The 956,404-nt window shown below is 32.5% G+C and overlaps 51 protein-coding genes, 5 long non-coding RNA genes, 2 other non-coding genes and 2 pseudogenes across 109 annotated transcripts; 23 read left to right on the forward strand and 37 right to left on the reverse strand.

Annotated features, from left to right (window-relative positions):
• The first annotated feature begins 2,502 nt into the window (after positions 1-2,502).
• LOC105202436 (clotting factor G beta subunit) lies at positions 2,503-27,044 on the forward strand. Its single transcript, XM_026134083.2, has 5 exons — positions 2,503-3,128; positions 14,965-15,145; positions 21,849-22,153; positions 24,237-24,388; positions 26,502-27,044. Exons 1-5 carry the CDS (start codon positions 3,035-3,037, stop codon positions 26,670-26,672), a joined length of 903 nt encoding a protein of 300 aa, XP_025989868.2. The 5' UTR covers positions 2,503-3,034; the 3' UTR covers positions 26,673-27,044.
• A 3,221-nt stretch (positions 27,045-30,265) lies between these two features.
• On the reverse strand, positions 30,266-32,849 carry LOC105203342 (annotated as a pseudogene).
• A 4,845-nt stretch (positions 32,850-37,694) lies between these two features.
• LOC113005875 (nuclear pore glycoprotein p62-like) lies at positions 37,695-39,681 on the forward strand. Its single transcript, XM_026141787.2, has 3 exons — positions 37,695-38,018; positions 38,188-38,402; positions 38,558-39,681. The coding sequence occupies exons 2-3, from the start codon at positions 38,316-38,318 to the stop codon at positions 38,756-38,758; spliced, it is 288 nt and encodes a 95-aa protein (XP_025997572.2). The 5' UTR covers positions 37,695-38,018; positions 38,188-38,315; the 3' UTR covers positions 38,759-39,681.
• Positions 39,682-44,849: 5,168 nt separating this feature from the next.
• LOC120358295 lies at positions 44,850-47,640 on the forward strand. The gene is made up of 2 exons (XM_039452040.1): positions 44,850-44,983; positions 45,530-47,640. The coding sequence occupies exon 2, from the start codon at positions 45,697-45,699 to the stop codon at positions 46,906-46,908; it is 1,212 nt and encodes a 403-aa protein (XP_039307974.1). The 5' UTR covers positions 44,850-44,983; positions 45,530-45,696; the 3' UTR covers positions 46,909-47,640.
• Positions 47,641-48,259: 619 nt separating this feature from the next.
• Positions 48,260-49,085, forward strand: LOC120358320. Its single transcript, XM_039452166.1, has 2 exons — positions 48,260-48,579; positions 48,687-49,085. Exons 1-2 carry the CDS (start codon positions 48,384-48,386, stop codon positions 48,809-48,811), a joined length of 321 nt encoding a protein of 106 aa, XP_039308100.1. The 5' UTR covers positions 48,260-48,383; the 3' UTR covers positions 48,812-49,085.
• A 6,524-nt stretch (positions 49,086-55,609) lies between these two features.
• Positions 55,610-56,566, reverse strand: LOC120358270. Its single transcript, XM_039451948.1, has one exon. It carries the CDS (start codon positions 56,564-56,566, stop codon positions 55,610-55,612), a length of 957 nt encoding a protein of 318 aa, XP_039307882.1.
• Positions 56,567-62,163: 5,597 nt separating this feature from the next.
• On the reverse strand, positions 62,164-65,102 carry LOC120358233. Its single transcript, XM_039451760.1, has 2 exons — positions 64,945-65,102; positions 62,164-64,861 (listed from the first exon to the last, which is right to left on the reverse strand). The coding sequence occupies exons 1-2, from the start codon at positions 65,073-65,075 to the stop codon at positions 62,344-62,346; spliced, it is 2,649 nt and encodes an 882-aa protein (XP_039307694.1). The 5' UTR covers positions 65,076-65,102; the 3' UTR covers positions 62,164-62,343.
• A 1,503-nt stretch (positions 65,103-66,605) lies between these two features.
• LOC120356841 lies at positions 66,606-67,672 on the forward strand. The gene is made up of 3 exons (XM_039451761.1): positions 66,606-66,746; positions 66,832-66,894; positions 67,082-67,672. Exons 1-3 carry the CDS (start codon positions 66,700-66,702, stop codon positions 67,653-67,655), a joined length of 684 nt encoding a protein of 227 aa, XP_039307695.1. The 5' UTR covers positions 66,606-66,699; the 3' UTR covers positions 67,656-67,672.
• A 24,187-nt stretch (positions 67,673-91,859) lies between these two features.
• On the forward strand, positions 91,860-93,376 carry LOC113002967 (protein ANTAGONIST OF LIKE HETEROCHROMATIN PROTEIN 1-like). The gene is made up of 2 exons (XM_026130250.2): positions 91,860-92,596; positions 92,671-93,376. The coding sequence occupies exons 1-2, from the start codon at positions 91,973-91,975 to the stop codon at positions 93,070-93,072; spliced, it is 1,026 nt and encodes a 341-aa protein (XP_025986035.2). The 5' UTR covers positions 91,860-91,972; the 3' UTR covers positions 93,073-93,376.
• A 17,380-nt stretch (positions 93,377-110,756) lies between these two features.
• LOC113005762 lies at positions 110,757-111,449 on the forward strand. Its single transcript, XM_026141634.1, has one exon. It carries the CDS (start codon positions 110,757-110,759, stop codon positions 111,447-111,449), a length of 693 nt encoding a protein of 230 aa, XP_025997419.1.
• A 1,399-nt stretch (positions 111,450-112,848) lies between these two features.
• LOC113005763 lies at positions 112,849-115,825 on the forward strand. Its single transcript, XM_026141636.1, has 2 exons — positions 112,849-114,795; positions 115,019-115,825. Exons 1-2 carry the CDS (start codon positions 112,849-112,851, stop codon positions 115,823-115,825), a joined length of 2,754 nt encoding a protein of 917 aa, XP_025997421.1.
• Positions 115,826-118,717: 2,892 nt separating this feature from the next.
• On the forward strand, positions 118,718-120,939 carry LOC120358231. Its single transcript, XM_039451757.1, has 4 exons — positions 118,718-118,887; positions 119,058-119,593; positions 119,679-119,739; positions 120,561-120,939. The coding sequence occupies exons 1-4, from the start codon at positions 118,728-118,730 to the stop codon at positions 120,812-120,814; spliced, it is 1,011 nt and encodes a 336-aa protein (XP_039307691.1). The 5' UTR covers positions 118,718-118,727; the 3' UTR covers positions 120,815-120,939.
• A 13,154-nt stretch (positions 120,940-134,093) lies between these two features.
• LOC105206893 lies at positions 134,094-135,677 on the reverse strand. The gene is made up of 3 exons (XM_026136575.2): positions 135,317-135,677; positions 134,834-135,226; positions 134,094-134,665 (listed from the first exon to the last, which is right to left on the reverse strand). Exons 1-3 carry the CDS (start codon positions 135,411-135,413, stop codon positions 134,094-134,096), a joined length of 1,062 nt encoding a protein of 353 aa, XP_025992360.2. The 5' UTR covers positions 135,414-135,677.
• A 7,262-nt stretch (positions 135,678-142,939) lies between these two features.
• On the reverse strand, positions 142,940-144,403 carry LOC120358271. Its single transcript, XM_039451952.1, has one exon. The coding sequence runs from the start codon at positions 144,401-144,403 to the stop codon at positions 142,940-142,942; it is 1,464 nt and encodes a 487-aa protein (XP_039307886.1).
• A 20-nt stretch (positions 144,404-144,423) lies between these two features.
• LOC105203982 lies at positions 144,424-147,746 on the reverse strand. Its single transcript, XM_039451985.1, has 3 exons — positions 147,741-147,746; positions 147,063-147,483; positions 144,424-146,324 (listed from the first exon to the last, which is right to left on the reverse strand). The coding sequence occupies exons 1-3, from the start codon at positions 147,744-147,746 to the stop codon at positions 144,424-144,426; spliced, it is 2,328 nt and encodes a 775-aa protein (XP_039307919.1).
• An 84-nt stretch (positions 147,747-147,830) lies between these two features.
• On the forward strand, positions 147,831-221,652 carry LOC105207491. Its single transcript, XM_039451720.1, has 13 exons — positions 147,831-148,008; positions 170,048-170,228; positions 206,411-206,721; positions 208,833-208,984; positions 211,153-211,324; positions 215,513-215,685; positions 215,903-216,061; positions 216,126-216,283; positions 216,592-216,827; positions 217,002-217,189; positions 217,277-217,436; positions 217,525-217,645; positions 217,903-221,652. Exons 1-13 carry the CDS (start codon positions 147,936-147,938, stop codon positions 217,985-217,987), a joined length of 2,169 nt encoding a protein of 722 aa, XP_039307654.1. The 5' UTR covers positions 147,831-147,935; the 3' UTR covers positions 217,988-221,652.
• LOC120358227 lies at positions 179,447-182,711 on the reverse strand. Of its 2 annotated transcripts, XM_039451719.1 has the most exons (3): positions 181,553-182,711; positions 179,674-181,400; positions 179,447-179,567 (listed from the first exon to the last, which is right to left on the reverse strand). In XM_039451719.1, the coding sequence occupies exons 1-3, from the start codon at positions 182,082-182,084 to the stop codon at positions 179,499-179,501; spliced, it is 2,328 nt and encodes a 775-aa protein (XP_039307653.1). In that variant the 5' UTR covers positions 182,085-182,711; the 3' UTR covers positions 179,447-179,498. The 2 variants fall into 2 exon arrangements, with proteins under 2 accessions (XP_039307653.1, XP_039307652.1); XM_039451718.1 differs by having other exon boundaries at positions 179,447-181,400; positions 181,553-182,710.
• On the reverse strand, positions 183,299-186,326 carry LOC105203132. 2 transcript variants are annotated; one of them, XM_039451723.1, is made up of 5 exons: positions 186,125-186,326; positions 185,729-185,936; positions 185,573-185,656; positions 184,117-184,589; positions 183,299-183,939 (listed from the first exon to the last, which is right to left on the reverse strand). In XM_039451723.1, the coding sequence occupies exons 4-5, from the start codon at positions 184,268-184,270 to the stop codon at positions 183,767-183,769; spliced, it is 327 nt and encodes a 108-aa protein (XP_039307657.1). In that variant the 5' UTR covers positions 184,271-184,589; positions 185,573-185,656; positions 185,729-185,936; positions 186,125-186,326; the 3' UTR covers positions 183,299-183,766. The 2 variants fall into 2 exon arrangements, with proteins under 2 accessions (XP_039307657.1, XP_025997318.1); XM_026141533.2 differs by lacking the exons at positions 185,573-185,656; positions 185,729-185,936; positions 186,125-186,326 and having other exon boundaries at positions 184,117-184,676.
• On the reverse strand, positions 188,586-189,064 carry LOC120356839. Its single transcript, XR_005575194.1, has 2 exons — positions 188,941-189,064; positions 188,586-188,848 (listed from the first exon to the last, which is right to left on the reverse strand). It is a non-coding gene; the product is annotated as an uncharacterized LOC120356839 (long non-coding RNA).
• LOC113006289 lies at positions 189,312-196,177 on the reverse strand. Of its 2 annotated transcripts, XM_039451721.1 has the most exons (7): positions 195,135-196,177; positions 194,742-195,043; positions 194,504-194,646; positions 193,022-193,163; positions 190,133-190,360; positions 189,543-190,025; positions 189,312-189,421 (listed from the first exon to the last, which is right to left on the reverse strand). In XM_039451721.1, the coding sequence occupies exons 5-7, from the start codon at positions 190,326-190,328 to the stop codon at positions 189,405-189,407; spliced, it is 696 nt and encodes a 231-aa protein (XP_039307655.1). In that variant the 5' UTR covers positions 190,329-190,360; positions 193,022-193,163; positions 194,504-194,646; positions 194,742-195,043; positions 195,135-196,177; the 3' UTR covers positions 189,312-189,404. The 2 variants fall into 2 exon arrangements, with proteins under 2 accessions (XP_039307655.1, XP_039307656.1); XM_039451722.1 differs by having other exon boundaries at positions 194,742-196,177.
• A 4,550-nt stretch (positions 221,653-226,202) lies between the features above and the next one.
• Positions 226,203-227,598, reverse strand: LOC105207490 (30S ribosomal protein S11). Its single transcript, XM_039452038.1, has 4 exons — positions 227,242-227,598; positions 226,721-226,949; positions 226,537-226,602; positions 226,203-226,434 (listed from the first exon to the last, which is right to left on the reverse strand). Exons 1-4 carry the CDS (start codon positions 227,481-227,483, stop codon positions 226,327-226,329), a joined length of 645 nt encoding a protein of 214 aa, XP_039307972.1. The 5' UTR covers positions 227,484-227,598; the 3' UTR covers positions 226,203-226,326.
• Positions 227,599-236,165: 8,567 nt separating this feature from the next.
• Positions 236,166-604,972, forward strand: LOC105202438 (zwei Ig domain protein zig-8). Of its 5 annotated transcripts, XR_005575284.1 has the most exons (8): positions 320,496-321,240; positions 402,839-402,936; positions 448,206-448,396; positions 466,114-466,275; positions 520,174-520,308; positions 566,137-566,347; positions 585,346-586,042; positions 591,136-592,164. XR_005575284.1 is itself a non-coding variant. In XM_039452174.1 (7 exons), exons 2-7 carry the CDS (start codon positions 402,861-402,863, stop codon positions 585,456-585,458), a joined length of 888 nt encoding a protein of 295 aa, XP_039308108.1. In that variant the 5' UTR covers positions 236,166-237,620; positions 402,839-402,860; the 3' UTR covers positions 585,459-604,972. The 5 variants fall into 5 exon arrangements, 4 of the variants coding, with proteins under 4 accessions (XP_039308108.1, XP_039308109.1, XP_039308107.1 ...); XM_039452174.1 differs by lacking the exon at positions 320,496-321,240 and adding an exon at positions 236,166-237,620 and having other exon boundaries at positions 585,346-604,972; XM_039452175.1 differs by lacking the exon at positions 320,496-321,240 and adding an exon at positions 263,520-264,532 and having other exon boundaries at positions 585,346-604,972.
• Positions 462,248-463,355, reverse strand: LOC113003689. The gene is made up of 2 exons (XM_026134138.2): positions 463,165-463,355; positions 462,248-463,052 (listed from the first exon to the last, which is right to left on the reverse strand). The coding sequence occupies exons 1-2, from the start codon at positions 463,254-463,256 to the stop codon at positions 462,743-462,745; spliced, it is 402 nt and encodes a 133-aa protein (XP_025989923.1). The 5' UTR covers positions 463,257-463,355; the 3' UTR covers positions 462,248-462,742.
• Positions 604,973-608,742: 3,770 nt separating the features above from the next.
• Positions 608,743-613,600, reverse strand: LOC105202415 (sorting nexin-6). 4 transcript variants are annotated; one of them, XM_026134130.2, is made up of 11 exons: positions 613,360-613,600; positions 613,176-613,226; positions 612,781-612,996; positions 612,274-612,395; positions 612,052-612,188; positions 611,079-611,386; positions 610,811-610,993; positions 610,576-610,593; positions 609,905-609,968; positions 609,620-609,705; positions 608,743-609,530 (listed from the first exon to the last, which is right to left on the reverse strand). In XM_026134130.2, exons 1-11 carry the CDS (start codon positions 613,363-613,365, stop codon positions 609,480-609,482), a joined length of 1,242 nt encoding a protein of 413 aa, XP_025989915.1. In that variant the 5' UTR covers positions 613,366-613,600; the 3' UTR covers positions 608,743-609,479. The 4 variants fall into 4 exon arrangements, with proteins under 4 accessions (XP_025989915.1, XP_011169224.1, XP_025989914.1 ...); XM_011170922.3 differs by lacking the exon at positions 610,576-610,593; XM_026134129.2 differs by lacking the exon at positions 613,360-613,600 and having other exon boundaries at positions 613,176-613,346.
• Positions 613,601-615,309: 1,709 nt separating this feature from the next.
• LOC105202417 (DNA mismatch repair protein Msh2) lies at positions 615,310-634,266 on the forward strand. Of its 3 annotated transcripts, none has more exons than XM_039452171.1 (15): positions 615,310-615,454; positions 616,984-617,033; positions 628,789-628,912; positions 629,285-629,541; positions 629,773-629,940; positions 630,057-630,245; positions 630,636-631,030; positions 631,111-631,325; positions 631,596-631,913; positions 632,005-632,226; positions 632,403-632,635; positions 632,730-632,821; positions 632,894-633,116; positions 633,194-633,286; positions 633,748-634,266. In XM_039452171.1, the coding sequence occupies exons 1-15, from the start codon at positions 615,325-615,327 to the stop codon at positions 633,901-633,903; spliced, it is 2,865 nt and encodes a 954-aa protein (XP_039308105.1). In that variant the 5' UTR covers positions 615,310-615,324; the 3' UTR covers positions 633,904-634,266. The 3 variants fall into 3 exon arrangements, with proteins under 3 accessions (XP_039308105.1, XP_011169227.2, XP_011169228.2); XM_011170925.3 differs by lacking the exon at positions 615,310-615,454 and adding an exon at positions 616,684-616,908; XM_011170926.3 differs by lacking the exons at positions 615,310-615,454; positions 616,984-617,033 and adding an exon at positions 625,090-626,129.
• Positions 634,267-634,814: 548 nt separating this feature from the next.
• Positions 634,815-641,116, forward strand: LOC105202419. The gene is made up of 5 exons (XM_011170931.3): positions 634,815-635,040; positions 635,490-636,314; positions 636,584-636,947; positions 637,053-637,356; positions 637,580-641,116. The coding sequence occupies exons 1-5, from the start codon at positions 634,913-634,915 to the stop codon at positions 637,699-637,701; spliced, it is 1,743 nt and encodes a 580-aa protein (XP_011169233.1). The 5' UTR covers positions 634,815-634,912; the 3' UTR covers positions 637,702-641,116.
• A 6,999-nt stretch (positions 641,117-648,115) lies between these two features.
• LOC105202420 (ras-related protein Rab-39B) lies at positions 648,116-651,354 on the reverse strand. The gene is made up of 3 exons (XM_011170932.3): positions 650,828-651,354; positions 648,845-648,954; positions 648,116-648,692 (listed from the first exon to the last, which is right to left on the reverse strand). Exons 1-3 carry the CDS (start codon positions 650,933-650,935, stop codon positions 648,254-648,256), a joined length of 657 nt encoding a protein of 218 aa, XP_011169234.1. The 5' UTR covers positions 650,936-651,354; the 3' UTR covers positions 648,116-648,253.
• Positions 651,355-657,684: 6,330 nt separating this feature from the next.
• LOC105202421 lies at positions 657,685-706,567 on the forward strand. Of its 3 annotated transcripts, none has more exons than XM_011170934.3 (9): positions 657,685-658,034; positions 686,797-687,852; positions 695,557-695,800; positions 700,086-700,548; positions 701,066-701,193; positions 703,141-703,260; positions 705,305-705,322; positions 705,815-705,962; positions 706,334-706,567. In XM_011170934.3, exons 2-9 carry the CDS (start codon positions 686,803-686,805, stop codon positions 706,428-706,430), a joined length of 2,268 nt encoding a protein of 755 aa, XP_011169236.1. In that variant the 5' UTR covers positions 657,685-658,034; positions 686,797-686,802; the 3' UTR covers positions 706,431-706,567. The 3 variants fall into 3 exon arrangements, with proteins under 3 accessions (XP_011169236.1, XP_039307410.1, XP_039307411.1); XM_039451476.1 differs by lacking the exon at positions 657,685-658,034 and adding an exon at positions 681,631-681,657; XM_039451477.1 differs by lacking the exons at positions 657,685-658,034; positions 705,305-705,322 and adding an exon at positions 681,631-681,657.
• On the reverse strand, positions 673,312-673,383 carry Trnaa-ugc. The gene has a single exon. It is a non-coding gene; the product is annotated as a tRNA-Ala (tRNA).
• LOC113003690 lies at positions 690,503-690,664 on the forward strand. Its single transcript, XR_003268619.1, has one exon. It is a non-coding gene; the product is annotated as a U1 spliceosomal RNA (small nuclear RNA).
• Positions 706,568-706,656: 89 nt separating the features above from the next.
• LOC105202422 (serrate RNA effector molecule homolog) lies at positions 706,657-716,551 on the reverse strand. Of its 4 annotated transcripts, none has more exons than XM_011170943.3 (16): positions 716,406-716,551; positions 715,764-715,919; positions 715,195-715,539; positions 714,596-714,790; positions 712,628-712,694; positions 712,287-712,534; positions 711,982-712,166; positions 711,771-711,893; positions 711,448-711,689; positions 711,151-711,291; positions 710,832-711,074; positions 710,566-710,736; positions 710,202-710,464; positions 709,816-710,091; positions 709,535-709,651; positions 706,657-708,139 (listed from the first exon to the last, which is right to left on the reverse strand). In XM_011170943.3, the coding sequence occupies exons 2-16, from the start codon at positions 715,880-715,882 to the stop codon at positions 708,070-708,072; spliced, it is 2,805 nt and encodes a 934-aa protein (XP_011169245.1). In that variant the 5' UTR covers positions 715,883-715,919; positions 716,406-716,551; the 3' UTR covers positions 706,657-708,069. The 4 variants fall into 4 exon arrangements, with proteins under 4 accessions (XP_011169245.1, XP_011169242.1, XP_039307409.1 ...); XM_011170940.3 differs by having other exon boundaries at positions 709,535-709,684; XM_039451475.1 differs by lacking the exon at positions 706,657-708,139 and adding an exon at positions 708,964-709,308.
• A 5,772-nt stretch (positions 716,552-722,323) lies between these two features.
• On the forward strand, positions 722,324-731,446 carry LOC105202424 (glutenin, high molecular weight subunit DX5). 4 transcript variants are annotated; one of them, XM_011170945.3, is made up of 8 exons: positions 722,324-722,491; positions 723,573-724,967; positions 725,638-726,732; positions 727,158-727,214; positions 727,879-728,583; positions 728,650-728,988; positions 731,046-731,159; positions 731,258-731,446. In XM_011170945.3, the coding sequence occupies exons 1-8, from the start codon at positions 722,425-722,427 to the stop codon at positions 731,293-731,295; spliced, it is 3,810 nt and encodes a 1,269-aa protein (XP_011169247.3). In that variant the 5' UTR covers positions 722,324-722,424; the 3' UTR covers positions 731,296-731,446. The 4 variants fall into 4 exon arrangements, with proteins under 4 accessions (XP_011169247.3, XP_011169248.3, XP_011169246.3 ...); XM_011170946.3 differs by having other exon boundaries at positions 727,879-728,073; positions 728,176-728,988; XM_011170944.3 differs by having other exon boundaries at positions 722,325-722,491; positions 727,879-728,988.
• Positions 731,447-732,337: 891 nt separating this feature from the next.
• Positions 732,338-736,029, forward strand: LOC105202425 (glycine, alanine and asparagine-rich protein). The gene is made up of 3 exons (XM_011170948.3): positions 732,338-732,494; positions 733,726-734,031; positions 735,919-736,029. Exons 1-2 carry the CDS (start codon positions 732,428-732,430, stop codon positions 734,007-734,009), a joined length of 351 nt encoding a protein of 116 aa, XP_011169250.1. The 5' UTR covers positions 732,338-732,427; the 3' UTR covers positions 734,010-734,031; positions 735,919-736,029.
• Positions 736,030-736,493: 464 nt separating this feature from the next.
• On the reverse strand, positions 736,494-740,019 carry LOC105202426 (zinc finger protein OZF). 5 transcript variants are annotated; one of them, XM_011170949.3, is made up of 4 exons: positions 739,714-740,019; positions 739,316-739,393; positions 739,082-739,231; positions 736,494-738,182 (listed from the first exon to the last, which is right to left on the reverse strand). In XM_011170949.3, the coding sequence occupies exons 2-4, from the start codon at positions 739,376-739,378 to the stop codon at positions 736,665-736,667; spliced, it is 1,731 nt and encodes a 576-aa protein (XP_011169251.1). In that variant the 5' UTR covers positions 739,379-739,393; positions 739,714-740,019; the 3' UTR covers positions 736,494-736,664. The 5 variants fall into 5 exon arrangements, with proteins under 5 accessions (XP_011169251.1, XP_025989871.1, XP_011169252.1 ...); XM_026134086.2 differs by having other exon boundaries at positions 739,305-739,393; XM_011170950.3 differs by having other exon boundaries at positions 739,288-739,393.
• A 186-nt stretch (positions 740,020-740,205) lies between these two features.
• LOC105202428 (chymotrypsin-2) lies at positions 740,206-752,931 on the forward strand. 4 transcript variants are annotated; one of them, XM_039451403.1, is made up of 6 exons: positions 740,206-740,515; positions 744,519-744,592; positions 745,446-745,759; positions 747,275-747,529; positions 748,034-748,132; positions 752,794-752,931. In XM_039451403.1, exons 2-6 carry the CDS (start codon positions 744,538-744,540, stop codon positions 752,827-752,829), a joined length of 759 nt encoding a protein of 252 aa, XP_039307337.1. In that variant the 5' UTR covers positions 740,206-740,515; positions 744,519-744,537; the 3' UTR covers positions 752,830-752,931. The 4 variants fall into 4 exon arrangements, with proteins under 4 accessions (XP_039307337.1, XP_039307338.1, XP_011169256.1 ...); XM_039451404.1 differs by lacking the exon at positions 752,794-752,931 and adding an exon at positions 749,665-750,032; XM_011170954.2 differs by lacking the exon at positions 752,794-752,931 and having other exon boundaries at positions 748,034-748,234.
• Positions 749,115-756,224, reverse strand: LOC105202439 (odorant receptor 49b). 3 transcript variants are annotated; one of them, XM_039451388.1, is made up of 8 exons: positions 756,112-756,224; positions 753,570-753,839; positions 752,705-753,173; positions 751,873-751,972; positions 751,461-751,580; positions 750,308-750,463; positions 749,954-750,049; positions 749,115-749,205 (listed from the first exon to the last, which is right to left on the reverse strand). In XM_039451388.1, exons 1-7 carry the CDS (start codon positions 756,140-756,142, stop codon positions 749,996-749,998), a joined length of 1,200 nt encoding a protein of 399 aa, XP_039307322.1. In that variant the 5' UTR covers positions 756,143-756,224; the 3' UTR covers positions 749,115-749,205; positions 749,954-749,995. The 3 variants fall into 3 exon arrangements, with proteins under 3 accessions (XP_039307322.1, XP_039307321.1, XP_039307320.1); XM_039451387.1 differs by having other exon boundaries at positions 749,115-750,049; XM_039451386.1 differs by lacking the exons at positions 749,115-749,205; positions 749,954-750,049 and having other exon boundaries at positions 750,236-750,463; positions 756,112-756,157.
• Positions 756,225-762,057: 5,833 nt separating this feature from the next.
• LOC120358198 (odorant receptor 49b-like) lies at positions 762,058-768,685 on the reverse strand. The gene is made up of 8 exons (XM_039451395.1): positions 768,601-768,685; positions 766,487-766,756; positions 765,656-766,124; positions 764,812-764,911; positions 764,453-764,572; positions 763,286-763,441; positions 762,927-763,024; positions 762,058-762,186 (listed from the first exon to the last, which is right to left on the reverse strand). Exons 1-7 carry the CDS (start codon positions 768,629-768,631, stop codon positions 762,971-762,973), a joined length of 1,200 nt encoding a protein of 399 aa, XP_039307329.1. The 5' UTR covers positions 768,632-768,685; the 3' UTR covers positions 762,058-762,186; positions 762,927-762,970.
• Positions 768,686-774,071: 5,386 nt separating this feature from the next.
• LOC105202440 (odorant receptor 43a) lies at positions 774,072-783,389 on the reverse strand. 2 transcript variants are annotated; one of them, XM_039451401.1, is made up of 8 exons: positions 782,231-783,389; positions 778,499-778,768; positions 777,673-778,141; positions 776,821-776,920; positions 776,462-776,581; positions 775,294-775,449; positions 774,930-775,027; positions 774,072-774,184 (listed from the first exon to the last, which is right to left on the reverse strand). In XM_039451401.1, the coding sequence occupies exons 1-7, from the start codon at positions 782,259-782,261 to the stop codon at positions 774,974-774,976; spliced, it is 1,200 nt and encodes a 399-aa protein (XP_039307335.1). In that variant the 5' UTR covers positions 782,262-783,389; the 3' UTR covers positions 774,072-774,184; positions 774,930-774,973. The 2 variants fall into 2 exon arrangements, with proteins under 2 accessions (XP_039307335.1, XP_039307334.1); XM_039451400.1 differs by having other exon boundaries at positions 774,094-775,027.
• Positions 783,390-784,951: 1,562 nt separating this feature from the next.
• LOC113003670 (odorant receptor 49b-like) lies at positions 784,952-791,594 on the reverse strand. Of its 13 annotated transcripts, none has more exons than XR_005575148.1 (9): positions 790,948-791,594; positions 789,224-789,493; positions 787,561-788,029; positions 787,221-787,320; positions 786,583-786,702; positions 786,348-786,503; positions 785,546-786,119; positions 785,354-785,453; positions 784,952-785,180 (listed from the first exon to the last, which is right to left on the reverse strand). XR_005575148.1 is itself a non-coding variant. In XM_026134098.2 (8 exons), exons 1-7 carry the CDS (start codon positions 790,976-790,978, stop codon positions 786,066-786,068), a joined length of 1,200 nt encoding a protein of 399 aa, XP_025989883.2. In that variant the 5' UTR covers positions 790,979-791,594; the 3' UTR covers positions 784,952-785,414; positions 786,021-786,065. The 13 variants fall into 13 exon arrangements, 4 of the variants coding, with proteins under 4 accessions (XP_025989883.2, XP_039307323.1, XP_039307325.1 ...); XR_005575151.1 differs by having other exon boundaries at positions 785,354-785,471; XR_005575152.1 differs by having other exon boundaries at positions 784,960-785,453; positions 785,546-785,587; positions 786,021-786,119.
• A 1,601-nt stretch (positions 791,595-793,195) lies between these two features.
• LOC113003671 (odorant receptor 43a-like) lies at positions 793,196-800,647 on the reverse strand. Of its 2 annotated transcripts, none has more exons than XM_039451396.1 (7): positions 799,768-800,647; positions 798,549-798,818; positions 796,971-797,439; positions 796,766-796,865; positions 795,813-795,932; positions 795,582-795,737; positions 793,196-793,619 (listed from the first exon to the last, which is right to left on the reverse strand). In XM_039451396.1, the coding sequence occupies exons 1-7, from the start codon at positions 799,796-799,798 to the stop codon at positions 793,566-793,568; spliced, it is 1,200 nt and encodes a 399-aa protein (XP_039307330.1). In that variant the 5' UTR covers positions 799,799-800,647; the 3' UTR covers positions 793,196-793,565. The 2 variants fall into 2 exon arrangements, with proteins under 2 accessions (XP_039307330.1, XP_039307331.1); XM_039451397.1 differs by having other exon boundaries at positions 798,549-798,822; positions 799,768-800,642.
• A 1,124-nt stretch (positions 800,648-801,771) lies between these two features.
• On the reverse strand, positions 801,772-807,932 carry LOC105202443 (odorant receptor 43a). 3 transcript variants are annotated; one of them, XM_039451394.1, is made up of 7 exons: positions 807,198-807,932; positions 805,971-806,240; positions 804,560-804,833; positions 804,160-804,259; positions 803,209-803,328; positions 802,980-803,135; positions 801,772-802,011 (listed from the first exon to the last, which is right to left on the reverse strand). In XM_039451394.1, exons 1-7 carry the CDS (start codon positions 807,226-807,228, stop codon positions 801,958-801,960), a joined length of 1,005 nt encoding a protein of 334 aa, XP_039307328.1. In that variant the 5' UTR covers positions 807,229-807,932; the 3' UTR covers positions 801,772-801,957. The 3 variants fall into 3 exon arrangements, with proteins under 3 accessions (XP_039307328.1, XP_039307326.1, XP_039307327.1); XM_039451392.1 differs by having other exon boundaries at positions 804,365-804,833; positions 807,198-807,931; XM_039451393.1 differs by having other exon boundaries at positions 804,365-804,833; positions 805,971-806,244; positions 807,198-807,928.
• LOC120358200 lies at positions 804,239-812,176 on the forward strand. Its single transcript, XR_005575160.1, has 3 exons — positions 804,239-804,614; positions 810,799-810,925; positions 811,824-812,176. It is a non-coding gene; the product is annotated as an uncharacterized LOC120358200 (long non-coding RNA).
• On the reverse strand, positions 811,399-823,099 carry LOC105202429 (odorant receptor 43a-like). 4 transcript variants are annotated; one of them, XM_039451381.1, is made up of 8 exons: positions 820,024-821,062; positions 819,095-819,368; positions 817,554-818,022; positions 817,351-817,450; positions 816,393-816,512; positions 816,165-816,320; positions 813,209-813,257; positions 811,399-811,950 (listed from the first exon to the last, which is right to left on the reverse strand). In XM_039451381.1, exons 1-8 carry the CDS (start codon positions 820,060-820,062, stop codon positions 811,910-811,912), a joined length of 1,248 nt encoding a protein of 415 aa, XP_039307315.1. In that variant the 5' UTR covers positions 820,063-821,062; the 3' UTR covers positions 811,399-811,909. The 4 variants fall into 4 exon arrangements, with proteins under 4 accessions (XP_039307315.1, XP_011169259.3, XP_039307316.1 ...); XM_011170957.3 differs by lacking the exon at positions 820,024-821,062 and adding an exon at positions 821,087-823,099 and having other exon boundaries at positions 811,874-811,950; XM_039451382.1 differs by having other exon boundaries at positions 811,874-811,950; positions 820,326-821,062.
• Positions 823,100-823,831: 732 nt separating this feature from the next.
• LOC105202430 (odorant receptor 43a) lies at positions 823,832-827,969 on the reverse strand. 2 transcript variants are annotated; one of them, XM_039451385.1, is made up of 7 exons: positions 827,842-827,969; positions 826,654-826,923; positions 825,822-826,290; positions 825,487-825,586; positions 824,828-824,947; positions 824,593-824,748; positions 823,832-824,389 (listed from the first exon to the last, which is right to left on the reverse strand). In XM_039451385.1, exons 1-7 carry the CDS (start codon positions 827,870-827,872, stop codon positions 824,336-824,338), a joined length of 1,200 nt encoding a protein of 399 aa, XP_039307319.1. In that variant the 5' UTR covers positions 827,873-827,969; the 3' UTR covers positions 823,832-824,335. The 2 variants fall into 2 exon arrangements, with proteins under 2 accessions (XP_039307319.1, XP_039307318.1); XM_039451384.1 differs by lacking the exon at positions 823,832-824,389 and having other exon boundaries at positions 824,398-824,748.
• Positions 827,970-830,546: 2,577 nt separating this feature from the next.
• LOC105197562 (odorant receptor 43a-like) lies at positions 830,547-835,271 on the reverse strand. 2 transcript variants are annotated; one of them, XM_026134101.2, is made up of 6 exons: positions 835,102-835,271; positions 834,042-834,510; positions 833,838-833,937; positions 833,225-833,344; positions 832,997-833,152; positions 830,547-831,228 (listed from the first exon to the last, which is right to left on the reverse strand). In XM_026134101.2, exons 1-6 carry the CDS (start codon positions 835,178-835,180, stop codon positions 831,175-831,177), a joined length of 978 nt encoding a protein of 325 aa, XP_025989886.2. In that variant the 5' UTR covers positions 835,181-835,271; the 3' UTR covers positions 830,547-831,174. The 2 variants fall into 2 exon arrangements, with proteins under 2 accessions (XP_025989886.2, XP_039307336.1); XM_039451402.1 differs by lacking the exon at positions 835,102-835,271 and having other exon boundaries at positions 834,042-834,658.
• A 1,106-nt stretch (positions 835,272-836,377) lies between these two features.
• On the forward strand, positions 836,378-862,932 carry LOC120358199. Its single transcript, XR_005575159.1, has 5 exons — positions 836,378-837,529; positions 843,152-843,196; positions 844,360-845,407; positions 854,620-855,664; positions 859,878-862,932. It is a non-coding gene; the product is annotated as an uncharacterized LOC120358199 (long non-coding RNA).
• On the reverse strand, positions 838,547-844,409 carry LOC105193998 (odorant receptor 43a). The gene is made up of 7 exons (XM_026134102.2): positions 844,294-844,409; positions 843,029-843,298; positions 841,884-842,352; positions 841,681-841,780; positions 841,067-841,186; positions 840,839-840,994; positions 838,547-838,622 (listed from the first exon to the last, which is right to left on the reverse strand). The coding sequence occupies exons 1-7, from the start codon at positions 844,322-844,324 to the stop codon at positions 838,569-838,571; spliced, it is 1,200 nt and encodes a 399-aa protein (XP_025989887.2). The 5' UTR covers positions 844,325-844,409; the 3' UTR covers positions 838,547-838,568.
• Positions 846,445-854,674, reverse strand: LOC113003672 (odorant receptor 43a). Of its 2 annotated transcripts, none has more exons than XM_039451399.1 (7): positions 854,554-854,674; positions 853,280-853,549; positions 849,744-850,077; positions 849,540-849,639; positions 848,928-849,047; positions 848,700-848,855; positions 846,445-846,520 (listed from the first exon to the last, which is right to left on the reverse strand). In XM_039451399.1, the coding sequence occupies exons 1-7, from the start codon at positions 854,582-854,584 to the stop codon at positions 846,467-846,469; spliced, it is 1,065 nt and encodes a 354-aa protein (XP_039307333.1). In that variant the 5' UTR covers positions 854,585-854,674; the 3' UTR covers positions 846,445-846,466. The 2 variants fall into 2 exon arrangements, with proteins under 2 accessions (XP_039307333.1, XP_039307332.1); XM_039451398.1 differs by having other exon boundaries at positions 849,744-850,212.
• A 558-nt stretch (positions 862,933-863,490) lies between the features above and the next one.
• Positions 863,491-868,697, reverse strand: LOC105193962 (odorant receptor 43a). The gene is made up of 7 exons (XM_011158655.3): positions 867,672-868,697; positions 866,441-866,710; positions 865,623-866,091; positions 865,290-865,389; positions 864,627-864,746; positions 864,392-864,547; positions 863,491-864,165 (listed from the first exon to the last, which is right to left on the reverse strand). Exons 1-7 carry the CDS (start codon positions 867,700-867,702, stop codon positions 864,112-864,114), a joined length of 1,200 nt encoding a protein of 399 aa, XP_011156957.3. The 5' UTR covers positions 867,703-868,697; the 3' UTR covers positions 863,491-864,111.
• Positions 868,698-869,397: 700 nt separating this feature from the next.
• Positions 869,398-874,096, reverse strand: LOC105200288 (annotated as a pseudogene).
• Positions 874,097-890,216: 16,120 nt separating this feature from the next.
• On the forward strand, positions 890,217-895,036 carry LOC120358308. The gene is made up of 2 exons (XR_005575277.1): positions 890,217-890,523; positions 891,486-895,036. It is a non-coding gene; the product is annotated as an uncharacterized LOC120358308 (long non-coding RNA).
• A 5,816-nt stretch (positions 895,037-900,852) lies between these two features.
• LOC113006067 lies at positions 900,853-904,613 on the forward strand. Its single transcript, XM_039451810.1, has 4 exons — positions 900,853-901,088; positions 903,335-903,627; positions 903,758-903,917; positions 904,377-904,613. Exons 1-4 carry the CDS (start codon positions 900,974-900,976, stop codon positions 904,472-904,474), a joined length of 666 nt encoding a protein of 221 aa, XP_039307744.1. The 5' UTR covers positions 900,853-900,973; the 3' UTR covers positions 904,475-904,613.
• A 3,487-nt stretch (positions 904,614-908,100) lies between these two features.
• Positions 908,101-911,445, reverse strand: LOC105193961 (chymotrypsin-1-like). The gene is made up of 4 exons (XM_011158654.3): positions 911,329-911,445; positions 910,162-910,469; positions 909,685-909,939; positions 908,101-908,512 (listed from the first exon to the last, which is right to left on the reverse strand). Exons 1-4 carry the CDS (start codon positions 911,369-911,371, stop codon positions 908,363-908,365), a joined length of 756 nt encoding a protein of 251 aa, XP_011156956.1. The 5' UTR covers positions 911,372-911,445; the 3' UTR covers positions 908,101-908,362.
• A 3,187-nt stretch (positions 911,446-914,632) lies between these two features.
• LOC105193960 (odorant receptor 49b) lies at positions 914,633-925,125 on the reverse strand. The gene is made up of 12 exons (XM_011158653.3): positions 925,063-925,125; positions 923,399-923,668; positions 922,105-922,573; positions 920,766-920,865; positions 920,192-920,311; positions 919,109-919,264; positions 918,287-918,363; positions 917,822-917,968; positions 917,582-917,736; positions 916,444-916,761; positions 915,971-916,213; positions 914,633-914,845 (listed from the first exon to the last, which is right to left on the reverse strand). The coding sequence occupies exons 1-7, from the start codon at positions 925,091-925,093 to the stop codon at positions 918,310-918,312; spliced, it is 1,200 nt and encodes a 399-aa protein (XP_011156955.3). The 5' UTR covers positions 925,094-925,125; the 3' UTR covers positions 914,633-914,845; positions 915,971-916,213; positions 916,444-916,761; positions 917,582-917,736; positions 917,822-917,968; positions 918,287-918,309.
• LOC120358273 (chymotrypsin-1-like) lies at positions 914,762-916,491 on the reverse strand. Its single transcript, XM_039451986.1, has 3 exons — positions 916,444-916,491; positions 915,971-916,213; positions 914,762-914,845 (listed from the first exon to the last, which is right to left on the reverse strand). The coding sequence occupies exons 1-3, from the start codon at positions 916,489-916,491 to the stop codon at positions 914,762-914,764; spliced, it is 375 nt and encodes a 124-aa protein (XP_039307920.1).
• A 433-nt stretch (positions 925,126-925,558) lies between the features above and the next one.
• LOC120358243 lies at positions 925,559-929,344 on the forward strand. The gene is made up of 2 exons (XR_005575212.1): positions 925,559-926,549; positions 927,694-929,344. It is a non-coding gene; the product is annotated as an uncharacterized LOC120358243 (long non-coding RNA).
• Positions 929,345-930,098: 754 nt separating this feature from the next.
• On the reverse strand, positions 930,099-933,854 carry LOC105193995 (chymotrypsin-2-like). The gene is made up of 4 exons (XM_011158686.3): positions 933,698-933,854; positions 931,298-931,623; positions 930,840-931,094; positions 930,099-930,407 (listed from the first exon to the last, which is right to left on the reverse strand). Exons 1-4 carry the CDS (start codon positions 933,738-933,740, stop codon positions 930,246-930,248), a joined length of 786 nt encoding a protein of 261 aa, XP_011156988.3. The 5' UTR covers positions 933,741-933,854; the 3' UTR covers positions 930,099-930,245.
• Positions 933,855-936,499: 2,645 nt separating this feature from the next.
• Positions 936,500-938,369, reverse strand: LOC120358274 (odorant receptor 49b-like). The gene is made up of 5 exons (XM_039451987.1): positions 938,200-938,369; positions 937,539-937,638; positions 937,063-937,182; positions 936,779-936,934; positions 936,500-936,553 (listed from the first exon to the last, which is right to left on the reverse strand). Exons 1-5 carry the CDS (start codon positions 938,367-938,369, stop codon positions 936,500-936,502), a joined length of 600 nt encoding a protein of 199 aa, XP_039307921.1.
• A 2,166-nt stretch (positions 938,370-940,535) lies between these two features.
• LOC120358244 (odorant receptor 43a-like) lies at positions 940,536-947,605 on the reverse strand. The gene is made up of 7 exons (XM_039451811.1): positions 947,182-947,605; positions 945,418-945,687; positions 944,495-944,963; positions 943,352-943,451; positions 941,799-941,918; positions 941,449-941,604; positions 940,536-940,934 (listed from the first exon to the last, which is right to left on the reverse strand). The coding sequence occupies exons 1-7, from the start codon at positions 947,249-947,251 to the stop codon at positions 940,881-940,883; spliced, it is 1,239 nt and encodes a 412-aa protein (XP_039307745.1). The 5' UTR covers positions 947,252-947,605; the 3' UTR covers positions 940,536-940,880.
• A 2,118-nt stretch (positions 947,606-949,723) lies between these two features.
• LOC105193957 (chymotrypsin-1-like) lies at positions 949,724-951,869 on the reverse strand. The gene is made up of 4 exons (XM_011158651.3): positions 951,669-951,869; positions 951,092-951,399; positions 950,489-950,737; positions 949,724-949,979 (listed from the first exon to the last, which is right to left on the reverse strand). The coding sequence occupies exons 1-4, from the start codon at positions 951,853-951,855 to the stop codon at positions 949,833-949,835; spliced, it is 891 nt and encodes a 296-aa protein (XP_011156953.3). The 5' UTR covers positions 951,856-951,869; the 3' UTR covers positions 949,724-949,832.
• Between the last annotated feature and the right edge of the window lie 4,535 nt (positions 951,870-956,404).

Raw genomic sequence — 956,404 nt, forward strand, 5'->3', positions numbered from 1 at the left:
ACGTTCTATCGCCCGCAATTCTGAATTTCTAAATTCGTGTAAGTAGTATGTTAACAAGAGGATATTTCTCTAAAAATGGAAGAAACGCATTCCTTGTAATTACATGCGATTTGCTCCACATTATTTTCGAATTCGTGAAATTATCATCAAATCAATTATGCACAGAATACATTCCACATGAAGGAATTATTGTAATTACACAATCTGTATGCCATCATACATATGTATGTGCATAATGTAATTAGCTCACGAATACCGGAAATAAACAAGAGACAATGCAATCTTTTCTATAACCGCATTTATAAAAAAATAATTGCAACTTGAATAATCGTATTCCATTTGCCATTGATATTTGTAGTGTTCTTTTGGTACGATATTTATATTATGAGACTCCCCAAAATTGCAGTTGCACATTATCATACGGACAAAAAGAATAGAAGTAAAAGTCTTTCTGAATTCTGTCGGGCATAATTATATTATTCTACATACACTGTTGCGCGACCTGTTACGAAATTCTCGTAAACGACAGTTCACGTTTCCTGATTATCCTCCCCACCTGTCACAGCGATTACTCGTAGATACATAATCCGATTGCCGTTTGCCGATGACAGGCGACGTCGTACGGAACGTATGCACGTACAAGCTATGATTACATACGATGACCGTGTTTATTCGCCGCAGCAACCGGTGCCGGACCATCCGAAGATCTGGAACCGCGATGTACGTGCAATTCACGTAATGGCAATATATACAAGTTCATGATTGCAATCACGATCTCCGACGCTGTTGCACATTGCGATGCAACCCGTATTCCATACTAAAAGCACTATCAAACGCATTAAGCAAAATTATATAGATATAAAAAGAACATTAGATATATAAGTCAATGCGTACTTTGAAAATACCGGATTTGCTAGATTCTCACATCATTTTTATTTTATTACCTTACTATTAATATTACATGCGCGCGTGCGTGCGTGCGTGCGTGTGTATATATTTCTTTAGATTGCCCTTTTACACTTGGTGTATGACTATATGTGTCACTCTTATGTTTAGTTCCGTAAACAAGCCAGTATATAAGTCTCTTCGCGTTATGTTCAGATTACGTCACCGGTTCGACGTGTAAGACACGCACGGCGAGTAACATTCCGGTCAGCTGATTCCGATTGACTCTCCCGTCGCTTTCCGTTTTTGTTGCCCTATTTATTAGTAAATTTGTCAGTTACTTCGTTCAACCGTGTTCGTGCAAAACGCATCTCCCACGCTTAGCCGTAATTCGAATACCGGACAGCGACTCAGCAATTACTTGCGTAGCGCGATAGTATTTCGGCAGGAAGCCCAAAGGACTATCCGCGTGTTTCGATACTTTTGCGTATAGGAAATTTGAATCCGATACGCATATGCATAGCAATGGAAATCTTAATTAATTTCCTGTTGCTATGCTGATTGTGATTACAACGGAAGTAAAAACATAAAATACTGACGGGGAGCACCAGACATTGTCCGATTTCGTTGAACTTTATATATGTTATAAACCTATCCTCCCACTAATTCATCTTAAAGTAATAGGACCCGCCTCTCAAGCATTCGCGAGAAAAACGCGTTTAAAGATTTACGTGTGCGTAATGTACCGTGTAGTAAGAACAGGTTGACACCTAAGCAGCGTAGCCTAGTCGGTAAGGCCCTTGACCATGCTGCATATTAGTGGTTCAAATCTTACTTTTTTTCATTTTTTTTTTAATTTCCTTGCAACGTACTATTGTGTGTGGTGTATGTTTTTAAATATTTAGCCTATAAAATAACTGTTTTAATTATACAATTAACTATATTTCAAAAATTATAAAATTCATCTATTTATTAATGTTTTTAAGGTTTTATGAATAAAAAATAATATAATTTTATTATATAATTTTAGAATGTGTTAATAAAATATTATTAATTATATGTTGAAATTTATTTTCTATTCAATTAAACAAATTTCAAATTATTTTTGCCACGATTTTTCTTCTTGTCGCAACGAATTTCGGCTACGCAGACAGTCCCTTTTGGCAAGGATATCTGTGTAGTTATACGCGCGCTATCTGAGAACTTGTTTTCTTTGTAACATTATAAGGCCGTTTAAACGGTTTTGAGACCGTTGGGTTCATTCGAGCAGTAGCTAGCGTTCAGACCGTGTGTAAATTGCAGTGCGAATATATCATTTATAAAAATGCAAGAACCAACAAGTTCCAGTGCAGAAGAAAATATTTCAAACCCGGAATTTCCGCCGAATGCAAATGAATAGTAATAATAAAAGTAATAAACAATCTTATGAATAATATTATAGAAGATTGACTTTTTTATTGACTTTCTCCTTTTATTTTCCTTTCTTTTCATTACGTAATATTTAAAATATTTTTTTTTTTTACACGGTGCATTACGCACACGTAAATCTTTAAACGCGTTTTTCTCGCAAATGCTTGAGAGGCGGGTCCTATTACTTTAAGATGAATTAGTAGAAGAATAGGTTTATAACGTATAAAAAGTTCAACGAAATCAGAGGGGACAATGTCTGGTGCTCGCTTGTGAATAGATACGTTTTAGGTGATCGATACGCATTCAGCAACTTTTCCCTATGTTACAATTGATTGACTGCTCACGCGCGCTCGTCAACAAATCCCCGGTTAATTATCTAGGTCTTTCGGCCTTTGACCGATCTACAGTTCGTCGTGAGAAATTTTCATTGAAGCTCGCCTTGAAAATTACGCCAGGGTCGCCTCGAGTTTTATCGGTGGATTTCCGTGAACGAACACACGGGTGTTATCATGTGTATCGATGGCCGCGACTCGAATCCGAAGTTCACGGTCTTGCGACACGCCACGCATTGCGGAAAGTGACGCTGAGGCAAGGGTGATGGACGACGACAGAGAGAGAAATCTATACGAGAAAGATGCGACTGTGGTTGCACGACGTATAAAGAAGCGCCGGCACGGGCGAGAGTACGACACTTTTTGTTCGCCCTCCGACAAAGCCTCAAGCGATTCTGCGAAGAAGGATGTCCGGGTTGGCACTTTCGAGATTCAACGCAATGGCGCTCCTTTTACTCTTTGGAATTTTGTTCATGCGGATTCACGCTGAGTACATTAATTGTAAGTAGATTCTCGCTAATTAATTTTTGTCGTACCGCCAGATGAGATTACAATGTTCCTGCAAATAACATCGCTTAAAGAAATATAAAATATTTTCGAATTTCAAACAGCATTGAAGATTGTCTACAAAATTAACTTAAAAATGTTTATGCACACATAGAGAACAATTGCTTATTACTTTCTTTAATTCAAAAAATTTCTGAAGACTTCTTAGAGAAAATATTGTCAAAAATCTTGCAGGAACAAACTAAATCTTACGATAATTGCGGATGATACTTAAGATGAGAGAGATGCAATGAATGTGAAATATTATAAAACTTTTCAATGAAAATATAACAATTCAAAATAAAATTGTGTAGGCATATTTCTGTCGAGCATGGTATTGTCGATTACGATGTCGTGGGCACATTTCCGTTGTCGATCATGCTACGTTTAACGGAGCACAGTGATTTTCGAGACTGTGATTGGCTCCGCGAGATCGTACAATCGGCCCTGATTTGTTATTGCCGTTGTGCCCTCACGCGCGTTAGGTAAAGCCCCGGGTTTGATGCGCGGTTCGGCAGTTTTGCCAGAGCTGCCTGCAAGCATTGTACAGTATTAAATACACAGACACTTTATACGTAACTGACGACTCGGCTTGCGTTAATTTACCTACCAACTATCCATTCTACAGACCATCCGTGACAAAAGCCCCTACAGACCTTTTCAGAAGTGGGATTCGCCGTGATAATGTGGAAACTTACGTTATTGCGATATTCGGCGGTGTAGTGGTGTGCGAGTGTTGATGATTTCGTGCGCGCGAATGTAAGATGATGGGTACTGTACGCTCTGTGAGAGTAACCCGCGAAATATTTTTGCTGCGAGTAAAATGACTATCCAAGTACTGGCTGTCATTCTGTGAATCATTCGTGCCGCTCCGACCTGAGTGTCAACAGCACCATAAAGCCGCTAGAAAGTAAGGACTTAGCAGAATTAAAAGAAGCTCTCCGCGACAGAGGATTGCCGACGAAGGGAGCAAAGGCCGAACTCAGCCAACGACTAATTGAACAAGATCCGAATATCTGGACGACTTTAGACGGAGAGTTAAATAAAGTATCGTGTAAGGAAAATATATCGGCGGTCGCGCAGGAAACGAGGCGCGAGCCGACCGACGAGGAAGACGCTTCTGTAACTCGTGGCACGCTCGACGACGACGACGACCGGTACCGACGAGCAGTACCGTATCTGCGACTGACGCCGTCCGGGGCCTTAAGAATCTTCTACCAGAATTCAACGCCACAGAAAATACTTTTTGGAGGTGGAAGAATCAACTCGAATTACTAAGAAATTCATATAAGCTGGACGACAATTCAACTAGAATTTTGATAAGTTTACGACTAAAAGGACGAGCGCTCACTTGATTCCATTCGAGAGCAGAGTATTTAACATTGAATATCAACGACCTTCTGGAGAAAATGAAGCAAACATTCGATTTGCGCCCAGGGAAGATGACATTCCGGAAAGAGTTCGAGGCCCGTATTTAAAAGGTGGACGAGCCGTTCTGTGACTACTACCACCAGAAAGTGATTCTCGCTAATCGCGAAATCACCGAGTTCGGGAGCAAAGGCACCGTCCTTTGCAGGAAGGGGGAGACATCAGTGAATCAATGAATTCATTGATAATGAATCCCTGGTCAGTTAATTAGATCATTCCGTCTTTGACTAATCTACAGTTTTTCGTAAAAAACTTTCAATAACGCTCGCCTTAAAAATTGGATAGTCTTATGTTCTCGTAACTAAATTAATAATTATTTTTCTAAATTTGTTTTAAGTACTACTCATAAAGATCCTTAATTTTATACATCGAAAACAATCTTAATGTATAAAATCATGCTACATTATTATTAGAGATTTTTTTCAAACTTTCTTGTAACAGCAAATATAACTGCATTTTGATTGTTTTTTTACACACTAAAAAAAATTGCTAATCTGACAAAATTTGTTTTGAATAAATTTCTTTATTTCAAATATTAAGGTATTTAAGTTAAATATATAAACTAAAGTTCAAGTATTTTTAAAGTTCAAGTATATTTAATTTAACTAAATATTTTATGTATTTATTATAAGTCAAATACATAGACAGTTAATTTTACAAAATTTAGTCAAATTGAAAAATTTAGTCAAGTTATTAATTTTTTTCTCAGGGCATGTTTCATGATTTCAATTCTAGATATTACATTTCTTATTCTCCAATTACGCGAATGCTATTTCACGCTACAGCATGCAACTCGAAATATGATGCTGCGCTGTGTCTTATTACGCGCTGTAATAGTAATAACGAAATGTTCATAAAGCATATGTACTATCATGCGCAGGAAACACTCTCGTGCACTTATTTTCGTAGCTATCCGTGAGAAGTGGAACCTAAAGCTTCTTCTGTGGTTCTCAAAGTTTAGGTAGTAAACTTACTTTATCAAACTACACAACATCTATGGCAAACTCTATATTAGTCAGTTCGCTCGAAACTCTGAGAAGCTCGCCAACTATTCCCGCTGCAATTAATTTTTCGAAAACTTATTTACTGTGATGTACTATGCAGCATATCTCACTTAGGCATTATTCCAAGAAATTTGAATAATTATGTTATTTTAATCTCAAATAGATCGTGTTCAACTTCTTTTATCTGTCACATTAAAAATATTTTGTTAGATAAAATGACTATCTTTCCTCTCTTTGTAATTTTCTAAGAATTTTTTCATATATTAATAATTACAATTGTAGGTAACTGTTTAAAAATTTAATCATAGATTACATACGATTATTACCTAATATTTTACCGATAAATTTTTGATATCTCAAATCTTCCATTTATATTATAATATACATTTTTCACAATATATATTTTTATCCTCTATGTAATAATAAAACAATTAACTTAATATAACATATATTTAATTAATTGTACAGAAATTTTTACATCAAAACTTTTACTTATTTTATTAATTTTTGTACTATTTAAAAAATTTTTTAATACATATAAATGTAAACTTCATAATTTCTCTTCGTCTTTTTTTAAAATTAGATTATCTTTAGTTTTTTTTTTCAATTATTTACTGTACTGTTATTCACAAAATTCACGCGTATATATGAACGTATGTGATGTAGTACGTTCGAATACATAGGTTCGTTGAGCATAAACAACTAAGCGAATCAGTTATCCCTGCGGGAAAAATCAATAAAAAAATCTATAGTTCAATGTACTATCAAAGTTTTAAATGCATTTGCTATTTTTTATATAGAACAAACGATTCTTTCGTTTAACTAATGAAACGAGTATCATAAAGTTAACGCGAAATTGGAAAGCCGTTTAGCCAAACGAAACTTTATTTTGCATTGCTAAAACCTCTAATGAGATTATCGAGTCATTTATGGGAAGAGCGCTGGGATGAAACGGCGAGATGCGATAGCATGGTTTGTTACTCCTCGGCTTAACTACGAGTAGCTTGTGCGGTATTCAACGAATGCATTTATGAGTGAACACTAGTTTAATTATTATAAAAATAAAGTATTAAATAGAGAATAGTGATTGCCGAGTAAGTGCGATAATAGAAGACAGGTAGAGGAGGTTTGTTGCAAATCGAGTCTCGTTGCAAAGTCGATGCAGGAAACACCAAAATGTATTTTCTAATGATTGGAACAGCGGTCGCATATTATTAAGTACATTTTATGTTGCGGTTCGTTGCCGCCGCTGACGACGAGATCGGCCGGCGACGGTCGCTCTCGAGCTTTTCTGTGGGTTGGCGTCCATTTAGTCAGAGTGGAGGCATTAGACGGCGAGCGGAAGTCAATGGAGAATTCGGAATAGAAGCTTGCGGATTACGCTGAAACACCGGAAGTTAATAAACCGAATTTAGTGTTCGCCATTAGCGTAGCGAATATTCGCTCCGCACTGCCAACCAATACTTGAGAGTAACTTAACCGAAGCAAAACAGACAAGAGAAACGAAAGAAAATATGTGACAGATGTAAATGTATCCTCGAAAAACATTTGTAAAATATTACATTGTTTACTTTCATTTCGAGCACATGTCATAATTTAAGAACTAATTTTTCCTTGATTAACATATAAAATCACTCGAAGATCTCTAATTATAATATCGATTATAAAAAGCATAATTTAACTGAATAAAATAGTAAGATATAGATTCAAGACCGCGACTTGTATGGAACAAATTTAATATCAGATAGGCCAGTTAATTTGCTAAATAAAGTAGAGTAATTTTTAATTTTTGGGATAACACCTAGAAATATTTAGCAAGTTGCACTTTTGCTGTATCATTTGAGTACTTGCTGCAACAAATGGCAATCAAGCGACTAAACACTAATATAACAACCAAAGCATGTAACCAATCACATCAAATTAATATGGCTAGCAGACCTTGTGATCACGTAATTGTTATCCCGTTTGTAATCTATCTGGTCACATGGACAAAGTACGCTGAAATCATACTTGCTAAATCATACTTTGATAAATTTTAGACTTGGTTTGATTTGCATATTCAATCGTTTAAAGTAACAAAATTTATCAGATTATTGCATAACATATTGTAAACATCACAAATAGCAAAAGGACGAATGTTTTAAAGAATTTTATTTTCTTTTTACCGAGACATGTTTTTAGCAGATTTTGGCACAAATTTATAATCGTATTTTAACATCGATACCGTTTATTTTTTTTCAAACAAGTAGATAGAGGGATGGGTAAATATTTCATTCCGCGTGTCAAATTTTGACGGCCAACCGACCGGACGATCGAGATAAAATGCATACGCATGGAAAAAATGATGGAATTAACGCTCCACAAAAAATTGTCTCCCATGTTGATTTACGTCCAAAAAAGCTCCTGTGCCAGAGACAGCGCGCTGATAGATTATTTGAACAACACGTCCCGGTTGCATAATGCAGGTTGTATAGAGTGTCATTATCTCATTTACAATTCACTCTTTGACGCGAAACATCAGACGGAGCGCCGGCGCTCGGATAAATTTAATAAAGGTAATTATTTGTTTTATCGGCAATAAAACGATCGTTTCTGTTAAATATTTAGGCTCTGTATTATGTGGAAGCAAAGCAAAGTGGTTTATTCATCGGATCGATAACTGCGTACTAACTGTTCCTTCGTTGAACAATTACATTGATTGTTATAAGTATTAATTTTACGCATCGTGACTGAATAATTAACTGCGAGATTATGCAACATAACGCAGGTGCGATATAATATTAAAAATAATTACTCTTTCATGTAGTCGCAAGAATTGAATAAAATTTTGATAATTATACTATTCGGCAGGTTGTAATCAACATTAGCGTCCATTAAACAAATTACATTATTTTCCCAAATTCTGTGTCCCGATGCTGGAGCTTGTGCCATACGTTATTTAATTCGCATAAACATGTACCTTAACATAATTAAAATATTTTTTAGAAATTCAGTTGACGCGTTTAAAATGTAGCGATTTATAAATAAGATACTCGCTGTGTTACATGGAATTATATTCCTTGCATAAAATATTAGGCTCAGGTATTACTGCTATTTCGGTCGATAAACAAATTACATTTGCGCGCAAATTACGTTGCTGTTACGTCGTAATTTACGATCGTTTGAATATATGATCTGCATCAAAAATTGAAAAAATGTGGTTTACTGCTAACAGAAAAAGAGTAATGACATATTTTATGGAAGTGCTCGAGGAAATAAATTTAATCGAGTGATAGAGCCAATAGTTTCAGACTATTTAAAACAAAAAAAATCAGTTACATTTTTGCCACCATTTTTGCTTCGCTGTTAAGTGTTAAATACTCAAATGTCAACTAATTTTTTTAGTTAAATAACATTTTGTTATTTTTAACTTCTATGTGCGTCAAAATTTATTACTTAACATAAAATATTTAGTTAAAAAAACAACTCATCTACTCAACACAGATTAAATTACTTAGTTTCAAATTAAGCGATGTCCGTTTTAATGCATGCACCTAGTGAATAATAAATTAAATTTGAATTAAATTTAATATTTTTATAGTTAACTTGTTTAACTTAATTGTTTTAGTTTAAATTAACGATATATTAAGTAGGAGCAACAACGACTTATAAGTTACAAGAATTATTAAAAATAATTCAAATTGGGTAGAATTCGACACTACGAATTTAACAGTGTTTTTCGCAGGCAAAAGTGCACTGAAGGAAATATTTTATGAAATAGACTAAATGTGTAGTTAAATAGTGATCAAATAAATTTTATAGTTATAATTACTAAATATGTAATTGACTTGATTAAATAATCTGTAGTCTTAACAAAACAATTGTTTTTATACAACTATAATCAAATAATTCGTTAAACGTAACTAAGTTTCTGGTACTAGTTATTACAAAATTCACTTGATCACTAACTAAATATTTGATTGATATTTCTCTGTGTGGATACGTGAAATGGAAGAATTAGCGGGTAAGCCTTGTCACAGGCCGCAGAAGTTGGGAAGTACACGACCTCGGCGTAGCTGAGTAATTCCAGATTTTGTCAACGATCGTTCAATGTCAAAATTATGACGGTATCAGAAAGGTTCTTAACCCAAGACTCCATAAACTTCTAATGCCTCGGCAAACTGACTCGGCTTATTGAAGACGATACAGGAAAAAGTCAACACGAAACATCCATTATTCATGCGTTTTGATAATACAAATATAATACCAGTACAAATTATAGAAATTATATTTAGTACATATCATCAGCAAGAATCATATATTCTTCCAAAAAGATTGATATACCTGTCTCAATTCGTTTTCCATCGTATTCTTTTATCCTAATATGCATATGAAATTATGCATCCAATGTGATAAATCATGAAAATGCACTGATCTTTGGGTATTACACTTCGGGTATTACGTTCGACAGGGAACAATTTGTATGCCAATTGCTTATCGAAGAGATATCAAAACTGTATTTATTAGCAGAAAATCAAATTCGGTGTGATATAAGTACGTTACTTTCAATACGTATCGGTAAAATTGGAACGCTTCCCTTTACGCCGTCGCGTTAAATGCATTACAATAGCGATTTTAGATTTGTGACATTTCAAATTGACCCAGAGAGAACACTTGATATAATTACTCGGTGAGTAATCTGCGAAGCACTTTTTATCTCGTTGGTTTTCCAGGTGAGATATTGAGCTCGAAATTGTTCCGACAGTTGCCCATGGTTGTCTCCAGATTTATCTTATCATTGGCAGAGAATCAATATTAGACGAAGTATAATCTCCTTCATATTTAATGTACATAAGGCAAAACATTGTACGTTGTTAGGATAATTTGACGTGAAAGATTTGTAATTTGAATTTTTCCCCGTTGATCTTTCTATTTGATTACAAACGCGAATCAATACATACTCATTGACAACGTCGTTTCTTTCTCGTGCATTATGTCTTCACGAATTCGCTGTGATAACAATTTGTACGATTTACTTTGCAGCCAATACAATAAACGTAACTGTGACTTCGATTGCCAAGGTACCGTTGATTTACAACTACGGCCAGGTTTCTTTGAAAACGTGCAGAGAGAAAGAGAGAGAGAGAGAGAGAGAGAGAGAGAGAGAGAGAAAACTCTTTTTTCCGAAATCCCAAACACAATCGATCCGACTGGAAGGATAAACGGAGTGCCTTCACACCAAACCTGGTCACCAAACCGAGGCGGCATTGGTCGTATTATTATGATCGCGTCCCCGGGCTGCTTTTGACATATCTATTACGCGTTTCGGAATAGAGGCGACTTCGAATTCTATGCTACGAACGCGACCCTCCCGGTCGCTTCGACGTGCTTTCCTCGCCCGTTGTGAAAGAGCGACGAGGATGGTTGGAAATGTGGTGGTGTAGGCGTAGAGGTCCAATTAATCAGTCGGGGCGTGAAACGAGAGGGGGATCGACTTGTGTGGGTGGTTTGCGGGAGAAGGGGGGAGGTACAGGGCAGAGGGTAACCGGGGTACAACGCGTGGGGCAGGGACGTCGCAGGGATTGTAGTGACAGATCCGCCGTATCTGTCCCTATCTGTTCGGGGCATTAAATCCGTGCGACGCCAAGCGCTATATGCCGCGCCACGGGAGGGGATCCGCTCGAATCGGTTAACATTTCGGTAACGCGATTTCGGGGTTTCAATTAAACGCAACACAAACAGACACGTCGCGCCGCCGCGCGCCGGTCAGGTCGAGGCTGATTTTAAGAATTCTCTTCCTCCGATCGAACCGAATGTTTGTCTCTTTTACAAATATGCGTACACTGTTAAATTCGCAGTGCCAAATTCTATCTAATTTTATTTCAATCATTCTTGCCCTTGCTCCTACTTAATGTCGTCAATTTAAATTAAAACAGAGTTAAACAAATTAACTGTAAAAATGTTAATTTGACTCAAATTTAATTTATTATTTAATAAGAGCATGCGTTAATACTAATACTACTTACTTTGAAATTAAGCAATTTAACCATAGAAATAAATTGATCAGATGTTAAGTTGTTTTTATAAATATGTATTTTGTGTTGATATAATAAATTTTGACACCCCTTATAAAAAAAAAATACACAACTGGACGTTGGGGGTCCGAAATGATAGTCAAATTGAGTGTTGACTCCTAGATAAACCTTCACTTGAGGATTAACACTTGAGTGTATTTTTTTATAAGAGTTAAATAGAAGTTAAAAATAACAAAATGTTATTTAACTGAAAGAATTGGTTTAAATTTGATTCTTTAATATTTATCAGTGTACACAATTAAATCAGTCATGGAGCAATCAATTCTTTTATAACTAGAGAAATCGATTATTTGTTTTCTAAACAGATGCTTTACAAATTGGAAAATACATACAATTGGAAATACGTTTGAATTGTGATAGCAATTTGTACGAATCAAAAGATTTAATAATAAACCGTTGGGGAAAGGCTTTTCCATGTTCGTTTCTACAACAATCGAATCAATTACGATTCGACGTAATTGGTGCCATCTAATTATTATTAATTAATAATACAATTTATGATTATTGTTTGTGGTATAACAATCTATAATCGCCGATTGCAAAACGAATGCGCTAAACGAGTTTGAGATGACTGCATTTATCGCGTTGACATAATAGTATTAAATTAGGTTTCTTTTAATTGATGCTAATATAAAATCGACACCTCTATTTTTTAAGTTTTTTAAATTAATATAATATGTTCTGTGTGAATGATTACCTAATGTTTCGATTAACTATTGTATGACTTCGGTAGAAAGTTTCGTATTTTTTATTATTTATTTCAATGAAAAATAAATTTTTCAAAATTTTTTCAAGCGACAATCAATATTGTTACTAAATACAATATTTTTCTTCTAATTTTTTACAATATTTACACAACAAACATGAGTATTCCCAGACAGCACCATGTCCAAAATCGCAGTATGATACGTCGATCGGAATATACGTCTTGACGAGATAGACTACTCTTGAAAACTAAAGATACTTTTAGGAATTTTTTCTATTAAATAAAAATAAGATATACTCTGAAAAAATTATATATGTTTGAAAAATATGTACGACGTAAAAGTAAATATTTTTTTCTTTCTTTCTACAAGACAGTACAATATGGGATTGCAGTTGCTTGCAATGCGATCAAATATTGACCAAGATGTCCAAGATAAAAGTAGTATTAATGATTTGAAAACAAAAAATGTTTTTAAATGAGTAAACTTGTAATGTTCGTCTAAACATCAATAACTAATATCGGTATATTTTCAATTTGACAGTAGTTTGAAACAATATTTTGAATTCTTTCATTTTTTCAATATGTGATTTAACAGTAAATCGAAATAAACGGGCAAAAGATGTTAAATGTAAATAATCTTTATATTTATATTCATTGAGAAGAAAAAACGTTTAAACTTTACAAAGTCTTCTTCAGTTGCAATGTAAAATTAATCTTAATATATAAAAATCAAACGCATTAATTTATACGCATACGTATGTACATAATTGATTCTTTAGTATACGCGTTCTGTCCACAATTGATTCACTTAATTTCCTTATTAAGAATTAATTAAGTACAAGGTGATAAAATAGTCGTTTGTCAGTGTACGCATATTTAATCCGTATATTTAATAGTAAATTCGTTAAGTTATTTTTTCCTACTAGATTAAATATAATATATAACTTACATGTAATTGAAGATGCGGTAATATTTGTAATCGGAATAATGCGACAGCCTTCCTGTTTAACGTCTTCAAAATCAATAATTTCGAGCGGACAAGCACGCGTGTAGTTAACATTATTTGCATGTTTTGACGCTATCAGTAATAGATATATAATTTAGTAAATTTGTTAAGAATATTCAGATAACAGTCATCATAATAGCAATTCTGTATCGTTAATGAAATTCAATCAACTTTATTTTCATTTTTTTCCCTCTTATTTAACCCTAAAAAAAATAGAAAAAAATCAAGACAGTTGGTCGAGATTCATACAATAATGACATGTTTTATAAGTACAATTATAAAAGTAGAAAACAATTGAACTGGTAGTTTTTTTAAATCATAGCTAATTGTAAGTACCACATTCGAAAACAGAATTTCGAGAGAAATGCGTTTTAAGTTTTATGAAATATTGTTTGCTATAATATGTTAAAATGTATGTATATGTTTTATATATGCGTATACAATATATAACAACATGTCTTATTCTCAAGACTATAAGCTTTCAAAAAAAGAAAAAAACATGTATTCTTTGAGTTTTGAATAGCAGTATTCCCTTAAGAATATTATTTAAACATTTTTTAGACAATATATTATAAAAACATCTTTAAGATATGTTTAAGATGTCTTATATCCCGATTTTTGATGTGCGGCCTGGATTGGCTTATAATCCTGTAATTCGCCGTGAATCTTTCTTTCTAAAAAAGAAATTCCATTATCGAATTAGTTTGTACAATTTTCAGTAAAATTCACGATTTGAATCTGTTATAATCTAATCCTTAAAATCGATCACATTGTCACTCATCGGTCTTCAGATATTACTATTATATTCATGGGAGTCGCGCTCTACTCATTTACGCCACGTCACGAACATTAATCATCAAATACTAAGGACGATCGATAACCTGTCAATATGCTCTCATAAACAAGAGTGCAGATGGTAATTCCCTATCGGATTGGAATAATCGAAACATGGACCGATGACCGATACTAACAGCATTTGATAATAATTGCGATGTTTCTCAGACAATCCCCAATTCTCTCGTAATTTTCCAAACTAGTGCGCAAATAATTTATTCAAATCAATAAAATATTGAATAGACATACATAATGCATTTGTAGTGAAGTAAATAATAAAAAATTGAAGAACAAAAAAAGAACTGTAAAATAAGATCTCCTATATTTCCAACATCAACGTAATTTATAGATATTACCTAATTTTTTCGAAAGTTGATGACAATAAATTCTCTTGCATGGAAATCTATAAAAAAAATATATATATAAGAATGGAAAAGACACTAATTGCGAGAAAACGACGCATTAATTGCTAAGTGTATTGTTAGATTATACAGCGTGTCGTCCGATTTGGCGACTCGCTAGACACTCAATGTTCCGGTACTCGTCTTCGCTTCATTGGCGCAACATAAAGAAAAGGTAAGATTAAGCTGGCGTCTAAGATCGTGTCGCTCATCGATCGACGTTAGCGGCTTACAGTATCAGGCGAAACGTGCGAGATGTTTGCACCGAGCCTCGCAGCGAGATCACCGAGACAATTAATCGTTATCGAACATTAATCGAGGAAATTCGTATTTGATAGTGGCAGATGTTCCGTGCGGTAGGAGTGAGAGGATAGAAGCAACAAGGATTGTCGGAGGTCAAAATGCAGCCCCACGTGAATTTCCATGGCTGGTGAGCATTACGAGAAAAGGTGGACACTTCTGCGGCGGCGCAATTTTGAACGACAAATTTATATTAACTGCTGGACACTGTTTATGTGTGTAAGTAATTTTAAACTGAATTTTAATTTTAATAATTAATCTTTTTAATCATTTGTGTATCACAAGTTGTAACGCTGCATTTTTGTATCGTACGCAGAAATCGCAAATTCTTAATTCATTAACTGATATGGAAGATTTATCGCGTCATGAAAAAAATTATCTAAAATAGTTCCAAAAATCTTTAAACTTTAAATCCGCTGTTGATCTTCATATAAAATAAAATGTCTACAAGTTAGTTTAATAAGAAATTTTTTCAGAGTTGAAATATTGTACATACATATTAAAAAAAAAATCTAAAATTTATTGTGTACAATTATTTTAATTTCATTTGTTGGAAACATCAGCATTTGCAATAGATTAGGTCCCGATTAATTTTTGTTTCTGTAATAAACACGTCTACCAAAAAAAATTAAAATTATATAAATGAGAATAGTGTCTAGTTGATGGCCTAAAATACAATATATAGCATAATTTTGCTTGTACTTCAGTAACAAGTTTTCAAAAGATGCATCTTCATTAACGGAGTATATAGACTTTGTAAAGACTAAGTCCTTTATAAAGTAGGCTTTAATTTCAACGGTCGATCTGAAACTTACAATTTCTTGACAACTTTTAATAGGATGCTCGCATATTAAATTTCGTTAAATCCGCCGGAGGCCCGATTATTATCTCAAAGGTTATCTACGTAAAGTATTCCATTTGATGTTGTCGAGAATTTCATTACATATCAATTTTGTCAATTTTTTATTTAATAATAATAATAATTGACTCATTTTAAAGCTTAATGAATAAGATAGTGAAATTAATGTTAAAATTTGAAAACTCGTAAAGAAAAATTAATAAAACTAATAAAAGAAATTCATTTAAGATTTGTATCGATTCCCAATTTTAATATTTTGATTAGATTCACATCATATCAAGATATTTTCAAATATTTTTAAAATTTTTAAAATTCAGACTATACATACACACAAAACACTTAGTCAGTAATTGTTCAAATTTATGATTATGTGAGACATACTACGCAAGTTTATTTCATTTGCAGACGATTTATCTTTTTAAAAAAATTGCTGCTATTCCGCGAATAATAAATCACGCTCCTCAAAGGGAAAAAAACTTGATACGCTTACGCACGTATAAAACTGATGGCTGACATAAAAGTTATTGTAAAATTTAACTGATTTCACAGAAATGTTATTCTACCTGCCGTATAAATACAGCAAATAGATATATACCGTACATGTGATTTTTATCCATGTTACTATGTCAAACAAAAACAAGTAAAAATCGCACAAACTGCATTCGTGCAAAATTCGTCAGCGATAATTGATCAACATTCCTAATAAAATAGATATATAGATACTACAAAAAACCCAACGCGTATTTGTAAATCTTGTACTAGGCAAAAAAAAATTATTCATCACATGTCACTGAAAATCTATTTAAATATACTAAATTATTTATTTAGATTACAGTTCTCACTTCCAGCAGCGATAAATAAAAAATGAGCGATTTGTAAATAAATATCTTTCTAGAACGCGCATTATAAATAAATTGCTATCATTGGAAAGCAGACGAGTTCACACAGCAATGTATGCAGGATAGCTTTCGTGTAGATATAATTAAACGGGCGAGCAGACCCATAGCCGGGTGGGCAACAAAACGTACAGATATTGCGTATCCCTTTCGGTCACTGGACAGATTACAGAAGGACAGGATGGGGAGGGCAATAGGGGGCCGTTCGGGGGCGACGAGCGGCCGTAGAGAGAATTCAGCGCCGAGCTTTGGCGTTGTAAACCATGATTGCGTGTAGATTACAGACCACTCGGTAATTGCTGGCGGCCATGCAAAACGTATGGAAAACGCTGCAACAAGATGCGAGGCGGAAGGGCGTGAAAATGAAGGTTGCTGTGTCCACTATCGTCTCACTTTACCTCATTCTGCCCACCCCCTTCAGTTTTTCCTCGCCGCTTGGTATCATTTACGCGCAAAAACAGACAACCCGACGCTCACCAGTGATATCCAACGCCTCGCTGTCGTCAAATTTATGGCGACTAGATCCCTTGTTATCGTGTATCGCGTATAGAGAAAAAAACAAATAAAATTTATTGCAATTTTTTTCTTGGTATTTTTAGCGATTAAAGTTAATATAAACGCAACAGTGGCTAGACTTAGAAATATTGTTACATAATTCAAGTTCTTTAAAATTAAATAAAGACATCGTTTCTGTCGTATAATTATCTTATTCAGCGTCAGAGAATTTAAATCTTTAAATGTTTTGTACAAATTGCCAAAAATTTCCTATTTAAAGTTGCACAGATCTAATTTGTTTTGTATATGTCTTTAAAGAATTAGAAAAACATTAGAAAAAACAAAGAGCAAATTGAATTGAAAATAAAGTTTCTATAATTGATTAGTTCAGGACTCTCGAAATTTAAACACAATTAAATAAGAAATAAGCTATACAATCATTTCTATTACAATCAAATGTTTCTACTTTGGAGTCATCTTCAGCGTATCAATATAAATAATAAAAGTCAAAATATGTAGCCGTCATCAGTCATTGAAAACGGGAAGCAGTCGAGTCACCAACGGTTTGCCAAATCCGTCGTGGCATCTTTACCCGTGGCCGTGTCGCAGGCAATGACATAGATAAGTGTCATTGCCTGCGACATGGCCACGGGTAAAGATGCCAAAGTGAGTCGAAACGTTCGATTGCAATAGAAATGAATAAATGATTGTATATTAATACGTGTGATTGCGCACTTTTACCCGCGCTGACTCTCATTAGCTTATTTCTAATTTAATTGTGTTTATAGTTTCTCTATTAGTAAAAATGAACATATAAACACAAAGAAAAAAAATTATAGTGGTGGTAACTATAAGGAGACAGCCACGCAAGTTTTGTTAATAAAATTATAATATATAGTTAAGTAAATTATACTATAGTTATTGCAACCAAATTAATGATTAGGAGAAATAATAAAAAATAATTGTAATATACTACATTATGTAGTTATTATAATTCTTATAACAAAACTTGCATGTTTGTCACCTTGTAGTTGCCACCACAACTTTTTTCTCAATGAAGTTGCATAAAATTGTAAATATTTTGTTGAATAACGTTTATTGGCCGAAAAGGACAATTATTAATATAAAAGGACTTTTATTAAAAGTAGTCCTTGTATTTTCATTCAATATAAACTGTATGCATAGGAAATGGAACTCGTTAGATTAGTAAATAATCAAACAAATTATAACGTGCTGTTCTATCGAGCTGGTGACGCGTCGACCAATTACTATTAATACAATACATGCGCTGTGAATAATACGGTTGATTAATCATCACGCAAGCAGGTATGAATTATGCCCTTATACAGCGATACAAGAACTGGCAACCTAGCGATGCAGCGTCGATATTTCTCGTTCGGCGATATCCCACGGTAAATTAATGTTCAGCAGTACCTTATTACCAACGTCATTCTGCGTGCAACGTTGCGTAATTCACGGACGCGTCCGTGTGCCGATACACTAGTGCCAGGAAAGCCGCACTCCGATTTAACGAGCCGAACCGAAATTAATTCCAATCGATTTACCGATTTGGCGTCCAATTAATTTTTAACGAAGCCGCTGATAGAAAATAAAAAATCAGTCGTAGTGCCGAATAGCAAATATTGTTCGTAGAATGAGAGCAGGATGCAATTGCGACAGTGTAGACTAATCAATTTAATTAATTTCTGTTTTAATTTATTTTAATAGATTGGAAGGCCTATATTGATTTTGTTCTTCGTTTTAATTGTCTCCTAAATAAATGAAAAAAATAGCACAAAAAATTAAAAAAATTTTAATAAATTAAAATATTCGAATTTTATACAGATGGATATGTAAATAGCTAAAACTAAATTAGACCACATTTGATTTTATTATAGCGATTACATCGGTATTAGGATAAAGCAATCATTTTACATACATACATACATTTATCTATATAATTAGTCGCTTAATTATTAAATATTATTAAATATTTATAATATTTCTTTTTATAGTAGTAGAGAGATATTTTGATCGTTGCTGTTATTATTAAATAAATTCAATGATTTTCAGGGGGGAAAAGAGTTAATATTTAATAATACGTGATATTATTTAATCTTGTTCAATTTAGAATTGTGTTATGACTGAAAATTAATTCGGCGCGCAGTTCATTAAACTTGAAAAAAGTATACAAAATCACACAAATAATACAAGCACGAAGACCAAGCTGCGACTGTAAAAGGCATTCTTGTTCAATTTGTATTTGTACTTCTTTTTATATTTCGATTTTTATAATTAGAATTATATTCACAAATAATATCTATCTAATATGTGTATTGTTCAGAGATATTTGATTTTAACAGTAAAATAAAATATAATTCTTTATATAAATTGTGTAATTCTAATTCACGAGTAATGAGATCGATATAAGCCGTTTGTTAAATATATGCATAATATCTATATTCATCTCATTCGTGAATCGGAATTATAATTTGTATGGAAAATTATGTTTTGTTTTGTTGTTAATGGAATATCTCTAACAACATGCATACTAGATAAATATTATAAATATTTATGGTTCCGCTAAAATATCTAAACATTTAATGTAAAATAATTTTTGTTAGAACTATGAGTTAAACCATCAAAATAATTATGAAGATGCTTAAGCTGCAGTAGAATGCTAACATATTTTGCAGAATTGTTTATTATCTTCTCTTGAATGCCTTAATTATTTTTATAAAGTCTAATAAAATTATTTTCTTATCTCCCTCTAACTAATTTTTTAGATTAGTACTTCAGCAAAACTGTCATAATATCTAAGATATTATAAATATTTATTTGAAAAAGACGGTTTTACTGAAATATTTAAAAAAATTAGTTGGATACAGATCAGAAAATAATTTTGTATGACTTCATAAAAATAATTAAGACATTCAAAAGAGAATAATAAATAATCCAGTAAAAAATTTTGATATTCCATCAATTATAGCTTGAGCATCCTACATAATTATTTTGATGGTCTAATAAAAATTATTTTCTGTATCTAGCTAAATATTTAGATATTTTAGCAGAACCATTGTTTCTGTGTCATAAGGAAGTGACTATTATATCTCACAATATACTGGATAGAAGAAAGCGATAAGCATGACCTTAATGGCAAATTCTATGCTGTATTTGAAATAAATTCTTCATAAACCGACAAACTGTGTCTATTTATCTCAAGCGAAGACACTAAATGTAATAAACGTCGGCTTATTATATTAAACGTTTGCTTAAACAAATCAGCATTGCTGTAATGGCCGTCGCAATGTATCTCGTCGCAACGAGCAACGTCCTCCGTTGCGATCCGTCTGAGCGCTTGTGCATTTTAATTGGAAAGGTGCGACGCCGACGCCGCGCCGAGGAGAGAGAAGCGAGCGCCGGAGATGCATTGAAAGTAAACCGTATAATCCGTGAGCCGCGGAACAATAGCGGGGACGATGGAAAGGTCCATTAAGGCGGCTTTGTAAGGAGCGGCGGCGAAACAGGGCCTGGAAACTTAGAAAACGCTCCGCGATAAACTCCAGAGAAGCGTGAGGGAAGATGTGCAAGGGGTTACTGACAAAAGTGGGACGGTACGGGCTTGCGAAACACAGTTCAGGAGATGCGGGACGAAGACAGGGGGCACGGACGGAGCGGATAGTCCTTGAGGGGGGACGTAATATTGTTAATTATTCAGAGGTACTGTGGACCAATTAATTAACTGAAGCCACTCCGGCCGGGTCAGGCATTCAACGGAGAGCTCTGCAGACGCGTCGTTCGAGCGGGACAAAAATCCCGGTTAAATAATTACTGACGTCCAAGGGAAAAAAAATTGCGAAAGAGCTGGAATTCGTCGGCACAGTTGAGGGAGAGAGTTTGGGTGGGAGTAAGAAATGAAGGAATGCATCGATAATAAGGGATTTTTCGCCTCGAACATTTCTATTCTCGTTGCCCTAAATTTGCGCTATGATTACTTGCTGGTGTCATTCCCTCCATTTAGACTTGGATTTTTTGCGGGAAAACTCGGAAAGGAAAAGATAAAGAATACGCTTTGTTTTTCGCTCGCGATTTTTACGACGCGAGAATAAAAATTTTTATCAGAAACATGTAAGTCGAATCTTGGAGTTTCTCAAATTGAAAGATACATTGAAAAATTCGTATTGTATATTACACATCTCAATTTTTTGGGTAGATTTTTATATGTGACATATAATGTGCATATAAGAAATGCTTATGTGGGTATTCGTAAATCTTTTATTCGAATTTGCAAATATAATAATTGTAATAACTAATAATTTTAATAGATCAACAGATTATATGGAATGCACATTATTATTCTTTCTCGCAATGCATCACTGTTTTCAATTCTTTTAGATTTTGCATTCTCTTTAAAAAAAAAACGAGAGAATAGATTGAATGTTTCAATATAAAGTGCATATACATAATTATAAAATTCTTGTGCATTGTTAATAAAAAAATATACAAAATATATTAAATTAATTATGTAATTTATACTTTTGTATTCTTTAGCACACGTTCCTGAAAAAAAGAGAAAGAAAAGAAAAGTGAGAAAAAATGTATTAACTTCAACAGGTGCTAAGTAATACGGCGTATCGTTCGTAAATTAAATCTGTCTTCGCTTCAATTTCAGCGGCACAAACAAAATTCCAGTAAAACAGTTGCGCGTCACTTTGGGCGAACACAATTTAAGGGCTCCAGAAATTCCGGCCGCAAGACATGAAAGCATCACAAATGCGGTGTTGCATCCTGGTCACATGTGCGGCAAGTATGTGGACGATATTGCTCTGTTGGAGCTCGCTAGACCGATCAGTTGGTCGGAAAGCGTGAAACCCGCATGTTTACCTGTGGCCACAGGAAAACCAGGGTATAGCGCCTTCGGCGGCGTGGATGCTATAATAGCCGGATGGGGATGGCTCGGAGAAGATAGAAGCAAAAGTGAGTAAATAATTATCCTTCTTTCGATATTGATTATGTACGGGCAGAGGAGGGTAATAGATAGCATCTCGGGATTAATTCATTACGTCAGCTATTCGCCTGGGCAAACGTAAAGTTATTATTTGTAAAGCTATCGTGACCCCGCCGGAAGTTTGAATTTGTCATGTAATATACCATAATTTAAAAAAGAAACAATATTCCTTTCAAACGTACTATAAAATATTTAACCCTTAAACTTTAATGGCGGTCTTACAGACCGCTATTGAAACTTTACCTATCAATAACTTGCTCGACATTCACAAAAGGCGCTCTAAACTCATAGTACCTTCGTACGCCATCTGTTCCCATCAAATACTGCAGTGGTCTCATTATCTATGCGCTGGGAATGTGTAAAACGGTTGAAAAATTATAGCGGTCTCACAGACCGGGATTTGCGTTACTTTTTCGCTGTACTAGGTATGTATGTATGTATGTACGCATTTCATCGTTTACATTTTATTTACACATTTCAACTTTTATCTACTGGTGTGACGTTATATTTTAATGTTAGGAAAATTTGCATCAAATTTGGTTCAACTTTCTTAGGATTTTTTAAGACTTAAAATTTTTCGAATAAAAGTAACGATTTTTTGAAAGTTGGCCCTTTTCAAACTTTGACTTTAAATAACTTTCGAACAAATCAACGTATTAACTTCCACTTTGTAAAAAAAAATTTATGCTTTTTCAAATATATTACAATAAGGATTCCATTTAAAATATTTAAATTTAGAAGTAAGAGCACCCGTAAGAGTACCCTTGAGAGAAACAATCTGTACAATCTCCTTAAAAATAAGCTCCTCGAAATGATCAAACACGTATTTCACGGTTTTTTATAATTTTAAACCGTTTCCGAAATATAGCGAATAAAGTTTTACAGACTTTAGAGACTCCTTGTACATGAGATTTTCTTGCTAATCCTCACATAAAAACACCTTTTTGCGCCTCCCTTATTTACAAGTATTTCATTTCTCTTTATATAATAAAAATTTCTTCTACTTATTAATAATTGACGAGTACATCGGGGATTATTTCTTGCCGCGACCGCGATTGTATAATTCACGGGTGGTGAATCCCCTTTAGGGACGCGGTGGATTACGCAACAATTCTACTCGATCGTTAACTAACTTACGAATATCAGTCTTCACAAATATGTGAGATACATTAGAAAATTCGAAGAGTTTCGATAAATTTTAGCACGATAACGATCGCGTCGACAAAACACGCGCCAAAGTTTTCATAATCATCGAAGTTACTGCGAGCGTTAAAGTCCTACAGCGTAAAAGTACGAGTATACCAACTCTTCCTCCATCTCTTTCTAAAATCGATAAAATGGACAGTCATTTTGCTTATAAAATAGAAATCATTAAGATGCGCCTTATTTCCGCGAAAAAGTCATTTTAGTTTAAAAACATTAATTGATAAATAGAATTATAAAGATTTTAAACATTATTGTGCGATTATGATAAAAAAACTGATATTTCAATAAACAAAATTATTTAATATCATATGTAAAAATTATTTAATTTTTAGACAGGAGGTAATATCCTCCGTCTTACAATCAGCTCAAAATTGGTGTAATTAATGAGACCCATTAACTAGATATTAATTGTACTTTTAAATTGTAAAACATTTTAAATATTATAATTAATACAACAACTAGATTACAACGTAAACAAGATACGCAGTAATTATTATTAATTAAATTTATCCGTTAAAATATGTCATGGCTTTTCATGAATAATGCTTTCCATGTTTTCGTAAATAACGCTTTGTATGTAACAATTCTTCATGATGTGCTAGCAACATGATACCCATTTAAGCGTGCACATTTATAAAATTTAAACATCATAGAGATATGATTGTAGTACTGTAATGATTTTAAAATGTTATCTCGTCGTCATTAGACCTGGTTGCAGTTCGAGTCAAGTCTGCTTTAATGATATTCGGTGTAGCGGACACCGATGAATGTTGACAGTAATCTATCCGCGAAAAAGTCGCAGCGTAAAAACAACGTAGAAATTATAATTATTGTTATTATTTTCAGACAAGAGAGCGGACGTGGTACAGAAAGTGGAAGTACAAGTAGTGACAAATGATATTTGTAACGAATGGTACGCCAGTCAGAAGAAGTCAGTCAAGATTAACACAACGCAAATGTGCGCCGGCTTCGAGGAAGGAGGAAAAGATTCTTGCTGGGTAAGTGAAAAAGATGTTCCCGCGTTGTGAATTTGCCTTCCCATCGCGAGAAACGTCCGCGTAGGCGTTCGCACTTTTGCGTTTCCGTATCGTTGCTTGCACGGCTCTGCTTGTCAATCGCCCGATCATGGAATTCATGGTTCGTCGGGCGGGCACGACGCGAATTTCAATAAATACCCACGCTACCGTGGTAATGCGTATACAATGCTGTTCAGGCATGATAGCCGACCATGCTGGATGATACTGGTTCCCGGTAATTGGATCGTATATAATTGCATTCGCCTCGCTCCGCGGATCTCCAACGTAGGTATTTATGCGAAATTGTAACAGGAACTGGAGAATGAGCGATAACGTTTACTAAAAGAACGAAGAGCATTGTATAGGCTACAGCCAGAAAAAATTTATGTTTAAAATTGTTTCTCTAACTTGGTATTTTTAAGTCGAAGTAAAATTTGCCTTTGAAGAAAATAAAAATTATTTATTTGATATCAAGAAATGATTTTTTGTTCAAACTATTTTGGTTCAAATTATTCGTTTGATTTGAACAAATAATTTTTTTAGAAATGTATGTAATAACTCACAATTAATGTCAGTCTACAACCTTGCTTTAAGAGGCCGTAAGCCGTAAGGTCGTAATTTTACCAAAAATAGTTATCAAATCCTTTTTTCAGTGCAACGTAATTATTTTAATGATCCAATATAATTATTTTCATATCCGTATTTTCAACAAAATCGTTGTTTCCGTGCAAAATACCAAAAACAATGCTTTCAATTGTTCATCATGTTTGAAAGTGTCCCGCATAATTATGTAGCTAGTTCAACAAAAAATCATTTTCAAATTTGTATTTCAAAAGCTCCATTTTTGAATACTTTAGCAAAAATACCAAGTCTCACTAATTAAAAATTAATAACTCTTTCTTTACATTATAAGAAACAGGAGAGGTGTGTACATGTGCCGTAATAATTTGTGAGCCAATGATTTTCTCCCTATTTCCTTGTCCCGCGTCCTTCTTAATGGGGATGAGATATACACTTTGGCCAACACGCAAGTACTAGATTCACATCGTCAATTGAGACTAACAGCACAGTTTCCGCGAAGGCAACTCCCATGGGAATCCTACCGCGTTAAGTCGGCGACCACAAAATCGGAACAAAAATGAAAATACCACTCCCGATCTTGTCCTCGATAAGTTTTCTTCGCGTTTCTCTCGCGCCCTTATCAGCAATTTATATTTCCTTCAGACGAAGATATTCCCGGGAAAACAATCGAAAACGGACGTATTGCTTCGAGATATATCAAGGAAGAACGGAGTCTCGAAAGTACAATCTCGCTGAAGGTTCCGATGGGAATTGAGATGTGCTAGATTTCCTGTTTACCTCGTTTGCGCGAGAACTACGACTGGCAACTATAAAAATTGATTTCAGGATATATTGGATGTATCGCGCGGATTGGAGTTGAAGAATGTTATATTTAGCGCATCAAAAAATAATTATTTTTCTAATAATTTCAGATGTCTTTTTAATAGCTGCACGAGAAAGATTTCGATACGAGATTACTTTTTTAATTTAACTTTATTTTTAAAAGAGTTTAGTGTAATAAATAACTCGCTTCGCGTGCACTTTGGCGCGAGACGCGGCTCTTGATAAATCCAAATCATATTCATTGTTCAATAATAGAAGCATTTTAACGAATTGGGTGATATTCTCTGTCAAGAACTGTTGTTTTTCTTCAATAAAAATATCAAGATGTCGACATTTTTTTTATTATAAACAATTAAACTTTTTTATCAACTTTCCGTAAAAAGCAAAGGAGAAGAGCAATATATAAATTCTTTTTTTTTTAATATTATTTAAATAATATTAACGCATTGCGCGAAATGACAATAACCGATGACAATAAACGTAGAATCGTTAAAAGCCCGTTTCCACCTTGAGAATTCCCAGCGACGAGATTTACGATCCGGATCTGCGCGGAACGATACCGAAACCCATCGTGATGGATACTCCCGCAACCCTGCAATCCGTATTAGAGCAAGTGGAATTTGCACCGCATCGTTTACCATAACCACGGAAGCTTACGGCACAACTGCACGCATCCTGTATTTTATTCCAGGCTGACAGCGGTGGGCCCCTGATGGTCGGAAGTCACCCAGCCGGGCCCTTGATGGTCATTGGAGTGGTTTCAAACGGTATTGGTTGCGGTAGGGTACGACTTCCTGGCATTTACGCGAGAGTCTCCGATTATGTTTCTTGGATAACGCAAGAGACAAACTCTAGTCAATAAACTTGAACGACGAAGATAGTGCGAATTTTTATCTTGCCATTTTGACAATAACGTTTAACAATGAACTGAATTGTATGCCATAATGTAAACGATATAATTAGAATAATTTATTTAAATCAATGATTCTTTTAGTTTATATATATTATAGTTAATATAAATAAGACAAAAAATTTAGTGAGACAGTTAGCCGATGATTGGACTTTTAAAATCTGTTATATGATAACGTTACCAATATATTGTCACATTCGCAAAATGTGATAGCTAGTTAACAAAATAACAAACGTGGTAGGTATTAACAGTTTTACTGAAATGCCAAAAATGTATTATGTACTTATATTGTACTATAATTAAAATAAAACTTTATATTGTCTATTTACTTTTTAAAAATCTATGGTGCAACTACTTCATTATGTATAAAATTGTAAAATATAGTTCCTTGCATTTAATAATTAATGTGTAATATAAAAAATACTGTTAATGAACAGATTTACTTAAGGAAGTATGGGTGATATCTCGGAAACATTACTAAGATTGTAAAAATTTCACAGTTTGTTCTATTGTTACGTTTGTGTATCTGTATAAAATGTGAACACAATTCTCTTATTGGTTTAAAAATTATTTAATTTTTCTTTATTTTTGATTTTATAAATAACTTTTAAACGAGTAAGTAGAGCTGTATCAATTTTTGCACAAATATTTATTAGAATTTTGTTAGTATACGTAAAAATTTTTATCTATTTCGTGTGTGCAATGCTTCTTCCTTATCAAATTTGCAAAAATTGCGTTTTTCTGCAAAGTTGATAAAGAAAAAATATTAAAAATTAAATCAAAATTTTTATACATACTAATAAAATTATAATAAACATTTGTGCAAAAAATGATTTAGATCTAATAACTCGTTTAAAAGTTGCAACTTTAAAATTGCAACAAAATATAGCCATTTTTGTTGCAAAAATTATTATAAACCATAAATTTTTCATTGTTTTTCTCTAAAAAATACATTTTTATTTTATAATAACTTTTGTAGCAAAAATGAATATATTTTGTTGCAGTTTTAACTTTTAGCTTGGACTGTATAGAGGCCAGAACATCTTTAAATCTATCTTAAGAAAATGTTTCTTTATATTTTTCACAAATAGAAGAATTAAATTTTAAAAATACATATATGCAACACAAGATACATGTCAAAAATGTAAATAATCTATAATTTTTTATAGAGTATTTAAATAATCTATCTACATATCAACTACACACATTCAATACATTTGATTCTGTTTTAAGTTAATTAAACTGTGTGTATATACTATTGGTAAAATATTACATTAAAATAATAATCTTACCAGAACATAATTGTTTCCATATTGAAAATCTTATGCAAAGATTTAAAATGAAAGATTATTATTGCTATCCTAAAAATACTTAAAAACTTGTCGATTATCAAAAATTGTTAGTAGATAAATAATTATAAATTATATCGCAATCACACAAGCAATTTTAGCATAAAATTTTTCTATCAGAATGCAAAACGTAGCTGGCGGACAAAATGAAACGTACATATACTGTAGAGATGGACAAAAAGGATTATAAAGATTTTCGGATTAACTCGATAATTAACAAAAATTCGTTGTAAAAAGTATATGTACAATTATCCTATATGCGAATTTGTGCAATATCGTTAAATTATACGACATTAAATAATCATCATTTATTCTGGATTTTAAAAAGAAATTCATTGAACTTGAAAAATTTTAGTTATGGTTAATAAATTTTTTATATTTTTTAATTTCTCGAGTGTACAATACTCGTTAACAATGAACTTTTTTATCAATTTGAAATAGAATTTTTGTTTCATATAAAACATAAAAATATCATAGCAAATTTTTTAAGCAATTAAAGATTTTTGAATTTTTTTCAGTATCGTGTATCATGAATTGTATTACATAATAAGTAAATAAGAATTTTATTAAAATGCTTTCTATCTAAAATTGCTTTTGATATAATTTTATTTCGTTCCTTGCAATTTAATTTGTTAAAAACATTTTTTCAATACTTCTCATATAAAAACCGCTGATGCCTTAATATTTTCGCTAACAAAATATTGTTTTTAAATAAATTAAATAATTTGTTATTATATGTACAAAACTGGAAAATGTTAGTAGTTTTACTGATATGAAAAACACCCTAAAATGTTTCTCATGCAAGTAAAACTACTAACATTTTCCAGTCTCGTTCCATACGCTCGTCAGCGCTTGTCTCTTCTGCATATATTTGTAGATATATTGCATCTACATTTTTAATGTCGGTTTTGACCGGCCTCTTAGAAGAGACTTTTGTGGGCAGAGTTACTCTCGGTGGTTTGCCTTTGCCTCCCAAGAAGTGACGATCGTTTCTAAAGCAATTAAAAACTTATTTGAATCTAGACCTTTGGCACGGAGAGCAAACTCGCAATTCTTTATGTCTCATTTCATATGATTTATTTATATCCATCTCTATTTAGATCATGTAATTTTTTTACACTTTTAGAGCAAAATATAAATTATATTTTTATTTATTATAGACAAGCTATTCATCCATAATGTTGCATTGGTGGCATCTGTGAAGTTCAACTTTTCGTGATTTCATTACATTATAGATGAGTTCCAATAAAAAATTTTTTTGCAAAAATATACATAAATATAGAAAAAATATATAATTATGTATAAATATATACAAATTTATATAGGAATACATTTATTTCCTTTCTTTTATAAAATTTGTTTGGTACAAGAAAAATAATAATAGTAATAAGAAGACATAAAAAATTACATTTTTCACATTGTTTCTTTTACAAAAAGTTGAGATATGACAGATTTCCTAACTTTAATAGTCGTCAACTTTAACGATGAATATATCGCTTCGCGGGGCAGAGCGACACTTTTCTCTGCCGAATTCTTTCGTTTCGTGCAAAAACGCGTCGATTAAACCTAAATTAAAAATTGAAGTTGAAGTCCCTAAACTGAATAATTAGCATTTATATTTGTATGTACAATGTAATAACGTGTGGTTATTATATTCATTCCTCAAAAAGAATTTAATTTATATGTTTATTTAAAAAATTATGTTTATAAAATAATTATTTGTTAAAAATAAATATTTGAAAAATAAAAAATTGGCTAAAAATAATCTTTGTATTGTTAATTAATATTCCAGAAATTAAATAATATCCCAAAATTCCAATAACGTAAAATTAATGAAAACATCAAAATATCGAAATTTAAAAAAAATATTTTTATCTTTAATAATTAAAATCATAATTTTTTATCAATATATATTACAATAATAAATTTTTGTTTGATTCATATATTCAACATTAATGTAAACACATTAAAGATCAATTAACGACAGAAGTGAGGTGTTATTTCTTAAGAAAATTTAATAATGTTGAAACATTTTATAATTTTTAATACTATTATATAGATAAAAAGTTATTAAAATTTTAATAATTTTCTATCTATATAATAGTATTAAAAATTATAAAACGTTTCATCATTATTAAATCTTCTTTAGGCATTATGACCACATATTTTCTCAATTACAAGAAAATTTTAAAAAAATTATTTATAAATTAACCTTTAATAAATTAACACAAAATGATAAATTTACATCCATCCGTATTGGTACCATTACAACATTCATATAATAGATAAAGTGCCATGTTTAAGATTTATAGCAAAAGTGTATAACAATAATTTAGAATTTGCCTTAGCTATGTGTAAAGTTTTACTAATTCGTGATTGCATTGCGAGAATTCATTGAGTTCAGAGGTATATAAAATTATTCGGAAAAGCTGTCAAAAACATCTCTATCTCAGTGGCTTTCATTATGTGATTCCATGTAGCAAACTAGGTAGTAAAGTCGAAATGTTCCATAATTTTTAATATTGTATAGTTAGAATGTTATTAAAGGAAATAATATCTTACTTCGCTCGTTAATTAGCGTTTATATCATGTACTACAGTTATTTGGAAAGAAAAATAAAACACATTATTAATGATTTTTACAGTACGTATTAACATATCCTAGTAATAATTAATAACACTTATTATAATTATATTTTTCTTTGTTTGTGTGACCTAGGTGGATTCCAACTTACTCTAGTATCATCTGTAATTGATACAATGTTCAATTCTGTCATTTAAAGACCTTTTATAGAAGACAGTAAGCCATAAAAAATTTATAATATTAGAACATGTTATTAAGTATCTATAACAAGATATTATATAATACATAAAAAGTAAAAAATAACTTTTGTGAGAAAGTAAAAAACAACTTTGTAACTTACCATTCTATCGTTCTAATTTACCAGCTCCAATACCTTGTACTCGTAGCCTCACTGTGTTCATGCCATATTCAAGAATATGCTGAAAGATAGACAAGTATATACATTTCAATGAATATATATGTATTTTTTCTTTTAACACAATGCATCATGTTTTATGCATAAAATCTTAACATAGATCATATTCCATGTATACTTACATTACCAAAAGTTATAGCTGCTTGTTGAGCAGCGAGATTTGTCCCTTTCTTAGCATTCTTATAACTCTCTATACCTGCTGAATGTATTGCTAATGGCACTCCTTTAAAATCCATAAAATTCATAATTGTATTGTTAGGACTTGATTTTATATTAATAACATGCTATTCCTTAAATGGTACACCATTGAAGAGTCGATTCGGCATATCTGCATCAGGAAATAGGTGTTCTCTAAAGGATAATAAACAAAAAGATTATTTCCAGCACAGTCAACAAATAAATTAATAAATTCAATATATTTTTATAGTAAATTCTTTTTCTGTTTATACAGCCAATATATTATAGATTAAAATTTGCCTAACACATTTATAAAACTAAAATTTATCCAAGATTATTATTCGAAATTAAAATATGTTACGCACAAGCTTGAAGAAGGAAATACAAGTTATTATGAAATTGGTACTTATTATTATTATTATTATTAAAAAGAGAGGGTTTTACTTACTGTTGACTAATGTTGGTCGTCTCGGGCATAGTTTCTCCCTCAGTCAAGCCATATTTTGAACTATGGCTGACCTTCACCTTTTCATTTCGCATACGAATCTCTTTGCTACACAACGGAGTAGTGCAAATATTCCTTGAGATTATGGCACTTAAACGCACTAACACAGAGATCAATCGGCCATCGGCTAACGCGGTTTCTCGTAGTACGAGATATTTCGCCAACCCTAGCGAGGACTTAATTATTTCGATTAATTAGCCAATTGATTAATTGCCAATTTTATTCAAGAAATAATGCCAGGCCGATGCCAGGTCGATGCGAGTAAACTTGGATTAGATAAACAATCGTGCGGGCAGACAATCGTAATTGTAGGCTCCGGCTGATAATGTACCGTCCGGTATTACCGACTGATATAACGAAAGGCAAGTTAGTTACGTTTAGTAACTCACGAGGTCAAGGCGTGCTTCTTCAACAGACTCACTTGTGGCTCGACCCTGGTTGTAACAAGTTCAAAAATACACTCGTCGTTAATTACAATTATTCTCGTGTGCTAATTACTACCTCCTCTAATCCTGAACACCGTGGGCATTCAGAGAGGAGAAGACGGCTGCATTTGAGCCCACATTGGTGACCCCGACGTGATCAACGTCAACTGACGACGACGAAATTCGTCAAGCAAAAAGACGAAAAGAGGCACACTGAGCATCATTTCGAGAAACGTCTTGAAGTCTCGAGCATTCCGTACGAAGCCGAAGGGACCGGTTGACCTTACGCAACTACGGGTATCCTGAGTCCCCTGAAAGATTACAACGAGCGTGGTCGAGCCCAGCGGCAAGTAAAAACCACCGCATAACCACGTCCGCGAAACTTTTAAAGAAGCAGACATATTGTCTTCTGGAAACGGCCATATTTTCTTCCGGCGGACGAATTCGGAAAGCGGCCATATTTTCTTCCTGCGGACGAATTCGGAAAGCGGCCATATTTTCTTCCGGCGGACGAATTCGGAAAGCGGCCATATTTTCTTCCTGCGGACGAATTCGGAAAGCGGCCATATTTTCTTCCTGCGGACGAATTCGGAAAGCGGCCATATTTTCTTCTTGCGGACGAATCCGGGAAGCGGCCATATTTTCTTCCTGCCGACAAAATTGGAAGGCGGCCATCTTTTCTTCCTCCTTGCGAAACCATCGCAGAAACTCAGCTACTTGTCCCGCCCGTCAACGATTCATCCTCTCAAGGCATCAAGACAGCAGGCAGACAGCTGGCTGGACAAATCCTTCGAACAACGACTCACACTTGCGTACCGTAAGTCCGTTCCAAATCAAATAACGGGCGAACCGCAGAAAAGAGCTAATTCATTTCTCATTCGAATGTAATCTGTGCGCGTACCATTACACCAGTTATTTCGGATGTAAACATCGCTCTCGCCGTTGTTATAGCTCGTGTATTAATCTTGCCGTCAATCTAACTCGCATCATAATACCATTTTAATCGTTAACGCATGTGCGTATACTATTAATAGAATAAGAAACATTCGTCGCGTATAGTTAGTAATTAAACCATTACGTCATGTCGGACTCGGAACAACCAGACGGCCCCTCAGGCAACCCTCAGGTTAGCACTTACCGTGTACCTAAAATTCCGCCCTTTTGGCGCAATAACCCGGAGACTTGGTTTATGCAAGTAGAAGCGACATTTCGAATTTCGAATTGCAAAACCGATCGTACCAAGGCAGATTATCTCATCAGTGCATTAGACAGCGAGATCGTGGATCAAATCGGAGATTTAATTTCCGAAAACCCTCCTTCTACGGGTTATTACCAGTCACTCAAAGACAGAATTTTATCAATATTTTCGGTTTCACCTGAAGCACGTTTGCGACAATTACTAAAAGGCCAGACACTCGGTGACCGAAAACCCTCGCAATTATTAAATCACATGCGAACATTGAACAGTAATCAATGCAACGCAACAGTTTTAAAATCTCTTTTCCTTGAACAATTGCCTGAGTCACAGCGAGCTATTTTAGTAGCCATGAACGAACCGGATCTCCAGAAAGTCGCGGAAATCGCGGACAAAATCGCCGATATAAGCAGCCCCGAAGTGGCAATAGCTCCCATACGCGCTAGTTCTGGTACAACCAAAACGCGTCACGGTGATACAAACGCTCAGTCGGACATTGATAAGCAAATGGCAGAAGTTATTAAACGCCTTACGTCCTTAGAAAATAAGATAGCAAAGCTAAAGCTAGAACGTTCTATTTCGCGATCCCGCTCTAAATCCAAACAACGTGACTCGCAAGATCCTGACGCTAAGTCAGGTTACTGTTTCATTCATCAGAAATACGGTAAAAAAGCAACCTCTTGTAGGAAACCATGTTCATGGAAAGACGACCAAAAATCGGAAAACTAAATTCACCTTCTCGGTTAGAGGCGGCCGACCAAGGTGGATTCTCGCATAATCGCCTCCATATTCGCGATCGAAAAACCGGTCATCGTTTCCTCGTCGACACAGGCGCAGAAATTTCAGTTTTAGCCGCCTCCACAGCGCAAAAAAAGACTCCTTCAGAGCTCAAATTATTTGCTGCTAACAATACACGCATCGACACGTTCGGCGAGCGACGCCTCACGCTAGACCTTGGACTTCGTCGGGCGATTTCATGGAATTTTTGTTTAGCTGCCGTTCCGTGTTCAATCATCGGTGCAGATCTCTTAAAACATTATAGGTTAGATGTTAGTCTTAGTAAGCGGCGCCTTACGGATAGCACTACCAAATTGTTTGTCACAGGAAGTATTAATACTGTTCCGAACTTATGTCTCTCTACGGTAGATCATTCAAATGATTTTGCCAATATTCTCGCCGAATTCCGGGAAATCACAGGCGTTCCCCAAGAGGCCACTCGAAAAACGAGTGATGTCGAGCATCACATTCTTACAAATGGCCCGCCCACCGCAGAGCGTCCCCGACGTCTAGCGCCAGATAAATTAAAGGCTGCCAAAGCGGAATTCAGACGCCTCATGGAGTTAGGGATTTGTCGTCCTTCGAGCAGCCCTTGGGCCAGTCCCATCCACTTAGTTCGTAAAAAATCAGGCGAATGGCGCGTATGTGGCGATTATCGTCGTCTTAACGCCATGACAATCCCAGACAAGTATCCAGTGCCTCACCTGCACGATTTTTCCACGAATCTCCAGGGAAAAAAGATTTTTTCTTCACTCGATCTCTTACGAGCATACCACCAAATTCCCGTTGCAGAAAATGACATACCAAAGACTGCAGTCATTACTCCCTTCGGCCTATTCGAATATGTTTCAATGACTTTCGGCCTCAGAAACGCTGCTCAGACGTTCCAACGATACATGCATCGCGCACTCAAAGATCTCGATTTTGTCTTCATATATATAGATGACATTCTTATCGCTTCCTCTTCAATAGAAGAGCATAAGGAACATCTTCGTACAGTATTCCGTAGACTACGAGAATTCGGATTGTTTATTAACCCAGCTAAGTGCGTTTTCGGCGTAGAGGAAATAACCTTCTTAGGCCATCTTATTAACTCTCAAGGTTTCAAACCTACTTCAGAAAAAGTTGCTGCCATTCAAAATTTTCCTAAGCCAAGCACAGTTGTCGAACTTCGACGGTTTCTAGGTACCCTAAATTTTTATAGACGCAGTCTCCCGCATGCTGCGAGCGTACAAGCTCCACTCCACGTCTACTTGCAGGATTCACGCAAAAATGATAAGAGAGAGATAGCATGGACGATGGAAGCGGAAACCGCGTTTGTCAAGGCCAAGCAAGACCTAGCAAATGCGGCTTTATTAGCTCACCCGTCCGAGACCGCGGAAACGCGCATAGTCACAGACGCTTCCGACATCGCAATGGGAGCAGTTTTAGAACAGAGATTATCCAGTTCATGGAAACCTCTTGCCTTTTTTTCGCGTAAATTTACCTCAGCTCAATGCAAATATAGCGCGTATGATCGCGAATTAACAGCGATTTACGAAGCAATCAAGTTTTTCAGACACTTTCTGGAAGGTCGTTCGTTCAAGGTTTTTACCGACCACAAACCACTAATCTATGCGTTCAAACAGCATTCGGATAAAGCCTCTCCTAGGCAGTTGAGGCAATTATCTTTCATCGCGCAATTCACTACAAATTTTGAATACCTACCTGGCGCGGATAACGTCGTAGCAGACAATCTATCGCGTATATCAGCCTTGCAACTACCCGTGGACATTGAGTTAGTTGAACTAGCCGAGCAACAGTCGTCAGACGACGAACTAAAACACTTACTCAACTCAAAAGAGTGCTCACTTAAATTTAAAAAATTTCTTTGGGGAACCCCCCATACAGAACTATATTGCGAAATGTCAGGTGAATCCATACGCCCATATATACCAAAGCCACTAAGGAAACGAGTTTTTGATTTGTTCCACGGTCCCGCTCATCCCAGCGCTAAGGTCACGGATCAAATAATCCGTCAAAGATATATTTGGCCTAATCTTCATCGCGATGTAGCCGAATGGGCGCGAGCATGTACGGACTGCCAACAATGTAAAGTCACACGACACATTAAGCGAACTCCCGCCCATTTTACCTCCCCTGACGCGCGCTTCGAACATGTCCATATGGACATCATAGGTCCTTTACCTTTATGTCAAGGCTACCGATATTGTTTAACGCTTATTGACCGTTTTTCGCGCTGGCCGGAAGCCATTCCACTACGTGACACATCAGCCCGAACAATCGCTCAAGCGTTTTATGACAAGTGGATCGCACGATTTGGCGCACCACGAATTCTCACAACGGACCAGGGCGCACAGTTTGAATCACAACTTTTTTCTGCCCTTCTATCCCTTGTGGGCTGCAAGCGAATCCGTACAACAGCATACCATCCGGCCGCAAACGGTCTTATAGAAAGATGGCACCGCACCTTGAAAGCAGCCATTATGTGCCACGATACTCCGGATTGGGTTAGCGTACTGTCATCTGTCCTATTAGGCTTACGCACACATGTACGTTTAGACACCGGCGCCTCTCCCGCAGAATTCATCTATGGCACAACCTTGCGCGTGCCAGGCGAATTCTTTTTGCAACAAGATGTTACTCCAGACCCGCAGATCTTCCTAGAAGATTTCCGCGAGTACATGCGCCAAATTAAACCTATTCCCGCAGCACATCACATCAAAAAACGTCCATTTTGCTTTAAAGACTTATTTTCGTGTTCCCATGTATTCCTCCGTTGCGACGCGGTCAAAAAACCCCTCGAACGGCCATATACAGGACCTTATAAAGTTCTACAACGAGATTCTGATCAAGTCTTTACGCTTGAAATAAACGGTAAGCCTCAGAGCGTAGCCGTCGAAAGGCTTAAACCTGCTCACTTCATTAACGATAAGACGACGGACGTTCCCGTCATGGCGGACACCTCGCAAACAACTGAATCATGTAAAACAATGCCAAAAACTTATCCCAGCGCACGTCCGAAGAAACACGTAACTCTTAAATTAACATAAGTATTTTTATTTTTCATTTTCATGATACGTCAATAGCGTTATAAGCGCGCAGACTCTGTAAATGCGTTAATTTAGACTTAGCTATTAAGAACTATGTACCCAAGTACTACACATGTTAAACAACATATTTTCCCTTTTAGTTTATATACGTTTACACTCAGGGGGGAGTACTGTAGGCTCCGGCTGATAATGTACCGTCCGGTATTACCGACTGATATAACGAAAGGCAAGTTAGTTACGTTTAGTAACTCACGAGGTCAAGGCGTGCTTCTTCAACAGACTCACTTGTGGCTCGACCCTGGTTGTAACAAGTTCAAAAATACATTCGTCGTTAATTACAATTATTCTCGTGTGCTAATTACTACCTCCTCTAATCCTGAACACCGTGGGCATTCAGAGAGGAGAAGACGGCTGCATTTGAGCCCACATAATCACTAAGCTATTGCCATCTCTCGGCATCTCACGGCATCGCGAAAACGAGAACGATACCTTCAGGGCCTATAATCTCTTATGTAAATTTTGTAGACAGCGTTTGTGGCGTCCTCGCTGGACCACCCTAGGCCAAATGAAACTATTAAGCAATATCTGTCGGTAAAATGGTTGATAAATCTCGCATGGTACATACTGGTTCATGCTTTGTTTTCGTTACATGTGCAACCATGTGCAACGCAGAACGTGCGCGGATTTATATTTCAATATATTTCAAAAGTATTCAGCAGTGTTCAGCAGTGTTCAGCAGTGTTCAACAGTGTTCAGATTTTGTCCGGAAAGAAGAGAAAGAAGTAGTTCAGAGGCCTACTCGTACAACCTATTGATAAGGTAAGTGAATTTTATTATATAACCTAAAATAACGTAAAAGAAAAAAAAACCAAACAAAAAAAAACACACAAAGTTTATGTTTGAAAGATCAATTTTTGCTCATTACCAATAAGACATTTGATTACCTTGCAGTTCAATTTTAGCTAACTACAAACATCTTTTATTGCAGCGTTAATTCCATGAGCGGTATTCTATCAGGGGCTATTAATTTCTGTTAACTCGAAGAATGTATTAATAAATGGACCTTGGAGTAGAAAGAGCAAGAATAAGTGCTTGTGAATCAAGCGACACAAGTTAATGCTTGGGACAAATGGGGACAAAATAGTAATGCTGAATCAAGAAGTTGAAAGAGTGAAAATCGAGTGGCAGCAATTGGATTATGTTGTAAGTTATATTTGTACATTTCCAATTATGTAAACATGTTTATACAATAGTAACATAAATAACTTTAATAACTAAATTTTTATTTTATTATGTTAATTATTTACTAAATCAATTATTAAACTTTCATTAAATTCAAATAATTGTATCATTCACAGGTTGGACAACAGAAAGAGTTGCAAGAATGTTTAGTACCATTAGAAAAGGAGCTAGCATTATTAAGAAACAATAGCATCAAGAAAAAAGTAGCATTGGAAGAAAACATCACAAAAATTAGTGCCATCCTTCACATGATTTTCTTCATAATCTCAGCGTGGGAATACAACGCCCTGATTCCGAGCAACCGGGTATGCCATTAAGGATGTTCTGGCGCGCGCACGCGCGCGCACACACACACACACACACACACATATGTAAAATACATATGTGTTTATCGCATAAACTAGGATTATTGCAATATTAATAAGTTAACTACTTTTTTTCTTACGCATACAATAGAATCAATTTTGTTAAAATCCTTTTTTTTAAAAAAACAGCACCATTTTCATAATTTACAATTTTTTTCATTTATCCTAGTTTGCGATAAGCAGACATATCATGTATGTTACATATATGTAAAAGTAGAATACTTTCTACGTAAGCAATAAATTCAATTAGTAATGAAATAAATTAGCAATAAATCAATAAGCAATACGCAATAAATCAATTTACAATACAACTTGAACCAGAATTCTAGTCGCAGCTAGATCTTCGTGCTTGTATTATTTGTGTGATTTTATACTTTCCTCAAATTCAATAAACTGTGCGCCGAATTGTTTTTTCAGTCATAACACAGCCCTACATTGAACAAGATTGAGTAATATCACGTATTATTAAAATTGAAATTAATATTAACCCCCCCCCCCCTGAAAAAACTGCAAAGAATTTATTGTACAAAATATCACCTCAGCCAGGGTTCAATGTAAGGCTCTATTATGACTAAAAAACAATTCGGCGAACAGTTTATTGAATTTCAGGAAAGTGTATAAAATCACATAAATAAAACCACAAGCACAAAGATTTAGCTGCGATTAGAATTCTTGTTCAAGTTGTATTGTAAATTGATTTATTGCGTATTGTTTATTGATTTATTGCTAATTTATTTCATTGTTAATTGAATTTATTGCTTTGTTTATATTTCGATATGTTTAATCTATAATGTATGATTAAGTAAATATACATAACACATGTTGTATTTTACATTTATGCAAAATAAAATATGACAATTTTATTTTTACCAGTATTTCCTTCGTAATGTTTTCTTTTTTCCCTAATTATTATTAATATTAACTATTACCGACAGATACCTAAATATTACCGACAGATATTGCTTAGTAGCAAGTAGTTCCATTTTACTTGAGGTGGTCCAGCGAGGACGCCACTAACGCTGGCTTCATCGAAATACACGGGAGATTGGAAGCCCTGGATACCTTCTTCTTCTTCTTTTTAAATTGGCACCCGTCCCCAGTGTTTAGGGCAGGGACGATTTGGCCATTGCAGAAAGTTGTATGGGAAACAAAAGGCTTAAATAGGAATACAGAATATGATTGAACAAAAAGTAAGGAGGATTGCGTCAGCAATCCTAACCGCGCTTTTTCACTCTATTACAAACACGCTTACTGGTACACGGCCAACCAGCGACTATCGGGAACGATACCGACTTGGTGTAATACCGCGCGCACCGACGAGAGGCCATTGAAGACCGCTGATCTTACAGAAGTTGGTGTAGTGACTCGAAAAATTCGTTGCACGCTAACGCCCTCTCAGTAATATTGCGGCTGCAGTAGGAAACATTACAATGTAAAGAATTGGTACAACGGTAATACATCGACGAGATTATTTTTTCGGGAAATATTAAGGCGATGCTGGAGATACTGACTGAACGCTATTATTTTTAATTTCAGTAAACTTTTTATTGAATTTACACAATCATAAATCCTTCTCTACAATTAAAGTATTGACAAAAACATAATACGCTGGCTACAATTTGACACAAAAAACGGAAAAAATTTGCAAAACTATGTGCTTCTGTAGTAGTCTTGTGACAATATACAGGGTGTCCCAGACCAATGTATAAATATTACTACGATAAGGTAGAAGGGATCAAGATAAATCAAAAATAACAGTTTGCGATATTAGCAATTTTTGTGTAATAAAATATTAAAGTCAGCCAAATAAGAGCACGCGGAGAGGCAAACAGTTGGTCGCCTGAGCCGTAAGACCGCCCGGCTCGACACGGTGCGGTGCCAAGCTATCCTTTCTCTCGCCGCGCGCCACTTACCGTCGCCTACAATCGGGCCGCAATGGGCGGTCCTACGGCTCAGACGAGCGACCGCTTGTCTCTCCGCGCGCTCTTATTCGGCTGACCTTAATATTTTATTACTCAAAAATTATTGCAAATATCGTAAAATGGTATTAGACTTTTTCATTTATCTCGATCCCTTCTACCTCATCGTGATAATTTTTATACATTGGTCTGGGACACCCTGTATATTGCGTATAAAAGTTTTAGACTTTGTACCTACAAAATAACCATCCAGCGTATTGTGAATTACACGTAAGATTGTTAGTGTGTTTTCAAAACAATCCTAGAAGCTTTAGTATAAAAGATATTTCTAATCAAAAATATCGTGTTTATGTGTGCGTGCAGAATCGATGTGAGAATCGGTGAAGAGTGAGACTGAATGAGACAGAGCACTAGTTTAATTCCTCGATGTTGCACTAGAAGCGCTAAAGTTAAAAGAACAAAGAAAGATGAGTGCGTTTGACAAAGAGCGCTAGCCTATTCCCCTTACTCTTTGCCTCACGCGCGACCCAAGGTTCGTAGAAAAAAAATCTGCAACAATCTGAAGTACCGACGTCGAGTGAGTTTCACCGTCAGTCCAGCATCGCCTTAAAGACGTCTGTGTAGAGCCATGGATTAAGGTAAAAGTCCCCATTACGGAACACCTGGGTAATCGTGTCCCTCACATGGAACAATATTAAATAAATCAAAATAAAAAATAATTATGATGAGCTTTGATGAATATAAAAATTTTATCAATATTTACAAGTATTATTGCTTAAAAAAAATGTGCAACAATATTGTTTTGTAATAATTAGAATTAACAAAAAATACTTGATTGTGTCTGTCTCGAAAATCGTGCGAATCGGTGATTATTCCAATCGGAACTGATTTTACTTACTCATTAAGAGTTTCAACTATTTTTATACATTTAAATGGTTTTGAATATTCGGAAATAACTTAACTTGCAGCTCTTGGTTCATAGAATCGAATTATTTCATGTGTTTTTTTACCTGAAACAGTTTTTTATAAAATAAACTACTGTTTCATAAGAGGTACATAAAATTGGCTGTAGTATTTATGGAACGATCCGGAGAGGTGTTCCAACCCTGATAGCACATAAAGTTTCAGTTATGTTGCAGGGATGTTTCAATGTCTCAATTGTATATCATTACATTTGTAATGTCTCTGAGACCATTTTTTTTGAAATATCATAATTAGGATATTTCTGCAAGCATCTTGATTAAAACCTTACATTTGAAAGGTTTTTGCAATGTAATATTTTGCAACATTGCAAATGTAACTTTCAAAGAGATTTCTGAAATGTCTCAACTGATAAATGCGCGCGCATATCATATATTATTGCAAAATCAAGCCGTACTGCGCTGCGATCTACCGCGCGCGTGATCGATGCCTATAACCTAAAATCTTGTAAACGTTGAACTGCATTGAACAAATATATTTTATTTGCGTTTTGACGTGCGGCGGGATTAAGTGTTAAGTGCGTGTGTGCAACCATTCGAAATAAGGCAAGACAAAGTCTTTTTGGATACAAAAGAATCACGCTCACTGGTACGCGGTCATAAAAAAAAGGTGGATATAGGATTGGCGAAAGAAGATCCTTCTTAGTGGTGAGACATTGTTTCAATGTTATCTTTTATTATTATTTCCTTTTGCACGATTCTTAAATACACAGAAAAATATATTTTAAACAATTATTTTATAGGCGAGGAGCAGTTTTGAGAGCAAAAGCATATGTTATGCGTTTATGATTATGTATCTAATCTAATGTGTCTGTATGAGTGCCCTGAATTAATTGAACCTTGGGGTAATGAATTTGAAGCTTTGTATACCAGGTATTGATATGTATTTCGAATATTATTGAAAATTACACTACTGGAGCTTATATAATTTATGAAAAAAATATATTTCTCTGTCATATTTAGATATGAAAAAAAAAACAGGTTCTCTCATCTGTATTGTACGTCTCGAAGACAAATTAAAGCCAGAGAGTTGATGAGGCTTTTCATTATTCAAATACAATTCAAAACAGGAGTGCCATATATAGTTTTTAAAGATCATTGTAATCGCACATCAAACCATCAGAATCTGAGCACAAAGCTATAAACAAACTCAACGTCCAAATTTTTGAGACTTTATTATGGCACTCTAGAAGCAAGTTGTGAAATAATTATCGAGAAAGGTCCTTATGAGTCATATGAAGGCAGTCCAGTTAGTAAAGGTGTATGTATCTAAGATAAATATTTTTTAATTATCTATTAATTGTTAGGAATTATTTACATCTGGAACATGTAAAATTCTTTTTGTACATTTTCTAGTACGACATGTGGAATGTGAAACCAACAAATTTATGGAATTTTGGATATTTTGAAGGTAAAAATTTGTAATTTACCGACTTTCCGCGCGCGGATCAGCTCGTCGGATTCCCGGCGCGAGGCCGCGGAAATGGTTCGACGCGGGAGAAAGGAAGGTCGGCGGAACGGCTTTGAATAATTCGAAGCGAGTTTTGAGTTCAAATGCAGCTTATACAATTATATTTCTTATCTACTATTTACACGGTTGCGCTATTTACATATATACATACAATACGGTGAGGTAGGCGCGTCTCGGCGTTAGCCCGCACGGGAGCGTATAGACGCGGGGGGGGATGCGGTCCCCGCGGTCTGCGTGTCGTGCTCCGGCGACGCGGTAGGCGTGGCCTACGGTACCGTTCACGGTTCTGGCCGGTGAGACGCGATCGCTTTGGGCGGATCGGATTCCCGCACGGTATCGCGGTTTCGCGACGGGGATCGTCGCAGGCAGGTTGGACGCGCGACACCCTGTCAAGTACCTTGACCCGGGACCCCGAACACGGCGGTCGCGGTTTTGGTGGGTGTCGCGGGGAGAGGAGGGCAGCCTCTGGGTTACCGGAGGTCGGCTCTTGGACCGAGACTCGTGGTCCTCGGTTCGCGGAGGCTGGTGGCTATTGAAAGGAGTTGCGTCGAAGGCGGAGTATCCTCTCGCCGCGGCCAAGCACTCTTCGACCGGGTTTTCCGACTTCAGGAGCAGGATATTGCCGACGCAGCGGATCGGGTTCGGGAAGCTGGTCGGTGGTAGAGTTCCCGTTTCTCGTCGCGGTGGCCCTATTTATACCGAGCGACTCCGCTCGCCTCCGTTATCTTTCTCGGCGCTTGACGGCGGAGTCGTCGGGGAAGGGAGGACCGCGTGTTCTCCGAGTCCGAGAGCGCGTGCGCGCCGACTCAGCGCGTGCGATGGCTCGGCGCGTTTCTTCTGGCGATGTCTATCGCCAGGCGGTATCGCGGTCTTGGATTGTTTAAAAGTGGGTGCCCACGGCACCCCCGGTTATGGCCCGGCGGCCTTTTCGGCTGCTGTTTGCCGTGGCGATGCTTTTGCTATGGGGTGCATCGTCACAAATTGCTAAACGGAGTGCGCAATTCTTTGTCGGATAGCTTCAGTTCATTTTTCTTCAGTTTATTTTCTCCTGAACTCTATTGTGAGTACTACAATGATCACTTAAAAAAATTATCTATATTAAAGAACGGAAAGATATGCATAAACTTTTGCATGGTAAAATAAATATTTTTATATGATAAAAATGGTACCGTTATTTCTAATAAGTATAATAATGTATAGTATAACAAAATTATTTTACCAATTATACAAGTTATGTTGGTTTAAAGTTTTGCAAGCGAATACAATTTTTTCAATTTCGGCCCTGCAGTGTGGCTAACTTCCGACTCTCATTTTAAAATCAGATGCCAACATGTTACACATCAATCGCTAAAGTGCGGTCGAAACTAAAAAGGAAGTATTTGCTTTTAAAACTTTACACTGACATAACTTGTATAATTTGTAAAATTATTTTAATATATCGTACATCATTATATATTCTCTCTCATTAGAAAGAATTCTACAACTTTTATCATATAAAAATATTCACTATACCATATAAATTCCTCATTATAAAGTCAGATGGTGGTCTCGAGCTCTCAATTTCAAGCTTTCCAAATGTTTAAGTAACTTTCATATTATAGAAATAATATTGTAAGCAACAATTTAAAATTAAATTGCGCGCCCTCAGTATAGTGTCTCACAAGGGGTTTCCCTTAGTAACAGCGAGCGGTCCAAGTCTCTAACAGATGGCGAATGTGGCGTACGGCAGGATCGAGGACGATCGTGCCGCGTGGCGACTGACGATTATTGTTGCATCAGTATTATATGAATTAAGACTAAATAAATTGTGAGTTACCACGAGGAAGGATTCTCATAAGAATACGCAGAATAGATTAAATATTTTGTTAATGCATTGACTCATACACTGACTGCGATAAAATGATGTGAACACATATTTCTCTGTCTTCCATATTACACATTTATAGAAAAGATAGAGAAAATGTCGTTTACATTGTCTTTTATCAGTTTTACCCATTTCATAAATGACATTTCGCAAAAAAAAACATGATTTGAAGCAAGTGTTGTTTAACGCTTTTTATTATTTTGGCACTGCATTGACGATGAGTTCAAAGACATCACGTATATTTTTATTTAAAAGTAACCTGTTCAATATGAAAATATGCAGTACTATAATTTTTTTATATACAAATTTTTGAAGTTGGACAAAATTTTTTATTTATTTAAAAATTGAACGATTTATTCTAAAATTAATTAAACTAAATAATTGAAGTATAAACGTATTTATTTTTCTCATTTTTTCAATTTGTCATTACTCTGGATTTTTATTGTTACAATTTTTTTTAAAGTAACAACTTATGTTATATCGTTCCAGGTCTTTATTGTTCTATACAGAGAGTCGATTGAAAGGAGAACAAAAAGTTGACATTTATTGAAACCAAATTTATTATAAATCTATTGGTACTAGTATACAGCATTTGCCGTTTGTGCGTGCCAGAAAAATTTCTCGGAAAAGCGTATGTATAATCACATATTTTCTTAATGGATAAAAAACGGAAAAGATTTTCATGTTACTCTCAAAGACATATTCGAAGATTGATTGCACAAAATACTGCTATAGATGTAGATAGTAATATAGTCGAACCAACACCAGGTTGTTCTTATGTATCTTCCACTGAAAAAAAAATTTCAGGCAAAATATTTCAAAATCAAAATGATAATACAATTCCAAAATCAAGTACCGATTCTGATAGTGACGATGATAATTTTGACAATAATGTTAACTTTAATATTGTTAATAATATAGATTCAACAGAAAATATCGATGATGTACGTTTATCTGACGAAGTTGAAGATTATTTACAGTCAACAAGTGAAGTTGAAGAGTTTGAGTCAGAAAGTGAATCGGCAAATGAAATTGATAATGCAAATGTACAAAATTATAATGATTTTAAAAAAGATTTGTGTCATTGGTTTATAAATGATCGTATATCGCATAAATCTGTACGCAATTTATTGGTTATTTTACGGAAACGTACAGGTTTGCCATTTCCTAAAGATCCGCGGACTTTGCTAAATACTCCCAGAAATGTCGAATATATTCCTGCAGAAATGAAGTATTATCATTTTGGTTTTAAGAAAGCTCTTACGAAAATGCTGCGAGAACATGTTCATCAAGTTGGTCCCACTAATATTCTTAAAGTTTTTATAAATATTGATGGATTACCGATTACGAAATCTGGTAATGCTTCTTTGTGGCCTATATTATGTTCGAATTCTGTTACGAAATCGGTATATATTGTTGAGGCATACTATGGCGAAGCAAAACCTGCAAATAATAATCTCTTCTTGCAACAATTTGTCGATGAAGCAATTTTAGTAATAAATAATCCATCAATTAATGATGACGGACAAAGAGTTGAAATTAAGATCCATGGGTTAATATGTGACGCCCCAGCTAAGTCTTTTATTTTAAATATTAAAAACCATAATGGATATAATAGTTGTACGAAGTGCACTATTCAAGGAAAGTACATTAACGGACGAGTATGTTTTCCTACAGAAAATTTTGCTTTAAGAACTGACGAAGATTTTAGAAATTATAAGTATGATCATCAGATAGGAGAAACAATATTAAACAGTATTCCTAATTTTAAACCTGTAACAGACGTACCGCTGGATTATATGCATTTAGTGTGTTTAGGAGTTGTCAAAAAACTAATTTTACTTTGGCATATTGGACCAATTCAGTGAAACTTTCAAATTATATGAAACAAATGATATCAGACGCATTAATTAATTTACGAAACACAGTGCCTTCTGAGTATCATCGAAGACCGAGATCTTTGAAAGATTTTAGACTATGGAAGGCAACTGAATTTCGCTAATTCCTTTTATATACTGGTCCGGTCGTACTAAAAAATATTTTAAGAAAATAAATTTATTTAAATTTTTTAAGTTTACATGTTGCAATGACTATTCTTACAAGCCCAATTCTTTCAAAACATATTGTTAATGTAGACTATGCGCAAAGTTTATTAGAATATATTGTTAATTTATTTACTCAAATTTATGGTGAGCAATACGTTTCTCATAATATTCACAATTTGTTACATATTTGTACAGACGTTAAAAAGTATGGTTCTGTAGATGAGTTTAGTGCATTTCCGTTTGAAAATCACATGACATATATTAAAACACTGATTCGTAAACCAGATAAACCTCTTCAGCAATTAGTAAAACGGTACGCCGAAATAGAAATGTTGGGTTTTAAGACCTTAAATTCCATTAACTGTTATAATAACATGAGTTTCAAAAAATCTCACAAAGCCGGACCTCTCATAGACGGATATAATGTTGTTTCTCAATTCAAAATACTTCAGACTAATTCATACTCAATTCACTGCGCTAATCAACAAAATAATTGTATACTTTTAGAAAATGGAAATGTAATTTTAGTTTTAAATTTTGTAAAATCTGAAGATTCTAAAAAATTAATTATTAGTAAAAAATTAAAACGTATTAAAAATCTGTACTTGGTACCTTGCGAATCAAGTACATTTAATATACAAATTGTGACTGAAGAGAATCGCATACGTGTATGGCCATGCGAAAAAATTCAAGCTAAAATGTGGAAAATGCTTTATAAAAATAATTTAAGTATTGTGTTTCCTATCATACACACATTTATTGTATTTAAAATTTATTGTATTAATTTTTAAAAAATTTTTAAAAAATCTGACTTTACATTTCTTTAATATAAAATATGCTCATAGTAAATTGTTAAATAATGTAGCTAGGATAAAATCTAATATAATAATGTAGCTAGGATAACATCTAATATAATATTTAAAATATAATGGATTTCAATTAATTCTACAAATACTTGATAATTAATAATATATACGAAAATTACGATAATATTATAGTTTCATTACATACATTAAAAAACGACAATTCTAAAGCTTCTTTTTTATTTTATTTCCTTTTTTCATTTACTTATTTACTTTCATTAACTTTATTTATCTTTTCCTTTTATTTTCTACTATTATTATACCAGATAATTTAAATTAATGTTAAATTAATTTTTTTTAGTTGCTCATATTAAATTGCTGTAGCAAGATTCCGACAAGAAAATCCGAAATCAATTACGTAATACGTTTTGTATAGAAAAATGTATTCATTTATTTTAATTAGTTTTTAGGATATTTATAGGATATTTATCAAAAATGTCGGAATTTACAATTGCACTTTTTGATGACGGACTCCAATTGGTTCCTTCATCGTGGATTTTTAATGATAATACAATGTGTCACTGGCCGTCTTATATGAGCGAACAGAAAATTCGGAAAACAATTATCGCAAAAACCAGTCCTGATTGCACCTGGACTACTCATAAAATTCTGCGCATTTTTGGAACGTCAAGTGAGTAAATTTATTTTGCGACAACTTTAATTTACGTCAATAAATAGCATATTAATATAATAAAATGTTGCGATTTTATACATTGTATTCTCAATTAATTTTTGCAGGTACATATGAGTCAGGAATTGAAAAAGTAAAACTTGCCCAAAAATATTCCGACTTGGATACTTCCGACATCGACATTTCACGTCACAAACGTACAGCACGCAAAAAAAAAGACATTAAAAAATGATAATTTTGTATATCCTTCGTCAGGTTCTGACGACAGCGATCAAAACAATAACACTGTTCCTAAAAAAGAAGTGACTGAGAAAATAAGAACATTTGCAACACCACCGCCGCCGTTGCCGAAATCATTTATTGCTAATGAACCAACAAACACAAAAGTAACACAAAACAAAGATCTGCAAAGCGAAGAACTTTTTTCTAAAAAAAATATGAACAAAGAGTCCTCATCTACTTTGTTAGCCACTCGAGACACTACAAACATAAAAGTAATACAAAACGAAGATCTACGAAGTGATGAACTCTTTTGTAAAAAAAATATGAACAAAGAGTCCTCATCCACTTTAGTAGACACTCCAGGCAAAAGTTAATACTATACAAAATTATATATTTCATATATTATATTAACACTAACAAAATTACTTATTTTTTATAGTACGATAGCAATTATTATGTATGTATTCAAAAATATTTCTACTTTTTCTAGATATTCAGCTGCAATGAAATATTGAGACGATTAAACCAAATATTGGCAAAATTAAATTCAATAGATGATCGTCTCTGCAAAGTAGAAGAAAATCAAAGTATTACCCAAAAGAATAAAGAAATATCAGTTTTGCAAGAACTTGTAACTCTACCTTTAAAAACTAACGAGGAATTACAAAACATGGAGAAGGACCTCGAAAATCAAGATTTTTTCGAACAAATGGTAAATATTTTTCCAACATATTTCTTTAAATGTACACCCAGCATCATTGATTCTGGTAAAATTTTTCAAACTGAGAAGTAATAAATTATAATTTTTCTAGGCAATTTTATTTAATAGAATCGGAGGACGTGACAGTCACGAATTGATTATAAACATTTTAAAAAGATCAATCGCAAATGAGTTAGCAATACAATACAGCTGGGCCGGAAAATTAAAGAAAATGGGATTTAAGGATCTGCTGCTTTCGAAATGTATTATGCGTAAGTTTCGAGATATTAAATTATTTTTAGAGAGAGAGAGTTTATTAATACAATATTAAAAATATAAATATGATTAATAAATATGTTAATAGGAGCTGTGCGTATTACGGACGATAAAGTAACTGACAAAGACATGATACAAAACATCTAAATGGCTCGTACAAGCCACATTAAGATATGAACGCAGCCTCGAACCAAAAAAAACGTAAGTTTTTTCGAAATTGGATTAAATTAATAAATTTTTGAAAGATATTGAACAATATAATGTTAATTTTCTACAAATTTGCTGTATAATTGGATTTATTAATAACTTAATATAAAAACGGAGTTTATACACAAAAAATCGGCCTTTAATATATATATATATATATATATATATATATATATATACACACATTCAACCAAATATAAAACTAAAATATATATCAACGTCAAAGTTAACTTAATAATTTAATTTTTTTTTAGTCGATCGTGCTTTTTGATCAATGAAATAATGAACCGTTTATTTTACATTGCATTTTTAAATGTTACTTAAGTAACAATGAAACTTTTATAATACTTAATAACATATTCATACAAAACACATTATATAGATACTATATACATTTTTATATGGTAGTGTTTAAATTTTAATTGGTTCAACATCTTTCATCACCATCTTTCGCCGAAAGCGGAGTCGACTTATATATGGAAAAAAAATGATAACATTAACTATATAGTTATAATACATTTATATATATTTTTAAAGGCCGATGTTCGATCTAGAAGTAAAGTGAATATATGAGAAAATTAAATACTGAATCTTTAATTATTTCATTTTAGAAATACAAAGTTATTCAACTTTGTATTTTTCTCATTTGCTTCAATTTTTTACTATCAAGTCTTTTGAACAAATAATAAATTATATATATAAATATATATATATATATATATATATATATATATATATATATATATGTATGTATATATTTATATGCTATCAATAATTTTAATATATTTTATTATTTCATTTTTAGTAAATATCAGAATGAGACGGCAAATGACGACAAATAATATATTTAACTTATATATATATTTTATATATATTTCTTTTTAATTATAAATGAGGTAAGCAATATGCGACCATTCTGCAATAGCGTAGTTGTAAAATATTGCAAGGCACAGTTACAAGTCCATTTTTATTAACGAAAATAGAATAGTATCGTAACTTCCTTATATATTATCAATTATTTGTAGAATTAATTCTACAAATAATTGATAATATATAAGGAAGTTACGATAATATTACATTTTGATAACGTACATAACGTACATAAAAAAAACCACAATTCTAAAGCTTCTTTTTTATTTTATTTACTTTATTTAATTATTTTCTTTTACTAACTTCATTTATCTTTCCTTTTTATTTACTACTGTCAATATTATTTACTATCACATTAATTTCATAGAATAATTATTCATATGTTAATGATATTTACGTGAGAAAAAAGTATTTATATATTGTACTATTTTATTATTATATATATTATATTACAAATATTTTATAATTTCATTATTAATATATATATCAATATAAAAAATAAAATCATTATTATTTAATATCTATTTTCTTAATTTATTTTTTCCGTACCTGTAATATTAGAAATGAAACCAAAGACATTGCAGCAACCTTACCGAGACAATCCATAACCAATTTGTAACATTGCAGAAATCTTGCAAGAAACATTATGTAATATTTCAGAAATGTTTCTTGTAACATTTCTGCAATGTTGCAAATGTAACCGAAACGGACATTTTGACATTTCTGCAATCTTGCAGAGACGTCTCAGAGACATTACGCAATGTTACTGAAATAGTTTCAAGATTTCAATGTAATGTTCCTGCAACGTTGCAGAAATCTTTTTGTGCTATCAGGGAAGTCTACATACCTAGCCTCTAAGGCATGTACCGTTTTATGAAACGCATATTGCATAATAATAAAGTCGCATTACAATATGTTTTAAAGAAGTTTTTATTAGCGAAATTGTTACATAAAGGCTTTCAAGAAGGTAATTAAGTGGCATTTTCATCATGAATACAAGTAAGTATGCATACGTATATATAGATCTTTAAGCCTGCCGCAGACGATACGTTTTTTCTTACGGGATTGCTTACGGGCGTGCTCCTATACTGGCAGTCTTACGTGCTCCCGTACTGGAAATAGGTAGCTTATAGGCTACGCTACTGGCTTGCGTACTGGATTTTCGTAATAGATCATGTCCTATTTTTCTTACGTGATTCTGTTTTATTGTGAAAGCCAATCAGGACGCAGTCTGTATAGGTTATACTGGGTTATACCAGGTTATACTGTCGAAGTGTTGTCAAAGTTCAAACGTGAATTCACTTCGCCAACATGACGTCGTGCAGAAATGAAAAGACTTCAAAATAGTCCAAAGAAAGTATTTTATGTTTAATAGAGGCCTACTAATAGGAACCATGTTTATAGGCAATAAACACACCAAATTACCATAATAAACACAGTAAAAGTAAGGCATTAAAGAATGTATTGACTGTCGATTCCATAAATGTCGGCGATATTTATTTCGTTGTTGCAATTTTTCAATAATTAAAAATAATGCAATAGGAATTTTACGATAACGTACAATTGTTGCAATAATTTCATCCATCTCATCTATCTCATCCATATTTAAGCGTGCCGCTTCTATGAAACAAATTTCAATTGCTCAGTCCATACAAAAACTCGCACTGTGTGAAGCCACGGCCAGTACCACTGCCAATACCATTGCCCGTACGGTAGCAAGTAAGAAAATCCAGTTAAAAATCCAATAAAAAAAAACGTATCGTCTGCGGCAGGCTTAAAGCCTTACTTTGAAGTCAAAATGTAAAACTAATCTACAAATTTTAGTAATCATAGGCAAGATTACTAAAAAAGAAACCATATAAAATGTTCATGAAGTGATCAGCGAAGGATCAAATCACTGTGAAAAGATGGTCAATGAGAAAGTAACTACCAGGCCTACAAGTGACATGCGCAAAGCTTTGCAAAAAAATGTTGAATGTCTTCCTAAAATGTTAAGCAAAGAATCAGATCATTGTGAAAAGATGAATGTTGAGAAAGTAGCCACCAGGTCTGCGAGTAGCAATCCCAAAGAATCCTTGCAAAAAGATATTGATTGTCTTTCTAACATATTAAGCAAAGAATCAGAACATCGTAAAAAGCTGGTCGACGAGGAAATAATCATCTGGCCTACAGGTGACAGGTCCAAAGAAGCATTGCAAGAAAAATGTTCAATATCATTCTAAAATCTTAAGCAAAGAATCAGGACATTGTGAAATCAGTAACGAAAACAATGAATCTCTTTCAAATTTAGGTTGGTTATTTTAGTTTGATTTTAAGTAAAGTATAAATATAAATTTATATTTATATTGACACATTTTTCAGATAATAACGATGATCAGAACAAAAGCTTTGCTGAAGCTTTTACATTACCTACTGAATACTTGCCCAAGAAAAAGAGAGTTAAATTAGAAGCTACTGACAAACGTAAATTACCTTCAGTTGGAACCTCCGAAGAATGGTGGAAAGTTGAGATGGAGAAGGAACAGCAGAAAAAAATTAAGCAGAAAAGAGTTTAAAAAAAAGTTACTACAAGAGCAAAAGAAAAAATTAGCAGAAGAGAAGCGAAAGTTACAAGAGGAAATGAAAGCGATTCAAAACAAGATTAAAAATGAAATCTGACAAAGAATGTTTAATAATTTGATCATTAGTATTATTAAAAGTATTACAAGTATTATTAAAGTATTATTACTTAGATTATTTATGATAAATATGCTCATTTATTAAGTATGTTGTGAGAAATATTTTATTGTGAGATGTAAACTATAATATTTAAAAATTTTTAAATAAAAACTAAAAACGCTAATTTATTATATCTATTTATTTAACTTTAAAAAAATATTAGTAGTATAGTAAGGCGGATTCTAACTCAGGGATCTGAGGGGGGTGCGGGGCCAGGGGGGAAATTTCACGACGCGTCTTTGCCGTACTGACCATGATGATGTCACGTGAGGGGAGCGGGAGGAACATTTCACAGCATGTATTTGTCGTGCTAACCACGCCTTGAAGGGAGGGGGTGATGCCACATGCCTACTCGCTCGCACGCCAATGTTCTTTTTGCCGTGCTAACTGCGTTTTGGTGGCGTTGTCACCTCGATTTGTGCGGGGGCAGGGGGAATTTCACGGCACGCGTCTTTGCCGTACTGACCGTGATGATGTCACGTGGGGGGAGCGGGAGGAACATTTCACGGCATGTATTTTGTCATTCTAACCACGCCTTGAAGAGAGGGGGTGATGCCACCTCGCGGCGTTAGCATAGATGACATTACGTAAGCACTGTGCTCTCACTCCTTCCTGTATACCTTCTTGCTCGCACGTCAACGCTCTCAGTCGCCGTCTTGGAGAAGGGGTGATCTCACCTCGCGATGCTAATTATAGCATAGGTGATGGAATCGCACATGCGTTTTCTTTCTCATTCCCTCCCATATATTGCGCTCATCAGATGATGCGATGCGGTGTGGCGATTCATCATCCTCCTTCCCCCCATACGTTTTATCCTCGCTCGCTTGCTCATGCTCTCCCACGGCTTATCTTATACTTCGCACGCCAATGTTCTCAATCGCACGCGTTCTTATTTCTAAAATGAGAACACCTCTAAGCAATTTTTTATCTTACCATGCAGCTTAAATTTTCGATAACACAAGAGATACGTTTTATCAAGAGGTATGACAGTGTCTTACACCAAGTGACCGTTGCATATTAAACACTTTTTTATAACACGATCGCACTATTGAACGTGCATTTAACGTCTATTGAACCGATTTCAAACATCTATTAGACGTCTACGTCTACGTCTACCATACGTCTGTCGTACGTCTACCGTACGTCTATCGTACATCGACCATACGTCTACCATACGTCTATTGTACATCGTACGTCTATCATACTACTACATTGTACTACAGACGTTCGAGTGTAGTAGTACGTTAGACGTTTGATAATAGTATGGTTGACGATCATACTACTACATTGTACTACTGACGTTCGAGTGTAATACGTTAGACGTTTCATAATAGTATGGTTGACGGTTCAACCATACTATTATCAAACGTCTAACGTCTACGAATTATTTATGTATTACAGGGAAAGATAAAAAAATAAACCATAAATACGTTTATACATTTTTTATTTTAAAGCATCTTTTTGACATTGTAACCAATAATTGTATAATTTAAATACATTCTGCATAGCACAATTCTTAATATGTTTTGCACATCGTATAGTGTTCGCTGTATCCAAATTATTTAAAGATTCAATGTCTTCATAATCAGCATCCACGGTCTCGATGATAACATTATTTCTTACATTGACATCAAGTATATTCTTCAACCATTCTCGTTTTTCATGGCCTTTAACGTATACGATAGCTTCATCATCATTTTTATCATATACAGCTGTTGAAATCAGGTGCTTCGCTTTCGGATACTGAACTATTCCATCTTCCCATTGTAATCCATGGTGATAAGCAGTCAACCAAGAAACGCAAGATCTTTCGGATTTTGTCAATGCATTCCATGGCATGGAATTCGTAAAAATGTAATGCGTGAGAACGTTTCCTTGTTTCAATACCGCTACTTCCTTTACAATAAATTTTTTTCCAATGGTGAATCCTTGCAGATCCACAAATGTTGGCACAACCATGACAAGTAATTTTTTGAGACTGTACCATATCACAAAATATCTCGGTATTTTATTAAAGATATTTGCTAACGCTGCATTTTACATGATTTTGCGCACAACGTTAGACAATGGACAGTATTCAATTACACGATCATGTAAGATAAGGCAATAGGCGGTAGTGCTCGCTGGCACATTTTCTTTGCAATCAAATTCAATGCGTACGTCCACAGTAGCACTTTTGATGGACTCGTTTTGCCGCGAGCAATCAATCACTGTAAAAGGTCCTCTTTGCAGAAATGTGACCACGTTAAGCAGCGTATCGTAGCAATCACGTCCATAATAAGATTTACGAAAACGTTGGTACATGTCAAACAGGATGGAGTATCTAGATTTACGAAAGTCTAGATTCAAGTCATCGTACGGATAAAATTCAGAGTTGAGATAAAGTTTCACATTGATCAAATTACAATCGTCAAAAATAGTAGCATCTTGAGACATGATATTCTTGCGACCGGTCTGTAGTGCAAAGATAACGAATCGAGGCTTTTCTAATTGTGTTGCAGTTTTAACAGTCCACGAATGTTTGGTTGTGCTCTGCAGCAAGGGGTACTCATACAGATCCCAGGAACGAAAACTCATACTTAGATATCGCCCGCTTTCCAAAGCTCGTAGTATGGACAATTTATTGACTTCATTTAACGTAACATGTGGCATTCGCCACTGTACTTTGAACAATTCAATTTCCGGTTCCGTCGTTCTATTCGTTGCCACAATAGAATTGTTATCATTGCGCGCTCGTATCAAAATTAATTCATGGCGTGCGTTAACAACCATGCGTTTGTAATCCTCGCAAAAGCCCAGCAGTAAATTTAGCGGCACGCAAAAATTGAAATAATTTTCCCACAGAGTGGACGACATGTCCCATCCGGCATTCTGCATTATCATTCCTTTGTCAAACGTAAGAGATACATAGTTCTTTAGAGTACTAGTGATTCCAACGTTTCTGTTGCGATCAATTTCCACACCGTTGATTTCATATCGAATTTCATCAAACATGAACGCTACACAATTATTTCCAAGTTTTATTTCTGATGCATCATCGTCATCATCATCATTTTTTTTTTCTTCACTAATCTTCCTTCGACATAGAGAAAACTTTCGCACGGCAATGTGTATAAATCCTGTTGTTGTATAGGTATCCTTATTTCATCACTATGTCCAAACGTAGTGTTGGCGTACGGATTGTACGAGTGAGTTTCAATCTTGCTATCGACAAAGATCGACTCACCTCCAATGTTTAGAATATCAAATATCTCAAAAATTTTGTACGGTGAATCCCAGTGATCTCAAATATGCAACGTTTGATGGAGTAAGTTTCTTTTTACCAAGCAATTGGATATTCTTGATTGCTGTCTTTTTGATTGTTGTGATCTTCTTGTTGCAAATTGTGTCTCGCTCTTGCTCATTCAGCACGAGCATCTCATGTTATTGTCTTCGTATGTGCAATCTAACAGTAATCTCTTCTCCACGGAAATCAATTAATCAACCGTTTTGATCCACAATGCGAATAGTCAAATTAAGAATGCTCCGTACGACGATCGGAAGGTAAATGATCTGTGCAGGTGTTTCCGAGATTTTATACCCGGGAGGAACACTCGGTGAAAATTCATGTATCGTATGCACGCACTTGTCGTTGCTATACGCACCAGCGGTCAGGTTACATTCTATGCGAATAATGTTTACATTGATTATATTTATAGGTAAGTCTGATTCGTGCCATTGTCGAGGTTCAAGCATACGATTTGAGGAAAATCCCAACAACGATCCAATGTTGTCGGATTTGCTAAAATTTATTCGATAAAAGCACTTGATCTTGCTCTTCATCGTATTATTGTTGGCGCAAATCATCACCTCGTTATCTTCGTCTTCATCAATCTTTTTACAAAGCAACTTCTTCCTAGTAACATCATTTGAGACATGAGATATAGCATGTCTCAGATACTTGTCAATGTCACGCAGTTCGTACGATCCTTCGGGAATGATAACTTCCTTGTCGTCTTTGTCATAGTAAAATTTGTTATTTGAGGAATTTATATTAGGTATCGTATTGTAGGTTTCAAAGTCTGTCAGACCGAGCTCGTAATCACCATCGCTTAAATCTACAGCTGGAAAGTAGCTTACCGCGAGGACGTTACTTTTGCCGGTTAACGTAAACGTCAGTGACATGTTGTATACTGAGTTAAATAGCGAAATGTTGATCTTTAAATTGATTGTCAACCGACTGTAGAAAACGTAGGCATAGTTGACCACAGTTGCTTTGATTGTAACGTTGATAACGCGCGTGATTGTACTCGATACGTGTCACATCACTGTTAAAGTATCGCACCAATTCTTGTGGTGGTCGAAGATTACCAAAACTGTCGAAATATATAGCACGATTCCCCCTCTTTGCGTACGCCACCCAATGAGTACCCGGTCCTTCGACACTGTCCAAATTCATGATACCGCTCTCGTTTCGGCGTGCTCCCCCCGTTGGTAATGAAGTACGCATAAAAATTCCTCGGAAATGTGGAATGCGCATACGTTTTGCTAGTTGAAGTAATTCAAGGTTTGTAGTAACACCTTTTGGCATTTTTAATGTTTCATCGACATTTTTTTTTTTTTCTTCTTGATACTGCTCCGCCGCGCTTATACGGAGCGAGATAAACTCCATGACCTTCCATGACACGATTATGACGTTTTAATTCCTCCAGTTGACGCTGTGCCGCTTTGTTATCATTTACGGCCTTTGCTACTCCAGCCGCTCCTCCGACCAATGACCCGAGAACTCCCAACAATGGCAGGACGGGTAGGATACCACCACGTTTTGCTACCGGAAGTATCCGCTTGCGTGTTGTCTTCTTTTTCTTCTTTGATTTCAGACCCATACCGATTTTCATCTTGGTTTTCATAGCCGCCCAAATTGCTGTCGCAGCAGCTTTCTCTCCGAGACTTGAATCTCTCGCTGTAATGCGTTTCCGTGCTTTCGAGGCGAGTATATTATCAGCCACGTGTCTTTTCGCGAGATCGTTGCTGTGCGAATAGGCTATGTCATGCTCACGACACGCCGCATCCAATGGATTGATGCCTCGGTCACCTCGAGCCAATCGCTCTTCTAAACGTGTTCCTGGACCGCAATACTGATAACCGGGGATATGTAATTCGAAAGGAAGTGCATTAATCGCGCGATTTAACAAACCGCAGCCTTTCGCAGGCATTCGCAGCAATTCTTTCTCAACGGTGCCGGACCGTCTATATGCGTATGCTGAGACGGTAAATTATAATGTTTGAAACACCGACGGTACTGTTGAACCTCCGAATCTGTTTTTATATGTTTGGGCAATTTGTCCCATAAATGATCGATGTAATTGTGAAACTTTTGTAGCAAAACAACTTTTGGTATATATTTTAACTGTTCGCTAGTCAAACTGTGTACATCACAGATATCTGACACGATAAGAAACATTTTGCATACTGAGCGATTTCACTCTACGCGCCTCTATAAATAGAAGCTACCCGCAATAGAAATTTTTCAGTTTATTGTTACCGTAGAGGGAAAGAAAATATGCGGTTTGTGCGGCAACCGCAGGCAATTAGAGTAATTAATTTTGATGATAAGGTAACACCCGAAATAAAAACACGCAGACATGGAAATATGCTACCGATTTCTATACGTGGCATCATTTGCGGTCCATCAAATTGTGGCAAGACAAACGTGTTGATAAGCATGTTGGAAAGCCCGCACGGTGTACGTTTCGAGAACGTGTATGTGTACTCGAAATCGCTTCAGCAGCCGAAATATCGATATCTGGAAAACTTATTAACACCGATTGAAGAAGTTGGGTATTTTGCATTCTCCAACAACAGCAACGTCATTCCTCCGAGCGAAGCGCTTCCGAATTCCATCTTTATCTTTGATGATGTAGCATGCGACAAGCAAGATACGATAAAAGAGTACTTTGCAATGGGCCGGCATGCTAACGTTGACTGCTTCTATCTCTGTCAGACGTATGCCAAGATACCGAAGCATCTTATACGTGACAACGCGAATTTGTTAATTATGTTCAAACAGGATGGCACCAATCTGAAGCATGTATACAACGATCATGTAAACACTGACATGTCTTACAAGGATTTCTGCGATTTATGCCAGATTTGTTGGCAACAAAAATATGGATTTCTAGTAATAGACAAGGACAGCGCGCTTGTCGATGGAAGATATAGAAAAGGATTTAACGACTTTGCAATACCGTAGAATGATTAGTTGTTGTCGATACGTTGAATGTTCAACATGGATAGTAACATAGATCGCGAGAAGATAGCTAAACAGATTGTAAAAACAAGTAACACAATTCGCAAAAAATATCGCGCATTAAAAACGGGTAAAATGGAAGAAGATATTGCATTGGAAAGACATTTTAAGCCAATCATTGAACCTCTAAAACAGATTGTTGAAAATACCGTTGGAGTTGAAAATACCATTGAAAATGGGTCTAAACAGGCTGAGAGTGAAGCATTCTTTTCGGGAGATGAAGAATACGTGGAACCAAAACGAAAACGGTCGAACATTTCGTTTAATAATTCAATAATGACTTCTACTCCAATTAAATTGCAAACTGTACCAATTAATTTTAATAAAGCATCACAAATGTTACAAGATAGCGATTTATTGCAGAATCATGCACCCTCCGTTGAAGAGATTTTTGAAATCACCGATGAGCCGCTTGTGATGTCCGTTCGACAACAGTTAGAAACGTCTGAGGGGCAACAAAAATTACAAATACATTATGGTCCATTGGGACAAAAATATATGGGAGCTGTTTTGAGCGGTAAAAAAACGGTCAACGTAGATAATGTTTACGGAGTTTACTTCAACAATACCGGAACGATGCTTGGTAACAAACGTATCGACTTGCACAAGAACGATGATATATCCATAGACGGTAAAAGATACAAGGGTACTCAAGGTCTGTACGAGTTAATTTTCATGAAAATGCCCAACGCTGATATCTACACGAATGACGATGTAGAGAAGTATAAGGATATCATATTAACTACAAACGCACATAGGCGAGACCATGGTGAATATAATCCAATACTAGGTAACAAAGGACACAAGTATAAAAATATAATCTCCCCCATGTTAGCACTGGATAAAGTTGGACGAGGTATACCGAACAACGTTACGTTAAACGACAACAAGATTGATTACGTTCATTGGAACGATCCGAACGAACTCGTCGATCGTCTTCGATTGCTCGAGGCCTCACGCCAAGCTGGACACAACGCTCACGATAACGAGATCCTGTCGATTATCGAGGAACTTCGCGAAGCTAGTTTAATTATAAATTGAGTCGTGCTATTCATATTATTTTAGTCAACGTTGAAATGTCAATCAATAAGTTTGGGATATCGCTCGGAAGTAGCGGAACGGAATCGTATTACAAATGGAACGGATTAATAAGAAGTTACGTCCGCGATAATGCTCTTTGCAAGGTCAACGCCAATTTTGATGCAAAGTCATGCATGATTCGTCACGTAGCGTTACCTGTAGATGATAGCGATGCTGCCAATAAACGATATGTACAACAGAGCATACAAATTTTGAAAGATTACCAGGACGAAATTGAGAGGAAGATTGTTACTCTCCAAAATAAGGTGGAGATTATGCTTAACAAAATTCAAAGACAACTCGATACAGTGACTCATAGCGCAGAGTAGAAAAAACGATACATTAGATCTCTCCATCATTTGTGAATCAAACATGAACAATTCCGAAAAGCAGCTGTTAGTGGAGGAACTTCATGCTCCAGCGAGAAGAAATTTTCCGAGAAGGCATGTCATTGTTCGCGGATACGATGACCTGTGGCAAGCGGATGTGGTTGAGATGCGACCTTACATGAGATTTAACCGAGGTTACCATTACATACTCACCGTTATCGATGTATTGAGCAAGTATGCATGGGCTGTGCCTCTCAAGGCCAAGAGTGGCAATGAAGTGGCTAATGCGATTGCAAAGATAATACGAGACGATGAAAGATGTCCAAAAAATTTGCAGACTGACAGAGGAAAAGAATTTTACAACGCCACGGTACAGAAACTGTTGAAAAAACATGATATCAATCATTATTCAACATATTGCGTAATGAAGGCATCAGTCGTTGAACGGTTCAACCGTTCATTAAAGAACGACATGTGGAAGCAGTTTACGCTTAATGGAAATTATAAATAGATCGATTTGTTACCACGTCTCGTATTAGAATACAACTCGCGAAGGCATCGTACTATTGGTATGCGACCTATCAATGTTACCCCTGCGATTGCCGAAAAACTCTTATCCACTGTGTATAGTCGCATAAAAATTGCTGCACCCGCGCGGTTCAAAGTGGGTGAATCGGTACGCGTGAGCAAATTTAAGACCATTTTTGATAAAGGTTATACACCGAATTGGACTATGGAGATATTTAAAATTGCCAAAGTGCAGAGAACTAATCCCGTGACGTATTTATTGAAGGATCCCTGTGGAAACCATATCAACGGTGGATTTTACGAATATGAGCTCCAGCGAGTTGGTAATTCTGACTTGTATCTCGTTGAAAAAATTTTACGCAAAAGAGGGGATGAGGTTTATGTGAAATGGCTGGGATTTGATAATTCACACAATTCGTGGATACACAAGGATAATGTATTGTAAAAAAATGTATTACTTATTTACAAGATATTTGTAATTTTTATTACAATTACACAAATATACATATATTATACAAATTAAGTGTTTTATTTACATTGGTATTTTATAATGTCCCCAAGGCAACGTCAATAGAATCTGACATAATATATCGCTTATCGTCATACGGACTAAGAGCAATTTTCGTTTCGGATATAGTATACACCTCATGCAATTTCGATCTAATACTTGACTGCTGTCGTGTCATTTCAATCTCATCATGTAAACATCGCGTGTAATCATCGAAAGTTATCGATTTTGCCACAACGTTGCTCTTGATTCCTTTGATTTTCGTCGTGTCGTTTTTACCATCAACGCGCAAGGCATACATCTTTGCTCTAAGCCCTATGAATTCGGTCATGATCGCACCATTGTTTTCATCCTTCATTAAACCTGGCACTTTTTTATTAACAAGCGGAATACCGTATGCATTATCAACCGCGTAATCACTCGTGTCAAATTTATTAATATCGTGCTTTATAATTTCGTATACGTCATCACATTCAATGTTATATATTAAGCTATCCGTATCAGTATACATAATTTTACATTTCTCGCGAAACATCGGCGCCATGTATTCATGATGAAATTCATACAAACATGTCTTAGATATGTCAAGGATGCACATACCCACATAGATTGGTTTGTCAAATTTCACCTCAAGCTTACGCATTTCGATTGCAACCAAATTCTCTGAAAAGACACTACGACTGTGGAAATTTGGCATAGCGATCATTGCCTCCGCGCCGTATCTGCCTTTCCATTTTGTCACAAGTCGCACATCGACGTGATTGCGCACGTTCTCCATGGTTTTGCCAAATACTGCGTTGTTCATTAATTTGTATAAATTTTTTTCGAAATTGTTTTTGGCGCATGTTCTGAAATCTGTATTTAACTGAATATAATCGCGAAGCCATGGTGATTGTGCAAACTGTAATATGCGATGTATTTTTGTCACTCGAAGGCCGTGACGAGTACACTGCTGCAGGTTACGATAATGTATGACGTAACGTTTCTTATCGTATAAGGTTGCGAGGAGCTTGTCTTGCCGCTTGCCGGGCGGTTTATCACGCATTGGACAGAACGGTAGGTCAATGTGCGCATCATGTAAATGTTGTGGATATTCTAAGTCTATTTCAAGAATGTAACCTGTTGGAGAATCTAGCGCGATGTCCATAAAATTAAAATTTGTTACGTCATCTACCCATCGAAAATCTTTGTATGGTAATGGCTGACACATTGCCCAACCATACAAGTTATTTACATCAAAGTACATCAGGTACGATGATGATTTCGATGGATCGTATGACTTCATGTACTTGTTGTTGGCCTGTGCGTACCTGTTCGAACATTGACTCAGACCACCACGTGTGCCACGTTCGATGAACATGATCATGTCAATGTCTGTTAGCAGTTCGAAATTTACATGTGTATATTTCAACATTGCATCCCACGTAAAACCGGGTAAAGTATAATAATATGCGGGATCGAGTCCATAACTCGCGATGCAACTATCGCGAAAATTCTCAAAGATATCAGCCAACAACAGTACGTCAGTTTTCAAGTATAAATTGCTATAATCTCCGAGCGTTCGGATGGAGAACCGCTGCCACACGTTGACAGCATGCGCGTAATCGCTCTCGGATACTGTGTCACCCGTCAATGAACTGTAAAATAATTCGCGCGGTGGCAAACATGACTCTTCCAATTTTTCTACACAGTCAACATACTCGTATGGGAAGACACCTTTTCGTGTTAACAGATCGAAATTTTCTGTTGATAAATTACTATATTCCCGTTGCATTATGCATAGCTTATCTTTACTAAGAAAAGATGCCAATTTATCGAGACTAGATGCGAGAAATTTGAAAGAATCGATAAATCTTAATTTTATGCAATTTTTCTGATCATTTTTTGTAAACGAAATATATTTTTCTTTTGTTATCGGAAGTAAATCTATTCGTCCTTCATATGCTGTAGCTATTTCCTTGATGATAAAATGCACGTCGTAGCCAGATAAGTTATGGAAAACTATAGGAATATAATGCGAATCTTTGTAATTTAAATTGCAATTTGAATGCGCTGCACCTCTGAATCGACCGGTTAAATGACAATGATCGCGTACCCGTTCTATTTCATTCGTAAATGGTTTTTCACAAATGTGGCAATGTGTAGCGTTGTTAAATTTTTTCCAATCGTTTTGTGTTAAATCCATGGGAACATTAACCGACAGAATATTATTTACAATTTGTGCTAAATCTTTAAGTTGCTCGACGAACCACGCGATACAATTCTTATCGCGATGAAACCGATACATTGATAGCGAATTGTCATACGCACAGTGTACATAATATGCTATGCTAAATACTCGATGATGCTGGTAATTTTTCTCATCCTCAGTCTTCTCCAGGATGCATTCCAAATCGGCGTATACGATAAACGGCATTCGTTCCTTTCGACAGTAATTTTTAAAGCTCAGCCATTTGTCATCTTCGCTTGGTAATATGATAGCGCAATCGTTTATCTTTCCACAGTCCATTGTGTGAATTTCCAACTTGTCGTTCGAACTAAAATAATGTAGACATCTGAAATATAATTTATTTTTGAGAAATTAGAAAAAATATATTTATATATACATATTTTTGTATTTTCCGAAATATATACATACCGATCACAAAAGAATTTCTTATTCTTTTTCTTACTGAGTTGTGAACTCATGAGACGGGACATATTCTTTATCAACGCAAAATGTCCCACATTGTCATCCTGCACGTATAGCAGATTTATATGTTTGTCCATTTTTCGTTCGGTGAGTCGTATAGGAAAAATAGATAATTTCTTCTCCTCGATGCAGTATAGATTAATGGAGATTTTTGTTGAGAATTTCAAACTTTTTAATTTGTGGCAGTGTCATTGGAAACTCAATGCCTTTCAGATTTAATACCGTAGAATAATGTGGATATGAAGATTCTCGATCTGTATTCCTTTCAGCAGGATGCAGACTGGCCACCACTGACCATGCAAAACATGCATTGTCATTTGATTTTACATTAACTATCGCTTTCTTCATCATAATTTTACTTGGTAACTGGATGTTGCATCCTGCATGCAAAGGGTTATATTTGTTTATATTTATTGTTAAATTTAGTATACGCGACAACGCCCATCTGCTATCGCGTTCTTGGAATTCCTCCAACGATGCTAGGATTATCTCGATGACGTGTAACTGGTACCACTCATGCAAATCGGAGCATTGAAAGAGTTCATAATTTCTTGTTGTGATACACTTATTAGCGCGTTTGTCACCTGCGACAAATTCACCATTAAAAATAGCGTTTATCTTTACGTTGCCATGTCTCTGCATGACACTTTGCACGTGCTCAAGCACAATTTCTCGCGCATCCTCTAGAAATTGATACGGTTCAATGTGTTCGAAATTAATCACAGCACCAGTCAGTATACGACTTTCAAAAACTGTATCTATCTCACGCCATCGGAGTCCAGCACTATATCCAGCGCCCATTTGCACAAACCGTCCACGCATCATTTGTTTCAAACCTTCTAGTCGCGTGATACAAGCGATCACAGATTGTCTTCCGCCGATTGACAATCGCGGATATTTACTGCGGCTACGTTCATCTAACGATTCGATGAACTCGATACAACGTTGCTCCCACGCCATATACTCTTTATGCGTATTTAATCGAGTGGATTGCTCCACCAAATTGCGCTCCGTTTGCTCCATTTTTACAATGTGCTTGACTGCATAGACTGATGGGATGCATCGCGATCTTGTCATTTTATAATGACACCATCACTTTAAATGTTATTCACAGTGTATCATAGTTTGATACATGTCTAAAGTCTTCTTAGCTGTCATAAATCAGCGCTTGTAAGATTCACATGTATATTTGATATCACTGACTTTGTAAAATTATTAAATGATCTCATCGTGATATCAAATTACTTTTAAACGAGTCACAGCAGGCGTTCGCTAAAAAATACAAAACTGTCACATTTGCTCCATGACTTCATCGTAATGTCAAATTATATTCAAACGTGTGTCTAAATTAATTTTATAGATCTGTGATATCAGCGCCTATGATATCATCACAGCTGCTGTACTCTGACGCATGCTTTTATGCTGAAAATGCAAATCTGCAATACTATATGATTTCATTGTAATATTAAATTACATTCAAACGTGTCTAAAACTGAGTTTTACTATCCTGCGATCTCATCACATCTGTCAACGCTTGCAAGATTTACGTTTGAATATGTGTATGATCTCATCATAAAATATGTAATTTCCACATTTGATGTCGATATGGTGGTGGGGATTATAAAATAAAAAGAACTTTAAAAACGTTACTCTCATCAGTTGCTCATTGTTAGCGGACAACTCTTGAAAAATACGAGAGAAATGGCGAACTACTACGTTCCAATCCAAACCGAAGCTTGCGAGAAATCGTAAGTATCTATACATTTTTATACATTCCTTAAATTATATTTTTTCATATTTTTGCTTCTACATATCCATATTTCTTATTTACAGAACATTGCCACACACATCAATGAACTACTATATTCCGATCCAGACCGAAGCATGTGAGAAATCGTAAGTATCTATAATTATTTTATATACATTTTTTCATATTTTTCATATTTCATGGTTTCTTATAAAATCTCTATTTTATTTATTACTTATAGAACATCATCATCATCATCATCATCATCATCATCACCATCATCATTATTATCAATATTTTTTGTTTTATCTCATTAATCTGTAATCTTATTTACAGAACGCCACCACGATACACATCACACATTTTGGGGAGAAGGTTTGCACTAACTCCTACATCTTATAAATGGTTGGATATCGGAATCAACGCAGGATCTATATCCTACGTGGAATTGGTGCTGGGCGACAATCGCGGAAATCAAATTGCTCTGCCTTATAAAACGTGGAGATCGTTGATTGAGAAACGTATGGACATCGAGGGACTTATGCAGTCAAAAACGACTCCATTATTGATTCACGAACTGATTGTGCAGCAGATTAAACTGCGTGAAGAACATATTATAAAATTAACATTACACAATACTTATATTTGCATGAAGCCTGCAACTGTATCATTTATGTTTGAACTTGAGCATTGTATTGAACATGTATATTTCGCACTGTGTCAGAATATGAATAATGTTACTGACAAATATAAATATTTTGTAACTTACTTGCGTCAGAATTGCATCACTAATAAAAACGATGCAGTAAATATTTTGCGAAAAATTTATGATAAAAGTTCACATATTGAATGTGAATTAATAGCTTATGCTTCAGATAATATTGCATACGATTCGCTAAATGACAAATAAAATATTATAATATGTACAAATGTGAATATTGCATACGATGTGTTAAATGATAAATAAAATGTTATAATCATGTTATGTGCAAATTTGAAATAATAATAAAAATGTGTAAATTGAAATTGAACTTTTGATTATTTTTCCTATCCTTAGCGAATGAGGCTGATAGCTATTCAGTGTGGTACAACGTGGTTGTCACAGCTGTGACAATGACTTGAGTTTCTTTTGTTACCAAGAACTCAGTTGTAAGATGAGTATTAAATTACTATTGTCAAAGGTTTTTGACTGTGGGATTTAACATCTCGTAGATAAATCACGTACATTTTGTACTATAAAATGATGGGCTGCGCTCCTTAGCGTCAGTCATAAGGGTTGAACTGTCGTCGTCGTCGTTTGTACCTCGTGTGCATTAAAAATTGTCTCACGAACAAAAAATGGCATACTTACGAGTAAAATACCCATGTAATGGAGTAAGTATATTTATAATATACTTAATATTGTTTGAATATACTAAACGACTGATTGAATATACTAATATACTGAATATTGTTTCGTGTCACTAGTAGAATACATGTATTTTTTAATATTTTATTAAATAAAATTTCATACTTTACAGCACATTAGAGTTGGAACCGAAAAAATTGTAAACCAGGTGTCTCTTCAGAGAGAGATATTATTAAAATATACACCAGCACAGGTATTGTTTTATGATATTTATATATATTGGGTTTATATTACACATTATAATGCTTCTTTTATTTTTCCAGAATTTTACAATAAAAGTAAATGATATAGAAAAAAACATTAAAATAAGAGTGATAGATGGGACCTCACGAACGGTATGTCTGTGTATAACTATGTGCATGTGAGTACACATGTGTTATTTTGATTAATAATAATATATATTTTCTTATTTTTACAGAATGGAGATGAAATAGCATCATCATCATCATCGTCAGCATCATCATCAGGATTATACATGGTGAGACGAATCCCTCCTAAATGGTCGCTGACGGAGGCACAAAATAGTAAAGAGTTATATATCGAACCACGAGAGCTTCGAGTTCGTCGGGAGACATCATTGATGTTTGATGAACCGCAGGTGTGTATGTGTGTGTATGTGTGTGTGTGTGTGTGTGTGTGTGTGTGTGTGTGTGTGTGTGTTTGATATTTAAATTATTAATTACTTTATATATTTTGGATCCACAGAAACTACGAATCGAAGATCTCGAGGTAGTAGGTTTCATAAATATAAAAAAAAAAATAAAAATTGAAAAAGAACGAAAAAAACTACGAGATGAACTGGACTTCTTATGGTGCGAATCAACTTTACATGGATGGTGGTTTTACTACTATTATGGCGAACCGGATATTTTTCATTTAAATAATTTATTTAATGAAAATAATTAAAATTATTTGTATACTTATTAAAAATAAATAAGAAGCCAAATTTATCCAATAAAGACAAATAAAATTATTTGCGTATATTAAAAATAAATAAATAAATATTTTTTAATAACATTTTATTAAAACTATTTTTATGTATTTCTTCTAAAATAAATAAAATAAAAAAGAATAAATATATTATATTCAAGCAAATTATTATTTTCCCTATTCTCTTCCATTCCTGAAAACATCTTAGAAATAAGAACGCGTGCGAAGTATAAGATAAGCCGTGGGAGAGCAAAATTATTTGTATACTTATTAAAAATAAATAAGAAGCAAAATTTATCCAATAAAGACAAATAAAATTATTTGAATAAATATATTACATTCAAGCAAATTATTATTATTTTCCCTATTCTCTTCCATTCCTGAAAACATCTTAGAAATAAGAACGCGTGCGAAGTATAAGATAAGCCGTAAGAGAGCAAAATTATTTGTATACTTATTAAAAATAAATAAGAAGCAAAATTTATCCAATAAAGACAAATAAAATTATTTGTGTATGTTAAAAATAGATATTTTTATATATTCCTTTTAAAATAAATAAAATAAAAAATAAATATATTACATTCAAACAAATTATTATTATTTTCCCTATTCTCTTCCATTCCTGAGAACACCTTAGAAATAAGAACGCGTGCGATTGAGAACATTGGCGTACGAATTATATAATCCTTTTAAAATAAATAAAATAAAAAATAAATATATTACATTCAAACAAATTATTATTATCGCATGTGCGCTTCCATCACCTATGCTATAATTAGCATCGCGAGGTGAGATCACCCCTTCTCCAAGACGGCGATTGAGAGCGTTGGCGTGCGAGCAAGAAGGTATACAGGAAGGAGTGAGAGCGCAGTGCTTACGTAAGGTCATCTATGCTAACGCCGCGAGGTGGCATCACCCCCTCTCTTCAAGGCGTGGTTAGAATGACAAAATACATGCCGTGAAATGCTCCTCCCGCTCCCCCCACGTGACATCATCACGGTCAGTACGGCAAAGACGCGTGCCGTGAAATTCCCCCTGCCCCCGCACAAATCGAGGTGACAACGCCTCCAAAACGCAGTTAGCACGGCAAAAAGAACATTGGCGTGCGAGCGAGTAGGCATGTGGCATCATCCCCTCCCTTCAAGGCGTGGTTAGCACGACAAATACATGCCGTGAAATGTTCCTCCCGCTCCCCCCACGTGACATCATCATGGTCAGTACGGCAAAGACGCGTCGTGAAATTTCCCCCCTGCCCCCCGCACCCCCCTCAGATCCCTGAGTTAGAATCCGCCTTACTATACTACTAATATTATTACTATTATTATTACTATTAAACTATTAAAAATTATTTCGCATGCTAAAAAGTTATTTTGTAATGTTTTTGTGCGAGTTAATCATTTATAACAAAAAATATTTAAGCGTTCCAAAAAGGGAACATCGATTATGGAACGGGGGGACAAGCTATAAAAATAGTGTTCCAACAGACGTACAGGTTCTTGCTTTAGTTTTTTATTTATAATAATTCGAATTTTTAATAAATTTTAATTTTCCAAAGTTTAATTTTATCCTTGAACACCAGCTTATCGATCAAAACTCAAAGTATTTATACAGGGTGTTAGGTAACTGCCGCCCCTGGTTTCGTGGATTGATAGATCAAGTAAAATTGAGCAGAAAAGTCCTTTACCATTTTTTAGTATTTCCCATAGTTAACGAAATAAAAATTAATAAAGTTTGCGAATAAGCGCGTATCACCGCGCCGGCGCGGCTGGTCCCGATAGCACACATCCCGATAACACACAAACCACTCACAATGGCAGATGCTTAGAGATTTTCCGTAGGTTGGGTTAGATAAGTCAAGATGATTGGTTGATGGGCTATCGGGATGTGAGCTATCGGAACCCTCCCTCACCGCGCTTAAGAACCGCCAGCCGATCACCGAGACGTAGGCAGCCGCGGCGGTGACCGGCGGGCGGTCCTTGCGCGCGGTGATCAGCTACAGTTATTCTTCAAAAGATAGTATAACATGATAAAGCATAATAAAATTTCTCAAAAAGCATTTTACAGCTTAAAGTTTTTACATACTTTTATATCAGTTTTAAAAACATATACGGATCTTTTACGGAACTATACGGATACAAATAAAGATGCGGCAAAACATGTTGCGAACTTTGTCAGTTTATTTAACGTGAATTAAAAATTGCACAAAAATGTAGTTTACAGTGTTCAAAAGCGTGAATCTTTACCTTTAATTTGCGTACTTGTTGAGCGTTGTAAGATTTTTATTCACCAAATTATTTAGCATTGAAGCAAAAGAAATCATTACTGCTTCAATGTTAAATAACTCAGTCAAAAAAAAAATCGTACAACGTTTAACAAATACGCAAATTAAAAGTAGATTCATGCTTTCAAATGCTATAAACTACATTTGTGTGCGATTTTTATTTCACATTGTGTAACATGACAAAAGTTTTTTTTAATTTTGACATTTAATGGAATTTTTTTACAAAATTTTTAAAGTTTCATGGCGTAAAATAAAAATCCCATAGAAATGCCGTAAACCACATTTGCATGCAATTTTTATTTCATGCTCTAGAGCTTTGCAAAATTTGTAAAAAAATTTAGAGATTTGATGCATCCTTATTTGAATCCGAACTTCGTAAACAATCTCTAAATCATTTAATAATGTATCATCTCAAACCTATATACTACTGTGTCCAAAAAGTAAGGTGACATTGCATTTATTTCGAAAATTCTTTATTTATTCTTGCAAATCAATTTCGTCCCCTTCAAAGTAATCCCCCCCTGATATAATACACTTATTCCAACGGATTTTCTAATCTTCGAAACAGTTGTAATAATCGATTTCAGGAATGGCCTTTAGCTCCTTCTTCGCAGCGAAACGGTGTCCCCGGAGCGGCTGCTTGAGTTTGCTGAATAGCCAGAAGTCGCATGGAGCCAAATCAGGTGAATACGGTGGTTGTGGAACGATATTAGTCGAGTTTTTGGTTAAAAAATCACGAATCACCGTTTCGAGTCGATAGAAGAGATTCAAGCCGCTGCGAAGAAGGAGCTAAAGGCCATTCCTGAAATCGATTATTACAACTGTTTCGAAGATTGGAAAATCCGTTGGAATAAGTGTATTATATCAGGGGGGGATTACTTTGAAGGGGACGAAATTGATTTGCAAGAATAAATAAAGAATTTTCGAAATAAATGCAATGTCACCTTACTTTTTGGACACAATAGTAGATATTTTAAGCTCTAAAATACTTTTTTTGAACATTTTTTTACGATTATTTTTGACAAAGTTATACTCTCTTGAATTTCGCCTAATTTTGGAAGTCAGAATAAGTAATCATTAATTTTGCTATCGAGTTTATATATACATAATTATATGTATAATTAAATTAATTTTTAGCTGTATGTTAAATAATAAATTATTGAATATTTCTAAAATATATTTAATAAATTAAAATAATGACATTCAAAAATTAATTATAAAAAATTCAGTTTAGAATTAATTTGTATTTATATACTTCATTACTTTTTATTTTTATATATAATTATAAAAAATATACTATAATTATATTATTTTAATATTATAATTATAGTACATTAATACTTAATATAATTTATATGTATATTATTGCTTATTAAATTCAAACCTTTGTATTTTATATCATACCAATATTATTTTTTTAATTTTCACAATTTTTATCATAAGTACATACATTATTTAAATCAATAAAATTTTATAAGATAAAATTAATCCATGGCTCTACACAGACGTCTTTAATATCTCCCGAAAAAATTATCTCGTCGATGTATTACCATTGTACCAATTCTTTACATTGTATGCCTACTGCAGTCGCAATATTACTGAGAAAGCGTTAGCGCGCAGCGAATTTTTCGAGTCACACCAACTCCCGTAAGATCAGCGCGATCAGCGGTCTTTAATAGTCTCCATAGTCTCTCGTCGGTGCTCTGGCTGATTACTCATGCGGGACCGATATGTCGTCTTCCACGCTCGGAATGCTCCTCGTGCACTGGTCTCGTCTCGGTTCGATGACGGTGGAATTCGGCGTGCCGTTGCTCTGTTTGTCTCTTGCAAGAATGTACGCAGGCTTTAATCTATCGATGGAGAGTGTTACCTCTTTGTCGTGCACCCGCACGACGAAAGTTTTCTCTCCTCGCCTGATAATGGTGTATGGCCCGTTCATATGACCCGTTCATATGGCGCTTGGAGCATCGCCTTTGGTCCATCTCGCCTCACAAAAACGTACCCGGCCGTCGCCAAGTCCTTGAATACAAACAGCCGTCGTTCGCCGTGCCTGGTACCTTCCACTGGGCGTAGCTCGCCCAGGCGCTTTTCCAGTCTGCTGACGAAATCTGCGGCATCGTCCGCGTTATCTGTCAGCCTTCGCTCCAAAAATTGTCCTGGAAATCAAAGCGTCTCTCCGTACACCAGCTCGGCAGCTGTCGCTCGTAGATCTTCTTGCCATGCTGCCCGTATTCCTAACAGGACGGTCGGCAGCACTTCAGTCCATCGGTTGTTCTTCTGATACTTGATGGCGGCCTTGAGCTATCTGTGGAATCTTTCTACCATACCATTCGCCTGCGGATGGTAAGCAGTTGTCCTGAGATGTAATGTGCCAGTGAGCTCGCTTAGCCGTTGGAAAAGTCGAGACTCAAATTGGCGGTCTTGATCTGTCGTAACTCTGAGTGCTGTTCCGAATCTGCAAATCCAACAGTGATAAAATGCTCTCGCTACCGTCTCTGCTTCCTGGTCTCTGAGCGGAAATGCCTTCGGCCAGCGCGTAAATCTGTCCACGCAGGTGAGACAGTATCTCTTGCCTTCGGACACGGGCATCACTATAATGTCCACATGCTCAAATGCTGATGCCGCAAATTTTCTCAAGGGCGCCGTTACATGGTAAGTGACCTTAGATCTTTGGCAAGGTATACAAGATCAGGCCCAGTCCCAGCACTCTGTCCTCATTGACGGCCAGACGTAGCGCTCCGCCACGAGTCTTCTGCCCGTTGCTTTCACTCCTGGATGAGCCAACCTGTGAATCAAATTGAACGCTACGCAACGAAAAGGTTTCGTCAAGAATGGACGTGACATTCCCATTGACGTGTCACAGTATACGGCTACGCCGGCTTCCGGAATTTCCACCTTCTCCAGCTTCAAGCTCGATCCCCTGATCTAACAGTTGTCTAAGCTCCTTGTCATCTTTCTATGACTTCGTTAAGGCCTCGTAGTCCATCGGTGACTGCACTTCCTCTATCCTCGACATCGCGTCAGCCACGACATTGTCTCTACCAGACACATGCCGTATGTCTGTCGTGAATTGCCCTATGAAGTCAAGATGTCGAAATTGACGTGGCGTGCTCTTCTCTGGCTTCTACCAAAATGCGAAGGTCAACGGCTTGTGGTTGGTATAAACTGTGATCGTCCTCGCCTCAAGCATATGTTGGAAGTACTTGATGGAACGATAAATAGCCAATAGCTCCCTGTCAAAGGCACTGTACTTCTCTTCTGTTGGCTAAGTTTTTTCGAGGAAAAACCTAACGACTCCCAACCGTCATTGCCACGCTGCTACAAGGTCGCTCCGATTGTGTGTTCGGATGCGTCTGTAAACAGAGCGATCTCAGCGTCGGTTCTTAGATGCGCGAGAAGCGTGGCTTGAGCCAAGTTTTCTCTCGATGTCTCGAACGCTTGCTGTGCCTGTGGCGTCCACGCCACTAAAGCTTTGTCTCGCACGTTCCCGTGCAGAAGGTCATTAAGAGGTACCAAGGTCTCTGCAGCTTTTGATATAAACCTCCTGTCAAAGTTCACTATTCCGAGGTATCTTCGCAATTCCTTCCCTGTCTTCGGCATCGGATATTCAAGAATGGCCTTGATACGCGCTGGCAACGGTCGTGTCCCTTCTTCAGACACCAAATATCCAAGGAATTCCACTTTTGGTTGGCCAAACACGCACTTTGCAGGATTGATTATTACTTTATATTCCTGCAATCGTTTAAATAAAATTTCTAAGTGTTCGTGGTGTTCCTCGACCGACGACGATGCGACGAGGATGTCGTCTATATACGCGTAACAAAATTCGAGTGCGTACAAGACGCCGTCTATAAATCGTTGGAAGGTTTGCGCCGCATTCGGTAAACCAAAAGACATGTACAAAAACTCATACATTCCGAATCGCGTTGTTATAGCGATCTTCGTTATGTCTTCCTCCGCTATTAGGATCTGGTGGTATGCCCTGACGAGATCTAGTGTTGTGAATACTCTCTTACCTCGCAAAGTCTGTGCAAAGTCGTGGATATGCCGCACTAAGTAACAATCCGGCACTGTCCGTGCATTTAGAGCTCTCCACACGGTCGCCATTCTTCTTCTTTCTTTGGAACAAGATGTAAAGGCGCTGACCAACTACTCCTGGATGGCCTGGCAATTCCTGCTTTTACTAGCTTACGGAACTCTGCTTTTGCCATCGCCAACCGCTCCGGTGCAAGTCTTCGAAGCTTGCACATAACAGGCGGTCCTGGTGTTGTTTCTATGTAATGCCACGTGATGTGTTTCGTCTGACCGACGTTTTCTTCTGGCTTTGTCACGTCCGGAAACCGTGCCAATAATTAGTGATACGATGTCGCTCCTGCAACCGTTTTAATGCAAGGCGCATCACAGCGAATGCATCGTTCTGGCACTCTCAAGTTCGTGACTTAATCTATTAGGCGGGAGTTTCGCAAGTCTACGAGTAGTTCGTAAAACGATAAAAAATCTGCGCCGATAATCGGTCTCGATACGTCAGCAACTACGAAACTCCATGTAAATGCGCGTCGCAGTCCGAAATTCAGCGTTAACGTTTCCGTTCCGTACGTATGAATAACCATTCCATTTGCCGCCGAGAGTTCGTATGTCGATTTCTGTCGCGGTCCTCAAATCAGTTTTCGTGGGTAGACGCAAAGGTCCGCACTCGTGTCAATTAAAAAATTTATCCTTGTCTTAAGGTCTGTCATAAAGAGGTGGCGCGTCTAGTGACTCGAATTGCTCGCCGCCATCAACGATTGACCACCGCGTTTCCCTGCTAGCTTGACGAGCAGAGCAGCTCGCAACGTCAAGCATCCGGCCCGAATCGCCAATGGTACCAGCACAGTCCATTTGCTGGGTAATCACGGTCACGCGAACGCGGTCGCGAACGGGAACGCGAACGATTCCGATATCGATTTCTGCTACGCTCTCCGCTCAATTCTCTCTCGCCGATAGCTTCAATTGACTTGCAAAGGGCTGCCATTTGCTCCACCATTTCTTGTTGCAATGACAATCTTAATTGCGCGAACGCAACTCCCATTTAGCCTCTGATGTTGCCGCTTCGTTCGCGCGGAAGCTGTTCGGCGCCGGAGCTCGCGCCGTTTCCGTGATCTGCAATGCGGGCACTCGAGTAGCCTCCGCAATTGCGTCCGCTGTGTCTGCCACTCAGTCCAACAGATCTGCCGCGCGCGTAACCAAATGCGGCTAAAGATATGCCGGTTTAGTCAGATTGTGCGGAGTATCTGGTCTCCAACTACATTCCCGGCAAGACTACGGAGATCTCGTAAAAATTACGACGGTTTTTAGTCGCCTATTTCTTCGTGCTCTAGCAATCTTCGCGTTTTATGCTCTTGTAATAGGCTCAAGCGTTTAACCAGTTCTGTTTTCAGCGTCTCGTATGCTCGTTCCATCAGCGGATTCATAATTATATCGCGGACTTCGTTGGCGTACTGCGGATCGATTGCCGTTAGCGCATAACCGAATTTAGTCGCCTCGACCGTAATTCCGGCAGCTTGAAACCTGCGGATGGTGAACCATAGCTCGGAATCTGTAGATGTAAACGGCGGCATAGGCATGCCTACTGGGCTCATCTCAGGGCCAGATAAAAGAAATCCTGGTCCAGCTTCCACAGCGGGCTGCACCACCGGCTGCATCAACGACTGCATTATAGGTTGCTGCATCGTCCGCTGCTCGTGCATCAGCGCGATTCTCTCTGCGAGCGCGATTGCGCTCCGTCGTCGTCATGCAACGTGAGACTCATGCTACACGCGTCTTTTTTGTGTCCGTGCACTCACACACTTGTATACGCGAATTCTCCGAGCCGATTCGGCTAAGTTTTTCTACAGATTGTCGCAAAAATAACGCGAATTTAAATTAAATCACGTCGGTTCTTCACCACTTTGGATATAAATCGATGCTAGGAGTGCGATAGTAAATTAATAAATTAAGAAATCGAGTGAGCTTTCTATTGGATTAATATCAAACGTTCGGTTTAATTACAAGACGCCCGAGTTACAAAATATGATGTGTTGAGGCTAAAGAATACTTGGCGAGAGCGCGCGTTCCTTTTCTTGCCCGCTTTATATAATTAAGCTCCAAATAACCGTTTGGTCCGCAAATTCGAAGCTGTTTATTATCTCTCTTGTTTGCGAATCTTCTCTACTTCGTAGGGCAATACGATAAGTACTTAGTCTACAAAAAAAAGAAAAATTTTGGAAAAGTGGCGATTTATTTCTCAACATAGTCTCCTTTTAGCTCGATACACTTGACCCAGCGATGCTCCAACTTCTTTAACCCATCTGAAAAATACGTTTTCTCGAGGTTTGCAAAGTAGACCTCCGTGGCGGCGATGACCTCATTCGACTCAAATTTCTACTCGGCGAGTGACTTTTTCAAGTTTGGAAACAAAAAAATCGCACGGAGCCAAATCTGGAGAATACAGTGGATGGGGCAGCAGTTCGTAGTGCAATTCGACCAATTTGGCCGTGGCGACGGCGGAGGTGTGAGCCGGTGCGTTGTCATAGTGGAAGAGCACTTTTTTCTTCGCCAAATGGGGCCGTTTTTTCTGCAATTCGGCGTCGAATCGGCCCAATAATTCGGCATAGTAGAGCCCTGTAACCGTTTTACCCTTCTCTAGGTAGTCGATGTAGATCACACCTTGTAAATCCCAGAAAACGGTGGCCATCACCTTTCCGGCCGATAGGACAGTCTTCGCCTTCTTCGGAGCACGTTTGCCGGGTGAAGTCCACTGTTTCGACTGGTCTCTGGTATGTACCAGTGGATCCATGTTTCGTCGACGGTCACAAAACGACGCAGAAACTCCTTCGGATTGCGCTTAAACAGCGTCAAACACTGCTCCGAAGTGGTCTCACGGTTGCGCTTGTTGTCCGGAGTGAGCAAACGCGGCACCCATCGCGCCGACAGCTTTCTCATGCCCAAAATTTCATGCAGGATATGACTCACGTGGTCTTTTGAGATACCTACTGTTTCAGCTATCTTGCGCACCTTCAATCGGCGATCTGCCAATACGAGATCGTGGATTTTTGTCACGTTATCCTCCGTGGTAGCCATTTTTGGGGCACCTGGGCGTGGCTTATCAAAAACCGACGTGCGACCACGTTGAAACTTGTTAAACAAATTTTTGACGGTCGCCATCGAAGGAGAAGAGTCACCGTACACAGCATCCAAGCGCTCTTTGATTTCGCCGCGCGATTTCCCTTCCAAAAACAAGAATCGAATCACCGACCGATATTGCTCTTTTTCCATTTTTTTAAAATCCGCAGACACACCCGCTTCCACACGCGGTCAAAACAAAACTACGAGTCCGATTCGGCTGAAATTTTGACAGTAACCGTCTACTGTCGGTAAAGTACGAGTAGGCTCGAAGAAATGCATCATTCGGTATTATTCTACTGTGGCGACCGTTCGCCACATGCCCAACTGAAGGTTTGAAAATAATATTATTCAGGAAAATAAACAACATGTTCGTCAGAAGATTCGCAAACAAGGAAAATCATAAACAGCTTCGAATTTGCCAAATGGTCATTCGGAGCTTATATAAAGCGGGCAAGAGAAGAAACGCGCTCTCTCGTTAAGTAATCTCTTGCCTCAACACATCGTACTTTGTAACTCTGGCGTCTTATATTTAAACCAAACGCTGATATTAAAACAATAGAAAATTTACTCGATCTCTTAGCTAATTTCATTACAACTATAGACATTTAATCCCAAACCATTATTGTGGTTACATATTATAATTTTAGAGCTAATAATTAATTAACATAAACAGCCGGCTCTCATCCTTATCAGCGTGACAAACAAGGATGGAGAATGTCGACTCACTGACAATGAGAGGCGCGGCGAGTAAATTGACTGCGTAAGCGGAATATTTACATGCGCCATGGGATATCTATCTGCAAGGTTGGTCAGTATTCTACGAAGTCACTGATAAAAATGGATGAAAAAGTAAGGAAACAGCGCTTGCAACTCAAACACTCAGAAAATGTATACGCTCACACGCGTAGGACGGAATAACACGGTTGAATCTCGATAAATTGCTGATTATCGGCGGAAACGTTAAGCACGTACATGTTGTTATCTTTCGATTAATGAAAGAATTTCCGGTTGCCTTGTGCTGATTATTTTCATCAGATTGGAAGCCCCGACCGAGCCAATATCCTGTGGCGACCGTTCGCCACATGCCCAACCGAAAATTTGAAAATAATATTATTCAGGGTAACAAATAGCAAATAATATTCGGCAGTTAAGATAAACATGCTTATATAGCAAGCAACACGGCAGAAGAATATACTCGTACACCGCGGTTTTGCACAATCTCTATCTATTCGGTAACTTGTTTTCATTTTTTATTTTTGTTCTTTATTTGTTTATTGCGATAAATTCATATCTTAATTAGTGCGATTGTTGTTTTATAGACTTGTAATATCACTGAGGAAGACCGTCATTAAAGGTCGAAACGTTTGCCTGACATTGGAGTTATTTGTTATTTGCACCCGACATCCTGCGTGGCTCTTGAGCTCACTTTTCTCTAATTTAATTTATTTATAAGAGCCTTAACTTTTGCTTTGTTTTGTTTATTATACATATTTATTCATGATTAAGAATAATAGAGTTCACGACGACAAATAACAGATCATGTTCTTGATGACAAACATTATAAATAAATAAAAATAGAATATGATTTGATATATTATTACCCTATTAGCAGACAATGTTTTTTAAATGTTTCTTAAATATTTATTCTTCATTAAAACGTTTTTTAAATATTTGAAAAACATTTAAAAAATATTGTTTCCTGATAGGGTAAATGTCTAAAATTAATGATAATTTTAATCATTAATAAGTAGGAGAAGGTGGGGTAAGACAGTGTAGTTAAGCTTTGAGAATGAATAAAAGCTAGGTTTTTATAATTAACGAGTCATCTTTATTTTTATAATACTCTTTGGACATTTGTCTTTCAATATATTTATCATTAAAATAAAATTTTAAAGGATTATAAACTTTATTTAATAAAAACCAAAAAGAGGCATTTCTCGCCATCTTGCCCGACGAGTGGGGTAAGATGGGTATTCTCGCGGGCAAAGTAAGATGCGTCTTTAAATCAATTTTTTTTATACGTTTCTTTGGCTTATATAATTTTACTTTATACTTTTCTTGCTCTCTTCTTTCTTTTTTTGCTTCTGTTTGTTTGCTCGCTGTTATTTCTTCTTGTAGTCATAAGGAAATCACAAAAAAATATAAATTGTGGTCTATCTCAATAACATAGCTGTCTATTTCGCTGACTCGTGGGTAACTTTTAATGATCGAGGAGCTGCATCTAACATGTATGCTTGATTGTGATTTTTGCATTTGAATCGCGTGATAGAGGCGATATCCCGTTTTACCTCCCTACTCTTTCTTGCCCAATCTTGCCCTAGTACACATTAATATCACATTCTTGTAATTGATACCCGTATGTACAACTTTTTTTATGCTTTTTGTATAATCAAAATCTACACAAAACTAAAAATTTAAACATATTATAATTATTTATTTTATAATTATTTAATATACAATAACGTTTATACTTAGCACGTGTTACGATTCCATTTTTGTATTAAAAAAAACACAAAACGTCATTAACATCATCGGTGAAACTCAAGCCACGATCTCGACTCTTTCGACCACGCCAGCCAGTCAGTCCCGTCCTAAAAATGAAATGTAACATAAAATATTCACGTACTTAAAGTATAATATGAGAAATAAAAGTGTGTTATTTAATTTAAAACTTATCTGAGACACATTTGTTGACAGCAACACTGGCAATATTGATATTATAATATTGATTAGTACACAACCCGATATGCATTGCAAACTTTCACAATTTACATATAAATTTGTACAGAAAAACTTACACATTTTTTCTCGCCACTAAATCTCGCGCGTGTGTACACATCACTTAACTCCGCCGCACGGGCTTAGCAACATCGGCGTAAAATCTTTACTAAAAGAAATAATGTTCGATTAAAAAAATTTTCATTCCTATAATACAAAACCTCATAATATGATATGATATTCACCCATTATTAAAAAAAATCCTCAAACTTGCGTACAATTGCATTTTGAATTTATTTTGTTATTCATTTACAAATCTTTACCTTTATATAATATATTCAAACATTATTTTATTTTACATATATTAAGTATTGTATAAAAATTACAAATTTTTAAAATTTTAATTAATTTAAGGAAGTTAAAATAGCATATTAATTTTTTTTAGGATACAGATAAAAATATTTGCCTTTGTAAGAGTTGAATTTCTTTCCAATTAGATTTAAATTTCACCATTTTTATTCACATTGTGTTTTCGGAACTCATCGAGCTAGAATTTTATTAATACATTTGTGTGCTTGCATCTAATTATTTATAAACTTCTTTTAATAATTTTAATATTTTAAAATATTAAATATTAATTGTATCAATAAATATTTAAGAAGATAATTATTACAGAAATTTCAAAAAGATCTTTGTGTTGTTTATATAAACAGGCATAAATAATATAAATTAAATGACTAACTTGAGAAGATTATATGGGAATAATAACTGGAAATACGATCCACGTAACACATGTTGGATTAGAGTCTATATTGCAGGATCCGTGATACACGTAATAACTTAAACAATCGGTCAGAAAAAAAAAATAGATAAAATAGATAATATTCTATTAAGGAAATTTTTATTTTTATGACGCAAAATATCAAAATATCATGTAATATTAGCACATTATTAACCCTTAAACACGTAAGTTGGTCTGAGAGACTCCATATGAAGTTTTGAACGCTTGCTATGTGAAGACGGAATGAGATAGGAGCAAGACGTAAAAAAAGTTTAAAGTCTCCTCTTTCAATTGATATAATTGATCAACTTTTTTGGTCAACTAGAATTCGAACGGCACGGCAGCAAAGTTTTGTTAGGGTCACTGCGACCCATATAGTGTGTAAGTGAAACCTTTTTGTGAGTATTTTACATAAAAAAACTGGACAAAATACGTTTGAACAGGTCAATTTGCAGATGTTACTCGCATATACTCTGTCTAAAGTTGAAATACTATAAAATGTTGTAGAAAAAAGAGTTTTTCCGAAATATATCATGAAACACATCAATTTTCAATTTTAGACACGATTTAATCAAAAATTCCTCATATACGCCTTGTTACATAAGTACATTTTTTAATAGAAATGACAATAATATAATTTGTTTTTTTGAAAGTATGAATCTTTAGCTTTAAAACGCCGTATTGTAAAGTTCTTTAAAGTTTTTTGTTGCAAAGATATGATTTTTTTTTTTAAAGTGAATTTTTAGACGCCTGAAAATACCTTATATTCTCCATGTTACATAAGTATACTTTTTAAAAGAAATGACTTTGCCAAATTTTATTTTGAAAGTGTGACTCTTTAGCTTTAAAACACCGTATTTAAAAGTCTTTAAACGTTTGTTGTTGCGAAGATATGATTTTTTGAAGGAAAAGTGGATTTTTGGCCAATTGCTTATTTTTGCTTAATGGTTTTGCTTTTATAACTTCACAATAAATTATTTATCGGCAATGCCGATTATGCAGTCACACTCCTGAGATTTTGAACTTTTGTTTAAAAAAAAATCGTAGAAAAATATTGATTGTAATCAAAATTGTAGCTTCTCAAAGTTGAAAAAGTCTCCCAGACCCAAAAATGTGTTTCCGTATTTTACAGGATCGGTGTGTTTAAGGGTTAAAAAAAACCTTCAAACTGTTGTTCAATTAATGTCTTAATTTTATTCATCCTTTATTTAAAAATCTAACCTTCTCTAACACCTTCAATTACTTTCTCCTTTCAATTTTATTTCCGTTTTAAACTTCTTCGATCCTTCCTTCTTCCTTCCTTCCTTTTCATATTATTCTATTCCTCTTCTTTTCTTTATTTTCAGTACACATTTTTAAAAATCTTTAATAAAATAGATAATATTCTAATAGAAAAATTTTTATTTTTATAACACAAAATATCAAAATATCACATGAGAGATATTCATCCATTATTCCTTTATTTAAAGATCTTTAAATTTTAATCTTCTCCTTCTTCTTAAATTACTTTCTTCTTTTTGTATTAGTTCCATTTCAAAACTGTTACTCTTTTCTTCCTTCTATCATTAATTCATTCTGATTATTTTTCAAATCCAATCTTACAATAATAATGTTTGTAATGTTAATAATACAAAAGAGCATTTTAATAACAATACTATAATAACAATACTATAATAAATGTATTAAACAAAATTGCTATCTGAAAATGAAGTACAACACAGTGTTAATTTTTTATAATGATAGTTTTTACAACCATAAATAAGAACGTGTAATAAAATTTATCTGGAACAATCATGAAGTCGTCTAAGGGGAAAAGAAAAATCTTTAGACGCAGGAAACAGAACCAATACAATAATAAATTTGTAATAATTAATTTGATAATATATTAATATTACACTATTAACCTCTTGATGCATGTAACAATTATTACCCTGCCGCACGTCAAAACGTCATTAACATAATCGGTGAAAGCCGATAGCCAAATCGACAGATAGCCAGCCATCAGGAAAAAATATTTCAAGAAGCAACAATAAGAAGCAACTTCTCGTGTGTACACCAACTTGTTTGTTCCGTCAAAATTAAAATCAGGGTGCCATCACATAACGTAACTTGCGTAACTTGCGTAGCGTAATTTGCGTATTCTAGTAACTTACTAAAATATGTTACGCCATTTAAAAGCCTTTTTTCACATGAAGCGTATTTCGCGGATTTTTAAGAAATGCGTATCTAATGCAACCAATTGCTGATTAGGGTTTCTCTTGTACTCTCTAACAGAAATGCTAAACAAATTTACGATTGGTTTTTGTAATTTACGCGTCTCGGAAAGTACGCCTCATGTAGAACTGATACTCTGCACACTAGTATGTGTGAATCATCTATGTGCGAATCTAACCTGTGCGGGCATATATTCCTGTTCCTTGTAATTTTCAAAAATTTATATATTTAAAACAAAATAAATATATGTTAGGCATTTAAGAAAAAGAAAGCATTTTACATGCAAGAAATTCAAGCAACACGGACATATCTATTAATGTACAACTATAACCTTAAAATTTTGTATCAACATATCGCAAGAAGGTTGGATATGACAGAATGTTATTACAGAATAACTATTATAAATAATAAATTTGATATAAAACTGTTTCTTAATTTACCCTGATATCATTATCTATCTTTCAATTTTGTTCTGCTTATTTAAGTAATACATGTGTTACCCATACATGTATACACAGCGTTTCTTACGCAGGAAATTGGATTCGACGTAACGATAATAACGTAAAAAGCGTAAAGTAAGTAGGCGGAAGCTGATGTTCCAGTAAAACGATATCATTGGTCGGCGCAAGTTACGCTTACGCAAGTTACGCCCCATGTGACGGCACTCTCATGATTCACTCGCCGAGCGAGCGCAACAGATCAAGTCTTGATTGGCTGCCATCGGCCAACAAGACACAACCCTCGAAAGGCTACGATTGGCCCACGTTAGGGTCATGGATCTGTATCGTGGTGGGAATAGACATGGTGTGCTAGCGTTTCGAGCGTCTCTCTCTAATTCTCTCCCCTCTCACTTATTTTCTGTTCGTTCGGCAAAACAGGTTAACCAACCTTGTTTAACTCCGTAAAGTTATTATAACTGAACTTAATAACTAATCAGCTTGCCGCTTTTCCGTAAAAGCTAAAAGTTGATTGGTTACACACTTTTCGATCTGAGAACTTAGATTGATATGTAGCGTGGACACAGACATTTAAATTAAATAAACTTTTTTTATTGTAATTAGAATATCGTAATGTTATTACAATTTATAAGAGCTAGTTTCACAATCTCCTGATTTAGTACCGACCATGATTAATTGTTTCTGATCAATTTTACTTAACAAATGCAATATTTAAGATAATAAAATAAAATGTATAAAGAATGGATAATAATTTAATAAAGGAAAAACAATATAATAAAGAATATAATAAACGAATAATAAACAACTTTTATTAATATAAAAAAAACTTGTATATACAGTATAGTGCGCGTCAATAATTCGCTGAGTCATAGTAGGTAGCTTGACTTATCAATACTGAGTCGATAACGATAAACGCCCGTGCGCGCGCGTTTATTCGAAAGAGACATGAATAATAAATATTTGGCACGGAGAATATACGTTACTGATTCTCTTAGTTATCCTCTTTTTTCTTCTTAGTCTAATTTAGGTAATATTTTTATTTTTGATGTTAAAATGTCTACATGTTAAGCTGCATAATAAAATAAATAGTAAAATTAAAATTTAACACACGACTTTGATACTTTGTTTTCAATTTTAAATATTGATTTATTTAGTTTAATGTAATTATGTTTTTTTCCATTGCGTATAAACAATAATGTATTCATATAATTACATACGCAAAATTGTTAACGCCGAAATGCACGCAGAATAATCTCTGTTACGTTATGTTTACATCGCTTGTAGATCTATCGGTATAAATTTGATTCAGTATTATGTTATTTTTGCACAGACAGAAATATACATAACAACAAAGATAAACGTGTATGAAGAGGTGGAAAAGGTAAAAGAAGAAGTTATTTATTAAAATTAAAAATATATTAGTTCTTTAATATTTTTTTTTTTTTTAATTAAATTTTGCATTCTTGATGAATGTTCCACCGTTAAACAATTTAGTGGTTCTAAAAAGAACCGTTTGAAATAATACAGGCACCAGCTAATAGTCGGTCCAGTATCCTTCCCGTGCAACCACTTGCTACAATCGCCTCTCTACCGAATCGTTTAAATGTGCAAAATATTGAGGCTTATGCTTCAAATTTTCCGAGTTCTTGGCATGTGCAACCAGTTGTTCTCTAGTTCTCTCATGTCTCATGGATAACTAAGAGAATCAGTAACATATATTCTTCGTGCCAAATATTTATTATTTATGTCCCTTCCAATATAAACGCACGCGCGCGGGCGTACATCGTTATCGACTCAGTATCGGTAAGTCAAGCTACCTACTATGACCCAGAGAATTATTGACGCGCACTGTACATGTTTACTCGCGAGCGGTGTCGTTTCGCGCTAAAACGACGACGTCGCGGAAGCATCCGCGGAACACATGCCGATCGGCGTGCCGCATCTCGAACCTTCAAGTTTCTCAGTCGATACAAGGGAAAATTGAGAATTGCAATGCGAGAACATTTAATGTCACAATACGACGAGTAAAGCAAATTTATTTACTATTGATGATACAGCAGAAAGCTTTAAATTGGCACTCGTTCGTCGAAGTCGGTGGGAGCGAACGCGCAAGAGAGTCTTTCACGCGTTCGGCTGGTCGGTTGCCAGTGCGAGAGAGAAAGCGCCAGTGTCACACTCGCGTGGCGACGTAGGTGCTAGCGAGCGCGCAATAGAGTCCTCGACGCACTCCGCGACGGCTGGTTGCGAGCGCGAGAGAGAAAGCATTTGAGTTGGCTCGCCTGGCGACGTAGGTGCGAGTGAGCGCGCAAGAAAGTCCTCTACGCACTCCGCGACGGCTGGTTGCGAGTACGAGTGAGAAAGCACTTGAGTTTGCTCGCCCGGCGACGTAAGTGCAAGCGAGCGCGCAAGAGAGTCTTCGAGAAAATTAGGACTGAGTTTGCACTCGCCTTCTGATGAATTCGGACAAACTCGATATGCGGCCGCATCGATGAGTTTTCTTAGGCGGACTGGTTGTATTTGGCTGCTCCGAGCGCGCACAGAAATGCGAGAAAATCGAGGGGACCAATCGGAGCAAGTTGTTCCGATCGGGTGATCAATTGTCTTGGCTGTTTACGCATTCCTGCTCGCCTCGAAATTTGAAGGCCGAAAACGGTTATACTCTACTGTTTAAAGTGAGCTGGTTAGAATTTGCGAAATTTTCCCGTATTAAATTTTCGTGGCCGGATGTTCTCAGCATTGCCTGTCGCGTTAACCGTTTTCAGCCCTCGTCGTTCAATTATCGCTCAATCCTGAACAGTACAAGAATAGACTTCTGAAAATGTCAAAATCTGGATGTTATACAGGATGATTCAAAATAACCTATTGGTCCCGAAGCTGGCATATTCGTAATCGAATTCTGAGACGATTTTTCCTTTTGCAAAAATTTGTCCTAAGCTTAGTTTTCAAGTTACAATAAAAATTAGTTAGCGTATGACGGGTCAGGTACAAGTGGTAGACAGGGGCGGCGCGACTCACTGTTACACGCGGGTGTTTCCGTGGAGCACCTCCTGCGCTCAAATGACTGACAAAAGGACATCACATTCTTATTTAAACTTTCTCTCTCTCTCTCTTTCTCTCTCTCCGTCACTTTAATTATGCTACATTTAACTTGTCAAATTTCGATCTGTCATCCGGCCGTCAAATATCGGGATGACCGTGAAATCTTTAAGTAAGTTTACATTATTATAATAAATTATGTACGCCCGCAAATAATAAAATTTAATGCAAATTAGATTACTTAAATGTGCACTTGCAAGTTAAAAGTAGCACTTTTAAAACGCACAAAAAGGAAAGAAAGGAGAGAGAGAGAGAGAGAGAGAGAGAGAGAGAGAGAGAGAGAGAGTGAGAGAGATAGAGACGGGAAAGAAGGAAGCTTTAAACAAGTTTAAGCACGTTCACTCACGCATACGGCAATCAGCTTAATTGTTTCCACGATGCGACAGTTCAATTTAAATTTGTCCTTTATCCAGATCTATCCCTCGAAGTTGTTTCATATTTTACTACATTACTATTTACTCTGCACTTGATCGATAAACGCGGAACTACGCGACGAACCGATCGATCAACTTTATTAATTACTATTCTAATCACTACAATTATTCGATTAAAATTACTCGAAGAAACACGTGTTTACGTTACGATCACACAACACGTGTTCACTCGACGATATCAAGCAGTCGACTGGATATTATTGGTTATGTTGTTATAAGAGTGTCGAACGATTGGTTAAAGCCATAAGTCAAAACGCGGCAATTTAAAATGCAAATATTGGTTAATACAATTTACATAAATACAATTTATTAGAAAAATGTTGCAAATGCATATTTATCATTATTTGTTAAAAATTGTATGATAGTGACTTTATCAAGATAATTAAATATTATTCATTCTAAATATTCAAAAAATAATTTTATCAAAATCAATTTTTTCTAAATACTTTTTTCATTTCTTATTTTTGAATATTTGTGAAAACTGTGAAAATATTCCTCAAAATAAAATATTTGATTGCCCTGAAAAGGGCAAATTATCCGTTGCTGCAAGGAGATTTCAAGAATTATATCCTTAAAGTTCTTTTATAATAAATATTCTAAATAATTATCTTGATAAAGTCACTTACAAATTTTAACAAGTAATAATAAACATGCATTTGCCACATTTTTCTAATAAATTGTATCGATGTAAATCGTATTAATCAATATTTTCATTTTGAATTACCGCGTTTTGACTTATGGCTTTAACCAATCGTTCGACATTCTTATAACGACATAACCAATAACATTCAGTTGACTGCTTTATATCATCGAGTGAACACGTGTTGTGTGATCGTAACGTAAATACGTGTTTCTTCGAATAATTTTAACGCATTGAATGATTGTAGTGATTACAGTAGTGATTAATAGTAATTAATAAAGTCGATCGATCGGTTCATCGCGTAGTTCCGCGTTTATCAATCAAATGAAAAGTAAATAGTGTAAATGTGGTGAAATATGAAACAACTTCGAGGGATAGATCTGGATAAAGCACAAATTTAAATTAAATTGTCGCATCGTGGAAACAATAAGCTGATCGCCATGTGCGTAAGTAAACGTGCTTAAACTTGTTCAAAGCCCCCCCCCGTCTCTCTCTCTCTCTCTCTCTCTCTCCTTTCTATCCCTTTTGTGCGTTTTAAAAGTTCTACTTTTAACTTGCAAGTGCACATTTAAGTAATCTAATTTGCATTAAATTTTATTATACGCGGGCGTACATTTATTATAATAATGTAAACTTACTTGAAGATTTCACGGTCATCCCGATATTTGACGGCCGGATGACAGATCGAAATTTGGCAAGTTAAATGTAGCATAATTAAAGTGACAGAGAGAGAGAGAGAGAGAGAGAGAGAGAGAGAGAGAGAGAGAGAGAGAGAGAAAGTTTAAATAGGAATGTGCTGTCCATGTACTTTTGTCAGTCATTTGAGCGCAGGAGGTGCCCCACGGAAACACCCGCGTGTAACAGTGAGTCTCGCCGCCCCTGTCTTTCACTTGTACCTGACCCGTAATACGCTAATTCTTATTGTAACTTGAAAACTAAGCTTCGGACAAATTTTTGCAAAAGGAAAAATCGTCTCAGAATTCGATTACGAATATGCCAGCTTCGGGACCAATAGGTTATTTTGAATCACCCTGTATACATTTTAATATAACAGTCTTTTACTCAAACAAACGTTTGAGTATTCACATTGCGTATTATTTCTATCAAAATGATATGTCAATCCCAAATAATGATTTATCAATCATATATACATACTTAGATGAACGTGTGGTGTTAAAGAAAAAGTGTCGCACATACTGAGAGCAAATTTGGAGAATTTTTTCTTATTCTAAGTAAATTTCAATATATAAAAATTATCAAGACCTAATAATTAATGTTAGAAAATGAATAAGAAATCAATTTTATAGGAATGAAAAATCGCAACTGAAAATCATTATTTAACAATTTTTGTTAAATTTTATAAAAACGTGAATTAAATTATTGTTAATTTAAAAGACATACGATCACAATCGTTATTCTCTAAAAATAAACCAATATTTTATATAAATATTGATGTCGCTATTTGAACAAGTCCTTTCAATTGGAAGCTGTGGCAGTCGCACTCGGCGCAAGAGTGGCCGTTGATATACAATCTTTCGTTACAATACGTCGATTTTCATTCACCGTTCGTGTAATTTATTTGGAAATGAGTTTCGACCAACATCAGAACATTTGTTGCATCAGATTGTATTACTTCTTCTACATTTTCTGAAAGCATCACTGTGACTATATTGCTCAATTTTGGGTATGGATTATTTGCAAATGAGATATTGAACGGCTATGGAGTGAAACTGGATAATCAAGAAATGGTTGTAATATTAATAAATTTGTAACGCTGGTACTTTTCCAGTGCGGTGGGAGTATCGGGATATCTTTCGGTGCGTTGGGATATCGTGATCGGTAGCTCGGATATGGTTGCCGGATGCCAGGGTCTTTCGGTAGTAATGAGAACTCTGTGTTGAGTAAAATAACGCAAACGTAACAATATATTTATCAGATGTAATTGAAATACACAAGTAATAATAAGGCACCGGAGTACTCGGTTGAACAATAATCGGACCTGCGCAAAAGTAAAAGAACGGACAAAATATAATTCGCGGCATAACTTAATATTTAAACCAAAAAACGGATTTGGATAATTAAAGAAACGGACGGACTGGTATTATGGGCTATGCTCGGAGGTAATAATCGTAGTTGCTCGGTTAAATAATAATCGGTCCCGCGCAAAATAAAAGAACGAACAAAATATAATTCGCGGTGTAACTTAATACAAAAGAACGGATTCGGATAACTAAAGAAACGGACGGACTGATATTATGTTCTATGCGCTCGGAGGTAATAATCGGAGTCGCCGTGAAGCGGCTAACTGAACGTGCGGTTAAACGGGCCGTGATTGGCCCGCGCGACGGACGGTCGTGATCGCAGAATCGGCGGCTCGTAGTGCAGCGGACGGTTCTGCGATACGCGAGAGTTGTCGACGTTAGAGACCTAAGTGGTCTCATCCCGCGGGGTGTTGTTACCTCGTGGGGAGTAAGTTTACGGATTGAGCCGGAGGAAGGCGTCGTGTATTCCCGACGACGGTGTTGGTTTCGAGAATCCCCGAAAACGGACTTGCGGAACGGACGGTTCCTATTGGCCGAGAATACCCAGTCGCGGAAACGACGAGTATTCCCGTCGCGGACGGAGGATGGGATCGGCCGAGTATTCCCAACCGTTAGGCTGAAATCACACGATGCGTAATAGAGCTGCGGAATAGAGAATGCGTCTTTGAAGCGACCAATCAGCGCTATTCCGCTCTTTTCTATTACGCGAGTTTTGTCCGCTATGTTCACATGGTGCGTCAAAGAGATGTAAAGACACATTCAGGATAAATATAATTTAGAAATTATTATCTTTTTGTTAATAATTTGCTTATTAAAATAAAATATAATTTCTTAAATTGTAAAAACAATTATTACTGTTATAGTATTTAATATTTTGTAATAAATACTTATAAATTTAAAATGATTTTTTAACTGCTTTCACGCATTTATGGTCATTTTTCCGCATCATGTGAACAGGGCACACTGAAATCATGCGTAATGCGTATTGCGTCATTGCTTCAAAACTTTATCTTGACAGCTGTACTCGCACATTTTTATTTAATTATTAGTTTGTATCCACAAGTTTATAATTAATTTTTATTATGGATAAAAAGTTAAAAATGGTGACTGAATCTATTACACATTTATTGCAAATATACTTGAAAACTTCAATGATGAAGTATCGAAAGGAAAAAATGAGGTTAACTTTAATCAAGTTATATTCAATTTATGTTGCCTTGACAGAAAAAAAATCGAAAAGAAGTATATGGGTCAAGCCCATTTATTCAGTACAACAGCGGTTTCGCCAAGGTGATAGTGACAACTTAATTGCCATGCTGAGGACAACAGATCATTCACTGTATTTCAATTATTTGAGAATGGATGTAAACACCTTTGAGTATCTTCTTTCAATAGTAGGCCCTGGAATTAAAAAGCAAATAAATATTAAAGAACCAATTGCTTCTTATACAAGGTTGCAAATTTGCTTGAGATATTTAGCCAGTGGAGATAGTATGAGATCAATAGGATACGCATTTCGAGTTTCTCCAAACACTGTATCACAAATAATCCATGAAACTTGTGATGAAATCTGGCTTAAATTGAAAGATATAGTGATGCCACTATCAAGCAAGGATGCGTGGATAAAAATTGCAGAACATTTTGAAGAAATGTGGAATTTCCCTCACTGTATTGGGGCAATAGATGGGAAACACATTATAATAGAAGTAATAATAATATATTCATACATCATTTGTACTTAATATTCATGAAATAGTGTAATTCAAAATTCAAATTACAGGCTCCTCCTCATAGTGGCTCCTTGTACTATAATTATAAAAAGCACCACAGCTTTAATCTTACTGGCGTTTCAGATGCACACTATCGATTTATTTTAATAGATGTAGGAGCAGAGGGCCGTCGTAGCGATGCTGGAGTTTTTGCTAATAGCAAAATAAAATCAAGACTAGATGCAAATACTTTAAATGTGCCTCCACCTTCTCTAGTTGGTCAATACGAGTTGCCATTCGTTTTAGTAGGCGATGAGGCATACCAATTATCATCATATTTGATGCGACCTTATCCAAAAAGTTCACAGCTAAATTTGAGAAAAAGAATATTTAATTATCGTCTCAGCAGGGCTAGACGAGTTGTCGAAAGTGCCTTTGGCATAACTGCAGCGAATTTTTTGAAGACCAATTAATACCTACGTCTTGAAAGCTGAAAAGATGGTGTTGGCTACTGTCTGTTTACACAATTTTATCATCACTAAGGAACTTGAAAAGCGTTCTCAAAAAAGGCAGTACTTACAATTTAATGGACACGACAGACAGCAAATATTGCTTGGCATTAGAAACATACAAAATAAAGATAACCAAGATGTTATTTTGCATAACATTTTTAGAGTTTACAGGGAAAGATTTGCTAATTATTTTGTAAACGAAGGTGTCGTAGAATGGCAATAGGAGAAAGCTGCGAATAATGAATTTTAAACTAAAACTGTAGAAAATGTATAGGTCAATGTATATTTTAATTAACTACTTAAATAATTTTGCAAGTAAACATAAAATCTATAAAACTTTGTACTTTATTTTTGTCATAGTAAAAAAATTTTCACAATATAACTTACATCAAAATAAACTTTGTTTACCTAATATAATTTCTTTCATCTAACTTAAAAAAAATATTTACATCAAAATAAAACTTAAACTAAATATAACTATTTTAAAAAAGAAAACATAACTTTTATCTAACTTTTAAAAAAAAAAAAAAAAAAATTCAAACGTCAAAATAAAATTTTTTAAATCATAATATAACTTTTGATAGATACATGTAATTTTTTCAAAAATATAACTATAAATTATATAGAATATTTACTTTAATTATTAGAATAATTATACTTTAATTAATAGAAACTTTAAATTTAAATTATAAAAGTCCTGCCTCTTCTTCTACTTTTAACGCATCTATTAAAATTTTTGTTTGAAATTGCCTTCTGTTTCTATATGGCAATTTTTTTAAAATATCGCCCAATTGAAGCAAAAATCCTTCAATACCGTCAGGAGTTTTGCCACCCTCTGATATTACTTTTAACAAATCTTTTCTAAATTCGTTGTCAGATGACTGCTTTCTTGAACCTGAAACAATATAATGAGCAGATTAGCATCGATATTATTACGCCTTGCACACAATAAAAGGATATTAAATATTAGGAATAAAAATTAAAATTTTAGAATCAGTTTCCTCAATAAACATTACAGTTAAGTAATAAATTATATTATGTTTTGTACGATACGTTTGTGTCTTACGTTTAATTCGTATCCATTATGTGTTACGTCTAAGATTCATTAAGAAAACTGATTCTAGAATTTTAATTCCTATTCTTAATATCTAATATTTCCCTTTTGTGCGTAGGCCTAAATTGCTTTAATAATTTGTAAAATTACGTACTCTGGCTTTGAGACTATGTTTCAAGGCCAATGTCAAATAGCAAAATGTCGATATGATGGTCTTCTTCACTTATTGTAAACAATGTAATGATATATTTCATCAATTTTGTTTGGCCATAATTATGCAAGAAACAACTAACTCACATGAAATTTCTTAAGAAAAATGCAAATAAAATTTGATGTGATTAAAAATGTAAAAAGTCAGTTTTTTATTAATTTTAGGCACATATTAGGCTTGGATTTTTTTTTGTTAAATATGAAAAAATATACGGACTACTCAATGATTACAATACTTCAAAAATTATAATTTTGTGGATTGGATGTTTCTTACACAACTATAGCCATTTGATGACAAATAATTTATTATATACATTGTATTATATACATACAACATAATCGAAGTAGTCAATAATAAAAATAATCCAGTTTTAGATAAAAGTTACTTAAACACCAAAGTAAACTATCTACTTACGTTTAGTATGCTCAGAAAAGCTTGTAAAATTAGATATACTAGAGCTTTCCAATATATCTCCATCCTCATTTTCTTCAATTTCTATTGCACGTATGTTGGAGTTGGAATCGAGAACATGTGGTGTGTCTGAAACGTTACTTGTAGAACTGCAAAATAATATATATGTATTTAAAAATAATTATTCATTTTATGTCTTGTAAATTACAAGTATTAAAATTGTAAAATTGCTGACTTACGGCCTAGAAATCATCGAGTGGTTTAAAAATTCCATTTGGTCATAATACTGAAATCCATCTTTTTTGTTCTCCACAAGTGGTGCTTCCGAACCACTTGGTATATATTCGGTCATCTTGTTTTTTGCTTTTTTATAAGAATCACGAAGATTTCGCCATCGCTTTTTTAATTTTTCTACTTCAAACATATCTAAAAATTTATAAATGAATATTTTAGACGTTTTTCCTACAAAAATGAGATTTAAGTACATCTACATTTTAAATATTACAAAAAATATTACCATCCAATTCCTTTTTAACTTCAACCCATGCATCTTTCACAGTTAACGGACTTCTCTTTTTCACAGAGATAGTATGATTCTATAGACAAGGCCTTTTCGTAACAGCATTTATTAATAATTCATCGTAGTCAGCCCAAGTTTTATCTTCCATGTTTCGAGTTTTTTTCTTTGTAACAGACGAGCAAGGTTCATCATTTTCACTAACGTCATCGTTAGCCACTTCTTCCATAACTGGACCTGTAATAACTTACTTTTATGACAAATTGTCTTATACAATAACTATGGATTACACTTAATGAAAAAATTATGTAACACATGCAAATTTAATAAATCAAGAATAAACTAACCTCTAAATAAATAGCCAAAATTGTCCGCAAAAATATCCTCTTTCGAAATGTCTATATTTGCAAAGCATGAGTGAGTCAAATAATTATAGTTCCTCTTTGGTAGCTTGAAGTTGCAATCCCTGCACTTATAATACTTTAACAAAAAAAAACAATCTTATTATACAAGTGTACAAATATTACAATAATTTTTAAACAATGTTTTCTATTTAAATAATGTGTACTTACATTAGAATCTGTTTTATTCGTCTCAACATATTCTTTATTCGTCTCTGTCATATCTATTATTTAATTAACTTAATAATAATCTAACCTTGAAATACGATGGTTTAGGACGTAATAGAACGCTATGACCGCTATGACGCACATCAACGCACACTCTATTCCGCTCTTTTCTATCACGCAAGCTCAAAGAGCGGAATAGTGCTGATTGGTCGCTTCAATGACGCATTCTTTATTCCGCAGCTCTATTACGCATCGTGTGATTTCAGCCTTAGGGCCGACGAGTATGCCCGTCGTGAGATAGTTGGAACGAGAATGCCCGTTCCCGAGGAAGTGCTTGAGAATACTCAAGCTAAGGAGCGTCGAGGATACCCGGCGCAGGAACGGAGCAAGTGCGAGATCGGTGGTTCGGAGCAATCTCATTTTGGCTGCCCGCTGCCGGCTTATATAGCGGTCCGCGCGGTCGGACGTACCAATCAGCGCGCGCGGTTGGGCCGACCGGAGTGGGAACGCTTGCCGAACGCGGCGCGCGGCACGCATGGTAGCAATGGTAGCGCGTGATCGCGGCAAGCTTAGCCGAGCGCGTGCACATGCTCGGTCTTACGCGTTGTGTTCGGCGTTTAGATCGGAGTGGCGGTGCGGCGGAGGGGCGTAACGTTACAAATTAATCTATTGAAAAACAGAGTAGGTTCCAAAAATCGTTGTTGAATTTCACATAAAAAATTGTGAATTACGAGCTCCTCTATTTTTCGCGTACTCTAAACTCCAAATTAGGAGATGGAAAACGGAGTAGAGACAAGGACACAACGCACATATAATACGGTGCGACAAAGATACAATGAAAACAGTTGTAGTAGCCTCATATCATAAAACATTTAGTTTTTCACAGTTGCCAGCCTGATTTGCCAAACGACCACCTCGACAAAAGGGGCGTGGCTTCCGAAACGCTGACATACCATGGCTACGTTCCGTTTCACGCATAATGCGAATGGCACATTATTTTATCCTTGTAATTCCCCAAATGTTAAACAAGAACAAAATAATACATCATGCACATCATGCGTGAAACGGAACGTAACCCATGTTTATTCTCACCATGATCTGTATATATATAGGCCAAAAAATGCTGTAAAAATCAGACCGTTTTTGCGTCAATCCTAAATCAATATTGATTTAGGAGCCGAATCTCCAATGCGTCGATCCACGAGCGTTAGCAAATACAATATCAGAAGCCAAGTCTTCATATTTTATAATACGTTGGCATAATGAGACCGAGTTCTCTCCGTGTCTGTACATTCCGATTCTGCGAATCTTGTGAGCAATAAATACCTACGCAACATTGTTAATATAGGATTTAAAAACATTTTATACCAGAAAAATACTTGAATACTGAAAGAAAAGTTTCTGGTACTTGTAACTGACGCCAGCCAGTCAGCCCCGTCCTAAACATGAAATGTAACACAAAGTATTCACATACTTAAAGTATAATACTTCTCTATATGAGAAATGAAAATGTGTTTTTTCTCGCCAATAAACCTAACGCGTGTGTGCACACCACTTGACTACGACGCACGAGGGGTTAGCAACATCGCAAAACCCACTCCACGATCTTGACTCTCTCGACTCTCTCGATCAGGAAAAAATACTTCAAAAAGCAACAATAAGAAGCAACTTCTCGTGTGTACACCAACTTGTTTGTTCCTTCGAAATTAAGGGGATGCTAAAGTTGTCCTTTTTTACCGACTGAACGTTAATTTTTGGGCATGCCGTTCTTCTAATTGCATTTACAGATTTAAAAATACTTTTCCACAATTAAAGTATAGACAATAACGTATAATGGACGCTATATAAGGATAATAAAAACGAAACAAGTTAGAAAAATATTCTCAATTTTTTTTGTTTTCCTTATCCTTATATAGCGTCCATTATACATTACTGTCTATACTTTAATTGTGGAAAAGGATTTTTAAATCTGTAAATGCAATTAGAAGAACGGCATGCCCGAAAATTAATGTTTGGTCGGTAAAAAAGGACGACTTTAGCATCACCTTAAAATCACGATTCACTCGCCGAGCGAGCGCAACAGATCAAGTCTTGATTGGCTGCCATCGGCCAAGAAGACACGATTCTCGAAAGGCTACGATTGGCCCACGCTAGGGTCACGGATCTGTATATATATAGGCCAAAAAATATTGTAAAAATGAGACCGTTTTTGCGTCAATCCTAAATCAATATTGATTTAGGAGCCGAGTCTCCAGTGCGTCGATCCACGAGCGTTAGCAAATACAATATCAGAAGCCCAGTCTTCATATTTTATAATACGTTGGCATAATGAGAGACCGAGTTCTCTCCGTGTCTGTACATTCCAATTTTGCGAATCCTGTGAGCAATAAATACCTACGCAACATTGTTAATATAGGATTCCAAAACATTTTATACCAGAAAAATATTTGAATACTGAAAGAAAAGTTTCTGGTACTTGTTACTGACGCCAGCCAGTCAGTCCCGTCCTAAAAATGAAATATAACACAAAGTATTCACATACTTAAAGTATAATACTTCTCTATATGAGAAATGAAAATGTGTTTTTTTCTAGCCAATAATCCTCGCGCGTGTACACACCCCTTAACTCCGTCGCACGGGGAGTTAGCAACATCGGCAAAACCCACTCCACGATCTTGACTCTCTCAACTCTCTCGATCAGGAAAAAATACTTCAAGAAGCAATTTCTCGCGTGTAAACCAATTTTTTAATATAGGATTTCAAAATATTTTATACCAGAAATTTGAACACAGAGAAAAGTTTCTGGTACTTGTAACTGTAATTACATGGTAAAATACTAATTATAATTAGAAACTTCATTATTATAGTTCTTACTGCTGCAATGTTAATAATAATACCTATGTTCATAATTCTACCAACTATAAGAAAGTTTTACTATAAATTATAACTTTAAATATTAAAATAGTAAAATATCATAATAGTAACAATAAAATAAACATTTTTATATAGTAAATACTATCACAATTAACCCTTAAATACATATTGAAAATTCCCCTAGATTTTTGATCGCTTACTATGTGAACACGGATTGAAAAAAAAGATTCAAGCTAATTGTAAGTGGAAAAAAAGTTTGGAGTCTCCTCTATCAACTGCTACAATTGACTAACTTTATTGCTTAACCAAAATAAAGTGGCACAAAGGTAAAGTTTTTTCGGGAAGGTCTCCCAGACCCACTTATGTGTTTAAGGGTTAAAATGAATATAACTATATTTCTTTAAAATAATTTATGTAAGTAGTATATAGTAATAATAGCGTATATAGTAATAACAGCTATTAGCTATTATTTGCATTAAAAAAACTATAAATATAGAGTTGATACCGAAAATAATTATAAATTATAGTTAAATTATCGTAATTGCAATCATTTTTTCCTCTCAATGTAATTATTGAAAAATAAGATTAAGAGATCGTGTACAGAAAAAAGAATTTTGCTGAAAATAATTATAACTCTGAAAATAATTATGTTGAGCTTTTAAACAATTTATACTAAATGTTTTAAGTTAGTGGCTAGAATGTTAAAACTTTTTGCAGCAGGATTATCATGCTTGCATGTTTTACATAGTCATTTTGGTAGTTCGACATAAAATTATTTTCCGATCTGTATCTAGCTAAATTTTTAAATATTACAGTAAAACTGTTCTTTCCGAGTGCTAGTTTCGATTTATCGGGGATTACGGCGCCGTTCTCATTGAAAAAAACTTCTTGATTTCAGGCGCATCAGGTCAGTTTTCGAAAAAAAGCCGTGGCCTATATATATGTATATCGCACACGTAGCTGACATTATGATGTCATTCTGTGAGCTGGCTTCAACAAAATTTAATTTTCCTTTTCATGAATTGGACTGTGATTGGCTCCTCTTCCTCAATAGCTTGCGCGTCGGGCAAGTTTCGTTCGCCATTTCGCTCGCTTTCGGTTATAACCCGATTCGTGACAGCCTATGCAAGTCTATTGATATCCCTATTGGACTTCTATACTCTCGACTTCTGCAATTTAATTTTCGCAAGGATCACCGCGCGTTACGTCTGTGGAGTTGGCATCTCGTTTTCAGAATTTCGATATAATTGATAGAGTTCTCTTCTCCCTTGAGTAGTTGTTGAACCAGAGTTCCACAGTTTAAAATGTTCTGACAATTAAATATAAAAACTAGCGATCTGAACATACAAGGGGATACCAACTTCGCATTTCTGTTATATAAAAATAGATAATAACTTTTCTTTTTCAATTAGGATCGATCTGAGCATTTTTAGCTTCCGTATTAAACAAAATAATTAGATAAAATGTTAAATAAAAGTGTAGTTTTCTGTTTATATGATAAGTTCATTAACTCATAAGTCTCCATCAATTCATTACAAAAAAAAGTATTATTTGGCTAGTAATCATTTTTTAAGCAGACCAGTATACATTTAGGCCCGGTAATTTACTTCGCCCATGGATGTGGAATTTTTGATTGACAAAAGAGGCGGGGATACAAAGTGACGACCATTTTTTATTTTTCATTTATTTTATGCTCTTTGTTGCTGTTCCTTTTTTACAATTGCGAATTGCGACGCTCTATGCTGGCGCCCTGCTGACCAATTTATTCGTTGCTTTGTCCTATATCTTTCGCTGCATTCTTGTAATTATATATAGTACAGTCACATTGTGCAGTCTCTTTTGCGTCATGCTTGCTTGCATCCAAGCGTTTGGCATCAGCGCATATTTTAAAAAATTCATAGTTGATTATTAATCCAATTCTTGGATTTCTTGGGTGTAGATTTCCACACTAATAATAAGCTAAATTTTGAGTGTGGAGTGCTCCAAACTATAGTTACCGAGCCTGAGTATTGGTATTATTGACTTTAGAACGTGAATATATTCTGGCCCACATATCCGTTTGTACGTAAATTATATAAAAATAGAATTTATTGATGCATGTAAAATAATTTTCGCAAAAATAAAATAGTCGAAACGTAATACAAAAATATACAAGAATATTTCGCTGGACCTAAAATTCCGCGGAAAAATAAATAAATAGATAAATAAAAAATATTTTAAGAAAAAGACAAATATGAATTACAAATATTAATTACGGACTATTAATTATGATAAAATAAAAAAGTACAAATTATTTGTTACAATTTTTATATCAAACGGATAAGATGATAAAACTTGGCACAACAATAAAAAGTAGCTTAATCAAAATTCCTATAACGTGATTACAGTAAAAAAGTAATACCAAAATATATATGTACAATGGTATATATTGAAGTTGTAAAAAAAAATAGATCCACATAATTTATGTCACAAAAATGAAAATAAACTTGACGGATCGTAATAAATCAGTTCAAACGTTTGGTCCACTGATGTGTTTATCATTTTATAATTAAACACGGAGCAGTAAAGATACTTGAGATTCAGTACACCTAGTACTTCCTAAATTTATAAAAGATGTAATTGTATAGTATTGTAAGCGCGAACCGAATATCGTAAGGTGTCCACATATCGAGTCAGGTATGCGTCAACACGTATCAATTACTCATAAGGACTCAGTAGTTATCAATTAAGTCTATTGTAAGCCAAGAGATGGTACAGTAAGACTGTCAAAGCTAATGCAGCGGTGGCGCATCAAATTAATCAACAGCAGCGTATTATAATAGTGTGTACGGGAGCTCATCGAGGCTCCTTTCTCTTTCTTCGGGCAACCGTTGAGGTAGCAACATGTTTGCATATTGCGTTCTCTTTCTGCGGCCGACCGTCGAATAAGTAAACACCGTTTCTTCAGCCATCCGTTGAATTAGCAATATGTTTGTAACCAGTAATAAAGCAGTTTAAATTGTTTAAAAGCATTCAACAAAAGCATGTGATGTTTCGTCAGAAATATCCCACAGTAATTGTTACATATAGTTAGCAACAATAATTTGTAGACATTATTATGACATTTTTATATTGTGATATTTAATATAGAGCGATCAAACAGTTATTTACGGCATTTGACACACTTTTTATTAACGTTCTTGGACAAATACTTGATTAATTCATGATTTGGAAACAATGAAAGGATTTATTTTATATCAGAACTTTTAAAATGTACGACCCTTTTTTATCATTGCCTATATCGATTTCATTCGTTTATTTATTCATATTTATTATGTTACTTTTTCATATCAACTACATGGTTATTATGCTACACTTATTGACGAAAGTCAACGAACTTATTATAATATGGTTTTATTGTATATTCGTGCAATCTTAATTTTTTACTTTTAATTTATTAAAATATTAATTAGTGCACTGAAGAGAACTCTGTGAAGTTGAAACGTTCGTGTTTATTGTTATAATGGAATCAGAATATATATCAATGTTATATTGTCACTTATTTGTTTGCTCTTTATTGTGACCTTATCTCTCTCTATTTTCATTTTTATTATTTACATACAAACTAGTTTTGTTATAATTTACACGCCTGATATTTCAATCTCAACACAATGATAAATATATTATTCTAGTAAAGAATTTCTCACCACGTGTGAAACAAATATCGTTCAGCTCCTGTGTAATAAAAAAAATCATACTGATTGTCAGATATCTTCGAGGTGATTGTAGCCGTGACGGAACCAGACTTCCGTGTCTGCCGTGTTATTTAGTCTACGAGTCTCGAAACGAATTTGACCCGGTTATCCAGCTATAGGAATACGCTTCGCTGAGTGCAGATAACTTCAACGACATCCCGCCGCGTAGATGAATTCCGACGAGGAGAGGGGAAAAACGAAGAAGGTGAGGTGACGCGAAGGTACGAGGTGCTATAGATGCGAGGAGCCATATCGTATCGCGGGACGAATAGTGGGTCAAGTTCAACGGTACGTGGATGGAGTAACTGCGGAGTTACTCTCGCTTTCATATCCCCGCAGCGCGTACCTGCGATCGCGATGCACCTGCACAAACGAACACTTGCAGCGTGTGCATTCCCGACTCCCACGCGACATAGAGCACGTCTCTTGGCACGTGCCTTCGCCGATTCACGCAAAGTTAGAAAAGCAATTTGATGCAGCAGCACGTATGTGAGAAACGATGATCGCTTAGAATCAATTATTTTGATCTTTATTAATACAGCATGAAAAAGCATTCGTATTTTATTTATCAATATATGGAATCGATGTAAGAAAGAAAAAACAATTGTGAAATATGTTTATGATCATGGGATTCTTCCAAGTTCTTAATAATATAGAAAATAGTGCCTTCGTTTTTTCTTTTTTGTATTTCTTTTACCATATTTTTGAAGTCTTCATTCTATTGTTGTTTTTAACAGATATATCCCTTACGGAAATGAACTATTGGAAAGCCAATAATCACTATTAACTTACAATAGTGATTATTCATTCTCTAATAGTGATTATGTAACACCTAATGATTGGATTATTTACACTAATCATTTCCTAATAGTTTTTGAATGAGTGATTATTGATTTCATAATGAGATTATTTGCAATAATCATTCCCTAATAGTTCTTTTATGGAATGATTATTGATTTCATAATCAGGTTATTTAGAATAATCATCAGCAAACTACTTTTAATAGTTAATATATATATATATATGACTATTAGTCGACTATTCACAATAAACTCAATAAGAACTGGATTGTTTTATACGTTTATTAAACGCAAGTATGGTATACGAGGTGTGTTCAAAAAGTATCGCGAATTTTGAATTTTCGCGGGTTACGTATATTCGAATTTCGATCTTTTTGTGGCGTTATGTTGGTACTCATGTCTCTCACTTATGCCGACAAGCTCGGCCATTTTGAATGTTCACTTAATTGTTGACAGCTGCTTTGCTTGCACGTGTTTTGGATCGTCTTCGATTTTTACCTATTCAAAAAAATGGATCAAAGAACCTTTATCAAATTTTGTGTGAAAAACGAAATTAAGTGCGCGGATGCATTCCGAATGTTGACTGTGGCATACGGAGAAGCTACCTTGGACCGAAGCAACGTTTATCGGTGGTACAAAATGTTCTCAGAAGGCCGAGAAGATGTGAACGACGAAGAGCGTGCCGGACGCCCGAGCACTTCAACAACAGACGAAAAAATTAATGAAGTGGAGAAAATGGTATTGGCCAATCGTCGAATCACCGTTAGAGAAGTTGCTGAGGACCTAAACATATCGATTGGCTCGTGCCATTCGATTTTTATCAATGATTTGGGCATGAGACGGGTCGCCGCGAAATTCGTACCAAAATTGCTCAATTGCGACCAAAAACAGCATCGCATGAACATTGTTAATGAGATGTTGGACTCTGTCCGCGACGACCCAAATTTGCTCCAGAGGGTCATAACTGGTGACGAATCGTGGGTTTATGGTTATGACGTGGAAACCAAAGCTCAATCATCTCAATGGAAGCTGCCGCACGAACCAAGACCGAAAAAAGCGCGCCAAGTTCGGTCGAATGTGAAAGTTTTGCTGACAGTTTTCTTCGATTGCAGGGGCGTGGTGCATCATGAGTTCTTGCCACAGGGTAGAACGGTCAATAAGGAATATTACCTGCAAGTTATGCGCAATTTGCGCGAAGCAATCCGCCAGAAACGCCCGGATTTGTGGAAGAACAAAAATTGGCTTTTGCACCACGATAACGCCCCTGCTCACACATCGTTGCTTGTGCGCGACTTTTTGGCCAAAAACAACACACTAATGATGCCGCAGCCACCGTATTCCCCAGATCTGGCCCCCTGTGACTTTTTCTTGTTCCCTAAACTGAAGAGGCCCATGAAAGGACGACGTTACGCTACGCTTGACGAGATAAAGACGGCATCGAAGGAGGAGCTGAACAAGATAAAAAAAAATGATATTTTGAAGTGCTTCGAAGATTGGAAAAACCGTTGGCACAAGTGTATAATATCTCATGGGGATTACTTTGAAGGGGACAAAATAGATATTCATGAATAAATAAATAATTTTTGAAAAAACACAAAATTCGCGATACTTTTTGAACACACCTCGTACATTGGCAAATATCCCCGCTTGGCAACGTGTTAAAATAAATCAAATTAATTTAGTTGCTTTAATGTATGAAAAAGATTTGAAGAGACTTGGAACGTCAGAGCTTTTTGATATTCTTATACAAGATTTAAAGGATATTGAACAAACAGGTATAGAAATCAATTATAAAAATGAAAAAATAATGCTTAAAGGAACATTAATAGCTTTAGTAGGAGATAATCTGGGTAGTCACTTTATTGGTGGATTCAATGAGAACTTTCACATGTCAGGTTATTTTTGTCGATTTTGTCATATTAACAAAATAAAAGCAAATTCACAACTTATAACGTCAAAATTTGAGAAAAGAACAATTGAAACTTACAAAGAAGATATAAATAATATAGTAAATGATAATCAAGTCAGCAGAGGAATTAAATTAAATTCTGTTTTTAACAATTTGAACTTTTTTCACGTTTGCCAACCTGGAATGCCACCTTGTATATCACATGATTTTTTTGAAGGAATTGTTCAGTACGATGTCATGTTAATAATAAATGAATTAATTGGAAAAAAATTGTTGACTTATGAATATATTAATGAAAAACTTAGCAATATTAATTTTCAAAATGAAGAGAAAATATACTTGCCACCAATAAAAAAGTCAAAAAAATTAAATGGCACTCATAGTCAAAATATGAAAATATTAAATATATTACCTTTTGCCTTGATTAGAATAAATAAATTATATGACTTTGAGGAATGGAAATTACTTCTTTTTTTGCGAAAAATTGTAAACATTGTGTTAGCTTTCAAAATATCGATTGGTCAAATTGCATTGTTACACTATTTGATAGAAGAATTGTTACGTGCGTGTCATATTTAAAGAATGTCATACACGACACATTCACACACACATACATGTATGTCGGAGAACGGACAACGGGTGAACTTAGATGAAAGAGAATTGTCAAATAATTCGACATATTTGGCACTTCGAGATTTCCTGTTACTAAGCGAATTTATGTATTTCGGTATTCCGCGTTACCATGCACACGCTTGTTTATTAAATAAGTGCGATTTATTATCGGTGTTTTTTGTCAAAAATTCACTTCTCGTCCTGACTACGCTTTCGACCATCGACAAGAGCAGACATAAACGTGTGTGAATTTTCATTTCAGTAAGACCATTAATTCTTGATCCTTCTTCTAAGAGTGATAAATACGATCACATCGTTATACGTTAAAATACGTGCTTCTTACGACGTATGCGTGAGTGATAAAATAACAGAAGAACAGTTTCCCTACGACAAATCCGTGACCCAGGGTAGTGACTCCAAGGCGACGTCCTTACGGACTCAGGGCCAGAGTTGCCGCTGATGCGCCGATTTGCAGCACACCGCTGCCAGAAAGAACAGCACTCGCTAGCACCCGTTAGCACTTTCTCCCCACTTATCGGCCTGCGTCGAGCAGCCGAGGCACCGAGTGGGGACTCCTTCTGTCTCTTTCTCTCTCTCGAGCGGTCTCTCTCCTTCTCGACCTAGCATGAGCCAAAAGCTGTGCCTGTAATACGAGAGAAAGAGAACGTTCGAGTCAGAAGAGGATAGGTCAAGAAGAAGAGAGACCGCTCGAGAGAGAAAAAGACAGAAGAAGTCCCCACTCGGCGCCTCGGCTGCTCGACGCAGGCCGATAAGTGGGGAGAAAGTGCCAACGGGTGCTAGCGAGTGCTGTTCTTTCTGGCAGCGGTGTGCTGCAAATCGGCGCATCAGCGGCAACTCTGGGCGTGAGGCGAAGTATGTGCCGAGGCACGCTGCAGAGTTGCCATTGAGGCGCCGATTTGCAGCCACACCGACAGCCAGAGGGAACAGACTCACTTGCACCGGCTGGCACTTTATCCCCACTTATCGGCGTACGTCGAGCAGCCAAGGCGACGAGTGGGGAGCTCAACTGTCTCTTTCTTTCTCAAGCGGTCTATCTCCTTCTCAACCTATCCTCTTCTGTCTCAAGCGTTCTCTTTCTTTCTTGTTACAGGCGCAGCTTTGCTTTCGACCATCAGCGATTTGAGATTTTCGTATCGCGGAGCCGAGTCACGACGCGCGCGCGCGCGCTATGTATTAATATATATACACGTTTTCTACTTATACATATATAAAAAATACATGACGATATATCGATTTTTTTATCTTAATGGTATATTTATAAAATAAAAAAGAAATTGAAAAAAAATATTGCTGTATTAAGCATGAAACATTTATAAATATAATTAATCCATATACATGTTTATAAAAAATGCTTAATTATTTCTAAATTACAATGTAGAAATATTGCAGCATGAAATATATTACACATATTCAGCATGGTGACACTTTAAATCAAAAACAAACGGTATTGAAATAATTAAAAAAATCGTTTGACTTTTTATTTAAAATGTTATCATGCTGAATGTGTAATATTTCATACAGCAATATTTCTACATTATAATTTAGAAATTTAATTGTGCATTTTTGTTAACATTTACTTGGATTAATTCTTTTAAATGTTTTACGTATAGCACAGTTAAAAGTATCTTTCCTAATTATTGAACAATTTCTTTCTAAATTTAATTTTATATCATTAAGATGATTCGCCTATCACATATCGTTACATTTTTACCGAAATACTATTTCAAAATTAATTGAACAATTATCAACATTTTCTAAAAGGTCAATACTTTTACATATATTTTTTAAAATATACCTACACAATTGTCGCTTACAAGATTTGGTCATATAATTTAATATCGGGAAATGTCACGCGTCTCATCGCCAATTTGACAACTCTAGATCTGAAGTCACATACGGCTGTTACTGTAGCTGTAACATGATTTCAAATCTCGAGATTCTTCAGTCGAATTCTGGCGATTACAATATTCAGTATTTTAATACAGCAATTCAAATGTGTTAATATTTAAGTCTACTCTTGGCCACCATGCGCGTTTTTTATTTAAAATGTATCACGTAACAAAAAATTATGCTCATTTTTTATATGAAATAAATACAACTATTACCGAAATTATTTTTTTCGATAATCTGTTTTCTTACATTTACTTTATTTTACATAAATGTTAATTTACACAAACGTACATAGTGTTGCTCAACGGAAACCGCAAGAAAGTGATGGTCTTTTCCGTCAGGAGAAAAATGTAAAAAATTCTCATCTATACTTAAAAATAATAAGAATTGAAAGTAATATTTAATCAGCTACATTGTTTTACAATATTAACTAGTCACATACAAAATGGAATTAGTTAACATTGCAAAATAATGTACCTGATTAAAAATCACTTTCAAAATAAATTTTTTACATTTCCCTCAATGTGTGTGTGTGTGTGTGTGTGTGTGTGTGTATGTGAGTGTGTGCTTAATTTTATATTGTTTTTACACGCTCATTCTTTTCGAACGATGTCCTTACGGACAAAATATTTTGCACATCCACTCTTGCGAGTGATGTCCTTACGGACATAATATTTTGCACACTTTTTCGAGCGATGTCCTTACCGACAAAGTCTTTTACACACTCTTTCGATCGATGTCCTTACGGACAAAACATTTTACACTATTTTACACAAGGTATTTGACTCACTCTTTTTGAGCGATGTCCTTACGGACAAGAAAAAAAATTTTAATATTTTAATTTTAATTTTAATTTGCCCACGAAGGACCAGCAATATCATTAACATGCACTACATGTAATGTTAAAGTATTCTGGTTTTTTTTAGCGTTACTTTTATATAATTTGTCTGGCGACGTAAGAGTGGATGTGCAAAATATTTTCTCCGTAAGGACATCGTTCGAAAAGAATGAACGTGTAAAAACAATATAAAATTAAGCACACACTCACACACACACACACACACACACACACACACACACACACACACACATTGAGGGAAATGTAAAAAATTTATTTTGAAAGTAATATTTAATCAGTTACATTATTTTGCAATGTTAACTAATTCCATTTTTTATGTGACTAGTTAATATTGTAAAACAATGTAGCTGATTAAATATTACTTTCAATTCTTATTATTTTTAAGTATAGATGAGAATTTTTTACATTTTTCTCCTGACGGAAAAGACCATCACTTTCTTGCGGTTTCCGTTGAGCAACACTATGTACGTTTGTGTAAAAGAACATTTATGTAAAATAAAGTAAATGTAAGAAAACAGATTATCGAAAAAAATAATTTCGGTAATAGTTGTATTTATTTCATATAAAAAATGAGCATAATTTTTTGTTACGTGATACATTTTAAATAAAAAACGCGCATGGTGGCCAAGAGTAGACTTAAATATTAACACATTTGAATTGCTGTATTAAAATACTGAATATTGTAATCGCCAGAATTCGACTGAAGAATCTCGAGATTTGAAATCATGTTACAGCTACAGTAACAGCCGTATGTGACTTCAGATCTAGAGTTGTCAAATTGGCGATGAGACGCGTGACATTTCCCGATATTAAATTATATGACCAAATCTTGTAAGCGACAATTGTGTAGGTATATTTTAAAAAATATATGTAAAAGTATTGACCTTTTAGAAAATGTTGATAATTGTTCAATTAATTTTGAAATAGTATTTCGGTAAAAATGTAACGATATGTGATAGGCGAATCATCTTAATGATATAAAATTAAATTTAGAAAGAAATTGTTCAATAATTAGGAAAGATACTTTTAACTGTGCTATACGTAAAACATTTAAAAGAATTAATCCAAGTAAATGTTAACAAAAATGCACAATTAAATTTCTAAATTATAATGTAGAAATATTGCTGTATGAAATATTACACATTCAGCATGATAACATTTTAAATAAAAAGTCAAACGATTTTTTTAATTATTTCAATACCGTTTGTTTTTGATTTAAAGTGTCACCATGCTGAATATGTGTAATATATTTCATGCTGCAATATTTCTACATTGTAATTTAGAAATAATTAAGCATTTTTTATAAACATGTATATGGATTAATTATATTTATAAATGTTTCATGCTTAATACAGCAATATTTTTTTTCAATTTCTTTTTTATTTTATAAATATACCATTAAGATAAAAAAATCGATATATCGTCATGTATTTTTTATATATGTATAAGTAGAAAACGTGTATATACATTAATACATAGCGCGCGCGCGCGCGTCGTGACTCGGCTCCGCGATACGAAAATCTCAAATCGCTGATGGTCGAAAGCAAAGCTGCGCCTGTAACAAGAAAGAAAGAGAACGCTTGAGACAGAAGAGGATAGGTTGAGAAGGAGATAGACCGCTTGAGAAAGAAAGAGACAGTTGAGCTCCCCACTCGTCGCCTTGGCTGCTCGACGTACGCCGATAAGTGGGGATAAAGTGCCAGCCGGTGCAAGTGGGTCTGTTCCCTCTGGCTGTCGGTGTGGCTGCAAATCGGCGCCTCAATGGCAACTCTGCTCAGGGCCGCTGCCTTCAGGCGTCGTCGCGGTAGATACACACATCTCCCTTAGACGTTACGACGGTATGATGTGAATACTCAAACAAATAAACATTAATCATTATATTAGCAATTGTACATTATTAAATAAAACAAATCTTTAAAAAAGTGCGTGAAATTTAAGTGTTTCCCACTGAACATTTTTTTGGTGCCTCCTGGGAGGTTTCACAGTCTACACGAGGACAAGGAAACCTTCGACGAGTCCGCGACTCAAGACAGTGGTTCCCGAAACGACATCCCACGGATTCAGATCGCTGTCTCTAGGCGTTGTCGCGGCGACTATACGTGAGCGGAGGGAAACAGAATACAAATTTTCATTATACGAAATCAATCGAAGTAAGTCGTTTGATTATTCCTAAACTATTCAATCATGGCTGACAAAATCAAATTAATTATTCAAAAACGGACGTCTTTAAAATCACAACTCACTAACTTGAGTAATATTCTCGACAAAGGTAGTGTTGATCGTTCCTTAATAAAACTAAGAATGAATCGTATCACCGAACTGTATCACGCGTTCGAAGGATATAACGATGAGCTCGCGTTGTTAGATCCGAGTGAGGCGCATCAATCCGAATTTGAAAACGTACAAGAACGTGATTATTTAATCGCGAGTAAAGTAGAAAATATTTTACATCCGCCTGATACAACGGAGACAGAATCTAACGTGTCGATTAACGGAACTCGTAGTGACAGCACGGAAACAATAATTAAAAATCGACGAATCAAATTACCGGAAGCTTCTTTACCGACTTTTGATGGAAAGTACGAGAATTGGCTGTCGTTTAAGAATGCATTTGCTAACATGATCGGCTCCCGAACCGATCTGTCCGATATTGATAAATTACATTATTTAAAATCAGCTTTGATCGGAGACGCAGCAAGCAAAATTCGAATATTCGCAATTGACGGGATCAATTATACTAAAGCATGGGAATTACTTGAACGCGCCTACGAAGTCAAGCGGATTTTAATATCGCGACATTATTCGATGATTCTCAATTTGCCCGCGATAGACAAGGAATCTACTAGCGGGTTGCGCAAACTTGCGGGTGACGCATAGCAACATGTCGCATCACTGAGTACTCTAGGAGTTAACGTCGAGCCGCAATTAATCGTACATATTCTAGAGACTAAAGTACCTAAAAATACGTTAGAAAAATGGGAAGCGACTCTCGAAAAAGACGAGTTTCCGAAAGTTGAACAAATGTACGAATTCCTGTACAAATCCGCAGTCTGTGCATCGAAACGCGAAAGAACAAAGGCAATAGAAGAAGATTTTAAAGTCGAGCCCGCGATAAAGAAGAAAAAATTGTCTCACTCGAATCGTGCACTCTTTTTGAATACAACACGCAGTTGTTTAATGTGTAAAAATAAACGACATCCATTATATACATGCGAGAAATTCAAACAATTGTCCGTGCAAAAGCGTATCGATACGGTGAAAAACGCGAAGATTTGCTACAACTGCTTACGTTCACATAAAGGTTTCCCTTGTAAATTCTCGAATTGCACCATATGTCAAAAATGTCATAATACGCTATTACACGATGACAATTACGGCGCCTCGAATAAATTCAACACTTCTAAGGCCGCTTCAAACGGAACAGATTGACTAGCCGATACTCGAATAATGAATCTTGCATCTCTACACGCTTCCTCTCCAGAGTTAATGATTAGTGCTTTAATTTACATTCAAAATAGTAATCACCAACAAATTAAATGCCGAGCGCTTTTAGACACTTGTGCCACTGCAAATTTTATTACGGTATCCATGGCGAAACGTTTAAAATTATCAATATCGACACAATCATTGTCAATTAATGCAATAAACGGCACGTGCACTGAATCGAAAGGCATAGTACGCATTACGATAAAATCTCTACACAATGAATTTACAAAAAATCTAACATGTTTAACAATTCCGTCTATTGCCGATTTAGTTCCATCCGAAACATTCCCTCGAAATTCAGTCAAAATACCGCGAAACATCAAACTCGCGGATCCGGAATTCCACTTACCTCGCTCGGTCGATCTATTAATAGGCTCTGGAGCGACACTTTCTTTATTCGCGGATGGTCAGATAAGCTTGTCTAAAGACGGACACGATTTATATTTACAAAAGACACGTCTAGGATGGGTGATCGCCGGAAACACCACATCACGAATTCCGTCAAATGTTACGTGCCATTTAACGCGTTTAGAAGAATTGATATCCAAATTTTGGATTACTGAAGAGATTACGTCAGACAAATTACAATCTCCGGAAGAAATTGACTGTGAAACACATTATTTAAGAACATTCTCGCGAAACAAAAACGGTCGATACGTGGTTCGATTACCGTTTCGAAAAAATAATACCCGTCTCGGTGACTCGCGCACTCGAACGCAAACTCAACTCGAACAATACATTAAAAACTGAATACACTAGAGTAATAGCTGAATACATTAATTTAAATCATATGTCCGAAATAAAAAATCCCAGTGATGATGGGTATTATATGCCTCATCACGCTGTAATTAAAGAATCAAGTAATACTACGAAAGTACGAGTTGTGTTTGATGCGTCGGCGAAAACGAATAACGGCTTATCTCTCAACGATACATTAATGGTAGGTCCAACTATACAAAATAAACTATTTTCACATTTAATTCGTTTTCGATCTTACAAATACGTCTTAACAGCAGACATCGAAAAGATGTATAGACAGATTCTCGTACACGATGAGGATCGACGTTATCAACGCATATTATGGCGCGAAAATGGTGAAATAAAAACATTACAATTAAATACGCTTACTTTCGGGATTTCTTCACCGCCATTTCTCGCAATCCGAACCATCAAAAAATTAGCAGACGATGAACGATCTTCATATCCTCGGGCAGCCAAAGTAATTGAGTCACATCTATACGTAGATGATTTATTAACCGGCGCTGAGACGATAAATGACGCTCGGACGTTGCGAAATGAAATAATAACATTATTAGCTCGCGGCGGCTTTAGTATAAGACAATGGGCATCTAACGATAAACGCGTAGTCAATGATTTACCGATTAGCGCACTACACGAGAATTTTGCATTAGATACAGATCGCGCTTTAAAAACATTAGGCGTAACGTGGAATGCACGCGATGATAAGATATATTACGCGACAAAATCAATCGGAAATACAACAAAAATTACAAAGAGAACTATATTATCAGAGATTGCCAAAATATTTGACCCCTTAGGATTGCTGGGCCCGGTCATTTTATATATTAAAAAAATAATGCAACACGTCTGGCGATGTGGTCTACAATGGGACGAGTCCGTACCGCAAAACATATATACAGAATGGTTAAAATTCGTAAAACAATGGGAAACAATGGGCCGAGTTTCTTTCCCTCGAAATTTATTAATCGAGAATTATCAAAACGTACAAATACATGGATTTTGCGACGCGAGCAATATAGGTTACGGTGCATGTATATACGTACGTTCAACGGGAAAACACGGCGATGTAACCGTTAGATTGTTATGTGCCAAATCGCGAGTAGCGCCATTAAAAATATCTACCATCCCACGACTTGAATTATGCGGAGCATTAATATTAGCACAATTATATCAAGAAATAAAGGACGTGTTCGGTTTTTACGTCACCAAAGTCATTTTTTGGAGTGACTCGACTATAGTATTACATTGGTTGAACACATCGCCACACTTGTTAAAAACGTACATAGCAAATCGAGTCGCAATCATTCAAGAAATCACCGGTTCATATGAATGGCGGCACGTCAGAACCGCAGACAATCCCGCGGACGCGTTATCAAGAGGCCAATTGCCTTACGATTTCTTGCAAAACAACACATGGTCCACAGGACCTACTTGGCTTATTAAAGACGCGTCGCAATGGCCTAATGAGTTTAAACGTTTAACAGAAATACCCGAATTAAAGAAAAACACCTGTTTAACAGTCTTACATAAGGATTACGGCTTGTTTAATAAATACTCATCATATTCTAAATTGCTCAGGATAATTGCTTGGTGTCTCAGATTTCGCTCAAACAATAAATATACAGGTAATTTATGTGCCGATGAAATTAATAATGCAGAATTACGAGTGTTAAAATTGCTCCAAGACAGTCAATTCTCGGAGGTAATTCAAGAATTAAAAAAGAACATCGCATATAAGGGTAAATACGCAAATTTAAACCCGTTCCTTGATGAAATCGGACTTATTCGTGTCAGTGGACGTATCCAACGATCCAATCTCTCATTTTCGCAGAAACATCCGATTCTTCTCCCGAATCGCCATCATATAACAGATAACATCATTCGCGAACTTCATGAAAAACATCATCATACAGGTATTCAAACAACCTTGTACACATTGAGACAACGTTTTTGGTTATGTGACGGCCGAAATCAAGTGAGAAGGGTCGTTCGCACATGCATACGATGCTCCCGTTTCAATGCCGATGCGATTAAATATAAATTAGGCAATCTCCCGGCTGCTCGGGTGCGAGCGACAACACCCTTTGCTCATACCGGTGTAGATTTCTGCGGTCCATTTTTTTATCAAGGAACGAAAATTTCGTAATCGTAATAAAATCAAAGTATACATATGCGTATTTATTTGTATGGCTATAAAGGCTGTACATCTCGAATTAGTAAGTGATTTAACATCGGATGGTTTTCTTGCGGCTTTACGCCGATTTAACGCCAGACGCGGTATTCCCGAACATATTTACTCAGACAAGGGTACCAACTTTGTTGGTGCAAATAACAAATTAAAGGAAGTATATGTGTTAATAAACTCGGAAGAACATAAAACACTCGTAAATCAATTTGCAAATCAACACCGTATTAAATGGCATTTTATACCACCACTCGCTCCCCATTTTGGTGGAATGTGGGAATCAACCGTAAAGTCATTTAAGCACCACTTCAAACGCGTGATAGGTGACTCTCTTTTTACATACGAAGAATTAGAAACATTCACAACCGAAGTCGAGGGCATTTTAAATTCTAGACCAATCACGTCCATTTCAACAGATCCAAACGACTTACTCGTCTTATCCCCCGCTCATTATCTAATTGGCAAACCTATTACTTCTTTGCCGGAAAGCGATTTATTAAGTGTTCCAGAAAATCGTTTATCCATCTGGAAACATATATCAAAGGTCCGACAAGACTTCTGGGCAAGATGGAGTTTAGAATACTTAAATGAACTCCAAATACGAAATAAATGGAAAAAAGATGAATCAAAGCTTAACATCGGTTCTGTCATACTTATCAAAGACAAAAATATTCTATGCACTCAATGGGCGTTAGGCAGAGTTACACACGTACACCCTGGTGAAGGTGGAATTGTACGAGTCGCAACTATAAAAACATCTTCAGGAGAAATTAAAAGAGCTGTGAAATCATTATGTCTGCTGCCTATAGAAACCGATTAAGCAAGTGGTACAGTATAAAATATTGATCACTAAAATATTCATATACATCATTAGATGTAAAATTTTATCCAGTCATTTCACATGAAACATTACACACGCATATATATGTAATATATACATGTATAGCGTATATGTAAATGCGAGTATATATTATTGATCGGTATTTCCTCTCAACGGGGGGAGTATGTTACGTGCGTGACATATTTAAAGAGTGTCATGCACGACACATTCACACACACATACATGTATGTCGGAGAACGGACGACGGGTGAACTTAGATGAAAGAGAATTGTCAAATAATTCGACATATTTGGCACTTCGAGATTTCCTGTTACTAAGCGAATTTATGTATTTCGGTATTCCGCGTTACCATGCACACGCTTGTTTATTAAATAAGTGTGATTTATTATCGGTGTTTTTTGTCAAAAAATTCACTTCTCGTCCTGACTACGCTTTCGACCATCGACAAGAGCAGACATAAATGTGTGTGAATTTTCATTTCAGTAAGACCATTAATACTTGATTCTTCTTCTAAGAGTGATAAATACGATCACATCGTTATACGTTAAAATACGTGCTTCTTACGACGTATGCGTGAGTGATAAAATAACAGAAGACCAGTTTTCCTTCGACAAATCCGTGACCCAGGCTAGTGACTCCTAGGCGACGTCCTTACGGACTCAGGGCCGCTGCCTTCAGGCGTCGTCGCGGTAGATACACACATCTCCCTTAGACGTTACGACGGTATGATGTGAATACACAAACAAATAAACACTAATCATTATATTAGCAATTGTACAATATTAAATAAAACAAATCTTTAAAAATCCAGTGCGTGAAATTTAAGTGTTTCCCACTGACAAGAATACTTAGAAACTCGTCAAATATTATTTCCATCTACAAAATTAAGGCCTAAACATCACTACTTAATCCATTATTCTAATTTATTTAGAGAATTCGGGCCACTACGACATTTATGGACATTTGCATTTGAGCACAAACATCAGTATTTTGAAAAGTGTTATTCGTCATACGACTAATTATAAAAATGTCCTTTTTTCTCTCTCTCGGAAACATCAACTTTTACAAGCTTATAACTCTTCTTTGAATTCTTTGTATTATAATAAAATTATATCAGTAGATGCCAGGATGCTTGAACAAAACATAATCTTTCAAGAGATAAACAAAATTCATAAAATTCATGAAAACCAATATTATTTTTCTTTTTCGGCAAACTTTAAAGGAGTAACTTATAAGAAAAACAGTTTTGTGTCATACGGAAGAAGTATTTTTGGATATTACAATCTGTGTCAAATAGATTATCTTATTATCGACCTAGAATTTGAAAACTTATACTTTTTTGGTACCAAAATAAATATTTGTTATAATTCAATGAATGGAATATTTGAAAAAGTAACAATAGAGAATGAAACAAAAATATTTATTAATCATAAAGATCTTATCTCTCCTGAAACTGTCTTAATGCAAGAAATTGATGGCAGTCCTTTATTTTATTTCAAATCTGCACCTTTCGATGAACTTTAAATTTATCTATTATCTTTTATTTTTAGTTGTGAAAATGTTAATTTTTATTAAGATTTTGATAAAACTTGATGTTTAACAGTTTGAAATATGTGATGACATGATAATGGTTAATGTTAAAACAAGAAACTTATATAATATTTGTCCTCAATATTTTTAACGAATCTACACTTTCTCAATGTGACATTAAAATAAACAGTTTTTTCAACATAACTTCTGAATATATATTTATTTTTATGAAATTTGATTAATATGTCATTTTTGTTGTGTGTTCAGCTTTTTTAAAAAGAATTGAAATTTTGTATAAGTGTTAGACTTTTTTCTTTGTGCGAAGGGATGCTTTGACATAGTTTTTTATCATGTATTTTTGAAAATAATTTTAAAATTAAGATTATAAAAGCTATGAGGTTTATAATATAAAATAATCTCTTGGTAGATCCATATTTTTAATTATTTTTTAGAATATTACCCTTAAAATCATAAGAATCGAAATTTTTTAAATATTGATTAAATCTAGTTGAATTTTTTAAAAATATCTACATTTAAATTTGATTAATATATTAAGCTCTTTGAAGCTTTATGGAGTAATTTTGATTATTAAAATTAATATTGTTTTCAATTAATTCAATAATTAAAAGTTTTAACTTATTAATATTATATGGCATTGGACAGTGTATACCGATGGACATAAGAGATGAGAGATAACATAGATTCGCATTTATAGATATATACTCTATTATTTTCAATAAATTATTTTAATAAATAAACTACTGTATAACATCTATCCCCTTGTTTCACAAACGAATCACTACCCATCTGTACACGTTGCAATTTTTTGAGGTTTTCTAATTATGATATCTTACACTTTCTATTTTAATTATAAAGTTGCAGTTTGTCGGTTTTTTGTATTTACTTTTCAGTTATTCCGGAACGTTATAATATGCATCTTTTTAAAGTATGGACGAAAGGGGGCGAAAAAAAAGCTTTTGTAACAATTACAGCAAATGAAAATATATGCAAGAATTTAATATCGCAAGGTTTGTTATTTCATTATATAATCTTTTTATACTTTTACATTTCTTTATAATTATTTTATACTTGATTTTAAAAATAATAATTTGTTTCAGCATCTAAAAAACTACAAATAAATGGAAATAGTCTAGTTTTAGAATCCGATGGAACACCGGTAACAGAAGACGAAGTGTTGTTGTTAATTAAGACCGAGACACTCATTCTTTTAGAAGAAAACGAGATTTTTACTAAAATACCGGACTTAGGTATTATTGCCAAAACTACTAAAAACTCCAGTACATTTGATATATCTGAAATACCATTTATTGAATCGGATCTAAATACAAATATGAACTATGAGAGAAAGGAAAATATACCAGATAATTTAAATCAACAACAGTCTGCGATTATCGAAGTAATCCACGTCAAGCAAGAAGAATTTAATGTTATTGATTATAAAGTACCCTGGAATAAAGTTCCAATTGATATGTTAAAGATATGTGAAGAAGGTATTAAAAATAAAAGCATTATTACTGAGATCTGTCACATAATAGTGAATGATATTAGACAAATAAATAAAAACGTACCGACTACAATATTAAAAAAATTGCTTTGATACAAATGATACAAAAATACCCTGAAACCTTCATGGATAAAGATGAAGATGGACACATTTTAGGTGACGGATCTTGTTCAATGTTTCATAAACTTCGAGAACGCTGCTGTTACATGAAACGAATAGAAAGCAAACAGAAATCTACAGAAAAATCGGAAACAATTCAAAGTAAAAAACGGAAATTTCATATAATGGCAGGTTGTTCAAATTATCAAGATTTACATTCAACAAATGCTAAACATATAAGAGCAGAACATTATGATGAAGACTCATTTGAAAAAATGATGGAAGATGGTTATATAGAACAACGTAAATTTTTGGAGAATTTTCAAGAGCCACCCTCTTTGACTGATATACAAAAAGAATTTCCAATTCTTTTCAAATTAGAAAGTATTATATTTCATTTCAATAAACTTACAGGTAAAAAATTAGAAAAATTACCTAACATTATGAAAGAAAAGTCCACAAAAATAGTGGAATACGCTATTCAAAATAAATATTTAAAATTGGATAATAATGAAGATTATTGTATTCAGTCATTGAGATTCTTTGCACTATATTTTAAAGAAGATTTTGAAAAAATGTATTACAAAATTGAGGTAAAAATTTTTAGGCGTATGTACTTTACATTTTAATATTTGATTTATAAATTTATATTTATTAATAACATTCAATTTATTTCAGAATGAAAATACGAATTTAAATGAAATATTACAAATGAATGCTCCTTGTATCGTGTCAATTGGTAAGATTATTATGTTATTATTTTGAATGGGAACAAAAATTAACAGCGTTTTTAAATAATTTTTTTTAAATACACTATAAACAAAATATTTTCACATTCATAACAAATCTTAATGCTGATTTTATTGTGTAATTTTATGTATTTTTTTAAGTTCAAAAAATTGCATGCCGAATGGGTTTTTCGGTCATAATACAATTCTAAGTTGAATGAGAATTAGTAATATCACGTTTATTAAATTGAAAATTAATTTAATAATAAATGATTGAAACTCGTATCTAAATGTGAAGAAATTCTTCGTTAAAGGCACTTTATTTATATTGTTTTCATATTATCGATCGGATAAGTTTGATTAAATTTTTCAAGTTTTTCTCGAACACAAAATGAAATCATGAAGCTGTCTCAAAGATGGTGAAACATAATGAATCAAAGTAACACATGTTGAATAAATCTATTTACAAATATAAATATTGTTTTTAAATTTCACTTAAACGCTGCAAACTTTTGTTCCGATTCAATTATTTTATTTAATATAAGTTTTAGTAGCTTTTCATAGTTTTTATATTTATTCCCTTTGTTGAAATGTTTTCAAAAAAAAAGATAGAATAAAAAATGTAAAAATGTATGCTATTACAAGATTATTAAAAATGCTATTAAAGTAGTTTTGTTTCTAAATTTTGAACTTATTATGGTTACTTTTTTTGTATACACAAAACTTGCATTTTATTTTATATATTAAAAATTGTTAATATTTTCACTAAAATATTTTCGTAAATGATTAGATTCGAAATTATACTGCTAAAGTAAATTATAAATAATTTCAGGTAATCATTTTCAAGTTTTCGTAGAAAAGCAACTCTTTGGAAAAGAATTCTCAACATTCATAGAAGCATGGCAATGTGCCTTCGGTATATATTATGTCATGTGTCTCCAATATCCTGCTGAATTGTCAAATACTTTGGAAATGGTGCAGCGATATTATTTGAAAATCAACCCTGATCGAGGATCTAAAGCATCTAAGAATAAAAATAAAACGGCCCTGAAAGTTATAAAATTAATAATGAAGTTAAATAAATAGTTTCCTGACTTACAATATTAAGTTTTCATATATTTTATATATTTTGAATTTGATTGAAAAGAACGTTTCTCTTTCGAGTATAGTTTATTTTTAATTTTTAAAGGCACTTTTATTTTTAGAAAGAAACTATTGCCACGCGCACCTATTCTGTATTCTTATAATTTTGTAGTATTAGACTCGGAATACTTGTTACATAATGCATATTATATTTGTATAGTATAACTTTAAAAAATGTACTTGGTACATATAGGCAATTTAGTAGTAATCACACATTTTTATACAATTAGTAGCTCAGCAATACACTCAACACTGAGTAATTAACTATTATATGGTCAATATCGAGCAACCTGCAGAGAAAATTATCTCTGAAAAAAACAAAATTTCTTTGCGATATAGTTTGTATTACATTATTCAAATAAAACTTACTCTTGCAAATGATACGATTGTTTATCCCGATGACAAATCCGAAAGTACAATATACTCTTAAGGCAAACACGTATGCAAAACTCAATCCAAGAAACGTTAAATGCACAAAAGTTCAAAGTTTTATAAAAAATTGAGTATAAAAATTGAGGTATAAAAACAGATTACCGTCTCAAATAAGAACGTAATTTTACTGTGAAAATCGATGGTCATTTTTAACCTTTAATTTGGCAGTAAAAATACAGAGTAATTTGTAATTGTACCTCTAAACATTACATTTACTATTCAAACGGAATGAAGTTTCCAGTAAATATGAATTTTACTGTCATGTTATGACTTTTACTATCAAACAGTAAACCTAAATAATATTCACTGGAAATTTCATTCCACTCGAATGGTAAATGTAATGTTTGGAGGAAAAATTACAAATTACTCTGTATTTTTACTATTAAATATAAGGTTAAAAATGACCATCGATTTTCATAGTAAAATTACGTACTTATTTCTATCAGTGTACTGCGCGACCTGGGCACGTATTATGCATTTGTTCGAAATTGATTCCGAGAAATATCATTTTGTAGGTCACATAATTCGTCTCGTAAATTAATCTGCTGTTCTACGATTGGCGCTGTAAGAGGATTCTCGAAAAGAATTAATTCTGTTCGAAGTTTTTCGAAGCAGGTGAAACGCGTATCGAATTCTTCTATAACAGAATCTACGAAATGAATATTTTCTTTAAAATTACAGCTACTGCCGTGTTTCTCGAGAAGAATCTGGCAAGATAATAGTACCCCCTGGGTGACGTGGAAAGCTATTAAAAATATGTATTCGAGGTCCGGTGACCGGTAATACGATACGGTCGCGAGTAGCGAGGTGACACGGTCCTGAGCCTCGCGCAGCTCGTTGGCTGCGCGCGAGACGTCGAGGTAAGGGAAGAGCGCTGGGCGGAGTCAACTGAAAATCGGGCGAAATGTGCATTTCTTGCCGAGCTCTGTCCTAAACCAATCTCTTTCCTCTATCGTCTTTCTCTCTCTCCCCCACGCCTCGCAATTCAGTTGAACGCTCTAATTCGCCATGGTAGTATCAAAATTTTTGTTTGTAGTTAAAAAATATGTTTATAATTGACTTCTAAATAACAGCCTGGTATTATATTATAATAAAAAAAAATTACATCATATTGTTATTAAAAATCGTTTGCAGTTGTTTGTAGTTTAAGAGTTTTCGTTGGTAGTTGAGTTATAGTTCAAGAATTTTTAAACTACAAACAATTACAAACGATATTAGATTAAAGTCTGATGCCATTTGAACTGTAGCTGTTAAATAATTTCTTATTGTTTTTTTAAAAACCGATAACATTTATTTTTCAACTGCAAACAAAAATTCTTGAACTACAATCAACTACGAACAAAAACTTTTACACTACAAACAACTTTAAACGATTTCAGGTTGAAAATTGATGCCATTTGAGCTGTAGTTATTAAATAATTTCTCACGGTTTTTTAAAAACCGATAACATATTTATTTTTCAACTACAAACAAGAATTCTTAAATTACAATCAACTACGAACAAAAACGCTTAAACTACAAACAAGTGCAAACGACTTTTAATGACGATATGATGTAATTTTTTTTTTTTTTATTATGTAATACTTAGCTGTTATTTAAAAGTCAATTATAAACATATTTTTTAACTACAAACAAAAATTGTGATACTACAAACAATTTTATATAGAAGTGTGATGCCATTTGTGCTGTAGTTATAAAATAATTCCCAACTGTTTTTTAAAAATTGATAACGTTCTTATTTTTAAACTATAAACCAAAATTTTTAAATCACAAACAACTACAAACGATATCAGATTGAAATCTGATGCCATTTAAGCTGTAGCTATTAAATAATTTCTTACTGATTTTTAGAAACCGATAACATATTTATTTTTTAATTGCAAACAAGATAATGTTTACTACAAACATCTACAGACAAAATCCTACAAGTAACACACTTTAAAATCTGATTTCGTAAAAATTGGGTGCCAACTTCAGGTAAGATTCGACATTATCACGGCGAATGCCACTTCTGAAAAGGCTTTGGTCATGGATTGTCTGTAGGATGAATAGTCGGTAGGTAAATTAACGCAAGCCAAGTCCTCGGTTACGTATAAAGTGTCTGTGTACTTAATATTGTACAATACTCGCAAGCAGTTCTAAAACTTCGTTTAACGCGCGTGAGAGCTCAATGAAAATAATCGATGCATCGTACCATCTCGCAGAACCAATCACGATCTCACGAGAAATTACGCTGTGCTTCGTTGAATAGCATAATCAAAGACGGTGTTTTGTATGTGGAATGACGGAGTACTCCACACATGTGAATTTGTGGCATGTGGAATTTCCACACATGGAAATTTAACATTGAATAAAGAGTTACAAAAGTACAAATTATGTATTAACAAGTCGTACGAGAAAATAGAACTAGTCAAGAGCAGTTAAAATCAAATGCGCAAAACAAAATTCGATTCTCTCTGGGATAATATTAATGTAGAAGAAACAGAATTTGTAATTGAGGAATCAGAAATTAAAAAACCAAGAAAAATCCTAGGCGGTATAAATCTTAAAATTCTCATAATGAAATTAATTTTCACTAGCCTAAAGATCATTATAGAAATATGTTTTTTGAAATTACGAATCAAACTCTTTGTTCTTTGAAAGATAGATTTGAAAATAAAACACTGTTGTTTGTAAAAAAATATGAGCGTTATATATTTGGTAGCGAGTTAGACCATTTGTTCATCATTAATTTTTATAATAAAGATATTGACAAAGAAAATCCTTTTGATTCTAAAAGTTTAAAATTGCACCGCGAGATCTGTTTGTACATTATGCGTGATCGCAAAATAAAAGCCAATAGTTTGAAGAATGTAGTTAATTGGTTAAAAAGTAACTTATTAATTTTAAACATCGCGGCGAAGTTTATAAAACTAATTAAATTACTATTGGTTATAGCAAGATCATCTCGTACCTGCAAACTATCGTTTTCAGCATTAAGACGATTAAAAAATTACGTCTGTTTAACAATGCTTCAAAATCGTTTATATAGCATTGCCACAATTTATATTTTTATAGAGGCTAAATCAATAAATTTAAAAGAACTTATAAACGAATTTATGTGTAAAAATTGTGTTCAAAAAGCTACATTTGCATTGAATAAATAATTATAAAAAAAACAAAATAAATGTGTACATTATTTTTCACATAATATTTCTATATAAATTTTTTTTTTATTAAATTTAAATTTAACTTTTATCAGATCTCCCCCTCTCGCCTCCAACCGTATTCCACACATGCAAAAAATTTACTCCGCCAGCTCTGAGCATAATTAACAACGAAAATATTCTCACAATATCGTTAATCGACAGTGCCGTGCTCGACAGAAATATGTCTACACAATTTTATTTTGAATTGTTATATTTTCATTAAAAAAGTTTTATAATTGTTGGAATATGTGAATATTTCAACTTTACATATTAAAAGATTTAGATAAAAGTATCCGTGGTTCCATCTATTGATGGAATGAGTCAAAAGACACTCACGTTGAGCGAGCGTGTTTGTGACAAGAGGAATGTAAGTACGGAAACACTACAAGTCGGTCGGTCGTCGGCGTCATACGCACCGCACGTAGATTCGAAGTGCGAGAAACTTGCCCAAGCCGCATAAGCGAGAGTCAGTCGTTATTACTTTGTTGATTGTGTTATCAAAGCAGTGAATAAATTGTTCAAGCCAAAATGAAAATGAGTATCTCATTTATTTAACGAATACGACCAAACTAAATAGAAATTACAACATGGTAGCAGAGCGTGGTTGAAGAAAATCACATGAGCCCGATGTAGTAGAGGAAAAAGACAATTGATAATTGAAGGTAAAAATAATTGGAATAACGGAAACGGAAAATCAGTGTGGATTATATCCGAGCACGAGGTTGATGCATGCGGATATAGATCGTCAGCACGAAGTGATCAACGTGAGGACTGAGTGAACACATGAAGATTCAGTGGCCAAACACATGTCCGAGGAACGGAGAACGATCTTAAAGAATTTAATTTTGGGAGATAAAACACAAACTGAAGAATTTGTGCAAAAGCTAAAGAATCAAGACTTCAACCTAAACAAAGAAGACAGGAATTTTTTGAGAAAAAGATTTCTGAAAATATTGAAAAAAACTGTGATCTTGAAAATTGAAATCGACAAGAATTTGAAGATTACAGAAGCAGAAGAAATGGCTAGGCAAGCAAAAATCGACGACATAAGTATTCCAGTGTTTGATGGAATAAATTTTGCAAGTTGGAAATTCCGACTCACGACTATTTTGGAATATAAAGATTGTCAAGAACCGGCAAGACGAGAAAGAGCAGCTACCGATAACGAAGATACTTGGAAGAAAAGTGATCTCAAAGCAAAAACCATTTTAATCAGTGCCATATCAGATAAGCAATTAGAATACATTAGCGAATGTAAAACGACGTTTGAGATGATGTCAAAGCTAGAAAAAATGTATTCCACAAAATCGACATCTCTGCAAATAATAAACCGAGGAAAATTGGAAGAAGTCAAGTTGAAGAATTACAGTAATGTGGAAGAATTTTTTGTCGATTTTGAAAAGGCCTGTAACGAGTTGAAATCAGCTGGCGGACAACTGAGAGAAGAAGAAAAAATGAGATATTTAATCAAAGCTCTACCACAAAATTATTGCTACATTGGAGATTTTATTGATCTAGTACCTGAAGAGCAAAGAACTGTCGAGTATGTCAAAACTAAAATTAAAGAAAAGAATTTGAGCAAAAGTGAGAGTGAAAAGAAAACAAACGTGAGCACTTTTGCAATAAAAACCAAGGGAAGCTGTTTCCTGTGTGGAAAATATGGACACAACAAAAGCGACTGCTGGCAAGGACAGCAAGGAAAACAAGACAGAGAAATTCAACACAACCAGGGCAGAGGAGCTCAAGGATATCACCGAGGTCAACGAGAATCATCGCGAGGCAGAGGCAGAGGTACGTCCCAAAGATGCTATGGTCGAGGCAGAGGACAAGGTCATCAAGCGGCAGGACCATCCAGCGAGCATCACAAGGAGAACACACAAGAGTCATGGGCAACGCAAGTCGTTAGTATAAATGTAAATGATGTTATGAAAAATATGACCAGAAATGAAAACGAAATTGAGTGGCTGTTAGATAGTGGTTGTACAGACCACATTATCAACAAGGATTATTTTTGTAAGTACATTGAATTGAAAAGTCCTATTGATGTAAAATTACCTGATGGCAAAAATTTGAAAGCAACAAAGCTGGGTACAGTCAAAACTTATTTCAAAAATTGTTTTAATGAAGTAGAAGTCGATTTGAAAAATGTTTATTTTGTAAAAGGTATACAAAGGAACTTACTGAGTTTCTCTAAAATAACTGAAAACAATACTATTGTAGCTAGAGGACACAATGCTAAAATCTATAATAAAGATAGAAAATTAACAGCTGTTGCCGATAAGATTAATGGTTTATACATTATGAAAAGTTTTCTTTATGATAGTGGGAAAAATGATATATATGCAAATGCACTGAAACTGACAGATAAAGAAAAATGGCACAGAGCGTTAGGTCACGTAAATTTTCAATATTTAAACAAATTGGTTAAGAGTAAATTAGTAGAAGGCTTACCAGATAAATTAGAAAATAATATCATGAAATGTGCAAATTGCATTCAAAGTAAAATGGCTAATGTACCGTTTGAAAATGAAAGGACTCAGTCCACTGAAACTTTGGAATTAATTCATACAGATTTGAATGGCCCACATAGCACCACCGGTTGTGGTGGCGAAAAATACTTTTTGACTTTCATAGACGACTATAGTAAATGCGCTAAAATTTATTGCATTAAAAGTAAAGCGGAAACCGCAAGTTGCTTCATAGAATTTACAAACTTGGTTGAAAATCAATTTAATAAGAAAATAAAGAAATTGAAATGCGATAATGGCAAGGAATACCTAAATAGAGAAATTTACAATTTTGTCAAACACAAAGGAATTGAATTGTTGCCATGTCCCCCTTATGTGCACGAATTAAATGGAGTTGCGGAAAGATATAATAAGGTCTGCAATGACATAGGTAGATGTTTAGCAAGAGAAGCAAAAATCAACCTCAGATACTGGCCTGAAATTATGAAAACAGTCGCTTATTTAAAAAACCGTACAATAGCCAACACGCTAGAAAACAAAACTCCGTACGAGATATTTTTCAGCAAAAAACCTAATGTAAAACATTTGAAAATTAATGGAAGTAGAGTTTTCGTGAGAATACCCGAAGTTTCGAGGAAAAATAAATGGGACGATAAAGCAAAATTAGGGATATTGGTAGGTTGCAATGATAACAGTTATATAGTCCTGGTAAATAACAAAATAATTAATGCTAGACATGTTAGAGTAGTTGAAGAGGGCACAGAACTAATTTGTTTAGAAAAGACTAATGATAATGAAAACAGAACGTCTGACAATGATAATGTTATAAATTTAAAGTTAGAAAATGAAACTAATGAAAATAATAATGAATTTGACAGCAAAATGAATCGAAACATTGTAGATAAGGGAGATGAGCTAGATAGTGATACGGATATCGAGTCAGAACAGAAAAATGAATCAAATGATTTGCAAAATAAAAATGAAAATCCAATAGAAAAAAAGGTTTTAAGCAGAAAGAGATGTCCTGCAAACAGATTCGGCAACTCTATAACGCATTATATTTATGTAAACTATGTTAACGCCAGCGTACCCAATACATTTGAGGAGGCGATAAACTCCAGAGAATCTAAAGAATGGAAAAAAGCTATGAGTTCAGAAATAGAAAGTTTAAAGAAAAATAAAACATGGACAGTTGTAGATAGACCAAAAAATCGGAAAATTATAGATGTAAAATGGATTTATAAAAGAAAAATCGATAATACGTATAAAGCTAGATTAGTTGTAAGAGGGTTCCAGCAAAATGAGTATCTTGAAAATGCTTACTCACCCGTAGGCAAAATGCAAACTTTTAAAGTTCTGTTAAGCTATTGTTGCGCAAATAACTTATTTATTGAGCAAATGGATGTTGAGACAGCATTTCTCAATGGTATTGTAAAATCAGAAGTATATATTAATGAACCTCCAGGTTACGAAACAGGACGAAATAAAGTATGCAAATTGCAAAAAGCTCTTTATGGTCTTAGAGAAAGCCCGAGGGCTTGGTACGATTGCTTTAATAAGTATGTCGAAAATTTGAATTTTGTCAGGAGCAATTATGACTACTGTTTATATGTAAACAGCACAAGCAAAGATCCAATATATATCTTGGTTTTTGTCGATGATCTTTTGATTTGCTGTAAAAATAAAATTAAAATTAATGAAGTTAAAGCTAGTTTGAAACAAAGATTTTCTATGAAAGATTTAGGTAAAATCGGTAACTATATAGGAATCGATATAGATTACAGTGACGATAGAAAAGGAATGACATTGAGTCAAACAAAATATATTGAATCTTTGGCTGTAAAATATAATTTAGGAAATGCCAAATTGTATGATACTCCCATGGAGAGTAATTTAAAACTGGAACAAGCTACAGAGATTGATGAGAGAATAAAGTATAGAAATTTAATTGGTGAATTACTGTATATTAGCACAGGTACAAGACCAGATATTGCTTACAGCGTGAACTTAAGTAGATTTCAAAGTTGCTATGAGCAGACACACCTCAAATATGCTCTAAGAATTTTGAAATATCTATACAAAACTAAAGACTTGAAATTAACTTACTCTGATAAAAATGTGAAAGATGAAAAATTGGACTGTATGGTTGATTCGGACTATGCAGGCGACAACATCGATCGAAAATCTACAACTGGATTTATAATAAGATTATGTGGCAATTTGATTTATTGGAAGACACGTAAGCAAAATACAGTATCCAAATCTTCAACTTTCGCAGAATATATTGCTATGTCGGAAGCAGTGACAGAAGTTTTATTTTTGAGAAATTTACTGAACGAGTCATTTGATTTAAAGATAGAGCAGCCGATAAAAATTTATGAGGATAACTCAGGCGCGGTGGCAATTGCAAAATTTGGCAACTATACGAAAAATTCAAAGCACATCGAAGTGCTATATCATTATATTAATGAAAATTATGGAAATGGCGTGATTGATATTGTGAAAATCGATTCTGAATGTAACTTGGCCGACATATTAACGAAAAGTCTGGACAAAGCAAAATTTGTTAAAAATAGGAAAGCGCTAAAAGTAATTTAAATATATGTTAGTAAGTAAGAAACCAAATAATGTATAAAAGGTTTAATTTTAAATTTTGAATATATGTTAGTAAGTAAGAAACCAAATAATGTATGCGGAACTTGAAAATAATTATACGATAGAATGTAAGGAAACAAAATTTGCTGAATTATGATGTTGAAAATTCAAGCAGGCGTGTTGGAATATGTGAATATTTCAACTTTACATATTAAAAGATTTAGATAAAAGTACCCGTGGTTCCATCTATTGATAGAATGAGTCAAAAGACACTCACGTTGAGCGAGCATGTTTGTAACAAGAGGAATGTAAGTACGGAAACACTACAAGTCGGTCGATCGTCGGCGTCATACGCACCGCACGTAGATTCGAAGTGCGAGAAACTTGCCCAAGCCGCATAAGCGAGAGTCAGTCGTTATTACTTAGTTGATTGTGTTATCAAAGCAGTGAATAAATTGTTCAAGCCAAAATGAAAATGAGTATCTCATTTATTTAACGAATACGACCAAACTAAATAGAAATTACAACAATAATATTTCACTTTTATTGCATCTTTCTCATCCTAAGTATCATCCGCAATTATCGTAAGATTTAGTTTGTTCTCGCAAGATTTTTACAATAATATTTTTTCTAAGAAGTCTTCTGAAATTTTCTAAATTAAAGAAGGCAATTAGCAATTTTTCTCTATGTGTGCATAAACTTTTTAAGTTAATTTTGTAGATAATCTTCAATGCTGTTTGAAATTCGAAAATATTTCATGTTTCTTTAAGCGATGTTATTTGCAGGAACATAGTAATCTCATCTGTACGACAAAAATTAATTAGCGAGAATCTACTTACAATTAGTGTACTCCGCACCGTGAATCCGCATGAGTAAAAGGAGCAAAACTCCGAAGAGTAAAAGGAGCTTCATTGCGTTGAATTTTGAAAATGCACACTCGTACTCCTCCTTCGCAGAAACCGCTTGAGGCTTTGTCAGAGGTCGAAAGAAAAATGTCGCAGTCTCGCCCGTTCCCAACTCTTTTGTACGTCGTGCACAGTCACCTCTCTCTGTCGCCACTTATTATTACGTAATATCGCGTGATCAGCCATCAATATACGTGATAATATCAAGCTAAGGGACTCCCGTAAATGGAAAACGGCAGAAAGAGAAAAAATATGGTAGCTTTATCGTTATATAACGTGCGCGCATCAAGTGGGTATGCTACACTCCACCGTTTGCTACTCCGTAGCAAAATATGCTTAGAAATCCCAATACTTGAGTATATGCATCATAAGTATCGTCGCTCTGAGCTGCTCGTTCCCTCGTTTCTTATGAAAATGAAATTTTTTAATACAATATCTAAATATGGAAATGTATCTTTTTTCATTACAAATGTGTGTATATACACATACATGCATGAACAACGCGTGACAGATACGCGCGATTTATGAAGTAATTTTTTACGCTGTGGTAAGAAAATAGTACCGGTGTTCCGTTTAATTATCGCTACCTGCCACCACCACCGCTCGCCTGTAACTGCTGCCCGCCGTCGCTCGCTGCTCACCGCCACCCATCACCACCCCACCATCACCACTCCACCACCACCACCACCATCCACCATCCTCCCCCCCCTTCGGTTAGATAGAAGTCGCAAACATGATTCGTTTCAATGCACATGATCATCCAATATATATAGTTGATAATAACGTTGTCGCCCAGTTAGATAAAGGGACAAAGGAGTTACAGAAGAAATATATATAGGATAATTAGCACTCAAACCTCAGTAGGAGGAGAACTCGATAGCCAAGACTTTTCTAACAAGAGCTCATTTTAATTCGAAAGGAGCATAATAACATGTACGCGCCGATACCTCGGACGGTCGTGCGATTACGGCCGCTGCACGACTCGCGCACCTTGACAACGACACGGAATCCTTTCTGGTCTTGTGGACTGGCGTCCACCTCGACGTCCAGGCAAGGCTCGTCCGACCACTCCGACCGGGCACTGCTGCCGATAACCAAAACACAAAAGCTGGAAAGTCATACTCGATGCATGACCGATAGGAGGGGAGGATGACGTAACGCTTACCCCTCCCACAGGGTGATCTTCGCGCATAACTGTGTGACTTGCCTGTGTGAATCGCGCGACGTCACGTCCATATAGGCCGATTATGAAACTAGTAATGAATGAATAATCGTTGTCGGAAGGATAATCAAGAAACGTGAACTGTTGTTTACGAGAATTTCGCGACAGGGCACGTATTACGCATTTGTTTGGAATCGATTCCGATCGGAATTATTCCGTTCGGAATTATTCCGTTTTTCCTTAAATTTCTATTGTGTTTTCTAGGGAAAACACAATAGAAATTTAAGGAAAAACGGAATAATTCCGATCGGAATCAATTTCGAACAAATGCATAATACGTGCCCACGTCGCGCAGTACACTGATAGAAATAAGTACGTAATTTTACTATGAAAATCGATGGTCATTTTTAACCTTATATTTAGTAGTAAAAATACAGAGTAATTTGTAATTTTTCGTCCAAACATTACATTTACCATTCGAGTGGAATGAAATTTCCAGTGAATATTATTTAGGTTTACTGTTTGATAGTAAAAGTCATAACATGACAGTAAAATTCATATTTACTGGAAACTTCATTCCGTTTGAATAGTAAATGTAATGTTTAGAGGTACAATTACAAATTACTCTGTATTTTTACTGCCAAATTAAAGGTTAAAAATGACCATCGATTTTCACAGTAAAATTACGTTCTTATTTGAGATGGTAACCTGTTTTTATACCTCAATTTTTATACTCAATTTTTTATAAAACTTTGAACTTTTGTGCATTTAACGTTTCTTGGATTGAGTTTTGCATACGTGTTTGCCTTAAGAGTATATTGTACTTTCGGATTTGTCATCGGGATAAACAATCGTATCATTTGCAAGAGTAAGTTTTATTTGAATAATGTAATACAAACTATATCGCAAAGAAATTTTGTTTTTTTCAGAGATAATTTTCTCTGCAGGTTGCTCGATATTGACCATATAATAGTTAATTACTCAGTGTTGAGTGTATTGCTGAGCTACTAATTGTATAAAAATGTGTGATTACTACTAAATTGCCTATATGTACCAAGTACATTTTTTAAAGTTATACTATACAAATATAATATGCATTATGTAACAAGTATTCCGAGTCTAATACTACAAAATTATAAGAATACAGAATAGGTGCGCGTGGCAATAGTTTCTTTCTAAAAATAAAAGTGCCTTTAAAAATTAAAAATAAACTATACTCGAAAGAGAAACGTTCTTTTCAATCAAATTCAAAATATATAAAATATATGAAAACTTAATATTGTAAGTCAGGAAACTATTTATTTAACTTCATTATTAATTTTATAACTTTCAGGGCCGTTTTATTTTTATTCTTAGATGCTTTAGATCCTCGATCAGGGTTGATTTTCAAATAATATCGCTGCACCATTTCCAAAGTATTTGACAATTCAGCAGGATATTGGAGACACATGACATAATATATACCGAAGGCACATTGCCATGCTTCTATGAATGTTGAGAATTCTTTTCCAAAGAGTTGCTTTTCTACGAAAACTTGAAAATGATTACCTGAAATTATTTATAATTTACTTTAGCAGTATAATTTCGAATCTAATCATTTACGAAAATATTTTAGTGAAAATATTAACAATTTTTAATATATAAAATAAAATACAAGTTTTGTGTATACAAAAAAAGTAACCATAATAAGTTCAAAATTTAGAAACAAAACTACTTTAATAGCATTTTTAATAATCTTGTAATAGCATACATTTTTACATTTTTTATTCTATCTTTTTTTTTTGAAAACATTTCAACAAAGGGAATAAATATAAAAACTATGAAAAGCTACTAAAACTTATATTAAATAAAATAATTGAATCGGAACAAAGTTTGCAGCGTTTAAGTGAAATTTAAAAACAATATTTATATTTGTAAATAGATTTATCCAACATGTGTTACTTTGATCCATTATCTTTCATCATCTTTGAGACAGCTTCATGATTTCATTTTGTGTTCGAGAAAAACTTGAAAAATTTAATTAAACTTATCCGATCGATAATATGAAAACAATATAAATAAAGTGCCTTTAACGAAGAATTTCTTCACATTTAGATACGAGTTTCAATCATTTATTATTAAATTAATTTTCAATTTAATAAACGTGATATTACTAATTCTCATTCAACTTAGAATTGTATTATGACCGAAAAACCCATGCAATTTTTTGAACTTAAAAAAATACATAAAATTACACAATAAAATCAGCATTAAGATCTGTTATGAATGTGAAAATATTTTGTTTATAGTGTATTTAAAAAAAATTATTTATAAACGTTGTTAATTTTTGTTCCCATTCAAAATAATAACATAATAATCTTACCAATTGACACGATACAAGGAGCATTCATTTGTAATATTTCATTTAAATTTGTATTTTCATTCTGAAATAAATTGAATGTTATTAATAAATATAAATTTATAAATCAAATATTAAAATGTAAAGTACATACGCCTAAAAATTTTTACCTCAATTTTGTAATACATTTTTTCAAAATCTTCTTTAAAATATAGTGCAAAGAATCTCAATGACTGAATACAATAATCTTCATTATTATCCAATTTTAAATATTTATTTTGAATAGCGTATTCCACTATTTTTGTGGACTTTTCTTTCATAATGTTAGGTAATTTTTCTAATTTTTTACCTGTAAGTTTATTGAAATGAAATATAATACTTTCTAATTTGAAAAGAATTGGAAATTCTTTTTGTATATCAGTCAAAGAGGGTGGCTCTTGAAAATTCTCCAAAAATTTACGTTGTTCTATATAACCATCTTCCATCATTTTTTCAAATGAGTCTTCATCATAACGTTCTGCTCTTATATGTTTAGCATTTGTTGAATGTAAATCTTGATAATTTGAACAACCTGCCATTATATGAAATTTCCGTTTTTTACTTTGAATTGTTTCCGATTTTTCTGTAGATTTCTGTTTGCTTTCTATTCGTTTCATGTAACAGCAGCGTTCTCGAAGTTTATGAAACATTGAACAAGATCCGTCACCTAAAATGTGTCCATCTTCATCTTTATCCATGAAGGTTTCAGGGTATTTTTGTATCATTTCAAAAGCAATTTTTTTTAATATTGTAGTCGGTACGTTTTTATTTATTTGTCTAATATCATTCACTATTATGTGACAGATCTCAGTAATAATGCTTTTATTTTTAATACCTTCTTCACATATCTTTAACATATCAATTGGAACTTTATTCCAGGGTACTTTATAATCAATAACATTAAATTCTTCTTGCTTGACGTGGATTACTTCGATAATCGCAGACTGTTGTTGATTTAAATTATCTGGTTTATTTTCCTTTCTCTCATAGTTCATATTTGTATTTAGATCCGATTCAATGAATGGTATTTCAGATATATCAAATGTACTGGAGTTTTCAGTAGTTTTGGCAATAATACCTAAGTCCGGTATTTTAGTAAAAATCTCGTTTTCTTCTAAAAGAATGAGTGTCTCGGTCTTAATTAACATCAACACTTCGTCTTCTGTTACCGGTGTTCCATCGGATTCTAAAACTAGACTATTTCCATTTATTTGTAGTTTTTTAGATGCTGAAACAAATTATTATTTTTAAAATCAAGTATAAAATAATTATAAAGAAATGTAAAAGTATAAAAAGATTATATAATGAAATAACAAACCTTGCGATATTAAATTCTTGCACATATTTTCATTTGCTGTAATTGTTACAAAAGCTTTTTTTTCGCCCCTTTTCGTCCATACTTTAAAAAGATGCATATTATAACGTTCCGGAATAACTGAAAAGTAAATACAAAAAACCGACAAACTGCAACTTTATATAATTAAAATAGAAAGTGTAAGATATCATAATTATAAAACTTCAAAAAATTGCAACGTGTACAGATGGGTAGTGATTCGTTTGTGAAACAAGGGGATAGATGTTATACAGTAGTTTATTTATTAAAATAATTTATTGAAAATAATAGAGTATATATCTATAAATGCGAATCTATGTTATCTCTCATCTCTTATGTCCATCGGTATACACTGTCCAATGCCATATAATATTAATATTATAAAAACTTTTAATTATTGAATTAATTGAAAACAATATTAATTTTAATAATCAAAATTACTCCATAAAGCTTCAAAGAGCTTAATGTATTAATCAAATTTAAATGTAGATATTTTTAAAAAATTCAACTAGATTTAATCAAAATTTAAAAAATTTCGATTCTTATGATTTTAAGGGTAATATTCTAAAAAATAATTAAAAATATGGATCTACCAAGAGATTATTTTATATTTAAAAACCTCATAGCTTTTATAATCTTAATTTTAAAATTATTTTCAAAAATACATGATAAAAAACTATGTCAAAGCATCCCTTCGCACAAAGAAAACAGTCTAACACTTATACAAAATTTCAATTCTTTTTAAAAAAGCTGAACACACAACAAAAATGACATATTAATCAAATTTCATAAAAATAAATATATATTCAGAAGTTATGTTGAAAAAACTGTTTATTTTAATGTCACACTGAAAAAGTGTAGATTCGTTAAAAATATTGAGGACAAATATTATATAAGTTTCTTGTTTTAACATTAACCATTATCATATCATCACATATTTCAAACTGTTAAACATCAAGTTTTATCAAAATCTTAATAAAAATTAGCATTTTCACAACAAAAAATAAAAGATAATAGATAAATTTAAAGTTCATCGAAAGGTACAGATTTGAAATAAAATAAAGGACTGCCATCAATTTCTTGCATTAAGACAGTTTCAGGAGAGATAAGATCTTTATGATTAATAAATATTTTTGTTTCATTCTCTATTGTTACTTTTTCAAATATTTCATTCGTTGAATTATAACAAATATTTATTTTGGTACCAAAAAAGTATAAATTTTCAAATTCTAGGTCGATAATAAGATAATCTATTTGACACAGATTGTAATATCCAAAAATACTTCTTCCGTATGACACAAAACTGTTTTTCTTATAAGTTACTCCTTTAAAGTTTGCCGAAAAAGAAAAATAATATTGGTTTTCATGAATTTTATGAATTTTGTTTATCTCTTGAAAGATTATGTTTTGTTCAAGCATCCTGGCATCTACTGATATAATTTTATTATAATACAAAGAATTCAAAGAAGAGTTATAAGCTTGTAAAAGTTGATGTTTCCGAGAGAGAGAAGAAAGGACATTTTTATAATTAGTCGTATGACGAATAACACTTTTCAAAATACTGATGTTTGTGCTCAAATGCAAATGTCCATAAATGTCGTAGTGGCCCGAATTCTCTAAATAAATTAGAATAATGGATTAAGTAGTGATGTTTAGGCCTTAATTTTGTAGATGGAAATAATATTTGACGAGTTTCTAAGTATTCTTGTCGGTGGGAAACACTTAAATTTCACGAACTGGATTTTTAAAGATTTGTTTTATTTAATAATGTACAATTGCTAATATAATGATTAGTGTTTATTTGTTTGAGTATTCACATCATACCGTCGTAACGTCTAAGGGAGATGTGTGTATCTACCGCGACGACGCCTGAAGGCAGCGGCCCTGAGTCCGTAAGGACGTCGCCTAGGAGTCACTAGCCTGGGTCACGGATTTGTCGTAGGGAAACTGTTCTTCTGTTATTTTATCACTCACGCATACGTCGTAAGAAGCACGTATTTTAACGTATAACGATGTGATCGTATTTATCACTCTTAGAAGAAGGATCAAGAATTAATGGTCTTACTGAAATGAAAATTCACACACGTTTATGTCTGCTCTTGTCGATGGTCGAAAGCGTAGTCAGGACGAGAAGTGAATTTTTGACAAAAAACACCGATAATAAATCGCACTTATTTAATAAACAAGCGTGTGCATGGTAACGCGGAATACCGAAATACATAAATTCGCTTAGTAACAGGAAATCTCGAAGTGCCAAATATGTCGAATTATTTGACAATTCTCTTTCATCTAAGTTCACCCGTTGTCCGTTCTCCGACATACATGTATGTGTGTGTGAATGTGTCGTGTATGACATTCTTTAAATATGACACGCACGTAACAATTCTTCTATCAAATAGTGTAACAATGCAATTTGACCAATCGATATTTTGAAAGCTAACACAATGTTTACAATTTTTCGCAAAAAAAGAAGTAATTTCCATTCCTCAAAGTCATATAATTTATTTATTCTAATCAAGGCAAAAGGTAATATATTTAATATTTTCATATTTTGACTATGAGTGCCATTTAATTTTTATGACTTTTTTATTGGTGGCAAGTATATTTTCTCTTCATTTTGAAAATTAATATTGCTAAGTTTTTCATTAATATATTCATAAGTCAACAATTTTTTTCCAATTAATTCATTTATTATTAACATGACATCGTACTGAACAATCCCTTCAAAAAAATCATGTGATATACAAGGTGGCATTCCAGGTTGGCAAACGTGAAAAAAGTTCAAATTGTTAAAAACAGAATTTAATTTAATTCCTCTGCTGACTTGATTATCATTTACTATATTATTTATATCTTCTTTGTAAGTTTCTATTGTTCTTTTCTCAAATTTTGACGTTATAAGTTGTGATTTTTCTTTTATTTTGTTAATATGACAAAATCGACAAAAATAACCTGACATGTGAAAGTTCTCATTGAATCCACCAATAAAGTGACTACCCAGATTATCTCCTACTAAAGCTATTAATGTTCCTTTAAGCATTATTTTTTCATTTTTATAATTGATTTCTATACCTGTTTGTTCAATATCCTTTAAATCTTGTATAAGAATATCAAAAAGCTCTGACGTTCCAAGTCTCTTCAAATCTTTTTCATACATTAAAGCAACTAAATTAATTTGATTTATTTTAACACGTTGCCAAGCGGGGATATTTGCCAATGTAAAGTAAACCCCAACAATTTTATGTTTTATCCTGGACGAACCTAAAGGGTTACAAATTTCGTATGCATCTTGATATATTATAAATTGTAAAGCATTAGGATTTTGTTTAAAAAAAATGTTATTTTTAAATAAATTTCCATCTGTTATATTAGAAAATATATTCTCTAAAGAAATCTCTTTGAAATCAAAATATTGATTGAAAAAATTGGAATTTTTAAAAAGATTAATTAAAGTTTCTTTTATTGGAATGTAATAATATTTGTTATTGTTACTTAAAATAATACACTTGGGTTTAACATAGTTAAAATTATTTATATAATATTTATCTCTCGCAAACTTTGATCTAAAGTACCCATTTTGTGAATTATGTGCTATTTTAAATAAGTCATTTTCTAAAAGTGATTTATCAATATTTAAATTATTTAAAGTTAATTGCTTTGACAAATATTGCACGTTTATTTTGTGGAAATCATTCATATTGTCAATTAAAATTTGCAAAGATTGATTAGGTAATTGATACTGTGTTTCTAACGATAAATATAAAGAACCTAACAACTTCATACCTAAAGAATTTAAATCTTCATTGTAAATTTCATTTTTATTAGTTTCCTGGTGATAAGGGATTTCTTGTAAATATTCTTTGACTTCATTATTAATTATAGAAACATCATCATCTTTTGATATAAAATCTTTTTGACTTTTGTGAAATCGAGTTAAGTGCTGAGCTAATGTATTCTTTTTTTTAAACAATAAAGTTGATTTACATATTTTAAAAAAAGGACATATTACTGGTGTTCCAGAAATTATATGGTTATTGTAGTGTTTAATTATAGCTTTTGAGTTGTTACAAATAAGAGCACAAATTTCACAGTTTATAAGTACGTCAGATACTTGGCTTTTTAACCTCTTATTACTACTATGGTTTCGGAAAATGTGTTGTCTAAATGCACGATAAGTTTTAAAAGTTATTCTACAAGCATCAGTCAAACATTGAAAAGAAACATATTTTTTATTTCGGTGAAAGTACTGGTGGATATTATATCGTTTAATATTTTGGAAGTTAAGATGACAAGTTTTACATATAAACATTTTCAGACAGTATAATTCACAATATATTATTATTGATACTAAGCTTATTTTTATTAACACTAACCTTTTTATTTCGCGCACAAGACGTGATGAAATTTTTGTCCAGAGACACGCACCAACACGCACTCGGCACCGTGACGACACACGAGGAATGAGAAAAAAGGCGCGCTCGCGCTTGGCGACAAGACGATGATGAAAAATGAAAATCGCGGAAAGGGCCGCTGGACCTGAGAGATGGCGATGCTGCACGCGAGGCACAACGCGATATAAGAGATGTGGCGCGAATAACGGATGGTTCGAAATTTATTAGATTAAATGAAATATAGATATACGAGGTGTGTTCAAAAAGTATCGCGAATTTTGAATTTTCGCGGGTTACGTATATTCGAATTTCGATCTTTTTGTGGCGTTATGTTGGTACTCATGTCTCTCACTTATGCCGACAAGCTCGGCCATTTTGAATGTTCACTTAATTGTTGACAGCTGCTTTGCTTGCACGTGTTTTGGATCGTCTTCGATTTTTACCTATTCAAAAAAATGGATCAAAGAACCTGTATCAAATTTTGTGTGAAAAACGAAATTAAGTGCGCGGATGCATTCCGAATGTTGACTGTGGCATACGGAGAAGCTACCTTGGACCGAAGCAACGTTTATCGGTGGTACAAAATGTTCTCAGAAGGCCGAGAAGATGTGAACGACGAAGAGCGTGCCGGACGCCCGAGCACTTCAACAACAGACGAAAAAATTAATGAAGTGGAGAAAATGATATTGGCCAATCGTCGAATCACCGTTAGAGAAGTTGCTGAGGACCTAAACATATCGATTGGCTCGTGCCATTCGATTTTTATCAATGATTTGGGCATGAGACGGGTCGCCGCGAAATTCGTACCAAAATTGCTCAATTGCGACCAAAAACAGCATCGCATGAACATTGCTAATGAGATGTTGGACTCTGTCCGCGACGACCCAAATTTGCTCCAGAGGGTCATAACTGGTGACGAATCGTGGGTTTATGGTTATGACGTGGAAACCAAAGCTCAATCATCTCAATGGAAGCTGCCGCACGAACCAAGACCGAAAAAAGCGCGCCAAGTTCGGTCGAATGTGAAAGTTTTGCTGACAGTTTTCTTCGATTGCAGGGGCGTGGTGCATCATGAGTTCTTGCCACAGGGTAGAACGGTCAATAAGGAATATTACCTGCAAGTTATGCGCAATTTGCGCGAAGCAATCCGCCAGAAACGCCCGGATTTGTGGAAGAACAAAAATTGGCTTTTGCACCACGATAACGCCCCTGCTCACACATCGTTGCTTGTGCGCGACTTTTTGGCCAAAAACAACACACTAATGATGCCGCAGCCACCGTATTCCCCAGATCTGGCCCCCTGTGACTTTTTCTTGTTCCCTAAACTGAAGAGGCCCATGAAAGGACGACGTTACGCTACGCTTGACGAGATAAAGACGGCATGGAAGGAGGAGCTGAACAAGATAAAAAAAAATGATTTTTTGAAGTGCTTCGAAGATTGGAAAAACCGTTGGCACAAGTGTATAATATCTCATGGGGATTACTTTGAAGGGGACAAAATAGATATTCATGAATAAATAAATAATTTTTGAAAAAACACAAAATTCGCGATACTTTTTGAACACACCTCGTATAGTAATATCATGCACAGTCTTTCTTGCTCTGCACTAAAACACTTCACGACGCACGACGTCGTCACTTGGATACCGCATGCAAAAATAGGTTTACTAAAATACCGTGATATCACAATATCGATAGTAAAACCCCACGTCAGATTGTAAATTAACTATACAGAAGTGAACTTTAAACACGTACATGTAATATTATGAATAAACTTAGCAATACAAGAAGTAAATTCATTAAAAAATCTGTAATTATACTAAATTTAATTAATGTTTCATAATATTTTAGTATTTTTCATTGAAATTAGAGAGATATACACATTTTAAGTAAAAAACTACAAAAAGTCAACAAATTTATTAAAAAATAAGTAAATTTCCTTTGTAAAATCGCATCGATTTTTAACTGCGCGACCTAGGTATTATGCATTTGTTCGAAATTGATTCCGATCGGAATTATTCCGTTTTCCCTAGAAAACACAATAGAAATTTAAGGAAAAACGGAATAATTCCGATCGGAATCGATTCCAAAAAAATGCGTAATACGTGCACTGTTTCGAAATTCTCGTACACAATAGTTCACGTTTCTTGATTATCCTCCCGACAACGATTATTCATTCATTACTAGTGTTCAGTGGGAAAAACTTAATTTTCGTCACTGTGTTTTCGTTTATTTATTTGTTTGAGAGTTACCACTTACAGTGCGTTTCTTCTACTAATATTATCGCGTTACACTATCACGTTAACGACAGTTGCGCGGTCCAAGTATTCTCGCTGAGCGAGAGGGCTACGACGTCATGTGACGATCGCCCTTTGTTATCGACTCGGGAGCGTATTTCGCCCCGAGTTCGTATTAGAGGTACGACTCTTCGCTTGGTTATCTCGAATAGGCGAGCTCGCGGAAGCACGGCAGGGAGAGCGAAACTTGGTTGCTACCGCGACGAAGTCGGTTTAAAAAAGGGTGACGGAGAGCCTTCCAGACCCTTATTTATTAATTCAGGAATCGCCAGGCTATCACCCCACTTGGTTCCGATTTCCGAGATCCTCGCCCGATTGGGCGATTCGGATGCTCGGCTTCCAAGTGCAGCGAATGAAAACGATCGGCCGACGAACGATTGCCGACGGTCCAAGGACTAGTGACGCCGATATTGTCACAGGACAATTATTTACAACCGCCCTGCAATTGTAATACCGGCGCCGCATCGTCTAGACGATGTTTATGGCTGGGTGATAACCGCGTGCGACCCGGAAAGATTCGAACCCGTCCAAGCTTCGCTTCTTTGTTTATTTGTGTCCCTTTTTTGCTGCTTTGTTATGCCGCGTCATCCGACCGTCGCCTATTCGATGTGATGCACGCATTGCATCCGCATGTGTGTGCACGATGTGCATTTCTCGTCGTTACATCCTCCCCCCGTTGAGAGGAATCGATCAACCCCCTTGAGGAAGATCGCTTACGCATAATGGATCGATCCACGCTATATTATATAGCTAAACGCATGCCCTTTTTGTAACGGGGTTCGTATTTATATGTGATATGTATTATCGGGCAGTATGTCGTATCTCTATCGCTAAATTGCTTATATTATCATTATTATGTTATTGTCATACTATTGTATAGCCATTATTGGCTTGACGCGCGAATTATGTGAGGACGCTCGCTACTGCTCGATCGGCAGGGGGCACAAATGATTGGCCGCTCTTTTTATTTGCCCGGCCGGAGTTTTCACAGTCGCTGTCCGCACCACTCCGTCTTCGCCAGGGTGGACCATTGTTACCTTGCCCATCGTCCATCGAGTACATGGCGCACCCTTGTCTTTGATGAGAACGATGGTTCCGACGTCAAGCCTTGGTCCCTCTTTGATCCATTTGTTGCGCGTCTGGAGCTCGTTCAAATATTCAAGACTCCAGCGCGCCCAGAAGTCTTGCCGCACCTTCTTAATGTGCTGCCATGTTGACAATCGGTTGGCTGGAACAGACGACAGGTCGCCCTCCGGGAGGGCCGTCAAAGGTTTACCGATCAAATAATGAGCCGGCGACAGTACCAGTAAGTCGTTCGGATCGGAAGAAAGGGAAGTGATCGGTCGGGAATTCAGAACGCCTTCTATTTCGACGACAAGAGTATTTAATTCTTCGAAAGTAAATAAAGAATCTCCTACTACGCGCTTAAAGTGATGCTTAAATAATTTTACGCTGGATTCCCACAGACCCCCGAAATGCGGCGCCGCCGGCGGAATGAAATGCCATGTTACGCGATGATCGCTTGCGAATCTGCTCACGCGCTCTCTATGCTCATCAGAATTAATTAAGACGTACAACTCTTTTAGTTGATTATTCGCCCCTATAAAATTAGTCCCGTTATCGGAATAGACGTGCTGGGGTAGTCCTCGTCTCGCTGCGAACCGTCGCAGCGCTGCAAGAAATCCGTCCGTTGATAAGTCGCTTACGATCTCGAGGTGCATCGCCTTCACGGACATGCATATGAAAACGCATACGTACACCTTGACTCGTGCTCGATTACGGTATTTCCTTTCCTTAATATAGAATGGCCCGCAAAAATCTATTCCGGTATTTGCAAAGGGTATTGCCTCGCGTACACGAGCCGCCGGCAGATTCCCCATTTTATATTCGATTGCCTTAGCCTCGAATCGAAAGCATCGAACGCACGCACGCACGATTTTTCGTACTTGATTGCGCCCGTCGACTAACCAGTATTTTTGACGCAAAGTGTACAGCGTCGTTTGAATACCCGCGTGATGATGCACCTCGTGAGTCTCGCGAATGATACGATCGGTTAACTTGTGCCGGCTAGGAATCAAAATCGGATGCTTACGTGAGAATGACAGATCTGCCCTTTGGAGACGTCCTCCTACGCGAATCAAGCCGCAGTCGTCCAAAAATGGATTTAAATTCGCGATTCTGCCCTTGCTCACGGAACATCCGCTCTTGAGTTCCTTGATCTCGGAGCAGAATCGATCGGCCTGCATGATTCGCAATATTCGCGTTTCCGCCTCGTCTATTTCACTCGAACACAACGAACCGGTGTGTTTATTGTTAGGTAGAAATCTCAAACAATATGCTATAACCCTGAGCAGTTTCGAATGCGAAGAGTATCTTTCGAACATTTCAGAGTCGCAATGCGCGGTCAACAAACATTTCTTTTTAACTCGAGTGTCTCGTTCATATGAATAAGTTCGTTAGGCCAATCGTTTTCGCTCTCTCGTAACCACGCCGGTCCGGAAAACCACGTCCGATTTTTTGAAAATGCATGAGGTAGCTGACCTCGCGATATCGCGTCGGCGGGATTGTCCTCTGATCTGACATGCCGCCATTTCTTCGGATCCGTAAGCCCTTGTATCTCCGCGACGCGATTCGCCACGAATGAATTGAGCAGATGAGGCGCCGTGCTTAGCCAGTGCAAAACGACGGTCGAATCGCACCAGAAAAATGCCTTGGAAGGGTTTAGGGGCAATGCGCTGCTTACTTCACTATACAATCGGGCCAATAGTAACGCGCCGCAAAGTTCGAGACGAGGTATGGTGATAACCTTTAACGGCGCGACGCGTGATTTGGCGCACAATAATTTAATGACCACATTGCCGTCCTTTCCCGCCGAGCGTATATACAGACACGCGCCGTATGCAACGCCGCTAGCATCACAAAATCCATGGATTTGAATGCCTTGATAATCGTCGATCAAGAATCTTCGATCGATTGATATTTGATCTATTGTCTCGAGTTGTCCAACAAAATCCAGCCATTCGGTGTATACGCCTTGCGGTACGGACTCGTCCCAATCCAATTTGCATTTCCATACGTCTTGCATCAATTTTTTGGCATATAATACGACGGGACCCAACAAGCCCAAAGGGTCGAATATCCTTGATATTTCCGATAATATGCTCCGTTTTGTTAATTTTTTCGCGATTTTGATTGGCCGTATGGAATAGCATATTTCATCGTTCCGCGCGCACCACACTACGCCAAGTGTTCTTAAGGAGCGATCCCCGCCGAATGTGAATTTTGTGTGAAGGGCGCCGACCGCGAGATCATTCACGCAACGCTCATCGTTGGATGCCCATTGCCTGATGGCGAAACCGCCCCGTGCGAGCAGCGCAATTATTTCCTCTCTAATGGCTCGGACTTCTTCAACGCTATCGGCTCCGGTTAAAAGGTCATCTACGTACAGATGGGACTTAAGAATTTCGGCTGCCTTAGGATATATCTCGTGTTCATCGTCCGCTAATTTATGCAAAGTTCGGATCGCGAGAAAGGACGAAGACGAGACGCCGAACGTAAGAGTATTAAATTGCAACGTCTCTATCTTGTCATTTCGTCGCCATAGCAGTCGTTGGTAACGCCGATCGTCTTTGTGCAATCTTATTTGCAAATACATTTTTTCAATATCCGCGGTGATGACATATTTATATGCACGGAATCTGATTAAATGTGTAAATAATTTGTCCTGTATTAACGGACCTGCCATCACTACGTCGTTCAAAGACACGCCGGTACTCGATTTAGTGGACGCGTCGAATACGATTCGCACCTTGGTGGTACTGCTCGTATCCTTGATCACCGCGTGGTGAGGTAAATAATATCCATCACCGGAGGAATCTTTAACCGGGGAAATATAATTTAATTTTATATATTCGTCTATTGCACGAGTGTATTCGACTCTCAATGACTCATTCGCGCTGAGTTTTCGTTCTAACGCCGAGAAGCGCTTGAGTGCAATCGCGCGCGAATCGCCAAGTCGCCTATTTGTTTCGCGAAACGGCAAGCGAACCGTATAACGCCCGCTATCATACCGGGAAACGTTTTTTATGAAATGCGCCTCGCATCCAACTTCTGTTCTCGTGCTTGATCTATCCGTCGCGACTTCCTCGATTGCCCAGAATTTATCTAACTGATTTTCCAATTTTGTCATACCGCACATTTCTAATCTTGACTGTATACGCGCGGTCGTTTCTCCAGCAAGTACCCAACCTAGTCGTGTTTTCTGCAGATACAAGTCACGTCCTGCTCGCGACAGATTAATCTGCCCTATGGAGAATAGTTATAATGTGGCTCCGGCACCAATTAATAACTCGACCGGATGCGGTATATGAAAATCGGAGTCTGCCAATCTGATATTTGCGGGTATGTCGACTGAATTTCGAGGGAAAACCTCGGACGGTATTAAATCCGCGATGGCCGGAATAGTTAGACACGTGAGCTCCTTGTAAAAACTATCATGCGTCGATTGTATCGCGACGCGTACTACACCCTTCGAAACGGTATTCATTGCGTTAATCGCGCCAATCGGCGACGAATGTACCTTTACGGGTAGGTTCAAACGTCGCACAACGCGCTCTGTTATGAAGTTAGCCGTCGCGCACGTATCCAGTAAGGCACGGCACTTAATAGGCTCACGTTCGCCGCCGTGGATGTATACCATCGCGCTCGTCATTAATTGCGGCGCCATCGCGTGCGATATCGACGCGAGGCTTATCACCCTTTTTGTAATCGGATCGGCTAGTCATGCGGATTGGTCGGTATCGGGCTTAGATTCGGATTTGCTCGCGTATCCTTCGAGATGAAGAAGCGTGTTGTGACGTTTCTGACAGATCGAGCAGCCTGAGAACTTGCAAGGGCGATCCCGATGAAAGCGCATGCAATTATAACAAAGCCTTGCATTTTTTATGGTCTCAATGCGCTTAGGTGTCGGTAATTGCTTAAATTTATCGCACAAGAATAGCGGATGCCGCCTTGCCTTGCACACAATGCAGTTTTTTTCTTTACGTCCGATATTTGACACAAAGGCCTTGTTTTCCGGCTGAAATCGTTTCCTTTTCGCGGGAGGTTCGCCCTTGCACTTCTCCGTTTCCTTTGCCCTTTCACGCATCGACACGCATACCGCCGTTTTGTATAAGAAATCGTACATCTGTTCGAGCCCTGGGCATTCGCCCATTTCGAGAGTCGCTTCCCACCTTTCTAACGTCGTTTTCGGTAATTTACTTCTCAAGACGTGGACGACTACCTCGGGCGTGATGGAAATTTCTAGCGCGCTTAATGCCGCGACGTGTTGCTGTGCGTCATCAGCGAGCTTCGACAATCCGCTCGTAGTTTCTTTGTCTAACGTAGGCAAGTTCAAGATCGAGGAAATATGACGATCTACCAAAATGCGTTTCACCTCGTAGGAACGCTCAAGCAAATCCCACGCCTTGGAATAATTAATCTTATCCACCGCAAAGATGTTTATTTTATTTGCAGCGTCGCCGGTTAACGCCGATTTTAGCTCCCTTTTTTGCTGCTTTGTTATGCCGCGTCATCCAATCGTCGCTTATTCGATGTGATGCACGTATTGCATCCGCATGTGTGTGCACGATGTGCATTTCTCGTAACGACGAGAGTGTACGACAACTAGTTGTGTTTCATAATCGGCTTATTTGCACATGACATCGCGCGAGACAATTCTACAGGCATGTTTACCTCGCGCACAAAGTTCCTGTGTGATTAGTCATCCTCCCTTCTATCGTCGACATAACTTCTCCGCTCTCGTAATGTATCGGCAGCAGTATACGGCCAGCCGAGCTTGCGACTAGACGTCGAGGTGGACGCCAGTCTTCAAGAAAGAAGAGATTCCGCAAGTGTACATTTTCCAAATTCAACGCAATGAAGCTCCTTTTACTCTTCAAAGTTTTGCTCCTTTTACTCATGCGGATTCACGGTGCGGAGTATACTAATTGTAAGTAGATTCTCGCTAATTAATTTTTGTCGTACAGATGAGATTACTATATTTCATAATTTCAGGCCAGTATCTGAGGTTGATTTTTGCTTCTATTGCTAAACATCTACCTATGTCCATTGCAGACCTATTATATCTTTCCGCAACTCCATTTAATTCGTGTACATAAGGGGGACATGGCAACAATTCAATTCCTTTGTGTTTGACAAAATTGTAAATTTCTCTATTTAGGTATTCCTTGCCATTATCGCATTTCAATTTCTTAATTTTCTTATTAAATTGATTTTCAACCAAGTTTGTAAATTCTATGAAGCAACTTGCGGTTTCCGCTTTACTTTTAATGCAATAAATTTTAGCGCATTTACTACAGTCGTCTATGAAAGTCAAAAAGTATTTTTCGCCACCACAACCGGTGGTGCTATGTGGGCCATTCAAATCTGTATGAATTAATTCCAAAGTTTCAGTGGACTGAGTCTTTTCATTTTCAAACGGTACATTAGCCATTTTACTTTGAATGCAATTTGCACATTTCATGATATTATTTTCTAATATATCTGGTAAGCCTTCTACTAATTTACTCTTAACCAATTTGTTTAAATATTGAAAATTTACGTGACTTAACGCTCTGTGCCATTTTTCTTTATCTGTCAGTTTCAGTGCATTTGCATATATATCATTTTTCCCACTATCATAAAGAAAACTTTTCATAATGTATAAACCATTAATCTTATCGGCAACAGCTGTTAATTTTCTATCTTTATTATAGATTTTAGCATTGTGTCCTCTAGCTACAATAGTATTGTTTTCAGTTATTTTAGAGAAACTCAGTAAGTTCCTTTGTATACCTTTTTCAAAATAAACATTTTTCAAATCGACTTCTACTTCATTAAAACAATTTTTGAAATAAGTTTTGACTGTACCCAGCTTTGTTGCTTTCAAATTTTTGCCATCAGGTAATTTTACATCAATAGGACTTTTCAATTCAATGTACTTACAAAAATAATCTTTGTTGTTGATAATGTGGTCTGTACAACCACTATCTAACAGCCACTCAATTTCGTTGTCATTTCTGGTCGTATTTTTCATAACATAATTTACATTTATACTAACGACTTGCGTTGCCCATGACTCTTGTGTGTTCTCCTTGTGATGCTCGCTGGATGGTCCTGCCGCTTGATGACCTTGTCCTCTGCCTCGACCATAGCATCTTTGGGACGTACCTCTGCCTCTGCATCGCATATGATTCTCGTTGACCTCGGTGATATGCTTGAGCTCCTCTGCCCTGGTTGTGTTGAATTCCTCTGCCTTGTTTTCCTTGCTGTCCTTGCCAGCAGTCGCTTTTGTTGTGTCCATATTTTCCACACAGGAAACAGCTTCCCTTGGTTTTTATTGCAAAAGTGCTCACGTTTGTTTTCTTTTCACTCTCACTTTTGCTCAAATTCTTTTCTTTAATTTTAGTTTTGACATACTCGACAGTTCTTTGCTCTTCAGGTACTAGATCAATAAAATCTCCAATGTAGCAATAACTTTGTGGTAGAGCTTTGATTAAATATCTCATTTTTTCTTCTTCTCTCAGTTGTCCGCCAGCTGATTTCAACTCGTTACAGGCCTTTTCAAAATCGACAAAAAATTCTTCCACATTACTGTAATTCTTCAACTTGACTTCTTCCAATTTTCCTCGGTTTATTATTTGCAGAGATGTCGATTTTGTGGAATACATTTTTTCTAGCTTTGACATCATCTCAAACGTCGTTTTACATTCGCTAATGTATTCTAATTGCTTATCTGATATGGCACTGATTAAAATGGTTTTTGCTTTGAGATCACTTTTCTTCCAAGTATCTTCGTTATCGGTAGCTGCTCTTTCTCGTCTTGTCGGTTCTTGACAATCTTTATATTCCAAAATAGTCGTGAGTCGGAATTTCCAACTTGCAAAATTTATTCCATCAAACACTGGAATACTTATGTCGTCGATTTTTGCTTGCCTAGCCATTTCTTCTGCTTCTGTAATCTTCAAATTCTTGTCGATTTCAATTTTCAAGATCACAGTTTTTTTCAATATTTTCAGAAATCTTTTTCTCAAAAAATTCCTGTCTTCTTTGTTTAGATTGAAGTCTTGATTCTTTAGCTTTTGCACAAATTCTTCAGTTTGTGTTTTATCTCCCAAAATTAAATTCTTTAAGATCGTTCTCCGTTCCTCGGACATGTGTTTGGCCACTGAATCTTCATGTGTTCACTCAGTCCTCACGTTGATCACTTCGTGCTGACGATCTATATCCGCATGCATCAACCTCGTGCTCGGATATAATCCACACTGATTTTCCGTTTCCGTTATTCCAATTATTTTTACCTTCAATTATCAATTGTCTTTTTCCTCTACTACATCGGGCTCATGTGATTTTCTTCAACCACGCTCTGCTACCATGTTGTAATTTCTATTTAGTTTGGTCGTATTCGTTAAATAAATGAGATACTCATTTTCATTTTGGCTTGAACAATTTATTCACTGCTTTGATAACACAATCAACAAAGTAATAACGACTGACTCTCGCTTATGCGGCTTGGGCAAGTTTCTCGCACTTCGAATCTACGTGCGGTGCGTATGACGCCGACGACCGACCGACTTGTAGTGTTTCCGTACTTACATTCCTCTTGTCACAAACACGCTCGCTCAACGTGAGTGTCTTTTGACTCATTCCATCAATAGATGGAACCACGGATACTTTTATCTAAATCTTTTAATATGTAAAGTTGAAATATTCACATATTCCAACAATTATAAAACTTTTTTAATGAAAATATAACAATTCAAAATAAAATTGTGTAGACATATTTCTGTCGAGCACGGCACTGTCGATTAACGATATTGTGAGAATATTTTCGTTGTTAATTATGCTCAGAGCTGGCGGAGTAAATTTTTTGCATGTGTGGAATACGGTTGGAGGCGAGAGGGGGAGATCTGATAAAAGTTAAATTTAAATTTAATAAAAAAAAAATTTATATAGAAATATTATGTGAAAAATAATGTACACATTTATTTTGTTTTTTTTATAATTATTTATTCAATGCAAATGTAGCTTTTTGAACACTATTTTTACACATAAATTCGTTTATAAGTTCTTTTAAATTTATTGATTTAGCCTCTATAAAAATATAAATTGTGGCAATGCTATATAAACGATTTTGAAGCATTGTTAAACAGACGTAATTTTTTAATCGTCTTAATGCTGAAAACGATAGTTTGCAGGTACGAGATGATCTTGCTATAACCAATAGTAATTTAATTAGTTTTATAAACTTCGCCGCGATGTTTAAAATTAATAAGTTACTTTTTAACCAATTAACTACATTCTTCAAACTATTGGCTTTTATTTTGCGATCACGCATAATGTACAAACAGATCTCGCGGTGCAATTTTAATCTTTTAGAATCAAAAGGATTTTCTTTGTCGATATCTTTATTATAAAAATTAATGATGAACAAATGGTCTAACTCGCTACCAAATATATAACGCTCATATTTTTTTACAAACAACAGTGTTTTATTTTCAAATCTATCTTTCAAAGAACAAAGAGTTTAATTCGTAATTTCAAAAAACATATTTCTATAATGATCTTTAGGCTAGTGAAAATTAATTTCATTATGAGAATTTTAAGATTTATACCGCCTAGGATTTTTCTTGGTTTTTTAATTTCTGATTCCTCAATTACAAATTCTGTTTCTTCTACATTAATATTATCCCAGAGAGAATCGAATTTTGTTTTGCGCATTTGATTTTAACTGCTCTTGACTAGTTCTATTTTCTCGTACGACTTGTTAATACATAATTTGTACTTTTGTAACTCTTTATTCAATGTTAAATTTCCATGTGTGGAAATTCCACATGCCACAAATTCACATGTGTGGAGTATTCCGTCATTCCACATACAAAACACCGTCTTTGATTATGCTATTCAACGAAGCACAGCGTAATTTCTCGTGAGATCGTGATTGGTTCTGCGAGATGGTACGATGCATCGATTATTTTCATTGAGCTCTCACGCGCGTTAAACGAAGTTTTAGAACTGCTTGCGAGTATTGTACAATATTAAGTACACAGACACTTTATACGTAACCGAGGACTTGGCTTGCGTTAATTTACCTACCGACTATTCATCCTACAGACAATCCATGACCAAAGCCTTTTCAGAAGTGGCATTCGCCGTGATAATGTCGAATCTTACCTGAAGTTGGCACCCAATTTTTACGAAATCAGATTTTAAAGTGTGTTACTTGTAGGATTTTGTCTGTAGATGTTTGTAGTAAACATTATCTTGTTTGCAATTAAAAAATAAATATGTTATCGGTTTCTAAAAATCAGTAAGAAATTATTTAATAGCTACAGCTTAAATGGCATCAGATTTCAATCTGATATCGTTTGTAGTTGTTTGTGATTTAAAAATTTTGGTTTATAGTTTAAAAATAAGAACGTTATCAATTTTTAAAAAACAGTTGGGAATTATTTTATAACTACAGCACAAATGGCATCACACTTCTATATAAAATTGTTTGTAGTATCACAATTTTTGTTTGTAGTTAAAAAATATGTTTATAATTGACTTTTAAATAACAGCTAAGTATTACATAATAAAAAAAAAAAAAAAAAATTACATCATATCGTCATTAAAAGTCGTTTGCACTTGTTTGTAGTTTAAGCGTTTTTGTTCGTAGTTGATTGTAATTTAAGAATTCTTGTTTGTAGTTGAAAAATAAATATGTTATCGGTTTTTAAAAAACCGTGAGAAATTATTTAATATCTACAGCTCAAATGGCATCAATTTTCAACCTGAAATCGTTTAAAGTTGTTTGTAGTGTAAAAGTTTTTGTTCGTAGTTGATTGTAGTTCAAGAATTTTTGTTTGCAGTTGAAAAATAAATGTTATCGGTTTTTAAAAAAACAATAAGAAATTATTTAACAGCTACAGTTCAAATGGCATCAGACTTTAATCTAATATCGTTTGTAATTGTTTGTAGTTCAAAAATTCTTGAACTATAACTCAACTACCAACGAAAACTCTTAAACTACAAACAACTGCAAACGATTTTTAATAACAATATGATGTAATTTTTTTTTATTATAATATAATACCAGGCTGTTATTTAGAAGTCAATTATAAACATATTTTTTAACTACAAACAAAAATTTTGATACTACCATGGCGAATTAGAGCGTTCAACTGAATTGCGAGGCGTGGGGGAGAGAGAGAAAGACGATAGAGGAAAGAGATTGGTTGTCCTAAACTTTAGGAGAAAGTGGGAAATATGCCCAGCGGAATGGGAAAAGCGCGAGACGAGCAAGGCGAGCAATGGAATGTGAGAGAAGGAAATAGAAGAATAAAAGTAATGGCAGGACGGGAACGTGGCGAGGGAAAGGAGTCGGGGACCGGAGAATTAGGAGACAGAAGCTTTCGGACCGGCCTGGGCAGAAGATCGAAACCAGAAGGAGTCCGGCTGTCGTGTGAGAAGGCGTAATCGGGGATACGCCGACACGCCCAGAGCCTAATAAGGATTACTCCGAAGGAGAGGCGTCGTCGAAGCGTGACGCAAGACGCGGAACGCCGAGCACGGGTGAACGCGTGAGGTCATACCATGATGGAAGTAGAGATGGTGTGTGCAAAACTCGGAAACCACGCCCCTTTTTTACGTCGAGCTACGTGAAATCCCCAGGTTGGCCAACTACGAAAAACTAAATGTTTGATGATATCAGGGTGCTACAACTGTTTTGATTGCATCTTTTTCACACCCTGCTATACGTTCATTGTATCCTTTTCTCTGTAAGAATTGGAGTTTGTAGTACGCGCGATTTCGAGAGAAGTACGTAATTCGAAAATCTAACATTGAATAATAAGTCGTTTTAAAGACACATTTTCAACAGTGAAATAATATCTCAAGCTGACCACTCAAGTTTAAATATGAGTAAATATGCTCATCAAAGCTATCGAAATCTACAAGACATAATTACAATTATTTTAGCTTATGCAAGCAACTTGAGGAAATATGAAAGAGCGTTCAATTTACTTTTGTCAAACCGGCTTGTTCGAGTAAATCAGAGCGTGTGTAGCCGCGTGACAAGCTCAATTCAAACCAATCGGAAGTTGGCGCTGCAGATAAAAGTAATTACGTTGAAATATATAGAAAAGTATTGCTCTCTAATTGTTCCTTCTGTATCCATAATTGCTCAATTTAATTAATATTAATAATGCTATTACATAACAGTCATACATTTTTATCTGGCAAATAACTCTACATTAATTTCCTTTTAAATCCATTCTTAAAAAGTAATTGCTTCTCAATTGCTTTTTTTATTGCCATTGTTGAATTTTTAATTTCAGATTAAGAGTAATTTTCTTTGATGTTTGTTTCACATAATGACTTTTAAGCTGCACATACACATTTGCACAAGCATGCTTGTTAAATATCGGAACATTTAGATGATAAAACTGTACAGTTACGGCAAGTATGATATATACGTTCAGGTTGACTTGAATACTTAACAAGTTTACTTGAACATGTGTGATCAGCTTTAAAAACATCTTATGATCCCAGACTATGTTGTTAAAAAAAATTAATAAACATTCTTCAGTGATAGTGTAAAATGTGTATTATTTTTATGTTGTGTTAAATTTTAAATTAAACGTAGTAAAAAATTAGTGAACAAAGAGAAACGTAAAACATTATAATTTACTTAAACAATTATAACTTTTTAGATTCTTTTTAATATTTCTTTAAAAAAATTTTTGAGTATATTCTTCAGATATAGCACTGTAAGAAGTACGTAACTTTATTTGCTTGTGTTATTGTTTAGCTTTTCCAATTTAATATTTAATGTTGATATAATTGTTTAATTGTTATAAAATATTAAAAAATATCATTTACATGCAAATCACGTTTCCTTCAGCTCGAGGCTCTCGTACATTCACGTATGCGATAAAAAGAGACCGACAGAATACAGAATGACATGCGTGCAACGAAGACAATCATATTCAGTTGCAACAATATTACGGAGTTAAACAAGGTGGGTACACTTGGGGATTTCGCGTCGAGAAAATGAGTGAGAGGGCAAAAATTAGAGAAAGATGCCTGCAAACTGCACACACCATGTCTACTCCCACCACGGGTCCTACGGTTCCGAATTCAGCCACTTCACGGCATCGCAGCACTGATTGTGAGTCTCATTGTTGACGAATGTGAAGAATCGCCGTCGCCTTCGCTCTCAAAGCTCTCCGACGTCGAACATCACGCCAGGTCGTACTCTCTCTCTTTTATCGCTACGCGCGCACACGATACGTGTCGATTACCGTTGGTCCCGCCAATGGGACTGCGCTCAATAAATTTTGTTAACTAAATTGTCTTGAAGCATATCGGAAATATAATTAATCATTCAATTCATGTGGATCGCTTGTACATTCATTCTGAGTTTTCCGAGCCCGATTTACGTTACACTACGAACTACAAACAATTTTATATAGAAGTGTGATGCCATTTGTGCTGTAGTTATAAAATAATTCCCAACTGTTTTTTAAAAATTGATAACGTTCTTATTTTTAAACTATAAACCAAAATTTTTAAATCACAAACAACTACAAACGATATCAGATTGAAATCTGATGCCATTTAAGCTGTAGCTATTAAATAATTTCTTACTGTTTTTTAAAAACCGATAACATATTTACTTTTTAACTACAAACAAAATAATATTTACTACAATCATATACAGACAAAATCCTACAAGAAACACACTTTGAAATCTGATTTTGTAAAAGTCGGATGCCAACTTCACGGAGGTTCGAATCTTACGTTATCGCGATATTCGGCGGTGTAATGGTGTGCGAGTGTTGATGATTTCGTGCGCGCGAATGTGAGGTGACGGCTCTATGAGAGTTGCAAGCTGCGAGCAAAAATTTCCAAGTACCGGCTACACAAATTGTTCTGTGTGTCATTCGTGCCTGCTTCAATCTGCGAGTGTCGAACAGCACCATGAAGTTGCTGAAGAGTAATGACTTTACGTTGACAGAATTAAAAGAAGATCTCCGCAACAAAGAATTGCCGAGTTAAGTAAAGTATTGTGCAAGGAAAGTGTATCGGTGGTCGCGGAGAAACCCGGGCGGTCAGGAGGCGAAAAGACGTTATGTAACCACTTGGTTCCATTCGAGAGCAGAGTATTTGCAACATCTATGGCAAACTCTATATTAGTCAGTTCGCTCAAAACTCTGAGAAGCTCGCCAACTATTCCCGCTGCAATTAATTTTTCGAAAACTTATTTACTGTGACGTACTACGCAGCATATCTCACTTAGGTATTATTCCAAGAAATTTGAATAATTATGTTATTTTAATCTCAAATAGATCGTGTTCAAGTTCTTTTATCTGTCACATTAAAAATATTTTGTTAGAAAAAATCTAGACCATCTTCCCTCTCTTTGTAATTTTCTAACGATTTTTTCATATATTGATAATTACAATTGTAGGTAACTGTTCAAAAATTTAATCATAGATTACACACGATTATTACCTAATATTTTACCGATAAATTTTTGATATCTCAAATCTTCCATTGCTTTATATTATAATATACATTTTTCACAATATATATTTTTATCCTCTATGTAATAATAAAACAAGTAACTTAATATAACATATATTTAATTAATTGTACAGAAATTTTTACATCAAAACTTTTACTTATTTTATTAATTTTTGTACTACACTACTCAAAAGAAAATAGGGAACACTTTCCAGACACCAAAAATTAGGCTATTTTCAAATGACTGTAACTCGGTGAAAAATCATCGTAGTAAAAAATAAAAAAAGCATTTTGAAGCTTGAAGATCCAACTTTAACGCTCTATCAGCAGATTTTCAAAATTCTTTTAACTTCCTTGTCTTATGCAGTAAAAAAGCACACCCTGTTTTGTTCCTTAAAATTTCGTATTTTTGACACTTTGCAGCTCGACCAACAAATTTTTTTCGAACAATTCAAGTAAAGCTTCATAAACTACAACATTTTGCCTACAAAATGCTTTTTTTAAAATTTCTCTACGATTTTTTTTGACCGAGTTACGCTACTTTGAAGCTAAACCTGCATTTTTTACAAATGATATCCGTACTCCGTGAAAAATCATCGTAGACAAAAAATCAAAAAACCATTTTAAAGCTCGAAGTTCCAGCTTTAACATGCTGTTAATGGTTTTCAAAAATTTTCTCAATTTCTTAGTACTATGCCCCAAAAAAGATACACTGTTTTTTCCTTAAAATAACGTATTTTTAACAGCCTGTAGCTCAATAAAAAAATTTTTCTCGACAAATCCAATGCAAGTGCCATAAAGTATGACATTTTCTCTACAAAATGCTTTTTTTAAAGTTTTCTCTACGATTTTTTTGACCGAGTTACAAGACTTTGAAGATATACATTTTTTACAGTACATTTTTCCGAAAAATGACGTCTACCGCCGACATTAGCATTACCCAATGTGCACCACGTGGAGGTTGTCGGTCGGATTTTTGCACATCGTGTGTGTGTGTGTGTGTGTGAGTGTGTGTGTGTGTGTGTGTGTATGTATCACAGCAGAGATAAAGACCCCGCAGTTCGTCACTTCTGCAGTATTTAATGACTCCAAACCCTCTCTGCTGTGTGTGTATGCGCTCGCGCGCATGAGAGTTCAATAGTGTGTATTTCCTCCTCTCTGATCAATTACTGCTTGCAAGCGTTCTCGCATATTTATACATCTTGCAATACGATCTTGCGGAATGTTGTGCCAAATTTCCGTTAAAATTTCTCCCAATTCTTCTAAATTTCGCGGCTGTTCCTTGCGACGCCTTAATCGTCGTTCCATTTTATCCCAAATGTGCTCGATTGGATTTAAGTCCGGGCTATTGGCGGGATGATTTAACAGTCTAATTGCGTGTCGTTGAAAAAAACGTCGCGTTATATTCGCCGTATGAGGTCGAGCGTTGTCCTGCATAAAAATAAAGTCCCGACAGGTTCGATTTAATAGCAAAACGTGTGGTCGTAGAATATCGTTGATATAACGAACACCCGTCATTGCCGGAGGTGGCAGGATCACTAGATCACTTCGTCTTGTAAGTGATATACACCCCCACACCATCACGGAACCGCCGTTGTAGGATCGTATTGGCATAACGCAACGTCGATCATAGCGTTCATTTCGTCGATGCCAAGTACGTATACGAGCATCATTGCCATAAAGGCAAAAACATGATTCGTCGGAGAAATATACATTTCTCCAATCCTGTGAACTGTAAACATATAGTCGTCTTAGTCTAAAAAAATCTCTTTTTAGACAAAGATGACCATATGTAAACATTGCATGCTCAATACAATAAAATTTTGTTTAGTACGCCGGCGATTCTCGCAGTGTGATAAGCGACACGGAATTTTCAAAATGCCGCGTAGACATTTATCGGCCGTAGAAATTGCACGCATAATTGCGCTTTTGCAACAAGGTTTTAGTATGCGTTATGTGGCGCAAGATATTGGTGCATCTGTGTCCGTAGTGAGTAGAGCTTGGTTACGATATCAAGACACGGGAAATTACACGAGACGTGAAGGTAGTGGTCGTTCTCGATTAACGACAAATAGACAAGATCGAGCCATTGTTCGTTATGCATTAGAAAGACGAATAATTACCGCAAGAAACATTCGTAATGACATTCATTTGCGCCATGTGTGCGAACAAACAATTCGCAACCGTTTGAGAGAAGCCGGTCTTCGTTCTCGTGTTCGTGCACAAGTACCAAGACTCACACTCGTACATCGCCAAGTACGTTATCAATTTGCGCGCGATCACATAAATTGGACCGCTAGGGATTGGAGAAATGTATATTTCTCCGATGAATCATGTTTTTGCCTTTATGGCAATGATGCTCGTATACGTACTTGGCATCGACGAAATGAACGCTATGATCGACGTTGCGTTATGCCAATACGATCCTACAACGGCGGTTCCGTGATGGTGTGGGGGTGTATATCACTTACAAGACGAAGTGATCTAGTGATCCTGCCACCTCCGGCAATGACGGGTGTTCGTTATATCAACGATATTCTACGACCACACGTTTTGCTATTAAATCGAACCTGTCGGAACTTTATTTTTATGCAGGACAACGCTCGACCTCATACGGCGAATATAACGCGACGTTTTTTTCAACGACACGCAATTAGACTGTTAAATCATCCCGCCAATAGCCCGGACTTAAATCCAATCGAGCACATTTGGGATGAAATGGAACGACGATTAAGGCGTCGCGAGGAACAGCCGCGAAATTTAGAAGAATTGGGAGAAATTTTAACGGAAATTTGGCACAACATTCCGCAAGATCGTATTGCAAGATGTATAAATATGCGAGAACGCTTGCAAGCAGTAATTGATCAGAGAGGAGGAAATACACACTATTGAACTCTCATGCGCGCGAGCGCATACACACACAGCAGAGAGGGTTTGGAGTCATTAAATACTGCAGAAGTGACGAACTGCGGGGTCCTTATCTCTGCTGTGATACATACATACATACACACACACACACACACACACACACACACACACACACACACACACACACACACACTCACACACACACACACACACGATGTGCAAAAATCCGACCGACAACCTCCACGTGGTGCACATTGGGTAATGCTAATGTCGGCGATAGACGTCATTTTTCGGAAAAATGTACTGTAAAAAATGTATATCTTCAAAGTCTTGTAACTCGGTCAAAAAAAATCGTAGAGAAAACTTTAAAAAAAGCATTTTGTAGAGAAAATGTCATACTTTATGGCACTTGCATTGGATTTGTCGAGAAAAATTTTTTTATTGAGCTACAGGCTGTTAAAAATACGTTATTTTAAGGAAAAAACAGTGTATCTTTTTTGGGGCATAGTACTAAGAAATTGAGAAAATTTTTGAAAACCATTAACAGCATGTTAAAGCTGGAACTTCGAGCTTTAAAATGGTTTTTTGATTTTTTGTCTACGATGATTTTTCACGGAGTACGGATATCATTTGTAAAAAATGCAGGTTTAGCTTCAAAGTAGCGTAACTCGGTCAAAAAAAAATCGTAGAGAAATTTTAAAAAAAGCATTTTGTAGGCAAAATGTTGTAGTTTATGAAGCTTTACTTGAATTGTTCGAAAAAAATTTGTTGGTCGAGCTGCAAAGTGTCAAAAATACGAAATTTTAAGGAACAAAACAGGGTGTGCTTTTTTACTGCATAAGACAAGGAAGTTAAAAGAATTTTGAAAATCTGCTGATAGAGCGTTAAAGTTGGATCTTCAAGCTTCAAAATGCTTTTTTTATTTTTTATCTAAGATGATTTTTCACCGAGTTACAGTCATTTGAAAATAGCCTAATTTTTGGTGTCTGGAAAGTGTTCCCTATTTTCTTTTGAGTAGTGTATTATAATATACATTTTTCACAATATATATTTTTATCCTCTATGTAATAATAAAACAAGTAACTTAATATAACATATATTTAATTAATTGTACAGAAATTTTTACATCAAAACTTTTACTTATTTTATTAATTTTTGTACTATTTAAAACATTTTTTAATACATAGGGATGTAAACTTCATAATTTCTCTTCGTCTTTTTTTAAAATTAGATTATCTTTAGTTTTTTTTTCAATTATTTACTGTTCTGTTATTCACAAAATTCATGCGTATATATGAACGTATGTGATGTAGTACGTTCGAATACATAGGTTCGTTGAGCAAAAACAATTAAGCGAATCAGTTATCCCTGCGGGAAAATAAGAAAATCTATAGTTCAATGTACTATAAAAGTTTTAAATGCATTTGCTATTTTTTATATGGAACAAACAATTCTTTCGTAACTAATGAAACGAGTATCATAAAGTTAACGCAAAATTGGAAAGCCGTTTAGCTAAACAAAACTTTATTTTGCATTGCTAAAACCTCTAATGAGATTATCGAGTCATTTATGAGAAGAGCGCTGGGATGAAACGGCGAGATGCGATAGCATGGTTTGTTACTTCTCGGATTAACTACGAGCAGCTTGTGCGGTATTCAACGAATGCATTCATGGGTGAACATTAGTTATTATAAATTTAATTATTATAAAAATGAAGTATTAAATAGAGAACAGTGATTGCCGATTAAGTGCGATAATAGAAGACAGGTAAAGGAAGTTTGTTACAAATCGACACTCGTTGCAAAGTCGATGCAGGAAACACCAAAATGTATTTTGTAATGATTGGAATAGCGGTCGCATATTAATAAGTACATTTTATGTTGCGGTTCATTGCCGTCGCTGACGACGAGATCGGCCGGCGACGGTTGCTCTCGAGCTTTTCTGTGGGATGGCGTCCATTTAGTCAGAGTGGAGGCATTAGACGGCGAGCGGAAGTCAATGGAGAATTCGGAATAGAAGCTTGCGGATTACGCTGAAACACCGGAAGTTAATAAACCGAATTTAGTGTTCGCCATTAGCGTAGCGAATATTCGCTTCGCACTGCCAACCAATACTTGAGAGTAACTTAACGAGAAACCGAAGCAAAAAAGACAAGAGAAACGAAAGAAAATATGTGACAGATGTAAATGTATCCTCGAAAAAAATTTGTAAAATATTACATTGTTTACTTTCATTTCGAGCACATGTCATAATTTAAGAACTACTTTTTCCTTGATTAACATATAAAATCACTCGAAGGTCTCTAATTATGATATCGATTATAAAAAGCATAATTTAACTCAATAAGATATAGATTCAAGACCGCGACTTGTTTGGAACAAATTTAATATCAAATAGGCTAGTTAATTTGTTAAAGTAGAGTAATTTTTAATTTTTGGGATAACACCTAGAAATATTTTGCAAGTTGCACTTTTACTATATCATTTGAGTACTTGCTGCAACAAATGACAATCAAGCGACTAAACACTAATATAACAACCAAAGCATGTAACCAATCACATCAAATTAATATGGCTAGCAGACTTTGTGATCACGTAATTGTTATCCCGTTTGTAATCTATCTGGTCACACGGACAAAGTACGCTGAAATTATACTTGCTAAATCATACTTTGATGAATTTTAGACTTGGTTTGATTTGCATATTCGTTTAGAGTAACAAAATTTATCAGATTATTGCATAACATATTGTAAACATCACAATAGCGAAAAGACAAACGTTTTAAAGGATTTTATTTTCTTTTTACCGAGACATGATTTTAGCAGATTTTGGCACAAATTTATAATCGTATTTTAACATCAATACCGTTTACTTCTTTTTAAACAAGTAGATAGAGGGATGGGTAAATATTTTATTCCGCGTGTCAAATTTTGACGGCCAACCGACCGGACGATCGAGATAAAATGCATATGCATGGAAAAAATGATGGAATTAACGTTCCACAAAAAATTGTCTCCCATGTTGATTTACGTCCAAAAAGCTCCTTTGCCAGAGACAGCGCGCTGATAGATTATTTGAACAACACGTCCCAGTTGCATAATGCAGGTTGTATAGAGTGTCATTATCTCATTTATAATTCACTCTTTGACGTAAAACATCAGATGGAGCGCCGGCGCTCGGATAAATTTAATAAAGGTAATTATTTGTTTTATCGGCAATAAAACGATCGTTTCTGTTAAATATTTAGGCTCTGTATTATGTGGAAGCAAAGCAAAGTGGTTTATTTATCGGATCGATAACTGCGTACTAACTGTTCCTTCGTTGAACAATTACATTGATTGTTATGAGTATTAATTTTACGCATTGTGACTGAATAATTAACTGCGAGATTATGCAACATAACGCAGGTGCGATATAATATTAAAAATAATTACTCTTTCATGTAGTCGCCGAGAATTGAATAAAATTTTGATAATTATACTATTCGGCAGGTTGTAATCAACATTAGCGTCCATTAAACAAATTACATTATTTTCCCAAATTCTGTGTCCCGATGCTGGAGCTTGTGCCATACGTTATTTAATTCGCATAAACATGTACCTTAACATAATTAAAATATTTTTTAGAAATTCAGTTGACGCGTTTAAAATGTAGCGATTTATAAATAAGATACTCGCTGTGTTACATGGAATTATATTCCTTGCATAAAATATTAGGCTCAGGTATTACCGCTATTTCGGTCGATAAACAAATTACATTTGCGCGCAAATTACGTTGCTGTTACGTCGTAGTTTACGATCGTTTGAATATATGATCTGCATCAAAAATTGAAAAAATGTGGTTTGCTGCTAACAGAAAAAGAGTAATGATATATTTTATGGAAGTGCTCGAGGAAATAAATTTGATCGAGTGATGGAGCCAATAGTATCAGACTATTTAAAACAAAAAAAATCACTTACATTTTTGTCACCATTTTTGCTTTTTAACTTCTTTGTGCGTCAAAATTTATTATTTTAACGCAAAATGTTTAGTTAAAAAAACAACTCATCTAATCAACCCAGATTAAATTACTTAGTTTAGAATTAAGCGGTGTCCGTTTTAATGCATGCACCTAGTGAATAATAAATTAAATTTGGATTAAATTTAATATTTTTATAGTTAACTTATTTAACTTAATTGTTTTAGTTTAAATTAATGACATATTAAGTAGGAGCAACAACGACTTATAAGTTACAAGAATTATTAAAAATAATTCAAATTGGGTAGAATTCGACACTACGAATTTAACAGTGTTTTTCGCAGGCAAAAGTGCACTGAAGGAAATATTTTATGAAATAGACCAAATGTGTAGTTAAATAGTGATCAAATGAATTTTATAGTTATAATTACTAAATATGTAATTGACTTGATTAAATAATCTGTAGTCTTAACCAAACAATTGTTTAGTCTTAACCAAACAACTATAATCAAATAATTCGTTAAATTCGTAACTAATAAGTTTCTGGTACTAGTTACTACAAAATTCATTTGATCACTAACTAAATATTTGATTGATATTCCTCTGTGTGGATACGTGAAACGGAAGAATTAGCGGGTAAGCCTTGTCACAGGCCACAGAAGTTGGGAAGTACACGACCTCGGCGTAGTTGAGTAATTCCAAATTTTGTCAACGATCGTTCAATGTCAAAATTATGACGGTATCAGAAAGGTTCTTAATCCAGTCGGAGTCGCAAGAAGACTCCATAAACTTCTAATGCCTCGGCAAACTGACTCGGCTTATTGAAGACGATACAGGAAAAAGTCAACATAAAACATCCATTATTCATGCGTTTTGATATTACAAATATAATACGAGTACAAATTATAGAAATTATATTTAGTACATATCATCACAAAGAATCATTATTCTTCTAAAAAGATTAATATACCTGTCTCAATTCGTTTTCCATCGTATTCTTTTATCCTAATATGCATATTAAATTATGCATCCAATGTGATAAATCATGAAAATGCACTGATCTTCGGGTATTACACGGTATTACGTTTGACAGGGAACATGTTGTATGCCAATTGCTTATCGAAGAGATATCAAAACTGTATTTATTGGCAGAAAATCAAATTCGGTGTGATATAAGCACGTTACTTTCAATACGTATCGGTAAAATTGGAACGCTTCCCTTTACGCCGTCGCCGCGTCGCGTTAAATGCATTACAATAGCGATTTTAGATTTGTGACATTTCAAATTGACCCAAAGAGAACACTTGATATAATTACTCGGTGAATAATTGACGAAGCACTTTTTATCTCGTTGGTTTTCCAGGTGAGATATTGAGCTCGAAATTGTTCCGACAGTTGCCCATGGTTATGGTTGTCTCCAGATTTATCTTATCATTGCCAGAGAATCAATATTGGATGTATAATCTCCTTCATATTTAATGTACATAAGGCAAAACATTGTACGTTGTTAGGAAGATTTGACGTGAAAGATTTGTAATTTGAATTTTTCCCCGTTGATCTTTCTATTTGATTACAAACGCGAATCAATACATACTCATTGACAACGTCGTTTCTTTCTCGTGCATTATGTCTTCACGAATTCGCTGTGATAACAATTTGTACGATTTACTTTGCAGCCAATACAATAAACGTAACTGTGACTTCGATTGCCAAGGTACCGTTGATTTACAACTACGGCCAGGTTTCTTTGAAAACGTGCAGAGAGAAAGAGAGAGAGAGAGAGTGAGAGAGAGAGAAAGAGATAGAGAGAAAACTCTTTTTTCCGAAATCCCAAACACAATCGATCCGGCTGGAAGGATAAACGGAGTGCCTTCACACCAAACCTGGTCACCAAACCGAGGCGGCATCGGTCGTATTATCATGATCGCGTCCCCGGGCTGCTTTTGACATATCTATTACGCGTTTCGGAATAGAGGCGACTTCGAATTCTATGCTACGAACGCGACCCTCCCGGTCGCTTCGACGTGCTTTCCTCGCCCGTTGTGAAAGAGCGACGAGGATGGTTGGAAATGTGGTGGTGTAGGCGTAGAGGTCCAATTAATCAGTCGGGGCGTGAAACGAGAGGGGGATCGACTTGTGTGGGTGGTTTGCGGGAGAAGGGGGGAAGGGAAGAGGTACAGGGCAGAGGGTAACCGGGGTACAACGCGTGGGGCAGGGACGTCGCAGGGATTGTAGTGACAGATCCGCCGTATCTGTCCCTATCTGTTCGGGGCATTAAATCCGTGCGACGCCAAGCGCTATATGCCGCGCCACGGGAGGGGATCCGCTCGAATCGGTTAACATTTCGGTAACGCGATTTCGGGGTTTCAATTAAATGCAACACAAACAGACACGTCGCGCCGTCGCGCGCCGGTCGAGGCTGATTTTAAGAATTCTCTTCCTCCGATCGAACCGAATGTTTGTCTCTTTTACAAATATGCGTACACTGTTAAATTCGCAGTGCCAAATTCTATCTAATTTTATTTTAATCATTCTTGCCCTTGCTCCTACTTAATGTCGTCAATTTAAATTAAAACAGAGTTAAACAAATTAACTGTAAAAATGTTAATTTGACTCAAATTTAATTTATTATTTAATAAGTGCATACGTTAATACTGATAGTACTTACTTTGAAATTAAGCAATTTAACCATAGAAATAAATTTATCAGATGTTAAGTTGTTTTTATAAATATGTATTTTGTGTTGATATAATAAATTTCGACACTCCTTATAAAAAAAATACACAATTGGACATTGGGAGTCCGAAATGATACTCAAATTGAGTGTTGACTCCTAGATAAACCTTCACTTGAGGATTAACACTTGAGTGTATTTTTTTTATAAGAGTTAAATAGAAGTTAAAAATAACAAAATGCTATTTAACTGAAAGAATCACTTGCGCTCTGTCTGTCTCGGCAACAAGACCGTCGACGATGGCAAACGTCCATATAATTTCTGTTAAAATACTCTTCCAAAAAACAAACGTGGCAAAAACTACGCTTGAAAAATAAAACCTGCATATGGAGCCGTGAGTGATCGTGAGTTCTTCATCATGTAAGGAGGGAGGAAAAAAGTTGTGACTGCTCGGAGGACTCAACACCTACACACACACACACACATGCGCGCGCGCGCGCACACACACACACACACACACACACACACACACACACACACACAACATTCGATGTACCCGTTCGCCATCAAGAAAAATCACAGACGGTATGCGACACATACACACAATAATTTAAAAAAAAAAGACAGTTTAGGAAAAATTGTTATTTGTAGAAATTTAAATCTAAAAGGAAAGAAATTTCTTTTGTAAAGAGATGAACTTTTAACTGTATTAATAGGCTGATGAAGGCTAAGTAAAGCCAAAACGTTCCAATTATTAGCGACTATATTAATGTAATTTAAATCCTGAATTAAATCAATTTTGCTCATTAAATTGACCGTTTTCAACATTATATTTGTGAAAGAATTGGTTTAAATTTGATTCTTTAATATTTATCAGTGTACATAATTAAATCAGTCATGGAGCAATCAATTCTTTTATAACTAGAGAAATCGATTATTTGTTTTCTAAACAGATGCTTTACACATTGGAAAATACATACGATTCGAAATACGTTTGAATTGTGATAGCAATTTGTACGAACCAAAAGATTTAATAATAAACCGTTGGGGAAAGGTTCCATGTTCGTTTCTACAACAACTTCAACAATCAATTACAAATCGACGTAATTGATGCCATCTAATTATTATTAATTAATAATACAATATATGATTATTGTTATGGTATAACAATCTATAATCGCCGATTGCAAAACGAATGCACTAAACGAGTTTGAAATGACTGCATTTATCGCGTTGACATAGTTGACATAGTATTAAATTAGGTTTCTTTTAATGATGCTAATACAAAATCGACACCTCTATTTTTTAAGTTTTTTAAATTAATATAATATGTTCTGTGTGAATGATTACCTAATGTTTCGATTAACTATTGTATGACTTCCATAGAAAGTTTCGTATCTTTTATTATTTATTTCAATGAAAAGTAGATTTTTCAAAATTTTTTCAATCGATAATCAATATTGTTACTAAATACAATATTTTTCTTCTAATTTTTTACAATATTTACACAACAAACATGAGTATTCCCAGACAGCACCATGTCCAAAATCGCAGTATGATACGTCGATCGGAATATACGTCTTAACGAGAGAGACTACTCTTGAAAACTAAAGATACTTTTAGGAATTTTTTCTATTAAATAAAAATAAGATATACTCTGAAAAAATTATATATGTTTGAAAAATATGTACGACGTAAAAGTAAATATTTTTTTCTTTCTTTCTACAAGACAGTACAATATGGGATTGCAGTTGCTTGCAATGCGATCAAATATTGACCAAGATGTCCAAGATAAAAGTAGTATTAATGATTTGAAAACAAAAAATGTTTTTAAATGAGTAAACTTGTAATGTTCGTCTAAACATCAATAACTAATATCGGTATATTTTCAATTTGACAGTAGTTTGAAACAATATTTTGAATTCTTTCATTTTTTCAATATGTGATTTAACAGAAAATCGAAATGAACGGGCAAAAGATGTTGAATGTAAATAATCTTTATATTTATATTCATTGAAAAGAAAAAAACGTTTAAACTTTACAAAGTCTTCTTTAGTTGCAATGTAAAATTAATCTTAATATATAAAAATCAAACGCATTAATTTATACGCGGATGTATGTCCGTAATTGATTCTTCAGTATACGCAGAGTTCTGTCCACAATTGATTCTCTTAATTTCCCTTTTAAGAATTAATTAAGTCTAAGGTGATAAAATACTCGTTTGTCAGTGTACGCTGACACTGTACGTTTGTCAGTGTATTTAATCCGTATATTTAATAGTAAATTCGTTAAGTTATTCTTTCCTACTAGATTAAATATAATATATACTTACATGTAATTGAAGATGCGATAATATTTGTAATCGGAATAATGCGAACAGACAGCCTTCCTGTTTAACGTCTTCAAAATCAATAATTTCGAGCGGACAAGCACGCGTGTAGTTAACATTATTTGCATGTTTTGACGCTATCAGTAATAGATATATAATTTAGTAAATTTGTTAAGAATATTTAGATAACTGTCCTCATAATAGCAATTCTGTATCATTAATGAAATTCAATCAACTTTATTTTCATTCTTTTCCCTCTTATTTAACCCTAAAAAAAAAAAAAAATAGTAAAAAAAACAAGACAGTTGATCGAGATTCATACAATAATGACATGTTTTATAAGTACAACTATAAAAGTAGAAGACAATTGAACTGGTAGTTTTTTGAAATCATGGCTAATTGTAAGTACCACATTCAAAAACAGAATTTCGAGAGAAATGCGTTTTAAGTTTTATGGAATATTGTTTGCTATAATATGTTAAAATATGTTAAAATGTATGTATATGTTTTATATATGCGTATACAATATATAACAACATGTCTTATTCTCAAGACTGTAAGCTTTCAAAAAAAGAAAAAAAATGTATTCTTTGAGTTTTGAATAGCAGTATTCCCTTAAAAACATCATTTAAACATTTTTTAGACAATATATTATAAAAACATCTTCAAGATATATTTAAGATGTCTTATATTCCGATTTTTGGTGTACGTGCGGCTTGGATTGGCTTATAATCCTGTAATTCGCCGTAAATCTTTCTTTCTAAAAAAGAAATTCCATTATCGAATTAGTTTGCACGATTTTTAGTAAAATTCACGATTTGAATCTGTTATAATCTAATCTTTAAAATCGATCACATTGTCACTCATCGGTCTTCAGATATTACTATTATATTCATGGGAGTCGCGCTCTACTCATTTACGCCACGTCACGAACATTAATCATCAAATACTAAGGACGATCGATAACCTGTCAATATGCTCTCGTAAACAAGAGTGCAGATGGTAATTCCCTATCGGATTGGAATAATCGAAACATGGACCGATGACCGATACTAACAACATTTGATAATAATTGCGATGTTTCTCAGAAAATCTCCAATTCTCTCGTAATTTTCCAAACTAGTGCGCAAATAATTTATTCAAATCAATAAAATATTGAATAGACATGCATAACGCATTCGTAGTAAAATAAATAATATAAAATTTAAGAACAAAAAAAGAACTGTAAAATAAAATCTATATTTCCAACATCGACGTAATTTAGATATTACATAATTTCGTCGAAAGTTGATGACAATAAATTCTCTTATATAGAAATCTATTAAAAAAAAAAAAATGAGAATGGAAAAGACACTAATTGCGAGGAAACGATGCATTGATTGCTAAGTGTATTGTTAGATTATACAGCGTGTCATCCGATTTGGCGACTCGTTAGACACTTAATGTTCCGGTACTCGTCTTCTCTTCATTGGCGCAACATAAAGGAAAGGTAAGATTAAGCTGGCGTCTAAGATCGTGTCGCTCATCGATCGACGTTAGCAGCTTACAGTATCAGGCAAAACGTGCGAGATGTTTGCACTGCCTCGCAGCAAAATCACCGAGACAATTAATTGTTATCGAACATTAATCGAGGAAATTCGTATTTGATAGTTGCAGATTTTCCGTGCGGTAGGAGTGAGAGGATGAAAGCAACAAGGATTGTCGGAGGTCAAAATGCAGTTCCACATGAATTTCCATGGCTGGTGAGTATCACGAAGAACAATGGACACCACTGCGGCGGCGTAATTCTGAATGACAAATTTGTATTAACTGCTGGACACTGTTTATGTAGGTAAGTAATTTGAATATGAATTTTAATTTTAATAATTAATCCTTTTAATCATTTGTTTATCACAAGTTGTAACGCTGCATTTTTGTTTCGTACCCAGAAATCGCAAATTCTTAATTCATTAACTGATATGGAAGGTTTATCGCGTCATAAAAAAAAATTATCTAAAATAGTTCAAAAAACCTTTAAACTTTAAATCCGCTGTTGATTTTCATATAAAATAAAATGTCTACAAATTAGTTTGATGAGAAATTTTTCAAAGTTGAAATATTGTACATACGAGGTGTGTTCAAAAAGTATCGAACCTTAAATTTTTCTGCGTAAACCAATGAAGCGCGGGAGACTTCCTTTGGTGGAAATGTGGAGGGGACATTTATGCGCAGCCGTGAATTTTTTCCCGCCCGCAGATAGCGTCAGTTGCTGGCACTGCTGGCAGTCGGCCTACATGTGAAGACGTGTAGAGAGCGGTCGTCGGATTTCAGTTTTTCGTAAAATGACAGAAAAACTTGAACAGCGATATGGCATCGTCCCCGAAAATTTGTTGAATCTTGCGAATGGTTTCCACTTGGGTATTGCCAAGATTGTAGCAAAATTTGATGCAAAAATTTGATGCTGTTCAAGTTTTTCTGTCATTTTACGAAAAACTGAAATCCGACGACCGCTCTCTACACATCCTCACACGTAGGCCGACTGCCAGCAACTGACGCTATCTGCCGATCTGCAGCCTCTGCGGGCGGGAAAAAATTCACGGCTGCGCATGAATGTCCCCTCCACATCTCCACCAAAGTCTCTCGCGCTTCATTGGTTTACGCGGGAAAATTTAAGGTTCGATACTTTTTGAACACACCACGTACACATTAGAGAAAAAATCTAAAATTTATTGTGTATAGTTATTTTAATTTTATTCGTTTGAAATATCAGCATTTGAAATAGATTAAGTTCCGATTAATTTTTGTTTCTGTAATAAATATGTCTACTAAAGAAAATTAAAATTATATAAATGAGAATAGTGTCTAGTTAATGGCCTAAAATACAATATATAGCATAATTTTGCTTGTACTTCAGTAACAAGTTTTCAAAAGATGCATCTTCATTAACGGAGTATATAGACTTTGTAAAGACTAAGTCCTTTATAAAGTAAGCTCTAATTTCAACGGTCGATCTAAAACTTACAATTTCTTGACAACTTTTAATAGGATGCTCGCATATTAAATTTCGTTAAATCCGCCGGAGGCCCGATTATTATCTCAAAGATTATCTACGTAAAGTATTCCATTTGATGTTGTCGAGAATTTCATTACATATCAATTTTGTCAATTTTTTATTTAATAATAATAATAATTGACTCATTTTACAGCTTAATTAATAAGATAGTGTTAGAAATTAATGTTGAAATTTGAAAACTTGCAAAAAAAATTAATAAAACTAATAAAAGAAATTCATTTAAGATTTGTATCGCCGATTTTAATATTTTGATAAGATTCACATCATATTTTCAAATTTTTTTAATTCAAACTATACATACACACAAAACACTTAGTCAGTAATTGTTCAAATTTATGATTATGTGAGACATACTACGCAAGTTTATCTCATTTGCAGACAATTTATCTTTTTAAAAAAATTGCTATTATTCCGCGAATAATAAATCATGCTCCTCAAAGGAAAAAAAACTTGATACGCTTACGCACGTATAAAACTGATGGCTTACATAAAAGTTATTGTAAAATTTAACTGATTTCACAAAAATGTTATTCTACCTGCTGTATAAATACAGCAAATAGGTATATACCGTATATGTGATTTTTATCCATGTTACTATGTCAAGTGAAAAAGCTTCAAACAAAAACAAGTGAAAATCGCACAAACTGCATTCGTGCAAAATTCGTCAGCGATAATTGATCAATATTCCTAATAAAATAGATATATAGATACTACAAAAAACTCAATACGTATTTTTAAATCTTGTACTAGGCAAAAAAAAATTATTCATCACATGTCACTGAAAATCTATTTAAATATACTAAATTATTTATTTAGATTACATCCAGCTCTCACATTCAGCAGCGCTAAATAAAAAATGCGATTTGTAAATAAATATCTTTCTAGAACGCGCATTATAAATAAATTGCTATCATTAAAAAGCAGACGAGTTCGCACAGCAATGTATGCAGGACAGCTTTCGTGTAGATATAATTAAACGGGCGAGCAGACCCGGGTAGGCAACAAAACGTACAGATATTGCGTATCCCTTTCGGTCACTGGTCAGATTACAGAAGGACGGGATGGGGAGGGCAGTAGGGGGCCGTTCGGGGGCGATGAGCGGCCGTAGAGAGAATTCAGCGCCGAGCTTTGGCGTAAACCATGATTGCGTGTAGATTACAGACCACTCGGTAATTGCTGGCGGCCATGCAAAACGTATGAAAAACGCTGCAACAAGATGCGAGGCGGAAGGGCATGAAAATGAAGGTTGCTGTGTCCACTATCGTCTCACTTTATCTCATTCTGCCCACCCCCTTCAGTTTTTCCTCGCCGCTTGGTATCATTTACGCGCAAAAACAGACAACCCGACGCTCACCAGTGATATCCAACGCCTCGCTGTCGTCAAATTTATGGCGACTAGATCCCTTCCCAATAAATATTAGAACATCCTATGTATGTCCGATGTATATACATATATAGATATTTCATATTTTATGTATATACATAGAATTTGAAAAGTATATAAAACGCATATTCTATGTATGTGAAATAATTACCACATGTATGTACATAGCATATTCATAGTACATACAAAGGTATATTCTAAAGATATGCAATGCATATTCGTGGTATATACATACATAAATAGATATTTCATATTCTATGTATATACATAGAATATGAAAAGTATATAAAATGCATATCCTATGTATGTGAAATAATTACCACATGTATGTACATAGCATATTGACAGTACATACATAAGTATATTCCAAATACGTGCAGTGTATATTCGTAATACATTCATAAATGGATATATCATATTCTATGTATATACATAGAATGTATATCGCGTACTCGTATTTTCCATGTATATACAGGCAGCGGTCTTGTTTGAATATACATTCTGTATATCCATACAATATTGTATCTATATCTATAAATATTTCTACATCAGCGTATATCACAGGATATTATATGTATATTCATAAATATTTTTCCACCGTATATCGTACGTTATAATACATGTATATACATAGAATATACATGAGGTATTTTCTATGTATACACAGGCAGCAGTCTCGTATGAATGGACAATACACGTACATGTACATATATTCTGAAAATATGCAATCCATGTATACCGGGTGTCCCAGACCACCCGTCCCACCCGATTTTTTCGTAAACGCGACATTTTAAAGAAAAATGTTTCAGACAAAAGTTGTAGGGTTTTAAAAGATCTATTTACTGATTTTATCAGTTTGACCTTGGATGGCGTCGCCAAGGTCAGATCAAAATAACATTAACTTTTTTAAATAGGACACCTCATTTTTGGTTCCAGAATCTAATAGCTGGTGTCAAGACCTTTCCAAAACACTATAAGAAAGTTTATTTTTGTTGAGTACTTTCCGAGTTGTGAGGCTTGAAAGTTACGGTGTACTGTTACCTTCAAGCGTCATAACTCGGAAAGTCCTTAACCAAAATAAACTTATTTATAGTGTTTTGGAAAGCTCTCGAAATCGACTATAAGAAAATGCAATGAAAAATATACCTGTTTCAGACCACCCGTCCCATCCTTTTAAAACGTAGGGATGTGCTTGTACAAAAAAATGGCTCAGACAAAATTTGCATGATTTCGAGGGATCAACCTGATGATGATCTTGAATTCGACCTTGAGATCGATCTTGGGCATAAAGGTATAAGTCAAAGTAACATTTTTAAAATGTAAAAACGAAATAATCGGTGCCGCCTGTAGGTATTAGCGTTACCTAAGGTGTACCACGTGTAGGTAACAAGATCGTACTTACACCTTATCGGGGTGCTTTTTTAAGGTGGTTCCCCTCGCCGTCACCTTTGTCGGGGTGCTTTCGTAAGGTGGTTCCCCTTGCCGTCACCTTTGTCGGGGTGCTTTCATAAGGTGGTTCCCCTTGCCGTCACCTTTGTCGGGGTGCTTTTTTAAGGTGGTTCCCCTCGCCGTCACCTTTGTCGGGGTGCTTTCATAAGGTGGTTCCCCTTGCCGTCACCTTTGTCGGGGTGCTTTCATAAGGTGGTTCCCCTTGCCGTCACCTTTGTCGGGGTGCTTTTTTAAGGTGGTTCCCCTCGCCGTCACCTTTGTCGGGGTGCTTTCATAAGGTGGTTCCCCTTGCCGTCACCTTTGTCGGGGTGCTTTCATAAGGTGGTTCCCCTTGCCGTCACCTTTGTCGGGGTGCTTTTTTAAGGTGGTTCCCCTCGCCGTCACCTTTGTCGGGGTGCTTTCATAAGGTGGTTCCCCTTGCCGTCACCTTTGTGCATACGCATGTTGTTCAGTCTCGATGTTCAAAATGTCCACCACGTGCATTTACAGGGTGTCCGTCCATAAATGTCCGAGCAAATATCTCGTAACTGGTTGAAGTTAGAAGAAAGTTTAATAAGGAAAATTTACATGGTTTTTAGTCGGCTACAAAATGCACGTAAAGAAATTTTTTTTACTTGTCACCATTTTGAGTTATGAAGGTCAATGTAGGTTTTTTAAATGGGTACCTATAATTTTTTTTGCATATTTACATAGCAGAGGTAATTTTCAATCAAAATTATATTAGGAAAAAAATTGCTACGACGCATCGTTTACGAGATAATCGGCATGCAAAGTATTAAAGTAATAATTTGGATCGAGTATTGTTGAACAAATTTGGAATATCAAATAGGTTGAGAAAGTAAACATTGTTTTTTCATGAAATATTTATTAACAAATTAATTAAGAAATGGTTCGAAATTGTTACCATCATGATCGATACAGCATTCAACGCGTTTTATAATGTTTCTTATTGTTAACTGCAGCATTTCTGTTGTAATACTTTCAACAGCTCTAGTGATTTTATGTCGTAAATCTTCTTTATTTTCAGGAATAGTTGCATAAATAATATCCTTAATATACCCCCAACTTCTGTTGTAATACCACATCTCGAGCATATCACACTTTTCCGTAATTGTAAACATTGTTCTCACGCGCTCGTATGAAGTCTGTTATATCGAACAGGATCGCTGACCTTCAACTTTTCAAAATACACGACTGATTTGTAAATAAAGTATTTGTATAGCACGTAATATGAATTACAGGGTAGTATGAGTCTGTTAGTCAATCGTCTACATACGAGCGCGTGAGAACAATGTTTACAATTACGGAAAAGTGTGATATGCTCGAGATCTGGTATTTAAGTATGCGTAATGAAAATGAAGCACGATTACTTTATCAACAAAAATATCCAGAACGAAGAATACCAAATAATCGTACATTTCGACGAATTGAAGATCAATTGCGTCAAACAGGATCGCTAACAAGACAACGATGTACAATCCAAACAGATGAAGAAAAAGAGACAAGTGTGCTATTAAGTTTTATTGAAAACAGACGTACATCCATAAGAACAGTAGCACGTAATTTAGAATTATCGAAAAGTTAAGTACACGTTGTACTAAAAAAATTCAAATTCAAACCGTTTCGTGATAATTTACTACAAGCTTTACATGAAGGAGATGCAGATCGCCGATTAATGTTCTGCCACTGGCTTCGAGTTAATTAGCGCACTGACTTTGGTTTTCTTAATAAAATATTATGGTCTGATGAATCTTGTTTTTCCAATTGTGGTATGGAAAATCGACATAACGTGCATACTTGGTCCGATGTGATCCACATGCGAAAAGAGATAAAGGTTTCCAACGCAGATTTTCGGTGAACGTATGGTGCGGAATCATCGGAACAAAAATTATTGGACCTTTCTTTTTCCATGGTCATCTTAATGGTGACAAATACTTGGAATTCTTGCAAACAACTTTCTCAGATTATTTACGCGATCTTCCATTATCAATTTTTCGAAATATTATTTTTCAACAAGATGGTGCTCCAGCACACAATACACGTGCTGTAATTAACTTTTTAAATAATAGATTTCCTAATTGTTGGATGGGTACTAATGGTCCTGTACGATGGCCACCGAGATCTCCGGACTTGACACCTTGCGATTTTTTCCTTTGGGGGTATATTAAGGATATTGTTTATGCAACTATTCCTGAAAATGAAGAAGATTTACGACATAAAATCACTAGAGCTGTTGAAAGTATTACAACAGAAATGCTGCAGTTAACAATAAGAAACATTATAAAACGCGTTGAATACTGTATCGATCATGATGGTAACAATTTCGAACCATTTCTTAATTAATTTTTCAATAAATATTTCATGAAAAAACAATATTTACTTTCTCAACCTATTTGATATTCCAAATTTGTTCAACAATACTCGATCCAAATTATTACTTTAATACTTTGCATGCCGATTATCTCGTAAACGATGCGTCGTAGCAATTTTTTTCCTAATATAATTTTGATTGAAAATTACCTCTACTATGTAAATATGCAAAAAAAATTATAGGTACCCATTTAAAAAACCTACATTGACCTTCATAACTCAAAAAGGTGACGAGTAAAAAAAATTTCTTTTCGTGCATTTTGTAGCCGACTAAAAACCATGTAAATTTTCCTTATTAAACTTTCTTCTAACTTCAACCAGTTACGAGATATTTGCTCGGACATTTATGGACGGACACCCTGTATACAGGCTGTTACCCTACTTTGGAAATCATCCGTCGCCCGACGAATTTCGTCAGTATCTAGAGACTGAATGACTTGTCGAATTCTGTTTTTCATATCTTCTGCAGTCGTAGGTCGTTCGCGGTATACAAGGTCTTTTATTCGTCCCCACAAATAATAATCTAAAATTGTAAGGTCCGGTGATCGTGGTGGCCAATTATGTGGACCATGTTTACCTATCCATCGGCCGCGAAATATGCGGTTCAGTTGATGACGAGCAATGACAGACGTGTGGGCGGGACATCCATCCTGTTGAAACCACATATTTAGACGTAATTGGAGTGGAATATCTTCAAGTAAACGTGGAAGTTCGTTTTCGAGTAAATCGGCGTATAAAAAACGGTTTAAATTCTCTTGAAAGAAAAATGGTCCCACGATATGCGTATCAACAATTCCGCACCAAACATTGACTTTCCAGATACGTTGATGATCCATTTCTCGATACCAATGTGGATTCTCTTGTGCCCAATAACGAAAATTATGTGTGTTTATTTCGCCGTCACTTTTAAAGGTGCACTCATCAGAAAATAAAATACTTCTATGGAAATTAGGTAATTGTTGAGTAATCCAATTACAGAATATCAGTCTTTGTCTATGATCGTTCAATGTCATGGCCTGGTGAAGTGACATTCAATATGGATGGAATGAATTTTCACGAAAAATTCGACTGATCGTGCTTCGACTTATTCCACTATCTCTTGCTCGTCGCTTTAAAGAATCATTCGGGGTTACAAAGGCAGATGCAATTACATCAGATGCTCTTACTGAACGAACTGATCGATGAATTTGCCTTCCCTTATTATGATCCGGCTGAACAATACCTTTTACAATTATTCGACGTTGTAAGCGACTGAAAACTTTGCGCGAATGTGGTGTATGATCGGGATATTCATTTCGCCACATTATTTCAGCTGCTCGAAAACTTCCAGCTCTACCCAAAACTGACATCATTAACGCAGCTTCTTCGTTCGGGTAAGGCATAACTACAAATTACGCTTACGACCGGGTTGCTTATTAGAAAACGTGAATTGGTGACGAGTTGCGTAATATTATGAATTCTAAGCAATGACTTTTTGGAGTGGTATGTAAGGGTGCCTTTTCGTGAAAATTACTTTATTGCTACAATAATCAACATTAAATGAAGATTAATATTAATAAATCAAGAATAAACGGCATTATAGAGCTGTACCGAATTTTAGAGATCTCGGTAATTAGGTATCTTCAAAACTCTACGCGTAGGACTATAGGTACACGCACCGGCAGAAATGGTGTCTCTCGACGCTAGCGCTCGGCTGCCGCACACACGCGGAGCCGCGCTCGTACGTGTGTCTAGGCTGCGCGGCGACGATCGGGGTGCGGGCGGAAAGTGGTGGGGGGCTTTACGATAGTGCATCCTCCTCGCTCGACGCTGGGTCGAGAGAGAAAGCATTATTCGACGTGATACCATGGGCGAAGTCGGTGTCCTCTGCTTATATTTTTCATTGCATTTTCTTGTAGTCGATTTCGAGAGCTTTCCAAAACACTATAAATAAGTTTATTTTGGTTAAGGACTTTCCGAGTTATGACGCTTGAAGGTAACAGTACACCGTAACTTTCAAGCCTCACAACTCGGAAAGTACTCAGCAAAAATAAACTTTCTTATAGTGTTTTGGAAAGGTCTTGACACCAGCTATTAGATTCTGGAACCAAAAATGAGGTGTCCTATTTAAAAAAGTTAATGTTATTTTGATATGACCTTGGCGACGCCATCCAAGGTCAAACTGATAAAATCAGTAAATAGATCTTTTAAAACCCTACAACTTTTGTCTGAAACATTTTTCTTTAAAATGTCGCGTTTACGAAAAAATCGGGTGGGACGGGTGGTCTGGGACACCTGGTATAGTGTCGTTAGCACGACAAAATAAAGATGTGATAAATTATAGAGAATATAAAATGAACTTTATTCAGTAACTGATACAGCATCAATTGAGCACAATAAAAAAGGCAAGAAAGTCACACACTAAGAATAGTCAATTTGGAGCGCGTAATTATATTAAAAGGAATGTGCTGCCCTTTTAAATAATTTAAAATTGCTTTTTTTCACATATAGAAGAATGCTTATGCACGTATAAACCAAGAATATTCCTTGATATGTACATGTGATACATACTTGATATATACATTAGGGTGGTCCTTATTTATATAGGAAATTTTTTTTTTTTTCAATTTAAATAGTAGGACCCCCTAGTTCTCTTTCATTATACAAAAAAACAACCCATATAAAATTTTAGATCGATCGGATAATATTAACCTGTGCCCCATCGAATTTAAATTTGAAAAAATCGATTTTTTAATTCTTTTAACTAATCAGTTTCTAAAAATTATGTTACGATTAAATAAATACCAAAATTGTGTAATATAGAACTTGTTTATTTATTTTATAAGTACAAAATCTGATATTTATAACTATAAGTATGGTTTATTTAACGTCTCTCGACTATGTCCTGGATACCTTTTACGATAATCTTGTACCGCCTACAAAAGAAAGAACATTAAATTATATATAATAAAAATTAACAAAAATAGAGGCACAATACAAATGGAAAAGTTGAAAAAATATCAGAAACGAGATCTTGCAAACCTGTAAAATAAATTGTTTTTGAGATTCGTCATACGTAAATTTTGAGTTAAACTCTTCCATCAATTTTACACCTCTTTCCGCTGTATCGTTTACCACTCTCAAAGAATTTATGATTTTCCTTCCTTTTTTATAACTATCCTGATCTTTCCAGTGCATAGGATCTAGTTGTAGAAAATCTTGAGAAATTTCGAACCTACCAAATAATTTTTTCGAATTATTCGTAATTATTTCCTGGGGAAGATCTTTATTAAGGAAGTATTCCAAATCATCTAATTTGATAAATAGTTTCTTTCTCATTTCTTCTGGTTCTTTATCGTTTTTTTCGTCCGCTTCATTTGTTTCTCTGTCCAGAAGTATCTTTTGTGCTATATCTCTTCTCTCTTCATCACTTATTCTTTCATCAAATATAGAAAAAGCCGCACATTCTTCATTCAAATACCATAAATGGTTAATAAACTTATTAATTGCTTTTTCCGCAACTAATTTGTCGTCGATCTTATAAGCTATCAATTTTTTTAGAAAATTGATATCGTTAAGAGGAGCTTCGATCGCGTTCGGAGCAGAAAACCATGCCTCTGCATAGCATTTTATTATAAAACAACAAATCCGTCTTAGAGCTTTTTCCTCCTTATGGGTTAATTTGAATTGTTGTCTAAACATATATATTTTTAAGCAATATATTGCTTTGGCCATCCATCGAGCTAAATGACATGCTCCAGGCTGATGAAAATGTATTCCTCGTGATGGTGTCTCTCCTAAGAATATTATAATTAATTCTAAAAATTCTTGATAATCGTCACGAGGTAGATCTTCTTCAATTTTTTTTTTAGCATAGAGTAATATCTCATTTGCATCGTCTTTTAACATTTCTCTAACACTTGCATCTGACAACCATGTTAAATATTGCGTTTGGTCAATATCTTTCCATGTATTTTTGAACCTTTTGAATAGGGGTACGTCTGGTCCTTTACTAGGAAAAAGTTGTATTTCGTCAAATACGCCTTGCAGTACAATTTCGAAAATGTGATGACGGCAAGCCAGAAATAAAATATCACGATCCAGTTTTTGTTCCAAAAGATAACATGCACCTTTCAAACGACCTGTATTGCTTGCAGTGGTATCAAAAACGACAGCTTGAACAATATCTAATAATGACCATTCGTGTAAGGTATCGTAAACAGCCGATGATATTTCACGTCCAGTTCCCGACGAAAGTTCAGGAACTCCTAAAAGTTGCTCTACGTTTGGAGCTGTAGCTATGACTGGAAGACGATCAACATTTTTTTTTCCAGTAATGTCTGGAAGTATCTTAGAATCCCAATGAATAACCACAAAATTTAAATTCAAATTGTAGAATTTTGACTTTACATCCAGTGAGATCTTTTTACGATAATTTTCTCGAGCTGTCTTAATGGAAGTTCGATTAATGACGAACTCTTGTGGATTTAAATTGATAGCATCTACGCAAGCTGTCAATATGTGAACAGCGTCCCTATCACTAATTTTACATCTGTCTAATGCTGCTGAGAGTCGAGCAGTCAAAATATTTTTTCTAGCTCTTTTACTTTTTGACAGCTTAGGACTCGAAGAAAAATTATTTTCTGTTTCCGTTTCTGCATATTCTTCACTTTTTGATGTGCCGGGTTGGCTAGAAAATGGTATATCTGTTTCAATTTCCATTTCCGACTCGTTAGAAGAATCAGTAAAAGAAGACAGATAATCATGTACTGAAATATATAGAAAAAAAATAAAAGGTTGTATTAAATTACATCTCACATCACAATTGCAAGGACGCAAGATAAATACAGAATTACTGGAAAGAAAAAATTCTAACACTAAAAGTTACTTTGTAGAATTATATTAAATAAATGTCAGTTACCTGTACTTGCAATTTCACAATATTGTTTTCTTCTTCTTTGCAATTCCTTTTCTTCTTGCGCAGCTTTCTTCAATTCGGCAGTACTTAATTTCATATCTATTCCCAACATACAACCAGGTCGTCCATTTTTCCTTTGCATAAGTAAAAATTCCTTATCTTCATTGATTTTTATTATATCTAATGCATTAGCATGTGCTATATCAAAGAGATTATTTAAGCTGTCTTCAAATTCTTTCTCTTTTTGTCTACAAGATATACTCGCTCGCGTTTTATGCTTTCCCAGCTTTTTGAAGTTTTCATACAGCTTCTTGCATTTTTTAATACAATCAGAACGATCTTGAGTTGGTATACGAGCCTTTTTCCAAAATATTAAACATTCGTCAATTACAAGAGAAGCACTGTCATGTAAGTTTAATTTCACTTCACGCATATTGTAAAACAATACACTTAAAACATCTCTTTGGCATGGTAATTTACTACCAGTAATTTGTTTTCTCATTGAACCGACAAGAAAAATAGGTTTTCGTGACATTTTCAAATTTGAAGAATAATGTATCAATGTAACTACTACGGTGTGGACGATTCGTGCACGATCCTGTTTCTGAGCGCCTCTGCGTGCGAGTTGTGTGTGTTAGTGACCGTGCACCAGCAAGAATTGACAATCGTCACACACACGAACACACATTGATTCGCACATTGCGGTTCTCCGTGCGCGACATAGGAACGTGTACGAACATCCGCAGCTTAGTAATTACAAAAAACAATTTTTATTTTTAAAATCAGCTGGCTAAGTGTACAGCGTTGTTGCCACAAAAAACAAAAGTCGACAATTATACTATTAACAATTATTATTACAATTATATTACCAATTTTTTTATTTGTTTTATCGTGTGTACAATTGACTCTTTGTACGACAAAACGAATGAAGGGAAGAACGATGTAAGTCCAATTTCTTTGAAAATGAGTTTGACACTTGTACAATTATTTTAAATTTTGGGTCCTATGGGGCACGGGTTAATATTTACTGATCGGTCCCAACTTTTGCAAGAAATAGTTATTTATATAATGGAACAAATTGAAGGGGTCCTGCATAAAAATATGTTAAGTTCGAAAATAAGGACCACCCTAATATACATGTATGTACACACTGATAACGTGCAGTGCTCGTATATGCTTTATATACAGGGTGCGGAAAAAGTACTGGAATCTAATAGCTAGTATCGAGAACTTTTTAAAACACTATAAGAAAATATCTTTTTAATCAATACTTTTTGAGTTATGATGCTTGAAAATTACAATTCTGTAAAACTTATATTTTCCGAGATATTCAGGGGTTCCGGTACTTTTGCCGCACCCTGTATGCATATATATTCCTTTAATGCGCTCTAATGCATAAATTTTCATCAATATACAAAAGAAGTGTTTTAATAAAGGTACGCCAGTTTTATTTTGTAAAATAATTATTTGAATACTTTACAAAACTTTTAAATTTTACAATTAGCACATAATAGTATATAATTCAAACAATATAAATTTAAATTATATTTGCAAACTAAAGAAACATAAAATATATAGAATAGTGAATTTAAGAACTAAATTAACTCATTATCTGTAAACATAAAAAATGTGTTTCATATAATAAAAAAATTAATTCGTAAAGACATATATATGATAAAATTAAAAAATAAGAAAACTATATCGTCAAAATTAAATCTCTTTTTTTTTTTAAATAAAATTGCATGTTTGACAGGGATTAAAGGTATATATTTTGCATATCTTTGAGAGTTATATAAATCTCTTGTTATCACATATATCTTTTTATCACATATATCTTGAACAAATATAAACTTTTAAATTATACTTATTACCAAAAGTATGACTTATTACTTAAAACAAAAAAGGTACTTAGGAGTCTTAATACTTTGGATCTATAGACTTGTATACACTAACGCTCACAAGTATTTGTTTACTCAAAGGTTTCAAATTAATATAAAACAAGAAAACAATCCTGAAATATTTGTAGCGCTTTTTCACAGTTTTAAACAAACATAACGCAATATACTTGTAAATTATCAAATTATTAATCTCGAAAAGTTGGTAAAAATAGTATTTTAAGAAATATGCTGGAATTATAAGCGATAGTGTACATAAAATTTAAATAAAAATTAAACCATCGTAACAAACTTAGATTTTAAAATAATATAAATACTTTGTTTAAACTTGTGCATCAGTCTCATTCACTGTTTCTTCGTTGTTCTCTTCGATTGCTATATTGTTCACGTTTTTAGTGGCATTACGGATGCGATCTTTGCATCTAACCAGCCAAGCTTTGATGAAACTGATTACTTCTGCCTCGGTTGAACTGCTTTTGCAATATCGAACAGCACCTAATATAACAAAATAGTGCAAAATAGAGGTATAACACAAAGTGTATTAAAAAATATTGTATCTACCTATATAATCATTAATAGTCATATCTTTTGGAATATAACGCATCACATTTGAAGCAGAAGCTTTTTTCTAAGATGAAATGCGTATGCAAAGAAAAAACAAAAACAATTTACCCAAAATGACCGAAGCTATCACTAGATTTTTGAAGATCTTTTTTTTAGCACCTTCCCAGGAATACATTGTTCCAACTTCATTTGTGAAGACTCTGTACATAATTCTTCTCGTGACTTCTTTAACATTTAAGCCCCCGACGCAACTTACTTCCATAATCTAAAATAGTTTCAATTACCGTTACAAAAGTATTAATGACTATCAATTATCATTATGTACATATTCGACTTCCTAATTATTTAAGATCATATCAATTTTTTTTTATTTTCAGTATCAACGTTAAGCCACTGTTCTAATTCAGCTAATGTTTGTTCGTTTACTGGAAATAGATGTACGACATCTGGAATATCATTGACGGTTATCGTCGGCTCATTTTGAATTTTTTTATTTTTTAATAAAAGGGCCATACTTTCCATCACATCGTTCAATTTCAAGTGCATAGCGTTCAGTTCTTTCAACATTTGCTTCTGAAAGCCTAAAATTTACCAACTGAATTAGTAGTATCTTTAATTATAGCAACAAAAATAGTTGATAATATTTTTCTACGCCAACATAAAAAACTGGTTTTTATAGCTGTCAGTTGTTTACAAAAAATTAGCCGCAAAGAGAGTACAAAAGTCATTGCCGTTCGCAAAGCTGAAAGTAAATTTTTCTAATAAATAACAAAAAGCAATAATTAAAGTAATAAACAATTGTAATTTTTTTTTATTACAAATGTGATAATAATTTTTTTATTCCTTTTTATTTTAACTTCATTTAAAAATAATTTGTTTGACATCTTTCTACGTTGCAATATGTTATTTTTATGTCATTTTCAAGACCTTCAAATAAAAAACGGATAAACTTAATCGTGAAAATCTTGAATTATAAGAAATCTTTTCTAATAATTCAGGTGTACGACGATTTTCAATTACTTCACTTTCAATTTTAATCAACAATGTATCCTTAAACTGTGTTTATTTCATCTGTTATTTTTATTTATTGACTATGGAGAAAGTTTATTTGTTTATGACAGTTGTGATATATGAGTTTCACGATTAAGTTTATCCGTTTTTTTATTTCAAGCTCTTAACAATGACGTAAAAATGACATTGTAACGTCGAACATGTTGAGCAAATTGAAGTAGATAATTGACTAATAAAAAGATCATTAGCACATTTGTGACTATATTACGATCACCGTCATGAGATTTAGAAAAAAAAAATAAATAAAAATACGTATGGAACTAGTATGGCTAACTTCACACAGAGAATAAACAAAACTGAGTTTTTTTATCTTCTCTTTCTTTTAGAGAAAAACTTACAGAAAAGCCTACACTTTCGATGACAAGCGTAGAAAAAATTATTCTTTATGCTTCAAATATAAAATTACTTTTGTGCTCGAGCATCTTTGCAGCGCTCACGTAAAGTATCACTTTCCGCTCTTGATATTAAACGTACAATTAAAGTGTTAATTTACCTGTATCTATTTTTCGAGAAATTTCACATTCAGTTGTTGATTTAGTTACATTCTCGACTGGCAGATTTTGAACTAAGTTATTATCTAGAAAAATAGTAAAATTAATTATGAGATAGAAACCTTACAATATTGTATCTAGGAAAAATAAATGTTTACCATTTGTTATAAGGCAGCTTGGAGAGGGATAAATATTAGTATCTGAATCAGACCGTGACAAATCAGAAGATTCAATATCAGATAAATGTCTTGCTAATTTCTTTTTAGTCTTTCCTCGTTTATGATGACGCTGTTTGCTTAATTGTTCATTTTGCGATGAAAGATCAGACGTATGTTTGGCCTTTTCGTTGAGTAACAGATAGATCTTCTAAAAAGAACATTGATGATTTTTATAATCTTATATAATATACAAGATATTACTAAAATTGCTGTTTCTATTTGAAAATTGTTTAACTTACAAAATAGCCTCTTAATTTATTAATTTTTATTTCAGTAAAAAGGATACTCATATTTAGTTATATAAATAAAAAACATTTTATAGGATACACTTCTTACCGTAGCTCCCTAAAATAACAACTTTATGATGATTCCAGTCATCTTGTGGTGCTTTTTTTAATTTTATAAAATCATTAATTTTCTTTGAATTCCAATGTGATGGAGGCCACATCTCGCACTCCTTTGTATCTTTTGAGTACAAAGTTTTTGGTACTGCTTCAACTGCATCTTCATCTTCAAATTTGACAACGTACCAATCCATTTACAAGTGATTACATTAGTACGGTTATAATTTATACTTATTATACGTCGTTAATAAAAAAAATAATTTTATAAGATAAAGTTATAAAACATAATGGATATATTAGATAAAAAAAATATATTTTGATTAGACAATATATTGTACCACAGAAAAAAATAATTTTGCTATTGCAGAAAAATTGTCTTTGCTGTTGCATATGTGTAGTGGCAGCAATAAACTTTAATCGACACAACTAATTATAAAAATTATTTGTTAGCAAAGCAGAATCTGTTTTGTTAAAATAGAAAATATTTGCAGAGTGTCTTTGGAATTAGATTAATTTGTTGTTAAAGTAAAATAATATATTCTTACCAAATACTTTTATTATTAAAGCAAAACTATTATGCATACAAATTGCAACAGAATAATTTGTTTTAACAAACTACATGTAGCAAATAGCAATTAGTACTTTTGCTGTCCACATATTATAATAACTAATACATTTTTCTACAGCAGGATAAAATCTGTTATGCTAACAAATTATTTTTCTCCGTAATTTTTCTCCTGTTATTTGATAAAGTTTTCAATTTAATACTGTATATAATCTAAACAGTTAATTTTTTTGTTTAAAATATATATTTGCACTAATATCAATTCATTAAAACCAATAATTTTACAAAATACAGCTTATTAAAATCACAATTTAAATCGATGATTTCGATCACTTAATTTAGCCCTGATAGCACAAAAAGATTTCTGCAACGTTGCAGGAACATTACATTGAAATCTTGAAACTATTTCAGTAACATTGCGTAATGTCTCTGAGACGTCTCTGCAAGATTGCAGAAATGTCAAAATGTCCGCTTCGGTTACATTTGCAACATTGCAGAAATGTTACAAGAAACATTTCTGAAATATTACATAATGTTTCTTGCAAGATTTCTGCAATGTTACAAATTGGTTATGGAATGTCTCGGTAAGGTTGCTGCAATGTCTTTGGTTTCATTTCTAATATTACAGGTACGGAAAAAATAAATTAAGAAAATAAATATTAAATAATAATGATTTTATTTTTTATATTGATATATATATTAATAATGAAATTATAAAATATTTGTAATATAATATATATAATAATAAAATAGTACAATATATAAATACTTTTTTCTCACGTAAATATCATTAACATATGAATAATTATTCTATGAAATTAATGTGATAGTAAATAATATTGACAGTAGTAAATAAAAAGGAAAGATAAATGAAGTTAGTAAAAGAAAATAATTAAATAAAGTAAATAAAATAAAAAAGAAGCTTTAGAATTGTGGTTTTTTTTATGTACGTTATGTACGTTATCAAAATGTAATATTATCGTAACTTCCTTATATATTATCAATTATTTGTAGAATTAATTCTACAAATAATTGATAATATATAAGGAAGTTACGATACTATTCTATTTTCGTTAATAAAAATGGACTTGTAACTGTGCCTTGCAATATTTTACAACTACGCTATTGCAGAATGGTCGCATATTGCTTACCTCATTTATAATTAAAAAGAAATATATATAAAATATATATATAAGTTAAATATATTATTTGTCGTCATTTGACGTCTTATTCTGATATTTACTAAAAATGAAATAATAAAATATATTAAAATTATTGATAGCATATAAATATATACATACATATATATATATATATATATATTTATATATATAATTTATTATTTGTTCAAAAGATTTGATAGTAAAAAATTGAAGCAAATGAGAAAAATACAAAGTTGAATAACTTTGTATTTCTAAAATGAAATAATTAAAGATTCAGTATTTAATTTTCTCATATATTCACTTTACTTCTAGATCGAACATCGGCCTTTAAAAATATATATAAATGTATTATAATTATATAGTTAATGTTATCATTTTTTTTCCATATATAAGTCGACTCCGCTTTTGGCGAAAGATGGTGATGAAAGATGTTGAACCAATTAAAATTTAAACACTATCATATAAAAATATATATAGTATTTATATAATGTGTTTTATATGAATATGTTATTAAGTATTATAAAAGTTTCATTGTTACATAAGTAACATTTAAAAATGCAATGTAAAATAAACGGTTCATTCATTGATCAAAAAGCACGATCGACTAAAAAAAAATTAAATTATTAAGTTAACTTTGACGTTGATATATATTTTAGTTTTATATTTGGTTGAATGTATATATATATATATATATATATATATATATATATATATATATATATATATTAAAGGCCGATTTTTTGTGTATAAACTCCGTTTTTATATTAAGTTATTAATAAATCCAATTATACAGCAAATTTGTAGAAAATTAACATTATATTGTTCAATATCTTTCAAAAATTTATTAATTTAATCCAATTTCTAAAAACTTACGTTTTCTTTGGTTCGAGGCTGCGTTCATATCTTAATGTGGCTTGTACGAGCCATTTAGATATGTTTTGTATCATGTCTTTGTCAGTTACTTTATCGTCCGTAATACGCACAGCTCCTATTAACATATTTATTAATCATATTTATATTTTTAATATCGTATTAATAAACTCTCTCTCTCTAAAAATAATTTAATATCTCGAAACTTACGCATAATACATTTCGAAAGCAGCAGATCCTTAAATCCCATTTTCTTTAATTTTCCGGCCCAGCTGTATTGTATTGCTAACTCATTTGCGATTGATCTTTTTAAAATGTTTATAATCAATTCGTGACTGTCACGTCCTCCGATTCTATTAAATGAAATTGCCTACAAAAATTATAATTTATTACTTCTCAGTTTGAAAAATTTTACCAGAATCAATGATGCTGGGTATACATTTAAAGAAATATGTTGGAAAAATATTTACCATTTGTTCGAAAAAATCTTGATTTTTGAGGTCCTTCTCCATGTTTTGTAATTCCTCGTTAGTTTTTAAGGGTAGAGTTACAAGTTCTTGCAAAACTGATATTTCTTTATCTTTTGGGTAATATTTTGATTTTCTTCTACTTTGCAGAGACGATCATCTATTGAATTTAATTTTGCCAATATTTGGTTTAATCGTCTCAATATTTCATTGCAGCTGAATATCTAGAAAAAGTAGAAATATTTTTGAATACATACATAATAATTGCTATCGTACTATAAAAAATAAGTAATTTTGTTAGTGTTAATATAATATATGAAATATATAATTTTGTATAGTATTAACTTTTGCCTGGAGTGTCTACTAAAGTGGATGAGGACTCTTTGTTCATATTTTTTTTACAAAAGAGTTCTTCACTTCGTAGATCTTCGTTTTGTATTACTTTTATGTTTGTAGTGTCTCGAGTGGCTAACAAAGTAGATGAGGACTCTTTGTTCATATTTTTTTTAGAAAAAAGTTCTTCGCTTTGCAGATCTTTGTTTTGTGTTACTTTTGTGTTTGTCGGTTCATTAGCAATAAATGATTTCGGCAACGGCGGCGGTGGTGTTGCAAATGTTCTTATTTTCTCAGTCACTTCTTTTTCAGGAACAGTGTTATTGTTTTGATCGCTGTCGTCAGAACCTGACGAAGGATATACAAAATTATCATTTTTAAATGTCTTTTTTTTGCATGCTGTACGTTTGTGACGTGAAATGTCGATGTCGGAAGTATCCAAGTCGGAATATTTTTGGGCAAGTTTTACTTTTTCAATTCCTGACTCATATGTACCTGCAAAAATTAATTGAGAATACAATGTATAAAATCGCAACATTTTATTATATTAATATATTATTTATTGACTTAAATTAAAGTTGTCGCAAAATAAATTTACTCACTTGACGTTCCAAAAATGCGCAGAATTTTATGAGTAGTCCAGGTGCAATCAGGACTGGTTTTTGCGATAATTGTTTTCCGAATTTTCTGTTCGCTCATATAAGGCGGCCAGTGACACATTGTATTATCATTAAAAATCCACGATGAAGGCACCAATTGGAGTCCGTCATCAAAAAGTGCAATTGTAAATTCCGACATTTTTGATAAATATCCTATAAATATCCTAAAAACTAATTAAAATAAATGAATACATTTTTCTATACAAAACGTATTACGTAATTGATTTCGGATTTTCTTGTCGGAATTTTGCTACAGCAATTTAATATGAGCAACTAAAAAAAATTAACATTAATTTAAATTATCTGGTATAATAATAGTAGTAAATAAAAGGAAAAGATAAATAAAGTTAATGAAAGTAAATAAGTAAATGAAAAAAGGAAATAAAATAAAAAAGAAGCTTTAGAATTGTCGTTTTTTAATGTATGTAATGAAACTATAATATTATCGTAATTTTCGTATATATTATTAATTATCAAGTATTTGTAGAATTAATTGAAATCCATTATATTTTAAATATTATATTAGATGTTATCCTAGCTACATTATTATATTAGATTTTATCCTAGCTACATTATTTAACAATTTACTATGAGCATATTTTATATTAAAGAAATGTAAAGTCAGATTTTTTAAAAATTAATAAAATAAATTTTACGTGTGTATGATAGGAAACACAATACTTAAATTATTTTTATAAGGCATTTTCCACATTTTAGCTTGAATTTTTTCGCATGGCCATACACGTATGCGATTCTCTTCAGTCACAATTTGTATATTAAATGTACTTGATTCGCAAGGTACCAAGTACAGATTTTTAATACGTTTTAATTTTTTACCAATAATTAATTTTTTAGAATCTTCAGATTTTACAAAATTTAAAACTAAAATTACATTTCCATTTTCTAAAAGTATACAATTATTTTGTTGATTAGCGCAGTGAATTGAGTATGAATTAGTCTGAAGTATTTTGAATTAAGAAACAACATTATATCCGTCTATGAGAGGTCCGGCTTTGTGAGATTTTTTGAAACTCATGTTATTATAACAGTTAATGGAATTTAAGGTCTTAAAACCCAACATTTCTATTTCGGCGTACCGTTTTACTAATTGCTGAAGAGGTTTATCTGGTTTACGAATCAGTGTTTTAATATATGCCATGTGATTTTCAAACGGAAATGCACTAAACTCATCTACAGAATCATACTTTTTAACGTCTGTACAAATATGTAACAAATTGTGAATATTATGAGAAACGTATTGCTCACCATAAATTTGAGTAAATAAATTAACAAAATATTCTAATAAACTTTGCGCATAGTCTACATTAACAATATGTTTTGAAAGAATTGGGCTTGTAAGAATAGTCATTCCAACATGTAAACTTAAAAAATTTAAATAAATTTCTTTTCTTAAAATATTTTTTAGTACGACCGGACCAGTATATAAAAGGAATTGGCGAAATTCAGTTGCCTTCCATAGTCTAAAATCTTTCAAAGATCTCGGTCTTCGATGAGAAGATTACTCAGAAGGCACTGTGTTTCGTAAATTAATTAATGCGTCTGATATCATTTGTTTCATATAATTCGAAAGTTTCACTGAATTGGTCCAATATGCCAAAGTAAAATTAGTTTTTTGACAACTCCTAAACACACTAAATGCATATAATCCAGCGGTACGTCTGTTACAGGTTTAAAATTAGGAATACTGTTTAATATTGTTTCTCCTATCTGATGATCATACTTATAATTTCTAAAATCTTCGTCAGTTCTTAAAGCAAAATTTTCTGTAGGAAAACATACTCGTCCGTTAATGTACTTTCCTTGAATAGTGCACTTCGTACAACTATTATATCCATTATGGTTTTTAATATTTAAAATAAAAGACTTAGCTGGGGCGTCACATATTAACCCATGGATCTTAATTTCAACTCTTTGTCCGTCATCATTAATTAATGGATTATTTATTACTAAAATTGCTTCATCGACAAATTGTTGCAAGAAGAGATTATTATTTGCAGGTTTTGCTTCGCCATAGTATGCCCCAACAATATATACCGATTTCGTAACAGAATTCGAACATAATATAGGCCATAAAGAAACATTACCAGATTTCGTAATCGGTAATCCATCAATATTTATAAAAACTTTAAGAATATTAGTGGGACCAACTTGATGAACATGTTCTCGCAGCATTTTCGTAAGAGCTTTCTTAAAACCAAAATGATAATACTTCATTTCTGCAGGAATATATTCGACATTTCTGGGAGTATTTAGCAAAGTCCGCGGATCTTTAGGAAATGGCAAACCTGTACGTTTCCGTACAAAATAACCAATAAATTGCGTACAGATTTATGCGATATACGATCATTTATAAACCAATGACACAAATCTTTTTTAAAATCATTATAATTTTGTACATTTGCATTATCAATTTCATTTGCCGATTCACTTTCTGACTCAAACTCTTCAACTTCACTTGTTGACTGTAAATAATCTTCAACTTCGTCAGATAAACGTACATCATCGATATTTTCTGTTGAATCTATATTATTAACAATATTAAAGTTAACATTATTGTCAAAATTATCATCGTCACTATCAGAATCGGTACTTGATTTTGGAATTGTATTATCATTTTGATTTTGAAATATTTTGCTTGAAATTTTTTTTTCAGTGGAAGATACATAAGAACAACTTGGTGTTGGTTCGACTATATTACTATCTACATCTATAGCAGTATTTTGTGCAATCAATCTTCGAATATGTCTTTGAGAGTAACATGAAAATCTTTTCCGTTTTTTATCCATTAAGAAAATATGTGATTATACATACGCTTTTCCGAGAAATTTTCCTGGCACGCACAAACGGCAAATGCTGTATACTAGTACCAATAGATTTATAATAAATTTGGTTTCAATAAATGTCAACTTTTTGTTCTCCTTTGAATCGACTCTCTGTATAGAACAATAAAGACCTGGAACGATATAACATAAGTTGTTACTTTAAAAAAAATTGTAACAATAAAAATCCAGAGTAATGACAAATTGAAAAAATGAGAAAAATAAATACGTTTATACTTCAATTATTTAGTTTAATTAATTTTAGAATAAATCGTTCAATTTTTAAATAAATAGAAAATTTTGTCCAATTTCAAAAATTTGTATATAAAAAAATTATAGTACTGCATATTTTCATATTGAACAGGTTACTTCTAAATAAAAATATACGTGATGTCTTTGAACTCATTGTCAATGCAGTGCCAAAATAATAAAAAGCGTTAAACAACACTTGCTTCAAATCATGTTTTTTTTTTGCGAAATGTCATTTATGAAATGGGTAAAACTGATAAAAGACAATGTAAACGACATTTTCTCTATCTTTTCTATAAATGTGTAATATGGAAGACAGAGAAATATGTGTTCACATCATTTTATCAGTCAGTGTATGAGTTAATGCATTAACAAAATATTTAATCTATTCTGCGTATTCTTATGAGAATCCTTCCTCGTGGTAACTCACAATTTATTTAGTCTTAATTCATATAATACTGATATATGCAACAATAATCGCCAGTCGCCACGCGGCACGATCGTCCTCGAGAGATATTTATTAAAAAGAACAGTGATCGAACGATCGTCCTCGATCCTGCCGTACGCCACATTCGCCATCTGTTGGCGACTTGGACCGCTCGCTGTTACTAAGGGGAACCCCTTGTGAGACACTATACTGAGGGCGCGCGATTTAATTTTAAATTGTTCCTTACAATATTATTTCTATAATATGAAAGTTACTTAAACATTTGGAAAGCTTGAAATTGAGAGCTCGAGACCACCATCTGACTTTATAATGAGGAATTTATATGGTATAGTGAATATTTTTATATGGTAAAAGTTGTAGAATTCTTCCTAATGAGAGAGAATATATAATGATGTACGATAAATTAAAATAATTTTACAAATTATACAAGTTATGTCAGTGTAAAGTTTTAAAAGCAAATACTTCCTTTTTAGTTTCGACCGCACTTTAGCGATTGATGTGTAACATGTTGGCATCTGATTTTAAAATGAGAGTCGGAAGTTAGCCACACTGCAGGGCCGAAATTGAAAAAATTGTATTCGCTTGCAAAACTTTAAACCAACATAACTTGTATAATTGGTAAAATAATTTTGTTATACTATACATTATTATACTTATTAGAAATAACAGTACCATTTTTATCATATAAAAATATTTATTTTACCATGCAAAAGTTTATGCATATCTCTCCGTTCTTTAATATAGATAATTTTTTTAAGTGATCATTGTAGTACTCACAATAGAGTTCAGGAGAAAATAAACTGAAGAAAAATGAACTGAAGCTATTCGACAAAGAATTGCGCACTCCGTGTTTAGCAATTTTTACCTTCAAAATATCCAAAATTCCATAAATTTGTTGGTTTCACATTCCACATGTCGTACTAGAAAATGTACAAAAAGAATTTTACATGCTCCAGATGTAAATAATTCCTAACAATTAATAGATAATTGAAAAATATTTATCTTAGATACATACACCTTTACTAACTAGACTGCCTTCATATGACTCATAAGGACCTTTCTCGGTCCTTATTATTTCACAACTTGATTCTAGAGCGCCATAATAAAGTCTCAAAAATTTGGACGTTGAGTTCGTTTATAGCTTTGTGCTCAGATTCTGATGGTTTGATGTGCGATTACAATGATCTTTAAAAACTATATATGGCACTCCTGTTTTGAATTGTATTTGAATAATGAAAAGCCTCATCAACTCTCTGGCTTTAATTTGTCTTCGAGACGTACAATACAGATGAGAGAACCTGTTTTTTTTTTTCATATCTAAATATGACAGAGAAATATATTCTTTTCATAAATTATATAAGCTCCAGTAGTGTAATTTTCAATAATATTCGAAATACATATCAATTACCTGGTATACAAAGCTTCAAATTCATTACCCCAAGCTTCAATTAATTCAGGGCACTCATACAGACACATTAGATTAGATACATAATCATAAACGCATAACATAATGCTTTTGCTCTCAAAACTGCTCCTCGCCTATAAAATAATTGTTTAAAATATATTTTTCTGTGTATTTAAGAATCGTGCAAAAGGAAATAATAATAAAAGATAACATTGAAACAATGTCTCATCACTAAGAAGGATCTTCTTTCGCCAATCCTATATCCACCTTTTTTTATGACCGCGTACCAGTGAGCGTGATTCTTTTGTATCCAAAAAGACTTTGTCTTGCCTTATTTCGAATGGTTGCACACACGCACTTAACACTTAATCCCGCCGCACGTCAAAACGCAGATAAAATATATTTGTTCAACGCAGTTCAACGTTTACAAGGTTATAGGTTATAGGCATCGATCACGCGCGCGGTAGATCGCAGCGCAGTACGGCTTGATTTTGCAATAATATATGATATGCGCGCGCATTTATCAGTTGAGACATTTCAGAAATCTCTTTGAAAGTTACATTTGCAATGTTGCAAAATATTACATTGCAAAAACCTTTCAAATGTAAGGTTAATCTCCCTGATAGCACATAAAGTTTCAGTTATGTTGCAGGGATGTTTCAATGTCTCAATTGTATATCAATACATTTGTAATGTCTCTGAGACCATTTTTTTTGAAATATCATAATTGGGATATTTCTGCAAGCATCTTGATTAAAACCTTACATTTGAAAGGTTTTTGCAATGTAATATTTTGCAACATTGCAAATGTAACTTTCAAAGAGATTTCTGAAATGTCTCAACTGATAAATGCGCGCGCATATCATATATTATTGTAAAATCAAGCCGTACTGCGCTGCGATCTACCGCGCGCGTGATCGATGCCTATAACCTATAACCTTGTAAACGTTGAACTGCGTTGAACAAATATATTTTATCTGCGTTTTGACGTGCGGCGGGATTAAGTGTTAAGTGCGTGTGTGCAACCATCATTGATGGACCCAAAATCAACGTTTTGTGCCAAAATTGACAAGAGCAAATAATTTCGTATTTTGGAAGTTTATCTATAAGGGTTTTTTTGCTTTATTGGATCCAATTTAAATTTTGAAATAGTGCACATATGAGTCATTATCAATTGTGGCACTTTTTTTCATTTATACATCAGTCTTTATCACTGAACTGATTAAACCAACCTTGGCACTTTGATTTATAGATGCAGCATTGGAAATGAGACATATTGATTATTGTGGATGAGGACTATTAATTTTTTATTAATGTGTGTAATAGGCCACATTTTGAGTGAATTGTCAAGTTTTCGAATATATTGTATTATATCAAAGAGGGCTGACGAACATGGTTTAGTATAAAAGTCTTCATGTTTTTTGTACTCGTACCCTAACATTTTAAAGTTTTCATGGTAACAAAAATTTTGTACTTCAACAATAGTTTTATCCTCAAGTTCAATAAATCTATCAGCCACTTTTGAAACGTGTATGCAATAGTTAATAGTTTCATATTTTTTATACTGAGGTGAAGTACAACCCTCGATTAAAGGATCTTTATTGTGTTCCATAGAGAATTTTATAGGAGCATTAATTGATTCTGTAACAAATTCTCTAACATTCTTTTCTTCAACAATTCGACGTACTACTTGTTCCAACGCGTGAGAAAATTTTCTAATTTTGTTTTTCAAATATTGCATATAATTTTCAAATATAAAAGCGCTAAAATTATCGAGCAAACCAAATAATCTAACACAATCACTCAAACGCACAAAATTATGAATATGTGAAATAAACGCTGGCCCATATAGTTTTTGTGAATTTATGATAAAATGTTTCAACAGATTGTGAGCATATAAAATATAATTTTCATAGCAAGAATAATATTGACTGATCAATATTGAACTAGCTGAACTGAGTACAATAAAATTATTATACATCTTAAAAGATATAATATCTTTTAAGATTATTGGGCCAGTATAAAGCAAGAGTAATCGGAATTCACTTGCTTTATATCTTTTGCATTCAGTAATAGGGCGAGTTTTTCGAGAAAACTCACACGGAATATGACTCCTCAATCTTAAAAGACGTTTAGAAATTTTATTAACGTCACAAGCACGTAATTTATAAGGAGGTTTACCATAAATCCATCCATACAGTTACAAAAAAAACTTTTTTGTTACAAAAAAAACTTTTCATACCGCCAAGTAAAAGACAATGCATATAATCTATAGGAACATTATCAATAATATTAAAATTCGGAATCTTTAGTAAAATAGTAGTACCAATGTGATGTTCAGGTTGAACTTTATTTCGAAATGAATGATCTGTTCTTTTATGAAGATTTTTAGTATCGACAAAACATAGTACTCTATTAGTCATGTCTCCTTCTATATCACATTTGGTACATGAAAAATAACCCGAATGCCCTTTAATAGCTAAAATGTATGATTTTGCAGGTGTATCGCAAATCAGCATTGACAACTTGAAATTGCATCTTATAAAGTTGATATATATCCCATTTTTTGATAATTCTATATTCGTTTACAAAGTCAGTTAAAAACTCATTAGCATTGGGCTTTACACTACCATGGTACAAGGCTACCATAAAAACTTTATTTTTAATTTTGTTAACTGATTTGACAGTACATAATATGGCCAAAAAGAACTATTTGTACTTTTGGATATAGGTAGACCATCAATATTCGCCGCTAATAAAATTTCTTGATCGGGTTTAATTACTATATTTTGTTTATTACATAAGTTACTTAAGGTTTCATTTATTCCAAAATAATAGTATAACCCTGATCCAAGTTTTTTTTGCATGTGTACGATTTGGCGTTTTTAAAAGTGTTCTCGCATCTTTGGGTAAATAATTATAGCCAGGTTCTTCTCGTAGAATGTGTAATAAACTATTAAGAGTTGAGTGAGTTACATTTTTGTTAATGGCCCATTTTTGTAATTTAGAGCAAAAAATATTTTCTTTATTTTCAATTACAGCATGATTAGTATCTGATACGTCGACACTCTGAACATTTTCACCACAATTCAAATTTCTTGAATTAATAAATATATCATGGTTATTATTATTATAAAAAATATTGCCAAAATAACGTTCAATAGTATCAGGTTTGCAAGTAGAATTATTGCTAAAAATATTGTGTGTATCAGGTTGTAAATCAGGTTGTGAGTAATTAATTGTTTTTTTTAAACAGTCAAGATTAAGAGTATTGACTATAGTTCAAGATTTATTTAATCTGTTTCGAAGTTGTCTAGAAAATTTACTTTTTTTATTAATATTATCCATAACTAATTATTTCTTTTAAGTTTACTTGTCATAACATGTATAATTTACTTGCAAAGGATTTCGCAAATTTACTATCACTGAAACTTAAAAACAATTCTATTAAAAAAATTTCAATATACTTAATGATTTGGTCTTGCCGAGATGAGAATATAAGAAAGCTGAAGTTAATAGCCCGACAGCCGGTAATATTTTGTTATAATTCTTTAAAAATTTTATTCATAGAACGTCCATAGAACGGTCTTTAGAATATCCATGCTATATGTGGGAATAGTATTCCTGTATTTTGATATTAAAATATGTAGTAAGTAAATTTTATTAGTACATTTGTTAACATTGTGAAAAGTATCATCATTTGAAATTGTGACTAAACATGACAGAAGATTTAAGAATATCTTTAAACGCATTTTCACATGTATATATAATTTATACGTTATATCTGACTTACAATTCTAGATTATAAAAGAAGAAAAATAAATAACTGTGACTTATTTTAGTAAAAAAACACTACTTACTTTTTTAAAGCAGAACTTTGATAATTGAACTGAACTCGGATCACTTAATTAATTCTCCTTAATTTTTCTTGGTACTGTTCTAACCAAACATGTGGCACTTTCAATACAAAGGGCTATTGCAGGTCTGGTTGTATGTTCATAGAATGTTCTATGGATATCTTTAGTATATCTATGCTATATGAAGAGATAGTATTTCTGTATTTTGATATTAAAATAGTAAGTAAATTTTATTAGTATATTTGTTAACATTGTGCAAAGTATCATCATTTGAAATTGTGACTAAACATGACAGAAGATCTAAGAATATCTTCCAACGCATTTTCACGTGTATGCATATATAATTTATAGGTTATATCTGACTTATAATTCTAGAATATAAAAGAAGAGAAATAAATAACTCTAACTTTTAGTAAAAAAAAACATATTACTTACTTTTTTCAAGCAGAACTTCGATAATTGAACTGAACTCGGATCACTTAATTAATTCTTCTTAATTTTTCTTGGTACTGTTTTAACCAAACATGTGGCACTCTTATCACAAAGGGCTATTGCAGGCATGGCAAACTGTTGCATATGGCGGATTCAGCGTCACGGCGTTTCGCCTCCCACACGTGTCTCCGCAATAGCGGTGCAAGCGAAAAAGAAAACACTGACTTTCTCTGACCGAGTTACAATAAAGTTTATTTTTTTACGGAAAAGGACTACACTATTACAGATTTCGGGATTTTGACTACAAACGTACAGATGAACGGATTGGACTTGACTCACGGATCAGAACGCGCGGGATATTACAGGTCGACCATTTTTTCTTCAATTACTTATTCATGCGAGTCGGCGCGCGCATTCACACTTCAAGGCGTAGGAATACCGGGCGCGAACCAACACTAGACGCGATATATCAGATGACCAATCGGCGATAACGTCGTTGCCGATCCGTTAATGACCGATAGCGTCCTCGGCGAACGACCAGTTACCGATTGCGCATCCCAAAGGCGATGCAATCAGATACACGCGAATTCTGAATTGCCAATTAATGCTTGATGAGAGTTAGTCGCAATTAATAAAGTTTATGATACACAGACTTGTGTGGGCTTGTGGCTCGCGAGCCACTCCTCACTGGAACGCTTTTCCCTTCAACTTGACTTGTCGGCCAAATTCAGGGACGATTGTCAGCCGTCGCGGTAATATCATCGACATACAGAATGGACTGCTGATGACCGTGGTGGGGGTAGAAAGACACATAGAGTGAGAGGCAGACAATACGAAGAACGTTCGTTCTCTGTCTACTAAGTCTGATTGGTTGCTGGGGCCACAACAACCAATCAAACTTAGTAGACAGAGAACGAACGTTCTTCGTATTGTCTGCCTCTCACTCTATGTGTCTTTCTACCCCCACCACGGTCATCAGCAGTCCATTCTGTATGTCGATGGGTAATATGGGGCCTACTCCGCATTATCGTAAACAATTGGAAACTTCCATCCCTCCCCCCAGATTTCAGTGTTCCCGGATAGTCATGTTTTTTACGCATGCGCGATAAATGTGATCTCTATGGCCGGTATTCATAGTTGATTCTTATATTTGAGATCGTCTTAAGTATCATCTTAAGATGTCATCAACCAATCAGAGAGCCGTATTAACATCTTAAGACGTTACTTAAGACGATCTTGAAATAAGAATTGACTATGAATACCGGCTTATGTATATCCATACTATATCCTAGGTTCATCCATAAATATATCTACATTAGTGTATATCGTATGTATATACATTTGATGTATATCCAGATAGCGAAGCGTATCTCAGCAAAGTCATGCAAATCTGTGATTGCTAATGATGCTGGGCAACTTGCTGTATATGTATTTATCTTCAACGATTTCGAATTGAAGCAACATGCAGGCAACAATGTACATACGTGTTGCCAGCAATTTAACAGCATCAAAGATAGTAGCATCAAAGTTACGTCGCGTTGTCGATAATATAGAATATTGTATGGCTTGAATAATTTGGAAACATAACGGCAACAACACGAATTTTCATAATAACAATTTTAAAATTGCGGGCAAGTTGCTGGAAAGTTGGTACCAAAAAGTTGCTACACGGTGATACTATCAATTTGCCAACAAATACGGACTTGTTATAATTCTAGCAAGGCATATTACCAAAGAAGTAAAAAAATCAGGAAGGAAGTTTTCTAGTAACCCGTGAAACGGAAGTAGCCTCCTAAGACTCCTAAGATGGCTGCCAAATCGTTAAGCGCCATTATTTGAACATCTATTCTCGTGACTTCTACACGAAATTTATATATAGTAATATTTAACATGTAAAGTTTAATATTGCGTCTTCTCAGATAATTAATTTATACATATATACTTTTGCAATACATAATATTTAAGAGCTTTTTTACTTCTGAGATAATTACTAAATAGCAATTATTCCATATTATGAAATAAAATATCAAAGAATATACAATTTTTGTAAAATATATTGAAACACGTTTCAATAAAACAATACTAACAGTTGATTTATTGTTAATGAATTTTATATTATAAGTATAGGCTATAGAAATAAGGTTATGAATGACTATTGCAAAGGCAATTGGCAATCTTGAAACGAAAAATCCCCATATTTACTGAAGTTACTAGAAGGCTTCTTTCGTTTCAAGCGTAACCATGGGATTCTCGCCAAATGTTCCTTCCTGATTTTCTTACTTCTTTACATATTACGATGCAAGTAATATGTCAGTAATATCGACAATACAAACACATTGCTATCTGGGTATCATGAAATGTACATGAGATATTTTTTGCGTTTATACTGACAGCGGTCTCGTTCGAATATATTATACATTTTATATATATCCATACGATATCCTATGTATATTCATAAATATATCTACATAAGTATATATCGTATGTATATACATTTGCTGTACATGTATGGAATGTACATGAGGTATTTTCTATGTATATACAGGCAGCGGTCTCGTTTGAATATACGTTTTATGTATATCCATACAATGTCTTGCGAATATCCTTAAATTTATGTTAATTTATGTATATTCTACGTATGTACACAGTATGTACAGTATGTTTTTTTCATATTATGGAGATTTCATGTATATACATAGGATATCGGATGTTTCCCTCTTAATACAATCAAATCGCAGTGCACGGATCACGTGTTGTCGCGCACTCGGCCGCTGGATGCTTTGCGGGGTGTCGGGTGTCCGACTTATCGCGGAGCGCGTACGTGCCGCTCGTACTTTGCGTTAAGAATCTCCCGCTGCCCATAATTAGGCAGCCTAACTTATAATTTCTGTATTTTTGATATGGTGGAGCATTAGGCCTTCGCCGTGACCATATATGGTCATGCTCGCGTCAATCGTGCGATGCTTACGCTGCTCGCGCGATTGACCAATTCCGCAATCTTGCATTTCCGATGCAACGGGCGCTCGTGGCGTGATTGTTGCTCAGCGGATATGCAAGACAATTAAGGTAGCTAATGAGGCTACAACAATATAGTTAAATGAATTATACAATAGTTATTGCAATCAAGTTAATGGTTAAGACAACTAATGAAAAATAATTGTAATATACTACATTATGTAATTATTACAACTACCTTTTATTAGTTCTCTTAAGCATTAACTTGGCTGCAATAACTATAGTATAATTCACTTAACTATTGTAATTTTTATAACAAAACTTGCATGGTTGTCACGTTATAGTTGCCACCACAACTTTTTTCTCAATGAAGTTGCATAAAATTGTAAATATTTTGTTGAATAACGTTTATTGGCCAAAAAGGACAATTATTAATATAAAAGAACTTTTATTAAAAGTAGTCCTTGTATTTTCATTCAATATAAACTGTATGCATAGGAAATGGAACTCGTTAGATTAGTAAATAATCAAACAAATTATAACGTGCTGTTCTATCGAGCTGGTGACGCGTCGACCAATTACTATTAATACAATACATGCGCTGTGAATAATACGGTTGATTAATCGTCACGCAAGCAGGTATGAATTATGCCCTTATACAGCGATACAAGAACTGGCAACCTAGCGATGCAGCGTCGATATTTCTCGTTCGGCGATATCCCACGGTAAATTAATGTTCAGCAGTACCTTATTACCAACGTCATTCTGCGTGCAACGTTGCGTAATTCACGGACGCGTCCGTGTGCCGATACACTAGTGCCAGGAAAGCCGCATTCCGATTTAACGAGCCGAACCAAAATTAATTCCAATCGATTTACCGATTTGGCGTCCAATTAATTTTTAATGAAGCCGCTGATAGAAAATAAAAAATCAGTCGTAGTGCCGAATAGCAAATATTGTTCGTAGAATGAGAGCAGGATGCAATTGCGACAGTGTAGACTGATCAATTTAATTAATTTCTGTTTTAATTTATTTTAATAGATTGGAAGGCCTATATTGATTTTGTTCTTCGTTTTAATTGTCTCCTAAATAAATGAAAAAAAATAGCACAAAAAATTAAAAAAATTTTAATAAATTAAAATATTCGAATTTTATACAGATGGGTATGTAAATAGCTAAAACAAAATTAGACACATTTGATTTTATTATAGCGATCACATCGATATTAGGATAAAGCAATCATTTTACATACATACATTTATCTATATAATTAGTCGCTTAATTATTAAATATTATTAAATATTTATAATATTTCTTTTTATAGTAGTAGAGAGATATTTTGATCGTTGCTGTTATTATTAAATAAATTCAATGATTTTCAGAGGGAAAAAGAGTTAATATTTAATAATACATGATATTATTTAATCTTGTTCAATTTAGAATTGGGTTATGACTGAAAATTAATTCGACGCGCAGTTCATTAAACTTGAAAAAAGTATATAAAATCACACAAATAATACAAGCACGAAGACTTAGCTGCGACTGTAAAAGGCATTCTTGTTCAATTTGTATTTGTATTTCTTTTTATATTTAGATTTTTATATTTAGAATTATATTCACAAATAATATTTATCTAATATGTGTATTGTTCAGAGATATTTGATTTTAACAGTAAAATAAAATATAATTCTTTATATAAATTGTGTAATTCTAATTCACGAGTAATGAGATCGATATAAGCCGTTTGTTAAATATATCCATAATATCTATATTCATCTCAATCGTGAATCGCAATTATAATTTGTATGGAAAATTATGTTTTGTTTTGTTGTTAATGGAATATCTCTAACAACATGCATACTAGATAAATATTATAAATATTTATGGTTCCGCTAAAATATCTAAATATTTAATAATTAATAAAATAATAAAATTAATAAAATTTAATAAAATAATTTTTGTTAGAACTATAAGTTAAACCATCAAAATAATTATGAAGATGCTTAAGCTGCAGTTGTTAGAATGCTAACATATTTTGCAGAATTGTTTATTATCTTCTTTTGAATGCCTTAATTATTTTTATAAAGTCTAATAAAATTATTTTCTTATCTCCCTCTAACTAATTTTTTAGATTAGTACTTCAGCAAAACTGTTATAATATCTAAGATATTATAAATATTTATTTGAAAAAGACGGTTTTACTGAAATATTTAAAAAAATTAGTTACAGATCAGAAAATAATTTTGTATGACTTCATAAAAATAATTAAGACATTCAAAAGAGAATAATAAATAATCCAATAAAAAATTTTGATATTCTATCAATATAGCTTGAGCATCCTACATAATTATTTTGATGGTCTAATAAAAATTATTTTCTATATCTAGCTAAATATTTAGATATTTTAGAAGAACCATTGTTTCCATGTTATAAGGAAGTGACTATTATATCTCACAATATACTGGATAGAAGAAAGCGATAAGCATAACCTTAATGGCAAATTCTGTGCTGTATTTAAAATAAATTCTTCATAAACCGACAAACTGTGTCTATTTATCTCAAGCGAAGACACTAAATGTAATAAATGTCGGCTTATTATATTAAACGTTTGCTTAAACAAATCAGCATTGCTGTAATGGCCGTCGCAATGTATCTCGTCGCAACGAGCAACGTCCTCCGTTGCGATCCGTCTGAGCGCTTGTGCATTTTAATTGGAAAGGTGCGACGCCGACGCCGCGCCGAGGAGAGAGAAGCGAGCGCTGGAGATGCATTGAAAGTAAACCGTATAATCCGTGAGCCGCGGAACAATAGCGGGGACGATGGAAAGGTCCATTAAGGCGGCTTTGTAAGGAGCGGCGGCGAAACAGGGCCTGGAAACTTAGAAAACGCTCCGCGATAAACTCCAGAGAAGCGTGAGGGAAGATGTGCAAGGGGTTACTGACAAAAGTGGGACGGTACGGGCTTGCGAAACACAGTTCAGGAGATGCGGGACGAAGACAGGGGGCACGGACGGAGCGGATAGTCCTGGAGGGGGTGCCGTAATATTGTTAATTATTCAGAGGTACTGTGGACCAATTAATTAACTGAAGCCACTCCGGCCGGGTCAGGCATTCAACGGAGAGCTCTGCAGACGCGTCGTTCGAGCGGACAAAAATCCCGGTTAAATAATTACTGACGTCCAAGGGAAAAAAAACTGCGAAAGAGCTGGAATTCGTCGGCACAGTTGAGGGAGGGAGTTTGGGCGGGAGTAAGAAATGAAGGAATGCATCGATAATAAGGGATTTTTCGCCTCGAACATTTCTATTCTCGTTGCCCTAAATTTGCGCCATGATTACTTGCTGGTGTCATTCCCTCCATTTAGACTTGGATTTTTTGCGGGAAAACTCGGAAAGGAAAAGATAAAGAATACGCTTTGTTTTTCGCTCGCGATTTTTACGACGCGAGAATAAAAATTTTTATCAGAAACATGTAAGTCGAATCTTGGAGTTTCTCAAATTGAAAGATATATTGAAAAATACGTATTGTATATTACACATCTCAATTTTTTGAGTAGATTTTTATATGTGACATATAATGTGCATATAAGAAATGCTTATGTGGGTATTCGTAAATCTTTTATTCGAATTTGCAAATATAATAATTGTAATAACTAATAATTTTAATAGATCAATAGATTATATGGAATGCACATTATTATTCTTTCTCGCAATGCATCACTGTTTTCAATTCTTTTAGATTTTTCATTCTCTTATTAAAAAAAAAAAAAAAAAAAAAAAAAAAAGAGAGAGAGAGAAAATAGATTGAATGTTTCAATAAAGTGCATATACACATAATTATAATATTCTTGTGCATTGTTAACAAAAAAAATATAGAAAATATATTAAATTAATTATGTAATTTATACTTTTGTATTCTTTAGCACACATTCCTGAAAAAAAGAAAGAAAAGAAAAGTGAGAAAAAATGTATTAACCTCAACAGGTGCTAAGTAATACGGCGTATCGTTCGCAAATTAAATCTCTTGTCTTCGCTTCAGTTCCAGAGACTCAAATATATATCCAGTAAGACTGTTGGGCGTCACTTTGGGCAAACACAATTTCTTGACTCCAGACATTCCGGCCGCAAGACAGGAAAGAATCAAAAATGTGGTGTTGCATCCTGGTTACAAGTGCGGCAAGTATGTGAACGATATTGCTCTGTTGGAGCTCGCTAGACCGATCAGTTGGTCGGAAAGCGTCAAACCTGCATGTTTACCTGTGGCCACAGGAAAACTAGGGTATAGCGCCTTCGACGGCGTGAATGCTATAACAGCCGGATGGGGATTGCTCGGAGAAAACAAAACCGAAAGTAAGTAAATAATTATCCTTCTTTCGATATTGATTATGTACAGGCAGAAGCGGATAATGGATAGCACCTCGGGATTAGTTCATTACATCAGCTATTCGCGTCCTTTCATGCCTCGGCAAACGTAAACTTATTATTTGTAAAGCTATCGTGACTCATGACCCCATCGGAAGTTTTAATTTGTCACCTAATATACCTTAATTTAAAAAAGAAACAATATTCCTTTCAAACGTACTATAAAATATTTAACCCTTAAACATTAATAGCGGTCTTACAGACCGCTATCGAAACTTTACCCATCAATATCTTGCTTGACATTCACAAAAGGCGCTCTAAACTCATAGTACCTTCGTACGCCATCTGTTTCCATCAAATACTGCAGTGGTCTCATTATCTATGCGCTGGGAATGTGTAATGTGAAACGGTTGAAAAATTATAGCGGTTTCACAGACCGGGATTTGCGTTACTTTTTCGCTGTACTAGGTATGTATGTATGTATGTACGCATTTCATCGTCTACATTTTATTTACATATTTCAACTCTTATCTACTGGTGTGATGTTATATTTTAATGTTAGGAAAATTTGCATCAAATTTGGTTCAACTTTCTTAGGATTTTTTAAGACTTAAAATTTTTCGAATAAAAGTAACGATTTTTTGAAAGTTGGCCCTTTTCAAACTTTGACTCTAAATAACTTTCGAACAAATCAACGTATTAACTTCCACTTTGTAAAAAAAATTTATGCTTTTTCAAATATATTACAATAAGAAGGATTATATTTGAAATATTTAAATATGGAAGTAAGAGCACCCGTAAGAGTACCTTGAGAGAAACAATCTATACAATCTCCTTAAAAATAAGCTCCTCGAAATGATCAAACACGTGTTTCGTGGTTTTTCATTATTTTGAACCGTTTCCGAAATATAGAGAATAAAGTTTTACAGACTTTAGAGACTCCTCGTACATGAGATTTTCTTGCTAATCCTCACATAAAAACACCTTTTTGCGCCTCTCTTATTTACAAGTATTTATAATTTTTTCATTTCTCTTTATATAATAAAAATTTCTTTTACTTATTAATAATTGTCGAGTACATCGGGAATTATTCCCATTCTTGCCGCGACCGCAATTGCATAATTCACAGGTGGTGAATCCCCGTTAGGAACGCGGCGGATTACGCAAGAATTCTACTCGATCGTTGACTAACTTACCAATATCAGTCTTCACAAATATGTGAGATACATTGGAAAGTTCGAAGAGTTTCGATAAATTTTAGCACGATAACGATCGCGGCGACGAAACACGCGCCAAAGTTTTCATAATCATCGAAGTTACTGCGAGCATTGAAGGCCTATAGCGTAACAGTATACTAACTCTTCCTCCATCTCTTTTTGAAACCGATAAAATGGACAGTCATTTTGCTTATAAAACAGAAATCATTAAGATGTGCCTTATTTCCGCGAAAAAGTCATTTTAGTTTAAAAACATTAATTGACAAATAGAATTATAAAGATTTTGAATATTATTGTGCGATTATGATAAAAGAACTGATATTTCAATAAACAAAATTATTTAATATCATATCTAAAAATTATTTAATTTTTAGACAGAATGTCATATCCTCCGTCTTACAATCAGCTCAAAATTGGTGTAATTAATGAGATCCATTAACTAGGTATTAATTGCACTTTTAAATTGTAAAACATTTTAAATATTATAATTAATACAACAACTAGATTACAACGTAAACAAGATACGCAGTAATTATTATTAATTAAATTTATCCGTTAAAATATGTCATGGCTTTTCATAAATAATGCTTTCCATGTTTTCGTAAATAACGCTTTGTATGTAACAATTCTTCATGATGTGTTGGCAACATGATACCTATTTCAGCGTGCACATTTAAAATTTAAACATCATAGAGATATGATTGTAGTACTGTAATGATTTCAAAATATTATCTCGTCGTCATTAGACCTAGTTGCAGTTCGAGTTGTCTGCTTTAATGATATTCGGTAGCGGACACCAATGAATGTTGACAGTAATCTATCCGCGAAAAAGTCGCAGCGTAAAAACAACGTACAAATTATAATTATTGTTATTATTTTCAGACAGGAGACCGGACGTGTTACAAAAAGTGGAAGTTCAAGTAGTGGCAAATGATATTTGTAACAAATGGTACGCGAGACAGAAAACGTCAGTCAAGATTAACACAACGCAAATGTGCGCCGGCTTCGAGAAAGGAGGAAAGGATTCTTGCAGGGTAAGTGAAAAAGATGTCCCCGCGTTGTGAATTCGCCTTCCCATCGCGAGAAATGTCCGCGTAGGCGTTCGCACTTTTGCGTTTCCGTATCGTTGCTTGCACGGCGCTGCTTGTCAATCGCCCGATCATGGAATTCATGGTTCGCGTCGGGCGGGCACGACGCGAATTTCAATAAATATCCATGCTACCGTGGTAATGCGTATACAATGCTGTTCAGGCATGATAGCCGACCATGCTGGATGATAGTGGTTCCCGGTAATTGGATCGTATATAATTGTATTGGTGTAATTGCATCTCGCTCCGCGGATTTCCAACGTAGGTATTTATGCGAAATTGTAACAGGAACTGGAGAATGAACGATAACGTTTACTGAAAGAACGAAGAGCATTGTATAGGCTATAGCCAGAAAAAAATTTATGTTTAAAATCGTTTCTCTAACTTGGTATTTTTAAGTCGAAGTAAAATTTGCCTTTGAGGAAAATAAAAATTTATTTAATTTCAAGAAATGAGTTATTAGCCTTTTCTTAGATAAATGCATTTTTTGTTCAAACTATTTTGGTTCAAATTATTCGTTTGATTTGAATAAATAATTTTTTTAGAAATGTATGAAATAACTCACAATTAATGTCAGTCTACAACCTTGTTTTAAGAAGCCGTAAACCGTAAGGTCGTAATTTTACCAAAAATAGTTATCAAATCCTTTTTTCAGTGCAACGTAATTATTTTAATGATCCAATATAATTATTTTCATATCTGTATTTTCAACAAAATCGTTGTTTCCGTGCAAAATACCAAAAACAATGCTTTCAATTGTTCATCATGTTTGAAAGTGTCCCGCATAATTATGTAGCTAGTTCAACAAAAAATCATTTTCAAATCTGTATTTCAAAAGCTCCATTTTTGAATACTTTAGCAAAAATACCAAGTCTCACTAATTAAAAATTAATAACTCTTTCTTTATATTATTATATAAGAAACAAGAGAGGTGTGTACATGTGTCGTAATAATTTGTGAGCCAATGATTTTCTCCCTATTTCCTTGTCCCGCGTCCTTCTTAATGGGGATGAGATATACACTTTGCCCAACACGCAAGTACTATACTAGATTCACGTCGTCAATTGAGACTAACAGCACAGTTTCCGCGAAGGCAACTCCCATGGGAATCCTACCGCGTTAAGTCGGCGTCCACAAAATCGGAACAAAAATGAAAATACCACTCCCGTTCTTGTCCTCGATAAGTTTTCTTCGCGTTTCTCTCGCGCCCTTATCAGCAATTTATATTTCCTTCCGACGAAGATATTCCCGGGAAAACAATCGAAAACGGACGTATTGCTTCGAGATATATCAAGGAAGAACGGAGTCTTGAAAGTACAATCTCGATTCTGAAGGTTCCGATGGGAATTGAGATGTGCTAGGTTTCCTGTTTACCTCGTTTGCGCGAGAATTACGACTGGCAACTATAAAAATTGATTTCAGGATATATTGGATGTATCACGCGGATTGGAGTTGAAAAATGTTATATTTAGCGCATCGAAAAATAATTATTTTTCTAATAATTTCAGATGTCTTTTTAATAGCTGCACGAGAAAGATTTCGATACGAGATTATTTTTTTAATTTAACCTTATTTTAAAAAGAGTTTAGTGTAATAAATAACTCGCTTCGCGTGCACTTTGGTGCGAGACGCGGCCGCGCCTCTTGATAAATCCGAGTCATATTCATTGTTCAATAATAAGAGCATTTTAATGAATTGGGCGATATTCTCTGTCAAAAACTGTTGTTTTTCTTCAATAAAAATATCAAGATGTCAACATTTTTTTATTATAAACAATTAAACTTTTTTATCAACTTTCCGTAAAAAGTAAAGGAGAAGCGCAATATATAAATTCTTTTTTTTAAATATTATTTAAATAGTATTAACGCACTGCGCGAAATGACAATAACCGATGACAATAAACGTAGAATCGTTAAAAGCCCGTTTCCACCTTGAGAATTCCCAGTGACGAGATTTACGATCCGGATCTGCGCGGAACGATACCGAAACCCATCGTGATGGATACTCCCGCAACCCTGCAATCCGTATTAGAGCAAGTGGAATTTGCACCGCATCGTTTACCATAACCACGGAAGCTTATGGCACAACTGTACGCATCCTGTATTTTATTCCAGGCTGACAGCGGTGGGCCCCTGATGTTCAGAAGTCACCCAGACGAGCCCTTGATGGTCATTGGAATGGTTTCAAGCGGTATTGGTTGCGCTAGGGCACAACTTCCTGGCATTTACACGAGACTCTCTGATTATGTTTCTTGGATAATGCAAGAAACAAACTATATATATTACAGTTAATATAAATATAAAAAAAAAAATTCAATGAGACGGTTAGCCGATGATTAGACTTTTAAATATTTGTAACGTTATCATATCTGTTATATGATAACGTTACAAATATATTATCACATTCGTAAAATGTAATAGCTAGTTAATAAAATAACAAATGTGGTATCACCCAGAGAAAAATTATGATTAAAATCAAGAAATCTTTTCTTTAAATTGATTTTTTCAAGTTGAAGTGAAAATACTTTTGAAAAAAGTAAAAATTTATTTGATTTCAAGAAATGACGTTACTAGCTTTTACTAAAATAAATAAATTATTTGTTCAAATAATTTGTTTAATTGAAATAAATAACTTTATAATTCAAAGAAATACTGATGGAATTATAAGAAATAATTTACTTGTTTTGGTTATTTTGAATCAAGAAACTTATTTCTTTAAATCAAATAAAAGATTTCTTATCACATACGCAAAAGACAGAAGGCGCTGCACGCGACTGCGTAGAAGTATACGTATTTTATGCGGCCACGCTTTTGGCTGAACATGAAAAATCCTGTTCGCGGTGTGCAAGCACGTGTTTTATTCCTATGCAGCAACTTTGTGCAAAATATTCGCCTACACTTCTATAAGTGATCTCTACATATGTGGAAATCATTAAATTTTGCAGAACTCTCTGTGTGACTATAGATTTTAGTATTTTCGAAGCTGCAACGACCCCACATAAAAATTGACCTCCAGTGGATGTCCATCGCCCTTCCATACCTCCATGGGACGTCTATCTCCATGGTGGAAGTCAGATGGACGTCTATTAGAAGTCCATGAAACCTCCATAGCTCCATGGGATTTTACTTCCATCATGGAAGTTAGATGGACGTCCATTAGAAATCCATGAAACCTCCATAGCTCCATGGAATTTTACTTCCATCATGGAAGTCAAATAGATCTCCATTAGACATCCATCCAACCTCCATAGCTCCATGGGATTTTATTTCCATCATAGCAGTCAGATGGACATCCATTAGAAGTCCATGAAACCTTCATAGCTCCATGAGATTTTACTTCCATCATGGAAGTTAGATAGACGTCCATTAGAAGTTTTTAAAACCTCCATAGCTCCATGGGATTTTACTTCCATCATGGAAGTCAGATAGATCTCCATTAGACATCCATCCAACCTCCATAGCTCCATGGAATTTTACTTCTATCATGGAAGTCAGATAGATCTCCATTAGACATCCATTCAACCTCCATAGCTCCATGGGATTTTACTTCCATCATGGAAGTCAGATAAATCTCCATTAGACATCCATTCAACCTCCATAGCTCCATGGGATTTTACTTCCATCATGGAAGTCAGATAGATCTCCTTTAGACATCCATCCAACCTCCATAGCTCCATGGAATTTTACTTCTATCATGGAAGTCAGATAGATCTCCATTAGACTTCCATCCAACCTCCATAGCTCTATGGGATTTTATTTCCATCATAGAAGTCAGATGGACGTCCATTAGAAGTCCATTAAACCTCTATAGCTTCATAGGATTTTACTTCCATCATGGAAGTCAGATGGACGTCCATTAGAAGTCCATAAAATTTCTATAGCTTCATGAAATTTTACTTTTATCATAGAAGTCAGATAGATTCCGTAAAGCGTATAATGCGCATGACGTTATTCTTGTTGATCACTAGAAGTTAAACAAGGATAAAATGTTATATTACGTATATCATGCGCTCTCTTTACGGAATTTGATCATTATCTCTTTATCAAAACAATTATGCAACTAATTTGTTTATAACAATTATAACAACTATGACAATTAAAAAAGCGTCATATATGTTTTTTTAGTAATTTTTTTTGGTGAATCGATTGGCGTAATCAGTTCTCCTCTACAGTCAGTTTTGACAATTTGTTTATAACAACTAATTGCAAAATTAACTTTGGCAACGGGCTTTTTACGTCATTAATGTTTTTTCATGCTTTGATACAACTTCTAATTGTTGTTTTTTGACTGATTTGGCCATGGGCAGAAACAAGTTTTAATTATTTATATAATTTATATTAAAAATATCTAAGGCTAAATAAACAAAAGGTTAATAAGAGTGTTCGCGCGATACCCAAGACGCCAGTTTTTTCTTGTTCAAATCAGCTTTACTTCAAATATAACTTTTTATTAACAATCTCACAAGTGTACGTTTAGCTCAGTGTTAAGATACTAGGTTATCGTTCCGAAGATCTTAGGTTCGAATCCCGTCGGCGCCGATGCGTTTCAAAAATTTATAAAATAATACGTAATTGTAATTAGTAAATTAAAATGTTATATGTGAAACAGTGAATACAGATTAAGCTATAAGAATAATAAAATTTGTTTAAAAAAAAATTTTTTTTACCGTCCATTAGATATCCACTGAAGGTCCGAACCTCCACGGTACACGTCCATTAATAATCTAAGTAACGTCTGCTGAGACTCCATAAAGCCTCTACTAATAATCCACGTGACGTCGGTTTGTCATCTACTAAGACTCTATGAACCCTTTATTAATGATCCACGTAACGTCTAATGGACATCCGTTGTTAACGTCTAATGGACGTCCAATGGACGTGCGCAATGCGGAACTGTGGATGCCTAGTGGCCGTCCATTGGATGTCCATTGGACGTCCACTGGAAGATCCGAACTTCCACGGCAAACGTCCATTAGACGTCCATTGGAGGTTTTAGTTCTATGTGGGACACAATCAAAGAAAACGTACAATATCAGTCAATGTAATTTTAAATTCGCAATGTATGATAAAAAAGTGTGTGATCTACTTGCATAGTGGGGGATGGCAGATACAATACCTGATTTTTATTGTATTAATTTCGTAATATGTATACGTACGCGCCTCGCGTAGCTCGCGTGTGTATGGCAGCCGAGTGTCAGCGCGGAGAGACACCATTTATGCCGGTGCGTGTACACCGAACACACACGAATTAACCTAATAATTTTACATCTATGTATTGTATATAGTACACTAGATATTGTAAGATATTATCATTTCAAATATTCAAACGGTCGTTACCGTCGTCGATACTATACCGCACCCGATATACTCCGAAATCGCCGCCTAATTGTCAGCGCGCAGTCCTGTCGCGCAGGTGACGCGGATCGGAATTTCGAGCACAAACGATTGGATATTTGCGCGGGCACTCGTTGTTTAGTTGTCGACTTGAAAACACATTCTCTTTGTACCGCTTTGATACGTGTGACTTCCTTGAAATAAAGTGACTGTTCGAATTAGCGTTGACTTTCAAACCGATCATTGCTTACCCGATCTGCATCCATTTTCCCATCTCATCACATCATCCAGATATCAACCAAAAAATACCCTACAATATTATTGATGCCTTCTCCTTATTGCTGTTTTCTAGAATGAATGTAACGTATTCTGTAGAGAATATTGAAAGTAGTTAACTTCAATGAAAGGCATCAATGACACGTAAGTGTACAACAGTATTAAAGAAAGGTGTTACGAAAAGGCTTGTTTTTTGTCTTCCTCAGGGACAGTAAAAAAGAAACATTATTTATTACAATTTTTGAAGTGAGAAATACAATTGTACTAAAATCACATCACATGATGAGAATACAAAATAATTGAGTTAAAATTGAGGAAACGCATCATATTCGATGGGGAGGTTGCTAAATTACATGTATCGATAATATACAATGTAATACATTATATTTTAATATTAAAAATATAGAATATTTTATAAAAATGCTATATTTATAAGAGTAAAAATATCAGGCAGGCATCAAAGGAATGTTTTTGTATGCTCATACAGCAGTCCGCTGAGTGGGGGAAGTCGTCTCGAACATGTTTGAATAAGAGCATTGTTGCGTTATTTGTGCGTCTATCAATGTACCCTGTCTCGCGAATAATTGCAAAGCCACGCATTTTCCCGATTTAAAGTAAATTTTTGTGGTCCCGTCATACGTAATTGTAATTAATACTATTGGATTTCTCGCTTCAAAAACTATAAGGAATAAAATGTCTTTTATTGTCTTCGAGGAGAGCAAAAACAGACTTTTTCGTAACACCCTTATTTGTTATTCTTGTTAACTTTTCTCAAATTATTTTAATATCTTAAATTATCTTAAATTTTAAACAACCAAATTTTATTTAAAAAGAAATATTAAAAAGAAAAACTTTTTTCTCGTAGGTCATTCTATCGATCACAGTGCTCTTTTACAAGTATCTTTAAATCCTCTAGATCCATTAATAATAAAGCTATTTCCGTCACAAAAGAGACGTGAAGAATTTTTAAATAAGTTAACTTTTTATCAAGGCTTGTGTTTAGATAAAATCCCAATCAAAATCCAAAATGAAATACAGGTATCAACGGTTAATATCCATACAATTTTTGATTTAGCATAGAAATTATGTATTTTTAAAATCTTAAATACAACTACAAATACTATCATTTTTTAAAATTAAAACATTACTGACTAGGAAAAAAATAATTTTTCTTCTTACGTTGTCTATAAATATTTTTATTATTCCTTGATAAATAAAACTGTAATTTTAATTTCATAAAAATTATGTTAATAAGCCCGAGGTAGTAAATACGAAAAGGAGTAGCATATTGCAAGAGGCAAACAAAAATTCTAAAAAACCACGATTGACAAACGTTGAATGTGATTTGTTACCCATTGATAAAGCTGAGTCTGAAACATTGAAAGAAAATGATTTTTCCAATTTCCACTCACTCGTAAGTTTTTCTTTTATTGTGTGAATTTCTTATTGTAACAAAAAATAATCATACATTTTTACAGGATTTGATTCATCTTTTAAACCAAACATTTACTGGCCAGAAGATTTTGATAAAATATCGAGATAATTATTTGCCACAAAATATTCGCAAAGTTTTAGTCGATTTAATTATAAAATCGTTATTGGAAATTCCACTATCGATTGACGGTAATTTGCAGGTGTAAGGATCTATAAATGCTTATGACTCAAATTTACTTTTTAATATTTGAGATTTGTTTGCTAATTTTAATTTATTAATTTTTCAACAATTATTGATTTAACTTTTAAAAGATTAACTTATATGTTCGATAGTATAAAGTAGATTTAACAGTTTTTTTGTCAAAAACTATTTGTTTCTTGATTTATATAATATTTATTAAACATAATAAAATTTGTTCAGAATTAATTCAGCATTTACATATGTATATCGTAAAATAATTTTTATATTTTTTGAAATTTTATGTTAATATGTAAATCATTTTTATTTAGGCCAGAATTAAAAAATTACCACTTTCAAATTTTAAGTAATAAATTGTATGACATTTTCACAAAAGAAGTTCCAGAGATATATTTCATTCCTCCAAAAACAGAAAGTAAAAATCAAACTATTGCACGTGGAAAATTTGTTGACAAATATAGAAACTGGCGTACTACTCAAAAGGAATTAAGCTTAATTGATTCGAAAAATTCCACAGTTGAAAGTGATGAAGAGGAAAATTGTGCCCGTAAGAAAGATTTTATTCACCTAAAATTAAAATTCAATACAAATTGAAAAAATACTTTTTACGTTGCATGTCTCTATTTTTTCAATTTCTTAAATTTTGTTTTTATAAATTTCTTTAATATGTGATATTAAATTTATTTTATTAAAAATGTTAAATTTGTTAAAAATTTATCAGCTGCTGACAAACTTCCCAATGAACATATCCTTTGGTTGCAAAATAATAATGCTCCGTGGAGAAGCGTTCTCAATCACTGGCAATTGAGTGTTGAAGACAGATTGCTAGAATTTAAACACAACTTGGAAGGTGCTAAGAAGATATTTGACAAATATACAGTTTTAAAACAACCCTGTGGATATGAGTTGGTAAGAATAAATGCGCTTATTTTATGCTGCATTAAATATTAAAAATAAACTTTTTTATAATTAAGTAATACAAGGGTTTTTTTATAGATTGAAAGCGATTTTACGTTCAAAAAAGGAAGGGAAAGAGCGTTATATACTAGGTGGCCAGAATTGTCTAAAAAACTTCACAATTTAATGAAAATTGAAATAAAAGATCATGCTGCGAAGGAGTTACTCGAGACTCTTTCTTTTCCTAATGTTTCTGAGGGTAAATTATATTACTATTTTAATTAAATAAATATATTTTGATGTGAAATAAATACTTTTTATAATAAATACATAATTACGTTTTACAGCTGAAAGAGACATGAAATTGTTATTTCTCTGTGTCCACCAGTATGTAAAATCAGAAAGTCAAAAACTATATGGAAACCAAGTATCGAAGAAGCACAGGCTTCTTTTATTTTGCACGTTAAGGTACATAAATAATTTAGAAATATATATGTATATTCTAAAATAATGCCGAACTTGTTGCTATTTAATTACTATATTTTTATAAATGTTGATTAAATTTGCAGTAGCACATTTTACTTTCAAATACTTCATTATTGTATCATTATACTTTCTTTTAAAAATTGTAAAGTTAATATATCCTTTTATTTTTAATAAGATAATTATCTTCAAAAATTATTCACTTTTTACAAAATGGAAATTTAGCAATATTTAAATTTCAGACTCCAGGTGACATCGATAAAACAGTGGCCGGAATGCGAGATAATTTGGTGCTCAACTTCGGTGCCAATTTGGTGCCAATTTTGATGCTCAACTTCAACCTTTCGTCATTGTTGTACCAGCATTGTCAGAAATTATTGGATTCTACGTGAACATAGATGACACAAGATATCGTTTCGAAAGTATTCTCGCTGCTGTGGACTTATGCTTCAAAAACTTTCATGTTTTGCACGCGGAATACCCAAAACCAAGTGAGCCAATTTGGCTGTTTCTACAAAAAAGTGTGTATTTTTTAGACACTCCCTGGGATAAAAAACTGTCTTGTGTCACAACTCTCGTTGCTTCTGTACAAAATATTAATAATCTTCCCATGTAATATTAATAATCTTTCCATGTAACAACATAATTTAGGACTTGTTACAGTTAAACGAACTTGAATGCACAGACATTAGCGCACCATTATCCCACAGCAGAATCAGTCACTTTATATAATTATTTGTTAAAAATCTAAACGAACATTAGCAATTATCTCTCTAAATTATAATATCAAAATGTTCATTTACTATATTTGTCGTTTTTCAGCACTTACTTCATCTCTTTTATTGCGTCATTTTTAAATTCATCATTTTATCATTTCTCGCAATAAATATGTATGTAAACAACAAAATTGCATTAGTGAATTTCAAGACGCATGGGATGTTTAAAAAACATCTTGATAGAAAGAACAACCATGAAAAGAAAAAGATATACACGAACCAGATAATTCTTCAGATACTAAATCACAATCTCTTTCTTTTTCAATACTGTCAACAGAACCTATCTTAACTTCCCCAGATAAAAATAAATCTTTTAAAAATTTTAAGAGTAATATGTCCAGAGATTTAAAAACTCTAATAAAGAATTCAGCAGGGTTTTTTGTGGCTAAATTACATAATCAAACAGCAGTTCCTCGAAATGTCGTACAAAATTGTATTAGTTTTACTGAAGAATTTTTTAAATGTGGTATGTTCGATATTTTAAAAGATAAAATTTTCGATATTCTTAAAAAAGAAAATTTTACAGAAATGGATAAGAATAATTTGGAAATTATATTCAGTAGTGCAAGCAACCCTCTACAAGATTTCAATACAGAATATAAGAGAATACAATATTTTAAGCGGACAGGATATTTCATTGAACCTAAATCATATATAATTGGTGAAGCTAAAACCTATAAATTAATTAATAGTGTAAAGATGGAGAAAACTGTAAATATCAAAGGGCAATTTATTTCAGTAAAAGAGGTTCTCAGCATTTTTCTTAGTTTACCTAATTTTTTACAAATTATTTTAGATAACATGGAATATTTATACAACAAAATAGATCCACAATTCATGTGCAATATTGTACATGGAAAATTATGTCTCAAATAAGAAAAAATTTTGGTGATAAAATTGTAATTCCACTCATCGTTTATTTTGACGAATACGAAACAAATAATGTTATAGGTTCTCATACTGGGGTTGATAAGATAGGAGCAACGTATTTTATGTTATCCACTTTACCTCCACAATTTCAATCTATGTTAAAGCATATTTTTTAACTTTATTATTTCGTGATACGGACAGAAAACTTTTGGAAATAAAGCAACTTTCAAGCCTCTCTTAGAAGAATTACATGATTTAGAAATAAATGGATTGCTAATTAATAACGTTAGAGTTTACTTTCCTTGTATTCTTGTTACAGGTGATAATTTAGGAATACATCAAATTTGTGGGTTTGTTGAAAGTTTCTCAGCTAATCGGATTTGTCGTTTGTGTAAGATTGAGAAAAAACAATATCAAAGACAAATTGTGGAAGATCCCAATTTACTGCGTCAAAGCCGAGATTATGAAGATCTTAAATCTGACGTTTCCGAAACAGGTTTAACTGAATATTGCATATGGAATGATTTACCCTCTTTTCATATAATGGAAAACGTGTTTTTCGATTCAATGCATGATTTTTGGGAGGGTGTTTGTGTGTACGATTTAAGCACATTATTATTACATTATATACAAATAAAACGTTTTACGTTACAAGATATTAATGATAGAATCATGGCATTTAATTATGGTCCCGTAGACAAAGAAAATGCTGTACCGTGTTAAAAAAAAGAGAAACTAATGTAAAACAAATTAGGTTTTTCGGCTTCTGAAACTTTAACTTTTGTTAAATATCTCGGAATTATAATTGGTGATTGTATTCCAGTAAACGATAAATATTGGGATTTGTATTTATACCTTAGAAATATTAGTGACATTATCAATTTGAGATATTTTCAAAAGATTGCATTACTCTATTAAAAACATTGATTACTGAACACCATGAACTTTATGTACAATTGTTTGGTGAAAAATTAAAGCCAAAACACCATTTTCTTCTGCATTATCCGAGAATAATTAAACTTATTGGTCCACTTAGGAATGTCTGGTGCATGAGAGCAGAGGCTAAACATAAACCATCAAAAGTAACGGCTCACGTATCAAATTCACGGGTAAACTTACCGTATACACTTGCCATAAAGAATCAATTACAGCAATGTTACAGTTTTATGTGCAAAGATTCTCTTATTGATAGGATAGAATGTGGTCATGGTGAAATAGTTACAGATGAAACATTACGTAATATGAATCATATGTTGCCCGATAGTTTCTACATAAATTCCATAGTCTATACTGTGCCATGGATTATTATTGAAAATATTACTTATAAACCATCTATGGTAATTACCATAGGATATGAAAACCATCTATTACTTTTTGCTGAAATCGTTAATATTTTAGTTAATGCTGAAAAAAAGTGTTATTTTTTAATAAAAAGCATAATTACTTGTGGTTGGTCATCTCATGTCTGTGCATTTCAAGTTCAATTAACCAATAACTTATCTTCAGTCAATTACAACAAACTGTTCAACAAATTTCCAACCTGTATTCAAAGTTCAGGAAATGGAAAATATTTCATAGTATATAATGAATCTTAATTTTAAACGAAGCACTTACAATGAGATACGGAAAAAAGATACAATGACTCTTTAATAATAGCATTTAAAAGAATCTTGTAATGTTACATTTGATGCGTTACATTAGATTATAAAAAAAACTTTGTACAAAAAATGTTCCTTCCATTTTTTACATAGTGTAAATTATTATTAACTATTCGTTATTTTAAGGAAAGGAAAGTTTATTTGATATAAATTTTATTTTACACACAAATTGCATAAAACGAATTATTAAACGTGATTATATATTTCTTAGTATTTAAAGTATTCAGATGTACAAAAGGAAGGTGCAAACAGAAAATTTGTGATACTATATATAATAAAATTCATTTATAGGAAAAAGATTATTTGTAAGCTTAAAACTTACATAGCAAAAGTATTACAGTACAGTTTAATGTAAAGATTTTTTTTACAATGTTATATTTTATATAACTTTTACGAATTTGTTGCTTTAAGAAAAGCTTGAAATACATTATTTTGTTGTTCTCCAATTTGACAAAAAAAAAAAAAAAATTTTGTTTACAACATAATAAACACACATGTAATTGAATATTTATCTTGTATCTTTTCCTTTATTGTAACTAAGATATTAATTTTCACTTGTAGTATTTTATGATGAAATAAACATAATGAAAAAAAAGAAATGCACTTTTTTTGTGTTATTCAATATACTATTTGTAGACTATGATATGGGGGTAATTTAAAACAATGTGAATAAATTAATTTCTTGTGTACTTAAAAAAAACAAAAAAAAACATTTGCATATATATAATGATTTGTTTCTATATTAAATGTTTATTAATTTATTACTTAAATTATTACTTAAATTATTACTTGTTTGCCATCATTAGTTATTAAAAGAAAATAAATTAATATTTTAGTTTTTTATTTCTAATAGTGTTTGTGAAATTTTATATCATTTTGGGAAAAAGACGATAAAAATATTAATTTCATTCCTCAAGAATAATATGGCTGTAAACAATAGATAAATAGTTCAATTTATGCCTGTTCTAAGAATTAGAAAAAAATAGAAGGTAAGTTAAATCGAGATTAAAATTAATGTACATTAGTAGAAACAGGCATTAGAGAAATGAATTATAATTCAAATAAATTGATTCGTCTATTTAAATAAACAAATATTTTTATTTAAATAAATCCTGTTATAAAAATAAAGAAAAATATATTTATTTTAAACTAACGTTTTTATAATGCAAATATATTTTTTTATTGAAAATACGGAAATTTCTGAAAAAAAAATATTTCGTTAATGTACAAAAATTTTTTGGTAAACATAATTAGAACATTTCTTTAATGTTAAAAATTATTTAATTAAATATAAACAAAATATTTATTGGTTTTCAGGAAATTTTTTAATAGAAATAAAAAAAAAATTTTTTTATGTAAGAAAATTTTTTTGTTAGATTTAAAAATATATTTCTTTCATTTAAAAAAAGGATTTTTGTTACCCAGCCAAATTATTTCTTTGATTCTAATAAAAAGAAATAACCAAGAAATTTCTTCACATTGAAGAAACTTTTGTTTGACCGTATGGCAATGCACAAATTTGTTTCATACAAACAAATTTTCTTTGACTCGAAGAATCTTTTCTCTGTAGGTATTAACAGTTTTACTGAAATGCCAAAAATGTATTATGTACTTATATTGTACTATAATAAGAATAAATCTTTATATTATCTATTTACTTTTTAAAAATCTATGGTGCAACTACTTTATTATGTATAAAATTGTGAAATATAGTTCCTTGCATTTAACAATTAATGTGTAATATAAAAAATGCTGTTAATGAACAGATTTACTTAAGGAAGTATGGGTGATATCTCGGAAACATTACTAAGATTGTAAAAATTTCACAGTTTGTTCTATTGTTACGTTTGTGTATCTGTATCAAATGTGAATACAATTCTCTTATTGGTTTAAAAGTTATTTGATTTTTCTTTATTCTTGATTTTATAAATAACTTTTAGACGAATAAGTAGAGCTGTATCAATTTTTGCACAAATATTTATTAGAGTTTTGTTAGTATATGTAAAAATTTTTATCTTATTCGTAATGCTTCTTCCTTATCAAATTTGCAAAAATTGCGTTTTTCTGCAAAGTTGATAAAAAAAAAAATATTAAAAATTAAATCAAAATTTTTATACATACTAATAAAATTATAATAAACATTTGTGCAAAAAATGATTTAGATCTAATAACTCGTTTAAAAGTTGCAACTTTAAAATTGCAACAAAATATAGCCATTTTTGTTGCAAAAATTATTATAAACCATAAATTTTTCATTGTTTTTCTTTAAAAAATATATTTTTATTTTATAATAACTTTTGTAGCAAAAATGAATATATTTTGTTGCAGTTTTAACTTTTAGCTCGGACTGTATAGCCAGAACATCTTTAAATCTATCTTAAAAAAATGTTCCTTTATATTTTTCACAAATAGAAGAATTAAATTTTAAAAATACATATATGCAACACAAAGATACATATCAAAAATGTAAATAATCTATAATTTTTTATACATAGAGTATTTAAATAATCTATCTACATATCAAACTACACACATTCAATACATTCGATTCTGTTTTAAGATAATTAAACTGTGTGCATATACTATTGGTAAAATATTACATTAAAATAATAATCTTATCAGAACATAATTGTTTCCATATTAAAAATCTAATGCAAAGATTTAAAATGAAAGATTATCTATTATTGCTACGCTAAAAATACTTAAAAACTTGTTCGATTATCAAAAATTGTTAGTAGATAAATAATTATAAATTATATCACAATCACACAAGCAATTTTAGCATAAAATTTTTCTATCAGAATACGATAATAAACGTAGCTGGCGGACAAAATGAAACGTATATATACTGTAGAAATGGACAAAAAGGATTATAAAGATTTTCAGATTAACTCGATAATTAATAAAAATTCGTTAAAAAGTATATGTACAATTATCCTATATGCGAATTTGTGCAATATCGTTAAATTATACGACATTAAATAATCATCATTCATTCTAGATTTTAAAAGGAAATTCATTGAACTTGAAAAATTTTTGTTATGGTTAATAAATTTTTTATATTGTTTTATTTCTTGAGTGTACATTACTCGTTAACAATGAACTTTTTTATCAATTTGAAATAGAATTTTTGTTTCGTATAAAACATAAAAATATCGTAGCAGATTTTTTAAGCAATTAAAGATTTTCGAATTTTTTTTCAGTATCATATATCATGAATTGTATTACATAATAAGTAAATAAGAATTTTATTAAAATGCTTTCTATCTAAAATTGCTTTTGATATAATTTTATTGCGTTTCATGCAATTTAATTTGTTAAAAACATTTCTTTAATACTTCTAATATAAAAATCGCTGACGCCTTAATATTTTCGCTAACAAAATATTGTTTTTAAATAGATTAAATAATTTGTTATTATATGCACGAGACTGGAAAATACTAGTAGTTTTACTGGTAAAAAAAACACCCTAAAATGTTTCTCATGCAAGTAAAACTACTAACATTTTCCAGGCTCGTTCCATACGCTCGTCAGCGCTTGTCTCTTCTACATATATCCGTAGATATATTGCATGTACATTTTTAATGTCGGTTTTGACCGTCCTCTTAGAAGAAACTGTTCTGGACAAAGTCTCTCGGTGGCTTGCCTTTGCCTCTCAAGAAGTGACAATCGTTTCTAAATCAATTAAAAACTGATTTGAACCTAGACCTTTGGCACGGAGAGCGAACTCGCAACTCTTTATGTCACATTGTCACATTTCATATGATTTATTTATATCCACCTCTATTTAGACTATGTAATTTTTTTACACTTTTTAGAGCAAAATATAAATTATATTATTATTTATAGACAAGCTATTCATCTATAAAGTTGCATTGATGGTATGTAAAGTTCATATCAACTTTTTGTGATTTCATTACATTATAGATGAGTTAAAAAATTTTTTTGCAAAAATATACATAAATATAAAAAAAATATATAATTATGTATAAATATATATATAAATTTATATACAAAATACATTTCTTTTCTTTTATAAAATTTGGTACAAGAAAAATAATAATAGTAATAAGAAGCTATAAAAAATTACATTTTTCATATTGCTTCTTTTACAAAAAGTTGAGATATGACAGATTTCCTAACTTTAATAGTCGTCAACTTTAACGATGAATATATCGCTTCGCGGGGCAGAACGACATTTTTCTCTGCCAAATTCTTTCGTTTCGTGCAAAAACACGTCGATTAAACCTAAATTAAAAATTGAAGTTAAACTCCCTAAACTAAATAATTAGCATTTATATTTGTATGTACAATGTAATAACATGCAGTTACTATTCATTTCTCAAAAAACTTAATTTATACGTTTATTTAAAAAATTATGTTTATAAAATAATTATTTGTTAAAAATAAATATTTGAAAAATAAAAAATTGGCTAAAAATAATTTTTGTATTGTTAATTAATATCCTAAAAATTAATTAATGTCTCCAAATTCCAATAACGTAAAATTAATCAAAATATCAAAATTTTCAAAAATATTTTTATCTTTAATAATTAAAATCATAATTTTTTATCAATATATACTACAATAATAAATTTTTGTTTGATTCCTATTTTCAACATTAATGTAAACACATTAAAGATCAATTAACGACAGAAGTAAGGTGTTATTTAAGAAAATTTAATAATGTTGAAACGTTTTATAATTTTTAATACTATTATATAGATAGCAAGTTATTAAAATTTTAATAACTTTCTATCCATATAATAGTATTAAAAATTATAAAACATTTTAACATTATTAAACCTTCTTTAGTCATTATAACCACATATTTTCTTAATTACAAGAAAATTAAAAAAAATTATTTATATAACCTTTAATAAATTTATACAAAAAGATAAGTTTACATCCATCCGTATTGGTACCATTACAACATTCATATGATAGATAAGGTGCCATGTTTATGATTTATAGCAAAAGTGTATAACAATAATTTAAAATTTGCCTTAACTATGTGTGAAGTTTCGCTAATTCGTCATTGCATTGCGAGAATTCATTGAGTTCAGCGATATATAAAATTATTCGGAAGAGCTGTCAAGAACATTGGCCCTCTCTCTCTCAGTGGCTTTCATTATGCGATCCCAGGTAGAAAACTGAGTAGTAAAATCGAAACGTTCCATAATTTTTAATATTGTATAGTTAGAAAGTTATTAAAGGAAATAATACCTTACTTCGCTCGTTGATTAGTCTTTATATCATGTACTACAGTTATTTGGAAAAAAAATAAAACACATTATTAAAGATTTTTACAGTATGTATTAACATAACCTAGTAATAATTAATAATAATATATTTAATATAATTATATTCTTCTTTGTTTGCGTGGCCTAGGTGGATTCCAACTTACTCTAGTATCATCTGTAATTGATACAATGTTCAATCCTGTCATTTGAAGACCTTTTATAGAAGACTGTAAGCCATAAAAAATTTATAATATTAGAACATGTTATCCAATAGCCATGACAAGATATTACATAAAACATAAAAAGTAAAAAATAACTTTGTAACTTACCATTCTACCAGCTCCAATACCTTGTACTCGTAGTCTCACTGTGTTCACGCCATATTCAAGAATACGCTGAAAGATAGACAAGTATATACATTTTAATGAATATATATATTTTTTTTCTTTTAACACAATGCATCATGTTTTATGTGTAAAATCTCAACATAGATCATATTCCATGTATACTTACATTACCAAAAGTTATAGCTGCTTGTTGAGCAGCGAGATTTGTCCCTTTCTTAGCATTCTTATAACCCTCTATACCTGCTGAATGTATTGCTAATGGCACTCCTTTAAAATCCGTAAAATTCATAATTGTATTGTTAGGAGTTGATTTTATATTAATAACATGCAATTCCTTAAATGGTACACCATTGAAGAGTCGATTCGGCGTATCTGCATCAGGAAATAGGTGTTCTCTAAAGCATAATAAACAAAAAGATTATTTCCAGCACAGTCAACAAATAAATTAATAAATTCAATATATTTTTATGATAAATCCTTTTTCTGTTTATACAGCCAATATATTATAGATTATTTATACAGCCAATATATTATAGAAAATTTGCCTAACACATTTATAAAACTAAAATTTATCAAAGATTATTATTCAAAATTAAAGTATGTTACACACAAGCTTGAAGACGGTAATACAAGTTATGAAACTGGTACTTATTATTATTATTATTAAAAAGAGAGGGTTTTACTTACTGCTGACTAATGTTGGTCGTCTCGGGCATAGTTTCTCCCTCAGTCAAGCCATATTTTGAACTGTGACCGACCTTCACCTTTTCATTTCGCATGCGAATCTCTTTGCTGCACAATGGAGTAGTGCAAATATTTCTTGAGGTTATGGCACTTAAACGCACTAACGCAGAGATCGATCGGCCATCGGCTAACGCGGTTTCTCGTAATACGAAAAATTTCGACAACCCTAGCGCGGACTTAATCATTTCGATTAATTAGCCAATTATCACGTTTTATTCAAGAAATAATGCCAGGTCGATGCGAGTAAACTTGGAGTAGATAAACAATCGTGCGGGCAGACAATTGTAATCATTAAGCTATTGCCATCTCTCGGCATCTCGCGGTATCGCAAAGACGAGAACGATACCGACTTGGTGTAATACCGCGCGCTTTGAAACAGCTGATTTATCGATTCCTGGCGACCTCTCGTACGCAGTCCGGTTGAACTTTTGAAAGAGCCGGTCGGTATCTCTGACGTTTTTCCGATAAAAAGTATATGTATGTACATTCAAATATAAATGGTATATTATATATAAAATATATGTTCTTCTTTCTATTTTATAGTTTTCTGTTCATATATACAAAAAAATAAAAAAATAAATTTAAAGTATGTAATTAGAAGAATAATTTTTGTAGTGTCTTTTTTTATTATAAAAAGTTTGAGAAAAAATCAGAAAAAATTGCCCATATATAATCATATATAATAATGTATAAAATTGTATATATAATTATAAATAGAATATTGTATAACGTAATCGCAATTTTATATAATTTTTTATAAAGAAAAATAATGCAATATTATTTTTTAAATATATACACATATAGACAAAAAACATGGTTATATTTTATATATAATAACGTTTTTATGATTATATTTTATAATTACATATTTTATAATTACATATACTTATTTATATTTATATATTAAGATTATATATAGACTTTTTTTACTGGATTTTTATGTTTTTAATTTGAATATTGATTTGTGCATGTCGAACTGATTGCTTCAAACATTCAAAGATCGGTTTCGTTCGACATTTACATTTATTGTTGCGCGATACATGGAGATTGCATAATCTGTGGATAAACTGAAAAATACGATCGTTTTGCTCGAATTTCTATTTACGATATTGCGAAATAAATTTACTTCTTTGGAAACGTTGTAAATATTAACAGATAGATTGTTAGTGTATTGCTAATAAATGACAAAATGCAATATTCTCAACAATTCTCGTACCTATGTACAATTATTAGTCAATTGAAAATAACGTAACAAAATTTTGGCAAAATACCTTACGGTTAATGAAGCAAAAAGATGAAGGAATTTTATAGTTTTAACTGTTATGTGCTACATAGTAATGTTTTTTAATCAGGAATACGTATATACTTTCTGGGCGAAACGTTCCTCTTGAGTATGCGAGTCGTACGAAACTTTTTGCCCCGAAACAAGGTTCCTTGAGATGAGAATTTTCACTGTTTATTTGAACCAGTAAAAAGTAACGTTTTTAAAAGAGAGTATTAAGTACACTATTGTGAAATAAATGATGAAGGGTAACGTCATGAAATTGCGTGTCGTTCATTATAAATTTTTAAACTAATATATAAGTTATTCTCTTATTAGTAATATACTTTTGATAAATTGCTGGAATGACCACTTTAAATGCTCTTGTCTCGCGGAGCATGCATTAATCTGTATATTTCATAATTCAAGTATTTATTAATGAGTAAATAAATCAATATAACATGTCCTTCATTTTATTCATTCTTGCATGTTATCTTAAAAAAAGACATGTATTATACTGCATCGCAATATAATCAACGCACATTGATTGCATAAACGCATTCAATTGCAACTAATATGATATTAAACAAGTAATGACAACATAGATAACGGGACCATTTTAATCTATAGATGTATCAATATATTTGCAGTGGTATTAAATCGGTAATGTGATTGAATTTTAGACAAGTTGTCTCAAACAGAAATTGACTGCTCTTATATAACGTAGCAATGATAATTTCCTTTAAATTCATTATCATATTATACAACTTTTGCTATTTATACTATGCATTTGCATATTATTTACATGTAAATTAATATAGTCCATTTAAAAATAAAAACGCACATATAAAACAAAAACGTCGTTGAAACGTTAATGAAAGAAATGAGAAAAAATAGGATCCTCACTCTTTTATTTCGTTACATAAAGCGAGATTTTGCAAAATTTAATAAAAATATTATAATACACATGATTTACATCCCTCACGCGATATATTGTATGTAACTATGAGTAATACGGTGAAATTGCGACGATTGTCGTACTCGATTGTCTTCTTCGTTAACACTTTCGTGTAAATGTTGCATCGAATTATGCGCTTATCTATTCGCCAGGAATTCGATGAGAATTTGCTGTTAATAGAACTATTTGTTCACGGCATTAAATCTGTTGCTACAGCTCTCGATTTCTTCCATTAACGTTACCCCTCGAATGTCTGAAACAATGTGCGCGATTTCAATAGTGCGGAATTACGTATTAGTTATCATTAGGTAGATTGTGTTACCGCCATTTCCCTTACGAGCCATTTCTGGTTCGTGGCTTCCCCGTTTGCAATAATACATGAATAATGCCGCTACGATAGTATTGTGTTCCGCACAGGCTCTGCAACTCTTGCTTGGATACCTCCGTTAGTTAAGAAAATTTTAACGACTAGCTTAATATCCATAAACACGTGCGCACGATTGTTTGCGAATTTAAACGCAATATACATATTATTCACAATATATGCGCAAAAAGTGCAATTATTTAAATAATTAAACTCTCATTAGTCTCTCATATTAAATCGACATTATTAAGCAGAATTTAATACTCCGCAAAACATTAATTACACACATTTTGCGCGCTATAACACTGTCGAGAAATATATTTATTTGTATCTTAATGCTTCGCAATTAGAAAGTGCGACATTACGTCTGGCACGAAAATAACCAGATATTGAAAAAAATTTCATGCATTTTAATACATAGTAACTTTTATCTCTCCAATCGCGAAGCTGAAAACACTTCCGGGGGTAATAATCGCGATATTCTACCGAGGATGGATACTTAAACTTTCATGCGTTTTTAGTTGCTCAGCAACGTAACGCGATCATTACGTGGCAAATAATTAATAAATCTGCTACAAGTTGCATCGTGCATATTAAATATACACGAAGAAAACGATTCTGTCTTCATACTGAACAAATTAACGACTGATTCGGTGTTGGCTCTATACAGGAAGAGAGAGAGAGACTTTCAAGTGGGATCTAGATTCTCATGCACGTACATGGGATTGCGCACGCTCGAAGTGCTTTCTCTCTCTCTCTTTCCATTCGCGGGTACTCTCAAATTAATTACGGGACCCCTCTCATTTACGCAGTTATTATGAACCTTACCCTAAGATCATTACTAAATTACGCCCTGAGAGCTTCGGGGATCTCCCTGTACCTGTCTGCACACGTGTCTAGCATATACACTTCGCTGTATATCAATAGTCGTGTAAATGTCTGTCCATTTTTCCGATACGTGGTATAAATATTTACACGAACAAAATGCAAAAGACAAGGAAATACTAGCATCATTTTTGTAAGAATGCACAGATTCGCACAAAAGCCATTCGATACCGTAAAAACTCCAATACACAAGCATACAAAATTCTTTGCATCAGTTCTTTTCATCATATTATTTTTATTAATGTTTTGTACAATTTAAAAACAAGTTATTTTACTCGAAAAATCGTGCAAAAATGTTCTTATGAAAATTATACAATTATATTCAAAAATGTTTTGGCTATACAATATGAGCTAAAAATTATCAAAATTGAAAAAAAGGGTTTCCTAGATTTATTCATTTTTTTCCCTAATTAACAACAAAGAATTTTGATAGCGAATACCTAAATTTTGGTCCTGAAACTAGTTGCATAAAAAAAATAAAGAAAAATTTTATTTATAATAGTTTTTACAGAAAAAATTACTATATTTTCCTGCGGTTTTAAACAAATAATTTTTAAATGAGTAAGTAAATCTAAATGAATTTTTGCACGAATATTTATTAGAGTTTTATTAATATACGTAATTTTAATTTTATTGGTAATGCTACTTCTCCATAAAATTTGCAATTAAGTATTGCAAAACGCAATTGTATATAAGAATTAAGAATAAGCAAGAAATTAAATCACTTTTAAACCAATGAGTGAATTATGTTTAAATTTTACACAGATACTCAAACGTAATACTAGAATATTCTATGAAATTTTTATACATTTGATAATGTTTTTAGATATGATCCATATATCTTCAAATTAAATTAAGTAATTAAATTAAAATTATATTTAAATAGGAGGTGTTCAGGAATATTCTTATGTTCACTCGTTTCAAACTAAAAAAAAAAAACGCCAATTAAAAATTAATGCATATAATATTAAAAATACTTATTGCTAATTATAATAGATTTGACTCCAATTAAGCAACACTTTTTGATCGTGTGTAGCACTTCTTTTCATTTTTCTTCGTGCAACACGTGAATGTTTCCGTTTCACCTCGGGCGATTGCTAAAAACCGATGTGCAAAAATGGGATTTTCTCCATCGTTCGCATATTCCGCCTCTTTCCTTGCTTGATGTCATTGCGCCACGTCGAAGCAAAAAGTTTTATATCGGATTTAACATCATCTCGGCGACGGTGGCGTCAACGGGCGAAATTTGGTTTTCAATATAAAACGAGCCTCTCTAAGAACAGCGGGCGCGTCGATAGAAAGAAAAACGGAAGGGGCAGTCGTGGGAAAGTCAGCACAGCATTCACGGCACTCAAGCTCGGTTTATCCAGGGGAACGGTATCGAGTATCCGCTAGTACCGTTCTCCGCGAAGCGTCGTTTAAACGTAGTCGGAGTATTCCATTCTTTGAGGGCCCGCAGAGTTTCCCCGATATTTCTTAAAGCGGCCACTGCCGCGATAGATCTTGTGCGCCGGTTTTATCCCGCTACTTTTCCGAGTTTCCTTCACATATATCATAAGGCTCCCGATAATCCGTAGGAAACAACGCGACCCGAAAAGCGCAGTTTTTGAAGTCGGACCCGCATTTACGTGCGATTCGCATTTCACATCGGGCTACTTTCAATATTGAAGTACCGGACAACGAAATAATGCAAACTATCTCACGGGAAAACGCTGATTGCTCAGCTACACAATTTCAATGTTGCATATCGCGAATCAAAAAGTTCAGCATACGTTTTATAACTTTTCGAGTTTAATCCACGACGAATTAACTGGCTGTTATAAATGTAAAATAATCTGGTTCGAAAGAAAACTATGTTTAAGCAAAAAGGAACAGTGGAGCCTGTAATTTTAAAGAGAAATCCGAAAACATTTTTATCTTTAAAATCTAAGATCTCATTTAAAGGTCTTATCTCTCCGTCCGTACAAAAGAGTGGTATTCTTCCTAAAGGTATAAATTTCGTATCTCATTTATTACATTCTTGCTTTATTTTCTATATATTGGTACTCTTGTGAAATCGACAGAATAAATATAATCGAGAGACAACTGCATTCAAAGTATCGTTAAAAATAACTATCCATAAAATAGTTGGCATTGTTATACATCGTTCTTCCGTTTGAATAAGGCAAGACGATCCAACTGTAAGTAGGTATCTATCTTTCGCTTTTTATATATCGTTCCGCTTTTATTATTGCATATTTCATCGCCTTTCCTGGATGGGATGCAATAGAATAAGAGAACGACTTTGTTGTGAAAAATGTTAAAATTATTATTCCGTTTCTTGAAAGAAACAACACGATTCGAAAGCTCGTAGCTCCCAAAGTCGTCGCTCACTGAGGTCTTATTTACTCGTTTGTATCTACAGATTCCAGTCTCTTTCTTTATCGCCTCTCTCTAAATCAATATAACGAGCATGATTCGAGAGCAGTTGCGTGTATAAAGGATATCGGTCTATATAGTTTGCGAAGCAAACTTAGTTGAAACAAAATAGTTCTGTTCTTCTTTCCCACCTATAGCATAAATTCGAAGCTCGCGATTTCTCCTCTGCACATATATACTTCGAGAACAGGTCCTGCACGTTGCTAATTAAATATCACTTCGTAAATTACAATTCGCGTGCTTGCACAATGTTTCTTAGCGTCACAAGTTGCAACAAATTTATTAAATATATTATTAATATGTGCAAAATATATTACACAATACATTAACTTGAGTTTCGTTTAGAAAGCTTTATTATTTCTTAATGTAGCAAGTGTTATATAAATTACAATATTAAATGCGAAAAATTTTATTGAACAATATATATTAACGGTATTAATATTCTTTTACGTATCCACCAAAAGTCTCAAGTCTATAAATCTTTAAAGAGGTAAATCGTCCCTCTCCCTTTATCCCTTTCCTATCGCCCTTACCGTTCCTTAGATGTGTGGCTCTCGTTACGGGACTACCAAAAGAATCCAGGATGAAAGGGAGTTATGAACCAATCGGGATTCCCTACCTTCTTCGTTATTTATTCAACGACGCTACATATACACACGCAGACTAAGCCTGAATATTTTATGGTAACTGTGTTACGTGCGTCTGCGCCCCGGGTATTGCGATTTGCGTTTGACGATCGTCCTGATCGTAAAAATTGTTGGAAGTGTATCAAAATCGCTTGCAGAATCTCTCCTCCTGTCATTCAGATTTCGTTTCCCGTTAAAATTATACAACGAAACTAAATTGGGTGCTGAAGGAAAACAAGCTGTTCAACTTAATTTTATCTCACTGATCGTGAGTCTTAAGATCTTCGAGAATAGCACATCAAATGTACATCCGATTGACCTAATTTGAATCGACTGAAACAATATATATATTTCCCGTTGACATTAGTTATTTATAAATTTGAAACTTTTAGCATATACGTACTTGGGGAGCACTTTTATTTTTACGCAAAGCGGAAACGGATGATTTCGATATCTTGAAATAAAAAGAACTGATATCCTTTGTTCAAAAATGTAACATGCACGTACATTGATATATGATAGTCATGTTTCTCTCTTCGAATAAAATGAACTTTCGAGATTTAGGGTAAAGCAGTACATTTTCAAACTTTTAAAATATATTTTTGTTTTTTAAACATAAAACACAATGAAACACTTAACTGTGTAATTAAAAAGTTTGCAAACTAAATTATTACAGTTAACACATCAATATAAAGAAGAAATTATTGTGATCGAAATCATAATTTTTGTTCAAAAAAAAATGTTTGAAAATGTATCGCAATAAGCACAATTTGCATTACTGATTTGCATTTCCTACAAATAAACCATTTTCCTTAACGCTTATATTTCGTGATGACAAAAGAAATTGGCAAAAAGTAAAATAATGTTATTACAAACCGCTATTCGAAATTGCTCAGATTTGAATTGTACATAAACGATTCGAACATCATGTCTGCGAAATTATATTTTCAAACAAAAATAAGAGCTTTTTAACCAAGAAAAAGAGCTTCTCATACAACTTTTACACAGTGAAATAACAAGCAAATGATTGTTGACATCACACAATAAGATTAAAAACCAAAGATAAACTTCGAAAATCTTATTTCGTTCAGAATTGTATTTATGTTTGAAATTGTACTACCCCGTAGCTTATTCTTCAAGTATCTATCTTGTACGTGCTTTTATTAATTATTATTTTTATCAAAAAGAGAGAGAGAGAGAAATAGAGAATCTAGAGATAATGTTCAAGTCATTAAATGGATTTTGATGACTTGATTCGCGCAGTCTAATTAACGAACGATTTTTACAATGAAATAGAACAAAAGAATTTTCAGGTGCGAGAGAGAAATTATAAAATCAATAGAATCTCGGTGCTGGCTCGTTCGCGCTGCTTTAACTCCTCTTTCTTACTGTACAACTCACTCTTTTCTTATTCCATCTTTCCCTGTTCTTTTATTAACGAGTAATCGCGGCAAGCCGAGGCAAGATACCCTTTTTATTTGGCTAGCGAGCATGTGTGAGTATCTTGTATACATATGTATACGTTTATGTATTTTAAATCTGTATGTGTTTGTTGCGTGTATATGCGAATACACGCGTGCATATATGTAAGTATATATATTTATATTTCGATAAATTATTATATAATGATTTATTTCATTAAATAAATATCCATAGAGAAAAATATTTTATACATTTTGCGTCAGCTACTTTCCAATATGTGAAAGCTTTTTCTAAAATGCCTCGATTGCTTGTTAGATACATCTTCATTCATTTTTTTAAATAATAACAATATAACAATATTTAATAACAATACTTTGTATTCTCTTCTTTTATTCCCTATTATATAAAATATTCTAAAGCAGAAATATTCATCTCAACTTCTATTTCTAATTAAAAAAAAAATCTATCTCCCTATCTAAAGTCTTTACGTATCCGAGTCTTAGGTATCTGATCAGGGTGTGAGAAATCTCTTTTGATTTATAAACATTAATCTATAGACATTAACACTGCCAACTGTTTTCGCAATCGATCTATAAGCCAGTCGAATAATCTACGATCGCCGATCAACGACACCTCGCTTCACTGCCAAATCCTAGCCTCGTCTACACCTGCAGGTATGGACATTGGCTACAAGTAGAACGGTCGACGTTCTCTCTGGCACCCATCCTGTCGCTCGCTCTTTTTCTCTCGCGAAGGGTGGACACACACTCGGGCCTCGTCGTCGTCCCCACGAATTCCAGGGATCAATGCGTCGGTGCACCAAAACGCCTGCGCTACCCCACCTTCGCATCCCTCCATCCCTTCCTATCGTCCCCTCCACGCCCGTAACATCCAGCAGCAGCAGCAGCAGCAGCAGCAACGGCAGCAGCAGCAGCAGCAGCAGCACCAGCAGCGGCGGTGGTGGCAGTAACAGCAGCGGCAACAGCAATACTATCACAAGCACGATATCGCGGTCAGCATGAGCTACAAGACACCCTACTTCCCACGCCAGTGGCACGGCGCTGGCGTGTAGCCCCGGTGGTAGTCTCGGTATGCCGGTGTAACCGGTTGTGAGTCGGGAGTTTATTCCCTTCGAGTGTAGGCAGAGCTCGCTACCTTGCGCTCTGCGATCTACTCACACCCGGTACTCCGTCCGCCTCTTCCACCACCAAGCACTGTCCCCTGGTGCTCCCACCCCGGCGGTAACGCTCCCTCTCGCTGTCGCTCCCTCCCGCGTGCGCGTCGCCCGACCCTCGGAAATTCTGAAAGCGGTTCGCGCCTGTGCAACGCGGGGGTGGCGAGGGACCGAAAATCGAGGTGAAAGGAAACTCCGCGGATCCGGCCTAAGGGTCTCTCCTAGGGCTGATGTGTGTCGGCCGTGCCCCCTCGCGTGTGCGTCCTGCGAGCGCGAAAAATTCATACACGCGCGCGCGCGTACGCACATACATCCGTACACAGTAACGCGTATACATACATACGCGCGTGCATTCGCGCCCACCGTCAACATACGCGTGTACATACGTGTGCCCGTGTGGATTCGTGACGTATCGCCAATATTTTCATTGCCCCGAGGGATCGCCCTCTTTCTCTCTCTCTTTCTCTCCTTCTCTCGCGTTGCGATTCCCTTGTCACGCCGCTTCGGTAACGGGTGAAGAAAGGGTGTTCGCGACGCGCGCGAATCGGTAACCGGGACCGCGTTTCTTCATCACCCGGGATATACAACGCGACGCCGTGGTGACGTTCGATCGCGCGCGGCCAGTTTTCCAAGTGACACACTTTCATCCGCGAGAGAAGAGAAACTCGCCCACGGCGGGCTGGCGGTAGTCGCGGCAAGAGGACTGTGCGGGATAGTGGTGATTATTCACGAGTGCACGCGACCAAGCCGCGAGCGCAGGTGGGAATTTAGCGAGTGCATCATCGTCGAGCTCAGTGACCATCCTCAAGTTTCCCGCGGTGACTCCCGCCCTCCGATAACCCCACGTTTCCTCGTCGTATATGTCGCGACGTTAACCAAGTGCGGATTGACAAGTGCGGATTGCCAAGTGCGGATTAACTGGCTTTCGAGTGGTCTCAGCCGCGCTGTGGTGCACGATCGGGGGATCCGCTTTTCGTCGGATCGAGGAGCCGCTTTTCCGGTGCGAGAGCGATCATGTGTCCCCGATTGCAGCCCTCTCTCGAGGGTTGAGTCGCCGATTCGGTGTCGTCCGATCGGCCGACACGGGTCCGCGAGTGTTGTGTTGCGCGACGTAAACGTCGTTGGCGGCGATCGTCTACCCGAGGACATCCCTGCCGTGACGCGAGGTGATCTCGCGGAGGGCACCAACCGTGTACCACATTCTCGCACTGCAAGTGAGTTCCAAATCGCTGCAATTTCAATGATTCTCTGATAGTGTCGTAGCGCTTGTTCTATCTCTGTGTGTTTGGATTACGCGATTACGGATTACCGGCTTCGTGATCGACGTCACGCCGAAGAGAATTGATATTGATGGAAATCTGTCTAGAGAGCTGTCGGGATAAATGGATTCACATATCCACGATGTCTTCACCGACCAGTTTTGGATAACGCTTGTCATTACGCGCGAGCGCATATATGGGACAGAGGATTTCGTTAAAAATGCTAATCTTTCGTTATATTTAGCTCTGACAGGCTTAATTTGTATAGGATGTATCAGAATTTTTGCCCTTTCCGTTTTTTTTTCTTTTTTGCAATTTCTTTTATAAATTATAATTCTCTTTTTTCTTAATAATGACGTCAAAGTACCGATAGCTTTGAAATTGATTCACGATTAAGATTAAAGCGACTTTTATAATTTGACACAATTTTTTTAGAAAAGAATCCACTTTATAGTTTGATCAAAGGATTTCTACGCATAGATGTAACAGGATATAATTTTTTTAAAACATTTTATATTATTATTATTATTACTCAAATGCACGGTATTAATTCAAACCATTCTTGAAGATTGCAATATCTTCACCCGTGTGCTACTGATTAAATATTAAAAGTAATTTTGATTATGAAAGTACGTCAATCGTTATAATGCAAAAATAATAGTTCTATTCGAGAATGATAAGGTATAATGAAGCATGATATAATATTACAACGACGATATTAAATATTAATTTATAATCTAGTACAAAGCCAAAAGCCATCAATTTCAGTTCTACTTTAAACGTGAAGCGATCGTCGCGAGCTCCTAATGTCGTTAACTCTCGTGGTACCCATAAGAAATTTTATCGTTCGCGATTTCATCATAAAACTATTAGGCCTCAGAGGGGGTATATCTAGTGGCTCAGCATTCCATATCGAGCCGGCTCGTAATCGCGTAGACGGCCGTTTCAGAAATTGTGGTTATCGGAGATGGTTAAGTGATAGATTTTTGCCACTCGTCTACTTTCCGCTAAAAAGTCCTCGATGCCCCTTATCCGCTTAGCAGAGCGATTTGTCACGATTAAAATCTTGAAAGGAATTTTCATCATGTTCAATTCGAGTTACTACAAACTCGATCAGATCCCGGACTCTCTACAGATCTCGGGTATCGGCGAATTACGAAGCTTCCTGTCGATGCGCATTGCATATCGTGTTATCAAGGCCGCTCTCCTGCTCAAGCCGTTTGTTTTTCCATTGTAAAACCCACCGCGAATCATGGACATTAATCTCTTCGATTATCAATGGCGGATTATCGCGGCTCCGCAATGTTGTTGGGCGGATGCATTATTGTTGCGGTAATTTCTCACGGTTCATCGAAAGTTTTATTTTCCCGATTTATCTTTATCATTTTGAATGCGACATAATTTTTAATTGGCACGAACGCACGATGTATAAATTTCGTAGGGCACTAGGTAGCGCAGGAGGGCAATTTATTTCTTGGAATTCAAGGCCATTTAAATCGCTATAAATCCCGACTATGCGAGTGGATAAGGATAAGCCTCCAACACGACGCGTGACGTGTCATTGATCATTATGCAGCATCGTTCGCGTGGTTAAGGTCTTAATGTTTGCCTGGCACCGCGTCCATTTCACTGTTATTAACTTGATATGCGCGCAACTAATACCGCGAGATAAGCGGTGCAATTATTATTTTCTAGCTAATCGCTTGTTCTTTCCCTTATTTTTTTTTTCTTTCCTCTTATTTCACTTAAGAATGTATCGGACACATGGTCCCTGCAAAACAAATGAGATTTGGAAATGTACAATATTAATATTATAAAACTTGAAATAAATTATGTACATATTGAAAATTATGCAAATCAAAGTTCATACTTTTATTTAACTACACATAGTTTATTTATTCTATTTCTTATCAAAAATTAAATTGTTTCTACAACATTACGAAAAATCACAATTTTTTGCCTAAGTACTTAAATATTCAAAATAATTTATATAAAATTTTATTGCGATAGCCTGTTTAGTTATTTTGTAAATAAATAAACTTAGTTTATTTTACAGAACTAATCTCTGCATCGCAATAAAATTTTAAATCACCTTAAATATTTAAAGTACGTAAATAAAAAAATTCAGAGTTTTTTATTATTTTATTATTAATTATATTTTCATCAGAGCACTTATTATAAAAATAACTTTTTATCCAGATAGAAGATCGTCGCAAATTTTTTTTACTACTTTTAAATGCAATATGAAACAATTTGTAATTTTTTCATATTGCATTTTCTTTCGAAAAATGTCCTATACATCTTTAAAACTGCCCGTAAACAAGTATAATTTACGTGTCTTTAAGCTGAGACATTTTCTCTTTCTCACATCACTGTAGACATTCACATGTTAATCCAATTCTTTACTTGCCATTTGTCTTTCGGATAGATGGATGATCTTAAATTAGATGATTAGATTACACTAAAATGTCAATTATCTTAAATAAAGTGTCAATTACACATAATTACGTGTGTTAATTCTCTTCTATTTCCGTAAATCTGCTTTAATTAAAGACGGAAATTTGATCCGCTACAGTATAATAAATTTATTAATTTAGTACATTCAACGTTGAATATTAGAAGAGATTTATTACAATATAAAGTACTAATGTGGTTTCCTGCAATTAAAATGATCTTATTTTACATAATCACAATAAAATTATCTTAGATTATAAAAATTGTCCTGGTAACAGAGATTTAAATCTAGATATTTTTCTTATTACACAATGCCGTTCACGCGCGAGCGCTATTTCGTACAAACTACAAATCGTCAGAGAATTCAAGCTGAGAGTGTCTGTCGAAAACTCGGTCACACGAGCGGCGTAAGACGTGTGCATTACGAAAGCAGCTCGCTTCAGCTGCTCAACTTAACCACGTCGTCCTTTGAGAAGCGCCCTTCTTAATTTAATTTATTACACTATCCGTCGCGATTGTGGAGTTTCCGGATATAACGCCCCGTGAGTCAGGTCACTATAAATTTCGGGCCCTACGCGAGCGACGGAGTACGAGCTTTTGCATCGCTGTGTGATGTGCCATTGATCATAGCGTAGACACGTAGCTCTCGCGTAGCTGAGGGCTCGCGTAGCTTCGATGTAGTTACGTTAATTTTACGAGCCATCCCAGTTTTCGCCCCTTCTCCACTCCCTCCCTCTACTCGGGGCGTTTTGCTCTTCTAGGTATGGTAACGCCGTCAGGAAATTACGTGCGGTAGTATGTCGACAAGTGATCTCCTCTTCTTCTATGCCCCTCTCTCTCTCTCTCTCTCTCTGCCTTTGTTCTCGAACCGGATGTTTCCTGTCTCTTAACTTGACCCCACCGTTAGTCAATATAACACACCGCAAAGTGTTCACTTGAAAAGATTATCCCTTTTTATAATCCGTAACTCTCTTCGCTTTCTTACAAGTTTATTCTTCGGGATCAGTTATCTTTCTAGCCGTTTCGATTACGTTTTCCTTCTTTCCAACTGACAATTTATAATTGGTAAAATCTTTCCGGTAAAATTTATTTAATACATTTATTAACGCCAATTGTGTACCGCACATGTTTACACGCTTGTATTTGTACGTGTGTAAAATACAATAAATTACATAATTTGCATAATATATTATTATCATTTTCCATTATTATATCGTTCGGGAAGTTATAGGAAATATTTACCGTTTAAATTAATGGTTTATTATGCGTGCATCATGTTTCCGCTATTATATTCCAATATGTATTTTTGACAGCGGTATTACGAAGGCAAACGTGGTAGCAATCTAATATATGAAAATAACGCGTGTCGTGCACGCGGTAGATACGTACATATAATTTCGGCCGGTTTGTTGACGAGAGCTGTTTGCACAGTCACTGTCACCGCGCGCGAAATCAAACTATCTATCCCCCACCCCGTTACGTAATCTCCGCATCATGCACTTCCGAATTTCCAATTTCCGTCACTAGTACTTACATACTGTTTCTACCTCGCCTCTCTACATAATACGTATACTTTACGTAGTTGCTCAAGCTACTCACCGGGAGCGCAGGCAAGAAACCTCCTGTCTATACCACACCTCCTGTCGCCGCGTGTCTTACGTTTTTGTTCGCGATATCAACCTGTCATTCCGTACCAAACTTGACTCTCGCGACAGGACAATGAACATCACTGCCTCGTCTCTTGCCTCTCTCCTCGCTCTCTCCCCCCCCCCTCCCAACCCCCGGATCCTTTCCCCCGGGTCCCTTTGTCTTCGCTTACGCGACCCTTGCCGCCTTTGGACCGCAAGTCGAACGAGAGCAAATTAGATATCCATTAACGTCGGCTGGCGAGTTCGAAGTCTTAATTGCAGTCAACCCTACGGTTGTTTGCTCACGAGCACGACTAACACGCGTTATATCCGCGCTACAAGGGTGTCCTGTCGTGTGGTATACTGGGGTGTTTCCCGAGAAACGAGATTACTAAAAAGCGGGGAGTGGTACTCTCTCCCCGTATAATCTGGAATAATCCTGGAGTAGCATCTCGCGCATCGAGACATGCGGCTTGTGACGCGCATGAAAACTATGCCATGAGAAGTTATGGCTTAAGAACGTCGAAAGATGAGCTGCGAGATTGAAATTGATGATGACATCGGCGTGTTATTACGGCGAGAAGAAGAGGCAAGGAGAATAAGGGCAAAGAAATATACCCATGAAAGTGTTTTTGCAGTTAAAGCAATAATTTTAGATTTTGTCAATCACAATAAAACGATATACGTTACAATTTTTAATACCAAGAAAAAAAATTTGTTAAAAAACCAAAATATTTAGTCCGATACAATCAATCGAACAAAGAGTTGATTCAGTAATTATTTATTTGTACAAAAAAAAGTATATTTCTTTCAAAATTTCTTAAAAATTAATTAAACTAACTCAATGTTTAATTGCATGTACCAAATTAAATATTTTAATTTTTCAACTAATTTTCTTTCTTAGTGCAATAAATGTAACAATGAAAAAAATAGCGATGTGCACTGTTGTATGTAAAATAATCATTTCATATAATTTTTCTATTTAAATTATAGTCATTAAAAAAATAAAATATTCTTAACGCTTCATGTAATTTTACAATGTACAATATATTATTTTTATCGTGGACCATCGATAGCTATTCAAATACGTAGAAAACAATAAATTATTTAGTCTCATTAATGTCCAATTGTTATTCAAAATAAAATCAGGAATAATAAAATATTCAATATTTATAGTTGTGGTAGTTCAAGAGCAAATGCTCGATAATTAATTATTTAATAAGAACGTTACGCGAGTGCTGCCCGTTTCATCATTATCATTATTATTAATAGTATATATTTAATAGTAATTGATAGTTTCGTGTTTGTTTCATCATTTATAAGAAGCATAGCGAACAGAACATTTTGCAATATATACCACTGCTTAATATAACTTTCATTAGATTGACTAATGGTACTGCGGTGATGGAGAGAACGCGGCATATAGGATCAAATGAACCGTTTTGTGTGTAAAAATGGAACGTTGCTGTCGCAACTAAATAGAGATAAATTGGTCACGTTGATACACGCGGGTGTTGACGGCCAATGCACCAACGAATCGCTTAATGACATTGTCGAGCCATTATAGTCATTGTACGAATTCAACGCTAAATATACATACAGCGCTCTCTCAGCCCGGCGTACTGATACTCGTTTAACATTCACTGTTACCGTGGATAATCGCATTATAGCGACCTATTTTAGATTCGAAGCTAATTCGCGCGGCGATACAGACAAAAATCGGAAAACACTCTTCGTTCTCCCGGCGCGGCGCGTCTCTCGGCCGCCGCGGAAAACAATGGCGCTTAATCGCGTTTCGAAAATCGCCGAGTAACGCGGCGTATTAAGCCTGCGCCGCCTGAAATCGCGGATATTAATTAACTGCCCGTGTCGGCCGCACCTCATCGTCACGAGAAAGCACGCGGATGTTAATACGGCGGCGTTAGTATAACGGCGCGCAAAACGCCGGATAACTTCCTGAGCTTAATTAAAAGCAAAAGTTACACGGATAAACGCGGAGCGGCGCGGCACCGCGCCGCGCCGCGCCGCGTTGCACGTCGCTTCACTCCCAAGATTTAATCCCCGGCATTTCTCGCGGTCATTGTCGCGACCTTAACGAGAAAATGCCTCTATTGTGGCTGTCATTTCGCTAATTTCCCACGTCTCGATGCTGTAACTGTAGTTTCGATGTTTCGACACTTCGTGCGCTCAATCGCTCATTTTACACAGGTATAACGCACCAACGGCCGCGTACGGTGCCGATGACGACGATTCAAACTTTACTTTAGTTTCGCACCAATTACTCCTGCCTCGCTTAAAACGTGAGTTATAGCCGGTCTGAATAATTAAGGATGGATGGGAGTTGGCAGGATGGCGGAGACAGCGATTTGCCGACTCGTCAGCGAGAAACGACGACGACGGCGAGAACGACGTTCTAATTAAATCCTAACGCCCGCTTTTCTTGATCGATGATCTTATACCCTCGTCCTCTATCGCGCTAGATACTGGTCTAATCTATTTATAAAAAACACTTGACTCAATTAGCACAATATTTTTGATTTTGATTATTAACTTCAAATCAATGCGTTATGCCATAGATTGCAACGTCCATTAACACGTTCGCTGATTTTTAGTAATTCTCCGTTCAGCTCCCATGGATGTCATGCGCCGCCCCACGTTGTCGAGACTAATGGGGGAAAGTTGCTAAATGCGTATCGCGTCTCCTAAAACGTATCTATTTAAAATTTAATATTTTTACTTCATGTAACACTTGGTGACAAAAATAAAAAGTAAATAAGAATTAAGTAATATAAACAAAAATTTAACAAGTTTTATTTTGTTTTGTGCATGCTGTCAGCATTTGGAAAATCTGATGTAAATTTTTATCAATTTATATAGTTGACAGTAACGTAATTATACAATTTTATTTTGAATTTTTATATTCATAAAAGAAGGCTTGTTGAAAAATATTTTGCATTTTATTATATGTAATTATTGTAAAAATTAAATCGTTATTTTTATAAACTCTATCAAGTTTCCTAACTCGTTACCACAATAAATTTTTCTATGAAAAAATGATACTAATATAATATTGATAAGTGATAATAGTAAAACTAGTAATTGCTATGAATAAAAACATGTCAATTACAAAAATAAATTCAAACCAGTTTTATTTCAGTATTCTTAACTTTTCATTATTATTATTTATTAATTAATAAATATTTGATTAATAAATATTCAATTTTTAAATTATTAATAAAATAATTATTAGTTAATGGTGTTTTATTTTTAATTACTTTAATTGATAAATTTCGATACTTTCGAAAACGATTTAAGATACATTCAAATACGATACTACAGATATGCTTTATGAGACCGGTTCTCTAAATTATGCTTTGCGCAACATGTTACAGAAAAGCTTGTAACAAATTAATTTATTAAAAGGTTTAACATGTAATAAAAGATGACTGAAATATCAAGCTACAATTTCAAATTTTGATTTGATTCATAAACAGCATCAAATGCAAAATATAATAAAAAATAGCTTGAGTGGTACGTGTCTGGCAACTCTCCCCTAATTTCCCTTAAATATACTTTGAAGAACATTTATTTGACTACAAATTATTACTAAGAAAGCTGTAACGATATTTCCACGAAGCGATATATGTCGTTGAAAGTATTTGCGTCTTTGTCTTTCTTAATTAATTGACGAAAATTTTGAAGAAGAGTGAATTACAATCTTCCTTCCTATCTTCTGAATGTTGAGCTTAATAATCTTCGTGACACAAAATTTTATATTCTGCGCGTATAATGGAATTACAAGAGGATTTAGGCATATAAAAGAGCGACGTACAAAACTTGAAGTGGCCAAATACTTTTGAGCCGGTAATGCACATACTATTTAAACTTCATGAAATATTTATGATAATGTTATACTTAGCAGCGAAATATCTAACAGTCTGAGTGGAAAGTTCAGCAAATACGTCCGCCACGTGGCAGGAAACGTTAACGCTTCGGGAGTTCTTCACAGAACATCGCGCGCGTGTTCTATCTCATTTCCTCCCGTTCAATGTCAGATTAATAAGCGAATCGACTGAACAGACGACTTAAACAGATCGATCGTGAAAGTTGTGGAAACTCCAAGGGTGCGATTGGAGCTTCCGGGGAACGAAGAAGCGGATAACAATTGAAAGACGGTGACAAGATTTTATAATGCTGAATAATTTTCAGCGTTGAGGTCGGGTTATCCTTTATACATCCGTATAAGTTTGCGTGAGTGCGAGTGTGTGTGTGTGTGTGTGTGTGTCTTAATGTATCCCCTATATCTCATTCGCATAATGACGCTCATATAGGAGCGAATTTAATGTTTCCAGTAATAACATCTGTGACGATTCGTGCGCGATGAAATTAGTCGATCGCATTAAATGAAAAAGTCATAATAATAGAGTAATAATTGCGCATTGTATATATATATTGTAATCAAATTCGTGAAAGGATGTTATCGCGCGTATTCGTCGACGTCGCATGTCGACGACGGCGGCGGCGACGACGACGGACGTCATCGTCCGTCGGGGGCGAACGAACGCTGAGTGTAGGAGAAGGATCGAGGTGGGACCATTTACCGTGAATTTCATAGTGCGCTTCATTGCTCTAATCCAATTTAATTAGAACGGCCGGATAATAAGCCTATAACGACGCACTTAGCTCATTAATAACGATCAGACCTCGCGCGCGCACTCGGAGGGGAACAACTCCCGGGAAGCCGTCCGCCGTTTTATCGTTCGTCGTTTGTCTTCCTTATCGCACGTATCTTTTCGTCTGACACACTCCCTTCCCAGGTGGGGTATATAATACGTATGAATTCCCTCGCCTCCTCTCTATCTATTCTTTCACACTTCTGTGACTTTAAATCCAGTCCCATCCCGGATCTAAACAAGGGTCGCTCGACGGCCCACCAAGGACGGCCTTATCTGCCTTCGCGTACTTCGGTTATCGGCGACCTCCTCTCGTTAACAGCAATTCCGGACGGCGACGACGACGACGACGACGACGACAAATATTCGCGATCATATTTTAAAAAATTAATGATGTTCCGCAGCAAGGCCGGTATTTAAAGTTGCATCGTCGAGAGATGAAACGCCTCCCGCGCATTAATTATAGCGCAATTTACATAATCTTCGGAGGGTATTATATGTATATTTAAATACACAAACTTTGAAGAAGTTCGCCGCAAGACATTTTAGATTAGACAAGAAAACGGTATCAAGAACTTCGATTACAACTTTCTCATCTGCGTCTTCAATATTTCTAAGAAAACTGACGCTTTTAGCTCCAGTCCGACGGAAATCGTAATTACGAACGAATTTTCTCGTCCTCTTATCCCTTTTTGGGTCTTTCCAGATCTTTCCGGTTCTTCGGCTTCTTATCTCCTTTTCCTTTCCTCTCGAATTTTCAAGTCCGCCCGGCTGCGAGGTCTCGGGAACATTGGATTACGGGGGCATATAAGTAAGGATAATGCGTTCACATTCTATATGATGTAAAGCAGAGGACAGTGATTGATAAGGATATGTAGTATAAGGGAAAATGTGCCGATAAGCAATCCGAATTTTCCCGAATAGATCCAGTGTGGATCCGCGAACGTCCGTCCGACCGGGCGCTCGGGAATGCGTATATATCGTCGGGCGCGCATAAATCACAAGGATTTATTTGGCATGGCTCTCGTTCGGCCTCTCGACGCCTTATGCAAATGACGGGGATGTCGTGACCTCGCGCGGCCGCAGGTCGTCCTGTTTTTATTACATCGGCCGCAAAGAGGGGTAGCAAGCCGAGGAACATCGCGCGGACAGCGCGCGCTTTTGGGTAAATTATATACGAGCAGCCCCTCTCTCTCTCTCTCTCTTTCTTTCTCGGTTTGATATACGAGCCTAGTGTTGCCAGAACGGTCGCGGACGTAATGAGTCGCGTTTTAACTGCACCGCACGAACGCACGCACTTGCGCACCCATGCACGCACCCACGCGTGCGCGTGCATATACCTATGCACGCGGGAAAGGAAGTCACCGATTTCTCGCGCGGAGCCATAAATGCGGAATATTAATACGACGCATAGTAATTAATATCGCGTGCCACGTCCGCTTTGGTACGAGATATTCATTAGGCAGCAGCGCCTATGGAATACACTCTATTTGGATAAGCGACTATGAGATAATGAATAGCGCGGTTTCATGGCGTAGCGACGAAACCACTGTAATTTTCATATCAACTGAAAGAAATATATTCATCTACTTCACGTATACGGGCGTTAGCAGCGCCATTTAGCTCCTCGCTCAAATTATGAAGAGACGCACGACACGCAATAAGTAAATTAATAGTTTTCCCTAATTTAGAAGTAATACAAACTTGATGCGGCACCTACACGCGTTTCAAATTAATAGCAATTTGATAAAATGTATTAATATGTATTACTATTGAAAATTATAATTTAATGGAATTATTATTATTATCATAAAATTAGCATTCAAATTTATTCTCCGACACTCCTCCTCTTTCATTATTCATCATTCTCTCGATAATGAGATAAGGTAAAATATTTATTGAAAATTAGATTAGATCATTAAAATATATTAAAATACAATTTTATCAAATTATATTATATTAGAGAGATTTATTGTTATATGAAAATTCCGTGAAAAATTATTCAGCTTTTTTTTTCCACGACATTTGAAAGAATGCGTTCGCCTAATTCTCACATCCAGGTCCTGATTCGCTCTCGTTGCCGCATCCTTGCCTCAAGGAATCAGCGCGACAAATCTCCTTGGTGAATCGCATTTTCTTCGACCCCGTGACTTTTCATTCGAGTTCTATTTTGCATCATGGATGGTCGAAACGGGGAGAGGAGACGAAAGTCAGACCACCTCTCTCTCCCGTCTCTAAGACAGAGCATTGGTTGCTCGGGATCCTTTCCGCCTCGGCGAACACGACGGAGATGAAGCTATAAAGGAATAACGCCAATGAGCCCGGAAATCTCCCTTGGATTGATCGAGATTGACCCTTCGAGTCGTAATCTTCCCCAATTATGAAGATATCGAAAATTTATTGAACCTTTACATTCGAGCGTTTAGTAGAAGCAGGTTTTACAATCTTAATATTCAAGTAGTTCACAGTTGAAAATGGGCCAACTCAGAAATATAAGACGCTATTAATTTTATATTCATGCTTAAAATAAACCGCGTTTAATTTTGAAACTTTAATTTTGAACTTCAATAAAGCCTCAACATAGGGACTCAGAGAAGAGCTTTAAAACTCATTTAGAAATACATTTGCCAATTATATTGGGATAATACGTTAGACATAAAATAATTAATTATACGAGATTTGCATTATCAATTCCTTTTTTATTCTCGGAAGATCACTCGAACTGTGAAGCGAAGCTCTCTGCGAGAGTCGCTTTTAATCGTAGCAAATCCTTATTGAGGAGACACACTTTACCAAGGATTAATTAAAATTTACGCAATTGTTTCTTTGAACTTTCTTGAATTCTTTCTCATAAAATATAAAACGGAACGATTACAATTTCAAACAAATATCTACCAACTTTTCCATGCAAATATTTTGAAGGAAGAGTCATCTCCTTTTTTTTCTCCTTAATTATGAGAATTGTGAGACCACGTTAATTATAAGAACTTAGAAAAAGAATAATTTGCTCACTAATAAGTAAAAAAGTGATTTGCTAACTACAAACTAACGTCATTTTCCCACCCATTGTTTTACAACTATAAAAATAAAATATATCACGTCTCAAACTAAACGCATAAAAATTTAAAGATATTTCCAAGTTTCTTATTTCGTACAACGTAACGAATACTTTAGATTTAAATTGGAATTATACCTTTTTGATGATTTGCAATATACACTTTTCTATTTTCTCTACTAGGAACCTTTGATATATCGACTAATTTTTCTCACTTTGCCATCGCAATTTGCCACGTGCGGATAAAAGAATTTTTGTCTTTTACTTTTGATTCTAACCGAAGTCCCGTCGAGTTTACGTCCGCACCAATGTTCCTTATAATTGCGGTGTAAGAGAAAGCCAACGAGGCTGATGCTTCTCGCACGATTTGTCGGAGGTCAAGCGAAGGAGGACCGATCGGCGACGACGAAGGTGGAGTCACCGAGGCACCTCTTCGCTACCATTCCGGAACTTTATTTCCCCGAGGATCGCTCCACCAGAGTTTATCGCTCGAGGTAATACAGCCGTCGTTTCATAGCGCGCTTTTCTTTTTCCTATTTACCTCCAACTAGTCCGACCACTCTCTGTTCCACTTCACCGTTCACTCGCTCTTCGATTCCCATCCGCGATAAACAGTAGTCCTTACAAAACGCAAAAGAATAATTTACCAATAGTAAAAGAAGCGCGTTATCTTCGCGAATAAGATTCTAATACGCCGGTCTGACAGAGCACGTGTACGCATTGATATGCGGCGGCGTTGTCTCATGGGTACCATAAAGAATTCGGTAGGGCGCAATAGAACGCCTCTCCCTTTGAACTTTCGCAGAAGGAAAAAATGTTTGAATATAAATTATAAATCAAAAATACCACTTTCTCATAAGTCGAATTTGATGGGCTCATTTCTGGTTTACCGTGAAATGATTTTCAAATTCCCTTTCACGCGACGCATCAAATGTCGAATTTTCTTTTGCACGAAATCAACAATTCATACATCTATATTACACATGCTGATTAAAAGTATGAAACGATTTATACGAGTAATAAATATCGAATTAGATATTGTACTTTTCTTACTTTCAAAGGAAATAAGAAGTAAAAGATTATTTTAAGATAGATTTTTATAACTTATAAAAGGATATTGGAAGTTTTATTATGAAAGCAAATTCCTTTATTAATAGAATACAAAAAGATGGAGATACTATCAACGTGATCTTATACATAAAAAACTTTAAGGTATGATCAGTTGTCGCCAATTATCGTCATAGACTACTACCCACGTTATTCAACCATAGTTAATGTCAAGCGTAAATTTCATAATAAAACCGCCAAAGCAAGTCATTCTTAATGCCGGTAGATCCCTAAGAAAACTTCTGTCGAGATGCGCGCTCGTGCACCGTAAAAAATTTCGCAGACGCCCGCGGCTCTGATAAATTCCCGGGAATTTATATCAGTCTTCTTCATAGCGGGAATATCGCGAGACTTCGGTGCATGGAAACGCTTGTAAATAGCCTGTCCGCTACTGTTGCCGCCGGGGACGGACTGGCAAAGGGGCCGCGGGGATAATATTTCCGCGTTCATTAAAAAGACCGCGTAATTTCGACCGTGGTTGTGACGATGAGACGTAGAACTCGGGCGTTCGAGCGTGTACATGGAGGGTAATGTTTGCGCGTGAGTACATTTAGCGGCCCCCAACGCGCCGCATTTTCGACCGATTTCACGCGAGCGTTCGTGCGAGTCGTCTGACGGGTTTAATGATGGAAGGGCCCGCCGAGGCCCTGAGGTGGCAACGACTGTAGGATATAATTTCCTGTGATCCCTCTGCGCATATTTTCGCACCAAAGTCGCGCATAATTTTCCCGCGAAAATTAATTAAAACGCTGCAGAGCGAAAAAAATGTATTTTATTTTGAATACAAATCTTTATTTCTCCCTTCCACTTTCTCTGTCCCCTTATAATTATAATTATTATAGTTGCGGATAATGCGATTTGCTAAAAAGTAATGTAACATTCTGATGTACAATGTACGTATAACATTTGTAAAAAAAGTTTGAGAGTTGATAAATCATTAAGTAAACCCACGGAAATGTACATACGTATATAGAGGAAGAACGGCGATCGTGGAATATATCTGAGGTGGTGGATATTTCGTATAATTCGCGTTGAATTCTAAGAGCATTAAAACTTCTTCATTTAAAGTCTATTTAGACATTGTAGGATGGTCATTAGTGTTCGTTGTGTTTTTATGAAAGCTGAATTTTAGTTATACAGGCGGCAGAAATTTACACAGGCATATATTCTCTACATAATTTTGAGAATGTGACTTATTAATTTTTTAACTTTAATCTAACTTGAAAGTGTTGAATATGAATTTCATATAATATTGTTGAATTTAATGTGTGGCGTAATGTGTATATAAATTCGGCAAATAAAATCACGTTATATGCAGGCTGTAATTATGGAATTTGGTCATCCGCCACGTGCATCTCTCTTGCGATTTTACAATCTCATTGTAAGCGTTATATAATGTTGACTAAAAGCATAGAAATTATTTCAAAAAGTTTTAAAATTTTATTTAAAAATTTTTTAACCCAAAAAGTTATTAAAAAAATTTCTTTTAATAAAATATACTTTATGAAACGTTCGTGAAATCTTGTTTTGTGCTACTTATTTGTACGTAAAATCTACAAAAGATCATTAATTTGTTTTTTTATAAATAAAAGCCTTTCACGACATTAGTTGTTGGTATTTCACGATCCCCCTGCTATTCCATAAACACGTCTTTTTTCCCCTCTTCAATAAATTGTAAATTACGTCCGTTTTATATGCCCGATGAATTTCTACCTATAGAATGATTGATAAAACTCTGTGGCTAATAACCTGGCATTGATTGTGTCGCGTGATAGAATTGTGTCGCGTTAATATTCGAGTTATTGTCAAAAGACAAAATGGTATGCAGCTCCTTTCCTCCATATAATATATTAGGCAATGACAATTATAATTTTATCGCGGTCCAATTTTATTCGTATAGAATTTAAATTTAGTTTATTCTTCACGCTTCTTGAATGTCATTTAAATATTTTATCCTGTAGAAGTACGTGCTCCAATTTCAAAGAACCAATTCTCCCTGCTTATTGAAGTGAGTTGTAATAATTTCAAAGAAGACACGAAATGTTGTACCGGACATCGCTCTACTTTCAGAATAATTATTACAAAATATTAAGCGAGAGCATCGCAAATTCATTCAGCCACCGCGAGATTCCAGCGCTCTCCGAGCGGTGGCTAATGGCCTGGCATGAGGCAGTAAAGCGAAACCCGACAGGGTAAGCAGGTTCCATAAACGGGGAAACAAACGGTTCGCTCAGGAACAATCCATACCGTGGAAGAGCGCGGTAAAGTTCACGTAGATCGCGAGGCAGAAATGCGGCCGCGAGAAATCCTGGAATATGGCCAACGAAAAGCCGACAATCTCTTTTTATCTCGCGATTGTACTCGTGTTATGTGTGATCATGCGATTCCCCTGTTCTCGACAAATCTGATTGAAATTTACCAAAATATCGATACTACAAATTTGAATTGGGAAACGTTTAAAAGGATCTTTTTGATAAAAACTGTGCAGTGCACAATATAGATTATTATTATTATAAAAATTATTAAAAAATGCTCTTCCAAATAAAAAGATATATTATTATTTTTTTAATTAAAATGACATTTACAATTGCATGAATTTGTGGCGATTTAAAAGTGCTTTTTTGCACACTTAATAAATTTATTACAATAAATGCTCATACACCGAACGGTCTCATTTTTGGCGATACATGATTTCGGTATATGACTTTTCGCGAATGCTGCTCAATTACTGTTGCATGAAGTTCCCTTTATTTCGCAAATATTCCATCGCGGAACGTGCTGCTTTATGACCACGAAGTTTCTGACGAACGGTGCGCAAGAGCATTCGCGTAGATGTAACTTTAGAGACCGCTGCCAGACGAGGGGAAACGAGAAAGAGGACGGGGAAACGGGTAAACGCCAACGGACGAAACGAAGGATTTAAGGGCGAAGCTTTGTAGGCGCGAGATGTGAGATTTCGGAGTTTTAGGTGGCACTTTCCAGAGTTTAGGGAGGATGTACGCCTGCCGGCGTCTTCTATCTCTGGATGCCTCCTCTTCTGCGATAGGAATACTTTCAACGTTCAGTGCTACTCGCCGCTATCTTGTTTCTCTGTGTCTCTCTACTCGCCACCTTTTTGCGAGCAAACACGCTGAAGGACCCTAGATAGGCAAGTGGCGTTAACGTTGCCTCAACTCTCACTTTCGGGTTTAAAATGCCTTCTTCCTTTAATTCCCGCGCGATTTAAGCGAAAATGAGATGATTCGTGTGATCATTGCCGAGGTACTTACTTTCTCTTTAGGTTGCTCTTCCGCGATTCTACAATATTAACGCGATTCTGCGATAAGGGATGTCAATGAGATTTTACACATTTAATTCATGCTTCCACCAAACGGAGTTTTGAGACTTGAATACCTTCGTCTTTACGTTACAACATGCTCATTATACGTATATTCTTTGATATGTTACCATTTTGTAAGAACGATCGTTTTCCAAGTTAAGAATATAAAATATTCAAGATAGCGCAATTACATTTGCAATTTAAATAGAAGTTAATCCACCTTGTGCATGTTATGTCGAGATATCAACACGTTATATATCTTGGCTATCTATTGACTTTTTTTTCAACCCTTTTTCATTGGCGTGCACACTATCCTTGTTCGCGTTATCGCTCGCGTGCTAATCTAACATAGAATTTTCTCTATAATGTAAATTTTAATAAAATATCGCGTACTCACATGTCTTCGCTACTTCGAATTGAAGAACATAAATTTGTAACAAAGGAGGTACGAACTGCAAAAATCTGAGCTTGAATTATTGAAGCTTTCTTTAAGAACCGAATTTCTAAATCTCGCCTACCACGTAAGATATCAATTTAATATACGTTTTAGTTTTAATATCAAGAAGCTATCTCTAAAATTATTCGTTCGATTCGAGCGGATGTCGGAAATTGAAATCTAGATGGGATTTATGGTCCGCGCAGTTTCTTTATTCTTTACTAAAGTTAAATCTCCATTTGCCTATGAACATTTTATCGAACGTCGGGCGAAGTGGCAATGCGGCGGTTCCCGCCTGTTGGCGAGAATACCTCACCAGCGGTATCGAATAAGAGAGAAAATATTCGAACAGAGAAACAGAAGTGTTTTGAGTGTTGCATCGATGCGTCCGATCGTACTTTTTATTGCTCAGGTGGCTTCTACCTAACACCAATACGTTCGATGTACCGCGCCGTTGCACAAGCGGGAAAAATTACAAAGCGTGCTCCTATTTTCAGAGCTTCCAATTCGACTTGAATTACTCAAGGCAGATTAGAAGTGGAAAAGCCAACGATTAAAACGACGCTGTTACTCTACTTCTGAACATAGTGCGCCTTTAATCCGATATTTTGACGCTGTGATAAAAATATTTTCAGGCAATATTAATCAGATATTTTGTCTCTCTGTTAAATATTAAACAAGAGCACATATGAAAGAAAATACCTATCAACCTCTGCAAATTGTATTATTAACCCTGTTCTGTTCGCGAATCCAAATCCAAAGTTTATTTTCTTACTAATGTTTTAAAACTACTTTTTCGCTTTTTTAATAACTTCGTTATTAAAGTAAGACCTCTTTTCTGTAAAAATTTTTTATTTTATAGATATAGAGCTTTTTTTATCATTATAATCCAAATTATAGTATAATTAATTCGAACAGAACATAAGAATTAATCTAGACTTTGTTACTTTGTTATAATAGAATTATTCAGTAGATTCTTTGACGATGACTTGTAATTATAAATTTTGTCATAAAACTCTACTAAATTGTCTGTAATTTATTATTAAATATTTATTAGATATAATATCGATATAATTTAAATTTAGAAATATACAAATTGAAGAAAGCAATCAGTCATTGCAATATATTGTTTATAAGACACGCGCCTTTTCATAATGATACGGACGCTTTAAAATTATCCAGAATTGGATATAGTATTAAAGAAAAAACAAATCGAGAGAAATGGCAATTTTGCATTCAAACAGACGTAAGCATTCACGAGAAGTTTTTGTGGAATCAAATTTCAAGATCCCCAATGCATTTCGGTCATAAAAGAGAAGACAATATCGCAGAAGGAGAAGGATAATGATGAATCACTATGTCGCGAGGTCGTTGAAAGCGGCTCGAGAAAATAGGTGACGGCGAGGGTCGAGTGAGGTCATGAGGCGCGAGAACGAGTCATATAGGCGACACTTGCGGATAGACATTTAAGATACTGCAGGGAAGTTGAACGAATAGTAGAATGGAACCGACGAGCTCCAAACGTTTCGTGGAATTCCGGCAGACAGTATTCGCGGTGCGAATGCGGGTTAAGGGTGCAATACGCCGCTCCGTGGGAAAGGTCGTTGGGCCGCACGTAGGAACTCACGTCTACTACTGTGCGGTTGTAACGACCTGCACCGATCGATTGCAAGAGATGCCATCTTAGCGGACGGAGTCTGAGACGATGAACCCTCGCGATTTGCATACGCGGCGTTTCACGTCGTTTCACTTCCGGCGGCGTTGCGAAATGTGAAACTTCTGGCGGTCGCTCTATTGGCTCGCGTTAATTCTCGCGAAAGTGCATGCGAATGTAACGACATTTGGGAGCGGCAATTTACTTTAGCGCTCGGATATGTGAGTAGGGCGTCCGCTTATCACGCCGGATAAGTTTCGCGAACGCTCACGAAGAGTGGTATCGCAAGCGATGAGATTCGATTTAATCCCCAGATGCCAACTGTTAGCGACCGAGGTATTTATCGCGTAGTGTAACAATTTACGATTCAACTAGTTGGGAAAGTTGGCATATTACGAAGCAAGCGTAAATGATATGCATCGCGATAAAATTAACGAAAACTGGAGCAACAAAATATTCTTAAAATTGCGGCCGCGAAATGAAATACAGCCATTGTGCATTGAAATTGTGCGGTAGATATATTATACGGCACTTTTAATTTTAAGATTAATGAGTTGAATATGAAATCGCGTATCGATTTACACAGTCTGGCAATTAGATTTCTATTTAACTGCCAGACTTTATGTAAATTAAAAAATATTCAAATAAAAGAAAATAAATAAAAACTGATTATTTAAAGAAAACTAATGTCCACAAAATAAATAATTCCAATAAAAAATGTTTCGCGATAAATTCTTTGCAGTTCTTTTTCACACACAGAAAAAAATTTAGTATTATATAAATCAATAATCTTTGTTTCATATATAAGCAAAAATATAAAATCTTTTTGGAAGAATTTATAGCCTTAAAGAGACATAATTTATTTACATAAAGGGAAAAATTTTCTTCATGTAAGCAAATTATGTCTACTTAAGATTATAAATTCTTCCAAGATTTTATATTTTTGCTTATATATAAAACAAAGATTGTTGTTTTGATATTAATTTTTTTTCTGTGCAGATAGGAGAGATCTTATAGATGCTCCTTAGCATCAATGCTATTAAAGTGCTCGTCAATTTAATTTGTATTTCAATTTCATATGATGACTGTGTTTTGACTGCAGACCGATGTAGATATTTTCGCATCTTTATCTAATAAAAAAATATTATAATTGACATAAAAATGTAATTGTTAATAACAACTGGATAATGTATTTTTAACGTCACCCTTGAGACCTCATTGTCCGACTATATAGATAATGCGATTTGTGTATGATCTGAATATTTCTGATGGGAAAGGTTTCCATTTAAGAATAGTATGTTATTACTTAGAAAAGTAATATATCGACGATAAAAATCTTTGCACACATAAAAAAAAAAAGACATGACGTTCATAACGTAATTATTTGATTTCCCTTTTCGGTCACCCATTTCACAAAACTAGAACGATCGATAATCAACAGTTTTCTGCTTTGTGTCGCTCATACATATATATGCATTATTTTGTGCATGTAATGTATATTTGTACATTAGGATATTCTACGATTGTTAGAAAGCAATGAATGGAACTATCCAATACGGCCTTCGTTCAACAAGACTCGAGTATGTTAGCGAAATGAGATATACCGATGTAGCAATATTGACCCTAGAACTCCCCATGAAACTCAATTACATTTAAGCTTCGATAACGCACATTGATCGCATACGAAAAGCGATAGGAAACACGAAAGGTGTTACACATGAAAGTTTACAATGTAAATTAATTAGTACTAAGTGATCCTAAAAATAACGCGGCAAGTAAAAGCAAACTAATTTATGCGTAGAACATTTACGCAGAACAAATGTAGTATTATTGTATTTTTCTAATAAATTTGATGCTGCCAATATATTATATAAGCTGCTACTGATTTCTATCACTCACAAAATACATTTTTTTATTCAAAATTAAAAAATTTTAATTCAAGATTTAAAAAGTAAAAAGATATGCGGCATTTAAGATAGTACTTCGAATATTTCGTCAAAGCATGCGATTCCTTTTTCATTCAATTCCTGTGCAACGAGACAACATACACGAATGTGTTTGAATTTCTTAGTCACGCGAATGTATGGATTATCGTAATCGTAAGCGTGAGTTAGGGAGGCTGCGTAAGTTAATTGACTAAAATTTTGCTAAACATTTGTTATCGACGCTCGAATCAACGTAATCGTGCACGCAAATACACTCTGGGCCGCGCATTAAATGCCGGAGAGTTCACATACGTTTATACGTACGTACGTACGGCAATCAGCAGCGGTCTATGTGCATACGGAGGGAGAAAGACAGGCGGTTAACCGATCGCAGATAGCTTTCGGCGCGCGCTCGTGCAGCATAAATCGCCGGCGGATAGCTCAGCGGCGGCTTGTGCTGCGCTCACTGCGCTCGCATGGAATCGAGCGGATTTTGCAAAACGTCACACATGGCGATACCGCGGGGGCCCCGCCTACGAACGAAACCTACGATCGTACCCGTGTTCACGGCGGCTCGCCCCAGGTTTGCCCTAGTTCGTGCCGCGGCTCGGGGCGCACGTTTAGTCCGCCAACTTTGCCGTACGGCCCGTCACGCCTGCTGCAAACGCAATTGAAAACGCCGCGGGATCGTTCGTACCGCATCGACCTCGCCGCGTGCGGATTGTATAACGTCGCGATGATACTCTGGTCGCGATGCATGCACGACTGCACACAGTTGTACTTGTTCGCAACGATTGCTGCGTGTGATTAAAAGGACAAAGAGCATTATATTCGATAATACCCCAGCTTGGCTCATTTGCTTTTTTTTTTTTTACGTTAAACTCGTGTCTTACGTAAGACCGTAACGGGGACATCTCGCATATTAATAGACAAAGTGAAAACAGTTTTACTCCAGAAAGTTTTACGTGATGTTGAAGCCATCGCATTTTCTACTACACGTTATGATTACACTGAAAGAAAAAAATCCTAAATTTTAATATGCTTATTGAAATATTACTAATAAAACTTAGAGCACTTAAATATTTCTCTACTCTTACACTGTATGAGAAAACACGATACTTAAATTAATGGTTCTTGTAATAAATAAATATATATTTACATTTAGTTAATATTAAAGTTTATTAGTATCATTCAAATAAATATTTATTAAAATGTAGTAATTTTTCCCTCAGTATAGAATCTGTATTTTATTAAGTATATATTTATTAATTTTTTATTAAATATTAATTAACTAATAATCTTTTATATAACTGTTCAAATTTATTACAAATTAAGTACATTTTTATAAAATAACGCATTAATAAAATAATTGTTAAGAAATATATTATGATTGTAAGTCAGTATTTTACTACAGTATCCAATTTACTGCGTACTAAATTTAATTTAATTTAATGTAACTTTTCAGAAACATATATAATGTATAAATGAATAATTGATAATTCAGTTAATTCAAGTAAACGTACAAAATATTGGTTTTTACTTTGTTCGATGACTGATATTCCTTTTTTTTCAACATATTTGCATATTGATACAAATTATGCAATGTACACTTTAATGAATTAAAGAATACAGAATTTATCCGCGTTATTTATGTTTTTAATAATGTTAGCAGATAAATCCAAATCTCGTAGGCCTTAAATATTAATTGCAGAAAATGTGATTCATTATTTAATAACAAATTAATCAAGCTTTTTATAAATTTGGAGCAAATTCCTCCTTAACAAAAATTTTATAGATGCTTTTAACGGATTGTTTTTTTATAATTAAAAAAATGTTTATTTTAAAAGTTGATACATTTTACCTAAAAAACAAATTTTCTTCTGTTTCTAGTTTTTAATAAAAAAATTAAAAATTATTCCATAAATTAAATTAATGGAATTACATGTGTACATCTCTCATCTTTCATCCATCGTATCGAGTAAAAATCATTTCTAGAGCTTCTTGTACGTGTACAATCTTAAAAGAAACTCTCGGAGACCAATGGGCCACTTAAGCGTCGAACGCGAGTATAACACTTTGGCTTCATGTTATGACTGTGTACTAATATCGTGCGGTCGGCCGTAAAATTGACATTTTGCGCTGATCACTTTGCGTTGCTTCATGTTTCGCACCGTATAGCACATCTCATGAAAATTCTCAAGGCGATAAAACCTATCGGGAATATCGAAGACTTAAAAGGATGTAAGGCGTAGAAAATAAAATATGTACGTCGAACTTCGCCAGTTCGAAAACTCTCAATGTGCACCTGCGACAAAAATTGAATATTCTGTGATCGTCTTCCGTCTTCTTGTCAATATTTATGTTAAATATACAAGCTATCGCATTGTAAGTAAGTAAAATTTTAAAGATCAATCTTTTTATGAATCTGGAGCCGATTCCTCCTTAGCAAATATTTAATAAACTTGTATATTGTTTCCAAATTTTTATTTTAAGTTTATACATCTTAAATAATAAATTTCGTTTATTTCATTTTTTACTTCAAGTTTAAGTTTAAAAATTTGAGATTTTTAAATTCAGTTGTTTCTTGCAAATTTTATCAATTTTTTTTAACAATTGCAATTACTTGATAAAATAAATTATTTTTAATTTAGGTCTTGTTTATCATCGTTATTTTACTTTAAGGTATCGATTTTTGAGCTGAAAAAAAATATTTTCCGTTCAAAGATATAATGTGACAAAGTTACAGAGTTCCATACTCTGATGTGTCGGGTAATCAAAAATACAATAGTAATCCAGAGTTGAAAGTACTATCAATAAATTATATTACTTATACAAAAGAATGGTTTTCTTTTTGCTAAAATATTTAATTTCGCTTAAAAGGCATTTTATTGCGCCATGATCCATGTTAAAGAGCAATTGAAATAATTCCAGCAAGAATGTATCTACATATTTCTGACTAAAATTCCAAATGGAAATTTTTCTAAGCTGAGAAAGATTGTTACTGTTTGTTTCATCGTAGAGTGATTCCAAATTTGCTAATTAAAACTCAAACTTTGTCAATCTTTGCCATTTCAGGTAAAATTAGACTAACCTTTTATTGCTTTATTATTCTGACTTTTAGCCAGAGTGCAAGAAAAGAAAAAAATGCCTTTTGTTGCCGATTTTATTACCAACAAATATTTGTTAACACATACGCTCCTTCGTGCGCAAAATAATGTTGTAAAAGGACCATTATGTTCAACTGAATATGAATATTTGTGTGTGTAATAGCATTAACGTTAGAATAACTCGCGTTTTTGCGTGATACAATTTAAAGAAGTATATCTGTTAATAAATGTAATAAATGCAAACTTGGAAATGAGTGTATATACTCGTATATGCCGCTTTTTAAGTCACATTTCATGAATAAGAAACTTTGCGCAAAACTTTACATAACTGAAGAAATTCAATAGCGTTCTTTAATAAGAATCTTAATATAGCATTTAGAAATAAATCAATAAAAATTGTTACACCCAAATCGAGAGAAGCTACAGCCCATATTTGTATTTTTGTCAATCCAATTTCACTTCAATTACATAAAAAATTGTTCACTCACCGACTGATGCGCAACAGTGGAGTTATCTGCAACGTTGACTACGATGATTCTATAACACACAAATATAACATATACATTAAAGCAGAGTTCTAATTATTGTTTTAAAAACTAATTATTAGATGTATTGAAATTCTTATATATTTTTAAATATTTACAAAAATGATTGTAGAATTTGGGAAAAGAATCTGTAAGAATTTTTATAAACTCTATAAACTTTTGTAAATAAAATTTTATGAAACTTGTTTATTATTTTGTCACCTAAATAAAATAATTTTAATAAACAAAAAAAATAATTAATTCTATGCAAATAATAAATAATCCTTACCGCAAGGTTGCTCCACCGATGCCTGATGCCTCCTTGCTTCTTCGTAGCCACATTGTTCAATCGCTTTAGTGTACTGACAAGCCTGTTTACATAATACATGGTTAATCAAGAAGTTAACAATAATTTAAAAAATTAATTAATACACACTTTTATAAGCTCGTGGTTAACCTTTAAGTAGATAGATAAGATAGTCACAGCGTTTCAGAAAATATAGAAATGCAGAATTAGAAACCTTGTTCTGAAAAAGAAAAATAGAAAGTATTGTTCACAAGTTTTAAAATTTATTATTTTACATTCTTCTATCCCCTTTTAAGATTTTAACAAACGTAAATTTAAATATAACATAATATACTAATAAAAGATATGACAATAATATTTCTTTGGGACGTTGTCAACGTTCCATTTACTTACTTCAAGGAATTAAAAAGGAATAAGCATAATAAGTGATGAATCAAAAGCTTCAGTTATTAAACGACATTCTAATGGATTAAAATCTAATTATTACAAACAGCTAGGGCTGGGCACAAAGTATTTAAAATATAAAATACCAAGTATTGGCAAACTTAATATTTTGATTACAAAATACTGGCAATTTCCTAGCCTTAATTATAAAGGAGTAAATGTGATTAAAGTACCTTAATTAAAAAGGAGCAAAATGTAACACTTGATTGCGTCATCACAGGCCATCTATTATCGCCGGTAATTCAAAGTAATGCAAGCTCGGTCGGCCAATCTCGCCGTTTCTCTTTTCGTGGACGGATGCGCGCGACGTCATCGTCAGGGCTGCGTCCAGAAAAATTAGAGATATCATTTTATCCTTGTTGCTTACCGAAAACATTAAACAAGGATAAAGTAATCTGGATGCACCCCGGGCGGTGTTTCCATTGTTTGCAAGCAGCCCAGCAAGCCGTCGTGTCCCAAAACTGTTATCGCGTCCAATTGTATGATCGGCCCTTTCGTGATCGATGTGCAAGTCGGTCATGTATGCACTCTATCGAAATATTAGCGCGCACCGGTCAAGTGTCGACCACACCGCGCGATATGTAACCTCTTCGCACAGTTCGCTCTTTCAACGAACGTCACAGGTACAACGATCTCGGCCCGTTTTGCGTTAACATTTCGTCGCACGAGTCACCGCACCTGGCGAGGCGTCGAGGAAAACATTGGTCGTGTTATGCGTAAGTACGTAACCCCCTCGTTTCACCGCATCGCGCCGGTGGAATGTGTACAAACACGCGACAGTTTTCGGGAGTTCGCGAACTGCGTCACTCGCGACCCAGCGTCGGCCGCGACGTACCGAGTACCCAGTCAACGACTAGCGACGGTGGTTAACGTAGAATCTCTTGGCTGTTCTTGTCCGTCACAATATCGCGATGTCCGAGGGAAGCGGTACTCATTGTCGATCGAGTCACGGTCACGGACATGACGCGCGATAACCATGTTTACGCACGGCCCGGAGAGTGTGTGAGTGGGGCAAGGCGCAGGGGTGACAACTCTTCGCTTGATTAGTGTGGTACGACGCGAGGCGAGACCTACACTTGATTCGCGTAGTGCGGAGCTCTCCGGACACGGGATCGGCGACGTGACGAAGTCGGCAGAGGTGAGACGTCTCGCGTTCGCGAGTGCCGTGATCCGCGATTATTCGCAGCATACGGACGCCCGTGGTGCAGAAGTCCCGATCGATCTTGCCCGTGATCTGAGCATCGGAGACGAATCGATGCTGCGATCAATGCTCCAATTGTTACGGTCGTTGTTTACATCTCGACACGTTAACCGCGATTACTTGAGATCAACAAAATTTTAGACTTCGTTCAAAGTAGTGTCGCGTAATAGCAAATGCGTAATATCACGAACGAGAGGGAACGTATCAGTCGGGAGTAAATTATCGAGAAAGTATACGAGGATACGTATCGGCGAAGCGGCGATTAGAGAGGGACAGGGGGAGGGGAGCAGCGGTGACAACGATTAGCGTAGTACGACGCAACGCGGCGTAGCGTCTACACTTGATTCGCGTAGTGCGGAGCTCACCAGAAACGGGATCGGTGACGAAGTCGGCAGGTGAAATGTCTCGTGTTTCCCGCGTCTTGTCCGCCAGTGCTCGCGATTATTCGCGCCATCCGGACGCCCGTGGTGCAGAAATCTAAGTAGAAATCTCAATCAGTCTTGCTCTTGACCAGCGGGAACGAATCGACGCTGTGATCAATGCTCCAATTTTGTTACAGTCATTGTTTCCCTCGCAGTACGTTAACCGCGATTACTTGAGATCAACGAAATTTCAGGCTTTACTCAAAGTAGTGTCGCGTAATAGTAAAAACGCGTAATATCAGGAACGAAGGGGAATGTATGCGAGAATACGTATTGGTGGTAGCCGACGTGACGCGCAATAGTCAGAGGCGGGAAGGGCAGGGAAACAACTTTACTTAATTCACGTAGTACGACGCGACGCGGCACATACACTTGATTCGCGTAGTGCGAAACCCTCTCATAACGGAATCTGTAACGAAGTCGACAGGTGAAATGTTTCGTCCCGCGTATATCGTTCGCGAGTGCCGTAATTTGCGAATTCCGCGATTATTCATGCCATCTGGACGCCCGTGATGCAGAAATCCTGATTACTCTTGCCCACGAGCACCGAAGGGACTAAATCGGACGAATCGATGCTGCGATAAATGCTGTAATTGTTACGACCAGTGCAGGTTAGTGTTTGCATTTCATTACGTGTCGCGGTTATACTTATTAAGCGACTTCGAATCGTTCAAGGTAATGTCCCGTAAAAATAAACGCGTAATATCAGGAATAATAAAGGGGAACATATTGTTTGGGAACAAATTGTCGAGAAAATATGCGTGGAGACGGCGGCGTAGCGACAATTTCGCGAATTTTCGAGAATTCCGCGTAATTATGCTCGCGATCGAGCGTCGAACACGACGAATAATTGTCGCAAATGTTGTGACGAAGCTGTATTCGTTAAATGACGTCTCAAGAGAGAGATAATGATATAATGATATAAAGAACCGTTTTGCTGAAAATTTAGCGGGATACAGATCTGAAAATTAATTTTTGCTGGATTATTAAAGTGATTTATGCAGAATACTTAAGCTGATTGCCAGAATATCAAAACTTTTTGAAACATTATTATTATGACGCTTAAGCGTCCAACATAATTATTTGGATCGAAACAAACAAAATTATTTTCGAAGCTGTATCTTGCAAAATTTTTAAATTCTTCGGCAAAAAAAAAATCGGTTCCTTCCACTGTTTCGTATTTCGGGACAAAAAGTCGTCAACTATTAACGCGGCTGTTACGAAATTACGAGACAATCTAGCGCGCGAAATTATTTCAATTGCACTTTACTAAGCGGATCATGGCGCAATAAAATGCTTTAACGTACTTTCGGTGTGATTATAAAACTAGCGCAAATCGTGAATCTTGCCTCAGTTCGAGGCACTTTATTGGGAGGTAACGAAATGGAATCGAGACACGCGAAAGACAACCCAGTTTACCGAAGCCAACTCCGACTTATTGCACCCTCCACTTCGAGAAAATTCGCCCGTTTAAAAAGATCTGTTGCTTCCGTCGGCTAGAAACAGGAAGAGAGCGGTTTACCAGCGAATATCGAGGCAAGTCGAGGCAAAGGGAAAAAAAAAAAAGAAGAAACATTGTTAGGGATACCCGTCACGTTCCAGGTGGTGTATAAAGTAACATGGACGAGACGAGAGGAAACGTTCGGAAAAAGCGCTCCCTCGTTAGCTGCTCCTTTATTTCGATCTAGGTCGATCATTCGCCGTTGTACGAAAGAAATCGACGGGATCGTTACACGACGCGTCGTTACCTACTCGCGTGTAGCCAGCGAAATCCATTAGTTCGTGTAAACGGGGCACTCGTTGGGCGCGCCATACAACCCAAGTCACGAGTTGGAGAGATCGGCGCCCATAAGCCGAGCACTCACACGAGCCCAGGAATTTCTGCTGCCTCGAGTTAATCAGGGTTACCTCCGTATACCGTTGTACGCCGTGAAATTTCCCGATTTCCCCTTTGCGATAGCTACCACTTGCGCCGCTGCCATTATGCTGGTGCCACGTTCTGTAATTGTATTGCTGATTCAACGCGAAAGAAACCACGGTGATAATTGCGTGAATGTTTATGCTCGGCGAAAACGGAGAAACGACTTTGCCCAGTCATTTTCCGCCGGTTTAATTTCAAAATATAATGAATTCGATTATACAGAGATCACTTAACGTCATTAATTTAAATTAATGAGTTTAATATTGGAAGTGCGTGTCTTATTGTTAGTAAGAGTAATCAATTTTCTATTAATACCGCTGGTTTCGACTTTTTGCTTCTAACTGTATTATTGAAGCATTAAAGTCAACATATATAAATTCTCGGACATAAGTAATGTTCTTTTTGTGAAGGATTTGTTAATTTTACGATCTCTTTGCATTTTACAGATTTAATTTTAATGAGAAATTTTATTAAGAATATGAGATTTTATTAGATTTTTTATGCACAATCCCGGAAACATTTTTAATATTTCTCCTTGATAGCGATTTGCCGCAATTACGTTGCTATTAACGTTTCATCACTCTAGTCTCAAATTATTAAAGACGAATATGACTTTTCGTGATTTTGCCAATTTATTCAATTTTATCAAATTTTTTTTACAAATTTTCTAGAATACAGAATAACACCTCAAGTTTTACCAAAAAATATTACGACTCAATACAATACTAATTAAAACAAGACAGTTTTTATATAACAAAAACATAAAGTTGATTTCTAATATCTCTGGACTCTTTTTAGATTTAATGTTTAACTATATTTTTAACTAAATCGCGTGCACACGAATCAATTCTTTTTTTTATTTATATTAAATATGAGAAAAAGAAAAAGAGAGTTATTTTGCGAGATATATTAGAATGTAGTGGAATAAAATATGAAATATCTTGCAAAAAGTTGTTATGTCTTGAATTTTACTTTAAGGATTTTATGCATATATAATAGAGTAATTAGAAGAGAATCGACTTTATATGAGAAAAAATATACGATTTTATTTTTAGAAGATAATATTTTTTACCTTTTAAAACATTTGGCAGCGATATTTTTAGATGAGATACTTCAGTAAATCTCAGTGAAAAATTTTGTTACCTCTCTTAAAAAAAAAACCAACTTTTAAAATTTCTCATAAACTTTGTCTTGTCTCTCTATCTCTGAATATTAGAGTTTGTAAAATATTGTATTGATTATTGTAAAATATAACGTTCCTTAAAGATCTCACAGCATTTCACGAAAATTCTCCTCATATTTGCTAGCTTTTTACAAAATAATTGAAATCTTTATAAAATATTCTACCTTATGAAATGCTGTATATGAATCAACTCGAGGTATACGTTTGCAGATATTATACGCGCTTTCGATATGTATACATTTCGAGAATTACAAAAAAGATTGGATAAATTCATCAATTGTCAGAGGTGTATACGTGTAGTTTCTGTCTCGATGATGCAATTTATAGGCAAACTACTACGAATTCGCAATTTCCCATTTTGTTTTTCCTACGTATTTCAATGAACACAATTTTTAGCATAGTCTTGTCACAATATTTTCTTATATTTTGCAATACAATATTACAAAATAACTTTCTGTTCCGATATAGAAATAAATCATAGTTTATATTGCGAAATCGTAAATATTTATTACCAAAAAGAATATTTATGTCACTATAATTGAATAAATTAACAATCTTATGCGCTCGTTATTTTTAAACAATGCAACGGCATAGAAAGATATATAGGTAGGTCAGTAAACGAGCAATTAAAGAGATAACGAATACATTACATTTTTATAACACAGTTAAGCATAATAAATGGAAAGTTTTGACTTGATTTACAATTAGTCATCGTCAGCTTAATAACAATAATTTACATAATATGCATAATACGCCGCATGCCCGTGTTCTTATATACAATCGAAATATTAAGAAAGTATTGTCTTTAATAATGTTTTTTCATAAATCAATTCGATAATGTTGTGGTGTATAAATTAAGATTCACTCTTGTCATTTTTCATTTTGAAATCGGGAACATGTGTGTCAGCTTATGCAACCAACTGATTTTCCATAATCTTCATGTGTTCCATGACCATAGTTCATCAATTGATCCATATGTTTAACAGAACGTGATTCTCACTTTTTGACAATACTTCTATTTGCTATCGCTGTTTACGATCATTATAAACAGCGATAGCGAACAGAAGTATTGCCAAAAACCGAGAATACATTCTGTTGAATATCTGAATCAACTGATAGACCATAGTCATAGAAAATCAGTTGATTGCATATAATGACACACATTGTTCTTCTGATTTTTAAATGAAAAATGACAAGATTTAATCTTATTTAACAATAGTTTCTTAATATTTCGATTGTAAGAACACTGCCATGCGTTTAACAACTTCGATTTTTTCATACGTTTACATCTAGTTCAAATTTTATGTTATGTAAATTATTGTTATTATAGGCTTTAGATAACTAACAATAAATCAAATTGATACGTTCCATGTATTATTTTTAAGTACTGTGTTATACAATTATATACATATATTCGTTATAACATTTTTAATTGCTTGTTTATTGGCCTATTTTTTACACTATTCTATTGAATAAACTATAATTAAGTAATTTAAGAACAAATTAGTTTTGCATCTTGAATGTAAAAGAAATAACAGAAAATAATTTAGTGGTTTGTTTACAATTCATGGTTATAACAAACCGTCATATCGCAAATGACATGATTACTATACTTATCTCAGCTTGATACATTTTTCTAGATGTAAACACGTATATCCTGAATAAATAAAGTACGCGTAAATCGTAAGGAAGGGTGGAAAGAAATTGCTCCGTATTAGTACCGGCGATAAGCGAATTTGTTTTTTCTGTACGCTCGGGAATGTTTACGTATATACGAAGGAAAGTACCGCAGTCGTTACGAGTCGTTTACTACTTGCGGAACGAATGACCAGATCTATTAATCCGATACAAACGACCGCGCATTTATCACGTGGAAACCTATTTAAAAATTAGAAGTATATCTCAACTTGTTCATTATGGCGCCCAGAAGATTCGTCGAGATACATCTCGTAATTTTTAAAGAAATGCTTTACTTTATCTCTGCCTACGAATAACACATTAAAGGTTTTAGAATACATTCTAACTACACTATATCGCATGTTAAAAGATTGATAATTAGATTTATTTAAGAATAAAAGTGGAAAAATATTTTCATTACAAATTAAATACTATCGAAAGATGGACAATTATAGAATCTTTGGAAATATATATGGAAGAAAAATTAATTATAAGAAAGGTAAAATAGAAATAAATAGAAAATAGATTTAAAATGTGAGAATCAAAGTGCACTTTATTAGAACACTTTGGAATGATCTTAGAAGTTTTAAAAGGATTACAGAGTAGTGCATTGTATGGAAGCACATGCAAAATATAGTAAAGTTAACGACACAAAGTTAACAAATTAAGAACACATTTCAATTGTTTCTTGTATTTCAATTGTTTCTTTTACTTGCCATTATTGTCTTGTTGTGATATAATCTGGCATATTCCGTAAAGTACTTTGCATAAAGGCACTGCGTAACATGCTTTGGCGAATTATGCTTGACATGCTTTAGCTTGTATTATTGCATACTCAAGTGTATTATATTATTCTAGCTGACACCGATGGTAATTAACAGCAATCGTGATAACTGATACGCGTAACAATGAATTATTCTAATAAATTGAGTTGTTAGTGTTAAAACTTCGTTTATTATGTTTACACGTGTGATTTTTGTAGGATTGCACTAAGTTCATAACAATCCTCAACTAGTTCGCTATATACATAATTCAAATATTGATAGGAAGCGGTCTTATATATTAACCTGGGAGGTTCGTATAGTAAGATAAACCCGGCAGTTATAATTACTTGCAAGATACACTTCCAAATCTATTAGTACCGAGAAAACAGTACTTCGTTGTCTTACGCACATCCCGCTTATGAACGGGCGAATACCTGCACATGCTTATGAGACGTTGGTATGCAGTCCAGTTCCTCATCTCGGGACAAGTTAATTAAGATGAGTTCATAATTATGGAAACTAGAAATTCCATCTTGACGGCATTACGTTTCATGAATACATTCACATTCGCATGCGTGTTTATGAATTCACTGTAAGAATTATGACGTTTGTGATAAATCGTACAAATGCAGATATCGCGTTTTGTTTTCAAAAAATGATATATACTTACGAAGAATATGTTACATTTATAAATTAGCTCAAGTCTCTCCCGTAGTTAGAGAGCAAACAAGTGCGTTTCTATGAGCACGAATCTCATTAATGGGAAATGGATTTGAGGAAATGCAGAAACTACCAATTACGATACGTCGCATCATCCCATAGAGAGTTAGACGGTTACAGTCGTCGCATACGAATGAGTGCAATCGTCGCGAGATAAGTCGTTAGCGACTTGCTCCAGAAACGGTTGTATCCTCCTTCATTAGTATGGTGTAAACGAGCTCGCGTTGTCGACGTATGTAACCCGGCCACAAACGAGAGAATGCGCGTCCACGTGTCTATGGGCCAACAGCACCCTTGGTCCACTCTGCCGCTGTCATGGCGTAATCAGGTTTATCTCGTGGTTGCACACAGAGAGACAAGTACCGGCTCGTGACAAGCCTCGCGCGTTATATCTTTCAGGAATGTGGAGCACGTGCCGGATCCTGGGGGACGATCATAATCGTCTTGTAGACGCACTGAAATTAAATGTACTTGCTGGCGCGCGTAATTTCCGCGCGGGCCCCTGCAAAGAGATAGCCACAGCCGGCTACGATTACAAGCTGGCATAATGGGATTCAACGACGATGCGCACGAGAGGTCACGTCGATATTCATGGCATTTGGATTGCGCCAGCGTGGATAAGAAGCATTTAACAAGCCCATCCCCTCTCAGTCTCTCTTTCTCATCGCGATTCTCACTGCGCGCGCGGTAAACAAAGTTTGAAACTTTTCGCATGCGGAATATTTAGAATGTAATTATGGTCGGGTAGTAGCGCTATGTTGACGGGTGCATCATGACAACTCGAGATAATGAAGTTTCCGTCGTGGGAACGAAGGAACAGATCCAGTCTGTGCTTCCTCTATCCCAGCCTTCAGGAATGTGAAGTTCGTGCCAAATACGGCGACAGATACGGGCGTATGCTTTGAGGCGAATGCCACTGCTCTAGGAACATTCTGCGGATTTGCATCGAAACTCGTTTCTTAAATGGCTGCTTGTTCAACAGGCTAATATAACCGTTGGTAGTTTATTTTCTTGGATGGAAACGAGTTCGCCACGAAAACTGCTATATTTACATTAAATTTTATACCTTTGTGACTCATATTTATTTGTATAATTTTTAAATGCTGTAAAAAGTTACTTTGAAATATATACATGAACACTTTTCTGGCTGAAATTGCTAATTGCTTATTATTGCGTTTTTTTAAAATGTATTTTTAAAATTAATTTTTATGAATAAAGTTATATTCTTTATAATTAAAGTGATAATAAAATTGTTTATCATAATAGTATTCAAAATAATATTAAAAACTTGATATTCTTTAACGCTTTGTGGCAATGCTTTTGCTTTTTCTACCTGTGTGCTTCAAAATGTTTGAAATATATTTCATTTTAAAAAGCTCTGCGAAATTTGCATTTATGTATTTTATTACACATTAATATGACAGCTTTGAAATTATTCAGACAAAATTTATAATCATCCGTGACATTGGTGTAATAAGATTGCACATCTAGATGCTAACTTATAACTTAAAGCATTCAAGTGGGTCAATACGCAACAAGCTATCCGATTATTGAGAAATCTTCAATTCTTCGTTATCCTCTTGAACATAATTTGGGCGGGTTATTACTCGACAATATTACATAATCGAATCTCGATAATGACCTAGGCAGAACACAAAGTTATAAGAACATTATAGTAACGCCATTATGACTTCACTTATTATTTATAAATCAATAAATGTTATCCTTATGAAATTATTATAACGTCATCAAGTAACAAAAATGAGTGATTTTTGATATTATTATGACTTCTGTGTTCTACCTGGAGATATAACCGTATTTTTATTTCCAAGCGCAACGACGTAAAAAATAAAAAAAAATACATTTTTTATCTGCTGGTGGTTTCTGGTACGTTTCAATGTCCACGAAGTGTCGGGTCGATGCCAAATGCTGATATATACTCACCAGCATGTGGTAGAAATACTTTGAAAGCGTACGATTGCTGGTCGATGGCCGAAGTAGCTGACGTGTAGATGTATACTTTAAGCCGTGAACAACGCAAAGGTAGATGTAGATACTAGATCGTGGCCATGTGGAGCAATCTCCTATATATTTCAGTAACATCGCCCAGGAACGCGTCTGAATACAAATACCTGCTTAAATAGCTATCTCAGTCTAACTGATAAACATTCACGGATTAGTTACCTGTACTCGACTTCTATGTATTATATAATACCCTGGGGTGCGCATTATTGACTTTAAAGATAAAGTAAGGAATCATTGAAGATTTGAATACATTACATATATATGTATATATGTGTAATATATACACAATAATGTATAAGAATATAGGAAATAAGGATCACCCTAATATATATATATATATATATATATATATATATATATATATATTAGGATGGTCCTTATTTTGTCGCATACAGAATTTTTTTGTTCTCATGTTTCAGAATGGTTCTTTTCAGTAAAATAATTCCTATAAAATTTCAGTTCAATGGGATGACAGGAAAGGACGATGATTGAATTTCATATAAGAACTGATTTTTATATAAAAACTGAAAGATAAAAATAATATATATATGTATATCGTCGCGTCGATATAGATCTTATCTTCACAATAATCTTGGCAATAGCCTTAGACAATATTCTCTAAAATCTTCGTGTGCCATATGCTTGTCAGCAGTAGGCTATCTCTTCTGTACATATCCGTAGATATATGGGACCTACAGTTTTAATGCCGGTTTCGAATGGTCTCTCAGAAGAGACTTTTCTGAGAGTTATTTTCGGTGGTTTGTCTTTACCTTCCAAGAGGTGGCGATCGTCCCTAAAATCGATTAAAAACTGATTTAGGGTTATACTGTTCTGGGTGGATTTGAACCCGTATCTTTGGCACGGAAAGCAAACTCGCAAGTCTTTCTACCACATCGCCACGTTTTATTATTCTCAAAAATAAAACTAGCAGTTCTCCTCTTATATCTTTACGATGAATTAAAGAAAGAAATCTAAGTGGGGTTTATTCCGCTACTTTCACTTCATTTATGGTTGCGGATCAGACACATGACCATACATAGTTCTAGGGGTCGATTGGGTATCACATAAGTTGAGTGAAAACTATAAAAGTGAGCAAATTCATTAGAGTTTGACCGAGAGTTTGACCAACAAAACTACAAATATTCTAGTAAATTTACTTGTGTAATTTTTACCAAGTTATATAATACACAATTGATCCCCTGTTTTAAATTCCGGCCAGCTTCGTATCCGACTGATTCCTGCGGTGATTTAATAGATCACACTGTTGATTTTGAGTTCTTTTATCTTTTATAACATTTATATTGTTATTAACGTAAGCTAAACTTTATTTCAATTTTACATATCACAATATGTTATTGTAATTGTTACTGTAATTGTTTTAACAGAACATTGTTGTTTTACCCTCATTAAGATGATCAAATGGTTATTTCCACAATTATTATCCACAAATAAATCATATTTCTGAAAAACATCTAGTTTTTGTCCCAAATCGCGTGTTTGTCAAACATAAAATTCATATTATTCTTTTTTCTTACTTACATTTTTATCTCATGGCAATATATCTCGTTTGGCCTAGGGCGCAAAAGGAAGCCGTTTTAAGACAACTCAGGCGAGGCTATCTTATGTAAATTTGTGACACGTTTCGTACATCAGAGCGTGGCAATTTAAATTTCCGCAGCATCCTTGCCATTACCTGCGATTTGCGTTTTTTTTTTTTACCAAATATTTTTATCTCGTAGAAATTGTCTATACGTGAAACGGAAATTGGTATTAATAACGGGCAAATCGCGTTTGTCTCTACTTTTAATATTTACTCTTCTAGCGCGAATATTAAAAAAAAATTGGAAATCTCGTTTTGTTACCTTTCTAACAGTCGTATTCCTAAATGGAACTGAGTCAGCGCGGTGGATCCAGAGACAAAAGAGACTCGATTAACGAAGTTTCTCCATGCAAACTCTCGATGTCTCTTCTTTCACAAGCATAATATATATATCATCCGTGATATTAAAGAATGAAAACGATAGCGATGTCGACATCGTTTTCATCGTCGTCGTCGTTATCGTCAACCAGACCCTTCACTGGTAAATCTCCATTACGCGGCCCGCGTACTCCAGAAACAGTAAGTCAATATTCCTTTCATATCGTTAATACGGCGGTGACGGGATTACGTACGTCCGCGCGTTTATTCACGAGGGGCGGGGGGGATTTGATTCCCTCGACTTGTCGCCGCGCCCTAGTCTGCGCCTCCTTCTTCTTCTTCTTCCTTCCAAAGATGGTTATGTTATTTACGTGAGACGAAAGCATCGTCATTTGTTAGGTCGCCCACTTCCTCCTTCATTTTCACCCTCCTCCCAAAAGCATCCTCGATAACGTTCTATCCAGCTCGTTTTCTCAACTCCACCCTAGCTTCCGTTTACCGCCTATCTTTACACATCTCCTTCGGCACCGGAGATCGAACGCCGCGCATAAGTTTGCTGCCAAGTTGGCAAAGTTGTCGGTGGAACTTGCACGTATTTGCGCAGGTGAAATGCTCTTATAACGCCAAGGAGGAGGAAGCTAGTTCCCGGTGATTGCATTCAATTCGTCGACGGCTAGAAAGAAAGTCTGATCGGATTAGAACTCGCTTTCCATCTGCCAGAGGAACGGTTATACGCGACGCCGAGAGCTTCCGAAGGTTTAAATGCGACGCTCTCCGTCATAGACGATCTCATTTAGAATTTTATTGCCAGCCTCGCGTACTCGTGTAAGCTACGCCGGATAGATTCCTCGTCAGATCTGCCTTCTTAAGCAGTCTGATTATATGCTCTACGAAGTAGTCGGGATACGAAACGAGATTGTGTTGATCCTGATTGACACATATTAAATGTTGCTTCTTCGTTGATTTAATTCCACTGGATAATCTAAAAGTCTCTCTGGTGAAAAAGAATCGATATTACTTTAAATTTATATCGCTCGTTGAAATTTTACAGGTGTACGCAGTATAAAAGTCAACAAGCCAATAAAAACTTGAAAAAAAATCTCTTTTTGGATCTAGTCACTCCAATTATTAACTCTAGTTGATTTTTTTTATATGTGTAACGAACGTATTCTGCAAACTACATTCGCATGCACGCCGCGCACGATCAAAAAAATTAGTGTGTCCAGCATTTTACTTAAAATCGTATTTCGAGTCGCATCGATTTACATCAAGTATTTATCTCGATTTTGAACAACGATCTCGTTGCCCGTGCTGAACAGACGAGTTTTTAATGCGGTTCCAAACTTAGCTCGATATATCCGCACGAGACGGGATATACCCTTCTTGGCCGTACGAAGGTAAACTCCAATCAAGAAACTCGTTTCACGTAAGAACGACTTATGGAATCAGATAAACGTCCGCAAACAATGCTCGTCGTAAATCACGTCTCTCCGATATACCCGGCGCACTCGATTTCGTTGCCGGACGAAGAATAATGGAAATAGATCGACGACCTCTCGAAATAACGTGCGCTCCCACCCTCCGCATCCGATTAACGCCGCGTCCCTCTCCCTAGCCCACCGACCGCTTTTGAAGTCTTGTCACTCTTTTACCTCGAGCACACATCGGATTTTCACGATCCGCGTTAATTACTCCTATTATTGTTGGGGAACAACACACGACATCACTTTGTCGACGAGACTGCGCGGTTAAACCAGTTGAGGGACGAATGAAAGTGCTCGGGCGAGGGAGAGGGACGGGCGTCTCGTATCGATATGAAAGACAATTAATATCCGTCAATCTGGTATGTCTCGCCACACCGAATTATCCGTGGAACAATCGCGATACTTGACACGATCTCTCGTCGCGTCGCCTAAATAATCGCAATTCGCGAGTCGCGAATCCGTCACTAGCGCGCGCCAACGCTCGAGCGAGCCTTCGCGATTTCGACGGGTATTGCAAGCACGTTGTAACATCGCGACATTTACGCGGAAAGGCGGGCATTTCCATATAGAACAAGCAATTTACATATAGAGCAACTAGTTTGCCGCGCAAACGAGTGGATTACCACTCTTGCTCCTTTTGTTGTAACGGCACACTTTCACGTACCTCTTTATTCAATTATCGATCATGTCTTCGACATGTATGTAAGATGACAAATACAACGTTTTTATTTATAGATAACTGGAACGGACGACGAAAAAAAAAAAATAAATAATGCAATACTATTTTCGGCTACATATTATTTCAATAGCCAGCAAGGATCAAACTGATGCATATTGCAACAGCTTTTCCGCGAAAGCTTGCATTTATTCAGTCGTATTTGTTTTAGATAATTTTATTTACACGATACACATGTATCGTAAATTAAGGACAAAATCAATAAAACCGATTGAAAACATGAAACATTTATATTTTTGACGTCACGGGGCACTTTTGTCTGTCAGTGTACTTTTTAGCACTTTACAATTGCACTCCGCAATATCGTATAAAATGCGCTCTCTGGTGATATACAGTCAAAAATGCGTGTCTATTTATAGATCAAGTGACTTGCACATCGTATATTTAATTTATAAATTTATATGATTGCTAGTTTTCGAATTTTAAATGTTTTCCCATCAGAGTTTCGATGCCAACGATACCGCCAACGGTATATGAAGCGTTAGATAATGCGAAAATTGCATTTCGGTGTAAATCAATCGAATCGTTTATCTTGAACCAGACATGAGTCATATTTTTGGCCAAATCGAATAAAAAAAAGGTTTTTGATACTTTGGATCTATATCTATATTGTTTTTTACATGTTGGAATGGGATGTTATACGTCACTACGGGCATACGGTTTCTCGTTGATTCTAAAAATAACAATTTACGTCAAATTCATAAAGATTGTAACTTTTAATTGTTGCTTTCAATAATTACGAAATCTGGTACGCTCAGGATACGGGCTTGCTTTTAATAACTATATTAAACTTGAGTGGAAACGTTTCTAATTTAACTAATTTTAAGCAAGTTATATGCGGAATTATCTAACATGTATTACTTTTAAAGAAATGAATTGCGTAAGGCTCATATTTCATATAAATGTAATGGAACAGAGGAAAATATTCTTGTTATATTTGGAAACTTAAAATTTTGTAAAATTAAAATCCCAAGACTCATTCCTTTCAAAGACGATTTATTAGCATTTTCAAACAATTAGGGCAAGCAATTAATTCAAGCATTGCTTCAATGCTAATTCGTCGTTTTCCTATAAAAACATTTTTGCTTTCAAACTACCTACATTGTCGATTAACTGGTCGTTTAACAATCGATCTCCTGCCGAATTACACCAGGATAGCAGATCGATTACACTACAATGCGATTTCTCTTTGACACGATGAATTTCGGAAATTCCGTGAAACATTTTGCTGTACGAGAAATATCTAATTCTATAAAGACAATTTGACAATCAAGTGCTTCACCGTACTCAATACTTAAACATGAAATTATTAAGCTATAAAGTTTCTCTCGCGGAAATATTATATTTCAGTGTATATTTAAATAATGTATATATTTACATATTACAAAATAAGAGAGAGAGAGAGAGAGAGAGTATTGGAAATTAAAATATTAAACAACTGAATAGAAAAGGATACAAATTTGATTTGGCTTAATTACGTACATCTCTTCCACAGAGAAGAAAATAAGCCCCAATAATTAATATTACATTTATCGCATGGTACATTGATAATTATTTGTTTGCGTTTATATTTCCGGTGTATTGAACAAGAGTATGTATAGTTGTAACATATGCTACGTTCATATACATGCATGCTTATTCCATATATTCTGTTTAACGTATATTTCTCTTCAGATTTAAATAATGCTCTGTGTTTTAGTATCGTAACAAATATATTACTGAAATTGTTTTTATGTAATTGTTACAAGCTCTCTCGACAGGAAAGAAAATTGCGACAATTTTTCCAGTTGTTTTTGTTAAACAAAATGTTAATAGTTGTTTAATATTTTCTTATCAAAATAGTAATTCTGTTTTAATGAAAATTACATATCCATAAGTTGTAAAATTTAAATTTAATAAATTTATACAAATATATGATATATTTTTGAGAATTAAGTTTTATAACATTTTGCTAATTTTTATTCATATTTTGCTTTTTTTAGGATTTTTCTTTTTCTCCTGAGTATTGTATCTAGTATAAGCTTTGATTTACTGATTTTCAATATAGTTAAATCCCAAATGCAATTTTAAAGCTTCTATATCTAAAGGATTGTTCTCATATAATGGTGAAATCGCTCGTATTCATTTATCGATTGGCAACTGTATTGAGTTTCGGTTTTGTTAGTGTTCACCCAAAACGATATGCAAATCGCGTTTATCTCGCCTTTGGCTCATCACAATTTATGTAACAATATCGATTGCCGTGCTAATTATTTTTGAAAAATTGATAATTAATATAACTTACTGAAATTAATTATGTTACAATTTAGATCCTTTCACATGTGTAAATAATAATATTTTTTTATTATCATGGAATTAATCGAGTTTTTATACATTAGAGCATATTAATTAAAATATATGTTCTGTTTAACAATCTTAATATCCAAAAATGTTTTTACTTTCTTCAATGATTAATGTAAAAATATTTTTAAATTTATTACCGAGAAATATCAAAGATATTATAAAACAGTAGGAAGAAGTAAAAATGAAAAAAAAAAAAAAAAAATAAATAAAACTACTAAGTACACGCTTTTATTTCACTTAATGTAACATATTACTAATTGCGTGTAAAAAAACGTGAACACGTGTACAATATGTGATTTGAAAATAAACGTTATTGTAAATACGTACTGAAATTGCAAAGAAACCAAAGACGTGACGCAAGTGTATAACGAGGTAATGCCGTGACTGGCAGAGCAAACAGAATGCAGCGAATTATTCTGAAAGAAAAATTGCGAAGCTATTGCACTTAAAGCCATAACCTGAAGACGTATAATTGAGTTTCTAATTCTCCATCATTATTCTATATGTTAGGCTCTTGAGTTATCGGAAGCTATACCTAGCTGAGATCTGACCGGCTGACATGTATAAATTGTCGGCAATCACGAATCGTTACAATTTTGTCGACCACTTATCGGCACCCACCTCAAAATAGATCGTCAAAATATACCGTCTTAGCAACTTACTGTATACACAAAAAATACTTTGCAATTTATATCTTATGCAATTTATATCTTATGTAAATTATCAAAATCATATTATATTTAAGATTTGTTTGAGATAAAAAATTTCCCGTACAGCACAGAATAGCAAAAGCATTGCAAAATATTGTTATAATGCTTCTGCAATATTGCAGCACTGATAAAATGTTCGCAACATATGTAATATTGTATTAACGTTGCTGCATTAATATTTCTGAATCGAATATTTTATCATTGTTGCAATGCCGCTGAAACGTTGCAGCACTATTTTGCAATGCTTTTTCTATGCTGTGCTGTATGGGTTTATTCTGTAACGAACTGTAAAATACTATTTCCTCGTATTTCAACGATCACGAATTGGATTTGATGCAGTGTTATTGTTTCACTTAATTACGGTTAGAAAGATATAATTATCAAAGCTAGATATAACTGAGAAAAAGAATTTTATTCTACGTGTGTTCTCTTTTGACAGCTTTCGCGTTCAAAAACTAACGAGAGATGAAGTTTTCCGAGCGCACAGGCATCCGATGTCCGCGTCGACAGTTTTTATAATCGTATTTTATATTCATCACGTTTCTCTTTCTCTCTGCCTCCCTCGAAAATGGCTCACAAACGGCGAGCAACAAGTTTAGTGACGGTAAATTCGCGTCGTTACCCGGTAATTTCTTCGCTTTCATGAGAGGCGGAGAGAGCGATCGTTGCGGCGCGCGGGTGCGTTACCGACAATAAGTATCTCGTTGACATCGCCATCGTGTCGACTGCAGAACTCGACGCTCGTTGGCATTATCCGTTTGCCCGTAATTAACGTAATGGCCGACGTCGAATGCGCTACGCCGAGCTCAGCTGAGCTGAGCCGAGCAGAACTGAATCGAGCCGAGCCGAGCTGAGCCGTTTCGAACGAGATCGGAATCGTTATCGCGAGAGATCGCCGCGCCGCGTCGCGTTAATAAACCTGCATGCAATGACGTGCTCCATCAAGTAGATGAATCCGCGACTGCAGTTTCATAACGACGCATTTGCCGATCATCAAAACTGGTTACAAAACTCCACCAGATGCGACACGCTGCCGGCAATGCTACATAATTACACTACGCCGCTGGACATCTACGTAAATTCGAGGATTCTGCATCATAAATTGACCGAGTTCGGTAGAATGAGCACGCACGTACGCGAGATATAATTAGAATAAACATTTACCTTTTGTGTTTATATTATATTTATATGCTAGGTATATGTCGCTTATTTCGAAAACAGTTCAATTTTTAGAAATTACATAGACGTTTATATGTTTATAATAATTATAACATAACAGCGCGCGCGTTCTCTTTTACGCAGCGATTCTTTTATAAATTTAATATTTATAATAATTAATCAATTATTACACAATTATTTAATTTAATAATTATAATAATAATGAACGAATTATGCAATTGTTATATTTATATTAATTAAACAATTAAAAAATTATTAAGTTTACCAATCAAAAACGCAAAAAGAGAGGTTTTCAATTAAAGGCTACAAATTAGATAACACGCCAAATTTAAAATAGGATTATACTCTGTGATACAAATTTAAACTATTTTTTTAGACCACAAACTGGACAAGATGATTATTATAGATTTTTTATCACTGGAAACGAAATTGCAAACAAAATTTCTCGTCATACATTTGAGAAAATTGAACTGAAAATTGTTAAAAGTGGCACGTTTAAATATTTTTGAGCTAAAATATGACGCGATAGTGCAATTTTATTTACGGATTTTATTTGTTTCCAACACTTTAAAAGATACACAAATATGTTTTTGCCATTTTATTTGTGAAACAATGATTGTTTACGTTACATATTATGTTACACTTATATTTGTCAATTACATTAATTCTCACACCAACATCTTGTGTTAGCTCTCACGGCATTTATTCAGAGTTTGATATACTTCTTCAGAGCCTTTTCTAGTTTATTTTTACATTATATTTGATTTAAAAAATCTATAAGAATGATTGTGTCTAGATTGTGATCTAAAATTCGTGTCCACACAGTGTTATCCATGTTTTTCCCCGAATAAACTGTTTTCTATTTGTACGTAAAATTTTCATCCGGACAGTTTGAAAAATTTGATTAATCGATGCAGAGCAGACGATATTTTTATCACGCTAGAGAAAATTTCAGAGAAAACTGTGATATGAGAGAAATGAGTTTTGTCTTGTGCTTTATCGTATTAAGTAAATAATAACTTTAGGGAATATCAGTTACCCTTTATTCATGAGAGTGATTGTTACTGCGTGTTGTTTTATATCTTGAGAAATGCTTCGGGGCAATCGATCTTCTCGAAAAAAAAAGTTTATTTGTTCCTCCGGAACAACTGTACGATGTTTGGCTTTCGCAGCACGCGGATATATGGTTTCGTGCGCGTTACGCCTTCCTACCGCTTCCGCCTCGGTTTTTCCGGTGTACCCCGAGTGATCGATTCCACCCGCAGTCCGAATGATAAATTCTCGCAGAATATAACGCATCTCGCAGCGGAATTGCAAAGACTCTTCGTCGAGACTTTTTCTCGTTTAAGAACAGAGCGTTGTTTATCGGGGAAAATCTCTGAGTGACCCAGAGAGTGCCACCACGCGTATGTCTCACGTCGCGTCTCATCTCTCTCTCTCTCTCTCTCTCTCTCTCTCTCTCTCTCTCGCGTCTCTGCAAATTATGACGTTGATATTCCGATAGGCGGAATCGGTTATAAGCGACGTCGAGTTTTCCACCGGCAGCCATGGATCTGGCAGTTGCAACGAGAAACGTCGATTCCACAGCACAAACGAAACAGTCGGTGCATATCGCCTAAACGATGCCGCATAGCCTGTAGCTTACGCTGCAGCGATTTCAGATAGTGCAATGAGAGAGAGAGAGAGAGAGAGAGAGAGAGAGAGAGGTGTAGAGAAAGAGATAGATAGAAATAAAATTGAGAGCAAGCAGGCGAGTGTCATAAAAAATGTACTCATAAAGGATGATGATCGTGATGCGCTCTTCCTGCCGAATCAAGAGCGTTGCATTTAAATTTTTTCTCATTCAACACACGATCGCTATGGGGAATATTATCGGGCAATTTACTCGTGCGCAAGCAAATTGTAATATTGATTTCTTGATAACCGGAAATTGGTTAAATGAGCATGAGTTTGAAGAGCGGTCCTATTGCGGTCGTGCGTGCGACTGTAATGCAAATATCGTTCTATTATTAATGTGCGGACTGCGTCCATATATCCGGTCTATCGACGTCATTCCCGAAGGAATACTCGTATTCGTTGCGCTAACTGCTTACGTATGAACGAACGGTATCGATTCATCGTCGGAAGATTATTCTTACCTACGTTTTGCCTATGCTTCGCTTCACATTTACTCACGCATTTTAATTTTATTCATTGCCCTTTTATGTCGACATTAAAATAAGCATTGCAATATTTTTAAATAGATATTTATAAAAAAAAGGTATTTAGAAAAAAATGTGTAAAAAGCTTGGATTATTTAATTAGGAAGGATTATACAGCCTTTAACTTTTAATGTATAAATTCTATTAAAAGTTAATAACAAAAATAAATATACACAATTTAAAAGTGTTGCATTTTCCGGAGTGTAGCGTATGATTACACGTTTAAAACTTCGTCGTATATAATTTCTGTATAATTTCAAAAACTACATATATTGGGTATTGATTAATATCTCGTGCATCTCGCGTACGTCCAGCGGATTTTGTGTAAAATGACGTATATATTCTCCATCAAACGCATAACATAGCTTTGTGCTTGAAATTTAACAACCCATTCAATAACGCTTGCGCCTTAATACATTTTGCGATGTTGGAGCTCTCCTGTGACGATGCGAAACGCGGTTTATAGAGAATCGTTATACATATATAATTCGATGAACGACCACAAATGTACGTAATTTGTTCTACATTAAATATCGTAAGAATAACACAACGCGTCATTCGACGAGTTATTATGATATTTTATTGTGCAAATCGCCGGTTGGCGTGTGTACCTTAAATTTGTACAAATGTGAACACGTGTTTCATTACGAAAATAATTCACGATCAATTCTGGCCCTGATTGCAGCCATTTCTATATATCAAAAATATCTACGAATAATCAGGACAAAATTGACGGTGAATTAGATCTCTTTTTTATTTCCCTTTAAATCAGATGTAAATTGTGTGGGTGTGTGTATGGCACACGTGCCACAGTTAAGGATTTCTAATCAAACCATCATTGAAATTATTCTATAAATTTTTAACGTGCATTATACCGAAACTTGCTTCATTTACAATGCAAAGTCCCTTAAAAGTTAATTCGCTCATAAAAGTTTCGGCTATACTTTCTTCCCTTGTCCCCTCACTTTCTGCAATATATTATTTATAATGCTGGTAACAATATAACATTTCAGTGAAAAATCTGGGTCGTAAATTTTCAGCATCACTATTATGTAATGCGTCTAACAATCTTAAGATCTAAGATCCTGAAAAATGATACATATCATTTTGCATACTATTATAATATACCTGAGTGAGTAGAAAAGAAAAAAAAATAAAAATTACGTGATCTTGAATAATACAAATTTTTAATCAAAAAATTTAAAAATATAGATCTTTTTTATAAAAATAAATTTAATTTTATTGTGATTAATTTTATTATTGCAGTTTCCGGGAAAGAGAAATGGAGAGAAAGAAAAAGTTAACAATAAAAAAAACAAATAAAAAAATAAATATAAAAGTAAACAATTAAGTTCTTGAAAAATAAAGTAACATAATTGTTTGTATAAATTTTTATTTAAACAACGTTATTTAAACTGCGTGCATTAAAACTTATCAGATATCAATATAATATTTCACATATATACACATATAAAAGTTTCCCTATTTTCTAATTCAAGGCAAAAATTAACCGGTTATTTGAAAGAATTTTTTTTATAAATATGAATATATTTATCACAATTATATTTAATGTATTTAAGTAATATAATAATGTTAAATAGAACTACTGATTCGTGAAATTTGTTGAGAAATATTCATATTTACTGATTCTCTAATATAGAAAAAGTGTGTTTGTGTATGTGAGAGACACGAGAGAGAAAGAAAAAGAGAGAGAGACACAAAGTTGGTAACAAAGTCAGTTCGACTAAACTATTGAAGCTTTATATCAATAATAAATATAAGACATGTTCAAGAGATAGGGCGCTCTTCTATGTTTTAAGCCACATTTTTTGTCATATTGGTACATGTTTTCTCTACATATCTTACCAATTTTGGCCACATTGGTTTGATAGTTTATTTATGACGGTTACTTATTGACACGTTTTTTTGTTTAGTCAGCGATTTTGCAATGTTTAAGTTTATAGAATAAAAAACACGTATCAAAGCTTCAAACTTAGCAAAAAATATTTCTCGAGATGGTCAAAATGGTAGGGATTTTGAATATGCTTATTTATGGATAAGCAGAAATTTCATCGTGGCGATTGTTTGATGGACCCCGGCGATCAACTTTAAAACCATTATCCACTTGTAAATTTGCTTTTGTGATAGACAAACATTTCCAAAAACCCAATGTATTATTTCGATTATCTCGAGGAACACTTTTTGCCAAGCTTTTGGAAGCTTTTATACGCATTCTGTTTTCGAAACTCGTAGTAGATATCGCAAAATCGCCGAACAATCGAAACAGCATGTTAATTAAATAAATTATTGAACTAATATAGTAGAAATTTTTCTGCATATATAAAGAAAAGGTGTTCCAATATAATGCAAAAATTGATATAACACATATAGAACACCTTTTGTGTATATGTTTCTCATACGATAAATTTTTTTTTATGGACCGAAACCAACGGATGTATACGACTAATAAGCTGTGCATAACAAATCAGTGATGGTTTTCAAATAATGATTATAACCGATGTCATTATAAATATCAATATTACTGTAGCTTTTATGCAGTATGATTTTGTTGAAATGTCTAAAAATTTAGCTAGCTACAGAACTGAAAATAATATTAAATTGTTACAACAATAATTATAATGGATGTTGAAGTCTGATAATGCAATGCTGCAAAGAGTTTCGATATTCTAGTAACCAGCTTGAACGTTCGATAATCATTTTGATGATTTAACAAAATTATTTTCAGATCCGTGTCTACTACAAGTTTTATATACTTTAGCGGAATCGCTGTTTTCTGATGTCCTAATCTCTTCGACATCAATTCTTTTTTTAAATTTTTACATTAAATGGAATTTTCAGTGTAGACTTGTATGATATTTACAGTTACTCGATATTTCATTTGGAATTTAATACAGTTGACACAATTTTTTCTCTCTAAATAAATGCGCTCCTAACATACGTTATATTGTGTATCGAGAAAAGATCGACGAAAAAAGTTTAGAAAAAAAAAGAAAGATTGCAGGTCAATCTTGTTACGTCACGGGTTCGATTTCGCAATTACAAGTGTAGAAATAAATGAACGATAGCTGAAACATATTCCAAACAAAACGCGGTACACGCGAAATTGTACGTCACCGTGTTACATTTCGGTTCCGCGTTACTCTCCATTTACCACACGCCAACCCCGTCGTCGTTACTTACTTTAATTAAATTCGTCGTACACCGCCACCAACTGGATTCGACCAAGACCTCGAAAGCAAACCGCGGAAAACACGTGTCACTGAAAACGTCATGCCCGGGAAGCGAAACGTAATCCGCGCGTAGCGCGCCGCACGAAGTCACGTGCCCCGTTGCGTGAGATCAATACCACAGTCGCACGCAAGTGTTTCTCTTTTTTCTTTCACCATTTGTCCGTCGGTTTTAAGTAGCACCGTTGAAACGCATTTTCAATGGGGGGTTTCGCCCGTCTGATTTCGAGATACGACAACATCGAGCTCAGGTGTGTTTTCGCGCAAGTAGAAACAATCGCTTGCAGCGAACTTTTAAAATTTGAATATTTGTTAATCGTACCTATACATACATATATATATATATATATATATTAAATTAATTTTTTAAAGGAACAATCTCATCTCGTAGCTAATGTTCAAATTGAGAAAGAAAAGAGAACAGTACATTTTAATCTAATGAAGCACAAACTATAAATTAAGAAACCACCTTTCTTCCATTCTTCTTCACTGATTTTTAATTACGTTAATCGTCAAGAAGATGACAAATGTTCCTTGCCTAATCACCATTTATTATTGGCAGTTATTTCGTAACTTTAAATCGATTAAAACTTCTAGTCCCATTCACCCGATGGATAGTAAAAAGTCTATTCAAATTGAGACGTATATACGTGCGTAACACGATACGTGCTAACTTTGCAAACGTGAATATAGACATCGAGAATTACATTGAAAGCTTTACGTAATATAGATACGTTTCGCGTAAGCTTTTCCTCTCGTTCCTCCCATTTCTTTTACATCACGTTATTAATATCAAGGAATGAAGAGAAAGGTTTCCAATTAAAGATAGACTCGAATTATACGAAACTCCTTTCTTCCGCTAGGATTTAATAAAACTGAATAATGCATTGCTTACTTTTTAACTTATCGCAGCATTCATTTCCTCTCCTTCAGAAATGGCGGTTCTCTGAGGAAGCATTTCTTATTGTTAGGATCCTGAATAGAGAGATTACGATCGAGAAGCGGAATGTCAGTGCATGAATCGTTAATTTAAACCAAACCCTCAACCATTCTGTGTAACTTCTTCTATTTTCGCAGACGAAAAAGTTAATTTCTTTCTGCACGTATAAAGACAAATTATCGAATTTTATGCATAAATCAACAAAGTATCGTCGAAATTGTCTCCAACAGATTTGTCTCCAATCGATCTCCTTCCCCAAAATTCTCATGAAATGTTATGACGTGACGTCACATCCATCAATCCCAATATTTTCAAATAATTGCCTAGAGTGCAATTTTTGGAAAACAAATACTAAGCATGGTATATGGGAATATACGTGAAAGGAGGAGTGTAACGACACGCACACACCGTATCGATGAAATATGATGGCGGAACAAATGATAAATCACTACGAAAGGGATGAATTTGCAGAACTTCTTTCGCCTGACTATAGGGAAATCATCATTTTTTTTCCACTTTCACGGAGCATTACATGCCTGTTATCGTGTCACGTTTGACGCGGTATTGATAGCCGAAACGCAGCGTATAACAGGAAAACTGGTATTGAACTAACGCGACGACGATATCGCGGTTCCGCTAAAAAAATTACTTGACATGCATTTACTCAAGCATGCATACTCATTTTATCACATTATGCACTTTCTGATAACATTACGTATTCGGGTGTACAAATTGTGACCTTTTTAATAGTAACTTCCAAAAGAAAAAAGTCGACGAAGTAAAAATAAACGACCTCGATTTATGTAACGTTATTTTAAGATAAAAAATGGTCAATATCTAAATTTGTTTACTAATAGCGAAAATATCCATTAATTCTTGTAGAACAATTATAGAGTTCTATATGTGGCCTCCCTTCTTTCTACCTGAGTAAAATTATTTTTATGATTTGATTTTAATTAAATTTAATGATACGTTTGTTCTACACCCACAGAAGAAATTTCTGGATTCAATACCATTACTCTTCTATGTATCATAAAATAAGATTGATAAAGAAATAATCATTATTGGGAAGGGAATATTCTTAAATGAAAAAGTTTTTAAATTTAGAATATATGTAATGATATTGGTGATTAATTTTTTTAGACAGATTTAGATAATGGAAATTTGTGGCGAATCTTATAATATTCTTGATTTAACACAGTAGGTTGATCTGAGGAAAATTTGAAGAATGTTCTTTTAGATAAAATATCACAAGGGCTCAGAAGGGAGCTGCTGAAGGTGGATGCGTTGATTATAATGCATCGCATGCGAATTTTTATTTTAAATATAAGAGTATATGTATACGTTGAAATTTACATGTGTTACTCTTGTCTCGAAATAAGTTAATTTTATTTAATTTAATGAAGAATAATAGCAATTATAGACCTCATCTTAATATTGCTTTATTTTTACATTACACAAGATTGCAATAAAATCGAGTGCGTCAAGAATATTTTTAGCCTTGTTATTAGAAATCTATTTTGAGAGGGTATATCTCAAGATCTAATCTAGCCAACATTTTCATATTTATGCGTCAGTAAAGAATGAGGAACATGACAGATTTAAATTATCATTTTCAACAATCACCTGTCTACTGTACGATCATTATACCGGCGACCTGTTTATTAAATGAACTGAAAGAGAATTGCAAAACAGAGTGCCACGTGAACCGTGAAATAACTCGCAAAACCACGTAAACGATAATATGCGTGGTAAATATTTTCACGAAGCTCCTCCTCGTCCTCCTTTAAACGCGTCTCTTTCATTTTTGCTTAGAATTCCGCGGAGAGCGTTAACCCGCGCAACCACCGCTGTGCAACCGCCATCGCCACTGGTCTTTAATACGCGCAAAATTCCACGCATACTTCGCCGCCAGACATATTTTCGCGAAATACGCGGACGTAAAGAAAAATTTTTCGATATCGCTTGCGCAAGTAACTATTTTCGCCTGAGGATAAGAGCGGATCAGTCAGACGCGGAGCTCGAAGTCGTAAAGCGAGAAGGAAAGATACGATTCTCGTAGGGAGAATAATTTCGCACGCGATCACCCTGGCACGTGTATCTCCTCATCCCATGGAATTTCGCTTATAAATCTTACGGAAATGTTGGCGGAATAACGATACTTTCACCGACGGAAAGCGGAGCCGTGTAATTCGAGCGCAATTACCCCCGAAGAGACCCGGCGAGAGCGGAATACACTTTTGACAAACCGACAGCAGCGCGACCCCTCGTCTTCCACCCCATGAAGAAGGGCCCTTAGGGGCTCGATGGGGAACGTCGATCAAATCCCCGACGCGACGCCACTCGCACCAACTCTCTCTCTCTCTCTCTTTCTCTTTCTCTCTCGACAAATTTCCCGATAGCGACTTCGGCGCGTTCGACGCCGTATATGCCTTTTTAACGAGGCGCTCCTTTTAACCCGGAATCACGATGATCGATGGTACAGGAGAGTGGGGACGTCGATCATGATTTCGCGAACGACACCCTAACCATCGGGAATCTCCGCGTGAAAGGCGGAAAGGATCGCATGGAGGATCGCGATTCCTCACGTCGGTAAAGCGATATCGTGGAGAATAATTCGACGTGACGCGACGCCGCGTATCGGTGTTTGTCGTGACGTTGACGGAGAGTTGTCGGAAAGCATCAGCAACAGACGCGCGTATGATAAGGGAGAGGCCAATCGGAATAATTAACGTGTAATCCGCGGTGGCGTTTGATCGCCCCCGCGCGTTGATTGCTCCGGTCACACGAAAGCATCGCTCCCTTTATATGCACTACCGTTTTCTGCGGTTGCCGAAAAATTTTTCACTTTTTTTTTACGGATGTGCGAGCTCCTGTCAGATTTTGCGGAAAAAACGCTTTTACGCTCGATTCGGATAAAGTGCGTCATGATTTCGCGCTGTTAAAAATTGACGCAACCTCGCGGAGCTTTGTGATGTTTGCCTGTGCAAAATGTTTTCATGGGCACTAACTTCGACTGGGTACGTATACGAACGAATGGGTATTACAATAATAGAACGATTTTGTACGAAGGAAATCGTTATATTTATTACGGTCTATATTCAGAACGCGTGCTTGTAACGATGTTAGCTTAGCTTTTGTGTCATTCTACCCTTATCGTTTTACGTCTAATGAACGATAAAGATAGAATGACGCAATATTTCGCTCTATTTCATTATAAACGCGTTCTGAATATAGGACCTATAAATAAATGCTAGGAAATTGTTGTAGTTTCCATTATCCCAATATGGGCAAAGGTATATGTTGTGAAAATGTATATGTATTATTACGTAATTGATAATAATTTCAAGTCATGTGATCATCGTCTATCAATATCATCTTTGAAAATTTTGCATTTATGAATAAAAATAATTAAAAATATAAAGAATCATTAAATAATACTTATTTTATTAATTATTTTTTGAAAAAGCGACCAAATATTTAATAAATAATAAATAACAACAACGGAAAAGGTAAAGACACTGAAATAAAACTGGCTTGAATTTATTTTTGTAATTGACATATTTTATTCAAGTCAATCATTAATTTTATTATTATAACTTATCAATCTTATATAAATGTTGTTTATATTGTAGTACAATTTATAGTGGTATGAGTTAGGAAACTTGATAAAGTTTATAAAAAATATCGATTTAATTTTTACAATAATTGTAAATATGTACACTCGTATATTTCATGAATATAAAATATTCTACAATATTTTTTAAAATATAACAATTTAAAATAAAATTGCATAAATATATTATTATCAGCTATATAAATTGAAAAATTTACACCAGATGTATCTCACTTTCTAAAATGTCGATGCACAAAACAAAATAAAACTCGTTAAATCTTTTTCTATATATATATATATATATTTTACTCATTACTCATTTATCTTTTATTTTAGTCACTAAATGATGTTTATATTAAGTAAAAATATAAAATATTGAAAAAAATCTGTTTTAGAAGATTGGACGCATTTAGTAACCTACCTGTTTATAGAAGTGCTATAGAAGAGTTAGTTTATAGAAGAACACTGAGAAAAACATTTTTTAAATAATAAAGAAATACATTTTTTTAAAACCGTATATTTTGATACAAAAATTTGTTTGTATCATGCAAGTTTTCCGTTTAGGTAAAAATATTTATTTTTAAGTAAATATATATGTGTGTTGTGTGTGTGTATATATATATATAATTTATTTTTTTAGATTAAAAGATTTGATTATCTTGATTATAAAAATAATCTAATGGTAAATATTTTCTAGAACTGCAAGAAAAAATTACTTGATTAAAAATTGTTTCTTCATGTTGTTTATGTAAATATTTCAATTAAGCAATTTTTAACTTGACTGCAAGCAAATGAATTATTAGGACTTAGCGAGTAAATAATTGTTTTGTATTAAGTAAAATTTTTTTGTTTTAAAATATTTTTCTCTTATTGTCAGTGTATGATTACGTAATCAGAAACAGAATTTAATTATATTTAATTATCGATTCGTTCTATAATACATTCTGTAATACATTGTATGGAGTGAAATAGGAATGCGCAAGATATCGTATTGTATTATAGATAGCATATTACAGATCTCTATCAAATTTTCACACTTATCGCAGACACTTTCCACGATCGCTAATTCAGACACGGTCACGAACACATTCTGCAGAACTCATTCAGTCTCTAACAAGCCTATCTAATCAATCATCGCTTTCATACGTAGCAAAGTGACAAATTAGAGCGCAACGCCACTCGGAAGACGATAAAACGCATCGATTCGCGCGAATCGGATTGCCGCCAGTCGTAACGCAATTTCGGCCTTATCTCGCACCGTGTATCGCATTTCGACTTTCCTGCCGTCACCCGCGAGAGTCCTCCCTCCCCGCATCGCGTGTGCACGGTCCGTGGGACTTATTGTGGTTCGTGCCACCTTTATCTACCTAATCTAATATTTCGTTTCGTACCTCGTTGGTGGCCGACGGCTTTCTCCGCGATTTCGCGTGGAACGCGAAAACAAGCTCGACGGTGCATCGCAACGCTGCTGCCGCCGCCGACGGCGACGACGCGGCTCGTGATGCACACACAATGCACACATGTATACACGCGCGCGCATTTGGCGCCGAGATAACTGATTGGATTTAACAAACGTTGCAAACGAGTTTTGCCCAGGCGCGAATGTGCAGGCTCTGCACAAGGTAGGGCGTCATGCAAAGTCAGTCATCCTTTCGAAAGCAATTCGAAACAAGAGTATTAAAAGGCCTGGTTTTTTGTTGCACTCGGCGCAATTAAAATTCTACACAGCAGAGAATAGTAAAAACATTGCAAAATGTTGCTACGGTTCAGCAATATTGCAGCAGCAACGTTAATATAGTATTATATATGTTGCAGCAACATTACGTATCAATATTTCTGTAGCGGACGTTTTATTATTGCTGCAATGTTACTGAAATATTGCAGCAATATTTTGCAATGCTTTTTTTATGCTGTGTTGTGTGGGATAGATATTAGTTCTTACAATTTTTTTTTAACGATTAATGTAATGGTGCCAGTTAAAATTAAGTCGCATGACAGAAATATTTATAAAATTGAGTTTAAATCGTGGAAACGTGCAGCATCGTAATTATTGACGAGACGAATTGCTATGCTAAATGTATTGATGATACATAGTGTGATACATTATATTTTGGCATTAAAAGTATAGAATATCATTTAAAAATGCTATATTTAATATTGAAAATATCAGGAAAATTTTCGTGCGCTTGAACCCGTTCGTGCAAGCACACGTCTGATATTTTCGCCAATACAGCATTTTTATAAGATATTCTATATTTTTAATATTATATCAAAACACATGATGTATCACACTGTATACACATCAATATAGTAACCTGTCTCACGAATACTTGCTGCGCCACGCGATTCCTTAATTTAAACTCAATTTTTTATGTGTTCTTAAGTGATGTAATTTTAAATAATATTGTCGGATTATTTGTCTCAAAAATTATAAAAAATGATATCTATTTTACTTTTCAAGCATACACTAAAAAATTGTATTTTTAATTTCAGAATTTCCTTTTTATTTTTTAATATGTTCTAAAATAGTTACCAAGAAGATTTTTTCCTTGATTTTAGTGGAATTTTTTTTTTGAAAAGATAAATTACTATTACTAGATATTTTCTTAATTTTTATAAAATAAAATTTATATAAGATAAAATTTTTTTATAGGATTTAAGGAAATGTTATTTTGAATTTTATTGAAATAAAATATTTAATCTTAATGGCGCACTGTTTTTCGCTTTTGTGAAAGTTATAAACAAACAAAAATTAATACAAACTAATAAAAATTACAAATATTTATAAATTATAAATTATATTATAAATATTGATCTTTAGAACATGTATATTTTCTGAAATGATTAACTCTTCGAGCGATTTTTAATTATTTGTTTGTTTCAGCCATTATTTAAATGTTACTCTATTTAAAGTACACGTTATACTGCATTAGCTACAGTGAGTATAAAAAGTATTCCGTACAGATAGTATATTTTTAAAATCTTATTTTTAGAATGTAAATGTTGAGTAACCATTTGTTAATAACAAATATAATAAAGTGTATATACGAATATATGAATTTGCATGGTTAATAAATTTCTAATTCTTTACTTGCTAAAAATAAGATTTTAAAATATCTTCTATGCGAATATAGTCACATGTTAAATTGTAACGATATAATTGTTGTTAACATCAAATAAAGCATAGGCTGCATAGAATGTCATTACTCAACAGTTTGTTAGAAAAAAATATATTCTTAACTTTAAAAGATATTTTTGACAAAAAAAAATATATTGTCATTCATTAAGAATATATGTACTCAGAGCACAAAAAAATAAATTCTTAAAGAAATACATAAATACCTACTTTAATGTAAGAATATTTTATGCTTAGAATAGCACCAAGAATAAATAATCTTCGATTAAGAATAAATTATTTATAAAACAAAGCAAAAAGATATTTTTAATTGAAAACAAATTTTACTTTATTTAAAGAATAGAATTGCATCCGTTTAACATTAAATATGCTTGTACTAGGGTTAATGTTTTTTTAATACGGCCGGGTCTGCTGCGACAGATTTCACTTTAAATATGGATTTGCTGCGGCAGATTTGCCTGTGTGTACAGACAACCATCTGTTAATTATGGACATGCTTTAGATAGGACGAGCTGAACATTTTACTTATCTTTGATAGTTTGAATTATATTTTGGAAGCATGCTTTATGAATATAATACTTTACGAAACTATTCTTACTTATTTCATAATTTATAATCATTGATAGTCTGTTCAAAAATGAGTTTGGTATTACTAGTAAAAATAATGCAGTTGGCAGAAGTAAAAATTACTGGCGTTGCGTTTTGTTTCTTCCACCAGTAAAACCAGTAGACGATCCCAAATAGTTCGAAACGTCATAAAGATTTTCAGGTTTAAAATTGCGAACATTTCAACGTTACCGCAAGCTTGTTGTAATATTACAGAAATCTTTTGCAACTTTCATATAATATTATAATGTTTCAATGTAAGGCTTATGCAGTGTTTCTTTAATTTTTTAATGCTGATTTATGATTCTAACTTATACTTTTTATAATAAATGTTACATGAATGATTAATATTATTAAAATATAGATTTTTTTTATTTTTTCCTTTTTCTTTTTTTTTCCTTTTTTTTCTTCAACTTCATTTTTTTCCATATTTAAAAATTCTTTTCTTCTTTTACCTTTCATTTGTTATTATTTTATATTTTTCTTTTATATCCAACGTTTTATAATATCTATCCGTCTATTACATGTGATTTTTTCTGAAAGACAGAAAAGAAAATAGTATTTTATTGAATAAATTTTTATTTTTATATCAAAATTTCAAAATATTACATTTAATCCAGCGGTTATTAAAAATGTTTATTATTTTTTTGTGTATATTTGTTCTCCTATTTTCTTCTTTTTCATTTTTTATTTTAAACTGTTTTTTCTTTTGTTTTTTCTTCTTTTAAAATTGTTTCTTTTGTAATTTTTTTTATACAAATAAATTTTTAATTTTGGTAAAAAGTTAATAAATTAAAGTGTATGTGTTTCAAAAATAAATAGTTGAAGTTAAAAATTAAATTATTTACAATTAAATAATTTAAGTTACAAGTTATTAATTTTATTATTTAACTTTTAATTTTTTAATTACTCAGCTCTGCAAATGAGTTACGAGAGTTTTTACAACGCAATGAGATGTAAGAAGATCTCCCTAAAAGTCGCGGTAGTCTCGCGCAGCGAGAAACTCCGCTTGCCCAAGGCGCGCGTGCACGTCGTCTTTGTTAAAGCCCCACTCGGGTCGTTGACCACGCACGATCCCGTTGGCCGAGGAGAGTGGGGAGGCGACCCAGACGGCGCGCACGTGCGCCTGTCAGTTGGGGACATGTGCGGTCAACGACCCAACGACTGGGGCTTTAACAGAGACGGCGTGCACGCGCGCTTTGGGCAAGCAAGAGTTTCTTTCGCTGCGCGAGACTACCGCAACGACTTTTAGGGAGATCTTTTTGCAATCATCGATAACGTTGAAATATCTGCAATTTTAAATCTGAAAATTTTTATGACGTTTCGGACTATTTGAGATCGTCTACTATTTTTACTGGTGGAAGAAACGAAATGCAACGCCAGTAATTTTTACTTCTATCAACTACATTATTGCTCGTGAACGCAAAACAAGTGAGCTTCGAGTATAAGTTAAGCGCACTTTTAAACGTATAATTTTTAATTTAAGAATAAATAACTTTCACATAATGTGATTGAGCTTGTCGTGAGAACAATATGATATAAGAAACAAGCATACGATTTTAAGAATAAAATATACTTCGCACATATATATTTATTATTGATGCAAGTGAACAGTTGTAATTGAAGAGAGCATTTCATACTTAAATGAAAGCAAATAGCATCCAAGAATAAAAATATACGTGAATTAAAAATTTATTTTTTTGTGTGAGAGCTTGCAAAGTATACGTATACTATTCTTTTATTTTGAGAATATAATTTTTTTGATGTAGAAAAAACAGGTTTTTTGCAACACTTTTTTGGCAAGCAAATTAAAATATTAACGTGCAAATTAGAGGAAACTAATTTTAAGAGAGTTTTATGCACATATTTCGCGACTTATAATGGCAATTCTTTTATGAGCATGACAACACATAATTATTCTTAATTTCTTAAAAATATTTGTTTTTGTTTTTGGCGACATAACTGGTACAAAGTTTAGTAGTTTACCATATATTGATACCATATATTGATAGTCCAAATATTACTAATAATAATGTAATTTTTTTTTTGTAATTCTAAGGCAAATTATTATTTTTTATTAGAAGATATCTTAGAATTGATTTTACAAAAAGAGAGTTCCAAATTCTTGTACAGAATTAAAGAATACAAAATGAAAATGGTAAAGAGCAATTTCATGCCAATAACAAAGAAAAATGTTTTAAACTTTAAAATATGTATTATGTTTACAATTTTTTTTTGCTTGAAAATTTCACATAAAATTGCCTCTTGCTCCCTTTATTTTTGTGTACTTTACGTGCGTATAAAAGAATTTGGTACTCTCTCTCTCTCTCTCTCTCTCTCTCTTTCTTTCTTTCTCTCTTTTTCTCTGATTTCCTCCGTGCTTTAAAGTCAATTTAAAGATCTTTTCTAATAAGAAAATGTCGATAATTTGTTTTAGGGTCTTAAATGTGATACATGAAATATCTCAATCAGCATTTCTATATTAATAAATCTCATTAAAAAAAATTATTTTTCTTTTAATATTTAAAAAGCGTTCTCTAATCAAAACTAGACATTCTTAATAATCTATTAAAGAATAATTTAAAACAGGCAAAATTTATTAAAATTAAAACAGATAAGAGAGCCGTCTTTAAAAACGAAATTTACTATTCTATGCTTTAATATTCTATTAATTTTCTATATAAAATATAATTTAAAAAATGATTGACGGCCGCATGGGACGTTGTTACAACAAAGCTTGCGCATTAAAAGGCCGACCTCGGCTAAAATCAATCAGCGATTAATTTATCAAACAATAGCTTCACAATTTCGTTAATATAGAAATATTACTTTTTTTTTGTTTAACATATAAAAAGAAAAACTAGGCTAGAGGTAATGGATTGTACAGTTCGAAGTGTTGTTGTATGCGATTCTGACGATTGAGATAATTGCCAATTACATTAATCGGAACTTGGTCACGCTAAGTTCATTCTAGACTAGTGATGCACAATCCGCGACCCGCATGCGGATCGCTCATGAATTTTTCGCGGCTTGCCGATTTATAGCTGAAAAATATAAAATCATGTTTTATATTATATATGCTAACTATAAAAGTAAAGTAACATAATGCAATTTGCAAGAATGGATCTAAATTAAATGACGAAATTTTGCATAAAATTTATAATTTATAATTATATACGTATATAATTACAAAAATGGATGTAGAAGTATTGATCTCTTATAAAATATTGACAATTATTTACGTAATTAATTTTGAAATAATATTTTAGCAAAACTAAAATAATATGGCGAATCATCTTAACGATATATTTGTAAAATTAAATTTGGAAGATGTTATTTAATAATTGAACAAATATTTTAGCTATGTAATATGTATGAAACATTTAGAAATATAATTAATTCATATATATCTTTACAAAAATGTATAATTATTCCTAAATTATGTAGAAGTATTCTAACATGAAATATTATATATATATTTAGCATAATAACATTTTACATAAAGAATCATATGATTTTTGAAATAATTATAAAATATTTATATTTTAAACTTAGATTTGCCTAATTTTTACCAAATATTATTTAGAAATTTTATTTTGACAAAACTGTTACGTTATGATTATCATCTTAGCACAATGATTGCAAAATTTTTGTCAATTCATGATGCCATTGTTGTGCAATATTTGTATATGTCCCCCTAACGGGGATTACAAACTCTTCGTGTGAACCGGATTTTGTAACAAACAGTCAAAATTTCAAATAACGTAACTCCATGTTTTATATTTTATATTTCATATAATATCTGAGTTTGAAAATGTTTAGAATACAAGGTAGAAATATAATACAATAAAAAATTTTTTTCCGATTTTTCACAACTAATTTATCACGAGAAAAGTGGTACCTGACATAAATGATCGCGATTCACACGATGCTATTGAAAAATGGTTCATATGGACGGTAAAATATACATAGATACATCAAATGTGCATACGTCAAAACATGTGGCGTATGGTATTGTGAACAGAAAAAAATTATTCTGAAATCTGACGGCGACTTACAAATCTAAAGTGGGTTTTACCAAAATAAATCGCGTGTCATTAAAAAAAAGCGTCTCTTATATTGACAGAATGAGACGCGTAGTTGGACTATTTACGTGTTCATTTCTCGTGAAAGCTGCGAGGATTTGCGGCGAGCAATCAACGGGGCTCGTTACAGTTCCAAATTTGATTCTCCAGTTTATCGAACCCGAGGGGAGCGTCGCCAGATAAAACGAAGGAAGCACAATACCGGATCCACGAATGGCGGGAGGGCGTTTACGTAAATATGGCGCCGCCATAAAATTGTCGCGAGCAAAGTAACGGTCGATTCATCGTTCAAATACCATAATAAGCGAATAACTGTTCACCAGTTGACGCCGTAGTCGGTCGACGCCGTCGCTGTCGCCGCCTCAACGCCGATCGATCCATCTCGCTTCGGGCACTCGCACTCCGTCGATCGATCCGTTTCACTTCAGATACTCAGCCGTGCGCGGATATCAACCGGTCGAGGGAGCGCGGTTTAACCGCGAATCTTCGCGCCAATTAGCGCAAACGCGATAATCGCCCGTCATGTAATCGCGTACGCACTCCCCCTCTCCTCCTCCCTTCTCCTCCCTTCTGCCTGCTCCGCTCCCGAGACGAGTAAACATCGCAAAATGCATTGTTCGCAATATTGATCCGACGCAAACGATGCTGACGTCCCCCATGCGATGCTCAATGGTGCCGTGCATGTAAATTGCGGAGAAAATTATATAATTTGTTAATTGTGCAATGTTTATTTATAATATCTTTCCGATATATATGTATAATAATCCAAAAATGAAGATTTACATGTATAAGGTGAGCAAAAAATATCGGACGGTAAAACATTTTGAAAACGCGAAAACATTTGAAATGTTTCATACCAGCTGTATGGAAAAGGATCAATAACGATAAACTCAATTTTTGAAAAAAATTGATTTTTCAAATATTTTATTATTCAAGTTATTACGTTTCTATGTTCCCGGATAGAACACAGAAGTATCAATAATATCGAAAATTGTTCATTTGTTACTTGATGACAATAATAATGTTGATTTATAAGTGAATGACAAATAAAGTCAGAATGACAGCATTATGGTGTTCTTATGACTTTATGTTCTATTTGGATTAGGCATTTGTCCTGCAATCGTAATTGCATTAAATCGAAATTGATCGAATATGATATATATCGTATCAGTTGAAACTGATCGAATATAATACATAATAATATAATCTTTAAATTCACATCGAATTTTAATTTTGAAGAAATGTAAATAAATTTGCAGCTTTACACAAAGATAAAAAGTTATAAAGATTTATAATTCTACAGCATTTCTTTTCATATAAATTATCTGCTCTAAGAATAAAATAAGTACAGGGGGGTTTATAAAGTTATTTCGTTATATACTTCAAATCCTACATAAGATTTCTTAAATCTTTGAAACGTTGTAAGAATGATAGTCTAAAATTTCCGATTATTAACGATACATTTATTCTAATACTTTACAATAAATATATTTTTATTAAAACATATGGAAACAATAAATTATACTAATAAATAATAAGTATTTAGATACTTCTTTTTGAATTTATATGTATATATGTTACTCTATAATGATACTTTTTTTATTTTTTATAAATTTGGATACTTTTCTATATTTGGATTCTTTCTCGTTTGATCCCCCTGTGCGACGCCGCAATACTAACGTTCGCGCAACGGAACGCGTTTCGTGCGACGGAAGATCCGAATTACGCGACTGCAACTTCGGAACGGTGGCGCGATAACCTCGATTCAAGGGAAAGTTGGCTAATTTTACCGCGCGTCTCTCGACTAATTCAAAACGTCCCGGACGCGCGCCCGTCGCTCAGTTTGATGCAAGTGCTTTCGAGTACGCCCTTCTACGCGCGAGACTCGCTCTCGACGCAAAACAATTGCAGAGATATCCTGCGCGCGGCGCCGACATCACTCGGCATAAGTTTGACCGGCGACTAGTTGACTTCTTGACCGTGGGAGTCAAAACAAAACCTTGACGCCAGTCAAAGCAGAAGCCTAATGTCCATTTTCACTAATCTACAAAATTTACTTTGATTTTGGTTCATAACTTGCTTTTTATCTTTTTCTATTTCTAAGAATGCTAATTTCTACGATAAAGGTATTTAATTGACGTAGTTCAAAAGGATAAATGTACATTTTTTTTCCGATAAAAAATTTTTTCGTCTATAATAAATATTTAATTATACAAAAATATATATAATTATATATATTTATATATAGACGAAACAGGTGCGCGTGTACAGCTTTTAATATTACATAATTTCAAACAAATTACAAATTTAATATTACACTGTTAACCCCTCAATACACATAATTAAAATACGCGATCTCCACGATGATAGTCGCTCACAAAGTTAGCGCAGCGAGCGAATCAGCATCGCGGAAAAGCTACGATAATTTCGATATATTCGATAGATTCTTTATACGCTTTTTTTTAAAAATGACTTTGATGTATTTGATATATTCTTTACATGCCTTTTTTTTAGAAAGAAATCGATATTTGTAATTATATATAATTTTATATAAAACTGTCTAATTTTTATTGGTATAATTATATATAAATTCCTCATTATATATATTATAGTTATATATAGTTATACAGTGCCAGAGGTAATAGTAACTACATTACAAAGTTAAAAGTTACATAATAAAATAAAGAAGTTAATAACTTTTAACTAAATTTAAAATGATTTAATTTTTAACTAATTATTTTTGAAACATTTTTAATTTATTAACTTTTTTCCTCAATTAAAAATTTATATAAAAAGATATAAATGAAAAAATACATTCTCACTTAAAAACGATATTTCTTTGTTATTTTATAGAAACTTAATTTATATATAAAATATTCAATTTGTTTAATAATCTATGTTGTAATTGTTTTAAGTAAATTAATTTTAAAAAAATTACAATTTTTAATTTAATATGAATAATGCTTTTTAAAATTAATTTTCAACTTGAACTTAAATTAATTTAATGTTAATGTAACTAAATTACTTTTTCTCATTCATGTAATTTTTGACGTAACTAAATTATTTTAAGCAATTTTAACTTTAATTATTTTAAAAAATATAATAATTTACTCAACTCTGATTATAATAATTTATATCATTTCGTACACCATTACTTAAAACTTTTTAAAATTTATATATAAATTTATAATTGTAAGACATCTATCCATAGAGCTTGTCATATATAAAAGAATTTTGTTAATATTTTATCAATATATAGATATATTTAATATGTTGTATTTAAACGAATAGCAAAAAAAATATTTCAGATTCTATTTGAAAAACTTAATAAAAATTTGCACGAATATGTTCAAATAGATTTTTTCCCTCTAGCTACCATACGAAAATTTTCCATTGGCTCTTGTATATATTTTCGTTGTTCATTGCATTTTTAAGATATTTTATATTTTTAATGTCAAAACGTGACGTACGTTTATATCATCGATGCACCAAAAAACAAAATTTTTTTAAATATAAAGTATAAAGTTAAGAAAATGATAATTTTCTTAACACTATTTATTTCGATGCAAACTTTGTTTGTTCTGTTTAAATAAAAATATTTAATTTTAAGTAAATAGATATGTTGCCTTAGGTATGCAATTTTATATTTTTACATTTTCTCACATTTAAATAATGATTTTACTTATAAGCTAATAATATTATCAAACTTAATTAAATTATGTAAATACTGTAAATCATTAAAGTATATTTCTGATTTTATTAAACTGTTTTTCTAGATTCAAAAAATCTCATTATTTTGAATATAAAAATAAACTAGCAGTAAATATTTTCTAGATCTCAAAGAAAAAAAATATTCGATTAAAAATTCTTTTTTTATTTATTATACATAAATACATCAATTAAGAAATTTTTAATTTAACTTGGCTGCAGGTAAATAAGGTATTACCCACCGAGTGAATAATTTTTTGTGTTAAGTAAAATTTTTTGTTTTCAAATATTTTTTCTCTCTCTGTAAATTTAATGTAGCGATCTGTCTCGTGAATAACGCGATGATTTAAACTCAATTTTTTATGTGTTTCCATCATGTGACGTAATCATTGAACGCAGAGTAGCTCCGAGATCACGTTTCACATTTCGTGTATAATATTTCACGGATTAAACAATTGTGAGTATGCGAACCGGTATCGACAGTGCCAAAATCCTTTGGTGTAATAACTTCTCTACGTGCAAGCACGATCGAAGCATGATTCATGGCGATCGTTTGAAGAAGTTGGCAACGGTACGAGATTTTTTCACGTTGATTCGAGTCGGCCAAACGCGCATTTTCTTCAACTCGTCAGATCGTCGGTGACTGTATAGTTTGTAATCTCTTGTGATGCTCAACACTCGGCGCGGAAGTCCAAGATCGCGCTGCGCGTTTCGCGCGTGTTTCGACAGCGAGTTCGACTAGCGCAAACGAGGGTGTCGAATCTCGTACGAGCGTGTTACCGTCGCGAGGGTGTCGAGTGGCGCGGTATGCCGTGTGCGAGCCCGATTAATTCGCGCCGCTCGTAATTGGGGCAAACGCGCGTTCCGTATTGTTCTTTGAGTCGAATGGCGTCGCGCGGCCGATTGAACATCGGAATCATCGAGTGGATTGATCCGGATATCCATCGCGATATCCATCCGCCATTGCTACCGAAATACCAAGGAATTCCTGAATCCCGAGCGATCCGTCGCGAATCACTGTGAAGTTGTCACCGTACATAATGCGGATCCCGCGATCTGAACCGTTTGAAGAGGATTGCCGAGTAAAACGAGCAACTAGAGCCGTATCTAGGCAGAGCCAACAGGGGCACACGCCCAGAGAAATGGAACTGACTATTTGAGATCCATCTGTAATAATTTTTGCTTTCTTTATCGCTCGTCCTTAGAATCGATGAGCATTACTGATTCACAAGAACAGCAAATCCTTCTATTAAGTGAAGCACAGATTTAAACATGCACGAATTCACAAGCGAAATTTAAAGTTTTAAATTTGAAATATCGACAATAATGCAAAATATTAAAACTTTGCTTGACATTTTACAGGCTCTTCATGATTTTGAATTAATTGAGTCGTATTCAAATATCAATGTTGCTCTCCGAATATTTTTCACTCTTCCCGTTTATACTGCTTCGTGTGAAAAAATTTTAGTAAATTAAAATTGATTTAAAAAATTACTAGTCTAATCTTTTTAAAATTTTTATAGAATGTAGCACTAGTAAAAATATTAATTATGACGATAATTGATGAGTTTGCTGAGATAAAGAAACATTTCATTATTATGAATTTTTATATTTATATAATTATATTTATAATTATATTTTATATTTTATTATCACAAAAGTGAAAACGCAAATATAATTAATTGTAGAGCTTTTAACGGTCAGTCACATCTTGGATAATAAATATTTCTTGTGGAATTTTCTGTTATGCATTTTGAAATTCATGGAACTGTGCGCCGAATAAATTTTTAGTGTTGAAAAACAGTTATAAATTGAACGTGGATAGTACATCACGATGTTAAATTGATATTTAATTTAATAATAAATGATGTTGATAAGCATCTAACGTGGCAACGTGATTCCAATAAGAAAATTCTATTTCTCCCTTAAAACTTATAACTGCGTTTCAAGACCGAAAATTTATTCGACGCACAGTTAACTTGCTTAAACCACTGTTACGGGAATAGTTAAAGATATTTTTGACGCTATTCTAAGTTTGAATACGATTCAATTAAAGAGCATGAGTTACAATAGTTTGAAAATAGAAGCTGACTATATTAGAAAACATCGATATTGCATGTTGTCTCAAAGTCGTTTCAGAAAGTTTCAACTGCATTTAAATCATTTATATACTTTAAATGATTGTCATTTTTGTGCCCCTTTAAATTTTTTACACGAAACAAGTGCCTCGTTCACCGCACCTTAATTCCGGCTCTGATTCTAAGATTGCCACGCGAGTGACGTGAGGTGCAGCCGGTTGCTATCAGCCGTTGTTTTCCGATCGATGTTTGCGCAAATAATCGAAGAAATGATACGGTTGAAAACAGTGACTCAGCTTGCAATAAGTAAATATTTCGGAGGATCGGTCGACGAGGAGACGGCGGATCGACTAAAGTAAATCCAGTCATATTCGCGTGATAAATCGATCGTTTCATTTAACGATGATTCGACATCTTTTCCATTTACCATTTCATCCGTATCTCGCTTGTCCTCGATGTGCTATTGCCAATCAAAATAATAAGTACAGTCCGACTTTGTTATTTAACAAAATGGACTGCTTTTGTTCTATATACGCTCTAAAGTAATTCTTAATGCGCGCAAACACGTGTTAAAATAGAATTATCACATTTTAGTCATGATATTCGTTTATATTCAGAAATTAGTTTAAAGTTTAAAAAAATAAAGAGAGAGTATATTTTATTTAATTATATAACTGAATAAAATTTACTTTGTTTTGTATGATTTAACATATAGTTTTTAATTAATAATATTTAATTAACTTATGTGTATTACAAGTATTATTATTATATGAATTATATATAATTAATAGTCAACAATGTTATAATCGCATAAATAGCAATCGTGACTTAATATTTAGTAGTTCGAGCCGTAGTGCATCGATGGAAAAGGAAAGCTGCGATTCGGTGAATATTCGCGCAATTATGACGGAAAATGCAACATTTAAAAAACCCTCCTGTTTTATGAAACCCGTGGAAATTTTAATATCTCTGCGTTGCAATATTTCCGCAACGCGATGTATTACGCATCGTTATGATGTAGCGATTCGTTTCGGCGTGACCTGCATATCGCGTGATCAATAAGATACCTACCATGGCAGAGCTAAAGCTACGAAACTAAGTTATGAAAAAAACACACCGTGAATGATAAATTTAACTTTAAATCCGTATATTCACGTATCAGTGAAAATATTTCATTTCCGCATACATTACGATATTATTTCTGCTTCCACGGTTTCGTAACGTTATTCTACGTTAATGTTAGCATGCTACGCATTACATTTATCCTTTGAATGATCGCACGTGATCAATTAATTACCTAATCTTTTAATCCTCTTGATTGGCCTTGTTTATAATTTATCATATTTTAAGGTTATTGACTTTGAAATTAAATTAGAGGCGAAATTATTAATTACAAATAAATTCATCTATTTGTAAATTTATACTAGCGATATAATTTCGTGAACAAACGGCTTAAAGGTCCAACGTAAAGAATCACGTAACGAATATATTACTAAACAACTAACAGTTTTCTTTTGAATTTAGTTTAACTTACGGTACATAAAATTTAATCAACGATTGATTATCCCCGGCGCTATGTATAATAATACGAATGCACGATCATCGCGATATGAAACGCGAAAGAGCATTACGCGCGAGCGATTATTCATTGCCGGAGTAATAAATTACACTTGCAAATGGCATTACTTTCGATTATTCGCTCTATCGCTTCCTCAAAACTTGATCAAATTAACAAGCGAACAAATTAACGTTCGGCTGTCCACTAGCTGCTGCGTAAACGTTACGCGTTTGCAATCGTCGGCGTTAGCTGCCGCTATAATAAAAAGAGGAATGACGCCGTCCTCTGTTGGTAATCCGTGAATAATTTGCGGGAACAAATCGCGATAATGATCCGCTTTCAAAACTCCAGCCGATAAATTAAACAAATGTGTCCGTCCCGTCGATCTGTCGATCAATTCGCATTGTCCCCCGCGCGGTATTGATCACTATTCATCCATACGGTATTTTCTCTTAATACGACTTTCCATCATGAAATCCTCTACAGTTTACAGTTTGATAAACGACAACAACCATGGCCGACGAGAGATGATGTATCTCGAGGTCGTTCGGATCGCATATCGCCGCTCGTTAATAAAACGCAGCCTCCCAATTTTGCTTCGTAACGCCGCGGACAAACAAATCACGAAATACCATTATTTCCCGATATACAATCGCACGTCGCGGATAATTAAATAATCATTTCTATCATTCGCTGAAAACGCGAATCTCTTGTGACACTATAATCACACTTTTCTTTACTTTTTCACCTTTTGTAGACACCCATATTTTTATTTATTTTGTAGGCACACTGGCGGTCTGTTTTATCCAACTTCTATCCTTTTTTAACATTCTAGGTTAAAAAAAAAAAAATAAAAAAATTTTAAGTTACTTTTCAATATCTATTCTACATTACTAAATAATTATTTAACTCAAACGTTAAACAATTATTTGTTCGGAGAAATTGGAGAGTGAAATTCTAGGTTGAAAAAAGATTCAGTTTGCCTACAGAGAGTTAATTCCCATCCGCATTCGCATATGGATGCATACAGTGGAAACTATTTTCTTGTTTCAAAATTGGAAGTTAAATACGAATATTTACAGTAATGTTGATTGTGTGGTTTAAATTAAAATTTCATATTAGAATATAACAGAATATAATTGTGCCGTAGACATTATTAAAATCATAAAAAATCATTCTTTATTCCGTGCTTGTTTGAACAATATAATTTATATTGTTTTAAATTTATAACTACAAATTTACAATTTATACTTTTATCCCGCAGTGATACCGGTTATCTTTTATGAATACTATAAAATTTACTCGTTTAATATTTTGTATAATATAAATTTTGACATACGTGCAGAAATTCTCAATTTGTTAGACGATGTTTTATTATGAATATTCACAAACGATAAATCGCGCAAATAGCGATTTTTATATTTGTTCTCAAAGCTACTTTATTTTTTTCCCATGATAAAACGAAGAATTTGATTCAATATTTACGCGCGCACATACATACACGCGCGCGCATACATACACGCGCGCGCACGCATGCACACACGGCTGGTGAACGTAATTAATTGGCGACTCGAATGTTGAAGAAAAACGATTTTACATATCGCCGCAGTAATCTCTCTTAATTGGCTTATTAGACGTGAAAGTCATGACCGAGCTAAACGACGGGGACCATCCCGGCAATCCTCCGATGTAGTAGATTGAAAGTTTGATCGACGGTTCGGGGGTGTCGGGGCCATCGACGACGGATATATCTCGTCGATTCGTCGAACGGTCATTGAAAAACGCGGTCACTTGTTCGATTCAGGTCCCATTTTATTCTTCAGGATCGGTTCGGTATAACACACGAAGCGGCATTAACGCAGATTTGATTTCTATCACATCGCACAGAGAAATTTCTGGCTGTCGTGTCGCACAAATGCTAAAATTTCTATGACTTTCTATTATCCGTTCACTATATTTTGATGAAATGCGAAGCCGTGCTTGGAACAGTAGATGATTATCGATTTTACCGATTTCCTGGATTGCTGAAAATTTAGATTCTAATAAAATATAAATTCAAGGGCTGCTTAACTTTGTACAAAGGGAGCTTAATTTTGTATAATTGGACACAATTTTGGATTTTACGATATATCGAGCGTATATTGGTTTAATGAATCGATATCACTTTCTCTATTATAATCGAAATATTATGTTTAATCTCGCAAAACCTATCAAATATAGCTGCATAAATGCTCTTGAAAATTTGAAAGATATATTTGAAAGGATATTTTTTCCATTTTATAAATAATATTTTTTTTTCCTTTTTCTCATATCGATAATTTAAAAAAAATACATAGTTATAATAATATATATTTTTGGAAATACAATAAGTATTGAATAATTCTCCTACAATTTAATATTTTAGTAATAACGAAACGTGAAATTTTCAATCTATGTAGAAATAAAATATTTTTTCTTTATGTAGAATATATGTTAAATATTTCAAATTTTTTCGAGTTTGGAGAAGTCGAAATTTAAAGTAGGTTAATTAACAATTTGAAGTTATCATTTTATGTACTCAATACTCTGTTTTGATGTAACAAACCATTGTATGAATTACCGTGTGTTAATTTTAAGCCCCATACAAATTTACCCTGTTTCAGCACAGAGCTCTGAATGATCATAGAAGGGTCTTCCAGAATCGCTAGGGGAAAATTCCACTAGCATAAACAATGTGATCATGTGAAAATATCTCGGAAAACATTGTTTATTATAATAAAAGTTTATTATAATAAATTATTCTTTAATATTCTATGGATACTAAAATAGAATATTAACGTAGTCAACGTAGAAAAACTAGTAAAAGAAGTAAAACTATAGAAATACAAAGCTCTAAACGAGAAAGCATGATACTGGTGTGTCAAAATAGATATAAGTTTTTTTATAAAACAATCTTTACAAAGAGTTTTGTAAATATAAAAAGAGAGAAAAATAAGGTGATATAAACTAAATAACATTTAATATTTTTTAAATATTTTATTGCATATTTGTGTAAATTATGTAATTTTCCAAAGATAATAATTCTGATATTTAATATTTAATTTAATTTGTATGAACTTAACCGATGAAGAATTTTTTAAAAAATAGTTTTACAGAATTATTTGTGTATTGCGTACAACATTTGAAGTGTAATTAGAAAGATTTGTTGAGACGTACACACATATACATACACACATACATATATATAAAATTAATTTTTATATTTCAGCTGATTATGTAATCCATAAACATTAAATTATAATCAGGATAGTTTACAAATGTTTTTAATTATATTTTTCTATTTATGTAAAATACAAAAATAATTCGACAAAGTTTTGTTGAATTTATCTATATCGGTTGAATGCACATAGCGCCAAAATAAACAGCTAATTACATATATCTGGGTGGTTTACAAACTTTTTTAATTATACTTTAAAAGTTTCTATGCAAAATACAAACAATTTTATAAGGAGATTATTAAAAAAAAAACGTACTTTGTCAACTAAGTTTATATGAATTTATTATATTATTTATTTCTGTGCGCACAAAAATGGAAGGTTAAATAAAACTTTAATATAATCTCAAATATTTTATCTCATAAAATAATTACTTGCAGAAATTCCATCGCGGTTTTTTTATAAAATTTCAATACCATTGTTTAATGTTGAACATTCATAACTCTGCAATGTTTAGAATTTAATATTTTTTAATATTTAAAATTTTATATAATTATTATTTTATATCTATGCACGCACATACATTAAATCTATTAAACATACTTTAAACATTTATTTTATCATATTTGACGCAAGACGTTGTCAAGTGACTTGAGTATTAACATTAATAGTACCGAGTAAAGTTCGGAATAATGGACGTATCTCGAATTATATCATGCCGTCTATATGAAGTTCTCATGAGATAGGAATGGGACACGATTAACAATTAAAAGTTTTATGCAGTTTCGCAGCAAATTTGTGACGCTGCAGCATACGATTGTGCGCGAATTAATGTCCGGTAATCGCGAACTTTGTCGCAATTTGTTCCACTCCAAATTTGGAAACTGAATGCGTGAACCAGTTGAACGACGAATATTACAAGTAATTATGCGCACCATGGAGATATTAAAACGATGTCCGGCGTCGTGTTTTCCGCGACTGCGGCATCAAAACTTTCCAGTGCGCGAATACGGTAATATCCCACGTTAACACTTACCTTTATGTCCCTATATAATATACGTATACATACTACGTTGCGCGATGATTCGAGACGGGCTGCTCTATAACGATTGACCACAAAATTTTATTACCTATAAAACGACGTTTTTACGTAAACATGAATTTTTTCTACATAAAATAACATTGAAATTGTATACTGATATATATTTGACTGAAGTTTTTATTTTTTTTTCCCCCATTGAAATTAGCTTTTAGTGTTCAATTTGTTAAAGAAATGTAAGAACATATTTTATTTTTTATTTGGAATATATGTCTATTTTTTAATTGTTTTGCCTGTTTTTATTTCATCTTCAGCAAATTGTTAATTTAACACTTTACTAAATTGATTTCAATATTGAGCCTAATAAATCTAACATATTATTCTGATACTTTATTGTTTCTTAATGTTTTAATGTAATTTAATTGTTTTTCTTTAATATTTAAAATACTTAGTAATATATTTATTTCAATCGATTATATAAAACTGTTAAATAAGTGATAGTCTTTGCGGAAATTTATGCGTCACCCAGATATGGCAGTCAAAGTGTTAAACGACTTTTCAAATTTGTGGCTCAATAAGAGCACACTCAGCATATATGTAGTAACGGAAAACGATAAAATTACATAAATCGCGGTTTTAGGTCAGCGTCGCTTTATAAAAAACTACATTATACCATTTTATTTGTTTTTGCATATTTTACCATTCCAATTTTTGCCATCTGTAAATGGATAAAGCATGCAAAGTCAAAATGGATCCAGTCAAATCGAGTTAAGCATTAATTTGTGTGCGCCGGCATGGGCGAGATAAATCGAAATCGTACAATGAGACACGATTAACAATTAAGAGTTCCAGTAATTTCAGTCATGTCAGCTATTAACGGGTCGATGTGCGTGAGTTAACGCAGGACAATCGTGAATTTGTGGAAACTCATTTCGTCTGGAATTCCGCGCAGAACGACATGCGAATGCGAATCAGTCAAACGACCGTTACAGAGTCGCTCGCTCTGCACCATGCAAGTCATTACGGAATGGTGAATGGATATTATATTATAGCTGACGTTTCGGTTGAATCTGTGACGTTAAGACTGCCGACGTAAACGAGGACGTCGACGTCATCGGTTCGCGTGACGTCTCGGGACGACGATATAATTTGCAGCCAAGCAGCGCTCTCCTCTCAAGTATTAACATATTCAAATCTCCACGTTTCGACGGCACGGTCGTCGTCCCTATAGCTTGACATAAATGATTCATTGTTCGCGAATCAACGCGCATCACTTGTAACGCCAGTTAATCACCGGGAGCTTGCCCCGCACCGAACTTTGCCTGCGTGAATATAAATTAATTGAAACAAATTTGATATCCGGATGGGATGGATTGTAATTGCTTATGAATGATTACTTATGATTATTCATGTTTCATGTGCCGACGAAGCCCGATAACATTCCTTTGCATTATGGCTTTCAACGTGTTCGATAATCTACACTTTATTCATCGAAATTTTTTTTCGAAAAAATTCTACGCAAAAATGCAAGAGATTGAATACTTTTGTTAATTAAATAAAAAAAAAGTAGATATTTTTATGGCAATATTTTTGTGAAAAAAATTAATATTTTTTTCTATAAAATTTATATTTTTAGTAAAACTTTGTAATTATTCATAAAAAATTTTTTTCGCCAAAGTGAGCTTAGAAATGTGTAGAATGTTGCAGTTTGTTCTAGTTTGATGTAGTTTTCCCGAGAAATTTATAAAAATTGCACTGCAAAAATATGAAAATTTAGAAAAGTGATCCAATACTAGTATTTTCAGTAGATTTTTGTAGCATTTCTTAAATTTGTGTACAACTTTGTAAAATTCTTTTCCGCTCTGGGAAACGTAAATATCAAAAAATTGTAGCTTTTATTAATGTACGGGAGAAAATACGGGGTAGCAAGCAAATGAGAAACAGCGTTTGAATTATTAAAATAATATTCAAAGATATAATGTAATCAACTGCAGAGAGACGTTTTGTATTTTTGCTCACTCATCGCAAAGTCTTTGAGAATTTCACCTAAAAACAAAAGACGATTGATGACAAAAAACAATGTTGCGGTATTTATTACTGTATCGCGCGCTTATTTCTAAACAGTAGATTATTTTTCTCATTGTCCCATATTTGCTAGTAATGCCTACAATAAACAAAGCGAGTTTCTTAATTTATCGATTATTCAATCGCATTATGTGCAAATGCAACTTTGTTTTATAAAAGCTGCGTTTGCCTATAATACGATCGATCAATCAGTGAATTCAAAAACTTGCCTGTACTTCAAAATCATATTAATAATACTTCTTGTTATCTGATTGAAATATTATATTCTTGCAAAATTGTGCAGTAATAATTACAAGAATCTCTCTCTCTCTCTCTCTCTCTCTCTCTCTCTCTCTCTCTCTATCCTCTTTTTCTCTCTTATTACACACTATTTAATTAATTTATATATTAATATATTATAAATTATATTCGTAATGCACGATTTCAATTTTATTAGTACGAGTGTGATTTTAAGTCAACACTTATAATGACATATTAATTTATTTAATATTGTTATAATAATATTTTAATTTATTTAACATTATGTGAATATTTTCACGCAGAATATGTAACACGTGGCAAACGTATAACAAAAATTTATTCGAATATTTGTTCGTATTCATTCCGATGCTTCCTATAAATACTCCAAGTTAGTCAACGTGATGGGATTAACAATTTAAAGTTTCGGTCTCTAGTAGGGATTTGTACACGCATGAGAGAGCCGGGTGGTTATGCCACCGCGTATATATACGAATTAACGCGCGTTTATTGAATTATTCAGAGTCTGTAGTCTAGCGTCGATGCCAGCCCAGTGTGGGAAGAGTCCCGACTTTTTAATCACGTCGGACCGTTCGGAATGCTCTCCGGCGGAGAACAAGCGTTCTTTATACCGAGTGTTCAATGTAAATTGTAAGTGATACAAATACCAGGAACTCTCCGGCCGGTGATATTAACGTTTCTTCCTCTTTTGCACCCGTCGGACCATATTTTCCGTCCCGTTGCGCTCTTTTTACCCGCTTTCGCGGAAGAAACATCGCGTTTCTTTATCTTTCCGTTATATTCTTCGTCTCGAAGAGTCGCTCTTTTTTCGTTGCCATTTTCTTGTCGTTGTTCTTGTCTCTATATACCATACGCCATATATACTCAAAGTATATACATTCAACGGACAATAAGTGAAAGACCGTCGAAATAGATGGCCATCGAAAACGCTGATGATTGTATATGCCGATAAACGTGCAGCAAACTTTTATGAAAGCTAATAGAAAGGAGTTTGATTCATCCTTAAGGGAAATAAATCCAGAGAAATTGAAAATTCATATATTGACTCGTATATAAGGGAAAGTTATTGAATACGTACCGGTCTTTTAAAGCGTACTTATTCAATATTTTGCAATTTTACTTCATGTAATTAACGTCTAGTGATCAAAATGAAAAGTAAATAGGAAATAAATAATATAGACAAAAATTGAACAAGTTTTATTTTGTTTAGTGCATGCTATCGGTATTTTAGAAAATCGGATACATCTGACGTAAATTTTTCATTTATGTATTTGACAATAAGGTCATTTGCAACTTTATTTTAAATTGTACACTGTATTAAGTTTTCTAACTTGAACCACTACAAATTTTACTAAAGAAATGATATTAATATAAAATTGATAAGTAATAAATGTATTAATAGTAAACTACTAAGTGTTATGAATTAAAATACGTCAATTATAAAATTAAATTCAAGTCAGTTTTATTTCTTATCTTTTCATTTGTTATTTAATAAATATTGAATATTTGATTGCTTTTTCGATAAATTATTAATAAAATAAATTTTAATGGTTCTTTATATATTTAATACTTTAATTTATAAGTTTGATATTTTTGAAGACAATTTAAGAGACAATTTAATTTTGCAGCATGTTACATACAAACGTATAACAAGTTAATTTGTTATTACTGAAAAATTTAACATGTAATAATAGGTGACTGAAAATTTGAGCTACTATTTCGAATTTTGATTTGCATCTAAAACTATGTTATACACGTACCTGAATATGTAGTAATTATGTTGGATGTATTTTTTTATTCATTTGCAATGTACGAGAGGGACGTTAATTTGCGAACAAAGAAACACGATCGTCGACCAATGTTAAGTTTTTGGATACTTCAATTTCTCATGAGAGATAACGAAAAACTATTATCCGATTTATCGACTAGGTGATGTTTCGTTGTCCAACATTCCTCTTTATAGAGCACATTTTATAAATGCGACTGTTTCGGAAATCCAAGCAATTAAGTCTCACATAGTTCTTATATTTTAATGTTCTGTTAATTTTGGAGCATTTTATTAGAGCGCTCATATCTTTTCATATTTAACTCTCGCTCCTCACACATGAGCATCATATAGGACTTTTTACGTTGTTTTTTATAATAATTTGAAGACTAGGATTGAGATTTACGAATTTTTGCAACAGAATTTTTAACAAATTATAATTACTTGAGAATAAAATATTTTTGATTCGGGTTTTGTTTATTCGGTCTCTGAGATATTGATTTCATATACTATAAGCAAAAAAATATTGTAGATATACTTTTTGTTCAATGATACAACGTTACACGATTCCACAAACCCATAGAGGGGGAGGAAAGTAACCAAAAATAAGTGTGGCAAGCTACAGTAAATCTTGGATAATTTTATGTAATGTAATTCATTTTTAACTTACGGTTGATAAGAACCAAGTAAATCGAAACGTTCCATCTAGATATCGAAATACAATTTTAAACTTTTAATAAATTGACATCCGGTATAAAAATAGCTCGTTTATTTGATCTAGATTAGACATTTTATTACAATAAAAAATAGTTTAAATGGTGGTACGCATTTGGCAAGTTTTCCCTTACGTACATACACACGTTCATTCGCGTCGTCGTGTTAGCGTCGGAAAGTGCTTTTGATTAAATTGCTCCTGGCGACTAATTCTGCAAGTTATAAAAAACGCACTCTTTGTGTTTGCCGATCGCTTTTACAGACAATCATCCTTTGTTTATCTAGAAATTACGCGGCCAAAGGAGAAAACGTGACACGCTCCGGTGAACGAAATTCTCCCGTTCGACCGTGGTTCGATGTGCCTCCATAGAAAACAATGGCGAACCGAATTCGTGCCGAGCGCGATGGCAAAAATTTGTCTCGTCTCATCGAGAGAGAATGTGTGACAGCGGCTCGCACGTCTCGTCGTGCACGAGGCAGCGCGGCGCCGCGTGCGGAAATGACAGTTCGAACTGATGAGAATCGTCGGGCGGGCGGGCGGGAAGGGAAAAGCTGGTGCGGGTGGTAGGATTCGTTCGCCGCATCCCTTTCTTCGCGAATGAACGTGAGGAACGCCACGATGTAATTTCCTGTCGGCGCGCAATCTCGAGCGGCACGGCAGGCGCATATAGCGCGTATTAAATGCGATTTACTGGAAATGGGCGGGAATGCATCGCGTCGCATCGGTTCGGGATAACGAAACGTACGGTTGATTGGTTGTAACAAGTGATTGATGCCATTACCGGTTTCCGTGCACGATCGTATGCACGCGCGCGCGCTCGTGTATGTGTACTCACGCGTATAAATTATCTATGCACACGGTACACATTGCTTGGACATTGGCGGATTACCGTCCACCACGCGACGTATCTCTTTCGACGAGTAAAGAGGGCAGTGCGAGGTTGGACGTGGTGGATACGTTCTCTTAACTTATCATTCTATTAGCATATCGGCTAGCCTCGTTACGAATGACTGCAGTGATAAATCGCTTGTTCCTGCGGCTCCTTTACGTGTTCTTAACAGATGACGGCTAACGGCCATTCGAGTCACGACGCGTACAAAGTACCGCACTGGGTATGTAGGTTTATACGTACTCTGGCTGTTCTGCAGAATAATCATTTTGCGTATAAAGATTCTTTTTTTACACTTTGCAATAGAATACGTTTAACGGAAATATGCTTTAACAGTTTTTCTTGTTACTTGAAATTAATAAAGTTTCAGCACATTGCTAAAATTGCCGGAAACTGTTGGCATAAAAGAGAATATTTCTATTGTTGAAACTATTTCTAGCGCAGTTTGAATTTGAGATTGAATTTTGCTACAATGGCATAGCATTTACAATTTTTAAATTCTAAAGAAAGATAAAAGTCCAGCGAATTTTTAAGTTGAAGAAGATCGATCTGTGTTGTTGAAATTAATCAAATAATTGGAATGAGAATGGGTATGATAATTTTAGAACACTTTGTATGTAGATAAACACAGCCCTCGCTACTTGAAGATTGAGATATTAATATTTCAAGGCGATACTTTGCTTTGACCGACAATCTTATGGTCGTAAACAACTAGCACATGAATAATTTTAAATAGACGCTTGTATTTTTTAATTTCACCGAGATTTAGATTTATATCTACACTCGCATGTAATGCTAAATACGTGTACATATGATTTTAGCATTATATAAATAAAACTTGGACTCGAATATTACGGTACTTGTCATTAAGCGTAAGACACATAAATGCAAAATACTCTGTACTATGAGATATAATGGTATTCTTAAAATTTTTAAAACATGTAGTAAAAAATTGTTTAGTGCTTTATAGGAGAGAGTTGCCAAATGCGTACCACTTAAATTATTTTTTATTATATCTCGCATTTGGTGCTTTATTAGATATAAATCAAAGTTTGAAATTGCAGCTTGTTATTTCAAGCATCTATTATTACATGTTGATCCTTTTAATAATAACAATATATAATATAATTTGTTATATGCTTTTCTACAATATGCTGTGAAAGGTGTGATTTAGAAAATCGGTCGCCTAAAGTTGTGTTAAATCGTATCGTCTTCGAAAGTATCAAATTTATGAATCAAAGTAATTAAAAATATAAGAAACTAATAACTAATATTTATTTTGTTAATAATTTATTGATAGGGTGATCAAATATTCAATAATTCCTAACTGTATTAAAAAGATAATGATACCGAAATTAAACTGGCTCGAATTAATTTTTTAATTGAGATATATGAGAAGCAGACTTTCAAAATGTATTTTGTTCAAAATTTACAATTTTTGAGAAACGAAGAGAAACCACAAGAAAATTAAGCGCTTTACAGAAAATAATAATGCCTGTTAGTAGGATGTAAAATGTTAAAAAGAATAATATGATGTCAAAAACTAATTTCCAAATTTTCTAATTTTTAAAATTTTGTAAAAGGTCCAAAATAAAATTTTGGACAAAACGCATTTTGAAAGTCTGTTTTTCATTTTTTATTTATTTTTTATTTATTGCAATTATTAGTTTTACTATTATCACTTATCAATTTTACACTAGTATTTGTATAGTAAAATGTGTAGTGATACAAATTATAAAACTTAATAGAATTTATAAAAATATTGATTTTATTTTTACAATAATTGCAAATATGTACATAGAATGAATGTAAAATATTTTACAACAATCCTTTTTTTATGAACGTGTAACAATTTAAAATAAAATTGCAAATAACTTGTTAATTATATAAATTGATCAAAATTTTACATCAAACGTATCTGATTTTTTTAAATCATGCACATAACAAGATGAAACTTGTTAAATTATTGCCTACATTATTTATTTCTTATTTATTTTTTATTTTTATTTCTAAATATTACAAACATCTTATATAAAGTAAAAGTGTAAACTGTTAAAGAGGTACGCTTTAGATCGTTATGCATTCTGCAACACTACCCTACATAAATACATTATATTTTAAATTTAGAAAACATTGTTTTTAATAAGTTTCTTGAACTCCTCACTATAACACAAGTTCAAGAGAATAATGAGATAGCTAGTATTCAAACCAGCATATTTGAATATTAACCATTTTATTATTCTTAGATTATTTTCCTTAATCAGAGAGAATTTGTGCTAAGATACAATATGACAATACCGAGTATGCTTGGTCATTTTCAAGCGTCATCGTCTTTCATGACGTTCTTAATTAAAGTATAAGCTTTTTATAAAAAAATGTTTTAATATAAACGTAACACCAAGGGGAGAAAAAGAGGGGAGAAATATAATACACAAGCGAAATAGTCTCTGACAAACGAGTTATTATATTTAAAATGTTTTCTCGCATAAAGATCTTGTCTTTTTCGCTCACAAGTATCAAAATATTGTCAATCGATATTAAGCAAATTGCTTTCACAATTCTGGTATGGCACGCAATCGTCGTAATTCTTCCTTAACGCCTCTCTTTTCGTGATAGAGGTGCAATTTTGTTCCGTCCTAGTATCGTTAACACTTTACGTCTTTTTTATAGGCGAGTCGTACATGAATTTGTAAATGACATTGCAGCTGTGAGTATGTATTCTCTTGTTCAAATAACATAGAAAACAGTTTGACACCATATGGGTCTCACAAGAGAGTCCCTGTTAAAATAACATGTTTTGCATTCGCAATTGTGGAACAACAGCACAAATGCAAGTTATTTGATAAAATTTATAATCTGGTAGAGAGCATCGCAATAATATCGTCATGTAATTGAAGTCTGCGCATGTTTAGTTTGATGTATTGAACGTAAATTTTTCAAAAAAGCTTTTATATCAGAAAATCGAAACTATGCATTTTCATTGGTAAAGCAACGTGATCATTCAAACTGATATCAATTTAATTGTCGTTTGGTATTGATAAACGTTTTTCGAACTTTATTTTATTTTCTTCGATAAAATAAATATTGTTTTGCGAAATAAATATAATTTATACATTGTATTTATACAGATTATTATTTTTTTTTTTAATATTCTGTGATATAATGCAATAGAACTGGAATTGCAGCTCCAATAATATGTTCGATTCAATAGTTTGAATAAGTTATGCATAATTCGCTCTGCAAACTATGATGCGTATTATCGTTGCAAAATCCATTTGACGCTTCAACGTCATTGGAGATTCCATACAACGATATAAGCGTCTATTATTTGATATTCAATTTTTGTCGCCAATGTAACCCGTTATAGTTTAAACTCTAGTTTCAACGACGCGATCGATCGCGGATAAGTTCCGCTTCGGTGTACACCATTGCGCAAGACCAGCTCAGACACTCCCGGCACAAAAGTGTAATACGTTTCCCGATATTCTCCGCATCTATGGTTTAGTACACGCGTTTACACCTGTGAATCTTTTCACGGCGTTGCGCACGAGAAGTAGTCCGATAAATTTTCCGCCACCCAAAAATTTTCGCGAGCGCCCGGATATACCGTACGAAACGTAACAATGCCACTAACGGCCGGCGTTAGCAATGGCCGATCGTTGGCCGAGCCAATGTGTTTTACAATTCATACTGTAACCGATAAATACGACGTACATGCTCCGCACGAAGTAGAAATCGTAAAATATCACGGCGCGATCTGATAACGAATAATGATAACGAATATTCCCAGGGAACATTTCCTACTCCGGCCAGCTGCGATGCGATCTAAATTTATGTGAAATTTGGTATCGCAAATAATCGATTAAGGACTACCGTTCATCAGGCCAACCAGAAGACACGATATTGAATATCCATTACTCCTATATTAAATGAGACAAATAATTCGTACTCAACGTCGTCCTTTTCCTTTCTCTCTCTCTCTCGTACACTTACACACATACACAATTCCATTTGAAATATATTTAAAAAAAAACCAATAGTTTTAATTTAATAAAAAATTGTAAAAAGTTTTACAAAATGCAATTATATTTTTTGTATATTGGTACATCATAAATGTTTCCGAAATTAATTAGAACAGAATTGCTAAATGTATATCACTTGAGCAATTTTTTATTATATATTATATTTTATTATAGCACTTGGTGCTGTTTCGGATGTATGTAAATAAAAAAATTGTATCTTTAGTTTTTTATTAGGTATTACATGTTAAATCTCTTAGTAATAAAAAATTAATCTGTTATAATCTTTTCTGTAACATGCTGCAAAAAGATTTAGAAAACCTAAAGCGTATTCGTGGTCTCTTAAATCGTATCGTCTTCGAAAACATCGAATTTATGAATTAAAGTAATAAAAAATATAAGTAATCATTAACTCATATTTATTTTATTAACGACTCACTAAAAAACGGTCGAATATTCAATAATTAATTAATAACAATAATAAAAATGTAAGAATACCGAAATAAAACTAGCTTGAATTTTTTTTGTAGTTGACATATTTTTATTCAGAGCAATTACTAGTTTTATTATTATCCTTTATTAATCTTAAATTACTATTATTTCATTTTAATAAAATTTATGATAATACAAATTAAGAAACTTAATGGAATACAATTTTTTATAACAAGTCTCTTTTCAGGAAAATATAACAATTCAAAATAAATTGCATACTTACATTATCAGTTGCATAAGTTGATGAAAAATTTAATACATCAAATGTAACTTGTATTTAAAAACGCTGATAGCATGCACAAAACTTGTAAAACTTTTGTCTATATTACTTATTTCTTCTTTATTTTCTATTTTTGCAACTGAATGCTGCTTTTGTAAAAATGTAAGACATTGAATAGGTACGCTTTAGATGATAGGTACTATTATTTAGCAACTTTCTCCTAATTAGCATAGCGACAAGGAAATTATTCTGGATGTCTTACGAACTTTTCTAGCATACAATTGATATTCGAATTTTATTCTTTATTTGTCAAGATATATAAGCAACGATCATCGCATTCCAATTCTGCATGCGATGCTATCTATCACGTCCGCACGCGAAACAGTTTGCATGGCGTAATCGTCGATCGCATTGCACGCTAGAAAATTTTCGTTCGCTTCTGAACGTAGAGTACCATGCCTAAACAAATCATAGCGGCATGATAACAGGAAACTAGCAATAACCGTCGCCATTTACAGCGGTGGCTCGGGCTGCTTTATATTCCGGCCGGCCGGGCATTCAGACAGCTCGTTGCACTTTGCGCTACGTGTTGGCGATAGATCGCAGCGACGCATTCGAACTCGACTGCTCTGACAATAACGCATTCGAGCAGTCATCTGCGATCGTGAATCTTACCGCTCCGCCTTCAGTCAATCGGTGGATACCAACCTATACGTGTCTACAATTCTACATCAATAATTTTAGACAATAATAACCGGGGAAGTGCGAGCGAAATATGGTCGGGGCGATAAATCTCAGACGTCGAGGGTGAGTCCACGTGTCTTGCCGGCAGGGAAAGAATGCGTAATGTTTTCGTAAACAGGGTCGTCTTGGCCCCCGCCGACTCTTTGTCTTCCTGAACGGCATCATACGCCACGGATTCGTGAGTGTTGCTATCTTGCCACGCCATAAATTTCGATGTTCCATCCTTATCTGTCGGCTATCGACGCGCTGAAAGTTTCCTTCGCTTCTCCATCTACGAAAGGGGCGCGATTCTTACCTGTCTTTTTATTCCTTCGGAACTTCGCTGTGCATTATCCTATTTTTCCCGCCTGTGTCGTACGAGAGCATCGCGTTCCGATCTCTCTAAAGTCTTAGGAACCCGAAGCTCTTTAAGCGTTTTTTTTTTTTTTTTTTTTTACTTGGCAAATTCTTCTGCTACTCTGCCATACTCTGCTCTGCGATACGCCAAGAGCTCCTTCTCATATGAAAACAGCATCATGTTTCTAAGTAAATTTTGTTTCAGTAAATACTTGGAATTAATATCCGATCGCGAACATCACTCGCAAAGTTGCTCGCAGAAAGTCGCTCGCCAGATTTTTTTGACCAAATAAAATAATTTGACTTCAGCTATGAAGCGAGGAAATATTTAGGTCATATTTCAAATTATATATGCTTTTTAAAGCAGTTTACGCTCAATCTTTCTTCAGGAATAATTGAGCCATTTAAACCACTTAGCAATTAGATGCAATTAAGATGGAAAGAGCATATAAGCGGATTGGATAGACATATCTTGGTAAGATAGTAAGCTCGAGTCTCTCCTAAAGCCGATTGAGTGGAATCATGATCGTAATCCTTTAATGTCCTCCCTACGCTGAGATGAATATCTAATGGATATATTTTAGCATAAGATTTTTACATAATTTTACGTTAGATATACACAAATGTATTTTATTACTGAATGATACAATTGTAACGATAAATATGAGCAACGTATATACTTTTTAATATCTTGATATTCACATGTGTAAAGTTTCATATTTAATGACCCAATAGTAATGAGAAATAGTAATAATAGGCAGATACATTTTATTAATTCTTTCAGACATTATTCTTAAAAAATGTTTTTTGAATATTTAATTACTTTCTTGTTTGCCAAGTTTTATATAACTCACTTGATCGAAAAATAGTATACTGCGTGAGCTTGTTATTAAAATATAAAAAATTTTATACCGTAAACTGATCCGAATTGTATATTGTTCTACATGTTCTTGTACATGCTTACCTGGTATACGCACTTATACCTTCTTTTTACCACATAAAATAATAAATGTTTGCGATGGTGCGCGGAAATAAATCTTCAGTGCATCATCTTTTCACGAGAATAAATGATCTTTCGTCGCTCGGTACACGTGATATGTGGACGTGTATGTACAACCGCGACCGTGATGCTCGCAGCGAGCTTCGTATGGCATACGTGGCGTCGAGCGTTGCATCTCAAGGCGCATTAAACGGAAACAAGCGAGTTGCATGTAGCTTCCACCGACAGTTTAACGTGCTAAACCAGCCCGCAACAACTCTGGACGAGTACACGGTAATCATGGCCGTATAAGCGGCGCTTCAGCTCTGCCGTATTTCCTATTGGACGTTAGTGAACCACCCGGGCTCTTAAAGCGTCGACGAAAACGATCGTTGGCTCGCAATTCACGTCGTCATCCGCGTCGACGAAGTCACTCGCGTCTCGTCGTCGAATCGCGATAGCCGCGAGATGCTCGTCGTACGAAAGGCTCTTGTCGCACCTGTACTTGGCACCGGGACAATAGTTCCCGTTTTCACGTGCATTGCGGACACGGCAGCTTTTGTTCGTTGTGCCAAGTGCAGGTGTGTAATGCACTTTTTTGGGATATCAACGAACTGAAAAAAGTACGTTCGAGTTAAAAAATCAAATGATAACAACGTTCGCACTGTCACCTGATATTTATTGAATTACAAAGTTTTATTTTTGTGTTAATGTTATTGAAAAATACGTATTGAAAAATACGTTATATATTAACAATCTATTTAAATATTTAATACGTAGTAATAAATAAATAGTAAAAGGCTATGGAACATTTTAATTGGTAAACAGATTAAATATCTTGAAAAGGCTTCTCATACATTTAATGCTAATACTTTTTTTTAATGTCAAATGAAGTAGTCGACCTAATGGTATAAATTTTAAGTTTTTATGAACTAGTACGCAAAATGCAACGAATATTGCAGCGAATTTTTTTATTATTATTTATATGTGATTATTACACAAAGTACTTTCATTTTCATCTAACGAGCGCGCGGTTCATAAATCTCTTGCCGTAAATTTATAAGCTAATAAGGAGTGACAGGCAGAAAAATAGATTTCAAATAGATTTGAATTTTTGCACGGCGTTAATATCGTACGCGTGACTAGTTTTTGCTTTATTATACACCCATAAATCATGTTTACATCACGTTTTTGTTGCTCATTATTAATATAATTCGTAACAGAGGGAGATGCGAAGAAGAGAAGTGAAAAAGGTTTCAAATTTATGCAATATGTAAGAAATTGTTCATGGTGCGCTTGAAACTTATCAAGCGTAAAATAAAGCAGCCACTAAATCGATAAAATCAATGAACACTTCTGACCAACTATTAATTATCTTAACTTTAAGTACGTACTCAGCTGCATGACTACGTGGTAAATCCGCGGCACAACATAATTTAATCGCATAGTGCTACTTCCCTCACAATAGGCTTATTTTATAGCGTAGGTCCCAACGAGACTGTGGCTTAAAGTCTAAAATTTATGCGAGCTCGGATTCTAAAGAGCCGATGGTTTGTTATCTTGAGAAATATTATTTTCAAGTTGGGTACAAAATGCTTCTTCGAAACAGAAATAATTTCTTCGTTGTGATTATAAAGAAATTACGTATACCATTTCTTGCAAAGACCGAGTTAATTACGCGTGCGAAAAAAGTAACAGCAAGTTAATGACACTCCGCTACTGCTGAAGGAACATGTATAGAGTATCGCATTTTAATCAATCCACTCAATTTTCTTCGATATTACTGGTGATGCAAAAAAATGTTTTAGATGAAAGTGTAACTGTTTCGAAGAATATTTGATCATGTTGTTTTTTTTTAGCGTTACAAAGATATAAAAATTACCGTTATTTTTTTTAATGAAATTATAATATTTTTTATATAATAAAATTCTTTTAATTATTCTGCTGAAAAATCAATATAGTTTATGAAAACGAATCAGTATTTTATAATTTATCATGCTATATTTTGACATAAGGTATAAAATACTTGGTAATTGACTTTTAATTGGACCTTAATGTACAGAATAATAAAATAAATCAAATGGTGTAAAGAAAAGAGAGTTGCCTTAGAAAAATATATAATACTTATAGCAAGTTGCGTAATTTTTAAAGCAACTCTGTTTTTTTACATCAATTTATTTATTTTATTATTTTGTACAAAGAAATATTAATAGGTAATATAATTATCAAGGAAGTTAATAATCTATAAGATATTTTATATTTTATGACCAAATATATCAAAATAAAGTATAAAATATCTCGTGAACTACTGATTTTTCGATAACTTTATTTTAATATTTTGATATGCAGAATAATTACAGGAATCATATTACGTATAAAAAAAATTATAATTTCACTTTAAAAGATAACTTTCATATTTTTTTAGCACCTCTATCTAGAAAAAAAAATAATTGTGATTAAAATGTATTTCTGTTGAAAATGTTCTACTTTTATTTAAAACATTGTTTTGTATCATCAATACTTTTGGAGAAAATCGACTGGATTGATTAAAATGGGACACCCTGTATGTCGCGAGCAGTTCGATAATAATGAATTACAAATCCGCCCGCATATCAGCGTCTTTTCTCTCGTCAGTATGCCGTCAATCGGTGATCTGTGTGGCGCAGATTTACGTCCGTGACCATCGGCGCAAACACGCCTACACATATATATTCGCGCAAAGGGACGAGGCCCTTTGTTTAATTCGGTCGCTGCGTAATCAATCGATGACCCGCCAATTACCGGTTTCCGTCTTAATTGGCAAACATGAGCTGAACGAACGAGCGTCCCCGCGCGACGCGACGCCCCGGTCGCGAATTCACATCACGTTTCCACCGCGAGCCACGTCACTAGCTAAAACGGAGTGCCTTTCTGCGGGAGTTTGTCAAAAAGCTCACGTGATAAAGAGGGCCGATCTCGAGATTGCCGTCTCGAGATTTTCGTGCGGCAATAAACCCCCGATTTAGACGGTGCCCTTAGGAGCAATATTGCCGGCGCCTTCGTTTTCGTTTCTGTATTAAATGAAAGCACGTTGACATTCTGGCGGTTACGACGGCATCACGTATTTTGTATTTTTGGAAATAAGTATTATCGGATTTCATCAGATATTCGGAGAAAGCTTTTAACGCGATCGTATTGTGCCATGTTACGCTTAGACAATTTGAAATTATCTAGATAAAGGTAAGATAAATTACATGTAAGTGTGTCAAATTAAAATTAAATCATCTTACATAAGATGAAGATGATTTAATTTTAATTTATATGGATAAAAAATAAAATTGTACATGGTCTAAATAATTTTTTATATCGCTTTATATAAATGATATCGTTCTTGAGCGAAACAATTTAGGATATGAAAACAAAATATATTTATATCTTTATATTTTAAATATAAAAGTTTTTCAAATAATTCAATTTGATAAAAAATATTCCTTTTTGAAATCAATATTCAAATAAAAGTCAGTTAAAAAATAAAAGGAATATATAACTTATATAATTGACTGACAAAAGTCTTTGTAATAGTTTTCGAATTTATAGTTTTGGGATAATTTTTATATTGTAAGTATCTCTACTGATCTGTGCAATGTAAGTTGCGTTTTGACATACACTAAAAATCTACAGTTCACATTACATATGCTATAGATTTTCAGTCATCGAATGTGAATTTTGGAACGAAACCCCATTGTTATCACTTTAAAAAATTCTTTTGTTAAGATAAATGATAATTTGGAAGTTGAGACTACAAGGACTCTATTTTTATCATTATCTTATATAATTTGAAAAGTTAACTCTTTTTTTATCTAAGACGAAGATGAAGATAATATACTTTGTAATAATATAGATAAAAAAAAGATAACTCTATTTTCTGATCTAGATGATTATTTAGATAATTTTATATAGATAGTAGTAAACACTGGTGTTTTGATATAATCAAATAGACTTCATAGAAATCGGAAATAGCTATCAGTTTTTAGCGATTAATTAATAAATCAAATTTTATTATCTAATTAAGTTTTAGTGGATAAATTTACTTCTTTGAGTTTCATGTTGCTAGCAAATCTTGGAATACTGTTTTTAGATATTGGCATTTTGATTGCCAGAGAAAACATTTAGTACGATCCTAATGAATGAATTCTTAAATTAGAGGATTAAATGCTAGCGGATTAAGTTTCATATCGAATTTACGCTACCCGGCTGGAATTAAAAGCTATTCATGGAATACTATAACTATGGAAATGGTGTAAAGTGCTCGCCGTTACTTCGCAACGATAAGAAGGCGTGTTTCGTCGATTATATCGATCCGAAGAAATCCAAATTTAACCAGCGCACGATTCACATTCATGCAATCTTCAGTTCGAATTTGATCAGCAGAAATGCGCGTCTTCCATATCCGGTGAGAGCACACGCGTTTCCCTCTCCCCTCGTCACTTCATTCTTGCCTCGGATGCTAAAACACCCGAATAGGTATAGATGCAAGCCGAAAGACGTAGACGGTCATTTCGAAGGTTTACGAGAGACCTTTCGTTCAAACTTACGAACTGCAGCTTCCGCGCGCGACAAATAAGATCGTAATCCACCTGGTGCATTTTCTGCATTATGATTTTGCAGCGAGATTTACGACAAAGAGACGAGCCTCGTAAATTCGTACAGATATATATGCGTGTTTTCGTTTATGTATTCCCGTGTATATACATACTTATGTAAACGCGCACGTAAATATATGAGGCTCGCACATGTGATGATGCGCTCCATGGTTGTAGAGTTGTAGACATTCCGCTTCTTCGCATTCCGCTTATCCCCAAAGCGCGACCAAAAAAAACCTTGATCGGAAAAAACTCACGAGAAAGCTCTATATCATAATTCGAGAGAGCACACTCACTCACTCTCTCCCTCCTTCTCTCATTCTCTTTCTCTCTCTCTCTCTCTCTCTCTCTCTCTCTCTTTCTCTCGTTATCGAGTTCTAATCGTCCATCCGGAAGAGGACCAATTTTTTGCTCGAACCTCCGTCACTTTTGCCCGCTCGTGGAATTTAATTAAACGCGAGGCGCTGCAGTCATATCATGAATTTCTCGTAAAATAAATTGAAAAATATGTGTAGGTATTAGTTCGCCAGACACCTCTACGTTCGTTAATTATTATTAAGCCGTAAAACGATATTGCGCTTTACGACCTGATAATAATTTCTTTAACAAACGAAAATTGCCGAAAGAACGGTGTTTGCTCGGCGCGACGGCGCTGCTGTTTATCGGGAAAGTGATATCGGAATAAGGGCAATTGCGCTGATTAATGTTCCGCATTGATTACTGTGTTAACAATTTTTCAAATATAATTACTGCGTTAAATTGAGTGTGAAATCATAACGTCATTTACATATCGTTATGCGACATTATATCAGTTTACTTGAGCATGGTGTGGGACGCAATCGATGTTGGATATAATCAAGACATGCATCAAGGGACGGTGTGGTACAAAATAATTTTCTCCGATCGTCATAAATAACGTTATGTATGATTTTGCGAAGTTTAGTTATTAACGATCCCGTTATAAAATGTAAATAATAATTTATCCATTTTTCTAACCGTTCTCCCGAATGAATAATAGCGATTACAATATCTATATGGATTTATCGCGTCATGTTTTTCCGTTAACGCGATACATGTCCAAACGCTGAGATAAAATTTTGTACCTCGCAAGATAGAATTTTATCTCGTTATAAACGGGAGGGAGGGAAGGAGGGAGAGCGGCGGAGGGGGGAGGGGAAATGGAGGGAGAGTGAGTGAGTGAGTCAACGGCGGCGACTTCATGCGTTAAATTACGTGTCGCACCAGCTCCCAGTGGCAATTTTTCAAAACTACAACATTGTTAGGCGGTCGCTGGTTAGTAACATAATGTATGCGTCAAGGCGCATTATATCGGTGCGCCGAGGCGAGACATCGATGCCTGCCGCAAATTGACCTAAATTGGAAAATAAACGCAATACCGCCGGGATAAACGTCGAAGACGCTCGAGAAGGAAACACTCCGGTCCATAAGGAGCTATTTGCAGTTTCGCGTAACGCTCCACCTCAACAGATTGGGGCTACTTTTCGACCTCTGACTTTAAAAACTTAAAATGAAAGTGCAATCTAAAAGTGCCTCTCCCCCCCCCCTCGCCCCCTTTATGCGTATCCATATGCATATCGGCATTGTCTCGAACAATAGATTTCCATTGAACATTTCTCTCTCTCTCTCTTTCTCTCTTTTGTACGTCTCGTCCTCCGCTCAGAAAATGGACGACTTCGAAAAGAGGAACTTGACTCACGAAACTCTCTAATGGTTGAGATTTTTGCGATCTTCGGAATATTGCTTTAAGTAGAAAGTTTGCGGGCAACCATTTTCTGTCGTCTAACCGCGCGCTCTGGTCACCGGAGATAAAAGACTGCGGAACTGTGCGGGGCGAACGGAAGGGAAGTAATTTCGCTTGCGCGTATACGCCCGTAAGACGTCGTAAAGTCTATTCGCAGAAGGCCGGAATTACGTGACTTTTGTCTAATAAATTTACACAGTTACATTTAATATGGTACGTAATGGTATTTAATGCAAATATAGTCACGTTAACATATGTCGTTTTCAACGCACATTCTTTATTCAATTTCTAAAGATTTTTTTAATGATCTCGGTTTTAACTGAATAAAATTTGATAATTATATGTATGTACGTCTACATAAAGTAAGTGTGTCTTATATGGCTTACTACCTAATATGGTCTACTTGCTGTTTCTAAGTAGTTACACGATGAATTGAACTAATAACGCTGTCGTACAGAGTGTCAACGTGACACTTGTTTGCAGCAGTTAACCGCTCAATTTGTGTATTCTGTTGTTGACAGTGAAATCAAAAGTAGAATTTTTTTTATTACGTTTCTCATGATCTAATATTTTATAGGAAAATTATTGATTTCTATAACTGTCAAATGATGGTTATTAATCTACGCAGTTTATATAATTGTAGCTCTATATTTATACTTTACAGCGCTGTATCTAATTCATATTTTTGTCATAGCATTTTGTTTATAGTCAAAGAAAGAAAACTTTTCGTAAGGTGGAACCAATAATATGGTCTAGATCAATAATATGTACATCGATCGTAATGTTTTTTCAGTACTTTTATTCAGTACTTTACTTCAGATCATAAATTAATCAGCTTGCTAAATTTCGATTCATAAGCCATGGTTCTAAGGAGAAAAAATTAAGACGGATCAATTATTTATTTAATGGACTGTTGATGAAAACAGTCCTTTGTGCATGTTAATATATCAATAAACATGTCAATAAGTTAACAAACTTCTAAGTTTATAAATGTAACATCTCTTTGTTATATATTTTTTTAACATTTTTTGTGATAAAGGAGAAATAATACAATTAGACCACATTGAATAATATATGCGATATCCAATACAATCTATATGACATTTTTGTTCTAAAAATCTTCACTGCAATCACGTAAATATTTGAAACTGTTTCATATTTAAAATTAATGTTTAGAAAAGTTTTCTACTTTGAACTCTTTGGCCATCAATTTTAATTTTTGACTCAGCAAAAAATTAAAAAGAATCGCAAAGCTTATGTAGGTCATATAGGGTATAATTACCTTATGAGAAGGAAAGACAATTCAAAAGATATCGACATATCGTACTTTTACTTCTGAAATGACCACTCAAAAAATTAAATTTCCATGAAAGAGAGGAAAATTATTTTTCATCTTGTGAAAAAGAAAGAGTAATATTCTATTTACCCATATTATTTGATTGGCCAATAATTTTCTGTCAAGTTGAAAAATAGTTTTTTTCCTTTATCTGGAAATCTAGATTTTTCTGAATTAGGTCAGATTTGAAACAAAGATGCGACATGTCAATATTTCGGATTATATGGGCTGCTGTGGCATCGTGACTTGAAAAATTTAATATAAACTCGATATCGCGTGAAATCATCGCTCCATCAAGTCCACCGTACAGGATTGACGCGTAATTGCGCGACGGTCGCCTGAGTTAAGGAGAGTAATATGCCTGAAAGCTTGGCGCGCGTGGTAACACGCGCGAGGGAAAGCCATTCTAATGGCCCGCTATTTGTTCCTCACTTCCCATAACGAGAAATGTAGCGTACGTTGGCCAGCGACGATCGATACCAACAGAACGAGACACTTATCTTCTAATGACTATAACAGCCCTCGATGTGTCGACAGCATGTGCAATGCAGCCACCTGGCTCAGAATGGGCGCGCCTCACTAGTGATGACACCTACGAGAAGTGCACAAACGGTTCTCGTCGTTATCACTTCGCGCTTTATCGGCCAACGTTGCGCACTGTATTTAGATAATTGCAACTTGTGACATTTCTTCCTCCGACGACGACGTGACGATAACTTTTTTTATGGTTCCATTTAGGAAATGTACTATTTATCTTCTTTTTTTCTAGAAAATAATTCTGGAAGAAATGAAAGTGCAATCTAAAATGTGAACAGATTATACATATACTCTAAGACATTATCTATAAACTAGTAAGGTTGAATTTGGATTATTCATTTCAGAATTCAATAAGATTTTATGTACTTTATGTTTTGTATTATGTAATTTTACGTACAATGGGGAAAATATTTGAAGAAGTAGAACGTATACGTGTAAAATGTATATTTATTAAAATACATAGATATGTAAGATTGTAAATAGAATTTTATCCTGAAATCCGAAAATGTACTTATACATCGTTTAAAGTGAGTATTATATTGTTTTTTGGAACATCCTCGGATTTCAGAATAAAATTCTATTTATAGTCTTACGTATTTCTTATATATTACAATTTCTAAACAGTTTATTACATATATATATATATATATTTATATATTGTATATATATATTGTGTGTGTGTGTGTGTGTGTGTACACACACATAAACACACTGTTATTGTATCATGCGACTTTATCAGTGCATCATGAAGTGTAATCTATATCATATTACTAAATATTAAGTTTATTATACGTTGTTTCACGAACTACACAATATATTTACGTCATTATTGAAATAATTAGTAATATATGCATAATGATTAACGATAACTGTTACATTTTCCATGATTGCTTGTGCATTAAAGCTGATTATTTATGGTTATTGCATGCAAATAGTCATTATCGAGTCTAATACTTGATACAGAGTATTATTCGTTACGTAATAATTGCTATTGTAGGTAATTATTGAGGTATATGATTTTATTGAGGCATCTTACTAAAAGAAAGATACTGATATCCAATAAATAAAACAATACAAACAATTTCGATTTTCGGTTGTGATACAAATATGTGTAATGGTACGCGTACTAAATTGAACACATTAAAATGGCACGTACACTCATGATGATCCTATAGTGTAATTTTAACGATAACGATATAATTCTAACGATAACCGCCTTATCTACATAAAATGGTAGTATCCTATTATTGTTGTGCAAATGCTTCATAAACGCAGAATGGCTTTTGAATAATAGTTTCTAGTAGAGTATTAATGATCTAGATTTATCCGAAACATAAATAAGCATAAACATGAGTGAAATAGTTACAAATTTATAAACTGTCGGCAAACGCATCATTATTCAATAAAGTATTGTCTAACATTTATTTCACACATATTTTTATAGGAGACACATATATATAAAATATCCCATAAAGATTATAGCAACGTTTAAAAATAAATTCCTAAAATTATTTTGAGACAGACATTTTTACATAACAAAATGTCGACGCTGCAATTGTTTTAAAATGAGAAGTGTTTAAAGTTAGCAAATCAAACTGTTTAAAACATTTGCACTCAGGTATAGCATATCACACAGATAACGAAGACGTTTCTAAATATAATTTTCATTAATTTCGTATATACGTAATACGTTCATTATGTCATACGCTATACCTGTGTGAGAGCGCAAATTTTGGAGTTTTAATTTGCCAACTTTAAACCCTTTTCATTTAAAAACTATTGCAGTTTTAACATTTTGGTATTAAAATTTTCATTTTAAAATGATCTCAAGAGTTTGTTCTTAAGCGTTACGGTACACCCTGTATATATCTGAGTTTCTCTCTCTCTCTCTCTCTTTCTCCATTTTGAATATTTTACTTATTTTTGAGGATATGAAAAGATGTTTCAGATGAAAGTGAATCATTTTTGAGGGGACGTATTTTGATCACGTTGTTTTAAAGTAGAGACGTAAAAAAGGAAATGAAGGTTATATATATATATATAGAGAGAGAGAGAGAGAGAGATTCAATAAGGTAGTTAAAAATTCTAAAACTATTAGTGTATGTTGTGGTACATTATCTCACAGTTTTGGAGTTTTTAATTATTTTAATATTTTAATTATTTTAAAATTTAAATTGAGAAAGAGCCAATGCACGGTCATTGCTCTTAGCGTTGAAAATAATGTTAAAATTCTAATATTACTTATGGCTTTTAATATTACTTATTTTGTTTGCGTGTATATTTTTATTTATAAGTAAAAAAACTAAATAATCTTATTTCTAAAGAAAACTAAATATAATTAAAATTACTCGAGATATATATTTATAATTTATACTTGTCTCGGGCAATTTTAATTTTATTTAGTTTTATTTATATTGCACTATATCGAGTGCAATTACATATTTCATTATTTTATGCGATAGCTTTATTTAAATTTTACAAAATGAATTTTTCAAAACCATTTGCAATTAGTTAATTTGTTAAATTAATAATTAAATTAATAGAATATTAATAGAATAATATTTAAAATAGATATTAAAAGTAGATCTAAATTCGCACATCTTGTCGCAACAGTAAATTTCCTAAAATTAATATAACTAAATTATTCAGCAGATAATGTCTGGAGCTTAAATAGAAAATCGTGGAAAATGATTTTATGATTTCTATTCGAAGTTCTCTTTATTCGTCCCAAATCGTTAGAAGTAAAGCTTTATAGCGACAGTGACGGGACTTTGGGCAACAGTTCGATCGTAAAAACGAATGGATTTGGAGTATCTCGGTCCTTCTACCTTCCTTCCGAGCATCTATCCTTACCTTGGCTGGCACTGGCCCGACACCATCACGCTTTGCTCCACTTTTAGCCGAGCGACGTATTACAGCGACGCCACTTCCGTAAATTGAAGAAGCCCCAAACCCGTTCCGCGAGCAGGATGCCAAGCTACCATGACATATCGATACCAATTTCTAACAAGGCAGCTAAAAATCCAGTACATACGTACCAGTGCTCGAGTCTCGTGTCTTCAAAGAAACAGATTTACGAAGGACTCAGATTTTGAAACAAAGCTGCGTGCTCGAACGACAAATCAGCTCCCTCTCCTGAACAGCTCTCTATAATATTTTGAAAGTAAACTGTATTGATTAGAGGAGAGCTTTTTTTAATCTCGTTGACCCTCGTGAAGTTTTCATTCAGTTAATACTATCCGACACCGATAGTTTCGGTAAGTTCCGAAGCGGAAGAGAAATCCAGAATGCGGCTCGCACGTGATATTCCGATCGCGGACTTCAAATTGATACGTTTTCCCGAAGATTTCGCGAAGTCGACGGAATCCAATTTTAGCCGAGTTTTCAGGACTCGTTCCCGGTGGGAGTCAATGAGGAATTCTCGGCTATCGCCGTCCGGCACGGATCCACTCGACGGATCAATCGTACTCGACGGAAACTGCGGCCGTATGCATGCATGCATGCAGGAAGCTCTCCAAGCGAGAAACGAGCGCATTGCATTTACGCAGCTTTCACGTGTACGTCGGCGAGTGCGAGTGCCAGGCGTGACAGGCATTGTCTTCTTCGAAAACGGCCGCCGACGATTATTGCCATTATCGAGAATCAGGCTTTCACGGTTACGGATCTCCGACGACGCGGACGTGTTCGCGCCGCGCGCGCTCACCGTTCTCTATTCAGCGATATCAGACTTAAAAGGTTTTACACCGCGCTACATCGAGCCCCGTTCTAGTTAATTATTTACCTTAGGCATCAATGGGATGACATTTTAGTGAAAGTTTCATCGTCGCGAGATATGACGTTTTGACAGACAGCAAGTATCGAACGATAATTTGTTTGAAATTATTATTAGTAATCGCGAGATATATATTGCAATAACAATATCAATAAAATAACGCATGTGTCAGAATTAATTGCATTATTCAATCTAATAACTGTGTTTGAAACTAACGGCACACGGTTCGAGAGAATTAGACAAAATGCTATATAATGTAAAATCACACAAGAAACGTTCCAGCGCTAAGCTGTAGCTATGACTTGTTTAGGCTCTTGTCAATTTATTTGTGTTAACTTCACCACATTTTTTTTTCACTACTTGTCGTTTGACTTTAATCTGCATCTTTGTACGGCTGGTTTTTATTAACCGCTTACCACTGCCCGTAATTACATATTTAATACTTGAATAATTAACGACGAGAACATTACCCAGAGGATATTACAACGTTCTTACGCCGAAACATTCATTACATATGGTGACACCTTCGCTGTAGTCTTATCTCCCGCGTATTATCTATTCTCCGGACGCTATTCGGCCCTTGTAAATCCCCATACTGTCTGTTTTTGCTGTCAGCCACCGTCGTGTCGCGGATCGTAATACGGTGCTCACCGCTCCGTTTTACGCAACGTCATATTTCAGAGACGGTGTCGCGCGACCGCCGTCTCTGAACAATCCTGTGTATATGCATCATACGAGCAATTGCTCCTCCCTCCCTCCCTCTATTTATCTACGCATCTATCTAACTATCTATCTACCTATCTATCTATTCATCTATTCCAGTTTCCTCTCTCTGATTTTGTTCGGCATGCTTGTGTATCAATGTCCGTTCACTAGGGCATTAACAACAGAATGGCAGGCGCGAGCCGCTCGTAAAACGGGAGAGCATAGTTTTGACTGGACATGTACATCTAGCCGTTGTAGGCTCTGGGCTTTGGATGCATATACTCGAAATCGCGCGTACTACATACAGGATTAATGGCGATAAGCGCGGATACGCGAATGACGGATTAATGGGGCGAACTAATTTTCAGCGCGGTCTCTCTCGATTTGGATCACCTGGATGATGGTCGAGCTAAAGATACCCCTTTTGTTGCTGAGCATAAGTGGCTAATGTGACAGGAAATTAGAGACAAGGCTGACACAATGTCGATTTGAAGCTATCTGCGTTAAATCTATATTTCTTCCGTTTATAGAGAATATCATTCTCTTGGTATGCATGTACATGTAATTGAAAGTTTTATTTTATTGAAAAAGTTTCGTATGCTTGAAATAGATTTCGTTTTGGAAAAAAATATAATATAAATCCAAGTTTTGTTAATGCTTTCTTCGAATTATTGTATTTAGATAGTATTGTGAAAATTAATTTATATATACTTCGTTATATTATTTGATAACTATTTTATTCTTATCTCATTTGCTTTTATGAATCCTAAGTATGCAAATATATGTACGCAAACGAAATATCACATAAATATTGAAAGCTACGCTGCAATATAATAAGAGAATGCTGAAAAGGATCTCAATAATTATGGCGCTCTAATTAAATTTGCTAAATGCACTTAACAAACTTGAACAATTTTGTAGTCGTATGATACAACACGGAACATGGTCCCTCTCCCGTTTGCTATTCAAATGATATTGGAAGCGGTTATTCTGGTCACGTACTTTTCAAGGCGAAAGTAAGACAAATAAAACGAGGCACATTTACTAGATGATTACTGTGATTATCTAAAATAATTTTGTTTGCACGTAGCCCGAATAAATTACACTGCTCTCGAAATTTATATACTATTCATACATACTTGGTTTTTTTTTAAATAGAAAAAGATTCTTTTATATATCTTTTTCTCTTTAAAATTCTGTCAAGAATTTCACACAAGCATTATACACTGGATTTTAAAATAATAATATGATTATAAAATTAATTGTTGTTGAATAAAATACTTTTTTTTTAAATAACATTATTTTAATATTTTTTTACTACTTTAGTAATTCTTTTTTCTGAATTTTAAATATTTTAAAATAGCGTTACACACTAAAAGTATTATTACATTCAATATTTGTTACGCGAATGGTGTGAATAATGTATGAGCTTAAGGATTATTGTATAGATTTTTACTGCTTTATAGATTATTTCTCTTTACTTGAGTATTTTTAGCAGAATTTTACGTATAATACATAAAAAAGTATGTGATTTTTCCATGTTTTTAATACAGAAAACTGTATTTTTTCTTTATGCTTCTCGTGGAACCAGATCTTTTCACATTTCAAATTGTTCAGGAATGTAATGATTTTATTAGGATAGCACTCTGCTTCGCAAGTCTGAGTCATTTGAGCCTCTTCTAATTCGATCAATTCTAGGACGTGATAACTTTATCGACTGCAGAGGAACGATGACAATCGATTTCTGTCTTCTCGCAAAAAGAGAAAAGATTTTCTTTTTCCATGCAATGTAGGGAGACATATGGAAGCAAAAATGATGCATATATTCATTCTAGCTGTAAACGCTATCGTATATCGTCTTCGTTTTTGCTGAGATGAATAAATTTAATAGACCATCGACTGCCTAAGTGAGCCATCTAGCTATTTGTAAGGCGCTGATTTTCAGTGGAGTGACTTCGATTTCTTATAGCCTGGAAACGCGGATGGGGGCTTCTTTCTCTCTGGTCACGTATCGCAAAGGGAAAGAGGAAAAGGAGTGAAAACGGGAAGTGGTAGAAGGTGGAGGAAGAGATCTATGCGAGGTCCGTACACCCCACGGGAATAATGGAACATCGATAGATCGTGGCACTTTCCCACACACTCTTTCTCAAATCTTTTCGACGAATTGCAGCCGGACCCGGTAATCACTTGTCCTAGACGCAGCTGATCCTGAAATTGGTTTTTTATGGCCGACGCCGTTCGTCATCTCGAGTAGTGACCGGGAAGGGAAGGCTACGTGTCTGGTGCGCCTACCCCGTTCGTTGAGGGAGGGCCTGGCTTGAGAAATGTTACTTTTCCAAGTTAAAGAATAGCTCGTTTTTTGTTCCGTACATCATTGGGAAAGTTTCGCCGAGTCGCGGAATTATATCCCATCATATTGTCGTTAGTGGAAATGTTATGAACTATATGATGCCGATGTTAATAAAAAATAATAGAATATAAATTGTATATGTGTATGTAAAATTGACAATAATTGTGGTTCTGTCCTCTGTATCATACAATTAAATATTTGTACATAGCGAAAAGATCTTCACACATGAAATTATGCAAGTTTATAAATCTGAAGAAGTTGAAAGATCAATGAGCAATAGCAATACGAAAAAAATTTAACACGTTATAGCTAGTGTAATAAAATATATAACATAACAATGTAATACAGTAACATAATATGTAATATTTTTTATTCCACATTTCTTAAAATTACTTTACTTTACAGAGATAGTACAAATATGAAACATTTTTATAATGTTGAAAATTTATCCTGCATTTGTTTATTTATTGCAATATTCCACTTGTGAATTATTATTAATTAACTATGCAAGTCCGCGAGACATGGTTTTAAAAATTAAAATATTTAAAGCCGAAATTTAATTAAATAATTAAAATTAAATTAAATTAAATTAAATAAAAAATAATAATTTAATAATAATTTTATTTTATTAAATAAAATTATTTAAGGAGAGAGAGAGAGATTAATCTGAATTTTTTATATTAAATATATATCGCATTTTTTGCTGTTGTGTGTACATGAAACATTTGCCAGATTGGCTATTCTAAATGTTGCCGTGTTTTCGCTCTTTAAAACTTCGCCGCTTCCTCCGTCAGAAACTAAGAAAATGACTTTCGCGGAGAGTACAAAATGAAGGTCGAGGTGCTGAGTGGCTAACTTTTTTTTCGTGGCATGAACTTGGAAGTTGGCACTACACGCTGCCGTAGGCGACACACCTTCGCTACCGCGATCGTTTTCTCTCTTTCCCTCGATTCTCACGAAAGACCCTCTGCGAGCTCTGTTTCAATCACGACGGGAGGTAATCAAAACTCGTGTGAGAAAGCGAAGTGGAAAGTGCACGCCGCCGCAGGAGTGCATTTACGATGGGCCAAATTGCGTGTCGCGCCTCGTCCTACCACGACAAGCCGTCTTCTTGCGGGGGTTGGTTGTCCTATCACCGGGTGACGGAGGATAATGTATCGTGCGCCTCGGGGCGCAAGACGACCGAGGACAGATTGCGTAGTCTACCGTATGCTGCATGCTGGCGCGTCATTCAAGACAATTTTTTTTCGCACGAAATCGAAAAAAAAGTATTAGACGCACGGAGATTGGAATTATTCGCTTGCCTTAACCGATCGAGGCGTCGCGTTTATTGGCTTTTGCATCAAAATGATATCTAATTCGATTACGTTGAACGATGATAAATACTTTTAATTCGCGAGAGATGCATGTTTATATCGATATTTGTAAAATATCAAAACTTAAGGAAAACTTAAGAGTAAAATTCGTGGAAATAATCTTCATATTGTTTCAATAATTTTTGAGGCATTTTTATAATATTTTTAATATTTTCACAATTTTATAATCATGTCCTAATCTTTGCGGATAATTAAGACAAGACAAAGCTGTAAGTTTGTCTGCTTTTTGTGCTACCTTTATCAGATATTGAAAAAAATTATTTTGACAATCAAAAAAAATTTTTTGATTGAGCTGAAAACAATACCAAGTATAAAGATCACATTAAGTTATCACTGTTCAACTATAAATTTGTATTACGATTAAGCTCACAAAAATTTTTTATTATAAACTTTGAACTTACAGGCTGCATAAAGATTTTATTAATAGCCAAAGCTTAGTACGGGTTGAAAATAATTTATAGTTTTAATTTTCCAAAGTTATAATCACTATTAAGTTGACCGTTTCAACAAAACATATACCTGAAGAAAGCCATAAGGTTTATACTTGTCATCCTAAGATAGCATTCGTATTTTATGAAAGTAAATATGCCTATCTTATTTTAGGACAAGTTTGAGGAAGAGGAAGTATCTTGAAACATGCATTATATGCTTTTGCTACAAGGCAAAATTGTTTAAAGAATTTCTGTAATATTGTAGTTTTAATTATGAATAGCTTGATGAAAAGATTTCATGACGCGATGAAAATGTATATACTTTTGTGTTTGTATGTACGGTCATTTTTATTAATTACCATAAACATTGAACAACAAACTTATTTCTCTATGCTTTTGATCAACGTCTTCATTTTCACGTATGCCGTACGAAAATGTCAACTTAATGTCTAATGTTAATTACGATTCTGATTTATGAGCAACTGTCGGTCGCTTAATACATCATATTTACATGGATAATTAACAAAGCTCAAACGTATAAACTTTTCCTCAGACAATATTAATGATACGCCCACTCTTAATCATGTTTACGTCAAAAGTGACATATCTTCGTGTTCACGCCATCGCGTGATTAAGCGAATCTTCAAAGTTGTATGCAATTTTCACAACTGCCAACAACGGACAATGAACAACAGTTTGACCAGTTGACAGATATATATCCGGTCTGAGCAAAAAAAAGTTAGCTAGATGATAGGTCTTTTTTAAAAATGTCAAAACATTTTTTTTTACACGCCAGCAATAACCGCGGTATTTTACGAACATGGCAAACAAATCTGTCACGTGGCATCAAAGCCGTGGGAATTATAATCTATCAAAATAAAAGGTCAAAATTATTTTGGACTTTAGTTGACTATTTTTATTTGACAAGTAAATAACGTGCAAATGAATGTGACAAGATAATGAAACAAAATAATTAGATTTTTTTTTTACGTTGTCCTATAAATATTATTTTAAAATTTACTGAGAAAAAATCAAATCTAAATTGATTAAAATTTATATTGAAAAACTCTTTTATTAAAAAAAATACCATGTTAATTATTTTTTAAGAAACTATATAATACTTATAGTTTTTTTAAAGATGTTTTGGCTAAATGTATACGCAATACGAGCTAAAGGTTATCAAAATTAAAAAAACTGACAGTTTCTTTAGATTTATTCTTTTTTTTTCTAATCAATAAGAAAATATTTTGGTCGCCAATGTTGGAATTTTTGTTCTGAAACTTCAAAGAAGAAAACACTGACAAATTTAGTTTATATTATTTTACTGCAGTTTTAAACAAATAACTTTTAAACGAGTAAGTGGATCTAAATAAATTTTTGTATGAATATTTATTAGAATTTTATTAGTATATGTAAAAGTTTTGATTTAATTAGCAATGCTACTTCTCCATTAAATTTGTAAATGAGTACTGCAAAACGCGATTTTACATAAGAATCAAGAGTAAACAAAAAGTTAAATAACTTTTAAACCAATAAGTGAATTGTGTTCAAATTTTATTTAAATATGTTTTTCAACGTGATACTAGAATATTCTATGACATAGTTATATTTTTACTAATGTTTTGAGATATGACCTATATATTCTTAAATTGTAAGAATGAGAAACATACAGGGAATAATTGAAAAGAGAGATGTGTTTGAGCCATTTATTTAAAAAAAAATCTCATCATTGAAAAGTAAAAGAAAAATTGATTTGTTTGTTTACAATTTATTTTTATTTAGGTCTATATATTTGTGTAAGGTACATAAATGCAACTTCACAAATAAACTAATAATTTTAATTTAATTAAAATTATTTATGAATATAATTATTAATATTTAATACATCTATTTTCTTTCTTTACAGGTGAGTAATCTTTATGCTGTTACTTCGTATCTACCCGTGACAGAACTTCTTGCATGTGAGTATCCATTGAACTGACAGATACGTATTTTCAAGTAGTAAAATCGATGTCTATTCAGTCCGGTAATCGATGTATTAAAAAGGCACGCGTAGAGATTCGATTTTATGCTTGTAACACGTTTAAATATAAATAATACAATTGTTTTCGTATAAAATGGCAAGGCATTCGATATTAAAGAAACAACGAACGCTACAATTCGTCGTTTTAATCTAAAGTTTTAATCTAAAATTGTGTATTCTAATTGTAATTTTAAAAGATGTAGGAACTAAGACACAAGAATCGAGAGTAAACAAAACAATTGAATAACTTTTAAACCAATAAGCGAATCGTGCTGAAAGACTACTTTTACACAGATACAAACGTAATACTGAAATATTTTGTGAAATTTTTATATTTTTGGCACTGTTTTGAGATATGACCCGTGTACATCGTTAACGTATTTTTATAATTGTATTCCATAATAAATATCGCGTCCCTAAAGAAACGTTAAAGATTTTACCTTCTTAACTTGCAAAATTTTTTTACAAACCTTCATTTTATTGCCACTTTTTATTTCGTCACCTTGCCTGTGCGTGACGTAATAGCGGGGATAACATACAATTAGGTCACTTTCCAATTACTAGCAGGTCGAATCCACGGAGAAAAAAAAGATATCAGCCGAGCAGTTTTTGGTGTCAGATCTTCTTTTTGGCGCAACGCCAGCACTTGCCCCTTCCGAGCCTTGTGAATTGCTCCTGCGTGGTTAGGTTTTTTTTATCATCCGCGATAGCGACGCCTGTTTTGCACAGCTACATGCGCATGGTGATAAATGTGGAGAATGCTACAATACCATAATCAGATTCACATATGTATGCAGGGAGCGCAAGCCGCTTCCGGAAATGTAACCGCACAAAGCAATTGCAAATGAGTAAAAATGAAAAATTTGAATGAAAAATTACGTATGAAAAATTTATATGTATATTCGTTAAAAGATAATTAGTTCTTTCAACGTATTATTTTAAACGTAAAAATATTATAACTGCTCAGTTGAGCAATAGGTTCTACGAGAGTGTTTTCCTCCCCCTTCCCTCCCCGCCCTCAAAACGCTCGTTTCTGAGGCTTTGGTTTTTCGACCCGTTTTTCCACGAAAGAGTCATTCCGTGAGCGGAGTTGCACCGCCATTTCGACCGCAGCCGGTACATACATTTTACAAGATGGAAGCTACTACAGGGGTAAGTGGCATTCCGTGTTTCAAATGACTCGCCGCTATGCCTGGCAAAGACATACAACCCGAGTGGTCCGCACCTTCATTCGTCTCCGTTCAAGAACCCGCCAATCCGCCACGGCCGGCACGGTGGTGACGCAATCCTTTAATCCGACCCTAAGACCTTTTCTGTATTCCCAGGCGAAACTAACCTGTGGTATGTCGAAACTTCCACTTTGTCGCTCGGCGAGTAATATCCAACTAACGCGCTTCCCGAGAGTCGCCTCTGTTAACGTATTCCTTGAGAGTGCGAGAGACGCCGGTAAGGGACTCGGGCATTTTTATTCAAGTTTGCAAATCGCAAGAGATGCAGATCCGACTTTCACAAAGTGCGTCGTTCGACTATCCTTTTTGTCATTCGCGAACAAAGTGGGCACACGGTTGAAGGCAAATGTGTTGCCGAACCTAATATGTTTAAATTATATTAAAGGCAACTTTGGCCGATACGTGTAAAAACAATCGAGAAGCCCTAACGGTCATTAATTAGATCTCACAATTTGTGCTAATATTTATTGTGTGGTTTTCATAGTTTCGTAAACTTGAAAAAGGAGATAATGAATTTTTGATCTTGAAACACAGCTCTAAGTTGAAGGAGAATCAGTAATAAGTTACCAAATTGAGCGTCAATTTAATAATACACGATGCTAAAAACATCTAAATGTAATGAGAATTTCTTCATCCATAAAAAATTGTAAAAAGTTTATTGCGAAAATTAATTTCGGCGCGCAATTTTGTGAACATGAAGAAATATGATATAATATCACGCAAAAAATATTAGCACTAAGATCTAACCATGACCGGCGTTAGGCACTTTGATCGTTTATATTGATATGTTTAATTTTACATCGCGAAGTGAAACGTAAGATTAGAAAGCCTATGTCAGCGGGTCTCAGTGCTGAGTAATAATTATTAATTTTTGCAATCTCCAACTTGTTCAAACTGTGCGTCGCATATTCGTCGGACTTGAAACACAGGCATGAAGCCAAAATATGTAATATTAATGCTTTAGAAGCATATATAAGATCTCCCCTCCCCGGAAAACTGTAAAGAATAAATTTTATTGCGAAAAAACTTGAAGATTGTAAAAATTAAAAATTATTATTTGACACTAAGAACCGCTGTGATTGACACAGGCTTTCTGGTCTTACGAAATAACATTCTTTCTATAGGAAATTATTATCTGATTTGACAAGTTTTTAAATTATTTTCTTACATCTGCTCTCTCTCCTTTCTTCTTGATTTATCGAAGCACAAATATCATGTATTATGCCACGCGAACAAATATCAGAGTACAAATGCACTCACACTTGAAAGCATCAAGACACGCTCAACGTAATATTTTCTTTACATCCACCTTTTCTTACATTTACTTTCTCTCTTTTCATCTTGATTTATTGAAGCACAAATAACGTGTATACCGTGCAAACAAATATCAGACAAACGCATTCACACTGAAGCCTGTATCAGAGTACGGATTGGAGATTAAAGATTGCGCAAGGGAGATTCGAATTCAACCAGTCAGAACGAAACGGATTAAAATTAGAATTATCCGAATGGTCGAATTTTCAATCTCCTCAATCTCTCCAATGCGTATAGTCCGACAGACACGCTCGTACTATCTATCCTGCAGCTACTCTTTTTTTTTACATTTACCCGCTTGATTTATCGAGGCGCAAATATGTACTGTGCCGCGCGCGAACATATATCAGAATACGAATGCGCTCGCATTCAGAAGAATTAAGACACGTTCGTACCGTACCTCCCTGATTGATTTCAATTTCGTGCACACCATCTACGTGCCGCATTGTACGCCGCGGAAAATAATTCTGGACAATTCGAACGTACGAGTTACGATCGGTTTCGGCAAGTTCGCGCCGTAGTTCGCGGTCCGCGGAGAAAGTTCGTTCCGGCTCGCCCGGCGTGCACGTGTCTACCGTATTGGCGGCAGACTTTGCTAGGAGAGTATTGCTGTGTGTGCGGATCAATGATAAATCGTGACAGAACGGTACGTGCCACCGGTAGTCGGATGGTACGTACGTACGGCCAGCCGTGTCGGATAAAGTTATCAAAATCAACGAGCGGAGTGCGGCCGCCTGAAAGAACGGAGGAAAAAAAAGAAAAGAAAAACATGAGGAGCCACCGGTTATTGCGAAGGGTCTCCGTCGAGCAATTCCATCTCAGAGAGCAATCCGCCTCGCATCGAGAGACGCTTCTTTCACAATATCTTTTTTCCTGCCTGTTCTTTTCTTTTTTTCTTTTGCTCTTAGACCGCAGCGTCGCCGAATATAGGGACAGCTTATAGTACACCTCCGAGTAACATTCCCGCGGGAATCGTGTCATTAATTCAGGGTTCGGTCGTCATTCGTATATTGATCGAAAGTATTCTCTATGCTAACAAAGAATAGAAAAATCTTGTGTTTGCACGACCGTGGAAATGTGCGCGCAGTTGTATTGGGGGAAGGAAACGCGAAGAATTTCGCATTACTGTCACGCGGCTTGTGAATTTATCCTGATATCTGAAATTGCCTCGAGATTAGGATTAAAGTATTCATTTCATTCGTAAATATTACGTCCTGTAAGTTACGATAGGGTCGAGCAATAAATACTGTACCGGGAATGCTGGTATAGAAACTGTACAGTTTATCTCCAGACATGTTCATTTCATTAAAAATCATTATTTAATGTTCTGCACAAAAACTGAAGTAGATAGCTTAATTTGGTTGAATTATTACATCGTCTTATTCCTAAATTAAGTGAATTAAAGAAATTTTAGAATTATATGTATTGATTACTTGCTCGATATTGTTGAATTATTTGAAAGGAGAGACCAAAAATATATTAGTTTCTAAATTATATTAAGATATTTGCAATTTTGGAGGTAGTATAAAATTATTTTTTTTTAATAACAAAAAGTAACCTACATTTATTTCACAAGAGCAAGAGAAACGTATACAAGCAGTTAGCTACACATTAAAAATTGTACGTTATTAACAAAGAGTTAATTTAATTTACGATCCCATGCTGGTGATAATACTAATAAATATTCTGCTTAAGCAACGTATGGAAATATGCGAGGCTATTAAATGCGCCATTTTCATTATACTTGCTCATTATTGCGGTCACGGGAGTGGTCGCGCTAGAAAGTGCAAAATATTCTCTCTCCCAGTTAAGAATAATCCTTCTTCCCTGCCTAGGAGGGGAGGGAGGGGGGGAGGCAGAAAAAGGAAGGGGCAGAATGGTAGGATAGGAAGACCGCAGGAGAGCTTGTCCTGATAAAGTATTATCATTCCGCAAGTTTCCATGCAGGCTCCGTAATGAAATATTCAGCTCTTCGTAATCCCTATTCTACTTCCTGCTATGGTATTCTCTCCGACCTGTTCTGGGGTGGATATACTTACCGCATCCCGCTACATCGAGAGTCCACCACGAAGAAACTCGATGCTCCGCTCACGAATATACTGGAAATTATCAATATTTCATGCTAAATTATTTACGTGTTTAACCTATAAAATTGCTGGTAAATTTAGTATAAGCCGTTTTCCATATTTTATTTCCACATCGTTATTTATCTGGATCTAATTATGCTTAAATAAATGTTTTCACATGTCAAGATAATTGAATGGATTATCTTGATTACCGAATAAGTTCAAAAAAAATGGTAGTGCTACTTTTGAAGTTGATGTAAACATCATTTTTAAGAAGAATAGTATCCATTAAATTTTTTTATTTTCTCATATTTACATTTTTTTTATTAATACAGAACTGAATTTTTAATAAAAACATACACCTTTTCTGTATAAACTTTTATTTAAATTTTGTATTCAGTAATTAATTCATAAACGTCTTTTTCAATTAAAATTTGAATTAAAATTTTATAAAATGTTTCAATTTATATTAAATGCAGCATGATATTTTGTTATCTAATTGGAGTATTTGTTTGCACAAAAAATGATTTACTTTTTATTGTATTAAATCTCACATGAACTTTATTCAAAAAACAGATCACTGACGCTAAATAGGTCAAATAAAGTTAGCCAGATGTAATTTAATAAATTTATGCTTTCTCTTAAGTACAATGAAATGTTTCAACCTTATTCAACAAGTTCTCTTCACTTATTAATATAATGAAATCTTGATATAAATTATTGTAAATAATCTACTTCATGAAACATCCATACTATAATTATTAATAAAATTGTATAATTGTCAGACGTTAAAAAGATTTTATTGTATAAAATGCAATAAAATGCAATACAATATACAATACATATAATTACATTACGTTAAACTTTATTCAATTAAACTTAATTATGTTACGAAAAAGATTATGCATATGATTATCAATTTGTATAAAAATGTTAATTCTTGTGATCAGTTTTCTCAAACTAAATCGATGAATATTTTTAGACGTTTAATCATTTATACCTGAAATTCTATATACTTATTTTTTTGTTTTAACAAAAGCTAATTCGCTAAATTGATCAAAATATTTACGAATAAATGAAGAATAAATAGCATACACAGCTATCACAGCCTGAAATGATTCGTGTTCTGTGGTTACGGATTTTCGTGGATTAATTTATGATGCAATTTCGGTCGCTAGAAGGTATGTAGAATGTTTAAACATTCATTGTGGCCAAGTTCTAATCCACCACAGGCGATCTCTTCAATTTACTCAGTGTTGGCCGATTGCCAACCACCGATGTGTATATGCTCGTTCTTTTTCGTAACCTTAATAAATCGTAGAAGTTTGGGAAGTGGGAAGAAAATTTACCATAGCCCAAAGGCTTAAAGTAATTTTGATTTTCGGAAGTCTAGTTGCTGTACGATGAGAATGTTCTCTTAAACGATTTCAACCAATCTTCAAGTTCAGAATTTAGCGATCACGATTTTTTTTTAATATTTAGTATTGATGTATGCATTACTGCTATGTGATATAAATATCGAATAAATTAGCTGTCTATATAGTTTTCATTATCTGTTTCAACGCAAAATTTGCGTATTGACAAAATGCCGAAATTTTATTTCGACGATTTGAACTTTTCTATCGCTTTAAGTTCTGTATTATATCATGTATTAAATTTGTTACTGAGTAATCAGTGAAACGCTGAAGATTTGAATGTCTTAAAAAGAAAATTATAGGTATCATGATTCTAAAATTTAGAATACAAATTTCAGAAAACTCAATGTACTTGTATTAATATTTTGCCATCAGTATAGAACGTGTATCTTTAAAAGTTCTTTAAAAATGCTTCCTCGCAATCAGTTTGACACGAAACCTTGATGAACTGTCTAGAACAGTCCAACTGGCGCCGCGACTAATGTCTATTTCTACCAATGTAGATAAATTTTAATCTCAATTTAACCTACCTTTTCTAATTCTAGTAGAATTAGAAAAGGCTAAAAAGTAAATTGAATGGAGCTTAAAATGTATCTACATTGGTAGAAATGAACATAAATTACATTAAATTTTATTTAAACGAAAAGAACGCTGTTAAACCTTATGTTAAGCGCAATAACACAAATGCACTATAATGTATGATTGAAGTTGTAAAACGTTATGTATTATTGAACTTAATATGACCGTAGTGAATTATCACCAAAATCTAAAATAGCAATAAAAGAAAAGTTGACAAAGTTCTTGCTGGAATTTAATACAAGTGCCAAAAGATCTCAAGATATTTAGTGCCAATTACTCTACTGCTAATGCTTAATTGCTTCCGTTACCTTGTAACTTCAGCTCGTAATTTCACTTCCTTCTGTATAAACAAACATAAAAAGCAACCCAAAATCGTGCGAAAATAACATCGACGAGACGCCCGAAGGAAACCTCCTCGAGTTTTCTTCGATCAGCACGCCCAACTACTGATTCTCGTCTGTAGCGACGAGTATCGACGCCTGCGACGCAATTCACCAAAAGCAACCAAAAGAAAATAACGTTGAATTCCTACGAAAGGTACCGGGAAAGTCGAACTATTTATTATTTTCAAGGGGATTGAGTTACGATCGAACCTTGAACGAAGTACGGCTTGAGATAGTCTCAGGATTATTGGCGAAGAAATCTAAATAGGATGCACCGCGTTGCTTGATTAAAGGCTGAAAGCGGGAAAAAAAATTGATTGAATACATATATACATATTTTTTATTGACACGTGCATTTGAAATAAATAATGCAAAAATAATGAAATGATAACGTAAATATTGTGTATTCAAAATATCGCTTTCATAATTTTATATCTTTATTGCTTTTATATAACGTCACAGTAGATAAATTTTCACAATTATAAATTGCGTAAAATAATAAAAATGGGACAATCATACCATTTAAAGAAGCTTTATGATATTAGAAAAATGCCGCATAAATTTTAAATTTATTAGTCAGATTGGATCTGTGATATAATTAGTTTTCAGAACTATTTATCATGCGCGTCCGACTATTGTCTTGGGAAGAGAACAATATCGGCGGATTGAAACGAGGCAAACTTGAACGATTAATTATTCGAAGTATTAATATTAATCAAGAACGGTAATAAAGAGAACGGGGGTGGACGTGGGTGCCATTAGATCAGATCGCACGTGATAAAGAACGAGAATGTAATGGGAGCAAAAGAAACGGGCAAAGTGTGTGTATGTGTGTGTGTGTATCGGCGACTATTTACTTTCGGAATAAAATACAGCGACGATGCGTCTGGAGGCGAACGCGGGTGAGATGGTCGTGCAGCTAATTGCCGCAGGGGTATTATTATGAAATAAACGAGGTAGCAAGAAACTGTGGGGCAAGAGGGCGAAATGACGAGCAAGACGGAACGGTAAAGGTAGCTGCGCTCGAGGGAAACGAACGGCGGGAGGAAGAAAAAAAGCAACAACGAGTGCGCTTTGAGAATCGGACGAGGCCGAGATTGTGAAATTTTTAAAGCCTTCCAATTTGTTTTCGGCAGCAGGCAACGCCTTCCTCGTCCCCGTCGCGCTCTCTCTCTCTCTCTCTCTCTCTCTCTCTCTCTCTCTCTCTCTCTCTCTCTCTCTCTCTCGAACAGTCTTTCCTCCGACCTCCTCTCTCACTGCCAACGTATATCGGCGGCGTATATCCTCCAGAGAAATAAGCCGAGCCATTTCTGCCACTGATTTCTATGCCGCCATTACCCCGAGATTCTCATTCCTTTTCTCCTCCTCCAACGCGTCCTTCCGTACGCCCATTCCCATATCCATCTCTTCTCTACTGGAAGAGGAAGGTGAGCTGCTCCCCGTACAGCAAATCCGTTACGAGCTCCGTACCGCCGTCCCGTATGTACAGGGTGATCCCGAGACTAATCCGTGAACGTCAACGAACGTATACCGAGAGTCAGTCAGAATAAGGGATATTTTGTGCACGTATATTCTCCCAAAAGATGTAGAGAGAAAATTAAAGAAAGCTTTCTATTACACAATTACATTATCTTACTGCTTATTATATTATTATTAACGTTATATAATATTATTAATTATAATATTAGAGAAGGCAGTATTATGGCTTATACTGTGGACACTACGGCTATCCCTATTATCTACATTATTAGGTGACAAATTCTAACGGCTGCTTATGGAACTATTTATTTAGGAACTCGCCGTTTTTTAATCGAGCCAATATGACAATACGCAATAGTTATAAGATATTTTTATTTCTAAGCACTTTGAAACTTTTTAGGTACAATTTAGCACTTAATTATACTTCTCCATTGTTTTTAATCTTGAACGTATCATCACACGAATGTACTTAAGTGTATTTTTGTTATTTAACTTTTTATTCGGTTCACACATTTCGAGAATTATGCAAAGTTAAACAATAACATGGACTTTTGTTAATACGGTTTTTTAAGTGAAATTATCACATATCGGAATATTTCGATAAATCAATTGTCGCTCTACAGGACTGCGAACTTTAGAGATATCATTTTATCCTCGTAGTTTTAATGTTTAACAAAGATAAAATGATACCTTTAATAATATCTCTAACGTTTGTAAATGTTGGAAAATTCTTAACGGTGAAAAATTAAAAATGTATAATTTTTTTAACGAAATATCGTGTGTTTATTAAACTAAACCAATTTTTTAAATTTATTTTTGAGCTAATCGTATTTCCACTACTTTTCCTCTTCCACCGATTGTGCAGCGCGTCACGTGTTTTTACAAATTACGTCCTAAGCAATAAATATTTTATTATTTTTTAAATCCAGAATTTGTTAAACACTACGTTGATGAATATAATCGCTCAAGTTTCAATATAAAATATTGATTTTCAACAAAGTTATTTAATAACATGAAAATGAATGCCATATTACCTTCTTCTCCTGTATTAACATAATTGTAGTATTAAAAAATTAAAAATATAATAAACATTGTAGTAAATACATTTATCATAATATTATACACATTACAACGTTTATTACGATTTAGATAAAAATAAATTAATATGAAGCTAATGCAAAAAAATTCTGCTTACCATTTGCATTTTAGTTTGTACTCTCACACAATTATCTCGATTTAAGTGTTTCCAGTACTGGGACGAGAATCGGTTAGCGAGATGTCCTTACTTCGACTGACTCTTAGAAGTGTTGTTCATGTTTATGCTCTAGAGTATCTACAAGGCACGTATTAGATTTGCGAATACTTTCGGGAAGCATCAGCGTGTGGTCAGCGTGAATTGCACCAGCGAGACGCATATCGGAGACAGGTGCATTCGCAGCTCGCCACCGATAAAACTGGGGCTGTGCACTGCCAAGAACAAATGGCATCAACAAAGCGACGAATGACGCGAATGCTCGAACAGAGGCGTGTCGCTCCAGATGTCGTTTCGGGGTATCTAGAACGACATACGACAGATGAAGTCCCGGAATCGACATTCGTCGTCGTTAATGGGATTCTACGAGCGGATTAAAATAGATGAGTAAGATCGTTATGCGATTTACCTATCACGTTTAAATGTCGTACGCTAAAAACCGTGTAGAGACTATTCGCTAAAAAAAATTCTCGCTAACGTCGAGAAATATTTTGCGATTAATTTTATCAAAAGAATTTGTTTTTCTTCTACGGTACTATCTTGATCTCCACTTAGTTTTCACGTTAAATGAGAGCGTAATGAAGGACGTAATCGTCAATTTGCTATCGCTGTACGTTGAAACGAAGCTCATTCTAGAAATATTTGAAATTATTCCGTCTGTCTTACTGCTTTCGTTTTTATCAAAGTCCTTTGATTAGCAGACTTATTCGAATGACGCAGCTCGTCGTTTTCAAAATGCTTCTCCGAACACTTTCCATTCCCGCTTTTTCTATTTTTAAAGATACGGGATGTGTAACGAGCACAGGAAAATGCAAATTAAATGTTACACACGTCCATCTTTATTTATCCTTTCAGCTTCAAAGAGTCGCTTGTGATGAATATCTCAACAAAAATCATATCATTTCTATGCGGGAACGTTTTAATGGAGTAGTCGAGATCGGCTAAGTGAAAGATCAATATTTCGAATGTCAATACGCATTAACAGGTGAATGATAACGAGATCCACGTATGATAATGTTGCATTTAGCAGCCCATTAACACTCGTAAACAACGTTTCATTATTTTACTACAGCACATTACGCGTACCGCACGCAATCGATAATGTTATAAGCCAAGCGGATGTTATATCGGCGCAATTATAGACGGGTGAATCGGGGTAACTATTATCAGATCTCAGCTTCTAGTAATCGCCGTCGCGCACGTCTACGCGCGGTACAGATACAAAGCGGTGAAATTTTGATTACCGCAATTTCGGATTGCTCATCGCGAATTAAATTCGCGTATGCATATACCATTTGGAACGGTAATGTCTCGGTAATAGCGATCGCGCACACACACCCGCGCATGCACGCATAATACTCGAGTCGAGGGGTGAATTTGTTACAACGTTACGGTGAAATCTGTGTTCATAAAGCACAACACACTCGGCAAACATTTGCGCTCGCTGGGGCTGTTAGCGTAAGAGCGAGCGCTAGCTAGGAGGCAGACGTGCATTATAGCGCGGCAACCAGTTTCGGGCAATGAAGTACCTACGGACCACATCGTATGTAGGATAAATGTTTACCGGGTCTCATAACGTCGTTCCTCATTGTCTCCGGCATCCTGAAATCCCGAAATCCTGAGTTGCCTTCATTCGATGCGCCAATGACATACGCGCGCTCATGTATTCCACGTCGGGACACCGTCGAAGAAACCGCAGGCGTCGGACGCGTAATCGAAGTTGTGTCAATACAGCGTACAGCCAGTTCGATTAACAATAGTTACTTGGACAGATGACGGTGTATATGCGTGGATTATTATTAGCAGTGATTATGATGAACTGAGTGCCGGTGATATTTTTTAAATAATTTTTAATAATCCCTGTAAAAGATCGATACAAAAATGATGTTAAATGTGATTTGAGAGATTATATATTTTATTTAAAAAAAAATCGCTTTTATTCGAGAAATAATGTTACAAACTGATCGACGATGTCGTGTATCAAAAACAAGCCATACATACATCTGTACCTCTCGTTATTTTTTCAAAAAATAGAATTCATTTGTTTTCATTAAGCTTTGAATAAAATTATTAAGTATTTTTATACTGTATCGAAACTATTGATGTAAAAGTGTCGGATATACGAACACGGTGTTATATGCTGCTTCAGAAAATGCAGCATTGAATAAATCGTAGAATTGGATGCAAAACACATTAAGCATATAATAACAAGCAAATAAATTAATAATCTTAAGTGCAATAAAACTTTGAAAATTTGATTATTTATTTATAATTTTTTCTTTACTTTGGTAAATAAAATTAAATATTTGTAAACTATGTTTACAATGATTATTATAATAATAATTACTACCCCAGTTTCAAAATATTAATTACATATTATACGTTTAATATATATAAATATATAATCATTTTGTGCCAAGTATTTATACCACATTATGACGTGACTTTATGACTCTATTTTAAATTAATAATAAATTAAGATATATATGTATAATTATTAATTCAAAATAGAGTTATGAAGTCAGTCACGTTATAACGTGGTACAAATACTTAGCATAAGATGGTTGCAGTGAGAATAAAATATCTCAGATGAGAATTTCTATCTTAGATTCTCGATCTAGACAGATTAAGTTAAAGACTTCTCTTTAAAAGCATGCGGTCTTATGGGATGCTTTAATATTTACCGGGTTTTTCAAGCAGAAAGTCTTTAGGTATTACACGCGATAAATGTTGGCAGGATCTTGTCGCTTCAAACATGCTGGAACTCCTTATCGATTCCTTAATACGGCTGCGTCTCCGTCTGTCTGTCTCAATAGCGGAGCACCGTGAGAAGAAGTACACACGACGTTGATAATCTATTAGAGATCGTGTCGATGAACTCAATGAATTGGGTTAACAGTAAATAAATTTATTGACTAATTATTCCAGAATTTTTAATTACGATTTATTACGATTAACATCCTCGTTCGATGCGAAAACGTGCTTATTCTTCTCTTTTAAAGATTTTAGATTGTATCAGAGATTTATCATTTTTTCATCGTGCTTTGAATTTAATAAAGTTAGAAAGCCAAAGTTATTTGAAAAGGGAATTTTAAAGATTTTTTTCTGAATGGAAGAGAAGAGAATATTTAGAAATGCTCGATAATTTAATTTCAATTTTGCTGATAATCATGTTTAGAAATTTGTGATATTTTGTATCAAACTTTGAATAATAAAGTTTAGAAACCAAAGTTATCTCAAAAGAAAATTGAAGTTTATTTCTTTCTAAAAGAAGAGAGTACATTTAAAAGTAATGACAATAATTTATATGACAAACGTAATAGACCGTGTGCATCATCCTGCATGTAGAAATTGTATATATTATCTATTTTCTCAAATTAAGATGTGAAAGTCACAGCAACTTTTGCATGCAGGTTGATACAGAAAGTTTACTATATTTATTAAATAAAGTAAATACAAAATCTCAGCGAAATCGAGATCAAATTATTTTCACCGAATATTTTTAAACGTACTCTTCTTTCAGAAACTTCAATCTCTTTTTCAAATAACTTTGGTTTTCTAACTTTATTGAATTCATAGCTTGATGAAAAAAAAAAAAAAGATAAATCTCTGCTAGTGTTCTAGCAAAAGAAAGCATTAAGAAGGTGAAAATAAATTGAAAACCGATATTATATTTTTAGTTTACATTTTACCAAGTATGTACGTTGATCTCGTGAACTCGTATCTACATTATTGCATACCGGCGTATCTAAATGGATCTACAAAAATACACGCGAAACGCCTAGCAATAATTTAGTTCCCGTGTATCTTGTGACAAAAATAAATTACGATTATTTTGCCTCGCTTAGTTGCGGTTACGGCAATTGCTCTCCGACATCAACGATCCGGTAGTATGTGCATAGAATTCGCGAACGCGCGTGATTGCACCAGCGCATAATTACACATCGTTGCGCCGGCGGGTCTCTTGATTGAACTAATTTAACCTCCTAATCTATCTAGTCCCACCTCTCCCTATCTCAGCCAAAACCGCATGGGGCGATACGCGCGTCATTGGAAACTCGGCACGAAATCGCATCGATAAACTCTATCGGACAGTTTAGCGATAAATATGAGGTTTGCGCGTATTGAAAGGCTCCCAAGGGACGGACTCACTTACTATGCCCAAAGGACGAAGCTCCAATTCCAAGGAAATTGTATGCGGGACGTTCCGTTCACGCGGTTCTTTTAAGCGATTTTAAAGTTGATTTTCCGTCAATGAGAGTTTATATCGAATTATAAAACAATCAAATCGTCGATATAGAAGCATTTGTTCGAATCTGAATTTGAAATATCTTTAAATTTAACATTTGTAGTAATTGCATTTATAATCTTACGAAAGGAGCCTGGTCGTAATCCAGAAATAAATGATAATGAGCCGGGGAGGTGCATTGGACGTTCGGTTCTTCCATTTGGCTTCCACGTGAATGTACATGATGCTTCACTATTTCGAGTAATCTGCCCGTTTGCCTATCTCGGGCGAAACATCGTGCGAAACGATACCAGAGTGCAGTAACCTTGCGCGAAATCGCGTCGATAAACCCCGGGGTTAGCGATAAACGTAGCTCGAACACAGGATATACGCGGTGTGACCGGCGGGCAGCGAATTTCGCGGGTGCGCGCGTTGCCGGGACTTTTTGTCATTAGCAATCTGATCGCGAGTCCGCCGAGCTTTATGACAGTCCGATGCGTTCCGCACTTGGCGATCATCTGTTATATTCTGCACGTTTCACCACTACCATTAAAATTATTCGTTCACACGTTCTCGTTTATCTTTGTTCATGTGCATTTTTTTTTTTTTTTTTTTACGTTCGCTCTTCGACGAACGCTAAAATTATCCATTTTTATGGATGACTGGTCGCCCATCGGACTTGCAACTTTTGCTGCTCAATCGCATTTGTTGAAAATCTGCAAATTAAAAGAATCTCGTGTAAATTTATTATTAATTCTCAACGATATATTTATTGAATGAATCTGAACTTGACAGCACCAAGAACATGAAACCTTATTTTATACTTTAGAAATACGCGATAAAATTGAGGATTTCGTTCAATTATAAAATTAATTGTTTTTACGATATTCTAGACCGTTTGGTTATTGAATATGATGTACTTTTATTATATTTGTATATATTTCACACTATTAAAATGCTGCGCTAGTTTCATTCGCGGATCGCTTTACTGCGGTGTCATCTCGCTCTGAAAAAGCGCATCCTATTTATTTTTTTGCGTAACACTACAGTTATTCACCGTTCGCGGCTTAACTGCTAAATAACTGCAACGACAACAGTATTAAACGCGTGTCATCGCGCCCGTTTAATAATTTTGTAATTTAATTCGGTTCGCAACATAACCAGGTCGTAATCTGAATAAAGTCGATCAACGGGGGCGCCGACTCTTAAAGATATATAGAACACACAGTCCCTGTGGAGTAAATAAAATTTGAAAATTTGTTTAATGTTAACACTTCAAATAAACTATATACATACGAAAGTTATATAAATAAAATTATATTTTTATAGTTTATTTACTGTATTTATTATTAAAAATAAAATTATTTCTTACAAAATTACGAAATATCAATTTTTTCTGTACAAGTACTTTAAGTACTCACGATGATTTGTACAAAGTTTTATCGTGATTGTCTGTTTAGTTATTCTGCAAATAAATAAATTTTGTTTATTTCGCAGAACTGCTCTCTGCATCGTAAAGAAATTTCACTTAAATCTTGAATTTAAGTAGAGTACTTAAATAAAAAATTCAGACTTTTTTTATTATTTCTTATTTCATTATTTTATTATTAATTACATTTTTATCAGAGCACATACCTTCTTATTAAAATAAATATTCATTTCTATAAAAAATTGCCGCCAAATTTTTCCCACTACTTTTAAATGCGATATAAAACAATCTGTAATTCTTTTATAATTTTCTTAACGTTTTGAGAAATGTTTTGTACATTCTTAATTTTTTTTTTTTTTAAGTTGAGATGAAGTTTGCACCCGACTGTATTAACATTTTAACGATTGGCAGATGCGTGTATGATTCAAACGGATTCGGCAACGATATTTCACTGGCTTTAGGTCGCGCTTGAGCGTTTAAGGGACAAACTTTTCCATTACCTCGGTCACTCGTCACCACGTGACACTTTTAACGGTGCGTAATTGATACCGCAGGGTGTCCCGACCCTGCCCGGTGCTGTCCGCGAAATTTCATTTCGCGTCGCGAGCATTTTCAACAACGGGTAATTGATGCCGTAGTTTTTTTTTTTTTTTTATCCGCCGTCGAGCTTGCAAATTTCGCTCGTGTCGCGACCTGCTTAAGAACAACTTCCGCTAAACTCGCCCGCCGTCCTGGCTGGCTACTGCGCGTCGTGTCTCGTTAAAAAAGTTTGACGGCGGATGAGAGGAGGGCCCCACATACATCCCGGCTTCGGCGCGGAGTCGAATATATCACCGGCGCCATGGAAATTCGCGAGGAAACTCGGGCTAAATGTTAAATATCCATTAATCTTGCGGGGCAAGATTAATCCGACACATTCTGACCGAGCAAGCCGCCGCGGCGTAACTGCTGAAGAATGCTGGCAAATGTTTACCATATCAATCACTGCGATGCGCTCGTCGTCAATATTCGGAGTCCACGCAATCTCGTCGTAATTATAACTATTCATGCATTTTGTGCGGTAGACAGGGTAATAAGTGCACTTACATATGCAACGTGTTACTTATCTAGTCATTAGTATTTGCAATGTGCATTACAACATTCGCGATTCATTCAGCGAAAAGCATTGTCTTGTCGGTCTCTAATTCTGTAGTAAATACAACAATATTCAAACATAACTCAAAAATGCCAAATGATGAGTATAGTAAGGATATAAATATTATGAAAAATACGTCAATTACAAAAATAAATTCAAGCTAATTTTATGTTCTTACCTTTGCATTATTGTTATTTATTAATTCAACCACTACTATAAAGAAATGATATTAATATAAGAATATTACGTGATAATAGTAAAACTAGTAATTATGTTGTGAAAAATACATCAATTACACAAATAAATTCAAGCCAATTTTATGTCCTTACCTCGTCATTATTATTTATTTATTAATTATTGAATATTTAATCGCTTTTTCGATAAATGATTAATAAAATTAGATATTGGAATTCCGTCACGAACTACAAGACAATACAACAATGTAATAGAATATTTCAACGGAGAACTTCATTGTAACAGATTTTGACAAAGACACTAAGTTGATTGCACTGGTCTATACAATTTGAACAGCATGGAACAGTTTACTTCAAACACGTTCGAAGCTGCGCGATACACACGCCACACTAATGATCTAAATGTATGTAATTAGCGTATTGTAAGACATTAGAATTTCGTTTAAAAGAAATTGTGACTTTTAATTGTAACTAAAGATGCAGAATTGTTAAATGTTATAGGCTGACGTTTGAAACTATTTTAATCATATTCTAACACGTCAGATGTAGTTGCAGGAAGCTAAAAGAAATTTTATTTTGCAATTGTAATAGGCCATTGAAAAAGACCGAGTCAGGTTGAAACTAATCTCGTGACTGTTATGTGAATAAATGTTACATGTAAGGTGAAAAATTTTTTATATTCTTATTATGCTCGTCCTTGGCCTTTTTCAATGATTTATTAATGCATTGCAATAACGAGCAGGATTAATGTTTGTAGTAAATATTTCCACAGTAGTTACCTCGACATGTGTTTAACACGCGAAATGAAATTAATACATTTCAGAAAAATTGATAATCTTTTTTTTTCAGTTTTATACCGTAGCGATATCATGAAAACGTTAGTTATTCATTACCGGTTATTTTTAGTTACCTTTTTTTGAGAGCAATGTTCAATATTGATTCAATATTGCGTACTAACATTAAATTCGCAAACGCAACGTAAAACTGTTTAAATAACGGATAACGTATGGGTTTATTTAAACGCGGAAAAAAACTGGGAGCTACCGTATTTTTCTATATGTTTATCTGAATATAAAAACACATTTGATTAAATATGTGAAAAATATTGTGACAAAATTATACACAAAAGTGTGATTTACAAGCCGAAAGAAATAATCGCTTGCCATAGAGGGAACTCTAGATGAAGAATAAAATAGATTTTCGACAACTCGCGCGCGATAAGCGTAACTTCCTCTACTGCCGGAACTACCGTACGTTCCTGATAAAATCAGAGTTTCCAGTCACAGATGGGCAGCAATTCACAGTCGGTCTCGATGTTTAATGTTACGAGCACTCGTTAAATTGTTCCAAAGCAAATTTTACAAGTTTAATTGTATTCTTTACGACGCGAGCGCGTCGATTCCGGGCAGGCAGGCAGTGTGTATCGGGGTCAGCGGCGAAGTCAAGATAACATGAAGTTTCCTCTCGGAAAATGGCCGTGTACACAGAGAGCTTCGCAACGAGGGAGGGAAAAGTTTTGTACGTGGCATTTGTTAAGGCGGCTTTACGACAGAAGTGCCTCGTTTTCACTGAGGTACCTAACTTTTCCATCGTGCCCGGCCTCGGCAGGTTGGCGGCGAGATCGTTAAGTAGTTATTTTGCTCATACGTTGAGAAACTGGCTCTGTGTATAAGTCATCATATACGCCACTGTCGGCTACGCGCTAATTAGCCCTGCTTTGTTGGCTATTTGCTTAATTTACATATATCCCAGCATCTTTCATTTCCGTACGCTAGGAAAGAATAATGGCTTGTAAATGAGCGGCTGCGATAACTGGATGCACCGAATGCTCTGGCTGTTATTCTATAAGCTACGTATATGCAGAAGTAATTTATAACAATTTTGCGATTGCAATATTTTCTCGGCGCAGCAAGATTACGTAGATCTAATTAGTCACGGTGCATTTGAACATTATTTCATTATAGTTCGCGTATCTACAATACATTTACGCAAATCTTCCTCGCGATGTTGTGTTTATATTCTGAACCACAACGCATTGCAAAAGGATCGAATTTAGCAGCAATTACCGAGTTCTACGTATATAAACTGCGACATATAGCCGTAATTAAATTTCGACGTTACAATTGCTGCAGCGAGGCAAAACTCATCTCGCGCATGGCCTTTATTTAATTATTTTATATAACAATTTGTTGAACGCTATCAAACTGTTCAATATTATTGCAGAAATTCTATGTTGGAATATGCCGTCATAATATTGCGTTGGTTGATCTCGCTGGTTACACTTAAGGGACAGACTGGCGCGCGTCTGCGCAGATAATTGAGTGAAAAAAGGGCGCAATCGATGACGTACGGTCTGTTGATAATACGCGTTCACTATTTTTATATTATCGGCCGCTGACAGCGCAACCCCGGCTCATTAACTAGAGGCAAATCTTTGCGGGACGTTGGAGCACGAAATCGTATCTCGACTCTATGAGCTACGTATAAGGTGATCATACGTTTTGCTGTCACTGGAACTGGAGCTCCAAAGAAATTCTGCTTTTAAACGGTTTCCATAATTCCTGTTGAATTTAATTAGATTTTTTTTATTTTTTTATATATTCGCAAAAATAAAATAAAAAAAAATAATTTTTGTTAACGCAGAAGTTGTCAAAAATTTAAAAAGGGATACAATTACGTGCAAGAATTTCTCAGCTATATATACATTTTGGTCTAAATTATTACGAGGAATTACGAGCTTTGTTTGTGTCGAATAGGCATTACTTGTTGAATAATAAAAGTATCTGAACGTAGGAGAAAGTTGCTAAACGCGTATCGGTCTCCTGAAGCGCGTATATTCAATATTTTATATTTTTACTTCGTAATATAAACAACATTCAACAAAAATAAAAAGTGAATTAGTAATATAGACAAAAATTCAATAAGTTTTATTTTGTTCTGTGCATGCTGTCAGCATTTTAGAAAATCAGGTACATCTAATGTAAATTTTTCATTAACTTGTGTAGCTGATGATAACGTGATTATACAATTTTATTTTGAATTGTTGTATTTTTATAAAAGAAGACTTGATGTAGAATGTTTTACATTCATTATATACACACATTTAAAATTATTATAAAAATTAAATCGATATTTTTAAACTGTTCAAGTTTCCTAATTCGTACCACCACAAGGTTCATTGTAAAGAAATGATACTAATGTAAGATTGATAAGTAAGATAATAGTAAAATTAATAATTGTTATAATGAACAATATGTCAATTACAAAAATAAATTTAAACAGTTTTCTTTCAATATTTTTACCTTTTCATTATTGTTACTTGTTAATGATCGAATATCTGATTGCTTTTTCGCTAAATTATTAATAAAATAAACATTAGTTAATGATTCCTTATATTTTTAATTACTTTAATTCCTAAATTCAATATTTTCGAAGATAATACGATTTAAGAGATCGCTTTTCTAAACCTCTCACATCTTTTGCAGCATGTTATAGAAAAGCTTATAACAAAGTAATTTTTTATTATTGAAAGGTTTAATACACGTGTAATAATAGATACTTGAAACATCAAATTACAATTTCAAACTTTGATTTGCATCCTGACCAGGCAGTACGAACCAAATGCGAAATATATGAAAAAATAGCTTAAGTGGTAACGCATTTGATATCTTTCTTAAACGTTAACTACTGCGCAGACACTATAAGATTGGGAACGACATCAGATAACATTTCACCATTAAAATACATTTTCTTTACAAAGTCGAATCCGCTGCTTATTCTCCGCGAATCGTCGACCTATGCGCATCAAAAATCGGGTGAGAAGTGCTCGTGGGGAAGCCGTGTACGTAGGAGAATACGATAGCCATTTCGCTCGCACGTGCAGTGCAAGCAAGGACGAGGAAGAAAGTTCAAACCAATGTCAGGAAACGAATTCCAACGGAGGGATAAGGGTATCTTCCCGTCCGTGGAACATACGTTCCCAGTAGAGGGCACATACAATCGTTCGCGGTGTCGTCGTAAAATTTCAATTTTCCCATATCGCGATATCTACAGCCGGCGGGAACGACGTAAGCTCCAGATACGGTCGCTCCCGCGTGCACACCCGGTATATGACAATGCGGTCCGAAGCGAAGGTGGTGGATCGATACCGAGGAAGAGTCGTTCAATCTTCCGTCTCGCAGAGGGAACTTAAAACGCGCATTATAGACGGAAAAATCGTGCAAAGCAAAGGGTAGGTAGGTGCTTATTACGACAAGAAAAGAAAAACATGCTCCTTCAATCTGGACCGTCGTAAACGGTCAAAGCCTGTTAATATTATAGTAGTGGGAAAACTGATACGAATTACGATAATAGGATTTTTAACCTATTTCTAAATCATTAATGGATATAATGTCGCTTTGAATTTAAAAGAGAGACCCGTTCTAATTCTTTACTATCCCAAAGATGTCCTACGGACTGGATAATATGTTTACCGTGAATATCATTGGAAATAAATTTGCACCGGCAATTAAGCGACAATCGGATTAATATCCGTGTGAATTAATAATGATGCAGAATTATCGTGTAGGATAATTAAATAATCATAAAATAAATTTTCTAATAAGATATTCAGATTGGGATATTCTCGGAATCATTTTGCGGACATTAACGTTAATTACATTAACAAGTTAATCGCCTCGAAGCGCCAATTCTGTTATCATTTCCAGGGGCTTAATACACCGCGTACATAGTCGGACTAGATAGATGCGCAAAGCGAATACAATCAATATAATCCGATCCAATCCCGATTCTTAAAACTGGGACGAGATAGAGCGAGGAAAATCGTTCTGCGATAACTTATCTGAAGGACTCTTTAATGTCCTGAGTCATCAGTCGAACGATCTGCGGCCGGGCTAAGCTCACTTCGGAAAAGGAAGGCGCGGTATTTTTTATCAACCGACAAGATAGCTACTGCAGGGATCACAAAGAAGCTCCATAAAGCCTCGCCGCGTCTCGTAATACACGGTATGGCAAATTAAAAGGCAGGACGACCATCTTTTAAAAGGGTGTCTCCAAAAGTATTTCAATCTGTGTAGTCTTACTATAATATAATATCCCGAAAGTTACGCGTCGCCAACGTCACGAGAACTTGACGGAGCGAAATCTCTAGATTACTAAACCGAAATAATTTTATTCAAAACGATCATAGGGAGGATTACGTAGATTTGCAGGCTTATGAGAATGTGTAATTGATTAGAATAAAATTTGCAATATCGAGTTACTAACTTTTAAAGCTTATTTTATAAGCTATTATAAAGCATTTTAACATTAATCAGCTATTATAAAGTTTTTTTTTATTGATAACAAATTTGCATTACATTTTTCTTTTAAGCGCCGCAATTTGAAAATCGAAACAATGGTATTTTACGTTAAAATATATTTTATTTTATTTGCACCTCTCTCTTTATTATTCATTATGTTTAATTAACACTTATCATTCGCAGTTGAAATCGATATATGTCGGTCAGCAATGTATATCGATATATCATTGTAAATATTTTTTTAACAAAATCGAGAAATCGACTCGAACATTTGGATAAACAAATAGTAGAATGATCAGAATAAATGTTCGTTGTTGCTTAATAAATGCTGACAGCGTTAAAAGTTTAATAATCTTTCGATTGTGTTACATAGAGTCAACAGTTATTTCTAATAATAGAAATATAATAGAATATCTCGACATTCTATTTGTAAATTATTTGCAAATCTATTCAATTAAAGCAGAAAATCTCGATATTTTAATCAAGCGATAATTACATCTACGATTGTAATAGTGTTCGTGAGACATGTGAGGCATGAAAATAGAAAGATACGCTCTCCACATTGAAAGTCTCGAAGATAAAGTTCACAAAGTTCTTCCTCTTAATGCTAAGAAGCGTTGGAAACAATGTTGCCGTCGATAGCGCGAGAATATCTCCAAGGCATGGAATAATTTTCTTAAAAGCATCGCTTTTTTTTCTTCGAGTAGCTCACTTCTAAGGCTTACTTGGGAGTCGAGAGAAAAAGTATGAAGTATCATCAACGACTTAATATAAAATTCTCAAAAGGAATTGTTTGACTAATATTTATTACTTTTCGAGAGCAACCGAGATGTAAATGTATAACTTCATTGCAACACAAAGATTACAGTTGATACAGAGAACATAATGTGAAAACGATGACCCATGCTAAATACGTACCGTGCAATACGGATACACCCACGTTCCATCTATCTTTAGAGGCGAGGCTTATTTAATAAAGCATGGGGATATTATCATATAGCGTAATGAGCGTGCTTTAGCGTGGTAATTACGGGTTAAATGCACTTGCAGATGATGATCGTCATCATTAGGCGACCGATCGGTCAACACCTACAGAAACCATAATTTATCGAAAAATTAATGATCCGAGTCTATATACAGTTTATCCTCCGGAAATTAGGGCGAGTTGTTTAAATAATTATTAATTGACGATTATGTCATAACCTGTTCTCGATGTATATATACATATCCTTCACTGAGATATCAATTTACGGTACTCTCGCGGTAGTCGATCTAAATACTTCTAACGACGAATTAAATTTAACTTGCAACGCTGTACTATGAATTAAAATTTATAACTCTTCACATATTGAATGTGTCCTAAAATAAATTTAATTAGCGATATATATAAGTATCCACATAATATTGTAGATTTACTAAAAGTCTAATGAAATGTCCATTAAATATTTTTTTGTCTGCTGGTCTAGATTATTGAAGGTATCATACAATCGCTTTTAGGTGTGTACATTTAAATTATATTCAGGGTAGGTTTTGTTTTATTGAAATTTAAATAACCATAGAATAATCTGTAATTCGTTCAATAATGATAAATTATCCGCGAATTTGAAATGAATAGTAATTAATATACCTTGATTTGTCAGAGTTCCAACATTTCTCGCTCACTGTAATTAATTTCATAGAGAATTTATTGACCAAATTTGTGATCAAACTAGACATAGATCGAGTGACAAAAACAGAGAAAGAGAATAATATCATCTCATCACTAGCACAATCTTATATACAAGAATGTCCGACAGAAAATAGAACCTTCTGAACAATTAGATTACTCAGCACAGATTGATTGACGTACGTGCTTTCACGAGTGAAACATTGATTCGATAATCAAAATAGTTTTACAAGTGAGTTGTGCGTTGTCTGCTTCCATTACTATCGATTTTTGTCGAAGTTAGAGAATCGTATCTGTTGAGGGACAATGAAAATAGCCAAAATTAGCCTGCTGCGCGCGGATTGCGAAGCGTTTAAAATATGATCGGCGAGATCGGTTAATCAATGATATTATGTTGCCCGAGCTTCAGTATTGGGACAATTTTCAGATATCAACGTCGCGGGATATCGAATGATCATTCTCGTGTTGCGAACGAAAGCGTTTTCGAAAATATGCCCAGAGCAGGATTATACCGCTCGTTCTGCATTTGCCCGTTCGCCATGGCGCGTTCTCGTTTTTGGCGAAAGTGAACGAATTGTCCTGCCATTGCGTGCGCGGCTACGTTAATAACTGCTTGAACATGGCAGAGATACAGTTAGTTTTCATTGAAATATCGAATCCCTGTTCGCTAGATAGAACTTGTGTGGCTGTGATTGGACGTATTATGGTGTGATTACTATCGGCAGCGTTTAATTGTAAAATGCACACAAGCTTTAATAACGGCAATATGAGAGAGATTCCATCTTTCGTTATATGTTGTCATTTTATACTCTCTCCAATATATGTACAATGGTCCCTTTTAAGTCTTCGTATTTAATCAATGATTATTTTATTTCTGTATCGTGAAGAACGCCGATGGCAGAAAGAAGCAGAAAGAACCTGCATTTCATAGAATAAACAATTTTAGATAGATAGATTTGATAGATTTTTTTATAATTATTGTTCTCTGTGTTGTTTATTCTTTTTCAATAAATTGCGGCTCTCTATCAAAAAGCGTAATGATATATCGTGACATATATACATAAATATAAAATGTAAAAAAAATATTTGAAATGTAAAATATATAAAAGAACATATTTTTTATACATGAATCGAGGTAATCCTACATTTTATGAACATTAATACGACTGTATAATTTTGTGAATATTAATGATTAACTGGTCATACGTTATGCGACTGAACGATATTCGTATGCAAATATATATCGCAATATTCTAAATGAGTAGGAAAAATTTATATTCGGCAAATAGCTTCGGTATACATTTGTGCTAATAATTATCATTATCGCATAAGATAGTTTTGTTTGTGTAAGGTATGAAATTTTCATTACTTTTATAATTAAGGTCATTTGCATGAAAACGGTTGAGTTGAGAGGAAAAATGAATTAGTCCGTATAACAGTAACATTAACATCACTGTTTATTCTTTTCTTACTTTAGTAAATACTTTTCACTCATATTTATTAGACGCTCCTAGGCATTTTATTTTACCTCTGATTTTACTGTTTTATTTATTTTTTCAAACAATTTATGATTTTAATCAACGTTTTAACACATTTACTTTTATCGAAAAATTAAAATATTTAATCCGATACGCTCAACTAAACACATTGAGTTAATTTAACAATTATTTATAGTTGTACAAACAAATAAATATTAATGTCAACCATTAAAATTTTATAATCAAGAATTAACCAAACTAACTAAATATATTTAATTAAACGTTAATTAAGCATCGGGCTAAATATTTTAGTTTTTTGAAACACATTTTGTTTTCGATGCATCTTCTATGTTGTTTATTATGTTACAAACATGATGTTATTTATCCCCTTATAAACATCGTGTTATAACTTTGAATAAATATGAACTTCAATTATCTAAAGTTTAGAAGAAACACTTAGAATAAATATAATTTTGATATTGAGAACTTACGGTGTACATCGTCACAATCTTCAAGGATGAATAATCGAACAAGTGATTCATTTATAATCTCATTGTAGTTAAAATCGCATAAGCGCTTGAAAGGCCGCGCGGCGAACAGCAGTCAGGAAATTATCATGGCAGATAATTACGGCGAAAAGCGAATGTCGACGAATACGGACGTTCGTTAATAACTGCTATTCTCGCTTCATTATACGAACCGCAATTTGCTTATTGGACGTTTAACAGCGGTCGCGCCGCGGCGTGCCCTGTACAGCCCTACAAGAGGATATTGAAGAGACGCGCATGAGGTACTTGCCCGCTGTCCATTTCCCCGCTAACAAAAATATCGAGTTCCCCATTAACCATCCCTGTAGTTAATGATTTCATCTTTATGAAATAACGAGCAAGCATCGGAAGGGACTAGATTGATTGGCATAATTTTTCGAATTTAAATCTGCTGGTTAAAACGTTAACACATATGCGCGAAGAAAATAAATATATTTTAAAATATTGACTAAAGAAATATTATAATATGTGCATATATATGTATATATTAGACAATTTTTTGTTTTTCCTTCATGATTCAGGTTTAACACAATAATTCTATTCGTTTAAATTTAGGACTTGACTCCTCTTTATCCTGTTGTAGTTAAATTGTGTCAAATATCCGTAGCATTATTTCAATTGTGACGTCCGATCGGTTTACCTCTCAGCAATAAGGGTATTGAGTTTCCTATTAAACAGGTCTCTCGATAATGGTTCGGTCAATCGGTTGATTGCGCGTGTTTTGTAAAACCAAAAACCTCTCACGAAGAGGTTGTACTGAATCTTAAGTACTGGATTTAGAACGACGATGAAGTATCGTTTTTAGATAATATATTAAACGAATAACGTGCTGTGGAAAGTGGCTTTGTTTAAGCGCAAACAATTACATTCCGAGAACTTGGGATGAATACACGAATGCCGTGTCGGATAAATATACATTGTCGGTTTGCTAATTTGTGATAACATTATTCTTCGCGCCAATCCAAATAAATCTCTTTTATGTTTCATCAGCCAACCAACAGATTATGGCTAGCGTGCACAAAGCTCGTATATAAAATATCGATGGAATTACTTTGTCGATTTTATTTATGTATCACTCAACGAAAAAATATCTATCGGAGTTTCCATTAAAATGATCTTACAGCCGAGTTGTTGGGCATAAACGATAGTACACGTTCCTATCAATCACGGCATTACGAAATACAAACATAACGCTGATGCTCAGTAATACCGATCGGTTCGCTACATTTAGCCATATGGAATATGGTAATGCAATTAGTTGCACCATCATGTTCAATCAACCGTTCTATGTCAATGAAAAGCGCAGCGCGCAGTAATTAACGATTAACCTAATTTCGGAGAACATGGACAATTAACTTATAACAATCCAGATGTGACAGCATTCCGTAGAAGTGAACGATTAAAAACTTCTTGTCTATAACTTTAAAACGCGCGCAATTACATTGCCGCGTAAGTTTTATCTCCCCGCAATTATCCAAGTTATCCACTAATTAACGAACTTTGATCGGCATTCCCGTTTAGATGTCTTTATTCATCATTTAATAATACATGTAGATTTATGGCAGTTGCGTGCGTGTGAAGGAGGCTAGGCCAGTGATTTAAATTTAAATAAATTTTGCACATCTCCATATTTAAACACATCAATTTATATTGCGTTTATGTCAGGTACGTTATTAATTGGCCCATAACTAAATCTTCGTGGTAACACGATCAATTTCAGCCAGCACGAATATACGGTGGTATCACAAAAGTTGGCGATGGCCGACATTGTGCGAGCAAACAATGTTTGTTCCTTCTGACAAGCCGATACACGACGTTTCACTGTAATATGCCGTCGATAATATCGCGTTCGTATATTGCATTCCAATTCACTACATATCGTGTCTCTCATTAAGCGAGCTTCTAATTAGCGATTGGTCTCTATCCTGTTACATTATGCAATCTATCTGATGATTTCGATCGTCAGCGAGCTGGCTTTATAACACGAGTGCCGAGTAATTACATTCGTTGTTTTAACGAGAACATTTTAATCATCTCGCACACGAGAGTAACACGTACGATGAAACGGAGCTCGAGAAGGACTGAATCATGTTTGCGCACTTTCAAGTCGCGCCCTTGTCGCTCGACACAAAAGTAGTTAAAAGGAATTGTATAGTTGAAACTTTTTTTTCTTTTGTTTTTCTTTTTTTTTTTAAAAACGTGAACGCAATGGCATCGCACATGAGTTGCGGAATTAATTATGATCGCGCGATTACGGAACGGAATTTCAACGAGCAATCATGAGCGTTGTATTGCGGTGAAAAGGCACGGTTATGTAAATGTCTTAAATGCCGGATTAGAAATAATCCGTGCATTTCCAGCTCAAACGTGACTAATAATAGACTCGGGCCATTGCTCGGACCACTTCGCCGATAGCGGGGATAAGGTTTAACTAACCGTAAAACGGACGCAGCGTGCGATTAACGCAGAGTTATCGAGAAGCGCCGGCATGCAGCTTTGAAAATTGCTGTGCGTTACTATGGACTTTCTTAAATCATCGTCGTTCCGTAAGTTGCGCGAGTCTTAATTCGTTCACCCTTCTTTAAATCCGACGTTATCGCATCCGACGACATGCATATCACAGATTAGCGTTCGTGACACACGAGCGAGCCGCGCGAGTTCTGAACGACTTTTAAGTTGACTTCGGAGTTTTCTTCCCTGCACGCGGAGGTGGGTGTGGACTGAAAGGGCTCTGACGGAGCACAAAAATAATTTTCCGCGATAAGACCGAGCACGCAGACGAGGAACTTTTTAGTAAACACCTCCGACTAGAGTTGCCTGCTGCTTTGCGAGAAAAGTCGTGATTCTCACAGCTGTTCGAACTTTCGTCTCCCGCTTGTAAGCATTCAGTGGGTTTTGATTTACCGTCTTAAATATTGTTTCGAGGAGAGGAGGGGGTTGTGGAATAGCATTTTATTTGGTAACTTAGTAAATATTAACACGATATAATTCCAACAATACCAACGCCACTTTATTAGCCATAGAGTTCTACCAATCACCCTATAGGTCAAAGTTCATTCGTTTATATTGAATTTTCACATTTCTGTCGACTCTAAAAAATTTATAAGTAACATACTTTTCAAAATTGCGTAGAGAGTATACATTTGTAAAGCATTTCCGCTGTCTGCAAAACTGAAATGCAGCTTTTATAAAAACACGGCGAACACTAATGACGAGTAATCATCCTACAATGTCTAAATAGACTGTAACGAAGTAATTTTAACTGTTGCTCTTAAAATTCAAGACGATAGTTATACGATATTTATGATATTCCGCAACTTCAGATATATTTTACGACCGCCGTTTTTTTTTTTCCTATATCCCAATGTTAATGCAATAATATGAAAAGATTATATTGGAGAATGTGGAACGTTTTAAAAATAAAATATTATTTATTAAAGGGACAGTCAAAATTTGATTAATGAACAGAAATATAAATGTAGGGCATGCGTATATGGTGATATACGCTCTGAAAATACACGACAGATAGCAATTTATATAACGCATGAAAATTAGATTTTAATTTGGACGATCAGTGCTCGCAAGTTTTGATTGTAAAATAAATTTTTTCCGATTAAAGTGTCGAGAGATGCCAATCCCAGAAAATTCGATGAAATAACAAAGCTTTATCCTTGATTTGAGTTTTATTAAAATTTTTTCTCCGCTCTGACTATGTTACGATATTTAATATCGAAATATTGAAATATTACGACAATTAACGTCTTTTCTCGTATTCTTTTTCATATAAAATGTACCTCCGCTACAGATACAAATAAAAGAATAGCGCGCAAGAAATCTTCGTTTTCCCGGGTCGCGCTAACAATGTCCCAACAGAAAGCCCTGCACTCGCGGTTAAATATTGGTACTGCTACGCGTCGGGAAGATTAAAGCTTTTACCGGGCTGCGCGAGTCTAATTGTCTCCAAGAGCCAAGTGCCGGGACGCGATATTAAATCTTCTTGTTAGCGAAACGCGAGCGCGCCGGATGTCTCCATCGGCACCATCGAAGCACCGTGTGTCAACGGGGAGATATTTCTTGCGCACTCTATCGTCATCGTCGCGTCGACGATAATGCCTTTCCCGCTGCGGCAAACGTCACCTGTCGTTCCTGCGGACTACGTCTGTTACATCAAATGAAACTCGAACGGACGGGTCGTCGGGCGCGGCACGGTGCGGCGCGGTTTGTCAATTTCGAATTCTGCCGTTCGTGTAACTTCCGATCGTACGCGGGGCCGGGTGGCTTGTAACTTTACTTCAGAATCGGGGACTTTGGCATTGTCGTCCTCAGCCGTCGACTTTGGAATTCGATGTCGTTGGTCGGTACGAACGTTTAAACGCGGCACGGCGGTGCCCTCGAAACTTCATTAATGCCGAGTAGATCGATCCCGGTCGTTTGACTAACGAGAGGCGATCGACCTCGCGAACTTGTACGCGAGGAGGCGTCACCTCGTTTTTGCAGAAAACTGTCTCACATCTCAGACTTTACGAGCGCTTTGGCGAAGAGCTTAACGAAACCTCAAGCGCATTAGAGCAAAGCGTAAATCTCGGAAGACGTAAAAAGAAGAAACGTCAAGAGAGTGGAAACCTTTCGGGGATATAAACACTGCAAAAATTCTTAGAAAGATGTCGTTTATTTATTTAAGGCAAAACTTACAAGTATATTGAGAAAAACTGTTTGAATAACATTTTAGGATCTTTCTATAAATTATTTAGTCGTCTACATTTCAGATATTCATAATTTTCTAGAAAAGTGTTCATATGCACATTTTAATGGTATATTAATATTTACAAGTAATATTTTTTTATATGAAATATTATTTTGATAAGAGATATGTACATGAGCGCATGTGTATACTCGTACAATTTTATTTTTTAAGATTATTTTTTTGAGGCATGCTATTTTTAAATATTTAAAATTTGAAAAATGGAAAAATGAAAATCAAGTTTTCTGATTAAAAATTCACCCTATTTTTAAGTCATAGTTTATCTTCTTAATAAACTGTTGTTGAATTTCAGTTTTCAAAAATATTTACATTTATTTTCGAACAGAATGTTAACTTTAAGTTAGCATAATCTTCGTTTCTGCTCAAAGAATGTAGTGTGTGTATATAGTATGTTATACGTGTATATGCTTACGTGTTTTTAAAGAAAAAAAAGACACGCTGTAATATAAAAATTAATTGATAATTTAGAAACTTGTAAAATCGAGCTGTCGATTAAGATAATTTATGATTAATAATATATAGCTGTTTCATGAAAATTATAATGCTCCAAAATCCGCAGCAACGTCTTTGAAAACCGAAACGTTATAATGACAAAGTACATTAATATTGTTATCGACTAGGATTATCTGTAAAGATTGTTTAATAATATATAACTATTTTATAAAAATTAAAACAATATTAAGGGAAAATAATTTATACTAAGTGATTGCATATTTATGTACTGTATTTATAAAGCTACTGAATGTATAGACACAACTTAAATATAATAATTATTTTATGCATCAAATACATTTAGATCAATCAATTTTACAAAATTAATATATCGATCGATGTTATGATATCGTTAGTTTTTATTAATTTTTATTATGCAGATATTAATTTATTATTTTACAACGAAATACGTGTATAATTATGGCACAATAATAAATGATGACACGCTTCCAATGTGATTAATCAAGAGATGCAAATTGAAATATTGTAAAATTGGTAAGCAAAATTATTGAACGACAAACGTATAACAAGCCCAAACATTCACTGTGTACAGTGACGTTCTTCTGACACAGTTTCTGTGAGGTAGAATGTGAAAGGAAATTAAAAAACATGTTTTATTTAATTATTCGTAGCACGTTACAAACTGAGCGCGCTTTAACATGATCAAACTTTGATTATGCCACTCTCGAAAGGAAGTTGCGCAGGACTTACACAACTAATCTCAGTTCGACGAGAACCGTCCGACAAACTTTTTACGGTAAAAGCGCTTTTTTCTTTTCCGTGACACATACATACGGGAAGTCTTGGAGAACTGTTGTAACTTGAGATTTTTGTTACATCAAGACGATGAACGTAGCTCATACGTAGCGAGATAACGATGAATTCTACTCAGGCATACGTAAGTCTAGAAGTTTTCAATTCAAAGACATAAAAAATGTGATAAAACAATTATTTTTAGTTTTTGATAAATTACTTTTTGTATAAATAAATTTTTAGAACGATTGAATTAATTTTTCTGTATCATCGAGGAATATTCTGAATTTTTGTCTTTAAAGTGATTTAATACGAAGATTACTTTTTCATCTTTCGCCCTACTTGGTCCCGACTTGGTTTCTAGTGATTACTTTTTATTTTTAAAGCTGAAGTCTGATCTGAGTGAGAAAAATTTATCAGCGATAGAAATCTCCGTAATCATATTAAACTATTTGAAAGAAAAAAATGTAGCATTTTTTTAATAATATAGAAAAATTAATTTATTATACAAAAAAATGTATTGTGTGTGTGTGTGTGTGTGTGTGTGAAATAAAGGGTGTATTGAAAAATAAAAATAGTTTCATCACGCATTTGTCACTTTTTTGTATCCATGGATCGGAAATCTTATTACATATCTCTCTTTATTCATTTATTCGATTGAAAAATCTAACTTTTAAGAGAATAAATGAGATAACGAACAGGAATCAATAATAAATGTTCTATAATAATAGTTTTGTTCTCTTGATTCTCGAATGTATTATATGGAGATAATTTTTTGTACCACATTTATATTTCATACATAAGCACGAATATATATATGCCATTTATAGATGACACAATTTCCATAACGTACAGAAATGATGCATAGAGAATGATTATGATGCATTATAGTGCGCTACGGGACTTGAATATTATTTCTTCTTTCTAAAATATATTGTAAATTGCAATAGAATGTAATATACTAAAATTGATCTTCGTTATAATAAATGCCAAGCTGGAGACTAGAAGATAAAAAAAGTAAAAATAATATAGTATAAGTGTTTAGTGATCACGAACTCTAAAACTTGTTACCATCAAATCAGCGCATACGTGTTACTTACGCTTCTGCTAATAGCCCCTCGAGGTTGTTCGAGTGGTTTCACTTAAATCTTGCTGTCGGCTCGCCTTTGCCGAGGACGACGGAAGGAAATAAAGGCGAGCATCGCCAAACGCGATATCGGCGGAACAGCGGTTGTATCGCGCGTGACTCCGCATGTTTAAGTGGCATTACCGTCGTATATATATACGTTCGTACGTGTTCCAACAGATTGCGAGTGTCGACTTGCGGATAGGAGAGCGTGTTTGCGAGCACGGTAACGGACGCGCGAAAAGAAGATGGAAGACTTGCGCGCACGTTATATTCCCTCGCCAACTTGCCACATTCGACGTGAAAACAATCTTCTTTCTCGCACATGCTCGGCAAAGTCACAGTTTATTCTATCTAGAACGGATAGGAAGGAAATTTAAGGCTCTAGTTGGTCGCTAAGACAATTTTAACCGTGAAGTCACGCAGCAGTTATAAGTTAGTAAAAACAAAAATTTGACCTAAATATATTTTTGATACATTTTTATTTCGGAATTACGTAAAGTTGTTGGTACAGAAACGAAAATTCTCAAATTCTGTTCTGTTGCCATGAAATATTTGAGTTTTTAAATATCAAGTTTTCTTCACAATTTCTACACATAATTATACTTTCCTAGGTTTCTAAAATTTTAAGTTTTAACTAGTTTGTGGAGCAACGTTAATATTTGAGAAATAAGATTAAATGTTACTTCATGATGGTAAAGTAAAGAATGCTGTAAGAACAGTTCGTTAAAATAAACTCAAAATTTGGTAAGTCGTCTTAAAAGGAAAAGAAATTATTGTGACATTAGACGTAAGCAAAGAGACTTAAAAAAATATTCAATTACACGGAAGGAAACTTTTGCTGAACCACAGATATAAAAATAGTCACGTTGAATCATTAAAAAATTTATGTTGGACGTTTAAACTGGTTGCCAGAATGTCAAAACTTTTTGCAGCAGTGGCATCATATGCTTAAATGTTTTGCATAATTATTTTGGTGGTTCAACATAAAATTATTTTCTGATCTATATCCAACTAAATTTTTAGATATTACAATAAAATTGTACTTTTCATACGTTCTGTACTTTCCTGTTTTAAATTTTTTAAGGTTTTATCAATTCCTTTAACTATTAATATTTGTAAACAAATAGAATTACAATAATTGGAAAAAGGAGGAGACTAAATTTATTTATACATAATTTAAAATGTATAATTTATTTCAATATATAAATTTGTTTTCTTATTATTTTATTAAATCTGATATCTGTTTTTGATAAACTGCAGTCTGGATATAAAATCCAAGTTTCTTAAAAATAAATTCTTTTAGTTTGTACATATCTTTTCAATATATTATGTGAAATGGCAAATGCTCAACAAAATTTTAAAAGGAGAAAGAAAGAAAGAAAATAAGTTCACAAATATCGCTTCCGTCATGCTCCGATTTTACCTTTTATCAGTAATAATATACAATTAGACCTACAAAGTTTACTGAAAAGCAGGCGAGGTAAAAAGCGCCAAGGTAGCTTTGGCACACTTTTCTTATCGGATCCGCGAGATCGTCCGCGAGATGCGGTTTTAACCCTGGAAGTAGCGCAAGTGTCGTATACACACGACCTCGCCGCCAGGCGCTTCATAGTTACGACGTTTACCACTTTCAGGCTTAATGCATTCTGCGTTATACGTAATCTCTCAAGGTACACATTAAAAAGACCGAGAGCGACACACCCCAGCGCTCTCGGCGTATCCGTGATCTGCATGTCCGTGCTTCACAGCGCGCATCGATGATGCGCGCACGGTATGTACACACGCGCACGGAGTCTATTAAACGTCGCCGGCAGTCCGCGAACCTTAGAGAGGTAGCTTCCCAATAGCTGCAAGCGACGACGCCGAAATATCCCTGTCGGATTATCCCATCGTTCTACTGCGGTACCCAAATCGGATTAGCGAACGTCAGAGGATGTCATTAACTTGACCCGCTACTAACTAATTTCGCGCATCTGATCACCCGCAACGAGATCCGCCGTCGATTACCTCCTTAGTTCGTATACTCGTACACCCCCCCCTCCCTCCGCCCCTCCCGCGATTCTATCTTAATCATATGTATACAGCATTTAGATCGGGTACGGATACGCCGGAGCGTGTGTCGTGCATTAAGTTGTGTCACGCGCGCGGCATTAAACGATCCGGTCGTTTTTCCGCGCGTTTTATTGCGCGTTAATCAGCAGACTGAATACTTCGTGTCGCCGCGCGCGCTCCATGGAATATTCGCGTGTGCGAAGATATTTACGTTGCGCCAACGTTATATTTGCATCCGACGTGCCCCGCTTACGAAAGCACGGCGCGGCGCGGCGCGCGGCGACGAAAGTTTGGCCGCGCACAAATTCGCGGCTAATGTCGAATGTCGCGAAAATCGTTTAAAGTATAAGTTAAAAAGTTAAACCCCCGCTGCACGAACGGAGTTCCGCCACCACCACCAGCACTACCACCACCGCCGCCGCCGCCGCTGCATCTCGTAATGGAGTTTGCGCAAATGGCGCCGCTATACGCGTATCCAGAAATCCTGAAAAGCAGCTTAGTCTGTCGATATTTTCCAGGATCACGTAACTACAACTCAACCTTTAATCTCCCAGGGGTGACAAAGGTTATGCCTGCGGCGACCTCGCGAGCTTTTGCACCGATCCAATGCATACGTAAGGAGCTTCGTCAGATGAATGCAACCTTGGTTACTTTCCCAGGCATCTCTTCATTCGAATGTCTGACAGCTTCTCCTTTAAATAAATTTTCCCGCTCGGTTGAACAGGCGCCAGCTATGTTACAAATTACTCTGCGCGTTTACATATTTATGAAGAATACGAATACGCCGTCGCATTTATCATGGCATCTACAACCATCCGGCTCTATAAACTTGCGCGCGTATATACGTTCACGTGTCACATGCTAACTACGCCGGTTATGCATTTTCTTTCCAACTTTTCCCCTTTATCCGCATAAAACATACTTTTAATATCGGTGCCGTCGCATTTTATTTATCTTTAAAAGATCACGTCTTTACGACGTAACCGTTTCTCGGCCGTACGTTTCTCTAGCGTAGCGATAGCTGCTGGCAATAGTGTTTTGGTCTTAGAGTTGTATCGGCTCTCCGCGCGGCAAGATAGGGAGCGAGTGTATCGATTCGCGGTTAGCGTTAATTTTATGCAAGAACGAAGATGACATCGTAGTTACGCTCCCGAGAGCTTCGTCTATCCAATGCATACGTAAGAAGCGTCACCAAACGGGCGCAAGCACGGTGTGCCCTCGGCAAACGCTCCCCGCAGGCCCATTTATCGATTCCGTGCCAACGGAAAGCTTTCCATTAGCGGCGTACCAAGGCGTTCCTATACGGCACTGTGCACGTTATACGACGATGTGCATTTACTACGTTCGTATCGGGAACTCTGCCCATTGTAACTGGCCAATCGCTATCGCGGAATCGCCTACAAACCTCTATCCGGGGCACTTACTTACCTTACCTCTGCGTATGCACGCGGCGGCGGTGTGCAAGTCCATTATGCGTAATATGCCGAACGACAAATCGATAACGCGCTGGGCTATGTACGCATACGCGTATGCGAAACTCGCGCGCGTTTCCCATTTTATCGGATCGCTCGTGTGCGTTAGGCATCCGGCGAAAAGTAGCGCGTACGCACTTTGTCGACAGGTCCGCTTTATGTCAATCGCGTTACTTTGTGCGTCTATCAACGAGAAATTATTAATTTCGGAGAGACGTATTGTGTTGCGAAATGAAATTAAGTCGCGGAATAAAAATTAAATGAACAAAGGACGAAGAGGTAGTGAATGAGCGCATGTGTATGTGTGCGTGTGCGTGTGCGTGCGTGCGTGCGTGCGTGCTTGCGTGCGTGCGTGCGTGCGTGCGTGCGTGCATGCGTGTGTGTATGTGTGTGTGTTTGTGTGTGTGAGTCTGTCTCGAATTTTTAAAATATTTTCTTGTTTGAGACGTTTTCTTCATCGGATATTGAAAATTAATTAAAAACATACCGTGAACGTGTATGTTGTGCTTCAAAATCATGCAACTTTGTTAACTATATATTCTCGCCCGCGAAGAACAAGAGTCTGCGGGTTTGCACGAATACGTTTATTTTACGGAAATAAAATGGATTAATATACATCATCCCGGTAGACTAACAGCGTGTGTCAAGTTAAACGGATGAACTAAAGCTCCGGGGAAACACAAGAACTATTATAATGTTACAGCGCTATTATACTTTGTCTTCCGAACAACTTCAAACGCTCGGGTTTCATGGAGCGGAAATGTACGTTCCATTAACAGTTTACGATTTTAGTAAATAATGTACCCATACGTATTTATTTTCGGCGAAATGTTCGATCCCGGTGAGCTTCCGATCGTGCGCCGCCCGTGTTGCGATCCACATAAATCTATTAAGCCGGAGAAAAGTATCGTGGAGAAATGTCGCAATTCCAAATCGCGCGCACGCCCAAGTAAAAAGGATCACGAAAACGCGCGCGATGTGAGAAACGCGTTTTTCACTTCTCCCGGCTCGGAAATAATAGCGGTGCAATGGACTTTATTGCCCTAGGCGCTACACCGTGCAATAAAATGGGATACGCACTTTTCTCCTCTCTCGCCTCCCGCGTGGCGGCGTATAATATGTCGCGCATATAAAATGGTTGACACGAAGGGCGTGAAATGCGTTGGAAATTTTGGAAATTCTGCCAAAGCCGCGTGTTCTTCCTGGCACTCACTCTTCCTGCCACGTAAATTCCAATTATATTCCTTATTATTTCCATTCGTTATGCGGTATTTAATGAAAGTACAAAGCGTTTGCTTTAGAAAGAATTTTTATATATAAAAAACATATATGTATATATTTTTTATTACATATATATATGTATATAAAATATATTTTTGTTGGTTCAGCACAGATCGTTTATCATAGTGTAATTGTTAAGTCCACGCAGCCACTTTTTTTCTACGAGGGACACGTACACATACATTTACCCATTTAAAGAGACATAAATCCTTCCAAGGATTATTTTTACGACAAGCAACATTTTTGTGATGAATGTGCGTATGAATAAAAAATACTTTATGTCTCGCTATTTGTCGTTAAAAATGCAAATATTTATTAATAATTTTTTATCAACAATCATCGCGTCAACATACTTTTTGTGATCGCAAAATGAGATCTTATGTTAAATTAAAATTTCATAATAATATTTAATTTATACCGAATAATTGTTGGCTTTGAAATATTGTAATAGTTTTAATGTTGTGACATAATATAAACGGATGAAAGAAATATATAATTGAAAAGACGTTATTTAAAAAAGAAAATATTTAAGTCATATTTTAATTCCACGCTGAATATTGGAATCATGGAATTAAAACAATACTTCTTTGCAAAATATCAATTTTCCAAACAGATCCTAACGTTAACGTTTTTGCTATTTTTAATTTATAAAGTTTATAAATGTTTCTCCCGTAAGGCAAGAAACAAAGTTTCAGGAAAACTCACTGAACTTGGTTCTTCTCCTTCATTGCTCATCTTCGAGAGAGAATTTTGCCGTTTTTCAGCGTTCATGGGGGAACAATGTGACATTACTGCGTAGACAGGAAGGAAAGAAATAATTTATATTTAAAAAAAACTTATTTTATAAAAACATATTTAATACGTATTTTAATTCCACACGCCGCTGAATATCTCGCGGAATTAAAACAACATATATTCTCTAAAAAATAATCCGATATGTTGATTTTCCATCTTCAATTTATTCGTGATATTTTCAGAGTGGCGTACGTACGCGGATGCGTACAAATATTTATGCGCGATTATTAGCAAGCACATTTTCTCTTCGTACACATGCGCGTTAGATTTCGTGCGATAGAGAATGAATGCAGGGATTGCGCATCGCGAGAAGTGTGTACGTATGAGGTTGACGAAGAGCGCACAAAGAAGGTGCGCGAGTGAAAAGAAGCCGGGAGGAAGGAAACGCAAAGAAGAAATAAAGAGACGGAGGGAGATAAGAAGAATCTCTGCGCGAAGGCGCGAGAATTATAAGGAGGCGACCGTGCAAAAGGGAGGAGGAAGGAAGTCAGCGTGAAAAGTGTGCCGACTTTTATTACTCGTCGTTCGCATCCGTGTACATACATTTCGCGCGTGCATGTAGTTTTCGCGTATATTCCGCCTAACGCCGGACCTGTCTCTGTATGCGCGAGGGCTGAGCCGCTTGCACCATCCACGACCATCCCGCCCACCTTTTATATCGCCAAAAATAAGGTGCACGGTCTATCAAGCGGCTGTCGCGACCATTGCCGGCAAAGGCAAACACGCCCCGCCTTTTTTTCGTCCTTCTCGCGAATAAATAATTCTCCCGTGTATACAAGTCGCGTCAAATTAAGTGTTTATTATCCCTTCACGGTGGCGGCGATAAATTCCTCGAAGCGGCAGTTAGCGCTTCTCCAGGAAGATTCGTGCGCCACTCTCGCAACAAATGTATACGTGTACGTTTAAAAAGACTAACGTGTATCATATTTGCGTCTCGTGCGAATTTTCTCCAATGAATTTCGCGAAGCTCATATTTTTAGCCTTTAAACGAAAGCATCGTGGATCTAGCTGAGTTTCTTTCTCTCGTATTTCTTTCTCGGCATGCTTCTTTTTTATTTCATATTCATACTCTTTTGTTCATTATCTTCATTGTGTTATTAAATTACGTCTATTATAATTTTTTCTATTGATTACTTAAATCCTTTGGTTATACATGACAGTTTATGCATTCTATAAATCATATTAAACATTTGAAAATATATTTTTGTAATTAACTTTCTATTTTTAAATGAAATAAGAGTAGCGAATATAGGATAAGTGTAAAGAGTAGTTGGTGTAATTTTTTTGAAAATTTACTTTTAATATCCGATGTATCGGACATACAGTTTCTGCAAATTAAATAAAATTTGCAGAAAATGTGTTTAATATTAATACTTTAAATAAACTATATACACATAGAAGTTGTGTGAATAAGATTATATTTTTACTTAATAACATATTTTTATGGTTTATCCTATTTGTTACTAAAGAGTAAATTATTTTTTTACAATATTTACAAAAAAAGATCTCAATTTTTGTGCGAGTACTGTAGGCAATTTGTTCAAAGTTTTTTTTGTGACTATTCATTATTTTGTAAATAAATAAATACATAGGTTTTGTTTATTTTACAAAATTGATCTCTGCAATAAAGTTATAAATCTTGGTTACTTAAAATACTTGAATAAAAAAATTCAGATTTTTATATTATATCTTATTTCATTAATAATTATATCTTCATCAGAACATATGTAGGTACTGTTTGTTGAAATAATTTTTTAACTGGACAGAAAATTGCCGTTAAATTTTTTTCTATTATACTATTTTACAAATGCAATATAAAACAATCTAATTTTTTTAATAATTTTCTCAATGTTTTGAGAAACATCCTATATATCCTTTAGTATAGCGCACAAAATAGTATTGCAGCAAATATACGATTTGAAATTTTGCGAATTGTTTTCACCAAAGACGATACACTTTGTACAGATGAAACGCATCCTCTTTTCTGTCATACGCTGTGTGCAAAATCTCCATGCGATTTTTGCAGCCTTCCTCCGCTCCACGTCCCCCCAGTAGCGAATCGTCAATTCTATCCGATGCAGTCGCACATTGCGCTTTAAAATTCACGCGTCAACGGTCGATATCGCGATGACACAGATATCTCGCCCAATAAGAGGAGGCTGCATACAGGAGATTCTACTATCCATCCGCGCGGACATCGATCCATTTCCGTGACATGTCTATGGTATATGATTTCAGCCTTACAACCAGATATCCGTTTCTCCATTACTCCCATCGAAGAACGCCTCATGAACCGAATTCAACTATATTGTTGTCTTAACGAGATAATGCGTCATTAATGAAGCAAATTATCCACTAAAATTACGAAACTTTTATAATGAGAATTTTATATTCGAGTTTCTACTTAAAATACATATTTCTGTATTTCGATATATTTATTATTATTTGGAAATCAGGGCAATTAAAGCTAATAAAAGAAAAGAAAGATGTGCACGAAACATTTATTATCAATGTATAAAGTAACATTGCTTGTTATATATATACATAATTTTATTATATTTCCAATAAGCTTTTAATTGGAATAGGCTGTAGTTAATTTTAATTAATCTTGCACAAATAAAACTTAATTTTAATGCGAAACACACAGGATGAGCTGAGTGGATGAGAAAATATTTTATACGTTTTAATTTTTACTTTGTACCATCGCAAGTCTCTTCTCAAATCAAAATACGCATGCAGCTTTCAGTTCAACGTACTTGTATCGCATCACCTCCCACTTGCGAGTACTGCGACATTAAGGACGCACTTATAATACCGCCACGATATCGTGCAGGAATTCTCCTTTGCATCACGTTGCGATACGTTCGACCTAATTTTGTTCTATTAATTAGCACTCCACGACCGCGATTCTCACTCGAAAGCCAGGAAGCCGCGCGATGCTTCCGAGAGCGCTTCGTGGTGCATAATTAACGGAGGGAACTTCCCCGGCGCGCCCTCGGAAAGAGAAATGTGCGGCTTTTGAAGTTAGTCGCACCACTCGCGTCTCGGTAGATCGCGATTGATTTTTCGATAGTTTGGAAAATCGATTTGACGATACACGAACAATTTTAATTCAATCTCTTGAAATCTGCACCGCGCGCATTACACGGTGATGGTAGTTGGCAGTAGTAAAAGCGACACATTTTTCCGACCGCGATACACCACGCACCTGCTGCGTTTCACTATACTGAAAGATTTGCAGGTTCGCTTTGATAGGCGCGGTCCTTCCATTTCCGTCAATCCGATTGTTCCGCTTAACGTTCGTTCCCGCGTTCTCAGCGTCTGCGCATATGCACACTCTGATAAATAGGCGGATGTGCCAAGCGCTCAGGTGATACAGACCTGTAAACCAGAATTGGCTTAATAGAATAAATCTATTATGCCATTCTGTGCGCGCACGCGCGCCTGTCTGTGTATCTCTGTAGAAATAACGTAGCGCTTCAAATTGAGTAAAGAAATTTATTTCTTTGAAACGTGGGAATACAAAATCTCCTTTTTTTTTGATCTTTTAATCTAATTTTGCCCTTTACGATTTACAACTCTCGAGAGACTTTATTTCATTTTAATGATAAACTCAATGTATAATAACTTTTTTTATAATCTTATACACATGATATCTTTATATAATATTCTTTTAATAATATTGGCTAATAATATCGTTTTAAAACGTAATAGAGTCTTACTTAGCGTGAATCTCATTTTTAGATCGTTTACAGCCTTCGTGTGTCTTTATGTCCCTCATAAATTTTTTGCATCCTGTTCCTGCTGATTTCACATGCGCTTAATTCCTTTATTATGCAATCTGGCCTGTCATTTAAATGATTGCAATAGATGGGATCTTACTCTGTAATATAGAACGCAGACAATTTGCATGTCGAGAAGTCAGGCGGCTTTATAAACCCGCCCGCATTGTAATTCTCAGCGTAATGCCTTGAACCTGCAGATGCACTTGATGTAAGTGGAATGCAACAGTGCGTATCACGCGCGGAGTACTCATTCCACGAATCATCATTCCATTCACCGGTGTTCGACTTGCGGAAGTTACGTTTGGAATTTCTCATGGAAACAGAATGCACTTTAGCGAAGTTCGTTAAAGACGCAGAGTTTCACTCATATTCATCAAAAATATAACAGTATTGGTTCGCGCAGAATTATATTTTTACGCATCCGTAACTGCAGTAAAGTAAAAAAATAAAGTAAACAGCAATTGAAAATTCTATAAATCAACAAGTAAATAAAATGTCATGAATAAATAAAATAAATAGAACGACTTATTTGTTCGTTTCATTTTTCTGAATTATAACAGCAGAGAGAACCTTATGTCAAAGTCTAATGGCAGTGTTAACATGTTGTCAATACGTTGTTATATGATCGGTGTTTTTATATTATTACAATTATTGTGTATTATGTATAAAAATTTTAATTTAAAAATTTGGAAATGAATCTTAATTAAAAATTGTTTGCTTAAAACAGCTGCAAATAAAGTTCCCTCGTTTCGTGCAATGTATAAATTATATCATAAATAACATTCTCTCAGATTTATAATTTTCATAAAAAATAAACGAATACAGTGCTGCTGAGGGATTAAACGAAAAATATCCCTTTCCGTCATGAAAAAAATTTTGTCGAAATCTCGCTAATCTCTGCAAATCTTACCTTAATGCATTCGCGATGGATGTAACAAAATATCAAATTACTTGGGACTGAAATTACGTTTTTATACGTATTATCGACTGCATTATTACATAGCGGGCATACCATATGCACTGGCATGGCACTCGTCTCTTTGGAGCGCTGGAATGGCGATTATGCCCATGTATATGTATATACGTGTAACATACCAAAAGATAACGGTATTTGGGTCATTTATGGAAATTTTGATAGAAAATGAATGCAAGTATCTTATCAGCTATTCATATTGCTTTCGTGTTGCAAAATTACGTGGAGCTCGTGTCGCAAGAAATTCCAAACTGTCGACCCCAATTTTCTAAGATAAACATTGTAAATCAGGGCCAACGTTAAACACCTGTAATACCATTTGCACACGCATACATGCACGCGCAAATATCGGCGGTGATAGTGGTAATTTTCAAAATGTACGATAGCAGAGAAAAAAAAGCAATTAAGTCTCATAAATTTATGAATTGCACGCGTTGAAGGGGTATAAAATCAATATTTGAGTAAATTGCAGATTATACGTATCTTGTAGTAGAATTTAATATAACGTATATGTGGTATACGTAGAATCGTGAATTCTAGCACGATTGGCTAATAAATTTTGCTCGAAATTTCATTTCAATTATGTATATTCGCTCGTATAATAATAATAATACTAAATTTGCAGGCAAACAACCGTTGAACTTATGCGTCACGAAACTCGCGCAAACTCCTCGTGATAATTGGTCGCTCCTTCATCGATCCGCTCTGGATTTCACTATACGCTGTTTTACGAATGTGTCAATGCGCACCGGGCACATGCGGGAAACGAAACAGTTTTAATGAAATTGTCAAATTTGATCAGCTACGTCCGTATTTATCTGCACATACAAGTTACTGCTGAATTACCGTGAGCGGGATGTTCGGTTAAATCGGTCACATCCTTCCGTGGCCACAGTCAACGGTGCGCTACAATTCCGGATGCGAATTATATTGAACGCACGGCGCGTGCAACGAGGTGCGGTCGTGCCTCTGTGAAAAACCATCCCTTTGTCGGGAAATCACTTGCTTCCTGGCGAGTACGCGTAGCATTTATCGGGGACTGTCAGCTCGAACCACCGAACCGGCGGCAAAACGCCGTAACGCTGCCGCACAACGGGTTCAAGATTAGTTTAACCCTTTGATCGTCGCGTTAATTCTACCGGGACAACGTCGCGCCCCTATCGCGCAGATGTAGACGCAGGTGTGCATCTTCGAGAGCGTGCTAAACGCTCCGCTTGTTATCCCTTTATCCTTGGAAGTAGTCCGCAAAATCTGCTGTTATCTCGGTACATTTTGAAGAAACGCGATGCGGAATACGTGATGTAATAATGTTATTACTTGTTCGAAAATTGCATAATTTGAAAAGTTCACACGTTACTGACTTCTGCAATATACTATTCCAAGAAAAAAAAAACATATATATAATAGAGAAAGAAAATGTTTTTATATCGATAAACTGATAATCATTTCCGAGCAAAAAAGTAGAAATTATATTTGAACGACATATACATATATATATGTCATTGTTTTAATCTGATTTTCTTTCATTCCATTGATCCAGTTTTATCATATTATTCGAACCATTCATTGATAAAGCAAGTTTATTAAAGGATGACTCGTAATTTATAAATTGCATTAAAATTTTTATACTTCTGTAAACTTTGCAAAATTCTTTATGCAATTTAGAACCGATTTTTTCTTGTACGTGCTGAGATATAATCAGCATTTTTAAATTACAAGCAATTAAAAATTGCATACACATTTTACGGATTTAATCTCAATAAGAGAAAGAGATAGGAGAGTAGATAATGAATTTTTATTTTTCTCTTAACTTTAATATCGAATTTTAACTTGGGATTTAATCTTTGAGATATTTAATATTAAACATTATAAAATAATAAAAGAAAAGGGATACATTTACATATTACATAAATAATTGGCACTTGATAAAATCTTGATAAATCTATAGATAAAGTTTTTAATTCATATAATGGAGAATCGGAATGCTTTAAAATACGTTCATATTTAATAACAAGTCTAGAAATTATACGATATAAATTAAAATTTAATTTATGATATTGCGTTATTCCGGTTTCATTTAGAAACTGTGTTTCAGGATAGATGAGTGTACGATGCGCGGTTCACACGCGGTGAGCTGGAGATTATAAAAATTTACAAAAATTATTATTAAGCACCAAGATTCCGCCGCAGACCGATATAGACTTTCCCATTTTTACGTTTAACATTTCCGTCGGTTCTAATTTCACATTTATTATTATTTAACATTCAATTATTTTGAACATTTATATTTGCGCTCATCAATTAAATTCAACCGAGTGACGAAGCGTTTTAATTAAACAACGAATTTAATTAAAAGAAATTTTTCTCCAAATGCAAAAGTCGAATGTTACTCGGATGATACTTCGTTGGACTATACTTTCTCGTTTGAATCGTTCTTTTCCATTCGAGGGTTAAGTAAGGGTAACCAAGGAACCAAAGCGCTCTCACCTCACTTACGAATTCCGTCTTCGTATCTGCGATAATGTAGACATCGCTTCTTTTTTTTTATCGAAGGGCAAAGGACATCGCATGGAATTAATTAAATAAATGGTAGGCGTCGGCGTTCATCGGAACGGCATAACGACGGAAGGGCGCAATCGTCGATAGGAAGGAAGGAAGGAAGAAATAGTGTAAGGAACGTGGGATGGTTTTCCTCCGAGAGGATCTTCCACGTTTTTACCCTCCATTTTGTCACTTGAATTCCCTATTCGCAGCTCGTTGAGTTTCTTATCTTCTAATGATATTATTAACCGACATACATGTTTTTGTGCGATATTATAAGTATCGTATATAGTGCGATGGAAAAATCGGAATGACACTTATTACTGATGTAATCACGTTGATGTGTGAAATCATGATAATTTTTTAATGAAATTAATAATTCGGAATAAATCCTGATAAATTTTTTTCCTTTTTTAAGACTATGAAACGATATTTCTCTGGCATTTAACGTGTTCGAAACTTTTCTGCTGCAATAATTAGGAGTTATGACAAGGATGAACGGGAGCTAAAAAATTCATGGAAATGAATACGAAGGGTTTCACCCAACTTTTAATGTGCTCCCCGTATCGGCATACCATTCATATTTCTCGGAAAGAAATTAAATTCTGTGGCGTAAATTTAACAAAAGTGCTGAATTCCCAGATAGTTGGCGCGGACGGGAATATGTTAAATATATCGTATATCGTAATATCCGCATTTTTCCTTTTTTGATAGTATAACGTCACCTTTTCTTAGCGAAACGACATTAATTTTGTCTTTAAATTGTCTTTCTTTTTTTTTTTTTTAACTACGTTGCATCGCGGTGTTGAATCTTAAAGAGGAAATTTGACGTTATCTCGAGAGAATCGTCGGTCATTTGTAATCGCCTCGATGGGCGAGATGTTAAAGCGCCACGCGCTATTGGTCTTTAATTTCTCGATTATCCGTTCGACTGCGATCTGAATCAGAGACGTTCTCTTCAGTTTCCAACTTTCTTTCAGCTCCTCCTTCTGTCTGCCTTCCCCGTTTTTCCTCCCTTGTTTCTCCTGCGCGCCACTCATTATCGTAATAGAGAATAATTTCTTAGAGCTCGGCTGCAAGACCGATCCGCCCGCGAGATTGAGGTCGCCTCGAATCGAATACAAAAGATAGAAAGAAAACAGAGAGTGGAGGCAAAGGAAAAGGGAATTCTGTGAAAATTGAGGAATAACGATCCCCGGGGATGAAAGGGACGGAAAAATATTTCGTTACCTTCTCGGATTTCCCAGGGTTCCTTCGTATTTTCAGATCGATGTCTATTAGTCGCATTCTGCCGGTCTCATTATGCTTGTTCGCACGGCAATAATACGATTTTAATTAATTGTTTTAAAAGTACTTTTATATACTTTGCGGATAATATTCTTCCGATTACGAAAAAGGTACGCGACTCGGCTAAAAGAGTATTTTACTTAAACGTATCATTAGATGAACGTTTGTCTGATTAATAAAACTACAGAGTTTATTTTATTACCGAAATATTTAGAAATAAACCTTTCATACATGTCTATGAAATATGCAAAGACACGTGAAATAATTATAATTGCAATTATTATTGCAAACGAGCTAAGGAAACTGGCAAATTGCGACAAATAAGTAAGTAGGCATTGATCTAAAAAGAAAGGAATCTTGGAAAATCCGAGAAGGTAACAAAATGTTTTTGAATAATCAGATCAGAAATATAGAGTAAATTTATAATAGATGTCAATAAATTTAATAAACAAATCCTTTTACATGTCGTCTATAATTTCGGTATTTTAAAATTGATAAAATTACACGTTAGTAATAATTTTATGACAATGTGAATTCAAGAATATTGAAAGCGCATCTAAAATAATAAAAAATGTACATACATGCCCATTTTATTAACATATATCATAAAAATTTTACTAACACTATTTCCCAAAATTTTTAAATGGATTGTTTTATTATTCCTTTGAGTCTACGTAAAATATAAATATAATTCTCTTATTGGCTCAAATGGTTATTCCATTTTTTGTTTACTTTTGATTTTTATATAAAATCGTGTTTTATAATATTTTTGCAAATTTGATGAGAAAGTAGCATTACAAATTAAAATCAAATTTTTTACATATACTAATAAATCACTAATAAATATTTGTGTAAAAATATATTTTTGAATCTACTTATTTGTTTTAAAAATACTTTTATACTTAAACTATTGCAATATGAAATTATTTTCACTGCATAAACCATTACGAGCCAAATTTTTCATGTTCTCCTTTGTAGCTATTTTAAGTGCAATTTCAAAATTCACGATAAAAATTTTTTTGTCGTTGCTCAGGAAAAAAGGGAAATAAATGTGAGAAGCCTTCAGTTTTCAAATTTCATTAACTTTTAACCGGTATTGTAGAGTCAAGTCCTTAATTCATTACAGCTTGAATGTAGCAAAGATTATTTTGTAAAATGCAACGACACAAAAAAAGTGTTCTTTTTCGCGGAATGATTTATTGCGCTCTTTGATTAGTAACTTGTCGCTATTTACTGGGAATAATTAGTTTCACGTGTCGTCATCACGACACCGAAGAAGCAGTCTCTGACTCGCGCACATTCGAGAAACTTTCTACCGTTATTCAATCCCCCGATGAGCACGATTAAGAGACTTTTCCAAGCTTAACTTCAAGCCACAACCTAGTCAAAGAGGCGTTTCGATCTGCCTTCAGCAAGTCTGCCTTTTCTCCTTCCCTCCCTCTCTCTCTCTCTCCTTTCTTCCCATCCCCTTATTTCACCTCCCTTTTGCTACTCCGACTTCCTCGCTCTCGCATCGGTTGTATCCCTCTCATTTCTGTACAACGTGCCTTTTCTAAAATTAGTATAATTAGCTACAATTCTGAGTGGAATTAAAGTTGGGGATAAGATTACTTCTGTTCTTCCTAGCTCATCCCTCGAGCATCGTGCAACGTTTCGCCTTTTTCTTTTCTTGTATCTGCGCTGTAATAAAATGTAAAATAAAATATAATAAAGATTGTAAGAACACAGTTAAGAATACTTCTGAAAAAGAAATTTATCAATATATACTATATAATTAATCATTGTTCTCCACGTATATAATTTGTTTTATAAAACTTGATTAAGATTGAAAAAAATCAAGATTAAGAATTAATCTTAATTAATTAAGATTAAGATTAAAAATTGAACATCAAGATTAAAAGTTTGACTTAATACAAGGAAAATTGTGTTGAATACAAGTGCTCTCGAATAAATTCTTATTTAATATATTTGACAACATTACAAATATGATAGAGAAGAATAAGGAAACGTGGCGCAGCGAACGAAATTTCAAAACAATTTATTTTTTTTATTTTTTTATTAAAATTAGTTTAACATGCTTTTCTTATACATTTTCAAATATATCTAAATAATTTTATTTCCTCAAAATTACTTCATGACATTAAGATATTAATAGAAAGTTGAATTTTAATCTTTCAAGTCTTATACTTTTTTATATTTGTAGTATTCTATTTAATTGCAGTAATTAATAATTTTTAAAAAATATGTTGCGCAACACGCGGCACAGGCGCTACTCAAAATGAAAGGGTAAATTGCCACATTTAGATTATGAGATTCAAGCCGTACCGGCGATTTATATTATTCAATGTGCTGCTATCAAAGTAAGTATCGTATTTTTGCTGAAGAAATATTGTTTGTTCCCTTACGTATTCGTCATATTTCATCGTCAGATGTTCATGTTCGGGAAATAATAAGATGAAAATGCAGAGCTTTGAGTTCATGTTTTTAGATTACGTCGACTTTTTTTGACGTAAAATGAGTTAAGAAAAAACTATTATAACTTTGTGCATCTCTGATTTATAACTATATACTGATAATCTATTAAAAAAATTCGTTAATTTTGGCTGATTTTCTTAAACTTTATAGATACTCACTAATAATTGAACAAAATAAACATATTCTTTCTGAAATGTTAAAATTTTATATTAGAAACATAATAATATTTAAAACAGGCTATTGAGAATCAACTGCGGTTACTAATGGACGATACAATTTTTTTCAAAAATGCAAAACTTACACACTGACTCTCAATAGTCTGTTTTAAATATTATTTTTAATAAATTTATGAATGAGGCCAGTGAGACGAGCTAAAAAATTTAGGTGTTTATATAAAGCATAAATTATATTTATTAATATCTTTGACACAAACGTTTTGACTCTACGGAGTCTTCTTCGACTGTGCACTCTTATATTAGCGCAATGTTTTCAACGTAAATATCTTCCCTGACGGTAATGTTCTTAACGCAAAAGACGGCAATATTTGAGTATGATTCGGTTTACGATCCATGGTCTACAACTTCTTTGCTTCGTCGTTTTCCGTACGCGAAACAAGTTCAAAAGTTTAAACAATCATTCGTTTCTCGTCACACGACTCATGCAATTCATTCGACCATCAAACCTTTAAGATGAAAAAAAAATAATATAATATTTAAGAGCGTTTTTTATAATTGTGTCAAAAGAAAAAAGATTTTTATATCGTAACTTACAGTTTGTCGTTAGAACCGTTGCATAACATGTTCAACGCTGATTATTTATAACTTAAAGAGTAAATAGATCTTTACTGATCCGCGTGACAAGAGAGACTGGTTTCATTTCATGCTGCGAAGCGAGCATGACCTATGTTTGCCAAATATTTTGCTGTTTCCAATAATATTCTCTACTTTAGCCTTTCGTAGCATCAAATGAAACCAGTCTCCCTCGTCACACCGATCAGTAAAGATCTATATACTCTTTAATTTATCAGTGACCAGCGTTGAACATGTTATGCAACGGTTTTAACGACAAACTGTAAGTTACAATATAAAAATTCTTTTTCTTTTGATACAGTTGTAAAAAACGCTTATAAACATTATAATATTTTTTTAATGTTTTTTTCCTAAAATCTTGATGATCGAATGAATTGCATGAATCGTGTGACGAGAAACGAATGGTCGTTTAAACTTTTGGACACGATTTGTTTCGCGTATGGGAAACGACGAAGCAAAGAAGTTGTAGACCATGGACTGTAAAACCGGATCATACTCGAATTTTGCCGTCATTTGCATTGAGAACATTGCCATCAGGAAAGATATTTGCGTTGAAAACATTACGCTAATGTAAGAGTACACACTGAAGAAGACTCAGTAGAGTCGAAACGTTTGTGTCAAAGATATGCATAAATGTAATTTATGCTTTATATAAACACCAAAATTTTTTTGCTCGTCTCACTGACCTCATGAATTTGTAAATTATATACGAGTTAATCATATTATTATTTTTAATGCTTTAGAGTTTTTTCTATTTTATTGTTAATTTTGCGCTGATTGCAAAATGTGTCAAACACCTGATTTGTTTTTTTAATTTTATTTGAATGACATTTGATTTAGTATCTGTTAACTTGATGAAGCTTTTAATTAAGCACTAACTTAGAATGCACTATGTATCATTAGGATCCAAAGTTTCGATTATCGTTCACGGTTTATTTGGATGAGTCACCTTTAAATTTTTGAATAATATAATTTGATTTTTTAGTTTTTAATTATATACACTTACAGGCAGATCATTTCTCTTCTGCTGGGATTAGTTTATTCTTGTCTGTGATTGCTTTGATATGGTAATCCACCGTGGCTCAATCGTCATAGACTGAGAACGAATCAACGTAGATATGTATTTCTGTAATATTGTTACGCGTAGAATGACTCCAAAGTGACATGAAACGTTTGTATTTTTAGTTTTCATTGATTTTATAAATAAAGTTTTTACATTTTTGATGAAATACGTGCATTCATAATCGCATTTGACTCCCAATAGCTTATTTTAAATATTATTTTTAATTTTTGAGAGTATCCTTTTGTATTTTATTGTTAAAATTCAACACAAAATTAGAAAACGACATAAGTTTTAATAATCTTTAAATATAGAAATTATAGTGCGTCGCATTCCTCCATTCTTCCCTACAAGTATCATTTTGAATAATTAAAGTCACTAGCTTTTTTTTTTTTTTTTTTTTTTTTTAAAGATGAGAAAGAAACACTTATCTCCGTAATATTATATAATAGAAATTCTCAGTGTCAAGTAAACACATATGTATTTACAGACCTCGAGAGTAAGAAAAATAGAAATATACAGTTTGGAAAAGTCCAAGAAAAAAATTTTATTGTTATCTCGACGAATTTAAAGGATGTTCGCTACATAGGCGAAAGTTTTGCGAAACGGAAATATATCAGTGTATCACGACGGTACATAAATTTGTCACGACCCAAAACAAATCTGAATCTCGAAATTTGAAAATAGAAAGCTGCGGAATAATAAAATCTCGCTGCGGTGCGTCCGTTACTCAATGATTGTCAGGACGAACCAGATCTATACACACATAACCGCTCCGTTTTGTCGTATTAATCGCATTCGCTTCGCAATTAATTGCTTTTTGCGCTTCCCATTTTACTGGTAACACATTGCGCCCCATTTTCTTGCTTCTAATATCTCATTCCGATATTTCATTACGTCTCGGTCGTTATGGCACAAATACGCGACGGAGGCAGCACGGAAACAAGTCAAGTTGTAAGTTACTTGCATACTTTTCTTGTTACGTTTCGTTGAAAACACATAACTTGTTATTTGACTTGCTTCCCTGTTGGGTTCGCGTAAACTCGTCGCTCCGCCAGCGTGAATGCGCGAAGCCAGTGGAAGGGCGAGTCAAGTAGCGAGCTACTTGTTCAGCTTCTCTGCCGCTTTTTGTTGAACTTTGTACGAAGCCGACATCAGTCGCGATAGACTTGCCATCTTCTATAGGCCTCCCCTTTCCTTCCGTTGGTGATACGCGTTTTACCGAAAGACGCATTCTCGCGAATTAACGCGCGTTGTCACCGATAGACACGCGCCTGACTCGATGTGTACCAGCGCAAGTAAATACGCGCCTTGGGGGATTCGAGTGTGCGCTCGCGAGATTATCTTGGAGATCTTTTCATTTCCATCGAGCGGCTGGGGAGAAGACGGCAACGAAATAATGACGCCGGATTCAACAATCACAGACGAGAGAACGTTTTTCTCTTAACGAGAAACACACCTTCGTTACCCGCGGGATGAAACGCTAACAAACGGACATTGTCTTCCATTTCGGTAATCTTTTAACAGTGACTCATCTGCACAAGGAATTCTTAACGCTCGGATATTCTGTACAACACGATATAATTTGAATTGTTCAAACACAGATTTCTTATTCGAGGTAATTCTTTAAGAAGTTTTTTTTTGCACGTAAAATTGCACGAAAGTTCAAATTATAAATTATTAGGCGTAATTAACATATTTTGCTATACAATTTTCGACTTGCCGTTACTTTCAATAAAGGTTTAAAAAAAACAGTAATTAAAACATATACATTGATAAAAGAGTCCTGGGGAAATAATTGGAAATTTGATAGATTCAACCAGTATTCGAAGCAATTTGTTTAAAAAAATGGACGAATGAAAAATCTTGTAGGAAATACGGGATGATAGTAATTTAAATATTCTAGTTATACAATTTCGAGAAATTTTGCATAGTTTCACCAAAATACTCGATCATAATATATATCGTCTTGATATAATCAAATTATATTTTTCAGTGCACTAGAGAGTGAAAAAACGTGTTTGTTACTTTTACAAGCAATTACGAACTTATAAAAATAAATAATAACAAAGAATATTGTAGTGATATAGCTCTAGCATTATTTCCTGCATACAATGGCACACGAAGTTTTTAAATTGCATGTAAAGCATTAATTGTCTCACAATAAATTCTCCAAAGCGTTTAAAGTAATTTAGAGAAATTAAGGAATCTCCGATTAAAAGTAAATAAAAGCATAAGCATTAACGATCAATGCTCGTTGGATTAGAAGCAGAAAGGCAAGGAAGTTGTAGATTGTTTTCTTGTTTTTGCCGGAAAAGCTTACTCACCAAAGCAGGCGCCCTCAGGAACTGATTAAAAGCCCTTTGAAAAGTTCCTTGATTAAAAAGTCCTCAAATACGGGACACGAGTTATTGAACACGAAAGTTTCCTGCGAAAATGAAAATTTTCAACTGCTTGAAATATAGATTTGTATTATTAATGTCTGTCGTTTAAATGATTTATCACTCGGTGCGCTTTTTTAAACTTTAATTTCTTTTTAACTAATCTAGTAACGTGGAATATTTTGAATCGGCATGGTGCGATCGTTGCTCTTGCTATATTTGTTCCAATTTATTCTCATGAAAAGCCCCAAACAAATAATATTTTTATTTAAGTCCAAACTAAAACAATTCAATAAACTCCTTTTCCAACTGTAACTTGTCAATTCCAAAATTATCAAAAGTATTTTCATAGTCAGTATTTTGAACTCTTCAACACGTATAAGTATTGTTTAAACATAAATTCTATAAAGCAGCCAGGTCTAAAAAAGAGACAGGAATAAATATTCGAATAAAATACTTGAACTATGTAGCAAGTGAAAGGCTTTAAAGTACTTCGGTGGAACAAAAGCGTATAATTGATGCAAACTCCCAAGCGGAAAAGTTTACTGCGAGGGTAAAAGCGGATGGCCGAATCTGTCTGATTCGCAAAACTGTTGAAAATGGAACAAGCGGCGCGTGCCAAGTTTCTCTTTATACGTCGAAATCAAATTAAGAGCAACGTTTGTGTGTCTCGAAACAACGTTAAGTCGGCCATTGACACGAATACGTGATGTACAACGGCTGAAATCGCTGGATGTGATTTTAGAAAATCCATTTAACGCCGCAGTGCGTGGAAATCGGTTCTGTGCCGCTTGTCTGATCCTCGATGTAAGATGGGGAAAGATCAAAGAGATCTTGCCTAGCGAGAATTTGCCGCCTCCATTAGCGCAATGACCGACGGAGCGGCTCTGGGAGTACAAACATTTGCCGGATAAAAAGGGAATATCCCATTAGCGTGTCGATGGCGAGCGCTTTACGGTGCGCGACGACTCGAAACCACTTTCCGACACACGCAGCGCCTCGTAGCAGGCCACTTTCGGATATTTGCAGAACGATAATTCGCAAAGAATTTACTTTTACGAACGAGAACGCACCGATGACTCCCGTCGCGTCCTGGGAGAAGAAGTTGCGATCCAAAAACTTTCGTAACGGAACGGGGGCTTCGGCAACTAACAAAAGTACATAAAGCACCAGCTCGATAAATAAGTAGCACGACCAGAATTCTCTAACTCGGACAATAAATTCTGCGCTGTTACGAATACCTCCTTTCGCGCTTCACGCTTGCCCGGAGTTCACTTTCGACTTATCTCTTAATTAATTAAAAGTTACGGTGGGTATTTCGTGACTATCTGCAATCCATGTCGCGGCACCTCGCAGTGATTATCAGAAATATTTTAACATTTATTCAGACACTTGGAAAAGAAGAAATACGTAATTACAAATCGTATTAAAAATTATTTGAGATATTTAGGATAAAAATACTATTGCTGTCCCGAGTGCTCTTGTAATGAAACATTTTTGTACAAGAATTTGCGCACGTATAATTTGAATCTATTTGTAAGTCTCATTGTCAGCTTGCATCAATAAGAGAGAGTTCTCAAATGAAAGTATAACAATTCAAAATAAAATTGCATAATTACATAATTTAGAAAATTGGTCGTCTAAAGCGTACCTGTGATCTCTTAAATTGAATCGTCTTCGAAAATATCGAATTTATAAATTAAAGTAATTAAAAATTTTAGGAACCATTAACCATATAATATTTATTTTATTAATAGTTTATTGAAAAATTAAATATTAAATAATTAATAAATAATCATAATGAAAAAGTAAGAATACTGATAAAACTGGCTTGAATTTATTTTTATAATTGACGTATTTTCATTTATAGTAATTACTAGTGTTACTATTACCGCTTAACAATCTTATATTAATATTATTTCTTTATAATAAAATTTATAATAACAAATTCAGAAATTTACAATTACAAATTCAGAAACTTGATAGAGTTTATAAAAGTATCGATTTAATTTTTATAATAAATGTAAATATGTATATACAATGTGAATGTATATTCATATTACATTTTTATAAATATTTTACAACAAACCTTCTTTTATGAAAGTGTAACAATACAAAATAAAATTGCATAATTATACGTTATCACCAGCTAATAAAAGTTGATGAAAACTTTATATCAAGTGTACCTGATTTTCTAAAATGCTGACAGCATGCACAAAACAGAATAAAACTTGTTAAATTTTTGTCTACATTACTTATTTCTTATTTGTATTTTATTGTTGTCACCAAATGTTGCTTATATGAAATAAAAATGTAAAATATTGAATAGAGAGGTGCGCTTTAGGAGACCGGTACGCATTTAGCAACTTTCCCTTACGTAAATGTAAGCCCTCAAATTTACAGTAACACTTTGAGAATTGTCTTTAGATTAAGGTGAATGCCGGAGATATCCCGTGGCGATACGCATCCGTCAGTCGGCCGACGATCGCTCAACAAACATGAGCAAGATTAAACGCTACGGCCGTGTCCACTCGCCGCAAGAATCCGACGCAAATCGCGCGAATTATCATTGAAGCCTGAATCCACGCGTCAACAAACGAGCGTTAGTTACGTTTGCCAATATTGACAACGCGTTAATACGCCAAACCGTGATCTATTATTCCATTAAACAAGATTTCAATCGGAGGAACGTTTAGGGACGCGCACAATAATTTCTAGCTCGTTCGGAGTCGCGGGGCAACTCTCTCTCGTCGCGCGGAAGCCCCGTTCGAACTTTTTCACGTTGCACGACCTCCGATGAATACGCTACCGGTTAGCACTTTCGTGAAACTTTTTCCGAAACTCGAGTTTAAATTGAAAGCAAGCTTTAAGCGCGGGTAAAATCGTCGGTCGCGTCGTCGTACGAATTTTCCCCGAGCGCGACGGGCGCAAAGATAATTCCAAAGCGTGTCTCGACGATCCATACCGACATTAAGTAGGATTTCTGTGGCGAAAATCTAGGACCGGAGACGTTAAGACCAGCTGGAATTCGAAACGTCGAAACTTTCGGCGCGCATAGCTCACCGGAATGGCAACCGATTCGGCCTTCGTGTTCTACGGAGAATTTAATTGTGCGGAATAACAATTTATTCGTTTATTGTGCCAAGCGAAATCTATCGGCAAAAAAATACTGAATAGCGAGATATTTTAAACTTTTAATCGTAGAGAGAGAGAGAAAGCGGAAAGCAAATTTCCGCACGCCAAATGAAACTCGTCCGGCATTTGTAATGCACGCAATGCGATTACCCGGATAAATAGCGGTTTCACTGCAATTACGGCTTTTAATAAAAACTCGTGTCGGTAGGTAAAGCGGGATTTTAATGTGCGTCAGTCTCTTTCAGCGAGAGCACAAATTCCAAAATCTAAAAACTTTGAAGAATCGCGAGGAAGTGGAATAAAGCCATTATTTATTATCGCATATTCCTAATTCTTTCTGATTCTTTTCAATTGAATTTACTCTATCAAAACGTAAAGAGTTTTATGGCAATTGGCTTGATTAAATGCGCTATCTGTCAGACTAAAAGGCACATTTACATGCAACTCATGAATTTTTAATATTTATGGTTAGGATTTAATATTTATATAATAATGTCGGTATTAAATTAAATATTCAACGTAATATTCAATTAAATCTACAATCTGGCCAACTAACCGATATATTTTTTTTACACAGTTAATAAATATTTGATAAATACAGATTGCAAAATTATTAACATTTATATTAATAATAATATCGTAAATGTATATTTTGTTGTATAAATTTTATTATTACAATTCTTATTTAATTCAAATTACTTTTTTTTTTATTTTGCTCTGTAGAATTTATTACAAAATAATGTACATGTTAAGACGATTAAAGTAATCGTTGAATCATCAAACGTAGCACTTGTTAGTTTGACTGTTAAATATAACCAGATAAATGCTACGTATTTGCAATTAATTGAGTCGCCAGTTCTGTTATATAATAACGCTTCTATTTTAGATACACGGGCAAGGCAAATAAAGAATGTTTTCCATTAACGCTGACAGCAAAATTTATAGCTTGTTTAATCCGGTAGATTTAATGCAAATAATAATTGCTATCGGAGCTGATGTTGATTTCCCCGAAACCGAAGTTTGGACGAGTCTATTTAGAGTTTTTCATAAAACTGTTGTAAACAAAGTCTGATATTTTTAAACAAAAGCATGGAAAAATTGCACGAATAAATATTAGATAAACTCTGGACATGCACATTTTAGTTAAAATTGAAAATATTACGAAAGAGACGCAAATACCATTTAAAGGTTGTGTAATTTACGTTTCTATATTTACGTTTTTTTTTTTTTTGTATAAAATTCAAATTGCTTTATTATATATTTCATCGTACAAATCATGGGACATGTAAATATTTTATTCGTTTGCTGCTATCGCTCGTCGGGCTAGCAACGGCAAACATTGGCTAACGAAGTCACGCTTGATTGAGCATTAATTATGACTCGCTCAGATTACATCGAGCAGAAAACAGCATAAACGATATGTGTCAACGGCGTAATTCTTTCGCAGCTGTCCAGTCCAATCGCGAGGTTGGAAGCTATCTTATTCTGTCTTCGTTGCCAGGCGTTGTATAACTCTCAATACGGACGAAACTTTAACAGTTCAATTAACCGAGCGACCGGAATCAGTCGAATTAAGGTCGCAAGTTCGGGAACACGTTTTCTGGAAAAGAGAACTCCACAGACCTGCCGTGTATTTAATCAGCACGTGCAAACTATGCAATAGCGCGTTACGCAAGTCTCGGACAGATAAGAGTGTTACGCGAGCAACACGAGCTTAACTTGTTCGTTCGTTATGGAATATGCGTCAAGCTGTTAATTTTCTCGAAGGAGCAACATCTTACGCAATCTGGACTACTCGTTAACTCACTCTTATTAGTCTTGCCTTCTTCTCTCTTGCGAACTTTGAAGGTATATTTGAAAGTGGAAAATTTACACCCCGAAAAGTCAATAGTATAGTTTCCCGATGTTCAACTAGACATTCATGCCGCGTGTTTACGCAAGAAAATAGTGGTACAAATAATATATATTTATCATCAACTCATCCCTGCTAATCAATAATTTTTTAAATTGTAAGATATCAAATAGCTTTTAATATCTTTTGGTAACTTTTTGTTTAATTTAAGACAGAGTGTTTTTACTTCTTTCCTGTTGACGACTTCAAATTTAAATTTAATCGGTTCTTTTTTTTTAATGCCAAATTTAAGCTTTTTCTGCAAAAAAAGAATCTTTATTTTTTCAGCATATTTTTTGCAAAAAAAAGAATGGAAAACATTGATGGCGATTTTTCATCTGGATAAAAAATTATTTCAATAAAAAGTTGACATGTGATCTAATGAAAATATAAATAATAAAGAAACAATGAAAAAAATCTGAATTTTTTTAATTTAAATATTTCAAATATTCAAAATGATTCATAGTTGTGATGTAAAGTTTTATTGTGATGCATCGGATATCAGTTCGGTAAAATAAACAAAATTTATGTATTTATTAATTTACAAAATAACTAAAGAAACAATCAAAATAAAACTTTGTATAAATTATGTTGAATAAATTATCTTAAAGTACTTACATAAAAAAAATAAGATTCTTCTTAATGTTGTAAAAATAATTCAATAATTAATAGAATAAGTAAACCATATGTTATTAAATATAAATATAATCTTAGTTACACACCTTTCATATGTATATAGTTTTATGTGCTAATATTAAACTCATTTTCAATTTTTATTTACTCTGTAGGGACAGAACGTCCTCAAAATATTATCAAAACGTCGAATCTTATATGCGATTGAACAGAGAAGTTTTGTTCAAAATGATATAATTGCCTTTGAACGTTAATTATATAATTACAACTCTTTAATTTCCATAATTGAAGGATATCGATGCTATTTAAAAGTTTCAACATCGAAACGCGCAACGATCGTCTCATTTGAAGTTCCGATGTCGACGGTGTTGAAGAAAATCCGCGCGATGTCTATCGATCAGAATAATTTTGAATTACACCGCGGACGTCGCTGGCAGAAGTTCGCCGTGAAAATCGAGGTGTCAACGACATACTTTCCCATTACGAACTTACACGGAATTAGCGGCGTCACGTCAGCAATTTTCCGTTCTGTACTTTTCTCACGGCGCGCGGCGCGGCGGTACGTCCTCCATTTTCGCCACCGCGTTTCGCCAGCGTAAATTTATCGTTCGTGCTGCGCGGTGTCGAGCTCCTCGTTGGCGAGCACCGACGGTATCCCGCGTCGCACCAAAATTGTTTTGCGCTTCGAAAAGCGTGCGGTATCACGCCCGTCCAGAGATCTGATGCGCGTCGCCGCGTCGTCGCACCGAACTGCAAGCCGCTGCAGTTGCGCGTGCCAGAGCAAACACCATGCGATATGCGCGTCTATTTTTCAGGGAACTTTCAATGAGTTAGACGGATATATCCCGCGTACTCGTTGTTGAAATCTATTCACGTGTTCTGACCGAAATATTGCATCGGCGCTTTTAATCTAACTTTATTTGCTTCCGTCCCTTACACCGTTTGATTTCTTGCGAACTTCAATATTGTAGGTCACCCAGTCGAATTGTTTTTTGTTGAATTTTACACAGAACATATTTCGTATCTAGGAATGTTAAAATAAGTCATTATTAAAATTTTTGAACTTTTTTTTTATAACCGAGTGTTAATTTAATGTTTAATGATTGCGTTATTAAATTGATATTCAATTTCTTAGTGTTAAATAACGTATAATTCCTGGGTAAATAAACAAATAACTAAAATTTTAAATTTTGAAATAAATTTATGAAACGTATCATTATATTATAAATGTTAATTTTATTGAAGAAATATGCTTCTGTAATTTATTTTCAAATTGCATCAAAGTCTTTTGTATTAGATCTTTTATATAATATTTGTGTTACTTTCTAACATACCGTTTGTTTTCTGTTCCTGAACTCGCTGAATTAGTGTGTACTTAAAATGAAATAGATATATATTTGAAAGTTAGTGAAAGCAAGATGGAACGTTCCAGTGCAATCTAGTGCAGGAATAGAAAACAAGCCTATATTCATCTTGTTAAATTAACACAAAAATTTGATTTGATCGTTTGGAATACATGCGATATATATTAAATCTAATTTTTCAATTTTCCATATTCATCGATTTTATGTTATAACGATTTTCTATTGAGCTACAAAATATGATGGTAAAAATTGGAGAAGGAAAGGGGAAGAGAAGGAGACAGACTCACATTACGAATTATATTACTGATTATTGTAACTCGGAAGTACGGCTTCAGCGGAAAGCTTTTCATCGCGATTACAAAATAGGTTCGATGACAAGAATTCGATAAATTCGACGAGTATGTCAATGCTACGTCAAGCAAAATTTATTCGCAGGTTAGACTACGTGTACGTTTCCATATGCGCATCAGCAGAGACATGAAAATCTTATTTTCTCCGTCGAGTTTCTCTGTGTTATTCACGTTGGCGGCTGACTTTTCGGTGTATGATAAACGAAGTTCTTTCCGTGCGAGCAAAGTTTCTCGTTTCGGATACGTCGTGCACGCATCTGTGTGGCAAAGGTGTGGCGTAGAGTGTCGTTAGTGTTAACCGAATGTTTCTCTTCCAGGAGGACTTGGAACCTCGCGAGGATGCGGGACCGGCTCTCGTGGTACATGGTCTTCTTGATTCTGCCGACAATCCTCTTGGCCAGATCGCTCGATAAAGGTAAGCGAGGAATAAGAATCTCTTCTCTTCTTGAAATAAGAATATACTCTGTAGAACGTTCTCGCTTCTCTCATTTTAAACATACATCAAATAACTGAAAATTCATCGTAAATACGAATGTTTGCTTATTTATTTATTAAATGCCTATTGTTTGTTAGAGAGAGAAAGAGTAATGCGTGCAATATGTTTTTCATTTAACCATTCAAAATATTTACGAGGATGACGATAAAATGTTTTCCTTATTATTAAGGAAATCTCTTGCGTCAAAATGAGATTTGAATACAAGATACAATTATAATCTGAGGTAAATAAAGATAGTTTTATCATCGCTATTGTCGGCGTTGATCAATTTCTTCATTATGGAAGAAAGATGAGAAATATCAATAATAATGAATACGTACAATGGGTTGGAGATAAGATGGGAGATATACTTTGTCGTGTGAGCGGCATAATAATGCGCGAGGACACGGGGTTTGATAAATTCCTATAGGTGCGTTGCATCGTTAAAAAGTGCTCGGAAATGGCCCTTTCTGCGTATTGAAAGATGGGGCATTATAATGGCTCGACTACGGTTTATAAAGGGTGCCTTTGAAATTTTGTGGAATTACGGAATGCCGCCGCTTATGTCGAGTGAGGTGAATGAAGCTTTCGCTTTCAATTGGCACGCAAGTCCGCTCCAGAATGCCTTTTCAACGTCCGCGAGGAAGACATCAATAACGCTGACCCGTAGAATTACAGCAATTTGTAATGAACCTTCATATTTTTTTCAAATGCTTTTACGCATTTATATGCCGTGAAAAATTGGAAAAAGTTAGCAAGAAGATACATTCCTTGCGCTAGCGCAGTGCTTTTAACGTAAAAGCTCCTTAACGTTAATCGCAGGTGAAATTTGAATGAGGCGCTCGAAAAGTTAACGCTTGAATTTACATTTCGTGGTACAAGTCGCATTAGGGCGCATTGCGTTCATAAAGTATTAATCCCATCCGAGAGATGCAATATCGCGAGTAATCTTTTAATAACTACTTCCTTAGCAATTAGACCGAGATAGAGTGCAAGTCATGCATATCTTTTCATATCGCCTTCTTACGCTATTACTGTTTAAGATCGAAACGCCCACCTATTTTTTCAGCCTCTGATATCAATCTTTGGCGTGCCTGTAATTATTCTAATTTAATGCATTCATCGACAATCTAGCACAATAAATGCATTTACGTTCGCGTTACAGTTAAAGCAAACTTGCGTTCGCGTTGTTAAAGGAGAAAGTCGAAACGAAAAAGAGATAACGGTACATGAATATTTAATTTTGATACATTTTTAGTAAAATTTTGATAAACAAAATTAATTGATATTCACGTATCAAGGGATGTTAAAAATTTTAATAATTGCGATTTAGTAAATTTATTGTATTTTTAATTTTCTCATAATTTTATTATTTCGAAATGTCGATGTGAAAATTTCTTACACAAGGTAAGTGTACCCTATACGTCCTAATTAACACTCAACATGACCTATTTGTTGTTTCTAAATAGTTACATGATGAATTGAATAAATAACGCTAGTATGTCATACATGTTGTCGACGTGACTTGTTTGCAAAAGTTGATTAGATTGATCAGTTTGTGTACTTTGTTATTGACAACGAGATCAAAAGTCAAATTTTCTTGATTACGTTTCTCATAATTTAATACTTCGTGGAAAAATTGTTATCTATAACTAACAAATGATGACTTTACTAATCTCCGCAGTTCATATTATTTGCAGCTCTTTACAACGCTGTATTTAATTTATATTTTCATTATAACGTTCTGCTTATAATTAAAGAAAGAAAATTCTTTGTAAAGTAGAAATAATATGGCCCAGATCAATAATTAACGAGTACACACACATTGATTGTAATGGTTCGATACTTTTACTGCAGATCAAAAATTTTAATCTATCTAAAAACTCTGATTTATAGGACATGATTTTATGGAGGAAAAGTGAAGATAAGTCAATTATTTACTTAATGGATTGTAGACGAAAATAGTTCTTTGTACACCCTTATACAATATATCAATAAATATTAATATATCAATAAATATGTCAACAAACTTATAAACATACAAATGTAATATTGGATCATTTTATTATCCAGTTTTTTGTAACTTTTTTTTTATGAAAAAGAGGAAAACATAATTAGGTCGTATTGAGTGCATGTGTACCCGGTATGACGTAAATGGCATTTTTTTTTTAATCTTCACCACGCCCACGTAAATATTTGAAACTGTTTTGTATTTTAAATCAATGTTTAGAAGCGTTTCCTACATTGAATCTGGCCATCAGTTTTTAATTTTGTACTCAGCAAAGAAAAAATGAGAAAAAAAATTGCGAAGTTTAGATAGGCCGTACAGTTGTTTTATTTTTGATTCCAAACTTATCGCAAAATTTACGATTAAATGTAATCTCCGAGAATTCCTTCGACAAAAAGCGCGATAAATATTTCCTTACGGAGACATTTTCTTACTTACCTCCGAAAATGTGTACGTTAACACAATAAGACGCGCTGAGTAAATGGCTCTAGGTAGATAATTTTTTACGCGTGATGAATATTCCCGGCGCTCAAAGGCCGGCGAAAGAAAATACGCGAGCCTACGTAAAGATGCGCCGGCATGCATGCACCATAATGTCGCGGATAATCTCGGGGAAACATCTAGCAGATATAGAAAGCGAAATAGAAAACCTGCGGCTAAAAATTTTATTCTCTCCCGTTTACTTCTCTAGGAAAAATAACTTACCGAGCCGGTGGTAGGCGGATATATATTCGTCTTGAGAGAAATCCTTTTTAGCGCGCGAAACCGTCTTGCTGGTTTACCCGTTTGCGCATATGCCCGCATGCACATCAAACATCGAATTTCCGCGCGAAACGGAGAAGCAAAAATACGCAAAAGCGAAAATGTCGTGTAGAAAAAGTTGAAGGGAAAATAAGTCGCAGGCTAACGCTCGCTTGAAATGTTAAATATTCATAGTCCATCGTATTTTATATTTTTTGGGGGAAGAAAAAAATGGGACAACCACTCTTTTAATGTAACTAACGTCTAAAGCCATTTTAAATCAATCACACTCTGCTTTTAAAATAAATCTGTGGTATAACGATTTAGTCACAGCGTAGACGTTTATCCGCAAACTAAACTTGGAATTTTATTAGTCGATGAAACTGTTTTTTTGTAGACAGAAAGTGCGGAAGAAAGAAGAGAGAATACAGAATAGGCACGCGTGTATCGAAGCTTTTAACGGACACTTGTTATACGTAAACGCGCGACTAAAGAGTGCTTCTAATTAAAATTCTCGGTCGGTCTTCAAGTGCAACAAGAATTGCTCGTTTATTTCGAAGCCACACGTGCATGCTCGCGCACACGTACGGCCATCCTGCGAGTCATTAGTGGCACGAGAGAAAGTGGAAGTCTGGAGGTAGCGGGAGAAAACCCGGCGGCGGAAATATGGAAATACGCGGAAGATGCGGTACGTGGCGTAAAAATAGTGTCATGCATTTTCCAGTCCGTTGCCCGTTGAGGCACGATGCGCGGTAAGTATCTGAAGTGAGATTTTCGTCAATGCGCTGCGTTCAAGCCGCGTCAGAAAAGGAAAAGTGGACTGCGGATTTGCTTGCGGTTAGCCGCTGGCGATGAGGGCAGGAAACACTGATGGAATGCAAGAGAAGAAGAAAAAAAAGAAAACGCACGCGTTAATAGTACGAGAAAATAACAAGGTTTTAAAAATACGCGGTTTTTCGCGGTTTATTGACAAGTGAAAAAAAAAACAAAGCGAGGCGACACGAAAGATTCGCAATAAAAATGATGAGAGGGATATTCTCATGAAGAGTGGAAAATGCATGTGGCTTTGAATATTTATATTAGATAGTGACAGCGCTATGCACGCTACATCGCCATAAAAGCGACACAGCGAAACAAATTTAGAGGGTACACGTTTTTGTAGTTTTCTCTGTCTCTCTTTGTCTCTCTCTCTCTCTCTCCCGCCTCTTTCTTTATTTAAACGTTTCGCGAAAATTTTTATTAATGTACATTGTCATTACTTTCTCATGACATCCTCGCAGCCGGAGAGGAAAGAGAAAATAAAAATGTACGATATTTTTTAAAGCTGTTTTAGAATGTCGCGGCGGTATATCTATTTGTATGCATCTGCCCCTGCGAAGGAGGAAAAAAATAAACAAAGAGGCAGGCGGGCGAAACTGATCTCACACTGATAACGAATTATTAATCATTGCGTATTGCGTCAAATTACTTCCGTTCTTCGTCCGTGCAGGCAGAAATGCATCAAATTTCATGCATGCATGAGAAAGGAGGAAAATCTGCTGCTCACACACAATTTTTAATTCGCATTGTTTAAATAGCACGTGAACGCAAACAGCATGCATTGTTGCTCTGCGAGACAACAGCGGACGAATGAAAATATTCATGTTGCCTAAAATACCTTTTTTTTTATGTTAATAATAAATTAGATAAAATTGTACATGTTTCGTATCGCGATTAATGGGCGACAAAGAGTTGAAAGCTGATCGTAATTGTTATTGCGCATAGCTATCGAATGCATACGATTTATATACAATTGAAATAAAAACGCTAAAGCGAGAACGCATTCCATAATGCGCGATAATAATAATTACATGCGCATCCTGTTCGTGTTTGTAGTCATACGCGTGTCTATCCACATTCTTCACCAAAATCCATGAAATTGTTTCCATACCTTGCACATAGGCATGCGTAATCGTCAACGCGAAACGCATGGTATGTGGATACGGCGGAAGCTTGGAATTAGGAAAGGGTATACATCTTTGTTGTTCATTGGTTTGACACCTTCATATAATTTTCCTTTTCTTCTTCCAATTAATGACGAGTTAGGAATTTTTGATTTTGTGTAAATTACGCTGTGTGACATGAATTTTAGATCACAGTCTAAACAAAATGATTCTTATAGACTTTTTGTCGTTGAAAACGAATCCGCCATTGAAATTATTCTATCACGTCACATTTTAGAAAAAAATGGACTTAAAGGTGCCAAAAATGGCATTTTTCCTTTTTTTTAACTTTAATTATAAATTTTAATTTGCATAAAACTGTTAATGCAATACATGAATTTTATAAGTTTTAGATTTAGATTGCTGGAAACAAATTAATAAATAAAATTGCTTTGTCACATTACTTTTTTGAGCTACTTGAGCTATTTGAGTATCAAAAGTATTCATTTTTGTTAACTTTAAATCCAATTTTTTGAAACGTGTAACGTGATATAGCGATTTCGTTTGTAGATTTGTTTTTAGTGACAAAAAACTGTAAGAATTATTTTGTCTAGTTTGCGGTCTAAAAAAAGTTTATATTTGTGACGTAATGTTATTAATTGTGAATATTTTTTCTATTTCTCTTTCTGTTTTTTTTTTAATTTAAATTTACGAGAAGAAAATTTTAGGAAGTTCTTTGCTTATTTCATTTTTTTTTGCTGATATAAAAATAAATTTGATAATTAGTTCTCAAGATTTGTTAGCAATGAGAGGAATTAAAAGAATATTAATGAAACATAACAATGGTCGGACTACATAAAAATCTTGCATTTTTTTCTGCGTAGTGATTTATTTTCACTCCGAATAACCGAAAGTAATTCATACTTAACATCTTAATGCTACGCCGTGATATATGCGGGGGGTCTCAGGCCACGTGAAATCGTATTTCGGAGTCGTACTAGAGAAAAAGTTACGTCGTTGGTTGGACACTGTTACGACCGTTTTAATCTCTATTACGACCGTTCGAGTACGCAGCTCTCTTTCACGATGTAATTTTACTCGCGTTACTCAACGACTTTATGAAGGTGTCGCGTTTTTTTCCTTTTTTTTTTTTTTTGAAACAAGTATAAGAAACGTATAAGTATAAGAACGTATAAGGAAAGGGCGGAAGAGAGAAAGAATAAGTAATGACCGCGCGATAATCAGCAGTGCGAGGAACGTGTACGCGCTCGTGGGCTTGTAGACATGCAACTACCTGCCACAATAAAAAAGATTTTTCGTGCGTGCAGACCGCCGTCTACTGGATGAAAAGGAAGTATTATTCAGAGGCCTACGTGATGGCAGTTTAAAAGAGACACGCGATAAGTGTGGCTTAGTTCCTTTGTACTGATGATTACAATAGAGGCGTGTTTTTATCGCTACGATGAAAGTTTTGTTTCTGACGAGTATTATCATTCGGTTGTAATTTAGAAAATTGCGGTTACTACCGCGGGAATAAAAACTAATTTTAATTGAAGTAATTATTATTGTAATCTTAGCAAAAATATTTTTATCGCTACGATGAAGGTCTTGTTTCTGACGAGTATTGTCGTTCGATTGTAATTTATAAAAGTGCGATTACTACCGCGGGGACAAAAACTAATTATAATTGAAATAATTATTATTGTAATCTTAGCAACAATATCTTATCTGATATTGATGTTTTACTCTAATTTTTATATATATTTTTTAAATTATTTAAAGTAATTTTCAAAAGATATTTACATTGTAATATAATATTACTCAATTATATGCTAAATTTTTATTATTAATAAAGTAAAATTAATATTTTAATTATCATTAAAATATTTGTATTCTCACGGATTTATAATAATTATTATTTCTCGGGCATGTGTTTCGTACTGCGCAATCGCGATCAAAAATTTTGATGAAATTTTTAGCAGAATTAATAAGGTAAATTTTCTTTTAATAAGGTGAAATCAATGGGGTAGAGTATTTTTCCCCACTCCAGGAGTAATACAGGCAAGAATTGTCTCTTGATAGCTTAATCGCGTGGAATCGGTATACCGCTTTAAAGAGCTTTTCCCGCTTTGAAATTGAAATCGCGCCAAGCGCATTTAGGTGGCTTCCCTGGAATCGTTACGCCGGCATCCATATTTAGGTATCGGAAATTCTATAAAAGGCGACGCGAGAAGTTAATTCGGGTCTACCTCACGGCCGATATTTAACAGCACAAAAAGCAAACTTGCGTACGGCGAATCTCGAAGTATCAGTTAATTATGTGGATCAATTCTTGTTTCGCAATAGAATTTAAAGGACAAGATGTTTTCTTCGAAGCATCGGTTAATTGTGTCGATAAATTCTTGTTTTACAATAGAATTTAAAGGACAAGATATTACTTCGCAAGATTTAAAATGGAAACTTTATTCGTTAAATCCAGAATATTATTAACAGGATTATTAAGAGTACAATTTTTTATTACATTTAGTATTTAATTATTAACTTTGAAATTTAATTCAATTATTAACTTTAAAATTTAATTCAATTATTAACTTTAAAATTTAGTTGCATTACAGAAGATATAGTTACATTATATTCGATGTTATATAATGTTTCTGCGTAATCTATATATGCGTTACATAATTTTCGAATTGTATCAAAAAACATATTTTTATTAATATTAATTATTAATATTAATTCACGTTTTATGTTATATGTTATGATTGCTTATATAATATTTAGATTATAACGATGTTAGGGAATAAGAGATTTTAATGTTTTCTGCATTGTTAAGATAGGGTATTCAAGCAGGACAAGAAAAAAATAAAGTAGCAGGATCAGCAGGATCGCGCTTATGTAAGATATCTATTTAACTCTTCGTGATATTTCACAAAGGCCTTTGCAATAACAAGAACTCCTTCGATTATCTTCGGTACTTTTTCTCTCGTTTTTCTCTCTTTCTCCCGCACGGCTATCTCTCTTCTTTAAAGCCATAAATAACTTTTCCCATCTTTGATGATGTATCTCTTTACCGAGAGAACGATGATTGCTTTTAAATCATAACATCAAAATTGAATTACAAAGTTTGCGAAAAGAATCTGATCTTTAAACATCGATAAGGTGTTTCTGCACAGGCTTTCCTTCTACACTGTATTTTTCTTCTATACTCTAAAAAATACACGTGTGAAATGACGTGGATTTAATCATTTGACGTTTATATAATTCTCTCATTATTTTTTTAAAGTGCATTAACATTTTCCCATGAATGCCCTAGTTTCCTCAACAACATTATCATATAATATTAATCCGCAAGCTGCACACAAATTGGCTGTCTTTTTTTTCGCAAATTGCGCTAGAGTTCTTTCCTTAACAATAAGTTCTTTCGTTCACCGAGCTAGCCGATTATACCCACGAATGACAAATTATGTTACTTATCTATCTCATTATTCAGAGGCGCTATTATCCCAAGTACAAAGTTTTAGTACCTAAGAGGTACTTATATCGTGGTCTTGTCGACGTCTGCCTGTGAAAAGTCACCATCCTTTTCAGCGGTGTATTGTCGACTCTTAAACGATCCCATCCGACGTGAACAACCGCCGGATAGTTCGAAGGTACAATTATCTTGGCAAAAATGTAACGAGAGTTATTGCATCGGTGCTCTCGTTAAGAGTGTCCTTCTCGAGGAGCACCATCGTTCTCTCTGCTTTCCTGCAATCTCGATTTATCTGCTTCTAGACTTCTTAAATTCCAGGTTATTTTCGTCTTTGGTTCTAAGACGCTCAGTTTCTTAAATGGTAAATTTCTTGAAGCTTGCCTGGCTCTCATAGAAAAGACTTTTTAGATTTTTTAGACCATAAATTACCTAGCTGCTATAACCTAGATATTTTAAATTTCAATTTTTACTCAGATTTGAGATCTCTTCAAATACATTAATGTTCCTGCGTCATACCTTTCTTATTAAATGGGATGCTCTTTAAAATGCTCGCAACTTGAAAATCGTTAAACTCTTGTGTTGGTTATCGTACACATATAATATGGAGATATTATCATTTTTATTATATGGTCGTATTTATATTTCATTTTTAAGTTTATATGCAAACAATCAAATGTAAATATTGCAGAATCAGGCAAGTTACCGAATTGTGTGAGACAGAGAGAGAGAGAGCTTCGTTAAAAGCAACTGGTCCGTTAAAATGTAGCTTAATAGACGACTGTTATTTACAGATAAAATATTATTGTTGATAAATTTTTCGCCATCTGCATTGCACATTCTCGTGACATTTATTTTTATACCGAGCGGAATAATAATCTAATCCTTTTCGCACATGCATAAAACGATATTACGAGGTTCATAGTAAACAAAGTAGCTCATTAATATGATAATATCTTTATATCGCTTAATGATCATTAAAGTAATACCGTAATGTACTTGTGAAACGGCACACCTCCGTATCTCTTGATAATATTTTTAGATCTCATAAGCTCATTGTAAATTTGCTTAAGCTTCCATCTGCAACTGTCGCGTTTGCATTCTCTCGCATGAAAAGTAATTCTTCAAATCTTAATATATTTCATTGAGACAAATTATTCAAAATTTATATATATATATATATATATAAAATAAATTCTTAAATATTGATTATTTTAATCGGACACGGTTGTAATCATCCAATCATTCAGTTATGTTGCCAAGGCGAAATGATTTCCGCGATCAAACTGCATCTCGGTCGTGCACGCGCGCGTCCCGAACGAATCGAGTTTGCAGAGTATAAGAGGTATTTCCCGCAAGATTATGAAAGCTTTCGCGTTATCGAGGACGTTGCCAGTTTTATCGCGGCGAAAAAGTGAAAAAGCCAAATCTAAGCGCGCGATGCACTCTTCCGTCTCGTGGTAGCTCCTCCTACGCGGCGCATTTGACCCGCTGCTGTGTGAATAAACTGGGCTACCCATCTTTTCCCCGGCGACACACGTGCATACAACGCGCGCGTGTAATTTATGCAAAGTTGTCAAACCCGGAAATGACGTCTCATACGCTTCGTCCTACATCATCAGGGCGAACAAGGGAGCAAAATGTTACGCGAGAAAAGACGGCCGGATGGCTGAAGGTGTATAGTTTTCGCGCTTCGAGGACATTCGCCCCGGCGAATGAGAAACGTGTTCTCCGCTTCGTTTGCCTTAAACAACTCACCGAACAAGTGCCTTGCCAATAAGGGCCTTGCTATCAGCCTTAGACGATCTGAAAGTAAGATAAATTTAGTGCTTGAATTTCAACGGCGTTAACTAAAGTTGGAAAAATCGTATCTCTTCTCTCGCTTTTCGTAGTGTCGCTCATTTTTCGTCTTTACAAGATTGTTTTGATATCTTTGTTATTACATAATTACACTCGAGATTATAATTTTTAAATAAAATAATACTGCTTTCGAATCCAAAAACGCGCGCGTTACATTTTTACAGATATACTAATCACGAGTTATGAAAGCTTTCAACTTATACTGTATAGTACATTCAGAAGATGTAACATATTGACACACCCTCTCTCTTCTGCGGTAATCTCTGGAAATCGCAATTTACGCTTTCCTAAAGCCGTGCGGCGAATGTTGGTAGTGTCACAGTCTACAATCCTGCAGCGACATATTACAGTTTCTAATATAGCCACGGTTTTGGGTTTAGCCATGCCCCACATCAACGAACTAATTCCGTTTCAACAGTAGACTGTGGAAGTCAAGATATTCCGGCTATTAAAACGGGACGTGTAAATAGTGTGCGATCAATATATACGACTATAAAAAGAAGAGATATCCATAGTTTTAGTGATACCTCGTGTGTTTTCGCGAAAGTTTAAAATCTTCGCGAAGTTTGAATTTTCGAATAACAATCGAATGCAATTCAAATTGTACGAAACTTGCGTGAAATTCAAGGTAAGTGTATCCCGTATAGTCTAGTTTCAATATGACCCACTTGTTGTTTCTAAGTAGTTCCACGATCAATTGAACTAATAATATTGCTAGTATATCATAGAGTCGTAGAGATTGTCAACGTGATTGTAAAAGTTGATCAGTTTGTGTATTCTTTTGTTGAGTGATATCAAAAGTAAAATTTTCTTGATTATGTTTCACATGATCTAATATTTCGTGGGAAAGTTGCTGCTTTCTATAATTATCAAGTGATGGTTATTAACTTCCGCAATTCATATTATGGTAACTATATAGTTTTTTATACTTTACAATGCTATATTTAATTTATATCTTCGTAACGTTCTGCTTATAATCAAAAAAAGAAAACTTTTTAGGAGCTACAGCTAATAGCCTACAGCTGATAGCCTAGAACAATGAGTATCAAAGTTTTTTTGATACTTTTCTCACTTCAGATCATAAATTTTAATCCATCTACTAACAATAAGCTCTGATCATAAGTCACGGTTTTAAGGAGGAAAAGTAAAGATAAGTTAAATGTTTATTTAATCGATTATTGACGTAAATAGTTCTTTGTGTACTCTTATATGTTAATAATGTCTTACATGTCAATATGTTAATAAATTTATAAGCTTATAAATGTAACATTGGATTGTTTTATTATCTGTTTTTCTAACACTTTTTGTGAAAACAGATAATTAGATCACAGTTGAGTACATATATACCCAATACGATCTAAATGGCACTTTTTCTAAATATCTTCATCTTGCGCCACGTAAATATTTGAAATTGTCCTATATTTTCAATTTAAAATTAGTATTTGGAAATGTATTTTCTACTTTGAGTCTAGTCATCAGTTTTTAATTTTGGACTTAACAAAAAAATGGAAAAAAATCGCTAAGCTTTAATAGGTTACAGTATAAGGTACAGTTATTTTATTTAACGAGACAATTCACACGCAGTGCTAATTTCAGTAAAATCCTTTCCGTTGCTCGTGACCTAAGAACTACTTGGCAATTTTACAAGAGAAAAAGAGAGAGAGAGATCGACTTTAAATTGTAAAAATAAAAACTTATACGTGAAAGGAAAGATGACAGACTCTGACATCATATAGATCGCCATATATACTTCCTATCCAACGTGTTGGCAATCGTCGACGAGGTACGTGCGCGGACACGAACGCGGTGCGATTGCACATAAAGCGAGATTCGCGCGCGAGATGCGTCCCCACGGGCGAGAATATTTTTCGAGTCCTCTGTGAGCGTTGGGATATCGGACTACCCGCCACCCCCCGCCACCCCCTTTCCCTCCTATCCTCTTGAGTTCGAACCGCGTGTGTACCGGCGAGATAAGCTCTTCTCGCTTTTCGCGCTGGCCTTACCGGCCGACTACCTCCTGCGACGACGACGACGACGACGACGATGACTGCGCGAGGTTGGTAATGCAATATTATTGGAGATCGCGGGGCGATCTCTCGTGTTTTCCATTGGCACACGCACGTACATACACGGCGCGCATGGATACATGACCGGGTGGTTCGCACCTGTGATATGCAAACGAGGTAAATTCACTCCCGCCCGTCCTTCTTTTCTTCGGTCAGGCGATATTGGAGGCGATGAAACTGATAACGTCGCCGATCTTAAATTAAATTTTTTCCCTTATCGTAGAGATCTTTCTGCTGGACGGATATTAAAATAATGAAGTCGTGAGTTATCCGTAATTGCATTTATCAAATTTAACAGGAATTTAATGCATTCCGACTAAAAAAATTAATGGACTTATTTTACGATGAAAAATACTGTAGTCTATTGTATTAATTCAGTTGATTCAGTCAGCACTAATACTAATGCGTCAGATATTAAGCGCAGCTTAAGTTACGTATAAAATTATATATAAAATCACAAATATAAAGTAGTAATTAAATATAACACACAAAAATATGAGATAATTAAAGTATTTCAATTGCAACGTGATTCGCGAAATTATTTTTCGCCATTCTATTCTGTAGTAATTTTATTTCAACTATTTGGCTGCTGAATCTATTAATGGCACATACATCTATAAATAAAATTCCACAGATTTTGCTTTTAACGTAGCCCACGGCGAAATCTCTTTCTCTGAAAAGGAATTAATTGCGGGACAACTATTCATGTTTCTGGCAAGTGCGCTAAGAGGGAATTAATTGCGCTGTATATGGATTGCCAGGTAGAGTTATCTGAGACTATCGTATATCTAGATTACACGCATAGCCGTCGGCGATATATTTTCCATTGCGGTATCCGTAATTACTATACGAGCAATGTATTTTACGTTAAGCGCGCGCGTATTACGAATTTTCAACTGATTAATTTGCGGCTAGACGCACAAATTTTCATGCAAAACTAGCACGAGTTAAATATTAAAGATTATCTAAGCTTCCTCCAAATTTCAGCAACTGTACGTAGGTACACTTTAATATCCGTTATCATATGCAATATCTTGGCGTAGCGTAACAGCTTAAGTTATATCCGAATGTATTTTAGAGCTAAATTAAATTTTTTTTTCAAACTATTTTGAGGTACATCATGATTTGCTGAATGTATTATATGTACACGCGACACGTATAAAGAGGGCTTTTATTTTTCACTGTAAGGTAATTGTACAGAATTACGCCCCTGACCCGAATGACGCCACCGTAGTTCTTTATGTGTCCGTGATAAAACACAATTGAGTAAAAGTGTTTAAACATTATTGGAAAGCAGTCGTCAAAGTGTATCAAGTGTCGCCATCAAAGTAAGTAAACGTATGTAATGTGATTTTCCGTGAAAAGTGGTTTCCAAACACTCGTGTCGAATCTGTCACTTTTGTCCACGACAAAGTTTCTTCTCAAATTGTTACTGGGACAATGTAACCTGTAAAATCAAATAATTTTGAATTGTAATACAAAACGTTTTAGTTTTGCTCGATTAATATGTTTACAAAATGAAAAAAATAGTAAAGTATCATATAATTACATGGTTTTTGTGCAATATAATAGGGGTGGCTCGCGCTCAGATAGGGTGGCATACATTTGGTACATATTAGTAAATTGGAACAATCTAGAATTTTGATGGCATAATTCAGGACAATTCTTTTTTTCATAAAAATATTTTTTATTTATCTTCAGCTTTTATATACAATATTAACTTTAGATATAATTCATAGTCTTACCTAACATCACTTCGTTTCTTTTTCTCTTCAAATAATTTGTCAAAGCTTAGTCTTAGATTGATTAAAGTAGCGTAATTTCGTACATTTACCTCATATGTTTATTATAGAATAACATTTAAACGTAAAAAAAATATTTTTTACTTAATATATTTATTTATAACATAAAGCGTAAGGCTAAATTTTTTAAATATAGCAACTATTATTAGAATATTACAAACTTGGATATTTTACTTAGACATAAAAAGGAGAGAATGATGTACATATTACATGCATAAAAGCGTTGATTTGTTCGGCGAATAAACGTGCTACCTAGACACGGCAGGCATCGCATGGCGACGGACGATGTGGTAGCGTCTGTCGTAAGATTATAAGAAATATTGCAGCACGAGATATAAAATATGCCGGTGATCGTGTTTGTCGCGGTATTTACATTCGTCGACAACGATGTCGTTGAACCGCGCGACTGTCACGCGTTTATGCGGCCGCCCTCATGCGTGGTACCGTACGAATACAATATATTCTCGCTGCTTGACACCTCTGTCGATTGGAAACGATACGAATATATGTCCTACGTGTTTGTTGGTCGCTTATCAGCGAGGGTGGTGGAGCACGGCGCGAGGTACAATCGTTGCCTCGCTATGCTAAGCTTTGACCACACGTACCTGATACACACGCAATCTACTGTACTCTGTACGTGTGCAGCTAGACAGCTATTGACCTTTCAATAAATAGATAAGTTGATAATGTGTCCATTCCGCTCTGAAAATTTCTGTGACGTCCCTCCAGAAATCGATATTATTTAACGGTTTGCGATTGCCTACCAAGTTATTCATTTGCAATCTCCTTTAATTTAATTACTCATTGACGCTGCTATATGTAACTGACTATGGCTTATTGAGACTTTTAAATCGTAATTTTCGATAAGTGATCTTTTCCTTTATAGAAAATTCGATATTTTTTGCAAAACGTCCCTACTGAAAATAAAATGTTCGATTAAATGTAGAAAGTTCTATTCAGTTTAGTAAGATTAAATTGTGTTTTTGAACTTGCGTCTTTCAGTAAATATAAATTAGTCAATCAGTTGTGTATCGTATTGTATGGACTGTACTACACGTTTTACTAGAAAATTCATAAACACAATTTAATTGAACTTTTTAGAGTTCAATCGTTGTACTATACAACCCATTTGAAAGTTATTATATTTTACTAGAAAATAGAGGTTCAAACTAGACCGAATAGAGCTTCCTAGTAGTTTTAATCAGACATTTTTAGCAGGAATAGAAGACGAGCAAACTTTATTAAGAGGCAGTCTTTTGCAATGATGTTATCAGAGTCAACATTCTCTTGCGAGTTTCTTAATGAATAATACAATACATTCGACGAAGGGGAAGTACCTCTTCACGTTTTCACAAAGCACGTTATTTATCGGTGCGGTCAATAAGGAATGCATCCCTCGGAGTTTTCACTTCCTTCCTCGAGGACAGACTACAAATGCGAACGTTAGGTGCTAATGTGTTTTCGGTAGCAGGTAACTGTAAGGTGTTCCATTATCGTTAGTACTACCCAAGATTAATGACGCGTAGATTTAAACGAAGTTCGACATTAAACGTGGATATTAGATTGCGATGTTTCACATTGAAAGTAGTAAAAAAAAGGAAGAGAGATCAACTCGGATATCCTTCGACGCTGAATGCAAAATATCATTTAATGACGAGTGTCAGAACGACGCGGTTATTCAGAATGTGATCACGGCGGACATCACCGCGTTCTAAATCGCGTTTTATGGATACCTACGGGTATCAACGCTGCCGTAACTTTATTGCCTTAATCATGAGATATGGACGTCAATATAATCTTTGCGGCTGTAACCAATTATGAGAAGCTCCGATAATTTCGTTCATCGGTTTACATTCGATTATAAGCGATTTGCAATGAAACTCCAATCAACGATGTAACAATGAAACGAATAAATACTACGTTGGTACAAATAAAATTTCTTACTGGTGTAAATGATTTTGTATTAATATGTTTATATTATGCGATTCATGTTTTATTGAAGTATACAGATATATATACGATACACTATCGTTTATAAGTTGGGAACGCTTGAGATTTTTTGCATCTTATGGAAAGTTAAGTAAAGAAAGTCTTTGAAAAATTTTGAAAAAATTTAAGTACTTACATTATAACAAACATCTCTTTCTTCTCTTATTGTTATTCATAAACTCTTTAGTTTTAAAGTTAAAAAACGTTTTGTAAGAAATAAGTTTTTACTTAAGAAGTTCAATATTATTGCAAGAAATCCATTATCGTGCCATTTTTTTTTAAGAGCACTTTAAAGCTTAGGAAGCCTATTTAAAAGAAATCACGTTTTGTTCATTTTTGTCCAATAAATTTCATTAAGTTACTTGAAAGAAAAGAAATATGTTGAAATACCAATTTTGAATTTTATGTAATTCAGGAACAAAATAACGTAGAGGCGAAATTAAGAAACAGATTCAAAGCTCCAGCATTCTTGCTTTAAAACGCATATTTGAAAACTTTTTTACAATTTTGTTTCACCGAGATACTTAATTCCTCATGAAATATGAGAACATCGCAAGCGTTTTCAAACTTATGGACAGTTGTGTGGTGTAAAATTTAATTTGACATTTTTTGAAACAGTAGAAGACTATTTTTATTACCCGGCACTTCCATTACATTTCGTTTATTCTCGTGACCCTTTGCAATATCAAGCTACGTTGTAACTGCTGCGACTGGAATTTATCGATTGCTTACGCGTCTGTCGATCGACTTACAATGAACAGCACACGACTTTGTTGGTAAATAGGAGAGTAGGTTATCCCATTATCCGGTTTCGCAACGCTATCAAGTGACAGAAGACACATGGCGCACTGTGTCATTGACATTGCGTATGCGACGTGCCATGCGATTGTGCAGTCAGCTTCATTTGTTACTGTAAAACATTACGTTGAGGACGTTTTTATTGACTGCCTCAATATTTTCATCGAAATAGCACGTCAGTGATAAGCTGACGTACCATATTTCATTCATCTAAACAAATCCAACCTTTCCGCTTGTTGTTAATTCGATTTATCTTGTCGACGTTACTTTTTTTTATGAATATAGTCGCGAAAATTAGTTTCTTTATAAAAAAAGATAACTTTGCGAATACTCGAATAAATAAATTCAAAATGTCACAGATATTATATTTTCATCACCGTGAAATAAAATATTGACAATATTTTTACTGATTGCATCGTTATTTTCACTAAGATACGTCACTGGCATATATTTTATTTGTCTTTTAATTCAGCTTCTCCATTCTAAATTTTTATTTAATTTACTCTGTCAACTTCAGTTATTTTCAGAAGTATTGCATTAACGCGAAAATTAATCTTTACAAAAAAAAAATTTTTCTCGTGAATTCCTGAAAGACTATAAATATGTATAAAATGTCACAAATGTTTCTCTTTGAACTATGTACGAACGTATACCCACGTTGTCAGCAAATTTGACAGTACTTGCCGAAACAGGACTCCGTCTGTAAACTAAAACGCTGAGTAAGCTTGCTCTTGATTTTATCAACACATTTTTGAAGTTTCGATACTCTCGATCAGAGTATCAACACTTGCATTAGCGGGGACGGTGCAAATTAATTTCATAAAAAAAAACCTTAACAGTTTTATGGAGAATTATTAATAAATTAATGTCCTTAAAGCTTTGTTAAAATGGTAAAAAAATTGGTACGGAAAAAAAAGTTATTAAATCTATATATCGAGACCTGCATGTGTATACATATGTATGCATCAAATTATAATAATTGCTGCACGTTAATCGGCAAAGCAACCGCGTTCTTTATTACACGCTTTTTGTGCTCACAGCATAAAGACATAATTGTTGCTATTACGTACACAACGGCCATATAATTTAGACACGCGAATAACGTACCTTCCTGAGTTGGAAATACCGCGCTGCGACGCGACGGACGGAGATCTTCCGTGGAAAAGCTCTGAAGAAAGCCGCGAAAGAGACAGAGATGCGGTGATGCATTTTTACAGAGACCGCCCACGTGGAAAAAGTCGGATGCTGGTAAGCCACGATAAGCGTTAATGGGCCACCGCCGGGCTTCATAAAAGTTATTAAATTTCTGTCAAAAGCTGTACTTTTACGGAAGCGGCCGTTAGAAGAGCGAGAACGGGAACACACCTGGCACGATCGAGGACGAGCATCGTCGTACCGCGGTCGACCGAAGAGCGTATTCGTAAATAGCTTTCGTGCTATCGACCAAACTTTAACTACCCGCGGACGTGGAAACGGCAAGTTCCGCAAAAGTTCGAGATGCGACGCGCTTTACGAGACTTTATCCCGCGTCTTGTCGTGGCAACGGCGACATGGTCTCTAAATTCTGCATGTCATGGAAGATGTTATCTTATCACATGGGCTTTTACAGAACACGTTTCCTGAATGTAAATTCCAATTTTCAAAGTTTAGCAGACGTAGAAATGTAGCACAAGGATTATTGACTCTAACGAGACCCAAAATAGACACATTCTGAGAAAAATGCCCATAAAAAATTTACACATATGTCGCAGGGGTGTATAAATTTATGAAATACTCCTTTATGAAATCCAGGGTCCCATTGATATGATGTATATTCAATGTATCAGGATAAGACATTTGCTCTTTCTGTCTATCAATCTAGGTTTTTTTTTATATTTACGAGCGAGAGATATCAACTAAAGGCGAAATTATTTATACTTGACATGATCTATAATTTCTTTTTTTAGAGCCAATTTCTTTTTGAATTGAGAGTAATATAATCTCTTTTGCTTAACCCGGATTAAGTAAATATAGTCAGTCGCCTAGTTTTCTTTATACGATCATCCGGTATGTTTTTTACACTTCAATTAAAATCAATTTATTAAAGCTCATGGCCAGCAAAGATAGTCAAAAAATAACAATTGGAAATAGGACCGGAGCATGAAAAAATGTTTTTGACGTAAAAGCAACTTGCAAAAATCAATTTTGCAATTAATTGTTGTCAATACTATTTTTTCATTCTCTCTTCGAGGTAAGACGGAGTATCTCTGTATCGCGTGATAAATGCTGAAATCACATAATTTATATCTTTTTGAGATTTTTTTATTTATTATTTGATCTCATTTTTTTTATTTATGACAGTATTAAATTATAATATATACTTTTAAAAGTATCCCATCTTGCCCATGAAGATGCCCCGTTTTATTCGACCTGTGGGAGAAGATGGAAAGAAATGACTTCTTTAAATGTTTTAAATAAAGTTTATAATTCTCTGAAGATTTTATTTAATGATAGTTATATTGAAAGATTGCTTCAAAGAACATTTAAGAACTAAAGATGATTCGTTAATTATGAAAACTTAACTTTTATTCATCATCAAACCTTAACTACATCATCTTACCCTACTTATCGTTATACATGTACTCTCGAACACACGGAAAGTATGTTGCTGAAGTATCTAAAAATTTAACTAGATATAGATCTGAAAAAAATAATGAACGTTCAAGCATGGTGAGCACGCTGCAGAAAATTTTCACAATGCTGCAAAAAGTTTTAGTTTATACATTCTATATAATTTTGACAAAATTATCTAGCTACATTTTTAGATACCTTAGCAAAACCGTTCTTTTCGTGCAGCAAAAAACTACCGTGGCTGAGAAAACTGACATTTTCTCACTGTGAAGTGTAAAATTTATTCCAAGTGCCTATTCTTAGGTGAAACGCTTTAATATTAATTGCATACGCGGTAAAAACGGTTTCGTTGAACGTCTAAAAATTTAATTGGCTACAGATCTGAAAATCATTTTATCGGGCCGACAAAATTGTGTAGAATATTCAAGTTAGTTGCTAGAATGTCAAAATTTTTTACAACTTTGCTCATTATGCTTGACTATCTTGTATAATTATTTTGTTAATGTGTATTTTTTGAACAAAATTATTTTCAGATCTGTATTTACTCTCTAAATTGAAATCAGTGTAGTATTTACTGAAAGACAGTGAATACGAGTAGCTTGTTATCAGTGATGTATTATAATTATTTCATTTAGTGATATATGCAGTGTTTTTCAGTGACAATACATTGATTGAGCCAGTGAGAGTACTCTCTTCTTAATCAGAATCACTGAAAAATAATGAATAGTTACTGATGACACAGTTATAAGTATAGCACTGCAAACCAGTAAAATTCCACTGATTTAGATTTAGAGAGTAGATTGCTAGATATGCTAAATTTTTAGATATTTCGACCAATTTGTGTCATTCTTTCCATGTAATTTGAACTAAATACAATTTGGATTGGTAAAATTATGCATCGAAATCTCGATATTAATACTCTGAACTATTGAGAATCTTAGAAGACCTGTAGAGCACCTAATGGGAACAAGCAACCAACGCTCAGGCGTTAGCTAGTTCGATAATTTACAACAGATTTTGGAAGCGCACTCTTTCGCTGCCTCGCACGACATTATTCTTACTTATCTCTTGATAAATTAAAGAACCGTGAAAATTTTCGCGCCAAGTACCGGGGCTATTAAATCTTGATAAAAAATCAACCATCAGGCGCAGACGCCAGCACCTGCATTTATATACTACCCGTAAATTCTGTGTCGTTTAATATCGCGCATATATCCAAATGACTATGAAAAATGCATAGTGGCCCTCTCACGCCCACCACCGCGCGTTATACTTGATAAAATATACGTCGGTCGTAATTCCGTATACCAAAAAAAAAAAAGAAATCTATGACGACGCAGGTAAGCGAGAGGCGCAGATGGATTTACGACGTCGGCTTCCCCGTCACGGCACATGACGGATTTAGCCTGCACTTATCCTATCTTAAATGGGCTTATCTTAAATGGATTCCAAACGACGCTGACGCCTGCGATCAGCGTTTGCCAAGTATGGATGATCAAAGTCTGGCATCGGACAACGGTGTTTATTCGCCAAATATTCGACGAAAGCAAATACAGCGTGCTCACGTGACGAATTTTATTTACATTCGCGTTAACGCATACGATTGTGAAAAGAATGCGTTGTTTGTTTTAACTTGACAAATATTTGCTAAACACATACGCTACATTTAGAATCGTTTATTTGCACAAGATGGATACATCAGTAAATGATTGGTCAAGAAATAACGTTAATTAAATTCTGCTAAACGACATTTATTGTAAATTAGATAAGAATTACATAACGAGCTTTCAATTATCGAATACTTGTTACCGATATGCATTGATCCTTACAATGAAATGAGATATCTCGTATAAACCACAGACATATCCGCATTGGTTCATCAACAAATATAAGTGTACTTGCAATCTTGATAAACGAGTATCATGTACATAAATGGCTTGTATCATAAACTCCTTTTCTCATGGAAACGATCTTCCTGAGGTTCGATAGCAGCGCAACCAGATGCTGATCCGTTCTTCGGTTTATTCGCCGTCTATAAAATCGACCGCGTATAAAGAAGATACCCGTAAAATAAATTTTATCCTCAGTGGGATTATTTATCGTGATATCCCCGGTTCCTGATTTCGTGCCGAGTAGAGGCGAGTCGCGGAGTCGTAATCCCACGGGTGGAATTTTATAGTCGCCGCGTAACGCTTACAGGTTGCCCCACAATCGCGCGTGTAATTCGGAGGATTGCATATGCAGTTCGTCGAGCCATAAATCAACGGTCTAAGGAGGAAGACGATGCAATTTGTAACTCGTTTTGTGTTGTGGACGCGCCAGAATCCCCGCGAAAGATGAGCGATAGGACGCCAGGGCTTTACTCCAATTACCCAAGTTTCCACATAAAATTCCAAAGGAAAATATGTTTTTGCGCTAGATAGCAAGTGGTTATACGGCGGAATATAATATTTACCTGTGGATACATGTGTGTTTACAGCTTCATATTAAGTCGTGCGAAAAATCTCGTTATCTTTGCATGTACAGATTATCCACTCCAGCAACAAGATTTGCATCGTTAAAAATATATCTTTCATTCGAAGATGCGTACGTCGCATCTTAAAATAGCACCAAAAAATTTTTAATATCATTGCAACTTGTCCTATTATTACGTTTGAGTATCTATGTCAAATTCGAACATAATTCCCTTATTGGCTTAAAAGTCATCTAACTTTTTGTTTGAACTGGTTTGTATGTAAAATCGCGTTTTATATGAAAATGGCATTACGAATTAAATCAAATTCTCTACATATATTAATTAAAAACTCTAATAAATGGCCATAATTATTTAAGATACGTCGAATTCACAAAATCATAATTTTAGATTTATTACAATCAATGAATAGTCCATACATTTTTCTACATTAAACAATAAAGATTCAAGCTCGATGTCTAAAATTAATAAAAAATGAAAAACAGTTTTTATCTACATTTTTAAATTACGTCGAATATTATTTGCATATCTCGAAACGAACTTCTGTTGGTTGGACGTTTCTTGCATAACTATGACCAAATATTTGTGTAAAAGTTCATTTGGATTTACTTACTCGTTTAAAAGTTATTCATGTATCTAAAATTGTACGACAAAGTAGGATTATTCTCGCTGCATGAGCCATTGTAAGTTAAATTTCTTATTTTCTTTCTTGCAGCTGGTTTCAGAATCAAAATCTATTGTATTTACGATCAAAATTTTTTTGTCGTTGATTAAGAAAAAGGATACCCCTAAACAACCTGTAGTTTATAAAAATTTCGATTAATTTCAGGTGTTATTGCACAGTCCTAAATCTATAAGGAAAGTTTTCATTTTTGTTACTGGCAATTTCGATCTGTAGGAATTACGGGAACTTGATAGCTTCTTTTACAGCTCAATCACATTTCACACGTACGTTTCATTAACTCGCGTCGCCGCGCGTCCAATTAGCCTGTGCAATATCCCATAACAATGTAGCAGCGACATCGCAATAGCGTTCTATTTGCAGCGTGATATTTCCGGCATCGGAAAAAATAAAATTACGCGTTTTCACAATTCCATTTTCGCGAGCGCGCCACGCTTTTTAGTTCCGCGCTCACACAATAATCTGGCCGTGACGTGTAGCTCAACGCGTAGCTGACCGCGTATCGTGAATTCTTTTTCTCTACTGTAGGCAATGGCTTCTGGTATATTGTATAGGACGGTAAAGGCGAAATATGACGTAAAGCGTATAACGATCCCGCGTATATTGACCGGCTTTAATAATGTCGCCGGTGGGTCCGGCAGTTACTCCCGGCTACCTCGTGTGGCGGCGGACTACCCCCGAGGCTTAGGATGGAGTCCTGATGGCCAATAGTTATAATCGTAAACTCGGTACGTAACGCACGGCCAAAGAAACGACGATCTCGGGAGACCAATTTCTTCGCGGAAAAACCTCGGGGAATATCGGCAGTCGTTCTAAGCAAACGTTTCGTCTCTCCCTCTCCGTCGAATAAGCGAGCAGCATGGACGGGGACGCATGGAAGACACGCACGGCTGCTTATCATAACGCGCGGCTTGAATATTCACAAATACGACTTTATACGGAATCGGATTTTAAATCGGAGGGCGCGGATTGCATGTGTGCGGGGCATATATATACATATATACATACATTTTCGCATACCGCGGAAAAATACGTTCCCGAAGAAGGTCGGATGGGCTAAAAGCGATTATGCTGCTCTGCTAGGAACGTTTTCGATATATCGCGTCCCGTAAATGGCGTTACCTTAAGATTACACTTCACGCATTGTGCGCTTTATTGTTATTGTAATCGAACAGCGTCAGTTTCCGCACGAAAGTTTAACATTTTTGAGATTTTCTCCTCCACTCGCGGGATAATATATCGAAATAATATATCTCGAATATTTCCTTGTGTACTCCGAAGTTACGTAGCGTACTAACTTTTATCGCAAGATAAATGAGAGAGAGTCTGGTAATACCGAAATAAAGCCATTGTGCGATATATTGAAACTGCGCTGTCACAGTATATTTACATCCACGCGGAGTATCTTTTACGCGGCATGTCACGGGAAACCGAGATGGCGAGAATGCAAGTAGGACACTTCGCCTTAAGCTCAGTCAACACGGCCGCCCGATATTGAAAAATGCTGGTATGATTTATTGCGGTGCTCCATCGTTTATCCTGTCCCCGCTACAGTTACGTTCTTCAGGTGTGAGGGCACAAAGGTGTCCCTAGAGATTTTGTTCTCACGGGACTAATCACGATCGCGAACTTTCTAAAGCTTACTCCGTATAAATACATTCGGTATATAGAAAAAAGTATTACTAAAATGATATATTGCTTCGTGCAAAATATATTGTGAATTGTGTAAAATACAATACTTATGAAAATACGTACGTATGTATAAGATAATGCGAATAAATCAACGTTGAGGAAAAGTGTATTAAAAAAAAAAAGAAATTTTCCTTAATTTTTGTAAATCATGTGTTTGCAATTTTGCATATAACTAAACGCATTTTCTTAAAATAAAGAATTGCATAAAAATTTTGCACGTAATATCGACAAGAAAAAAAATATACATAAAATTCTTCGGACTTTAATTTTTTGTCAAAACCTTAATAACACCACGCAAAGTCATCTGAACCTGTCTCTGTACATTAAGATATAAATCGTATTTGCATTGTATTGATATATTGCCGCAGTTAAGATAAAAATTTCTTTGGTTTATTTTTGGACTGCTCGCGAGCGTAAATATCGTTGCTTATGCATGGGAGACAACGAGCACATTTAATCTATTTGTATTGCATTCCTCGCATTTTCCGTTTACCGCTTGTTTAAACTTTAAAATGCCGAATGCAGTATCTATACATGTACGGAAATATCCTACTTACGAAACGAGTACACGCTCGGTATCGATTCATGGATTAACTCGTCTCGATAACGACGCTTAGATGCAAAAAATCCTTTTTTCGAATTTTTTCTTTCATATCCCAGATGCGCATACATCTCGAAATAAAATACAAAATATAGTTGCCTATTGATGGAGAAAACTGAATTCGCGAACAGCACGCACAACCGTTGAGTAAATTCAACTTAAAATTCAAACTTTTGCGTAGCGCAGTTGGACGACCAGGTGAAACGAAAGTGAAATGTTTCTTTTTTTTTTTTTTTTAATAAAATTTAAAATTTTATGAAACATTTAGTACGCGCTATATAAATTACGCGATGCTTTTGAAATTTGGAATTTCATCTTACTGTTATTTTTTTAATTATTGCACTGCTACAAAAATGGAAAGTCACTTTTGTTAATATTCGTTAATTTAATTTCGTACAATAAATGAAACAATTTAATAAATTTCAATAAACAGCTTGGATTTTTCTTGTTATTGTCACCATGTTAATTAAAAAATATATCAAAGTAATAGTTCATATTTACATCTCCATTTGTTTTTCGCGTTTACCTCACATTGTAGAACTCCATTTGAATTATTAATTGGCACATATGACCTCCATCGTATACATTTGCTGTTCATTGTAGACACACAATTGCCTTTTCAAACAAGAGAGGAAATGCTTTTTCGTAGACCGGAAGCGGCCGCAATTACGTGAGCGTAATTATACATCCCGGCAAGACTATGCCCATTTTCGTTGGCCGTGTTCCCTCCGTGTCTAGTCGCCACGGCGAGCACGCGTATACACGTTATTAAAGAGGATTTACTACTTTACCGTCTGAAAGAGGATTTGATGGTCGCTTGTGACGGAGAGCCGGCCGGCATCACTCGACTACGTAATCACGAGCATTTCACTCCCCGTATTTATCGCGCTTCCTGACAACGCAAAGCCCCCGTCGACGTTTGATGCGAGTTGTTATCCCAATTAAAACGTCAGTAAACATATGCTTCGCATGGCCCTTCTGACCCTCGAATACGTCTTCGTGCTTGTTATTTCGATTATCTGTCTTTACAGCGTAATGATGTCAAGAGGGCTTAAGGAATCAATGGGATATAGAGTCACCGACAACTTTATATTATATCCTCTTATAAATTTCTTAACTTGATTTGATAATTCCAAATAACGAGACAAAATTTATTAATATACATGAGATTATTTTAATCTCACATATCAATGTCATAAATTTTTTAACGTTCTTATATATTTCATGCGAATAAATTTAAATGTCTGACATAACCGAAGTGACTCGATTTAATATTTACATTATATATATATATATATATATATATAGAATCTACAAAATTCATTTCATTACTATTTAACTATATTTTTCTCAGTGCAATGTTGCTAAACCTACAGAGTAATAATCGATTCATCGAAGAAATATTTTGATACGAAAATTTTATTTAAAAAGCCGTACTAACAAAATTTCATATTGTTTAATTTTATACAACTTGAAATGTGTACAGTCGAATAAAAAGTTAAATAACGAAAAAATACTGGAGAGTATGTCTAAAGAAAAAGAAGTCATTATAGCTACTATGGATACTACTGTCGACTACCCCTATTATTTCCGTTATCAGGTGACAAATTCTAACAATTGCTTGTGGAATTATTTATTTAGCAGTCATTTCAGAATAGCGCTAATATGATGATACACAATGGTTGACAACTGTTATAAATCATTTACGATAATACGCTCAAGTTTAAAAACAAGGAGGAAGTATGCGTAATTATAATAATAATAAAATATATTTTTAAAAAATTTTGAAATGCTAAAAAGTCAAAAAAATGCCTTATAACCATTGTCAGCTATTGTGTATCGTATTAGCGTTACTAAAAAAGGAAGGACTACTAAACGAATACCATAAGCAACTATTAGAATACGTCGCATGATAATGGAAATAATAGGGGTAATCCGCAGTAATGTCCACAGTATCCATAATACCTTCTTTTTCTTTATACATTTTATTTTGCCCCGCCTAAAGTAACACCGCAAATATTTTATTTATATTTATTTCCGCAACATTATTTTCGCGGCCTACGCGTCCCAGCGGAAATCTCGAAAGTTGAAAACAAATTTAAAAGACCATTACAAAGAGAAACAAGAAAAGACGAAACTTCTAGATCTAACGAAAATATCGACTCGAGCACGGTGAAATCAAGTAAGCGAAATTTCCAGCGACAAAATTTATTTTACATCGAAAAAGGAAATTTGCTTTTAACAAAACGTACAATTGCGGTGTAGTTAAAGTACATTAAACAGCATGCAGCGCAGAGTTTCGTTTACGACAGGATGTCGACAAGAAAGCAACATGGAAGTTACTCGATGTAAAGGGACGAAAGAAGCTCTCTGATCGCGCAAGAAGTGTGGCTTGTGCGTCCTCCTTCTGAAAAGTGGCCGCGCGCATCGAGAATACTCGAGGGCTCGTGGGAAAAGGATACAAGTCTATCCGGCTAAACTAGGCGAAGCAGAAAAAAAGAGTCCGCTTTGCAACCCTCTCTCCCTCCCCCCCTCCGTCCCTCTTCCATTCTCTCCACTCTATCCCGTCACTCTCCGCCGACCTTGTGTAAGCTCCTGCATTGTCTCGCGGAAACAAAAGACAGGTAGCTTATGCCCCGCATTCAAAAGCACACAAAGTTCAGTCTCAAGTGCTCCTCCGTTCCCTCGGCCGCCCTTCTCTTTCCGCTTACCTTACATCCCGGCCACGCTCTTTCGCTCCTCCTCTCTGTTTTTCCTCGCGCCTCCGATATCTCTCTTACCATCTTACTTTCGAGCGCAACTCCTCTCCCTCTTGTTCCCTTCTCGTGCACGCCATCCTCGGGTTTTTTTTTCCGTATCTATAATACTTCTTTTTTCATACCCTTGTATATTCCCTCTTTTAACTTTAACTCGCTCGAACTCTCGACTTCATCTTTCTCCCTCAAATTCCTCTCATTCCATTCGCTCGTATAACTCCGTGTACCGTCTTATTCCGCTGGTCTCGTGTACCCGTGCGCTCTCGTCCGTCCCGGCGAGGAAAGTCTCGGGGATGAAGTTTCGCGTCGCCATGTCGAAATCTTCTTCCTCGCAGTATCGTCCGAAGAAACACCGCAAGTTTCCCTCTCCCCCCCCCCGCGCCCCGCACACTAATAAATACAGTTTCGTATATGTACATACGTACTGCGATATTTCCCATGGCATGTAATACATCGTCTCTCGACAGACATTTCAATCATAAAGAACACGTGGTAAACGCTGATCTATTTTCTCACTAATTGTACCTCGATGTTTTCATCGTCATTCTTTCTTCTTATAATTCGACTTTAATCACGGAGCGCAAGAAATAATTGAAGAAGTTTTATAAATTATCAACTTAATCTTCAACGCATAGTGTTTCCTAATTAAATGTTAATCTGTTGGAGTTGAATTTAAACTTCGAGACTTTATTTTCATGACGGCGCAGAGTCAAGAAGATGCATGCTATGTGAAATCGCATTGCTTGAGTCGTCGTTGTCTGCCTTTCTACAGCTTTAGCTGGATCTCATTACTATTCATTACTTTTAACGTCTAATGGATCACGCTACGCCGTCTACTCATGCTAAGCCGGACGGAGAAAGATCGTCAGTCCATTGGAAAAATTCCTGATTAAATCTAGAGCGCAGAGTTGACGAATTTAATAACGTTTCTCACATTATCATTAAAGCGACGACACGACGATAGCGTCGCACAGTGTTATAGGAATCTCAGAAAAACCTGACCAAAAATTTTTTGAATTGGTAATTTATATGGATTGTCTTTAACTATCTGAATTGAATAATAAATAAATATAGTATTCCTCTAATAATAATAATAATAATAAATGTAATTTATTTGCTAAACAACCGATATAAATACAAGAAATTAATGTTTGTCGCAAGATGATGTTTATCGTTAAGAAACGCTCTTTATGTATATATTTTTATTATATTTTGCATCGTTATTACAAACATTATTTATTTTATATAAGTAATCTGGATTTGTTAGCAGAAAGTAACATGTTAAAAATTAACATGTAAAAATTTTATAAACAAATATTTACAATGTAATAAAATTTTTTAAATATTATAAATTTTGATTTTAAACATAAATTAGAATTTTGGCCAGAATCATCGTACAATCCTACACTGTGCGTCGGAGAAAAACGCTACATTTATTTTATAAATTGAAAAGCATTATTAATATGATGTAATCGTGATCTTGATAGAGTAACAGTGAAATGTCAAATCTCGGCTGGTGGTACGCCGTATCGAGAAATTATCAAAGCCGCTACTTCATCAGAGCGAAAGGCAATAATACTCGATAAATCTTTCGTGCACACCGCGATTTGAAACGCTGAAGCTCGATTGATACACACAATTGAGAAATTATTAAAACCATTGTTATTTTAAATGTGAAAAAGTAATAATGCTCGATAAATCTTTGCACTACCACAACTCAAACGATTTAAATGGCTCTACCATTATTCCCCGTTCTCACTTATGTATCTCCATTTACAGAATTACATCGTGCAAACGATACGGATTTCCATTCGTCGATTTCGATTCGCCATAGGATAAACAGTAGCCGTTATTTATACGCCTGTCGTGTGAAAAACGCGGAACTTGAAAAATCGGATAGCCTGGCCGGTGCGCGGGCGATAATACGCGCGGGGAATTTAATTTCCACATAACTGGTGAGCGCTTATCCATCCATTTCACTGGTTTTTTTCCGAGTCTACCCCGCGTCTCCGCTCGCCCAGGACAGGAGCGGGCTGTCGCTCGCCGACGAGATATTAAAAGACCGTTCGTCAAACGCCAGCGCGTATCGTAAAACAATGCTGGCCGCGCGGGTAAGCGAAACTTCGTTACATTATCGCGTTTCAATTGCTGTCTCGTTATCGCCGCGATTCGCGATAATTATTACCTATTCGCGAGCCGGTGTGGTCGCTTAGTTAATGTCATTCGCGGTAAATCATCGCTCGCGTGTCGCGCGATACTTGCAATGTCGTTATGGCAAAGGAGAACAGGATGAATAAAAAAAAAAAAAAAAAGATAGGATTACCGTGACATTTGTTACGAGAGCTCGATTTGTATTTCGCATGAACGCAGTTGCGGAGGAGTGCTCGCGACCGACACTCGTGCTTACAAGTACTCATTATTGCCGTCGTTAACCCCTTAATTAAGGCTGCATCTGTTTGCTCGTAGTCTCATTTACCCGGCAACCGTAACTGAAAGATCAACTTTCCTACGTCTTGAAAACTACGGGGGAAAACTGCTTAACAATAACCCATTAAAGATTGCATTACATGTTTACGGTGTTTTTGCTCTGATCAACTTCGTAACTTTCGTATCAGATGTTTTAAGTACGATATCAATTAATAGCAATAAAATTTGTTAGTAGGGATCCATTACTTTAACTTAAAGTACAGAAAGCTTTTAATCTTTTATCAATTGTTTTTGTATAATAATTTTTAATATTAGAACTACTAAGGTAGTCAAAATAATTAGTTTGTAATTTTTTTAAAATTAAATTTATAACAGAATCTTCTTGGAGATTTTTTATAATTTTTCTTGCAATATTCAAGTGGCTAAATTGATCAATTTACTTCTCAATTTTATTAGAGACTCGTATTAAACCGGAATCAATAATCGTTCTATAACCTTTTCTATTAAAACTGTAAGCCATACGAAATTTCTACAAAGTTCATAACACCGGAACCGTAACCAGATAAAATTATTTTTGGTATTTTTTGATTCTTAATTTTTAAATTATTTTTATTATTATTTTACGTATTTGTATTATTAAATTATAAGATTTAACGAACGCGAGCTTTCGCTAATTCTTATAATTTAATAATAAGTTCGTACAGAGATCGTTTTCCAGCAATAAACACAAGCGACACAATATGTAATATAGTAAATTACTTCATTATTATTTGACAAACAAGGCTGAAGCAATTAATTATAATGTAATGTTATGTTAACTACGTTTCTTACTAAAACATATCTATAGCCATTACGAAATTACGTATTGGAATTAATCCAATATTAGAATATTAATCTATTCTTTTGAATAAGAGATTGGATGAATAATATTAATTTCATATATATTTAAAATAAGAAAGAATAAATGTTCAAGTTTCAATTCAGGTAATACAGAACCATTAAATATTTAAAATATGTACAATATTTAAACGTTAGTATCTTTAAATTATATATTTTATATTGTTTCTTTTTATCTTGTATGTATTCATTTAAATTATTTTATCCTATGTCTTATGCTACTCTAATCTTCATTATATTATTTTTAAAATTGAGACAAGACTAACAACAGTTATAGAGGAACTTAGTGCTTAAATAATATTTCATGTATGATTTTTCAATGCATTTTTTAGTTTTTTGTTCGAAAATAATGGTGGGTAGTTCGAAGAATTAGAAAATGTATAAAAAATCACATATGAAATATTACTTAAATATTAATTGTAAAATATGCTGTGACTGTTGTTAATCCTTTCTCCATTTTAATTGTATTATACTTTACAGTTATTATATAATTTTTATATATATTTTATTTCATCTTTTTATTTTCTCCCCTATACAGATAAAATAGGAATATAAGACGGCATAAAAAGATTACACTATTTAATAAAACAACGAAAAATGTAGAAAAAAATAATTGTAGAAGGACCATAATCATAAAACTTGTAATTAAACCGTTCCAGTTTTCTTTATTAGCTAAGACGCTAAAATCAAAATCGAAACAGAAAGAGTTAGTCTATTTTTTATTAAACCGTAATTGAACCGAGAAATTCTTTTCAGATCCCTGTTTTTTTTTTATAAAAAAAACTTTTCTTTTATAAAAAAAATATACTGAAAAAATATACTTAAACAATAAGAAAATTAATCGATAGTTAAATTGAAAGTTGTTAATGTTAAATTGATAGTGTAACATTAGTTATACATATATAATGAGATCAAATTTATCAAAGTTAAACAAAGAAAACACATGCATTTCTATACGGATTTGAGGGGGATAAAAACTATACGACATCTAATACAAGGTGAGTCATAAATATCCTTTAAAATTTCACGAGCGTGTTCCTGAATGAAGAAGAAGAACGAAAGGAAATGTTTCTATGAATCGAAAATGCTGTCGAAATAATGGATACAAAAGTAATAGTATCAAATAATGATTTTATTTAAATAATGATATTTTCATAATTCTTCTCATTTCGAATTAGTGTTCTATAGACGATGATTTTCAAATCCCACAAATGAAGAATCTAATCAGTCACTATTTCAAATCTATTTTTCGATATAACGAAGCATTTTCGGCCTAATGTTCAGAAGATCGCTTGTTCTTCCGTTTTATCCAGAAATACGCTCACGAAATTTCAAAACAAATTTTTGACTCACCTTGTATAAATTGAACGCAAAATAAAGCTTTCAATTTGCGATTTCACCTCATTGTTGATACATTCTGCTTTGCATTCATTTCCGCGCCTGTACTTTCACAGCCGAGGGAAAGCATTCAGCTTTATTAGCTTTGACTATCCTACTTTCCAGCATAAGGGCTGATAGCTTATCCGTAGGATTATCTGATGTATAAAAGCTAGCTATACGTGCCGCAGAGACGATGATGGCACAACCATATAACGAAAGGACCGAGTAATACGCTCGTGCGCGCATTGTTGCGGTTATCCGACGGCACGCTTGCTTTGCAGTCCATGCATGCATTAATACAACGTTCATTTACCTCAACCGATAAGAAAGTGAAACGATGTTAATCATTAAATGATAATAGATGTACTTGTGAGACAATTAATGGACTAAAATTATAATACATCCAACAATTGAAAAGCAGCAATTCATTTTTATATTATTTAGAACAGACGGTAACTTCACAAGAATTTTCTAATAAAAAATTCTTCGATCTTGTTACATATCGAACTTTTTTTATATTTGATTTTTAATGAGAAATATATTGTTATACCTGAAGAAAGACAGATATTGAAGATCCTAGGTAATTCGTACATATGCATGCTATCTAACTTTTAAATTAAGATCTAATTATGATAGCTTTCAACAGTTTTAGCTATATTGATCTTCAGAAAAATAATTTGGGTGAGGAGAAAATTATGGCAAAATGTAATGTAAAGATCAATAATTTTTTCCACCATGGAAAGATCGATTTTGCTGAAGTATTGAAAAATTTAGCTAGATGAAGATCTCAAAATAATTTTACTGGATCATTGAAATAATAATTACGATTAATAATACTGCAAGAAGTTTTCTAGCAAACAATTTGAACGTAATTATTTTAATAAGTAAAGCTTAACAAAATTGTTTTCAGATTTCCAACTAAATTTTCAGATACTTCAGCAAAATCTTCCTTTCCATGTAAAAAAGATTCGAGAGGGAAATTCCAAGAAATACATTTGATATTTAACTCGATAAATGTTTACGTAGTCGTATAGTCTGATTGAGGAAACGTGCAACGGTATGACAGCATTGTAATTGTACGTGACAATGCGATAAAATTCATACAAATGCAGTATATTTGAATTCATCGAATTTACGTGCGAAACAGACGTTGTCCAGTTTTGCAGTGAATTCTTTTCTTCCTTTTTTCCTTTTTGTGTACATTGACAAGCGAAATAATTGTTACCAGCGGGCAACAGCGACATGTCTTAATCACCAAGTTTCCACGTCGATTGTGGTAACGGGAAAAAAAATCTCGCGTTCATCGAGAACGACGAAACAATTTGCCTCAATTGGTGATTTTTCCCAGGCGAAGTACAGGTCAGAGAAAATTCATTAGCATGTATTACCAATTCGATGGCCGTAGGTTTTTCATTCGCATATATTACATTACGTTTAGTTCATTAAAATGTTTTATGTACATTGTCGAAAACACCGCTGTCCTTCCGGACAACGTATTTTTCACGTAAGAAGGTACCGCGACAATTATCGATTTGTGACGTATATTTACACTCGAGCGAACCACCGCGTCGTTGAAAGGTGAACGCGGTCCACTGCTAGAAGGTCTTTGTTTAAAATTTCCGTTCAAAGATAAATCCTTTTCTCTCTTATAAGTAGAAAACGTTGTCAAGGAGTACTTTCCAGCGTCCGTAATCTCCGCGCGAATCCACGCTCTTTACTCAGGATTGTTAAGTATTAGTCAACAATTCAACTTTTCTCATAAACGTTTATATTTATTTTCAAAAGAAATGTATGTTGTACCGTTCATTATTTTTACAATGCAAAATGTAGAAGGACACTGACTAAATTACAAACAACAACTAGATGGTGCAGTTTTTTTAAAACAATTTATTCTCTTTTATTACATTAATACTTTTCGACTATACTTACAAGGAAATTTTCGGAGCTGTTTCTCACTGACTTCGATGAGTTTCGGATATATTTTAGAATATTGAAAAGTTGACTCATATTTTTTTATCTGCTTATTTCGGGGTTTAAGGGTTGAAACACCTCTTCGAAAATAATAGATTTTTAGAATTTAATTTTTTCAAAAAAGTGAATATACCGTTATACGAAGTATAAAAAACTATAACATTTTTGTTTCAAAGATATATAAGAATAGTTTTAAAGATATTAGCTAAAAGCGAAAATATCCATTCCCTTGTTAATCTTCGTCAGCTCAGTAGACATAATTGACAATTATTTTAAACGCTTATTAATTAATAAGTTCAAATCATGATTATTTATAGTGGGCTTTTATTATACTATAGACAAATTAAGATGATCGCGATTTAAATTTGTTAATTAATATGCGTTTAAAATAACTGTCAATTACTTCTACTGAGCTGATGTAGATCAAGTATAGCCGAAACGTACAAATGTAATATTAAAAGAGAATAAATTGTTTTAAAAAAAACTACACTGTTCAGTTGTTTGTAATTTGGCTGCGTCCCTTCTATCATTATTTTCAAATATTAGTATTGCCACACTGGTAATATTGCTATCACGATCGAACGATGATCAAAAATTTTAAACATTTAGACGTAGACTCTAACAAAGATCTCTGTTAAAAATCTTGCGTAACACGCAAAGAGCGATAGCCGAGGTTTCGAAGAGAGAAAATAATATACTAGGTCTTGAAATAACGGCTTTGGTATTCTAAAATTACCCGGAAGAAACGTTATCGCCGTCGGTCACAATTTCAAAAAATGTCTAACTTATCGGTTTGCGACGGTGGTAAATCACTTCCACTTAGTCTGACCAGAACAGCCCGTATCTACTGTGTGTTTTATATGCCTCATTCATCCTCGAACGCAATCGCGTGGGCGAATGAAAAACACAGACACGTATACACCGCGTCTTCTACAGACGGGTCTTTTTCATACGCCGTATGCTTCAAGAAGAACATCGCATTTTTCTTCGGCTATCTTGTTCGTCGCACCTTTGAACTGAGGAAGAGAAGAACGGAGAAAATATCCTTCTAAAGTGCGTTGTCACGTCTACGTATTTTACACGTCACAGATTGTATCGGATTACATCTGAAGCACAAACACAGTCCTTTAAGATTCCTATTATCTTGATATTTCAAATTTAGAGTGAAATAAAAGAAGAAAGAAAATGAATTGACAGTCGGGCTAGAGCTTTTAAATTTCATAAGTGTACTGGACTGTTTATTTAAGAAAGAGAAACGGCTAATTATGAGCGAATTAATAGATCGTGCAATTACATAGATAAATAAGGATTTACTCCTACTACGCTGAGAAAAAGATTTGTAAAAGAACTAAAATATTTAGCCCGATGCGATCAACTAAAACATTGAGTTGATACAACAATTATTTAGTTGCACAAAAAGGTATAGTTCATGTCAAAATTTGTTAATCAAATTTTTTAACCAAGAATTAATTAAATCAACACAACATTTAGTTGCATGTATCAAACTAAATATTTTAGTTTTTTAATATTTTTTTCTCACTGTAGATATTTGTGCATAGTACGTACGTTTCGACTATACTTAGTCTTCGTCTAACATAAACAAACCTATTAACTATTTTGACAAAATAGTTAGAAACAGTTTTAAATCGAATATTAAATAATAATATTTTAGCCGCTAATCAAATATTATTATTCAATGTGCGATTTAAAACTGTGTATGCCTATTCTCAAAATAGTTAATAGGTTTATCCATATTAGTTGAAGAAGACTAACAATAAATATAGTCGAAACGTAAGTCCTTATTTAACCATGTAATTAAATAACCATTAATTTGCTCGTAATTAACATTTCTTTTTCTTATGTATTTTGCGTTGCAAACAACAAGCGTTACAAAATTATTTTGATTTTTTATTACTTATTTTATGCTTTATTATATTTTTTTTTTTTAAATATTTTTACTGCAATTATTTTTCCAAAGTTATTAAAATTATCTTATATATTTCATTATTTTAAAGAAACTTGCAATTTAAGCGATCGTACAATATAATGCATAATCTTTCAAACATTTTCCGCTGACAAATCAAAATCGATCTTATCTCTAATTAGAAAAAAGTCAACTTGATCATGTTGTGGCTGGAATTATTATTTCAATCAATTCCTCATTAAGTTGTCGGACAAATACTCTTTGTCATCTCGAGGCCGGAATCGACGCGTCCTAATTTCTAGCCATCCATCCAGAAGTTCTAAATCGTATTGAGATCGTGCAAGCCGAATGAAAAATCGAAACACCTGAGCGACGTCGCGTGACGAGAATGCGACGCGGAACACGTCGCTCCGAAAATCACCCGTCGCGAACGACCGAAACGTAAAGGCCAGGACGAGAGAGAGAGAGAGAGAGAGAGAGAGAGAGAGAGAGAGAAACAGAGCCCTGTGGACGGCCTCCGAAGAATACACTGTCTGTCGGATACTCGACGGTCACCTCGTAGCCCGGGATGGGCCGTGAGAGAGCTGGTGAATAGTAATCTGCGCGGAGCGCACTGCCTTATAAAGCAAAGACCCACCGCGTTGCGGGATGACGTGTGCCATTTCTATGCAAACTACATGTATGTATGCAGGTGGTGGCGCCGGGCTACACGTTTAAGGCGGCGGATAGGCAGACGTAATGCCCTGATGCAGGCTAGCATTTTGGTTGCTGTTATACATACGACTTCTCCTTGCCTTCTCTGAAGCGTCGTCGCTTCGCTTCTCTCACTTCCGTTCGCCACCCTTTTACGTCCTCGCCACTCCATCCGCCCGCGTCCTCTCGATTGACGAGACTAACCCCTCGCCTTTATCTTTCTTCCTCCCGCTCGTTTCCTAGTTTGCTGTTTCTGCTTTCGTTTTGCTCCTTCTCGTTGCACTTCCCGCTCTCAATCTTTCTCTTTCTCTCTTTCTTTCTTCTCCTTTTTTTTCTCCTTTTCGTCGTTCAACTTCTTTGTTTCGCTCGTCGCCGTCGTCTCACTTCGTCGACATCGACGGAACGTAGCCGATTGAACGACACGAAATAGAAGGAAAAAAAAAATATTCTGTCAGATGCATGAAACCGTTTATTGATTTCCTAACAAGCAGGAGGCTATCACGAAGCGACTCTGAATTTCGAATTCCGTTGTTCGGACGTCACACAGATTTCAAACGACAGAAAAACTTAACGCAGATCTTTCTGAGCCAATTTCTGTTTTTATTTCTCCTTTTGAATTTGCAATTTTTGCTTACTTGATTGTCACTTGATTGTCAAACCGTGGTGTCAGTATCACTGGATGTATGTTAGAGAGATGCGTACTCCTAACTTCGCTATGGAGACTTAAAAGAACCACGTTTTCCCTATTTGGCGAGGATGGCCCGAAACAGTGCCGAAACGTTCATTTTGGATTTGAAATAAAGCTGGTACTTTTATATAAAAAATTACGCACTGAATACCGCGTAAACACTCTCAACACAACATTAGCTCTTTGATTATTTATTCTTGACAATTTCGAGAGTCTAACATTTTTTTTTTCTTATTTCGGAATAAGTAAGGCTTTTTTTCAAGTTACATTGAAAATTTGATAAGAGGCTTCCGGCGGTGACTTTGTCCTCCAATTTTGTTGGGGTGACATAGCCAAAATCGTTCAAACACTAACAAGCTGAGCTTGGATCTAACGCCTGGAGAGAGAGGGGGGGAGAGAGAGAGATGCGTGCACGGAGTCAGCAGGGCTAAATTACACGTTCGATAAAATAAGCGCGAGAGCACACAAAGCATGCCCGTGAAGCGCTCAGCCGCACGCGCGCGAATCCTTTGTCCGCAGCCGAGCGAACGTGTTTTTCAGGAATTCGCGTATTTCGGCGCCCCGATTGCTTCTGTCTGCGTATATGCAGCCAAGCGCGCGCCCGCGCGCCCGCGCGCGGCCCACTTACCCCTTTCACTATGGCAGAACGCGCATCCCTTTGTTTTCTAGAGGCCTCCATTATGCTTTCAAACATGGATAACCGACTGACAAGTTAAATTGCGCGCAATATCATACAATAAGCAAATAAAATGAGAATGAATCTATTGTCGATCTTTCATTCTTTTTTTTTTCATTTGTTTTTTCATGCCGGTGTAAGTAAAGGTGCTACGGATTTCGTCTATTATTTGCTTGTATCTAACTGTGACCAATTGTTTTAGTTACTACGGTGTGACTCACTGTTTTTAAGAGTCACAGAAAATTCGAATTTGTCATAATTAAGTCTTATTTTATTTATTAAATAATGCTAAAATATCAAAACAAACTGTTTGACATTTGAAAATACCTCTTAGCAAGCTGTGTAAATATTTTTAATTGTGCAATTAACAGGTTGACCTTTTAGTTATTGTTTATATTATTATACCGAGATAAAATATTAAAATAACAATTATTTCAAAAACAACTGAATTACTTTCTATTAAAAACATCGAAGAGTGCGCCTTTTTTGTGCGTGGGATTCTGTCGCCTTTAGAAACGATTTTAGAGATTTGTTTCTTAGAAATGTTCATTAAGGAGTGCAGCATCCAACTAATCAGCGAACGGTAAACCGTGTAAAACCTTCGTTTGCTAGGTTCGTGCTGAGGTTAATGAAAAGAGTTCCATCCAAAGGGAGGATTGATAACACAGCAACGGAGCCAGTTTTCATCGCCGCGGATCTTTGAAGTACTTAAAACGAAAAGTGAATTCCCCAATGCTCAACGCACACCCACAAACACACGCACCCAAACACACAGTATTCCATAATTTACCTGATAATTTACCGCGGGGATTATTACATGATGGATGCAGAACACGGAGTCTGCAACAATCGTGCACTCTGCATTAGCGTGGCGTTGTAATTAATTATTTTCATTCATTATACCGCATACAATGATGTTTGCTAGCATTAAATTAGATAACGGAACGTTGCATCGGCGGAAACTCGCAGCAGCGAGTACCTGATGCTTCGATCTAAATAATTCGCGTCGCTTCTGGTTAAATAAAGTGTTGAAACTTCGTTATGGTGAAACAGGTGTAACATTCAATGCACGCGAAATTGAGTAACTGACACGATATGCAGAATAACGTAGAAGTCTGCAAATAAAGCACGTTGTTTAGAATGAGATTAGCAGAGTTAGATTCTAGATTGGCTACGTGTGCGTGTGTATTTGCAAAAGAAATAGCAGTTTCGGACTTTGAATCGCTGTCTCATAAATAACTAAATAAATAAAAAAATATATATATATGTTTTTTTTCTTTCCCGGAAATATATTTTTCTCGCCTTCTCATTAAATAACGCGTTTAACGAAGTTTCCGTTTAACTTCACCTAACTCTACGTCCCGAGATTAAATTTCCCGTTTATTCGCCATTTCTTTTTACGAGCGGTTAAAGGACTTCTCGGAATTTGGCGCCCGTGGAAGCCCCCGATATTTCAGTTTCACCTCGATACTTTGATGAATACGAGTAGCGGCCAAACACGCGCTCCCTACTTTCAGGTTTTCCAGAACTCGATTTGCCGCCGCACCTACATACACAAGATAGAATCGAGATACACGGCGTTTAGAATGCCGAACTTTTCCACGGCCGAATCAAATCCTCCCCGGTGAAAGGAAAACCCACGTGAGGGCGGTAACGTGGATGCCTTCTTCCACGCGCGAATCACGCGAGCTGAACTTTCCTCCTAGCGCAACACGTACCTGTTTTCGTAAATTAAAGATACTTGCACGGATACGCGTTGTGCACTGCAGTGCTCGTCTTATTCTCGGTGCTCTTCGTCGAAGTGATTTTCGCCGGGGCTTTGTTAAATACATTCGATGAGGCCGCTGTTACTATTTTCAGGATAATAGATTTTTGATTTCATATGAACAACAGTAGAATGAGCGTAACGTAAGACGAAAGGATCAGGAGTAGATACTTCTTTTACTTTTATTACATTTGACGTTGGCAAAGATTCACATTTCATCCTGCATACAGCTCGATTAGACAAAGAGAGCTGTATTGAAGTTCACCGTTTTCTCTTTTTATATAATTCCTTCTGTTGATACATCTTTTTATTTCTTATCGTTACACGTTTGTAAGTATAACGTAGTATATTTCTTGGCATTATAATTTTAGAAGGATGAATTATTTACTCATCAATCATACATTGAGAAAAATGATTTTATAACATCAGCAAGACATATTATATAACATTGAATGCATTTTGATGAAATCAAACAGAATTTCTAGTTACTTTATACAAAGGACTCGAGATTTTATAATCAGAACACTTGATAGACTCTACTAGAATTTGATAATTCCTACAAGACTTTTAATTCGTTCCGTTTTTGAGCAAACGCATTTGTCGAATCTACAAAATTTCTTAATAATGCAACAAGACTTTTTCAGTGTAAAGGAAAAGAAGGGATTGTGGAATACCATTTTATTTTTTTGGCAATAACTCATTGTCAGTAAATATTAACGTGATACAATTTTAACCCAAAATAGAATTCTACCAATCACCTTATAGGTAGAAATTCGTCAGATAAGAACGAACTTTGCAATTTATTGACGAGGGAAAAAAGTATTATAGAATAGTAGAGAAATCATGGAATATTAACAATTAATATCATGAAAGGCACTTTTATTTATAAAAAAACAAATTAATAATCTTTTGTAGATTTTACACATAAATAAGTGCCACAAAACAAGATTTTACGAACATTTCATAATTATATTTTATTAAATTTTTTTTTAAATAATCTTTTTGGCTTAAAAAATTTTTTAAATAAAACTTAAAACTTTCTAAAATAATTTTGTTGTTTCTAATAAATATTCTATAATGTCTACAATGAGACTGCAAAGTCGTAAGAGAGATGCACGAAATGATTATATTCCACAATCACAGCCTACATATAACGTGACTTTATTTGCCGAATTTATACACACATTACGACACGCATTAAATTCAATAATATTATTTTGAAATTCACATTCAAGGCCTTCAAGTTAAACTAAAATTAATAAATTAATATGTATTATTTACACGGAAAGAACGGTTTTGCTAAAGTGTCCAAAAATTTAGCTGGATATAGATCTGAAAATAATTTTGTTGGGCCATCTAAATAATTATACAGGCCGTCAAACGTGATGAGCAAGGCTGCAAAATGTTTTGACATTTCAGCAACTAATTTCACTATCTTGCGTAATTATTTTGATGGCTCAACAAAATTATTTTCAGATCTATATCCAGCTAAATTTTTGGACACTTCAGCAAAACCGTTCTTTCCGTGTACGAACATATATAATACTTTTCAAAATTATGTGGAGAGTATACACCTGTAATAATTTTTGCTACTTGCAAAACTAAAATTTAGTTTTTATAAAAACACAGCGAACACTAATGACCAGTAATTATCCTACAATGTCTAAATACAGTCTAATAATCGACTGTACGAAGTAATCTTAACGGTTACTCTTAGAATTCAACGCGAATTACCATATACGAGATAATATGATATTCCACCATCCCAGATGTATTCCACGGTTGCCGTCATTCCTCTACCTGGTTGGATTTCTAATTTACTTATTGTGAATCAGATTTATAATTTGTCAGAAATAAATTGTCGATGTCAGAATCATTAATTCAATTTAATTCATATAAAAATTAAAAAATTTTTTCATCTAAAAAAGAACTCGGTTTATTAGTTCATCAAATTAAGTAGAGTTTAATCAAATTTGAATCAACGGATGTATACGCGTGAGATAAAAATAATGATAAAGTAAAATATGTAATTTGTGTTATTGGAGTACGTATGTAAAAAACGTGGTGTCTATCTCATGGTTTTTGTTTCTCTCTTTTATTTAATGAAAAAAATATAGATACACAATTTTTTATACTTAATAAAATTCTACAATCTCTTCTATCCAGCTTGGAAACTTGATTTGTAAACTTGCTTTTTTCGCGCAAAGCCACGAGTGTTGAAAGATTTGGTCCATAGTAATTCCGAGAGTAACATAAATAAAGTTTTGCGAATGCGACACGGACGGTCGCGTTTTCGAGAGCGCATCGCGTATGCGCCCCGCCACGCGCATCTTTTTTTCTCTTCCACCCTTTTTTTATACGGACGCGTTCGCACGGCGTAAAAGGCATGTACGTCCGTTACGTATCCATGGATTATTCAAATGAGGTCAGGACGAGAAGCAGGCACATTTGGGCTCGCCACACCAACGGCGCAGTCTCCTTGAATCGTAATCTGCTGTCGAGGGCAAACATCCTAAATCACCTGCGCTGTGCCCGGAAATAGGTCGTATCCGTGAAAAATTTAACAAAGCGCGCGCTAGTGCGCGTTTGAAGGAAAAAAAGTTCTTTTGCTCTTTCGGCTGCTTCACTAATACATGAGAATTTCATCTGTCAAAGCGGTGCTTGGCGATACGTGCGCCTTAATTATTCAAACGACGCAAAAAATTACAGTCACAAAAGTATTACCATTTTTCGGTATCGCGGTTTTGCGCCATGTAGTGCAATCTAGTAAATAAAACCATGCTACAGGATTTTTTCCTAAGATCAGCAGAAAACGCAGTGAAGAGCAGTGAGATAAAAAAATGCAGCTAATGTAAAAACCAAATTTTATCAAACATAAATATGAGCTTACGCCGAAATAGGCGTAGGCTCATATTTGTGCTTATGTTAAAATACGGCCTATTTCGGTTACTAAGCGGATCTTAGTGTTGAATAGTAATTTGTACTATCTCCGGCTTATGCGATTTGCGCGCCGCATTTTTGTCGAACTTAAAACACAGTTATTGCATGTGGTCGCAATAAGTACACGGAAAATAGAATTTTCGTTGTCATAGCTAATTATGGTTTATTAGAGTTTGCCCTGTCGTAAATATAAATTTATAAACTACAGCAGTACGATTTGTTGTCGTGCATACTATATAAATAAAGTAAAACGTGCACATCTATCACATAAAGAATCACATAAAAGTAGTTATCGAAACTAACTTATGTATCAAAGATATACAGATATATACAGGTGATATATACACTTGATAGCTAATTAATGTTACCTTGAATACATTTGTAGCTACCTTGAAAAAGATGGAGTTTACTAGTAATAATCTAGCTTTGATGAAATAATTTCAAATAAATGTTTAATATATTCAAATATATTTAGTGACATTTAGTAATTATGTTAACTAAACATAATAATATAATAACATAATAATATAATCAATCGGTTATTAAACGGTTATCAAACGGTTAAATATTACTAAATATTTGATTATATTAATACTGAATATTTAACTGAAACTACTTCGAAGCTTAATAACTATTATCTGAGTTTGATTATTACTACTAGACTATTTTTCAGTGTACAGAGTTAATTTTGGATATAGCAGATATGTTCTGTATTTAAACTCCATGTATCAGGTAGTTAAATTCTTTCAACTAAATAATATAGGTAATATTATTACAACTGTAATTTAGTTATCATATGCAGATTTTAGCTACTCTTTTGCCCGTGTAATGTTATTAAACTGACGAATAGTTTCGATGCTCAGAAACATCTACAGAATCCTCCCTTTCCAAAAAACTGTAAAGAATTTTATTACGAAAAATAACATCTCAAGCTGGAATCCAATTAGGACGCTCGCACAGAATATAGGGAGATCCAGATTCGTTTTCAACCGAATATTAAATTACAAATGTAATCAATAGCATGCTTGGTAACAATATACTGAGAAAAGTGATTTGATTATATGAAGACATATATGGTTGAGTGCGCATTGGTGAATCCAAGCAAAATTTCTGATTATTATAATAAAACGCTTGCCCGTAGATAGACTTTACTACACTAAGAAAAAAATTATTAAAGAAGTAAAATATTTAGTCCGATACGATCAACTAAACATTGGATTGATTCAACAGTCATCTATTTACATAATAAAGGTATTGTTCATGTCAACCATTCAAATTTTTTAATCAAGACTCAATTAAACCAACTCAATATTTAGTTGCATATATCGAACTAAATATTTTAGTTTTTTAATAAATTTTTTTCTCAACGTATCGTCCGGTATTTCCTACAAAATTTCTGATTTGTTCGTCCACACCACAATCACATTTTCAATCACAGCTTCTTTATCTTCTAATAACATTGATAACCTTAATAAATAATAAATACGTACATATGTTGCATTCCCATTTTTTCCTTATTCTTAATTTCCTACTATACCTTCTTCTTTAATTCCTTATCTCTCTTTTATAGTTTCCACAATCCGTCCCCTTTGTTTTGTCTAATTATTCGGACACATAAATGCATACATTGCGTCTTTGTCTCTACCTAACTCTTCGAACGGTCTTTTCATTCTTTGGCATTCTTCTATATTCACATAGTGTTCAATACAATATGATCCATATCGCAGTTTATAAAACTTATAAAAAATATATTTGATATATAATATGACAATATTAATTAAGATTGGGGTGCTTGAACCGAGAAATAGTGGCCTTCCTCTCCTTTCTTGTATTATTTACACGGTCTGATATCCGATGTATTATTAAGTATCATTTCTGTTTACCATAAACTTGTTGGGATACACATATATCGCAGCTCCTTCGCTGTTCAAATAATGCCGCAAGACGTCGTTATGGCGATGTGCAAACTACCCCATAACTCGCACAGCACATTTCCCCAGGTGATTTACATCGAAAGAAATGAGCGGAGCGCGCGGTCGTCTTCCTAAAAAATTTAATAACAAGGTAATTCAGAAAGGGCTCGAGCCGCGGAAAGTAGTTTCTAATTCACGAGGGTCGGGGGTAAAACAAGCGGAATTCAGGCTCGGTTCCGCGTTTGTTTTCTCCCGGCGCGCGGCGTTCCATCGCCGTGCCTTTATAACTTCTCTATTTTTCTTTGCCTTGATAAAAAAAGTTTGTTCCTGGCGGCGATGGCGGCGGCGATAGCCTCCGACCGGGTAATTGCGGCGTCGTTTGTCGAGTTTTCTACCTCGCCAAGACAATCGACTTAATTAAATTATCGTGATTATACCCGCTGGTCATCTTTCTTTCTTTCCGTAGATCGACGCGTGCCGTACAACATCCCGTCGGATTGGAGGGCCCTTTGGTTCAGCAATCTCGACGAGCTGCAGAGAGTGAACGAGGCGAACGACAACAACACTGTTTCTAACGTCACGGTGCAATTGGGCGGCACCGCCTTCCTGCACTGCAAAGTTCGCAATTTGGCGGAGAGGACCGTTTCCGATGCCGAGGTAAGAAAGCAACTATGTAACCCTTTGTGCCGCGTCGCGAGAAACTCTTAAAAGAAGCGACCGATTTTCAGCGAATGGGCGAATCGAAGTCGCAATCAAAGCTTTCAAGTACGACGAACCGATTTCTCTGGAATGATTATTGTGCCTCCTTTAGTGGATGCGATTTTCTTCCCGAGGTCCTTATCGTGCTTTACTGTACTCGCGTATTTCTGTGGTAAAGAAAGGCACAACGCAAAATTTATGTTTGCATGTAGAGCTATCGTGATATTACGAGATGAAATCAATTGCTATGGAGCTATTAATGTATTCCAAAATGCAAAATTTATATGAAATAATTGTCTATCGATGTGGACGTTTAATTATATTTGTTTAATTATGTGATTAACTTAGGGGGTAGTTAAACGCCAAATGCGTTTAAGTTATTTTTTATTATATTTCCCATTTGGTGTACTGATCAGTATGCAAATGAACGTTGGAAATTGTAGTTTGATGTTTCCGGTACCGATTTCAACAGTGTTTAAAACAATTCACTAATAACAAATTAATTGTTGTAAACCTTTTTGCAATATGCTGCAAAAAGATGATTTATTGGTCTTCTAAATCGTATCCTTTTTGACAGTGACGAATTTATGAATTAAAAATATAAAAAGCTATTAACTAATACTTATTTTATTAATAATTTTTGTGTAAAAGAATTAAGTATTAAATAATTTATAAATAATTATGATGAAAAGGTAAAGACGTCGAAATATAACAGATTTGAATTTATTTTGACAATTGACATATTTTTTTTATTTCTTTATTTTATCAAACTTGTTTTAATTTAACTATTTATTGTAATAAAATTTGTGGTAGTATTGGATTTAGGAAATTTGACAGATTTTATAAAAATATCGATTTAATTTGTATAATAATTGCAAATATGTAAATATAGTGAATATAAAATATTCTATACTAAAACTTTTTTTACAAAAATATAAAAATTTGGTATAAAATTGTATGATTACATTATTATCAGCTACATAAGTGGATCGTAAGTTAACATCAATTGTACCTGATTTATTCAAGTGTTAATAGTATACAGATAAATGATTAAATTTTTGTTTATACATATATTCATTTCTCATTAATTATATAATATATTTTTGTTAATAAATGTTGCTCAAATTAAAATGTAAAATATTGAAGAGATACGATTTAGGAGACAGAGACGCATTCTGTAGCAGCTCTCATCTGCATCAATTATATTAGCAAATATAATTGTTTTTCTCTTAACACAAAACATCTAAGCTTGCCAAGTATATCATTCGTATCGTTTCTTAAAAATACGGAAAAATAACAATTGTTTAGAAGATTCGGTACAATTCATTATTCATTTATTCATGGCAAGTTTTTATTATTACGATAAGTTATCTCCTAATTTTTAGCAAAAATATTTCCTGGCGAATTTCGGCGAGTTATTTATTCACTCGTAGTAATACAGTAATACAACAACATATATTAATATTTTTTTTAGATTCAGAAGCTGCTTTTATTTTACGACGCTTTACCATACATTTATGTAGAGATAACGCGCACATATGAGTAGTTATGCTAATACCTACGCAATAGCAACACGAACGTAGTACATGGTTAATCTTGTCCGTGTAACCATAGAACAACTCCATACAAATTTATTCATGTACACGAGCGTAATGGCCTCCTTTCGCACATCCACTCTGACGCTTCGGAGTGGTAAGGCGATCGATGATCGCGACGCATTGAACCCTGCTGAGAGCACGGCAATCGGTATGCGATTCCCACAGAAACGACGAGCTCGTATTGGATACAGATAGATGCAATAATGGCGCTCGCTGGAAATGTCTTTATCAAGCCTGCGACTTTCCTATGAGAGATTTTATCCCTCATCGTCCCTCTATTTCGATCGATCATCAATATTTCATAATAATATGGAAGAGTAAAAGCGGTGCTTAGAGCTATCTCTCCTGCGCATCACTATTGCGTCATCTTATATTCGATAGCCTAGCATCGATACGCTAAATCGCTCGCAAGTAGCGTGCAAGATTGATGCTGGCAAAAAGCCGATGACCGCGACAAATCCGCCCCAATTCGAAAGGACATCCTTACAGCGACGACGATTTGGTGCAGGAACTTAGGAACTTTCACGTACAAGAGTAGCGAACTAGTAAACTTGCAGTATCAAGCCATCACAGCCTTCTTCATCATTGTGAAATTTATAGAATCGGATGTCAGTGACCGTTGTTCAATAACATTGCCGAACAATAATGATGCTTTCAAACTTTCTATTTTATAAACCTCCCTGTCGACGTTCAACGCGACAGCAACGCGATTTATGGTTTATAGGAAATTTAACTTCCAATGAGGACGCATTCCTTTCTTTTACACTAGCAACAGTATGTCCGTGTTTATGAAGTTTATTTGGATTTCCAATTTCGAAAATGTTTATCGGAGCGACTAATTAATTTGTTTGCTATTATTTTATATAATTTAATCATTATTTCGTTTAATTGCAATTCCTAAATTGTAATACAAGATATGCTAACATCGCGAAATTTTGCGTATTTTGCTGTAAAACAACGATTTGCTTGTATTTGTGAAATGTCGAGGTTCTCAATTTTAATGAAATTTAACTGATAAATCACAAGTTAAAATAATTAAATTATATTATTAACGAATGTTAAATTTGATTGTTAAGTAATTTACAAAACTTTACTGATAATTGAAAACGAGAAAATATCAGCTTATGATTCACCTAATTTGATTTCAACAGCTTATAGAATAAAGGAAAATAATAATTCGCGATTCCAAAATTGCGAGCTTTTCAAAGCAATTTTGTAATAAATTAATGTTTTAATATGTTATAATCTGTTTTGTATAAGGTTTATAAACAGATTACATTAGTTTAAAATCGAAAATTATTTGAAACCAGATAAGATGTTTTTTTTTTTAATACAATTTTAAATACTAAAAACCGTGTTGCAAACCAAACACAGCACGTTAGGTTTCCGAAATAATTGAGATTTAATGATTAATTGAGATTAAAAATAACTTTTTGTGATATTTAAAATACTTTTTGCAGAAAATACGTTATATTATTTTTTGTGATATTATTTTCAGCATAAAAAACATTTGTCTAATATAAAATAATTAAAAAAATGTTACAAGGTATTATATCGCGTTAATAAAAAGCTTAATGGATTTTTCATAGAAATAAATAAAATTTCGTTTACATGATTATAAAGTAAAAATTTAAAAACCGTTCAAATTAACAAAAGATTAGTTAATTTATAAATTTTTATAATTTAATGTTTGTATTAATATATTAAAACATTCTATGTTAACAATATAATCAAATAATGCTTGTTAAACATATTAACTGGTTTACAGTGTTAAAAGAAAATCGTTTTTTCTATTCTTGTTATTATAGTATATTTATACACTTGTTCCGAAATTGGCAACTTAAAATACTATCAATTAATTAGTTCTTTCAGGACTTTTGAAATTTAAACACAATTTAAACACAATTAAATTAGAAATAGACTAACATGAGTCACAGATGGTAAAAAGTGCACCCGTATTAATATACAATCATTTATTCATTTCTATTACAATCGAACACATTTCGACTCACTTTGGAGTCATGTTCAGCGTATCAATATAAATAATAAAAGTCAAATCTTGATATATCTAGATATATCTAGGTTTAACTTTTATTATTTATAGATATCTAGATATATGTGATTGCGCACTTTTTACCCATTCTGACTCTCACTATTTCTAATTTAATTGTCTCAAAATATTACAATAAAAAAATTCTCGAAAAATGAAGTAAAAAAGACATAGTTATTTGTATAAATTTTTATCTTAAGCAATAGTTTTTAAAACTATATAAAAACTTAAAGCTAATTAATCACAAACTACGTTTAGACAGTCGTATGTCTGTCATTGGTATTATTATTGACAGGCAACCATCATCCAAACGTAATCTCTGATTAATCTGCTTAATAAAAATCTACGAATAACTATTTTTTACTTAATTTTTTGAGAACTTTTTTGTTATAGTATTTTAATTCGTGGATTTCAAAACAAACCCTGTATATAATTTTATTATAATTATTGGAAAGTCTGTATGTCAAATATATTTAATAATTGGGAGAAATTTTATTTATATTTTTGAAATTTCATAATAAATTGTATAAAAGTGAATTCTCCGTTATACATTTTAAATGTGGTGAGAACAATGCGTTATATCCGATATGTTCACAATAGTCCATAAAATTGCAGTAAAAAAGTCAATACGTTTATTTCCGAGCAAACAGAACGTTCTCAAGAGAATGATTATTCCCGAAGATCCCGGAGATGATAAAAAGTGATTTTCTGTAAAATCTCCACCACCGCGAAAGAGGCTGTCGCGAATCGGCTAGGTGAAATCACTCAGAAGTCCCGTCGGTTGGGCGATCCGCAAATTCACTTACGACGTCGTTGCTTTTAATTCAATTATTTATGACGAATTCGACGGGCCGCTGCCGACCGGTCCGTATATCCGCTCGATCCTGGCGCGCAGCGTAACTGCATTATCGCGTTAGCAGTCAAACCGGGAAAGATTGATGGCGACGAAAAGTCGAACGCCGCGAAGTAATTTTGATAGAACGGCCGAGCGAGTGCCGCTGCTCTCCGCGAAGCCGCACACCGCGCTATCAATGTCATCTGAGAGGATTCTTTTTTTTTGTTTGTGGTCAGTGCGCGCAACAGTGGCATCGCCTCGAAAACGCGTTGCGAAAGGTGCCAAGATAAACACGAAAGTTGATTATCAACATTTGGTTGTCGGTTTTTTATTGGAAGGAAAGCGCTCTCTTTCTCTCTGTCCCTTTCGCCTTCTTGCGGCAGCAGTATCGATTCGTGCAGCATCGCTAGAGAGCAATATTAATGAATTACCCCTTGAAATTCCGATAATTAACGCAGCGCACTTTATTGGATCGGGAAAGTCATTTCGCGCCGAGATAAAACTTGAATTGGAAAGGAGATAAATAAGTTCACGAGATGCGCATGAAGAAGTATTTTGACATCGACCGCAGAGAATGGATTTGCGATTAAATGACTATTATTTAATTTATTTGCACGCAGTCACTTTAGGTAATCAATCTATAAATAAACGATTACATTTGCATTTAAAGCTAATGTGCTATTTAATTTGAGATTTTTAAATTATTTCGAAAGATTGTCTCACTAATTTCTATAAAAGATTATATATAGAGATAAAATATTTAGACATTTATTTTAATGAATGGAAGAATACGTAACGCAAAATAATGTCAGAAAGAAAAGAAAAATGTATATACTGTAGCCTTTTAAGGTGGTATTCTAATTTAGAGCGCGAAAAAATTTGCCGGAATTTTGGGAATTTAAAAAAAAACTGCTTCCAATATTTTTTTACGCTTTTACACATATATTTGTACATATTTATATGGACAATACCTATAAATTTTTATATGGCTTAATGCACAGTTGACCGAAAAGTCTAATGGATGAAAAAAATCGGTAAATTCTGATTTTTACCATTCTTTGGACTTTATCCAGTGGAATAAGCTGACAAAAACTAAGAAAAATGAAAATTATATTATGCTAAAATATGTTGATATAATTTTATGCGTGTGTATTGAAGTAAAAATAAAATAAAAATTGAGAATTGAATTTGTTTTTAATAGATATAACAAGTTTTTCTTAGTTTTTATTATGTCAAGTTGGCATGTAGTGTGGCTTCGTGCGTCAAACTTGTAAGTAGTAGGTCGCGAGTTTGAACCCACATATAAACCTCAATCATGTATTCCTCGTATCCGACCGATTTCTATCCATATAAATTTTATGAAACTTTAAAGATGATTAAAATATACTACATTTTACTTTTTTTTAAAACAAAAACTTGTTCTAGAAACTTAAAAGTATATTCATGAATTTTTAGAGATTTTTTTGGATCACTTTAAATAGATGAAAAAATAATCAAAAGCGAGATACCTGCGATTAGGTTAATATAAGATACTTTTTTCATATCGTATAATACCGTTAGAGTTAATAATACTATTTGAAGGTGAAGTTCAATTTCAATCACAAATAAAAGATTTCAAAATACTTTAATTGACTGTTTCATGTTGTTTTTACTATTGTTTTTAACCGAAATTTGCATGATTCTTACAATTTTTTAGCCATGCTTCTACACAATGGCGATTTCTAAACTCTATTTGTTGTTAAGTCAGTGAATGTTTTTCACATATTAAAAAAGTTTTTTTCTCCAACGCGAAATAGTGTGAGGTACAATGTAAAAAACTTTTATATATTTTTTTTTATATATTTGCCGTTTTTAAAAGTCTGCCGAAAAATACCGATAAAAATCAATTTTTATTATAGACATTCAAAAAAATAGAATTTTGCTTCACTTGGTTAAATGTTTATCAGTTTTTACGTTACGTAAGAACAAATACAAAATCCAAGTTGGCTAACACAATTTTTCAAAAACTACTGAAACCATCAACTCTAACTTTTGTGTATATGTAAGATGAAAATCTGTTTATTGCTCAATTTAGGATTATTGCGATATCTATAAATTAACTATTTCTTCATACATATTATAATCGATTTTGTTAAGAAAAAAAACTTGTTCTTTAAAATCGCACCATTTAAATAAGCTACAATAATTTTTATTCTAATTTTTGCAATAATTTTTTTATTCTAGTTCAAGTGACATAAACAGACAAGTATATGTAATACACATCTAAAAATTGCGGTCGATAGTTTCAGTAGTTTCTGAGAAATTATGTCAGCCAAATTAAAAAATATGTTTGTCTTGAATTCACATAACACAAAAACTAATAAACATTTATCCAAATCAAAATTTGTAGACATTTACTAAATATATACAAGTAGATGTGTAAAAGCATAGAATAATATATGCAGCAGTTTTTTTAAACAAAAATTTCTAAAAATAAACTACCCTTTCGTGTTCTAGATAAGAACCTCCTCAAGATATTGCGACAATCTTTATTTTTGTTAAGAGATTTTAAATAAACAATGTTATATTTAGATTTACATCACTGGAATATGTGCGAAACATCCCGTTTGTAGATGGGCGCACGCACGATTAATTTTCTGGATTATATTCATTTTGAGGTCTCTTAGAGTCATAAACATAATTTCTCACATTCCCACTGTAATTTTCGTGAAGCGTACAATGAGATTACATATATAAGGGAGGCATGAAATATGTGGTTTTGTAAACTAGCGTAATTAGTATGAAATGTGGTTTAACATCGAACGCAGGTGCGGGGAGAAGGAAACCCAGCAGGATATCTGACTTGGTGTCTTTGAGGGACAAGGATCCTTTGTCTTGACGATCGTCGCGGTTGAATTGAAGCCATGGATTTGGTCGTCGTAATGGTCCACTTCCGCCTTCAGACATTAATTTCACCTCTGGGTTGTGTGTGGTCGTTCGATAAATCGATAACCACAATAAGAGAGGGATCTTGTGAAAGATTAATGTCTTAATGATATCTCTCTCAATTCTATTTGTGGATGGTCAACAATTTCGTCAAGGCCCTCTTTGCTAATTGACGCAGCATGACGCGTGCAAGTATTTCGCTGCTATTATAATTTTTTTTTTTTTTCACATTCGACGTTATTTTGAACGACGCATGTGCGCTTCTCCGTGGCGTAATAATATTTCACGATTAACTTCACTTGAACCAGGTTGCATGCAGTCGATATATCACGGGATTAAAAATAGCATTCCGGATATCGATGCTTTCATAAAGTCGACCGCCGGTCGTTCCTTAAATCATGTGACATGACTTTAAAAGATGCGCGCAAGTCACTTATCTTTTGCTAACCAGCAAAAACGAATGAATGAAAATATGTATGATGATTTATGATGGACCATGTGAGAAAATTATAGCAACTATTAGAACAGCGGCTGCAGATGGGTTATCTAACGATTACCAAGAGCGGTATCTAAATACTACACGTATCGCGGATTTCAATAAATCATCCGATCGAATTTAGAGTTGCACAGGTGTTACGGAAACGAGAGATTCAGTACGATTTTTCGATGCGGAAAAAGGAGACCTTGCACACCCGTAGGAGTCCACGATTCCCTTTCTATTTATACAAAATGCGAACTGGCGTCGATTCCGAGGTGCTGATTTGTAGTTCCTGGGGAAACATTTCTCATTACAATTGTATACAGAAAGCAACGTGGACGCGATCATTTATTGCACCGAAATTGCACGTTTCAACCTCAGAATCTCCGCCGATGGACTCGTGCTGACCACTCATCTTGGCAACGGGCAGCAGTAACGGCCGGAGTCGGCCGACAGATTTGGGTTATCCGACAGGTCGGTCCATTGTCCCGTAGTTGTAGTAGGCTAAGCAAACACGTCGCCTGCCACACACGAGCTAATCCGCCGTTCATTTTATTGAACTGTTTATGACGACTCGGAAGGCGCACATACGACGCGACTGGGATAGGTATTCGAAGATTGACAAAAGATAGAGATTTAGTTATTTCAAAGTTTTAAATAACATTAAGTAGACGGTGTATAAGATGATTTCTAAGTAAGTGTAAAATATTTAAGGAGATATTCCTTGGCTTATTTTATAAAAAAAAAAAATCATCAAGTTTTTGAAATCAAAGAATGATACGTCATTGATTTTTTTTATTTAAAAAAAAGAAAGAAATACAAGAGGTAGTTTTTGTGGATTTTTAGTTTGAGATCAAAAAAACCAGTTTACTCGAAAAAAAAACAATAGCGTACCATTCTTTAACTCAAAAAATTCAATATAATTATCTATACAAACAGTCCTGGTGGTTCTAAAAATGTTTTATTGATGTTCGAAAATGGAAAATTTTTAATACCACCATCAAAAGTACATCAAATTTGATCAAAATATTTCTAAACGTTTTCTGAATTTTTATATATTTTTTTCGAACTTTGACATTTTGTGTTTTAAAAACAAAACATTTATAGGATAATTTTTCGTAAAATAAGAAATATTCCCTAAAATTTTTTACATTTTAAGAATCGCTCTATATAATAGATTTTTCTTTATTTAACTCTTAAATTTAATTTTTAAATGTTACGTAGCAATCTCTTATACTATTTCCGCAAACGTAGACTGAAATAACAAAGTTAGCACTTTAAGTAAATTTTATTATATTTTATATTTTTAAAAATTTAATTTAATTTAAATGTTCAAAAATATAAAATAAAATCTGATTAATTACAAGAAACGAGATTCATAATTTGATCCTATATTTATATGAATCGTTCTAAATACGAAATACTCATTTTATTGGTTGAATGGAATCTTGAGATCTCATCTAAGATTCAAGATGATTTTTAAGATCTAATTATACGAATATCTCCTTTTTTTATGCCCGACTTTTTTTATACCTCCCAATATCTGCCTTCCAGATAAATCCATCCATCAAATAACTAAAAATTTGATTTCTTTACTGAAACCTCTGGTTAGGCATTTAACGAATAGCTAATATTCTTCATGCACTGACAATGAGAGAAATTGTTTGGTCGATCCAAAGTTTAGTTAAATAGTAATCAAATAAATTTTGTGGTTACTGGTATCAAAAACTTAGTTATATTTAACGAAACTTTTTATAATTACTTCTATGAAAATAATTGTTTGGTCAAAACAACTGTGTATTTAGTTATTATAACTATAAAATTCATCTGATTATTATTTAATTAAACTTTGGTTGATTCTGCCAAATATTTCTCTCAGAGTGCTATTAACTTCTGACACAAAATGTACTGGAATTTTACCAGAAACTACCATATTCTCTGGGAGAGATCTTATGGCCCTAACAGCGCGAGATATCTATGAATATTCTAGAATATTCATAATATCGTACAATATTCATACAATATCTTAATATTCGTACATATATTTATACGATATCATGTGCTCTTAGAGGGATAAAGTTACCTAGAGATGAAGAAATTGAGTATTAGATTTTCTCAATTATTCATGCGATATAAGAAAATTATATGCTTCGTCGAAGTAAATCTAATCCTCTCTGTTCCTCGTGTAGTCTAACTCCCAAAGTGCATCGGAAGGTGCTATATGGGTCGATGTTATGCGACGGATCCATTGTCGCAGCGTGTGACGGCGTAGCTGCGACGTTTCGCTCGCGGCGCGCTAATCCGCTCAGGCACGTTAATTTCGTTGGGTTGTTTATTGACTAGGAGAGAGAGAGAGAGAGAGAGAGAGAGAGAGAGAGAGAGAGAGAGAGAGAGAGCAAGACAGCGTGAGGAAGGGAGAACGTGAGATGCACTGAAGCTGCATGTTGTGCCGAGGGACTGCGCGCGCGTTCGCATTTAGTAACTCCATTAACGCGTTAACAATCGGCGACGGGATCGGCACGGGTTATCGCCAGATCACGCGCTCGTATAACCGGGCGATCTCGCGTGTCCCGAGATAGCGTCGGCAATCACGCTTCGTTCCGTTCGGGCGGTGATACGAAACGAACCGGCACGCAACGCGGAGACTCTCCTCGTTATCGCTCCACTCTCCATAATGTGCATGTGAATCTTGTGTGTGTGTGTGTTTTTTTTTTTTATTTCTCTCCCCAATTTTTTTTTCTCGCAGGTCGACGATGTCGCGCGATCGCTTGGAATCGATAGTCGAAACGATCTCGTCGCGCACGACTCTCCGCTTGTTCTCGCTCTGTCTGATATCGCGCTGCACATCACGCGCGATCTCTCCGATAACTCGCGCACCAAGATTCCGCGCGATGCCGTAATCCGCGAATAACGCGGCACCTGGCGCGTATAATCTTGAAAGGATTATGCTTCTTTTCTCTGTAAACTCTGTAGGAAGGAGATGATTTACTTTTTATTATCAAAGATTCAAAGCGCTTTACAATGATGCGTGAAGATATTGGCAATATAAAGTGTATGTAATACACTTGAGCTTTTACATGAAATGATCGAGTACCTCAATTGAAAGATTGAAGATCCTATATCGTTTACGTTGCGTGTATTTAACCACTCTTGAACTAAATTAATAGATTGCTCAAAATAAATTATCTTTATCTTTTTTAGCGGTTTTTGAGTATATCAATTTAAGTTACTTTCATTTTCGAGAAATTTTGTAATGTTAGAATTTAATAAAAAAAATCGAAAATTCTATATTATTTATATTTCAAGTATTATACTGCTGTTGACTCTACTCACTAAATTACTCAAAATAAATTATTTAGTTAAGCAGTATTTGGCTTTTATTTTCGAGAAATTTTGAAACGAAACAGAGTTTGTGTATAGATACATATTTAACATCACTTGTTGCAAACTTTTTACTAGTAATTTTTTTACTGACAGCTTTCTATTTTATGTATGTCAGGTATTATTTATAGTGGACACTCCCGTGCAATAAATCCTGACAAATTTTTTGATTAATAACATTTAGTATTTGTTGAAAATGACTACATGGACTCGAAACATTGAGTCTATAATGCTTTTATTATATGTGATTAATCGCTCCAATCTAGAAATGTGTCAGGTCGTATGAATGATCGGGGTCATAATTGCCATTTCGTGTTAGATTTATTGAATCATAATAAGGATAAATCTAATCGTTTTATCGGCTTCGTTAAAACACGAGCCAACCCTTGCAAATCCAAGTGTGTAAAACGTGTAATCACTTTTTACGCATTTGTACTTTTTATTCATTAAATTTATGCGCGTAATTTCTTTTCGAATTAATTATTAAATTACACGTCTAAGCGTGTGAAAAGTGTAAAAATTACATGCACATAAATGCACAAAAAGTAACAATATAATGTTACGCACAAAAACACACACTTGGATTTGCAAGTGTAATCTTGTCCCTGAGACCGAGAGTCGAGTAAGAAACGTCAGTAGGCATGAACTTCGATACATTTCAGTTGCAAGCCCAAAACCACAAATCTCGGACAGCGGTGATGTAAAAAAGATCGACAAGACGTGCAAGTGCGATTAACACCGCGCGAATAAATAACAAGTAAATGATAGTTTACTAACCTTTCTCCCCGGTCGCGTTGTCCGAGTCTCCGCTCCTTCTCTCGGAATCCTTCGCAGCGCTGCTCCTCCGCGGCACTTACACACGCGCGCTTATTATCGAAACGCAATAAATGTAAGACCAATTGCACAGGCTGTAAGTAATTCTCAATTAAACACGATTCGAGAGCGCTTCGCTACGCTGCGTCTCCGTGGCGTTCCGTTGGCGGGAAAGAGCGCCCGTAGCGGATGACGTCACGTCGACAAGTTCACTCCGATTTATCGCCGCGGCACAATGCGTGTCAAGCGAGAGTTAAAAGGCCGAAATCGAGACGATTAATCGAGACGGCTTCCGTGCGCGCACAAGGTGTTTTACGTGTGCTGTAACACGCGCTAACGCATGCAGATAGAGAAATTCAAGGTCGACCGCGTCGATTCGGCGTCTTAACTCTAATTTGACTCGCGTCGTGTCGCGGCGCTAGATCGGAGTGAAGTTGTCGAGGTGACGCTGACGTCATCCGCCGCTCTCTCCCGCCAACGGACCGCCACGGAGGCGCAGCGCAGCGAAGGGCTCTCGTGTATTATTCGCATTTAAACAGGTATTGCGTACGATCAGCGCGATTGATTCTGCATTGGTTGCGTTTCGGTAGCAAAGCGCGCGCGTATGAGATCGCGTGTAAGTGCTGCGGAAAAGCAGCTGCGAGGAATTCCGAGAGAATGAGCAGCAGAGGCTTGGGCAGCGCGACCGTTGGGGGGGGGGGTAAGTAACCTATATTTACTTCTTATTTATTCGCGCGGTATTAATCGCTCGCAACGCACTCGCGTCGCGTGTCTCATCGATCGTTTCACGTCACCGCTGTCCAAGATTTGTGGCTTTGGGCTTGCAATTGAAATGTATCGATGTTTATGCGTATTACCGTTTCCCAACCGCATCGTAACCATTGTCCCGTAGCGCACGACTCGGTCTGAGGGACGACACTACATTCGCAAATCCAAGTGGGTATTTTCGTGTATGAAATTACGTAGTCACTTTTTAAGAATTTATATGTGTGTAATTTTGTTATGCGCTTATTGTTAGATGTGTAAATTAATGTTGATGCACGTTTAAGCGTTTAACGAGTACAAAAATTTAATTTAATGCATAAAAAATGCAAATGCGTGAAAAGTGACTATCCATTTTACACACTTGGATTTGTAGCGTTTATATTGTAATACCCATCTGACGTGCGTGTACGAAATTCAACATGACTATATAACTTTATTATTATGTGTATAATTGTAAATTAATTTGCCCCCCACAAATATTTTGACCGAAATCAAAATGCATAGTATTATGACAAAGTAGCGTAATGTTCGAAAATAACATTTGCGGCTACACGCGGAACTTTAGACGGCAAATACCGCAACCATAACGTTTCATGATGTTCGAGTAGCGTGAAACAGAAACTGAAAAGCCAGACAGGATATACCTGACCTAACCCTTTAGCGAGATAACCAAGCACTAGTTGTGGTCAGTCACCCATGGAGGTTACATGAACCTAATGTTACTCATTGTATCCATCACCAATCTGCTTCCGGAACATATTCTCTTGCTCTCTTCCTTAAATATATTTGTACGGATAGAAACAGTGAAACATATCAATAATTAAGAAGATTCTATTTTATTGATTTTGCTTTTTATTTTTCTAAAAATAACAAAATTTCAAATAATAAAATCACATATTTTTATTTTTTTATCAGATAAAATATATAATTTATTTCATAACATATTTAATGTTTAAGTATCTGGAACGTATCAATAAAAAATAATTGACAAAGGCGGCTTAATTAAAAAATTGCTACGCAGCATTGAATTATTGCGTCGAGTGTCACGACGAATAATAGATAGAAAACAGCAAAGAACAAAGAAAAATGCTTTAAAAAGTTTTCGCTTGTACCACGCGTTTATACAGAAGCCAACATGTTTTCGCCTGTTCGCCTGGTCTTTCTCAAACATGTCTTCAAGTATCGCGAATATACACTGACGTACCACAACATAGCGACATACTTCTTTCAATTGATGCACCGATGGTCCACTGCACGTAAAAGGATGAGAGAAACGCTGACCTACATACATCATACAGACTACTGCACTCTACACGGCAATAGAATCGACCTCACCGGTTGTTCTGTCGAAATTTCGACGACGTAAACTTTCCACGTCGGGTATGCCTTTCGTCCGAAACTCTCATCGAGTCTCAAGAGTCGTCGTCGGAACAAACTCTTCTACCTTGAATCGCTACCGCTACGATCGTTTTCGGTTTTGAGCAGAGAAAAAAAAAACGGGATTCTTTTCAGTCTCACTTTTAATCTTATTGGCGCACAACGTGCTCGTAAAGCGACCAAAGGAATGCTTAAATGTAGACGACAGATATAAAAATCCAGGAAAATAATCGTCGAGGTACGACAGAAGTACGTGCTTGAGAATCCACGAGAGAAGTGATCGAATAACCGAAATAAAAATTCCAATACGCATCGAAGGAAAGATTGCGCCAAGTGTGCTGAATCGCTGCTTCGTTCCTCTGTGTTTTTCGTGATTTTCAAGAAGACGTACTCTGAAATAAGTTCAGCTTTTATACAGATCACAGAAGAAGAAAAGCAAATCCATAATAATTGGTCTACCGAGAAATTTCACATCAATCTAAAGTTTGAAGCCGATCGAAGTACCTCAAGTGGTTTAATGCTTTTGGACGAAGCGATCTCTTCCGAATGCCTGGAAACATTGAAGCACTTGATTGTAGCCGAGAGCTGGCAATCATACTGCGGTGAAGTTTCGCCACTTGAAATTTCCGAGCGTCTTGTCCAGCTTGCCAGCGCTCGTGAAAAGTCTGCAAATTAATATTATTATGTAAACATAATGCTATGCGGGAAATTAGCATATTTACGTCGACGTAAACGCGACTTTGCAATTTTCTCTTGCTATTTATCTTGTTTAAAGTAGGAAGAAATACATACATTATATACATATATATATTTCCAGCAAAAATCGTATGTACTACGTTAAATGTTACGATAGGCAAACAATTGGGTCAGCACATTTCGCTCTTTACATACATAAAACGGCAAGTAGGAAAACACAACATGCTATTGCTACAAAATATTTAATGTTTCAAATAGCTGATTTAACATATTTATTGAAATATGTTTTTTTTTACTCTTTAAAGTAAGATTGTTAAACTTAATTTGGAAAAGTTACTCATTTGTGTATATCGCGATACAAATTAAGAATTGAAGAGTGTTAGGTTTAGTTTCGATAAATTCATAAACGCAAATTAAGAAAAGATATTTAATCATAAGATAAAAATTAATGAAAAGAACAATTGAGTAAATTAAATTATGATTCAAAAGTTGTGACCTGCATATTTCTCAATTTTCTTGTGTCGTCGAGACAAAATGTATAAATTTATTTTTATTACGCGTAATCTGATATCGCGCATTTATATGCTTCACACGCTGCAATTCGATAGAAACGCCGTGATTGGCCGGGAGGTTTATACCTTATGTTTTATGCATTCTCTTTCTACAATGATCTTAAAGCATCAACAGAGGAAGGAAGCAGGCAGCCCATCTGACGAGAATGCGGGCAAGTCTGCCGCATTCCCCCGGAGGTCGAGATCGTATTTCCGGCTCTCACAATTTTACTATTTATGTAATATCGTGCTCGGTCCCACTGGGTCGCAAGATAGGTCGTAGCGTTTGAGCAGGGGCGAAGTTACTAAGTACCGCTAAAACCAGTTCTCCGTAGACTCCGCCTCGTAAACTCTCTCTCTCGTTTTGTAAACAATGGCGATTGTAATTGTGAGAAACACGAAAATGATTTGCGGGAAGTACAAGTAATTTTTTTTTCGTACTTTGCATATTTATATCTGTAAAATTGTGCGTTTTATGAAAATTATTATTTTAATATTCATACCTCCAAGAGACAAAATCAGAAATAGACCGGTCCGTTATTTCTTTCCATTTGTGTACTCTAAGCTTTCGCGTAGAAAAACAACAATAACGAAACTTGTTATAACAGTTTTGCACACGCTGAGGATTTAACTATTCAAGTTTCTCTAATGAAATTTGTTTATATTAAAATATCAGCACATAGCTGGAATAAAAAGAAGATACAACTCTCGTTATCTAAAAGGGATAAATTTCTATCCTAGTTTAACGTCATATTAAAAACAAGAAAGGAAAAATGTCTCTCACCCGTTGTAGATTATAATTAAATTTTACGAAATATTTACTTAACACATGACTGCATTTTGTAATAGTTTAATATTTAATTAAAATAGATTTTATGATCAAATTACTGTATACATATGTATGTATATTGTACAGTTGATATAACAATACATTTTATTTCAAACTTTTTTGCAGTCGTTGTATAAAGTTAAACATGTTTTTATTTCGCGCGATATAATATGACGGTCATTCATCTTTTTCGCTTTATTTACACAAAACGCCAATGTATCGAACAGGATTATTTCAACATGACACATCCCCGCACCGAATCTCTTTCCCGTTTCACTCACTGTATAGATTGCTATTATTTACATAAGAGCAACGTTTTGTACCATTACCATTTTGTTGTGACTTTTTCATATCTGAAATAATTATTTTGCATGCCCGTCAAGAGCCATTAAAAACGCCTGGCTGGCGCATTATTTTCAGATGCAATCCGATCGGTTATGTTAATCCAATTTATATGAACGCAAGTTTATGTATTGGTAGCTTTACGTTTTTTAGTAATATTTGTTCGAATTAAAATTCAATATATGTCTCTCATATTCCGCTATGAATATGTCTGCCAAATTAAACAGATTATTTATTTGACATTTTAATTTGCTAAATTAAAGTATTTTCTATATTAGGACAAATTTTTTTTATATGAGGGATACAAAATTTATCGTATTTTTCACTGTAGATTTTACTTGGGTCTGAGTTTTTGAGTTCAACAACTAATTAATTATTTTTTTTAATAATAATAAATGGAATTAGATGTTATATGAAAACCATGTTAAAAGCTGAAAGATATAAGTGCTTATTTTCTTACATGAATATATATATATATATATATATATATATATATATATATATATATATATCTTTTATTATAGTTGTGTTAGAACTAGAAGATGAAAACTTTCAGTCTTGAAACTCAGTTCTGAACTAAACCAGAATAATAATATCACATTGCAATATTAAATTGATAATCAGTTTATCAATATTAAATTAAGACATCCGCACGAAATGTAGGGACATCTAAGTTCAAACTCTGGCGGACATATGGTAATATTTTTCTCAAAAAATTACAGTTTTTTTTTTCAGGATAAGGGGGGATTGCAGAGATGCTTATAAGCATCAAATTTATTAAATTGAATTTTAGTAATTGAATTTTTGTGATATTACATTTCTGGATTCTGGATTTTTTTAAAAAGCTGTGTTTTAAGTTCGGCAAGTTATTTAAATGCGTTGAAACACTTCCAGGTCATATTGAGATTTCGTTTATATTACTAATATTAATCTTATTATTACAGTTTACTGATGCTGATGCTGATAAGCGTCTTTAACGTTTTTCATATATCCATTAACACTGTCACTGAATATCAATTAATATTTGTGTTTCAGATATCGTGGATCCGGCGACGTGATTTTCACGTGTTAACAAGCTCCATGTTCACATACACGAACGACGAGCGATTTCAAGTACTGCATCCCGAAGGCTCGGACGATTGGACCCTTCAAATAAAATATGTCCAAGAAAGAGACAATGGGACGTACGAGTGTCAGGTAACGTACACCCTGTTAAGGGGTTAATTTATTCAATGTAGTTTAACAATGGTTCCTCTCGGCTTCTACCGCGTGACACGCACCATTCTTATTCTTAGTCGCACGCTTTGTCACTTTATTATTCGTCGTCTTTCTTTCCTCTTTGAAGTATAAGATTGACGAATCGTTCGATTTTCTCGTTTATACTAACTATACATAGTCTTTTGCGATTTATTATTACTAATAATATTCTCCGTTGGTCTCACAATCGAGGGAGACGTCTCTCTAATTTAACATGCAAATTATATACTATCTTCGAATATATACATTTTACCTTCAAATCGGATGTATGTTTTAATAACGCATGAAAGTACGAGCTCATATCATTGGATGATATATGCCGATTATATACAGTGAGAGTAATAAATCCTTCTATTAATAATTCCAAACATCACTAATTATGCACACCGCAACGGGTGCGTCACCAATTCGGCATTGAGCCAAATAGATATGTACTCGACATATAATATTGTAAAACATTTATCAAAACATTATCCTCTTTTATGCAATCCTTTTTTAACGATTGATATTTAATATTAATAAACTGTTAAAGGAAAGGTGTCAGAAAACACGTTTACGAATTGCAAAATTTTGCTTATATGCGAGATGTATAGTAAAGTATTTGGATTAAACTAAAAATGTGCGCTGGGTGGAAAAGAAATTTTACGAAGATGCTGTAAAAATCACTCCAACTTGGATAGAAAATAGTTCCAATATCCAGTTAATAGCTTTGAAGCTAGAGAGCTTTCTCGCCGCGTCGCGTCTAGGAAATATAATTAAGTACGATGTCGGGAACACTAACATGTAAATCCGTGTGACGTGAGCAGTACGGATAAACCGTTTTTGCTGCATATTCATACATTTTTCCGGCTAATGGAACGGCAAACACAAGCCCGCGGCAAGTACGTGCGCGGGCGTGAAAGAAATCGGGCAGCGTGAATAACGAGACATGATGCCAGTTTGCGTTCGCCGTCGAGTAAACTCCGAAAATAGCAGTTTCCGACCTTTCCGAAGTTTCTCCAAGTGAAGACTCAAAAGTTCGGAATAGCAAAGAGATGAGGGACTGGGGGGAGGGGGACAGGGAGGCCTCTTATGTTAATTTCGAGGTGCGAATACTGTGTAACCGCGAAACTTTTTCCGATGGACTTAGAGAATTTCTGTTTCCGCATTGCTCGTTCTTCCTATCTCGCTTCGAGGGACACCTTCGGCTCGTTGTCGTAGCCAGAGAGCTTTATGAAACTTTAATCATCGGCAAATGTAGTCGAAGTGCCCTTTTGGATGGGACAGCACTCTTTGAGCTCTGTATACTTTTTGCGATAATGGGCAATATCGGCTAAAAGAGTTACAGAATCAATCATCGAATTCCCAATTATAAAGATCATAAAATCGGAATTTGTTTAAGCGTGCAAAACAGAATAAAATGTCTGTAATGATATGTAGATATAGGTATTGCGTTTAACACGTTGGAAGAAATGAAATGATACATAAAATGATTAACGACAAAATCCATTTATTGCAAAATAACGAATACGTTATAATTAAACGGTATACAATAATGGAAATTAATAAGTATTCAGTGTACAGCGTAATATTAAAAGCCGATTACATCATTGAAATTTAGATTGTACCTTTAGACAATAATATAATAATTATAACAGAGCTAATGGATGTTGGACAATAGATCGGTGCTAGTTACACTTACAGCAATTGGCCCATAATGAATTAATCAGGTAATTTAGGTAATTGTACGTGGAATTTTCATTTTTATTCATCAAAAGTACTTCATAAATTATTTCAAAGCTTTTTCATTTCGCGGCTGTGCACGCCCGAGAGCCGGAGTGGTCAATTTTACATTGAAGTCTATTTGAAATTATGACTTAAATTATAACGTATGGCTCGAACGGTATAGCAATTTCGGGAATTAATGTGACGCGCGAAGAACTGCTCTTGAAAATAAATGAATGGCCGTGTTTACCGACTACCGGCTGAATGGCACATCGCGGGGTTCCATCTATTTGACCGCAGAAAGAGAGAAGAGGGTGCGAATGCGGTTGCATGGCCGCAACGCAACTCTCGACACCTCATTATGCAGCGAGGTCATTGAGCGTGGAGATCACTCTGTTTGACAAAGTCGATAATACGTGGGTGTCTTCTCGACCAACTTGTATACTATAATGCTCGAGATGAGTATCGCCAGTGAAACGCCCGAATTACCGTCCGCTATTGCGACTTCTAATTAAAAATCATGGGGAGATACGATTAAACGTTCGAAGCGATCGTTTGTCTCGCGACGACGAATCGTATCGTCGCATGACGGATCACTTGATCCTAGCGTGCAACAGTGTTCCAAGCTATCAGTTGTGTCGTGTATTGATTCGTGAACGGAATTCTTTCTTTCTCGATGGATACGCGTAATGCGATTTGTTGTTAGAGATAAAAATAATTATTTAAAGCAAATTATTTAAAATAAAAATTTATCGTAAATAATTTTGCATTATAGGTCAGATTGCAGATTGAACAATGTTCAAGACTTTTACACGAGTAAATTGGAATTTAAATTTTGCATGAATATAAAATAATGAATAATATAAAATCGTGTCCGTGTGTGCGTGCGTATGTGCGTGCGTGTGCGCGCGCGTGTGTGTGAGATAAGGAGAATGCAAATTGTACCGGTTTAAGATAATTGCTTTTTGAAGTTTGTGCCTGAATATGAAGTTTATCGCGGCTACAGAACTTTGATAGTTTGGCTGCTAGCAATCATGCCCTTGGTGGAACGTGCACTTTTGGAAGATCCTTGATCCGTTATGGACATGATCAAATATTGCTGTTTCTTCTGTTCTTTCCTTTATGAATTGCGCTCTCCTTTGATAGCAATCGTCCTCGAATAATTTTTCCGAGATAAGATAAATTAAGGAGACGCTACGTAACGAGAAGCATCACGTAGAAAAGTTTCTCACGACTTCTTTTAGCTTTGCTATTGCCGCAGCAAACATTTTAGCGCAAAGAAGCAGCAAGTGCAGCTATCGCAAACGACAGATATAGTGCGGTGACCGTTTTATTGCGAGCGTCGCTGCGATTAAGTGTAATTGAAGATGGGACGATGGAAAGCTTTGGGAGTAATCGAACCTCGCTACAGCAGTGTCTGTACGGTAAAAATGAGAGAACAGATAATGTGTATGTTTGCAAAGATATATAAGTAAAAGATACCCATCTATATAAATGACTGCCAAAAGTTTCCAGGCAATTCAGTTTATATTATAAATATTATATTAGTGAAATTCTTGTTGCACAGTTAACTTAAAAACTCAAAATTTTTAATACTAGACTACAATATAATTCAATACTAATATATTTAATGTACTAGACGTTCATTTGTAAAAATTCTTTATATGAGCTACACGATAAAATTGCTCATTGGCCGGAAACTTTTAGCAGCTATAGTATTCAAGTGCAAATAAAAAATATATATAGTATATACAAAATAAAATCAATGTTATCATTTTATTTTAATACATTTAAATTGAGCAAACGATTAATCGATCGAAAACAAATTTTTGTGGTCAATAATAATTTTCTAGGTGATTATGTATATGTACATGTACATATATGAAAATTTTTTGTATTTTTTCTAAATTTTTATTTAAACAAAATTTAGAGAATCTGCTAAATTACGTATCTAATTTAAAAAATGAGACAGAGATTGTGTGTGTGTGTGTATGCAAAAATATCATTAAAGTTTTATTTCATATTACGTATACACACACAATAATTATGCACGAAAAGTGTAATATAAATATTTTAATTTTACTCATTTTTATCCGTAATTTATTCCCGCTATATTACTCCCACCATATTACGCCCACGTAATGGATCTCATATAATATTTAAAATACAATTAAAGCGTCCGAAAATTGCTGCTCTCGTAAACTCAAATGCTTCTCTGTAGCTTTCATCATTTTTATTTTATCGTAAAGTACAGATTTATTTGGGAGACGCGCTGACATATTTTAACTTCAAATCTCCAGTATTTTTTTTTTTGCATTTAATGAGTGAATATAACGCAGAACTGTTTGATTATCGCCGAAATAATCTGTTGAAAAATACGAGACACCTGTACAATCTTCCAGGCGTCTCTATTACAATTACATGGACCATACAAGCCGGAAACAGTGACGGTATTAAATGTCGGGTTTAATTGCACGTCCGGCTTTACAATGACTATAAAAAGAAATTAATTAAGGCAAACCTTGAGTTGTTACGTAGTACGTAAGTCAAGGTACTTAACTTTTTACGCATCTTCGAAGGAGTAATGGAAAGCTCGTTTCGCGCTTATCGCAAGCTTTGTCGTAGCCGCAGCTGGCTACGGCTGGGATTGGATGCACCTACATTCACAGAGAAAGTGGGTCGCCTGTGAAGCACACGAGAAGTCCCTTCGGCGCAGAAGATAAGTACTTTCTCGCCTTGGCTCGTGTCGAAGCAAACGCAGTCGCGATCGTGGGACTCGTTAAGCTTTTGGACCAAGTTTCTGCCCGCGCTGCGAAACGCTGGGCTAAACCGAGATTCTGATATTCCTTGATGGAGGTCAAATTTGGCAGTTAATCTCGGGCGAAGCTCAGGGATTTATGTCCAACGATACGCGCAGCGCGATATCTTACTTTGATCGGGATTAAAATACGACCGCTCGCGCGACGTTTCATTAATCTGCGAAACTACAGCTATTGTTAATTGCGTAATAATTTAAACATCCCGTAAGCTCTTTCCAGCGATAAACTTTCCTTAATTCTAAATATTGTTCGTGCAAATCGCTTACAATGTACCATCATTGCAATATTGAAGAATATTATGCGCGATCAAGAAATAATAGTGTTATCTCGAAATATCAATCTGCATATGTAATAATAAAATTTACAAATTAAGCGTAAAGAGTCAAAATGCCACTGCGCTTTTACGACTTTCTGAAAGGTATTTACGGTAAGTGCCTATAATTTTGAAGTCAGATTAGGCCATTCAATATTCGGCTATTTACGCATCCTTAATTTTATGCCATTTCACGTGCGCTAATGCAAAGCCATCATAATCGCAGCTTCTTATAGCGATGAATAAAACTCTCGGGGAGGACGAAAATTGCGAAAGTAGCTCAGCAGGATCGTTAAGCTCTAAAAAAGGGCTCGTTATTAAGCTTTCAATTTACCATAGTTTGTTCGATGAGGCTTGTATCCGCATTTATCAGTAAGAACACTAATCCATAAGTTTCACCTCTGGTCCGCGACGAGCCTAGTTTATAATACGAGTGCTTCTTGCGCTAACCGAAAATTAACGCTTCGACTAACGTGCCGAGTTTAATTGAGCTTGAAGCACTGTTGCATATTTTCGTAGTCGGAACTTTCGGCGCATACGGACAACACACGTGTGGGCACGTATGCGGACCGCTACGTGCTAGAAATTTACGATACGAAGAGTATAGCTGCAGGGCTCTCATGTTCAAGTGAGCGAGTGCACGCATAATAATTTGATTAACAAAGTAGAAACGCTGTAGAACATAAAGAAGCTCTGCGTGTTTCAAAGGGATTGAAAGAAAGAGAAATGACTGATATTTCACAGAAGAAATAAAACGGAAGAAAGTTTTTCCTTTCTTCGGGATGGAGGGGATTTTAGAAATGCAAGTTCGTGCCAGTATTATTAAATTGGTTTTCCATTTAATTGTGTTTCATTTTTAAGAGCTACGCTTGAAACCGAAAATACCGGCGCGCAGTTCGAAATGAGAAACATATGAAATATTATTTCAGCACGAAGATCTTGCTATGACTGACCTATCTTATATTTAGTTTGTTGAAAACAGAAGAACTAAACCAACTATTTGTAGCTTAGCTCTTAATGTCCAATTTCATCACAAAATAATTATTTGCAATTTCTTGGAATATTAATAATTTTCATGCATTTCTTTATTAAATTTTCTAATGTTTTGATATTTTTGGAGCTCTATATAAACTATTGAATCTTTACGGGATTTTCGCAAATCACAAGTTTAAGAGTTGCAAAGAGATTGCACGATCTTATTTGTCATTTTACTTCCAATGAGTTTTGTCTCTAAAAAAAATTAAGAATTGAAAGTTATTTGCGAAAACAAAGCTAACTAAATATTTAAAAAATATGACGCAAGATCCAAACACAATTAAGGATATTAAAAACACAACACTGTCAATCGACAGTGAGTGATATTTAACAAGGTTCGAATGCTGATCTCTGTGTCAATAGAATTGTTCAATCAAACCGAGTACGCTTATAAATTCCGTCCATATGCGAATATTGCAAAAGAATAAATGTATGCGTTTCGGTGGATACAGTTAAAAAAAGCATGACGGTAAAAAAATTTAAAAATTGAACGCTGTCGCTCCCCTCCCCTCTCTTTCGCCCTCTACTCCCTTTACTCTTTTTTTTGCAAGAGAAATGGTTTGTTCGATTTGTTTTACAATTTATAGACAAAAAAGCATTGTCGGATTCTGACCTGTGAAACAAATTTATAGAGTTACATAACTCATTTTTATGAATAAATTATTAGTCGCGAAATCTCGATTTTGTTAATACGTAACATACCAGTATGTCATTCTTTTGACTTATTAATACGTAACAAAACAAGAGCTACGTCGATTTTTTTTTGCATTTATAAAATATTTGTTTCTCTTAATTATTTGCAGAATTAATAATAATCCGAAAATTCTATTAATTCGTAATAAATTAACTTTTTACAATATCTAACGTGAAACTTATCTTGCACAAGAGTTTATGCATATTTATTGAAGAAACGCTGAAAAAATATTAAAACAGGGACATCCCGTATAATTAATTTATGTTTTCTTAGACGATGGTCCTTCACGCAACTTTCTACATTAGTTTGCACGACGACACTCAATCAAACGTGAATACCGCGTACGTAGTTGGCGTTGCTTATTTACGGTAAAGCTATACTAACTTGGCGACTGGTTGTAAAATTGGAGCGTTCACGTTTTGTAGATCCCATCAGCATTCGAGGCGTGTTACAGAGCGACGGACGAAATAAATCTATATCTCTCCGTATGGCCGTGTAACGAGCGGTGGACCGTGTAGCCGTGGAGATGGAGGAGAAAAAAGAGACTTCCAATCCGATCGCACTTTCGATCGAGAGGTTTTCCGAGATTACCGTCAAAACACGACGCCAATTTTTACAGTTTGCTGAGACGGAGAAATTCTCGTGCAACCCCTTCGCGCCAGCTGGAGCACAAATAACATAACTACGTGCAGTATGTTACGCAAGTCGCGATTCCGCCGGAATCGGTACGGACGTTTCGAAATTCGTGTACGACGGGCGGGAAGTCAGCTGGGAAATATGGTACGTCGGATAGAAATTAACGGATGGGTATCATCTGCTCGCAAACATGATCCGTCGTCTATTACTACGTTGACGAAGAGACGAGATTGGTACTAGTCGACATGGAGAATTTTGCAAGAATTTTATTCTCAGTTATCTTCAATACATAGATTTGTGAAGCGTGAAACGATAAAAATAAATATGAGGTTTTAAAAAGAGCTATTAAATATAACAGTACATTCTTGAGAATTTTATCAAGTTTGGTCTTTCCGTTATACATTTTATAAGTGAAAAAATTTGCGCTGAAAATATCTCATACAATTAGATTATATAATATTTATAATAAATATGTCCATTAAAAAATACGAATAAATAAATACGAGAAAGGTAAAGGCTAATGTTAATTTGAATTTTAGTCGTTCTTGAGTTGAACAATAATTTTGTTTGAGGAATGCATAAAAACGAAAATCCAGTTTACAAACTGCATTTTGTGTCGTCTTCTTAACGTAATTTAAAAAGAAAGAACGTAAAACTTTACTTTTTATAATAAAGAACGTGAAACCTCATTTATTAAAAATATTCAACGAATATTCATCGGAAAATGCTCATCGAAGGGACGGTAGAAAAACAGGATAATATACAGACTAAACGAATTAACGTAAATAACGAACGGGCGTCTAACTTTCCTAGTCTTAACTTCAATCTTCATTACATCTTCCAGTAAACAACTTAGAGCGCAAGTAACCTAAATAACACGGTAATACGAAAACAGATAAGCTTGCACCATTGCGAGGCAGCTTTTCGAAAATAAGACGATAATGGTTTGTAATGCGTAAGCAATACGACACGCTGTGGTAAATTCGAGTTGTATCTGAATCGATAAGAGAGGATAAGCATAGTTACAAAACGGATAATTGAACACACACACACATACACACACACACACACACACGCACACACACGCACGCACGCACGCACGCACGCACGCACGCATAAAATTAATAAAATTAGTTACGACCTTTTTGAATTGCAATTAATAGTAATTGCTGCGCACAGAAAAATATCCGTCTCTTGCTAAGAAAAATAATTATTCAATTTTTAGTTTTCTTCTTTTAAAACGGTTATTTTGAAAAAAATATTTTTTTAACAATAATCTTAAAATAATTTATCATTTACTTAAAACAATGTAATATTTACTTAAAATAAACTTTTGTGCATGCATAAAAAAAATATATATTTGAATTAAGCAAATATTTTAAATATTTTATAAGTTCATGTATCTCATAAGTTTATCATAAGCATCAAAATTCAAAATATATTCTGTATCCTAGTAATTTATTATTTCAGTCAAGAATATTAAGTTAAAACAAAAATTTACTTTGCTTATTTTATTATTCTGATTTTCCTTCGATATAATTTTATAATGTTTTCTGAAGAGTATAAATTGTTTTTTAATATGCGATAATAAATTTTTCTAAAATTTGTTATGCATATATTTTAAGATAATTATCAAGAAAACATTCCTCGTTAAAAAAATCATTACTTTTGAGAAGAAAACAAGTAAATCGAGTAAACGCTTTTCTTAGCAATAGAATTGATATTTTTCTGTGTGACTTCTAGCTCGTAGCTCGCCTACGGATATCTGAGATAATATTTTAAATTGCGAAAAATAAGATCGCAAAGCTTACATCACAATCATTATGCTAATTGATGAAATTTAACATTGACGGCTGCGCAATATTTCACATTAAAGTCATGTGACAGCAATGTAAATACTGCATATCGTTATTAGAACTTTCGTAATTGCGTTGCGCTTTGCAAAACGTTATTTATTCATTGCGCTGCCATTTATACGCCAGCGTAATTGTAACAAATTAGCATAAAGAACAAGAACTTCTTTTAAACATAACTCGCTTGTCGCTTTGTTGCATTAATCCGCGCAAGCAACCACCAGCGTAACTAAGTTAAATAACGCAAATACGTTACGAAATAGGACAAGGAAATGAGAGTTTACGGGATGGCTTCTCGAAAACTAGCGCCACGCAAGAGGACCTACGGTAGTTGAGTTGAGGTCGACTTTCCGCGATTGGAGTTAAGGATTAAACGCACGATAACGCATTTTAGTTACGCGCCTCTATTTCGGACGGCAAGAAGGGATAACTTTTGCGATACGCGCTTTAGCGGGGCGAAAGTAACGAATAATTGAGTTAAGCGAGGAGAGAAAGCAATTTCCTCCGAGTTTGCCTTTTGTGAAAACCCGACACCCCGGAGCGTCGACGCACCATTGGCTTCGTACTTCGACCCGCGACCCGACGCCCTCTCATCGATACGTTCAACGTTTATATTATAGCGATGCAAGCTGAAAATTTTACTTAACAAATTTCAAGCACGCGAGAGTTATCGGCTTTGAAGAGTAACAATGTCATCGTCTGTTTGAAGGAAGATTTATAATCGAGCGGACAGTGCAAATTTGAATTTCTACGTAACGTTTCGAGGTCGATATATAAATGACGTAGAGTTTCATCTTATTAGCGAAGCGTGAAACGCTCATATTCTATTGAATTAAAACTGATAAAATTAAAACTAATGATATTGAACCGACGATATTGAAATGTAGAACGTTAAAATTTATAGCTTAATAACTAATTGTTGCCATTCCGGAAATAGAGATTATAACAAAGTTAATATTAAGCAATTTGAGAAAAACAAGGTTACATTAAATTTTGATTTGACTACTTGACTCGATCATAAAATAATTTACACATATTGTCCAAAAATGAACATCGATCTTTCATTGAAAGATAACACTTTCGAATGGAAATTACGACAAGCTTCAATGTACACGTGTAAAAATAACTTTTTTCTGGAATTATTTCAACTACACTCCGTTTGTTCTAAATGTAGATATTAAAGGGAGATGTATAATATATAAATACAGAGATTAAAAACATTTTATAAGATTTAGATTCTTCATTTAAATTCATATTTTTTTAGTCGTAAAATTAGGCTTTGAAGAAGCTTTTATCCGCAACGGTTGTGTGCCTCTGTAGATATAATGGAATTAAAAACAACGCAATTACATTCATATGGTCCCGACGAACTAATTTAACGAAAATTAACGAAATTATAGGACCGCTCACAAATTCATTGTACTTTAATGACGGAAAGCGAGAGCGTGGAAGGTTACTGATTAAATCCGCCTTTGATTCAATTGCTAGACGCGTGCGATAAAAGTGATGAAGGGAACACGAACGAGAAAGGGCGAACGAATTTAAAATTACAGGGTGGCCGCACGTCAATCTTTCATGCTCACCGCTAATTTAAACTTTTCAATCGGACTGCCTTGTTACGCGCCACGACAATTTCGACATCTTTAATGTACGATTTGTGGAATAATTAATCGAACAGGAACGATAACGTTACCTATCATGTTGAAACATTTGGCTCACACAATGTTTGTCAAATTGTATTGATATTTGCCTCTTTAAAAGCTCTCTTTTATTAATTTCCGAAAACGTATTTTATGTTTGTGTTGTGCATTCAAATATTTTTTTTTTTTTTTTTAGATTGTTCCGAAACTTTATTTCAAACTATTTTGCGCATAAAGTGTAATACTTTTAATTTATTGAATTATTTACAAAATTATATTCTGAATTTATATATAAATTGAAGAAATTTGCGACGTGTACTTTGAAAATCGTTTAGATTGCATAATGCAGAAATATAGAACTTTTATCTTTTATGGTTATGCATGAGTATTATCCGCAAATTGTAATAACTAACTGTTCGCCATTTTGTGGTTGACAGTTATTATTTTTGTAGATTTTTGGTCATCAAGTGCCGCGTAATAATTTACAGGGAAAACGTTTAACGCAGACACGTGTATTGTTTCTGCAAACATGTAAAACGCGCATACATATAGCGAAAATTTATAGGCACCATGATCATCACGCACTGTACATAGCCTTCGCACGTAAAACGAAATGAATCAATTTTCCATGCGACTCATCATCGTGAGAAAGCAGCAGAGTTCATCGAATTTTAACATTGTAATGAATAATGAATAACTAATTCCCTACTTATTTCGCCCTTTGACGGTAATGGTCTGATCTTCTCCGGTTGTTTAATATGATATTAGCGCGCATTAAAGGTCCGTAATATTGAGGTAGAGTTATGGTAGTTACTACATCATTTGAATTTTATAACACTCCGTCAGACAGCGATGCAGAGTCTTCCGGGATGATGGGGGAGTCTCGTCGGGCCGTAAGCAGGCCCGGACATTTTCCTGCCTCGTAACAGAATTAACAGTTATGCGCTCTCGAGCTTACACATAATACTATCGCCGCACTGTAGAACGATAACAGCCCGGCACTGCAAGTCGCTGATGCATGGCAGATGAGAAATTGCGATTTTCCGAAATTAATTAACGCTATCGGTTTTGATCTTGTACGCGGTGATTCCTTAGCAAATTGAGTCGCTTTACGTCGCAGGAAAAATACACGTTGCATGCCGATCTATCAACAGCAACGTAAAAAAGAAGAAGAAGAAGAAGGGCGAGACGCGAATAACTGGGCAGGATGGGCTAATAGTAGTGCGCGTACATTATCAGAGTTTCCGAAACGTCGGGGTGGTAATGAAAGATCTGTGGTAGCGCAGTGATCATGTTTGGTCGCGTCGTTGCTTTAATTCCCTATAAAACCTTTGCCTCTCCCCTCCCCCTCCCTCGTCGTTTATCTCAATCGCAGCAAACCACGATATGCCGGAACGCTAAACGTCAATTTACGTGGATTTGATGATTTTGAGGAATAAACTCATTAAAATTTATTCCTCTACTCTTATCGGAGCAACATAAAATAGCAGGCCGTGTAACCTCTTTTTCATTACCTATTTTTCTGAACTTTATTCCGAATTTCCGTGGAATTTTCTTGAGGATATATGAACGCGGTACATCACACGAACGCATTTTTATCTTTCAAAATTTCTATCGATTTTGCTATCGGTGTTCAATAGTCGCGCGGGAGAATTATAGTCGAAAAAATGAGAGTCGTTATCTCTAACAAAATTTGGCGACATGTTTATCTCTTTGACCGGAATCGAGAGAGAATTATCATTATTAGATTAATAACAATCGAGGCGTTTAGGCAATTAAAATACACGGCGTAATAAGACACCGAGTAATTTCATTTCGTTGGAACGGACGTTTTCCGACACAAACTTAATCCAATAACATCAACTGACAACGAAATTTTATCACGGCGGAACTTACGCCTCATAAATCCTATTATAATAATAGGATTAGTTTGGCGCTGGTAATAGCGTGCATGTATGTGATCCGAGCGAGATTTCTTTAATTTCCGTGAGTATACGTTGGCGTTGTCGGAAGCAACGCCACGATGAAAGAGTAATGAGTCGACAGGACGTATCTCATCCGCAGGAAACAGAAGGCGGAGAATCGTTAAACATTTTTAACAACCGTTGACGAAATTAATTCAGTGTCGTCCGCTGTTTTCTTTCCGCGCCGCGCCGCCGTTTCGTCTTCTTCCCACGGCTTTGCGCCCCCGCGCCGTCGCGCTTTAATTATCGGAATATAAGAAGAAATGTAAGGAGGCGCGTTAAAAGATATTTAATAAAGCGTGAAGAGAAAACTTGGGATATTAAAAGGATATTGAACGATCCAATTTTACAAAAGCACGCCATCACGAATTGCACGGCGAAATTAACCTTAACAAGTCTCCGACGAGAGATTTTGCTACGTCTTGCGAGAGAGGATCTTCTAAGCTAGCGAAATGTCCTTAATCGTTTCATGTTCTGCTCTTGGCTCGCTTGGGGCCGCCGTAAAGGGCCTGAACCGGTGATGCAATATCCCGCGACGTCGCTGCGTTTTACTCAAACTCGGGCTTTTTAAGACGATAACTCAGCGATGGGCAAAGTCTCATCGGCAAAGGCTGACTCTGCGACGTAACGAATACCGTAATATTCTCGTTTTCATCCTTTTTCGGAATAACGAAATGCAATCAACGCGATAGTCGCGCGCGTCGCAACAATTTTAGGAATCCGCTATTTAATTACAATGTTCAATTAAATTTCAACTTTTGTTCGCGCGATCTCGTTCGCAATCTTGATCGAAGGTTCGTATCGTCGGCATCTCCGTTATCATTAAAACTCGCTGTTATTCGCACTCTCTAAATCAAAATCACTGTATTCTTCGTTGAAAGACAATGAAGCCGGATTTCAGTGGTATAATTTTAATTATATCAATCAATGATATATGTACTGTCTTTCATTGAGTGTACACTGAGAAAAATATTTGATGAAGCAGACCAAACATTCAGTTTCAATAATGATACAATGAACTTTATAGTTATAATTACTAAATACTCTCTAAATCGGAATCAGTATATTTATCCACTGAAAGACAGAGAATATACCACTCGATTTCAGTGGTATATTTTTATATGTATCGATCAAGTGATGTATGTACTGTCTTTCAGCGATTGTACACTGAGAGAAATATGATATTTGATGAGACAGACGAAACGAAAGTTAAATAGTGAGAAAGTGAATTTTATAGCTATAATTACTAAACATGTAGTTGTTTTGATCAAATAATTGTTTTTGTACAACTTATAGCCAAATGTGTGTTCGTTAAATGTAACTAACAATTTTTGGTACCAGTAACTACGCTGAGAGAAAAAATTATTAAATTGTAATAAATATTTGTTTTAATAATTGCAATGAAATATTTATTGAGTGTAAGTAAATATTTATTTAATATAAAAACCACTAATTTAATTTAACTATCATCATTTTTTTATTAAATAAATATTTCTATACATTGAGTAAATATTTCATTGCAACTATTTAAATAAATATTTATTTAAATTTAGTAATTTTTTGTCTCAGTGCAATCAAAATTCATTTGATCACTAACGTTTAATTAATTAATATCCTTTCACAATCAGTGTACACTAATTTCTATCGGTAAGAATACCCCCTTCTTAAACGGAATCAATGAAAGATAGTGAATAATTATTGATGATCACAGTTATAAACAGAGATGAGAAGTAACTCGTTACTTGTAACGAAGTTACAGTTAGAGTTACTTTTTTGGGGGTAACTGTAACTTAACTTCGTTACTTTTTTTCCATCTGTAACTATAACTTTACTTAGTTATATTATTTGTGTAACTAGTAACTAAATTAATAGTTACTTTTATAGTTACTTTACATATTTCAAACTCATGTATCAATTTAGGTTGCATTTGCAAATATCACCCGAGTGGCGTCATGTATCATTTTATCTTTATTTAACAATCGGTAAACAACAAGGATAAAATGATATATATGAGGGTACTCAGCTGATATTTCCAAACGCAGCTTTAATGTGATTGGTTAAATTTTAGAACAGCTCATATACCTTTATGTGTACATATAAGTAATTAATATAGACATGTCACATGCATATTATAGAATTAAAGATACTTTACGCGAGTGCTCTTCAGCAAATGACACAAATACACACACGAATAATTTTATTTTTGTTCTTCACTGAATTTGACTTGGCACCAGATTCCAATATAAATAATTGAGTCATATTAGAAATGTGAGTCTAGTATTTAAATTATGAATGCTTCAAAATATTACAAGAAAAAAATAGAAAAGTAACTGAAAAGTAACTTCTCGTTACTTTTTGAATAACTGCAAAAAAATAACTATAACGAATTATTTTTTAAAGTCAGTAACTTGTAACGATAACTAGTTATTTTTACAAAGTAACTTTCCCAATCCTGAATTATAAATATAAAATTGTAAATCAATAAGATTTCACTGATTCAGATTTAGAGAGCGATGCGAGTAATAAAATGGGGGGAACAAACTTCTGATTTTGAATCGGTGAAAATCAGGATGACTACGCCACTGTTCGTTGTTCACCTCTGGTGCGCAAAATTGATAATATCGATCCTCGGAATGAAACGGGGTCGGCGTCAAGCTTTTCAATAAATCGACCGTTACGAGGGCACTTTCGGCCTCGCTTGGAAACTGGGGGTTGGCCCGCTCGGGGCGAAATTTCTTTGATTACCAGGACACAAAGTTGCGTCCTTCCTTCGTCGCTTCTTCTGACTTGTCTGCCGTACGCCATCGATGATAATACGTACGTCGGATGGATGGATACGTGGTGCACGCGCGCATCACCACGTATGTATTCGCGATGCCTCCGGGGAAACTTCCGGGACTTCAAAGGGCTAAAGCGCCTCTGTATCTGACGCTCAAACACAAGTATCTCTCTCTCTCTCTCTCTCCCTCTCTTCCTCTCTCTCTCTCTCTCTCTCCCTTTCTCTCTCTCTCTGCGACCGACTTCTCTCCGCTCCATTCCGTCTTTCTACCTGCCCGCAGCTTCCGCCTTCGTTTCACCGGTAGCGAGCGTGTAACGCCATCCTGATGATGGAAGTTTCGTCCGTTGGCGTGGCCTTTACACCTCGTTACGGAGCAGGCGCGTGAAGTATACGCGAGAGTCCCCGTTACATTATTCCACGACTTAAATTGCATAGATTGTATAACACGGTGGTGCACGGGAGAATAATGCACCACCCCCCGTCGACAAAGGAAGAAACCATTGTTGGATGATGAAGTCGACGAACTGGCTGGTTGTTGAACGAGCCGGTTTCCTCGCAGCGAAGTACCTCGGCAATATCATTTTAGCCTTTTATCGTATCATAAAACTTGGTGCATCGTCAAGCAATAGGAGATAAAAATGCGGTAGAGATTGCAACGATTGTAAAATGAAATATTTGATGACGTACGTAGTTTATACGAGCTACATGGGTCTATATAAAGGAAAGCTGTAAAAGGCAATGTAAATAGACGGTAATAAATTAATTTCTACATAATATCCTTCATACTAAGATGCATACTTAGATTAAAGTAAATACATAAACATATTTTTTAGTTATATTATTTTATAACGTTACAGATTGCATAATACGTACGAGATTATATGTGTATCGCATATTTTATCGGCAATATACGTATTGCAAAAGTATTGTAAAAGCGTGAGTGGTAATCAACGCCGAAAGTTCTCCATTATTATAAAATAAAATTATCGAGTTTTTAAATGTCAAGTTCTTACCGATTCGATTAAAACGTATACGTGATACTCGTTTGCTGAATTTAGAATTTAACGATGCTGGATCAATAAATAATAGGCTCGCATTGTTCGACGGGCGAATAAAAAAGTTAAAATTCACTGTGCAATACTATAATTGGCAAAGTTTCTTCAATCGTCAATAACTAAATTTAACCCAATTTACTTGTTTCCGGTGAAACGTATCTAATTTACAAGCGCGAGGCTCATCGCTCGTCTCGCGCACTTCGCCGCGCCGCGCCGCGTTTACATTATGGCCGAAATCGCACTAACGCTTGATAAACGCGGCCAATCTCGTTCCGTTAAATTTCTTCGCGAGACATTCGGAATGATAATGTCTCGTCATTAAATGTAGCAATCCGGCCATTTGAATGTAATATGCCTGAGTTAAGACGGAACTGTGCTGAGAAATTCAGACAGTGTGAGATCCGCAAGCTGCAGGAGCAAGTTAGTCGACCGTAAATCCGGGTGCAACCGCGGACTTGCCATCAGCAATCTTTGAGGGAACTTCCCCCGAGTTTGGATGCACGTGGAATGGTGTATGGCACAATCTGCGCGCGTTGATTACACGTTATACGACAATGTCTTGTGGTGTAACACTGTTTACAGGCAACATTTATTTAATATTCTATTTAACAAAAATTGCCAATCTATCTACAATAGAATAACGGTGATTTGAGGTTTTTCTTCTTAATTAATGAGATTCTTCTGAGTTAGCAGATTTATTTGATAATAATAAGCTTGAACATTGTTATTTATGATTAATTGAACAATCTTTTCTCAACTTAAGGATATTTTATCTCAAAACATTACCAAAAATATAAAAATTTCATACAATGTTTTGGTACTAAGTAACAAGAACTATTATAAATTAAATTTCTCATTGTTTTTCTTTTTTGTAACTAGTTTTAGGGCCAAAATTCAGAGCATTTACAATCAAAATTGTTGTTGTTGAATAGAAAAATTAGGAAAAAAAAGAATGAACTTAGAGAAACCTTCAGTATTTAAATTTAGATAATTTTTATCTCGTATTATATGGTCAACATCTTTAATAAATTATATTTTACTAAAATAGTATAAAATAATCTACCAAATGGGATACAGTTGTCAGTGGTGAAATAATAAATAATCCAAATTTAGTCAACTTACTGAACGTGTTTATTAATAAAATGAATTCACAGTATGAAGTAAATACGTACATAAAGTATATGTATTGTAAAGTAAAAATTGCAACTAAATTTAATACTTGAAACTTTGTTTCTTGCATTTATATTTTTTTAATATTAGTATTTTATCAATAACACATATCTATACAACTATTTGCAGTTATCCTATAAAATATAAAAGTTGTACAATAGTTACAACCTTTTTTCCTTCCATCAGTGTACATTTCAAAAATAGATTTATACACGTGCCATCAACGGATAGTATTTTCCCTCAGTAAGTAAAGCGCGAAATACCTGAGCGTTGTTTGTCGGAATGGGAAATGACTTGAAGCAACACATGCAGAAAAGCACGATACAAAAGGGTTTCTACTGAGACTTAAAAACGGAAGACAATTCCTTTTACAATAGGAACACTTCACGTGTACTCTTTTTGTTCGCCATCTCACGTATACTTACCTATCTACCTACCTACCTATCTATCCACCTACATACCCTAGATATAATGCACTTTCAAATACGGACTATGCATCCTTTGCATCCGCGTTATATCCTGGTTCAACGCTTCTTCCTTCTGTAACATTTTCTACCGCGCTTCTTTTGCTCCTATCAGCGAATTCCTGAACACGACCCTCTCATCTCGGTCGAGCATAGCCTGTAGCGTTGCTGCGATATTGCAGTCGCGAAATAATTTGAAATGTCTCGCTTCTATCAAAGTGCTGAATCGCATTAAACGCTGAAGATGATAGAACTCTCGATGAGAGAGAAAGAGAGAGAGAGAGAGAGACATACACAGATACAAAAAAGATGATGTCAAAAGTTGGAGCGCAGCTCTCCGTGAACAATAATTTATATACGGTTTATGCTTCGTCGCATTAAAGAGAAATGTCCCTATTGTGTGCGTATGTACACGTAACGCAGGCGTAAAGGCAAACGTGCTAGCGCGAGGAGACGTCGTCAAAGAGGAGATGCCACACTCGAAAGATACTCTATTTCCTGGCGCGATTCAGCAGCATGATACGCGTCTCTTAAGGGTTACTTTTAGACTACATTCGTCCTATATCCGTATACACTCGACGAGCGCGATACATCTCGGCACACAGTTGCGTGCAATCGGGGATTTTATTCCAGGACACAACACCGGTGGAGCTCGCTCGCTCGCTCGCTTCCTCCGGCTCTGCCGTGCTTCAGTATCGACAAGTTCTCACAGATCTTTCTTTTATCCGTCCCGGGAGCGCTCTCTCCTCCCCCTTGTCACGAGGTCAATTTTATATACCTCCCGCCGAGGTTTTAAGCGAACGGAAACTTTTCAAACAGGCGGATCCTTGATCTCAGTTGTAACATCGAGAAAGGAGGTACTCGTTATAGCGATCTTATTGCGCCACGTGGAACGATATTTCATGTTGCGCCTGGCGCGACATATTCTTTATCGTAAATCACCGCGCGCCCGGTCGCCCTCGGTATACGCTATGAGAAGCGATACGTTCTCACCGATAATCTTGCAGCGCGCAGCAGGGATATACGCGAGATTAATTTAGCAGGCCGGAATAAGAGGCGATAAATATTTTACATCCGTAAGAAAGATCCTTTCGAGTGAGCGCTTTTACTTGGAAAAATCGGAGCCTCCTGTCCTCTGTTGCTCCGATATCGCTGAACCGAAACAACTTTCATCAGAAACTATGTCATCTCTTTCTCTCTGTCTCTCTCTTTTCTTTTCTTTTTTTTTTAATCAAAACGGAGCTTGTATTTACGTCATTTTGATTTTCGATCACGGGACAAGAGCATTACGTTCTATTGCGCCGGCGACGCCTCGGCGCGCTTTATAAAAACGTCTGAAAGAGGTAAAAACTTACAGCGGCGAAGAAAAAAGAATTATCAATACCCGTTCGCGCAAATTGTAAAAGCTCACCAGTTACCGTGTCTGTACGCTCCGATAATCACGATTCTAAAGCTGCCACCGCAAGCAAAATTCACTCTATCGTAGAAAAGGGGGTGGGATTACCGGGCCCGGGCGATTCATCCAGAAAGAATCATTGATCGCGCGTCGTTATTACGCGAGCAACATTATTTCGTTGCGCCGCGAGTACACCCGTTGCTCGCGGCGCAACATTCCGCAGCGCGGATCTAACGCGGAAAATCGCATCAGTCTTCTAGCCTTATAAGAATCACTCCCGACACGAGCGATTCGTACAATCGCGTGCAATCTGGGTTTTATCCCGCGTCGATTCTTTATCCCTCGTCCCGACGCGCCGCTTCTTCCGCCTTTCTCGGCTACGAAGAACGGCTCCAACAGTTGTTTCTGTTTTTCTGCGCGCGACGTCGGCGATGTCTCTCCGGGGCACTGATAAAATCGATTTCTCTCTCGCGGTACGACGTCGACGTCGACGTCGCCTGCAACGACACGGCGACGACGACGACGACGTCGACGGCGGCGGCGGCGGTGGCGGCGACAGCGACGTCGACGGTGAAGACGATAGGGGTAAAGTACCTGCCGGAGCTCCGCTTCGAAGCTTCCGCCTTTCTCAGCCTTTTTGCCTCTTCTTCGTTTCTTTTTTTTTTGGCGAGAAATAGGCGACGGGCTTGCCTTAAAACCGCGGTCCGACACTTCGCGCCTCGCGCGCGGATATTTTCAGTCGCGAGAAAATGGAGGCGTTACTTGGGTACGGCTCTCTTTCTCTCCGTTCCTTCCCCATTTGGTTCGGGCTTCGTCGCACGCTGAGAGTGCCTTTGTATGAATGCGAGGAAGATTGAGATGCAAAAGTAACCCGGTTATTTATGCGCTGCCAAATAGTTACTTAACGAAATAACGAGTCTTGGCAGCTTGTTGCACGCTTCGGGAGAACATATTCTTGAGATTCTTGAAAGAAAAGTATGGAAGAAAAGTAATTTTGGGAGATCTGATTTTAAACAATCCTTCGTCAAGAATTACACTGAGGGAAAAGCTGCTAAGATTTAATAAATATTTATTCGAACAGTGCTAATGAAATACATATTTACTAAATGTAAATACATATTTATTTAGTACAGGAACCATTAATTTAAGTATTACTTTTTAACAGAGCAAATATTTATGTACCACACACACATAAGTAAATATTTTATTAGTACTAATCCAATAAATACTATATTTATTAAAATTTAGGAATTTTTTCTCTCGATGTAAGAGAGAACATGACTGCGCTCTCTCTCTCTCTCTCTTGCTTTCTCTTTGACTATTTTTTTATATGTAATAAAATAAAATAAACAAAAAACTTTTTTTGGATATGTATGGTTTCAACAAAGTAACATACAATAAAAATATATCTCTGCATAACGTTACATGCATATGCATACGCGCACAATGCAATTCTAATGGAACGGGAATCAAAACAAAGATTTATATTCGTAGCGATGTTTATGCCGTTTAATTATTTTGTTTAATAGGATTATTTTAGCGACGATGCTAATTCTACCTAAAGAATTGTATTGAAAATTTATAAGCTGCAAAAGTTTAAAAATGTACGCCGCAATGATGAAAGCGATAAAAATGAAAACGAGTAACGCTCCACAGCGGTTCTATTTAAATTAAGAAGCGAACGTAATTCGTTTTTATTTATTATGGATATACGCAGATACACACAATTTAAATTGATTATTAATAACAATTCACGACAAGAATAAATGCAAGAATAAGTAAATTTAATGTGGCTTTAAACTGGTTTGGCACTTACTCCGTACGAGCTCTCTTACAAACGGAATTATCTCCGGAGCATTTAGCCGGTATTATCTTGGAAGTCGCATCGACCCGCTTTCTTCGTGCGAGCATTACAATTCGAGTTATTAAACACATTGTGCAAGTTTCGCGCGATGCCATTTAACCGAATATAAAAATAAACACGCACGTTAGAGAAGTAACGCGACGCTTTACGCTTTAGATACCGTTCATAAAGAGACGAGTTTAGGAAAAGGTTCCAGCAGCCGCAGAGTATTGCGCATCGCGCGCGTGTCTGTACATTACCAAAGTGGCAAGATATTTTCCAAAATTAACTGAGCTTCGCTTGCGATTCAAATTGAGAATTTCGATACATACGAGCTCGCCGGCTCTTTCTCCGGCAATAGTGCATCGATTGCACGGTCCCTTCCTTCCATCTTCCCCTCATCCTCATTCTCTTCCGTCGTTGCGCGATCCAACGCCCTGTGCAATGCGCAACGAGCTTCGAAAATCGACGCAGGGAGCGTCCTAAGGGAACAATCGGAGCTACCAAGCGGATTCCAAATAAAATGAGCAGCAGAGGTCTCGTAGGACATACCGAGCGGCCGTTCGTGAACGGTAAACGGAAGAGAATGCTTTGTTTTGTGAAATGGGTGCTTGCAACACTTTGGATTATGTTCAGAACTGTCGAGAGGTGAGGACACGTTTTATAGACAGTCGGAACCGGCGAGAAATGCTTGCTCGCGCACTACGTGGCCTGAGTGCTGAACGAGGTGTATCTGATGAACTTGGCCCGCAACGTATTTACGCGATTAATTTGGTAAACGAACCATTCGCGCCTAATTATAGTAACGCTCATAATAATATTCTACATGGTTATTTCATATGCATTGAAAATTGTTCGGTAAATGAATTCGTAAGTGTTCACTGCAATGAAATATAAACGTTAAAATCTTTTCTGATATACGATTTTGCTAAAACACCTAAAAATATACCTAGTTACGGAAAATAATTTTGTCGGACCATTAAAATAATTATGAAGGACGCTCAAATATAATCATTAATGCTGCAAAATGTTTTGATATTCTAGCATCCAATTGTGCATCTCATATAATTATTTGGTCTAACACATTTATTTTTATATATTTGTAATCAGCTAATATTTTTAATCCTTTAGCAAATCTATTTTTTTCATGTGTATTTTTATTTTTAATTAGATTAATTAATTAAATTATTTTTAATTGAATAATTAATAAAAATATTGCATAAATTATCTTTATATAACATAGCAGAATAGATATAGAGATTTTATTTTTTACGCGTTTATGTTCACATTGAAATAATGATTTAACAAAATTATTTTCATACATTTGTAACCAGTTAATATTTTAAATTTTTTAGTAAATCCGTTCTTTCCATGTATATTTTTATTTTTAATTAGATTAATTAATTAAATAATTTTCAATTGAATAATTAACAAAAATATTGCATAAATTATCTTTATATAACATAGCAGAAGAAATATAGAGATTTTATTTGTTACGCGTTTATTATCACATTGAAATAACGGTTTTGTTAAAGAATCTAAAAATTTAACCGAATACAAATCTCAAAATAATTTTGTTGAGCAATTAAAATAATTATGTAAAATGCTCAAGATGGTTGCTAAAATATTAAAATTTTTTGCAGCATGCTTGAATTCCTTCATAATTATTTTAATGGTCCATCAAGAATGGTTTTGCTGAAGAATTTAAAAATGTACAGTATGAATGACATTCTAAAAATTTACTTTCTAAACTTCTTTTATAATTATTTTAATCCAAACTTCCAACAAAACCAAGTTTTGTAAGAATCATGTTTTAAAATATTTTAAACGCATAATATGTTTTAAAATTATATTTTAAACATTTCTAAAATGCATAATCTGTTATATTATCTATTTAAACTTGTGTAGTCTGAATAAAACCATTTTTAGATTTGGAATAAAAACACACATTTCGAAAATTTGATTAATTATATCGTAATTTTAACCTCTTCTTTTCTCTCACATAGACATTTTACCATTAAAATAGAAGGCAAGATATAAAATTGATCATACTAAAAAAAATCACCTTACTTTTCAAAGTCAACTTTCTTGAAACTCTTATGGGCGTTTAAATTAATGATATATATAAAAATTACAAATTAACTCGTAAGAATCTGTCGCTAAAATGACAGTAGTGCAGATTAAACTCGCTGTTGAATCATGGTCGCCTAGCTGGTACTCGTAAAGGGCTTCATGAATTTTGATAATATACTCGCGTACTGCATCTTGTCAACCACTCCCGCATGGCGCGCCGAAAATCATCCACTCACGCGTAATAAGGGCGGTCGGCGCGGCAGTCTGGCGCTGCACGCTATCTCATTAATATAGATACCCTTTGATGAGTAGAACCACCAACCTCGTGGAAGGTTCTCGAAACGATACTGTCACGCGACATCCTTTGCCATCCTGATGTCGACGTGTGTCTTTGTCCGCGATGACAACCGACGCATTAACACCATTACAACCGTCGCTGATCAATATGATTGTTGCTAACCGCAATTGCAGAGTGCTCGGAAGACGTAATTTATAATTGAAATTGATGTAGATAGGACCGCAACTGATCAAACTGTGGCAAAGCAATTTAATTAAAGATTACGCTATTAATTTAGATGATACTAAATCAAGGAGTAAATGAATCTTCTAATGAAAATCTCTACAGAAGCAATATCTTTTTTAGTTTTTTTTACACATATTTCAAGTGACTTTTTTGACTTTAGGACGATATGGTTGTAATATAATTCTGTACATAATTAGACAGTATTTATTTTCAATATTTCAAGATTCATCAAATCTAAATTGCAAAAAAATATCTATTTTAAATAATTTAATGTCATTTAAAAACAAAGTTATTTCTAAATTTTATCTTGTTTTTTATACGATTGGAGAAAAATAATTTTGCTCTATATCAACTAAATTCTGTTGCTGCCACTACAAATATACAATAGCAAAGACAATTTTGCTAATTGCAGCAAAATTACTATTGTAACAGCAGTGACAAAATTTAGTTGACACGGCTAATTTTAGAAATTATTCATTATTAAAGCAGAATTTGTTTTGTTGTAAAAATTTTTAAAAAATTGCTGAACGTATTGATTTTTGCATAAGGCTAATTTGCCGTTAAACAAGGGTTAGTAAAATAACTACTTATTTAATACAACTTATTTAAAGTAAAAGATATAAATTAGATTTTAAAAACTTATTTTAAATATAAAATAATGGAATAAGTTATAAGGTGTTATTTAGAATTATAAATATTGAGTAACTTTTAGGTTAAATAAGAAAGTATTTTATATTAAATAAGAATTCTTTATACAGTTTTCGGGATATGAGACTTTGTAGAAATGCTTGTTGGCATCGGTAATATTAAATTGATTTTCAATTCAATTTTGTGAGATTACAGTTCAATTTAAAAACCGTGTTTGAAACCGAAAGTAACGACGTACAGTTCGAGAAAATTCGAAATTGTATGTAAAATCATAAGAAACGTTATTTTCGCGCTAACATCTAACTATGTCCATTTAGGCTTGTCAATTATTTGTATTTCATTTTATTTTATATACATATTTTAAATAATGTTATTTTAAATACAAGCGACCCCTGTTTTTGTTTTTTGATTTCAATAAGAAAAACCAAATCTAATCGAAATTAAGCAGCAGTAAAAACTTATTTAAAATACCTGTTTGGAATTAAATAATTTGTTTCCATTTAAAATGTGAAATAAGAAATAGGTCGTAAAAAGTTATTTGAAATAATAAATACCAAATAGCTATTTTATTTTGGATATAGATTTTATATACTGTTATTTTAAATACGAACGACACTTGCTGTTAAAGTAAAATAATACATTTTTAGCAAATACTTTTGCTATTAGAGCAAAAATATTACTGTACATATAAATGTGCTCATACGGACATAAACTCGTGTGATTCAGTGAATTTACTCTTACAGCAGAATAATTTGTAGTTTTAGCAAACTTATAAATCCAGCAAATATCATCTAGTACGCTCAACTAATCTCTTTGCTGTTCCCTTAATAACTAATAGATTTTGCTGCAGCAGCATAAAATCTGCCGGCAACTAATTTTTCTCCGTGATGCATTATCATTCGTCACTAATAAGAAGTGAAATAATAGTTGCAAGAAAGCGTGACGTATCTTTCTCGAGAAAGAGGCTTTCTTCGAACGTTACATGTATAATACCCATTGAACGCGCTAACTTGCGACGACCTGGACGAATAGAAATGCAGCGGGAGTGCCCTCCAAAAGGCGGAAAGAACCGCTTGAATGTTGCATAAGTTTCCCAGTAGAAGCGCTTCCTTATTCCGACGGTGGATAGTACATCGCACGCGCTTGCGCCCGCGCGCGATATTACTGGCTCGATTCAAGTGGATAGTCGTTAAACTGTGAGACTCGGGCGCAAAACAGCCTCGCCCTGCCGCCCATCCTTCTCCCCTTTTACCGTTCTTAAGTCTCCTCGAAACGGCGCGGAGCGCTCTCTCCCACTTGGGCCGGTGGTGCCGCCGCCAGGAAAGAAACACAGGAGGCCGTTATCCTCCGGATAGTATCCGAGAGCACTTGCGAGTTAATGCGTCTCCGCTCGGCTATATACGCGGACACGTCCGCCGTAGACAGAAAGAAAAGTCCCCGTGAGAGACGAAATGGCGGAAAACGCAATACGCGCGTGTACGCGAGAGAAAAGACAAAACTGTAGACGGGGGTTGAAATTGAAAAAGAGACGGAGAAAACGAGAGCGATTCTCTTCCTGTCTCTCTCTCTCTCTCTCTTTCTTTCTCTTACTCTCAGGGAAACGAATGGAGAATGGAGTAAGAGGCACGTTTATATTAGGCGTTCCGGGACTGTATCCCCTTTAAACGCTCGACACAGAATAATGTGGAAAAGCATATGCGACTCTATACGGATCGGGTGGAGTAGTCGCATCAAACGATAACTGTATGCACAGAAAAATCCATCGAACGCGAAGTACTTCGCGTGTACTTCGAGAACGCGTATTTCGTGAAAGTAGAAGGGATTGTCGAAAGGATATTAGTCAATGCATTTCCGACAGAATTTTTATTTATTTATTTTTTTTTAGATAGTCGTATTCTGTATGTAACATTGAAATAGGGTGACTGCTCCCAATTACCTTGACGTTTTTGTCAATTGTAATATTAGAATGAAAAGTATGAAAGCGTTATGCATTAAGAATGTTTGAAGGATGTATGATAGCACTTCTCTAAATGACCATCTGCATTCGATAAAATTTAGGATAATAAAATAATTGTTATTAAATAACAGGGTAGTTTTTAAATGTAACTATCATGTTTAATTTTTAGTTATCTATTCATTTATCAGTAAATTATTATCTAATTTTGAAGCAATTTACTAATAAAATAAAGATAGGAGCTTTCTCAATTTCAATATCAATTTATAAAACCTAAAATATGTATTTTAGATCATTTATTTATCGACAGAATTAAAAGCATACTATGTATCTATACTATATTTTTTTAAATAAATATCTGCATTACTTCTTTGAAAGAAAAGTTATATAGTTGCAAAAATTAAATTACATTATTAATCAAATTTGATAACATCGCAAATAATAAAGTTGGCTATTCTGGTTGATAATTTATTATTAAACCTAGCCTGATTACTGTAATGTTTAGAGATTATACTTTGCATGAAAAGTACAAGAAAAGTTTTAAAAGTGTAAACAAATATAAAAAATTATAATAATTCTTTTCCGAAGAGATTTGTGATTAAAAAATTACGCGAATCTTATTTGTTGTTGTCAAGTTACAGGAGGTACTTATCAGACATTTTTTTTAAATTCAAGTATTGAAGATCACTTTTGTCGTAAATTATATGGTGACTTGCTTATATTTTATGATCTATATATTCGCTGAAAAAGTAGTTTACATTAATGTGTTTTTTATTTTATTTTTGTTAGTATAAAAGATATTGTGATAAACGGTTTATGTATGCACCGTTCGCCATAAGGGATGTGTTACGGACAAGCATATTTCATAATATTTTTCTCGAAAACGATGTGATAAAGTGACTTGCAATTTTTCATAGAGGAACCAAATACATTAATAAGCATCTAAGACTATTACGTAAATATTAACTAAATGCGTGATAGTATTAAATATATCAATATAATAAACACGGAGGCATTATTAGGCATTTACGACAGTAATGCGAAGAGTGGGGAGCAGTATTCAGGACATTGATTGATAATAGGTTCAATACATAATACTTTTATTTCTTTTATTAAAAAATATGAAAATATTATAAATATATTAAAACTGTTTTAATGTTGAACTAAGACTATTATGTAAATATAAGTAATGGCAGTAAATAGGGAAGCAATATTAGGACATTCAGTAATCGAGAGAGAAAAGGGGCATAGAATTTAAGATGTTGACTAGCAAGACTGGTTAGTAATAAGTTCTCCTTACTTTATATTTTTATTTCTTTCAATACATGTAAATAATCATAGTATTTAAATAATATTAATTCACAATATTTAAGTGAGTTTTCAAGTTTGTTGATTTGTGTATGTTAAAGTTTTTATTTAAATAATAATGAAAAAGAATATTATACATTTAAGAAAAACTATAAAATAAGCATGTTTGTTGCCACTATGTGCTTAAAGCGATAGTAAGAAATTAAAAAAATAAATATAAGTTTATGTTGTGTTTGTGTGTATGTGTGTGTCTCATTTATAATAAATTTGGTAAAATGCGAGATCGGTTAATACACAGGAATCTTTTCCTATTACTATAAATCTCTTTTAATGATACGTGATTTTTCTGCCAATGACCAATCCGTTGATATAACCGTCAAGATATGCGTAAATATATTTCTACATCTTAAAGAAGAAAAAAGAGGACGGGGACCCCAATAAGGGCACGGATATATCCTTTTTTTTATCGAAAGACAAATATAAGAGAACATAAAAGAGGGAAATAAAAAAAAACTCAGAAAGGGATGGAATGAAAAAGAGGATACACCGAGGTAAAAGAATCTGAGCCAATTGTAGAGGACAGCAAAGTTCGAATATCCAAGATCTTCTATCATTTATATAGCTTCTATTGGAAACAGAATGACTAACTCATTCGACAATGGACGGAACAAAAGTAAACCAAGTATAAAATGACTGTTTTACAAATAGCGTTCTCTTTGAGCGCGAATATATATGTGCGCGAAACTAAATGAAGAAACGGGAAAGTAAGTCGAAAGAAAAAGCAGCGACATAGAGACGTAACGAAGAAGAAAGTTCGACACACAAAGAACGATAGCGCAAGAGAGTGGGGCAGGGAGGATGACGAGAAGTGAAGAAAAGCAAGCGCGGAACTCGAAAGAAAAATAGATAGACGGAAACAGAGCGAGAAGACAGACAGAACGAGCGCGAAGGCGAGAAACTCTTTGATGACGCTCTCGAAAAATCTTAGAGATACTTAAAGCCTGAGCAAAGTGCATTGTGTATATATATATTTTTTTAATGACGCTGCCGCTAAGGATTTATTAAATAAATGGAACACAAACTTAGGAAACGTTGAAAGACATATCTTAACGGCGGAGGATTTATTAATAGAATTTGTAGGGAAGCATTGCAGGTGTGTATTGGACGCTTTTGTCGAGAAGTCTCCACAGCCTTTCGTCACCAAGAGACAAACTAACGGATAGCTGGGACCGTGGCAAACAACAACTCGATGATAATAGCGGAATAACAATGGAAAGAACGGCGCGTTAAATGGTTAAGTACGCTATAAACGCAACAAGAAGAGAAAAGGAGAGGGAGAGCGCAGTGTCTATAAGGAAATTAAACAACGATGCTGTGCTGCTTGGAACGCGACCAAAAGGATTCTACTCAGGCTAACTAAAACAGACAGCTAATCCGACGGCGATAAAAGGTAATGAAAACGGATGGGGTAGAAATGGGGTAGTTGGAAAGTGCGTGTAAACGAGTGCGCGATGGAAATAAAGCGCAGACGAGAGCGAGAAACGAATACACGGTGGATTCGCGGCACCAAAGGGAGGAAAAGAGAACAGGGAAAATGCCGAGGGACGCGGAAACTCCGGTAACGCGTGAAATAATAGGCGTCCAATTTACGGCGAGCTGTCCACGAAGCTGCTCGCGAGCAAGAGAGAGAGAGAGAGAGAGAGAGAAAGGAAGAGCTAGCACACGCATACGCGCGTGAGACAGATAGAATGGGAAAAGTGAAAAGAATCGCTCAGGAGCTTTAGTCGAGATAGTCAAGTCAACGTGCAATTTCAGACAGAGTCTGGTTGGTCGCAGGCGGAAGGGCAATTGCACCAAACGGCGGAAAAGAGGAAATCAGTTTTCCGCGCGTTTCTCTGCCGGCTCGCGCCCTTTTGTTCGCTCTCGGACGACGAGAGCCGAGCCCTTTCGGGCTCGTACATGCATAAGAGTGCGTGCACACGCAGTCGCAAGCTATGGGCGCAAATGAAAATTGCGGTTTCCCGGTTCAAAGAGCCGTCGGAATCCGTCACGCTCCGCGAAATGATTACTGCGTTTGTAGCCGTTGCGGCGCATAACGAAAAGAGGATTTTCGAATCATAGCATTTTGTTTGTTAGGATTAGATAGGGGATTTTCGACGAATGCGCAATGCACGTATCCGCTCCGTGCGCGGAACTTTCGGACGGATCCCGTATTCTGCACGAATAATCCGCAGCAGACGAATGTACGCGGGGATAAAGGCAAAGATTATTTCCGCGGGAAATAAACAGATATAATGAGGCAACATTTTTGCAAATTTATACAGGTTTTTTTTACCGATACACGAGACATTCGATCAAATTATATGTGAAAATAAACGATAGTTTATTTCTTCGTATTCCAGACGTTAATACGATTGTTTGCCAATAACATGGCCTGCGGCTTGTGTATTTTTCATCCGTCATACGCAAATGCAAATTGCGATTTTTCGATCAACAAGTGCACAACTGAATGTGCTGCGGGAACCGCTATATTATTCACTCCCAGGGGATGTGTACGCGATCCGGGAGAAGCCGGGAGCATCGATAGCATCGCTCGCGAGTTTCGCAAAAACAGGGAACCGTCTTAAAATATTTTATAAGATCGAGACTGCAGGTGAATCAATTTATTTTCATAAATGTAAGGACCCTCCTGTGAATAGATACGATCTGACGGCTGATCAGCGTAAGACCGGAATTGGATATTGCGTACCATGTGTTGGGAATAAGGTCGGCCAGTGGATCTGCGCACGCAGATGCGAGACTGGGAATACCGGGTACGCGGAGTGGAAATTGCGGTTTCTCGTTCAAAGCACCAGCGGAATCGGCGGCGTCATAAAAAGATTATAGCATTTTCTATCGTGCAATATGAAAACCGGGACGGAATGTTATTTCGATTCCTTATATTTCTACAGATTTTTGGAGTATATATAACGCGATCAAATATTGGATGTCACAAAAACTGAAAAGGCATGTGATTCCATTTTAACTAAAGTTCCTTGTATGCTGAAGGCGGGAACATTGTTATTGGAATTCGCATGATTAATGGAAATAAAGTGCAGTCATCGAAGGAGTTTGACAGTTATTGAAAAGAGAAATACTCTGACTCGCCGGCGCGGCGTTTCAATCGAATAGATTTAATTTAAATGAATTTATTATTGGCAGAGGAATCTGTTTGTTCTAAATCAACTGAAAAACATTAATCTCTACGTTTTTTTTTACTTTACCTTGCTGGGTGAATTATTTATCACGTGCAGATATATGAAATCTCGACGGGAAACATATAATTTTTGGCGATCGATATCACGCTTAGGTTGTCACGAATAGATGTCAGCAAAGATTAATACGTTAACATGTGATTATTTTATCGCTATAATTAGAACGTTTTAAAGAAAAAGATAATGCCATTAGAGCAACTAATAATTTAAAGTTCTCATAAAGCAATATCTACTTTGTCTTTATAAATACTAAATATCAACCCTACATTTTCATATGTAAATAAGTAAGGAAGCGAGAAACAGAATTGAGCAGAAAATCCACTTAACTTCCATTTTCGATTTCCACTTAATTGATTATCTTTAATCTGGGAATAGTTACTTCATCTTTTGCATAAGCGGTCACCTGAAATGATTTTTACATCCCAATTAAAAGTTATTTTTATTATACTACATATCGTATATATAATGTTATTGATTTTTCTATAATTTATTAATACTTAAGTACATGATGTATATAGATTTAATTAATATTTTATGCAAAAAATAAAGAGAAATTAAGAAAATATTACACAAAACAAGTACATTAAACAGTGTATTATTAGTTTTTAAAAAATAAAGTCAATTAACAAAACGCATTTTTTTTACGGATTTGGAATTATATTTAAATTTCCATAAACAATATAACATGAAATATTTACATTATATGATATCCAATTTATACACTCAGTAAAAAATTTCTAAATTTTAATTTTATTTGAATAGTACTAAAATAGTAATAAAACATTTACTTGCGATACATAAATATTTACTCTATAAGAAAAAAATGATACTTAAATTAAATTGGTGATTCTTGTAATATAATAAATAAATATATATTTACATGCATATTTAGTAAATATTTTATTAGCTTTATTTAAATAAATATTTATTAAAATTTAATAATTTTTTCTTTAGTGTAGCAATTTATAAAATAAGATGAAATCGTTATCATATAAAGTTATGTTTCTTGTAGATTTATTAAAAATAGTTTATTTTTATTATATTTGTTTATTATATTATATAAATATGAAAATAACATAAAGTGTTTTTAATACAAATAAAAATTTATAGAAACAAAATATAAATTTTTTATATTATATAAACATAAAAATATTATTATTTTAAATTTACAATGTAAACGTTTACCTTATTTGATAGGCTTTACAACGTAAACATTTGAGGTAATTTCTACACCCTAGCTAGCTTCAACAGATCGATATGAGTCATAAAATGTTTCTGTTGTATACAAATTGGGTTTCAAAATTTCACATGAAAGGGATTTTGGATCAGTAAAAAAATTTGATGTAAGCTTTCTTTTTTTTGACGCTGGAATGTAGAAAAAATATTCCAAGTAACTGTTCTCAGATTAATACTTTTGTTAATAAAACGTAATTAACATTTTAACACAAAAAAACTAATAAAATTTAGAAAACAGATACAAGTGAGCATGTTCGATCGAGATTCAAAACGAGCTTTAAATATATAATATTTTATCTTATAACCGTATTATGAGACGAAAAATGGGAGCAACAATCTACAAAAATAAGTAATAGTGTGCTAGTAGTCAAATGAACACTGTGATTAAAATATTAGGATTAATTCGTTATGATACAATTTAAGAACCACGGGGTTGTTTCAAATTTGGAAAAAGCGTTCTACTTTTCATAGTTCAACACAGGTGAGAGATGCGTTAAAATGGTCTGAAATAAAATTGCAGAAAATTAAATTATCTTTCCGACGGCTCTTTTAGTTTTACGATCGGACTTTATTTGTGTTTTACAGAGAATAAAAACTGCAAATGGATCTGATTTATCTCACCCTCCCCTCTATACATATGTATATATAAATATGCAAATCATAAAACCTGACAGGTCCTTTTTTTATAAGAATTGATGTTTTTCATTTTCAATTTCGCAAACTAACTATGCTCCTTTCAATTTTGAACACCTCAGAACGACAGAGGCGAAGATAGAAGCGAATATGGAATCTTCCAGGTCCATTTGAGCTGGGGTTGGAATGATACATAGCGGTGAAACGTTCCAGTCATGGGAATGCAATTTTCTAGGGTTTCTCTCGTCTGCACGGTTATAACTTGAAATCTTTAAAGTCTCCCAAGAGTCAAAGAAAGGGGATGCTTGACTATACCGCAGGGACCGTAGGGCAGAGAGGGTACCACGTTGTGCACCCTCGCGTATATAGAAAACCACGTTCCCCTGCGAGACGCGTGTTGCCGAGAGATATCCACGTATTCTGTGCTCGCCGCTCGTCTTTACGTCGGCGAAATTTATTTCGAGTAAAAACGAACATTTCCGCGGATATGTGATACAGGCTGACGACGGCTTGAATCGAATTTTCGTCTTATCCGTCTATACTGGACCGACCGTCGTCGCCGCCGCCGCGCACATCGCCGTGAGCAGTTGTGATAGGATCGCCCAGTGCGCATTCTCATAGGGACTTTGCTCTTTTCACACGGAGACTCTCTCGCCATCGTTCCATACAAGATGTATGTCACATAATATCCGTGTCCCCTCGTACACGAAAGCACGTGCGAGCTCGCGCGCTCGCGCGCTCGCAAATAGAAATTATTTTATATACGTGAAAAGAAATCCTCTGCTCGTCTTTCGCGAGAAAACCCCTCCTTCCCGCGGTAGATCACGTGCTGGGTCGTCGGTATTGGTATTTTTCTGACCGGCGGACAAATAGCTTTTCTCTCACAGAGAAAAACCATTTACCATCGCTCCCGATAGTTAAAGGAAATTGCGACTTTCGTAACAGGTGAAAGAACACAGGAATTGTCATAATGGACTTTTTATATGAATTATCCGGAAACACGTCATCATACATCTCGATAATTATCGCACATATTTATCGTATGTACGTTCATGTTGCATAATATTTAAGTGCAACGTCGCAGCGATATTTTAGCATGTGAATAATTTTACGAAGCCAGTACGCGAATACTCTCCACATTTTTCGACACATATTTTTAATCCGGAGGAGAAAATTGGCGAGTCAAATAGCAATTCTGCTTAATATAGCCATTTGTTAAAGCGGAGCACTGACATGATGAATGGGATGCATGCTATTTACATTTGATGCGACTATAATCGTGCACAACACACACCAATGGGTTTTTACAACTTTAACGAACGAAAATAAGGTATCCATTGCATAGCGCAGTTTGCATTACAAAGCATGTACGTATCTAAATGGAACATTCACATTCAGAAATTTCGAGGATTATTATCGCGGTATTCCGCGAGAGAAATCGCAGTCTTACGGAAGTAATAATTAACTTTGAACACATTTTTAACTTTTTTTATTCGAAAAAATTTAACATGGAGATATTTTAAGAGCGTGTAACATTATTCACGAAACGTTTTAACTCTTTCACTTAATCCATTGATACCCAACTTGCCTTTATTTTGAGTTTATTTTAGTTTTGCATCGGAATTTTCTAACCCGAACGGAACGGGTCGTCTATTTATAACCAGAATGGACTAAAGTACATGCACATTGTCGTCGGCGTAACAAAAATACATTGTTCTCGGGCTCGGGTGCATTCGGGAGAAAAATAGCTGTCACAATTACACATCGCGATAAACAACCGACCCGCGCTTTAAATATTGCTACATCCGCCACGTCGATACACTGACCAGCCAAAGGTTTAAAGTGGATGGCTTCTTCGTCCCATGGACCTTTTCCCTAGCCTGAAAAGCCTGAGGCTGACGACGATTCCACGCGGTGGGACGGTGTGACGGTGTGTCTTCTCGTAAATACCGTAATCCCTCGTTATACTCGCGTTTCCAACGGTGCGTTTCACAACTTTACGGGCCCCCTCGGCTTACTAATGAGAAGAAAGTCAACATGGAGATAGGATTTACCTATACCTATTTAACTTGCCGTCCAGAAATCGTCTTACTGACCACGGTCTCAAGCGCAGAGACTCGAGTATTTGTGCTCCTTTCCGCGCTTCTGGCGAAATTTGACCACATCGTTAAGTTCACGTAATATCACCGCGTCAACTCGGATATTAAGTTATGACGTTGTTGCGTTATTTTACGCAGTCAGCCGTGGCGAGATCTTTTAGAATTGTTTCAAAGTATTTTCGTGAGCATCAAAGTAACAGTACCGAGTTAGATTTTATACATTTTCGCAGAAATAATGCTCGATGTGATGATCAATAATGACCGTAAGTTAAATTAATATATCACGTATGCATTTTGATTGACGTCACGTTATAAATGACAATAACAGGTTTACACCCAGAGAAAAGTTATGTTTAAATTAATGAAATTGTTTTTTTAACTTAATTTTTTTTTTAAGTTAAACTGAAATACCTTTGAGAAAAATAACATTTTATTTGATTTCGAGAAACATTATAAGTCTTTTTTTTTAAGTAAATAAATTATTCATTCAAATTGTTTGTTTAATTTAAATAAATGATTTGTTAATTCAAGAAAAGTACTGACAAAAATTATGTAAGAAGTAATTTAGTTGTTCTGATTTAAAAAATTATATTTCTGTTATTTGAAGAAGGATTGCGTTGCACAGCCAAACTATTTCTTTAATTCTAATGAAAAGAACGACCAAAAAATGTCTTCAAATTAAAGAAACTTTTATTTAACCTTATAGCAATGTACAAATTTATTTGAAGCAAGTTTTTAAAGTAACTTTTCCCTCTGGGTGTTCTTTCTTACATACCTTACATATCTAAAATATGTATTAAATTTTGAGCAAAACTGTAAAAAGTTATTTGCAAACGATATGCTAATTTTGGTATTTTCCTTTACTCGTTAATTTGACACGCATCGAGATAATGTTCCTTTCTTTTTATTAAATACTTCTCATGAATTATTAAAAAATTATTAAAAAATATGATATATCTCCAGCAAACTCAGGAACAAATTAATTCTTCCACTTCTTACGTCGCAATAGCGATGTTTTTCTCATTCATAAAGTTTTAATCCGATTGCATCGAGAAGTGATTGCTGAAGTGATAATCAACTTCCGCGGATTAATTTCGCGCGTAACAACGGGATTGCGTTGGCGATGGCTTTCTCGCCATGCGTCTGCCAAGAAATTGCTACTGTCAGAACGGTCAGTCACGTAAAGCAAAGTCCAATAGGTTCCCGGATTCCTAACCATGGAACAAACCGAATTAACTCTACCTCGGATTTAACTGGGCTAACAAGAGAGTGGCGGAGTTCGGAACGTCGGCGCGTCGTCGTCGTCCTGAACCCTGCGGGGAAATGAAAATGTTTCGCTGCTCGTTTCACCTTCGAATCACCTCGACGAACTGCATGAAGTCCAATCCTCTTTCCCGCTAACTCGTCATTGGTACGTCCTGTGAGTACCGGCGGACTTTGTAACGATCGACATGCACCCTATATACCAATGACCCGTGCAATACCGATGACTTTCGCGCACAAGTGACAAGAGAGAAGAGCTGGAGACGTTTTTTTATCCCGTGTTTCTTTTCCCTCACTGAAAAGCGATGGCTAAGATAAATCGCTGTACAGCCATCGCTAAAGTATTTTAATAACGTGTAACATGATGTTCTATCGATCATCGTTCGTGTCTCGCCCGCGAGTCAAACGTTCAATAAGCGATCAAATCTATTGATGGGACGTATTACTCTTCAAAGCCGCTCGAACAATTTTATCGAGAACAAATTAATTTGAATTTATCATGCAAGGAAAGTAATAATCGCGCGAATTTCGTTAAAATTCTTGAAAAGAGCAAGAATGTGGACTATTTGAGGAAAAAAGTGAGAAAGTAAACGCGAAGAAATTGATTGCAAAAAAACGTTTATACTTAATTGCTTCTTTACTATATATATACGTTAGATATCTAAAATTACTAAAAACTATGAGACTTTTTATATTGAAAAATGATGCAATATTGCCTCGAGCTCAACGTCGCTTTTATCATTAATCCATTGGGATTGTACTTATTTTCCGGACGTCGAAACTGAAAAAAGCAGCATTTATTTTCATTTTTAAAACTGATAAATGATAAAATTGAGTATAATAAATTTTTGAGCGTATTTATTAAAAGAGAACACAAAATATAAAAATACACGGAGAAAAATAATTTGATAGCATAACAGATTTTATGCTGATGTAGAAAAATTTATTAATCATTGTATGGACAGCAAAGAGATTAGTTAAGAATACTAATTGAAATTTGTGAGATGTAAGTTTACTAAACTTATAAATTGTTCTGCTGTAAGAACAAATTTATTTTTGAAGGAGCAGTAATATTTTTGCTCTAATAACAAAAGTATTAGAAAATATTAATTTGCTTTAACAGCAAATTAATCTAATTGTAAGAATAAATATACTCGGTATTTTTTCTCTATTTTGGCAACAAAACAGATTTTGCTCTGTTAATAAATAATTTTAAAAGTTGGTTGTACCAACTAAATTTTGCCATTGACACTACAAATATGTAATAGCAAAGACAATTTTGTTACAATAACAAAATTGTTTTTCTCTATATAATGTTTGTAATCTAAAAGAATAATAAGTTTTTTATAGTTAACAATGAGAAGTGTGAAATCGCTTGAAATATTCCGGGACAAATTATTAGATTCATCCATTTCCAATTTTAAATCTTGTGACCAGATTTTAGTTAGATTGATTTAGTCCTTCTCTCTCTTATCTCTTGATAATAATTATAACGTTATTGAGGTAAATACAAAATATATAATTTCCGATATTAATATTACGATATATTTTTCAAGAAATATAAATGTTGCTTAATATAACTTACGATAAATGACAATTTTTTCAAAAATGGCTTTTCTTTAAACCACCGATTGCATCGCAAAAAGTCATAACGAGTTTGTTTTCATCTTTGCACAAGACATCTCACAAAATGATTTTACCTTGATAAACAGAGACAAATTGAGCCATCTTTATGGTTTCTTTTTGCGACAGAGGATTTTACGTTTAATTTTCGAGATTTAAAGCACTCGTAACCGTTTCTGCATGTCCTAGTAGACACTGTTGACCCATTCCGCGCTTCGTTTCGATCGAGCGTACACCGCACACACCTACCGAGCGCGACTCCTCTGATCGGCGAATCTGGAGCGCGTTAATCACAAGAGCGACGCGCGCTCTCCCACGCTCTCCCCGCCTCGATTAAAAATAAATACGGACCCAGACTCGTGTTGGCAGCGCGTTATAATCATACCGCTGACACGTGGTGTGCGACACGAGGTTATGACAGCAGCAGCGGCAGTAGCAGCGGCGGCAATTCCCCGTTGTTGCGATTCACAATAGAGAGGCCTCGCGATGGCTGTTGCCCACGACGAAAGTGATGAATAAGTTGAGCCACTTTCTCTCGCCAGTATTCGCGTTTTGCCATTTTTAACCATTCTCTCTATTCACCTGGCATACTTTACTATGTGTTTTCACGTCGACGCGGCTTACTTCGAGGCTTACGCGCACGAAAATCGTCAAACGGAAGCGTCTTTTTCTCTCTCTTTCTTTTTTCCCCTTTCTCTCTCTCTCTCTCTCTCTCTCTCTCTCATTTTTGCGAGGCAAAAGCGCGGAGGAGGCGGACGGAAAGAACTCATTATGACCGGAGCTTTTATGCCCTCATTCTCGAGCGAGTCGGACAATTCTAAATAGTCCCGGACCAAGTCTCGCGTGCACACGATCCTCGTGAAAATTCGAGGGACGCGCTCGCGAACCCGGACCGGGGCTGGTCCACACTCCCCTCAACCCCTTCGTTCCACCGCATCTCCCCCGTGTGGTCGGGGGGAATGGCAACGGCACGACGCAAAAAGCGAGATATTGTGGCCATCGTCGCTGCTTCTGGGGCTGAAATACGTGTTAATAGGACGTCTGTAATTAATGGCCGTAGCGCCGACCGGCCGGCGCGGCGTCTTGAATAGCTAAGAGAGATTTTTATAATGGATTTTCTCGTGGGTTTTCTTTAAAACGCTCGTTGTTGTTATAATCATGTTGCGCGGGATTTATTAACGTTACGACGTAATTGATTAACGTGCCGCTGGCCGTTATATTTTCTAGCCCGGTAGCGTCGGTTTTCCACGAACGGCTGACAATTTTCTCTCATTTCTCAATGGTATACGTGTAAAAATTCATACGCGTAAGAAGTATCATTAACCATTTATCAAGATGTGTATGTGTATATATATTATATATGTGTATATAGAAAGGGTGGCGGTCGTGGAATATATCTGGAGTAGTGGAATATCAGGATATCTCGTATAATTCATGTTTCTAAGAGCAATCGTTAAAATTACTTTGTTAGAGTCTATTTAGACTTTGTAGGATGATTACTAGTAATTAGGGTTCGCTATGTTTTTATAAAAATTGAATTTCAGATTTGGTGCTGGCAGAAATTTTTACAGGTGGATACTCTCTACGTAATTTTGAGAAGCATGTTGTATTTTGATTTTTTAATTTTAGTCTAACTTGAAGGCCTTGAATGTGAATTTCAAATATTATTGAATTTAATGTGTGTACGAATTTGGCAAATAAAGTCATGTTTATGTGTGAGCTGTGATTGTGGAATATGGTCGCCCGCCATGTATATCTTGCAACTTTAAAATCTCATTGTAGATATTATATAATGTTTACTAAAAGCAAAGAAATTATTTTAAAAAGTTTTAAGTTTTATTAAAAAATTTTTTTAAGCCAATAAATTATGAAAAAGATTTTCTTTTTATCAACATATTTTATGAAATATTCATAAAATCTTGTTTTGTGGCACTTATTTGCGTGTAAAATCTATGAAAGATCATTAAGTGAGTCATGGGTTTCTTTCTATAAATAAAAATACATTTCATGACATTAATTGTTAGTGTTTCATGATCACTCTGCTTTTCTACCCTTTTCTACCTTCTTCAATAAATTGTAAATTACGTTTGTTCTATATGCCCCATGAACTTCCACCTATAGCATAATTGGTAAAATTCTGGCCAGTAAACTTTCGTTAGAATTGTGTCGTATTAATATTTACTGAATTATTGTCCAAAAACAAAATGGTATTCCATAATTCCATTCTTTTTTATATGTATGCATATATATATAAAAATTGCCAAATGAGTATTGTTTAAAATATTTTTTATTATTTTTTTTGTCTTTGCGATATTGCTTTGAATGCAATGCAAAGTTCGAAATTATAACTCGATGTTTCAGTCATCCATTATTACACATCTGTTAAACTTTTCAGCAATAACAAATTAATTTGTTATAAGCTTTTCTTTAATAAGCTGCGAAAGGTGTAATTTAGAAAATCGATTATCTAAAGCGTACCTATGGTCTCTTCAATTGTACCATCTTTGAAAATATCAAATTATGAATTAAAGTAATTAAATAAAATATATAACTTACTATTAACTAATTTTTATTTTATTAATAGTTTATTGAAAAAGCGATCAAATATTCAATAATTAATAAATTACAACAATGAAAATATAAGAAAACTGACTTGAATTTATCTTAATAATTGACATATTTTTATTTGTAGCAATTACTAGTTTTTCTGTTATCATTTATTAATCTTATATTAGTATTATTTCTTTGTAGTAAAATTTATAGTGCTTTAAGAAACTTGAAAGACTTAATAAATATCGATTTAATCTATATAATAATTGTAAAATATTTTACAACAAACCTTCTTTGATGAAAATATAACAATTTAAAATAAAATTACGTTATCAGCTATATAAGTTGATGGAAAATTCACATCAAATGTACTTGATTTTTTTAAATATACTAATAACATGCGTAAAACAAAATACAAATTTGTTAAATTTTTGTATTGCTTATTTTCTCTTCATTTTCTCACTAAATGTTACATATGTGAAATAAAAACATAAAATATTGAATAGGTACGCTTTAGAAAACCGGTATACATTCAACAACTTTTCTTCACATCCAACGAACGTTTGAGAAATAAACTCGTAGCATGTCTTATTTTCTTCTCTGAATCGTCATGCAAAAGGCAGGCAGCAAGTTAATACCTAAGCACATTGATTACACAGTTCAAGTTTCGCGTGTGACTTCCACGACAGCGCCCGATAAATTGCATTCAGTTTACAAATGACATATCATTACGCGCATGATGGGCGCCGTGACATTATAGCGGAAAACAAGAAAATAATATACGCGTCTCCGGTCGGAGGAGCGTGCAATCCTCTTTTTTCCTCCCATTTTCTTTCGCGCAGCAGCGCGCATATGCGGAAACGTTTTGCGCTCTCGTGCAGTCGCGAGCCCGTCCTCTTATCGACGTAAGTATCCCGGCCAATCTGTCGTCTGTCACGTTCGCGTTCGGACGCTCGGGGTATTGCATCCCTCCGTGTTTCGCAGGAAGAAAGTACGACGTCAAGTAATACAGATGGTACGTTAGATGAAACGCCCTGCCGCGCTTGGCCTTTTTCTAGGACTTCACGTGTCACACCTCGAAACAGGTGCCTGCCTGGACCAATTCCCAGAGGTACCTATGGATTATAAATAGCGGCGGGGGCCATGCTGCACCGTCGCGGTCTAAGATAAAAAGATTAAACCGGTCGGTCTGTGTGCACGGCATTTGCGCGGATCTTTCGCGTCTGACCTATCTCGAGACAACTTGACCCTCCTGGTCTTGACGTTCCTGTAATTAATAGCTCCAGATATATCCTGGTTGAGCTCTTCACTCCGAAGGAACTTGCGATAACATCGATCGACATCAACCTATCTTTATATATATATATATATATATATATATATATATATATATATATATATATATATATATATCTCAGTGAAATGGCTAGAATAAATTATCAGTGTAGCGACCAACGACACGTTGACCTCTCGCATCTATTTTAGTTTCGTTTGATATCCGTTTATTTTTCTCTGAAAACGTATTTAAATAATTTATATTAATGAATAATTTGTTTAGTTTTATTGTACACTTTCCACATATATACATAGGAACAATCACGGGTCGTTAAAATAACACAATTCCGCTTTTATCCGATTTCCTAAAAGAACCTTTGAAAATGTTAGACAGATATAAAAAACTTAATTCGTGTCTTTTTTGTTCATTAAGATACTATTGATCAGAGACATATCAGCTCGCCTTTTGTTGCCCAGATTGTGATTGATCATAGTGACATGGTTTAGAGGCATGGGTCCGTATACAAAACATGTTTATAAAGATGATAACGCGCTTTTTCGCCATTCTACCTTTATTATTCATTAAACGTAAAACAAGGATAGAATGACAAAAAAAGCGCTTTAACATCTTTAGAAACGCGGATACGGGCTATATAGTTTAGGTTAGCGTGCAAAAAAATAGAGCTTAAGACTCATAAAATTTTTATTATAGGATTTTCGACATTACATGTTTATTCTTCACTTTTTTATCATGGTTTGTCTATTCTGACCTTTTGTATACTGAGAGAAAAACAATTGCTAAAATACAGTTGCTAAAATTCAACTATAGTTATATATTTTATTTAAGTCATTTTTGATGTTAACTATGTATATTTATAATTAGTATAAAAATAAATTAATATTTATTATTATTATTATTATTTAACCGTGCAAGTTATAGTTTATTGTTATAATTATTATAATAATAAACTATAATTTGCATGGTTGAAATAATTATAAATATATGTAATTGTAATAATTATAACTGTATACATATATTTATAATTATTTTAATTATGTAAATTATAATTTTTAGTTATTATTACTTTGTAAATATAGTAAACGAATGTTGAAAAGATAGTTGTATTCACTATAATTATAATTGCATTTTCTACATAGAATATTCTGATATTTTGCTACATTAATATTTGAAATTATTAATAATTTATAGTAAAATTTTTTACAATAGAACTATAAACATAAGAATATTATTACTAATATTATAGCATTAATAACTATAAAAATGGAGCTTCTAGCTATATTTTACCATGCAATTATAGTCACAAATATCAAATACTTTTCTCAGTTACAACCACGGTCATCGATTCTGTCCCTGCGAACATTTTACAAACCGAAAAGTCGACATCTTTCTACATACTTGTAATTTATGATTAACGTAACAATTAGAGTTTATTGGTCGTTACGTTAATCATGAAATGTGAGTATGTAGACAGATAGCGGCTTCTCAGTTTGAAAAATTTTCTCAGAGACAGAATCGATGACCGTAAATGTACATTATAAATTGTGAGAATTTTGTTCTCATTGTACTTGTATGAAAAATAGCCGGTCAGAACTGTTACTTTTTGCATAAAATCTACATCTGCCTGGTCAACAATATATAAGAATTATAGAAAGAAAAAAATATATTTGAATGATTTCAGTGCAATTTAATTAATATGAAAATTCCATAGAATTAAAAGTATATTTATTAAGTATGGGATAACTATCTCGGGAAGTTTCTGCAATCAGTTGGCCATTATTTTGTAACAAGCGGAATGTGTTAAAAAATATATTCAAGAAACTCAACATTTTTATTGGTACAAAAAAAATGTAAATATATATAAAGGTAGCTTGCAAAATTAAATATGAAAACCTAACAATTCGACTGATGGTTGTATGGCTCAGTGATACATGATTTTCTAAATGGTAACTAAATGATGATTAAATGCGTCTTTGAAAGCTATTAATTACATTTCCTAACGTCAACAGTTGTAACAGTGTCTTTGAACAATTCCGAGGGAATTCATTTCATGCAAATGGCTCTCCATGCAGAGATCTGAACGTTTATCACTGCGCCATGCAACCAGCCAAATTTTCATGTCTCTTTTTACAATGTTTAATTTTACAAATTTATGAACCTACATTCTTTGTGTGATAATAAAAATGACGAATTTCTTCTGCAAAATATGTTTAATTCATTCCTCTCTGTGCGTTCTTTTTCTATTGCGTGACAAAGCAGCTGTTTAGTTTCAGCAACTTCTCGATTGTCATCCTGCCACATCAACAGAAGACAAATAGCACTAATATGTAATACTAACATACATATATCAATATTGTTGGAGCACAGAAAGAAACGATGCCTAACAGGATTGTAACATATGATAATACAAACATTGATCCTTTCGACGACATAGCTTTTGTTTCCTTTAGGAAACCCTCTTATCGCTTCGTCCCGGCCAATCGTCATTACGTTAGCGCATATCGGCAGGAAGCAAATTTACGGAAAGACCGATTTAGCGCCCGTATCGGAATTATATAGATGGGGCGCGGAAGTTTATCTCTCTCCTACTATTCTATTATCGCGGGTCACAACACCCGAAACCTCTTGCGTGAACCTCATACAAATTACCCCGCTTTGCGTGGTATATGCATGCGTGTCGGCTGTCGCTATTCGCACCGTCGCCGGCTCGGCTACCCGAAACGGCTTTACCTCCGCGCGAGGCTATCGTCCACGCGCCGTTTGACACGTCGTCGAACGTCATTACGTATATCATCGGTCACGAACGTGCCACGGCACGCCGCGGCGCGAGTTATAGCCCCTCACGCTTCTGCGGAAAGCCCCAACGTAAGCACGATCGAGACAGGTGCTTAGTGGTGCGGCATAAAACATACATAAGAGGATGATCTGGCATTATGGTAAGAGAGACGCCATATGCCGTAACTTACATATGTATCGGGCGCATTTTGCTGCTCAAAACTGACACACATTTTCAAAAATAAACATCGCGCTACGCGTCCAAGGGATTTATTGCATATTGCACTTACGTATACTTATATCGAACTTCTCGATATTGTTTGTCGATATTTAATTGTCCTTCCGTAGTCCAACGTTTACTGTCTGAGTCAACCGGGTCGTTGGTGCCTGATAGTATTTTCGAAAGGACTTTTGCATCTACAGAAAAGATTTCTGAATCCAATATTACTCTAAGATTGGTGTAGAAATAATAACAATTTATCATTGAAAAGAGAATATTATATTCTTAAATGGAAATATTCTAAAATCTAAAATAAAATAGTCCTGGTGATGTCTCATTAATTTTCTTAAACAGATTTAGATCAGACAATGGAAATTCGGGATAAATCTCATAATATTCTTGATTTAACAATAGATTCATCTAAAAACTTGAAGAACGTTCTTTCTAATAAAATATCACGATGGTTCACAAAGAAGTTGTTTGCTTCGTAAGTACTAAAAATATCTCGTCTCACAAATAATCTAATAAATCCATAAGGACTTACATTGTACATTGTGCGCGTAAGCAAAGGCAATTAAGTCTCCGTGAATGCATTGATTATAATGCATCACATACAAATTAACTTCTTACGAGATCACACGGTCTCCTATAGATGATATCCCGAACTGCGTAGTGATTAATTATCGTAAGCAAATTTTTATTCTAAATGAAAAAATGTATAAGCTGAAATTATTCTTATGAATTATTATGAATTATTCTTGTCTCGAAATAAGTCAATCTTATTTAATTAGATGAAAGAATTATAGATCTTATCTTAATATTGTTTTCATATTACACACTTGAAATAACTGACGAGTACGCTTTGCACAGCTTTGGATAGAGTTAGAATTATTTTTTAATACCATGTCCATGCCTTAGCATTTTTTAATTCCTGATAATGATATGAACTGCGTTTACGTTGTTTCAACATCATTTATAACTACCACCATTAGTAGTAACTATTTAACTATTGACTTAGAAAACATCAGTTTACACAACCCAGCTAGCCCTCGGGTTGAGTACAAACGTGTAGTGTTGTGTCAACGATTACGACAATTGAAATGCAATTGTGTTGCTGTGTGCACGAAAGTGTCTGGAGATGTTGCAATTGGAAAGCACTCAATAAGATTAACTATAGCAAGCATATTTTTATAAATCTTTTCTGAGAAAGTGGCTCTAAAAAATTCTGTGGTACCCTCTTCCAACATTCCAAAGTACGATTTCACAATTGTTTGACCCGAATTATTTTTCACTTTTTTTTATACGTGTCTGAATTTGAGGCAAAATAATTAAAAATTAAAAATTCGCGGGAGTCTTTGAATCCCTGGCTGGAACAGAGAGTTAATAAATCGTAATGATTTATCAACAAATTAACATCGTATCAACGTTGAGGATTCTACTAAATTGCCGGAGAAATATGTTTGCTGGCGGGGAAAAAAATATAACTGGAGTGTCGCAGATGCGATTGCAGTTTACCGAAGAAATTCTGGGCCGAAGAGTCGAGATGCGTAGACCCTTAAGCAGGATTGACGCGCGCTTGTTTACGCGATAAGCACGGCTCGTGCAAATAGCATTTCAGTTCGAAACGCGTATATATCGTGCCTCGCGGCGAGCAGGTGACACTTTCGGCCCGTGTGTTTGACAAGTCGGTGAAGAAAAGAACTTGGATTACGACAAGAGAGAGACGGCGACGATGACGTCGTCGATTCCCGTACAAACCCGTGCTTTTTCCACGTCTCTTTTCTTTGCGGTCGTCCGTCCCTTGCGAAAGTCGACGTGTGTATACATATATGACGACGTTGTATTTATGCATTGAATATTTTACGTCGCTTTCTACAAGAAACTGATGTTTTTCATTGGTCGCTTTCTGGTAGAAACTGACGTGTGAACGTCGACTTCGTGATTGTAAAAAGAAGTCGTGTATCGCGAAGATCATAAAATCAGTAACTGTCAAGGAGATTATATATTTATTACACTGGTATCATCATTATTCTTTTTCGAAAATAAAGTTAACTAAAAAAATAAAGACGCGAAATAAATAATAAGAACAAGAATTGTCAGCGGCTGAATAAATCGTACTCAATCGATAGTCAAAGGGATGATCATGTGTTTACTTTCTCTTTTCCTTTAACTCTTTTGTGCCTGATTTTTTTTCAATGGAATAATTACCGTTTAATTCACGTTTTATTAGAGATTTTTAAAGTTTCTATAATTATGAATTTATAATGACAAATTTCAAAATTCAAAATTGCGTGTTCAAGTATTATTCAAATCCAACAAGAGTACTCGTATTTTTATCCGCTGTATTGAATCTGTCTTATTGAATTTTGAAAGTTTGATTACGGATTCACAATCAATAATTTCAAGGACTATTGGAGTATAAGTTTCATTAAAATTTAAAAAATTTTACACTTTGCTTTACCATATTAAATCCATTATTTTGAAATTAAATGGTGATTTTTTTTCTATAAATAGTTCTCGATGTTGATCTTTAAAATGAGCTCAGAAGTAACTCGCTATCTTAATTTTTGTGGAAGATACATGTATTTTTAACTTTCATTCTACATTATGAATTTTTATTGAAATATATAGATCAAAGGAGAACATTTCTATCTTTATTTTTATGGAAGATATGAATCTTGACATATATATGCACATAAAGAATTTTATTGCAGCATCTAAAAATTTAGCTAGATACAGATCAGAAAATAATTTAAGTTGGACCATTAGATTATGTAGGGCGTCCAAGCACGATAATGTTGCCGTAAACAATTTTGACGTTTTAGCAACCAAGTTAAACGTCGCGTACAATTTTTTTAATGGTTCAACATAATTATTTCCGAGATCTATAGTTCAGCAAAATTGTTGTCGCGCGTGTGCCACCAGGCACGAAATGGTTAACGGGAAGATTGTTAAATTGTATATATTCTCTTTTACTTTCACTCCGCGAGAGAAAGGCAATCTCTGGTACACGGGAAGTACTTTGCTCGTGACGTTAGCCACGTTAAATGCACGAAAACGAGCGCGAAAAAGCGTCGCGTAAGATAGAACAAGTTTTATTGCGAAAATGTAAGCTGTACACGTCTGGCAAAGCCGTAAAGACAAAGGTTACGAGCAACGAGAATCTCGGTTTACGCAAATTATTATTTCTGTAGCTTCAACAATGAGAACAGAAACACTACATTGCTGGTTCACTTTGCAAATAAAGGAAATGTACATGGTTTTTTTTTTAGGCAAGAGACAATCTTTTCATGGAAAAATCAATGCACGATGATCTCGACGCATTCAAAAATAAAAGATAAAAAATTGCGGTAAATTAAAAAAAAGGATAAATGCGATAAACGTGATTTGCCGCCCCAGAAACCTTCCAATTTTCAGTACATAATTCATGTAACTATCACGCCACACTTAATCGGATTAAAAAGGAAACGAAGATTTCGAAGCACATGTGGCTCCGATTAAACGTACGCGGATATGGTCGTTAATAAATTCAGAATTATTTATTGATATTCTCACGTTCAGAATTACAAATAAACAGCTAATGTACTGTAAAGGTAATAATCCGACTGATTACACTGAATTCCATTAATCTAATTTATGCGTGTGTCCGTTGTCAGCGTTGTGTATCAGCATGTTTATACGGCATCGGTAAGAATATTGCAATGAAAAACTTGTGTGCGCGGAGCTCGCCGCTGCTATTTTCAAGCACGCGAGCGAGCACGTGAAATAGTGGTGCGCTTGCAAACATAGAAATTTTTAATCAACGCACGGAAGAGAGAACGATCGGAGACGAATGAAACAGTCATACCTATGGATTTTCGTGATTACGAAAAACCTCTAGTGCGAAGCAACTTTGAAAAACGGTCGCACGAAAAAATGTTTTTCCGTAGCGAAAGATATTTTTAATTATTGCGACCATACAAATGCATGCGAAAAAGGGGGATCCAATAAAGTGAGGACAAAAGCAATAAATGAATAAAATGTATAATTTCAATTTTGCAAACTCTCGTAGCGTTTATAATAGCAGTTTATAATTTGACAAGGGAAAGAATAAATGTATATTATTTGACGTTTTATAGAAAATGCCGGTCACAAAAATAACATGGGCGGACAGAGATATCTACTGGCTGATGTGTATCTTTATCCGCGTACGTGTTATTATGATAAATTCCTGAATTTCATATTTTTGACAAACATATTTTCGAGCTGCATATGCATTTTTATTTCTGCCGCGCTGATTACAACTTATCATGTCATATTTTTATTCCAACGTTGTTATTAATGTCTCTATCCTATAAGAAACGCGTTTAATTTAAATGGGGATTAAAAACAAACGTGGCATATCGTAAATAACAAATCTTAATAAGCGAGTTAAACAGAACAGCGAGATGAGGCGGAATTATTATATGAAGGCGTATTAAATAAATAGATAATTCGTTCGTAGCAGATTAAATTTTTTGCAAGGCTCGCGCTAAACACGCTAGGTGGAGCTCTCCCTTAGGAAAAGGGCCGGCAAAACGCATTACTCTGGAAAAGTCAACGGGTGATAATCGCATCTGTCACGAACAGGTTGGGCCGTGTGTGTCCATAAGGAACCTCTTTGATATATTTGCGCCGAGGTCAAATGGCCGACGCAAAGAGCGTATTTTCGTGGAACGTTTCGCAGGAGGGGAGAAAACGATGCCCCGGCTGATATATGCCCGAGCCTTACTCCTGAAAATCCGGGACGCGCTCGCGGCTCTCCTTCGCACAATTGGGAGATTTTCAAACGGCCCGATCCGTGACAGACGTCATTTTTTATCCCCACCGCGCGTCAGATAAGAGTATCCGCGCGCGTTTTCGGAGACATGGGGAAAAAAAGAGGGAGGGCGAGAAAGACAGGAACGAGCGATACACGAGGTCGATAATCCTCGCCGGAGGGTTATTCGCCGAGCCGACGCAAACGAAAAAAAAAAAAAAAAAAGAGAGCCCTCGCGGTTCAGTTCGAAACGCGCGAGCGCAACGAACGGCATTTACATAGGCAATTCGCGACGCGGCGGTAATTGTAAACGCATATCCGCGTCAGATGGTCCGCGATTTTATCTTGAAAAGCCGGCAAAAAAAGCTCGTCGTCCGCCGCGAACAAAATTCATGGTGCAACATTTATAGCGGCGCTCAGGCCAGCGCGTTCTCCTCTCTCTCTCTCTCTCTCTCTCTCTCTCTCTCTCTCTCTCTCTCTCTCTGCTGCGGCAAGATAAAATTTCGTGAGAAAAGCGTGCGCGCGGTAATATTTCCTTCGCAAATTTATCTGCCGTTATTCAGGCGCGATGAAAATAAACGTCACTCGCGCGCGCTCCGCGAACGCGGCCGATGCGACGCGCTTGTCTCCTCGATCGAGAGAGGGATAAACGCGCGTCCCGCGAGTCGACCAATTAATCAGAACGCACGTACTTTTCATTCACGCGATTTTGCGTGGATGTTAATCGCGCGCCCATCATTTATCCAGTACCGAGAGACAGCGAGCAAGATACGCGATGCACAGCTGCATCGTATTTATGGATCGTTCGCCGGCGAAGTGAGCGAGTACATCACTGCGAATGTAGTATCGCATCGGGTTAGCCGCAAATTTGCGCTCCGTACTTCATGAAGTGCAAGCTCTGAATCATCCTGGAGCCTTCTCGTTTACAAAAATGTCAATACGTCAATAATCAAGTAACTGTATCAATAAAAGTGTCATTAAATTTTTCTATAACGCGATTAAAGGGGGTAGCTTTAAGAATTTAATCAACAAGATGAAAACGTTACGTAATTGCAATAACAAAAAAATTGTTTTTTCGAGCACAGGGACAAAGTTAATGTTTTTTCTGTAATTTTTTCGATTTTGCATACATTCATCTATTTTGCTCTATCGCGTCACAGTCTTGAAGAATTTGCGATTAAAATATGACTACTTTAGTATGTGCAATCTTTGGTTTATTATAACAACTATGACGTATTATACAAGTTTCATTGCAATTAAAATAAAATTTTTTATACGGATTTTCAGTTCTTAAATGGAATTTGTTGTGTCGATGGTGATTAAAACGATTTATGGTTAACGTAGCACCTGTATCGTATCAAAGCTGCAGCTTACGCAAATTTCCCAAAACTGTAACGTGATCGAGCAATTTGGTAAAAGTGATCGCATTCGGCGCCTGAAAAACCATGAGAAACAATTACTTTTATTTTCGTGAATTTGTTTTGAGTATTTTATTCTTGTAGAATTAATTGTAAATTTGCTGGCACGATCGAGAAACATTTTTACAAGCGGAGACAATTGGTACGAATTATTTTTAATCGAAAAGCAGTTAGATCGAAAATAAATAATAAAACGCTATAATAGAAATATCAATTTATTAAAAAATACTGGCATTCGTAGCCGCGGGGGATAACAATTACTCGTTATTGCTTGTCGTCCGCGGGATTATAGCCAACAGATACACCATTTTGCCGGATAACAGATTTTTCAAGACAGTTAAACGTACGGGGATTTAATTAACTGGGCTCTCGTCTCCTATCCACGGTTCTTTTGTACCGCGGGAGTGACCCATCCACCGCTGCCGTGACAACAAGAGCATCAGCGCTTGTCAATTTCCTCCTTTGTCATGCAAAAGCACACAAGTCTTTGCGTCGCTATTATAACGCGTCGCCCATGGAATATACCGTTTTATTAATGCGATTATACACCCGCGCGCGACAATGGCGAGTTGCGCGTGTACAACGAGCCGAGATTTTCTCTCTTTCTCTCTCTCTCTCTCTCTCTCCCTTCGTCGCGTATCCCTCTAAAAACGTAAAAAATGAAGAAAGGAGAAGAGCAACGGAGAACGGCAAGAGCAGCCAGGCGTTTCATGACATTTCATAACCGCAATGTACAACGCGGCCAGAAGGCGCGCGCGTATAGCACGTTTGAAAAAAAAAGAAGAAAGAGAGAGAAAAAGAAAAAAATACCATCAACTGGCATCCGACTGTATATTTATTCGCGGTGACATTTTTACTGCGGCGCCCGTACACGCGCACGATGCACGGGGATGCGTTTCGAAAATGCACAGTCCGGTGTCCAGCGCTCCGCATCGTGCCGCGCTGCGCTGCGAGCCGGCTTGCGGCGCGAGTTGAGAAGAGGAGGAAGAAGAAGAAGAAAGTTCCGCGCGCGTCGGAGGCGACCGACGCGGCGCTCGTCCAACTTGGCAGCGGAACGATACACTTCTCAAACTCGCATAATGCTTTTTTATGGGCGCCCGACGCCCGACGCGCGTCGTACCTACCTACGTGGTGTACCTACCTACCTATCTACCTACCTACCAACGGAGACCATTGTCCTGCGGCAAACTTTCCCGGAGACTCGCAGAGTTAGTTGCAGCTGCACGCTGCAGCATCTCGGCGCACTAAAACGACATACGGTATATCCGGCGACATCCCACGATACCCGGGATAGAGAAATGGTTTTTCGAGCGACCGCGCTCGAAAAAGGACTGCTGTTGTTTCCCCGAGTATCACCGAAAGACGAAGTGGAAGGAAAGCGGTGCAGCGATAATATTCCGTCCGCGTTTCAGCCGAGTTGTATAAGGAAAAAGTAAAATTTGAGAATGCAGGGCTCTTCGTAAAGCGACGTTAGCGATTTTTAATTATAATTTTGGTCACGTTTTGAGACAATTCTTTCTTGTAGAGAAGACTTTTGGGAAGATCGATCCGATGTTTTTTTTTTCCTTTCTAATTTCGCGGAGAATATAATATTCAGATAATATGTTCACGTATTTCCATGCTGTATTAAACGTTTACATTATTGTGTCTCTCCATATAGGTATCGTAACAAGAAAGAGTGACTTCTACATTATCAATCCTGCCGTTCTATTCGAATTTATTTGACCTAAAATAAATTTTATTTTCTTACTAATATTTTCTTTAAAAAAAATTTTTTTTATTGAGTTTTTTTGTGCTATTGGTCCGAAAGGTATAATTATAGCAAATCGAACAAAACAGCGAGATTAATGAATGAGAAGTTTTTATTAAAATTATATATAATTTACTCTGCAACAACACATTATATCGTACGAAGACATATGTTCAGAATATCATATTCTGTACTTATCTATTTCAAGATCTTTCGTTGAAAAAGATTGAAACTGTCAGGGGAGCACTCACAGTTTTACGTTGAAATATTTAAAGTACTGCAGTGAAAAACGGTATTTCGAGTTACAACATTTTCGGACAAAGTTGTCGATAAGCCGATTTTCATGTGCTCAAAACCCGTTGAATTAATGCTCACTCAGCTTTCGTATCGTACGTTTGCATACTTCAAGCATATATTCGACTCTGACCAAAAGTATGTGAAATATCTTTAAATCGCAACGCGCTACTCCCTCGCTTGCTATTTGAAAATTAAAATAAACAATAACTTATTTTAATTACCGATTCGTGACAAATACGTCAATGACAGTTAATAGAGCCTCTTGATTCTCTGATTGATGAACACTAATTAATCTGTTCATCACAAAATTTTGCTGAAAAGCATCAAAGATATTTGATATTTTTACTCAATAATATTTTCAAATGAATAGTCTCTTGGGTTTGTGGTAGAAGCTTTCGGACTCGCTGCTATGTATGAGACTGTCCGATATTTCAGCGAAAATATTTTCGTTTTATCTTTTGTGATTCGTTTTGGCTTGCATGCGCATATTACTGTACGTATATTATCATTCCTCCATAAAGCTAAAATAAAATAGATCATAAGAATTTGAATATAGCGTTTTTTTTCTATTCTCAGAATAGATTTTTATATTTGGATCTGATATTTGAATTGTCATATCTTTTCAAACAATTTCATTGAATTTTGCTTTATTATCGAAATATAGAAAAAAAAGAACTTGTGATGTAACTCTTTTTACGTTAAAATTTTCTCCTCGCATTGCGTCGTGTCCGATTTCTCGTGCAAAATGATTAACGGATGACTATCCTTTATTTTCCAGGTCTCGAGAAGTGCAGGGATACTGTCACACTTTGTCAATCTAAATATAGTGATACCAGAGGCGTTTATATTAGGAAGCGACGAGCATCACGTCGACGTAGGGTCTATCATAAATCTCGTGTGCATAATAGAGAAGGTAAGACACACTGCATGCACCGCATTTGCGAGACGCCTTACTTAATGCAGGCATGAGCGAGCGCGCTAATAAATGTAAATAACAGAAATTTCTTGTTATAACGTAGCGACCGCGCACGCAGTTTTCCTTTTAAACCGACCTCTTTTTCGTCTCTTTATGCGCTCTCGGCGCGAAAGCTTGCGTTACGGTACATGCGTTCCGCAGGTTTTAACAAATATTGAACATTTGGTCCCAGCTATGTTTGATCACGCCGGCGTTTTAAATCGTTTACATTTTTAATATGTTTACACGAGTCGATCGGTGTCGTATGAGTTGTGAAATTTCGTTTTATAGGTATATAAAAATTGCTGTACTTTTTGCGAAATAAATCGCGAAAGGGCGATCAGTTTGATATGACTTTTATCTTTATTGGCGTCATCGCCTTTTCGTCGCCGTCTACATCTCGAAAATCATGCATATGACTTGCATAATACGATATTTTAAATATTAAAATATGCAGAATATTCCAAATTTTCTCTATCTTCTCTTTAGTTTTAGATTTTCTTTTATGCAATATTATATTATATAAGTATTTTCTTTATATGAAATTTTTATAGATTCTCTTGCGTCACTTCTGTTAACAGAATCAAAGTAGTTAATACCTTTAAAAATATATGCGATATTTTAAACGTGCACTTCTATATATATATTTTTTTTTTTTATAATATGCAAGCCTTTCCAAATTGCACCAATATTTTTTTTTATATTATAACACGATATTGTGTTTGTTTCTGTCATGTAGAATTTTTCCAAATCCTTGGATCAATTTAACGCTGTCTTATAATTAACAAATGTTAAGGCATTTTAACATCTATAAAAAAAAAACAAATGAAAAAACTCGCAGAAAAAAGAATCACCTCACAAATCTCTCTCTGTGAAAGATTGTCTTTAAATTACGAGCTTTAATGTTTTCTGATTATAATAATAACGTTGCATTACGTCCACTTAATATTAAATCGATTACATGAGTTTTTAATGTAGAAGCGAAAGCCTCGGCGATACGTGTGCCGGACGAGGAGATGGCGTCGCAGCGTAATTTTTTCCATTTTACAAACAAAATTGCGATACGCGCGAGGCGTATCCCACGGGACGTTAACGTGCGCGCGAGATTAATTATCATCAAGATGCGTTAATAGCAACCAGCTTCGCCGGCTCGTTCCCACACGCGCTCGCGCACATACGCGCGACGTTAACAAGAGTAATTCGCGCGCGGTGATATCGCGCTCGCAATCCCGCACCTGCCGTTTCATCGTCCTCGTAACTTTTGACCTATATCCCTATAGATTATTAACGTTTCCGGAAATTCGTGCGCGAGCGTACGTTGCCGCTGTACGCGCGCGCACTTTTGCACCCTTCCCCCGAATATCGGTGCATTTCCCGTCCAAGGTGCAGCAGACATACGCCGCCCGCACGGCTCTCGCTCGCTATATACACGTGCCCGTGATATTTCAGTCACTTTATCGGATTCTGCCGCTTGTCTGCGGATTTCGCAATATGCAAGCGCGGCGCCGCGCTTCCGGTTTTACTCGATATTCGCGACGGCGATACGAAAGAAGAAATCGCGCGACGGGACCCGATGACGTTGATTCTGTTTTAATTGGCAACTCCGTGTACACCAGATGCCCATTAATTAAACTGATAAATTAAAATCGCTGCGCCCCTTCCTCCCCCTCTCCTCCCCGTGCCACGGTTGCTGCTGCGGTGCGGCCGGAAATTGATTAAATTCGTGTTCCGCTCGACCTTTCGGCTGCGTGCCGACCATCCTCCATTTCCAATTTAACAGAGCGTCGCCGAGTCACTCCTCTCCATTCTTTTATACCGGTTCGCGATACGTGCGCTGGTGCAAAAGTTCTTTCCGGAAGCGTCCGGGTGACGTTATTTCTTCGCTTAATTCGTGTTCTACTTATGGTCCGCAACCGACGAGATAAACACCATTAATTCCGCGATTGAAGTTCGTAAGGCATTGTTATTCTGAATTCATTAGAAAAATTCGAGATGCAAACAAAACGGAAAATGGCGCGGCGCAGAAATACAAGTCTTGTTTCTTTTACTACCGTTGTATATATAATTCCTCAGTACTTCGCACTACTTTTTATGTAAATTTAAACATTCTTTTCATGGTCTCTCTCTCTCCTTCCTTTTCTCTCTTTTTCTTTCGTTTCGCCAATTTATTGCACAAGAATCGTTTATAAAGGAATTAAGGAATAAACAAATTAGCTGGATGCAGTTAAATCAAAGATATACCTTTAATTGTCCTAAAATAACAAACACTGAGTGGCAAAATAAAATCGTTCTATTGACTTGTGAGAAATCTAATTAAATGTTCCATTCATTTCAGAGAACCGTCTTCATTATCGGTTTGTATATTCATACATAAATTGTAATAATAAGTTGAATATTAGATCAATATACAAATAAATAAGAAATACAAAGAAATGCCATTTTTCAATTGAATCTTTGTGCTTAATCCTTTTAATATCAGTTATTAAATGCATTTTTAACTCCAAAACTACCAACAAGTTTGCCGGAAACTTGAAATGCAATCGTATAAACTACAGCTAGAAATAATTTCTTAAATTAATTTGATTGTCAGATTTAGAGTTATATATTTTCTCGATGCTGAAAAATTACTGATTGTCGGGAATTTTTTGAAAAGTACAATAAATAAATTTGATATCTACAAAAAGAACATTTTATTGATTATTAATATATAAAAAAATCTTAAAAGCAGAATTTTTTAAAATTATAATAACAGAAAATCTGTCAGTATTGAAAAATCTGTAATATGTATACGTAACGTGAATATTTACTGGCAGTGTATATCGGAACGCAGCCTAGATTGCACAGATCAGTAGTAGAAGTGGTAGCAGTAACAGCAGCAGTAGTAGTAGTATAATATAAATATTGTCTCAAAATTATAGTAAACTTGAAAACTTATAAGGGATTTTGTCTATCATTATACATATAATGTGATTTATATTCCCTCTATTTTGAACTTTGATTTTTATTTGCGTATTGATTCAAATTCAAAGATTTTCTGTCGGTTTAAATTATTTGGAAAAACTTTGGTTTTTAAGAAATGAAGATTTGGAATTAAAAATATGAACCTACTGTTTTCATATTCTAAATTTTTTTGCTTAATAATATTATTTAAAAATTATCTAGATAAAACTATGTATAATTTATCTTTTATCTATATAAATTAAAATTAAATTATCTTTACCTTATCTAAAATACATTTATATGTAATTTATCTTATCTTTATCTAGATAATATTAAGTTATCTAATAGCAACAATTGATATGAAAATGTTAACAATTGATATGAAAATGTTAAGCAGCAAGATCCGCTTTGACCGAAAAATGTGGCATTTCTTTTTATTTTTTATAAATTATAATGTTATCAGCTGCACAACTTTCGGAGAGACGGACGTGCACGCGAAGAAAATGCGCCGCGCCACAACGGCCGATTCCATAATAATTGACGAGAGCTCGGCCATAAATACCGTTAATTAAACTGATAAATTAAAAGTGTCACGGTACAGGCTACTTGAAAATTGATCGCACGCAGATCCGGGCGCACGGCACGTGTATCCCGCATATATATATATATGTAAATGTACGCTCGCGTGTGCAGCCGCTTTTTACTCTTCACGCGAACGTGTCGAAACGCTGCCGCGGTGTCGCCGTGCCGGTGCCGCCGGAGCCGCCGCAGCCGCCAGAGTTTGCGAAACGCGAGTTCTGCAAAAATGCACCCCCAGGGAAACGGGGAGGGGGCAGAAAGGTGGAGTGCACCGGAACGCGGAGCGCTCGCTAAATAAGGGCGAGCGAAATGCGGGCGGGTTTAACTCGGAGCAAGCAAGTGCAACCGGGTCGGCTTAACTTCGAAACGCAACCGCGCCTCTAATCTTACCTCGTCACGCGACCGCAAAGCGGTTAACTCTCTCTCTCTCTCTCTCTCTCTCTCTTGCTTTCTCTCCTTTCCGCTGAGTCCGGTTATCGTTCGACGAGACCGAACGGTCGGTGAACCGCATTTAAAGGAAAAGTGCGTGACGCTGTGGACCTCTTACCACCCCCTCCTTCCTCCGTCCCTTCTTCCCGCTTTTCACGGCTTATTTTTGCCGAATAAGCTCGGGAACGGGCGATACGTAAATTGACTGCACCGATACGTATCAATTAATAATATTGTGTATTTCGTAACCGCCAATATAAATTCACGCTTCATTGGCTAATACCATTTATATATCCGACGCAATATATCTAGAATTATAAAAGTAATACCGGCCCCGAACTAATTGCGTCACGATCGGTAAACAATTTCATCGTTAAATCCGTCGAGTGAATCCGTCGGCGTGATAAAAACCGCACGAGAAAAAAAGAAGAGAGCGAAACAATATTCTCACCGCGCTCGTTCTCTCTGCGAATTGGGAGTTTTTTTTTTTCACACAAAATTTCGAATCCCATTGATCTTGACGGACGTCGTTTGCATTTTTAAGAATACAAATTACGAACTGCAATATCTCGGCGTATATATTTTAATGGAATAAGATTAACGTGAAATATACAGCGGGACATCACGCAACTCTGCCGGGTAGAAGCAATTTTTGTAGCGAGAGATCGACGCACATTTATTTATAAAAGGAGGAAGGTTTATTTAGCCGAGGAAAAAAAAGAGAAAAGGGGCTGCGAAAGAGGGGGAAATTAAAAAGGGAGATGACAAAAATAGTGTATTATTTTGATATCATATATCACGGCGAGACAAGCTGTCCGGGTGACATGTTACCACGCTCATAAAAATTAGACATTCCCATGAGAAACTAACATTCGCCGCACGTCGTCGTTTAATTTCACGCGTGCATGTTATAGCTTTGCGTCATTGGTTACGTTGTACACAATTGCCGCATTTGAAAGAGAGAGAGAGAGAGAGAGAGAGAGAGAGAGAGAGAGAGAGAGAGAGAGAGAGAGAGGAGATGAAAAGAGACGAGAGAGGGGGGAGAAGAGGAGAGAGGAGATGCGCGAGAGAGAGACCATCGATCGATACGGGCACGCTTACGTTCGCTCCATCCAAGCTTAAAGAGGAAATTTTGGAATTGCCACCGCAGACGAAGTTTTGAACTTTAAAGCGAGAGATAAAGCTCTCCCTCATCCTCGTATTAGGGGAAAGATTTCATTGGGCCACTCGGGTATAGCGTAGATAAAAGTTGCCGCGAATGGGAGACAAGTGTCTCGCCCTGAAACTCCCATTAATGCGTAACGAGTATTCTTTTACTCGCGCGAATAACATGTAAATCTTGAAAAAGTTAATGCCCTCTCTTCCCTTGCTGTTGCCTGTCGCTCGTAAGAATAAATCCCGGTAGTTTTACAAAATTTAACGTTCCTGCTCCCTCCGAGCTATGTGAAACGTTGAACGTCGCTTACTCGTTTGACGACGAAAAGATAAATGTTCTACAAGCGGATATGAGATTTCCTTCATTTCAATATCGAATCGCTGAATGACATTGTGATCGATTTCGTCGTATGACATATTAATGTATTTGTTGGAACATCGAATTTACACTGAGAAAAGTGCTTCGATTGTACTAACACAAAATGTATACAAATGTATGAAAGGTAGAATGCATTTTGATGAAACCAAATAGAATTTCCGATTAATTGTGATTGGACCTGATATTTTATAGCACACTAAACAAATTCAACCAAGTATTTAATATTTTCCGGTGGAATCTATGAATATAACTTTTAGATGTCAGCGATGTTTCAGTCACTGAAAGATAAGGAAACGGCTGACTTAACTGACTAAAGATAAATTAAATATTATTATTAATAATTCTGGTGTATTTAATAGAAAGAAATTAATCGTGCTCATTAATTAGTAGAACTAATTTCTACAATTTTGATTCAATAATTTTGATTCGTTCATTTTTCTACAAATATACTGGTGTTGAATCTATTAGACTTCCAATTTTTTGCAAGCAGGTTTTTTATCTTATTATTGCACAATTCAGATGTATTTTCAATATTTTATATATGTATATAATTTTTCATAATTAATGAATGGAAACTTAATAGTATTAAGTGTAATTTGAAAACTAACGAAAATTTTCGTGATGTAAATGTGAAATATTTTAAAGACAATATCTTGTAAGCTTTTTCTTTATTTTTATGAAAAAAAAATATAACTGTGATAAATATGCATTATTTGCTACGAGATAAATTCTTGCTTTCTTCAAGCATTTCTCGGAAAATTACTCAAAATTAAAGCAAATAATTATTGAACTCTATTGGCCTTTCGGTCCAATTTTCCAGTATAGTCAGATGATAATTGTACAAATCAGGAATAGTCATTTCTGTTTCTCTCGTATCGTAACAAAGTTGATTATCGACGCAAGCCTTAATTGAGAAACAAGCGCACGTGTAGGACTTCCGTATCATTAATGTTTAAATTATACGTAACGTTGTGTAATTTCAATTTTGTGTGTACGGCAAATAGTATTGTATTACATGCCGGTTTCAATTATAGCTTCAACTTTGTCACAGTCATTAACAATAATTTAACGTTAAAGCGAAAAATTTCAAAACTTTGTTACACGAAAATGGTTTTGCTGAAGTATCCAAAAATTTAGTTAGATGCAGGTCTGAAAATAATTTTGTTGGACCAGCAAAATAATTATAAAATATATTTAAACATAATGAATAGAAAGTTTTGACATTCTAGCATTCAGCTTGAGCATCTTACGTAATTATTTTTATGGCCGAACAAAATTATTTTTAAATCTATATCTAAGCTAAATTTTTAGACTCTTTAGCAAACCGTTTCTTACGAGTATATATTACAAAAGAATATGAAAATGTGTACCTTAGAAAAAGTTATAATGACTGCACATTTCCAGGATGTAGACATTTTGACAGAGATAATTGCTAATGGAATCTGAAATATTTAACTAGCGGGGAATGTTAATTACTGCAATAGTTCTCGTCTTTTTGAACTTATAGTCTGCTAAAAAGGGAACCAAAATTTAGAAGCTATAATCAACAAATTTTGCAAACAACATTCCGCGCGATTTTTTTCCCTCGAATAATTTTATTTAGGGTTACAAACACCTCTTTAAGTTTAATCCAGATATTAAAAGCCTTTTTCAGAAAAAGAATATTTGAAGAAAATACTGTTAGTTCCAACGGGGAAAACATTTTCTGAAATACGAAATATTTTTCAATCGTTTAACTTATAATATTTTGCAACTACCTTATATATATATATTTTTAACAGAGGATGCTAATTCAATATAAATTTGAAAATAAAAGAAAAGTGTAACGTAGAAAATGTTATTTTTATAAGCTTGCATTTTATTCGATGTAATTTTATTTAAAACAACCTCGACCATGTAAAGCTAATTACGCAATATAATTTAATTTTATGCTTGAATTAATTTTACGTGCTTTCCTAATGGAGCAAAATATGGTATGAACATATTAAATATCTATCAACAAATTTTTTAAGCTAACTTCTTTTACTTTTTTTTTTATCAATTTCCACATTTTCTGTATTTCTTTATTGTTGTTATATTTTATAAAATAATTTAAAAATCGTAAAAGCTGCTTTGTTTATTTTATTATAAATATTTGTAAAATGTTTATAACAAAAATAATACATAATGTAATGAAAACATTATGTGTATCATGGTACGACATCAGAGTATAATAATATTATAGGGAACGAAATAATATTTTGGTAGCTACATTTTACGTCGACTTGAAATTATTCGAGTCACTTGGGTGCGATCAATAAAGCGCGTCGTATTTCCGTTTCTCGTAAATGGGAAACCGTTAGAGTACATACGCGATATATGTAACACGTAAACGATAATCGAACCATTTTCACAATTACTTTCCGATAGAGGAACCGAAGAAACAATGCCTTCTCACGTACAGCGGGAGCATAATAAAGATACCAGTTTATCTTATTTTTGTCCACGCTCTGTATTTCTAGAATCGCGCGAAAGCCGCTTACAGATAAGCACCTACACGATACTTCCATTTGCTGATTGGACAAAAATCAATATGCCCGCCATAAACCAATAGGTAGAATTTTTTAATCGTCGCGAGAGTGCCAGATATTGCAGTGATGCAAATCGATTGCATCGATTCATGGCGCATTATGTTCTGTCAGTATCCATACAAATGGATGTTTACACTTACTTAAACGTATTAAAATCGAGTTATAAAAGCGGAAGAAATCGCAGATATTTTCTAAAATCATTGTCAATTGGCGTAAAATAACAATGGGCTAGGAACGAAGCTGTGATTATGTTCTAATATAAATATTATAATTTTTACATATGTAGAATATTATTTCACTTAAAAGAACATTATGGATCACTTTAACAATACAAAAGGAATGTAAGACTCGTTTGTTGCAAAGCAATATGAGAAGATCAAGATTTAAAGACGAGTTTGGTTAAAGATGTGCTCGATTAAGTATGAGCAAATTAAGGATTATACAAATAAATAATAGTAATTAAATTGTTCTTTAATACTGTAGAAAAGAACAATTTACGTTTTATCTTACTCAATTATCCTTGGAACTCGCTAGAAAGGAGAGACTAATGACGAACTGTTGGACACGTTGCACTAATTTCTAAATTTCCTTTCAATCAATTTCTAATTGACTTTTAAATTCTTTAACTTCCACAACTGTAACAATTTCACTGGATCGTTCTCTTACAAACGTGGCTGACGAGTTATCAAGTTTTAAATTTTCTGATTTTGTTTAGTTTGATTGTTTGACTTGGCGATAATCATTAATGATTTTAATTTTATTTTTACGTTATTGCTTGGTTTTTGACATGTCTCTCATTATTCTTATTATCTTTTTACGGCGTTTTAACATACGGCGTATAATTAATTAACATAATTTAATTTATTTAATTTTTTCAATATGTTCGTTTTTAATTATTGTGAAAGTTAATTGTGTAATTTAATTTTACCACGTTTCACATTTTTATTACCTTTTATTAATTTTATAGCATGCTAATTAAGACTAAATATAATTTTGAAACATAATTTTTTTTTCTGACTTATTAGATAATTTGCTATTGCTTATTTTTTCTTAATTTTCTTGTTCTCGTTAACCATCTCATATTACATTTTAATAACATGTTCATAGAACAGTAGAAAAATTATAATAGGACGAAAATAGAGTTTACAGTCACGATCACTGTTATAATCAGCGCGAGATAAATGTTTCGAGACAAAATTAAACTGTAGATAATTGGTGGTGGCAAGAACGCCGTCGTCGTCACCTTATAGATAAATAATGAACCAGAAAGACAAGGGACAGAAAGAGAGAGTAAATTCAGAAAGACGAATACAGGCATGAATCTTGCGGTAATGAAGCGCGGCTTGATTAAACCGCGACTTGATAGCGCGCGCCGTACAAAATTATGATAGAGCCAATTAAACTTTCGGCAAAATTCTCATTAGCGGCCACGCGGAAGCCAGAAGCGGCTGAAATCATTGCATTTCGCGGAAACCCACCGCGCCGCGGATTTTCTCGTTAAAAATATCGATCCCCACCCTCGGCCTACTTTCTGCCGAAGAAGTATCGTCTGCGAAACGTATTTCTCTCTTTCTCTCTCTTGTGAGAGGACTATAAAGCAGTAATAAAAATCACGCGAAGCTATCGAAGGCTCCCCGTATATTCGTGCGGCGACGTTTCGCAGATTTCGCGTGCGATACGGTCGCTCGGAAGGCGGATACATACGTAAAAGTGGGCTCGAGTGAAATGGTTAAATAAAGCGCTCACTTACAATACCGACGAAAGATGGAAATATATGATGACGTAGCAATGTATGCAATCGCCGAATAACATGACAGCTACAGTGTACATAGTCCTTTGATAGCGCCGTTATTCAACGTTTTATACTGGATGCAAACGACAACCCCCTCGTAAAAGTCCTATATATCTCGTCCTATATACCGCGGCAGATGACGAAGTGAATTTTTAGTGTTACACTTCATTATCGAGATATCCTGTAGCTCGGATAGAATTTGCGGATTACATGAAAATGGATTGCATACATTATTGCCGTGTATTCTTACACAGATTTGAATATATTACTGTGTCGCGAATGTTTAAGGGTAATAAACTCTTCTCGAGTGAAAAGAATTGATAATTCTGTCCCGCGCGAAAGGGGTAATAACGTTCGCGCTTAACGTACGGCTACTAGAAGATAGAACGAGATAACAAGGAATTTTCTTTGTTAATGCAGAAAGTGGCGCTGGGGATCTGGTGGCGTTCTTTAAAATTAACGACTCGCGCACTTTCGGGACAAAGGGCAGACTTCTGTCGTTAGTTGCATGCGTGGTCTTTCATCACGGGCTATTAGGATTGTAGACGGTGGAGAACAGCCGTTTGCGGCAATCGTAACGTGTACACGATACCGTGCTATTGTACGTGTAATAATTGAGAGAACATGTGAAAGGGCGGTAAAACCGAGCATTAATTTTCACAGTTTCTAGTGGCGGCACTTCAAAAGACCAAGGAAAAAGGGAGGGTCTATCCCCATCTTTTATACTCGCTCTAGCTATTCCATAATTATAATCCTCCGACCGTAAACATTATGTACATGCGTCCGCGTACTGTCCGCAATTTACAGCATTAATTTACATGCACACCTTGGACAAATTCAGCAACGAAATATGACTATCGAATCCCCACAAAGCGGCCCGGCGGCGGCGGACTTGTAATTTAAAATGCATTCGTCAAATTTACGGCTAGAAACCATTTTCGGAGTTCAAACAAAGCTCCGTTATAATTATTTACTGATAATTTCACCTCGACGTGTTGATTATTGATTTGTTTAATTTTGCAATGTAACGTTTGAAACAGCAGTATATTTTCTTCGATTGAAATACGTTGATATAAGCACAAAAATTTTTTTTCAATTAATAACTGAAGGGTCATTGTGCCGATCACCAAACAATCAACGACTGTTTAGGAAAAACATTAAAATATTAAGACTTGAAAATAATAAATTGCAAACAAATTAATATTTTTTTAGATTTAATTTCGTAAAGATTTGAATAAATATTATTTTTTACTTGAAAATATAGTTAAATTATTTTTATTTGTTTATTGACTAATGCAACGATCCTGTGCAATTTGAAAAGCTACAAAGGCACACTTTATGTTGAATACAATTTATAAATTCTATTTAATAACGCATGAGTATTCTGATTAGTCGAATTATTGGACGATTAAACTCTTGTCACTCTTTTAAGCAAATTCTTTTACGCCTCAATGCACTTGACACTTAATTTTTCAAAGGGCATAACTTTTCTGATTGTACAATAATTGTTAATTTTTAACGTACAACATTGAAAAATTTTACAATGAGAGTATCGATTTCCTATGCAGCGTGCAACAATTATGCTAAATTATTATTATAGCCAGTAACTTGAAAACATCGTTTAACGAATTTTCCTTAAAATTCCTTTGGCACAACCGCCATGGCAAGACGGGAAAGTAAGTTTCAAATTCAATTTTACGTTGCGTCAGTACTTTTAACGAGGAAGTAAAACGTTTTGTGCAATAAGCGCCCTTGTCGTCCCTCCAAGAGCATCAACGTCGACCCTCTGTAATCTTGACGTAATTCTTTAGCAACAGTAAATTATGATTATATTTAATCATCCCAGATATAAGTAAAGAGAGAAAAAAATTATGGTTGCCACCAACAAAATAATAATGTTATTTTTCGTTTATCCATACAAAAGAGTTATGGGAACCATAATAGTACTCTTGACTCAACGTAGCAAATATCGCTGCTCTGTGGATGTTACAACTGTAGTCTAACCATAAACCGTAAACATATTATCAAATACGACGACGCGAAAATGTCAGAAATATAACAGAATCTGTTCACATTTAGCACTCAGCAGCAAACTGTTGGTAGAAATAATTCTGCGCGCAGTTTGACAGTATACAGATTAGTAGTAGAAACCAAGTAGAACCTGTTACCAATCTAGATTAGATTAATTTAGATATCGGAAGAATACCAGTTTAATGCGGACACAGTTGCTGACAATTTGCTGGCAGTACAGGAATTTTGTTGAGATACAAATAACATGTATAAGAGGAATCACAATTATTAATAATAATACACACTTTATGTGAAAATTCTTCGCGAGTTAACAGTAATATTGCTACTAGCTATTTCATTGCTGGAACTGAACTCTCAGTGTTGCACAACTATATTTTATAGATCTCTCAGTCATAGTTTTAGTGTTCTACAGACTGTATAGAGAGATAGGAATATTCTTCAGTCGAGGCAGCCGTACTTGAGGATATTCTAACCGAATATTACTTATCTTAAGAACTACGATTGCGAGAACCGTAGATAGGTATAACTTAACAACTGTATTCAATGTAATATCAGTATTAGTTGAATTTACATTGCACGCATTTCTTTTTCAAACAAAGAGAATTGTTGTAACAACTACAGCAATTTTTTTCCGTGTGCGAAATTTAATTACATTGAAAGCATTCAGCCTCGAAAATATTTTTCGTGATTTTTGCACGAAGCTTCGCGCAGTTTCTACTGAAATTTAATGAAACAGGAATTTTCCTAAAAATTTGAAATAGTAATGGAAAATATCTTTAGCGCGATATTTTTACCGACGATTTCACGAGGCGTCTTCTGGGAATATTTTCAGCGAGCCATTATTCGTCGTGACGAGGCTCGTGTACCAACGAGTTAAAATATCACGCGACGAGAGCTTGTTCTCCTCCCGACGGAATTCTTCGTCGTCCTCCTCTCTTCATAAACAGAGACATACGCAAACGCACGTGTCAGTTTTTCAGCGGCTGATCCGTTTAGGAGAATTAGCCTTAAACCTCGAGATAGCACTTGAACTTTCGGCTGAGTCAGCCCGGGCGAGAGAAAGCCCCTGATATAAGCTCTTAGTCGGACGTAAGCTCCGGACACGATGGATGACCGGACACACACACACATAGGTGGCAGATATATTCTTTCTTTTCTAATAATCCCGCGTGGGCACACCGGAAAGTCTCGCAAGGAGGAAGGCGCCGACAGTTAATCCGCACTCATCTCAAAGGACGTTGCCGTTCTTCGATTTCCGCGACGCAGGGATGAGAATAAAAGAATTATATCGCGCGCTGAGCTTCCGAAAAGTACTTTTGGCACCAAGATCAGAATAATTGCAAATAGAATTCAGATGAATTGAAAAAGATTTATTATAGGATCTGTTATACAAGATCTATTATATGTATATAAAAACATGTAGAATGTATAGTAGAAAGACAGAAAAATTAGTATAAAAGGTGACAGACATTTTTTAAGCGATTATTCCATTTTATAATTATCCTAATATACAATATAATTTAGAACACCCACATAAAAAATATTTTAAACAATTAATAATAGCACTATTTTTTTTTTACTTTTGCGATATTGACTTTAGTTTAATTCTGACACTTCTTTGTTACTCAAGGTAATACGTAAACAATCTTGAAAGTAAATAATGCAATTTATTTGTTGTACTTATTCATCGTACAAGTATTTTATTTAACTATATAAGTGATGTCTCATAACGTTTCACTAAAGACGTTTTAACGACACGACGCATAGTCTCGGTAAGTTTACGTCAGGCGGCATCTAACGTGCCTTGTAATTCGTCAGCGTTTTGCCATTAATTTGCTAACCGAGTTGCACGCCCCAATAAGCGCACCGCCAAATTTCTATCGCGCGATTACGTGCTCCATTAATAAACCTCACGTTAATTAACTACATACTTAATTAATTAATCTCGAGGCCCGTTTTTGACGTCGATAACATGCGCAACCAACACTTAAGAAACTTGCCAGTATCCGTTTTGGCGCGAGGCGTCTAGTCAACCAATGTTTATGTGACCGCCGCTGCTCTTTTTTTTGGCACACGTCAAATTAAAACTGAATTCGAAAAACTGTTGACGCTCAATCCATCTCGGTCGTGTTTCTTCCATCTTTCCTCAACTAGAAATCTCTAATGGTGTCGAAAAGATCTTTTATAGCATTGATTTCGATCAAAACTCTCAAATACACACTAAAAGAAGAAAACGGTTTTGTTGAAGTATCTAAAAATTTAGCTAAATTTAAATCTGAAATATTTATACTTTTGTGAAAACATCAAAATAATTACACAGAACTCTCAAGCTGATTGCTAGAATGTTCAAACTTTTTACAGCATTGCCCATTCTGTATAAGCGTACTACATGGAATAACTCCGATACATAGAATGGAGCACCTAATTTGCACACCTTGAAAAACTTGTAAATTATAAGTTGTATAAAAAATTGTTGTACATAATGAAAGTTGCATTTAAGGGGGTCATTACATAATTTATACATTTTTTTACATATACGTGAAGGCGTTTAAAAAACTTTAAAGTCAACTTTGATTTTTTTAATGGAACGTTATATATTTTTGTGCTACTGTTAAAAGGTACGTTTAATTTTGCGTTTAAATATATTAATATTAATTAGTCTAAAAATCGTTCTTTCTGTGCATTACATTGTGAAGATACATACAGTTGTAAAATTCCTATTTATTTAGAAATGTGAGTTTTCTCTTAGCTCACTTTACACAATCTATAATTTATGACAGAATTCTATTCATAATTTTATGCTGAAAATATGTAAACAAACAGAACGCATAAAAATGTACAGTGTACATATGTATATCTATAAATTGTAAATGGCATAAGTTACAACTTAATCTACTGTCATATCTGATCATCTACGACATTTACATGAAAAGGGAGCAAGTTATTTGTTTATTAACCGAACGTAAGAAATATTTTTGTCTATACATAGAAAAAATTATTAATTACAAGAATAAACATGCTATGGCCGATGCATTAGAAAAGATTCTTTCTTTACTAAAATGTTACTCAAATAAATCTTTAAATTGTTTTTTATTTAATCTATGTATGAAGTTTCGAGATGCTATCTGTTATTGGATCTTTAACTGAAAATTCATTAACATATTAAATTTGCTCTTTTCTGATATGCCATAATTTACTCTAAATATTTCTTTTATATTTACAAAGTTTATTTTTATGAACGGATATTACAATTAGAACTGTAGATATTATTGTAATTGATATTATTATTAAAGACTTTCCCACGATGTATTAACCGTTAATCAACATGGCAATCAAATATTCTATACATAATTTGATTTAAAATTATAAATAGAATTCTGTCCTGAATTTTGTCGCAAATTATAGAAAACATATAAGGCTTTACAAGTGAAATATAAATAATGCGGGTATCAAAATAAAAATTTCCGTCTATTTTTTTACATGTAAAATCAATTTTTAATAAATATAGCTTTACGAAATAAAGAAATATATTTCTGGTACGCATACAACTACCGAAGGAACTTTAATTAATGAAACAATTTTTTATATCGGTTTATAAATTTGCAAATCTGAAAAATTGGAACATTGATCTAATAATAAGTATCTTCACCTTGTTAACGTCAAAAACGTGACGTTGAATGCTAAATTAAGACATTTTTCCTCGCATGTTGGCTTCAGATCTATAGAAAACGTTAAATTGACACTGTTTCGTGTCAAAGCTGGAATAATATTAAAATAGTATTGAACATACTAAAAGATATGTTTCCTTTTATAGAATTACATTTTCGTGCGACACGACAGATTCGCTGAAATCTGATAGGATCGATTAGACTAGAGAATGCTATTTAGCGAGTGTCACCGGGGGATTTCTAGTTCAACGGCATCTTGCCCTGTCTTGAAAACGACTTCTTGACGATAATAGAGCATGCGGAAGCGTAGCGCGATTTCCGAGGCTGCTCGCGACGTACATTTCTGCACGTCGCGCGACGCCAGACGCGCCGGTTGCGCCTGACGTTCATCGTACATACGACACCGGGGCTAATTACGGTGCCTCCTGTTTAACGGTAAACAGGACGGTACGTACCGTCTTCGTTCGCGTCTTCCCGCTCCGTTCCTCGAGCTTCTCGGCCTCCCTCGAGACGACCCACTCTCGCAACTCTTCGACCCACAGCCGAAAGTGGGTCGACGGCGAACGGTAATTATCACTTCGACGCTCGATCCGGAGCAGAAGCGATGAAAGGAGAAATACGATCGTGATGCTGCGAACTTGAATTTGTGACGTAAAATTGTTTCCCGGCTGAATTTCGATAAAAGCGGACGGATTTCGGATAATCTTTGTTGTCTTGATGCATTATTTTCAAACTTTATTACTTTTTTAAATCCTTTTTAAATTAAAACAAAACTATTAACTAAATATTATCAAATGATAAATTTTATCGTTTATCCTCATGGTTGTTGTACAAGCGTAAATATTTTTTCCAAATTCTTAGATTGTAAAATAATGTATAGAAGTATAATTATAAAACTGGAGAATAATTGAAAATAATAACACATTTAGAATTATTTTGAATCTTTGTGAATTAAAATGAAACAATTATCCAAATATTACAAAACGATAAATTTTATTGTTTAATCTCATGGTTGTTGTATAAGCATAAATATTTTTTTTAAATCCTTTAAATTTGGATTTTAAAATAGTGTATGTAATATAAATAATTATAAAACTAGAAAATAATGACAAACTTGGAATTTTTTTTAATTCTTTTAAATTAAAATAAAACTATTATCTAAATATTACAAAATTATATTTATTGTTCAATCTCATGGTTGTTGTACAAGCATAAATATTTTTTCAAAAATCCTTTAAACTAGGATTTTAAAATAGCGTAAAATAATGGAAAAAGTAGCATATTTGGTACCTTTTCAAATCTTTTTAAATTACATTAAAACTGGTGTCCAAATATTATCAAATGATACGTTTTATTGTTTATTCTCAAGGTTGTACAAGCATAAATATTTTTATCAAAATTCTTTAAATTTAAATTTTCAAGTATATATAACATAAATAATTATAAAACTGGAAGATAATGGAAAACAATAGCATACTTGGAATACTTTTTTGTTAGATTGAGCAAATGGCACACTGTGCGTAGTATAAAATTTGTTACGCGCGAGCGTTTATTTGCGTATAACTTTGCGTGTTCGTACGTACATGCATCGCCGGAACTATTCACATTTAGGGAAGTATTCCAGGCATGATTCGTAATTTCTGCGGAACGATCCTAGGAGAGTTCAGCCCGCCGTCGCGGTGCAACGAGCGTCATCGACAGGCGCAAACTGGCTTACTTCAGCTGTTGTTCGGTTTTAAAGTCGCCGTAAAAAGTACCGGAAGTCCCAATCGAATTTCAAAAGTACATGCGTGACACCGTCATTCACGCGATACTTTATGTACAGCGGACGAGCTCAGCGAAACATGTGCGCTCAATAAATATGGAGTCTCTCGTAGTGCGAAATCTACGTATAAATGGGATTTAAAAAAATAGTTCGAAAAATCTCCATTTCGCACTCTGTTTAACCCGATTGACGTATCTAAATTTGATACGTAAATACGCAAGCGTACGATAAAAAAAAAATGTGGGCAAAGCTCCGTAATACCCTACAAATTCATTAGCCCATAAATGGCGGTAAAATTGCTCGCCCCTGGCTCAGTAATTATTGCTGATAAATCTGTGCTTATTTTGCAAAATGTACGTATATTATTCATTTGCTATAAAGAAGCATCTATATCATTGCGGTGTATTTTGTGTAAAAGTGACAAAGAGTTGAGCGAGAATTGACCGGAATTGTTATTAACATTTCATTAATGGACGTATTAACGCCAGTATTAGAGCACTCTCTCTCTCTCTCTCTCTCTCTCTCTCTCTCTCTCTCTCTCAATCACATGGAATTCATTAGACGATCGTTTGTGCGATAATATACAAATGTGCCGGGTGCGCGTGAAATCCGTTATTACCGCCGGCATTTTTCGTTTACATTCCGATTACAAAATTCTGCGGGAATAGCATATTTTTGAGATGAATCAAATGCAATGAAAATGTATAGCCCTGAGCGAATCCGCCTTAGCTCGAACTGCAATATTTATATTTAAATCGCATTAATAGAAACCATGTATTGTAGAACGAATATTTTTCAATATTTTTCTTCACATAATACGATTTATAATATTAAATATCATGTATAAAGCAATACGGTTTTATGGAATAATATGCAGAAGACGTATATGTATAGATTTAGTAGACTGTGCGCAGTAAATCGTTATAGCTGTAACACAATAATAATACACACGTACAATAATTTATAAAAATTAATAATGTATAAATATAAAAGAGCTTGTAATGATTCAATTAAAGTATATTAAATTAAGAACTCGTCGCTAATCATAAAAGAAATAAAAAAAAATTATTAATTTATTGGAAAATAAATTCGTGACATCACGTATCGCCTCAATAAAGATACTGAATATAACTTATTGCGTTTACGATTAAATAGTATTTAGTAGATGCGTTTAAGCATTAAATTGTTATACCTTTGCATGGAATGCAAATCTCTAACATGAGAAATCCGCCGAATTAAGATTAACTTAAGTATGGACGGGAAAATATAAATCTAGCTACACAAAGGGACTTATAAGTGCCAAGTGCAAGTACGGAAAAAATAATTTTACTGCAACATCTAAAAATTTAACTAGATACAAATCAGAAAATAATTTTATGTTGATCCAACAAAATAATTACGCAAGACGTCCAAGCATAATAATATTGCAGCAAACAGTTTTGACATTCTAATAAGTTAAATTAAATTTAATATCAGATATAACTTTTTAAATGGTTTAACATAATTATTTTCAGATCTGTATTTCAGTAAAATTGTTCTGTACACTGAGAGAAATATTAACCAAACGTTTAGTTAAATAGTGACCAAATAAATTTCGTAGTTACTTACATCAAAAACTTACATTTAACAAACCACTTGATTATAAATTATATAAAAGCAATTCTTTAGTTAAGGCTACAGATTGGTCAATCAAAACAGCTACAAGTTTAATAATTATGACTATAAAATTCTTTTGATCACTATTTAACTGAACGTTTGGTCCATTTCACTAAATATTTCTCTCAGTATACGTACTTACACTATTGTTTCGTAATCATCAAACAATATACTTATATGTATTGTTATACCTGGGAATTACTCTCGAACAGCCTTCGTGTTACTCTCACTCACACATTCCGGCTCGAAATAAAAAAGATACTCTTTGGTAGTCTTTAATGCAACTAAAGGGAGTCTTTAATGCAACGCCGGAATACAAAGCTCGTTAACAACGTGAAAGAGAATCGGAGCACGTCCGCTCGGGTCGACTGCTCGTCTTCAAATCTGCATGGCGTCCGTTTGATAACCGAACCTCGCATCTCCCAGGAAACTTGCCTGGCGATTGCTTTAGACAAGAAATCTCAACTCAGCTCGCTCAAATACGATGTGGCGTAGGCACAACACTATTATAATTATTTATGTGTGTGTGTGTGTGTATGTGTGTATGTAATAATAAGAAAAAATTAATGGAGCCGACTATGAGATTTGAATTCAGAATTCTTCGTTCTCACTTCTAATGCTTAACATGCTACACTATGGCTGCTGCACTACTCTCATAATAATTTTGATTGTTTATAAATACTTTAATTGGACTACGGTTTTTTCTAATTTTTTACACATTTATAAATTATAAAATAAAGTTTAAATAATTAATTAATCAAATTTATATAAATTTTAATATTCAGTTTTTTACAATTGCTACGTTTTGTAACATAATTAGACATTTATACTTATACACAAGGTATTTCTTTTTACTTCAAGAGAGAACATTTAAATCAAATTTTGCACTGATTAAATATGTGTATGAAGTCTTCCCATTGGACCTCTGCAAGTCCATTAATAGAGTATAAATGTTTTAACGTCAAAGGATTTGGCGCTTTAGTCAGCCGTATGTACGTTCGGTTAGAATTATTTTCTCGTTATTTGAAGTTATTTTCTCGTTTATTTACTAACTTCATCTTTATTTGATGTGGTAAGTCTCTCATGTTAGAGATTTGCAAACAGAAACTAAGTAAATTTTTAAAAAAATTCCGGTCTGTTCTGCTACGTCACATGCCAACCAATAACCATAATTTAATACATTTTCATGTTTAATAAAGTTATGTGTTGAGGGTAAATATTCTGCGAAAGCAGAAAAATGTCTTTGATCTTTAGATGCATTTTTTTAAATATTATTACTTGTTTAATATTCTTGATCCGAATCTTATATAGACTTTTTTTACAGTAAAGTATTAGTACGCTAACCTAGAAAAGTGAGAGAGAGAGAGAGAGAGATTGGAATTTAAATACTTTGGCGAAGCTCATCTTGGTTGTGAACTACGCTTCATTGCTATATCTGCGTTAGATTGCCGTTATATTATAAGAGGGTCTCCTTTCACCCGACTGATACCCGCATCTGAAAGATCCACTCTTAGCAACGAGGGTCTCTTTGTATCTGCAAGCATGATCAGGATTTGACCGATTTTATTTTTAGAACTTCCTCTATCTCATTGCTGATTTCCTCTGATTCACCTCTGATTTGAATTTTAGAAATATGATTCTAGCTTCCACTGACTTGTTTTTCGTTTTACTGAACGCTTATTCCTCGATCTCTCTCATCTTTATCGCTTTAATCCTTTCTCAACTCATCTCTTTCACTCTATGCAATGCCTTATACACATTACAAGCAGAGTTAGAAAAATCTGATTTTTTTTTTAAACATCAACCCAGAAAGTTTTTTAAGGTTTTATTAGATTTTATTAGAATTTTTCGGGTTTTACATTTTTTTTTATTTTTTATAGTCACTAATGATTAACAAAATTTGCTATTTAATTGATAATTCTATTATGAATTAATTTTAATTTAGTTTATTAAATTAAATTTATTAATTAATAGACGTACATATATCTGTATTAGAAGCATGTCATGCCAAATCGACCAGTTTTTGACCCCGACCATTTTTAATTCAATTTATTTTCTGACAAAAAATGATTCTATCACGTATGAGGTCTTAAAGTACTTGTTACATATAATAGTTTTTTTAATAATAGTAAATTTGCTAAAAAAATAAAAAATAGAGTTTTTAACTATAATTAAGAAATGAATCAAAAATTAAAACTAAAATACAAAATACATTAATTTAAATTTAATTATGTGCCCTTTTCTTTACCATGTATTTCTCACTTATAATATTAAATTACATTTATTTATTTATATCAAGTATTATATTTATACTATTAATAAATTTTAATTGGCTTTTTGAATGGATTTTTAAGTGGATCTTTTCAAGTAGGTCCAACTTAAAGAAACTCGATAGCGGACCTCGTCAAATTCTGATTATAAACTTTAGTTCCGTATCTATAGAACGCTTCATCTTATTGAGATAACTGAAGAAGTATGATTTGTGACAAACACGCAAAGTGAATTGTAGAATAAATCTGTTGCGATTGCGAAAGCGATGTCGCTTGCGTGCCGAATCGTTGGCTGCGACTATATTTTATCAAAACCTGCGAAACGTGCCTGCTCAGAATTGATTAAAAATCATTGTACGTGGTTCTCAAATAGCCGGAGTATCGATTAAATTGAATTTTGCGTGCCGAGCCCGTTTTTCGATCGCGCTTCTTCGATATTACGATCGGTATCGGGGAAACTCGACGTGGGAATCCATAATCCAATCCTACTGTAACTCGATTTATCAGCGCGCTTCCTCGAGTGTACGTAGCCGCAACGTCGTAGAAGAAAGATAGGTGACGACACGCGATATTAAGGGGTTGAAGGGACCTCGAAATGCTGTCGATCGATATGCTACGATCGCTCGCGCGCGATCGAGGAAATTTTGTAGCTTTTTGCGATATTTTCGATTTCCTCGCGCGAGGAACGTCTTTAAATCTCCATTTGCTTCATTGATTCCGAATGCGAGGATTACCAGGATTGCCACTAGCAGAGCAGAACTACTCTGCTTTCTTACGTGACGATAACATCAGATGACTCTATGAAATTGTAATTCAAGGATCACATCAAGTCTCGCGTGCGTCAGCAAAACCGACAAAATTGCAAATGATATAGTTCCCACGGAATCTCAATGTTCATGTAAATGAAATAATAAGAAAAGTACACGCATATACATATATGTATATGTATATACTTGCTTTTGCAGATTAGTTACAAGACAAAAATTTAATTCATTTGATTTTATCAGCATATCTTACGTCAACACGTCAGGCTTTCGAAATCAAACGTAAAAATACACAGCGTTCACGTTCTTAAGTTCTCGTGTGACAGTTTGACCCTTTCTACACGGAAAAAAATTTGTATGAAACCAACAATTTATTGTTTCATGTATAATAAGAATCTAAATGTTCTTGGAAGAATTGGATAATCTTAAACAGACATAATTGGCTTACATGAAGAAACAAAATTGATTTTTAAGATTATATATTCTTGATTATATATTAAACAATGAACTATTCGACACACATTTGTTTTTCTACGTAAAGATATGCAAATTACACACTTTTCCACGAGCGTATTTACGTCCGACTTCAATTTTTTTACTATTTTCAAACAAAAGAATTAAACAGAAACTAAAGTATGTCACAGGCAGTATTCCGCGCACGCACGATTCATTCGTCAAAAGTGTTCAATACTGAAAGGGGTTAAAATCGAATTTCTACATCTATATATAAAGATCGATGTGGAATATTGAAACTGTATTATATCTCGAATGCATCGACACATAAATCTGTCACGTTGATGGCATGTCCGATAAATAATACTTGCCGGGCAGACGTACAAGGGACCTGATAGGTACATTGATCTCGGGTCACCCTCGATAATCGGAAGCGTCCTATAGTCGCTCCTCGCCGTATAGACACCGTAATCTCAGGGAAGTCTGCGCGAGTAATCGTGTGCGGTACCGGGGACGCCTCTGCCCCGTTCTGGCAGACGACGGCGACGACCCTCTCTTATCGGAGCGTCGAATTGCTAATCTTCCCTAAACTCAGCGAACGGAAATCCAGTTAAGTGGGTGTCGCGACCGGCGACGGGGGCTGCATACACGGGGAGATCGAATTTCCTTTCGGACGCGGCAAAACTTGGGGGACAGTTTGGCACCCGATACCTATCTACCTACCTACCTACGATAATCCCGCTGTCCTCTTGCCAGCCTCCCCCCCCCCGACCCCTTTAGGTCCGCCGATTCGTCTCGACGCGTGGAGCCACGAACCACCCCATCATCTTCCACACCTTTGCCTCCTCTACCCGCCAGTTTACCGAATGTCCGTGAAAGCTTAACCCTTCTCCACCTTTAATTCGCTCAAGGGGGCCGTTTAATCCGCGATGAGCAATCTAAATCTTGTTTTGTTTTTATTAATCTCGGAATTATCGCACACTAATCCCGTAATATTCTTTCCAAGTGTGCGTTAATCCCCTTACGATTGTGTTTTGTATTGTGCGAAAGATTTCACTTACAGAAAGATTTTATCGCTGCAGCAACTAAATGAGAGCGAGCGTTTGATAATAACGCTAATGTTTAATTTGATGTTAGTACTTTCTCGCGTATAAATCATCAGGAGGTACGCTCCGTTCGCTCCGTTATCAATTACAAGATTGCACACAAATACGCATATGCTGGGGGGCATGCATTCATAGCCATCTCGATGCGGAGTTTTATTTCACAATATTCGACAAGCTGCTGTAGAAATGAATCCAGCAGGCACGGTGTGTCGACCGATGCTCGACCGATTTCACTCGCTCCCTGACTAGAGCTTTTTCTATCTCACGAATTGTTGGCGGGCGTTGGATGCAAGAGAAATGGAGAAGCGACACAGAACGGGAGATGGCAGAATAGAGAGAAAGAGACGGGAGAGGAAAAGAGAGAGGATGATGGAAAACTAGGCCGTTTTTCAAGCCGCTTAACAACCGCCCCCGGGATGTACCGATGCCGTCACACTCATCCCCCTTGTCTGTTGCCATCGCTGCTGCTGCTGCTGCTCTTGCTGTTGCTGTTGCTGCATCAAGTTGCAACGTTGCAACGGCGAGCGCAGTGGCATCCCTTGTTTCGAGCGTGTCCACCGTTCGCATGTCCGTGGGACAGCTAATAAACGCCAATCATCCGAAAGATTGCCTCTGTTCATACCGATGGTACCGTTCGTGCCATACAGCAGCCAACCAGCCGGCCAGTGCGCTGCTTTTTTGCTCAAACCTGCATTTCTCAAACCTGCATTTGCTATCTCCTACCAATTACGTCGAGCTTCGTCGAGCGACAAGTAGATTCGTTCGTGCCATGAAAGGTTATCGTCAGTTTTATGTCAAAAATCGACATAAAAATATACATTTTTCATATTTTTAAATTTCCTTTTATAGTTTAACATTTTCACTGCTAAAAGCGTATAAACATCCAGCAAGTGTAAACTTTGTGAATCTTATTCGCAAAAATGTCTCTCCGTTTAAAATTCTTCTTCGAAGATTATTTATAGACAATGTTTAATATTGTGAAATAATTTTCAAAATTATTTATTACATCAGATAAAAAAATGAGACACACACAATATCTTTTAACAATTTTCTGTTCACTTGTAATCTTACTGAGAAAAAAATAGCTCAAATGTGCTTTCTATTTTATCTGATGAAAAATCAACATCCCATTAGGTGACTAAAAGATTGAGAGAGAAAATGGCTGGCGCGCCGTCGTAATATTGTGTAATTTTCTAAAATAACAATGTGGAAGAACGTCTTGGAAGAAGAGCGTTTAATATCAAACGTGAAGTTATTCGCGGCAGGTAATAACAGAACTGAGAATATTCTGGAGTTGAACAGCTGCGATAGTATCTGTGGGGTGCTTGACAAAAGGTAAATAGCAGAAAACTGAAGGCATTTGGATTCGATCTCTTAGCGGCGGAAAGTAAATATCTTCACGTCAAATCTGAAACCCATCGTTAACCCATCGATTTTTCAATCAGCAAATACATCACATGTTCATTGGCTATAGCACGAAGAGACATTTGACAAACATTATCTCGGCTTTTACCGTTATACAGTAACATTAACGTACGTTTTGTCAACTTAATTTATTTGTGTGTTGAATAATTGAACAAATAATGATCGAACGTTGTTTACGTTCCTGAAATGTCCCGTGTATTCCAGAAATAATTTTATCTCTGTAAAATTACAACATAGATAAAATTTAACTTAAATGAAATCTGTGAAGTTTCGCGTAGTATTATTAAAGAAAGTTTTCGGATATGATATATTCGAAGTTTACCTGTTGCTCAAAGAAGGAGAGAGAGAGAAAGAGAGAGAGCCGAAACTTGCGAATTATGTGAATACAAATGGAAATTATTTAACAGAAAATACATTACTCGCGTGAGTATCCGGTAGACTGAATGAATGCGGACATATAAAAAGGATCGTAAGGCATCGTTCGCAGCATAACGGAGAAATGGCTCGGAACACGCCATTATACAAAACTATTCTGCCGCATTTCTCCGCGTTGCATTACGTAAATACGTTTTTATACCGCAATAGAAATTTGCAAAGGCCGTACCGTGCTTTATACGCTAAAGGATAATAGCGTTTTAAACTTCATTCAAATGTAAAGCTCGCGGGCAGACTCAACAATTTATATGATTGAATGTTGAAGGAATTCTTAAAAAGGCGCCTATAACTTTTCATTGTTCCCCTCCATATTATATTTCTTTTCCATGTATCCGACGCGCGGCGTTTAGAATTTGAAAACGGCGTGTATTTATTTATTACATGTGTTTGGCTGCAAAATGTTTTAGTAAACAAAACATGTCGCACAAAGGCATATTTGTTGCGAAGACAATGACGAGAACAATATATCAGGTATAGGAGGAATATACTGGTGAAATTGATTCCATGGTACAGTGAGTATTCTCGACTAGGAGAAAAAAAAAAGTTTGCGCGAGCCACCTCACAATAGACTGAAAATGGAAAGTTTATTGAGAGTACGAAATATCTACGATCGCTCTCGGACTGTGTTTTAGCAGCAGCGGCATCGTCCTAGTTTTTCGCTGTTGGCAAAGGAGTGTTTAATAAAGTGCGCAGGGCTGGTTTCCTCGGAGTTTCCAAATAGCGTCGCGTGCCGGTCGCTTTGAAAAAGCGCGCTACCGTACTACGGTTTCCACGGTCGTTCATATATATACACACATTGTCCCACAGCGAAAATAAGAAACGGATATTTGAATTGCTTCGTACAATCCTAATCCAAAATGAAAACGGTACTTGACAAGCACAAATATATACTGTCTATACTACGAAAACACAATTGCGTTGGAGAAATAGGACAGAGTGAAGTTCTAAAATACAAAACAGGAATACACGAGACTAAATAGCTTTTATTTTATTTTTTTATCAAATAGATAGAGTAAAGTTAATTAAACACGATTTTTACGAAAAAAAAACTCGAGAAATTTGTTAAAATATAGTGCCAAAAAATACATATTTATAAATAAAAAATAAATACTACGGAAAAGCTAAAAGTTTGATTAATTACCAAATCAACGATATAAAGCGAATGTTCCAGTAATGCATACAGATGTACAATGCATAGCCAAGATTGTTGAATTTTTAATGATTCAGATACAAAATTTAATTATATAATTAACTGAAATATGTTTGAAATATAAAACGTTATTATTAACATATAAAAATACGAAAAATTTTTTAATTATTCCGAAAATAATAAAAAACTTGTAAAGCTTCTTTGACTGAACCAATTTCCGGACAATCTAAAACGTTTGTCTTTAATGTTTTAGGTGCTTGTCCTAAATACTTGTTCTTAATTTTTATAAACTTATATTGTTTATAAAATAAATATTTTATCTACATGAAAATTTTTTACAAACAAACATCTTTTCAAACTTTAATCGATATAAATTTTTTGGCAATATACTCTAAATTTGCATTAGTCAATCTTTTAAATCTTTCTTTATTAATAATGAAGCTAGATCGAAGTGCTACTTTAAGACATTACAAACCAATAACAAAGCAAGAATAATATTTCAAGGTACTACTTGAAACAATTTTAAAATAAAACTCGATTATAAATATTGGTCTAGTTTTTAATTTCAAAGCATTGCAAGTATTTTTATACAAAAATGTTTGCTTAAAGCGAAACAAATGTAAGGAAAATTTGTTTATTACGAATAAATATTTGAGTGTCATATTTAAATACGGTATTTTTTTTTTTACAATTCTTTATTTTAAAAAATCACAAAAATTCATAAATGTTTATTACCGGGGAATCGCGAATCTTGGAACCTGTTGATACCTCGCATCAGTTACACCGATGTTAAATACGTCCTTGGCAAATACACAATGTTTTTAAAAAAATTTTTTAAACGTTAAAACATAAATTCCTAGTTGTGTAACAAATTAATTTTTTCTACATTAATTTTTAAAATAACTTACCTTATAAATATCTTAAAATGTTTAAGGATTACAATTAAATTTTAATATTATAAAATAATAATAAAAGACACATTGAACATTAATAATAATAAGTTTCCGCATAAATGTTTTGGCACAGGAATATATTCGGTCATTTAAACTTATGGCCAAGTGTCAGATCTACATTTTTTATTTTTCTGAAATTTTTTTATCTATATTATTTACCTGTATTATTTTTCATTGATGAATAATTATCTTTTATTTCAAGAACCTTTCAAGCTTATGCATAATGCCGGTAACGTATAGTATTTATTTTTCATCGGTTTACATATTTCTTTTTTATCACTGTATATGCTAAATAATGTGTCTCCGTTCATTCGCTACAAAATAAAAGAGCTGTTCAGTTTTCAACAAATTCCCGATAGTCACACTCCGTAGATCTCCCGTCTGGTACCTCGTCGACGTGAACTGAACCATTTACCGTACCGCTTTAATTCCTTTCCCGGGATGAGGATTGGATTGGACCTTTTAGCGCGGAGTCCAGGTGATATCCTCGTCGCGAAGACGCATGGGAGGGCAACCTCGTGAGTTAAAAGAACGATTGCGATTCTCTCGGAGCTCGAAACGCGAGAAAAGCTTCGAGCGAGAGGCCACATTCGCGCAAAGGGTTAAATAAGGCGAAAGGATCCGTATCCTTTTGAAGTGGCGGTAATTCCCCGAGGGTTTAGACAAACGCGGTCTCGCAGTCCCATCGTATCGATCCCCGGCTCGGATGCTGCGCTTTTTATTATCGCTCCGCGCCACCGGAGGCGATAGCGCGAAAGGGGCTTAACTTCGCGCCGTCTCTTCGTACGCCGCCCACAATGGCACGGTGTGTCGTAAATAACCGCAGAATAATTCCGCTGGCGTTCCATTTGTAACGGTAAATTAGCAAACTACCGTCGTCCAAGTAGCGTCGCGGCGCGGGCGACGGCGGTGCGCTTTCGCTTCGTCTCGCGAAACCAAAGAGGCGAAAACGCCTAGCAGCAACGACAGCGACGGCGGCGGCGGCGGTGTTTCAGTAATTAGCGAGGACATTACCCCGCAATTGCGAGGCGATTTACCCTCGAACCGCTACACGAGCGACAGCGCTACTGCCAGAGTTACAACGTTCCGAGAAGTAAAAAAGGAGAAGAGAAAAAGGAATGGCAAGAAAGAAACGTCCGCGCGGCACGTCTGGGTGTAGAGCCGGGGTATGGGACGGTTACTCCATTCGGCGACGAGGCACTCCGATACTTTGCTGCATCTCGCACAACGCGACGAATGATAGAGCGGCAGATTCTCATGCTTCCCGCGAGCGTTTCTATGCTCGGCATTTGTACGGCGTTGTCATATTTAATTTTTAATGCGCGAAAACACACCTTCTTCCCTCTTGTTCCGCATAATTTCCGCGCGAGAAAAGAGGTGGATTTTACATAAAAAGGTCCTTAAAGCGCTTATCGTGGTACAATATTTCTCTTGACGTTTGAACATCACGTGGAAATGGAAGTTAACATTTAACCGTAGGGTGCGTCTTAATAATATAAAATTAAATTAAGATTTCACGCTAGAGTAAGCGTAAGTTAACAGAGCAAGCTTGGAGCGCGTATAAAGATCTTCCGTCTATTTGGTGCTACGACTTTGTTGCTGATGCGTAATATATTGACCGTCGTCCGCATCATCCGGCTGTATTTAACTATCAAATTGCGAGAGAAGATAAAATAGTTTTCGATAACTCTTCATAAAAAGGCCCGTGAATTGTGGATTTGTCGGGAACGCATGTATGTACTTTACGTATGTGTTTCGAAATTGCGTCGCGTCTGCGAATACGTGAATGTAGCAGTTGAATTGTCGACCGCTCTTCCTTGTTCGCGAAAATAACCACGCCGTCGTCGGACGTAAAAGCGAATGTGTGTGTGTGCGTGCGTGCGTGCGCGCGCGTGTGTGTGTGCGCGTGTGTGCGTGCGCTAACGCGGGAGCATTGAATTATTCTCAGCTGCTGATAAAAACGAATCTCGATGAAATTAGCATATGGCCGAGATAGTATGCAAATGTAACATAAGCACGTGAATTATTATGAATGCAGAAACATTTAATGATAACTTCTGATTTGTTTACGAGCTGATGCTCGCGTAAATTCAAAATAGCTTAATCAAGTTCTCGACTTTGAGACGTGTATTGGGACGAGCCCTCAAGCGTGATAGGACAACTTTAGTATTTATGCTGCGCGAAGATTTACACCACAGAAGTTAAAAAAAAAGAAAGAATGAGAGAGTAATGCAACTCTGTTACGTGGCTCATTGTTAGTTATATTAATCTTATGTTGTGGTTTCAGTTTTTATTGTTAATCCTTAAAATCCATTCTATCCGTTTTGACAGGTATACCATACCTAAGCCAACTTTGATTACTTAATGTTAGAATATTAATAAAATAAACATATTTTAACATTTTTTTTTCAATTGAAACGCCAGACAGTAAGGAATGTAATGATGCCAAGTACATGTATGTATTCTTATTAATAAAAATATTATAAACAATGAAGTAAACAATATTTTCAAAAAAACCATTTTTTATTAAAAGCAGGTCGAACATGCCAGAGAATGAATTTTAAGGGTTAATATTAATGAAATTATTCAAAATCGAATCGATTTGTCAACGTAACGCAATCGGGTATTGTAACCTACGTAAAATGTTTATTACAGAAAGTATAAAAAGCTTAGCGATTATTTCGCTATACATAAGTGTGGAGAAAGAGAGAGAGAGTAAAGGATGGAGTATAACAAAATAGAAAGGCTTAACTTTTTTTGTTCACTTTGATATCTTGTACAATCTCATCTGTTTGAGATACACTTTTAGCGCATGGGATTAATGCCGCAGTACAGATGCTTTGTAATTAGAAAATAATACTTGCGCCTGCGCAGAGCACACTCTACTATCTGCACGTACAGTGCGTTGCATTGATGCCTGGGGTACCGATTTTAAGGACCACGTTTCTTTCTTAGTTATTTTTACGTTCATGACCAAATGCTGCTGTCAACGATCACCACAGCGTTCAGTCATGAACATAAAAATAATCAATGCAACGCACTGTACATACCTCTTCAGTATTGCATTATTATTATTATTTTTATATATTTATCATTCATATTTCCTAACAATATTCGTAAACACATTTTATAAATTATTGTTTTATTATATCCCATTTATGGTGTAAGTATTAAATTATCCACGTGCCCACACATGAATGGTCTGTAAGAGAGGGTCGAAATAAACGTAAAGAAACGTAAATTGGAAATAGGAAAAACTTTGTTTTAATAAATTAACGCATTCACACCAAGCGACTATGCTCGTCCATCTGCAATTGCGCAAGGACTCCATACCGATGCTCCGGAATCGCTTGAAATTGTTTTATACGCTTTAGCAACGCATCCTTCCGTCCGTCTTGCACTTCCTTCTTCCTCGTCTCGTTTCTCTTTTTTTTTGGTACGTTTCGGAAGCATCGTTTCCGGAATCGACTACAGGTCATACATCCCATCCCAATGGGACATGTGTCAAAAACGAAAGAGTTCTTTTTTAAAGTTTTTTTTTTCTTTAATACAAAGAACGAAATCTTTCTAATTTTATAGTAGTAGACAGTATGAAATTTTATTGGTATAGTTTATTTTTCTTAAACGCATTAAATAATATTTGGTAAATTAAAAGAAAGCTAATGAGAGTCAAGTATGGTTCTTGATGCACGGTTATAATCTTCTTAAAAAATTGCAAACTTTATTGAATTAAACTAGAAATAAATAATCTATATATAATAACTAGAATAAATCAAACTAGAATACGAACGTTTTGGTTAAATTTGGAGTCATCCTTAACGTAATAATATTGCCCAAATACATATCTTCGTTCACTTGTCCTCAATTCGTGATGGTTGAGTCACTAACAGGTTACCAAGTCCGAAGTGGCATCAAATCAGAACAAATTAATCCCCGAAGAGACCGCAGAACGATAATTGAAGCTTTGGATCCTAATGATAACTAGTGCATTCTGAGGTCACGTATTAAGTAATGAAACTAATAGAACAAATCAATTAAACAATAAATTAATAGGGATTCAAGAGCCCAGCTGGTTCTCATTGTTGACAATAGTACATAATACTCGCAATTATAATTTAATGATCGATTTACAATCTTCAAACGATGAATGTTTTGACCTATTTCATTTAGCCTTCCTCAGCATCAATCAATACAAACAAAGTAACCGTAAATAATGACGTAGCATATCATTTCTTCACAAACACTACTTTTTACCGAAATTATATTAACTTAAATTATAACTGCGAGTAATATGTACAATTATTAGCAATGAGAATCAGCTAGGCTCTTGAGCCCCTGTTAATTTATTGTTTAATTGATTAATTCAATAAAAGTCTGAATTATAATTAATTGATACTTAATTTTTAATAGAACAAAAGTCCGCAACGAAACTTGATTATCGTGTCAAATCTGATATGCTTCTGTCCGTTTTACGTTACGTCCAAGTCAAAATGGCTCCAATGTGAGTCGAAACGTTCGTGTTTTAGTTTGATTCATGTTTAATAAAGTTTACAATTTTTCAAAAGAATTGTAACCGTGCATCAAGATTACGCACTCTCATTAGCCTCCGTTAAATATTATAATTTTTAATTCTTGAGAGTCCTTTCGCAATTTTATTGTCGATAAATTAAGTTTCAGATATGCGGCACGCACACCGTGGTTACCTCAGAATGAATTATTATTTCAATTTATACGTCGTGTCGATAGACACGAAACTTGTCGCCTAAAGTAACTGGCCTTGATATTATCTTTCTTCGAAGACGGAGTTCTGAAACATTATTGACCAAAAGACCTGAAACACTATCGATCTGACGTGTGTGTCGAGCGTCGACCGCATCGTGCGACGACGACGACGACGACGACGACGACGACGACGTCACCGGGGTGAAAGTTGATGATCCTCCCCGCCTTTCTCCGCACAAATAATCGCATTACTCTCGGAAATGTGCGTCGCGCTGCGGACGGCGATGAGACGTCGCTGAAATTATCGACTTCGCTCGAGGAGATATCGGTGGCAGCTGAACCGTGTATTAATTCCGCGCGTCGCTCGAGGTCGTTCTTCGTGGTGCCAGGAGTTAAAAGCCACCTCCGTACGCAGATTCAATCCGGAAACCCCTCGAGCTCGCAAAACAACCATGTGTACAGCTTGACAAACTTACGTCGATGTGCATGCGCAGCGGAGCACACAAGGGCTATAGTCGTAGTGGCGTGCAATGCACGTGTATGTGTGTGTATGTGTGTATGTAAAGCCCGGTCATGGCGTTCTATGTGCATACGGTACGAAGTGCACATAGCGGGTGCGGCGGGTATCGCGAAAAGGATACAGGGCTGCACATAGGCCAACGTAAGTAACTCGGTTTATCTTTAGCCGGGATCACCGTCCGCTGACGAGTTTTACGGCCGCGCCGAGAGAACCGCGCGCCGCATTCTCGGGCAAACATCTCTTTTCACTTTCTCGGAAGGGACTTACGGGAAACGAGAGGCAACGCGGAGGATGCCAATTTGCGTCGCGTAGAAAAAATTACGATCTACCCTGTGGCCAGAGTTGGAGTAGAGTGCTCGTTGGATGCGTTTACATTTGTGCAGAGTCGCTGAATAACGCGATACGGAAAAGGCACCAGTGAAATTCTCTTTGCGAGAATTACATTTGGATAAATCGACGCGCCGTTACCTATTTTTTGCGCTATTTGCAAGAAATTATCTTCCACGCTATTCGCAATAAATCGTTGTAGTTTCCGTAAGAGGAAAATAATGTTTCTGCAGCTTAATTTACACGGGCTTTCAGTCAATACACGAGTAGCGTTAAAAGCAACACTGCTTTTATTACGTCCGCTTTTTCGTAAAAGAGGAAAGGAATTCGTTTTATAGAAAAATCAATAAAAATAAAAAAAACGTCTAACAAACGAAATCAACAGTTCATTGGCGATGTTAAAATCAAGTTATTTGACAACGCGTTGTTTCCTACCGTGCATTGCGGTCCGTTTTATTATTTAAGGATGTTTTAATTACACAATACGAGCTAAAAGTTATTAAAATTTAAATATTGGCTGGATTTATTCTTTTTTTTCTCATTAGCAAAAATTTTGGTTGCAAATGTCCGAAATTAACTGTAAAGAAAAAACAATGAAAAATTTGATTTATAACACAATAGTTTTTGAAACAAAAATTACTATATTTTGTTGCAATCGTAAATAAATAATTTTTAAATGTAAGTAGATTTAAATAAATTTTTGCATGAATATCTACTAAACAAACGTAATATAATAAGAGCAAATTAGAGTCAGCGCGGTTAACGGTGTGCAAAAAATAAATTATTCTTTCTTCTAAAATTTTATTTTTTTGAGTACATAACAAACGTTTCAACTCTCTTTAGAGTTCTCCGCAGCGTTACAATCTTGTTATTTAAAGCATTCCTAGTCCGAGTGAGGCGAGTAACTATTCGGTTGCCAGATTCCAGAAGAATTATTTGTTATTTTTTGCTCACCGTTAACCGCGCTGACTATAATTTACCTTTATTATATTACGTTTTAATAAATATTTGTACAAAAGTGCATTTAGACCTGCTTACTCATTTAAAAGTTATTTATTTACGATTGTAGCAAAGTATAGTAATTTTTGCTGTATATCACGTTTGTTAATTTTGAGAATATTAATTAATTTAACATTAAATTTATTTGAATATTTATTAAAGTTTTATTAGTATAAAAATTTTGATTCAATTGGTAATACCAATTTCCCATCAAATTTGCAAATAAGTACTGCAAAACGCGATAAGAATCAAGAGTAAACAAAAAATGAAATAACTTTTAAACCAATAATTAAATTATATTCCAATTTCACACAGATATTCAAACGTAACATTAGAATATTCAACGAAATTTTTATATTTTTGATAATATTTTTAAGTATGACCCATGCATTCTTAATTCGTCTCCTATTATTTGCAATAAATCGTGCAGAAAAGACTCTCTATCAAAAATATGCAAGAAATTCACTTCAGACAGATCGATACGCAGTTATTTTTGCTCGTTGATCTGTCTTATTTGCAACTATTATACTATTGGCAAGAAACTTCTTTTTATTATGTTACATTATTTGCAGTAAATCGGTAGATGCAGGAAAAGACCCCATTAAAAATATGAAAGAATTACATTCGGGCAGATAGATCCACAGTTATTTTTGCGGTATTTGCAACTATTATGCTATTGGCAAGGCATTTCCTCTTGCAGTACTTGCATGAAATCATAATAAATGTTATTGAAACAAATTTTTATTAAATTAAAAGGGAATAATACGCGAGAGTTTGTATAACGATAGGAAGATGCGTAACATTTCATATTGAAATTCTTTTGCATTGAAACGGCTATTTATGATGAAAACAACGTACCGCTGGTGGAAGCGGTGGCATTGATTTTACGTCAGCGTTGTCGATAACATTATTAAGGCACATAAGTGAGCAAACTGTAAAAAGGATACTGAAAGTTTTCAGTCATTAGTACGACATAATCAAATAGAGCATTCAATCCGCAGTTATGTACGCGCTAATGAAAGGATGTTCCGTTACGATTCATTCAGTTAAATGACGTTTATTGCCAAAATTGAACGGGAGTAGAGAAGCAAATAATAAATAAGGATTGTACAACATTGCGGCGTACATCGGGATATTACGGTACAAACGTATTTATATTTTCCGCGGACAAAATCGTCGTCGCCGCGCATTATTTTACAAATGAATGCCAAATGCCGTGTTATGTCGCAGTGTTTCCCTTGCAAATAGTCGCGACGAACAAACTCGATTCAACCGTGAGACGAAATGCAGTAATGACAATTACACCACGAGCGAATACACTTGACACCCAAATGACGCCGGGCGTGAATTATCTCGGAATGAACGCGTTATTTCGCAGTAACGGGTCATAAATAATAATACTGTCAGGAGACTGAAGAGCACCTGCTAATGACGGTTTTTGTGTCTCCTACACGAGCAAAAATCGATGGGATATATAACGGAAGGTAAAGCGAGATAACATCTCGCACTTCTTCCTTATAACATATCTCATTTAATGGACACATTGACACAATTATCCTCAATTGTGTTATATTTCTTAATTATATTCATTTCACAACGCACTTCTTAAATCGACGAGGTATCCACGTATTTCAAGTGGTTGACGGAGTATTCCAAAATTGGATGGGAAATTATTAAAAGATAAGAGCGTCAAGATTCAAGTGTTAATTATACAAAATGTCAAAAGCGGATTGCTAATTGAGCGGCGAGAGATAAACTATTTCAATCGACGGGGACTGACTATTTCATTAATAAAGCCCGTGCGTGTGTCGTGTTACTCTATTTATCTCGAAAACAGAGTCCGTTGCTGTCCGCTCGTAACAACGTGACACACTAGTGTCAATTGCATCGCCGACATGCGCGTCATGCAACCTAGCAATTAACCCCGCACCGACTCACGCGAACTGCTTAGAACCCATGTACTTGGAAATTCGAAACTGTGTACTTTAAGCGGCCATTAACGTGAACGAGACGTTCGTTACTGGCTTTCGTATTTATGGAAACCGCTCGGCATCCTTGCGTATTCCGCGAGTGAAAAAGAAAAGGGGGGAAAATTCATAAAACATTTTGCTAAGCCGTCGTCCCTCCTATCGATCGGTCGGATTAATAGCGATTTAACATTTGATCTGCATGAAAGCAGACTCTGAGTACCGTTAAACCAAATTAATTTAATCCTGTCGCTTGAGATATTCCTCTGATTAAAATTCTGTATCGGCCCATCAACGAGTTTCCCAGGTGCCTCAGAATCCTTAAGTATAATTAGATATTCGAAACTAGCGCATAGTGCATTTATTTCATGAAGTTAAACGAACAATTTACACCCCGCCGGTTTACTTAAGATTCATATTTGCATCAAAGTCGGTTCATAGCATTTTGCTACAAAGTCGAGAATATCGCGATGGAAAAGATGTAAATAAGTAAAACTCTATTAAAAAAAAAAAAATTCCTATTTATCCAACGATGAGCTTAAGAATCATAATAAAATTTTTTAGAAGCGTAACTATTCCACATTAACGAAATGATTTTATTGAGAGACATGAATTACTTTGCTGAAAAATATTATGACATCACACTTATTCCAGTGTTGCAATTACCGTGATTGATCACATGCGAATTCTGCCGCATTTTCAACGTCGAGAGATAGACTCGGTACATCGCGAGGAGCATGCTTCTCGCGTAAGAAATGCCATTAGAGATTCCTCTCTTGAATACTCCATCATGTCAAATAACATCGCATGAAGTACGCACTTACCCATTACTTCGACGAGAGAACAGAATTTTCTCCAAATGTATCCCTATTTTGTAAGGATAATTGCAGTAAATACACATACTACGTTAATTAATTATAATACACTGAAAAGTAAATAAAAGTACTATTTTTTAAACATGGTTTGAAAAAGTACTATTTAAAAAGTAATATTTTATTTTGCTATCCGTTATGGTTTATTGTAAACTGCTGCTTATGCTACTTTTTTCTGAATACCATAAGATCCGAGATACACGTATTTCTCCTTAAAAAATGTTGATAGTTACATCATGAGAAAACATTTTAATAATAATAATTTATTATTATTATAAAATAATAATAATAATGATAATAATAACAATTTTATCGAGTTCATCGGTTTACAAACAATACATTGAGATTCATATACAAATAAAAAGAAGTTTATGGGGATACTAATAGCACGCAATAAACGGGGTAGCAGTTGAAAAACTGATTTGAAGCCATACCTGGCTTTTTATCTCCCTTTCTGATATGAGAAAGAACGACGCTGGAATTATAGAATCCGACGACGATTCTCGAAGGCATTTCTCTCAGAGGCATTGACTTCGCCGCGGCAATTGAGCCTTCGAAGCACCAAAACGGCCAGTAAAAATTTTACGAAAGTTCCGCTATAGAATGAAATTGCAAAATTTTTTTTTTGGTAGAGCGGAATGACACGCTGACCCTTTTACAGTATGATTGATATATAAAATTGAAATGAGTCACGAATTTTACAATACAAAAATTTCTTTCGCGAATTGAAGGGTTTCTCGCGCTCGCAAAGTCAAATCTCAATTAATCGCGAATTAAAACGACGGAGTAATTATCTCAATTACTGTCACTTCAAGCATATAGTGACAGAGTTGGTATGATTATTTAGTAGTTTTCTTAAATATATGTAACAAACATTCTTTTTTATTCGTTATTCAAGTAAAACTTTAAAATAAAAGCAACAAATTCAAAAATTTGATTAATTATTTAAATACAATGAGAGAAAAAAAAATACGAATCTATTACAGTTAGTCCTGAGTATTGCTTTTTCTCCCTCCCCTCTGCCTATACAGTACAGCAAAGAAAAAGCATTGTGTTATAAAACAATATTTTGCAATGTTTTTGCTTTATTGTGTACGAGTGATTATTGTCGCATGTTATCTAATATTGTCTCATACATATTTACTCATGTTCAATTAAAGTCTTAGACCATCAAACATTATTTACTGCGTTTAAGAAAAATAAACTACACCAATTAAAACTTTATATTCTTTATTATTATTAAAAAATTAGAGATACGAAATATTTGTCTTTTTTTTATACTTAAATAAGAACTGTTTAAAAAATCCTTACATTTTTGCCATACATCGCATAGAAGAGATCAAACTGAACAAAGAATGCAAAAGCTACGCATTTCTATTTCGCTGTACTTTTATCCTATTTTATACTATTCCCCCTTTATTGTCCCATTTGTATCATGAAATAACCACAAAGCCTTTTACACTCTCTGCAGTAATCATTTTACGTAAGTTACAATACATGATTGTCCTACTTACTACGTTGACAAATCCATTCAACTCACTATAGTTTCATTAATACTAAGAGTAAAAGCTTAAATCCACAACACAATACTGATGTAGCATAAAGGAACGTAACAGAGTGGTTACGTGAAAATTTGCGTATAATCCTCTCATTCTTTTTACTTTTTCTGACTACTGTGACGTAAATCCCCGCGCGAAGTTACCTTAACAGTCTTAGTTTAACATTAAAATATTTTTAAAACACAACTCTCATAGTTTTTCTAACGTTACAATTGACGAAAGCGGCAGTAATTACGACACTGGCGATAATTGGGACCCTACACGGGAAAAACCGCGTCTGCTCCCTTAGATTTGCGCCGGTGGAGCAACCGTCGTTTGTTCGTTCCGTACCAATGCATTTCGCATCCTTGGAAACAGTCGCGAGAAGTGACAGAAGCCGTGCTTCGTTTTCTCGGGCGGTGGATGGAGATAGACGGGCGCGCTCGTCGCACTTCGCACTACTTACCCGTCGCGATTCGTCCGTTTCTACTTCAACGTCTCTGGCGCTTGCCGTCGCGCGCGTTCAAGTTTTTTCTCCTGGCATTGCGAGCGACGTGATTCACGCAACGTTGTCGGCTTAGCTTGTTGAACGACATAAATACGACGACCACCCGCAAAAAGGAGGACGAAGAGTTTCTAGAATATTGTCGGCTCGAGTGTAATTACTGATATTTTATGTTCATCACACGGTCGTCCGTCTCTGTTTTACATCGCGCTTATTCGTTTACGTGTAACGTAACTTTTCACGGGAGCGATAAAATTCTCGAAATATTATTAAAATCAATCAATCAATCACATGAATAATCAATCAGCAATAATCAATGACATAAAAAAAAAACACGTATTCTCTTCTTGAAACATTGTAAAAACGTTACGATGTGTCATCGTGCATTGTAACGTTACGAAAAATGTCATGGAGTGTCATTAAGAGATTGACGAATTGCAATGCGTTATTCAATAATACATTTCTCGCTAATTGTCAGAAGCGTAGTACGATTATTATTACATTTTCACTGCGATACGTGGAAAGTCTATTCGTTGTCCAAAAATAACAATCAATCTGTTTCCAGTTATGAAGATAAAGCCGTATTGATAAAACAGAAATCATCAAATTTGTGTACAATATCGTGTAAACCCAACAAAGCGGGACTGTGAAATCTATTGATTTATCTACACGCATACATTAATCAGAACGATTACGCGCGATCGCGTATACGCTTGTACATAATTAATATTACATTAATAAATCATTTTATACTGTTTACAAATTATATTTGTAATATCACATCGTGGTGTAATGTAAATTTATGCAAAAGCGAACTCACTTAATCTCAGACGTGGCGCTCGTTTTATTGACATTGTAATTCTCATTCATATGACAGGAACTATCGCTTGTCTTACATTATGCATGTACTTTATGCATACCGCTGCCAGGATAAGTAGTGGCGTAATTAGCGTGGTGCTAATAGTTTGTACTACTTGTTTGATACAATTCGTTTTCTTCTACAACGTGTAACGCGCATTGCCTCGTTGAAACTCCACTTTGTCGTCTCGCGAGAACAATGGCGTAATTTATATGAATCCCTAAAAGCACAAAGTGAATTGCATACAGCCAGCGTCTCTGGAGGGATTTATTTGCCTCTAGCGGCATAAAATCGACGATAATATTTCAAAAAGCTTGCAACATGCAGCATTACCAAGTTAATTACACGCTAATTCGCTGAAATATCTTGCGAGACGAAATGAAAATTAAAAGTGCAATACCTCTCATCCTAAAAGAATAACGAAAATCAGAATGTGTGTATGTATATCTTTGATTACGAATCACGAAGAAACTGTTGAATAAATATTGGATGAACTTATTTATAAATAATTTGCAAGTTATATTTGTACAACTTGATAATTATAACATTTATAAGCATGTGTTACTTGCAGCAAATTTAGTTTTTCAGTTTCACGCGAATGTAAATTCGAAATTACCTCTTTAGCAACGTATATTTTTGAACCATTTTTTCGAAACTATAAGATAACTCCGGTATTGTGTCGCGCGAGGATTTATGTTACATATGTCAGAAAAAATAAAAGGAGGAAGAATAATTTACACACAGCCACTCTGTTATGTGTCTTGATGATATATTAGTATTGTGTTGTGATTTCAATTTTTTATTGTTTAATATTAATGAAACTATAGTCCTATAGTGAATTAAATTAAGTTGTTAACGTAGTAGCGCAATTAGCTGTATTGCTATCTACGTAAAATAATTATTGTAGGAAATGTAAAAGGCTTAGCAGTTATTTTGTGATACATAAGTGTAAAGGGATAGTAAAGAATGGAGTACAATAAAATAAAAGTACTTGGCTCTTGTATTTTTTGTTTAGTTTCATGTCTTGTACATTTTTAGATATACGACACTTTTAATACGGCAGTATAGACTCTCTGATTGGAAGGCAGAATTTGCGTTTGCACAGAGTACACAAAATGCACTGCTATCTGCACTCTTCAATATTACATTAAATTATTATTATTTTACAAATATATTTATTGTTATTATTCTACAATATACTTATAAATGAAACATAAAATGACATAATGACTTATAAATGTGTTTACAATACTTTGTAAACAACACATTTATAAGTTATTATGTCAGTTTGTGTTTTATTTATAAATATTATTTGTAAATTATCTGTGCGCCATATATCCCATATATAAGCGGTCGTATATTTCATCCTTATAAATCATTCATGTGTAGGATATTTGGCGCATAGATCATTTTTGGCAGAATATACATAAGAGTTCTTTAAAGTTTTTTTTTTCCAATGTAAGAAAATAAATTTTTTCGTACTTCTATTTTTTTTATAGTAATAGACAGTATGAGGTTTTTATTGATAGTTCATTTTTCTTAAACATACTAAGTAATACTTCATAAATTGTATACATTTGTTTGTGAGATATTGCCAAAGGGAAAACAAATGTCAGCGGGACGATACCAAAGCCTAGATCTACTGTGTCCTCAGTTGGTCTTCTCAAATTAGTGAACCAAATCTAAAGAACATATTCCGCAGTCAAATGGACGACAACACCAGAGTATATCTGACAATAGCAATGCGACGACAGTTTGGCAACAAGCCCTGAGCAGATCTGTTTACCGCAAAGCACCTACAGATCCCAGTACCAAACGCAGATCAGATCTGTCGCCAGACACGCTGACAGAGTAGTGTCAAACGCAAACCAAATCTGTCTCCAGAAGCGAAAACAAATCAATATCGAGTCTTTGTATAAATTTTTATAGAATTAAAAATTACACTATCAAAATGCATCTCAATTTATTTTTATTTTTGTACCCTATTTTGAATTTAAAATCGCTTCGAAATTATTTTACAATATTACAAAATGTATGTATCGTATAAGTGAAAAATTTCATATTACTGCGTCTTTTATTCCGTCGTGTACAATTTTTTACTTATGAGACCCAGATAACACGAAGTCTAAGATCAGGTCACAAGAGGTTTATAAGACGTCTTATGACCCGATTTTAGACTTCGTTGTGTGTCTGGAAGAAATAAACTCCGTGATATTCATTTATCGGCAGTGTCGCGTATCGTTGAGGAGTACGCGATTTTAATGAAAACAGATCTTTTGGATTTTTGCCGTCAATCTGTCATCATTACATTCGATAGATTCGCTCGCTATCGACTGCCAATCTCATGCATTTTGATCATCAGCCACTGTTACATTTTTGCGAGATATACATCTCGCAAATGCCGGCACTATTTGCAATAGCAAAACTGCTTTGCCATCAATCTGCCATCAATATGTTCGACAGCTGTTATACTGCTGGTCGCCACTCTGTCGTATATTTTGCCGACAAAGCTTGTTGCACGTTGATGAAAGTATGATAACAGAAATTGGCAATGACAAAGTATGTTTCCCATTTGCTCTTCGACTGGCGTAATCTGTTGTCAACACTAGCAATTGCAGAAAATGTTGTAGAGGAAGTTTCTGTTGGGTGCGGCGCATGTACCGGAGTTGCCATAATTCGTTTCTACTTTGATGCACAAGTTTTTACCTTGTTTGTCGACAACGTGCGCGCAACGGCGTGCGATAATGAGAGGCAACGATCGCTCCTCTGATGAACACGTCCTCATACACGAGCAGAGCGAGGTATCGCGGCGCAGCGCGGCGCGGCGGCTGGCATTCGCTGCTTGCACAGGCGGCTCCAGGAACATTAAACGGAACAAAAGAACGAGCATTTAGCATGGAGGAATGCACGGCCTCCGACTGCTCTCACTTGCTTTGCCGGACAGAACCCACGAAGCCGAAAATCCTCCGGGTATCCCGCACCCACGCTACACGTACGCTACGGTTTCGCGCGTCTATTCTTCGCCCGCTTTGCGGCTCGACGCCGTCGCCACAATATGCGCGCATCCGACGTTACAATAAACGGATGACGAGCAGTATCCCGCGTGTCTGATCCCGCAGCTACATTGAGCGGAAATTTATACGCTATAAGGCGCACACGTTGAACCTAGTGGCGGCGCGCCATATATCCAGCTCGTAACGAGGTACAAAATAAACTTGCCGCTACGACAGTTGCGTTAAACAAATTTGTACGCTATCGTCTTTTTTTTTTTTTTTTTTTTTTTTAATTCATGCAAGCGTTCATATATTTCACGTGCTTTCAGATCGTGCTTTCTCCCGATATTAACGTGTCGCCACGCGATATTCTCATTCGTTTATGTTCGTAATAAAAAAAAATATATATATTAAATTGTATACATAATTGCGATATTTCTTAACGATATTCATAAACTTTTGAAATATTTGCGTACGAGACATTTTTGAGATGACGTCTTATCGTTTTCCCTCTAAGGGAAAACGACGTTGGCGAATAAATAAGATATGTTGAAGAGAGTACTTTGGGGCCGCCTTTATTCTCGACGCTTTTACACGGTTTTGTCATCGCTCAGCATATTGCAAATTTCTGACGACGTTGTGGGAAGTTTGCGAGTATTCGACCTTAACAACATATCGTTCCACGCACCCATCCTTCCTGTATTCTGTGGCACGACAGAACCGCTGTAAACGTGTAAGCGGCGTTATAATAAACGGTTGATGGGCCTCATCGCTCGCAACTACAGCTGAATTCCGCGCGCTCATTCAACGAAACCCCACCTATTATATAAACTCGCGTTTTTGCAACCAAATTCCCGCGCGCGTTTGGCCAGAGCCCGCAAAAGCAAATATTAAACTCTCGCAAGTTGACGTTTAATTACTTCGAGATATATCTTACGTACTTGCTGCATAAGCGTACAAAATGTTTCAAAATCTCTCACGATATTTCTATTAAAATTTCAAATTATATTTAAAAGATATCGACGCGCTTTCAACTAAAATTTCATTAGTTAGGTACTTTGTTATTAAATCTTAATTTTAATAATGAATTTTGTGCATGATTTAACATTAATTAAAGCAAACCAAATTTATTTTGTGTATGCTTCGAATTTAGTTTGTCAAAAATTTTTACGCTTTATTTGTTCATGTTTGTTAATATTGTTTATTATTAAAAGCATCTTTTGATTTCTTTAAACATAAAATTTCGATAATTCTCTAATTTGCAATAAATATAATCAGAGTTGAGTAAGTTAATATTTTTGAAAATGTAGTCTAAAATTAAATTAAAGTTAATGCTTATAAAATTAATTTTGTTACATTAAAAATTACATGAACATAAAACTAACTCAGTTAAAAATTGCATTTGAATTAAATTAACTTAAGTTAAAGTAAAAGTTAGTTTTTAAGATTATTATGCATATTAAATTAAAATTTTATAATTTTTAAAATTAGATTACTAAGATAACCATTACAATATGGATTATTAAATAAATTTAATATTTTATTTGTAAATTATAAAATAGATTTATTCTGAATGAACCGTAGCTAATATATAATGTTAATTGCCAATTGCAAATGTTTAATAAACAGATAAAGAGTATGAACGAAGAGTTAATGTTATTGAATATGATATTTGAAAATCTGCCATTGTCCATTTATTGAAAATATGTGCGAAATAAGTTGATTATAAATTTATATAAAATAACAAAGAAATATTGTTTATATATGGGAATGTATTTTTCCTTTACAATTTTTTTTCAGATAGATAAATTTTTATAACTTAAGAAAAGTTAATAAATTAAAGTTTATGTGTTTTAAAAATAATTAGTTAAAATTAAAAATTAGCTTATTTAATATTAAATAAATTAAGTTAAAGATTATTAACTTTTTAATTTTATTATTTGTTTTATTTAGATTAAATAATAAAACAATTACAATATCAAATAAATTTTAATGTTTTATTTGTAAATTATAAGGCATAGACTTATTTTGGAAAAATCGCTAATGACAATCGAATACACCGTTGTTAATGTACCATTAATTACCAGTCGTAAATTGTTTAATAAATAAATCAAAAGTTGCGCACGAAGAGTTAATATTGATGCATGTTTTTAAATTTGTATTAATGTATTGAATGTGATAATTGTGCTTTTTAAAATCTACCTTTGCCAATTTATATGAGATATGCGCGTAATCGCTTATAAAATTAAATTGATATGAAATAACAGAAAAATTTTTTATATGCCAATGTATTTTATTTCTTTTATAATTTATTATAATTAAAAAAATTTAATAAATTAAAGTTAATGTGCTTTAATACAAAATAAATTGTTGAAGTTAAAAATTAATTCATTCAATTTAATAAAGTTAAAGTAAAGTTTATTAATTTTTTAACTTTATTATTTAATTTTTAATTTTTTTTACTGGTTACTGCCACTCTCAATATAACATCTTAGTAGTATAATTTCTTTTCTTAGATGTTATAATATAATGTCGATAACATTGACAGCATTAACGTCGAAAAAATTTGAATTTTGCATATACTTTTACTTTGTTTTTTAATTAATCAAGCACGCAAGATACACAAGGAAATATTACACGATTATGATACATTGTTAATTATGTTTAAGCGTCAACCTTACATGAATATTAAATACATGAAACTGAAGCTATGTCTTGGAGCACAAAGTCGTCCAGAAATAAGTGGACAAAGGCGCGAAGACCGCAAAGCGGAATTCTGTCGGCGCTCATGATGCCCAGCACAAAGACGCGTTATTCCGCGTGCCGAAAGAAATCCTCATAACGAATGTCATGGGCCGCAGGCCCGACGACGGATTCTCCGTTCGTCGCCTTTGTGCTGGGAAAAATCCGCGCGTTAAATCTCATGCTTGTCAACCGACACCATTCTTCTTCTATCTGCTCTAGAGCCCGACGCCGCCGCAATACGTGTTCTGGTATCACAATAACCGGATGATAAACTACGACATCGCGCGCGGCAGCGTGACCGTACAAACCGATCCAGGACCAACTCAGAGCCGGCTGACGATTCGCCAAGCAGTGGAGACGGACACGGGCAATTACACGTGCAGCGCCTCCAACACCAAGCCGGCATCGATCTTCGTCTTCGTCACCGAAGGCAAGTATGAGCAACGTGTTTCGTACAAAGCGAACTTCGTTAATCAATATAACCCCCGTCACGGTCGCGTCCCGGCAGTCTCTTAACTACCTTCTCCTCTAAACGGACACCCGTAATGATCCTCGGGCGAACGAAGCTGAAGAACTTGCTCCAATCTGGACAAACGTTTCACAAACATTCGATGGACCATATTCAAACTACCTTCTGCTCAGTTATCTTCTTTTAAGTAGATTTTTGGGAGACGATTCTCTCTCACTGAATAGCTAGCTACATCGAGATATTTAATATTGAAATTTGCTGACACTGCGAAGAAAGATTAGGTGCATCAATCATGATTTCATCAAGAATGCATCGGTTCTAAAATCAGAAAGCCTCTGGCCCGAGAGAGGAGATACGATTTCTGGCAGAGTTCTCCGAGTCACGCGAGGAAAAGAAAATCCATTCTCAAATTAGAAACGTCGCCGTTCTGATTGAAAGTATTTATTCTCCTCCGTTATCCAACGTTTCTCTTATATCCATCTTTACGTAGCGTTACAAATATATGTAAAGAAATGATACTAGTGGTGAAAAAGAGGAGACGCAGATCTGCTGGCGATTTTAATCCAACAAATGCGCGCGAGAGAAGTGTTCTGATGTATTAACAAAATGTTTTTGAACCGGAGCGCAGGGATTTGCAACAGTGAAAATTGCATTGTCCACACGGGGACACAGGAACAAAACAATTTTCCAAAATTGCCTAACGTCCACGTCCCGATAAAAAAAAAGTTACGTTTATTTGACAGCAACATCCCAGATTCCGCTTCAGCACACAGTTCCCTTTTCTCTATGCGGGCGTTTCCGTTATTTCCGCGTTTTGCGCACGTGAGTTATGCGTGAATGGATATACACGCCGTGCCGCGTGTAAATGCACGGCGACGTGCGTACGCGTGAAAGGGAACGACAAGTCTACTCGGTCCTTCAACGATCGATCACCGCCGCCACCGCGCCGGCCACCCTCCGATGTGTATATATATATATAGTATATATATATATATAGCGCGATTTAACCCCTTTCTAACGAGAGCCGCGACCGAGGAAGAAGCCCAAGGCTCTTACGGCAAAAAGCGATCCTCGTCGGCTCCGCGTTGTTGTCGGAAAACCCGCTCGCACGGAGCTCTCCTCGATGACTTCAACGGCGCCCGCAATTTTAGGTCCGCCAGGATCGCCGCGGTAATTGATGTGAAAGGATGAGGACAGAGTCGCGAAAATCTTAATTGGATTACGAGAAACTCGGTCGGCCGGAAGATTTATTATGCGGATATACAGAGAGTGAGAGAGAGAAGAGAGAGAGAGAGAGGAGGGGTGCGCGTCTCCGACCCGGGATAAACGCGCTCTCGCGGACTTTTTGATATATGCGTGTCGCGAAGAAATTGTGGATCTCGCGCGATGGCGCAGCTGTGATTAAACACGTTCTAATTACGTCGGATAGACGGCGGATGATCACCTTAATGCGCCTATCCGCGAAATTTATGTCGAATTATCGAGATTACTCGGGGATGTTTTGGTTGTAATACAAGCTAGGAGTTGTGGAAATTTAAAAGCTGAAGGCTTCTTAAAGTTGTCCCTTCTCTTTCCTTGTCAACGACAAAAGAAATTTGGTCGCGAATGCCCTAACTTTGACCCTGAAACCAGCTGCAAAAAGGGAAATGCAAAATTTGGTATACGTGTATTATAGGTTTGTTTTCTGTTCTTGAACTTTCTGAACTACTAGTGTATGTACGCTTCAAGTGAAATAGATATCTGTTTAAGGGGATGCTAAAGTTGCGAGTTTTCGATTGAATAACGACTTACACACATACGATTTACAATACATGCACGTACGTTTTGCGAAGAGTAAATCAATACGTCACTACATGCTGCTACATCAAGTATTGCACGCATGTACATGCACAAATTTTCAAACACACTAATCTTTTATACTAGGTGTTTAAACATAATTCTAAAAACTCAACATTGTACCTTCATATAACACGCATTCAGAATCATTTTTATTTTGTACAAATATACTGTAGAATTTTTGTACGAAACAAATATTGGCACACGTTGATAGCTGTAGACACCATATTAGATTAAAAATAAGTATAACAGATCCTTATTTTTTTATTTTTTTCGTTTTCAATATAAAATTGACGAGTTTGGATTATATTAGTGCCTATACAATTGTAGAAAAAAAAAGGAGGTTTTAAATCTGTAAAGGCAATTAGAAAAATCGTGTGCTGGAAACGATTGTGTTCCGTCAGTAAAACAGAACGACTTTAGAATCACCTTAAAAGTTAACAAAAGCGAGAAGGAAAGTTCTAGTACAGTCTAGTACAGAAATAGAAAACAAACTTAATAACTTAGAGGAAGAAAAGGGGTGGTCGAATACAATTTCACTTCTTTTTTTAATTCTTATCAACACCAATTTGTTATAATTCTATTAATCACTTTATAGTAGTTTATTGAATGTATAGAGCGAATATAATTTACAATTTACTGAAGAAAGGGAAAAAGGATGTGCTCGTGAGATAGCAAGGGAATCGTGGAATACTAACTAGTGTCATAATACGGCATTTTTAATTATAAAAAAATTATAAATTAATAATACTTCGTGAATCTTACGCACTAATATGAACATTTTATAAAATTTTATTTTACTTGAAAGAAAAACTTTTTTTAAATAATTTCTTAGACTGAAAAAATAACTTTTTAAAATAATATCTTTTTTACTAGTAAGCATTAAGCAACATCGACTATGAGGTTGTACAATCGCAATAGTAGTCTTATAATCGTAATACAAATGTTCACGACCATCTCACGATCCCTTTCTTATTACATGATATAACTTTATATGTCGAATTCATGTACACATTATGGCACACATTCAATTCAATTACATTATTCGAAAGCTACATTCAAGACCTTCAAGCTCGACTAAAGCTTAAAAATTAATATCTAACATACTTCTCAAAATGTCGTAGAAAGTATACACTTGTAAAAATTGCTACTAAAATTCAGCTTTTTTAAAAAACACAGTGAACACTAGTGATCAGTGCCCGACTATCCTAAAATGTCTAAATAAATAGTAATGAAGTAATTGTAACGATGGCTCTTAGAATTCAACAAATTCTGTGAATTATACAAAATATCTCACCATCCCACACGTATCTCACGATTCCCGCCTTTTCTCTATGCAATGAAAATAATTCTATTTTGCTGCGCAATATTAGGTATAAAATAACTTTGAAATAAATAGATCTAAATAAATTTTTATACGAATTCTTATTAAAGTTTTAGTAGTACATGCAAAAATTTTGATTTAATTCGTAATGCTACTTCCTCATCAAATTTGCAAATAAGTACTGCAAAACGCGATTTTTACATAAGAATCAAGAGAGTAAACAAAAATTGAATAACTTTTAAATCAATAAGATAATTATACTCAAATTTTAGACAAATATTCAAACGTAATGATAGAACAGTCAATGAAATTTTTATATTTTTCGTAATACGTATTTTGAGACATCACGTATTTTGAGACATCCTGAAGTGGAAGGTATCTCGTTTCTGTTGGGAGGTAATTTGTTTTTGATGATGCGGCAAAAGAGAGTAAAAGAACAATCGTCGAGCAGTATAATCAAATTGATCCTACGTGATGGTTTACACGACAGAATAGAGCGGTTTCCGTCGAGACGATCGAGCGAGAATTCACTACAGCTCTTCAGCGGGATCCTGTAACTTTTAACGACAGTATCGGTATCGTTATGCTGTCGTTGCGCAGATATTACACATGGTAAAAAAGCTGCACGATGTTACTGTAACGACACCGACGCTATCGTTAAGTGTTACAGAATCCCGCTACTAGCCTCTTGGCCGGCCGATAGCGCGCGCGCGCGCGTAGCTGACACGCGAGGAGCGGCGAGAGGAGTCCATCGCGTGCGTGATAAAGCGCTATACGAGCGTCCCTTCAGTTCCGCGAAGTACTAAGCTTTCAGGTTAAATTTTGAAGATATGGACTCCATTACCGCGGCACCGACGCACACCGAGACCGACGCGGAGTGCCCGCGCGTGTAGTCGCGTGTACGTAGCGGCCGCGCGGCCCGTAATTCACGGCCCCGGGAACATATGGGGCGACGCCTCGCGCCGTAAATTACGGGTAAAAGTGTGCATGCGCCGCGTTTCGGAGGAGACACGTATCGCCAATGAATGTTGCAAATCTGGCGGTCCGCGCGCGACGGCGCGCACCATGAATTTTGATATTCGAGAGACAGGAAGAAGGATCCGCGCGCGCAAGCGCGCCGCCGTCGCTCTTTTTTTTTGTTTGTTTTTTTTTTTTTTTTTTTTGTTTGTTCGCCTCGTTTGGCAAATTTACGACGGGATTATATCACAACGGGCACTCTCCGGCGCGATGATATATCGATAGGCCGGGTCAAGGCGGCCCGCGATATTATTAATGACGAGCGGTGATGTAACGCCCGGCCCGGGACAAATGCGGTCGTCAACGTAGGCGTCGCGACGTCGTGCTCGTCGAGCTCGCTCGCAACGTGATCGTACCGTATACTTAGCAAGCGGTCTTTTTTACGCGAGCTATTCCTGCTCGAGCTATTTCGAAATGATTCTCTTCCTCGTCGTAATTATAAAATAACGCCCGACCGCGGAAGAGTCATTTATCCCTTCTGGTAAATTATTTTTATGAATGGCCACTTTGTTCTCGTTTTTACCTAAACTGCGAGTCTAACATGTGTCAAAGGATTTTTATTATTTCGAACAATTTATGGAGATTACGAACATACGGTTTGCTGTGATTATAATTGTACTGTACTTCGCACGAATAATGAAACAATGATTTTGTAAGTGGACCTCATTTATTCAATATGTTATTTTTAAAAATATATATGTTAATACTCAAGAAAAGATATGTATATTTGTTATTTTTTATAGTTAGGAAGTTGAATAACATAATACGTTATGATAAATCATAAAATAATGTGCACACGAGGACAGAAATGCCTAGTCATTTGAATATGCACGAGTATCAAGGCAAGTTTAAAACGCGAGCTCCTTTTTAAATATTCGTGCATTATGAAAAATGATTATTTTAAAAACGATAACGTAAACTTAAATTAAATAAAAATTAGCACATAAAACTAAATTTAAACTAATCTGAACTTAAATTAAACTGAACAACGGACTAGAACTAGAAACTAAACACCTAAAGCTAAGTTAAAATTAAATTTAAGGTAAACTCAAATTAAACTTAATAATCAATAAATGAATTATAAATAATGTAGTATTATTTTTTTGCTGAAATTACAATTAAATTACAAAACATTCCGTAATTCTTCCATAATTCCGTATTTCCAGGCTATTAATATGTTGTAGGTGTGCTACACTGAAAATACGGAATTACACAAAAATTATGAAACGTTTTGTAATTTAATTGTAATTTCAGTAAAAAAACAATATTACATTATTTATAATTTATTTATTTTATTGATTATTAAGTTTAATTTGAGTTTAGTTTAAATTTAATTTTAACTTAGTTGTAGGTTTTTAATTTCTAGTCTTAGTGTTGTTCAGTTTAATTTAAATTTAGGTTAGTTTAAATTCAGTTTTACTTGCTAATTTGTATTTAATTTAAGTTTACATTACCGTTTTTCGAATAATCATTGATCATAATGCACGAATATTTAGAAAGTAGCGTCTTGAACTTGCTTTGATACTCGTGCAAATTCAGATAGTCATTTCTGTCCTCGTGTGTACACTTAACAAACTTTTCAGCGAATTTTTATAAACATGGTTCATACATCCACTTTGTCACAAATTGTACTAAATAAACGCGTTGCTGTCTGATTTCCCCACTCCTTTTTACCTACTTCCTATAACAGGATTTTAACTCATGTCTAATATGGCCGCCTCAATAAAATTTTTCCACGTCTATGTTCACACTATACATTCAAATATGAACGTGTAATGTGAACACAGACGTGAAATAATCTTATTGAGGCGGCCATAGTTAAAATCCTAATATCTTCTAATATACTTTAATCATAAAATCCGTTTTTAAGTAGTAAATTCAAAAGTGGGCTTTATTTAACACTGGGCCTTACTCGGCTCAGTAAAAAAATAAAGTAAGTTAAGTGGATCTTGTATTCAGCCCGATATCTTATTCCCCCCCCCCTTCCCCCGAAGTAGAGTGTGATTATAATCAAAACAAACCGTATCTTCGTAATCTCTATAAATTCCTCCAAATAATAAATAAAATCCTTCAATTCATATTATATTCACTATTTAAATAAAATAAAAACAAAGTTCCCATTTATAAAAATAATTCATATCGTGAAGGAATGAATAACTTTTCAGGTGCTTTATTTAGAGAATTATGAGAAAAACTATCGAGAAACACAATATCAAGCTCGTTATAGGATTGCAAAGAATTAAAAGGCTTGAAAGTTAATACGTGCCTGCCGTAAACTAATTTTCGGTAATTTGCTGTGTGGATTATGTGCTAATAGTTTTGTTTATACGTCGTATAATATTTATAAGCCTATAAATTCGTTATTGTTATAGAGATGAAGGAGGTATTATAGCTGTGGACATTACGGCTTATTTCCGTTATTAGGTGACGAGTTCTAACAATTGCTTATGAAATTATTCATTTAATAGCTCTTCATTTTTCCTTCCTAATACGCCGATATACACAACAGCTGACAATTGCCATAAAGCATTTTTACTTTTTAGCACTTCAAAACTTTTCAAAGTACATTTTACCACTTATTACAAATATTTCTTCATTATTCTGAAACTTGAGCGTATTATTACACGAATACATGTACATTCGAGTGTTTTTTTTTTATATTTAATTTTTCATTTGACTACACATTTTGAGTTATACGAACTTAAACAATAATATGGGATTTTGTTAATATGGCTTTTTAACAATCGAAATATGTCTTCGATAAATTCAATTGTCATTTTAGAGGGCTGTGTTCAAAAACATTAAAGATATTTTATTGCTTAATATTAAACAATGATAAAATTATATCTTTAATAAATGTTTCTGAACACAGGAAAATTTAAAATACAGTGGAGTTTCTCATATCCGAAATAATAGGGAGACAAAATTGTTCGGATAAGGGAATTTTCGGATATATAATAATAGAGTAAACACGTTATATTAAATTTCATTTATTCAAACAGAAACTTACATTTTTAACAAAAAGGACTTTATATATTTTTAAAAAAATTTAATTCTTTACGTAAAAAAAACAAAATTAATTTCACAATGTGTGTTATAACATTCGGATAGCACAACGTTCGGATATTAAGTATTCGGATAATGGAACATCGAGTATGGGAGGCTCCACTGCAATGGAAAATGAAAAATATGTAATTTTGTAACAAAATACTGTGTGCCTTTTACACTAAACTAATTTTTTTAATTTATTTCTGGACTGACCATATTACCATTTTTCATCCTTCATCGATTGTTCAGTGCGTCACATTTTTATAAATCACGCCTCAAGTAATAAATATTTTATACTTTGCATCTAGAATTCGTTACACGACACTTTGATGAATATAATCGTTCAAGTTTCAACATAAAATATGGATTATTAACAAAGTTACTCAATAAAATGAAAATAGATGACATATTACTCTATTCACCTCTATATTTAAAAAGAACACGATGTAATAATATAATTATTGTGTTACACATAAGATTTGAGCTTCAGTACACGATTTTATAATTACATGTTATAATAATAAGTTTTACAATAAAATGTTACACGCGAAAATATCAAATGAGTTGAACGGAAAGTTCAACATGAGACGCATACATCCCACACGGCAGGGAATGCTTTAAGGGATTTCAAAGTGAGCTCGGGGCGCGACAATAATTTTACTTTTGTTAGATGTAACAAGAGTAAAATTATTCTCTTCGCTCAACGTTGCATGGACTTTTTAATTCTCATACGGTAAATCTCACGCGAATTACAAAATTCCTTTCGTATCCGGCACAGAAACCTCGTTGAGTTACACGCACGCAGTCGACATCCGCGTTTCGTTACAGCGAAGCTCGACCGCGGGTCGTAACGTCGTCGTGACGCATATCTATTTCGCTCTCGTTCGCCATCGCGAGATAGAGGATTAATTATTAACGAACGTGTGATAATGAGATGAAACCTCCGCTCTCTGTAGGACGCGTTGCCTTTTGACCGAGATTTTTGACCCCTTTGCAGGAGTAGCGCCCGCCACCGCGAGGGTCCCGACGGGCGTGCGTCTCGCGTTAATGGCGAATTAATAATAGCACAGCTCCCAAAGTACGAACTATTCGGTTATATTCGGCACATCGCGGACAATGTACTCTACGTTGGTAAATATTTACCCTCAAGATCATTGCGTTGTCCGACGTGACGCGCAGCTGTAATGATATATATCGTCGTAACTGCCGGTTTATAGTTATTCCCGGGCCGGATGTAATATATAACTCTCTGTTCCGTCCGCTGTCGGGTTATTTTGTGACCCCCTCCCCCCATCCCCCCACCACACCCCCTTCGCACAAGGAAACGTCGCAAAATTCTTAATGAATATTGCAGAACTTGAGACAGCCGCTCTATCCGGGAAATTCCGCGAGAGCTTCAAGCGCAACGCGAGTGTCGGAAGAGGGGCGGCAGGGAAGGGTGGAGGACTCGGTATGTGTGTCGCGATAAATTATCTAAACGCCGCGTCTAGCGCCGAGGGTAAATTGGCTTAGCGCGACGATACAAGATCGCAATCTTGTTAAAGACGAGGCGGACACACCTTTCCCGCGTCGTGGAAGACGGTGCCGTTAAATCTGACTTCCGAACTCGATGAAGCCCCGCGGCGAACCCTCCCTCCCCCTCTCCCTTTTATCCTGACCCTTCTCTCCGACCGAATTGTCATCAGCGCGTAAACCGGTGTTTGCATCTAATGCGCGTATATTGCGACCTATGTCTTCCACCGGCTAACCGCGAGGATTGCTCGTAAACTCTTATTTGCGCTTTTCTGCCAATTATAGCGCGTACAAATGGTCCACGTCGTCGCCAGGATTCCGACGACGACGACGACGACGACGATGGCTCCACAACGGTTGTTTGGTGGACGATAAAAACACAGTAAACATAGCGAGTAGCTCGTACAATTTTTATATAAACACGAGTATCTTGGATTCTAATTTTCTTTTTATACAAGATGGCTCAAATAAGATTAGTTACAGTCTAATATCGCAGTATCCATTGTTTGCGACATGTTTTATACAGCAATTTTTTTGTTACAACAGAACTTTTTAAATGTGCTACAAATGAATTTTGGGAATCCTCCTGAATAGGCGGTAAAAGGGACAACTTCGAAAGAGTATCTTGTGAAAAAAAAGTACCATAATCTGATTCTACGTTAAAAACCAAGTGACTTTTACTTAAAATAGCTTTTTATAAAATTACAGTATTAAAAGTTATGAAATATCGAAATCTGTTGTACAATTGCGATATCAGTTGATTCAAAAATTAATTTGTTTTTATATTGTTTCTTAAAGATTAAGTATTTTCCATATCTCCAACAACCAAAGCAGACATGAACTGTTTGTAAAGAATACGATCCATTTGAAATTTCAAAATTACCTCTTGTGCTACCATTTCGGAAGAAAAACATCTAAAATTAAATTGTAACACATTTAAAAGGTCCCTTGTAACATAATAGCATCCAGCAGGGCTAATAATAACGTACCCAAGAAAAACATTAAGTCATAATAATATCAAAATAATGTTGATTAAAATGAATCGCGATTCATCAGAAAGTGACTTTTAATAATCATTTTGCAGTTATTTTGATGTTATGACTTATTTTACTTGAGACAAATTTGTAGTATAGACAGTAGGACGATTTTATGTAAATCTATACATTTTGCAATATTTTATTTTTTTTATAGTTAAGTCTAAAAGTTGGTTTCGTAAGAATTGTCCTTTTGGCAGTTTGTCTGTGATTTATCTTCTAATTGAAGTAAGTCAGCATTTATTTCCATCAATCATAAAATTTTGCAGTTATATTGCTCCTTCTAACAATTTAAATTTAAAAAATATATAATTTTGCAACAAAATGCTGTGTTTTTTAAACAAAACAAAATTTTAAATTTATTTTTGGGTTGGCCATATTCTTCTTCGACTCATTATGCAATGTCGTCAATTTTTATAAATTACGTCTTAAATAATAAATATCTCATAACTTTGTGTCTAGATTCTATAACTCTTTGAATATAATCGTTAAGTTTCAATATAAAATATTGTTTATTAATTAAGATATTATGGTATTATGGTCACCCATTTACATTTTATTTAATAAAATATAAATGAGCGACCATAATGCCACCTCCTTCTGTGCACAAATTTGTACGAATAATCGGATAATTTGTTTGAAAAAGCTCAGTTGAAAATGTAAAAGAGAAGATTAAGGTAAAACAAATTGAAATGCGAGAAAACAATGCTATATTAAGGAGAAAGATATTGTAAAGAATATTCGCGATATTAATATTAGAGAGAAACGATGGAAAATAGATATCGACAAAATAAATTTGTAGAAAGCTGTTCGGCCTTAAACGACTTCATTTTGCATATATATAACAACGGCGAATATAAAATTAACTCCGCGTCGTCCGCTTGCTTTGAATTTTTAAAGCCATTTTCACAAGCGATGTACATTTTCTGCCAATGCCCGTACGTGTTTTTTCTCGATCCCTGAATGCCTCCACACAAAAAAAACTACATGGAAAAACGATTTTACTAAAATATCTAAAAATCTAGTAGATACTGATTTAAAAATAATTTTGTTGAATGAAAATAATTATGAAGGAAGTTGAGATGTGACGAGGAATGCTGCAAAAAGCATTTTGATATTCCAGCAATCAATTTGCGCATTCTTACATAATTATTTTGATGAATTAACAAAAATTATTTTCAGCTCTATTTCTAGCTACATTTTTAGACACGCCAGGAAAACCCGTTCTTTCGATGTACATACTATAATTTTTGCAGAAACATTCTTGATGAATGCGAGGGACCAAAAATTCCGTGGTGCAACGGGAAGATAAATCTAGCTTCTTGCAAGATGCAAAATAGGATGTTATTCTCGCGGCACAATTTATAAAGTAAAGAGCAAGATAATAATCCGCATTAGATGAATAATATTTATCCATCTTCATCCTTTTCAGTTGATAGAGCCGTTTCGTTTCATCATGAAAAATGTATGAGCCAGTGAGAATTCTTATTAAACGGTTCTCGCTACGAGGGGATCGGAGCATTAAATCCTCGCCGGGCTGTGCCAGCTGTTTGTCATTAGGTTTTGAGAGCGTCTTTACAACCGATGCACGTAGGCCGTAAATGCTGAAATGCACTCTCTGACCCAAATCACGATTCCTACGTAGATTCCGGATCATGCAACCGGAGCATCGTGTTATTTTTATGAACACCTACGCGACTCAGTGAATATTCCAAATTATTTCGATACACTCCGGTCATCGTTTTTTTGCGGTTTGTTAATATTTAACGGGAGAATTTTTGTTACAAAAATTAAAATTAAACGATACAACAAAGCGTATTACACAAAATTTGTGCACCATTTGTAAATAAATCCTTTTCCAGTTTAATATTAACGCTAAATAATAAATAATACGAAATTAATTATATGAATGCGCATGGAATTAATTACACAAATTACATAAATATTTTATAACCTTCCGTTATAAAATTTGCGAATGTTCTGGAACAAGTTGAGGCATTAAAAGCTTCTTATAAATATTATGTATAAGCCGGGAGTCATTAAATTCCGCAATCAGTGCACGTAATTCTGTAAATGTTTGAATGCACTTCGATTTAATTGACAAAGTTTGTGCAGAATCTTATTCACAGACCCAAGAGCTATTCAGTTTCCGCAATCAATACTATTGGCTCCGGTGGATAAGTTAAGCTCTCCGTCATTGTTAGTCAAGAACGCAGTCAGTTCGGTCACGAAGTTAAGACTCAAACAAAAATAACCAACAAGGCAGTTACATTATAAGTAAAATCTTCGGTGAATCCTCTCTCTAGAAAATGTTCAGAAAATTCAAATTACTCTACCTATACTGCTGATGAAGCAGTTTCAACCTCTCTTCTTCTCGCGAAGAAACGGCATAAAAGAAATCGAAAAAAAAACCTCTTTCTCGTAAGACTATATGTCGAGACTTCGTGCCTTCTAAGAAATACCAGTTTAGCAACAAGAAATGCCGTGATGTTATGTATGGCGTGTTAATATCGCGCGGCAATTCTTTTTTTTTTCTCGCTGCTAAAATAAATTTGTTAAGGTAGGGTATATACAGGCGAAAATATAAAAGGGCAAAAAGCACGCCGGTCGGTCGGCCGCAAGCGAGACATGACGATGTTTACGGCGTTAACCATCCTAGCCGAGTGGCTCGTATTTGCGGTTTGACGAGTATGGGGAATAACTCCGTTTAACGGCGGGTCACTATGCTTCTATTTGAGAGGAAACATCATCACGGTCTTCCCAGGATTGGCGCAAAACCGGAGCAAATATCGGCCTGTGGTTAATTAACCGCGGAAGTTTAATCAGCGAGAGTGACCCTATAACTCCGGATACGAAATAAAAGATAGCGTACGCGATCGATAGCGGGGAATAAATCTATTTCAAAGTTAGAGACTGGCACGCGCAAGAGCTACGATGCTGTTTTCAGCGAAATGCTGTACTTTTTATCTTTTAAAATTTTCGAAGTTGTCCCGTCGTTTTTGAAGATCAAGTTAAAGCTGCGTTCGGAGAGCGCGCTGTTAACGCTGTTCCGTCATTCTATCTTTATCGATCATCAGACGTAAAATAAGGGCAAAGTGACGCAATAGCGCTGATAGCACGCTCTACGAACGCAGCCTCTGCATGTTGCACAAAGAGGTCCTTTTTATCTTTAAACTAAATATCTAATTAATTTGCAATTAATTAGCACGAGTTTACTACTAATAAAACTTATTTGATATCTTGCCATAAATTATAGATTCGTCACTGATAGTTTGTATTTTATACTTCCCTTATTATGTTTTTTTTTTACAGTAAATATGAAATATATTTGTATCTGTGTTTTGAACATACGTACGAGCAATAGTTTACGAGAAGAAAATAAATTTCTCTTTCGCAGTCATTAACAGACAGATTTTCTAATTATTCCCCGCTGCGTTCTACATTCTGCGTCTGTAGAAAATTAATCACGTCGCGAGAAAATGCGCATTACAATACAAGTTAATTTTACGCGTAACTGAAAATAGAATTCTCATGTGTATGTACGAGAGATGAAGAAATTTTTGCGAAAAGTTTCTTTGACCTCGCGTGATATTCGTTCCTTTGTTGTCGATAGCCGCGACGCGATATAACTATTTATAAACCCAACATGGATACTCAGGCTCGGGTAATATAGCGGTAGATACAAACACACACATTTTCGGCAACAAACGCAAGGACCAAACGTCTTTTGTAAGCTGGCGAGTGGGTGAAAGCACGCCGTTTCACAATAGGCGCCTTTATTTCGCGTGAAAGGAGAAATCACGATGGTCTTTCAGTCGAGAGACGCGAGCCCGACAAAACAAAACATCGGCCGTTGGTTAATTAGACGCGAACGAGTTATAAGCCCGCGTTATAATACGCGCACGCAAATCGCACAATGGGGGTAACGCGTGCACGTAGCTAACGTGCCTCCGGATCGATGCCATGAGAAAATTGGCCAAACCGGAGAAATTTCTTAAAATATTTAAGACACGCGCGCAAAGAAAAATCGATGTTCTGAATCGTTTGCAAAAAAAAATACACGTTATTAAAACGTTCTGTAAATTCAAGAGTTTTTCGTACGTGCTACGGTAATTAGTAATCTATTGGAGCAATTTGTTTGATTGGAATCGCGCCCTTAATAACGGAGGCTCTCCGAATAATTTCAAGTTCCTTCTCTCGACGGAATAGTCTCGTTTGTTGCAATTTTTAAAATAAATACACTTAAATATTTAACAAATGGATTAGAACGTACTTTTTAACTATTAATTTCCAACAAAGTCTTTTGCTTGGAATTAAAATTCTGGAACAGCTAGCTGGCCACTGAAGGCTACTTGGATGTATGTCAACAAAAGTTTTATTCTAGCGCACTTTAAAACATGCCGTGACATACTTTATATTGTGACTAACAATTAGTGTGTTTTACGTATTGCAACCTACTTTAGCGTACTCCGACCTACCCTCGCCGATAATGCAAAAAATATGTACTTTGTTCTTATTAGCAATAAAGTTGGTTTATCATGGTACATTTATTTTGAAAAATGTTTATACATACGGGTACAGTTTTAAAACTGTATTATTACCGCATTATTTTAAAATAATAAATATCAGGGGGAGCCCACGAAGCCACGCATATCGTAGTCGCGATATGTATACATAATCCTTTTCACAATTCTCGTATTCCCCGATTATAATTATGTACATACTAATTTCAATTTGTCCAAATAATAGCTTTTGATCGTGTAAATATTTTCCCATCGGGAGATTTGCGACAATGTAGATTAAGTGCTGACTCGCTTTTCCCCAAATTAGCACAAATTCTTGTATTTTGAGCATTCCTTCCGCTAATATTTATAAAACATTCTACATTTTGGATTTTTCTTTACTCGAAGGGAGAGAGAGGGAAACATAATTGAACCGGAACACCGCTGAATAATAATTGTTTGACATTTCAGCATTGATGTTTATTAGCTGCCACTTAATTTAGATCTCGACTTTTTTAATCTAGATTTAATTGACCCGATTTTAATTAAATTATATACGCTTTACTCAGAACTTGTATTAAAGAACTTCTGACCCGGTTAAATTCATTTCTATAAGTTTCCCTATAAAAATGACAAATTATATTACAATATGTTCATGTAATAGACATAAATAACTCAAGATTATTACGTCTTTACCATTAAATATTCTCGATGAATAAACGATTCATTACATCGTGTGTATTAAAAACGAGATTGAAGGTCGCGATGCTGATTGAAAGTAGTTCCCTCGTATCAACACTAATTACATACTTGTCACCCCTTGATTATCTCCGATCCCCCAACGACGAATTAATATCGGCACGGTGTGACGCACGCGATATTGTATAACGCAATTTATAATACGTGGCATATATCTATTATCAACATTAATTATTCCGCGGGGTAGCTACGACGCACGGTGTGAGTAACTACGACAGTAATTAGCTCAGTAATCCACGGCGCATTCTGTGCAGTTCCACGGAATACAACGCCGGCGCGATGCGTCGTAGCGTTGGGAAGTAATTTTGTATGCAACGGGAGACGCGCCGACCGAGTCCGTGGGAGTCCACAATTTCAATTGGAAATTATAATGGAAATCTACGCCCACGGAATTTATTTCGGATTCTCCGCGACTCGCTAATCCGAGTGAAAGGAATCCAGCGTTACACAACGACGCAAACGATGTTTACGTCGCACGAGAAAAAAACATGAGGAAGTATCTACCGGTCGAAAACCGTGATTGTGGACAATTTTATTCGAAGCGAGATTCGAAACAAGCGTCACAAGATTCCTCCTCTTCGATTCTTTGTGTGTTCGACGCTGTAACAATCGGTGTAAGCAGGCATTATACAATGCGGGTATGTACGTGGCTCCGACATGTGCATAAAACGCAGTTCGTATATGCGGTGTGTGTTTCTACTGTCCAATATTTTAGGAATTGATTGGAAGTAAATTTTAATGTTTTTCAAAGTCGATTTATGAAGAAAAATTCAAATAAATAATACCTGATGTCAAAAGCTCTGTTTCAGAGAAAAAGGAAATGTTAAAATTCCATAAAATTTTCGTTTCTTTTTTAATAGCTCCTAAACGAAAAAAGAATTCTTTTTTAATAATAAATAGTACCAGTAAATAGGATGTTACCTTTATTTTTTTTACTTATAAAAAAACTTATGCTTAAATTTAGGCTTGAAGGAATTGAGATGCTACTAACGTAAGATAATTAATTTTCATTAACTTAAAGGTATATTTATATCTTTTCTAATTCAATTCATTTATATCTTCTCGAATTCAATGTTAATACTTTGAAAAAAGTCAAACATAAAACGTTAATTTTTTTAAAACTTTTTTTGATTAAGAACTGTTAAGAGAGAAAGAGAAAGAGAGAGAGAGAGAAAGAGAGAGGAGCGATGATTTAATGAAATTTTTAACACTTTGTCTCTGAATTATGAAGTCTTTGAGATATATGAAAGAAATCATATAATCACATGAATTTTTCTTCATAAAATGACTTGAAAGGACAATTTCTAAGACCAGCATTCATAGTCGGTTCTTATATAAGATCTTAAATAATGTTTGAAGTCACTAATACAATTGTATGATTAATTTGCGATGTCTTGAGATTATACTTAAGATGACTCTTAAATATAACAACCAATTTTAACTATGATACAGGCCTGAAATACTGAGACTGCCGGTAATTAAAACACAAGTATACTTGAAAGGAAAGCTATACTCGGAAAGAAGAATTTTGCTGAAATTCAGATCTGAAAATAATTATGTTGAACCATTTTAAAAAATTGAATTATACGTTTAACTTGGTTGCTAAAATGTCAAAACTGTTTGCAATTACATTATCGTGCTTGGGCGTAATATAATTATTTTGATGACCTAACATAAAGTTATTTTCTGATCTGTATTGAGCTAAATTTTTAGGTGCTACAATAAAATTGTTTTTTTCATGTAGGAGAAATTAAAAATTGCGTAAATTAATTAAATAAATTAGTTATATTCATATTGTTAATTAAATAATATTATAATTTAATAAATAACTAAAGGTCTACATAACTTAGCAACGGCAGTTTGTTAATGTGACTACATTATGACCGTTTTTAATTTACTTTCTTTTATTTACTATCTTTTACTTTCGACAAAATTTAATTAATACACGGAAAGAACGATTTTGCTGAAGTGTCTAAAAATTTAGTTGGGTACAGATCTGAAAATAATTTTGTTGGACGATTAAAATAAATATGACGGATGTTTAAATATGTTGAGCAATGTTGCAAAAAGTTTTGACGTTATACCAACCAGTTTGAGTGGTCCAACATACTTATTTTGATGAACAAAATTATTTTCAGATCTGCATCCAGCTAAATTTTTAGACACTTCAACAAAACCATTCTTTCCGTGTAATCTTGTGATTTTGTGTAAATGCTGCGATTTGTGGTGAGTCACTTGTTTACACTCGTTTATTTCATTCAATCTTACGATATGCGTTTGCCATACTCGTCGAGTATTACTCGATATTTAATTTCAATCTAAAGATGCACATAACTTTATTTCAACTGCACTAAGAGAAATATCAATCAAACGTTTAGATAAATAGCGATTAAATGAATTTTGTAGTTACTGATACAAAAACTTAGATACATTTATCAAATCATTTAATTATAAGTTGTATAAAAACAATTGTTTGGTTGAGGCTGTTTGGCCAAAAAAAATTATATATTTGGTAACTATAAAATTTATTACGTTCGCTATTTAATTGAACGTTTGATCTATCTTACTAAATATTTCTCTCAGTGTAGGTTTAGACAATATGATCTACTACTTTGATATTTTTGGTTGCTCTAAACGTGCCACACATGATGGTTCTCATAATTTATAAAACACACAGCTTTACCACATACCATTGTGTTTACTGATAATGACTCAATTTCTGCTACGAATATTGAACCGAAGTTACAGTGTCCAGTTTAATATTTGTTGAATTATGTAGATCTTTAATTATTCATTAAACATAATACAATTAATTTAATTAACTCGCATGCACTTCTTATTGCGCCAACTCCCGTAGCCTTTCTTTCGAATATATTCTTATCTAAAATATTGGACAGTAAATGGAAGCGAGTCTAAAAGTAAAGTCCTGAGAGCGTCTTCAAAAATTCACGTTTCTACATATTTATCATACAGGAGTTTCTTAGAAAAAAAAAGCTGACCAAATTCCACGAAATATAAAGTAGAGAAAATCACGGAGGAGCTGTAAATTGATGTGTGTTCCGGGTACTGATTACAACAAAAAATCTATAAGGAAAAACGGAATTGATCGGTTTGGTTGTTGAGAGGCTTTGCATGTCCGACGCAATTCTTAGCCCGACTCTTGTAGGGTCGATTGAAATCCGCGTTAAGCGTGCTAAATGTGCTGCTATTTAAAAGTACCCCAATCGGGTATTCGAAGTCCCCGAGTGTTCGAGCAATAAGACGCATGTAAACGCGCAGCGGTACATGCACTCCCGCATTGATCCATCCCGTCTTGACTTTCGTCCGCCCAACGCACATACACACGCGCGCGCGTAGCGTGGCACGTTCAATATGAATAATGGATTCAAATCAAACCAGCCGTTTAGCGTGAAAGCGTGTGCCGCGGATTCGCGTCTGTTTGCATATGCGGATTTAATCTGCGTAATTTGTGTAAGTCGCCTTCCGATCGCTCTCGTGCGCGCGCGGTCGAAAGCTCGCGCGTGACGGAAGACGCAATTATTGAATAACGGGCAAGATGGCAGCGGAAAAAAAAGAGAGAAAGAGAAAGAGAGGGTGGGAAAGGTGAGAGAACGGGAGGAAGGGTGAAAGAGAGAGGGAGCCAATCGCTTTATCGCCGGTCGTACTCTCTCGGCTTTAACATGTTGCAGCGAGTAACAACGAACACGGTGCGCCACGGCGGAAATAACGCTCGACTTAACTTACAAGAGACACGCCACCCCGTTACCAACGGGGGCGTCCCGTCCGTCGTCGTCGCGGTGGCCCCTCGTCGATGTGTACCCGATTACCTCGATAACGGGGGCACCTCGACGAATAACCGCCGCGCCGGCGATCGATTTCGGCGACTGATTTACTAACGGATCCACCTGTCTCTCTTTGCCGTTTCAGGTGACAAGATGGCAGCGATACAGCGCCGCAAAACGTCGGCAGCGAAGAGGAATCTGGCGGGCGTGCTGGTACCAGCGGTACTCGTCGTAGCGGGCGTCGTTTTAGCGCGATAAGCGTTTCACTTCGAAATGTCCATAACTATTACGTCATTACTTCCGTTTGTGATAGATAGGATATTACCCTCCTCCCGCCCTTCTTCCTTCCCCTGGAATTTTACGGTCCGCCCTCCCTCCTTTTTCACCGCCCGCATTCGCACCCCTCTCTCTTTCTCTCTCTCTCTCCCATCTCAATTCCTCGCGGGATTTCTTCTTTCCTCCCCGAACCACGCTCCCGTCTTCCGTTCCATCTTCCAATTTCTCTTCCTTCTTCACCCTTCGCTCTCCCCCCTGCCCCTTCGGTTATTCCTTATTTACTTAGTCGAGGTTGCCGCCGGCTGGACTACTTAGATATGCGAGATTTTCGTGGAAGATTGCGCGATTGCCTGCTCCAAGTCATTACGCGCGACGCGCATGCGACTCGAATTATGTAAATACTGCCCGGGTCGAATACGCCACGACGAGGCGGATTACGTTAGGCCAGGCCTGTCCAACTTCCGGGCATCGCTGATCGTCCGTTCACTCGACAGACCAGATTTCAGGACGGCCGGATGGAAAATTCACCTGGTCAGCGCAAACGAATCGATCGTGCTGCTAACAAGGTGAGGCTATATTTCTCGGAAATCGAAATAAATGATAAGGCGACGGGTTCCAAAGGCGCAGACCTCTAACGCGTGCATGTGCGAGAATGATACAAAGCCCGTGTGTCGTTCGTAGATGCTGCAGACACTGAGTTTTTCTTTTAAAATCCTTTCTAGGCATACTATTTTTACTTACTTCGTAAGCACATTGGGTCTTTTCCGTTCAACCCAACTTTTCTCGCTGTTCTAGGCTTTAAGAGAATCTAAAATAATTTAAGCATCTGTTCTATTATTACTAGATAGTTGTTTAACTAAAGTGTTAGAGCCATTATTTAATAAAAGTTGAAATTGTTAGGAGAAATTTGAGAGTGAAATTTTGTCTGGGTCAAAAAAGGCTCAACGTGCCTACGGAGGGTTAAAGAACACGTTTTTATTATATTTATATTTACAAATGGCACAAGCGTCATTCTCGCAGTTTAAATTCTTGGACTTATTTTGTCCTGGAAATGACCAAGTAGCATACGTAAACTGCGAAATTCTGTTGTTAACAAGGTGAGGCTACATTTCTTGAAAATCGAAATAATTAATGAGAGGCAGGTACTAAAGGCATAAACCTCTAACGCATACATGTGTGAGAATGATACAAATTCATGTTCATAGCTAATACAGACATTAAATTTTTAAAATAACGTTTTCTATTCTATTTGTAATTGCAAATACACAATTTTAATTCCTGTACTTATTTCGTCTTTGAAATAACCAAGTAGCAAACGGAAACCGAGGAATTTTGTCGCAGCCAAGGCGTGGCTACGTTTCTCGGAAATCGAAATAATTAATGAGAGCCGGGTTCCAAAGGCACAGCCCTCTAACGCGTGTGAGAGTGATACGAATTCATGCGTTGTAGCTACATGGTCGGCAAAGCAAAATTTTCCAATGCAAGGAGTTTCTGAATGGAGATTGAAGCGAGATAGAGGGATAAATACATTTTCTCATGTTTTTTTCTGTCATATGTTCTTTTAACTTTTACATATAGCAAAAGTACCTAATATTTTTGTTATAGTACCTTTTCTGATATTATTTCTTTAAATAAAATTATTAATGAGCTTCTCCGTATTTAAATTATCGACAATGTTTTGAATATACAACACGATATGATTCAAGTGTTTTCGAAATTGTCGATCGAAGGTAACGTTCTAAACGTTTTAAATCAGAGAATGATTTTTCATTCAAACAAAACGATGCAAAGATCGTTAAAACAACACGAATAAATTTTGTGTCTGTCACAAAGAACTTCAATCAAATATTACATTTTTGTGAATTTAAATTTTCTTAAAAATTTTAGTCTAAATAACAGTTAGATTTCGACAAAGTGGAATTTGATATATTGGATATTTACAAACGTGAAACTACATTGATTCCGCCGGTCCTGGATACTGAATTTTTTAAAGAACGTTTCATTCTGTTTATGTTTACAAATGATGCAATTATCATTCAACAATTTGAATTTTTCGTTTTTGTTTCGTTTTTAAAATAACCGATTTGAATAAATGACTAACCAGCATGCATAAATGAGGGATTTTGATAAATTTTGAGATGTGTCGCGCAAGTAATTTTAAACAGAAACCACCATTTGGTGCCAAGTCAGAGTTGGAATACAACAATAAGGTTTAGATTTGAAGATTATTTGTATCGTCCAAGTTTTGATTGATTGGATTCTTCATTTATTTCGAAGAAGTAATATACGATTCAAGGATTTAGGGCTCTTTTCTAATCAATTTTCGTGATGGCGATTTTAAAATTTGCAGCTTTGTAGTAATATAAACGATGTAATTTCAATTGTAAGATAGTATTACAACGAACTGAGCAGTATGTACGTTATTGTAAATTGAAATGGATAACTATTCGAGTTATGTTCAATGAAATATATTTTGCATTATTAAACAATATTCAATAATATAATAGTAGCGAATAATGGGATATAATATTGATCGAACACATCTTTTTGACGAATTAATGCCACGAATTAATTCGGAATTACATATTAAAATCAAATTAATTTTGCATCGCGATTCTTTACTTCTCGAGTTGCAGTAAAAGAAAAAGCAAATGCTTGCAAAACGTTTACTCGTTAAAAAACTTAATAATCTCGCGGATAATTCAAATCAATCCGAACACCGATGCGATCTCTTTCTACTTAAATCTGCTTGAATAACGCTTCCAAAATCTGAAAGATTTTTCGCGGGATATAGAAAAGGAAAAATAAAAAGGGCGAAAATACCTGAAAATGTCGTCAAAACGCGAAAATTTAATCTTACGTTTTTCATTTTCCGTATAAAAATTATTACGAAAAAATTGTTCGTTTCACAGACGAGAGCGCGCTCGTGCGCTCCTTGCAACGTCGTAATGGCGGCGTTGCGAGATAGAGATCGCACCGTCGCGTCGCACGAAAACGCGTTTATTGCACGACACGGCGTCTCGCAAGAGTTTATTGCACGTGAAACAAACGTGAACAAAGAGCGGTACATGCGTACATACATACGCTGCAATTCCCGAGTGGTGAATCGAGCGTCGCTCTCGCGCTACCATCATTAAAGGCCATCATTAAGACGTCTCGCGGCCGCGTTGTTGCAGATTATACTACTAAATGGATTCGTCTGCCTGTCGCTGCATTCGAGGAGGGCGCCGAGAAGATTACGAAATGTTCTTCCGCGCTATAAATTATTGCAAAACATCCCTTTTCAACAAACATCGTAGCTTCACGTATATTTTTAATCTACATACCAATGCGTATGCAGATATTGTATTAACTCAACAAGTTTTTATTATTGCCCAGAAAAAAAAACGGAAGTGAAATACGAAGCGAGTTTTGCGGAAGAGTATCGAAAAATTTAGCTAGCTAAATAATATACACATCTGAAAATATAATTTTGTTGGACTGTCCCAATAATTATGCAGAACGCTCGAGCATGATGAGCAATGCTGCAAAAAAGTTTGCTGCAAACATTCTGGCAGCGAGCTTGAGAGTTCCATATAATTATCTTGATGGTTCTAACAAAATTATTTTCAGATTTGTCTTTAGCGAAATTTTTAGCTGCTTCAGCAAAATCGTTCTCGCTTCTGTATATATAGTGAAATTATTTTACAGCAATGATAATAATTATAATTGTCTTTATTATGAATTAATTATTGTAAAGTACTCTCGCTATATGGCAATGGAATTATTTACTTTTACATGAGAATTATGATGGAACTTTATCGATTGGTAATCAGAAGAGCGTCACCAAGTCCGTTGCCGAACTTTATTTTATGTAATCGCAATTCGCATTTTTGTGAAGCATGCGCGTGAATGTTTGAGTATCTTACCTAAGATGAGTCAAAGAACCAGGATCGGCTGGATATTGGACAACCGACACATTGCGATGTACTACGTTGCAACGAGTTGATCGAGTAACAGCTTTGACTTTAAAGTTGCAAGCGAGTGTTACATCGTCTCTCTTGTCATTGGTCACGTGTATATACTTTAACTTCTGTCGTTAAAGTTCTGACCTACAAAATAGAAATGATTGTGACATTAGTATACACTGAAAAAAATGATCTGATAATATTAACAAAATTTACATATGATTGGGTGTGTCTGATGAAACCAAGTAGAATTTCTGGTTATTATAACAAGATTCTGGTTATTATAATCAGAACGTTCAAGTCGTTCGACAGATTTTACTATAATTTCTGCAAGATTTCTGATTCGTCCGTTTTGGAACAGACATACTGGTTGAATCTAACAGAATTCCTATTAATGCAACAAAATTTTTTTTCAGTGTACACACACACACATACACACACAGACACATATGTCAGTACAATCAAAATTGCAACTGTAAAAAAATATTATCATGACGCAATTCAATTTCGTGAATTTAATAATTTAATTCTCTTATTTTAAACGACCTCGCTTTCACGAAATTTGCACATATTATCCATGTTTGTATCATTCTCCACTACACAGAAAAAAATTAATATCAAACTGTAATTAATATATATCCTGTTTCATGCTTTATGGTTTTATATATAAGCAACATAAAATTTCTTTTAAAGAATTTTTGATAATCTTAAATTTCAGTAATATTATATTTTTATTCCAATATTGTAATAGTCACCTAAGAACAATATCATTGTTTTGATAATAATAATAATATTAAAAAACTTTAATTCTTGGTTTAAAGATATACTGTTACTTTCTGTCCGATATTTTCTTCCTTTTATTTCACGAAAGTTGATGAATTTTATTAAAGAGGAAAAGCCATGTAAAAATTCAGCTAAAATTCGGGAATTTATTGCGAAAAATGTATTGCATTAATATTTTTGAAACTTTCATTATATTTTATTATTTGATAAGATTTGAAAACCATTTTATTAATATAATATGTTTTTAAATGTTAGAATTACAAGGATATATGTCCAACCACTCAAAAAATGCGTGGAATGTAGGGTCTGCTGTTTTGATCTGAAATCAAAAATTCAAGATAGAAACTTTAGTTAATGAGTATACGCTCAGCATGAATCTATTTTGAAGTTAAAAAATACAAAATTGCAAAAATATGTGAAAAGAAAAAGTACGTTTTTTTTAGCAATTAATGCTAAAACAGTTGTTTATTGTAGAAATATTTATATAAAAATATGCTGTGAAGATGTTAAAGAATATGTATATGCAAGAAGTTCGTTGTTTGAACATTTTAGAGCTACATATTCCACGGCGCATTTTGTTGAGTGGTTAGACATAAATATATACGTCCTTGTAACTCTAACATTTATAACAAAAATGGTTTTTAAATCTTCAATTAAGTAATAACATATACTGAAAGTTTCAAAAAGATTGATTCAATGCTTTCATCACAATAAATTCCCAAATTTTAGCAGATTAGATGTTCGCATGGCCATCCGCTCTTAAATAATGAGAATATAATTTTTTTCTTGCTGAAATTATATAAAATTTCTTAATGTAAGCAAGTTATGTCTGTATAGTTTAATCTCATTTCAATATTTACTTCTTAAAAATTTATAGATGTAGACCTTATATATTCTAAAAAATAAAAATGTTCTTTTTTTCTGTGTAGGAGTGTCAGAGGTCCACAGTTTTGTACTTGGCAGTTTCGCACGATCTTTCAAGCGCGAAACGAATTCGCGAATTAAACTGTGCACCGTTGAGACGCACTTTTACCGAATCAGTTACAATGCGGCATCGTTATTGGGCATAGAAATAGAGCCCACCAGTTGGACAGGCCTAACAACAAACGTGGGCTCACCGAGCGACGACGGCGGAAACGTATGTCATGCGAGGTCTTCTTTCCCTCTTCCTTCCTACGGCGTTAACCCTTCGAGGAGCCCACGAAATCACCACGTAGCATCGTTTTCTCTCGCCCGAAACACTGTACACATCGGATACGCGTAGCGATTAAGGCGAATTCAACGGTTTTTTCTGTATATCTCCTAATTTAAGGTGAGACACGCGCGCGCGGAGATACCAAAAAAAAAGAGAAAAAGAGGGTGAAAGAAAAAAAAGAAAACGTAGGAAAAGTAGGATAAACGGTATTTTGTCGGGAATCGAATCCTTGCTCCATCTTCGTTTGTACACTTATGCGTTATTCAGACGACACGTCTCGGGAAATATTTCCTGAAAAACGTCTCGCTCGTATCACACGCGGCGGGCGGGGTGTCAAGGGGTGAGCTCTCGCAGGTGGGAATACAGGAACATATGCGCGACGTTTGCGCCGTTTAATCCTTGAGGGATACAGTATATACGTGAGATTTACGTAGCCGCGATGAAATCTTGGCGGCGATGTCGGAGGCTAAACGAGTAAAAAGTTATGAAGGGTGCGAGATGACGCGCGCGAATAGGAGCGAGTGGAGTGCGAGAGCCCGAAGTCTCTTTGAGATTCTTCTTAGGCGCGAGATCACGTCTAATGGAAATCTTACGGATTTGACGCTCAAGAACCACTTCTCGCCTCGCCGAGAGTCGGCACGTACGTCGGCATCGTCGATATATTATGTCTTCGAGCGCGGCCTGTGCGCGACGCAATCTGTATCACGATATAGCGATTAATTGTAGTAAAATACACGTTATGCGATGAAAAAGGAAAAAAAAAGAAAAGAGAGTCTTGCAGCTAGACCTCCATTCTCCGAAACATGACGCGGTGGTGCGGGATCTGCTGCCGCCAGTGCAACATCGACGGAAACGCTTGTCGGACAAATCGCAACGTGTGTACCACGTTTTCAATCGCAAATCTGCAAAACTTCGACGTCGGCACACGTATCTCACGAGAATTCGGAACAGACGAGAGTTAGGAAAGGTACGTATTTCGTTTCTAGGATTTTAATATAGCTGTCCTGTTTAGAAGATATTTATAAAAGTATGAATGGCTGTTCGGTGGGCGAAAGTACCCAGCAAATACCAAGTTGCAGTTGTAAAACTGTTGTAATGTCCTACTCAACAATGTAACTGCCAATGTTTGCCGTTATCTATAATAAAATCATCTAGATAAAGAAAATAGTTTCATCTTATCTTTATTCTGATTATTATAATGTATATTATCTTAAGCATTATCCTGGATAAAAAAGGATCATCTTTTTCAAATTATCTAAAATAATATGAACAATAATGAGAAAAAGTATATTATCCTCAGTCTTCAAGTTATCTCCTTTTATTCTAATAGGAGAATGTTTCAAAGTGATGATAAAGTTGGATTTCAAAATTTACTACCGGTACTGAAAATCTATAACATATGTAACATATGTAAACTATACATTTTTAATACTGGTAGTGAATATTGGAACGCAGGCAAGATTGCACAGGTCAGGAGTAATGCGCGCAATGTAAAAATGGCCCCGAAAAAGTATAAATTGGAAAACTTTTGCAAAGAATAATAAATAATTTAGGATTTAGTCAACGAACTGGTAAATTGTGTTTAATAATTAATTTTATTCACAATGTTACGATTTTAAATTTAGGTCCTTTTCAATTAAGTCAGTAAAAACTTTAATGTTAATATAAATATAAAAATGGCTCCGAAAAAGTATAAATTCGAAAACTTTTGCAAGGAATAATAAATAATTTAGCATTTAGTCAATAAACTGTGTTTAATAATTAATTGTGTTTAATAATTAATTTTATTCACAATGTTACGATTTTTAATTCAGGTCCTTTTCAATTAAGTAAGTCAATAAAAACTTTAAGATTAATATAAGCCATTTATTATGAATCGTTTGTTGTGAATAAAATTAATTATTAAACATAATTTGCCAATTTGTCGACTAAATTCTAATTATTTATGTCTTTTTATCACTGGCGATTATAAATAAGACTCCTTTTGCAAAGAATTTTGTCAATGATTAGATAATATTATATTCCTTTCATTTTTTAACTTTTTATTTGCGTATTCATTAAAATGCAGAGAGAAATCTTTTTTGAAGAACCTTTATCTTCAAGAAATAAAAGTTTAGAAATAAAAATATGAACATATTGTTTTCATATTCTAAATTGTTTTGCTCAATAGCGACATTGAAAAATTATCTAGATCTAGATGAAACTACACATATGATTTTATTTCTTATCTAGATAAATTAAAATTAAATCATTTTTATCTTATCTAAAATACATTTACATATAATTTATCTTATCTTTATCCAGATAATGTTAAATTATCAAAGCGCACTAGTAACTGTTAAATAGCGCATTCGTTACATAACAGTTACATTATTGAATGGGAAATTAGAACTAATAGTTTTGTAATTGTAACTTGATGTTTGCTGAATAGTCTTTCATTTAACGTTATTCGTGGAACTTCCAATTAGATTTTCTTGCTTCGTTTGGATACCTTGGTAAACTCGTCGCTTTTCTTCGAAGCTGTCCGAATCCCTCACCTCGAAAGCGATTAATAGTTTTACGGGGTAATTGATCACACCGTAATGGCTCGTATAGTTCCCACGGTAGAAACAGTAGCGTAATATTTCACGAGCTCGCGTTCAACAATTCGTTCCAAATTTATCTGCGTTTATAATAATGAGCGCGCAAATAAATATAACGCGCCGTACCGCGAGTAATTTTAGCGAGCACGCCGCCGCACTTTCTCGGCGTAACGTAAAGCACATTAAACGCAGATTCGTATGCATGAAAATTCGTATGAACCGTGCCATAGAATTCGTGGAATTCCTATGCGCATCCCGCAAATCTAAAATTTTAATGACGTTACTCCGGGTGAAAAAAAAATTTCTCTTCGAAATAATGTCTTCGTGTACGAATGTCGTGAAATTCAAACTCGACCCACATCGCGTTGCATGACGGCGTTACTTTATTTCTTATTACACGAATATGATACGTTGTCAAACGATTTAGCCCAATACGTTTAGAAGACAGGCGTATATCGTTAAATATTTGTTCTGCATCGTGACAGAGAATCTATCAGCGATCTACTTTAAGTATAAAACTGTTCCGATGTCAGAATTGAGTCGCTCTCCCTCTCTCTCTCTCTCTCTCTCTCTCTCTCTCTCTCCGATCGGATTTATTATACGTTATTAATAGAAATATGCAGAACGTGCGATGCCAATTCCATTGGAATTCTACAGAGCGATATTGCGTGACATATGTCACCGTTGTCAAATCGCTCGCTTCCTTTGATAACTTTCGATCGCCTACTCGTGATAAATTTACGGTTACAGCTTTATCGCCCGCGTTATTTGAAATTCAAGCAGTCTACGGAAAGCGGTTACCGAAATTCAACAAATTTTACGATTCCTTCCGACAGCTTCCCCCCAATCGTCCCTCGCGATCACCTCGTTACTGTAAGTTAATAGCTCCTTTACGTGCACTTGAATCGTCCTTGTGGAGCCGAGTGCTTGTTCGTGCGCACGTTACAACGTGTACACAACACGTATACGAATGCATAGGTATTTATACGTTCTATAATTGAATTTAGTATTCCTGTTTACTGCAATGTACGGCATGGATTTATTAATAATAATAATCCTTTGAAAACCAACTTTGTTCTTACAAAAAAGATCGAATCGATAGCAAAAAGTAATTCGATTATTTGTATTTCTGAATATATTTCGATATTATTATATATATTTTTTTTAATTATTTTTTTTATGTACATGTACACGTGACTTATTTCGAGTCTACTATTGCAGTATATTACACCTGGAGAAAAGTATCTTCAAATCAAAGAAAATTAGTTTGAATTAAAGAAATTTGTGCATTGCTATACAATTAAAGAAAAGTTTCTATGATTTGAAACAATTTGTTACTTGTTTCTTTCATTAGAATTAAAGAAATAGTTTAGTTGTGCAACGAAATTTTTTTTTGAAAAAAATATATTTTTAAAACCGAAAACAACTAAATTATTTCTTTGGCACATTACTTGCGTTAAATAATTATTTGTTTAAATTAAACAAATGAAGCATTTAATTTAAAAAAAAAGGCAAATAATGTCATTTCTGGAAATCAAGTAAATTTTTATTTTTCTCAAAGGTATTTTCATTTTAACTTAAAAAAACCGAGTTAATGAAACGATTTCATTAATTTAAACGTAACTTTTCTATGAATACAATTTTTTAATATTTTGTTTCTACAGTTGATTGTAGAATTTTCCGATTATTATCAGTTATTAATATTTTACTATTCTAGATAGACAAATACAATTCTACCGGCACATACATATTCAATATTGATCCTAGAATCTGATCGTGAATATAAAATATTTTCCCGTTTCGCGCATTGTCGAAATATTTTCTATAATACTCGCGCAATTACTCTTTTCGTCCGTGCTATAAATTCCCAGAACAAAAACCTGTATTCATATCAAACTAATATAATAATAACGAACTAAAACGTATTAAACTAATTAAAAAGTAACGTCTTTTAATAATATAACATTCCGGCTAACTTGGACGAGCGGCGTAAAATTGGAAGTTTTAACGTAAAGGAAAATGCGGTCAGTTTTTGGCGAAGGAAATATCAGACCTCTTAGCGATAAATTATTCATCACAGAGTTTTACTTAATAAAACAGCAACTTTTTATCTCGACTTTTTTTGCCTCCGTCCAAAGGCTAAGAAGAGAGGGAGGCTGAGAAGGGGGGAGAGAGAGAGAGAGAGAATAATACACCTCCCACATCACCCGCAAGCAAACCCTTCCGCGAGTTCGCGTTTTCATGCAAAGCAGTCCCCGAGACTGGTGGCCGATAACGTGCACGCGTGTATTTATTTATATTCACGCGCGAATCGAAATTCCTATCTACGCGGGGTATTTCGATGTCGAATACTCCGGCTGATGAAGTTATCGGAATAGCCTGGCGCGATACGCCGTAATGAGAACAATGCGGCGCTCCTCGAATATTTACCAACCTCACGGAATTCTGCAATAGCGCACGGCCGTCACGCTGAAGCGACTACTACGCGAATTCCACGGATTAGCGCGCCGATTCCTCGATTAATTTAATTAAAAATGAATACCCGATGGAAATAATCCCCCCTCCCCCCTCGCCCGCGCTCGCATCCACCGCGGCCGTCGCGCACGCTCGCGAAATCTCGTTCACGCTCTCGTAAAAGTCGTAGCTCGTACGTGCTCGCAATTATATCGGGATTAAACCAATTATTATCGCGAGCGCGACGTTACATACCGTTATCGACTGGCGTTTCCGAGAGTCGCGATATTCATATTTGTTAATATTAAAATAAGATCATAAAATTAGCGTAGCGCGATATCTCGTGTGCGTAATCGCGGCGCGCAACGTAGCTCATTGACTTGTTAATATTTTTATTCGAAACCGGCGGAAATGCTGCTTTTATTATGTGCGAGTTGCGATATTACCCTGGTAACATTGATTAAAAGCAAAAAACAAAAAAGGAACGACGGCAATGGTTATTATTTAAACAAGAGTAATAAAATGTTGCACCGTTATTTACAGAGCCTGGAATTTTGCTCAAGCAGCAGAGAAACCCTCTTCTAGGATTCTAATTTTTTAATTTTCTGGTTGCACTAAATTCGCTCGTTTTTAATTTAAGTAAATCTTCATTCTACCGTAATTAGCATAACTGTAATCTAAAAGAGAATGAAAAAAATCTCGCTACACAAGCTTTCCAAGCTCGGCTCGGCTCGGCTCGGCCTGACGCGATCGTAAAGCAAATGACGGTTGTTAACTTCGCGATGCAGATATCCACGAATTGACAATCGATCTTACCGCATATTCCGGTCAACGGCGAGACGTTATCTTGTAAAATCGCTTGCAAAACCGAGGGGTTAAAGCGCGCTTAATGATTCCATCAGCTCGAATCGGTCTCGTCATTATTAGACAGAACGATGAGTTGTAAAACAAACGCGCAAATCTGTGCTGCGTATGGTAGAAGCGGCGAGAATGATGGCATCAAACCGCAGAGTGCGAATGTTACGGTAACGTAAAAGCCTTGTGTCCACGACGCTAGAAATCTGTCCGAGATCTCGGATAGAGAGAGAGAAAGAGAGAGAGAGAGAGAGAATTGGTCAATCGCATTTGTACAATTCCGCCAACTGACTAATGCGATTGGTTCACTCTCTCACTCTCCGTTCGAAATCTCGGACCGATTTCCAGCGTCCGCGTCGTGGACACAAGGCTGTGAGGACACGTACGCTGCGTGAGGGTCGAAATGACGTCGATGAAAACGCCGGCCGCCGCCGTGGGTCGACGTAATCTCTCTCGATATCCAAGAGTGCTCTCCCGACGAATCTTCGCCAGGTGACGAATTTTACACGGCGAAGCTGCGGCTTCGCTTTGATTGCGGCACGATCGGTGAAATTCGCGATGAAAACAGCCCGAGCGCGCGCTCGTGGGTGTTCACAAGGTGGTCGAACGAACGCAATAATTATCGGCGATTCAGCGCGATGCTTCCACCTGCGGATCTTCGGAAGGATTGGCCGCGCCTCGCTCGCTTCTAGCTCCGTACAATGGGCCTTTAATGAGTTCCCTTTGCAGCGGGCGGCAACGCGCACTGTTTGGATCGTTCTGATAGGGGTGACCGGAAAGGAGAGATAGAAGAGAAAGAGCGAAAAAGAGAGAGAGAGAGAGAGAAAAGGAAAAAAGCTGCGCAAAGTAACGTTTGATCGGTGAAGCGTGAAGATGATTCCCGCGGATTTCGTGGAATCGCGCGCAGTCACCCGTGTATTATGTATCCGTCGTTATCTGGCTCGATAGTGGAGAAGAGCACAGCTGAGGAAGAGGTGGAGGTGAGGGAGGGGAAAAGGAAAAAAAATTCGCCGTAAGAAAGGGTCACGACACGCGCGGGGGTTCATTTCGCTCCCGGCGGACGCGGCGGGATCTCCTCTCCCCTTAAAGATCTTCTCTATCCCTCTTCCCCCCGCCCCTCCCTGTCTCTCTTCTCACCCCTTCATGGCTCCCACGTCGACTTCGCACAAATCGGCGGAATAGCTGTCTTGTAAAAACATCAATAGCAAGCGGAAAGCCCCGCGGAATTAAATCGAGAAGAACGTTCTCCGGACTCTCGAAACTCTACGTGTCTTTTGTTTCTTTACTTGCACCGTGATACCGTCGTTCTATCGCGTTTGTAGCTCCTCGAGAAAACGCTTGTTCTCTTAATCGTTCTCGATGGCCGCGCTCGACACGGAGAGCGACCTGGCAATCGGAAATTATATTAGTAGACGCTCAGCCCCTTCTCTATTGCCTATTATTACTTTCGTGCGCGATAATATTTTTCAATTGACGACTAAATGCAAAAGAAAAAGAATAAAGAACTTATTTCTTACTTGCCGTTACAAGATTGATGTTACCTTGCGTAATATCAGGTGACATTACACCGTTAAATATTAAAGAGTCAAATTGAAACCAATAAGTTGAATTAAATAATATTTTGTTATGTTTAACTTCTAAGTATGTGTGTCGAAATTTATTATTTTAACACAAAATATATTAAAAGGACAACCTTATCTAATCAACCTATTTCTGTAATTAAATTGCTTGGTTAATTAATAAGCAGTGTCCATATTAACGTACGCACCTAGTAAATAATAAACAAAGTTTGACATTTTCATAGTTAACTTGTTTATTGTTTAAATTAACGACAAATTGAGTGGGAGCAATGGTGACCTAAAAATGATATAAAAATGATAAAAAATAAATTGGGTCGAATTCGACACTACGAATTTAACAGTGTATTGTAATTTCAGAATATAAGGTTGAATTTTTCTGACACATCGGAAATAACAATCAAGACGTCTAGCAAAATTGGGAGTAGTTATAATTAAAAATTATTTTAATCGTAACATTTCAAGTTTGTTCGATATTTGGTTATTAGATATTGGTTTGCATTACGAGAAACTTCTTTGGTCTCAAGTTGATATGTAATTGACTTCATCGTTCATAAAAAAAAAGAGAGAGGAAGAAATCTCCGAGACAAAGAACTATTAAGATTACAGGGTTATGTTTAATTGTTGACATAGATTCCATGGATATTAATATATATAACAATTCGATCTATGTTTATTACTTTATGTTTTTATTATCCGTCAAGATAATAAAATAGAGAAATTTTATTATGTTTTCGCGACTGTTAAAGACTGATCAAGTTAATTCTTGTTATCTTAATGATATTTCTAACTACAGATTAAATATTTTTAACTAACATCGTCGCTAATTCGCTGCTCGTACTTGGCCTTTCCTGGCAAATCGATTAGTTTCTGTTTAAGAATTGTTTTAATATTTAATTATTTAGTATTTGGTTATACTATTTTAAATTATATTGAAGGATAATCGAGTTATACACCTAATCCAGCTTACAGCAACATTTTTTCCCTCCCTAATAGGATTCCAAATGCGTTTGATTTGAATATTGGAATTTATTCGCGCATAAAAACTACCCTGTATTTGACCCAAAAACCAATTTGGTTCGGCATTATATTCGGTTGTGATAATTCTCGCAAACCCGGGCAACTGTTTCGCATCGCTTCGTGTGAATCATAGAATTATTAAAAGGAAAGAGAGGAAGGGACGAAAAATAAAAAGATAAAGAGGGAAAGAGAGAGAGAGAGGGAGGGTATTTTCCACGGGAAGAAAAATCACGTTCGTTTCGAAGGAAAGCGGGTGGTCGCGTGTTCGCCCCGGCGCCTTAGTTATTTTAACGTTACTTTTAACGGTAAAAGGCGACACGCCTGAGTTATACGCTGGAAATGCATCGCGCTCGAGATTGCTCGTCGCAAAAACGGCGGTAGCGCGCGCGCGGAAAGCGAGGAGACCGATAGCCTTCCGAAGGTGTTTTACGAAACGGCGCGGCGGCGTCCGGGACGCAAATAACTCGACGAGAAACTTCATTATGATCCGCGCAACGTGTGTTACGGCGACGCGCTAAGGTTCAATCGTGTTGTATCAGGGTGCGAAATGAAATTTTAACGCGTTCTCTCGACGGCCTCGAAGACCGTTCGACGCAACGTATTCGTCTGGCGCTTAATTCGATCTCGTCGACGCGAACGCACGATGAATTATTGATACCGATCGCATAACAAATTCGCGATCGATGCCGCGCTCGTATCGCGGATGATTATGCCGCGATTCGATGACAAATGCATGCGCGATTGGTAACGCGCGACCGCCGTCCGCAATAATACAGCGAGCGGATTGCGCTCGCGAGCGACGTCGGAAAGCAGCGGCCGTAACACGCTTGTATTATACGGACGTGAATGCTTATTAATCATCGGTCATTATACAGACGGCATTTCGCGATTATCGAAAAGATATATGAATATCGTATCGCATACCCCGTTTCCGCACGAGCTCGAGGAGGGGTGAATTATGCTTTAAGGTAGTTAGACCCCAATCACGCGAGTCAACGACTCAACAAATCTCTGAATTTAAACGAAGCTTGAATTATATCGTTACGTAAAATCTAAGAACAAGCTAAGTATTTTACATACTTACGATATTAGATCGTAAAAAAATTAATTTAAAAGAAAGAGAGAAAGGAAACCTATGAATCACGTAGTGAGAGATAACCATCTCGATTGCGTTCGCGGAGCACGCTCTCAGCGTTATTGCGTCATTTTATCTTTATTTTATGCGTAATGATCGATAAAGATAGAATGACGGAATGGCGTTAACAACGTCCTCTCTGAACGCAGCCCTAATCATCCATCCTGTTTGAAAGTACGACGTTACCGTATCTACTAAACTTTCTCAATTCTCGAGAAAATTGTAAAATCAAGATTTTTACTCAAGCTAATATTATATGATAAATATTTGCGGTCTTGTTAAACATACTTCCTCACGAATTCAACTACTTGAGACTCGTTTTTCATTAATTTCTTGAATGTGGTTCCGATTCTGTATGAAAACTTGTGTCGTATCGCGGTATAAATGGCTGTACTACCTTGGTAAATATGGAAAAATCTGCGATGTTTGAATGGTTATATATCGAGAACGGGACGATAATTCGAATTCATATTTTAAAGTATATATGTATTAAAGCGTCTTCTTGATTCGAATGGTAAAAAAAAATCGATTTCTTTAATTGCTTCTTTTAAATCCTTCTTTATGGTTCAGGAATTAACGGCGGATTAACATTTGGTAAGAAAATATTTGGATTATATGCATAGAAAATTAATTTAAAACTTTAAAGTCAAACTCAAAACCGTGTTTTTAAAATCGCGGGAAATTCTCTCTCTCTCTCTCTCTCTCTCTCTCTCTCTCTCTCTTTCTCTCGAAAAAAACCTTGATTTGAAATTTCGCACAATTATTACTGACACTTTTTTGTAGTTTAGAAACCACAATTTTATATTTATCAATTATTTAACGAAAGTGCGCGAAAAAATGTCGACAGTCAAAACATGATTTTAGCTTTGTCGGCATTTTATTAAATTTCAAAATTTTACTCCAAATATTGGTTCATTGACTGCGTATACCAACGTAGAATACTGGTAAAAGAGAATTATTAAAATACTTTTATTACAGATTAGGAATTTCCCACGATTTTTATATTTTTCTCAACGCGTCAAATTCAATAGATCAGGAGAGGGGAATGGATAAGAGAAATGTCATTTTAACTCTGCAACTTGCAGGACAAAAATTCGTATTAAAACAAATAAAAAGTTTCAGTCTTAATCAATTGTATAGTTTGTTCACAATTCACTTCCCCCCAAAAAAGCAGTCAACTCTTAAGCCTCTGAACCAGAAAGACCCCTTAATATCTAAATTATTTGAGATAAAAGTTTCCAGACATTCTCGAATAACGTGTTTTGAAGTCTAACTACCTTAAACAACTGTGCGATCGCGCAAACAAAACGCCTGACAAAAGCGGTCGAACAGTAGCAAGGAACAATTGAGGTGGAAATTCCTGTCCGCGGCTATCGATTGAATTTCATTCGGAATTTGAAGCGGCGTAATCGGCGCTGATCCATCTCGAGTTCCCGGTCAGACGTCGCGGGCAGCCCAGCCGGCCGGCCGGATTCGAGCTGCCCGATTCGAGACGCGGACGCGAGGGAGTGCAGGTGCGAACGAGAGACCAGGATTGCGGCTCGCCGGGCGGAAGACTGATTGGCCGACCCAGATGCATACCGTTATCATAAATCTGCCCAAAATCCCCCGCAACCGCGCGGATATACATTGCGCTACTTCCTCGCCCCTGGCCGCTGCACGCTGCCGTCGCCGCCGCTTCCTGCACACGATGCACGTCTGGAGTCCGTGCGTTCTTCATACCGTACTTTCGCGGCGGACCGAGGAGAAATCGCACGTCGGGATAAATTAAGGAGGTTCTCCAGCTTTAAAAGATGAAGGGGAATCGCATGATTTGTCATACAGATTTTTTGAGAAAAATGAGCATTTGACATCTTTTACCATCTTCAAAATAATAAATTATGAACAAATTTAAGTAATAAAAAAATCACAATTTGTTATTTATAAATAATTTCTCTATATTATGTAACATTGATAAATATTGGTGCAAAAAAATTATTTTCGTGCCATAGTGGCACATACATTTGTTAAACCTTCAAAAAATCATATCTTTCACAAAAATAAAGATAGCAATTTTTTCTGGGCTCATTTCAAAGATAAATGATAAGACTGTTCACAAAAAAATCAACACCCTTAGGAGTTTCTCTCCTTGATCTGTATATTTCATCAAAAATAGGTAAAAATGAAAAATTCATCTTAAAAAATAAGATAGCAAGTCCTTTCTGGATTCATTTTGAAAGTTAACGTAAGGACTATTTGTAAAAACAAAATCGCTATTTAATTTCAAAATAACGGATCTAATGTGGTGGACAAAAATATGAAATTTTGTTGGATTTGAACATTTTGATCCTCCATATTGAATCCACCATTTTAGAGTTTAAAATTTTGATTACAGATTCATAATCAGCGACCCTAAAAATTTCTAGTAAGACGTAAATTAGAATGAATTTTGCTAATTATTCCTAGAAAAAAAGTTAAACACGAAAAGGTTGAATAGTAACAGCGTTGTGAATTTTACTGGTATGATGTCATATTTAAAGATAATTGTATAATTCACGAACATTTCATACTCTTACACGAAAATGATGAACTTTCATTTTTTTTTAATTCCACATTTTCTTCGAACTTCATTCTTTTTTATAATTAGTTTTTTTTTCAAAAGTCTTGTACTTTGCAATTAAATTACTTCAACTTTTCTTGCCACAAAATTTGAAGAAAGCTATTATAGTTTATTGAATCAAATATACATAAGATAATTCAGAGTCAATATAAATTATTCGTGCATTTATATATCTAAATATACATTAATTATTAGTTAAAGTTAATAAATTTTAATTACTATTACAAATTATTGAAATTAGGTACTTAATCATTGGAAATAGCTGTTTCTTGGTGTAGATACTCGTAATTCATGCGATAGATTATTGAGTATATCATGTTTCTTAAGCCTCGTGTCCACGATGCTAGAAATAGGTCCAAATCTCGGACAGAGAGAGAATTAATCGCATTTGAGAACAATTCAGTCAACTAACTAATGTGATTCGTCAATTCACTCCTGTCCGAGATCTCGACTCGATTTCTAGAATAGTGCACACAAGGCTTTAGATTAATATGTTCTTGCTTAAAACTCTGTGATCAAGAGATAAAATTACATACACGATCAAATATGCGTAAAAAATTATACAGCGCAAAAAATTTGATTAATGGTTCGAGTCATTATGATCCTGTGCAATTTATTACGTATTACATTGTACTGAAAATGATCCAAACAATAGGACTGAAACCTTTACGTTGTAGCTTTAATTAGTAATATATATTTAGGTACACACACGAATAACTGATGTTGGTTCTAATTTAGCATTTTATATACATTGGATTTAATTCTCTGAAAACTAATTTTTGTTTATTTATTAAAAGTTTATTCGTTTATTAGTTTATTCAAAGTTTATTTTTATTGAAAGTTAATTTTTATTAATTTATTTAAAATGTATTAGTTTTTAAAAAGTTATATTAAATAAAATTAAAAAAAAAAAAAAACTAGATGATCAAGAAATTAGACAAAATTCAGGAAAAACCTTTATATATTATTTTTATATACTTATTCTCAAAATTAAATTGAATTCTTATAGTTATATTAAAATACTGGAGAATTTCATCTTAAACGGTATCAGACTATCTTTGGAGATTGAAGATTAAAGATTAAAATTCAACCAACCAGATACTTGTAACTTTAATCCGTTTCGTTCTAATTGGTTGAATTCTAATCTCCAATTATCGCAATCCTCAATCTGCAATGCGTAATCTAATACCGGCTTAATGGCGCGGCGTTTGTTTCAAGTACCGTCACGCACGGCCCGCATTTTAAACGCGAAATCTAACTGACCTTTGCCGCAACCACCACCGACGCGTCTAAGCAAGTAGGTCGGCTTTGTCGCTCTACGCATTCCGACGAGCGTGAGGAAAAAAAAAGAGATGAAAACTTGATGTATCGTCGAGCGTGTTGCGCCGCGTAATAAATTCGACTCTAAGCGTTCGAGATCGATGAGACCGAGGACCACATTGTGCCACTTAAGAAATTACCCTGCTAAGGATCGACGATAAGAGCTTGAAGCTGACGCTTTAGTTGCGATAAAACCGAATATCGCATATCTAATAACGCTTAGAGAAAAAAAAAATTGAAATTTAGTCGAAACGCTAATGAGAGACGCAGGGAGAGGGTGGAGAACCCTTCGTGGCACGTTCAGAATGTTGGATATAAAATCAATTTGCATGTATATTCGGGCGCGATTAAATATACGCGGCGCGAATATACGTGTAACGCGGAATATTCGTTCCCGTAGAAGCAAATCTTAATGTAGAATCGTGCGGAATGAAAGCGCGGTGGATGAAAACGCGGATAACACGCGACGTACGTCGAGGGATTCGGAAATACGACGAGATTGCGGGCTCGTTTCCCCATTTGACTTTTTTTTCGCAGGTTCGCCTGCTCTTGCGTAAATACCGGCGTGGATGCAAATAGACGATTTCTAAAATTTCCAATTTCGTTCTCGATTACTTGGGGTATATTAAACGGAGTCCCATGGCGTGACGGCTAATGAAACTTTCGAACGACTTGAGCCAGGGCGTTCACCAGCGGCGTCTCGGTACACCTGACAGGTATCCGGAGTGCCTGACGGGCATTCGTGTCTCTCGACACGTGACGGACGCTGCGGCAAGTTGTTGTGTTGGACGCGTCTTATAATTTTTTACAGCCGAATTAAAAATTCCAAGCAAAATAAAAGGTTAAGAAAAAGAAAAGGGCCAAGGAACGAGCAATTCTGACATAAAGAGAAAAAATTATATTTTTTAAAGAAGATTAATAACAATTACAAGTTTCGAATTCGCAGGGTCTTCCTTAGCTAAATGATGTTGAACGAAATATACAAAACATAACGTGAATTTAAAAAAGGAGTCAGAAAATACCACTGACGATAGCAATCGAATTATAAACGGCTACTTCAAACATTCCGGCTCATAAGTTATATTTATATACGTATACCGAAATAAGTTATTAACTTGATTACACTTTTCACTTAAAATTTTTTTAATTCAACTATTTATGTATTTGATTAAAATATTTGAATTTCGGTTTAAACATTTATATATTTAATTTAAATACATAAATGCTTGAACTGAAGAAATTCAATCAAATTGAAAAATTTAGTTAAGTTAATAATCTTTTTTCAATGTATACACATACACACACACATTTTAAACAATTGGTCCTCATATTTAATAATTGATACTTTCTCTCCGATTAATACCATTTCTTTTTATCACAAAATTGGACACAGAAAAACCGAAATAACGCTTCTTAGATTTTCATCTCGTACTACGACGATACATATTCGCACTAAGGAATCCTGTTACACTGTTTTAATAATGTATCTCTAAATCAAAAGCAGATATTCATGATTATTTACAAGCGTCTGTTCTTATACCCGTTTGTAATAGTTCGATGTATTCTCTTGTCTATTTTTCCGTTGATTTATGACTCTCTTTCGATTAGCGTTGTCAAAGTATGTCACTTATTAATTTTTTCTTTTCTAACGCTCCCTTTTTTCAATTCATGTTACGTTTGTATATTTTGTTCAATTTTATTTGACTGAGAAAAACCCTGTGAGATTCGAAACGTTACAATTGTCACTAATCTTTTTTAAAAAAATATAATTTTTTTCTTTTATTGCCTTATGTCAGAATTGCTTGTTTCTTGGCCTTCTTAACTTTTTAGTTTGCTTCGTATACACGAGTTTGACACGTTATTTTAATTTTACGTAAAAATTTTAATTTGTCGGCCAATGCAAAGGCTCTTACAACTTTCATAAAATTTCTATTTCAACGGAAATACGTCGTGTTTCATGTAATCATAATGTTTGATGTCAAACGAGTAACCATGTCGAAGCATTCAAAAATTATCCACGATACAATACACCTTGGGCCGAAATGTTCGTATACATTCAAAAACGGCTTAATCTTTTTTCGAACGGGCAGCAGATTGAGTGTAAGAGTAAATTTTTATATCGCAAAACGGTTCTTTTTTTTGCGATATACGTGTAATAGAGATAATCGAATAAATACACACGGAATTGAGTTCGCGCTTATACTGTTGATAAATGGAATAAAATCACGAGAACTTCGGATACATTCACCGACGCGCTTTTGTTCGCGAAACGTTTGCGAATTTAATCGTCACACATTTTTTTTGCAGCGCAGAGCACGAGTAACGGATTGTAAAATGAAAGAGCCACTCTCTCTCGTACTTCCTGTCGCGCGCGTTTCGGCGTATATTATCTGTGAAAAATTCATGTGCGACGAACGAGCGTAATCGATTAACGAGATGTTTGTACATACGTGTATGTACATCAAAGTTCGTTGATCAATGAGAATCGATAATCATCTGTCACGTAATCAATAGCGTCCCTAGTAATCAACCGCGTGAATATTATAAATACTCTTGAATAAACGCCTCCGGAAATGTGGTGTTGAAACGTGATCCAACGTGAATACCACAACGAGCGAAATAAAGTCGAATTAAAAACGTAAAGTGGATTGGACTCATCGTTTCTCATCTAGGCAATGAAGCTACCTCTGTGTTTAACAGATTCGCGGGAGTATATGTACGCAGCATGTTCCGAAGCGCCTGTGTGTAAATTGCTCTTCGAACTTTACTTTGAAACACGTAACACGTTAGAGAAAAAAATTGGGACTTTTAGGTAATTTCGAGAGTACCGACTTCAAATTAAAAACTCAAATGCTGATAGACGAAAAAAATATCAAATAGATTCGCGATTGATTAATGAGTGACTCGCTTTCATAAATAGAGCAGAATCATCTTTTAGCTAAACTTTTTAGAACAATTTTTATATATATATCATTAGATACCATAAGGTATTCATCTATGGAACGAATGTCCAATTATTTGTTTTGTAATATAATTTACTTATCGAAATGCGTTAAAAATGGTCATAGATAGAACTCGGTCACGAGTTTATCCACGAATAACACAGATGATAAGAGAACAATACTGCCAGACTGAAATTGGATGTATTAGTATCGTTTCTGAAAGTATACGTCCGATTTATCGTGTACAATTCGCAATTCGATAGAGACAAAAAATAAAGACGAGGCGTGAAAAGAGCGAGACGTTTCTCAGCGCGACTTTTGTGTACCAAAGGTATTTTCTATTGCGTCGTCTTTACTGTTATTATTAAGATTATTAACTTTATGGTGTAACGATACCAAATTAAGATCGGCGTATGATAAACGGGATACGACGTTGTCCACATCGCAGCGCGTTTATCTGCACTCACTCATAGGATACTTATAGAATCTACTGATTAAGGATAAGACGATAATGTACGGTACATTACGGTGGAATTTCGAATTAATTCTTAAAGAATTAAACGATAAACTCTTGCAACTTAATGAATTTCTCAGTATATGTCTGCAATCATGTATTATAGAAAAGAAAATGATTCGATTCAATAAAAACTTACGAAAATAATCGTGTGCGTATTATTTACCTATGATTTCTTGCTTTCGTCAACAATATACCTAGAGTAAGCTTCCCTTTTCTTTCGTCCACGAGAAAAAAAAAAAAGATAAATCATTCGACACAGATCGCACGGCAAACAAAATTGGATATGAATGTATACGAAAAAAAAGCAAGATTATAGATACTACTTTACAACGCTGTGATGAAAAGTATAATTGCACTTTATTATAAATCATTTCAAGGTCCCCTTAATCATTGCTGCATTGTTTGGTTTCCTAATTCTAAAACGAACGCATTTATGCATTTTATTTGTCAGACTAGCGTATCGTCGTAAAAATTTGGAAAGTTCATATATGAAAATCTAATTGTTTATATTAACTTTAATCATCCTGAGCTTTTATATTAGCAATCCTTCCTTCACAAAATTGCCCTAAACTTAAGCAATATAGTAATAACATGCTCATATGGATATATTCTTATTTATACATATATGTATATATATATATATCTCTCTTCTATATATATATTTTTTTGTTAATATAGAGAACCTTACTTTATACGTATAACAGGCTCTTAATTTGAAGCTGCAAAGAGACTTGAAAACATCTAATCCATTTTTATAATACAAACGTGCATTACTTTCACATAATGCGCGTATTATTCAAACTGTTATAAAATCGCAATTCTTATTATCTATTCAGCAAAACCAGTAGCAGCGCTTATACAGCTCTTTTTTACAGCTCAATGATAGTGAACATCAGTTTTTCAAAGTCGCTTTGCAGCTATTAATACAATACTTTATTTCTAAAGCATATATCTAGTAAATTTAGATAACAAAAAATATATAGTATTTTACAGACTATTACATTAATCTTAAATAAATTGTTATCTGCATACAAGATGCATGCATGTAGGTTTGTCCATGGCAACGCTAAAGTTAGATCACTCTTCCCGAAGCACAGATAAACATTTCTTGAGCAATTCCGCGTGCGACTGCGAACACAACGTACATATAGTCTTGATATGTTACGAAATTTGACATAAAAAAGAAAATTAATTTTTATAAATAACATTAAACTCACTTTAGCATGTTTTATTTCCAGCTCTGTTAGCTCAATGAGATTCTTCTTAAATGCAGCTACTCGCCTAGTTTTGAAATCCATTAATTCTACAAAAAATCATTACAAACATTAGTAACAATGTGTTAAATGGTTAAAAACAATTAATATCATTCTGTAATTTATGTATCATGTACTCGTAATACAGAAAATGTTATTAATTTTCTTTATTTTCTTAAATTTTTTTATTACATGATATAAGTATATTTTCAAACAAATGACATTAGAAATGTACCTATTTTTACTTACCTTCTTTTCCTTTATCTGACATCTGCTCAAATTTCTCACATGCTTCAGTCTGCGCTTGTTCGGCCTTGATTGATAAAAATATAAATTTAAAATATTAAAATGTTAAATATATATATTTTTATCAAAAACTTTCGATGCAATAATGTAAAGAAATGTAATATTTACATATTCATCAACAAAACTTATCACATTTCCAAAACGTTACTAGATCACAAATTATCTAAATTATCTAAATTATCAAGGCAATATTTAATACTGCATGCAACCGTCATTCATGCATAATACTTCTGATAAACTTCCGTGCTGCAGCAACTAACTTGTGCCGATCTCCTTGTTTAAAAAACGTAATTGTCTCCATAAACATAGCTTACTAATTAATTATGCAAATATATCTGTGTATATAAAAAAAAAAAACAGAAATCTCGTAAAAATATTTTTTTCCGGTAGACAAATGTTTTAAATATTTTGTTACACAAATTCATAAAATTCATAATAATTTTAAACATCAAATTATAAAATATTTTCCTTCGTTTATTTATTCATATAATAAATCTTGATTTCAATGTAAATTTATTTTGACAATCTATTCATTGAATGTGAAAAGGCAATAAAATCTAATACTTTTCAAGCACTACAACGGAAAATATATGTAGGACACAAACATGACACACCTCAGCAACCTCCAGTGCCTTGAAAAGCAAGAAAAATTAAGTTCTGATTAGATACTACTCATGACTATAAATCATTTAATAATTGCTCAGTTTCAGTTTAGCCATGAGATTTATTGTAAATAAATATTCATTGTATCTAGTTCCTCCGTCCTACAAGTCTGTATGCTATTTCATTATAATGAAATAGTTGTTAATATTATATAAATTTACGAATTATGGAAAAATGTGTACTTACTGCATGAACATCTTTGTTTTTGGCACGAGCTTTTTCAAGAGCACGATTCGCAGACTCATACTCATGTAAAGCTTTCAATCTCCTGAAAAGAAGTCTCTTAGCTGCAGCTGTATCTCTCATATAATAACGAAGAGTATCTGATAATTTTAAATCCTCATCTGACGCTACCCGTCCTTCAACTTTCTGTAAAAAAGAAGTGTTTCTTTGTAATAAATTTAATTAGGTTAAAATAAAATGTTTGAGAAAACCTTCTGCAAATTGTTCTTACTCGTAACTTCTCGAAGGTTTCGGCGATTTTGGTTAAAAATCTTTCAAGTTTTCCAGTATCTGTTGTTGCTAATTGTAAAAGATTGGTGGAAATTTTTATATATGAATCCGCTACGTCTTTATGTTTAGCTGTTTGACGATCGGCTAATCTCGTTGCCTCTTTTAAATTATGATGGTAAGTTTGAAGGAATGTCATTTCTTGATCAAAGAAGTCGTTCACATCTTTTACTGTAGCCGACAGGTAATATTCGTCGGTAGTTTTGGAGAACGACTTCACCAATCCACCAAACATTTCCATTTTATTCTTCCCTGCAAAAATAAACGAAACATACGTTCTATAACTATCTTAATTTCTATATATTGTAATATTGTGGTGATTATGGCATAAGAATTGCACATATGCTTTTTGTGCCAAAAATCTGGGTCTATCTGGGAACATATCACTCATTTATTAAAACAATGACATAATTTAAAAAAAGTTTTCTAAAAAAAAAGAAAATTGAGTTTGTATGTTCTAAATCATTAAAATATTATTTTTAAATGTGATTTTGGCGTAATATTTCATTGTAGTGGAATAGAAGGATCATTAGCTTTTCATTCAATATATTAAATTCTCATTTACAAAATACACCCTTAAAAACAATCCTTCTTGATTTGTGACATATTTGATGCAAAATTTTCTTTTTTTGTTTCTCTTTTTAATTTTAAAAGCTCAATTACGTAATTTTTTTAATTGCACTCAAAAGATCAATTCTTTTCTTGTACATCATTTTTTAGTTATGTCATTGTTTTAGCAAATAAGCGACATTAGATTTTTAATTGATTACCACCTCTTGAAAGGCAATAGCAAACCATCAAGAATATCTTTGCTAAGATAGTCATAGAGCATGCACGAATGTATCAAGTACCATAATCTTCAGTCATAGATCAACTTGAAAGAAAAAGTAATATTGTGCAGAATGCAAAAATGTTACCTCGCACACACAGATCTTGATCGTATTCTAAAAACACTCTCAGATTATGATCATTCCGAAAAACTGGATGATGTGCCAGCCTGGTCAAGAACATTTCGTGCATAGCAACAGTTTTTTTGAATGTGGCTAGGTACTCTCTGTAAAATCACAAAAATAATATAATAAAATTAGATTCCATTAGATCCTAGTCAAGATAAAGTTACATATACAAAAAATACTCACGCTTCTAGTTCTTGTTTCATTTTATTAAATTCTTCGCGTGTCATGTTTCCTTCACCTTCACCAAGTTTTTGTAACTTTTCGCGAGATGCATCAAAGTCTGGCCTTGGTGGACACGGTGGAATCTGTTATAACAGTATCAATATTTATATTTGAAATAAAATGTGAGTTAACAGTTTGAGTGTCAAGAAACACAATTGTTTTTCATATAAAAAAACTTTTTTAATTAAAAAATATTATCAAATGCAATGACAATAACTCTAATTCACTTTAAAAAAATTGCTGTCAAATGCTTTCTTCTTATTCTTTTAAGATTATTCAATATTACTTAACATTTCAGTGAAATAGTTTGGATTTAATAAAATCTTGATAAATGAAATAAAAACAAAGTGCATGAATAATGGATTTACTACCAAAATATGCTTGGCACTTTCCCGCAATTGTGTCTGGCACTCAAACGGCAAAATATCCGCCAGAACAATGCTGTCATAACAAAAATTCCACACATACGATGTAACCAGCATACTCTTCATTTTCCTCGAAACGATCATGGAGCCAGACAAACTCCTCGTGCTGCCTCACAACCAGATTGTCCGGCTTTTGAAATTCAGGTAAGGTGGTTTTCGTATGTACAGTAAATTTGACCTTGTCTTTCTCACTAAGAGCGTCCGAGATGTCCACCTGCAAGGACTTATCCGAGAGATCTATGGTGTCAGCGTGAATTGTCTAAAAGAACCATGGCAGTTCCATCAATAGAGATACGGTGACGTTAAGCTGTCATCGGGATATGACAAGAAAAAGGGGGAGACGTACAGGACAATAGCGATAATGAGCGTTATCAAGCAAGAGACAGAAAAAGAGAACATTCCAAGAAATATGATAGAGACGACAAATGATATAAATACCTTTTTGGGAGGCACGCTATTTAAAATGTCGTTGGTGTCACATATTCCGTCCTGCAACATTTTTCGCATATTATTAGAGAGCACGTTCGAAGAGAGAGAGAAGACTTTGCGGATAATTCGCGCTGATCGAACGCGATCAGACGAGCGGACCGCCGGTCACCGATTGATAACTGGTTCCACCTACCATCATGGCGTCGACTGGCGTCGTTCCCTTGACACACAGTGGTTAAGCAACTCGATTAACAGAATTGTCTCGCCAAATAATGTATGTACAACTGTAGCGCGGCGAGCAAACCGACTATCTCAAATCTCGAGTATCTCGACTGGTCTTCGATACGGTGGATGGTGGGTCGAAGGGCGAACAACACTCGCCCCGCTCGCCCGTGATGTTAACGAGATCGTCGAAACGAGCGCCTCTCGTAGACGTGGAAGTGAATTAAATCAATGTGACGTCTCTTCCGCTAAATTTGAATGAACTTTGTTCTGATAAATTTTATGAATTTATACTGAATAATTTTACAGCAACGAGAAAAATACTTTAACCTATTACAATTAGGTGAGACCTCATTACACAAGTTACTAATTGGGTAATTTAATGTAAAAATTTTTGATTGGTTATCCCAAAAGAATTAAATTGCACTGTGAATGGTCTTGTGATCAATTGCAACGTGGTAAAACAAGACTTCTTTTCAATTTTACGTGATTTAGGGTGCGCTCACATTGGATGCGGAATGACGGAATTGCGGAACTGCGGAACGTTTGTGATTGATAGCGGTTTTATTCCGTCAATTCCGCTGTTTTCTTTTTTCATTTTCAGCGAAATAACTTTTGCGCATGTATTCGTCTTTCACGTGTTATTACGAAGAAAAACAAAAGACTTAATTAATTAATTTATTAATTTTACTAATTCATCAAATAATTGTCATTACGATATCGATTTTATGCTATCTCCTGATGCTAAAAACCGTAGTGTTATGTATAGTCAAGTTTCAGGCGAAATAAGATCACGAATTACTTGCTTTTTGGTAATAACAGGTCCAACTAATTTTAGTAATTCATTAAATAATTAAGGTGGCAATCTAAAATAATCAATATATTTTTCTTCGCAAGATTTGCACTTGCTCCTTATAATAATCTTCTTTCTGCGTCGGAAACTCGTAATATGAGGCAGCGGAGAAGTTCCATACACGATTAAACGCGATACAACTTCGCACAATACATCGCATCCGACTGACGACGAACGTTGGCACGAACGCCCGACAATTTACTTTACTTCCGACACTCCACGAAATTCTCGAAACACTCGCCGCGTCAAAAACTTGTACGGGACGACGAGGATGCGAGTTGAAATGCGCCGCGATCTTCAGCCGTGCTCTCTAACCGACCGACTGTAGGCACTGCGTAGCAGCGGCGGTAGCGGCGCAGCGGTGCGCAGGCGCGTGGCCAGTGTCCACGCGCCAGTCACGCTGCTACGCAGTTTGCAGTGCCAGCAGTCGGTCGGTTAGGGATCACGCGGAAGGTCGCGGTGCGTCGCAACGCATTTCAACTCGCATCCTCGTCATCCCGTACGAGTGTTTGATGCGAGCGAGTGTTTCGAGAGTGTCGTGGACTGCCGAAAGTGAAGTGTCGGCCTTCGTACCGAAATCCGTCGTGTCGAACGCATGGTGCGTGGTCGTTTCGCGTTCAATCGTATTTCGCAGCTTCTCCCGTTGTCTCTTATTCCGAGTTTCCGACACGCGTCATGAGCACCAGGAGGGTTTCGATAGTTCTGAAAGCGAAGGCGCGTTCGTGCCAAGTATGAATCAAGACGAATCGTCGTGAAGAGAATCTTGGATCCTCGTGTCACTCAGACGACAATGATCGCCAGGATGGCATAAAGTCGCGTCGCGCGTTTAATTACGTCTTCTCCGTTGCCCCGTATCCCGTGTATCTCGAGTTTTCGACGGGCGTGAGTACCGGGGGTGCCGAAAACAAAGCAAGTGTCGCGCGCATAGAGATAGACCCAGCATTAGCTATATACATGTGAAGTTGGCAGAACGGAAAGGCAAAATGCAGGGAAGTCTTTCTTTGTCTGAAAGACAGCAATTTTTGTATTTTGCCTCTCACTCCGTTCTGTCAACCTCATTTTTAGACGTATCGGAATAGATGAATGCTGGGTCTATCTTATGTCTATGGTCGCGCGTTTGTGCCAAGTATGAATCGAGAGAAAGAGGATCTTGGATTTTCGAAAGCGGCGCCTGAGACTGCGAGATGGAGCTGGACGGAGCAATCAACGAACGGTGTGAGTCAATTTATTTGTATGAGTATCTACTGTTTATTTGCTCCCATATTTCAGTATTTGTGTTTTGTCCTGATTGCGCAATTGCGACTCAATAAATCCCGCATAAGCCGTTAGGATTTAGAATAGGAAAAATTTGAAGTTCGTACGTGTACACGCGCTCGGCACTCATTTCTTCGTCAGATGTGCCAACAGACGCGATTGATGTGTTTTCCGAGCTATTGACCGACTGTATGTATATACATTGGCATCGTAGTGTATGTTCACATTGTAAAGATGGCGCATGGCGTCTCGAAAAATGAAAAATTGTATCGGCTAAATCGTAGATATATATGGCCATTCTCAGGCTTTTTCTTCTTATCTTTTTTTCGATTTTCTCGTAAAATCTATTCTATTCAAGTTTTTTTTGTCTAATCACAAACGTTTTGCAGTTCTACCATTCCGCATCCCATATGAACGCACTCTTATTATTCATGCCACGTGAATTATCAATTATCATTGATTTGGTTATTATATTTGTAAAATATATTTTACAATAATTAAATATTATTGACTGCACTTAATTACTTTTAAAATAAAATTGTAAATGAAAAAAGCGACAAAATAATATTTTTTGTAAAATATTTTTTTGCGCTTTAAAAATAATGTGTTCGTTTTGCCGACTTGACTCGACTCGACTCCAAATCGATAGTCTGTTCTTTTTGATTGCATTTCTTGTACAATTCAATAATTATTGTATTATAAATATATGCATATTTATTTATGAAGCATTTATATAATAAAAAATCATTGATGGTCATGAAAATTTGCTTAGAATTAATGGTTTTTAAGACTTTTATTGTAATATCTCGTTGGTGATATTATCGACTGTTGACACAAATTTTTCTGGCAAGTATATAAATTTTTGAATGCAGTATTAAATTTATTATTATATAGATTTATTGTTATAAAAATGCTCCTTATATAAAAAATGCATATTTAACGCAATAATTGGTTATCACAAAATTATAAAAGTATTCTTTTTTTTTACAATTATATCATCATACATGAATAATTTAAATTAATTAATAAAATTGCATTTTAAAGTAGAAATTATTTGTTTTCGAGTTTTAAATATATGTTTAAAAAAATTAAACAAGATAATAATAAAATCGTAAAATTAATATTATAAGCTAACTGGTCAAATTTTATGAATAGCAATCTTTAACGATACCAGCGCACCCTGATAGGTACGGGGGTTCATAACCCAGCATAACCTTAACAAGATCGTTTGACCGCCATTTGAGTTTGTTTTGTCTGTATGGTTGGTGATTTAAGAGAGTGCAAAGCAAAATTTCGTAAATTTTCAGTAGTGATTCTTCGACAGTAATCATCGGTGCATCTCACTTACTGCTCGTGTTGCTTTATACCTTGTCATAAACATGGCAGTGCAACCTAACCAACAGTTCCACATGGGTATAATATTGTTTTGTTAAACTATAATCTTGTCGGGCACACTATCATTGTTTCAATATAATCATTTGTTTCCAGATCCTCCTACGCAGCAGAGCTTTGTTAGATTTTTTAAAAGTCTGCCAGAGGTGAGTAGAAGCAATTAACTGCACATGAATGCCATTATTGAAACCCTTTGTTTTTTATATATTTATTTGTGCATTAATTACACTTCTAATTAACAATTGTGTATATACTTATGTTTATTATGAACACATTTTTAATGTTTCTTAAATTTGTAGACAAGCCATAATTAACGTTGTAATTTTTGTTTACATTATTATATTGAGAGAAAGAGAAAATATATTTGAAGAAAAAGTATGGGGTATAATAACCAAAATGAACAATTGGTATTATTCTATTGTTAACATAACTGTCATTTAGGGTTTAGTGAAATGTAGAGTATTATGACAAATGTGATTTTTCACAATTTTTGTGAAAATGACACAAACTTTTTCTTATATTTAAATGTTCTTACAATATAAAAAATACATGACTTATATAAAAATATTTGATATCTAAATATGGATCTTTATTCATTTAAGTCATTATTCTTCATTATTCTTTCAAGTTGATATAATAAATTATTCATTTATAATAGATTTAAGAATTTTTTTTACATTAATAAATTATGTTGAAAATATATTTGATGAAAAATTATAAAGAGTATAATAACTGAAGTAAACCATTGATACTATTCTGTTGTTAATATAACTATCATTTAACATTTAGTTGAAAAGTATAGTATTGTTATAATGAAAAATATGATTTTTTAAATAACACAAATTTTTTCTTATATTTAAATGTTTTATACAATATATGAAAAATAAGTGTATGAGATATAAATGTTTGATAAGTATGATCTAAATGTCATTTTTTCAAGTTTATTTAATATATTATTTATTTTAATAGATTTAAGAATCACAGTAGATTTGGTTACAATAAATAAAGATATATAATAAAAAGACAATTATTAGATTTTATATAAAATATATTTTAATAATATTCTGAAATTATTTATAAATTTGTTCTTTTAGATTAAATATTTTATTCTATTAAAGAATTCTTTTGGCATTGTGTTCTGTTCTATTACTGATATCTTTTTAAAATTAAAAAATAATAGTGATTAGATTTAGCTCCAATAGATTTTTATTTGTATTTTTTTTTAATTATTTATGAAATGGTAATATTTTATGGAAGAATAAATGTTATGTGAATAAACACTTATATAAAAATGTAAGTATAGACACGACACTTTTATTAGAAAAGACAATACACTTGTATTTATATGAAATACAACAAAGGTTGCCTTAGTTTTACAATAATGTTTTATAATACTTATTCAGAACAATCAAAATTATGAAACTCATGATATATATGTCTATGTATTTCATTCCTGATTTGCCTTGATTTTATTGGTAATTACAAATACCATACATTATCTATAAATAAATGTAATAATTCAATATGTGTCTCAGTTTAAAGTGCGAAAGAAATTTTATCATGTATAAATAACTAGTTCTTAAATAAGTAGGATGTGATATCTAGCCAAAGATCTCCTTGGCTTTTTCTTTAGCCTTGTCGTACGCGTTGGTTATTTTATGACCAACTCTGCCCCAGAAGGATGACTGGGTTGTTGTTCCTATTGTCTGTGTTGTAATTTCTGCCGCTTCTGTTGTAGTTACAATTTGTGGTGTATTGCGTATTGTGGGCTGTATAATTACATCCTTCGGTTTTTCTCTGATATCCCATGGATCTTCACCACCCAAGGGTAGCAAAGTAGCACTGGGATTCGGCCTAACTCTAGTATAGAAATCATCAGTATGCGATGCATCATATGGTCCCCCACCGAATGCTTGCAAGATTCGCGGCTCTATTTTATCTCCTGTTTGCTCTGTATTTGACGTCGATCGTTTCTCTTGTTCTGATGTCAGCTGGGCATTTTGTTGTAGTGGAATTACTCTTGACGCGGTTTGATCAGATTCTTGATTAAATTGATTGTCAAAGTGGGATGTTTCAGTTTGTTGGAGCGATCCCGACTGTTGATCATATTTGTCATGTTGTGATGATTGAGAAGTTTGATGCCCGTCTTCTAATGTATCCTTATGTTGTGTTTCTTGTTGGTTAAAGTCAAATGGTTTGGACTGCTGCTGTACATCTTCTTTTTGTTGTGACATTGAGTCAACGTTATGACGAGGATAATAATTATCATGTGAGCCTTCAACGTTAGTTAAGTCACTTGGATGATAAGTATAATGCCATTGCAAGCCTACTGTTGCATCATTTGAGTTGTGCACCCCATGTAAGCTATCTATATTTCGTCTTTGGTTGTCAAATGCACTGCTTCCTGTGAATAAAACATTTGTCTGATGATTGGATTCAGGATATGTTGCGCGACTACCAGATTCGATAAGTCTGCCGCGAAAGTTATCTATATCAGCCTCCGGATTTACCTCAACTGGTTTAAAAACGTCACCAACATTTGTATCTGTTCCATCTGTATGTGATGGAATGAGATCATGTTTCTGATATCGTGGCCTTAGTTTTGGTTTTGGTGCTGGTTTTATTCCAATTGCTGGTCGGTCTTGATCGACTTGTTGAGTAAAATCTTGATCAACGTTTGTTTGTTGTGACATTTGTCCTAATTGCCATTCGGATTGTTCGGTATTTTGATTGTTGTAAGATGGATATTGACGCAATTGTTGTGAAAGATTGTCTCTATACCACTTATTTTGTTGAGAATAATGTCCCGATGAACTAGGTCTTTGCTGTTCTCTTTGTTGTCCAAATTCCAAGTGTCCTGCCGTTTGTTGTGAAAGATTGTCTGTATCCCACTCATTTTGTTGAGAATAATGTCCCGATGAGCTAGGTTTTTGCTGTTCTCTTTGTTGTCCAAACTCCAAGTGTCCTGCCGTTTGTTGTGAAAGATTGTCTGTATCCCACTCATTTTGTTGAGAATAATGTCCCGATGAGCTAGGTTTTTGCTGTTCTCTTTGTTGTCCAAACTCCAAGTGTCCTGCCGTTTGTTGTGAAAGATTGTCTGTATCCCACTCATTTTGTTGAGAATAATGTCCCAATGAGCTAGGTTTTTGCTGTTCTCTTTGTTGTCCAAACTCCAAGTGTCCTGCCGTTTGTTGTGAAAGATTGTCTGTATCCCACTCATTTTGTTGAGAATAATGTCCCGATGAGCTAGGTTTTTGCTGTTCTCTTTGTTGTCCAAACTCCAAGTGTCCTGCCGTTTGTTGTGAAAGATTGTCTGTATCCCACTCATTTTGTTGAGAATAATGTTCTAAACGTTGAGAATCATGTCCCGGTCGACTAGGTTTTTGCTGTTCTCTTTGTTGTCCAAACTCCAAATGTCCTGTCGTTTGTTGTGAAAGATTGTCCGTATCCCACTCATTTCGTTGAGAATAATGTTCTAAACGTTGAGAATTATGTCCCGGTCGACTAGGTTTTTGCTGTTCTCTTTGTTGTCCAAACTCCAAGTGTCCTGCGGTTTGTTGTGAGAAATCATCGAATCCCCCAACTTGTTGACTCAAATCTTCATTCTGAGTTAAGTCTTTTAAATGATGGTTGTCGACTTTTGGTTTATCAGATTTGTGCGGTTGTCCAAATTCTAGGTGTCCCATTGTTTGTTGCGTAAATTCATTAAATTCTCCTGTCTGTTGAGTGAAATCTTTATTTTGCTCATTGAATTCTTCTAGACGTTGACTTTTTGGGTTGTCAAGTTTATTTACCGATTGCATTTGTTGACCGAATTCCGGTTTTCCAATAGATTGTTGTGTAAAATCGTTTGATCCTACTGTTTGCTGCGTATATTGTTCATTTTGCCGTGTCGAGTGTTCTGAATGCTGATTACCAACAATTTGCTGTCCAAATTCAAGTTGACCCTCTGTCTGCTGTGAAAACTGTTGTGTTAAATCATCTAAATGTTTATTGTCAGTAATGTGCTGTTTAAATTCATGTTTATCTAGTTGAGTTTGTTTCGTTAGATCATCCGATCTTGTTGTACGCTGTGCAAATTGCTCTAATTGTTGAGTGTTACCAGTTTGTTGCCCAAATTCTAATTTACCACTTGTCTGTTGTGAGAAATCATTATGTCCTTGTGTCTGCTGCATTAATTGTTCATTTTGTTGCATCAAATCCTCAAAATGTTGATTATCAATGCTTTGCTGACTATGTTCAAGTTTACCATTTAGTTGTTGTGAAAGATCGATTTCTTGTGTTTGCTGCGTTAAATCTTCTGAGTGTGGGTTATTGACAGTTTGCTGACCAAATTCAAACTGACCCTCCGTCTGCTGCGTTAATTGTTCACTGTGCTGTGTTAAATCATCCAAATGCTGATCATCGGTTTGCTGGCCGAATTCAAGCTTACCTGTTTGTTGCGTGAAATCATCAGATCCTTGTGTCTGCTGTGTAAATTGTTCGCTCTGCTGTGTTAAGTCGTCCAAATGTTGACTACCAACGGTTTGCTGACCGAATTCAAGTTTACCACTCAGTTGTTGTGAGAGACCGGTTTCTTGTGTTTGCTGCGTTAAATCTTCTAAGTGCGGATTATTGACAGTTTGCTGACCAAATTCAAACTGACCCTCCGTTTGCTGCGTTAATTGTTCACTGTGCTGTGTTAAATCATCCAAATGCTGATCATCGGTTTGCTGGCCGAATTCAAGCTTACCCGTTTGTTGCGTGAAATCATCGGATCCTTCAGTTTGCTGTGTAAATTGTTCGCTCTGCTGCGTCAAATCTTCCATCTCTTGACCAAACTCCTGATTTTGCTGCGTGAAATGTTTGTTGTCGATTGTTTGGTGTTGCTGCACGTGTTGATCGTCTCGTTTATACTTTCTGTGTCTGGTTTCGTGTTGATATTGCTGATGAGTTTCCTCAGTACAGTCGGCACCGTGCGATGCGTGACCTAAATCTAGTGATCCGGTGACGAGTTGCCCTGAGCTCGCTCTGTAAGCAGAATCATAACTGCTGCCGCTAGTACGCGCACGGGACTCGTATCCCTGGGCTGTATGGTAGCGTGAACCATGTTCGTTGTACGCATCCCGATCATAATGCGCTCTTTCAGTGTGAGCAACATCATGATACCCGGCGTGATCCGCGATAGTTCGCTCGGGAGCTACGTTCCCTCCGGTGTGACTGGTGGATCTCCAGTGCTCCTCATAGCGTCTCGTTTCTCCATGTCCATTGGGATAAGTGACGTGACTCGAATGTGGGTTGTATACGCGCTGGGAGTCGGTAAGCAACTGATTTTGAAGCACGCTAGATTGATGTGTACCCAAAACCTCCGCACGACGGGTCTCGTCCAGATGATGTCCACTCGAATGGGTATTGTGGTAGCTTGTCTGGTAATTACCAGTGGGAACCTGCACGTAACTGGAAGATAAGTGACTTGGTTGAGACACAGGAAGTACTCGGGTCTCGTGGCTCTGATAAGTTCTGTGGCTTTCCGTGCCATATGTATTTGTGGCCGCAGAAGGATATGTATATGGCAATTGATGCCTTACATCGGTGAGCGTTTCTCTCTGCTGTTGATCAGTATAATGATGAACATTTCCAGTGGACGGGACACCTCGGTAACCCGAATGTTGCCTATAACTGTCGCTCTCGGCGGTTTGCAGATCGTGGAAACCGACTGCTTCTTGAGTCAAGCCTAACGTCGAACCTACATGCGTGGTAGCGGCGGTGTGTCCGGTACTAGAGATTTGGTGCAAGTCGTTTCTAATGCTGTTAAGGTCTTTTTGCAAATTTCTTTGCAGTTCGTTGTGTAATTCGGTCACCGAGGGAATACTACTTTGAGGAATGCTAGAGCTGTAACTAGAGGTGTAATTTTTTTTGTAATAGCGAATCTTTTTAGGCCCGGTTACATATTGTCCTTCTTCCTCGAAGACATGTCCACGTCCTCCGTCGGTGTTATAAGAGTTTACTTTGTTCCAATTATCAGGAGTGTCGATATGATGCTGCGTGTCGATCGTTTGAGTGTCGATGCTGGGAACGTGCTGACTCACTTGCGAATGTCTGTCGTATTCCCCAAAATCTTCCAGTCTCTCGCTCTTACTGTCGATTCTTGATGACAATGATTGTGTCTGTTGGCTGTGCATTCTATTGTACCCGGTTTCCTTTATAACTGACTGTCCTAAGCCGTACGCGCTTTGGGAATCGATATACTGATTACTTGGTGCGTGTATCGAATCGTACCTGTGTTGGCCGCTTGATGCCGTTCCCAAGTCCATTTCGTTTACGTTACCAGTGCCGTAAGACGCGGTAAAATTCTTTTTGTAATACCTCACCCTTTTCGATCCCTCTACATATTGTCCTCGTTCTTCGTGAACCTTGCCATGCCCACCATCTGTATGGTACTGATTATGTTCGGTCCAGTTTCCTGGTCTGGCGTAATCGTGATCATTTAGATTCGTTTTTCCTTGAACTAAATTCGCATGATTTTGATAACCGCTCGACGTTTGGTGAATGCTTGTTTGAAGAAAGTTGCAGGATTCTATACAGCCACTTGGTGCTGATAATGCTTGAGCAACTAGTGCAGATAAGACGATTATCCGTCCTATCGCCATTATTTTCAATCTCTATAAAATAAAAATGAATATTTAAATGAAACAAAAAATATATATTTTTGTATTTTTCCGTAAATATACAAAACATAATATGTATTTTTAGATATTTAATGAAGCATATTCACTTAGAAGTAAAAAATCGAAAAATCGATTTTTTAAACATTTTATATCTTAAAAATGTTTCTGTAAAGTTGCAAGTCAAAAAATGGAAAAGTTATACGAAATTATAGTCAAGTAAGTTCAAGCGCGCCGAATGTATGCGTAAAACTTTTAATGTTTTTGTAGTGTAAGCTTTAAATGTGTTTTTCTTGAAACGTTTTCAAAATGCGTAACCACATCTTGAAAATGGTTTGACCGATCTATTTGCAATTTTACACATTTTTTCTAGACTATAAAAACTAGTTTTTGACGTAGGATTGTTTTTTTTACGATGCTTCATTTTTTTGTAGCCAAAAAATTAACCAAATTTTTAAAAAATTGATATTTGACTTTGATAAGTTGCCATTTTGTTCAAATGTAATATTTCAATAAATGGTCACGTCGAACTCTAAATTTATGTTTTAACTTTATAAAGCTTTCAAATGAGTTTTGTAGGAATAGCAAACTATGCTTTTAAAAACAAGTTTTATAAGAATTTTATTTAATAATGATACCATTTTTAATTATTTCATAATAAAATTTAAATGACAAAGAGTGAAAAATACAATATAGGGGAAAAACGTCAAGTTTTGCATGAGCTCATATTAAACGTGAGAATAACACTTAACTTTGTAGCAGGAGTTTATTTTGTCATATGTTATTAGCCCGCGATCCGTCCAGAAATACAACTGTTGATAACAATTCATCGGTCAGTGACGAATTTGATTATTCAAAAGAAACTCTTGTATAAATATGTTAAAAGACCAAAACAGTTTTTGGATACAAAGGATTTTTTAAGTGGTTTCTAAACATTTTTTATAATAAGAATTAAAGTCAAATATTAAAAATTGAAATTGAAATAAATTTGTGTTGTTCATGGACGTTTGTCATGGCTTCTTATATGTTTCATAGTGTTTCGAAGATGCGATGACTATTTTAAATCATTTGATAAAATAAATTTGATTCGTAAATTTGGCCGTCTTTCTCTATTTTCTTATATGCTTTGCATTGAGAAAAACGAGCGTTACAATATTTATTATTTTGAAAAATATAATATTTACAATAAAATAAACCTCCTTTATCTCTTTCCTCTATCTCTTTTTCCGTAAAAAATTCACAAACTTATGCTTTGTTTTGACGCATTATGTGAGTATGCCTCCTTAAACAAAACTATTAACAGTCTTCCTAATTCTTTACATAACTTTTAATTTAATATTTTTTTATATATTATACAAATGTTTTTTATAAATTAATTTTTAGATACAGATAATTAGTAAAAAACTTTATCTTTTAATTACGAGTAGATGGAATTAGGTTTTTACGAAATATACAATTGAAAGTATTAAAAGAAATAATGTATGTCAACAAAAAATTATTATTTTACATAAACGGGAAAATTATATATTTTCAAGATTTGAAAAAAATATTCTTTATTTTCTTGCAAAAAATATTTTTTATTTTCTATGTTAATCTAAATTTATTTTGTTTGTTGAAAACTTCAACTTAGATTTGCGTTTCGCGAAAATTATGTATGATGCAACTTATAAACAGGTTCAGCAAAGTCAATCTTCGTGATAAACGATAAAGAAAAGATAACACATAAGATGTACAAATCAAATTTATAATAGTATTGGTTGGTTTTTTTCAATCAAAATTTTTATATTTTAATTATAATATAGACTCAAAACCGATTTATATACAACAAATTAAATAGAAGAACCATAAGATCACAACAAGGTCTTGGTGCTGAAATATTTCATATGTGACTTTTACATTTTTCCATTTATTCAAACTGCGCGCCGTTACTTTCGGTTTTCAACACAGCTTGAAATGAATTAGAACAGTATTATCACAGAATTAAATTGAAAATTAATTTAATATTACCGATGCTAACTAGCATTTCCAAAATCCTCCCATTCCAGAGAAAGTAAAAAAATCTGTTGTGAAAACTCTTATTTTAATATCATAAAGATGAAGTAACTTTCTATTATATATTTTTTTAAACAAAATTATAAAAATTTTAATTCATTTAATTTAATTCTATGGCAATTAATAAAAAATTAGAAGACAACTCTGTTTTGTCTATTGATTAATTATCTTATTTTGTTGAATAATGCATATTTAAACTCTCGCATTCACTGATGAGACACAATGTTTATTTATACACTTATCACACCTGCCATTAAAAAAAACAGTATCATATTTTATTACCTTATTACGGAAGATCGAGTTACACTTATAATTCAGTTGTTAATGCGGAGATCTTCTCACTAACACTGTAGGCTCACTTATAGCAGAAGAAGATTATCGCAAATCCATTTATGTTCTCTCCCCCTTCTTCTTACCGATGATTCTCGAAGTATTCTTTTTCGCTCTTACACATATTAGCGATCTTTCTTTGTTATCCATCACAGTTTAGACTTGTTCTTATCGCTCACAATTCTCTTCAATACATGATCGGGTTCTACCGTTGACGTAAGTATCAGAAACACATATTCTTATATTAATTTGTTTTCGATTTATCCTTGTTGTAAATCTTCACTGTAGAATCAAATTCTGGATCAGATTAGTTTCTTGGAACTTTTTTTTTTTAAGTTGAATTATTTTCTCTCACAATGTACTTTTTATTGTAGAAAAACATTCTTTATATAACAATAAATTATATATTCTTATATACCAAATTATATATTTTTACATTAATTTATTTGTGATGTATCCATATTATAAATATTGTTGAATCGAAGTTATGAATCACACTAGCTCTTTGGAGCCCTTTTAAATTGATATAGTTTTCTTCCACAATGTAATTTTTTATTTCAAAAAGAATAATTTTTTGTGTGAGAATAAAAATGAATAAATGTATTAAATTACATATTATTAAATTACTTTGTTTTTGATGTTCTTTGTTTATAAATGCTTGTTGTATAATTGAAGTTATGGATTATATTGGTTTTTTTGAAGATTTTTCGTACTAAACTAAGTTTTCTTTCATAACGCATTTTTTATTAGTAGAAGAATATCTTTATGAAGAATAATACGAATAACGATACTAAATTATACATTCCATTAATTTTGTTTATAATGATTTATTAACATTAATCATATTGAAAGATTTGCCCCGTCTTTCGTAGAAAAATATCTCGTAAAAAAAATAAGTCTGTTTTAAAAAAATGTATATGTTAGAATGGAAAAATAATAGATGAGATTTATCGTACTTATGATTACAAATTGATCATGTTTAAATAAAACACTTGAGAAGTGTATTATTATATCTCATTCATCTTCTCCATTAATCTCGTATCCTGTTCGATTAAAGTTCCTTTGCAACATCTTGACAGATAAATGCGTGATACATTGTCTGTTCACGTACATATGTATATGTATGGCAACGGATGTAACTCAACGATTTCCAGGTATTTCCACAAGTGGTTTTCCATATTTGATTTCATGTGTCATTGGTTAAGTCATTCTGAATTTGTAACGACGATCAGGCTCACTTTCATTCAGCGATGCCGGGAGCAATTTCAAGGTCGCCATTACGTAAAGGCCGCAGATCTTTCAATAACATTTGTATTCTCTCGTGCTTGCATTTCGTCGGAATGGTAGTGGATTTTTTATAAAAAAAAATCTAGAAGACAGATTAGCAAGAACAAAAGAACGATGATCCACTGTGTCCCAGAAAATACTGACCTTCCTAGAATGTGAACTCTGACCTCTTTTTTTTATCGTGTCAAGAATGAATGATATTTCCACGATGTGGACCACTTTATGACCTCAATATATGGGCGTCATTGAAGCTGTCGGGATTCCCCATTCGAAAAATTAATAGATGTAAACGTGGAGAACATGTCCAAATATTCAGTCATTAAAACTTTCGTCAAATAAAAGCTAGTTCATTATTTTTATGAAATATTATTTATTCAATAAATAATATTGTTACCATATCTTTTTGTTCTTTTGTCTGCACTTGTCTCATTTAAATGTCAATGATCTATCATATCAAGAACTAGTTTAAAAAAATATTTTTATAATAATTTATATTAAAATTTTTATATGATAATAAAAATGTGTAAAACTAATCTGCTTTATTTATAAATACATTTTATGTGAGTTTTATATTAAAAGCTTTTAGTCTCAAGATTGTCATTGCTTCTGAACAAAATAGATGAAAGAACATTTATTTCTATTGATCATCGTGTTGTGAAGGTGAAAAGAAATGGGAACGTGAGGGTTTATCTGTATAAAATTTTATGGCGCCAGTAAAATATTTCTTTAAATTTCGAACTTGTGTAAAATTGCACGCATCAGAGCTGTAACGACCTGTGATACTCTGACCTCTTGATAGGCATTGACCTACAGATACCGTAGGCAAGGTTTTTAATTTCTCGGAAATATATGAATTATATGATGGTATTTCACAGTGTATAATCCTGAATGATTATAAAATATACTAGAGAAATTTCTACTAAGAGCGAAAATATGCGCATATGACATAGCTAATAACAAAATAATAAAATAAAGCAGCAGATTATAAAATAACACAGCAGAATGAAAGTCAAACATATCGTGCGTTTAATATTATCAAATATTTATATCTTTTAAATACAATTTTTATGATACAAGTATTTATTTTTTATGTAAATATTTCAATTGTTTCGCAATTTATCACATAACTATTATAGTACATTTCTTTAAAAAAAAACCATGTATTCTTGTACATAAAGTTGATGAGTATATAATCGTAATTATTATATATCTGGAAAATGTACGATCTCAATGTTACTCTCAATGAGAGATATTGTTTCAAAAATTATATGCTCTGGAAGCTTGCAATGTTACGCAAAGAGTTCAAGGATAAATTTAAATGATCGTTTATACGGCGTCAGATTCAATATATAATCCAATGACGTATTATGTGCTCTCAATTCGTCTCACGCATCATTTCAAATATTTTTTTTTTGAACGTCGGAGATAATTTAATGAAAGCACAGTGTTTTAGTAATGCCATCTAATGGTTTATAAAATATTTATACATTTCGCAATAGAGATTGCACATGTGTATTTCACAGTAGAAATTCACAGAAGCTATTGACTAGATAATCAACATGTTGACACGTAATAACTTGTATTTCAGAAACTTGATACCACGATACGGTTCTTCAATAGATCAGATTATTATACGGTACATGGAAGCGATGCTCTCTTTGCCGCACAGGAAATATTTAAAACAACGTCAGTTTGTAAAATGATTGGAGCTGGTAAGTATTATTTAGAAGTTGAATAATTTTTCAAATCTACTTAATAAAAAGATTGTATTAGATTTTTTTTTAAAGAATATTCTAGTAAGATGCAAATATTTGGCAAAACAAAAATCCTCGTTTCTAATTTGAAGTATTCTCATTTTTTTATGTACTCAAACCTTTTTAATGAACTAACATGCATGAATATGAAAATATAAAGAGATTTGAGTAAATCAAAAGTTAATTTTAATTTTAAATGTTTAAAAAAATAGAATTGATATATTTATCGTATATCTTTGATTTTTTATAATATTTTGTTTAACTGATTTAAATTATCTGAGTTTTAAACGTACAACTTGAAATTAATAATGAAACCAATGTTTTTCACAGAGCCGCACAAAACGGAAGGAGTTATTCTCAACAAAAGTCATTTCGAGACATTTGTGCGCGATTTATTATTAGTAAAGCAATACAGAGTTGAAGTTTATGTCAATCAAGGCTCGTCTAAAAATCAGAACTGGATCTTGGAGTACAAAGGTTCGCCTGGCAATCTGTCTCATTTCGAAGATATCTTATTCGGCAATAATGATGTAGCTGTGGGTGTATCCGTAATAGCTGTGAAACTGGGCACTGAAGGAAAGTCCAGAGTGAGTTCATCGTGTATGATATATGTCCCTGATAAAGAGTATTTCACAATATTCTAATATAATTTATATATCTTACAGAATCAATTTTATATTATAATTAATTGTAATTATAATTTTATCCAACATATATTATAATTGAATTAGAATATTTATGAAATTGTATACATAAAATAAAAAATGTCATATTTTTTATTTATACAAAAAAATGTATTAATTATTAAAATTTTTTAGGTCGTCGGCTTAAGTTATGTGGATGTTGTTTCAACATTAATTTCAGTTACCGAATTTCAAGATAACGAATCATTTTCGAATCTAGAAGCGCTTATTGTAACTCTTGCTCCAAAAGAATGTTTGTTAATTCAGGGAGAAGGCAGTTATGAATTTCAAACTCTCAAACAAGTATGTAAAATATAAAAAAATATAAAATGTATTACGTCTTGAATGAAGATTATTATACACTTTACTAAAACATTTTAATGCGTTTTTAACATTATAATTTTATATTTATTTTTTAGCTAATAGAAAGAAGTAACGTGATGGTTACTTTACGAAAAAAAACTGAATTTGCCAGTGATTCGATTATAGATGATCTGAATACATTAATAAAATTTAAAAAAGGACAAAAACAAAATGCACAATCATTACCTGAAGTGAACTTAAATTTGGCTATGTCTGCAACATCTGCTCTCATTAAATATTTAGATGTAAATAATCTTATACTTAATTAGTCTTAGTTTTTTTTACAAGAATATATAGAATGTCATATCTTTATTACAAATTTTGATGATATATTTTTTAACAAATTCGACAATTTTTTTTCTTATAAAAACAAAATTTAACAAATTTAATATAAGAAATTATTGCTCAAAAATCAAATTGAAAACTCTTGCATATATATATATATATATAATAAGAATATCTTTTTTTCATTATTTTGATATTAAAAATATATAAAAGTACAATAAGTTACAGGAAACATTAAATTTATGTCTAAAAGAATAAAATAGTTTATTATTAAAATTTGGGATAAAGATAATACCTTATACGCCTCTTATTGCTACGTGTTTCGTATACAATTTCTATTTTTTTGTCAGTTAACATCAGACGAAGGTCATCTGAATCAATTTAAACTGAATCAAATCGAACAATCGCGATACATAAGATTGGATTCTGCGGCAATAAGAGCTCTTAACATCGAACCACAAGCTGATGCAATTTCTAACTTACATGGAAATCCAGTGTCCAGTATTTTAACATTATTAGATAAATGTAGAACTGCGCAGGGACACCGATTGATTGCGCAATGGGTTCGACAGCCTCTTAGAGATTTATCTCTAATAAAGGAGCGACATGATATCGTTGAGCTGTTAGTACAAAATAATGAACTAAGATCCATTCTTAGTGATGACTACTTAAAACGTATACCGGATCTGCAACAACTCGCGAAGAAACTGGCTAGGAAGAAGTCGGTATTGCAAGATTGTTACAAGTAAGCTACTAGACTAGAAAGTAACGGTTTCATGATTAGAGCAAATATATATTTATTATAATTATATTATTATATTTTAGAATCTACTTGTGTGTATCATATTTGCCAAAATTATTGGAACAGCTTTCGCAAGAAGAAAATGTGACAGCATTGAAAACAATGATAATAGATCCATTAAAGGAACTTGTAAATGATATGGATAAATTTCAACAGCTAGTAGAACAGACAATTGATTTAGATGCTGCTGAAAAGGGGGAGTTTATGGTCAATCCAGGATTTGCGGATGATTTAAAAGGTAATAATCTTAAATTTTGATTTATTGTATTTATGTATGGTCTTTTTTTAAGAGCATATATATATATATATATATATAAATTATTTAAAAGCACTAAATTACAAACATCAATAAAGTATCTTTAATTAATTAAATCTTAAGTAAGAAAAGAACTTTGTTAAGAAAAAAAATATGATATTGATATATTTTGTATATTATATTTTCTTTTTATTTAGTTATTATTTCAAATAAATTTAATAAATATGTGTATATAATTTTGTCATATTACAGTATTAAAAGATGCAATGACTGAAACGGAGGAAACCATACAGCAACAACTCAATAAGGCAGCAAATGATCTTTGCTTAGAAGCAGGAAAAGTAATAAAGCTAGAAAATAATCAACAATTCGGCTATTATTTTCGTATCACGTTAAAGGAAGAGAAAATACTTAGGAACAAAAAGCATTACACCATTCTGGATTCTAATAAAGCTGGTATAAGATTCCGAAACAATAGATTAAATGAATTGAATGATGATTTTACAGATGCCAGAAATAAATACATGGAGAGACAGAAAGATGTTATTACAGAAATTGTAGGAATTGCAGGTTTGTTTCAATTTTTTAAATAAAAATTATTCCAAGATTAAAATGCAATATTAATATATTATATCATAATTTGTATGTATTATGATTATAGCTGGCTACAGTGGAACAGTGCGTGCTATCGGTGACGTACTAGCATGCTTCGACGTTCTCACTTCATTTGCTTCTGCAGCAATAAGTGCTAATAAGATGTATGTGCGCCCCAAGATGGTCTCAAGCGAAGAAGGTGAACTAAATCTCACTCAAGTTAGACATCCATGTTTGGAGATGCAACAAGGGGTTGACTATATTGCTAATGATATTGATTTTAAGAGAGGTATGAATGCAAGATCGAACTTGATAAAAATAATATATAAAATATAACTAGAAAAATAATATAATTAAACTCGCCATATTCATTTATATCTATTATTAAATTACATTTATTATGCGTGCATATGTGCATATGAAATGTATTATTTTTTAAATTCTTATTTAATTTATTTTTTACAGATCAGTACCGTTTCTGCATTATTACTGGTCCTAACATGGGAGGTAAAAGTACTTATATTAGATCTGTTGGCGTAGCTGCATTAATGGCTCATATTGGCAGTTTTGTACCTTGTGATAAAGCAACTATATCTTTACTGGATTGCATATTAACTCGAGTAGGAGCTGATGATTCTCAATTAAAAGGATTGTCAACTTTCATGATGGAAATGATAGAAATTGCTGCTATTTTAAAAGTAATTTATTATTAATTATTATTTTTAATTATTATTATTAATTAGAAATTATAATAAAAATACAATACAATCTGATATAAAATTTTACTTACAGACAGCTACATGTAATTCTCTTGTAATAATCGATGAACTAGGTAGAGGTACGTCTACTTACGAAGGTTGTGGTATAGCGTGGTCAATAGCAGAGTAAGTAATATGATAACTTATATTACATAAAGGATAGTATTGAAGATATTTTTTATTATATTTTATTTTCAGGCATTTGGCGAGAGATATTAAATCATACTGTCTATTTGCTACGCACTTCCATGAAATTACCAAGTTAGCCGAAGAAATACCCACTGTAAAGAATCAACATGTTACTGCTCTTGTCGAGGACGATAAATTGACATTACTATACCAAGTAAAGCCAGGCATTTGCGATCAAAGTTTTGGACTTCATGTTGCTAAGATGGCTAATTTTCCATTAGATGTAATAGAAGTATGTATTTGTTTCACGTGTATATAACAAATATTAAAAAATTTTTCTTTTTATGTATTGTACGTCCTTTTGTTTAGTTCGCTAAAAGAAAACAAGCCGAACTTGAGAACTATGAGGGTATAGCATTTGAAGGATCTGATAACCCCCAGAAGAAACGGAAGATTATTCAGGTACTGTTAATTAATATCTGTAACACACAGTAATAACAGATACATAATGTTACTTCTACAATAATTTATTTAATGTCAAAATAATTAATAGGTATTGATATTTAATATGTACAATATGAATGAGATATTTGCATGCATTGTGTTTGAAATAATTTTATGTGAAAGTCTTACTTTTTTATCAATTAATTTATGTATATTTTTGTTTTATTTTCTCTTTTTATTTGTATTATTGAAGGTGTGTTCCACTTAACGATTGCGAGCATTATTTATTCTTGTTTAATATTTGGCAAACAACAAGGATGAAATAATTCCATGAGCGTTGGGAGCATTGAGTGGAACGCGCTCTGAAAAGCAAATAATGGCAATATGTTTCTATAAAATTATGTTAAATTAGGAAGCGTGCAAGTTTTTTCTTAGTGGATATGAGATGATAATTTTAAAGTTTTTAACTTTTGTTACAGGAAGGTGAAATTCTCATTTCGCAATTTCTCACAAAATGTAAAGATTTAGACCAGTCTTTACCCGATACCGCCTTAGAAAGTCAGGTATCATCGTTGAAAGAAGACATTCTCTCCCACAAGAATCCTTACATTGAAGCATTACTCGCTGCTTCCTAAATCGGGAATTATATATCACATTATTAACATATAAAGTTAAAGAATATGCAAGATTTTTTTTGTTATAGCTGCGAGACAATAGTTCTGAAGTTTTTAATGTTGTTACATAAGAATGAAATTCTATTTCTCAATTTCTTACGAAATGCAAAGCATTGAATCAATCTTTATCCGATATTGATTTAGAAATAATCTGCGCTATTGTTGAAGGAAAACAACATTCTATTCCTACAAGAATCCTTACATCAAAGTTTTACTCGTTTCTTTAATCGAGAATTTTTTTTACCATAATGCAGATATAAGAAAATGATTCAAACCAGCAGTATTATTTTTATATAAGTATCTTTACACACTAATTGAATCAAAGAAAAAAATGATGTAGATATTTTTCATTAAATGAATTTTGTACAAGTATGCAATTCAAATTTATTATCCTATTATGACTAATTATGACTAATATAAATAAATACTAATAAAAATTAGTGATTTAATTACACTGATCATTATACTGATAAAGAGTTGATTTCCAACTAAAAGGATTATTACAATGGGAATAATAGAAATTGCTGCTATTTAAAAAATAATTTATTAATCATTATTAATCATTAATCATTATTTTTTGTTAATTATTAACCTTGAGAAATTGTAGCAGTAATTATTAATAATAAAACTTGTAAGAAATTCATTAATCATTAATTATAAGAAATTATAATGATTAGTAATTGAATTATATTTTGCACAATTTATTGACTAATTTTCGAAATGAATTAAATATGCTTAAACAAACTGTTTAATAATCATATTTAATTTTTTCAAAAGTGAGAAAAGAATTCCGTAATCACGAAATCGTGTTTCCATGATGATACCATCTGCGGGTAACATATTGATTTGAGTTACTCGCCGTCGTAACCTTGAACTTGACTAGCGTATTCACTGGTCCTGGGGAGTGTCTGAAGGCCTGTCAAGTGACTGTTGATCGTACACTTTTCTATCGTTTTTATCAATAACAATTATGGATCCCGCGGTCTTCCCGGAGGAGATTTGGATTAAGATTTTATTATACTGCGACGTACCTGACATTATTGCGTTTGGCAGCACCTGCAAATACCTGAGGAAAACGTCGGACACGGATTACCTATGGTGAGTGCATTAGGTTAGCTTACGTGAAACTAACGTTAAATCGAGCCTGTTGCGGTCGTGCGTCCAAAACGCAGAATTTTGCGTGCGCGAATTGACGAGTGTCGCTCCTGCTCGCTGCTTTTCTATTTTGGGGTTCGCCGCTCGAAGTTTTTGCCGTGACCAGGACGATCGCCAAACCTCCTCCTAGTGAGGGAATCTAGCATTAGACTCGTTTGCATCAATGTAGATTAACTTGAATTGCGATTTAACTTACTTTCTATCTTTTTAAAGTATTAAGAATTAGAAAAAGAAGAAAAGTAACTTAAATCAAGATTAAAGTTAATTTTTATTAGTGTAGACGGGCTTTTGATGTGCAATAAGAAAGTATAGAATAGTCATCATTGCTCAGAAACCTTGAGTGAGGGACGTTGCTCTTTAGTTGTGGACCAACATATTTTGCGTTATTTTAGGAAGATGAAATGGCTGCAACTGATCTCGAAGGTGCACTTCAGATTTCCGGACATAAAATGCTTGCAATTGCTCAGCGTCAGCTTCAAAGCCATGTGCTATAGATTGCACATGGTGATAACATTGGGGGAGAATGCACCTTTCCCCAAGTGTTACCACTGCAGTGGTTACACATGTCAGAGGAACTGTGTCGAGGGCTCCAGTGCCAAGGTAGTGATCGAAATTGGCAATAAGTACACTTGGGTCATTACTCCGTACTTTGGACTGAGGAGACACTTCTCCATGTTTGGCATTCCCAAATACAACAACAAGACTCATGTGGAGCAAACGCAGACTCAGAATGTTCCGAGTAGCAGCACACGCTCCAAGTCCGACACCAAGTCATTAGCAAAGAGATTGAAGCTGCTCAAGCTGCCAGAATTGGCAACCACCAAGATACCGCGGCCGAGCGGGCCGTTCTGCGTTTTTTGCAATCCCGTCAAGCTGTATAGGGAGAAGCGAAGATTAACCACGCATCAGAATGATCCAATGTGTTACACCAGGCCAAATCCAATATATCAGAAGCTCATAAATGGTTATTGTACTGACACGGTGGAGGTGCTTGGTATTCCAAATGTAGATGTTGTGAGCCCGGCTGAGGCTCTGTTATGCGAAGGTACGTTCCCAGTTCTCAAAACCTTTATTGATCATCTGTTTCATCAGATGAGCTTGACCGCCACGCTCAGAAAGCCGAACACCATGCTCATGTTTTGCGAACCGTTGGCGATGCATCCCACCTTGAGAAAGCAGTTATTGCATTATTTATTCCAGGAAGTTAAAGTAGCGAGGTAATAATAATTTATAATTATACACATGTATATGTACACATAACTTGCTATTTTTCAATATTATTTTATATGTACATTACACAATTGTTTTAATTGTATCAATTTAATTTAATTAATTTTAATTATTTTAAAGTAATTTTAATTGGTTCAATTTAACTTAATTACTTTGTTAATCTAATTATTTAATATTTATTTATTAACACTCCAGAATTACAGTAGAATTTGGTAGAATTGTATAGTTGTAAAAGTTACAGCTAAAATTATTGTAGAGTATGCCTGGTCCCGAAACCTTTAGCAGCGTGTGCCATGCTGGACGTGGAGACCTGCGTAGTGATTGATAGCGGTGCTCTGAGCACAACAGTGGCTGTCGTAATTGGAGGACGAGTTATGCCACAGCGTTGGAAACTGCTACCCGTGGGTGGTTGGCACGTTGCCTATCATTTGAAACAAGCTATGTACTGGCAACCAAAAGAGTACCATCAAATTCCTATATCTTACCTAGACATTTTAGCTGTTAAAGAACGGTGCAGATTGAGTTACAATATTAAGAACGAAGAGAAACGTCTGGGACAGAAGGCAAGAGAGCATATTAATCTTCGAGTTGATAGTTATGCTGATTATAAACAATTTTGGGTATGTATGTAGTACTATTTAAAGATAAAATAAATTTGTGCTACTTTAATAAATTTGATTTGGAATCTTACAGAGAAATATTATACAAAAATATTGTGTTTTTAGAGAGTCTCATTAGGGCCGGAGTTGTACATAGCTCCCGAAATGATGTATATCAGTCTACGTTTACCCGAAGTTATAAGGGATGTAACATCAGGATTACCAGAGGACATAATGCATGATTGTCTTTCACATATCTTACTTACTGGGGGAAATACGGATCTTTCGGGTTTCGAGCTGAGACTTACCAAGGATCTACGTGAGCTATTGCCGGAGTATAGCAAAATTTTGGAAGTGAAGAGCTGTCCTGGTACACACAGTTGGAACGTCGCAATGGGATCTACATATGTGCCTTTAGCTGTGCATCCTGGTAAGTGTAATTAGAATAGCATAAAAAATATGAAAATCGAAAATAGAAATATATTAAAGGATAATAAGTTAAAATATAAATATAAAAGATATATACACAATATATATATATATATATATATATATATATATATATATATATATATAATATGCAATAGAGAATAAATTTGAACATAAATAAATTAGAATATTAAGAAAAATTAAATTTTAAAAATTTATTTTAGATAAAACTCCACCAGAATACATTGAAGGTAATCCATTTTGGTTGTCACGAGAAGAATATGTATTGTTTGGATGTGAATCTCTGGAACACAGTAACGAAGATATAATAGGTGACGCCTTATAATATGAATGCCTCACTTATTATATAACCGTAAGCGCATATATAATGCATGATGACAGGAAAGTAAATGTTACCATCATTAAGTATATTTTCTCTTATATTGTCTATAAATTGGAAAAGTAATTTAGAATTGAAGGGGCCTGAAACACATTCCAAAATATAACTGTCATGTTCACACTATTTAAGGGCACCTAAATGTGTTTTTCTTAAAGTTTGCTATTTAAAATTTATTTATTAGTATAGTACATATAACATATATACCAGATGTTCCATTTCGACATATACAGAGTAGAATCTCCAAAAATGAGATAAGATATGAACATTTGTATTTTTAGTTTTTATTATTAATGTTGAATAACGAGCCAGTTTCCTTTTCTTAATGGCTTAGAAATGGGTAGAGGCTTTATTCATTTTGATAAAAAAAATACACAGGATATTTCGAGAGTAAAGGGATGCTAGATTTCGGCGAACAAATTTTATTAAATAACTCTTGTTCAGTGATGGCTCTTTAAGACGATGCTGAAGTGACGGCGGAACTCGCTCGATGCCAGTATTACAGATTTTTCTTCGACGGAGAGTCGATTGGCACGTGGTCGCGCGCGAGTCGAAGGCCAGGCAAACAGGCTAGCACTCTTTGTCAAGCACACTTATTATTTGTTCTTGTTGTCAATTTCAGTGCCAATTTCAGTACCTCAATGCAAGATCTTTCAACTACTACATTATACAATTACTGCTCGTTTACTTTTCAAACTGATTTCTGTCCGTTAATTTACACATGAAATTTATTTCTAGCATTTCACTTATTATGAAGCTTCTAGGCTCATTCTGAAAGCACAGTATTGTTCTTTATTGTAATTCCGAGTTCGTACCTTGCTTATTTTATATATATGTACAAAGTCTCAAATTTCTATGCGCAGCAAATATTGGCTAAGAAAGCTATATTTTTATAATTTTCTTTTGTTTTTCATATCAAATTATAGCTTGCGCGCGAACTTTTTATTATCTATAATTCTGCAAAAGGATTTTTTAATCCATGTCTTCAATAAAAAGAGATGCTAGGAATAAAAATATTCATGTATTCAAACAACTTCAGCAATGTTTTAATACACTAGGAACTAGGCGTTTTTAGTTTTTTGTTGAATATTGTTTGATTTCTAATTAATTAGATTAAAATTAAAAAATAATACATTTTTTAATTTTAATTTTTTTATTACAAAATGTTTAAAGTGACAAACAGCAATTTCATTACAAGCATTTGTTGTTGAAAACTTCACCGTATACCATATGCATGTTTGCGTATAGTCTTTCATGATAACTAAATGGATTTATGATTAATAAATATGCGACTAAAGACTTTGTACACAGTAATTTACATTACAATCTTTATTGGAGGGAAAAGCTGTTGTTTTATGGCTGTATTGTTCCCATGGATCCAAAGTAGAGATGGGAACCAAATAAATCGAATTGAACTTATATCAAGAACAAGAAATATGCACCATCAATAATATTCGATGGAACCTAGAAGTCTAGATTAGAGATATCGCCAGATATTTAACGAAAATTGGTCAATTTAACAAAACCTAGCATTTCTTTAAGTTTGTCGTAACTCTTCAGAAACATCCTGTATATGTATGTATAGATATACATATATATATTCTGATACTACTATAATTTGCATAAAATAAGTCTAATTCACTGACTTGTTTTCTTATGTTTTATACAAGAAATGTTATAGTTTTAATAAAGGGACATCTTGTATATATACTCTAAAAACTGCCCCTATATTAACTTATGGCATTTAAATTTTCACACACTAAAAGAATTCATTATCTATTAGTATTTTAGGGTATCATGGAGCTTTGTATAAAGCTATCTAATACATCACAGTTGCAATGTACTTTAGTACATTCGTTATTAATTCTATCAGGACTATCATCCAGCACCTGATACCGTTCAGTGCAATGTTATATGTTGATGGCATAAATGTTTTAAAGTTGCAGTATAAGGTTTCAGTGCCATCTAAGCATATTTAAATTATAAAGCTATTTACTTTTATGTACATAGCACCTGCATTAAATTGTTTTGTAAATATAGAGTAAATGAAACTGCTTAAACTGAAAATGTACAGATCATTATGTAAACGATAAACGTCAAGCAAGTATTATATAATGCTAGATATAGTATTTCCAGAAATTGTTCACTATTTCGTACATTTATATCACAGAAATCTTGCCAAAAGAAATATGTGTATGTTAAAAAGAGAATACATAGCAACATTTCTAGTCACTTTAGATATTGATAGTTTTTAAATATAGGTTCAGTAAAGCGAGAAATTTCTCTTCCAAGATGAAATAAATAATCGCACTAGACATGTAATAAATAATAAAAGAACAATGAATCTTTAGATTATATGTTCATAAAATGTATGACTACTGTTATATTTTTTTGTTAATGATATAGAGTATATAATTTTATGAATAAGTTAAGATATAATTATCGGTATAATTACTCATAAGATATTTCATTAAGAGACTGTAATGAATTTGATAGCTGTAATTATAGAGCACATATTGAGATGAGTTAAATTATTATTTAGATGAGAATATGTAATGTGTAGTTAATGTGAAACAACTAATTAAAAAGGAGTAGTATTGTAAATGCTATGTTATAACTGATGTTTGTATTAAAAAATATCTAAATTATTATTGTGTTAGCTACTAGAACTCTATCAAAGAAGATTTACTTATAGGTGTTCACATGGCTTCAATTCTGTAAAATGCTAAAATGTAAGTATATAAAACATTAAATATGTTACACAATATAAAGAAGAGAGAAAGAAAGAGAGAGAAAGAAAGAGTAGTTTACAATGCGTAATACATATATATGCTGTTATATCCCGTTTTCACTTCACTCCAAGCGTGAAAAGTTTTGCATCTTTAATATATCATATTTCAAGCTCGTAATAAATAAATAAACACACACACACACACACACACACACATACATATATAATGCAATACAATTCTTGAAATTAAATTGTAAGAGAAAGAATATATTTACTCCACTTGTGCAGAATATTTCTTTGCATATAGTATCTCAATGTTGGTCATTTTGCTCTTAGAGATTTTTTTATAGTGTGATAGACAAAGATTATTTAAATATTTAAATTGCACGTGCATTCAGTGATAATATATATGAGTCTAAGATATAAAAAGATATTGTCATTTACCATGACAATATGCACGTTTGCAACGAACGGAAAATTTTCGTTTATCATACTCGAAAAATGCAGCACTGCAAAAACTTTCCATTATGTTAAAATTTGCGTACATATATTTATATATATAAAACTTACTGTTGCTTGTGGTTCTGTTATTTATAAAAAATGTACAATGTGTAAATAAATCTTTTTCAGATATTCTTGTGTTACATGCCCAATTAATAAATAAAAAACTAATCTAAAAATAAACTTTTAAGATATAATAAAAAAGCAATATATATGAAAGAAAAAAAGTAATATAGTTTTCTTTTTTATCAAGTTTAGTAAATTTCTAATTGTTATATATAAAATAATAGTTGTTATTTATAAAATAATAAAGTCTAGGGTTGGTCTTTCCTCGAAGATCTGCCAGTGACGTTCAGAGTATATTGGCCTTGAATTACAGGTTGTTCTAGGCTCGTTGTGCTCTAGAAAAAGAATTTCAACCTGCAGCAGTCATGGACTTGAGAAAGTTTAAGCTCAACAATTAACGCCTAAATCAGATATATTAAGTACCAGTCAGAATATATGAAGACTACTCTCCTCTTCATTATTATACCGTTTATATCTGGGTATCATATAGTCCTATTTTATATTTATGATAGTGGTGTCATGTATAATTGTACTGCCAGTCTATATATATATATATATTTATGATAGTGGTGTCATGTATAATTGTACTGCCAGTCTATATATATATATAAAACATTATCTCTACCACATCTGATGCCCTTGGCTAGATTCTCTAGGAGATTCCCCTAAATGCTGTTTCCCATAGCCACAAAATTGCTAGATATATCGAACACTGGCTTGGATCCTAACATCTTTTTACTTGAACCAACTTTTACTTAACAGCAATTTCGCTTCGTTTATTTTTTTATGTTGAGACAAGGGATACTTATTATCTAATATACACAAGAGAAAAAATTTTTGGTACTTTCATGCGACTATATCAATCTTTTTTTTTTATTAACAATGTTGCAAGCTTTTCCAGTACTTATAAAATCATTTATAAATTTTTATCCGTATACCACAGCTGACGAGTATAAAACGTAATAAAGAAAGATATTTGTGTAATTTCATTTCTCACTACTTACAAACTGTGAAAATTTACTTAAATATTATACATTGTATATATATAAATGTTAAATCTAAGAATATATTTCTATGTATATATAACAATTTCAAATTAAATATAAATTATACATTTATTGATTTTTGTATTCAAATTGTACTGTGAAAATTCGAAAATTATTTCATATGTAGGAAACTTACAGAGTATAAAGTATATTTCAGATAAAATGAAATATATTTAAAATAGTGTATCAGTTTATAAAAAATTTCACTTCGCATGTATTTCAAAAAATCTAAAATATATATTATATATTATACATCCTATTATATGACTGTATGTTCTATACTTTGGTTATGCTCAAATTGTTTATATAAAGAGCAAGCAAGATTTTATAATATCAAACTAACATCAACAATATACGTATATTACAAACATATTCAATATTCTTACAAGTTACGATGACAATTCATCGAGAACTGTAAAGAAGTGATAGAAAATGTGCTTTCGATTATTTTGTACATACACATAATTTTGTATTTTATCTTCTAAAACCAGTTGTACCAATGCTACTTCACGTAAGAATGTTTTTTATTATAAATAACAAATCTCATTCTGTCATGTAGAAATAAATTTTTATTTCACAGAAAAAGTAAATCAACAGAGCTGCACAGCCGTCATTTTTTATTGAACAATATTACTGATTTGTTAGACGAAATAAATTTCGATTGTGTTTATGGATTTAAAATGCTTCCTACAATGTCACATGTATATCTTATTTTCGAAACAAAAACAATCCTAAATTCAACGCTTATATATGTTACGATATTGTAATTGTTAATATATCAGATGACTAACAAAGTTCATACTATTTACAGAGCAGGCATAAATAGTGCATAAGTCGAATTCTACATGTCAAAATTCACTGTGTCCGCAAGGCATATCAAATACAATTATTTGGCAAATTGGAAATTACTTGTAATTCAAAAATGTTTCTTACGTCACTAAACAAGCTATAAACGTATTTACGTAGGCAATGATGTAATTTATACATATTACATTACAACATTATATTCTACTAAAAAATTTGTTAGGCAACATGCGATTTTAAATTTGTCGATATTTTTTTGTGTTCTTGTAGTAATATAAGCGCATGATATCTGTGAAATTTAAACAAGTATTTTCCAATTAGAAGAAAAAAGCTACTTCAATTACCTATCCTAAATCATTTTAGGATTTGGCACCACAGTTTTTTTTCTCAATTGGAAATCTAAATAAAACATGATTTTTTAATATTTTTGAGTTCTCAGATGATGCCTTATTAAATATGTTGAATATTTACATCGGCAAGATTTCATGGCAATCAGTTTGTGAGTAGCATTTATCCAGGGAAGTAACGCCATTACCAAAAATTATTATAGATATGTATCGTATTTTTTATATTATATATACATGTATTTTATATAATATAAAATAAAAGTAACGATTTAAGTCACTTGTAACGCGTTAGTTTTCTGCATTTGTCTGTTTTTAATTATATTATTTACATTTTTTTGATGCGCTTTCTCCACTATAATTGATTTCTTTGAATTATAGATATTACCAAAGATTTAAAGAATTAATGCAGAACTCTGTGAATAGAAATGGATTTTAGAACAAAGTCTACATTTCTAAGTAATTTTGAATCGATACATGAAATTTTGGCAAACTATTACAATAAGTTTGGCAATGCGTGATAATCTGATTTCACATGAATATCCATGTCTTATAGAAAGATTCATTAATAATGTGAAAACTCTATATGTACTAGGAATTTCCAAAGTATGGGTTACGATCTATTAATGGATCGCAAGCCGATTTTTGATGGATCGTAAAAAATTTTAAAAAAGATATAGTAGATAAAAATTAAAATCAAATTTTGAAATAAACAACTCTTAAACAATTATTAAATTCTTTGTACATGAAAATTATTCGTTTTAATGCAACGTCAAAAATATTATGAATATAAATAAAAAATAAGTGCATTCTTCAACCCCCCCTTCCTATCATAAGTTATATTTTGAGAAATTTATACAATTTATACAATTATATTTAACATCTATATAATTATATTTAATAAAAAATTACAAAGTAAAAAGATTAAAATGTATAGATAAATAATCAATTTACTTTCTTCTCCCCGCTGTTTTATAATCCCTAAAACTAAATAAATCGTGGATGTTTGTCATTTTAAGAAATGGTTGCGATCGATATAAGTTTGAAAAACCTTACTATACCATTCTATACCATCAACTTAAAATATTTAATCTAGTCACTTTTTCATTTTCTGTTACAAAAGAATACATGGTGTCCTGAAATTTAAAATACTGTAACAAAGATTTAAAAAAATCTTGAAAAATCCTAAAAAAATCAAAAAAGGTTATTAATGTTATTATTGACTTTTTATTTCAAACAGTCGTTTTGATATATAAAAATTTAAAACTTCAATCACAGACTTATTTAGTTTAGACGGTCACCTGTTATGCGATCACTATTATATTACCGTATTATATACGCGACTCACAGATAGGTGGTCGTCTATATAGTTTGTGATAGGCTAGTTAAGTTATCTATGATAAAATATATCTAAAGAAATATATTATGTTTGTTCTAAAATTTTTAAAAATTCGTACATGCGGGATGTCCGGGATCGAACTTGCGATTTGATACTAACGAGCTTAATGCTTTCTACACACAGACTCACTCTCTCTTATATTAAATCTTTAAATTTTGGACATGATTTAAAGAAATCAATTGTAGTAGAGAAAGTGCACAAAATGTAGAAAATATAATTAAAATATATAAAAGTAGGGATAAAAAATAATGCGTTACAAGTAACTTCAGTTGTTACTTTTATTTTTTTATAATTACTTTCATTTTTTCTAATATCTTTATATCTATTATTTCTAATATCTTTATATCTTTATATCTATATACAGCCTTGGCCAAAAGTTTAAACATTTATGAAATGCAATTGATCTTGAGAGCAGATATAAAAAACATTTGATGTATTTAAAAGACTCATATTCGTTGAGGATGAGTAAAAAAATTGGCTAATCCAATCCAGTCAACCATCTCTGAGGAATAATCAAAAATATTACGACCATACTTCTGGATTTCGGCAAATTAGAACGCCTCACACTATTTTCCACAAAATTAATTTACAACCCAATTTCCAACAGAATAAATTGGCAGTGCTCCTTCGGAGGGCTCCTAGAATATTGAATATATTCAGAAACCACAATAAAAAGCACAGGCAATTGCAACAGGGAATAAGAAATCCAATAGATTAAATAAGAAAAAAATATAAAATGTTCTTTGTTTAATTTATTGAATTGTTGCTTATTCCCTGTTCTCTATTTTTTATTCCGTTCGTTGTGTTTGGGGCTAGTTGCGCAATCACTCACTGAGCGGTTAAGTAGCAATTGAAGATAATTGGTTAGATGCAAAAGTAAGAACCAATTGCTATTTAGCCATTCAGTGAGTGGTTGCGCATTTGAATTTTCACAATTTATGGTACTGCTTTCTAAGAATATGATCTTTACTATTGAATATTTTAAGTAAGAAAATAGTAATCTCTTCGACTGTTTTTTGAAAGAAATATCACATACATTCATTGGTAATTTCTTTTTCTTTTTCTTGATTAATTTTTAGTTTATTGTGTCGAGCTTTGATCAGGGAAACTCTTTTTAGATCCCAGTATCCAATTGGACGATTGAATCTTGTGGATTTCTTATTGACAACACGTCTGATCCTATTAGCTATTGAATTCAATGCTTAACGTTCTTGAAACCGTACTGTGATTTTGATACTTAAATCGGAAATCCAAAGGCTATTAAAAATCTTTGCCATTTTTTGTGTCTAACTTTAAGCGGAAACAACTATTTTATAAGGACTTTGTTCTCAATCTTCATAGAAAAAGTACCGAAAGATTGCTATTCTGTGTTTATTCATTCGGAAATTGTCTAAAGTGATTGGATCGGCTTTGGATCAGCAACTGGAATTTGTCTTCTCGCATAGTCTCTTGTGAGACATTTTGTTTAACCACCGTTTCTATTTCTGACCATTTAGAATAATGGATATTTGAAACATGTTTCATTGATATGTTGATCGGACATATTGGATTCTTTCACAAAGTTCTTTAGATGATACTAGATCAGGATTGATCTTTGATCTGAAAGATATCATTCTTGAAATTCCGCTTGAGAACTCTTATCTTATACGGATTAGTTTCTGAAGAACTAGTATTAGGCTAACAAATTCATTAGATTCTATTAATGACAATATGATTGAACTTATTTGTCATTGAGTTCGATAACTTGTCGTTTATGAAACCGTGGATTTGAAAAATCAATTAAGAAGAAGAAGAACCATGAGTCAGATAATGCTGCCATTTTTTTTTCTTCATCTTCAACAAATTCTTGTGTTCTTTGAAACTTGCCAAGTATTTTTATTATTTGCTCCCATTTTCAAGGAAAAATTGTACTGAAATAAACTCGTAAATTGAGAGTGCCTAATACTTTTTTGGCCAATGTTATATATTTTCGATCGCACTTGCGAGCGTAGTGCAATTTCCAAACTGGACATTGCATCATAATATGTCTTATTTTCATTAATATAATATTTTCCAATAATCAATTGTTTAATCGTTTAATCAAAACGTAGAGATACCTAAAGTATGGGCCGGAATCCACTGGTGAAACAGGAACTGATTGTTTTAGCGAGCTATAAAACATTTTTTAGCTATGGTAAAAATCGTAATCAAATTTTGAAATAAACGATTATTAAACCTTGTGTAAAAATGATTTGCTTTGATGCGACATCAAAAATATTATTGACAGAAATAAAAAATAAACGCATTCTCCAAACATTTATATTTTTAAAAATAGATTTATAAAATTATATTCAATAAAAATTAATTAGGAGAATTATAATGAAATATAAATGATCAATTTGCTCTCTTCTCCCACTTTTTTATAATCTCTAAAATTAAGGTGTTCCGATCTATATAAGTTTGGAAAATTTTAGTATAACGTTTTTTCACATTACAAATTAAGCTGGCCCAGACGCTCAAAATTATATATCTCAAAAATTACTGAAATAAAAATTTATAAATAATTATTTTTAAAAAATTTTCTTGTTATATTTTGAATTTTGAGATACTGTATATTTGATCTGTTACAATTTTTACTTTTATGACAATTTTTACACTATTGAAAAGCTTTTATTAGGTTGCAAAATGTATTATTTACGAAGTAATAAATCTTAGTTTTCTTGCATACATCTTGCCTAATTTGATAATAAATAGATTTTAATACAAATGTAGATCTTTTAATGAAAAATAATATATTATTTTTCTATTTTACTTCTTTATTGTTATTATTATTTTTTCATATTTGTGTTTGCAATTTTATAGTTTCTTGAGTTGGTTGCTCTATGTAAATTATTTTGTATAATATATAACCGTAATTTATAATACAATTGTGTGTATGTGCGCGTGCACGCGCATAACGTCTTTTCAATTCACAGTCTGTAGGGGATCAATGTTTTTTAGAATGCCTATGATTATATTTTGAGAATGTAAGTCTGTTAATTCTCTCTCTATCACTGTATAATTACCCCTCTAGAAAATTATATAAATTTTATTAGCCATCTGATACTTATACAAGCTATATACAAAAATTTCTACCTCAGATGTAACCATAATTGTCGATAAAATTGTTAACTGTCTCTCCCTTAAAACAAGAATGCAGTAGAAAGTTATTTGTCACATGAGTAAAAAAGATTGTGTGTACAATATGCAGCAATCTATAATAAATAACATTATAGCCTGGATAACATGTATAACATAAGCAAGTATATATTACAATATGCTTATATACTATATATATATACTATATATATATATATATATATATATATGTATGTATGTATATATGTATATATATATATATATATATATATGTATGTATGTATGTATGTATATATATATATATATATATATATATATATATATGTATGTATGTATGTATGTATGTATGTATATATATATATATATATATATATATATATATATATATGCGTTGCTTAAATTACATATTTAATATATTTATCTCTCAAAATAACTATTCTATCTGCATTCTTAAATCTTTTTTGTTATTCTAAAAATAAATCAAAATAATAACCTAACAACACGAGCTCTTCGCTGGTTCTGCCTCGACTAGATTAAAATCTAACCCACCAGGCCTAGCAAATCCAGTTTTGATGCCATCCCAACCGTCCTCTACCTTGTATTCGCCAGTTTGTATCCTATTGTAAACTTCTTGCGTAACCGTTCGAAATGCCTCCTCGACATTTACCCCAGTCTTTGCACTGGTTTCAATATGATGTACACCGTGTTCGTCGGCAAACGCTCTGGCTTCTTCTTTGGAGACTTCCCGTCTACCACCATTAGTTACTAGATCCAACTTACAGCCTACTAGAGCAAACACTGGGCGATGAGGCTCGATATGTCTGCGAGCTTCCATCATCCACTGGGGAATATGTTCGAAACTTGCTCTATTACAAACGTCATATACAAGGAGTGCACCTACGGAGTTTCGATAATAAGATTTTGTAATTGACCTATAAACAAAGAAAAAGATTCGATAAGTCATATTTTTCCTGTAAAAATCTGTGAACAAAAAAAAAACAAGTATAATGCAAGAACATAAGCAACAAATAATTATAAATTTATGCAAAAATATATCTTCTAATATGTCCACAAATATACATACCTAAATCTCTCTTGACCAGCTGTATCCCATAATTGTAACTTTATCCTTGTGCCATCCTTAACTTCTATTAAGCGTGCAAAAAAATCCACACCAACAGTTGGATCTGAAAGCTAAAATTGTACACAATATTAAAAATAGGAAGTTTCTTCTTTATTTTCATGTTTATCTTTCTAATTGAAAAATAATCATATTGGATCATTTTATCTGTTTTATCTATTCCATATCTGTTTTTTTTTTTCAATTAAGATAAACCTTTTAATCTTAGAAAGGGTCATAATATCAAACTTTGATTGTTAACTGAAGTCTACATTAGATTTTATATTTGCTGGTATATCAATTTTAAATATTTTATTGTAATAAATTTGTTCTTTGTAATTAAACTTTTTCATGCTTTTCTCATCTTTCTTTTTTTCTTCAATCACTAATTATGTACGTATTTTTAAAGTTATGCTATATATTTCAAGATTACGTCTACATGAATTATTTATGTTATATTTACACAAATTTTTTCATATAGGTAATACAAGCATTATAAATTATATATATATATATTAGATAACACAATATAGAAAAAAATAATTTAGAATAAATAAAATTACAATAAAATTTTAGAATAAAAATAATATAGAAAAAAATAAGTTATAACATCATTATATTTTGCTTTAGTGGCAAATTAAAAATTAAAAAATGGAATGTTTTCTATTTCTGATAAAATTTAAATTTTGGATGATCCATAGATTATTATTTATATAGATAACATGTAAAACATAATTTAAACAGTTTACATTGTAGACATGCAATGTAAATTATTTATATTTTACATAAACAATCAATCAGAATTGTGCTATAAATTTCAAAGTTACGTGTCCAAAGATTATGTTCATATGAATCTTTTTCTTAAACAATATAACTAACCTAAATTATTACAAATTGTAATTGTCATAATATTGTTATAAAACAGAATAAAAATATATAACATAAAAGTTAAAAAAGTTTAATTTTCATTATTTCTGATGAAATCTGAATCTTTTTTGACTCATAGATTATTATTTACATAGATGACACATAATTTATATAGTTACATTGTAGAAATGTAACGCAAATTATATTTTACACGTAAATGTCCAATCCTGCAATCAATCTTACTCATTTTAAATATGATATAGTGCAGTTACAAAAAACAGATCTATCGTCATTGCAATTATGTATGATATAACAACTTGATCAAGCTTAGCAATAATCCTTTAATAGAATAAATCAATAGCTGCTCAAATAGCTGGTAGAACAAATAATAATGAATATGTAATTCAAAGGTACAGATAAAATTAAAGTGACTTCAATCAAACCTGATTAATCAAATTAAATGATTTCAGTTCCTACCAATATGAATTAACTTTAATTTCAGTTTGTTCTGTTTAGTTCTAAGAATTTACCTTCAAAATGAAGTTTTAAAGTTAACTTATATCGATCAAAATAAACATAATTTAAACAACAGAATTGCACGCAGCAAAATTTCTTTACGACTCATTGTTTTATCTTTCTCTCGTGTGTCAAGCACAAGTCAACAATTCCATTAATATTAGCAAAACAATACAAGTATTACCCAGTAAGCTTATCGAAGTTTGATCGAGGTCATTCTTAATCTATCCTAGAAAGACAGAGGACAGAGTTACGTGGATCGCTAAATATATATCCTGATATACGTCGCATAAGCGTGACACGCGAAACACTCGCTTAACCTAATTAAATCGTCGAACGTTCATCGAGGTGACATTCTCGTCGAGCGATCTCGCTGGACCGTTCGAAATCTTCGTGGGCTCCGAGAGCTCCAAACATTCGTTCGCGCGTCACGCGTTAAACTGCGAAGTGCGACGTTCGCGTGTAACAATAAGACGGGATGTAAACAGGGAAAAGATATTGCGCATACAATTCCCAACGGGGGAACCGTCCTCGTCGGACGGCGAGGCGCCTCGCGCTATGTACCTCCGCAAACTTGCCGTCGGTGAAGTACTTGAGGAGGGAGCTCTTCCCGACCGTGCTGTCGCCGATCAGTATCAGTCGGAATTGGTAGTCGAAAATAGGCTCTACCATCTTGACGGTGCTCGCGCCGAGCGATATACACCTCCCTCACGCACGTCGATAATCGGTCGCGCGCGCGAGTCGAATTAGCAGCCTCGATCCTTGGACAGAATCCTCAGCAAATCACGCACATCTCTCGTAGAGAGCCCACGGCCACGGCGTGCCTCGTCGTGAGCAGTCGTGAGCGCGCACAGAGGCACAAAGTAGCGCACAACAGCTGACCGTGGCATTAATCATCAGACCCTTCCAGACGAGCGACCACCGTGCGCGCCGCTCACACCGAGCCTCCCTCACCTGCCCTCACCTTCGGCCCCGCGAGAGACTTCGACTTGTTCGGCTTGCTCCGACTCCGACTCTATGCCATCAGCGCTGTCAGCGCTCGCTCGGTCGCGCACGCAGCAGCACGCAGCACGCTACATACTGCGCACAAATCCGGCGTCGAGACGGCGCCGACGGCGGACGACCGACACCGACGACACGCGATCACGGCGACGCGCCCCGCGCCCGTTCAAAAGTTCACTCGCGCTTGTTTACACTACGTCCTCCCTTCCGTCTCCCGCCCCTTTTGTCCTACTAAAGTTTGCATACGCGAGTTTGCTTACGCGAGTCTCTGGAAAGTGTATTTGATTCCTGTTATCGTGATCACGCGTGCGACGCACTTCAATATCGCTAAGCTCTCTCCTTTATTTCTTCCTCTCGGAGCCTTCTATTTCTGAACATCGAGGTCACAGCACCATTTATTAAAAAAATCTTTTTAAAGCTCTCTATTCATCTTTATCTTCGTCTCTTTCATCTTTATTATATTTTTATCTTCTTAGTCTTCTCTGTTTTTTTCTCTTTCCAAAACTTGTTAAATATAACAATCTTAAATTAGCATTATATATTTACGAGAATAAAAGAAATAGAATAAATTATATATAATAAATTATAGTTAGATTTACTAATTATTTTAATAAATATACCGGACATGGTATTATCGATCGAGCTATTGTTTTAATATTAAAACATATACCCAAAAAGATTTTTGTTAAACGTTTGTTTTTTCATTGTTTTTTTAGTCAAATTGAACCACGTTACTAGTGTGTGATTGTGTTTTTCAAAAGATTTTTGGACTTAAAATAAAAACTAAAACAATTCTGATATATTTTTTGAACATTCAAGAATACGATTTTACAATGACATGTCTGAAACATTTTTTTTTACTTTTTTGTACATGACCGAATTTAAGGCAAACTCTATAAGTGTATAATATTATATTGTTTAATATTAAGTAATATTCAAAGTTAATATAATATATTAATGTAAATATATATTTTTATTAAAGTGAAATGAAGTTTATGGAAAAAAGGAGTTTTAATATACCATTTATTATTGATAAATTTGATAATATATTTCAAGAAATATTTATTCTTTTAAATCTCAAAATTGTATGAATATTTTTATAATATTTCAATATTAACTTTAAAGTAATACATCAAGAATATTATATACAATGGACATATAATATTAACGGAATATTTTGATGATATTAAAAAATATTAAATAATATCCTCCGAATATTTATAGCAATATTGTTTTAATTTTTAATAATTCCTATAATATTCTAGGAATATGTTTATAGGAAAATAATTCAAAATTGAAAATTTGCCTGTGTCTTTAAATTCTCAAATGGACAAGAGAAGGTTAAAACTTAATGGGACATTTAAAAAAAACTTTGTTTGAACAACAATGATCTTTTGTCATTAAATTTCTCATAAATAAATAGCTAATGTCTTGAATTTCACATTGACAAAGCTGATCTTGTTCTTTCATTAATAATGCAAATTGTATCCTAATTATTTCTGATTTCTATTTCATTTGCGTCATTGTGCGTCAATGACTCAAGTTCGACCCTGACTAATTCTGCTGCGACAGTGAGTTGAAAGATAAAAGGGAGGGGAGAAATGGATCAAAGAAAAATTCAAGGAATCTGAGTAGCAGTATTGCGTCATTGCATCAACATCGCTACTAGCGCTGCCGCTGCTTTTGTTATTTGCTGATAGATCAATGTATTAATTATATAAATAACAATTATTACACAATCTCAATTTGTTAAAAAATTCCATTTGTTAAATTATGTGTACAAATGTAATTTATTTAACTAATACAAATAAATAGTGTATTCTCTCTTTTGAGAATATTTGTAGAATTTTATTTTAAAATATAAAAAATTATATAATTTAACTTTATGTGTACATTAACAAATTATATTTTTCTTAGTAAAATAAATTAATTTTACATACTTTTAAGTAACTCGGAATATATAGCGTACCTCAATTTCTATGTATGGTAAATGCTTTCCATTTATCATATTCGAGTTATCGACTTGAGCTAACTCCAATCGACAACTGCAGTATTGCTAAAATTCGTGCAAATGGAAAGCACTCATCGTCGTATTGGATTTTATGAATTTATAGGCTTTAAAATGTGCATAAAATTTTTTTTTTTTTGAAATTGATGAAACTAATAATTATGAAAAATAGCGATAACTTTGAGAGTCGTTAAATTAAAACGATTAAAAAGTTAAATAAAAATTTCAACGAGGAGATTCGCGACGAGTAAGTAAACTTTAGAGCGTTTTCTTTCGTCTCTCGAAACTCGAATGTTTCATTTTAAATGCAAGAAAGTGCAAGAAAGCGTAGCTAAAACAAAACAGATTTACTTTATCTTCTCAAACTTTCTCGCCAGCTTTCCCTTTTCGTTTCCTTCTGCGTTTCCGCGACATGTACATACATATTAAAGGCGTTTCTTTTAATCTGTGCTTTTTGCGTTTCCTCTGTAATTTTTCTTTCTTTTGCGACATTTTCGTTTATAAGCAGCGTATCGATTTCATTTTGAATGCAGAAGGTATAACGCAGCGTAGCTAAAGACTCATTGTTGTTATTTTATCGACAATCCATTATAGAATACCGAAATGTGATAGTACTTTTGGGATTAAACTGAAAATTTATAACATACATACGTACGTAACGTGAATTATAAATTTTTATCAGATTTGGTTAGTAACTAGTTAAAACGTTCAAAGTTAAATAATAAAGTTAAAAAGCTAATATCTTTTAACTAAATTTAATTAATTTTAAATAAGTGAATTTTTAACTTTGACTAATTATTTAAAAAAAATCTAATCTTTTACTTATTTATTTTTTTCCTAAGTTAAAAATGTATCTAAATAAAAAAGTTGTAAGAAAAGTTCAAAAAAATACATAAAAAGAAATCTTTCGTATATATTTCATATAAACATAACTTTGAAATAAAATATTAATTTTATATTAGTACAATCCATACTATTATTGTTTTGAATAATCTAATTTAAAAAAGATAACATTTTAATGTAATATAAATAATGTTTTTTAAAATTAACTTTTAATTTAACTTAATTTAATCTTAACATAATTTTTAACTGATTGTGAGTTAGTTGGTTTTTCCTCCAAGGATTTTAAATGCGCTAACTTTTAAATAACTAAAGTAATTTTATAAGACAGTACCCATACAGCACAGAGGACTGCAGAAATATTGTTGCAACATTGCTGCAACGTTGTAATATTGCTGCAACGTTGCAACAATATTGTTGCAAGTTTTGTGCTGTATGGGTAACTTTAACTTTATTTAGTTAAAAGATATCTTATCCAATCTTGTTTTCTAATTATTATTACCAGTCTTTCTATTTCGGAGTATCTCTAAATTATCAAGAAGAAGAATAAAACGAAGGATGAGTGAACACCCTTAAATATAAATCAGAATAATAATTAAAGTACAATTACACAAAATACAATGTGCGCGATAGAAAAAATACTTCAATCCAAAATTTTTAATCTAATATTTTGCGTTTCTTTGTAATGAAAAGAAAGATTTTAAATGCGCCAACTTTTATTATATTTAGGGTTATTTAATAATAAATTATATTCATTAAATAACCTTATTTTAAAAGAATAAGGTCCTTATTTTATTTTGCCGAGATTTTATCGAGTGTTATTGGCGTTCATGCTTCGTATTTACACTGTCGTACTACGAATGTCATGTTCTACTTGATACGCGCCAGACGCCTTATACATACGAGTTATATCAGCGTGTCGTCTGTTAAATATACGCTTCGTAACGTCGTATTAATTTTTTAACACGTCACACCAGCAGCGAGCTTTCACGAAGACAACTTATGACACGGTTAATGTCATCACCAGCGGCATGAGAAAACTTATGTTATCGGTGTCGCTAACCTGTTAAACTGAGTCTCTTTACAAGTACTTATTTCCATTACAAAAGAAGACAGAATATTATTGTTATAAACCATTGCAAAAATTTTATAAATCTTTTTAAATATTTTTTAGTTATTTTAAATGTCTTCTCTTGTTTACAATGCTCTTGTTAGGAAAAAGTATAAAGTTGGTTTATAATAATACTTCCCGCCAGGAATAGTTAATCGAACCGATATCGATTCGATTAATCGGTGTCGACATTAATTGATATCGATTTGACCAACCATTTCTGGCTGGGTTCTCTATCTCTTTTCCTGTAATTGAGATACTCTGGTGAAAATAGAAAACTTAATTGAAACGTTATACATGCGTCTTACGCTCCTATGTTCCAATCTACGCTTTATAAAGGAGTTCAATTACGCTTTCATCACTCTTTCCATAGGTTTTCTTTACGTTCCGATGTTCCAATTTACACTTTACGCTTTATTTTTTCCAGGGTAAACTTCTTGAAAGAAACTTTAAAAGAAACTGTGACAAAGTTTATTGAAGACAGATAGCAAGAAGAGCTACTTTCGATGAAATTGTATATAGTCGCAAATAGAAAATTAAAAGGTTATTTGAATATCTGCTGATTTTAAAATACAGCAAATTTATCGTTTTAAAATGGTTCAGTTTGTATCATATACCGCACTTTTTATTTGGTAATTATAATTTAAAATTAATTTTTTGGCAAGCATAACATTATACTTTTTTTACATGACACAGAAAAAAAATAGTATCAAATTAACAATTCATTGTTTCATATATAAGCAAGAATATAAAATTTTTCTGGTAAAATTTATAATCTTAAACAGACATAATTTGCTTACACGAAGAAAAGAATTTTCTTTATGTAAGCAAAATTATGTCTGTTTAAGATTATAAATTCTTCCAAGAAAATTTTATATTTTTGCTTATATATGAAACAATGAATTGTTGATTTAATAATAATTTTTTTCTGTGCATGTTTCATTATATATGACGTCCACTCAGTTCAAGATTATTTATTGAATATCCAAGTTTATTTTTATTCTTTGATTTTTACATTGCACGGGAAAATATAACGTAAAGTAAGCATAAAGTGTAGATTGGAATATAGAAAGCATATGGGAAGAATGATAAAAGCATAATAAACATTTTAAGAAGCGTAGATTAGAACATAAGGAAGTGTATGACGTTTGAATGATAGTTCAAAAATCTTCTTATTTTTGCTAGGGAGAATATTTTTCTGTAATAAGACTGCCTTTTATTTAATGTTTGACTGAGTTATTATAATTGGAATAACCCAAAAATATTTTAAAAACATTTTAAATTTGATTACGCATCAACTATACTTTATCATTATATATCTAACAATAATTTTTAAAATATTCTAAACTTTCCCAAGAACCAAATCCAAGAATTAAGAAAGAAAGAAAGAGCAAATGCCTAATAAAATTGCAAGAAGCGTACTGTGCATTTAAAGATATATTACATCCAAAGTCAGTATTTACGTGTATGGATATAAACAATTACGTGTAAATTTACAATGTAAACTATATAAATTAATATTTTAGGTGTCATCTCTTTCTACGCATCTAATAACACGAGTTGATACAAACGTTGTGCTATCTTTGTTACTTATTGAATATCAATTAAGATAGAATAATGCTTATGTCACTAAATGAAAGATACTCTATGGATTCATGGATTATAGAAAATTCAAATTTTATCAAAAATTATAATTTGTTTTTTATTTTTAATATTATATATTTTTACTTCATCAAAAGTCAGATATAATTAACACTCTGATAATTCAATTATTTTTTTTATATTGTATTACCCAAATAATAATAATTTACATTGCCTATTGCCTGCATGAAAAAGATTTATGTTAGCATAATGTAAACAATACATAAATAATTCATGTAAACATAATCAAAGTTGTGCTATAAATTTTAAGTTTACGTCTATATGGATTATTTATGTGTTTACATAAAGTTTTTTTATGTAGATACAATGTATTGAAATGTGTTTAAATTATTACAAATTAGATAACATAATACAAAGAAAGTAATTAAATTAAAAGTATTAATATATCTGACTTTAATATTAATAAAATAAAAATATATAATATTAAAAATAAAAAGGAATTTAATTTTTAAATTCTAATAAACTCTGAATCTTCTGTGATTCATAGAATACTGTACATAGATGGCACGTAAAACAGTTACATTATACATGCGTAACGTAGATTATTTACATGCTTTACATATAAACGCCCAACCCTGATCTCAGGATCCACCGCGCAAGTTCTCCGTCGACAGTATATCGACGCCGCCGACTGCGAGAACTTCGTTTACGCGCCGTTGCCGGGTGATTCGCGGCGGCGCATGAGCGGCGAGCGACGCGATTGGTCAGCCGGTGCGTCCGCCGGCTCGTCGGATTGGCTGCCGCGGCTTGTGTACGTGACGACCGCGCGGCGTCCGGGGTGAAGCAAGCCGCGATGCAGCCGTGCCTGGCCGCGCCGAGCCGAGCGAAGTGAGCGGCGCGAGACCATTCGTACGCAACACGCGACGTTGGTTGCGCGCGTGGCGTAGCGGCACGACGCGCATCAGTTCATTCTCGCGAGTGCGAAACGCCGGTCAAAAACGATCACGTCGCGAACGATTGAACGCGCGCGCGTCCCTCGTCAAAATGTGATCGAATAATTTTCCCGCTTTTTTTTTCTCGAGACACCCTGTCTTTCTCTTTCTCCTTCTTTCTCAACCGGAGGCGAAGAGCAGGAGCGCTGGCGAGTTTCGCGCTTCACGAGGACTCGCGGCTGACGGCGAACATGACACTTACGTGAGAAACCGCAGGTAATTCGTAGTATGTTTATTAAAAATAATAATAATAATAGTAATTCCGAAGGAATCGCTTCTTCACATCGTGGAAAAAATTGATTACAGCCATTTACAGTACAATTTTTCTCTTGGGGTAAATCAAGAATTTTTATATTAAATAAGCCAATTAGCGATGTGGACAATTAATCGGGTGTCACTAAAGAATTAAAAGACTCACTTTGCGCAGCATTTTCTCGAATCTTAAAAAAAATATATGGAATTTTTTTGTTACAATTTTTCCATTTCTGATATTCTCGCGATCAAGGCTGTCAACTAGTCACCTCTTTCACTTCACACTTACGCGCGACATTTAGCAGCGTCGTTAAACGGCACTTGGGCACCTTAGAAAGGCGTTCGAAACAGTGCAGCAACCGATATCTGATTTTAAACGCTCTGATTCAGGTCTCGTAGAAATAAATTTTTTTCGGAAAAAGGTTGATCGTTTTAGGAACGAACGGCCCTCGGTTTGCTTGCATTGGAAGGACATCAATGAAAAGTGCACGGGCGCGTCGAGATGATTGTATTATTTAAAATACAGAGATCTACCTGTGTTGTCCAAGCGCGACGGTTCAAATCGCCGCGCGCGCGGCGAAGCGCGGTCGTTTTAATGTTTTCGTCGTCGTGATTCTGCACGGATTCTCTTTTCCGCACTTGTAATGAACTCAGTGGCTCTCGCTATTCGACAGCTTAAAGATGCATATTAAGAACGATTACTCGTATAATTAATCTTCTTAGCGAAAAATTCTCGAAAATTTAAGAAAAAAATTATTTTTTATTTTGCCAGGTTTTTTCTTTTATGGTAATGTTGTCTTTATTGTTCTCTACATCAACGGTTTAACAACTTTTTTATATTTTAAAGCTTAAGTAAGTAATTCGTTAATAAAGTTCACTATCACAGTCATTTTTTAAATATTTTTTTTAGAAAAAATACCGAATTTACGTTTCAATTTTATTTTTCCGAAATATTAAGAACACTAATATTCTATTATCACAGTCCTTTTTTTGGAGAGAAAAATTGTCTTTTTCTCTCGATTTTATTCGTACAGAAATATAAGGATATAAATACTACAGATAATCATTTAATTATAAATACATAGTCCAGGATAATACATAATAATAGGGGAGAATTGCCAAATGTATACCACTCAAGTTATTTTATTATATTTCGTATTTGGTGCTATCTTGAATGCAAATCAAATTTCTGAAATTGTACTTTGGTGTTTCAGGCATCTATTATTATATGTTAAACCTTTCAATAATAACAAATTAATTTGTTGTAAGCTTTTCTGTAAAATTTCGTGAAAAGTGTGATTCAGAGAACCTAAACATACTATCTGTGATCTCTTAATCTCGTATCTTCTTCGAAAGTATCAAATTTATGAATTAAAGTAATTAAAAATATAAAGAATTATTAATAAATACTTATTTTATTAATAATTTATCAAAAAAGCAATTAAATATAATTAATAAATAACAATAATGAAATGATAAAGATAACACAATAAAATTGACTTGAATTAATTTTTGTAATTGACATATTTTTATTCATTGAGATTACTGAGTTTGATATTACCATTTATTCCCATTTATTTTACTACAATACAAATAATACTAATTTTACATTAGTATCATTTGTATTGTAGTAAAATAAATGGTAATAAATTTGTAGTGATCCGAGTTAGGAAACTTGATAGAGTTTATAAAAATATCGATGTAATTTTTACAACTATAAAAATATATGTATAATGAATAAAATGTTCTATAACAGTATTCTTTTATAAAAACATAACAATTTAAAATAAAATTGCATAATTATATTGTTATTAGCTATATGAATTGATGAAAAAGTTACACGAAATGTGTCTTATTTTCTAAAATAAGACGCTAATGCTGATAGCATGTACAAAACAAGATGAAACTTGTTAAATTTTTGTTTATATATTACTTGTTTCTTATTTACTTTTTATTTTTGTTACTAAATGTTGCATATATGAAGTAAAAATGTAAAATATTGAAAAGATACTTTAAAAGACCGGTACGAATTCAGCAACTGTACATATAAATACTTGTGAGCCTCAGTATTATTAAATTGATTATTAAATTGATTATTTGAGATACTTTTCTGGTTTAATTAAAGAGCTGTGTTTTCGAGAAAATAACGGCGCATTCGAAGAATCAGAAAATTTCTATAAAATCGCGTAAAAAACATTTGAGCACTAAGATCCTGTTATAATCGTCGTTGGCCTTTTCTCGATTTTAATTGTGTTACACAAATCGCGGTCTTGTTTCAATCATATTGTCATAATACATGCATTTTGACCGATAAAACCATGTTATCACGTTTTTAACAGAACGCATATTGAATTTTTTTTATTATTCAAGATGCACATGTTACATTTTTCCATTTAGATATCTTTATATAACGATTTTTATAGTATTCTATTTTCTTTACTGTTTTATTCAAGCCGCACTCGAGCGCTGATCGTTACGTGCGCGTGAAATTCAGAAAGTGCATATGTAATGAAATGTGGAAACCGGTATCATCCTCGAATAACTTCGGAGTCGATATTAGCCACACGACTAAAAGTGCCGTTCAGTATGCAGAATCCGAGAATTTCGACGAATCGGTTCTTGAACGCGTGTGCAGTAATATTACGTCGCGTCAGTTATCTATCCACTTGATGTAAGACGGGACTTGACATAAAATATATATTCAAAGCCTACTATAGACAATCTATAATTCATGATAAATTTCTCTCTATAATTGCGCTGCGACTGTAATAAAGAAAACTGAAGAATTGAAACGCAACTTGTAGCATAAAAAATATATATTATTCACATTTCTTATATTTCTATTAATTTTATCATATAATTATAATTATAAATATTGTTTTAATTAGATATAAAATCTAATTTGCATTAAAAAAAAAAAAATTTTATTTTGAATTTTGAAGTTTAAATTTTACTCTAGCTAACATATCTATTCATTCTTCCATTATTTGCGGTTAATGTTGTAAGCTGTATAATTATTCAATATTTAAATTGATTCGTAATTTTAATTAATACTTTTTATTATGTTAAATTTCAACTTTTGCTATGTTGTTAGATAAGATGAGTTTTAAATACCGTATTTTTAAATGATATATTCTTGAAGCATCTTTGCGATTTTTTTTACAAGAGAGAAATATACTTTAGATTTTTATGTGTGTTGTTTACATTGAGATAATCGGGGAAAAAGTGATTATAATATTTATCAGGAAATATATTGCCTTATTTCTTAATAAACAGGAAAATTCAGATTGAAATCCTGCAACGTACATAGTTTCAGATTTGCATGGACGATTCGAGTGAATAGAACACAAAGCGCAAACAACAAAGCCAAAGCCAAAGAGAGTCAATCGATACCTCCACTCGAAACAATTTTTTTCATTCACACAAGAATCCCATTGGTTAGTTAACCACGTATATTTCTCAAAGAAAAAATTGTGTGTATGAAACTGGGTCAACCCTTTTTTTAACAAAAATATATAAATATGATATTTCTATGGGTCAACTGTTTTTTAGAAAAAAAAAGATTAACGCAGAAAGCAATACGGTATTGAATTAAAAGAAAAAAATATATACAGATGAATATCTGACGGGCTGAATTATTATTCAATACTGTCATTGACATACATGACTTGACTAAATTAACGTGAAATTAATCTTTTCTTTTTCATTTTGTTTACGTTGCGCTGTTTTATTTGCGGATCCGTATCGTTTTCTTTTTCATTGAAAAGGAGAAAAAGATAACTTTTTTTATGAGGTGTAAAAAGCGTTGAATCATCGCCGCTTCCTGGTGAAGAGAGCTTTTTGGCGGGGCCGTACGTTCTCGGGAATCGCAACCACGGCCTCCACGGCCCATTGCATTGTCGCAATTCGTCGAGAAGTGGCGCGTTTTTCTCGTCATAACATTAATCTCACCGTACTTCCGGGAGATAGCCTGGATCGCGACCGCGCAACGCGAGTACGTTGCTCTACCATGCTTAGAACAGCGCGCGCTTTTTGCCCATCGACAGGGCCGGTTTGACCCTTTCGGTGCAACGGCTCTCTAAACGGTTGAGAGGAAAATACGGATTTCTCGCGAGATTCCGTTCCACATACCGTCGACCGTTAACACATCGCGTTACCGGTGTCGGATTATCCATTAGGCCGCATTAGGCATGCATTTTGCGCACAAACGAGTCTCGCGATGAATCGCGCGATTTGAAAACTGATATAGGAGAATGAAATCTATGTGAGACGTAACTACGAGTAGCGAGTAAATTTATAGCTGCGGTTTATATAATATATTTTATGCTCGGAGCAGATGTTTAATGTCTAAATAATATACCATATTTTACGCAAGATACATAAATTAGCATTTTGTAATTTCCGACAATTAAACTTCTGCCTCGTTAGATATCAAATTGTTCAAATGTTACTTCTTTTCAGAAGTGGTCAAGCATACTCTATAAGCGCTACAATATTCCTAGAATATTATACGAATATTCTTAAAAATTAAAGTAATATTAATATAATATTCCAAGAATATTATTTAATATTTTTAATATTATTTTAATATTATGGAAATATTGTATTAATATTATGTGTTTGTTTTTAGATAATATTCGCGTGTATTATTTCAGTATACTTGCATGGAATATTGTGAAAATGTTGTACAAATATTATTTTTATTCCAAAATTAATGTAAATTATTTTATATAAAATATTTATAAACTTTGTAATTATTACATTTAAAAGTTATATAATATTTCCGATAATTTAAAATATTGAAGTAAATAATATTATTATAATATTTACATAATTTTTATATAATATTATCAGGAGTGAACGTATAATCACTTTTTATTAATATTAAATAATATTTCAAGAATATTATTTAATATTGTAGCTTTTATAGGGTTACTAAAGGATTGATATGTTTGCTCTAACTTTGCTGTTCTGTTCGTGTTTACTCTCGTGTTTACTCGACTCAAAATTTTATTTTATTTTTTTACTAATATATTATTAATATTATTTTCTCTCTGTCATTTCACGACTTTGCCTGTTAATGTAAGATTTTATTTCTATGAAAATTTTTATCACATTGATTTATAAACGATACGATCCTACAATACATTCAAACAGACAGCAAGGTTCAATAGGGAACAGCAGGGTTAACAAAGTAACCGATCAGAGGGATGTCCGCGATACGCGAAACCAAGGTATTGACCCTATCGTACGAAACCTACTTTATGTGACGCATATACACTGTGCGTTTGTCCAATGTACTACTTTTTTTCAAGAGTATATCCCAGTATTAGAAATTTATAGTTAGCTATTGCATACCAGGGAAACTCCTACAATGTAGCATTTTTAAAAATTAAATGTTGTACTTTATCAGATGATTAATCATCCGGATATAACTTTAGTATTCAGTTATATTGAGAAAGTCTGTCAGATCTCGCCTTGTTGGTCCGCAAGTGTTGAACTCTCTTGTCGTGATGAAATTACCGATTGCGAAGTGCAAGAAAAGCTCGAGAGCTCGAGGGGCTCAACAACGTTGCACTGTGTTTGCGAGGTGATCTCAAGTTGATCGTCACACCGTGATGATAGATTATAAGAGACTTCTGTGGGCTCGAAAGTAAACGATAGTCGACTCTATCCTTTCGAGTATATATAAAATGTCTTTCATTTAGACGATTGTTTGAATTCTCTTTTTGATCGATTTCAGATAATTTGATTAATAAAGATTCGAATTACTTTCAATATTATTAGAAAATTAAAAAAAAAACTTTTAAAAGTGTTGATAAATTTTGAAAATTTTGTTTTTTTTTGCGTGAATACCTAAAAAATATTTCCATACAGATTACAGCTTGAACATTTGCATATTTTAAAATGTTTTTATTTGAAAACATTAAAAATAAAATAAAGGAAATAAATGTTTACATAGTAGGTAAAAAATAAAAATGTAAATTATTAAAAAAAATATGTTTCAAAAACATTCAAGACTTTCAAGATTAAAAAAAATTGTTTAATTCCCAATAATAAAAATATTCAAGATTTTCATTATATATTTAAAATGATTCGATATTACTCTTAGTGTAAATTGTATATTTGAATAATTTAATTTGACAAAAATAGCATTTATTAATTTTTAATTAATAAGCTTGAAAGAAGTCGTTGCTTGCTTTATTTTCATAAATATATTATATGCATGTAAATATAATGAAATTCTATTATAATAATTACAAAAATTTTATTATAATAATTACAACTATAATAATAATAATAATTACAATCCATACATTTTTTATTTAATATATATTTATTTTATGCTATTTAACATGTTTTAAATTATAATGCATCTATGAATTAATAATAATGTGGATACATGTATAAATATCTTATTTTATTACTTATGTATACGTTAATGTTGACACATGATAAAATGCTGTACACGACATCGTCGTATTAACGTACTTAACGAAAACTTGGTAATCTTCATTGCTGTAAAAACATTATTAACTGTTCACTCTGATCGTAAGAATTACAGCTATAGACAGTTTTTTCCGTACGGAGTACCGTTGTAAGTTTCTGCCGCACACGTATTATTATTAGCGCTACACGTTTATTAGCACTAAGTTCTTCATGTTGATTACAGATATTTTCCTTTTGGTTAGACGGCGTAATTACAAAATATACATTACGTATTACATTACTACGTATCAAACTTGTATCGAACAATCACCCTATTTTACGATTGCGTTGTCAAGGTTGAAACTTCGATTCTAAAGAATCTAGAACGAGAAATACCAATTAGTTATAGAATATGAAAAGCTCAATAACTTTGTTACTTTTAATGTTCCATTATTATATTTCTACTGTATTAGGGAATATATATCAAGGTTCAAAAGTTTCTACAAGTACAACTACGTGTGACAAGAAAGTTGGCTCGTTGATTCGAAGATGTCAAGGAAATGACAATGCAAATGACAATGCGTATACTAAGAAATATATGCGTATATTTAAGAAATATATCAAGAAATAAAGATACTTATATTTAAATCTAACGTGTAATATTTAAGATTTTATTTATGATTAGAATATCAATTTATATTTCTATGGATTTTATTATATCGCCCGTGATAAAATGTTTTTATATTTTTGATATTAAAAATTATCACAATATTTACAAGTCGTACAGTTAAAATAATAGTTTGATTTATTTTTTGTCTAGTCATTATCTTAAACTAGTTATTTCATTCAAAAACAATGATAGAAACCTAATTGATAATTGATGCATTTTAATAATGTAAATTATAAATTTAAGCATATATTTTGTAAATATTAATATAATAATAATAATAATAATAATAATACAGCTTACTTACAATTACTTATTAATGCAATGATAAATTTGCAATTGTTAATGTCTGTAAGCACGGTTTTTAATATTTAAGTGGAGATTTAATGGGACCATTTCGTAGAGTTACATATAATTATTTGCAATTCTACAGAATGCTTTAGTAACTATGCTTGTAGTCTTTTATCTCAAAGTGCTGTGTATAGGCTTTCAATGCAATTGAAAGTTTTAACTTTAAGGCAACGAGTATAAAGTCTTGAGTAGCATAATCGATATCACGATGCGTATCATCTTTTACGTGCTCTACTCATAGGAAAACTCGTCTATAGAATGTACTTACGATGGTTTATGTTCTACTTTGCCACGTCATTCACGATGTAAATTATGGGCAGGTAATCATTGCATGATACTAAGTCGTGGTTCTATATAATTATATATACATATATAATATGTTTAATACAAATTCCTCGAAAAATATTACAAATCAGTACAATAATTTGTTATTCCGATATCAATTTAGCCGATTTCTTTTAACTACAAATTAAAATATAGCGACAAAGAAAAAGATTTCTGCTTCAATAAGAAGGTAAACAACAAAGGCCAAAACGAGCAAATTAAACAATGAATTAAATCAATACTAATTTACGAAAAATATTAGGTATAAATTAAACATTAATGAAAATATACATTTATTAATGTGAAATAAATATTAATATAAAACATAACTCTGCAGAACGTGTTTTGTGCTATATTAAGCCTTTATCAGCAATAATTATAACAAACAAATGATGACTGAAATTTAAAAAAATTATATGGTAGAGGCATCTAATTTTAAAGTGACATTTCAAATATTAGCGGAAATTAACAAAATCCATAAGAGCAAGAGTCCAAGAACGAAAATAACACACAAATACAAAAATAAATAATCAAATAAATACAATATAATAATAGAATCTACGTTGTCAATTCAATAAAAATAAAAATAAAAAGATAAATTATAATTTTTTTCTTAATTACCGTCCTTATAGACAAAATATCGTAAAGTTATGGTTTTAACTATTCTTTGTTTATTGTCGAGAATGAATGGAAGTCAAAGTGTGGTCAAGTTGTCGTTTCTCAATGAGTTAAAACTAAATATTAAAATCAGATGAAACACTTTCGATTAAAAAAAGTTAATTTTTTACATATTAAAATAGAGACAAAAAAAATAGAAGAAAGATAGAAAAATAGTCGTGGCGCACTTCAAATCAGGAACATGCTGCTTTCTGCTTATGCGACTCATAAAAAATGTCCCAATTTTGTAATTTAGTATTTACGTAAAAAAATTGCCAAATAATCGCAGTAACATAACTAATAAAATAATATAATGGACTCTACGCTTTCTGTATTGCAAGGTTATACAAAAAAATATAAATTATGAGCGAGCGAAAGCTTTGTAAATTGCGAGATAAACTGCGACGCGTGCAAAAAATCCTGTAACAGCGATACCCTAATCAAACTAATGAGAATATTACTCGGTTCGGGTTTCATCAGAGCCGGTTAACCGTGTTAGGAACTTTTATAAATTTTGCTCGCCATAATTGCGTTATTACAAAATAGAGTAGTCAGTCGCGAGAGGGAATGAATTTATCCAGGGCGGAGTGTTCTCTGGGGTTGAAATAATATAATACACAGGATAACCGGCGCGCTGTGTGTTCCGCGCTTCCGCGCCGCCGTTTCGTTCGCATCGTGAACTTTTCCCGGATTCGGTCGAGACCGGGACGCGGTGGCGCCTATTTATATCGCGCCCGTTAAATTGTCTGCGGTATACGTCCACGGCGGGCCCGACTACGGGCATTTCGGGCGGTCGAATCATCGAATTAAAAAGGGCATATATCCTTGGCGGTTGCGGCGGAGAATCGATCTCGCCTCATTCGGCCGCCTCAACTCGCTGAACTCGCTAATTGCCGGGATTACCGAATCCGCGCTTGGGGCGTACGATCGCGTTGCGATATAACGCATGCAATTATTGTAAATCAACTTTGATTAATGTTAACGGACTTGCGTTGCGGACTCTGTTATATCTGCTGCAACAGTTGTTAACGCTGCGATTTAATAGGTTCTTTAAAGATAAAGTTTCCATAACTAAACTTTTATGTAATATTTGCACTGAGAGTAACGATCGTTTAGATGGCACGCAAAAAAGAGGTTTTTTTCTTCTTTTAAATGTAACAAATATCAAATTGATACATAATTGTATACTGAGAAAATAATGCTTGATATTTATGATTATAATGCATGATAAAATAGTTATGATTAGCCGCGCCATTTGCATAATTGTTACCGCTTGAATGTTAGTAATAATAACCATGTGTTTATTGCTCTATCAACTGGAAAAGTTTTGCTATAGATTATAATGGTTTCAAATATTAATGTAATAAAATATCGAGATATGAATGATAAAAATAAAACAAATATTTTTATATTTAGCAAATGCAATCACAATTATAGCTATTTTAATATAAATATTTTTAAGCATTTGTTTATTATTTAAAAAAAATGACTAACAATTATAATTTGGATTGTTAAAACAATTATAAATATATGATTGGCACCGAAAACTATGAATTATAGTTATAAATGATATTAAATTATGATAATTGCAACCATTTTTTTCTCAGTATAACAAATTAATTGTAATTATTGTAATTATTGTAACAAATAAAAACGTTTTTATATGTCAATTCAGTGATTAAGTGTGATTCAATGATTATTATTATAATACAATTGTAATTAATTTCGTTTCGGTAGAGCTCTTGCACTTATCCCCGAAAACGTAAATCGAACATAAAAATCTTTACAGATTCAACATTTCCCACAATCTTGAGTGGTTTTTGATTTGTTTTAAAGATTTCAGCGTGCTTTTTAATTTGCAATAACAATTGTTCCACGTAATGTGGTTGTCAGCCATACATGTAACTTTTAATTTAAAAGTTTAAAAAGTTACTCGTTTTATATTCAAATTACGAATTAGAAAAGGGGAATAAAATTGGAAAAGGGAAGAAAAATAGAACAAGAGATTAATATTTTCTATCTCGCAGTGCAGGAAAGGACGCGTCTTGAATACGAGTCAGAAATGATCGTACGACAGTTCTCAAGTGACACGTCAGAGATGGACACGTACCCGGTGGACGCGTGGGCGCCGTCGACGATGAAGTGCAGGGCAATACGCGCGCCAGGTGTAAATAAAAACCGCCGTAAGCGCGGCCGAGCGTAACGACCGCCCGGTCTTTTCTTCCGTGGCATTGTCAGCTGGCCGGCACGTTTGTTCCGATCCCTTTGTGCTTCGACCGCGCTCTCCGACCATGGTTACCTTTCCCGAGCAAAGCCGGGATGCCCTCTTATTTGCATAAGAATTCCGCGTCGCAGCGTCAAACGCAGCCCGCGACTTGCGACCCGCGGTAAATGGAAAAACTCTCTTTGGCCGAGGAGACCGCGGGAGTCTCGCTCTACCCGGATGCGTCCCAGTTTTACGAGATACTCCGCGTGCGAACGAATTGGAAGCGCGGAGCGTGTTGCATGAGCCCTCCGATTGCCTCCGATCGTAATAGCGCGCCGCGCCGCGTCATACTCCCGCGAGCGATCGAGCGAGGAATGCGACAGTCGAAAGTTAAACACTGTTAAACTTCGTTGTATCGCTTATTTTAGACCGCGATAAGAGATGCCAAGGCGAAAATAAGTAACAGATTTTTCTCGGTTTCATGAAACAGGGTGCCTCGCGTCAGTCTGTCAGAAGCTAAACTGATCATTTCCGTGAAATATACCGTAGATGAAATTAATGAGTTTATAAACTAAGTAATCAAAAATTATTAAACTCGATTAGCAACTCAATTTCGTGATATCATATTTCTAGTTCCACTTATCAACTGTGCTTTAAAGTCTGCGGCGCGTAGTTTGGGAGAACTTGGTAAATGTATATAAATTTACCTCAAGAAATTATTATTGAGCGCAAAAATGTGCTTGCGACCAGTCAGCTATTTTCTCGATTTAAATGTGTTTATATAAACTAATGTAAGATTTTGATATTAAAATTAAGAGAGAGTGCGGTCAAATGAGTATTGAGAATGTTTCTTCAATCCAGTTAGGGAAATAAGAAGTTGGAGTAGGTACTAAATGAAAGATCTTGTTGAGCTGAAAACAAATACATAATTTTTATTTTGCATTAATTTTTTTTGTTCTAAAGGTGTAAGATTCTAAAGGTTCCTTACATGGAGAGAACAATTTTACTGTGGTATTAAAAAATTTAGCTAGATCAGAAAATAATTTTATTTTGGACTATCAAAATAATTATGTAAGATATTCAAAATAATGCAAAAAATTTTGATATTGTAGCAACCAACTTAAACGACTAATATATTTTTTTAATGATTTAACATAATTATTTTCAGATTTGTGTTTCAGCGAAATTATTGTTTCCGTGTATTAGAATAGATTCAAAACTGTTTTTAATTAAAAAGAAGTATGAAAACGTTAAAGTATGGAGTTGTGTTGTACAAAAACTCATTTGAAACCTTCTACTTTCCAATTGATAAGAAATCTCAAAACTGTCAATAAAAGATTCGAAATCCAAATGTTCGAAATTGGATTTTTTGCACTTTTGTTTGATTTTTGGCAATAAAACTGTTTTGAATTTTGGAATCTTTGGAATTTAACTTTGAAAGGGAAAATCGGTAAAAAATAAAACTCACATATTTGTTTTCAGTACAACGAGATCTTTCATTCAGTACCTATTTCAACCCCTTATTTCCCGGGATTGAAGGAGCACCTCGATCACATTCTTTATAGAAAGTGAAATTGATGAATTTGACATTTAAAACGTTCGCATATTCTTCGAGCAAAATGTAAATTAAAATTGCACTTATAGAGAGAAAATCGATAAACACGGATGTTAAGGAATCAATAAAGAATGCGTTAGAATGAAAATAGTTTCTGGCTATTGACTAAAGTTTAAAATTAGTATTGAGTTCGATGCACTAAGGCAACGTGTGTTCCGCAACGTGCAACCGATAAGCGTTGATATCGGCCACGTTAACCGGATACGCTTAAAGTACACAGACGTCGGTGGGCATCTGTTTCCATTTAAAATTCCCGTTTAATCCTCGGTAATCGTGTTTATGTTTATCAATGACGTATCGGACCTGTTTTTGCTACTTCTCCAGAATTCTCTAAAAAAAAGTTGCAGTGTGAGGAACGTGCTTTATGCAGGGCTTAAGCATTCTGGTTCAGGTTTAGTCTTTCAGCGTGTCCCGTTTAAAAATTAAAATACGAACGACTCGTTATGGCTCGGAAGCTATTATGAGCTTTCGAAGCACGCGAGCTCTCGAGCCTCCGTGACTCTCCGGACAGGAGTTCGTCTTCCTCTGTTTTTATGGCAGGAGGCTGGGTAAACGTCCGTTAAGCCACCCCACATGGCTTGGGGAATGAGAAGATCGGATTTTAAGAGAACTCGCGTTTTTCCCCGTTAACCCCGTTCGCGCGCCCAAGCACGCTCGCTCATCTCTAGCCGTCTAGTTCCGCGCTGCGATACCTTTTTTTTGCTCTTTTCTTTCTCGGGGGACGCGAGTTATAAATTTTATGATTTATTCGTCCCGCTCCCACTCGCGGGGCGAGTGGCCAGAAATATATACGTAGACGGGCAGCAGCATGGGCACCGGCCATTATATAGCCAACCGTGTATGAATTATGGCTGTGTGCATGCCAGTGACGTGCAGTCATCGGCCCAACGGCCGATGCCGATAGCCCTTTGGCTTGGACCCTATACTTAGCGGATAATCGACGCGATATACTGCGCTTATTAGCGGGTATAATAAGCCACATGCCGAACCCACAGGGCCTTCGAGATTCGTTCCGGCGTTCCGTTAAGTAGCCTGCCCTTTCCCTCCCTCTCTCTCCCTCCCACGCCTCCATTTCCATCTGTCTCTGTTCTTCTTTGGAGCGAAACACAGAACGATTCTGAGGAAGTCCTGAAAAAAAGTGCCTGCACAATGACGTTGCTTGCTTAATGATGTTGCGGCGTCGACATTGTAACGATAAGGCATATGTAAAAGAAAAAAAAAAAAAAAAAAAAATTTGCACACGGAGAAAGATTTCGCTTTTGCAACCGTGTTTGCTACCGAAAATTCGATACGAAAGCGAGTTCTCTATTATGACTTTTCGGATAATACAGGAGTATTTGCCGAGTAACGAGTAAAAGCTTAGATGTAATACTGAATATTTTTATTCTAATAAGCATGGACGACAGAACGTTTCGACTTACTAAGTCTTCTTCAGCTGTCATTCGATAATAAGGGTAATTGTGCATCGAATATTTAACGCATTATTTCACAAATAATGATAAGCAGTAATAGCAGAACGCTTACTCACAGATCGCAAATTACAATTTGTTGAGATAAATGAATAAACAAGTGAATAAATTAGTAACGGAGTCAATTTATAAAACATTATTAGGAGTGTAAATATAATAAAATTATGTGTGAAAAGTCAATATCGGAAATTTTAAAACTGGTTCTCCATTGCCTCGCGAGAACAGGTTGAGTCCGAGAGTGTTAAAACCGTATTTGTTTTTTGTAATAAAAATTAAAATGATGTCCGAGTTTACTAAAGAATCTCCACGATTATACAACTTTGAGTGAAATGTATAAGATCGGCAACGTTCATTTCTTACAGAATAATGACCGTAAGTTTTTTATTATATAATAAATTAATTGATGTCAAGTCAAACTATTTTTATCGAATAATCTTGCTGACAATGAGTGAATTTAGCTAATATATTGTATTCTGCTTTTACGAAAGACTAATGTTATTATATCGTAATAATTTGCAGACTTGACAAAAAGTTATTATTGGAAAGTACAATTAGCATTCTTAACATATTTTTTTCTTGTCTGCATAGTATTTAACAACGCTTGTTACGACAGCATAAAACGTGCAAAGTCAGCGTATATTTTTTTCTATATGCATGTATGTATACGTATCGTTTTTCAGAAAATAAGGTCTAATCTGAATTTATATTGTCAGAATGAATACGTCTGTATGTATTTGGAGTGTGACATTATTGTGTCATTTAGAAAATTTTTTAAGAAATTTATATGACAAGAGTTATTATAAATGGGATGCCAGTTCTGTGGAATATAATAAGCAACGTATATAATGTGCTACAATTATTTTCATCAATTATAATTAAAATATGAAGATCATGGAGATTATTAGATATTAGAAAGAATAAATGTTGACTAAAACTTTAAAATTTTATATTTTTAGAGTTAAATTTTATACACGGTTTTTTTGCTAAAATGTATAAAAATTTAGCTCGATACAAATTTGAAAATAATTTTCTTAAACCATCAAAATAATTACGTAAGGCGCTCAAGCTGATTACTAGAATAGAATATTAATACATTTGGCAGCAATACTCATTATACTTGACTATCATAATTATTTTAATGTGCAATAAAATTTTCAGATTTATATACAACTAAACTTTTAGATATTTCAGTTTTTTTTGCTTAATTTGAAGCATTTTTTTTCACATATTTAAAATATTTGAAAATATTTTTGGTAAAATCTGTAAGTTAGTATATTCAAGAGTTAATCACAAAAGATAAATAAAATGTGAAGAGTTGTTAGAAGCAATAACTCTTTTCTTTCTCTTTTATCAAATTTATGCTAGAAAAAGGTCAATTCAAACTCAAGTGATGAATTTGTTATCAAAGATTAAAAAAATACATACAAGGTACTTATATTTATAAAATTTATTGTAATTTTATATTATTGTCAAATTAATTATATGTGTAATCACATTTATTATTTATTGACTAAAAAAAAAATTGGAGATGCCGGGGATCGAACCCGGGGCCTTTCACATGCAAAGCGAACGCTCTACCACTGAGCTACATCCCCGAACGAGAGTTGACTGTTTTAGTCATGAGTATTCTTTTTGCTTTTGTTGGAACAGAAAATTAAGAAGTGATAAAGTCGATTACATTCACGAATTTATAAAAATTAAACCAAATGTTCGTTCCAAACAAAATTCATTGATGTTTTAATATTATTACTTAAAATAAATTGATATAATTATATTGAAAATGATTTTTTTTTGGTAATAGCTATCAAATGTTGAGTGGAATATTTCCAGGTAGCAAAACATTATTTTCATGTTAAAAATGACGATAAATATTGTCAGTTTGTTATCTGATTGTTAATTAAATATTTGGTTAACATTTTTGGTTAACTAAAAATAATTTTACTTTTCTAAATATTTAGTGTGACTAAATTTAATAATATTTTTAAAATATTATTAAAAGAATAAAATTATTTTTGATTAATCAAATACTTAATTGGTCTCATTTCACTAAATATCATTACTTAAAATAAACTATTGGTAATTGGTAACTATTACCAGACTTTTTTTCAGTATAATAAATTAGCAGCGGTATTCTTTTGAGAACATTAGTATTACTGTTAGTTGCCTTTTAGTATTGCTGCTAGTTTATTAATTTGATTGGTATATTTTAATTAAAAATATTAAAATATAAAAGAGAAAAAATTCTGTACAAGGAATTAATCAGAGATATTGGCTCAATTTTTATGGATAACTTTTATTTACTACAAAATAATATTGCTATTAAGTTATTAATTTAATTAGCATTTTGATTAAAGATATATTATTAAATGTTGTACAAGGAATTAACTATTAATAATATTCTTTTCATGAATTTAAGTGGCTAATCGATTTATTTTAATATATTATTTAGATTTATTAATTAAATTATTATGCTAATAGCACTATTCTGAGAGCGTTAGCGCTATTGCTAGGTAAATTTAACCAGTATTATATTTTAATTAAAAATATTAAAACATTAATAAATATTTTATACAAGAAATTAATCAAGACAGTTTAATTTTTATATGTATTTATAAATCTATCTTTATAGTGGATTTATTTTAATATCTTTAATCAAAATATATTGATTAAAAATATTAGTTTTTATTTAATGTTTTTAATCAATATATTATTAAATATATTTATTAAAAACATTTAAGTATGACTTTTGTACAAGAAATAAATTAAAAATATTGACCTGATTTTTATGAATTTGTGTGCATGCTTAATTTATTTATTTTAATATTTTTAATTAAAATACGTTGATCAATCAAAATGAATTGATTAATAAACTAGCTGCAGCAGCACCGTTGTGAGAGCATTATCCTTTTCACGAGTAACTCTACACTTTGCAGATCATGCCGATACATTGCTATTGTTTTCTAAAAGACGGCTTTACACTGGCAAGATCTACTCGTAACTATTCATTGCTGGCAACTGCCTCTTCTCGATCAGTAAAAGGCAAGCTCGCGATTATAGAGAGCGTAAAGGGCCGCGGAGAATCAAAGGTACTCGGAGGGGCATTCGCGGTTGCGCCAGGGCGGACCGGAGCGCTCTCGCATAATGCACCATTGTTGTTTTTTCGATGTCGAGCGGGAGGCGCGCGCCGCATCGCTCGGTATCGTTCCTGAAGAATCTCGCAATAATGCGCGTCGCACGGTAATTCCGGCGAGGGGTATGCGACTCGCGCGCTCTTTGCGCTTTCGTTCGCGGGGCGACCAAGCCGAGTTCCGTTCGTCCCGGCGCGGATGAACGCGCGCCTGTCCGCGGGGCACGTTCGACAGAGTACCCTTTCTTTCGTTCTCTGCTATTCTCACTGCGGAGCCATAACTAGACTATGGTAAACACTGCCCGTATCACACGCGCAATTTACGTAAATGGCAAGTTACGTGTACATACAATAACGAAAGTATCGGAAATATCGGAAATTGAAAATTTGCGAGCTCTATCTCGGTATTTTTTTTTTTTTTTTTTCTAAGAAAAGACAGATTATTATGTTTCATAAAATAGTAATAATAAAATAATAATTTTTTTTAAGTATGTAAAATGGTAAAAAATTTTTTTATGCATAAAAATTTTTTGATATTTTTATACATATAATGGCTTTTATTATTGCAACCTGTTTTTTGAAAAGTTTACCTTAACAATAGCTTTTGCAGTTTTGCTTTTTAAAAATAAAATATATCAGAAGAATTTGTATTATTTACATTGCAGATTTTTAATTTTGAGTTCCTTAATATTTTTCTTAGAGAAACATTAATTCCTCCTACTTTGTGTGTCGAATTTATAAATTGTGTAATTAATGGGAATCAGAAGTTAGAGGGATATCAGAGAAATAATCTTATAACAGTTGTTATACAAAGCTTTTTTTGCTGAATGCAGTCAATTTTTTAAACAAAAGTTAATTATAAAATTTTAAAAACATAAATACGAACTAGAAAGTCTTTTATCAGCTGGTATAACAGTCTTTATAATACTGCTTCATATTTTGTAATAATTAATGTTAATGGAAAAGATCGTTTGAGAAATTAAGTTCCAAAACTGATACTCTAAACAGCAATAGCAGAATTCAGACACAGCCCGTAGGGAAAAATTAACTATCAAATAAATTGATAAACTAATTGATAAAGTAATAAAATTTTTTGTATGTATTAAATAAAGTTTATAAGAGAGTAGAATTGTACCCTCCTACTTTATATGTTTTTTGGGCAGCCTTATTAATGGAACTGTCACGTCCGACGCTATTTTCTCTACTTTAAGGTGTTAAAGAAAATGTAAAAATTCATGAAACATCTGTCAACATTGTAGTTGAAGATTTCGTAGTTTTGTCTATTTTAACGGAGAGGTGGTTCGCTACACAGCGATTTTGTTTCAAATCGCATTATGAGAAAAACGTGAAAGATAAAAATACAAACAATACAATTTTAAAAAGTTACAAACGTGTAAAATTATTTAATATTAACAATAATATTACTCACTATTTTCCAACTATGCAATTTGCAAGAAAAAATGCCAATTTTATTCTCGTTTCTTAAGAATTCGTTTGTAGCAGATTTTACATAGAAAGAAACCAGAAATTTATAAACTTTGAGTTTTTATTTCTCTAATTACCTATAAGCAGATCACGTTTGTATTAATATTACCACAGTGCAATGTTTAGTTTCCGAAAAATAAAGGAATGTTAGCATCATGATTTTTCAGATTTCAGATTTTCTTCTTTTTTATGCAAACTGTTACGCAAAAGCAGCGTTAATTGAAAAAATAATATCTCTCTCTTTCTCTCTCTCTTTCTTTTATTATGTATTCAGTCATTATCCTAGGCAAGCATAAGACTCATTAAATATTGTATCTAGTCTTTGTGAATTGTTAATCTTGTCTATGTTTGTCATGCAAGTGAGTTATATGAGCTTAGACCTCTGCATAATTTGCAAACAATCTAATAATATATAACATTTGGCTCGCTTTGGCAAATAATGCCTAATGGTCATACGCACACACGCTCATCATTGGGCTTTATTTGCGTGTGTCCGGCATCGGCAAATAAGTTCATTAGGGGTAACGCGTAACGTGTATTGTCGAGGCACCGCGCTCCGTGTGTGTACATACGTACGTACACCATAGTCAAAGAACTTACGATTAATTATCTTCTCGATACAACTTATAATGACGATCGGTGCGTAACGCCGGTGCCGCTAGCCACGGGGTGAAAACGCGCAGCGGCATATGGTGCGACACGTGCGACCAAACAACCAGCTTTACAAGGGCAAGGGCGCCGGCAAAGTTTTTCGCAGAAATCCTCTAAAATATTCTTCTTATTTCGGAGAAACGCACCTGTGACTAAATCTAGAATGTTAAACGTAATTTTTAAAACGCTGACATTAACAATGCAAAATGCGTTTAGTGTAATAACAGCTACGCTGTTTTATTAATCTTGCGCCGCGCAGCAGTATTTTGTAGTAATATAATTTTAATAAACTCGGAGTCTTCGTGAGAAGTAATCGATGAGACATTGGAGTAAGTTCGTTATCATTTATGTGCATTTTCGATATAATTACGTTTTCTAGAGCTACTTCGCCAAATTGCGTCGCCCACAAATACTTGCTAGATTACCTTGCACACTCGACGCCCATGTTTATACGCGTACAATTACGCGCCGGCCACAATGATTTTAAGGGTACTCAGCTCTCAAATCCCACGCTCGCAAAACGACCCTCGTCGCGGCTAAGTCGCTCCTTCGCGAAACTTTCTAACACTCGAACGTGATGCGGCACGTGTACCCGCTGCAATGAGCAGTTTCTAATTGATCACTGACCGATCCAATTACGTCGAACGTTGAACCAGAAGTAATTTCGATCGCGAGAATTCGCAAAAAATTTGGAACTTGAATGGGTTTTGTTATGCAAATTTTTCATTCCTTTTGAAACGCAAGTTTTTGACTGTGTTTTAATGAAACGAGCAAGAAAGTAATTTCTTCAAGAGCATGAAGGTGGAAATTCTAAAACTGTTTGTTCCAACGAATTAATTAAGAGTTTTCATAGAAATAAAAATCCATTTATATTTTTGTGAGCGTATGATTCTTCAATAAATTTTTCTTTCAATATTTTTTTGTAATACTTCTCATGTTTGACATCGATCGCAAATTGGTTGAGCTAAGAATAAGCTTTAAAGTTTGTTTCAGTGTTTTAACCTTTCGTAGTTCAATTAGAAATTAAAGACTCAGACTGTTTTTCAATTTTGAATTATTCTATTAAATTTGGACACGAAAAAAAGTAAAAAAAAAACGTTTCGAGTTAAAGAATTGTGAAATCGTTTTTTGGAATGTTGGAAGAGGGTATCACGCACACAGAATTTTTGTAGATTTTTTTAGAGCCTAAAAGCCGTTTCAAAAACACCGTCAGTGACCCAGTTGAACTAGGAAAGCAGCGAAAAAAATGTTGCACGATGGAGGATTAAAAACACTAGATTTATATATTTATTTTATATCTTAATTGCAAATTACCCTCAGAAGACGCGGCCATCCGCGTTGCTTGAAACAAATGTTATTCAGTGCTTTTATTTTCGCTGGATGTTCAGAGACAAGAGGCATCTTGCTCAACGATCTGCAGAAATTGAAATTGACGCTACGACGGTCGTCCGTGTGATCGTTGATCCGGAAAAAAAGCGATCGACGGGAAAACGACGGCTTCTCGCCGGGCGCATTGGCAGGAGCGTTTCTTCGCTGGTCGTTTAACTCGTTCCGCGCGATAAATTGGACACCACTTGACGTAAGGAGAGACGGCATCCCTATAAGCGTACATGAGAAGTAATTAACCATTAGTACGAGCGACCGATCGGCGCCTACGGACCTTCTGCGATGCAGAAGCCGCCGTAGGCCTTGGCGCTCTGTTGCTACCCGTTTATTGATAATATCACTCATTACCGTCTGTAAATTATAACTTACGTCCTTCATTACATTCAATGGGCTTTCATAGATGGTCCATCTACTTGAATTCACCTTTATCGAACACTCCTTCTAGCGTCCATCATCGATGCATACCGTGTCTTATTGTCGAACATGTTGATTATACAGGACGGCGGACCGTCATTGTTTTGTAACGTTTTGTTTTAAACTCCCTTCTGTCTCTTCTTCTCTTTCTAGAGAATGCGCTTCTCAAACTTTATCGAAGAAAATAAAATACGGTGGAAGTATTTTTTTTTTTTCAATGATGATCCAATTAGTTGTGTAAACAATCGTTTTCTTAAATTTGTATGGATCATACACTGAGAAAAATGATTTTATTATATTAACGAGACCTGTATAATCGAGTACGTTTTTGTGAAATTAAATAGAATTTTTGGTTATTATAATAAGACTCGAAAATTTATAATGAAAACGTTTTATAGACTTTACTATATAATCTGGTTGAATCTATCAGATTTCTCAATAATTCAACTAGACTTTTTTTCAGTGTATCTCAAAACATTCTCAAAAATATAAAAATTTTGTAGAATATTCTAATATTACGTTTGAGTATCTGTGTGAAATTTGAGCACAATTTATTTATTGATTTAAAAGTTATTTAACTTCTTTTGTTTATTTTTGATTTTTATGTAAAATTGTGTTTTGCAGTACTTACTTGCAAATTTGGGGAAGTAGCATTAACAATCAAATCAAAATTTATACATATACTAATAAAACTCTCATATTTATGCAAAAAAATTCATTTAGATCCACTTGTTTAAAAGTTATTTACTTAAAACTGCAGCAAAATATAATAATTATCGTTGCAAAAATTATTATAAATCAAATTTTTCATTGTTTTCTTTGTAGCAAGTTTCAGAACCAGAATTCGAGCATTTGCGATCAAATTGTTTGTTGTTAATTAAGAAAAAAAAAGAATAATTCTAGAGTAGCCTTTAGTTTCGAAATTTTGATAACTTTCAGCTCGTATTGTTTAACCAAAACATTCTTAATTGATATATTTTTTATTTCTAAGAGTTTCGCCGCGGAAATCCCGAACCTTAAACGAAACTGCCTGCACATTTTTCATCGTGCAGACATCAAGGAAAGTAATTAGCCGGCCGGCTACATCTTAATTATCGGTATTCGTAGCAACGCGTTTTTCATACATGCGGGATGCACCTGGTGACTTCCGGAGTCGCGACCGTACAAAAAAGAGAACGAGAAGAGCGACCCTGCTTCCGTTTCGTCCTTCATGCATGCGCTGCGAATAACAATGGAGTCACAGTGTAAACGCACAGTATTTATTCGTATCCCTCTCGACACGAACGGGCGAGTTGCCCCGACAGCGATTATTCTTAATATCCCGTAATTATCCGTTTGTTGACGCACAATATAGCTTAAAGTAACATCATCACGTCGTAAACATACGTTGCGATATAGTGAAAGTGACATACATTCCTCTCCGTGGATACAGGGTGCTCCAGAATTGTCTCGCATCTCTTCAAGAGAAAATTTCTCTTGAAAATTTCTAACAATCTGAGAAACTTTGTAGAAATAAAAAACACGTAAATCCATTTGCACAGCAATTTTCTATTTAAATAAGTATTAAAAATAAAACATTAGTGTGTTATTCGAATATTAAAAATTAAAATTACAAATATGTTATTGGACCGATAGTGTAACAACACAATGATAGTAAGAAAGTCTTCTTCGATCGTAGCTAGGTCTTAGTGCTTATATTTATTTGTGTGATTTTATATACTTCTCGGAGAAGTATGTAAAGTTACACAAATAAATATAAGCACTAAGATCTAGCTACGACCGAAGAAAGCTTTCTTACTATCATTAAAAATTAATTTTACATTTATATATATATACAAAGTTGTAATGCAATTTATATATAATGTTGTAAAAACTTATGAGACGAGTAACAATTTTTTATATAAAATGAATGATGTGGGAAACATATAAAATATTTTTGTTAAATCACTTATATTGTTGTAGGCCATGAAAAAAATAAAATTTTGGAATAAATAAAATAAAATTTACTTTGAAGAGATATTTTTACAGTTAAAGCCGTTTATTAGCTGAAACAGAAAATTGCTATATGATTAAATTTATATATACTTTATTTCTGCAAAATAGATTTTTTAGGAATTTTTGGGTTGTTGAACTTTCCTTGTTAAATTTGGTACCACTTTATATTCACTAAATTAAATTTAATTTCAAGTTTTTTAGTCTATTAGAATTATAATTGCAGTTTCATTAGTAATTAATATTAGTAATAAAAATATTTGTAACAAATATCTCTCTCAAATTTTTGTTGAGACTAGACCTTTAGAAATGATTCATAAGAATTAAAAATAAAACGTTAATTAAGAAAGAAAATCGTAAAGAAATTTAAGAAAGTAAAGATGTTTCTTCGGATAGTTAAACGTTGGTTTATGACAACTACCTGTCAAACACGATCGCGATATGACTTATACAATGTACACACGATATCTTCTCGTGCTGAAAAAAAAAGAGTTGTAAGAAGAGGGAGACAAGGAAACGTTCATTCGTTGCTTAAAAAAGTATGTCTGGCAAGCTGGAGAGATGCAATCGTACGTAATGATCTTAATGATAGTTCATTGAATGTCTATCGCAGGAAGTACAGGTGGAAAAGGAGGGACTTCGTCCTTCGGACACTTCTTATTTACGTTGAATAAAACGCGAGGATCGGAGGCCGCGTCGTTCTACATCGATTTTCTAAAAGCAAGAAGATACGCGTGTGTCACATATCTTGCGATTTTTCGAAGCTCGCGTAACAGGAATTTGTGTACTTCGCGTTATAGACATGTGTATGTTTGTAAGTATGTATTTGAGTGCTTCATTTATATTTTTACATTGACATGAGAGAGAAAAATATTTGTGACTGTAATATGTTGAATCTTAAAATAATTATAGTCATCAGCTTTTTAATTTTTATAGTTTTTACTACTATAATGTATTAACAATATCAACGCATTACACTGACAAAAGTCATTACAATTGCCATAATTTAAATATAATTAGCATCAAATACAACTGTAATGTAGAATCATTTTTGGTGCCAACTATATTTAAATTATGGTAATTGCAAACATTTTTGTAACATTTATGCTGTTATTAACATTATTGCAGTAATAATGTGTATACTATAAGTGAGCTCTTAAGCCTAATTATTTTAACGTTCAATTATAGTCATAAATATAATTTTCTTTCAGCGCATACTTGTATTGTACTTAACGATATCGATCGTAATAACTGTCTTTGTAAGATTGCCATCGCTTAAAAATCATGTATGAAACGAAATTTATATTATTGATATAACTATGGATTATAATTATCATTTTTTTATTATTTGATGCTGAAATAATTATACTTTTAACATTGTACCGCACTCGATCGAGAACTACAGATAAAGTTTCAGAAAAGAGAAAGATGTGAGGAAAAGTCCGATAACACATTCAGAATTAGCATGCTTCTGATCTGTATCTTTACTTTTTTTACGTGTAACATAAGATAAAATAAATAGGTGAAATAAGTGGAGAAAAATGCAAAGGTGTATGTACATCTAAAGAGACGCTTCGCATAGAAAAGAGAATGAGAAGGAATATTAAAAATAACCAACTATATCACATTGGCGCGTCGAGGAACGCCGACGGTGCTTTGATGTGACCGGTCAAAATATGCGATATGTAAGCAAGCTTACTCGCAGACTTTAAAATTAGTCTACGTGCTCTGTCTACATTATGCATACTTACCGCCTGGGTACTTTTGCATTTATCTCACGTCTATTATAAACCGCGTAGAAAACAAATAAATTGTTTCTCCATTTTTCATTGCGTGTACGTATGAAAAGGACACGCAGTGAATCAGTCGACGGATAGATGTTTTTTTACATCGAGCGTAAGAGAATTATTATTCATTTTAGCATGGTTTTCTTGCATTCAAAAGTTTCAATGCAGCGAAATTATAACATTCTAATATCGAGAAAGAATGGATTACGATTTTTTAAAATAAAAAGTTTTATAGTGAGAATATAAAAAACGATAATTGATTAACTTTTCAATTTATTAATGGTCGAAAGATTTTTATAAAAGGTTTTATCGTTTTTTTTTGTGTGTTTTTTACAGTAATTATTAATACAATCTAACACTTACACGCCTATGTTTCAATTGTAAATAACTTATAAACAGTTTGTTGTTCGTCCCCTCCTTTTTGACTTTGGTTTCTGTGTGTCATTTCACTTTTATCTTTCAACGTGACAACATATCTCTGAATTTATTTAATTGTTTGATTCTGTGATTGTTTGATATTATTTGATATTATATGATTGACTGATATTATTTCTAATTATTAATATATTTGCTTCTATAACATCAGCTTTGACGTTTATGTGGAACAACATAAATCTGGAAATTTATTTCTACATTGGCAACTACTTCTCATGATGAGTGACTATTTGAAACGTTTTTTTTTTATAAATTTGATTATTATTTTTTATCATTTTATTGTTGTCATTTTAGAGGAAAAATTAATTAAAGTGGACTGAATCACATCACCCGACCTTAGCAAATGACACATTTTAATTTTTGGCATTTGGGTCCTTATGGGAATATTGTAAGATTAACTTTTACTCTTTATCCGTTGAAAATAACTCGAAAAAGAATTGAAACATTCGGAACTTTATGTGAAATATAAGAATATTGTATTCACCGTTTAACATATGCGCATCAACTACAATACTTGACTCTTTACCATGTTATCAACTATCTTACACTATGAAAAATGTTTCATTTTACGAACTAAAATTTTCTTATAACAATAAAATAATTTGATTAAAATATATCGAACAAAATTATTTGATTAAAGTAGATACAAATTTTTTTTTATTATTTACATTTTCTTATAAAATGCTTTTGTTACAGCAATTAAAAGGTGCTGTTTGTAAAAAACAAAACAAATTTTATTTTGAAAAATAAAATTGCGCTTACTACATAATTGTCATAGATAATTTAATTAAAATCGTTAAGTTTTCTAAATAAAGTTTAAGAACAAAATTATTATTGTTTACAGAAAAATGAATTTTGCAGAAGCAACTAAAGTTTTTGTTATATAAAACAACATATTTAGTTATTGTTAAAAAATGTTTCAACTAAACAATTTTGTAGAAGACATTAATTTTTTTCCTTTTATGACTTCGCTAATTTTTTATCATAGTAATTGCTTTTCGCGTAAAACCTATGGAATCCTCGATCTTCTTCGCAATAAATTTCTATCGATCCGTTCGAATTCCTAAGTATATTTACTGTTAGAAAAAAAAGTAGTGATCGGTCGAGGACATCCTGTTCGTTTCATAGTCCGAAGGCAATCAAACGCACTTCCACGAGAATTGCCCGCGGTCACATCGAACGTTCGCGAAAGCGAACGCAACAGTCGTGAATAATGTATGGCCACGCCGTTCGCGTATTGTCCTCTGCTTATTAAAATTTTCACCGCGTCGCCCGACGATGACGAAAAGTGCGCGGCATTGCGACAACGCGCGCGCGGATAAAATCACGCGCGTCGTCGCGTTTCCTGAGTGCGTCATCGCGGACGCAAGAACGCGCGCGGCTGAATCAGCACGGAATTAATCGGATCGCGGCGATTGGTTCCTGATACGACGGCCGATCGGGATTAATCTAACGGGAATGTCATGTATTGCTGGCGCAACTGAATAATCTCGATACCGCATGCGCGCGGCGACGCGCTAATTGTATTTATTAGTGAATGGGCCCTTTGTGCCGCGTCGACCTCGCGAATGCATCCTTCGCTCGCTGCCATCATCGAAACGCGAAACGTGGAACGCTTCAGCGTTAATGAGAACCTGGAGAGAGACATTTTAATGGAAAATAGTTGCACGCGGAAGGATGAGATAATATTCACACCTAAATTTGATGCTAAATTTTTTAATCAAACCGAATAAATCATTTCTCCTTTCCTTGCGTATATGTGTGAAAAAGATACGTATTACATTAGTAGATAGATATGTTAAACAAAGCGTATTATGAAATTTTAATAATTTAAATTATTGCATATACATTTTTTTTTAAAGAAAAATGTAATTTGTTATTTGTAGCTTGTAGCTCGATTTTAAACAAAGCATATTATAAAACGTAAATAAATTGAATTATTGTAGTACTTTTTTTATGTAAAAAATGTAATTGCTTAATTTGTAGCTTATCGATTTTAAGGATTCGGCGTTTTTAATTAAACTATAAATTTAATATAATTGGAAGAAAGAATATTTTCTCAAATATTTAGGATAACAATACAATGTTATTTTATATATTTGTTAAATTTATAACTTTAAATTTTCATTATTTTTTTATGAACATTCTGTAATTGGGATCTGATTTTAAAATTCTATTTATGGTTTTATTGTATTGTGTTTTATATTCTATTGTATTTCGACGTATATGTATATTGGATGTTAATATATATATGTATTTCATGTAAATGCATGAATTCTGATTCTTCAAATATTTTTCGTGTTACTCAGCGCATAAAATTATAAGTGGATTTTTGTTCTGAATTCCGACACGAATTATAAATCATTCAAAGTGATCTTTAAAGGCAGAGGTAATTTAGTTCCCACGACATACTGTAATTGAGTTTAAAAGAATGCATTACAGTTTCATTATTTTATTTACATTTAATTCAAAAAATTTTCTGAGAAAAGTTGACCTTTCGAAAATCTCGTCACTAAAATTTTCCTTATTCCGATAAAAGTTATTTATCGGGGATGTGAGATTTATTGCATGGGGATTTGGAACGAAGGAAATAGAACACAGGAAATAGTTATCTCCGATTGAATGGGACAATATCAGCGACACGTGCGAGATTGCGGAAATCTAAGCGTATCACTATAAGCATCACGAACAAATTAAGAAGAAGCGGACGGTCCCACAGGCACGATCTCAATGACGTCATGAGTCTGGCAGGGATCAATCGGAGAGTCAAGTCGTGATAATTGCGACAATCGCGAGGACGCTTCCCAACGAGACACTCAATTTATCCTCCCCCTAGTACAACTTTGTCCCTCCTTCTGTTTTTTCCCTCGCTTTCTTTCGTTGTTTGTTACACGTGTCCTGGATATTATTACACTCACAATCCAAATAAGAAGTGCATAAAAGACTTAATGAACATCCCACGTGTATTTCTAAGGGAAAACATTCAATCTATGAGATAAAATAGACGCACGTCTTCCATTTTTATAATGAAAAATGTATAATTTTATTTTAGCTCTCTGCCTATACAGCACAACATAGAAAAAGCATCGCAAAATATTGCTGCAATATTTCAACAACATTGCAGCAACATTTTAAAATATATACATTGAGAGAAAAAGTTTTTAAATTTTAATAATATTTATCCGAATAGTACTAATGAAATATTTACTCTATAAGGAAAAAAAGGTACTAAAATATGTGATTTTTGTTCTAAATAAGTACATATTTACATTTAGTAAATATTTTATTTCATTGGTGCTATTCGAATAAATATGTATCTATTAAAATATAGTAATTTTCCCATCAGTATAATATTGTATCAATGTCGTTGCAATGTTATGAATCAATACTTTTGAAGCCGACACTTTATCGTTGCTGCAATATTATTAAAACATTGTAGCAATATTTTGCAATGTTTTTGCTGTTCTGTGCTGTACTAATGGGGATTCGCGCGCCATTTATTGAGCTCAGTGAATATAACATATAGCGATACATATATAAAAATATATAAATAATGCATATTAAAGAGCTTTCAATCTCACGATTTAGTTAATTCGTTTTAATAGGTTTAACAACATATCGATTGTTGCGCGGCTGACTCCGCAGACTTTAACTAGAAGCGAGAATATTTTAAATATTGTTGTAGCGTGTTAAGAATTAAGATTTTCACAATTGCATCTTTTTTTTTTCAGTTTTCGATGGAGAACCAGGGTTACGAGGGGGACCATTCGCGCGCAGCAGAACAGTCCTCACTCGAGTCTCGCCACCGCGATCAGCAACCTCGTGTGGATACGATCGACGTGCTTGGCGAGCCTGTTCTCGCGAGGACCACGACGCATCCTGAGGGTCACGTATACGAAGACATCGCGACCGGTGCGGCGACCGACGAGCTTTCCGAGGGGACGATTTCTGTTTGTCCCGACGAGTCCCGAGATCCTGACAAGACTGAAAATCATCAGTCAATCGATCTCATCAGACAGGCTTGGCTCAACAGACCGCCGTCCCCGGCGATCGACAAGCTCTTCCAACAGGGATCGGCGTTAACCTCCTCAGCTAAGATCAGCACGAATCACGATAGTATAACCACCTCGTCGTGGACGGCGTCCAGTGAAGATGATCCTGAGAAAGCTCTTGGGAAATCTCGCAATCTCCCTCCCCTCCCTGGGGCAGTTTCAGATAACATGTTCTCGTCATCTCAGGCAAACGAAGACTCGTCCCGAGACACCTCGGTGACGCAGTCTGATCGTCGACTAAATCGGAGACGCAAGAAGAAGGACTGTAAGCATTGCAGGAGCAAGTTAGCCGATGCGAGCTCCTGTGAGAAGCTTGACGAGCTAATCGCTAGCAAGGACGCGATTCTGAGGGAGAACGGGAACAATCTCCGAGGCAGAGACTCGAATGCGTCCACTCTCCTGTTGCGGGAGTCGCATTTGAGGCCACATAACATAAAGATCTATCCGATCGTGAGTAGAGCGAGTCTCCGGGATATTGGCGTTAAGAAAAGTTTCGCCGCGTTTCACGCGTCCGAATATGGAGTGCATACGACAGACAACACTGCCAAGTTCCTACTGAATATGGAGAACGATAGGATGTTGGGCCGGGTGATGGAGGGTGCCCAAAACAAGTTACTGGGAGTGTCGGGGAATGGGACTGATATGCGGATTAACTCAATATACTCGCAGGACCGCTGGTATGACAAGGAGTCACAGATATTTTACACCGACGTCAAGGATCAAAATCCTTTCCAGGTGAGTTGCACATTAGAAAAAAATTTTCTACTGTTCTACAAAACTGTTTAATTGAGACATTTCGTTCAACCAAACTAATTGAATATGTTGTTTTATATAACAAAATATTTGTTGCTTCTGTGAAATATATTTCTCTGTGGACCGAATAATTTTGTTCTTAGACTTTATGTACAAAACTTGAGCATTTTAAATTATTTATAAGATTATGTAATAACAAAATTTTGTTTTACATTAATTTCCAGCAAGTGCAATTTTATTTTTCATAACAAAAATTTATTTAGTAGAAAAAATTATTGAGCACTAAGAACTGTTTTCGACCGGCAATTTCGTATTCATTATTTCAAAATTTATTTTATTAGCGCGTTTAATTGATATAATAAAAGCATTTTGTTACAAAATGTAAATAATAGAAAAAAATTTGTTAAGTACATTTTAATTAAAATTATTTTGTTGTTACAATAAAATTCTGGTTCGTCACAACAAAACATCTTTCATAGTGCACTGTGTGCGCGAGTATTAACCCGAATGGAAATTTAGTCAGGCATGCCTGTTACAAGCACCTTATACGTTCCTGAGAAGATATGAATAAGACATACCTGACTATGATACGCCAGAACAGCCTTTATAGCCTTAAGACCTTTCTTTATTATATTCCTATAATAATTTTAAAAGTCATTTAGGCACGCCTAATAAGATCCTGATAGATATTAGTCAGAATCTTGTTTAGTTTGTTCTAAAAAAGTTTTACAGTTGACCTGGAATGATAAAGTAAGCATCAGAACCTTTTCTAACACATAAATTTTAAAGGTGTCATTCTAGTATGCCTGATAAGATTCACAATCTTTCTCATTTTCTTTTAACAAAAAATTTTCAAAGGTCAATCTGGAATGTCTATGACTAATGTTATGTCATTAGTAAAAATTTATTTCCTTTTATTATGATATTAAGAATTGTTTTTTATTATACTTAATGTTATTTATTTTTAATGTTATTATTTTTATTATACTTATAATATTTGTTAATTAATAGGATACTAAAATTTTTTTTAATATCCATACAGCACCGAAATTTTTCAAAGGTATCTCAGAGATATTTCAATTAACAAGTAAAACATTTTGCAAGTTTTGATAGTCATTTGACGCTCTGTCTGACAGTGCTCTTATATTTTATCCTATAAATACCTTTTTTCTTTATATTGTCCTGATTATAGTGTCCTGAATGTTATACCTGAAAGGGTCCTCATAAATCTGGCTAACATGGTTAGATAAATAAAATCCGGTCCTGAATAGTCAACATGCTACACATTCTTGTCAGAATTGGATCAGGTGACCTGACCAAGATCAATTAAATTATGTATTACAGCATCACTTATCTGGGAACCTGTTTAGACACCTCATAAAATTTTTACTCGAGAAATTATTATTATTTTTTTTATAATTACATAGGAAAAAACAATAAATATCAATTATTAGCATCAAATTAAAACTAAGCTATTTTAATTTAATAATTATTATTTTATATACAATTATATTCTTACTTATATAAAATTTAATCTTTAAAGAATTTGAATTTTAATCTAAAATTTTAGCAAAATATTATGTTTTATTTCAGTATTATAATAATCTAAAGAGTACAATATTATTGTTTTGATAAGATATTAAAAAATAAAATATTAAAATGTTATATTTCTTTGATTTGAAGATACTGTTACTTTTTTTATATTTTTCGATATTTTTTCCTCCCAACTTATGAAAATTATTATTAAATGTTATAAAAGTCACAACAGTAAATATTAGAAAATAATTATAAAAGTTTTATTGATGTATATAATAAAATATTGTATTTTAATAACAACAAATTTGTTTTTAAATATTCTTTCTCTTTAAATATACTTTAAAAGGAGAAATACATGAAAATGTTGATTAAAAAGTATTTAACTTAATTATGATTATTAAGTTGTATTTTATCTTTTTTTATTTTTAATTCTTTAATTTTGATATTTAACATAAGAGCATAAGAAATTTATTTTCTAATTTACAAAGATGAAAGTACGAAGTATAACATCTGGCATTTGAACAAATATATTTTTATATGATGACATTAAAAAACAATGTTGAGACATAAAATTTAAAAAACTTTACAAACAAATAATAGAATTATTATATAACTGTCATGTTTGTATAATTTATATAGAATATAATAGTAAAATTTTACGTATTAATTAATCGATAAGTTCATAAGGAGCAGCAACAAGACCGAAACTGTGTCTATATTTTTTCTAATTATTTGACATGGAGGATAACAGTAGACTTCTGTATTTTAAAACAATTAATAAATTTACAGAAAAGAAAAAAAAAGATCGAGATTTTAAAAAATTCTCTAATAATTTTTCTAATTTAAAATTTCTTAATAAAATGGTGTTAAGTGTAAGTAACATAATAATATGGACATCTGGAATTATTGCTAGGTGGATAAAAAGAGTCGTCGAGACGCACCCTACGCGCCGGCTGTGCCCGACCAACTAGTTTCGATTTAACGACTTGCTGGTGAAAGACAGTTTAGTTGAGCACATGGTCGCTATGCGGCGCATTTACTCGTATTTAAATTTCACCCAATAGCCAATATTAAGGGGCTCGGCAGTGGTGAAAGCATACTTACCTGGCGCAGAGGCTACCGTGATCAGAAAGGCGGTTCCTCCAGGGTGAGGCTCTTCCATTGCACTTCGGTCGAGCTGACCCTTGCGAATACCCCTAAAGTGGGTATCTCGGGCGTATAATTTTTGGTAGTCGGGACTGCGTTCGCGCTGTCCCGGAAGAAATCAAGACAAACAAAAAATCCTCTTCCTATTTAGTTTTATACTGTGTCCTGAACACTGAGGAATTCATGATTCCTCTACAATAAGCATACAATATTCCTAGAATATTATATTATATATATATAATATTACTATAAATATATTCCAAGAATATTATTTAATATTTTTTAATCTCGTGAAAATATTTTGTTTGTTAATGTTATATATCCTCTTTATATAAATCTTAATATTATTGTAATATTCGTGGAATATTATACAAATATATTCATAGTTTTAAAATTTAAAGGAATAAACATTTCTTAAAAAATATAAAATAATAATAGACATTTTTAAATTATTTTTTATGTGATACTTTTCATATACCTTATTTTTTACATAAACATTTTACTTTCATAAAAAAATATTTACATTAATAATTTAGAAATATTATTTAATATATCATATTGAATAGAATATTACATTTAATATTTTAAGAATATATCTAGAATATTACTTAATATTAAATAATATTACGCGCTTATAGAGCTCCTTATAGAGTTCTTGAATCGATAGTTATGGATAGCATCGTCTCATAAAAAAAAATGTTGAAACAAATAAATTGTTTTTTTTCTGTAAATAATTTTTTAGTGCATAAAAATATAATATTAAGAAATGTATTAATAAACAGATACTATAAATAGAGTAATATGTTTTTAAAACGAGCTGGAAAAAATTTGATCGTTTAATTTTAATATGAAATTTTGTGGCTCTGTAGTGTATAAAATATTAATTCTAATTAAGGGAATTTTTAAAATATATGTATAAATATAAACTATTTATTTAGAAAATTTTTTTAAAATTATAACGGTATCAATTTTCTTTTTAAACAAAGGATTTAACTGTCGTCTATGCGTGCGTTTTTTCGCGAGTTTCATTATTGCTTCGTAGCCTTGTTCAGCCACTATGCGAAAATTAACGCTCGGAAACATAACGCACATACGTGCAAATGTGAAGCACAAGCGCTGTCAATGTGTTACGTCACCGCTGCACACGTGCATGGTGCGCGTGCCGGAGTATACGCATGAGCAGGCATAATTGAGAGAAAGAGAAGCCCGGCTTTTAAAGCTTCATGACAAGAGCGGTCGATCGGTATCTTTGACGTTCCGTGGCAAAGCATACATTGTGACTGCTTTTGCGTTTCTCTGTCAGGCACCGTTAAATGTGATTGTTTTTGATTAGTGGCGATCGAGAGTCTAGAACGATCTTAAATGCAGGTAAAGTTTATTGCTAAATAGATTTGCACTGAAGAATTATGGCATTGAAGAAACGTAGTTAGATATAATTTTTTGTGCAAATAATTATGTTCTACAATAGAATATAAAAAAATATGTGATTTTTTAATAAATATATATAATATATATTTTATAAAAATAAATTGATATAGAAATGTAGTAGAAAATAAATAATGTACATTTATTTTCTTTTTTTATATATATGTATATATATCTATAATATATTTATATATGTATGTTATATTTATATATAAATATATTATTTAAAATTGTTTAAATTATATAAATTTATAAAGTTGGAATAATAAATAAGTTATATATGAACTAAGAAAGTATAATGAATTTGTTAATTAACTACAGAAAATGGTAATACAAATATAGACGACGAAAAAATTAAAAATCTGCTGAGATTCGAACCAGACATTCCTCATTTTTCTTTTCTAGCACTTAGAATCACTATTGTTGTCATGCTTATTTTGGTTATATATGAATACTTAATCGGCCTTTTCATCCTATACAATATACCCACACAAAATAGTCTCATTGAAAAATATATTATTAATATATTATTAAAATATATTATAAATAAAAAGTGTGTTGTAGTAAATAATTAATTAGTTATTATGACATTATGCTTTATTAAAAGAAAATGGTTGTTTTAATTTAAAAAATGTAATTGTCATAAATTATATGTATCAAGTTTACATAACTGCAGTGTAATGCATTGTATTTGAATTGCTATTTTACTATCAATTGATAGTATACATAATTGTTCCAATATCTACATATATCTACATATATTTTTTTAATATTTAATATTACTTTGGTACTTATTCCATATAAAATTAATGACAAGGTATTTAAATTTCCGAGGTGTCATATTTATAATTGTCAAAACTATTTTGTTTTCTCTCAGTGTACGCATTTTCTGTTTCTTTTTTGAAAATTTGTAAACAAAGATATTAATATTAAGATGATAGATATTTGTTTGTTTGTGTTATACAATATTTATATTGAAAGGTTCATCTTTGTCAATCTTTTTGTCTTTTTCAAATGAGTTAATTATCACATACATTTATTGCGTATGTTTAATTTTAGTTTTGTGAGTTACAGCTATATGTTTCTTTAATCTATAATTTTAATATCTATAATTTCTATAATTTTAATTATCAATATTATATATAATATTATAGTAATAACGCGTGATCCTTTGACTATGTGATTTTTCTATATTTATTATACAACTTTTACTACGCTAAATAAAATATCTCAATGTAATTTTTTTTTATTACAAGCATTAATGCAATTGTCTACAATAGTTTTCGTTATACTTATTTTGTTATTTGTCTAAAAAAATGTGTTATTAGGGTTTAATCTTGCATTTTATTTGTCGGATTTCTTTGAGCGTACTATTGCGTTTGAAGAAGACCACGAAAGAAAAACATTTTTCATTCAAAAGAATAAATATATCAAGATTACTCAAAAGTGGCTAAATATAAATTCGCAGGTGTGACTTCATTTCGAGCGTCGTTCAGCTTGTGTTATGCTTTCTATAGATAATTTGGGACTACCGTCTGGACACTTTAACGATAGCTAAGAAATCATGGCCGAGAAGAGCAGACTAGAGCTTAATCGTCGTCTTAAATAAAACGCGAATTATAGCCTTTTTAATGCTATATATGAAATTTTTACAAATTTATTGTACAGGAATATTTTCTGTAACGTTTTCTATTTATGTAAACTTATTGTTTTTACTTTTGTCGAATATTTTTGCTTAGACGAGCAAGATGCATTGTTTTGACGTTACGTACTCCATAACGGTTGCTTTTACAAAAAAATTTGTTAAATAATAATAATTGCGGTGTAAATGTTATGAATGTTACAAATATTTAAAAAATGTAAAAAAAAACTGTCGCGGCGTATTTGGATAGGCTAATGGATTTCCAGAAATATTCACCGGACATCCGCGTGTGAGTATATTTTGATTGAAAGTTCTGGTCGACGTTCCGGTCAAATATAGATCGCGAGCGGGTGATTAGAGTGGGCGGTAAATAAAGTACCAAAACACAAGCGTAAGCGGCAAGAAGTTGTACCGAGCGCGTGGTTTGGTACCGCGAGGTCGTATTCGCGGCCCGCCGAGGCGGCTCTTCTCCGCGACTTCCCAGCTCTCGCGCGCGAGAAGTCACGAAAGCTGACAGTCTCCGGGAGAAGAAGAAAACGGCCGCCGTCTGGCGCTGCACCGACGTAAAGAAACAAAACGGAGCGGAAGTAGAAGATGTCTATCTATAGCCCGGCGTGATCGCGACGGCGACGCTCGTCGTCAGCGAGACATGCGTCAGCAAAAATTGCGAAAGCGCATTACAATAAGTCAGCGTTTCTCAAATCGTCGTATGTACATAGTCGCCCTTATCGCTTTCGAGAGCCGTTGTGCTCTTTTCGATGCATCATAACTCGCAGGTAAACGCAGAAAATCGTAGACCCGAAGGTCAAACGCAGGGATATAATTCCTCTGACGTAAATCAACTCATCTACATTTTATTATACGAAAGTTTTGTACGTTTCTTCGCAATTATTTGACTTGGACTACATAATTAAAATATCAACTGCGATTACTGATGAAACTCGAAGGAGTAGTATCTGTTGTTATATAAGATCGATCACGCGTGCTTTTACAATAGATTATAAACATCATATTTTTAATTTCAACCTATACAGAACAGAATATAACATAACATTTCAGCAATAGCTATTGCAGTCGCGTTGCAACATTTCAGTGACATTGCAGAAACATTGCAAAGTTATCGCAATATTGCTAAAATATTCTGTGCTATATGAAAGTACATAAGGAGTATTATAAGATTTATATTTAATAATATCCTCTGTGCATTCCGTTCAATCCTTTTCGTCGATAAATTATTTTTTTTTTTTTGTTTTTTCTTGACTTATGAATCTCGAAGAAGTAAATCTATTTAATAAATGGCCACGCGCACTTTTGCAACAGATGGAATACGTTATTTTTTCAATTTTAAAATTAGGATACTTATAACATTTATATTTTACGACATCGTCTATATTTAGCCCAATTTATTATTGATAAATTATTTGTCTTTTTCTTTTCATTTATGAAAATCAAGAAAGCAGATTTGTTTTATGAACCAATGCGTGCTTTCAGATTAAAAATGTCAACTCTTTAATTCTAAAATATATTACGACAATGCAAGATTTATATTTTATGACGTCGTTTGTATTATTTGTTTAATTTTTTAATTTTTATTGAATATTTAAAAAAAATTTTTTTTTATTTTCAATTATTTCTGTTTTTATGTTGGTTTTATTTATGAAGAAATAGATTTGCTTTATAAACAAACACGTGTGCTTTCGCAACAGATTGAAAACATCATCGTCTTATATTAAGATAATGTAAGATTTATATTTTACATTATTTGTACTTTTGGATTAATTTTTTTCTCCTTATCAACAAATTTTTTTTCATAATCTTTATTTTTTCTTGACTTATTTATGGGATTACGTTTCTACTATTAATTATGTCCTGTTGATAAATTTGTAATCTATTTTGGGATCCGGTTCGTTACGCTTTCGTTCTCTTTTTCGTTTCAGAGGGCCTATTCCCTGCCGACGCGGACGCACACCCCGACCTCGCAGAATCGCGTTAATTTACGTCGTAGCGTCAGAAACGAGCCGCCACCGCATCCGGCGCGCCTGGACAAGCACCGTCGTGGTTGGACGTTACACCTGGCTCGTCCCTTGAAAGCATCCGTATGCTCAAGCCCGCTCATACCCCTGCTGATCGTCGTGCTGATCCTGCTGGGGGTCGCAGGGGTCGCATTGTACATCGTCTTCGGTGAGCAAACTTTCATTTACTTTATTTTATTTACTCTTAATGCTGTCAATTATTTTATTCCTTTATTTATTAAATGGGAAACCTGAAGCTTTGAGCGTTAGTTCACGATGATGGTGTATATTCTTTCGCGAGTACTTCCTCTTTTGCAATCTAAACTTTGTTGGATGTGAAGAAAGTAACAAAGTGATTTGTTGTTCGTTTTTATAATTCTGTGGAGTGTGAATTAGATTCTTTTATTATAATACGCACTTATTAAATAACTATTTAAGAGCATTGAAAAAGGAATATAACAAGATCTTCAGAATATGTTAATATTTTTTACAAAATGATTATTTCTTATTCATTGTTTTGCTGTTAATTTATTTGAATAACTTAACAAATTCTTTTAAAAGAAGTAAAAAACATATTGGAATTACGCATGCGTTGTGTTTTATTGTGAAGTAATAGCAGTAGCTCGATGAAGATTTAATGAAACGTTAGAAATAGTTTGTTAGATAGATATACGTTTGTCAGAATGAAATATTGAGTCCGAGATTAATCGCTCGATCAGAAGGTTTATTGATTTATCATAGAGATTTGAATTATCTTTGCTCTCATACTGACTCACTTCCGCATCACTGAAGTATATACAAGATGCTTCGGATCTATTCCGCATCTTCTCAGAAATGTTCTCAAAGACTTCTCTGATTTTCATGCAGCAAAATTTCAATGAAATACTATTACTTCTTACATTTTTTTTAAATTTTTATTATATAATTATACTTCGATATTGATATGATATTATAAAGGACAGTTTTTTATTTTGCCTATTATTATTAATACACAGTCCTTAATGTAAAATAATATTAAGGATGTATCATTCGTGTAGTCTCTGCAAAATAATTTAAAAAGCAAAATGTGTTTTTAAATTACATACATATGAAAATTGTATAAATTACATTATATTTCTTAACAATATATCTGTATAATCTGTTTGCTTTATTTAATACTAGCAATAATAATTAAATTTTAAAATATAATGACAAAAATCTCAATTTGTTTTGTACTTATATAAAAGTTCCGAGATTAGTTGTTTTGTAAATAAACAAATAAATAAATTTTGTTTATTTGCATAACAACTAATTTCTGCACTGTAATGACATTTTACATAAATCATTTTAAATCAAATTAATAAAAAATCAAAGTATTTATATCAATATTAAAAACTCAAAACTCTATTTATATAAAAAATTTAAAACTACTAACATTATTCCTGATTACATTTCCATTGGAGCAAATATCTACTTCTTATTGAAATGATTTTTTATATAAAATCAATACTTTTTTTGTATTACATTCAAATGCAATATAGAACAATCTGTAATTTTTCTTCATTATTTTGAAAATATGTATAATATTTCCTTAAGAATATTTTGGCATTACAAAACTAAAACAATAGTTAAAAATTATTAAAGTTTAAAAAATTTTTAAATTTATTCTTTCTTAATCAAGGACAAAAAATGTTGGTCGTGAATATTCGAATTTTGAAACAAGCTGCGAAGAAAAAAAATAATAAAAAAATTAGCTTACTTATAATTATTTATATAGCGAAATTGATTCTATTCTGTTGCAGTTTTAGACAAGTAATTTTTAAACAAACATGTTGATCTACATAAACTTTTACATGAGCATTTATTAGAGTTTTAATAGTGTATGTAATAAATTTGATTTGGATAATTTGTAACGCTATTTCCTCATCAAATTTACAAATAAGTACGTCATTTACATAAAAATTTAAGAAAAAAAATCAAATAATTTTTAAACCCGTAAGAGAATTATGCTAAAATTTTACACAGATATAAGTGTAATAAAAGAATAATTTATGAAATTAAAAAATTTTTTTGATAATACTTTAAGATGTGACACATACGTCCTTAGTAACATAGAGCTCTTTGACAGCTTACGACAAGAGTTTGAGAGTAATGACGAATTTGCAAGTCTCTACTGTACGAACTTTGTGCGAGGGTTTGCGTGTCAGGGCACAGTATATTAGCTGGGAATAAACGATACACTCGCCACTGTCGGCGCCGTCGCCTTATCATTCGGGCAATTAAAAGTATCTGCATCCCGCCAACTGACGGCCGAGGTTTAATTCGACGCAAAGCGTGGCAATTGCTCCAACGAGATGAATTTAACCGCGGGGTCAACAGAACGTTTCCTCCGACCGTGTCTGCGCGCGCGGTCGATCGTGCTGAAGCGCGGCCGCGAGTAGTACGCGCGATGAAAAGTGGCAAGAGCCAACGACCGTGTGTCTCGCGGATGGCTTCGGCATGCCTGGAATCCCGAGGCTCGAGAGAAAGTTCCTTCGGGCCGTTCCTTCAACCCTTAACGACGTAAGAAGGTACAAAAGCTTCCATTCTCTCCCATTTTTATTTTTCAAGATTTGCAACTCCGATAGAACAACGTTTATTAAATTATACTATGAAATCTTGCATAAAAATTATAATTTGCAATCATGCAGGTATATTTAGAAAAATAGATGTAGAAGTATTGACCTTTTACAAAATATTGATAACTGTTTGCGCATTTAATTCCGAAACATTATTTTGACAAAACTATGGTGTAGGTTTATTAAAAGTATATTTGCAAAATGAAATTTAGAAAGAAATTGTTTAATAATTGAAAAAAATATTTTAGCTCTATTATATATGTATAAGATATTTAGAAATATAATTAATCCATATACATGTTTACAAAAATACATAATTATTTCTAAATTATAATGAAGAAATATTGCAGTATAAAATATTATACATCTAGTCCAGTAGTAAAGAAAGAATCACACGATTTTAATTGTCAAATATTTATACCTCAAACTCAGATTGTCTTACTTTTGACAAATATAATTTTGAAATTTTTTTTCAATAAAATTTCTACGGTATGACGTATTATCTCAGCGTAATATTGCAAAATTTTATGATGCTATTTATTGTGCAATATAACCATTGACAAAATTATTAGGCATCCTATTTATTTTACAATTTTTTCAAATAAAGGAAATAAATAACATTGTTTTTATAAATGTTATCAAAAAGCAAGGGTGCTAATAATTTTGTCAATGGCTGTATTCGCAATTCCTATAAATGATACAATATTATTTAATATTAAACAATATTCCTGAAATATTATTTAATATTAAATAATATTCTTGAAATATTATTTATTGTTCAATAATATTTCTGAAATATTCAATATTAATAAAAAACAGTTATATTTCCACTCCTGATAATATTATATATAAAAATTACATGAATGTTATAATCATATTATTTACTTCAATATTTTAAATTATCGCGAATATAACTTTTAAATGTAATTATTATAAAGTTTATGAATATTTTATGCATAATAATTCACATTAACTTTTTATCACAATAATATTTGTTACATTTTTATAATATTTCACGGATATTTGAAATAATATACCACGAATATTAAAATGGACATGCAACATTACAATTACAATATTCTCGTAATACTAAAATAATATTAAAATAATATTAATACAATATTAATAATGTTTGTATAATATTCTAAGAATATTGTATTACTTATAAGAATGTGTCTATTGGGGAAGAGAGTCCAGAAGTCTATCTTATACTTACGGATTTTGTTTTTTATTTCTTTTTTAATACAATGATGATAAATTAGAGCTTTAGATCGGTGCCAGTGTAAAATAAAAGAAAAAAAAACGAGAATTTTAAAACTAAAAGAAGAACGAAGAATTGGAGAACGTGATCTTGCTTTTTTCAAATTGATTTTCTTGTGTACTAAAAATCCCTAAGTGCTTTTTCAACGAAAATTCAGTTTAGCTCGGTTTCTTAAGAAACTTTAATGTCTATTTCCACCAATGCAAATTAACTTTGATCTTGATTTAATTTGCTCCATATTTTGTTTTAATTCTTAAAAACAGAAAAATATAAAGAATAACTGAATTCGAGATCAAAGTTAATCTATATATTGATGGAAATGCAGAATAAAATAAAACGATATAGTTAAAGAAAAAGAAAGAAAACACGATATATTTTAGGATTTCGAGGCTCTTCTCATGTTTTAGTATGATCGTATTCTTTTGAAGATGATGCTGATAATTGACAAAGAATGCAGCGTATTTCCTGATATTTCAACCGTGTTTTTGACACGTTTAAATCCGCGCTTCCGTCATCATAGGAAATGGGAATGGATAACGAGCTTTTTCAACCGCCGATGACTGATCGTGTTACGCCTCCTCTCTTCTTTCTTTTAGAACCCGAGAAGCTCCAGATCATTCAGCAGTACCTGAAGTCGTCGACGGGCAGGTTGACGGGGCAGAACGTTACTTCCGGTGAGCCGATCACGCCCGCGATCCCGAACGACGAATCAAATCTGACGATCGTGACGGCCGACATGACAACGACGTTAACGTCGATGACAACAGAAATGTTCGGAGGGACGTTCATCATGGGCGCCCCTTTAAACTATTCCGGCGACCCGTCATTTTTGCCTTCGTCGTCGAACGAAAGCGCGAAAACGGAAGCTGCAAGTCAGAGCGTTATTAATGCGACGAGGTATTGCGACGATTGCCTCGAGGGCGAGGTGTGTGTCGCACTTGTCGACGAAGAAGTGCCGATATGCAGGAGCCCTCGTGACCGCGACGATCCTACCGGATGCGCTGGTTTCTGCGTCATTAGCAAGCAAAAATGTCACCGTCTCGACAAGGACGCTTTCAGGTTTGTCGCCGCTATTTTTGATTAATAGTATTGGGATCCATTTAACCTATTATTGATGGATAGCAATCGGCGGAGGCTTTTTAAGCGATAGCTGCGTTGATAGTAAAAATTATATAGTAAAGATTGTAATTTTATGTATATAGTCTTTCCGCGCTGTTAATAATTTATTACTATAATATATTAATATAATATTAATAATTTAATTATAATTATTACATACTTCTAATGTTCCGATCTTTTATACCTTGTAAAATGCAAAAATATTATTTCTTTGGGAAAAATAAGACTTTTTATATAAGTTATATAAGAAATTATATAAAAATAACTAAATAGATGATAGATATAATTTTAGATCTATACGCACTTATGTGATTATTACATAAAAACTATGTTAAATCATCAACAACTGATATCCTTCTAATATGTAAAGATTTAAACTATTTTTATTTCATTCGTTCAATTTAATTTAATTTATCATCAATCTGTTAACTATTTTAACGATTTTTTTTTATTGAAGGTGTAAGGAGATTGAACACTACTGCCTGGATGACGAATGGACTTGCACCAATATGTTATGCATCCCCTTAGACAAGCGCTGTGACGGACATATGAATTGCTACGATCATTCGGACGAGTACAATTGCGGTAAGTATAAATAGGATTAAAAATAGAATATGTCGAAACAACTATGTATTAATTTTTTTTATGACGCAAAATTTAAAACGGCAGATTTTACAACAGATTTTTTAATATAAACGACTTTTGAAATTATTTTTATTTAATTACCGATTTTATTTAACCTTACACACAGTAAAGTTCTAAAACAAGTCTTGCAGGATTTTTTCTTTTCTTTTTTTTTAATGGAAATGGTAGGTTTTGCATCAAGAAGCTTCATCGAAAAGTGTTTTGATTATTGATAATTAAATAAAACTTGTAATTGATAATATACATATAATCAGTGTCGTGTTTAAATAATTTAAAATTATCTAGATAAAGGTAAAATATACGTAAATTTATTTTAAATAAGATAAAGATGATTTAATTTTTATTTATAAAGATAAAAAATAAAATTATACATGGTTTTCTCTAGATCAATTTTTAGATAATATTGCCATTAAGAAAACAGTTTAGAATATACTTATGTTTTTATTTCTAAACCTTTATTTCTTAAAAACAAAAGTTTTTCAAATAATTTAATCTAACAAAAAGTATTCTTTGAGAAATCGATAAGCGAATAAAAATCAAAGTTAAAAAATATAGAATATATATAACTCAAATTATATAATGACTGACAAAATTTTTTGTAAAAGTTTTCAAATTTATATTTTGATGCAATTTTTATTTGCATTACTATACATATATACACTGATCTGTGCAACTTAGGTTGCATTTCAGCATGCATTACTAGTACTAAAAATTTATAGTTCGTGTTATGTATACTAGATTTTTAGTATTGATAGTGAATTTTCGAATGTAAGCCTGTCGTTGTAATTTAAAAAAATTCTCTTATTAAGATAAATAAGTAATTTGAGACTAAGGACAATAATATTTCTTGTTATTGTTCATCATTTTTTGACATGATTTGGAAAAGATAACACTTCTTTTATTTAAGATAAAGATGAAGATAATGCACATTATAATAATCTAAATAAAAAAAAGATAAATCTATTTCTGTATCTAGATGATTATCTAATTAATTTTATATAATATTTAGATAAACACTGACTGTAACTGATAGTTATAAAGATGAGGAGAAAGTTACAGGCTTATAATATTGTATAATTACATAAAAAAATATTGTACAATTAGTTATCGATTAATGTCATAAAACTAGGCAAATGTGAGAATATTGCTCGCTCATGATCTCGTAAGCCAGTCGCATTTGTCCACATGCGACTTGTCTCTTATTAAAATATACCGCATTGCCCTAGTTCGTAGTGACCTATAATTTTCTGTTATCGGCTTTTCTTCTTTGCCATTATTTGCGAGGCTTCGGTTTGTCAGTTTTTTTCTTTTGTATCGCTCCAATCATATTTTTCGCGTTAAAGGGAAAAAGCGCAATACCATATTAAAATCGATATCGATTGTTGAACTTAATAAAAAGTGATGCAAATTACGAGCGCCATATGGCCGAATTGACGATGAGATATATTTTATTAGGCAAGCCGTAATGAAATGTAGATGTATAAAATTCTTTTTTAAAAAAAATTTTTAAGAGATTTGCCATGACTTCATTAACAAAATAATTACAAACATACAAAATTATTTTTAGAAATGATATAAGTATATTCATAAATTATTAAGGAAAAAAGAAAAATGTTTGAAATGATAATATTAGTTATTGTAAGAAAGAATTAACTATATTCTTAATAATCTTTATTGTTTAATATTCATTTCTGCAATTTCAATCGGGACAGATTATACTTTTGCGATAAATTATTTTTATAATACAAAAAGATCCAGTCTGCTCACTTGATTTTATATCATGAGCGACTTGCAATATTTGATATGGGCATTGGGGTATGCAAATACAAAGTACGCGAACCAAGTGGAATGTGATGCTATCGTGTAGTACTACACGTTCTTTTTCAGTCTGCAATCTGGAGACGCATTTTCAGTGCGGTAACGAGACTTCCTGCCTTCCGTTGGAGAGGAGATGCGACAGAAAGATAGATTGCTGGGACGCGACCGACGAGATTAATTGCACGTTAGGTGAGCATTCCAGCGTCTTATCGCGATAACGACAATCTCAGATGTCGAAATGTTGAACAAACGAAAATGTTACGCTACATATTGTAATATGGTGATGGAGCACTGATTTTCATAGATTGTTTGGAAGTAAATCGTAATGTAAAATAATAATACCCGTCAAAGTTACAGGGTAACTGTCCCAATTATTGCCGCTTTTATTAATTGTGGTATTAGAATAAAAAGTATGAGAGCGTTATGTATTAAAAATGTTTTCATATTAAACTAATAGTAAGATTTTCAAATAAACATAAATAAATACGTGGTAATATAGGGAGACAATATTAAAAACGTACAACCGTAATTTGGGGACGTACTGAGGGAAAAATTACTAGGTTTTAGTAAATATCTATTCGAATACTACTAATGAAATATTTACTAAATGTAAATATATATTTATTTAATACAAGAATCATTAATTTAATTTTAATTATTTATATTTACAGAATAAATATTAATGTACTATAAGTAAATATTTTATTAGTACTATTCGAATAAATATTTATTAAAATTTAAGAATTCTTTCTCTCAGTGTAAGAGGGAGGCAGAGCAGTATTTAAGACATTGATTGGCAGTAAATCATATCTTAATTTTTTTTATTATAATATAAATAATTAATTTTCGAGCTTATTGCTTTTATTTTATGTGTATTAAAGCTTTTATTTGAATAATGATGAAAATAAATGTTTATTATATATTTAAAGCACTAAAAAATAAGCATGTACTTTCTCAAATGGCATTATGTACTTATAGTGATATTAATTGGGACAGTTAGCCTATTGTTAAATATTGTACAGCGCTTACAAATATTCTTTTAGTCGCATTTGTTTAAGTTTGCAAGCAAAGTAACAAGTTACTTTGCTTGCAGTAAAACTCAGATAGCACAGGATGTTTTGTAGATGTTCATTTTTTTGCCCATCTTACATCCATAGATATGACATGAACGTATGTCCATCGTATGTCCGATTTCAGATAATCACCAATGACCAATATTCGGATGTCTATAGAACAACATCCAATCTTGAGCGCGTATTTATATCAAGGTCCCCACTCATATGGCCTATTATTGCAAGCCAGACTGCTAATAATTCGTACGCAAGATTCAGCGTACTAGGGATATAAAATCGCGCGGCGCGAGCTGTAGTAACTATAATATTTACGGCTCGATTGCTACGATTAACATTTTTGAAACTACTATTTTTAATTTTTGAATACATGGAATTTATTCATGAGTCAGAGAAAAATTTTTTAATGTAATAACATTAATAATATACTTTAACTGTAAATTATATAACAAGATATTATATTAGAAATTTATAACGAAATAATGCCAATACGAGCCGACACTAGGTGTTCGTGTGTATAAAATAATAATTTTATTATTGCAATCTCCAGCTCATAAGATCCTATATTATCTTAAAACATCTCATAGAATGTTGTCAAATCATGTAAAAACTTTTGAAATTATATAAAAATAAATAACTTCAATGTATTAATTTTATACAAGTCAAATCTTATAGGAAAAATTCATACAAGAATTTTCGACAAGATGTTTAATAAATATATGAATAATCCTGCAATTTAGATTTATTATTCATAAAATACTCCTTAATATATCTTTGAACTATTTCAAAAATAATCAAGAATAGTACACTGGAAATTATGACCATTTTAGATCCTTTTTTAGATATTCAATGAACGTTCCAATGTTCGAACTTTAATATTGAATGGACATCCGCGTGCTATCTGGGAAGCATTATTAATCTTCTCTAAAGAATTTGCAATAAAAAAATATTTTTTAAGTAGTTTTTTCTCGTAGTTCATTGGATGATTTTTTAAATGCTCTTTTCAAGTATATTTTATCTTCATTTAACATATTTTCAAAATATAGACAAAACAGACATCTGTAAGATATCTTATACAAAATTACAAGCAGAAAAGTTATTCGTAGTCCTCCCTTCGCATCGTTTAAGATATCCTTTTCATATTTTCTTTATTTCCTTCGTAGGTCATAATCTTGATAGGTGTGAGTACATATTTATATTTGAGATGCATGTGCACTTTGTATGAAAGTCTACACGCTAAATCCTAATTAATGCACGAATTTTTATTAATAATTTTTTAGTAGTTAAGTTATACATAAAGTGAAATTGTTTATTTCTTGCACAATCTTAATATTATAGGCACTTGGACATACGTAAAGATTAACTTATTTTTTTATTTTATAATAAAAAAAATGTTTGTTTATCGCATTATCTACAGATCTTGATCTCGAATGAGCCAGAAACAAAGATGATTTGTTGATAAAAACAGCTGTGTAAATAATTGATGAATATATAATCAGATTTAGAAATTTAATTCATTTATTAAATATTCAGGAAATGCAGTTGAATCTCTGAAAGAATATCTCATTTTAATCGAAATTAAAATATCTTGTTTTGTGTTATCAAACATTTGATCAAAGACAAATTGCTGAAAAAATACCGATTTAAACTAATAATTGTAATTTTTGATTCAGCTTGCCCTTTGGAGAGCGAATTTAGCTGTAACAATGGGGAATGCATACCAAAAGTTCGCTTTTGCGATGGGTTAGTGGACTGCAGTGATGAATCGGACGAACCTCACGGATGTCAAGGGCGATGCAATAAACACGAATTTACATGCCAGTAAGTCAATATTTTAAGTTCTTTCTGTATAAGAGATAGATACTATTATTGAAAAAAATTCGAATAGATATTTCCTTTTCACAGAATAGAATTCTCAATCTTCGAAATATCTTTTTTAATATATTAACGATGATATTTTAATATATTTCTTTACGAATTAAATAATGAGTCTTTTTATTTCTTCTGTGAGATAAACTGTAATGATACCATTAAATGTGTCGTATATTTTAATATGAAAATCTTTATCTTTTTTTATTTCGATCGAAAGGAATTGAATAGTTGAATTACGCATATTGCATATTTTGGAAAAAATAAGAATGCATTAAAAAAAAAGAATAGGAAAAAACTTGTAAAATTTTTCTATTTTCCAGAAACGGTAGATGTATTGAGAAAGGAATGAAGTGCAATGGGATTAATGATTGCGGAGATGGCTCGGATGAGAGACACTGCAAAGACCGGTTTACTTAGTATTTACACATGAAAGAAGACATTGCCAATCAGAGAAGGATCAAATACAGTATTTTATACAAATAAATGTATGTAATGTATATAGTGTGATGTATAGAGACAGAAATATGACAATATATATATATTGAATTGCTTTATTTATTGAATAATGTCACACAAAAATCCTTTCTCTCTTATTTTTTGTCCCTTATTTATATCTTAATAATTGTAAAAGAATAACATATCAATCAATCATTGTGATTATTTTATTGTCTAAAACATATTCACATACGTTATAAACGAGAACTATAATATTATAATTATGTAAATCAATTTATACTCCTATTTATGACAAGAAAGAATAACTATCAATTTTATGTGGGATATATTGTTATCGACCTAACTGACTTAATAAAGCGTACATTTTGTTGTCTAAATCTACTTACTATTGAAAAACATTGTAAAATTCAAGTAATATATAAAATACATATTCTTAATAAAATACACAATGTATTTTATTAAGATCGTGTCAAACTACACATAATTCGTGATAGGTAAGAAATAGGTGGAAATGTTTGACTGAATCATTACTGTCCATGATTCATGCCATTTGTTTAATGTAACTTTGTGCACAAATTTTTATTGATTTATATGGAGAAAAAGAAAGAATTGTTAATTTCACTAAATGCGTTTAGTGAAATGATTTCATCAGTTCAAGTGTTTACATTAAATGGTTATGTTTATATTAAATATATGTAATATACAAGATGTTCCATGAATTCGCGAAAATTTTATAACAAAAATATTCTCGAAAAATTAAGTCAAATTATTAGTACATTTTTCGAGAATTTTGTTATAATATTTTGAATTTTGAAATACTCTTTACATTATTTTATAATATACAGAGAAAGAAGCAAGAAAAATTGAATATTTTTTAATAGAAACATTTAAAAAACAAGAATATATGATATTATAACATTTCTATTATAAAATATATTTCCATTGATGTAATATTCTTCAATCATCAATTCTTTGAGTTCATGTTCATACCGTTTTATATTATTAAAGAATTTTTGTGTAAGAGATAATGATTTACAAAAAATCAAATTGCCAAATTAAATGCAGTTAATTTAGTTAAGAAGTTATTTTCTCAATGCGTGTCTTAATTTTCTCGAGAAATCGTATTCCGTGATAAATTATAAGATAAGAAATCAAAATTCTCAAGTGATAATTTAAAAGTCTGCCTATTTGTAATACTGAAGAACTTCCTATGAATATCGTGAATCACAAATTATGAATCGTACATAATCTGATGCTAGTTTAATCCATTTGGTTTGGATTTTTTACTTTCATTTAATTTGATCAATGTTTCTTTTTCTTTGTTCTTTTGTATACAATGTATGCAGCATATTCTTCTTTTTATCTTTCCTTTTTTAGAAAATATTGAATACTTATGCTCACTGTACTAATTTTATTGTGGAAATTGTTTAATAATTATAGATATAGATCTATATACACAGGTATGCAATATACACACTTGTGAATAATGACTTACAGAAAAAAATGTTGCTGTTTCAGTTGTGGTTCTAAGCGGTGTCTATACATATATATTTTTTCATATTGGTTATATATCAATTATATAGCATTTCTTTTAATCATCTTATAGGAATTCATCCGGTTCCCGCGGAGCATCAAGGTCTCGATAATGTATGACTGGTCGGAAATCGCCACTGCAATATTAAATTTTTATTAGAAAAGATCGATATTATTGCATACATATATGCAAAACAACATAAAATGTAGAATTAAATACAATGTATATAATAAAATATATAATTAAAACGATTATTAAAATTATTTGTTGTTTATTCTACTGTACTTAATAAATGCGTATTTATATGTAAAAATGTATTTAAAAATTAAATTTTCTATATATGCGCAATAGCGCGTATTCTATGCAATAAAGTTTAAGCAATAGCAAATATTAAAAATAATGCTTATAATATGGAACATTGAACATGATGTCATGACATTACATCACATTCGACCAACCGGACATAGGGTTTGAACGGAAATGGGACAAAATAAAATAACAAATTGTGAGAGTAACACACAAATAGGTTTATTTGTTATTCATATTATAAATTTGCAGCATCAACAGATCCTTGAACTTGTTTTGTAGATAAGATTGCATAAAAGTTATAATCTCTGTCTAATTTTAAAATTTTCATAAAAAGGAAGCATTCTTTTCTGCAGATGCAGAATGTGATTTTTTAAATCAAATGTTAATATATTTCGAGTTGAATCTAAGTTCAAAACACGAAGAAATATCATGGATCATTCAGGCTTTATTTTCTCAGTTATAATTACAGAAAATGCACCAAGTTTGCGCTTTCTGTTGCAATAAATAAAGCCGAAATGCTTTTCATTTCACCCCTTTTTTTATTTTGGGTTTGTGATTTATTCCCAAGATATTTATATTTAATTCATGCTATTAATATTTGGTATGTATATAAATACATACACAAGCATAAAGATGTAGATTTTTTTAATATTTTTTCTTAAGTATATAATAATGGATCTCGAGATGCGCATTAAATAAATTTCATTTATATTATAAATAACATTTAAAAGATTGTGCTAATTCTGTATCATATTCTCTTATTTGCATTAGTTTTACGTTATTTCTTTCTTTTATAAATAGTGTGTTACGTAATCCAGTAGATATCTTAGTACAGAGAATTTGTAATAGTATTTGTTTTTATGCTAATTTTTGCTTAACAGCATAATCTAGTTATTCGCGTGGATATTTTGTGGACAAACTTAAAACATGTCCATGTCCGGCTGGTCCAAATCAGTATAACTAATAAGAGGTCTTGATGTAGTATCTGGAGCAGCCCTGTAAAATATTGTATCACCATGTTCAGTCTATCGACTTAAAACGGGCCAAAGATATACTACCGATATTTTGAATTTTGTCTTAATTCTAATATATTACGTAAAAGAGGAAATGAATATGAACTGTGTGAATTATTTTTATAATTATACGAGTATCTTTAAGTACTTACAATTTTGTGACTTTATCGATTCGTACTGAAACATAAAAAAAAGAAAGTTTATCTTACCGTCCTCGATTAAATCCACCACGATTAGAACGTGGTGCACTAAATCCAAATCCGCCACCATAACCGGAGCCATAATTACTCCTGTTACTGCCAAATCCACCACTGTAACTTCCGAATCTAGAAATATTTGTGGATGTTTGCGCTGAGTACCTTAATGACGTTATGCCCATGTTATCTCAACGTTATCATTTATATAATCGTAAGAAATATAAAAATCCTTAATAATATATATATCGCCTTTTTTTTATGTATTTTTAACTGCTTGTTACTCTTATACTCACGAATTGCAGCCATATGGTGCAAAATTGTCACGTGAGCCCTCTCTCAATGGAGCCTTGTTACCAGGATGTTCGGGAAGTTGAGGTCTTTTTGGGTCTCTTAAATAATTATTGAAGTACTCAGCTTCTGCTTTCACTTCAGCAACTTTCTCAGAGTGCTTGTTGAAAATGTGTTTGCGAATAAAATCGGGTCCTTTGAATTTTTTCCCACTAAGAGGGCACAACCATTTATCTTTCGATAATTCTTGAGTGTTAGCTTGAACAAATTTTTCGACCTCACTGTTTTATATATTAAGGAAATATAATTAAATATAATTAAATTAATTATTTCTTTATGTTTTATATTGTATTGCATCTGAATATTAAAAGCACATAGAAAAAAAGGATACGCTTCGGCGTTTTTCGCGCCTAGTTTGTCGAAATCTTCATCAGATAGAGTGGCAACTGGTTGTAGAAAGGCGGACATTTTACTTTCGAAGTTGCGACAGTATTCCGTTAATTCAGCGCTTGAGACTTTAGTAGTGGGTGGACATCCCCTCACATGCATTATTCCGCATCTATTTGGCATCTCATCCTCGTTTGGATACTCGCAGTGATTATAATAATCGACGGAATGAACAATCCGCAAATACAGTACTAATCTGTCTAATACCTACGAAAAAAACAAATCAATGTGTTAATTGATACATATAAAATATAATTCATTAAATTATTTTCTATAATTTTTATTTTATACAAGTTTACTTAATTTACCTTGATTAGAACTGGATCTCTCTCAATTGAACTGTCTCCGTCACCACCCAACTGACCTTCCTCTTGCTCACCTGACATACCTAGCAATTCTTCCTCTTCGGCTGAAGCTTCTTCTATCAAATAGTCTGTTATATTTTTCAATACTGGATTTTTAGATGACAATCCAAAAGCCTAAAATAATATGCAAAATTTTACACGCTTGTGAACGAAGTGAATGTTTTTGTTTCTATCGGTATGCAATATATATAAATATAAATTTGACTTACAGCTTGCTCAACTTCATTGCTTTGAGTGGTTTTATTTTCTTTGTCTTCTTCTTGTTTCATCGTGTTTTCACCCTTCTTTTCTTCCCTCCATAGTCCTACTTTATTATCCAAATTATGAACAATTTTGGCACTAAGTTTAATATCATGACGAACTATTTGTTTGTGTGACGTTAAACCATTTACTGGTCGAATACGTCGTGATAGATCCCTGTTTACTATTGCACCAAGCTCACAATCACGTAACTATAGAAGAAAGATGTAAAAAAAGCATGTTTCTTTCTCTTATTTAATAAATGCATATATGTCAATATTAACTCACCCTGATATTATTTAAACTCCAACAGATTTCTTTGATGTTCACTTGCCTCTCGAACGAAACCCAGCCACGACGGAACCATCGTCTCTCCGGTTGTGGATCCGCTATAGCCACACGTAAAAATCCAGGATAACGTTTGCACATCTGTCCAATAAATATAATTATGCAAAATTATAGATATTAATAATCAAGTACATGTTGTTAATGCGAAAAATAGCTCAAAATACAAATGTAATTTACTCAAGCATTTACAATAGCGCTTATGCAAAATTTATTAATTTATTGAAGATTTCAACTAACCGCCTCGACTTCTGCCTTAGTAATGGTCGGAGCTAAGTTACGGAGAAAGATACTACTAGTTTTATGCAAAGCCCTAGGTTCTTTCTCTCTATCTTCGCTAGCCAAATCGATTACGGCTTCTGGTTCAATTGTAGACTTCTTATTACTTTTGGCCTCTACTTCCGTTTTATTTTCTTGCTTTTCCACTTTAGTGTCTTTTTCATCAGCACCTTCATTACTAACCTCTACCTTTTCGTTGGCAGCTGTAATTATAATTTACATGAAATAAATATTCTAATAATAAAATAAATGTTTTTATACGGTATATAAATTTTATTACTTACGAGGCTCCGCTTTCGGTGTATCCAGTTTATTGCTGTCACTACCAGAGGAACTGCTACTGCTACTGCTGCTGCTGCTACTATTGCTGTCGGTACGTTTACGCTTTCTTGATTTCTCTGATTTTTCTGTAACAAAACGACTTGTAACATATGTGAACAGAAAAAAATCTGATCTAAAATTTTGATCCGAATAAAAAATATTTTCGATACACACGAGGTTTATCGTCACCGGCAGGTTCTTCTACATCTTTATTCTCTACATCTTCATGTTCCTTGATTTTGTTCGAGTCAGATTCTGCATTTTCATCTTTTGCCGTGTTTTCAACCTCCATTTTAGCATTCTGATCATTCTGAGAATTTGTCTCATCAAGATGTGAGTCGTCAACCTTATTTTCCTCGCTAAAATAAAATGAACAGAAAAATCATAAATATAAATTAATAGCATTAATGTTATTTTTTCACATTTCATACATCTTTCTCAAAATGTATTTCAAAATAAAATATATTATTAAACAATACCTATTCTCAGATTTCTTTTCTGTAGAAGTTTTTCTCTTTAGTTCTTCTTTTTCTTTCAAAACGTCTTTAGTTATTATAGGTTTAAATGGTTTAACATTTAAAATCTGTAAGTCTTCCTCTGTTCCTCCCTCTAGTTTAATAACCACCGCATCTAAAAGATGCAATAATGAATCCGTTTGATCAGCATCAACAGACACTTTGTCTATATCTCCCAATTGTAACAACTCCAGAAAAATGTCCACGCGTTTCTAAAATAACATCGAGATTTTTGTTAGTCGGAAAAATATGTTGGTGACAAAATTAGAAAAATAGATACATTATGCATTTTAATATTAATATACCTTAAGCGCTGACACTTGTTCTTCTTTCCTTTTCACAGATTCCTCAGGATGATACTTTATTTTAAACCTGGCAATCAATAAAAAAAAAGCGATAAATGGATGTTCACAAAAAACACAATCAATATAATAATATTAAATAAGTCCAGAATAGAAGCACACATACGTATCAATGATGCAGCTAGTTCTGTAATTCAAAAAAGGTAACGCGAATAAAAACGTGAATCAAATTAGCGCATCTTTTCACGATACATGTATGCAGATATGAGATATGTAGAATATCATAAAGTTAATGACTGATAAAGATGATATTTTTGGCAACAGATTCTTCAATTTTTCTAGAGAGAGGAGTAATCTTACAGATGTTAGTTAGCATCAGTATTATTAAATTGATTGTCAATTTAATTCAGCAACATTACTTTTTTTATTCAATTTAGAAGCTGCGTTTAAAACCGAAAGTAATGGGGTATAGTTTAGAGAATTAAAAATTGTATTTAAAAATTACACAAAAAAACATTATTTTAGCTTTATTTCATTATTTCAGATTTTGTTGTCTATAGATTTTGATTTGAATTGTTTATACAAAACGTGGTCTTATCTTAATTACTGTTTTTAGTCATATATATAATTTTTTTTTCAATGCAGCATGGGAGATAGAAAAAAGCAGATATATAAATATTTTATTTCCTCATATCGTGCATGCACATGCGTATATTCGCAAGGAGAAAATTTTTAAATATTACATTTATAATTTTCATGTTCTACCTACAACTTATATGCGCGTTAGATTCATTATTTATATATAGAACGCACCTAGAGCAAAGTACCTACGTGATATATGATGAAATAAACGTTAATAAGTTTTCAAATTATAACTGTCACCCTTTATGTCAATAAAATCGTCATAAATAGAAAATCCCTTAAAACATTGTACAAGTTTTAATTAGCCCTAAATCGTCGTTTCGTGATTGGCGAATCCATATGTCATGATGTTTGGAAACATACCTTAAACATTTGAGTGCCACGCAGCACGTTTGCACTGCTCAGTTTCATATAGAAAAGTACTGACAAACACCATGCTAAGCTTGAACTCGGCTTGTACTGCAATTCTCATAACATAATTATGCTTTACAATATCTTTTAGTTTTATTAAAAATAAATAGCTTTATATTTCTATTTATCTCATAACTTTCCGACATGGAACAGAAAGTGTGAACGTGCCACTCGGCATTTTTTGACAGGATTTTATGATTACCTTTGGCACTCAAACGGCTAAACATGATTGGTAATGTCAACATTGTCAGAGTGGAGCCTCACCTGTAGTCATATTTCTACTCGCATTCAGTTTTCTCGCAGAGTCTTACTGACAAAGGCAGTATATGCTCGAATGTAAAAATAAATAACGGGTTTAGAACGCGGCCTACGCGAGCAATGTTTGGGCTTTGCGCGCCCAGCTCGCAATCTATTTAGCTACCTAACAGGCACCTTCGTGTCTTCAGCGATGCGCGAAACGCGAAATTCATAAAGTATTGTACGAGAAAATAAACGTGCGAGATGACCCAAGGTATAAGGCGATGGCGGCGATATGCTGTAGAGATAGACAGAGAGCTGGTCATATTGTTTGAAATTAGCTACAATACATTGTATCTGCAATTTATTAGAGATTGTAAATCGTCATTTATCTCTTCCAGGCATGTAGCCATATATGTACATGCATGGATAGAGTTCTACGCGACCGATCTCCTACAGTGGCATTACTTAAAAATATTCATTGTTCATTTAGTTATGACTTTAACGACGTTGTTTATTGATTTGATAAAAAGATAACATTTTAGCCACTTTAAAAATCAATTCTGTTTTTATATTTATTAAGAACACCATGATAAGATTGTTCAAGTGAATGAATAATATAACGATGCAACCCCAGAAAATGTACATGTGTAAAAAGTAAGAATATAAAAATTAATATACCATTCTTCGTCTTTATGGGCGACAAAAAACTCATTGAGCTGCTGTCTCCTGAATTCCAATTTGTACTCGTTGTACCGTTTAATCGCCTCCTCATCAGTAATAGTATCTTCTTGAGTACCAAGAAATGCTTTGAACGACATCATAGGTGGCTGAGTTTCAACATTTGAATTGCTGAAATTGCCAGCAACCTCTCGACTGAAAACAATTACAATAAATGTATTCCTTCTCAAAAATGATCACAGCACAAGAATTATAAGAATTAATCTATAATATAAAAGTTATCAACCTGCAATAACATTTTAACACAGATATTTTGTATATTTAATATTTTTGCTATTTACATTTGCTTTGTCTTTTTAAATAAAAACTTCTCTTTAAACAGTAATAGACAGAAATAATAACCGTCGTTATCTGTTTTGTAAAATTTTTGCTTATAAAGTATTACCTTAACTTAGCTAATAATTTGGGAGTCAAGCGACTCCGTTTTGGTGGAATTCTCATAAATCCTGCTCTCTTCATCATCATAGCTACTCGTTAAGTCTGACAAAATACAGAAAAGAAGAAAGACTTTTGGACATGACATAACAAAATAAACAAACCTGCTGCTATTATTATGATTGCCATAGTGATGGTTGCCATGGTGAGGGGAAGTATAATTATCTGGACTCCAGGAATTACCAGCAGCACCACCACCACCGCCGCCGCCGCCGCCACCGCCGCCGCCACCACCACCGCCGCCACCACTACTACCACCACCGCCGCCGGCACTTCCACCGTAATAATCGTGTCCGTATCTTGGTCTGTCGTCCCACTCAAATCGCATTCTTTTCATGGGTGGCGCCATGTCTTGGGATCTCGAAGGACTGTATCGATCACGTCCTCCACTTCCACCGCCTCGATACTCCCGATAATCCGGACGTTGCCTGGGACGGCTGGACCACTCTCTGTAAGAATCATTATCAGTGTAACTAGAATAGCAACAGTAAAAAAATGTAACAAAAAGAAATAAATTATACAAGCAACTTTGTATCAAGACAATTCTTTTCATTAAGCATTTCTCTTTCATGTAACAAAAGAAAAATACAATAGATTTTTAACAGGTCATGTATTACAAAAGCAAAAATTTTATTTTTATAAAACTTCTACGACTACTGTAAGATATGTGTACCTATCCACCCAATCATCACGTCTGCGATCATCCCTGCGATCCCGTGAGTACGATTCTGTCCTTTCACCTCTAAATTTATCACGCCTCTTTCTGTCGTATTCATCGTCGGAGTCTCCCATCTTCGCAAAGTATTAAAACTTTATATCTGAAAAAATGCTTAGGAAGGTGTTTAATTAATACATAAAGTGATTGAAGTGTTTGAGACTTAAGCGACCTCTAAACGCTCAAATTATTGCACAATATTATTGATAATCTGGAGGCTATATTGAGTTTGCCTCCCTTTGGATGTCTAGAGTATTATTATACATTATTATTGTACATTATTGAGTACTTAGGAGCCGCTTTAGGTTAGGTTCAAAGTTGTAACGTAAACTAATATGAATATGCGTTTTTTCCTACGAGATCTGGATGAGACAATTGGCAACAATTGGAGTTTTCTTCCGTGCAAGCGAGTATCTAAATTCTTCGACACTATTAAGACGTTAAAATCGAAGAACCGCCCATCCGGAAACGACGCGATGGAAACAGCCATAGTCATGTTCTAACGTGCTCTGCCGTTGCGTTTCATCCGGCGAAAATAACCGTCGCGCATAATAAAAGAATGTGGAGTATTAAATGGCAATGATTGATTTTTTTACTTACCTCGTATGTGCTACTTCACGATGAAAGCAACCGAAAAAGGGCCACTTAAATAAGTGAACACTTGAGAACACTCCGCAAAGAACACTCTGCGTCGTGCAGTTCACCTCAGTTCGCCTACGTGAACTAGAGTCCCTAGAAGTAGAGAGTCTGGACATCTCGGGGTTCCACGTGATTGGATACACGTGATTGTGCACCTAAAATGGCAGCACCAATACGGATCCCTGTTTAATCCTCTTTAGCCAATGCGATAACAGCATACACACGTTCAAGTGCACCAACGATAAACATACACACACATAAAGCTCACGTACATACACTAACATAATCATCACCGACATTTTAGGAACAGATGTCCAGACTCTCTACTTCTAGGGACTCTAACGTGAATGTAACGTCGGCGCTAACTGGCGCTAACAGTTAACAATCCGCTATCGATTCGACTCTCGCATCTCGAATCGACGCAGTTGCGGGAAATTGAAACCTTTAGATTAGCGCGAAAGACGGGCGGAGCATGTGGGAACTTGATGCAATTATTGTTAAAATATTTAAGAAAAATATATAATATTAAAAAATATACGATTATTTATTACAATAGTGATATGCAGTATGTACATTTCTTTGTAGAAATTTAATACTGGAAGATACTGATTAAGTATTTACTAGTTTATTTTTTATTTATTATTATTTTTTAAATGCTAAACTTCTCAAAACACAACAGGTAAAGGCTTTTGATATTCAAAATTAAATTAATAAAAGACGGCAAACAAGAATCAAGCGCAGGTACGGCGATGAGCAAATTATATTTAATATGTTATGTGAGTTCATGCATTTACGTACGTTTTGAATCCCTTTTGAACCACTTTCAGCACAAATATAATAATTAAACTCTCAAACTTTTATAATATAAGAAACCTTTTCTACGTATGTTCTTTGCCCAGCTGACACTTACGTGTCGATGTCCAAAGTTGTTATGAATTTGGAAATTGCAGTTATCAAATCTGAATGGCAACGGTAGCATAAAATACTGTTTACCGAACAGAAGACGAGAGCTAGCTTCAGTCAATAATAGTTAAAAAATAAATCTCTTAAAAAAATTGTAACAAATAAACAGCTTAGAATTAGTAAAAAACTCTACGTTACTTTCAAATATTAAATTGCAGCGGAATTAAAACGTGATCAATCAAAACAATGTTTTCAGATGAAAATAATTTGCGCATCGGTATCTGCGTTTGACTCTTATTTTATGGATCTAAAGTTCTTAGTGTTACTAATTAAACAGCGATTTACACTTACATTTTATTTACAATACATATCTGTACGATTTACGAAACATACGCTACTACATATTATTAAATTAATATTACATGTAAACGCATAAATTTTTAAGCACATTAAATTTTCATATTAGATTACAAAAACATCAAAATGTAGTACTCTTAAATTGTCAAGTAATTAATTATTAGTAGATTAATAAGAGTAACCGCGGTTGTTGATGCGTAAAATTAAAAATTTTATTAATTTCAAAAACGGACGTTTTAACTCACAATCAGTTTCGAGTCATCTTCAGCTACAATTCTTTCTCTTTTGAGCGCAGTTGCAAACGTTTGTTTTTGCGAGATATTCTCCGGCTGGGCAATTCACCGGTTAGGACCCACAAACAATTTTTATGAGGAGATTAATTTCCGGCCACTGTATAAAGTATTAACGTTGACTTTATATTAGATATCTAAACCTAATTCTAAGAAATCAATGTTGTATTTTCGTGTAATTCGCGGTTAAAATTATTTTATATAAATACTGCATAATTTTTATATGTATAAAACAAATAAAATATACATTGACATTGTAAACTTTGTATTGGACTAGGTAAAACAGATCTAAATTTAAAAAATTTTTTTTATTTTTGGCATATATTATAAAGTCGATCAAATTTGGACTACATTACTGCTTATACATTAATTGTGACAAAGAAGATTTTTAAATGTAAAGACAAAACAGTTTGAAATTCAAATCGACAAAAATGTCAAACATAAAGGTGAGACGGTCTATATTAATCTCAGCGGATTTTAGTGCTGAATAAAAATTTTTACAATCTCTAGTCTAATATGCAAACTGCGCGCCGCATATTCGCGCTGAGGTGTTATTTTTTCGCAATAAATTCTTTATAGTTTTTGCAAGGATGAGGGATCTTATAGATGCTTTTCTTAGCATCAATATTATTAAATTGCACGTCAATTTAATTTGTGATATTACGTATTGCGGCTTCATATAATGACTTGTTTAAAGACCGACGCTGAAATCAATATAGTCTCACCTTTATGTTTGAAAATAAAAAAATTATATGTCGAGAAAAATCGCGTTTAGTCACAGGTAATAATCAAGATAAGTTATTAAGTAGTACTAAATTAGTAAATTTTTGTACGGCTGTTTAAGAATTTAAAATTAATCCACATAAAATGTAATTACATTTTTCGTTTTTTTATTAAATTTTATTTTATTATTGAATTCATTTTGTTCAGTTTGTTCCTTAATAATATTAAAACACTTTCAATATATTTATACAAAATATTAGTTTAACTGTGATAGATGAGTGAACAAGGCTGATTTTCTTTTGCATAAATTATTAACTAAAGATATTCATCGTTATTTTAAAAAATTTTTTAGTTGTAACGTAATGCTGCTTTGGTACTCGTTAAAAAAGGCAAGATCATATTTCAGAAAATTATAATTAATATGTGAATTATATATGCAATATATGTATATTTCTAAAAAATATATAAAAAAATTATATCACCATTTGAAGTAATTAAATTATATTAGCAACAGACATTAAAGGATTAAATTTGAGACTCAAACTTGAAACATGTATCATTTTGTTAAAGTTATTTATTCGTAAAATGGAAATTCAGAAAGCATATTGTAACGTGACAATTAAAGCTTTCTTAAGAAAATGACACAGCAATCATCTTAATTTGATAGATAAATTATTAGGTACTTGTGGCTGTATCCTCTAAGATTATCCTGCATCCGGTATTGCGTGAATTTCGTTGATCGTACGATTAATCTGTTAACACGGATGTAACACTCGGTAATAATAAGAAAATTGAAATCTTCGTTTCTCGATAACATCTTGGCGTGCTTCAACATTATGCGACGATAGATGGGATTTGTGGCCACGTATTTTTATACCCTGTGTTTTTTCCCCAATTATACGATTGTACTTTAGCATCCAGGATATCAGCTCGTAAAGGAAAGAGACACAAGAGAGACGTTAAATGCATTTTAAAAATAATATACATATACATAATCGCGGATTTATTATTATTATTATTATTATTACCATTATTAATTATTATACGTTATTAAGTAATTTAAAATATTTTTTAACCTAAATTAAATTAAATTTAATATGGCTTATAGAATTAATTTTGTCCATGTAAATTAAATTCATTAAATTCAAAATTCGTAATTTTTTAAAGTAAAATTATTGAAAACATTTATAATATGACTCCTGAAACAAATTTAATATTTAATTTGTAAATTTGTATGAAATAATAAAGAAATATTTTTTTAAGTGGGAATGTATTTTTCCTAAGTACTTCTTTTGCTATTAAGATACATTGTTAAGCTAGGATAAACGTTAATAATTTAAAATTTGTTTAATTATTTTAAAAATAATTAGTTATATTTAAAAATTAATTTATTTAAAAATTAATTTATTTAAAATTAACCAAACTAAATTAAAAGTTATGAACTTTTAACTTTGTTATTTAACTTTAAACTTTTTAATTAGTTGTTATCCAACTCTGTTACACAATGAATTATAATAATTTCACTTTTGTTCTCTTTCAAGTGTGTATATCGATAATATATGTTCTTCGACTTTCATATCATCGAGGTTTGCACACACAATACACAAAGAATCGACGTATTTCAAATGATTCACCGAAAAACCAGTCTTGTGCTATTGAAACGCATTCCACATAATCCGCGATACTCTAATCTAATCGTGGGAGTTGCGTATCGATGAATAGAAAAATAAACGCGCGCGCGGCATTAATAGAATGGATATGACACAAATTTGTACTGAATCTTCTAGGAATAGAAATAATCCGACGAACAAACTTTGATGAAATAAAACAATTGCGTTTGAAAAAAATAAATTTAATGATCATTGTTTATCAAAAGTCGTTGAAATTGATCAGTCGAATTTTGTATTGATTATTACTTGCACGAGAACTGCAACTACAATTTATGCGTAAACGTACACGGCACTGTAATCGACAATAATACCGGTGTATCTTTTGAAGTAATAATTTGATAATTTCAGTACATCTGAGCTGCAACATGCAATGAAGACAATTTGTGATTTATGATTAGGTTTAGACACGATACTTTGTAAGTTGCGTTTCAAACAATGGAAAAATTATGAGTGATCGTTTATTTTATCGAAGAGCATTAACAAATACAAAGTTATATAATTGTGAAAATGTGAGATTTTAATAATAAAATATTTTTGAAATTAAAATAGCAAAATGTATTTATTGATATTAAATTGACTTTATATTAAATATATTTTAGATAACGTATATATTTTGTCTTAAAATTTAGGATATAAAATTTAAAATAAAATTTTTGGTATATAATTCTACGTGCCGTATAATAAAAAAAACATTTGAAAAATCAAAAAACACATAGTAACAAAATATACTCTAAAATAAAAGTATTAATACTATTTCATTTAATCATGTTGAAATTGACCACAGTCATTAATAGCATAATTTTGTTCTCAGAATAAACAATCAGAATACTTTATATTAAATTAGCCAATTAGCAACGTAGACAATCGGATGTTACTCGGTATAAAAATATAAAATTTTATTATTAAGGAACAATTGTTCTACCTTCAAATAAACTGTGTAGCCACTAGCAATTTATATAATGAATAATTTAAACATTCATTATATGTCTGCATGTAGACATAGATATTTATCTATTAAATGAATTACCACATGATTTATGTGATAAATTAATTCATTCTAAATTTGTGCTAAATATAAATCATCTAAAGTGGATACAAGTGGAGATTTTATTCATATTTTTATTAATTTTATTAATTTATTAATATTTATGATACTGATATCTCTCTTTCTTTTCTTCTCTCTCTCTCTCTCTCTCTCTCTCTCTCTCTCTCACAGTTATTATAATTTAACATCCAAATGTAAGAACATCAAGAACTGTCTACAAATAATTTTTTTTAGAAGAAAAAATTATATTATTTTTTACTAACAAATAATTATTCAAAGAATATTCAGATTTTTTTCGGAATAAACAGAAAATAATATGAACAAATTAATGAATAAATTATATATAATTAATAAATTATTATTAATAAATAAGTAAATTATAATTAATAAATAAATTAATAGATTATAATGAATTAATCAAAAAGTATATAATCAATTAAATTAATTAATTATATAAATACTGTTATTTATATTAAGAATGCTGTAAGACGAATAAGATTTCGAAAACCTTTTGTGCGAGGTAAGTACAAAACGCGCACGGATTCACAGCAATTGCTCATGACATGCCATACAAGATGCGTAAACGTGACAAGCATTGAAGTCTCTCGGGGAAACTCCTAAAGAACGATGACGCAGTCATCTCCGGCTGCGATGGACCGTTTCAAACCAGTCCTGTCGTTTTTGCTACATCGCACCTGCCGTTTCTATTTGCTCGTTCGTCTGGTGATAGTAAATAATAGAAACAATAATTACTCATTGTCCGATGTACGAATGTCTATGGCTGCGCCGTCGACGGATGCCACCTTCGCGGATCGCTCGCGGCGGCATTCGGCATCCTCGCGGCGTCCCTTTCACCGCTGGGGGTATCCTTATATATATACGAGCTTTCGGTCAGAATACTCTTGGCAATGGACCGGCAATCGGCGCCGCAGTGCAAACAAAGCAACCGGTAAAGCAACATTCGCGAGCCGGCCTCCGCCGAGATCGCTGAGATGTGGACCCGCAGCTTGAAGTGTTCTCCGGTGGTGCTTTTCGCGTGCGCGTTTCTCGCCGGCTCAGGTAGTCCCCCACACGCCGCAAAATCTATTTCAGTTTCGCGTAAATATTTGTCGCTCAACTCACGCGAGTCATACTTTTAAAAGAATTAAAAGAATTAAAACGGTTGCACGTGTCTTTGTATTAAAAAAGTTAATGTTTTAAATATTTATCTGTTTATTAAGATTTTACGCTGACAATTTTGTTTGTCTCTTCTTTTGTGTTGAGTAACATAGATGTAAATAGGACAAAATATTAAACTGTAAATATAAATTAAGAAAAACAACATTTTTTTAATCAAACAAACTGCTTTTAAACGAATAATATTAATTCATCATTAAAAATCAATTGATAATTGTCAATAGTTGAAAAAAACATAATTAATAATTAATAAGTTTATACATTGATATAATTTACAATTGCAAAGCTACTTACAAAAGCATTCTTTTTGTATTGATTGAATTTAATTTTAATATATTATTATGTTTTATAAAATTCTAATGATAAACTGGTATTCTCTTAAAGTTCAAGTGCACGTGCAACAACAAAGGCAATAGCGACGCCTCTGTATGTATATTAATTCTTGCTTTGTGTGTAATGCAATGAAATCATCTTTATAAATAATATCGGAGGTCATCTCTTTGGTACCATGACGTCATAATCACATATATGGTTCTTAGCCTACCTGTGGAGGAGTACAATCGTTTGCAAGTGTATTGTAAAATATTTTGTTATAAATAATTAAAAATCTACAACCTTCGTCTAGAAAGTATTGAGGTAGCATTTATTAGAGACAAATGAGAAATATCCGGTCATTTCTCTTTCCGTGAGAATAAAGTAAGCTTATTTTGCTACTGTAGTATACAATTTTCGACGTTTAACACCCGGTTATTCTACATGAGAATATTTCAGTGGCGTTAATAAATGCACATACATAGAATGAATATTAAGTGCGTGAAGTTTACAATCTGTCAGTTGTAACTTTTATATAAAAAAGTTTGAAAAAATAAGAAGAAACGAATAAAGAAACATAAAGATGTATTCTGGCACATCATAATTAAAATTTTTAACATTGCTAAAAGTGACTTTTATTTCTTTTTTTCAGGTACTGTATTAGTACAAAATGGAGTCGGTGCATCTGCGTTAAGTAGCGATAGTGCGCTTGAACACGCTGAAAATATTCCTGACGCGCATGATAGACACAAGGGAATTCGCAGCTACGACAGCACCGGTTTTCCCCACGACAACGACGCTAACCGTGATGTGAAATCTTACGGCACACCTTCGGGACACGGCGCCAGTCATGATCATGGAATAAAAGACGGAGGTCACGGCTATAATAAGAACGGTGATGCCTGCTCTAAATGCAAATGGGAGAACGACGATTGGGAACAGGATGAGCCGGAGGAGGAGGGGGACGAGAACGATGGGGCTGAATGCGATGATGGTCAATATAGGCCCGAGCACCATGGTCCTGGTGGAGGACACAAATCAAGACCACATCCATCCGGAGTGTACAAGACTGGACCTACGGGTGGGTCTTACGGTGATGGAGCTGGTAGCCTTGACAGTCCTTTAGGCGGTGTCAATTATCCATCAGGCCCAGGACATACGAGACCAATCAATGATTATGTAACCACGCCAAAATCTGTCGCCGGCTGGAGTACTCCATTCGCTGATGCATCAAAGCCTGGACATGGTGGTGTAAACACAGCTACCTTTGGCACAACACCGAGCTCTTGGCCCGGCTGGAACAAAGGGACAGCACCAGGTGGTACTGGTCCTCCAAAGCCTACTTGGAGCGGCGGCAGATTTCCTTCTTCGCAGAAACCAGGTTCATCTGTTCCAAATTTTGATGCAACTTCAAAACCTGGACAAGAATGGAATCAATACCCAAGTGGTCCTTCTTCCGCGGTACCACATACAGGAAGTGGTGTACTTCCTCCAAATAATTATGGAAATCCACAGGAAAATCAAAACAGACCTTATGGTCAACCTGTACCACATTTAGAAAGCAATTTATCTCCTCCAAATTATGGAAATCCACAGGAAAGTCAGAAGAGGCCATATGGCCAACCTGCACCACATACAGGTAGTGGTATATCTCCTCCAGGTAGTTACGGAAATCCACAGGAAAATCAAAACAGGCCTTATGGCCAACCTTCACCACATTCAGGAAGTGGTGTATCTCCATCAAGTTATGGAAATCCACAGGAAAGTCAGAATAAACCTTATGGCCAACCTGCACCGCATTCAGGAAGTAATGTATCTCCTCCAAGTTATGGAAATCCACAGGACAGTCAGAACAGGCCTTATGGCCAACCTGTACCACATGCAGGAAGTAGTGCATTCCCTCCAGGTAGTTATGGAAGTCCACAAGATAATAAAAACAGGCCTTATGGACAATCTGTGCCACATCCAGGAAGTGGTGCATCTCCTCCAAGTTATGGAAATCCACAGGGAAATCAGAATAGACCTTATGGCCAACCTGTACCACAATGTGCGTATCTATAATTGAATATTCTTATTAGCCATTACTTTGGTGCAAATAATATTGTAATTATGTATTTATAATAAATACAATTTAGCTTTTATTCAATATGAGAAATGATGAAACATCTATTAGCTTAAAATTTATTAAGATTTATCTAAACATCATGATAAAAAAAATTTTCGTAATATTATAAGCTTAAGAGTTTTTCATGTTTTATTCATAGAAATTTTTGAAAAAACAGCTTAAACTTTGCCAAATTTTGTTTTTTTTCGAAAATTATCCAAGCGGAACAACAAGTCAAAATGATATCAAAGTGATTTACAATTGTGTCAAAATGACATCAAAATAAATCGTAATTGATTAAAAAGTGACTTTTAATGATCATTTTGCAATCACTTTGACATCATTTTGACGTCGTAATGACTCCCTGTTCTGCTTGAGTATATAAAGAGAAATCTTAAAATATTTCAGAATTTATATGTATAAAAAATTCTAAAAAAGAAATAGACTTTCTCAGCACTTCTAAAAAGTGTTCAAATTTGTATAAAAATTGAAGAAATTTTCTTTAGAAAGTTATAAAATTATATAGAAATTTCGAAAAATTATATGAAAAATTTTCAGAAAATTTTTCACCACAGCGTTAATACAAATAAACATGTAATATTTCAATTTATAGCTACATATGCAGGAGCTTTTGCTGGAGCAAGTGTAACATCTGGTATTGGAAGTCCTTCTGGAGTACCCAGCTTTGGGAGAAAAGAGCCAGTAAGCAGCCAGTCACCAAATAGGCCGTATAGTGGGACAAATCAAGCACCTAACACAGATAGCGATTATTATGGTCAAGGAGGTTATAACAAACCTGAACCTGGTTCTCAAAGTACATCGCCTGCAACAAATACTTTTGGAACTACAAAAGGACCGTATGGAGGAATTGGTTCACCTACATCTGTTCCTGGAACTCAAAGTTATCCATCCGCTCCTTATGATGGAAGCTCCAGGCCAAATGCTGGGTTTCCAAATACTGGATTCGGAACAACTAAGACTCCGTTTAGTCACATTAGCACTCCAGGTTCTACGTTAACCACGCCATACGATAGAACAGGACCAAAACAGCCTAATTTTAATTTTGCGAGTAGTAGCGCAACTGCAAACGCTGGTGCAAGTGCGTTTGCTGGCACATACAGCAATCCCAGTATAACAGGAACACCATCGTTATATGGTACAACACCAACGCATACAGGAGGTTCAAATTATACTCCCGGAGTCAAAGGTTCTGTTGGAAACAGACCTGTTTATGGAAATGCCCCTCATGGTACACATCCTAATATTGGAAGTGGTACTTGGCCTAGCGGACAACCCGGAAGCAATACTGGACCTTGGTCTAGTGGTAGACCTGGAAGTGGAATTTCGCCTAATAGACCTTCTCCAGGCACTAGCGGAATTTTGCCTGGTAAACAACCGCAAGGCGGAAGTGGAACTTGGCCTGGCCAAGGACAACCTGGACATCCTGGAAGCGGACCTGGATGCCCAGGTGGAAATTGCGGAGGCGCGACTCCTCAAGCAGGTAGCAATTGCGAAGGATGTTGCGGAAATTATAATTGCGACAGTCTTTGTAATGGAGGGGGCAATGTACCAGCAACACACGGATTGTGTAGTGGAACAGGCCCTAGTGGCGTTAATAAAACATATTATCCCGTTGGAACTGGCGATGGCAATGTTCCAACTGTTGGAACTATATATGGACCAGATTCACGTCCTAACATCGGAGCCGGTATTAGATCAATTTATCCTGAAACTCAAGATAAAAAAAATTAGACTGATAATATTTATAAATTGATTAAAATATATTGCTTACATAACTAAATATTTTAATATTTAAAAAATTAACAATATTTTATCAATTATTCAAATAATTAAATATTAAAGCATTAAATATAATACTTTTTAATATATCTTGTATTTTTTTATTGTAATATATCTGTACATATTATACACGTCATATATTTTATATTATTTTACGCATATTTAAATACACTTAAATATCTGTTATAATATTTTATTCCAATATTAGTCATTTTTAATTATTTCATCGTTTAAGTAATACGTAAAATATTACAAGAGATATCATGTGTTATTTTTTATATGTATCTTGATAAACAGGATTAAAATTAATTTTAATTTAAATTTACATTAAAGGCGCAGGTGCTCCGGGAAATCAGTTATGGAATCCAGGAAATCCATTTTTATTTGGAAGTATGTATGTTAATAATTAAAAAGTTTGCATCTTTTCTTTATTATTTTTATAAATTATAGAACATTGTTTACTCTTATATTAAAACAATAGTATTTTAAGTAAAATAGTTTTTAACAAAAAAATATAAAGTAATTTTTTGTAATAATAAATTTATTAAAGTGCTATTTATTACACTTTAATTAAAACAATAAATTTAAGTTTTATCATGTAGAACTTAAAAAATATGAAGTTGTACATAGAAAGAAGCTATTTTTCTTTTAGAGGAAATAAATATTTAAAAATAATGTAATATTAATTTCTCAAAATTTCAATGATTGATTTAATTTTTTGATCCATATGATAATAATTTATGAAAATATTTATCTTAAAATGGAGTGACTTAATTTAGACCAAGTGGGATAATTTTGAATAATTTCTGTTTGTTTTGAGCGCAGAGCGCTCTTTTAAAACTTTCTTTTATAAAACTCAAAGCTTTTAAAAAAAAATTATTTAAAGAAAACTATAAGGTCAAAAAGTTTGCACGCAGAGCGCACAAAACAAATAAAAGACAATTTAATTCGAAGTCACCTCATCTCGTTCAAAACCATTTCATTTTATAATGCAAACTATAGCTATAACTTATAAACATTAGTTATATATGTACATATATCTTAATTCATTTAGGCAGTACTCCAAACAGTGTTTCTCATCATCCCTGGACTCCGACTACAGAGAAACCAATCGGCGAAGGAAATGTTTTTCTCGACTCAAATTGGAATAAACCTAAGCCTGGATATACTAGCGCAGACAATGACAAAAATGTAATTCCTCACGGAGGAAATAATAAGCCTATAGGTCAAGGAAACGTTTTTCTAGATGGTAATAGAGGAAACAATGCTAATCCTAACGAAGGTGTGATTCCACTCGAAGAAAAGATGCCAGGAAAAAATAATCCCTTCCTTAAACCTTTGACTAATTCAGGCGGTCCGTCATACCCAGACAGATCGGGAACACCAGGAAATTATCCTGGCTCGGGAACACCGGGAAGTTATCCTGGACAGGGAACACCAGGAAGTTATCCTGGACAAGGAACACCAGGAAGTTATCCTGGATTGGAAACGCCGGGAGGTAGTCCTGGACAGGGAACACCAGGAAATTATCCTGGACAGGGAACACCAGGAAGTTATCCTGGATCAGGAACACCAGGAAGTTATCCTGGACAGGGAACACCAGGAAGTTATCCTGGATCAGGAACACCAGGAAGTTATCCTGGACAGGGAACACCAGGAAGTTATCCTGGATCGGGAACACCAGGAAATTATCCTGGATCGGGAACACCGGGAAATTATCCTGAATCACCAGGATCACCAGGAGGTGGTAGTTACGGAGGTGTGAAAAACGGTTTTCCTTCTGGCGACGCTTCACTGCAAGATAAAAATAGACTTTATCCTACAGGAAGCAGTCCTCAGGGTACTGGTACATTAGAATGTAAACTAGGACTGTTTGGTTGTGGGACACCTGGTAGCGGAAGCTATGTAAATAATAAATATCCAGGAGGAGCGGTCGGTGGAAATGCTGGAGCAGTTACTGGAAATCTAGGTGGCAATGTTCCTGGTGGGTCTGGAAATCTTAATCCTGTGCCTGGCCAATTTACTGCCGGCGGTAATCCCGGATCAGGAGGAAACAATTTTGCGGCGTCCGTTAGCGGTGCTCAGGCGAGAGCTTATTCTGGAGCCTTTAGCTCCGCTCAAGCTTCTAGCTCCAGTTCTGCCAGTTCTTTCTCTGGCGCGTCAGGTTCGTAATTTGTAAAAATATGTTTTAGCAACGGATGTAGCTAATATCGTATATGTATCAAATTTTTTTGATACTTTTCTCGATACAGATATCTAATGGGTTTGGAATAAAAACCTGTAAAAGAAATCTGAAGGCTTGATTTGCTTTCAATAGGAAATTTCACAAGTTTAAAAAGTAAAAAGTAATCAATGTTACAATATTCTTAAAATTATAAAAATTATAGAAATTATAGAAATATGTAATTTAGTGTACAATATTTTGCAATCATATAAAAGTTAAAAAAAGAAGTATTTTGACTCGTCCATAAAGATATTATTGCAAACGCTATTTTTTGAAGTATGATAACGATACAGACGCATGCAAGCAATAAAAATTGTCGAAAATGATAAGACAATGACGGTTAAGTATACTTAACAGAGAAACTTCGCTTCTTTATTTATATTCAAATTAAGGATATGATCCGAAAGTGAACAGTCAAACGGACGCGGCTGTTCAAAATTGGATAATTAGTGTTGCGTTAACGAACCGCACCATCGTTAAGATTAGAATGAGGGAGTGTATGTCGACAGTAAATCAAGTCAACGATGCGTTCATAATTTCACGGCGTTTATATCCCCACGACATCAAGTAGATCATACCAATGGAAGTTTTTCTCACGGCTAATATCACGTCTTCGCGAAACATTGTAGCGGCATTTTTAAAAACGAGACGTATGTAGGTACGCGAGATAAGAATGTAGTCTTTCTCACAGTGAGAAAAATAGTCTGAAGGCCAGTCGTGTTTGCATTAGTAGGGATTGGAAATACGCGTGTGATTGATGCGTTCCTTCGTACAATGATGCATAAATCAAAGATAACAGCGTCTTAATTAAAAGTAAGCGCCGGTTCCATGTATCCGTTTCCGTTCTTGACTACGAAACTGTTGTACACACACTTACATATACACATACTATTCGCAACAGTATAGTTAATTTATCATATCAGTAAAATCTAGCAATGATGCTTTTCAATGTATCTATTTATTATAAGGTAACAGTGTATAGTATATTGTCAGCTTGTTGCAATTTAGCACAAAAATATGTGGATGACATACAAAGTATTTATCGTTATTCATATAAAATTGTCTAGATAATCATCAGGATAAAAAAATAATTTTATCTTATCTTTATCCAATAAGTATTATAATATAACTTTATTTTTATCTTAGATAAAAAAATGTTATGTTTTTTAAATTATGTAAGATAATATAAACAAAGTTCAAATTACTATTTATTTTAACAAAAAAATTGTTTAAAATAATAATAACAGGGTTGCATTCTAATGTAAATCTATTGAAAATCTATAATATAACGTGAATAGATTTTTAATACTGGCAGTAAATTGAAATGCAGCTCACATTGCACATATCAGTAGTAGTGCAATATAAAAATTGCTCCAAAACTATAAATTTCAAAAATTTTTATAAGGAATTTCGACAGTTATTGTATAATGTAAGTTATATATTTTTTTTATTTTGTATAAGTTGGATTTTTATTTACGTTTTTGTTCAAATGGGAAATATTTTTTGCCATATTAAATTATTTGAAAAACTTCTTTTTTGAAGAAATAAAAATTTAGAAATAAAAATATGAATATATCTATTGCTTGCATCTTAAATTATTTTGTTTAATAGCAACATTATCTAAAAATTATGTACATAAAATGTGTACATATAATTTTATCTAAATAAATTAAAATTATATTATCTTTATCTTTCTAAGATACATTTACACGTAATGTATTTTATTTTTATTTATATAATTTTAAGTTATTTAAGCGCTTTGGATATACGTGTATATTTTATAATATTTAAAATATTTCAACAGAAACAAAAATCAAATTTAGTTTAAAGTATATAATGATAAACAAATTTTTCAAGGCTGTTGCTTTTATTAGTTATTCTTAAACAAGTTTAAGAAGATATGTTTTAAAAGCTCTTGGCATGCAATATATAGAAATAAATTGAAGTCAATAAGTGATCTATATGTGGGAATCTAATAAACAATTGTATATTTATAGGACTTGCTAATAATTTGGGCGGAAATATGTATCCTAATGGAGCACAAAATCAAGGCGGATCTAATTCCTGGGCTTCTAGCGGTGCCTCTGCGTTTGCCAGTAGTAGCGCCGGAAGTAAGTTTTTGAGTAGATTGTTTAACACATGTAATTGTTTAATAAAAAATTATAAAAAATAATATTACAAATAATATAAAAATATTATTTTGTTGCAGGTTGGGCAGGAAATAGCCCTACCAACGTCAAGGGTTAATCATTTTTCGAAGATGAATATTAAAGTATAATAAATGCAAACAACGACGTAATTTTGAAATATAATACACATTTGACGTCGCCATTTAATCATTAAAATACTTAATGTTTCTCATGTAAAGCTTTATATATATAAAGAGATTTTATATTTATTTGACGTATCATTTATTTATATCGTAATTGATATGTTTTCCCTTTGTATGTTTTATATACAGTTACGTATAGTTTTAATTAATCGATTAAAAAGATAAACAAGTTTCTAAGAATAACAGGTATAATGATTCACGTCACAAGTGCTAATTATCTGTTATATGATCAATAATTGATCGCAATGCAATATTCCATGATAATTGTATAGAATAACCAAATCAGTTAAAAAAAAACATTAATTCTTATTACCTTTGCTCTGTGATTTTTTTATTGGCTAAGCAAAATATACAGAGTGATCGTTAGGTTTTTTAAAAGATTTTTTAAGCGGTAATTTCTTACACTAATTTAAGACTAAAACTCCATACGACCGTATGTTTGAAATGACTTAAGTATAAAAGATAATTTGTCAAAGTTAAAGAAAAAATTTTATTTTTGCTAAAAACTTTGAAAACTATTTGGGTTATTTTGATGAAATGTTATATATGTTTCAAGGACATGAAAATAATTTAACTAGTTTTCGAAATTTGTAGAGAAAAACAAAATATTTTCTTCAACTTTGACCCTCTGTATCTTTAAAAGTAATAATAAGTCATTTCGGACATGTAATCATATAAGTTTTTCATCTTAAATTAGTATGAGGAATCAACATTAAAATTTTTCAAAGTATTTAATGATCACCTCGTATTCCATAATAAAATCTTTAAACAAAATTAAACAAAGAGTCTAACTTTCCATAACATATATAAAAAATAATGTTAGATCTTAATATTCTGAAGGAATAGATTTGATACAGATCGACATATCAAATACCCGGTATATGTTAACAAGCGAGTTATTATCCTTAATATTCCTACAACGCAGAAGTAATTACGACTCGGTGAGAAATGTATAAAAGGATGTTTTAATTGCGTAGGTTCAGTTGTTTTTCTTCCGGGGCCTACTGCGTGTTTCTCGAGAATAGAATCCAGTGTTTTGCGATCATCATGAAGCTCACCATATTAATTTCGATCCTGTTACAGTTGTTAGTTCAACTATGTTGCGCACAGTTTGGTAAGTTGCACTTATTTGTATATTGAAAATACTCTAAATAGGGTATGATTAATTGGAGCGATCGCATCATCGTGGCATATCACTGTTATTAGTTCCAAGATATATAATGTAGAATTATTTTGAATTAAAAATAAATTTAAAATTGTACATAATTATATATCAAATATATATTAAAATATATGTAATACAAACAAATCCTAATAAATAATTATAAATAAATCTTCTTAAATTAATCTTTATATTATGAATATAGTTCCGAACCGAAAATGTTATCTACTAGCTCAGTAACATATTGTAGATTGAAATTCTTTTGGGGTATATCTTTACCTAGATCATGGTTTCTAGAGTTTATAATAACAAAAAATTAAATTTTTGTAAAACTAAAGAAGTAAAGTTAAAGAAGTGAACACGTATTTAAAACACCAACATTTTATATAAAATAAATGCTTTTAGTTTAGGGCAAAATATTTGTAAAAATTTGTAAAATAGTTTTTAAAATGGTTCTTCAAGTTAAAATATCCTCTAAAGTATTATACATAGTAGCAGTTGATATTTATTTTGTAGCTTTTTAAATATATAATAAACATTCCTTTTGTCATTCAAGTAAAAATTTTATTATACACAAAATAAAAGCAACAAGCTTGAAAACTAATTGATTATTTAAGTATATTAAAAGAAATAAAAATATAAAAAATAAAACTAATTAATGTATAAATATAATATGATTATTACTGTCTTGTCAATCAATGTCCTGAATATTGCTCTTCTTTCCTCTTTCTCTCTCCTCCCGATTACTGCTCAGCCAGAAAGAATGATAACAATGGAATCAAAGTCAATTCGATAATTTCGACGTCAATTTTCATTAACATTTCTGGCTGGGTGCAGTCAGATGCCGTATGTATCTAATTAAATTATCTCCTTATTTATTGCCATGCATTTACTTATATTTATATGACAGTCTTTGTATTTAACATTAAAACATTTTTAATGTATAACGCTCTCATATTTTTTATTCTAATACTATAATTTAAAAAGTGGCAGTATAATTGGGATATTCATTCTAGCTACAATATTTATATAAATTTTCTAACGTAATTTATTGTCTTCTAACATTATAGAACTGCAATTTGTTATATCATTAATTGAATCTTGTAAATTAAATATTTTCAACAATTTTGAATTTATGTTTAACTGATATTTTTACAAATTTTGAATTTAACTATATGTTTAGGAGGCACACGTGGTTTCGCTGGGGGCTTAGGAGGATGGGGAAGTCAAGGCAATTTTGGCAGAGGTGGCAATGGGGGCTTCAATACTGAAAATATGGGTCAAGGATTCAATATGGGACAAAGACCTAATATGGGACGAGGACTGAATACAGGACAAGGATACAATAATGGACAAGGATTCAATACAGGACAAGGAAATGGACGAGGATACAATGGGAGAGGAAATGATATGGGACAAGGATTCAATACGGGACGGGGATTCCAATCAACAATGGGTGTATATTAAAATCTAGAAAAAAAATGAATCGGTAATTTAAGCTTATCATAAGTCTTCTATCCGTTTTCTCATTTTAAGTATTAAATTTCGCATTACATTGACAATGAGAGAAAAATTACTAAATTTGGATTTTTATTCAAATAGTACTAATAAAATATTTACTAAATGTAAATATATATTTAGTATAAGAATCACTAATTTAAGTAACATTTTTTCTTATAGAGTAAATATTTATGTATCGTAAGTAGATATTTTGTTAGTAATATTTTAATAAATATTAAAGTTTAGGAATGTTTTCTCTCAGCGTATATTATTATATATTAAATTATAAGATATCAAAACAGAAAGAAAGAGTGTATATAAAAATATATTCTTTGAACTTATTTTTGTACTACACATTATGCTTTTTTAGCATTTTGTCTTTACTTGTAAAAAAAAAAACAAAAATACATTAAAATAAATGTTTCGAATATACAGTCTCTGCCCTTGTAGAAAAATACTACTGAGCACTATTGCTCTACAGGAGTGTAATAATGTTACAATGTCGCAGTGCAGTAATACAGTGGTAGTGCCTCAAAATACTACTGCGCACTAGTAATGTTCACAATCAGTAGTATTTTGAGGCACTACCACTATATTTTTTTCACAAGGGTGCAAAGTAAATAAAAATATGTTTGATATTAACATTTCAAACTGTATATTCAATAAACTATATACTATATAAAATTTGTGTGATTAAGATTATATTTTTATTTAATAACATTTTTATAGTTTATGTATTTATTATTAAACATTAAATTATTTTACAACGTTAAGAAAAATATCAATTTTTTGTGTAAATACTTTAAGTATTAAAATTGATTTATACAAAATTTTGTTGCAATTATTTAGTTATTTGGTAAATAAATAAATTTTGTTTACTTTACAGTATTGATTTCTGCGTTGCAACAAAACTTTACATAAAGTACTTGAATATTTGAAGTACTTGAATAAAAAGATAAAAATTATATATTTTTATTTCATATTATATCATTTCATTATTAATTATATTTTCGTACAAGTATATGTTTATTGAAATAACTTTTATCCAGCTAGAAAATCATCGCAAAATTTTTTATATTACTTTTAAGTGCAATATAAAACAATTAGTTTAGAGACATATCGTATACATCTTTAAAGAAAGAAGATGCTATCTAAATTTCCTCGCGTGTTTAGTATTTTTAAAATATATCGTAGAGATTTTATTTCGGGAGTAAAGAGATTCTGTTAATAGCTGTTTGTATTAATCATAAATTAATATAAATAGCTATGAATGTTGATTAACTATCATATCATTTTATGTAAATATACCACAAATATATGTGAATTAAATGTGATATATTGAATATGAATCTTTTAATATAAGATATAAATGTAAAATTAAAAAACAACTTAAAATATTTTATCACTTACAATATTGAATACAAATTAAAAAAGAACATTTTGCATAATGCAAAAAAATTTGTGATCTATTACTTTTGATATCATAATTTAATATTGTTATAAAAACAATCTTAATTAAACGCAGCATTGCAACAAAGGTAGCTAAATGCATAACTTTTATTTTACAATGTCACATTCTTCAAAGAAAATAATGTATCTTTTTTAATCAATTTTTTTAAATATTTTGCCAACGCTTGTCTAGAAATTTGTTTATTTATGATACATTTGACAAATGTCGTTGGCTTATAAATTGTTAAGAGGTAATGAAACATGTGGCATAATTGCAGTTTACGGAGCAATAATTTTTTTCGAAAACACATTAAATACTGCAAATTACAATTAGCGATATAAATTCTGTAATATCAGTAATTTTGTAAATTTTATAACTTAAATAAATTTTGAAATTTTTAATTATTTTCGTAATATTTTGTTTCAGATATCTTCTAATTCTCAGTTCTACCCAAAAATATGGAACTTCTATATATACATATATATAAAACATGTATGATTATGTCTCATGAATTAAATAAAAGATATATAAAACTTAGATTTGATTATTTTCTTGTATCCCTATTTTCTTTAAAGTAATAGTTTTTTTTTATTGTGCATACATACGTTAAAATTATTCAACAATTTAATCCAATTGCAAGCCTTTGGCCAACAATCTTTTATTATTATTATTAGTAATTTTAATGCCTTCTTTAATAATAAAACTGTATATAAAAAAAAAGATCAAAAAAGCCTGGTCCTTAATATTTGTTTAGTATTTATATGGCCATCACTTTTCCTCAAGTTTTCATTTACATATTTTTATTGCTTCTTTCTTTTATAGTTATTCTTTTAAATTGATATTTATTTATTTAGCCTTTTCATTAGTTTTATCTATTAACTTTTATTTATTAATTTATATATATAATGGTTTCACATGTGATATTAATACACATTATATAAGTTGTAAACAATTTAGAGATTATACGCGTCTTAGGTGGAGCATAAAGTGATTTACCAATATTACTTAGAAATTAATTTATTATTTGTCCATACACAGGAAAAAATACGACTTTAGACCTATTGGCATATAAAACAGATATAGGTGTCATCATGGAAATATGCTATACAACTACAAACATACGGTGCTCAATGTAAAGAAACAGAAAGCCGTAATAGACTAGATCCGTGTAGTTAGGATATGTGATTTGAGGACAGGTGACTATTCAATGCTGTTTTATGGGCGAATTTTTTCATACAAATAAGACATTCGTGAGTTTTTTCGTTGACGTGCACTAGCAAGTGCTTTTTCAACGCCGCTTTGTCCTTGAATATTTTTTGACAAGTACTACATTCAAATGGTCTCTCACCGGCGTGAACCAGAATGTGACTGTTCAACGTCGACTTCTGTGTGAAAGTTTTATGGCAGACATAACATTCATGCGGTCTGTCGCCGGTGTGACTTAACATGTGTTTCCTTAACGATGATTTTTCCTTGAACGTTTTCTGACAGATATGACACGCGTGACGTTTATCGCCCGTGTGTATGATCATGTGTGAGTTCAGTCGCGTTTTTTCCCTGAATGCCATATCGCACATATTGCACGCAAACGGTTTCTCACCGGTGTGTATTAAAGTGTGCCGATTTAGATCCGATTTTCTAGTGAAAATTTTGTCGCAAACCTTGCAATCGTACTGACCGCCAGTGTGTAACAGCATATGACTGTTTAAATCCGATTTCCTTGCGCACGCCTTGTGACATATGTGACATTCGTGTGGTTTCTCCCCCGTATGAACTAACATGTGAGAATTCAGTTTGGCCTTCTCCCGGAAAGTCATCAAGCACTCTTTACATTCGTATGGTCTCTCGCCGGTGTGAACCATAGTATGCCTGATCAATTCTGATTTTCTTTTGTAGGTTTTCTCACAAATGTTACACGCGTGCGGTTTTTCACCGCTGTGCGCCAACATGTGATTGTTAAGCGCGGTTTTCTGGGCGAATGATCTGTGACACAACGTACACTTAAAATGCTTGTTCCCTGTGTGCAGCGGCAAATGCATGTTCAATTTTGCTTTCTCCTTGAACGCTTCGAAGCAAATCGTACATTTATAGAGTTTATCTGTGTTTGTATGGTTAGACATGTGCCGATTCAAATTAATCTTCTCCTTAAATGTCACATGACATACGTCACACTCAAAGGGCCTGTCCTCCATTTGCATTATCTGCTCATTCATTCCAGCTCGCTTCATGAAAGCCTGTTGCAATGCGTCGCAATCGTACGGTTTATCCAGCACATGCAACTGCATGTGACTTCTTAAGCTCCATTTATAAGCAAATTTTTTTTGACAAATGTTGCACTCTAATGGACTCATTCCAACATGAGATAACATGTGGGCATGCAGGCTAGAATTGTCAGTAAAACTTTGTTGACAAACTTCGCATTGATTTCCACTACAGTGCGTTCGCAGATGTGTCACCATGGAATCATTGTTGAGAAACCATTTCTTGCAGATTGAACATTGAATCTTGTAAAATTTTGGTTGCTGCCCGTTCTGACAAAATCCATGTTTGTCTGAGTCTTGCGTTTGCATGAAATTTGTATTAGTTAAGCATCGTTGCATCACACCATCATCCTTGTCACATAAATTAGTATTTGCTATTTGCGACCAGTTCTGATGACTGGTTGATTCTCCCTCTAGCTCCAACTTCACCTGTAAGAGTTCACAAAACTATTAGAAAAGAGCAGACATATAGTATTATAAGAACAAGTTTAGTGTCACAAGAATAATATTATTACGCAGATAACATTACATCTCAAGAGTCTGCAATTATGAAACAATTATGAAACTAATTGTCTGGACAAGGATACTGGGGAGTAATTAATTTGCAACCAATTCAAGAAATATTAATTTTTGAACAAAAAACTTAATTAGAAATGAAAATCCTTGCCAACAATGCATTTCCATTCAAAGTATGTTTTTGATTCATATTAGTATAAAATAAATTGCCAACATTCTGTGTCTGTACAATTACAGTTTTGTGATTTCAAACGATAAGACGACTGCAAGATTATAAAAGAATAATCTACAACCACAAAATTGCTTGGATAAAAGATACTAAAGAGTTTACTTTATGTAACCAATTTTCTAAATATTTTAATTTTTTGGAGGATAAAGGAAAAAGAACTCAATGGGAAATAAATATCCTTGACAATAATGCATATCCATGCAAAGTATACATTTGTAGACAAAATAAATTGCTGGTATTCCATATTTTGACAATTACAGTTTTGTAACTGCAGACAGCTGCAAGATTATCAAAAGGATTAAGTTTACAATTATGAAACTAATAGCCTAGACAAAGGATATTGGATTTATGAAACTAATTTACCAAATATTGTTAGGAGAAAATTTTTTTAGGAGAAAACTCGATTAAAAGTAGAAACTTCGAAACACTTAGTGATGTAATTTCATCAAAAGTTGTTTGCAATTCATATGGTAAAATAAACTGCTCATATTACATGCTTGGATAATTATAGTTTTATGACTGCATATAGGTAATGGCTGCAAGACTATCAAAACAACTACATAGCTATCTCATATGTGCTTACCATCTCATTGGAGAAGTCCACCTCATTGTTTTCGATAGGCAAAAACAGAGCGCCCTTCTCAAAAGTGCCTGAGCAAATATCCTCCATGTAGTCTGGATCGAATCTGTCGCCTGGTTCCTCTTTAAGCACGACGCTCACAATGTTCTCATCCTTAAAGTAATCGTTACGTTAGACTCTGGACAGCGCTAGCAGTAGAGCCGGTATACCTGCTGCCGTTTCATACAAAAAGTTTACCATAACCTGACTGTCTATGGCTAATGCATCCATCGGTTCATCTTTCACCTTAAAACCTTCCATTTGCTACACTTCATTCTGAAAGTGAAATCAATTTATTCGCATACATTCCACAATGCGATCAAACACACAGTGTCTAAAGAGAAAAAGTAAAAAAAAAAAACCAAATCCAAGATAAAAAAAAAGACAAGGAAAAAGCTTTGTACACGATGGGTGCAGCCAAAAGTTACACGAGAACTTGTCCACCCCATACCTAACCTCTCGGAACGCGACGAGTGCGGTCCGCGAACGCGGCCACCGCGATATTTCGCCTGCCGCGTCGCTCATGAACCTGTTGCCGCGTTCCGGGAGGCCCGATCGGAGGCGCGAATCGCGATATCGCCCAGGTCGATACTCACAGCATAGGTTACATGGCCCTGCCATGTATGTACGAAAATATAGGTTGAGCGCGGGGCCTGACGACGCTTCCTTCAACCTGTTCTTGCGGCGCCGCTCTGGAAAATCGTACCGCGGCACCGAGCGGCCGATTCGCAGCCGCGGGCGCGGGTCGTTTTCGGTACTGGAGATACCGCTCAGACTACCGATTGCGAGTAGGTCGTGGTTGTGGACCGTAGAAGACGCGCGATGTGACGACAAATTCGCACACTCTATCTCTCTCTCTCCCTCTCTGTTCGCCGATGAGGGGATTGACGGGGCGATGCGCTGCTACGCGTCGGCTGCCGTAGATAACGTAACGTTGCACAAAACGCACGCGCGCGCGTGCGCGCATCACGCACACATGCACGCGTGGGCGTGTGTCGACACGTATGACGCGCTGCTCGTACATACGTACGTGCATACGTCACGCGGCGGTTACGCACACGCGCGCGCGTGCGCGCGCACGCACGCCGCACGCATCACAGGGCGCTGCGCACGTTCAACGTTTGTGCGCGCGTCTGACAACTGCACTCGCTCTAGTATACACAAGTCGGATAAATGCACTCAGCGCTCGTACGAAACAAAACTGTTCTTTAAACAATCGATATTCTTGCTTACGCAAGACAAGTCGGAGGTCGGAGGATCGGTTACACGTACGGAACTAGCTTCATTGTCGGATAAGGAGCAGTCCTTCATGTGACAAGAGAGGTGACACGTGCAAAGTTACAACAGCAGTGTTATATCGACACGTGCGCACAAAAAGGTCGGGAAACGTCATTATGGGTAAAATAATCAGAACTTTTTTACGTAACTAGATAGATAGTAATCCATAGGGCTAATAAAAATTGTTTTTTTTCTTCTAATCTAACAAATTACAATCCTTTATAAAGTATATTTTTTAATTGTAATAACCATATAAACGCTACAATATTCTATGAACGCTAGAATAATATATGAATATTATTAAAAATTAAAATAATATTAAAATAGCATTCCAAGAATATATTATAGGAATATTGTATTAAAATGTTATATGTCCGTTTTATATGTATAATATTTGTGATATATATTATTTCAAATATTCAGTATATTATGAAAATGTTTTAATAATATTATTTTTGTTTAAAAGATAATATGAATTATTTATGTATAAAATATTCATAAACTTTACAATTATATTTAAAAGCTATAAAATATTTCCGTCAATTTAAAATATTGAAATAAATAATATTACTTATTTCAAATATAATATTCACATAATATTATCAGAAGTGGTTTATAACCATTTTTTTATTAATATTCAATATTTCAGGAATATAATTTAATATTAAATAGGGCAGATTGAGACTATTTGACACACTTTTTTTCTTTTGCATTTCCTGAGTTTTGTATTCATATAAAAAAATTTGTTGGACGGTTTGAAAGGTTGAACTTTATCCTTCATAATGCCGTTGTAGATAGAACACGGAATTGTACTTATTTTGAGCTTTATATGAATTAAAATGTCGACTACTGCAAAGTGTTTCGAATAGCCCCAAGCTCAAGGAAATTTGAAATAAGTCCGGGATTATTTGGAAATTTGTGTTTTAAAATCAAAGAATATAAAAGAACCGTTTTTAAGACTTCATTTTATTAAGAAAAGGATATACATATAGTATTATTAAAAAAAGTTGCGTGTAATAATAATACAAAAACAAATACGCAATAGAGAATTTTATTTCTTCAGCGTTTTCGGAACAAATCTATTCGTATTTCATGTAATTACATCTATTGAGTATTAAATTGTATGTATTTTGGTATATACATATATAGAATGCGAATATGAAAGAAAAAAAGTCATCCGAACAATGTTTCGACATTCGGTGTTTCGAATAGTTCTGGCGTCAACTATGCGCATTATTGCGTATAGTCTACAAAAATAGATACAACACAGCAAAAAATAAACACAAATTGTTTAAAATTACATTTAATCGACACGATATATTTAAAGTTTTCAAAAAGAACTTTATTTTTCTTACTTAAACGAAGAAATGCTGACTGTCAGAAATTACTTTGACTGTTGCAAAACACATTTTTTACTATCACGGTTTCAATATGACGCCATCGCCAACAAAACTTTATTAGCAGCGTTGTTGCATTAGAACGTGTTTACAATATTTAAAGTAAATTTTCAACATGTACCTATACAAAGATATTTCTGTTGTTTTGAGTAGCCTAATTTTGTGTGTTTATAGGAAAACATTGATATTTAAAATATAATATATTTTTGTATGTTGCAATAAAATATTGCTGTCAAAAATTTGTGACGTTGGATTTAAACTTGAAATGTATCAGTGTTCATGCTTGTGTTCATGTTTATTGCTTTTTATTTCATTTCTCGTAGTGCGCGATGCTTGGTTTCAGGAAAAAAACAAGGTTCGAGGTTGTTAAAATTTTTTTAAGTGCAGATTATTTATAATCTTTGACGTGTTAATGCGAGAGATTATTAACATACGGTATATAATTATAATATTATTAATTGTATTTATTCTATTTTGTTGAAAAATAATAATAAATTTGTACATGTACATTTGTATAATAACTTCTTAAAAAAATTGGGATACGTTTTCATCACTTTCCATACGTTTTCTTTACGTTTTGATATTCCAATTCACGCTTTAGACTTGCTTTATGCTTTATTTTCGCTAGGGTATTATACGAATAAATTATATTTTTTTATACACATATGTATTTATGTATTTCTTTAGGATTTTATGTATTAAGAATAGTATTTTATAATTATTAATAAAATAATAAATGTTTAAACAATGAATCATATACGTTAAACATTTTGGACACATTTCAATTTCAAGCTCCAAACTACAAATTTTGGTTAGCAATGCAATAAAACAAGTTTAAAAAAATAATGATTTTCAAAACATTATGTATATCTTGAAATATAAATATAATAGAATATAATAAAATAGGAAACATAAATATACATGTATTTATTTTATGTACAATTATGTTTTAAATATTTTTTATGTTTATATTTTATAATATATATTTTACTCGTACAAAAATGTCATCTTTGAAACATTTTAATATTTATTTCAAATATTTAATTAATCTAGTGATATTTGAGTAGTAATAATTCTGGAAATAAATGAATAAAAAGAAACTTGGCACAATATGTGAATGTTGAATTTGTTATTATTTATTTAGTTTATTATTTTAAATCTTGCAATAAGAAAACATATATATATATATATATATAATGTATATATATATATATATATATATATAATTGATAACTAAGCATTGAAATATCCTCTATTGAATTTGATATTTGTTACCTTATCACGTCCTTCTGTTTCTCTCTCTCTCTCTCTTTTTGTTTTTTCTTGTTTTATTTTCAAAATGCCATAATTAATTACACCGAAAGAATATACGAAATTTTTTATTAATTTTGTAATAATGATAGAATTATGATAGAATTATGATAATTTTTTTATCCTTTTTTTTATATGACATAGTATATTATAATGCAATGTTGTAACAACATGAAAATATAATAATGTAAAAAACTATAAGATTTCAGTAAAATGCAGCACTATATACATATATATAATACAGATATTTGATAGAGTACTATTTGATAGAGATCAATTTATTACAATGCGATAATTAGTGTAAATATGATGTTGAGTCATCCATGGTTACATTAGTATCATCCATGGTTACATGAATTACACATAAAAATCTACGCGTTTGCATGTATAATGAAGGTCATGTTAGCATAACAAATACACGATCTTAATCTTTTTCTCAATGTGCTAACGTTACCAACTAATGAGATTTTATATACAGTTCTCTATTATGTTAAGTATATAATTAATTATATATTATTAATTAATATTAATAAATAACGTAGTCTTTATTGAAGATTAAGATATCAAATAAATTTTGTAAAAATTCAATAGTACTTAATTGTACAATTTAATAGTAACGATATTTAAAGTAATCTAAATTTTATTGTATTTTTAGAACATTTATTTTCATATAAGATCATATTGTATATAAAATTTTACAAATGTTTTTAGTAATTTCGAAGTTATAACACTATTTATTACCTTATCACATTTTTTATTCTATAAAGTAAATCAAATTTACACGAAATTTAAACGAAATGGATGACAAATATCTTCACGAAGTTTTCTTTTTCAAATGATTCAGAACATAATTATAGATCTCTATATGAGACATTAGCTTAGATTGGTAGCATGAGTAAGCACGTTCCAGTTACTTATACGTAAAATTCGTGATCATCAGTCAGATGAGAATAATTCGTGTGAAAAAAATATAAGATATATATACACAAATACTTTTAGTTAACGTTTTACTATGATTACATAATTACATTTTTAGATATAGTTATTATTTATATGCGTACAGTATTATATATAATTTATCAGAAATTAAATCAAAACACATCTTACAAGTAATTTACACAAATATCTTTTAATACAAATAAAAATGATGGTAATATATTGGTGGTAGATATTGATATGCTAAAAATGTTTTTTTTTTAACAAAATCATTATTGATTTTATTAATTATTAATATCGGTGCGACATTATTATATGTATTGCTGTTATTGTAGTTTATTAATCGTACTAGTGAAAAACAACTTCAACAAAATCAAATCATTTGAAGTTGGAAGAACCATAAGAAATATATACTTGAATGAATTTGTTTATAGACTTTTTTCTTTCTTAGCAAATATTATCTTTTTGTTTCTTTACAGTGTTTAACTCTAAACAGTGATGGATTTCACCGCCCTATGTTTAGTAATTATTTTAATGTTGGATGTCAGTAATGGTAAGTAATATATGTTTTTGTTTTTATCTACATGAAAACCATTGCGTGTGAAGTGCATCTATCAAGTGCGAATTTAATTTAAAGCAATACAAAGAGAAAATTAAAGCAAAGAAATAGAACCAAAAACGAACTGTTGAGTAATGCTGTTTATAAAATATTTTAAACGATAGAGATAAAGGTGGAAGGTTATGGCTATATGTAGGTATTACGTACATGATCATGATCACCCTTATTGTCTCCGTCATTAAGTAACAAATTACTAGTAATTACTTATAGAATCAATTTTTTTTAGCTTGCCGTTATGTAGTGACGTTAATATTAAGCCAGTATAAAATACATTTATTTTTGAGCATTTTGAAACTTTTTCAAAAGGTACATATTAACACTTCCTCATTGTTTTTAAACTTGAGCGTATTATCACACAAATGTATGTATATCGAGTGATTTTTTTTGTTATTTAACTTTTTATACACATTTTAAGTTAATCCAAATTTCTCAAGCATAGTATTTTGTTAATATGGCTACTTAAGCATGCTAGTAATATAACTACTATTGGCGGTTATATTGTCACCTTTTGCTTTATTTATTTATGTCTGTTTATGTCTATTTATATAGATATTTGAAATGGTGGATAATATCTTATCAGAAATTTTAGAGAATTTGATTTATAACTTTAATTTATCGAGTGTAACATTATCGCGATAGGCCAAGATTTCTTAAATGGTACATTTGTGGATTCCACGGAAGGATTTCTTATTATCATTAAAATGTGAAAAATCTTGCTGTTTATTGATATTAAAAATGCATTTTTCAATAAAATACGCAAATATTACATACATTATTTCCGAAAAAGGGACTCGAGCACTTCGGACACGACGTTTGATTGGTGGTCATCCTGCCATCGAATCTGAGTTTCCTTATCAGGCGTCCTTAAGATATTACAACTTGCATATCTGCAGTGGTGCGCTTATCAGCGACAGGCACGTCCTGAGTGCAGCACATTGCATATGTGGCCTTATAGACGAACCCTCTGAAGAACTCAATGTGTACACTGGAAGTATCAATTTAAAAGAGGGCGAAAAACACGCTGTCAAAGATGTCAAATGCCATCCCGATTACGTGTACGGTTCTGAGATGTCGTGGACGGCCGATTTAGTTGTCATCACGGTGAGGCATGCTCTTCTTTTTTACGTTTTGATAATTACAATCGAGGATAAATTGATAATTTTTAATAAATTAAAATCCGAGACAAATTTTTATTTTTAAACACATATTTTAGCGTCTGTTATATTTAAATTTCAATCGCGATTTAGGACTTGACAATTCATATTGCTTTAATACTATTCAATTAATGGTTACATTAATGGTTACATTAACACGTTGCTACCCAATCAGGAAACAATATTTTTTAAAGTTTTTTAAATATTTAAAAAACGTTATAATGAAGAATAAATATTTAAAAAACTTTTATAAAACATTGTCTGCTGATTGGGTACTGGGTATTGGGTGGTCATAGACAGTTATTGGTGACAGATGCTATTGGAATTTTTTAAAACGTTTATAAAAAAATAAATGTTGTTTAATAGGAAATTTTGAACGATATAATTTAAATAACAATGTAAAATAGAAAATAAGCAATTCAACATATTACTTATGAGGATGTAATTTTATTTAATCATATTACGCAATATTTTATCGTTATATGATTAAGATAATGAAACTTTTGTGGCGTATACATGTTAAGAGACATATAAAACTCGCTAAGCAGATAACTTGTTATAATAATAAATCATTAATATATTAATATATTGTAGTAAATCATATAATACAATAAATTAGTAATTTCTTATTGTATGTAAGACTTTTTACATCAAGAAATGGCAACTTTTATATTATCATAGTATTTAATGAATGACTATAGATTTTAAAAGAATATCGAATTTAACAATTTATCTACAATCAATTGATAAGATTATTAAAAATTGCGATTATTCTAATTTTATACATAATTATATATAATTATTCAATTGAATTATAAATTTCAATTATTTGATCGATCTACAGAAGTTCAGACTTTATTAAAAGCACTTCACTTTGTGAATTTTGCCAGGTGTTGAATTTTTGAAAACGAGTTATAGATATCCGTTTTGATTATAAATAATTGATATGTCATGATTTTTATTTACATTATTTATTCTTTTGTTATTGTAAAAACAAAGTAATATTTAATAATTTTTTTATCTCTTAATTTTTTATTATTTACGCCTTTTTTCTATTTTTTATTTATTTATAATAATTTTCAAAAATTGTAATTAAAGATATGAATATTTTTTTTATATGATGAAAAGCTCTAATATTCTAGATTACATACTGCCGTTTCTGGGTCAAAAGGCTTGTGTTATTTCTAGTAGATGATATAAACTGACAGAAACTTAACTAAAAAGTAATGAAAACATTAATGATTTTTATTAGAAATAAATTTACTTAAAATATACTTAATAAATTTAATTAAAAATATTTGGAAAAACATTTATGATGCAAATGAAAACTAACGCTTTTTTTATGTTACGTTAAATAAACTATATTTAATAAAATATAATTATTTTTTTATTTCTTGTAATATTTTCGTTAAGATAAATTGGAAATTTTGTATAAATTTTTGTGATATGTTTATGCTTTTAGCTTACTAAAAATATTTGCATGTCACTCTTTCAATTGCCAATTGCTTTGCATACAATGTATGATGTGCCCATTGGCCAACGAGCAATTATCAGTGGATGGGGTCGCGTTCATCCATTTAGTTGGTTATCTCGAGACTTGCAAAAACTTTCGGTCCCAATTATCGAGAATAACGTATGCCAGTCCTATTACAAAAACACTACTATTCTCAATTCTCAAATTTGTACATTCGAGAGGAAAGGTATCGGCGCTTGTAAGGTAAAATCCATTACTTTTTAAAAATACATTATTTTTTTGTTATTAAATCTTTTGAAATTTCATGCGAAAGTGACACTGAAAACTCGATTCTTTATGAGATTAAAATTATGTAATTATTATTTAAAATTATGTATATATACGTACTAAAATATGTTATTAGGATATAATTAATAATCATATGTATAACAAAATAGAATAAAATAGAATTTTATATAATATATGAATATTTTCTACATACATATGTAGTCATTAATAATTTTTCAATATGTAGATTTAAAATTCTTTGGTATGTCTAAAGTTTCTTTTATTCTTATCATTTTGAAATACCGCAGACAAAGTGATATTTATAAGACATCAAAGTGATATTTATAAGACATTAAAATCATGACAATTAGTATAAATTCATAAATCAGTTTTTATAAGATAAGTTTTTTCAATACATACTTTACATTTAAATATTAATTTTATTAAAATCCTAATTAAGAGTGAATATTATTTTTGCAGGGCGACAGTGGAAGTCCTTTAGTATATAATAATAAACTCATAGGTATATTTTCATGGACGAAACCCTGTGCACTTGGTTTTCCTGATGTTTTTACTAGAGTAAGTCTTTTTATTGATTTTATTAAAAAAGAGATGGAAGATGATTGTAATCAATAATATTAAATGTAATAGACTGAATAATAAATATTAACCAAAAAATAATTTTTAATATATTTTATTCCGTATATATGCATATTATGTGCAAATGTGTTATTTATATATATTTGAACAATAATGTTTAAAGTCTCTACAATCAATATTTAAATTATAAATTATTCTCAGTATATAATTTTGTATGTTTATTAAAAGAAAAATAATAAAATTAGCATTCCGGTAATTAAAAGAAGTATATTTAAGTAAAAAGGATAATATTATTTAATAGATATTAAGGAAATAATGATCATTTGTTGTATTGTTTTTCAAAATTATTTTTTTAAAATTTATTTTTTTAATTGGGTCATATTACCATTCTTGTTTTCCTTCGAATTTTGAGTCTAGAATCTATTGAAAAACACGAATAAATATAATCATGTTGCAATTTGCAAGATTGCAATTTAAAATGTTGATTATTAACAAAGATATTGTATAAAATATAAATGAGTAGCCATAATACAATCTTCTCCTGTTATAAAAAGTATGAAATTTTTGAGCATGATAAGCTACTTGGTAAGATGATAAATTTTAAAGAAACAAAAAAATTAAGTATTACAAATAAATTTTATAGATTTGATACTTGACTAATTTGTATTATACTTTAATAAAATATAGGGATAGATTCTAACAACTTTTAAAACGATTAAGATTAACAAATAAATTTAAATGATTAGTAGTAAAAAATTGTATGTTTTTTAAATAACGCATTCTTCAAAAGCTCAATTGTTACAGTGATTATATCGACAGAGACATAAATTAAAGAAAATTTTTGCATCATTCGTATTTAAAGAATTAAACGGTTCTATATAAATTGAAATAAATTTAATTAAACTTAAAAGATAAATGTTAATGCCTGAAGTGATTGTGTTAGTAAAAATAGTAAAACACATTTTAATTCTGTACATCTATTATAATATTATGTTAAATACATAATTAAGATACAGATATATTCTTCTTACATCTCTTTTCCGTTTAGATATCTATAAATATGAAAATTGACGTTTTTTTAAAAATAGTTAGAGAATAATATACGAGTAAGTTAGATGGAATTGCTGATTATAAAAAATGAATTCTATTACAAAAAAAATACAGACGTTTTGACTTAATACAAAAGTCATCATTAGTGTAACAGTCGTTATTATGAGAAATAGAAGGTGAAGAGTAATTTTAATCGACTTTTATTTGCCAATGTTTTTTATGAGTTTATCACCAAGAATTTTCACATGTCTGATTTCCAGAAATTGGCGTGATATTAAATTGTGTGTTAATTACATGTAATGAATTTATGTAAAAAAATTGTAATATTGTTTAATGGTAATGAATCAAAGATGTTTTTATGATGGTACGTAAAAGAGAAACACAGAAAAAATTCTAAAACTATTAGACATTAAAAATTAATAGACTCATTTAAAACTTTTGACGGAATAAATTTTTCTTAGCTGTAATGACGTGTTGACATTAAAAAAGTCAAAAACCAAAAACTGGGCTAAGGAGATACAGGAAAGGAAGTTGAGAAGATACAGGACATAAAGATCAAAAAACATTGAGTACAGGTAAATTGTGAAATTACTTTTCCGTTTTAATTCATTATCATAACAACTATTACACCGATAATGACTTCGTAACGAGTCTGTATTTTTGTTATAAAATTTGCTTTTATATTTAGTAATTCCGTTTAGCTTAACGTGTGATTCTTTAATCACAATTATATTAGATTTTTAATCTTACTAAGTTTTTATTGTTTGTTCATAATTTTGGATTTTTGTAATTTTAACTTCGCATTGCTAATAAAATTGACACATAACCAGCGGATGTTTTTATCAACTGTAATGTAAAAAACATATGCAGTAAATATTTTAAACATTATGTTACCAACAATAACGTAACATATTATTATTACAATAAAAAATATATAAAATAATGTCGATATATTAATTTGTAATTGATTAAAATTTTCAATATCTCTTTTGCATTTGAATGATTTAATTATTTTATTAACAATAATATATTTATGAAGTTATTTTATTATAGAAAGATTAATAAAGACTGAATAATAAATATGATTATTATTAAATCACTTACGTTACAAAACATCGACATTGTCATAGGAAACATTTTTCCAGCTGTAATATACAGAGGCTTATTAGCTCGAATCATTATTAGAACCAAAATCTTTGCCTTTTTTGGATCTAATTTGTACCATTTGTGCTCGTAAGCTGCACGGTATAAGTCATCGCACTTTATAGGTGAAATTATGATTGGAATATGAAAATTTTTCTTATTTATGTACTATACATTTTTATATCTGGTACAGGTATCTTTCTACTTATGACTACTTATAAATTCTTTTATTTATGATCAGCATGCGTGGTAGTTTTGTTTTTTAATCATTTGTTGAAGTTGTTAAGCTAAATATTAATTTTATAATACTAATTATATTAAGAATTATACATTGTGTCAGATGAATTTTGCCCGTGGTCTCGTGGATTGATAGAGCAAGTCAAACGGAGCAGAAAAGTCTGATACTATTTTTTCATATTCGCAATAGTTACCGATATAAAAATTAGTAAAGTCGGCGAATGAGCGCGTACCGACGAGTGGTCCCCGCATGTGGTGGGTAGGGGAAATACATGCTCATTCGCCGACTTTACTAATTTTTATTTCTGTAACTATTGCGAATATTGAAAAATGGTACATGACTTTTCTGCTCAGTTCAACTTGCTGTTTCAACCCCCGAGACCATGAGTGAATTTTATTTCACATGTATATTTTTATGAAAAAAACAGAGAAATTAAAGTTTAAATTTAAATTTACAAAATATAATAGTTTCTAATAATAAATTAAATTTTTATGCATATTTCATAATAAAAGCACAAGGCGTGTTTAAATGTTTTTTGAATGTTTTTGAAATATTTATTCTTAATTATAACGTTTTTCAAATATGTTAGAAAACATTTACAAAGTATTGTTTCCTGGGGAATGGGGGATATACGACCAAAAACTTGAAATATAATATTGTAAGTTATAAAAAAAGATACCTGTATATTTTAACTTTACCGGTGTACAGGGTAATTCAAAACAATTATTTGTTCTTAAAGTGTCGTATAGCTGAGTTAATTCTGACAAAATTTTCTTTTTACAAAAATTGTGTACAATGCCTAGTTTCTAAACTAGCTATACGACACTTTTAAGACAAACAAATTTGTTCTGAATCATGCTGTAGTACCATACTTACTTTTGATAATAACATTTCACCCACGGCGCAAAAAAGACACATGTGTCCACAAATATTTATCGCTACAGACACGAGATACATAAAGCGCATTAGTGACATATGTTTTCCTTCTGTAAGTATCTATAAAAACAATATAATACAATTCTATTAGATTATTAATTATATATGTATTGTTATTACAAATAAACAATTTTACAATATAATACAATTCTATTAGATTATTAATTATATATGTATTGTTATTACAAATAAACAATTTTTATTTTAGATTATGTAACTTTATTTCATGTAACAATCTTTTCCTTAACATTTTAATATATTATTGGTTTACAAACATAAATTATAAATTTTATACTGTCAGTTTGTATTTGATTTAAAATAAAAAAATTTAAGAAATTTTTTGAAAACTTACGACAAGAATTAAAAATCCATATAAACAGAATAATATACCAAAGTAGATTAGTTGTCCAAGTAACAGTAAAGTATACGTACTTTCGATAATACAAAAACATCTTTAAAAGAAATTTTATTAATTAATAACATGTATACATTAATATTAAAGAAATAGTTCATATTTATTTCGAATTTTTATTATAGTCTTTTTATATCATCAACTAACATATTTAATTTTTCATGAAAAAAACTTTATACAAAAAATTAATTTTTAAATGCCGTAAGAGCCAACACAAGATGTTTATGTGATAATTAGTTCATGTAACTGACAACAATTATTATTAACGTTTCGATTTTCTGGTATGGATCAACCTCAGTGTATTCCACATGCGATGGCATGTCAAGAAAGCTTTTTCTGAAACCACTTGTTTAGTCGACATCACGTCGACTTTGTACATTTGCTTCATTTTGACGACTCAAAAAAACTTGTCATATAATGACGTGGACCATATTGTATTACATTGATCATACTTGTATTGCAACATTTTTGGCTGTCAATTTTTGTACTTGCGCTACACAAGCTTGATTATCATCGCATATGGAATACACTGAGGATGACCCAAACCAGAAGATCAAAACGTTAGTAATACTTGTTGTCAGTTACATGAACTAATTATCACCCAAATATCCTGTGTTGGCACTTACGATATTTAATTATTATTTGATTTATCTCTTCAAAGCCTTTCTTATTTTATAAGTTTTAAATTAATTTTTGTTTTCAAAGATGTAGATTTTACAACATTAACTTTTCTTATTTTTTTAATTTTAAAATATAAAAATAATTACGAAACTTGATTAGCCGTATGTGCTCCTTCACGATGAGGGCTACACCATCGTTATAATTCTTAAATTGTTTTATATTAATTAATTTTTCTTTAAGAATATCCATCTGGCCGCACAAATGAAATATCAATAATCCGAGCAAGTTATCCACACCGGTGTAGGATGTCACACACATCAAGGCAACGAGAAATTGAGCGACGAATGTAATCTCGAAATACGGACTTTGATTTTTATCATAGATATAATGAGTTTGTAAAGGTAAAATTTTAAATGGATCCGTGACATTTGTAATATATCTTACAGTCATTCCAAAACAAGGTAAAATTACGACTAAGGAGCTGGCTAAGAACATGAAGAAACAACAGACTATTGTGATAATTCTGACGTTTCGTGCTTGCTTTATCATAATGCACCGTTCTTTACTGGTTTTGTCCTTTATCCAGTCTTCAGCAATCATATTTATGGCCATTAGAAGATCTTCAAGATGAAAAATTATGAATAATATATTATACTATAAATTGGCAGCAAAAAATACAATCAGGATATCAGAACTATGAAATTAATTTAGTATATATATATATATATATATATATATATATATATATATATATATATCAAACATATAAAGGTTTTTATTAAAGTTTTTTTGCTCTTTTTAACAATTATTTTTAAAATTAAAAATTTTATTTATTCATAACATTTTTTTAAATCTTATATTATAATTATAAAAGTAGATATATATTAGGAGATGTAAGTAAATTATTGCGATAATTCAAAGTTTGAACTTAAAGAAAGAATATTTAAAGGAATGCATTTCTGAAATGCAATGCAATAATTTTATATGTACAGCATTAAAGATTTTATGTGTCTTACCTGTTTTCTTCCACCATATGTCGATGAGTTTTATTGCGGCCATCGTTAATGGAAGAGTAATTTGTAGATTGTCTATCATTGACATCAGATCACCCCAAGTTCTCACTAGTGAATGTATTGCAGGAATTGTACCAATGAAAAAGATAACGATAAAAGTGAACGCCGCGCGTAAATTTGAAAAGAATTTGTCATAGGCATTTCTGTGAGCATTCGGCCAAATTCCAATAATGTTTAGTAGAAGACGATTTAAACGAGTTGCCCATTCGAAATCTAGATGAATGAGTTTTTTTAGTAATACGATGTTTCTAAAATTTTGGGACTTGCGCTCAGAGGTAAATAACTTTATCAAGTTTTTGGAAGATTGCTAAAAAATGATTTTGTGCTGGAATAAGTCAAATAAGTGTTTAGTCTTACGGAAAGTATGTTAAAATGCTATAATATCGACTAAAATAAATAATATAAAGAAAAAGGTTTAGAAAATTAATATCAAAATTTTGGAGACACTCTATTAATTATGTGACAGTAACCATTATATATAAAGATATATTTTTATTACTAAAGTATTCCATTTATATACAATCGTTTCAAGCTTTCTGAATAATCTAACAAAAGTTTTTGAAATCGTTATTTATTTAAAACAGCGTAATATTGATAACAACTTATGATTATTGTAGATTTTACTATTAACTTTCTAGTATTGTGTTAAATATTTTTAATGTTTATTATCAATAAATAAATACATTTGACAGCAAAATTAAGGGATTTCTTATTCTGACTCCGAAAAATAGACGTAATTTAAGAGAGTGTAACATTGGCAAAAATGATCGTAAAGAAATGTTAAAAAAAGCATTTTAAAGCTTAACATCTCTAGTTTTGAGATTGATAAGGTATTAAACAATTTACAGATTGTTTACGGAATTACGCGGATTCAAATATGGATGCGTCAAATCTTAAAATTTTTGACAAACCTTGCAAAACTCCACGGCGTGAAATAAAAATTGCACGCAAATAAGGTTTACAGCATTCGAAAGTATGGATCTTGCGTACTTGTTGAGTGTTGAATAACTTTTTTTTACTGAGTTAGGCACTGAAGTAAAAATGGCCTTGTTTGCTTCAGTGTGGAATAATTCAATGAATAAAAATCGTACAACGCTCAACAAGTACGCAAATTAAAGATAAAGATCCAAGTTTTCGAATGCTGTAAATCTCATTTGCGTGCAATTTTTATTTTGCGTCGTAGAGCTTTGCAAAGTTTGTAAAAATTTAAAAATTTGACACATCCCAATTTGAAATCGCGTAACTCCGTAAATAATCTGTAAATCATTTAATGACTTATCAGTCTCAAAACTAGAGATTTCAATTTTTTAAATGCTGTTTTTAACATTTTTTAACGATTATTTTGATAAAGTTACACTCTCTTGAATTACGCCTGTTTTTCGGAGTAAAAATAGGTGATACTTTAATTTTACTGTCAAGTGTATAAAAATATATCTAAATAAATTCTGTATAGTTTAATTATACATATTTTATATATATATATATATATATATAATAAAATGGAAATTTATGTATCTTTTAACACTAAAATATAATAATTGAATGATTACAACTAAAAATAAATGCTATAACTTTACAACTCAAAACAATTTTTATGTATTATCAAAAAGTTATGTATTAAAATAAACAAAGTGTCAATAAATTATTTATTTCAGAAATATTACTGAGCAAATCTATAAAAAGTTTAAACAAAAAATATTTCAAAGGTTAATGAGAGTCAGCGCTGTTATCAGTGCGCACAAGAAAAAGTTTATACTATATTGTGAATTTACCAACATATGAACGTTTCGACTTTCTTTGGAGTCATTCTCAACATAGGAAGTACAAATTTCGACTAGCATAATATAATTGTAACAATTAATTGTCCGGCCTTCATCGATCCGATATTCAGTTGAGTCACTCACGATTTGCACAAGCCGAAGTGTAGTTTTTCCACCGTGCATGATAGAAGAATAGCAACCTCTCTCTATAGCACCAGATCTTGACAAAGACTACCAAAGCCATGAATAAAAAATTGTGGCACTTATAATCTCTATACAAATAATTTTCAACGATTGCTGTAAATTTGATGTTTTTGACAGCGTTGCTTACAAGTAACTGCGAGTGACGAGTCAGACTCTCATTAATCCTTGCAATATTTTTTGTTTAAATCTGGAGTCTCATTAAATTGTAAATTGCATGTATAAAAAAATTGTTTTAACAACAATGTGGTACAACTAAAAAAATTTTCATAATTATTAAAGTTTACTGGTTGACTTTATATTATATTTTAGCCTCTTTCATCAAAAATATTTTGTAAAATATTTTAATCGTTTGACATAGATTTTTATTAGAGAATTGTACAAGTTTATTAGTTTAAATATTAATTATACATTAAATTAAAAGAATATAGAGAGTTTAATACACATAGTCTAATAATTTTAATGTTTATAAGAATTCGTTTTATTCTTAATGTCGTTATTTTTAATGTTATTATTGCAAGTACCTGCATTTCTGTTTGTCTCAATGATGTCCATGTTAAGACTAACAATGTTGCATAATGTTTTTTCGCATGAGAAACATGCTCCTAAGAACGATAATTTCTTCCGTAATGTGTTAGCAAATTCTATGGTCGTTCTACAGAGTATAAAGAATCATTAAAGTTATAAACACGTCGATTCACATTACAGCGAAACAACTGTAATTGTTAGATGCTATAGCATCGTTTGACATGAAAAATACTGAAACGACTAACAACAGGGCCGCAAATATAAATAATAATTTTAAATTACTTATATTTAAATGTATTAATAAACTAAATACAATACTATAAGTATTGATATGAATTTATTAATAATGTGACGCACATTAGTTTGTCGTTACAACAAACAGAGTAACAATAATATAAATTTAGACAATATATATAAGAGTAATATTATTAGTGTTATAATTATTTTAATTATGACACTATCTACAGAATCTTTAATTTAATCTTTTTAGCACTAATGTTATCATAAGCTCACTTGCAAGCATAGTGTGTTTTAAATTCTTACTGTTTTTTTTTATATTCTTGAAAAACATTGTGTACGCCCCTGTCTTCGATACATGTATATCCCAAGTTTAAAAGTTTCTGAAACATATCTCTTAAATATTGATCAGTGATATACCAAACAGGCGATACAGCAAATTTTTCCTCTTGACGTTTAATATTTTCTCGTTGTACCATCCCTCTCTTATAACCATGCAACGATGGATTATGCGCATTCTGCATGCGAGGATATGTGCCATCATCAAGGGAACCCTTCGACTGTGCATGCCTGCGTTATTTATGGCAGTATCTTATGGTAGCGTGACGGTGACAGATGCTTTGCGTTGTCGCGCTCGAATATAAGAGAAATAGTTATTCGGTTTTCGTATCTTAATTATCAACCATTTTTGTGATCGAAGCAATGCGTGTGATGAGAGTGTGCATTAAAAATAGCATAAGATTAATAATATTTATATGAATATATTTGCACTATGCACGATGATGTGTCTCTAAGAAAATAGATTTTAAAACACTTGTGAACTTGGTGCTCAGTTGTAATACTACATGTTGAAATACTACAGGCATAGATAAAAAATTAGCCAATAAAGCTGTAATATAATCATGGCAGCTAAAATGTGTCTTTAAAATAGGGATGATTAATATTGTTGCTGTAACTCAATTTATTAGTTATTAAATAGTTACAATTAAATATATGTGGCAACGTCCCATGAACAATAGCGAATTTAGTGCGCAGTTTTATGCATATCCCGTCTGCATTATGTTTGGCGGTGTATCATTTCTGTCCCATTTACGCTTGACTGATCATGATACGTGATCATGGTTACGATACAGTGATACGTCACAAATAAAAACTCATCTTACGATATTTTAGAAGAATTGAGGAACTTGCCATTTTCTAAGCTATTCGCTAAAGTACGCTTTTAATTTTAGTTAATAAAATTGAATCTTGTAGCAAGTATATTTTATTTTAGTAGCCAGTTTTTATTAATAACAGAAATTTTGCAATACTTATATTTAATTAATATGTCTATGTAATTTTTTTTTGTGTAGCGAAATAAATGGATAAAATTTAATGTGTACATTGCCGTGTACTGATATGTAATTTATTAATTTAACTAGCTCGAGAAAAGTAAATGCATTTCATCTTAAACATGTCTGTCTGATAATTATCAGGATTAAGTCATATAAAGAAATTTAATGAAGATATATGTACAGTAAGCTAATATTATTTAAAATGTGACTCTTCTGCATCAATATATCGCTGCGAGCGTTTTTTCCAGTCTTCATATGTCCTGTAGAAGTGGGCAACCGCAAGGCTGTTCAGGCACCCCGTCGATGCCGTTTAGACCGTCTCAATCGTTCCGAAACAATGTCCTTTTAGGCTCCTTTTGATCCGAGGGAACAAAAAGAAGTCGGGGAAGGATGTTTGGACTGTAGAGTGGTTGGGGCAGCGTTCAATTTTTTATGCTTGAAACTATTTATATTCAAAAACACGCGTTTACCTTCTAAGTCGAGTAGATTGGTAAAAAAAGATGGTACAAAAGTTTAAATAAAAGAATTTTGTATAGATAATATTGTGTACTTTCTTATGAAAGTCGTACATTTTTGAAGAAAATAATTTTTATCAAGCTGCAGAGTTTTATTTGTGCGAATTTTTGAGAAATAAAATAACGTGATCTTTTTAAGATATTGAACTTATACGGAAATAAAAGATTTTGCGTTCTGGACATGGCTTCATTCTTGTAAGCCTCACTGATCATATCAAAAGTCTTCATAGTAGATTTGTTCAATATAATGCAAAATTTGATGACCTAACGCTGTTCGATAGTAAGCGATTTCGAAGCCTGAACAGTTTTGTGGTTGCCGACTTTCAGGGGGCTCGGCGTATGAAGACTGGAAAAAACGCTGGCAGCAGTGCATAGATGCAGGATTTTGAAGAATATTAACTCACTATACACATATCTTCATTAAATTTCTTTTTATGACTTCAGTCTCAATACTTATCGGACCGTGTATGTCACTGCCTCTAAAAGTAATGTAAACAATTATCAGATTTTATATTACGGGCAGTATTTTTTTATAAGCACCAAATATTTTATCATATTAAAAGATAAACATGATAAAGCTTGATGTATTACTGGTAGTACAGGTTGCAAATGTGCGTAATTTACAAATAATGTGTACAATATGTTTTTGTTATTCTTATAAACAATGATTTCTAAAATTGTTAAAATTAATGCGTCTTTATTTAAATAAAGAATATATGACAAACTAAGATTTGCTACAAATGTTCTATACATACACAAGCATAGAACGTTCGTTACTTTCAATCCTAGTTAGAATTTGATATTCTAATGTTGCTCAGGAAAAGCTTTTTCTATCTTTTTAGCACGATTTTGTCTTAATTGTGCTTAAACTCGTTCATCTATCGTCAATTAAACCTGTAAGCTATACAAATTAAAGATTGGAAATTGCGAATTAGAGAATTCTAGCAATTAAAGAAAAAAAAACAAATTGAAATGAGATTTATCTCAGTGATTGAATATTTAGTTTAATATTCAAGATAATTTAACGCGGACTTATGCTATTATAGTTTTTAATGTTTTGTTCTTAATCACAGTTATGTTTGATCCTGATTTTCGTTCCATTTGTGTTATTGAATGTGGACAACTTGCAATCCTGTCAGTATTTATTAATATTGTAGTCAACATGACTTCTACAATATATCGAAGTTCTTCATTAAATTTAATTGAATATCTGTGTTTATGTATGTATATATATAAGGTGATTATTAATGGTTAAACCCACATTTTACAATAGGAGCATGATTTAGCGACGCATTTGTAATTTCTAATATAATATATTAGAAATCATTTAAAATTTCTTAAAACAATCAAAGTTAATAAGCAGCTTTAAATATTTGATAATAGAGAATTGTATATTGCTAAATAAAGTAATGTATATTTTATAGAACTATGCATAAAACCATTATGTCAACAGAAACATAGAAAAAGGTTTGGCATTACTTGTATTTAAAGAATTAAATGGTATCATGTTATAAATCTTAAAAAAGGACAGGAAACGTGATTACGGGTGATAATAATCAGAACTTTTTTACGTAACCAGATAGATTGTAATCTATAGGACTAATAAAAATTGTTTTCTTTTTTTCTAATCTAACAAATTACAATTCTTTATCAAGTATATTTTTTAAACATAATAACCCTATAAACTCTACAATATTCTATGAACGCTAGAATAATATATGAATATTATTAAAAATTAAAATAATATTAAAATAGCATTCTAAGAATATATTATAGGAATATTGTATTAAAATGTTATATGTTCGTTTTATATGTGAATATTCGTGATATATATTATTTCCAATATCTAGAATATTATGAAAATGTTCTACAAATTTAATTTTTGTTCAAGAGATAATATGAATTATTTATGTATAAAATATTCATAAACTTTATAATTATATTTAAAATGTTGTGCCCGGTGGTGGTCCAGGCACGTCGGTAGGTATTTCGGGATTCGCTTTTGCCTAAAGAGTTCACCGAAAAAATTGTATTCTTGAAATATATACTTAATATGTCCTCTTAACAGATATAAGAATATTTCCTCTTAAATTAAGAATATATTCTTAATTTGCAAAGATGATTGTCGCCGCCATATGCGCGCTATGCGTGCATCACGTTTTCGATGATACGCATTTGTTCACGCCGCGCTGGATCGCGCTCGCACACACGGCAGACGCAGTCTCTTTTTATATTAAGAATATGCTTTTTAGAGATTTTTCCTCTTAAATTAAGAAAATCCTCTTGGCGCGTATTTTAGAGGAAAACATATTATAGTTAAGTGGGATATTCTTAAGTTAAGAATACAATTTTTTCGGTGTTAGAATTCACGGGACAGCAGCAGCTCAGACGAGTTGCCAATCAAGAAACACCTTTCTTGTCGCAATATAATGTAGATTTATTCTCGATACTTTTTCTTATATCAGTGGTTGCTTACACTTAGATGCTTTGTTATGACGGGCTGCGGTGCGCGTTATCTTCCTATCGCTTCACGGCTCGACATATGAGTTACGCACGGCCGCAGAGAAACTGATATTTATAAGACACCACATTTTAAAATCATGACAATTATTATAAATTCATAAATCAGTTTTTATAAGATAAGATTTTTTAAATATATATATATATATATATATATATATATATATATATATATGTATACATTTAAATATTAATTTTATTAAAATCCTAATTAAAAGTGAATATTATTTTTGCAGGGCGACAGTGGCAGTCTTATATAATAATAAACTCGTAGGTATATTTTCACGGACGAAATCTTGTGCACTTGGTTTTCCTGATGTTTTAACTAGAGTAAACCTTTTTATTGATTTTATTGAAAAAATGATGGAAGATGATAGTAATAAATAATATTAAATGTAGTAGACTGAATAATAAATATTAAACTAAAAATAATTTTTTATATTTTTTATTGCGTATATATGCACATTATGTGCACATATGTTATTTATATATATTTAAACAATAAAGTTTAAAATTTGGTCTTAACAATCAATATTTAAATTATAATTTATGTTCAGTATATAATTTTGTATGTTTATTGAAAGAAAAATAATAAAATTAGCATTCCGGTAATTAAAAGAAATATATTTAAGTAAAAAGGTAATATCATTTAATAGATACTGAGGAAATAATGATCATTTGTTGTATTGTTTTTTAAATCAAAATTATTTTTTAAAAATTTATTTTTGTAATTGGGTCATATTACCATCCTTGTTTTTCTTCGAATTTTGAGTCTAAAATCTGTAGAATCAAACATTGAAAAACATTTTAATGAATATAATCATGTAGCAATTTGCAAGATTGCAATTTAAAATGTTGATTATTAAAAAAGATATTGTATAAAATATAAATGCGTAGTCATAATACAATCTTCTCCTGTTATAAAAAGTACAAAAATTTTGAGCATGATAAGCAACTTGGTAGGATGATAAATTTTAAGAAAACAAAGAAATTAAGTATTACAAATAAATTTTATAGGTTTGATACTTGACCAATTTGTATTATACTTTAATAAAATATAGTGATAGATTCTAAAAACTTTTAGAGCAATTAAAATTAAAAAATAAATTTAAATAATTGGTAGTAAAAAATTGCACGTTTTTTTAAATAACGCATTCTTTAAAAGCTCAATTCTTACAGTGATTATATCGACAGAGACATAAATTAAGGAAAATTTTTGCATCATTTGTATTTAAAGAATTAAACGGTTCTATATAAATTGAAATAAATTTAATTAAACTTAAAAGATGAATGTTAATGCCTGAAGTGATCGTGTTAGTAAAAATAGTAAAACACATTTTAATTCTGTACATCCATTATAATATTATGTTAAATACATAATTAAGATACAGATATATTCTTCTTATATATTTCCTATATATTATATATTCTTAGATATATATTCATCACTTTTCCGTTTAGATATCTATAAATATGAAAATTGATGTTTTTTTTAAAAATAGTTAGAGAATAATATACGAGTAAGTTAGATAGAATTGCTGATTATAAAAATGAATTCTTTTACAAAAAGGTACAGACGCTTTGACTTAATACGAAGTCATCATCAGTGTTACAGTCGTTGTTATGAGAAATAGAAAGTAAAAAATAATTTCAATCAACTTCTATTTGCTAATGTTTTTTATGAGTTCGTCATCAAGAATTTCCTCATGTCGGATTTCGAGAAATTGGCGTGATATTAAATTGTGTGTTAATTATATGTTATAAATTAATGTAAAGAAATTGTAATTTTGTTTAACGGTAATGAATCAAAGATGTTTTTACGATGGTACGTAGAAGAGAAACACAGAAAAAATTCTAAAACTATTAGACAATAAAAATTAATAGACTCATTTAAAACTTTTGACAGAATACATTTTTTTTAGCTGTTATGACGTGTTGACATCAGAAATGTCAAAAATCGAATAACTGGTCTAAGGAGATATAGGAAAGGAAGTTGAGAAGATAAACATCATAAAAAACATTGAGTACAGGTGAATTGTAAAATTACTTTTCAGCTTTAATTCATTATCATAACAACTATTATACCGATAACGACTTCGTAACAAGTCTGTATTTTTGTAACAGAATTTGCTTTTATATTCAGTAGTTCTGTCTAGCTTAACGTGTGATTCTTTAATCACATTTATATTAGATTTTTAATCTTACTAAGTCTTTATTGTTTGTTCGTAATTTTTGATATTTGTAACTTTTTAACTTTGCATTGCTAATAGAATTGACACATAACCAGCGGATGTTTTTATCAACTGTAATTAAAAAACATATGAGCAATATTTTAAACGTTATATTATCAACAATGGGCAACGTAACATATTATTATTATAATGAAAAATATATAAAATAATGTCAATATATTAATTTGTAATCGATTAAATTTTCAGTATCTCTTCTTTATTTGAATAATTTAATAATTTTTTTAACAATAATATTTTTATAAAGTTAATATTTCATTATAAAAAGATTAATAAAATCTGAATAATAAGAATGATTATTATTAAATCACTTACGTTACAAAACGTCGACATTGTCATAGGAAACATTTTTCCAGCCGTAATATACAGAGGCTTATTAGCTCGAATCATTATCAGAACCAAAATCTTTGCCTTTTTTGGATTTAATTTGTACCATTTGTGCTCGTAAGCTGCATGGTGTAAGTCATCGCACTTTGTAGGTGAGATTATAATTAGAATACAAAAAATTTTCTTATTTATGTACAATACATTTTTACATCTGGTACAGGTATCTTTCTATTTATTACAATTTATAACTTCTTTTATTTACGATCAGCAAGCGTGGTAGTTTTGTTTTTTATTCATTTGTCGAAGTTGTTAAGCTAAATCTTAACTTTATAATACCAATATTATATTAAGAATTATACATTGTGTCAGATGAATTTTGCTCGTGGTTTTGTGAGATGATAGAGCAAGTCAAATTGAGCAGAAAAGTCCTGTACCATTTTTTCATATTCGCAATATTTACCGACATAAAAATTAGTAAAGTCAGCGAATGAGCGCGTACCGACGAGTGTTCCCAGCATGCGGTGGGTAGGAAAAGTACGTGCTCATTCGCCGACTTTACTAATTTTTATCTCTGTAATTATTGCGAATATTGAAAAATGATACATGACTTTTCTGCTCACAATCAGTTTGACTTGCTCTATCTACCCACGAGATCACGGGCAAATTTCATCTGACAACCTGTATATTCTTAAGAAAAAACAGAGAAATCAAAATTAAAATTAAAATTTAAAAAATCTAATAGTTTATAATAATAAAATAAATATTTTCTATGCATATTTTATAATAAAAGCACAAGGCATGTTAAAATGTTTTTTAAATGTTCTTTAAATATTTATTCTTCATTATAACGTTTTTTAAATATACAAGAAAACATTTAAAAATATTGTTTTATGGGGAATGGGTATATACGACCAAAGACGTGGAATATAATATTATTGTAAGTTATAGAAAAAGATACCTGTATATTTTAACTTTACCGGTATACAGGGTAATTTAAAACAATCGTTTGTCCTTAAAGTGTCGTTTAGCTGAGTCAATTCTGAGACAATTTTCTCTTCGCAAAAATTATGTGCAATGCCTAGTTTTTAAACTAGTTATACGACATTTTTAAGACGATCGGTTGTTCTGAATCATCCTGAATAATACTATACTTACTTTTGATATTAACATTTCACCTACGGCGCAAAAAAGACACATGTGTCCACAAATATTTATCGCTACAGACACAAGATACATAAAGCGCATTAGAGACATATGTTTTCCTTCTGTAAGTATCTATAAAAACAATACAATACAATTCTATTAAGTTATTAATTATATATGTATTGTTACTACAAATAAACAATTTTAACTTTAGATTTTAAGATATGTAACTTTATTTCATATAACAATGTTTTTCTTAACATTTTAATTTACTATTGATTTACGAACATATTAATTATAAATTTTATACACCTTGTCAGTTTGTATTTAAATTAAAATAAAAGAATTTAAAAAATTTTTTAAAAACTTACGACAAGAATTAAAAATCCATATAAACAGAATATTATACCAAAGTAGATTAGTTGTCCGAGTAACAGTAAAGTATACGTACTTTCGATAATACAAAAACATCTTTAAAAGAAATTTTATTAATTAATAACATGTATACATTAATATTAAAAAAATAGTTCACATTTATTTCAAATTTTGATTACTTGAAATTATAGTTTTTTTATATCATTAACTAATATATTTAGTTTTTCATGAAAAAAACTTTATACAACAAATTAATTTTTAAATGCCGTAAGAGCCAACACAAGATGTTCGTATGATAATTAGTTCATGTAAATGACAACAATTATTATTAACGTTTCAATCTTCTGGCGTGGATTAACCTCAGTGTATTCCACATGCGATGGCATGTCAAGAAAATTTTTTCTGAAATCACTCGTTATATCCCCATCACGTCGACTTTGTACATTCGCCTCATTTTGACCACTCAAAAAAACTTGTCATATAACGACGTGGACCATATAATGTATTACATTGATCATACTTGTATTGCAACATTTTTGGCTGTCAATTTTTGTACTTGCGCTACACAAGCTTGATTATCATCGCATGTGGAATACACTGAGGATAATCCAAACCAGAAGATCAAAACGTTAGTAATAATTGTTGTCAGTTACATAAACTAATTATCACCCAAATATCCTATGTTGGCACTTACGATATTTAATTATTATTTGATTTATCTCTTCAAAGCCTTTCTTATTTTATATATTTTAAATTAATTTTTGTTTTCAAAGACATAGATTTTACAACATTAACTTTTTTTATTTTTTTAATTTTAAAATATAAAAATAATTACGAAACTTGATTAGCCGTATGTGCTCCTTCACGATGAGGGCTACACCATCGTTATAATTCTTAAATTGTTTTATATTAATTAATTTTTCTTTAAGAATATCCATCTGGCCGCACAAATGAAATATCAATAATCCGAGCAAGTTATCCACACCGGTGTAGGATGCAACACACATTAAGGCAACGAGAAATTGAGCGGCAAATATAATCTCGAAATACGGACTTTGATTTTTGTCATAGATATAATGAGTTTGGAAAGGTAATATTTTAACTGGATCCGTGACATTTGTAATATATCTTACAGTCATTCCAAAACAAGGTAAAATTACGACTAAAGTGCTGCCTAAGAACATGAAGCAACAACAGACTATTGTGATAATTCTGGCGTTTTGTGCTTGCTTTATCATAATGCACCGTTCTTTACTGGTTTTGTCTTTTATCCAGTCTTCAGCAATCATATTTATGGCCATTAGAAGATCTTCAAGATAAAAAATCATGAATAATATATTATACTATAAATTAGCAGCAAAAAATACAAACAGGATATCAGAACTATAAAATTAATTTAGTATATTCATATATCTAACATATAAGAATTTTTAATAAAGTTTTTTCGTTCTCTTTCAACAATTATTTTTAAAATTGAAATTTTATTCATTCATAACATCTTTTTAAATTTTATATTATAATTATAAAAGTAGATATACGTTATAAGGTGTAAGTAAATTATTGCGATAGTTCAAAGTTTGAACTTAAAGAGAGAATATTTAAAGGAATGCATTTCTGAAATGCAATGCAATAATCTTATGTGGACAGCATTCAAGATTTTATGTGTCCTACCTGTTTTCTTCCACCATATGTCGATGAGTTTTATTGCGGCCATTGTTAATGGAAGAGTAACTTGTAGATTGTCTATCATTGACATCAGATCACCCCAAGTTCTTACTAGTGAATGTATTGCAGGAATTGTACCAACAAAAAAGATAACGATAAAAGTGAATGCTGCGCGTAAATTTGAAAAGAATTTATCATAAGCATTTTTGTGAGCATTTGGCCAAATTCCAATAATGTTCAGTAGAAGGCGATTTAAACGAGTTGCCCTTTCGAAATCTAGATAAAGAAGTTTTTTTTTTATAATACGATGTTTCTAAAATTTTGTGACTCGCGCTCAGAGGTAAATAATTAACTTTATCAAGTTTTTCGAAGATGGCTAAAAAATGATTTTGTGCTGGAATAAGTCAAATAAGGGTGTTTAGTCTGACAAAAAGTATGTTGAAATACTATAATATTGAAAAATAAATAAAATAAAGAAGAAAATTTAGAAAACTAGTTTCCAAATTTTGAAAACACTGTATGAATTATGTGACAGTAATTATTACATTTAAAGATATTTTTTTATTACTAGTATCCCATTTGTATACAATCGTTACAAGCTTTTTAAATTATCTTACAAAAGTTTTTGAAATCGTTATTGATTTAACACAGAGTAATATTGATAACAATTTATGATTATTGTAGATTTTACTATTAACTTTCTAGTACTGTTAAAAATTTTTAATGTTTATCGTCAACAAGTAAATACACTTGACATCAAACTTAAGGGATCACTTATTCCGACTCCGAAAAATAGGCGTAATTTAAGAGAGTGTAACATTGTCAAAAATGATCGTAAAAAAATGTAACGAAGGTAAAAAACCTAACGAAGGTATTTTAAAGCGTAAAATCTCTACTTTTGAGATTGTTAAGTCATTAAACGATTTACAGATTGCTTACGGAATTACGCGGATTCAAATGGAGATGCGTCAAAATTTTTTACAAACTTTTCAAAACTCCACGGCGTGAATCCCTTAATTTTGCTAATGAGGGTATAAGAATATATCTAAATAAATTCTGTATAGTTTAATTATACATATTTTATATATATATAATAAAAATATACAGGTATCTTTTTCTATATATATATATATATATAATAAAATGGAAATTTATGTATCTTTTAACACTAAAATATAATAATTGAATGATTACAATTAAAAATAAATGCTATAACTATTACAACTCAAAACAATTTTTATGTATCATCGAAAAGTTATGTATTAAAATAAACAAAGTGTCAATAAATTATTTATTTCAGAAATATTACTGAACAAATCAATAAAAAATTTAAACAAAAAATATTTCAAAGGCTAATGAGAGTCAGCGCTGTCAGTGCGCACAAAAAAAGTTAATTCTATATTGTCAATTTACCAACATATGAACGTTTCGACTTTCTTTGGAGTCATTCTCAACATAGGAAGTACAAATTTCGACTAGCATAATATAATTGTAACAATTAATTGTCCGGCCATCATCGATCCGATATTCAGCTGAGTCACTCACGATTTGCATAATCTGAAGTGTAGCTTTTCCACCGTGTATGATAGAGGAAATGTCAAGCTCTCTCTGTGACACCAGATCTCGATGAAAACCACCGAAGCCATGGATAAAAAATTGTGGCATTTATAGTCACTATACAAATAATTTTTAACGATTGCTGTAATTTTGATGTTTCTGATAGCGCTGCTTATAAATGACTGCGAGTAACGAGTCATTAACCTTTGCAATATTCTTCGTTTAAATCTGGAGCCTCATTAAATTGTAAATTGCATTTACAAAAAAATTGTTTTAACAATATGATACAGCTCAAGAAATTTTCATAATTATTAATGTTTACTGATTGAATTTATATTACATTTTAACCTTTTTTATCAACAATATTCTGTAAAACATTTTAATCGTTTGTTCGTCATAGATTTTTATTAGGGAATTGCAAAAATTTATTAGTTTAAATATTAATTATACATTAAATTAAGAGAATATAGAGGGTTTAATACACATAGTCTAATAATTTTATTGCTTATAAGAATACGTTTTATTTTTAATGTAATTATTTTTAATGTCATTATTGCAAGTACCTGCATTTCTGCTTGTCTCAATAATGTCCATGTTGAGACTGACAATATTGCATAATGTTTTTCCGCTTGAGAAACATGCTCCAGGAACAATAATTTCTTCCGTGATATGTTAGGAAATTCTATGGTCGTTCTACAGAGTATATAGAATCATTAAAGTTATGAAAACGTCGATTCACATTGCAACGAGACGACTATAATTGTCAGATGCTATAGCCGTTGAAATGAAAAATATTGAAACCACTTACAACAGGGCCGCAAATATAAATAATAATTTTTAATAACTTATATTTATATATATTTTACTAAACTAAATACAATACTGTAAGTGTTGACGTGAATTTATTAATAATATGACGCAAATTGATTTGTCGTTACAACAAACAATAACAATAATATAAATTTAACAATATATATAAGAGTAATATTATTAGTGTTATAATTATTTTAATTATGACACTATCTACAGAATCTTTAATTTAGTCTTTTTAGCACTAATTTTATTATAAACTTACTTGCAAGCATAGTGTGTTTTAAATTCCTACTGTTTTTTTATATTCTTGGAAAACATTGTGTACGCCCCTGTCTTCGATACATGTATATCCCAAGTTTAAAAAGTTTCTGAAACGTATCTCGTAAATATTGATAAGTGATATACGAAACAGGCGATACAGTAAATTTTTCCTCTTGACGTTTAATATTTTCTCCTCGTACCATCCCTCTTTTACCATGCAACGATGGATTATGCGCATTCTGCATGCGAGGATATGTGCCATCATCAAGGGAACCCTTCGACTGTGCATGCGTGCGTTATTTATGGCAGTATCTTATGGTAGCGTTACGGTGACAGATGCTTTGCGTTGTCGCGCTCGAATATAAGAGAAATAGTTATTCGGTTTTCGTATCTTAATTATCAACCATTTTTGTGATCGAAGCAATGCGTGTGATGAGAGTGTGCATTAAAAATAGTATAAGATTAATAATATTTATATGAATATATTTGCACTATGCACGATGATGTGTCTCTAAGAAAATAGATTTTAAAACACTTGTGAACTTGGTGCTCAGTTGTAATACTACATGTCAAAATATTACATGCATGGATAAAAAATGAGCTAATAAAGCTGTAATATAATCATGGCAGCTAAAATGTATCTTTAAAATAGGGATGATTAATTTCGTTGCTGTAACTCAATTTATTAGTTATTAAATAGCTACAATTAAATATATGTGGCAACGTCCCATGAACAATAGCGAATTTAGTGCGCAGTTTTGTGCATATCCCATCTGCATTATGTTTGGCGTTGTATCGTTTCTATCCTGTCTACGCTTGATTGATCATGATACGTGATCATGGCTACGATACGGTGATACGACACAAATGAAAACTCATCTCAAGATATTTTAGAAGAATTGATGAAATTGCCATTTTCTAAGCTATTCGCTAAAGTACGCTTTTAATTTTAGTTATTAAAATTGAATCTCGTAGCAAGTATATTTTATTTTAATAGCTAGCTTTTATTAATAACAGAAATTTCGGACAAACTACTTATACTTAATTAATATTTCTATGTAATTTCTTTTTGTGTACCAAAATTAATAGATAAAATTTAATGCGTACATTGCCGTGTACTGATATTAAATTTATTAATTTAATTAGCTCGAGAAAAGTAAATGCATTTCATCTTAAACATGGTCTGTCCGATAACTATTGGGACTGAAGTCATATAAAGAAATTTAATGAAGATATATGTACAGTAAGCTAATATTATTTAAAATGTGACTCTTCTGCGTGAAAATATCGCTGCCAGCGTTTTTTCCAGTTCTCATATGTCTTCTGGAATTCGACAACCGCAAGGCTGTTCAGCACCTCGTCGAAGCCGTTTAGACCGCCTCGATCGTTCCGAAACAATGTCCTTTTAGGCTCCTTTTGATCCGAGGGAACAAAAAGAAGTTGGGGGAGGATATTGGAACTGTAGAATGGTTGGGGCAGCGTTCAATATTTTATGCTTAAAACTATTTATATTAAAAAAAAAACGCGTTTACCTTCAAAGTCGCGTAGATTGGTAAAAAAAGATGGTACAAAAGTTTAAATAAAAGCATTTTGTATGGGTAAAATTGTTTACTTCCTTATGAAAGTCGTACATTTTTGAAGAATATAATTTTTATCAGGCTACAGAGTATTATTTGTGTGAATTTTTGAGAAACAAAATAACATGATCTTTTTAAGATATTGAACTTATACGGAGATAAAAGATTTCGCGTTATGGACATGGCTTCGTTCTTGTAAGCCTCACGGATCAAAAGTAGATTTGTTCAGTATAACGCAAAATTTGATGACCCAACGCTGTTCGATAGTAAGCGATTTCGAAACCTGAACAGTTTTTCGGTTGCTGACTTTCAGGGGGCTCGGCGTATGAAGACTGGAGAAAACGCTGACAGCAGTGCATAGATGCAGGATTTTGAAGAATATTAACTCACTATACACATATCTTCATTAAATTTCTTTTTATGACTTCAGTCTCAATACTTATCGGACGGACCGTGTATGTTACTGCCTCTAAAAATGATGTAAACAATTATCAGATTTTACATTACGGGCAGTATTTTTTTTATAAACACCAAATGTTTTATCATATTAAAAGATAAACATGATAAAGCTTCATGTATTACTGGTAGTACAGGTTGCAAATGTGCGTAATTTACAATTAATGTGTACAATATGTTTTTGTTATTCTTATAAACAATGATTTTTAAAATTGTTAAAATTAAAGTGTCTTTATTTAAATAAAAAATATATGACGAACTAAGATTTGCTACAAATGTTTTATATGTACACAAGCATAGAACGTACGTTACTTTCAATCCTAGTTAGAATTTGATATTCTAATGTTGCTCAGGAAAAGCTTTTTCTATCTTTTCTTTCTTTCTATCTTATCTAGCACGATTTTGTCTTAATTGTGCTTAAACTCGTTCATCTATCGTCAATTAAACCTGTAAGCTATACAAATTAAAGATTGGAAATTGCGAATTAGAGAATTCTATCAATTAAAGAAAAAAAAAAAAACAAATTTAAATGAAATTTATCTCAGTGATTGAATATTTAGTTTAATATTCAAGATAATTTAACGCGGACTTATGCTATTATAGTTTTTAATGTTTTGTTCTTAATCACAGTTATGTTTGATCCTGATTTTCGTTCCATTTGTGTTATTGAATGTGGACAACTTGCAATCCTGTCAGTATTTATTAATATTGTAGTCAACATGACTTCTACAATATATCGAAGTTCTTCATTAAATTTAATTGAATATCTGTGTTTATGCATATATATACATAAGGTAATTTTTAAACCCACATTTTACAATAGGAGCGTGATTTAGCGACGCATTTGTAATTTCTAATATAATATATATTAGAAATCACTTAAAATTTCTTATAACGATCAAAGTTAACAAGCGGCTTTAAATATTTGATAATAGAGAATTGTATATAGCTAAATAAAGTAATGTATATTTTATAGAACTATAATATGCATAAAACCATTATGTCAACAGAAATAGAAAAAAATTTTGGCATTACTTGTATTTAAAGAATTAAATGGTATCATGTTATAAATCTTAAAAAGGGACGGGAAACGTCATTACGGGTAAAATAATCAGAACTTTTTTACGTAACCAGATAGATTGTAATCCATAGGGCAAATAAAAATTGTTTTCTTTTTTTCTAATCTAACAAATTACAATGCTTTATCAAGTATATTTTTTAAATATAATAACCCTATAAACGCTATAATATTCTATGAACGCTGGAATAATATATAAATATTATTAAAAATTAAAATAATATCAAAATTTCAAGAATATATTATAGGAATATTGTATTAAAATGTTATATGTCCGTTTTATATGTATAATATTCGTGATATATATTATTTCAAATATCCAGAATATTATGAAAATGTTCTATAAATTTAATTTTTGTTCAAGAGATAATATGAATTATTTATGTATAAAATATTCATAAACTTTATAATTATATTTAAAATGTTGTGCCCGGTGGTGGTCCAGGCACGTCGGTAGGTATTTCGGGATTCCCTTTTGCCCAAAGTGTTAGAATTCACGGGACAGCAGCAGCTCAGACGATTTGCCAATCAAGAAACACCTTTCTTGTCGCAATATAATGTAGATTTATTCTCAATACTTTTTCTTATACAGTGGTTGCTTACACTTAGATGCTTTGTTATGACGGGCTGCGGTGCGCGTTATCTTCCTATCGCTTCACGGTTCGACGTATGAGTTACGCACGGCCGCAGAGAAACTGATATTTATAAGACACCACATTTTAAAATCATGACAATTATTATAAATTCGTAAATCAATTTTTATAAGATAAGTTTTTGCAGGGCGACAGTGTCAGTCCTATATAATAATAAACTCGTAGGTATATTTTCACGGACAAAATCTTGTGCACTTGGTTACCCTGATGTTTTTAATAGAGTAAATCTTTTAATGATTTTATTGAAAAAATGATGGAAGATAATTGTAACAAATAATATTAAATGTAGTAGACTGAATAATAAATATTAAACTAAAAATAATTTTTAATATTTTTTATTGCGCATATATGCATATTATGTGCAAATGTGTTATTTATATATATTTGAACAATAATGTTTAAAGTTTAGTCTCTACAATCAATATTTAAATTATAATTTATTCTCAGTATATAATTTTGTATGTTTATTAAAAGAAAAATAATAAAATTAGCATTCCGGTAATTAAAAGAAGTATATTTAAGTAAAAAGGGTAATATCATTTAATAAATACTGAGGAAATAATGATCATTTGTTGTATTGTTTTTTAAATCAAAATTATTTTTTAAAAATTTATTTTTTTAATTGGGTCATATTACCATTCTTGTTTTCCTTCAAATTTTGAGTCTAGAATCTATTGAAAAACACTTTAATGAATACTCGTATAATCATGTTGCAATTTGCAAGATTGCAATTTAAAATGTTGACTATTAACAAAGATATTGTATAAAATATAAATGTGTAGCCATAATACAATCTTTTCCTGTTATAAAAAGTATAAAATTTTTGAGCATGATAAGCTACTTGGTAAGATGATAAAAAAGAAGCAAAAAAATTAAGTATTACAAATAAATTTTATAGATACTTGATCAATTTGTATTATACTTTAATAAAATATGGCGGTAGATTCTAAAAACTTTTAAAACGATTAAGATTAACAAATAAATTTAAATGATTAGTAGTAAAAAATTGTATGTTTTTTAAATAACGCATTCTTCAAAAGCTCAATTGTTACAGTGATTATATCGACAAAGACATAAATTAAAGAAAATTTTTGCATCATTTGTATTTAAAGAATTAAACGGTTCTATATAAATTGAAATAAATTTAATTAAACTTAAAAGATAAATGTTAATGCCTGAAGTGATTTTGAATTGTGTTAGTAAAAATAGTAAAACACATTTTAATTCTGTACACCTATTATAATATTATGTTAAATACATAATTAAGATACAGATATATTCTTCTTACATCTCTTTTCCGTTTAGATATCTATAAATATGAAAATTGACGTTTTGTTACAAATAGTTAGAGAATAATATACAAGTAAGTTAGATGGAATTGCTGATTATAAAAAATGAATTCTATTACAAAAAGAATACAGACGTTTTGACTTAATACAAAGTCATCATTAGTGTAACAGTCGTTATTGAGGAATAGATGGTGAAGAGTAATTTCAATCGACTTCTATTCGCCAATGTTTTTTATGAGTTCATCACCAAGAATTTTCACATGTTTGATTTCCAGAAATTGGCGTGATATTAAATTGTGTGTTAATTACATGTAGTGAATTTATGTAAAGAAATTGTAATATTGTTTAACGGTAATGAATCAAAGATGTTTTTATGATGATACGTAAAAGAGAAATACAGAAAAAATTCTAAAACTATTAGACATTAAAAATTAATAGACTCATTTCAAACTTTTGACGGAATAAATTTTTCTTAGCTGTAATGACGTGTTGACATCAGAAATGTCAAAAACCAAATAACTGGGCTAAGGAGATACAGGAAAGGAAGTTGAGAAGATGCAGGACATAAAGATCAAAAGACATTGAGTACAGGTGAATTGTGAAATTACTTTTCCGTTTTAATTCATTATCATAACAATTATTATACCGAAAATGACTTCGTAACGAGTCTGTTTTTTGTTATAAAATTTGCTTTTATATTTAGTAATTCCGTCTAGTTTAACGTGTGATTCTTTAATCACATTTATATTAGATTTTTAATCTTACTAAGTCTTTATTGTTTGTTTGTAATTTTTGATATTTGTAATTTTTTAACTTTGCATTGCTAATAGAATTGACACATAACCAGCGGATGTTTTTATCAACTGTAATGTAAAAAACATATGAGCAATAAATATTTTAAACGTTATATTATCAACAATGGGCAACGTAACATATTATTATTATAATGAGAAATATATAAAATAATGTCAATATATTAATTTGTAATCGATTAAATTTTCAATATCTCTTTTTTATTTGAATAATTTAATTATTTTTTTAACAATAATATTTTTATAAAGTTAATATTTCATTATAAAAAGATTAAAAAAATCTGAATAATAAGAATGATTATTATTAAATCACTTACGTTACAAAACGTCGACATTGTCATAGGAAACATTTTTCCAGCCGTAATATATAGAGGCTTGTTAGCTCGAATCATTATCAGAACCAAAATCATTGCCTTTTTTGGATTTAATTTGTACCATTTGTGCTCGTAAGCTGCATGGTGTAAGTCATCGCACTTTGTAGGTGAGATTATAATTAGAATACAAAAAATTTTCTTATTTATGTACAATACATTTTTACATCTGGTACAGGTATCTTTCTACTTATTACAATTTATAACTTCTTTTATTTACGATCAGCATGCGTGGTAGTTTTGTTTTTTTATTCATTTCTCGAAGTTGTTAAGCTAAATCTTAACTTTATAATACCAATATTATATTAAGAATTATACATTGTGTCAGATGAATTTTGCTCGTGGTTTGGTGAGATGATAGAGCAAGTCAAATTGAGCAGAAAAGTCCTGTACCATTTTTTCATATTCGCAATATTTACCGACATAAAAATTAGTAAAGTCAGCGAATGAGTGCGTACCGACGAGTGTTTCCCGCATGCGGTGGGTAGGAAAAGTACGTGCTCATTCGCCGACTTTACTAATTTTTATCTCTGTAATTATTGCGAATATTGAAAAATGATACATGACTTTTCTGCTCACAATCAGTTTGACTTGCTCTATCTACTCACGAGATTACGGGCGAATTTCATCTGACAACCTGTATATTCTTAAGAAAAAACAGAAAAATTAAAATTAAAATTAAAATTTAAAAAATTTAATAGTTTCTAATAATAAAATAAATATTTTCTATGTATATTTTATAATAAAAGCACAAGGCGTGTTAACTTGTTTTTAAAATGTTTTTGAAATATTTATTCTTTATTATAACATTTTTTAAATATACTAGAAAACATTTAAAAATATTGTTTCATGGGGAATGGGTATATACGCCCAAAGACGTGGAATATAATATTATTGTAAGTTATAGAAAAAGATACCTGTATATTTTAACTTTACCGGTATACAGAGTAATTTAAAACAATCGTTTGTCCTTAAAGTGTCGTTTAGCTGAGTCAATTCTGAGACAATTTTCCTTTTGCAAAAATTGTGTGCAATGCCTAGTTTTTAAACTAGTTATACGACATTTTTAAGACGATTGGTTGTTCTGAATCATCCTGAATAATACTATACTTACTTTTGATATTAACATTTCACCTACGGCGCAAAAAAGACACATGTGTCCACCAATATTTATCGCTACAGACACGAGATACATAAAGCGCATTAGTGACATATGTTTTCCTTCTGTAAGTATCTGTAAACACAATATAATACAATTCTATGAAATTATTAATTATATATGTATTGTTACTACAAATAAACAATTTTAACTTTAGATTTTATGATACGTAACTTTATTTCATATAACAATGTTTTTCTTAACATTTTAATTTATTATTAGTTTACGTACATATTAATTATAAATTTTCTACACATTGTCAGTTTGTATTTGAATTAAAATAAAAGAATTAAAAAAATTTTTTGAAAACTTACGATAAGAATTAAAAAGCCATATAAACAGAATAATATACCAAAGTAGATTAGTTGTCCAAGTAACAGTAAAGTATACGTACTTTCGATAATACAAAAACATCTTTAAAAAGAATTTTATTAATTAATAACATGTATACATTAATATTAAAAAAATAGTTTATATTTATTTTGAATTTTGATTACTTGAAATTATAGTCTTTTTATATCATTAACTAACATATTTAGTTTTTCGTGAAAAAAACTTTATACAACAAATTAATTTTTAAATACCGTAAGCGCCAACACAAGATGTTTATGTGATAATTAGTTCATGTAACTGACAACAATTATTATTAACGTTTCGATTTACTGGTATGGATCAACCTCAGTGTATTCCACATGCGATGGCATGTCAAGAAAACTTTTTCTGAAACCACTTGTTTAGTCGACATCACGTTGACTTTGTACATTCGCCTCATTTTGACCACTCAAAAGAACTTGTCATGTAACGATGATCATACTGTATGACATTGATCATACTTGTATTGCAACATTTTTGGCTGTCAATTTTTGTACTTGTGCTACACAAGCCTGATTACTAGCGCATGTGGAATACATTGAGGATGATCCAAACAGAAGATCAAAACGTTAGTAATAATTGTGGTCAGTTACATAAACTAATTATCACCCAAACATCCTGTGTTAGCACTTCCTGTGTTAGCACTTACAACATTTATTTATTATTTAATTTATCTTTTCAAAGCCTTTCTTATTTTATATATTTCAAATTAATTTTTGTTTTCAAAGGCGTAAATTTTACAACATTAACTATTTTTATTTTTTAATTTCAAAATATTAAAATAATTACGAAACTTGATTAGTCGGATGTGCTCCTTCACGATGAGGGCTACACCATCGTTATAATTCTTAAATTGTTTTATATTAATTAATTTTTCTTTAAGAATATCCATCTGGCCGCATAAATGAAATACCAATAATCCGAGCAAGTTATCCACACCGGTGTAGGACGCAATACATATCAAGACAATAAAAGATTGTGCAACGAATGTAATTTCGAAGTACGGACTTTGATTTTTATCATAGATATAATGAGTTTGTAAAGGTAAGATTTTGACTGGATCCGTGACATTTGTAATATATCTTACAGTCATTCCAAAACAAGGTAAAATTACGACTAAAATGCTGCCTAAGAACATGAAGCAACAACAGACTATTGTGATAATTCTGGCGTTTTGTGCTTGCTTTATCATAATGCACCGTTCTTTACTGGTTTTGTCCTTTATCCAGTCTTCAGCAATCATATTTATGGCCATTAGAAGATCTTCAAGATGAAAAATCATGAATAATATATTATACTATAAATTAGCAGTAAAAAATACAGACAATATCAAAACTATAAAATTAATTTAGTATATACATATATCTAACATATAAAGATTTTTAATAAAGTTTTTTCGTTCTCTTTTAACAATTATTTTAAAATTGAAATTTTATTGATTCATAACATTTTTAAATCTTATATTAGAATTATAAAAGTAGATATACGTTATGAGGTGTAAGTAAATTATTGCGATAGTTCAAAGTTTGAACTTAAAGAGAGAATATTTAAAAGAATGCATTTTAAAAATGCAATGCAATAATTTTATGTGGATAGTATTCAAGATTTTATGTGTTTTACCTGTTTTCTTCCACCATATGTCGATGAGTTTTATTGCGGCCATTGTTAATGGAAGAGTAAATTGTAGATTGTCTATCATTGACATCAGATCACCCCAAGTTCTCACTAGTGAATGTATTCCAGGAATTGTACCAGCGAAAAGGAGAACGATTGCAGTGAATGTCGCACGTACATTTGAAAAGAATTTATCATAGGCATTTCTGTGAGCATTCGGCCAAATTCCAATAATGTTTAGTAGAAGACGATTTAAACGAGTTGCCCATTCGAAATCTAGATGAATGAGTTTTTTTAGTAATACGATGTTTCTAAAATTTTGTGACTCGCGCTCAGAGGTAACTTTATCAAGTTTTTCGAAGATGGCTAAAAAAATGATTTTGTGCTGGAATAAGTCAAATAAGTGTGTTTAGTCTGACAAAAAATATGTTGAAATACTATAATATTAAAAATAGATAAAATAAAGAAGAAGATTTAGACAACTAATTTTAAAATTTTGGAGACACTGTATTAATTATGTGACAGTAACTATTACATTTAAAGATATTTTTTTACTACCAGTATCCCATTTGTATACAATCGTTACAAGCTTTTTAAATTATCTTACAAAAGTTTTTGAAATCGTTATTGATTTAACATAGCGTAATATTGATAGCAATTTATGATTATTGTAGATTTTACTATTAACTCTCTAGTACTGTTAAAAATGTTTAATGTTTATCGTCAATAAGTAAATACACTTGACATTAAACTTAAGGGGTTACACCATAGTAAAAATTTCAAAAAATCAATTTTTTTTTATTGGCTTAAAAAATCCTTTTAACTCTCTAGAATAAGAGACAAACGGTTTTATATCTGCCAGAAATCGTTTTCATTGAAATGTCGAGCTCTTTCTCGACCCCTCCCGACTGCTCCGAAACGACTACCTGCGGTAAATACGGCACCTGCTTGTCGGGTACAGTATTATGTCTTACCATTCAATTTTTAACTTCTCTAATACACTAATAGATGTTGTTACAAACATTTTCAAGCATTTTAGACACAAAGTACGTTAGTACAGCGTCCTTTGATGTTGAGAGAAGACGTAAATTTTGCGTGGAAGTTATTCGAAATCACGATTTTCTTTTGCAGTGCTAATTTTTCACACGTTATTTGTAGCCTTGACATTTATGTGAGTTACAATGAGTGAAAAGAAAGTGTATGCAAGCCATATCCACAGCACGAAAAATGCTCAGAGTCTTGGTGCGAATGGAAGAAGGCGCAAGCAACGGGTTCCTTAGACTCCTTTCATCATAAGCCGTCACTAGCGAACGAAGTTTTTGAATCCATCAGACCAATCTACGAGGATTTGAGCCGTGACGAGTTGCTGAATCGTTGCTTGGGAGGCTATACGTAGAACAGCAACAAAAGTTTTAATTCTACAGTCTGGCACTTGGCTCCTAAAAATTATTCAAGCGGAAAGAAAATATTACAAATAGCAAGTGACATTGCTGTTTGTAATTTTAATGATGAACTGATAAACGTTTTAAGAATAATGAAAGTGATGGATATGAACATTGGACCACAATCCTACAACTTTTGCTTAGAAGCGGACGCTGCTCGAATACAACGCGCGGAGCGCTCTTTGACGGACGCAGCGAAAGAGGCTCGCTCCAGCATAAAAGCGTCTACGAAAGAAAACGAGGAAGAGTTTAGCAACCTGGAAGGTCAGCTTTACGGTGCTGGAATAGTAGATTAAAGGTAAAAAATTTTTAATAATCAAATTTTTTATTTTATCATGTTCAAAACACGAGTCAAATCTTTAAACGCGTTTTTCTCGAAACTCGTTTTTTCAAATCGGCACGCAGCATAACTTAAACAATTTTTTATTTTTTCACTCCAAATTAATATCACATCTTTAAAACAACATTCCGCATAGAAATACGTAGCCGATTTTCGATAAGTTAATATTTCGATTTTTTAGGTACAAATAAGTGCCCGTTTTTTGGTAGTAAAATAAACTTTTTTTTTCAAATGTCGCCAATTTAACAAAAATAATTATTTTCAAAATCCTCTACGTATTTCTATAGCTATACTAATGTAGTTTAAGAAAAAATTTTTTATTTTGTTCCAGATTAATTTTTGCTGCACTTCTACTGCGTGCCGCGGAGCCCCTCCAAAAAAAACCGTTCCGCAGAAACGGCTGTTGGGCAGCCATTTTGTAATATTTTTTAATAAATAAAATTTTTTTTAAAACTTCAAAACATGCTTAACAACATTCTTAAAAAGAATTACCCTTTTACTTTTCCTTCCACTTAAAAAAAAATCGTAAAAAACGTTAAATTTTCGCTCTCTACTGTGGTGTAACCCTTTAAGGGATCACTTATTCTGACACCGAAAAATAGATGTAATTTAAGAGAGTGTAACATTGTCAAAAATGATCGTAAAAAATGTTAAAGAAAGTATTTTAAAGCTTAAAATCTCTACTTTTGAGATTGTTAAGTCATTAAACGATTTATAGATTGTTTACGGAATTACGCGGATTCAAATGGAGATGCGTCAAATCTCAAAATTTTTTACAAACTATGCAAAACTCCACGGCGTGAATCCCTTAATTTTGAGCGTATAAGAATATATCTAAATAAATTCTGTATAGTTTAATTATACATATTTTACACACACACACACACACACAAACACGCGCACACACACACACACACACACACACACACACACACACACACACACACACACACACACACACATATTATAAAATTGAAATTTATATATCTTTTAACACTAAAATATAATAATTAAATGATTACAACTAAAAATAAATGCTATAATTATTACAACTCAAAACAATTTTTATGTATTATCAAAAAATTATGTATTAAAATAAACAAAATGTCAATAAATTATTTATTTCAGAAATATTGTTGAGCAAATCTATAAAAAAATTTAAACAAAAAATATTTCAAAGGCTAATGAGAGTCAGTGCTGTTATCAGTGCGCTCAAGAAAAAGTTTATTCTATATTGTCAATTTACAAACATATAAACGTTTCGACTCTCTTTAGAGTTATTCTCAACATAAGTAGTACAAATTTTGACTTGCATAATATAATTGTAACAATTAATTGTTCGGCCATCATCGATCCGATATTCAGCTGAGTCATTCACGATTTGCATAATTTGAAGTGTAGCTTTTCCACCGTGTATGATAGAGGAAATGACAAGCTCTCTCTGTGACACCAGATCTCGATGAAAACCACCAAAACCATGGATAAAAAATTGTGGCACTTATAGTCACTTTACGAATAATTTTCAACAATTACTGTAATTTTGATGTTTCTGATAGCGCTGCTTACAAGTGACTGCGAGTGACGAGTCATTAACCTTTGCAATATTTTTCGTTTAAATCTGGAGCTTCATTAAATTATAAATTGCATTTACAAAAAAATTGTTTTAACAACAATATGATACAGCTAAAAAAATTTTCATAATTATTAATGTTTACTGATTGACTTTATATTACATTTTAACCTTTTTTATCAACAATATTCTGTAAAACATTTTAATCGTTTGTTCGTCATAGATTTTTATTAGGGAATTGCAAAAGTTTATTAGTTTAAATATTAATTATACATTAAATTAAGAGAATATAGAGAATTTAATACACATAATCTAATAATTTTAATGTTTATAAGAGTACGTTTTATTTTTAATGTAATTATTTTTAATGTCATTATTGCAAGTACCTGCATTTCTGCTTGTCTCAATAATGTTCATGTTGAGACTGACAATGTTGCATAATGTTTTTCCGCATGAGAAACATGCTCCAAGAACAATAATTTCTTCCGTGATATGTTAGGAAATTCTATGGTCACTCTACAGAGTATAAAGAATCATTAAAGTTATGACAACGTCGATTCACATTGCAACGAGACAACTATAATTGTCAGATGCTATAGCATCGTTTGAAATGAAAAATACTGAAACCACTTACAACAGGGCCGCGAATATAAATAATAATTTTTAATTACTTCTATTTGTATATATTTTACTAAACTAAATACAATACTGTAAGTGTTGACGTGAATTTATTAATAATATGACGCAAATTGATTTGTCGTTACAACAAACAGAATAACAATAATATAAATTTAAACAATACATATAAAGTTATATTATTATTGTTATAATTATTTTAATTATAACATTATTTACAGAATTTTTAATTTAATCTTTTTAACACTAATTTAATTAAGCTCACTTGCAAGCATAGTGTGTTTTAAATTTTTATTGTTCTTTTATATTCTTGGAAAACATTATGTTCGCCCCTGTCTGCGATACATGTATATCCCAAGTTTAAAAAGTTTCTGAAACGTATCTCGTAAATATTGATAAGTGATATACCAAACAGGTGGTACAGCAAATTTTTGCTCTTGACGTTTAATATTTTCTCCTCGTACCATCCCTCTCTTACCATCTAACGATGGATTATGCGCATTCTGCATGCGAGGATATGTGCCATCATCAAGGGAACTCTTCGACTGTGCATGCGTGCGTTATTTATGGCAGTAGCTTATGGTAGCGTGACGGTGACAGATGCTTTGCGTTGTCGCGCTCGAATATAAGAGAAACAGTTATTCGGTTTTCGTATCTTAATTATTAATCATTTTTGTGATCAAAGTAATGCGTGTGATGAGTGTGTGCATTAAAAATAGTATGAGATTAATAATATTTATATGAATATATTTGCATTTTGCAAATGATGTGTCTCTAAGGAAATAGATTTTAAAACAATTGTTAACTTGGTGGTCAGTTGTAATACTACATGTCAAAATGTTACATGCATAGATAAAAAATGAGCTAATAAAGCTGTAATATAATCATGGCAGCTAAAATGTATCTTTAAAATAGGGATGATTAATATCGTTGCTGTACGTCCCGTGAATAATAGCGAATTTAATGTGCAGTTTTATGCATATCCCGTTTGCATTACGTATGGCGCTGTATCGTTTCTTTCGCATCTATGCTAGGCTGATCATGATACGTAATCATGGCTATGATACGGTAATACGACACAAATGAGAACTCATCTTAAGATATTTTAGAAGAATGGAGGAATTTGCCATTTTCTTATTCGCTAAAGTACGTTTTTAATTTTTGCTAATAAAATTGAATCTTGTAGCACACAAGTATATTTTATTTTAATAGCCAGTTTTTATTAATAACAGAAATTTCGGACAAACTACTTATACTTAATTAATATTTCTATGTAATTTTTTTTGTGTAGCAGAAGTAATGAATAAAATTTAATGTGTACGTTATCGTGTACTGATATCTAATTTATTAATTTAACTAGCTCGAGAAAAGTAAATGTATTTTATCTTGAACATGTTCTGTCCGAGAACTGTCGGGATTGAAGTCATATAAAGAAATTTAATGAAGATATATGTACAGTAAGCTAATATTATTTAAAATGTGACTCTTCTGCGTGAATATATCGGTGCCAGCGTTTTTTCCAGTTCTCATATGTCTTCTGGAAGTCGACCGCAAGGCTGTTCAGGCACCCCATCGCAGCCGTTTAGACTTTAGACCGTCTCAATCGTTCCGAAACAATGTCCTTTTAGGCTCCTTTTGATCCGGGGGAACAAAAAAGAGTCGGGGAAGGATGTTTGGACTGTAGAGTGGTTGGGGCAGCGTTCAATTTTTTATGCTTGAAACTATTTATATTCAAAAACACGCGCTTACCTTCTAAGTCGAGTAAATTGGTAAAAAAAGATGGTACAAAAGTTTAAATAAAAGCATTTTGTATAGGTAAAATTGTGCACTTCTTTATGAAAGTCGTACATTTTTGAAGAAAATAATTTTTATCAAGCTGCAGAGTATTATTTGTGCGAATTTTTGAGAAACAAAATAACGTGATCTTTTTAAGATATTGAACTTATACGGAGATAATAGATTTTGCGTTCTGGACATGGCTTCATTCTTGTAATCCTCACTGATCATATCAAAAGTCTTCATAGTAGATTTGTTCAGTATAACGCAAAATTTGATGACCCAACGCTGTTCGATAAAAAGCGGTTTTGAAGCCTGAACAGGTTTGTAGTTGCCGACTTCCAGAGGGCTTGGCGTATGAAGACTGGAGAAAACGCTGGCAACAGTGCATAGATGCAGGATTTTGAAGAATATTAACTCACTGTACATATATTTTTATTAAATTTCTTTTTATTACTGCAGTCCCAATACTTATCGGACGGACCGTGTATGTCACTGCCTCTAAAAATAATGTAAACAATTATTAGATTTTATATTACGGGCGGTATTTTTTTTATAAGCACCAAATATTTTATCATATTAAAAGATAAATATGATAAAGCTTGATGTATTACTGGTAGTACAGGTTGCAAATGTGCGTAATTTACAAATAATGTGTACAATATGTTTTTGTTATTTTTATAAACAATGATTTCTAAAATTGTTAAAATTAAAGCGTCTTTATTTAAATAAAGAATATATGACGATCTAAGATTTGCTACAAATGTTCTACATATACACAAGCATAGAACGTTCGTTACTTTATATCCCAGCTAGAATTTGATATCCTGATGTTGCTCAGAGAAAGCTTTTTCTATCTTTTTAACACGATTTTGTCTTAGTTGTACTTAAACTTGTTCATCTATCATCAATTAAACCTGTAAGCTATATAAATTAAAGATTGAAAATTGCGAATTAGAGAATTCTATTAATTTAAAAAAAAAAAAAAAAACAATTAAAATGACTTATCTCAGTGATTGAATCTTCAGTTTAATATCCAAGATAATTTAACACGGATTTATGCTTATTATAGTTTTTAATGTTTTGTTCTTAATCACAGTTATGTTTGATCCTGATTTTCGTTCCATTTGTGTTATTGAATGTGGACAACTTGCAATCCTGTCAGTATTTATTAATATTGTAGTCAACATGTAACTTCTACAATATATCAAAGTTCTTCATTAAATTTAATTTAATATGTGTGTGTATGTTTGTATACACATAGGGTGATTATTAATGGTTATACCTACTTTTTGCAATAGGAGTATGATTTAGCGACACATTTGTAATTTCTAATATAATATATATTAGAAAGTTTTTAAAATTTCTTAAAACATTCAAAGTTAATAAACAGCTTTAAATATTTGATAATAGAGAATTGTATATTGCTAAATAAAGTAATGTATACTTTGTAAAATTATGCTAAAAACGATTATGTCAACAGAAATATAGAAAAAAATTTAGGCATTACATGTATTTAAAGAATTAAATGGTATCATGTTATAAATCTTAATTCAATAAAAAAAGTAATTCAAATATTTAAAGAGAATTGTATTAGTAAAAACATTAAAACAAAAAACAATTGCTATTTTGTAAAGGTTTGTAGCTGTTTATACTAAGACTGAACAAATACTTTTTCATAAAATATGAATTTTAATTTTATATACTTATTAAATTACAATGTTATGTTAAATATATGTATATTTAAAACAATATTGTACTTACGCCTTATTCCCAGATAAATAAATAAAAATATAAAAATTGATTTTTTTATTTTTGCATTGCGAATAGAACTGAAACATAACCGGCAGATGTTTTTATCACCTGCAACACATAAAAACGATATAATATAAATAAAACATTATTTAACATAATTAAACATAATTAAACGTAAAATATTCATGTAATGTATACATGTAATGTAATCTTAATATAACAATGTGTTATTATTAGAGTTAATGTGTTATTAGAGTCAACTAAAATTATTAATTTATTATACTACCAATTTAATAAAGATTAAACAATTAGTATGATAATCATTAAATCACTTACATTACAAAACATCGACATTGTCATAGGAAACATTTTTCCAGCAGTAATATAAAGAGGCTTCTTAGCTCGAATCATTATTAGAAGCAAATTCTTTGTTTTTGCTGGTTCCAATTTGTACCATTTATGCTTGTAAGCTGCCTGGTGTAGAGCTTCGCACTTTACAAATAACGTTATAATGTGAAATGCTTTTGATGTCTATGTATGTATTATGGACTTTTAGCATATCCGGACTTACTTTTGTTACTAAAATCTCACCAACCGCACAAAAAAGACACATGTGTATACAAACATTTAATGCAATAGAAACGAGGTATATAAAGCGAATCATTGACATCCCTTTTCCTTCTATAAGTATCTAAAAATTAGAAAAGCAATATCAAACTTGATTTGTAATATAAGACTATTTAAATTTTTAATGCCGCTCAAAATTTACAGTTGTATTATTAATTACATATTACTTTAAATAAGTAATATTAACTTCTTATGGAGATGTATTTATATTTTATATAACAATCTTTTTTTGTTTGTTTTAAAGTATCATTGATTTGAGAACAATAATTACTAAGTTTTTTCATGTTTTGTTAAGTATTAACTTTTTAATAGTACTGTTCCTTATAAAAAAGTATTACTGCCGTAAAAATTACACATAAAAAAATCACACACAGGATCTGCCATTTTCTGTGATTTCTTTAGATTGGTAGTAATACGATTATTGCCAATCTAAAGAAATCACAAAAAATAGCAAATTCTGTGTTTAATTTTTTCGGCAGTAATACTTATTCATAAGAAGTCGGAAACAAATATTTAAATCTTATTGTTAATTTCCATTCTATTTAAATTAAAAATATTTTAAACATTTTTTAAAAAACTTACTGCTAGAATTAGAAATCCGTACAGACAGAATATTATGCCGAAATACATTAGTAGTCCCAGTAACAGTAAAGTATATGTACTTTCGATAATGCGAAAACACCTTCAAAAAAATTTGTGAAGTAATAAAATGTACATGTTATTACACGAATTTGAAAAATAATTTATATTTATTTAGAACTTTGTAATTACAGTTTAGCCAATAATTTATAATATTTAATTTATCATAAAAAAGAATTTAATATATAATAATAAAATAAATTATTTTCTTTAAAAAGATGTAAATTGCGCAACATTAGATTCACTTATATTTAATTTTAAAATATTAAAATGATTACGAAACTTGATCAGCCGTATGTGCTCCTTCACGATTAGGGCTATGCCTTCGTTATAATTCTTAAACAATTTTATCTTAATTAGCTTTTCTTTAAGAATTTCTAGTTGTCCGCACAAATGAAATACCAATAATCCGAGTAAGTTATCCACACCGGTGTAGGACGCAATACATATCAAGATAACAAAAGATTGTGCAACGAATGTAATTTCGAAGTACGGACTTTGATTTTTGTCATAGATATAATGAGCTTGTAAAGGTAAGATTTTAACTGGGTCCGTAATGTTTGTAATATATCTTATAGACTTTCCAAAACAAGGTAAAATTATAACGAAAATGCTGCCAACGAACATAAAGGAATAAGCGACCATTGTGATAATTCTGGCGTTTTGTGCTTGCTTTATCATAATGCATCGTTCTTTATTGGTTTTGTCCTTTATCCAGTCTTCAGCAATCATATTTATGGCCATTAGAAGATCTTTAAGATAAAATATCATATAAAACTTTGTGAGTCACTTTAGTTTTTTCTATAACTTATATTTTACTCATAAATGATATTATATTTAATATTGATCACTGTTTCTACATACATATACTACTCACTCACGCGTGCACACACAAACATACACAGCAAATGCAATATGCGCTGTATATATAAATATAAGTAATGTTTTGTAAAAAAAATATAATTTCTGGAAACACAATTTTGAGAAATGTAGAGTTTTGCAACCAAAAGTTAAGACTTTCTGAGATCATATTCATTAAACTTCTAATCAACATCTTAAAAGCAACAACATAAAAAATTTAATCAATTTAACAGAATTTGTTTTTTTTTCACATAAAGTGTGGATTTTTATATAAAAAGTTCCTTTAAGCTTAAGGGGCTATACTTGTGTGACCGCTCAAAATTTATGTGATTTTTGGGAACTTTTTTTGAAAAAAAAGTATTCTATCAAATGTTTTTAAACTTTAAGGATGTATTTTCCTGTAAACAAACTGTATAAAATAATTTTTTTGTAGAAAAATAATGAAATGCAAACGACTTATGCGCTATTTCACGAGACGCAAAAAAAGTTTCTCTCCGCTGCTACAGTGATACCGGTCGCTAGAGTGCCTGAAATGAAAAAAAATACGCTGTTAAACTAGAACATATTCTCCTTACAATGACATAAGATATTTTTTATTGGCTGAAAACTATCAATTTGGCTTCAAAAAAACGATTATGTTTTTTAAGGTAAAATCAAATTTTTTTCAAAACTTTGTCATTTTATCAGATTTTAATATTTTTCAAATATCCTACGTCATTGTATGGAGAATATGTTCTAGTTGAACAGCGCTTTTTGTTGTTTTCATTTCAGGCACTCTAGCGACCGGTATCACTGCAGCAGTGGAGAAACCTTTTTCTTTGGTGTCTCGCGAGATAGCGCATAAGTCGCTCGCATTTCAATATTTTTATATGAAAAAATTATTTTATACAGTTTGTTTATATGCAAATACATCCCTAAAATTTAAAAATATTCAATAGAACACTTTTTTTCAAAAAATTTCCAAAAATCACTTGAATTTTGAGCGGTTACAGTATGGCCTCTTAAAAAAGAAAATTAAGGGAATGCAATTAGAACGCAATGGAATAATTTTATGTGAGTAGTATTCAAGATTTTGTGTCCTCTACCTGTTTTCTTCCACCATATGTCGATGAGTTTTATTACTGACATTGTTAATGGTAGAGAAAATTGTAGATTGTCTATCATTGATATCAGATCACCCCAAGTTCTCACTAGTGAATGTATTGTAGGAATTGCACCAACGAAAAAGATAATGACAATGACAAATGTCACGTGTAAATTTGACAAGAATTTATCGTAGGCATTTTTATGAGCACTTGGCCAAATTCCAATAATGTTCAGTACGAGGCGATTTAAGCGTGTTGCCCATTCAAAATCTAGATAAAATAAGTTTTTTTTTTAGTAAAATGTTTCTGAAATTTTTGCTCTAAAAAGCAAACAACTCTATCAAGTTTTTCGAAGCTAGACTAAAAATGATATTGTTGGAATAAATATGTGTAGTGCTACGGCAAATGTGTGGAAAAATTACAACGTATCGAGGAAAATAAATAACATTAAAAAAAATCAGATAACAAGTGTTAAAATTTTGAAAACTTTGCACATAGATTATGCGCATGATAGTTATATTTAAAGATACATTTTTTTTATTAAAACATTTAATTATGCAAAATTGTTTAGAGTTTTTTAAATTATCCTATAAAAGTTTTTGAATAAATTGTTAATGTTTTAACACAGCAAAATATTGCTAATTATTTTTGATGATTATTGTGATTTTAATATTAACTGTGTCATGTGTTGAATGTTCTTAATGCTCATTCTCAACATGTAAATATAAAAATACGTCAGAGGAAATTCTGTTCTAGTGTAGTCACACTAAAAATTGAAATGTGTGTATCATTTCACACTAAATTATAATGATTAAATAATTACAACTAAAAATAAATGCTATAATGATTATAGTTTAAAACAATTTTCTTATATTATCAAAAAAGTTGTATGTTGAAAATAATAAAGCGTCGATAAAAGACCACGCACAATTTATATAAAAAAAAAACGTGGTTGGTCAATTTGCTTGAATTTTTTATATGTTGTAGCACTTGCATTCCTAATAAAAATTCTCAATTTTTAGAACATTTTTATGTCTTGGGTTTGGAATCATTAAATATTACGGGAGTGACGAACCATGGGGTCTTTATCTCTGCTGCACAAATTTTGCGCCCGCGCACTCACGATCGCGAGTGCACGCACACGCAGTCATCCACGGATATTCATACGTACCGATATATGAGCAAGCATACAAGTTCAAACTAGTGTAGATTTACATATGAGCCAATGTCATGAAAGAAACCTTCAAATATTTTTAATTTCGAAACTAAACATAAAAATGTTCAAAAATTGAGAATTTTTATTAGGAATGCAAGTACTATACATATAAAAAAATTCAAGCAAATCGACCAAACACGTTTTTTTCGTATAAATTATGCGTGGTTCTTTTTTATTTAGAAAATATTATTGAGTAAATTAATAAAGAAATTGTTTTAACAACAATACAATGCAGCTAAATAATTTTTACAATTATAAAAGTTTAATGATTGACATAAAATTACATTTTTATCATTTTTGTTAATAATATTGTGTAAAACATTTTAATTCTTTGTTTGACATTGATTTTTATTAGAGAATTGCCAAAGTTAAATAGTTTAAATGTTAGTTAAATATTATATTAAGAAAATATAGAGAGTTAAGAATATATATAGGGTTTAATACAGATAGTTTAGTAATTTTAATGTTTTCACAAGCATTTTATTTTTAACATCATTATTGTAAGTACCTGCATTTCTATTTGTCTCAATGATGTCCATGTTGAGACTAACAATAGCATAATGTTTTTCCGCATGAGAAACATACTCCTAGGAAAGATAATTTCTTCCGCGACGTCTTGGCAAACTCTATCGATCTACAGAGTGTAAAGAATCATTAATGTTACAAAAACGTCGACTGACAGTGTAGTGAGACAACTATAATTGTCAGATGCTATAGCATCGTTTGAGATGAAAAATACTGAAACGACTACCAACAGGGCCGCAATATAAATAATAATTGTAAATTACTTATATATAAAAAATAATAAACTAACACAATACTATAAGTATTGGCATTAATTTATTAAAAATGTGACGCAAATTAACTTATTGTTATAATAAAATAACAATAACATAAAGAAATTTATGCAATAAATCTAATAAAAATATAATTTTAATTATTACAATATTATTACAAATTTTAATTTAATTTTTTCAACACTAATTTTATTATGAACTCACCCGCAAGCGTAGTGTGTTTCAAGTTTTTCCTGTTTCTTTATATTCTTGTACACATTTTATGCGTCCCTGTTCTTGATGTATATCCCTAGTTTAAAAAGTTTCTGAAACGTACCTCGTAATTATTGACCAATACGTACAACATTTTTTTGCGCTGGAAATTTAATACTTTCCTCTCATATCATCCTTCTCTTCTAACCAACCAGCGGTGGATCATGCGCATTCTGCTTGCGAGGGTGTGCCATTCTCTACCATCATGGGAACCCTACGACTGCCCATGCGCGCTTTATTTCTGGCAGTACCTTATGGTAGCGTGATGGTGACAGGTGCTTAGCGTTATCGTGCTCGAATATAAGAGAAATAATTATTAGGTTTTTATATTTAAGTTGTTAATTATCTTTGCGGTCAAAATTATACGTGTGATATGTTTGCGTATTAAGAAAGTATGAGATTAATAATATTTATACCAATAATTTTGTGACGTAGATGTGATTGTCTTACTAACAATAAGTAATAGTGTTACTGATATTGTTTTTCTCGCGCGCAATAAAGTGCTTACAAAAAAATAATATCACAATTTGGTATTGTAAACTATTGATATTTTCTCATCAAATAAAAGTAAGTAAATACTATGCACAATGATGTATTTCGAGTAAATACAGTTTAACATACTTGTGAACTTGATGCTTAATTGTAATACTTCATGCCGAAATACTAACAAGCAGAGAAAGGATTTGCTGTCGAAGCTAAAATATAACTATGGTAATTAAAATGTGTCCTTAAAATAGGGATGTTGTTAATAGGGTTAATGTCCTTGCTGCAGTTAATTTATTAATTATTAAAACAGCTGCAATTAAATATTAGGATCAGCCAAATAAAAACAGAGTGCATAACGAGCATGGCGTGGACGTTGGTAACTCTTTTCTGTGTGTTTATGGATGTGACCTTTATTGGGAATTAGGGGAGAACGGTGTGAATGTTTACCCCTGTGTCATTTATTTGTTAGACGTACTCGAAGTGAGGTCAGCGCATCGTGTGTACGTCCGACATCACTATGGTGGCCGGGAAAGAAGAACAGCGAGGTGTAGTGCGGTTTTTGACTGGGCAAGGGGTGTCAGGAAGTACAATTCATGTTCAAATGTTTGCTGTGTATGGCGAACACTATAATCGCGTGCGCTTGTGTTTGCGTGAAATAAAGGATTTTTTCAAATTCGGTTATCAACGTCACCGCCATGCTCGTTATACAGCCTTGTTTTTATTTGACTGACCCTAATACAAGTAACAATATTCCATAAACAATTACTATCTAATATATGGTTTTACTCACGTAAGATATTGAAGAATTAAGGAATCTATCACTTTCTTAGCTATTCGTTAAAGAACGTTTTTAATTTGAGCTAAGAAAATTAAATCTTTTAGCAAATATATTTTATTTTTAATAGTCAAATTTTATTAATAACAGAAATTTCGAACTATCTACTTGCATTTAATTAAAATTTTTAAGTAATTTGTTTTGTGTTGCGAAATTAATAGATAATATTTAATATGTACATTGTTGTATAATGATATTTAATTTATCAATTTAATTCAACTAGCGCGAGGAGTAAACGCATCCTATCTTATATGTATTGTTTCTAAACTTGTAAATGTAAATAATTTTTAGGTTTCATATTACGGACGGTATTTTTTTATAAGCATATTTTATTATAGTGATAAATAAATGTAAAGAAGCATTACTGGTGGTACACATCGCAAACGTGCGTTATTTACAATTTATTAGTCCATATAATATGGTTTTACTATTTTTAAAAACAATGATTTGTAAAGTTGTTAAAGTGTCTTTATTTAAATAAAGAATATTTGATTAAGATTTGCTACAAGTTATGTGTATATACAATATATACCATATATATATATATATATATATATATATATATATATATATATATATGTATGTATGTATGTATGTATGTATGTATGCATATAAAACACATCAGCAAAATCTATATTATTTGCCTAATATACTATTTTTTGCACTTGTTTTAAATATATATTTCACTAAATGCATGTAATACATAAACAAAGTGTATGAAACACTTAGACAAGATTTGGAAAAGAATGTTATGAATTAACCTTGTCTTGCGAGCAGAATAGATACATATCCGGCCGATGTTTTCATTAACTGAAATTAATTTAAAAAATGTGAAATAATATAATATTTTCTAAGAAAAGCGATACAGTTATTATTAAAAATATAAAATATGTATGCGTATATATGTGTTTGCAAATATTTTAAAAACATTTTTAGTAATATACGAGTACGTTTCTTTAATTAATATACACTTAATATGTATTTTTAGTATATAAATATAATCGTCTTAGTGTTGCGTTAATCTGATATCAGATTTCATGCATTCTTATAGTTATGTTTCATTATTATATTATAAAAAAGATATATGTGTACAAATACTTTTTATTCAATTAATTTAAAAAAATATGAGATAAAAAATCTTATTTTTTTAATACACATTATTTTTTATAAAAATATGATATAAATTGTTACAATAGGATATTGTTAATTTATTTGCAAGTCTGTTTAATATAATTTTTAATATATGTATATATGTATATTATATGAGAAGAGTTTTCTATCAAAACTACACAAGGCTATAGGTTCTTTACATTTTTTTAAATAAATTCTTAAAAGTCTAAAACTGTGTTTTTATACTTATTATATTTCATGAAAGATTTTCTTAAAAATACACATAAAAAAGTAAAAATTTTTGTTAAAAACTTATATAATTTTGTAAATAAAAACTAAAAAAATGATTGTTTTATATTTTAAATAATATTTCTTTTTTCACTTGCATCATTATCAGAGTTTTAAAGAAATATTTAATGTAAAATATTTTATAATATACCACATAAGAATAAGTATAAAAATTGGATGGAGTTCCAAAAATGGTCAACTAGCGATATCTCGATGAAACTTTGTCAAAAACTTTATTTAGGGTTAGAATAGAAAAAAGCTTTTAAATGGATTTTTGCAGCGATTCTTATGATAACACCATTTTTTGAGATAAAAGAATAAAAATGTGTGTAAACATTTTCCTTCATACAGTTAATCTCAAATGACTTCAAATTTAAGTTAAACTTAACTTTCGAAAAATTCAAGGTCATTGTTAGTCGTTTATGAAACAGTTTATTAACAAAATAATTTTCATAAATAAAACTTAATTTAATAATAATAATAATAAGTTTAATAACAATAAAAATATTGTAATTATATATTTATTATATATTTACAATATATTTACGTTGTAAATACAAAATACGACTTTTGACGTGAAACGAGGGCCTCTCTCCTCCTACTTAGGAATAAAATGAGATTTACAATTGTTCTCACATGAGTTTTCGACTTTTCATTTTCGCGACGCGTAAGCTACTCCATTTCGACCTTAAGCACTTTTGTCCCCAGGGTTAGAGACGAAATGAAATTGACAATTATATTGTTTTACGTAAGTTTTATTGAATAAAATTATTTTTATTTTCAAGTTCTGTTTATGAAGATTATTTTGCTAATAACTTTTTTATAACGGACGACGGAATGATTTTGACTGTTTTCAAGGTCAAAGTCAATATTAAAGTGAAAATATTTGGTATTATTCGTATAAAAGAAAATGTTTACACATAGTTTTAATATTTTATGTTAAAAATTATTTTATCATGGAAGTCGCCAAAAATCTTTTTAAGAGTTTTTATTTTAATTCTGAATAAAATTTTTGACAAAATTTCATCAAAGTTAGAGGTTAACTGTTTTTGGAACTTTCAATAGTTTCCTTTTTTACTTCTTTGTTTTTAAATATATTCTCAAAATACTAATCAGAGCTTTAGTTAACATTGTTTTTATGCCTATTATGTCTACAAAAAAAATTATTATATTTATATAAATAATTTTAAGAGAAACTATATTTTTTGTACTTTTTTAATTTTTGTGAAAAATTGCTCATATATGTATGTAATTTATATGTGTATATGCATATAATTTATAAATTTATACTTAAAACATCGGTAATATATTGGGTACCAATAGCTAAATTTATACTAAATAACTAATGTAAATAATAATAAATAAATTACTTACGTTGCAAAACATCGATAATGTCATAGGAAACATTTTTCCAGCAGTAATATGGAGGGTTTTGTTGGCTCGAATCATTATTATAATTAAAGTTCTCGCTTCTTCCGGATTCAGCTTATACCATTCATAATTATATGCTGCACGATATATTTCTTCACACTATATAAATAATATACAGATATAATACTTTGCCGCCTTTCTATCACAGATTTTTTTTTAATTAATAATACTTATTTGTGTTACTAAAATTTCTCCTACTACGCAATATAGACACATGTGACCGCAAATATTTAACGATCCGGATATAAGATATATCAGGCGAATCTTTGACATTTCTCTTCCTTCTGTTAGTACCTAAATAATCAATAGAGTAGTGTGAGCGTAAATGACGCAAATTATCTTAAAAAATTATATTATAAACATAAAAAATTAATTTTTTTGTTGCATTTTTGTTTGAAATTAAGGATATAATAATAAATTGTTTTAAATAATATCAATATTTATAATAATAATTTAAAATATTATATATAAATTAAATATTCTAATATATACAATAAAATGAGATAAATGTTACACTAAATACAACAATTAGAGTATTGTTTTTTCTTATTCAATTTTTCACACTATTTCTAAACTATAATTAATTAGATAATAATTAATGTAAAGTACAAATAAAGAAATGAGTTTTGAAGTGCAATGGCTTTAACAGAAAGTGCAATTTTTATTTATTTGAATACTTGTACACATTGTGCGAATAATGTACAATAATGGCATCATAACTTAACGAAAATTTTGCAGTATTGTGCTAAGATGATTGCAGCCATTTTATCAAAATAAAATTTTTAAATAATAATATTATAATAATATTAATAATAATATTCATCAAAAATTAGTCAAATTTAAGTTTGAGTTTTTACTTATATTGTTCATTAGATCGAAAATAAGGAAGAATGATGCAATAGTGCTGATAGCATGCTTCCCAAATGTATTAAGAAAAAATAACTATTTAATTTTCTTTTAGCATTTTTAATAATTAATACATATTTTAGAAAAATATATGACAGCTGAAATTATGTGAATTTGCAACTTCAAAGAGTTTTAACGTTAGACTTATATTTTTACATGCTAATCTCTTATTCGTTATTATACTCAAAATAAGCAGATTTAATTTTCTTTTTACAACTTACTGCGACGATTAAAAATCCATATAGACAAAATAATATACCAAAATATAGTAATAAACCAAGTAATAATACAGTAAATGTACTTTCAACAATATCAAAATATCTAAAAGAAGAAGGTTAATAATTTTTTAAGTATAACAAAGATGTAAAATATATATTTTAAAAGATGAGTAATATATTTTATAAATGTAATAAATTAATACGAAACTTGATTAATTGTATATGATCGTTGACGATGACAGCGAGACCACTATTGAAGTTCTTAAATTGTTTTATATTGATTATTCGTTCTTTGAGGTTCTCCATTTGTCCACACAAGTGAAATATGAATAATCCAAGTAAATTATCTACGCCGGTGTAAGATGCAGCAGACATTATAAGTAGAAGGGCTTGCGCGGCGTACGTCAGTTCGAAATATGGACTTTGATTTTTGTCGTAGAAGAAATGGCTTTGCAAAGGTAAGACTTTATCTGGATCCGTTATATTTGTCCTATATCTCAATGATATTCCAAAAAAGGGTAGACATATGAGTAAAAATAATCCTACGCCCATAAGAATGTATCCAAATATAGTAACTACACGCGCAGTTTGTGCACGTTTTGTCATGACATGCAGTTCTTTGTCGGTTTTGGCATTTGACCAATCATTGGCAATTGTGTTTAACACCAACACGAGATCTTAAACAAAACAAAATTGTGTTAACAAGTCTGTACGTGCTAGAAACAAGCGGAAATATTTCCGTATTTACAAAACCTATTTTAAATTTAAAATTCTAATCCAAGCAAGTAATTAATGACGACAGTATATTATTGTTTCGAGAATTTTTCATAGAAACAATTTCTTATAAATAAACATATTAATCAATAAAAAATGTGCAATTATATATGTTTTTTGAAAAGCAACTATATATTATCCTTACTTTAATCAATTCTGCGCATAAGAGCATTAAGTATGAAACAGAAGAAAAAGTGATTTATTTTATATTTAATGCAAAAAAAATTGCAGATAAAGTATAAAATATGAAATTATTTGTAAACTATAAAATATTTTGCATAAAATATAAAATATTTTGCAAAAGTACATATATTGTTTCTTGATAGCTCTGCATTAATCCTTTATTAGTCCACTAGAAAAATGAGATTTTTATGCATTTAAATTTAGTTTTTATTGTTACTACATTATTTTATAACTATAGTGATAATTTAAGCAAGAATTTAAGCATTGGTATAATAATTATATTATAGTAGTAAATAAATATTTTTTTTTGAAACGCAAAAATTTTCAGAAAGCCGTTGTATTTCCAGGTTCAACAAACATGTTCAATAATCTTTTTGATTTCAAGAACAAAACCGTTACCAGTTAAATGCTCTGAAGTCATAATGGAGCTTTCAAGGTGTGACTACAAAAAGCTAATATCTTTATGCAATACAGAATAACTAAAAAAATTATTAATTTTATGATTGTATAAAATAATCATATAGTTTTATTTAAAGTAATGGCCTTTGAGAAACTTAACGAATCAATTTTATCATTATCTGATTCTTTTCAGATTATGCAATTTTTGTTTAAACTATTCTTTTTTCCACTGTTTTTAATTTTGAGGTATGTTTTTATAGACTTCATCCTATACGTATTAAGATGTTTTAACGGAAAGTCATGAAAGATGTATTTGAATCATTCTAAATCTTTTATAATTTATTTGTTAACCGATGTATTAAATTTATTTTTTCGGGATTAATACGACTTTCGGGATTAAATTAATTTAAAATGTACCAAAGGACATTACCAGATTTCTTCCACCATACGACCACCAGTTTTATTATCGTCGTCAACAATGGTAAACTAAATTGCAAGTTGTCTACTGTTGCCATCATGTCACCCCATGTTCTCACTAGCGAATGCAATGCTGGAATAATTCCAACGAAGACGAGCAGAAACAGTAAAAACATCGCACGCAAGTTTGATAAGAATCTGTTAAAGGTATTTTCGTGAATATTCGGCCATAAGCCGGCAACACTCAGCGTAAAACGATTAAGCTTAGTTGCCCATTCGAAATCTACCTAGATAGACGATTTAAATATATTAATAGTGCGATATTTGATATTTAATATTATATATTTGTATAAAAAATACAAAATATTTACAATACGTTTTTACATTTTTATACTTTACAAAGAATTTTCTGTTTGAGTTATGTAAAATTTTGTATCTATACAAAATTGATTGTTGCAAAGAAAGTTTCCAGAAAGGCTTTTACATTTGACATGCAATATTTCTAAAAGGATTCTGCAAATGTATGAAATGTTGCAACAGAAATGTTTCTTAAATCTTGTAATATATATATGTTGCAATAGAAATGTTTCGGAAATCTATCACATATCTAATTTATGTATTAGATTTAAAGTATTTCAGGAATAATATTTATATTTATTAGATTTAGAAAACAATTTTTTAGCAATTCTTTTTTAATATAATAATATTTCAGTAATCTTTAGCAATATTTCTGCAAGGTTTCAAATGCAAGAATCGCGGATGTCTTGCTATCCCAAAGACCTATTTAAAACATTGCAGAAATATTTTAAAACTTTTTTGAAATGTCCCACTTTCTTCAGGTGAAATATTTTGAAACATCTTTGAAAAATTTTGTTATTATATGGATTAGAAACATTTATCTTTTACAAAGATTTAAAACATTTTGATAATGACAGATATAACTCAAGTAGCAAACTGACATAAGTTTGCCATCACTTTGATATCAAAACTTTAATGTCAGCTTGCTGAGTAGTAATTGCCAAAACAAGTCAGACTCCGGTAAAAAATGAGCATTAGAAAATAATCAATATGTTATAACGTGTGGCGTTTATATAGGAATTTGTCTTGTTGGCTGCTTAAGAAATTTAAGCAAAATGTATTAAATAATTCAATACAATCATCAACGATTGATATTTCAACATAAATTACGCACAATTATTTTAATCTAACGTAACAAAAGTGATAATCAGCACCTGCGTATTTCATTCTCTCGGTGGTATACATGTTCGAAAGTATGAAGTCACATAAAGACTGACGTTTTAAATTCTTCCGTGTGTGAAACACATCCTGTAAACTATAGACTCTTGCTTGGCACTGCTAACTTGACGCGTGTTATTTCGATTAATGTTCCGTGGACGTTTTATAACGAATAGGGAATCGTTAATATTATAAGTGCGACATGCATGATTGCTTTAACTGTCAGGTGCAACTATCTCGCATAAATAAAAGTGGAAACAAAAAAGGGTTGAAATGCGCAACAGAGGGAGACTTGTGACAGGGCCGCAGTTGTAAGTATTATCTACACTTATACAATTATTATTCGAACGTGTTAATCTCGTCGGAAAGTGCTCAAATTGATATAAAACTGATATATAAACTCATCAACGACAGGGCGTGAATTGAAGCATTAATATAATATATATAGTATACCAATTGGATCAGTTAACAATAAGGAAAGAATACCATTTTTTACTATTACAATATTGTAGATTTTTTGAATATTTTTTTATAAATGCAATGATTATTAATATTTATAGCAAATATATTTCATTTAAAACATGTAAGAAATTTTAATTTTTTGTTTTTGTTTCTGGGAATCGGAGTATGCCGTCCCTGATCTTTATTGTACACGTCTAATGTTTTCAAAGTTGCGATATTCGCACATATGACAACTGTCACGCAAAAGCCATGGTGGTAAAAGTTCTCGTATTCGTGTGACATAAAATTTTAATATATATTCTTCTCTTCTCATACCGTATCTTTTCTCTACATTTTGAGTTATGTTGAAGCGTATTTCTATTGTTGTGCCTTCCACTCTTGATACAAGCACTAGTGGATTGGCGATGAATACGTAAAGTTCAGTAAATGCGTAACCCTTTTTAAGCTAGTAACATACGATGCAAATTTTCGGTCTAGTAAATTGCTAGAAATGTACCAAACAGCTCGTAGAATTTCAAATAATTTCCTAGGTCGTATGCAATCCAACAAAAAAAAATTGCATGATCTGCCGTAGGTTTTAATCTTTTATTGTACTCTTACTAGACAAACTCATTAGTAGTACTATGTCTTTTTGGAGTAGTCAATACTACAAATAAGAGGTATTTTTAATAACATGTGATTAATGTAATTTTGTTACTTTTTCAAAGTTAATTTTTATTAAGTATTATGGATTTGTATAATATAGAAAAAGATAGTATTTGTAAATGATATTTTCAAATTAATTCAATCATTGTATAAATAAATATGAAAGTAGAGCAAACAGTTCATAAAATAAAAAAGTGCCTCGATACAAGATCGCTGGTCTCACTAAGTGATAAATTGTTTGGAGTAATTCGAGAGCGCGCCAAGTTTTCAAGACTGTTAGCATCAGTTATTATCAACTGCAGTACTTGAAACACAATAAATAATATTATTTAACATGATTAAAGATGATTACATTTAAAACATTATAATCTCAATATAACAATGATTAACGCAATGTTTTATTAAGTATTAGAGTTAATGTTATTAAAGTTAATTAAATTTAATACTTTATTATGCAATAAAATTAATAAAGATTAAATAAATGGTATAATAATCATTAAATTATTTACAATAGTAAACAGCGACTTTGTCATAGGAAATACTTTTCTAGCCGTAATATAAAGAAATTTGTTAGCTCAAATCATTATTAGAAGCAGTCTTATTTACATCGTAAATGTAAATAATTATTACGTTTCATATTACGGACGGTTTCATAATACTTTTTTATAAGCATATTTTATTATAATGAAAAATAAATGTGAAGAAGCATTACTGGTGGTACACATTGCAAACGTGCGTTATTTACAAATTATAAGTGCATATAATATGGAATTACTTAAAATTATTACTTTTAAAAACAATGATTGGTAAAGTTGATAAAACGTTTTTATTTAAATTAAAATATTTGACTAAGATTTGCTACAAGTTATGTATATATACAATATATACTGTGTGTGTGTGTGTGTGTGTGTGTGTGTGTGTGTGTGTGTGTGTGTGTAAACATAGATGCAAAATCTATATTATTTGCCTAATATACTATTTTCTGCACTTGTTTTAAATATATATTTTACTAAATGCATGTAATACGTAAACAAAGTGTATAAAACACTTAGACAAGATTTGGAAAAGAATTTTATGAATTAACCTTGTTTTGCAAGTAGAATAGATACATATCCAGCCGACGTTTTTATTAACTGAAATTAATTAAAAAAATGTGAAATAATATAATATTTTCTAAAAAAAGCGATACAGTTATTATTAAAAATATAAAATATGTATGTGTATATACGTGTTTGCAAATATTTTTGTAATATACGAGTATGTTTCTTTAATTAATATGCACTTAGTATGTGTTTTTAGTATATAAATATAATCGTCTTAATGTTGCATTAATCTGATTTCTTGCATTTTTATAATTTTGTTTTATTATTATATTATAAAAAAGATATATGTATACAAATATTTTATATTCAATTAATTTAAAAAAATATGAGATAAATTTTATTTTTTTAATACACATTATTTTTTATAAAAATAGGGTATAAATTGTTACAATAGAATATTGTTAATTTATTTGCAAGTTTAATATAATTTTTAATGCATGTATATATGTGTATTATATGAGAAGAATTTTTTATGAAAACACAAGTCTATAGGTTCTTCATTTTTTTTTTAAATAAATTCTAGAAAGTCTAAAACTGTGTTTTTATACTTATTATATTTCATGAAAGATTTTCATAGTCAAAGATCATTTTAAGAGTTTTTATTTTAATCTTGAATAAAGTTTTTGAGAAAGTTTCATCGAAATTATAGGTTAACTGTTTTCGGAACTTAATTCCAATAGTTTCCTTTTTTTCTTCTTTTTTTTAAATATATTTTCAAAATAATAATCAGAGCCTTAGTTAACACTGCTTTTATGCCTATTATGTCCAGAAAAAAAATTATTATATTTATATAAATAATTTTAAGAAAAATTATATTTTTTTGAAAATTTAATTTTTTGGACTTCTTTGGTCTTTGTGAAAAATTGCTTATATGTATATAAATATGTATATGCATATAATTTATAAATTTATACCTGAAATATTGGTAATATATTGGGTACCAATAGCTTATATTATACTAGATAACTAATGTAAATATTAATGAATAATTTACTTACATTGCAAAACATCGATAATGTCATAGGAAACATTTTTCCAGCAGTAATATGGAGGGTTTTGTTGGCTCGAATCATTATTATAATTAAAGATCTCGCTTCTTCTGGATTCAGCTTATACCATTCGTAATTATATGCTGCACGATATATTCCTTCACACTATATAAATAATATACAGATATAATACTTTGCCGCCTTTCTATCACAGATTTTTTTATATAATAATACTTATTTGAGCTACTAATATTTCTCCTACTACACAATATAGACACATGTGACCGCAAACGTTTAACGCTCCGGATATAAGATATATCAGACGAATCATTGACATTTCTCTTCCTTCTGTTAGTACCTAAATAATCAATAGAGTAGTGTAAGCGTAAATAACGCAAATTATCTTAAAAAATTATATTATAAACATAAAAAATTAATTTTTTTGTTGCATTTTTTGTTTGAAATTAAGGATATAATAATGAATTGTTTTAAATAATATCAATATTTATAATAATAGTTTGAAATATTATATATAAATTAAATATTCTAATATATACAATAAAATGTGATAAATGTTACACTAAATACAACAGTTAGAGAATTGTCTTTTCTTATTCGATTTTTTACACCATTTTTAAACTATAATTGTTTAGATAATAATTAATGTAAAGTACAAATAAAAAAATGAGTTTTGAAGTGCAATGGCTCTAACAGAAGGTGCAACTTTTATTCATTTGAATACTAGTACACATTGTGCTAATAATGGGGCATCATAGATAGACGAAAATTTTGCAGTATTGCGCTAAGATGATACGCAGCCATTTTATCAAAATAAAATTTTAAAATAATAACATTATAATAATGTTAATAATAGTATTTGTCAAAAATTGATCAAATTAAAGTTTGAGTTTTTACCTATAATACATCGTTCATTAGACCAAAAATAAAGAAGAATTATGCAATAGTCCTGATATGCTTCCCAACTTTAATAAGAAAAAAGAACTTTTTACTTTTTTTAACAGGCTATTTTTAATAATTAATAAATATTTAAAAAAAATATATGATAGTTAAAATTATTTGAATTGAAACTTTAAAGAGTTTTGACGTTAGACTCATATCTTTATATGCTAATCCTTTTATAGTTATTATACTCAAAATAAGCAGATTTAATTTTTTATTTACGACTTACTGCGATGATTAAAAATCCATATAGACAAAATAATGTACCAAAATATAGTAATAAACCAAGTAATAAGACAGTAAATGTACTTTCAACGATATCAAAAAATCTGAAAGAAGAATGTTAATAATTTTTAAGTGTAACAAAGATATAAAATATATATTTTAAAAGATAAATAAATATATTTTATAAATGCAATAAATTAATACGAAACTTGATTAATCGTATATGTTCGTTGACGATGACAGCGAGATCACCATTGAAGTTATTAAATTGTTTTGTATTGATTATTCGTTCTTTAAGGTTCTCCATTTGTCCACACAAATGAAATATCAATAATCCAAGTAAATTATCTACGCCAGTGTAAGATGCAGAAGACATTAAGAGTAGAAGGGCTTGCGCAACGTACGTGAGTTCGTAATATGGACTTTGATCTTTGTCGTAGAAGTAATGGGTTTGCAAAGGTAAGACTTTATCTGGATCCGTTATATTTGTCCTATATCTCAATGATGTTCCAAAAAAAGGTAGACATATGAGTAAAAACATTGCTACAACCATAAGAATATATCCAAATATAGTAACTACACGCGCACTTTGTGCACGTTTTGTCATGACATGCAGTTCTTTGTCGGTTTTGACATTTGACCAATCATTGGCAATTGTGTTTAACACCAACACAAGATCTTAAACAAAACAAAATTCTGTTAACAAGTCTGTACGTGCTGGAAACTGAAGCGGAAATAATTCCGTATTTACAAAATCTATTTTAAATTCTAATCCAAGCAAGTAATTAATGACGACAGTATATTATTGTTTCGAGAATTTTTCATAGAAACAATTTCTTATAAATAAACATATTAATCAATAAAAAATATGCAATTATATATGCTTTTTGGTAAGCAACTATATATTATCCTTACTTTAATTAATTCTGCGCATAAGAGCATTAAGTATGAAACAGAAGAAAAAGTGATTTATTTTATATTTAATGTAAAAAAAATCGCAGATAAAGTATAAAATATGAAATTATTTGCAAATTATAAAATATTTTGCGTAAAATATAAAATATTTTGCAAAAGTACATATATTGTTTCTTGATAGCTCTGCATTAATCCTTTATTAGTCCACTAGGAAAATGAGATTCTTATGCATTTAAATTTAATTTCTATTGCTTCTACATTATTTCATAATTATAGTGATAATTCAAGCAAGAATTGGTGTAATAATATTATTATAATATTAAATAAATATTTTTTTTTTAAACGCGAAATTTTTAGAAAGCTTCTGTATTTCCAGGTTCAACAATGTTTCAAATATTTTCAGTAATTTTTTTTGATTTTAAGAACGAAAACTATAAATACGGTTACCAGTTAAATGCTCTAAGGTAAATGAGTTAAATGATCATAATGAAGCTTTCAAGAGGTGTGACCACAAAGAGCTAATACTTTTATACAATACAGAATAACTTATAAAAAAGTTATCAATTTTATAATTATATAAAATAACCATATAATTTTATTTAAAGTAATGTCCTTTAAAAAACTTGAATCAATTTTATCATTATTTGTTTCTTTTCAGATTATACAATTTTTGTTTAAACTATTCTTTCTTCTACTGTTCTTAATTTCGAGGTTTGTTTTTGTAGGCTTCACCCTGTACGTATTAAAATATTTTAGCGGAAAGTTATGAAAGACATATTTGAATCATTCTGAATCATTTATAATTTATTTGTTAAGTTAACTGATGTATTAAATTTATTTTTTCGGGATTAATGCAACTTTTGGGATTTAATTAATTTAAACTGCACCAAAGGACATTACCAGGCTTCTTCCACCATATGACCACCAGTTTTATTATTGTGGTCAACAATGGTAAAGTAAATTGCAAGTTGTCTATTGTTGCCATCATGTCACCCCATGTTCTCACCAGCGAATGCAATCCTGGAATAATGCCAACGAAGACGAGCAGGAACAGTAAAAACATCGCACGCAAGTTTGATAAGAATCTGTTAGAGGCATTTTCGTGAATATTCGGCCATAAACCGGCAACATTCAGCGTAAAACGATTAAGCTTAGTTGCCCATTCGAAATCTACCTAGATAGATGAATTTAATATATGATTAATAGTGCAATATTTAATATTTAATATTATATATTTGTATAGAAAATACAAAATATTTACAACACGTTTTTATAGTTTTATATTTTACATAGAATTTTCTATTTAAATTATTAAAAATTTTATATCTATACAGAACCAATTGTTACAGAGAAAATTTCCAGAAAGGCTTTTACATTTAATATGCAATATTTCTAAAAGTATTCTGCAAAACGAATGAAATGTTGCAATAGAAATGTTTCTGAAATCTTGTAATATAGACTATGTTGCAATAGAAATGTTTCGGAAATCTATTGCATATAGTAAATTTATGTATTAGATTTAAAGTATTTTAAGAATAATATTTATATTTATTAGATTTAGAAAAAAATTTTTTCAGCAATTGTTTAATATAATAATATTTCACTTTCTTTTAGCAATATTGTTGCAAGGTTTCAAGTGCAAGAATCGCGGATATTTTGCTATCTCAGAGACCTATTTGAAACATTGCAGAAATATTTTAAAACTTTTCTGAAATGTCCCACTTTTCTTAGGTGAAATATTTTGAGATATGTTTAAAAAATTTTGGTGTTGTATGGATATTAGAAACATTTATTTTTTACAAAAATTTAAAACATATTGTTAATGACAGATATAACTCAAATAGCAAACTGACGTAAGTTTGCCATCACTTTGATATCAAAATTTTAATGTCAGCTTGCTACCTGAGTAGTAATTGCCAAACCAAGTCAGACTCGGTTCACGAATGTGCATTACAAAATAATCAATATGTTACGACGCGTAGCGTTTATACAGGAATTTGTCTTGTTGGCTCCTTAAAAAGTTTAAGCAAATTGTATTAAATAATTCGATACGATCAACGATTGATATTTCAACATAAATTACACACAATTATTTTAATCTAACATAACAAAAGTGATAATCAGCACCTGCGTATTTCATTATCTCGGTGGTATACATGTTCGAAAGTATAAAGTCACATAAAGACTGACGTTTTAAATTCTTCCGTGTGTGAAACACATTCTGTAAACTATAGACTCTTGCTTGACATTGCTAACTTGACGCCTGTTATTTCGATTAATGTTCCGTGGACGTTTTATAACGAAAGAAGAATCGTTAATATTGTGTGCAACATGCATGATTGCTTTAACTGTCAGGTGCAACTATCTCACATAAATAAAAGTGGAAACAAAAAAGGGTTGAAATGCGTAACAGAGGGAGACTTGTGACAGGGCCGCAGTTGTAAATATTATCTACACTTATACAATTATTATTCGAACATGTTAATCTCGTCGGAAAGTGCTCAAACTAATACATAACTAATATATAAACTCATCAACAACAGGCCGTGAATTAAAGTATTAATATAGCATATATAATATACTAATTGGATCAGTTGACAATAAGAAAAGGATACTATTTTTAACTATTATAATATTGTACATTTTTTAAATATTTTTTTTATAAATGTAATTATTATTAATATTTATAACAAATATATTTCATTTAAAACATGTAAGAATTTTTCATTTTTTTCTTTTTGTTTCTGGGAATTGGAGTTCGCCGTCCCTGATCTTTATTGTACACGTCTAATGTTTTCAAAGTTGCGATATTCGCACATGTGACAACTGTCACGCAAAAGCCATTGTGGTAAAAGTTCTCATATTCGCGTGACATAAAATTTTAATATATATTCTCCACTTCTCATACCGTACCTTTTCTCTACATTTTGAGTTATGTTGAAGCGTATTTCTATTGTTGTGCCTTCCACTCTTGATACAAGCACTAGTGGATTGGCGATGAGTACGTGAAGTTTAATAAATGCGTAACCCTTTTTAAGCCAGTAACAGACGATGCAAATTTTTGATCTAGTAAATTGCTAGAAATGTACCAAACAGTTCGTAGAATTTCAAATAATTTTCTAGATCGTAAGCAATCCAGCAGAAAAAGAATTGCGTAGTTTGCCGTAGGCTTTAATCTCTTATTGTACTCTTACTCATGACAAACTTATTAGCAGCACCGTGTCTTTTTGAGGTAGTCAATTGATACTACATGATTAATAGGTATTATTAATATCATCTTTAATTTTTATTAAGTATTATGGATTTGTATAATATATAAAAAGATAATATTTGTAAATGATATTTTCATATTAATTCAGTCATTGTAGAAGTAAATATGAAAGTAGAGCAAACAGTTCTTAAAATAAAAGAGTGGCCCGATACAAGATCGCCGGTCTCACTAACAATAAGTGATAAATTGTTTGAAGTAATTCGATAGCGCGCCAAGTTTTTAAGATTGTTAACATCAGTTATTATCAACTGCAGTACTTAAAACACAATAAATAATATTATTTAACATGGTTAAATATAATTAAATTTAAAACATTATAATCTCTATATGACAATGATTAATGCAATGCGTTATTAAGTATTAAATTTAATGATATTAAAGTTAACTAAAGTTAATACTTATGTAATAAGATTAATAAAGATTAAATAATTGGTATAATAATTATTAAATTATTTACATTACCAAACAGCAACATTGTCATAGGAAATTCTTTTTCAGCCATAATATAAAGAATTTTGTTAACTCGAATTATTGTCAGAAACAAAGTCTTCGTCTTTTTTAACAAATTATTTGATAACGGTTTGTATCGTGGAAAAACCATTGAAGACTATAAACGAACCGGAGTTTGTCAGATTGACATCAGGCCTGAGTAATTTAAAAGTGTCTACATATTGTTCAAGTAGACAAACGTTAACTGAGTGTATACAAATTAAATTTGAAAATTTAATGGCAAGTATTCGTAAAAAGCATATTGAAAAATTAATTCTAATATTACATGGTACTAAAATACCAAATACCAAAATGTATAGATTGATTCTATTGTTATTTATCTAACGCATAATGTGGTCAAATTACTTTACCCATAATCATATTGCTGTCGTCCCCGTGAACACATATGTATATAGTATCAGTCACGCCCAGTCATTCATTCTCTGCTTATTGAATAAATCACGATTTGATTTGTAATACGAACGTGTTTCATTAACAATCGCGAATAGCAGGTCGCGCGACAAATTGAATGAATAATGTTGTATTACACAAAACAAAAATTAATTAAGTTTAATAATTCGCTCGACAAAATTATTTACGGGGTAAATTTCAGAAAGCATTTTACTGTGCTTTAAAATTTATTTATTGTAAAAAATTAAATGTGTCTAACTTGTTCTTTTTATACGTGTCTACGCGCTTAAAAATACGGTTGATACAAAAAATTAGGATTGAAAAAGTTTTATTTATTATAATTCATTGTGCTACATTAAAGTGAAATTAAATCGAGATTTTGTTACAAGCAAAAATAAAATTTTCTGCATTAGCTTTTCAAATATCGCGATATAAATTCATTCATATTGTATAAAAAGTAATAGGTATAAGTACAAACTTCATAGAGAAACATGTACATAGAGTTATGTATTAATACTGTGAAAGTTATAAAGAAACTTTATAATCTTCATTAATAATCTTATAGCGTGCAAGAAAACTTTGCAATTTTTACTATATTATTCTTTCTTTCTGTGAATTAATTTTACTATTTTATTTAAAGTATAACAGGTTTATCTACTTTGTTAGTGACGAGACGTCAATTGGAAAACTTAGAACTTTTGTTTTTGTTTCATAATGTTTTCACTGTTTCTATGTATGTTTCTTGTATTAATTCCATCAAAAATAACTAGATGCAGCGCCGTTTTCTATCGAGTCGAGTGCATTTTACATGTGCACGCGCGCGTTTCCCAAGTATATATTTTCAGAATGAATTTTTAAATGGTTTTCTCAATTTTTGAAATTATACAGTTTTTAAGCTACTTGATTGATGTTACGGCAATTAATCTTTTTTTTGTGAACTCGGGCACTCACTCTATCGCAGCATACGACACATGTGTACGTTATAACGTCATCGCGTGTGCAAACGACAGACGATGAAATTTGCACGCAATTACACATTTCGCGAAACTGTAACGTGTGTTATGCGCGACCAGTGTTATGCGACACACGGTGGCTACACGGTGGCTACACAGGATTATTACGCAGCTGTGTTCATCGGCGCACACATGGCATCGTGAAACCGCATAAATGGCTGGAGCGACATGACCCAATGTGAATTATTTGGCGGCTCGTTTCACGTGCATTTGCCTTTAGTGGATCGATTAATTACAGTTGCTTACTTTTCTTCTGCTATATTTTATGCGCTTTTTTTTGCCTTTGACGACGTCAGCGGACGCAATTGGAGATAAATTCAATTAAAATTAAGATCTGAATTGAATTTTATTATTGTTAACTATATTAATGTTGTGACTTATGAATTATTAATCCACAACATTACATAATGTTAAGAACAAAACATAAATATTAACTAAATTGAATTGGAAATGAAAATCATGATATACTTATGATGCTGTTAAGAAAAACTATCTAACTTAGTGAATAACATTTTTTTGCATTGATTTATTTTTTTTATTGCAGGTATATTAAAGAATGAGGTTCTAAAAAGCGAAACCTTTCGATTTGGCTGCAAATTGGTATACTAGTTCATTTTGATGCGCTGAATAGGAATATTATAAGGAAAGTCACCGACAAGGTCATCTTCAAGGTAAGAAATTTAAAAAACTTGAAAAATATCGGTTTTTTAATATTATTTTGATAAATATTAACTTAACCATAAAATTTTTCAAATAAAAGTTATAACTCTTGAAATAATACATCATTTATGTATTACACATTTTTTGCATAGAACCCTGTGTCCGAATTATGTGCTTAAGAAAATGCGTGCCAACAGGAAATGACTGTCCGAAGCCTTTCCAATGTTTGAGATTTCCCTTCTTTTTGCGTATTTACTTTTCACTGTATTGTGCTATCCGATTGCATTCTGTTCTTTTATGTAAATGCATATATGTGTCCGTATGTGTACATATGTATATGTATGTGTGTCGTGTAAGACTTATCGTATGTGAGGACCGAGTGTATAACAGTTCGTGCTGCATTATTGGTTTGTGTCACTCTCTGCTTCCTACCTGATTCCTCGGATTTTCAATTTGATGCGAAAAGTTATATAATTTTCGATGATTCGATAATAGATTATTGATAATATTTTCTATAGTAAGCATTTACATATTGACAGATGAGAAGTATAGCAAGAAATCATAAATAAATTGTGACGAGACAAGAGTCTCGATGCCTTCATCTCGATCTCGGTCTCGCCGTCGAAACTTAGGCTTAGTCTCGTCTCGTGAGATGAGACGAAAGTCTCGATTTTCGAGAGTTTCGGTGAAACACTAGTGAGCTCACCCGCAAGTGTAGTGTGCTTCAAGTTTTTCCTGTTTCTTCATATTCTTGTACACATTTTATGCGTCCCTGATCTTGATGTATATTCCCAGTTTAAGAAGTTTCTGAAATGTACCTCGTAATTATTGACCAATACGTATAACATCTTTTTGCGCTTGAAATTTAATACTTTCCTCTCATATCATCCTTTTTTTCTAACCAACCAGGTTTGATGGATCAAGCGCATTCTGCTTGCAATGGTGTGCCATTCTCTACCATCATGGAATCCTCCGGCTACTCATGCGCGCGTTATTTATGATCGTGTGACGGTGGCAGGTGCTTTGCGTTGTCGTGCTCGAATATGAGAGAAATAATTATTAGGTTTTTATATCTAAGTTGTTAATTATCTTTGCGGACAAAATTATGCGTGTAATGAGTTTGCGTATTAAAAAAAGTATGAGATTGATATTATTTATACAAATAATTTTGTTACGTAGATCTGATTATCTTACTAATAACAAGTAATAATGTTACTGATATCGTTTCTTTCGCGCGCAATAAAGTGCTTACAAAAAAATAATATCACAATTTGGTATTGTTACTACTGGTATTTTTTCATCAAATGAGAGTAAGCAAGTACTATACACGATGATGTATCTTGAGGAAATACAGTTTAAAGTACTTGTGAACTTGATGCTTAATTGTAATATTTTATGATAAAGTACTAACATGCAGAAAAAGGATTTTTTGCTGCCGAAGCTAAAATATAATCATGGTAACTAAAATATGTCCTTAAAATGTTGTTAGTAGGCTTAATGTCCTTGCTGCAGTTCAATTTATTAAGTATTACAACAGCTGCAATTAAATACAAGTAACAATGTTCCATAAAGAATTACTAGTTAATGTATGATTTTACACACGAAAGATATTGAAGAATTGAGGAATTTATTATTTTCTTAGCTATTCATTAAAATACGTTTTTAATTTTAACTAAAAAAGTTGAATCTTTTAGCAAATGTATTTTATTTTTAATAGCCAGTTTTTATTAATGACAGAAATTTTAAACTATCTGCTTACATTTAATTTATATTTTTAACTAAATTTTTTTATTTATCAATATAATTTTATTAGCGCAACGAGTAAACGCATGCTATTTTATATGTATTATCTCTAAACTTATAAATGTAAATAATTATTAGGTTTTATATCACCCGCAATATTTTTTTGTAAGCATTATATTTTTATTATATTGTTAAATGAATGTAAAGAAGCATTAGTGGTAGACATCACAAACATGCATTTTTTACAAATTATAAGTCCAGATAATATGGTTTTACTATTTTTAAAAACAATGATTTAAACAATGATAAAGTTGTTAAAATGTCTTTATTTAAATAAAGAATATTTGACTAAGATTTACTACAAGTTATGTGTATATACAATATATATATGTATATAAAACATGTATTTAAAATAAATGCAAAATCTATATTATTTGCATAATATACTATTTTTTGCACTTGTTTTAAATATATGTTTTACTAAATGCATGTAATACATAAACAAAATGTATAAAACATTTAGACAAGATTTAGAAATAAATTTTATTAACCTTGTCTCGCAAGTAGAACAGATACATATCCGGCTGATGTTTTTATTAACTGAAATTTATTTAAAAAATGTGAAATAATATAATATTTTCTAAAAAAAGCGATACAGTTATTGTTAAGGAAATATAAAGTATATATGAGTATATGTGTGTTTACAAATATTTTAAACATATTTTTAGTAATATACGAGTATTTTTCCTTAATTAATATGCACTTAATATGTGTTTTTAGTATATAAATATAATCATCTTAATGTTGCGTTAATCTGATATTAGATTTTTTGAATTTTTATAATTTTGTTTTATTATTATATTTTAAAAAATATGATATAAAAATTTTATTTTCTTAAGGGAGCAGAAACCTTTGAAAATTTAAAATAGTCTATTTTTATGAATTTTTTTACGGGAACTATATAAGCAATTGAATTGAAATTTTGCACACATATTTATCTATAATTTATCAATAATCAGAAATTTTTACAAGTAAAAATAATAAAAATTGTAATAATTATAATATTGTCCGCGTGACGTGTTCGAGCGCGCATTATGGTGACCATAAAATCTTGATACTCATTGTCAGTTATCTCAGATAACAAATCGAAAAAGATTTCGACTTTTTACTTTTGCTACGCGTGAGCCACTCCTTGATTACTTTTGTCCTCAGTGTTTAAAGACGAAATAAAATTTAAAATTGTTTCACGTGAGATTTATTAAGTAAAATTATTTTTATTTTTAAGTTCTGTTTATGAAGATTATTTTGCTAATAATTTTTTAATAACAGATGATGGAATGACTTGGACCGTTTTGAAAGTCAAAGTCATTATTAAAGTGAAGTGGAAATTATCGTATGAAAGTATTGTTGTATGAAAAAAATGTTTACACATATTTTTAATATTTTATGTTAAAAATTGATGATGACGCTGAAGTTAGTGGCCACTTCCAGCTGCCAAGTCCGAAAAGCCAGGGGCGAATTTTGTTGCGGGCCCCAGGTAATAAAATGCATTTTACGACGTGTTATACGTCCCATGAAAATGAGACATTCCATAGAAAGTTCAATGAGAATAATGACACGTAATGATAAACGGAAAAAGATTTAGTTAAAAATATAGAAAATAATAACAATACATTATAAAATGTATATATAATATGTATATAAACAAAAACGATAACATCATTTCCATACGCATGATGGTAGACTTTTAAAAAAAATTCTAAAATGTAACTTAGAATATTATGACACCAAAATACTTTGACTTTTTCAGTATCACATACGCATTGTTTATTTAAACATTATTAATAATTAGCGGATCGTGCAAGTCTCACACATGATAATCAAGTTTCAGAAAAAATTCTGAAATGAAGTGTGGGGCGAAAAGAAACCAAAAAACTTTGTACTTTTTAGTATCGCACACGCTTTGTTTATTTAAAAAATAATTAACAACTAGCGGCCAAGTGATGCACAAACCACACGCATGGCAATAGAGTTTCAGAAAAAATTCTAAAATATAGTCTAAGGCATGAGAAAATCGAAACAGTTTAAATTTTTCAGTATTGCGCACTTATTGTTTATTTAAAAAATAATTAATAATTAGCGGCTAGATGGTGCACAGGCCACACGCATGAAAAAAATGCATTTATGTATTAATGTACGTACGTTTAAACTTTTTTTTACATTAATATCGCCGGCATTTGTAGTACCCGATGTGTATCACAGGGAGGTTGCACGGTCGGATTTGGCACATTATTTGTGTCTTTTACAGACATGATGCCTTTTATAGACAAAGTTTTTCGTTACATACTCCTTTTGAAAAGTATAATGCTTCTCATAGACGTGATGTCTTGTATAGACATGGTGTCTTTTATAGATATGGTGTCTCTTACAAACATGGTGTTTTTTACCGACATGATGTCTTTTATAGATAAAGTTTTTTGTTACATACTCCGGTTGACGAGTATGACGTCTCTCATAAACGTGATGTCTTTTGCAAACATAAAAAAATTACATAACTTAATTACATAACTTAAGTTATAACCTACATAACCTTTTTATTAGAAATTATTGACTTTTATTTTTTTAACTTAAACACGTTGTTATATGCGTTTTATTATCTGGGGCCCCGCACCGCTATTTGTCCCTGGTTTTTTGGATCTGGCCGCTGGAAGTAGCTAACTTCAGCGTCATCATAAGTAAATAAGTTTATCATATGTATTATGTGCTTGACAAAGTTAAAATTGAAAAAAATATACATTTGTAGAAAATAAAAAAACTGCTAAAATCAGTTAAATTAACTTTTTTAACTAAAAAAAATTGAAATCTTATAATTTAAATTACGTAAACTTTATAATTGTATATTACTGTTTACAGATATATAATCAGAGGTAATTGTATTTAAAAACAATGTAATATATGTCAATTGGATGTACTTAAAACCTAAAAATAATTTAAAAAATCGGTTTTTATTTTTTATTTTTTTTGATACATTCTACTAAATTCAAAAATCTGAAAAAAATTTTGAATATAATATGTCATATGACTCAGCCACAAAATTTTTTAAAAAGTGGCCACTATTTTAGATCAAAAGATAATTTAAAAACTTTTCGATATTTAAAAAAAACGGAAATTTTAGCAGAGAACGACAAAAAAATTAGAATTTATGTATATGGATACCCTTTATAACCATGAATTTTTATTGTAAGGATTAATTTAGATTTAATGCAGAAAGAAATATTAATAAAAAATCACATTTCTTGCAATATCTCAAAATTGGTCATTTGAAATAAAACTTGGCACAAAATTGGATATTTTGCTCCATATAATGATTAATTACGCGCGAGACCCGAAATCACTCTTCGTATTCCGCTATACACTTTATACGTGAAACATCAGTAATATATTAGGTACAAATAGTTTAATTTATACTGGATAACTAATGTAAATAATAATGAATAATTTACTTACATTGCAAAACATCGATAGTGTCATAGGAAACATTTTTCCAGCAGTAATATGGAGAGTTTTGTGGGCTCGAATCATTATTATAATCAAAGTTCTTGCTTCTTCCGGATTTAACTTATACCATTCGTAATTATATGCGGCATGATATATTCCTTCACACTATATAAATAATATGCAGATATAATTTTTTGCCGCCTTTCTATAACAGATTTTTTATATAATAATACTTACTTGTGCTACTAAAATTTCTCCTACTACGCAATACAGACACATGTGACCACAAACGTTTAACGCTACAGATATAAGATATATCAGACGGATCATTGACATTTCTCTTCCTTCTGTTAGTACCTAAATAATCAATAGAGGAGTGTGAGCGTAAATGACGCAAATTATCTTAAAAAATTATATTATAAACATAAAAAATTTATTTTTTTGTTGCATTTTTTGTTTGAAATTAAGGATATAATAATAAATTGTTTTAAATAATATCAATATTTATAATAATAATTTGAAATATTATATATAAATTAAATATTCTAATATATACAATAAAATGAGATAAATGTTACACTAAATACAACAATTAGAGTATTGTCTTTTCTTATTCAATTTTTCACACTATTTCTAAACTATAATTAATTAGATAATAATTAATGTAAAGTACAAATAAAGAAATAAGTTTTGAAGTGCAATGGCTTTAACAGAAAGTGCAATTTTTATTCATTTGAATACTTGTACACATTGTGCGAATAATGTGCAATAATGGCATCACAACTTGATGAAAATTTTGCAGTATTGCGCTAAGATGATTGCAGCCATTTTAACAAAATAAAATTTTAAAATAATGACATTATAATAATATTAATAATAGTATTTGTCAAAAATTGGTTAAATTTAAGTTTGAGTTTTTACCTATATCGTTCATTAGACCGAAAATAAGGAAAAATGATGCAATAGTGCTGATAACATGCTTCCCAAATGTAATAAGAAAAATTTCTAATTTTTTAATTTTTTTAGCAGGGTATTTTTTATAATTAATAAATATTAAAAAAAAATATGACAGCTGAAATTATGTTAATTTGCAACTTCAAAGAGTTTTGACGCTGAACTCATATCTTTACATGCTCATCTTTTATTAGTTATTATACTTAATATAAGCAAATGTAATTTTCTTTTTACGACTTACTGCGACGATTAAAAATCCATATAGACAAAATAATGTTCCAAAATATAGTAATAAACCAAGTAATAATACAGTAAATGTACTTTCAACAATATCAAAATATCTGAAAGAAGAAGGTTAATAACTTTTTAAGTGTAACAAAGATATAAAATATATATTTTAAAAGATAAATAATATTTTATAAATGGAATAAATTAATACGAAACTTGATTAATCGTATATGATCGTTGACGATGATAGCGAGACCACCATTGAAATTCTTAAATTGTTTTATATTGGTTATTCGTTCTTTGAGGTTTTCCATTTGTCCACACAAATGAAATATCAATAATCCAAGTAAATTATCTACGCCGGTGTAAGATGCAGCAGACATTATGAGTAGAAGGGCTTGCGCGGCGTAGGTCAGTTCGAAATATGGACTTTGATTTTTGTCGTAGAAGTAATGGCTTTGCAAAGGTAATACTTTAATTGGATCCGTTATATTTGTTCTATATCTTAATGATGTTCCAAAAAAGGGTAGACATATGAGTAAAAATAATGCTACAGCCATAAGAATATACCCAAATATAGTAACTACACGCGCACTTTGTGCACGTTTTATCATGACATGCAGTTCTTTGTCGCTTTTGACATTTGACCAATCATCGGCAATTGTGTTTAACACCAATACGAGATCTTTAACAAAACAAGATCGCGTTAACGAGTCTGTACATGTTAGAAACTGAAGCGGAAATAATTCCGTATTTATAAAATCTATTTTGAATTTAAAATTCTAATCCAAGCAAGTGATTAATGACGACGGTATATTATTGTTTTGAGAAGTCCTCATAGAAATAATTTCTTATAAATAAACATATTGATCAATGAAAAATATGCAATTACATATACTTTTTAAAAAGCAACTATGTATTATTTTTACTTCAATCGATTCTGTGCATAAAAGAATTAAGTATAAAACAAAAGAAAAAGTGATTTATTGTATATTTAATGTAAAAGTATCATAGATAAAGTATAAAATATAAAATATTTAGCAAACTAATTTGTTTTTTGATAACTGTGTATTAATCTTTTGTAGTCCTCTAGAAACATGAGGTTCTTATGCATTTAAATTTAATTTTTCTATTGTTTCTACATTATTTCATAAGTGATAACTCAAGCAAGTATTGATATAATAATTATATTATAATAAATAAACATTTTTTTGAAACGCAAAAATTTTCAGAAACCGCTGTATTTTTAGGTTCAACAATGTTTAAAATATGTTCAGTAAATCTTTTTTGACTTCAAAAATAAAAGCTGTGAATACGGTTACCAGTTAAATGCTCTGAGATCATAATGGAACTTTCAAGAGATGTGACCGCAAAGAACTAATACTTTTATACAATACAGAATAACTAGAAAAATTATTAATTTTATGATTATATAAAATAATCATATAATTTCATTTAAAGTAATGGCCTTTAAAGAATTTGAAAAATCAATTTTTTCGAAAATTAATTTTATCATTATGTGTTTTTTTTCACTTAATACAATTTTTGTTTAAACTGTTCTACTGTACTTAATTTCGAGGTTTGTTTTTACAGGCTTTACCTTGTACGTATTAAGATATTTTAGCGGGAAGACATTTGAATCATTCTAAATCATTTATAATTTATTTGTTAGGTTAACCAATGTATTAAATTTATTTTTTCGGGATTAATACAACTTTCGGGATTTAATTAATTTAAACTGCACCAAAAAACGTTACCAGGTTTCTTCCACCATATGATCACCAGTTTTATTATTGTCGTCAACAATGGTAAAGTAAATTGCAAGTTGTCTATTGTTGCCATCATGTCACCCCATGTTCTCACCAGCGAATGCAATGCTGGAATCATGCCAACGAAGACGAGCAGGAACAATGAAAACATTGCACGCAAGTTTGACAAGAATCTGTCAGAGGCATTTTCGTGAATATTCGGCCATAAGCCGGCAACATTCAGCGTAAGACGATTAAGTTTAGTCGCCCATTCAAAATTTACCTAGGTAGACAAATTTAATATATGATTAATAGTGCGATATTTAACATTTAACATTATATATTAGTGTAGAAAATTCAAAATATTTACTACATTTTGTTTGTTTAGAGAGTTTTACATTTTACATTAAATTTTTTATTTGTGTTATTAAAAATTTTGTATCTACACAGAACTGTTTGCAGAGAAAGCTTTCAACATTTTATATTTAATATAAAAAATTTCTGAAAAGATTCTACACAACGTATGAAATGTTGCAACAGAAATGTTTCTGAAATCTTGTAATATAAAATTATGTTGCAATAGAAACGTTTCTAAAATCTATCACATATAATAAATTTATGTGTTAAATTTAAAGTATTTTAGGAATAATACTTATATTTATTAGATTCAAAAAAAATTTTTGTAGTAATTTTTTTAATATAATAATATTTAAGTAATCTTTTAACAATATGTTTGCAAAGTTTCAAATGCAAGAATCGCGGATATCTTGCTATCTTAGAGACCTATTTAAAACATTGCAGAAATATTTTAAACATTTCTGAAATGTTCCATTTTCTTTAGATGAAGTATTTTTAAAACATCTCTGAAAAATTTTGGTATTGTGTGGATATTAGAAATATTTATCTTTTACAAAGATTTAAAAAATTTTGATAATTACAGAAATAACTCGAGTAGCAAACTGACGTAAGTTTACCATCACTTTGATATCAATATTTTGATGTCAGCTGGCTACCCGAGTAGTAATTGACAAGACAAGTCAGACTCCGGACACAAATGAGCATTACAAAATAATCAATATGTTATGACGCGTGGCATTTATATAGAAATTTGTCTTGTTGGCGGTATATGAAGTTTAAGCAAAATGTATTAAATAATTCAATGCGATCATCAATGATTGATATTTAATATAAATTACGCACAATTATTTTAATCTAACGTAACAAAAGTGGTAATCAGCACCTGCGTTTTCATTCTCTCGGTGGTATACATGTTCGAAAGTATGAAGTCACATAAAGACTGACGTTTTAAATTCTTCCGTGTGTGAAACACATTCTGTAAACTATAGACTCTTGCTTGACATTGCTAACTTGACGCGTTTTATTTCGATTAATGTTCCGTGGATGTTTTATAACGAAAGGAGAATCGTTAATATTGTGTGCAACATGCATGATTGCTTTAACTGTCAGGTGCAACGATCTCACATAAAAGTGGAAACAAAAAAGGGTTGAAATGCGCAACAGAAGGAGACTTGTGACAGGGCCGCAGTTGTAAATATTATCTACACTTATACAATTATCATTGAAATGTTAATTTCGTCGGAAAGTACTCGAATTAATATAAAACCGATATATAAACTCATCAACGACAAGACGTGAATTGAAGTATTAATATAGCATATATAATATACCAATTAAATCAGTTAACAATAAGGAAATAATACCATTTTTTACTATAACAATATTGTTGATTTTTTAAATATTCTTCTTATAAATGTAAATGTTATTAATATTTATAGTAAGTATATTTCATTTAAAACATGTAAAGATTCTTCATTATTTCCTTTTTGTTTGTGAGAATCAGAGTACGCCGTCCCTGATCTTTATTGTGTAATGTTTTCAAAGTTCGCGATACGTATATGACAACCGTCACGCAAAAGCCATTCTGGTAAAAGTTCTTGTGATCGCGCAACATAAAATTTTAATACTCTCTACTTCTCATACCTTTTTTCTTTTTGAGTTACGTTGAAGCGTATTTCTGTTGTCGTGTCTCCCACTCTCGTTACAGGCATTAGTGAATTGGCGATGAGTACGTGAAGTTTAGTAAATCCATAACCCTTCTTAAACTAGCAACATATAGTACAATGCGATTTTTTGTGCGATCTAGTAAATTGCTAGAAATGTATCAAACAGCACGTAGAGCTTCAAATAATTTCCTAAATCGTAAGCTTGCCGTAGGCTTTAATCTTTTATTGTACTCCTACTAGACAAACTCATTAATTGCACCGTGTCTTTTTGGAGTAGTTAATTTATACATGAATAATAGGTATTATTAATAACATCTAATAAATGTAATTTTATTCAATGTTAATTGTTATGTATTATGGATTTATATAATACATAAGAAAATATTATTTGTAAATGATATTTCCAAATTAATTCAGTCATTGTATAAGTAAATATGAAAGTAGCGCAAACAGTTCACAAAATAAAAAAGTGACAAGATACGAGATCGCTGGTCTCACTAAGTGATAAATTGTTTAGAGTAATTTGAGAGAGCAAGTTTTCAAGATTGTTAGCATCAGTTATTTATATTTAATTGATTTCCAATTTAATATCGTGATATTACTATTTTTTGTTGAAATAATAATATTATTCTTACGTCTATTATTCAGGTAAATGTAAGTATAAAAATTAAATTAAATTTTGCATTGCTAATAGAACAGAAATATTACTGCCATGTGTCTATATCAACTGCAATACTTAAAACACGTACAATAAATAATATTTTTTAACATAATTAAACATAATTAAATTTAAAACATTATAATCTCAATATAACAGTAATTAACGCAATGTATTATTATTAAGTATTACAGTTATAATGTTATTAAAGTTAACTAAAGTTAATACTTTATTGTGTAATAACATTAATAAAGAATAAATAATTAATATACTAATCATTAAATTACTTACATTACCGAATAGCAACATTGTCATAAGAAATATTTTTCCAGCCGTAACATAAAAAAGTTTGTTAGCTCAAATTATTATCAGAAGCAAAATAGTTTTTGTCTCTTTTGGCAAATGATTTGATAAAGAATTTAATCGTGAAAAAATTATTGAAAGCTATAAACAAACTCAAGATTGATATCAGGCCTAAATAATTGAAAAGTGCCTATACGTTGTTCAAGCTGACAAACGTTAACTAAATGTATACAAATTATATTTGAAAATTTAATGGCAAATATTTGTAAAAAGCAAAAATTAATTCTAATATTACATAATGCCAAAGTACCAAGTACCAAAAAATAGATTGGTTCTATTCCTATTTATCTGACGCATAATATGATCGAACGTTTAAATAAGACGTATAAGATTTCAAAGGATGCAGAACATTAAGCATACATATAAAACAAAAGAAAAGACTTACCGACTGCTCTCCATGTAATTTATATTAAGTGAAGTCAGTAAGTCATCTCTTATGGTAAATAGTTGTTCAAATCATTAATAATCACCTTGTATATATTTACATGATTATACTACAGATTCCATAGCGCATAAGTATACTGCGTTTTATTATAAGTTTATTTTATTAGTTTGTATTAGTGTTTAGTATGGCAAGTTATCAGGCTAAGTGTCTTAAAAGAGTAAAACACAGGATGCAATGTATGTGTACTTATATAGGTTTTAAAGTTATACTTACTGAAGTAGTAATGTCTATCAAGTTTTGCAAAAATTGTGTCTATTATTTTAATATTAATTATAATTATTTTGTGTTACTATAAAAAAGTACAAAGTACAATTTTACTTTAATATTTTATCACTTTATTGCTATTTTGTAACTGTATACAATTTGTATTATATTTTTATGCATTATATTTGATTTTTATTTTAATAAATTACAAAGAATATTACTTAAAATTTCTTAAAACAATTAAAATTAACAAGCAGTTTTAAATATTTGGTAATAGAGAATTGTATAAAGGAGAAGAAAGTAATATAGCACTCAGTTTCATTTTATTAAATAACTTTGTTTATAATTAATATTTTCTTTGAAACTTGAACGATTACATTCATTAGAATGTTGTTTGATAGATTCTAGACTCAAAGTAATAAAATATTATTTAGGACGTGATTTATAAAAATCTAATGCACTGATAATCGGTGGAGGAAAAAAAGTAATTGTTCATAGCTATTTATAAAAATAAGTTAAAAAGTATAGTTTAGTTTAAAAGAAACACAGTACCTTGTTACAAAATTATATATTTTTAATTTTCCATTGTTTAAAATTTTCCTGATTTAGAATTTTCCTGCGTTCAAAAGCTTTAGAAATAAATTAAAAATTTTTTAAAACAAATCATTTTATACTTGTTTAACATTAAACAACAAGCATAAAATGATGTTTCTAATGTTTCTAAACACCGATCTTTAGAATGATAATCGATTTATCAAAGAAATATTTCAATATAAAAATTTTGCTCAAAAAAATCATATTAGCAATATTCCATGTTATTGTTTTAACTTTGTATAACTCGAAATGTATACGGCCGAATAAAAAGTTAAATAACAAAAAAAGCACTCCAATGTGAGTACTTTCATGTGATAATACATTCAAGTTTAAGAATAATGAGGAAGTGCATGTATTTAATTAAAGGTTAAAAGTGTACCTTGAAAAAGATTAGAAGTGCTCAAAAGTAAAAATGTTTTATAACAATTGTCAGTCATTATGTATTGGCATACTAACATAAGCAAAAAACGGCGGGCTATTAAACGAATAACTCTATAAGCAATTAGTAGAATACGTCATCTAATAACGAAAATAACAAGGGTAGCCATATTGTCCACGAAAACTATAATACCTTCTTCTCCTCTGTTGCTATATAAAGTAATGTATACTTTATAGAACTATGCTAAAAACGATTATGTCAACAGAAATATAGAAAAAAATTTTAGCATTACTTGTATTTAAATTAAACGATATCATGTTATAAATTTTAATTGAATAAAAAAATTAATTCAAATATTTAAAGAAGATTGTATTAGTAAATATATTAAAACAAAAAACAATTGCTATTTTGTAAAGCTTTTTAGCTGTTTATACTGAGACGAATAAATATTTTTTTAGAAAATATGTATTTCAATTTTATGTGCTTATTATATTACAATATTATGTTAAATATATGTATATTTGAAACAATATTATACTTACGCCTTATTCCCAGGTAAATAAAAATATAAAAACTAATTTTTTTATTTTTGCATTGCGAATAGAATTGAAACATAACCGGCAGATGTTTTTATAACCTGTAATACATAAAATGGATATAATATAAATAAAACATAATTTAACATAATTAAACATAATTAGATGTAAAACATTATAATCTTAATATAATAATGGTTAATGCAGTGTGTTATTAGAGTCAACTAAAATTATTAATTTATTATAATATAAGTTTAATAAAGATTAAATAATTGGTATGATAATCATTGATTAAATCACTTACATTACAAAACATTGACATTGTCATAGGAAACATTTTCCCAGCCGTAATATAAAGAGACTTGTTAGCTCGAATCATTATTAAAAGCAAATTCTTTGCCTTTGCTGGTTCCAATGTGTACCATTTGTGCTCGTAAGCTGCCTGGTATAGAGCTTCGCACTTTACAAATAACGTTACAATATGAAATGCTTCTGATGTCTATATATGTATTATAGGCTTTTAGCATATCCGGACTTACTTTTGTTACCAAAATCTCACCAACGACACAAAAAAGACACATGTGCATAGAAATATTTAATACAATAGAAACGAGGTATATAAAGCGAATCATTGACATCCCTTTTCCTTCTATAAGTATCTAAAAATTAGAAAAGCAATATCAAACTTGATTTGTAATAAGACTATTTAAATTATTTTTAATGCCGCACAAAATTTACAGTTGCATTATTAGTTACATATTACTTTAAATAAGTAATTTTAACTTCTTATGGAGGTGTACTTATATCGTATAGAATAATTCTTTTTAAATTATTTTAATGTATCATTGATTTGAGAACAATAATTACTGAGTTTTTTTATGTTTCATTAAGTATTAACTTATTAATAGTACTGTTCTTTATGAAAAAGTATTACTGCCGAAAAAATTACACATAAAAAATCACACACAGAATCTGCCATTTTCTGTGATTTCTTTAGATTGGCAGTAATACGATTACTGCCGTATTACTGTCAATCTAACGAAATTATAGAAAATAGCAAATTCTGTGTGTAATTTTTTTCTGTAGTAATACTTTTTCATAAGGAGTCGGGGACATACTATTTCAATTACAAATCTTATTGTTAATTTTCATTTTATTTTAATTGAAAACATTTTAAACATTTTTTTTTAAAACTTACTGCTAGAGTTAGAAATCCGTACATACAGAATATTAAGCCAAAATACATTAGTAGTCCCAGTAACAGTAAAGTATATGTACTTTCGATAATGCGAAAACACCTTTAAAAAAATTTATGAAGTAATAAAATGTACATGTTATTACACGAATTTTAAAAGTAATTTATATTCATTTAAAACTTTGTAATTATAGTTTAGTCACTAATTTATAATATTTAATTTACTATAAAGAAAAATTTTATATAATAAAATAAATTACTTTATTTAAAAAGATGTAAATTGCGCAACATTAGATTCACTTATTTTTAATTTTAGAATATTAAAATGATTACGAAACTTGATCAGGCGTATGTGCTCCTCCACGATTAGGGCTATGCCTTCATTATAATTGTTAAATAGTTGTATGTTAATTAGTTTTTCTTTAAGAATTTCTAGTTGTCCGCACAAATGAAATATCAATAATCCAAGCAAGTTATCCACTCCGGTGTAGGATGTAACACACACCATGGCAACAAGAAATTGACTGGCGAATGTAATCTCGAAATACGGACTTTGATTTTTATCATAGATATAATGAGTTTGTAAAGGTAAGATTTTAACTGGATCCGTGACATTTGTAATATATCTTACAGTTATTCCAAAACAAGGTAAAATTACGACTAAAATGCTGGCTAAGAACATGAAGGAACAACAGACTATTGTGATAATTCTGGCGTTTTGTGCTTGCTTTATCATAATGCACCGTTCTTTACTGGTTTTGTCCTTTACCCAGTCTTCAGCAATCATATTTATGGCCATTAGAAGATCTTCAAAATAAAAAAATCATAAATAATATATTATACTATAAATTAGCAGTAACAAATACAGACAGGATATGAAAACTATGAAATTAATATAGTATATATGTGCATATATTAAACATATAAAGATTTTTAATACAGTTTTCTCGCTCTTTTTTAACAATTATTTTTAAAATTAAAAATTTTATTTATTCATAACATCTTCTTAAAACTTATAATTATAAAAACAGATATATGTTATAAGGTGTAAGTAAATTATCGCAATAATTCAAAGTTTGAACTTAAAGGGAGAATATTTAAAGGAATACATTTCTAAAACTCAATGCAATAATTTTATGTGTACAGCATTCAAGGTTTTACGTGTCCTACCTGTTTTCTTCCACCATATGTCGATAAGTTTTATTATGGTCATCGTTATTGGAAGAGTAAATTGTAGATTGTCTATCATTGACATCAGATCACCCCAAGTTCTCACTAGTGAATGTATACCAGGAATTGTACCAGCGAAAAGGAGAACGATTGCAGTGAATGCCGCACGTACATTTGAAAAGAATTTATCATAGGCATTTTTGTGAGCATTCGGCCAAATTCCAACAATGTTTAGGAGAATGCGATTTAAACGAGTTGCCCATTCGAAATCTAGATAAATAAGTTTTTTTTAATAATACGATGTTTCTAAAATTTTGAGACTCGCGCTTAGAGGTAAATAACTTTATCAAGCTTTCAAAGATGGCTAAAAAATGATTTTGTGCTTGAATAAGTGTATTTAGTCTTACGAAAAATATGTTGAAAAGCTATAATGTATCATTGAAGAAAATAAATAAAATAAAAAAAGAAAGATTTAGGAAACTAGTACCAAAACTTTGAAAACACTGTATTAAATAACTAAATTATCTTACAAAAGTTTTTGTATATATCATTATTGATTCAACACAGCGTACTAGTAATAAGAGTTTATGATTATTGTAGATTTTACTATTAACTTTCTAGTAGTGTGTTAAATATTTTTGATGTTTACCTTCAATAAGTAATTATAAAAGTATATTTACATAAATTCTATATAATTTGAGCATTCTAAAAATTAAAATTTATGTAACATTTAACACAAAAATATAATGGTTAAATGCTTACAACTAAAAATAAATGATTACAACTCAAAACATTTTTTATATGTTATCGAAAAGTTATGTGTGAAAAAAATAAAGTCAATGTCAATAAATTTTTTATTTGGAAAATATTATTGAGTGAAGTAATAGTTAATCAAAAATTGTTTTATGCAATACAATGCAACTAAAAAGTTTTCACAATTATAAAAGTTTACTGATTGACCTGACATTACATTTTTATCCTTTTTTGTTAACAGTATTGTGTAAAACATTTTCATTGGTTGTTCGACATTGATTTGTATTAGAAAATTACCAAAGTTAAATAGTTTAAATGTTAATTATATATTACATTAAGAAAATATGAAAAATTATTTATATATATATATGTATATATATTCATAAACATACATTTTATTTTTAATTGCATTCATTGCGTCATTATTGCAAGTACCTGCGTATCCATTAGGCTTAATAATGTCCATGTTGAGACTGACAATGTTGCATAATGTTTTTCCGAACAAGAAATGTGCTTCGAGGAATGGTAATTTCTTCCGCGACTTGTTAGCAAACTTTATGGTCCTTCTACAGTGTAAAGAATCATTAATGTTACAAAAACGTCGACTCACACTGTAACAAGACAGCTATAATTGTTTGATGCTATAGCATTGGAGATGAAAAAAAATAGATTGAAACGACTAACAATAGGGCCGCAGCGATGAGTAACGACTTTAAATTACTTATATTTAAATAATTACAAACTAAAACAATATTATAAATATTGGCGTTAATTTATTAAAAATATGATGCAAATTAATTTATTGTTACAAGAAACAAAATAACAATAATATGAAAAAGTTTAAGCAATAAATGTAATAGAAATATTATTTAGTTATAATAATATTATTACAAATATTAATTTAATCTTTTCAACATTAATTTTATTATGAGCTCACCCGCAAGCGTAGTGTGTTTCAAGTTTTTCCTGTTTCTTTATATTTTTGTACACATTTTATGCGTCCCTGTTCTTGATGTCCCTAGTTTAAAAAGTTTCTGAATTGTACCTCGTAACTATTGATCGATACGTATAACATTTTCTTGCGCTTGAAATTTAATACTTTCCTCTCATATCATCCTTCTCTTCTAACCAACCACCGATGGATCATGCGCATTCTGCTTGCGAGGGTGTGCCATTCTCTACCATCATGGGAACTCTTCGACTGCCCATGCGCGCGTTATGTATGGCAGTATCTTATGGTAGCGTGACGGTGACAGTTGCTTTGCGTTATCGTGCTCAAATATAAGAGAAATTATTAGGTTTTTATATCTAAGATGTTAATTATTTTTGCGGTCAAAATTATGCATGTAATGAGTTTGCGTATTAAAAAAAGTATGAGATTGATAATAATTATACAAATAATTTTGTAACGTATAGATCTAATTATTTTACTAACAATAAGTAATAGTGTTAGTGATGTTGTTTCTCCCGCGCAATAAAGTGTTTACAAAAAAATAATATCACAATTTCTTATTGCTACTACTGGTATTTTCTCATCAAATGAGAATAAGTAAGTACTATGTACGATACTGTATTTTGAGGAATTTATAGTTTAAAATACTGGTGAACTTGATGCTCAGTTGTAATACTTCATGCCGAAATACTAACATGCAGAGAAAGAATTTGTTGCCGAAGCTAAAATATAACCATGTCACTAAAATGTGTCCTTAAGGAGTTACATCTCCCTGAACGCTTGAAAATACAGAGTAATTTTGGAAATTTTTTATAGCGAAATAATAAAATATATGGAAATTTGGTTTGAAGGTCTGTAATGTATGTATCTTAACCTACGCAAAACATTAAAAAAATTTTTTTTTGTCAAGATGGCGGTGGTAAAGGTTTGCGAGTAAAATTGCTTTTTTTAGATGGGTCTTTGCGGCTTTCAGCAGAAGTGCTTTCACTGAGAGCAAAAAGCAATATATTTTTATAATCTGCATCAAATTTGCTTGAAAAGTACACACGAATATGTTAAAATATTTATGTTTGAAATGGTGAATATTTGAAAATACAGTTTTATTTTTACCAAAAAATTCAGTAAAAAAGTAGTTATAATAAAAAAAATTATTAACCGATTGTAAAAATCCTGTGTACTTCTCTAGAAAATTTAGTTTTACAGCTACTGTAAAAATTTTAATTGAATCGGATAAAATTTCTTAAAGTTATGCTGCAAGCCAATTTGAAAAATGTGATTTCGAGAAAAACGCGTTTAAAATTTTGAGTAACATTATTTTGCATTTAACTATAAAAATTTTTAATTTACATTTACTCTGAGATGCCTCCATCATACAACTGTCCTTCTGCATTGATATTTTCTTCTTGTTCCTCTTTTTTGAAGGATTTGCAGGCTCTGGACGAGCGTCCTTAGCGGCATCCATAAGTTCGACAGGCTTGACGCGACACGCGTCAGTCTCGACGCAGAAATTATAACAATTGTGGCCCATTTTGCATTTTTTCAATAGAATCTGGATTTCGACAATTAACCAAGCCGTAATACATAGAGAGTTCGTCGATTAATTTGCCGGTTAGGTGCCTTTTCTGCCAAGATGTTTCGTTTTCTTTAAATTATGGAGCTGAGTGCCCATACGCTTATGCACATGGTCGACGTACATTTTTTAACAAGTGGTAATGTCTTTATAAAATTTAACATCTATAATTTTTAGAGCGCAGAAGACTTGAATTGCTGTGCGCTATTCCGATACGTTTAGATGGCATCACGCTTTGCTTTAAAAAATCAGCTAACCACTTTAAAAAATTTTTTTCACGTATAAGACCAATTGTACCTTATTTTTGGGAGACTAAGACATTATTTAAAACAACAAAAATTTTTTTAATTTTATGAAAATTTCAAGGGAGATGTAACCCTTTAAAATAGGGATGTTTTAAATAAAGTTAATGTTCTTGCTGCAGTTTAATTTATTAATTATTAAAATAGATACAATTAAATACAAATAACAGTGTTCCATAAACAATTACTATCTAATGAATGATTTTATGCATGTAAGATATTGAAGAATTGAGGAATTTACTACTCTCTTAGCTGTTCGCTACAGTACGTTTTTAATTTTAGCTAAAAAAGTTGTATTTTTTAGCAAATGTATTTTATTTTTAATAGTCAGTTTTTATTAATGACAGACATTTCAAACTATTTCCTTACATTTAATTGATATCTTTAGGTAATTTTTTTTTTTGTAAAATTACTTGGTAATATTTAATGTGTACTTTGTCGTATACTGATATCTAATTTATTAATTTAATTTAACTAGCGTGAATAGTAAACGCATCCTATCTTATATGTAGAGTCTCCAAACTTGTAAATGTAAATAATTACTAGGTTTTATATTACAAGCGGTAATTTTTTATAAGCATAATATTTTTTTATTCTGTATTGATAAATGAATGTGAAGAAGCATTACTGGTGGTATACATCGCAAACGTGCGTTATTTATAATTTATTAGTCTATATAATATGGTTTTACTATTTTTAAAAACAATGATTTGTAAAGTTGTTAAAACGTCTTTATTTAAATAAATTAGATTTGCTATAAGTTATGTGTATATACAATATATATATATGTATATAAAACATATATTTAAAACAAATGCAAAATCTATATTATTTGCATAATATACTATTTTTTGCACTTGTTTTAAATAAATGTTTTACTAAATGCATATAATACGTAAACAAAATGTATGAAACACTTAGGCAAGATTTGGAAATGAATTTTATTAACCTTGTCTTGCAAGTAGAACAGATACATATCCGGCCGATGTTTTTATTAACTGAAATTTATTTAAAAAATATAAAATAATATAATATTTTCTGAAAGAAACAATACAGTTATTGTTAAGGAAATATAAAGTATGTACAAGTATATGTGTGTTTACAAATATTTTTAAAATATTTTTAGTAATATACGAGTATGTTTCTTTAATTGATATGCACTTAATATGTGTTTCTAGTATATAAATATAATCGTTTTAATGTTGCGTTAATCTGATATCAGATTTATGTATTTTTATAATTTTGTTTTATTATTATATTATAAAAAAATATATCTATAAAAATATTTCATATTTAATTAATTTAAAAAAAATATGATATAAAAATTCTTATTTTCTTAATACACACTATTTTTTTATAAAAATATAATATAATTTGTTACAATATGGTATTGTTAATTTGTTTGCAAGTCTGTTTAACATAATTTTTAATATATGTTTATATGTGTATTATATGAGAAGAGTTTTCTATGAAAACTACACAAGTCTATACAGGTTCTTTACTTTTTTTAAAACGGATTCTTAAATGTCTGAAACTGTGTTTTTATATCTATTATATTTCATGAAAAATTTTTATATAAAAACGCATAAAAAAGTAAAAATTTTTGTTAAGAGCTTATAAAATTTTGTAAATAGAAAGTAAAAAAATTATTATTTTATATTTTAAATAATATTTTCTTTCTCACGTACATCATTATCACAGTTATGAAGGAACGGTTAATGTAAAATAATAATTGTATAATATGCTACAGAAGAACAAGTACAAAAATTGTATAGAGTTCTAAGCACGGTCAACCAATGATTTCGATAAAACTTTGTCAAAAGCTTTATTTACGGTTAAAATAAAAAAAGTCCTTAAAAAGATTTTTGGCGATTCCTATGATAACACCATTTTTTTAAGATAAAATAATAAAAATATGTGTAAATACTTCTCTTCATAGAGTTAGTCTCAAATGACTTCAAATTTGAGTTAAACTTAACTTTCAAAAAGGTCATTGTTAGTCGTTTATTGATAAGTTTATTAACAAAATAATTTTCATAATTAAAACTAAATATAATATTAATAATAATAAATTTTATAATAATAAAAGTATTACACATATATTTACAATATATTTACAATATATTTACATTATAAAATTATTTGATATAGTCCGTATAAAAGAAAATGTTTACACCCATTTTTAATATTTTATGTTAAAAATTATTTTATTATGGAGTCGCTAAAAATCATTTTAAAGTTTTCATTTTAACCCTAAATAAAGTTATTAAGAAAGTTTCATCAAAGTTAAAGATTAATTTAACCGTTTTTGGAACTTTATTCCAAATTCTCTTTTTTTTTCTTTTTTTTTAAATATATTTTCAAAATAATAATCAGAGTCTTAGTTAACATAGTTTTTATGCCTTATGTTGAGCAAGAGAGAGAGGGGCGGCAGAGGGGAAAAAGAGAGAGAGAGAGAAACAAAGAGACAGACAGACAGAGAGAGAGAGAGAGAGAGAGAGAGAGAGAGAGAGAGAGAGAGAGAGAGAGAGAGAGAGAGAGATATTATTACATTTATATAAACAATTTTAAGAGTAATTTTATTTTTTTGAAAATTTAATTTTTTTGAACTTGTTTGATTTTTGTAGAAAATCGCTCATATATGTATGTAAATGTGTATTCGTATAATTTTTAAATTTATATGTGAAACATCGGTAATATATTGAGTACGAATAGCTTAATTTATACTGGATAACTAATGTAAATAATAATGAATAATTTACTTACATTGCAAAACATCGATAGTGTCATAGGAAACATTTTACCAGCAGTAATATGGAGAGTTTTGTTGGCTCGAATCATTATTATAATCAAAGATCTCGCTTCTTCAGGATTCAGCTTATACCATTCGTAATTATATGCTGCACGATATATTCCTTCACACTATATAAATAACTTACTGGTATAATTCTTTGCCGCCTTTTTATTACATATTTTTTATATAATACTACTTACTTGGGCTACTAAAATTTCTCCTACTACGCAATATAGACACATGTGACCGCAAACGTTTAACACTACAGATATAAGATATATCAAACGGAATAATGACATTTCTTTTCCTTCTGTTAGTATCTAAATAATCAATAGAACAATGTGAGAGTAAATGACGGAAATTATCTTCATAAATTATATTATAATATAATTTATTGCATATTGCAAAGTTTTCATTTATTTGTGATTATTGTGCATTATTCGCATAATGTGCCTAACTATTCAAATAAATAAAAATTGCACCTTTTGTTAGAGCTTTTGCACTTTAAAACTCATTTCTTTATTTTTATTTTACATTAATTATTCTCCAAATAATTATAATTTAAAAATAGTGTAAGAAATTAATTAAAAAAAGACAATTCTCTAATTGTTGTAATCAGTGTAACGTTATCTCACTTTATACTTATTGTATATTTTAGAATACTTAATTTATATATATTTCAAACTATTATTATAAATGTTAATATTATTTAAAATAATTTATTATTATATCTTTAACTCCAAACAAAAAATGCAATAAAGAAATTAATTTTCTATGTTTAATAGGCAGATTTAATATTTTTTTACAACTTACTGCAACAATTAAAAATCCGTATAGACAAAATAATGTACCAAAATATAGTAATAAACCAAGTAATAATATAGTAAATGTACTTTCGACAATATCAAAAAATCTGAAAAAAGAATATTAATAATTTTTAAATGCAACAAAGATATAAAATATATATTTTAAAAGATAAATAATGTATTTTATAAATGCAATAAATTAATACGAAACTTGATTAATCGTATATGATCTTCGACGATGACAGCAAGATCACCATTAAAATTCTTAAATTGTTTTATATTGGTTATTCGTTCTTTGAGATTCTCCATTTGACCACACAAATGAAATATCAATAATCCAAGTAAATTATCTATGCCGCTGTAAGATGCAGCAGACACTATGAGTAGAACGACTTGCGCGGCGTACGTGAGTTCGAAATATGGACTTTGATTTTTGTCATAAATATAATGAGTTTGTAAAGGTAAGATTTTAACTGGATCCGTGACATTTGTAATATATCTTACAGTCGTTCCAAAACAGGGTAAAACTAAGACTAAAAAGATGCCTAAGAACATAAAGCAACAACCGACTATTGTGATAATTCTGGCGTTTTGTGCTTGCTTTATCATAATGCACCGTTCTTTATTGGTTTTCTCCTTTATCCAGTCTTCAGCAATCATATTTATGGCCATTAGAAGATCTTCAAGATGAAAAATCATGAATATACTATAAATTATACTATATATTCTACTATAAATTGGCAGTAAATGCATACAGAATATCATAACTATGAAATTAATTTAGTATGTAAATATATCAATTTTGTAAAGATTTTTATTAATGTTTTTTTTTTCTTTTTTAACAATTATTTTTAAAATTAATTATTTTGTTTATAGCACTTCTTTAAAACTTATTACAATTATGAAAGCAAATGTATGCTACAAAGGTGTAAGTAAATTATCGCGATAATTCAAAAGACCCCGCACACAAATACAATATGCGCTGTATGTATGAATATAAGTGATGTTTTGTAATCAAAATATAAGTCCTGTAAACATAATTTGGAGAAAAGTTGGAATTTTTTGAGATCATACTCATTATACTTTTTAATCAACATCTTAAAAGCAACAACATATAAAAAATTTAGTAAATTTGACAGAAACCGTTTTTTTTTATGTATAAAGTGCAGAGTCCTTTGTGCTTAAAAGAGAAAATCAAGAGAATGCATTTAGAATGCAATGGAATACTTTGAATGGTGTGAATAGTACTCAAGATTATTTGTGTCTTCTACCTGTTTTCTTCCACCATATATCGATGAGTTTTATTATGGCTATTGTTAACGGTAGAGAAAACTGTAGATTATCTATCATTGATATTAGATCACCCCAAGTTCTCACTAATGAATGTATTGTAGGAATTTCACCAACGAAAAGGATGATGATAATGACGAACGTCACGTGTAAGTTTGACAAAAATTTATCGTAGGCATTTTTATGAGCACTTGGCCAAATTCCAATAATGTTGAGTACAAGGCGATTTAAGCGAGTTGCCCATTCGAAATCTAGATAAAATGAATCTTTTTAATAAAATGTTTCTAAAATTTTTGGTCTGAAAGGCAAACAACTTTATCAAGATCTTCAAAACTGGATAAAAAATGATTTTGTTGGAATAAGTGTGTGTAGTCCTACGGCAAATATGTGGAAAAATTACAAGGTATCAAAGAAAATAAGTGCAATTAAAAAAATTTAGATAACAAACATTAAAATTTTGAAAAACATTGTACATTGATTATGCGCATGACATTTATTATATTTGAAGATACTTTTTCTCTATTAAAACATCTAATTACATAAAATTGTTTGGGCATTCTAAATTATCTTATAAAAGTCTTTGAATAAATTGTTATTGTTATTGTTTTAACACAACAAAATGTTTATAACATTTTTTAATAATTATTGTGATTTTAATATTAACTGTGTTATATGTTGGATGTACTTAATGCTCATTTTCAACATGTAAATATAATAATATGTCAGAGTAAATTTTGTTCTAGTTTAGTCACACTAAAAATTGAAGGGTATATATCACTTGATACTAAAATAAAATGGTTACAATTAAATGAATACAACTAGAAATAAATGCTGTAATGATTATAATTCAAAACAATTTTCTTATATTATTAAAAGAGTTATGTGTTGAAAAAAATAAGGTGTCAATAAACTTTTATTTGGAAAATATTATTAAGTATTGTAGATTGTCTATCATTGATATCAAATCACCCCAAGTATACATTAAAATTTTTTCAACTACAAAACGATGCAGCTAAAAAATTTTCAAAATTATAAATGTTTACTGATTGACCTGACATTACATTTTAATTCTTTTTTTTTAACAATATTGTGTAAAACATTTTAAACGTATGTTCAACATTGATTTTTATTATAGAATTGCCAAAGATGAATAGTTTAAATGTTTGCTATATATTAAATTAAGAAAATATAGAGGAATAAAAATATATAGAGGATTTAATATAGATAGTCTATCTAATAACTTTAATGTTTATAAGCATACGTTTTATTTTGAACGTCATTATTGCAAGTACCTGCATTTCCATTAGGTTCAATAATGTCCATGTTGAGAATGATAATGTTACATAATGTTTTTTTAGACGAGAAAAATGCTTCTCAGAATGATAATTTCTTCCGCGACATGTTGACAAACTCTATGGTCGATCTACAGAGTGTAAAAACTCATTAATGTTACAAAAACGTCGACTGACACTGCAACGAGACAACTATAATTGTCAGATGCTATAGCATTGGAGACAAAAAAAAGATACATTGGAACGACTAACAATAGGGCCGCAGCGATAAATAACGACTTTAATTTACTTATATTTAAATAATTATAAGCTAACACAATACTGTAAGTATTGGCATTAATTTATTAAAAATATAACACAAATTAATTTATTGTTACAACAAACAAAATAACAGCAATGAAAAATTTTAGGCAATAAATGTAATAAAAATATTATTTGAATTATAACAATATCATTACAAATTTTAATTTAATTTTTTCAACATTAATTTTATTATGACCTTACCCTCAAGCGTAGTGTGTTTCAAGTTTTTCCTATTTCTTTATATTCTTGTATACCTTAATGCGTCCCTGTTCTTGATGTATATCCCTAGTTTAAAAAGTTTCTGAATTGTACCTCGTAACTATTGATCGTTACGTATAACATTTTCTTGCGCTTGAAATTTAATACTTTTCTTTCATATTATATCCTTCTCTTCTAACCAATCAGCGATGGATCATGCGCATTCTGCTTGCGAGGGAGTTGCCATTCTCTACCATCACGGGAACTCTTCGACTGCGCGTTTTATTTATGGTAGTATCTTATGATAGCGTGACGGTAACAAGTGCTTTGCGTTATCGTGCTCGAATATAAGAGAAATAATTATCAGGTTTTAATATTTAAATTGTTAATTATTTTTGCGGTCAAAATTATGCGTGTAATGAGTTTGCGTATTAAAAAAAGTATGAGATTGATAATAATTATACAAATAATTTTGTAACGTATAGATTTGATTATCTTACTAACAATAAGTAATAGTGTTACTGATGTTGTTTCTCTCGCGCGCAGCAAAGTGTTTACAAAAAAATAATATCACAATTTCATATTGCTACTGCTGGTATTTTCTCATCAAATGAATGTAAGTAAATACTATACACGATGATCTATTTCGAGTAAATACAGTTTAAAGTACTTGTGAACTTGATGCTCAATTATAATACTTTATGCCAAAATACTAACAAGCAGAGAAAGGATTTGCTGCCGAAGCTAAAATATAACCATCTAAAATGCAACTAAAATGTGTCCCTAAAATAGGAATGTTGTTAATACGGTTAATGTCTTTGTTGCCATTTAATTTATTAATTATTGAAACAGCTACAATTAAATACAAGTTGCAATGTTCCACAAACAATTACTATCTAATGTATGGTTTTACGCACGTAAGATATTGAATAATTGGGAAATCTACCACTTTCTTAGCTATTTGTTAAAGTACACATTTAATTTTAGCTAAGAAAGTTAAATCTTTAACAAATGTATTTTATTTTTTTAATAGCCGGCTTTTATTAATGACAGAAATTTTGAACTATTTTCTTACATTTAATTGATTTTTATAACTAATTTTTTTTGTGTTGCAAAATTAATATAGATAGTGTTTAATGTGTACAATATCGTATACTAATATTTCATTTATTAATTTAATCTTATTAGCGCGAAAAGTAAACGCATCCTATTTTGTATGTATTGTCTCTAAACTTGTAAATGTCAATAATTACTAGATTTTGTATAACAAGCGGTAATTTTTTATAATATTTTAGTATTATATTTATAAATAAATGTGAAGAAGCATTACTGGTGGTACACATCGCAAAGGTGCGTTATTTACAATTTATTAGTCCATATAATATGGTTTTACTATTTTTAAAAACAATGATGTGTAAAGTTGTTAAAGCTTCTGTATTTAAATAAAGAGTATTTGACTAAGATTTGCTACAAGTTATGTGTATATACAATATATATATGTATATAAAACACATATTTAAAACAAATGCAAAATCTATATTATTTGCGTAATATACTATTTTTTGCACTTATTTTAAATATATGTTTTACTAAATGCATATAATACGTAAACAAAATATATGAAACACTTAAACAAGATTTGAAAATGAATTTTATTAACCTTGTCTCGCAAGTAGAACAGATACATATCCGGCCGATGTTTTTATTAACTGAAATTTATTTAAAAAATGTAAAACAATATAATATTTTCTAAAAAAAGCGATACAGTTATTATTAAAAATATAAAATATGTACGAGTATATGTGTATTTACAAATATTTTAAAAATATTTTTAGTAATATACGAATATGTTTCCTTAATTGATATGCACTTAATATGTGTTTCTAGAATATAAATATGATCGTCTTAATGTTGCATTAATCTAATATCAGATTTCATGTATTTCTATAATTTTGTTTTATTATTATATTATAAAAAGATATATTTATAAAAATATTTCACATTTAAATAATTTAAAAAAATATGATATAAAAAATCTTATTTTCTTAATACACATTATTTTTTTATAAAAATATAATATAAATTGTTACAATAAGATATTGGTAATTTGTTTGCAAGTCTGTTATTATAATTTTTAATTTATGTTTTTATGTGTATTATATGAGAAGTTTTTTATGAAAACTATACAGTCTATACAGGTTCCTTACCGTTTTTAAAACGGATTCTTAAATGTCTGAAATTGTGTTTTTATACTTGTTATATGAAAAATGCGTTTTTATACTTGTTCATGAAAAATTTTTATATAACAACGCATAAAAAAGTAAAAATTTTTGTTAAGAGCTTGTTACATGTTATAAATAGAAAATCAAAAAATTATTATTTTATATTTTAAATAAAATTTTCTTTCTCACGTGCATCATTATCACAGTTATGAAGGAACGGTTAATGTAAAATATTGTACAATATGCTACATAAGAACAAGTACAAAAATTGGATGGAGTTCTACACACGGTCAACCTACGATTTTAATGAAACTTTGTCAAAAGCTTTATTTATGGTTAAAATAAAAGAAATCTTAAATGGGATTTTTGGCGATTCCTATGATAACACCATTAAAAAAAAAAAATAAAATAAAAATGTGTGTAAATACTTCTCTTCATACAATTAGTCTCAAATAACTTTAAATTTGAGTTGAACTTAATTTTCAAAAAGGTCATTGTTAGTCGTTTATTAACAAGTTTATTAACAAAACAATTTTTATAATTAAAACTTAATTTAATAATAATAATAAATTTAATAATAATAAAAGTATTATAAACATATATTTACAATATATTTACATTATAGATACAATGTGTGACTTTTGACGTAAAGGGAGGGGCTCATCTCTCGTCCTATTTGGGAATAAAACGAGATTTACAATTGTTCCCACGTGAGTTTCCGACTTTCCACTTTCGCGACGCATGAACCACCTAATTTCGTCCTTAAGTGCACTACCGCATCCAGTGTTTGTTTAAAGGCAAAATAAAATTTACAATTGCTTGTTTCACGCAAAGTTTATTAAATAAAATTATTTTTATTTTTAGGTTTTGTTTATGAAGATTATTTCGCTAATAACAAACAATAGAATAACTTTGATTATTTTAAAGGTCAAGATCAATATTATAGTAAAGTAGAAATTATTTGTTATTGTCCGTATAAAAGGAAATATTTACACTTATTTTTAATACTTTATGTTACAAATGATTTTATCATGGAAGTCGTTAAAAACCATTTTAAGAGTTTCTAAGTTAACCATAAATAAAGTGATTGAGAAAGTTTCATTAAAGTTAAAGATTAATTTAATTGTTTTCGGAACTTTATTCAAAATTTTTTTTTTTTCTTCTTTTTTAAACATATTTTCAAAATAATAATTAAAGCCTTAAGTAACTTTGTTTTTATGTTTTGTGCTCAGAAATATAGAGAGAGGGGCAGGGGAGGGGGAGAAAGAAAAAGAGAGAGAGAGAGAGAGAGAGAGAGAGAGAGAAAGAGAGAGAGAGAAAGAGAGAAAAAATTATTATATTTATGTAAACAATTTTAAGAGTAACTTTATTTTTTTCTTTTAATTTAATTTTTTTTGGACTCGTTCGATTTTGGTAGAAAATCGCTCGTATACAGAGTGATTATTAATGAATGTCTCCACTTTTTACCATAGGAGCATGCATTTGTAATTTCTAATATAATATGTTAGAAATACATATCCATCGGTAAATCAGGCTTCTATGGTAAAAAGTAGGGACATTTATTAATGATCACCTTGTATGTATGTAAATCTGTATGCATGTAATTTTTAAATTTATACGTGAAAGATCGGTAATATATTGAGTACCAATAGCTTAATTTATACTGGATAACTAATGTAAATAATAATGAATAATTTACTTACATTGCAAAACATCGATAGTGTCATAGGAAACATTTTACCAGCAGTAATATGGAGAGTTTTGTTGGCTCGAATCATTATTATAATCAAAGATCTTGCTTCTTCAGGATTCAGCTTATACCATTCGTAATTATATGCTGCACGATATAATCCTTCACACTATATAAATAACTTACTGGTATAATTCTTTGCCGCCTTTCTATTACATATTTTTTATATAATAATACTTACTTGAGCTACTAAAATTTCTCCTACTACGCAATATAGACACATGTGACCGCAAACGTTTAACACTATAGATATAAGATATATCAAACGGAACAATGACATTTCTTTTCCTTCTGTTAGTACCTAAGTAATCAATAGAACAATGTGAGCGTAAATGACGGACGTTATCTTAATAAATTATATTATAATATAATTTATTGCATATTGCATAATTTTCATTTATTTGTGATTATTGTGCATTATTCGCATAATGTGCCTAACTATTCAAATAAATAAAAATTGCATCTTTTGTTAGAGCTTTTACACTTTAAAACTCATTTCTTTATTTTTATTTTACATTAATTATTCTCCAATAATTATAATTTAAAAATAGTGTAAGAAATTGATTTAAAAAAGACAATTCTCTAATTGTTGTAATCAGTGTAACGTTTATCTCACTTTATATTTATTGTATATTTTAGAATACTTAATTTATATATATTTCAAACTATTATTATAAATGTTAATATTATTTAAAATAATTTATTATTATATCCTTAACTCCAAACAAAAAATGCAATAAAGAAATTAATTCTCTATGTTTAATAGGCAGATTTAATTTTTTTTTTACAACTTACTGCGACAATTAAAAATCCATATAGACAAAATAATGTACCAAAATATAGTAATAATCCAAGTAATAATATAGTAAATGTACTTTCAACAATATCAAAAAATCTGAAAAAAAATGTTAATAATTTTAAAGTGTAACAAAGATATAAAATATATATTTTAAAAGATAAATAATATGTTTTATAAATGCAGTAAATTAATACGAAACTTGGTTAATCGTATATGATCCTTGACGATGACAGCAAGACCACTATTAAAATTCTTAAATTGTTTTATATTGGTTATTCGTTCTTTGAGATTCTCCATTTGACCACACAAATGAAATATCAATAATCCAAGTAAATTATCTATGCCGCTGTAAGATGCAGCAGTCACTATGAGTAGCACGACTTGCGCGGCGTACGTGAGTTCGTAATATGGACTTCGATTTTTGTCATATATATATTGAGTTTGTAAAGGCAAGATTTTAACTGGATCCGTGACATTTGTAATATATCTTACAGTCGTTCCAAAACAAGGTAAAATTGCGACTAAACAGCCGGCTAGGAACATGAATAAACAACAGACTATTGTGATAATTCTGGCGTTTTGTGCTTGCTTTATCATAATGCACCGTTCTTTATTGGTTTTCTCCTTTATCCAGTCTTCAGCAATCATATTTATGGCCATTAGAAGATCTTCAAGATGAAAAATCATGAATATACTATAAATCATACTATATATTATACTATAAATTGACAGTAAACAATACATACAGAATATCCGAACGATGAAATTAATTTAGTATGTAAATATATCAATTGTGTAAAGATTTTTAATAATGTTTTCTCTTTCTTTTAACAGTTATTTTTAAAATTAATTACTCTGTTTTTACATACCATCTCTTTAAAATCTATTACAATTATGAAAGCAAATATATGCTATAAAGGTGTAAATAAATTATTGCGATAATTCAAAAGACCCCGCTCACTTTACAAAAAAAAACAAGGGTTTCTATTAAATTTATATATACCACTCATTTACGCGCGCACACACAAATGCAATATGCGCTGTAAGTATGAATATAAGTGATGTTTTGTAAACGAAATATAATTTCTGTAAACACCATTTGGAGAAATGTAGGAGCTTTGGAACCAAAAGTTAGGACTTTTTGAGATCATACTCATTAAACTTTTTAATCAGCATCTTAAAAGCAACAACATATAAAAAATTTAGTCTATTTAACAGAAAACTTTTTTTTTTTTATAAAATGCGGAGTCCTTTGAGCTTAAAAGAGAAACTCAAGAGAATGAATTTAGAATGCAACGGAATACTTTTATGTGAATAGTACCCAAGATTTTATGTGTCTTCTACCTGTTTTCTTCGACCATATATCGATGAGTTTTATTATGGCTATTGTTAACGGTAGAGAAAATTGTAGATTGTCTATCATTGATATCAGATCACCCCAAGTTCTCACTAATGAATGTATTGCAGGAATTTCACCAACGAAAAGGATGATGGCAATGACGAATGTCACGTGTAAGTTTGACAAGAATTTATCGTAGGCATTTTTATGAGCATTTGGCCAAACTCCAATAATGTTCAGTACAAGGCGATTTAAGCGTGTTGCCCATTCGAAATCTAGATAAAATGAGTCTTTTTAATAAAATGTTTCTAAAATTATTAGAATACCTCTAAAAAGCAAACAACTTTATCAAGATCTTCAAAACTGAACAAAAAATGATTTTGTTGAAATAAGTGTGTGTAGTTTACGGCAAATATGTAGAAAAATTACAACGTATCGAGGAAAACAAGTACAATTAAAAAAATTTAAATAACAAGTATTCAAATTTTAAAAACATTGTACATTGATTATGCGTATGACAATTTTTATAATTGGAAATACTTTTTCTCTATTAAAATATCTAATTATATAAAATTGTTTCGAGCATTCTAAATTATCTTATAAGTCTTGGAATAAATTGTTATTGTGTGAACATAGCAAAATATTGATAACAATTTTTAATGATTATTGTGATTTTATTATTGACTGTGTTAAATGGTCTTAATGCGCATTTTCAACATATAAACATAAAAATATGTCAGAGTAAATTTTGTTATAGTTTAGTGACACTAAATATTGAAGAGTTTATATCATTTAACACTAAAATTTAATGATTTCAAATAATAAATACAACTAGAAATAAATGCTGTTATGATTAAAATTTAAAACAATTTTCTTATATTATTAAAAAAGTTATGTGTTGAAAAAAATAAGATGTTGATAAATTTTTTATTTGGAAAATATTATTGAGTAAATATATACAAAAATTGTTTTAACTGCAACACAATGCAGCTAAAAAATTTTCACTATTATAAAAGTTTACTGATTGACCAGACATTACATTTTTATTCTTTTTTTTCAACAATATTGTGTAAAACATTTTAATCGTATGTTGGACATTGATTTCTATTATAGAATTGCAAAAGTTGAATAGTTTAAATATTTGTTATATATTAAATTAAGAAAATATAGAGAAATAAAAATATATAGAGGAGTTAATATAGATAGTCTATCTAATAATTTTAATGTTTACAAGCATACGTTTTATTTTGAACGTCATTATTGCAAGTACCTGCATTTCCATTAGGTTCAATAATGTCCATATTGAGAATGACAATGTTGAATAATGTTTTTTCAGACGAGAAAAATGCTTCTCAGAATGGTAATTTCTTCCGTGACATGTTGGCAAGCTCTATGGTCGATCTACAGAGTGTAAAAACTCATTAATGTTACAAAAACGTCGACTGACACTGCAACGAGACAACTATAATTGTCAGATGCTATAGCATTGGAGATAAAAAAAAGATACATTGGAACGACTAACAACAGGGCCGCAGCGATAAATAACGACTTTAATTTACTTATATTTAAATAATTATAAGCTAACACAATACTGTAAGTATTGGCATTAATTTATTAAAAATATAACACAAATTAATTTATTGTTACAACAAACAAAATAACAGCAATGAAAAATTTTAGGCAATAAATGTAATAAAAATATTATTTGAATTATAACAATATCATTACAAATTTTAATTTAATTTTTTCAACATTAATTTTATTATGAGCTTACCCGCAAGCGTAGTGTGTTTCAAGTTTTTCCTATTTCTTTATATTCTTGTATACCTTAATGCATCCCTGTTCTTGATGTATATCCTTAGTTTAAAAAGTTTCTGAATTGTACCTCGTAACTATTGATCGATACGTATAACATTTTCTTGCGCTTGAAATTTAATACTTTCGTCTCATATCATCCTTCTCTTCTAACCAACCACCGATGGATCATGCGCATTCTGCTTGCGAGGGTGTTGCCATTCTCTACCATCACGGGAACTCTTCGACTGCGCGTTTTATTTATGGCAGTATCTTATGATAGCGTGACGGTGACAGGTGCTTTGCGTTATCGTGCTCGAATATAAGAGAAATAATTATCAAGTTTTAATATTTAAATTGTTAATTATTTTGACGGTCAAAATTATGCGTGTAATGAGTTTGCGTATTAAAAAAAGTATGAGATTGATTAAAATTATACAAATAATTTTGTAACGTATAGATCTAATTATCTTACTAACAATAGTAATAGTGCTACTGATGTTGTTTCTCTCGCGCGCAACAAAGTGTTTACAAAAAAATAATATCACAATTTCATATTGCTACTGTTGGTATTTTCTCATCAAATGAATGTAAGTAAATACTATGCATGATGATCTATTTCGAGTAAATACAGTTTAAAGTACTTGTGAACTTGATGCTTAATTATAATACTTTATGCCGAAATATTAACAAGCAGAGAAAGGATTTGCTGCCGAAGCTAAAATATAACCATGGCAACTAAAATGTGTCCCTAAAATAGGAATGTTGTTAATAGGGTTAATGTCTTTGTTGCCATTTAATTTTTTAATTATTGAAATAGCTACAATTAAATACAAGTTGCAATGTTCCACAAACAATTACTATCTAATGTATGGTTTTATGCACGTAAGATATTGAATAATTTGGGAATCTACCACTTTTTTAGCTTTTCGTTAAAATACACTTTTAATTTTAGCTAAGAAAGTTGAATTTTTTGGCAGATGTATTTTATTTTTTTAATAGCCGGCTTTTATTAATGACAGAAATTTGTACTATTTTCTTACATTTAATTGATATTTTTAACTAATTTTTTTTTGTGTTGCAAAATTGATAGATGGTGTTTAATGTGTACAATGTCGTATACTAATATTTCATTTATTAATTTAATTTTATTAGCGCGAGAAGTAAAGGCGTCCTGTTTTGTATGTATTGTCTCTAAACTTGTAAATGTCAATAAATATTAGGTTTCATATTACGGACGGTATTTTTTAATAAGCATATTTTATTATAGTGATAAATAAATGTGAAGAAGCATTACTGTTGGTATACATCGCAAACGTGTGTTATTTACAATTTATTAGTCCATATAATATGGTTTTACTATTTTTAAAAACAATGATTTGTAAAGTTGTTAATGTTTCTTTATTTAAATAAAGAATATTCGACTAAGATTTACTACAACTTATGTGTATATACTATATATATATATATATATATATATATATATATATATACTATATATAAAACACATATTTAAAACAAATCCAAAATCTAAATTATTTGAATAATATACTACTTTTTGTATTTGTTTTAAATATGTCTTACTAAATGAATATAATATATAAATAAAATATATGAAACACTTAAACAAGATTTAGAAATAAATTTTATTAACCTTGTCTCGCAAGTAGAACAGATACATATCCGGCCGATGTTTTTATTACCTGAAATTTATTTGAAAAATGTAAAATAATATAATATTTTCTAAAAGAAACAATACAGTTGTTATTAAAAGTATAAAATATGTACGAGTACATGTGTATTTACAAATATTTTAAAAATATTTTTAGTAATATACGAGTATGTTTCCTTAATTGATCTGCACTTAATATGTGTTTTTAGACTATAAATAGAATCGTCTTAATGTTGCATTAATCTAATATCAGATTTCATGTATTTCTATAATTTCGTTTTATTATTACATTATATATTTATTAAAATATTTCACATTTAAATAATTAAAAAAAATATGATATAAAAAATCTTATTTTCTTAATACACATTATTTTTTTATAAAAATATAATATAAATTGTTACAATAAGATATTGTTAATTTGTTTTCAAGTATGTTTAACATAATTTTTAATATATGTATATATGTGTATTATATGAGAAGAGTTTTTTATGAAAACTACACAAGTCTATACAGGTTCTTTACTTTTAATAAAACAAATTCTTAAATGTCTGGAACTGTGTTTTTATACCTGTTATATTACATGAAAGATTTTTATATAAAAACACATAAAAAGGTAAAAATTTTTGTTAAGAGCTTGTTAAATGTTATAAATAGAAAGTCAAAAAATTATTATTTTATATTTAAATAAAATTTTCTTTCTCACGTGCATCATTATCACAGTTATGGAGGAACGGTTAATGTCAAATATTGTACAATATGCTACATAAGAACAAGTACAAAAATTGGATGGAGTTCTAAACACGGTGAACCTACGATTTTGATGAAACTTTGTCAAAAGCTTTCTTTACGGTTAAAATAAAAAAAGTCTGAAATGGGATTTTTGGCGATTCCTATGATAACACCATTAAAAAAAAAATAATAATAAAAGTGTGTGTAAATACTTCTCTTCATACAATTAGTCTCAAATAACTTTAAATTTGAGTTGAACTTAATTTTCAAAAAGATCATTGTTAGTCGTTTATTAACAAGTTTATTAACAAAAAAATTTTTATAATTAAAACTTAATTAAATAATAATAATAATAAATTTAATAATAATAAAAGTATTATAAACATATATTTACAATATATTTACATTATATATATAATGTGTGACTTTCGACGGAAAGGGAGGGGCTCATCTCTCGTCCTACTTAGGAATAAAACGAGATTTACAATTGTTCCCACGTGAGTTTCCGGCTTTCCACTTTCGCAACGCATGAACCACCCCATTTCGCCCTTAAGTGCACTACCGCATCCAGTGTTTGTTTAAAGGCAAAATAAAATTTACAATTGCTTGTTTCACGCAAATTTTATTAAATAAAATTATTTTATTAAGTTCTGTTTATGAAGATTATTTTGCTAATAACGAACGATAAAATAACTTTGACCATTTTAAAGGTCAAGATCAAAATTACAGTAAAGTAAAAATTATTTGTTATTGTCCGTATGAAAGAAAATATTTTCACCTATTTTTAATACTTTATGTTACAAATGATTTTATCATGGAAGTCGCTAAAAATCATTTTAAGAGTTTTCAAGTTAACCATAAATAAAGTGATTGAGAAAGTTTCATCAAAGTTAAAGATTAATTTAATTGTTTTTGGAACTTCATTAAAAATTTTTTTTTCCTGCTTTTTTTGTTAAACATATTCTCAAAATAATAATTAAAGCATTAAGTAACATTGTTTTTATGTTTTGTGTTCAGAAAGATAGAGAGAGTGGGGGAGATGGGGAAGAGAGAGAGAGAGAGAGAGAGAGAGAGAGAGAGAGAGAGAAAGAGAGAAAAAAATTATTATATTTATGTAAACAATTTTAAGAGTAACTTTATTTTTTTCTTTTAATTTAATTTTTTTTGGACTTGTTCGATTTTTGTAGAAAATCGCTCATATAGAGAGTGATTATTAATGAACGTCTCCACTTTTTACTATAGGAGCACGCATTTGTAATTTCTAATATAATATGTTAGAAATACATATCCATCGGTAAATCAGGCTCCTATGGTAAAAAGTAGGGACATTTATTAATGATCGCCTTGTATGTATAATATGTAAATATGTATGCATATAATTTTTAAATTTATACGTGAAAGATCGGTAATATATTGAGTACCAATAGCTTAATTTATACTGGATAACCAATGTAAATAATAATTAATAATTCACTTACATTGCAAAACATCGATAGTGTCATAGGAAACATTTTTCCAGCAGTAATATGGAGGGTTTTGTTGGCTCGAATCATTATTATAATTAAAGATCTCGCTTCTTCTGGATTCAGCTTATACCATTCGTAATTATATGCTGCACGATATATTCCTTCACACTATATAAATAACTTACTGGTATAATAATTTGCCGAGTTTCTATTATATATTTTTTATATAATACTACTTACTTGGGCTACTAAAATTTCTCCTACTACGCAATATAGACACATGTGACCACAAACGTTTAACACTACAGATATAAGATATATCAAACGGAACAATGACATTTTTTTTCCTTCTGTTAGTACCTAAATAATCAATAAAACAATGTGAGCGTAAATGACGGAAATTATCTTCATAAATTATATTATAATATAATTTATTGCATATTGCAAAATTTTCATTTATTTGTGATTATTGTGCATTATTTGCATAATGTGCCTAAGTATTTAAATAGATAAAAATTGCACTTTTGTTAGAGCCTTTGCAGTTTAAAACTCATTTCTTTATTTTTACTTTACATTAATTATTCTCCAAATAATTATAATTTAAAAATAGTGTAAGAAATTGATTAAAAAAAGACAATTCTCTAATTGTTGTAATCAGTGTAACGTTTATCTCATTTTATACTTATTGTATATTTTAGAATACTTAATTTATATATATTTCAAACTATTATTATAAATGTTGATATTATTTAAAATAATTTATTATTATATCCTTAACTCTAAACAAAAAATGCAATAAATAATTAATTTTCTATGTTTAATAAACAAATTTAATTTTTTTTTACAACTTACTGCGACAATTAAAAATCCATATAGACAAAATAATGTACCAAAATATAGTAATAAACCAAGTAATAATATAGTAAATGTACTTTCAACAATATCAAAAAATCTGAAAAAAAATGTTAATAATTTTAAAGTGTAACAAAGATATAAAATATATATTTTAAAAGATAAATAATATAAATTTATAAATGCAGTAAATTAATACGAAACTTGATTAATCGTATATGATCCTTGACGATGACAGCAAGACCACTATTAAAATTCTTAAATTGTTTCATATTGGTTATTCGTTCTTTGAGATTCTCCATTTGACCACACAAATGAAATATCAATAATCCAAGTAAATTATCTATGCCGCTGTAAGATGCAGCAGTCACTATGAGTAGCACGACTTGCGCGGCGTACGTGAGTTCGTAATATGGACTTCGATTTTTGTCATATATATATTGAGTTTGTAAAGGCAAGATTTTAACTGGATCCGTGACATTTGTAATATATCTTACAGTCGTTCCAAAACAAGGTAAAATTACGACTAAACAGCTGGCTAGAAACATGAATAAACAACAGACTATTGTGATAATTCTGGCGTTTTGTGCTTGCTTTATCATAATGCACCGTTCTTTATTGGTTTTCTCCTTTATCCAGTCTTCAGCAATCATATTTATGGCCATTAGAAGATCTTCAAGATGAAAAATCATGAATATACTATAAATCATACTATATATTATACTATAAATTGGCAATAAACAATGCATATAGAATATCAGAACTATGAAATTAATTTAGTATGTAAATATATCAATTGTAAAGATTTGTAAAGATTTTTAATAATGTTTTCTCTTTTTTTAACAGTTATTTTTAAAATTAATTATTTTGTTTATACATAGCATCTCTTTAAAATCTATTACAATTATGAAAGCAAATATATGCTATAAAGATGTAAATAAATTATTGCGATAATTCAAAAGACCCCGCTCATTTTACAAAAAAAAGGGTATCTATTAAATTGGCTAAATCTTTTATATTATGTGATTGTGATTAGGAATGCTGATTTTAAAATGCTGATTAAAAATTTGAACAAGCATAACCGCAGAAATGTCTACTTTTATTGTTATTAAATAATTACTTTAGTGTAATAATAGACATCATTAAATACTTTATCTTATTTAGTTTTGCGTAGCGTACACATACATCACACACACACACACACACACACACACACACACGCGCGCGCACACACGCGCGCACGCACGCACGCACGCACGCACGCACGCACGCACGCACGCACGCACACACACACACACACACACATTGTCGCGCATGACAAAGCGTACCGATACATCCATACACTTACATGTAATTATTAAAATAGCAAATCTCTAGACTCGTCAAATTCGGAGTAGACCGCGGCAGTCTTTGGGGCATATGGTCTTGGCGCCGCGAAACGCGTAGTCGCACAATAGCGCGGCTGTAGAATAATTGAGGAGATAATTGAGCCGATATAGATCTGCCGACCGCGGGTTTAAAATTGCGGAATCTCAAGCCGGTAACGGCGGTAATTGAGGCGATGTTGGCGAAGCTTACGGTCACCGTTTGATTTAGCTGCTTCTCGCGTATTCGTCACGACATCAGAAAAGAGATTCGAGGTTGCCAATTAGGACAAGTTTGCGAATTGTCTCCGCAAATTGGAATAAAACATCAAGATGCCCGAAAGGTATAAGTATAAGAGATCGCTCGACCCGGAGTCGGCCTCTTCTTCTTCTGGCTTGTCCAAGTGCAAAGATAAAGGTAGTCTTGAGAATAGTAATTGCGAGAGTACTAATCGAACAATTTGTTCCCTCGTCAAGGGTGATACTGAAGTCGAGACTCAAAGTGGTTGTTCCTAGGCGACGTCTTTGGGTTCAGGACAATCACTCCTAGGCGTGTCGAGACGAATACGCTCTAGATGTGCACGAACGTTTTCCGAAAGTGCGCTTGACTGAATCGTACGGACATTATACGCGGGCGTATTCAACAGTATATTACATCATTATATTATAACAATAAACTATTTTATACATTTTGAACAATCAAACTACAGTGCGCGAACATTTAGACTAGTATTTTTTAAATTTTGCCTTATTAAAGAGATCCGAAAAGAGGCTGTTGGGGTTGCAGCAAGATTCTAAAAGATCGTCACATCTCGCCACGTAATTATAAGCTGGGTAGATACGAGCTTATTACCGGCGATTTTTGATAATTAATATTTCGGTAATTATAACGCAAATTAAAAAATGATATAAGACTTTGTGAGTAACTTTAATTTTCTCTATAATTCATACAATTTTATTCATAAATGATACTCTTTTTGTCTGAAAGTGTGTGGCATACATTTCTTAAAAATCGTGGGAATAATGAAAATAATTAATAATAAAATTTTTTTAAATATGTAAATAAGTGACAGTTATTATACAAATAAATAGATAGCGCTGCAATAGTTGACAAATGTTGAAAATAATTAACAGATAAACAACTGCGTATTTTAAACAAATCTAAATGACATTCGCTGTATTTACAAAATAGCAAATTTTGATCAAAATTGTGATAAAGTGCGTGGAAAAAGTTTGAAATCAAAGCAATTAACACTTAACCAACGTAATGGTATTATGCAAAAATTGTTACACAATAAGGAAGGCGAGGGACGATCACCATCAACATTATCATGTTCCATAGAAGCTGTTTAATCAGCCACATCATTATTAAACTGAAATACTTTTATACGTCATTACTCTTTGTAAAACTTTGTATTATTGGACAAGTTGGAAATATTTTATAAATATAATCATTAAATTTATAAATGTATATCATATTTTTAAACAAGTAAAAGTCCAAACGTATATCATATTTTTGGATGGAGGGAGTATTATACTTAATATTAATCACTATATACAGGGTGTCAGGTAACGATCGCCCGGGGTTTCGTGGATTGATAGATCAAGTAAAACTGAGCAGAAAAGTCCTTTACCATTTTTTAATATTTGCCATAGTTAACGAAAAAAAAATTAATAAAGTCTGCGAATAAGCGCGTATCACCGCGCGCAAGGACCGCCCGCCGGTCGCCAAGACGTAGGCAGCCGCGGCTGTAGGCGCGGCGCTGTGCGCTGAGGAGGGAAAAACAGCTACTGCTTTTCCTTCCTCACCGCACAGCGCCGCGCCTACAGCCGCGGCTGCCTACGTCTCGGCGACCGGCGGGCGGTCCTTGCGCGCGGTGATACGCGCTTATTCGCAGACTTTATTAATTTTTATTTCGTTAACTATGGCAAATATTAAAAAATGGTAAAGGACTTTTCTGCTCAGTTTTACTTGATCTATCAATCCACGAAACCACGGGCGATCGTTACCTGACACCCTGTATACCACTCACTTACACGCGCACACACAAATGCAATATGCGCTGTATGTATGAATATAAGTAATGTTTTGTAAACAAAATATAATTTCTGTAAACACAATTTGGAGAAATGGAGGGGCTTTGGAACTAAAAAGTTAGGACTTTTTGAGATCATACTCATTAAACTTTTTAATCAACATCTTAAAAGCAACAACATATAAAAAATTTAGTCAATTTGACAGAAAACGTTTTTTTTTTTTTTTATATATATATAAAGTGCGGAGTTCTTTGAGCTTAAAAGAGAAAATCAAGAGAATGCATTTAAAATGCAATGGAATACTTTTATGTGAATAGTAAGATTTTATGTGTCTTCTACCTGTTTTCTTCCACCATATATCGATGAGTTTTATTATGGCTATTGTGAACGGTAGAGAAAACTGTAGATTGTCTATCATTGATAACAGATCACCCCAAGTTCTCACTAGTGAATGTATTGCAGGAATTTCACCAACAAAAAGGATGATGGCAATGACGAATGTCACGTGTAAGTTTGACAAGAATTTATCGTAGGCATTTTTATGAGCACTCGGCCAAATTCCAACAATGTTCAGTACAAAGCGATTTAAGCGAGTTGCCCATTCAAAATCTAGATAAAATGAGTCTTTTTAATAAAATGTTTCTAAAATTTTTGGAATCGTTCTAAAAAGCAAACAACTTTATCAAGATCTTCGAAACTAAACAAAAAATGATTTTATTGAAATAAGTGTGTGTAGTCTATGGCAAATATGTAGAAAAATTACAACGTATCGAGGAAAATAAATACAATTAAAAAAATTTAAATAACAAATATTAAAATTTTAAAAACATTGTACATTAATTATGCGCATGACAATTTTTATATTTGGAGATATTTTTTCTCTATTAAAACATCTAATTATATAAAATTGTTTTGAGTATTCTAAATTACTTTATACAAATCTTTGAATAAATTGTTATTGTGTGAACGTAGCAAAATATTGATAACAATTTTTAATGATTATTGTGATTTTATTATTAACTGTGTTAAATGTTCTTAATGCGCATTTTCAACATGTAAATATAAAAATATGTCAAAGTAAATTTTGTTCTAGTTTAGTCACACCAAAAATTGAAGGGTTTATATCATTTAATACTAAAATTTAATGATTACAATTAAATAAATACAACTAGAAATAGATGCTGTAATGATTAACATTTAAAACAATTTTCTTAAATATATATTATTAAAAAAGTTATTTGTTGAAAAAAATAAGATGTCGATAAATTTTTTATTTGGAAAATATTATTGAGTAAGTATATACAAAAATTGTTTTAACTACAATACAATGCAGCTAAAAAATTTTCACAATTATAAAAGTTTACTGATTGACTAGACATTACATTTTTATTCTTTTTTTTCAACAATATTGTGTAAAACATCTTAATCGTATGTTTGACATTGATTTCTATTATAGAATTGCCAAAGTTGAATAGTTTAAATATTTGTTATATATTAAATTAAGAAAATATAGAGAAATAAAAATATATAGAGGATTTAATATAGATAGTCTATCGAACAATTTTAATGTTTATAAGCATAGGTTTTATTTTGAACGTCATTATTGCAAGTACCTGCATTTCCATTAGGTTTAATAATGTCCATGTTGAGACTGACAATGTTGTATAATGTTTTTTCAGACGAGAAAAATGCTTCTCAGAATGGTAATTTCTTCCGCGACATGTTGGCAAACTCTATGGTCGATCTACAGAGTGTAAAGAATCATTAATGTTACAAAAACGTCGACTGACACTGCAACGAGACAACTATAATTGTCAGATGCTATAGCATTGGAGACAAAAAAAAGATACATTGGAACGACTAACAATAGGGCCGCAGCGATAAATAACGACTTTAATTTACTTATATTTAAATAATTATAAGCTAACACAATACTGTAAGTATTGGCATTAATTTATTAAAAATATAACACAAATTAATTTATTGTTACAACAAACAAAATAACAGCAATGAAAAATTTTAGGCAATAAATGTAATAAAAATATTATTTGAATTATAACAATATCATTACAAATTTTAATTTAATTTTTTCAACATTAATTTTATTATGAGCTTACCCTCAAGCGTAGTGTGTTTCAAGTTTTTCCTATTTCTTTATATTCTTGTACACCTTAATGCGTCCCTGTTCTTGATGTATATCCCTAGTTTAAAAAGTTTCTGAATTGTACCTCGTAACTATTGATCGATACGTATAACATTTTCTTGCGCTTGAAATTTAATACTTTCCTTTTATATTATATCCTTCTCTTCTAACCAATCAGCTATGGATCATGCGCATTCTGCTTGTGAGGGTGTGCCATTCTTTACCATCATGGGAACTCTTCGACTGCCCTTGCGCGCGTTATTTACGGCAGTATCTTATGATAGCGTGACGGTGACAGGTGCTTTGCGTTATCGTGCTCAAATATAAGAAAAATAATCATTAGGTTTTTATATATTAGTTATTATCTTTGAGGTCAAAATTATGCGTGTAATGAGTTTGCATATTAAAAAAAGTATGAGATTGATATTAATTATGCAAATAATTTTGTAACGTATAGATCTGATTATTTTACTAACAATAAGTAATAGTGTTACTGATGTTTCTCTCGCGCGCAATTAAGTGTTTACAAAAAAATAATATCACAATTTCATATTCAACTGGTATTTTTTCATCAAATAAAAGTAAGTAAATACTATGTATTTCGAGTAAATACAGTTTAACGTACTTGTGAACTTGATGCTCAATTGTAATACTTCATACCAAAATACTAACAAGCAGAGAAAGGATTTGCTGCCGAAGCTAAAATATAACAATAGCAACTAAAATGTTTCTCTAAAATAAGAATGTTGTTAATAGGATTAATGTTTTTGCTGCCATTTAATTTATTAATTATTACAACAGCTACAATTAAATACAAGTTGCAATGTTCCACAAACAATTACTATCTAATGTATGGTTTTACGCACGTAAGATATTGAATAATTTGGGAATCTACCACTTTTTTAGCTATTCGTTAAAGTACACTTTTAATTTTAGCTAAGAAAGTTGAATTTTTTGGCAAATGTATTTTATTTTTTTAATAGCCGGCTTTTATTAATGACAGAAATTCTGAACTTTTTTCTTACATTTAATTGATATTTTTAACTAATTTTTTTGTGTTGCAAAATTAATACATGATGTTTAATGTGTATAAGTGTCGTATACTAATATTTTATTTATTTATTTTATTTTATTAGCGCGAGGAGTAAACGCATCCTATTTTATATGTATTATCTCTAAACTTGTGAATGTAAATAATTATAAGGTTTTATTTTACGGGCGGTATTTTTTTATAAGCAATATATTTTATTATATTGTTAAATAAATGTGAAGAAGTATTAGTGGTAGACATCGCAAACGTGCATTATTTACTATTTAGACGGTGAGTTGCGCCGTCTTTGTATACCATGTCTACTCGGCCCGTAATTCGCTAACTTTATCCTCTTATAATTCAAAAAGTAAGTTATACACAAACTTTTGTGTATAAAAAATCATCTCAGAATTTATCCAAGAACACGTCTTTACAGGGACACATGGGTCGTTCTAAATCACCCTGTATATAGCAAATATATGTTATTAAAAACATGTAAAAATTTTTTATTTTTTCTTTTGTTTCTGGAAATCAGAGTATGCCGTCCTTAATCTTTATTATATACATCTAATGTTTTCAAAGTTTGTGAGACATATATGACAACCATCACGCAAAAGCCATTGTAGCAAAAGTTCTCGTGTTCGCGTAACATAAAATTTTAATATCCTCCACTTCTCATACCGTATCTCTTATCTACATTTTGAGTTATGTTGAAGCGTATTTCTGTTGTTGTGCCTCCCACTCTTGATATAGGATTAGTGGATTGGCGATGAGTACGTGAAGTTTAATAAATGTATAAACCTTCTTAAGCCAGTAGCAAACGATGCAATTTTTCTTATAAATTGCTAGAAATGTATCAAGAAGCTCGTAGAATTTCAAATAATTTTCTAGATCGTAAGTAATCCAGCAGAAAAAATTATGTACACTGTCGCAGGCTTTAATCTCTTATTGTACTCTTACTCATGACAAACTCATTAGCAGCACCGTGTCTTTTTGGAGGAGTCAATTGATACTACACAAATAATAGGTATTATTAATAACATTTAATAAATGTAACTTTGTTACTTTTTTAATGTCAATTTTTATTAACTATTATGGATTTGTATAATAAAAATATTATTTGTAAATGATATTTTTTAATTAATTCAATCATTGTAGAAGTAAATATGAAAGTAGAGCAAATAGTTCATAAAATAAAAGAGTGATTCGAAACGATATCGCCGGTTTCATTAAGTGATTAATTGTTTGGAGTAATTCGAGCGCGCCAAGTTTTCAAAATCGAACATCAGTAATTATTAAACTGATTTAATATCGTGATATTACTATTTTTTGTTAAAACAATAATATTACTCTTACGTCTATTATTCAGGTAAATATAAATATAAAAATTGAATTTAATTTTGCATGCTAATAGAACAGAAGTATAACTGCCATATCTATATCAACTACAATACTTAAAACACATACAATAAATAATATTATTTAACATAATTAAACATAATTAAATTTAAACATTATAATCTCAATATAAAGATGATTAACGCAATGTTATTAAGTATTGGAGTTAATGTTATTAAAGTTAACTAAAGTTAATACTACATTATGCAATAAGATTAATAAAGATTAAATAAGTTGGTATAATAATCAGTAAATAGGAAATACTTTTCCACCCATAATATAAAGAAGTTTGTTATCTCGAATCATTATCAGAAGCAGTTTTTGTCTTTTTTGGCAATTGATTTGATAACAAATTTTACCATGAAAAAATCATTGAAGTCTGTAGACGAACTCGAGATTGATATCTGGCCTGAGTAATAATTTAAAAGTCCCTATACATTGTTTACGTAGACAAACATTAACTGTAAATGTATACAAATTAAATTTGAAAATTTAATGGCAAATATTCGTAAAGAACATAAAACACACAAAAATTAATTCTAATATTATTGTACATAGTATCAAAGTATCGAGTACCAAAATTTATAAATTGGTTCTATTCCTACTTAACTGACGCATAATGTGGTCGAACTGCTCCTTCCATAATCATAATGCTGTCGTCTCCGTGAACATATACGAGTATGTATAGTATCAGTCACGACCAGTCGTTCATTCTCTGCTTATGCAAGATATCACGATTTGATTTGTAATATAAACGTGTTTCATTAACAATCGCGAATAGCAGGTCACGCAACAAATTGATTGCATAACGTTGTATTACACAAAACAAAAATTAATTAAGTTTAATAATAATTTGTTCGACAAAAATATTTACAAGGTAAATTTCAAAAAACATTTTAATGTCCTTTAAAATTTATTTATTGTGAAAAATTAAATGTTTCTAACTTATTCTTTATATATGTGTTTACACACTTAAAAACACGGTCGACATCAAAAATTAGGATTGAAAGTTTTATATACTATTATATAATTCATTGCGCTACATTAGATCGAAATTAAATCGGGATTTTGTTACAAGTAAAAATAAAATTTTTTCCGTTAGCTCTTTGAATATTGCGATATAAATTCATTCATATCGTATGAAAAGTAATAGCTATACGTACAAGCTTTATAGAGAGACATGTACATAGAATTATGTATTAATACTTTGAAAGTTATAAAGAATCTTCATAATCTTGATTACCTTATAACATTACGCGCAAGAAGAACATAACAATTTTTATACCATATGATTTTTTCTTTCTTTCTGTGAATTAATCTTATTATTTAGAGTATAACAGTTTATCTACTTTGTTAGTGACGAGACATCAATTGGAAAATTTAGAACTTATTTTGTTTCATAATGTTTTCTCTGTTTCTATATAAAGTATATAGACCATGCTTCTTGTATTAATTCCATAAAAAATAACTGCATGCAGCCGTTTTTTATCGAGTTGAGTGCATTTTGCATGTGCACACGCTCGTTTCCCAAGTCTATACTTTCAGGACGTATTTTTAATAGTTTTCTCAATTTTTAAAAATTATATTTTTAAGCTGTACGGCTGATGCGTTGGCAATTAAACTTTTTTTTACGAGCTCGGGCACTCACTCTATTGCAGCATATGACACATGTGCACGTTATAACGTTACCGCGTGTGCGAACGTGACAAACGATGGAAGTTGCACGCAATTACACATTTAGCGAAACCGTAACGTATGTCATGTGTGGCCTGTTATGCGACACACGGTGGCTCGACGGGATTATCACGCGGTTGTGTTCATCGGCGCACACACGGTATCATGAAACCGCATGAGTATATGGCTGGAGTGACATGACTCAAAAGTACATGAATTATTCGGCGGCTCGTTGCATGTGCATTTGTCTTTAGTGGAGCCATTAATTACAATCGCTTATTTTTCTTCCGCTATATTTTATGCGCTTTTTCTTTTGCATTTGACGACCTCAGCGAACACAATTGAAGATAAATTCAATTAAAATTAAGTTCTAAATTGAATTTTATTATTGTTAACTATATTGATGTTGTGACTTATGAATTATTAATCTATAAAATTACGCAATGTTAAGAACAAAATATAAATATTAACTAAATTGAATTGGAAATCAAAATCATGATATATGATGCTGCTAAAAAAATTATCCAATTTGGTGGAAATGGTGGATAAAACTTTTTTGCATTGATTTCTTTTTTTTTTATAGCAAGTATATTAAACTGTGTTTATTGAGAAAGAGTAACGAAACATAATCATAATTATAATTCTTTTTCTACATTTTTTTCATTATATTACCATGTATCCCTGTCTTTCAGGCGAGGTTTCGTCAACAGTAGCATAAATGAAAGAGAATTGTTGCATTCACGATGTGTAGGACAAACGTCCAGGACAACATGCGTGGCCTGCTTTCATTGTTTCGCAAAAAGTTAATTTGTCGAGCCACATGGTACTTGCGATGCCGAAACCACGTATGTATGTACGAGTACGTTGGTCCGCTTTACCAAAGAGCCGCCTTTATGTCGCTCGCCCGTTGCGCTTTATCAAATCTCACTTCATTCGCGGGATTCCCGTTTCGCGATGTCTATGACGGATTTTTAATTCTCCACGAGGAATCTCCCTCCCTTTTGGATTCGCGCGCAATCATCGAATGACTGCGTTTCCGCGGATTTTCATGAAATAACGAGACACGTGGCTTGTTGCGTTTTTGAACTACGTCGAGTTTTTGCTTGAAACGGTGGATTGCTCTGCAAAAAAATAAAAAAAAAACAGTATACGTACCATATGTAAACAAACAGGCGGCATTTTTTTTTTGCTGTGCCCTATAGTTTTGACTAATTTATGCATATTTTTTAATTATTCTTTTTAGCCTTGCTCATATAACATTATTAGGAGAGCGATGTCTATATTTTTTATATAGAGTTTTGCTCAACTTACTGCTCAAGTGCAATATTATGTTGATTGTTGTAATTTTCATGTGATAAAATTCGCTTTTTCTTCTATTTCTTTGCCAAATTTCAACTTGTTCGAACAATGGCAACCTGTGTCGCTGGCTCGTTAAATATTTGAGTTCCTTTGTATTAAGCTTTCAATTTGGTTTCCACAAAAATCGATCTAAAAAACTTTTCTTTTTTTTATATGTGTACCTTAGTTTTTTGAAACGTTTGAGGTCTTATACACCTTATTTAAACAATTAAATGAATTGTTAATGATTAAAACAAAAATAAATAGTTATTATGTTTTTCGATTTTTTGAGCTGGTAAAATGATTCATGGATTGAAAAAGTATTATTAGTATGTTTGGAAGCAAAATAAATGTCAAACATGTATTTTACCTATTTTTATTAATAAAGTGGTTTGTTACAGTTAACATTACAAAATAACTAATAATTGTGTTATAAATGTAATTGTTAGTCGTTGACACCATCTTCAATAAGTCCAAGTCACTACTTATACATAACGAAACTTGTAGCAATGTTCTAAAAATATTGTACTTTACTCAGGATCAATATGCGCCACCGTTATTAAACGGATACGGAAAGAATTTTACTTCTCATAATTAAAAAAATTATGAGATAAAAAAAGAAGCAGTGTTGGAGAATTTTCTGGTGTTAATTTTTTACTCTTGATGTCTTAATAGTGAAATTTTCCTTATTCGTTATTATGCACTATTTGTTATAATAACTTTAAAAAATAATTTGCGTGACAAGATATAAAAAATTATTTCCAGCAAATTATTGGAAGTAAATTGCTATCCATTAAACAAGTTTTAAGTGTGCTGTTTCACAATTTTTGATTAGTAAAAATCAATATATGGGATAGTGCAGGATTGATGATACAAGAAGTGAGAAATTTGAGAAATTAGGAACAGCTTGAGCTTAGCTTCTTCAATATTTCGATTCTTCGTACAAAGCTTTTAATTTAGCAAAGCAATGCTTTACTTCTCTAGTTAGGATTCTCGTTTTCTCTCGGAAAATTAGCACACGTCTTGTATCATCAATCTTCCATTATCCCATACACTTAATTTTACTAATCAAAAATTATAAAATAGCAAACTTAAAACTTGTTTAATAGATGGCAATTTATTTCCAATAATTTGCTTGGATTAATTTTTTATAAAATACATCAGATTCTGATTTATGCAAATTATTTCTTCAATTTCTTTATTATGCATAATATCGAATAAAAACTATTTTACTATTAATTTCAAGAGCAAAGAATTAAAGCAGGAAAATTCTTTAACGATGCGTTTTTTATTCTATCTTATAATTTTTTAATTATGAAAAGCAAAACTCTTTCTTTGTGTTTGTCTAATGACGTGTATTACTCGTAAATAAAGTACAGTATACAATATTTTTGGAATGTTGCTGCAAACTTTGTTTTGTATAAGTAATGATTTGGATTTATTCAAGATGGTGTCAACGACTAGCAATCATATTTATAATTATTAGTTATTTTGTAATATTAAATGTAAAAAACAGCTTTTTTTAATAAAAACATATAAAATTAGTCTCGTTCGACATTTATTTTATCCCTCAAATATACTAATAATTCTCTTTCAATTTATGGACCAATTTTATCCGCTCAAAAAATCAAGAAACGTAATAATTATTTATTTTTGTTTTAATCATTAACAATTCACCTAATTGTTTAAATAAGACGTATAAGATTTCAAACGATGCAGAACATCAAGCATACATATAAAACAAAAGAAAAGCAAACTTACCTGCGCTCCATATAACTTATTTGAGTGAAGCCAGTAAGTCATCTCTTATGGTAAAGAGTTGTTCAAACCATTAATAATTACCTTGTATATATTTACATATATGATTATACTACAGATTCCATAGCGCATAAGCATACCGCGTTTTATTATAAGTTTATTTTAATGGTTTGTTTTAGTGTTTAGCATGGCAAGTTATCAGGCTAAGTGTTTTAAAAGAGTAAAACAAAGGATGCGATGTATGTATACTTATATGGACTTTAAAGTTATACTTACTGAAATAGTAACGTCTATCAAGTTTTGTAAAAATTGTGTCTATTATTCTAATATTAATTATAATTATTTTGTGTTACTATAAAAATATAATTTTATTCTAATATTTTATCATTTTATTGCAATTTTATAACTGTATACAATTTGTATTATACTTTTATGCATTATATTTGTTTTCTATTATAATAAATTATAAAAAGTATCACTTAAAATTTCTTAAAACGATCGAAGTTAACAAGCGTTAAAAACTTAAAACAAGTTAAAAACTTTAAATATTTGGCAATAGAGAATTGTATAGAGGAGAAGAGAGGTAATATGCCTCCCATTTTTATTGTATTGAATAACTTTGTTTATAATTAATATTTTCTATTGAAAATTGAACGATTACATTCGACAGAGTATTGTTTGACAGATTTTAGAGTAATAAAATATTTATTATTTAGGACGTGATTTATAAATATCTAATGTACTACATAATCGGTGGAAGAAAAAAAGTAATATGACTATCCATAGAAAAAATTAAAAAAAATTAGTTTAGTTTAAATGAAACACAGTATCTTGTATTACAAAATTATATATTTTTAATTTGCTATTGTTTAGAATTTTCCTGATTTAGAATTTTTCTGCGTTCAAAAGCTTAAGAAATAAATTAGAAATTTCATTAAAAATATTATTTTATCTCTGTTTAATATTAAACAACAAGCATAAAATGATGTTTCTAATGTTTCTAAACATCGTTCTTTAGAATAACAATTAATTTATCGAAGAAATATTTTGATATAAAAATTTTAAAAAAACCATATTAACAAAAGTCCATGTTATTGTTATAACTTTGCATAACTCGAAATGTATACGGCCGAATAAATGTTAAATAACAAAAAAATCACTCGAGTGTATGTACCTTCGTATGATAATACATTCAAGTTTAAGAATAAGGAAGTGTATATATTTAATTAAAAGTCAAAAGTGTACCTTGAGAAAGATTAGAAGTGCTCAAAAGTATAAATGCCTTATAAGAATTGTCAGTCATTATGTATTGGCATATTAGCATAACTAAAAAACTGTGGGCTTCTAAACGAATAATTCCATAAGCAATTATTAGAATACGTTATCGAATAACGAAAATAATAGGGGTAACTATATTGTCCATAGTAGCCATAATACCCTCTTTTTTTTGTTGCTAAATAAAGTAATGTATACTTTATAGAACTATGCTAAAAACGATTATGTTAACAGAAATATAGAAAAAAATTTTAGCATTACTTGTATTTAAAGAATTAAACAATATCATGTTATAAATTTTAATTGAATAGAAAAATTAATTCAAATATTTTAAGAAAATTGTATTAGTAAATATATTAAAGCAAAAAACAATTGCTATTTTGTAAAGCTTTTTAGCTGTTTATATTGAGACGAATAAATATTTTTTTATAAAATATGTATTTTAATTTTATGTGCTTATTATATTACAATATTATGTTAAATATATGTATATTTAAAACAATATTGTACTTATACCTTACTCCCAGGTAAATATAAATATAAAAATTGATTTTTTTATTTTTGCATTGCGAATAGAATTGAAACATAACCGGCAGATGTTTTTATCACCTGTAACACGTAAAATAGATATAATATTAATAAAACATAATTTACCCTAATTAAACGTAATTAAATGTAAGACATTATAATCTTAATATAACAATGGTTAATGCAATGTGTTATTATTAAAGTTAATGTTTTATTATTAGAATCAACTAAAATTATTAATTTATTATACCATAAGTTTAAAAAAGATTAAATAATTAGTATTATAATCATTGATTAAATCACTTACATTACAAAACATTGACATTGTCATAGGAAACATTTTCCCAGCCGTAATATAAAGAGACTTGTTAGCTCGAATCATTATTAAAAGCAAATTCTTTGCCTTTGCTGGTTCCAATGTGTACCATTTGTGCTCGTAAGCTGCCTGGTATAGAGCTTCGCACTTTACAAATAACGTTACAATGTGAAATGCTTCTGATGTCTATGTATGTATTACGGGTTTTTAGCATATCCGTACTTACTTTTGTTACCAAAATCTCACCAACAGCGCAAAAAAGACACATGTGTGTAGAAACATTTAATACAATAGAAACGAGGTATATAAAGCGAAACATTGACATCCCTTTTCCTTCTGTAAGTATCTAAAAATTAAAGAAGCAATATCAAACTTGATTTGTAATATAAGACTCTTTTAATTTTTAATGCCGCACAAAATTTAGAGTTATATTATTAACTACATATTATTTTAAATAAGTAATTTTAAATAAGTAATTTTAACTTCTTATGGGTACTTACATATATTGTATATAACAATCTTGTTTTAATTGTTTTAATATATCATTGATTTGAGAACAATAATTACTGAGTTTTCTTATGTTTCGTTAAACATTAACTTTTTAAAAGTATTGTTCCTTATGAACAAGTATTACTGCCGTAAAAATTACACATAAAAAATCACACACAGAATCTGCCATTTTCTGTGATGTTTTTAGATTGGCAGTAATACAATTACTGTCGTATTATTGCTAATCTAAAGAAATCACAGAAAATAGCAAATTCTGTGTGTAATTTTTTCGGCAGTAATACTTTTTCATAAAGAGTCGGAAACAAACTATTTAAATCTTATTGTTAATTTCCATTTTATTTAAATTAAAAACATTTTAAACATTTTTTTTAAAACTTACTGCTAGAGTTAGAAATCCGTACAGACAGAATATTATGCCAAAATACATTAGTAGTCCCAGTAACAGTAAAGTATATGTACTTTCGATAATGCGAAAACACCTTCAAAAAAATTTATGAAGTAATAAAATGTATGTTATTACACGAATTTTAAAAGTAATTTATATTTATTTAAAACTTTGTAATTATAGTTTAGTTACTAATTTATAATATTTAATTTACTATAAAGGAAAATTTTATATAATAAAATAAATTACTTTATTTAAAAAGATGTAAATTGCGCAACATTAGATTCACTTATTTTTAATTTTAGAATATTAAAATGATTACGAAACTTGATCAGCCGTATGTGCTCCTCCACGATTAGGGCTATGCTTTCATTATAATTTTTAAATAGTTTTACGTTAATTAGTTTTTCTTTAAGAATTTCTAGTTGTCCGCACAAATGAAATATCAATAATCCGAGCAAGTTATCCACACCGGTGTAGGATGCAGCACACATCAAGATAACGAGAGATTGTGCGGCGAATATAATCTCGAAATACGGACTTTGATTTTTGTCATAGATATAATGAGCTTGTAAAGGTAAGATTTTAACCGGATCCGTGACATTTGTAATATATCTTACAGTCATTCCAAAACAAGGTAAAATTATGGCTAAAGTGCTGCCTAAGAACATGAAGGAACAACAGACTATTGTAATGATTCTGGCATTTTGTGCTTGCTTTATCATAATGCACCGTTCTTTACTGGTTTTGTCCTTTATCCAGTCTTCAGCAATCATATTTATGGCCATTAGAAGATCTTCAACATAAAAAATCATGAATAATGTATTAGACTATAAATTGGCAGTCAAAAATACAGACATGGTATCAAAACTATAAAATTAATTTAGTATATACATATATAAAGATTTTTAATAAAGTTTTCTCGTTCTTTTTTAGCAATTATTTTTAAAATTAAAAATTTTAGTTATTTATAACGTCTTTTCAAAACTTATAATTATAAAAGCAGATATATGTTATAAGATGTAAGTAAATTATTGCAATAATTCAAAGTTTGAACTTAAACAGAGAATATTTAAAGGAATGCATTTCTGAAATGCAATGCAATAATTTTATGTGTACAGCATTCCAGATTTTTTGTGTCCTACCTGTTTTCTTCCACCATATGTCAATGAGTTTTATTATGGTCATCGTTATTGGAAGAGTAAATTGTAGATTGTCTATCATTGCCATCAGATCACCCCATGTTCTCACTAGTGAATGTATACCAGGAATTGTACCAACAAAAAGAATAACAATTACAGTGAATGCCGCACGTACATTTGAAAAGAATTTATCATAAGCATTTCTGTGAGCATTTGGCCAAATTCCAATAATGTTCAGTAGAAGGCGATTTAAACGAGTTGCCCATTCGAAATCTAGATAAAAGAGTTTTTTTTATAATACGATGTTTCTAAAGTTTTGAGATTTGCGCTCAGAGCGCAAATAACTTTATCAAATTTTTCGAAGATGGCTAAAAAATGATTTTGTGCTTGAATAAGTGTATTTACAAAAAATATGTTGAAAAGCTATAATATAACATTAAAGAAAATAAATAAAATAAAAAAAGAAAGATTTACAAAACTAGTATCAAAACTTTGGAAATACTGTATTAATTATGTGGCAGTAACTTGTATTTGAAATATTGTATTTTTAAATTATCTTACAAAAGTTTTTGAATATATCATTATTGATTCAACACAGTATAATAGTAATAACAATTTATGATTATTGTTAATTTTACTATTAACTTTCTAGTCATGTGTTAAATATTTTTAATATTTATTTTTAACAAGAAAATATAAAAGTATATCTAAATAAATTCTATATAATTTGATCATTCTAAAAATTAAAATTTATGTAACATTTGACACTAAAATATAATGGTTAAATGCTTACAACTAAAAATAAATATTATAATGATTACAACTCAAAATAATTTTTATATGTTATCAAAAAATCATGTGTTGAAAAATATAAAGTGTCAATAAATTTTTTATTTGAAAAATACTATTGAGTGAAGTAATAGTTAATACAAAAATTGTTCTATGCAATACGATGCAACTAAAAAGTTTTTACTATTATAAATTTTACTGATTGACCTGATATTACATTTTTATCTTTTTTTGTCAACAATATTGTGTAAAACATTTTAATCGGTTGTTTGATATTGACTTCTTTTAAAAAATTAACAAAATTAAATATTTTAAATGTTAATTATATATTAAATTAAGAAAATATAGAGAATTATATATGTATATATATATATATATATATATATATATATATTTATTTATTTATAAGCATATATTTTATTTTTAACGTCATTATTGCAAGTACCTGCATTTCCATTAGGTTTAATAATGTCCATGTTGAGACTGACAATGTTGCATAATGTTTTTCGGAACGAGAAATATGCTTCTAGAAATGGTAATTTCTTCCGCGACTTGTTGGCAAACTTTATGGTCGTTCTACAGTGTAAAGAATCATTAATGTTACAAAAACGTCGACTGATACTGCAGCAAGACAACTATAATTGTCAGATGCTATAGCATTGGATAAAAGAGAAATAGATTGGAACGACTAACAATAGGGCCGCAGCGATGAATAACGATTTTAAATTATTTATATTTAAATAATTATAAACTAAAATAATACTGTAAATATTGGAATTAATTTATTAAAAATATAACGCAAATTAATTTATTGTTACAAGAAACAAAATAACAATAATATAAAAAAGTTTAGGCAATAAATGTAATAGAAATATTATTTAGTTATAACAATATCATTACAAATTTTAATTTAATCTTTTCAACATTAATTTTATTATTTCACCCGGAAGCGTAGTGTGTTTTAAGTTTTTTCTGTTTCTTTATATTCTTTATATTCTTGTACACATTTTATGCGTCCCTGTCTTGATGTATATCCCTAGTTTAAAAAGTTTCTGAAATATACCTCGTAACTATTGACCAATACGTATAACATTTTTTGTGTTTAAAATTTAATTTTTTCTTCTTATATCATCCTTCTCTTTTAATCAACCAGAGATGGATTATGTGTTTAAAATTTAATTCTTTCTTCTTATATCATCCTTCTCTTTTAATCAACCAGCGATGGATTATGCGCATTCTGCTTGCGAGACTGTGCTATTCTTTACCATCATTGGAACCCTCCAGTTGCCTATGCCCGCGTTATTTATGGCAGTATCTTATGGTAGCGTGTCGGTGACAGGTGCTTTGCGTTATCGTATTCGAATATAAGAGAAATAATTATTAGGATTTTATATCTAAGTTGTTAATTTTGTCTGCGCGGTAAAATTATGCGTGTGATAAGTTTGCGTATTAAAAAAAGTATGAGATTAATTATATTTATACAAATGAGTTTGTAACGTATAGATCTGATTATCTTACTAACAATAAGTAATAGTGTTATTGATGTTGTTTCTCATGCGCGCAATAAAGTGTTTACAAAGAATAATATCACAATTTTTTATTGCTACTACTGGTATTTTCTCATCAAATGAAAGTAAGTAAATACTATGCACGATGATGTATCTCGTTTAAATACAATTTAAAGTACTTGTGAACTTGATGCTCAATTGTAATATTTCATGCCGAAATACCAGCATGCAGAAAAAGAATTTTTTGCTGCCGAAGCTAAAATATAATCATGGCAATTAAAATGTGTTCTTAAAATAGGGTTGTTTTTAATAAAGTTAATGTCTTTGCAGCAGTTTAATTTATTAATTATGAATATCTACAGCTACATACTTAAATAGAAGTAACAATATATTTTTTCAGATACTAGCAAAACAGACGAGCGCCACACGCGCGATATAGTATTTGTAATTTACAAATTATAAATTTACCCGATTTACACAAATAAACCCTTGATACACATAATTGTCAAAATCTCCGCAATGACAGTAGTACACAAAGTGAGCATAGCGGGAGAACCAATCAGCATTACGTAAAAGCGTCAACAATAAACTTCGAGAGATGCAATTATCGATTTAACATGGATTTTTTCAGATAGGAAAGGAGAATTAAGTAATTCCGTTGAGTTTTTTGGTTTTTTTTTATTTGATTTATTTGTTATGTAACAATATTATAATTATTGCAAACAGTAATAACAGTTTAAATGCAGTCTTGAATTAAAAAACGCCGATAAAATCTACATTTTTTACGATAAATACAAAATCAAAATATACTTTAAATCTAAAGTTTTATATCCAATTTTCGTGTACCAAAAATATTTAGTAAATAAATAAGAAATATAGATATCTTAGAAGTCATTATAATAAATCTGTATTAGTCGAGACACTGATAACTATAGAAACGTTGATACAATAAATAAATGTAATAATATTACGAAGTCTAACAAATATATTTAAATGTTCATAATAATTTTGTTATTAAAATAATGCTAGTACTATTAATATTAATAAGAATCTCGGTAACATTATCTATTCTCATGTAATGTATATGGAACATTATATTTCTCATACATACAGTAATGGAATTAATTTATATATGTCCAATATTAATCTGTTATTGTAATCTTTCCGACAAAACGAATATTAACGAAGGATTATTCTTACATAATATAATTATTCTGTATACAAAAGTATATTAAAATAGAATTATTAAAAAGTCAACAATTTTTTAAATATTTTATATTTTATCCTGTCATATTTTGAAGTATAAAATATCTCAAACTAATCATTTTTGAGGTAACTATATCTTTTATGTACAGAATAATAAGATGAATTAATTGGTGTAGAGAAAAGACATGTTTTTTTCAAAAAAGATATGTAATTGCATATTTACAATTGTATAATATAATACTATAATACATTGTCGATTTTTATCTTTTTCTTGTATATAGTAACTGAGGAGTTTCCAGAACATACCGTAAAGCAAATAATCTTAAATACATCGATAAATTATGGGATGTATCTTGTCGGTTATTGCATTTGGAACCGGAAGAAGATTTTACCACATTTTTAGAAACTGTTTCTCAAACGCTTTAGTTCAAGTAAATAATCTTTATTAATAATCAATTATTTACTTGAATAAAGAAAACTTTTTCTTTTTTCTAAAGCGTTTGAGAAACAGTTTCTAAAAATGTGGTAAAATCTTACTATATACAAGAAAAAGATAAAAATCGACAATGTAGTATTTTATTATTATATACTTCGTATATGAAATTAACCCTTATCCAAGCAGAATTAACTGGACAGCTGATTTTTTCTTATGTAATGAACAAAGTTTATGATTTGTGAAATTTGATGATTGCCTATTTTAACATCACTTTTATTAAAAAGTGTTTAGCACGATTGCATTATCAAGACAACTATTTCCACTTGACTGACTGCTGTGTAAAGTATTATACGTATATAGAAATTTTTTGTTGACGGCTATTCATACTTGTGTTGCAAAAAACTTGTTCAATGTTATATAAAATAAGACAATAATAAGACTTATTGTATGAGATAAAATGTCTAAATAATAAAGACATGCGAAAGTGATTGTTTCATCCTGATTTAATTGATTTTAATTTCACTATCATTGTTATTGTTTTTTTATTAATTGTATAGAAGCAATGATAGCACTTTAGAACGTGTTTTACTTATAGTAGTAATATTTGAAAAATATATAAAATTTTAAATTAAATAAAATACGCGTTGACTATACAAATTTATTAATTGCATGAATTAAAAATATATTATAATAATTTGAGGTCTAACAGAGCGTTTTGTTTACTCTACAAATATAGTTTGCCTGAGTAAGGGTTAATTTTGTATAGTATATAACATGCACTTACTAATAATGAAGTCCGCTCTCATTAGATATTTTTTCATCTACTGAACAATATAGTAGTTTGTGCTCCTTGTTCCACAGTATTACAAAATAATCGCGTATAAATGTGCCAAAAAAAATCTGTACCTGGAAATATTGTATTATTGGTAGAACGTGTTATTCTAGTCGGTACAAGCCCAGGATGGTATACTCCATACATCCTGGGCTTGTACCGACTAGAATAACACGTTCTCTATTCTAGTCGGTACAAGCCCAGGATGTATGGAGTATACCGTTATCCCATGAATATTTGCTTCTGAAAATAAAAATCTTTGTCAATCAAAATCTGTACCTGGAAATATTGTATTATTGGTAGAACGTGTTATTCTAGTCGGTACAAGCCCAGGATGTATGGAGTATACCATCCTGGGCTTGTACCGACTAGAATAACACGTTCTACCAATAATACAATATTTCCAGGTACAGATTTTGATTGACAAAGATTTCTATTTTCAGAAGCAAATATTCATGGGATAACGGTATACTCCATACATCCTGGGCTTGTACCGACTAGAATAGAGAACGTGTTATTCTAGTCGGTACAAGCCCAGGATGTATGGAGTATACCATCCTGGGCTTGTACCGACTAGAATAACACGTTATACCAATAATACAATATTTCCAGGTACAGATTTTGATTGACAAAGATTTTTATTTTCAGAAGCAAATATTCATGGGATAACGGTATACTCCATACATCCTGGGCTTGTACCGACTAGAATAGAGAACGTGTTATTCTAGTCGGTACAAGCCCAGGATGTATGGAGTATACCATCCTGGGCTTGTACCGACTAGAATAACACGTTCTACCAATAATACAATATTTCCAGGTACAGATTTTTTTTGGCACATTTATACGCGATTATTTTGTAATACTGTGGAACAAGGAGCACAAACTACTATATTGTTCAGTAGATGAAAAAATATCTAATGAGAGCGGACTACATTATTAGTAAGTGCATGTTATATACTATACAAAATTAACCCTTACTCAGGCAAACTATATTTGTAGAGTAAACAAAACGCTCTGTTAGACCTCAAATTATTATAATATATTTTTAATTCATGCAATTAATAAATTTGTATAGTCAACGCGTATTTTATTTAATTTAAAATTTTATATATTTTTCAAATATTACTACTATAAGTAAAACACGTTCTAAAGTGCTATCATTGCTTCTATACAATTAATAAAAAAACAATAACAATGATAGTGAAATTAAAATCAATTAAATCAGGATGAAACAATCACTTTCGCATGTCTTTATTATTTAGACTGGTATACTCCATACATCCTGGGCTTGTACCGACTAGAATAACACGTTCTCTATTCTAGTCGGTACAAGCCCAGGATGTATGGAGTATACCGTTATCCCATGAATATTTGCTTCTGAAAATAAAAATCTTTGTGCAATCTTTTGTACACTTTTTCATTATCTAATAAATTAATCAATTAAAGATTGTTAAGTATTAATTAACATATATCAAATCAGGTCTGTCCAAAACTTTGATCGCAATCTAAAACGCTTCTATTTCTCTGTGATTGACCAGTTGATAACTTTGGCATATAAATCAGATTGTGTAAACGTAATAATTGTTATAGGCTTCACAGGCAGAGGATAATAGGTAAAATTTAGTCGATTGCAGAATTAAGATGCTGTCAGTGCCTTTGTTTTATAAACTTAAACAAGTTTGGATTTAAGCAAAGATCTTCTTTTTGATACCTTTTGTCTGATAATATCGAGGCGACGGAGAAGTAAAAGAGTTTTAAATGGCGAGCAAAGTTTTGGACAGACATTTGTACTAAATAACTGATCTATCTCCCAAAACCTATATGTTATTTTTTTACATACTTTTTAATCGATGAGCAAGTGCTTTAGTAAATAAAATGTTCTCCAATTTGTTTCGTGAATAACTCATAATTGGCAATATTTCTAGATTGATATTATTAAAATTAATATCACCAACTATAACAGAATATTTTTATTATAATAAAACTTTAAACGAAAGAATCCTGAATGTATATAAAAAAACATTTTAATTTTAAAAAAGTCACTACAATATTGTTTTACTTACAAACGTGTGCAATTGATGAGAGATTAATTATTCTGCAATTAGAAGACAATTTCATTTTCGGTAAAAGTAAAAGAGTCAATAGAAAATGATTTAAATAATTGACTTGTAATGTTAATTCATTATTGTCTATAGTTTTTTCATAGGGGTGCGCACAAACGCCGGCATTATTGATAAGTATATCAATATTAGTTTCATTCATTATTATTTTTTTTGCGCATTGTTTTACACTCTGTAAACTGTTTAAATCCAAATAATAAGTTACGAGTTCATCTACACTCGTTTCATATTCAGCTTTCGTGATCCTAGAAATAGTCATAAATTTATATATCACATTTTCTTCAACACGCAAATTTTTAATCACAATAGATATAGTTTTATAAAAAGGGAAAATTAAAATAAATTTATTTAACTGATTTTAGAAGAATTTATATCTTAAAAATTAACTTACCATGAAGGCGGTTTATTTTTTATATTTTTAATTGCTTTATTGGTTTTTTCTAAGTTTCTGCAGGCCAGGATTACTCGAGCTCCTAAATACACATTTTATTTAAACAAATGTTAAGAATACTTTTTATTTAAAGAATTGTAAAAAAGTAGAGTTTATGTAGAGTTCTGTACAAATAAATCAAAAATCAAGAAAATTTTACTATTTCAGTAAAGAACAAATTATAATTTTAGTAAAAATTACCTCTTGCGTGCAAATCTCTAGCAGTTTCCTTGCCGATCGCTAGCTCCCGTTATAACGACAGTTTTGCCATCTAGACGTGCTTTGCTCGTACACATTTGATTGAAGAACCACATTATACGAGATACTTTCTTATCCACCTGCCAATATGCAATTGACTATTTTTATTAGAATTCATCAATGCTGGGCAAAATAGTTAATTGAAATAGAAGATAAAAACAAAAATATTTATTTAAAAGAGATGTTTATAAACAATACTATTTGAAATAAATATTTTGTGAAATATATATAAAAAAAGCAAATCGTATTTAACATTTATATTTACATTTACTTGAAATAAGATATTTGTTTCATTTTGAAACTTTATATGCAAATAAATTTCCTCTATTTTCTATTGTTTCTATTTTATTTATTGTTTTATTTTCTATTTTATCACAGATGAAAATAAAAAATAGTAAATAACAATAAAAGAAAATAAAAGAACAGCACATATTTCATAGACATAAAGATAAAATTTATTTTTGTATAAACAAATTTAAAAATAAATTTATTTGTCATTGATTGTTCAGTTACATGTAATAAATAAGAGATATTGATAAAGTAACATATAAACAGTAATATAATAAACATACGCATTAAAAAATACCGTGTATATACTAATTCAGTGTTATAACTGCTCATTGTATATTAAATATACACTCTAAATTTTGTAGAGTGAAATAATATTACTTTAAAGAGAATCTTCGAGTTTATAAAATATTATTGAATAATTCAAAAGCAAATACAAATATTATGCAATACCACAGTAATCAGTACCGAAGACAAAAAATATCATTTTTAATTATTATGTTCCGTACACATACAGGGTGATTATTAATGACTGTTTCCACGTTTTACCATAGGAGAATAATTTATCGACGGATACGTATTTCTAACATATTATTATATTAGAAATTACAAATGCGTGCTCTTATGGTAAAAAGTGGTAACTTATTTAAAATAACACATAATTTACAAAATGGGTCAAATTAAATTAAAGTTTACGAGAGACAAATATTATATAAATAATTTCAATTATGTTAAACTCAAGTGTATTATTTTAAATGACAATATTATTACATCCCAATAAAAGAAAATTTGATTAATCTGTTTAAAAATTCCAATTTTGTCAATCAATATTTTGATTTCAAAAATATTTTTTCAGAGAACATATTTTCTAATATAAGAGATGGAAATTTATTTAAAAATAACATTTTTTTAAACAAAATCCTAATGCTTTACAGCTTATATTATATCAAGATACAAATAAAATTTGTAACACTTTAGATGCGTCCAGGACAAAACATAAAATTGTTAGGGTTTACTTCACACTTGCAAATATTCTCGCTTGGCAACGTGTTAAAATAGATCAAATTAATTTAGTTGCTTTAATGTATGAAAAATATCTGAATAAGGGACTTGGAACGTCAGGCCTTTTTAATAATTTTATACAAGACTTAAAGGGTATTAAACAAATAGGTACAGAAATCAGTTATAAAAATAAAAAAAATAATTCTTAAAGGAACGTTAATAGCTTTAGTAGGAGAGATAGGAAATAATGTTGACAGTTGCTTTAATTGATGGATTCAATGAGAACTTTCACATGTCGGGTTATTTTTGTTGATTTTGTCAATATTAACAAAATAAAAAAGAATTTACAATTTATATTTATGTCAATTTTGAGTTTAAGTTGAGACAAAAAAAGAATTTTGTTTACATCTCAAAATGAAAGAGAACTTAGAATTGATGACATAAACCTGATTTTTTGGGGTAATTATAACAAGACAGTTATTAACAATATGTTTTGTGTTCCAAATTTAAAACTAATGAACCTTGAAACAATCTCAATAATCACAATAAAGAAATATTGTCCTAAACGTGTAAAATTATTTTTGTTTTATGTATTATTTAATGTATTATTTAATGTTTCTTAAATATTAATAAAAATTTATGACGATTCAATACGAGCATGCGAGACGCGTGGATTGTCGATTATTCAAAAGATGCATAACAATACCTTAGGAAATGCTTGATTTGTAAACTTGCTTTTTGAACTGCGCAATAAGAGACTGACCGCTTCCTTGGAATTTAACACCAAAGTTGTATGTTCTCGTCCGGGCGTTTCTCTCTCTCTCGCCCAGCGATCACGCCGTGCCGTCGAAAGTTCCACGCGCGATAGTCTACAACTATCTTTTCACGACCATTCACGACTACTTCTCGCCGGTAGCGCGAGCTCTTACAATCCCCCTCCTTTCGGGAGACGTACCTATTAAACGTCGGGCCCACGATCACGTTAGGCTCACAATCTCGGTAACTCCTAAACAAAAGTTTAACACACTGCACACCGTTCGCGCTCGTATTTGCTTTTATACCAGGTGTTGCGCTTCTCATCCACGTTCGATGCACGCATGCGCAAGATGATCTCGTGAGCCTTGCAGTAGGGCTGCCTGAATATTAATTTAAGAAAGTTTCAATAGAATATATAACATTTAATCTCAAAGAATTAAAGAGAAAACAGAAATGAGAAAGTACAAATATGTTTTTGGGCCAATAATGTAACAACACAATGATAACCCATACAGCACAAAGAGATTGCAGGAACATTGCAGAATGATTTCATTGAAACATTGTAATATTGCATTTTGATTGCGAAACATTGCTGCAACATTGCAGCAACATTAAGATGTCCGCTTTTTGAAATATTGCATTGAAACATCCCATTTTTCCAAAATATTTACATAAATATTATTACATCACATAATTCCAATAAACAAAATTTGTGTAACATTTTAAAAAACATTTTTTGCAAAAAAAATCTTGGGAATATTTTTTCGGAAATTTTCAAGCGGTCACCCCATCCAAGTTGTGACTCCGCTGAACGTTGCTTGACATCCGTAATCGCTGCGAACTGATTCCTCATGATGACCTGTGAACACTTAATGCTGATATGTGTATATAACTGATAGATCAGTTCAATTTACGTTATCGAAAAAATGAAATATGTATAATTAAAGCACAATATTTATATAAACAAATATAAAATTATAGTTTTTCTTACTAATATTGCAAATGCAGCATCTGGAATAACTTTCCTGTTATTTGTTTAAATAAGATGCAATTAGAAAATATATATCAATATAATACAATAATTAAATTAAAATTTTTATTTAAAAAACAATCAAAAAATATTGTTTGTTCATTGGACTGTAGATCGAGGTTTCTTCATATATGGACCTATTTCATCTATTGATATAAATATTTATGTTTCTTAACAATACTATGATGCACACAGCACCACGGGACCGCATGCCTTTTTCTAGACGTCATAAAGTCAAGATTTGAAAGATGTTTGCAGGCGACTATGCAAAATCGATTTGCAGTCAACTTTGAAAGCCTGACTTGGATGAGTCGACTTACAGTCGACATATGGACGGTTGTACTGTTAGGGAATGTAGAGATTCAGCGAAAAAATTAGTAACGTCGCCCGACCTTAGTTTGCTAAATGCGGATGAATAATTATGGATGAGTTAAATTAATATATTATTATACGCGAATATTCTGCTTTGGCTCTTTATTGCTACTACTTTATTAAAAAATTATGATATTGCAATGTTTCCGGAATATTACTGGCATATGCCATACAATGTTGCAGGCATATTGTTAATTTATGTTTCTGCAATGTCTCCGTAATATTGCATTGCAATCTGCAACATTGCAACGTTGCTGCAATGTTGCTGGAAGTTTTTGTGCTGTATGGGAATAAAAAAGCCTTCTTCGGTCGTGGCTGGATCTTAATGCCTGTTTCTTTGTGTGATTTTATACTTCTTCGAATTCAACCAGAATGTGCGCCGAATTGTTTTACCGGTCAGTTTTTTCAGGGAGGATTGGGTATATAGATGCAAATCAGCATCAATTATTATATTAAATTAATTAATTTAATAAAAATCGTGATATTACTAAATCTTATTCGACATGCTGTGTTACGACCGGAAAAACAATTCGGCGCACATTCTGTTTGAATTCGAAGAAGTATATAAAATCACACAAATAAACATCGGTATTAAGATCCAGCCACGACCGAAGAAGGCTTTCTTATTATCATTGTGTTGTTACATTATTGCTCTAAAAACATATCTCTACAAATAATATATCTTTATATTCGATTTTGAAAAATTCATTTACTGCTTACGAATTGCTGCAGTCATTTTCATTTGACACACAAGCCTAATATATTTGAGTTTCTTTTTTATAACTATATTACGTTCATTTGGTATTAAATCATTGTTGACCAAATTAATTCACCTAGAAACAACGCATATATTTAATTAACAAAGAAATATATATATATATATATATATATATATATATATATATATATGTATATATAGCTAAAAATTGTACACTAAAATAATTGTTCTTTACCTCCATGGAGAATGTAATATTTTCCATGCTGTTGCACAAGCAATGGGTATAATTGCAAGTAATATAAATGAACTATTTGTCACAAGTTTGATGGTGCGGTGAATATTTTATCCTGTATGCGACAAGACTTCGCTTCCCTTCCTCCAAAGACATGAGCAAGATAATTTATCCTTCTTCTAACAAACTTTCTTCTAACAAGTCTTCATGTCCAATAAGAAATGATAATAAGAGATTAAAGTTCAGTTTTATGATAAGGATAAGCTAAAGATAAGATTCACACACATAATTCTAATAGTTAGATTAGTTTGTTATAAAAAATAATACAGGATGAAAAAAATGTAATATTCTGCACTTTAAAAGTGTATTTATTATATATAGTGTATGCATTACTGAATAAATAATTGTTCGATTAATTGCATAAGAATTAATGTATATAACATGAAAATATATATTTAATATATTTACAAAATCGTATAAATATAATAATCCATATTAGCAATTAGAGCATTGTGATTTGCGACTAGAGTTGAGCATATCTGTGATTTTTCATTCACAGTGATAATTGTGAATGTGATTTTTTTTTATCAATGATTTTTAGCAGTGAACTGTGAATGCTTAAAATCATGATTTAGGTATAATATATACTAGGTAAATTATCAATTAAAGTTTTATTATGATTTTATCAAATTTTACATCGAACAAAATACATTTTAGAGAAGACACAGTCATGTGTAAATATTTATTATAATAATCTATAATATATATTATAAAAAACGTAAACTAAAACTTTTATTTAATAAATCTTAGATTCTAATTTGTACTTTGCATTGCAAATAATCTTTAATTGCGCATTTTAATGTATAGCTTTTTAATTTGGTGACTACCCGACAGTGCGGAAAGCCAAAAGTCTCATTTATACTATTCACAGTGAATTTTCATATTTGTTCACAGGTCGTGAACGTAAATTTTTATTATCAGTGACTAATTCACAGGTAGTGAATTTTCGCTCAACTCTATTTGCGACGTTCACAAGATAGTTTTACATACAATATTGCATATAACAATTTTTGTAAGTACGTCAAAATTTTCAATATGCACGTTCGGAATGTTATCACTGGCTGCAAAGACCCATCCATAAGTTGAAGCAACAATCATTGACGAAACCTTCGATTAAAGCTTAGACATCTTCCATGTTCATTAGTATGTTAATTTCTGTGGATTTCCGCTCGTACAGCACAAAAGCTTGCAGCAACATTGCTGCAATGTTGAATTGTTGCATGTTGCAATGCAATGTTGCAGAAACATTGTAAAGATATTTTTTTACAATATTACTTCAACAATATTGCAGCATTATTTAAAAAATATTATGAAAAATATAATGATCTATTCTCTTGTATTATAAATGCAAATATTAAATATTAGAAACAAAAAAATTAAAAATACAGATTAAAGAAAGAAAATCAGGAAAAAAGTAAAAAAAGTTGATTTTCATAAATTTTTTTGCGGTACAAAACTTTCAATAAACGTCCATAACTTTTCTCATATTTTTTATAATTCGTAGGTATAGAAAAAAATTTTTTAAACCAAATTAGTTTTAATATGGCGACGTAATGACGCTCTCTTTCCAAGTCCTAATTTTTGAGAGGATCAAAACGACGTACAATATAATTCAAAAAATATTTGATCAATATAGCTGCATGTTTATTTTTTATTAAATTTTCCACCAAGTGAATTTATGAAACTTGTAAGAATAACTATACAAATAATTTTTTCACATGATAAAAATAAAATTTTTTTGCAAAAATTTGACATTTTTTTAAAACTGCGTAGAATTTTTATATTAGTACTTTTTACTATCGGATTTAGACACTTCAAGTGTGTAATTTCATTAAAAAGACAGATTTTGTTTGATTTTTTATTTCAGAATGCGATAAAAAAATATTACATTGTACGTCATGTAATCCCTTCGAAAATCAAGACTTAGAGAGCGTCATTACGCCGCCATATTTAAACTAATTTGTTAAAAAAAATTTTTTTTACGAATTATAAGAAATATGTAAGAAAAGTTATGAACAGTTTATTAAAAGTTTTGTGCCGCAAAAAAATTTATGAAAATCAGCTTTTTTCCGCCGATTACATGATCTTCCCCTTTTAAATATAAAACGTACAATGAATATAATATTTTATACCCTATACTTTATTTGTATCTATTGTGCGTTCCGTACAATTTTTATTTCCAATTTTTTGTATGTCTGATATTTAATCCATACGATACATAGTTTGCAGCAATTTAGTAATTAACATTCCAGCTTGAAGAAAATTCGGATATAGTATAAGAAGAAAAAAGTTTTGTGGGCCATATAATCTATTTTAATTCATAAAACAAAATTAAAATAAAGTAATTCCTATTTTCACAATGTAAAAGAAGTTTTCGCGAACTACGCAATCCATTTGAATCCATGACGTAGAATTGACATAATTTAATTGCTATCTTTTAATGGAAATCCATATCTACGTAGTGCAGACAGTGTAAACAATCTGTAAAAAAGGGCGATATAATATACTATTAGTAAAATAACATCATTAGTAAAATACCGAGTTGGATAATATCTAGTTAAAAGGTTAAATAATATAATTAAGAAGTAAATTTTTAATTTAATTATAAACTAATTTATATTTAATTTAATTATAAACTTTTAATTCAATTAATCTTAAGTTATTTTTATACCTTTAACTAGTTACTTTTTTAATACATTTAAAATTTTTAATCTAATTACTGTTTTTCTACAAATGCTACAAATTAATCTGTTTAAAGAAAAAAAAATGTAGAAGTAAAAATATATTTAATATTTAATTCAAAATAATCTAATTTTAATGCAATTTATAACAAATTTTTCTATTCATGCAATTTTTAATTAAATTTTATTTTATCAATGCAATTTTAACTTAATTTAGTTTCAGAAAATATTAACTTATCCAACTCTGGTAAAATATGAAGTTATACAATATTCATATACTATACCTGGGATCATCCCAGCCAGACACTATTTCTTCTTGTATCAATTTAGAAATTTTCCTTTTGAAAACTACAGTATAATTGATCGGCCATATTCTTATTGTATGGGACAATAAATATCTAAAGCATTGCAAAGCCAATAATAAGACGATCTTTGCAATTGGAATTCCTTTATCCAAAGAAAATGAGTAATATTTTCAATGTTGTCGCACAAGGGTGTAATCGTAAGTGGGATAAAGGCACCATTTGTCATAAGTTTGGTGGTCCGGCGAATATTTTATCCTTTATTTAAGGGAGGGTCTTGCTTTCCTTCCTCTAAAGACACTTTCATGAGCAAAGTAGCTTGTTCTTCTTCTAATAAACCAGTCTTCATAAGTCCTTTTAAGAAAAAAAAATAGATAAATATTGTAATAAAATATGAAGAGTAGCATACTTTAAAATAATATTACATTCAATAGTTCCAAGCTTTCAAAAAAAAAGTATCGCAATTGTAATGACGGCAACAGTACATACCTGTTTGTGTGCTCGATTTTCAAAGTGTCAAAATACCATGTGAAATTTACCCATTATTAAATAAATTTTCAAACTTGCGTTCAATTGCATTCTTAATTTCTTTCGTATTTATTTAATAATCATTACCTTCTCCGTTTTTTTAAATTCCTTTCTTTTTTCTATTTTTTACCTATTTCACATTCTCACAATTCTTCCTCCTTCCTTCGTATATTATTTCATTTTTCTTTGTTTCTCTACCTTCATTGCACATATTTTAAAATCTGTACTAAAAGAGATAATGTTTGATTTAAAAAACTTTAACTTCTATAATACGAAACCTCAAAATATGATATGATATTTACCAGTTATTAAAAAAATCTTCGAACTCGTGCAATCTTCAATTGCATTCTTAATTTCTTCTATCTTTTATTTAATAACCATTACTTTTTTTACCACAACCGCCTTCTTTAATTCCTTTCTCTTTTTCATTTCTTTTTCTATTATATACTCTCAAAATTTTTCCTCCTTTCTTTGTACATACATTATTTCATTCCTCTTCGTTTCTCTGAAGAAAGTTGTTACTTTGTCTTTAATTTATTCTTTCTATTTTTTATAATTAAGGAATAAAAAATGAACACAAATTTAATTAAGTAAATATTTATTTTAAAAAAATAAATAATATAATATATAGTTTTAAATACGCGAAGAGGAACAGTATGATACAAGAAAAGCTTAAAATTCCAATAAAAGTAGAACAGAAATTAAGCAGGTTTTGTTTAAAAGATCCAATAACAGTTTTGAAGAAATGCTCAGTAAAGACCTAACAAGGAACACTAGGCAACCCGAAAATTCAAAAAAATCTGAAACTTTGTGTATAAATAGAGGAGTTTATCTATAAGACAAAAATATTTTTTGTTGGTGCTTAATTTCAGTTTTAGGGGATGAAATACCTCTTCAAAAAAATCCGTTTTTTTATTTCGAAACGTATATTGTCGAAACTATAAGAGATAGAGAAAAATGTCTTAAGTAAAAGTTGAATGACTCATAAAGTACTTTATAACAACAATAAAAAAATTTTTTTTTACCTTTTTTTAATACTTTTCTCCACTTACCTATTTTGTTCAAAATTTTTATTTTTTTTTATAAGCAAAATAAAGCTTATTTTATTACAAATTTAACGGTCTATGATAAAGTTACGATGCAACATTTCCATTTTCCAAAAATAATTAAAAACCACTCTATAAGGCACATTAGGTGCATCCGTCCGTGCACTATAGAAGTAACCCCCTTCTATTTTGACGAGTACAGATCAAAATAAAGGACACGTTTTTTTTATACATGCTCAATCTCACTTTTAGACGGTAAAACACCCCTTTCTAAAAATATTAGTTTTTTTCTTTCAAAGCGTCTATCGTTGAAACTATAAGAGATAGAAAAAAATGTTCTAATTGAAAGTTAAATGACTCAAAAGGTACTTTATAACAATGATAAAAAATTTTTTTTAATTTTTCAATACGTTCTCCCACTATTTATATATTATTGTTTTTAAAAATTTTCAAATATTTTAATGACAGATTTATAGCTTATTTTTATACAACTCCAACTATACATAATAAAATGTCTTTCCAATGTACCATTTTTGACAAAATAATATCGAACTCTTTATATATACGCTGTACGTGCGTATATCTTTTATAGTTTCAACGATATACGCTTCGAAAGGAAAAAACCAAAAGAGTGTTTCATCTCCTAAAACTGAGATTGAACTGAGAACCAACAAAAAATATTTTTGTTTTATGGATGAACTTCTCTATTTGTATACAAAGTTTCAGATTTTTTTGAATTTTCGGGTTGCGTAGTGTTCTTTGTAAGTGATTAAGAAACTGTACGAGTGCGAGAAAAAAAGAAAGCTTTGATTTAAATTTGCAATCTTACAGAGAAATATTTTTTATTCGTATATACAAAGTGATTTAGGTCGCTTGCACCAGCCGCCACGTACGTATTCCTGAAAAATTGAGTCGAAAATGTTAATAGCAAAATGTTGAGCGGTCAATAGTTTTTAAATGGTGAGCGTTTGAAAATATCCAACCACCAATCCGGGGCGTGATATTCGCGCCGTCAAGACGAGAAATTGTTTGACATATTACAGTTAATTTATTGAAATCCACTAATTTTTAAGTTTACTGATGAAGGCTCTGTGCAGCAAGATACAGATAGTTCATAATAATAATAATAATAAAGGGAAGAGAGCCGTAGCAAACAGCCGCCAGTGCGTCACCGCGACTTAGAGAGGTCTATTGTAACATTGCCCTAGCTTAGAGTTGCGCCAGGTCGAGGCTTTTGAAAAACCTTACGACCCGCCGGGGATCTAGCTCCCTGATTTGGTCAGGGTGATGAGTGCCTCTCCCATAAATTCTTGTCTGAGATGGCCGACAGCCGGACAGTAGATTCAGATAGTTTAACTAATATTGATTTTATTTAATAATTTATTTGTTTACACATAAAATGTATTTTAAAAACACACATATTTTACTCATATAAATAATGTTTTTACGAATTTGCAATTGATATTACTTCTTGTCAATTAAACTAAATTTAAGATGTTAATAGAGATTTTGCGGAACCTTTATAATACTTGAAATTTAGCACCGTGCCGTTTAACGGTATCCGTCAAAGCGTCCGGCCGGCCGCTTGATTACGACCTGTAGTTGGATATTTTCAAACGCTCACCATTTAAAAACTATTGACCCCTCAACATTTTGCTATTAACATTTTCAACTCAATTTTTCATAAGGAATACGTACGTGCCGGCTGGTGCAAGCGACATAAATCACTCTGTATAAAGCCCTAGAAGGAGCAATAAAACAAGTTTGCGCCAATAGTTTTATCTATTTTCAAGTAATAATAGATAATTCCAAATTTATAATGAATAATTTATTAAAATGCATTGTATGTATGTGTGTGTGTGTGTGTGTATATGCACACACACACATAACATGTACCGTATAGTTATATAATATATTTAAAGATTAATTTATTTTACACATATTAAGTTTTGTAAAAAATTTACAAATTTTTAAAATTTAAATTAATTTAATCAAGTTAAAATAGCATATTAATTTTTTCTAAGAATATTTGCTGTTTTTGTAAAGGTTGAATTTCTCTTTAATTAAATTTTATAAATTCACTATTTTTATCCTTTAGTTTTTGGAACTCATTGAGCTAGAATTTTATTAATACATTTGTGTGCTTACATCTTATTATTATATAAACTTCTTTTAATAATTTTAATATTTTAAATTATTAAATATTAATTGCATCAATAAATATTTAAGAAGATAATTACTATAGAAATTTTAAGGAGATCTTTGAGTTGTTCGTATAAACAGGCATAAATAATTTAAATTAAATGACTAACTTGAGAAGATTATATGGGAATAATAACTAGAAATATGACCCACGTAACATTTGTTGGATTAAAGTTTATATTGTAGGATCCGTGATACACATAATAACTTAAACAATTTGTCAAAAAAAATAGATAAAATACATAAAATTTTATTAGAAAAATTTTTATTTTTATGACACAAAATGTTAAAATATCATGTAATATTAGCACATTATTAAAAAAAAAATCTTCAAACTGGTGTTCAATTGATATCTTAATTTTATTCATCCTTTATTTAAGAATCTTAACCTTCTCCAATACCTGTAATTACTTTCTCCTTTCAATTTTATTTCCATTCTACACTCCTTTGATCCTTCCTCCTTCCTTCCTTCCTTTTTATATTAGTCTATATATTCCTTTTCTTCTCTTTATCTTCAGCACACACACACATTTTTAAAAATCTTTAATAAAATAGATAATATTCTATTAAGAACCGGGAAGTAGGGATTCAGAAAATGTTACACGTTTTCTAAGATAACTAAATATCTGAACACAGGTAATATACCGAACTATGTATTCCTTTCGAAGTATCGCACAGGACTGAGAGCATAGCAACCTGCTCATTACGCGCGCGCTATCCGCAAATTCCCGACGGGAATAAATTAACATGACACGACGAAGTCGAAATCTAAAATTTAAAAGTTCTCTGTCATCTCTAAATGTTAATTCCGCATTTTAGTACATATAAATACATAACAGGTTTTTTGATAAAATTGGTAATTACAATTTAAATGGTGCTTTCTAAAGATTTACTCTATGTACAGAAGCGTATTTTAATACCTTCACGCTGCTTTTTATATGTGCATGCGTTTTATACATATAACATATTCTATATGAAACAAATGGAAAATAGTATAAATGCATTAATTACCGCTTCTGTTTTTGCAAAGAAAAAATATAGATGTGCCGTGAGAAATCGATTCAGCATCTTCCTCTAATTCTCTTTCTTCACCGTCTTCTGATTTTTTTCTTTTTTTACTTATAATTCCACATTTGCGAGAATCTCGCAACTTATTTCTGTCAGAATCAACTAAATGTTTTTCAAAATTTTTTTGCTGACGTCCTTTAGCTTTAGACAGTAATAAATGCCAATAATTTCAGTGAAGAATATTTTTAATAATTTGTCTTGCGGTAAAATCAAAGTGTTTGTTTTCTAAAAGTGCTCTAACAAAAATATTAATATTAAATCAAACTAAATCAAATTATTATACTAAATCAATATTAAATCAATCCAGACAGCAACAACGTTGCAATATTGTTGGAATATTTTCTGCTACCGGAATATTATTAAATTATTTGCATAAAAAAATAATCTCTTACCCTTGTTGGTTACCACAAAATAGAGACATTAAATGTGTAATAATCACATTAACAAGTTTTGAACGTAATTGTCTATTTAATATTGCTTTTTTTTGCTCTAACATACATTTTTTAGAATATTCACAAAATTTGATTGATTTATTCCTTTTATATTGTATTTTTTTACAAACATTTCCAAAATCTACATGTTTCGTAAACATGTAGATTTTGAAAATTTTTGTAAAAAAGATACAAATACTTAAAAATGTATGTAAAAACATACTTAAAAATTTAGAGAACCATTTTTCAAGACCCCATTGTTTTAAAGTCTCAGCAACAAAGTTGTCGTTCATTTTAGACTATTATGTATTAGAATATTATGTTCTGCTATTTAGTTTTACGTGCGTGCGTTATACTGCAACTTCATTCTATTTCTCTGTTCCTATTTTTACTTATAAATAATTAATTCATCGAGCGTTGTCGAACGTTCCCCACCGTGTCCTTGTACGACCGATACACGTGCCTGGAGCAACGGCCTCGATTCGCGATCCTCACACGAAGCCGTATTTTCCCCTACCTTGTAAAGTAACATATTGATTATGCGTGCAGTCGCTAAAAAAATTCTTTTTTAATTGGATTTTGTCAAAACTTATTAAAATAAGTCTTTAAACTTTGTTTATTATAAAATTTTAATTCAAGTAATATTTGAAATAATACATAAGTAATAATAATAATAAGTTATTTATAATGGATAACATATAAAGGCAACGTATCTATATTACTTGAATTAAAATTCCCTTAAAATTAAATTTAAATTAATGTTTAGAATGTGATACTAAATTAAATTTCTATTTTAAAAATTTGCATACTATATCAATATCATCAAAATGAATAAACATAAATAAAAACACTCATAAAAAAAAATTATTACCCACTTCCGAGAGCGAAACCGGATCTTATGATTGTAAAGCAAGCACCTAACTCACGGATTGAAAGGAGTGTTACCGGGAAGATTCATATAGCGCGCCGCGATATGGCCAATTTTCACAAATTTATTACTCCGAAACTAAGGCCTATTCAAACGCAAGGAGACGTAAACTTTTTTTCATTTCTAGAATAATTAAAAAAATTTGGATCAAAATCCCAGGGTGAGTCACCGCGTCCTCCCCTTGTGAGATAAAAAGGAACATAAAAGGACATTTTTTCTATTGCAGCAATTTCTAGATTTTGTAAGATTAACAAAAGTCTGCCACTATCGGTGGCAACGGAGAGCCCATCGGAGTACCAAGATTTGCTTGTAAAATTTCTTGTTAACCGTAAATAAGATTGAATTTAAGATCAAATTAAAGATCCCTATAAATTTATTTTTTCGGAATATGTTACCGCTTGTGAGTTCGTTTCTCTACACTGTGAGTTGCTAATTTTAACGGTACATTCATGAATAACGAAACCACGTCCAAAGATTAATTTGTATCCAAAATCTAGACGTATATCATTTAGTATGTCGACCAAGTAATACCTGTTTTAAATTTATTCTATTTATAAAATTATGCGTTTAGTAATATTTCAAAAAGATAAATGTACATGTAAAATATATTTCAATAAAGTAATAACAATTATAATAACAATATTAACAATATAACAATTATAACAGTTATAATAATTATAAATTTAATATTTAATTATATAGTATTTAAAAAAAAATAGATTTTAGTATACCGCGCTGTTTTTAATAAAATACAGATTTTAATGAACAACGTACTTGTACATTTAATATTGTCGGTACATTTAATAGCATAGATATGTATAGTGCTTGATTGGAATTTGTTATTATGTTATCAATAATTCTTATTACAAATAATATTTTGAAACTAATTATACGTACTCAGATAGCACACAATATTTATGATAAATATTAATAAATATTTTTTATGAATATTATAGAAATATTTTATACATATTTTATATATATATAACGGAAAAAGATTATAAAAATCTTTATCAAAAATATTGTTAAACTATTTTCTAAAATATTGGTTGCGACTTGGATGGATGACCGCTTCAAAATTTCCAAAAAAAATTCCTAAGAATGGAATTTTTTTGCGAAAACTGTTTTTTAAAATATAAAAATATTGTTTTACTCATTGGGATTATGTGGTGTAATATAATATTTAGGCGGATATTTCAAATATTTTCAAAATAATTATCATAAATCATAAATATTTTTGAAACATTTATGATAAATATTTATGATTAGTCCAATCTACGGCCATAAAAACATTTATTAAATGTTTTGATAAATGTTTATAAAATATTAAAATAAATATTATAAATATTTAGTAAATATTTGATAAATATTTTGTGCTATCTGGGTAATGTATGGTATTATCATAATACTGATATATTATTACAATTTAGCAAACAGATAATAATTATTGATATTGTAATACATATAATAATGATAATAATAATAATAATATATAATATTTTTTGACGACATCATATCTTGGATCTTTGGCTTAAAAGACAATTTAGAAAATATTAAAAGATTAGACAGGGATCAAAATAATATTGGAATACTAATGTAAAATATTGTGAGCCATTAAAAGAGCATTTTCTAAAATGTTTGCACGCTCGTTTTTATTATATAATTGAATTAAATACTAATGCTAAAGATTTTATTATTGCCACTGTATGTCACCCAAAATAGAAGCTTTGTTGAATACTTCCAAAAAAGTTTAAAAGATAGTAAATTACAATTTATTAAAGACACAGTAATCACTGTGATTGAAACAGTAAACAATGGAATTTTAGTTACTTTGACGAGCAATAATAAAGTGTACAGTAATGAAAAAAAGCAATAGTTTTTTAGTTTTATAAACACTTTATTATCTACTTCCTCATCTCCAAATACTGTTGGTTGAAATGGAATTTCTGCAATATGTAAACGATAATGACATTTCGCTGTAAGTCTTAATAAATACTCAACAATTAGAACGTTTGTTTAGTTTTGCTGGATTAATATTATCACCTCGTTAAAAAACGATATCTTTGAAAAATATGTTTTATTGAAAACAAATAAATAAATTATATAAAAATTATGCTGTTATAAATTTATTACTAGCAACTAAAAATATAAAGAATTTCTTACTTAAGGTACCTAAGCCGAATAAGATCCACCTAATTAATTTTACTTTTTATAAATTCAATTTACAAAGATATTGAAATGAACTAAATGAGAATAACATGTTTATTTCAATTACTCACCAAATTAAAATTATCTTTTATGTAAAACATTTTTAAATAAATAAAAAAAAAATCTTTTTAAACTCTGACATTGGGCCTTATTAAATCTTTATGTTTTTAATAAGGTCCAAATTAAAAATTAATTGAAAATAACAAAAGAATTAAACATTATTTTTCAACTCACTTTTAAAATGATTATTACTCACAAAGATAAAGTTTTTTAAAATTTATTTTACTGTAAAACACCACAATTATTTTCTATTTTGTCTATAATTGGTATTTTAATTTTAAAAAGTTTTAGTTATTTGAGTGCAATTTTAGTTTATGGAAAGTTAGCGTCATTGAAAATCGTTATTCTCTGTTGCAAGCCACATACATAATAAACAAATGACAATGGCTAAGGAATTAATTCTGGTAAGATGATCTATGCCTGAAATTAAATGAAACAACACAAATGAAAAATTCTTATATTAAAGACACTTATTTTCACTTTTTTTAGAGCCATTCTATTGAACACGCAGATGTGAATTTAGACAAAACGCTTTCTGTTTTTAATCCTGATTCAATCCAAGAAGAAAAAAAGCGATTCAAAAAGACAGAAGAAGGTACATCAATTTCGGATCCAAGAAAACCGACTAAATGTAGCCGGCACATCCTTTCTTTTAAATCATTAGAAAAATTAAAAATTTTAGTTCGTAATTCTCATTTTGATTTACTTTTCTCGTGCTTAATTTGAAACTTATATATAGCAAATTTGATGCATATGAAGTACGCATTAGTGCATTTTAAAGCCGTTGTACACTGATTTAATCTAAAAATAAACTGCAAATACATCGACTGATAAAATTTCTAATACTTTTATTTTATCAAATAAAAATATATTGAAAATTTTGTAATTTAATCTATTTATACATAAGTACATATATTTATACATAAGCACATTTATTATTTACATTAATTTATATACGTTGATTTTAATATGCACTGGTGCAGTTCAACCGAATTCGCTATTATAGATGTACATTTATATAAATTTGCTATACATATTCAGTGATAATCATTATTCATTTTTTTTATATTCTTTTAAGACTTTGAGGAACTACTAAAAAATCAATCTTTAAAAAGTAATGCCGCTCTTGATAATTTTAAACAAAAAGGAATGCTCGCAGATTCGGACAGATCTGCTATAACTGAAGCTGTCGCTAATACTCTTCTCCGTCTGACACAATTGTAAATGTTAAATTTCTAAATTTTTCTATGAAATAAAAATCTTCTGAATTTTGTTTTTCGGTTTTTTTTTTGCAAACGGCTTCAATCTTATATTTTAAAATTGTTATATATAATTTTTAAACTATTTTTAATTATTTAATAAAAAATGTTACTTTTTTTTAAATCAAGAAACTTAAAAATAATCTTCTATTATTAATTAACTCAAATTAAATTAAAACGTTCTAAATAATGTGCTCCTTTTTTATGTAATGATCGTGGTAACCAAGTAGAATATTTGTTTGCAATGTCTACAACTTTCCGTTTGTGATCCAAATATAGTGGATTTTCTTTTCTTCAGAGTTTCGATCCACTCTTTCAAAAATGAGGGTGAAGATAATGATGCTAATGATTCTTCCGGTAATGGACACACTGGGACACTGATGTACAATCATCAAACTGTCATCAATATTTTCTTCATATGGGAGCATTAGTTCTTCATCTTCAACGAGAGTCATGTCATCCACTATATCGACAATGCGGTTATATATTTTGCGTGACCTATAATTATTGCCATTTCCGATAAAAATTTTTTTATAGACTCTTCTGGAATGTAATTTTTTTCAACAAGCAACTTCTCGCTTATTTTTATAGCATTTTTTAAGAACAATTTATTATAAAAATCTTGTTGCTCTTCTTCATTTGAAGCGTTTATTGACGAAATATCTATAACGTTCATAAATAAGCGTAAATATCTTTAGCAAATTTGCATTTGTCTAACCCTCCTGATAGTCAAATAATTGCAAGTTGTCGACAACTTATCACAAATATTTTCATATTTATCAGCAAAGCAACAGAAGGGGGTATCCTATTATCATTACGATCTTGCCAGCAATAGTTTTTAAAATATAATACCGGTAAGTTCCCAACTACTTATTAGCATTATACTTATCACAAGTTATAAATGGGAATTGTTGCTCACATGTTGCTGTCATGTTGCTCACAAATTGCTATAAACAATTTTTTTAAATATAGTAATGGTTAAGTAAGTTCTAAACAACTTACGGCAATATACTTATTACAGATCGACTTCAATGATTTTTCTACATTTCCTCAACAATAAAACTCAGCATATTGGTACTGAATTGACTAAAACATTTTCTTCTCATTAAATAAAAAGCAACGTAATAGCAATTAATGAGCAAATTAATGTGTGCAATGCTTTGCTTTAGATTGAGTTATCATGTTTTGCTATCTAGGCCAAAGGACGACTGCGTCGAAACTGTGTTGTTATTGTTCATTGTAAGCAAAGTGTTTTGCAGGGATGGGAAGTAATTTGTTACTTGTAACAAAGTTACAGTTAGCGTTACATTTCTTTGGTAACTGTAACTTAACTTCGTTACTTTTTTCCATCTGTAACTATTAACTTAACTTAGTTATATTTTTTGTGTAATTCGTAAATAATTTAATAGTTACCGTTATAGTTACTTTATATATTTCACTTATTTGTCAATATAGACTGCACTCGGAAACATCACCTAAGTGTCATCGTGTATCATTTTATATCTTTGTTTAATATTCGGTGAACAAGCATAAAGTGATATATGAGGTTACACGAATCATGTTTCCAAATGTAGCTTTAATGTGATTGGTTAGATCTGAAAGTAGGAATAAATTTTAATTATGCGCTTATACTTAATCGCTTATTGTTAGTAACTAAGTGAAGTTGAACAAATGTTTAGCATTGGTTGTTCTGTAATAACACCATGTACAGAGAAAGAAATCATCTTCATGATGATATAAATGAATATCAATTTTTTCAAAAAAAAAAAATAAATAAAAATTTTTAGTAAAATTTTAAAATTGTATTCCTTTTTGTAGCGTTACAGAACTACATACATATATTGTCATTTCCTTTTCATGCTGTATTTGTTTTACTTCATACATTGCTTATCATTGCGTGCTGTACCTTTTTCTATTTTTTTCAAATAAAATTGTATAATATATAAATATAAACCAATCTTTGTTTTTGTATTGATTTTTCTGATCATTAAAGAAAAATATTAGTTTACGTTTTGATCGACGTTACTTGAACAGAATGCCTTTGGATTTAAGCTCTATGTATATCTAGTCTTATCCTTGAGAGAAATTCGAATTTAGTCTGCAGTTCACGTACCTTTTACGTGTACGTACATATAAATAATTAATAAAGACGTATTTCATGCATCTTACATAATTAATGATATAATACATGAGATGCTTTTCAGCAAATGATACAAATCAACATAGGAATAATTTTTATTTTTGTTTCTCACTGAATTTCAAACAATAGCGTCATTAAATTTGACAATATGTTCCAATATAAATAAAATAATTAAGTAATGTTTGAAATATAAGAATATAGTATTTAAATGAGCATTAAAATATTGCAAGAAGAACAGAAGAGTAACTGAAAAGTAACTTCTCGTTACTTTTTGAACAACTGTAATTATAAGCTATTTGTTAAAGTCAGTAATTTGTAACGATAACTAATTATTTTTTGGAAGAAAAAAACCGTAATTGTAACTAGTTATTTTTATTTACAAAGTAACTTTCTCAACCCTGCATTTAATGTATATCAGATATCAAATATTACTTAAAAATCCATAAATTATTTAAATAAATATTATTAACATAATATTTGCTCTTCTAGCACTTTATACAAGTTAAAATACAATGTGGTGATTATGTAGTGTGGTTACGTAGTCCATTCAGAATTTTGCGTCGTTTTATCATTGATATCTTAATAAATCGATATAAACTTTTTTTTTAAATATTGCTCAGTATTTTATTTACTTATAAACAAAGTTTCAGAATATTGGCAATGTTGCTGTTTTATAATTTTGTTGACATAAGCGGAAATGTAATGCTACACCAAGAATGCATGCAAAATTTCAAATAACTCGTAAACGAGTTAGAGGATCGAATTCAGATTTCAAACATGTGTTCAGATAATAAATAGAAAGGATTTATCAAATTTTTCAAGGCATTATCAATGATAGAACGTTACCCGAACGATGCCCGACGTAGATCGGGAGCATGTATATGCAATATTGATAACTGCGAGTGGCGAGCCCGCGCTGATACCGCATCGCAAGTGCTCGGTATAAACTAGGCTTTTGTATACTAACCAGAAAATAGAGAGCAGATATTTCGGTCGAACTTTCCCGTTCGCCACAGTGCCGGCGGCGCGGCGGCTCTACATCGCACGAATTCATTATGAGATGCGTTAAATAGAAAAGTATGCTAATGTCAATCGAAAGTTATATGCCCAATTTCGACACCTCAATTTGGCCTAGTTTACACCGAGCACTTGATACACGTACTAATTAGTAATTTTTTATTATTAAATGCGCGGCGGCTCTACACCGCACGAATTCATTATGAGATGCGTTAAATAGAAAGTATGCTAATGTCAATCGAAAGTTATATGCCCAATTTCGACACCTCAATTACGACAGTCTTCCGTGCCGACTGTCCGGAAGTAACGGTTTTTTCTTACGGTTAAAATGTCAAACGATCGTCGATAAAAAAAAATGAAAAGTTGAAAGAAATAAGACGCATTTGTCTTCTCAATAACTGATAATTATACCTTTGTTTAATTTTTAATTATATCTGTTATATTTTGAATGTCTTCAATTTTTAATATATACATGTATTCTTTACAAATTGTGTTATTTCGCCATTGAATAAAATGTAAAAGATCGAGACTTATTATCACAAGAGGTAAGTTGGCATTGCATTTTGGTTTTGTATTTATGGCGAAAAAAATAATAGAAAAATTATCAAAAAAATGTCTCTTTTAAAAGTACTATTTCTAAAGTTATATTTAAATTAAAATGTTACAGTAAAAAAAAAAAAAATCTGATTCAGGAGAAAACAAGTAAATTTCTAAATGTTTTAAAATTTCATATTATTGTCCTTTAGGTTGAGAAAATAAATCTGAGTTACATGTTATTGAAAAAAAATTTCTAATATTGTATGACATATTATTCTGACATCAAACAATTGAGAATAAGGCTAATAAGAGTCAATGCGTGTATAGGTGTGCAATCAAAATTATTAATGTTCTTATAACTATTTATTCATCTTAAGCAAAATAACAAAATTAATCGAACAAACGTTTCGCTTTAGAATCATCTTCAACGTATCAATATAAAAACAAATTCCAGCCGTCATCAGTCACCATTCTCAATTGTTTGTTGTTTTAATTTTCAAGAGTTTTGAGTTACATATTATTATTTTATATTATTCTGAATAATGGTAATTCATTATAATTAATGAAGATATAGTTCATAAATTCTAATTGTTACAAATTACAAAGTTTATAACGTTTTATAGTTAACTAGCATTAATATTGTATTTTCTTGATAAATTTTCATACTTTTGCTTTAAAAGAAAGTAATCAACTTCCTGAGAAAATATACATAAATCATTAAAAGTTTAAGTATAAGTTTCTTATTTGCTTATGCAACCTAATATGTAATAGTATTATAATAGACACACCCACAATTTTACTTAATGGAAGTGGAGGACTAATTTGACGCTATTTTCAATCGCGATTTTGTTGCTAAAACTATTTAAACATAAAGACTAGAGATGGAACGCATTAAATAAAGATTATTTAATTCCGATAGATGCCATTTTGATTTTTTGTTGCGATGGGTATTCTAGTTTAACAGACAGATATTAAGTAGGAAGTACTAAAAATAATAAAAATTATAAATTTCTCGATCGCCATCTATTTTTAGTGATTTTATTGCTCACAAAATAATTATTGAATTTTATGCTTTTATTTTTTATTATATTTTGCTTCACCTCCATTTACGAAAAACAGCTTCTGTATCCCGTAACAATACGTAACAATAACTTTAAATATGTGAAAAATACAGATAAAAATACGAGAAATAATAATTTTAGAAATTTCTTCATCAAAATGTCTCTTTCTAAAAACAGGGGTCATAAACTCAAAAAACAGTTTGTTTCCAAAAGAAGATCAAAATTAATATTTTTCTGACCCAAATAATAATGGAGCATAGATTCCTTTATAATTTTATATTTTTAAAGAATAAAGAAATTATTTAAATCTGTCTATTTATCTGTTCTGTGAACAGTAAAATTTTATGAAATACGAAATTGTATCATAAATTAAATCAATTTAAATTGTTGATTATTAAAATAAATCGATCTTATTCGATTTGAATCGATTCAGTTTGTTCTTTGTTCGTTCTTTGGTTATTCTTAACTTGGTGAAACATTGTCATGCAAAAATTAATGAAGAAATATTCTTTGAAGTTAGTTTTCTAAACTTAAAAAAAAAATAAAAGTTTGTACAACGATTTTTTACAATTGATACAATAATTTTAAATTCTTTATTGTACACATTTGTAACATGTAATCAATACAATATTTATACTGAGTTATTGAAAGAACTTACAAAAGAACGATGTAATTATAGTAATGCAACTAATGATTCTAATATTACGCTTTTCGAAACAAATGCAAATAATACAACATGCGACAATATAATTAGTTCTACTAAGGACGGTGTACAGACAAAAAACTTTATATTTTTATTGTCCACTGTGGACAATTTGACGATCTTATAATAAATCGCATATAATATTCGACTACGTATATGGGAAGCTGTTAGTACAAAGAAAATATATGGAACAGTACAAATTTAAAATGTGGTTCTAATTTTAAAAACCATTATATTGCAACAGATACTATGTCAGGTTATATAAATGGTATGTAGTGTGACAATTATTTATTGTGTAATGTATATATTTTTATTATATTCATTATTAATTTTTTATACAAGTTATGTCAATTATGAGATAAACAGCATAAGTTTTTACTGTCTCATTTTGTATACGTACATACGCATGTAGGTACACATAAATCAAAATAAAATATAAGAAAATAGTTTAATAAAATTAATTTTCACAATAAATAAGACTGTATATGTACATACAATATAATCAAATAAAAATAGGCCAACAGCGATCTTAATAGGATCTTAATGCTTAATTTTTTTATGTAATTTTCATATACGAGTTCTTCTTTATACGTTGACCTTTCCTAACGTTCACTTTATACGTCTTCAATTATTATGATAAATATTATTGATTCACTATTGGTCGAACTGATTAAGACATACGCACGAAATGCAGAGAAATCTAAGTTACTGGCTGAAGTAATATATCAATATTAATATTTCGAATTAGAGAAGAGAGAATTTTAATATAATGTAATAATAATGTAATGTGTTAGCATTAATACCCATCCGACTTTTCGGTCCTAAAGTTAATCCTTGGCTTTATTTTTTTATAACAAATTCTTTATAAATTTTTTTAAGAAACAAATCTTTTACTGGCATCATTGCCATATATATTAAATACTCATTAGCATTGTTACTATTAAATTGACTTTTTATTTAATAATATGGTATTATTATACTATTTCTCGTACAACTTATAGTTGTTTTAAGAAAATTTGTTCGGCGTACGGTTTCATGAACTTGAAAATTTTATATAAAATCACACAAGATATATCAGCATTAAAATCTAGCTATAACCATTAAGGCTTTTCGATTGTTTAGTTGAGCACTAATATTATTAAATTGATAGTTAATTTAATACTGTGATTTGTGATGTTATAATACTCTATTCTAGTTCAATTAAAAAAAATTGTAAGAAACAACTGCAGTTTAAAGAATTGGTATATGAAAATCACATAGAAAAATTAAGCGCTAAAACTTTGCTATGACCACTTTTCGCTTATCTTCATTTTATTTACTAATATTGTTTATTTGTTTAAATTAATTTATATCAATTAATAAAAATTAGAACACAAATAAACATTACGTAATAAAAATATAAAAAAATTTTTTTGAAGATATTTCATATACGTATAGAAAATTATCTATATAAATAAAAATAAATGTTCGTTTGTTTAAAATCTTAAATCTCCGAAAGTTCTTCAACGAATGCTTTGAAATTTTGACACAACGTTGCATTCGAATATGCGTTTTTATATAAAAATTAATTAGATCGAGCCACAGCAACGCGTGGCGGAGTATATCTAGTTTATTAATATAACAGACCTAGGCTGCTTTAGAGCTCTGCCTAAGCAGAACGATTGATTTATTATCTCAGGACAAGTTTTATGATTTAAGTCATCGTCTTTAGTAACGCTCAATAATTGTCTTGTGTCTCAAGTCTTGAGTTACAAACAGAATCTCTTTTTAGTTTAAGACTTGAGACAGAAGACAGTTATTGTGCGTTACTAAAGATAAAGACTTAAGTCGTAAAACTTGTTTTAAAATTATAAGTCAACCATTCTTCTTAGGCCCTTACCGTCATTTTTGTTTCGACATAGACCAGTGGTACGTCCTTTCAAATGACAGCACTCGAGCGAAAGAGCATTTGATAAAACGGTACAGAATAATAAGGCGCGTTTGTATATTGAAATGTAGATGGTATATATACAAATTAAGAATAAAAATTTTGATAATATTTTTAACAAAATTAAGTTGATTCTGAGAAACATCCCTAATAGCACATGATATCAAACGAATAATGTGATATTTTAGAAATATACGCACGATATCGTGATATTGTACAAATGTTTGTACGCAAGATCTAGAATATTTTTTTTTTACATGAGTAATATATTTGCAAAATGATAAAATAGTAAAGAATTGTATAATAATAGAAACGGGGTTTACGGATACTTTTTCACGCATCGCACCGCGACTTTCGTTACTTTCTTTCACGAACGAAATCGAAAACGAGCATTCTAATTAAGGCTTGAGGGAAAGTTGACAAGAGAAATTCTTGACATTTTAATAAAATTTTATGTGTGTATAGTATTTACTCACACTTTTACCATAGTAAAGCAGTTCGTTGCGGATATATGGCATTCTTGAGAAAATAATTTTTTTTCAAAGTACAGATATGTTTTTGGACTGATAATGTAACAACACAATGATAATAAGAAAGTCTTTTTTGGTCGCAGCTAGATCTTAGTGCCTATATTTATTCGTGTGATTTTATATATTTCTTCGAATTCAACCAGAATGTGCACCGCACTTTTTCTGGTTGTAACACAGCATGTCAAATAAGAATTAGTAATATTACGATTTTTATTAAATTAATCAATTTAGTATAATAATTTTCAGGGGGGAATGAGTATATAGATAAAAATCAGCATCAATTATTATATTCAGTTTTAAATTAGTTTTATTTATTTTAAGTATTTTTTAACACATTTATTAAATAAAAAAAAAAAGATTTTTCTGACTAAAAAAAATTGAAGTTTTATTGTTTAAATTATGTAAACTATATAATATTACAGTTTTATATTATTGTTTGCAAATGTGTAATCGTAAATAATTGTATTTAAAAACAACTTAATATACATGTCAAATGAATGTACTTAAGACCAAAAAATAATTTAAAAAATTGGTTTTTATTTTTTTTTTTTGGTACGTTCCACCAAATAAAAAAATCTAAAAAAATATTGAATATAATATGTCATATCTTATCTAAAATTAGCATTTTATTGTGTAATAGTACTCACAGTATAATATTTTACAAATTGCACAATATACTTCAGAAAAACTTTTAATTTACCCAATATTTTACACAAACCTTTCAATATAGCTAGTCTACAAACGATAATATTGTATGATAATGTAAAGCATCTACAAGCCGTTTTTAAAATTAAATTTTAACGAATATTGTGCAATATTCTCGTGCAATAAACTTTATATTATTATTGTCTATTGTGGAATTTTTAACAATATTATAATAAATCGTACATACGCATATAATACGAAACATGAAGAAATCCAAGTTCCTGGCTGAGATAATGTTCGCAATAAATTCCTTATAATATTTTGAATACACACACACACACACACACACACACACACACACACACACACACACACACACACACACACACCCAATAGATGACTTTTCGGGATGGGTATTAATAGTGTTGGGAAAATTACTCTAAAAACGTAATGCGTTATCGATACCGTTACTTTTTTGTAAAAAGTAACTCGTTACCCAAGGAATACACTAAAGTCAACAAAAAATCAAAATGATTTTATTTTGATTTAAAATAGTCACGCGTTTTCTGTATGACGAAAAAATGATTACAGCGCATGTTACTTAATGATGGAAAGATGACTTGCTTTGGCCCTCCAAATATTCGCAAAATTATATGCTGAAAAGATTACTACATTGTAAAAACTAATTTATTAGTGCATTGGAATCATATAACGATCCATATTTGCAAATCATAAAACTTTTACCATTTCTAAAAAACTTTCACGCATAATAAATTAATTTATTATAATAAATTAATTTATTATGCGTGAAAGTTTTTTAGAAATCCATATTTGCAAATCATCAAACTTTTTACCATTTCTAAAAAACTTTCACGCATAATAAATTAATTTATTATGCGTGAAAGTTTTTTAGAAATGGTAAAAAGTTTGATGATTTGCAAATATGGATCGTTATATGATTCCAATGCACTAATAAATTAGTTTTTACAATGTAGTAATCTTTTCAGCATATAATTTTTATATATGCAGTATATATAGTATATTTTACTTTTGTATATATAATAGTTCTGTTTATGGTATGTATTATGTATAATTAATTTTGTAATAAAACTTTCTCAAACAATATAGCTTATTAGAAAAACTCCGTATAAAAAATACAAAGCGTATATACACTGATATAAGGTTATCACATTTGAATTTACCGCGTGTTGATCAAGCGACGTCATATGACGGGCGCATTGGTCGGGCGTCGAGCCGCGGACCGGCCAGTCTTTGTGCAGATCATAACCATAACCCATAACGTGCAACAGCCGACTCAACGTGTTCCGTCTTGTTTTCAAGGTATTTTTCATTTTTATTCGTGATGGTTTTAGATTATATATTATGTTAGCGCCAGACTACGCGTATTCGCGATTTGTGATACATAATTTGTAATAAATATGCAGTTAGCCGGAGAATCCCAATTGCCTACAAATCGATTGCTTACAGCGTCGATTGCCAACATCCCAATTGCCTACAAGACGAACTACACACAAGTAATATTGCCTACAGATCGATTGCCTACAGTCTCAATTGCGCACAAGTAAAAAATTAAAGGACGAATGTACGATTGCACACATGTAATATTGCCTACAAGGCGAACTGCACACACGACAATATTTCGCACAAGACGAATTGCACACAAGTAATACTGCCTACAGATCGATTGCCTACAGTCTCAATTGCGCACAAGTAAAAAATTAAAGGACGAATGTACGATTGCACACATGTAATATTGCCTACAAGGTAAACTGCACACAAGTAATACTGCCTACAGATCGATACAAGCCTTATTGCGTACAAATAAAAAATGAAAAATTAACGTCAGAAGCAAGTATTTTATAACAAAGTACATTAAAATAAAAAGTTTTTTTTTTGTATATATTATTTTCTATAAATAACCAATGTTATCAAAATATTATAGCAAGAAGTTCTCGAAAAATGAAGTAAAATAATTATTTGTAAATCTTTATTTTAAATAATAGTTTTTGAAATATAGGATTTCTTTCTCCGTGTGTCTTACGCTTGTCATCAGCGCGTAAGAGTGATCTCTTTTGCATATATCACTAGATATAAGAGTTTAAAGCTAACCAATCACAAACTGCGTTTAGACTTTAGATGGTCGCATGTTTGAGTTATTCGTCCTTTAATTTTTTATTTGTGCGCAATTGAGACTGTAGGCAATCAATCTATAGATAGTATTACATGTGTGCAGTTTGTCTTGTAGGCAATATTACATGTGTGCAATCGTGCAGTCGGTCTTTAATTTTTTACTTGTGCGCAATTGAGACTGTAGGCAATTGATCTGTAGGCAGTATTACTTGTGTGCAATTCGTCTTGTGCGAAATATTGTCGTGTGTGCAGTTCGCCTTGTAGGCAATATTACATGTGTGCAATCGTACATTCGTCCTTTAACTTTTTACTTGTGCGCAATTGAGACTGTAGGCAATCGATCTGTAGGCAGTATTACTTGTGTGTAGTTCGTCTTGTAGGCAATTGGGATGTTGGCAATCGACGCTGTAGGCAATCGATTTGTAGGCAATTGGAACCCTCTCCAGTTAGCGAATAGTGTAAAGAAAAAATTCTTTAATTAAATTCGCACGTGCATTGATGAATTTTCTTTTCGCACTAACTGCGTTCAGTTTATCACAAATTACGTATCACGAATCGTCACGAATCGCGAATATACACGTATATATATTCTGGCACTAGCATTATGTGATAGAAAATATATATGTATATCAGTCATGTGTAAAAAAACGTGCATAAATTAGGTTAAAGAAGACTTAAAAAGAGAGGATATTATATATTAGATATTAGATATATTGTACATTATATATATATATATATTATAAAGATATATGTGTCTGATAATGAGATAATTTTAATTAATAAAATTATTATTGTTACTGCAGCGAAATTGTAGTCTTTGAAGTCTTGTGGCAGCAAATTCCTAGCAAAATCCGTGGAAATAATTTAATAGCCAATATAAGAAAAGGAGCATTGTTATATTATAATTCAAAATGGAGGATACTGCAAAACCAGTAAGTATAACCATGCACGTATATGAATTTTGTTTGTTTAAGCATACATTCATGCATTTCATTACCTAGACAAAAAAAATGTTTTAATATGGAAAAAAATGTACGCTGTCTCATTCATACAATTTAAAACAAAATTTTGTTTTTTTCTTCTTATCTATAATATGTCATGAGTGCAAAAAAAATGACAGTCATTCAACTAGACTTCGAAATTCCTCCGAATTAGATAGATTAGATAGAATAGATTGTAAGCTTTAATTATTTAAATAAATTGTTTCAGGTATCACTTCTGATTCACTTCTCTCAACATCTACACTGCACCAAGTAAAAGATAAAAAAAAAGATGATGAAATTTCCCAAAGTGACGAATGTAGTGATAATATAGAGAAATTTGAAGAACACAGTCAACAAAAAGATGCTGTAAAATCATCTTTGGAAAGTGAGAACGTGTTATTTAATTTGTAAACTATTTAATTTGTTTTCAACTATAATTCAGTTTTTTTTCAGATTCTGGCGTCTTTTTCCACAAGAAGGAAAAAAGAAATGATAACATAGACAATAATAATATCACATCGGATATTATTGACAATTGTATTATCAACAATGTTCAAGTTCAAGAAGAAATACGCGTCAAGCTTGACCATATGGAAGTTAAATTAGATCGTATCTTAAGGAAGCTCTATCCAGAAGAAGTAAAATTGAAGCGACCACGCGGAATTCCTGCATTTCCTTTACGAACTGAACAAGAGTGGAATACTTTGGAAAATATTCTCGCAGATGACAATACATTTACATATGTAGTAAATATTTCAGCAGTTTGTTCTATTTTTAATTATCTAAAATTACACATTTTTCCATTTGCATCTTTTACTATGTATTTTGGCACAATTAATTTATATGTGTAAATTAAATCTGTGAAATATTGTACAGGTAGATGTCTTCGCGGCAAAAATTAAAAACCTGGAATCAGAGGTTGCTGCTGTACTCCCTAAAATAATTACAAATTCCCTTGCCAGATGTATTAGCTGGGGAGGCACTCAGAAGACCAAAATTGCTTTTAATAGCAGCAAAACATATGAGGCTATTCAAGGTGAGTAATTTAGTTTTGCATCATTATTTTATTACAACTGATAAATAAAATCTAAAATGATATTTCACGTTTTGAAAGAATCCAAAGAATTATACAATTGACATAAATTAATTTTAAGGGTAATTTTTATAATCCGATTAAATTATTAACTTAAATAATTAACTTTTATAATTATTTTATCTTAAATTATTAACTTTTAAAATTATTTTAGATTATATTTGATTTTTAATTTATAATTTATTTTATATATCATTTAACTTTAACAAAAATTTTGATATCTTCTAAATTTGAATAAAATTATATTACTTTATTTGAAATTGTTTATTCTGTATTAACACTAATTATTCTTTATTTTCTTTATTTATTTGAATTGGTCTTTCAAAGTGATTTTTTCTATTAATTATTTTTTTGTAATTGATTGATATTTTATAATTGATCGAATAATATGTTTCTTTCCAGCCACTATTTTGCTGAAGTTTGGTAATACAGCTGATCTAGATAAACCCGAAAATTACGTGAAGCGCTGGTTTAGCACAAGTGCTCAGCGAGTGGTGTAAATGCGTTTCATAAAAATAGATATTGCTAAAATGTGATATATATACATATATATTATTAGTACTTGTTTTACGCAGCAATTTATATAATGTGCAATTTAACTATATAAAATAGATATATAAGCAAGCATAATCTACGATATATTTCGATTGGTTATTTAATATTTACCCACAGTGTAACATGTATATCCAAAACATGTTTAGAGGACATTCTGAAGATATCTTTTAGAGATCTTCGAAATGTCTTTTGAACGTCTTTTGGATATGTATGCTGTATGGATAAATAATTAATATTACAGTTTTAGTTTCTTTAATTTTTCATTTTTTAATTTTTTTAATTTTTAAAAAATTGCGAGTATATTATTTTTTTACACTGTTGTAGAGCCATTAATATTTAAAGCTAGCATATATATTATACTTATTGTACTTATATACATATATGATTTATAATGATATCACATATTCCAATAAATTTTACATATTTTATTGAAGAATTATCATGTTTTTAATTTTATTCTTATAATTAAATAAAATTCTTATAATTAAATAAAATTTGCCATTAGATCGCCATGTTACAAAAACGATCTCTTGACGTCAACAAATAGTCAAATTTTGTAACCAAAAATCATCATATTGATGTTTTCTGCTGTGATGTAATTTTGACGTCAAAATGACGTCATTTTGACTATGTTGTGTTCCTTGGGTACTGTTACTCGTTATTGGTTTCATAAAGTAATGTGTTACCGTTACTTTAAAAATATAATAACGATTTGTTACTTTTTTGTAGTGCTAAAGAATTAAGTTATTAGATTTTAAAATTATATTATTTAATAATCAATATTAGTAATAATTAGTACTAAAACTTTAAATTCTCTAAACTATAATTGTACAGAACATAACTTTTCTTATATTCATATTAAAATTAAAGAAAATTTACCGATGTTTCTTTTTTTTATTTAAATCGTGTGGAATCTTTTAATACAGAACAATGAGAAAGAAACCTATTTATTGCGTGATAAAAAAACATTTCTGTTCAAATATAATATGCTCGCTTTTATTTTCGATTGCATGCTGATGTATGCTCCATGGTAACTATCTTGACAACGGTTCTCTCGGTTGTTTGTCATTGCCTTCTGAAAGACGGTGATCAATTAATTCGATATATTTTGAGTAGATTTGAATCTGGCTCTTTAGCATAGAGAGCAGATAAACAATTTTTATGCCATGATCACAAATAATTTTCGTATTCAAAAGGATAATTTGCAATTTGTTTTTAATATCATTATTTCGAATACCTGCATTTCTATCATGCTCAATGATGTCCATGTTGAAACAATGCTTTTTTGGACGCCAAATGTGCCCCGCTTCCTAGAAATAACAATTTCTTCCGCAATGAGTTAGCAAACTTTATGTGCCCGTTCTACAGAGTGTAAAGAATCATGAATGTTACAAACATCGATTCACACTTCAACGACGACTACTGTTTTCAGATGCTATAGCTTCTATAGCTATAGTGAGATAAAGAAAATAGACTCCAACAAGCTATAACAGTAGAGCCGCAATTATAGATGTTACTAATATTTTTATATAATTATAAACTTAAAATGATATACCCAGAGAATTGATATAAATTTATTAACTATATATGTGACGCAAATTGATTTATTGCTACAACAAACAGCATAATACATGTAAATTTAAAAAAGTTAATTATAACATTAAAAAAATTAATTTTAAAAATCTTAATTATAACGATATCTTTGCAATGCTTATTTTTTTGAAACTGATTTGATTAAAGGCTTACTTTAAATCTAATCGTTTATATTTTCAGAAATCATTGCGTGCGTTCCTGTTCACAATATATATCCCAAGTTTATAAAGTTTACGTACCTGAAGCGTACAACGTAACTATCAACAATTATTGTATCGAATTTTTCGCTTGGTATTTAGTACTTTTCTCTCGTTTCATCCCTCCCTTCGAAGCATTGATGAAACATGCGCATTCTGTATATGGGGGTGTGCCATTTTCCACCACTACGACATTTTTCACCCTCCGACTATCCATGCGCATAGTATTTATGGCAGTATCTTATGGTAGCGCGACGGTGACAGGTGCTTCGCATTGTCGCATCTGAATGTAAGCAAAATATTTATCGGTGTTTATATTTCAATCATCAATTATCTTTGTGGCTATAATTGTGCGTTGTGACGTTTCTGCGTTCAAGGAACTGTAACGTTATAGAAATAACTTTGTAGTACTCGTAATCTCTCTTATAGATCAATTAAAATATAGTGTTACGGATCTCGATCTCCGCTTGCATGGTGAAGTGCTTGGAAGGAAATATCATAATTTAGTTTGATTGTTACGGCATGTCTTTCATCGATAAGGGTAAGTGAATACATTGGTGTATCCTGAAAGGAAGAAATAAAAGTCTGAAACACTTGTGAGTTTGGATGCACTGTGCTGATACACTGTTGTAATTAATAGCTAGAACATTTATATGTATGTTGTCGTATGCTAATATGTATAACTAGCGCAAAAATAATGTGTTCTATTTTACACCTACGGATTGCTGACCCATGTTAAACTGGACGTAAGCAAATGATTGACAAATTCAATATTACCGACAGTTTTCCTTGTTTATAAATACATAACATATTATGTTGAGAAATAAACATCGTGAGAAATATCGTACAGGACATATAGTATATTGATTGTGATACATATAGTGAATGTGCGTTATTTATTGTACTTTATATGTACAATACATTTGCAATTTTTATAAACAACGATTTGTACAGTTGTTAAAGCGCTTATATTTAAATTAAAAAACGTGATTTTTTAAATTAAAATGTTTTAATTTAGATAAAAATTTTTAGGTTCTGCATCAATGGATATTAATAAGATATAACTAGGACAATAAGATATCAATGTGTTATGTCAAACACAACGCAACTTATTTATCTGATGTTTACTGAGGAACTAATTTTAAAATTTTAATTCTTGTTTCTAATATAATATCTAATATTCTTCCATTGTACGCGGGGCCTTAAATTTGAAATGTAATATAAAAAAATTATTATAATGTTAATTTGTAGTAAAATAGGTATTTTTTGTTTCTAATAAAGTGATTAAATTATTGACGAGAGAGAGAGAGAGAGAGAGAAAGAAAGAGAAAGAAATTATGAATTATGCTGCGTCTTTTATTCTATTCTGTGTTATTTTTAATTACAAAATATAAAATACTGCTGCATCTATGTGTTAACGTATACACTGTTCACTCGAATCTATATTACAACATATTTCTTTGTTTTTATTCAAGCATTTTAATGAAATAATGAAGTGATGTTTTTAAGGTAAACTCAAAAATTGGGCTTTAAAATAAAAAAAATCAAAGTTTTGTTTTGACAGTACAATATATTTAGGAATACTCGCGTTTATATTAACTTATCTTGTGGTTTAATATTTAGGTTCTAATATTCTACACGTAAGTTGATCTGAAAAAATCTGAAAAATATTCAGATTTTGAAAATAGTTTTTAAAATTTAAATAACAAATTTAGTTAATTCTGACATTATTCTTTTAGGTTTATCAACAGATTTTTTTCAATAAAATAAGTACACCTTTATGCTTAAAATTTGCTTTTTATTGTAATTATTAAATTTCTTTTATTAAGCAAATATTTTTTAAATTTAAGAAACGTTTTTTAATCAACACAATGTATTAATTTCTTTAATCAAATATTTAGTTACGAGTATGCAAGTAAATCATTCTCTGTAATGAACGACATTTTTTGATTTTAATAAATATTTTTCTCAGTAAATTTGCTCAATAATCTTTATTAAGTATTAGGAATGTGTAATATATGTATAAAAAAGAATATTAGAATATTAGTATAACATTTTGTTTTCGATCCAAGATTTATAATGCCAGACATTGGTGAATATATCCGGATAACCCCTGGCACATGGTCTTCCACCAGAAACCAGACCAATAATACAATTGTCTTTGTTTCGAACCAATCCGCTACCGCTGTCACCCTGCAAATAGATATATTATTATTATAAATGGAGTTTTATTTATCTTTTACTGATTAACTAGGCCACTCTTTCGTTTTCATGTTTAAAACAGTCTTAAATACATGGATAAGTTTACTTGTTTTAAATAAATATACATTTTCTTAAATTATAAAATGTTAAACTAAAAGAAATGATTATTTCCAATAAATATACTTTTTGTTTTAATAAAACATTATTTCGAAAGTAAAAAAATGATCAATTAAAAATTCTTTACTAAATTATTAATTTTTATTAAACAATATTGGAATGGATAGAAATTTAATTTATATGTACATATTACTTATTTCTAAAACACCTTTACTTCAAAATTTAAATACTATTTTGAAATCAAAATAATACACTTTTAGTGCAAACATAGTGAATTGTTTGAAGACTACTTATTAGTTGGAAATAAATTGATTTTTTATTACAAAGTCATTTTTATCGCAAGAAAGTAATACCGTTTAGGAATTGATATTTTAAATACTAGAAAATTTTGTATTACCTCAAAATGAAAAACTATCATGAGAAATATTTTCTTTATTTAAAAAAAATATAAGTGTTTGTTGAACATGATATTTTCTTAATTTTATTTAACCTTTATTTTTTTTTAATTAAATATAATTTTTATTTTAAGAGATAATTCTTAGAAAATGTTTAATAGCATCCCATCAATAAAAAAATTTCTGTGAATCAAGTAAAGGTTCACTAAAGACTATTATAGACAATGATTTATTTGGAAAAAAAAACTTAAAATAAAATAAATTATTTTTCTGTGTATAATCCTGAGATATCGATCAGAAATTAGTCACAGACACATATTAGCATCTTAATATTTAAGACGGTAAAAAGAGAAATGGAGAGACGGACATATAAATTCTATTTTGAGAATAAATGCTGTACAACCATAAATTAATTATGTGATCTAAAATATGTTATCTGAACGAGATAATATTCTAACATTGTTACACGATTGACAATCAGTACAGAGTTCTGATTGAACAAGAATAATTGTGTATTCAAATGTCATAAATATCTAGAGACGGAAAATATAAATTTATATAAAAAGACATATATAATAATAAAATTTAATATATACACTCCAATATTCTGTTAGAAAAAAATATATGTTACATAATATTAATGTTACTTACATGGCATAATCCAGTTCCGTAGGAGGTAAGTGTACAGAGTTCGCTCTGGGCAACTTTCATCGCGGTTCCGTGAAGTCGCTGGCATTCACCCGGAAGCATGGCGTTCATCATCAACTTTCGTAAGTCGTTATGAACTCGTTGTCCGAGACCTGTAGAACCCCAGGCAGCAATCGTAACGGCATCATTCTTCATTATATCACTTGTTGGGAGCGCAATTGGCTTTTGTTGTGAGTTAAATGTGATGGGGTCCAGCAGCTAAAAATATTTTATTTTAATGAACCAGTCTATGAAAATGATTAAAGTGCGTTCCATTATCTGACATCTGTGTATCATTACTTACATCAATAATATATCAAAAAATGTACAGAATGCGCACTAATGTAACACAAGATAATATTATATTGCAATGTATGTAATATATGTGTCATACCTCGCACACATACACACACACACACACACACATTTTAAAGATTGTACCTTTATCAGAGCGATGTCATAAGGGCCTCTACCCGAAGGATCGTAGGGATTATAATTTTCGTGGGCAAACACTTTTTCTATTCTATGACTTTCTCCACCTTGATTGAGAAGGCTCGTCCCACTAACAATGGTGACAGATGATGGCAAATTCTGCACGCAATGAGCGGCAGTTAAAACGTGTTTCGGACCAATTATGCTGCCGCCGCACATGTGCTGGCCGCGGTTTCTCATGGAGACACAATGTGGATATTCATTTATAGAAGAAGGTATGGCATTTACTAACTTCTCTGGTTCATCTCCATAAACACCTGTGAATGGTATTATAAAAATAGTATTCAAATGTCATATAATGCCTTAATAATTCTTTCAAAAGTATTTTTGTACACAATATGAAACAATGATGATTTTCGAATATAAAATTGCGAAAACTGAATACAAAGTATGATTGTTATTATCATCAAACAAAAAGAACAATTTTACTGCAGCCTTTAAAAATGTAGCTTGACGCATATCAGAAAATAATTTTACATTGGATCATCAAAATATTCATGCAAGATGCTCAAGCATAATAATATTGCTACAAAAATTTCTAATACCTTATTCTAATACTTTATACGAAATATTTATTAATTTAATTTTTTGTAATGATCCACTGTAATTATTTTCAAAGCTGCATCTCAGCAAAATCGTTCTTTCTTCATATTAATCCGAATTATGTTTTCATCACGTATTACTTGTTTAAAAAATATTTATTAATTTTATATTCTAAAATTTATCTGATTTTGCATATCTTTTGCGAAATAAGAAAAAATATGATAAAATTTGTTTATGTTTTTACAAAATTTGTAAATCTAATAGGATAAATACAATAGGAATAATAAAACAGTAGAATTATGATAATTAACGAAATTAAACATAGTATGAATATAATAAAATATGCAGTTATGCAGTAATGCAGTATTTTATATATGCAGTTTCATATAAATATGGCACAAACAAAATTGTACATGCATAATATAGTACATACACAAAAATCGAAATATAGTACATACTATTTTAGAAGATAGATAAATTAATAAATAAAAGTAATTTACTTATGTAAAACTTGTTAAATTGTTACATAAAATGTCATCGAGTTCCAGATTAATTTGTTCCCATTTAACTTACCTACGACCGCCAATGCGATCACGATACACGATAGCAGCTTCATTGCGTAGGTCTGTTTTCACTCTGCGCCTGGTAAACTGCAGAAAACCCAATAATGGCCAATGCAATGATACAACTTATATACATATCGAAATATGTACACAGCTGTCAATAGCATTAATGTATTCCATTTTTAATGCGTCATAACGAGATTATCAAGAAAAAATCGCAATTGTATGATGTTGAATTAAGAATAATATTAAGATACTACTTTAAGATACTGTTTTTTAACAGATCCTTTATTGAATTCATGATCAATCATGTATGAGCAATATTTGCAAATGAATAAAATATTTTAAATTTTAATAAAAATGATCTAAATTATTATAAATCTGATAATAACATATTAGAGATAAAAGATTATTGGTTACATTTTAATGAGATTCAATAAAATATGAATAAATAGAATATAAAAGACCTATGTGTCTTATACAATTTAAATGTTTTAAATTGAAATAACCTGATAATTCTTTTGTTTTGGAATATTTTATATTATATTGATTATTTCTTATAAAAATATATAGAATTTTGAAATTTTTATCGAATAAATTTAAAAGAATATTTTCCATTAGATATTGTTGCTGAATATCTTCCAACAGAAAATATTGAATAAAAATAGTTTAAATCAAAATAATGCAATAACATTTATAATGTGTGTATTTCATAAATTTGTGATAAATAAATTAGTATATGTATACATTATACCCTTAAAAAAAGTTAAAAAACTTGTTTCAGTAAACTGATTACTGATCAGTAACTGATTATATTTCGTCAGTTAACTGATAAAATATCATCAGTTACTAATCAGTAACCAGTTTATTGAAACAAGTTTATCAACTTTTTTTTAAGGGGAAAAAAACAGACGTAAATCTTATCGCATTTAAATCTAAATTATGATTATATAACTATATTAATTATTACTTTCCATTATTAGTCTCAAAATCAGATTTTTATCTGATCTTTGTAGATTTGTATTTTTATTCTCGATGTGCCAATAAAACTGATATATAACCGCTTGATGTTTTTATTATCTAAAAATATTATATTTATAAAAAAATGTATATTGACTACCCATACGCGCGGTATTTATGGCAGCATCTTATGGTAGTGCGATGGTGCTTCGCGTTGGAATGTAAGCGAAACATTTATCGGTTTTTGTATTTCAATCGTCAATTATCTTTGTGGTTAAAATTGTACATGTGACGTTCTGCATTAAAAGAAATGTTATTAACGATTAATTTTGTAGCACTCATAACACAGAACTTGTAATCTCATGGATTAGTAGATGTTTTACGGATCTCAATCTCCGCTTGCGTGGAATCAAGAATTGAGAAGAAAATAATGCCATAGTTTGATTGTTACGGCATCTCTTTCATCGATAAGGGTAAGTGAATACATTGGTGTATTTCTGAACGAAGGAAAGAAAAGTCTGAAACATTTGTGAGTTTGGATACTCTGTGCAAATACATTAGCGGAATTAATAGCTAGGACATGATATATGTGTTGTCATATGCTAATACACATATAACTTGCGCAAAAGTAACGTGTTCTATTTTATAATTACGGATCGTTGATCAATGTTAACTTGACATAAACAATCGACAGATTCAACATTACCAAAAGTTTCTTATTTGTAATCGCCTAACATGTTATCATATTGAAAAATAAATGTGAGAAACATTATAAAGTGTATTACTTATGGTACATATGGCAAATGTGCGTTTATTTATTGTACAAATTTATTGTACAATACAATTACTATTTCTATAAACAACAATTGTGAAGTTATTAAAGTGTTTATATTTAAATTTAAAAAATCTTTTTTATTTAAAGCAATTTTTCTTTAATTTAAAATGTTTTAATTTAAATCAAGATTTTTTGAGCTTTGCAACGCACAATGGATATTAATAATAAATATGTTATGTGAAACACAACATAACTTATTATTTATCTAGTGTTTATTAAATAACTGATTCTAAAATTTTAATTCTTGTATCTATAATATTTAATATTCTTCCATATTGTACACAAGACTTTGGGAGATTTGAAATGTTTTAGTATAAAAAAAATCACTAAATAAAAATAACGAATATGCTAATATTAGTCACAAGTACTTCTTAGTACTGAATAATTCTTCTAAGTAAATTTATAAATATTTACAAGATTTCCCCAAATTGCGCGCATGTTTGCCGGACTTAAAGACCTGATCAAAGTAATATTTTTCGCAATAAATTTTTATAGTTTTTTTTGGAAGTTGAAGGGTTCGTAAAGATGCGTAAAAGCATTAAAAAAAAATAATTAAATTGATTCACAATTTAATTTCGTGATATTTGGAGTTCTTCTTAAAAAGTTGTGTTTTAAATCGGTTAGTCCGACAAACATGCGGCGCGCAGTTTGAGGGAATTTTGTAAATGTTTATAAATTCACCTAGAAAAATTATTGAACAACTGCTGAACAACTGCTTTCGACCAATATTGCCATATTCGTTATTTTAATTTGTTGTTAGACTTTCCGATCATATTACAACTGTTTGTATTGTATAAAAAAATCATTAATATTATTTTATTTGTAATAAAAAAGATATTTTTTTGTTTTAAATAAAAAGTTCTATTCAAGCAGAGAAATATGTTGTAATATAGGTTCGAGCAAATAATATGCGGCATCATTGACATGATAGATGCAGCAGAGTTTTATATTTTGTAATTAAAACATTACAATAAAACAAAAGACGCAGCATCATAATTTTTCTCAACAATACTTGAATGAAATAATGATGAATTGATTTTACACCCCAAAATTAAGCCTTAAAATAAAAATAATTAAAGTGTTGTACAGTGAAATATATTTTAACACTCAAATACATACAAATACATAACATACAAATGTTTGCATCCATAACAGCTTATATTGATTTAATATTTATATTCCAGTATTTTAGACATTATGTTAATTTGAAAAATATTCAGATTTTGACATAATTTTCAAAATTTAAATAAAAAATTTAATTAATTCTGACATTATTCTTTTAAATTTAACAATAAATTTTTTTTCAGTAAAGTAAATGTTAGTGTTCAATATTTGCTTTTAATGTAATTATTACATTTTTTTTAAGCAAATATTTTTTTCAATTTAAGAAATAGTTTTTTTAATCAACAAAATGTATTGATTTCTTTAAATAAATGTTCAGTTACGGGTACGCAAATAAATCGTTCTTTTTAATAAAAAAAAAATTTTTTTGATTGTAATAAATATTTTTCTCGGTGCATGCATTTGCTCAATAATCTTTATTTAGTACTAGGAACATGTAATATATAAAGAAAAATATTAGAATATTATAATGCTATTATTTGTAAGATCCAATCGTTGTAGAAATAAGTATTAGTGTATACATCCGCTACACTCGTAGCGCATGGTTTTCCACCAGAAACCAGATGAGACGTCTATCTTTATCTAAAATCAGTCCGCTACCGCTGTCACCCTGAAAATAGAGATATTATACATTTAACAGAAATTTTTGTCTCTTATTAATTAACTAGGTCAGTATATTGTTTTCATATTTAAGACAATTTCAAATGCGTAAGAAACTTTGTTTTATTTGTTTTAAGTAAATATACATTTTTTTCAATTATAAATTTTTAAATTAAACAAATGATTGTTTCTAATAAATATATACTTTTTGTTTAAATAAAATGTTATTTTGAAACAAAAAATTAATGCATTAAAAAATATTTAAATAGACAAAAACAATATTTAAATAGATAAAAACAATTTAGTACACTCGTATGTATATATACATATCACTATTTCTAAAACGTCTTTATTCTTAAATCTAAATACTATATTGAAATCAAAATAATGCAAATGTAGTAAATTGTTTGAAAAATGTATTTGTTAGTTGGAAGTAAATTAATTTCTTATTGCAGTCATTTTTATTACCAAAAAAGAATCAAAATTTTAAATATTCGAAACTTTTGTATTGTCTCAAAATGAAGTTATCTATCGTGAAAAATATTTTTTTTTTGCAAAAAATATGTATTCTTTCAAGATAACATTTCCTTAATTTTATTTAACCTTTATTTAAATTAAATATAATTTTCATTTCAAGAAAAAATTCTTTGATTCTAGAAAATGTTTAATAGCAAAAAGAAAATTCTAGGAATCAATCAAATGTTTACTAAGGTCTATTATAAAAAATTATTTATAAAAAAAAACTCTTTACTTGAAACAAAATAAATTTTTTTCTGTATAATTCTAAGATATCGTAAATGAGTCAGACACATATTAACATTTTAATATTTCATATGGTGAAAAGAGAAATGGAGTACATATGAATTTTACTTTGAGAATAAATTCTATTACAAACATTAATTATGTGATTTCAAATATTTAAGATAAGTGATATAATATTGTAACATGATTAACGTTCAATATAGAATTCTGATTGATAAAGAATAATTACAAAATATATTCAAATATTATTATAAACTATATATCTACCCATAAAATGTAAATATAAAAAGACATATAACAATAAGATCAAACATATACACTTCAACATTCTGTTGGAAAAAAATATATATTACATTTTATAAATGTTATGTACCTGGCATGATTCCTTTCCGCGTATGATAAGTGTACACACCTCGCTCTTGTCAACGAGCATAATATTTTCGTGATATTTCTGGCATTCTTCCGGAGGTATGGTTTGTGCGTGCAATTTTTGTAAGCCGTCATGAATGCTTTCTCCGAAGCCATAGAATTGCCAGGCAGCAATCGTAACAGCATCATTACTTGTAGAGACGGGAATTGATTGTTGTACTGAATTAAATGGAATAGGCTCTTTCAGCTAAAAATTTATTTTATGTTATATTAATGAATATTTATTTATTTTATATTAATGAATACAGACTGTGAGAATAATTAAAATGAGTTTTATTATTTTACATTTGTGTATCCTTACTTATAGCATTGATATATCAAAAAATGTACAGAATGCACACTAATGTGATACAGACTAATGTTATGATACATGTAATATATGTATTAGGATATTTTAAAAATTGTATCTTTACAAACCGATATCATAAGGGCCTCTACTCGCAGGATGATTGGGATTATAATCATTGTAGTACTACATATTTTCTACCCTATGAATTTGTCCACCTCGACTAAGATTGGTCGTACCAGAAACAATGGTGATTCTTCCCCATAGGACGCGGTAACGAATTAGAGGTTCCACGCAATGTGCTGCAGTTAGGATGTATCGTGAAGCGTTGTACTGCCGCCACACATATGCCTATTATTGTTTCTTATGGAGACACAATGCGGATATGGACTCATTTATGGTAGTGGGTGTGCCACCTACTAACTTCTTTGGTTTATCTCCATAGACACCTGTGAATGTAAAGTATAAAATAGTTTTCAAACAGCACGTATCTTAATAATTCTATCAAAAATGTTTTAACATATGATACAATAGTGATTTTTGAATATAAAATTGCAAAAACTAAATACAAAATATTATGGTTATTATTATTATCAAACGGAAAAAACAATTTTATTGCAGCATTTAAAAATGTAGTTAAATCGAAAAATAATTTTACATTGGATCACCTAAATAATTATGCAAGATGCTCAACTATAATAATATTGCTGCAAAAATTTTGATATTCTGATATTTTGATATTCTAATTTTTGAAACGAGCAATTTAATTTTTTTGTCAGGGTCCAACACGATTATTTTCACAGCTGTATTTTAGAAAAATCGTTCTTTCTATGTATTAATTCAGATTGTCTGTTTTTATCTCGTACTTGCCTAAAAAATTTTTATTAAATTTATATTCTAAAATTTACTTGATCTTGTATATTTTTTGTGATATAAGAAAGAATATGATAAAAAAGAATATGATATTTGTTTTCGTTTTTACACACAAAATTTGTAAATCTAATAAGATAAAATCAATAAATATAATAAATACAAGTAATAAAACAGTAATAGGAATATGATAGTTAATGAAATTAAGTATATAATAGCATTAATATTATAAAATATGCAGTTTACATATGCAATATAATAAAAAAATAGTATGTAATGTTTTACAAAATAGATGAATTAATAAATAAATACAGTTTACTTATTATACAATAAAACTTGTTAAATTGTCACACAAAGTGCCAGTCGAGTTCATGATTAATTTATTCCTATTTAACTCACCCAACTTAACCACCGCTAATGCGATCAGGATACATGCTAGCAGCTTCATTGTGTGGATCTGTTTTCACACAGCGTCTGGCAAACTTCAGAAAACTCAATAATGACTAATGTAATAATATACGTATTAAAATATGTACACAGCTGTGAAGAGCATACTACATTTTTAATGCGTCATAACAAGATTCCACGAAAATTGCAATTATATGATATTGGATTAAGAACGCTATTAAGACTGCTTACATCTTTATTGAATTCATGATCAATCATATATGAGCGATATTTGCAAGCGAATAAAATATTTTGTATATAGAATTTTATAGAAATATATAGAATTTTGAAATTTTTATCAAATAAATTTAAAAGAATGTTTCCTATTAAATGTTGCTGCTGAAAAATATAAAAGTTTTCAAAACTAGTTATATATTTATTGTACATCTATTTGTTACAAATCGATAATTTTATTACTTTATATAAGAATAATAAATTTATTATATGCGTCTTCCTACATAAAATATTGAATAGAAATGGTTTAAATTACAGTTATGCTATAACATTATAATATGTGTATTTAACAAATTTGTGACAAGTGAATAAGTATGCGTCTATATTATAAACAGACGTAAATTTTATCACATTTAAATTTAAATTATGATTACATAAATATATTAATTATTACTTCCCAATATCTTAAGATCAGATTTTTACCTGATTTTTATAGATTTCTATTTTTATTCTCGATGTGCCAGTAAAACTGATATATAACCGCCCGATGTTTTTATCATCTAAAAATATAATATTTATAAAAAATGTATGTTAACGTGTAAAATTCATTTTACTAATAATATAACGATATTCTATTTCTTTTTCCTTATGTATTATTATTTCATGTAAAATGTAAAGATCAATTATTTTAATCTCTAGACTAATCTAAAATTAATTAAAATTCTTTATAAACATCTAAAAATTACTAACATTTTTAAATTTTGGTTGCTATTTTATGCATATCATTTATATGCTTGCATATTTGATTTATTTCGGAAAGTTCACGCATTTATATTTATTGTAGAAAAAGTAAATTTCTATTTATGTAAATTTATAATTTTAGATGATGAGATAAAGACCTTATAGATATCTTTTATTTTATGTAATAATTAAACTTTTTTATATGGTTTATATTAAGAATTGTGAAATATTAAAGATAAGATCCGAGAAAAAGTTTCTTTTTATATAATTATAAATACATACATGGATATATAATTAAATATAATCATATAAAAATGAATATATAATCACATATAATTTATATAGTTATATATAAAAATTTTTTTTGAGGTTTTATGTCTATATAATTGTATATATAATTGTATATAAAATTTTACTTGATTATATGTATATAATTATAAATATTTTTATAGATAGACATATTTGGTATATAATTATATCTATATAATTATATAAAATTATATAAAAAAATGTTTTCCCGGGGAGTAATTAAAACATTTGCTGTTATTAATTATTGTAGCTTACGTTACAAAATGTAGACATCGTCATAGGAAACAATTTTCCTGCGCTAAGATACGACGGTTTGTTGGCTCGAATCATTATCATCATTAAGCTCTTTGTTTTCTTTGGATCCAAATTGTACCATTTGTACTTGCATGCGGCTTCGTAAACTCCTTCGCACTTGACAAACAATCGTAGGGAATAAATCATATATTGTATTATTCATCATGAATTGGGTAGCATAAGTACTTCAACTCAAATTCCAAAAGAGAGAAATTCTCTTGTGCATTTTTCTATTTTAATTGTAATTTGAGTTTTCGAGAATTAAAATTCTTAGGCCGCAATTGGTATTTAAAAAAATTATTTTTTTAGTCAGTAATGGAGTGAGATATCAAAGAAAAGAAGATATAAAAATTGAAAATGGAAGTATAAAAGTAAGAGACTTTTGTCTTTATTGACAATAATGCAACAAATAAATGATTTCGCCAATTTTTTTAAGTAGAATAATTTAATATAATTATTATTAGAGTAATCTCTTTACATTAAAAAATTATAGATTCAAGGGAATGATAAGAGATGAAAGGATTTTATATGCATTTTGATTTATTATTTCAATAAAAACTTTGAGACTAAAGTTTGTACCGCATCCTCATAGAAGTCAAAAGAAATAAAACAGTACATTTTTCTTGTTTTTTAAGATTTTTAAGAATCAAAATTCATATAAAATTGAAAAAAACTTTTAACCCTTTCTATGTTGACGTTATTTTTCGTCATTTTTATATCAAAGTCATTATTTTGACATTAAAACGATGACAAGTAATATCAGCTTGCTACTTTGGTTATGAGGATAAAGAATCTTTATTATTTCTTTTATCTTTATTCTCATTTTTTATATCTTTCTTTCCTATGCAATCACCGATTAGATATCTGGAAAAAGCTACTCTCTTTAATTCTAAATACCAATTAAAGATTTAAAATCTTTGTTTAAAATTCAAATTACAAGAATTTAAAACAGGAAAACGTAGGAACTTGTGGAATTTAATGGATTAATTAGTACATTAGATAATTTTATCTGTTTCTAATAAGTCAACTAAAAAAGTAACATACTTGTGTGACTAAAATTTCTCCTACAGCGCAATAGAGACATGTGTGTGCAAATGAATTAACTGATGCCAATATAATTAAAATTAAACGTGGTACTGGCAGATTGCGACCTTGATTCACCATCTAAATAAATAAATGGGTATAAGTAAAATTAAGTAAATTTTAATTTTAATTTTTTAATGTTCAATAAAAAGCAGTAATCTGCTTTTAAATACACAAGTTAAGATGGTAATATGATGTTAATTATATTAATTATAATTGATGACATATGTTTACATATTACTATTTGTATTTATATATTATTATACATATTTTATATATGATTTAATAATCTTTTTATTTATACAATTTTAATTATTTATATAATGCATTAATACAACAGATAAAATTTAAAAATATGTTGAAAAATTTTTTGTTGACATTTCTTAAAATATATTAGATGCCAAATACGTATGTGTCTACATATATAATTCATTACATTTTTAGAAAATATTCTAATAAACAAGACATTAATAATATATATTGCAACATAAGATATATCGGCAGATAAAAAGTAAGTAAGAGGAAAAATACTTACAGTACCTAGTAGAAAACCGTAACATGCAAATACAATGCCAAAGTACAATAGCACACTAAGTAGCATTAAAGTAAATATATCATCAATCATATTAATAAATCTGCAACAGAAAATTATAAAAAATCATATCAATACGTTATATTTTTATATATACCATATTTTTTATATATAACATTCAAGTTAAGAAGAATTATGTTACTTTGACTTATAGAATAATTGAATAAATACGTTAGTAACTGTGTCTTGTTTCTTATATCTTTTAAACCAGAAAAACAGATAAATACATGAATATATATCTTAATATTCTTAAAAGTGTAAATAATTAAGAATTTTGGGCAAAATAATTATTTATTGTGATAAGTATAAAAAATTTAAAAAAATCGTTAAACCACGGTGTTTAGTTTTATTAATGTTTTATTTAACTTTTTATTTTGCATATATATTTTTTAATATCTGTTCTGGGTTAAGTAGCAAGAATTACTTTGTTTAATTTCTGGAAAGTAAATAACACAAAATATTTGTGTGTATAAATAGAAAGTGCTTTGCTAGAATTATTCGTTTGAAGTATTTTTTTTTTTAAATTTACTAATATATACTTCAGTAACTTGATGTAAATATTTTTTTTATCTTAATTATACAATTGAATAAAATGAGCAATAGCACCCAAGTAGTAAGTTATTTGTCATTATTTTTATGTCAAAATATTATCAAAGACATTAACGGTATAATAAATTACATCAACTTATTACTTCGATAGTCTTATAAAAAGTTATGACAATTGTATCCTCAAAAATAATAGGTATAAACATACACACATTGAAAGCCAATACAATGTTCGACATCGAAGATATTGCGATGATAAAACGTATTTGAGCTTCAAATTAATTAAGAAATTAATTTTAATTATTTCTTTTTATCTTTCACAAATAGCCATCTTTCCCTAACTAGGCTAATTATATTGAGATTTTTCTCAGGTGTTAAGAAAAAAATGCCTATTTAAGTTTATTGTAAACAAAATTTAATTTATTAATTTTTATAAATCTTTTTATTTTAAAAATAAAAATATATGTAAGAAAAAGTAATTTTAATTTATTATAATTAAAAATTTTTTTATATATAATATATGTACTAATAATTCTTGATTATTGTGAGGCACATTTGTTAAATTACCTTAGATTACGTGTACTTAAACAATTTATTTCAATTGCATAATATAACATAAATTTTCAAAGTTTAATATTATTAAGCTTAATCATATTAAGATACTTGAATGTTATGCAATATAATATTTACTTTAATTAAAAAGTAGAAAGAACAAAGTATCAATAATATGCGTAACCTAATAAGACGTATATGATCCTGTACGCTGTGGGATAGAGCAATCTCGAAATTTTTAAACTTATCCAAGTGGATGATTCGCATCTTGAGATTTTCTAGTTGACCACACACATGAAAAACTAGCAAACCGAAGAAACTATCTACACTACTGTATGTAACGCCAGCCACCATCAAACCAAGACTCTGCATAATATAAGATACTTCGAAAAATGGGCTTTTGTTCTTATCATAAATATAATACGATTGTAGCGGCGTTAATTTGTCTGGATCCGTTTTATTCGTTAAATATCTCATTGAAATACCAAAAATAGGAAGAACCACAACCAAAATGTAAGACACCAACATCATGAAATATCCGAATATTGTAAATATACGTGCTAGTCGCGCGCGTTTTTTCATAACATCTCTCTCTTTTATCTTTTTTGGTTTCAACCAATCATCCTTAATCATGTTTAAAAGCAGTAAAATATCTGTAATCAACAAAGGCATATAATAAAATCAACTTAGATACCTTCGTGATGTTAAAAAATTATCAATTTTTGGGAATTTTTTTGGAAAAAATTAATAAATTTAATATTTACAAAAAAATATTTTTTTCGTTATTAACGTGTAAAAAAATAATTGTTTAAACTTTGATTTATTTAAATTGATTTTTATTGGAGTCCTTCGGCAAGACACCCCACCAGTCTTAGCGCTCTAGAATTCTGCAAAACAAACAAAAATGAAAAAATGATTACAAGCTTCTAGAATGATTGCGTTATTATGAAAACCTGATGGGTTGGATTTTGTAAAAATTTTGTAAAAATCGAAAAATTAGAGCATTTAAAAAAAAATCGATTTTGTTACCAAATTTTTGACCTTTAAATCTTTATAAAAATTGTTATAATGTAAAATTTAAAAAGTAATCACAAATGTCACAGAAAATTTTATACACGTAAATACTTGTTTTATCAAAAAAGATTAAAAATTGTTAAAGTTATCGCGCTAAGACTTTTGAAAAGGACAGTTTCCGCGAAACGCGTTTAAAGTTTGACAAAGAAAATTTATATGAATAATTATCTTGATATTTTTGGGAAACTTTCCACTTTTTCCTACATCCTAGACTCTAGACGATAAAAAATAATTTAAAATTAAAAAAGGTTTGATTTTTTAAAAAGTTGAGAAGATATGTAATTCCTTAAATGTATTATAATTTAGTTTATAATAGAATTGTTTCCTAGGATATACAAAATAACAAAATTAAAAATAATCTTTTTCACTACTACATAATTTACAAAAGTAAGTGTATGTATTACCTTTTTTTCTGATCCACATAGTAGAAAGTTTTATTAATATTATAAAAAGTGGTAAAGTATATTGCATGTTATCAATCATGCACATTATATCACCCCAAATTTTAAACAAAGAATGTATAGTTGGAATGAAGCAGCCACAGATTAAAATATTTAACATAAGAATTACACGTATATTGGATAACAATTTTTCCTGTTTAGTTTCGTTGTTTTTTGGCCAAATACCACACAGTGTTAAGATAACTTGATTTATTCCGACAGCCCATTTATAATCTGCTTTTAGAGAGATAAATGCGAATAAGAACTTTATAATAATAAAATTAAATCATCTTAAAAATAGCAAATATATTAGACTCTCGAAATCGTCAAAAATTAAAATTTATAGGGCTAAGAGAGTATACGCGGTAGTTGGTATACGAAAATTCCTTTTAATCAACTTCTTAATTATGTTTATTCATCATGAATATTATGTAATTATTATATTGGTATTTTTTTTTCCTTTTTTATACATATACATGAATTATTTTATTATTGGTAATATTGCAATAAGTTCGTTAATTAAAAAAACAGAAAACTGATATTTTTATAGTACTTTGCTATAGTTTCCTGCTTTATCAATGACAAGTTGCCAAATTTTTGGAAAACCATCTATACGATCGTTTCTGGCCAGTATTTGCAGAAAGCAAATATGGTAATGGTAATAATCCTATGGTAATAAGTATGCTGTCCCGAAAGCGCTTGTCTCCGAGAAATTCATCTTCGGGGAAAAGTCAAAGTCGCAGGAACTCATATCAGGCGAGTGAAGTGGATGTTCCAGAGTTTACACCGCCATTGACGAAGCAAAACCCTCATTTGGTTTGAAGTATGGTAACGGATAGGCAAGAGGTCGAAGACGGTTTCAACTACGATCTTTTCTACTTCGAATTGCTCATCGAGAAGAACTCTCAGAGGCAAGCACTTTTGAGACGTATACTTGACAATATACTTACCGCTAAAGGGTATTTTCTACGAACCAAAAAATTAATCAAAAATATCAGTGCCTGCCGTTTTTTAAAAATTTGTCAAAAATGAAGCATTTGATAAAGCAGAAAATCACATTAAAAGACTTTGAAAATCTCAGGATTTTCTGTTTTCAATTTATGAACTTATTGCAATGTTATTAGTACTAATAAAATAATTCATATATGTATATTTCTTTTTTCTCTTTCTTTCATTCTCCATTTTTTCTTTCTTTGTGGATTACTTCCTTGTGTTAAAAAAAATGAAAATATTTATATTCTTAATGTGCTTATACTTAATAAATAAATATCAGATTGTGCCAAATTAAAATAATATGGAAAAAATCAAATTACGTATGTAAAAAGACATATGTGCGTTATAAGATTGTTTTTATATGAATGTACAATTAAAAAATGTAAGTAAAAAGACAGCTGAGTGACACAAATTTTTCTTTGTAACATAACACAATTATTATCAGCATTAACAGTAATCTTCAAAGAAAGAAATATAATTTTTTCAAACTAGCATGAATTATATCTTCACATTTTAGTATTGCAACAGTTTTGTTTTGTAGTAAATAATTTGAAATATAATTCGCTTTTTATTACACGTGGAACAGGCTATCTGTCTAACATATCTATGAAAGTTAATCTAAAGAAAATGAACACCGTCATATGCCGAATACTTCGAAACATCCATATCGATGTGTGCGAAGGGACTAAGCTCCCCTTCTTTTTGTCTCAGTAAAGTGGAAGATCGTTACGTGTGTGAGGAAACTTATTGTTAGTGCTATTCTACAGGTGTGCACATCACATATTAACAATGCAATGCCTATCACTAACGAGAATATTGTGGTGGGTGATATAATCGATTAGTTCACTCTATAGTAAAGAAATTGTTTAGTGGTTTGAGGGCAAATAGACAAATGCATCACATGTTCATGCAGGGCCGCACATGCTTCCAAAAATATTTCAACTTGATTTATGTGTGTAACAAATTTGCATTGATAAATTTATAAATACACATATGCACAATGTAATTAATGTATACGCACATTTTTTTAGCAAATCATAAAACAGTTTATTTGCCAAAAATTATAATTAAATAATAAATTATTTAAAAATCAATTTAAGGAATAATTCATATTTTATTATACGTCCAATTATACATATTTTACTGTTTTAAAATTTGTTTTTATATAGAATTATTTTCATAAGGAAGTAGTGTGATATTTAATGTGATATTTTTTATTTATTACATTTGGAAATTGCTAAAATCAAATTCTGTTGTGCCGCATTATCAATTGATTATTTCACTGAAACTGTTATTATTTTTACAAAAATTTCAATGTTTTTTAATTTTGGAATTTTCAAATAGTTTTCATTAGATTATAACATATGTGTATGTGTCTATGTGTATAACACATAGACACATACACATACAGTCAGATTTATCAGTTTGTATTTTTTATTAAGAGTTATTATAACAAACTATTACACAAAATGCACAATACATTATACGTACATGTATTATACGGCACTATAGCGATGTATTCATTAAAAAATATGTTTCTACATTTTCTTGAAAGTTAAAGAGAAATTCTCATATTTTCTAGCTTAATAACAATATTATTAAAAATGATTACAAATTTGTCAATTATGTAATGTAACTTGATTTACTGTTATAAATTGAATAATAAAAAATATAAATTTATTAAATAATAAAAATATTAACTTAACAATCTCTAGAAATTTTTTTTGCTGTTTTAAACTTTTTGAATTCCATTTTATTGCACGTTTATTGTAAGTATTCTTTTAAGTATTGTTTTATCAATTCTTCTTTTTATTTTTAAAAATCAATGTGCGTCCCTGCAATGTACAAGTACATCTCAAGTTCATAAAATTGTCTGGCATGTACGTCGTAACTATCGTCGACAATTGCAGTAAAGTTTTTGCTATAGAAAGTTTGAAATTTTAATATTTTCCTTTCATCCTAGCGACGAGTAGACATGCGCATTCTGTAGGATAATCCTACTTTCTACTCATCCAATACTTGGAGATACGATGTACGATCATACATGTACGCGCACGCAATTATAGTAGTATGTCATAGCATCACGGCGGTGACAGATGCTTTCGACAAGTCGTGCTCTAATGTAAGCAAAACAGTTGTTTGGCTTTTATGTTTTATCATTTATATAGGTTGTGCATAATTTGTAAACGTTTTATATTTTATAAATAATCCCAAGTACGACAAAAATTTTTAAGACGTGATTTCTTATACAAATTCAAGACAAAATTTTCATATAATTATATGTGGCTTTGTTTCAAAAATATAATGTCAGTGTTAGAAAAAAAGTTCGTTTTTTTCTAAAAATTTTGAGAATTATTTGCACTCTTTTGATGTAATTTTGTAGTGTTTGAAGAATATAAAGTTTCTTTTTTAACATCAACAAAATGTTAAATACTTTGATGAAAGTGCTGAATATGATGAGCACATTTGTTGTTCTTGCAAAATACAATGTAAGATCTTATGACTAACATTAAGTGTGAGACCAATTTTCCTTGAATTGATTTCTGGATGTTCCTCAATTACGTGTAATACTGTATCCTCCAGTGTTTACTTTTTATTTATTTTTATTTAATAATTAAATTAAAACGATTTTGTTTATTTGAAGTCTATAAATTTGAATTTATTTATTTTCTCAAAAATGGTTTATTCTATCAAAAATATTAAACAGACTTTTTTACTGCTAATTTATCTCATTTATCATAAAAGAAATTTTGAACTAAAGAAAAATCAGTGACGTACTTGTTTTCTTTCTTTTTTTTTTTGTAAAACAGATTTGTCCTTATCTTTGGGTCCGTCCCGATTGAATAAAAAAAAATAATGTATAATTAAAGAAAACGGGATATTATATTATTCAAACACATGTAAAGTTTAAAAAAAAAAAAAAAAATTTTTTTTCAACTTTGATATCCTGTATTTTTAAACCCTTTGGACATATAATCATATAAAGTTTTCGTTTTGAATTTATATGAGGAATCACCCCTTAAAATCTTTCAGCGTACTTGGAACACACTGTGTATATGGTGCATTTAATTTGTGAGATAAACCAAATTTTTTCTCAGAAATGGAAATAAATAAAAGAAATGCGTCCTAAAGATATAGGTGTGTATTCGTTGAGACTAGATGAAAAAAATCAGCAGTACTGTCACCGATTCATAAAACATTTATAGTACCGTTTGAAATTGAAAGCATTTTAGACACTAAAAGTGACGACGTTTATGTTTTTATAGAACAGTCTGTTTTCTCCGTTGCCTGGGATGATGCCCCTCAACATTCATCGTTAGTTGAGTGACAAGCAAAGAAGGACATGAAAAATGTGAGCAGTTATGCATATAAAAAATATGCAACAATTCAAGGAAGGCCAAACATCATGAATCAACAAATCGAATAAGTGTTTAAAACGTTTCTAATTTCAAACAGTGTCACAAGTGTTTTATGAGACAAAATAATTTGTAAATTTTTTCATTTATCCTTAACTAATCCCTGTATCTTTTAGAGGCATCAAATATTTTTATCTGCTCCCATTTCCGAGAAAAAAGTTAAAAGATCTAAATTGAATGCATCAACTTAATAATACATAAATAAATAAATAATACAAATATGTAATATGTTAGAATTTTATAAGAACATATAAGATGATATGGTTATTATTTAGAAAATATAAAATTTGTTTTATTGTATGTGTGTATAACAGGATATGTTTTAGTTTTAATATTTCTTTAATTTACAATTAAATTTGTATCCGATTTGAACTGCTTATAATTCTTAAATAAGAAAACAGATCGATTATTTAGTATTTCACTTTTATTCTGATTTTTAACTTTTATTACATTATTTATTAGAAAATATCAGACAAAAGATCCCCTCCGGCGCAGATAATTTTGTTACTACAACAAGTGCTATCGGAAAAGGGATTGCAGACCTTTTAATGTCTGAATTGAAAGAATTGGGAGAGGATGTGTGATTCTAACAAGATGATACCACATGTCACACGACATATAAGATAATTGGGATTTTTAAAGATATACATCTTGAACGTTTAAATTCTCATTTTGGTAATTTGACATGGTGGAGATCTTCTGATTTAGCTGTTTTTGATTTTTTGTGGAGATACTTGAAGGATAGAGCTTATACAAATTATGGACATTGGAGGAGCTAAAAAGAGATGTTTATCAAGAAAAAGAGAACATAAGCTCAGAAATTTTAAACTGTCAAGAAAAATGCAAAAGAGAAAAAATTACTATAAATAATGAAGAAAGAGGGTTATTTGTCTGCTATTATTTTCAACTGAGTAATATAACAAAAGTTAAAAATACAGAAAATAAAAAGAAATACCATTTTTCGATCAAAGCAGATCTTCGTGTTTAATATTTTTATATTAATTATTAAATATATTTTTTAGTTCCATAAACTGCGTGGCAATATATTTGCCGGACTTCAAAAACGTAATCATAAACTGAAATAGTAATAATATCTTAAATTAATTTAAACGTCGAATTTAATAATGCTACAAACATCTTAAAAAAACTATAAAGAACTTATAAAGTTAAAAATCTGAATCAAAATAAAACCTAAAATACTTATTGTTAGTTACTTTTTGTTTATTTAAAAATTGTAGGCAGTTCAAATTGAATGCTTACTTTAGTCATCTTGTTTATATGTAAATTTATTTTTGTCCACATATTCAATAGGAATAAGTTAATAAACTATACAAATAACGTTATTTAATCATATCTAATAAATGTGACAAATTTTATCAATATTTAATATCTCATTAATTTTTACTGGATCACATACATGACAATGAGTATTCAATAAGAGCTGTACAAATATAATATACATTAATAATAATATATATAATAAAAGATATTTGCTCAACAATCTTTATTAAGTAAAACGAATATGCACACGGGAAGAACTTTTCGTTATATTTTATCGCAAAATTTGCTATAAATTTTACTGTGTGTAATAAGCTTGAAACAACTTGGGATAATTTATCAAATATTATAAATGATGACATAGAATTTTTGAAATACACAAAAGATATTCTATAAACTGTTTAATAAACATTACTTTACAGTTTTGTAAAATTTTTATATAATGGTATATAACCATTATAAGCATACAAAATTTGTTTTTATAGGACTATTAGATGTTATATGTTATCTTTTTTAAAAAACAATACAGTAGAAATTAATACGTTGAATTCAAAGGCGGGACTTCTGAATCATGAGTCTCCTGTTTTACATGTTATGCCATTTCTTCTATACTATGTTAATATATGATGTTATATACTGTTTATTGTATAGCATAACTGTATGGTATAACGACAAAATTACTGTGATCGACTAAGTCAGATTAAACATATCATGCTGCACTGTAAAATTAACATAAGATATGCGTTGTTTATTGTTGTATATGTTCATATATATATGTAATATAATAAACATATACATATATATATATATTATATATATATATATATATATATATATATATATCTCGCTACTTGGCATTTATGTAAAAAGTTGATAGTAAATAATCATAAATTGTTCAACATATTTTAAAATTATTGAAATTTCACTATACAATTTAGTAAAAACAATCATATATATTTAATATTTTAGTGTGCTAAAATATAAAATGTGTGTAATAAATATTAATAAATCTGAGAAAATCACATAAATTTCTTCGAAATACAATGTCGTCTTACGACTACCATGATATTCAGAGCAAATTTTATGAGAAATTCTCTCCGTGTAATATATAAAGAAGAATATTATTATTTTTCTTCCATTTTTTCTTTGATCCAAGAAACGTAGGAATAAACATCAGTGAATACATCTGGATAACCCGTCGCGCACGGTATTCCTCCAGATGTCACACCAACAATTTCGCGCTTTTCTATGTCGGTATTTGTAATCAATCCGCTACCGCTATCACCCTGCAACAAAAATGAAAATTATTATGGTATTGTTTCTTATGCATTATGATTAATAATAAGCTTAATAATATTTTACACAGTACACTGAACACAGAATTAGTATTGCTTTAAATGACGGAATTCCATTAATTTAGCATGGCTATGAAATAAATTAAAATGGTAAAAAGAGAACTGCATTATATAAGAATTATATTTTAAGAATAAGTGCTATTACAAATATAAATAAATTATTATTTAAAATATTATCTTGAATTAGATAAGGGACATAATAACGTAACTGATATTTAGTGTAGCTTTATAATTGTATAAATAATTTTAAAATCTATTATATACACAAATAGAAAACGTTAAAAATATTAAAAGACATGCAACCATAAAATTAAATGTGCACACATTCGAGCATTCTACTAGATATAATACAGTATTACATACATTACACATTCCAGTTCCTCGCTTAATGAGAGTACAAATCTCGTGCTTGTGAATCTTCATAATGAAATGGTGATAAGTCTGACATGTGTCCGCAAGCATAACACTCGCATCTAATTTTTGCAAGTTGTTATGTATAGGTTTTCTGAATCCTTCAGAACCCCAGGCTCCAATTGTAACTTCCATATTCTTCTCTGATTTCTTTGTGGGAAGCAGAACTGATCTTTGTGTTGGACCAAACTCCATGGGCTTAGTCAGCTAAAAACATTTTATACTAATAAATTAGACTGTCAGCGTTAAAATACATTTCATTATTTGACGTCTGAATGTGCATTACTTTCTATTAATATAACTGAAAATATACTAAACTTCGTACCATATCTGTCACAAACTAATATATAATAATATAATATAAACGTATAGATATTATAATATGTATATAATTTATTTAAAAATTGTACCTTTATCAAGCCAATGTCGTAAGGGCCTCTACCAGAAGAGCGGGTATTATAATTTTCATGAAGCCACACTTTGGCTGCCTTATGAACCTCTCCACCGTTATCGAGGTAGGTCGTGCCAGAAACAATAGTCAAAGATTCCATTAGACTGGAGTCCTGTTCTAGGGGTACTATACAGTGTCCGGCAGTTAGGATATATTCTGGATCGATTATGCTACCGCAGCAAAAGTGATTGTTGTCCTTGACCCTTAGGGAGACGCAATGAGGATATTCCTCTATGGTGGTGGGTATTCCGTTTACTAACTTGTCTGGTTCATCACCATAAACACCTGCAAATTTATCGTAATAGTAATTTTTAACCGATATACAATTCGTTAATAATCCTTTCAAAAGTACCTTATAATATAATAATATAATGCTGATTCATGTAAAATCATGAAAATTATACAGCATAAACTATTATTACCATTATTATTACTAATCTAAAATATCAATATAATTATTACATAATATTGTTTCCTAAAAACAATTGTTATTAATCATATACTTGAAAATTTGTTCTATATCTTATGATATAAGGAAAGATGCGGCGCCAGAATTTGTCTATGTTTGTATATAAAATTGATAAAAAGATCAATAAAATAAAATTAGAGAAAAGTCATCAATGCTGGCATTTTGTTTTCGGGTAATACTTTTAAACAAAAGTTAAAAATAAAATTTTAAGAACATGAATACAAACTAGAGTGTCTTTTATTAAATGATATAATAGTTTTTATAATATTGTTTCATATTTTATAATAATTGATGTTTTTACATAACTCAAAATAGCGTCTAAGAAATCAGACCTTGAAACTGGCTCAGAAAATAATAGCAAAACTCTGGCACAGATATGCAGGGAAGACTTAATTATAAAATAAATTGAAAACAAACTAACAATAAGTAATAAAATATATCTTTTTGTATTAAACAACAAAGTTTGTAAAATTAAAAAGCTAGAAGTGAACACTTCCACTTTATACATTTTTTTTTCTGCTTTTTAGTGACATGTATTTATTGTATCCGATGTTATTTTTCTACCTTAAAGTATTTAAAAAAATATGAAAAAATTCATGTAGCATTTGTGACTATTATAGGTGAAGATTTCGTAGTTATTGTCTATTCTTGGAGAAGTGTACCGATTAACGCTGCACCGTTATCTTATGTTCCAAATCCTACGTACTACGAAGAAAATATGAAACCAAAAAATATAAACAAAAATGTTTTAAAAAACCACAAACATGTAAAATGATTTAATATTATCAATAAAATATTCACTATTTAAATTATGCAATTTACAAACAAAAATCATGTATATTTTATTCTAAATACGCTAAAAATATAGTATATTTTATATATACTCGACAGCAAAATTAAAGCTTCACGTATTTGTGTAACCCAGAAATAGGCAAATTTCAAAAAAGTGTAACTTCGCTAAAAATGATTGTAATAAAGATTTTTAAAAAACATTTTACAGTTTAAAGTTTCTTCATTTTAGTTCAGTTATACTATTTATAAAATAATTCATTAATTGTTTATGTTTACGAAACTGTACGGATGTAAATAGAGATGCGTCAAATCTTGAAACATTTTAAGAAATTTATAAATTCTACAGCGTGAATTAGAAATTGCTGCACGTAAATGCGATTTATAGCTTTCAAAAGTGTGAACCTTTACCTTTAATTTGCTACTCGTAAAGCATCATATGACTTTTCTTTACCGAGTTATTCAACATTGAAGCAACGATTCTTTTTTTATAACTCGGTGGAAAAAATGTTATAAAATGCTTTTTGAAAAGTTTCATTATGATTTTTGACTTTCTTGAAACTTGCTTATTTTTTTAGATTTAGTGTAGCTGATGCTGTGTAATTTTGCTGTTGAGTGTAGAAAGAAATCAATGAATACATAGGTTTCTATTTTTTTAATTATTTAAACAGATTATATTTTTATCATAATTTCAATTTCAATTTTACCATATTTTTATCAGTTTTATATTAATACGGTGTACTAATCAGTTTTCGAGAAATAAAGGCGTGGCGTTTTTTATACTAAAAGTATATTCCAACATTGGTGACTTTCTTCTAATAAATATAATAGAAATAATAAAACAACACAAATAACAATGATAAATACAACAGAAACACAATGATTGGCGAAATTAAGCATATTATACATGCAGTTACGCAACTATGAAATTTATATGTATTGTACATATACATTTACATAAAATATATTTGTTGTACATAATTTAAAAATTAAATGAATAATATTTTGTACATGGTAAATGATGAATGAATGAAAAACGCAGTTTATGTATGATTTGTTAAATCGTCACAAGTATTATCGAGTTTCTAATATTTAACTTACCTACGATCGCTAATGCGATCAGAATACACGATATCTGCCTCATTACGTAGATCTGTTTCCACACTACGTCTGACAAATTCTGAGAAGCACACTAATGCGTATGGTTTAATTTATATACTTATCGAAATATGTACACAGCTGTGAATAGCATTAATATACTATTGAATTTTTATCACGTTATAATGAGAAAGTCCAATTATGTGACATTCAATTAAGAACAACATTGCTTATATCTTTCTTCATGAGCAATCATGTATTATGACTAACATTTATAACGTTAAGAGAATAAAATAATGTAAATTTTCATGAAAATGAATCAAATTCTTATAAATAACATTTTAAGAATGAAAGATTATATTATTAGTCGTATTTTGATGAGTTTTAATAGAAAAAATATGAATAATTCAATTATGCATATAGTTTATATATGAAAAACTTATGTGTTTAATATAATAATTTTAAACTGAAAATTTTCCTGCTTTGGAATAATTTATATAAATTATTATTTGTTTTTCATTAATACATAAAAGTTTTGGAATAATTCTTTTTTTTTAATAAAAGAGAATATTTCCTAAAACGTTAAAACATACAGAAAATTTTCAATTTATATGAGATATCTGTTTGTCATTGATAACTTTGGGTGCTTTCCATTTAATGACACAGTATCAGTCTTTCTTTTTTCAGTGAATTACAAAGACAAAACGACGTCAACATGTTTTGCACTCTTTATTGATTTATGAATAATAAATTTATTGTTATTTGTTATTAGTTTGTGTTTTTTTCCTAATATAATATTTTTAATAACATTGAAAAGAAATGTATAAATAACAAATAATGGCACAATTAATCTAATAATTTTATATGTTTTTGACAAGTGAATGAAACATGTATTTGTTTATTTAAACAAAAGAGCAACATACGTTATATTTAAATTTGAACTATGATTATACAAATACTAATAATAATTTTTCAATATAAGATTTAAACTCTATTCTGATTTTTGTAAATCTTATTTTTATTGTGGATGTGTCCAGCAAGACCGATATACAGGGTGTTTCGAAATTAAATGTCAAAATTTCAAGAGGGAGGACGATGAACTGTCAAAAATGCTTTTTAGAAATTTGCTCGTTTTTGTATTTGCCTTAAAGAAAAAAATTGTAGAAAACAAAAAAAAACTCGAAATCTTTTATCGAGATCATATTTTTTATTCCAAAGATTAAATGCAAGCAGATTTACAGATTTTTTGGAGAACTTTCCTAATTATGTAGAAGACATCACTCTTCAACAACAGATTGAAATGTGATTCCAGTTTGAACTTCTAGTTCATTATGGCAAAGCTATTCGAGCCCAAGTGGACAAAAAGTATTCAAGACGATGAACTGGATATGGAGCAGCAATACCTTGGCCCTTGTCACCCGATCTGACATCACTGCATTTTTTTCTGGTAAAAAATATGACCCTGGTAGAAAATTCAAGTAATAAATTTTCCACCATTAAAAAATTTTGTTTTTTGCAAAGCACAAACAAAACAGAAAAAAACGAGCAAATCTCTAAAGAATTTTTTTCTTACCTTCATTTGCTTTCGAAAAATTGATATTTTGGGATATTCTGTATGACAGACGATGTTAATAATTATGAATATGTTATTTATTAAAAATGTATGTTGGCATATAAAATTAATTTAACCAATAATTTATTCCGATTTCCTTTTCTTTTACACTAATATTATGAACTAAAAATATTATTAATTTGCATAAGGCAGTGAGAAAGAGAGATTTCGCGATTAAATTATTATTTTAATTACCGGACAATCTTAAAATTAATAATGTTTTTTGCGTTTTGAATCCTAATTTATGCATTTTACTTACAAGAAGGACACTGAATTTAAAAAAGTTCTACTTTAAATATTTGCACTTATTACGAGAAATGTAAACCAGATTGTGCAATAGTATATTAAAATTTTTTTTTATGGTTAACATTATGCTATCTAAATATAATTTGTAACGACATTGGATTAATTTGCCTAACTCCGTTTTATTTCAAGCATCTCATTCAAAACAAGAGAATCATTGTCACGCTGAACAAACATCATGAAGTATTCAAATATCGTATACGCGTTGTATCTTTTTCTTTTGACATCTTCGTTTTCAACTAATTGTCGCTAATTATATTTAAAAGAGAGAGAATATCTGTACCGGACTACACAAAATCATGCGTTACTTCATATATCTTTATTATATGTGTCTGTGTTCTATACACATCACAATTTATAATAATTTATAAAAAGAACATATTTGAAAATATCCAAGAATTCCATATTTTATAAAGAGAAATTTCTCGTTTAAAAGATACTTTATTTTTTACAAAATGTTATTTCACCATTAAAATTTGGATATTAAGAATCCTTTTCAACGGATATAAGTAGTATAACAAAAAATCGTTGAAAAACATCGTTAAAAAATTTATTGACTTGACCTTTGATCCCGTTACAATCAACTAATTTGATTTTTTATATTTTGTCTTGGTAAAGTTAAGATTCTCGGGAAAATAAATTTGAAAAAGTTGAGCTGTTTTTGTTTAAAAAATTTTGCAAACGGACGTATGAATAAGCGAATGGTTAGGTCAATACTAATGAAATTTAAGAAATTTGCTGCACTGTGTTACTTAATATTGTGCATAAATTTTAATGTGTACAATTAAATTAATATTTATCACACAAACATTGATGTAATTATACAGATATATTATCAATTCTCATATCTTTCAATAATCATATATCAACAGAGTTTTATAATCTTCTTTTTATTCCCGATGGGCCAGTAAAACCGATATATAGCCGCCTGATGTCTTTAATAACTGAGAAAAGACAAATATAATAATCACAAAGAAACATGAAAGAAAGAATAATGAAAGTAACAGTATAACTATATTTTTTTCCTCAGAAATTATGAATTTAAAAAAAATACATTCCTGTGATTGCTTATTATCTATTTTATATGTATATAATTGTATCCGTGCTTATTACATTAAATTTTGAACAAATGCATATTGTGTTATTATATTATATTATGACCGGCTTACGTTACAAAATGTAGACATCGTCATAGGAAACAACTTTCCCGCGGTGATATAAAGCGGTTTGTTAGTATGTATCATTATAAATAATAGGTTCTTTGCTTTGCTTGGTTCTAAATTATACCATTCGTATTCGCATGCCGCTTTATAAACACCATCGCACTTGACAAAAAATATATGTTAAATTAACATACTTTATAAAGAGAAATAGGGATATTTTTATGTAACATTTTAAAAACATATATATTTTACTCTTTATAATAAGTTTACACAGCTACAAAGAGGCTTACTTGTGTGATTAATATTTCCCCTACAATGCAGTAGAGACATGTATGTGCAAATGTATTGAGAGATAACGTTATAATAAATGTTAAACGTGCCATAGAAAGATCATGACTTCGAGTTAGCATCTAAAGGGATCAGTAAAATGGTATCTGATTACGCGTCTAATCTTTAGATATCAAATAAAAAATATTGATTGCTTTTGATAGTCACAAATACAAACTTATTTTTAAAAAAATTAATTTTCACATTAATATGATATCTGTAATGTAACATTTGATCTGTTTTAAATACATAACATACACAGATATATTTTTTCAACAGGTTTTAAAATAATACTGAATAGACAAAATTTTCCTATATAATTATATAACATATAAATTTATAAAATGACTTAAACTTTCTGTTTGTAATAAAAAATATTATGAAAAAAGAAAAAATTTAAAAATGTATAATAAAAAGAAATTAAGTAGATGATATTTACAGTACCATACAAAAAGCCGTAAAAAGCAAAAAGTATTCCAAAATAAACAAGCGCTCCAAACAGCATTAAAGTAAATATATTGTCAATTATATTGATGGATCTATGAGAAAAAATTGTAAAACGTTATTGGTACATAAAAATCTTTTACTTTATTTGTGTTGTTATAAATTTGAGAACAAACAGGGTGTTTTACAGGGTGGTCCGGTAATAATTACATCATATTTCGTAGACAGGAAAAATAAATTTATAAAGTCCTTTATTATTTTATGAGTTTCTCAATATGCAATTTATAAGAAATTAATACAAAACGCAATGATACAATTCTCATCGGTCACTCTGTATATAATAAATATTGAAATAAGAAAAAATTTCTAGTCACGCTATTAGATTATATTGCTATTTAAAAGAGTGATTTATTATTTAACATTTTGATTATCATAAATTACAAAATATAATTTGAAAAGTTCTCATTGATAAGAAGATATGTATTTCCAAGCTTGACCTATTATTTCAATATTTATTTTTCAATGTTCTACTTTTATTTTTAACACATCTTATAAATAAAGATGTTTAAAAAAAAAGAATAACAAATTAAAAAAAAACAAATAAAAGTATATAAAAAAAACAATTATTTTATGCCATTACTAATGTAATACGTAACCTGATGAGACGTACATATTCTTGTACGCTGAGTGCTAAAGCTCTCTTGAAATTATTAAATCTGTCAAAATTTCTAACACGTACTTTGAGATTTTCCAACTGACCACACATGGGAAAATCAACAATCCTAAAAAGTTGTCTGTCCCAGTATACAGTGCAGCAGCCGTCCATATATCGATACTTTGAAGGACATAAGTTATTTCAAAAAGTGGACTTTTATTTGAATCGTATATGTAATATGTTTGTAATGGTAACAATTTTCCAGGATCTGTTTTATTCGTTACATATCTCAATGAAATACCAAAAATAGGGAGAAATACACACAAAATAAAAGAGGAAGACATCATAAAAAATCCAAATATCGTCAGTATACGTGCAATTCGAGCTCGTCTTATCATAATATCTCTTTCTCTCGCCACTTTTGGTTTCAACCAATCATTCTTTATCATGTTTAAAAGTGGTAAAATATCTACAATAATATGAGAATTAGATTTTATTTTGATGTACTAATCTAATCGTAAAAATAAAAAAAAATAAAATTTTTTTTGTACATTTTACAAAATATTTATGCGCATTACCTTTCTTTTTCTGCCACATAATGACTAGCTTCATTATTGCCATCAAAATTGGTAAACTATATTGAAGATTATCAATCACGGACATTATATCACCCCAAATTCTAATCAATGAATGCATACATGGAATGGCTAAGATCCAAACTATTATATTTAATATAGTAAAGGTACGTATGTTCGACATAATTGTTTTCTGCGTAGTTTTATTGTTTTCTGGCCAAACTCCAAAGAATGTCATACTCAACTGACTTAATTCGATAGCCCATTTATAGTCTGGTTTTAAATTAATGCTATTAAATATTTGATTAAAATCAAATTATCTCAAAGAATAGTAAGTTGAAATTGACTGATAAAAATGTCAATTAAAAGTAAAGAAGAGAATGTCATTTTTGGTTAAAGTGGATCGTGGTGCCTAATAATAATTTTGTGTGAATTACACAATTTCTAGTTCATGCTAACTGTGGACCAAAAATCTATTGGTCTAAAAAAAAATTAAACTAAAGATTAAATAGTAATATTATGAATTAAATTAACAATTTAATAATACTTATGCTAATAAGTTTACAACTCTATAAAGAAATTATTGCTGAGGTAATATTTTTTGAACCTTGATTTCTCTACATTCCGTGGTTTTTTTTCAGTTTGTTTAATAATTCTAAATAAGAATCGCCGTTTATTTAGAAGAAAATCTATGAGAAATAATGTCTTTTATTAGTCAAGTTAATTGACGAAAAGGTACCTGTATATGCAGTGTATTTCGAAACCTGCATGTCGGCGTCTGCGAAAAAACTGTTTTTCTATTTCTATATTGCCTTCGTTGAGGGTAGTACATCATTGCGTGTGATGAAACTTGTTCCATACTTAATACTGTATCACGTTACATATTAATAAAGCGATGTAACGATAACGTTACGACAGCTAATGTTGCAAAAGTTAGTAGTTGAGTAACTTTCTCACAGTTTGTGCGTGAAATAAAAAGTGAGATGTCGAGGGCCGCAGTCCTTGTTCTCAATAGTTATTGTTGATCAATATAGTGTATGTATAATTAAGCAAAATATAAAGCTAGAATCATTATATTCGTATTTGTTACTTTTGAAATAAATAACTAAACTTTATACTCATAAAAAGTATAATTAAATGAGAATCAAGTTTCTAATAAGGAGAAACATCACAACATTAAGGAATAATTTATTATATTTTAATAAATATCTCTCTAATGTTTACTCTTTTTCTTTAAATTTACTTGTTATTTATATCAAATAATTAAAAACTATGTTTCTTTATTATTTCGTTATGTATGTATCAATTAGAAAATTTTTAAATCCGACCTCTCATGTTGTATTATTGATTTTCTATTTCACTCAACTGCGAGATATATGAACGCTATGTGAAAGTTTTTTTAAACTGATGTTCAAAACTTTCAAACTGTTTTCAGTTCCCTCCGTTTTATTAAAGTCACAAAACTTTGACAGGGAGACTTAAAACGTATATCGGTTTATACATTTGCATATATAGACTTGCCGTGCAACGTATAAGTGAATAGTCCTCAGTTTGTATTTATAATCGAACATGACTACATTGCATTATTTTATGGAACGGTACTTTTATCAAGAAAATTATTCGTTAAGTCATATACGTATTAGAATTTATCATAAATAACAAATTACATAATACAAATATTAATATAAATAAAAATTATTAATTAATTAATATTATTTAAGACATGCACATGGTAAGAAATTTCGTTTACCAAGACTAAGGCTGGTATTCATAATTAATTTATTATACTTGAGACTATATTAAGTATCATCTTAAAATGTCATCAATTAGATACATTTCACAAGTATAAAAAAAATATTTTGTATTTATAATTTTTTTTCCTAACAGTATAGAGTATGAAGTTCTTATTGTTACAGTTCATGTTCCCTAAATAATATTTGATAATTAAATTTAGTTAGATGCGGCATATATTCCAACCGTTAGAAATATTATACCATTAGAAACAATTAAAATTTAATCTAAAATTTAATTTAAACAATTAAAGTTAGAATTTTACTAACTATGCAATTTGTTTCTACAATTTGTTGTATAGTTAAATGCTTCTAGTTTAATTGCGATGGGCCAGTAAAACCGATATGTAACCGCCCGATGTTTTTAATAACTGAAAAATAATAACAAATAATTATTACATTTTCATACAAATTTATTAAATTAGCTTTTCTTGCTATTTACATTATTAATCAGCAGTTAAAAGTTACAAACTATTAAAATATCTTCAATTAGTCTACATAATTTTAATGTAAATTAGAGAGATTAATATTTATGTTGTTATTTAGTAATATAATTTATATAATAATATTGTAGAATTTATCTTATTCCGTATTTATATATCTATTAATCTTTTTACTAAACTACTATAGTTTAATATTACAAAATATTAAAGTAATATAAATTAAATGATATTCAAAAAACTTTTTTGTATTTTACAATACAATACAAAGGCATTTTTGTTATCTGTTTAGGTTTAATTTCCAGTTTTAATTGTTACAGTAAACAAAAGATATTTAATATTGTATTTTACAAGGAAACTTTGTAAAATGCTAATAAGAAGAATTCATTGTTTAATGATTAAATTAATTACTTGTATTATAAAATTAATTTGTAATAAATCTTACATTACAGAATGTAGCCATTGTCATAGGAAAAAGTTTTCCTGCAGTAAGGTGCAATGGTCTATTAGCAAGCGTCATTATAATTAATAGGTTTCTAGCCTGCTTCGGCTTTAAGTTATACCACTTGTAATGATAAACAGCCTCATAAACTCCATCACACTTAGTAAACAATAACAAAAAAATTATTTCTTTATTAAAGCACAAATTTAATATTAAATTTACTAAATATTTTAGTAAATATAATAATATTGTAGAATTTATCTTATTCCGTATTTATATATCTATTAATCTTTTTACTATGAATATACCCATATGATGAGAAAAATAATAATTAAAAGAGAATTAGTACTTACTTGAATAACTAAAAATTCGCCTACTACACAATAAAGACACATATGTGTGAATGTATTAATGAAAGCCGTCAAAAGGTAAACGAGTCGGGCGATAGAGAGATTGCGACCTTGTGTTATTACCTAGAAGCAGTAAAATATGACTAATTAGAAATTAAAAAGTTTTTTGTTTAAAAAAAAAAATGTAAATATAAATAAATGTTTATTTTAGTCATGTCTAATATTTAGAAGTATATAAATTATTAAAATACTTAATAAGGATTAAACGGTATCACTTTCTTCGTTTTAAGTAAAAAAATAAAGTTATTTGTAAGTATAAGTAAAGTATTAATTGTTATATAATAATTACGCTCTTCATTTTTATAGTAATCATAGACATATAAGATAGACTCTTGTCAGCATTAACCGTATATGTATATGTGAAGTTGGCAGAATGTTGAGAAAAGCAAAATGTCAGGAAAATTTTCTTTATCTAATTCTCAAGTCAGCCAATATGTATTTCTGGGAATTTCTTGATGCATGCACAGAAAAGGATAAAAAGAACATTTTTTGCGATTTTGCTTCTTTTATTATTCTGTCAACTTCAACATTTAAAGAAACACGCATACATACATATCATATTTATTGCGATTTAGAGTAAACAAAGATCTCCGCATAATTTTTTTGGCTCTCGGTAAAATTAGTTGTAACAGTATGGTATGTTATAGGTCTTTATTCATTGATAAAAAAATTTTCTTCAGGCATAAAACTTGAAAATGGCTACATAATTACCAATTCAACAAGAGAAAATAATTGGATTGAACAAAAACTCGTTCGTTTCGTGTAGACATCGCCAACAGAACTTTAAGAAGCTCCGTTTTCCATTACTCGCATGAGCTCCTGCAGGACTCATAATGTCAATGGGTTCAAGCAAATGATATTCACAAAGTGCAGAGCACATTCAGTTATTCATTCACAAAATGCAGAACATATTGCAGCAGATTCACAAAATAATATGAATGGTTTATTTTAATATTTTTGAAGGAAATGTATAATTTAAATATATTATGATTTTGATTTAATGTCACATTAACATGTACAGATTATTTTATCTTTTCAATTTTTTAAATCCGGGTCTAAATGTACCATATTTACGTATACTGGATAGCGCGCTATACTTTCCCTATGCTGTCCATACGCGTGACCAATAATTTTTTCTCGTTGAATAGGGTATAATTTTTTGCTACGTTTGAATTGTATTTTATCATTATTTTAGTAATATATGTCATATCAATGTTCTGTAATCATGAGATTTCAAGTAATAATGTGCGATTTTTTAATTTTTTTATTATGTGCAATTTTAATTGATTCTTGATTTTCGTTGAGAGCCAAAACTTATAAGAATTGTGCAGAGTCCTCGACAAGCACAATATAGTAAACTATTTTAACAGCTACAGTATTTGAAAAATAAATTAAATTAAGCATTGGTATGTTACAAATGTAAATTTTGGCGTTCTGATTGCATTATGTACATTTAAAAACGTTTGATATATAAATACAAGTTAGAAAATACTTGCGGTGACAAATAAAAATCCGAACAGAGCAAAAAGTATGCCAAAATAAACCAGCAGACCTAACAGCATCAAGTTAAACGTATTGTCAACGATTTTAATAAATCTGTAATAAAAAATTAGAAATAATATTACTATTTTCCTTTACTTACCTCTTTTCTGCTTTTTTAACATGAGTACAAAATAAAAGAAAATACCTTTTCTAATTATAAATTAAAAAGCAACTTTTATATATTTTATAATATATAAAATTTTTGTGATTATGTAAAATTTAAAAACGTACGTATAATTTGCATTTTCTGGAAATTTTTCTCACTAAATCTTGTGTGTTTACGACAGAAATATTATTACACGTATGTGTGAATTAAATGCAAAATTAAAATCTTAATTTTTATATTTACAGAGTGCCCGGCATTAATAAGTGTAACGCCATTGGGCAGATAGAGCGGACTAAACCGAGTCGGAAAGTTTTGTAACCAGATACTAATTACTAATAGTGTATTTCATTGGGTGCTTTCCAGCTACGACACACATTAATGCAAGACAGAAAATTTTGTGTAACACAGTGTCCATTAGTGTGAGTAAGACAACTAAAATTTTCTCTCTTACATTAATGGACACTGTGTTACACAGTGTCGGCTTGTGTCGTAGCTGGAAAGCACTCATTGTCTAAATTAGTACGCAGTAAATGTAGAAATTCGGTACCAATTCGAGCTCCAATAAATAACGTTGATTTTAGTGCAAAACGCACTAATTGTAAGTGCGCCTCAGTGCCGCTCAATGAAAAACGCTAAAAGGATATCCGCTCGACTTGTCAAATGCAAGCGCACAGCGAAATACAAGTTAATTTAATAATTTTTATAATTAATTTCTCGTTAAGCTATTGCGCAAATTGTAAAATGGTACAAGACATTTTTTCGATTTAGTTTAATCCGCTCTTTTATAAGCGCCATAATATCAGATATTCTACATATATTAATAATTTTTACAAAAAAAAATCTTTTTGTTTAACAAATTATTTTCTTTTTTTTATAAAATTTAGTAAATTATTTGTAAAACAAATTAAGAAAACTTTAAAAAATAATTCAAAATTTTGGGAAAATTTATTAGATTTAATTTAAATGTATTTTTTTGTTTTATGTACGAAACCTTATAAGACGTATATGATTCTGCACGCTAGATGATAGTGCTTCTTCGAAGTGACTATGTTTATCCAGATTAAGAATACGCGTCTTGAAATTTTCCAGTTGGCTACATACATGGAAGATTAGATTACTCATGAAAGTATCCGCACCGCTGTATATAGCAGCAGCTGCCATCAAACTAAAACCTTGCAGAATGAAAGTTGTCTCATAAAATGGACTGTCACTTACATTATACAAGTAATATGTTTGTAATGGTAGTATTTTGCCCGGATCGGTAATATTTGTTAAGTATCTCATTGATATATTAAAAGATGGGAAAATTACAACGAAAACAAATGAGAGAATCATAATCATATATCCCCAAATCATGATTAGACGTGCAATTCGCGCTTGCCTTATCATGACGGCTCTTTCTTCTTCTGTCTTTAATTTGATCCAGTCCTCTTTAACCATTTTTAAAACTGATATGAGAACTATTGAGAATGAGAATTACGTGTATTAGGATAAATCGTTAGTTTCATATGTTAGAATAACAAATAAAGTAATTAAATAAATAAGAAGCTAATTAAAATTAGAAAATTTAGTATATAAGAGAATTATGAAGATTAGAATTAAATGATAAACAAACTTATTAATAAAAAAAGTAGTTCAATAAATTATTTAATATTAAGTAACTAAAGGTGTTTTGTGTAATATTTATTATAATTTTAACATTTTTTTAAATATTAAATTTCTGTAATTAAATTTCAATTTATTGGAAGAATTATGACTACTTAATGTAATTGGAAGAATTGAGAATAATTGAATTTGTTTTTTTTTTTATTAAGTTATCTCTTGATAAAATTGAGAAAAAAGATTAAATAAAGAATTTTTGATTCATATTTCTTCTTTTTCAATTTATATTGTAATATTTAAATTTGGAAATACCTTCTTTCTTCCGCCACAAGAGAACAAGTTTCATTGCTGATATTAAAAGCGGTAAACTGTATTGTAGATTATCGATCATAGACATAATATTACCCCATATTCTGATTAGAGAATGGACAGTTGGAATAATGCTGCTCCAAATAATTACATTTAATATAGTAATAACGCGTACATTCATTATCAATTTCCTTCGTGGAGTTTCGTTAGATTCTGGCCAAACCCCAACCAAACTCAAGCATAATCGATTTAATGTAATAACCCAATTGTAATCTGTTTTCATAAACATAAAAATTTATTTTTATAAACATTAAAAAATAAAATTAACCCTTTCAGGACCGGTTTCTTTAAAAACAATTTTTATTTAAAATGATATGAGTAAATAATAATATATTAAATTTTGTTTTTGTGTGATAAACATAGAAATAATCACTTATATAGAACTTGATGATGCACTCTTTACATTCAAATCGAGATCTTTGGTCGCAATTTTTTTCGCTACTGTAGTACAAACAAAATAATTTTTTGTTCTGTTGGATGATTTTTATTATTTTATCTTTTTCAACATAAGAAGGAAATTATCTGGCTGTCAGACGTAAAGAATTAGATAATCGAGGTTTACCAATTACAAATTTATATTTTGGACAATGTTTTTCAATGTTACTTTTAATTAGTTGTAATTTGAAATCAGAAAACAATTCAGATTTCTCATGTGGAATAGAACATTAGCATTAAAGACGGAAAAATTTTTCAAATTCTATTAAATAAATATATAAGTATATGCGATCAAAAAGTCGAAAATTGCATTTATGTATCATGGAAATGAGTGATGACACACATCAAAATATAGAACCTAAAATTCCGATTAAAATAGTAATTTGTTTATTAAATAATATTAATCAATTCTCGAAATATTCAAATACTATATGCAGTACGTCAGTCCTGAACCGGTTAATAAAAGTTAATATTTTGATAATAAAGCAAAATTCAGGTATGTATCTCACAAATTTGGAAAATTTAAAATATTAAGATACAGGGTTTAATGTCATAAAAGTAATATTTAGATGCCAATGAATTAAAGAGTTACAAGATTTTATAGTTTGGAATAATTGTATGCGTGATAAATATTACAGCCAATGACTGAAACTTCACAGAATCAGTCTAGTTGTCTAAGTGTTAACTCTCTCAAACTTACAGTTTTTATAAAAAAATACAAATTGAAGAAATAATTTATCGTGCTTTGATATTATTAAATATTTTATTTAATTTTTAAATAAATAAATAAATTTAAAAAATATATTTGTTTTGTAGAATTAACGAAAACAGATTAAAAAAAACAAATATTCAGGAAAAAAGATGTTATTAATAGATCTCAAACAGAATAGAAGAAAAGAAAAGTAAACCTTGTAACTTTTTGGTCAATCTGAATGTTACATATTACTATGATATTATGACATTAGATTCTATATCTCATTATCGAGTTTTCCAAAATCCATAAGATATGTGTACCTAAATCTTTGCTTACAAGTGTGAAACATGTAAATTTTTCTGTTTATAATATATTACTTGCTTTATTACCTAAAGAATATTTATAATTTATCTAATTGTAAAATAATGCTCGCATGTCCAATAATTGTATTTTCAGTTTTTTCTTATATTTTCAATACTCTTGCGCGCTTAGCTAATAGAAAATAGAATGTTGAATTTGCTATTTATTCGAAAAACATTTTTATTACTATATTAAGATGATCGAAAAAAAGTAAGCACCTTCAAGTCCCGAATGCGTCGAAATAACCATATCGGCAATTACGGCGGAACTAACTTCCCCTCTTGTCATGTCTATAATGTGATCATACTCTTAGCATTTACAATGTGAACTGCAGCACATGCAAAAACTTCAAACTTACTTGGACTTATTCCCCTTTGTGAGGGAATACCATAGCCATTAATAATGCACATGGTGGCAATAAGAATGTGCGTGACGTTTATAACTAGATCATTTTGCCTATAGGAACTGAATTATAGGGGTATTTCCCCCTGTGAACTGAACAATTGCGACCAGTTCTTAACAACCTGTCGACACCTGTCATCGATAAAGGGTCGCATACAGACTTAAATACTTATCGAACATTTCGTAAATTGCAAATTTTTTCTTACATAGAAATTTGAGGACATTTAAAATACCATGTTGCACATATTTATGTTGCTCATTAAGATACCGAATATATTTTTAATATTTTGATACTTATATATGAAAGCATATTTTTAAAACAATGTGCGACAAATTATAGATTGATTTAATGTTTAAAAAGAAGTCTAATTATTATCTTAATTTTCAATGTCAACAAGCTATATTTAGTGTTTATACAGCATCGATGCAGAGAGCTTTCAAAAAGGTTTCAATCTTATAAATTTCGTGTGCAACACTTCTGAAAAAATTCTGCAAACTGTATGAAATATTGTAACAGAAATGTTTTTAAAATCTTGTGATATGAAATGTTGCGATAAAACTGTCTTTAAAATATATCGCGTGCAGTAAATTTTCAAATTTTTTTAATTTAAAAAATTTTTTAATTGGAGCATATATAAAGAATGAATCTGTTTTTATATTTTATTAGCGTTATAAAATAACTCATTATTTTTTTGAAATTGATTTACATCAATATTGTACATATGTACTCTAAGTCCAGAATTTACGTAGTTACGATTAATTATGATTATTTGATAAACAATTACAAATAATATATTAGATTTGATTAAATATTTAAATTTGTAATTACTGATGAAGGTCAAGTGAAACCGAAATGTTCTATCGATAGTATGTTAGAATATCAGAATAAATTATATTTTATAAATAACAATCAATTCAACTCATTTCCGTCTTTTATTACTTATTATTTTTTATTCGCATAAGTTAATATTACTTGCATATGTTTTATTATCTACATAATATTTAAAGTGTTTAGAGGTAAAGATATGTTTGTAGCAATATTAATTGTTATATTTTTATTCGTAGCAAACGCGGATAATTTACATATATATTCCGAATCATATAAAACTCTCTTTCATTTAGAATATATTTTTGTATGTAATGATAATAAAATATAAAAAAAGGTTATTGTAAACAATAAGCACCTGCATTTGTTGAATGAGTCAATGTATCTTAACGGCGGACACGAGATTACTCTCTCTCTCTCTCTTTCTCTCTGTTTTTTTTATTGCAATCGTCAAAAAAACTACAACATATGTAAAAATTTGAGAAGTATAACAGCCATTTATTCGTGGAAACAGTACTCATTAATAATATGCATGTCCACAACTACAGAAGGAGTGTAATGTTGTATCCCGACTGTTTCTATAGTTTTTGTTTTCTCGTGGACATTTTACCTCTCTACGAGCAGATAATATGCAAATTAGCGACAAAAGACCGCATGTCATTTTTTAATACTTACGTATGCTATACGAACATTTTATAGATATCAAACAAAACAGGGGCGCTACAGGGCTTTTAATATTACATAATTTTATACACATTACAAATTTGTATAAAATTATGTAATATTACATTAATAGATCCTCAATATACATAGTCAAAATACGCGATTTCCACGATGACAACTGCTCACGAAATTAGTGTAGCGAGAGAACCAATCGGCATCGCGGAAAAGCGACAACAATAACTGATATTTTTAATATTATTTTAATATTACAGAGAATATTGTATTAATATTATATGCCCGTTTTTATATAATATTTGTGGTATATTATTTCAATATTATGAAAATGTTCTATAAATATTACTGTAATCAAAAATTAGTGTGAATTATTATACGTATGAAATATTCATAAACTTTATAATTATTACATTTAAAAGTTATATTCCCAATAATTTATAATATTATTTACTTCTCATATAATATTCATATAATATTTCAGAAATATTAAATAATCGCTTATAGGGATTAAATTAATCAATTTCAATATTAATACATAAAACACCAACAAACCTATCAAATGATAGGACCAATATCTTTTTTATTCTTGTAAATGCAAAAAATTGTTTCTTAAAAAACGTTTTCTTAAGATGTTTATAATACCAAATTTTATCCTATATTTATGTTAGTTTATGTTAGTTTATGTTCTCTTCAGAAATATGTAATTACATATGATACGTGCAATGTAATAATTATATTTAATTATTTAGCATTTGTACAGATATGAAAAATTAACTTTTTATGGAAATTAATTTTGAATTAAATATTCAATAAAATAATTATACTACTACAAATTATTGTACAATACGTCAATATAATTAGTTAATTTGTTATATATTGTAACGTAATTTATCAATCTTCAATCTAATTGTGAGAACATCCATAATTTTGTATTTTCAGTAAAAGCAGACCATCAATAAATTTTTATGACTTTATAATCTCGTTGAAATATTCAATATTTTCGTTTATACGGGTATGAACATCCGGATCAGGAGTTTCGTCGCATGAGATACCGTAAGTAGTTACACCGACAAGTTTGCCTTCATAAATCAGAGGGCTGCCGCTGTCACCCTAAATAATAATTATTAATATTAAATAATATTATTAGTATTCAATTTTTTATAAATAATTAACAAATTATATTTATCTTAATGTCTTATAAATTTTATAAAAACATTTATTAATTAACATTAATATTCTTATATTGGATTTTTTTAATTAAATCTTACATATAAATAATATATATATATATAAATATATATATACATATATATATATATATATTGTTAATATTTTATTATAAGCATATTACAGATGTTCATAAGAAAATTTTTTTTTCTAAAATTGAAGTAATTGTTATACCTAATTCTTTATATTAATAATAAAAAATCTAATAGAAATGTAAAACATTTCGCTTATTTTTGCATAACGAAATATTAACTCTTTCGAGACTCCGACAAATACACATGTGTACCATCTATTTAATATAATCGTCTTGAAAGGGTTAAGCAAGAAAAATTAATACGTAAGTCATATTAAACAGTTTCATTTTTTCATAATTGTGCTATATATTTTCTTACCTTGCAGTAATTGCTTCCAGATTCCGCTCGAGTGCAGAATTCAGACTTAGAAATCTCTTTCTCGTGGAATGACTGACATTCTTTAGAATCTATTGTTGTTAACGTTACTTTTTTTAAATTTGCGGTTTTCTTTCCATCATGGTCGGCTATCATCCAACTGACCATCTGCAATTTTGCGCCCAGTGGTAGTTCTGTATCAGACAGCGCAATTGGTTGTGTCTTCTCGTTGAAATTAAGTGCATGTATGAGCTGTAAAAGTTCATTATGTTATTCCAATTTCTACGAGTTCAATATCCTAAACGATACAAATTTTTCAAAAACAATAAAGAAGTTTTACTTTTTAAATTCTTAACGTTTTATTTAAATGGTTGATTATCATAGAAGGAGGGAGGTCTAATTGATAATCTTTAATTGAAGAACAAAATTTAAATAAAAAAAAAATTAATTTAAACAGGTTTTAAATTATTTAAATAATAAAAATAATAAATTAGACTGTAGCATTTAATTATTTAAATAACAAAACAAATAAAAATATGCACACGCACGCAAGCGTATTGTACATGAACATTTAGTTATAAAAATAATAAGTATATAAATAAATACCTTAAGCACACCAAGTCCGCTAGTGACGTTATTATCATGTGGATTTAAATGATGATTTTGCGAGAACATTTCCTTAACGAAGACCTGAGTGCCACCCGGTTTAATGCTACTTGTGCCACTCACTATGACTACATCGTTCATTACATTCCAAACATGCTTAAACGGTGGGACACATCGATCTGATGTGATAACATGATATTTGTCAAGTATAGCACCGGAACAAACATGTTTGCCGTTTCTTCTAATCGATACAACACATGGATACTTTGTGATATCAACATCACCGTCGTCTTGCGTTATTTCAGCACCTGATAATAAATATTTATTGTTACTTTCTAAAGATAAAATTAACTATTTCTTTCCTTACATCAAGATAGGAACTATGTTATCTTTTTTTTTTAATAAAAACTTTAAAAGAGATATAACATTACCAATTTTGCTTTATGTACAGTGTAAATAATTCTCAGAATAAGGCTTGCATAATTATTAATTTAAAATAAAATTTTTCTTTTTTGTTATTGCTTAATGTGAGGAAAACTGAATTCTAATAAAATAAAAATAAAATTTAATCGCTTACCACTAACGGCGACGAAAATCAAAATCAATGCTAGTGGTAACATTGCGAATGCCTGTACGGGAACGTGGTTTCGACAGAAGTTATAAAATTTAACGTTACTGCTTATATATATACATATATATGAACGAGTGTTTACGCAGTTGTGAGAGAAGTCACGTTTGCTAACAAAATGATTGCTAAGAGTCATGTGTTCTGTGCATATTTATTGGGTATAAGCATATCTTTTAGACAGCCATAATTTCACACACAGTCGTTACACACAAATAAATACCCAATGAAAATTTTTCATATAATTTTCCAAAATTTTTATATAAATTTTAGAATTTACTTTTTCTTATTTTAAAACTTTTAAGAAAATCTTTTACATCGCATTATTTTTTATTAAAATATTTTAAAAGTGCAAAGAATGTCTGCACTTTTAAAATATGCAAAGCTCTTCTTTATATAAATTCTAAAATATTTTAAAATTTATCAGATTTCTCATTCTTTAATTTCCAATAAAAAACATAATTTTAGCACAAACAATTTTATTTATGCAAAATCTAGAATAATTTAACTTAATGCAAAGTAGAGGACAAGGTGATATTATGACCCTTTCATTTACATTGTATACAATAATTTTGCTAATAATCAAAATTTTAAATTGAAAAAGTAATATATTTATATTCATCAATATGTTGTTTAACCAATTCTAGATTTAAAGTTATAAAATATTTATTAGAACATTATTTATAAAAATGTGACGGCACTATATAATAAATCGAAGAGAAACAGAAGTGATAATGTGGCTCTTTAACTAAAATAGATTAAAAAAATTAATTTTGTTTAAAAAAAACACAGTGTTTTGTTCTAAATTATATATTTAGTAAAACAAAAGAAAAAATATTGCAGAATATCTACAAATATATGTATATATGTACAACAAGGTGCATTAATGAGGTCCTTTTTCGGTGTAGGAACTCCAGCAATTTAATCAATCATGTGTTAGCTTATTGTTAGTGAGTTCGTCTGATTGACTAAAATTGTTGTGACTTTTGTATTAGCTACACTAAAAAAGAACCCCATTAATGCATCGCATTATACACATAACCTTTTCTGCGTATAGATTGTAATATTAAAAATTTATAATACATAAATTGTAACATAAATTATAGATTATCAGTAGAACTTATCAATTAAATACTCATTAAATTCTTTAAAAAAATTTTTTTATATATAATTATATAATTATGTATAATTATATATAATAATTATAAATCATATAAATATACATATATAACGATAAAATTATGTGCAATTATTATATATAATTTTCATATGTATATAATTATACTCACTATATATATAGTTACTTATAATTGTATTTTTATATATTATTATATATAATTAAAACATAATTATTTTTATGTAATAAATTTACAAATTTGACGAGAGTGTTCTACGAAATTTTTTAACATCGTTATTATATAAGTGATTTAAATATGTGGACGTGAGCAACTTTTTAAATACGCTATTTTGACCTTTTGGAAAAAACATAAAGTTTAAGCATTTATAAGATAAGGCGATATCTGTATAAACTTCCTAAGACAATTTATCAAAAATAATGGATGTGCAATATGTGACTGTGAAATGTCGATTTGTTCCATAAGTCGTACGTATGATTGATATGACAATTGACGTATTGATATGACGAAACGAATAAATATGCAAACATTCTAATTGCACAAGGTACACTGTCAATACAAAACCTGATAAGTCGTATATGATCTACGATGTTGATCTTCAGAGCTGCGATAAAGTCCTTGGATTTGCACATCCGGCATAATCGTTTCAATAAATTTTTTAACTGACCGCAGATGTGAAAGATGAACAGTCCGAGAAAATTATTGACGTATGCATAGAAAACCGCAACCATTATCAGGCTTTAAAAATGTGATTTCGAACTGTGGGCTAACAGACATATCGTATATGACATATGTAATATCCTTGCGGTGGCTGTTTGTGTTGGTGATGTTCGTTACATGCCTCAGAGTATATCCAAGAGCAGAACCAACGATCAGTACTGCTACCGATGAGATCATTCGAAATAGCTTAACGCGAGAATTATTCGAGCGTTTTGCGCGCGATGTATCATAACGTCTCGCTCATCAACAGATTTCCACTTGATCCAATCGTGCATGATCATAGTTATCAATAGCGACAATGCTTGAAAGAAAGATTTATTATTGCAGCATACGATCAACAAAGTATCATATAATACTGTTTAATACATAACATTGTTTTAAAGGAACTTTTCTCTTATGGAAGAATATTATCAGAGAAAAATTATTGAAACTAATAGTATGATATAGGATTGAAATAATTTTCCAATCATTTTCAATAGCTTTTCGCAAGTATAAGTATTGTGGAAAGTTTGAAAAACTAAAAAAAGATAAAATTTAAAATAAACTTACGTTGAGAATATCAATGGAAGAGAAAATTCTAGGTATTTACAAAAATCTTTCTTTTTATTTTTAAGAAGTTTTATTGCCCTAAAAAGCTAAGCTGTTAATAAAATAGTATAATGTAAAAATATTCTTTATATATCATTTTAACGAGAAAAGTATGTAAAAAAAAACTAAAAAGAATTAATAACATTATACTTAGATAGCACACAGGATTCTTTTTACATCTTAAAATAAACTCAAAATTGATGACATAAACCTGAATTTAAAAAAATTTTTTTTTAATTCTCTGTGCTATTTAGATGGTGTAATATTCAGCTATTATTACTTACTTATTTTTTTTCCATCATAGAATTAACAATTTTATACAAACCGTTAATAGAGGTAAATAGGATATTATCTATCATTGCAAACCATCTTGTTGTCAAAGTTTCAACGTAAAAGTCTATTGCAACTAGAATGAGAAAATAAAATTCGAATACCAACTTTTTTTATATTATAAAAGTTATAATATGCAGACAAAGGGCTGTACCTACTTGTTGATATTTTGTTTTCTTCATCAAGGTTAATAAAGTGACGTATTTATAATATTTATAAAAATAATTAAAATAATACAATATTATAACAATCTCTTTATTATTATAATAAACGATTTAGTATTTAGTGTTATTATACAAATTTTCAAGATTTAAAAAATAATAAAATTTTATTTTCTAGAAATTACATGTTCACCCGATTCTGCTAATTGATTTTAAAGTGAAGATCTAATGCGAGACTTTAGGTAACTATTAATGTGAATTTTTTTCGATTCATAGGTTAAACAACTTTTGTATGTGACTGACTATGTATAACGTGTGTATATATATACATATATATATATATATATATATATATATATATATATATGTATTATACTACACACTTCAATATGGAAACATGTTCTTCGTGTTAGCGCTATTAGTAAAAAAGAAGAAGGTATTATGGCTATCCCTATTATTTTCGTTATTAAGTGACGTATTCTAGCAATTGCTTATAGAGTTATTCGTTTAATAGCCCGCCGTTTTTTAGTGATGCTAATATGCCAATACATAATGACTAATAATTGCTATAAAGCATTTTTTATTTTGAGCACTTATTAACTTTTTAAAGGTACACTTTTAACCTTTAATTACATACACTTCCTTATTATTCTTAAACTTGAGTGTATTGTCACACAAAGGTACATGCACTCGAGTGTTTTTTTGTTATTTAACTTAATTTTTATTCGACCGTATACATTTTGAGTTATACAAAATTAAAAAAATAACATGGAATTTTGTTAATATGGTTTTTCAAGCAAAATTTTTATATCAAAATATTTCTTCGATAAATCGATTGTCATTCTAAAGAGCGGTGTTTAGAAACATTAGAGACATCATTTTATGCTTGTTGTTTAATATTACACAACAATGTTAAGGGATAAAATGATATTTTTAATAAAATTTCTAATGGTATTTCTATAGCTTCTGAACGCAGGAAAATTCTAAATCAAGAAAATTTTAAACAATGGAAAATTAAAAATATATAATTTTGTAACAAAGTGTATTTTTTTTAAACTAAACTAATTTTTTAAAATTATTTTTATGGATAATCATATTACAACTACTTTTTATCTTCCACCAATTGTGCATTAGATTTTTATAAATCATGTCCTAAATAATAAATATCTCATTACTTTGAGCCTAGAATCTGTCAAACAACACTTTGACGAATGTAATCGTTCAAGTTACAATAGAAAAAATTAATTATAAACAAAATTATTCAATAAAATGAAAATGGGTGTCATATTACTCTTTTCTCCTCTACACTCATAATCACTTTTAAATTTTAATACAAATAATTAAGACACATTGAAAAACATTTTTCATTAAATTAATATTTGTTTATAGTAAATATTATAAACCAGGTAAGAAAACGGCGTCAAGTACACATACCTCTCATACAGAAAATTTGATACTAACACCAATGACTTATATCTTATTGTTATTATTATTATTATAAATAAAAATAACGTGTAAATTTTTTATTTGTATTAAAAATTTGGTATTAATAAATACAAACAATAGTTAGAACATTGGACATAGAATTTCATACAACTGAAAAATATACGATTTCAATAATTAAGTATAATCCACTTTAATTCTGCGTTTCTGACATCAAAATTTTATTTTGAAAGCTACAATTTTGAACTTTTTAATATTGAAATACATTCAAACCATAACGGAAAATATATCGTGATAGGAATATATAAGG

The sequence above is a fragment of the Solenopsis invicta genome, chromosome 7 (assembly GCF_016802725.1).
Source record: "Solenopsis invicta isolate M01_SB chromosome 7, UNIL_Sinv_3.0, whole genome shotgun sequence".
In the NCBI taxonomy this organism is placed as follows: domain Eukaryota; kingdom Metazoa; phylum Arthropoda; class Insecta; order Hymenoptera; family Formicidae; genus Solenopsis; species Solenopsis invicta.

Coding starts and splice junctions, on each gene's coding strand:
- LOC105202438 (XM_039452173.1), top strand. CDS start 321,209: ATGGTCGGGGCGATAAATCTCAGACGTCGAGG. Junction 448,397..466,113: donor GGACCGTTTCCGATGCCGAG/GTAAGAAAGCAA, acceptor TTTGTGTTTCAG/ATATCGTGGATCCGGCGACG. Junction 566,348..585,345: donor CTTCGTCTTCGTCACCGAAG/GCAAGTATGAGC, acceptor TTGCCGTTTCAG/GTGACAAGATGGCAGCGATA.
- LOC113006289 (XM_039451721.1), bottom strand. CDS start 190,328: ATGTCGGAATTTACAATTGCACTTTTTGATGACGGACTCCAATTGGTG. Junction 190,026..190,132: donor GCGCATTTTTGGAACGTCAA/GTGAGTAAATTT, acceptor TAATTTTTGCAG/GTACATATGAGTCAGGAATT.
- LOC105202428 (XM_011170954.2), top strand. CDS start 744,538: ATGGATTTCACCGCCCTATGTTTAGTAATTATTTTAATGTTGGATGTC. Junction 745,760..747,274: donor CCGATTTAGTTGTCATCACG/GTGAGGCATGCT, acceptor TTATGCTTTTAG/CTTACTAAAAATATTTGCAT. Junction 747,530..748,033: donor AAGGTATCGGCGCTTGTAAG/GTAAAATCCATT, acceptor TTATTTTTGCAG/GGCGACAGTGGAAGTCCTTT.
- LOC105206893 (XM_026136575.2), bottom strand. CDS start 135,413: ATGCATCTTTTTAAAGTATGGACGAAAAGGGGCGAAAAAAAAGCTTTT. Junction 135,227..135,316: donor CAAGAATTTAATATCGCAAG/GTTTGTTATTTC, acceptor AATTTGTTTCAG/CATCTAAAAAACTACAAATA. Junction 134,666..134,833: donor GTTAAAGATATGTGAAGAAG/GTATTAAAAATA, acceptor GACACATTTTAG/GTGACGGATCTTGTTCAATG.
- LOC113005762 (XM_026141634.1), top strand. CDS start 110,757: ATGGCTGACAAAATCAAATTAATTATTCAAAAACGGACGTCTTTAAAA.
- LOC113006067 (XM_039451810.1), top strand. CDS start 900,974: ATGACGGGCGCATTGGTCGGGCGTCGAGCCGCGGACCGGCCAGTCTTT. Junction 901,089..903,334: donor TGTTCCGTCTTGTTTTCAAG/GTATTTTTCATT, acceptor GTTTTTTTTCAG/ATTCTGGCGTCTTTTTCCAC. Junction 903,918..904,376: donor AACATATGAGGCTATTCAAG/GTGAGTAATTTA, acceptor GTTTCTTTCCAG/CCACTATTTTGCTGAAGTTT.
- LOC105202443 (XM_039451392.1), bottom strand. CDS start 807,228: ATGTATACCACCGAGATAATGAAATACGCAG. Junction 804,260..804,364: donor GAACATATACGATTAATCAA/GTTTCGTATTAA, acceptor TTCTTCTTTCAG/ATTTTTTGATATCGTTGAAA. Junction 803,329..804,159: donor ATGGATTTTTAATCATCGCA/GTAAGTCGTAAA, acceptor TTGATTATTTAG/GTACTAACAGAAGGAAGAGA.
- LOC113003672 (XM_039451398.1), bottom strand. CDS start 854,584: ATGGACATTATTAAACCTAATGGAAATGCAG. Junction 853,550..854,553: donor TAAACCTAATGGAAATGCAG/GTACTTGCAATA, acceptor CATTTTATCTAG/ATTTTGAATGGGCAACTCGC. Junction 850,213..853,279: donor TATATGGTGGAAGAAAACAG/GTAGAAGACACA, acceptor TTCATCTTGAAG/ATCTTCTAATGGCCATAAAT.
- LOC105202436 (XM_026134083.2), top strand. CDS start 3,035: ATGTCCGGGTTGGCACTTTCGAGATTCAACGCAATGGCGCTCCTTTTA. Junction 3,129..14,964: donor TCACGCTGAGTACATTAATT/GTAAGTAGATTC, acceptor CGTATTTGATAG/TGGCAGATGTTCCGTGCGGT. Junction 22,154..24,236: donor CGGAGAAGATAGAAGCAAAA/GTGAGTAAATAA, acceptor TATTATTTTCAG/ACAAGAGAGCGGACGTGGTA.
- LOC105193962 (XM_011158655.3), bottom strand. CDS start 867,702: ATGGACATTATTAAACCTAATGGAAATGCAG. Junction 866,711..867,671: donor TAAACCTAATGGAAATGCAG/GTACTTGCAATA, acceptor TCTTTTATCTAG/ATTTCGAATGGGCAACTCGT. Junction 866,092..866,440: donor CATATGGTGGAAGAAAACAG/GTAGGACACAAA, acceptor TTTATGTTGAAG/ATCTTCTAATGGCCATAAAT.
- LOC113005763 (XM_026141636.1), top strand. CDS start 112,849: ATGTCCGAAATAAAAAATCCCAGTGATGATGGGTATTATATGCCTCAT. Junction 114,796..115,018: donor TATGTGACGGCCGAAATCAA/GTGAGAAGGGTC, acceptor ATGGCTATAAAG/GCTGTACATCTCGAATTAGT.
- LOC105197562 (XM_039451402.1), bottom strand. CDS start 834,595: ATGATATTCTGTATGCATTTACTGCCAATTTATAGTAGAATATATAGT. Junction 833,938..834,041: donor GATCATATACGATTAATCAA/GTTTCGTATTAA, acceptor TTCTTTTTTCAG/ATTTTTTGATATTGTCGAAA. Junction 833,345..833,837: donor ACGGATTTTTAATTGTTGCA/GTAAGTTGTAAA, acceptor TTGATTATTTAG/ATACTAACAGAAGGAAAAGA.
- LOC105193960 (XM_011158653.3), bottom strand. CDS start 925,093: ATGGATGTTTCGAAGTATTCGGCATATGACG. Junction 922,574..923,398: donor TATGTGGATCAGAAAAAAAG/GTAATACATACA, acceptor TGTTGATTACAG/ATATTTTACTGCTTTTAAAC. Junction 920,312..920,765: donor ACGGTTTTCTACTAGGTACT/GTAAGTATTTTT, acceptor TTATTTATTTAG/ATGGTGAATCAAGGTCGCAA.
- LOC105202426 (XM_011170949.3), bottom strand. CDS start 739,378: ATGGAAGGTTTTAAGGTGAAAGATGAACCGATGGATGCATTAGCCATA. Junction 739,232..739,315: donor CCATAGACAGTCAGGTTATG/GTAAACTTTTTG, acceptor GATTACTTTAAG/GATGAGAACATTGTGAGCGT. Junction 738,183..739,081: donor TGGACTTCTCCAATGAGATG/GTAAGCACATAT, acceptor GAACTCTTACAG/GTGAAGTTGGAGCTAGAGGG.
- LOC113003689 (XM_026134138.2), bottom strand. CDS start 463,256: ATGATTGCCAGCTCTCGGCTACAATCAAGTGCTTCAATGTTTCCAGGC. Junction 463,053..463,164: donor AAAGCATTAAACCACTTGAG/GTACTTCGATCG, acceptor AACTTATTTCAG/AGTACGTCTTCTTGAAAATC.
- LOC113005875 (XM_026141787.2), top strand. CDS start 38,316: ATGCTTGGGACAAATGGGGACAAAATAGTAATGCTGAATCAAGAAGTT. Junction 38,403..38,557: donor GGCAGCAATTGGATTATGTT/GTAAGTTATATT, acceptor TATCATTCACAG/GTTGGACAACAGAAAGAGTT.
- LOC120358271 (XM_039451952.1), bottom strand. CDS start 144,403: ATGTTCGAAAGATACTCTTCGCATTCGAAACTGCTCAGGGTTATAGCA.
- LOC105202417 (XM_039452171.1), top strand. CDS start 615,325: ATGCTGGGTCTATCTTATGTCTATGGTCGCGCGTTTGTGCCAAGTATG. Junction 632,227..632,402: donor TGATATTGATTTTAAGAGAG/GTATGAATGCAA, acceptor TATTTTTTACAG/ATCAGTACCGTTTCTGCATT. Junction 632,636..632,729: donor AAATTGCTGCTATTTTAAAA/GTAATTTATTAT, acceptor TTTTACTTACAG/ACAGCTACATGTAATTCTCT.
- LOC105202429 (XM_039451381.1), bottom strand. CDS start 820,062: ATGGTAAACTTACGTCAGTTTGCTACTCGAGTTATTTCT. Junction 818,023..819,094: donor CATATGGTGGAAGAAACCTG/GTAACGTTTTTT, acceptor GTTTTGTTAAAG/ATCTCGTATTGGTGTTAAAC. Junction 816,321..816,392: donor GAGAAATTTTAGTAGCACAA/GTAAGTATTATT, acceptor TTATTTATATAG/TGTGAAGGAATATATCATGC.
- LOC105207490 (XM_039452038.1), bottom strand. CDS start 227,483: ATGATTAAGTCCGCGCTAGGGTTGTCGAAATTTTTCGTATTACGAGAA. Junction 226,603..226,720: donor CAGCTATAACTTTTGGTAAT/GTAAGTATACAT, acceptor TCTATCTTTCAG/CGTATTCTTGAATATGGCGT. Junction 226,435..226,536: donor GTATTGGAGCTGGTAGAATG/GTAAGTTACAAA, acceptor TATGGCTTACAG/TCTTCTATAAAAGGTCTTCA.
- LOC105202440 (XM_039451401.1), bottom strand. CDS start 782,261: ATGAACATTATTGAGACAAGCAGAAATGCAG. Junction 776,582..776,820: donor ATGGCTTTTTAATTCTTATC/GTAAGTTTTCAA, acceptor TTGTGTTTACAG/ATACTTACAGAAGGAAAACA. Junction 775,028..775,293: donor CAATGTCGACGTTTTGTAAC/GTAAGTGATTTA, acceptor TTTACATTACAG/TTGATAAAAACATCCGCTGG.
- LOC105202439 (XM_039451386.1), bottom strand. CDS start 756,142: ATGGACATCATTGAGACAAACAGAAATGCAG. Junction 753,840..756,111: donor TGAGACAAACAGAAATGCAG/GTACTTGCAATA, acceptor TCATTCATCTAG/ATTTCGAATGGGCAACTCGT. Junction 750,464..751,460: donor GTGAAATGTTATTATCAAAA/GTAAGTATGGTA, acceptor TCACCTATAAAG/TGCGATGACTTATACCGTGC.
- LOC120358227 (XM_039451718.1), bottom strand. CDS start 182,084: ATGTCACGAAAACCTATTTTTCTTGTCGGTTCAATGAGAAAACAAATT. Junction 181,401..181,552: donor TTGTGAAATTGCAAGTACAG/GTAACTGACATT, acceptor TATATATTTCAG/TACATGATTATCTGTCTTCT.
- LOC120358198 (XM_039451395.1), bottom strand. CDS start 768,631: ATGGACATTATTGAGACAAGCAGAAATGCAG. Junction 766,125..766,486: donor CATATGGTGGAAGAAAACAG/GTAGGACACATA, acceptor TTTATCTTGAAG/ATCTTCTAATGGCCATAAAT. Junction 763,442..764,452: donor GTGAAATGTTAATATCAAAA/GTAAGTATAGTA, acceptor TCACCTACAAAG/TGCGATGACTTACACCATGC.
- LOC105193961 (XM_011158654.3), bottom strand. CDS start 911,371: ATGAAGCTGCTATCGTGTATCGTGATCGCATTGGCGGTCGTAG. Junction 909,940..910,161: donor ATGACATCGCTCTGATAAAG/GTACAATCTTTA, acceptor AAATATTTTTAG/CTGCTGGACCCCATCACATT. Junction 908,513..909,684: donor ACGGAACTGGATTATGCCAT/GTAAGTAACATT, acceptor ATCTATTTGCAG/GGTGACAGCGGTAGCGGATT.
- LOC105193957 (XM_011158651.3), bottom strand. CDS start 951,855: ATGACTCTTAGCAATCATTTTGTTAGCAAACGTGACTTCTCTCACAAC. Junction 951,400..951,668: donor GATTTTCGTCGCCGTTAGTG/GTAAGCGATTAA, acceptor ATTTATTATCAG/GTGCTGAAATAACGCAAGAC. Junction 950,738..951,091: donor GCGGACTTGGTGTGCTTAAG/GTATTTATTTAT, acceptor GAACTTTTACAG/CTCATACATGCACTTAATTT.
- LOC120358295 (XM_039452040.1), top strand. CDS start 45,697: ATGGATAAAAAACGGAAAAGATTTTCATGTTACTCTCAAAGACATATT.
- LOC105202415 (XM_026134129.2), bottom strand. CDS start 613,244: ATGCGAAAAATGTTGCAGGACGGAATATGTGACACCAACGACATTTTA. Junction 611,387..612,051: donor TCAAGATCTGTGTGTGCGAG/GTAACATTTTTG, acceptor TTATTTTTGCAG/GGAAGAATAAAATGGAAATG. Junction 609,706..609,904: donor GTCAGATAAAGGAAAAGAAG/GTAAGTAAAAAT, acceptor GATTTTTTGTAG/AATTAATGGATTTCAAAACT.
- LOC105202419 (XM_011170931.3), top strand. CDS start 634,913: ATGGATCCCGCGGTCTTCCCGGAGGAGATTTGGATTAAGATTTTATTA. Junction 635,041..635,489: donor TCGGACACGGATTACCTATG/GTGAGTGCATTA, acceptor GCGTTATTTTAG/GAAGATGAAATGGCTGCAAC. Junction 636,948..637,052: donor CTGATTATAAACAATTTTGG/GTATGTATGTAG, acceptor TTGTGTTTTTAG/AGAGTCTCATTAGGGCCGGA.
- LOC120358231 (XM_039451757.1), top strand. CDS start 118,728: ATGAACTATGAGAGAAAGGAAAATATACCAGATAATTTAAATCAACAA. Junction 118,888..119,057: donor GTTAAAGATATGTGAAGAAG/GTATTAAAAATA, acceptor GACACATTTTAG/GTGACGGATCTTGTTCAATG. Junction 119,594..119,678: donor AAATGTATTACAAAATTGAG/GTAAAAATTTTT, acceptor AATTTATTTCAG/AATGAAAATACGAATTTAAA.
- LOC120358274 (XM_039451987.1), bottom strand. CDS start 938,369: ATGGACGGCTGCTGCACTGTATACTGGGACAGACAACTTTTTAGGATT. Junction 937,183..937,538: donor ACGGCTTTTTGTATGGTACT/GTAAATATCATC, acceptor TGATCCCTTTAG/ATGCTAACTCGAAGTCATGA. Junction 936,554..936,778: donor CGATGTCTACATTTTGTAAC/GTAAGCCGGTCA, acceptor GTCTTTTCTCAG/TTATTAAAGACATCAGGCGG.
- LOC105202422 (XM_011170936.3), bottom strand. CDS start 715,882: ATGGGAGACTCCGACGATGAATACGACAGAAAGAGGCGTGATAAATTT. Junction 712,535..712,627: donor AACAAGTGTCAGCGCTTAAG/GTATATTAATAT, acceptor ATGTTATTTTAG/AAACGCGTGGACATTTTTCT. Junction 711,690..711,770: donor TACACCGAAAGCGGAGCCTC/GTAAGTAATAAA, acceptor TTATAATTACAG/CTGCCAACGAAAAGGTAGAG.
- LOC120358270 (XM_039451948.1), bottom strand. CDS start 56,566: ATGTTTGATGAAATTCGATATGAAATCAACGGTGTGGAAATTGATCGC.
- LOC105203132 (XM_039451723.1), bottom strand. CDS start 184,270: ATGGAAGTAAGTTGCGTCGGGGGCTTAAATGTTAAAGAAGTCACGAGA. Junction 183,940..184,116: donor GATAGCTTCGGTCATTTTGG/GTAAATTGTTTT, acceptor TTGTTATATTAG/GTGCTGTTCGATATTGCAAA.
- LOC105202424 (XM_011170944.3), top strand. CDS start 722,425: ATGTGGACCCGCAGCTTGAAGTGTTCTCCGGTGGTGCTTTTCGCGTGC. Junction 724,968..725,637: donor TGGCCAACCTGTACCACAAT/GTGCGTATCTAT, acceptor TTCAATTTATAG/CTACATATGCAGGAGCTTTT. Junction 726,733..727,157: donor ACGTCCTAACATCGGAGCCG/GTATTAGATCAA, acceptor TTTACATTAAAG/GCGCAGGTGCTCCGGGAAAT.
- LOC120358273 (XM_039451986.1), bottom strand. CDS start 916,491: ATGATTATAATCCCAATCATCCTGCGAGTAGAGGCCCTTATGATATCG. Junction 916,214..916,443: donor TAGAGGCCCTTATGATATCG/GTTTGTAAAGAT, acceptor ATAAATTTTTAG/CTGAAAGAGCCTATTCCATT. Junction 914,846..915,970: donor GCGGAAAGGAATCATGCCAG/GTACATAACATT, acceptor CTCTATTTTCAG/GGTGACAGCGGTAGCGGACT.
- LOC113003670 (XM_026134098.2), bottom strand. CDS start 790,978: ATGGACATCATTGAGACAAATAGAAATGCAG. Junction 787,321..787,560: donor GAGCACATACGGCTGATCAA/GTTTCGTAATCA, acceptor ATTTTTTTGAAG/GTGTTTTCGCATTATCGAAA. Junction 786,703..787,220: donor ACGGATTTCTAATTCTAGCA/GTAAGTTTTTTA, acceptor TCTAATTTTTAG/ATACTTATAGAAGGAAAAGG.
- LOC113003671 (XM_039451396.1), bottom strand. CDS start 799,798: ATGTATACCACCGAGAGAATGAAATACGCAG. Junction 798,819..799,767: donor CGAGAGAATGAAATACGCAG/GTGCTGATTATC, acceptor CTATCTAGGTAG/ATTTCGAATGGGCAACTAAG. Junction 796,866..796,970: donor GATCATATACAATTAATCAA/GTTTCGTATTAA, acceptor TTCTTCTTTTAG/ATATTTTGATATTGTTGAAA.
- LOC120358244 (XM_039451811.1), bottom strand. CDS start 947,251: ATGACAAGAGGGGAAGTTAGTTCCGCCGTAATTGCCGATATGGTTATT. Junction 944,964..945,417: donor CTTGTGGCGGAAGAAAGAAG/GTATTTCCAAAT, acceptor CATTCTCAATAG/TTCTCATATCAGTTTTAAAA. Junction 941,919..943,351: donor TCGGATTTTTATTTGTCACC/GCAAGTATTTTC, acceptor TACTGCTTCTAG/GTAATAACACAAGGTCGCAA.
- LOC105193995 (XM_011158686.3), bottom strand. CDS start 933,740: ATGAGGCAGATATCGTGTATTCTGATCGCATTAGCGATCGTAG. Junction 931,624..933,697: donor GATCGCATTAGCGATCGTAG/GTAAGTTAAATA, acceptor ATAAATTTGCAG/GTGTTTATGGTGATGAACCA. Junction 931,095..931,297: donor ACGACATTGGCTTGATAAAG/GTACAATTTTTA, acceptor AAATGTTTTTAG/CTGACTAAGCCCATGGAGTT.
- LOC120358320 (XM_039452166.1), top strand. CDS start 48,384: ATGTCGGAATTTACAATTGCACTTTTTGATGACGGACTCCAATTGGTT. Junction 48,580..48,686: donor GCGCATTTTTGGAACGTCAA/GTGAGTAAATTT, acceptor TAATTTTTGCAG/GTACATATGAGTCAGGAATT.
- LOC105193998 (XM_026134102.2), bottom strand. CDS start 844,324: ATGGACATTATTGAACCTAATGGAAATGCAG. Junction 843,299..844,293: donor TGAACCTAATGGAAATGCAG/GTACTTGCAATA, acceptor CATTTTATCTAG/ATTTCGAATGGGCAACACGC. Junction 838,623..840,838: donor CACTATCGATGTTTTGCAAT/GTAAGTAAATTA, acceptor AATAAATTTCAG/TTAATAAAAACATCGGCCGG.
- LOC105207491 (XM_039451720.1), top strand. CDS start 147,936: ATGAAGCTCCTTTTACTCTTCAAAGTTTTGCTCCTTTTACTCATGCGG. Junction 148,009..170,047: donor CGGTGCGGAGTATACTAATT/GTAAGTAGATTC, acceptor CGTATTTGATAG/TTGCAGATTTTCCGTGCGGT. Junction 215,686..215,902: donor AAATCCAAAATGAAATACAG/GTATCAACGGTT, acceptor TATGTTAATAAG/CCCGAGGTAGTAAATACGAA.
- LOC105203982 (XM_039451985.1), bottom strand. Junction 146,325..147,062: donor CTTTGTGTCAAATATCGGAC/GTAAAGAAAAAA, acceptor TATTCTCCATAG/GGCAGATTAATCTGTCGCGA.
- LOC113002967 (XM_026130250.2), top strand. CDS start 91,973: ATGGATAAAAAGTTAAAAATGGTGACTGAATCTATTACACATTTATTG. Junction 92,597..92,670: donor GGAAACACATTATAATAGAA/GTAATAATAATA, acceptor TTCAAATTACAG/GCTCCTCCTCATAGTGGCTC.
- LOC120358233 (XM_039451760.1), bottom strand. CDS start 65,075: ATGGACAAACATATAAATCTGCTATACGTGCAGGATGACAATGTGGGA. Junction 64,862..64,944: donor AAGAAATTCTTTTGTGATCG/GTATGTATATAT, acceptor ATTATATTTCAG/ATGTCTACATTATTTTAGTT.
- LOC105202421 (XM_039451476.1), top strand. Junction 695,801..700,085: donor CGCATTGTACATCGTCTTCG/GTGAGCAAACTT, acceptor TCTTTCTTTTAG/AACCCGAGAAGCTCCAGATC. Junction 700,549..701,065: donor CTCGACAAGGACGCTTTCAG/GTTTGTCGCCGC, acceptor TTTTTATTGAAG/GTGTAAGGAGATTGAACACT.
- LOC105202425 (XM_011170948.3), top strand. CDS start 732,428: ATGAAGCTCACCATATTAATTTCGATCCTGTTACAGTTGTTAGTTCAA. Junction 732,495..733,725: donor ACTATGTTGCGCACAGTTTG/GTAAGTTGCACT, acceptor CTATATGTTTAG/GAGGCACACGTGGTTTCGCT.
- LOC105202430 (XM_039451384.1), bottom strand. CDS start 827,872: ATGGACATTATTAAGCCTAATGGATACGCAG. Junction 825,587..825,821: donor GAGCACATACGCCTGATCAA/GTTTCGTAATCA, acceptor ATTTTTTTAAAG/GTGTTTTCGCATTATCGAAA. Junction 824,948..825,486: donor ACGGATTTCTAACTCTAGCA/GTAAGTTTTAAA, acceptor TCTAATTTTTAG/ATACTTATAGAAGGAAAAGG.
- LOC105202420 (XM_011170932.3), bottom strand. CDS start 650,935: ATGGTAGAGCCTATTTTCGACTACCAATTCCGACTGATACTGATCGGC. Junction 648,955..650,827: donor CCGACGGCAAGTTTGCGGAG/GTACATAGCGCG, acceptor GTACAATTTTAG/CTTTCAGATCCAACTGTTGG. Junction 648,693..648,844: donor GCTGGTCAAGAGAGATTTAG/GTATGTATATTT, acceptor CTTTGTTTATAG/GTCAATTACAAAATCTTATT.
- LOC120356841 (XM_039451761.1), top strand. CDS start 66,700: ATGGCGAACTACTACGTTCCAATCCAAACCGAAGCTTGCGAGAAATC. Junction 66,747..66,831: donor ACCGAAGCTTGCGAGAAATC/GTAAGTATCTAT, acceptor TCTTATTTACAG/AACATTGCCACACACATCAA. Junction 66,895..67,081: donor ACCGAAGCATGTGAGAAATC/GTAAGTATCTAT, acceptor TCTTATTTACAG/AACGCCACCACGATACACAT.